Source organism: Bactrocera dorsalis, chromosome 4, assembly GCF_023373825.1.
Source record: "Bactrocera dorsalis isolate Fly_Bdor chromosome 4, ASM2337382v1, whole genome shotgun sequence".
In the NCBI taxonomy this organism is placed as follows: domain Eukaryota; kingdom Metazoa; phylum Arthropoda; class Insecta; order Diptera; family Tephritidae; genus Bactrocera; species Bactrocera dorsalis.
The window spans coordinates 52,270,912-53,411,490 of NC_064306.1; the positions used below are offsets into that span (position 1 = coordinate 52,270,912).

Here is a 1,140,579-nt window from a genome sequence, read left to right on the forward strand (position 1 = left end):
TTTGCAAGCGTTGCTCGTTAGTAAGTCTATTCATGATGAAATGTCAAAGCATACTGAGCATCTTTCTCTTTGACACCATGTCTGAAATCCCACGTGATCTGTCAAATACTAATGCATGAAAATCCTAACCTCAAAAAAATCACCCGTTACATATGTTTATACAAATGACAGCTTTTGAATAATTTTTTTCTTGTTGATTATTTTAACTGAATATAGAATAGAATAATTCTTCATTAGTTCCAAACTTGTTCGCTTACGTCATACTTTCACATGCACAAGCTTTTGCTTTGCTTAGTATCGCTATTGCATTCAAATGTTGAGTTAATTAGAGTTGTTTTGTTTCGTTTATTTTGAATAAAATTAAATAATTTTTAATAAAATTCCATTCTTTAAATAGAATACGGTGAAAGTAAGAGTGGGCATTTCAAATATTTAATTGTTCTCATATACGAGTATGCATGTACTCATACACAGATACCGATAGACTTTAATTTGAATTGAAAATAATCTCACAGTCACCACATGTATATGTTTTAAAAACTTAAACTGCCCAAACGGGCTCTAAATGACTTACTCGACTTTGAACCAATGCTTGCAACTTCAATTCCCACAAAATCGTGTGTCGACTCCTAGCGGTTTCTTGAAAAGCGTATATGGTTCTAAATAGAAAATGAAGGCAAGCACAAAAGTCGTTCGCTTTCAATGGCAATTATATCTGAGAACAGAGATAGATATACCCAAAAAATAAGGTGACATTGTATTTATTTTGAAAATTCTTTATTTATTCTTCCAAATCAATTTCATCCCCTTCAAAGTAATCCCCTCCCGATGCAATGCACTTATATCAATGGATTTTCCAATCTTCGAAACACTGGTTGTAGTCACTTTACGGGATGGTCTTCAGTTCCGTCTTCGCTGCGGCTTGAATCTCCCCTATCGTATAAAAACGGTGTCCCCGGAACGGTCTTTTGAGCTTGGTGAACAGTCAGAAGTCGCACGGCGCCAGATCAGGTGAATATGGTTGCGGAACGATATGGGTTGAGTTTTTGGCGAAATGATCACGAATTACGAGGGCAGTATGGGGTGGTGCATTATCGTGGTGTAAAAACCAAAAATTGTCTTTCCACAATTCCGGCCTTTTTAGGCGGATAGCTTTATGCAAACGACGCATAACGTTCAAATAATATTCCTTGTTGACTGGTTGACCGGTTGGAAGGAATGCAAAACACCACGATAATCGAAAAAAAACAGTCAACATGACCTTGATTTTTGAGCGACTTTGGCGCAATTTTTTTGGTCTCGGCTCTCTTTTGGCACGATATTCGCTCGATTGATCGGTTGTTTCGGGGTCGTAAGCATAGATCCAAGTCTCATCGCCAGGTATAATGCATTTCATGACACCCTGGTAGTCGGAAAGCATCGTTTCACACACTTCAACGCGACCCCTTGTTTCCAAAAAATTCAATGTTTTCAGTACCAGTCGAGATTTGACGCGCTTGAGGCCGAAAACATCCTTCAAAATGGTATTGGCTGAGCCTTCCGAAATGCTAACTTCATCAGCAAGGTCTCTAATTGTTAATCGACGGGTTTTCGGCACCAAATCTTTGATTTGTTGAACGTGAGCTTCGTCGGTTGAGGTTGATGGTCGCCCTGGACGCTCTTCGTCTTCGACACGTTCACGGCCGACTTGGAACTCACTATACCACTTGTAAACATTTTTTTTAGACATAGCCTCATCACCAAAGGCTTTCTGCACCATCCTCAACGTATCCGCAGCAGAAAATTGATTCCGTAAACAAAATTTAATGCAAATTCTTTGCTCAACAAATTTCGACATCGCAAAAAACGAAAAACTGACTTTTAGCAGCTCACAAAACGACACGTATCTCAAACACTAATGAATATTTTGACATGAAATTTGACATAAATGTGACTGACAGTACTACTAACCTAAAAAAAAAAATAATTCTCCAAATCCTTCGACGCGCGCGGTTTAAATTCAAATGTCACCTCATTTTTTGGGCACAGTTCACACTTTGCATGCGTAATTCTCGAAGCACTTTTAACACTCTGATTCAAGTATCTCCAAAACATGCGTTCTGAAGGCATGAACCGTCTCTTCAAACAGTCATTCGGTGCCAAGTCAAGACTATACTGTGGATTACTTATCAAATCCATATTTTGAGTACTCAAAAATGCAGTTGTTTGGTGGATGTATGAGAGCTCGCATCGTCGCAGTGATGAGTGGTCTGTCTTCCGTGATTGGTTTTTCCGATTTCTTGAAAAATAATTCGCAAGTCTGTATACCACTCAGATTTTCTGCTCTGCGTTGGATGGTTCATGTCCAGTTTTTCTAAAACACCAAGTAACTGTTGGAAGTGCTTTGGACGCCAACAACTTTTGATAGATTCGGCTCATTTTGAAACACCTGTACCGTCGACTGCTGTTTAATTTCTGCCACCTACGTATAAATCCACCTGTCACTTTGTTATAGATATGTTTCAAAGCGTTTCCCTCAGCCAATCGATATGAGCCCTTTTTTGACCGATCAACAAATTTTTGTTCAGTCAAATGTTAGTACAATATTGAATGTATGTTGGTCCCACTAATACTTATAGTTCTCAATATCATGATAGGTCACATGATCATCTTGAAATATCAGTTTGCGCACTGTATCAATAGTTTTCGGGAATAACAACTGATTTTGGATGAACTTCACGAAAATTGTTTTGAAGTGATTTTCAAAATCGACTGAATCGATAGACACTGGTCCTTGATGGGGCTTCAACGCCAAAAATTGGATTAAGTTCGTCTATGCCTTCTTGATAGGTTAATCCACGTCGAAAGTTGTATAAAATACGCGAAAATGTTCGCGATTTAATTCTATTTTTGGCCCAGATGAATATTTTAAGTTACTGTAAAATTCGATATCTTGATTACTTAATTGGGTTAGATTAAGAAAAACATCGAAAATTTTAGGGACAAATTTGACAGATTCAGATTCAACGAAGAATTAGTAAATAAGATATGGTTTCTATCTTAGTCGTTCTGAGATTTATTATTGCGAATAGCATCTCAACCAAGCAACTAATCAAGTCCGAAATCTCTTCAGATGCAAATTTTACTGTAAAATAAAAATGATAGGATAGGTAAACGTTGTTTCATACTCGTCCGTTCTTATTTTTAATTCATACAAACTGGTTCTAAAATCTGCTCACTAATTCAGCTATAAAATACTCGTATTTTTAGTGCCTGTGCTATGCACTCATACCAGTGCAGCAACAATAAAAATATTTATGACTAGAACGACCATAAAGTTTTAAATATTTGCGAAATTGGTTTTGAATTGAATTTTTATTGAGAAATTCAGTGAGCTCGATTTTATCGGCTATTAGTTTATAGCTTACCATCAGCGGAAATTAATTTGCATTTAAAATAGTTCGAAGACTGTCTATGCACATAAAATTCTCTATTATATAAGTACACAGACATTTTCTCTGCTTTCAAGAACATTGTTCTTACGTTCTTATGCCAAGAAATTTCTAATCAAATACTTTTGCAGAAAGTTTTTTAATTCACCGCAGTGCTTCTTGCACTGCATCAGGAATCAATACTTCTCTCTTTTAAAACACTCGTCGCCTGCATTTTCATGGTTACTAACTGCATTAGATACCAGATAGTATGTTGAGTCAGAATTGAATTAACGTGAAACTAGTTCATTTTGGTGCGATAGTAGTTTATGCGTAGAGAACGCTTTCGCCGACCACTCGCAATTGATCACCGTAGTAGAGGTTAACAGATTAACAATTGATATTTCGTATACTTAAATACCGGAGGAAGCATACATATCTGACAATCTGACATTTCAATTTGTTGAGTAGTTAGCTAACTAGTCCTATCAGCTACTCTCTTTCCTACTACACTTTACTCTTTGATAAGTTGGTTTTATATGGTAGTGTCCGCCCATTGCATAGCACTGCCACTGGCACGACACACCAACACAATGTCAATCGGGTTAAGAGGCGTTAATGTTGCTGACGTTCAAGGCATTCTTTCATGGCTGCTGTTGGTCGCTCTTTTGTGTGTTTTCATGCTTAAACTGCTTAGTTGACGTTGCTACTTTGACAGAGAAAAAAATGAATAAAAGAAAGGAAGGGCTAAGTTCGAATGTGATCGAGCATTATCACGCATTTGGAGCGATTTTACAGAATCATTTAAAGGGTAGGGGCTAGTTTCATGAATTTTTGGCACCAAACTATACTATACTTTAAGGGTTATATCCACGTGTGAAAACCAAAAAATCTATTACATTTATAGAGTGTAGATATGTTTGAGAATGGTCTCTGAAAATTTTAAGTTGCTTCGTAGATATGAGCATATTTGTAAGCATTTTTTAATTCAGTGTAATCGGCTCACAAAATTTTTAACGCGGTTTTCAGATTCGGTGAAATAAATTTCCGCAATGGCAGGAAATCTGTATTCGTTGTATCTCGGTTAGGGGGTCGAACTCGTCCATCGTTGGATTGGTACGCAAATTGCACCAATTCTCAGGCAGTTTTAAAATTGCCTAATATGAATATGTTGAATCAATTTTGACTCAAATTCGTCGACCAGTTTGTGAAATTGCATCTGAAACGAAATTTTCTAGACATGCAAAGGTCCGATTGTATCAATCTCTGTAATAAGAACCTTCTCAAAGTGTCAAAGTTTATCGCAATTTATACTCAAATCGCATGGAAAGACATAGAGATGGGCAGCCATATAATCAAATCAGTTGTCGTTCTGATAATTTTATTATAAAGCGTCTATTATTCCGCAAATTCACTTTCTCCGGTGGTTACTGTTAGAGCTTCTGGCTTAATAGCTTATTAGCTTCGCCAACTAACAAAATTTTCGCTATTGCGGTGAGTTCAATCCTCGTGTGGTTCTGGAAACACCAATGCAGCCGCAAAAATTACTATTTGTTGCGAATTGTGGTATTAATTGTCACACGAAATGCCGTTGTCAGCAATAGAAAGCGTTATGAACGACTTTCTTTCCAGGAATTTGATAAAATTGACACGACGGTGTGCTACCTCAGGTTTCAGTTTCAGTTTAAACATGGACACGTTGCGTGCAAAATTTGGCGACTCGTTAATAATATTAAAATACTTTGCGCAACATGTTGCGTTAGTATCAATGTTCTTTACCCAGACCCCGTTTAATCTTATGGTTTTTGTCCTTTATGCTTTCATCGTTATTATTATTCTTCCATTTAAACTCTCGCAATTGCTGCATTGTCACTTGATTTGTGGCAAATACTACTTTGTTGCAAGGTCATAAAAGTAATGGAGTGTGCTGTACCCGCATATAATTTATCTTCGCATTAAATATTTCTAAAATGGCAGCGCTTTGTGTCTCCTTTGAACCCTATGTGAAAGAGTTTTTCTTTATTTAGAGTAAAATGATTTAGTTATCGTAGATGAGGAATGGAAAGTGGAATGTTAATAAGCTCAACTATATATTTTTTATCGTGCTGTGGCGAATGTTTAAACGAAATGACGCAAAAGGGTTTGGTAGCACTTTTGAATACTCTATTATCACGACAGTCGTGTCTAAGTTTATTCGCCAAGGACTGTCAACTCGGCACTATTTTTTGAAATTATTGTAGAAGTGTTTTCTGCCGTTACGACAACACTTCTGACTATTGGTACGTGATCTTAAAGCTAAGCTTCCTAATCGCATTTTACTCATTCTTGCTACTTTTTAGCTGCTTTGTTCTTATTGAAGTTCAATAATGGTTTAAGCCAAACACCGAACTCGTATATCTTTCATAGGGACCTTAAATTCTCTTTTGTTTAGATAAAAGTTCAAGATCGACTGCCGTAAAATCTATCATAAAATATAAGACATCACAGTATGCCAACTTTTTCCATTCCCATACATTTTACCATTTATCAGCTTCTCTCTTCTGTGATTTAAGAATTTTGATTTTTCTATTTCGCCTCATATTTGGAGCATCATTTGTTACGAATCTAGTATGGACCCGTTTTATACCCAAAACATTAACCAAAACGGTTGAGTCGATACATATTGAGGACCTTCGTTATCTCCCTTATGACAACACACTCAAGCATTTTTTACACTTTTCAATGTTATCTCCATTAACTGAGGTGGATGACTCCCATAAGACAAGTTTTCTACGACGTCATGACCTTCACTGGTTGCTTTGAGACACTCAAGAACTGGAATTTTTTTCTTTGCGTTGTAAAAATCACCAGAAAAGCTTTTAAAACATGCAGTTTTAATGAGTCAATTCAGTCATATTTGATGAGATGATTGTGCATACCACCAACTCTCAATTAGAGGTCCCTTTAGCTGAAATTCCTTGAATTGTTTGCATTTGTTTCGTAATCTCTAAGATAGTTCTGGCACATCTGATTGAATGCATGTATACCATAGCAAGAACTCGAAGAAAATGGCTCAGCACACATCTAGTAACCGTAACCGTAATGGTGGAGTCTTAGAGAGAGCTACAGAGCAGAGGATTTGCTTTTGAGAATATTTTTTATTTTCGAAATAATATTGTATCAACGCTGACGAAAATGAAAGACTAGAAATCTAACTTAGAAACGCTACTGTCTGTTTACGTCTTTGTGTGTGAACGCAGCTTTGTGTCTGATTTCAAACGTGGCCACTTTTGTTGCTCATTATCGGCAACTTATCCATTCCGTTCATAAGTGCAACTCTTATCGGGCAGTTTTCTGCCGATCCCTACGTATCATTTTCTCCAGCAAACTTCAAGCCACTGTATGTATATGCTTTGTCGGGACTCTGTAAACATTAAGATTATAAGAGAACATTAAATTTGACTTGAACAACTTACAAACGATTTGCCGCTTCTAAGAGACTCCATTAGCAAACAAAAAACAATATTCATAATCTTTATTCATTGCGACGCCAGTAAGGCTAGGAGGCTTAACAAAACAAGGTAAAATAGTCTGATCGGAAGAATATGTGCGGAAATTGTGCTTGTTTTTGTAAGGAAGGGCTATGTTCAGGTGTAACCGAACATTTCATACTCTTGCGACATGCCAGGATCACAGTGAAATACTTTCAGGTGATAGTTTTCCGATTTTATCTATTTATTTACTATTTCACAGATAGACCGATATATTAAAAAATTCCAGTTGGCTTAGTCAATGCTTAACATTCACCCGCATTTAATGTTCACCCTTCTATTGTCAACATATTTTATTTTGTAAAACTTTTTTTGTCAACATAATCGATATCTACTTGGACATATTTGCTTTCAATTTGCCAAAGTTCATTTGAGCTACTAAGAGCAGGAAATTAAAGTATCTTATTATCGATTGTTATCCTTGATATGTGCCGGACCTAGGACGTATTGGGCGGAAGAGCAAAGCAACGTCGAAAGTAGCCAAGACAGTATACAGAGAGTTCAACTACATTTTTACCCTCTCATACTCCTTTACGTCGCTGCTTTTCCTTCAGTTCCATTGCCTTTAGATCCTAAGCTACTCTCCGCCCGCCACTCACGTTTTCGAGTTTGACGCGTTTGTCATTGTTGACGTATTTGTCTGCTTCACCTGAAAGTTTGCGAAAAAGCTTTTTTTTTTTATATAATTTTTCCTGTGCGCCAATGTTGTTGTTGTGTGTTTGTGCCACTTTAATTTCGGTGATTGCATGACTGCTTCCGGACAGCGCTTGAGGCGCATACTTGTTGTTTATTTTCTTTCCTACTGTGGTATCCGTTTACTACTTGTTGCCTCTCTGTTTATTTATTTATGTGTTTATATTGTTTCCAATGGTTTTCATAACACACACTTACTTCCACGCTTGAATAGATCTAAAGGAGGAAATAAAAACATTCTCCTCATGTTTGTTGGCTGATTTGCGGCTGTTGTTGTTATGAGCGAAACTCAGTGATGTGGAAATCGCTATGTGTCCACATTTTCAAATAAAGATATAAATTAAAATTTTTGCTTCTTTATTTGGCCTTCATTTACTTTTTTGGTGTTTTTGTTTTAGCATGCTTCTTTAATTTGTTTTTTGTATTCGGATTTTGACATCTGTGAAATGTGCTTCCACTTTGCTTTGACTGAATTTTTGATTTTAATGGAAGTGTGGGAAATTAAATCACAGAATATCATTTAAATATTTTAACAATTTTCAGAGAAACCTTCGTCCCTATTAACAAAAAGGTGGTTCAGTCGATTTTTACAAGTAAAATCATGTAGCTCAGACAAGAACAGATAGTAATCATTTGATGCACATCCATCCACACTGTAAGATAGTTGCATAAGGATCACCCAACCAAGTTCCTGGAGCTGCTGGCGAGTCATTAATGTGGTGTGTGTGGCCTTGTGTTTTCTGATGAAGCACAAGTGTTCTCCTATTGGTCAAGACTGGCTTTTGGGCGATTGCTTTCTTCAGACGAAAATTCGGTCCATGAGTTTTGTTGTTCAATGCTTAGCTCCGGAGCTCTAAACAAGACAGTCGTACTCGTTGGTTTCCATCGATATTTTCGACAATTGCCTCCCGCCTGTAAAATATGTCACATTTTCTCTTTGTCACAATCACAAAACTGTCTGACAAATCTTGTTTTTTTTTGTACTACGAAATTTTATCTTTCTAATGCCATAGAGCATAACCCTATCCCACCTAGATAACCCAAGCTAAAGGTTACTAATGCCATCTATTGAAAAAATATTGGGTTTCATTTTACTAGACATTATATTAGCTATACTTATCATACATTTATAAAGTGGCGTCTTAAATCTGGCTAAAAGTTTCGGAGCACCATTTCCTTCTTCAACATTTCTTGATAAAATCTCGTATTTCCTTCGTTTTGAGTTTCAGATTTTCTCAATTTTACTTCAATTACCTTGACACCAGCTTTCTTTTGTCTATTTCACTTGAACCGTATAGTTGTGATATCCTTCCTAACTCTTACTATTCTAACTGTTATTTCAGTGCTTCGCAGAATCAGTTGTGGTATTTCGTGTGTATTTGCGCTGTCATTATCAAAAAGTTTGCCAAAAAGTTTTTGTTCTTATTTTTGCATCAAGATTGTGAATTTGGAAATATTTCGTGCTTATTTGTCTTGGTCGGTTTCTTGTGACTGCTCACTGATTGCCTTTCAAGGGAAAACTTCTGCTGTTTGTGAGGAGACTTTAATGTATTTATACCCTGAAGAGGATATTTAAAGTTTGCTAAGAACATTTAAAACCAAGAATGAAACGTGGGAGACCTTCAAAAATATAGTATGTACTATGTGTATAAATGATCAGTGTGCCGAGCTGAGTCGAAGGTCTGCTCGTTTGTATATACGGGAACCAGTTCCTCAGTTTTTGTTCTGAAAGTTTGCTTATATTCTTTTTTACACGAGAAGCTACTAATTTATCAGAATAGTCGGTATTGAAATACTATAGCATATTGTTATCATACAAACTGGCCAATCCTCAGGTCCTTATATGAAAAATGTTACTGTTTGAAAAAGGATCTTTACAAAATTCGGCATAGATTGTTATCCAAGACATCGGATCTCCGATTAAATTCTTAAGATCGGACAACTACAGCATACATATATCTACCATATAAATTCATTGATCCAAATGAAGTCCCTGATTGGGAAACATTTTTATTTGCTAAGGTATATTCATTAAATTCGGCATATGTTATTGTCCAAGCCAAAGCTATAATCTTTGAACATATCGTTAGAATCGGAGTAGTATAGGGACTACTATAGCATATATCTGCCATCCAAAGTGACATATAAAAATCAAGATAAAAATCTTGGTCTATCCTTTTATGCCTTGAGAAATGTATTTGTGAAGAATATTATAGTTTCGGTGCCGAACTAAACCCTCTTCCTTGTTTTTAGATATTATAGTTTTAGTATTTGTCATGGTTTATCTACAAAATGTATAAGATAAATAATAAATGACGTTAAATTTCTTCTCTTTATTAATCGATTTTTCAATATCATAAGCAAAATTCACTCAAGCAAAGAGTGGTGTGTCTTCGGACATCGCAATAATTTTATGAGGGTTAAGTAATGAAAACTTGCAATTTCTTTCCCTTACTTACTTTTATTTTGTTTCCTACTTTTCTATTTTCTTTAAACTTATTTTTCCTTTTTTCGTTTTTTTTTAATTATATATTTTTTATACTCTTACAACATGTTGCTACAGAGTATTATAGTTTTGTTCACCTAACGGTTGTACGTATCACGTAAAACTCATCGAGATAGATATAGGGTTGTATATACATAAATGATCAGGATGACGAGACAATTTGAAATCCGGTTGGCTGTCTGTCTGCCCATCCGTCCGTCTGTCTGTCCGTGTAAGCTTTAGCGTGAGTAAAAATTGAGATTTCTTGATGAACCTTGCTATACGAGTTCGTTTGTAAAAAAAAGTACAAGTTCATAGATGTCCGTAATCGGACCACAGCCACGCCCACAAACGCCATTAACCGAAAACCTATAAAGTGTCGTAACTAAAAACTAACTTAAGATACAAAACTCTAATTTGGCAAAGGGCATCACAATAGCAAAGCGCACCTATGGGAAAACATTTTTGAGAAAGTGGGCGTGGCCCTCTAATTAGATTAACATAACTTCTAAATTACTAACGTTACAACAACAAAATTTGCTCAGCGCAAATATTATAAGAACTCCTACCCCAGAGTGTGAAAATTGATGAAATCGGAAGATAATCCCGCTCATTCCCCATACAATGGTACTGTTAAAAACTACTAAAAGCTCAATAAATCAGTAACTAAATACACCAGAGACATTAAATTTTACCTCCGAGATGGTATAAGAGGACTTTATAGGAGGCGGTGTGAAAATTGGACGATGGGCTTGGCACCGCCCACGTTTTGATGTAATCACATATCTCTAGACCTGACCCCCCGATTTCGACCAAATTTAGTACCAGGTATTTTTCTCATATTCTTATGTCACAATGTGAAATTGGGCAAAAAGTGGGCAAAAACTTGACCTAACCGCCATATAACTAATATCAGGATTTTCGAACAGACAGCTGACTCCTCCATATGATTGGTGACTGTATGTGAGGTACCTTAATGGAACCCAGGGAACGTTTTTTAGTATGTGGCATGATATTAGTTATTAGGTAAAGTGATAATTGTTAGTATGTAAAACCGGGGCGATACGGGCAGTATCTCCCATATATGTACTACATATTATGATTTTCGTTTTTCTAACAAACCTTAGAATGCCGAATATGAGAATCAGTATATGAGTTATACTATATATCGTATATGCATATATAAAATTGCTTGGATTTCGATCCTATGGTTGATGTTTTACAACTTAAGATATTTCCTTGGCTTTGATTCCTCAGTTGCAAGAGTATAAAATATTCGGTTGCACTCGAACTCAACCCATTCTTACTTGTTTTTCTTTTTTATGTGTATTTAGCTTCCAACGTACGCCATAAAAATTCATTATGGCAATTACACTAACTGACAGGCTACTTTAGATTTACTGCGCTCCACCAATTATGAATGCCCACCTGTTTGCTAATATATAAGTATGCACTTTGTCCTTAAAGAGCTCCTTAAGCTGCTTCGCTCAAGACTGATTACCTTATTTTCATTATTTTCATAGTGCCGGCATTTCATTTCATCCACACAACAACAATTTATATACAAAGTAGTGCAAACTATTTGCACAAAGCTTCGCCGACTGCCATCTCTTCTAAATTGCAGCTTTCTTCGTGTTTTGTTAGTGTATTTGTAAGTAAATACTCTTGCGTGCTGGCATTTTCATTCTGAGAAATCAGTTGTCCTCAGTTTTCTCACTTAATGCACACTAATGCTCTACTTGGGTTAAGTTTGCCCGCCGAGCGTTGCTTTCTTCTTGTGGCAGTCACTTCTTCGAACAATGTGCCAAGTGGCACAGATTAATTATTCGTAGTTTGAGTTTGTAGGCATGCGGGTGTGTACTACATACCTATATATAACTGCTTATAATCGCATACTTAACCAACTTTGTGCGATTTAATTAAATATGCTAATAGAATCTGCGGTTATTCTTGTTGTCGTTAAGTGGAGCGATTGATTTCGTGGATTGTCGTTAATTTATTGCTCGTGATTTTTTGGTTTTTGCCACGAGAGTTTTTTTGTAGAGGTTAAAGAATAGTTTGATTGCCAGATTTTTGTTTAAAAATACTAATTTCATGCCATTCCCACGAATATCGGGTCTGCGTTATCGAAAAAGGCAAGGATTTATATTCAGACAAGGATAGTCAAATCGACAACTTCTCTGAGGAATGTTTTCTGTGGTTTCCACAGCAACCATATCAAAGTTCATAGGTCTGATAACAAATTCAATTTTTATAAAATATTCGAACAGAGTTATTTTTCCGTCTTTTTTAGGTCTTCCAACTTTGAAGTTTTGCAAAAAGTTTAAGAATGCCAATGAAAATTGTAAAATCCGAAAGAAATAAACAATTTTCCAGAACTGGCCATCTGAAATTCCAATATCCTTAAAAAATATTCGAAAAGTTGAACAAAAGTATATACACTACCATCCTTTCGCACATCATTTACACCGATAGCTAGTTGCTGCCGCCGAAACTCACTTAACAGCGGCAAAGCTAATTGTTTTGCTATTAGCTTTAATTAAAACCAGAGTTGCCATGGCGACGTTTGGCCTTGACTTGACTCAATGAACACCTCCAATGAACAACGCCACTTTCAATCGGTTGATTTTTTGCTTCCACTTTTACCCAGCCACACATACTTCCATATATTCTTCACCGCCCAGATGTATGCAGCAATAGTGGGAGGCGGAAAAGTCTCGCTTATGAACTGTTATATGAGTGTGATATGACTTTGTTTGTGTGCGGTGCGCGCATAATTATGAAAGCGCTGGAATCGCGCGACAGACACCTCGAACCCTCGCATTTCACCTGCTTTGCCCGGCGTTTTTTGCCCTGACTCTTTTCGCTAATGTTGTTGGCTGATGTGTGTAATTAGCCTAATAACAGGCATGTTGCATACATTACGGCGTTCTGAGCATGTAGGAGGCCCTCTTTATTATTCGCCAGAACGCGTTTTTATCGCAAACTTACAGCAATTCGCGGTAGAGTTTTATGTTGACGAAGCAATGTAAAAAATCCATCGCATGCTGACCTTGTTGGGAAATTATGGCATATATTAATTTTTTCTTTCTAATTGCTGAGCTTTATCGTGGTTTTTATGGAGTTTTCGGTAGTAAATGCTCTATTATTTTAGCTGTTTTCTTTTTTTATAATTTTAAAAAGAGTTTTGTTTTAATAAAAACTCTTCATTCTCTTATGATAATGAATTTCTTAAACGGTTTGTGTGTGTACTTTAAATTTTGCTTTCCACTTTTCCCTAGAAATGGGTTTTTATGACTCTTTGTTGTCTTTCTAATTCATTTCTCTTCTTTGTTCCTTTGTAAAAATGCAAAGTTGGACTACAGTTGGATGTGGAATTTACATATATGTATAGCATCATATTTGTTATCAGTCGGTATTTCAAAGAATTTGATGTGAATGAAAGCATACTAATTTTTTCTTAGCCTTGGAGACGATTAGGAAAAACTAGTATCAGAGCTTGTAGGTTCTGCGATTTTTTTTTGTCCAGTTGAGTAGGCTTCATGTTCTAAAAATAATAGAAGGACGAAAATAATTTATATTCTTCTAGATTTTCAAGAGAACACTTTGGATCGTAAGCCGTTATTTGGTTTCCAATTTGAATGAATTTGAATGGTAGTCTCTGTCTCACCATTTTAGTAAGCAATTTGTTTTATCCTCTAGACATCTGACCTAATCAACTAGAGTTTGTGACTTTTCGAAAATATTGGTCATACAATTTCTAATCCACTTACAATTAACTTTTAAATGACTCTGGGATCATTGAAAGTTCCGTTGAGGTACAATGTGTTAAGTCATCAGTTAGTTCGTAACATCTAGCACCGCAGCGTCGAGATGCCTAATTGACGACGAAAAGAAGCTGCCTCTTTTCAATATATGATACTATGGAGTTCTCAGCTCTTTCCAAAAGTCTTCAGAGAACAAAAATCGAGCCTAAGTACCCCGAACAGCAAAGATCAAAAAGTCTACGTCCACGTTTTCAAAAGAGACGCTACAAAAGTAGACCGATAGGGACAGCAAATGACGTCATGTTTTTCCCCCTCTTTTCGCATTATTCTTCAGTAAGGTTTGCCCTTTAATCATGGAAAGATATGCGATCCAACAAAGAGTCGAATTCGGAGTCACAACTTTACGCCCAATTTATGGTCGTCATAATCTTCCTGTCAGATCAACAATTGAGCATCTAGTGGAAAAGTATAAATCCACAGGCACAGTACAAAATAATCCCGAGCCAGTGAGACAAAGAAGTGTCCGTAACCAATCGTTCTCAAGCGTTTGGCTTCTCTGTGACGTCGTTGTGGCGAATTTTGCGAAAAGATCTTGGCCTGCATCCTTACAGAATCAAATTGACGCAAGAACTGAAACCGCTTGACCACCAGAATCGTCGTTTGTTCGTGAATTGGGCTGACCCTGGTTCCAACAGGACGGCGCCACAAGCCAAGAATGTCACAATCGATTTATTGAAAACCAAGTTTGGTGAACGTTTAATCTCATGAAATGGTCGCCTCGGTTTTGCGATTTGACGCCGTCAGACTATTTCCTGTGGTCTACGTCAAGTCTATGGTCTATGCCAACAAGCCAGCGACAATCGATGAACTTCGAACGAATATCGAGTGTAACATTGCAGGAATATCGACCGATTTATACTTGAAAACCGTCGAAAATTGGGTTCGGCGTCTGGACTTCTGCAAGCATGCCCGTGGTGGCCGAGCAAAAGAAATCCTGTTCCATTTTTTTATTTAAAAAAAACTTTTGTAGCGCTCTTATTGAAACCCCCGCTAGTAGTAAGTGGTTTCTTGAGGTTAGTTTGTAATAGGTTATTCTAGAATAAAAATGAACGGCCCACAACTCATAACTCTTGAAGAAAGTTAAATACTGATTTGAATTCCGTTAAATACCTCCTTCCAGTCCAACTTGTATCTATACGAATATTTTAAAATCTTCTGTTCACCCGAATATAATTATGCAAATTTCCAGGTTGACATTTTGCCATTTTCGAACAAAGTAGGAAATTCATTATGAGGGTCAAGTTTAAAATATTCCTGAAATCTAAAGTCTAGACAGAAAAATTATGTTACCAGTTTGGGAAATGAATTTACAACCCATTGATTGAGAAAGTCAGAACCTTCAATATAGGCAATCAATTATTAAAAGAGTTGCCACCTACCGGAAAAGTAAAATTGTTAACATCTATTCGCGGAATTCACGATTTAAATAAAATTCGGAGTACGTAAACCATCTAAACTGCACTGGTACTGTGAGCACAAACCGAATCGATTACAAATAGTATATTGGTACAACTTGTTTTTATGTTCGTGTGAAGTTGGATTTCCAAATGTTTAAGGTGTGTGTTTGGCAGCTCTTTGTTCGCGATGCAAACATGCAAAAAAACAAGCAAGTATGAACCATGACTTTGCTTGAAATTTTGTGTTTTCAATGAAAACGCGGCTATAGAATCGTTGAAAATGTTGCAGAAGTGTTTTGTGAGGTCTATTGTATCACGAACACAAGTACTCGGGTGGCACAAAGCATTCAGCGAAGGTCACATTCAGCGAAAACTCGCCGTAGCCCAGCCTACTCTGTTAATGACGATAGCGTCGATACAGTTAAGTATTGGCTTGCTTGTATTGGCTAAGCAGGCTATTTAGAAGATGTATAAGCGTCTTTTAAAATAAATAGGAACTGTATTAAAAGACGTCCGATTCAATCAGATGGTATATAGAATAGAGCGCATCAATTTTTTGATTTTTTTTTTCTTTTTTACTATATAATCACATATGCCGGAAATGTTCTACGGACGCTTCCGAACAACTTTTCCTAAGAGGTCTAAAACCTGTTACGAGCCACAGATTTTTAAGGCGAAGTTTTAAAAATCCGAATAATCGGTTGTATGGAAGATACGTGATATAGTTGTCCGATCTGACCGATTGACCAGGCCCGTCACATAGCCAGCAATGACATCGCTAAGGAACTTTGAACCATTTAAAAAAGGCTGGCTAGACAATGAAGCTCGATGTGTGGCTACCACATGAATTGTCCGTGAAAAATTTAATGGACCGAATTAACATCTGCGATTCCTTGCTGAAACGAAATGAAATCGAACCATTTCTGATGCGAATGGTAACAGGAGACAAATACCACAATAATGTGCGAAAAATCATGGTCCAAATGTGGTTAAGCTTAACAAACGGTCCCAAAGCCAGGATTAACGCCACGAAAGGTTAAGCTAAGTGTTTAGTGGGATTGGAAATCATCCACTGTGAGTTGCTCCTTCCTGGTCGAACGATCGATTCCACATTTTACTGTCAACAACTGATGAGATTGAAGCAAGCAATCGAAAAGAACGGCCAGAACTGATCAACAGAAAGGGCTTCGTCTTCCATCAGGACAACGCTAGACCACACACATCTTTGATGACTCGGCAAAAACTGAGAGAGCTTGGCTGAGAAGTTTTGATGCATCCACCATATAGCCCTGACTTTGCACCATCGGACCACCATTTCCTTTGATGAATGCAGAACTCTCTTAATGGACTAAAGTTGGTTCCAAGAGAAGCCTGTGAAAATTACTTATCACAGTTTTTCCCCGAGAAAGCAGAAAAGTTTTACACTTATGGAATAATGTCTCTAGCAGAAAAATAGCACAAAGTGATCGATCATTTAAGTTTATTATAAACATCAAAAAAATATGTTAAAGTTTGATTAGCAATACGAAAAGACTTGTTCGACTACCCAATATAAATACATGCCTACAAATCATAATCGAATAAGTACACTCTCCATCTAGCCTCAAGCCGTATATGTACATGATTTCATTGTGGCTGACTAACATTTTTTCTCATTTGCCTGTCGTATATCAAACCCGTCCCCTTCACTTCCCTCAATCCAGCTAACGTGAAATAAAACATAGAGCACATGCCAAAGTAATATTTGCGGAATGTTTTGTATACGCAATCGGCCCGAAACGTGTTTGTAACGGTGTATGCGTGCGCTGCCATGTCGAACGATTAACTGCCATGTGTGGCCACATGCCCTCTTAAAGCGCAATAGAAAGAGGCCAACTGCTGAGTTGCTCACTCCACACACACACGGTGACCATAATTATTAATTAAATCATTTAACATTTCGCACAGAACTCGACTGTGTGTCTATTCACATTTCTATTACACTTTGTTTCATTGTCTTTCTTCACTGTGCGCATTCTGACTTCATGTTTGTATTTCAGCTTTGTGCTTTCTCCTCTATTTGCCATTTCTATGCACATATACATACATATGTACTTTTGGCTATGTTTCTAAGCCGGCGCTAATTTGAGCATTGCGCAACCATCGTACTCTTCCATGTGTATGTGCAAGTGTTTGCCTGCTGTATATCAGCACTTCCATTAGCAAAGCGACTCCCACACGCGCCCAGCTCGTGTACATATGTGTTTGCATTATGCCATGTTAATGTGCTTACTATGCTGTTTGTTTTAATTCTTTGCTAAGCTCTCGCCATTGAATTTGTTTTGTGGCCGCGACTGTGGATGACGGCAGCGCTGATGGTGCTGTTATTGTTAGTTGTGCTGCCTGCTGATTATGGCCATGCGTCCGTTATGGTTTGCCCCTGCTCTCTAACTGGGCTTATTAGTTGGTTCACAGCCATAGTTGGCTAATAACCGAATTTATGCAGCATGTGTAATCATAAAGTTCGCTCATTGATGCTGCCATCGATGGTTCGTTGGAGGACTCGCCAGCAGTGCATGGTAGCCATGCCAACTGTGGAGGTTAAAATAAAATTTAGAGGACAAATAACCTTAGCAAATGCAGCCAATTAATTTTTGCAGCGCTTCGAATAATATTACAGTGCAGTGGAATGCATTTTAGTATGCATATATTAATAGTTTGGTATATTTTAAATCACTTTTGGGATTTATTTGCAATTGGACGACCTTTAAGTGCTTTAGTGCAGTTTATGAATCAAGGATTTCTCCTTCAGCGATCTGCTCTAGCTTTCGAAGATTTCATGGACTTTATCCTAGTATATTTATCAATCAAGGACGTTTCCTTACTTCCTTCCTTCTGACTTTCGATGACTTAATGGCCTTTGTATCAGCGACTAACTCATTGTTAATTCAATTTTTTAAAATGAGTGTTCTCTTAAGGTTTAAAGACGGGAAAAGGTCATTGAGGACGAAATCTGGCAGACTTGGTGCACGGTGAAACCATTCGAAGTCCAACAGGTCCCTTTGATATTTTTAGAAGAAACACAAAAAAAAGATATAACGTTAACTTCGGCTGCACATTTCTTATAGCCTAAAATAGTTCAAAAAGATCTTTATTTTTGGTGTAAATAAAATGACGGAAGATTGTAGCGTTGTCTTGGCTAGTAATCCATGCTAAATTTCGTGAAGATAATTTGTTAAACAATCAGGTTTCCTTATAAGGACTTAATATTGACCAGTCAGATTGTTTGGTAGCTATATGCTACAGTGGTCCAATCGGAACCATATATTCGGAGATTGTAGCGTTTGCTTGTATAAAAATCTGTTGCAAGCTCTTTGGAAGATGGCCTGACAAATAAAAAAGATTCCCATACAAGAACTTGGTTTGGATCGGTCAGTTTATATGACAGATATACTGGGTTTGTCGGGAAAGTAATAGGACTGAGTCGATTAAAAAAAAATTATTGAACGAATCGTTACAATTCTTTAAAAACTTTCAAAGTAGGCACCTTCTGCGTCGATGCAGGGTTGACAGCGCGAGTTGAAAGCGTCCGGAAGACATTCTACGAATAGCCTTAAGAGCCGAGGTGCATGCTGCTTGGATCCCCTCTGTTGCCTAAAACTGCTTGCTTTTCATCGGCCTTTTTAGGCAAGGAAACAAAAAAAGTGCTGGTCGGACCACATCTGAGCTGTAGATTCTTGACTCGTCACCTGTGATTACGTTATTCAAAAATTGGGAGTCACTTTCACACATTTTAAAATTTTCTTGGCACACTTCCACCCGCCGCAATTTCTGGTCGTCAGTAAGCACTTTTGGGACCATCTTCACAATGTCATGAACCACAGATTTTGATAAATTTAACATCTGGACAATTAAACGAATACTTAGGCACGGTCTTCATCAGCGACCTCTTCCCGGCCTTTCAAAAAGGCCTGGTGCCATCGAACCACAGCACTTCTTGCTAAAGCAACATCTGGGTAAGCCTGTTTGATCATATCAAAAGTCTCTGTCGCAGATTTACCGAGTTTCGCACAGAATTTAATCGAATACCTCTGTTCTAACTGCATTTTTGGCTTGCACCACTCACAGAAACACGTCGCGCGAATATGTTTGTCCTGACTCTCCAGCTGGTTCATTAACTAGGACCGCCCTCTATCGAATTCAGTCGATGCGCGTACGCTCCGATGTACAGTAGCGGCGGAATAAATCAATCCTATTACTTTTCGGACAAACCCTGTATTCTATATCCTGCTATAGCCATGCCAAATTTGGCGAAGGCAAAACACTTTGGTTAGGGACAAGCAGTTTGTATGTCAGCTATATTCAATAATGTTTCGATATCGGCAGTGCCGACAAAGGAGCAGCTTCTGGAGGAGAAAAGGACGTGGGAAAAAATTTATGTCGTTATTTAAAATAGTCTGTTCAGGGTCAGACAGACTGTCTGCCAGTTAAGCAACAAGGTTCATATACTTTCTATATACAACACTAACTCGTTTGTGTGACGTTTTCACAGATTCCATTTTCAATTTTTGTTGGTTTCCTCTTTTATGACGTCACTAGTTATTTGACTGTCTTCATGTTGACATTATAACATTGACAAAATAACATTCAGCATTTTTCTTTCACTCGCATGCCCTTATCATCATCAATCTTTCATATCCCTTGACATTACTGTACAATGGCGGTTACATGCAAAAAGCCACTGTGCAACTCTGTGCTTTGAAGTGACGCAGATAACCAGAATTCCCAATGATACGAACATTTCTTTTTAAAAAAGTTGAGTTTTATTTTACATGAATGCGAGAGTGTTGTAAAATGTGAGGTATTTAGTTTTTCAATTTCCATTATGAGTAAAAAAAATCGGTGCTTTTTTGGAAAATATCATCGGATTTTATATAATTTTTATATTTAAATATTAACGAACAGAATGTATTTGGTTTGGTTTCGTGTAAAAAATCTAAGGAGTAATGTGCGCCAGTCGCTCTTCCTTTTCGCCGCTTGGCGCCCATTGGAGATTCGAAGCGAAACCAGATCCTTCTTCACCTCGTCCACCTTTTCATCTTCCTCCTCTTCCGCCGGCGGATACTGCGTCCAATACTTTCAGATTTGAAGTGTTTTAGCGTATCCGCTGTCTTTTAATTCCCTGAACTATGTCAATGTCGTCGTATATCTCACACAGCTCATCGCTCCATCGAATGCGATATTCGCAGTGGCCAATGCGCAAAGAACCACACATCTTTTGCTGAACCTATATCTCGAAAACTCGTAAAGACTCATCAAATGATTTCATCGTCCATGCCTCTGCACCACGTAGCAGCTGTACACTCTTATAAAAGATGAAGATAAAGATTGAAGAAGTCGTACGATAGGGAGTCGTCTTGACTGAAGCCTCGTTTGGTATCGAAGGGCTTGGAGATGACCTTCCCGATCCTAACGGAGCTTTAGTATTACCCCACGTCAGTTTACACAGCCATACGTTCTTAGGGGATACCAAATTCTTTGATGGTGTTGCGTCTCGGTCCTCTTTTCACGGGTCTTTTCCAAAATTTGGCGCATGGTTTGTGGATTGGGCAGATCACACTTAAATCACAAATATCGACCATGTTCTAAAAAGAAGCTAATGCATGCTCCTTATCAGTAAGCTCGGCTGCAATCCATCGGCTGCCGTCGCTTTCTAATTCTTCAGACGGGTAATTGCTATTCGAACTCCTTCATGGTCGGGTTCGTCATCTCTTGGTGTTATGCTTTCACTGCCATTCAGCAGGCTGGAGAAATGTTCCCTCCATAATTTTATTGTACTAGGCATCAGTCACACAACCACCTCTGCGGGTTCTACAAAAGTCTTGAAACCTACTGTTAGTCGCCGCATTTTTTCGTAGAATTTTCGAGCATTACCCCTGTCGGCCACTTCGCCAAGCTCTTCATACTCACGCATTTTGACCTCTCTCTTTTTTGTTTGCAAATGCGTCTCATTTCTCTCTTCAACTTGCAATATCCTACCGATAAAAATGTCAAGTTTTTGCAACTTAGGGGTCTAGGTATCCGAAGGGTTCGAAATCTCGTTAACTAAGCTGTGCATCTCCTGTTTTTCACAAATTTTTCGAAAATTATGCTCAGTCGTAATGAGAAGACAAATGAGATACAAATCGAAAAGTAAATCGAAGAAAAGAAGAAATATTTTTTATCGCAAAAATGCCTGTCACTATCACTCGCTCTTATGATATTTGTCAAACAATCCTTATACGAGTAAAGCTAGCTTACAAAGCATATCGCTATATCTCTTAGATATAAACTTTGGTACAAAAAGTGGGGGCGTGTCGCCAACTGCGCGTTGCTGGTATAATTTGCATGTTCGCCTTCATTTATCACGACACACCCGCACAAAGCCACAAACAAGTGACTTGCCATTAAAAAGTTAAAACTGTAATTTGCTAAATAAGCGCCGATATGTATGCTACAAAATGCAGCACACATGAATTTTGTACATTTTTTCTTTGCTCATAACCACGCGCGCACAAATACTCAATCGAGCGTGTCGAGCACGCCCACATGTTGCGAGTCCGCACAATCGCTTATGTGGCATTAAAAAAGTGTATTCGCGTAAAATACAACGCTACAATAACACACATATTTGGCCATACGCCTGCAAGTATGCTACATATGTGCTTGTGTATCGCATCATATACATACATATACATATTAGTAACACTTGTCATAGAAAAGTTTGAAGTGGCTTTTAAGTCGCTTGCCTTGTGTATAGTACTCACTCAGGCTCATATATCGTATGATCGTATCACGTGGTGTTTATGTGTGTGTTTATTTGACAAAGGAAATTATTAAATTGCTATGTTTGCTAAATTGTTATGTGTGAAGTTTGCTCTGTGCGCTCTTGTATGGTGTGTGGCCGCAGTGTTGGCTTAATATGGTTGAAATAATCTCTCAAGCGCTTATAACAAATGCTTGACTTCACGCTCGATACGCAGCTTATTCGGCATCAAATTGCCGTGGCTTAGTGATGTGTGACAATTTTTGACTTTGCCATTCATCTTCTTTATTAATTTGGCTAATATACTTTGGTGCGTTGGCTCGTTGAACATTTTGATGAATTTGACACCTTAAAAGTTTGCCAAGTGCAAATAAATCTAACTCTACTTGCAAATGTCATTTGGGATTTCTATGCAAATTTACTTTGACACGTTGTGCTTTTTGTTTCGTTTTTTTTTTTTGCAGTCCATGAAAGTTCAGAAGCGTACAGTGAATTTCTATGAAAGTTTCATAAAACTTGTAAAATGCAAATGCATGAAAGTTTACAGCAAAAAATGAAATGCGTAGTAGAGTAAATGGGAAACTAGAAAGAAAAACTAATGTTATACTTTATGACTGGTCTGGCGATACCTTACGAGTATACAATATTCAATGCTTGCACATTCTATGTCAGGGAAAGAAATTTATATTTTTGATCGGAATATTAGTTAGTTTATAATATTTTGGACACTAAAATGAGTACATATTCAATTAATTTATATTCATTTGTGAAATTTACGGAGACGATGCTGTATTAGTGCGCTCGATTCCGTTCTGAAAATATCGATGCGAAAGATGCACTTCGCTCTGATCGACCTATCGTTGAAATAGTCGATGAAATTATGAAAAAGATTGACCAGGACCGTCACATAAGCAGTCATGACATTACTAAGGAACTTAACATTCATCATTAAATGGTTGTGCATCACTTAAAAAAGGCTGGCTACAAAAAGAGATCGGTGTTTGGGTACCACTTGAATTGTCTGTTAAAAATTTAATGAATTGAATTAATATCTGCGATTCTTTGCTGAAACGAAATGAAATCGAACAATTTCTGAAGCGACAATACGACAATAGTGTGCGAAAAAGATCATGGTACAAACGTGGGGAAGCTGTCGCAAAGCCAGGATTGATGCCTCGAAAGGTTGTGCTAAGTGTTTGGTGGGATTGGAAAGGAATTATCCACTATGAGCTGCTCCAGCCTGGTTGAACGATTGATTCTACATTTTACTGTCAACAACAGATGAGATTGAAGCAAGCAATCGAAAAAAATGGCCAGAACTGATCAACAGAAAGGGCTTCGTCTTCCATCAGGACAACGCTAGACCACACACATCTTTGATGACTCGGCAAAAACTGGGAGAGCTTGGCAGGGAAGTTTTGATGCATCCACCATATAGCCCTGACCTAGCACCATTGAACTACATTTGTTTCGAACAATGCAGAACTTCCTTAATGGAGTAAAGTTGGCTTCAAGAGAAGCCTGTGAAACTTGTCGAAGTTTTTCACCGAAAAACCAGAAAACTGTTCCAACCATGTCTTTTTTATACACTTGCAACAGAGTATAATAGTTTTATGCACCTAAAGATTGTCTGTATCACCTGAAAGTAATGGAGTTAGGTTTTTTTTTTATATATAAATGATTAGGATGATGAGACGGGTTTGAAATCCAAATGACAGTTCGGTTCGTCCGACCGCCTGGGCAAGCGATAACTTGATTAAACGATGACCTTTAACGGTTTCAATGGATTCACGTCCACGTAGACGCTTCAAAACAGCCAAATAGTAGTCTTTATAGCCTGTTTGACCCTGTGGAACTAATTCATGGAGAACTATTTCAGGGTTATCAAAGAAATGATGAGCAGCGTTTTGAGTTTTGGCTCGTGTTGATGTGGTTTGTTCGGTTACGGCTCATTTTTGGAGCACCATTCGCTAGATTTTTGAACAGGTTCGATTTCATCTTCATAAACTCACGTCTCGTTACCAGTAATGCTGCGTTTAATGAATGTAGGGTTCTCAGCTACGTTGTCAATCTTCTCTTTTGCGACATCTACTCGACGTCATTTTTGCAAAATATTCAGGTCGTTTGATACGAGTCTAACATTGACACCCATAAAACCTAAAACATTAACAACAAGTAAGGAAGGGCTAAGTTCGGGTGTCACCGAACATTTTATACTCTCGCACGATAAAGTGATAATCGAGATTTCATTATCCGTCATTTACATATTTTTTTTATTTTGCTGTAAAATTAATTAGAATTAAATTCTGAGAGATTTACCGATATTTTCGGTGAAAAATTAGGTTAGGTTAGGTTGGGCACTGAGTTCTTCGTGTTCGATATCAGGGACCTTGAAAAGTTATTGTCCGATCACAACAATTTTTCCACAAGGGATACCTCAGCTCAAATACCGTATTTGAGTAAAGTTTTATTCCGCTATGATCATTGGTTTCTAATGTATATATTATACAGAGAAGGCATCAGATGGAATTCAAAATAGCGTTATATTGGAAGAAGGCGTGGTTGAGAACCGATTTCGCCCATATTTAGTATATGTCATCAGGGTGTTAAAAAAAATATTATATACCGAATTTCATTGAAATCGGTCGAGTAGTTCCTGAGTTATGGTTTTTGGTCCATAAATGGGCGACGCCACGCCCATTTTTAATTTTTAAAAAAAGCCTGGGTGCAGCTTCCTTCTGCCATTTTTTCCGTAAAATTTTGTGTTTCTGACGTTTTTTGTTGGTCGGTTAACGCACTTTTAGTGATTTTCAACATAACCTTTGTATGGGAGGTGGACGTGGTTATTATCCGATTTCTTCCATTTTTGAACTGTATATGGAAATGCCTGAAGGAAACGGCTCTATAGAGTTTGGTTGACATAGCTATAGTAGTTTCCGAGATATGTACAAAAAACTTAGTAGGGAGCGGGGCCACGCCCACTTTTCCAAAAAAATTACTTCCAAATATGCTCCTCCCTAATGTGATCCTTTGTGCCAAATTTCACTTTAATATCTTCATTTATGGCTTAGTTATGACACTTTATAGGTTTTCGATTTCCGCCATTTTGTGGGCGTGGCAGTGGACCGATTTTGCCCATCTTCGAACTTGACCTTCTTATGGAGCCAAGAAATACGTGTACCAAGTTTCATCATGATATCTCAATTTTTACTCAAGTTACAGCTTGCACAGACGGACGGACAGACGGACAGACATCCGGATTTCACCTTTACTCGTCACCCTGATCACTTTGGTATATATAACCCTATATCTGACTCTTTAAGTTTTAGGACTTACAAACCACCGTTATGTGAACAAAACTAAAGGGTGATTTTTTAAGAGCTTGATAACTTTTTAAAAAAAAAAAACGCATAAAATTTGCAAAATCTCATCGGTTCTTTATTTGAAACGTTAGATTGGTTCATGACATTTACTTTTTGAAGATAATTTCATTTAAATGTTGACCGCGGCTGCGTCTTAGGTGGTCCATTCGGAAAGTCCAATTTTGGGCAACTTTTTCGAGCATTTCGGCCGGAATAGCCCGAATTTCTTCGGAAATGTTGTCTTCCAAAGCTGGAATAGTTGCTGGCTTATTTCTGTAGACTTTAGACTTGACGTAGCCCACACAAAATAGTCTAAAGGCGTTAAATCGCATGATCTTGGTGGCCAACTTACGGGTCCATTTCTTGAGATGAATTGTTGTCCGAAGTTTTCCCTCAAAATGGCCATAGAATCGCGAGCTGTGTGGCATGAAGCGCCATCTTGTTGAAACCACATGTCAACCAAGTTCAGTTCTTCCATTTTTGGCAACAAAAAGTTTGTTAGCATCGAACGATAGCGATCGCCATTCACCGTAAACGTTGCGTCCAACAGCATCTTTTGAAAAAATACGGTCCAATGATTCCACCAGCGTACAAACCACACCAAACAGTGCATTTTTCGGGATGCATGGGCAGTTCCTGAACGGCTTCTGGTTGCTCTTCACCCCAAATGCGGCAATTTTGCTTATTTACGTAGCCATTCAACCAGAAATGAGAAATGATATGTAGACCATAAATCGGACGTAAAGCGCGAAACACATTTCGAACCGAACACTGATTTTGGTAATAAAATTCAATGATTTGCAAGCGTTGCTCGTTAGTAAGTCTATTCATGATGAAATGTCAAAGCATACTGAGCATCTTTCTCTTTGACACCATGTCTGAAATCCCACGTGATCTGTCAAATACTAATGCATGAAAATCCTAACCTCAAAAAAATCACCCGTTATAATACTCTCTTTAGCAACTTTGTTGCGAGAGTATAACAAAAGTGTGGTTAGTTTATCCATTAGGTATGTTGAGATCCTCTTCTATCTCTCTAATGTTGGCTCAATGAATTTCAAGCGCTGTTTCTTTAACTTTTCGTTGATATCGTCATTAACAGAGATGGTTGGACGACTCGCATGAAGCAAGTTTTCGTTGATTAACCGACCTTCACTGAATAGTTTGTGTCACTCAAATACTTGTGTTCGCAATAAAGTACCGTATACTTACCGTACTTCCAAAAACACTTCTGTAATATTTTGAACGATTCCGTAACGGCGGTCTGTTTGTTTAAATTATTCCATGGCGATTTTGATCAGATAGCCTCTGTTCCCGGCTTGCTTAATGGTCGTAGTACCAAGAGGACTTAGGACTCTTAGGACTTTAATTTATTTGATTTCTATCTGTTAATTATTGAGAAATGTCTCGTGGAGAAGGCCTTCAAATTTAAGTTAGCTCTCTATTACTTACTCTCTTTCTCATGCCTTTCTTTATTTTCTATGCTCTCGTATTCCCTGATAAGCTTCCAAAGCAAAATTCAAAGTTAAGATTTTCATTTGAAAAAGTAATTTTCCCCTCAATTTATTACCACAGAAAGTGCTGAATTTTGAATGCAGTTACATATGTACATATATATATTTATTAAGATATTATTTAGACTTCGAAAACACTATATGAACGAGAGCTATGCTTTTATGCAGAACAAGAGCAATCGGCGTCTGAGTTTGCGCAAATCCAATCTCTTGTATAAACAACGTCAGTGAAACCATTCGGAAGACTACTGTCGCAACCATTGACGCCAAACGATGAAATACCGATTAAAACGCCATTGGCCACAGCAGGACCACCAGAATCGCCCCCACATATACCATTTCCAGCGCTTTTATCGAGGCAACGCATTGAATCGTCGAGTGTATTCAGACGCTCTACGCAAGAATCATGATTTAAGGTGTACACCGTGTTATATTGTAATTGGTCGGCCAATCCACCACTTGATACACCACCCCAACCGGTTATTATGACCGGTGTGCCGTCGGGAAAATCGGTGCATGCAAGTGATACCGGTTTAATTTTATCATTGAAGCTTAAGGGGCTACTTAGTCTCAGCAAGGCGATATCATAGTTACTATCACTATATTGCGGATGTATTTTCACATCAGCCACTTGTATTTCAACGCCACCTGAATTAAATTCCACAGTGCCGGCACGAATAGAATAGTCCCAAGGGGAGTATCTGTAGGGTAGATCGCCTAGATTTTAAATTCAAGAAAATTTAATACTTAGCAGAAGTTTACCCATTCACACAGTGAGCGGCTGTCAAAACATAGTTCCTCGAGATAATCGCTCCGCCACAGACTGTGATATAACCATCGTCAGCTCGTGTCACTAAAACCTGATACGGAAACTGTCCCTCAGCGGCATTTTGTCCACCATAAATGCGAATCTGTGGCCGATCCAGTATTGTACTTTCATTGGCGTCTATGGCACTGAATATTGTAACCACTGCGAAGATGATGAGCAGTATCGGTAGACGATTGTTTTCTAGAGCCATATTTTCTGTCGATAATGCGAGGTTTGTGGAGCTACCGACCAGTTTTTATACTACCTAAGTTGGCAGTAATCAGCTATTTGCAGGAAATATATTTTGTTGAACGCATTTAAATATAATTACAGTAAGGAATTTTTGGTTAGTAAATCTTTTCTTTTTGCTTATGATAACGATTTTCACGTTAAGTAAAGCTATAGAACGACGAAAGTTCGTTAAATTTCACTGTTGTTTACTGAATACTTCGTTCAATCGATTAACCAGTGAAAATATCATTTGCAAACGGTGCACGAAGACGGTTCAATAAGTCGCGCGGTGTAAAATTTGGGAGCTACGATGGAGGAGACAGCCTAATTCCTCTAATTTGATAGTCTAGATTTCCACAATTCTGTGTCGAATCGATCCAATAATGCGGCATAATGGAACATAAAAGGGTTTGGTCCGACTCAAAATATGAATATATTTATTAAATCGAACTCCTTTGGCGACATGGTGATCATAAACCCGCTTGCTATAACTATTGAGTATGTACTCCGAGGTTCCCTAACAGACTCTTATAAACCACAAAAAATAGGTTGACAAAGAAATTACAAACCTATTTAAGTCCGTCGACAGAAAAATCTTACTTTTTTTCTTGGAAAAATTAACCTTTACGTGCCAATATAATAACGTAAACTATTCTTGTAGTTCCAAATGTAAATAATTGTTACACCGACTTCTGCTTTTTCGAATTTCAAGGAGAGACCTGACACTCATTTTAACATGTAGGCAAATTTTCCTCGAGAATAATAACTTGTCATATATTTAATAGTAAAGTGTTGTATTTCGTCAACACTTACTTGATTTAGACCGGAGACTTTGAGGTTATCCATCCGTCAGAAAGTAGTAGTTTGTTCTACACTCACGAAAACATTCTTCTAAATTGTTATTGTGCCTTTGTCTAGCATGTGATCAAATTTGACCTGGACCCCTTTAGTATGCAGGCACATCTCATCTTTTTTGGCGTGTTTGATCGCAGGAATGTACCAAAACTTTAGGAAATGGGTTTTGATGATCTCGGAGTTTAGATATATATTTCTTTCTGCTGTCCTCTACTCCTTTCTTTACTATAGGAATACCTAGATCTTTTTGGATATTTTCATTACTCATGTACCATGGCGAACAAGTGATTGTTCTAAGCATTTTTAGTTGCACAGGTCGTACCCCACAGTTGAATGCCATACAACCAAGTCTTTATGGCCGCATTATTTAAAGCGCTTTGTTGCCTAGGCTAAGTTTAGAATTTTTCTTTAAAAGCCAATTTAAATTTACAGCTCTTATCTTCATGCAAGTTATTTTAATAGATATATGTCTTCTCCACTTAAGTCATCTGCCTAGGTGAATACCAAGATATTTAAATTCATTTGCTTGGGGTACTAAAATATTGTTCATTCGCACATCGCCGTGCACATTTTTGGTCTTTTGTTCATTCCCTGGCATATGGAGATTAAAATTCAAACGGATAAAGAACAAATCAGGTGGAAAATATTATCGAATCTGTTTGTTTAATTGATCCAGTCCAGATGGTCTTGGCTTGCCTGATGGTCGTAGTACTAACAGCAGTTTCTTAGAACTTTAATTTTCCTAACTTCTATCTGTGTTGCAATTTATTGCATTGAAAATTAAGATTTTCATTTGAGAAAGTCATTTCCCCCTCAATTTATTACCACACAAAGTGTTGAATTTGGAATGCAGTTACATATGTAAATATATTTATTAAGGTATTATTTCAACTTTTCGAAAACACTATATGAACGAGAGCTATACTTTTATGCGGAACAAGAGCAATCGGCGTCTGAGTTTGCGCGAATCCAATCTCTTGAATAAACAACGTCGGTGAAACCATTTGGAAGACTACTATCGCAACCATTGACGTAAAACGACGTAATACCGATTAAAACGCCATTTGCAACAGCAGGACCACCAGAATCGCCACCACATATACCATTTCCAGCACTCTTACCGAGGCAACGCATAGAGTATTGAATTGTATTCAGACGCTTTATGCAAGAATCTCGATTTAATGTGTACACCGTGTTATATTGCAATTGGTTGGCCAATCCACCACCTGATACAAGACCCCAACCGGTTATTATGGTCGGTATGCCTTCGGGTAAATCGGTGCTTCCAAGTAATACCGGCTTAATGTTATCATTGAAGCTTAATGGGCTACTCAGTCTCAGCAAGGCAATATCATAGTTATACGCACTATATTGCGGATGTATTTTCACCTCAGCCACTTTTATTACAACGCCACCTGAATTGAATTTCACAGTGCCGGCACGAACGGAATAGTCCGAAGGGGAGTATCTGTAGGGTAGATCACCTAGATTTTAAATTCAAGAAAATTTAATACTTAGCAGAAGTTTACCCATTCGCACAGTGCGCTGCTGTCAAAACATAGTTCCTCGAGATAATCGCTCCGCCGCAGACTACGATGTAACCGTCGCCTGCTCGTGTCACTAAAACCTGATACGGGAACTGTCCCTCAGCGGCATTTTGCCCACCGAAAATGCGACTCTGTGGCCGACCCAGTATTGTACTTTCATTGGCGTCTATGGCACTGCATGCCGTAACCACTGCGATTGTGATGAGTAGTATCGGTAGCCGATTGTTTGCTAGAGCCATGCTGCCTGTGGATAAAGCTCGGAAATAATGCGAGGTTTGTGGAGCTACCGATTCGTTTTTATACTATCTGAATTGGCAGTAATTAGCCATTTCCAGGAATTGTATTTTGTTGAATCCATTAAAATATAATTATTGTTACGGATTTTTGGTTATGCAAATCTGTTGTTTTTGTTCGTTTCCTTGTGTAACGACCTATGATAACGATTCTCACATTAAGTAAAGCTATAGAACGACGAAAGTTCGTTAAATTTCACTGTTGTGTTATTGAATTTTTCGTTCAATCGATTAACCAGTGAAAATGTCATTTGCAACAGTTTACGAAGACTGTTCCATAAGTCGCACGGTGTAAAATCTGGAAGTTACGGTGGAGGAAACAGCACTTCTTAGCCTGGTATAATAGATAATTCGGCATGATAGAGCCTATTGTGTTTTGATCCAACTCTGGCTTAGTCTTCCAGTCGATGTGTATATATTCCACATTTTGAATCCCGGAAAATGATATCCATCTCGTTTCTCTACAATAGATCAAAGATGCTCCTTGGAGCAGATTCACCAGGCGAAGGTCATTGTTTCCGTGTGTGCCAGTGAATCCCTGTTTTGTCGACAAAACATCGAGACAGCTCTTTTACGACAGTGTTGCCATGAACTGGGTACGGAACTGCGGTTTTCTGATTATTGCCTTAAAGAAAAAACAGATATAGATTTTATAGCTATTAAGACACAAAATATCTATCTTAGTGGTATTTTGACCAACTCGCTTTCTGTGAGTACCGAAAATGTAGTCGGTAGAGAAGCTCCCTACCACACTCTCATAAAAAAAATGACAAGATATTGATAAAAGAATAAAAACTTGTTTAGGTCCATGAACAGAAAAGTTTTACTGATTTTCTTCACGAAACCATTTACCTTTGAATGTGATTATAATAAAGGTAAATATTTTTGTAGTTGCAGTTGTAAAATATTGACCAATTTCTGCGGTGTTTTATGGAATTTCGAAGAGATGTAAAAACAAATTTTCACGAGAATAACCTACTAGATTACACGAGATTTTTCTGTGATAGTTTTCATGGCAGATCAGGAGACTTTTAGGTATCCATATGTCAGAAAGTACTTACATATGAAACCCTTCTTAGAAAATATACTTCAGATTTCATATTGGTTCTATAATCACCACAACTTTTGCGCAAGACGATGGTCTTGGCCTGCATTCAGAATTGGTACAACGCTTTTGTCCATCATCTGATCGAATTTGACCCAGAATTAAATTGCGCGCACAAACTGAATTGACTTTTTTTTCGTAGCGTGGTCCAAACTTTTATTTATGTTTTAGATAAGTTTGATCTCCACATGTAAGTTAGTGTGGGTTTGGAAACTGTTTAGTTACTACCGTAAGAATTCGTTTGGCGATTTTTACCGTGCAGTAAATTGAACTACTTTGCTTGAAACTTTGTTTTAATGATGGCATTAGGGCTAAGCGATCGGTAAAAATGTTACAGAAGTGGTTTAGGGAGTCTGCTTTATATCGAACACAAGTATTTGAGTGGCATAAAACATTCAGGAAAGGTCGTGAAGTTATCAAAAACTTGCCTTATCCACCTTTCTGAATCATGTTGGTATCAGAGAGATAGCAGAGGATCTCAACATCTCTTATGGATCGACTTAACATATTTTGGTTAATGTTTTAGGTATTAAGCGTGTCAATGGTAGACTCGGTAGAATCTTTTGTAAAAACTACGTCTAGTAGACGTCTCAAAAGAGGTGCTTGAAAAAGTTGCTAAGGACTCTTCATTCATTAAACGTGACAAGACGTGGCCTTATGAATATGACATCGAATTTGTCAAACAATGTAGGGAATGACGCTCTAAAAATGAGCCGAAACCGAAATAACTAAAATTCTGCGGGATCTATTCTGTATAGTGTCCATTCAGAAGCCTCTTGACTTCTAGAAAGATAAGAGCAGAATAGAGCGACGCTAAAATGACGAAGGAAGTATGTAGAGATGCTCCGCCAGAGTGTGTGCTATTTCCGCTTCTATGGACATTCGTGGTAAATAAACTGCTAAGAAACTTATACGGCAAAGACCCTAAGATGGTGGCAAATGCGGGCGGCATTGTCTTCTTAATAACGAAAAGATGTCTGCCGAGCATTAGCATTAAAATGGCCACCACTTTCAATACAGTCCAAAATTAGGCAACGCAAGCGGGTTTGGTCAAAATTCCTCCATGGAGGTTCCCTGGGGACACAACTCTCTGTTAAGGACAGCACCAAGTACCTTGGGGTAGTCTTGGATATACAAGTATAACTGCTGTGAAAGCACAATATGGAAGAAAGAGTGAGAAAGGCCAGCAATGCCTTATATGCGTGTAGGCAGATGCACGGCGCAATCGGTTTAACAACCACGGACTATATGATCCCACTTTTCAACTGGTAAAGAAGGTTCAAAGTAAACATAGAAAAAAGATGACTGACGTAAAGGTATGTTAGCTGCGCGCAACACTCTAAACATTTAAACGGATGACTCTACATATAATGGAGGATGGAGTTAGTGCGGAGATATACCGTCCATAGTGAGGCATAAGGCAGCCTTTTAATTTGCCGGACCAGTGCAGTATTTTTCAAGCTGAGCTCTTTGCTATTGCTAAAGCCGCGGAGCTGGCCTCTAATGCACCTGCTGGCAATTTCTGAGTCAACATCTACGTAGGCATCAAAGCAGCAATCAGGGCAGTAATCTCGTATCGCATATCGGCCTGAAGTGTCTTGGGAAGCAGGGCAGCAGTGGAAAGTGCAGTCAAAAGCAAGCTCATTCACTTCTAGTGGGAGCCAGGTCTCAAAGGCATCGAGGGTAATGAGATAGTTGACGAAATTGCCGAAATTGCTAAGAATAGTATACGGCGATCACCGAAAACGTGATCAACTTTGGGAAATCCATGCATTGTCTATACGACAATCTCAACAGAATCATGGTAAAGAAAATAAAATCACAAAAAAAAAAAACGGTTGATCGGAAGTACGCAAAATTCCTGTCCCTCGATAGAAGGGACTGTAGGAACATGATCGGAATACTAACTGGTCACTTTCTGATGGCGGCATACGCATGTAAAAGGAGCTATTGTAACATTTTCTTCCGTAGTAAAAATTGCGAGACAAACCTTTAATTTCGCAAACAAACAACTGCCAAACACACATTAATTGGCATATGGAGATTCAACTTCAAACAGATTAAAAATAAAGGTTGTACAATTCAGAGGAATATATTATCAGTTCTGTTTCTTCAAATGATCCAGTCCAGATGGTCTCGGCTGGCCTGATGGCCGTAGTACCAACAGTAGTTTCAAAGAACTTTAATTTATATAACTTCTATCTGAAATGCAATTTTTTGCAATGAAAATTATGATTTTCAATTGAGAAAGTAACTTTTCCCTCAATTGATTAGTGTTGTATTGAGAATGCAGTTACTTACATATATATATTTATTAAGATAGTATTTCGATTCTTTGAAAACACTATATGAACGTGATCTATACTTTTATGCAGAACAGGAGCAATCGGTGTCTGAGTTTGCGCGAATCCAATCTCTTGAATAAACAACGTCAGTGAAACCATTTGGAAGACTACTGTCGCAACCATTTACGATAAACGCCGTAATACCGATTAAAACGCCATTCGCAACAGCAGGACCACCAGAATCGCCACCACATACACCATTTCCAGCACTCTTACCGAGGCAACGCATTGAATCGGCAATTGTATTCAGACGCTTTATGCAAGAATCTCGATTTAATGTGTACTCCGTGTTATATTGCAATTGGTTGGCCAATCCACCACTTGATACACCACCCCAACCGGTTATTATGGTCGGTATGCCTTCGGGTAAATCAGTGCTTCCAAGTAATACCGGTTTAATTTTATCATTGAAGCTTAATGGGCTACTAAGTCTCAGCAAGGCAATATCATAGTTATACGCACTATATTGCGGATGTATTTTCACCTCAGCCACTTTTATTACAACGCCACCTGAATTATATTTTACAGTGCCGGCACGAATAGAATAATCTGAAGGGGAGTATCTGTAGGGTGGATCGTCTAGATTTGAAACTGAAGAGAACTTAATACTTAGCAGAAGTTTACCCATTCACACAGTGCGCTGCTGTCAAAACATAGTTCCTCGAGATAATCGCTCCGCCGCAGACTACGATGTAACCATCGCCCGCTCGTGTCACTAAAACCTGGTACGGAAACTGCCCCTCAGCAGCATTTTGTCCGCCGTAAATGCGACTCTGTAGCCGACCCAGTATTGTACTTTCATTGGCGTATATGGCACTGCTTGCCGTAACCACTACGCTGATGATGAGCAGTATTGGTAGCCTATTGTTTGCTAGATCCATGCTTCCTGTGGATAACGCTCGGAAATAATGCGAGGTTTGTGGAGCTACCGATTCGTTTTTATACTAGACGAATTGGCTGTAATTAGCCATTTCCGAAATTGTATTTTGTTGAATCCATTAAAATATAATTATTGTTACGGATTTTTGGTTATGCAAATCTGTTGGTTTTGCTCGTTTCCTTCTCACGATTCTCACATTAAGTAAAGCTATAGAACGACGAAAGTTCGTTAAATTTCACTGTTGTGTTATTGAATTTTTCGTTTAATCGATCGTGAAAATGTTATTTGCAAGCGGTGTACGAAGACGGTCCGATAAATTGCGCAGTGTAAGATTTGGGAGTTACGGTGGAGGAGACAGCACCTCGTAAGCTAATACCTCAAATTTGATAATCTAGATTTCCACAAATATGTATGTGTCGAATCGATTCAATAATTCGGCATATTGGAACCTATTAGGGTTTGGTCTGACTCTATTTTAATCTTCTAATTGATACATATAGACCAAATCTTGTGAATCTCAGATGCTCATCACTTTTCATATCGATAGGTCGACAGTTATTAACGTCGTTGAAGCCAGGTGAAATTCATAGTTTCGGTGTGAATCCATGTTACGTCGACAAAACATCGAGACGATAGTGGGGTCATGAAATGGTGAGACTAGGTATGGATCTGAGTATCCTATTATTGCCTTAAAGAAGAGATACTACTGATTTAATTGCTTTAGACCTTCAAAATGCATGATGATGTATATATACATCAGTGTTTTCTTCCTTACATAATTTCTAAACGGTAACTCAAACACAGTACTTTTTACTTTTATTAGGTGCTAAAAATATCTGTGTTGGTTTTTGAACACAAACTTTCATGATATGACATTTCACTTTTTAATTTTAATAATTTGACAGCTTGGCGCGCCACTTACAAATACACACTTGGTATTTAAAAAGAAAAAACCATGCATTTAAGGGTTAAAACACTCAAAATATCTATGTGGCACTCTCTTGGCGACATGGTGGTCTTTAAGTCGCTTTCTGTAACTATCGAATATGTATTCTGGAGAGCGGTTCCCTAGCAGACCCTTATAAACCAAAAAAAAAAGTTGATAAAGAAATTTTTTTCCTGGATCGGTGAAAACTTTTACCTATGTTTTCAGGAAGTATACAAACTGAACTACTTTGCTTGACATTTAGTCTTGATGATAGCACTGCGGCTACGGATCTATGAAACTGTTGTAGAAGTGTTTTAGGTTCAATGTTTAGCATTCAGTGATTGTCCTGAAGTAATCGATAACTTGTTTCTTGGGGGTCATCCATCCGCCTTTCTGAATGATGATAAGTTTCAGAAGCAATACTTGAAAATGGTCTTGTTGGTATCAGAGAGATAGCAGAGGGTCTCAACATCTCTTATGAATCGATTCAACACATTCCTACCGGAAGCCAATGGAAAGTGTTCAGGAATCGCTGCGCTATGTATAACCTGAACTTTAAGAACAACTCCAACAGTGCTAAACCTGCCACCTATAGACCTCTACTCTACTGGCTGTAGGAGAATTTACATAAAGTTAAGCATAAGACAGCCTTCAATTATATCATATTTCAAGCTAAGGTCTTTGCAACATCTACGTAGACAGCCAAGCAGCAATCAAGGCAGTCACCTTTTATCCCATATCATCCAGAAGTGTCTTGGGAAGCAAGGCAGCAATAGAAAGTATTGCCAGCAGCAAGCTACTTCACTTCTACTGTGTGTGTCACAAAGGCATCGAAGGCAATGAGATAGTGGATGAGATTGCCAAGAATGGTGGCTAACATCCGAAAACGTGATCAACATTGGGAAACCCATCTATTGTTTATACAACGATCTGGGCAGAAGCATGATAAAGAAAATCAAAACACGATGGAACGAGCTACGTGGGAGTAAAACTGCAAAAGTCGTGTGCAAATAGGTAGATCGGAAGTACTAGAACTAGATAGAACGAACTGTAAGAGCATGATCGGCACACGCCTGTAGAATGAAGCTAACAGACCTGTTGTAAGATTCTGTCAAACACACAGTAATTAAAATATGCAGCTTAAACTTGAAACGGATAAAAAAAAAGTTTGTACCAATCAGGGGAAAAATAACAACGATTCTGTTTAAATTATCTAGTCCAGATGGTCTCGGCTTGGCTGATGGCCGTAATACACTTAGTAGTCTCTAAGGGCTTTAATTTATCTAACTTCTAACTGTTATTTTTATTTATTGAACAAGTAAGGAAGGGCTAAGTTCGGGTATCACCGAACATTTTATACTCGCGGATGATAAAGTGATAATCGAGATTTCATTATCCGTCATTTACATATTTTTTTATTTTGGTTCCTAATGTACATATATATTATACAGAGAAGGCATATCAGATGGAATTCAAAATAGCGTTATATTGGAAGAAGGCGTGGTTGTGAACCGATTTCGCCCATATTTCGTACATGTCATCAGGGTGTTAAGAAAATATTATATACCGAATTTCATTGAAATCGGTCGAGTAGCTTCTGAGATATGGTTTTTGGTCCATAAGTGGGCGACGCCACGCCCATTTTCAATTTTTAAAAAAAGTCTGGGTGCAGCTTCCTTCTGCCATTTCTTCCGTAAAATTTAGTGTTTCTGACGTTTTTTGTTAGTCGGTTAACGCACTTTTAGTGATTTTCAACATAACTTTTGTATGGAAGGTGGGCGTGGTTATTATTCGATTTCTTTCATTTTTAAACTGTATATGGAAATGCCTGAAAGAAACGACGAATCTTCGAACTTAACCTTCTTATGGAGCCAAGAAATACGTGTACCAAGTTTCATCATGATAGCTCAATTTTTACTCAAGTTACAGCTTGCACGGACGGACGGACTTCCTGATGACTTTGTGCTGAATATCTCGGCCAATTTAGAAATATTTGTAGGTCAGTGTATAAGTTATATATGGTGCATGTACATATGTATACATATATAAAATTGCCAGAATTGCGAATTTCTTCATTATTTTAACTCGGTTTTGAATAGCTGTAAATTTTTTCAACTCCTGAATTTTATTTTTTTGAATGAAGCTTGAAATTTTACCTTTCCAACACTATATAGTATGATACGCAGTGATTGATAGCACTAGAGATATATGTACGATATAGATATTCCGGTATACGACTGCAATGACATCTATTGACAAAATACGAAAAGACTTTTTCGACTACCCATAAATGGTTGAGAATTTTGAGTTTAGATTTGAGATGGTAATTTTCCACTAAATTTATTAAGAATGCAGTTACATATGTATATTTATTGAGATATTATTTCGACTTTTCGAAAACACTATATGAATGAGAACTATATTTTTATGCGGAACAAGAGCAATCGGCATCTGAGTTTGCGCGAATCCAATCTCTTGAATAAACAACATCAGTGAAACCATTCGGAAGACTACTGTCGCAACCATTGACGATAAACGACGTAATACCGATTAAAACGCCATTCGCAACAGCAGGACCACCAAAATCGCCATTACATATACCATTTCCAGCGCTTTTAGCGAGGCAACGCATTGAATCGGCGAGTGTATTCAGACGCTCTACGCAAGAATTATGACTTAATGTGTACTCCGTGTTATATTGTAATTGGTCGGCCACTCTATCACTTGATGCACCACCCCAACCGGTTATTATAGCCGGCGTGCCTTCGGGTAAATCAGTGCTTCCAAGTAATACCGGTTTAATTTTATCATTGAAGCTAAAGGGGCTACTAAGTCTCAGCAAGGCAATATCATAGTTACTATCACCATATTGCGGATGTATTTTCACCTCAGCCACTTGTATTTCAACGCCACCTGAATTAAGTTTCACAGTGCCGGCACGAATGGAATACTCCGAAGGAGAGTATCTGTAGGGTAGATCGTCTAGACTTGAAAATGAAGAGAACTTAATACTTAGCAGAAGTTTACCCATTCGCACATTTCGCTGCTGTCAAAACATAGTTCCTCGAGATAATCGCTCCTCCACAGACTGTCATGGTACCATCGCCTTTTCGTGTCACTAAAACCTGGTACGGAAACTGCCCCTCAGTAGCATTTTGTCCGCCGTAAATGCGACTCTGTGGTCGACCCAGTATTATACTTTCATTGGCGTATATGGCACTGCATGCCGTAATCACTGCGATTGTGATGAGCAGTATCGGTAGCCGATTGTTTGCTAGAGCCATGCTGCCTGTGGATAATGCTCGGAAATAATGCGAGTTTTGTGGAGCTACCGATTCGTTTTTATACTATCTGAATTGGCAGTAATTAGCTATTTCCATATACGTATATAACGAATTTTTGGTTTAGTAAATCTATTGTTTTTGCTCGTTTCCTTACGTAATGACCTATGATAACGATTTTCCCATTAAGTAAAGCTATGGAACGACAAAAGTTCGTTAAATTTCACTGTTTTGTTCTTGAATTCTTCGCCCAATCGATTAACCAGTGAAAATATCATTTGCAAGCGGTGTACGAAGACGGTTCGATAAGTTGCACGTTGTAAAATTCGGGAGTTACGGTGGAGTAGACAGCACTTAGGTCAGGTTAATTCCTCAAATTTTGGTAGTCGCAATTTCCATAATTCTGTGTCAAATCGACCCAATAACTTGACTTAATAGAGCCTATTAGGGTTTGTTCCGACTCGTTTTTAATCTTCCAATCGCTGCATATAGATCAAACCTTATTAATCTCAGAAAATGTTACTTATCACCTTTCTTATCGACAGTTCTTAACGTCTTTGGGGCAGATTCGCCTGGTGAAGTTTATAGTTTCGATGTGTACTAGTGAATCCATGTTTGGCCGACAAAACATCGAGACGATAGTGGTGCCATAAATTGGTGAGACTAGGTATGGATCTGAGTTTTTCTTCTATTGCCTTAAAGAAGAGATACTACAGATTTAATTGCTAGAAAGATACACTCAAAATATCTATGTGGGTTAAATCGCACTCTCTTGGCGACATTTTGGTCATTAACTCGCTTTTTGTTTTCTTCTTCTTACATTTTATATTATTCGCCAGACTTTGGAGAGTGGTGAATCGAACAAACTACTACAAAAAATAATAGCAAGCAATTATGCCACTTTACGGTAACTATTGGGTAGTACAATGCTTCTTTATGGTACTTTACTGTATTGATAAATTTTCTTGTAATTTGTAATGAAATATTCTCACTCGAATAACAAGGATAATCGAGAAATTGAAATTTCTTAATTTTTAATATATATTTTTTTCAATTTGTCGGTATTAAAAAGTAAAATGTAAAAAATATTGAGTTATTACAATTAATCAGCATTGCATTCACGAATAAGTTATGAATACTAAACAAATATGAACCCTAAAATGTACGTGATAAGGATGTGAAAGATAGAATTAAAGCACACACGCTAGTGAATATGATATATTTACCATTTATCCACATATACAAACATCTTACATATGCATGCGCCTCTTCTCCATCTCCATCTACTGCTTAGTAGTATGTATGTACCCACAAAGTAGTCTTCTTGGTGTTATTCTTAAGTGCAAACATGACTCAAGCAGAGACGAACTTGTTAGTTCTATCATCTATAGTATATAATGTTTGTTGTTTTTGTGAAATTCAATGCCGCTGCTGGCACATTCTATATACATACTTGGCAGAAGTCAAAGTCACCACAAACCATTATGGCATAAGGGCATGCTCAGCAAATCATCGAAGCATTGAAGTGTTGTGGCGCTTTTGGGTTTATTATATTTGAGTGGGCTCCTGTTTGTTTATATTTGTGTGTGTTCGTACGAGTAGTATATACGTACTTACATACATATGTATAGGTTAGAAGAAAGTAAAAGTGCTGCTTGCTTAAAATTTTCAAGGTTATGATGCAGCAGCTAACAAGTGCCTTAGGGTGGGACTGAATCTAGAACATTCATAGAACCTGCTGGTAAAGTAATTTTTCCAAATTTAATCTAGTAATAATGTTACCTAGCAACTGCGAAAATAAGGCCTTCAGAGCGCGTGGTCAACACACCAGAAACCTTTAAGCGTGTTTTCCTCGAAACAACATTTTTCAAACTAGCGTCTACGATTTCTCAAAAACGTTTCATCGATGGCTTTAAAAGTTTATTGGTAGATTCATCACACATGTGGCAATCGCCCGAACTAGGATTTTTGAAAATATTAAACCTTTGTTTTGCAAAAAATCCTAAAATTTTGTGTTTCAATGTTTAAAATCATTCAAAATATGTATTAACTTCTGTTTGGAAAAAAATTTTACTCAAAATGTTATGCAATTCGAATTCGAATCATTAAAAAAAAGTGTATATAAAATATTTTATATTATATCTTCACATTAAAAATAAAAATAAAGTTCGAAAAATGTGCTCCGCCCTAATGTGCTACAATATTGCACTACCACTTTTGTATAACCTCATTAAATATGTATTTTCAAGAGTTTGGAAAAGAAATTATAAAACTAATATATGTTTTTGTATGTGTGGCTCTAAGTCTTATAGTTTTGCTTCACAAAGTTTTCCATTCTGTTTTGATGGAATATGCATTTATCTTAGTGATTGGTGAAAAGTTGTTGCGCCAATTGAGATGCCTTAATATTTTATGCGCGTTTAAATATTTTATTTAGCATTTGCTGTATTTGATAAAATTGTAAGAATATCCTTTCAGAACCATTTAGAGGTATATAGCTATGTCGCCCTTAGTGTTTTAACTGCCTCTCAGGTGCGTAATATTTTTATTATTGCTTTGGAGAGGCATAAAGATACAGTCGTAAAAGTTATTGCTCTCTGAAGTTTAACTAAATGTTGCCCTTTGAGTATAAATAGTATTAAAAAACGAAAATATTTAGAATAACTTACAGACTCAAAAGTGTAACGAGTTTACTACTGTAGTTGAATATCCTTAGGCTGACATCTGATTAGTTATGAATAATACAAATACAAGATTTTAAAGTACTTGAAAATTTTGGTTTTTCTGTCAGTCCGGGTCAAATTTGATCACATATTCGTAGCTTGACACTTCTTTTGAAATACTTTTCTTTTTGTTCTCGATCAAAACTGCAATATTTTTTCTATTGGAGAAATGTGTCTTTTTGCTTATAGAAAATTAAGAACGAAAATATATGAAGTCTGTGAGTCCGGGTCAAATTTGATCAAGTCTCTGAAATATAGTTAAATTTATAGAAAACTAATTTGCAGTATACTCATTTTCGAAACCTTTCTGACATCATTTTTACAAGCCACAAACAACTTGGTCTCTAATATCCTGTAGCAAAAATGCGAACAGGAAAATACATTTTATTTTTAACTTTACTTTTGTTTAGGATTTGGCTTCTATATTGTTTTTGTTATGTAAATTTCTGGGAGGATTTTTTCGGCTTAGCTTAAAAAAAAATATTTGTATTTTAAACTCGTATGTATGTACATAAATGTAACGCATATGCAATGCACATAGCCACAAGGCCACTTTAAACAACCTGCCAATACTCGTATTCCACAGAAATACTTTGATTTGTATGCAAGTGTGCGTGTGTGCCCTAAATTCTAATTCGCTTCATACACAGCTGGTATAAAGATTTCCAAGAAATTGTGGCTTCTCTGGTACACTCGTACTTTCACTCGAAGCAATTTCATGGCATTTGGAACGGGCACTTTGCGATTTGCTCACATCACACTCATACACATACACATGCGATCAAGTACAGATGAACCGTTGTGCGGTGCACTTAACATTTAACAAGTTTGCGCCAAATCGACTTTGAACAGCTACTTGTGCTATCAGCTGCACATCTCCGGTTTGGTCCATGTGCTGCTGGCCAAAATGAATTTTGTGGCTTCTGCGTTTGCGTCTATTGTTGTTGGAACTGGTGTAGTAGTTGTTGTAATTGTTCTTGTAATAGTTGTTGCTAAGAAGGAAACACTTTTGGTCAACTTCCACTTGCACTTTGTGCACACACACACATGCATATATCGAGGTGTCAATGTGTCGGTGGCGCTTTGCTGGCGTCATTGCTCAGCAATTTATTTTATTTTACTTGACTTTATTTTTTTATTGTTATTGTATTCAGCTTGCATGACACTGCAAGGCGAGATGTGTTGACGATATTGTCAGCTGCTAGTATGCAGCACGTGTTGTGCGTGTGTATGAGTAGATGTTTGCTGAGATCCTTATTGCTCCGGAAATCCAATTTAAACTCTACGAGTTAATATGGATTCGCTATAAAGCGATATAGAAGCCAATGCAGTTGCATTTCTGCTCGTAATACCAACACATCTTAACATGTATGTATATACATATATACACACATATACATATACACACACACACATGTATATACATCAGTATATTTGGTGGGTTTATAACACTTTCATGTTTTTATTCTGCAGTCGGTCATAAACTTAAACGCCAGCTCAGCAGCTTGCGCAGCCGTTGCGCTCATTTAAAACCGCAATTTACTATCACCCTCACACACATACCAGTTATGAACCACCACCCCAGTGCACCCATCATCTGTGCGCTTCTACTCCTATTTATATGCTTCTCACTGCTATCAGCTAGGCACTGGCATAAAAACTTCCTTCCGTTTTCAATAAAAATACTGCAGACTTTTCGTTCGAACACACCTGCTCGGTCAGGTTGTGCAGTTCCTGTGATTGTTTTACGGTATCACAGATTTCCGAGTACAATCAGCAGCTATTATCTGGTATTCAATGTGCGCATTTTATTTGCTTTCAAACATTTTTCGAAGAATTTGCAACGATTTGATTTTATTATGTCAATTAAGTATTGCACTAAAGTGAGATGAAGTAAATGGAAATGCCATTTTACATCTGTCGCCCACGGTTACATCTAACGTTGGTACTGGGACTCTTCATTTATTGGTATTAATGTCAGTTTGTTCAAAAAAGTGTTACTCAAATTGTGTTTGAAAATTGAACATCTGTTCAAAAAGTCTAAAAAAAATCAATTTGCTTACATTAAATTAAATGTTTTATGTAGCTAGTCGAAATGTTCCGATAACCTGCTGCCATTTTTAAGATAATTTCATAATACCACACTCAAAGAAATCCATTTCACTAAAATAATAGGTCAGTCGAAATTCGCAAGCTTCTCTTAAGACAAATTTTATACCAGCAAAATTTTTCGTCATAGATCGGAATTGTTAGTAATCACATCACGTCCGGACCGCACTATAAGATAAATGCATAAAAACCTCCCAACCAAGCTTCCAGAGCTTCTGGTGGAACACAATTCCTCTCCTATTGATCAAAGTTGACCGTTTTTTTCTTTACAAAGTTCAATTGTTGACAGTACAGATCCGTATTAAGAATTGGATCATCTCTCATTCCCTTCCAATCTCCCCCAAACACTTGGTAAAACTTTCCTGACTGTCAATATTGACTTTACCACTGTTCGTGTCGACTCGCCGCGAGTCTACCACGACCGTTTTCGCTTGACGTTGTTGTAAATGATCTAATTTTCATTATTAAACACCAGCCGCTTCGGATATGAATCGAACCGCAGTTAGAAATTCGGTTCAGCTGTTTATTTTTTCTTTAACTCGTGCTGCACCTTCCCATTGAGCTTCTTTTTGTATCCATTTTATATCATTTAAGTGACTCAACTTGACTTTTGTACAATCATTAGCTCCTGCGCAATCGGAACTCGACAATTTTCTTTATTTTTATCGATATTTTCAAGAATTGGTCTTTGACATCAAAATAACCGGTATGCAGTAAACTTCCGATTAATAGACTAGATATGCTTTATCTGAGTTTAAACAGTGAGAAACTCTGAAAAATAGTCATGTATACTCAAGACACTTCATTCATAATTTTTTCGAAAAGTTCGCTGACATTTTTTCTGTTGCAAGTTCTTAAGCTGCTTCAAAAAATATTTTGTCAGTTCCTTTATAGAATGAGCTCTGTAATCGCACTCAGACTGCATTCATTCTATACCCTTATACTTGTAGTATTTCTTTCTTTTCTTAAGATCCGCCTCTTTCTTTCCTCATAAACTCATATCTTTATAGTCGAAAAAAGGGTGTGTGAAGTTTGCCACAATTCTTGAAATATCAATCTGAAATTTTGCTCACACACTTTTCTCCCCAAGAAGCTGCTCATTTGTCGAAACTACCAATATCGGACCGCTGTAAGATTAACTGTCATATAAACTGATCGTTCAAAATAAAGTTTTTGCATAGAAATCTTATTTATTTTACAAGATATATTGATTAAATTTCTTGTTGTTGTTGTTGTTGTTGTTGTAACGGTTGTATAGTCCCGTTAGGATGGGAAGGTTCAGATAAGTTGTCATCGAGATCATTCAACGATAGATCCAGGAAACGTGCGTGCTGTTTCGACGTGGTCGAATCATAGGGAGACATGTGTCAGATGTGTAGGGTTAGCTGGGCATGCAAAGTGACGGTTAGACTCATGCGGGGACTCATTGCATGCTTTTCATGAAATGTCTCATAGATTCCTATGACAGCCGGTTCTACGTTAACGTAATTGACACGGATATTATCCAGCCAAGGACCGCTTTTCCGGAGATCTAACCCCATTTGGATCGCTAAGTTTTTTATTATGAAATTCCTCTTAGAATATTGTCCAAGGTAACGGCTACTATCTCCGCAAACAGTATTCAAATCGCACCAGTAAAGCATACAGCTGCCATCAAATCAAATTCTTGTTTGGAAATTGGTTTTGGTGCAAACGAAATTAACATTGTTTCTTGTTTCAAATTGAATCTTATTCATCTAGAGTCTCGGTATATGATATAAGAAAGTGAAATTGATGGATACTGCCCAAAAATCACCATTTGAGCGGTACAGAAAGCTTCGTCAGTGCCACACATTTTCAGTTTCTTTCTTGTTGACCTTATGCCTAGACTGAAAGAGAAACTTCCATATTATTGTTACTATCTCAGCAAATGGTAACATTTCGCTTTATCTAGGCGCTGTCAAGATACACATTGATCAACATAAACTTATAGTCCACTTTGTCAGGCAGTGATTTCTTTTTTTTTTTTTTGCGGAAAATCACGTATTTCTTAATGCCGACAATTAAAAAAAAAACTATTTGCAACCAAAAGTCAATTATTGAATGTATAACAAATTGTAACCGGAAAGGTAATCAATAAAATGTGACATATACGATTTAAAAAAGAATTTACCATTACAAAGTTATCAAAGAATATTTATTCTTCTTTTTTTTCATTGGGTGCGTTTTTTACATGGCGGGTCGCAAACCCAGCGCATAACCCTGCGGAGGGGCTGTTTCGCCTTCTCACTTTAGCTCGCCTTCATACGGATGTTCTTAGGCTAACCAGAGGATAATTGGTCAAAGACCGGAAGTCATGAGCTGCTTGAGCATTATGTAAAAGAATCGTTGCGTGAACTTCTGCACATGACCCCATTCTCCAAAGAATATATGCTTTTTTTTTTAATTTAAGAGAGTAGTAGCAGTCAAGTTTAATGCCTACAAATTGACATATCCAATTTTAATCAAACTTACCTGAACTCGCACAAATTTGCTTGTCACATGCCATCGATAATGTCTCATTAATCAGTAATACCCACTTATATAATTAATTAATAACCCTTTCAATTAATTAAAATTTTTACTCAGTCTGTATCAAACTTAAAATATACTAAATTACCTATCTTCAAAAAACTCGTCCGTTTTTCCAGCCATTAACTTTTCAATTACATATTTATCACAATTCCGTTAATTTATCCCACAGCGTAGTAATTTTTGTGGTTTTCCATTTATTTCACTCGTTTACTTTCCACCTCACTTTAGTGTCCATGTAATTTTGTTGATGACCGTTCTGTGAAATTGAGAGCCATTGAAAAGTTTTTATTTGCAAATAAATTGTGGAGTTTTTGCGAGTCTATGCTCGGTTTCCATTTTTGCCGCATATTGACATACAAATATGGTATATGCATAAGTCGATATACATAAAAATACCCATTTATCATCAACGTGTTTTTGTTTGTTTCATTTCAGTTCTTGTGCTGTAAAAATATCAAACTTTTTCTCGATGTTTGCCGCAACCATTTCGGACTGCGCGATTCGGATCTCTTCGAGCCCACAATGCTGTACGATTTAACGAATTTCCATCGTGTGCTGATAACGCTTTCCAAATTATCGCAATGCCGTAAAGTACAACAACTGCATCCGGATTTAATGTGAGTATCATAAATTTAGTAAGAACTCATGTATGAAATTAAATTGCTTTTGGTATACATTGAGACAAAAAAGCACACGGACATTGTACTTAAATTTGCCCGGTCAATGATATTTCAAAAAATGTATTTTTCTAAGTTGATAGGACTGTGCTTAAATGCTAAGTCGAATATGAGCGTGATCTGTCGACCAGTTTGTTTGCAGTAGCAGATTAAGTCGGTACACCTCAGTCGTGCGGTGCGATTTTTCCATTGAAGAAAAATGTCGAACAAAGAACTTGTCTCAAATTTTGTATTTCTAAACAAATTTCGTGTGCGGAATCGAAGAAAATGTTGGAAAAGGCTTACCGTGTTTCAGTTTTATCAAAAACGCAACCCTAAGAGTGATACAAAGCTTTCAAAGACTGTTCAGATAACGTTGAAGATATGCCTCTGAATGACCTTCGCTCTCTTCAACGGATGAAAATATTAAAAAAGTGAAGGATATGGTGTTTGAAAATCGACCGACAAGTGTTAGAGGGATGGCAGGGAGAGCTCGACCCATCTCGCAAGTCCGTTCGAAAGATTTTGATGGATATTTTGCTTGACTCGTCTCGATAAAGCTGGTTACTTGTAGGCGACAATATAAATGCTGATGAAAAATTTTTCGCGTTCTATTTACAATTTCCTACTACTTTTTTGTCACAATGTACACTCTCCTTGTTAAGAAGCTCCAGTGGTCAGCTAGAGCCCGAGACTATGACAGATTTTTCCCATCTTTGACATTTGAATACACATATATTAGTAAGCTTAGTTTTTGAAGACCATAACCCGGAAATATCGTTATACGGGAACAAAGCGCAGAGATTGTAACGAGAGATCCACCAAACGTGCTGTTTCGATGAGATCGGACCACAGCAAACTAGGATAAGTTGACTACTTACCGATCTAAACAAAGTTAGATGGCTGAAATAACAGCCTTTGGCCAGATAGAGTCCCGACCAATTCCAAATAAATCCCGGGTCAATTCCGGTAACGCAGAACCGGCTGAGCAAGAGAATTCTGAGTTGTTTTCTGGGGTTAGAGTCTTGCTGGGACTTATTGTATGCAGAACATGGTATAGTATTTCGCGATGGTTTCGGTATTCAGAGCGAAGTTGGGCTATTTTAACGGTGGTTGAACTCCAAGGAAGCCATTCACTGGGAAGGAGTCATTGAAGGCATTAGTGGCTCCACTTTGAATGACGTGAGTGTTTTTCTGAGGTCAGTTGCGCCCGTACTCTGGTCGATAATGTCATCGCTATAAGTAGTATAAAAAAATCATCTTGATGCTTCTAAAAGGCGGCTTTACTTCAAGCAGATGACACATATTTCTGGGGAAACATCTTAGAAGAAACTGTCCGGAATTCATTGTGTTTTTTAACCGGAAGCAAATAAACTTCACTGTGTAAATGAGGGACACCAAGAAGCATCCTTCTATAGTACGGAACGCAGTCTGTAGCTTCTCCGCCTGCATTATATGTATCCAGGCGACCAGACCGCTGTTGGTTAGATTATTATAATTAACAATAGTTAAAGAACGGTTACAGGGCTTAATTATGGCGAATTATTAAGTCGATTCCATTCTGAGTTGCAGAAAAACGGTTCCATTTGTCGAAAAATAAGTGCTCTCCACTATGGTATCGCACCAGCTGACATCTCGGCAGTCGACACTGCCAACTTAGTCGAAGGGGACTACGACTGTTGCACCATCCATAGAATTCTTAAGGTTTAACGCCGTGTGACTTTGTTTAGTATCTAAATGAAGAAGTTGCTTTCACAAAACCAATTTTTTATAAGGGTTAAAAAAGTTGTTACTACATCAAATCTATCGAGCTAAGAAGAGACTAAGTTCGGATGGTCCCTCGAAGACGACCATCGTTCCGTTGACGAGACGCAGGTCCCTGTTTGGCCTCAAGATCCTTACCTTTGGGAGCGGAGAGATAGAGATGATAAAATGGTTGTTGTTGTTGTTGTTGTTATCGTAGCGGCAGAATTCTGCCGAGTTGACAGTTCTTGGCCGGATAAAAATCCGGGTTCGTTCCGGTTACGTAAACCCGACTGTCGTTGGAACGGGTGATAAAATAGTGGAATACCTTGGTTTCACGCTGGATTCCTCTCTGCGTTGGAAACAGCAAGTTGAGCTGACCATGCTACTAAAGCACTTATGGTGTGCAATTGGCTAGGTGGTAAATCTTGGGGCTGAAAAGCGAGGATTGTCAGGTGGTTGTACACCATGATCTCTAATATCTGATAAATCTCTAAAGCAACTATCACAATGAACATATAGTTATACTCTCTGCGTACGAGATCAAATCCCTATTGGTGCAGGAGTGTATAGAACGGCTGAAAAGTCTATGAGAACGTAACCATGTGCATCTTATCTGCTTCATGCCCCATGCCAAGTTTCTTAAAAGATTTAAATATTTAATTAACCTCCCAAGGGACAAACTCAGGCTACTTGTCGCTTTCTACATTGGCCATTGTAAGCTCAAGATGGACTTATATAACAAGGTTCTGCGACATGGTGCCAGGATCTCCAGAACACCTGTCAATTAACTGCACAACAATCTGTAAGCGCAGGATAAATGCTCTTGAATCCATGTTTCCAAATAAGGATCACATCATCTCAATAGCACCTAGAAGTAAGTGAGTTGTTGTGACTTAGGAGAGGGCACAATGGTCTATTAGGTCGTGGTACAATCCTCATTTTTTATCTAATGTAATATTCGGAAATAAAAATATTTTCCAAAATGTTCGTGTTTTTTATCGAACCGGTCTCGTACTTTAATGTTTGTGCGATTCCTTAATAAATAAATATAAGTTACAACAAAAATATAGTTTAATTAAATCCATTTATTTTATTTTTCCAGTGGTTTCAACATCCAGCTTTCACCCAGCGAACGCTCACACTCCGATGAGGCCATTTACAAGGATCTACATTCAACGTAAGTAAATGAAGTCCAAAACAAATATTATTTTCCCACTCCTTAGTACATTGCATTAACATAAATATACCATAATGACACTGAAATCCTCTAACAACAGTGGGCAGAACGTAATGCTGCGCACTGACGCATTCAACACAGTTTTTTTTAATTATCCATTGTTTGTTGGTGCATTAATGCCGAGTGCAGCAGAGCAATGCGTCGGATGCCTATAATTAATTTTAGCACCAAAAACAAAACATAACAGTTATACGTATATAATATATTTTCTCTTTCACTGAAAATAACACTGGGCGTGTTTGGCAAACGGCTCACCACTAACACCTACCTGAAATATCATTATGTTTGCTCAACTTACTTAGTACAGCATAACTTTGTATAACATTTCTATCTACTATCTACTCTATTTTCTGCCTTTTCTATCGCACCCACACTTTACCCCATCAAACCACTGCCATCGTTATTTGGTGCTGTGTGAAACGCATCAATCAATCAACAAATTAAATAATCGATCAACTAAATAATCAAACGTCAAACAAATGCACAACTGACATACGCACGTGCGTCCAAAAATATATATTGGATAAAAATTGCATACCCACGTACCTACAAGTAGCGATGAATCGCGAAAGAATGGAACAATTGACGGCCAAGCTGAGAATTGTGATGTCGTCTCGATTAGTGGCTCGCTCTCCGTTGAGGATGAGAATAGCGACATCACAATTGAGAATGGCAACGAAGACACCGAGGAATATGAAGACGAATTCACTACTAATCTACTGGAATCCATTGATGATGAACAAAAATCCACATACAGTGGCAGTTCATGTAGTACGGCTGTGACAGCACGTATTTATTCGTCGTCGGCGCATACGCGCAGCGCTACCGTGGGCAATTTGAGTGGCATTAATAGCGTTCGCACTTCCGTTGGCGGACGCAGTAGCATCGGCAGCACCACCTCTGTCACCGACAGTTTGGGTGCCACGAGTGCGTCATCGAATTCGAGTGACAACCAAAGCTTACAGCGTTTAGCTGCAACAGCATGGAATTATCAGGCGGCTGCCCGGGAAGTGGGTGGCCACGAGTATCTCAATGATATTTACTTTGAAGAGGATGAAAAAGTTTACGAGGACTTATGCTACGTCACGTTCTCGTCGAAGGCAACTGAGGTGCGCACAGCAACCCATATACTACATACTACCTACCTATTGTTTTTGTTTCCTCTCCAACAAAATATTATTATCATCGTACATGTAGACATTGTGTACACTGCATGCAAGACTGCATGCGTATATCTATTTGCATACAAAACTTATATGTACATATGTATTTCTTTATATAGGGTTGTCTGTGTGGTGTGATAAATAAAAAAAAGTCTAAGGAATTCTATAAATTCACGTTTGTGGAAATTCGGAATTATCAACACGTGGGGATCTCGAGCTTATATTTGGCTCAAAATTACTTCTGGAGTGCTTTATGCTTCTTCTACAATCCAAAAAAGTCTTGAAAGATGCATGTACCTTGAGCACTTTCTCCAATTTCAAAATATATTTGAGAATTGTTCGATTTCGCAAACCAAAACTTGAGAAATTGGGTTCCTAACCTAAAAATTTCGGTCTCTGTATGTTTATTGGCTCTCAGGAGAGCTTCACTAGCTTTTTAGAATCCTTTGCAACTCTCTTAATGTCGGGATCTACTAATTTTCACTATATAGTTGTGTTCCTAACCTAAAAATTCGGGTCTCAATATTTTCATTAGCTCACAGTAAAGCTTTACTAGCTTTTTAGAATCCTTTGCAACCCTCTTAATCTGAGGTCCTACCAATTTTCATTACACAATTATGTTCCTAACCTAAAATTTCGGTCCAAATATTATATTTTCATTGGCTCCCAGGAAAGCTTTACTAGCTTTTTTGAATCCTCTGCAACTCTATTAATCTCAGCTGCTACCAATTTTCTTTCGTTTATCGAACTTTTCAGACAACCCTATATGAACTCTCACAGATTCGTATGTATTTTATATGCAAAATATTCACACCAGATTTTGCATAAATATGTAAAGTTGTACCCATGCACGTGCGAACATACAGTGTCTCGTTTAATTCAATGGCTTTTGTAGTTAGATTGTTTTTATCACATACATACACACATACATACATACAGACATGTCTATTCCCTCTGTTGTTATGGCGGTGCAACAATTTCATTGTTGCATGAATGCTTTTTACCTGCTTGAGAACCACGTACAAGCCACGTCCCTTATCGTACGAATTTCGTTTTACATGCATACATAAGTTTGCTGTTGTGTTGTTGGTTGTTCGCGTACTTCTAAATGCTCCGCCATTGAGAATGCAAATGAAGCGCATTTCACTACTTTTTTGTTTTTACAAAATATTTATGAATTAAGTGCCCACTCTCTGGCTGGTAGAGATTTTTGAAGTATTCTAACTGCGTTTTTTACGCTTTGTTCATTGTTCAACTTGTGTGGTATACATGCATATGTGTATGTGTATGTGTCTTATAATTGCATGATACCTAATTTGAATTTCAGTGCATTAAATTTGGTTTTGTTTTTGCAATTCTCACATTATCTACCTAAGGCGCCTATTAGACAATTTTGAAGAGCTTCACTCCTCTCTTTAATAAAGCCTCCACACATTACCAATAGACGAGTATTAAAGCAGTATTTTGGGTGATTCAAAACGCGCTCTTGCTCTTCTAATAGTTACAATTCATACTTGCTTTTCACTTGATAGACAAAAAAAATGTTCAACAAATCTTCATAAATTTCCACAAAATTTAATATAATTTTTATTTGGTAAATTTCGGCTTTGTATATATGTAATATGTACGTGTACACTCAAACATTACAAAATATTTTTTTCTTTTATTAATATTCACCCAGTCATAATTCTCAAAGCGTCATAAATTTAGCTAAACACTCTTTTTCACCTAAATTTCACTTTTTTTATTATTATATTATTAGCGTTCTGCCCGCCCATCATTACCAAATGCTTCACTGGCTCCACCTCCCACTGCCGTGTTAAATGGCATTCGTTCTGTATCGCTTGATGACTCATTTTCCTCATCAGCACTTTCATTTTCGCTCTTGAAAATATTATTTGCCAGTGTTATGCCTTGTGTGGCGGCGCCAATTAAAGGACTCACATTGATATTTGGATACTCAGCTTTGACTATTTGCCCGAATACGTTGAGGAGGGCATCGAAACGTCGCTCAAGTCGCCGATTGTAGCGACGTTTGTGTCGGTAGTAACGTTCCCTTTCGCTAAGCGGTCGTTCTTTTGGACGCTTTGGGCAATTGTTCACTCGACCAGCAGCAGATGTGCTCGGCATTTGCGCATTCTCTTCTATGTAAACTGGTGGTCGCCCTGGCTCGACAGTCTTGTCTGTATCGCTAAATTGTTCCATTTTCATTTCGATAATTTGTTCACCTGCTACATGTAGTCTTACTTGTTCCATACCTTCAGTTACACCATTACATGTTATTGGTTGTTCAATTAACATGGATTCCTGTGTATCATTGCTCTCATCAGCAAAGTAGTTCAAAGGTAGTCCATTTTTCTTGGTATAAAAATCATGATCTGTATTTGGTTGTGCTTCTCTTAGTTCATTTGGTTCGTCTGCCGTGTTGAAGTCATAATTCGTATCGCTACTGAACGCGTCATGATGGTCAGGTGAAGAAATAGAGCTACCATCATCATCATCATCATCTGCCGTAGGTGGTACTGGTAGACGTATAGTTATTGGGAGCGCATACGAATGCAAATTGGTGGTTTTGTACGACATAAAACGGTGTATTGGCTCAAAGAATTCCCACTCCTGCGTAATTTTTTGGATCTCTTCGTTATCATGTGCGCCATTTGGTATCACATCCAGACGGTTCAACTGTATATAAATTAATGGAATGTTAAAAAAATGCACCATAAAATTGTTGCGGTGTAACATACCTTATATTGTTTGTATTTGTTGACCATATTCGACCACTGTTTGCGCACGAAGTACACATTGTAGTCGTCTAACTTGGCCAAACTCAAGATTTTTCTACAAAATTTAATTTTATAGTAAATCACATGTATTAATTTCGCTAAAAATGTAACTTACTTCCAAGGTGCTACACTGGTCGTAGCTTTGTTCGTGAACAGTCCATCGTGGTTGATGCGTGCCTCAACAAGTTGTCGTTTTTGATCAATTGACCCTGCAAATATATTTTTACGAATGTAAAAATTTCACAATTTTCTTTGTACATACAACTAAAATGCAGACATGGTTGCACATTTTTGCAGCTTACATTTTTTCGCGACCTTTCGTTTCGCATAGGAGTGTAATTCCATTGTCAATTAACGCGGCATGATTTGCTCTTTTGCCTGTAATATTTTAACACTTTGCTTAGACTGTTTTTGTTTATTTTATTGCATTAATTTTATTTTTATATGACTTTCCTAAAATCCTAATGCACTCGACCACCAATTGTAGAATTGTCTGTCAGAACCTCATGTGAAGATAATCCGCATGCATTTTTTGACATTCCGCTTTACATGCTATTCGTGCTCTGATGTCACATAGAGAACGTATAAAATTTAACAAGAACGTACGTTATTAATAGTAGGTACAGCAGAGAACGTATAATATAATATAATATAATCTTATACGTTCTCTGGGTACAGTTCGGCGCTCGGTTTCTGCAGAGAACGTATAATATAGAGAAGGTCCACCGCGTTGCCAAACTTACGATATTTCATTTTTTGGAGGGGAACTCTTTTCTATTAGTGGATTTCACCTCAAAATCAGGGGAACAATTTTCTATAAGCGGATTCACCAATATTTAACAGGAGCGTCGAAAATAGCAGAATTGAGCATTTTCAGTGATAAATGAGAAAAGTGATGCTTATATACAAATGAGAGACAGCCAATGAAGTAAAAGCTATGAAAATGTATTGAAATAGACATATGCATGCTCTTTTTGGCTGAGTATTTGCTGTATGTATGTTTTCATGGAGGAATTGCGCCAAATTTAACGATGAAATATGCGGTATATATACATATAAAATATGCTAGTAGTTAGATTTTTTCTAATTGTAGGTAATATATGTATGTATGTTACAACGGGGAAATGGCGCCAATTGTATTTAGAATATACATAGGTGTGCGCTTTTTGGTTGAGTTGGCATATTATAAAAAATAAAATCGGGAAAAATTAGGAAAAATTATTTTAATTTTATTTCTCTTTATTTTTATTTTTTAATTTTTAAATAAATTAATATTTATTTCGACTATTACAAAGTGAAGATGTGCAAAATGATCTTCATTTCTTCAAAGAAAATTGATGACCATGAAATATGCATATTCGCATTATTTCGTTATCATTTCCATATTTGTACCAATAGAATTTCTATGACACATACATATGTATGTATATTATTTCATTGGCACATTTGTATGTTTACGAAAGCAAATGCGAGCCACATACATATGTATGTACATATGTACATTCATAATAACAAGTGTCACACGCATCTTTCGCATCTCCGTTGTCACGGTCTACCAATAGCCGAAACTGACGCTTTGTCAAAGAGTCAAGTGCTGAACACATTGAGCGCGACAGACTGTTATGTCAAATATTAAAATACACACGTTATTATGGACACAGTTATTTTGTTGTGAAGCTGCCTCAATAACTGTGTCCCTAAGAACGTGTGTATTCTAATATTTGACAGATGTCGTTTGCAGTCTGTCGCACTCATTGTGTTCAGCACTTGTGTGATGATAGAAACTCCAAGCTGTGCCGAAAAAAATAAACGAATGGCCGCCGATTGTCACGGCTTCCCTTGCCGCTGTAACAGCTTTGCCTTCAAATGTGAGTAAATATGTATGCATATGTATGAGCTTGCATACATATCGACGCAGATTTTTGCGAGTCACGGAAAAATATTTTAGACAAATATTATAAATCGACAACTCCTATGTTGCCACTTTTGTCGCTTCTTTCTGTGAAGAAGCATCAGAAAGATGTTCAATTTATGATTTTTAGCTTTTGCCATCGTCGTGAAAAGACGCTTGTTGGCAAAGGCCTGCTCGGGGAGATGTAATGGTGTCTACTTTTATCAATGAAGCGAGTTTGCTTGTTGAAAGTGCGCTTGCGTTCATGAATGAAAATATTGTTGTTGTGTGTTTTTCTACAAATTTGAGCATCGACTATTTGGCTGCCATATTGACTTGTGACGTTGCTGATGCTATATTAGACGATTGTTGTTTTTGTAGAACAATGTTTGTACTTTTTGTGGGTGACATATCTACATACATGTGAACGCATATAAGTACGTATGTTGTGTATGCATTATTTGTGAGGGAATGTCATACACACATATTTACATGTGTACGCATATATGTAAGTATGTATGATGCTATTTGAACGATTGTTGTTTTTGTAGAACAATATTTGTACTTTTTGCGGGTGACATATTTACATGTGTACACCTATTTGTATGTTGGTTGTGTATACATACATGTGTGTACGTAAATATAGAGAAGCGCGCGCTTTTTTATATTACTGATAAATGATAATATCTTGATTTGAAATTGATTTGTACTTGCATACATATCTGCAGAATAGATGCGTATGAAAGTTTTAAATGATAAGAGGTGTGATTTACATATATTATTATTGTAATATATTATGTTTTTAGGATATTACGATAATATATCACATATATAGCATATATGTACGTATACATGAATATGAAATTATATTATATTATCAAAGATAAGAAATATTTAAAAATTAACCGTTATTCACACATTAACTACAAATATGACCTTGAAATAGCATAATTTCATTACAATATTATCAATTTTGCATGAATTCACAAAAATTCGCAAAATGATCTTCATATCAATTGATATGATTGCATGTAAACGTATAAAAATATAAGCAAAAGAGCAACACACATACGTCTGTAATAGCAATGTATATTTCTGAGCATAATTTTCATTGAATGCTCAGCTCTGTTCGCTCAGCACTGTTAACCTTTCCCCTTCTCAGCCAGAAGTGGTGAAATCCACTAATAGGATTTTGTTAGCTCTTGACAGTTCACACGCTTGTCCGCAATTGGACCTTCTCTATATTATACGTTCTCTGGTTTCTGTCTGTGCTGTATTGGAAAGTTGTTCAGAATAAAGTGTTCCTAATTTTGAAAAAAATCAAAGAACGTAAATTTTTTGCAGAGAACGTATATCATAAACAGAGAACGTTTATCGTTTTCTGCTATTTAATTCACGTTATCTGCTAAAAATGTAATGTTCAAAATATACAGTGGTATGACAACTGTTACACATTTTTAATAGCAATCAAACGGCAAATTTACCGCTTTAAAGCGCGTCCATAAGAATTTTGTCCTCGTTAAGCATTAATATTTCTTGCTATTTAATTAAACTAAAATTATTAATAAAAAATTGTGCAAAGTTACGAAAAAGTGTTGAGTGCAGTATTATTACGGCGTAAAGCTATAGTAACGAATCGGATACTGGTTGGCTTCGGATTATTTGCGCACGTCCTCTGGAAAGTTCTGTCTTCGCCGCAGTGATTGTTAAAGTTAAGGAGTATTGAGGTTAGGTTTCGTACCTTTCCTTTTACAAATTATTTACTTGTTATTTTATTTTTATTTTATAATCTGCTGTGTCTAAGCCAGTTTTTTATGTGAAGCGAGTAACTTGATTAACTCTTCATGCGGTTCCCTATATAACCGGAACTGACACGTCTAATTCCGGCAAAAGACTGTTACTTCCTATTTCCCGATCTAGACTGGGTAAAATCGCTCAAATTACAGCCCATAGTGGAATAAAATTCGGCAAAGGACTGTCAACTTGGTTATACATATACCCCAAAATATTTTCTGCCGTTTCCTAATTTTCTTTTACTAATATTATATTTGCATGCTTGTTTAACAATTTATGTAGTGAAATGTTTATTGCCACTTTTGCTTTTATTAAAATAACTTAATTAGATCAAATACGCTCGTAAATATTAAGTTTTATTATGTTAATAATAGTAAATACACAAGTAGAGTTAAAACTATTAAGCTCATAATCTTTTCTAACCTCATATTGTTTAAAAAATTGTATACCAAGGAATTTATTAGTTACATATATTTTCTGTAAAAAAAGTATTTATATTATTTTATTACAATTCGACAAAGATAATTTCTAATTTCTAATTTATTTTTTATTTTTATTTCATTTTATCGCTTGGTTTTCAAAAATCTAAATTGGATTACCTTACGTTTTAATTGGTTTGGCGCTGAATTGTAATGATTACATGAAACAACAGTACCACCGACAACAATGCATGTCACAACGATCATATAAACACCAAAGAAGAGGAAGTCTATCAAGATTTGTGTGCTTTACAAAGAACCAGTAGAAGTCAGGTATTGATTTGATGTTTTTTATTATTTATTTTTATAAAACAAAATTAAATTTATATTTTAGTTTTACATTTATTTTTGGAGTTGGTTTTGTGAAATTTTGAACATTAAACATTAAAAATATATTATAGGTTTAATATAAATATAAAAAAAATCGCAAAAAAACGATATCCAATAATCAAAAATATGTAATTATGTTATGACTTTGGTGTAAGTTATTATATAAAAGACACACATATATTGTTAATACGCATGTTTTATGTCTATTGCCTGCGATTTTAAATATTATAATGCTTATATATGCTAATTTTTGCTTTTATGTATAACTTTTTTAATAAAAAACTAATTTCCTTAACCTCAATCCAACTCAGATCACCTCAGCGACCAGTTTCGAACAACGTGATTATGTCATACGCGAACTGATCGACACAGAGTCGAATTATCTTGATGTCTTGAATGCCTTGAAGACAAAATTCATGACGCCACTCGAACGTTACCTGAATCCGGAGGAAATTAAGCAAATATTTCCGCGCATACGCGTAAGTTTATATCACATACTTTGTAAAAATATTTCAATATAACAATTTTTTAAATATGTTGCTGCAGGAACTCGCTGATATACACACAAGGTTTCTGGAAAAACTGCGTGAATCTCTCTCGCCCAATGCCAAAGTGAAAATGAGTCAAGTATTTTTGGAGTTCCGCGAGCCATTCCTGCTCTATGGCGAATACTGTTCCTGTCTGTTGGGTGCCATCGATGTGCTGGCCGATGTCTGCAAGAAGAATCAGATTATTGAGCAACTTGTGCAGGTAAGTTTAAAAATTTCTTTAAGACTCGTATCGGAGGTAATAAATATTATTTATATAATTTCATTTTAGCAATGCGAGCGTGATTACAATGTGGGCAAATTGCAATTGCGTGATATTTTATCGGTACCCATGCAGCGAATTCTCAAATACCATTTACTATTAGATAAACTAGTCAAAGAAACCTCACCGGTAAGTTGTTTGCTATTGCAAAAGTCGAAAAATTAAAAAAAATATTGATTTGTCAAAATTACTTAAAAAATATAAATTGCAACTATAAAGTGCTTTAATATTATTATCTTATATCGTGAATACCCTTAATTATAGGTGCACGAGGATTACCGCGCATTGGAGCGTGCCAAAGAGGCAATGATCGACGTATCTCAGTACATCAACGAAGTAAAACGTGATTCCGATCACTTAGTGATCATACAGAAAGTCAAAGTAAGAATACTCACTTTTGACTACCCACTTTTTCATTTATTTTTTTTTATATACATACATATTTTTTTTCCTTTTCTAATTTTTAATTTTTTTCTTATATATTTTGAGAGTTTTTTTTACAATTTAATTTTTTTTTTTTATTTTTTATTATTTTTTTATTTTTCTTTTATTTTTTATTTTTTTTTATTTTTTATTTTTTTTTTATTTTTTATTTTTTTTTTATTTTTCATTTTTTATTTTTTTTATTTTTTTATTTTATTTTTATTTTTATTTTTTTTTTTATTTTTTATTTTTGTTCATTTTTTATTTTTTTTTTATTTTTTTTTATATTTTTTATATTTTTTTTTATATTTTTTTTATATATTTTTTATTTTTTTATTTTATTTTTTTTTTTATTTATTTTTTTTTTTTTATTTATTTATTTATTTTTTTATAATTTTTTTTTTAATATTTTTTTTATGCAAATGATATTTGTGCCTATTTTATTTTATTTTTTCATTTTTTAATATTTTTTTTTTGTATATTTTTTTTTTTATCATTTTTTGATTTTATTTTTTGTATTTCTTAACATTTTTTACAATTTTTTTCTAATAATTTTTGTTTGTATTCTCTTACCCTACAATAGGACAGCATAATCGATTTGCATTTGCTGCCAAACGGTACCAACGATCTCCTGCAATACGGTCGTCTCCTCTTGGACGGCGAATTGCACATAAAAGCGCATGAAGATCAAAAAACAAAATTACGTTACGCATTCGTTTTTGATAAAATACTTATATTGGTGAAGCCATTGCATACAAAAATGGGCGATATGCAGTATACATACCGTGATTCGCATTATCTTTCCGAATATCGGGTGGAGCAGAGTCATACGCGGCGTACCTTGGGCCGCGACACACGTTTCAAATGTCAACTGCTGTTGGCGCGCAAGTCGGGCAAGACTGCTTTCACGCTCTACTTGAAATCGGAGCCAGAACGTGATAAATGGCGCAAGGCGCTCACAGAGGCAATGTAAGTGAAGTGAGATTTTGGCATGACAACTACATATCTAAATTATTTGTTTTTGTTTTTTATGCAGGGAAAACTTAGATCCACCTGGCTGCCGCAATACAGATCACAAAATGGAAATTTATACCTTTGATGCGGCCACGACATGCAGGCACTGTTCGAAATTCCTTAAAGGACGTATACATCAGGTGAGGAATTGAGTGTAAATTCTGTATGTGGAGAAGCCTTCATAGTAAAAAGCTTGTATATATATATTTCAATTTATATATTAATTTTCCTTTCTTCTGGAATTCTTATAGGGCTACCGCTGTAAGGTCTGTGAAATTGCCGTACATAAAGGCTGCATATCGTCAACGGGCCGCTGCAAACAGAATCCTCTAAGCATACCGCCGCCTGTTTGTGATCGTCAGTTGTCGGAGTTCAATTGGTAAGAAAATTACAACTATAAATATTAAAATAAAATAACAAATTTTATAAAGTAAGAATATAATTATTTTTCCAGTAATTGTTTTATGCAAAAAATTTCATTATTTTTCATATTTTCAGGTTTGTCGGCACAATGGATCGCGATACAGCCGCTATACGCTTAGAAAATCGTCGTGTTGGCACATATTTACTGCGTGTGCGGCCTCAAGGTGCATCCAATCCACATGAGACCATGTATGCGCTGAGTTTGAAGTGAGTGTTGCCAGATTGCCCAACAATCTCTTAAACTTTTATTTAATTTATCTTCATTTTTGTTTTCAGAACCGATGATCATGTCATTAAACACATGAAAATCAACCAAGAACCCGATGGCGAAACAGTGCTCTATTGTCTGTCGTCGCGCCGCCATTTCAAAACTATTGTCGAACTGGTTTCGTACTATGAACGCAATGATTTGGGTGAAAATTTTGCGGGGTGAGTAGAGTATAGCTATAATTAGAAAAAATTGGAATATACTCGAGGAAATTGTGACATTGCAACACTATTGGAATTATTGTTACTGTTAATTGTTCGAAACAGGAAATGAGGTGTTAAAAATTAGCTAAACTGTCTCATTTGTGTAATGCTCCGACGGTATATATATTTATTTTTGTTGTATGTAGTACAATAATATAATTTTATAACAAAAAGTAAGGTTAGGATAGCTCAACTGTCATTCTTAGCCTTTTTTTTCTTTTATTTTGATGTTATATCTTTTAAATTAATTTAACAAGAATTTTTTATTCGTAAATCTCATTTAGCTTGAATCAATCGCTGCAGTGGCCCTTCCGCGAAGTAATAGCCACCGCTATTTACGATTTTGAACCGAAAGGCAGCAACCAATTACATCTTAAGACAGGCGGCCAAGTGCTGGTTATTGGCAAAGATGGCGACAGCAAAGGTTGGTGGCGTGGAAAAATTGGCGATACGGTAAGTTTCAGAGTTTATTTCGGTTTTTAATTGACTAGTAGAATTTTGGTTAGAATTTGTAGAATTTTGCTTAGAATTTGTAGAATTTTGCGTCCTATATGTAGCATTGAATTATTGAAGGAAATTCTTGTTTTCGCTGGATATTTGTTCATTTTTTATTACCCCGTTTTTTGAAGTAAATTATCCGCATATACATTTTATTTGTTAAGAAGGGATTAGTTCTGAGCTTTTGTGCTACTCGAAAATGTTCTATTACCAAGAAAAAAACTAGCCACTTTCCACCGAAAAACAGAAGACTGGTGAGCTACACATTAAGTTATGTTGACATAGCTCTCACACTCAAAACTCTCAAAAGCTCTTTGTATGAAAATTATAAATCAATGGACTTACATCATCTTGTCTACAAATTTTTGTAGAGATTTGCAGAAGAGCGTAAGAAACAATTCTTTAGTTCGAAAATATATAGCAAACAGCGGCCGAAAGCAATTTCATAGCTTTGGCAATTCCTAAAAAGGCTTAGATTAAAAACTTTGTTGTTTTATTTGCCCAAAGCGGGAACGATAAAGTGACTAAAAGCAATTGTAGTTACCGATTTCAAGCTTTTAGGGCGGCATTTGACTAAAAGTGAGCTGTTAGTATTATTTAAAAGCTTGCGTTCAATCAAAAGTCGAATGAGAAAATTTATAACCTATAAGTTTTACAATAACTTGTCGGTTCGGCACTATCTAATATTCGTGTGGTGATAATTAGTGCTGTAAAGTGAAAAAACAATAAATCCCAAAATCAAGAAAAAAATCACTCACAAGTCATCCAAGAAAAACCAAATTAACTTGGACTTTTGGTTGAAGCCGGCTTGATTTTGGTTGAGGTCGAGATCTAATTAACCAAAAAGTAATTACCAGTCTCAAAAAGGTAATTATTTTGAATAGGATTTTTGGTAATTATAACAAAATAGCTCTTTCTCTAGCCGATTGAAGTCAAGTTCGTCATGTCTTCCATTTTCGGAGCAACTACAAGCCACACACAAGAAATTCAAGCAAAATTCAAGTCGAGAAAGCTGGGAAGAACTTATTCTACATAATGTTAATATGATATGAAGATTTTGCAAGCAAGTTGTTGTTGTTGTAGCGGGAGAAAGATACAATAAGTTAAGATTAATAGCAGCAGAAAACATTCCCAAGATAATTTTGGCAGTCCTTGATGGAACAAAATTTTGAATTCGTTACTTTTATGTTGATCTAACGGTTATGGAAACGAGTTTCTCAAGCATCAAGTCAGGCTTTTATGTTTTTAATTTCAATAGTAGCTGAATGAAAGAGGATTTTAATTTTGATGTAAGCAACATTCAATGGAAAAGGTATAAGCAGGATTTATTATATACTATTTTAACTGAGTGATGACAATCGAAGAAATCAACTTTTCAGTTTTTTGGAAAGTTTAATTTAAATTTTTTAATTTAATTAATATTCTTTAATTTAATATTTTTAATTTCAATCATACTGATTTTTAATTTTAAATGATTTAATTATTTTTTATTTTAATTTTTTTGTTTTAGTTTTGTAATATTTTGTTTAATTTTTTTATTTTTTTTACTTTTAATATTTTTTAGTTTTAATTTTTTTTTATTTTTTAAATATATATTATATTATATAAATTTCTTTGTAAAATTTTAATACAAATTTTCTAATTTAATTCATATTTTTAATTTTAATCATTTTGATTTTTAATTTTGAATGATTTAATTATTTATTTTATTTGATTTTTTTTAGTTTTATAATATTTTGTTTTATTTTTTAAATTTTTTTTTCACTTTTATTTTTTTTTTAATTTTTTTAAATATATATTATATTACATTATTTATTTTTTGTAAAGTTTTAATAAATATTTTCTAATTTAATTAATATTTTTAATTTCATTAATTTCGATTTTTAATTTTGAATGATTTAATTATTATATTTATTTTATTTTATTTTTTATTTCATTTAATTTTTTTTTTTTGTTTTTAGTTTTGTAATAATTTGTTTAATATTTGTTTTACTTAAATTTTTTTTAAATATATAAAATTTTTTTTTTGTGAAGTTTTAATTAAAGTTTTCGAATTTAATTAATGTTTTTAATTTCAATCATATTGATTTTTAATTTTAAATGATTTAATTATTTATATTTTATTTTGTTGTGTAATATTTTGTTTAGTTTTTTTATTTAAAGTTTTTTTATTTTAATTTTTTTAATATATATTTTATTATAAACATTTTTTGTTTGCAAAGATTTGATTAAAATCTTTAAATTTAATTAAAATTTTTAATTTCATTAATTAATAGTGATTTTTCATTTTTTTTGATTTAATTATTATCTTTATTTTATTTTTTACCTTTTTTTACGTTTTCTAATAATTTTTTTATATAATTTTTTTTTAATTTTTGTTGTTTTGATTTTGTTTTTTTTTTAACATACATACATACATATGTATGTATATTTTTTTATTTATTTATTTTTTTATTTCTGATAATTTTTTTTTATTTATTTTTTTTTTTTAATTTCTGATAATTCTTCGAAAGTCATCACTCAATATTTGAATAAACATTTTTTTAATTATCAAAACTTTTATGTCGGTATTTTAGGTCGGCTACTTCCCCAAGGAGTACGTGAAGGAGCAGCCACCGATGAGCGATGAACTTTGATATTACAATTATGTAATTTATGTTGCGCAACCAACGGACCAACATGCAATTGCATCGGATAATACAAGTTTAGCGGCTGACAGCTGCGTACCCACCACTAGCAGAGTGATAATGCCCAGAGGTGAGCAGTAGTCGCTCAAACCTCGTGCTGATTAAAAGGAAAAAATGTAGAAAAAACGGGAAGAGAACAATAATTGTTGGTTGTTAACGGTTTGCTGCGGCAACTAGCTGCACACAGCGTACACATAAATGCTTGTAGAAGTGCCAGTGTGCATACGACAACACTTGAAAACTAAAACAAAAACAAATAATAATAATAATGTTATTGATTGTGCCAATAGCTTTTTATATACAATTTTAATTACGTATTTTATATTTACGTAATAGTGTATTTATGTAGTTACTTATACACACACATATATAAGTGTATTTTTAAACAACTTTGTTATATCGTTTTTTATACTAAATTGCATAATTGTGTAGTTTTTAGGTAGTAAGTATACTTTTAATGAATATTTTAAAGTTTAATGTGCGTGACTATATGTTTGACTAAATAGCTTATCTGACTTAGGTTTTTATCAAATTTTTTGATATAGTTTTATACAAAATAAATATATAATATAAAATCAATGATAATAAAAGAAAATAAAAATTATTGACTAATTAAAGAGGAGCTAGTAATTCTTACAAATATATTATATATGTATATACATATGTATATGTAAGGCGTGCGCATGAGGAAAATAAGCTTTAAAATGTTATATTACTTAGCGTTTACAAGTATATAAGCAACGATATACTAAATAGTGATAAATAAAAACAAAAATAAAAGAAAAAATGCTGTGCGCGCGCGCAGCTGCAAATAGTCGTAGTGAAAACTCAAATATGAATATTTATGTATAACTGTATAATGCATTTCCAGCGTAATTTTCAATTCAGTATCTCAATACAAAAACACTGTGCACAATATACACGTATAAACACGAATATTACAAATTTGTAATTAATTGTGCACAAAAACAACTTTGAAGATCTACATATTTACAACCATAAATATATATAACCATATACAATGATGTGAAATAACCGCATACAATAATAAATATTGTTTGGTATCGCACATAATGACATACATACTGAAGCGCCAAGTAATTTTATATATACATACATACATATACAAGGCAAAAAGCATATACATGCCAACATACATAAAAACAAATTTGATAAAACATTACTTTTATTGAAAAATGACGCGGAAATTTTATTTGAAAACGGGCGTAGAGTAAATGGTGAAGTGTGTGTGGCATTTGTGTGACGTAGCTTAACGATTTTTGAACGCGATCGCATTTAAGAAGTATGCATGTACAACGTTGTGTATTATTAGTAAACCGAGCCGGACCTAAGAGTGCAACTCTCGAAATTTAGTATGCAGGGAAATGATTAAGCGCACCTGAAACGAATATCTACATATATACATACATATATAAATACAAAGTATCAAGCATAAATTAGTCATTTTAAAATTATGAAAATAAATTAAAAAAAAGTACTGGAAATATCATATAATATGAACTGCTAAATACACATACATACATACATGTATTTAGTATGACCAGTTACTGTTTTTTTGTGTGAAAGTTAGTAGCATATACCGGTTTTTAAATAATTTAAAATTTTTTAATCATTCCTTATAATAATGCTGGTTTTCAAAAATAACATTTTTTTCTTATAAATTCTCTTTAATTTCTTTACTCTAAAAAGAAACGTAAATTTTAAATGAAATCACATTTTTTTTTTGAAATTTTGCTAGCCATATTATTATGTCATGAAATTGCTTTTTGTTAAACATATCAGATTTTTTGACCTTGAAAATCTTTGGAAGCCTACATTTATCAGCTATGACCTAAAAACTCCAGCAGTAGAAGTAGTAATCAAAGCCCCGTCAATCATCTAAAAGCCATAAGGGTCTATAAAAGTATACAACCAAATTTAATTCTAAAAATTTACCGATCCAAACGAGGTTAAAAAAGAATAATGAACTCTCCAAGCAGTTTCTGCTGTCGTGCTTTTGCAGAAATCATCCCTGCAATCACCTGCTTGGAGTGGAACCTCCCCCTAGGAGCATCAAGAAGTCATTTCTCAACTACGTCGACAACATAAAACAATATGCCAACTAGACTTCGGACGCAACAAACTTCAGACATGCATTGACCGCCATTCACAACAGACTCCCTCTCAGTGAATGGCGTACTTGGAGTCAAACCATCAGCCATTGCAGACAAAGAGCTCGTGTTGCCGCAAGGATCGAGAGTGACCCTTGCCCAACTTCGTTCTATATACTTATCCAGAATTGACCATGACATATCAAACATATGACCAGCATGCAATGAGTCTCCACATGACACTAACTATCTCTTACTATTCATCTGACATCCGACTCTCTATGGTCCGTTACAACAACAACAACCAAATTTAATTTTTCTGGGTATTGGATGTCAGATCTTAGTCGAATGCCATGAAAAATTTAACTTTTAATGTATTTAATAAAATTTTCTTCAAACACAAAGTTTTCCACAACTGAAAAAAAACAAGAAAATTAGGCCTTTAAAAACCAACTTCTCCACTACTACAGTGATTTGGTCCTCCTCCGTGAATGAAATCCACGGTCGAAAATGTTTGATGGCTGATCCAGAGATCCCACTTGGACTACTTATATGCAGTCCTTTGTGATGCCTTAAAAATATAGCTGAGCTAATTCGAACTTATAAGTCAGCAAAGCGCCTCGTGACTAATATAAATGTGTTGATTTATGTATCTAATTTCTATTAGTTCGGTGGGACAACTGAACGTGTGAGCTCCCAAGCGTTTAAGCCTTGAGCTCGCAAACGCTGCATAATCAAAAGTAAAGTGGTGAAATGATTTCAGCTCGTCTTCTGCCGTACAGCTTCTGCAGCTGGCGTTGGGTAAGGTTCTCAACCTTACTTCATGAAAGCAGATAGCCTGTTAGAACCCTCATAACTTAAGAGAAGATCACCAATCCGTTACCACTCACTGATAGCGGGGCTGTAGTTTATTAGTCTTATCACAAAGTAACTCGCTGCCATTAATAACGAGGTTATGTATTCCTTACCGGGCCTTGAACGGACGGTTATTGGGCTCAAAGCTAGTATCGCTGCCCTGCTATCAGTGCGGATAGTTATTTCTCTGAAGGAGACTGCACTCCGGAGCAGTAAACCCACCTCTACTTTAATGGCAGCAACCTCGGCAACACTACCATAGTCAGGAAGTCTGAACTGACAAGTGTTCAGACCTAGATTCTCTGTGTCTGATAGCAACTTTCGCGGTCATGTGTCATGGTTGGAGTGGACCTTAGTCAAACGAAGTGCTGATAGGCGCCGCTCATTAAATGCGCTCGAGCATCCTTGCAAGTGGGCCCTCCATCACCCAAAGACCCCATAGAACATAATGGGCTTGACTATGGTATCGTAGAACCAGAGGACTATTTTCGGTGAGACACTCATCTTTAGCCAAAAGCTCCTCTGCAGCAAGATAAGGTAATAAATGCCTCTTCGATATTAGGCTTCCATAGAACCCTAAATTTATATTACTGTATCGGCAGGTTGCAACCCGATGCTTCACATTTTTGGTAGTTTGTCGTCTGTAGCTCCAAAACTATTTGAGAAATCGATTTAAAATTTTAGCATGATATTTTTAAAGGTATGACCTATCGAAATATAAAGCAATTTCGCAAAAAAAACATATTTATAATTATTTTTTATTCGAAAAACATTTCTAATGTTAATTGCCATAACCCTAATGCTAAAATAATTTGTAAAATTGTCAAATCTCTCATAAATATGTACATTCGATTAAAAAAATTTTTTTTTCATAATCATTATTTGTCTAAAATTGTTAAAATCACATTTCTTTTTCTCTCACGTTTGTCTTATAACATTTCCACAAGGCTACAAATTCATTACTAATCATCTGTTATATAAGTACTTGCATAATCAAGAATTCTTAAGAACACTTCCACTTCTTCCACACTTAAGAAAGTTGCAAACATTCCTCAATGCACTCTACTTTGTGTGTTGCTTATACAGAAAAAAATCATACAAATAAACGAACTAAATTGAAATAATGCAAAAATGTTAGAAAACTCCGCAAAAGAAGAAATTATTGCTCACGTTTTTCACAGCCAGAGGAGCAAATCGTATTAACGCACATTACCACAAGCAAACAAATATGTATATTATAAAGTATATACTCTCGTTCCAAAGCAAAGTAACAAAAATGCAAGAAAGCTACAAATTTCTAAATGTTATGCAGAACGCAATATACCGTCATGAATATCAACTAATTAATGTGCATACTAGGGGTGTTCTTATTTTATTTATATATATATTTTTTTTAAATTTAAAGTGATTGTTTAATTAAATATTTTTTTTTTTTTCATTTATATTTACTAATTTTTTTAATTACGATTTTTTATTATATTATATTTTCTAGTTATACAGTTTTTATAATTTTTTTTATACTTATTTTTTTTAATTCATTTTAAACTTTTTGTTTAATTAAATATTTTTAATTTTATTTTTTTTATTAAATTGTTTTTTTATTACCTTTTTTCTTTAATTACAATTTTTTAAATCTGTTTACTTGTCTAATTAATTAATGAATTTTAAATATTTTTTACTTAAAATTATTGTTTATTTAAAGATATTTTAATTCATTTATATTTGCAATTTTATTAGTTAACATATTTATTTTTAATTGAGTTTTTTAAATACAACTTTTTTATTTGTCTATTTAATTTTTTTTTAATGATTTTTAAACTTTTTGTTTAATTAAATATGTTAAATTTTATATTTTTTTTAATAATTTTTTTAATTGTAACCTTTTTTAATTTGTTTCATTATTTTTTTATGAATTTAAATTTTTTGTTTATTAAAATTTTTTAAATGTATATATTTTTACTAATTTGTTTTAAATCCAAGAAAGCTGCCTATATTTTATTAATTGTTATACAAAACGTAATTACTAACAAATAAGTAAAGTGCACACTAGGGGTGTCCTAATCTTACTTTTTTTCAATTTTAAATTTTTTTTTTAAGTGGATTTTATATTTATTTATATTAGATATTTTTTTATTCAATTTTAATTTTTTTAATTACAATTATTTTAATTTTTAATTTTTTGTAATAAAAATTTTATGCTCCTTTTAAAAATATTTTTTATATTAGCTTAATTAAATATTTTATTTATTTACTTTTGCTATTAAAAAACTTACTATTATTTTTAAGTAATTTAATTTTACAAATTATTTCGATTTATTTATAATCGCTCAAGTTTTAAAATACCATCTTTTTAATAAACTTTTCTTTAATATTTTTTTATTATTATTTTTCTTTTAATAACAGTTTTGTAAATAAGTTAATTCAGTTGTTTATTAAATTTTGTTTTAATTTTACATTTTGAGTTGTTTACTGGATCTCTTTTTAATTTTAATTTTTTTTCAAAACAATTATTTTATTTGTTTTTAACTAAAAAAAAAACTTATAAATATTTCTTATGTTAATTCAATTAAATATTTATTTTATTTACTTACTTTTACTATTTGAACATTTTTTTTTTTTTTTTTTTTATTTTTAATAATGTTTTAAATTGTTTTTTTTTTAATTATTATTTTTGGCTAATTAAATTTTTTTAAATTAATTAATAAAATTTTAATTTTACCTGCTGATTTTTTTTTTTAGTAAATATATTTTTTTGTAGTTTGCACTTAAATGTTTATCAAATTAAATATTAAAAACAATAAAAAAATAATATTAATTATTTACCATTCATTTAAGTACACTCCTAACCGTATGCAAATCCACAAAAATATATGCCAACTAGTTATCTTAAGCAATAAGGAACTATTTATGCTTTGACACAATTTAATTGTTAATGGTCTAACAGTACACGCTTTGCATAATTAACTTCGTTTTGCACTCGTTTAAATCTGCAATTCCTCGGCTTAGTTATAAAAACCTAATAAATTATTTATTTACTTTTTTCTCTTGATTCGTAAATCAAAATAATCTTTTGCGTGTTTTCAACAACAAGCTTAACGATTTAATTATTTAAAAATTAACAGTAAATAAACTAATTATATACCGTTATGTTGTTGAACGTTGTCTGGTGTGATTTCTATAACTAATTTCTGCAATTGCAACGCCAAAGCAACCATTAGTTGTTGTTGTACATATTCCTCAAATATGCATATTAGTTGCTGAAACACTGACACACAATAACCGTTAGTCTTAAGCTGTTAAGCTCACACCTCCGTTTTGGTATCAGTGTGCCACCAGCATAAATGCGATATTTTTCCTCCATTTGTGGCGAATTTGCAATTAACTGTACAACACTACCTGTATAATCCCGTTATTACGTGTATGTGTGTATTTTACATTTAATTTAAACATTTAAGTAAGTTAATTTCTATGCAATAAGCAAAACAAAGTAAACAAATTAATGACTTAACGCAAACCAAAAGTTGTATTGTAATGTAGAAATGGCGAAAGTTTTCGTCAAAATGCGCGTAAAATAAAAAATATACTACTCGAAGGAGATTCAAAGCTGTGTTTGTATTTATTTTAACAAACAATTTTTAGATTTTACTTTTTATTTATCAAAAAGATATCTTTTTGCTCTATATATATTATATATGTATAATAAACATTGTTGTGCGACTGTTTAAAAAAAATAGAATTTTTGCGAATTAAGGGGGTTACATGGGTTTTCAAGTTGATCCTAGTAATAGTTTCGGATATACAGCCTTGAGAACTTTTGCGTTCGAGGCTAGCTAGGCCAAGTGCGCCGTCTATAACGCTTTTTTCCCGAAACTGTGTTTATGAAGTCGTTTGGCACGACTTTTCGAGAACTACAAAACCGATCTTCATGAAATTTTACAGAGGTCTTTGAGATATAATTCTTAAAGACTTGAACGAAGGATTTTTTTTCAATTACAACTATTTGAAAAAAAAAAAAATGTTTTCACTGAAATTTTCATTTTTTTGTAAAAAATTTTTGCCAAAAATCCAATTTTCAGTTTTTTTTCCTTTGTCCAAGTTCTAAATTACATTTTTTGCAGAGTTTAAAATATATTTTTTCCGAAAATTTCAGAATTTCTTTGTCAATAGTGTAAAATATGTAAAAAAAAATTAAATAATCTAATAACATATTAAATTTTTTATATGAAAAAATTTTTTGAAAAAATGCATCTTTTTACCCTAGGAAACCTATGTAACCCCTTAAAAAAATCAATTGTTTTAAAATTTTAAGTTGGGTGAAATAACTAGTGTAAGTTTTCAATAAATCATTGCTTTTTGAGAGAAAAAATACCGTTGAAGCTAAAGTTTGGATAGATAAACATTGTTTGGACACTGCACCAGCTAAAACAGGCGTTGAAAAGTGGTTTGCTATGTTTGAACGAGGCGAAATGAGCACCAAGGACGTTGAAGGAAATGGACGCCTGAACTGTTACTGACGAAAACGCCAAAAACGTCCACAAAATATTTTCGGATGTCCGTAAGGTGAAGTTGTTCGAGAGGGTCGAGACTCTAAAAATATCAACGGAAGGTATTGGATATGTTGTGAATGAATATTAAGGTATGCGAAAGCTCTGTTCAAAATGGGTGTCGTTAGAGCTCACAGTCCAACAAAAACACCAACGAATTGATGATTCTGAGTAGTTTTTGAAGCTCTTTAATCGTATTAAAACCGTGTTTTTGCGTCCATATGTGACAATGGCTAAAACAAGGCTCTATCTTTTCACGTTGGAGTCAAAGCCGAGTTGATTGCATATGATGAAACGACCCCAAAAAGACGAAATGTTATGGCATCAGTATTTTAGGATACACGTAGTATAATATCCATCGACTATCATCAAAAGGGAAAACCATTAATAGCGAATATTACATTGCGTTTCAAAGGATATAAGGCGTTTGAAGAACAAATAGGCGAAAAATGGTTCAATTTGAAGAAGAAGAAAGGAAAGTGCTGTTTCATAAATACAACGCAACAAAATGAGAAACGCACAAATCAATGAATACGATGAATGAATGAATTTCATAAATTGGGCTTCGAATTGCTTCGCATCCACGGTATTGTCCGATCTGCCTACCAGTGACTCTTTTAGTCTGTACTCAGACCTCAAGAGCATGTTCGCTGGAAAGCAATATAACATTTTTTGACCGCTATAATCCTTCCATCGCCCTCGAATTTTATGAAAAAAAAACTATTTTCTTTGTTAGTCTACGAACTTTTCAGCCCACTTGTTAGTCTTGAGAACACGCGTTTAAAGATTAACTGATTGAACTGATCGACTACACTTTAGTAGGGTGAAACTCAAAAACATTTGGGATATCGATATAAATTCGATTTAATTTCGTGTGTCCCTTAAAGCCTAAAATAAAAATAAAACTGTGTGCGTGACACCGCCATCTTTGTGGACGAAACATTTTTCAATATCAATTTTACGATTTACCAAGTGTGGGTAGAATTGGTCATTATATTCTCCTAGCCAATTTATAATATAAAAAGTAAATATATTCTTAATAAAAATAAAAAAAATACGTTCCCTTAGCCCTCGAATTTCGAATGTGATAATTTCGCTTCCTCCGTATAGTTTTACTTTTCATATAAGTATCTAGCAGAACTTAAAATTTAATTAATAAAATTTGATAGAAAAAACTTTTACCCACACCTGCCTGGAGTTTAGTTCCATTCAAACTTAACTTTCCCTTACTTGTTTCAATATTTATTTTAAACATTTAATTTCAACTATTTAATTAATTTAATATTATAATTTGCATTATTATCCATTTTTATTTTTTGCATCTAAATTCTCTCGTATATTGTGTTTATGGGTAAATACTTGTATAACTGTGCCTCTCGTCGGCAACTTAAGAAATACTACATAATACATACATACATATACATATTTACTACCTTGCACGTGGTTGGAGATTGCCATTTGTCAGTTAATGCCTTTGATCCCAGCTAGCTCACAGCAGGTGCTATTTCTGCCACTTAGCAAATATTAGCTTTCTAGTATTTGCCTTACCATATATTTATTTGCGGTCTAAGTGGTTTTCAGTTTGAATAAAAACTTGGAACGATTGCAGAGACACCTGCAAATTAATATAAAGAAAGTAAAAATTTCAACAGCGTAATAACCTTGATTCGTTATCTCCTATATGTTGTCATTTTGAATTTGAATTGTAGAACGCCCTATTACAGAACACATGAAGACTCAGAAAGGGCAGGCATTCGTCAATAAAATCCGTCCAAAATGTGTTTGACTGCCGAGTTACGCTGATTCTCCATTCAGTCGACGAAACTTTTTAACTTAGAAAAATTTTTTTTTTTTTTCTTAAATCTTACGTTTAATAAGTTTTGATTATTTTTAATAGCTTATAGTAAAAATATACAAATATACCCAGTCCAATCTATCTACTCAGCGATCTTAAGTTACCTTTTATTATTATTTATTATCTTCTAGTTATAAATAATATTTTTAGTCCACATACATACATACAAATATCCCCATCAAACAAGTTGTACGACAAACCCTGCTGTTTGTTTGAGAAACCCATCCAACATGTGCGCCGCTACTCCCAATCGGCGTCATCAAGTTCGAGTTCATTGGGGAGTCGCTTCGTGTTGTTAATACGCCGCGTATACTCAATGCGAACGGTTCGTTTGTTTAGCTGCAGCGTCCGTAGACGACGACAACGGTAATAAATGTTAAATATAACTAACAAAAATTCAATAGAAATAATAAAAATATAAAATAAATAAAAATAGTAAAAAATATTGGCAAAAGCCAAACATTGAATTAGATTTTGGTTGCTATAAAAAATCGTTTTCGTGTTGAAAAGTGCAAAATTTGCTGTGAAACTGTGCCTTTTGTGCAAGAAAAAGCAGAGAGGAAACAAAAAAAATTATAATTAAACAACAAGTTGGTGTTGAAGTGTTAGAAAATGAGAAATTTTTTATTAATAAGGAAATAAAAGTGAAGCGAAGTTTTTTGAAACGGCAATAATTGGTGTAAGAAAAATGCCGCCGTGCGAGTGAATGTGTGTGTGTGAAATGTTGAAAAAACAAAATTGCAAAAAAAAAGTGCAATAAGTAAAATTGCGTTAAACAATAAAAGCAACAACAAGGAAAGTCGCAATAATAATAACAATAACAAACAAGTGCGACGCGGCTAACTAATAAAGAAGGGCGTGTTATTTGTTGCGCTAAATGTGTGTGTGTGTGTGTTATTCGTTTAAAATAAATAAAATTTATACAGCAATGATAAAGTGTCAAAAAAAATTTAAGCGAACAAAAAGTTAAAAATATATTTTTTATTTATATAAAAGCACTGTAAAGCAACGAGAGCCGCGCTGACTTTGGAATTAATTCTTAATTTGCGCTTAATTAAGAATACAGTCTAAAGAAGTGTTAATTTAAAAGCAGTATTAGGAAAAGTCACGTATTAAAAAAATTAGGTTAAATATATTTTTTTTAATTTTTCGTTGTTTTTTTGTTTACTCTACCACACTTGTTTTGCTGTTTGGGCTTCGGGCCATTTCAGTCAAAGTCAATTTTGCCTAAATTGCTTGTAATTACACGCTAACAAAAACTAAAACACTGAAGCAATGCGCACAGCAACATAGTAAACAACAACAACTACAAAACATGTTCAAACATACATACATACATACATACATATGCGCATATAAACAGAAGTACAAACGAGACCATAAGCACATATCGATAGTTTCAATGCTTATTTCACACACTTGTTCACAGTGCGCAGATAAAGTACATCGTACAACAACACATTTCTATATTTGTGCGCACACAAATCGAAAAAACCCATAATAATCACTAAACATTACATTTGTAGCAAGCAACACCCGCCCAAGCGCCGCGCACCTGCGTCGCAGCCAATGAAAATTCTATGTGAAATAATGATGATATTGGCTTAATTGCGATTATTGTTGTTGCTATAGTTGTTGTTATTGTTCATAAACATACTACATACATATGTTTGTTGCATGTAGTCATGTGTGGTATTAAGCCGGCAGCTACTAAACGTCAGAGCCACGCCACAAACGCGCAACACATCAAGTCACGTCACACCAAACCCATCAGCTATAGGTGGAAATCACATAACAACAACAACGCCAATAGTGATGCATAAAATTGTGTAGATAGCAACAGTTGGTAGCTAACTTTTGTGAGCAGCTCAGCTTTAGAAAGAATTATTTAAAAAAAGAGTAGAAGTAGCGAGAAACGCGGCGTAAATCACATGCATATGTGTGGGTATGTTCACACACAAACACACAATTTACAGAGACGTACAGATGAATCTACAGGTGGCTGCATTACCTATTGTGCAGATAAACAGCTGGCGGCAGCGACGTAGAGTGCACAGTGCACGAGTACAAACGTGCGAAATGTGTTGAAGTGCATGCTCAGACATGCACACACCTGTTTATGAATGCATATTAAACTTTTCATATGGGAAGAAAGTAAATTGAACGCGGATGAAAATAGTAAAATACAGATTGGATAAATAAATAATAATTGAAAATTTATGAAAAGTGAAATAAATAAAATAGAATAAAACAAAACAAAATGAAATAAAATAAAATAAAATAAAATAAAATGAAATGAAATAAAATAAAATAAAATAAAATAAAATAAAATAAAATAAAATAAAATAAAATAAAATAAAATAAAATAAAATAAAATAAAATAAAATAAAATAAAATAAAATAAAATAAAATAAAATAAAATAAAATAAAATAAAATAAAATAAAATAAAATAAAATAAAATAAAATAAAATAAAATGAAATGAAATGAAATGAAATGAAATGAAATGAAATGAAATGAAATGAAATGAAATGAAATGAAATTAAAATAAATTAAATTAATTTAAATAAATAAAGTGAATTAAATTATAAAAAAAAAAAATTAAAATGAATTAAAATCAAATTAAATAAAGTAAAGTAGTAAAAGTAAGAGCTAATACAACAAAATAAATAAAAAAATCAAAAAAAAAAAAAATTAAACAAAAAAAAAAAAATTATATTAACTAAAATATAATAAAAAAATTAAATAAATAAAAATATTGTAAAGTAAAATGAAAAAAAAATTAACTAAAATAATTTATAATAAAACAAACATTTGTATAAATAAATCTGAGAAGATAAAAACTTCATTTTACATTAGCAAAATATAAAATCCGGTTTATAATTATTAACATTAAAACATCAATAACTCATTTTGAACATAAAACGTTAATATTGAGAACTATAAATTATACACAGATGTAATTTATGATTTGTTGCAATACAAATATAAGTTGTAAGGTCCGATTAGAAAAATAAGATAAATTAAATACGAATAAAGAATTTAAAAATTCTATAAACTTAAAAAAAAATATTAATAAATAAATTGTAAACAATAAATTAAAAAATAATATTTTTAGTAACTAATAACTATTTGTTATAAATTATCGATTATAAACGATGTAATAATTTTTTTAAACTTAATTAAAAATATTAAAATAAAGAAAACAAAATATATAAAATACATACATGAAATATAAAAAAGTTGTAATAAATAAATTATAAATAATAAATTGAAAAAAATGACTATAGTAACTAATATCTATTTGCTATAAGTTTTCAATTATAAACCGTAAATATAAATATTTTTAAAAACTTATAAATACTTGTTAAAAATGTTTCAAATTAAAAAAATTAATATTATTTTTTTTAATTTATTTAAAATTCAAAAAAAAAAATGTAAACACAAATTTTTATTTGTTAAAATTTAATTACTTCTACAAAAACGTGTATATTTTATTGATTCCATTTCTTTCTAAAAATCTCATTGAATTCCGTGTGACCTTATAACAATATACACATCGCAAGCAATTAAAATAAAATCCGTTTTAAATATATATTTTACCCAAACCCACCCGCTCCGCAAACTAAACACACCCACAAGTTCACTGTTTTTTAAGTTGTTAGAAATAATTACCGCTTAGTTAATACAGTTATTTGTATGTATATAAGTACTTACTATAAATGTGTTGTTTCTAATTATCTCATGCAGCAAATTTTACGACAAGTTAACATAACCGGTTGGCAAGTGCAATTACAAATGTAAAAAAAAACTACAACAAAAATCAGTAAAAAATACAAATACAAAGTGACAAAAAATAAATCAAATACCTACGAGCATTACATGCGGATTTAACACATTTTCAAACAGCGCAGAGTTGCATGCGAACACATATATTTACGCAAACGGAAAGCAAACGCAGAAGAGAAGGATTTTTAGTGGGACTCGCCGCAAAAATGTCGCATTTCAGAGATAATTCTTGGGTGAGTACTCAAATTACGCGGTTTACGGTCATATTGCTTAACAATTACTATCTTTGTGTTACAAGCATACATACATGCATATATATTTTTTGTTGTAGTATTTACTTTTTTGTTTTATGCACATTCGTGATTTTGTGTTAGTCATTTGTGTGTTGATTTCTTTATTATTTTTCTACATCGAAGACATTACTTTTTCACATACATATGTGTTTCATATATATGTTATACAAACATTTGATAAATATAGGGGATATATACATATTTATATATAATATTAGCATTGCAATTAGTTATGTACTGAGAACATGTATGCTATATTTACCATAACTATATAGCTTTTATATAAAAATTATCTTTCAAAATTGAAATCAATCGCACCGATCTTTTTTCATACTGCAAACGCGAGTTAGTTTTTTTTTTGTTTTCGTCTATTTCGACGTGTGATAAGCATTTGCTATTTTAGTGCATTTTGTTTTTACAGTTGCCAATCAGATTTTTTTATTTAATTTTATTTATTATTATTCTATTTTCATAGGAAATAATAGATTTGCATTTTTTTATTATTTAATTTTTTTTTTGTTAATTTTTTCTTTTTTGTTTCGTTTTTTTTTGGTTTTTTGTTTTGCTTTTTTGCATTTTCGTTTTTTGTTTTAATCTTTTTGTTTTTGTTTTTTGATTTTTTGTTCGTTAGTGAGTTAATTATGTCGTTGCTTTGATTATTTTATTTATTATATTTTCCTCTATTGATACGAGGCCATCTTCGCACAGCTTAATTTCTATGCCTTTTATATTATCATTTTTATTTAAATTTAAACTTTTGTCAACCGTTAATCGTTTTTGTTAAAGTTTCGATCGTCATTTGGGTCATATATTTTGTCATTATGTTTTGCATCTAAGCAAAAATCAAGACTATTTCGTTTAGAACTTTGATAGTCGTTGATTCTCTCATTGCCAACTGACAAAAAATACTGCTTAATTAGTTTTTTTTTTTGAAGATATATTTAAAATATGATTTATACATACATAATATAGTCATAAGAATCTTCGGATTTAAGATGTCATTCATGCAGTTAAGCACATATTATTAAATCCGCAGTGGTGGTCCGGGAGATACTGTTCTCTCAGATAAAAAGCGCGTTGAAAAATCGTTAAACATCTCCAACATTTCGATTCCTGAAATTCCATGCTAGAGTAATTTGATACGAAATTTTTTTTTGTGGAGCTTGCTCAGCAGATAGCTCCAATTTCAAATGAAAGGAGCTACCTGACATACTTTTTTATAATTTTTCTTTAAAAATGTCAACATATTTAATTTTTTCAATGAGAAGGTCAAGGACATCAAAGTACCTATTACTCCTAGTGGTAACTTCTTGGCTTCTCCTTTACTTTTTATAACGTGTAAACGAACACGGTGCTTCTACTTCTCGGTATCGCATATACGACGATGCCAGACGGTACACGATGTCTTATACTGATCAATATCCACCGAACGAGTAACGATATCATTCGGTACACGATACCTTATACTGCTCGATATCGCATATACGAGTAACGATACTCGATATAACTTCGAGTTAATGGTAAAAAAACTTGCATACAGTTTTCAGACTATTTTTATATCCTGCATAGGTTATATTAAATTTCACGAAGTTTGTAACACACAGAAGAAAACATCGGAAACGTCGGATAGGAATGACGATCTGAGTCGCTCTATCCATGTCCTTCTGCTCATCCTTCTGTCTGTATATAAGCCAACTAGTCCCTCAATTTTTGAAATATCGTTCAGAAAGTTTACACACGTTTCTTTCTCCCTAAGAAGATGCTCATTTGTCGGGTATCGGACGACTATATCATATAGCTGCCATACAAACTGACCGATCAAACTCATGTCCTTGTACGGAAAACTTTTTTATTTGACGGATATCTTCAGTGAATTTGGCATGGCTTTTGACAAAGCTATAATCTCCTAACATATTTTCCAGAGCGGATCACTGAATCATATAGCTGCCATACAAACTGGCTGGTCAAAATCAAGTTACCCTTTCTTCTAGTCTAGAGTTAAAAAAAATTGTGAAACCCTTTCTTTTAAGTAAAAAATTTTGGAAAATTTTCTCGTATGCCAACATCTCAGGATGCCCTTTCACTCATATTTTTATTTAATTTATAGAGTTTATACATTTCTCTCTGATTCATCAAGAAACTCTATGGGTGATTCTGAAGTTCCTTCCCGCTGCCTAAACATGTTCATATACACTTATACATATATTTTCGTACATATGTATATATTTGTAATATGTGCTTGTAATCTTCAACTTATCCCTACAAATTAATTAACTTGCACTTCAGCGCCACTTTAAGAGCTTATAAGCTTTTTCCATAGCAAATTCGCTTGGAGTCGCCTACTTACACTGAGCTGTTGTGATTTAACAAAAAGAGAAAAAGCAATAACCAAGTACAGCCTCTAGGCAGCAATTAAAGTCTTATAGACAACAAACAGCCAAGAGCGCTTGAAAAAACGCTGCACTGGGGCAACATTTTTCCTATTTTTTTTACAAAAATTTAATAAACACTGGATCAACATTATGTTAAAACTATTTTGTAATTGGATTTGCCGGTCATGTGTGGCTGCACAGTAATTATTAAACAAAAAACTTATAACACGCTCACCAATGCATGCATATGTCACGCCGGCGCGACCGCTTGTTGCACGCTATGATGACCGATAGCCACTGGCGAGTAGCGATCAACGATCATAACGATCATAACGATCATAGCGATCGCTGCGTGACAATCAACGTGTGTAATATGTTGTCATTATGGATGACAGGGCTAATGAACTTGGCTGGAAGCAACTTTCCGTCTAACTGTTAAATGCCATTACTTACATACATATTTATATGTGTAACTTCATGAATATTTGTGTTAAAATAGCGATCAATTAATAATAGCTTCTCAGCTGCCAATTCAACTCACTTTTACTCAATATCGATTGGTTTTTGTTTCAAGTTTTTTTTTCAATATTTCTTCAGCGCCTTTGTTTTTGGTCTAGATGCGATCTTTGAACAATAACAATAACAAAAATGCGAAAAATGCTAACAAAAAAGACCATAATGTAGAACATGAACTATATTTATGAGTTTCTGCAGACAATCACTTCACTTTTCAATGCAAAGCTGTTTAGAATGACCAGCGGAATATATGGAGACTTAAGTCTTTACAAATCGTATTAGCGGTTATATAGAAAAAATAGTGCCAAAAATATACCAAACAAAGCAATTATGAAAGTAAAAAAAAAACAGATTGTTGGCTTTTAGCCTTAGCCGGCTGTATATCTACACACATCCATCCCTATTGTTGAATATATTTTTAATTACTTACAAGCGCTCTCTCTTCATTGTTTATTTCCAAATTTATTTTATTTTGAATTTTTTGCCTTTTTGGCGCTTTGTAAGCAATCAGCCATACCCGCAGAAATGTTTTCGAATTTTGTTTACAATTTACTTCCAAATTTTTATTTTGCTTTCAAATGCATTAAGCGTGTAACGGTTAAAAGTATTAGCATGGCCACTTGAGAGTAAAAAAAGGCATTACTATATGCTGGTCATCGTTTTTTCTCCCTCCGCTCTGCATGGGAAGCGGTTAGCTGCCTTGGCTGGCTGACCGGAAAACGTGTTACCAGTAAATGGACTTAGAAGCCAAATACTGGAAAGCTATTAACACAGCACGTTCGCTAGTCATTACTATTTAGATATTAACGTTTAAGCAGGCAATAGAAAACTAAAAATAGTAGTAAAAATAAATAAAAAGCGAAGAAAGAGTAAAGAAAAGCAATATTTTTACATGATATTCTCAGAAATGAGTTCATGGAGTTGGAAATTATTTTACTATTTTCGAATGTTGCTAAGGTCTGACTTTAGTCATTAAGTGAATGGCTCATCGATAGTGAAAAATATATATTTTAATATTTGATTAATCATGTCAACCGGTAATTTTTCAGTGTAAGAGGTGTGTGACTTGGATGCAATATGCAGTGACCCTAAGTGTAGGCAACGATTTCTTAAGGTCAGAATACACAAATAAGTTCCTGATATACAAAAAATACCGGTTGCTAGGTTTACCTGGTGCCTTGTTGCCACTTTTATTTCTATTTGATTAATTTTGTTCGATATTGAAAAAAAAAACAATAATTCGAATACTAGTCTATCTCAGCTATAAAGCAACTTATTTTTGCATTATTTAGTATCTGATATTTTCTCTTATCTGCTTTACTAATTTCCCTTGTTCTGATGCAGATATGAACCGCAAATCTAATAATATTTTATTGTTGTACTTTTCGTAGAGTCACCAATTGTGAGTCACCAATTTTTGTTCCACCATTTAATTAATCGGTATTAGATAGCCTCTATTATTGACAAGCATGATTAGTTGATAAATTTGTTAAGGTCGCCGCGATAACTATGTATTTGAAGGCATGAGCATATAGTAATCGCTTATTGATTTATTTCTGGGAAAATACTCTTTGGGGAGTGTTTTAGTTTGAGATTTCACAACAAATTGTTATTGTTATTGAATTGCATATTCACGACTCCATTCAATTCAAGAGTTCATACGGATACAGGTATTCAGACCAATATGTGAGTTATCTCAACAAAAATGAAAGAGCTTATTTCACTCTTAACTGCATATCTCTATGCTTAGAATAGACAAAATTGGGCGAAAACTGGACATAGTCCTATATAACTAATATACTTTACTCCATGTGATTGGTGATTGTATGTGAGAAACTTTGATGAAACCCAGGGAACATTTTTTAGTATGGAAAAATAGATCAAATCGGGTTGTTGCTACCAAAACTGCCGCATCTCCTTCGCATTCCATACCTTAAAACCCACCGTCGTATGCTTTCAGAACCACTGGACTTCCTTTCTTGCAATTTTCAAAGTCCACGCGGGCATTTATAATCAATTTAAGCGTCAACGTAATCTAGATTAGAAAGTGTATGAATGCTTTTTATTTCAGGTACATTGCATTTCCCATTTTAATTGAAGCTTTCCACAACAAAAATTCAATTCATGATCGTGAATAATCGATCAATTCGGCGAACGTCAAAGCAACAATTGAAGCGCGGCAATCGCAATAGATTGGGCAGTAGACCTTTGTCTCAGTGGGTTTTTATTTTTGGTATCTTTTGTTTGTATTCTTTGCTTTTTTCGCTTTGTTTTTTTGCTTCGAAAGAATACTTGGCCGGATCGCCATTAGCGACAATGGAAATTGTAAAGAAATTTAAATTTGAACAAAACTGCACAACAAAGTGCGGCGGCAGCCCAATAACTGTGGTGAAAAGGCCGACAGCCAAACAGTGAAATGAGTAAACAGTGAGGCGAAAAGAAAAGAAAGTCGCATAAACCACCGAGTCACGTACGGGCGCGCAAGTACTGCCAAAGTAAAAATTAACAAAAAAAAGAAAAATATTTTGAACCAACTACTGTGTTGTAGTTGCATGTTTGCTGAGTGCTCAGGCTGACTTAAGACGGTGGGAACTACTAGGAGTCGGCGCGTTAGAGGCTCAACTCACTCACTTCCAAGCGATGTAGAAATTTTTATTGTTTAACGGAGTGTTTTCTAACTTTTTGAATGTGTTTTTATTGTTTCTTCAAGCCAACTAAAAATTTCCTAAAGTTTTATTATTTTATATATGAAAAAAAAAAAAATGAAAATCATATCTGACAGCTTTCTTCCATCACAACTCACTCTGAGCACTGTTTCATGTCATCTTTACTGTTATAATTGTATGCGCGTATATTTGTTTGCTCTCTTGTTCAGTCACATCGTGACATAAAATTCGTGACCGGCATATGAAACAAATTAGACCAGGTACAATCACTTTCCAGAAGATCGCCACACAGGTGCGCTTACAATTGTAGACCGTCCATACCATAAATGTACGAATACTTGCAGCATTTCGGGCGGAAAGAACATTCACTGATTTTACAAAAGCACTTACATATATGCATATTAAAGTACTCATGAATATTCCACATTGAAAGAAGTATGTTGTAGAAAGAGTAGTATGTACTTTGGCTGAAAAGCCTCCTCAAGCTGTTTTTTTGGTTCAGAAAAAAAAATGAAAACAAAAAATCAGAATAAAAGTGCATGAGTTGCATCTCAAGTGATTTTCATGCTTCTAAAAAATGGAAAGCGTTGCTAGAAGTTACACGAAGTGCAAATTTCGAATTTCTGAGAGTTTTTGCTTTCCGTGCATGTTCCAGAAATAATTTCAATTGTATTTTATTCGATGGTGATGTCATTAGGAGAAATTTATGGTAGAAGTGTGACCATTTCTGATGAAAAATGTTCTTTTTAAAAAACAGGTTCTTTTTGAATTTTTCAGAAATTTCTAAAAAGGGAGCTTCGATACGTAGAGCTTTTTTTTTTGTCAAAAATGCACTCTGTGAATGATGGTTGTTTAAAAACTGTTTCAGAATTAGATTCATCTTTTAACTTTATTTCTGGGCTTTACTATTTAATTAAAATCATGTACATAACCGAATTAAGCAGGGACCGTAACTCTTATGACGTGTGTCTTCCGAATTAAGTCGTCTCGATTTTTTCATTTTTTGTTTTAGACCAAGCTTTTTAGAGTCTTTCTACATTTCGTCTATTCATCGCGATCTTGGACTTTTTCTTGCCTTATTGTTGAACGATTTAACTTCAACAATTTGTTTGTGCTTTGATAGAACGTATAATGTTTTTGCCTCTCATCTGTTGGTCGAGATCATTTTTGCACCATATACGTATATGTCGCTCTACATTATTTTTGACTGCTCCGAATATTTAAGTAAAATGTTTCTTTCGAAAATTTGTAGTTTGGCTTTGCCTATTTTTCTGTATCGGAGGCTTAATGGGTTATATACATTTAGAAAGACGGCAAAAAATTAATTTTTCAGAATTTTTTTCTGAGAAAACATTCATTTATTGTTTCAAAAATTTGTTCAAAATGCAAGCACTCTGAAACGCCTTTTCAAATGTGCTTGTAACTTCGAAAATATTCACCGAAATGATATGCAACTTTCAGTGTGTATTCTTAAATATATGTTTATTAAGAAAATAAAATAAAACATATCGATTTTTTGGAAATTCTAACTGTATATAACAGTTGCTGAACTGTTACGAGCACAGAACTGAAATCATTGTAGAAATAGTTTAATATGGAGCTAACTTCATCCTTCTTCCATCTGTTTTGAAATGTTTCCTCATCTTTGGCTTCAGTTCTATCTGTAAGTTATAAAGGGTGATTTTTTAAGAGCTTGATAACTTTTTTTAAAAAAAAAACGCATAAAGTTTGCAAAATCTCATCGGTTCTTTATTTGAAACGTTAGATTGGTTCATGACATTTACTTTTTGAAGATAATTTCATTTAAATGTTGACCGCGGCTGCGTCTTAGGTGGTCCATTCGGAAAGTCCAATTTTGGGCAACTTTTTCGAGCATTTCGGCCGGAATAGCCCGAATTTCTTCGGAAATGTTGTCTTCCAAAGCTGGAATAGTTGCTGGCTTATTTCTGTAGACTTTAGACTTGACGTAGCCCCACAAAAAATAGTCTAAAGGCGTTAAATCGCATGATCTTGGTGGCCAACTTACGGGTCCATTTCTTGAGATGAATTGTTGTCCGAAGTTTTCCCTCAAAATGGCCATAGAATCGCGAGCTGTGTGGCATGTAGCGCCATCTTGTTGAAACCACATGTCAACCAAGTTCAGTTCTTCCATTTTTGGCAACAAAAAGTTTGTTAGCATCGAACGATAGCGATCGCCATTCACCGTAACGTTGCGTCCAACAGCATCTTTGAAAAAATACGGTCCAATGATTCCACCAGCGTACAAACCACACCAAACAGTGCATTTTTCGGGATGCATGGGCAGTTCTTGAACGGCTTCTGGTTGCTCTTCACCCCAAATGCGGCAATTTTGCTTATTTACGTAGCCATTCAACCAGAAATGAGCCTCATCGCTGAACAAAATTTGTCGATAAACACATTTCGAACCGAACACTGATTTTGGTAATAAAATTCAATGATTTGCAAGCGTTGCTCGTTAGTAAGTCTATTCATGATGAAATGTCAAAGCATACTGAGCATCTTTCTCTTTGACACCATGTCTGAAATCCCACGTGATCTGTCAAATACTAATGCATGAAAATCCTAACCTCAAAAAAATCACCCGTTACAAGAGACTCATTTTCATTAGGTATTATAGTTTGTTCTGAAATTATCATCAATGATGTATTTAATGTTTGAGATCCCAAGAAAAAACATTCGTCTCTCGAGGAACAAAAGTGCGGTCCCGAAGAGTAATGAAATCGCTAACTAAAACACGTTAGTTATGGACATTGTCATACTCTAAAAACATTCAATACGGAAATAACTCGTTATAGCAGAGCGTGTTCTTAGTACCATAAATAAGAATTTTACATGGACTTCGGACAAAATCCCTTTAGATGGCTATCACGTTCATCAAAATGAATAATCCTTGTCGAAGTTCTAAAACATATTCACATTGACTTTTTAATCTAACCTCGCTCCTAACTTAACTTATACAAATTTCTTATTATTATGTTGCATTCTTAAGCGAAATTGTATACTGTGATACAGTATCACAATCATATAAAATATTTTCGAATAAATTATTCATTTATTTTAATATTCTTTATCGAACAAAAAAATCTAATCACTTTTCTGGAATTCCGAGAATGATTAATGCAATTTGTGCCAATCTTCCACGGTTAATATTCTGAGAAATCTATTGGTTAACAAGTGCAAATATTATAAAGCCTCTACCAAGAAAAAAAAACAACAAAAGCAAAGAAAAAGCCAAAAATAAACTACAGTTTCTTATCACTTTCATTTGCGATAACTCTATGGACGCACTTTTATGGTTGGGGGTGTTGAAGAACTGTGAGTATCTGGTTCCGTTGCAGTGTTTATTTGCTTTCTATCTTGTTGATAACCACTTGTTATCGAGTGTAAACAAAAGTGAAGCAATAAATATTCCAATAAACCGAAGGTGTTGCTTGATACGAATAGGTGACTAAGTAGTGGGTCTCAAGTAGCGTAGTTGTAGAATGCTTGAAGAAAGTGACGTCACAATTTGCGAAATTGATAAAATAGTTTAATTGTTTTGGTTTTTGACAAGCATTTAGTTTGTTGTTTGTTTTGAAAGTGCTTGGGAAGTTATACGAGTATATAACATAAGGGTTATTTATAGACTTACAATTTTTAAGTGGTAAGGCGATATATTATTGTAGTGTCAATTTCTTTTGAGAAATAATTTTATTTGAGTGCAATCTAAATACTTCCTGTTTGGCTTTCTGCTCCTAGTTCAAGGTCATTTGCAGCTTTTATCTTATCCCTTATATTACAGCAAACAATTAACCTGTAAAGAAACTAAATTACTTCCTGTTTTAATTTTTTTGTACTTTGTTATATAAATCTGATCAACTTTTTTCCAGTACTGACAAAAAAAATAAAATTTAACGTAATTTGATACAAATCCTTATTAAAATACCTTCAAAAATAGGCCACTAAGCCAATACAAGTATGCCAACGTTTAATCCAATTTTCCCTTATTTTTTGTAAGCTTCGGCTGAGATGAACCTCACTGCCTTCAGCAAATTTTGTTTTTTTCATTTAATGCTAATTTTTGAAGCACCGATCGATACTTTGTTCGGCAGTTTCGACGACATTTTCATAAATCCACGTCACGACAACCAGTAATAATGCGTTTGATGAATATAGAGGTCATCAGCTGTCAACCTTTCGTCATCTATTCGACACATTTTCTGCACAAAAATTCAGGGCTTTTGGTACGATTCAAGCACTGACACGCTTCATACCCAAAACACTAACCAAAATATATTGAGTCGATCCATCAGAGATGTTGAGATCCTGCGATATCTCTGATGCCAACACGACAATTTTCAAAAACATTTTCTCTAGACCACTCGCATAAGGGGTTAGATGGGTTTCCTCTGGTAAAATCTTTTTTTCAACCATTTTTTTTCTCATAAAAATGAAATATTTTTTTTAGAATTTTTTATTGTTACAAACATGCACTATTAGCAAAGAAATTCTGAAATTTTTTGAAAAAAATATTCCTGTCCTGTGACTCTCCGGAAAAAAGGCAAGAAAAAAGGCCCACGTTGGCAAGATAACTTCTTACAGGATCATCTAAAGTGAAAAAAATACGTATTTTAGTTAAAATCTTAACTTAGAACTAGAACTCGAAGAAAAAAAAACTGAAAATTGTGTTTTTGGCAGAAATTTTTACAAAAAAAATAAAAATTTCAGTGAAAATTTCGCGACATGTTTTTTTCAAATATTTGTATTCGAAAAAAAAATCGTTCGTCTAAATCTTTAAGAATTGTAGTTGAGTAGTTCTCGAGAAGTCTTGCCAACCGACTTCCAAAAAAAACACAGCTTCATGAAAAACGCGTTTAAAGACGGCGCACTTAGCCAAGCTATCCTCGAGCACACAAGTTCTCAATGCTGTATCTCTGAAATTTTTACTTGGATCAACTTGCAAATTTAGGACAATATTCTAGAGAATCTAATAACACAACATAAAATCGATTTTTTGAAACCCGTAAACCCATGTAACCCCAGTAGGCAAGTTTTTGATGACTTCACGACCTTCACTGGGCCACTTAAATATTTGTGTTCATGATTAAGTAGACTTACCAAAATACTTCTGCAACATTTTTGTCGTGATTCCATTGGAAACACAACATTTCAAGCAAAACCGTGTAATTTTCTTTTAGCTCGTTGTCTAAGCATTCGCGTTGTAACTAAACAGCTGCCTAACACACACTAATTGGCATATGGTGATCAAACTTCACATGAACAAAAAAAGATTGTTCCAATCTGGAAATATTTTTTTTTTATCGATTCGTTTGCGCTCGTAGGTTAAATTCACCAGTCCGGGTCATTTTTGATCAGATGGTGCATCCCTGGTAATTTATTAATATTTTAGTATAGTCGAGTTTAACATTCTAGAGCCCGGTTATATTTTTTAATACCTAATTTTATTTTTATTAGTTTTTTTGTTTTTCGAACTCCCTGCTCCTGAGTAGTCTTTGGTAGCAAGCTCAAAATTGACCAGTAAATATGCAGTTACAACCAGACAGCAAATAATTATGAATCTCATAAAAAACAACAACAATCACATAATGCAAAAATTTCATTTATATTTAAGCTTTTAAGTAATGAACACCCTAGTGCTTATGATTATGAAAGAATATGCTTCACTTCTTCTGCGATCGCATTTTCTAAGTAATTACAAGAGATCAGACAATCACATTTTACGTACATACATTATTGCTCATATTGTATATGCAATAGAAGCAATACTCGTATACATATATAATATTAAATAAGAAATTACCACAGACATTGTAGTATGTATGAATGTATACTTGTATGTATAGTGGTAAGTGCGCAAATGTTCATTGAATATTTAGTTAAAGGTCAAGTGGAAACCTTTGGTTTAATATCGAGTTGTGTGCAATTGTACGCAACGCAAACCAAATTTATGCGTGTGCACCCATATACAAACATATATCTTCATATATGTATATATGTCTGTATGTATGTGTGTAAACAGTAGCGCAACCAGCACACTCCACTTGCACAAGATGCCAGTATTTTTGCGCGTTTTACCACCCAGCGCCAGCGAAGTGTGCTCAAATGCTGCTCATAATTACACAGTACTAACTGTCTAAGTGAAGCTTGGCTAATTGAAGTTTCTGCTGCGCAAATTCGACTTTGTACTTGTTTTCGATTTGGCAATTAACCTTTGCTTGTTATGTGCAGTTATGAAATTGATTCAGTCCAAAGAAAATGTTGTAGAGGTCAGCTTGGCAGTGCGTCGGCCCTTTACATATAGATTTGATGATTTTACTAGCAAAAGCTTCAAAAAGTAGAGTCGAAAGAGTTGAGAGAACAGATATAGTGATATGAAAAAGTTGGTGAGAAAGAGTCATACGTCCAGGGTCGTCTTGGAAAAATATCTTTTATTGTCATTGTTATTGGTGTGGTTACTATCGTTGAATACCTTTTTATATACATAACTACACATTCATATGTATGTAAGGGCAAATACTCTTTAAGGTTCGAAACAGCTAAAATTGTTTTTTGCTGCAGGGAAAAAACGCATTTCAACCACATTTCTCCGACAGATGTCATCAAAAAATTCCGAAAAAAATTTGTTTGTACACTCCATGAACAGGCCAGATTAACCTACCTGACGCCTTAAAGAAATAGCTGAGAAACTTGAGAACGTGGCTGTCTCTAAAGTTAAATCCTATAGAAACGAAGTTTAGTGGAAACCCTAACAACGAATTCATCAGAGGCTCTGTCTAAGTGTTTTATCTAGAGACCCGTTTTTGCATCTATCCCATATTTTTTCTTCCAAAAAAAATAAAAAAAAAAAATAAAATAATAAAATAATAATATTTAATATTTGTCATGAAAAAATAAGCCTAAATCAAAGTAGTTTAGATTGTAAAGTCTGTAATATTTCACGATTACCAGAATTTACTCTCTTTAAATTATATGAAGATGGCTGAGTTCATGTTCGGAGTTGTCAGGATGATCTGCTGAGTGATGGATCGCCACGAAATCTAGAATACTTCACTAATGAATAGTAGAAAATGTTATTTGAAGTTCTGTGGACCGAATTTTTAGTTTATAGTTAGTTTTTCAATTGAGAGATTTACGTACTTCTGCGCACCTCCGTCCCGGTTTTTGCTGCGTAGCAAGATTGCTGCGAATTTTTAGATAATCCCCCAGTTTGCTTCATTCTCTAGCAAGACGCTGATTAAATTGTCCGCGTCTTCAAAGGCGGTGCGTTCTCGTAGAACATGCACACATTCAAAAAATGTGTTCAGCGTCGTATTCTGTTGCGTTGTTGTATAGGCATAACGACTCTTCGACTTTTCCCATTCTATAGAGGTACTTTTTGAAGTATCCGGGGCCGGATAATGTATGAGTGTAGATCTTTTATTAGCATGGCCGTCTATCTACCGCGCCTTTCACTCTCCCATCTTTGTTGCCATGTTGTTATTGTAACTTCCTTTATTTGTTCTATTACGTTATTGTTATTTTCGGATGTTTTCTTTAGCTCCCACAACTTTTTCCTTTCGTATGCTAGAAGGTTAATTTGGGCTTATAACTAATATTGCATCGCCTGACACTGTTCGGTTGGCAGATGCAACTTTGAGGGCTGCGATGCGGTGCACTTTGGACACAACCTTTCGCCGGTTTTCCTTTTGATGTCGCCGACATTAGGAGTTTTCACTTTCCTTGGCTAGGGTCTCCTATGTTGGTAATAGTCGGCTCAGTTGGAAGATGATCTTCGCTGCCTTTTCTGCGGCGTGCTGGATGGACCCCAGCCTAACCTTCTAGGAACAAGTCTTACGCCAGGATATTTTACTGCTTTTTGCGTCCTAATAATATCCGTAGTCCGTTTTTTCCGTGGTGAGCTGGAGGCTGTGTGAGTCGAGCCATGCATGCGTCCATATCATGACCTGATTAAGCTTTCTTCGCGCTTCCTCTGTATCTCTTGCTGTAATTACTGCTGCAATGTTTATGTTATTCTATATTTAGCTATTTGGGAACTTATTCCATATTTGTTTCATATTTTCGAGAATTGATTAATATACCATATTAAATTTCACTTGAACTAGTCCATCGGTCAAACCGAATCGATAAAAATATGATTTCATTAATTGGTATATTCTTTTTTATGTTTTTGTGAGACATTAGCATATTTGCATGGGCTCAGGAGCCTTTTTTGAAGCTGGTAATAAATATTTGTATTTAAATACATGAAATAGTCAGTCCGGGTCAAATTTGATCATACGATATAGAGCTTGTGTTCGAAAAATTTAAACGATATACTCCTTCATAGCTACAATTATACCTTTCTAAAACTGGAGCTTCCTATAATTTACTCTTATTATTGTATATACTAAATTTTTGCCATCGAAAGGTTATTGCTACTGCAAAGAGATGTCTATTTCAATTAAAAAGCAAATTCAAGTTTATCCGCTTCAACATAAAATCAGAGGGGGAAACGTAAATAAAAAATGAATTAAGCAGCAGTTTCTTGATTTAATACAAATTTTTATACACCCATATATATTATGCACGTTTTTGTCTGCGCTATTATCGCATAAAACTAGTTGCGCGGCGACGCGGCGTGAACTCTTCCTTTTTTCACTTGACTTGCGCGCCGCTGCGAAACATGTTTACGCGGCATCGGTTTTTTCGTAGAACCCAATTATTTTTCATTATTTAACAGCTGTTGCATGCCACTTTTCGGCGGCGTTTTTTTCAATTTTGCACCAAGCAACGCGGATGAACATCACCAACGACCAACGCGCCGCACAAAGTTGGTGAAATGATTGGGTGGCTATCAGCATGGTCGGGCCACTGCTGACGGCTGCTGCGGTGGTAAATCCACGACTATAATAATATTTTACAATCAGGCGGTGTGACTACACTCGACAATACCGCCATCGATGAATGTAGAGGCGCGCATGCGCCTGTGAATCAGCTGTGCCGCGCCGTCTACCGCGCAGCGCGCGCGCCTGTACAGCAAATAAAATTTCAAAAGCAACTTGTTACTAAATCGTGTACACGAAATGACCATAAAACTGAAAAATATTCATCAACAACGTTAATTTTGATTTAGCAGCGTCGTGCAAGCGCCTGAGACGAGCGCGCGGCGCTGCCAGACGGCGAGGCAGGAAGGAAATTCGCGCGCACGTACCCGCAGTTAATGCCGCAAAAGTGTCAATTATGCTGTCAATCTGTGCGCGGCCGAAGCAACGGGAAGCGCGCGACCGCCAAATTTTCTTCAACTACAATTATCCATATATTTATTGGAAATGCTGCGCGCAGCAAAAATGCACAAAACATGAAACTGTTAAGCAAAATTGCCGCGACGCGGTTTGAACGACAGCGCGCAGATGATTATCGCGGCCACGTCGTCGCTGCACTTGGCAATCCGGCATGGCCAATGCACTATGCGCACATATATTAAAAAAAAAAAACATGTATTTGCCGCATTCATGCCGCCAACACCGTCTACGAATTCAATGTCATGATCGCAAGCGCAAGCGCCGCACACAAATCACACGCCACGCAGGCGCGCGCTCACATAAACCAGCCTTGCGCGCTCATTTGTTGTTTGCTGTTGGCAGACGCACGAAATTGCGCAGCCGAAGCGCAAACAAACAACGGCAACAGCAGCCACTTTGCCAAATTGTTGCATGCCACATTAAGTACTCTGTGTGTATGTGTTCGCGCGCGCTTAACTTTAGCCTTTCCCGTGGTATTGTTTTCTGCATAAATTTTTTCCGGCAACGTTTTTTCTGCTTCTTCGTCTTCCTTGCATTTGTGTAGCCTTGCCATTGCCTGCAAATGAGCTGAATGCAAAAACTGTGCAAGGAAAAGCCATTCAAGTTCATATGCAAATTGTTAATGGCAGCAGCAGTCACCAAACAACAACAACAAGCACAGCGTCAATGGCAGAAGTTATACCTTGCGCGCACAGCTGGCAGCTGCTGCTTGGCTGGCTGGTCTACAAGCTGCCAAGCATTTGCATGGCGCTTTGTGGCAATTTTCGTGCTTTTCAATAAACAAGAAAAATGACCTTTCGAATATTTGCCGGCAAATGCAGCTAACTGTATAACTGCATACATATATATGTATATGTATGAATTGTAAAGAGTAATCGCATAATATTGGCGCAATAGTCATGTTAAAATGTCAACAAGCTTAGCTGCACGTGTCCGCGTTGGCGGTTCGGCGCACCTCCTCACGATTGTGTGGTCGTGTGTCGGTTATTGACTCTCGCTTGACTTAGGTGGACATTTCGTTTGGGGATTTGATTAACGGAAGTGATTTCGTGTTTCGTTGATGTTTTCGTTTACCAAGTGAAAGTGAAAAGTTCGTCGAAAGGGTTTGTAAGGTTTTTTTTTCGTTAGTTTCGCTACAACTGAATGTCCTTGAGTACGGTTAATGTGGATTTTGCTGCAGTTCGATCAGTTTACAGTTTTCGCTAAACATTTATGTGCAGTCAGATCCATTGTATGAGTGTTCGTCGCTTTGGTATTTTTAAATTTGAAATATGATAAACCTTCTTCATTCATTTTAAAAATAATTTATATGGATAAAATTTGTTTTATGGTATCTTCACTAACTACCTAATATAACGGTAGATCTAAGAAAATATTCCTCCGTCTAACCATAGCTTTTTAAAATAAATGCTACGGCTTTTGTGTTACCGTAGGATTTAAAATGCACCAGAGATCAAGAAACAGTTCAACCAGTTGACTTTTCGGGCAAAAAAAGGACCATTAGAAGTAATATATCACTTAGATCACAATATTATCTACATTTCAAAATGTAGGAACCACCTCCGGGTGCTCTTCGTTTGACTTCTCTCTGTTGGCTGGTGTTTCTTGGTTTAAAGTAGATGTCTCTTTTGTAAAGAGTGTGTTTTGCCTTGGTTGCTTCATGATAAGATCTAACATTAGCATTCTTTTCTTACTCATATTTTTGTAATTTTTTGGTTTGGCATCTTGGAGTGTTGTAAAATTCGTGTTAGACGTAAACAGTTGTCTGTTCTATTGTAAGTACTTCTGTCGCTATGAAAACATAGTTGTTGTGTGGAGTATATTATCAGAGGGACTTCTTAAAAGATGATTATATACGGTTTTCGGAGGTTTAAAATTAAAAATTTAACTGAAACGGTTGGAGCGATTGACTTGAAGTTTTCTTTCATGGATATATTGGCAGATACATATATCAGTTGAGACATTTTTTAAGCGACCCTAAAATGTAAATTTTTTCACAACAACCAACACCACTTTGGCAAAAATTTAAATTTTGACGTGTCATTCGATCGTTACCTGTTTTCATCCGTAATAATACATTTTTTTTGGTTTTTGTAGTTAAGGGGGTATTCTGGTCTAGACGCATGAATTTTAGGAATTTTTTAAACTAAGATAAAAAAAATGAAAAACATTTTTACTATCCATTTTTTTTATATGTTTTTTATTGACATTTTTATAATATAAAAAAAATTTCAAGAAAAAAACCAAAATTCGTCGAAATACGGGCCGGTGGAGTGGGGGCTTCAAAAAAAAAAAACGGTGCGTCTCGGTTAACGTGATTTCAACCCTTGTAGAGATCTAAAACACAAAAACAAGAAGATTCTTCATTAGTAAGGATGTCGTTATCGGGTTGACCATTAATAATGAAATAAAATAACAAAATGACGTCGACTTGAAAAAAATATTTTTTTACCCGATTTTTTCGACTTTCACGTCGCAAAATCGGCTGTATCTCCGAAAATAAGTCGAATTTTGAAAAATCCTTCCAAGGTCATATTTTTGAAAGTCTAAACTTTCAAAATATGCGAAAAATCGATTTTTCAAAATCTTAGACCAGAATACCCCCCTTAAGATAACTTTGAGCAGACAATTCTTCCTCACCACCAAACACATTCTTTTCGAGGTCCTTCAGGAGACCGGTTACGGTATCATTGTTAAAATGAATGGTCGAAGCGTCTAAAATCGGTTTTTACGCTTAATCGCATATCTAGCTTAGAACATTTTTTACACATATAATATTTTCGGTCATTCAATTTGAAACTCGTGTTGTCTTTGTCGAGTTTCCATGCCCTAACTTAGTTAAACTTTTGACAACAGCAGTTCCCAATATGGCAGCCATACTATATATTGGGTTTCAGTTGAAAATATATCATTTTACGTTAAAGTCTGAAATGAATAATGTTTGGCATTCGTGACTCTTTTTTGCTTTCCGACCAGGGTCCGAGGGTTTAGTTTCAGTTTTATCGTGAAATGAAATACTTAACTTCGGGTCGTGCTGACTGTCCATCAATCCTCAAACATCGAAATGGAAATTTGTTAATATTTAAGTTTTTATTTTTTTTTTATCACAATTTCCTATGCTTTATAATGATTTTAAAAAAACTTGACCTTTCTTAGAACTTAAACTGAAATTTCAGTGTATTTTTTTGATAAAAATTTGTGTGGCGATTTTGATTTTGACATTAAATCAGTTCAAATTGTAGTAATGACGCCATTTTTTATCACGTTCTTGAACCAGTTCCAAAGTAGAACGAATTTCTCAACAGTAAAAATTTATCAAACTCGTGTAGAGTCTCAAAGAGTCATTGGGGTATGTACATACATATATATACATATATATATCGTGTATGTACAATACATGTCTGCACGTACATATGGACGTAACAAAGCGTCAGCGCCACTAAACAAAGCCACATAAAATTATAATTTTTACAACCTCCAAATGAACGCAATATTGCGGTAAATACGACATAAAACATGTGTGCGGGCATTTAGAAGTTCAAAGTTCTTTGAAGCCGCGCTTAATCGCTTAAGCCGGGCAATCACTACAAGTTGTTCGCGAATTCTAAGTAAATTTGTTGCGTCTAAAAGCGCAATAAATGAAATGAATTATGAAAATAAAATTAGAATAAGAAGACGCTTATCTAAAACTATTAATCTCGGCATGCTCATTGCCATAATACCGCTATGCTGTAGTATATGGCTAACGACCGACCGGCCGACCGCCGGTCAGCTGCAATGTCATGTTGGCATAAAAATAATTGCTGATAATGACAGCAGACAGAAGCGTTAGCTTCTTAGATTTTTGCATAAATGTTTGCGTGTGTGCGTCACCGGTTTTTGCAACAATTACACTCTTTCATTCGTTTTTATTATTTTTTCCTTGCTAATCTTTCATATTTTGCATTATGCTTCATTTCATGCACACACCGCTGATTTCTGAGTAATTTCTTTCATTAAAAATATTGTATTTACTTCTTCAATTAGAATGTATATTAAAGTGAAGTAAATTAGCGTTGAAATTAGAGGAATTTTTTTAGAAATGTTTTCATTTTGCCTACAAAGTGATTTCATTGTGCTCACTTTTTCATTTGTTATGCTAATTTGCTAAAAGTGGAGTGAATAGAATAGAATGCTGAATAATGTGTGAAAAAATACCTACACTTGTATTTCGGACATTTTCGGAGTATATAATTTTTATAGTCGAGCACTTTCGGAATTGAATTGGGCTGCCCTAAGCTTATCTAGCTTTACTGAGTTACACTCACTCACAAGACGCTGTTGAATCATTTGTTAAGTTTCCTTAATATCTCGCTGAAATTTTGCTGAGGGAACCAGTTCGGCTGATAGATAGATAGTTAATTATGACTCCATAACACATATGGTTACCAAGGTCCAGCATCCTGAATAATTCCAGGAGCCTACTGGGCGCTACTGAGGTCATCCCTGTCCACGTACATAGAAGGTAGGACCTTAAGTCTACTTCTGTAAATTGCTGGGCAATCCAGAATCAGGTGTACTGGTGTTTCCTCTTGCATGTCGCAGAACCGGCAGTTTGCGTAAAAGACTAAGTCCATGCTGGACAAGTGCTTTCTGAGTCTGCAGTGCCCTGTGTAGAGAAGGCGGAATTTGTCACGAGAGCGGTTGATTATTTCCTTAAACCTTGAGGGGTTGTACCCTCCTAAAAGCAGCTTGGCATGGAGCATTCCTGCTGCCCTCTGCCACTCTCCCCAGTCTCTCCTATGTGCGGAGCAGCTCATTAAGAGTGTGGGACCCCACTACAATGCATGGTTCTGGTCCCGTCATCTTGAACGCCGACGCAGAGCGGGCTAGTTCGTTGGCTAGCTTATTGCCCATTTATGCCCCGGCACCCAGTTTAGGTGCTCAGCCTTCCTATGCACCCCTCTACTAAAAGCGATTTAACCTCCTGAGATCGCTTTCAGTGCCGCTTGACTGTGGCTAAGTTAGCGGTCCCGCAATGCCTGCTCCAATGCCTTCCGGTGTTTTCGAGCCGTCTGTGTACCATTAGATAGAACTGCCTTGCTGCCGAGAGTAACTCTAAAGTTCTTTGAAAGGTTAATCCCCTCATCCAAAACAGAATCCTCAAAAAAAAAAACGTTGACATCTTCAAACCCTTTTCTTCCAAAGACGATGCCGAAAAGCATCCATGCATGCAGACAAGTTCTCTTAACTTGACTTCTTGACCTTTTATTTTTTCATAAAATTCTTTGAGAATTCTAGTTTCTCGGTATTCTTTTCCGCGCATGATCTTCAGAGCATAATACAAGTGCGCTTCTCTTTTTGAGTTCAAAATTTTTCTACCCATATATGTAGATAAGCAGTTATAAGTACGTAAGCATTGTTTGAAACCATGTCATTGTTCTTCAACAATAATATTCAAGCATCTTAGAACCACTTAGCGAGTCAAAATTCTAATTGTCGTCTTAACTACATTTTCGGAATAAGCGTTTCATTAGTGAGCAGGCGGTTTTATGAGCATTCATATACAATGTACTCGTACACACATACGTATGTACGTAGCTTCTTGAGCCTGCTTTGTCATGTATGGTACGTGGGCTCAGAATGTGCCAAAATACAATTGCATGCCTTTGAAGACGAACAAATGTGGGTTTGCAATAAATCAGTTCTATGACAAGCAGTAATTTGCGTGGCAAAATATGACAAGCTTTAGTGTTTGATGGATTTTCGAAGTTTAGTTTGGTAAAAATCGTTTTGTTCTTAACTATTTATAGTTTTCTGTGAATGGATAAATATATTTTCAATTATGTGGAATGAATAAAGAACTTTCAGATAATGGCATTGTCTTTTGGTGTAGAAATATTTGTTGTTATGTTTGTGGTTAAAGATATCTTGAGAGCAGTGGCATAATAGCCAATCATAGCCATTAGTGTTCAAAAGTAGAAATTGCGACCTAAGTATTACTAATATGTTTGTTAAACAATATTTGGCTTAAATCACAAATGATTGCCTTATTTAAATCTGGTCGAATCTTATATAATCTGTATAAAGGACAAAGTTGTTTTAGAGAGATTTAAGATTTCATATTTTCCTTGAAACACCTTATATTTGCAGTTTCTACATATTCATTGAATTTTACATTCCTTACTTCATAACAATATAAGATATAGTCCTAACAATAAAAATATGTGAAATCGATATCACTGATGTACTCTATACGAATATTTGATGAACATGCGAAGCATAATATCTTTGTTATGAACTTTGATCGAAGATTCGCGAATCTCTAAAATTGTTGCCCGTATTTTTTTCAGGCAATTTGCACGAGTTGGAGCTTCATGAGCTCTTCTGTACTGAATCTAGGATACCCCGCTTCTAAATTTTTTTATTATTATATTATATTTAAATCAATTTTTACGGAAGTATTTATTAGGGCTTAAATACTTGTACGTTATAAAAAAGTTAAAAAATGGTTTGGGAACCTCTGCCTTTTTACAATTATTTTTTGAATCAATACTTTTGCAAGTACTCATTTGATTTCAAACATTGTTACGTAAAATAAAAAATAAAAATTTGGGAACCCCTGATGTTTGACAAATTTTATTATTATCAATACTTATGGAAGTTTTCTAATACTTATGCAAGTATTCATTTGATCTTAAACACTGTTACGTAAAAAACTGAAAAAAAAGTTTGGGAACCCCAGTTCTTTGACAAATTTTACTATTATTTTATATCAATACTTATGAAAGTATTCATCTGATCTGAAACACTTTTACGTACATTTTTTTTTTTTTAGTTTGGAACCACTGTTTTTTTTTTTAATTTTATTATTATTTTTAAACCAATATTTACGGATAATATCATTGCGCTCGGGCACTTTTACATAATAAGAATTTAAAAAAGTTAGCAAACCCCTGCTTTTTGACAAATTTTATTATTATATTTAAACCAATACTTATAGTAGTATTCATTCGATCTCGAACACTGTTACATAATAAAAACTTTAAAAAAAAGTTTGGGAACCCCTGCCTTTTGACTTTTGTCGCTCAAACAAATTATATAAAAATGTCTGTTTTTAACTACAATAATCAAACAAACCGACAATAATAACTATAACAATTTTACTTTTGTTGCCATTACACCAACAATTTTCACATATTCAAGTGCCATCATTTTGATGATTTCTACGAAATTGCATTTTAAACCAGTATCTTTCACTTTCATCGCACATTTCAAATGAAAATTGAAAGAAAACAAAATTTGCCGGAAAACAATCGCCCGCTAACGAACAGTTGTCCAAGTATTTACCGACTTTTCCGTCATTATAGTCACATGATGACCAAAACAGCAATAACTTGTAGCGGAAAAAGAGATGGCCGCGAATCATAAAGTTGCCAAGAAATGCGGTTTAATTGCAGCGTCTTCAGTGCGCTTGCAACGACAGGTGAATAAATACGCGTATGTGCATATATGCACTTTATGTGTGTGCATATACTTATAATATATATGTATTTATATAAATGTATATATTTATGTGGCATATATGTTTTTCCTTGCTTTGCCAAAGCTGCTCAGCATTGAAATGCAGTCAAATTATCTTCGTGTACGCTTCGAAATGCCAACAGCAATTGCTGCTACTGTAACAACGACAACAATTGCTGCCTAACAAAGCCATTTCCATTTTATTTTGTGGAAAAAATAGTAAACGACTTTCACTGCTCAAAATGAGATAATTGTAAAAATATATTTTTTTATGACTTTATTTCATTTCTTTTTTTATTTTTATTTTTTGCTTTTTTTTGTTATGTGTTACCGCAGATAAAATCATTTTAAGTCTTTGTTGTTGACTGCTCTTAAATTTAGTTGTATTTTTGCCTATTTAAACGCTTGAGTTGTCATCTGTCTGGCTTTGACGTGCCTCAAAGCACAGCCGCAAGCAAATAATAAAATAATAATTTCGAGTTTCAACAACAAAATCTAATCGCATAATGTCACATCAACTCATAAGCGCACTGTAGAGGTCGCTTCTACACTTTTGCTCTCCGCCATTCAGCACAGCATCGCCTCTGGCTTTTTCGACCTACCATAAGGCCAGTCAGTGATTACGGTAGCGGCGCTTATGCTAATTATGCAGCGTTATTTTGTAATCGCCATTTGAAATTCAAAAAAGCCGAATCTCATGGCAAAAAGTAAAGAAAAAATATTACCCAATCTCACGTCACAGCTCTTTGGAGCATCGACCGAATTTTCTCAACCCGATTTTTTGTGGTCAAATTCACTTTTAATGAACCGGCGCTTGTTTTGGTCTTCAGTTTGGTGTTTGGTTTCAGTTTTTAGTTTTATTTATCGCATTCACAATATTTAAATTTTTTATCTTCATTCATATTGTTGCTACTCCTTAACCGGTTGCATTTGTTGTTGTTGTTTTGCCGTGCCGGGTTTCGATAAGCGGCGCATAAATTGTTTTTCGAGTTGCACGCGGCTGCTGGTTTGGCGCTAAAAAAGTTAATTTTATGACTCGTCTACTAAATGAATGTTGAAGCGGCAGCTTCGATGAGTGTGTTGTTAATGCAAATGTGTGATAATCACACTCACACTAGTGTCGAAAATTTAAATTTTAATATTTGTTAGGCAAATGAAGTTTTTTCAAGTTGTTATTAAGCTAACGTGTCAGCAAATTAATATTTGAGGTCATGGAAGTAGCCATACAATTCATAATTGATGATCGAAAACTGTATATACTTATATTCATATATGTACATATAAGACTGATTTTGTTTCTGCCGACATGAATTTGCTTTTTGTTATTTTTCATTGTTTTGTTTGCAAGAAAAATAACCAAATTTATCGACTTTGACATTTTTGGACAAATTGCTTGACTTAATTTTATCTGTGCAGTGTTATTATTTGTGAAGAAGAGAGATGTTCCTAAATCCACGATTTTTGGTTTATTTTTCACTCGTTTGCTTTTTTCATTGTTCTCGTTTGTGTTATTGTTGTTTGCCTTTGAAACGCTTGATTAATATTTTTTTTATAAATTTTGGTCACACAATTTTTTTTTGAGAACGACCATATTGACAAAGAAACCAGCCCATCGCTGTACTTCGCGCTCATGTCAGTTTTTATTCCTTTTTTTATCCCAGGGTAGTTTTTAGGTTATATCAGTAAAAGTTAAAATTCTCCAATTATTTTTGTTATTCCAAGTTTAATAGTGTAGCGAATCGAACAATAAATAGATTGGTATAAATTGCAAAAATTAACATAATCAAAAAGTGTTACAGCTTTTTTAACGGAGATAAGTAAAAAGCCTTCCGCTTCATAATTGCTTCGTTACAGCAATGGCACATTTTCATTCCTTCACGGTAGCAATCCATATTTCTCGTCTTAGGACTTATATTCTGCATCCAGATCCCACTTCTTTCAAATCTTGACGTTCTTCCAGTTTTCCTCGTTTCGAGGATATTTCGTTTGTCAGAGTATGCATTTCAAAAACCTGTACTCAGTGTCATCCTTAATAGCGTCGTTGTATATACAAGACGGTCCTTCGGATTTTCCCAATTTATGTAGATATTTCCTAAAGTATACGTGTCCGGATAAGATAGTAACAAAAAGTTGGCCTTTCATCCGAGGCTGCTGTTTCCTTTTCATTGGTGACGTTTTTTATGTGGCGGATCCCAAGCCCAACACATAATCCTAGGAAGGAATAGTTCGTCTTCTTACTTTAGCTCGTCTTCAAACGGATGCTCTTCGGCTACCCAGAGGATACTTAATCTAAAACCGGAAGTCATGAGCCGCTTGCCCCATATGTAAAAGAATCTTTCTGGCCATTCCCAAGTAACCAAGTAATTGGCACTCAGAAAACTTTCCTCACATGCAGGGCCTTCTACACGTGACTCCATCCTCAGATACTTCCAAGTTATCATTCTTTCTATTCTCTTTTGTGATGGTGACATTTGTTCCTCTTCTTTAACGTACACGGATACAACAACCGACTCTACCTCTAAAGGTTGCTGTGTGATATACTTTTTTTTTTTATGTACTTTTTTTTAGAGCTTTACGTGGGTTATTTTTCCTCAATAAGTCTGCCCATAATTCTGTTCCGTCAAACAAGACATTCAATTTGGTCGACATTGAAAGCTTTCATTTCACCTGTGTCGGTCCTCCGATGTTGGATACCAGCTTGCTAAGTTCCAAAGTTAGTTTAGATCGTGTTTCATTTGTACCAAATAAGTAAACCTGGAACCCTAGTCTTACACCCAGGTAATGCACAACCTTTTGTGTTCTTAGAGTCTCTGTTCGCTTCCTCATTTCTATTATAATCCGAGTGTGCTTCTTTGTTTTAAACACCAACCAGAATGGTACGCAGATTTAGTGGTAGTCAATATATAAACTCTCATTATATAATAGCTATACTAACCAGGTATTATTACTCAAAGATATACTTTCCATCGTTTAAAAATAAAATAAATAAAATTATATGGAATTAGTATCCTGCCCGCTGCACACTACCATCTGGTTAATATCCAACAAAAATTCTCCTCAACCATGAAATGCTTGCAACCTTTTGCTTGCGCTTTGCCATGCGACCTTGAAGACAAAGACAGCAGTAATTGTAGTGCGACAGGTTTCAGTGCGACTTAATCGACGAGAACAGCCTGTTTTAAAATTTTAGTGCAGCATTAAAATAAGAATGCAATAAAAATTAAACCATTAAAACTAAATTTTCAACAGAAAAGCAGGGTTAATATAATACAAACTGCTAAATAGAGTAAGAGCAGAGTAGTAAGAAATCTGAAAAGAGAACTGGAGAAGCTTAAGGTGGTGAGTTCTTATCTTGTTACTTTGTTTTTGTAGAAATAATTAAGTAAATTGGCTTTAAAAAAATACGAAATCTTTATATAATTAAATGCTTGCATATTAGGGTGTTGCTTGACATATCTAATCTACGACTTATTTGCTCAATCAGTAATATTGTATTAAAGGAAAACTTGCATTCTTACAAAATTTGATTTTGTTCATAATATAATTGCCATTGCGGGTTATCCACATGATATAGCTTTGAAATGCTATTTTTGTAACACAAACATTGCCGAAGAGGTCTTCATTGCCGAAAAAAACTCTAGTTTTTTTGATATCAGAAAAAGGGCACAAGTTCGCAAGGCTGTATCTCCGAAACTGTTACTCAGATAAACTTGAAAATTTATTACAATATTCAAGAGGTGTTGAAGAATTTAATAAGACAATAAAAAAAATTGATATTTTGAAACCCGGAAATCCATGTAGTAACCCTTTAATCCAACTGACCAATTAAAATCAAAATTTTTCATAACTTTTTATTAAAAAAAATGTAACTGTGTAGGATATTATATCGTCGATGCAACCTCAGTTAACATTTTGTCTTACTTATCCCAAACTTAAGTACCACCCTAGTAATTATATCGAGGAAAAATAGACGTTACACCTTTGCTGGCTAATCTGGCCGATCTCCTATTAATTATTATTAGTTATTTAATAGAAAATTTTCTCTAATTATTTGGTCTACTAAAGTTATATGACAATAAAACATGCAATACTGACTTTAGGTAACACATACACACACACACTTTCATGCCAATATAATTGCGTTTGTTTTTAATACACTGTGCCACGCATTTATGCTTCGTGCCACGCATGACTGCACGGTTATTTGCTACTGCCTCTTCTTCTTTCTTTATGAAACACCGATCCATCGATATGTGGCAGCAACTATGTGTGTATAACAGCAGATCGGACAGTAACGGCAATGAAACGAGTTGTGTTATGTGAAAAATGCATATTCATATCCACCGATGGACTGACTGACTGGCGGACGGACGCACGGACGTACGGACGATCGGTGCATCGAAGCGAATTCGCTGTGTTTTATGGACATTTGTATGCGGAAATTGCATTGTTTGCAAAGATGCCTCATGCTACGATAATAATTCACCTGTGCCTGCAATAGCGGTAAAGCGCTTGCCACTGCAGCTGCTGCACTACTGCGGCTGCCGGCTAAATATCGCAAAAACAGTCTAAATTATGCGAAACAACAACAATTGCAGCAGCATTGCAAGTAATTAATATACGTAAGTATGTGTATAAACTAATACATATGTACATATACACATACGTATGCGTGTATGCATATATAAAAAGTAAAACTCCTTTGATGCGCTCGACCATGGCAAATTACTTTGCTGCACGCGTCCATATGTCAATATCATTTTTACTGTTGTTACTTTGAAAAAAAAAAAATATTTTTTTTTCGCTCGTAAGCTTCGACATAGTGTTAGTTGCATGTTATGTTGTCGTGGAAATTAAAATAAAATCAGGGATTTTCACTGCTAGTCGCAAATGCTAACGGTTTATGTAAATTATTTCACTTATTTTGAGTTATTTGCTGATGTAATCGCCGCAGGTGTTACCAGATTGTTGTTAAATTACTTTTATATTTTATTTGGAAACTTTAAAGTTATTTTATTTTTATTTTTGGTTGACATTTTTATAAGACCCCTCGATTTCGATATCTAAAAAATTTCATTTTGTATAGAAAATCTAATTTTTGGTTAATTATTTTGACTTTTGAAACACTTTAGTTCATATCATCGTAGTTTTTTGAAATTTATTGCAACATAAATTCTGCAAAATTAAATCTTTGACCAAATGGCGACTTTATTACACTTCTCTCTGAAAATAATCGAAATTACTATCAAAAATATTATTAATTCGAACATTCCCTAACAAATACTACTATGGGCAAAAAATAGTAGGACTTTATTCATAGTTTCAAAATTTTTAATTTAATCTTCAAAATCTTTGTCGTCTCCCTTAGAGTAATCCCCCTCGGCCTCAATACACTTGTGCCAATGTTTTTTCCAATCCTCGAAACAGTTGTTAAAGTCAATTTCCGTAATAGCCTCCAATGCGCGTAGTTATTCACGTTTAATGTCTTCAATTTACTCAAAAGGAAATCCCCGGAGCGGTTGTTTGATTTTGCTGAACTCAATCGGTTGAATACGGTGGTTTTGGCACGATATTGGTTTAAAATTAGGCAAAAAACTTACGAAGAATCAGTGCAGTACGCGACGGTGGATTATCATGGCGCAAAAATCAGGAGTTGTCGGAACAAAATTCCGTCCAAATTTTACGAATAGTCTCGCGGAAACGACGCTTAACACTCAAATAGTATTCCTTATTGACAATTTGGCTGGGACTGAATTCGGAGTGCACCACACCTCAGCATAATCTTGATTTTTGACCTGTTTTGATCTGTTTTTTTCCGGCTTCAGCTCAGCTTTGCCATGATATTTGACCGAGTGATCGTCTGTTTTCGGGTCATAAGCATAGATCCAAGACTCATCGCCAGTAATAATACGTTTCATGACATCCTGGTAGTCACGTTAACACGTCGATGTTTTTCGAAAAAATTTAGTGATTTTGGAACCAATCGTGCTTTCACTTTTCTTAGGCCCAAATGATCTTTCAAAATCGTTTTCACTGATCTTTACTGTATTTCAACGATGCCAGTAAGATCTCTGAATGGTAATTGTCGATTCTCAAGCACCAGGCCTTATTCCTGGATATAGTACCTCTGATAGTTTTTCCATTGCTAGAATTATTCGCAATTCTTACATTCTCTTATATTATTTTTTAGTTCTCCAAATTTTTCGATTTTTTTTAAACGGAATTTAAAATTATTTTTCTTTTTTATAGAATATTTTTAGAGTCTTAAGTTTTTCATAGAGTCAATGAAAAAAATGTTGCTGGTATATTTTAATGGCTTTACTTAGCCTTTTAGGAAATAACTTTACTTAGATGAAAAGTTTTAGAGAAAAGTTATCGATTAGTTCCAGAATTCATATCAAATACGAAATACTCGACAATTAGTGTTCCATATAAAATAAGGGCATCCGAATACCAGTTAAACCCCCGAAGAATTTCGGTAGTGTTCGAAAAGGGTAATGTTCTCCCACACAGAATATGGTTCTTGCTGATTCATATGGTGACTGATGTGGAATGCTATCTGCTCTGAATATAAACGGTTGTACAGTTCGCGACTTCCATTCGATGTGTCGGTGTTGGTTTAAATCACGATAAAAATATTTTTTTCTTTAAATTTATTTTTTTGTAGAAACATTTTTTTTATGTCATTGCAATGGATCTCATAAAATATTATAATTCTTTAGAGATGTTATTATAAAACATATAGTTTATTTATGCGAAAGTATCTACAAAGCTAACACATACATACATATTAGATTACTCAAAAACATACATACATATATGTATTTCAGTGAGATGACAAGCATCTCAATTTATAATAGATCCTATTTGAATCGAAGCACAACTCAAATTTAATTAAATCGTCTTTTGACGTCTCGATGTCATAATCATATCTTCTTTCTCGTATTTCAATTAACTTTCTGGGTCACTTTCGTAATGCGTGTAACGCCTCTTTAACATATTCACCTTTACCTCATTTCTTGATGTCACCACTTCTTCGCAGCTTGTTTTCCCGTCATATTTATTCATGTTTCTGGCTTGCGCATATTTCTCCACCGCCTACTTTGCAGCAACTTGTGCCTTTGTAGGTCTTTAGGTGTCGCTCCTCTTTCGTATTGCACCGTATCATATCATTTGTCAAGCTACTCGTAGTATTTAGTAATTTGATACACATTTCGAGTGTTTGAGGGTCCGCTTCGTTGCTCAATATAACGGGTGATTTTTTTGAGGTTAGGATTTTCATGCATTAGTATTTGACAGATCACGTGGGATTTCAGACATGGTGTCAAAGAGAAAGATGCTCAGTATGCTTTGACATTTCATCATGAATAGACTTACTAACGAGCAACGCTTGCAAATCATTGAATTTTATTACCATAATCAGTGTTCGGTTCGAAATGTGTTTATCGACAAATTTTGTTCAGCGATGAGGCTCATTTCTGGTTGAATGGCTACGTAAATAAGCAAAATTGCCGCATTTGGGGTGAAGAGCAACCAGAAGCCGTTCAAGAACTGCCCATGCATCCCGAAAAATGCACTGTTTGGTGTGGTTTGTACGCTGGTGGAATCATTGGACCGTATTTTTTCAAAGATGCTGTTGGACGCAACGTTACGGTGAATGGCGATCGCTATCGTTCGATGCTAACAAACTTTTTGTTGCCAAAAATGGAAGAACTGAACTTGGTTGACATGTGGTTTCAACAAGATGGCGCTACATGCCACACAGCTCGCGATTCTATGGCCATTTTGAGGGAAAACTTCGGACAACAATTCATCTCAAGAAATGGACCCGTAAGTTGGCCACCAAGATCATGCGATTTAACGCCTTTAGACTATTTTTTGTGGGGCTACGTCAAGTCTAAAGTCTACAGAAATAAGCCAGCAACTATTCCAGCTTTGGAAGACAACATTTCCGAAGAAATTCGGGCTATTCCGGCCGAAATGCTCGAAAAAGTTGCCCAAAATTGGACTTTCCGAATGGACCACCTAAGACGCAGCCGCGGTCAACATTTAAATGAAATTATCTTCAAAAAGTAAATGTCATGAACCAATCTAACGTTTCAAATAAAGAACCGATGAGATTTTGCAAATTTTATGCGTTTTTTTTTTTAAAAAAGTTATCAAGCTCTTAAAAAATCACCCTTTATTAGCTGCAGCTCACTTAGGTGGCGCTTGTGCAGTTGGCTGATACATATACATATATGTATATGTGTACATCTCGGTATATTTTTTGTTTATTACATAGCGTTTTGACTTAGTGGGTTGACATTTCTGGTTTGACGCTACGTGCTTCACAATACCGTAAAATGAACTACAGCAGCAACAAGAGCCGTCAACTATATCACAACTTACTCCACTTTGCGCTTCATGAAGTATTAAGACATACATACAAACAAAAGTACAAAGAAGGCGTACAATTTCCCAAGTGCGCGCTACTTTCCCCCTTTCATCCATTGTCGATATGTGTGCCACACAGAGAATTGTGATACTTTTGCAATAGCGGCAAACAATGCAAGTTGAAGTCATAATTCTAGAGAAGCTTTTACAGGTTTGAGTTGTGTGCTATTATGTTTTCTTGTTCTCGTTTTTTGTATTTTGACGTACATGCGATAGTATGTATGTACTATATATACTTATGTTTGTATACATGTCATACATACATTCATATACATATACCTGTTTCAAAGAATTTATTAATTTCTTAAGACGAAACTAAAAACCTGAGTATAGTATTGTGTTACTTAAATTTCTACATTTTTTAATTGTGTGTTGCGATAATCGATTTTATGGTAAATCGATACTGTCCGATAACCCGTATCATTTTCGATAATTGTGTTATCGATAAATTCTCTATTACATATCACATATGTTTCTCCTTTGATTTTCATTACTTCTGGCTTGTAATCGTATATTCGATATTATTTAATATCGATACAAATGTATTTCAAACTTTTGTAGCATATCAAGAAAGGTTACAGAGGTGCTGTGCCTCCCCTGTTTCAGAAAGTCCTATGTGCTCATTACTAATAAATTCAAGAATGTGTTCCCTGTAAGCATACTAATATATCTTGAATGAGATTTTATTTGGAAAAATACAAAAATCATATTCTGGAGCTTTTCTAGTGAGGGACAAGGAAACTTTTTTTTTAAACTGTTTAGATTCTATAGAGCCTATGGAATGATTTCATCTTTCTAGTCAGTAAAATAACCTTTTATTAGCATTATAGATTTAGATTTTTCATCTATGAAAACAAATTATACAAGAGCCGTCGTTGTCGACTACTTATTCAATGCGTTCGTCATGGTATTCCAAGTTCCTATCCGTCGATTTTCTTGACATCTTGCATGATTATTCCTTCAGGCGTTACAATGGTTTACGGGTTTCAAAAAATTGATTTCTTTATTGTCTTATCGAATTATACAATACCTCTAAATTGTTGTCCAAAATTTTTAAGTAGATCCGAGTAATAGTTTCGGACATACAGCCTTGAGAACTTTTACGACGAGGCTAGCTAGGCTAAGTGCGACGCCTTTAAACGCGTTTTTCCGAAACTGTGTTTTGAAGCTGGTTGACAAGATTTCTCGAGAACTACTTAACCGAACTGCATGAAATTTTACACAGGTCTTTGAGATACAATTCTTACAATTCTTCTTGGAACAAGCATTTGTTTTTTTGATTACAACTGTTTAAAAATAAAACGTCGCGAAATTTTCACTGAATTTTTAATTATTTGTAAAAATGTCTGCCAAAAATTCAATTTTCAGTTTTTTTTCGAAAGTATCCATCTATCGGGTGAACAAAAAACATTTCGAGAAGTTAATAAAACTAATGAAAAAATGTACCTTTAATTTTTAGTAGCCGCCGTTTTATGGCAAAAATTAGGAAATTTATTTTGTATATTCTTCAATAATAAATAAACAGTTTACAAAAAATGATTGGTTAAAATATCAATTGCTTTCTGATTGAATCAATTGATAAAGAAAAACGCTCGATATTCGGGTCTTTAACCACGGGAGTGTATCAAAGGCTTTTGCTGGGTTCTCAGATCTAATATCGGTCGCTATACAAACTAAAATATGTATATATATTTTTATTAAAGCAGATTGTTCTTCGGGAGACAATATAACCATTTCCAAGTTATTTCTGCAATGAAAGCGAATTTTTTAAAAGCCAATATGAGCTCGGGAAAAATCTTGAGGATGTTTATATTTTATCTAAGAATTTAATTCCCACCAAATATCAAGCAATGGAAATAGGTGTCAATTGTATCATACATACCTACCTATACATCCAATATACATATGTATCCATATGAACCGACTTTGGTCCTATAAATAAGTTATTTCTCCACTCATTTTCGCATTTATTTACCTTCTTATGTACATATGTATATATGTATGTGTTATCGTTTAAGCTGTTAATAGAAACGTGATACATCTATCAACGTCCACAAGCAATAACAAACAATATTTCACAAACAAAACCCAAAAATAACAACAAAAAAATACAAGTAAGAATAGAAGTGAGTTGACAAAGTGATCAGTGAACTAAAAATGGTTAATAAAAATGGGTGGAGATATGGTGAGCAAAAAAACACTTGTGTGTACACATATAATTGTATTGACTACAACACCAAAAACCAACAACCATGTGCACAAGCAGCAACAAGCCAAAACAGCAGCGCCACCAATGTGTGTCAAATGAACGCGGAAATGGAGTCAAATGTAAAAATATCGACGGTAGCCGACAAATACCGCCAGCAGTAGCAACAAAAACAACTACAACAACAGACAAGTTCTTTTCTAACATTATTTTCTACAGTTACACAGCCAAGCTGCGCATCACTTGACCATTTACTGCTATTGTTGTTGTTGTAGTGCCTATATGTTTGTGCTTTGAGCCATGTGTTTGTTTTTGCGGTGCTTGAAGCACCTATACTTGTAACGTAAATGTTGGTGGTTGTTTGGCGGCTTCCGTATGTGCGTCAAGTGGAAGTTCAACGTTGCTAGCGGCAATTTGAAACACTCAAACGGCTGACAAAGAACGTGACCATACACTTCACTTTGCTTCGTACATATGTACATATATATGTATATAAGTAACAAATTTATATATTATAAGCCGATACTGCAATAGTGCACTAGCGACACTCATACATACATATTTGTATGCATGTTTATCGCTGATCGCTTGTCTTTGGCAATGACTGTGCAGAGCTTGGAGAATTACATTCGCGTCGCTTAGACGAAGACGCTTCTTGGCTTGACATCTACTGGTGGGTTTTCCGTCTTGTTCATTTTCATTCTCATTACATGCAATGTAAAACAAAAAACCAAAAAAAAAAGAGTTTTCCATGCAAGAGCTTGATTCCGATCTTTCAGTTTGTATGGCAGCTAGGTGCTATAGTGGTCCGATATCTGTAGTTCCGACAAAACAGCAGCTTGTTGGGGAGAAAAGGGAATATACTTAATTTCAGACCGATATCTCAAAAACTGAGGATTGGTTCGGGTATATAAAGAAAGGTAGACCGACGGGAATGACCTAATGTTGTTGTTGCTTTCGTAAAGGTTATCTAGCCACCGTTAGGGTGGTAAGGTTCAGATAAGTTGTCATCGAGGTCATCCAGCGGTAGGCCCAGGAAACGTGCTGATTTGACGGGGTCGGACCATAGGGGAGGGGTGTTTACGGTTAGCTAGTCTTGCAAAGAGATGGTTAGAGTCATCATATTTGATATGTCGGTGTTGACTCCGGATAAGTAGGCGTTTAACCTGCAAAAGTCACTCTCGATTCCCGCAGCAACTCGAGCTTGTCGTCTGCAATGGGTGGCGGTTTGATTCCAAGTTCGTCATTCACTCACTGAGAGGGAGTCGGCAAAGGTGTGTATGGCTTCTCTGTGCATGGCGGTCAGTGCATATTTGAAGTCAGTTGCGTCCGAAGTCTGATCGGCGTGTTGTCTTATGACGTCGTCGTAGTTGAGGAAGTGCTTTTTAATGCTCCTAGAAGGTGGTTCTGCTTCAAGCAGGTGACTGCATTGATGATTTCTACTGATTTGGTGAAGGAGCACAGGCTGTCGATTGTCACATGCATTGACTGAAATATTATGGAAGTCTGTATTCCTTCGTCCAGTTTGTGAATTCGATTCGATTCCCACGATAGCCGGCTCTACGTTACCGGAATTGATCCAAATTCTATCCGGCCAAGGGCTATTCTTTCGGAGATCTAAACTTGTTTGGATCGGTAAGTTTTAGAAATGGTTGGACTCAGCCACGCTGATTATGTATATATATTATAGGGTCTCCGATGTTCTTTATGAGCGTTAAAAACTTCGTGGTAAACTTAGTATACCATGTTCAGGGTATAAATATACATTTGCATATTTATTAATTTCTTCATATTATATCTTCCATAACATTTGTTTTTGTCCCATCCTGCGTCTTAAGTGCAGTATTGTGATTTCGTCTCCATTGGAAAATAGTATAATTTCTTTAAAATAACCACATACGTCTAACGCATTCTTTTGCAAATTCTCTTTTCCTTCTACTTTCTTTCACCGCTTTCATCGCGCAGCCCTTTCGTAATGCGTGGAAAATCCGCAAAGACATTTTCTTGCTCAACAAATATTACTTAGATGTGATTTTGGTAAGTCCATTTAATAACTGTTCTTCTAAATAATTAAGCTTGTAAGCCGCACACTTTAATTACCAAAGTCTAACCGCTTTAATGCGCTTGTGAAACTCGTTCATCAACTGGAAAAGTTGAGCGCTTAAAAGCTGCGTAGCAACTTGTTTTTGTTATTGTGGTGCTTTGTCTTTGTTTTTTTTTTTATTGCGGCAAACAATGCGAGTTCAGAGTAGTAGATTCTACGTAGATAAAAGCGTCTCGCCTTTTGTGTCGGATTTTATGGTTTACGCTCGTATTATCTGCCGCTGTTAGCACCTTGAGTGGCAACTTAATTTGCTAATTTCATAGTCTGCTGGCTTAAAGTCTTTTCGCTGCCCTCGCCGCTTCGCTACTAAATCACTTCTGGTTTGACGTTCGAAATTTAGGTTTACTTGGGAAATTCGATACTGTTGTGGCGCGTAAATCTTTATGTGCAGTTTTTGTTGCACTAACGGTTGTTTGTAGCCGAGTTATTTTTAGCGTATTCTTTAAAAAGAAATAAAGTTGTAGTACATATGTATAGTGGATCAAAGTACAAAGTACTATGTTGCCAGTGGTTAATAATCGAAAAATACTATTATCCATACTATGGCAGAGTTGCAATTTTAAGGAGCATATAACCTCCTAAAACGGACTGTATCAATATAGTAGAGTGCATAATTTTTGACGATATTAATTTTTAAATATTTTTTGAGTTACACGCTGCAGTGATTCGTGCCTTTCCGCGAATCAAACCTACAACAAATCTCTACTAGAAGATATTGTCCGCGAATAAATGAAATCTCATAAAATGACGGTATTTAAAACAAGAAGTTGAATTCTATCCATCATTTTGGTTTTTTGATCTGCCGAAATTTGAATTTTCTTCAAAGAGATTTTTATTCGCGGACAATATTATCTAGTAGATATTTTTAGTACATTTCATCCACGTTTTTGGCCTGCAAAAACTTGATTTTTCTTAAAAAAAAAATGAACTGCTGAAGCTAATTGAAATGAGAGGGCGGACTTTAAAAAGCTGTAACTCAAAAGCTGTTTGAGATATCAATTTAAAGTTTTAGTATCTAATTCTTAAAGATATAATCTATCGAATCTCATACTAAATAGTAACCTATATGCCTTTACCATGAACTAAGTTTTCTTCTGAATGACAAAGCCAAAGGGGCATTCAAGCTACACCATATTTTCCCAAATCTAATAAGCGACGTCAATCAAGTATTATCCTTAAATACACTCTAATACAATGTATTTATATTTATATATTTTGAATTATTACCACCTTCAATAAAATCTCGGTCTGGAATGTTTCTACGGTTTAACCAGTCATTAATTATGATTTAGTCATATTGAAAAATTTATTTATTTCATAAAATTTTAGTTAGAAAATATTTTTTGGAAATGTTGCCGCCTTTTTCAAAACTCTTTATAAAAAATAAAATAAAAACTTTTTAAAAAATAAAAAAAGAAATTTGAAAAATGTGGCAGCATTTCCTAAAAATATTTTCAAACTAAAATTTTCTTATGCTTTGCTGGTTTGTTGTATCTTTATAATTTATTTAAGAAATAAATTCGCAAAAATGTATTTTTATACCTTTAAACTGTGATGGCCAATCTCAAGTAACAATACGGTTTTCTTGTTTCCATTGAGTCTATACTCTGCTTCTAAGTTTCGGATAATTTTCTGCTTTCAGCATCTAGTTATGCTTATTTTTACCGTAAAGCATTTCAACTGACATCATGGACCCTTTTTATAGAATTTTATCAATGTTAAAGACGTTTAGATTTTTTGTGAAACACTTCAAACCACCAAATCCATGATCAAAGAACCAGTCAAAACCATATACCTTTCGTGAGTGATTAACACTTATTTGAATAAATATAGAAAAAGAACATAGAAAAGTTGACTCATCTTTAAATATAACATTGCTTCAAACACAACTAATATTTCCCGCTCTCAATGCAACCATTTTTAATGCATTTTGTTGGAAGTAGGGCTTTGATTAGAGTAGTACTGATACTTGATTCCTGAATACCAGAAAAATATAATTTTTTTCAATCCTCGAAACATTTTTCATAACCCCTTTTTGGGATGGCCTTCAGTTCCTTCACGGAATATTGTTTAATCTTTTCGATCGACCGTAAACGGGTACCACGGAACGGCAATTTCAATTTGAAGAACAAGAAAAAGTCACATGGAGCCAATTCTGGTATATACGGTGGTTTATCGATGGTATTGCTTCCGTTTTTGGGCTCGGAGCGTTTATTTTACTCCATTCCGATGATTATTGACTTGTTTGCATGCCAAACTCATAAACACATTTCTCATCGGCAATTAGATTGCTCTCCATGAATGTGCGATCGGAATTCGAACGATCAAGCATGTCCAAAGAAATCTTATCACGGTACTCTTTTTGAAAAAAGTCAGCTTTATCGGGATGAGTCTAAGCAAGAAAGCGTTTCATACCCAAAATATACACCAAAATCATCCGAATGGACTCGCGAGAGATATCGAGCTCTCTTGCCATTTCCCTAAAATTTGTCTGGTGATTTACAAACACCATATTCTTTACTTTGTTAATATCTTCATCAGTTGAAAATGCCGAAGGACATCCAGAACAAGGCATGTCTTCACTACAAAAAATTTCGAAAACCGTAAAAATAATCTAACTTAATTAAAACCTAGAAGATAACTTTTAAAGTCCACTGATATCAATTTACACCGATCACATCGAATATGGTACTCAATAGAGTTATGTAATCTGTTTTATTTACAAACATATATCACCAATACATTTCACGCCGGTCATTCACCCATTACGCTGACCACGCTAACGATTTAATGCTCAACATGTAAATTTATTAGACAGTTTGGTTAACGTTGAGACGTAAAATAACAGTGATTTAGTTTTTGTGTTCGGCTAGCGCGCCAAATGTCATGTTCACATGCACATAAATTTCGTACAAATTAACACGACACAAGAGACCGAAAAGCCAATGCACGAAATACAAGAGAGAACAGCAACAAAAGCCACTAATATTAATGCGATTAAGCGTTGTGGCTGTGGAGAAACATCAAATTTTCATATTCGAACAAATTACCCGACAAATTGGAGTGGCAGCGAATTTGAATGCAACGCAGCAGCGCCCACCTATCGCCACAAAAATAGGCAAATATTAATAATTCAATGAAATAATAGGCAGCTTAGATGTCTGATTCAATACTATTTTACGTCTGTATCCATTGATGCACGCAATGCGCATGCGCAGCTGCTTTGTGTGAGAGCTGGCGGCCGGAGGGCTGGTGCTGCAGCGAAATTACTTAAGCAAATGTTTTGTAATGGACGCATGCATCTTACTGCTGTGGAGGCACACTACAGAGGCTTCGGCAAATCATGCGTGGAATTATGATCGCAGAGTGATAGAGCGTCGTGGAGGACAGAGGAGCGCCTTAACCATTTCTAGTGATGGGTGGGTGGCTTGCCGCTACGCCCACATAAGACACCTTTACCTCTATGGTAATGTGCGGCAACGCAGCTGCAATCTCATTCAAGCGCGACAATTATGCAATCACAGCTTGCGATTTTTATTTCTCCTCCTCACCGCTCCCACTTCTCTGTCTGGTAGACATGTAGTGTGGCACATTTCAGTTGGAATGGCCACAGCGTGCGGTGTTGCACATCTTGGGGGCTCTTGCGGCTCTAATTACAAGAAAATTTATCAGTCGCCAATAACATACAGTTACAGCGTTGCTTTGGCAACATTTTCATGCTTCAAGCGGTCAGCTCGTATTCGTAAATTTATACGAAAATATGCAGCAAATTGTTTCTTTTTCATCTCAATTTCGAAAGCGCCAATTTATTGGCAGTTTGACTGTTTTTTTTTTGTTTTTGTTTTTTGCAAATCGACAAGATTTGTTGCCCATCGGCGTGTGGCAACTTTTTGCAGCAGCACTTAGTTCGCATTGGCTACCGATTTCTTTCGAAGATTTTTCCCTATCTTTTGCGTGGCAGAGCTGTCTTCTTCCAATAAGTGAAACATTGCCAAATGAGAAATAATTTTCGTTCGTTTGCAATTCACTTTAAAACTCTCAATTTCATTTTGCTCGTAAAATTGTCGGAAAAGTGCAGAGTTAAACCAGTTGCTGCTGTGCTCGGCGTTGTATTTCAACGTGTTTATGTTATGTTTGTTACGTTCAAGGCAAATTAATGCACAATTAAGGTGATTAAGGCATTATTTATCGTAATCGGTTTTACATTGAGCTACGCTTTCGGTTGCGAAAATGCTAATTTCACGATTTTTGCTAGGTTAACGAAGATCTTCTCTGTGATGAATATAATTTTGTATGTAATGTACACCTAAATGTACAATGTGTATCTATTTATATTTTCCAATATGAGTACATTGAAATCGAAAGCCTTTAACAGTATTATGCAGTTAATTGATAGCTAAAAATTATTTAGTTTTTAATTTTTTGGGTAATCAGTTACACTCTAAGCCTTTTCACTTGAAATATATCATCTTATTCTAGCAGGAAAATAAGTAAATATTAAATAATTTGTTTATTAAATTGAAGGTTTATGATAGTTATAATGATCCGATGTAGGTCAAATATGTACTATTTTGTTCGATATCTGTTTGCCATTTTGAAGGTAATTTCGGATTACCACTCTCAAAGAAGCCCTAGTCCGTATCCGAATAGGTAAACTGGAAGTGGGGATTTTCGTAAGCATTTCTTTAGGCGGACTTTTCACCAGAAAAATCATTCGCTATCGTCAGGAAGACGGAGTAATCACTTTGTGTCAGGTCCGGACTATAACGTGGATGCATAAGAATCACTCACTCAAGCTCTTGGAGCTTCTGGCGAGTCACTATCGATGTGTGTGGCCTGGCTCTGTTCTGATGGAGCACAATTATTCTTCTATTGGCCGATGCTGGCTACTTCTGAGCAATTGCTGCCTTCAGCCGACCCAATTGTTATTAGTCGGAACTAAGAGTTTGGCCTTTGGGCAGCAACTCATAGTAGATGATTCTCTGCCAATCCCACCAAATATATAGCAAAATCTTTCTGAGCGGCTTGGCCACCGTTTGCAACGACGCACCGCGATTAGAACTTAATCGTTTGTGAGTGAATAAACATTTACTTGAAACATGAAGATTATTATATTAAATATAGTTAGTCTTTATACATTTTAAAATCATGGTGTAAAACTTTCGAATCTACCTTCTAATATCAAATTCTACTAAATGGAAAAAACACATTATACATATATCGTAGACTTGCGGATGACATATTATACTTTAATGCAATGTATAAAACCGAAGTCAGTTCGTGTAGTGCATAGAAAAATTTCACAAACGAATGTAGACCAAGTTTTGAGTATCTCTCGAGAACTTCTTGTGCAGCGACTTCAATGTCATGACGCGTGTGCAGCAATGCCAAGCCGATCAATCTATCTTGAAACGTGTTCTCTTCTTACCCACGTTTTCATGCAGCGAAGTGTCGCAAAAGAGCGTTCAGGGCATTCGTCACAGCAAGTGTGCAGATTTTGCGAAGAAAACTTTGTAATATAGGGTATAGGACTACATCACAGTTCTTTTCTTCTGCCGCCAATGGCACTGCAGTGATCAAGTTTACCTTTGAGATTGAAACGTCGCATGACGTTGTCATTATCCAAAAGGCCTTCGAATCTATCTGTCAAGCAGTCAATAAGTTTTTCCATTTTTTTGTTTTCATAGCACATAATTTTTCTGGAAGTAGCAAACTTAGTTGAAATCCATCCAATACTTCTCTAGAAGTCTTCAAATCTTCGCCGATTGTATCCAACAGAGGAATGATTCTTGGTTTTTCTTTGTCAACTATTAGTTCTACTGCCATTTTTTCATGTCGGAATAATTGGATCGAAAAATCAACACTAAGCAACTCTACTAGTAAATACTTGATGTATACAAAAGAAACTTAATCGTCGGTTAATTGTTGCCTGTTTTTCCAAACTTCGACAAATACCTATTTGCTACCGTTGTCCTTCTAAAGAAATAGTTCCTGTTACCTGCAATTAAAAATAAAAATATTAATGGCACGCCCTTGAAACTGGCGCACTTTGGTAATTTTAAACATATACCATACAGCAACCATATGATAATTATCATTCTTAGTACCATAATATCAATATTTACTACAATCAAGCCACCTGAGTAATGAAGTAAATAAGATAGATGTCTACAACTACCCAAGTTGTTTGCAATTTACACCTGAAGAGACATTCAATACCTTTCTGTATATTTATTTCCTTATACTCTCAATAATTATCTGCTTGCAACGTAAATATTACGCTTTATAATAATCATTATCTTTTTAGCAATGCGCTTATAAACTTGTAATATAATTCCTTTTACTTACATATGATTGATAACACCTGGAAAACCGGTATTGAAAATGACTTAAGCCCATTGCAAGTTTGTATATTAAGAATGCTTAACTGTCACGTGTTTAAGTACAGTTTTCAATTATTTATATGTATTATGTATGCAGATTTGAATTTGAAATATTCTGTAATGCTTTCTTGCTAGCAAATTGCAGTGCATTCAAGTAAGGCCACAAACTCGAGTTTATTGGGGCAACTTAGTTTCATATTTTGAAAGTAAAATTATCTGCTGTTTGAAAGCCAAAACACAGAAACTTCACATTTAATGGGGAATAATGGAGTAATTTACATATCCCCACAGGAAAAAGTTTAGCGGTGTGATCGCACGATCTTAGTGGCCAATCGACTGGCCCAAAACGTTAAATTATCACGCTCACCGAAGTATTCTCTCAATAAATCCTTGAAACCAAATGTCACCAAGATCACGAGTTTAAATTTCAGGCATCAAATAGTTATCATGGCGCGATAACGGTCGCCGGCATCATTTGTGAAGAAATATTAACCGAATATTCCACCAATCCACAAACCACAACAAACCGTTTTTTTTTCTGGATGAAATTGCAGCTCTAGAATCTCTTCAGTTGAGTGAAATGCGTGAAACACATTCTTTTCAGAACATGAGTTTTCGTAATAAAGTTGAACGATTTGTAAACGTTGTTCAAGCGTAAATCCTTCCAGGATGAAATGCCAAACAATACTGAACAAAAATAACTTGACACGACTCACACGTGATCTGTCAAAATAGGCTATTGGAAAAAGTACATCCCCTTTTATCACCCGGTTTAAACGTTCATCCTTATTCTTATCTTAATTTTTGGTTTTTGTGGTAATTTATTTCAGCTTTGTAACAAAATTGAGTCATTCCATTGAACATTTTGCCCCTTAAAGTTCAAAAATTTCACCATTTTAGAGGATCTATCTTCGATATTGTTAAAAGGCTTTTAACTCAGATTGTCTTCTTCTTACATAAAAAGATTTCTTAGCAACATTGGCTTTATTGGCTTTTGTGATGCCCCGAATACTTCTATCAACCGGATTCAAAGTGCTTTTTAATTAGCGCATGGTCCACTCCAAATTAGCTGGGTTCAAAACCTAAGATTTTGTAACCCGATGGTTCCTATCTTCGATATTTTTTCAAAATAGGCTTAAAAAATTTACGATACAAAAGGTTTCTTCTAGAGGTTCTCAATGCCAGTTCGTAATTCGTCCAATAAAAAATCGTATGCACCAACTTTTTCCCTTCTCTATATTAAGAGATTTAATAATTTCACACTATGAAAGATATTCGATATTCACCGTCTCGGAAGGTATAGGTTTGCCATAAAGTGCAACATTCTTCGCCATCACTGTTAAGTACAGTTATTTTGCTATTTACAGGTAATACCAACAACATGTATTTTTTAAATACAGCCTTGTCTTCGGTAGTTTCAATATCAGATATTTTCCTTGGAATACAAGTTTTACAATTTATACCTACGGTATATGCCTACAAAAACCTCTAAAATATAAAAAAACATACCAACATGAATATCAAATGCATAATAGCAATGTGACAACGCGCAGATTAAAGCAAATGAAATAAATACCGTATAAGTACTAATGTGATGTATGCAGTCACTTTTTCAAAAAGCCAATTCGAATTCAATAAAAGTAGCAAATTTACAAAGCAAACAGCAAACTCAGACAGTAGCGGCTGTAAAACCAGCCGAGCCTTTGGTGTAGTTGACCACAGTAAATACCAGTAATATGCAACTAAGCAAATAAAAACCGTTATAGCAGACTATAAATAGCCGTAAAAACTATTTGCACAAAGTAATTAGCAGCAATAACAAAAACTACGCGAACACAGATACATACACACATAGAAAAACTGTTACTATATGTTGCAGAGAAAGTTGCTAACGACCAAAGCCCAACTTTATTTTATGACAACAGTAAAAAAACAAAAAAAAATAAAATAATAATAATAAAATAAAAAATAATAAAAAATACATTCGTTGCAAAAATCATAACAAAATATGGTTGGAAAAAAGTGTTCAAGTACCACCACGTCGACCACTAACCAAACACCTTTTAGTCATTATAAGGCTCCTTAGCTTCGAACTTGTTACGCCGCGTTGGCAACTTGTCACCGTCACCGTCATTGCAAATCACTCACGCACAAAAAGAGCCTCGTTTATGATATCTTCCCATTTACATATGTGCTTATCTGCCGCAGCTTCCGTCGCTGACACTGCTGTTTGCCGAAAGTACTCGACTGAGTTCCGGTCAATAAGCTTTAAACTGTTAAGCAATAACTTTTTTGTTATTATTTTGCTTTCTTCTGCTTTTGAATTTTTATTGCACCTTTCATATCAGCGCTGGTGAGGCAGGTCGTGCATTGTTGATGGCTGTTAGATGGCTGGTGTTGCGTCAACATTTACGCATCACTGCAGCGTCGCTTTTAATTAACCAAAACGCTTGCGCTCATTGTTCAGTATGTGCTTTTTATTTCTCAGTTTTTATTTTTACTTTATTTTATTTATTTTTTACTCGGTATGTTAGACCTTTCCGCCAAATGCCGCTACTTTTTGCAATTATTCATTGTACTTTGTAAGTACTCGCATTCGTACTGCCCTACTCAACCGTGTCAAATTCATAATTGCACATGTAAGCCGCTTAACGGTAAAAAAAAAAATTGCAAAAAAAAATATTTTTTCATAAATTATGGCATTTGTGTAATTTTTTGGAATAATTTTTTTTTTTTAGTTTAATTTAGAGCTTTTTTTGAAGGGTTACTTTTACATACTTTTTTCAAACATTAATTCTCATATAAAAATGAAATATTTCATTAAAATTTTTTATTGTTACAAACATACACTATTTGCAAAAAAATTCTGAAATTTTTGGAAAAAAATATTTTAACTCGACTATTGCGACGCCATTTCCGATGACTCCTCTGAAAAAAGGTGCGGCCACGTTGATAGGATAACTCCTTACAAAATTATACGTGGTTTAGTTAAAACCTTAACTTAGAAAAACTTAGGAAAAAAACTAAAAGTTGGATTTTTGGCAGCTATTTTTACAAAAAAAAAAAAGAAAATTTCGCGACATTTTTTTTCAAATAGAAATAAAAAAAACCTTCTTCCAAGTCTTTAAGAAGGTATCTCAAAGACCCTTGTAAAATTTCATGAGTAGTTCTCGAGAAATTTTGCCAACCGACTTTTAAAAAACAGTTTCGAGAAAAACGCGTTTAAAGACTGCGCACTTAGCCTAGCTAGCGCACAAGTTCTCAAGACTGTATCTCCGAAACTACTTGAAAGGGCAATATTCTGAAGATGCTGTGGAATTTAATAAGATTAAAATAAAATCGATTTTTTTAAACCCGTAAACCCACGTAACCCCTTGAAGGGTACCTTTTAATGCTTCAAAAAAATAAGCGGTTAAAAAAGGTCATTTACTGCTGCTTTTATTTCGGCTTTCACCGTGGATGAAGCTTAAAAAAAATCTCCTTAAATTAGAAGTTATTCTCCTAAATTTTCAAAAATTAAAATTTTTTTAAAATAAGTTGAACTATACTCTATACTATTTTGGCCGACTTTGGCATGCCAAAATTTATTCTATATTTTTTCCTGAAGATCGGATCATTTGTCCACGAGTTATCACTGCAGCAGTTCGAAAAGTTATCTTTTGATTGAACTGTGCGGCTAACTTTTTATTGGATGCAACTCAGAAACTACATATGTATTTTAGATATCGATTTGAAATTTTAGTATGGTATTTTTAATGTTCTAAACTATGAAAATATAAGAATTTCAAAAAAAAAAAAATCAAAATTTCACACTAGGTGTGCCCCTTAACATTTTCATATGAAGCTCTCTTCAAGAAATTATTCAAATCAACATCTTTTTCAAAGAAGGAATTATCTATGGTTACAATATTAAAATAAATTAAATTAAAATAAAATAATAAATTAGAATTAGTTGTCAAATTGATTTGTCATTCTTTTTTGGTGAGCTTAAAACTGTACAAACACCAAAAACTGATCCTATGATTTTAGGGAAATAGGAAAAACGCAAACGCTTAGACAACAATAATATTTTGTTTAAATAACTAATCAAATAATTTACTACTTTTATATGATCCTATTTCTACAGATCCATCTAAACTAAAATTGTACTTCGAAAATTATGCACCAGCCTAATGTTAGTAGTATTTAGAATATAATAACTACACAGTGACTAGTCGAGTCATATTTGAACCAGTCCAATTATAATTATAAAAATGTGATTCAATAGTTACTCCGAAGTACTTAAATGTATGTGTGTTTGTGTGAAAATACACCTGTGCTTGGTTAAAATTTTTTCAATATAAAATTAAAGGGCATGCGCGCAGCCCTCAATCAAAGCAGACGGATTGCCTTTTGATTGACAAATCATGTTATAATTGTAAATCTTTTATTGCGCATTTCTGGTCCGGAATAATGTTATTTTCGATTTTTTTAATATACTTACGATACATACCATACATATATGCATGTACATTTGTATGTGTAACGATAAATTTCAATTAATGTGTTTATGCTTCAATCAAAGTACCCAAATTACTAGCTATTTGTGCTATTTCCCGATCAACTTTATGCTTCAGTTGCTCTCTATTTGCTTTTTTAGGAGAGATCAATTGAGTTGATACTTTATGAAGCTCATTTCGGCAGTTGAGACATATGAATAATGCGAGTAATCTGCTTTCAACTTAAAAAAAAATATCGAAACATTTAATTTAGGTACATATATTAGTACGGCGTTTTCAACAGATTGCAAAAAAAATACCAATTTGATTTAAAACCAAATATGATTATTAATAACAATTTATTAAATAAATCTTATAAATTTTTACTTTACTTGAAATGTGCACGAATAAAAACCACGGAGACTTTTGTTAGTCACACACACTACTTAAGAGTGTGCTTAATTATTATCAATTCCCAAACTTCAGTCATATGTATTGCTCATGGTACTATACATATTAGGGTGGATCAAGAAAATGTTGGTACCGGATTTGAATTCATTGTACTACCGTTTGTCTTCAGATTTAGATAACATGGCACGTGGCAGTTTAGAGAGTCTTAAAAATCTTCGGTACGAAAAAAGGCTTTTTTTCTCACCGTTAGATACCGTGAAAATTACGTTAGAAAAAAACTATGTTATTTTTTATGACTTATTATTTTTACTCGACAAATTCAGAGACTTTTTTCATATGATACAATCTAAGCCAAAAAAAGTTAAAAAGCCATTTTATAATAACAAAATTCGAATTATTTAGAAATATTAGAATTTTATTTTTAATTTTTTCTAAAAAAAAAATATTTTTTATTTTTGTCCCACTTCAAAACATATGTATGTGTAAGCGAGTATACATTTTCCCCTTAACCAAACAGAAACGTAATTTATCTAAATACTACCTGATTTCTAGGGTTAGTTAGTGCTTTTGTTGGTACTTTTTTGTTGGCATTATTGTTATCGCTTAAGCTGCCACTGCTCTAATTTGTCATTTCAGTGATTTGTTGTTATTTGATTTGCACTTGATATGTGATTTTTATACTTTTTTGTTGCATTTTTTGACATCAAGCCGATAGTCATTGAAGTGATTTCATTTAATATATTATTTCACTGAGTTGACTTGACTGCTGTGGCACTGCTGTTTATTTGTTGCAAAAAAAAAAAAAAACTAAAAAGGAATAAAACAGTTAATCAAATAATTTTTATTTAATAGTTGATAACAAGTAGAGTTGACACATACGCAACGTTTAACTTTACAAAAACCTTAACACACAGCTGATTTGACGGGTTTTCAAAGGAATGAAACAGAATAGACAAAAACAGAAATGCTGGGAGAGCAAACAAACAAATCTTCAGTTTAGACATTACAACAAAAATGTGTAAGAAGCTGGTACTACTTTACACTGTTGAATAGAAATGTGTCTACATAGGAGAAAATATTATAATTCTGTTATATTTTTTTTTTTTGGAACAGAAACATATGTAACAGTGTTGCCGGAAAAACTGTTTGAAATGCTAAAATAAATATTCTCATTTTTGCTTTAGTGCCTCTCAATTATAATTTTCACTTCACTTATATACCCAGAAAAAAACAATATATGTATTTTTAATCTTTTTTCTAATATTTTTGCTAAAAAAATTAAACAACAACTCATGTTAATTGCGAAATTTTCCATTTTTTAATTGCAAAATTTTTAACACCCAACTTTCAGCTGAGGCAATTAAATTTTACATCATAAGCGTTGAGGTCACGTGTATTTGCCGACGAGTACCTAAACATATTTAATCACCATAAGCGAATTTAAATTTCTTTCCTAAACCAAAAAAAAACAAAAAATATTTCAAAGGCTTGCTCCCATAAATTGCTTAGTTTCCGGTTCATTTGTTGCTTGTATGCACAGTATATGTTACTAAGCATGTTAAATACGCAAGAGTTTAATGAACTTCACGCTTGACTCACTGCTGTGCGAATTAAGCCGCTATAAGAGCTCTTTGCATGCTTTCTTCAAAGAAAACTAAAAATAAAAAATGTTGAAAATGTGACTAAATTTGGAATTAAAAAAAATAAAAGTTTTAGTCACGTAGCTGTCGAAAAATACAGAGCTTGTGCATATTTGGTTGAAAATAGTTTAGTTTCTTTGCAAATTTTTCTCGTTTTTATGCGTTTAATTTTGCGCATAAGTGAAGTATATTAAGAAAAAACACCATAAACAATGCTATTTAGAGCATAACGGTGAATTTATAATGCGAAATTATTATTAAAAATATTTTTTTTAAATATTGCTGTTGTAATTTATAAAAGTTGGCGACATTGCAACTGAGCAGATTGGTTTTTTGTTGAGACTTGAAGCTAAAATCATAGAAACCGTCGGGGCGTATGAGTTACCTTAGTATGGAGACGTGAAAGTTTGACAGGAAAAAGGTTGCTTTACACATACCATTGTATAGTAACTCAAACAAAAGACTTGCTTAAAATGAATAGTTGGAAAGTTTGAATTATTTTTATTAAACCTGCGCGAACATTAAACGCACTAAAGCATTTTTTAATGATTACTAAATGTTTGTCGCCATACGCAGTCAGTGGTGCGTACAACGCCAAAGAAAAATAAAAAAAAGCATAAAAAATAAACAATTATAAAAACTTGCCATAAAGTTGGAAGGGAAGGAAGTGCGTTTCTTACAAAGAAAATCGCAAAGAAAAATAATTAAAGAAAAAAATGAAAAAAAGAAAAGTAGTCAACACAATACCTTACATTGCTCTCATGCCAGCCGTCTACACAAGTAAGCACATACATTTGGTAGTTGTATTATGTAAAAAAGCAAACACTTGCTCTTGTGTGAATACTTTTTCAAACATGCCTTAAGTTGGCATTGCACTTGCGCATAATCGCACGCCCAACCAAAGTAGGCGGAAATTTATTCATTAAGCTTGTCAGGAAAGTCGTAGCCTGCTACCTAAGCAAGTAACACTTGTTGTTGTTAATACAGAGGGAAATATGAAAACAATAATGCAATCGCGTTGTTGCTGTCATCAATAAATTAAAAAAAAAATAATAATAATGTATTAAAGCAATGCCTGTCGCATCTCAAACACATTGCGGCTTGACATTAGCACTTGTAATCGTCAGTTGATGTTGTTGGAAAGTTGTAAGGAAAAATAAATGCATATATATGCATATGTATGTACGTATTTGTGCGAAAACGGAAATGCAGTGACCTCAAACATAGCTTACCTATATGTTTATACGATGTAGATGAGTTTTTTAGGTAGGCATTAGGGCGTACCAAGTTGTTTGGTTGAGAAAAGTAATAAATTATGAGAAAATATTTTTATTAAATAAATAGGCTTTAATAAGGCTTTCAGTCCAAATATTGCGTAGTCGAAAAAGTCTTTTCGTATTTCTAATCAACAAAATTAACAAAATTTTGGTCGACCACTTTTTGCCACTTTTCAGCTAGAGGCATTATTCCATCAGTGTAAAACTTTCATCAGTGTAAATCGAAACTTCGGAATTTCCAGAACGGAAGCGAGCGAACCATTGTTGTACTACACGAACTGATACAGCATCGTTTCCATAAACTTCCACAAATTTCATTGGTGGTTTGCCGGACAATCTTCCCTTTTTTATACAAAAATTTCAAAATGTAGCGAATTTCTTCATTATTTTCACTCATTTTTGAACAGATGTAACTTTTTTTTAACTTCCCCGAATTAAATATTTTTTTGGTAAAATGAAGCTTAAAAACTCACCTATCCAGCACTATATGGTGTGATACAATGTGATTGGTAGTACTGGAGATATACGACTCCAATGTCATCTATTAACAAAATACGAAAATACTTTTTCGACTACCCAATATTATTACGATTGAACAACATAAAAGTATTTTTGATTTCCTATTTTGAAGCAGAAGTGAACAATTTTTGAGCTAAACCTACTTACCTTATGAAAATACCCAAAAATTTTATACTATTTGGACACTTTTACTAGTCTGACAACTAGATCTAAAACAGGGCAAAAAATAAGCAATATTATTCAACGATAAATCAAATTATTTAGTATTACATCTGTTTAATAAATATGCATAATTTTTTTAAATAACAAAGAGTGTCATATTTTCTAAACATTTATATAAAATATTAAAGCCTAAATGTCACTAAAAATAGCTCATAATATAATCAAATAATATATATGATAACACCGCAAAAATAAACATTAAAATTATCTTTCGTATGTTGCCACAAATCGTTTTCACTTTTCAGCATCTTTACCACCTGTTTTTCTTCACATCTGTTTCTTTTTGTGTTTAAACTCATTTTTTCCATAAGTTTTTTGTTTTTCTAATCCAGCTTTTCATGTTTTGTTTACTTAAATCGTAATTTTCTTGCTATTTTCCAATACTTATTTTGTAAATATTTCTCTATATATCTTTCAAAAGCTCACAAATTCTCGTTCGAGATCTGTATTGAAGAGTTTGCGTTGTCGTTCATCGCGACGCTCCAAATCGAAATCGAAATCTTCGGTTGAATTGTCAGCGTCGAATCAAAATGGCGGTGAGGCAATTAACGTCAGTAATGGCGATGAAAAGGTAAGCGAGCGATGCGTTACAAATATGTGTATGTGTGTGTGTGAGTACACTTACATACATATGAATGTTGAATTCACCAGAACCCCTCACCAGCCACCTGCATCAAGCATTACCACCAGCCACCCTCGCTTTCACTAAAAGAAATTAATTCATTAAAAGAGTAAATTAAAAAATAAAAAAAAATAATACTCATAAAAACCTCTATATGTGCCATATATGTTTCCTCGACCCAATAATCATTAAATAAATTACATAACAATCCACCTAAAATTGACTGCACAATTTCATGAAAAAAATATTGAAATAATGTAACAATTACAATCACTAATTGTTTACCGTTACCTCCAAACTCGCTAAAACCAGCAAATATCTAACTACTTATAATAAATATCAATCGGTTCAAATAAAATGTCATATATCTACTTACTTCTCAAATTACTACTGAATAATTAATTCCAGATTGACCTTGAAATCGCATTTAACACTGAATGTGTGTGTAAATTTTATAATAATAAAACTATTCAGTAATATTTGATATACATATAAATAACTAACAGATAATAATATTAAAATATATAACATTATATTTATACATGTCTATAATTCATCTTCTATTCAGTTGCTAAAGAGGCTAATAACATCCTTAAGAGTTTTAGGCCTTAAATATGCAAATATAATACTTATTACCAATGTTCAAATATCGACACGATTTTGTTTACTTTTTACGACATGTTGAGAAAAAATTAGTTTCATCGAAGGCTTTCGATACTACGATCTCGGAGCCCAACTGTCACGCACCACTGTCAGTTATAATGTCGAAACACCCAATGATATAATCATCTTCTTTTTGCACCAATTTGAGTCTTTACCGTTTTATCTTTCAATTTATTATATAATAAAATTATTACACTGCCTATCTTTGTTTATGTTTGGGTTATCGCTATTTTAGAAATTGTCTTGTTTAGGTCATAAGAACGGTTTAAAAGCCTTCTCATCATATAGAAATCGCCACCCTACGTAAGTGGTGTAACCCCTACAATACTGTCTCTTTCTATATGTATTTTTTTTCTTTGCTCCAGGACCATTTTTGCATTATTTTTCAAGGCAAGGCAAGGTTTCCTAGATGAACTTATTGCATGCCAGTTTCTACTCTCCCTGCGTTCAGGGTTGCCTACAGCTGCTCACCTATTGATTGGCATACCCTTGTCCACTGATTTTGCCAGAGTTCAAATGTTTCTTTCCTTATATGTTGTCTTGTGGATAGTGTATTTCTTTCCGTCCTTTTTATATTATCATTGTCTTCTCGCCTTGCGAGTATGTTGAAATGACGCCGCCTTTACCAGCACTGCGGATTCTGATATTATGCGGTACGCCGAGGCAACTCTCAACTTAAATACTCGTATGCCAAAAAATATTTATTTCCTTTCTGGTTAAAGTTTATTCTACTGTATGTAATAGTATATTTTAAAATAATAATTTATAGGTATATAAGAACTTTTTTAAGTAATTACTAAGTAGCCTCTAATTTTTTCAGTAAGACTTTGTTCATAACTTTAAAATTCTTAATTTAATCTACAAAACCTTTGTAGTAGTCCCTCTATACCAAGCCAGAAACCAGAAAGACACGGAGCTAAATCAGATGAATACGGTGATTGCGAAACGACATTGGTTGAAAATTTGGCGAAAAATCAATGCAATATGCGACGGTGCATTATGGTGGTGCAAAAACGAGTAAATGCCGGCCCATATTTCCAGCCTCTTTTCATGAATAGCTTCGTGCAAATGACGTATAACGCTCAAATAGTATTCCATGTTGACAGGTTGGCCGATCGAAAATAATTCGGAGTGCACTATGGCTCAATACTCGAAGAAAATTGTCAACTTAATTTTGATTTTGACCTGCTTTGACGTGCCTTCGGCTCACCTTTGCCACGATATTGGTCTGTTTTCGGGTCATAGATCCAAGTCTCATCGCCTGCCAGTAATAATAAGTTTCATGACATCCTGGTAGTCGGAAAGCATTGCTCCACTGACGTTAACGCGACGCTGTTTTTTGAAAAAATTGAGCGATTTCGGAACCAATCATGCTTTCGCTTTTGTTAGGTCCAAATCTTTCAAAATGCTTTTCACTAATTCTTACGATATTTCGACGATGCTAGTAAGATCTCTGACTTTTAATCGTCGATTCTCAAGTACCATTTCCTTTATTTTATTGACAGGTTGATCATTAGATGATGTTGATCTAGTTCCTGGACGTGGTTCGTTCTCGACCCTCTTTGAATAATTTGTACCAATCAAAAACCCTTGCAATTGTCACCGAAGGTCTTTTTCAACATTCTGAACGTTTCGGCGCCTGAGATTTGATTTCTCACACAAAATGTAATGGAACCTCTTTGTTGAATAATTTCACTCATAGTAAAATTCGCCGAATGCACTTTATGTACCTCAGAAGAACAGACGTCTACTAAACACTGATGATTATTTTGATGTGACATTTGGCCCAGATGTCACTGACAGTCATACCAACCCAGAAAAAAAAAAATATTTCGACGAATGGGTTTTCGCGAGAAATCAAAATTAAAAAGTCCTAATAGTTTTTGCTCACAGTATATTTTTTTTTTTTTTGAAATATTTGCTCTTGATCATTTAACCCCCCAACAAAGACGCTGGTTCATATTGACCCAAATGATATATTTTAATATTTTATTTTTTCACCCTAACAGCGAAACGTTCATAAAGTTTAATACTACATACATATGTATGTATATCTTAGGTCATACACACAGCTGTCACCATCTACTAAATTATTTTAATGTTAAAAGCTTAACCCTTGTCGAACTAGTTCGCAACTTTTAAAAACCTTTAATAACAAATCTTTTGTGATGCAATATGTCTTCTGTTTATGGCATTTATATGAATGTAGTTTTTTTAGTTAGAAATCGATCACAAATATGAAAAAATTTCGCAAGCTCTACTATACAATTTTCAATTCACACTTCAGGTAGAAATTGCTTAAAATGAATCGGTTGTTAGCATAAGCAAATTTTTATACTCTGCTTAGCTTTCATGTGATATCAAATTGGCATATTGAATAATCCGATTATATATGTACATTCAAAGCTACGTACAAATATACGTACTTGTGCGCCTTCGATAATGTTGACTTGAGTCTTCTCTTCTTCTCAGTTATGAAAAAATTAACGTTTTTTTCACTATAAAATCTACTAAAAAAGCGCAATAAGATTCGCAAATCCACGTGACTTACAGCGCGTAGTGTATCGCTATATTTATATGTATGTATGTTTGCTTTGTATACTATAATATGATACTACATATGTACATATGTATGTATCAATGTATGTATATTGTGTATACAAAAATGCAAATCTAATTGACCCTTACTTAGTTTAAGCTTTATTATAGCCTTTTTACTACAACAAATAAAGGCGTCGGAGCAAACCACGTGCCAAAGCAGCTGCTATTGCAACTCGCAACAGTTGACGGCCATATTAATAATAGCTGTTGACTTAATATATATATGTGAATGTTAGAACAGAAGTTTAATAAATTTTTAATCGTTTCTGTTTTTGGTTTTTAAGGTCTAATATCAAGAATATTGTATTTCTGTTTTGCATAAAAACTGAAAAAGTGCTATATATGTATGTACATATCATACAAAATCTTTTCTATCTATCTATAATCTATATATGTAAATATCATACAGATATCTTTTTCAAAATCAGTTGTGATAAATGGCCTCGATTTTAAGCGTTATACACTTGTTTTATTTTATTTATTTTTTTTTTAATTTTCAACAATATTTTGACTTAATATCCTAATTTTATATAATTGCTTATCGCTTTCAGTCCAATATTTTTTTTATAAATTAAGCTAACTTTTTTGAAAACTATAAAATTTTGTCAAAATATTAAATTGCAGTTGCCTTAACATTTAGTTAAAGATTTGCAGTCTCTATTTTCGTGCCCAGTTACTGTAGATTCTACTAAATACTCAAACTGAAATGCGCGCCAAGAAATTGTATTTGCATTTGTCATGCATATTTCTCGGAGCATTTTAATGTGTAATCACGATTTATTGCTAAAACAATTTGTTGTGTCACTGGTTTGCAAATCTTTCTAATGGCAGCACATACATACACACATACACATTTAGAAATTCGGTTGCTTTGAGATCGTTTTTGTGATCTAAAGTAGTTTTTTTTCGATTCGAGATGATCTCAGTAAAATATAGAGCTTAAAAAAATTATATAGCACCACTTCGAGGTTCTCTACTTTTTTAAAGAAAAAAACACAGAAACTTTAAATTTATTGGGAAATGTTTGTTATCATTCGAAAGAACATTCTTTGGCATTTATTTTTTGAAGATAATCTCTTTCAAATTTTGGCCGTAACTACGTTTCAGATGATCCATCCGTTGAGTCCAATTTTCAATTATTTCGACTGGTAAGTGGCGAATGACACGCGTAATGTTTTGCTCCAAGGCCTGAATCGAAGCAGGATTGTCCGCATAAACTTTAGACTTCACATATACCCACATGAAAAAATCTAACGGTGTGGTATCACACGTTTTTGGTGGTCAATCGATTGGCTCAAAACTGAAATTATCTGTTCACCACAGTGTTCTCTTAATAAATCCATTGTTTGATGCACGTTGTGGCAAGTGGTGCCGTCTTGTTAAAACCAAATGTCGCCAAGAACACGAGCTTCAATCTCAGGTACCAAATAGTCAGTTGTCATGATTCCACCAGCCCAGAAACCACTCTAAACCGTTATTTTTTTCTGGATAAAATGAAAGCTCTTGAGTCTCTTCAGGTTGCTCTTCGTTCCAAATACGGCAATCTTTCTTGATTTCATACGCATTGAGCCAGAACATCACTGTGCAAAATGTGGCTCGAAAACGATGCGCCAGGACGTTCCACACATACGTCAGTCCGAGCTCCAGCGAACGGGCCGAATCGACCCTCCACAGTCTTCATGTAAAAACCTCGTTTGTATGGAAAAATTTTTTATTTGTGAAGAGTATTTTAGTTTAGGCACAGTCGAAGTTAACATTTTCCTTGTTTTTGAAATATTTTTAGCTGCCTAAATTTCAATTAAATGAAAAATAGTTTTGAAGTTTTTATTCAACCATTTTTGTTGCAAATTATTTAGTTTTCAATATTGCGTAAATTGAATTAGAAGCGCTAATTCTTAGTTGAAAGGTCAAATTTAATTAAGATCAGCTATCATTGCAACGTCAAGCAACGAAGCATAACCGATCACTTGTACGTCTATACATATGTATATGTATATGAGTATATTCGTATGTACATATATAGATGTGCTTAATATATATTAGTAGATAAATATTTATTAACAAGTATCGGACAAAACTTTAGCTTAAATGTGCACTGACTACGACTTTTGCTAGTTATTTACATATATATTACTCCAACAATGAAAGCTATTCTCTACATATTATATGTATATATAAGTACTATAGTTTCCGTAAATTAGTAACTAACGACTACTCAAAACTAATATGGAACGTCACCCACAACTAAGCATGAATGAAATATATCACTGACCTTGTTGAAAGCTTTGTATAAAAAGCTTTTACTTTATAGCACAATAGCCAGCTTTCGACTCGTGCAAGCAATTTAGCCAAGTTTTCAACCACTTGTTACCAGCAAAGGCTTTTAAAGTTTTTCAAGCTGTGACTTAAACCATTTGTTTATAACTTTATAGCAAAAGCCTGTAACTGCCACCATAATTTGTGACTAATATCAAGTAATAATTATTTTTATAATTATATGATATTAACTTTACTCTGTCTGATTCTTTAACATTTAATAACGAATAAAGAAAGCAGAACGAACTATTTTGAATTTATATTATTATATTTATTTAGTTTTATTTAATGCCAATATATTTTAAAACATTTTATTTAAAATTTTTTTAATTATGCGATTGCTAATGAATTTTTTAATATATTTTACAGGTAAGTTGAACATCACTTTGGACTTTTTACATAATACATATAATTCATACTTAAAAGCTATCTTGGAAACCACAATCAGATTTCTGTAAGTTTATTTTTAAATAATATACCTTACGCTGATTATTACTATTTAACTGTTTGAAGTAGTTAATATTCAATATTATTATTAGATATATGAATCAGTGAGCAATTATGTTTATTCGTCGAACTATGAGAGCAATATTAACCCTGGACGGTCATCGTTATTTTGCTGCTGTTTGCAAAACACGATGATTATTAGTCGGGGCACCTAACAAAGCACGTCCAGGGTTAATTATATTTATTTCGCGATGATTTATTTATGATCATTCTACTATATCTATCACGAAGACGTCTCCTAAGAAGCAATGTAGTGCACGCTATAATTTACATATATTAGTTACCCAAAGGGCGAGAGCTCTGGACGTCTTTGCTTTCGTTCATTTACATTCCTTAGAAAGATCCGGAATCTTCAATTATATTCAGTTACATACAAATGTTTGCTTGTCGCAAAAGTACGCCCTAACAGGTTAATTGAAAAGTCCCCGGTCTACCATAGCAAAACACATTTTGTTGTTCCTTTCAAGGGGTATACTCTGATTATAACGACACTACAACTTTTCGATACCACTTTTGTATCATGATTAGTCCCTTTCTTCATAATAGGCCTCAGTTTCGGCGATCACCTCCTCATTCGACGGAAATTTCTTGCCAGCGAGTATTGTTTTGAGATCTGAGAAGAGGAAATTGTCGCTAGAGTCCAGATCTGGAAGCAATTCGTAGCCCAATGCATACATCTTCGTCATCGTTGTCAAAATATAAACGCTATAACCTTGCCACACGATTGTCGCGTTTTTCACGCTTTGGAGCGGGCGCATCGTGTGCAGTACACTCAGATGACTGTCGATTGGACTTCGGATGGAAATTATAGAGCCATGTTTCATATATTGTCACATATCGATGGAAAAACTCGGCGTTTATTACGGGGCTCGGTCTATGTTAAAATCTTTCTGTTAAACTCTCTCCTGGTATATTACATAATTCAAGGAAGGATTTTAAAGACTTTACTAAAAAGAACTATTACCATAGTATCCACACATCTCTTCGAACCTCCATCTCAAATAAATACATATGAATATTGTTCAGATGTAGTGACCTTTGATAGCTCGAAATATAAATCTATGTGGTTTTTTATAGGAGTCGTTAATTATCCGCCCGTTCTTTTGGGATGGGTGCTTTAGATTGAAATATACTTATAGTATATAGTTATAAGATCTTATCTCATCTGAATTTTTGACTTCTCAATATTTTTCTTATTGAAGTAGACTTACTTTTTTGGTAAAAAGCTCATGTGAAACTAATAAGAGCTATACAAGTATTTTGCACTGCGGCGACCTGTTGAACTAGGTTATTTTTATCCAATGATTTTTGCTTCATATACCCAGAAGATGTCATCCGACTGGCTAGTTCACTTATGTGTAAAAAATAAACCACAACTAAGGCTCTCATCAATAAGTTCTGGGTCTTATTAATCAGAATACTTAACCTTTCCTATTTTAATTTTGAAAATTAGATCATAGCGGAAATTTTCTCAGAGCGTGGGGGAGAACTTATTGCACTTCTTGTGATACCACAAAGTAGCAGCTGACTACTTAATTATTTGAAATCCAAACATTCGTATGTTGATGTATAGTTGCATATTGTCCCTATATATACAAATCTATGTTTGTAAATACTCAGAACTCCAACAATGCACTGCGAATGAGCGCAGACTTTTGTCTAATTGCCGCTGGGGCAGACCAAACTTGTCGACTAGACAATCAATTGCAGTCAAAGAGGCATGAATGAAAAACTTTGTAAAGAAATGTGCAACGCACGTGTATCTGAGTCAAAGTTAGTGCCTTTGCGAACACATGTGTATGTATGCATTTGCATAAATGCAAGCTCAGTTCCATTGTGCAGCCAATTTTATGAGCTAAAAGACATTAAGACGACTTGCAAAAAGGCATAAAATAAAGCGTTAAACTGGTTTGAGCGTGCAATATTGAGACAACTTTTACGGTTAGCATGAATGGAGGGCTGCAATGGCATAGCTTGGGCAACACATCGGTTTACATATGTACATCTATAGGTGTCTGTGCTACCAAACAACCCAGCCCAAACTGTTAGCTAAAGCCATTATGACACTGGCAATTATGAACGTGCCACAGTGCCCTGCAACGCCAAGTGGTAACAAAAACAACAACAGTAGTAGCCATAATATATACTTGCCGCTTATAAACGAGTGCGAAAATGAGGCATGAATGTGTGAGGTGGCGTTAGTAAGATCGTTTGCGTCGAACGTATAGCGTATCGGTGTAGCGGGATAATTAAGCCATTAACAACACATTACCGGTTAGTATCATATACATATGTACAGTATGATTGGGTATGCCTGCCACAAAAAGTGAGAAAACATCACTTTTTCTTTTTTTGTTCGCTTAGCGTCCGCTGTAAAGTGTTCATCAGCTGTTTGCTGTTAATTACGGACCCATTTCGTTGCTAATGTCAAAATGTTCATTTTTATTAAAAGTTTTCATACGTGCAAACATACATACATATTTACTACATTAGTGATCTCTGAAGAAATTATTTTTATTAGAGAATTTAGATAAAATTTATGTTATTGCGGCAGCAGCTTAAAGCATTTCCGAAATCAGTTAACGGATGGGTTACCTATATCTCTAATTAAATTCACCTCATTTTCATTGAGTTGATTTATATTACTTGAACATTGACCTATTGTGATGGCCTTCAGCTCCTTCGGCGAATTTTATTTTATCGCTTCGATCAACTGAAAACGGGTTCCACGGAGCGGCAATTTTGATTTAGGGAATAAGAAAAAATCACACGGAGCCAAATCGATGGTATTCATTGGGTTTTTGGCTTTAAATTCGGTCACAATCATACTCCTTAAAAAAAAAATCAGCTTTATCGGGACGAGTCGATCAAAAACGCGTTCTTATCCAAAATATCCATCAAAATCAGTCGAATTTTCAAGCACCATATCCTTCACTTTTTTAATATTTTCATCAGTAGATAAGGTCGAAGGTCGTCCAAACCAGGAATGTCTTCAAATATCTCTCGATTGTCTTTGAAGGCTTTGTACCACTCCCATTCTTGTGTTTTTGAATCACCGTAAGCCGTTTGAAAATTTCAAGTCAATCGGTCCAACCATTTCGGAAAAATTTTCCTCATCGGCGATGGACACAGCGTGTCGTGATGAACAGGTTTAGAGTTTTGAGAGCCGATTACAATAAGTTAAGAAATTCTGACGCTCATATCTCCGGATCTTTTGCCGGATCATGTCATAGGTCTCTAATAGAAATAGCTTTTCGCTTGAGCATCATCTTCTATGCGAACGTCATAGACCAATCAACGCATTCGTTGGTATTTTATGCGCTTAACTAACGCAGACGGTTCCACAGAACTTACGGAGAACACTTTTCTCGAATGTTCCAAGTTTTTTTTTTTTGTCACAGTTGGTCGTAATTTTTGTTTGTCGGCAGAAGTATCTGATCCTCAATTGCCTGCTGATCCCAAAGGCAAGGGTTCCTGTTGGCAAGAGTTATTCTGCGCTTGATCTCCAATCTTAGAGCGTGGGTAGAATTTATGCCAGTTTCGGGACATAAAAAGTCTCTCACTTTTTCAAATGTAAGACTGCCTGCAGTTGCGTTGTTCCCAAGACATGAGAAATTTTTGTGTGTGTCCTCCAGGTACTTTGTCTTTCCCTCGTTCACCTCAAGACCAACTTCTTGCTTCATTTTCTAGGCTGAGGTACGAGACGGAATCACCGTGCATAAAACCTCGTCTGGTATCAAATGATTCGGTGAGGACCTTCCCGATTTTGACGGAGCTGATGTGTATGCTCGACGTCATTCTGCATAACCGTATGAGCTTTGCAGGGATAAAAATTTAGACATTTTGTCGAATACAGAGCTCTTGTCAATGCCGTCGTAAGCGGCTTTGAAATCAACAAAAAGATGATAGGTGTCGATCTGTTTGTCAGGTAATGGCTCATATCACTTTGGAAAAACCACTCCTTCTATGGATTTTTAATCTATGGTGGGCACATTAATAATATCCGACAACTATTGGGTATTATTAACTATTCAAGCAAATATTGTTAACCAATTAGTTTAGACCTGATATTGTATTACCATTCACGTTTAAGTACTTTTCTCTAGCTGTTTTCATATGTCTTTTCATGTCCAAAAACATTATTTTAAAGACCAGCACCAACGACGTCATATTAAATTGACTTGTTACCTAAAGATGCCGTTGAATTGTTGTTCAGCGGCGGAGAATAGAGTGATCCAACTTTCAATGCTCTTAGAAATCATTGAATGAGGCTCGTTTGTACATAAGTATATTGAATGTTGCAAGAATGGGCCCAGTTTGTATTCGTAATAAACTTTTGTGATTTATTTTTGTCTACAAAGCGGTTAATGTCTGCAAAAACAACAACATGCCACATGAAAATAATTCTAATTGCTCAGCCATTCACATAAAGCAGAACGAGCAAATAATTGCGCAGTATGCGTCAAGTAGCTGTAAATGGTGTGTGGCAAATACTCGCACCTACATAACATACACATACACATATGCGCCAAGCATTTTAGCCAACTCGAATACAAATAGTTGTTACTTGCAAGACACATAAAATATTCGCCAGCCAACTATTTTCGAATACCGTTGCACGCATCGCCAACAAATCTCACAGCAAGTGCAACAAACCCATTGCCACAACTGCAGCTGGTGCATGCAATCGCAGCTACATACGCTCGTTAAAGAAGTTGCAGCAAAAAGAACGAAAATATAAACAAAAACAAAAAAGAAGACACATCAGAATCGCACATGTGTGTGAGCAACACCAAAAAAACCTGGTGAACTCTACAAAAGCCACATCCGAAATGTGCGGCAACTGTTGGAAACGGAACAATTGTTGTTGACAGCATGCTTACTGCTTGTTTTTGTTGCTGCTGTTGCTGTTGCTTTAGCATCCGCACTGTGCAATATGGGCGCAAGCGTGTTGCAATGCCAAAACAAATGGCATCAACGGCATCGCATGCGCGCAACAGGTGTAATTGGCGGTCTTGGGCATATGCGATTGCAATTCCACTTTTGTTGTTGTTGGTATTATTATATTTTGCTGTTGCCTTTGAGATGCTGCGTCGTAGATAGCAGACATTTCATTGCGCATGTGCGACCGTCTGTTTGAAGTGGAGTGATGAGCTTGCAGACACCGAGAGAATTTTCGGGGATTTTGCAATTTTGTTGGTAAAAATTTTTTGGATTATTTTTCATTCATCGTGTGAAAAGATCACAACCGAACGGTCAAAATACCCTAAGCCATAGAGATCGATTTAAATAAAAAAAGCAAGAAACCCCTTCATGGGTGCATTTGTTATAGCTTAAAAGGGTATGCAAAGACCTTTATCTTGGTTTTGATCGAACATCTTATAATGGTCCCGCATCGGCAATTCCGATGAAAAAACTGCTTCAGGAATACGCACGCAAAATTTCAGATCGATATCTCAAAAACGAATGGACCAGTTTGCGTATATATAGACGTAGAGACGAAAATGCCTAAATCGACTGAGGGCGTCACGGTGATCATTTATTTGTTAGAGGGTTTCCGACATTTTTTCGACATTTTACCAACTTCACTTGTTAATTCAAGCGATTATCCACTCAAATAGTAGAGCGGCAATACAGGGTTTGTCCGGAAAGTAATAGGACTGACTCGATTCATAAAAATATATTGAACCAATCGTTACAATTCCTTGAAAACTTTTAAAATAGGCTCTTTCCTTGAGAGCCAAGGTGCATGCTGCTTGGACCGCCTCTGTCGACTCAAAATGCTTGCCTTTCATCGGCCTGTAGGGCGGCTGCAGAAGCGTTGGAACCTTGGTTAGATAGCTGTTCACCAGAAAGGCCGTGTGAGCCGGGGCGTTGTCGTGGTGCAACTTTCAATCGGCTGCGATGTCTTGACAGACCCGATTGATCCTTCATTTGAATCTCTTGAGGACTTCCACGTAAAACTTGGCTTAGTGCCGTCTCTTATATGAGGCTGTTTTTTCCTTTTAATTGAGGGCGTTTGTTTACGTGGTGGGTCCACAACATAGCGCACAGACCTGTGGAAGGATTTCGCCTTCTCACGTTGTCTACGCCAATAAAGAATAAAAAGGCTTTAGCGAAACTATAAAGATGAGCTCTTCCTTGCTAGTTAAGCCCCGCTGTCATTAGAGAGATGAGAACATGGATACAATATTGGAGTTATTTTTCTTAGTTTAGAAAATACTGATCATAATCAGCCCAAGTGCAATCCTTTCTTGCTATCAACCTTATTACCTAACCCAACTTAGAAGCCTTCTCGGCACTTTAATTATTTTCAGTGCATTATAGTGTTTCCACTTGTTGCAAATTGTCGACTAAGAACCGTTGTTCTCGTTGACTGTTATTGCTATTGTTGTTTTCCTTCTGCCTGCTGTCATTCACATTGAGATTGAGGAGTTTTCGTACAACGTGGCGGCATGTGATGCAAGCATGTCAACGGATTTCCATTAATTGCTAACACAGCGTATGCCACAAGTTGCTTGCAACTGTTAAGTGTGGCTGCAGCAGCTGTTACGGTTGATGTTTTATTCTTGTTATACAAAATCACGCTCGCATTTCGTTTCTGGGTGGCTTGCTGAAGCTGTCACTTTAACTGCATTAATTTGAATAAAATTTGCAATCGTAATTAAATTGAAATATTTTTTGAGGACTTTATATTGTATAAAAAAGAGGCGCGGCTCTATTTAATGTGGCTAATCTGTTCAAATTTGGTGTACTGATACGATCAGTTGATGAGAAAAATTTAATTAAATGTTCGACCTTGCAAGGTTGACCTTTGACATTTCATTTACATACATTGTGTGCTTATTTTATGCGCGCAGCTGTATGTATTTAAGGTATCTTCTTTTAACTTCAAATGCCAAGAATCGTATAACCAAAGTGACTTTCATTCTTAGAATATTGAGATTCTATTAATATAAACAATACTGTATAATCACAAATTTTTACCATATACAACTTCACATGAACACGAAAAAATTTGTACCAATCTAGGAAATAATATTTATTGATTTGGTTTATTGCCGAGTTAAAATGGACCAGTCCGGGTCAAATTTGATCATGAGTCAATACCTCACTTTTCCAATTATTTGCATTCTGTGCTAATTAATTTGAGGAAACTGTTGAAAATTTGGAAAAATTCCACTCAACTATTATTTAGACCTACATCAATCGCCTTACTAGTATTCCTGCAATTACATATTCATCACTCTTATAATCGTCCATGTTACACCTGAGTAATTTGTCTGCTGTGCTACTTTTATCTTGAAATATCTATTGCTAATTGTATACACCACAACTTCTAATGTGCAATTAAATTCAAATTTCGCCAATTATCATGTATGTATGTACTTCTGTCTGCAGAATGTTAACCAACACCTTTAGTTACACTTTTCCCAGCCAAAGCTTCTTCTATTTCTTTTCACCAAGCGCTGGCATCAAAATGTTTTGCATTTTTTGCCGAAAGCTGAGAAAATTTATTGGAAAGTCCAATTCGCTTATTGACGAATTGCAATTTACAGTTCCTGGAAAATTCGATACACTTTGGCCTAGTAAGCTCCTTCAATTCTAAATACATACATACATATATGCATTTTACTGTCCAACGCTTAGCTTCCTAAAAAAGCAATAAAGGAGTCGATCATTTCATTGCCGTTACTTATTTTTATACCCTGAACAAACAAAGAGGCTAAAATGAAATGGCAAACCGCTAGCCGATTACTATTTCTGATTTAATTATACAAAGTTATAGATAAATGCCTTAATAAATCTGTGATTAGTACAAAACGCTTCGTCGATCAATGAAGATCTGGGAATACACCTTTTAGGAGTTTATGGGTAATATGAAGGTTGAATATCTGTTCAAGTGAGATTTTTTTAATCAACTCCATGACCTAATATAAGCTATACATATAATTGCTATAAGCAATTTACCTGTGAAGGGAATTTTAGCATCGGTGCAGTGGAAGTTCCTGGTTTTTTAGTATCATTTTCACTCATTTGATTATTATTGCAAATTGAAACATCGTTTCTTCTAATGGCCATTTCAAATGTTACTAATGGTGGCCATCATTGCGAAGGCGCTTAATTGGTTATTGAGTTTTGGGATAGAAGAGTTAGATAAAGTGAGATAAAATTCAAGAAATAAATAATTCGAAATAGAATAATTTATGGACTGATTTCAAAAATTTTCGGCACCAAACAGTATATGCACGAAAATACTTATTTTAACGGATTTTTTAATAAGAGCGGGACAAAATTTTTGACGGTTTTCAATAAATCGATTGTGACATGCGCTGTGTGGCTTGTGGCGCCGTCCTGTTGGAACCACATATTGTCAAAGTCCATACATATCATCCGTTTCGGTCCAAAAATATTCGGTTATCATTGAGCGGTAGCAATTCCCATTCATAGTAACGTACCGGTCTTGATCATCACGGAAGAAGTACCGCCGGCCCATAAACCGCACTCAACCGTAATTTTTTCGGTATGCAATGGTGACACGTGAAGTACGTGTGGATTACTGCCTAACCAATAATGCATATTTTGTTTAGTGACGAAGCCATTCAGCCAGAAATAAGCCAGATCACTGAAGATGGTTTTTCAATGAAAGTTCGGATCATTTTCAATTTGTTGTTCAGCCCAATTCACCAACATACGACGATTCTCGTGGTCAAGCGACATCAGTTCTTGTGTCAATTTGATCTTGTAAGGATGTAGGCCAAGATCTTTTCGCAAAATTCACCACAACGACGTCGCAGAGATAAACAACTCTTGAAAACGACGTGTGGGAGAATAATTTGGGTCTTCCTCAATTGATGCGCAGCAATACTAATTATCAACACTACGGGCACTTCTTTGGCTCACTGACATGGGCACATTTTGCACTCTGCCTGTGAATTCAAATTTTTCCACTAGCCGCTCAATTGTTTATCTGACATAACGATTATGACGACCATAAATTGGACCTAGCGCCCATAAAGTTGAGGCTACTAACTTCGAGCTTCGGAACCTTACTGAAGAGAAATGTCAAAAGAGAAGGAAAAAATATGGCGTCGTTTGCTGTCCCCATCGGTTTACTTTTGTAGCGTCCCTGTTGAAAAACCTGTCACAATATAAAGTCAACTGGGAGTTCTAAGATCATTATATTAGGTATAGTTATGAGGGCTAGGAAAATACTCATCGATTTTATTCATCTTATCGTCTTATTATTATGAGGAAATTATATCTACTTATTCTGATTAAGATATGTTACATATTTATCGACATTTTCGTTATACAGTCAGGTTTTAAGTTTTAATATTCGGTATATGGGAGCTAGACCTGGTATAATCAATCAGTTGGACAACTTTTATACAGATTTATATCCAGAGCATGTATCCTTACAGTTACACTTAATACTTGATGTTTGGTCGCTCCCTCAATAGTCTGCATTAGATATGGGCATGGTTATTATCTGATTTTACCCACCATTACTTTCTTTTCAGAAATGTTTCAAAATCTGTTTTTACAATAAACATACCTATATTCAACCAACCTTTTAAGTTTTTCAAACTCTTATCTTTTAAAGACTTTATCTCTGAGAAATCTTACGGCTGTTTCAAGAATTTTATGTACTAAATTGTTTTTGTTTTGACACTTGCTTACTTAAAAATCAGTTTCACAGGAATATTAATAAATTATTCGATGTTTTCTTCATTAATTGTCATTTTTACGGCTTTCTTGAAATAAGTACGCATTAAATTAAACGATTTAAACGACGGCTTGTAAGCACAAAAACAAAGAATTCTCAAAACAGCTGTGTACACGAGCAAGTAAATTCGTATGTATGTGTATACAGATGTATGTAAATATATCTGAAAAATGTTACAAATCGAAATTTTACAACTGCGATGCGCTATCTCCGTATTTTGCGAGTTGTATGAGTTTGTCAAACAGATGCAAGCAAAGCCGCGGTGTCTTAAAAAGAAAAATGAGTAAAGCATGTGACAAACTCAAATATCAGACAATTTTATCGCGCAATGGAATCTCAAAAGCTATATGCGAAATTCCTGCTTGAAAGTCTCTGTATTCCTTTAATATTAAATGTAGGCTTAATGTCTCTAAAGCTTAATTGTTATGATTTATTTCCGATAAATTGTTAGTTAGTTCATTACACTGTGCAACACACGGTATAGTAATCTATATTATTTGTTATTTATTTATTATTATAAGTATGTAAACAAATGCACTCCTCCAACTTCACTGCTTTATTTGGTTGCATTGCTTGTTTGTCGCTCTCATAACTTAACAACCGCTATCTCAGATCGCGGTATGAAAGTTAAGCACCCAAGAAAATGTTGCAAGAAAAATTGTCCAGAAAAGGCGATGGTGGCAAGCCAACACAAGAGCTCGATTGTATTCAATGCATTTAGGGCGAGGGGTGGGCGCATTGGTGCACCTATAGGTGGATTGTTACCTGCAAGAAACATTGCAATGATATACAGAAATATAAATACATATTTTCACTTTATTTAATGCACTAACATACATATGTCTGTATATGTATGGTTGTTAACAGATGTGATCTTATATGGGCATGTCCATTAAAAACCAGTTGCTATCAATAAAAGGGTTAGATAATTTTATGTGTGCGCTTATGCGATGGGAAAAAAGTGCAGATAAATGTTTGTTGTTATGTTTACTTACTTATAACAAAATATTATTTTGTATCTAATGGAAAGAGAATTTGTTTGAGTATATTCATATATACTGTTATAAGGTTGTTTGTTCAGTTTATAAAAGTGATTGGTTTTATTCTTTTTTCTAAACATCGATCCAGAAACCTCTTATTCAGGCATATTGAGGCTGCTTTGCTTGACATTTTGCTGCTTATTTGGAAATCATGAAATTACATCTGAAGAAAAAGTCGTCAATCATATTTGAACAATTCATCAGTGTACCCCATATATGATCCAGACAAGGATCCCCTTTAATAGACGGAAACAAGCTTCATTTTATGAAGAAAAAAATATTGGATTAGACTAGGGTTAGGTCAAATGATCGATCAAAAAACAGATCCCACAACCCAAAACTTTGATGCAATATGATACTTTAATACTACTAGTATTGATCGAAAAGACTCTCAAAAAGCGGTTTGATGCCGCCAAAAATTGTTTACTCGGCTGATATTAATTCCGGCTATTTATTATTTCAAGTTCGCCAAAGATATGACTGTCGAAATGTTTCAACCTGATTTTTCCAAGAGCTGGACATAGAGGAATAAGTGCCTGGCTATTTCTCCTCAACTTATTCCATACACCTTTGACTGTTAGAGTCCGGTAAAATTTGCCCCCTTGGCAATAACCAATAAAAAACACCTATGATTGCGGCAAGGTAAACCATACAGATAGTAGGTAGTTCAGTGGGTCTTCTGTGTTTCGTGCTAGGACTGTAAGATCTCGTAGTTTCACAGAGCTAGTTGTTCACTAGCGCATACTAAGCTCACGTGAATTTTAGAGGTCCAGGGCTAGAAGGTAATAGGCCAACGAAGACCCAACTCATTCCCAATCCGATTTAATAGGGACAAATGTGCACTCAGACAACAACTCAACAATTTATGTTCACATGAGGATATTCTCACTTTTAACATCAAGTGAAAACCACCTTTTCATATTAAAGGTTCAGTCAGTCTTGCTGTAGCCAGCTCAGTCCTCAATAAATACTAATAACAAGTGCAGAAAAGTAGAAAAAGGTAGAAGAGTTGCTGGGTCAAGGTCAGTTGGTCAATCGCATTCTCTGGTAAACATCTTCTCGGCTATGCATAAAATGTTCCCTTTGTCTGCTAACTATAGATTATGTGACTTCCATTAAAAGAAGTCAAATCATTGAGTTAAGGTTCAAAATAGGCTAAGCGGTAAAAGGTTTACCAAGAAAGAAGAAGATAATTAATTTTTTCTCCGATACGCCCGAGCGAACCCAAGAAAAATAAATTTTTTATTCCAGTGTACATCACGCTAATTTATTTTATCTCTCACTTATTCGACGCTTTGATAATGCTTGCTGCCAGTCACCAGGCCGCTGTCGGTGTTTTAATCAGCAGTTTACACCTCAAAGCATTTCTTATCATTCGCTTCGCTTAGAAGTGTTGTTGTTGTTATTATGAATATGAAATTTGTTTGGTGCGCTCGCAATTTATGGCAAGAGTTAATTTTAGTAAAATTCAATGAGAGCGAGAGAGCGCGAAAAACAAAAATAAACACCGCACATGTCAACAGAGACAGGCAGGCAGCCAAACAGACAGACCGTTCACATGGGGAGTACCTGCGGCAATCAGCAAGCGCATGCACCACATGGGACCAAAATACACACAAACCCAGTTAGCACACAGTGCATTGCATTTGTTTCGGCTCTCTCACTCGGCCAGTGAGTTGCGCTGTTGTTGTTCGACACTACATTTGTTTTCCACATGTGCCTCTGCAAGTCCGTGACTTTTTTGCTGTCAGCTGCATTTTCTGCTCGCTCTGTTTTGTTTTGTTGTATATTTTCATTGCGTTTTCTGCTTTGTTTCGGCTTTTCTGCGATGTTTTTCCTCAGCGCCGCAACGTGGGGATGCGAAAGAACACAGGTAGACGCTGGCCGCTGAGAGTCAAGCAGAGTCAGCATGCGATGTCAACTGAGCCGTAAGCAACCGGCGATTTTGTTGGTGCGCGTGGACAGATTCGATTCGACTTTTCAGCTGTTCAGATCGTTGAAGCGGAGGAAAATTCAGTAAAACAGTTTGTGGTTGGGGGAGAGAAGAATTCTGTATGATACTTTTTCGATCTGCGTGTGGGATGTTTTCCGAAAAATTTTAGAACATCAATAAAAAAGTGTGTTTAAATATAGAAAATAGAAATGTCACAACGATTAATACAGTGAAACGAAAGGGAATTTAGTGAAAAGTAAATAAAAGTGGGCGACGAAGGATTAAAATGATCGAAGAGTTGCGCGACTGGGGGGAATTCGACCAGAGTGGATGCTAAATATTTAGATAAATTAAGAAAGTGAAGAAAATATGAAAAAGTGATGTGGGTGCTGAAAAAATAGCTAAGTGAATTTGTGAGCTGAAAATAGTAGAAAATTATTAAATTGAAAAAAAAAAAAATTAATTACGAAATTAAAAATAAAATTTAATTTGTATTAAGTATTATAATTACATGAATTAAAAATTCAACTTTTAAAATCTCTTATCATTTGGAAATTAAAAGCAATTGCGCAAAAATTATTGGCAGAACCCAAAATTGTGCCAGTGGAAATTGCGCGCCCTTTACCGCTTTGTCCAAGTGATAAAATAAATTATCAGCTCATTAACAGTTGCGCAGTTAAAGTATAAAGTGAATTTCGTGAAAAAATATTTATTTTGTGTTTTGTTCATGTTATTAATATTTATATTGTGGAAAAATGCATTGGAACGCCAGCAGACAACCGGTTCGTGCGCTTGACAATTGCAATTAGCCTGTGTGTTCATAAACTACTTACAACAACAGCAACAAAAGACCACATAAAACCAAATAAACAACAATAAAAGTTAAAAGCAAACGTTTTCAAATAGCCTGAGATATACTCAAAAGAAAAAAATATAACCAAAAGAAAACAAATAAAAATTTACGCGAACTAAAACGAGGAAAATGTAAGCACAGCGACAGCAAAACTCGAAAATTAATTATTCAAAAAAAATATCAATAAATAGTTTCGACCTTGTAAGAGTTATTCGCAACACTTTTTTCACTAAACTTTATATTAATTAAACAAATTAAGCGAATTATCACATAAAATCATTACAAAGTGTCTACGAAATTTGTGTTCGTCGGCGTTTGGTTGACAGCAAGCAGCAGTTGGGGAAGCGCTTTAAAATTCAGAAAACACAAACACCACAAGTAAATACAACACATGTATTTTATTTACGACAAATACTAAAAATTTTGCTATTTTTATGAAATGATGTGCAGAAAGTGTAGTATTTTCGAATATAACAATATTATATAAGTTTTGGTTGCAAAGAAAAAATTGTGTAAGAAGTTGTGGGAAATATCTATAATATATTTTTTAGTGTTGTTCTAGCAAAACTTCTTATTTAATCTTTTGTAGTTAATTTTTCTTTCTTGACGTTGAGCCCTCTTTTCTGCCATAATTATTTTAGACCCTTGTTTTTAAAATCATGTGATGCAATTCTGGACTAAATAAGCTCTTTAGCTGCATATTTTATAATTTTCATTCTCACTCCAACACATTTGATTTATGAAACTTAGATTTTGAACTTAAAAAACTATACGTGCATATATTTCCTATCATATATAATATTAGTTAAGAGAAGTGCGCTGCTCGTATCGGTTTGATGAAATAAGATGATCGTTGTGTGCTGTTTGCCGTTTGCTTGTAAGCCATAATAATTTCCTTTGTCTGAAGCTGAAGATAAAACCTTTAAAATGTAGAATTTAATATATGTATCTCCAAAATTTTGTTTTTTGACTGAGTTTGGTTGTTTTTCCTGAAGTAATTTCGAGGCGTGGTGCTGAGTTGGCAGTCCTTGGCCGGATAAAAATCTCAAGCTCAGTTCCCCCGTCAGTCCGGTCGGTTGATCTGGTATACTATATATGGTACTTATCAATAACTTACTTTTGATCATACAATTCGTCTAGAAGTTTATTTTCCAAACGTTGCGGCACTTAGCCATCATTAGGCTCATTGCACTCACAAGTTGTAACCCATCAAACGCCTTCCAGCAACTTGGTGGGTTTTCCAAAATGTCTTATTTTTTCACCCTAATTGCCCAATACGACGATGGAGCAGACGTTCCATTACCCGGCCATGAAGAAGTTCGAATAGCAATTGCCCGCCTGAAAAACAACAAAGCGGCAGGGGCCGACGGATTGCCGGCCGAGCTATTCAAACACGGCGGCGAAGAACTGATAAGGAGCATGCATCAGCTTCTTTGTAAAATATGGTCGGACGAAAGCATGCCCAACGATTGGAATCTAAGTGTGCTCTGCCCAATCCATAAAAAAGGAGACCCCACAATCTGCGCCAACTACCGTGGGATTAGCCTCCTCAACATTGCATATAAGGTTCTATCGAGCGTGTTGTGTGAAAGATTAAAGCCCACCGTCAACAAACTGATTGGACCTTATCAGTGTGGCTTCAGACCTGGTAAATCAACAACCGACCAGATATTCACCATGCGCCAAATCTTGGAAAAGACCCGTGAAAGGAGAATCGACACTCACCACCTATTCGTCGATTTCAAAGCTGCTTTCGACAGCACGAAAAGGAGCTGCCTTTATGCCGCGATGTCTGAATTTTGTATCCCCGCAAAACTAATACGGCTTTGTAAACTGACGTTGACCAACACGAAAAGCTCCGTCAGGATCGGGAAGGACCTCTCCGAGCCGTTCGATACCAAACGAGGTTTCAGACAAGGCGACTCCCTATCGTGCGACTTTTTCAATCTGCTGCTGGAGAAAATTATTCGAGCTGCAGAACTGAATCGAGCAGGTACAATCTTTTATAAGAGTGTACAGCTGCTGGCGTATGCCGATGATATTGATATCATCGGTCTCAACACCCGCGCCGTTAGTTCTGCTTTCTCCAGACTGAACAAGGAAGCAACGCAAATGGGTCTGGCAGTGAACGAGGGCAAGACGAAATATCTCCTGTCATCAAACAAACAGTCGTCGCACTCGCGACTTGGCTCCCACGTCACTGTTGACACTCATAACTTTGAAGTTGTAGATAATTTCGTCTATTTAGGAACCAGCGTTAACACCACCAATAATGTCAGCCTAGAAATCCAACGCAGGATTGCTCTTGCCAACAGGTGCTACTTCGGACTTAGTAGGCAATTGAAAAGTAAAGTCCTCTCTCGACGAACAAAAGCCAAACTCTATAAGTCGCTCATAATTCCCGTCCTGCTATATGGTGCAGAGGCTTGGACGATGACAACAACCGATGAGTCGACGTTGCGAGTTTTCGAGAGAAAAGTTCTGCGAAAGATTTATGGTCCTTTGCGCGTTGGCCACGGCGAATATCGCATTCGATGGAACGATGAGCTGTACGAGATATACGACGACATTGACATAGTTCAGCGAATTAAAAGACAGCGGCTACGCTGGCTAGGTCATGTTGTGCGGATGGATGAAAACACTCCAGCTCTGAAAGTATTCGACGCAGTACCCGCCGCGGGAAGCAGAGGAAGAGGAAGACCTCCACTCCGGTGGAAGGACCAAGTGGAGAAGGACCTGGTCTCGCTTGGAATATCCAATTGGCGCCACGTAGCGAAGAGAAGAAACGACTGGCGCGCTGTTGTGGACTCGGCTATAATCGCGTAAGCGGTGTCTACGCCAGTAAAGAAGAAGAAGAGAATTGCCCAATATTTTTGTTGAAACTTTGGAAGCCGTGGAATATAAACTGACTTTCTTCCTTCAAGCTGAACATTCGCAGAGGTAATGATCTACGATAGAGTCTTAATATCCTCCTCTGTATTCTGTTGATTCAGCTTTACCAGGTTTTTGAGGGTGGAATCTTAGAGAGATGCTCTGGATTGACTCCTGTAATGTTGCTTGGTTTCCTTTTACCTAAAAGTAGAAGTTTTTGATCTGTTCGCCATCAATAGTACTCCCGAGTATTTGTGTGATATGTCCCATGGTGTTAGTGTTCAACCTGAGAAGTTCCTCTAAAGTCCATTACTTCAAACAACACTGGAAGGAGCTGATTTGTGTAGGTCAACTTGAGGGAACTGCATCTTCGTGCGGGCCATATCGGCTGCATGTTCCAACGTTGTTTTTAATTAATTACCTTTCACTTGGAAATCTTAGCTTGAGAAGGGATTGTAAGTTTTTTCCATAAGCAGCTGTCTTAATAGTATTATTTTGTTCTGCTTAACTTTGTTCTTTCCAATCCGGCCAGCTCAAAGCACATAAATTTGTACATATATTTGAAGGTTTAAATGAAAGTAATGTCCGCTTCAGCACACTTTTATGTGAACTCAGTTTTAGAACTTTTTACCCACATTTGAATTTGGTTTGGATACATTTTGCTAAATATTTACTTGCCTTTGTAGTTATTAGTGCCAGAAGTTGCCATCCCTCGTTCATATTTCAAGTGGAATTTCTTTTTCATATTCACTATTTCCTTCTAAATTTTCTGTGTGTAGTATTACTAATCTTCACAAATACAAATAAATTAAGGTAAATACAGAGTTCTAAAGAAGATTATTTATCCTTCAGCTTCTCTCAAATTAAATGCTTTGTAGGCGTTTCTGATCTATGCAAAGGCATGGCAGGTGCGTGGCAGGTACCTGGCAAATGTGGAGGATAGCGCAATCAAATTCGGTCACTGTGTTTCTCGCTAGACTATTTGTTGAGCGAATGTAAATAAGTAGTCTTAATTTTTGGTAATTCCACTTTTATGTTAATCTTCTCTTTACTTTAAGGCATGAAGATTTTGAAATCTGAAACTGTTCTGAATGCGAGTAGTGTGGAACTAGTAAAATAATACTCCACTGTACTCCAATTCATAATGTTCATTTACCTTATATGTATTTAGTACACATTTTCACTGAAAAAATTTCCATTATAAAATGCTGTTTAATTACAAATTATACATATGTAATATACATATGCTTATATGTATATAACTCTATAAATATATATTTTGTATATGGCACATGTGGACTGGAAAATTAATTTGTTATTGCGTGCTATTTCTGAATTGCAGTAGTTGTATAGCAAATTTACGTTTATATACTAATTGTTTGGCTATTAAAAACATTGATTCTAACATCTAGTGAATGTGATAGATCTGGATATGTATACATATTTCTTTACACATTTATTTAATATATACATATGTATGTATGTAGTTAAATGTGAGTGTACGGGTATTAATGAATTAAATTACTTTGAATGCTCGTACGTGTTGTTATTATTATCGCCGTATCTGTTTTAAAACAATTTATGACCATTAAGAATGTTAGATGTTCTTGTAACCTCTTTTCATATTTTTTTTTTAATTCTAAAAAATCTTCTAAACAGAAGCAATTCAATTAATCTTGTGATTAAATTTAAAACCATTTCTCTTTTATTTCTGCCGTTGAGTTTTTGAGACAAAAAGTTATAGGTATTTATAGAAAGTCTCTTTGATTTCGGTTGGTTAGCTCATCTGGAGCTACTATAGATTATGATTTTGTGATTAAAGCTAAGCTAAAAATCGAATTCTTAAGCCACGATTTTCAGAGAATCATTAATATCGGCAATAAAAGCAGTGGATATCATTAAAAATAATCTAAATGGTTCAAAGAATGGTCACGTTCCTCCTTAACTTTCTAAAAAATAATATCTCAACCAACACGTGCTAATAAAACAAAATCTAAGTGTTTCCGACAAGAAAACTTTTATCGGAAAATCATCAGTTATATGAAGAAAGAAAAGAAAAAAAAAAAATAAAACCATTTTCGTTGATGAATATTCCTATTTTCATTATTAGGCCAGAAATATATATAGCAGCCCTCGTATAAATTAAAAAAAACTATGTACAAAAATATTTCTAAAACTTTTCGACAAGAAAAATATTATAGGGATAATCATCGTTAAAAGAAACAAATCTGAATTTTCTGAAACCTTCCTTTAATTTTAAAAATACCCAAAATATCTGGTTATATTCTAAATTTTTAAGACATAAAGCATATTTTGCAATACATATTATATCATTGGTCCTCTTTGGACTTTAGCGCTTTCGCATTCTGAACGCAGAGTCATCGCATTAACACTGCCTCACTTAATAATCTCTGGACTTTAAATAAGTGAGTAATGCATTTTTATAAATAATTGAACACTACTCTCGTGATAAGCCGCTCCTCTGCATTTTTTTTAGAACTGCTCTGACGTCACAACCAAAACCAAATACAACTGATTAAACAAAAATTTACATAAAGAATTTGATAAAAAACACAGACGCAGACGTTAATGAATAATTAAATCATCGGATATTTGTAGTCGTTCGATTTTGAATCACATGTCATAAATGCAAATTTTCGCCGCTGCTTTACTTTAAATAAAGTTCCCGAGATAAGACTTATGTCATTTAAATGTGCTGAGAATTTCAAACGAATTGGTATTTGTGCTCTATAGCGAGCACTTCCGCCTGCAAGAATATTAGGATGTATTTTTCATTTGGGTGGAAATGAAGAAAAGGACTGGAAGACTGCCACAAGAATTGAGTTTTTTTAGGCAAATGTTTGCGTATTTCATAAAATCAGCATTGAGTGAGATGTCATAGTCGTAACACAATTGAAATAGCTTAAAGCAACTAATAGAACAACAATCAGCATCCGCTTTGATAATATTTCCATTAAGATAGTCTGGTAGTCTTTGAACTTTGGGATTCTATGTAATAAAGAATTTAAATCAGAATAGCAGTTTATGATTAATGGATGATTAAAAAAGAAGTATATAAATAAATTGTCATATATGTATATATGTACATATGTGGATATACTATTTATATTTACACTGCGTTTGTTTTTAATCTTTTTTAAACTATGTAAACCTCTCTCCAGTCGTTGTAGGGATTTATGTAATAAAAGTGAATAATATTCTTAGTCAAAAACAGATTTTTGATTTATATTGAGTGTATAATTGAATCCATAAATTTTTAATATATTTTTTTTTATTTATTTTTAATTGTATTATATTTATTTGCATACCTTATTTGCGAGATATACAATATAATATATCTATGTAAAGTATATACGCCAACTAATTCCTCAGTTTTTGAGATATCGATATGAAATTTTGCATATGTCTTTTTCTCCTGAAAAAACTGCACATTTGTCGGAATCGTTGATATCGGACCACTATGTATGATAGATCCCTTACAAACTATTCGAACAAAATCAAGTCTTTTTAGAGAAAAGTTTTTTATTTGATGAGCTATCTTCACGAGATTTTGTACAGTTTGTTCTTTAAGGTAGCGCTACAATATCTGAACAAATTTTTTATATCGGATCACTATAACATAAAGCTGTCATACAAACTGGTCGATCAAAGTCAAGACTTTGTATGGAAAATTTGTTAATTGACAACGTATCTTCACAAAATTCGGCATAGATTGTTTTCGAAAGTATTAATAAAATATACGAGTAAATTGTAAAGCTCAGACAAAACTATATCATATATCTTCCATACAAACTGATTGATCCAAATCAAGTTCTTGTATGGAAAACTTTTACATTTGACAAGATATATTCACGAAATTTGGTATAGATTATTTTCTAAGGCAACAATGTAATTTCCGAAGAAATTGTTCAGATCGAATTACTATATCATATATGTTCCATACAAACTGATTGATCCAAATTAAATCCTTGCATGGAAAAGATTTTTATTTTTCTTCGTTTCTTTTCGAAATTTGGCACAGAGTATTCTCCGAGACAGCACTACAATCTCTGAACATATTGTTCAAATCGGACTTATATCGAACATTTCTTGTATGGTAAATATATTTTTATCAGTATAGGGTTCTAAAGCTTCAGTGCAATCAAATTTAACTTGTTTTGTTTTTTTTTCATAAACAAATTTAATTCAATTTAATTATTTAAAAACCAATAATAATTTTTAATAAAATAATAAAATAAAAATTAATAAATAATATTTTGTTGTAAATATTTTATCTACTTGGGGTTTCGTTAATAATTAGGCTTCAAAGAAGAATTGTCAATTTTATATATTTTAAGGGGTATTTAAACCTTTTTAGTAATTATGCTTATACGATATATTCAATATAAAAGTAATTTTCATCAAAACTTTTTTTAATATGTCAAAATATTTTTTTGAAAATTTGTAAGCGAAAAAATTTTTCGATTTTAATTTTTTAAAAGAAAAATAAATAAAAATGTTCTGTAAAAGTACTTCAAAATATTAAAAAAAAAAACTAAAATTAATTACTTTGTTCTTTTCATACAACGTATTCCAATCCCATTAAAAATAAATTTCATAAAGTTCAAAATTACACAAAGCTTAAGCAATTTCCTAAACAGTACTATGAAATTTATAATACTAAAGAATGTCTAGCCGATATTAAAAATATTTACATTATGAAATGTATTATATTGCTGAAATATGCATTTATTTGAAAAATAAAAATTTTGCAAATTTCAGTCACCATGCAAATATAATCACGTTGCCTCCATTAACGAAATTCGAAAAAAAAAATTCTCAACAATTTTCAGTCACAAAATAAATTTTCTAAAAAATTTCAATTGCTTTTCTGGCTGCCACTAAATGTTCAGAAACTTAACGAGGCATACATACATATATTGTATATAACTATATACATATTTACACACTTACTACATATGCACTGCATTTTCAATACTAAGTAAAATTGTTTATTTTCTTTTTTGTTTTTCACCTCCCAACTTTTATTTTTAAAATTTGAGCATTTGCCAAAAAAGCCAGAAACGTCGCAAGCAGCGTTCTGTAGCTTGTTGGCAGCGATTAACATTTAAATGTACAAAGTTTTAGGAGATATTTCGGCTATGCGCTGCTGAAAAGTCCAACCGCCAAATTCCGTCCGAGAGGCAGGCCAAAGGCTTTTCTGTTCAGTTTTTACTTTCAAGGAAGCCAAAACTGAACTTTATTGCGCTCGAATTAACGAACTAGAAAATAAAATAAATAAATACTTGCTGAACTTTTTGGGTTTGTTATTGTTGTTGCACGCTTTGCTGTACTTTCATTGAAGGTTGTAAATATAAACTATGCAATTGTTTATAAATAAAAGTAATTACGTATATACATATGTGTGCATGGATGTGTGAAAGTTCGTATAAAAGTGTAAAGATCTTTTTGCATTAGAAAACAGCATTAAAATTTGTTGCTGTAAAGGTGGCAATACTAAATTTTTAGTTAGGCGAATGATGAGAACATATAGTGAGAAGATTAAAGGAGAAAACTTGGAATATGATTTTTTTATTACCTAAATTTTTACTGATGTTTTATAGTCTTTCTTACCCAGCACTTCTCGAAAAAGTAATTATTGTGCGGTTCTTACTCAACATTGGAGACATTTGTGGTTTTGAACTTGATATTCTTTCTCGATCACTGCTGAACTTTTGCGACATTCAGTCACCATTTTGATAATTACATTTTTAAATTTTAGAAAATCATGTCCGGGTTCAAGCTGTGAGCTATGTTGTTTTCATAAGTTTTGAACTCAAGAACTTGAGAATTATATAATTTTCTAATTGACGAACCAAGTTGGAAACTTGAAATGTACTAGGCTTGTACTAGTTGACTCTAATCTCAACGTTTAATGTTTATTTTCCTGCTTAGGAACATTATTTGTGTCCCAAAACTGCAAATTTCCATATCCTTATAATAGATAACGGCATTGTTCTAAAGTGTCCTAAAGAAGTTATTAATTTTCTAAACCAAAGTTAGGAGGGCAGTCATAGTCAGCGGTTGTAAGGTACCTTAGAAAGTTTGAACCGAAACCGACCTTGGATTCTTGATTGTTGGACAGTTTCGGTGTCATATTCATAAATCCTTTTTTCATCGCCATGATGTGTTTGATGAATGAAGAGACCTCACATTGTGAAGCATCTGTTTTGCGACCTCTTACTCGACGTCGGACTCAGGAATTTTGGTATGAGTATAGCATTGACTCGCTTCATACCCAAAACACTAACCAAAATGTGTTGATCTCAGCATTCATAAGAGATGTTGTGAACCTATCCGATCTTTTTGATGCTAACACGATGATTTTCCAGTAATATTTCTTTCATTTTTCAATGTGAAACGGGTGACTTGCATGAGGCAAATTTTCGATGACTTACAGACCTTCACTTAATACATCGTACCACTCAAATACTTGTGTTCGTGATAAAGATTTCCGAAAGTAGTTCTGCAACATTTTTAAAGACTCCAAAGCCATGATTCCATTGGAAACTTGAAGCAAACTCATTGTTCAACGGTAAAGGTTAGTCCGGTGGGCTTATGAGTTACGCACAGATCAGTTTTGGTCTTTTGTGATACCAGATGAAGTGCCATAAAGTATTCCATGAGGAGTTTTAATCTTTTTGGATTAACTCTAAAAATCGCCAGAGAATCTAAGCAACAAGATGCCAAACTCACATTAATTGAATTATAGAGATCACACTCCACATGAATATAGAACAAGGTTCTGGTTAAAGCAGTCCGGCTTTTTATTTTATTTTCGAATCAAAACTCTCCAAAGATTTTGTTTCCAATTCACTCAAATAAAAAAATTAAAAAAACATAAAAAAGGTTCCAGGAATTGTTTTTATCGAACAGTTTAAACCAGTCCAGGTATTTTTTATTTTTGAATCAAAAATGTCTGGGGAATGTGTTTCTAATTAATACTTAGATCCCCCAAAATATATTTCCACCTTAGCTATCTATACCATATATAATTTTTACTAATAGATTTTCTACGTCGCTGTACTTGTTTTGATGTCGGTCATAGTTGTAGGTGTTTTACATAGATAGATAACGATAAATAATTTTATCAATTGGGGGCATGTTGTGGCTTTAGAAACTTAAGCTATTTTATACTGTTAATCAAACATGAAGAGTTGTGTACAATAATTTATGTCGTATGTGGTCGATAAAACTATTTTTTTCCAAGAGTGAATACATACATACAAGTATATTCTAAATAATATCCACGATTATCATAATATTGTTGTATGCCACACACTCTTATACTTGGCTACATATTAATATAAATTAATTTGTTGGTTCACATGTCACATTTTTGTAAATACATGCATACGTCAATAAATTTGAAAACATATGCAACACAAAACGATTTGAAAGAGAATTTTTAAAATTAAAAATGCGTAGGAACAAATCCATACATACAACCATAGTACGTGATGCATAGAAAGTCAGAGAGAAGAGAACTCCTACGGGCAAAGGGAGGAAACGCATAAACGCGTGGTAATCGTCTCCATCGATTTGTTGTTGTTCTGCAACAGGAAATACATGTTTAGAAGACAGTTCTACTTCGTTTTTTGTTTGTCAATTCTAAATGTTCTTACCACGTAACCATTTTGCCGGACAATAACCACAAAGGTGCAGCAGGTAGAAACGGAGATTTTTTTTTGTTTATTTGCTTGTAGTTTGCTCAGCCACCTTACCAACCTTCATAGGCGACTGCATTTCCTGTCCACTGCGCGCACAATTTATCGCTGAGCATCACTCCATTTAACTGCTGGTCACCCGGGCTAGCTGGTGCATGCACACACCCAGCGGCGAGTGGTGAATGCCAAGTCATCGATTTGATACAATCAAGCTTTAGATGACAGTGTAGGCATCGGTGATGATTGGTACAACAAAACAAAAAACGAAGAAGCGATGACAAACCAAAAAAAGTGGGCCTTTTGTCCAACTGCGCAACATAATGAAGATGTGAGGATGTAAATTAAATTTAGCTGGAAAAAACTGAGTGAGCGGCGGAAAACTGACAATGATGAAGTGCAATCATAAGTAAAATGTAGGCTTGCGCGGAAATTGATTGAAGAAATCATCGGTTATGAGAATTGCTAGATGCGACAATGTAAGTTTTAGGTCATGTTGTTGTGTTGGATCTTGTATTGGAGAGGCAATGTTTCATTGGTAAATCAGATGGTGACATTCGAAGTGTACTAGGTATAGAAAATGTAACCTATTTTTCATATTTGATATAGTATACCTCGAACTGTAAGATTTAAGAATTTTATTAATTTATTCATAAACCTATAATCTACTTAATCTTTAATACCATGAAAATCCAAAATAATATGTTGAACTCCATCAAACCCAGCTTTTAATATATAGAAGATATTTTATAGCTTTGTAATTCCTTGCCTTCATTTTTCCTCTGAAACTACATATACGGTCTAGCTATAAAAATACAATTTCACTGAATTCACGTTTTCACTAATTTTTAATATGTTGAAAGCCATAAAATTGACTCCTGAGCCTATAAAATAATACCAAGACTTTAACCAATTCTCCATACACTTGTTTCAAGGCTCAGCTGAAATAGTCTTCGCGTCATTTTTGGTCGCCATAGGCTAGATTTTTGCACTGTTTCGACGTCATATTCATAAAGGCACGTCTCGTCATCCCAGATACGTTTTAAATATCGCTTTTGCAACCTGTACTCGGTAGAAATAAAACGTCTCGGGAACATTAGAAATATTGCTTGACGTTAGGAAAAATATTTTTCGATTAGCTTTGCAGGCGCAACTTAAATGGATCAGTCCGGATCAAATTTGATCAGGTTGTATAAATATAAAATTGTTTTTCCATCGATTCTAGCACTTTTACAGAGATTCTGGTCGTTCAATGCAATACTTTTTGATACATTTTTTTGAATCATTACACTATTACACATGCGTCAAAAGAAGTGTTAGCGCAGGGTTGCACCGTAGGTGCTACTCGTTCGTTTGATCATCTGGCATAGTTTGTTCGATTCGCTGGATAGTAACGCTTGGAAAATAGAATACAGTTATTTCAACTATTCTTCAATAACAAAGTACTCAAACTCAATATAAATTCTTAAATTTTCGTTGCTTCTAAATGACACCATCGCTAACAAAGACTTACTACTACAGCAATATTTTTTTGTTGTTCTTTTTAATCACATATCACAGCTCATTCATCATTTGCTTTATGAATTGTCTTCACTTGTATTACATAAAGTTGCCGATAAGAGACATTGCCGTTATATGCAAAGCTGATAAAATTATTTTTACAAATTTTCTTCCCCACGTACATATGTACATATATACAGTCTTGTAGATATTTATACACAATTATGTGGGTTGGTCAATATTTATAAATTTTTGTGTCATTGTCGTCCTCGGTACTCATTTGCAATTTCCATTTTTAGCCCTCTAATTGTTTTTTAATTCAACTCAACTTCAAGCCTCATTGGCTACCTGTCTTCTCAAGTACATGACCCATTTAGTCATAAAAATTACGCGTTCGCTCGAGTTTATCCGCTAATAATTTCTTGACATGGATTTTTCCGTATTTGTTTGGACTTTGCTGCAATTTCGTACGCACATGCGGATTTGTATATAGTTTGTTTGCTATATGTTTGTATGTGTGTATGTATCTTGATATTGACGTTAGCAAGCTTGCGAGCATGGCGCTTTTTAATTTAAGCTATGCTAATATTTGCTGCTTGATACAGACATGATAAATAATTAAGTTTTTATTTCTGTTCCTTATCGAATGCCAGAACGCTGCACAGTGTGTGGTTTTGAACAATTATTTACATTAAGCATTTATCATAACGTTTCATGGAATATTCCGAAAATAATAGCAAAATTTAATAACTAAAAAAGCTTACCTAGCATGACAGACATAAATAAAAATTATAAAAAAATTTAAATTGAAATTTCTATTTATGCATATAGGTCTCTATTTTTTGAAATATGAGTAATTTTTTATTATTTTTTTAAAGGGTTACATGGTTTCCTCGGGTAAAATCAGCATTTTTCAAAAATTTTTTCTCATATAAAAAAAATTAAATATTTTATTAAAATTTTTTACTGTTACAAACATACTCGTACTATATTAACAAAGAAATTTCAAAATTTTTCGAAAAAATATTTTAAACTCGGCCATTGGGATCCTTACAGGATCATCTAAAGTGAATAAAATTCGTGTTCTGGTTAAAACCTTAACTTGTACGAAGGAAAAAGAACACTGAAAATTGGATTTTTGGTAGACAGTTTTAGAAAAAAATTAAAAATTCAGTGAAAATTTCGCAACATTTGTGGATGTGGAGAAGTAAAGAAAAACAGGAAGATTAAGTCCCTCAATTTGGAGGTATTTTGTGAAAAGTTCAAAAATCTCTCTAAAGTAAAAATATACATAAAAAATATTTTTATTTTTTAATTTTAATTTTAAATGAAAATATTTAAAATTACGGAAAATATTTTAAATATTTTTTTATAATTCTTAAATTTTAATTTTGTCATAACTTTTCAAATTTTGTTAAAAAAAAATATTTAAAATAAAAAAAAAAGTTATTTAAAAAAAAATATTTAAAATAAAAAAAAATATATTTTTTTATGAAAAATAAAGTTTGACTATACTCGTATTAATAATATTTGTTTATTTTTATAATAATCATCATTTAATAAATATTTGACCACATTGCTCCCTCTGTGCGTTCTGTGCTCTCGCCTTCTTACAAATACAATTATTATACAGTGATAATAATATAATAGAAATAAGAAATAGTCATCATAATTGAGTTCATAATTGTCGCATTGCTCGTTGTTTGCCCTAGAGCTAATAAAACATGTGTATGTACATATGTACGTTGTTTGCTTTTTGATTCAGCTTAATTATTAAGGTGAAAGAAAATAAAAAAATTTGCACATGATCTCACGCGGTTTTCTTATCGGCGAAGTAATTTTTTTGTCGCGGATCGTCGGAGATCTGAGATGCTTATTTGCATTTTTTTTGCTTTCTTATCAGTACAAAGTTCCGAATCACTTTTGGGATTACGCTTCTAGAACAGCCATTCGAGGTTGGTTTAGGAGTCATGCAAAAAGCTTTTCAGTGCTATAAAATGAGTTGAAGCATTGCTTTTAAATGCGAGTAGAGATAAAAGATGATATAATTTTAGAAATAAAGAAATTACTTCATAAATAAGTTTTGATTTATTTGCAGGTATTTTTTGAAATTGTTGACTGATAATAAAAGTGCGTTAATGAGATCATTTCAGATCATCAGATCAGTTGCAAAGAATTATTAAAATTATTAGCGTAATAACAGTAATATAGTATCAGCTTTATAAAAAATATGTATTGCACATCATTGAAAATAAAGGAAAAGTTACATATATTATGCTCATATTTTTACTTTTTTCGTAACTTTCATACTATAATTAATAATAATGTTCGAACTAAGCTCAATTTCGAATTTCGAAAGCAAATATTTCGATTTTAGTTTTTTAACTTCTGATTAAATTTTACAAAAAAACTGTTTGGTCCAACACACCGAAAAAGTTGTTTTTGCCTAATAATGTAAAGTGTCGTTTGCAGCTTGAAAAGTAGATTTTTGAGCTGTTTTTTTTTAATCATGAAGCTATAAAAATATATTGTTATACCTTACAGTTATTGAAAATATTTTTCCATGTACTATACATACATATCGTCACCTAAAATGCAAAGCCGCATATTATCAAAAACAAATCGAAAATCACTGTCAAATATAATAACCAATATATAACAATTTTATAACCACAACTCAAATTTCGTTTCTGATAGAAGTGATTTCTTTTATATTTTTCCTTCGCCTGTAAATTTATGAAAAGTGATGTTTCCTTATTTTTCATTTTAGGTGACGAGATATATATGTGTTTGTATACATATGTTTTTTTCTTAAACTCATGAATTAGTCATGCTTTCAAATTTATTTTCCCCTAATCAGTTTTACTTTCCAAAATTTGAAATTTCGAAAGTTATAAAGAGATGTCACAAAGCAAAAAGAAAGTTAGTCATTGCATATTTGTTAGCAATTTCGAAAATCAGATAACTCAAAATTTGTATGCTTATAATTGCAAGTACTTTTAATATGTATGCAAAAATATGATTCTGAAGGAATAATAATAGTTATTTGATATATCGAAATTATAATAATATTTTTTCTTTCCAATATAAAAAATTCGGATTTGCAATACATTCCTTATAAACTGCCCAAGGATGATAGTATATTCCCCTTATAGCACTCTCATCTTTCAAATTTCAAAATTTTTCAGTCTTAAATAATATAAAATTTTCAATGTAAAAATTTGCACAGTGCTGCTATTGATATGTTGTTCTCATGCACTCATACTACGAGTATATTCGCAAATCACTTATAATTTTACATGAACTTGGCACAGTTCGCTAAATAATTTTTGGCGACGAATGTCAATAACGGTTTCAACACACAAATTTTATTTTTGATTTTTCAACTCAAGCGTCAAGGAAATGCTAAATTTAAGCACTTTATTGCATTGCAGTGCATGGGTGCATACGAGTATGCAGCATTTAAAAATGAACTCTGAGTTTATGATCGTGCTGAGAAAAAAACTGAGAAATTGCAATTTGTCGTGAAAAAATAAATATTTCCCTCAAATCTTAATATTTGCTTCAAACTAGCTCACACTCACACTAGACTTACTTAATGACTATATTTATATATATTTATAAATATGTGTATCTCATTCGTCCATGTTATCTCATTTCTACAGGGTATCGACCCATACAGACAGATTTAGCGCATAAAATTTAGCAATTAGTTTCAGCGATGTCAGGGATTTTTCAAATAAGTTCAAGTGAGATTATTCGGCACTAAAAATACATAAGTACTATAAAGCATACATACATAAAAAACATACGTGGGTATATATGTACAAGTGTATGCCAAGTAAATATAGATTTATTGACATGTTGTGCAAAAGTTGACATAGATAGGGATTTTTCCATCTTTTCCACATTTCAGAAGAAAAATAAATTTTCAGTGAAGTGTTGACAACCCGAAAAACAAATGTACAGCTGACAGTTTAGGCTTAGTAAATCAGCTTAAAAATTCCATAAAAAATATGAACGGAATAGTCAGAAATTTAACTTCGAATCAATCTTCGAATTCGAAAATTACTTGAAATGGCGGCATATTTAAATCATCTTTTAATTTAGTACAAAAGCGATTTTTACACCTAAAATATTCGAATCGACTATTTTTCAATATTCTGTGAGGAAATCTAGATTATCAGGCTTTGATGAAAACACCAGTGAATATAATATATAAATACATACATATATGTAGAGTATACATATGTTCATAATCGTTAAAAATTGAGCAAATAGTGTTGTATGCCAACATACAACAAATAACAAATAACAACAAATTTTCTGTTCAAAACTCAGTTTTCGTACACGCATAAGAGTACATAAACGCACTAGAAGACAAGCACACAAATAGAACCATTCGATCGCCGGTGAATTGGTGAATAGGTGAATTGTTCACTGCAGGCAAAGGAGGTCAACAAAGACACATAAAAACAAAAAAAAACAAAAAAAATATTAAAAAAAGAACACACAACCCCTCGTGAAACATTTGAACTGTCGATTGCTGCTTATCTGTGCGATAGTCATATATACATATGTATGGACATATGTTTAGGCTACCTTAATTGTCAGAGTCGTCGAAGTATTAATAATGGCAGGCAACTTTTGCACTTTGAAAAATAATTTTTATGAATAGGACTGCAAGAAATTATGGGCTCTTTCGGAAAGTTGGCTGAAATAGTCTTAAGGAGTTACATGGGTTTTCTCGGGCAAAATTGAATTGAATTTGTATTGCTACAAACAGCCTTGGAAAAAAGATGCACCCGCGTTAGCAGGATAACTCCTTACAGGATCATCTAAAGTGAAAAAATACATGTTTTAATTAAAACCTTAACTTAGAACTTGGACGAAAGTAAAAAATCAGAAAATTGGATTTTTGGTAGAAAAATTCTTCGTCCTGTGTAAAATTTCACGAAGATAGGTTAGGTAGTTCTAGAGAAATCTTTCCACCAACTTCAAAAACACAGTTTCGAGAAAAACGCGTTTAAGGACAGCGCACTTTGCCTAGCTAGCCGTGAGCGCACTAGTTCTCCAGGCTGTTTCTCCGAAACTATTAATCGAATCAACTTGTAAATTTTGGACAATATTCTAGAGGTGTTGTAAAATTTAATAAAATAATAAAAAAAAAATTGATTTTTTCATATATTTCCCATAAACCCATGCAATCCCTTAACAGTTTCTTTACGCACGTCTTATGTAGAAATAGTCCTACTTCATGCCAGCGATTTAAATATTCGGAAAATAGATTAGGTTAGGTTTGATCCCCGCGCAAAATGTAGTGTTGGATCTCACTTCGAAGACTGCTGTTGATCTTTATGATATCAGTTCTACGAGACATGGAAATAGAGAAATTCATAACCTTGGTTGGGGTATTGAGAGTGAAGAATCCTTATATAGAAATTCGGAAAAGGCTTTCACATTTAGTCTGATTTCGCATTTTCTTTTACTAATTGCCTCCTCTGACCGCTTGTGTTATAATGTCAGGATCCCAAACCACCGAACCTATATAAGTAAGGACAAGAACTTCATGAAAAATCCATTAACCATACGTAGTCGGTCTAGAGAAAGATAATTGGCAAATGAAAACTTTTTAAAAACATATTTAATTCTTTCTAGCATAAGGTTCGCATTAAGGTTACTGAATAAAGAAAAAGGATCTTTATGAAGCCATCTGCTTTCGATCGAGATCCTATCGAAGCTATTTGTTCTGAGATTGCAGCATTGTTTTAAGTCATAATATATGTCAATCTTAAAGATAACTTGTCAATAAAAATGTTTTCCTTGCAAAAAGCTAAAAAAGTGATTAGGTCTGTTTTTTGTAGGCTTTGTTATATAGTATGTACACCATTCTAGTGTTACTAATCAATACTTTTCAAAGGGCTATAATGATTGATATAGGGAAATCACGATTTTCAATTTTATTTGGAACTCTATGATTCCTTTAGAAGATATGGAACCGAATTTTTTTTTAATTTTTTTCCGCTAGTTTTAATTAAAATTTATTTATTTTTGAAACCTTCAGTGTCTTGTTTATAATTGTAATAACCAGAATGTGACAGAAGCTTCAGCATAATTTTATGGAGTGAAACCCCCACTCGCGCTGTATTGAATATCATAAATATTTCAAAATCTCATGCATGTCTCATGCATGTATGTATGTACTTAGCGATATGTTTGTATGTGTAAAATTGCTCACTCACACCGCAGCACGTGTTGCATGTAGGAGTGTTTGTTTTGTTGCTTGGGCCCATTTGAAAGAATTTATGCGCTCGTTGGACATATTTACGAGCACGAGTTTGTTGGCTGTTAACAACACAGGTGCCGTTGTTGTTGTTATGTTTACTTTGTTTTTTACATTAAATGCGCTTTACATTGCTTATGTAGGCTGTTGCACCTGAAAATTGACATGCTATGACACTAAACAACACAAAAGCACTTACAAAAACAACAATAAAAGTAAAATAAAATGACAACAACACAAAAAGTAGAAAATCACAGCGGCAGATGTAATTTAATTTTAGCAAATGAATGCAATTGTAGAAAAGGAAATTTTTCTATAGATCTATATGTATATAGAAAAGTATGTAATTGTATGTGTATGTATGTATGTACCTGTTTATGTTTTTATGTATTGTGTTTATATGTCTATCATACACATATGTCAAGCTATATCGCTCTGCTGCCGGCTGATTTACGATGCGAGCATAAAATTCAATTAACAAAAGCAACAACTACAACAACAACACCGCAAACGTATTGTATAGATACAAATTTGTTGATGAGCCACATAAATAAGCGTTGCGCCGCTGCAACTTTGCCGGCAGTCAAGTGCAGTTTGCACTGTGTGGGTCTCATCCATTGTACGCCCCCTGGTTCAGTAAATATTTTTTTTTCTGCTTCTATTTTGTGCACGTTTAATTGTTTGCTTTAATTTTTCGCTCACTTTATTTTACCTCTCTATCTGTCTCGTCCCATCTCTTTAGTGTGTTTTCATTTTTATTCGCTTTTATTAATAGCTGAGTTTTAAGCAGATTCTCTGCTAATGCCGCTGCAAAAGATTTAATTGAATCTACGCGGCATCTAAGCCAAACGTGTGCTCGTGCATATGTTGTTGTTTTCGCTTGCAGTTTAATGAGTTGCTCTCGCATATCTATGCTCTTATCTAATGGCTGCAACGCTTAATTGTTTTGCGGCATGTTGCATGTGTATTTTCCATATGTAGATACAATAACTTGCACTTGTATGTATGTATATACCAAATGTACCTTAAGAGTACATAAAAATGAGTAGTTTTTAATTGTATTTGTAACACCTGTGGCACACTTTCGTTTTCGATTTGCCGCAAGCACGCTACCATATTTTTAAGCAAACAACACATTTCACCGAAAATTACCAGCAGCATTTTTCTATGCATACTTGCAGCCATTTGTTCGGCATAATTATTACACTAAATGATTGTGCTTAGCGATTTTAATGCCTTTTAGAGTGAAATTATAGTGGGTGTATGTACTACTGTGGAAAGTCACGTGCAATGAAAAGTCACATTAAAAATAAATCAAAACAAAACGTCAACTTCAACTGCACTGAATAATCGTTCAGTTTGGATAGCAGCTATATGCTATAGTAGCTCGATTCAGAGATTATAACTTTGCCTTTGATAATAATAGCAGGTTTTTCAATTCAGACGCTACAAAAGTAGACCGATAGGGACAGCAAGCGACGCTGTCTTTCTTTCCGCTCGTTTGACATTTCTCTGCAGTAAGGTTCGCCATTTCAACATGGAAATATACGATCCAACAATAAGTCGAAATTATTAAAATTTAAATTCACTACCGAAATTCGAAGTCAGAGATCTCAACTTTAAAAGCGCTACGTCCAATATATGGTCGTCATAATCGTCCTGTCAGATCCAAAATTGAGCGTCTAGTGGAAAAATTTTAATTCACAAGCACAGTACAAAATGTTTCCGTGTCATTGAGAGAAAGAAGTGCCCGTAGTGTCGAGAATATTGCTGCCGCTAGCGCATCAATTGAGGAAGACCCAAATCTCTCACACATCGTTCTCAAGAGTTGGGCATATCTGTGTCACCGTTGTGACAAATTTTGCGAAGAGATCTTGACCTACATTCTTACAAGATCACATTGACGCAAAAACTGAAGCCGCTTGACCACCAGAGCCGTCGTATTGGGCTGAGCAACAACTGGGAAATGATCCGGATTTTCATCTAAAAATCATCTTCAGCGATGAGGCTCATTTCTGGTTGAATGGCTACGTCAGGCAGAAATCCATAAAATTACGGTTTAATGTGATCCAGCCCGAGCAATGCCCATCAGGCTCAGTCGCTGGAGAATGAGGTTCTTGCATATTTAGCTCTCCTGATTGCCTATAAAATTCTTAAATTCATTCGTTACAATTAGAATACATTCTGAACTTTATTATTGTAGACATTACATCCTATTTGAAAGGGATATCCATAGATTTGATAGTAAAAAGATTTTAATGAAATATTCAATCTACTCTCTGAGAAGAGTCAAAGCAACTCGGTGATAGTTTTGTAGTAGGAGTGGACTTATAAACAAAGATTGAGCATCGTAGGGTTGGTGAAAAGTTACAATATCTTGGTGGTTGTCTTGTGTTCATTCAATTGAGTTGAGAATTCTGCTACTATCCTGAGAATACTACTACCTTTCTTTACGTTCAGCCATTGGAACACTATTGAGATTTTCTGATGTCTAATTAGACCAACAGTTGCTTTAATACAACTGCTTAAGGTTACAAGCCGTATCAAGCATTTTTCATCAACTAGCTAGACATTTAGTTAGAGGACAGTTTCTGGGATTTTATAGACAGAAATTAAATAATATTTAAAGTGCACATGCCAATATACTCTTAACAAATATGAAGTTATTCAATACCTCCAACTCAAACCTGTGAGTCCTTGATACATTTTCCTCGAAAATATAGATACAAACAATTTACACTTTATTTTCCTTACTTTAATTTAAATTTCGATTCTGCCTAAAATTCCATGCGAAACCATGTATCTTCCACATTGTACATATATTTTGTACAAACATTTTCCCAGAAGTGTTACAGTTTTGAAATTCGTCTAGCCTGTGTTGCATCATTTCTCGCCACCCATTAGCGGTGTTGTCACAATTTGTGGCAACACATGTCGCAGTGATTCGCACAGATGGAAGCTGTTGACCCAACAAGTGGCTGCTGTGTTTTCCTCCTAGAATAGAAAATGTGTGCATTCAAGCGAGTACAGTCTTGCATTTCTATGCCTAAGTGTAAGGTTCCAACAAAAAAACGCCTTAATTACATTGACTTCCTGGGTCTGCGGCGTGCTGTGCCGTGTTGTTTTTGCACATTCTAGAAATCTGTATGACACTTTTGCTTTTGCCTATTCGTAATGTTTTTATGTATGCGGGTTTATGTTTTTCTTTATTTGTTGGTATTTGTAATGTTGTAGATATATGTACATTTGTGCGTGCTTTTCAACAGATTTCGTTCAGTTTTTCATACATGTGCAGGCGATATGTATAAAGGACTGCATTGTAGACACGTGTTATATAAAAAGTGGCAAAGCAATATGACGTGCAATAGGAGAGTTTTTGCTGGGATATCAGTTTGTGAAGTTATATATATTCAGGAAGATCAGATAAGAAGTGCTGCTTTACAAAATCGATCGAAATACATTTCTGTTTACTTGTTAGTTCATAGAAATTCATTAGAACTGGCCTTCAAAGAGCTCAGCTGGGAGTTCAAGAGAAAGAGATTATTTATTAAAATTTTCTATGCGATCATGAACTCCATGCGCTAGAACACCGTAACATAATATAAACAACCATCGTTTCATTAATTTTTATCTTTTAATATCCTTTCCTAATCTTGGTCGCCTTAACACCTCCTAAATAATAACTCCGACGTTGCATTCTTTATTCAAAGTTCAAGAATTCTCATTAATCCACATTCACACTGTTCCATTTATTGCCTATTCATCCTTTACAGCACCCACTCGGTGGCTCACCTATTGCTTAACGTATGCGTGTCCTTAGCGCAGCAAATCCAGCCATCTAACCTCTTGGTGTCTTGCAACATAAGCCACTTGACTTCTTAAGAACGCTTTTCCACACATCAGCTCCATTGCAATAGCTGGCTTATGAAGCGCATAAGATTGCCACATACTTGTTTAAACATATGTGTATATCTATATTAGGGTGTGCACCAATTTTTTCAAAGAAATTTGTAGCCAACTTCTTGTCAACTAAAAAGAAATTCGAGGTCTTAGCATTAACAGCTGCTGCTTCCTAATATTTCATTTTCATGCTAAAAAAAAATTCACTCACCTTAATGCTTATTTTCTTGCCGTCATGCTCTTATACTCGTTTAAATAAATGCTGAGTTCCTTTACTTTAGTTTTTCTCCTTTTACTTCATGTTCATGCAGCACCTTATGCAGACTAGCTGTCCACTTGTGTGTCCAATTGCCTTTACACCCATTCTACAGCCGGTTGTTGTTATTTTTGTTGTTGTGCATATAGCGCACAAAGGACAACCGCCATGAAGTATGCAATTAGCATGCAAACACGCCGCACAACTCGCACCACAGCAATACTGCAACACTGCAGCCTGGCAACATTGTTGCACAAGTGCAAGTGTACTTGCTGGTAATTGAAGTGGGAGTTGCTTTTGTCTGCAATGTATACAATTATTTTGCGTTTGCTTTTTTCTTGCGAGAAATTGTTAATTTTATTGCAACGCATAGTCATAATTTTGCGACGTTATCACAAGTTTATCTTGAATTGAGGAAGTATGTCGATGAGTATGTTTGTTCATAAATATGTGTTTGCCAGCACTTGAAGGCTTGCAACTTTCAAGTGTCTGCAGATGTTGCATATTCTACGATTAAACCGCCCTGAAGTCCTCGATGTATCTCTTGTGCGGCATAGACAACTGAAATATGTATTTATATATGTATGTACATGTGTTAGTATACTATTAAATATAGTCATGTTTGCATATATATAAATATTTGATGTTTCTTCTGTATCCTTCGCTTAAAAAATCATTAAAATATATGCTTGAAGAAAAGATTCTGCCACTTTATCATATTTCTATAGTTTTCTGCATATGTATATACTAAATGTATGTGTTCATCTCTTAGTAATTGTAGTAATATATGTATGTATGTGTTCATCTCTTAGTAATTGCCGTTCGATCGGCCTTCGATTGCATTTCTGCTCTATGCTTGAACTTTTGTCCTCTTTAGTATAGTTTAGCAGTTAAGTACTTAACTTACGTAGTTTGCTTGGTCGCCGGCGGGTAATTTTATTGCGATTGCTTCATTTTGATCGGATGCTCTGCTTGCTGTTCGCTTTGGCATTTCATAGCTTTTATGCATTTTATTTTATTTGCTACTAAAAATATGCACAACATAATTTAGGTTTATTTGCCACAATACCAGCGCTTATTATGCCGATAGTACATTTATTTTTACGAGTATGTGGCATATACAGACGCTCATACAATTGTGAATAGACATATTTGGTAGCTGCACGCCCTGTAGGAAAAAATTAGTTCCGTTGTCTTTTAATTCGCTTAACTATGTCAATGCCGTCGTATATCTCATACAGCGCAACGCGAAAAGGATCATAAAGGATCAGATGTTGTCATCGTCCACTACTCTGCACCATGTAGCAGGACGGGAATGATGAGTGACTTGTAGAGTTTAGTCCTTGTTCATGTAGAGAAAACTTTACTTCTCATTTGCCTACTCAGTCTGAAGTAGCACCTGTTGGCAAGAGGTATTCCACGTTGCTTTGTTTCCAGTCGGTCAATGATATCAATATCATCGGCGTATGCCAGCTGCTCTTATAGAAGATTGTACCTTCTCTATACAGATCTGCAGCTCGAATTATTTTCTCCAGCAGTAGATTGAAGAAGTCGCGCAATACTGAGTCGCCTTGTCTGAAACATCGTTTGGTATCGAACACTTCGGAAATGTCCTAGCGAGCCTAACAAAGCTTTTGGTATTGATCAACGAGAGTTCGATAATTATCTGACAAATATATTTAAGAAGGTAGTTTTTTCCATCAAGCTGATCAGTCGTTTCGGAGAAGTTTTCATCAATCACTCTAAAAACAGACTTACGAGAAAAAGATTTTTATCATTTTGTAATATGATTACATTCACGTATCTCAAGCTATTTGCCGAATCAGTGTAAAGATTTCGGAGAATACACTTATAAACACAGTTCAATTTTCCTAACTCAAATCACAATAATTCCCAGAAAAAAAACTTCAAGTTATTTGAGACTTCGAGTTGTGGAAGGAAATTTGTATGAAATTTCAATTTTCCATTTCTATTTTTTTTTCTAAAAAATAAGAGATTATTTTTAAAGCGTTTTCATGTCATTTTTATGTAAGCTTAAGTAGCTTTTAAAGTTGAGGCCATTGACTCCGAATTCCGGTAGTAAATTTTAATAATTTCGACTGGTTGTTGGATTTTATATTTTTCCACGATGAAATGACAAACTATGCTGAAGAGAAATGTCAAAAGAGCGCGAAAAAATATGGCGTCGTTTGCTGTCCCTATCGGTCTACTTTTGTAGTGCCCTATTGAAAAATCCTTTGCTATTTCCTACTGGGTATTCTCATAAGTTGCTCTAAAAACAGCACCATTAAATGGCTCCATGGTCGAGATGCAATTTCATTGATTGGAAAAAGTGAAATTATGGGGTTAGTGTGTTATCAGTGTGTTGCACTGATTGTATGTTCTTATGTAGTTAGAGGACAACGAGAACAAGTCGAAGCGTTAAAGCACTTTAGTATATTTACGCTCAACTCAAAGACTGATTCAGAGAGGAATCTTAAAATATAATTTTTTTATTATCTTTTATATAGTTTTTCTTTTTAATTTGTGACATTTAGTTATTGCTATCTTCTATACTTTGCGGTAGATTGTTCGGATAGCTTGGATCATACGTTAGTTTAGTTTCAAAACATTTTTTTTGTTTCCTGGAGATGTTTTTAAGATAAAAGGGGAGACAACATTTCGGTTTAAGTCCAGGTTTGATAGGATTTAAAGTATTTTTTTCATCTTCTCGGTCCTTTTTGTGAACCTTTCTAATAAACACCTTAATCGAGCTTTAGAACCATTCAACCGGCCTTTGATTGACTTTAAAAACTGTTGAAAATCATTCTTTTTTTTTATAAATTAAATTTGAAATGCTTCATTGAACAGCCTATAGGTCACCACGCACACACACATTTATTTATAAAATCCATTTATAAGGTTTCCACATATTAAATTAATGGATTAATGGTAGTGATTTAGTGTATGTCACTTAAATGCACAAGATAAGCCTGGCCAATGGGTGCGTTACCTTGTGCTGTGGGCAATAAAGTGAAAGAAGATTTAACTACACGCACACATAATCACACAAACGTGTATATTTATGGTCGAGCCTTAACCGCTTTTTCCAAGCAACTTAGGCTTAGACCAACCAGTAAGTGAAAATGGTTGAAAAAGGGTGAAAATTTTCCAGGTTAAATACCGGTAAGCAAATGGTGCAGAAAACGGTACAAAAACAAAAATCAAATAAACCACAAAACAAAACAAAAGCAATAAAACGAAGAATCTTCAATCATGCAAGCAACTGGCTATATATTCAGCGCCTTTTGGCATTTCAGCGCCTATACCTACAACAAATTGATGCACAAATGACATTATTATAACAAAGCAAAGATAAAAATTATGAGAAAAAAGCAAGAAAAAACGTTAACTTCGGTAGAAGAACTTGCTTTTGATTGATCATTTTGTATGGCAGCTATATGCTATAGTGGTCCAATCTGAACAATTTTTTCGGAAATTATAGCGTTGCCTTGGAAGAAATTATATGCCAAATTTCGCCAAGATATCTTGTTAAATGAAATACTTTTCCTTACGAGGCCTTGGTTTTGACGGGTTAGTTTGTATCGCAGCTATATGTTATAGCCGTCCGATACCGGTCGTTCCACAAATGAATAGCTTCTTTAGAAAAAAAGGTCGTTTGCAAAATTTCAGATCGATAGCTCCAAAACTTAGGGACAGACCTGGCTAAATTGACTCAGCTCATCACACTGAGCATTTATAGACGTATTTTGTAGGTTCCCGAATATTTCCAAACAAACTTCGTCGCAAACGTAATCTGCCCTGTGTAGGGTATAAAAAGACAACAAAAACAATAAAAAATGTTAATTCGTTGTTTTTTTTTATTTGACCGCAAAACTAATAGAAAAAGCAGGCAATAAAACGTGTTGACCAACTGCAACCAGTGAAGTGGACTTACTGCTTACCATATAACGGTAACTTTGGACAAAGCAAGTGGCCTTAAATAAAGCATATAAAACAGAAAACAAACATAAAAAGATTTAAAAAACCAAAACAAAACTGTGTGTTGTTGTTGTCATGCTCGCTGTGTCCACAAAGAACTGACCTAATGTATTACCGCAGTCAACAGAAAAGATTGAAATGCCACACAAACGGTGCAAACGCGACAACAGCAAGAATCACAACAACAGCAACAACAATCGCTACTTACAACAATGCAACAAATTTGAATTTCTCACTGCTGACAGTTGGCTTCTTGTTGACAATTGAAGTGTTCACCTGTTGTCTGTTCTTCTTCAATCAACTGCACAAGCTAGAAACAACAACAGCAGCAGCAGCAACATAAACCATTTTAGTTAAAGTTTTTAGAGCGATTTGCTCACCAAGTGTTTGGGGTCAGCGGCAGCGGCGGGCAGTTGGGTGTTGAGTGTGGAATGCGCTGGGTCGAAGGTGATTGAGAGCAGTCGCCATTGTGCTTGTGACACATACACACACAAACATTTTCGTATGTGCTACAGAAGTGTGTCACGGCAGCTGAAGGGAAGGTGAAATAATTGGAAATATTTGCATATTTCCGATAAGGTTTCCAACAAAGTGAATTTGGCTTAGTTTTTTGAAGCGCGAAATGCTAAGAATTTCTTTTCGTTCAAAGTGAAACGCGTCAGCATTTGTGGACTCCAACGAAGAATTCGAGGTATGTCTTTGCTGAAAATAAATAGAATCCAAAGATTGCATGAGGCATGGCCGTTGGTTCTAATAAGCATGCAGATTTTTTGAAAATTCCATTTACACTTCTGCTTTTGTACAAATTTTTCTGATATGATTGATGTCCTGAGGAATTGTATAATTTGATTATTATTGCGCTCAATATTTCGTAGCATTGTAAAGAAAATTAAATTTTGGTAATAAAAAGTCGGTTTAATATTCGATAAAACTCTTGATTGTTAGCCGTATTCGCTTCGTACCGAGCTTTCGAACACCTTAATTCTAAATCCTTAAATATTTTCAATATGTTACCTTTGCATTACTCATTTTGTAGTTATCCAAAACGATATCGCAGATTTGAATAACTTTGTTATTAAGATTCTTGTCGGTCAAAACTCTGACATTTAGTGCTTATTGTAGTAGGAAAAGTTTGACCAAGCATCTAACCTAGGTGGAAGGTGTTACAGGGTTTCTTGACTGAGGGATGATAACTCCATATGCTTCGATAATACCTTCATGCTTGATGAAACAATATTTTGGGATTATTGAAAAACTAAGCTTTTGTATAGTCACTGAAAGTTAATAAATATATATCTAAGTACTAGAAGGTCCGGCCACGCGTTGCTTTGTTTTATATTAAGTACTATTACAATGAAGTATTCGATGCCGTGACAATATTATTTACGAATGTAAGCGAAAATATGATTGGTGGTATAAGACTCCAAGATGTTACTAGACTAGTGCAAATGTACTAAAAAATTTTAAAAAGTGAAAGTAATATACGAGGTATGACAATTAAGTAATGAGACTGATTCCATAAAAACCGTATATTTGAAAATTATTCTACAACTCTGCCATCCCCTTCAAAGTAGTCCCCTTGGGCAGCTATACAGCGATTTCAGCGCGTTTTCCATGCTTCGTAACATTTCTGGAACACTTCGACTGGGATGTCCGCGAGTACCCTCGTCACGGCCGCCTGGATGTCCGTAATCGACTCAAAATGGGTTCCTTTGACCACCGATTTTGTTTTAGGAAACAAAAAAAGTCACAGGGTGACAGTCGGGCGAATAAGGCGGCTGTTGCAAAACAGCGATCCCTTTAGAGGCCAAATACTGGGACACGCTGAGGGCGGTGTGGCACGGCGCGTTGTCGTGATGAAGGATCCAGTTACGAGCGATGTCTGGGCGCACCCTGTTGACTCGTTTTCGCAATCTTTCGAGTACTTGGCAATAGTAGACTTGATTCACAGTTTTCCCCGGTGGAATTTCAAGGTTACAGGTTTACCACAATCGCGGCAATAAAGTCAGTCTCATTACTTAATTGTCAAACTACGTATGTATAGTAGGATGAAACCCATTGCAAACGAAAAACAAGTAATGAACAAAGTTGTAGATAATGAGAAGTTATACAAATTTTGTATCAAAAACTTTTTGAACGTAACCTCAAAATTTATTTGAAAATATCAAAGCGTATTTTTATTTTTAACTTATACATATTTTTTTCTTTCACGAAATTTGTTTTAAACTTACCTTCCTACGTCCCAAACACACTGAGACTATCCTATCCTTTTCGCTTTTGTAGTTTAGAAGCTTACCCTGGACAAAACGTGATACGTAATTTTTATTTTATTTAATTTTTAAAGTCTAACCAATGTCTCCTAATAAAAACCTTCATAGTATATACGATGTTCGTACATATTTCACGTATATATCTGCGATTTTTATTCGTGAGAGTGTTTCTAGATGTCTAACGAATAACCAATCATGAGCAACAAGCACTTTCATTAGCTACAGAAGTGTCTCGCACTAATAAAAAAAATTATTACCGGAATGTTTACAGGAATATGCAGACATTTTCGATTTTATATCATCCATAAACGGTTTTACGGTTTATTTGTGGCATTGAAGTACCGTTGGGTATATAAGAAGCTTTTGGAAAACTATAAGCAATTTTGTATTGTTGGTTCGTAATATGTATCAATGCAGATGACGGAAATTTTAATTTTTTCTATATTTTGGTGAAACAAAATTTCGTGGGGATGAAATATTATTTTTTCGTCAAAAAAGCTGAAGTTGATATCAAAAAGTAACTAAATTCTGTTCCATCCTTATGCTCACCGAAAACGATGAACTAACTGACCCCAAAAGTGGCTATTACGGAGAATTTATTCATAGAAGTTGCGTTACAACAAATTGGAATGGAAACTGTTGAAAATCATCTCGTGACTACTCTAGGACTTTACACAACCGATTCTCTATTGAATTGACCAATTAATTAATTTTTAGCGAATTTCGGTTTACTTTTAAAAACTTCCTTGCAATAATTATATTTTATTTGTGGAAAAAAAGGAACTGAAGGGAATTTTTTTAATGCCTTTATGGGATCTTTATAAATTCATTAGAAACTATTTCGCAATTTTTTCTTATTATATTATTACGGCAATAAGTTCTAAACTAATGAGTCAGTATTTGTAAGAAACAAGAAAAAAGTTTACTTCCGTTCGAAGCTATAATATCCTTTAAAAATACACAAGATTCCTTACAAGGGCTTGGTTTTGATCGATCAGTTTGTATGGCTGCTATATGCTATAGTGATTCGATCTAAAAATAATTCTTCGTAGAGTGCAGCATTGCCTTAGACTGTTCAGTGCGTAAAAAGCCATCAGCATCTAGGAGATTTTATAGGCGAGAATAAAACCTGTACAATCACATATCTGCAATCGATTTGGCTTCGGTTTTTAAGTTATTTACAGTGATTATACCCATTATTATATTTATGGCTTAACCTTTCAAGGAGCAAAACACTCGAGGATCTGCAATAAAAAGTTTAAGGAAGTTAATATTTTGCAAAATTAGCTATTATTCAAAAAACTGTACATTTAAATTTTTGGTAGTGTTCCCTACAAATAACGAAAATGCCTCATATCTTAAAAAACAAGAACTAATTGCTGGGATTTCGTTAGTTACATCAATAACGGCATGGCTTAAAAGTTGAAATTTGAGTTATCTACATTTTATTGTTTTCAATTACTAACTTACATTTTTTATTTAACTGACTTAAGTAATTAATTTTGACTAAGTACTTTCGTAAACACCAAAGTCAGAGTTTCAATGGCAGCACAGTCTACAAATAGTACTTTGCCTTCCGCTCCAAACTTTCTGCACATCGTTCACACTAAAAATAACAAAAACAAATTTTGAAAAACGAAAATATACAATTTTTTATAACAAACGTCAATTCCTAAGGTTAATGAGCGCACCCCTCCCGGCGACAACAACACGGCCAAAGTGGACATTTTAATCCGCGCACGAGTATTAATGTGTATTAGGAGCAGCGGCAGCGGCAGCAGCGTACTTAGTTAAGAGTCGAGCAAAATGAATCGTTTACGCACGCAAAAATTCAAAGTAAATGCGGAAAATAGCAATAACAATAACAACATCAACAATGAGAATAACAATGGCGGCAGTAACAACAATGTGAGCGCTTTACTACCAACGAGCAGTCTGCTCAACAAACTAACGAAGCGTTACTCGACGCTCAGCCATCGCATTACACGGCGACATCATGCGGGCCGCAAAGGCAGTTCGCCACAGAAAGTCGCCTCAGGCAGTTACGATATGACCGGCGCGCATTCGGATGATCATCGCTTGGAAATCGGTGCACCAGTGCTGATATCGACAACCACACTGGATGCGGATCGCTTTGATGTGAGTGAGGAGCGTCTGCGGCAGATTGGTGGTGGCATAGCGGCGACCAGCACCATGGTGCGTACGATCAACATACATTCTTCGCCGCAAATGCCGTCGTCGGGCAGCGAGACGGAGGTGTATGCCGATGCTTTGAGTACACCGCCAGTCGTAGATGAACCAGCTGAACCGGCTGGTGTTGAGGAGGAGGAGCGCTACGAATTGGCATCGGCTGGCACACCAAAGCACACAACCGAGCCGGCAGATCCACTTGATGATCTCAATGCGCGTCTTCTATTGAAATTACCTATATTTCCTGTGCCAGAGATGAACACGCAAAATGTGTCATCCACATCGGTCGAATCGCCTGCAAGTAGTGTGGAACAGCGTACTTTGACTGCGACTGCCGTCGAGCAGGTGTTATCGCCACCTAAACCGCGCATACCGACGCCACCACCCAAGCTGCGTCGCCGCCAACACTCGAAATCGGCGCAGAATCTACACCGCGCGGAGATGAAGATCTTTCTCGAAAAGACGCCATCCATGACCTTGGATATGAGCTTAACCACAGCAGATCTCGAAAACTGTCGTGACTTACCGCGTTTACCGGAACTCTTCGGTGTTAGCAAGTGCAGCCTTGCGCCCAGCGATTATGAAGGAAACGACGCCGATAAGGAAAACTCAACGCCGTCGGTGGAGTTGTCACCGCCACAATGCAAAAGTGATCCGAATACACCAATGTGCGCGGAGCAGAAGGTTTGTGGCTATCTCTCGCAGCAGCTGCACTTCAAGAGCGTCGATTCGTTGGACATGCGCCACACGAATGGCGGCAAGCGTCGCAGCGTTGTCTTCTCCAGCAACGCATCGATCAATCAGCACGGCTCGAAGAACAGTCTGACGAGTCACGCCAGCACCATTGAAGAGTTCGATTTGAAGTCGGTGAGTTGTCAAAGTTTAAATGCGCAAAATCTGTTTGTCTCCATCGATGAACTCAACGAGATCACGCGCCAAATTAACGAGTCGGAGGAGTTCAATGATGACATCGATTTGGAATATTGTCTACACCGTGACAATTTAAAGCCCAGCGAACGTCGTATTACGCTTTTGAAGAATAAAAACTCGCGTCTTATCAGTTTCAATAATAATAAAGAGAAGCTTAGGAAGGGTTGGCATGGCGTTAAGCACTGGATTGGCGAGGAGAGCACCAAGCTGAAGGAAGTGGTGCAAAAGCAGGCAAATTTGCAACGCGTCGCCACCTCTAAGCTCAGTCTCAACAACTCCGAGTGTCGTCAATCGCCGTCCGTGCATGGTAGCGTGCTGCTGCGTGGTGCTGATAGTCGGGTGGGCATGCCGGTGCTGCGCGATAGCGACACGAGTGTTGTTAGTATCAATCTGCAACCGACACAAGGCGCCCCAGTAACCAGTCCAACGTCCGCTTTTGGCGTTAGTACTGATGATTTAGTGGATGGTAGTGGTGCTGGAGATGTAAGCGGCGGCGGTAATGCTGAAAATGAGGAGGATTTAGAGTCATCGTTTACGCAACGACCAGCTGATGAGACACCAGCGGTCGCGAAATTATTGGAGGTAAGTAGAGTGCTGAGGTCTAGAACTTGTCTAGGGGGTGTTCAAATGGGAAAACCTATGAGTAAGACTCAAAGACTTGATTTACAGAGACTGCTAGTTAATATTTGTGTGGTTTTGAGGATTTTTACTAAGGACCTATAGCGCGTATGACTTAAATCTTATTCCATAAGTTTTGAATTGTGGTTTCCAAGTAGCTTTTTGAATACAATTTCAATTTTCATTCACAATATTTACATATTTTTAAATTTGTTGTTGCTTCCAACATATTTTCAGGGCCAAAATGGCTTCGAAGAATTGCGACGCTACGTCAAACAAGGTGGTGACTTCGGTAAGGAGCTGGTAATGATACTACAAGAAAGGTAAACAACTCATATTTTATTTTCGTACAAAAAAATAATCCAAACTTTGCTCTCACAGAGTTGAGTCTGAGACGTTATACTCGAAATCTCTCTCGAAAATGGCCAACAAATTGAACAAAGCCTGTCGCGAACTGCCCGGCAGCATAGCCGATGCTTGGCGTGGTGTTGCTACCGAAATGGAGAATCGCAGCGACATCCATCGCCAGCTGTCGGCTTCACTCACAGATGAAATTGTCAAACCACTCAAGAATATAATCGATGCACATCACAAAACCAGAAAGTCGGTGAGTAACAGCAATGAAATACTTTTCGCCTTCCCAACATTACCTAACTAACCTCTATCTCACCATTTTTCATCCAAAAAAGGTTGAGAGCAATGTGGACAAGGCCGCGCGCACGCTAGCCGAGTGGCGTGTCAGCGAGTCCAAAGCCAAGAAATCGTCACACACAGCTGCACGCGAGAATGAGAAACTGCAGGATGCCTTACTCGATGTACGAATACAGAAATCACCATCCATTGCGCTGCTACATCAAGGTCCCAATAAGCTAGCTGCCGAAAAGGAAATCAGATCCGCTGAGAAAGATTGCGCCAAATTGGATAGCAAACGTAAGAAGGCCGAGGAGGCTGTCAAGCGTGCCGATGTCGAGTACTATACGCTCTGCATACGCGCCGAACGCGCACGCGTCGATTGGGAGATGGCTGTGTTGCGCGGCTCTTCACTGCTGCAGAATATCGAAAACCAACGTTTGGTTAGCATGAAAAACTTCATTGCGAATTACTCGCGTCTCACATCAAATATGAATCCGATTTTGGATGGTTTAATGCAACGACTGCAGCCACAAGTCGACGCCTGCAACGTGTTGAAAGATATGCAGGTGGTTAAGAATATACGTCGTAATTCGGAGGGTCCCAGCGAGCAGCTGCTGCCGGACTTCTATTGTGAACACACCACATTGGCTATGAATCGGGAGCGACGCAAGCATGCGCTTATCAAGCTGCTGCAGTTGGTCAAGGCGGATTTGGAGCGTGAGCGACGCTCGCGTAATGGACTAAAGGGACTTTCCCAGTCATTGAACAACCAAGAGAATCAAAATATCACCGACAAGTTGTATCACGTAAGTTGGCATAGATTAACGCTCGTTTTTTGTTTATATTACTTATTTTAAAAATTCGCAAAAGCCTTCTCTTAGAACTTTTATTATAAAGATTTACCTTGCTTGAGGGCTCAAATTCTTTGGTGAATTTAGAAAAGCAAACCTTAAAACAATCTCAGATATCAACTAGAAAGTAATTTCCACGAAATTCTCAAGTTCGTTTACTATTTTGCAATATCCATTAACATAGGGCTCATCGTTAGGTGCAAAACTTTGCTTTTTCGAGTTATCAGTCTTTGGTTGGATTTAAATTCGGATCCGTTTGCGAAGCTGTAACTAATTTTCTGACTTCATCTAGTTCCTCGAATTGCGAAGCTCTTAGGTATCTAAGGCGAGTTCTAGATAAGGCCACACAGAAGCAAAGGTGGAGTTCCAGCGTCTATCTCATGCCTACTTTCCTGCACTTTCTGCATGTATCGTCGTTATTAATGACCATCCGGCTCGCCAGTAGGTTGAGACCATAACCGTTCTGCAATCCTTTCGAGACCATGTGAGTAGAAAGTATTTTTCTTCCGCTCCCTTGCACATGTTCTTGATGTGCCTGCATTGTCCTAAAAGCATTCCATCTAGCCTTGATCCGTCTGACAGCCCTTTTAAAAATTTCATTGTATGTCGTTCTTAGTAACTTTCCTTTTTCCTTTACTGATTCAGTAGTCAGACGGACGACAGCTTTGGTAATCTCATCAGCTTATTCGTGTTCCGGAGCGTCCTTGTGGCTTGGAACAAACTATATATGCAGCAAATTTCTGGGAGGCATCTACTGCCTCTCTGCTTCTTAGGACATGCTCTGACATAATACAATGTGAAATTATTGCCATTATTGCTTTTATTGTCTCCTAATTAATACTTACCGATCCAAACGGGGACAGATCGCCGAAAACACAGCCCTTTGCCGGATAAAATTCGGATCAATTCCCCGGCTATCGTGGGAATTGTGATGTTTACGTTCTTTTCCTCCGTTTTTAGCTACCTCATCCGCTTTTCTGACTTCCGTCTGGAAGATATTTCAGTGTTTCGGTCGCCTGAGATGGAGCTCCCGACGACCTTTCAATCAGCCATTTTTGAGCCGTCTGTATAGATGTTGTAAATTCCGCTAGGGATTCGTTTGTTACTGCGTAATCCATCCTCTTTTAGTGTGACTTAAAACCTTCTCATCTAAACTTGGTTCAGACTCCTTCTTAGGCTCATATATTCAATATAATGACTTCTGTCCATGGGGTTGACTTTATACCTTATATTAATGAACCATGACGAAGAGCACGTGGCTTGTGCTAAGTTAACATTATGCCAAAAATTAGCTCAAATGGTTGACGATCTCATCCTGTAAGGAATATTTCTCATGGCAATATATGTATTTTTCTTCCAAAAGGTTATGCATTTATCTCGAAATATTTCACAGGCCTATAATTAAAGAAAATCGCAAAAGTGACCAAAATATTGACTATCTTCAATTCTATTGCTATCTTTACAGATACGATCGATGCTGACCTATTTGGAGGGTGCACGCTTCAAATTGCACTCAGCACTACTGGAGTTGGATCACAAGCCGAGATCGTCACATCCACTGGCACAACACATACAGGTACTTAGACACTCTAATATCTAAATAACCGCCTTAATTACAATCATTTAACTGCCATCCCAACAGGTTACACGTGATCGCACCGGCCTACAACAGAGCGTACTCAAAGTGCCGCTCTGGCTGAAGAACAACGATCGCATGAGTCAAGACGACAGCGCATCGGTGCAGGAGAACGAATACGAATGCGTCAACCAAACATCAAATATATCCAACGCCAGCTGTACCGATCTCAGCAAGGACATACTCGTGCGCAAGTTCAGTCGCAGCAAGAGCAACATTGAAACGCTCAGCAACAAGACACAGCTTTGCATTGCCAGCATTGATAAGACAAAGACAATACCGGCGCATATCGACAACGATCCGTATAGTGATCGTGGTCAAGCCGATGGCGGTTCAAATCAACAGGACTCCGATTTCGATGAATTCAGTTCGCAGGATGAAGACGACGAGCAGACGACCAACACAAACAGTTCAGCACGCAAAGAACACAAAGCGATTATAGAGAAGAGCACAATGTTGGCGAACGGCACGGCCACGGCCATGTCTAACGGTGCGGCGACGACGACGACGCCTACAATCTACCAAAATGCGGCAGAGCTACATAACGGACAGAGCAATATGAACGGTAATGCGAACACGAATGGCAACGCACCCGTTATATTGAGTCGTTGCAAGGCATTATACAGTTATACACCGAAATTGTACGACGAGCTGGAGCTGACGCCGGGCGACATCATCGAGGTGCACGCCAAGCAGGAGGACGGCTGGTGGCTGGGCGCGCTGGGCAATCACGTGGGCATCTTTCCGGCGACTTATGTGGAGGAGTTCGCTTGAAGCTTGAAGCGTGTAGTTTAAGCGTTGTTATTAAGTTTAAAGCAAAATGTGCGTTGGCAAGTGCGTCGTTCTAAGCGTAAAAAGCAGACAAGTATATATATATGTATATGTAGCCAGGATACACGAAGACGTTTCGGCAATGAAATCGTTTTTGCGATATATGGTCACCCGTATTTAGACGCCTTAACATTAGCAATAACTTGTCTTCCCTACGACTGCCAAACAGGGTTCAAACGCAGAGCGCTCAAGTTATACAAAAATCATCATTAAAAGTTAGCTTGACACGCTCAAATTAGCACTAAGAAAGCAGCAGACATAAAAAGTGCGATTTTTCGCGAAAAAATGGTTTTTGAGCAAAGCAAAAATAAGTAAAACAAAAGTTATAACATATGAGCCTTTTGTCTGGCGCTCGAGCTAACGAAACTGTTTCGTCATTAATTTATAAAATGCATAATCATTGATTAATTTTCTTTTTTTTGTTTAAAAAAAGTAATTTTAACATATAATTGTATAATTTTAATGCAGCTTAAGTTGTTAAATTGATTTGCTTATGTATTGTCTATTATGTATGTATTTATATGCGATGAAGTGTTTAACTCAACAGAAAAAATTGTATAACCAACCAACTCACAGCCAATTCAGCGCGTATTCATGCATCACAGCTGCTGACTGAGCGTTAGCATTGACTAAAAACAACAAAAAACAACAAAATATTGAGCCACATAATGAAAAAGCGCTTGAAGTCATTTATATATTGCAACAAACATATTATGTTCTATTATTAGTGCAAGCTTACGTATTTTAATATTTACATATGTATTTACTTACTTTTAGATTTTAGCAATAAAAATGTATTGTTTGAAATATTCGAAATCTCAAAAAAAAAAAAATTATTGAAATTATTGCAAATGCTGCCAAACTGCCATTAGCGGCATGCAAAGGCAACATTTCTATGGAATTTGCGCTTCGTGACACTCTGTAGCACAGAAACGCCTAAAAGCATGCACTTCCGCTGCTATAGCGGAAGACAAAAGTGCAATTTGGTCGGGCGACCTGCTGCACGGTTATGGTGGCCTGGTGCAGCAGCTAAATTTCAGTACAAATTTACCACAAATTGGCTGCAGCCGGATGCGCGTGCGTGTTGCATTAGTATTAGTGCGCCTGAAAGCGGCGCGGAAGCCAAGAAAATGATGCACAGCGACATCTGTGGCGTTTACAGCGAGTTTACATTAGCGCCATCTAGCGGCTGTTAGTGAAACTCATATAAATATTGTGTCGCCCTGTGCCAGCGAAACGCCTGAAAGCATGCACTTCCGCTGCGCGAGCGGAAGTTAAAAGTGCAATTTGCCAGGGCGACCTGCTGCACGGTTATGGTGGCCTGGTGCACCAGGAGAATTTCAGTAGGAATTTTAGCGCTGCGCCCGATGCGACTGCCGCAACAACAACAACAACCATATGAAAACGTGCACAGCGTGCGATTCCGGTGATTTTGAATGAAAAAAATTGTTTTTTATGAAAATTAACGTTTATTGGTATGTGTGCGCTTAAAATATATGCACATATATGGAGTACTGCTATAAATTATTATTTTACAGTACTTTTCGCAATTTTGTTATTTTCCTTGCTTTGAGTGCATATAACATTTTCAATAAATATTTTGCATTAAATATGCTCAAATACATACATATACATATACAAATGTGTGTGTGCTATGTTAGTGGACATTTTTAAAATTACAATAACAATATAATAATTAAACTATGTATGCATACACTGTGAGCAAAATTAACAAATTAACTACGGCTTCTACTATATAAATAAGCAAATGAATGTGTGTGTTTCTCGCTGTAGCGACTGCAGCGTTGTTGCCTTCGCGGCGCTGTGTGGTGTGGTGCCGTTAAACCTCATTGGTACCCTCCAAGCTGCGCAGCTTCTGATACATATTGATGTAGTGCGCTTGCAGTTGTTTTTGGTAGTTCAGCACCTTCTCGCGCTCCTCGCACCACTGACGCTTCTCCAGCTCGAAATTGACGCGCACATCGTCCAGCTGTTTGCGCAGCTTGGCGATCTCCTCGGCATAGCTTGCCGACTCTTCGATGAGCGTGTCTAGCGTCGTTTCCTCCAGCTTGCTCGGATTGGACTGTGTGTATTTGAGCGGTTTATGCGTCTGATGGTGATTCATCGCGATGTCGGGCAGGTTTTGTGCGCCGTAGACGAAATTCTGTATGTCGGCGGACATTTTGGCTAAACGCTTCTCGGCGCGTTGCTTGCTTTGCGCACGTTCGCGTTCATTTTCGCTTTCGTCGGTATCGTCGAGTGGCGGCGCGATTTTCAGGCAATTCATTATCAACTCCAGGTTGGTGTCGTCGATGACCTTTTCCTTGGCGCCATTGACCGTCGTGATTTCCGGCTTGTGCGTTTGGCGGCGCGTGCGATTGCAAATGTCTGTGAGGTTGTCCAATTGCTGTTTCAAGCGTATGAAGCGTCCGGACGGCTCCTCGCCGTACTCTTGAAAGATCGCCAGGTCGGAGAGCTCTTTGCGCAGCTTGGCCAATTCATTGGTGAGCGCCAGTATCACCTGATCCTTGAGTATGATGATTTTGTTCAACTGCTTCAGTTCGCTTTCGGCTTGTTTGTCGGTGCGCGCCTGCTGCTGTTCGACTTGCTTCTGCTGTTTCGTCATTTTCTGGTTCTCCTGCAGACTTTCGTAGATTTGCGTTTCGGCGTTGGTGTTCTCGTGTCGCAGATGCACGATGGCGTGTTCCTTCAGCGTGATTTCGACCTGTGCGTTGGAAAAGTGGGAATTTTTAATAAGAAATATAATAATTGTAATAATAATAATAAAATAATATTAGTTTCATCATCATAAGAGAAAGTTTTCTTTAAAAATCTTATTTTAGCGCAAAATTTACTCACATTTGCTTCCTTGAGCTGCGATTTGAGCAGCGCCAGCTCGCCATTGCGCTCGCAAACTTTCCACTCACTCTCCTCTAACTGCGCTTTTATGCCAGCGATGGTGTTCTCCGATTCTCGCAACTGCTCTTCAATATAAGCGACGCTGTCCTTGAGATTACGCTCGGAATTCTTCAAGCTGCCATTGGTGCTTCTGCAAAAAGAGACAATATTGATATACTCCTATGAAAGTGTGAATTTCTTAGAAGTTTTCAGCTACAGAGTATAATATAAACTAAACGTGGTAGATATAGAGTTATATACAAGTATATATAAATGATCAGGATGTCGAGAAAAGTAGAAATCCGGTTGACTGTCTGTCTGTCCGACCATCCGTCCATATAAGCTGAAACTTGAGTAAAAATTGAGATATCTTAATGAAATTTGGTATACAGGTCCCTTAGTAAAAAAAAAATTTCAGTTCGTAGATGGGCGTAATTAGATCATTGCCACGCCCACAAATTGCCATTAACAGAAAAATTATAAAGAGCCATAACTAAGCACTAAATTAAGATATAAAACTCATATTTTGCACAAGGGATCCCTGTAGCCAGAAACACCTGTGTGTAAAATATTTTGCAAAAGTGGGCATGGCTAACTCTCTAATAGGTTTAATGCACATATCTCTTAAACCACTAAAGGTATAACAATCATATTTGTTAAGCTCGAATATTATTAGAACTCCTACCGACAGTGTGAAAATGAACGAAATCATAGCATAACCCCGCTCACTCCCCATATAACGGTACTGTTAAAAGCTACTAATAGCGTAATAAATCAATAACTAAATACCCCAGAGTCATTAAATTTTACCACCGAGATAGTAAGAGAACTTTAAAGGAGCCGTTGTGAAAATTGGACGATAGGCGTGGCACCGTCCACTTTTGGGGGAAATCCCATATCTCGGGACCCGACCAACCGATTTCGACAAAATTTGTATTTTGTCAATAGATGTCGTTGCAGTCGCACATATGTATATCTCCAGTACTACCAATCACATTGTGTCATACCGTATAGTGTTGGAAAGCTGAGATTTAAGCTTCATTTAACCAAAAATTAAATTGGAGGAAGTTTAAAAATAGTTACAGCTGTTCAAAAATGAGTGAAAATAATGAAGAAATTCGTTATATTTTCAAATTTTTATATAAAAAAGGGAAGAATGCCACGCAAGCCACCAATGAAATTTGTGAAGTTTACGGACACGATGCTGTATCAGTTCGTGTAGCACAACAATGTTTCGCTCACTCTCGTTCTGGAAATTTCGATGTGAAAGATGTACCTCGCATTAGTCGACCTATCGTTGAAAAAGTCGATGAAATTATGGAAAAGATTGACCAGGCCCGTCTCATAAGCAACCATGTGATCGCTAAGGAACCTAACATTCATCATCAAATGGTTTTAAGTCATTTAAAAAAGGCTAGCTACAAGGCTACAAAAAGAACCTCGATGTTTGGGTACCACATGAATTGTCTGTGAAAAATTTAATGGACCGAATTAACATTTGCGATACTTTGCTGAAACGAAATGAAATCGAATCATTTCTGAAGCGAATGATAACAGGAGACGAAAATTGGATCAAATACGACAATGGTATGTAGCTAGTATATACATACATACATATATGATCGAGGCAAACTTAATACTTGTATACCCTGTTCAGGGTATAAAAAAACTTAACAAACCACCAGGTTTCTAACTACTACCCTTCCAAGTATTCCGCATATCTAACATATTTTCAATAAAAAGTATCCCGTTACTCACCTGAGAATTTCATTTTCATTCTTCAAATCGGCCACCTGCTCCCGCAGCTTATTCGATTGGTCCGTATGCCGCAGCTTGTGCTGTTTGAACTGGAATTGTTGCATGGCCAGCATTTGCTCCATTTTCTTCATTTTCAATAAATATTCACGTTGCTGAGCCTCATAGAATGTCTTCAGACGCTTTGTCTCCTGCTCCCAGAAGTTCTCTTTGTCCTAAAAGCAAACAAAAATACAAGGAAAAAACACGTTTGAGTTAGCATCAATTACACAGTAAATTTGGTGTGTATATATGTATGTGTGTGTAAATTGAAACCTTTTGTACTCGGAATATTACTTTCTCATTGTGCTCCATTGTTTGGCGTAGATAGGAGAGTTCCGAATCGCGATCCTTAAGCGCCGCTTCCAAGTCCGATATGCCCGAGTCGGACGGTGAAGGCGTCATATCGCACTGTTCGCTCAACAGATACTTGCCACTGCCATTGCCGGCGCTGCCACTCGAGTTGCCACTGCCACTGCCGGCTGTGCTGCCCACGCCAATGAAACCGAAGTTGTTTGTGCCGCCGAGCATAGCGCTTTGCTGCAGACCATTGCTGTTGTTGCTGGCGTTGTTGTGTGCGCTGCTGCCCGTCGATTTGCTGTGAATGCCATTAAAATGAGTTAAGTGCATATAAAAGTTTCTATTAGCGCTTTGGCGCTTTGGCGCTTTAGCGATTTCTATTTCAATTTAATTTCCTTGGCTTACATTGTGCTTTGACTATTCGCGTCCGAATCCGGTGTATGCCGAATCGATTCCATGCTATCGTTGATTTTCAACGATCTGGAACCACGACGGCGCGCCATGAGACTGTTGCAATAATTATTGCTTGAATAAGCGCCAACGGCCATGCCTCCTCCGAGCACACCACCGCCAGCACCAACACCACTAATGCCACCACCACCAACACCAGCACCGCTGCTACCGCCGGCGCTGCCATGCCGCAAATCCGATGTGCCTATAAAGTGGCGAAGAAAAAGAAGAAGACAAAACTTTTAAAATCGCTGCCACATAAACAACTAGCTATAAGTCTAAGCTTAAGTTTAATTGTAAGTTTACATGTAAGCATGTAATCATTAATAAAGTACTGCAATAATTGTTTCGAAATGCTTGGCGCTTTAGCCGAATTTTCGTGTCTGTTATGGAGTTTCGCAACGTTACTGGTTGTAATTAAAAATGCTTCCTTATACACCCCGCACATTTTCCAAAGCACTGGGCTAGGTGCAATGTTGTTAATATAAACGAAGATATCCGAGTATACACATATGAGGAAGACTTACTAAATCATCCCCGAAGTTTAATTCACCTCACTGTCCGATCGCAAGTGATTTTAATTAAATAGAGACACAAATTTGATTTACTCGTACATCAGTAAATAACTCGAAATTTTAGAGGTTAGAATATTTTTGAAATATTGCTGTGACATACCAATGTGGGCAAAAAATAGTAAGACTTTTTAGTATAAAATTTGCGAAAACCCATTCGTAGAAATTTTTTTTCCGAGGTTGGTATGACTGCCAGTGACATCTATAGCAAATGTCATATCAAAATAATCATTAGTGTTTGGTATACGCCTGTCGTTCTCAAGTACATAAAGTATAGTCAGCGATTTTTACGAAAGGTGAAATTATTCAAGAAAGAAGTTCCATTAAATTTTTTGTGCGGAATCAAATTTCTGTTATCGAAACGTCCAGCATGTAAGAAAAGGCATTTGGTGATAATTGTTTGTTGCGAGCAAGTGTTTCAGTGTGTTGGTACAAAGTATTCAAAGAGGGTCGAGAACGCGTTCACGACAAACCACGTTCAGGACGGCCAACAATCGATGATCAACACGTCAATAAAATAAAATAAAAATAAATTTCATGGTTGAGAATAGACGAGTCAGAGATCTTACTGACATCGTTGACATATCGGGAGGATAAGTGAAACCATTTTGAAAGGTCATTTTGGCCTGAGAAAAGTGAAAACACGATTAGTTCCAAAATCTGTAAAATAATGCTTTCCGTTTACCAGGATATCATCTAATATATTATTACTGGCGCTGAGTCTTGGACCTAAACTCACGACTCGGGAACAGACGATCAATCGACCGAATTTCGTAGCAAAAGTGAGCTGAAGCCAAAAAACCACATCATTGCCGGTCAAAAAATCAAGTTTATGTTGACAGTTTTCTTCGATTATCGAGGTGTGGTGCACTCCGAATTCCCTCCGATCGGCCAAACTGTTAACAAATAATATTATTACAGTGCTATGAGCGGGTGCGCAAATTTATTCGCAAAAAGAGGCCGAAATTATGGGTCGGTTGCACCGAAGGTGGAAAACCCTACACAAAAAAAGTTTCCACATAAAAATTTTATTTTTATTAAGCAGTTTGTATAGCAGCTATATGCTACAGTGGTTCGATCTGAAACATTCTTTCGGAGATTATGGCGTTACTTTGGAAGAAAATCTATGCGAAATTTTATGAAAATATCTCGTTAAATGAAATACTTTTCCATACAAACATTTGACTACGATCGTGCAGTTTATATGGCAGTTACAATATATATGTATGTATATTAGGGTGATTCAAATTTTTTTTTTCGATTGGTACTCGGAAACATAGGTTCCTAGACACCTCTAAGAAAGCCTCTCCAAATATGAGTTTTTAATTGTAACGGGAAAGTCCTCCTTCTTACAGTTTTTTATTTTTTCTTATTATGAGATAAAAAATTTATATCTTGCTTCCAACTACTTGAAAAAATATCTTGTTCCTTAGATTTTCTAGGAGGTTGAATGCTCTACAAAAAAGGTCTCCTATGATTTTTTCGTAAACCCAACCGTTTAAAAGATATTAACAGTTAAAGTTTGATTATTTTTGGGAAAATTTTTTATTTCTTATTAATTGTATAACTCAATGAAAAAAAAAATTATTATGAATGATGAAACTCATAGTTTTGTAGGAAATTTACTGCTCTATAAAAATGGTATCCTATTCGATTATTCGATTAAGTTAAGCGTTTACGAGATATTCATCGTCAAACATCAATGTATATTAGGGTGGATTAAATTTTTTTTTTTGAATCACCCTAATGTATATGCTATTGTGTTGGCCATTCCGACATAGCAGCATCTTGCTGGAAAAATACAAAATTTCAGATGGATATCTCATAAACTGAGAGACTGGTTCGTTATATACAGGCAGACGAACAAGGCACAGCTCGTCACGTTGATCAATTATATATATGTATATATAGTATATACTTCATAGTGTTTCTGACGTTTCCTTTTGGATGTTACAAACTTCGTGGAAAACCTAATAGACCCATTTCGAGATAAACAAAATTAATCGATTGCCGTGATAGCTTTTAGAAACAAGCATGTGTCCAACATATAAGTACAAGCAATAACTATGATATACATATGGCCGGAATATTTAATTCATATTTGAACTATAACAATATCTAAATTCATCTATCGCAAATTTGGCGTAAACAGTTTATAGTATATTTTGATGTAACTCGGTTATACCCATGTATGCGGTGCCTACGCCAATGAAGAAAAAGAATATATTGGGACAAAGGTTAGGTTAATCTGCCACGCATACTCGTAGGCCAGTTCAATTTCTAGGTCCAAGAGGAGTAGATATCTTTTAAGATATATTGAGACAAACATAAGTATACGCCTAACCCAAAACCCTAACATCAAAATGTGTCATATGCAAACCTTATGATCGCAGAAAATTCCTTAATTTTTAAAAGTAGCCTTACAGTTCTTGACGTCCATAGCCTTTGCTCCGTCTTCAGTGAACTACGATTGATACATTTTTTATATGCCAGGCAGGCTTCGTGTTGTTAGACCTAACTTTTAAAAAGAGCTTCATACATTTCGGAATATTCGGGTAATTAATGAGTTTTTTAGAGGCTCAAGGAAAAATTCTTAAGGGAATTGCTTAAGCCCAAACAGATGATCAACAAATTCTATAAATTGATATTTGATAAGCGCTAAATGATGAAAATACCTTATACGCCAATGATATGAAAGGAAATAGTTGGACATCTTGTTCCCAGTTATATGTATATATATAATTTTTTTATCGATGTGAAACTAGTGGAACTATAAATTTAGGTCGTAGTCCATTTCACAGTTATCCGAGCGGACTGCGTGAAAAAAAAATGATTGGTCATCTGGTGCATATAAAGTTTGATTAGAAATACGAAAGGACTTTTTCGACTAACCAATAGATTGAGACGCACATGTGTGAGTCATAAATCAGTGAATACGGTGACAAAATTATACGAATTAGGATTAGAATAGCTTTTGCATCCACCATATTTGTAGCAATGTAAGCGTGATTATCAAGCAGAAATTGAGAAAATGCTGTCACCATTATAATGACAACGAAATATCTACAGATTAACTACAGCATCTAATTGTTTTATGCCGAGCAATGGTCAAATAAATACACAAAAACTTGGGATTGCACTCAAAATATTTGGGACAAATCCAAATGCAATTCCAGACAATCACACACCGTTGCAAATCAAACACCACGAAGTAGGCGCAAACATAAGCGCACCTAACGAACCGAACCCATCACCAATCAATAGTTTGCCCGATCATTAATTACTTACTGCCAAAACGCATATTGTTCGAACCCTGAGCCGCTGCCAGCGATGGCGTAGAGCCATAACGATCGCCCACAACCGCCGTCGTCACATTTGTCGTCGCCGCCGCCGCTGCTGTTGTCGCTGCAGTCACATCGCCAGCAATATAACGACCGTGCTGTAAGCTGTAGTCCGGCTCGAAGGGGATTGGCTTGAAGGCGATGGGACGCAAAAGATTCTCATACGACGTCATCACAGACATCGCTGGTGTCGCTGTTGTGGTTGCTGCTATTGTAGCTGGTGCAGCTGTTGTTGTTGTTGCAAGCGCTGCTGATGGTTGCTTTGACTGCTGCGATAGAAAAAGAGAAGAGAAGGAAGAAAAGTAAATGCAAAAGGTATTAGCAATTCGCGGAAAACTGAATGACTAAGCAAAAGCTATAAATGTAGACAAATGAAGTGGAATAAAGTAGTTGAAAGCAAACTCGACCCAGCGCCCCAGCGACCGACTGACAGACACAACAATCTACGCTCGGCTGAACGGTGCCACTGGGAACGGCCATGAATGAGCGAAGCCGGCTGCTTGAGTCGTTGCGGAGGCTAATGCTGCTGTTGCTGTACCAAATGCAAGCGATTGTTTAGTTGTTTGCAGTTGTTGTTGCAGTTGTTGTTGAAGTTGTTTAGTGACACTGACACACCCAAGATTTATTTGCAAACAGCGCACACAACGACTCCATAGAGCGCGACTGAGGCGAAATTTGAGTGCGCCGATGTTTGGTTAGATATATGAAATACATGTGTATGTATGTATGTGCGTGAGTGTGCATTAATAGGTGTGAAATCTAGTTACAAACCTGCTCGCCGGTTTCTCCAACGCTGATACTGCCATTCATTGTTGTTGTTGTTGCAGTTTGACCTGTTGCTGCTGTTGAAATGTGTTGCAAGTGTGATATGTCGCCGGAACTGCGTTGTTGTTGTTGCATTTGTTGTAATTGCAGTGGTTGTTGCTGTTCTTGTGACTGTGGCTGCTGTAGCATTTGCCGCAATGTCAGTTGTTGCTGCTGCTGCATGTGTTGCTGTTGTTGCTGCATTTGTTGTTCCATTTGTTGCTGTTGTTGTTGCTGCTGATGTAGGTGCGCCAACTGACCCATTGCGGGCTGTGAGTGTTGCCGCTGCGCCTGCAGGTGCTGTTGCTGCAGCTGCTGCTGTTGTTGTTGCACCAGCTGTTGCTGCTGCTGTAGCTGTTGTTGCAAGCGCAGTTTCTGTTTCGCATCCAGCGCATTGCCAGCCATATTACTGTAACTGCCAGACATGCAACTGCCGCTGCTGCCGCCAACACTCTCCGCTATGCTCAGCCGATCGCTCATTTCCGAGTAACTGCTGCGATTTCCGCTTCCGTTGGCGCCCATCAGCGTCAGCGTTGGCGTGGGTTTACGCACCAATTGCTGGTGTTGCTGATAGGAGGCTTGGGTGTGTTGGCGCAGCTGTAGACTCGGCATGGAGGTCGACATTAGTGCAGGTGCGGCGCTGGGGTTGGCGCCGTGTGTTGTTGTTATGCTTGTTGCGACCGGCGGTTGTGTGTTCAAACGTTGATTATCAACGCCGTTGGGCTGCGCTAGACTGTTGCTGATACTGTTGGTGCTGCCAAAGATTTTCTCTGTATTGCCGACAGTCGCAGTACCGCCACCACTCCCGCCGCCACCGCTACTGCCACCGAATGTTCGCTTTTTGGTTATTTCAAATATTTGGCGTATATTCTGAAATTTGGTTCGCCCTGCACTGCTGGGCAACGAATCCTGATCCAAACTGCTGTGACTGCCGAATTTCTGTCCGCGCATGCGCTTTTGCTCATTGCGCGACTTCAGCGTGCCGGTGTGACTCATTATGTTTATCTGTTGCTGTTGCTGCTGCTGTTGTTGCTGTTCGCGTGCTGTTGCCAGAGGCAAACCGAGCGTGTTCTTGGCTGTGAAGGAATTGCCGTTCTCCAGCGACGCGGACCGGATGTGTCCACGTTTCGCCACGGTGGGCGATGCTTGTGTGATATGTGCGGGGCGTGCGGTAAATGAGGCAGTGTTGTTATGGTTGTTGTTCGTATTGGTTTTACCACCAAGGCGGCCACTAATGCCCAGCGTTACTGTTGCTGGTTTTGTCGTCATTGTGACGGCTTTGAGTTTGTCTGGTGTTTAGATCTTTATTGTTCCGCGAGGCGTGTACGATGCTGTCGCAAAGGCGGATACTTTTTTGTCTTGAATCCAGAAAACTAATGATTCATTAGCCTTAAAGTTGCTGAGTTTGCGTTTATCTGTAAGAAAGTAAAGGAAATTTTGAAATTAAATTAAGTGAAGAGAAGAGAATGAAGTAGATAGATAATATAGTATGCAAGAGAAAAAATGGGAGGACCTCATGTTTTCTACATCGCTATTCTCTTTTGAAGCGATTTGTATTATATTAAATTAGTTTAGATAAGTAAGTGAGGATTGCACCCCAACATCTCAACTAGCCCCAGAAAATTGATAAATTCCAATATACTGCTAGGTGCTATTGAGACGATGTGATCCCTATTTGGAAACATGGATCCAAGGACCTTTATCCAGCGCCTACAGACTGCTGTGCTGTCGATTAGCAGGTGTTCTGGGGTTCCAGACTCCAAGTCGCAGAACCGGTAATTCGCACAACAAGCTAGGCCTATGTTAAATAAGTGTTTCTTGAGTTTCTTGGAATGAGTAGAAGGCGGCTACTTGTCTTATGTTTATGATTTGGGAGGTTGATTACATTTTTAACCCTTTTAAGGTTGTAACTACCCTTTAGCACCCAAAATGGCACCCAAATAAGGTGCATTTGGTTACGTTCTGATAGACTATCTATACTCTCCTGCCCCTATAGCGATTTGATCTCGTATGCATAAATCGCTATGAGTGCCGCTGGGCTAGTATATTACTAAAATAATTATTCTACAAGAAAAAAAAATAATAAAAAGCTTTAAACGAGCTGTCGTCAAAGCTGTCATCCAAAGCTATATTTCATTGTGGCCCGATATCGAAATTTTCGAGAAGTAAGCAACTTTAGGGAGAAAATAATCTGTGCAAACCCATGATCGATAGAAAAAATCTAAGCTCCCTGGTTTATACAGATTGAACCATCTTGCTGGTCATTTATATATAGAGTTTATTTTTTTCCTTCTGACTTTGCAAAATTAATATACAAGAATATTTCAATGGTGTAAATCTACTTATTGATAAGGGTTGCATATATATATGTAGTGAAGTTGTTAATGAGAGGTAAAGGTTTTATCCTAAATATTGTCACCCTTGAAATTGATCGGTGCTTCGCTATTTATTGTGGGACGACTGAATTGCTGCCAGAAAAAAAGGGAGAGTCCTCTTCCCACTCTCTACTTGATCGTCCAGGTTTTGTGCACCATCCCAACCTTTGCAGGCTTGTAATGAGCCGAAGGCAGTTCGTCGATATTTTATACGCCAATTGTATATTTTCTGTTAAAATTCACCCATAATATAGACATATCGTCAACCATTTAAATAAGAGCTCATAGATATCCCACATAATTGTATAATATTTTCTGATTGAGTAAAAGTATACATATCCAGGTTACAATTACGCGTAATACTATATTCGATTTTGATCGAATTTTACAATTGTTGAAATAAATCTGACATGATCACGCCACATTTGCCTGATATGACGTAACAAGCACCACGATTTGATCGCAATCTCTCTTATAATGACCACGAAACAAGGAAAAGAAAACGATTTGCGAAAAATTGTAGCGCAAAAAATAAAAAAAAAGAAAGAAAAGAGACATGAGCCAATGTGCCAATCTGCCCAAGTAAAAAACACAAATACTCGTACAATAGGTCACTAAGGCACTGAATATGTTATGCATTGGAGTACAGGTTTACTTGTATTTCAGGAAGCGAGCTGTTGTAAGGGGATTGATCTTCAGAGCTTAATGTTTAAGCGATCGATATCATGCAAGATTGTGGTACCAAAGTGACCTACAGACATAGAAAAAGCATGCAAAAAGGAAAATTCGGATTATAAGGAAAATCAGCAGTTTTATATAAAATACGAAAGATCTACCAAAAATATAATTTTCTTCAAAAATATCCTAATATTGGTTATGGTATCACCGCGATTCGACAAAACAGTGAAACTATATAATAAATTATAAAATTGTAATATTTCTAATTTGTTCTTGTAACCAAATTTTTGGTTGAATCTGAATTATTTTAATGAATTGCGTTCCTTGGAGGATGGAGTCATGTGTAGAAGTTCACGCAAGTGAGGAAAGTTCTCTAAGCGCCATTCATTTGGGATTGGTAAGAAACAATTACCCAAAGGAGCCAAAAAAAAAATCCGTTTGAAGGTAAGCTAAGGTGAGAAGGCGAAACACCCATCCCTAGTGTTTTGCGCAAGGTCTGGGACCCGCCGGATCGACTTCTAGCCACAAATAGAGTTATCTGTAGTACTAGTTTCCAGCATAGGAAAATTCATTAAGTTAGCTGGCTGTTTCCGGATTGAAAAGCCATCAACCAGATCGATCATGTTGACAGTTCGAAAGAAACTAGTTTCATAGCAGTACTAAGCTAGTGGCTAGTTCGGCTTATATTATATGAAAAATTTGAATTCTGTTCAGGTTTAAAATAAATTGTATTGAAAAAAAAATACTGAAACGCTGGCTCAGCTGTCCAAACAATTGCTGTAGCACTGATGCTTTTTCGACTAGTTCGCATTTAGTGAAAAAGATACTTGTTTTGTGACTAGTTAGATATTTCATTTCATGGTACTTTTGTATATATGTATGGATGGTACCTCAAGTAACCTCAAGTAAAATTTTGAATAAATGCTCATACATTGTGTATGTGCCCTATTTATTCACATTCATATATATTTCTTAAATGTACCATATAGATATATGTATACTTACTATATTCATATAAATATTCATTTGTTATATATCTTATATGTAAGTACGTATGTATAAGACATATGCCACTAATGCTCGTTAAATTATCTGCAGGTGCTATAAAATTAATTTTTTTTTGCTGTTTTTCCTTTAACTTATTTCGGTGAAAGGAGGGCGAACTGCAAATCTTGAAAGTTGCCATCATTACATACATGAAGTGTATTACAAAAGTAAAAAGTAGAGAAAAATACATCCAAGTACATTAGCAAAAACAAAGCGTATAAAAATCAGCAAAAATGTTAATAAAAGCAGTGAATTAGATACCTTTACGGTACAAAGTGAATAAGCAAAATTTTTTACGTGCGCAATATGGACACTGGTCAACAAAATGGGAGTTTAATGTTTCATATTTTGTATTAACAACAACAAAATCGACGCTTAATGTTTCATATTTTCGTATTACTGGTTTGTATTCCCTACTTATTTTGACTATATATGATATATTTATGAAAAAGAGATATCTAATCGAAGAATTTTGATTTAAAAAAATCGGCAAGTCTCAAAAAACCTGGAGCGTCGTCATTATTTTTGTTTTTTAGAGGTGTGAAAAACTTTTAAAAAATATTTTGTAAGATACCGGACATGTTTGATTGAAACAGGAGGTCAAAATAAGTTTGTTCGCGAAGGATACTTTATTATAATCATTTTGCTCCCAAAAGTGATTTAAATAAGAATAGTTTAACAAGTACATGGATTTACAAAATTTCTAGGATTTCCGAATTTCGTTTTGATGGAAACTTTGGTAGCAATAGATCTTCCAGCCGCTAAACCTTATAGGAATAACATTCTCAAAGGTAATTCTCTAAAGTCTTCTACGCATGCATTGGATTTCCCCGTTTTTGCTTTACCAAGATTCTAAAGTTAAGGGTTAAGTATAATATAATAATAATCAATTTCTCAGTCCCAAAATACGTCTTTTTCTGTCCAATATCCACTCTACCCGAAACGAACCGGAATTTTTCTGAGAAGAAAAAAATATTACTGAGTCAAAAACTAAGTTTACTACCCCATATTAGAACTAAAAATTAAATTTATGTTGTTCAGTGTAATGCCAATTCAATTTCGAGCGAAAGTGCCATAAGAATGAATACCCCAAATGAGCTCACAATGAATTTACTTACTGCTAAGCAAACGCTTAATGACAAAGCAGCAGATGAGCTGCCTCGCTATAATCGTAAGTCATTCGCTGGCGTTAAGAGTAAAGCATAAAATTAATTTCACATTTTCGCCGCAGACAGACAAGACAGTTGAAGTGCTGCGCAATTGCAGCTTTCCTGCCCAGTGAATGTAATGGCATTCTAATTGGAACCGAGTGAAAATGAGTGAGGAAATTTCCGAGGCACAGTTTGTATACTTAAGCCAGATTTCAAGTGACAGTGACGCACACAAGTAGCACTCAAACCAAGCGCACAAATTGAACAAAAAACAACAAAAATTAAAAGAAAATAAATAAAAAGAAGTAAAATCTAAAACAATGAACGCGCTTTGTTTGTGTAGTTTGGTTTCTTGAGGCTTCTAACAAGAATTGGGTTAATATGTCGTTGACACGCGCTCAGCGCTGGGCTTAGCAAGTGCGGTCTAGAATTGGCTTAAAAGCGACAAGCCGCAAGCTGACAGACTGACTGCTCGCAATGCGTAGCAGAAGAAACCCGCATTTAATTCTCATATTCTCATAAACACACGCATTCCAGCCAGCAAATGTTATATTTTATTTCATAATGTGAACTGTGAACTGCCTGCGTTGTGAACATACATGGGTCTTGTGGCATTTGCTTGTGCAACTGCCAAGTCGGTGTTGATGCAATACTGTTGAGGAAAAACAATTAGCATTTCAGTAGCTTGAAATTTTTTAGTCGATTTGGAAACCAACTGGGGCAGAATGTGTATGGAGACTAATTATGAATCTATTAAAAACCGTAAAAGCTTGAGTTTGAAGGGTTAAAATCGGGTTAGGATTGAATAAATCTAGAATCGGAAAGTTTATCCCGCATGCAGATTTGAAGTCGACTAAAAGTTAACCACCATAAAGTCAAACAGACGCTGAAATGACCAAGGAAGTTTTATAGGTACTCCGCAAGGTGGAGTGCTATCTCCGTTTCTATAGACTCTAGTGGTGAATAAACTGCTAAGGAACTTAGATAGAAAAGCCCCTAAGATAGTGGCATATGCGTCTTAACAACGGGCAGGTTTCTATTAGCAGTATTATGACGACCACTCTCAATACAGTCTGATGTCTGATGTTGAACCCTGAGGAAATGCTTGCTTTCACAAGAAAGCACAAACTTCATCGGAGGAAGTTCTCTTCGATAAATGGGGCAAAACTCTCTCCTAAGTACCGCACCAAGTACCTGGGGGTAGTCCTGGACAGCAAACTGCTGTGGAAGTACAACATGGAAGAAAGAGTGAAAAACCCCATCAATGCTTTATATGCAGGTAGGCAGATGCTCGGCACAACCTGGGCGCCAATTCCAGAGTCAACATCTACGTAGACAGCCAAGCTGCAAGAACACAAAATTCCTATTGGCACTCCATAGAATCGACTGTTAAAACATGATAGGAATACTAACTGGACAGTATCTGGCGGCGAAACATGCCCGCTGGATGGGGCTGACAGTCCAGAAGACTGCAGGAAATGTCCAGAGCAGGACACCAGGAAAACAACGGAGCATCTCTTGTGCACTTGTCCCGCAGCAAGACTGGGTTGTAAGCATCTGGGGTCCTCAAGGTATGATACAATGGAGGAAGTATCAATAATGAGGCTGCAGAGCTCATCCTAAATGATGACAACTTTTCCTGGACGTAGCAACTGAACTTCATCTGGTATCGCAAAAGACCAAAACTGATTTATGCGTGGCTTATTGGCTTACCAGATTAACCTAACCTAAAAAGTAATTTCGTTTACACAGAAGCTATAAAATTCTTCATAATTACTAAAGATTCCTTATAAGAACTTCGGCAACTTCGGAATCGGCCAGTTTGTATGTCAGCTATATGTTTTAGAAACTAGGATCTGAACCATTTCTTCGGAAATTGGTCGGCGTTGCTTTGAACAATAACTCAAGATAAAATTCTTGAAGATATCCCGTCAAATGAAAATGTTTTCGAATAAAAACATTTTGGCTTACATCGTTCAGTTTGTATCGAAGCTAAACGATATAGTGACCCGATATCTGTTTAATTTTGACAAATTACCTCTTGATGAGAAAAGGAGTGGTGCCAAATTTCAAGACGATATCTCAAGAACTAAGGGATTAGTTTACATACATATGTATATATAGAATTTGTTTATAAAACTGGTCTAAAAATTTGCGAAATTTATGATGATTATATTATAAGATGAAGGGAATATCTTTTATGGTCAGTATAGCTACCTCTTGACAACAGTGTATCTAACTATTTACATTATGAGTGGATATCGACCATTCATCGCAAGCAATTGAGTCGGCTATCGCCATTTTGTGCATACAATCGAATATTATCAACTCTTGGTTGGGAAGTAGAAATGCCAAAGTTCGGAAACTGGTCAAGATCTGTTGAGTATCTTTAAGAAAAATGTGTATACTTGTTTTTAGTTCATTTAGAAAAAACGTTTATCAAAATCGATATTCAAAAAAATCGTCCGTCTTAACACTTTATGAATTTTTCGGGTAATATATTATATACAATAGCTACATAAAAGTAAAACAATTATTTTGCCTCTATATACCAACCACAGAAAAAGAAACTGGTTCGACCTATGGTTATTGCAAGCATCTTTGTTACGTGGATCAGTTTCGTTCCCTAACATAACCTAACTTATACTACACCTTTAAAAATATCTCTGCACCTCTTTGCACATAATTGATTCGAGATATTAGTTTATTACGTAGAGATATTATATTATGTAGTCAAATAAACGAACAAATTTTGCGGTTGGAAAGTCGTGGGAGTCGAACGATACTTGTTCTGACTGCATGGATATGAAATAAGTCCATAGAATATGTTTATGGATTATTGCAAGACATTGACATAGAGATTACCTTGTCGCTGGGATTAACAAGTCATGTGAAAATGTCTTAAACGCCCACAGTTTGTCGTGTTATAAGTGATCAGTCGTGTAACAATGTGTGTTGAAAAGAAAATCATAAATACAACAACAGTAAATGATTTCCGTTGTTTGCTTGGCTTCGTGGTTGCAAACAAATCGATATCATAAATTGTGTTTGGTACAAAGAAATGTCTGTTAATTTATGCAGCAACTACCGGGCGGTCGACATTTTCCCAATGCATAAATTATCAAATACACACATGTAAAGATAGAGAAGGCCGTAGAATAAAGCGAACGAGCCACAGCAGCCAACAGGCGAGATGAACAGGTTAGACGCGCATCGACAGTGAAGACAGTGAATACCATATGAAGTACCGTAGTACTTACATACACAGCATAGACGTGACATTGAGCATGCGGATTCGACGGGATGCAACGTTGAAGCCTCGCGTGTTCCATGCTGCACGAAGCTTCTAGGCATTGCTGGCGTAGAAAACGAACAAAGCCACTGGTAGAAATATGAAGTGGAATAAAACCGCAGGCGGAAAAATGTGGACAAGCATATACAATAACGGATAGTGCGTGTCGTTGAGGTGTTGTTGTGTGGCTAAAGTGTGCCAATAGAATACAGATGAGTTAGTGCGACTATTTAGATGACAAACTTGCCACAGATTTGTAGTGGATTGAATGGGATTGGCAAGGCAACCTGTCGCGCTGTCGGCGGGGACTAGGTCACACTAGTGCCACAATTTCCAGCGCACGAATGCCAGTTGTCGTATTAACGACATTGCATACTGCGCGTATGTGGCTTAAGCGCATGCGCGAAAACCTGTCGCAGGTGCTTGCTTAGGTATGTATGCGAAGCATAAGAGTTAGGTTAGAAAAACGAGTAGTCAATATGGCGGTGCAAATTTCATATGTAATATATCTCTTTTATGCGCAGCAAGTAGTTTGCAGGAAGCGATGCCTGCTCGTTTATTGATTGCTCAGTTTGCATTGCTTCAGTCGCGCTTCCAATGTGAGCGAAACGATAGAGACTCGCTGTTTCTAGATATGCAATGGACAAATGTGTCAATAACTTCAATTGATTTTCCAGTTGGCTTAAGAGTGAAGAGTATGTTTATGTAGAAATATTGACTGCAGCAACGGCGACTGGCATTTACAAGATCAGTAATCTCAGTGGCTGATCTGCAGTTGATCAACAGTTCTGTCGCTAATCCGTTGCTTTTCGTGTTTACTATGCTTGCTTTTATGATGTTTTGCTAACTTCCCTCTTTTTCCAGCAATCTTCAAGCTTGCTTTGGAAACATTTGTTTTGCGTGACAATGTTGTTCTAAATATAGTTTTATTTATTTTTTAGCGTATATAGATTTGAAACAACTTGGTAGATAGACAACTATTATCATATAGAAGAGCCAAGATGTAAATGAAAAATAACTATATTTGATTTTTGAATTAATTATATGATAAAGTAATATCTTCTAAAAGAATTTTAGTCAACGAAAGAGGATTTATTGGTTTTCAAAATATTCTCCTGTAAGATCTATACATTTTCGTAAGCGTTTGGTTGATTGAAGTATCTCTAAAACATGCGTTTTGAACGCCTTAACCCACATTTCAGGTGTCGAAAAACGGTGACCTCATAGTTTATTTTTTACCAGCGGGAATAAAAAGAAGTAATTTGGTGTCAAGTAGGAGTATGTGGTGGAAGACTTATCATAACGATGTTTTGAGCACTGAAAAATGCAGTTGTGTTAGACTATGTGTGAAGAGCGAATGTGTACGTTGTTGTCTGTGCCGCATTCCGATTTTTCTAAACGTATTTAAATAGTCAACTTCTTTTTTTTTATGTTCTTCTGGTATGTTCCTTGATTCTATAACAGTTACCTATAAGTTCTAAGGGGACTCCCAAAGGCTAGAAGAGGTTTTAAAAGAGGGTATGTTACAACAATACAATCTATGGCTTATCATTGGCTGTTCCGAGAGAGGAGAGAGGACCGCTGAAGGACATTTTTTCTTTGTCTGTCGGAACATGTTTCGACGCCTGTCCAGCTCCTGTTTATGGTAGAGTAAGCGTGGTGTTACTGTGCTGAATAGAGAAATAAAAGCTTTACATATTATTTTAGGGTTTAAAAGTAACGTGACCAACCTCAATTATCGAGTATTGCTATCCATTTTAGCTGAATAACACGCTTTCATTTCTGAAATCTTGATAAATGATTTTAGCAAAACTTCTATGCAACTATACATCTAGGATTTAAAGAAATTTATGCCATAATAGCTCGAAAAATGAAGAATTATACCATTAGAAAAAGATGGATTCATACAATATCCTGCAGAGGATGGGTGCTCCGATAGACAAGTAAATTTGGAGTATGAATAATTTTATGGGTATATCTTTACAACCGCGATTAAAAAGGAGTTCATGCTGTTTGTTAGAGTAAAGTGTTTGAAACACGAAACATTAACGTCTACTGACATCTTAATCGATTCATTTGACTAAGAAAATTGACAACAGTGCTTCGGTGAAGACGAAAAATGCATGAATCAACGCTTGTCAAATATCGTTCGATCGTAGTAAAATGTTTCCATTGTGGTTTTTGCTTGTCAAAACTTTTAGAGTGGTATTCGAACATGTCATAGTGGTATTTGTAAATAATATATATATATACATATATATTGTTTAATAAACAAAACACTATACTCGGTCATCCATAGAAACATCCGAATTTATCCCAAGGCTCAAAGAGATCCAAATCCCGCGTGTGTTTTGGTTGGGAGTGTGCCATGTTTGCGTTACCAATCTCCACTTTGTGGGAAAATAGTGCAAATATTAAGCAAATTTTATTAGTCGATCGTCTTGAAACCTCTTAACCAATCAATAAACCTAGGGAGGTCCAACAGCAAGGCGCTGGGAAGGCAACTGTGGCTCTAAAACAACGTTTCAATCTTCATATCAAAGGATGATTGGCCAGCTCGTAGCGCAGACCGCAACCTATTAAATTGTAAGCTTTGGTTCATATTAAAAAGCATGGCTTGATTTACTCGGCATCAAAATATTGAGTCGATAAGTTGGACAATTTCCACCTACACAAGTCGTGTTGGAAGGTAAATGAAAGTAATTTTGGATAGGTTTTTCTAAACAAGCCTTAGAAAAGCCTTTAGCCATTGCATAAACCAAACAAAAATCAATATTCATACGTCTTCATGTGGCGTAAATTTTTCTTTGTATCAGTATTTACGACTTCGCCAAATTAGAAATATCAACAATATAGTAAGGTAGAACTAAGTTTGAGATGAAATTAAATTCGTTTGCTACAATTTATTTTAAAAATAAGGCAGTGGTAATAAGAATGTACTTTGCCCAAGCAATCATTTGAAAATTTCAGATAGTTTCATTATATTTAATTTTTAAGTAACGGGTGATTTTTTTGAGGTTAGGATTTTCATGCATTAGTATTTGACAGATCACGTGGGATTTCAGACATGGTGTCAAAGAGAAAGATGCTCAGTATGCTTTGACATTTCATCATGAATAGACTTACTAACGAGCAACGCTTGCAAATCATTGAATTTTATTACCAAAATCAGTGTTCGGTTCGAAATGTGTTTTATCGACAAATTTTGTTCAGCGATGAGGCTCATTTCTGGTTGAATGGCTACGTAAATAAGCAAAATTGCCGCATTTGGGGTGAAGAGCAACCAGAAGCCGTTCAAGAACTGCCCATGCATCCCGAAAAATGCACTGTTTGGTGTGGTTTGTACGCTGGTGGAATCATTGGACCGTATTTTTTCAAAGATGCTGTTGGACGCAACGTTACGGTGAATGGCGATCGCTATCGTTCGATGCTAACAAACTTTTTGTTGCCAAAAATGGAAGAACTGAACTTGGTTGACATGTGGTTTCAACAAGATGGCGCTACATGCCACACAGCTCGCGATTCTATGGCCATTTTGAGGGAAAACTTCGGACAACAATTCATCTCAAGAAATGGACCCGTAAGTTGGCCACCAAGATCATGCGATTTAACGCCTTTAGACTATTTTTTGTGGGGCTACGTCAAGTCTAAAGTCTACAGAAATAAGCCAGCAACTATTCCAGCTTTGGAAGACAACATTTCCGAAGAAATTCGGGCTATTCCGGCCGAAATGCTCGAAAAAGTTGCCCAAAATTGGACTTTCCGAATGGACCACCTAAGACGCAGCCGCGGTCAACATTTAAATGAAATTATCTTCAAAAAGTAAATGTCATGAACCAATCTAACGTTTCAAATAAAGAACCGATGAGATTTTGCAAATTTTATGCGTTTTTTTTTTAAAAAAAGTTATCAAGCTCTTAAAAAATCACCCTTTATATCTCGCTTATTTTAAGCTGCTCCAAACAGCCGCTGGGTGGGTGTATGTAGTATTCTCTTTAACTTTGCGCGAGCATAAAAGCCTATGTGCATATATACAAACATAAAAGGAAGCCAAAACTATATCGAAAAAAATAACATTTTTTCAAATGTTTTTGCGCATATATGGTACATAACGGCTTAGCCCAAAATCGTGCTTGTTGAAAACCGCAACACACCGTTGTGCTTGAAAAAGACAAATGGCGCATTTGTGTGGCAATCAATTGGCGTGTGTAAACGACCGAGAAGCGCAAAAGTAAGAAAGTCAAATTAAAAGAGCCATTTACGCCCACCTGCCCACTTCAGTTGCAATCAATTGCAGTGCCACTCACGCATACCCACACACGCACTAGAGACAAAAATACACTTTAAACTATTGAGAGTTGTTCAAGTGGGGAGACCAAAGTGGCGGCGCCGGCGCGTTCCTCATTGCTTGTGTTGCCTTGAAAGTTGACACAGTCAAATAAATGCAAATAAATCACAGCGAAAAGGAGGTTGGCCAACAGATGAACACTGCGCAATCGCCAAATCAGCGCAAGCGCCTGAGCAAACACACATACACACATGCATACACACATATGTATGTTTATATACATATGTAGACGTGCCTAGTATGTTTGAGTGTGTGGAAATGCAGGTGCTAAACTGTACATTAAAATTAGCTTGATTTTTCGCTGAAGCAGTAATTCTGCGTTGGAGTTGTTGACAAAGTCGTAAAATGTTGCAAGCACTCAAATCAACTAGCTCGCGTACAAAGTAGGTATGTCTGTCTGGTGTGGCAATTAGGCAACAGCGCGGAAGCCTATAAAAATCAGCCAGCAGCTTGTCGTAAAACATAAGTTCGTCCTCGAAAAAACTCACAAAAACACTTGGCTGTGTGGCGATGACTTTTGCGCATGCGCAAAGTTTTTACATTTGTGTGCACATTTATGTGTATGAGTGTATGTATGTATATAAGTATATTTATGTGATGACATAGTTTTTGGCGTAAAAATGTTTGCTCTGAAATATTGTGTTATGGACTTACTCGCATTCTGAATTATTTATCTTGCGGAAATATTGCTACATTTGTGTTGCATTAATTGGCTTCTTGCGAAGTAATTCTTGGTTACGAAAAACTTTTTGAAATCGTTAATAAAAGGTACTGGATAGTACAAAATAATTATTTGAACCCTTTTTTGATTTCGTTTTCAAAAGTGGTTAAATATTTCTTCACAAACTCAATACACAAATCAAAAAATTCAATATAGTGTTTTCGAAACTATTGGATTGTTCTATAAAAAATTGTGAAATTTGCCACTTAAAATACCAAATTTTTACTTTATTAGTGATCGTTTAATTCTTGAAAGCAAATAAAAACTAAACCTTAAATGAAATTGGAGTGCCAGAAAGCCTTTTTCGACGAACCTATTCCAGTTTACTTGGTTCCATTATTAGATCAAGACAATAAAACGATAATAAATCAAAACCATTATACTCTGTAGCAATATGTTGCAAGAGTATAAAAAGAAAAAGCTATAATACCCTTCACAAATACCAAAATTCTAATAGCACTAAGGGATTAAGGAGCTTTCAAATGGTGTTAATTATGAGCACACTAAAGCAATATACTAAAACTCAAATTAAGTATGACTGAACTGAGGAAGTTTTCTATGAACATAAACAGGAGAAAACAAATTTACGGTTTGTAATTTATTCGCTCGAAAGAAGGCCGATTTTCTCACATGTTCATACTAACTTTACAGAACTTTTATTCAGATGTTGTTTTAAAAGGTTATAGCAACTTAAGGCGTGAAGGGGGAAATACTCAGCAAATCTGAAGGAAAAATTTACGACTGATTTATTAAGAGGTTTGTGGAGTATTTGAGGTACACTGATTACGAATTTAGTTAAAAATATCCATACCTATTTTTGGCATTCTAGAAAATGATGGTGGTTTGCCCCTACACTCCTCGGCTATAATATATAAAATCCTACGAGTTAAAAAACGTTCACTATTATTTTCAGTTTTAGCAACCCAAAATTAGCCAGGAGCATCAGACTCGCAACCAGTGTTATTTCTAAAAAAATATGCGATTTATTTATTTATTCTGAATCTCTTATTAAAAGCTTGGACGAATTTTTTATATTAGAAAAGGTTTTCTTGGTGAAAAACCAATACACCATTCCTATATATTTGAAGATGTATATATACTCGTAAGTATGTACATCATACATATGTATATGGCAACATGAAAGTTTGTCTATATATATTTGTGCAGTTTTTTGGCAGTTAAGTTGCGTAATGTTGTTACGGGCATTTACTTAGTTAGGCACTAACCGCTAGTAATGAAATGCGAGTACAAGTGAATGTGTTTAAATTGTTAACAAGTGCGACGGAGACATCGGCCGACAATTAAATTTGTTTTAATCGCTAATTAGACATAATAAAAATCAGGAAGTACTTTTTATATAATAAAAATAACAACAAACTATAAATAATGTAATATATTGCAGTAAGTTGTACTAGCAATTGAAATTTAGCTAATTACTAACTTCCTATGGTTTAATGTTTTATTTTTCTACTTTTTTACAGATTAGATTTCTGATGTTACAAAATGTTTTGATTAACAATTTTTATGAATAAAAAATTATAAAAACAAGAAAAAACGTTAACCTTGAAATTTATAGAGTCTCAGAAAATATTTGCTTCGAGCAGCATCATTAATACCAATATGAAATAAATTATTTTTATAGTATTACACATTATATAGTATGGATTATATATAATGGATTTTATATATTAGTATTGTACTATAGTTTAATAACGATTAACGATTTTATAACGATCTGAACTTGTAACAGAACTTATGGCAGGATTGTATCTCATCGTGGTAATTTTAATATATCCTGTTTAGGGTATAAACATATATATATATACTTGTATATATTTAACACTCTGTTTCATGTGGCAAGAAGTAGGAAATATATTGCCATATATACTTGTATATACGTTATTTAGATATCACGCTATTACGAGGGCTACCACAATGGCTTGCCACCTCATACCGTTTATTGTTTCATAACAATTTATTATTTATTGCTCCACATCTGACTTGACTCATTTTCAATAGTGATTTCAATAGCTGACACCGCAGGCTGCAACTTGTCGCATATGGCAAACATAAATGTGGTAAGCAGACATAAATTATTGTCGCACATTGTCTGACACGCAACATTGCAATCGATCAGTTTGCTCACTGTGCGGGTGTTTTCCACCATTCATTTCCCGTCTTCAGCGTCTCAAGCATTCTGCACACTTTCCCCACGGCGACACTTCGCAAGCGACATGCAATTATAACAATAACAATAAAGTTATGAACAAGCATTGTTTACATGAGCATTTGTCGCGCAAACATATATACAGACAAATTGATTGGCAGCAGAACGCGCCGACTGACTTGGCCATGCGAGATCAGCTAGGCTTAGATAAGCGCTGCGGCACACCCAATTTGCCCATGCGCAGGCGGAAATAGCTCGGACATTATGGGTGTGTGTGCGAGTGTATTAAGCAACAAGTCACTTGCTGAGCGCCGTCTGATTCCCTATGTATTTTATGTGCAGCTAAAGCTTTTGTCTATTTGTTTCGTAACACCGTTAAATTAACTCAATTTACTTGTCCATCAAATGAAATTTGTCTTGTGACAATGACGAGTTGTGTTTCTCAAGATTTTCTCATACTATTTTTGTTTTTTTGCTTTACCCGACTTCATGTTGTAAAAGGTGTAAACATGTTTCGCAACAATCAGAAACGTGAAACATTCGAAAAGACTTGAAAAGACATTTGATGCGTCTAATTATGTGCTCGTATGTGGCCGTGTGTGACGCTGTGACGAAAACGAGTGCTATTGTACTTAATTGCGCTAGCTAATTAAGCGTAATGAGTGAAATTTAACTTCAATTACGTGACATTATGTTTGGTGAGATAATAGCAATAAAATTGAAATAAAATTTATAATACCTTTAGTGGACAAATAAACTTATGAAGCTATGAATACACCTATAGAAGTGTATTTGACCATTACTAAACTTTTTATATGTACATCTTAAATTTATATTCGCACTCCAAACTACAAGTGCAATAACAACAAAAGGTGTCAGAAAACAAATAACGAATCTTCAGCTTTATCGAAGCCTCAAGAAAGATATGTGCAATGCACAAAGAAACTTGGTTAAGACTGTGCAGTTATATATAGTAAGGTGTTATCCACATCCCTGCTTGGATATTTGGACGAACTTTCATGCTTTTCGATTTTATAGAAAGATCCATACAAGTATAACGCCTCTATTGTATGATTATTTTATTCTCAGAGCACCGATTTCACGGCAGGAAAGCACCGAACGATTACAACTATTTTTTTCCAGTCCTTTATGAAAATGAGGTCATTGGACAACTATTAAAGAACGTTACGTATATTTCATGTTCTCAAAACAGGTAAGGTCCTGCTCTTCGTTTTGAAACGGCATGGCAATGCAAATTTTTTAAATGCATCCCTCAGCACACTTTACTGCCCCCTTTTCCGAAGTAATTTATTACATATGGTATAATGTCAACCAGAAGTTAGAAAATATTTACAAAAACTAATGTAAAGATGTAAATATTTTCTAACTGAGATTTCTAATTAGGGCTAGGAGAAGAATTATATTATTAGATACAAATTAACTCCGAGTTTCATTAAGATAGCTCGCATATTGACCGATGGATATGGTATAAAGTTTTCTGAGAGTTTGAAGATCCTTATATTGTATTAGATATATATGAGTTAGGAGAGGTATTGACCTGATTTTATCCATTTTAGAGAAATAAAGAGAGAGAAAATGTTCTCTCTAATTTGCAATAATAGGAGGTCCCATAAATCGATGTTTTCAGTAAAAACAACTGGGCTTAGGTTCACAGGTATCTGGGAACTTCAAAATATATAATCCGATTTCGGCAATTTTTAGGTAAGAGATGACATAACTTGAAGAAACCACCTCGACAAAGTTATGTTTTTGAATGGTATTGGTCTAACTATGCTGAATTAATCGTCAACTTGGTAACAGCAAGACGACATCGGAAATAATGTGATCTCACTGATAGAGACTTGCTTTTCTGGTAGCAAAAAATATTCTACTAATCGTTTGTGGGAATGACAACGCTTGTTTAGATATAAGTTGGTTGGACGGCAGACATTTAAATTATATTATTAAATTATGAACGGCGACTAAGTTCATCCTTTTAAGCTTATTTCATTTCCCAGACCATTTTTGGTATTACAACATTTGCTTAAGTGACCAGAGAACATCCCTTGTAAGCCCATGAATGTAAAGAAACTCAGTTAAACTTTTCTTAGAATTATGGCTGAAGCGCCGTCTTTCAAAAGATAGACACGGAAGCAATAAATGTACATCATGTACTCATTTGCTAAAAGACTTTAACATTTTTCTTCGAAATATGAAGTTTAGGAAGCCTATAACACAACAGATGTAGTCGATATTATCGGTCTTGATTCGGGAATATATGTATAATCGCAAATATCCTCAAAACTTCATAAAACAACTTGCACCATGCGAAGTGGACTTTGCTTTGATTTTGTTTGAAATTTCTTAAGAAGACTATTTTTATCTTAAGTCGAAACAAGTCGAAAGCAATGGAAAAGATTCAAAAATGTGGAAAATGAGTGTCACATGAATTGAATGAAGGAAAAATAGAACACCAAAAATATAGTTGTGAAATTTTGCGTCAAAGATATAAAAGATAATCAGTTTTGCATTGAATTATCACTGGCGATTTATATTTTTATTTTTATTTTAAGAATCTTAAATGGATAAAATTATAGATTAATTCTCTATGTTTGGTGAGGTCATGTATGGTATGGTAAACATGAGCTTCAAAAACCAGGTGAAACTGTTAATTTGTACGATGCAAACAATAAGAATGAGCCAGAAGACACGACAAAGTAATTTTGTTCCATGACAATGCACCTGCACCCAAAGTAAAATCGGTTTAGGATACAATCAAAGTATTTGGCTGGGAGCTGCTACCCCACCCGACGAATTCATGAGACTTGGTTCTTTCTGATTACCATTTCATTTCATCGATAGAATACTCATTGGCTGAGTAGCACTTCGATTCCTACGCAAGAGTCGAAAATTGAATGTCTGATGGCTTTCTTCTAAAGACGAACATTTCTATTGGCACAGTAACCAGAAATTGCCAGAAAGGTGCTCAAAGTTTGTAAAATGTAACGGTCAATACTCAAAGAATTTTTTTTTACGTTTTCATTCAAAATTGGAATTTCATTTTCACAAAAAAAATGCTCATTTCATACCAGTACCAGGTATATACCCTTTTTAGCTATAAGAAATGCACATACAAGTGTATTACAGCTCCAGTGCAGCCGCTGTTATCTTTTTTTTCAATTTCTTTATTAAATTAGTTAAAATCTTCGTATATATGAGAAAAATATTTCGAACCAATTAAAAAGCTTAGAGTGTGGGATAAAGCGTTATGAAATAGCGCAATAAAAACACTTTAATTCAAAGAATTCTTTATCTGCCGCAAACAACTGTAATTGCCCATTTACAGTTGTTGAAATCGAAAGATGGAGAAGAGAGCCCAGCACGCAAGTGAATATCTGAAAAATTATAGCAGATAAAGCATGAAATGCTACGCTTGCAACACAAACGGACATTCAACTTGAACTCTAAAACAACTCGTGTCAACCGAGGCGGCGAAGATGAAGCAAAAGAAACGGCAAGATCACAACGAGCAGCCAAAGCAAGTGGCAAGCGATAAAAAAGGTAAAAGTAGACTACATAACCTGCTTAAGAAATGATGAAAGCAGAAAAGGGTAGCAATAAATAAACAGAAAACAGCTGCAGCATGCAAAAAATACCAGTTCATTTGTATAACCATATATACTGGATATGGATACATGCATATATATATATATACATACATAACGAATATACATAATTGTATAACATAGGAGAACAGCAAATAATTTTGTATAATTATAAAGTCACACGTTGCTTTCAAATGCTGTGGAAAATGAGCTGACACAACAGAAGCCACACACAGCACGAGACACACGAAGCGTATGTTTGTATGTTTGTAGATAGGCAAGCGGACTCAACAGCAGCAACAGCTGACACCGCAGCATAATTAACATAAAAGGCAAGAAGTGCCATTATGTAATAATTATATGAGATAGGGACAAAGACAGCAGCTGACTGCAGATACTGCTGAAAAAAGTCACACTTGAACTCCAAATTGGTTACAAATGCAACTGACAGCGTTTAATTAAGATAACAATCGCATGTTGCAGCAAAACAATCACACAGCACACGCTCGAACACATGCGCTCTGGCGTATGAGCAACCTCTTGCGGTTACATAAATGCATTTTAATAAATACGCTCCGCCTGCTGTTAGTCTGTGTAGGTGTGCATGGTCGCGGTTGTATGTGTGTTTGTGTGTATTTGCATGTCTTAAACGCTTCCGCCTCCATTGACATTTGCTCATGTCATGCCACTAAATGTGGCAATCGGTTTTAATTACAAGTAACGGTAGCTGAGCTGCAAATCCCGCAATTTACCATAGGTATGCACACACAAGCTGCATTTATGTAATAATATTCATGGTTTCATAATTACCGAGAATATTGCAGATAACCTCAAAATTTAATGACTTCTAAACATGATTAATATTGACGTGATGTGAGTTAGGTTATGTTAAGCGAACTAATCGTGATTAGGGACACGTTTTTGTCCCAAAAAATATATTTAAAATATTTTTTTTAAACAAACGGCCCAAGTCAATAGATTGCCTTCCATTTACATACATAAGCAATGCTAGTAGTAAGAAAAAAAGATAAAGACCTACAGGCAGTCTAGTCTGTAGTTAGTGGACTAGCAAGATTGTTAAAAAGCTTATATTATTGATCTTAATATAATTGGCAGATTTAGTAAAATTAGTAGAAAAGCGTGATATAAAAATATTTCTAACGGAAAAGGATAAATAAAGATCTACGAACAACTCTCAACAACTATATAAGCTTTATACTGACTTTAAAAAAATCTGAAAAAATAATATGAGAACTTTTGAATGAAAATTATGGTTTTTCTCGATATTGGGACAAATTTCATGAAAGAAAAGAATTTTTTTTACAATATTAATATGAAAGACCAAAAAATTTCAAATTTCCACATACATTTTTAGGTTATATGAAAAAAAATATTTTCATTACCTACAACATTGCCATATACAACTTTTTTTTGAACTTCTGGTTTTGACCGTTCTTAACTTTCAAAATTTCAACCATACTCCTCCCCAAATTAGTGAATTGATTCCCAAAACTTTAAACCCCACGAAACGCTGTTTTCAGATTCGATGAGGAAAATCGACTTAAAAATTTCACACAATAACGATATCTGGTGATGATCAAGGAAATGAGATTTTGACAATATTTTCGATTTTTAAGAAACCATTTGACTAGCTCTTCCATCATTACCTTAAGCAGAAATATTCTCAGTCATTGCTAGACAGCCTTTTTCGGAGATTCTGCTGCAGATCAGCTGCGGTATCAAGAAAATCAAAATAAATTACAGATTAATAAAGTATATTCAATTCCATATACGTACATATGTACGTAAATTCCCTTCAAATACATTATAATTATTATGAAAGCTATGACCGATGCTAATAACGTCCATCAATGCACAGCAGAAGAACGGTTCTAATTGAAGGTAGGGCGCTATTCTAGGGCTTAGCTGATTTAAGTTGTTCAGGGAGCTTAATCGTGCAATAATTTCACAAAAAAGTTCGCAGTAACTCGGACTGACGTATGGAACGACTTTATGCATTTTACCTCGATATCTTAAATTGAAAGCGTACAAATCACAACTTGTGCGAGAATTGAAAGACCTTCCCAAGCGACATCGCTTCACTCTATGGCCTCTTGAAAAGTTCCAATAAAATCCGATGTTTTCGATCTTAATTTTGTTCAGCTTGGCCCAATGGGTTTGTAAGCAAGAAAAATTGCTACATTTAGGACGAAGCAGCCTGAAGAGATTCAAGTGCTGGTTTCAACAATACGCCGCCACTTTCCACACATCGCATCAATCAATGGATTTATGGAGAGAAAACTTCGGTGAGCAGATAGTTTCACGTTTTGGGCCGGTCGATTGGCTACCCAGATTATATGATATCACACCGTTAGACTTTTTTCTGTGGCCATATGTAAAGTTTAGAGTCTAAGTGAACAATACCGCTTCAATTTAGGTCTAGAAGCAAAATATTTCGCGCGTCTTACGCCGGTTACCAGGACCATCTAAGACGCAGACGCGGCAAACATTTGAAAGAGATAATAACCAGAAAATAATTGATAAAGAATATTACTTCGAATGCTAATAAATATTCCGTATTCAATTTTTAAGCTTTGTCTGGAAATGGATCATCCTATATAAAATAATTTTATGGCAAAATAATTACCTAAGAAGATTATTTCGTAAGTATCTTTTATGCTTCAAGAAATGTTGTCCATACATTTCGTGATCCTAATTGCATAACATTATTCATCCTTGTATCCTTTAGTGCTAATCAAGAGCATACTAAAATTCTAAACAATTAATCAACATTTAATTATAATGAATGGATCGGTGATGATTTGAATTATTCAATTAATAAATAGTCCTGATTTTTTTTTTACTATTTGGCCACAGAGAAACAGGTTTGAAAACATGGAAAAAATTTCAATGCTTTGTAATTATTATATCTACAATAAATTTATCTAGGTTAAGGTTTTAAACTATTTTTTAGCGAATTACATTTGATTATTAACCAAAATTTTCGGAACTTATTTTATTCATCGCTGTCTATAAAAAAAATATTTTTAACTAGACTTTCAGTGTAAAGATATTAACCAAAGTCTCCCAGATGGCCCATATTTCAGTTTTTTGAATTAGGTTTGTAAAAATTATAGTAAATATTTTAATATATTAGAAGTAAAGAAAGGATCAATTTATTAATATGATATTCATTAATATGATAAATTATGTAACTGTAAAATTTTGTATATTTCTCTTGATAAAAAACTAGTATACAAGAGAATAAAAAAATCATTTTAAGTAACCAAATTTATGATTTTTTGTACATTCAAAAATATTGTTAAGTGCTGAAAAAATACAATTTTGTAAATAAAACATGTAAACAGCTTACATTTTTCACAAATGCCTACAAAATTTCTTTCTCCGCATATTCGGCAAAGTTTTTAAAATAAATAAATTCAGTTCCGTGTAAGTTTACGTGGCACGTTGCCGCCTTTGAAGAAGGAAGCAATGCTTTTAAATGAAGTCAAACATGCGATTCCGAAAAGCCAAAAAAACATATAATAAATAAATAACAAACACAAAATACATGTGTATGCATAAACAAAAGCAAAGCGAAATGTAAAACATGGTAAACCATATTATTTGTGGCAGAACAAGTGTAAAACGAAAAAGTCAGCAAAAAATGAAAACCAAAAAAATAAATAAAAAATAAAAAAATTTTAAGAAATCGCGGCAAGGTCAATACACGAAAACAATCAATTATGCTTAGTATGTATTTTATTTTGTTGGATTAAAAAATATGCAACATCAAGTTAAATAAAAAGCAAATGCAAAAAATAAATAAACCCAAAAGCGAACTTGTAATACTAAAAATAACTTCAAACCCACTTTAAGTGAAACCAATAATGTGCGCTATTAAATGCTGTTAAATATTTAATAAAAATTAATAGTCAGCAATCAAAAAGTTGCCAAAATGCCTTGCAATAAATTTAGCAAACTACAATTTAAGCTGTTAGCGGCTGCTACCTCAGCGTTTTCGCCGCAGAGCTTGCAAAAATTGTGTTAACTCAATTTGGTTTATTCCATTATTTCGTTTCAGGCAGATAACAAGTTTTTTTGTTTTAATTATTTCACAATAATACTATGTTTATTTGTTTATTCAATTAATTTTGGTTAAAATTAAACAACAATTCATTGAACGTCAGCATGAATGAATGACAGTGTAGGCAAAGTGGTGATAGGTTTTGGTGCAGTGAGCTTATGTTTTGGAGGTGGGGAACTTGGATAATTGCAAACTGGTTTAACGATCAGTAAATAAGGTGCCCACTATGTTTTGTATGTGTGTGTACATATTCGTTTAAGGACATATATTTGTGTTAAGAGAATCGCTTAAGGGTTTATATGGGTTTCCTCGGGTAAAAGACAGCATTTTCTCAAAATTTTGTTTGTCATTCAAAAATTGAAATATTTTACTAGAATTTTGTATTGTTACAAACATACACTATTAACTCTGAAATTTTTGGAAAAAATATTTTAAGCTCGGCCATTGCAACGCCATTTCCGGTGACTCGAAAAAAGATGCGTGTTGGCAGGATAACTGTTTCAGAATCATCTAAAGTGAAAAAATACGTCTGTTGGTTAAAACCCTTTCAACGAAGGAAGAAATAAATGAAAATTGGATATTTGGCAGACATTTAAAGAAAATTAAAATTTCGGCCAAAATTTCGCGACATTATTTTTTCAAATAGTTGTAATCGAAAAAAATCTTTGTATTGTATCTGAAAGACCTGTGTAAAGTTTCATGAAGATCGGTTGAGAAATCAAACCACAGTTTCAAGAAAAACGCGGTTAAAGAAGACGCACCTATAAATGTTATTAGCCTTATATAAAATAGAAATTATGAATACCTAAGAAAGGTATTTTATAAAATTCAATTAACGTATTATTTAATGAAATGTATCTCCTCCAAATCTAAGTCCATATTTAAGGCAAACGTATTTGCAATCTATACTTTCATTGAAATCCATTTTAAGCCTTGGCAAAGTGGATTGCGCCAACGGGTTAATAAGTAACGCCAACATTCGCAAGCATTCAGTTAGACGTGTGTGTAGAAGAAACTCGTTGCTGATTATGCAGTTTTTGATCAAACTATAGCCATCAATATATTTCAAGTTGTCAACAAACATTCAATTAATTTAATTCACTGATTACCAAATATCGATTCAATAACTTAACAGAAAAGATAAAACCATGCATTTAAAGCAAAAGCTGGCAGCTACAAAAGGAAGTATTGCATGCTGATTAACATAAAACACAAAACAGTATAATAACTATATACATATAAATAACAATAACTGAAGCTAATGAAATTAGCTGGAATTAAAACGGAGCTTAAGTTTACATATAATTCGGTTAAATGAAATTAGAAGCACAATTATTTTGGGAAGAGTATATTTTGGCATAACCGATATAGACAGTAGTGAAAAATTCCAAATAATCAAACAATGCAAAGTAAAGCAAAGACTATATGGAGATATCAATGACTTTTTTTAATAATTTTGAACGCAATCATTGTGAAATGGCTAAAAACAAAGATTTTTCGATATAAAAGTTTAAGTATTTTTTTTTATAAATAGAAATCCTCAGCTATGAACCCTTGAATAAAATCCAAAAAATTCAATTTTGTTTTCAATAAATACTCCTTAAACGGTTAAGTCAGAAGAAGCTTATATTATATATCTCAATGCAATATTAAGGCAAGCTTTTGGCAACCGCAAAGCGTATGCTAACAAAACCAGAACTACTTTCGGTCAGTCTTTCATCTGCACTTTTGCAGCTTCTTGTTTAATTCGCAACATTTCGCTTTATTGTTTATGTTTCAAATCAGTTTTTTTGTATTTTTTATTATTGTATTTTATAGCGCTTCCTCAACACAAATCTTTCACAATTCCACACTTGCTTGCGACACACACACGCACACACCTGTCAGCGGCGAACGCGCCTCACTCAGACTAACCGCAAATTGAGCTTGAATGACTTGCTTGCAGTGCATACAAAAGCGTGGGAAAATTGATTTGTCGAAATACATATATTTAAGTTTATAGAAATGAATATTCGTTCACTTGAATAAATATGCAAACTAATCTTGAATAACAAAACGTAATAGACCATATCGGTTGAATATTTCAATAAACAATTAAGTTTGTATTGAATGCGATGAATATTAATGGTGTGGATTAGGTGTGGTTGGTGGAGTATATTTTCATTATAGAGGTGCCATATATAGATGCCATAAATGCATATATACACTTTTTTATATTATAAACTGATTTCAGTCAAAAATTAAAAAAAAATTTCAGTAAATAAATTTGTAAAAGGGATATTTGTTAAATAAATGGAAATAAAAAATTATAATAATAAAGTTTACCCATCACTTTAACCCAAAAACCAATTTCAAGTAACGATCTTAAATCAGATTGAAGCTGCAGACAATTGGGTAGTTCTTAAGGTATATCATTATCTATAGAAATAGCTGACAAGCTAGCTGTCAAAGCTTCTGTCTTTGGCACTTTCATTCAGTATAATTTATAAACCTATTACTCAAAACTAAAAAATACAGAAAGTAGATTTAAACTCATGGAAAATTATTCCTTATACTTTTGTTCTCTAGGGCAAACATCTCCCATCAAATTATCGTACATGCTGAGGCAGATTTCTGGTTGAGTGGACACAAAAAAGATAAAATTTTAATATGGAAATTTTAACGAAAAATTTAACGCCAAAGCTTATTTCATATTTTATTGCAAATAAAAGTTTCTAAAAAAAATCACCAAAATCAAACAAAAATTATATGAATTTAAAACATAACCAACATTATAAACTAAAAATCGAAAAAAAATATTCTCAAGGTTGACGGACTGAAATTATACCTATCCTTTTGAAGTACATTTTTCAAAAATTTTAACAAAAAAATCTTAAGAAATCCACTCGATTCTAAAAGATACTTATACTTATATATAATTATCTAATACAGATCTAAAAGATAGTTAGCTAGAAGAAGAAAGCTCATGAAAATTTGTACATCTTTCATTAAAACGGTTTTTTAACTAGTTAATTTTATTAAAAGAGAAATACAAGGCTTGCTTAAGAATCAATAATGTTTTTGAAGTTGGTTCACTTAGTCTAATAACTAGTTATACTACTGTGGGCAAAAAATAGTAAGATGAAAAAGGTCTTCGGTGGTAATTGTTTGTAGGAAGCAAGTGTTTTTAATTGGTATAAATTATTCAAAGAGGGTCAAGAAAATTGACGACGAACCACGTCATGAATGGCCATCAACATTAACTGACAAACAACACGTCAATAAAGTAAGGGAATCGGTGCTTGAGTATCGATAATTAATAGTCAACTGGCATCGTCGGAATATCGGAAGGATCAGTTAAAACCATTTTGAAAGATCACTTCGGCCGAAGAAAAGTGAAAGCACGATTGGTTCTAAGATCACTCATAGCGTCACTTTAGCAACACTGAAACAATGCTTTCCGACTACCAGGATATCACGAGTTTTATTATTACTGGCGATGAGTTTTGGATCCGCGCTTACGAACCAGAAAAAGACGATCAGTCGATCGAATATTATGGCAAAGGTGAGCCGAAACCGAAAAAACCACGTTAAAGCAGATCAAAAATCAAGGTTATGTTGACAGTTTTCTTCGATTATCGAGGTGTGATGCATTCCGAATTTCTTCCAACCGGCCAAACTGTCAACAAGGAATACTATTTGAGTGTTAAGCGTCGTTTGCGCGAAGCTGTTCGTAAAAAGATGCCGGAATTATGCGTCGTCAACTCTTGGTGGGTGCACCACAATAATGCACCGTCGCATACTGCATTGATTCTTCGTGAGTTCTTCGCAAATTTTTCAACTAAGATCGTTTCTCAGTCGGGTCTATAATCGTCCGATTTAGCACCGTGTGACTTCTGGCTATTCAGCAAACTCAAACGACCGCTCCGGTGAAATCAATTTGAGTCAGTTAAGATATTAAACGTGATCGCTACGCGCTTCGAAGGCTTTTCCGGAAATTGACTTTAATAACTTTTTTTGAGGATTGGAAAAAACGTTAGCACAAGTGTATTGAGTAAAGGGGGTTACTTTGAGGGAGACGACATAGAGAGAATAAATAATTTAAAATTAAATTATGAACAAAGTCTTACAAAAGTCTTCACATAAGGAGCAAGGAATTTGAAGAATAGTAAGAGAATTGTGTGTCCATTTCGCTGCAATATTGGGGCGATCGGGTCAGTCAGCTCAGCACGTAAAATTTGTGCATTTTTAATAACGGTACTTAAAGACTATCCCAACTACTACTTCTTTTTTGTGATAACACGAGCCACTAGAATCATTGCGAATTGTTAAAGTTAGATTATTTCTTTAGACCTCTATACTGGGGTCACACTTTAACAATTTTGATATAGGCTCTCCATGAAGAAATTTTTCCCTAATTGTAAACAATTTAAGTACTATCATTATTTCTCTAAAAAAAATAGCCTCCTCATTGTGAACTAACCTCACATAACATCAATTAATATTGGAGGCAGCAACCGTGCAACATTTCTGCTATAATTCGCTTACTAATAAAGAACATTTATCATAATTAGCACAAATGAGTTATAATGCCATGAGTTATGTAAGACGTTATTTAATTTAAAATATACTGAGAACACAATGGAGCAACGCTAATTAATTAAAAGTCATAAAGCATTCTTTTGAAATCCGCTTTAAAGATGTCAAAGAGGAAACGAGATTCTTGCAAAGTCAACGGACAAAAATAATGGAAAGGAAAAAAGCAAATATTTTTAAGCTAAAACGAAAAAATTAGCTGACAAATACACATTTGCAGAAATGGAGACAAAAACAAAAAAACATACTTTGGCACACATACATACAAAAGCAAATAACGAAATAGTGCGCATTAGATGAGTTGTGCGAAAAATGCTTAAAATTTTAAGTTTCCTTTTAGCTATTTTTGTTTTTTTTGTTTTGTTTTTGGTTTTTTTATTGTTTTTGTTTTTCTTTTGAACAAATTTAGTATTTATAGCGACACACAATGAAATCGCTTTGTCAATAATGAATTGATGTACGCAAGCAATGACAAAGTTACACACACACACATGCACATGTAAACAAAAGTACACCTCTGTGTAATAAACATAAGTCCAAACACCGGCTATTACTTGGCAAATTCGCTGTAAATGTCGTAAATTTATTTAGTTGCTTGTAAGGAAATACTTGCACTGACAGAATTATTTTCTTACCCACATACATAGACACACATATTTATATCACAAGCATATATTTCAGCATTTGTGAGCATGTATTGCACAAAGCTTATTCTCTTGGCAATTCATACTCGCGCTTTTGCAACACACTGTGCGTCATTCGTCTTCAATTTAAAAGGTGCGTTTCTGCAATTGCAACATCTGTGATTGCACATACCCACATGCTATAAGCTAGAGTATGTATTGCTTAGCACACAAGCTCGCTTACGAGCATTTGCAATCGCAATAATATTATATGAGCACATGAAAATAAAAATGCGCACACAAATGGCAATTACCGCCGAACAAACTAACAAATAACGCTGCGAACGACCAGTTGTAGAATGAGAAATGTCCACTCACCACATACTATAAATATATACAGACACACATACATAGCATCTAGTTGTTGAGAACTCGGTTAAATGTTGTACGAACGCGTTACTACAATTTGGCACCAGAAAAAAACGCTTTTTGCAATGAAATATAGCTTTTCGTTATGGAAAAACCTCACCGACGCACCTCGCATTTTCACATAATGCATGTACATATATGTATGTGTGTGCATATTGCGGAAGAATTTTAACTAAATCCCATACAAGGGTTAATTTATTGTATTCAATATATTTCTGTCGAATTCGGTTGAAATTTTCTGTCAATAAATCTAACTTTATTGTATACTTCTGGGAAATAAGTAAAATAAGTGGATTTAGGGCGAAAACATGGTGGAAAATAAGCCGCTTAGAAGCACTCGTGGTTACCTTTGTATATTGGAAATTTGGAAATATTATAAAACTGATAAACTACTCAGCTTTTTTTATTCTTTATATTCAAAACCTAAAATATAGTCTCATCTCTCTCTCTTTATTTTCTAAAACACAAAAAAGTTCTGAACAATTGAAAATTGCACCATTGCCTTGGACAATAATCACTGCCAATTTTGTCGAAGATGTATATATTATGTTTATAGAAGAACGGACATGTTGTAAATCGACTTAGCAGATATGGAATTCTTAATGCACTCTGCTCTATGAATATATTCATTTGTCTACATTACGTTGTCGCTCTCAAACTCGATTTTTGGTGTAGCCTTTATAGATCTTTCTGCGATTTTCATATATCTTGTAAAACAACGGCCCTTTAAGGGGTTACATGGGTGTACGGGTTTCAAAAAATAGAATTTTTTATTGCCTTATTAAATTCTACAAAACCTTTGGAATATTGTCTTAAATTCGATCAAGCCGATCCGAGTAATAGTTTCCGAAATATAGCCTTGACGTTTACACAGGTCTTTCGATACAGTTCCTATGTACTTGGACGAAGGTTTTTTTTAAATTACAACTATTTAAAAAAAAAGTGGCGAAATTTTCATTTTTTTTTGTAAAAATATCCGGAAAAAAATAATTCATATTTTATATGAGTAAAAGATTGTTGAAAAAGGTTGTTTTTAACCCAAGGAAATTTATGTAACTTCTTAACGTTCTCTTTATTTTTGTAAATAGGAAAAAGTCACACGGAGTCATTTCTGGTGAGTATGGGGGCCTTAATAAATTAGGAGAAATATTGTTTTCAAAATTTACTAAATATTTTACCTGGCCGATATATGCCAGATAAAGTTAACCAGAGCGACGAATATTGTTACTAAAGAATAGATTAGGTTAGGCTAGTTTAGGGTATGTGTGGTTCACTGGCTGATCCTCAATGCGGGTATCGCTCTTAGACTACTATACTTGTATACAGCAGTTTATGAAGCCGGAAAGAAAAACTTAGCTTAGCTGGATGTCTAAATGCATGAGCAAACCTGGATTTTGGAAGTGTGGGATAATCAGGAAGGAAGTGTTGACATGTTTTTAACATCGTCTTCTTCCAAACAGTTTTTGAAACCGACATCTGGGAAGATTTTGCACCAAACCATGGATACCGAAAGATATCAGTTAGAACTTCTACAATAAGGGAGATATTAGTTTTTATTAAAGGCGAAGAGTTCATTAGACCTCATGCAATACTCTTCGTCCCAAATGGATTTTGCGCCAAAGGAAGAAGTAATGATAGCCCAATGATGGCTAAGTTCCCATGAAGTCAAGCTATCTAGTAACAGAATGAATAAGTTTCTGAACCCCAACTTTAAAGTATTATAAATAACCGATAATATATCCAATACAATATAATGACAGGTAAACAAAACTTGTATACATTTTCTGTGCAACGAGAGAGAGAGAGCCAGCCCTGTACTAGGCAAAGATAACAAAAAGGTTGGGTGAGCGATACAAATTACTTTTGACGTAATGTTTAATTAACCCTTTTGTGGTCAATTGAATAAACTTAATCCAGTGCTTCAGATATTAGTACTTCTCAAAATGTTTTTATATATTCATAATTTTAGTTATGTATATGTTATATTAATTTTTTCGCAAATTTTCAATTTTCTTTAAAAAATTTGACTTACTCATTTTTAGAAAAAACAACAAATTATTTTGTATTTTTTGAATTAAATTATCTGAGCATAACTTTCACCCAAATTTTTACATTTTTACATGCACTTTGGTGAAATTTGCAACCTTACACGTTGCATTTAATGTTCGCGTACATTTTTGAAATGTAACAACTTTTTTTTATTATTATTTTTTCTTATTTTAGTATAAAAATATTTAACAAGCTCATCAAAAAGTGCACTTTTCAGCCTCACGTATGCAGTTTTGCCATATCAACGCGTGCAAGCATTTAAGCACTTAGACTATAAATGTACATATGTATGTACCTATGTGCGTACTCATGCGCATTTAGTTTTATTATTTAAATGTTGCTTTTGGCGAATTTCCCACGGCGTACAAGCTGTTAAACTAAAACTTTACAACCAACGTGTACACCAAAAATTAGCAACAATCAAAAGCAAATAAATGGTGTTTATGAGCGCACACAGCAACAGCTGGTTGTAGGCAACGCTGCCAAAATACTCAAGCACTTCTTGAAGTTTTGCACGGCTTAGTTGTTTTGACGATTTATAAACTCGCGAACATGACTGCAAATTGCAGATGATGATGTCTTACATGGAAAAGTATAAAATGACATGAATGCATGGGTGAACTATAAAATCATATGCATATATGTGCATATATATATAAAATATATTATATTTACGCGCGTATGCACATTAAGGTGGTTCTATTTTTGGAAATTTTATAAATGACACAGAACTCAATATAATTTTCCGAGCATATTAACAATTTGAAAAACTAATAACTATTTTTAATAACCTTCAAGTAATCCATAAAATTCATTAAAAATTTTAATAGAATTATTTGCTGTCTTCAGCTATGACTTTGACATAAGTTAATTATATTGAAAGAAAAAGCTTAGCGTTGTAAACTGCAGTCAGAAGGGGGTTTCGATATCAAACAAAATTATTTTAAACAAAATTACCTTCGGCGAAATTAGTTTTTTATCGAAATAATTATATGGAAGATAAAAGCATCCGTCCCGCCCAACGAGAAGGTTAACCAATATTTTTTAAAAAAATTTAATATTTTTTAAGAAACTGTTTTACTAATTGTATGAAACATTATTTTATTTTCTTCAATTAAAATTTTAGTCACAGTCGTAGGTATTAAAATTAGATTCGACATTCAAAAATTCAAATCTTACGTATTCCTAAGTCTCCTGATAGTTTTTAAATGAAAATTTAGTTGGTGAATAAACTGCAAGAAGAAATAAACTTAAATAACTAAGTTTCGTGACATCCGACGAAGTAGGGAACCCAACGTGAAGCCTATAGAAGATTATGGAATTAATAAAAAATTTATTTTTAGTTCAAAAAACACGTTAAGGTTTTGTAGTACCTATCTATGGTTCAGTGCTTTTGAAAAAAAAAAAATAATAAAAATCAATAATTTTGATCAAATTTGAAACGTCACAAGGATGAGGTGCTCTTTTAATATACATATGTTGCAATGTCTTAGAGAGGTTGTTAAATTATAGAATATTTTATAATGCATAAAATAAAAGTACTCGAAAATTTTTATCAAAACGCAAAATATTATATAATATATAATTATTTAATATTTATTTTTTTGCCGTCAAAGTAATCCCCATCAGATGTAATACACTTATGAAAACCATTTTTCCAGTCTTCGAAACACTTTTCATAAACACTGTTTGGGATGGGCTTCAGCTCCTTTAACCAATTTTGTTTTATCTTTTCGATCGACCGAAAACGTGTTCCATGGAGCGGCAATTTAAGTGTGGTGAACAAGATAAAATCACACGGACCCAAATCTGGTGAATACGGTGGTTGATCGATGGTAATATTCGCGTTTTGACTTTAAGTTCTGCCACAATCGTGACTCGATGCGATAGTGCATTATCATCATGTAAAATCCATGAATTTTTCTTCCACAATTCCATTTTCGACGGATGTTCCCATACAAACTCCTCAATACGCCCAAATAGAACCGATTATTGACGTATTGTTCCGGAGACAAATTCATAATACATCAAACCACGAATATCGAAAAACAATGAGCATCACCTTGATTGAACAGGTTTGGCGTGTTTATTTGGTTTATTAGCGTTTTTTCTACTCATTTCGATGATTGTTAACTTGAATAAGCGCTTCATACCCAAAATATCCACAAAAATCATTCGAACGGACTTGTGAGAAATGTTGAGTTCTCTTCCCATCTTTCCAAAACTTTTTGTTTTTAACTTTTCATTATTTTTATCACTTGAAGAGATCGAAGCTCGTCTAGAACGAGGCATATCTTTAACAACCTCTAGACCGTCTTTGAAAACTTTGTACCATTTGTTGGCTTTTATTTTTGACAGAAGTGAATCACGATCCAACATTCGTAACTATTTCGCACACGAAATTTAGTTAGAAATACAAAATTTGAGACAATGTTCGATATTTTTATCCATTGAAAAATCGCAACGGACTACTGAGGTGTACCGACTTAAGCAGCCGCTGTAAACAAACTGGTGGACAGATCGCACTCATATTTGGCATAATAATTAAAGACAGTCCGACCAACTTAGAAAATTACATTTTTTTTAAATAAAAATTACCGAGGGAATGTAATTACGATTTCTGAAGTAGGTTCAAAATGATAAGAAAACTTTTTTTTGGCTAACCGACTTCAGTCAAACCGTCTTTCTTATAAGTGTATACATACATATAATGACTTAAGCGTATGTAAACGTTTAAGCTTATGAATATGCAAAAATTTTCCAGTTGTTGTAGCCGGTTGACCTTTAAAGTTTCGCAGATCAAAAAGCAAGCGCGATTGACTCAATCAGGGATTTTGCCTTTAAAATAAATGACGGAGTTAAAACTAAGAAGGTAATGCCTCGCTCATATGTATAAGCACATATGTAAATACCTATGTATGAACACACATTCGTATGTGCGCTGAGAAGTAACAAAAGCACGCTATTGTAATGCATCCACGAACGCCAGTACTATGGAGATAAGTATATTGGCGGCAATGGTGGCAGCAATAATTCGTGTTGTTGTTACTGGTGACTGACACTTCATTGCCACTGTTGCTAATATAGTTTTATTTTTATTTTTTCTACTTTTTTATTTTTAATTTTATTTTTTTACAGTTAATTTTTCTTTATAATTTGTTGGAGCGCTTGACGCTTGTTATTCTCAACTTACCACCGTTTATTCACCATAAATCCATTATATAAACTTAACACACGCTACACTCCTACATATTTATTAGATTACGTATGCAGAATTACAAGAATTGCACTTTTTATTTATTTTTTATTTATTGCAATTTGTTAATAGTTCACTTGCTTTGCAGTCGCATTCAAAGAATTTCTATTATTTCAAATATTTGCCACACAACAGCGACCAATTATAATTATTTTCCACTGAACTTGACTTGGCTCCGGTCAGCTGTTCGCTGTTGCCACAATTTTACACGAACTCGCGCCACAACGCTCAACTCTTCAGCTGCTTCGCTTCACAACTTCAGTCGAAATGGTTTGCCGGCAGACTGATTGGCTGTCTGACAAAATATTGGCCGGTAGCTGGTGCTTTTGTTGTCGCGCAAAGTGGTTAAACTTGTTTGTATTTCTTTGCCTCTTTTTTCTTTGTTTTTTTTTTTCTTGTAAATATTTAAGTGAGTCCATAAAGTTCTTGAGCTTATTTTCTTTTTTGCCGTTTTTTATTTAATTTATAGTTTCGTTTTTTAATCGTTTTTATTTTCTTTTTTATTTATAGAATATTTTTCATCTTGACTGGTTTTCTTGCTATTGTAGACCATGTTCATAGCTGCTTAATTGGAATTTGGTTTTACCAATATTTGTGGTAACTGGGAAATTTGCCGTAAGACTATTGATTTGATCAAATTTTTGCAGACAAAATATGCGAAGTCTTGTTTCATATGTTAAATATAGAAAAGTGAATTTGAAAGAGTTTTATGGCAATAATTGGACGAGAAAGGGATGAAACATGATTTTTTAAGCATGTCGATAGATCGCAATCAACATAAGATCTTAAAACCGAAACATGAGAAAACATTTTTCTGAAGTATAATAATTTTTTTAACCAAAAATTATTCTAAAAATAATCAGTTTATGCTTCTAGAACTTCTAAAAATTAACTAAAAAGTTCTAAGTATTTAACTTTTTTTGGTTTTTTGTTATTCGAAAATCAGCTTTCTTTTAAAGACTTTTTCTTATAAACGGTGATTTTTTAAGAGCTTGATAACTTTTTTTTAAAAAAAAACGCATAAAATTTGCAAAATCTCATCGGTTCTTTATTTGAAACGTTAGATTGGTTCATGACATTTACTTTTTGAAGATAATTTCATTTAAATGTTGACCGCGGCTGCGTCTTAGGTGGTCCATTCGGAAAGTCCAATTTTGGGCAACTTTTTCGAGCATTTCGGCCGGAATAGCCCGAATTTCTTCGGAAATGTTGTCTTCCAAAGCTGGAATAGTTGCTGGCTTATTTCTGTAGACTTTAGACTTGACGTAGCCCCACAAAAAATAGTCTAAAGGCGTTAAATCGCATGATCTTGGTGGCCAACTTACGGGTCCATTTCTTGAGATGAATTGTTGTCCGAAGTTTTCCCTCAAAATGGCCATAGAATCGCGAGCTGTGTGGCATGTAGTGCCATCTTGTTGAAACCACATGTCAACCAAGTTCAGTTCTTCCATTTTTGGCAACAAAAAGTTTGTTAGCATCGAACGATAGCGATCGCCATTCACCGTAACGTTGCGTCCAACAGCATCTTTGAAAAAATACGGTCCAATGATTCCACCAGCGTACAAACCACACCAAACAGTGCATTTTTCGGGATGCATGGGCAGTTCTTGAACGGCTTCTGGTTGCTCTTCACCCCAAATGCGGCAATTTTGCTTATTTACGTAGCCATTCAACCAGAATTATGTAGACCATAAATCGGACGTAAAGCGCGAAACACATTTCGAACCGAACACTGATTTTGGTAATAAAATTCAATGATTTGCAAGCGTTGCTCGTTAGTAAGTCTATTCATGATGAAATGGCAAAGCATACTGAGCATCTTTCTCTTTGACACCATGTCTGAAATCCCACGTGATCTGTCAAATACTAATGCATGAAAATCCTAACCTCAAAAAAATCACCCGTTATATACGAAATGTCTAGAGCATTGGCAAGACTACGCATTAAGCATCTGGGGTGCCCGCGGTATGATACACTGAAGGAGGTATCGATAGTGAGGCCGCAGAGTCTGTCAAAATTCGCGTCAAGCGTAGGCATCCTAAAGGAAAACTACTTCTCATGGACATAGCAACTGAACTCGATCTCGTATCGTAAAATACCAAACTGGTCTTTGCGTGGCTTATTGGCCTACCTGCTTAACCTAACATAACCTTACGTTCCTATTACGGTTATCAGAGGGTATTGAATATATGGTCAGAAGCTCGTAGCTTAAGTTGCAAAAAGTGTTTAAATTACATGAGATTGAAATATTGAAACGAATCGTGTATAACAGAAACATTTCCGAAGACACCGGTTGCCTTTAGACCATGTGTATCTGGGATTCACAAAAAGTTATGCTTTTGCTTTACGAAATCTTGGGTAAGTCAATACTGTTCTATGGTGGATTTGTCTGGTGGAGGACGCATAGAAAAGCCATACTCGCTAAACAGCTGGAAGTATTTAACGAGCGGCTCTTATTGGTATCATTGGGATGCACTACGTACAACACCAACGATGACACTTAATGTGCCATTCTACATATATACAGACATATTATGGATCCCAGAGAGCGACAATCCAAATCGACTCTCACTGCGAGTGAACCGCTACGAAACGGATTCGAAGCGGCTGACTCTTTCTGCCTCACTGTCCAGCTATCACCAGACTAAGACTGAAGCATTTGGGATGACATACAGTCTTCTGGAAACCGGACACATTAACGATCCCAGACAGTTACAATCCGAAATCCTCTCCTACATCATCTAAACTACTGCGTCGTGGAATGTATTCCTAGTGACATTTTCTGCACGTTTATACTTCCAAGGGATAGTGGAGAGACAGAGAAGGAGAGGCATAGAGGAAAAATGAGCCTTTTCATGGATGTATCGCAGTTCAAGTGTTAATCCACTCTTATTTCAGATTGCCAGTCTACTATAGTGTCTTTCACGCTGAAGTGGCAAACACGTTCTCCTCTACCGTCCAGCTATCATCAGACTAAGGTTGAAGCATTTGGGATGGCATACAGACTTATGGAAACCGGTCAGTTTAAGGATCCCAGAGAGTGACAATCCAAAATCCTTTCTCATATCGACTGAACCAATTCTTAGTGACATCTTCTGCGCATTCACACCTCCGAGGGATAGTGGAGAGGTAGATGAGGAGAGCGATAGAGGGACAATGTGCTTTTTCATGGATAAATCAAAGTTAAAAAAAAAGGTTGCAATCTTCTGTCAAGAGCTTTCAATTCACTCTTATTTCAGACTGTCAGTCTACTGTAGTGTCTTTCAAGCTGAAGTGGAAAACACTTTCTGCTCCACTGTCCAGCTAACGCCAGACTTTGGAATGAAAAACTTTCCACGAATCCGGCGAATTGGCAGAAGTTATTGTTAGTTTTCTCAATAAATTTTTGGCTGGCTCTAGTCGTTGGGTCGATATGCTGCATTTTGATCGATACTTAGCAGTTTTCTAAGTTTGATCAGTCACTTTGTATGACATTTACATGCTGTATGGTACGGCCCGAATAATATGTTCGGAGATTGCAACCTTGCCTTGGGACCTTGGAACAATTTAGGCCGAATTTCGTGAAGATATTCTGCCAAATAAAAAGCTGTTGATTCAATTTCGGCGATTCCGGCAAATGAGAAGCTTCTAGGATAGCAAAGAATGTATGCAATCTCGATTAATATCTCAAAAACTGAGGAAACTTATAAACCACCAAACCATTTCGAATAAATTTGACTTCTGCAGTCTTTGTCTTTCTTTCTCGAATCACGTTCTATAGACCATAAAAATTTGTAATAAACTTGAAACGAACTCATATCAAGAATAAAAATCTCTTGCAAAAATTTGTATTTGTACACAAACCAGCTGGAAAATGCATAAATTTGCACAAACTTTTGCAAGCCAACAAAATGCGCGCATTATTGGCGTTAAATTGTGGTGTAATGAGACAGCTGCGAGGCTACCACATTGAAATATCTTAATGACCCAAAAATTGCTACACTTTACACAAACTTTATTCGCTTTCTTGACTTAAACTCTTTCATTTTATATATTTTTTATTTTCATTAAGATTTTGTTTTTGCAATCACGAGCCAACACATAAGAGCGAATGCCTGCCGTCAGCTTGAGTGAAACGTAAAACTTTTGCATTTTTCTTAGCGCGCTGTGGCAAATCAATGCGATAATCACCGGCAAAATTGACTGACATGTCGATAAACACATTAAGCGAAAATGCCAGCTGCCAGGCGAGCAAATGACCAGCAGCGGCAATGAGACAAATCAGACGCGCAGCGCGGCGCGGTGTAAAGTTCGCAACGATTTACGGCCAACAAATGCGCTCACATCCTGAAACTGAAAGCGCTTGCAAATCTAATTGCACACACACACATATTTACATGTGTGTTTATATGTACATATGTTTGCACATGTGCGCACATAAATTGCGCTTGGTGTATGTATGTATTTGCAGCGTTTTGGTGCGCGCTCGTTAGCGTATTGCGTTACCCCGGTCGACTCTGAAACGCTGCCACACCAATTAACCTGCCACAATGCAAGCGGAGCTTAGCCGCGCAGTTCGACGGCAATTAAAACGAATTGCTGCTTTACACTTATGGCAACAAAAAAGAAAAGCAAAGCGAAAGATTTATAAAAATAGTGTTGAAACAAAACAAAAATAACAACAACTACATTTAAACTCGCGAAAACTCCGACCGGAATGAAAGAAAGAAATCAATTAAGCGCGCTGGTGTTTAACTGCCACAGTTGCAAGCATGTTATTGCGCTTACAACGAGCTATATTTTTTTGTTGGTTCCCAAACATGTGCTTGCATTCACATACATATGTATGGGGGTAGGCTGGTGTGTGCACGTTTTTATTATCTCCGCGCAGCGGAAAAATCCATATGCAAAATTGGAGTGCAATCAGCGAGCGCATAAGCGTCGAACAAGCGCAACGCTTTCACTTTCCATGCCGTGTGCAACAGCGCGAATCTGCGCAGGCGCAGTGGCTTGCTGGGGCCAAAGCGCATTCACACAATCAGTGCAACACCAATGCACATATACATAAATGTAAATAAATTCGGAAATATTTTGGCATGGCACGGCGCCAATACCTTTCATCCGGCGAACTCTCATTTTTGTGCGGCGCCAATGTGTAAACGCATGTTGCATGTTGGTTATTTTTAAGCACGCTGTTGCATATGCGTTTGGCAAGTTGCGACTACACAGGAAGAGGCATATTAATTTTAGAAAATTTGCATAAAATATATAGGAAAACTTTTTTAAAGGTTTGGTAAGCAAATATTTTTTTTTGTATTTTTAAACTTATTTTCCAATTTTAATATAAAAAATGTTTTTTTTTTATAGATGTAGTTTTTAAGAGGAAATGAAACCAATATAATTTAATGTTGTGGTCAAGATTTTAGCTATTTTATAAATATAAGGGTCCGCCATTTTGTTTTCAAAAATGATTTGGTCAAGAGATTGCTGCGGCTGGGTTGAATAAATTCCATCTGAGGAACCCGATTTATGATTACTTTTTGCCGCAATTTGGGGCATAAGTCAGCAATAGCGTACCGAATTTCAAGGCGTAGATTGTCTCGTGCCTATCTGCGTAGACAAGTGACCTCACATAACTTCACCAAAAATATTGCAAAGTTGTTGAGTCGCACAATATTAGCGGCTCAGATGCGAGACAATGCGTTCACCAAAAGTTTCCTTCAGTAAATTAATAAATCGTGAATGATTTTGGTAATAAATTTGAACAATTTGCAAAAGGTGTTTCGTAGTCGGTCAGTTCGTTATGATATGGCAAACCAAACTGAGTATAAATCAAGTAACAGCTGTCAAAAGATCAATTCTTGTAATGATCGCTCGAAGATTGAAAGTTTTACTGAATCTCCAAAGGTTTTTTGAAGAAAAATGCAAAGTTGCAAAACATTTCTAACCTAAAACCCTATTATAGCTTTGTTTTTTTAGTAGGGCTCTTGTTACAAGACACACTTCTGGTATTTATGGAACTTGGCTGCAGACTTTTTATAGTTCTTTGTGATTTAAACTATACCAAAGTGAAAAAGAAGACGACCTTATTCATTTCTTACTCTCTCTCTCTCTCTCTTCTAACCTCAACTTCCTTCCAAATGTTGGTCTATTCTGCATCCATATTAGAATAATTCTATATGCTCACAATAGGTCAACTAGATTAAAGTAAAATACAGTGTCACTCGGTATGCTATTTTACTTCGAATTTAAATGAGAATCGTGTTCGGTGGTCAAAAACTGTATTCAGCACTTAAAATAAGCAAGGATTACTTTTTTTTATTCATCAATAATTTGTACAGAAAGGATATTCAATTGCCTATTTGGTGTTTTTTAACCCCGAAAAGTGTATATTATGTTTGCCACAAAGTTTGTAAAACCCTAAAAGAAACATCGGAGATCCAATGAAATTTATATATAAGTGATCCGTATGATAAGCTGAGTCGTTTTAGTCCTGTCTAACTGTCTGTATATATATGTAGTATGCATTACTCAGTATTTGAGATGTCTACCTGAAATTTTGGACATAACTTTCCTATCTACGAAGCTTCTCTTCAGTTAGTATCGACAACTATAACTATAGCATATAGCTGCCATACATACTGACCGATGCCAGCTAAGTGCTTGAAAAGGAATCATTTTTATCTGACAAGTTTTGATATTGATTATTATTCAAAGCGTCGCTATATTCTCACAATAAATTTTCTAGCTTGGAACGTAACAGCATACAAGCTAACATTCAAAATGAACTTTAATGTCAACAAATGGACTGTTTTAAAAAAGCAATCTGCTGAAAAGGTCAGCAGCTTACACGTGTTATCGACCAAATTGGGGTATACGAGTATTTCAAGATCGGAACATTCTAACCTTCAACTTAATGTAGCATACTGGAATTCATTTTAATATATATTTTTTGTTTTTATATTTTGGCAACCTGTTGCTATAGAGTATAATAGTTTGTTCACCTAATGGTTGTTTGTATCACCTACGACTAATCGAGATAAATATAGGCTTATATATATTAGGCCGATTTTCTTTTTTGAACTATAAATATTTTCCAATCCCGTCACGAAATTTCCTCGGAAATACCCTAAAAAAAATTCTCTGAAAAATACAACATTAAGAACTGGAGCAAGGCATGTAAAAATTTTCCATAGAAAATACACTACAATCTTGAGTTTTTATCTTTAAATTCCTACAGATCAGAGGTATTTTATGGCATCGCTTTGACTTTAGACGCATATTTCTCAGAATTGTTCACTCTACAAAAGTGCCCAATGCAACAAAGTCGTAACTCACACCGGCGAGGTAGTACGTGGCTCTAAACCTGATTTTTCCAAGAAATTCGCATTTTTTTTTGTATCTATCTCGTAAATGACAAGGGCTATAGAAAAAATTTACATGGCAAATTTGTAGGAAATTTTATTTGCTATAAAAAAGGTTCGAGGTCAAAATCGCTTTCATTAATACTTCTCGAGATATTCAGCTTTTTAAGTAAGACTGTATTCAATTTTCATAAATTTTTTAACACATACCATCTATGAAAATTCTATTTAGATCTAATCTCTGATTACTAAATTTAAAATAGACTTTGAATATTGCAGAGTATTATTATAAGAAACACTTCTGGTAAAAAAAAAATTTTGCTGCATTGCTTCTCACTACAAATCATAGTAAAAATATTATTTATATTTATTTGTGTTTACTATCTTTGCTAAGCACACTATGCCGATATAAATTACAATTCGCAAACTTGCTAGTAACTATAAGCACGTAGTGGCAGCTCCATCGTACGAGCAACAAAGCCACATTGGTAACCCATCTATAAGAAAACATATTTATTATTTCGAATATCAAAAACAAAGATAGCTAAACTCAAACAGAAATATTCGTTACATGAATGCAAAACAAAAACTCAACAAAAATCAAAAATAAAAATCAAACAAAAAGTAAACCAATGAACCGATGAGCGGAAAGCCAATGCCAAAGCCAGTGCGAATGCTTGTTGTAATAAATATGATGAAGAAGTCTTGATTAATGAACACCGCCAGCGGCACCGGCAGGCAGCGGCGACAGCCAAACTCGACGCTGATGCCACCCGGCGCAGGCACAACGCCACACCGTGCGGCAAGGCACAGAGCTTGCGCGGGCGCGCGAAGGGAAGACAACAGCAACAGCACGGTTGACCCACTTTTCGCAGCGACTTTATAGGTTATGAGCATTTATCATAAGTAAAAAATCGAAGATCGAAGCCAATGTACAACGGCAGCTGCATGCCGCGCGCCGTGCGCTGTGTGGCGATCAACGCGAACCGCGTAGAAATGCCGCTTTTGGCAGGCGCGCGCGCTCGCTGTGCATGCGTTTTGGGAAAATTCCGTAGAGAGTTTAGCTACAGATGTAGCTGCGGCGCAAACTGAAGGCGGATGTACACGAAAGCGGCAAATGTTGGCAACAAATGTGCTCAGCAACTATGTTTTGTAGCTAAATGTTTTTGCTTTTACTGCTTTTTTCGGCCGTTACTTTTTGTTGTTGTTGCTATTTTTTAACTTTTTCTAATTGTTGCTTTTGTTTTTGCTTAGCAATCAATGATTTTCTAACGCTTACGCGAATGCTCAGCGCAACAAGCATTTGAACTGTTGGAACGAACCCGTTTCGCTAGCAGCGAACAAAAGACTTAAGCAACGAACCCGCTGGCGGAAAGGAACAAATAGGCGTTGCAGGTCTATCAGGGGATTCATGCAAATGGCATGCCATTTCTACTACACTACCGCCAACTTAGCGATCATGATCGATACAAAAGCAATAAAAAATGCATAAATATAGTTTACAACAACAACAGTAACGATTTTATTGTTGTTATGACTAAATTGAATAATAAGTATGCGGAAAGCAACCACAAAAATGCAGTTCAAAGTCATCAGCGGCACTCAGCGTCGCATTGCGACTACAACAACAACAACACAAAGCAATCAAAAACAACAACAACAAAAGACATAGCGCGCCCCTAACAAAAGCATAACAATAAAAACTTTTAATGCAAATCAATATCATCACTATTTCACTTGCCACCAACATTGCCGCGGTTACGAATCAAACTGTAACTGTAAACCGGCGTTGCAACCAATGCAGCGCTATGCTAATTTTGTCGCCTCATCGATTGCCGTTACATCCAATACACACCGGTACGGTTTGTATTGTTGCAATCGCGCATAGTTAATGATATTAAATTGTTGTTGTTGTGAGTGTCTTTGTGTTTTCACCGGGCAAGCGCATCCATTGTAGCCACTTAAACTGATTTCTTCATTAGAGCGTTTCGCTGAAGCGTTGCCTTGCTGGCCGCCAATGCATATCCGCATCGCTGCGTCATAAAACAACAACTAAAATATTATCTTTATGGCGTATGGCATATGGTTTGGTTGCGCCGGCGCAATAGTGACTTTTAAGGTTGGTTGCGCATCAAATTCGGTGCTGAAGTTGCATTTTTTCCACTTTATTTGTTCACTTTCTTGTTGTTGTTTTGTTCGTAAAAGTGCATTTCAGCGATTTTGTAATATTTTTTTGTGTGATTCGTTATGTTAACGGTAAATATTAGGTGTAGTCTCGATAATGTCGTAAGACGATTATATGATTATTTCAATCGAATATACTGATTATGTAATTGATTTACATTTCTAATTAAATTGAATAATAATTCGGTGAGTTTGAGATATGAAGTTGTTGTGAAGAAACTATAATTTAATATAATTAAAATTTATATATATATTTATCTGTTATCTATCTGTTTTCGCTATAAGCACCTCATTCTGCTTGTTCAGTTTGTATGGCAACTGTACGCTATAGTGGTCCGATATCGGTTTCAACAAATTAGCAGATTCTTTGGGAGGAAAAGACCTATGCGAAATTTCATGTCGATATCTCAAAATCTGCGCATCTTGATTATCACGAAAGAAGTACGGTCCAATGATGCTACCTGGCCAAAACCGCAACAAACCGAAATTTTTTCGGGATGTAATGGTGACTCATTGGGTACTTGTGGATTGCTGCCTGACCAATAATGCATATTTTGAGTCTTATCGCTGAAGATGATTTTTCGATGAAAATCCGGATCATTTTCAATTCGTGAATATACGACGATTCTGGTGGACAATCAACTTCAGTTTCTGTGTTAATTTGATCTTGTAAGGATGTAGACCAAGATATTTTCGCAAAATTTGTCACAATGACATCAGAGAAATGCCCAACGCTCGAGAATGACATGTGAGAGACTGGGTCTTCCTCAATTGATGTGCTAACGACAGCAATATTCTCGATACTAGGGGCACTTCTTTGTCTCACTTTGCCTCGGGATCATTTTGTAATTTATCTATGGATTCAAATGTGTCCACTAGACGCTCAATTGTTGATCTGACGGGCCAATTATGACGACCATAAATTGGACGTAGCGCTCTGATGAAAAGAAATTTTAAAAGAGCGGGGAAATATATGAAGTCGTTTTCTGTCCCTATCGGTGTACTTTTGTAGCGCACCTATTGAAAAACCCGTTATATATATTTTATAAGACCGACGTTTTCTTCTGGTGTTACAAGTTACATGGCAAGCTTAAAATTTTCTGTTAGGATGCAAAAATCTCTTCAGCCAGTAATAGACTTTTGCCTGCATTAACAATCATAGCACGTTAAATGGCTTGCAATACGAGGTGTGTTCAAAAAGTATCGTGAATTTTGTGTTTTTTCAAAAATTATTTATTTATTCATGAATATCTATTTTGTCCCCTTCAAAGTAAGAGATTTTATACACTTGTGCCAACGGTTTTTCCAATCTTCGAAACACTTCAAAAAATCATTTTTTTTATCTTCTTCAGCTCCTCCTTCGATGCCGTCTTTATCTCGTCAAGAGAAGCGTAACGTCATATTTTTATGGGCCTCTTCAGTTTAGGGAACAAGAAAAAGTCACAGGGGGCCAGATCTGGGGAATACGGTGGCTGCGGCATCATTAGTGTGTTGTTTTTGGCCAAAAAGTCGCGCACAAGCAACGATGTGTGAGCAGAGGCGTTATCGCGGTACAAAAGCCAATTTTTGTTCTTTCACAAATCTGGGCGTTTCTGGCGGATTGCTTCGCGCAAATTGCGCATAACTTGCAGGTAATATTCCTTATTGACCGTTCTTCCCTGTGGCAAAAACTCTTGATGCACCACGCCCCTGCAATCGAAGAAAACTGTCAGTTACGATTCACGATACTTTTTGAACACATCTTTTTTTGCTTCATTTGAAAGTACAATGTCTTTAAAATATACTGTGAAAATTTCAGACAGAAATTCGAAATATTTCGGGAGTTATAACGAGTTTCCTAGAGCGCCTCGGAGTCCTCTCTCTCGGAGTTGTTGAATTTAAAACGCGTTTTTCTCAAAACATTGTTTTTCTGGTCAGCCCGGGTTCTAACCGTTTGTTTTCAAATTTTAACAAGCTGTTATAAACACCTATAGTTCTCAGAACTAACGAGAATTTTTAGTTTACAACCCTTTCTTTGCTAAAATAAAAGGACTATTTTTTCAAAGTCGCCATTTTGTTATTTATCCTTGAAATTTAACTTCAGTAGTTCCGATCAGAATGACATGTCTATAGATTAAGAATAATCGAGAATATTTGATTTCAGATAACACCAAGACCCAAAATCATTCGGGCCACCCACGTGCATTTTTTTTGAGGCTCCAAATTCGAGTGACAATAATAATAGTAATAAAGTATTACATTTTTTCAAATACATTTTTTTTATATTATCAATATATAAACAAAAACACTCTAAATATTTAAGATAATTAATTTTTATTTTCCTTTAAAAAACCACCCTCCAAAGAAGTCATGAAAATAGGCTACCTTAAGAACTTCCCTGTCTGTATCAAACAACAGCTACAGAGTAACTGATTGATATTTTCATCGAATAAAATTCAAACAAAACAAACATCAGTGTGGTAGCAATATGAAATGTCGAGGTTTTTATTAAACTTGTGAACAAGAGTCTAAAGACGTTTCTGAGAGAAAACAAATTTAGCCAACGGTTTACTACAAGATTTTATCTTGGATTGACGTGCCAAAATTGCGTTCTACGATAACACCATCTAAAATCGAGTTCACTAACCCCGATATAACGACCATACGAAAATATTTAAAAACATTGATGCAGCGGTAAAGGGTACGAAAATAAAATTCTCCATAAGAAGGTTTAAGGACATTTTTCTAGCAAAGTTCTAGCCATTATAAAATATCTAAAGATCAAGTATTGTGAAGAACGTTTCGCTATTTTTAATGGTGGCAGAGTAGAATTCAAAATATCAACTAGAAATCATTTTCCCAGTTATTAGACAGAAAAGGAAAGGATGTCTGCGTAGCCAGATATGAGCTGGCATTAGGCTATTTGTATCGGAAACAATCAAAAAAACTAAAAGGAGGAAAGAAAACATTTCCAATCTTTGTGTTCACAATTTGAAAATAATTTGAAAAGAAACTAAACCGTCTTAAGAAATACTTTCGATTGTAGCTAGAAAATGATGTTCCTGCTCAACGAGTGTAAAAAGAGTAACAAGAGGAAACAAACGCAGCCTCAAATCACTATTTCAGCATTGTGTACACTCTATCAATTTTGCTCAAAGAACTTTTTAAAAAGCTAGTAAAAAGTGTCTCTCGAGGCAATAGACGCGTTCTGATTGAAAAACTCATAGCCTTATAAAAAGTGGTCTCTTCATATTCCTTTAATTTTCGTCATATACATATATATATTTTTTTATATTAAAAGGCAATATAAATATTTGTAATAAAACTATAAGTAATAATAGTTTAAGAACAGAAAATACATGAAGTTTAGCGCAATTATTTTGTCATTATAATCAATTAACAATTTTATTTAAGATCAAGAGCACGCGTAAGACCCTCAGCACGCTAATCTGAAAATAATGTCTATATAAGCATATACACCACTAAAAATAATTGTTTCTAGCTTCTAATTGACCTAGTTCTTTTTCATCTTATATTCATACTTGGAATAAGCAAAATTAATAAAAACAGCATAATAATCACCGGATGACTATTTTGCGGTCAGAAATTTAATTACAAAGTGAACTGAGCTGCGCAACCGTAAAGTTAATTAAATAAGAACAGCAAGAGGCATAAGGAAAAATAATGTGATTTTTTACGTTATTGTTATTGCTATTGCAATCCTAATGAATATTATACAAAAATCGCGCGGCGAAAAAATTAATTTAAAATTTCATATGATAGAAGTTACTAAGGAAATGATTTATTTTAACTTTATTAATGCTTAGCGTTTTGAAATTAAAAATCTGACTTGCTTGTAGGACAAAATCTTTCCATTTGTACTTCTAAATATGAAAACAAGAAAAAGTGAAAACTTCGGATGCACCGAAGCTATAAAACACTTCACAAATACAAACAGTTGCTTACAAGAACTTGATTCCGATCGTTCAGTTTGTATGCCAGCTATATGTTATAGTGGTCCAATATCAGCCGTTCCGACAAATGAACCGCTTTTTGAAGAAAAAAGGGCATGTGCTTAATTCCAATAAATATCTCGAAAACTGAGGGGCTAGTTCATGTACATATATGTAAACAGTTGGAAATGGCAAAATCGACTTAGGTCATCATGCTGATCATTTATATAAATATATCCTGAATTTACATTTCAGTTCATTCTCAGTGAAGTTCTATAGTTATATAAGCTCCAATGTTGCTATGGCTGTGCACTCAGCTATCAAAAGTGCAGATTTTATTTAGTCTGAACCCAAGTTCATTAGAGCATAAACAATAAAAATAAGAAAAAGGAAACTTATAACCATATATACAACTAATCTTATGATACAATACTAATACTAGTATATAATATATCCAAAGAGTAGCCTTCTTTGGCAGACAAGCAGATATGAAAAGAAAATAGAGACATAGAATGATAATTAAATGCTTTGACTGCGCTGCGGTCATTTGGCACACACAATTTGTAAATCTTATTAGCTTTCATTGTATGTTTATAAACGAGTATAATGCTATGTCCGATTGTTACGTTATTCTAGAACTTTTGCTTTAGGTCAATGAGCACACACCCGTCTCTATTGTAGCGGTCGAATTAGCGGCTGACTGACATCAGACACTTCTAGATTATCTACGGAAATTTAGTGCGCGCCACAAAATAATTATAGCTAAATAAATACTTAATAAATTGCATGGGTGTGTGGATATTAGTTTCATTTCGCAGCTGTTTTGTACACATTATTGCTAAATTTTATATTTATGTTTATGAACGCACGTGGTTTGAAGGACTTTGTGTATCAAGTATACGCCATGGATTACTTTTTGATCGTACAAAAATAGTAAAGGTTTAGAACAGCTAAGTCGATGTTGAAATGGATTTATGATTGCTCAATCGTGATTTTTTAAGTTATCGTTTTCGACAAAGAATTAGCTGTCTAAGTTAGGTAGGAGATAAGTGGTTTCGTTGAGGGCATCAAATGGTTGGAAAATAACAAAGGAAAGTAATATCAAGGTACGTATAAGACCTTGCCAAAGGGGCAGCACTATCTCCCTGTTTTGATATCTTAATAAAGTGGCTTTAAATTGTTTGGCCAATTAGAGTTAAAATTAAAAAAAATTATAATAAAATAATTAATAAAAAAATATTTCTATCTATTTTGAAAACTTAAAACGTGAAATAAAATATAGCCGTTTTATATGAAACGTAAATTTTGAACGCTACACGAAATTGAATGATAATGTTATTTAACGCAGAGAAAAATATTCAAATTTAAAGCACTCTGGCCGTTTATATATTGTACTATACATGCAAAGGAACCAAGCTTTCAGAGCTTTCGGCGAGTCATTGTCGATATGTGTGTCCTATTACAATCCGATCTAATAGTTGGCTGTAAGATAGCTGCTCTGCTTACTCTACTAAAATCTCTAGCAAAACCTTTCTCACCGTCAATCCTGGCTTGGACTTGATTTGCGCTGACTGACTACGAATCGATCACAACTACAGTTGAAATGATCCACATTATCAGTAACCATCCGCTTCAGAAATTGACCGAGTTGGTTACGATTCGTAGATGGAAACTCGTTTATACAGTTTTTTTTGCATAACTTGTGTGGCACCCATACATCGAGCTCCTTTTTGTATTCTATAGTAGAACGTACATATATCTGCTGGGCAATCAAAAAATTGCACACATCATGATCGAACTCGAAAATTGCCATTATAGTGTACATAATATATACAGGATTTTATTTTTAAACATAAAAAATTAACAATTTCTTACTCAACGCTTACGAAATCGCTACTGTCTCAAAAACCAAACTAATTATGTGTTGAAAGAATGCATAACACAAGTCTTGTTGGCTATTTATCAATGTCAGTGCAAGTACTTTTAGCTGCCGTTAACTTCAAGCAGACATTATTGCCACTCCCACCTGTTATTAACTCCACATAATTAACCATATTCATTCGTAATTACTATTTTGCATATGTGCAACCAAAATCTAATTAAAGTAGCGTGTTCTAATTTATTTATAAAAAATTTTGCAAAAAAAAAATTGATATTTAAAAAAAATTGCTTATGTAAAAAAAATGTATGCGATGCAATTACTATCAACACAAGAATTCAAAAGTCAATGCTTTCTGCACATAAGCAAAAGAAATGTATGTATATATGTATGTATTAATGGGTAAATAGGTATGTTCAGCTACATATTTAATGTGTTTATTATGTAGTGCTTTTCGTTCATAATTTGGCTTCAACACAGCTGCATTTAACAAATTCATTCAAAGGTACGTATGTATGTACATATATTTGTATATAAGTAAGTACACCAATGGTTCTGCTTAACTGCCCAACCAACAAGAATAACAAAAAAAAAAACTATGATAATAACAAAAACAACAAGAAGCGCAGCAAAAACCACAAGCTGACCGAATCACCAGTTACGGGATTGGGCAAACAGTACAAAATGGAATTGAACAAAAGAGCGTTAAATTAAGCAAAAATATTTCTATTCATAAACATCTTGCCATACCATGACTACTAGCAGCAACTACAACAACAACAAAAAAGCATACATATTACATATTTGCGATTATTTTGCGAAATAATTTGCTGCTTCGCTGACTCCATCTTGCATAGTTGCCTGGGCTTTGGCATATTGTTGTTGTAATTGCTATGCTGTTCGTTCGTTTTTCGCCGCAAGCGAAATGGCAAAACGCAATGAGAATTATCATAATGAAAAATCATTGAACAACAGTTATTTTTTAATTTGAAAAACCCATATGAAATAATCTCGTCTTAAATTAGTGCGCTTCGGTTTCGCACTTCTGCAGCGATTTGTGTATTATTTGTATTTCTTTCTCGTGTTGGATTAACTATTTTTCAATTGGTTGCGGATAAATTATAATCTAAGTTTTTGAAGTTTACTTATATATACAATATATAAATAAATATTTGGAAAGTCTATTATGCAACACATATAGTGAATAGCTGTCAATTTATTAACCAAGGATACTCTAACAAATATATTGTATTGCGTATGGCAACTGATCTCAGTATTCAAGTATACTACCCCATATAACATTTCTGAGTTTAAATTTTTGAAAAACTATGGCGTCCGGCAGTGCAAAATACCGTGGGCAATTAAGATGTTTACATTTCTATAAGTAAGTAGGAATATGTAATATTCAACATGTTACGACTATTTAATCAGTTGTCAGTGACCAGTAACTAATAACTATGCGTAATAGATTTTAGTATACGGTTGTCTAGAGAAGTTGGGAGAATGCTTCAACTGGGCCAAGCTAGCATAAAGCGATAACTGGTGGAACGAATATAAAGATGTTCTAAGGGACTACAAGAAGTTGGTGTGCAGGATAAAGCGAGATCCTAGAAAGCCTTATATAGTGGATTTGAAAAAGACCCACCAGGTGGCGAGACTTAGGAAACTATTATCCAAAAGCTCCGCCTCGCCCGGTCTAATACGGAAAAGTAGTAGAGAGTGGACGGACAACTTCAAGGTCTCATGGAAAGACCTACTCAGTGTGCTTTTCCAGGCTGTAAGGAGGTGGTAAGTATCAGCTATAAAGGAAGTAGTAATGGTCAATCCGCCCAGTCGACCTATAGAAATCTTCCGATGGCAGGTAGCAGTATACAAAATTCTTATTGGCACTTGAGAGAAGAGACTGTAGGATCATGATGAGATTACTAACAGGTCATTGTCTGGTGGCGACAGACGCCCGCAGAACGAGGCTGGCAAATCGAGAAGACTGCAGAAAATGTATAGTGTAAGGCACCAGGGAAACAATAGAGCCTATCTTGGCACTTGTCCTGCATTGACAAGACTACACTGTAAGCATCTGGGCTCTTCACGGTATGAGGAGGAGGTATCGATAGTGAGGCTGCTGTTAAAATTGGCGCCAAGACGTAGTAACTGAACTCCATCTGTTATCGCAAAGAACCAAAATTGGTCTATGCGTAGCTATTGGCCTACCAGAATAAACTAACTTAAATATTGAAATAAATCGTCTGGTTTAAATTTTCGCTTACAATAATTTTGTATAGCAGCTATAGTAGAATTATATTGACGATTCCGACAAATTAGTAACTACAAGGGGATAAAAGAACATATGCAAAACTTCAGAATGATATACCAAACTGAGGTTCGTCATATATACAGACAGGCGGAAAGTTAGACAGACGTGGAGAATCCACTTAGCTCATCACGCTGATCATTTATGTACATACAAGTATTTAATTGTATTTAAATCTATTTTTATTTGAAAACTATACCCATTATTTCTCAGCTTCTCCTAGACTGATTTAACTGAGCTTTTTTAATAATTTTCTTTACAGACTTTTATATGCCTGGAACTATCCATATGCCCAAATTTAAATTTTTTACAATTTTATTTTCAGGCGGTCGCCAAAAATAGTAAAAAAAATCGGTACAAAATTTTTTTCTTTTTCAGCCAGCCGCCTTTTCGGAAAATCTTTTCCTAATTTTCCGCAGAACACTGAGACATTTTTTTAGTTCCAGATTAAGGAAGTGGAGGAATCGTGGGTATAGTCGCAAGCTAATTTTTTGAGACCCCCACTTCATCTGTCGCTAATGTTTGAATTTTCCATTTTTCATTCATTTAATTTTTTCGGTATTCTTGCAAACTTAACAAATTTTCGTAAAAATTCCTCAAATGTGAATATGTATATGAAAGCATGAATAATTGTTTAAGGATGAAACATTTCACAAATATGGTTAAAATATCCACGGAAATTTGTAGATCGTTTTATGTTCTTTAGGTTTTGTTAATTTCTGTCAACAATGATATTTGTTTAACATTTTGAAATCGAATTCAACATTTTTCGGTGATGAAACCAAACTAAAACATTAAAGTTAATTTAATTCTCGTTCATTCATTAATTTAAATTCTGGCTTAACTCTCACTCCCGATATTGAACTAAAGACTAACTTGTAAATTTCCACGCAGAAGCAAAGTGACCAACAACCACACGTACACCTAATTAAAACTGTTGCAATCAGCGGCCAAATTGGGAACAACACAGGAAAGAATCTGAGCTCAAGTGAGCGCTGAAAAAACTCAACGCAGACGAAATTTCCATTTTAGTCAATTTGCCACTGACCTTCCACAACATGCCTCAAGGTTATTGCAACAGCTACTTTACGACCGCGACGACGACGGCGACGATGTACAACTTTTTCAGGCTGTCAAGCAGCGTCACCGCACAGCGAATTGGAATTCTGTGTCGCACCACACGCACACATATAAACAAACTAATATATGTGCATATGTTGAAATGTAAATAAAAATGGAGGCAAGTGTGAGTGATGTGTGCGTGTGCTTTCATGAGAGCGCTGCTGCTCGTAAAAATGTCGCATCCGTTAGCATAATTTCCAATAATGGACTCTTGCATGGCAGCTTGTTGGCATATTATAAGCGTTGTTGGCCGCCAAGGTGCGCTGGCTGTCTACTGCGCCTGCGCCACGGCGATTTGTTGCCAACAATGTGTTGACGATGTGTTGCCCGATGCGCAGGCATTGCTGCTACTGCTATCATTGTTGTTGTTGTTAGTATTTTTTGTTGTAGCTGCTGTTGTTGCTTTTGGTGATGTTTACGGTTTTGTTGTTGGTGTTTGTATTATTCAACGTCATGGAAATTTTCTCTCGCAGTGATTGCAACAACAACAACAACAAGTTGCTGCCATGACAAGTGTGTCAGTGCGGTCGGGAGCCACTTCCACTTTTGCGCCGGCGACCACACGAGCAACCACACACATATGTATGTATATGTGTCTGCGTGTCAATGCGTTGCATGGAAATTGCAACAGCAAATACCAGCAATAGCAACAACAACGGCAATAGTTTTTTAGCGACAACTTGTTGTCCTCTCATCGCTAATATTTTTATGATCTAAATGCCTTTTATGAGTCTAATTTTTCCTGCGCCTGCAGTTAGGAAAAAAATATTTTTCGCGTCTCTGCAAGAATTTAATTTCCATTTTCCTTTTCGCGAGTGTCAAGTTGTGTTGGCTTCTGGGTTTCGTCTTAACTATTTATTCGCTGAAAAATCATGTTAATTTCCTGTCGCCTGCATTTTAGTGTCAACTTTTGTTGGCACAACAACAACAATAATTAATAGCGCCAACAAGTTTATTGGGAAATCCGGAAAAGCTGAAATTTCCACTGCAGTGGAAGGAGGTCAGTGGAGTAGGCGCTTCGTAAAATAAATATTAAATGTTAGTGGGAAATTTCCAGTTTGAAAAATATTACCAGAATGAGAATTAGAATAATGGTTACTTAGAGTCAGTAAAACAATTAGTATTCTGTAGATAAATATAGAGTAAACGTACTTTTTGAAGAATTCATCTAAAATTTTGTATTTCCAATCAAATTTCGTGTTCGGAATAGTTGCGAACGTTGGAAAAGACTTACTTACGGTGATTCCGTTTTATCAAAAACACAAGCTAAAAGTGGTATGAAGCCTTCAAAGACGGTAGAAAGATCGTTGAAGACATGCCTCATTCTGGTCCAAATTCGACCTCTTCAACTGATAAGAATATTAAAAAAGAGATGACAGGAGAGCTAAACATGTCTCGCGAGTTCATTCAAAAGATTCTGGTGGATATTTTGGGTATGAAACGCGGTTTTGCTCGACTCGTCCCGATAAAGCTGAATTTCTTTCAAAAAGAGTAACGTTAAAAGTTCTCTTTGGATATGCTTGATTGTGCGAATTCCGATTCCGGATTCATAGAGAGCATTATATCTGCCAATGAGACATAGGTTTATGAATTTGATATGCAAACATGTCAAAAATCATTGGAATGGAGAGAAAAAACGAGCCAAAACCAAAACAACCACGACAAAGCTGTTCAAACATCAAGATCTATGCTTTTTTCGATATTCGTGGTTTGATGCATAATGAATTTATTCCGGAGGGACAGACGGTTAATAAGGAATTCTATCAGGTCGTATTGAGGCGTTTGCGTGAGAACATCTGTCGAAAACGGTCTGAATTGTGGAAGGAAAATTCATGGAATTTCCACGAGGACAATACACCATCGCATCGAGTTACAATTGTGACAGAATTTAAAGCCAAAAACGCACTGAATACCATCAATCAACCATATTTATCCGATTTGGCTCCGTGTAATTTTTTCTTGTTTCCTAAACCGAAATTGCTGCTCCGTGGAACTCCGTGTTCAGTCGATCGAAGAGATAGAACAAAATTTGCTGAAGGAGTTGAAGGCCATCCCAAAAAGTGCTTAAGAAAATTATGTCGAGGACTGAAAAATCCTTAACCTTAGTGTATTACATCTGCAGGGGATTACTTTGAAGGCGATCAAATAAATATTGATGAATAATTAAATATTTTACGTTTCATTTACAATTTTCGGATATTTGTTTCGTCCCAATGTATTTATATGGGAACCCTTAGCTCCTAGATTTAACAGAGTCTACAATAATTTTGACATGAAGTGTTCAAATAAGACTGTATTAGAAATTTGACCTTTTTCTTTCCTAATTCCGCCTTCGAACATATTAACTATTGAGAGCATAAATGAATTGAAAGCAACATTACGAACACTTTTCAGAAGACAGCGAACAGATAATGAAAGATATAAGTACTTTGCCTCGAAAAAAATCTAGTTTCAGAACCAAAAATTCGGGTAAATTTTGAGCAAAAAATTCATGTGGAGAAGTTTGTTTTTTAAATCAAACGGATTAGCATTTGAAGTGTAAATAATTGAATAGCTTTAAGGTGAGACCATAACTAACCTAAAAGAGTTTGAGTCTCCAATATATGTTATATATTTTTTAATTAAAAATAGAATGAAGTTAAATGTAACTTTTAGGAAATAACTCACCTTTGTTATTTATAATTCCTTCTTAATAAATCTTATAGTTTTTATAAACCTCCCGCTCCAAAAATAATAACGTATTTTAAACAAATACGTAATTTTTTACACTGAAATTATAAAAAGAAAATGAAAAATTGTAATTAGAGTTAAGCAAATATAAAAAATTTATAAAACTTTTATAAATATTTGAAGTGGAGTGATAAATTTATATTGCAATATATCAGTATTAAATTACGTTAAAAAAGTAAAGAAATCTATTTACCTACGATCTTAAGTCGAATTAAGTCAAGGAATGAATTTGAGTGTATTATAGAAATGAGATCATACCATCTCATTAAATATATGTAACTCCAGCTGATAAAAAAATTACAAATATATATTATTGACTTAAAAATTATCTGTCATCAGTCAGTACAAGCAAGCTAACGCTTAATCCCATTTTCCGCACATTTGACATAAGCTTTGGCAGGTATAGCCTTCGACTAATTTTTAGAGTGCCAATCATTAAATCGTTGGACAGCATCGACGACAAACCCACGGTTTGTCGCCAGTCATGATGCATTTGATAAATTCAGCGTCCTCACTCAAGTATCTCTTTTTGTCCGCTATTCGACTATTTTCTTTTTTAGTTAATGTTTCGGTTATGAAGAGTGTCCATTCAAAAACTTAAAGAGCTGTATCTTTGGTATTCCGGTTTGGTAAGAGAATTAAGTATTTAAGTACGAATCTAGCATTGAAACAGTTCATAACTGAAACATTAACCACAATGTTTTGATTCGATATATGAGCTGTTGAGATCCTCTGATATCTCTCTGTTGCCAACACGATGATTTTCAAGCAATGTTTCTTTAACTTTTCTGATGTTATCGCCATTAACAGACATTTTCAAATACTTATGTGAGTGATAAAGTGGACTCCTCAAAATACTTCTGTAATACCGTAGCGGTTCCTCTCTTGGAAACACAAAATTTCAAAAAAATAACTTTATTCAAATATTTTCCCTGGTAAAAAAATCGTCAGCAACATTAAGAAAGATCTGCCAACCACGAAAAAAATCGATTTGATTTGGACTTTCAATTTAAATGCTTCAGTCCGGGTGAAATTTGATTTGATGGTATTATTAAAGTTTGTCATTTAAGATAAAAGCTTAACCTGAAGTCAGATATGATTGGCGAAGAATTATAATGCCAAGTTTCGAATCTTGGTAAGAATAACTGAAAAATCTTAGATACATATCTTAATAAGCTAATTTTTTTTTTTTTTAATTTTTTTTTTTTTTTATTTTGTGTGACTAATTATCAAAGCAAACAATACATACAAATATGTGGTCATCTGTTATTGGTTCCTAGTGGATGCGAAAGTTAAAACTAACTAAACTAAACTAATTAAAATATTCTATCGGCCCAAGCATTTCTTATCATAAATATCACATTTTCCCAAAAATATATAATATTAATTAGTAAAAATTATTATCAAGCAGAATATGTATATACATAAGGGATATGAAAAAATACCGTTAATTTAAAAAAGTGCCGATGCCGACAGCGTTCGTTAAAAAATTAAAAGTGAAGTGAAAATGAAAACAACACGCTCATTAGCATAGCGTTTTAGCACGGCAGCTTTAAATAATTGCACAATAAATTAAAAACCAATAAAGTTGCAATAAATTACAAATTTCATAAATAAAGGTGAGTTCTGGCCGACATAACGCATATAAAACTGAGAATTATTCTTTTAATTGCCCAACAATTAACGATTGTTGTAACAATTTACAGCTACAACTTTACAACAATATAGTCAAACAACATGCTAAATAATCTGGGCAGCAAGGCGATAATGTCACTAGCAATATAACTGTAAATCAATGCGAGTAATGGGTATAATATGTGCATTAGAGGGTGCAAATAAAAATAAATTTCGAAATAATATTTTTAAATAAAGGTATATGCGGAGAAAAAAATATTGCTGCAATGGCACGATTTTTAGCTAAATATTAAAAGGCATCGTGATTTAATTTAAAAAAGAAAAAAACCAAAAAAAAATAAAAAAAAATTAAGAAAAAAAAAATAAAAAATTAAAAAAAATTTTACAACGCGATTCGTTATAGTGCATTAAATTTTCTAAAAAAAATTTTCTCAGTGTGATTTCTTTCTATTGTAAAATTCTTCTTTTGAAAGCTTTGAAGAGCTGTAGATTCATTTGAAGCCATAAACTCGATATTATTTTGTTTTGGACTCACCCTAGTAAACGTATAGCATATTTGTATATATGTATATATGTATATCCAAGAGTATGTAGCACTTATTACTGTAAAATATGTGGTACGCATTTAATTCACTGTACAACAATTACCGCCCTCCTGCCCACCACCCAAACTAAACACTGCATCAAAACGCAACAATTTTGTTATAATTTTGCTCGCTTGTTGCTACTGTAAATTATTATACAGCAGCGCACTTACAAGTCAGCAACTACAGCCACTACTAACAACTACAACAATGGCAGCGATAATTTTTGCACAGTTTGCACACATTGAGTTGCTCGCCTTCCCTTTGTGTGTCATTATAAATCTATTAGCCGGCATTTTGCCCGAGGAATGCTGAAATGCCGCAAAGCGAATAGCTCTGAATGCTTAATCGGCGTGTGTGTGTGTGTACGCGAAATGGCAGTTGAATAAAATTATTGCACTAAAAAGTGGTTTTGATTAAAATTGACGCAAAAAAAATGTAATTTACTTGAGTTCCATAGAGCCTCCGGCCTGTCAAAGTTCTGAGTGTTTATCGCAAAAAGATAGTGAGATAGCATCTGGCAGAGACAACTGGTCAGCATATTGATAAATATTCAGCTAGAGACATATTTATCTATGTGGAATATTATATATATGATATATATATAGATGTTGAATTCATATAGACATATGTATGTATGACTGTATGTAAGTATATTTTCCAATAAACGAATTTATTAATGCGCGATTTTGCGCTTCGAGCGACATTAATTGCATTGCAAATGAGCTAGCAATTGTTTTTTTATATTCATTGAGCAACCAGAAAACATAAAAAACATTTATGCATATTTATGTGCGACGTAAATCATTCATAATTTGACAAGTATTCATAAATTATACGCAATAAAGGACAATCTAATTATTAAGCGCTTAGTTAGAAAGAGAAACAGGTATGCATTTAGGCGCAATGAATTATTGTGGCATATAAAATAAATATATATATATTTTTCAGTTATATTTTTTGGGATACTTTTGGTTTTTTAAACCCGAATATTAATCGTATGATCTAAGATATTTTTATATGAAAACTATTTAAGATACGCTGTTGAGTTTTCTACACAAACTCATTATCACCCTAAATGTATACAATACGAAACAAGTTGTGTTTTTTTAAGAGATTGCGAAAACAGCTGAGCTGGCCTCTAATACACCTGTAAGTAATTCTAGAGTCAACATCTGCCGAGAAAGCCAAGCAACAGTTAAGGCAGTAACTTCATATGGCATATCGGTCAGAAGTGCCTTGGGAAGCTGGCCTTCAGTGGAAAGTGTGGCCAGAAGCAGGCGACTTCACTTCTACTGGGATCCAGACCACTAAAACATCGGGGGCAATGAAGTAGTGGAAGAGACTGCCAATAATGGGTACTGCTTACACTCGAAAACGTGATCAACATTGGGAAATCCATGTATCATCTATACGACGAGCTGGACAGAACCATGATAAAGAAAATCAAAACCCGATAGAATGAGCTACCTAGGTGCAAAACTGCAAAAGCTATGTGCAATAGGGTGGATCGGTAGTACACAAAACTCCTACTGGTATTCAATAGAAGGGACTGTCGGCACGTGATCGAAATACTAACTGGTCACTGTCTCATGGCGACCTCAGAATAGGTAAGACTGCAGGAAATGTCTAGAGCAAGGCAGCAGGGACGCAATGGAGTACCTTTTGAGCACTTGTCCCGCATTGGCAAGACTACATAGTAAGCATCTGGGCTCTTCACGGTACGAGGAGGATGTATCTATAGTGAGACCGCAGAGTTTGTTATAATTCGCGTCAAGCGCAGGCGCCTTAAAGGATGACTACTCCTCATGGACCTAGTAACTGAACTCCATCTGGACCAGAACTGGTCTAAGCGTAGCTTATTGGCCTACCGGATTATCTTAGCCTTACCTACATATATTCATATTTGTATTTTTTCCTTATTGGTTTTGAAATGTAAGCTTTTGTAAATTATATAAATTTTTTATGAATTATACAAATATTTTCCAAATTTTTGACGAGTTTATGCATTTTGCCAATACATTATACCATTTTAAGCACATTTGCAACAAAATGTTCACCATTCACAAAATTGTTTAGTTATGACAAAATATTATTCAAGCTAGTTCGCTTAATTTTATGACAATATTAAAAAAAATCTGAATGAATTTTTAAACAAAAACATAATAAATTATTTTCTTACTAAGCGCTTTTATTTAATATGCTTACATTAAGTTCAAACAAGTAGGTAGGCTCAATTCAAAGCATACCGGTTTCTCCCCGTGGCCTTAATTTGATAATACCACGGATATATGTGCAACAATACACTGTTATGAGTTGAGTTCAAATATGACAAATAGTAGATGCATGAATGGCCATTATGTAAAAAAGTTTAAAAAATAATTTAATTGACTGTCGACTCCAAGCTTGAGCATTCTAAGCTTGAACGTTATATTATTAAAAGAAGCATAAAAAAGCAGCATTTCTATGCTAATTAAATTCTTAAGACGCCACATAAAGAGTGGATACACTTGTGTGCCAATTTCGATTAAGGTTGTGGATATGGTTAACTGGTTAACCGCCGAATTATGCAAAATGATTATGCCATATTTATTAGTATTTAATTTGCATGCCTCTCTAAAATTTTTTTGATCATTCTTATGTCTTATGCCAATGCATATTAAATTAGAAAAATCGCTTTTTATTGTAATAATGCAAATTTGTTCAATCTCAACTGTGACATCTAACATAAATCCATATATTTATTTGAGCAGCAGAAGACACTGATGAGCCTCACAGCGATGATTTTATAGGTTAACAACCGAAATACAACGCTGTAGTGATCACGCATCTTCTTATACACTGAGAAAAAAAATACCGGTGGCGTAGAAAGTTACACAATCGATATATGTTTTTGTATAAATTTGGAAATTTATCTAAATTTAACCAAAATCATTTTTTCTCTCCATTTAAGTTCGTGGTCCATTGATTTTATGCAATTTCCTCTGTGGGCTACTGAAGTGGTTAATTAATTTGTATTTTTGGTTTGTGATAACTTTTTTGGTATTAAAAAAACATCATAACAAATAAACTACAGACTAACAAATATTTAAAATTTCAACGAAAAAAAATTTACTTTTTTACAAATTTTTTTTTTTAATTATTAAAATTTTTTCTCTTACTTTTGCTGTTACCAACCACTTAAACATTGTATTTCCTTCACTCAATTCATTTAAATAATTGTGAATGGATAATGACTTTGTGGCGCATATTAAACTGACAGCAGCCGCCCACATCGCACGCCAACTCTGCCATATTTGGTTCAAATGCAAATATTCAAATTCAAATACAAATTAACAACAACACTTATATAAAAATTTGCGTGGTGAAACGTTCAAAAGGCAATCAATGCTCTTGAAGATACTCGTATTCAACACGCAAGAGGAATTATCGTAGGCAACGAAAACAATCACATGCTGCGAACCCTCAATTGCTTTGCCTATCGAAGCGGCTTGATCGAAAATAGACTAGCTTAGATTTCCGGCAACAAATACAAAAACAATGCTTATGCGAAGGTTTGAAAGTTTCTATTTAGTGCTCTCGTTATGAAAATTTATTGACATATTGCATGACAATTGACAGTTGGATGTCACTTTGTGTACGTCAATAATATTTTTCACTTTTTGTGATGAGTTTATACTGCTATTTTGACAGCAAAGTTGGACAATTTCTCCACTTAGCATACTTCAAATATATTTATGTTGCCAATTTTGGTAGTCAAAGTACGTTTCGAAAATCTTCTTGTAAAAAAACATCTCTTTTATGGCACCCTAAGTGGCTTGAACTTTCGAAATTCGATCAGTGTGAGGAGGCCTCTTTATTTAAGATCGTCATTATATTGAGTTCAATTCGAGGTACTCTTATGTTTACTAGTAGTATTGCAGATCAGCATTTGTAAGGTGAGTTCTAAATTCGGGAGCAACCGAAAATTGTATACTCATGCAACTTGCAGGAATCAAAGCTAGGGAAGCGAGGCTTAGGAAGTTATTATCCAGGTTACTATGCAAAAATGTGGAGAGTGGACTGGATGCAGTAAAGTGTCACTGTTAGAGCTGGTCAACACGCATTTGCCGGGGTGTACAGACGCTTTAGATCTCTAATTTGTAAGAGATAGCGTAGAGTACGTCCCAACAGATATCATAACAGAAAAAGTACTTTGGGCAATCAACAGCTTCCGGGCATGATGCAGAACGTATCAAAAGCGCTGGTTCCTTACTTGATCATGATATACGAAGGATGTTTAAGGCTTAACAAAGTAATTATTTTTAGAAAGAGGCGCCCGAAGGCGGTTGGGACTGATTTGCTTAGAAAGAGCACAGACCAATAAGTCTAAGCTCATTCCTTCTGAAGACTTTTGGAAAAATTCTAGACGCCTATACAAAAGGAAAGATTTTATTGGCTAACATGTCAAAAGAGCAATACGCCTATTGTAGAATAGATCCAGGGAGACTGCACTTCACTCGATAAACCGAAATATAGTAAAAGCACTAAGGCATAAGGAATATGATCTAGGTGTCACTGAAAACCATTCCAACGGTTCCAACAGAAAGGATACTTAACCTACCACCAATCAATATTGCAATAGAAAGCTTTGCGGCAAAATCTGCTGCAAGATTGACGCCATTGGGTGAGTACTCTAAAAGGACCTTCGGGCATAGCTCAAGCGGCGGGCTGGTGAACAAATTAAATTCCATACCCATACACTTTATTTGGTAGAGAAGGTTCCAAGAGCACTAAAGGAAGATGGATGGTGTCGAAGCCTGTGACACACCAACGGAATTTACAACATTTACACAGATGAATCCATAATGGCCAATGAAGCGAGAGCTGGAATCTATTGCTCGGATCTGAGGCGACCCTTCAAGCTGCCGGCTTACTGCAGTATCTTCCAAGCGGAAGTATTTGCAGTTAGGAAAGCGGTCTGTAGCTAACAACGCAGGAAATAACATGAAAATAATAATAATCTATAACAAGGCAGAAATTAAGGAAATCTCACAAGAAGCAGGCTGCATATATACTGAGTTCCAGTCCACAAAGAAGTTCCGGGAAACGAAGCAGCTGAGGAGATTGCCAAAAGTGACATCCGTCTGGCTACCGAACAAGTACAGGATATATGGAAGTCATGTAAGAAGGATAACCAACGAAATTTACGAAAGGGATAGAAGGCGGATCAGGGCAAGATAAAATGCCTTAAGTACATGCAGGATCATGTACAAAAGACCATTAAGAAAACTCGCTTGCTTCTTACTCTCACGGTCTCGAAAGTACTGCCGCTTTGGCTACTTGACAGGTCACAACCTACTGGCGTCAGATGCGAGCCATGTGGGTATAATTGATAATGATGCATGCAGAAAATGTTATAGGAGACATGCCTTTACCCAGAACCCGACTCAAGTATCTAGGAGCTTCGGAATTCAAAGGACTGGAAAAAGTTTGAAAACCTCAAGTCGTTGATGTCCTGTGTGACATATGGGATATAAACTTCAAACTAATGGGGAAATATTTAGAATTATGAATTCATATGAGGACTAAATGCGAACAGCAATGACTGGGCAATGAAGTAAGAGCACTCTTTTAATGTAAGTTGTATCCGAAAGCTACAAACTTGAGTTTCGTGTTTTTACAAAATTCTCAAATTAGGGTATTTCAGGTCTTAGGCGCTTTTATACATAATATAATATTACTTAAGTATATGCTACTATGCAGCAATGTATATTTTTTCAGAGCTACACAATCAACTTGTTCGCCCACACACAGCCAGCACAAAGGTTGCTGACGTTAAGCATAAACTCCAGATTTGTATAAAATTATTATTTGCACGCCATTCTTATAACACTATATATTTTTTCTTTTGTATTATTATTTCAATATTTTAGTGTGTTCAAATTAACACCAATTTGGCACGGATTTGGCAATTTAATTTTGAAGCAGCTGCCAGTGAAGCCTGAATTGGCTGAGGGGTTTTCCCCAAGAAAGTTGAAATAAAAACTATGAATGCCTGCCTACTACCGGCCTCCAACAGCACGTCAGCACGTTCTTAGCCACGTTGTTGTCAACTTTCTGTGCCAGCAAGTGGGCGTCATTTGCCGGCTGCCACACTCGTACGCGCACTTACAGCTTGTAATTGGCGCGCATGCGCAGTGTTGCTTGCGCTGGAAGTGTTGAAAGCTGTGTTAAGTTGATGGATGATGCGTGATTGCCGAGACTACAATTTGAAGTATTGAAGGCGTTAAGATTAAAATAGAGGCTTGAATATATGGAAATACTTCACAAAAACAAAATATATGTCTGTGTGTGGCTTGCCACCGATTTAAATTTCGCTGGCGTCAATTAGGTCATAAATATTTCTAACCGCAACCGCTGTGACAGCGTGACTACCTGAATAAAATCAGTCGAGAAATAAGTAAAAAATTAAGGAATATACAACGCGAAAACCTCTGAGATGTTAAGTCATTTAAATCGGCGCTAATGATGTTGCTTCGGTTTATGTAAATTATCGTTGATTTTACACAAGTTTTGTGTTTATATGTTTTGCTTAGGCAATTTAGGATTTTTGTGGTTTTTATGTTTTTATTTCGCTATAGGGTGATCGAGCAGTTTATGTCTGTTATATTTACTAAATATTTTGATTTATTCTATTCTTATTAATTCCAAGTTACAACAAGCTAAAAATTGACGATTCCTCCAAAACAGCTCTATTTTAAGGCTGCTTAGATATAACCCTGTTTAGGTACTTATATCTGTAGTTTCCACCTAGGAACCTTATACTACTCTCTTCTGGTTAAGCGTGGAAAATATATAGGTCCAATGGCTATTTGCCTTACTTGAATTTGAAAACTACGAAAATATCTTCTAATTTGTTGGACTTTGCTATATTCTTCCAAATTACGACCTAAAGAATAAAAGGTGCTATTGTTTTTAAGACAGATGTTTCGAAGATAAGACATCACAACAACTAAGGCGATCAATAATTAAAATATTGATAATTTGCGTCGCATAAAAATTTTATCTCTTCTAAGTACCAAAAAGTAATGTTATCTGAGGATTTCGGTTTTATCTGGCAGTACTTGCATGCTAAAGGTCCGTGAGAAAGAGTTAGTTAAAGTTAACGAAGGTGCCAACAAAGGTGAGTCCTATCGCCTGATAACTCTCCCCTCTCCAGTAGTGAAGACACTTGAGGCCTTGCTATTCCCGACCTTTACACTCCACCTGAGCCTAGCAAACCATCAGCATGGGTTTCGAAAAGTACACAGTACCACCACAGCACTTAGCGTCATAAACGCCCAGATAGTTCGTTTAACCAGAAACCACCCTGCGAGAGAACGATCCTCGCAACGTGGGACTTTTTTTGTTTAACTTCTACATCTCGAAACTCCCGCAACCACCATGGGGAAAACACAAAGAAACGTTGTTGCCAACTTACAAGGTAATCGACCGGTCGGTCCTTAACTCTGTCGGACCAATATAGTGGTCTGGATGCACCCCCTACAAACTACGACAGGTTACCTTTTGATGTCGCCCATCGAACACCTGCACAGTGAGGTTCGTATGTTCCCAATTAAGGAGCATGATGACCTCTTCTCCAAGCAGTACTTGTACGACATCATACGCCGACAAGCACTGACCTCAGTTCGCAGTGGAGCCATCAACACCTTCACCGACTCCCTCTCGGTGAATGGCGTACTAGGGGTTCAAGTTACCACGAGAAACGAGATTGATCCTTGCGTAGCTACTAATTATTCAGAATAGACTCTGATATATATAATATATATCCAGTATCCAATGAGACCCCGCATTTCACTGACCACCTCTTAGCATGTCCAGCTAACCCCAGTTACCTGACACCCTTCTTCCTTTGGTCCGACCCCGTCGAAACAGCACGTTTCTGTCGAAGAAAACTTATATAATCCTTACCATCCTAACAGCCCATCTGGCTGTTGCCAACAAAGATGCTGCGTAGACATCTTTTAGAACTGGGATTTATAGGCTATACCAATCAGTCTTTGTACGATAATGGTGGTTTTATTATTTTTTAGACCTTATATATCTTTTACTTAACCCATTGAAACACGAACAGAGCGTGTTTAGGAAAATGTAAAGAAAATTAAACAGAAAGCGTAAAGAACAACGGCGATAATAAAGACATATTTAAATTTAAAGACTTTAATTTAATCAATCCTGATCAAATTTCATCAGATTTTCAGCTCATCTGTTAATAAGTCTTTTTATGAAATAACGCGAAGGGAACTCTCAAGAATAAATTTAGAAATGTGTTAGTTGAGGTAATCTAAAACGTAAAGTGAATGTAAAAAGTCTTCTCGAATAGTTTTATAGATGTTTCGATGAGTTTAGTCAAAGCTAAGTATGTATAACTCCAGGATATTTGTAATCTTCTAACTAAATATATTCGTAGGTTAAGAATTCAAAATAAAAATATTTTAACTTAATTTTCAAAAAATTTTGAGAAACATATCTAAAAGTTACTTTGAACCACCCTTTACACTGTAAATTCCACCTTAGCTTTTTTTGAATTATTTACCAAAATAATTTTTTTTTTCTTAGTTTTGTTTGCTTTTGTCAAACGCAATCAACTGAAACGAAACTTCGAAGTCGAATTCTTTGTTCTTGTCAAACATGGATCTGTAGTTAAATACCAGATTTTTTGTTAAATAATTTATTTGTAAAAAGCCTTTTTCGTCGTTTTGTTTGTTATGCTTTTACGTCGTTCACTTTGTGTGTCTTTTTCAGGTATTTTTTCACATCCAAAAAAAGTTGGGGAATTCTCATTGTGTGGCTTGTAAAACAAGTTGCCGGTAAAAAATTTTGCAAAAAAATTGGTAAAATAAAGTTAAAAGGCGGCATTGTGGATTACACAAGAAAAATAGTTAGCTATTATAAAACAACAGAAAACTCAGAATAATATTTGCATACCCAGAAATTTGATAAAAATGTGCATATGTAAATATTTGTTTGTATTTTATGTCGTTTTATTAATGATATTAAATAAATCTCTTTTTCTAGAAGAGTTCTATCTAAAGGTTTTTAAAAAAATGCTTAGAAGTAAGTGTATAAGTCAAGATTTTTGCTTTTAAAGTGCCCTACGTTTAAGTATAGGTTAGACAATGAAAGACTTACATTTTCTTAAGATGCCCCTCAATATCCACTGCTCTCAACCTTAGCAATGAGAATTCATTTGACATTTGTTATATTTGATACATTAAATTTTCACCTCAATCAAATGTGACACACATAATTTTCGTACATATTTTTGTGCCCGCCTTCAATTTGGAAACGAAACAAGAAAATTGAAAATACTAACGAGTCTTTAGCCGAAAGTTATAATCTGTCTTAATAAATTAAGATTAATAGAGATTTTTCAAAGCAACTTCTTTATATGGACATATGTATTTCTGTATCTCTTAGGCATTGCGTCTGCCTACTAGATGACTTCTATGCCTCTTCATAATTTCATAATTTTTAAAACTTGTTTGTTAACGAAGCTCATCGATCAATTAAGAGTTAACACGTAAATAACACATTTCAACTGTTTAGTGATACGTTTTGATAGAAACGTGCTAAGATATTCCATAATCTAATAAATTAAATTTTAATTTGAGCAGAATTAGCTGCGCTAGTTTTTCTATGCTTTAGAAATAAAAATATTTATGCTTATAGCGGGTGATCCAAGTAGAGGTAGTTGTATGAACGGTCTTTGTTTGACAAACAATGCGTGAGTCATGTCTAACTGTCATGTTATTTTTGTTCAGTATTATTTGGCATTTCACCATGGAAAGCCTAACGGCCGAACAACGTTTACAAATCGTTCAGCTTTATTACGAAAATTCAAATTCTGTAAAGAATGTTTTTCGCGTGAATTTTTTTATGGTCAACATAATCGGCATATCGGCGTACTATTCGCAATATCATCACCCATCTTATACCCAGCATTCATTATTGGATAATAATCGATCGAATAGACCACGTTCAGCGTAAAAAATACAGCTGGTGCATGAACTGAGGCCGCGCGAACTTCCCAAGCGACATCGCTTCGATCAATGGGTTCTTGAAATGTTTCTTTGAACTGACCGACGTTTTCAAGCCAAATTTTCTTCAGCGATAGGGCCCAATGGCTGCTCAAGATCTACCATTTCTTCCAGAAAAAATGATTTGTGGGACGGTGGAATCATCAGTCCATATTTCTTCCAAAATGATGCCTGTGAAAACGTAACCGTGAATGGCGACTGTTATCGCGCCATGATAACCGACCATTTGATGCCTGAAATTAAGATCAAGAATCTCGGCGACTCGGATTTATTGAGAAAACACTTCTGTGAGCAGATAATTTCACGTTTGGGACGGTTGATTGGATCGTATGATCGTATGATCGTACGTTAGGCCTTCTCCTGTCGGGATATGTAAAGTTTAAAGTCTAAGCGGACAATTTCGATTCGATTCAGGCCTTGGAGCAAAACATCACGAGTATCATTCGCCAGATACCAGTCGAATAGCTCGAACGAGTCATCGAATATTGAACTCAACGGAGAGACTATCCGCGCGATCTCTGGAATGTATGATTTTGACTGTTCACTCACTAGCACGGATTTTTCTCCCCAAACTAAATTTATTCGATTATTGGAAAAGCAAAATAAGCAACTTAATAATTCGCGCCGTCATCATCACTTCACTCATCGAGATATTCAGGAATTGCATACCACGTTTTCATACAACAGTAGTGAAGAATGGATTAATGGATCTTGATCGACATTCCAAAGGTGAAATATACATATTCACCGCAGATGAAGCGGTGAAATACCTATATTCTTCTAGAGTCATCATTACACAAAGAGTAGCTTTAAACTTAAGGACTATAATTTAGTATTTTTAGCCAAAATTTTGAGCATAATCGAACGTGTAGTGCCAAGAGGGCTTTTGCTCTAAACAGCAATTCTAAGAACCTTGTGGATAGCCAAGCGTCAACTAAGACTAGCGCCAACCTAAGTATCACTGAATTAGGTTAGGTAAGTAGGCAATTACTAGACTGTGATTAGATAACTCGGTTAATACTACCTGGGAACCCAGTCATGTGGAATAGAAGGCAATGAAAAAGCAGACACAATTCCCCTAACCTGTCACAGACCATCCAGCTCCTTCATGGATTGTTTAAAGCACTGCGATAAGTATCACCTCAGATCTTGGAACAATAGCGAAACAGTACATATCATAAAGTTACTTTACGATGTGTTGATCTGGATGAGATTGAATATATTCCACAGCTCCCAATGCTTCAACTTAAAGACATTGGGCGGTTGGGTTGGAAAAGTTAGGTCTCTTACCAAAATCACGGAATGCTGATATGCTCACGTTTTTACCCAAAGCCAGCTTATATATTTTTAAGCTCTTTTTATAAGGCTAAGTTATTATATGTACAATTGAGATGAGGAACGAAGGTTCGTATCTTAATGATGTTAGAAAGCATTTTCTTATATTTTTCTCGGTCTCTAGTCAGTTCCTTCAATTACATTGTGACAGCTTCGTAGAGCTATTTTTGTCAAAATTCTTCTTAATAGATTTCAATGAGACTAATTTTTATTTAGAATGTGCCTGCTATGGTATATTTTCGATTGGTACCTAAGTAATTTAATAAAGGTCCCCCTCAGCAGGCAGCTTCCAGCTTTAATTAGAAATCTCCATTGCCCATAGAACTATTCCTTTTAGCTACCATTTAAGTCTACGCGAAGTTAATTTGTGAGCGCGCAAAAGACATTGAGCTCCGAATAAAGCTATCAACAACGTGAGATCTTCACGCACCATAACGAAGCCTACACTTCGAAGCAATTTGGGCAGGCACAAGAAAAATATTGTATTTTGAGGAAAAATAAAAAGGAAAATTCACAAAAAAAAAAAACAAAATATGTAGGAAGTGGTTGAAGAAAAAATAAATAAAATAGAATAAAAGCCATTATATTTCACGCTCTTATCGAATGTCTAATAAGCAAGCGTGGCCACCAGCCTACTATAGCAAGTAAGCCTCTAACTGGCAGCTTAGGTGGGCAGCTCGGGCACGTAAACGTTTACAACGGGTATGCCACTTGGTCGGCGCATGCGCGCGCTTACACACTGAACATTTAGGCATTTGCCAAGCGCTTTGTTATAATTATTGCCATTATTTGCTATTATGATTGTTGCCATTTGTGCTTAACCGCTTAGCGATTATCATGGAGCTGCGCGGCAACGGATGTTGTTCTGGTTGCGATGGTGGAAGCGCGCTTCGAAAGCAGCCGAACGCAGCAAGTATTGTAAGTGGCTTGTGGACTCTTACTTCCTGGCTGGCTATTATGAATTCTTGATTGTGCAGCAGCAACTGGACTTGGCAACTCAAGCTAATAGGCATGCGGCAGTCAAAAATGTAATCTTAAATTTCCTTTCTTACGCAGGAAGAAATGGAAAGCAGCGGCAAAAGATTACCGAAAGCGGCACGAAAGAAAATTTGGCCTGCAATCTATAGTACAAGAGTCTTTCCTGCTCGTGTCTCGATTGGACTGCCTTGACTATTGTTGCTGCGCTTGCCACTTCGACTGCGGCAGCGGCTATTGAAATGTAGCATATTATTAGAGTCGTGCACGATTTCTCGCACAATGGGCACTTTTGGCGTATAATGAAAATAAACTTACATTGCCAGCAATAACAGCAAACACATTGAGCAGCATGTAAAATAACAAAAGCGCTCATGAAATTGCTGACCGCGCATGCGCAACCAATTCCATTGCTTTGCTTTGTGTTTGTGTAGCATTTACGCTTTAGTTTCGGTTCATCCGTTTTATGCGATGTTTATCTGTAGCTCTCCGGCTTGCTTGCAATTCTAACTTTCGGTCATTTTCATTGTTGCTGTTATATTTATGATTGCTATTGTTGTTGTGTTTGTTGCTACCGCTCTAAGTGTTGCCATTTTACTCGGTAGGCGGCCGCCGTTTTATTATTTCCACTATCATTTTCCATAGAAAATATGATTGTTGTTTAGAAGTTTCGTTTTGGCTGCTGTGTTGCTGCAACATTTGCACTTTTCATCGCTGGCAGTAAAGCAATACGCCGAACAAAAGCAAAAGTTGCAGCTGTAAACAATGCAGTCAACGCCACTATTGAAAAGGAAGTTTATGTTTATTCTCTGCTCTGAGTTATATTTTATTATGGTTATTCGAGATATGTCTTTATAGATTAAGAAACATAATATCATTTTGCAAATGTGCTGTGCATTCGGAGAATTAAATGGGGCGAGTGAGTATTGGAGCTTTAGGAAGAATATGGTTGGTAACTAAAGGGGTTGCTTTCCATAATTGATGGCTCAGCTGTGTGTTAATAGGAAGCAAGAGCACAAACAAAATCCTAGTAATTATCTAACCGATAGATAACTGATACTTATCTGAACTGATAGAAAAAGTGATAAGAAGATTCAACTGTTTTAAATATAATATCGCGTTGTTTAGGAAGAAAATCCTGTTGAGAGCTGGTTCTCTGACTAGTTAAGGCTAGATTAGGTTAGATGGCTTATCCTTTAACATGGCGGGAGATCATACTTATACTGTTATGCACCTTTCTTTATGAAGCCAAATGAAAAAATGCTGTAGTTGAATATTAGATATCGGCAAAGTGACCTGAATCTATTACAATTCTGCTTAGGTTCTTTGCTTCTATATCCGCTATATCATATAGATGTCTAAAAGTAAGATATCCGATTTCTTTCTACCTTGATCCCGCCAAAGACGGGGAATTCTGCGAGGAAACGTGTAGATGATTCTATCTCATTTCCTTCTAAGCAGCTGAGGCAACTATCTTTCGGTAAAATGTGCAATCTTACAGTATGATTCCGGTTTGAAAAGTGCCCATGAAGAAGTGCATTTGTGTAATCGAAGCGTACCAAAAGAGTGTTCAGTATTGCAGTCATCGAAGTACCTAACTTCTCTCAAAAAACATAAACTTTGCCATATACATCCATTAATAGACCTAAGCATACTTTTTGGAGCCAAAAACACACGACACTTATGCTCATACATAAATAATTTTTTTTCCATTCATTGCAACAATTTTTAATTTATGCACTTAATGCCACAAAAGTCATTTGGAAAAACAGCAAAAAAAAAATTGAGAAATATTGTCACATTCTTGTGAGGAGTAAAAATGAAAAGTGGCACAAATGAGACAGTGCACACACACATACACACACAATATTTGCAATAAGAAATAAAATCAAGCGAATAATACAATAACAACAAAATGAGAATATAGTAATGACAAAAGCCAGTTTTAGCTGCGCATTGCGCGTGGCATGCACTTGTGGCATGCAACAAATGTGTTACTTTGTAGCAAGCTAAATATTGGCGAATAAATAGGTAAAGGCAAACGAGATTTCTCGAATGAATAAATGCGTGTGAGCACACACACACACACTCGTGCATATATATGTATGTCGGCAAGAGCGAGTGGCGAGCGAATAAATATTTGGTTTGCCGCATGACTAGGCCAAATAAAAAATTTTTAAAAATTCGCCACTTAAGAGTTTTAATGATGGGGAAACCGCTAATTGATGGCGCTGTGTTTCTTACAAATTAGCTAATATTTATTGACTTCTTGCTACAACTAAGTTTGACGAAGGAACAGTTTGCAATAATGCTCGATTTGAAGTTATAGAGCTTGAGGGTTTTTGATTGGTGACTAGATCGGAGAAATAGCTGTGCTGGAATTTGCTTTCTGAGAACTGATGAAAGATTGTCATGCTCCTGATGACCCCAAATAGATAATGCATGAATACACATAGCATCTATGTTATACGACAGCGCCATTAAAGGAACTCTCTTCTGCTTCTGCTTCTGCACCTGGAAGTTTCTTTCTTTTCTTAAGGCTTAAGACTAAGATTCGATTCAGAAAAAATAGTACCACAATATTCAAAAATCTCTTCCTAATTTGTATGATCAGTGAAATGCTTGACGATCATATAACCGTTACATCAATTTCCAATTCGGCAATTACAGAGTACAGAAACATGTTAAGGATTGTGATTAAGGCATGCACCTGGAATTTCCGGTCCTGTAAATGGGAAGTTACCGCTGCTCAGCTGGTTGATGTCCTCGTAAGAGTAAAGGCTGGCATCACCGCCGACCAAGAAATGCAATGGACAGGACAAGGACTGAGGTGAGTAGGTCCGTGTGGCATTTACTACAGTGGCCACATAAAGGAGCGCAAACTCGCCAGCGTGAGATTCGTGGTAAGAGAGAGACTCTGTAGCCGGGTACTGGCATCCACCCCGATGGATAAACATCTAGCCACAATCCGCATTAAAGTCAGGGTGGGCAAAGAAGGTATCTATGGCACAACGGTCGGTAAATTTGGCCTTCATGATGAAACATCCCCAAATGGGTTGAGGTTGATCGCCTTGTCGAGGCCCAAAATGTGGTTATCTGTGGTACTAGATTCCAGCATGGGAAAATTCATCAAGCTAACTGGTTGTCTCCGGATCGAAAAGCCACCATCCAGATCGATTATGTTGTGGTAGATAGGAGCGCCGTGTCAAAAACAGATTGCCTACCTCGCAACGTTACAATCGATCACAACACGTGCGGGATGGGATAGATACCGAGAGCGGAAGAGGGAGACGACACGCATTTGCAGACAGAAAAAGAAAGAGGCCGAAATGCGTGAGTATGAGGAGCTTGACAAGCTGGCCGACAGGGGTAATGCTCGAAAATTCTACGAAAAGATGCGGTGACTAACAGAAGGTTTCAAGACCGTACTCTTGTAGAACTTCCAGAGGTGATCTAGTGACTGATGCACAGAGCATACTGGAATCATAGAGAGACAACTTCTCCAACCTGTTGAATGGCAGTGAAAGCATATCACCGGAAGGTGGTGACCCCCATTCCCCCATCGATGATGATGGAGCAGACGTTCCATTGTCCGACCATGAAGAAGTTCGAATAGCAATTATCCGTCTAAGGAACAACAAAACGGCGGGGCCGATAGATTGCCGACCGAGCCATTCAAATACGGCGGTGAAGAACTGATAGGGGGGGCGGGGTCTCCCTTTACCCGCTATCTGAGCCAACAAGGCTGGGATAAGCTTCCTCAACATCGCGTATAAGGTTCTATCGAGCGTACTTTGTGATAGATTAAAGCCCACCGTCAGCAAACTGATTGCAGCTTATCAGTTATGCTTTAGACCTGGAAAATCTACAATCGACCAGATTTTCACCACGCGCCAAATCTTGGAAAAGACCCGTGAAAGGAACATCGACTCGCTGGATATTTCAAAATTTTCATAGGTGACACTTAAGATGACTCCAATCCATTTAGTTATCTTAGAACAGATTGGAAAACTGGTACTGTATAATAGTTACTGTTATGATTTCTTAGCTAGTCGGTACACCACCGCTATTCCAATAAACCACCATTGTCTATCTTTGACACTTCTATAAAATTTGCCAAAAAGAAAAATTACGTCAGATATTGGTCAAATGTGGGTCACGTAGGCCATATTTTGATTTAATTCATGCACGCTTATGAACATCAATAGACGTATAAATCAAATTACTGTAAATCTCAAATTTCTACAGAATTTAATTTCATGCTAATAATATGCGCATCTGCCTATTCAATTTATTTCGGACAAAGAAATGGTTTAGAAATTGCAAAATCACAGAAACTTCGGCTCTTATTGCACGGGAATGGCCTAAGGCGGTGAAATGTAGCCAAACCGTGAAGAGTTAAAACACAACAAAAAATATGTGTGTACTTGTGGGTGTGTGTATAAATTCAACCAGATGAGTCACTTCGATTTAAAGAACTTGTACCTTCTTGTCGATCACCTCCGATCAGCCAAATGGCAAAGCGCGCTAGCACTTTAACTGAAAGTACCGACCTAACACACAGACAGTCGCACGATTTGACGGTTTCGAACCACCAAGCAAAGGCTTAGACACACGACACACCACCATCAAACAACTTGAAGTTGCCTGCAATTTCGTCGTTTTTTTCTAAGCCACTTGATATTAGCTTTGGCGAAATTCAAAATAACATTTTGTCAAAATCTTTCGTTCACTTTTGCTTTGATGTGTCTATTTTTACCTCTTTCATTCAGCATTTTTCTTACAAAAGTTTTTATTTTGATTTATTTATTACAGTATCTTTTGTTTTACTCTCATATTATTTTGATTTTTTGTTGTTTTTGTTTCTTTAATAACCACCATAAACAAGCATCGGTGTAGTTGCTTTCGAATTGCTTAAGCACTTGTTGCTTTTTTCTTCGGGTTACTGGTGTGTGACTCCCGCAGGCGATGGATCGCCTTGCCAACCGCACACCTCTCTCAAAAAAAATATAAAAAATAAAAAAAATTAATTTTATATGTATATATAGCTGTATAACAACAGCAGCACACAAGTAAGCAGAGGTAACCACTTTGCTGTTGTTATTGCTGTTGTTGTTGGCTATGCGAAAGCGACGTGCCGGCGACAGCAACACTGTCAAATGAACCGCATCAATGTGGTCGCTTTAGAAAAATCTACAAATAATAAAAAATCAATGAAAAAACCTATATCGACAGAGCATCGACAAAATTACAAACAAACAACAATAACAATGCCAACAACAAAGCAGTACAACACGACAAGCACTCCGATAAAACAAGAACCCAGAAAATATGCTGTGTGCAAAGAGCAGCAAAAGCAAAAGCAAGGAAAGCAGGCGCATTCGGTGAACATGGAAACGTGTGTATATTTTGAAAAGTACCCAACAGGAAAATTTTAGAAAAGTCATTTCATATAAGAAAGCGTTCAAGAGTTTATGTTCAAGAAAAACAGAAGAGTTTCAGAGAGTTTCGAATCTTTACATTTTTGAAGATTGTGTTTTAAGAAAATGCGTTACTTCTTGACGTCATAGACGAAAGATGGTGAAATCTTTTTTAACTGTTACTTGGACAATTTTATTTCTCGTTTTTCTGTTGGTCTACTGCTTCTTAATCTTGTTCTCTGTCCTTCCTTGCTGATTTTTTAGACTTTGGTTCAAAGAAAAAAAATTTTTGGAAGCTGTTTAACGGGAACGTCTTGGCAGTTCATGATAATAGGTGTTTAGTAAAGTCACCGGCATGAGTTGATTTTAATTTTTTCTCTTACACACGTATAAAAAGTTATCTGAAATACCTTAAAATCTACAGCTCTAAACCAAGCTGTACTTTTTCCATAGAAGAAAGCTGGAAAATGTAATTTTTGTTTTCGAATGTCCTTTGTTTTGTATAATGTTCTCCATAAAAGAGCTAAGTGTATGTTGTTCTTATACAAAATCTAATTTTGTAGGGCCAAAAACCAGACAAACCAAAAGTTTGGATAACATTCATCCCGTTTTCTAAAGTCTCAATTTTTCAATATGTGATTTTTTCGACCGTAGAAAACGGACACAGAAAATATTTTCCAGGAGAGAACTTTTATAGGGATCATCCATGCAGATAACCGGAATCACTGAGGCTGTTGGTTGTAGATCGAAAAATATTTAATATTTTTCTTGAAAAATTTTACTGCCTATCTTTAAAATAATCATAAATATAATTTTAAAAATTGTGCATTTTATTTTTTTCCCCCCAAAATTTGTCTTTTTTTATGCTATCATACTAGGAGAGTCTTTTGAACATAATTGAACTAAATGATATACTATTTCATCGCAAAAAGTGACTCCCGCACAGTTATACAAGGAATCTCAAAATTAAATTTCAAAATTTCTTCACTATTATCGAAGCTAAAACACTATACCAACCATATTTTGTATAAAAGTCGACAAGCTTTCATTATTTTTGAAATATTATTCACAAATGAAGACACGCTGTTCTTTTTTACTAAGCCTAATCTGTCAGCTGCCGACTTGTTTTTCTTAGGGTTGCCCACACTTTACAACATAAATGGCGGCAAATTTAAATATTGCGTAATTTGTAAGGCACCCTGTATTTAATTCAAATATTGAGTAACTTTTGCGACACCCTTTACATAAAATACCGAAAGTAATATCATTAGAACTTCTTAATTCCCAAAATTAAATTCAACACATGCTCTGTAAACTCCAAAATTTCCTACAGAGTTCCACCATAGGTGTGTACAAAGCTACAAACACACACTTATGCACGCCAGCCTTTCGATCATAGCTTGAGGTACAGGTACCAACACTTGATTGTAAATATTGTGGTGTGTGTTTGTATGTATGGCTTCGTCACAGCTGACTTACAGCAAAGGATTGCTTGTGTTGGCTGAGTATCAAATCAGTTTTAATGTTTGACTGCAGGTAGACCTTTCATTGACTCCGTTTGCTTATTAGCAATTGTTTTTACAAATATTTATACATGTGTGCATGTACTTTGAATTTGATTTTTTTTTTTTGTAACAGACTAAAGTCAAAAATATTTCTAAGCGAGTTTGATGATTTGGGACACATTTTTATATAAAGTGGTCTAGGAGAAACTAACTCACACGCACAATTCCAAATAGTTTTTTGTTCTAATATACGATCCTACAATGATGAAGGTCTGAATGAACCTAACATAACTTAATTCTAAAGAATTGGAAGAGTTTGTTGAAGAAGAAGCTATTTCTTTGGTCTAACGAACTGGAAGACCCTAACCTAAATAAATTCTGAGAAATTGGAAAAATTCGTTAAGTAATAAGCTATTTCTTTGAGAAGGGAGACAAATATTGTTAAAGACAGGCTGAAATAATTTTATAAATACAATCTTTTATCGTTTTTCAAATAAAAATATATATATCTCAACTAAAAAATCAAAAAACTGGTTGAAAATATATAAGAGGAAGTATTATCTTGATGAAAATTGCACTACAAGCTCTTGCGTAGCTTAACCTTAAGAATGAGAGAAATATAACAAATATTGTTCGAGTTTTAGTAAGTTCAGAATATAAGTTGTGTCTGCTCAAATTGGTTTCCCGACAACACACTTCGTAGTCTCTGTCAAAACAACCCTAAGTTGACGTCACAAAACACTAACTGTAAAAGTTTTGCAACATAGTTAAACGTCAAATAGTTGAGTTTTAAAAAAATACGTGTTTTACTTAAAACCTTAACTTAGAACTTGAACAAAGGAAGAAAGAACTGAAAATTGTTATTTTGGCAGATATTTTTACAAAAAAAAATTAAAATTTCACAGCATTATTTTTCAAATAGCCATAATCGAAAAAAAATCCTTCGCCAAAGTCTTTAAGAATTTTATCCCAAAGACCTGTGTAAGATTTTATGAAGATCGGTTGAGAAGTTCTCGAGAAATCTTGCCAACCGATTTCAAAAACACAGTTTTGAGAAAAACGAGGTTTAAAACGCGGCACTTAGCCTAGCTAGCCTCGAGCGCACAAGTTCTCAAGGCTGTATCTCCGAAACTATTACTCAGACCAACTGGAAAATTTAGGAAAATATTCGAGAGGTTTTGTAGAATTTTAATAGATAATAAAAACATTGATTTTTTGAATCCCGTAAGCCATGTAAATAGGTTCTTGAAGACTATTTCAAGAGTTTTTCAACTTGGCGGAACTTGAAGGGAAGTTGTAAACATTTTTAATATTTCTTTTAAGTGAGTAAATACAAATATCCATAAAAATATACGCCTTTCTAGCACAAAATAAAAAATAATATAAATTTGTTCCGAATATGGCTTATAATATTGAAATTATTTTCGTGCGTTTAATCGAAAAACATTTATTTCAAAGACTCACCTTTTCAATATAACGATTTATTCACAGTTTTTTAACGAATAATTATAATATATTTTTGTTTTTAATTTATTAGTAAAATTAGTTTATTTGCGTTTTTTAAATAATTTTTTTCAGTTCCAAATTTCAACACTTTTTTATTTATTTTTATATTCGAATAGTAATTGCAGTTTGTGTTAGTTTTTCTTGTTCAAACTTTTAACACTTTTTTTATAATATTTGTGTTCCAATATTGATTGTTTCGACAATTCTTAATTTTTTTTTAAATATTTTTTTTTATATTTTTAGAAGTTTTTTTACTTAAGTAAGTTAGTTTAAGTATTAACTAACAATTGAGTATTTGTTTTTGTTGTTTTAAATTTATTATATAGTCCTATATGTAGACTTAATTCATCGGCTTCCAAATTATTTTGCATAACTTCAATAAATATTTTTACTTAAAAAAATATAGAAGTGTTTTTTCTTTCATATTAATATCATATTATTCAGAAATATCGTATTCGGAGAAGTTTAGCAAGCAATAAAAAAATATTTTCGTATTTTTTACTATTTAGCACCAGCTTAAGTTTTCTAGAATTATAAATTTTGATTACATTGATTTTAAAAATTTTTCCTTCTAGTTAGTCTTTTACTCGGTTCGAATTCTTTTCTTAAAATTAATAACAATTACAAAAACTTACACTTTTTGCACCAAAATATTTAAATTTCAATTCACAAAATCACTACTGACACAATTCTTTCACAATTTTAAGCAATAAATTCTTTCCACGCTCACTTGTCAAGTCAAGTTGTTCTTGTCCAAAAAAATCCTTCAATTACCGTTCATTTCGATATTAATTTCATCACTTTCAAATCCACCTCACTCGTTTTTGTTTTGTTCGCATAGTCACGCGTGCGGGTGTGTATTCATTTTCATCCTTTTTGCCGCAATCTCTCGACGTACAACAATTTTCGTTTTTTGTAACTGAAATTCAAACATAACGTTCACTTTGTCGTTTACTATTTTTAACACATCGCTCTTCACAACACTTGCACATATTTGTCTATGATTCGTTTCGTACGCCCGACGCGTTCCCAACAACTTCTGTACTCGGTGATCGCCAACAACTGACTGGCGCTGTAACAAAGCCGCGAAACGAATTCAACCACGCCAACTCAAACAACAGCACGACTCTGATCTGCTGTGCAATAGCAATGAACGGCCACGAATTGGAGTCGAATTGGAGTGTAGTGAAAGAAGTGTGTTGTTGTTGGTAACAATGGCAAAAGCTCCACTTTCAAGTTGTGCTTACATGGAGCTCGGCTCACCATGCGCAGTTCGCATTGCCGCTGAAGCTGACTCAAATGAATTGAGAGTGTGCAGGTGGCATTGAGCAGCTCTTTAACTCAATCTTATTGGCGAAGAATGTGTAAAATTTATGAATGAAATCAGCTGAGAGGGAGTTGTACAGCAAGAGCTACTAATGTCAATATAAATTTATATATTTTACATTTTTATTTATTTATAATTTTTTTTGTATTAAAATGAGAAAACTACTATATATTTCTTGGTATAAAAAATTATCGACCTTTGTCTAGACAGGATGCAATGTTTTCACAATGTAAAAATTTCATTAAAAAAAAAACATCCATGTCATCGTTAGCTACCACGCCAGAGTTCGGTTTGGCGCCTCCACGATCCAAGTGATCCGGTATGAAGTCAAAATGTGTAAGGATTCCCGAGTTTCGCAGCCCTACACCAACTAACGATGTCAACAGGCTCTATATGCAAACTGACATTAAGTACCATGGTTGGAGCGGACCTTAGTGCACTACACTTGCTAAGGAGCGCCGCCCGTTGAACGCTCTCGAGTTTCTTTGTAAAGTATGGTCTTTTCTAGAGCCCACACAAAGACTCCATTGAACATAATGGGCTTGACTATGGTGTCTTAGATTCAGAGGATCACTTTTGGTGATAGACCCCACCCTTTTTCAATGGTTGCTATACAGCAGATAAGGGCAATGGATGCCTTTTTTTGTTCTCTCTTCGATGTTCGGCTTCCATGAAAGCTTCCTATTCATGATGAGCCCCAGGTATTTCACTGTATCCGCCGGTTGTAGACGGATACTCCCACTTTCGGCAGCGCTACCACCGGTATCTTGGATATTCTAGTAAATAAAACCATCTCGGTTTCTCGGTAATGGCCACTTTCGACTGTCTAATTTGTTACGACGCTGAGATACGCATGTGTCAACTCGTACACGGTAGTCAGGAACTTTCCTTTGACCATAAGTACTACATCGTCTGCATAGCCAACCACCCGGCAGCCACAATCCTCAAGTTTTTTAAGCAGGACGTTAACGACTAGAAACCATAAAAGAGGAGAAAGAACCCCACATTGTGGGGTTCCCCTACTCACATTTCGCTCTGTGCGTCTGTACGTTGTATAAACTTGTACGCCAGTTTTAAAGATATCTATAAAGTGATTGCATGGAAACTTTTTCTTTTGAACTTGGCATGGGTTTTTTGCCTGGGATAATGATGCAAACTCAGAAGAAATGACTCAGATCGGATTTTATAGCAATAACTGCTACAAAAACTGACCGACCACAGAATGTAAGGAACGTTTGGAATAGTTTTTTTGCTTCAGTGAAACGGAGTTTTTTTTTTTAATTTTATAAATAATTTTAATTTGATATTATCTAACCTTTACGAGTATTTATTTTTCCTCCCATGAAAAACTTTGTCGCGCAAGGCTACCTTCTATGAAAACCAAACACAATTATTGGTTTAAGCGATAAGAAAATTGTTTGGATAACAAAATAATATTGGCTAGCAGCGAGAAGTCATGAATTTATGGGAAATTGATATTTTTTGTATTTTTTTCCTTAAGAAATGAGATAAGGCTCTCTCGATTCAGCGTCTTAAAGGTATGTAAGTGAGCCTTCAGATATAAAAACAAACTTACAACAAATATTCTTTGGTAAATATTTACTTCTGCTTCGTTAGTATGGCTTTGTTGTTGTGCGTATTGTTTATGGTTTTCTAAAATGGGTAATAAATGTGGCGCGCCGTGAAATTTAATTGACATGACAGTGAGTGGAGATAAGAAACGTATTGCTTCCTGATTTTTCATTGACTCGAATGTAATTGAGGGTTGGTATCGACATGGGGTAAATACTAACTGCGTAGATCTAAGTGCATAAGGAGAATATATGTATATATACATATACGATACGAATATGTAGTTGTACACTAAAGTAATGGATGGGAATAGCTATAAATTTTTGGAAAATATGTTCACATGAGAATATTTTTTAAAATTTCCAGTTATTATCCTTAAGGAGTTACATGGGGTTCATCTGGTAAAAAAACAGTCGTTTTCAAAAAGATGCGCTCGCTCCATGTCAACTTTAATCCAGTTTTCCATTCAATTGTTATAAGCTTCAGCTGGGATGGTCTACAGTTTATTTGGTTTTATCGATTTCAGCGCATTTTTGGAGCGCAATTCATATAGGCTCGGAAAAAATCAAGCTAACATAGGCATATGTACAGTTATTTTCATTATAAATTGTAACGATGAATGAAATGACGATGAACCTTTTAGTAAACTAAAATCTCTTTGCGTCTTTTGAATCGAATTTTCCGTTAAACAGCCAAAACTGGAAGCTTTAAGCCATTTGGGAAACTTGAGTGAAAGCTTTTATTTATTCATATCAACTGCTATTGATTTTTTGAACTGTTTAACAAACAACTTAAGTAAACAAATGTATAAAAGTTGGCAAAATAAGCAATTGTAAAAACGTTGCATACTTTTAGGCATATGGTAAATCTATTCAGTCTCGCACACAATGATATGAATTCATAATAAGCCTGTAGGAAAATTGACACTTGGTAAACATAACTGTCGTTCCACCACTTTCACTATTTCGCTAGATTCGTACAACTTCATGGTAGCGGAAAAATAGCAGAAAGAATATCGCACACGTAGACAAAGCCTCGTCAAAAAGAATTTTTAAAAGAATTAATGATGTGGATGGGAGCTATTGACATTTTAGTTCTTGACACCATAGTTCCAATCGAAAAATATATTACAAAAGTCTATAGAAATACACCAATTGGTGAGTCTTGGTTTCAAAACACGAAAAGAAAACAATATTATTAGAAAAAATAATAACAAATATATAAAAATTAATAATAAAGAAAAATATATAAAAAATAATAAAAAAAAAATATATGTATATAAAAAATAATAATAATAACTACACTATCGACAAAAACGATTTTTTTTTTGAGTAAAAAATCAAACCAGTTTTTTCGAGAAATTAAATCGTAAGTAAACTCTTTTTAAAGTTTGCCTTCAAAGTGGAAATATTTCAATTCGAAGTTCGAAATTGAGCTTAGATCAAAACACATTATTAGTAACAGTATATATATTACCAAAAAAAAAGTAGCCGTAATCCATCCCTTTCTCTAATTTCAATGGTGTAAATATTTTTCTGTCATTCTTACATGACAGATACCACAAGCAACAGGTCAGGTCTACAAAAAAAAAAAAATAAAATATTATTTTCACATATAAAAATACTTATGGTTTACAAAAAATGGCTATAAAAAGTTGCATAAAAACAATATTTGTCTAGGTCACAATTTATGCTAATTAATCTTCTTTCATATCCCGTACCGAATTAGTTTGAAATAAATATATTCCAAAGCAATAACAACCAAGCTTCAGGTAAAACATAACTAGCTCACAGTCAACCAAGTGGAAGGAGAATATGAAAAACTCCCATGCGATATAAAACCGAAACAAAAGATATAATAAGTTTATAACATATTGAATTTAATCATTTCATAAAGTAAATAAGTGAAATCTTTTCCAAGAAGAACGTTCACCCATCGACACATACAAACATGTGTATGATTAAACGGCAAATATAAATATTCGCATTTACACTTCACATGTCGCCGATAACACAAAACACATTTATGGAAGTTCATTCATATCGCTTTGGCGCGGAAAAGTATTGTAATATTTGATGAAATTAAGAGAAAAGGTGTTTATCTGTTTTTGCTTTTATTAAATTATATGGGTGTGACGAATGGTGGCTCCCTATCGACGATAATTGCGCGAGCCGTCGTTGAAGTGGCAGCAACAGAAGCGCTAACAGCGTGAGTAGTTGATATTGATTGAAATACGAGGGCAAGCTGATAAGTTAGTGATTTTTGAAAAAAAAAGAAATCTTTTGTAAAAAAATGTTATAATAATAATTGCGTTTTTCAGATATATTCGACTACCTTAAAAGTTTACATGAGTTTCCTCGGGTAAAAACCAGCAGTTTTTAACAATATATTTCTTATATAAAAATAAAATATTTTGTTAGAATTTTTTTCTTACAAATATACACTATTACAAAGAAATTCCGAAATTTTTGGGAAAAAAATATTTTAAACTCGGCCATTTCAACGCCTAGCTAACTTAGAAGTTGGAGGAAGGAAAAAATTAAAATTGGATTTTTGGCAGACATTTTTAACGAAAAAGTTTAAATTTTGCGAAACTTTTTTTTTCAAATAGTTGGAATCGAAAAAAATCCTTCGTCGAACCTTTGTAAAATTTGATGAAGATCGGTTGAATAGTTCTCCAAAAATCTTGCGGACCGACTTCAAAAACACAGTTTCAAGAAAAACGTGTACAAAGACGGCGCACTCTGCCTAGTTAGCCTCGAGGGCACAAGTTCTTAAGACTGTATCTCCGAAACTATTACTCGGATCAACTTGAAAATTTAGGACAATATTCTACAGGTAAGTAATAAAAGTACTTATATTGACTTATCGAACTTCTTTGGTACATATTACATGGTCATATGATTTCTTATCATATAATGCTCCACAAAGGGGTTATTTTATATTACTTCCACATTTTAATGCACTGCAAACTTCAATATTTCCCCATGACATTTAAATTCCAATATATACAACTTTATTTGCCGCCGCTTGGTTACAAAATTGTATAACTATTGGCTCAATTTTAATTTACCATTCATATTAACTTGGAAAAGAAAAATTAAAAAATTAATACCTTCCACATGAATGGGTTATTGGTTAGTTTATAGTGCTTGTCGGTTGACTTATAGTGACTTATTGACTGACAGTTTTGATTAATCGATGGCAATTTGGATAATTATTGAAACGAGACCTTAATGTCGGTACTCACTTCGAGTTCACTAATACTTGTATATGAGGTTTCATTTTCAAGTTCATAGATTGAGTTAATGCATTACACACAAGACGGTGTGACGAAAGAGTTTTTTCGAATGATGTAAAGTGACATTTCAATAAATTAAAATTAAATTAAAAAATAATATTTTTATTTATTTTGGATATTCTTTTTTTACTTTTATTCTGTGGCCATAGAAGTATTATGCCTAAACAAAACGAGGTGTCAACCTCTTTAGAGAGAACTAGTTTTGAGGACTTCCATTATTTAATAACTCTCTCTAAACACACTTGAAAGCAAATTTACATTTGATTATGTATTCATAGTTACAAATATTACTGAAGAGGAAAAACTGGGTACTTCTCTTTTGATTTGTGAATAAAAAAACAATTGAACTACATATTTAATTAAAGATAAAGTATCCACTTTCAGTTATTCACAATGCATTTGAATCAAATTAGCGGAATAAGTGGTTATTATTAGTATATTATCATTTATTATAAACAAATTTCATAATATTTATCTAGAAGTACTTTCAGCGTACGTTCGGACATAAAGTTGGTTAATCATCGACAAAAATATATATCAAAATTACTTTTGCTAGCTAAAAATAATTATGAATTAACATTGTATTTGATTTAATTTTCAATTTCAGGTAACGAAAGAAACTATTAATGGCAATTAACTAATTACTCATTACTTTTTAATTTAGTATAAATTTGGGTCAAAGTTCTGTAATTTGATATACTTGTAAATATGGCTGAACTTGGCTTATACACATCTTCCACGCAAACTAAATATATGTACATGTTTAAATTCGACTGTGGATCCTTCTCCACCTTTTTTTAGCTAACTCTTGGACTTCGTACTCAACAAATAAGTTTGCCAACGAAATTTCCGCAGTAAATTAGATAGGGTGATCTCATAATGATCCGAAATTATATCAGAGCATACCATTCTCCAGCTTCCATATGATATGTCACATTAAGTTACTAGTATCAAACTGCTTCGCGGAAGCTTGGTCAGTGCTGGGACACAATCGGTACATGTGCAGTCGCAAAAGCCTATTGGCCCAAGATCGATGGCAAACGATCAGGGAATCTCTTTGCCCTTAGTAAGATTACCCTTAGTAAGATTACCCTTAGTAGTGGGGCTTTCAACGTCCATTGCACTATTGGCGCTCACGCAGTAAGACTGAGAGTCCTACCGCACGCTGTCTGCCGAGCTGTATGGAAAAAGATGAGGTGGAAACAACTCAACGCTTCCGTCTTGACCATTCTCGCGTTTGAGCGGTCAAGACTTAAGCACTTGGGTATGCATGCCTTCGCATAGTACCATGCAGGATTGCCAAGATAATGTGCAAGAAATCGGAAGGAAAATGCGTAAACTTTCTATTCACACGGTCTCGAGAAGACTGCAGAACAGTGGCCTAGTCACAGGTCATTCACTTACTGGTATCACGTGAGAGGCAAATGGACGTTGCTGCTAACGATGAAACACATAGACAATGCTGCTAAGTAGCCATAAGAGAGACGATAGCACAGCTTTTCTGCTTATGCCCACCTTATCTAGAATTCGGCTTAGAGAACTCACAGCTTCGCAGTACAAGGAAGGGGATGAAGTTTCAGGATTATACATCAAGTCTGTACTAAATTTCGCAAAAATCGTTTAAATTCAGAACGACCTAAACTCTTTTTCTTTTTTACTGGCGCAGACAGCCGAGTTATAACTGAATTAACAGCAAACGTAGTAAACTCAGCTCGTATTAATGATTTTCCATCTGGTAAGGACATAGGACCGGTAAGTTATCCAGCTAGCAACTGTAACCTAACCTAACCTAGGGTACTAATTTCTCGGATATTTTGGTTTTTAAGTGAAACCCTTTATTGAAACTAAATAACATAAACTTTAGCTAATTTATCAGTATTGAAACTATTTTCAATACAAAATTTAATACGATGACAAAATAGCGATCAAATTAATGACATGTCCACTCAAATGCTCCGACTGACACTAAATAAGTATATGGTAGGCCATATATTATATTTGCGCTAGCAGAACGAATATCTCTATATATGCCATACCTATTCATTATTTTATTCTAAATCTAGTACATATGGATGATCTAGTCCATGAACGAAGCTAGTATAATCTATAACAGTATTTTCGGTTGGAGGAGTACAAACACCAGTATTTATTTCTTATTCCAGCATAGCGATTTAAAAGCCTGAATATATCGACAACGGATTTTTATATTTATTTAAATATGTCTTGCAAACAATTAGGCGCAATCGGGTTAAAAAAAGTTTATCTTCTAATACATAATTTAATTAACCATAGTTGTTGGACTAATTATTGGGAATATTTTATGGTTTTAAAGACTTAGACAACCAATATAAACTAAGTATTAAAGTGGCAAGAGCCTTCCAGCGCCTAGAACCATGCTTCAAACTATTATTTTCTCATTATTGTGCCTGTGGCGGACAATTCCTAAATTTTTAAATTGAAAGCATTTAAAAATCCATATTATAGTTTTTAATAATAAAAGCACAGATTTTGTTGTTTCTTCAATTCGTGACTACATATCGCTCATTTGCTGCAAGACCGGCATAATTCAAAAAACGTGATTTTGGCGTTGATGCTGCAGAATTGTTCGTTATATCATACTTCATGTTGAGTGAAAAATTCATATGAATGTAAGGTTGGAGTCACCGTGTAAGGTTGTAGTAAGTTGAAAACTTTAAACGCGTTTTCTGGTGAATCGATTTTTTTGACTTATGCCGGTCTTGCAGCAAATGAGCGATATATTCTTTTATATGCTTGCATAGAAAGTTCTACGTTAAAATCGCAATAGTAGAGTTCACGGGTATCTAGATGGAAACATTCTATATAAATGTAATATATACATATGTATATACATATTTATAAATGTTAGTATGTATTTGTGCACATATGTATGGATATGCATAGGATGTATTTACTTGCGCACTTCAAGTGTAAAAAATTAACGCAAATATTTACTTAGGTGTTTCTTCTGAAAAAAAGTAATGAGAATTGATGTGCAAAAAAGAATGCTCGTAGATAAAGCCAAACATGGAGCGACAGCCAAGAGCCAACACCTGATAAGCGCATGAAAAAGCTAGACATATCTACGTGCGCGCATGTTGGCGCTAAGACTATCAAACATATTTCAAAAAAAATAATATAATTTTATTTAAAGTGAAAATGGTGTTGCCATATATGAAAAAAATTGTCATAATTTGTAGATATTTTTTGTATACCAAATTCTAAAAAGATTTTAATAACTTTAATCATATGTGATACAAATTTTTTTATATTTTCGCAAGGAACCCCCAGTCTATAAATAGGCATAGAATAATCCCATGAAGCTTTATGCCGCTTGGTGATAGTTAAAGAAAGTATATAGAACTATTCATGAGCACACTTTGCTCTGCATACATTCACTTTCTCCAAAAATAGCATTCCTTCAAGCAATTGTCTATATTTTTAGCTTAGTAGCAAAAGCACTTGTTTGATTGAGTTCGTTTTATCTCATAAATATCATTTAATTATCTTTATTCTTACCATTTGTTATTTGTGTTTACGAACTTTGACTATGACGTCAACAATTGCTTACTGAGTCAGCTTGTCAGCGCTGCGAAATATTACACAAACTCATATATTGACGCGATATTTACTTTTGTGCCTTTAGTTTTGATGATATTGTGTAATTTACAGTTAGTTGGGGCATATGCTTCCTTCTTTCTTAGTTCGATAATATTTTCTGTAGCAAATTATTTTTAAATAGAGCTCTGCACTTAATGCAGTTATATATAGATATATATATATATACATGATATGTATGTATGTATATCTGGGCATATGAACAATAGCTTTTTCCACTGCGGACTTTCCTTACTTTGTGAAATTGTAATAATATTTAAGTACTGAGAGAAGTGTCAACTTCCGTATGCACTTAAGTATGTGAGATTCGCGATAAAAATTTCATTATTTTTATTAACAAAAAATTGTTAACGGATGAATAGAGGCATATCTTTTTTAAAACAAGCCCTTATTCTCCACAGTTTACCTCGATACTGTCTGGAACAAAAAAACAGTATACTGAAGTTATTAGTAAAACCATTTAAAAATCTACTTATAAGGAGATGAGGTCTGGGCAAAGATCTAGCCTCAGTTCAGACCTATAAAACTTACTGGTTGTTGTGATACATTAGTACAATATGTTAGATGATACACTACATCTAGTAAGCTGCATCCTCCACAGAGCTCGTTATCACGTAAACAGGCGCTCTAAGAGGCTTTCCAAAACAGAAGAGATCAGATATTAACCGCATACCCAGTTCTTACCCATTCTGAATGTTATATAAGATTTTCGACGAACACTGATGTCTCACGTCCTGAGAAAAATAGTCTCAAAAAGCTTGAATCTCCAAAAACAATTTCGATTGTGTCTGAAATTCTGAAACGACATCGAGTACAGATCGGAAAAGAGAACATTAACAACGTAGCTGAGAACTCTACTTTACTGATGACGAGACGTCGGTTTATGAATTTGACGTCGAAACTATCCAACAGTCTAGCGAATGACGCTCTAAATAAGAGCCGAAACTGAATAACACAAATTCGTTTATGACACTGAAGGCCATTCCAGCAGAGACTTATAACAAGTGTAATAAAAACTTGTTTAAACGTTGGCAAGTCTCAAAAACTGCCTCTTTCGGAAGCGATAATAAAGATTTGTAATAAAATACGTAAAAATGTAGTCTTTTGGCCGTCCGGGTCAAATTTTGATATAATTTGATATTGTACCAGAGTGTTTATGAAATGCTTGGATATTTAATTTAGTATAACTTCCTTGTTTTTCGTTTCGAGAACAAAATCGATTAGAAATAAAACACCATTAGCGAGAAAAAAGCCTGTTGCAATAAAATAGGCCAATTTTCCATCAGAATCCTTTGGCAATGTGGCCAATGACAAACCGGCACAGATGAGAAATAAAATAGCGCCAAGAACGAGATAGACTGCCACATCATTGAACGATAGGAACGAAACTGGAAAGGTAAGCAAATGTAATAATATGATTATATGTATAAAGGAGTTATTCCAGGCAGGCTGAAAAGTTTGTATAACCACTAGAAATTAGCCCATATGTTTTATGGTTAGATCTAATGTAAGACTGTCAGACAACTGGTAAGTGAAATGCGTCATTCGGAGATATAAGTATTTTGGTATTTTGGGAATAAATATATAAAAAAATACACTATTCATTTATGGCTTACTAAGCGTATAGGACTTATGAGGACCGAACACGATGGCCATCCAGTGTAGATCGAGCGAAAAGTTTTGTAAAGTGCTTTTGGTTGGCCTTAAAATGAAGTTGCTCTAAATAGTTGATAGTAAATAGTTGACCGTTTAAAGGTTTCTAATGAATGTGTTTGGCATAACTTGTATGCAAAGTGGGTGCCACGTGATTTCAAAATCGACCAATTTACTGTCACAGAGATCTATGAAAAATTTCATGAATTTCATTAGAAAGTTTAGTTAAGGTTAGGTTATGTTAAGAGGTCGATCCTATCAAGGATCTAAATGGGAATATCGTTCCGTTGCGATATCTAAAACTTCTACATATATAATTGCATATAAGACCTTCATAATCGACAGAGCGCTTTGAGCCTATCACAAGTTCGTTGAAACGGCCAATGTCAGTTGCGGGCAAGTCTACTGCTTCACCGAAGGTAAGACTGCTGATATCTCAACCTCAGTCTTGCAAAGGTTCGACTGGACTGGAGTGCCCGGATATTTACACCTCACCTTCCGCCCTCGTTGAAGAGGGTGAGAATATAGAGGTATCCCTCGACGCTGAAGATTATTTTGAAACAAAAGATAACTCTTACTACGGAAAGGGTATCGCAAGTTTGAAAACTAATGAAGAACCTTCGAAAATGTGTTTTTCTTTCAGGTCGATACAAACTTTCCGACCTGCCTGTTATTTTTCTCACTTACGCGCCACCAGCACAGCCGTTATTATGGTGAAACCGAAAATTGTACCACACACGATCATAACACGCGTCGCGTACGTGCTCAACACATACCAAAGGATTAAAAGCACGATACAGATCACCTGAAAAAGCGTTAAATGTTTGCTTTTCTATTTAAAAAATGCATATTTTGTAGGAAGGGAATAGAAATACTTGCTCACCAGCTCCACAATTCTAAACATTTTCTGCAACTCCATGGCGCCACTACTTTCTTGTACAAGAATTTGGAAGAATTTTTCTACAAATTTGCGGTGTTTTACCAAAACAAAAAACAAAAATATTTGTAAATGTAAATCTTAAAAACAAAAATAAATGTAAGTTCATTGACATACAAAGGCAGTGCTGCCTATTTACTTTAAAAATAATGCATTTGTAAGTTTTTAGTTCGAATTTATTTTTTACATGCTCAACACTTTTTTTTGACATTTTTCACCAACTTTCAAGCAACGCATTTTGAAATCAGATTTTCAGTTTTACATTTATATTATATTAATATTTTTAACGCAAGACTTCGACGTATATTTGAGTAAATAATATCATGGAACTTAAGACAATTTTCAGAATTGTAGAGCTGGTAAGCGACTATTCAAGATTAGCATATCTAAAAATACAATTCTAACTTTTACATTTCTTGTTTTAAAGGTAATATGTGTCGTGCTCTTGGTCCTTTGGTATGCGTTGAGCTCATACGCGACACGAGTTATGATCGTATGTGGCACCATTTTCGGTTTCACCATAATAACGGCGGTGCTGGTGGCACGTAAGTAAAGATTTCTTCCTTTGAAAACTACAAATTTTTAATTTTTTACTTAAAAACATATGTATATACGTTTACAGTTGAGTTCATGGAATTCAATCAGGTGGCGGTGTTCTTAATCATTGGCGCCATTTTGTCTCTCATCTGCGGTGGTTTGACTATTGCATATCTGCCGGATTATGGCGATGGTCGGTTGACTTATTTTATTGCAACTGGCCTCTTCATTGCTAACGGCGTCATCTTTTTAATCGATTTCATTATGGAATTAAAAAGTTAATTTAAATATTGTATTTATTTGTTGCAAGACGCTTAGTAATATTTGTTTTCTTATGCAGAATGAAGTTCAGAAGCAGAGATTCTGTTCGACTATTGAATCTGTCGGACGATGCCAAATTGTAAAGAATGTGAATTATATACAAACATACATGCATGTATTGATGTATTTGTAAATAAATAATATTTCGTAGTTTTACTGAAAAAAGTAAAGAGTTTTACTTTGGATATTTTTTAGGTTTTTATTTAGATTAAAAAAAAAAAAACAAGTAAGGAAGGGCTAAGTTCGGGTGTCACCGAACATTTTATACTCTCGCATGATAAGGTGATAATCGAGATTTCATTATCCGTCATTTACATATTTTTTTATTTTGGTTCCTAATGTATCTACATACCCGTATTATACAGAGAAGGCATCAGATGGATTTCAAATTAGCGTTATATTGGAAGAAGGCGTTGTTGTGAACCGATTTCGCCCATATTTCGTACATGTCATCAGGGTGTTAAAAAAATATTATAAACCGAATTTCACTGAAATCGGTTGAGTAGTTCCTGAGATATGGTTTTTAGTCCATAAGTGGGCGACGCCACGCCCATTTTCAATTTTTAAAAAAAGCCTGGGTACAGCTTCCTTCTGCCATTCCTTCCGTAAAATTTAGTGTTTCTGACGTTTTTTGTTAGTCGGTTAACGCACTTTTAGTGATTTTCAACATAACCTTTGTATGGGAGGTGGGCGTGGTTATTATCCGATTTCTTCCATTTTTGAACTGTAAATGGAAATGGCGGAAGGAAACTTCTTTATAGAGTTTGGTTGACATAGCTATAGTAGTTTCCGAGATATGTACAAAAAACTTAATAGGGGGCGGGGCCACGCCCACTTTTCCAAAAAAATTACTTCCAAATATGCTCCTCCCTAATGTGATCCTTTACGCCAAATTTCACTTTAATATCTTTATTTATGGCTTAGTTATGACACTTTATAGGTTTTCGGTTTCCGCCATTTTGTGGGCGTGGCAGTGGACCGATTTTGCCCATCTTCGAACTTAACCTTCTTATGGAGCCAAGAAATACGTGTACCATTATGATATCTCAATTTTTACTCAAGTTACAGCTTGCACGGACGGACGGGCAGACGGACGGACGGACGGACGGACGGACGGACAGACAGACATCCGGATTTCAACTCTACTCGTCACCCTGATCACTTTGGTATATATAACCCTATATCTGACTCTTTTAGTTTTAGGACTTACAAACAACCGTTATGTGAACAAAACTATAATACTCTCTTTAGCAACTTTGTTGCGAGAGTATAACAATAGAGTCGAAAAAGTTGACTACTGGACATCGATTGTCAACCAAAACTGAGGCTATCATCTACGGAAAATTTCCAAAAGCATTCAATTTATTAGTAAAGTATGGACAACGGACAATATATCTCTGCAAGTCCTGGTTCTTTTTGAACTCTTTTCGGGGCATAATATTCTCTTTACATTCTTTCGTTAAGGTTTGAAAGTGGGTCAGATCCCCGCTTAAATAGAGGCTGGCAAGGCGCTATGAGAGTTTTTCACAAGAACAGTCGGACATAGCTCGATAGTAGGTGATCGGTGGATAAAGTGAACTATATACCCGCACGCTTTAACTATGAGAGAAGATTTCAAGTCATGCTGAAATAGAGTGGATTGTGCAGGGACGGCGATCCACCAGCGGTACTTTTAACATTTACACGACGGGATCTATCGCGCGGAGTTTGATCTCAAGTGACCGTTCAAGCTGTCGGTCAGGAAAGCGCATGAAATAGCTAACAACACAGAAAATGACATAAAGGAATGTTGTTATAAGCAGGGAGACGGCCGATATAGTGGCTGCCGGAAATTGGCTGCATATATACTGGATTTCAGACCAAAAGGGCGTTCCAATAAACGAAAAAGCTGATAAAAGGCGCTTGACCACCCGACCAGTTCAGGAAATACGTAAGTAGTTAAAAACAATACAACAATGAAAATTCGTAAATGGCTGTAAGATGGACCAGAGTAGGATGGAATGCTTTGGGGGCATAAAGGTTCATCAAGATCATGTGCAAGAGAGCGCAAGCTTTCTATTCACACTTGAAGGCTGTGTGAACGGTTGTTCATCTGCTACTAATCGGTCGTTTTTAGCATTCGGCTTAAATATCTCGGAGCTTCGCGGTTCAAAGAACTGAATATATCTATATAGCGTGACAGTCGGCCAGTGTGCTCTTAGGTAAGCTAGACCAATTGTATATAAAAAGCTTCTGTATTGGCGTAGACAGCGATTACGTGATATAGCCGAAAAACAAGGAGGTTTGAAGGATGGATCCATGTGTTGAAGTTCACGCAAGTGAGAAAAGCTTTCTAAGCGCCATTTACTTGGGCGTGACCAGAAATGAGTATTTTACATATGGCTCAAGTAGCTCACAACTTCCGGTCTTAGACCAAGTATCCTCTGGGTAGCCAAAAAACATCAGATTGAAAGCAAGCAAAGTAGGAAGGCGAAACATCCGTTCCTAGGGTTGTGCGCTGGTTTTTGAATTCCCAACGTAAAAAACATCCACAATGAAAAGAAAAAAAAACAACATCGGGAAAAAATCTACAACTCACCAATTAATCAAATTCCATTGATTTGTCACATAATAAATATTTATTAACTACTTAAAGTAAAAACTAAACTAATATCACAAAAATATATAACATTTCCAGTCCAACAGAGACACATATGGTCCTTACAGATATAGGTTTACTAGTAACGATTCAAGTCGTAAGCATTTTTCGATACTTCCTTAATGATTGGCACTTCACGACGACTATAATAGACGTAGAGAAGAAGAAATAAAGGAAAATACAATAAATTAAATTAAAAAAAAATCAAATAATGGAACAGAAGAAAACAAAAATAGCGGAGCGATGGAGAAAGCACACAGAAGGAACTATGAGAGACACACAGATGTGATATTCGTATCACTAAGTTTGAAATGAGTAACAGTGGCTACTTAAAATCGATAATACCACAAAAATACGGACATATGAGCTATTGAAATCATTTTTTAATTAAATTATATTTTTATCGATAATTATATGTACCATAGACACGACAATCTTACCCGCCAAATTACTTACTTCACTCACCTGTATAACATTTACCTCATATCCTTCCCCACTTTACTAATTCAAAAAGCAACTGTAAATATGTTTATGTATATAAAAACATTTAATTCTAATAAGACAGGGACAAAAGCAGTACAAATACAGTTATAATTCGTTTTAACAATGAGAATTTTTGCAAAATACAAATTTCTAAAAATATGAATATATTATATGTTTGTATGTATGTATGTATATTTGAGTGCACCTTTGTTTATAGCAGAGTTTATGCGTTTGTATGTGATCTTTAAATACGTTTGAGTGTGCGCGTGTGTGTGTGTTTCGCTTCTTTACATGTAGTACATACATAAATGCAACATTTATTTTTAATTCAATTTATTATTATTTGTTTTTTTCTCATTTACGTTCTGCAAATGGAGAGTGTGTCCAATAGAAAGACGGCACCGTTGATGATCATCAACGAACCGGCAGCAAGAGCATTGCGTTTGCGATCCTTGAAGAGGAAATTCGAGTTATCATGCCACTCATCGATGATCAGGGCGCCAGAGATGACGAAGAGCACGCAGCCCAAAATCGAGATGAGCGCATTCAGACGCTTCTCTACAATCGAGTTGAGTATGTGTCCTGGAATAAATATGGAAATAGTTAAAAAAAAGTTTTTTTTTATATATAAAATAAATCATTATTGGTATTGGGCACATATTGTATTTGAAAATAGAAGGTACTATCTTTTGGTCTACTCATGTCTTCTCAAGATTTTCTATAATTTTGTTAAACAAACTAAAGTTTTCCCGAAAATTTTTGAACCTTTAGTCTTTGGCCAAAAAATGGAAAGCTGAACACTACGAACTTTATAGCGAAAGAAAAATATAGCAGATAAAAACCCAGCGAGTAGAAGGAGAAATATCAAGATCCCCTAACTTTTATATAGATAAGTTTTGTACTAGTATTCTGTGATGGGCGAGCTTGGAAAATCTTTAGAAGGTTTTGCTTGCCTTTTAAGATAGTTTCCGAAAATGTCTTTTGGCCTATAAGTAATAACTAAAAACTAACTAACTTTAATGTTCTTTCAAATATCCTAGAATTTATAGAAAATAAGTGAAGTGTTGGAACAAAAGTTGTTTACTCCAGAAAAAAAGATGTGACTAGAGCATTTTTTCCTTAATATATAATAATTAACATTAAGATATTAAAATTCGCTCTGTAAAACTTTTCCATTCTACTTTTTAACTTCTAAAGCGGAGTAAATATATTTATTTTTCGAGATAATGCAAGTATAAAAAATACACTTACCAATCAACAACACGCCGCAGATGATAGTGAAACCGCCCAGTGTGCCGCAGACGATCAACGGTCTTGAGGACAACGCGCCAGAGGTCTCCCAAAGCACAATACAGGCGATCGCGATGCCCTAGAAACACAATTCGGCAACAACAATGATTAATATTTATTTACAAAGCTTAATAACTGATGACTTGATGATTTTTTTTTATGGAAATTTTATTTTCTTCCAATTTAATTTTTATTTTGTATATTATAATTTATTATTATTTTATTATACTTTACAAACACTTAGACAACTTTGGCACATTTTCCACTCAAAAATTTGTAGACTTTATCTAAATTTATTATAAGAACTTAATGCAGATCTAACTTCCCATTAATTATTATTTAACTACGTACAATAACAAAAGTATCGGCAAAAAATATTAATGCAGTTATTAACATAAATGCGCCAGCACCCTTTAACGCATTAAGATCCTGTGACTGTAGTAACTCATTGGTCCAACGGTCTAGCACAATGACGCCCGAAGCGATAAACATTATGATGGCGCCGATACTGAAGAGACAGTCGATGCGCTTATCAATAACAGCGCCGAGTAGATGACCTGAGCGGTGAGAACGAGGGAAGACCGGGTTCATGGGTTAGTAATAATCAATGCAAATAAAGCAAAACACAAGAGCGAAAATAATAGAAAAGAGATAAAAAAAAATAAATCTGACATGTTTTGCCTTTCTAATCAGCATATGATTAATTAGTACACTCATGTAGGTGTAATTCGATTTTAGGTAGTTATATATTTATGCTAATTACCGAGTAGCAAAGTGCAGCAGATAATCAAATAACCCGTTAGAGTGCCGCACACCAACATCGCTTGACTAGTATACGAATGCTCGCTGATAATTTCGATCATGACAATGGCGCTCGTGATGAAAGCCTGCAACGGTGAAGGTGGGTAGAGAGAGCAAACCCCAATTTTAATAACGATTTTTTTAAAAGCACACAAGTGGACAAGACACTGAAGATGCAAGGACTTTGCGCAGAGAGGTTTGGAGACAAGAGCGAGAAGAGAAAAGGACACGAACTGGGCAAACGAATTGAGAAAGTTAGAAAAACGACTGACTTAGAGTGACACAAGAACAATTTAACAGTTTGTGATGGAATGCATACATGTTGATACTATTCCAAATTTTAAAAATATAGAAAATTAGCTAAAATATAGTTTTTCTTGAAGCCCATTAGAAGAATAGTAGCAAGCAAGAAAAAAACGCTCGACAGGTTCACTTTACCAAAAATTCATAAAGCACAGTTTGGCAGCTAAAATGCCAAATAACGTAACATCACTTTTCATGAGTTTTCATGCGAAGGAAAAACGATGTAATAGCAACCACTCAAATTGAAACAAAAGTGGAGTTTTGGTTATAAAATGGTTATATATTGGTTACGTATTGGTTGTATATTGGTTTATATATTGGTTACTTATAGGTTACTATATCTGATAGCGATTTCCGATTTTTTTTTGTAATACGTTATTTTGCATTGTAGTTGTCGATATAGTGGTCACGACGAGCACATATTTTATTCGCATAAATAATCGTTATGTGACGCCGTGGTCATGTTATTTAAAAAAATCGTATTTGTTATTCGAATTTGACTCATATTCGAAAATCAAAGCAATCTCGCTAAAAACAAATGTCTGTTCCAAAATTACTTCGAGACTTTGAAATATGGATACTTAATGCCCATTTTGACTATAATAAACAGTCAGTGACAGGCCGGAAAATATCATATACTTATTCTGCAAAGTTTAACTCAATGATAGGGCCAAGTCCAAATCTGTGAGTTTAACTCTACAGTTGTCGTTGAAAAAAATCTCTTGGAACTATTAAGGTCAATGGTCCTCTGTCAGGAAAATGTTCTTTCGCTGTTTGCAGAAGACTATATTGACTCTTAAGTTAACAATCGCATACGACTAAACAAGCTAGAGCGATGGTATATATATCAATGGAGAGGGGAGGGATACTAGAAAAAGAAAAAGGTAATTTCAACGTCACAGGTTTACCACAAGCGCGGCAATAAAATCAGTCTCATTACTTAATTGTCAAACCTCGTATATGCATGTACTTTCATAGGAAATCAAGCTTCAACCAAAATTCTCCAAAACTTATTGGAAGTTGCTTATATATGACATAGTTGACTCATAATATTATAAAACCAGTGTCTCATAATAACCGCTTTATTTGTACATAACAACAATAGAAACCCAAACAATAACAAAACATTTGGAAAACGTGATTTGCGTTTGAAATTCAATACAGCTACAGTATAAATTATTGTAAACAAATAAAAACAAATTGAAATTCCGCACACATATTTTTTAAGTAAGTATGAAAACAGTCTTTCGCAGACCTATAAATTAAAAGTGTTTTTTTTTAATATTCCCATGATATTACTCCGAGGCGACTTATAAATTGCACACATTTATTTTGAACTTGAAAAATATTTATTATTATTACTTAAATTATTAAAATTCAAGTGTGCGAACGTATTTATTCAAGTTCATATGCTAATATAAATTATACATACATACATGTACATATGTATAGACAAATAAAGATACGCAATTTAGATAGAACACATTGCCAAAGGTCTCATTCTTCAAAGTTACAAAATGTAGTACAGAAAAAATTAATAAAGTGCTGGCCGTATTGGTATCAGACAGATAGCATGGGATTTCAATATGTCTAATGGATTGACTGAACACATTTTAGTTAATGTTTTGGATATGAAACGCGTCGAAATGCTCGAACGAGTCATCAAAAGTTGGACTCAACGGATAGACCATCTAAAACGATGAATGGGATAATCTTCAAAAAATACATGTCAAAGAATGTTCTTTCGAATGATGATAAACATTCCCCAATAAATTTAAATTTTCTGTGCTTTTTCTTTAAAAAAGTTGGTAACCTCTAAATGGGTTACCCTTTATTAGTATGCATCTACTATATATAAATATAATCGATATGGACCCACGATTATCTAAAGTGTTCAAATTACATTTAATGTCACATTGTTTTTGTTGTTATCTAATTAAAGTTACAACGCTTTTACGATAGCATTACATCATGCGATTACAGTCGACGCTTGATTTCATGCCAGCACATACTACACAAACATATGTATAGTTCATATTGTATATAAGCACGTAGCTTCCCTGCGGCATTGCCAGCGATCAATCAAAATGCAAATTAGTGAATCATTGAAGCGTAAAATTTCAGCAATGATAAGATTTGCTCTTTTTTCAGTTTATGCTTGGCTTCATGCAATTTGAACCAATTTTTGCAATGTAAATTATTTGCTGCTCACAATAAAACGAAAAAATTCTGTTGTATTTAGCACTCATTTAACAAAAGAATGACACAATTCGAAAAGGAAAAAATTTCATCAAAGTACACAGAAATTATTCAACAATAATGTTATATTTCATATCAAAGTATTATTACGGGGTCTTTTAAAAACGTTAAAGGGGGAGCCTGCTACAAAGGCTTCAAATAATTGATTAGAGCGCAAGTACCAGGGCTTATAGTTATATATTTAAACATCGTTAGTTATTCTTAGATAATTTTCAAAGAGATTTAAGTAAAAAAAAAAAACTGATTTTTTGAAGCTTCTAAACCAGACTCCTCCTTTAAGCAGGAATATATCATATACTTTGCATTTTGAAAGAATTTTGTTAAATCGAGATTTTAGAATTTTTTTTACCAATTTGTGTAATATTTTAGTTATGTCACTCTTCTAGTAATCGAGAAACGTATTTAAAGCCATTATGCAAATATTCCGCTGACTAAAATTCTTGATTTTTCTTTCGTCAAAGGCAATTTTTTTTGCATCACAAAGTTTTGGAAAGACAGTGAGAAAATTTATGAATATTTATTGTTTCAAATTTAAAAAATGTAAGCGCAGCATTTACATAATAAAATTGTGTCATTAAAATTCGAATCACAAGCTGTTACAATGGTTAGTATTGCAGCAAAAGGTTATGGCAATAAAATCTATGAAATAAGTACTTTAAATAAAATTTACTAAATATGAAAAAAGAGAGTAGAAGAGATCTTTCATATAAGTATTTCCAAGACCTGAATTTGCCCTAGTACATACGCAATATTTTCAAAAATCTTTTACCCCTCGAGAGGCAACCAAACCTCCATAAAATCTACACAACTTTCGGAGACGGAAAACTAAAATTCTAAATTATAGTTCCTTGCTTACTGTCTTGTTTTACCTCTGAATCTCGAACCGAGCTCATCAGTATTTTCTAAAATACCGTACATCACCCAACGTTAAATAAAGTAAACCACATAATGTACTTTACCCAGAGAAAGAAATTTTTATATAATCCAAAAAATTTTATAAAGGTGGTTTCTAGAACACCCCTCCTTAAAGGATCATTTGGTCATAGTTGTTTTACCCTACTCGCCGCCTTATTACTTCTGAATACTGCTAACCATATTTTCGTTTGCTTATAGCCCCCAATACGTCATTTCCCCTCTTCAAGTGGTAGGTCAACACCCTTCTGCATTTTTTTAGCATATTCTGCAGATTACTGTAGGTACGCTTATGGTCTATATGTATTACAGACATATGTATATTACAATGACGTTTGCAACCACTAATGAATAAAGTAAATTTCGTTGTAATTTGCAGCAACTGTTGTACACAATTTCAATATTATTGAAGTGCTGCTGCAATTTATCTGGTGCTCAGCAAATATTGACGGATAAGTATATAAACCTGTAATATTTACATAGCAATTCATGATAAAAATGGCGCAAAAATAGATAAAGAGGATGTTGCAAATATTAACGGCACACAAATGTTAATAAAATGATGGTTTTATTTTATCACCTTTCATTTTGCATCAATATTGATATAAACTGACTTAATATGTGGCGTCTTCACTAAGCTAACAGTGTCGTTTGAACGTCATATTCCCTTGAAATGGGTGCGTAATTGTCAACTTGCTGTAATTTTTATTGACTGACAGTTGCTGTCATAAATCAATTAATTTAAGTAGCATTTAAGTGGACACTAATGGGCTATTAGTGGTAATTTAGGAATTTTGCGACAGCGCATAGTTTTTGTTTACTCCAGTCAAGTTCAGTTATGAGAATTTTAAGCGAGTTTTATCTAGTAGATACCAAGAGTTATAACACTTATAGAATCTGGAGCCATCTAGCGGCAGATTTCTCTTTCTTTTTCTGCTATTTCGAAGAAACTGTAGAACCAAAAATAAGCTCAGTGACTCATAATATTCCAAAATATTATATTTCCATAACTCCTTCTAATTCTCAACAAGCTATCGTAGACAATTCAAACACTTGCTATTGTAAATACAAATATTTAAATTGCTCTTAGCGGTTTCGCTGATTGTGAGCAACCTCAAGAGACTTTGCTAACACATATTGGCAGCGCAAGTGTTCTCCACTTATTTCCACAAGACTTAATTAATATTAATAACGACTTCAATACATTTAAAGTTATGGAAGAAGAATACAAAAATAAATAGATTGGTATAAATAAATAATGTAAACAGCTTAAGATGATTAATTGTCGGTGTTTACGACTTAACCGTTATCGCGGCAGACCGTTGGCGAGCGTTATCGCCGTATATTTAACGCTTAAACACTTAATTCAAGTATATGAATATAAAAAAAATTACAGATTTCCATAATAAATTATGCTAATATTTAATAAAAAATACTTATAATCAATCTGTATTAAATTTTTTCGATTGCACTTGAAATTTGAAGTATCTACGGTAAGCAGCAAGTGGTCTAGGCGCCCTTAATTTCCTATGGCACACGAGTATATTTTATTATATAGATATCTATAAGTAGAGGTATACATGCGCACAATTAATTAACAGCTACGTTGTAATTAACTGAGGGTTTAGAGCTGTCATATATTAAGTAGTGCTGTTGACAGTTTAAGACGCCAATTGTTATTATTGGGAAAGTCCATTTAATGCATGGGTTTGTATGGTGTCCGCTATAACCGCGTAAGCAGTGTGTGCGCCATTGAAGAATAAGAAAACATATGGTATCTCTATATGTGCTTCGATGCCAATATTCGATAAAAAGTTATCTCAAGATAAAACTAAATATGGTGAGACACCAAGCAGTGGCTACAAAGCGATATGCTTTACACAATTGGAAGTTTTGTTGGGTATTTCCATCGGTCAACAATATCAATAAAATTTAGAACCAAAAATGTGTCAATGACTAAGCAAATAAAATTTTAGCTGAAATATGAATATTATTCAACAAAATAGTTCCATTAAATTTTTTGTGCGGAATCAAATTTCTGTTGCCGAAACGTTCAGAATATTGAGAAAGGCTCTCAGTGATAATTGTTTGTCACGAGCAAGTGTTTTTGCTTGGTAAAAATTATTCACAGAGGGACGAGAACGTGTTGACTACGAACCACGTCCAGGACGGTCATTAACATCAGCTGATGATCAACACTTCAATAAAATAAATAAATTAGTGCTTGAGAATCGATGCTTAGCAGCCAGAGATGTTACTGGCATCATTGAAATATTGAAGGATTAGTGATAATCTTTTTAAAAGACCATTTACGCCCAAGAAAAGTGAAAGCACGATTTATTCACTAAATTTACTAAACAATGCTTTTCGACTACCAGGATGTCATAAAACATATGCATTATTGCTGGCGATGAGTCCTGGATCTATGCATATGACCCAGAAACAGACGATCAGTCGGCCGAATACGGTGGTAAAGGAATCATTTTTGGTAAAAAGAGGCCTTGACTTTAACCACTGCTTCTAGAATTGAGAAAAAGTTAGACAAGTGTAATGAGGCCACGGAGCATTATTTTGAGGGGAACGACATAGATTTTGAAGAATAAATTAGGAGTTTTAAAGTTATGAACAAAAAACTAGTCAACTCAACCCAAATGCTACCTAAAAAAGGCGCTAACTATTTTTGATAAATTAATATCAGGTTTTTAATAAATAATTAAGATCACGTTGATTAATTTCAAGTTTCCTAAGCAAAAGAAAATATTATATATATATGCGATTAGCAGGCATATATACATATCCTATGTATGGTATATACATAAAAACTACTTTGTGTTCATATATTGTCTCTCAAAAAAAAATTACTAATTACTCAAATAAAAAAATTTACTTATACATATATGCTTGTTGCAACCCATTTCATTCAAGTATGACATCATAGAACACACAGTAAAAGCGAATGTGAAATTAAAAAAGAATTTGTAATAAAAATTTAGCTGCATTTGTAATTGTACAAAGTTTTTAAGTATACAAATCTACAAATATACACATACACATGTTCTCCAGAAATCGGTCAGCTAATTGTGATCTTGAATGTCTCTACAGCGATCACTTGCATTTACGCATGCTATCCACGCACACACACACACATTTCCATGCATAAGAAAGCTCTCTAAGTGAGTAATCACATTCTTATTGTATTTCTTGTGCATTTTTATTATCAATAATTTGCATTTTGAAAGCTAAAAAGGCGCTTTATATTCTTATTGATATAGCTTGTTTATGACCTAGTGAGCGAATAGCGTTTTTTTTATTATACTCTCGCAACAAAGTTGCTAAAGAGAGTATTATAGTTTTGTTCACATAACGGTTGTTTGTAAGTCCTAAAACTAAAAGAGTCAGATATAGGGTTATATATACCAAAGTGATCAGGGTGACGAATAGAGTTGAAATCCGGATGTCTGTCTGTCCGTCTGTCCGTCCGTCTGTGCAAGCTGTAACTTGAGTAAAAATTGAGATATCATGATGAAACTTGGTACACGTATTTCTTGGCTCCATAAGAAGGTTAAGTTCGAAGATGGGCAAAATCGGTCCACTGCCACGCCCACAAAATGGCGGAAACCGAAAACCTATAAAGTGTCATAACTAAGCCATAAATAAAGATATTAAAGTGAAATTTGGCACAAAGGATCACATTAGGGAGGAGCATATTTGGAAGTAATTTTTTTGGAAAAGTGGGCGTGGCCCCGCCCCCTATTAAGTTTTTTGTACATATCTCGGAAACTACTATAGCTATGTCAACCAAACTCTATGGAGAAGTTTCCTTCTGGCATTTCCATATACAGTTCAAAAATGGAAGAAATCGGATAATAACCACGCCCACCTCCCATACAAAGGTTATGTTGAAAATCACTAAAAGTGCGTCAACCGACTAACAAAAAACGTCAGAAACACAAAATTTTACGGAAGAAATGACAGAAGGAAGCTGCACCCAGACTTTTTTTAAAAATTGAAAATGGGCGTGGCGTCGCCCACTTATGGACTAAAAACCATATCACAGGAACTACTCGACCGATTTCAGTGATATTCGGTTTATAATATTTTTTTAACACCCTGATGACATGTACGAAATATGGGCGAAATCGGTTCACAACCACGCCTTCTTCCAATATAACGCTATTTTGAAATCCATCTGATGCCTTCTCTGTATATTACGAGTATGTATATACATTAGGAACCAAAATAAAAAAAATATGTAAATGACGGATAATGAAATCTCGATTATCACCTTATCATGCGAGAGTATAAAATGTTCGGTGACACCCGAACTTAGCCCTTCCTTACTTGTTACTTATTTCTTTAATCGGGTGATAAACGAATGATGTCATTATAAGCGCTGAGCCTATAAATTTTATGTATGTATGTATATTAGGGTGGGTCAAAACAAATGAATACTTTTTCGCTTTGTACTCTGAAAAAAAATTCTTAGACAACTCTACGAAAACTGCTCCAAAAATGATCTCTTTATTGTAGCGAAGGAGCTTCCGCCTTCTAGAATAGTAAATTTCTTACAAAAGTTATGAAAAGACATATTGACTTTTTCAAGTAGTTGGAAGCGAGATTTGAATTTTTGTTGCTGATCTTGCCTCATACTTGGAGAGACGTTCTTAGAGTTAACTAAGAACCTATTTAAACGAAAAACAATATTCGTTATTTTTGGTCCACCCTACTGTTTATACCACTGTACATATGTGCGTATATAAATACTTATAAACGAATAAGTAAATAAAATGCGGTTAGAAATTTATTTAAATATATAAATATTTGCTACACTTGATTTAAATTAAATATTTATGTAAGAATTTATTATATACACATATGAAAATATGTAGCTACACATATAAACTATAAATAAATATATAAAATTTATATGCTTGTAAAGTAATAAAGGGAATTCTGAGCAAGTGTTTTTTATGGATGCTGATATAAGTACGGAAATTCTTCGCGAATGAAGTAAGTTATCAGCAAATGTATTACAAGCTTACGACTGGCTTTCAAAGCGAACGCGTAGGTTACTCATACGCCGACGTGACCGGCAAATATTATATCGATAAATAGTCAGCATGACCGCTTTAAATGCGCCATTATTTGAATTTCTACTGCATGTAAGATTTTAGTTTTTGAATAAACAAACTCGAGTTATACAAACATGCAGTTAAAATAGAAAAAGCTACCCTTTAACTTGCCGTGAACACCACTTATTGTTGATTTGGGAGACGAAATAGAACTAAAGACAAAATTTTAGCACACTTTTCTCGGTATTTAACACTAAGTATGAACACAGAGTTTGAGAAAAAACATTATTTAATTTATCACAACGGAGTTTTCAAAGAAAAGTATAATTCATCTTAACTCACATTTCTTTTTGGTGTTTATAGCGTCACAACACCGGTTTCCGCAAAATTTTGGTTAAACACTATGCGCAAAAAAGGAGTTTAGCACAGCAAAAATGCTTTAAATCGTCTTAAACACCACTTTTTAGCCTCGCATTTTTGCTTTCAATGCTTTCTCTGCCACAAAAAATCTAAAGTTATACTCAAAGTTTCTTAAACACCACCTTATCCATAATCCTTTTAACTCGAGTTTGTGTTGTATTTTTTTTAATGTAAATCTTGTTTACATTTGAGAAAATATATATGATTAAAATCAGAGTTTCTTAAATACCACTCTAAGTAAGCCAAATCTTAAACTCGAGTTAATTACTTTACATTTTATGACTTTAAACTCGAGTTTATGAATCTAAGACTCAAAGTAACTTTTAGACATAAAAATTTTTTTCAAATATTTTTCAAGAAAAGTTTACAATAAAATTCAGGGTTTCTTAAACACCACTTTAAGTACACCAAAGCTTAAACTCGAGTTTATGACTCAAAGTAAAGTTTAGACATGCAATTTTTTTTTTGCAAATAAAAAAAAACTTTAATCAAACTCAGAGTTTCTTAAAAACCACTCTAAGTACCACAAACCTTAAACTCGAGTTTATGACTCAAAATTTCTCTTTCAGATGTAAATTTTTTACTTAAAAAATGCTCATAAAATACATATTAACAGTGCATTCATTCATTTTCCGGTAATTATCTAAAAGTGTAGTAGTTTTCTCACACTTTTTGCTTAAAAAAAAGCTTTATTGCTTGTCGCTTCGCCTTTGAATTATGAGTTTACGCTAAACATCATTTTTATTGCCACATAAAATTGGCTGTACATTTATTTATGGCGTTCACCAGATGCACTGATTCATACACAAATTTATTCACTAGTGAGTCTGTGCCTGTAAATAACGCCACCCACTGAGTAACGGTAAATAAATATTGTAGTAAGTAAATAATCTATGGATAAATCATTCATTCATTCATTAATCGGCCTAAATTACATCAATTTAAGTTGTTTTAATTAAGATTACATTATTACAGTAATAATTTGTACAAAATTAACTGTTATACATACGTTATGTTTAAACTAAAACAAACTTATTTAAGTGCCCCAGAATATATCTACTTTTTAAATTTTATTTTAATATATTTTTAATAAATATTTAAGTGTTATAAAAACTCTATTTTGTCTATTTGATTGATATAATTTAAAATTATATTTTTTTTTAATTCCAAAGACTTTTATTCCCTAAGTCATGCAACCTAACTAATCTATCTCAATTAAATTTGATTAAAATTCGTATTAAAAGCGCAAGTTAAAATTAAGCTGTACTCAAATAAATGAGAATAAATGACAAAATGCTGTCTTCTCGCCGAAAATAACGCTTGATTCGGGCTCAGAACTTGAGAGTGTTTAACTTGGGAACACAAAGGAATGAGACTAAAATGGGCACAAAAAACGCTTTATCAATTCTTTATTTGTCCACACAACAGGTACATACACACCTACACCTATATATTATACATAAATATATTGTGGTTGTTTGCGAAAAAATATATTATATTCAAATTAGCATTTCTTCTTTGTTTGTTTGTTTATATGTATGCGTATGTGCGATATTTGGCAGCATGACATCATAGGACAGACGGCAAAACAAAGTAAACAAATTAAATTTTTTTTGTGTAAAAAGCAAATTACTTTGATTTAGAATAATAAAAATAAAGCTTTGCGTTATTTAATTAAACACCAGAGTGTTGCACAAATGACCCATAAACTAAACCAAATTTATTTTTTATGGAGCAGAGATTATTTGTAATCACTTGGGTTTTAAAATAGTAGTTTGAGTGCGATTTTTATTATTATTGCCATCATTTTAATTACATATTAGATATTTGTAGTACCTTGGTTTGAATGTTCTTGTAATGTTAAGCTCTTACAAAGTTTGATTTTAAGTACTTTGAAGCATATTTCAACGCCATATTTGGATCTTTTAACAATTTTCCTAAGAAAAATACCAACAGCCTAGTCGACATCATAAGATGTTTTAAGAATTTGCTATGGAAAAAACTCTAAGAAAGAGTTTTAACTGAAATACTACTGTGGGCAAAAAATAGTAAGACTTTTTAATTTAAATTTCTCATTCGTCGAAATATTTTTTTTATATTTTGGCATGGCTGTCAGTGACATCTGTGCCAAATATCACATCAAAATAATCATTCGTGTTTAGTATACGCTTGTCTTTCTGAAGTACATAAAGTGCTTTCGGCAATTTTTGCGATGAGTGAAATTATTTAACACAGAAATTCCAATAAATTTTGTGTCCGGAATCAAAATTCTGGTGCAGAAATATTTAGAATATTGAAAAAGGCCTTCGGTGATAATTTTTTGTCACGAGCAAGTGTTTTTTATTGATACAAATCATTCGAGAATGCGTTGACGACGAATCACGTATAGGTCGGCCATCAACATCAACTGATGATCAACATGTTAATAAAATAAAGGAATTGGTGCTTGAGAATGAACGATTAACAATCAGAGATCTTACCGGGCATCGTTAGAATATCGAAAGGATCATTGAAAACCATTGGAAAATATCATTTGGGTCTAAGAAAAGCGAAAGCACGATTGTTTCCAAAATCACTAAATTTTTCCGAAAAAACAGCGACGCATTAAGTTCTGTGAAATAATGTTTTCCGAACACCAGAATGTAATGAAACGTGTTATTACTGACGATGAGTTATGGATCTTAGCATACGACCCGAATATCGAGGCAAAAGTGAGGCGAAACCGAAAAAATCACTTCAAAGCAGGGCAAAATTGAAGGTTATGTTGTGCGTTTTCTTCGGTTATTGAGGTGTGGTGCACTCCGAATTCCTTCCGACCGGCCAAACTGTCAATAAAGAATACTATTTGACTATTTTGCGTCGTTTGCTTGACTAAATTCCAGCCAAGAGACACAATTTTCGATCACTTTTTGGCGCAATGGTTGTATCTCAGCAACAGCGTGTTGCTTAGACAAGCGACTTCACATAGCCCCGCAAAAAACAGTCCAGGAGTGTTAAATCTTATGAACTTGAAGGCCACACACTGGCCCACGACACGAGATAATGCGATTTCGAAAAGTTTCTATCATTAAATTGATTGTTTCGTTGGTTGTATGGCATGTGGCGCCGTCTTGTTGGAATCAAGGTCATCCACATCAACATCTGCCAATTCAAATACGAAAAAGTTACCCTCTAGCGTTAAATTTTGAAGAAATATGGATCAACGATTCCCACTCTCCAACAATGGCTTGTGAATTATCGTCACGTCAAATGTGACAATTGCACCCATTCAACCACAAGTGAGCTTCATTGTTCAAGTTTTCTAGCGATCGAAAATGATTTCGGTACTAAATTTGCAAAAGTTGTTCCAGCATAAGTCGGTTCCTTTTGAAATTGCAAACCGAATTATAAATCAATTAACAGTTGTCTAAAGACCAACTGAGAAAAAAAGAATTGTCTCTTTGAAAATCACATGTCTAAAAAAACACACAAAACTAAATTAAATTTGTGTTCTTGACGAAGCAGAAATTCATCGAATTAAGAATAATCCACAAAAAACTTCAAACAGAATTTTTATAAAAAAAAAAATATTTTTATTCCTCTTATTGCTTAACAATGATCCAAGGTTAATTGTAAACCATAATTATGGCAATATTAACCAAATTTAGCATTCAATTATATTATTGTTGTATATTATGCTTAACATAATTAAACACAAGAGTCTTGTTTGTAACGATTTCCGTGAATATGTATCTCTTTAAGCCTACATTTACATTTCCTATGCCCAGGCTTAATCTTCAGAAATCATTTCTAACCTGAGATTCAATCTTCGACAGCATCTATCTCTGAAAAAGTGCCAAAAAATAACAAAATGACATCACTTCGGAAACAAAACAGAGTTTGAGAAAACAACAATTACCTATGCATGCATATATAAATCCAATTGCTTTTGAAACCGGCTCAACAAAAGCAGACAACAATAGATGTATGTTTGTATGTAAATTTAATGATGTGCCTTTGATTGTTAGAGACATTAAAGCAAACTGCCGAAATTGAATGCGAAACTCAATATGCGTAGCTAAGCCTTCCCGAAAGCAAAAGTTACCACCGAAAGTATACGCTATGACTATTTTGAATTTTTGTGTTGCGGCATGAATAACAAAACAACCGTAATTGTTGTTAGGAACGCCAAACCAACCGATTTGGTATGTGTCCATAAATTGAGGAAGCCTTATATGTTCACACGCTATATACAAAAATGTCTACCTGCAAAGACGAAGTTAATGAAATACGCATGTGAAGACAAAGTGCGAGAACGAAGTTTCAATTAAAGCAAAGAGGTTAGAAAAGGAAACGAAGAATAAGAGAGGTAGCTCACGCATAATTTTGTAAAACTAAAAAAAGCAGTTAACTTCATTTAACAACATAATAAATGAAGGAATGAGAGGATTAAAAAATTGAAAAAAAATTATAAAAAAATAATTATAAAAATAAAAATACTAAAAATGAAAAATTAGAAAAAAATGTACAAAAAAAAATTAAAAAAAAAAATAATTAATTAAATAATTAAAAAAATAATAAAAAATATTTATATATATGTAAAATGTAATGTATAATGTAAAAGAAATAAAAAAAAAAAAATTATAAACGAAAATAAAGAAATAAAAAAATTAAGCATTTTTTCAACAAAGCTAGATCACACGCATTATTTTGAAGCTTAGATTAGCGCACCGCCTAAAAATAGTTAAAAATAGTAGTGTGACCAGACAGGCGTAATTAAATTGTTCCAAATGACTTCATTCTTATTTTGCTTTTATTCTACTCTTTGTGCGCGTTAAACATTTATGGGCTTGTCTTGAGTTTACGCGCGATAATAAAGTGAGACATTCGGACATTGTATTCTATACACACACTTACACAAAAGAACTAGCAGTGATGTCACAACACACAAATAAAAACACACCAGGTACTCCAAATGTTTATAAACATGTTGCGCAACCTTTTTATGCTACTTTCACAGCTGAAAGGTGTATGTGTGTTTGTGTGATATGAAAAATCGTGCAATTTTGCTTCAAGGATAACCAGAAAACATTTACGACAATAGCATTAAAGTCGGTTGTAAAAACAACAATAACCACAGTAATGATGAATTTTAATGGCGCAGCGTATAAATTCAGGAGAACAAAATCATGTGATATTTTCGTGGTATTGATTGGAGGGTAGACATCAAGGAAATGTGCATATGTATGTATGTATGCGATATATACATAAGTGTATAATCTAAACTTGTGTGGCGGGTAAAAGTAGAATTAGAGAGCAACCGGTAGTGCGTATTGCTGTGCATTGTCCTCAGACAATGTACTGGAGTATATATAAAGCAATATAACAAGATACTCATAAGTAAATGTCGAGATATACATACATATATGTATGCAGTATGTATGCATATACATATGTATCTAAAGTCAAACAATTTCATATGACAACTTTGTGGTTAAAAAAAAATATTTTTTTCCCACAAATGTTGAATTGAAAAGCAATTTTGAATGCGATAACATGTGGAATGATAATAAATTAAACTGCAAGCAGCAAATTTCGAAAACAAAAAAAATATTTTTTTATTAATCAGACAAAATTATAAATGATACTTTTATATGACCAATACCATTACACTCTGTTGTTTTTGGTAATGTTAAAAAGAATAATATAAAAAATATGTATATAAATACAGCTCAATATTATTAAAAAATGGATTTTTAATAACTTTAAGTGAAAAAAATATATTTTTAATATTTTATTTTTTTATTATTTACTTTTATTGTATTTAGTTTTGTTTATTGTTAACCAAAAATATTTTTTTTGTATTTTATTATTATTAATTTAAAAAAATAAATTATATTTTGAATTATTTGCATTTTATTTAATATTTCATTTTAATAATATGAAAACACTTTTAGAAAAATTAAAAAGTTTTATATTTTATTTATTTTTATTTTTATTCTTATTTTTATTTTATTTTACAGGGTAGGCCATTTAAAGTTGACCCATCTGGCAACGCTGTAACTTTTAACAGCGCTGACAAATCGGCTAATGTCGTACCGCGTTAGAAGCGTCATTCGAAGACAATTTATACCATGGAACAGTACACTCCAAAAGAACGCGCTGAAATTGTTCAGCTTTATATTCAAAATAACTTTTCAATTGTGTTAACTCAACGTGCGTTTCGCAAAAAAAATAAAGTGAAAAGTGCTCCAGTTAAGAACACAATTAAGTCTTTATACGCAAAATTTGTGAACACCGGTAATCTCAGTAATGCCAGTCATGCATCCAGACAACGCACAAGACGTTCTGATGAAAATATCGAAGCTGTACGAGCCAGTATTGAGGAGACTCCATCGACATCGAGTTATCGCCGCTCTCAGGAATTAGACATCTCTCGCACCACTCTCCGACGCATAATTCATAAAGATTTGAAGATGTTTCCATATAAAATTCAAATGGCACAAAAACTAAACCCAGCTGATTATCCGCGACGCCTTAATTTTGGCAAATGGGCCATCGGGCGATTGATATCGAAAAATGGTGATGTTGACTGGCCACCGAGATCACCAGATTTGACGCCACCAGACTTTTATTTGTGGGGTTATTTGAAATCCAAGGTATACGCTAATAAGCCAAAGACCTTAGCTCAACTGAAAGCCAACATTCGACGTGAAACAGCCGCCATATCATCCGAAACATTGGCCAAAGACATGGAAAATGTCGAAAAAAGAGTGCATTTAGCTGTCAAAGCTAAAGGTGCCCATTTACGCGATCTAATTTTTAAATATTAGCTGAAACAAATCCCCTTGGACCAAAATAAATTATTTTTGAAATGAACAAAAAACATTGTTTTCTTTTGTTCTTTTTTTTTAGAAACAAATGGGTCAACTTTAAATGGCCTACCCTGTATTTTATTTTATTTTATTTTATTTTATTTTATTTTATTTTATTTTATTTTATTTTATTTTATTTTATTTTATTATTTTATTTTATTTAATTTAATTTAATTTTATTTTATTTTATTTTATTTAATTTAATTTAATTTAATTTAATTTAATTTAAATTAATTTAATTTAATTTAATTTAATTTAATTTGATTTAATTTAATTTAATTTAATTTAATTTCACTTAATTTTAAATTAATTTTATATATTTAAATTTTTAAATTCAATATTTTTTAATATTTTGTTTGGTAAGACTAAGTTCAGTCTACTACTGGAGTTATTATTATTATTATTATTATTATTATTATTTATTAGACACATTATAAAATATTATATCTAACATAGTATGGCGTACTAGCTGCAGCGGCCTTTGACGCCTATCTTATACATAAATAAGTTTAATATTATTACAATTGGTTGATTAATCTAAGTTGTTCTATGAATAAGTAAATTTGATTGATATTTTTTAAGTTAATATGATTTAAACAGTCTGTAGGGTTGATTTGATTAAAGAAAATTGCTCTGATTCTCGCGAAGTTGGGACAGTGATCTAAGATATGTTCGGTTGTTAGAGTATTGCCGCAGTCGCATCTTTTCGGTGTTTTGTTGGTGATCAAATGTTCGTGTGTAAGTTTCGTGTGTAAGTTTCGTGTGTCCAATTCGTAGGCGTATATAAATTGACCATTTTGATTTTGACGTGTTTGTAGGATATATGGCGCCGAGGCCATTAACATTGAATTTGGTATATCGGTGGTGGAAATTTTTCCAATCAGCTGTTTTTTTTTTTGTTGTATATGTTGATATGTATAGTGTTGGAGGTCCTTTTCAGACGATGATATGAAGTAGATGAAAGAAGACTGGGCTATTAAATTGGCAATTTTATCTGCAAGTTCGTATCCCGTAATTCCTTAATGACTTGGCACCCAGAAGAGAACAATTTTTTTGCAATAATTATACTCCGAATTTGAACAATTAAATTGTTATGACAGTTTAGATTTTATACGGCAGAAATTGTTCATAGACTGTCAGAACATATTACGTATTTTCCTGTGTTGTTCCGTGCAAACGAGCATGCCTTTAGTATGGCTAAAGCCTCTGCGGTAAATATGGAATAATAATCAGGAAGGAGGCCTCCTGAAATTATAGTGTTGTTAATGTCGACGATGGCGAAGGCTGTTGCGATATTCGATTTTGTTGCATCGGTAAATAACCAGTTGTATGAGTTTAGTTTATAGCTTTCTTCCAAAAATAGTTTGCGGAAAACATTATTTTGAGTGTGGCTTTTCTTATGCAGATGAAGATTCAAGTTTATCGACGTGTCTTGCAATGTCCATGGTGGAAAACTGGGTTTTCTTTTTGTTAATGTAGGTAGGTGTAGGTTGAGTTGTTTATGTAGTGATGCACAGCGACGAATGGTGGATAGCACTTTATAAGAGCGCTTCGATTTGATTGCATTTGCGAAACATTTATTTAATTGGTGGTTTGGTGTGGTCCTGAGTTTTGGAATTAATTTTGCAGTTGTTTCAAACAAGCTATCCTCTATTGAAGGTAATCCCGCTTCTGCGAGAATACATCTTGTCGGTGAAGTGGGGAAAGCGTTTAAGCTACGGCGGATAGCAGCGTGATATGGAGCTTGAATTTTTTTTATGTTAGCATTGGCACTCCATCCGTAAATTGGGAGACCGTACTCCAACTTGGAGAGAATCAAAGCTCTGGTTGTATTAATAAGAGTATTTACATGTATTTCTGAGAATTTTGAACTAAGAAATTTAATGATATTTAACCGAGATTCTAAGCTAGTCCCTAAGGTAATACAATGTTGATTAAAGTTAAACTTATTATCAAATATTACTCCAAGAATTCTTAAATTATCTACGAGTTCTATGTTAATATCATTAGACAGTGTATTATTAACCGTACAATGATGCTTACGGCAGATATGTAATACTTTGCATTTATTAATAGATAACAAGGCACCCGACGAGCTTCCCCAGGTTTGTATGTCCTGAAGGACGTTAGAAAAGGTATTTTTTATTTTGTTAGTATCTTTTATTTTGGTATAAATTATTGCATCGTCTGCATAGACAGATATATGCAAATTTTTATGATGCAGTACAATTGGGTTAAGTTTGTCGAATGCTATAATGAATAGGATCACTGATAGAGGGGAACCTTGTGGGATGCCGTTAAAAAGTGGGAATGGTTTTGACAGAGTGTTGTTAACTCGTACTCTGAACGAACGGTGGGCCATAAAAGCCTTTATCGAGTTAAAGACCCTAGGTCCAACCTTCCAGAGTTTTAGTTGGTGAAGAATTGCATGTACTCCAACGCGATCGAAAGCTTTTTCGAAATCAGTCCCCAGAATAGTGACATGGTTTTGTGACGAAAGAGCATCCGACACGAAATGATGTATTTGTAAAAGAGCGTCCATCGTTCCGTTTTTCCGCTTAAATGCAGATTGATTGTGGGAGATAAGCTCGTTTTTGGTTACAAACCACATAATCCGTCGCGCTAGAATCTTTTCAAAAAGTTTGCTCATGCATGGTAAAAGAGATATAGGTCTGAAGCTGTTTATGTCGTGGGTGGGTTTTTGTGGTTTAGGAATGGGTATGATCACTGCTGTGGTCCACGTATGGGGGTATTTACCGTGTTGCAGTATATCATTAAAAAGTTCAATGAGCTTGTGTTTTGTATCAGTTGTCATATTTTTTATCATTGGGTAGGAGATACGGTCGAAACCTGGTGTTTTACCTTTTGTCTGACTTAGTGCGGCTTCAAATTCTGAGTAAGTAATATCGACTTCGAGATGTTTGGCCGAAGGTGCAATATTCTCTGGAAGGTAGTTTAGTGATAATATGTTAGTTTTGTTTGAAATGTATTCCGAGGAGAAATTTTGGTCGTTTGAGTAATTAGACCATTTCTCGCCAAATGCTTCAGATATATCTTTAGATGATGTGAGGAGTGTTTGGTGGACTTTTAAAAATTTAAGTGGAGATTTGGATGTGCCGGTTAGGCTTTTTATGTCAGCCCAGATTTTTTTTGGAGAAGATATTGGAGATATCTGGGACGTGAATTTTGTACTACTGGAGTTAAATATGTCGGATAGTGGAGGACCCATGCTAATGGGCTTAGTTGCGAATAGTAATATACTTATAGTAGATTTGGCTCAGAAACCTAATGATTCCAACAAACCTCCAGCAAAAAGGTGTAAAGATGCTTCCTCTAAATCAACCACAACGCTCATTGAGGTTGCATCAAGAGTAACCTACCCACGAAAAACAGGCAACAAATTAACCAAGGGCAACCCAGAGATCATAAGCTCTTTTAAGCACTTTTGTTAACCCTCGTGGGGCCGCCTTACCTCAATAGATATGACGATGTAACAATCGTGCGGAAATAGCGAAACTCAGAACATGCTCATAAAGCATATTTTCAGAACACCAAAATCCAAACATAGAGGTATATAATTATAAATGGGACTTAGGTCCCGAGACCTTATTAGAACAACTGCATTTTTCTACTCACAACTTTTTTTTTTAATTTTGACTTACACAATATTTATTTTACACTTATTGTAACGTGCTAAATTTTTCAGAAAATGTGCCAAAGTAGACGATTTTCACCATAAAAGCACAATAATATATAAACAGTTTCGAAAACACTATGACAACACAAATTTAGAAAAATTACTTAAATTTTAAGAAATATTTAAATTGTAGAACAAAAAAAAAAATAAAAAAAATTATATTTTTATTCATATTTAACAAAAAAAAAAAAAAATGCTTATTTTCAAAAAGATACAAGAGTTGTCTTTGAAACTACTTTTAAAAATGATATTTAATTAATTAATTTTTTACTAAAAATATACTAAAATGAAAACTCGAATTTAAAAATATTTTTTTAATTGCGCAATAAAATTTTAAACACAAAAATTAAATAATTAAATTACTTGTCCAATTAATCAACTACATTTTTTTCTTTTCTCAAACATTAAAACTATTTTTCTTTTCTTTAAACAAATTTAATTTAAATGCAATCACGCAATCGAGTTTTAGCGCTTTATTTCAATTATTCAATTGTCATCATCAAGTCCATAAATTGCGCCGGAATATTTCGGCAATATTTAATTATAAAAACAGATGCGTTGTGAATTTACCAGCTCAATGATTTTCAGCAAAAGACGATTGTTGAACTCCATTTTTATTTTCTGTTTTGAAATGACTTTCTTATTCCTTTATATGTATATTTCGTACAAGCAGAAACACTTGTTTACACAGCAGCTTATTTTATGTATATTCTTTTATTTTTAAACAAATTCAATTTGTTCACAACAAGCGCGTTGCTTTCGCGAGCGTTCAATTCGTACTGATTGTTAGTTTCGTCTGTGCCACCAATTTAGCATCGCTTCGTTTGGGGTTCGGCTGACTGGTTGGTGGAGCAACGCGCTTCGCCGGTTCCGTCATTTCGCCTGTCTACTTGCATTGTTGACATTGAATCGTGTTGTTGCTATCACAGTTACATGTTGCTTTGTAGCTCTCTCAAACAATTGTTATAAACTCTTTTTGAGTGTCAGACACAACAACATGTTGCTTTAGCGGGTTGACCTATAAAATTTATACGCGCGAAACTTTACTGACATACAGTGGTTCAAAATGAGCGTTTACAAAAACAAGAAAGTAGGAACGGGATCCACTTTTATTTAGAATTTTAATTTCTGAGATAAAACCATCGAAACAGTAGCAAGATCAGACGGCGTTCTACGCTTCCATCAGTGTTCACTTAAATTTTTAAAGGTCTTTAATAATCCTAACATTACCAAGATACAAATAAATATCAAGGTTTCATCATTTTGGCTACGAGACGTGCTACATAGGAGCCATTGGCAAAAGGCAGACTCAGAGATTCTGACTTCCAAAATGTATTCATGTATGAACATTCGAAAATCCTCACACGCTCTGACTTTTTTAAAGATCTTTTGTATCATGGAGTAGCCAAACCAAACTTTGGCGGCTTTTTCTTTACCCACAAACCTGAGAGGAAGCCGTGGGTGGCTAGAATCCGTGGAGAAACAGGAAGTTTCTTTACAGATGGTTTAAAGTTTGCGGAAAAGGTTGGGGAAGTAACTGTTATGTTGATGAGCAGAGATGAGCATAGCGAGAACTTGACCAGCGTTGAGTTACAATCGGTTCAAGATTTTTTAGTCCAAGTTTGACCGCAAGAGATCCCGTGAGCTCGGCGTCTGCAGCTGCGGGGACTGTATGAATTAAAGCACTGGTTGTCCCACGTTTTTCGAGATTAAGGCTCAAATATTTGGGAGATCGTACTTTCAAATATCCTTCCGGGTATAGAAATTTAATGCCTGATCAATTTTTATAGGCCACAAGACCCTATGTTGACTTGTAAGTTTGAATCAAAGAACTTATATTTTATGGTTTCGCAAATGCCTGCATATTGTAGTCCAAGTACGGTTTCTGAATCTGCCATCAAACCTAACCTAATAGGATAACTCTTTCGGAATTGGAGAAGACTCCTCTTTCTCCAATGCATTTATCATTGATCTATCGGAGAATTTGATAAACGAGCCTTAAAACTCTCAAAATACATAATAAATTAGAGCAAGTGTTGCGAAAACAAGGTCATGGTGGACGCGGTTAGGTGTGAATTACTTCTTCTCTTAAATTTGCTAGTACCTGGCACAACAATCCACAAAATGATTGGTCCCAAATTCGCCGGCTACTAAATTTGAGTTAGCATTCTTTATGACTAAAGAAAGGAGTATCGTTTAAAAGCTATTGAAGCTTACTCCACTTCAAGATATAAAAAATCATCCATCAGCGGATTCACATCGACCATTCGTTCTCAGATTTGAAAGAGTTCGAAATTATATTAGGGTTTAATAAATGATTTGAACTGTTATAGAGTATAGGAATTCAGATAGGATGACTCGTTATGGGGACCATAACTTCAAGGTTTTGCTGTTTTCTATATGGAAACCGTGGTGTTTATTATCAGCAATTCCAGCTTTGAAATCAGAATCCATATAGCGAATTCAAAGAAGAATTTTAAGTGATTCCAACTATTCAGCTTTAAAATATTTTCAATATGGTATCAAGAATAAGATGAGATCTCTTTCCAATTAGATAGATCAAGTGAAAACTGGGCTTTACTTCGGGTTGCGAATTGGAGACAATTTGCGAGTAAAGAAGTGATATTTTAAACATTATGAGATTTGTTTTGAGTTGTAGAACCAATGAACAAACAAGAATTAGTTGCACAGAACATATTAGCAACATTTTATATGTATATACATATGTTGCGCAACATTTTATTGCGTATTCTAAGTCAGCTATGAAGTCACAGCTTTCGCCATTAAACGAAGATATACGAAGAAAAAACAGAAATGACGACATCTTGCTATAGAAAACGATTTGAATATATACTTATAGTATATACATTCATACATGTGTATATCCATAAAAGATTGGTGTGTATTATATTTATTATGTATGCTTCGAAATATATAAAACACTACCAAAAACCTCCCTACAAAACTAGCAGCAGAATATACTTGAATTTTGGTTGACTGAAGCTGCAAAACTTCTGTTCCTGCCGTTTGCATATTTTGCCGAAAGTTTCCACCAAATTTATGTACATACTGAAGCAGAAAACATCTGTTGTCTGCGAAGTGAAAAGTTAAAAACCAGCAATAGCACGAAAACATTAGGAATTTCTTGACTCACAGTTTAAATAAAAAGAAGATACAATGAAATACATATGTACTAGTATATAAGTAGGTATGTATGTAATTTAAGGGCACAAAAATTTTAATTTTATTTGACTTGAAAAATGTTACGCCAAAAAGCATCTAAATAAACAACAACAAAGTAGTTAAAAAATGGCAGAAAAACTAGTATGAGTACAAACTAGAGCTAAAAATAAAACTGTTGTAATGAGAAATGTATTTTATGTGTGTATAAGTTTGTATGCATGCGCTTTATGACTTAAAAAACTCTATAAAATTCTGGCAATTCCGGAAACGCATCATCGCAATCCCCCTCCACCCGCTCCCGTCCAACGACGTCCGCTTGTGTTACGCTCTCATTTGTCACGAAAGGTAAAAATCGCATCGAAGCCAAACAACACCCCATTCACAATGGCCAGCGATGCCTTAATGAGCGCCAAATCGCGTGTACGTGTGCGAAATGAAAATTCCCATGCCTCGATTATGAACACACCCGAGGCGATGAACAGCCCACAGCCGAGCACGCTGTAGAATATGTCGATGCGTCTGTGTATGGGCGCACGCATTAGGACACCTGTTGACAAATTTATAAAGTCATTCAATTATGTAGTTGCTATTTTTTTTATTATAATTTCGAGTTGGCGACACTTTATATAGTATGTCCTTGTACGCACCTGCGAAAATACCCACAACCACTATTATGTAGCCGGAAAAGGTGCCCGTCGCTACGAATGAGGTCAGTATGTCGCGGTCGTCGAAACTGTAGAAATGCAATGCCAGGCAGGCGGCGGAAAATCCCTACAAGAAATAGGTCATGCGGTTGGTGTGTGAGTAAAATTGTTGATAAACACTGCTTGTAACTATAAATAACGGTAGATATGTATATATGCTTTTACTTTACATATTAAGTTTCAACGTTAATTAACGAGAGGAGTGTCTGGTGGGATTAGTCGCGGGTTGGGTTTGGGTTAAAAAATACTTTAGACTTGATTTATTAATTGAGGATGACAGAAAAACTGGTGGGATTTGTTGACATTTTGTGTATGTGAAACGTTTTACTTTTGCAAATTAGTTTTAAAGAATATTTAACAAATTTTCCAGTCTTTTGTATAGACTTGTGGTGGGTGTTCGTATGAAGTTGTAACACTTCACATTATGTACAAGATCGCCTGGTTCTACAGATATGATTGTAGAATACTTTCTTTATACTATCTTCAGCGAAGACTTTTTGCAGCGCAGTTTTAGATCCGGATTCATCAAAGTATCTTAAGAGTAGTATTTAAATTTTTATTGAAATTTTGAAGACTACAACATCACTAACTCTAATAGGAGGTATGTTCTTAAGAGATCTCTAATTTCAGAACTGATCCTTGTCTTTCGTTATAATTCAACGTCGAGAAGGTGTTGAATTCATCAGTCGCATAAGCCCACGTTGTATTTTTTACATTATGTCAACAGTTTTTTGAAGTTTTTAAAGATGATGATATCTTAAATTTTAGAAAATATTATAATCCTTGCTTTATAAAGTTGAATATAGTTTAATCGAAGCGGAGTTGTCCACATAGACTTTGGACTTTATACATCCCCATAGGAAAACGTCTAACAATGTGATATCACACGATCTTGGTGGCCATTGACGGTTACGTTCATACCGTTCTCTTGAATTTCTTCAAGCTGGTCTCCGTCCCAAATGCGACAATTTTGCTTGTTTACATACTCAATGAACCAGAAATGGACATAATCGTTGAACAAAATTTGTTTCAAAAACGTTGGATCTTCTTGGAACTTTTCAATAGCCCATAGAGCGATGCACTAAGTCGTTCCGTACGTCAGTCCGAGTTGCTGCGAACGGCGCCGAATCGACTATCCACGGTCTTCGTGAACACACTCAGCTACGGCTGCAATATTCTTCAATGCGTCTTCAACGTAGCCAATTCGGTCGAATATTATTCAGTAATGAATCCTGGGCCCCAAGATGAACGTGAGAACGTGAATTTTCGTACTAAAGTTGAACGATTTCTAAACATTGTTCCACAATGAAATGGCAAACAATACTGAGCACAAACCTGAGTTTTGAACATTGACATGAGCTTTAATAGCCAAAAAGAGTTTCTTCTTTGCGACCAATTTTTAAATTTAGACAAATTATTATTCACTGTATGAAAAAATTAACTCGTTCTGTTTATATAGAGGGAAAACCTCACCACCAGACTTTCTGCAAGATCCTTTACCAGAATTCGGTTAGAAAATTGTCTTGCGATCTTAAAATTTGAATCGGGAACCAATCCACAGGTCCACTCATATAGTATGATCCATATGATGGAGTTATTCTTATTAGTATTGAAAGTCTCCACAAATCAGAAAACGGAAGGTTAGAATAGGTTAGATGGCTGCTATGAAATCCGAGATGTTCTTGACTTGATCTGGCAAAAGTGGATTGTTCAAAACAGCTGATGTTGCTGGCTTACTGTAATATGTGCTATTTAACGGCATGAAACTCGATCAGGCAGTGTTCACTTAGAACTCCTTTGAAAAGTAAACCATGCTGAAAACCAAGAGTACCATGGACTCTTCCGAATTATCCCGGGTCTAAAGGACCTTGCGATTGCACAGCTGCTGGTAGTTCACCAACGCTTGCTGAGCTGGTCTCAATCCAGTAATAGACCACAAGAAGCCAAAGGAGCTCCAACCTTTTTCCATTCCGCAGCTGGGGACAATGAGCTACCTTCTGGAATACACATTATTTATCCCTCATTCTAGCACTTTTAGTTTTCGTTTTCATTCTGTCCACAAATTTTCTGTTTCTAAAACACTAAGGGAACCTCAAAAAAAATTATCTTATGAACATCACAGGGAATCCCGAAAGCACATCCAGCCTTTTAACGGTAGTATACTTATTATACGTAAATATAGTAATAAATGTATTACCAATTCCATAAATTTAATCGCACTCAAATGAGCTTTCCGTTCATTGTGTGACATTTTTCTCACTTCGAGCCACTACGCCCGGTTTCTAATACCAGAAATGCAAGCTACTACAATCTATTTTATCAAAACAAATCTAATAACTCAGCCGTTCACATATCCTTTTACACCATTCGCCAATAAACCGAACTCGGCGAGAGAACCGAAACGAGCGTATCCAAGGTAAAAAGTGAACTGTTGAGAGTCGTAGCTGTAAATCGAGGCACCCGAATACTATTTGACGTTACACATAATCGACAGATTGGCAAATTACAATTGGAAATGTATGGAATTATGCTCGAAACATTCCATTCGCTTATTTATCTGCGACTGCAAGACAAAAACAATCATTTTCAGTATTTACAACGGCCGTAATGAGGCAATGGAATGAACGAAGCAGGCAGATGATGGACCAATGATGATAGTGGCCAGCATTAATTAATTACACTTTAGGAAGGAAATACGCTTTTCATATGAGTGCTTGGTGGAACGAGGCAGCCGCATGTGGTTTTCGATGGAATAGCTTGATGGGTTGAGTGGAAGCGCTGCTAGAGTGAAAACAAAGAGATAAGAAGAATAAAAAGCGCATTTTAGGGGGTCAGTGCAAGCAGAAAAGAGCACACGAAGGCACTTGAAAACAGCAAAAAAGCACAAAACAAATTGGGTTTGGAATATGAGTGCCAGACAGAGCGTCTCAAGCATATGATAGCAGAAGAGTCGAACATCAAAACAAAATAAGACAAAAAAAAATATTTTTGTGTTCCCAACGCGATTGCCACACTTTAATGTAGAAAATAATTTCATGATTAATTAGCTAAGAACAATTATTCCCAAACGCAACAGATTTCGAAATTAGGCGAAAAAAGTAGTCTAAAGCTTATTGAGGAGACTAAATCGTTCTAAAATGCCATTTTTTGACACAGTTTTTAAATACATACATACAAACATACACACACGCATCTGTGGCACAATTATTTAGCCGCTTTTGTTTAGAATTTGTGCCAGCTTTTGTTGTGCCGCTAATGACTGTGCGTAACTTAGGAATCCACAGTAGACACATGGTTCACCAGGCAACTCGTATGTGACTTCCATGTGAATGCGCTAATTTATGGTTCCATAATTTGTTTACGCAGCGCAAATGATGTGATTCAAAACTCCAAACAGAACACGGTCATAAATAGCACTTTATTGCATTTATAATTACTACATACATACATACATATATATATGTGAGCGCATGAGTGCATGTACTTATGCTTAAATGGGTAATGAGTCAGTTATTCGTCATATGAACACGAATTAGAACTTTGCTCGAAATATAGCCCTAAGGACCGTGATGTAAGCGCATTATGACCTAAGCAAATGAAATTAGCTTAAATAATTGAGGTTAGGGCTAAGTTTGAGTGGAAGAGCGTATTCAGTAACTGACTTTTATTAGAGAAATATTGAGGTTATACCATCTTAAGAGTTACCTTGTTCGGTAAGAGTGTTTGGATTTTTACCATCGTTTATAAGGAACGTATATCATAACTTCAGTTATAACTTTCTTTTTATTCCTTTCTTAAATGAGAAAATATGGCATAGCTTTCTTCTTCTTCATCTTTACTGGCGTAGACACCGCTTACGCGATTATAGCCGAGTCAACAACAGCGCGCTAGTCGTTTCTTCTCTTCGCTACGTGGCGCCAATTGGATATTCCAAGCGAAGCCAGCTCCTTCTCCACTTGGTCCTTCCAACAGAGTGGAAGTCTTCCTCTTCCTCTGCTTCCCGCGGCGGGTACTGCGTCGAATACTTTCAGAGCTGGAGTGTTTTCATCCATCCGGACATCCATCCATTCATCCATCGTCGTATATCTCGTACAGCTCATCGTTCCATCGAATGCGATATTCGCCGTGGCCAATGCGCAAAGGACCATAAATCTTTCGCAGAACCTTTCTCTCGAAAACTCGTAACGTCGACTCATCGGTTGTTGTCATCGTCCAAGCCTCTGCACCATATAGTGAGTCATGTGTAAAAGTTCACGCAAGTGAGGAAAGTTCTCTGATCGCCATTCACTTGGGAGTGGCCAGAGTCGATTCTTTTACATATGACTCAAGCAGCTCACGACTTCCTCTGCGTAGCCTAAGAACATCCGTTTGAAAGCGAACTAAAGTGAGAAGGCGGGTTGTGCGCTGGGTTTGGGACCCGCCATGTAAAAAATCACCCCCAATGAAAGAAAACAGCAAGCCTCGGATGACTGACCCCCCTTTTGATGACGACCATGGCATAGCTTTGGCCTTAACAATTGTTTATGAATATTATAAAAATAGAAGAATTATTCTGGAAGTAAAGGATGGAACGAAAACATGAAATTCTGCTTTCCAAAAGATCATCAAAAACCAAATAATTAACGAAACAAATTCATTATTTTCCACTTAAGGCTTCAACTTTTCCCAAACCACTTCTCTTAACCCGAAGAAGCTTAGTCAAACGGTATAAAACAATTTCCCTAAAATCATTAGGCAAGTCTTCGGCAAACTCTGAAAGGTCTTTAGTTCAGTCATTACAGTAAATTCACCTCGGAATTCGATATGCCCATTTATATGTCTGTAAATATTACATATAAATGGGTATATCGAATTTCGAGATTCTTACCTAATTTAAGCTTAAATGACTGGACTACTTAGCAAAAAGAGTTCAAGCGATAAATCACTACACAACCTGATTTCGCGCTTTGTTTCTTGAGGTCGCCGGAAGTCACTTTGGTGTTCGCTCTCACTGTGACAATTTTGAGCGTTTTACTTAAGAAGCCACATGTAGCGATTTACAGTTAAAAGTAGCGTCATCTTATAGCATCGGTTCTCGCTTTCACTCTAACATTAGCCTTAGATGCCAAACTGAGCCGAAATTATACAATTTTTGCTACCAAAATTATGAAAGTTTTCATTAACGGTTTTCGGTTCGAGAATAGGCGAAACCATCCCACAAATAGGAAAACTACTTGATTAATATACCATCAGCTTCTATGGCTTTATAATAGATAGCTTAAAAATCGAAACACATATCGAGAATCGGATCCCGAAGCAGTCAAAATCAAACCATACCTTCCTCTAAAACCCATCTTTCTAATATTTAGAAGAACTTCATTCTACCTTTGGATTTTATACTGTAAATATCAATATGTTTTGAGATATTTTATTGAAAATAAAAGTTCATATTTTTTGACACAATACGGTTTCAGACGAAACGGGTCACATAGTTTATTTTCAGCTAGAGCTTTTCAATTGCCTCTCTTTTCTGAGCATATCTATGACAGCTGTGGGTGATAACATAAACACAACTGAATTAAAACAATTGTCAATATGTTTGTATTCAACATTATTATTTTCAGTGTAAGAAGCTTAAAGCTCTATACAACTCGAAAAGCTGCATACTTAGAGAAAAAAGCTTTATTGAAGCTTTATTTGGGTAGCTAACATGTATAAGAGCGATATCACTTTAGGTTATATGAGGACAGGTCATGAATTATAAAAAGCGATAGGTGGGTGCGTGTGCTCTTTCTGGACATTTGGTAGAATAGATTTTGGATGACATTTTTTGGGGCCGGTTTACAATCCATCATATTTATTGCTCCTGATAAGATACTCAATTTGCATAGCTTTTAGAAAAGGTTCGCTTGCCTTATCCATTCAGCTTAAAATATTCGATTGGATATGAAAATTGATCATAATATTGAAGGACTAAAAACGACCCTTGCTGTTGGTGTGTTTCATAAAAATAATCAATATACCGGAGGTCTGTGGATAAACAACTTAGCTTCATGAAAAAAGAGATATATTACGAGTACAATCCTTACTTCAAACCTGGTTATGTCGACTGGTTCTCGGGTACGAAAAATTACCGAAAGAAAATAGTACCAGATTTCATTGGAGTATGTTACACCCTTTTAGTTTTAACTTTTTGACGACAACTTTTGGAAATATGTATATAGCTCTTAATCAGTTCTTAGAGTTACAAATAACAGTTGAACAAGTGCTTTTGCAACTTTAATTTTTGTAAAGTATGGTAAATTGGTATTTGAGGATCAAAGCTCTAGATTATTAAATACGTAAAATGTTCTCCATAACATGCATTGATTGTAGCCACAGTTTAGCTGTGATAACCTAACAAGTTTTTTTTACTACTAAGCAATATTTACAAAGCTTCCATCAATGCTGCGGGAATCTGAAATGCATGAAAACAAGTTTTCCTCTCAACTTTGTGTTTAACTATTAGAAAACTATTTGATCATTAGTATTCCATCAGTGCAATTGCGGATGTCAAATGAAACTGTTGATTTTGCGAAGCAAAAGTGAATTCGTGATCTTTTTAAAAAGTGATTAAACATTATTTTGAACGAACAGTATACATATATAAAAAATTTACAGACAATTTTTTCTGTTCTGTTCTGAAATATTTTTCTGTTTCTGTTTTAAAACACATTTTTTTTCAGTAGATATACATATGTATATATGATGTACATAAAATTGTGAAATCGAAAATGGCAAAATTAGCACTCGAGCTTCTCACACTAGAAAACAATGTTTTCAAAGCGTATCTCTTTTGGTCCGCAATTTTAGTGTTGAAAATGTTATTCATGTCGCTGTTGACGGGATTCATGCGTTTCAGAACAATGGTGCGTATAATATAGTAAGTTATATTCAAATTTACGTATATAAAGGATATTTTTTAGAGGTAAAGAACAGAAAAGTTAATGAAATAACCGAAATTCTAATGATTTGATTTTATGAAATTTGGTGTTTGAATGTGACAAGTTTTTGTCAACCGATCAGGTCAGACTTCTTTCCATTCAGTCTTTCACTTACGCCTGAATAGATTATTGTCTTGATGTACACCCATAAAAAATAGTCCAACGAGTCCACGACCCGTATAGACAAATTATAGTTTGATTTCTTCATATGATTACAATATTAAATTTCTTAGGAGATAAGGAATTTATAATGGCAAAAATAGTAAGAGTTTTTCTATGTCAAATGCCCCATGCAAATATGTAGTTATTAGTGTTTAGTGTACGCTTGTCTTTCTGAAGTAAATAAAGTGCATTCGTCGCTTAAATCTATTAGAACCACATTCTTCATAAGCATAATTCCGTATATTTACATATACATATATGACCCCTTAACAAATTTATCTCTCCTACTGTATTTAAAACAAGCTTTCTCAAATTAAACCGATTTTACTCTCGTTTGTTCTAGAATTATTTAATATTTTTAAATACATATTTTATAATTTTCTTATTCAACTATCATAACTGCAGTTCGTAGGCAAGCTAATCACAGTGATTATTGTAATGATTATTCAATTATATTGTTATATACTATAAACACTCAACAATTTTTACTTAGCATTAATGGCTAGTTACTCGGCATTTACATTTGGATTTGCGAGAAGTTTCCAATTTGCCTACCTTACCTACTTTCTCTCTCTTATTTCGTGATTCTCGCGTTTCGTTACTCTCACGTGTGGACGTGATTACACTTGTCGAAGAAAAATATATATCAGTGAGCTTTAAGTGATGTATGGGTGTATTTATATAATATTTATGTTATCAAAGCAGGTGTTCGTTTCTACCATAAATGCCGGCCGGCGTATTCAGAATTGAAAAAAGACCAGCAAAGTTTTCTACAAATATGTACACATGATATATAAACATACATATGTCTTTTGGTTTTTTATATATCAAAAGAAAAGCATTTGAAGTTTCACTAGCAAATTTTACTAATTATAAAGGACAAACAAAAAAAAATGCGGCAGAGAACGATTGGATGAAATCTCATGTAACGCGATTTTATCAAAGAACAAAAATTATTCAACCCATGTTGTATAAGTACTTTCAGTCTCTGAAAATCTAATAGCAGACCTCTTGATATCTTTACAGACCTTCATCAATGAGGAGGATATACTCGACAAACGACTCAAGGTGAAATATAACGATCCAGATGTGGAGCGAGCACGCCGGTAAGCCTTTAAAATATAATTTTGTTTGTGAAATTTTCACTTTTTCTTAACACTTCTTTAGAGCGCATCGCAACGATCTAGAGAATATTCTGCCATTTTTCACCATTGGCCTCTTGTATGTGCTGCTAGATCCCAATGCTACTTTGGCCATCAATTTGTTCCGAGCCGTGGGCATCTCACGCATTTTACACACCTGTGTTTACGCCATTGTTCCAGTGCGACAACCGAGTCGCCTCTTAGCTTTTCTTGTCACCGTCTTCGCCACCATCTACATGGCTTGTGAAGTAGCTCGAGCCGTGTATTAGGAGCGTCAATGTGAGACAAAGACAGCAAAGCTTTCTTCTTAAAGTAAGAGTTAGACAAATAACGGGAATATTTTTTTATTTAATATGAGTATTAGTGTAGTCGACTGTAATATGTAAGAAACTCAATCATTTTTATGCAAAACTTTTTGGAAAGAGGTGTATTTTTATTAAATAAAAATATAAAAAAAAAAAAAATAGGCGTGTCATGAAGACACGCGATAGAAGTGAAACTGAATGATTGGATCGGCAAGGATTATTTAATTTTCTATGTTTAGAGGGAGAGGAATCCTTTTAATCACGTGTCAAACACTTCTTGATAGTAAATATTAATTTATTCATCATAATAATTATACTTTTTTCAAGATACAATAATATTACTATGAATATGATGAATTAAGTCTCAATCATTTCGACAATGTTGGAATTTTGTCTCTCCTCAAAGCCTGGCGACAGCTGGTGCATGCCAGCTCATTACTACTTCTGAATTCTGGAAATTTTTGTTGAATACGAATTTCATTTTCAACGGATAGAGTCTTCAAGTCATTTTTAAACCATAATCTATCACATACACAACACGTAAAACCGAATGGATTATTTATAAAATCACGGTGAAAGTTCTTATGTGCAGTTTTAAACTTATTAAAGTTTGAATATTGTAATCGATCACCACTATGTACATCACAATCAGGAGGAGGATGAGTCGAAGTCGTTGCTAATAGTTCATTCTCTGGATTATTTACACTATCGTCCACACTGTCACGTAAGAGGTTAGCACGTGTTTGCCTCCGTTCCCTGCTATCTCGTTCAATTTCAGTTCTATTTTTTTTCGTTTTCTATTCTGATCAATTCCTTCACTCGCCCGTTTTTTCTCCCGCCACGTTTTTGTCCTTTCTGCACCCGACTTCGGCATATTTGCACAAAACTCTCGATTTAAGTAATGAAGACACGCACAAAAACAAAATACGTTGCTTATGATATGTGTTAGAAACCAACAGCTGTTTTCCGCGATCGCGACGCCGCCTGAACGCAGAGAATGACCTGAAAGACAGAAAGTCTTCCGTCTCATTCTCGCACGATACACGAAGGCCTCTCACTCTCGCCCGATAGACGAGACGTAAGGTAGTCCGTCTCACTCTCGCTCGATTACCGGAGGCCTCTCACTCTTACTTACTACGTTAGAGCGAGCGTCACCAAAAAGGTTGCCGATCGAGATTTCAAAACCCTCCCATAAGAAGGTTTCACTTCAAAAATTTGGAATTGAATACTTTTGAGGTTTGAGTTTTATAGGAACAGCAGGATCAGCTGTAATGTGGGAAAGGTGAGATTTAAAAAAAATAAATTTGGGGAAGTTGATAAAAAAAGTTACAGCAAATAGTCGCAAAGCCAGGATTGACGCCTCGAAAGGACTGAGTGTTTGCTGAGATTGGAAAGGAATCATCCTCTATGAGCTGGTTGAACGATTGATTCTACATTTTACTATCAACAACAGATGAGACTTAAGCAAGCAATCGAAAAAAACGGCCAGAACTGATCAACAGAAAGGGCTTCGTCTTCCAACAGGACAACGCTATACTACAGATATCTTTGTTGACTCGGCAAAAACTAGGAGAGCTTGGTTGGGAAGTTTTGATGCATCCACAATATAGTCCTGATCTTGAACTATCGGACTACCATTTATTTCGGTCAATGCAGAACTCCTTTAATGAAGTAAACTTTGCTTCAAGAAAAGCCTATGAAAATTACTTGTCGCAGTTTTTCGCCGAGAAACCAGAAAAGTTTAACACTAGTGGAATGATGTCTCTAGCGGAAAAATGCTATAATACCAAATGCCAAATGGTCGACCAAATAAATAAAAAAATATATATAAATTGAAATTTGATTAGAAATACGAAAAGACTTTTTCGACAATTTTACGCGCGAGATCATCTAATAACCTACGATAATGAAGTATTCTGTGTATATGTCTTCTCTATGCAACGCTACAAGACAAAGGTTGAGTCAGTAAAAATATTATAATAATTAACATATATACATATGTATGTATATAAGTAGTACATACATATAAAAGAAACATGAATACGCTACCTGGGAGCAATATTGCACCGTCATCTCGGCTATAGAGCGCCGAGATTATAATCGAATGACAATTTGTCGCTGATATTTGCTATCGAAGAGATTATACCTAAAAGCTTATGTTGGCACATTCAAATATTTATAGATTTTTTTATCAGAAACTGTGCAAAATACATAAATATGTATAGTATAGAACTCATAAATGTTCATATACAATGTACTATGTACAATAACTAGGCGAATATTACTCTGAGAATCTGCTTATCTTATGCGCTGCGTGAGTAGAGCAAAGCAGATAGTAAATATGTCGCTAGTAAAAAAATCTACAACTGTATATACGTATGTATGTATAAACGGCTATCAAAAGCTCACTGGCGATTCAGCGAGTCAACGACAAATTTTTCAGAGGCAACTTAAAATTAGTTGGACAGTTGATTTCTAAGGCGACAGATCAGTAAATTTTACCGGTCGTAGACATTTTTATATATTTTCTAGAAAATTAAAGAAGTTTAGTCAAAGTAAAATGGCGGCAAAAGATTTGATATCGTTTGATAATGAAGTATTCAGTGCCTATGTCTTCTGGTCGGCAGTTTTGGTTCTAAAACTTTTGTTCATGTCATTGCTGACGGCAATTCAACGCTTCCGGACAAAGGTAAATCACTGAAATTATCACAAACAATATGCATGTTTTTTGGCAAATCAAAGTAAATTGATTTCTGATATATGTATGTAGGCATGTACATACTTATATATGATATAAATTAAAGTTAATTTCTGTTATATGTAGGTATGTGTGATATAACAGAAATCGAATTTTTAGCATGAATATTCATTAATTTGAGAGAGATATTGCACCGTCATCTCGGTTAGAAAGCGATGAGGTTAAAGTCGAATTGAAAATATTTTCTATCATATTTGCGTAGAGACTTCACCTATAAGCAAATGTTGGTAAGCAGTTTGCCATAAATCGTTTAGACTTTTTAATGAGCCATTAAGACTTTTCATGTGTACAATAAACAAAAGCAAGTGTAAATGTAAGTGCAGGACAAATATTAATGATAGGCAGGAATTTGTACGCGTTCAATTGAAAAATGCATTTACTGTTTTACACGCTCTCTCATTTTCTACTCTTAGGCTTTGAAAGCTTCGTTGACAAATACGCAATGCAATGACATACATATATGTATGTATGTACATAAATACTTATGTATACACTCGTATACAATTTTACAGCATAAGGCACGCCAAATACATATAAATAACAGCAAAGGGTATTCACTTAGAATTAAATATTATTATAATTTAAAAATAGATTAAATTATGCAGGGTTGCGATGAGCAAATTATTTTTTAACAAAATATTTCATTATAAAAAATAAAAGTTTCAATTAATACTACTTTTATCCTAGGTTTTACACTGAAAATTTTAAAAATTAAATTGTTTTAACTCTACCCTAAGGTTTTAGAAGACCTTTAATAATTATGAAAAAAGAAATAATGGCCAAATCTCAATATTTATTCAAAATAATTAACAAAAATTCTTATTTACTTGGTACAATTTAGGTTTTCAACAAAAAAATGTAAATTTAATAAAAGTTTGATCATTTCACAACGCTCCTAAATGTAGGCAACAGTTCACTCTCGATCGATTAAAATCACCCATACAAATTTTATTCAATTGATTAGAAAGAGAAATAACAAAGAAATTGCGAACAAAATTAAGTCTCTGGGTGAAGAGGATGGAGAAGTTTCAACAATTACGTGTACACTCGTTCTCCAGAGAAAAATAGAGTGTGTTTTAACAGAAGCCGGCATGTTGGCCGTCCATGTCTTTTAACATAAAATATGTTAATACTTAGCAATTTAAGGGGTCAGTAGGGTAATCTGGCCTGTTTTTTGACTTTTTTTCATAGAAATTTTTATTCCACAATACAACTTTTTTCACATATCATGAGGTATATGGTGGAACAAAACTTTTGATGACATCTGTCGGAGAAATGACTGTGTGAATGAGATGCGTTTTTTCACTGGGGGACCGATTTCTCATGTTTGGATCATCTGAAACACAAAAACCGAATTTATTCTTAAAAAGTACGTGAATGGTTGTCGTCCCTCCTAGAATCATGAAAAAATGTGATAAAAAAAAGTAATTAACATTTTTTTTTAATTATTCCCCATGTTTTTTTACATAAATTTTGTCATAACATTGTCAATAAATTATAAAAAAATATCAATCTAGTAGGGACGATAGCCAGGCGTTTTTTTTAACATTAAAAAAAAATTAAGGAAATCGGTTGAGTAGTTCGACCGGAATCATGTCCGCCAGTTTAAAAAATGGTGTTTTGTAAAAACGCGTTTAAAGTCTGAGGTGTGCACTCCGAGCGTTCCCAACATCGAGCGGTATTATTATCATTGGGCCTTTTTCAAAACCTTCCAATGGTAAAGTGGGTTTCTACATTAATTCAAGGGAACAGAAAATGCAAAAAAAAAATTAAAAAAAGATTGCCCTACTGACCCCTTAAATTGCTTACTACTGAAATATATTTGACTGTAGTTTAATGTTAATATAAGTATGTTAGTGTTAATATATAAAACTAGATATCCACAAAACCGACATCTAAATAAGTATTTCGCACCATTTACTCAATCCTACACACATTTTTATCTTTGCAGACCTTCGCCAACCCCGAGGATTTGATGGACAAACGCCTTAAAGTGAAATTCGATAATCCCGATGTTGAACGCGTGCGCAGGTATGTAAACAAGTGCCTTTCTAAATCTTATGCTATAAACGCCTTTTGTATACTTTGACCTTCAGAGCTCATCGCAATGATCTGGAAAACATTTTGCCATTCTTCATCATTGGCTTCCTCTACGTACTGATCGACCCAACCCCTGGTCTGGCCATCAATCTCTTCCGCGCTGTGGGTATTGCGCGCATTGTGCACACAATTGTCTATGCTGTTGTTGTTGTACCACAACCCAGTCGCGCATTGGCATTCTTCGTTGCTTTGGGTGCAACAGTCTACATGGGCTTCCAGGTAGTGATTGCCGACTTGTAAAAATGCCTTGTGTACTCTAAGCTATGATTTTCACTCTCAGGAGTGTGTATTGTAATAATATTACTAATTTAGTTAAGAAATTTGTACAATAATTTTTTGTAGTTAAAAAATTGTAAAAAAAATTTCTTTCAAAATAATACAAAATTATTATATACATTTTTTGTATGAAAAGTGTATTTAAATAAATATACTTGAAACTTAAAAGAATTATTATAGATGGTTATCACAACCTTTGACGCCAAAAATAACCACATTATCATAGTAACTTACAGTGGGACGAACTTAGGCTGCCTTTAATTTCGGGATCACTGAATAAAAAGAAATATTAATATTCGAAAATCGCTTTATTGGCTTTCAGCAAATTCTCCAATAAGATCTATACACTTTTTTTATGTCTTTGAACCAATTAACGAAGCACTTTTGTCACCGATTGAAGCATCAACACCTCTTCAGGTGTCGACTAACGTTGGCCTCAACACGAGCACTTTTTGGGATCAAACATGAAAAAAGTTCTTTGTTCATGCAATATTGAATGTATGCTGGTCCCACTAAAGCTATAGGCTTTCTCGCGATAGGTCATATGACGATTCTGAAGAGAAAAGGACGACTGCAAAGTTTCATATCGATATCACAAAAAGCTAATGCTAGTTCACCTATTTACAGACAGATATTCAGATGAACGGATTACTAAATCGACACATCTTGTCATGCTGATCATTTTTATTTATGTATATATAAATATAACGGGTGATTCAAGTAGAGGTACAGTCGTGTCAAGCTGTCACCTTCGCTTCACTCAACTTATGGTCAACATAATCGGCCTACTAACCGTACAATTCGCAACACCATCACCCACCCTGAGACCCAGCATTCATTATTGAATACACAGTGAAGAAAATAAAGCAGCCGTATCTGAGGATACACGAAGACCGTGGAGAGTCGATTCGGTGCCGTACGCAGCAACATATGAAACAACTTGGCGCATTTTACGTCGAGATCTTAAATTGAAAGCGTACAAAATACAGCTTATGCAAGTGCGGAGGCCGTTCGATCTTGCCAAGCGACATCCTTTCGCTCTATGGGCTTTTGCAAATTTTAGAGCCAAATTTTGACAATGGGTATGTAAGGAAGTTGAGTATATTTTGGGAGTCTTGTACCCGAAACTACAAATAAGTCAGCGACCAAACAAAATCTAATCTTCTGAAAACATTTCTCCATAGTAACGGTCCTTCAACATAACAATTCCTCAATATTGGAATTTAATATTTGAACTTTCCAAACATATTTTTGGTACCGAATTTCTTACTGGGTCGTTCACTAACGAATTGCATACTCTCTTATACCGGTGCTCACACAAAACAAATTTACAGGTACTCACATCTACATATTTGCATTTCTTTTTTGCTTTCAAAAACGAAAACACCGCATAGTCTCCAAACTAACACTTCTCTCTGCAACATACATGAACATTCTCCACTGTACCGACTGCTGTTTGACTCCTGTTGCCTTTGAAGAAACCAGCTCACTATTGTCACGCATCGTATTAACTCGCTCAGCAAGCCAACACGACAGACTTACGAGCACATTAGAGAAACAATAGCAAGCGACTTGTACCTGCCTATAAATTTCTGTGCAGGCCAAAACAGATTTTGTACACTTCGTTCGTAAGAACATTTGTCAGTCGCTATTGAAGACATCGCTGATTTGGACGTCAGCTTCCAGAGTGAATTCGTTTTTTTCTCGGCATTTTTTTTAGTAAAAGGTTAGTGTGAGAAAAAATATATCAATAGCTGCTACAAAGTGTGAATATCAAATAAATAATCACTGTTTTTTATATTTAAAATAGAATTTAGTAAAATTTTCTTGTTTGTGAATTTAGTGAATTTTTTTATTTTGTGAACTTCAAGCCTTTGTAAGTGATATTTGACCGCAAAGTGCGCCTCCAACTGGGCGGCGATTATTTAGAAACATTTTTATGTTAATAATTTGCATTTCAAATGATAATTCAATCGACTATTGTTGAGAAAACTGTAACAAAAATTGTTTTGAAATGTGAGAATGTGAAGTAAAACATACAAAAGAGTCTAAAATCCCTAATTTGTAATTTAAATGCAAATTTCTTTTGTTTTCATGCAAATTGAAAATTAATGCAGCTTTTGTTAAAAATTATCAGTTTTGCTGCAAAATAGTTATTTTTCAGAACAATGTTAAGTTATTTAAATATTTTTTTCATAGGAAAGTTCTTTAGTCGACCTCGCAACTAATCCGGCCCCCCCAAAAGCTGTCTATACTATGTACATATATACAACAAAACAACGTGGCCGGTTTATTGAACTATGTTTGAGTATACCTATTTCCATGTTGAGTGCTTATGCACCTAACATATGTACATACATATATATGTATATATAGTGGCTACATACATATATATAATATAGATACTTTCTGTGCAGATATATTTAAAAATATGTATGTAGAGTGAAAGCTCTATTAAACGGACGCTCTATTAAGCGAACGCCTTCATTAAACGGACAAAGAGACTGTTCAGCTGACTCTGCTTATGTCCCCTTTTGAGAGATTTCACTGTATATTTTTTTGCAAAATGTTCTATGTAATCAAACACGTGCGTTAAAGTTGATAGTGAAATTCGCACATGTGTTAAAGACCGAGTCATGAGGTGAACATAAAAAATAAATTTTGTACATAAAATGTGTACATAAAATACATATCAATGTATACATCGAATACATTTTTCATTAAATATATGCGAGTAAGCCCTGCCGGAAAATCTAGTAATCGAAAGCACCAGCGCTTTGGTTGTATATCATTTCATATTTCCACTACTAAATTTTCCAGAGAAACTGGCCTCGAAAGTGTTAGCTATTCTCAATATATTCATTTTTGAACTTCACTTATTGATACAAAAATAGTATTATGTTTGCTCACAACTTTTCTAACCAAAATTATGCATGAACAAGAAAAAAGTTAGTTTTGGTTGTACAGAAACTTTGGCAATACCCTTCATGAGCGCATTGCTTCTGTCTTAAAAGTGTATAAAAAGATTCTTAACTTAATTTTGACTAATTCTTAAAACCAGATTAACGAGATTTTTAGTAGTGTCAAAGTGAGTATTTTAGCTTTAGAGCTTTTATTTGTTCAGCTTTTAGTTTGTTCCCTTAGAACCTAATTGTATATTGTGATTCCCAAAAGCTAAGTTACGAAGTTAGGAAAAAGTTGAGAAAAACATGTGATTATGTAGCCACAGCTTGATTACGTTTCAAGTAGACTTTGCCTGTTATTGCTCTGCAGTAAAATATAATATCAGACTAGTTAGGAACAAAACAAGACCAGAACTACATAGTTCAGAACAAAATCTAACTAGTCACAAAAACATACATTGAACCTAATAATCTAATACCAATTATTTGAAACTTGGTAAATTTACATACTTAACAACCACGAAAAACATTATCAACATCGGCAGTAAAAAGGCTCTGCAGAGGTTTAGCTGAACTATATACTTCAAATTTATATTGAATTAACATCATAAGAACATATTTCTGACCCAAAGTCATCGTAATATTATCAAAAACCAGCTGTTTGTAGAGAAAAAGGCAGATATTTATTAAGTATTTCTTTGAGATGATGTCACTACCATCAAATTTAAATACATATTTTCCAGTCAGACCCAGACTTCAACAGACACGTGTACAAATTTTGCAACCCTTAATATATTTGGTTGCACTGCAGAGTTCTTCGGGACTCGTTTTTATACAAATAATTTTGGTGTGCTATCTGTTACTATCTATATCTAAAGTTTTATTTTTTAATCTTCAATTTCGAATATTTTTGCACAATCATGATGTGTCAATTACTTCGTTTGGCCATAGCTCTACTTTAAGTACCTTTTGATGTTGTCTAAAAAAGTTATCAACTTTATCGAACCTACACTTGAATTCGATTTTAAAACTATTTATGTATGAAATTTCGCAAAAAAAAATTTAAGCAAGTGTAAATGAAAGAAAAAACTATGTTTATTGCGTAAATATTCATATGTACATATTAACACATTGGCAGCCAAGCGGATTTGACGAAATCCTTTACTGCCGTGAATATTTAACCAAATTTTTGTGCAGACATCAGCGTACCCAGAAAACATTTGATAAATTCGATTTTACCTTATTTTGCATTTAAAGGATGAAATAATACTATTGTCTCCTCTGAGATCATCGAATTCTAGCCTAACAAGGAAGTATTAATTGAGCAATTTATTCAATCATAGTTAATAAAATAAACTGTTAAAACTTAATTTTCATAATACAACTGGAGAAGTTGTGTTCTGAAAACTATCATCCGGAATTTATGCTATGCGCTCCGACTTCAAAATGTTTGTCTTAGATGAAATAATTCACTTCTCAAAATGGGTTGCAAATTTTAGTGAAGCTTAATTTTAATTTATGTCGAAATGGTTATGTGAAGATGACAAAGGTAAGCCCTCTTTTCCAGCTATCCACACCATATAATAAGCAGGAATCTTCTATATAAAATTTTGTCCCATCCCATCTATTCGATAGTGTATTAATACACATTAAATATTGAATAAAAATTCTATAAACTTTACATTGTATGAATATTTGGCCGGAAGTCGAACTTGGTCATGACAATTATCATTACTCATATAATTTAATTAGCGTCTAGTAAGACATAATCGTAACCTTATACAAATATTTCTTTTTCATAGTTTGTTGCTAATAAATAGAGGCTTGAAAAAATGATCGTTACAAAGTTATCAACAAATACAATGTATTCAGAAAAAAGAAAGAAATTCAACAATGTAAGGAGCAAAAATTTTTAGTTTTTCATTTTACTAAAAAAAATCAAAATATCATTTCAAGTTTTCACTTAAAAATAATTAAAAAGTCTCGCAATTTTCACATTGAAATTAAGGGCTTCAATTTTCCGAAGGGGTATTTAAAAACTATTAGCACATTATATTCGGAAAGTGTATGGTTTCAGTAATTACGTGACAATTTGTATTATTTATTTTGAGACATAACCCACTACAAATAAGCATTAGAAGTAAACTAATTACTCACGTAAAGTTATCGCACTTAATATTTGTATGTGTAAGGTTTCTATAGAAACTCTTGATAAGAATTATTAAAGCTCTGCTTCGAGTATCAAAGCTGCTTAAAATATTGAATGAATTTTATAAAAGAATGAGTAAAAGAGTTGTTCGATTGGTTAGAAGACATTGTAGGCGGTGTCTTAATTGAGTAAATTAATGAATAACTGACTCAATTAGGATATTTAAGATAAGATTATTAAAGCTCCGCTCCAAAAGTTTCTAAAATTTTGAATGAATTCTGTAAATGAATGTGTAGAAGATCTGTTCGATTGGACGATTGAGTCAATTAGCGAATAACTGATTCAATTAAGACAATATTCGAAAAATAATCAAATATTTCGAAAATTATTAGTAGTTAATTAAACTTAATTATTTAAAGGACAATTTCAAATAAACTTTAAAATATTTCAAGTATCATTTGTAACGATTTTGTTATCCACACAAACTCAATTAATTTTACAGTATTATTATATTTTGGTTAGTGAGAATTTATAGCAGAAGTTAACATCAAAACTAGTTTTAACTGAAACTAATTTTTCTTTACAATTTATATATTATACTATAGTATATTCATCTGTGAATTATGAAAATCGCACTAACCTTGCACAAGTGATCTTTGCAATTTCAAGGCGATAAATGCGGCTGTACTTTCTAAGAATAGATTGCTAGGAAGTCTTCGTGAAAGTTGCCTTCTTGGTTGTATTGTACTTAATTTGCCTAACATTTCCTTCCTTATCTCTAAACCTCAAAGTTGTGTAGCGAATTCAACTCAAAATTACTGGCGATCAAATACTAAGAGTCCATTAATTAACGACAAGCTTTTATGTAATCAATTTAGTCCCAATTAACGTCAAAATTTGGCAACGACTAACATTGTTAATTGAACACTTCAATAACTTTTGGTACAGAGGTGTGAAATTAATTGGTTAGGAAATAAATTTGTTAATTGACATTTAAATACCTTTTCGAACTTAGGTGTGAAACCCACTTTCTAACCGGCGTACGAACTGTAGCTACGTTTAAAATAGATAATATATCTAAATATATCTCACGTGATTCTTTAGCACATTTTGAAGCTTTTAATATTGTTTAAACATGGTTTAGCTTATTTGTTTAAATTTATAAAAGCATAAATTATATAATATTAGCATTGTCTATAGGTATTAATGCTTATAATCTTCACAGATAATAAAAATGTATTTTATAACCAATCGGGAGAAACCTTGGGGGCCAAACTAACACTGGATGAGCTGTTTATGAGATAAGTAAGGTCATAATCACCTATACAACAATATCGTATAGGACTAATTATTATTTTCAAAACTTTTTTTGTAGTTAGTTGCTGAGATGCATATGATAAGAAATTAAAAATATATTTTTCTGATTCTTGATTTCTTTCGAACAATTAAAATTTTTTCGTTATCAATTCCGCTTGCTCGAAATTCTCGACAAAATCAAAAATATTAAAAATAAATGTCTCATAACGGATGCGCTAAGTTTTGGTATCACTTAACGAAAATATTTTTGTCATAAATTTATCAGTAGTTCGAGTACGATCGTATCTTCATTTGTCTTATCTTCATTATGAAATATTCGGCTAGTTAAAATTTCAGTAGATATTGAGTAAAAATTTTTGACTTTATTATTATTCATTCTTCCATATGTGATAACCAATTTCACCTTTTCAATTCACGCGACATTACGACTTAACGAATGTTAAGTGAATATTAGAAAAAAGCGAATTTGAAATTCAAAATTAGTTTCTAAGCAATAAGGTCGAAGTATCGGTTCTTATCAACAGAAACTTTCATAACTAGGAATATGTCAACTCTTTTGAAAATAAGTACCTACATTGTATGAATATTAGAGCGCGCTCGATTTTTTTCTATAAATCGTGTATGAGTAAAATGTTCTACGGACTATACTGAACATCTTTGCCTAAGAAATTCTGAGTCTGTAACCGGTTTCGAGCTGACGATTTTTAAGGTGAAGTTTACAAAATCTAAATAACCGGTTGTGTGGGATATATGTGATATGGTGGTTCGATCCTAGCGATTCCAACAAATGATCAATAGAATATCAAAATGCCCGTACGTATAAAATTACACTGGAATATCTTAAAAACTGACGTACAAATTTTTATAATCCCTAAAGAACTTCGTCTTAAAATCGCTCACACGAAAGCGGGCTTGGACCCATAGTCTCTTGGCAAAGTTGTCCAGAGTTAGTCGTACAACATTTCCCGCGACTCGCGACTTTCCTATTTTTTTTAGCTCACTGTAAAACAATTCGCTCTAATGTATATACATACTTATGTACGAGTTCATGCACATCGAAGCTCTAATTAACTTTCTGTGATTGATTGCATTAAAATCGAAAGTAAACAACAATGTTTTTTTATTTGTTTTCGGTGAGACAAACATAGATATAAAATAAAAGTGGCATTATTGTCTTTTCCATATCACCTGAAGCCCGGTTATTATGTTCTAAATTACATATCTATGCCTTTCCTACTTGTTTCTTTCAGTTATTACATTTTTTAACCCTTGTGCGGTTACGTAAAAACCAACAAAACAAGCCACATCAATAATTTTATAAACAACAGCGAATGACTAGATGTTTGGAAGACGTTTTGTGGAGAAGGTTGGAAAGAATTTCGATGGAGATTAATATTTTAATTTTACTTATCGTATTCCTATATACTAAACCCGACATGATTATCATATTAAGCACGTCTAATGATGACAAAAGTTATCAGCAACAAATATACGACCAGTTGGGCATTTTTAAAAACACGTTTTGTCTATGGTTTAGTTCCCTAGCTGCATTAGATCCTTTATCCATATAAAGTCATGTCGGTTATTTAACATTGGCTGCATCGAGTTGTAACACTCTCTCATATTCTTTATCAGAAGTATTATCCTGATCATTTGGTGAGTAATCAGTACTGTCGCTACTGTCGTCTATCCATTCTCCTGACATTTTATTTCTAGAACAGATTGTTCTTTCTGCAAAAAAATGAGGGTCAGAAGATAGGTTAGGCTAGGTTTGATGGCTAATCTCGCGACAAAGAAAGTGTTCACGTAGAACTGTTACAAGCATTGTCAAGAGAACATTGCTGAGAGTGAAGAGCTGCCTAGACCTTCTTCGACTTATCCCGGGTCAGAAGAATCTTATGACTACACAACTGCTGGTAGTAAACCACAATCAACGAAACTCCTACCAGTTTCCATTCCGCAGTTGTTGAGGCTAAAGTACCTATATTGGCAAGCTCATCAGCCTTAGACTTTCCTTCATTATTACTGTAGCCAGGCACTCAAACCAGTCTAATCATAGAATAATTCGATGCTTGAGATAGGAAGTCTAGACATCCGAACTAGAAGTTAATATTGCGGCCCTACTATGGGAGTGGTTAGTCCCTATTCTGAAAGAGGATAGGCTCCGAAGCAGTATTCCTACTACTAAGCCTAAAGCTGGCGCTGGAAAGTTACCAACATCCGTAAAAAAGCTCATCACCCCTCTCCGGCAGCGAAGCTTCTCTCGAAGGTATATGAGCAGAGAACTGACAGTCGGGGCTAGACTCGGCGACCTGGTAATCCTAGTGATTCCAGACCTTAAGATAATAAATTAAAAGCATTTTATATGATTTTGTAAGTTCTTTTGTACGATAGAGTTTGGTTATGAGTAGATCTGTACCTGGGTTTCTGCACAAGGTTTAAATGGGTGACATAAGTAATACGTTATCAGTTATAAGTATTGATACACGTTTGTTGATAAAGAGTTCAAACGAATGTCTTGATGACATTTTTTGTACACATCGATTTAAAAAAGAAATATATATAGTATATAGTAGTATATATGTAAATATTATTTAATTTGGAGTTCGAAGCGTGTGAACCCCGGAAGATCATTTCAAGCTACAGTATAAGATAATTAGCCAAAAATTAAATAAATGACGCATTTCTAATTAAACATTTATTATAAGGAATAAATAAAATAAAGAATAAAATAAAATCTGAAGGGGATCTTAGGGAGATTAAATCTTATCAATTTCAAGTTCAGGTATAGTTTAGGATTCAAGGTTGAAGATTACGTTTAGCCCGGTAAAAGTTTTGTAATCTTTACTCCCTTCGCAATCTAAATTTCACTTCTAACAACTAATATCCGCAACTACTCTTGCCTTCTTTCAGTTAACATATAATGCCTGCCAACAAACCCTATGAGCGCCCGAAGGACTTCATCGATCCTGGTCTGCCTTCAAAATGCACATGGCATTTGGGCACGAAAGAGAAGACACCACACACTAAACGTCCCATGTAAGTTAACTTTCAGCCAACACAATTTGCAATGCTTTACATATTTATAACATTTTACAGAGCTCACCGTCAAAAGCTTACACCCGATATATTGGAGGTTATTGGCTGCACACCCTTAGTCAAGTTGAATCATATACCCCAAGCTGAGGGTATCAAGTGTGAGATGTGTAAGTTATGCAGTCTATTTATGCACCTAACTCCATAGATTAATATAAAAACTCCTCTTCAGATGCAAAATGTGAGTTTCTCAATCCCGGTGGTTCCGTAAAAGATCGCATTGGTTATCGCATGGTGCAAGATGCCGAGGAAAAGGGTCTACTCAAGCCGGGCTGCACGATAATCGAGCCCACCTCAGGTAACACCGGCATCGGTATTGCCATGGCGTCTGCTGTTAAAGGCTACAAGTGTATAATCGTAATGCCTGAGAAAATGTCCAATGAAAAGGTATCGGCTCTACGCGCCTTGGGGGCCAAAATTATACGCACACCCACCGAAGCGCCCTACGACAGCCCTGAAGGTTTGATTTGTGTAGCACAGCGTTTGCAAAAGGAACTACCAAACGCCATAGTCTTGGATCAGTATCGCAATTCGGGAAATCCACTGGCGCATTACGATGGCACTGCGGCCGAAATCTTATGGCAGACAGATAACAAAGTCGATATGGTGGTCGTTTGTGCTGGCACTTGCGGCACTGTAACCGGCATTGGTCGCAAAATCAAAGAAGAACTACCGAGCTGTAAAGTAATTGCTGTTGATCCATACGGTTCGGCATTGGCACGCCCTGAAGCGCTGAATAAGTCAGACGTACAATTTTATGAGGTGGAGGGCATTGGTTATGATTTTACGCCTACGGTAAATGATTACAACGTGATAGATTCGTGGGTTAAAGTCGACGACAAACAAAGTTTCCCGATAGCGAAGCGTTTGAATGCCGAAGAAGCATTGCTAAGCGGTGGCTCAAGTGGTGCTGCTATGTGTGCTGCACTGAAAGTGGCCAAAGACCTGAAGGAGGGTCAACGCTGCGTGGTCATTTTGCCCGATGGCATAAGAAATTATATGACGAAATTCGTTTCGGATAACTGGATGGAAGCACGTGACTTTAAGCCAGTGGTAAACGAACACAACCACTGGTGGTGGGATACACCGGTGAGTGCGTTGAACTTAAAAGCGCCGTTGGTGCTCAAATCAGATGTTAGCTTTGCCAAGGCGATCGAGACACTCAGAGAACACAATGTGACACAAGTGGCGCTCGTCGACGCCGATGATGGGTGAGTGTGTGCCAAAATCTAAAACCTGTATAAACTTATTATATTTTTTGTTTTCTTTTGTCTCGCTTAGCACACTTTTGGGCGCTGTATTGCAAGAAACACTTATCAATCAAATCGTGAGCATGAATCGTAAAACGGATGAACCTGTGATCAAGGCAGTCAACAAACGTATTATACGTTTGCCTTCCAATGCTATTCTGGGTAAATTGGCGCGCATTTTGGAACTAGATCCTTGTGTGTTAATCGTGGATATTGAAAGTGAGTTTGACATTTAGACAAATTTAAGTTTCAATAACTAATTTAAACATTTTCTTGTGCAGACGAAAAAGAAGTCGTTAAGGGAATTGCCACGAAACTGGATGTGCTCGCCTTTGTCGCAAATGGTGCCCCACAAACTAATGGCACCAATGGTCAATAGTATCCTATGACATGCAGCAATTCTTTTAATGAAACTTTGATCAATTCCGTTAGCTGATTATAGTACTTCATTGAAGCTGACTTTATAAAATCCTGAGTCATGTTTCTACGATGTTACTTACATACTTCTTGTTGTAAAGTCGTGCGTACAATACAATTGATTATAAAAGTTTACATTTACAAATCCATGACTACTTAAGAGACTACGCAAGCATCACTTGTAATGAATTAGAAATCTCTAAAAAATTAACGGTTTAATTTTTAAGATATTTAGATTTAAGATAGCACATTGATAAAGTAACGCATTAATATTCAGTACTTTGTATTCAATTTGAAAAGTTTTTAATAAAATAAAAATTAAATAGAAAAAAATATTTTCTTAACCTCCCATCTTGTTAGAAGAATTATTAAAAATTAAAAAAATTAATTAAATTAAAAAAATTACTAACTTGGATTCCTTGGATCTCCATATTGTTGGTGAGTGGTCGCAGTAATATATGTACATTTCTTTATGTTTGATTTTGTTAAAAATTTTAATTTTTAGATATTAACTGCCTTTAATTATTCTCACTTGCGAATTTAGCACATCGCACAGCATATATTACACATTGCTTTTTTCTAAATAATGCAATTTCAGCATTGAATTTACTAGCAATACACATCACTTTTGAAAATATATAATAACTTATTTGAATACTTTTTTCACAGAATTTTAATAGATTTGAATTTATATTTTGCATTTACAAAATACATTTTCACTTTTCTTCTTATATTTTTTTTTCTTTCTTCTTAATTTCAACATCGGATTTATCAATAAAACACTTCCTTTGGAAATATATAATAACTTTGAATACTTCTTTACTATATTTTAATAGATTGCAGCATTTACTATGCATTTATAAACCACAATTTCACTTTTTTTGATATTTACTTATTTATCACTTTTTTCATTTGCATATTAAGCTCTTGACCAATAGAATAAGCTGAATTTACACACTTCACTTCATTAAAACAAATTTAATTAATAAACACAAAACACTTCACCTTTGGTATATTTTAAAATTTTCACTCACATACTTTTTACTTACTTAACACTTATATTCTAAGTCGCTTTTGATTTTACATTAACAATACAATGATCTTGTACTATGCATTTACAAATAAAAAGCGTCACCTTTGCTAAAATATTAATAATTTATTCGCTTCACTGCGCTTCCCAAGGGCCCTCACTTGTAAGCAAATATTTATTTCTTCATTTACATATTTAGCACATAAATAATGAAGCCAGCTCTTATTTTTCACTTTATTTCCATAAAATACTCACTTTATACTTTGAAACACTTATATTTTGCAGTATTTAATAACAAAATGATTCGATTTCCTTTACTAATATTATTTCATTCACTGCACCTTCCAACATAGCTGACTTGCATATTTTCAATTTCGAATTTAACATTTAATTAGCAAAGAAAGTTTTAATTTTTCATTTTATTTCTATAAAATGCAACTTCTTATATGCATTTACAAACACACAATTTCACTTATTCAAAATAATTGCAAATATATAATAATTTCTCATTTGATTCACCGAACTTTCCAATGGCGTCAGCACGTCCTTTGAATATTTTTCCCCTATCATAGTTTGCGCTTAAATAAAATAGCCCGCGTTACTTTTTCACTTAATGTCAACCGATTGCAACGTATACTCTTCACTTTTGTAGAAAAAACTTCAATATCAGTCTTATTTTATAAGAATTTTAGAATTTTAAAATTCACAGCGGTCCAATAGTTGATATTTTATACTTTCCACGAAAAGAAGGAAGTTGACGTTTGACATTTGCATAACGGCGGATGCATGGAAATTTACAGATGTGTACGGGAAAGTAGCAACAATAAAAGCGTTGCATTTTGAAAGTGAAAAAAGTAGCAAGTATTTGAACACAAATGTCAAATTTGAATATTTTGCAGTGAAATGTGTATATTTATATATGAAAATACATGCATATGCATATTTATGAAAACTCCGCCATTTGCCTGGAAAGTTCTCAATTATTTACATATGAAACAACTGCCAGCAACAAAAAACAAACACAAGTGATTTTTTCATTTGTATTAAAAAATTTAATTTTTATTTCATTTCATCATCTCAAACATATTGCCGTTTCTGAGCCCTTATTAGCGTAATTTGTTTTTACGAGTCTTTTTTTGTTTTATAGCGTGTCTTTAAATGCATGAGGTTATAAAAGAAATAAACCTAAATATACATAGAGAGCCGGTTGACATTCTACTTATTATAAGTTATTAAATCGTTTATGAAATCCAATTTATATTTCAACTGAAGGCAATAATATTTATTACATAGTAATGTTTAGTTCACATGATATTTTAATTATTCGAATATGCAAATGTTTGCTACGCTGCGTTTTGAGCGTTTCAACTTTTTACTTAACAATTTCAATTGTCTAACGAAAGCAATACATTATAGGCAACCAAAATGAACAATAATATACTATTTTTACAAATTATAAAAAGCACCGCTTTTAGTAACTTCAATTTCAAAACAGTTACACATTCGCAAAACTCAAGATTCTTTATTTTTAGTCTCTCAACACTTTCAAATGTACTGCACTGGTAGTTTACTGCTGTTTGTTAGCGTCTAGCATAAGCAAATGTTGCTTTTATACGCCGCGATTTCGTAAATCCTTCACTTTGTATATGCGCACCAACCAATGCTCGGTTGTGTAGGCCTCCTCCAAAACATCCAACTCAAAGTCTTTATTACCAATTTCGGCAGAACGTACGCGATCGTAACCCGGTGGTTTACCACCCTCGGTGTACACTTGACCAAAGCGATAGTAGCACATTTTGTACATGAGACAATTTAGTAGCGTCGGCGAACCTTCTTTGTCCACGCGGAATTCGCCATTGGGTGCGTAATAGTCGCGCTCCTTAATGTGTGCGCCACGATCTGTGCTACCACCAATGCGTACCATCCACAAGAATTTATTAATATCATCAGAAGAATAGCCGGTTAAACCGCCAAAGATTACAAGCACGTAATCAACGTCCAGTTCACGCATGATTTCATAAGCCTTCTCCTCAGATGAAGCCATCGCTTGGCCTACACGTGATATATGCGTGTTATTCCAGGTGTTATTGTCCACTAATATAGTACGATTAGCCATAGCAGTTATCTGGTAGCCATAATCCCACCAAGACATGATGCGCGCATCCTGAAAGGGATTAAAAAATAAAGTTTAGTTTCATAAAATAAGAAAATATTTGTTAAAATAAAATAAATTTTGCTGTCAGCTAGTTTTATAGTACTCATGTGTGTTTCATACTCTTCCTATCAAGAATTTGAAGTATTCATCATGCGAAATTAACTGTACCACTAAAAAATATTGCATAATATGCGCTCACCTCTGGTGTATTCATTTGCAGCCAATAGTAAGCCTCTCGAAAATCATCGAATATGATGCGTCCTCCGTCATGTGAGCGCGCACTTAGTACAATGCTTGGTGACGAATATGCCTCCGATGTCACCCAAGTACAATGGAATGTATACACAATGAGCATGAACGTAATTATGCCCACAAAACCAATAGCCACCTCACTCTTCACACCGCTGCTCTGTTGTTCAAGTTTCTTGTACTGACGTTTACTTTCAACGGGTTTCGATGGGCCGGCATCTATACATTTTATATACTTGGAGAGCAGATGCGAAGTGGCAATGCCAGATAAGACACACATAACCGGCGCTAGCACGAGCATTAAACGCACCATTACACCCTGTGGAAATCGATACATATATAACGCAAATTTTGTTTAAAAACTAAAGAATATTTACCGCAAAATAAATACTAGTTACACCATAAAGAATGATGAAGATATTCGAGTCGGTTAGTTTTGAGAAGCAGAAGTACAAGCCAGCTGGGAATAGGAATACCAAGATCTGCAATAAGAAAATATAGATTTAAATTTATAACAGTACTTTCATCTTCCAGTTGTCACTGGAAGTCAGCGATCAAAGTGTGAAGTAATCAATTTGTGATAAATAGCAGCAAATGAATGAAAATTCATCGCCGCATATTTACGGACATTAAAGCGCACTCATACAACAAATTGTCATCAGTTAAAAGAAATAGTATTCAACACTAAATCAACACACATACCTGCAAGTCAAAGTAGAACGACGACCATGATGTAGGCTGATGCTCCGACACAGATGCGATGATGGGAATGTGATTCTTCGCGTATGAAGGATCAAGCAGCGAATAAAAACGGCCAGTCCAGGGCGAAACTTTGCCAGTAATCGTCAGCACAGTACCTATCACGAGCACTGTAGTCAGTATACCAGACACTAAGGCTTTGAAAAGAATTTCGAAATTTTCTTTGGACAGACGGGCGCGTAGATAATCAACAAACGCGTGTATTTGACATAGACCGAAGGTGCCAAGAGCCTGCAAGCGGAAAAAAGTTACAAATTACTATAAATCATTGAAAATGTAACATATATTTATTTATTTTTTTTTTTAACATTATAATTTTTCAGCTTAGTGTTTAGTACTCATGTGTGTTTCATACTCTTCCTATCAAGAAATCACAGTAGTCATCATTGATATTAAAAATAATAATAAAATAAAAATATTTGTAATATTACTTCGAACTTACCAGCATGTGTTCCGAGCTTTGTATTGGTTGGAAACCGACAAATGAAATCTGCATCGAGAGTATTGTGCCAATGCAATACAATGTGCTATACGCCACATAAATGCGATGGGAAAAGCGTCCTGTGATCATTAATGCCAAAACATGCAGTGGTATTAAATTGATGAGGAACACATAACCGCCCCACGAAGAAACCATGTAAAAATAGGCCAATGCCGACATGGTCGACCAGAAAATGGCGCCACTTTTCACTGCCTTAATCCACAAATAGTATGTGAGCAACATACAGAAGATAGCAATGCCCTCATTGTCATAGGAGCCTGCAACCGAACGCGAGATGTAGCCGGGCACAATTGAAATAAGAGCAGCTGCAACCAAACCGGCGCCGGTACTCTGTAAAAAGTAAAGAAAAATATTTCTATAGAATATTGTTCAATACTTACAACCACGTGTTCACATAACCTATAACTACATATTGAACACCAGGTACTTACGTGAATCTCCTTTGTCAGCGCATATGTAACCAATGTGGTTAGTGAGGAGAAGAATGGTGCCAAAAAGACACACACATTCCTAATCTCAATGGTAATATTCAGCAACCACATAAGTCTGTAAAGTGCTGCGGCAGTCACCATCAACCCAGGATAGATGGTGCCGCCAATAATACGTCCCAGCGGGTACCATGCTCGATCATCAAACCAATTATGGAACTGGTAGAAACCTTGCTCAGCAAGGAACCGCGTGGTACGGTAATTGAAGTATGGATCAAATTCATGGATAACACTTTCAAAACGCAGCACCGAAAATAAACGCGTGGCAAATGCTGGAAAGAACAATTTCAAATGAACGACAAGCTGGGCAAAACATCAACGAGTGGGCAAATGAGTGAAAAAATATTTTGAGTGAGAATTACATTTGACAGCTAACATAAGTTGAGTGCGATTTTTAGCTTCTGAATTCATATTTTGTTAAGAACTCAAACGAAACAAATATGTATTGTTTTGTTAAAATTGTAAGCTATATATGGACATAACAAGTAAAAAAAGTTCATATTAATTTTAGGATTTTAATAAGTACTTACAAAGCACAGCCGCTATAATTAAAATAGCTAATTTTATAAGATGTTCTTGCTTTTCCCAGGTCAACGTTATCCTCGACCGGCTAGCAGTCGCGGTAGCTGCGTCCAAGGTCATGGTGGCACGATTCAATAGCACGAAAATCGGCTATTTTCTTCGATCCCAAGCTAGAAAGCAACTCTCACACAAAATCCGAAAAATAAAAACTGGCCACAAAAAAGCCGGTTGTAGGCAGCGTCTATAGCGCAAAGCAATTTTTTTGGACAATAGTTTTGCTATAAAAACACAAAATGGTTTTACACTCTATTCACTATTGTATGAAATAGCATTAGAGGTATGCACTTACAATTATTTTATTTCAATATTATTGTTTAAAACAGCTAAACTTTTCATTTAAACAACTTTATATACGTGGTCGTGGCAAAACGCCCAAGAAATTTCCAATATGACAAGCCGACAAAATGTCAAATACAGTTGAGGCACTGCCAGCTAAAAATTTTAAATAAATACAACAATTGTGCAAAATATAATTATTTAAAAAATTATTTTAAATAAATTTTATTTTTAAAATTTTAATAATATAATATTTAAAGAAAAGTGTACATTTATGTTTTCAGGCTGATATAAGTTAGTACAGGGTGGTCAAACGGCAATTTTGATATAACGTTTTTATATTTTTTGCTTACAAAGTAAAACTAACAAGCAGAAAGACTATATTATTATGAAGTTAAACTTAACTTTAAAAAACATTAATGTACAGTCGACAGTTGAAAAAGTAAACTTGTATAAAACAAATGAATAAATTGTAACAAGCCATAGAGATTTTGAGTGACATCTAACGTGAAAGCCACGAAGCTGAAGATTTCTGCATTTTTTACATTTAAATAAAATATATTAATCAAAATAATATAATTCACATCTTAAAATTAATGAATTTCGACCAGTACAATAGTAACTAATATCATCAGTACTCATTTTTAAAAAAATTTTCAAATTATTTTGTTTTTAGATTTTTAAGATTTATAAAATTCTCTTTCAAAAATGCAACCTTGTGCACGCGCATATTCCGCCGCTAATTGTCAGTTTTGCACCGGTTTCCTTCCCGTCGCGATTGAACGTTTTGCGCTTAGTGCTTCTGTGAATTAAAAATGTTAATTTCTTAATATATATAAGTGAAAGTGAACTGTTTTATAGAAAAATCAAAAGTTGTGCTTGTGTTCTATTGAAATTAAATGAAAAATCAGTGCGGGCTATGTTTTTCGTGTGTTTATTAAGCAAAAGAAAAAGTGTGTAGTGTATGTGTGAGTGTGTATGTGCAATGTCGTGCGCAGCTTAATTTCCAATGGCGAGGACAGCCGAATGAGTGGAAGTGGTTTGTGGTAAGTTTATTTTGCATTGTTGCAGAATTTTTATCGCTTCCTAAGAACTTAATAATTGAGATAAGAACTATTTAAGTATTTCTGATGCACTTACATATATGTAGATATCTACACGCATATGTATGCATGTGTATAAGCAAATTTGGTTTTGTTTTTTATGCTAAATGGCCGCTCGTTGCCGAAGTTTAAGTGAGTTGCGAAAATTTTATACATAATTCGTTATATTTGAGATTTGACTGGAAATTAACAGGGAGTTTCAGATTTTTTTAATATTTGCTTGAGTATATCTACATTTGTATAATACATACATATGTGTATGCAATTCCAAAACTATAATTTGAAAAAAGTTGAATGCAAAAATAAATAACTTTTCACAAGCCTATTTTAGTTCATATTATTTAATAAAAAGTATAATTTTGAAAAAATTAAACACATTTTTTGTAATATTTTGAGAATTGTTTGCGAATTTTTAATATTTTCAAAATAATAGGAAAGCTTAGTTATGATGTTACCGCCCGTTTGAAATTATGTAGTATATAATAAATTATATTAAATAAACGAATTATTGTAATACGAATATTTAACAAAGTTTTCAAATGAAAATATTGCGGAGAATGATTGCCGATTGTTTTTTTTTTAAATTAAATTATTTAAATAAAAGTAATATAGATGTAGTGCGCTATTGCCATTAAAATTAACTTGTCGATTTATTCTATACGTAATATTTGTGAGAGGGTTACCATTTGATAAAAGCTTTTATTCGAAAAAAAAATTATTTTAACAACAAATTTATACAATATGTGTATTAATGTAAAGGTAAGCATTCAAAAAAAAAATATTTCAGGAAAGAGTTACCGACTATTTATTTTTTCATAATTTTAAAGTGTTCATATAAAAGAAAAACTACACTAGGGGGTTTTTTTGAGAAGGGTTACCACCTGCTTAAAAGTTTTCATTAAATAAAATTAATAAAGTTATCAGCTGCTTTTTTAAATATGGATATTAAACTAAATATGCTTTAAAAGCTAGTAATTGAAAATAGTTCTGAGCAGGGTTACCACCTTTCTATTATTTTTTTTACTAAACTAAAGCCTTAAACTTATAAAAGATTACGGTTTAAATATCAAATTGATCTAGTTTTATTGAAATGTTTTATAGGTGATGTTTTTCAAAATGGTTACCATCTGTTTAAAAATTTTATTCCATAAAATTGAACCATACATATATATTATTAAAATATGGTTATAAAAACTCTTTAAAACGCTTTTAAATATTTGACAGTATTTGATAAAAGGGTTGCCGGCTGTTCAATTTTTCCTTAACTGTTAATATAAATGAAATAAATTTGGCATTCTAAGGGCATCAAAATGAACCGATTTGATAAAAATGATCTATAGGAAACATTTTTGTGAAGGGTAACAACTTCATTAATAATTTAATTTTAATTCGATTAAATTTATCGGAGTTAAAACAAAGCTTACTATTTAATTTTATAAAATTATTTGAGAAAGGAGTTGCCAGATGTATGACATTTAAAAATCAAAATAATTGATGGGGTAAAAGACGCAACAAAGTAAAAAGTTTAAGAAATCTTTATTTACAAAGGATTTTTTAGAAGAGTTGCCACTTGTTAATTTTTTAATTAAATTAAATAGATGAACAAAAAAAAATCATAACAGTCGAACTATAACGATTTGAAATAGATTTTTGCCATATTTATTTTTGGGCAGAGTTGCCACCTGTTTATAAAATTTATTGTAAAATTTACATTTTTATTACGAAAATTAATATATGCCTGTTACTTTGTTTTCACAAAAAAAACATATAATTAAAATGATTGCACAAATATATAAAGCTTATTTCATTTCCCTCCGTAATACAGGAATCCAGCAATTCATTCGATAGAAATATTATTATACTCATTAGTAGTACCTTTTTAAAATACTTTAACTTACTGTGGATCGCAAAAATTAAAACATGGGGCTGCTTACATAAAAATTTTCATTTTAAAAGTTATTAATGCCCCAACCATTTCAATCAAACCGAGGTTCAAACTAAATATTACTCTGCCAACTCTTTATAAATACATACTCTATGTATGTACTTATATCAGTTGGGATACCTTTATCACGTGGGTACATATATTCCACTTTCGAGTTTACTTATGTATATTGTGGTGATTCAATGAAATAATGTCATTAGACTATGAAAGTGCAATTAAATATAAAAAATTGTAAATCACCCATCAAATAATAACGAACAGCGAAAATAACAAATATAAAGTTATAACGCTCGGATCACATGACAATTAATGAAACTGATTTATCATTAAGAGAACGATAAAAGAGACAACGAAAAATAAAAATAATATCTTAATCTTAATGAAAGGCGAAGTTATTAAATAGTAAAAAATCAAACAAACTTTGCTATAATAATATTTACAAAAAAAAAATTTAATAATTAATGTGAACGAAGCAAAAATTGAAAAGAAAGAGTAAAGTCTAAAAAAATAATAATTAATTGTCAATGATGTGTGGGTATTTTGTGCTTATATTTTTTGTCTGTGTATTTGAATATCAGCAAATTTCTATACAATTATATAATGACAAAAATATTAAGCTTCGCTTCATTGTTCATTTTGATTGATATGGACTTTTGTTATTTAATATATTTTTTGAAGAAGAAGCTTTGTTGTTTTTTTTTTTGTGCGTTCTGAAATTCTGTATCGTACGACTTTTGCTTCAGCAATATGAGATTTAAAGTCTTTGCTTACAAAAGAGAGAATAAAGGTCCGTCGGGCCAGAGCCACATGACGTGATCAGGCCATGTTGACTGCCCAAGACGGCCCGGTGTGGGGAAGCCTCTGTTTGAATACAGCCGAATTTACCTACTGGCTGCAATACCTTTACGGGGAGGTCGCAAACAACTTGTACTCGTATTAACCTTGGTCATCGTAGACATACTCTGGCAACCCGTCGAAGAAGTGCTGTAAATGAGCACTCGCACTGATTGGGAGAGACCGAATGACGTAATTAAGGTTAAGGTGCCTGTAATTCGCAGACCCAGATCATCTGCGACCTTATTGTTAAACGTTTATTTTCTAGAATACTAAACATTGGTAGCTTCTTATAAACCAAATATTGCGTGATTTCAACATTTATTTCAATATGCAGTAGTATTAGTCTCGTTAATTATTGTAATGAAATTGAAATTATAAGAAATATACGATATTACAACAAAGTATGGACGTCAGCATGTTTTTACTTTTTTTCTGTTTTTTAACCTTTTTCCGCTTTTGAAAATAAAACAAAATCATCAAGTCACGTAAACTGTTAATTCTGCGGAAACTTAACCAAGCACGACAAGGTGCTTACCAGAATGTGGCAATAAATCAACTTTGAAGTGAGAATTGAGTGAACGTGAATTTTTCTAAAAAATCGCGAATCTCCGATCGATATTGTGTGAAGCGAAAAAATATAAAGAACAATAAAATGCAAATATATATGTATGTATACAGTATTTACATACATTGGAGAAATTTACATACATATCAGATATTTACTTAATAACACTGCTATACGAGAACATGTGATGGGTTTTTACCCGTTTAACACATTTTGTTAAGTACAAATATTCGAGTATATATGTACATAGTATGTATGTCTATGAACAAATCGCTTAAATACAATACACTTACTGTTTACCTAGAAATTTCGTTTAATTAATGTTTTTTTTTTAATATGCATTATCACTGCTCTTACCAATGCAAAGACTACAATTTTTATCTCTGCTAATTACCAGCTCGGTCCCAACGCTATCAAAATATAGCTTACATCCACAGGACACCCCCAACCACTTGTTCTTAGCTTTTCTAAGGCCTGAAATCATTATTCACCAAGCAATCAGCAAGGTTGTTTGTTATCCTGACATAGCCCATCCGGCGGCACTGTATCCTATTATCAAGTGAATTTGTTGCCTTTAAGCGAGCATTACCGTCGGCCTCTGCCGCACATGCTCGCACCTCCATAAATTGAGTGCATTCTTTTAATATGGTCGGCGTTAAAAATTGCACTTCCGCATAACCCTCTTGTGTATTTACTTATCCTCTAAACACCACTCACCGCTCGGTTATATTCTTTGCATTCCATCAATTCGCCGCTTCGCACAACAACCATCAATGCAACGCCCTTACCATCTTCTCCCCAGAAAGAAATAAAAAAAAAAAACAAAACAACAACATTAACAACCAGCTCTTATGCGCACCGGCAAGTAGTCTGCCATTTTATATGGCCTCAATAAAGCATAAGACGACGCTGGCACTGGCGCAGGCGAAGGCGTAGAAGGGTAAATAAGCAACAAGTGTTTGCGTGCCGCCAAAAATGAACCACAACAACCGATATGCCAACAAAAATAATGACAACAATACGAGCGGTAATGCGGCAACGAGGCAAAATAACGACAGGCAAAAGCAGCAGCAGCAACAATTGTTGTGTTGCGCCAAAACTCGGGTTGAGAAGTGCTCGCTGCAAGCATGTTCGATGGTGATGTGATTCTTTTTCAAAGTTGTAAATGGACGGAGAGACGCCTCATGAAACATTTTTTTTATGTTCTCTGTCTCAATACTAAAGCTCAAAGCTAACGTTCGTTATTTTTTATTAATTCAAATGAATGTGCTCAGAATTTTTGGGGGGTTCCAATAAAACTCCATTTTTATATTATTTCTCAATTAATGCGATTAAAGGAGAGACAAACTGCTTTTAAAGAATTTCATAATAAATATTATTTTACTTCATCCATATCTGTCAGGTTGGCAATTTCTACGCTCTTGCAACATGTTGCTACAGAATATAATAGTTTTGTTCACCTAACGGTTGAATGATCAGGATGAAGAGACGAGTTGAAATCGGGGTGACTGTCCGTCCGTGCAAGCTGTAACTTGAGTAAAACTTAAAATATCTGGCAAAGAAAAATTATGAGATCGCAGATAGGCGTAATGGGACCACTGCCATGACCATAAAACTCCGTTAACCGAAAACTTATAAAGTGGCACAACTAAGTTAAGATATAGAACTGTAATTTGACACAGGGATCTCAGTAACAAGGGACACCCGTGGGAAAAAAGTTTTGAAAAAGTGGGTGTGGCTCCACAATTTTATATTCCATCTGATTCTTTCCTTTCCAGATCAAGCAAATAGGAAGCAATTAAAATAACGAAATACAATTTTGCACGAATAATGCTTTTAAAGTATGCCATTCTATAGCCAAAAATTGTCCAACTCCAAAAACTATTGAAGCCACTAAATACCGGATATTTTGAACCCCAGCAGATTTAAAATTGAAATCCAGAGGCAATCGTTTCCCGATAGTAGTGTGTCTATTTTCTACAAATGGGTTGGATGGGGTCAATACTTCCTGTAGCCCCCACATACCTAATAAATAACTAAGAGGACTATTACATATCTGAAGGTACTTCCCTGGCTATAAGCCTAGATGTAGTTGCAAGAGTATAAAATGTTCGATTATACCCGAACTTAGCTTTTCCTTACTTGTTTTTTTTTTTTTACTTTTACTTTTTTATGAATGGTCATGGCGTAAGCTTTCTTCAACTATTATGAAAATTCCTAAAAAAATTAAGGAAATGGCGATTCTTGGTGTATACCCTGATGTGCGATGATATCTGCTAATTATGTTCTGGATGAAATGTTCGAATATTCCGTCAATTTGTTTCATGTTTTTCTCTTATATTGCAAGTTTGATATCGTATCGGATGTCGTATTCCAACATAGAACTGTGATCTTTTCCGATTGGATCAAGCGTAATTTGTACAATGAATTTGACTCCAAATACACTTAGTGGTTTTTTCTTTACTTGCCGATTCCATTATATATTATCTACAAAAAAAATTAAATAAATTAATGCAATTAAAAAATATAAAGAAGAAAAATATTTACATAGAAATCGCATTATGCAGTAAAGCTGCTAAAACCACTACGAAACACACAACACTGTCAGCACGAACAGCGCAACAAGTTCGGCCGGCCGACACGCAACACGTTCGTGCGGCGAATTCGAAAGGTGGAAATGTGGGAAAATTGTTGGAGCTCAACGACACCGGTGGCACATTAGTAACTGCCAACGAAAGTCAGTAATGCAATCACAGTCGCCGGAAAACCGCCGAAGGTGATGGAGTGCGAAGCGGACAAAAGTTAGAAGTGACGTTGAAGCGCAAGCAAAACAAAACTTGAGTGACGGTGTGCAGAAAAAGCGGTTTTACACTGGAATTTAGTGCGTACCCAAAAGCAAGCAGGGGATTCATGCTTGCAATAACCACACATATACATACATACATACGCGTGTAGTGTGATAGTGCGAAATACAGAAAAGTTAAAATAAAAAAAAAATAAAAAGTGGGAAAATAGTAACAAAAATACACAAAGTGCTTGCACGCGTGTGTTTGTGTGTAAGTAAATGCCGCTGACGAAAAAGGAAGCGGAAAAGAAAGCGGACGCCACAAAGCAGCGCTTTCGCCAACTGTAAGAAAGAAAGGAAAAAAAGAAATATATTTAAAAATACATGCAAACGAGTGTGCGATTTTTTTTGTGTGCAAAAAACCAGGGGAACAGGATGATTTCGAGGTAAAAATTGTGCGAAATAAAGTAAGTGTGCAGCTTAGGTGTGTAAGTGTGTGTGTGCGAAAGTGATAAAAGTGGAAAATATTCAAAATATAAATATTACATGTGAGTTTGTGTGCAATGAAAAAATTGTTTGTTTGTTTTGTTGTTGTGCAAACAGTACGGCGAAAGGATGCAGCGCTGATTTTGTTTACGATTTTGTTGTCGGCAAGTGTTTGGCGGTTCAGAAATGTGCGATGATTTTGAGTTTTTCATGAGTTTATTGAGGAGCTAAAATCTTATTTTTATGATGGCGAAATATTGAAAAAATTATTAAAAAAATGTAAAAAAAATTAAAAGCAAAAATAAAATTTGAATGAATTAAAAAAAAAAAAAATAAATAAAAATAATATAAAAAAATGAAATTAAAATTATAACGGTAAACAAAAAAATGCAAAAAAAATCATAATTTTATTTTTACAAAAAAACCGTTATCTATAACGCTCGTACAACTAGTTAAAATAAATATATATACAAAGCGGAAAAGGCAATTATCGTCATTGGCGTTTAAAAATTCAAATTAAAAATTGTGAGAGCACAACACTTATATTTAATTGTTGTATGCTTTTGCTATATACCATATGATGTATATTATCTATATGTATGTATGCGTATGTATGTTTGTCCCGCAGCATTTAGCCCATATACTAGCCCATTGTCTTTCGCCATTGTCAGCATCAATTTATTTTTTGCTATTGTTGTTGTTTGTGCTTTTTTGTTTGCTTACTGCTAACGCTGTTGCTGGCACGCAAGGTGAAAGTTAAAATGCAATAAAATTAACGACGCCGCAAAAGCACAACAAATTCTCAACTGTGCTGTGCTGTACCAACAATGCCAGTGATTCTTAATGATTTTTTACGTGGCTGTTGTGAAAAAAAGTTACACACGCTGGCCTCCAGCTGCCACAAGCAGCAGCATGCCTCCAGCGTTAGAGTGCTTAAGGCAACGTATCACGGCTTACATATAAATTTTTTAACCAAGCTTGGCGTAAAGCTAAAATTAGAAACAAATTCTACGCTTCATCGCTGTCATGGGCTGTCGCGCAGCTTCAGAACTGCTTCAAAATCGCGCGTTAGACGCAATACCCTTCAGTTCGATATTTTAGAAACTTCTTTCTGTGTGCTCAAGCAAAAGCGTTAGAATTATGAGCATCTACATACCAGTTTACATACACACACACACACACATACTCATATAGCGCTGTATGTAAATTGTCGCCGCACAATGAGGCCAAGCTGTGCAATCCACCAGCAAACTTCAAATACTCGAATCAAGCAGCTAACTCGTTTAAGCCAACTCAGTCGCAGTCGCAGCCTCAGCCCCAGCCCCAGCTCCGGTCCTGTCTTTGAAAACCAGTTTCGCGTTGTTTGTGTGTCTCGGCCCAAACCTATTGACTGCTTCCATTTGTCTCATGTACACATACATACCCATACGTACATACAAGTACATATCTGCTTGATCTTTTTCTATCTTATTCCCGATTTTTCTTCCAACTTCATTTCATGTCTTCTTAACTTTCTTACTTTCGTATTTGTCCGCTGTCACTGACGTGTGCGATGGCGCTGATAACCAGCGAATCGGCGATTTGCTTTTTTGTTTCAACTCATTTGTGGTAGCGCCAAGATTTGGTGCGGCGTAGGTGCCTAGCGCTTTTGCGTGAGTTAGTCAAGTGATTAGCAACTGGTTTTTGTGCTAAAAACACACATGAAAACAACAAAACGCATAAAAATTGTGATAAATTTGCAGAAGTGTAAATTTTATCTGTGTCATCGCTTTATTCGAAGTTCTTTCGTTGTTTTGCATGTGATTAGAATATGAGTAAGAGCTGTTTTCAGTATTGAAATATTTTTGTTTTTGTTTTTTATTTTTCAAATGTGCTAATCTTATATCTTCAGCGAGATGAGATATTGTGCAGAACTGGTTACTAAAAGCCGGTTGTGCTGTTTTCTCGACGAATTTATATTTTCTAACGTAAAAGCTTTATTCATTTGTGGTTTTTGTGAGAAATTTTGTTTTAAGTATACAAAATAATTGTTCTTTATAAAACATTACTAATTTTTAGGAATTCATGCTTTTTAGAATGAGTTCTAGTTAGAAGCTTTAGAGAAATTAAAACATTTCAACATAACCTCTAAGTAGAGTCATAGAGCAAGATTATATTAATCGCTGGTCATATGTATGTAATGACATAGGCAAAAGCTTTCTCCACAACTTGCTCTAGAATATAGAAGCAAAATTGTTGCATTTCTTTCATAAATCGAAAAATAACAGGTTACAAAACCAAAGCGTTTCAATAACTGTTATGTTATAGGTTAGAATACCGTTAAATATTAGTAAAAATGTGTGGCTTTAACATTTTTCGTGAAGTCAGCAAAAAATCTGTAAAAATGTTGGGTTTCTGAAGGCAATCAAGGTTAATAAATATCTTTAAAACTGCTGAGAGCAGACACTAGAAGAATGAGTGATTCATAACATACAATCGTGATAACCTTATATGCTGAAAGTTGAAATTCCATTCCATAACTATTTTATTTCGAAAACTGTGCAATAAGTATTCGCAATGTGCTTGTACTGTATCTTGATAAGTGAATTTGAGAGACAAGAACTCTCGATTCTTAACCTCAAGTCTTCTATTTGATAAGAGTTTGCGATATTGAGTGATTTTTGTTTCGAAGACAGCAAGACAGTAATTATTTCGTGTGTTTTCTTTAAACTTTGAACGTTTATTTGAGTAAAACTTGTACACCAGTATTATTCAAAGTATTACACATCTGAAGCTATAATATTTCCCAACTTTTGGGTAATTTATGGATTCTATCCCATATAAACTGCGACGGCTAGATGGCCAAGAATGAATCAAACCAATTTTTTGTAACCTTTTCTGTTGTGACCCGTATTCCAGTGAGAACGTTATGCTTCGTCCGGAACAAATGTTAATCATAAGGGACTAGGTCTGATCTACAAGCGGGTGAGGCAAAACTTCTCAGTCGCTGAGACTGTGAGTTGTCATAATTGGAAAATTACTGCCTCTTGTGCATTCACAAATTCAGTGGGTTTTTGAGGAATTGCTTACCTCAGTTTGATAAGTTGTTGTCAGTAGAGTTCCAATGAATGGCTTCACTCGGTTTTAGATACTCATAATACAGTGTGCGCTTCTGATTCAACCAAGTAAACAGCTTTTTCTTGGTATCATAGATACTCGGATCTGATTTGACTGATTGACCAGGTTTCACATGTGACTTTTTGCGATTAGGATAGTCGTGATAGATCATCGCCCGTCACAATCTGATGCAGAACAATACAGCAGTAAAATGATCTCTCGGCGTCTCTTGGCTTCAATTCATATTGCAAGCAATTTCCTTGTATTTGAACGTATCCCGCTGCCTTGAAACCATTTGAAATTACTGCTTGGGTGAGTCCTAAAGATTCATCGAGCTTGGGATGCGATTTTTGCTTGTTTATTAAGTTAAATATAAAAGAGTAACGCAAAATATATTTTCAACTGAATTTTTCAAATCAATATTGTGGTATGAAAATTCAGACAGATATACATTTTCCTCCATTCCACTTACTTTCAGTGTAATTCTCAACTAGCTTATGAAAATACCAAAACTATTCTTGGTGCCGGGGAAGCTTCAGTTTTTTGTGTTTTTGCAAGGTTTTTGGAATATAAGCTTCCTAGTTTCATGTTTGCTTAAATATATACATATATATATATAAGTATATGTTCAAAAGCGTACAATTGAAGAAAATTTTCAGAATACATAATCTAGAATTAGAAGCTTACGGCAAATGCCTGACGCATATAATGCTAGACTCGTTTGAAGAAAAACCGAATCTCCGTGCAAAAGTCGCAAAAAATATGCTTGACAATGTGACTGAGGGCCATGCATTCATTAAACACATCATAATTGTTGATATAAGGTCGAAACTATCCCACAACTAATGACATGCTAAAAATGAACCGAAACCGAGAAAACTAAAATTAACTAGCCTCTGGGAAATTGCATTAAGACTTGGCTTGCTGCCATTGGCTCTGCAGGTGTTTATTTTGTAGGCGATAATATGTTCTAGTATACATGAAACTGTAGTTTAGTTTTCAGTCCGGGTCAAATTTGATCATATGATATTTTGATATATAATTTTTTTTTTTAATTTTTGGTAATATAAAGTAATCGATTTTTAAATGTCATTTTAAATTCATATTCATTTCATACATTATTCAAGTTCTGTGCACTTTAAAATTGCAATTACTTAGCAGACTCGCTCCTTAGCCCAAAAGTTGAACTTAACAATGGCAATAAAGTGAGAAAATCACTACAACTCAACACTACGCTTTCGAGCTAGTTCGAAGCGGACAACCGACCGACTACGGAGCGCATTAAAAACTTCTACGATTTCGCCAACAACAACTCCATTATTAGTGAATAGTTTCATCCTCATAAACTTCGCCAAGCATTTCACGATTGCTTGCGATATTTTTTATGCATTATTGTGCAAATGATGTCGCCAACATAACTACTACCATAGCTACAAGCACAGAGATACAAGCAGACATACGGGTGTAGGTACATAAATTATGTCAGCACTGGTTGGCATTCAAATGAGCGATTCTAACTGCTGCTGCTGTTGCCACTTTTTCCACTGCAACATTTCACTATTTACGCCGCTGCCATCTTGTTTACTTATAAATAACTATTTGCAGCGTTGTTGCTGTTGTTATTATGATTGTTGTTGCTGTTGCCGTTCACAGCCTTGTTGCATGGCAGCGCCGCATCATTCAGAACTTGAAGTGCGCACGTCTCAGACATTTTGCTAAACATGTTTTATAGCGCTTTTAAGTATTCTCGCAATTTACACCCTACCCCCCCCTCTCCACCGGCTGTTTTTGCTTAGCGCATCTTCACAGCATCTCAAGTTGCGTGCGAAAATCTGGTCGAAATCCGCTCGCTACGCGCGTTTTACATATTGCCTGACGCTTCCACGAGCGAAATTATGGCACGTTCGTTGCAAGCAAAAACCATAGCTTCAGCGTGTCAACAACTACAAAAGCAACAACAGCTAGTGCATATTTTAAGTACGCAACAAATAATTAAAGCTGTGGAAATCGGAAAACTGTTTTTAGTTGGATGTGTTGAATGTGCGAGCCCCGTTCGCACCAACGTCTGCCACTCAGTCGCTTCCGTTTCGCTTTTTTAGTTTGTGTTTTTGTGATTTTCTTTCTTCGAAAGTCATTTTCTTCCGCTTATCAAAAGTTTTAAATCTGTTGTTAGCCAACGCGCTCGCTTCGTAAGTCCGTCAATCACTCAGTTCTTTAGTCAGTCAACTGATTTTATGACTTCCTCTTTACTTAATTTTTTTTGTTGCTATCGCTTTGCGCTGAAAATGTGATAAGCAGTTTTTGAGGGAAGTGAGTGCAGTTAATGAATGTTTAGAGTTTCGGGCGAAGAAGACAAGAATTATAGGTACGTGCAGTTTATGCTAGAGAAATATCTACGTTTTTAGATGGTGCAAAATTGTCTATTTCATTATGCATTTAACATACCTTCTCCTTCTTTACTGGAGTCGATAACGTTACTCGCTTAGCAGAGTTAACAACAGAACGTCATTTGTTTCTTGTTTTCCCAATTTAGCGCCAATTCGAGATACCAAGTGCAGCCAGATCCCTCTCCACCTGATCTCTCTAACCGAGTGGAAGTCGCTCTCTTCCTCTGTTTTCACAGGCGGGTAATAAATTGAAAACCTTCAAAGCTGGAATGTTCTGTTCCATTCGGACAACATGATTTGTCTCTGTTCCCTGATTCAATGAATTATGTCAATGCCGTCGACATCTCATACAGCTCATCATATGCCTTTGCACCATATAACGGGTGATTTTTTTGAGGTTAGGATTTTCATGCATTAGTATTTGACAGATCACGTGGGATTTCAGACATGGTGTCAAAGAGAAAGATGCTCAGTATGCTTTGACATTTCATCATGAATAGACTTACTAACGAGCAACGCTTGCAAATCATTGAATTTTATTACCAAAATCAGTGTTCGGTTCGAAAATTTTTTATCGACAAATTTTGTTCAGCGATGAGGCTCATTTCTGGTTGAATGGCTACGTAAATAAGCAAAATTGCCGCATTTGGGGTGAAGAGCAACCAGAAGCCGTTCAAGAACTGCCCATGCATCCCGAAAAATGCACTGTTTGGTGTGGTTTGTACGCTGGTGGAATCATTGGACCGTATTTTTTCAAAGATGCTGTTGGACGCAACGTTACGGTGAATGGCGATCGCTATCGTTCGATGCTAACAAACTTTTTGTTGCCAAAAATGGAAGAACTGAACTTGGTTGACATGTGGTTTCAACAAGATGGCGCTACATGCCACACAGCTCGCGATTCTATGGCCATTTTGAGGGAAAACTTCGGACAACAATTCATCTCAAGAAATGGACCCGTAAGTTGGCCACCAAGATCATGCGATTTAACGCCTTTAGACTATTTTTTGTGGGGCTACGTCAAGTCTAAAGTCTACAGAAATAAGCCAGCAACTATTCCAGCTTTGGAAGACAACATTTCCGAAGAAACTCGGGCTATTCCGGCCGAAATGCTCGAAAAAGTTGCCCAAAATTGGACTTTCCGAATGGACCACCTAAGACGCAGCCGCGGTCAACATTTAAATGAAATTATCTTCAAAAAGTAAATGTCATGAACCAATCTAACGTTTCAAATAAAGAACCGATGAGATTTTGCAAATTTTATGCGTTTTTTTTTTTTAAAAAGTTATCAAGCTCTTAAAAAATCACCCTTTAGTAGAACGGGAATAATGGGTGTCTTACAGAATTTTAGCCGGGCCTAAAGCCGCACTGATAAGGCCCAATGAGTTTGTTGACGGTGGGCTTTAATTAAATTAAATTCCAATCGTCGGACATGCTTTCGTGATAGCTGATACACACCCCTTATCACTTTTTCGCCGCCGTATTTGAAAACCTCGGCCGGCAATCCATCTGCCCCCCGCTTTTTTGTTCTCAAGTCTGGTAATTGCTATTCGAACTTCTTCATGGTTGGGTAATGGAACATCTGCTCCATCGTCATCAATGGTAATCGGGTTCGTCATCTTCTGATGTTATACTTTCACTGCCATTCAGCAGGCTGAAGAAGTGTACCCTCCATTAGTTCTATATGCTCTGGGCATCTGTTACTAGATGGCCTCTGGGGGTTTGTGTTTAGTCCAAAAAAAATTATGCATAATGTTTTATTCACTACAATGTATTTCCGAAACTCTCTGTTCGGATTTGGTTTCAGAGACTGAAAATGTTTGAAGGCCTCAAGATTCTCTCAAAATTTCTTGTTTCAAAGTACGTTTGGAAACTACCAGAGTAACATGTAATGCTACGTCTGTTAGCCGGTTCTAAGAACTGTATATTAATATATCTCCGTAAATCATTACTGCTTTGGAAGCTAAAGTAACAAAGTCTGCTTACTCGAGACGATCTTTGACTGATACTAAATTAATGAATTTGGATCATTCCACTAAATACACAATGGTGAAACCATATCAGCGTAAAGAACGAATGCATTGACGGTCAGCAGCAGTTGATACTTGACTGTAAAATCAATTTGTGAAAAAAACCGTAAAAGACAAGCTAAAAGAATACAAGCGCCGGCTAAGAAGAATGAGGGCCATGGCAAACAAAAAAGTCGCCAACGCTGCAAAAACGACAATACCAAGGCAAAAATATTTATTTATATATTAACTAAATATGAATAGAAATGTCATACAAACATATGTACGATTGTATGTAAAAATAGAATATTCAAACAAGAGACAGAAACAACTGTCGATGTAGTTGTGGAATGGCGTAGAATGCGCTTGAACAGAAAAATGTTGCTGACTAGAATTTAAATGCCAAGTCAGGCACAACGAATTTGGTCGGCGGCGGTGGCGTTCGCGCGAGACTCACGTTGCCTATATGTAGCTGGGGAACGCGGTGGGGTAGGGCGCACAGCCAATTGACGTTGCCAACCTTAAGTAAACAGGTAAATCATTTATGGTATACGCTGAGCGCAGGCGCAAACGCTGATTCAAGAGTGCGTCGGCTACTTGTTGCTGGCAGCGCAACAGCTGAAATCAGCGTCAGTTACCGACTATTGCCGGTTTGCCGGCCGCGCACAGCACAATCAGGAGAAAAATTAATGTTAATTGAGTGCAAAGTGAGAGTGGTTGTTTTAGGAGAGCGAAAAGAGCATGAGAGCATTAAATATATTTCAATTGATTAAGGAGAGGGGAGGAAATGTTGAAGAGCAGAAACGTATTTGAGTTTCAATTGAGATCTAAAAACACGAATGTTTTGGGTCTTTCGCCTTCAAGAAGAATCAAGAAGTTTTAAGGGCTTTTATACATGCTTATACTCGTATCATTGGCGTGATAAATATTGCTCGATTTTCATTTGTTTCTCCTACTAAGTTTTTTTTTGTAGTATTTGCGAGTTATAATAAAAATTAGAGTCACAAAAAAGCATAGTAAAGAGGTCCGTTGGTACATGGAAACTTTCCAAACAGAAGAAGAACGGAATTTTCCTAAATTTTAAGGATTTGAAGTATTAATTTTTTATGTTTTGAGTTAAAAACATAACCTCAAATATTGTGTGCTATTGGACTAATTTCTTAACCAGGTGATCATTGCTTTAACTATTCAAAATATCAGCCGAAATTTTTTGATTGTGTCAACTAAAAAATAATTTATATATAATTGTGTTGTTTTCATTGAGTAGAAGTGAGATTTTTTTTTCGGTCAAAGCTTTGGTTCTAGAGAGTTTTGTTCTTGACTTTGCTGACCTTTCTTGATATCTTATCATAATAATCGGTCCATGATCACAACGACTTCCTGGTATTGAAGATTTTGTCAATGAATTAGATGCTGTATCGGCATTATTAATGATCACATTCGTTCCCAGGATAGTCGTGTCTACGTAACCGGAACGGATCCGGATTTTTATCTGGGTAAGGACTGTTATCTAGGCAGAATTCTGACAACAACAACCATAGCCCGACATTAAACTAATTTTTGATATGGTTTATTTGCCTCTCTTTCGAAGACTGCTTGATATTTATAAAGCTATGTTGGATTTTTCATAATTTGTATCTTTTGAGTGAAGTTTTTTCCGAAAGTACATAGATAGTTCCTTAGATCGTTCTCAACTGTAAAAACCGAGTTCTTAAAAGAAACTGACTTTCAAACTACAAACATTTCGATGCTTCAGGCCACTTCTAGGATTTTTGGCAATTACAAAGAAGCCACACACACGGTTGTCCTGAAGCGATTCTCCGTTACTTTTGGTGCGAGAATCTGCCCTGCGACCTAACCTAATCTAGCTTTCAGGCAAATTCTCAGTGGCTCTCGAACCAAAAATGGTGTTTGAAGTCTTACAAAATATCAATCGAATACTAATTAAAATATAATTTCTTTTCCTCTTTGAGATTATTTAAAATGCTTTCAGACGCTCAAAGATGTTTTTAGAATTCTTCAATTAATTACCAGAAATCTCACATTGTGAATTTTTTCAAACGTCATCTTTCACCTTAGTAGCTACTTTTTGTCGAACCGCTGAGATGGGAGCACTATAGCATATAGCTGTCATACAAAGTGATCGTAGAAAATCAAGTTCCTATAGGAAGTGAAGGATATATTACCTTTAGTGCAACCGACATTAATGTATTTTCTTATTTTAACAACAGTTCTTTCTATAACTTTTGCTCAATAATTTTCACTCAATATTTCTGGCTCAATTTAGACTCAGTAATTCACCATATTAATTCATCAGCTGGAGGCTGTTATATTTCTAAATAATTTTCGCGCTCTTTTGCCATTTTTTAAGCAGCAAATATTCACTTACTTACAACAACAAGAAAATTGCAACATTTTGCAACGCCAACCAACCTTTCTTTCTACTTAAAAATAACAAAAAACCTTTCAAAACAACAAACCGCCTTAAAACCGACAAAAATATCCATGCTGCGGCCGCCACTTTGAGTGAAAAGTTGTTGCATGAGCATAAATTAGCGCAAGCCGCTAAGTATGTATATTTATACACCAGCTCAGCGCTGCCATAAACGAAAGACTTCAATGTAACGGCGACGTTAACGTCCACTGTAACGCTGGCAGCGCTGTTAGCGTCATGAATCTCAGCGGCTGTGCGCATTTGAGTGAGTGTGTGTGCTGTGTAAAAGGCATTGCGGGCAGTTTTAGCCAACTAAGCAACCAAGAAAGCAACGCACACATGCGCTGTACACACATAAACACATGCATGCATAGTATATTTAAACGCACACACACATACACGCACATGAAAGCGCGCTTACTTTTGTAGCCGCTGAAATCAAGCAAATGGTGGGTTGCCAGCTCAACACTGAGCCGAGGCGACTTTAGTTGGTGAGCAGACTTGTCGGTGTAGACAGTGTTCGGTCCACGGCAACAACAAAAAAAATTGAAAAAACAACAACAAAGCGAGACAGTGTTTAAAAGACGTGTGTGTGCCTTTGTGCGCTGCATTTCTCTTATTAAATTCTTTTTGTGCGTACGTTTTGTCGTTTATTCTTTGAAATTTTTAATTTTTTGAATAATTTAATAATAATTTCTTATAAAACCAGTGCAGAAATACCGTTTTTGTTTGCTACAAAAAGCAGCGGAGAAAAAATTGCCACCAAGTGTTGCAAGTGCATCAGTGCTTTACTAAAGAGGTGAAAATTTTTATTTTTTTAATTATTTATTACTCGCAGTGTAACAATTTGGTGCTAAATACATACATACATGCGCGCAAAGTGTTTTGCTTTAAATTCGATTATTTTTTCGAATATTTTTCATCCTTTGCGCCGCAGCAGCAACAAGTGTTGTGTGTGTTTGCCAGGCCTTGCCGCCTGTTAAGTGCAGGCTACACAGGTGTTTAGGCGCAGCGCTGCATTTAGCTACCTGCCAAAACATATTACACACACACATACATGCATACATGCGCAGGACAGACAAATTTACTTGTCTGCGTTGAAATAAATATTCACTTGTGTTTGCCTTTTCCTGAAACCTGTTGACCTGCTTTGGTGTTTTTTGTTTGTTTTTGGCTGTGCATTGATTTAATCGGTTTATATGCATGTGTTTGTGCGATTAAGTGTTACTGCTTTTACCCTTTTCGCCCGTTCACCATTGCACATTTCTAATCCGCAATAACTCGCCGACAAATCCGTCACTTCGCATCATCTAAGCTTTTGTGCAAGCGCTGAGCGTCCGCATCTGAAGCGTTTCGAGTTCGAGTGCTGGCAATCAGGCGGAAAGCGCTAGTGTGTTCGGCGAGACGACTTGACTAACAGAAGACTGGCTGATTAGTCGGTAAGTCAGCTAGTTAAGCGGCTTAGCTGCGTTAACTGAAATTGTGGCAGATTTATGGATATAAGGATTTTGGACAACAACAAATGCATGGTTTCTTACTTACATATGTATATATGTATATCTAAAAAGGTGAGTAAAATTACTAAATTGGAATATAAATTGGAAAATAAAATAAAAAAATAACATTTTTTTTGTAATAGTGCTTAATTATTGTGGTGTTAAAATATATGTTACTTTCTATTTTGTATATTGTATTTCTATATAAAATTTTTCGGTTATTGTGATTGCCAGATTTTTTGTGGTGTTTGCAGGTAAATAATTATTCTATAGAGTTGAATGTGGACAAAATATATAACTTGTGAAAATTTTAACGAAATTTAATGAATCATTTAAGTGACGAATAATATTACTAGAAGATACATAATACAAAATTTAAATTATAAACTCAAAAAAAAAAAAAAATGAAATAATACAAGAAAAGCGCATAAAAATATAAAAGTGTGCCAAATGACGGAAATATCTGCCTTCAATTAAAAATATTAAAAAACAAGTAAGGAAGGGCTAAGTTCGGGTGTCACCGAACATTTTATACTCTCGCATGACAAAGTGATAATCGAGATTTCATTATCCGTCATTTACATATTTTTTTATTTTGCTGTAAAATTAATTAGAATTAAATTCTAAGAGATTTATCGATATTTTCGGTGAAAAATTAGGTTAGGTTAGGTTAGGCACAAAGTTCTTCGTGTTCGATATCAGGGACCTTGAAAAGTTATAGTCCGATCACGACAATTTTTCCACAAGGGATACCTCAGCTCAAATACCGTATTCGTGTAAAGTTTTATTCCACTATCATCATTGGTTCCTAATGTATATACTCGTATTATACAGAGAAGGCAGCAGATGGAATGCAAAATAGTGTTATATTGGAAAAAGGCGTGGTTGTGAACCGATTTCACACATATTTCGTACATGTCGTCAGGGTGTTAAGAAAATATGATATACCGAATTTCATTGAAATCGGTCGAGTAGTTCCTGAGATATGGTTTTTGGTCCATAAGTGGGCGACGCCACGCCCCTTTTCAGTTTTTAAAAAAAGCCTGGATGCAGCTTCCTTCTGTTATTTCTTCCGTAAAATCTTGTGTTTCTGACGTTTTTTGTTAGTCGGTTGACGCACTTTAAGTGATTTTCAACATAACCTTTGTATGGGAGGTGGGCGTGGTTATTATCCGATTTCTTCCATTTTTGAACTGTATATGGAAATGCCTGAAGAAAACGATTCAGTAGAGTTTGGTTGACATAGCTATAGTAGTTTCCGAGATATGTACAAAAAACTTAGTAGGGGGCGGGGCCACGCCCACTTTTCCAAAAAAATTACGTCCAAATATGCCCCTCCCTAATGCGATCCTTTGTGCCAAATTTCATTTTAATATCTTTATTTATGGCTAAGTTATGACACTTTATAGGTTTTCGGTTTCCGCCATTTTGTGGGCGTGGCAGTGGGCCGATTTTGCCCATCTTCGAACTTAACCTTCTTATGGAGCCAAGAAATACGTGTACCAAGTTTCATCACGATATCTCAATTTTTACTCAAGTTACAGCTTGCACGGACGGACGGACGGACGGACAGACGGACGGACGGACAGACAGACATCCGGATTTCAACTCTACTCATCACCCTGATCACTTTGGTATATATAACCCTATATCTGACTCTTTTAGTTTAAGGACTTACAAACAACCGTTATGTGAACAAAACTATAATACTCTCTTTAGCAACTTTGTTGCGAGAGTATAAAAATTGATTTTTTGCTTTTAGCAGTCAAAAGCTTTAAAGAAAATTTGAATTTCTTAAAACTTTGATATTCGCTTACTTTGGTTTATATCAAAGTAATCACTGTGTTAAGTGATACTCGTAAGTGATATGTGTATAATAGTTTACACAATTTTTTTGTGAATTTAAATAAATTTATACATTACTTGAATATAAAGGCTGATCTAATGAGTGGTATCTTTTCAATCTTTTAGTATTGTCCAGTAGTTGAATCACAAATATATAAATTTCCTTTATAGTAAACAAATTTAGATCCCTGTGCAGAACATCGCTTCTTACATAGAAAGGAGCTCCCACTATAGTGCGCAGAACTTTATTTTGAAAAGCTGGAAATACTTTTAAATTTGAATTCCGGTTTAAATGCCGTACGTCCAGAGTAGCTAGTATAGCTGCGCCAACTTTAATCACAAGTAAAAAAAATTCTTACAAGAAATTAATTTGGTCGGTCAGTTTGCAAGGCCGCTATATACTATAGTGATCCGATCTGAATAATTTGTTCGCATCATTTATCGTTTCCTTGGATAAGAATTCATGGTAAATTTCATGAAGATATCTCGACAAATAAAAAAACTTACCATATAAGGATGGGGTTTTGATTCCTCATTTAAGTAATAAAGAAAATTCTATGTATCCTCAAATAATGGTATTTTAAATAGTAATTAACTTTTCCTCCGGACTTGTGGAACATTTTTACACGAAATGTTTTAACTGTAGACTTCCAATTTCACAGATAGTTCTCTTCTTGACCTTTCTTAATAATACAAAGTTTTCTAATATTGGGTAGTCGAAAAAGTCTTTTCGTATTTTTAATCAAACTTATTTTTTTTATATTTATAATAAACTTTAATTAACAAAATATGTACCATTTTGGTCGTCTACTTTTTACCCCTTTTCCACTGGAGACATTATTCCATCTGTGTAAAACTTTTCTGGTTTCTCGGCGAAAAACTGCGACAAGTAATTTCCACAGGCTTCTCTTGTAGCCAACTTTACTCCATTAAGGGAGTTCTGCATTGACCGAAACAAATGGTAGTCCGATGGTGAAAGGTCAGAGCTATATGGTGGATGCATCAAACCTTCTCAGCCAATCTCTTCCAGTTTTTACCGAGTCATCAAAGATGTGTGTGGCTTAGCGTTGTCCTGATGGAAGATGAAGCCCTTTCTGTTGATTAGTACTGGGGGTTTTTCTCGATTGCTTGCTTCAATCTCATCAGTTGTTGACAGTTAAATGTAAAATCAATCGTTTGACCAAGCTGGAACAGCTCATGGTGGATGATTCCACTTTCCAATCCTACCAAACACTCAGAACAACCCTTCGAGGCGTCAATGCTGGCTTTGCGACCGCTTATTGAGCTTCAGCACGCTTGGACCATGATCTTTTTCACACATTGTTGACGTATTTGATCCAATTTTTGTCTCCTGTTACCATTCGCTTCAGAAATTGTTCGATTTCATTTCGTTTCAGCAAAGAACCGCAGATGTTAATTCGGTCTATTAAATTTTTCACAGACAATTCATGTAGTACCCAAACATCGAGCTTCTTTTTGTAGCCACCCTTTTTTAAATGGTTCAAAACCGTTTGATGATGAATGCTCAGTCCCTTAGCGACGTCATACATGTTTATGTGAAGGTTCTGGTCAAATCTCACCTTTCCAATACTATATGGTATGACACAATGTGATTGGTAGAACTGGAGATATAAGACTGCAATGGCATCTATTGACAATATACGAAAAGTCTTTTTCGGCTTTATATATGTACATATGTGGAACAGTCTATAAGAAAGCCAACTCTTATTTTTTTCATGCAAAAATAACGGTAATATTCGACAGAAATGCTTATAAATGTAGTATAAGTATCTCAAAGATCATAATCGACTGTTAAGGTCTTCATAATTATCTAAAGTTTAGATGAAAGGCATACATAAAAATTTCTGGTTTTTTAGAAAATAGCTGCTTGCATAACAAAAACAGAAATACTAAAGTGTCCTGCTTAATTGAAAAACAAAATTCCAGATCGACAAAAAAAAAATGACAATTTCACGAATTTTAATACAAATCTTTATTATTGTCTTCAAAATAGTCTCCTGAGGTAATTAAGGCGTGTGAACTCTAATCTTCAGCTGGGATGGTCTTCTGCGCCTTCAGCACATTTTTTTTATTTTTTCGGTTTCGGCTTATTTAGGCTAGATCGTGCTGTGTTTCTATGCCATATTTATAAACCTATGTCTTTTCATTAGTAATGATACGTTGAATGAATGTAGGTTCGTCTACTTGTTTCGAAAGATTCAGGTTCTTTAGTACCAGTCTAGCATTAACACGTTTTATACTTAAAAAAAATTATCCAAAATCTGGGGAGTCGATCCATAAGAGATGTTGAGATCCTCTGCTATCTCTTGATGTCTGATGTTATCGTTAAGACAGGTGTGGATGGAGACATGAAGCAAGTTTTCGATGACTTCACGACCTTCAACGCGTGCTTTGTGCCACTCAAATGCTTGCGTTCGTGATAGAGTAGACTTTCCAAAACACTTCTATAACACTTTCAACGAGTCCGTAGCAACAATTTTTAAGCAAATTCATTGTCATTAAAAAATCATTTGTCAAACAACACTTCACACGAACATAAAAAGGTTGTACAAATATTGCAAATTTTTTCATCAATTCGTTTTGGCTACGCAGTTTATATAGATCGGTTCGAGTCATACTTGATTAGATGTAATTCACATAACTCTTTGAACGAGATTTTTACATTTTAGGTTCAAAAATTTTTGGAAAATTTTGCAAAAACCATGAATGTGTTCTTAGCTAGATCTCTTGGCCGGCTTAAATTATGCTTTACAACAAAAAAACTTCCCGCCTGTTCCAAGCACACATATGCACCTCCCCATAAATATATTTATGCTTACAATGTATGAAAAAAATAACGAAATAAGGACATGCATTGTTTTCGAATAGAAATGTCCAACGCAGAGCGCTCATTCACTGTGCTTTCATAAAAAACGGCATTTCGCTACCGCACGTTGTTGTTGTTGCCTATGCTGCTGCTGTGGGCCCATAAAATTGTTGCTGCAACTGATAGCGCTGTTATGGGGCATATAGATCCATATCCATATCTTGGGTGAGGCAGGTAACTTGCCGCTACTATAAACAAAAACACAACAACAGCAGCGAAAACAACAACTAAATATTGCACAGACTCACTATAAATAGCTGAATGCTAGCTGCCAAGGTATTGATGGCATTCTTCACTCGGGCATGACAGTTCCACTGCCAAGCAGATGGACTTGTTGGGTTTTGGTATGTGTGTATATATGTGATTGTGAGTGTATGTGTGTGTGTGGTGGTTTTCTGATATTGATAGCCAGTCAGTCGACTAACATAACAACCAGTCAGTTAGTCAGTCCGTCCGTCAGCCAGCGAACCTGTTTCTCTTCCATAGTGACAGCAGAGTATCCGCGCATCAGGTTGGATTTTGCTGCGCTGCTGCTGCTGTTGCTCTTCCGTCCTTTTGTTCGGCATTTTGTCTTGGCTGTTGCACCGCACACGTATTTATCGCTCCACATGCCACACAACATTCTGACACTTTGACAATACACAGAAATGTAATGGAGTTGTTTGTTGTTGAGCATTGTTGTTTAGCGGCAATCACACACATACAACTACATTATATATTGCTCTATATATCTATGTATGTATGTGTTTGTGTCCCTGTGTTTGCAACTCCCACTTATTTTATCTGCCAGTTAGCACAATCCAGCGCTTGCTTGGCGCTGTTGTTGTTTGTGTTTACATCCTGTGCCATTACCGTGTCTTTTGTTGATGTCTAATAGAAGTTTAGTTTTTGCTGCGCTCTCGCTTCACGCTTCATTCTCATTTTACGGCGTTGTCATTCCTTGTAAGATTTCCAAAGGTTGGCGTTGCAGCAATATTCTTTGTTGTAATTTTTTGTTGTAATTTTGTTGTAATTTTTTTATTTTTCATTTCCATTTTATCGTCAACTCTGAAGACATTTCATTTCATTCCCCTTGCTCTCCACTGAAGCACCTAATCCACCTTCCATTTTCCATTTTTCCGATTGAGAGCCTTTTCTTCTTCTTTTATTCTCCTAATAGCCACCTTTTTCCATTTCCAAAGCGCTAAGCATAACTTTTTTTCGTTTGTTATTGTTGTACCTTTACTTAAGATCGCTAGATTTGTTCGAAGCGCATAACTGAAATGCTGGATAAAGCAAATAGAGAGAAAAAAACACAATAACAAGAAGAAAAAAAATTACAAAAACCATAAAAAAAGAAAATTTTAAAATAAGAAGGAAAGAAAATGTAAAAACAAGAAGGAAAGAAAAAGTAAAAACAAAAAAAAAATTACAAAAACACGAAGAAAAGCAAATTATAGGAGCAAAAAAAACTAGAAAAGCACCAAGAAAAGCAAATGTTGAATCAAAAAAAAAATCTGGCTTACATAAAATCGTGTTGCATGGAAAAGCAGTTTTCACTTGGTTAACTATACGTTTTCATTGTTATTGTTGTAGTTGTCATTAATGTTATTGCTGCACTCGCCGTCGTCGTCGTGCCTCTATTGAAGGCAGACGAATCCAATTAAAATTGTTGAAGCTTAGGAAGTCAAATAAAGTTTTGGTAGCGCAGTAGCTGATGTGGGTAATAACCGAGTTGAGTTGAGTGTAGTTGGAAATTAAATATGGATAATGGAATTAAAAGAGTGCAGAGAGAATTATTTAAATATTCATTGCCGAAAGTTATTCTAAGTTATTATGTGCGAAATTCGTTACTTTTTTGAAGACAACGAGCTCCAAAATTAATTGAATATTTAATCTTGTTCTTGTTTCAAATAGAATATGTAAAGTTGATGAATTTCTTTTCATAAATAATAATTATAAGATATAAAAGCAAGATAAAAAGTTAACATCGGTTGCATCGAAGCTATAATGCCCTTCACAAAAAATTCATCACAAGAATGTTGATCGGTCAGTTTGTATGGTAGCTATATGCTTTAGCGATCCGATCTGAACAATTTCTTGAAAATATCTCCTGAAATAAAACAGTTTCTCATACAAGCACCTCATTTGTTGAGTTTATATGGCAGCTTCTTGGTGAGGAAAGAACAGGTGCAAAATGTCAGTTCCTTATCTCAAAAATCGATGCGATAGTTCGAATATATACAAAAAGTCAGAGGAACAGAGTTACTGATAAACAGACAGGACATGGATAAATCGACTTAGCTCGTTGATCATTTTTACATAGTGACACAAAAGTACCAGAAAATAGTTAATAAAACTCAAATAGATGTAATACACTTATGTCAACGATTTTTCCAGTCCTCGAAACACTTTTCATAATCATTTTCCTTCAGCGAATTTTGTATATATCTTCGATCGACTGAAAACGGGTTCCACGCAGCGGAAATTTCAGTTTGAGGAGCAACGGAGCCAAATCTGATGAATACGGTGGTTAATCGATGGTATTCATTGCGTTTTTGGCTTTAAATTCGATCACAATCGTTGCTCGATGCGATGGTGCATTATCATCGTGTAAAATCCATGAATTATTCTTCCGTAATTCCGACCATTAGAACTCCTTTTCGATCGACTGTCGCTCTGGAACAAATTCATTATGCACCAAACCAGGAATATCGGAAAAAACAATCAGCATCACCTTGTTTTTTGCTCGGCTCGTTTTTTTCCCTGCTTCCGAAGATTTTTGATTTGTTTGCATGTCAGACTCATAAACCCATGTCTCATCGGCTATTATAATGCTCTCCATGAAAATGGGATCGGAGTTCGCATGATCAAGCCTGTCCAAAGAGACATGTTTACAATATTTTTTTTTGAAAAAAAATCAGCTTTATCAAGTCGAGCAAGAAGACGTTTCATACCCAAAATATCCACCAAAATTATTTGAACGGACTCGCCAGAGATGTTGAGCGCTTTTGTCATCTTTCTAACACTTGGCTGACGATTTTCAAGCACCATATCCTTCACATTTTTAATATTTTGATCAGTTGAAGGTCGTCCAGAACGATCTCTGGACCATCTTTGAAGGCTTTGTACCGCTCGTATTCTTGTGCTTTTGATAAAACTGAATCACCATAAGCCTTTTCCAACATTCTCCTCTTTCTTAAAATAAGTCATAGTAACATTCAATATTTTCAAAGATGTCTATATTACACCTTCAAAAATATAAATAATTCGAAAATAATAGATACGGTTCAAAGTCAATTTACTATGGGCTGCTGACAGAAAGCGTAATTTTAAGTTCCCTTGTAGCTACATATTATATTTTAGTCAGGTGACATTAAAGTTAAAGTTACCATCTAAAGTAGTTCTGGAACAGTTTTTGCTGCTTTCGAAAACTGTCTTTATATAATAACTTCGAAACTAGAATATTTTTGGAAATGGAAATTTAGTTTCTTAGAGAAATTATCTGTTATCAGCAGGGTTTAACACTTGAACAGATGGGAATTCGATTTCTCAAGCAATAACTCCCTAAACAAGAGACCTAACAATAGCTGTTTTTATTGGCTTGAATTCAAATCAGATACAGTTTCTTTAATTTGCATTTAGTATTTTAAAAGTCTTGAAATTTACCAGAATTATGTCTGAAGTTTGTTAGAATTATTTCAGCTTTAGTCGAGCAGATGTGATTCGAAGTAATTTTCAATACTGCTGACTAAAGCTTTCGGCACTATGTACTCAGACTAAGGTAAGATTTTTATATAAATTTCTTCTAAGTTGAAAATTAGGATATATTTATTTGACACCTCAAAAAATAAAAGCTATTTTTTCTCTCGGTAATATCTGCATTTATACATGTCTTAATATACATATGTATGTATATGTAACATTTGAGAATTTCACACAGTATTGTATACTTTTTGTTTGTATTCGCTTAACCACAGCTTACGGTTTGCCTAAAACTTTGCCTAGGCAATGAAAAGCAAAGCTTTCCACATCCTTTGTGTGGGCATGTGTGTGAGTTCCCCGCATCCAAGTGCTAGCTTTTATCAATTATTACAAGCTCGCTTTGTGGCATTTTGTACCGCTTGTTAGTTCCAACTTTATTCTTACCTTTATCATGTTATGAATTAATTATGAAAATTTCACATTTAATTAGAATTATATACATATATACCGTTACAAAGAAACACATGAGCCGCAATATTTTGCCCAATTTAACGATATTTCTTAGCTTTGTTCAAAGGACGACGTTTGTTGGTATTGTGCTCAGGCGCCATTTATATAAGAATTTATAGAGTATTCCAGGACGAAAAGGCATGCATTAGAGGTGATCGATTTTTTTTTAAATAGTAGAAATTTTTGCAAAAATAATATAAAACTAAATTTATATAAAACATGCAAATATATTTTTATTCAACATGATAAAAATTTAAATCCATTAAATAAATATCTACGAAATTGTAGATACGGTTCCATCCTAATAATCCGCGTATAAGGCAATATTATGATTTGCGCCCTCAAACGCTGATATTTCGTTCATCACTTAATAAAACACACAACAGCTGTGCCTCCGTACCCCTCCTCCATTTTTTATACCTCAAATACCGTTGTGCCGAACAGTCATCTTCCTGTGTCTTCCTTTGACAGCAACTTGTTTGGTATCCTGTCTGCGTGGCTGCTTGTGTGCCGCTGATTGTTGTGGTGTTTCATTGTCGTCGTGCCTCTAATCAATTTTCAACCTGTCCTTCACTCATTTGTTGGTTTTTGCCAGTCTTCAGTACTTGTTGTTGTTGCTTCTTTTTTTGTTATGCTAACAGTTGATGTCTGTCTGGCAGCTTGTGTAGCCGAAAATAACGCGAAATTCACCAACTCCATTCAAGCACATGTAATTTTACTCATGATAGCTATTTGTCGTCCTTACAGCTTTGGCGGCGCGTGGCGTTTTTTTTTTCAACGCGACGATAATATGAATTTTAACGTCTTGTAAGCTAAAAAAACAAGCAATAACACATGTATTTAATGTGGAGTAGTATGAGATATTTAATGACACTCCTGCTGCGACAAATGAAGCGAAGCAAATGAGTATGCCTAAATTGAGCGCACTGAGAGAAAAAGTTGGGAGCATAAAAAATTTTTACACGTAGAAAGTTTGTTTTTGAATTATGAAATAATTTTTAAGCCATTTCTGAAAGCTTTCACTTTAATTTTGATGCTATGAGGCAAAGCTTTCACATTAAGCTTTAATTCAGCATTACAAAACTCCAATTTTTTCTTTTAATTTTACTTTAGAGTACAAGATTTTCTGAGTTATGAAAATAATTTTGATGTTTTGAGTGAAAGCTTTTATTTTTAGAGTTGATTCATCTCCCAATTTGTCTGATTTTTTTTATATATTATTCAGTTTGGTGTTTCTATGAGTGAAAGCTTTTAAGCTTTGTTAATTTTGATCATATGGGTAAAAGCTTTCACTTTAAGAATTGATTGCGTGAAAGCTTTCACTTTAAGAGTTGATTCATTAGCCAAAATCTTTGACATTTTTGATATAATTTAATTTTCTGTTTCTATGAGTGAAAGCTTTTACATTGATTTGAATAATATGAGTAAAAGCTTTCACTTTAAGAATTGATTCATTACTTAAAATCTCGGATTTTTCATAAAATTTTAGTTTGGTGTTCCTATGAATGAAAGCTTCTACATTTAGCTTTCATTTTACATTCACTTAAGACTTTAACTATGCTTACTTAAAAGCTCCGAATAGATTAAATGTTCGAAAGCTCGCCAGCTTTCACAGAACGAAAGTTTTTTTATTATGCAAATTTCTAAAATGTTTTTTGAGTCAAATCTCATTAAAGAATTATTAAAATTTGGCGATCTAAGGAAATATAAGCTTTGGCATCCAAATCAAAAGCTCCACTCAAATTTGAAAATATTGTTTTCAAGAAAATGTATATATTTCATATATTTTTTTAAAAACACCACCCTTTTCTTTGCCACTGTATGCCAAGTGTTTCTGTGTCAATTTAATTTAACGGTAATGGGCTCAAGCGCGCAAATTTTCTTTTACCCTACGCACATATGCGCTCACAAATTTGCTTACCTGTTGCAGGCGGAGTGCCGCCAACTCTTAAGCAAACAAATGGTGATTATATACTATCATATATTTACATATTTACATATGAAATATACATACATATATACATTTTCAGACAATGTGTACTGTTGTTAATACGAATGACATGGCAATTGCATGCGAGAGCTTTAAATTGTATGGCATTATTTTGGTTTCACGCGAAAGAACAAACACAATCGCATATGCCACGCTCATATGCAAATTATTAATTGTGTGAAGGTGCGCTGGCTTATACCAGTACACACCGCTACAAAAGTATGCATACATATATCCATTATTCAAGCCAAGAGGCGTCAGTATACAGTGGCAAAGGGGGGTATTAAGGTTTTGCAGACCCTTTTCCAAAAGTAAAATTTTTAAGCTGCCAGGATGTTCAGGATATACTAGGATGTGAATCTTTTTGATTAAACGACATACTCTTTTTTATTTTACCTTACTTTTGATTTCTTATTAGTTGAAGAATACGTATATCGATAACATATTTTAAAAAATAATATATAATTTGCCAAAATTAACTCTATGTATAATGCTTAATATGAAAAATCTGATGAAGGCCGATAAATATTATTCATGTTCATAAAAATGTCGATAAAAATTCGTTGAATAATCGATTTAGAAAACTTAATAATTTTACATTATAATAAAATTCTGTTTAAATAAACGATTAAAAGCTGTAACAATCGAAATATTTTTTTATAAATAATCGATATAAATCGATTAATCAAATTTATCGATATGAAAGTTTTCGCATATATTTAAAATGTTCACAATATAATAATGCTTAATATGAAAAATTTACTGAAAGCCGATAAATATAATTGATTATTATAAAAATATCGATTAAAAATTTGATGAATGGTTTGATATATCGATGAATCGTTTAAAACTTAGTACTACAAATACGAATAAGGGGAAGAAAGATTTATTTTCGTTTATAGCCTTTCATCCACAAATGTTCTGTATTTGTATGTATAATATTGCTTAATGCAGCAATCGATGAAAAGTCGATACAAATATTGAAAAAAGCTTGAAGCTCTTATGATCTAATTAATTTTCATAAAAGTGTCGATAAAAAGTCGACTAAGCGATTTTTAAAGCTTTGACGATATGTGCATTTATTCAAATATAATCGATAGTTTGACAATAAATCTTCTTGATCGCATTAATATGAATACATGTAAGAAAAAGATGCATTTTATATCCACATTGCAATCATTTATTCCCTTTCATTCGACCATTATTCTAATAATTATACTGCAATCTCTGTAAACCCCCTTTTTCACTTAAAAAATCATTTGCTTCACCTCCATCACAATTTTCATGCATCATTCACTGCTTATACACACACACACACACATAAAGGCATTGTAAATATTTATGCACGCCAATGCATTGAAGCAGTCGTCACACTCAGAGCCGTAACATGCGGTACCATTCACCATTCAAATTTCCTCACCGCCGGTCGTGCCGCCCACCTGCCGACGACGCGCTCAATCGCTCACTTGCATATGCACCTCGGCTGTCAATCGACAGCATCATTAGTGGTTGTAACAAATGTTTCCGTATATGAATGAGCGAGAGACTAACTGAGTTGGTGCAAAACCAACCAACTTATACACGCACACACACAGGCACACATACGAGCGTTTGCATTTCTTGCAAATTGCTTGTCGCAAGCATATTTACATGCATATTTCATTAGCGCGCGGGCGCGACGGTGCGCGGCAGTGACGTTGGCGATGGCGATGGCAAAGGAATCGTTTTTGCACTGCAGCGATTATCTGGCTTGTCTTCTTCACTGATCATATGTATGTGTATAGTTTATGTGTGTGTGTGTTTGTAGCAGCTGTCTGTGTTTTTCGCTTTGGCAGTCACTCACTCGGTGGCGCGCGGCGTGTAAGCTCCCTAAGCGCGCGCGAAGACAATGCGCACAGCGGCTAACCAATTTCAATCACATCCAAAATTCACAAACACAACCAAACAATCACACACACATTCATGCACATGCGACTATTTGTGTGTGTAAGTTTGCCAAGGCAATCACTGTTTTCTACGGCTGTATGGTATGTATGTGTGTGTGTGTGTGTGGGTGAGTGCGCCTGCACTTGTGAGTGAAATTCAAATTCAAATTCACATGCCAGTTGCAATAATGGCTTTTTACCACATTGACATGTCTCAATTTGTGGTCGTCGGTTCTTTTCTTGCTTGTGTTTATTGTTGTTGTTGCCGCTATTGCCCCCATCGTTTTTACTGCCGTTTGCCTCGTTTGACACCTCAATCACATGACTTGCCTTCGCCTTGCTTGCGGTTACATTTGTCGGGTTCTCCGGCAATTACCTGGTCGATTTGGCGTTTCTTGTTTTCCTCGCAGTTCGCGCCACAATTAAAATGTGTATTCTAATCCGCTGCGCTTCTCGTCTTCACTCACACTCGCACGCTGTTGTACTAACTAGCATGCCACGAAGCTTGTAAGCTGCTAATAGCTCTGGTCTTTTGCCGTAGTTGTCGTTGCTGCTAATTGCAAGTGGCTAATTGCTTACTAAAAATTTAATTGGATTTCGCAGTTATCACTGATTTTTGTGTTGACGAAAGGCGTTTACCTAGCATATGAGCAGCTGGTAATGAAATGGTTAATGTTTGAAAATGATTTCACTCTTTAGTAATAATATACATATCGTCACCTGAAATGCAAAATAACGTATCATCAAAAAATTCGAAATTGAGTATCTTATTGATTACGCTTCACCACTTCAAATTAAAAAGATAATATTACATATGTTCAACATTTTCAGGTTCTGCATTCAGATATAAACCAGTTTTAACCAATATTAAATTTTGTTTTCACTCCTATTCTGTTTTATTGCGTGTTTCATTCATGCCACTTTAAATTTCTGAAAATGTTGTTACGTTATTTTGCATTTCAGGTGACGATATATACATCATTTTTTTTTTTCTAAAATATTTTTATGCAATTTTTATAATTTTTTATATTTTTTTCAAACCATGCTATCACTCACTTTCCGTCTTTTTGATATTTTTATGTGGAAAAAATTTTTTTCGCTTGTTGTAATCCATTTTTCTTCATTTTCGTTCCCTTCAATTATTCCATTGCATAACAAAGCAAATTAAAATTAATTAATCGTCGCAATTCCTGCACTGTATTTACATTAATTCTTTTAGCTTGAGTCAACAGTAATTGGCGCTTTTAGCATTCTTTTTTGTGCCAAAGTAACAGTAACTGCCCCTTTTAGTTAATATCTTTTTGTTGCAAAGTAAAAAATTGAATACCGCTTGGCACAAAATTGTGTTTACTTAAACAAATTTATACCAAGGAAGGAAAATTATGAAAGCTTATTAAAAGCTTTCAAAGTTAATTCAAGTAAATTGTGATAAAAGGGATAAATCCAGGATTAAAAATTCTTTGAAAGAACCCAAAGGAAAGGATTATTATTCATTTATCATTAATTTGAAACTTTCATATTCGAATTCCTTTTATGAACAAAGCTTTCTAAATTCAAATAAAAGTTAAAGAGAAAATAATTTCTAAAATGGTGGCAGTCTTCTTAAATTAATGCTTTTAAGTACTATAAGCTTCATATTCATAATTTTATATTTAGATTCATAAATCGTTAAATAGTTAATTAAATTTGAAGCTTAAAGCTTTTATGAAATATGAAAGCTTCTTCCACAACCAATTTTATCTTAGCATAAATTATAAGCAATTAATTATAAAATATTAAATTGCAATCGCAAAAGGCTTTTGGTGCTTAAAGCTTTTTGGAAATATGAAAGCTTCTTCCATAACTATTTTTATTTTACATAAAAGTACCAGTGATGAATTTTGAAATATCAAACTTCTTTCTCATAGATTTATTAGAAGCTTTAAGCTTTTCTTGAAAATAGGAAAGCTTCTTCCAAAACTACTTTTATTTTGCACAATAGTGCAAGTAATGAATTAAAAAATATGAAACTTCATTCACCAAAAGCATTTGAAGCTTAGAGCTTTTATGAAATGTGAAAGCTTCTTCAAATCAAATTATTTTTTTCAACAAAAACAAAACTCTGATCGCAAAGAAAACTGAAGCTTTCAGCTTATCTGAAAAATCAAAGCTTTTTTCAAAACTCAATTTATTTTACACAAAAGTGATAGTAATGAATTATAAAACATAAACTTCTAATTCAAATTTGCTCAAATTTCAAATATTATAATAAAGCTTCAAAGCTTTCGAAAAATGCTTAAAGTTCTGCTCAAGCTTAGACAAAATTGATTAATAGAAAATGCTTACGAAGTAGCTAAATACTTTTGACGCTGATATATAACAAAAAGCTCAAATTACAGGTGAAAGTTTTTTTATAAGCTATTTAAAGTTAGAAAAAGTTGCTTTTCATACGAATTTTTTTACGAAAACTTAAAGCTTTTGGTAACAAAGAAAGAGCATTAAAGTTATAATAAATTACAAGTATTTTTAAGATAAGCCGTCCCTTTTGTTGTTGAAGCTGGAAAAGTAGAAATTCAACCCAGTTTTATGATATATTGGCGAAAGCTTTAAGAATTGCTTAGTTTAAAAATTTTCAGTGCATAGATGCGTACAAAAAAAACTGTTTTCATAGTTTGAAAAAATTGCTTTTCGCGAAAAGTTATTTACGAAAGCTTTAAAGCTTTTGTTAAAAAATTAAAAGTTGCACTGAAGCTTTTATAATAACATTTGAAAAGATGTTCTTAAGATATGTCGTTTCCTTTATTGTTACACATTCAATCCAGTTTGATTATATATTATCGAAAGCTCTAAGCTCTGCTTAATTCAAAAAATTTTAGAGCCTAGATACGTCTTTACTTTTACTAATTAAAGAGGGTCTTTCGTAAAGTTAAAGAATTCAACAACAATCAAGTAATAGAATTTTAAATATACAAAGCTTTGTTGTGGTGAAAGCTTCTGAAAAAAAGTCTTGCATATTAGATTCTCTTAAGCTTGTTTCAAAATTGTGTTACCTTAGTTTTCATAGTATTTTAGAAGACCTTAGTTCTTATCAGTAAAATTTTGCATTCAAAATTGCACCAAAAAATACTTTTTTTACAGGAATTGGCCGCTTACAACCCATTTCGCCAGCATTCCATCACTCTCTATTGTTTTCGAAAACTTTCACAAGTAAATATTTATGCGTGCAACATTCACACAGTTATCAGTATTTCATCAAAAATCCCCAAACTATTATTTTAATTATTCGTAAATTGTTCTACAACACTATACATGTGTATGTATGTACATACATATGTCTCTGTGTACTGACAACCTTGAAATATTCAGTTAGTTGTTCAGATAATTGCCGATGTTGCATAAACAGTTTTTATTGTCCAAATGGAAATATTTATTTCATATTTGAATTTCATTGCCGCGTTATTAACTGCATGTTATAGCCAATTTACTGCTTGTTTAAATTTTACTGTTATCTTTTTTCATATACATATATGTATATATAATCTTATTATGTCATATAACAATTGGCTGCGTGTTGACATTCACCGGATGTGCAACATTTCACAAAAATGATTTCACCAAATTGATAACAACCGCATATGCAGGTGAATTAAATGCATACAACGGCAACAAAAACAATAATAATAAATAAATGTGTATAATGAAATATATCAAGAAAAAATTAAACAATTGCAATTTGCTGTGCTAGCAATTTCGCTTCGGTCGTTTTTGTTGTTAAAGCAATTTACTGTTACTTAAAACGCTGCGGTGTTTTGGTATAAAAATGTTTATACCCTGAATAGGGTGTATTAAGTTTGCTATGAAGTTTGTAGAAGCCAGAATGAAATATGAAATATATATGTATATGTATACATATGTACTATATACAATATATACTGAACAAGCTGAGTCGATATACCCGACAGTTTTTGAGATATCGATCTGGAAATTTTCTCACCATTTTTTCTCCCTCAGAAGCTGTTTATATGTTGGAATTGCTGATATCGGTTGACTATAGCATATAGTTGCCATACAAACCGATTAGTCAAAAACAAGTCTTTGTATGAAAAACTTTTTTGTTTAAAGAGATATCTTTTTAAGGATTATTTTTCAAAGCCATATTATTATTTCAGAAAAAAAAAATAAAATCGGACTACTATAACATATAGCTGCCATATAAACTGACCGTTCAAAATCAAGTTTTTGTAAGGAAAAAGCTTTTATTTGACAAAATATCTTTACGAAATTCAGCACAGATTATGCAATGTTATAATTTCACCAGAAATTTTTAAGATCGGACAACTATAGCATATAGCTGCCATATAAACTAGGCGATCAAAATCGAGATTTTTATGGAAAACTTTTTTGTTTGACGAGATATCTTTAAGAAATTCAACATGGATTATTGCTTAAGGCAGTGCTACAATCTCCCAAAATTTTTTTCAGATCGGACAACTATAGCATATAGTTGCCATACAAACTGTGCGATGAAAATCAAGTCTTTGTTTAAAAAACTTTTTTAAATGTTAAGATATCTTTATGAAATTCAGTCTGAATTATTGTCTCAAGCAACTATATAATCTCCGTACAAATCGTTCAGATCGGACAAATATACCATATACCTGCCATACAAACTGACCGCTCAAAATCAAATTATTTTTGCTTGTGACGGATATTAAAGCTTCAGAGCAAATGAAGTTAACGTTTTTACCTATTTTTTATTTTTTTAACAACAATTTACCGTAAAGAAACATGCAAATTACCACTTTATGTATGGTATGTGTTTTTGTATGCAATCAACTTAATTTCAATATTTATAAATGTTCAAAAAAATGTCTACAAGCATCTCTGTTCGTGCTTTAAATTGTTTATATTTGTAGATAAATTGAAAATATTTATTATTTCAACTCAAAATATGCAAAATAGTCAGGTGCCAAACGGCAACTCAATAGTTTTGCTTCATTTCATTTGTTTTTATATATTTTGTATATTTTTTATCGCATGCGATAAAATGATTATAAGCCACTGTGTTTTGTGAAACATGCACGGCAAACAAAGCACAGCTCTGTGAACGTGACCAAACTGAGAAATATGCATATCACCTGCACGCCGCCTTAATACTGCTGCGCACGTACATGTATTTGTGTGTATATGCACGGCAGCTTAGCATTTTTATTTAGTTAAGAATTCAATGTCGAAAAAAGTATTTATTTGTTTTAAGCGCTGTGCACATTTAATGCGCTGCAAAAAGCTTAAGTACAAAGTCAAGTTTAAATGAAAACACACACACATACACATATGTACATACTATACAAAATAAGAGTCAAGTTAAATAGAGAATATATTTTTAATAGTTTTATCAACGCACAGGTGAGCTGCTTGCCAGCTAGCGTCAGCAATAAAGTCTGTGAGTTTCTGCTGATATCAGCAGCATTTGCTTGGCATATTTTTATTATGACTTATGTTTGTGTGCTTAAAGTGTAAATATTTGGACTACTTTATACATGAATATTTATAGCATGAGTATAAAGCTTGTCGTTTATATAATATAATACTAAATATGGATATAAACACAGTGTACGGTGTAGCTCTTTAAGGTTATCAGTTTATCTTAAAAACAAATGCCAATCTGTGCTTTAGATTGGAGATGAACTCACGATTTTGACATAGCCTATAAATAAATATATTACTCAGTAATTATTCAAGGTATTTGGATCATAAAGTACTCACTCAACTACTGTGAATGTTTTTCTGGAAATCTTTGGATACCAACGCAAAAGAAATGTGCGGGTTCGACGGCCAAGAATGTTTTGAACCAATTTTATTATATTTAGACACCCTGTTCTGATGTGAATCGACGCCCTAGGTGTGTTAGACACCTTGTTTTGATCGACCGGATGAAACGGTAGTCAAAAAGGGTAAGGTCTGGACTATAAGAAGATTGAGGCATAATTTACCAGTCGCTGTTTTTAGTAAAAACTAGTCTTCTGACAACGGCCCGAGTGTTGTTATGATGAAAAATTAATAGCTTGTGTCTAGTCGGAATTTCCAAGCATTTTTCGGCAACCGCTTGCTTCAATTTGATGGAGGTATTATCGGTGGTGTTTCCCATTGATGGTTTTACACGGTTTTAGAAGCTTATAATGTGACACGTTGTGCTGATAAAACCACAGAGCATTATTGGGACGTCATGGCTATTCGGCTTTGCCGTTGCTTTGACTTGTTGCTCTGGTTTCTCATATAATTTTTAGCCTTAAAAGTTGACGTAATGGATCAATTTTTCATCATCAGTCATAGTCCGTAGCAAAATTACTTTTGTTTGTGATCTTCAAGCAGCATTTCTGACTTTTCGAAGTTTCTTGGCTTCAATTCATATGACAGCCAATTTTTTTTGCCTTTGACTGTATTCGGCTGCTTTGAAACGTTTTCAAACAGCTGCTTGAGGGACTCAAAGGTTCTGAGAGCAATCAGTATAGATTTCATGATTGGAGCTGTCACTGGTCATAGTCCGGTGTTCGCACACGGACGCAAAATGAGACCGAAAGATAGAGAGGACTACAGGAAATATCATCTAGCATCTTTTCTGCACTTGTCTCGGCAAAGCTTTAATCATTTGGTGGCCCTACCGTATGAGACACTGGAAGATGTTTCATTACTGAGGCAATAGAGTCTATTCAAATTTGCTTCAAGTGCAAGCATCCTAAAGGATGGCTTTGCAATAGAACTCAATCTGATATCTGATATCGAAAAGGACCAAAATTGAGCTGTGCGTGACTCATTAGCCTATCAGACTAACATAAACTGACATATCAGGTCAATTCAAAAGCTTTGGGCCTACCATTGGAAAACACAGTTTTGATGGCAAAACTCGTTTTTTAGTTTAACGTATGTTGTTGCCCATAGGAACACAGTGTCAGATGTGTAGGGTTAGCTGGCCTTCTCAAGGGACACTCTTGATTCTAGAGGCAGCTCGAGCTTGTTATCTGCAAATTGTCTTATGTCGTCGACGTAGTTGATGAATGACCTCTTGATGCTCCTAAGAGGATGTTCCGCTTCAAGTAGGTGACTGCGGGGATGGTTTCCATGAAAACACCCCAGAAGAAATTGCTTGGAGAGGAGTTCGTTATAGTCTTTTACTGCTCACTGTGTAAATGTTCGATACGAGACATCAAGAGACATCCCGTTATAGTGCGGAGTGCAGTGTTCTGGCATGTCTGAAGCTTCCTCGTCTGCGTTTCAATGCGCGCTCTTAATAGTCGCTTTTGATGGTACGTACTTCGCAAATCCATAAACTTGCCAGCCGAGCAAAAACGCCAGGCCAGAATCATCACTTTTAAATCGTTGAAATCATACGATGACTTTTGTCGGTGTTTTTATTCAGAATACAGTTATAGACCCGTTAGAAACAAATTATATTATAGCTATGAATAACTATCGGTCCGGAGGCATTTCTATAACCAAAATTTAAAAATAAATGTTGATTTATTTACGACATGACAGCTTTTAATTTTATTTATTTTTTACTTCTGTTAGTCGTCTATTCATAATCCTCTTTCTATTTACATAAATGTCAGCGCAATTTATAATTTATAAACATCAAAACTATAATCTTCCACAACAAAAATATTACATAAAACATATGCGATGCAAAAAAGTGTTATACAAATGCAAATCGCATAAATTTTACTTTCTCACACTGCCAACCATCAAGCTCATAACTCATTATGTGAGCGTCAGAAATATTATTTTTGCTTTCTGTCAGTAAAAATAAATACAGAAATAATTGTGAAACTTTTGTATCCGATTAACCGATTAATTTAAACTTTGCCAAGCAGAAATTCAGAAATTCAGAAATTTGAAATGTGAAAACACAAATAGCAAAATAAAAAACTAACGGTAATTTAGTTGACATTCGCTTAGTTTATTTAAAACGAGTATGTGTCGCTGCACAAACGAACAGCCAAAAGTTTTCGCTTTTTCCCCCTTCGACCGAAAACCACGACAAACTCACGCCAATTACAGCACGCTTTGTTTTAATGCCTGGCGACAATCGACAGATCGGCAACATAATATTGTATTTGTAAGCTTTTTGTAAGCGGCAAAACGCTACAATTGTTGCAAGAAGCAACGGAGCAACGTAGCGGCAACAACTGCAATAACATACATAAATAGCAAACGAAATGCGAAAACATAGAAAGTGTTGTGTAATAAATTTTGCTCTGCAACTTTTGCACAACTTTTTTACCAAACAACAAAAAGCGAACAACCACACAAGCATATATGTATGTATATATGCATATATATCTATATATGTATGTAGTTACGATATACTTTCCAGCAATTCGTACAAATGCAATGAAATGTTCATAATACAATTCTCCGCTGCCAATCTATGTTGCTATTGCTTGTTGCTGTTATGCTTTTGCAGTTGTTGTTGCTTGTGTTACATCTGCAATGCTGCTTGTAGCGGCGTGTGTGAGACCAGGAGCGCATTTGACAAGTGCTAAAGTGGGCCCGGTTTTTGGAGTGAAATGTATGGAGAAATTGTAATGAAGTTTGAGATTAAAAAATATTTAAACTGGAATCTCCTTGTGTTAGCTCAATTTAAAAGAGATCCCCTGAGCACTTCTGCTGCCAAGTAAAATATATTTTTAATGCTTTTAATTAACTAAAAGATCTAGAGCTCTGAGTATAGCTGTGATTATTTAAGAGAATATCCATAAAAAGATGGGGAAGTTAGCTCTCAAATGGGCATCTCCCACCGGTAGAAGAAATCACATAACTCATCACCTACTCGACCAATTTCTTCCAAATTCAGTACACAACAGTATGTAGATATTGTTATGTTACTCGGTGCAACTGGGTAAAATCTGGATATAAGCACACCTACTGTCCATACAACACCATTTTTTCCTAATTTCCTAGTGCACAAATCAAGCTATAATGAATATATTCGGATAGAATTTTACACCAATAGTGCCTTTAAGGTATACCATCTCAGGTGTATAAATTGTTAAAATCGGGCCAGAACAAGTCCTTTTAACAAGTCCAAGTCCGAACATCGAACAACCTGTGAGACATATTAGTTTAATTCGGAGAGTATATTTTTTGAAAATAATTTATTCTTCAAAAATCTCGTCAATACTTCCCATAGCCTCCAATAACTAATATAAGATCTAAGATTTTCGAACTTCGGGTTGAAATTCAATAGGATTAGCTGTTGCCATCATACGAAATTATGTACTTTTTTGCGAAGACTTTAAAGGTTTCCGCAAGGTTAATAGTTTCATCAAAGAAGACCTTGAAGCACAAAAATATTGGCATTAAGTGGAAAAGATACTTTTGAACGAATACCGCTGGAAAGTACAGCAGAATTGAACCGCGAAAGATATTAATACAAAAAATTAACATGATCAAATTTGACCCGGACTGACGAAAATAACTGCATTTTCACGAATTTTATTAGAAATCTTTATTATCGCCTTCAAAATAGGCCCCTTACCTAGCACAAGCATGCCAACGCGTAGACCAATTTTCCACAATTTGTTAAAAGCTTCGGCTGGGATTGCTTTCAGAGCCCTTTCTGGATTTTGGAAGTATTGGTTTCGGCTAATTTGTAGTTTGTTGTCATTTGGTAGATTGTTGGAGAGTTTCGACATCATGTTCATAAAACCATGTCTCGTGACCAGAAATGATAGTTGTGGCGATTGTAGGGTTCTCTGCTACGTTGTCAAGCATCTCTACTCGACGTCGATTTTATAAAAGATTAAAGTCGCTTGGTACGAGTCTAGCATTGAGACGCTGTATACCTAAAACATTAACCAAAATGTGCTTAATCGATCCATAAGAAATGTTGAGGCCCTCCACTTACTCTCTTATATCAACCTCACGATTTTGAAACCCTGTTTTTATCCAGGTCAAATTTGATCATAGGAAGTTTTTTCATATTTTTTCCTTTTTTTTTGTTAAGAAATTCAGAGATTTTTGGAGCAAACCCTAAATTAATAATGGTCAACCAGTCCGGGTCAAATTTGATCATATGCGTTTTTTTTCATATTAAATATTTTTTTAAGAACTTCAGAGCTTTTTGGGTCAAAGTTGAGTTAGCCGATATTAAATAATAGTTAACCAGTCTGGATCATTTTTGTTCATACGCGTTTTTTCATATTTGTTTATTTTTTTTTTTAAGAAATTCAGAGTTTTCGAAACAAAGTGGAGTCTAACCTTTATGAAATAATGGTCAACCAGTCCGGGTCAAATTTGATTATATGTTTTTTCGTATTTAATTTTTTTTAAAGAAATTTAGAGCTTTTTACGTCAAAGTTGAGTCCAGCCTTCATTAGAGAATGGTTACTTCACCAGTTACTGGAGTAATTGAGATCTCCACCATTTGTGGATCAATTCAAGCACAAAATTCGGGCCACTCGCAGCCATATTTCGCAACGGCACTAGTGGCAACAAAATGTACTGCCAGCCAAAAGAGGCGTCTGCAAAGCAGCAATTGCAAAAATTTGTGCAAAATATTCAAATAACTTCACACACACACACAAGCGCAACACTTGCAAATACACCGACATGAAAGCATGAACACACTTTTGGCTGCACACACGCACGCAGCTTTTGTGTGTTTGCCAACAAATTTGTAGTTAGATTTTTTTGAGGGAGTGAAAGTAGCTGCAATACTGCTTATTATTGCGAGTGGCAATATTGAAATAAAAAATAGAAATACAACAAAAAAGTTCACAAATATGTGAAATAAAATTGCAACGCCAGCAGTCGTTGGCTGAGTACACTTTTTATATGCATTTTTATTATTTTTTACGTTTATGAATCTTTTTTACCGTATTTATTTCATATCTTGTTTGGTTGTTGTTGTTCCTTGTTGTTTTTTTTTTGTGTTGTTGTTCATTATTGCGATAGCCATATTTTGCGTTATTTTGAGGTCAACACACGCCCCCTGCTTCATGCGCTTGCCCATGCACCGGCCGCGCGCCGCAAACGTTTAGGCTTTGCTGACTGGCTTTGCCGCTTGCAGCGTGCTCCATGTGGCCGTCGACGAATTTACTGACCATCGCTCGCTGTCACTGCCAATTTTGCAGCTGCCATTGTGGCAGAAAGCGCTTATGTGGCGTTTTGGCGATGTTTGGATGTTTCTTCCACTGTTGTTGTGGTTGTTGCTGTGGCTGCCTCCGTTGCTGCGCTATTACGTGATTATCTCGACAATGAATAGGTTTGGTAGCCAAACTGCTGCTGCTGTGCATAACAAATTATTATACTTAGGTATTACGGCTGCTTTTGTTTGTTTTTTTGCTTTTTGTGTTTTGCTGTTTTTGGCTCTTAAATGTATTTATTGCGAAAAAGCTCAATTTACCAAATTATAGCTTTCGCCGTAAATAACTGAAATGTGTGGCTAAATGATTGGCCTGTCATGGAAATGAAATAAATATAACTTAACTTAAATTACTAAAGCAAACTTTTAATTCAAACTCAGGCCGTGGCGCATTGTATTAGTCAATTTGGCAGCAGCGTGAGCATCGAAGCGGCTGCACTGAAATTTCAATTTATGTATTTAAATGTTGAAAAGCCATTGCTCAGACTTTGTGTTTTTAGCTAAACTATTTTATTTATTTTATTGCTGCGTTGAAATGCCTATTGATTTTTGGTATTAAGCTTTTATTTTGCACGACTTGTGCAGCTGTGTTCACTTGGCAATAAATTTGAGTTTAGGCTGACACGAATATTAAATTCTGTCATTTTATAATGAAATCTGAAAGCATTAAAATAATAAAAATTTTGTAGTATTAGTGCAAGACCTACATTAGTTACTGAATTTTTGATACTATATTTGAAGTGTTTCGTTTTTTTTGTGGTATTAGCATACATTCAGGCGCTTAAACAGAATTTTTATTTCTATTAAGAGTGATACTGTACTCTAAATTAATCATAATACCTTTAGAATAAAATAAAATGTATTCTATTCTAATCCAGGTATTTAAAATTTATTATTTTTTTCTGCTTTAGTATACATTTAGGCGATTAAACGGAATTCATATTTTTTGAGTGGTCAAATACTTCGAAAATAAGCATAATGTTTACAAATTAAAAAAATTTATATAGATGTTTGAATTTTCGTTTTTTTCTGGTATTAACATACATTTAGGTGCTAAAACAGAATTTTTGTTTCTAACAAGACTGGCGCTCTGTACCAAATTAATCATTTAATAAAATAAAATAAAATAAAATGTATGCTATCATAATTTAGCGGTTTAAATTTTGTTGTTTTTTTACTTTAGTATACATTTAGGCGGTATTTTTCATATTTTCATATTCATATTTTTTGAGTCGTCAGGTACTTCAAAAAAACAAAAATCATAATACTTAAAATTAAAAAAGTGCATATAGATATATGAATTTTTATTTTTTGATAGTTTTAATATACATTTAAGCGCCAAAACAAATTTTTATTTTTCTGTGATATCATATAATCATAACACTTACAAAAATAAAAAAAAAATGTTTTGCTATCATAACCTAAGCATTTGAATTTTGTTTTGTGTTTCTGCTTTAGTATACATTTAGGCGTTTAAAAAGAAGCCATATTTTTTTAACAGTCAGATACTTCAAAAACCATCACAATATTTAAAAATTAAAGAAAGCCGTGCTTGGATATTTGAATGTGCGTGTTTTTGTAATTTTAATATACATTTAGGGGCTAAAGCGGAATTCTTGTTTATGTAGCAACAATTTGCCTTAGAGATTTCTCTATTACTCAATATTTTTGGTAAAATTGGTTTCTAAAAATCAGGTTTTTCATCACTTTGTAATGATGTTTGCTTTTAAAGAGTGTTTTTTTAAACGTCATAAAGACCGCCACTGTTGGCCGTTCAAGGTTGAAGAACTTGCTGGTAAAATATTTTTTTACTCCGGAAAATATTTTTTAAATAAATACATACATATGTACATATGTACATTTTCGGAGTAAAAAATTCGGAGTACATTTTTTATTATATTTATATATAGTACATTTTTTATTATATTTGTTTACATATTATATTTGTTTACATATGTACATATGTATGTATATCATAAAAAAAATTTGTACTCCGAATTTATTTTACTCCGAAAATATTTTTTTAATTTTCGGTATATAAACAAATATAATAAAAAAATGTACTCCGAATTTTTTACTCCGAAAATATTTTTTTTAAAATTTCGGTATATACATAAATATATGCATACACAATAAACACAATTTTTTACTCCGAAAAATTTCTTTTCTCCGAAAATATTTTTTTTCCTATTTTCGGTTGTGGTTTGAGAATTATTTTTATCACTGCATCCTAATTAAGTTCTAGAGAACTCAAGACAATACTAATGTAGACTTTTCAAATTTAGGTCTTGCTATTCGTTTGAAGCTGATTTCTTTTGAAAAATCTTTGTAAATATTAAAAATACGTATATAATTTTCCAAAATATTGTTTCATCTTAACCCTTAAATTAATAGTTTTCATTTCTTTCTTTTTAGGTAAATATTTTCTCAATTTCAAAAAAATATATACCTCGCACTGAGTATTTACCGGTAAGTTGTAACACTAGTAAATAAGTCGATAAAGTTTCCTATATTTACTAACTACTATTATCATTAAAATATATAAGAAATTTAGGCTACTTAAGCTCATTGCAACTGATTTCCTTACACAGTATCATACTTAACGAATTTTAGTAATGCCTTCCTTGAACACACAATTTATCAAACGAAAGAGAAGATTCTAAAGTACCTAGAAGAACACCTATTCTCTCCCATAGCTTTAAAACAAGTGAGCTATTCGTTATATTCCAAGTAGTTTTCCAAGATTTGATTATATGCCGGCAAACTTTTAGGTATTGAATCAAAATGAAACAAATAAGAAAAATGTTAAAAAATCACCTCAAGAGCAAATGAAACTATACATTTTATTTATTTCAATATTTTTACAACAAGAGAAGGTGATTTAACTTGCATAGTAAGAACAGCAATTTATTTTTGATCCATAAATTAATTTCAAATATTTTTCTATAAGCAACTTTTCCAGCTGGGTATTCCTATATTTTCCCTCCAAATTTATGCCACTTTTAAAAGCATACATACATAGAGGGCACAACATCATTACTGGCACTATCTCACTCATATTAAAAATGAGCAGTTTAAAACTAACTCTTGGAATGTGGTATCATATAAAGTTATGTGTTATAATGTCTGCATATTAATTAGTCAATAAAGTTTGCTTGTGTTTTAATCTTAATTTAAAGAACAATTTCAAGTCACGTATTTTACGTTTAGTAGTTTTATGCTGTATAGATATGTACGATGAATGTATCGTATGATGTGTTCTGTTTTGTGTTATGGTAACCTGTTTCTTATGAGTATAAAATACAAAGTATGATTTAACTTATTTACAGCACTGTAAAGAATCTGCTCAAAACGTAAATTTAGCGAGATTAGTAGAAAAAACATATATGCTAGAGAGGTTTCTTTGGAAGAGGGATAGAATAGTAACTTGAGGTGCTTATCATAGTGATTTCTCAACAACTCGCTAAGCTATATTCATTATTTGGTAGTGATGCTTCAACTCGGGGTTATGACATATAAATACTATAAGAAATAATTATGATATACGAAGCCTTCTCTTCTACTGTAGATTCCTACTACAATAGTTAATAATCATAATCAGTCTCCGAACAAATCATTCAGATCGGCTCACTATAATATATAGCTGCTATACAAACTGAACGATCGAGGTAACCTTTACATCAAACGATGTGAATGGAAATAACTGGCAAATCGTTGCCGTTAACGTTTTCAGATTTGGTTATAATCATATCATAAATTAGAAAATCATAGAAAATCATACAAATTAATTACAACAATTCCAAAAACAAACTTTATCACTTAAAAACTCACTAATGTCACTTTATGCAAACTTACTAATCTCAAAATTAATGACTTCCGCTGTCAAACGGTTAATTCCCTTTTAGAAACTTAATGCTTACACAAATAAATTTGTTCATTGTTCCAGAGTTGAAGACCTTCTTCAACCGAATTCGAAATTTATCAATTAAATAACTGCATAATTTATCATGCTGACTGACACTTAATCGGAAAGAAGTCGAGAATAATACCAACAACACAAAATCATTAATAATACTCAAAATATGAAATGAAATGCACAGGTATAAATATTTAACAGTCATTATTTTATTTCGCTGGCAACTACTTAACTGCTGACCTGTCGCTGCGGCACTCAGCGCCACTGCTGTTATGCGAGTTGTTGTTGCTGTTGCTGCTGCTGTTATTCGCACAAAAGCATCGTGACTGCAATTAAATTTGTTTGCAATTTATACTGTCTGCATAATTATTTCAAAGCATACTAATGATGCACAATACAGTTGGCTAAGCAGAAGATTAGAATGCGGAAAACTTAGGTACGGCATAATGGTGGTGCAAGCACATATAAAGCATACATATCGTATATACAAGTAAGTATTGTAGAAACTCGTATATATGAATATGTATGTGTGTGAATGCATCTCAGTCAAATAGCTTTAAATATATGTAGTAATACATTGTATGTATATATGTAGATTCCTCCATTCTAATTCCGCGCTGATGCCTCAACGTTGGACAGTAAATACTCTCCGTTGCTGCGAATGCAACCAACATTTGTACAGGCATATAGTTTGGCTATTAAATTCCTAACATATGCAGTTATCTGGTAACATATTCCTATAAACACACATTCACACATGTATACACATATACATACATGCTTGTTTATTTGCCATTTTGGCGCTTTCAAAGCTTCTAGCATCTTGGCCAAGTGACTGAAACCAGTAGGGAAATGTCAAAATTTGATTTATGACAGTGTGCGGTTGGCGTAATGCCATTGCAGTTGTTGATATTCATGCTTACATTACCGTTATGCATTGCCCATGACAATTGAGCGTAATTGCTGCCAGACTTTTATTTGTGTTTTAATGAGAATACTTCAACGGCTATTATGCCAAGGAAGAATTTTACTCTTATATATAAAGATATGTATATATATATATATAAATTCTGATTTTATGCCAGACAATAATAGTAAAAGTTCAAGTGCATTCTCTGATATATTCACTTTTGGCTGCAATAATTATAGAAATATAAAATTTTTATTATTTTTGAGGATTCGAGTTTGAAACCATATAGCATCCGTCACATATGCCTGATCGAAAAATGTTAGACACTCTGTGTTGAGAAAAAAATGTGTATGAGGCTCACATTTTATCTTTCTTAGGAACAAATTATTATAAGTAATAATATTTTCTATTAATTCCTTTCCAAATTGAAAGGAAAATGTATCAATTTTGTAGGCTAACTTTGAAAATAGGTTTTTTATGATTCAGTCTCTCGAAAAAATTGCTTTGGCTCAACAACCAGTCGTGAACTGTACAGTGTAATTGTTGCCTAGAGATTTATAATGATACATTTTTATAAGCTTTCAATTTCTGTCTCAAAGTGACGTATTATTTACTTAAATTTGTATTTTTAAACTAAATGCATCCAATAAGTAAAGACAATAAATAGGTGATTTCTCTGGCAACTCTACAAAAATAAATATAACACTAAATAATTTTTTAATACCGCAATTATAATGTCCTTATAGACGAATTGAAATTTACTAAATGTAAAATTAAAAAAAAAAAAAAAATCATAAAAATATGGCAACTCTTTTCCACATACTACATGATACATTTGTATTTTCTGTTGCTATTTTTTTTGCATAATTTATTTGTTAGCTTTAAACAAATTATAGCCAGATTAAATATTAAAATTTAAACTAAGAAAATTGTTGGCAACTCTGTGATTTTTTTTACTTTAAATTATTATTTTTCTGCTTAGATTATAATGCTCTCCTAGACAAATTGAAATCTTATTTAGTATTAACATAACATTTAAGAAAATTCATTAGAAACGTATGGCAACTCTATTCCACATAAGCTTGATAATTTTATATTTAAAGTTTTTATTTTGTAATTTAGTTTCTTTTACTTATTTAATCTCTTTGTTTTTTTAATTTCTGAAACTTTTCTTTTTACTTCTTTTTTACTTTTCATAAAAATTTTTTTGAATTAGGCAATAATATATTATTTTTCAAATTAAAATAAAGTTTTTGGTACTAAAAATTATGTTAATAGAAAATCAAAATAACGTTGGCAACTCTGCTTAAAAATTAAAAATTAAAAGTAATAATTAAGAATGATGTAATCTAATTTCATAAAAAAATTTAAAAAAAAATTTAAAAAAGTTGGTAACTCTAGTAAAAAAAAATTAGACTTAAAAAGGTCATTTAGGAAAAATTAAAACGAAGATGCCAAACAAAAGTTTTTGTTACTCTTTTTTTATAGAAAAAAAAATAATACTTGTAATATTGTTTTTCGCGTTAAAGAATTGTTTTTAGTACTAAAAATTATGTTAAAGATAATTTTTTTTTGACAATTCTGCATAAAAATCGAGAATTTGGAATGAAATTCTCTAATTTCAATTAAAAATAATTATTAGAAAATTGTTGGCAACTCTGTGTACATAATTGAGATTTCAGGAAATTATCGATTATTTGTACATTTATTTATCGAGAATTATGTTGTACTCTAATTTCAATTAAAAAAACTATAAAAAATTGTAAATTGTTGGCAACTCTACAAAAAAAATTTTCACTTAAAAATTAAATTTACGGAAAAAATTGTTGGTAACTTTATACAAAAACATTGAATTTTGAACAATTTTTTAATATAATTTTAAATAATTTTTTGCACTTGGCAACCCATTTAATTGGCATTGTACTGGCCATCGTAAATGACTGCATTGAAGCGTTTAGTGTTGTTGTTGGTCTGCAATTGCAATTGTTTTGCGTGCCGATTCGCATCAGAGCGGCAATTTCGGCAGCAGTTGCATGCGAGATAGCAACAGAACTCAGCAAATATAAACGAGAGCAATTGTAGGCGAATTTCGTGTAGAAATTATAGATATTCAAACATATTCGTACAAACACAACAAATTTTGCATCTGCTGACATGGCTTAAAAGCTTTTGATGATGAGGCTGCCATTCACCAATGAGCGAAAGAGATTGCTTGCAATGAGGAAGAAGAAGAAACAGCACTAAGGTTGGTATGCGGATCTTATATGTATGGTTGCTATAAGATATAGTGATCCAATCTGAACAATTTCCTACGAGCTTGAGGCGATGCCTTGAAAAGTATTTTAGGTCAAATTTTGTGAAGATATCTTTTCAGAGAAAAATGTTTTTAATATAAGAACTTCAGTTTGATCTCTCAGTTTGTATGGTAGCTATATGTTACAGTGACTCCATCTGAGCGATTTCTTTGGAGATTGCACAGTTGCCTTGGATATTAACCCATACCGAATTTGATGGAGATATCTCATCAAATAGAAAAGTTTTCCATACAAGAACCTGATTTCGATCGTTCAGTTTGTATGACAGCTACATGCTATAGGGGTCCGATATCAGCGATTCCGGCAAATAAGCAGCTTCTTAAACAGAAAAGAGTGCGTCCAAAATTTCAGATCGATATTTCAAAAACTGAGAGATGTTCGCAACATTTTAGAAAAGCTTGGCCCCAACCCGCTAGGCCGGTATTGGCTGCATTATTCTATATAAATACCAGTACATATGCCGCTCATGCAATTACACATGCTTGAATATGTCGGTGAGTGATGCATAATTGCTTGCCTACAATCACTTTAGACGCCGCTGCTAATATGTCCAGCCGCCGCCTCTTGGCCGCTTGTTGAACCAGCTTGTTGTGGTCTTCGCATGTTTTTCATTGCTCATTTGCATTTGCTGTAAAGCGCTGCGTGAGTTGTTGCTTTTGTAATTGCCTAACACTAAGACACATTTAATTATTGCTATTGTTGTCGCCATGCAGTACCATGCACCAGCAGCAACAGCAACAACGGAGGCAGCCATAAATGCTGCTCTTAGTGGCATATTCATGTATGTGACTGCGTTGGTATGTGTGCCCACAAACGGACGCGTACGAAATTGTTAATTATACTCGGTATGCATTTAATTGAAATGCTCTGGCATTTTACGGCACAGAAAATGTGGTTTTCCCTCAACAAAGCAATAAGTGCAACAACAAAAGCAAATAACAACAAGCATGCTAATAACATCATCAGACGCCGCAGCAGCAGCAGCACCATCAGCTCTTCGCTACCGTATTGCTTTGAAAGTTAAGTATTGTTATTGCCGCTGTTATTGCTATTACAATCACTGTAGTTCTTGTTGTAATTTGGCATTGAAATGCCAGCTTTGTTTGCACAACACAAATGGAATGTACCTTTTTCGTGGAAATTTGTTAATTATCTTCTACCGGTTTTTATTGGAGCTGGGCAGTGGCAGTGCCAAAAGTGGTCAGAACTCTGTACTCCAAAGTATAGATTGTACTTGATTTTTTCAAATAATTATATGGAGCACCGTAATGTGTTCATTCATTTCATAAAAATCAAAAGTGGTTAAAAATATTTGTAAGCACTCGGTACCTAAAAGTAGTCGGTACTAAGAGGTATATGTTCGGTAGTCAAAAGTATTTGGTACTAAAAAGTACTCAGTACTAAAGCAAATATATTTATATTTATAATTGTTTTACAAATACTTTCTCAAGTCAATCTTTACAAAAATGCGAAAGATTTTAGTTCCATAAAGAGAAAAGTTGAACGAAACAGGGATGCGATCCTTTGTTATATGAGTTGTGGAGAGTGTAGGTTGCCCTGAGAGAGGACTGGTTCACGGTTAAACCGATTTCCAGAATATCGAGTGCCGAATACTGATACTTCATTCTCTCCAAAGAGTCTGTCAAAGTCTACTACTGACTTTAGCGTGCGAATTAAATAATAAATTACGAGTTTATAACACCACATTATCATCAATACTACTGTTTGATATTAGTCTCAACGCCAATATCTCGTAAGAACTCAACTATTGTTGAAAGACTTAAATTAGCAGGCTTTTATTTCAGAGGAAACCACATGTGACCTGGGGCAAGCGAAAGTTCTTCTATAAAAGCTATTATGTAGTTAGAGGTTAAAGTATTCTGGCTTCGATGCCAAATTTATTTAATTTCGTTAAATTAGTTAAACAATTTCACGATATGTCTCTGACTGATGTCTAGTGACTGCTAGTATCTTTGTCTTGATTGTTGACGGCTGAACGCACCCTTTCGTGAAATGAAAATTAAGGGAAATTTTTGAGAGATTCATTAAAATACTTCACATACAATCACTAATCATATGGAGTAAAGTCAGCTGGATGTTCGAAATTCCTGGTTATGGTTATATGGGAGCTATAATACATAGGTCAAGTTTTCACCCAATTTTGTCCATTTCAAGCTCAAAGATACACTGTTGTCAGTAAAACACACTCTCTTACTTTCATTGAGATAACTTACATTGCCGATATATGTATGTGTGATAAAGAAATTACGGGCTTGAATAGTTTTGACCCAATTGGGCATTTTATGGTCAGAAGGTGGCACACTCTAAAGGCACTATCCGTGCAAAGTTGTAACTCGTTATACAAGTATTAATTGCTTCTTGAGAGAAGAATGTTACGTATCGAATTTCGTTTAAATCGGTCGAGTGGGTCCCTAAATGTGTGATTTTACCTAAAAGTGGGCGGTGCCACGCTCATCGTTCAATTTTTACACCGGCTCGCTTCCTCATTCCATCTTTTGTGTAAAATTAAATGTCTTTGGCGTATTTAGTTCTTGATTTATCGCGTTTTTTGTAGTTTTTAACAGTATCGTTTTGGAGAGTGGAGAGTGAGCGGCGTTTGCCTCCGATTTCATTCATTTTCACACTGTCGGTAGAAGTTCTTATAAGAATTGTTCTAAGTGAATTTGGCTTTTACGAGTATAACAATAGTGGTGTAGGAGATAAGTACATTAAATTAATAAAAGGGTGAGGCCACGTCTACTTTTGCCACTGTGATCCCCATTTGATTTATTTATTTGATTTTTTTGATTGTGGGATATATATGCGGACAATCCCGCTTCAATTCAGGCCTTAGAACGAATAATCATGCATGTCATTCGCCATTTACCAGTCGAAATGTTCGAACAAGTCATTGAAAATTGAACCCATCGGATTGACCATCTGAGACGTAGCGGCTCCTAAAATTTGAAAAAGATAATTCTCAAAAAATAAATGCCAAAGAATGTTCTTTCGAAAGATATTAAACATTCCCCATTAAATTTGAAGTTGTTCTGTTTTTTTTTTTTAAATAGAGTACCTTGAAATGGATCACCCGTTATTTGTATAAATACATATTTACAATTTTGTACTACAAAGCTTTGCATGTCGCAATACATATTATTTTTATACACAATCTTTCACCAGTTTCTCAAATGCTCACTGCTGTTGACTAAGTCAAAGCTGAAGTTAAGCTCTTGGGCTGAACTGTTTGCTGGCTCACTGAGGCTCATACCTATTTGTCGAGTTTCAGATAAAGTAAGTGAGAAGTGCTTGAAGTTTTCTGTGTGAGGTGACGCAAAGGCAGAGAAAAAGTTGTAGTGCTTGATATTTTGAAGTGCTTTTGTTGTACAGTTAGAGGTGTGCAAAATGTAACAAATAAAAGTAAAATCTTTGTGGATTGTGGTGGGTACAAGTGTGGCCCTAACTTTTAAGGAGGTACTTGGTGAGTTTATATATTTTTTTCGGGTTTACATGGGTTTTTATAAAGCATAGTTGTATAAATAATTTTCGTGGAGAAATTTTTTTGTCTGCCAGTCTGATATTAACCTGATTTTCGCCAATGAATAAAAAAATTCAGTGCAATATTTTGCACCTCAATAAAGGGAGTGCAATAAGCTTATTCCGAAAATTTTTGGAAAAGATTCTATAATCAACGGCTTATAATTGCCAATAATATAAAAAAAAATTAAACGAAGTATTAAGAATCCATTGAAGGTATATCCACTTATATAAGAAAATGACTTATAACTCTAAAAGTTATTATTTTACTAGTTCATAACCTCATATTTTGTTCCGGACATCATTTCTTGCCGTGTATAGTTTTCTAACCAAACATTTATTTATATTTATTTACAAGCTTGCTTTTCTAATTACCAGTTGTTGTTATGTTTTTCAAATCTCTATTATTTTTTCTTTATTTATATAATTTTTTCTTTATTTATATAGAAACGCGCATTAATTTATTGCAGCTTTTTCAACATAAATTATTTTGTTTTTATATATTTTTTCTAATTTATTTTAACATCAATTTGCAATGTTTACCTGGATATGTTTATATGCATATAAACTTGTTTAATTTTTTATTTGTTTGCACAGTTATTTTTTGCGGCTCATTCCTCTTAATTCTGCGAATTTCAATTTTTTTCGCGTTTCGCGTTTTGTTTATTAGTTTTGTGGTGATTCTTTAATGTTAGTAATATTGAAAATGACATCATCCCGTATTTTAAAAGCAAATTCATACATACAACTGTGATGTATGTACATAGGTGAGGAATAACTAATATTTCAGTTCAGTGAAATATTGAAAATACAGTAAATAATACAAGGTCTTCCCTAAGTGGGTTAGAATTTTTATTGCATAAATGTAGTTTTGAAGTCGTCAGTATATTGGATTTTTTTAGGCATTTAGAGGTTGCACACAATTTTGAGCTTATAGCCACCATAACTGCTTCCTACGAACACGATAGTGTTGAAGGCTCTGGTCTTATTCAATGTCAATATCATGCAAACCTCCCTACAGACTACTTCTCCTGGATGCAGGACATTGGATGGGGTTTTCAGCGTTGTTTGCACGTCAAGTCTGACAATCCGACTTACTTAAAATCTACTTGACAGCTATCCCTTCAGAAAGTACGATGCTTTTAACAAAAAATCTTATGAAATAAAATTTATTTCATAATAAAATAGTAAATGGTCATATACCCTCAGATCAAAATTGACCCGGACTAACATTTTTACGTATTTTTATACAAATAATTATTATCACCTTCACAGTGGACTTCTGAGCATGCTCACATTTTAATGTCATGGTCATATATCACCTGATCAAATTTGACCCGGACTGGTATTTTACGTATTTTTTTACAAATCTTGATTATCGCCTCCATAGTATTCTTCTGAGCATGTTCACATTTAAATGTTATGCTCATACACAATGATCAAATTTGACCCGGACTGAAAGTTTTACTGTACTTATTTTTATACAAGTCTTTATCATTGCCTTCACAGTAGGCTCCTGAGCATGCTCACATCTAAATCAATTTTATATACACTTGTCAAAAGCCTCGGTTGAGATTTCCTACCGTGACTTCAGTAATTTTGATCATTTGATCCTGGAGGATGGAGTCATGTGTAGAAGTTCACGCAAGTGAGGAAAGTTCTCTGATCGCCATTCACTTGGGAGTGGCCAGAAACGATTCTTTTACATATGACTCAAGCAGCTCACGACTTCCGGTCTTTGACCAAGTATCCTCTGGGTAGCCTAAGAACATCCGTTTGAAGGCGAGCTAACGTGAGAAGGCGAAACATCCCCTGCATAGGGTTGTGCGCTGGGTTTGGGACCCGCCACGTAAAAAAACACCCCCAATGAAAAAGCAAACACAGCCTCGGATGAGAGACCCCCCTTTTGATGACGTCCATGGCAAACGAAATAAGGACTATGATTTGAGGGCATGCACCTGGAATGTCCGGTCCCTTAATTGGGAAGGTGCCGCTGCCCAGCTGGTAGATGTCCTCGTAAAGATAAAGGCTGACATCACCGCCGTCCAAGAAATGCGATGGACGGGACAAGGACAGAGACGAGTAGGTCCTTGTGACATTTACTACAGTGGCCATATAAAGGAGCGCAAGTTTGGTGTTGGATTCGTGGTGGGAGAAAGACTCCGTCGCCGAGTACTATCATTCACTCCGGAGAATGAACGTCTAGCCACAATCCGCATCAAAGCGAGGTTCTTCAACATATCGCTGATTTGCGCCCACGCCCCGACGGAAGAGAAGGACGATGTGACCAAAGATGCTTTTTATGAGTGCTTGGAGCGCACTTATGAGAGATGCCCCCGCCACGATGTCAAAATCGTGCTTGGCGACTTCAACGCCAGGATGGGCAAAGAAGGTATCTTTGGCACTACGGTCGGTAAATTCAGCCTCCACGAGGAAACATCCCCAAATGGGTTGAGGCTGATCGACTTCGCCGGGGCCCGAAATATGGTTATCTTTAGTACTAGATTCCAGCATAAGAAGATACATCAAGCTACCTGGCTGTCTCCGGATCGAAAAACCACCAACCAGATCGATCATGTTGTGATAGACGGAAGACACGTCTCCAGTGTTTTAGATGTGCGTGCGCTCCGAGGTCCTAACATCGACTCGGACCACTATCTTGTTGCAGCCAAGATTCGCACCCGCCTCTGTGCAGCAAAAAACGCACGCCAACAAACACAAGGAAGGTTCGACGTCGAGAAGCTGCAATCACAACAGACAGCCGAACGATTTTCTACTCGGCTTGCACTCCTGCTCTCTGAGAGCACTCGTCAACAACTCGGTATAAGGGAACTGTGGGACGGCATTTCAAACTCCTTACGTACAGCTGCAACCGAAACCATTGGTTTTCGGAAAGTGCAAAAGAACAGCTGGTACGATGAGGAGTGCCGTGTCGCAGCGGAGAGAAAACAGGCTGCCTACCTCGCAACGTTACGATCGACCACAACACGTGCGGGATGGGATAGATACCGAGAGTTGAAGAGGGAAGCGAGACGCATTTGCAGACAGAAGAAGAAAGAGGCCGAAATGCGTGAGTACGAACAGCTTGATAAGCTGGCCGACAGGGGTAATGCTCGAAAATTCTACGAAAAAATGCGGCGACTTACAGAAGGTTTCAAGACCGGAGCATACTCCTGTAGAACCCCCAAAGGTGATCTAGCCACCGATGCCCAGAGCATACTTAGATTATGGAGGGAACACTTCTCCAGCCTGCTGAATGGCAGTGAACACATAGCACCAGGAGAAGGCGAACCCGATACCCCAATCGATGACGATGGAGCAGACGTTCCATTGCCCGACCATGACGAAGTTCGAATAGCAGTTGCCCGCCTGAAGAACAACAAAGCGGCAGGGGCAGACGGATTGCCGGCCGAGCTATTCAAACACGGCGGCGAAGAACTGATAAGGAGCATGCATCAGCTTCTTTGCAAAATATGGTCGGATGAGAGCATGCCCAACGATTGGAATTTAAGTGTGCTATGCCCAATCCATAAAAAAGGAGACCCCACAATCTGCGCCAACTACCGTGGGATTAGCCTCCTCAACATCGCGTACAAGGTTCTATCGAGCGTATTGTGTGAAAGATTAAAGCCCACCGTCAACAAACTGATTGGACCTTATCAGTGTGGCTTCAGACCTGGAAAATCAACAACCGACCAGATATTCACCATGCGCCAAATCTTGGAAAAGACCCGTGAAAGGAGAATCGACACTCACCACCTATTCGTCGATTTCAAAGCTGCTTTCGATAGCACGAAAAGGAGCTGCCTTTATGCCGCAATGTCTGAATTTGGTATCCCCGCAAAACTAATACGGCTGTGTAAACTGACGTTGAGCGGGACCAAAAGCTCCGTCAAGATCGGGAAGGACCTCTCCGAGCCGTTCGATACCAAACGGGGTTTCAGACAAGGCGACTCCCTATCGTGCGACTTTTTCAATCTGCTGCTGGAGAAAATTATTAGAGCTGCAGAACTGAACCGAGCAGGTACAATCTTTTATAAGAGTGTACAGCTGCTGGCGTACGCCGATGATATTGATATCATCGGTCTCAACACCCGCGCCGTTAGTTCTGCTTTCTCCAGACTGAACAAGGAAGCAACGCAAATGGGTCTGGCAGTGAACGAGGGCAAGACGAAATATCTCCTGTCATCAAACAAACAGTCGTCGCACTCGCGACTTGGCACTCACGTCACTGTTGACAGTCATAACTTTGAAGTTGTAGATAATTTCGTCTATTTAGGAACCAGCATTAACACCACCAACAATGTCAGCCTAGAAATCCAACGCAGGATTACTCTTGCCAACAGGTGCTACTTCGGACTGAGTAGGCAATTGAAAAGTAAAGTCCTCTCTCGACGAACAAAAACCAAACTCTATAAGTCGCTCATAATTCCCGTCCTGCTATATGGTGCAGAGGCTTGGACGATGACAACAACCGATGAGTCGACGTTGCGAGTTTTCGAGAGAAAAGTTCTGCGGAAGATTTATGGTCCTTTGCGCGTTGGCCACGGCGAATACCGCATCCGATGGAACGATGAGCTGTACGAGATATACGACGACATCGACATAGTTCAGCGAATTAAAAGACAGCGGCTACGCTGGCTAGGTCATGTTGTCCGGATGGATGAAAACACTCCAGCTCTGAAAGTATTCGACGCAGTACCCGCCGCGGGAAGCAGAGGAAGAGGAAGACCTCCACTCCGGTGGAAGGACCAAGTGGAGAAGGACCTGGCCTCGCTTGGAATATCCAATTGGCGCCACGTAGCGAAGAGAAGAAACGATTGGCGCGCTGTTGTTGACTCGGCTATAATCGCGTAAGCGGTGTCTACGCCTGTAAAGAAGAAGATTCCTAAATCCATGTCTCATCACCAGTATTTCTGCGTTTGATGAATATAGGGTCCCAGCTCATTTTACGAATGTCGTTACCCAAAATGTTGAGTCGTTCCAAAAGAGAATTTGAGATACTCTGCTATCGCTCTGATGCCAACACGACGATTTTGAAACACTGTTTCTTTAACTTTGATATTATTGGCTTAAGAGGGGTGGATGGACGATTCGCATAAATTTTCGATTACTTCACGACCTTCACTGAATGCCTTCCGCCACTCAAATACATGTGTTCGTGATAAAGTAGACTTTCCAAAACATTCTGAAACATTTCTAACGTTTTCGCAGCCCTCTGCTCCCCGAAGCTGTACTATTTTTTGAAAGAACTGATTATGAATTTTTTTTTTGTTATCTGATAAACAGCTGTTTCGAAATTAATTTCGAATTTTATCGATAATTTCAGTCTTGCAGCACAACTTAAACTACAAATATTTCCGACGTTTTTCCAACTAAATGGCGTACTTTCCAGAACACATTTGATTGCCACAAAAGCAATCATTAAATTGATTTGCATTTGGCTTGACAGTCGGCTCATTAAATGGTAACTTGGTTTTCCCAGTTGCTTGCAAAATAATCACAAATTAATTAAGTGATTTGACGATAAAGCAAAATACCATAATTTATTGATAATGAGCAAATATAATTACAATTAATTAACATTAAAATTACTTAATACACATATTTATGAATAAACCCGATAATCTCTCCAACAATCAATTTGAAGCTTTGCGGCTTAACTAATAAACAACTTAATTAATAACTTTAATCGAAATTCCTCACTCAGCAAAACAAGTTTTTTGGTAAAACAGTTTGATTGTTTAGTTAAATTTATGTAAATGGCAGTACTTTAATGTATTATATAAGTATCTTTGTAGTTTTAGTAGTAACGGATTTGTTTACATCTTATATTATTTAAATACATATATAATTATGTTCATTCCAACTTGTCTTTTCATACTCTCAATTTAGCACTTCTCATTTTTTACTCTTCTTGTCGCACTCTTTTCTTCAGCAACACTCTCTTACCTCCTTTTTTTTTTGCTCGACATAATTTCATTACGCGCACTTGAGTTATGACTAATTCAATTACTTAATCGAGGTCATTTCATTTGCTAAGCTGTGTTTTCCACCCATATTTTTGCTTTCAATTCTCATTCTTTAAACGTTTTTTATGCTGATTCCACGACAACTAAATAACTTTGCATAAACAAAATCTGTTGTTTATCGCTTTTACACCTGACCGGTTCATAAGCGATTTTTATTGAGTTATTACGTCATTTGAAATCTGAAAAGTGGAAATAATAGAGTATTCGATTATACGTTTGGGAAAGAAAATATAGAAATGAATATTCTGGAATTTTATAGAAAAATATAGGGTGCTTAATTTCAAAGTTCCTTACTTTTTTAAGAAAAAACACAGGAATTTCAAATTTAATATCAAATGTTTATTATCCTTCAAAAGAACATTTTTTGGCATTTATTTTTTGAAGGTTATCTCTTTAAATGTTGGCCATGGCTACCTCTTAGATGGCCTATCTGTTGAGTCCAATTTTGAAAGGCTCGTTCAAGCATTTCAACTGGTAATTGGCGAATGATACGCGTGATGTTTTGCTCAAAGGCCGGACTCGAAGCGGGATTGTCCGCATAGACTTTAGACTTTAGATGAAGAAATCTAACGGTGTGAAATCGTACGTCTTTGTGGCTAATTGACCGGCCTAAAACATGAAATTATTTGTTCTCCGAAGTGTTCTCTCAATAAATATGTATATTGATTGATGCGATGTGTGGGAAATGGCGCCGCATTTTTGAAACCAACTGTCTCTGAGATCACGAGCTTCACTTTCAGACATCAAATAGTCGGTTATCATGACGCAATAACGGCCGCCTTGGACGGTTACGTTCTCACCGCCATCATTTTTGAAGAAATTAGGACCGATGATTCCACCACATACCACATACCTATTGAGCCAGATATCGTCCTCAGCGCTTAACAAAAATTTGGCTCGAAAATGTCGGATCTTCTTGGAACTTTATAAGAGCGCACAGAGTGAAGCGATGTCGCTTGGGAAGGTCGAGCGGCTTCAGTTCTTGCACAAGCTGCGTTTTGTAAGTTTTCAATTTAAGATCTCGACGTAAATTCACCAAGTCGTTCTACACGTCAGCACGAGTTGCTGCGGATTTCGCCGATTCGACTCTCCATGGTCTTCGTCTACATTCTCAGCTACGGCGGCTATATTTGCTTTACAGCATGCTGGACGTGGTCTATTCGATCGTATATGATCCAAAATTTCAATATGTTTTTGAAGAAAGTACCTCTACTGAGATCACCCATTATATGTTATATCTTTATTAAGCAAATTTCTGGTTAACAACATCTTTTTTAAGGACCAGCTGTAATATGCCTTCATGTGACGATCAGGTTAACCTTGATATCTTTTTTCCATTACCTACAGATCCTGGTGGAACAGGTCTCTCTGCTTCACATCATAATTAATTTTATTATCCCAAAATGTATTCAAATGATTGCGAATGCTATATAATCTAATTTGATATTCTTATGAGTCTCTCTGAAAGCTTATATCAGAATCTTAAAGTTTGTCAACAAATTTTGAACAATTATTCATGAATTGGCGCTTTGTGGTTACCTAGGAAAATTTCGACTACAAGGTACATTTCCTGGAACAGTCAAAGCTTTGTTAAAATCGGTATCTTTTATGATTTGCCGTATGCCGTATTAATTTTCTACAAATGTGTTCTACAAAGAACTTGATGATATATGAAATCACTGAGTTGGTTTTAGGAAAATAACGTTGGTATAGATGTTCCACTCTCTTATTCACATCCATTGGTAGACTACCATATACCAATATCTGGGTATTTGGCTACATCATTCTGAGGAGTCTATGGAAATTACTTTGGAAAGGAAAGCGAAATTTCCTTTGAGTAAAAAGGGTCATTATATGGACTGTAATTGTTGATATCGCCATGTTTAATTTTTAATAAAACCTTAAAACGTTCCACCTAATTTTTCACACATTTCATGAACAAGGTCGTAATCTGGACACTTGAAAGCATCCAAAATATGCTGAGATATTCAAGGGAACAAAAAAATTTGGTTTTGGTAGAGCTGTGTTATTATTTTTGTATGTAATGGCGAGCACTTTTTCATTTCTTCTTATTCTGAAAAGCCTACATTGTATTTGACTAATGACCACATGCGGCTTCAAAGAATAAACCGCTCAGTGAATCCATTTTTTAGAGTAGCTTAAATAAATAAATGTAATAAATTAAGCATTTTATGAACAAAACAGGATATCATTAGTATAAATAATAAGAGAATAACAATAGTTTAATAGTAGACGCTAATACAAAAGTGAACTGAATAAAGTGGCAGGGTGCAAACTTCAGGGGAAATCTATAAAATAAGCTAACTTATGACACTTCGACACGAACAAGATAAAATTAATGCATTTTTATACATATAATATGTGGTCATATAGTTAGTAATCAGTAAATGTATTCATACACAAAAATTCTATAAAAAATATGCGTAAATTTTTATTCACATACAAGCTTTGTAAAAAACTGGGCACATTACGCACATGAGCGCCCATTAATACATTGAAATATTCAATAGCTCGTTAGTGAGTACAATGAATGAACAAAAGAGCATTACTACAGAGAGTACACGGGGTATTTTTGTACTGTAAAACACAAAGAAAATACGTTGTAAGAAAAAAAAAACTAATAATACAACAAAATGCAAAATGAAAGAAAAACGAAAAAATGAAAAGTAAAATGAACATCAGAAAATACAATAAGAAAAGGAAAACTAGTTAGTTGCTTAAGTACTTCCGCTTGTTTAGGAAACTTTTGTCTGTTCATTGCGCAAAATAAGAGAATTGTTGCAATAACAACAAATTATGTTATGTTGTTGTTAAATTTTGTTGCGAGCACTGTAGTTTACTGCATGGGGTCGCATGTACTGTGGCACAAAGGCAATGACAGGCGAGTAATAGCAAAATTACGAACATTAATAGAAAAGTAAAAACAAAAAACTAAATAAAATAACAACAAAATTATGTTAGCCATGCGAGTGATGACGAAGTGAAGTGCAGAGCAGAGAACTAAAAGACCAAGTTAAACTAAACTTAACTGTGCAAGCCGGCAGCAGCGCTGAACCAGCGCCAAGATGAACTAAAGTTCAGCTCGACTACATCAAAGTAACTCAACTGGAGCGCAGTTGAAGTAAATTTGAAAAAAAAATAAAAGAAAAATGAAAATGACAAATAAGTACTTGAGGCTAAAGGAGGTACGTTAAAATAAAAGAGATTACGGCATAGGCGGCGGAGAAGAAAAACACAACGAAAACTAACAACGAATGTAAAGAAAAACTACCGTTACAGCCGAAGGGTTGACAAAAATATTGCAAAAAGAAGCAGCAAGCAACGAATTATTAGTAACAATGGCAAAAAAAATCTGAACTAAAGAGAAAAATAAACAATAAATGACAGGGAAAAGTATGCGCTCAACAAATGCCTGTTAAGTAAAAATGATAACACAAACTAAAAACAGATTTACAACGAACTTTAATGATTTACAATGCGAAAGTTAAAAGTATTAGCAAATGGCAACAAATATTTACATAAATATATTTATTTTTGAAATAGTTTGCATAGTATGGAGCACCCTCTAGGAAATCATTACGACATTACCTATGTGGTATGCTACAGTCTTTGGAAGCATATACAAATGTAAAAGTATATACCAGCGATATATCAAGATTAGGGGCTTTTCACTTGAAAAACTTTATAAATAACATGATCAAATTTGACACGGACTGATGATACAACTTTTTTTCTAATTTGGCCTAACCCTATCGAAACATGTTTTTCACTTGAAACACGTTATAAATCATTTGGTCAAATTTGACCCGGACTGATGATACAAGTTTTTTCTAATTTGGTACAACTTTTTTATATTCGTGTAAATTTTGACCTCCATATATGTATTAATTAGCATGCATCTGTTTTTTACGACGCGAAAATGTATTTTGCCAATTTTTACCAAGAAAAACATAATCCACAAAGTACCATAACCTGCGTAGCCGATAACCCTTCAATCATCAAACTTATTCTTTCTTACTTATGAATATGATGTATATAGACACTGTTTAAAAATCTAGCAATTGACACTCCAAAAATTAACCGGAGCCGGAGAACCCTATTTTCACTGAAGACACTGGAGGGCATGCCAGGGCAAAGTATTTGGAACCGGAACCAAAAAACCAATGTTCACTGAGAAGAATGTTGGATTATGCGTTGACATATTTATATTGGCACAAAATAACCCTTTTTTAAGGTGATAATAAAGATTTGTAAGAATATGGTCAGTCCGAGTCAATTTTTGATCAGATGTATCATGCTTATAATTTTCTCAACAGTCATCAAAAACAATAAGAATTGACAGAAAATTATCAGAAAATGGTAGTTTTGTGAAAATATATTTTTTGGTCAGTCCGAGTCAATTTTGATCATACGTATAACATTTATAATTTTTTGAAGCGTCATCAAAAATAATAAGAATTGATAGAAAATAGGTCAATTTTGATGTATAACTTTTATAAAATTCTTAACAGTCATAGAAAATTATTATAAAATGGTCATAAAATGTTCATAAACGTAATCTAAGACCCAAAAATTCTTTTCAAAATGATCAGTTATGGAACCTTGAATCTTTGAGGGTGGAAATATAAAATTTTGCGTTGGAATACTGCTTTTATATTTTCATAGGGTGTAGTTTTTTGATAATAAAGCTTTACAATGCTAAGATAAAAATTGTACAGATAAAAAATCAAGACGCCTCTGTTGTGTATACCAGCACTGTACGTTATAGCCGAAAGTTGTACTAATTGTGTTCTTCACTCAAAAATTTTCCATAAAAGTTTGCCAAAAAGTGAGAGCGTTCATTTTCATCCTACTGGGCCGGCTTTGCTACAAATTATTACGGCCTAAGCGCACCCATACGAGCACCCTACCATAAACACTATTTTACTACGTAGTTAACGATCTAAGCACTGCCATGCCGATAAGCCGCTGACTCGAAAGCGTATTAAAGTTATGCCACACAAAGGAAAAAAGGGGTAAAGAGTTGAGCCTTCAAATTGACTAAGCAGCCACCGAATGGTTATGTCAATGTTGTTGGTTGTAGTTTGGCGAACACTAACCAATAGCGCACGATGGCTGCTTATTTGCCAGCTACAAAAATTCATACCTTTACGGCCGCACAGCGCTTATGAGCCGCTGACTAACTCCAGCGCCAGCGTCTCACGTTGTTGCTCCATTTCGGTATGGCCACTAAGGCCCGAGGTATCATTGGCACAGAATAAGCGAACAATACCTTCAACTAACAGACATAGGTATATGTGCGGAGGGCAAAAAAAAAAATGGCTCACATAACTGTTTTGAACCCAACAAATCTGGAGCGACAATAAATGCGCACAAAAAGTGCTCGCTGTAACTAAAAAGAGGCGAAATGAAATTTCACAGCACATTCCGATAGAAAATCACGCTGCTGCTGCGACATAATAGCGAAATAGTGCAACAGGATGGAAAAAATAGCAGTAAAAAGCATGCACAAACTAATATTAAGAGAGTTTAGAGCAAATAGTAGGGAAGGGTGGTCTTAAAATTTAGAGAATCTGGGTTGCTAAATGAACATGTGTTTGAAAATTCGGAAATCTTTGCACTCTTTGACTTCATAACGGATCTTTTGGATCATGTGATTGGCTAACCAAACTCTGGCGCATTTTTTCTTTTGTGGACATATCTGGAAGGGAATTGTGAATGGGTAGAAGCCGGTGTTTCGTCCGGGTTTGCTGTTGTTTCCTTTTCATTGGGGGCGTTTTTAACGTGGCAGGTCCCGAACCCAGCACAGAATCCTGGGTAGATTCATATATTGGAATCGAAGCTTTTCTTTACATTTTAGTACCACCCTAATGTACACAATTTGTCATACTTCGTTCCCTTACAATAGCGAATCAAATAAAATTAGCGCAACAAATGAGCACAACGACTCTCATAATAGTGCAGAAATGAGCTTGTGTGCGTATATACCTATGTGTGCGTCGTTACAACTTCCATTGTGCAACAACAAAGTGAACTGCTGTATTTACTAATAATACCAGCAAACAAGCTGAAAAATAAACACATTTGAAATGCTTTGCCCATATGCTCTTTGCAGGCGGTGGTACTCGTAGTGGTATCCTTTGTCAGCGTGACCTACATGCTCCCTCCCTCTCCCTCTGCTACTTTGTAGTCTTCTCAAGCGCATTTTTCGTAATACGTTGCAAATGATTGTCAAATTGTCTAAGGTATCCATATTTATAGCAACTGGTTGGCTTCTGTAGTGGCATGTGATTGGAAGGAAGTAAATAATATGCTCGTTATGCGCACTATAAAATATTTTGAAGTGTTTCATGCACCTTATATTTGTTGTAAGCTTAAAGGCATGTAATGTTGATATGGTAAAAGGCAGTTTTGAAATATATAGTATGAACATCTTATTACTACTCTTAAATCATTCAATATGCGAAATTGTTGTTTTATTTCCAACAGTCTTTTTGGAGTGAGAGTACCAATTGATATTGAAAAGGAGACACCTCCACATTGATTCAACTACAGTTTTTTACTCGAAGATTCCGTCGTATTGTTAAAAAATTTTCTGGAAAACGACAAACGAATTATGTATTGCTAAATGGCTGTTAATGGAAGTAAACTGGAGACTTAAGTAACAAATGAAGGCTCTTCAGGAATTTGAAAGTTTGAATGCCCCTCGAATACGACGATGATGATGACAGTGAGAGGACTCTATAAATCTGTTATTTCTATTAATCTACATTCTATAAATATCATATTTTTCTTAGAATCAGTGATGGTAGTTGGAAGTTGATGGTCCAATGTAGAAAAAATAATTGATTCCAGGCTGAATTTTTTATACTACGATAGATATTTTTTTAAACATTTTTTGTTCACATTTTCCTACCGGTTAGTGTTCATGGTCACAATAACAGTTAGAAGAAACTCAGGGTTGAGTGGGCGAGTTATTTTCTCAGTGTATGTGAAGGCAGTATTAAATATTTACTGGATAGTTCTTGTTCGGTATTTGCAATAATGAAGCCAACGTGCAGTTTACAGTAAAATTAAAATAACAATAACACAACCAAGGTAAATTGCTAGTAATAGTAGGGTGACTAAAGCAATTATGAATTTGTAAAAGGCTGTAACGCATGTGTAAAATTAAAAAAAAAAACAAAAGAAAATATATAATAAAATCAAATAAACAAAATTAAATAAAATTAAAATGGAATGACATAAAAAAGGTCATTAAAATAAAATAATGTAAATATTCTTTTATTTATATTTATTTTATTTTTCAATATATACATATTTATATATAAATATATAGTATGTTAACACATGCAACAATTCCAAAACAATTAACATGCGCCCCATATTTGCTTCAGCTTCAAAGTTCCGTCACGTAGAGTACTTTGCACCCACTTTGCCTACAATTTTGCAAATAAAACTTCTTGAATTATGAAGAAGGAAGCAAAACGACACACACGCAAAAGCATAATAAATCAGCACAAATAGGTACACAGGTAGCATATGGGTGTAAATAAATATATATATATATTTACAACCATACCAATTTATATATAGTATATATGTATGTATGTATATGTATGTATGCAATTTGAGAGCTTTTGTTCCCTCCTAGTGGCAGCATTTTTATAAAGAAGTATACACTCATGTGCATACATGCAGAATTATAGATATTTTTATATGGTTGTGTCCATATATGGAGTTTAGTATGTACTTACAATTCGTTGGGGAACTGATTTTTTCACAATTTCTTTACAATGAAATTCTTGCAGTACTCAAAATTTAATATTCTGATTGCTTTATTGATTTATAGTATATGCAGGTAGTAGGTACATAAGTATGAGAAAATGTGAGAGAATTCTTATTGGTATATGTAGGCATGTATGTGTGGCTGAGTAATTGAAATAGTCCTACAGGGTTAGGTGTGGGTATTTCTGTTTTCGGATTTTTCATATTTTTTTAATTTAATTTTTAATTTTGCATATGTTGAGACTTAAAAGTCATGCAGTTATTAGAGAATATTAAATTTAAGATCTGCCCTTACTAACTATTAATTAATAATGAATGAGAATGTGTATACATTGATACTAATATTTACTATTTTTTTCTCTTTCAGCTTATTTCCGCAAAAAGTGAGCATTTTTTTGGAGTCTTGGCTTTAAAATGGAATGAGGTGAGTAATTATTTTTTAAAAGAAATGTAATAATAAATGATTTAATAAATATTATAATAGTAGTGATATTATTATTATTTTCTTTGCTACCAATAATATTAATAGGATATATGTACGTATATATGGTATATAAGCACTAGTAATAGGAAATTCATTATATCTGCCAGAAGTTGGTTTGTTTGTTTATCAAAATTGGTTTTATACGGTTACATTTTAAAACTTTGAAGGCAATTTCACAATGCCAATCTCATAGAAACCCTGGTTCCGATTGGGAAAAAACTGACACAGTCGATTTTTATAAGCTTCTCTTGTGGCGAATATTTCACGAGCAAATTCATTCGTGATGTACAGGAACAGCTAGTAATCACTTACCGCCAGATCCAAACTATAGCTATACAAAGCAAGCTTCGGGCGAATCATTATCGATGTATGTTGCTCTGATGAATCTCCTATTATCCAAAGCTGGCCGATTGCTTCTTTCAGACAATGCAATTGTTGAGCTCTAGTAGCTTATGGCGAATCATTTTCGATGTGTGTGGTCTGGTTTTGCTCTGATAGTTCTTCTTTTATCCACAGCTAATCGCTTCTAGTCGTTTGATTCTTTCAGACGGTACAATTGTTGAGGGTACAGGACCGCATTAAAACCACGGACATAGGGGAGCAGCTCAAAGTAAATTTTGGTTTGTCATTCCCACCAAAACCAAAGCTGAACCTTCCTAGCCGTCAATCCTGGCTTGGCTATCACTTGAATGCCTTTCAGGTTAGCTTACCTGATATATCGAATTTCCATCTACAAATCACTCCATTTCAGAAGCAGCTGGTTACCGGTAATGAAAAGTAACACCTAAAAAGTGATGGTCGAATCGGAATGAGACGGTTCAAATTATAGCTTAATATTAGCTCAACTCGAGTAGACCCATACATCGAGCTTCCTGTTATATTCAGCTTTATTTGATTTATGGATAGAAGATGATTGAGGTTTTGCACTGTGACCTATGGTCTATTGTGCCCTCTCCTGGTCACAAAGGTCCAGCAATCTGAATAATCCCAAGAGCTTACTGGGCGCGACTGAGGTGGTGTAGATGAATCCTAGAGCCTTGAACCCGCTTCTACACATTTCTGTGCAATTTAAAATCAAGTGTTCTGGAGTTTACTGTTCCATGTCGCAAAACCGACAACCGGTTTGGCCAAGAGACTATACGAAATGATGTTTTGTGCCATACTTACGACTTGGTCAATCGAAGCAATGCATGCCGAACGGTCAGACTCGGCAATTTCCTGACTTGATCGATGTTTTCGGCATTTGATCTTCCAGAGCGTTATTTGACATCGAAATTGCCGCAATGGAACCGGCGAAAACAAAATTCCGTATGATAAACCTCTACAAAGGACCACAAACAGTTTTCACTTTTTCAGCCACTTGACTTGTGTTTTCATATTTATAGAAGATAACCGAAAAATTTGGCGTGTTTTCCCTTTGTTGTCCATTTATGAGTCGTTTTCGAATAATACTGAGTCAAGCAATCACAAACAGTCTAAGAAGATTTTTTAGCACGAAATCTTATTTTTCTTACGCCATATTGGGTAACCCCATTGCACTTATACCACGTGACTTACAGATTACTAAGGTCAGTTTTTGAAAAAAAAAAACGGTTACTTGATCCAATATTTTTATTATAGAAAATAATTCGTACAGAAAATTGACTATCTAAAAAAAAATGATTTAAAAAAATAAAAACTGTTCTTCAAAATTTTTTCATTTATTTTATAAATTAACGCTTAACAAACTTCATCGTTAAAGTTTTACGTTAGGACTGCATTTAATAACATTTACGTCGTTTTTAGTTTTTTTTTAGGTGGCAACTCTGTTCCAAATATATCTAAATGGTATAATCTCTAAATTCCTTCCGGCGGGTCTCGCAAATCATCACTGCCTTATGAACATCCGATAGCTTTGGTTTTCTTGACAGGTGGCAACTCTATACTTTATTTATTATAACTCTTTTTTTAAGCGATTCATACTACAAGCCTCTTGCTGTGTTTGAAAATATTAAAAATACTATTTATTTGAGATATATTGTTTTTTTTTTTATTTTTTTACCAATATGGCAACTCTACTTTAAAAAAATAGCAAAAAATTAATTATGCTCGTATTAAATTTTTATGTGAAAGCATTGCCAAATTTATAATGAGCAATCCCGTTCGCAAATATAAAGCCATACTTTCGCTGTGATTAAAAGAAGCCGTTAAGGATCCAAAAGAAGAAAATTAATATCGAAATGCTAATGAAAATAAATTTATTGCTGTCAAGAAAATCAAAATCAAAAACTAAAACTAACTAAAACACCGCTGGCGAAGGTACCAACTGGAGAGCAATACATATGTACCATACACACACACAAATAGATTTGTGTGTATGTGCTTGTGCCACATGACTTTCTTCAACGTCGTCGTCTTTCGCGCCGTCTACGCCAATGGCAGCAACAATTTACACGCCTCAGTCCACAAAGCCGCAAACACAAACATGGCAGTAGCCAGCCATAGAAGTAACAACAACACAATAACACAAAAACAACTACAAACCAACGCCAGCTAGTTATTAGCGACTTGTGGTGAGTTAGCAGCCAAAAGCCAGCGAAAGGAAAAGAAAGAAATGAAAAAGGAAGCACAAAAAAAAACTTAAAACTGAAAAATAAATATCAAAAACGAAGAAAATGCAAAGCAGTTATAGTGCTGTTGTTGGTGTTGCTGGCGCGCAGCGGCGAAAAAGATGTAAAATGTATGTGGAAATTACGGTGTCGTCGTCGCTGTCGTCGTCATCGGGTTGGTTTGAGGTCATTCACACTGTCCGCGCGCTGCTTGGTTCGGACCGGTGAGCTGTACACATGCGCTGCATACATGTATATGTGTGTGTGTTGTTGTGTTTGGTTAAGTGTGTCGGCGTACGTGTTTGGCTGGCGAGTTTGCCGGCTATTGTTGCTTGCTTTTGTTATTGTTTAAGCGCTAATGCCAAGCTAGCGCGCTGGCTAGCTTACTAATCTCTGCTGTTACTACATTGTTGCTCTATTGTTTTTGTACTTGCTGTTGTTGCTGCAGCGGTTACCATCACCGGTTGCTGCCGCCGCCGCCACCACCAATTACAGTTTGTTGCTATTGCCGCTAGTTTATATGCATATTTGATTGTGGCTTAATGTTGGCTTGCCTTGTATCGCTTCTCCGCCCTCTCCTATTCACAGCTCTCTTCTTTTCATTTCTTTTTCAATCACGCATACTCCGGTTTCTGCTTCCGTTTCATACGAGCGACGTTAGCTGCTGTGGCAATAATGTAGTAGCTGAATATGTAAGCATTGTTGTTGTTTTGTTGTTGTAACTTTGCATATACATACATACATATACTATTACAGCCAGAAGCATAGAAGGCGGTGGCTGTTGAGAAGACGTTGGCTCGCCAGCAGCAGCCACAGGTAATGACCAACTTCAGACTCTGCACGAAGCGTCGATTGTGAAAAAATAGTCAATAGTTAGTTAGTTGTTGGTGGCAACAACAACAATAGCAACAACAATTTTCTTGCTGACCGGTTTATGCTGTTTTGGTGGCTGTATGGTTGCCAGTGTGGCATACATAAGTTCAACACAGTTCAGTTGCCGATATAAAAATGCAAATATCTACCTCTAAATACATATATGTATATATATAAGTATGTATATACATGAGTAAATATATGCTATATGTATATACTATATATGTATATACAGTACATACGTTGTTGTGCAAAAATTTGTTTGAGCAGCTAAATTTAGTCGCCGCTTTAGCAACTAAATTATTTATAGTGTATCGAATGGCGGGCGAAAAGTGGCTACAAAAATTATTTATACTTAAAAAAATATACCTCGACAACTTCGGGACTTAACAAGAAAAAAAGTTAACTTCAGTTACCATTATACCCTTCACAAATACAAACGTTTATTAGAAGAACTTGATTTTCATCGAACAGTTTGTATGACAGCTATATGTTATATATGGCCGATCTGAAAATTTTTTTCAGATATTGTAGCATTATCTGATAAAATAATTCATACAAAATTTTGTGAAGATATCTCAACAAATAAAAAAGTTTTCCATACAACGACTTTATTCCAGCCGTTCAGTTTATATGGCAGATATATGCTATAGCTATCCGATCTAAACGATTTCTTCGAATAATGCTTTGTTGTTTCAACCAATAACCCACACTGAATTTCATTGAGATATCTCGTCAAATAGAAAAGTTTTCCATACAAGCACTTGATTCCATTCGTACAGTTTGTATGACAGCTATATGTTATAGTCATCCGATATCAGCCTTTCCGTCAAATGAGCAGCTTGTTTGAGAGAAAAAGACGTGTGCAAGATTTCAGCGCGATAGCTCAAAAACTGTAGGACTAGTTCGCCTATATACTGACATGAAACTTCCTAGCAAACCTAATACACCCCGTTTAGGGTATAAAAAAGCCGATTCAGAATAGCGGAACACTTACACACATACCTACAAAATGTAGCACAAGTTTAAATATAAAAAGTTTATTCTGTAAAATGGCTGCCTCAAACTCGCTGAAAAAAGCTAGCGTCTCCTTGGTCAATGTCTGCTACTGGTGTAACCCTCACGCTGCAAAAAGGCTAGTTTGAGAACTGAGCTTATCTTTATGTTCATAAAAACATCGTGTGCGCTATTTTTTGCTTATTTTTTTTTTACTTTCTTTGTATTATTTCCGCCATTTGTACTTAGCCTTCGTCTAACTTTCTCACTTCACAAGTCAAAAGTTTGCTGGCCCCGAAATTTACTTTTTCCGCTTTTGCCTTGCATTGGCGCAACTTAGAAACCGGAACCGGAAATTGTTCGTGGGCGCAATGGAATTAACTTTGAACTCTTGTTCTAGTTTGTAGCACAAAAAAGTATAAAATAAAATATGGAAGCGGTGTTTAGAATATGGAGCAACTGCAGCGCCGAAAACAAAAGCAGTGGCAAGCGGCATTTTCGTCGATGCAAGATAAAAGCAATCGATAAGTTGTTGCTGGAATAAACAAAACATGAAGAGCTGAAGTGAGCGCTGGCAAGAACAAAATTAAATTTTTTTTTGCAAATGAAAAAAAACTCAATTAGACTAATTTGTGCTCCTTTTCAAGAATTAAATTTTCGTCCATTTCAAAAAGAAGAATATAAAGAAGAAGAAGACATAAGATGATTAGATTTGGATTTCGATGTTTACAATTTCATACCTAGGAACCTTTACTCTCTGAGGACTTTTGGTGCTGAAGGTAGAAAACGTAAGTTATCAATATCTAAAATTTCGTCCTGAAAAACTAGAAGGCGAGTGTGGTAGAGAGGTGGGGTCTTTACATTAGAACTTTTTATTGTTTCCCTTCCGTTTAAAGGTATTCCATGCACTACTGAATATATCTATGACTAAAGGAAGAAAATCCTTTACTATTATATAAGACATGAGATTATCTATATTTCTTGTGGAATACTGTATGGTAAAACAAACTTGGAAACAAGAACGAAATTTTTCATAACTTTAACTTCTTTGAAAGGAATTATCTGTAAAAGGAGCGGACGGTACTATAACCAATGGTTATTTGGGTTGTGAGTAAAGTCTGGTACCCGGACGGACCCATACATGACTGACAGTTTAAGATGAATCGTTTGAGGTACCAAAATATTCTAAAAATGGACTTCAGTCCTCAGGAGCTTTTACAAATCTATGAATTTTAGACATCCATGCAATTTTTGTTTAGCGAACTAAATCGATCAACACTCCAGATTTTGAAATTTTTAAAGTACGAAGTTTGAGAAATTCGAATTTCGAAAAGATCGAAGTTTTGAAAATATGCATAGAGGTTCAGAAAATGACGAGATTTGATAAAAATAAGATGTTCGAAAATTTTCGAAGTTTGGAAAAATTTTGTGATCAAAATTTTCGAAGTTTAAAAAATTCAAATTTCGTTAGAAGAATGAAAAATACTCAATGTTCGGAAGCCGTTCAAAACCGTTCGAAGTTCAAAAAATTTTAAAGTTCGAAAAATTCAAAGTTTGGCCAAATATCGCTTTTCGAATAATAAGACAAGATTCGTAATTCAAATATAAACTTAACTTCAAAATCAATGTAAATTGGCAGTAAGCAACTCATACTTTCTGCAAAAAAGTCGTTTAGTATCACTACGAATTTTATGTACATAAAACTCTTTAATTTTCTTTGAAACAATGTTTACATTGAATACACATATGTATGTATGTATATTTATTTCTTTCCTTTTACTTTTACAAACACACTTTCATCATTTTCAAACCACAACTTTGTTAGTAAGCAATTTGCGCTTCATTCTTTCCTTTCATAAATGTTCGAATTGCGTTTGTTTAATATTATTATGGTCATTATGCTTTGACCGCTTTTCGGTGTAATGGAATTACACGGTTAAATCTATGTTTGTTGGAATGTATATACTGTGGTGAACCTGAGCAACGCGCCGTGACATTGACAGCCGGTGCGCGCGGTATTAGTGGGAGGCAAATCCATAGTCAAATTGCAACAACAATCTCTCACAAAATCTTCTCATACCATCCACACTAGAGCTGGTGAACTGCGACATGACCTACGCCCCGCCGCGCCATGTCTATCAGTGATTCATATATTGTCGCTTCGTGAGCGCTTCTTTCAATTCGCCATTCGCTTGCCATTCGAAAGACTTGCTTAAACGCTTTTGTATTTGCTGTCGGCTTGTCAGAATCCGGTCGCCTTTCTTTCACCTTCTTCTTTTCCATTTGGCATTGTTTTGTTTAAACTCAACTTAGTGGGGTTTGCGGTTGATTGTCGGCCGACCGTCGTGTCAGGGGGGGCGTGTGTGTGTGTGTGTGGCGAACGAAGACAAATTGCTGGAACAATAAGTACGCGAACGTGACTGGAAATTGTTGAGTAGTTGCACGTACAAATGCCACAAACGAAAAAGAACGCGCCGACACAAACACACACAAACACATGCAAATGACAAGTCGTGAAAATATATTTAGTGTTGCACAAACACTCTCACACACACACACTGATATATTCGAGCGGCTTACATGCGGCTGCTGAGCTGTCACCTGCACGACACTCTTGAGTTGGCGCGCATGGCGGCGACAAACAATTTAAACGCACACCCACACACATACCAACCTAAGACATGTCGCATGTCGCTGCAATATGGCGGCTGTTAGCCGTTGTTATATATTATTTTAAGCACATGCATTTATAAATAAGTCTGTGTTAGCGACAAATGTGCTATTCAATAAATTAAATTATTTCAATTGCCTTCGCTTCATTTGTTTTGCCGACGCGAACGCGAACGCGACTGCGCTTTGACGTTTTTGCAAGGCGAGCGGCGCAAGTGCGCGCGTCCGCGAGGCCAATAACTTCTTGTGTGCGCAATTTGGCGCACAAAACAACAACAACAATAAATACAAAAACAAAATAAAGGTAAAATGCTTGTAATGATGATTACCTTTGTGTTTCGGTAAACTTTTGCTGCCAATGAGGATATTGTTGCTTGCCTGCACACACTCACACACACGGCGCTTTGGAAGTTTATTTGTATTTGCGTGTGAGTGTAGTTTTGCGCGCCTTTCTTGCCATTTCCATGCATATGTTTGTACGTGTTCTGCATAAATTTTCAGTAAAAATCCATTTGAAGTCGTTGCAATGCTTTTAGGCCTTATTTTATACAATATTTTTCCGTTGCTGTTTGTTATGCAAATCTGGAAATTTCGTTCATTTCAATTTCAATTTTATAAGCTGATATATGGCGAGCGATAAAATTAAAAATAATTAAGTTTGTATTATTTCCACCGCGGTTTCGACAAGAGTTATGTGGTCACAGTACTTTCCAATATTTATAGGCTACTAATTTTTATTCACAATTTCATTATTAGGTACATACATATGTATATATAAATGTATATGTATTTTCGCGAATAATCAAAATATTGATTGCTAAGCGTTAATTTACTATTATTTGTTCGACTTTGCTTTGTATTAATGGGTATGACTCATCGTACGAAATTCATTTTCAACTTTGTTTGTTGAAATAAACTTTATTAATAAATAAATTCTTGAATTTATTCTGACCGCAGCTGACTTCTTTGATATTTCACGTCAGCAGGGAGTCTTAAGTATGTTAAAAACTATATTTTTAGAATTAAATTTATGTTAATTAAACCGGGCTTGGCCGCACACTGCTATCCAGTTTAATGATAAACAAGAAAAAAATGTTAACTTCGGTGGCATCAAAGGTCATTGGTGTTTGCCAAAATAGGTGTGCGAAATTTCAGGTAAATATCTCAAAAAGTTCTCAATTATATAGACAGAAAGTCAAACAGGCGAACATGGCTAAGATGTTTGAAAAATATACATATGTATATATTTTATAAGGGCTCCGTCGTTTCTTTCGGAGTATTACAAACCAATACTCTGCTCAGAGTATAACAATGATAGATGTAATAAGCCCAAGTTATTATAGTGACATATAACGAAGGGTATTCGAAAAGAAGGCGGCCAAAGATTCGATTTTCAAAAACTTCATTCAGCAATAATGCCGCTTAAAGCGTATTAAAAAATTTTCTTACTCGTCAGTAGTACTACTTACATATGTACATATATCACCCACAGTGATACTTTGTTTGTTATGCTTCATAAACAAGAGGTTTTAAAATAATTTGATAATATTTTGATAATAATTTAAACAAATATTAGTTCCAAAACACTCTAGATTTTTAAATTTCCTATGTGGGAAATTTCGAAAATTTCAAAAAATTCGAAGATCGAAAAAGTTCAATGCTTTGAAAATTTCCATAGATGTTTGAAAAATATCGAATTTTGCTTAATCAATATGTTCGAAAAATTTCGAAGTCTGGAAAAAATCGATGTTCGAAATTTTTTTAAGTTTGTGCTTTGTGGCGATGAAATAAGTCCAAAGTTTTTATATTGACTATAACGAAAGCAACTCGAAAAAGATCAGATTTTCAACAACTTCATTCAGCAATAATGCCGCTCATAGCGTTAACGCTGGCAACTGCAAAGCCGATGAGCAAGTACGATCAGGCAGCCTTGCCTCGCTCACATCGGAATGGGGCCGGATTGGATCTCCATTGGTGTCTTGCGTTCTAGCACTGAAGCAATGTACTGTATGTACTTCACGTACGCTTTGCAGGCACTGGTCGATGACTCACTATTGTGCAAGTGCAAGATCATCAAATGCAGCACTTTTGACATTCAAAGTCACTTACCAACATCACTTGATTTCAATGATATGGTACATAATTTCCTTATTTTGGGATGTATCCGTATCTTATTATGTTGAAATGGCTGCTTGAGCAACTTTCAAAGATTCTGCAAGTTCTTCTTTTGTTTGCCAACAATTTTCTTCGATTAATGCTTCCAGTTCCTCATCTTCAAACTATTTTGACCGCTTAGAATGTTATTTTTATAATCACCTTTTAAATCATCTAAACCGCGAAGAAGAAGGAATTCTTTGGTAAGACTACGATGTAAGCAGCTGGTGTCCCCAGAGTATGCTACACTGCAGGAGGTATCGACAGTGAGGCCGCCGCGTCTGTTAAATTCGCGTCAAGCGCAGACATCCTAAAAGATGACTTCTATTCTAGAAGTCAAATATGTCACTTTTAACTCCTTTCTCTGTTTTACACTAAATATTTTTTTTCTTACGTTTTTTTTTTTCTTATCTGTTCGGTTGCATAGTTGCCAACACTATGCTCCGCAATCTAAATACTCACCTAAATGGCAAAAAAAATAATACAAATTTAAAGCTTGAAGCTGCTGCCACGCCTGTAAATTTTACCAGTTTCTTGAGCTTCTCTTCAGTCCCCTTACTATTTCAGTACCAGACGGTATATACTTTAAACACTGTCCATTTTGAAACTAATACAGTTCAATAATTGAATTTTTTCACGCATTTTCGGCGTCCATCACGCGTGAACTAGCCCCTAATTTACCCTAATAAATTTTCCAAAATATTTACGAACATATTGTCAGGCATGACTAATTTATTTTCCCTAAAAGAATTTTCCCAACAAACTGATTAAGTGGAAAATAAATTAACTCCAAAATCGAGTTAGCGCAAAACACTCACCACCACGACTCACGGCCGCCCGTGAGTGCCGTCTGTCGCGGCGGGCGTGTGCGTGCGAGAAATGCGTAATGGACAGCTAACAAGTTCAATGTTGCCATAAATCGCACAAATCCTCGTAATCGCCATCTTCATCGCCGTCATCGATCTCGCAATTGCTCACGTCGTTGCTTTTGTTGGCGCTGCTGCCATTGTTATTGCCGCTGTTGTCGTTGTTGTTCTTGTTGACGTTGTAGTTGCCACATTTCGATGAACAATATTGCACACCCAATTTGAATGCACACTCGCACTGGGAATTTCGCATCAAATGTTGAAATGTATTTGCGGATATGTGTGTGTGTATGTATGTATGTTTATGGGTGTGCACGTGTGTGATTGTTTTGTGATGTAGGTGCGCCAGGTCGGTCGTGTCAGGCATTTCTGCTGCTCATCGCAGTAATTGATGTAAGAAGAAGAAAAATCCGCAGATACCACACTTTTGAGTGTGTGTGTGTGCTTAAGTAAATTCAGGTATTCAAGTTTATATGTCTGTATGTTGTGATTACTTTTTTCACCGCTGTCTTCACTTCTTTTCATTTAATTTGGACGCAATTTGTTTTAAATGAAAAAGTGAAAAAAACTCAAAAGACATTATATATGCATATACAAACGCGTATATTTACATATGTACGTAAATGTTTACTCTATATTTGGCTTGAGTATTCAACGTCACAAATTTGTAAAATTTTAATTCCAAGAAATCGTGCAAAAATACTTTATATTTCAATTGAATTAATTCAAAGGAGCTGCAGGGCATCAGGTGATAGGCTTGATGGGGGAACCATGGAGATTCTTTAAGGAATATCAGTTGGAATTACTTATTACTACAGGCCAAAAAATAAAGTACGTGATTAAAAATATGAAGATTATTTAGGAGATATAAGGAACACGAGCTTATTAATATATATGAATAGAGATCATACATTTCTTTGGTATATCTATATAGTCACTTTACTACTGGCTAGCTCCAATATTGGGTAGTCGAAAAAGTCTTTTCGTATTTTTAATCAAACTTCAACTTATTTCACATTTATAATGAACTTTAATGAACCAAATATGTACCGTTTTGGACCACCTCTTTTCGTAATTTTTCCGCTAGAGACATAATTCCATCAGCGTAAAACTTTTCTGGTTTCTCGTCGAAAAACTCCGACAAATAATTTTCACAGACTTCTCTTGAAGCCAACTTTACTCCATTAAGGGAGTTCTGCATTGACCGAAACAAATGGTAGTCCAATGGTGCAAGGTCAGGGCTATATGGTGGATGCATCAAAACTTCCCAGCCAAGCTCTCCCAGTTTTTGCCGAGTCATCAAAGATGTGTGTGGTCTAGTGTTGTCCTGACGCCCTTTTTGTTGATCAGTTCTGGCTGTTTTTTTTTCAATTGCTTGCTTCAACCTCATCTGTTGTTGACAGCCAAATGTAGAATAAATCACGCATAGACCATGATCATTTTCGCACATTATTGTCGTACTTGATCCACTTTTAGTCTCCTGCTACCATTCGCTTCAGAAATGGTTCGATTTCATTTCGTTTCAGCAAATAATCCCTGATGTTAATTCGGTCCATTAAATTTTTCACAGACAATTTATGTTGTACCCAAACATCAAGCTTCCTTTTAAAGCTTGCCTTTTTAAATGATGCAAAACCGTTTGATTATAAATGCTCAGTCCCTTAGCGTTGGCATGGCTGCTTATGTGACGGTCCTGGTTAATATTTTCCATAATTTCATCGACTTTTTCAGCGACAGGTCGCCCAGAGCGAGGTGCATCTTTCATATCGAAATTTCCAGAACGCAAGCAAACGAACCATTGTTGTACTACACGAACTGATACAGCATCGTCTCGAGAAACTTCACAAGTTTCATTGGTGGCTTGATAGGAATTTTTCCCTTTTTTATACAAAAATTTCAAAAAATATCAAATTTCTTCATATTCTTGACTTATTTTTGAACAGCTGTAAGTTTTTCTCAACTTACGCCATTTTTTTTTTTGGTAAATGAAGCTTAAAATCTCAGCTTCCCAACACTGTATGGTAAGACACAATGTGATTGCTAGCACTGGAGATATACGACTGTAAAGACATCTATTGACAAAATACGAAAATACTTTTTCGACTAGCCAATATATGCGTATATGTATGCGTTTCCATTAGTATTTTCTTAGTATCCAACAATTTTACTTACACATTTCGCTAATTTGTCACACTGTGCGCTCCTGTTGAGCTTTCATGGAATGACATACTCACGCACGCACACGCACACACACACATGAAGTATGCGAACCTAGGTGCGGCTGTTGTAGCTACGCTTCATCGCTGATTAATTTTTGTAGTTGCTACTCAATATTGCTGTTGTTGTTGGTTTTGATGGCGTTTCAGATAATTGCAACATATTACTGCTCGTGTCTTTTTCATTTTCGTTTTGCAAAGAGTTGTACAGCTCTTCATGCAAAATGCTGCAAATCAACTCCGCACCGCTCGCCTAGCCACTTTGCACGCACACAGACACACGCAACAGCGAGCAAATTCGTTTTTGCTTTCGCCAAATACTTTTAGGGCGTGTTGCGCATGCACAAATGCCACACACTGTGAAGTCAATTACTGTCGTCAGTAAATACATCAACACACACATGTATACATATATACTTTCTGTGTCTGTATGTGTTTATGTGTTGTCGTCAAATATTTATTTGTGCCGCCAGACGCGCTCTCATCTCCGCTGCTTTTCACTTTTGTGATTTAATTTAACTTTATTTCGCTGTTGGGTCACATGAGCTTCAGCCACTCAGCTCGGCTGTCTGCTGCTGATGCTTTAATTGCGATTTGGCATTTCTTTGCAGTTGTTTTTGTGTACTTTGCTCGTATTTTATTCTCCGCTGCCTTCGCCAGCACCTTTCAGGGTGTGTTTTCAGGGCGCGTGTGTTTGTAGTGATTCTGTTCAACTTCTTTCTTTGCATGTTAATGCATTCTGCCGCTGTTACTCTAACACAGATTACTATCATTACTGACATTTCCTTTGCGACTTTCTCTCGCCGACAGCGCTCTGCTGATCATGCAACACACTCCCCGAAATTGCTTAGAAATTATACTCACATAAATATACTAATCAGTGGCCTAAAACAGGAAGCTATCAATTTCAATTTCTCACACCAAAATATTCAAACTATAATTTTTTCTATTCTTTAAAGTTTGTTCTATTATAATTGCAGTGTGTCCGTCCACTTGTGGCATGCTTCCGGGCGGAAAACATTTAATTATTTTTTGTTCGCTCGGCTCTAAATGCGCCTCAAGTGCTTCGTTATTCTAACATTTAAAGTTTACATATTTATATTTATTTGTGATCATTGCCGCTGGCAACATTTGAGTGTGTGTAGCTGCTGTCAATTGCCACTCATAAACCGTTATAATGGATATTGAAAGCATTGCTTGAAAATAATTTATTAAAATTATTGCTTAGAAAAATCACATTGAATTATGAATTATGGTGTTGTTGGCCTTGTAGAGTTGACGCGAGTAATTACTTAAAGTGCAGCAACAATAAATAATGTAAAAAAATATATATTTTTAGTAAGGGATTGCTTGTAGTCGGAAATAAGAGTCTTTAGAATTTATGTTTTTTATTTTTAATTGTTAAAAATAAATTTGTAGATTTTTTTTACTACTTTATTGCAATTTATCTCAATTAAAGCAGACTTGCAAAAAATGTTTTCACAGAAATTTGTATGTAGAGTTGCCATATTTTTGTTTTAAAGTTTTTATAAATTATTTTAGTTGCCAAAATACTTTAATTTTGCTAATATTTTGATATATATGCTTTAGAGAAGCTGTTAAAAATTTTTCAAAACAGGGTTGCCATATATGTATTGTGAACAAAAAATTAAAAAATGTACGAATTTGATTTGTCTACTATTTTATTGCAATTTACATCTATTGAAGAGGACTTGCAAAAAAATGTTTTCACAGAAATGGGTTGCCACTTTTCTTTTTTAAAATTTTTATAAATTAAATTAATAGTACAAAATGCTAAATATTTTCAGATTTATGTCTTAGAGCAGTTGTATATTTTTTTTCAAAACAAAGTTGCCACATGTTTTAAATATAAAAATTAAAAAATATATGCGCTTGCTAAAGTTTCATATAAATTACTTGTTTTTGGGGAACAAACAGAAATTTTTACAAGTATATATTTATATAGAGTTGCCATTTAATCTAAATTTCGTTTAAATTTAATACAATATTACCTCAGAGAACACATTAATTTTTTTTTTTTTGATGAACACAAAAGCAACTTTTTTCCAATAGCATTAAATATATATTATTTTTTTCAAAAGGTTGCCACTTATTTAAAAAATAATATTTAAATTTACGCCTTATAAATTGAAAAGAGCACTCAGAGTTGAACGAAAAATGTGTGCTCTAACAATCTACAAGCATTTCGGAACATTTCTTATCACTCAGTTGCACACCTTCGCACTCCTTGAGTCATCACCGAGCGTAGTAAAATTATTCATGTGTTTCTTAACTGTGCATTTATGCAAAATTACCGATGCATTCTCCGCACAATTTATGCTGCAATAAAGTATAAATTTTCACCGACACACGCACACACATACCGATACAATTGTGCGCATGAACAAACAAACTGGCGATTGGCGATAATGGTGGAAAGTGAAGTGTAAATTATCGCCAAATAAGGAATAAAATTGTCATAAAGACAAAAGCATTGACCACAGCACGGCACACACACAAAACTGGAGCATAAGACGCTCAAATGACTTCTGTGCGTGAGTGCCTTTGTGTGTATGTGTGTGCGTGCTCAAAATAGACACTGTATCTTCATTGCTATAAATATTTATTGCGTCTCTTGTGTACTTATTTCCTGCATTAAATTTTTAATAGTCATTTCCTTAAATCAATAAATCTGCTATTATACTCATAGGTGCTTACAAACCGTATTTGCGGTGTCAATAAAATGCAGCCAAGCAATATCATTGCACGGCATTCGCCTGCGTCTTGGATTCGTTGTGCTTTCGGACATCGTGCGATTTATGCTGTCGCACGGCATAAACATTGCTATCGGGTGGTGGTGAATTTAATGAAAGCGTAATTCAATAGAATACATTCCAACTTGGCTTACTCGGAGAAATATATATATTGTTTGTTGTTTTAAATATGCGAGCGAGATAAGAAAGACTTTATTGTATTTATGTTTTCATTAAGTTTTACAATTTCTTTACTTTTGTTGTGCAAAGTTATAATCCAATTTTGCTGTATTTGCTTTAATTTGCATTTAAAGTGAAGCTTTGGAAAATTCTGCCCACCATTTATTCCTCTTATTGATACTGCTTATGAGGGATATAAATTTGTATATCAGAATTTAAAATCACTTTATGGCTATTTTTAGTTGTATTATTTTTTATTCTCTCAAAGTGTTCCATGTTGATTTGTTGAAATTGATTCTATGAAAATGTCCATAAAGTTTTTACAAAGTCTTCCTTAACAGGGAACTCATGGAACGTGAAGGCGGTATTTTGGTCTAGAAATATATAAAAATCGATGTTTTTTTTATATTTTAAGTTTAAGTATGTGTCTACAAGAGATTATTTCAAAATTCAAATTAGTTTCAGAGATAAGATATTTTGTTGATCCGGCATCCAAACCGATTTAGCCGGTTCGTGAAACCTTAACGCGTTTTTCTTGATTTTTTTCTTTGTTTCAAAACGATACCCATAACTTCTCAGATGAAATATTTAGGGAGACTTGTCTATGGCCGGAATTATTTACATATATCCCTAAATTTCAATTTCATTGAAAAAGAAAGTTCCAGCTTCAGTCTTGCAAAAGCTCGATAATGGAAAAGAAAGTGCCTCGATGTTTACACCTCACTTTCTTCCATACAACTTTGGCTATTTGCATCCGGCTTGATTTTTAGCCTAACAGCATGCATGTCTTTTAGATGTCGCGCAGGTCATCGATCAACACCAGCTTAACGCACGCGAGGTCCAACATTCCCCCTTAGATTCAAACTATCAATGAAAAAGCTTAATGTGCCTCTTCTCCAGTGACTTCTCCCAGTCCACAAATCCCTCGTCGGCATGTGGGTGGAGAAACAGCCGCCAGGAGTAGCCTCTATAAGGCAGTCATTCAAGTTCTCAGGGATGCAATTGAAAGCGAAGAGAATTTCAGGGTTTGGACTTCGGCTTTCCCAAGTTTAAGAGGGGTCTTCACAGCAATGCACCTGCCTGCAATATTCACGGCTGCTATTTGACATTAAGTGCCATTGTTGGTGCAGCAAATAGTGCATCGGAGAGGTCCATGAGAGCCGCTGAGGTGAAGTGATCCTTATTTGGAAACATGTATCCAAGATGATTTATCCAGCTCCTACAGACAGCTCTGCAGTCAATTGTAGGAGTATTAGTATTTCAGACTCCAAGACGCAAAACCGGCAATTTGCACAAGAAGTTATTCAAATTTATATAATATAGGTGCTCCTTTAGCTTACAATGACCAGTGTAGAAGGCGACAAGTAGCCTGAGTTTATCCCTTGGGAGATTCATTACGTATTTAAACCTTTTAAGGTTGTAACCACTCATTAGCAACTTTGCTAGGGGCATGTCTAGAAGTTGATGCCAGTGCCTCTTCCTACACATTGCTTCATCCTTGCGGAGTAGCTCCTTTGTGGTGTGGGGACTAACTGCAATGAAAGGTTCCGGTTCTACCATGTTGCGGATCGGGCAAGTTCATCAGCCAGTTCATTCCCACTTATACCTTTGTGACCTGTCATCCAATGAGGTGCACTTGGTTGCGATCTGATAAATTATTCAGACGTATTCTACACACTCCTGCACCAGTAGGGATTCGATCTCGTACGCAGAGATTGTTTTGAGTGCCGCTTGACTATCGTTAGTATAGGTATACGTTCATTGCGGTTGCCAGGCTTAAATCTACACACCGACTTATAGAAAAGATCTCTGCTTGGAATATACTCAGAAAACTACCCATAAGTATGAAAAGTTTTGTGTGTGGTCTTGCGACCTCTGAGCCAATTCCTCTAACGTTTTCAAACCTTCGATGTTTTACTTGATTTTGCTGTCTCTGAGAAGTAGCTCAAAAGCGGAATCGTTCCATTCGGTCGTACAGCTGAGGGTATCTTTAAACTTCCGTGTGAACTTAACCTTTTGATAATTCCAAGGGATAGGGAAGAAGAGCCACTGGTATTTCACCTTTTAGGTCTTTCATGCGTTGGGAAGAAATTACCTTACTTTTGCTGTCATTTTCTGATTTTAGCCTATAGAATTTACGAAGAAAATCCTTTAATGAGCTTTTTTTCAAAAATTGCAAAATTAACACAGGCGGATGGTACAAAATAGTTCAAATATTAGGAGGAAAAAATTCTTTAGAAATTCCTATTGCAGATTCATGAAGATGATATCCACTCAGAAATTGGTTTCGAAAAGTTATTTCATTCAATCCAGCTCAATTTCGAGCAAAAATCTGCAATTTGACACACACTCAAAAATTATGTCCTGATTGTAGAAACAAAACTCACTTTGCCATCATCGAATACTCTGTGAATGGTTTGAAGTACTTTTGGTGTAATAGGAATAAAACAAAACTTTTGGAGTTTCAAGAGCAGTCTATACAATTACTATTTGAACTTCAACCAGCTTTTCATCCGAATTTCAATCTCCTCTAAATAAATAGCTTTCACATCACTTCAATATATTTTGCACATATAGTTTATAAATAATCAATTTAGCACACACGTATGCTGAAAAAATTGAAAATTTTCGCAAATACCTTCGACATTTCATTGACCACTTTGTTTGTTTTCAGCTGAAAATTTTTACTTTCCTTTTTTGCTTGAGTGATTGCTAAGCATTTAACCCAGCTACATGCGATGAGGGTTAGGGTAAGCGTAATCAGAGTCAACTAGTGACCCCTGACAGCAAATAAACTCGTGTCAGCTATGTGAATATATATGTTAGATATATCTTTTTAAGCAAAAAGTGCGAGCTTGTAATTTATTTACATATTTTTTTCTTCTTTTGAACAATGATTTATGCAAACAAGCCCTTTTTGTATACAAATATACCAAACTGGAAATTTGTGTGACCCTAAATTACCAAAAAAAATACATATATTTTCTTTTGACTATCAAAACGTTATTTACACATTAGAGAGGATATCCCAGGACAGGCTTATATATATTAGAGACATGTGCGCAAAAAAATTGTAATCCCTGCGCTTTAAAGGCTTATCAATATGTCAGATAGTCAAAGCAATTTGTTTGTGAATTTTCAACAAATTACATTGAAATCTGAAAATCACCTCAAATAGAAAGCGGCAGCCAGGCAGCTGTGCGTGCATGTGAAGGCAGGCAACCGATAAGTAAGCAAACACAACTGTTTTGCGTACAAGTGCCTGTGCGCCTGTGTGTGTGCCTCGTTGGGTCGTACGTGTGCAGGAATTTATATTTGCCATATTAGTCGTTAGCAAATGAAAATGAATCGGATCGTGTGTGTGTGCGCAAGGAGTATGTGACCACAATAAGAATGCCGCACAATGAGCCTGTGAATATGAGCCCCTAAAAGTAGGCTAGAAAGCATTCAAAACCCAAACTAAAGCTATGTAAACAGATACGTAAACGATAGTAAAAGTAAATAAGCAAAAACTTGTCGAAAATTCCGGACGAATGCAGCAAAACAACAACAAAGAGACGACTATAACGTAGCGCGTTGGAGGAAGTAGGGAGCGGGCAGCAGCCTTCGTGTGGGTGTTGCTGCTGTAGGTTGAAGTTTAATGCGTTGAACTTTATGGAAATTGATGTGGAACAAATGTGAGCGAAGGTCTCAAAGGAAAATCTGAGGAGAGGGCAGGCAATGGGTAGCGGCAAAGCGACCGAAAAGAGAAAAAAATGAAAGTTGCCGAAAAATAAGCAAACGAGTGCGAGTATAGCTGCAAATCCGATAAGCGAGCCAGCAGCGGTGGTAAGTTGAGGAAATATATACATATATGGTATATATATGTCTGCTCATATACAAATATTTATACAAAGCAATTCAATTCATGCTGACACAGGTCAAGTTCTGGGCTTGAAGAAAGTGAATGCAACCACAAAACGGCTAAAGGCAGAAATAATACAAAAAAAACAACAAAAAAAAAAAATAAAAAAAGAAAATGAAACGAAGCCAAAGCAAGAAGGATCAGCAAGGCAACAAGCTCAAAAAATACAAAATAAAAACACGAAACACACACACAGCGCAACGCAAATTTTACAAGCAAATAAACAAAGGCAAAGGCGAGATAAATGGTGAAGGCTGACATCGGTCGTGTACGCCAGAGATCACATTACAATTGCAACAGAAAAACAGAACACTGGGGTCAACAAGAGAACAAGTTGCTCACACACACACATGTACATACTCACACATCCCGGCATATATCAGGTAACTATCAAGGCGGGGCCACTAACAAATTATGCCCCGACATATCACTGAAACTCTGAAACCCTGCATCAACAACAACTACATGTGAGCATAAATAAATGAATGAAGGCTACACAGGCATGTGGTAGACTGACAGCCAGACTTGACTGACACGCGGCCGCTGAATGGACACCCAGAATGGTAGGCGCACAAAGAAGATGGCAAAATTCGCACACCCAGCCATACATATACACACATACACAATAATCCGTTAAAAAGTAAACAAACAATTGCACAGGTGAACTGATAGTTGGACAGTTGCTTGATGAACGAGTGCTCGAGAGCATGAGTGATGGACAGTGGTGCAAGCTTGATTGAATTTGCAGGTTCGAAATTTGGCAAGCGCGGGCAAATATCGAAGAGGAATATTTGCAATTTTTCGGAAATGAGAAATGTTTTTTTTTGGAATTTTTTTAACATAATATTGTATGCTAACGGTTTAGTTAGTGCTTTCAACATGTTTAGGTTGTTCTCGTTTTAGTGGGCGGAAATGCCTCCATTGAATGCATTCGTAGATTCCATGACTAGAATATTTGTCAGTCAGAATTTTATTGAAGGAAAGAGGAAAAGGCTTTAGATGTATATGACCATATGTTATATATACATACTAAAGGGCTGCATGAATACGCAAAAAACAAACTTTGAGTCACTGTCCAAAAATTTCAACTTGCACTCACTCACACAACGTAAAAATGAATTCTCATGTTTGGGTAAAATAAGGACCGAGTCTCATTAGTGAGAACAACAACGAGTTCGCTCAACTCATAGCACTCGCACAAGTAACGACCCACTCTTTGTAGAATGGGTCTACCAAAGCATTTCATTCTGTTGGTGTGAATTAATTCTGTGCAAGAAGGATGTTGGATGAGTGAATGATGTTCGTGTGAATTAACAACTGTTAATTCGAGTTATTCTAGTTGCACGACTAGAAAGAAGTATGTATGTAAATACGCTTAGATAATTGCATATGAATGTGGATAAAAAAATGTTTCCAATATTCAATTTTATTGCAATTTTTCATGAAGTTTATTTAGGGATTAATAGATTCAACAAAATATTATAAAAAATAAAAATATTTTAGAACTAAAACCTGTCCTTTGGAACAATTGAAAAAAAACTCTTTTTAAGTCACAAAATACATACAACATTTAGTTCCAAAGTATCACATTTATTATTTTTCGCGTTCATTTCCAGTCACAGTATACACAAAACAAATGACGAATTTAAATATTTAATAAACTGTCTCGGTTAAGCGTCTACGGCCAGTACAATGCAGGCAAACATGTTCTGGGGAAAACCCTTCCGTTTATCTTCTGTATTTGCTTGCTTAGCTGAACACTATGGGTGCACAGTGTTCTGTTAAAAGAATGAGAGAAACAATGAATTCACATAACAATAAGTGACGATCACACACTATTCCACTACTAAGCGAACGCTAACGCTTTGCATTCACTGCTGGTTGATGATATGAGTGTGAGTTGGGTTTGTTTATGGGATGAATGAGCTGAGTCTACCTGCTAGCGATAAACAACAACTCACAATGTCTTCTCTGTATCTGCATTCACATAATTCCAACTCAGCGTCGGCGCTTAACTCGAGTTATGAGATGAATTTATAAATTCTCTGTTGCATTCATAGCGTGAATTAATTCTTGCAACCCTTTAATACATACGTTGTGTCCAAATTATTTGGTAAAACATTGTTAATATGATAGTTCTTGATAGAATAAATAACCGGATCTTGTTCCCTTATCTAGAACAGACTGCCATTTACTTTTAGTGTCTGGGATTGATATTATCTTCTTTGTCGCCTTAATAGGTTTGTGATAAGCTCAAAACGCTTCCAAGATCCTTGAGGATCTGGGTCCACTGGGTAACAAAGAGGACCAATCACACTTGAAAAGTGATCCATCGATTTTGGTCTAGCCTACAACCTAACCTAACCTGACTCTTACTCAATAACTCTGAATATTGAGAAGCAGACGCTTTTCACTGTCGAAGAAATTTGCTCATAAAAGAACGTTTCGTTGAAGGTTTTCAAAAATGTGATTCTCAACCAAAAAATTGTTTATATTTCATAGTTTTGTAGAGACCTTTATGTGCATTATATTATTAACAAGTAAGGAAGGGCTAAGTTCGGGTGTCACCGAACATTTTATACTCTCGCATGATAAAGTGATAATCGAGATTTCATTATCCGTCATTTACATATTTTTTTTATTTTGGTTCCTAATGTATATATTATACAGAGAAGGCATCAGATGGAATTCCAAATAATGTTATATTGGAAGAAGGCGTGGTTGTGAACCGATTTCCCCCATATTTCGTATATGTCATTAGGGTGTTAAGAAAATATTATATACCGAATTTCATTGAAATCGGTAGAGTAGTTCCTGAGATATGGTTTTTGGTCCATAAGTGGGCGACGCCACGCCCATTTTCAATTTTTAAAAAAAGCCTGGGTACAGCTTCCTTCTGCCATTTCTTCCGTAAAATTTAATGTTTCTGACGTTTTTTGTTAGTCGGTTAACGCGCTTTTAGTGATTTTCAACATAACCTTTGTATGGGAGGTGGGCGTGGTTATTATCCGATTTCTTCCATTTTTGAACGGTATATGGATATGCCTGAAGGAAACGACTCTATGGAGTTTGATTGACATAGCTATAGTAGTTTCCGAGATATGTACAAAAACCTTAGTAGGGGCGGGGCCACGCCCACTTTTCCAAAAAAATTACGTCCAAATATGCTCCTCTTTAATGCGATCCTTTGTGCCAAATTTCACTTTAATATCTTTATTTATGGCTTAGTTATGACACTTTATAGGTTTTCGGTTTCCGCCATTTTGTGGGCGTGGCAGTGGGCCGATTTTGCCCATCTTCGAACTTAACCTTCTTATGGAGCCAAGAAATACGTGTACCAAGTTTCATCATGATATCTCAATTTTTACTCAAGTTACAGCTTGCACGGACGGACGGACAGACGGACGGACGGACAGACAGACATCCGGATTTCAACTCTACTCGTCACCCTGATCACTTTGGTATATATAACCCCATATCTGACTCTTTTAGTTTTAGGACTTACAAACAACCGTTATGTGAACAAAACTATAATACTCTCTTTAGCAACTTTGTTGCGAGAGTATAAAAATTATTGATATGTCAGCCTTTTGAACCGTCAACTTCTCAGAGATCATAACAATAACTCAGAGTTTGCATCGTTCCAGACAAAATAATGCCTTTGGACTACCGCATATCCTTGCTATAGAATATGATAACCGATCTATGGGTTATATCAGAATGTCCTAAAAAAATAAAAATTTTAATGTCATCCTTTCCAAGCAGAAAAATATTTAATATGTAATAGAGATCTAATAAGTAAGGTATTTCGAAACATGCAATCTACCGAAGTAATACGTTTTACCAACTCAGCTTCATAATGAGCTTTTCGAATACTAACGATACCAGTCCCGGAACTGAAACCTTCTTAGCGTCCAAAATAAATGATGACATAAAAATGTATTATTTAACTTACCGAACCAAAAAGGAATATAACTGGCCAGCGTATTACTTGATTTTGTCGAGATAGTTGAGGAATGACCTCTTGATGCTCCTAGGAGGAAGTTCCGCTTCAAGTAGGTGACTGAAGGGATGATTTCTGCGAAGCTTCCCCGCAGGAACTGCTTAGATAGGAGTTCATTATGCTCCCTAACTGACAGTATAGAGGCCACACAACGCAGGTGTTTATGGAAGGCAACAAAAGACATCCTGTCGTGGTCCGGAGTGTAGTATTCTAAGAAGTTTGTAGCTTCCTCGCCTGCGTTTCACTGCATACAGACAACAGAAATTGTCCTTTTCATTGGTCGAAGTATAGAATTTAGGCATATTCTTTCCATGCTCTAAGTTGCTACCAATTCGAAAGATAAAAAGAAAAATGGAACTGGATTTTGATCAATCAGTTCATAGCTATATCTTATATTGATCCGATGTGAACCATTTCTTCGGAGAGTATATTGTCGCTTTGATCAATAATTTATGACAAATTTCGTGAAGATAAATGTATGTTATTGAACTAAAGAAGTCCTTACAAGTCCCTAAAAGGTTTAAGTTTCACCTTGAGTGCTTCATGGGCTGCCTTATCGCTGTTAACCCAAGAAAAAATATCATAAGATCAAATTTAAAAATTTTGGATCGATTTTGTAAAAAAATTCTTAGAATGTAGACGTCATTCCCATATCTGCATATTCATTATTTGCAAGCTCTACATTCGATTGGCAGCACTGTGCCGTCGAATTATTTCCTGCTAAGTTTCACAAAGCTTGCCTTTTTCTTGTTCGAAATGAAAGCATGATTTATGAGAGCACAGATAACAAATAATAGGCTTAAAGTCAATGTTTAAATAACAACTAAAGAACAATAACAAAACAACAAAAGCGAACGATAGCATATTAAAAGAAAAGCACAAAGGAAGGAAGGAAGAGGAAGCGCCATTAAGTAGCCGGTGAACTGAGACTGAAAAATGACGTGCAAAAGAGCAAGGACAAACAACAAACGGCGATAAGCAAACAATTAAAACGAAAGTGAAACATGAGATAATAATCGGGGCAAAAGACAAAAGGTGTAACGTGCAGTTATGCGGCAGCACCGAGCATAGCTGTAAAAGTGTAGTAGAGAATGCCGCAGTGGTGTGAGAATTCAAGGTTGACTTTTTGCTGCACAGACCCAGCGAGGGTCAGCTGGGAAAGTGACCTTTTCGGCTTTGACTGCGAAATGCAGGCATTGTATTTACAGTTATTTGAGTGTATGTGCTTGTAGCTTTTGTACCTTTTATGCTCGTCTTAACACCGTTATTTATTTTGTGTACAAATAAGCTGGAATTTCATTAATTTTTGCCTATTTATACGCTTGTTAAGCGAAATGAAATTGAATACCGGCGCCTGCAGGTGAAGAGCAGGCGCATATCACGGTATATGTGTCGGTGAAGTGAGGAAATTGGAAAGCAGAGACGAAGGCATAGTAGAGAAAAGCACAATATCACCGTTATTTAAGTGAAACTGATTATTTGTTTGAGTGTGTGTGTGGACTCTTATTTTCTTTGACATCCTGTAAGGTAATCAAATATACTACACATACACACCAACAACGATAAATCTGTAATTTAATAAACCATTGTAAATTATTGAATTTGCCAAAAATAGAATCTCATACACACACACATACTCAGTCATTGAGTCGATGTGACAAATGTGACGTGGTGTGAACTTGCCACGATACCTGCCAGCAACTTGCCACCGCAAAGTCAGCGGAAATGAGTTTCTATATATAATTTATTTATGTACACACACAAACCCATACACATACACACGCATACAGCCACGAATAATAAATATATAATAATAAAAGGAAGTAGTTGCGTGGAAAAGCTGTGGAAGACGTTTGTGGCGGGCTGCCTGGTAGGAAGGTAGGAAATCAGGAAGGCAGGAAGTGCGTGAGGAAATGACAGCGTTAAGCGGTTGTGTTATAATTAGATTTTCAAGAATTTAGTTACGCGCTCAAGTGTTGAGTTGTGCTTTCTCAGAAGTGCGCTGCGCTCATTGGGTCCTTTATATTTGCTTTGCTATATACATACATATATATATAAAGTTGTTTGTTTGTATATATGGGCTGCAGCTATGTATGTTTGCTTGTGTGCTTTGTTTGCTTTTCGCTTTATGGCATTGGGTTGCCTTGCTTATTTTGCTGATATTTAAACGTAAATTTGTGGTATGCCTTTGTTCAATAAGGCGTTAAGTTCACAAAGCGAATAATGCGCGAAGAGAAAATAAAGCGAGAAATTTGCGATTGAAAAGAAGTAAAAATACGAAAAAAAAATTAAAAAAATTAAAAAAAAAATGAAAACTTTGTAGGCGTATCACATTTGTGCTTGTATGGATCCTTATACTGAACTTAAAGAGTCTCGAGTTTTGAGATATTTAATTAATATAACAATAAAAGGTATAGAATTAGGCATTTTAACTTGCAATATTCATTAAATGTAACCAAAACTAAAATTCTATAATCTAATCCTACGAATTCTTTAAAAATGTTCAAAAGTCCCTCAGAAATCAACAAAGCATTTTGAGCTTACCAAAATTTTTCTGAGACACGTAATGTCAGTTTCAACTATGTCTCCGCGTTTGTCGAAAGTAATACTGTAGAGATTTCAACCTCAGTCTTGCAAATCCTGTACAACGGTGTAGAAAGTGATTGGATATTTTCACCTGATCTCCTTTTTTCTTCCAAACAACAAGATTTTTAGCCTTACTGAACGAATGTCTATCGATAATGTCCAGTAAGAACTATTATGATTGCGGCAAGATGGGCTTTGCTCAAGGCAAGTCAGTCAGTAGATTTCCTGCATTCTACTCTAGGCCAAAATGATTTCGCTGTTGTACAGGAGCGAGTCTTTGTCTGCCATTTTATCCACTGCTTGAACGCAAAATACCAATGCAAATTCAACGAGGTTCCATCCTGATGTCCAAATGTTCCGATGGAACTCTGACTCCTCTTGCTAGCTCATCGCCTTTGCCGTGATTCCGCTATGAGCAGACACTTAAATAAGTCTGGCTTTGAAGTAACTTGTTGAAACAGAAACTCCTTGACTAGCTTTGAGCGCACAATTAGTAAGCTCTGCGCTAGTATTGCCGCTCTGCTTGTCGGAGTTCACCTCCCTGAAAGAAGTTTCAGTTCATTGCTATATGGCTACTGCGACCTTAATAGCAGCCTTTTGCCTGAAACCACGGTGGTGCGGTAACCTAAAGCTAAGATTGACGACGGAGAGCTCCTTACTGAAAACTCACCCTTCTGGCTAACTGTGCTTTTGTTTCAGGTACTTCTCCCCAACCACGTATACCTCGTCCGTATTTGAGCAGAGTCAATTGTCACTTCAAGTAGCCTTTGCGACGCACTGATCCAGGGGTGCAGTTAAAGTTGGAGAGAATTTCAGCGTATCCTTGTTCGGACCATACATATAGCCTTCATATACTTAGCTTCCCAGAGCTTTAGAGTTCACGTCACAGCAGTGCAACCGTCGGCAATGTGCACGAGTGTTCAATGACACTAACTGCTATTATTGGTGTAGTCTGCAGAGCACCAGAGAAGACGCTGAAAGCCGTTTTTTGAACGCGTGATAACTGTGTTGGTTTCAGCACATTTCCAGAAACATCGGCTTTAGTGATGACGTCACTTTAGCGAGTTAGTCAAACCTCAAACCACTTACAACAAATTACCGTGAATATTTTCGTCGCACAGGTCTGGTTTTTTATGCCTATTTATTTTTGGTAAAACCACTCTTTCAGAAGAATTAAGCAAAATTCTTTGAAAGAATATACATATGTAATTATTCTGTAAAGCTTTAGCTTTCTTAAATATCAAAAAAGGCTAATAAATATTGAAGTAAAGTAATTCTGTGATAAAATAGTCCCTTAACCCTTAAAGTACTACTTCTTCACATAAAATGCGGTTCAGCGCTTTTCACATTTGTTAGTTCTTATGACCACATTCCCAATGACCAAACCACCACTTATTCAATAACTGGAAAGTCAAGAATGTCACACATGCAAACAACTAAACAAATATATATATTTTCGAAGAAGTGTTCGCCTCTATTGGCAAAATTTAAACTGCTGCCACACATTGGCTTTACAGAATTTCATTTTATTTTCGAAAACCCCGAAACCGCCAGTTGACGCAATTCTGGCATTCTCCAACACACACACACGCTCCCACAGGCAACCGGCGCCGCCAACCACATGCCAAGCGGCGAATTTAGTTTAAAAAACTCGCGCAACGCGGTTTGTAATTTCAGTTATTGTCGCAGCGATTGCAACCCTTTTAATTGCCCTTACTTTTAGCAATTGCTGGCTGTTTTGTTTTTGTGATTTTGATTTCCATTATTTTTTCTAAATTTTTTATGCAATTGCCGTTTTTGTCGGTGTTTTGCTATTTGGCCAGTTTTGCTTCCGCAGTTTTTTATGCGTTGTAAAAATTTTTTTTTTTTTTTTTTTAATTTTTTTTTCTGTTTTTGCGGCTTTCGACCGCTTTTTACTTTGCTTGCTGGCAGTTTTGCAGCCAAAGTCACCAACACCAACGTCTGTGTTTGACCACTTTTTCCGTCGTTGTTTTGCTTTTTGTTTTTGCATTCTCATGCTGTTCCGCTTACAGCTTGCATTTGAGCGGCGCTCCCCCCGGTCCACTTGGCGCCCCGTGCAGTCTGTCTGTTCCCATTGGCGCTGCGCGAAATTTGGGTTAAATGTGCACGGTTGCTTTTTTCGTTTTGTGTCATGCTGCTTGTTTGCCTCTTCTACACAGATACATACATGCATGTAAATATATGCATTTGTGTGTGTGGGTTTGTCCAGCACATAAACAGCTGCGAAAGTGTGTTAATAGGTGAAGTTTATTTTGGTTACAGTTTAATACTTCTTTCACCCATTTTTGGCGTCTCTTTTAGTTTGTTGCTTTTGTTGTTCTCCGTTCGCCCTTGTTCTTTTGGTGCCTCGATATTTTTATGTGACTCTATTTTGTGTTATTCTGTGCTTTTATTTTTTGTGTTTGTGATATTCTTGACCGTTTTGTTATTGGTTTTAGTTGCCACTTTATTTTTTCTGCAATTTGTAGCTCACTTTTATAAGCCGGCTTAGGTGTTTTTATTACTTTTTTTTTAATGAAATTTTAGTATTCCAGTTATAATCGGTAATTAAGTTGCTTCAGTTAACCTCAAAAGTGTGTGTTTTGATATGAAGAGGAAGGTGAAGCCACAAAAGCAAGTTTACCCGACGTTTGCAATTCTTTTCGGCTGTTGTTTTTTGTGGTTATGTTCGAAAACTTAAAACCACAACCAAAAAACGATTTTTACTCGTGATCTTTGAAAGTTGTTCTTGAACTTGAAACAAGCTGCGCTTTTTTTGACTGATCTCTGGTTGAATATGCACAAATTTCTATTGGAATTTGCCAAAAATATCTGAAAATATTTTTGCTTGTTAACCGAAAAAATCACCAAAAAATCAAGTTCTGAAATCACTGTTATTTCAAAGAAGCTTCGTTCGTATAGTCAAAAAGCTTCGTTTGGCACAATTGGACTATTCCAAGAGCAAAAGTTTTTCTTTGCTACCATTTGCCGCTCTTTATAACCAGCTTTTTGAATTAAGCTTTAAATGCTGATATCTCTTAAATTTTGTATTCTTCTGACAGCTAACAAATTAATCGTGCCAAAGCGCTTAAAAACCCGTTTACTTCATTTTATGGTTCAACTTTTTATAACCGTAATTAAAAGCATGGTGGGAAGGTTGGAAAGGCCTATTGTTAATGTTAATCTTGTAACAATTTGTTAGACGCAACGGGTGGTCAACAGTACTCAGCCGTGCTTCTTTTATAAAATCACAACATATTTTGTGCATAATATGTTAGTGGGAACTTTTTATAAATATTTTTCTATTAAGTATATGCTCATGTTCACACACAATATTATACAAAACAAATATTTATATTCAAAATATTTGAGTTCTTCAAATTCTTATTTTTTATTTTCTTATAGCTTTTCTTTGCTACTTTTATTTATTCCTCATCTTTTATTGCTGTTCTTCGCACTTTCTCACAACCATAATATGCCAGCTCATTATTGACATGCGATCAGATTTTGTCTCCTTTTCCATCAACGACCTCGTCACCTTTGCTTTGACATCTACTTTATTCAATCACCACACTTTGGGCCATTTTCTGTTATTGTTAAGTGGCTCGTTTTCTCGTTAAAGAAGGCGTTATGCTATATGTTATTGCCTTAAGTCTTGTCTATTTTCATAAATAAATAAAAGTACTTGTACACGTGTCACAAACAATTATGAAAATAAACTGAAAAAAATTATGATTTAGAAATAAGAAATATATACAAATGTATATCTAGAAACTCTAAAGACATAATTATCAAAAAAGATTAATTATTCTATTATAGACCTCCAAAAAAATTCTTGTAAAATTTTCGGTTCATAATATCAATATTCTTATTGAAAATATACCTTACAAAGTCATAAATTAGCAGATATAAAATATTCCCGTACTTATGATTGGTGACATGCGCTGAAACGTTGGCAACACTTTTCGGTTTTTCCCACAAACTTTAAACGCAATAGAAGAAAGAGATTAGAAGGCAAAAGAATTCTATTGCTATTTTAATATATGTTAAATGGGTTAAGGGTTATGGTTGGAGTTTAGGCAGAAGTTTATGATTTTTTGACATTAAGTCTTAAGTATGTCGATAGATATCAAAAATTTCAACCCAAAAAAATTTGGGATAGTTTTTTATTCCGTCACAACACTGAATTTACCATATGGTGATCTTAAATTTCTATCTGAAAAATAATTATTTTTATTTTGTGACGTGTGCATAAAATTGACCACAGACGTGTGGAATATAAATTTTTTATTCACCTCAAATATTATTCTCTAAAGTTTCGATCATTCCTGCTGGCAAGTTACTAAGTAGTTTCTTGTCGATTTAATAAAATTCAGCACTGAGGTGGGCAATGCACAAATTTTTTATTCACCACAGTGTAGAAGGTTTTAAGTTTTGATATTTCATGTTAAGAACTTAATAGTTTGTTTGTTGTAAGCCTAAAACTAACCATGGAGTGGTGAGTTTCTGTTGCTTGACGGTATTTGCATACGTTATTTTTGTTTTGGATTTATAATGTATTATTAGCAAATTATTATTTTCTAATGTCTTGATAATTCATGCTAGTAAGTTACTAATTTTTTGCTAAATGCATAAAATTCACCACTAAAGAGGAGAATATACGTTTTTTTAAAGATCTCAAAGAATATTCTCTAAATTTTGACTTTTCATGATACCAACTTACAAGTTTATTTGTCGCTGGTTTAAAACTAACAAGAGAGTGGTGAGTTTTTGTTCTTTTGCAGTATTTAAGTAAGTAATTTTTATTTGAATATTTTAATCTATTATTAGCAGATTATTTTTCTCAAAAATTTCGATCATTCAGGCTACCAAGCTACGAATTTTTTACTGAATTTATGAAGTTCACCACTGATGTGGTGAATAAAAATTTTTTGTATTCACCTCAAAGATGAATTTCTAAGTTTTGACTTTCGATGCTACCAACTTACTATCTTATTTGTCACAAGTCTGAAACTGATCTAGAGTGGTGAGTTTCTGTTTTTTTGGAAGGTTTTTGCCTAAGTTGGTTTTATTATAAAAATTATTTTAAACAACATTTTTGGGCACTAATATTTTTGCATTGATCATACACTGTGGTGAAATTTTCTCGCATTTTATATACAGTGTAATCCGTACACCACTTTGCTTGATATTATTTTGGTTCATTTTATTCGAGTGTGTTTAATTAAGCCAGATGCTTATTGTAGCGCTTGCGGTAATTTGTGTCTACTCGCTTATAGCTGCAAGTAAATACACTTTAGATTGTTATCAGACGGTGTTAGGTTCACGAAAAATTATAGCCCGCAGGTATCTCTTATTGTTTTGCACGAAATTACACACGCGCGAAAATTGTCGGTAATTTTGTTAAAAAAAAAAAATAAAAAACAGCAGAAAACAAAATTTTTGTCAAATTATGCGTCAAGCATCAGTGAAAGCACAAGACAAATAAAAAGAAATACTGCTTTGATGTTTCTTGGTTATTGAAGTTCTTTAAAATTTTTGTATTTTTTTCTAATTTTTTTTTATCTTCTAGCAAATTTTTCCAAAACCCGTGTTCATGTAGATTTACCACACCATTTCACCATTTATAACAACAGCTGCGAGCTTGGTACTTTACTGTACTTAAGGAAGTGTCTGATTCTCAAACAAAGCTGAGCCCAACTAATAAATTTTCCTTGCTCTCTGATGACACGATACGCTCCACTTGTTGCTGCTTCTCCTATTTCCACATACATACATATTTCTGCTATATGTGTACTTACCATAGGTAAATGTGTGTTTATGTAAACATTTTTTGGCGCCCCAAAGCCATTTCAAATGACAACAGCTTGCTTGTGGATTCTTCCGCCTACGACATTATTCATCGCCGCTGCTAGGTTTCTTCTTCTTCTAAGATCCTGCCTCTTTGCATAAGTACCCTGTCAAGCCCCCGCTCATTTCTGCGTTATGTCTGCAGAAAATATGCTTCTCATATATTGGCGTGCCTCCATCTTTGTGGCGTGTAATTTTTCAGCAAATATTTTTTTGTTGTAATTTTTTTCCTGTTTCTGCCTTGCTGCTTCCGCCATTGTCAATTTGTTATGTTCTTTTACACGCTTGAAATTTTTTGATTTATCTATAACACATCCACAGGCGCTACACACAGGCTAAAAACCTTCTTACCAAGTGTGGAAATTTATACAAGCTTTCTTTGAGCTTGCTTTGGATTTGCAGCTGCAAGCGAAAAATCGCTTTTGAATTGAATTTGCAGTTTCGTGGATTTTTTTTTTTATTCTTTCTGACAAGAAATATGTAAAAGCATTCCTTATTGTAAGCATCTAGTATATATTCATACTTCAGCTTAGCGTTGCTGCCACATGCACAAACCGTCAAAAAGTTTTGTACTCACCCACGCTGCCAGCACTCGAATATTTCTGCTTTCCTCTCTCTGTCACACATTTATTTTCGAATATTCGCTTCCTTTTATTCTCCGCTGCAGCTTTATCATTTTGTTTCGATATTTCTTGCTGATGCCGTTATAATATATTATTATTATTATGTTGCATATTTTCCGCCAAAACTTTTACCCAACTCCAAAGACGCATATGCCATCTTGGGAGTGTATGTTGCTCATACGCCAAGGCAAACAAAAGTTGTGTGTAGGGGAAAAGACTGGCAGATTGCTCGAGTGTGCTTGGCTTAGCGTTTGAGTTGTGCATTATGTTGCTCATAAGTCAATGTAAGCGAGGCGGATTGTTGGCGGTTAATCTCGTTGGAGAAGGCACTCAATACGGACAGTTATGATTTATTAGATTTTATTGTATGAAATTTAAATTTCTCATAAGTAATTGAGCGCCTTGCCCGGGTGAAGCAGCACAAGTTTGAGTGATGTGTGGATAATGCGATTTCAATGTAAAATTCATTAGATAAAATGTATGCGCAGATGTACGCAAATTTATAAATTATTGACAGTAATTCTTTTGCATATACATATGTACATACATATTTGTAGCAATTTATTCTGCAAAAATAAATCTCGTTTTTGGAGTACTCCTGCCACTTTGATAATTAAAACTGGCTGCATTCTTTAGTATTGACTTCTTTTTGGTGGGAAGGCGATATATTTTTAAAATGTTGGCTATTTTAAAAAATCGCGATCCCGAAATTTTCGGGATTTGTGTTTTAGAAAACTATAAGCTTATCAACTAACAACAAAAACATGGATTGTCTGTATTTACATGTACAATTGTCTGCAATAAAATGATTGTGCATTGTAGTCATGCAATTAATCCCGAAATATGTGTCCTGATCAAAACATATGTATGTATGTATATACATATGTAGCTTTGGGTATTAACACAAAATCGTCGAAGTTAGCATTTAAATATATAATCTTTTAACTCGTGCTTAAAAATGCTTTTTTTTTGAAATGTTAACTTCTAAGCTTTAAGTAGAAAAAGTTTCAAAGAAGTTACTGAGGAAAGGCAGTTTTTGCTTTTTGAATTTGTCTTCAGTTCCGTACACTTAAAATAGCTTTAAGTCTCGAAATTATTTTAAATATCTTGTATTTGATGTAGATTGAGAATTTTTTTTTCAAAATCGGGGTTTCGAAAATTTCGTGATTAGAGTTTTTTGCCATAGTATAAAAACATTTTGTTTAAAATTTAATATTTTGTACAAAATGCAAAACTACAATTTGTTTCTGATGTTTTTTGTTAATTAATCAAAAATTTTCAAAATCGGGATCCCGAAAATTTCAGGACTCGAATTTTTTGAAATTGTTTCTACAATTTTTTTTGTATAAGTTGCAAAACAAAATATCTTGTGGCTTTTTTTTACAAATAAAAAAAATCGGGACACCGAAATTTTCGGGATTACGGAGTTTTTTGCAATATTATGTTAGCATCCTTCATTTATTGAGAAAAATGAAAAATTAAAACTTTCTTCGCACTGAAAACATGTTTATTTACTTGTTTTTTTTTTTTTGGTTTTTTTGAACAAGACTTTAAGTTGAAGAAGAACGCAAAATTCAAAATTTTTGAGTTTTTCGAGCTTTAAACACTTGAAACAATGCTAATTCCTTAATTCCTCTAAAATATCCTACATTTTGTTGTAAATAAAAAAATGTTTCAAAATCGGGATCCCGAAAATTACCCCAAAATTTAGACAGAATCGACGATATGCGAATTTAAAATTTTTTGGTAGATTTTTTTTTGCAGTGTAATTTTGGAATCTCTAATGTTTTGTGGATTTTTTTTTTGGGATTTTTTTGGGAATTCACTTATATTTCATTATATTTAATATAGTGAGTTTATTAAGTAGTGGAATTAGTTTAAAGATTTTTGGAATTAAAAAATATATTTTTTTTTTTTAATTTCAATTATTTTTTTTAATTTTAGTTACTTTTTTTTAATTGAATTAAATTTTTTTCATTAAATTTCAAAATTATTTTTAGGTATAAGTAATACTTTAAGTACTAGTGAACACGTTTAATAATTAAATATCAACATATTTTACGGATTTTTAATCAAGTTCAAACTTTTTCTTCTCTTTTTAGATTTCTGCTCAACAGACCATTCGCCAATGCCACAAAAAAATCCCGAATATTGACAACCCAACACAAAATCCATATAAAATGCCACCAAAAACAAACAAACCAGCAATTTTTTCGCACAAACTCTATTCGAAATATTTGGCAGAGAAAATCAATCATGCAAAATAATTCCACTTTTAAAGCTTAATTTCATTAATTCAATAATATTTTTGTCAAAAAAAAAAAATATTTTTAAATTTCCATAATTATTAATGCTAATAAATATTCCTTTTATTTCTTTCAGTGCAGTGCAATTTTAGCAAATAAGTTTTAATCAGTGCAAACACGAAAAAATATCTAATATTTTATAAAAAAAAAATATTCTAAACCTAAAAAGTGCACAAATGCATTTGTAAAATCAAAATCCACCGCCCACCAACAAGAAAAAGGCATTTATATCAAAAATCTCCGAGCGCAAACGGTCGGCTACGCGTCGGTTTTGTGAGTGCGTGTTCGTGTTCTATCGTTTTTGTCGCGTGTGAAATATTTATAATAAAAAAATAAAAAAAATTCAGTGTCGCTTTTGTCCAAATAAAATCGCCATATCAATATATTTTTTGTTCATTAAATTTTTGTAGCGCGAGTGCTTTCTAATCCCCGATTGAAGTTGAAGCGTGAGTGCGTCTGAAATTCGCAAAAATTGCGTAGCGTTCTCGGGCGCGTGCGCAAATCACTTCGCGGACGTTTCGTACGCCGCCACAATGCATCCGCCCGCGGGCAAGCGATGCCGGCAAATTAGCGACGCCAACGAAACCAATAGCAACAACAACAACGGAGCTACAATGATGGCGGAACGTCGAAGGAGCAGCAAGAACAACACAGCGGCGGCAAATGCGGCGACAGCCCCCACAACAACGGCAACAGTTGCAACGAAAACATTCGGCAATCATTGCCGTCAACTGAGTGTTTTGGTGTGCTTCGTCGCCATTGTCGCCTTGAATAATTTCGGCTGTCTGCTGACAACAACAACGGCTGCCCAGCAACGGGAAAATATGCGAGTGCTGCCATTGCCAGAAGGTAAGCGAGAGAGAAACTGTACAATTGAAAGCTCATTATGAAAGCGCGTAGACTAGAATTTTTTATATGTAACGGTTAAAGTGTTGAATTATGTAAACTAGTGCCGGACTGGTCCGAAAAGGTTAACAGTTTTAATTAAAATTAAGACCTTTGTTTGGGTAAGGGTTAAAGTTTGGAAATTTTCGGACTAGTTTCAGACTGGTCCGAAAAGATACATAATTTTTTTAAACGTTTTTTTACATTTTAAGAAGACAAAATCATTTTATTTTCTTTCAATTTAATTTTTTTATGTAATTTCATGGCGCTTCTGTTTAATAAAAAATTATTAAATTTTTTTTTGTAAAAATATTACATTTTCCAAAAATTTTTTTGACTAATTTAAGAATTCTTTAATCCCTCTCTACTCACATGCTCATAATCTTGCTTATAAACGTTTATATTGATCTCACTCATGCGTCTTCACATTGAGCTTACATCTGTGCCACATGCCACATACATTTTTAATTGTCAACAATGAAATATTGTCAACCCTGACAACTGAGACAATTTGTACTGTCAAGCATCTAAATGCTTTCAGCTTATAATTTAAACGTGTGTTTAACCGGCTTACTAAAACGAGCTTGTATGCCAAACTGAATATACAGAATATACTGAATGTATATTATGCAGATGTATATGACGCATACAGTTACTGTTGCATAAATACAAACAAATTAAGGTTCCAAAACTGGTCCAGTAGAAATATTTAGTGTTTTCGACAACGGTATAATGAAATAATACAAGTGTGGTTGAAAGAAAAAATATTATAATTATTATATTTATATATTTGCTTAGAAATTTTCTATATGTGGCAACGCTGTTTAAGAAAAAGTTAACAAAAAATCTTTTTTTAGCCTTAAATTATAGTTTTTATGCCGTATGTGGTTTGAATATACCTGCTTTGTTGCTTATGTGTACTTGCAGGGGTTCCCAAATTTTTAATTTCAACGATTTTTTTAAAATAGTTTTCGAGACGAATATAATATTGCAAGACAAATACTGTATTATGAAATTTATTTGTAAAAAAATCGAATTAAGACAGTTTTTTTCAAGTTTTATATCGTATAATAAGTGAGAAGTTGAAAAAAAAAATTTTTTAGACTATTTTTCTTTGTAAGCTATTTGATTTTTACTCAGAAAATGTTTTATTAGAATATAATACTAATTTTCTTTGATGGAAATGAGTTTTGTGGGTTTTTCAGCATTCAAATATTTAAAAAATTTTGTATACAACAACACTTTTCCATACGATATTATAGGACTTATTACTGAAAATTTTACCCATGCCTCGAAAAAAGAAAAAAAGTCCAAATTTTTTAAGCAAAATTATTTATTTTTGGTAAAATCATGATTTTTGCTTTTTAATTCACTTAATTACTCAAAAATATCGATTTTTGTGTTTAAAAAAATACCGTCAAAAGTTTGCGATTTCTAAGTTTTGCTAATCTCTAATGAAACACACATCCACTTCAATATTTTTGCGTGGAAATTTATTAAATATGCATCGCTCTTCAAAACTTTATAAATCTCAATTACTTCCACGCGAATACTTCCACTGCAAAGTTCACGCATAACCCCTATTTCTAAGGTCACCCAACATCATATTTTTATTTTTTATTCTTCTTTTATTTACATACTTAAAAAAACTCGTTTTCTAACACTGCCACACAGTTAAACGCATAAAAATAATATCAGTACTTTTCCTTTATTATTATTTCTCTGCAAATAATCATGACTTCTGCTCCAATTGCTTTTAATGCGAAATCTCTGCCCAGTTATTGGAACTTTTTCTAGTTCAAGTTACAAATCTGTGCTTTTTTATACCATATGTTTGCGATGAATTTCGCAATGCTGCCGCTCTGTGAGGGGCTTGCGTCTATATGCACATACATATGTGCAGCAGCAGCAACACGTGATTCGCAATGCAATGCCGTTAGTCACCTACCAACAATCACGTGCGAATACATTTGTGAACTGCAGCAGGTACTTACACGTACCAAGCATGCTTGCAGGGGCATGCATTATGTATAACGGCTTATATATGTATGTTGATATGAGCATTTCTGTGTTAAAAACGTGTGTGCGTGTGTCTGTGAATGAAATTGTCATATTGTTTTTCGCACAGCACGCGTCATGACACTTGAAGCCACGCTAGACTTAAATATAGCACAAAAGTATCTATGTATATACTTGTATGTAAATAAGTACGTATATACAAATGTATGTATATACTTATGTCTACTTATCTCAACGCATGAATGTATCCAGTTGAACTTAACTGAAAAGTGATGTTTATGAAACATAATATAAAATTTGTTGGTAGGTTTTTGTTCTGATATGGAAGGTTCGTTCCGATATATAGTATAGTATATTTGAAACTTAAAGTTTAAATTTATGTTAGGGTTCAAATTTATCGATATTACTCGATTGCTATTTTCAAATAACAAATAATTTTTACAGTCCATATATTCTAATTTTAATGTGAAAATTAAAAAAAAGTCGATACAGTATTTATCGATATGTTGTTATCGATATTAACCGATTCCTATTTTCTAATAACAAATAGTTTTTTATAGTCCATATATGTGTTATTATTTGAATGTGAAATTTTATATTAATCGCTATAATATTTATCGATAAGTTGTTATCGATATAACTCGTTTTCCACTTTCAAATCAACTATAACTTACTCGTATATAGTCAATGCATGCTTTTTAATGAAATAATATAAAATAATCGATATATTATTTTATCGATATACGTATTAATTGTTTAATATTTTCCGATATTAAATGGTTTTTACTTCAAAATATTTAAAAAAAAAAACCTTTTTATTTTCCTTACTTTTAATAATTTTTGAAGGTCGTTTATCGATTTTATATACATACAATTAGCACTTATTTCACTTATTTTTTCGTTAGAAACTGTCATAAATGTTTCCGATAACGTAGGGTTGTCATATTTCTTTTTCGCCGATTTTAAAATTACGACTTAGTTTCATCGATATTTTTCGATAAAAGTTACAAATATTATCGAAATTTTTTTAAATGAATATTATCGATAAAAAAAATTTGCGATTGCAAAACGTACAATTTTATCATTTGATCGAAATTATGTTAACAGCTTGCTTCTTTTGTAGCTTGTTAAAATATTGTATGTTTTATCGATAACCGGGAATTTAGTTAACAATATTAAAATAATGAAAAGCATTAAAACATATAAAAATCATTTAAAATTTTTACTTTTTATGAAAATATCGATTAATTTATATCGATATATCATACATATCAATAAAATGTATCGTTTTCTATCGATAAATTTGGTAAATGACTCGATTAATATAATTCAATAATTATTTTTACAATGCAATTATAAAAAAACTGTTAATTTGGTATAAATATCGATAAAATTTATTGTTTATTATCGATAAATTAGACAAATAACGCGAGAAAATTAACTAAATAATTATGTGTCTAGTGCAATTGCAATAAATTATTATATAATATCGATAATTATCGTAAATATCGATACATTTTTATAGTGTATAATCGATATATTAAATAAATTACTTTGTAAAATTAATCACATAATTTTTTTCCCAGTGCAATGAAAATAATAAATAAATTAACTCACAATTAGCAAAATTCTGCTTCCTGAACACAGTCGTATTTTAAAGAACTTTCAGTATTGGTTACATATAATATCACAAATCCTAACGTATTCTAGTAGTAGTTCTCACTGGGTTACTCCCAACATCACTACAGACCTAATATAACACACACACACACACACACTGGCATTATACGCTGATGCTTGAGTCTCTGTCATTGTTTATAAATTTATGCTCGTCCTCACACTCAACAGATATGCACCGAGGTGTTTTCACGTCACTCTCATTGCGTTAGTTTTAATGCTCCTCCAATTGCATGCTGTCGCTCCCGAAGCATCAGTCACTAAAACTTTCCTTCCACTTGTTTGCTATTGTTGTTGCTGATATTATTACGAAAATTGTCACATAGCAGCGCATCGTTGCAGTGTCACCCACTCAAGCGGGCGTGTTTGGGTGCACGCAAGTGCTGCAATCGTTAGACAGTCTCACGTAAATACACACACACACACACAACTGCATGCGTGACTTTCACTTGTGTGTTCATTAAATTTGAATATTTGAACATTTCGTGCGAAATGGAGCGTGTGCGCTTCGCCTGCACATTGCACAGCTTTCGATTTCCTCATCAATGTGCGCCTCCCACGCAGTGCAGGCATTCAAGTCAACCTTGTGTCCGCCTGAAAGTTGTTGTAGAAAAGGTTGTGTAGTTAACTCTCGCTTTGTGTTGTTGCTATTTTATGAGGTGTAAATTTGATGTGTAAATATATTGCTGCAAATATATATGCTTGCATGTGTGTGTGTTTGTGTCGCTTGAAGTGTTCGCCTTGTGAGTATCTGAATTTGCTTCTGGGTACAGCCTAAAGCTTGTTGCATACTTATGCACTTCGCTACGCTTCCTGCTTTGACGTCTCATACTCAGTCAGAGTGTGTTGCAATTTTGATGCCAACGATGCGGTGTTGTTTATAGAAAGGTATTTATTATATATGCATATACTAATTTGCGCAGTCCAATAAGACTGCAGGTAAATACGTTGTGTATTTAGAATATATTAATTTGTATATATATATACACTCACTTTTGTAAGGTATATTTATAGCAAATAGCTGCAACCAAAGTTCATTAGTTGTGATTGGCATTACTTTGCTCATTTATTTGTGAATGCTTCGCTACACTGACTGTTTTCCAACTCAGTTGTAATCGATACTCGATACAGAAAACACAAAGTTAGTATGTAGATACATATTTAGATATACATATGTACATGGGTCAGTGTATCACTTCTTGATCTACTTCAATGACGAAGACTTATATTTGTAGATAGTTATAGAAGAGTATGTATCATTTTCGGATTAATCAATAACTGTGAGATATTTCTGAGAGGCTCATGATGCTTAGTAAATATAATAATGAAAGCTTCCTTGTATGTGAAAAATATTCAGTGGTTGCATCTGATCAACCAAGTGGCATCCTCTTTTCGAAAAGTCAAATTCTAATTTTTTTCTTTAAGCTTGCTTTTGACTTGGTAACCTCATAAAGGGATATAAAACTATCTTTTTCTTGATTTCGATCGCTCAGTTTATATGGCAGCTATATGATATAGTGGTCCGAACTAAACAATTTCTTTACAAATTGTTACGATGACCCAGATAATAATTTGTGTAAAATTTTGTGACGATACCTTATTAAATAAAAAAGTTTTCCATACAAGGATCTGAGTCGGATCGGTCAGTTTGTATGGCAGCTATATGATATAGTGGTCCGAACTAAACAATTTCTTCAAATATTGTAGCAATGCTTTAGATATTAATTTGTGCCAGAATTCGTGAAGCCACCTTTAAAAATGAAAAAGTTTTCCATACAAGGTTTCCATAGTTGGATCGGTCAGTTTATATGACAGCTATATGCTATAGTAGTCCAATATAGATGATTCCACCAAATGTGCAGCTTCTTGAGACGAAAATAACACTTGCAAATTTTCAGTTCGTATAGAGACGGCCAAACATATCTAAATCAACTCAGTTTGCCTCGCCGCTCGTTCGTATACCATACATACTTTTTAGAGCCTCCTACATTTTCGTCTAGAAGCAATACTTAATATAATATGTTAAGCGCATAAAAAAGATATAAAATACATTTGTACAATCTGTATCTGGAATAATATGTGTCACTTAAGCTCTGACAGCGTCAAATAAAAATATGTGACAGCAATCGTGTGCTGGAGATTGATTGTCATTCCGTTTGACGTTAAGCATTTCTTCACTGACATATTGATTTTATGGGAGTACTAAAGCTTTTTTGCGGAAATTGTATACGTTGCTATTTTTTGTAGGTTTTTTTGGGGTGCAAATGTGTGGGTATAGTATACATATGTACGATTTTTATATTCTTTTTTATACTGTTATATGTTAATATATGCGCAGAGTTGTAAAGTGTGACTGTTATTTCTTACAACTTGATTTTGGTCTTCGAATTTAAATTTTATTTAGCTGAGCATATGTAAAAAACTATTTAGGGAAATGTGAGTGATTATCTTCGTCAGATCTAGTAGTATAAGTAGGTCTATGAACACCTCAAAAAAAAATGAAATTTTTATATTCGTATGTGATCATAGTAGCGTTGTATTTCCTTTCCATTATTTTTCAGTACTTTCGAAGTCAGGAAGTTAACTTGAAATCTCAGAAAGCACACAGCTTGGCCATATAAATATGTTATCTGAAAGTGAGCAATTTCTAAAACTTCAAAGTATTCCGCAATTTCGTAGAACAGCACTAAAATAGTCTAAAGATCTTTGATGTTTCGATATTGAATAAATATTAATCATTTACATTGACCAACGGTTCTGTGGCGATCTCAAGTTTAAGGCTTCTTATGTGAACGCGTAACATCCAGATATCCACCGGGAATGTTTTAAAAAGTTGGATAGAACGAGAAGATTCCAGAACCATACGATTCACTTACGTGTTTGCTTACATTTAAGATAGAGACCTACGACTATCAGCAATAACCACAGTTCAAAAAGCTGACATGAGTTTCGTGAAACGATTTCGAATACCTAGAAATTTCTAACTGTATTCCACACTATTTGCCATCTAATCTACAATTTTTATACCAAATCTTAATAATACCAAAAATAGTAAATCAAAATAATCAACAAAGCAAAAGCTTGCTCATCTCTAATAAACACAATAAATAATGAAATAATCTGCTGATGACAACAAGATGATAGATAAAATGAATAATACGAATAATCACCATTTAATGTTTTTTCTTTTTTGTAACAAACAAAGCTGTAAAAGGGAATGTTTAGCTAAAAACACTAAAAAGTGAAAATCATTGTTAGTAAAAATTGTGTTAATAAAACTAAATCTCATGAAGATGATGCAAACAAAGTGTGGAAGAAACCAGTAAAATAATCGGTCACCGTAGCTAGACAGCAAGAATCTAGTGGAAGCCATAATGACTTCAAAACAGTCGAAGTATATACATATAGTACATAAAAAGGTTGTGCATAGGTGCCCAGTAGGAATTGTATTTTTTTTTTTTAATTTTGGAAGACCTCTAAATTGTTTTTTTCTGCTGTTTGCTCAGGTCTAATCGAACCTCCTCTCGATGAGCCTCACCAAGCGCTTCATATTCATGTAAAATGAAGCCTTCAAATCACATTAGTTTTTTTAATAGATAATATAGTGTTTTGATCGATGATTTTCAGGGAACTTTCTTCCATATTTTCGGTTAAAAAGCAGTTAGTTGTTCATAAAACTCGAAATAGAAAAAAACTTAAATCAATGTTCTATATAGTTCTTCTTGGTCTCAAGGAGCTAATAATTTTTATTGCAATCTGTCGAGCGGATTTCGATTTACGGTTTCGAGAAAAGCGCATTTGGAGTTGTATACGTATGTTCCAAAGCCTTTGAGAACCGTCTGCTAATTATCGAATGTCTCGAAAGGTTTTTATCAGACTTGATGAAGCTTTGCATGGATAATCGCTTGGAAATCATGGAAATGCAATTAATCAATAGATTGTTTTAAATTCTTACTGCGCCTAACCTCTTAAAACAGGTTTTCCAAGTCATGAAGTGGACGCAATAGAACTTGTAAAGGACTACTTGATATAGTTAAAGACAACAAAGCTTATTTTTAGAAAAAAATATCGATTTGGATTATAGTAGAATATTATTTTAAGATAATTATGACATATTTTTTTCATATTTTTGAAAAAAAGATTTTTTTTTTATTTTTTGTAAATTTTTTTTTATATTTCCTTCGAATGAACTTTTTAATATCGAAATTTTTTTTTAATATTTTGATAAGAAAAAAGTTTTTTTTTTTTTTACATATTTGACACACTTTACAATCAGTTTCTGCTATAAGCCATTAAAATTTGTCAAAAGCGCACTTCAAATAAATAAAAAAAAAATACGCAATAATTTTCCTACACACCCTCACATTTATATAATGCGCATACTCGTACATACAACTACGGCAAAACGTTACAATCATTAGTGCTGATGTTACTTTTCACTTAATGACAGCAGCAGCAGTAATATAGCAGTATTCGGGCTGTTGTTGTTGTTGCTGTACGATGTGTTTATTGCTTATAATGATGACGGCTATAGTTAGGCATCAGGAAGTCTTAATAAGCGCAATTTCGGATCGTTAGTCGTCGAGAGCTGCTGCGTCTACATTGTTGCCTAAGCTGAGCAGCTGCAGCAACGGCAGCATTCATTCAAGGGGATGCCAGCAGAAAAATCAACATCCACACACATCCATACACACTTTCATATATGTAGCGTTGTGAAAAAATGACAGTCAGTCAGTGAGATTTAGTCATTAAGTGGTGCCATCGTCAATTTCCTTGCGAGATGGTCTCTTTCACTGGCTGTTTGTCTGCATGTCTTTCCGCCTGTCAGTCTGTGAGGCGGGTGAAAGAAAATGCGGGCACTTAGCAGCAGTTGACTTAGTACTCTAAAACCACAGCGCCCCCGAAAGCTGCTGGCTGTGCTGATAGTTCGTACGATGACATTGAAGCTCACCGAGACTGTCGCCTGCTCATTTAAAATGTAATATATTTTAGTGATTATTTTATGGTGTGGTAGTGTGCTCTTGATAGTGAAAGTAGTGTCGTTAGGAAATGCGTTAAGGGTTGAGAGGAAATTAAACACAGATTTTTATAATGGATAAAACATGTAATATTGGGGTTTTTGGGTTATATTGATGTATAATACCCGTTATATGCCCGTTATATACCGTAATCATATTGAGTACGAACTATTTGAGAGGTAGAAAGAGCCGAAAGGAGGTGTATCGGCATATCGTTTTTATCAGCATTGCAGCAATTTCTTGTTGGGTAATTCAACTATTTATTAGAAAGACAGGAGTCCATAAATCTTACTATTTTAATTTTTGTATTCGTAAGCTTTCGTTTTTTTTGCGACAATTTTTGGATCAGACTACTACTTACATATACAATATGTCTGCTATTATAAAATATATTTTCATTCAATATACAAAAAACCGTTCATCTTTGTGTTGTAGCAGCCATTACAACCGTCATGTAGCAGAATTCTACGCTCTAAGGTTTAAGCTCTGATAATTTAAATCAATTTAACTGTAGAATGAGACTATAAATAGCTACTTGTGAGTACTAGAGTTACATTGTGTGAATTGTGTATCAAGAATTGTCATAGAACAGCGCGGAAGCTAAGCAAGCTCACTACTTCCGTCACGAAAATTAAAAATACGATTTGAATTTCCGATATTTAGCAAGCCGACTGATTTGGTACTTATGTATATATTAACGAGAAAAAGCCAATGTTCAGTTGCAAAGACATGCCGAGGAAGAGTATATCATATAATACAGGAATATTTATGCCTTTTTACTAAATATATTAAATACTATCCATGAATATGTTAGATTTATTTTCTTCTGCGGCATTTACTGCGATACTCAGTTGCTTCTTAGTAAACCTTCCTTATAAGAAGCCTCTGAAGAAACGATAATGTTGTGATTCCAAGCAAAAGGTTGCCAAAACTATGTTGTGTTTAGGTAAAAACTTCAAACATTGTCTTCGTTTTTCTTCTTCGGCACGCTTAAGACTAAAAGCTCATACTCAGAGCTTCTATTAATTGACTGGAGAACTAAAAAAATGAAAATGAAAGAACTTTTAAATGAATATCGAAACTAATTTTGGTTCCAGTCGAGACGGCTAAAAACTGAGCGAGAAAAAACATCAGCAACCGCTGTAAAAATGTGCTTAATCATATAAAATGGGAAAAGCCAAAAATACACTTGAAGTTTCTTTAATGTTTTATCGAAATTAATTTTGGCTAAAGAAGAAAAGGCATCGGCATCCTCTATAAATGGGAGTATGACTTGTTCTACTTACAATTGATCTAGCGTCCTTGAAACCTCCATTAATTCTATCATCTGTTTAGGTTTTTTCCCAGCAAGATTTTATACCTAGATCTCTTTTTCATTTCACAACTTTTTTTTTGTACCAGAAAGTAACTCGCTATGACAAATAAGGCTTGACTATCACTTCTTTAAAAATTTAAACTAAATGATGTATTGAATATCTAACAAACTCGACTTGGTTCCTTGCTTTGCTGAGGAAATCTCACTTTTAATAGTTTTTTCACCTCAGTTTTGTCTTTATGGTTCCTCGACTTCATTAAGGAATTTACGTAAAGTGAATCGATTTCGCTTTACCATCTTCAAATCCTCACCTAAAATAATTCAATCGCCACTGTGGGTAGTTGTGAGAATTTCAGATAGCAGCTTAGGTCTCTTTCTTCAAATATTCCACTTAGACAATGTTAACTGTTGAGTTTTCGACTGTCAGGTGGCTGGTGATATTATGTACTCAATCAACTGCTAGCTAGTCCTTAAGAAAATATATGAGCTTATTTGACCAAAATTAGGTAACCTTAATGTTGCATCTTTTTTTTTAAGTTATTTTCTGGGCTCGATATTGGGATGGTGACCCAAAAAACATGGAGCCCATGAAATTGTTTTTCTATGTATTTCCACGAACATTTTCACAAACAAATGAAGTTGGTTGAGTTCAGAGTTCTAGAACACGAATTACGGCCACAAAAGGTGTTGTAGTTTGCCAAAAACTTGACAGTTGCTGGTTGACAGCTGACAGTTGACAGCCGAAAATTTGGCAGTAACGTAGCGTGTTTCCTTTACTGACTAACTGGTATTAAAACAAGCAGCTTTTTGAACAAGTATAAAAATTGTTTGGACCTATAGTGAGAGCTACATTGGTTTTAAGCTGTGTTATGTACTGAGAGATGGCTCTCTGACTATGAAAAGTAAAGTTAGGAGAATGTGTGTCAAACTATTTGTCTTAAATTACTAATAAAAATTTGAAGATGTTCAGGAATGTTGGGCCCAGGTTTGAAGAGAACTAATTTTAGCAGTAAAATATTGCGATTTGCTGATAACTTGACAGTTTTCTTTGACAGCTGATAGTTGGCAGCTGAAATTGCAGTAATAAGACAACTTGTTCAGTACTCTGACTAACTGGTGTCAAAAGAAGTAGCTTTTTGTAAAATATAAATTTTTTAAAACTATTGTGAGTTTATATTGCTTCTAAACCGAGACTTGGATGCTGACTTGATGATCATAAGGAATAATGTTTATAGAGCATATGAAATTGATTTTAATTAAAATAAAAAATGTTTCCAAAAAAAAATACATATTTTGCCTAGAACTCCAACCGTGGGTAGTAATATGTTGTGCTTTGCCAAAAACTTGACAGTTGTTTATTGACAGCTTTGAGTTGTCTATTGACAGTTGACAGCTGACAGATGAAATTGTGGTAATAAGACAACTTGTTATGTACGCCGATTATCTGTTATCAATGGCAGGGAACACCATTTATGTGATAAAATATCGCGATTTGCTTAAAATGTGACAGTTGTATAGTGACAGCTGACAGTTGACTGCCACCTTGTGGCCTTTAATAATCTTTTGTGCAACAATGTGAGTTTCCTAGCGGCTTCTGGAAAAGTTTTTTGGATGGCGGCTCAAATGTTTATGTGATGTATTTAATGACAATGTATTCCGGCTAAACAACCATTGTGCAATAGCAACAACATTTGTCATAGAAAACTTAATTAAAATTGCAATCAATCCGCTGATAACTCTAATGCAGCTGTTTGTCGTACAGTACATTGTGAGAAACGAAACGTTTGCCAGCAAACAATAAAATGAGCACAATTTACAACACCAAAACAACAACAACAACAACAATAAGAAAAAATCACTTTAAGAGCGTTCTGGTGAATTGCACAATTCATGTGTAAAACGCTGACATTCGATCGCATTTACAATCATCATAAAGTCATAAGCATAAATTTTCTCATTACATTTTCGCCAATAAACAGCAAACAGCGTAACGGCACAACGTGGCAAGTGGCAATGAGCAGACGAAACTACACAAAAAAAAAAAACCAAGAAAAAATACAAAAATAGAAAAATGAATGGAAAAATACAAAAAAAAATCAAATTGAATAAAATGCGAAAAATACTAGCTGTGTGTTTGTATGCGTGCCTTTGCATGTATTAGCAAATGTCACTGCTTGTTGGAATGAAATTTGATTTCGCAGTGCGTAAGTGAGACGCCTTTGCCTGTGTGTGTGTGCGTAACTCTGTGTCGCGCCAAGTCAAGGCGAATGTGTGTGTGTGTTGGGTGGCGGAGCAAGGGTGTTGTGTGGCAAGCATAAATGAGTGCCATGCCGTAACTAGCACACAATTGAGCTGCGTGGCATAGACGCACAGACGCACCGACACACACTCAACAACTCAATATGCGTACTGCCAACTGCTGTTGTTATTGCTATTATTGCCTGCTGCTGCTGCGGTGAGTGCAATTGCACTTGCGGCTGTTACTCGCTTGCCGGTAGTGTTGCCAGCAAACAACAAAAACAAGCAGAAATCAAGTTTTTCTCGCCTCATAACGCCACTTGCTGCTCATATTACTGTTGTTTTTGTTGTTTTTATTTGTTTTTGTTGTTTTATTTTTACTTTTATTGCTATTTTATTTATGCTGCTTTTTTAGTTGTTGCAATTTCCATACCAGATCTGCCAGTTTTTCACTGTTTCTGCTTCTGTGCCGCAGTCTTAATGACTTTATGGTTTCTTTTTGTCGCGCTATCAATTCTTCAACTTGGTTTTTCCTCTCTTTATTGCATTTACTATTGTGCTGGTGTTTCTTAGCTCGTTTCTTGTATTCACATTATCGCCGATTTATTCTTTAACAACAGTTTTAAGTTGTTTACTGCTTTTGCGGCGACAACTTGTTGACCGCCATTTTGTATGTTCCGTATGCAACTTTGTCACGCATTGTTGTTTTTATTGCAATTTAATGTCTCTTATTTGTGTCGCGGTGTAAATTGCATTTGGCGAACTTGAGTGCATACTTCATGCCATTTACTAGAAGCACAAGCGAAATGGGGTTAGAGAATTTTGAGAAAGAAATTTTAGAATGTAAATAATGGCAGTCTGAGGTCTACATATACAGGCTTATTTATATAATAAATAAATATTTACTTAAAGTACATATTTACAAATATTTATTTAGTTTTAACGAAAGTAAAAGTTAGGTGGCAAGAACTTCGCTGGGACTTGAATTTTAGACTAAAATAATTGTACGGCAATTTATGATTAAAATGTTCATACTTTTATTTATTTTAATATAAATTTACAGACATTCTAGAAAAAAAGGAACAGTTAAGTATGCTTTGTAGTAATCTTTCCCCTTTACAATATTTTTTCTGTCAGAAATTCAATTGAAAGTTGTCTGACTTCTCAGTTTTTAAACCCATCATCCTAAATGTATACTTATATTTTATAGTTATGGTTTGGCTAATGGTTTATAATATAGTAAAGCGTTGCCTACATTCAGGCGCATTGCATATAAATTAATAATATTTAGTGAAGCTCCAAACCTATTGTAGGGTTTAAAGATCAACTGCTGTCGTTGTTGTGTAATAAAATATCAAAATTATTATGAGACAATTTTGCTGGTAAATAAATTATTATCATAGATGTATGGTTTCCGATGTCTTCTGGCTTTTTATCGTTGTTATGTAGGTATAGTTGCTGTCTAACGATGCGCTTAGGCCTTTAGAAGACACATTGTGATACCACTGGGACTAAATTCACCCCACTTAGCTTTTCTCTGAACCACTCCATGCTTTTGATAAGGTTAATCAGTACGAAAAGTTTTATCTGCGCAACTTCCAAGACATCTTCAAGAGACCTTCATTTATCATAATTTTTTGATCGCAATCGATAATTGGTAACCTCGTTTCCTTCAATTCCTTTTTTATATACTAAGAGATCTAATTTGATCTGAAAAAAACCTTCATCAGTGTTAGGGCGAACGAAAAATTTTGTGGAGATTTACATATGTCAAAAGCAATATTAAGAGTTCTAAGAAATTTTAAACCGAAAAAGTCGGAGAGAATATCTGAAATTAGCTAATTATATACCATCTGATCACATTTTACCAGGACTGATGAAAAAAATCATTTTTACGAATTTAATGTAAAATTTTATTGAAAACCTTCTCCTCCTCTGACTCCTTTTAACCCGAAACAAGTATGCCAATACTTACTCCAATTTCTCATACATTTGTTATAAGCCTCGGTCGAGATAGCCTTCAGCCAGTGACTTTGAATGCCTTCAATTGACTCTTGGCGTATTTCTCGAAGCGAATTTTTCGGTTTAGAAAACAGAAAAAACGTACCTGGAGCCAAATCTATCGAATAAGGTAACTTAGCGCTGACTCTCTTTCCATATTTGGCTAAAAAGTGGATCACAATCAGGCTAAAATTTGAGGTCGCGTTCAGTTCTTTTGCTACGATTAAATCGAGTGTATTATTGATACACTTTATACCCAAAATATTAACCAAAATGTATTGAGATCTTCTGCTATTTCTCTGATGTCAACGCATTAGTTTATAAGGAAGATTACATGAATTTTCACCATGATATAGCCAGTAACATAGGAAAATAGACAATTCGCATTAAGGGGTTATATACAGTTAGGAGGTCGAGAAAAGGCATTTTTCAAGAATTTTTTCTAAGCAAACTATTTGGTTTATTGTTTTGAAACTTAGCAAGTATATTACGACATTTTATTGCCAAAAATAATTATCGGGAACGTTGATATTGCCAATTTTGCAGAGGTCCGCCTCTTGCGGTGAGCACGATATCTCTGGACTGAATCATCTAAAATGCAAAAACCAAATAAATTTCATTAATATAATAAATAATCTAGTGATTGATCGAAGGAATTAGCAAAAAAAAATTGTTTGACAAAATGGCGGCTACTCAAAGCAAAAGGTTCGATTTTCGACCAAAATTCGGGGTTTTAATTGTTTATAAAAATAAGAAATTTTCATCAGATGGGGAAATTCTTCGATTAATTACTAAAACCTATAGTTGAGAAGCTTGTGTAAAAATTTCAGACCGATCGGTTCAGCCGTTTCTGAGAAATCTTGCTCACCGACTTTGAAAACACCGTTTCGAGAAAAACGAGTTTAAAGTTTTGAAAGCACTTTACGTGTAGTCGGCGCGCCTTCACCAATGTGTCTATAACTTCGAAAATATTTGTCGGATCGACTTGAAATTTTGTATGTGTATACTCAGATATATATATATTAAGAAAACGCAAAAAAAAATTTTTAAAAATCCTAACTGTATATAACCCCTTAAGCCATTGAAAATAGCAAATTTTAAACAAACTCGTTGTTCAATGTTTTTGTATGGTAAAAATCGTCAGACAAACCTTTTGACCAAATACTTCCTAACACACAATAATTGAGGTAAAAGATAAAATTTTACTCGAATTTAAAATAAGAAACCTTTTACAAAACTAGGAAAACATTTTTATCAATTCGCGATACCAGTCAGTTCAGTATCAGTTTAAAAGTACTATGTAGTCCGAGTTATATTGGATTGCACACTGACAATTGTATATTTAGTGAAGTTCCACACCTATTTTCGTCGTCGATATAATAAAACGTTGCCTACATTTAAGCGCACTGTAAAATAGCAATGTTTTCTTTATATTTAGCAAAGTTCCACACCTGATATCATAGTTGTTTTCATAACGAATAATCTTATTTACTTTTTATTAAAATTTTAACTATTTTTGTATATTGTATTTTGTCTGGAATATATATTTTTTATTCAACTAAATTTACTTCACTTTAATGAAGATTTGTATTTTATTCTGTAATTTCACTAAATGCAAATGTCAAATTTTATGGCTTTTTCTACTTTGGATTTTTCAATTTGCCTTTGGCATATAAATTAATACCAAAAAGCCATATAAATTGTACTTACGACCATAAACACACTAACACACATGTATATTCATTTTTTAATGTGTGCTAAAGTAATTTGATGTATGTGTACTTGTTTGTGAGCGAGTACATCGGTTTATCTTGTTGCGATATTCAACAACTGAATTGTAAATTTATGCTTGTTTCTGCGTTCTAGTTAATTTATTCAGCATAAAAATGCAAAGTACATGTAAAAACACGCACACATACACACATATAAACAGTGTACAAGCATTATTACAGGTAGATCGAATTTTATTTACACATGCACACATGTATTCGTGTGTGTGTTTGCTCTAGCCACCCAAGTGTCAATTAAACTTCAATGTAAACTTGGCGTTCTCATTAATCCGGCAACTGAGTTGTAAAAATGTTTATGTTATTGATGGAATTCTACCTGAATTTAAACACATGTAGGTATATATTTGTATGTGTGTGCGTGCGTCTGCTTATTTGTGGCAGTTGAGCACAATGTCAGACGCGCTTTTGATGCCAGCCGCGGTATTTGCGCGTAGTGAATGTTTTATTAAGCTGCTTTAAATTTTATGCTCTTACATGCTCACACACACATATAAATATGTACTTGTATATATACTAAATTTTCTGCTGACTACTATTTTCGTGTTATTTTAGGGTGAAATCAGCATCGCTGTGTTTTAATTTTAGCTAGAGTTTTCATTCTATTAACTAATAAAAACACAAATATGCTAATTCGGCATGTTGAATTTCGGCATAAGTAGAGATTAACGGATTTACCGTTATTATTATTTTTTAATATTTTCATCGAAATTTAGTTTAATGTTTACTTACTAACATTTTTTTATGCTAATTTTTTTGAATTCATATTTTTAGATCAATGTTTTTGTTGAAAGTGCTGCCACCATATCACAAAATTACAAAAAAAAAAAAATAAAAATTTTCCATCGTTTTAATGCATATTTATGAACATATTTAAATGCTAAATTTTTTAGAATAATATTTGTGATCAATATATTTATGAAAGTGTTGCCACCATGTACCAAGCCTACAATTTTTTTTCAAAATTTTCCAATAAAACATTTTTCAGTTTCTTTTACTTATTAACAACGTTGATGAAAATTTATTTAGAATATTTTTTTAATTAATATTTTTATGAGAGTGTTGCCACCATAACACAAATTTACAAAAAAAAAAAAATTGTTTCATGCTATAATTTAATTTTTTTTTCATAATAGATATACATTATAATAAAACAATTACTTTGATTGCTTTTTGTTAGTAGAGTTGCCAACCACGCTTCAAACTATAATATTTGTGTTGCAATTATTTAATAAAAATTAATTAAATATTGGAATCAAAACGAACTGTTGACAAACATTAAACAGCGTACAACAATTTTTTTAAAATTAAATTAGAGTTGCCAACTGTATTATTTTTTTATTAAATAAATTGAATTTTGGAATGGAAATCGATATTTAAACGAAAAGTTATAAATATAAATTAATTTTTCCTAAAGTTCAAAAAGGGTTGCCAACTCTTTTTTTTATAAAATATAAAAATTTAAGTTAATTTTTTTCTAATAGTAATTTTGGTAAAAAAAGTCTTAAAGGTCATAACTTTGGTTTCATACTTTAATTTATACCCTAACGGAAAGCTCTAAAGCTTCTTTAAGCTCTAAAATGCAACATTCTCTCTCAGAAATTGGGCTTACTAGCCTTTTTCTTGTTCTTCCAAATGATAATACATATTTTCCTCAAATTTGCAGTTTCTGTATTTTTTCTTTAAAAAAGTAGTAAACCTCGAAATGGATCACCCTTTATATATTTGCTTAAAAAACTTTCCTCCGATGACTTCCCCGTCAAATCAACCGGCAGTTCCCAACTATGTTGCTCCCCGTACCCAACAATAAAAAAAAGTGTTTCAGCTTCATTTATGTTGACCAAGTTAATTGTTTTTAAATAATTAATTTGTGAACACCAAGGGGTACACACATATGTATGTATAATGCCACCGCTCTCCTACAACTTGCTTACTTTCTACTATCAACTTGTGGCTGCTGTAGGCATGTTGTTGCATGCAAGTGAACATTAAAATCCTCTGCACGCCGCTGATGGCTGATGGCATGTCAAGCGCATTTACTGGCCATCGGTCAACCACTTCCCATACTGGAGGCCCAGCGGCTGCATTGCCACTTGTCAATGAGTTCAGCTCAGTTACACACATGTGTGTGTGTATGCTTGTGACTGCCTCGGTGTTGGTGCTGGTGTTGACGCGCACTGGACTCATTTATTAAATACGCTTTATATAAAATTTGCAATTAAAAAGTTAATGCCAAAGAGGGTTAACTGTGCTTCACTTATGTACGCTGTTGTTGCTGGTGGCGCTTTTGCTGGTTTATTAACTATACGGCATAGGTTATTTGCACAACAGCGTCCCTTTTTGATTAATCAAAGTGCCATGGCAAATAGTTATGCTAATTACGGTACATTTATTTATTTATATGTAGCATATGAGTATATATACATATATATTTAATGAGTACTATGCTCAATATTAGTTGGGAAGAGTGGAAATGTAATTGAATTCACCGTTGCGGGGCGGTGAGTTATGATAAGTTGAAACTATTGTGACGGGGGGTGCATATTTCATATATGTGGGCTTCATTTGGAATGAATTTATGAGTTTTAATTGAAAAATATTGGTTCTAATACTTGTTACTGTAGCATACGTATAGATGTCATACAAACTGAACAATAAAAATCAAGTCGTTGTGTGGAAAACTTTTTTGCTTCACAATTTATCATTACGAAATTTGGCACAGATTGTTATCTAATATAACGCCGCAATTTGCGAAGAAATCGAGTAGATCGGCTCTATATAGCATATAGCTGTCATACAAACTGACCTATTAAAATCAAGTTCTTGTAAGGAAAACTTCTTTACTAGACAAGATATCGACTCGAAATTTGGTATGCATTATTTTCCAAGGCACCGAAATATTCTCCGAAGAAATTGTTTAAATAGGGTCACTATTGTTTATAGTTGTCATACAAACTGACCGCTCAAAATCAATTTCTTGTATGGAAAACTTTTTTATTTTACCAGATTTCTTCACAAATTTTGGTATAAATTATTACCTTAAACAACGTTACAATCTCCAAAGAAATTGTTGAGATCCACCTACTATATCATATAGCTGCCATACAAACTGACAATCAAGTCCTTGTATGAAACACTTCTTTATTTGACAAAATATCTTGACAAAATTTGGCAAAGAATATAGCCAAGAACAATACTATTATTTCCGAAAAAAATTTTCAGATCGGTCCACTACTGCATATAGCTGTCATACAAACCAACCGATCAATATAATGTTCTTATATGGAAAACTTTATTATTCAGCGAAATATCTGCACGAAAATTGGCATGGATGTCCAAGGCGACAAATTCCAAAGATTGGACCCCTTTAGCATATAGCTGCCATACAAACTGATAAAAAAGAGTTTTATAACATTTTTTAAAATTATATATTGTTATACTAAGCTGGCCTTTTCCTCTATTTCCTTAATGTAATTTTTCATTTATTGACAGCAAAATATTATATTTGCTTTGAACTTATAATTATAACCAAGTTGTTTAATTGTTTCATTTTGTTTTCAAATTATTTATTAAAATGTTTATTATTTTTTACGCACGAAACAAACAATCATTCAATCATCATTACATTTCCGAATAATTCCAAGAAATATGGAAAAACACAAAAATCTAATCATTTAATTACCAACAAAAGCAAAACTTTGCAATCGCCTATACTTACGTCATGTTTTGTTTCGCAGAAGAATAACAATAGAGTAAAATATCAGTGAATAAACAACCACAAAATAAAGGTGAAACATTGTTGAATTAGCAAAAAATCATAAAAGATGAAATTGGAATATAAAAAGACGAAATTAAAATATAAAAAAATGCGCTGAAGTTCAAATGTTCGTTTAATTAGAGTGTGTTAGAAAACAAGCCAGTGATATCCAAATATTGTCTACATATGTATGTATTTACTCCGTACTCTTCGCTTAATTAAAGTGCAATTAACTCAAGCACTGTTAACCAAGCGACTCGTTAATTGTTGGAATCCCCCTTAATTGGACAAGTTATACAATTAAAAACATTAAGATTTTTTTTCATCTATGGATTTATCTTCCTCCTTAATAATGCCAATCACTTTTATGACTTGTTGTAAATTTCGGTGTATTTTCTAGCGATAATTGTTCCTGCAATTGAACGAGAAAATCAAAGTTGTTTATATGATTTTTCATGATTGTTATATGAAACATATATTTTTAATCAGTTAGCAGTAAAAACCGAATCCAATTTATTGGAAAAAACAGACAATTTACGTAAAAATTTAAAAAAATATATAAAGGCTACATTATATTGGCATAAATGCTTTATATTCTATAGCTAGCCGCTTTCGATTGACCACTTACTACTCGCTAAGTTTTTGACATATTTTTTTGAGTTACAAAATATGCGTGAAAGTAAAAAGGAAGTTATCCAGTTCAATTTCATACAGAAAAGTGAGCAGATTATGCAATATACTTGATTATACCAGTTTATACCAGTTCTTCGTTCGTTTCGCTACTCTTCTAGTTTTCGTGAATCGAATATAGTAACCATTTAACTATACTAGCAAAGCAAAATACCTGATTATACCAGTTTATACCAGTTGTGTGTTCGTTACCCCGCTCTCCTTGAACACAATAATCATTTAGCGGTAGTAGTTCTGTCACTTTCTAAGTTTTAGCAAAGCTTAATGAACTTTAGCATAGTTTCTTGCCTAAGGTAAATATGTAAACTTCGAAGAAATTTTTCCGATCGAGTCACTATACCATATAGCTGTCAAACAAACGGAGCGTTCAAAATCAAGTCTTTGTATGAAAAACTTTTTTATTTGACAAGATATCTTCAGGAAATTTAGCACAGACTATTGTCCAAAGTAACACTACAATCTCCGGTACAATGGCTTAGATCGGATCACTATGGCTTATAGCTGCTATACAAACTGACCTATTAGAATGAAGCTAAATGTATTTTTATATCTACTCATGCTATAAAAAAGCCTGTGAAGGGTAAAATTAAATAAAAATTAACACATAATTAAGGTAACCATTAAAGAACAGCAGTAAAAATGAGAATTTCAAATAAAAAATAGTGAAAGACCGCTTAGCAACATGTTGACAAAGTTTGTTTGCATACCACATGCCGCATGACGCCAGCTAAGACTGTTGCTTTACGTTTGCCAGAGTCATTCATGCCACTCGTACACATACACGCACACGAAGGCAAAGCAAAAATTCAAAGGCAGGCTAGTAGAACAACAAACAAAACAAACAGCCGGTGCATACAGAGCAGAATAACGCAAACAGCGTTCAAAGCAACAGAAAAAGAAGATGAAAATGTATAAAAAACTATAAAACAACAGCAACAATAGCGCACCTTAATCACGCTACAATGCCAAACAACATAAACTTCGCTGCCGCCACCACCACCGACAGCGCATCAAGTTGTTAAGTAAACCCGATCGCAGGGGACGCTAAGGGAGGGGAGCGCTGAGCTGACGCGCGCAACAACGTAAACACTTGGAGTGCCGCGATGAGCTATGCGCATTACAGCGTTAAACTGCCAGCGCAACTTGAAACGGTGCTATCCGTGCCAGGCACGGCGACGTTACGCGCTCCACCAAACAAAAGCCCAAAACAAAAAACAAAAACATTTACGTATATACAAATGTATACATATATATATATATATATGCATATATGTATTCTATATAAGTGAGGTACTAGTATTTGTACAATGAAAATAATAGATAAACAACACAACCAATTAAACAACAACAACAACATCATCATGATCACCTCCAAGCTGCACGGCGCGCCATTCCTCTTTGTATGCGCATTGTGAATTGAATAGAGAAAAAGCAACAGCAACATAATAATAAAATACCGGCAAGCACAGCAACAACATACACACTCACATGTGCGACATGCAGCTTTGTCATACAGCCAGATCAGCAAGCGCATTCCTCCCAACATGCCGCGCGCCAGATCGCTGCTAGTGGTGCTTCGCATACATACATACATGTAGGTATGTATATGATTTTGAGATTCATATACCATACAACCTGCCTAGCCGGTGTTGCGCTGCTAACCAGCGTCTGAATTAAGCTGTGCTGATCCAAGCGAGACGAGCTGCCGCAGCGTCAATAATATACAGTATTGCTCATTATAATGGCAGTGTGGGAGAGCTGGGAAGTTAATCGGGTGTTCTGAAGTGATTTTGGTGCAGATATTCGGATGATACATTTGTGATTTTTTTTTCGAATATTTTCTACTTATTTACTAGAGAAGAGTTTAGCTTTAGGTTAGCCTGCTAGGTCAATGGACCATGCATAGACCAGTTTTGGTTCTTTGCGATACCAGATGGACTTAAGTTACTATGAATTCCAACAGACTCTGTGAGCTCATTATCGATGCCCCTTCCAGTGGGGTCTGCCAATGCGGGAGAAGTACACAAGAGATGCTTTATTCCTTGGTGCCTTGCTCTTGACATTTTCTACAGTCTTCTCGATCTGTTAGCCCCATTCTATAGGCGTGTGCCGCCACCATACAGGGGCCAGTTAGTATTCGATCATATCCCTACAGTCCCTTCAATCATGGGTTCCCAATGTTGAAAAGGCTTTCGGGTGTCGGGTGTACACTATTCCTGGCTATCTCGTATACTATCTCATTGCCCTCGATTCCTTTGGCAATACTTTCCACTGCTGCCCTGCTTCACACAAGACACTTCTGGCCGATATGCAATGCCTTGATTGCTGCTTGGCTGTATACGTAGATTTTGACTGAAGAGGTATTGACAGTGAAGCCGTAGCACCTATCGAAATTAGAGCCTGCCAGACTAATCTAATCCAAGTATATATTGCTTTATATTTAAATCTTATATATTATTTAAGCTTAATTCGAGATAGAGTAACTATTACTAATACCATATTTCCTCTCGAAACAGTCCGATGCTTTCAGAAGTAGTAATAGGTTACCTGAAAGGTCTGATTGAAACGTGTCTTGATACTCTAATAATACTATGTCAAAGTGATATAAACTTCTATGCACTATTTTATCGACTCTTTATCTGAAAAAGTATAGGAATTAAGTAACTTAACTTGTTATCGTAATCTTCCTGGAGTTCCATGAGCATTTTTGCATACGTTTTGATATCTTTTTCATGTGGAGAACACGTTACTGTATAGCCTATAGGGAAACAGAAAAAAAACCTTTAAAATCTCAGCTTTAGATAACAGCTTTGGAAGTTGATTTTGCTCAAGTTTTGAACGTTATAAAATTATTATTTTTTTTTTATAAAAAAATGTTCTAACCTGAAAAAATATTAAAAATTTGACCTGGTTTCTTTGTACCACGATTCATAACGATCTATAAAAAATTTTACAAATTTGTACGTTTTTTCTTTCTAGCACAATTCACTGTGTCTTAGCCTGAACTAACCTAAAATATACTGCAAGTTTGTAATTATTTTGAGTACTACTATTTGTTATGATTCTAGCTTAAGAAGAAGAAAAAAATGTACAAACCTTGAACTAAATATGCTTCTAACCTAAACTATCCTAAAGTAACCTATAAATTAACTTATACGCTAACCTATAAACTAACCCATAAAAAATATTAAAAATGTTAAATTTTCTCTTTATGAAGCAATTCAGCATACACCCAGCTTAATCTAACCTATAAAAAAATATTACAAAATTATAAGTTATTTATAATTTATTGCATAATATTTACCGCTTCTATAAATTCTATTTTATTTCACACCAACTTCTCTGCATATGAGCAGCAAATACTCAAAGTAATCAAGTTTCTGCAGAAAAATAAAATAAATAGCGCACTGTGAAATCAAAACCTTTTAGGCCCCCATCGAGTCATTAGAATATTTTATGCCAGCGCTGTCGACTTTGCTTATGTGCTTTGACAGGCCGCTGAACTGGTTTTCTTCAATTGCTACGCGATCATTTAAATAGTTATTAATCTTATATGCATGCCAAAGCACACCAATAATATAAAACACACACACTCATATACATATAAAGTAATATATTTGGAGATCAATTGCTGGATTGCGACACTTTGCAGCACCGCCGGGCATACACGAGTGTTTATGCACGAGAACAATCACTACGGTGCAACGCGGCGAATTCCAAAGAATGCTGGAAGCCGGTCAAGCATGCATGCAACTAAACTTGCGTCATATAAGCTGTGATTGTAAGCCTGTGTGTGTTGTTTTTATTATGCTGCGGCATATATATTATACATATGTATACATGCATATATATTTGTTGTGTTTTATTTATTTTGTATATATGATGTCTCCTACAAGAATTCACAGCTGCGTTGCCGTGTTGTGTTGGCTGAGGCGACACAAACTTGCAGCTTTAATCGCATGGCTAATTGCATGGAATATAAATTAATGTGTTGCATGCTATGGCGGCCGTTGTTGACAGCTCTTCTGCAACATGGTTGGCACTTTTAAGCTTGTTGTGACTTTGGATGACACGGTTTCCTAGTGAAATAGCCAATTAAATTGTCGCTCTGTTGTGAATGGCGGTGTAAAAATTTACTAAAATATTTTTTGCTTGTTGCAAGCAAAAATTCAAGTTCCTTGTAGGGAGCATTTCTTCGACGGATAAGGCAAACCTATGTAAATTTCAGAGTAATTTATACCAGTTTTTATTACACAAAATATTTTGTTTAATTTTTTTTTATTCTAATAGAAATTTTGCAGAAATGTGGCAACCACAAAATCGGTATGGCAACTCCATGTAAATTTTGAAGTAAAATCTTCCAGCTTATATTAAAACGAAATATTTTGTTAAAATTTAGTGTTTTTTTTAATAAAAATTTTGCAAAAATATGGCAACCCTGTAAATAGATATGCATGATCTAATTTTTTTATTTTCATTTGATGTTAGTGCTGCTGTGCTTAATAGCAGAAAATTCTTATTTTCAATTATATATTTTTAAAATAAATTTGTATAAGGTGGTAACTCTATTTCAAACCATAAGAACAATATAAAATTATTAAATAAATTTGTTCTTCATTAATTTTAAAACGGTAATTACATACATTTTTGAGCTATTTAATACTTCAATGGTATGTGGCAACTCTGTTTTCTGTGTGACAGTATTTTTCTCTGTCCAGAGCGAAACGAAAGTATAATGTATTTTAATTGTATTGATATCACATCAAGTGGAAGTATTTAACTTATTTAATATTTTTGATTTCATATCAAGCGACAGTATTTTAGGTAACTCATTTTTTTCAAAGGTGGCAACTCTATTTGCCTGTCCAAATCATAGCGAAAATAGCACATATTTTAATTATTTTGTTTCAAATCAAATGTATAGAGAAACCAGCAATATTAACTTATATAATATTTTTAAATATGTGGCAACTCCGTTTCCGTGCAAAAGGCTGGTGACTTTGTTCACAATCATTGCAGAACTAGTACAATTTTCAATAAATTTGTTTCATATGATGGTTTTAGAAACAATCAAACAATGTTTAAATTATTGCATACGTTTTAAACATGTGGCAACACTGTTTTTTTTTCTTTTGACTAAAAAGTTCCCCAATGGCTTACACTACTATGTACATATATTATAGCAATATTTAATATTTATTTTTATTTTTAAAACAAGTGGCAACGCTGTTTAAAAAAATTCTGAAAAGTTCTCAAATCGTTTAAAATACTATATATGTATGTTATAGCAATTTCAACTTATTTCTTAATTTAAAAACAAGTGGCAACTCTGTTTTCAAAAATGTATTCAATAAAAAATTCTCAAACCATTTTCATATACGTCAAAACTGTACATTTTTTATGCATTTGTTTACATCTCCTGAGCAGTTCAGCCTTTAAAGTTCGTTGAAATCACATCTAAGGTAATCCAGCAACAATTTAGAGAAAAAAGTGGTCAAAAATAGCACTCCAAAATTTTTCCGAAAAATAAATGAACTTCTGTAAACAGCAAAACGAGTGACTTCAAAGCATTTTGCTGTGCGAGAAAATGTGTAAACTCATTTAAAATAAGGCAAATGCTTAAAGGAAATTCTCAACACCAAATATTTCACTACATATTGTTGCCATATTTGCGAAAAAAATGCGTATGAAAATAAAATAAAATTGGGCATTCGCGCGCAAAAGGTATTAGTGCATTTTTTGCATAAATTTCATGCGCTTGAGTTTATATTGTGCATATTTGTATCGCCCGCCAGCCCAAACAAATCCATATATGCGCCGATATACACTCGCACATATATACGTATGTATAGTATATAGAGTAACACTATGGGAATGCACTTACTTACATAGGTACATGGCTCTATAAGCGCATTGTGCACGCTGCTGTGCATTGTGGATCGACGAAAAAGTGTGGGAAAATAACCAGTTTGAGTGCGAGCAATCGCTATAAGCCAATTTCATTGAAACACTAACGTGGGAGCGCATTGTACGCGGCGGCAGTGTTGTGTAGCGCCGCATCGCTGCCAATGCGCCGGCGGGGCCAGTGTTGATAGAGGGCGTGGTGCAAAAAATTTCCACCAAAAGCATAGAAAAAAGGATATACGAAAAAAAACACACAGCCATTTTATATAAAAGTGGCAAGCTCTTTAGTCCGAAATGTTCAAAAAAATGTATAGCTGCCCAATCGCCTTACATTATGCTATGGGCAGTGTTTCGGATGAGTAAAAGTTATTACTCAATGGCATATGGATATGTTGTATTTTGTGTGTATTGGTAAAATTGACAAAAAGGATTACAAGTAGCGTTAACATTGCTCTCATTTGTGGAGGAAAAAAAAACATGCGATTAAAGTGAGCACTATTGATAAATTATTGGAATGTTTCGGATACCAAACCTTTCTATAGAACAGGGAAATATTTTGAGTCGTAAATTTATTGATAAAACTTATAAGGATAAAGCTAGAGACATATCGATGGGAAAGAGTAACAGAACCCGAGACTTGCTGTCACATTATTACTCTCACTGATTCAACATTAAGGGGGCTCCTTGAATATTTGTTCGGAATTCTTCTGATAATATTTTCCTTTAATTTTATTAAGTTGTATTCCACACCCATCAATATAACGGGAAAAGTCTATCGGATGTGTTTTCTTCGTTATGATTATTTCTCCGTTTTCGCTATTGCGAAAATATCCCCCTATCTTTTAAGTCTATCATTTTTCATACCTTCATTCCTCGAAAATGAAACTTTGAAACCCATTGCAAAGATTTGAAGGGGCTTTGCTGTTAACTTTCTATTACATAGTATATTGCTGAAATGTTTTTAAGTGTGGGAGAACTTATTGAACTCTGTACTCTTTCTAACTCTTGTGACCCAAAACTGTATTGGGGTTTATCACTCACTCTTTCTCTCTCTTCCTCCGTTTTTTATTTATATCTGTTTCTCTCACACTCTCACGCTCTCAGCCTATCTATATTACTCTCTTTACCTCTGTATAGATTTTTTCTCTTACTATTTATCTATCTCTGTTTCTCTCTCTATTATCTTTTTCCCGTTTTTTATGTAGTGCTCCCTTTATTTTTTTCTTATAATTTGATTTATTTGTTTCCTCTTTCTATATAAATGTGCCAATATTTCAGTCACACTCTCTCTCTATCTGTGTCTATTTATCTCACCTCATTTCCCTCTGTGTATATATATATACATATCTTTCTCGCTTTATACCCATGTGTCTCTGTTTTCTCTCTCTCTATCGGTCAATCTCCCTCTTTTCTACCTATCTCTCCCTTTCTTCTTTTATAACAATGTAATTTCTTTCTTTCTCTCTGTCATTCTCTCTTTATATATTTTTTTATATTTCTCTCACGCTCTCTTTCCTTTACATGCATATATTTCTTATTTCTTGTTTCTCTATTTCTATGTCTCTGTCGTTGTGTCTTTCCTTTTTTCATATCTTCCCCCTTTTTTCCCTTATCCATTATATATTTTATCTCTTTCACTCTATGTATGTTCTTATGTGCCTATATATATTTCTGTGTATCGTTCTCTCTTTCTATTTCTATTCATCTCTCTCTTTTCCCTTTAATACTTAATAATGTCATATGAATAATTTTGGCGCATCAAGTTTCCTACAGGGTAATTATAAAAACCCGCATACCAACAACTGCAACTACTTCTATGTACTGAAATTTCGTTTTTTGCTGAAAACGGATATCGAGTTGGCTGCTTCGAAAAAAATATCCATGAATACATGTAAGCGTATGTAACGTTAATGCCGAGCTGGTTCAGTGTTTCCGCTGGCCGGTTGAAGTGACCAATCTGAAAAAAAAACTCCTAAAATTGCATAAAAGGCACTCAATGAAATATTGCCAGCGGATAGAGTTACAAACTCTCATACGTATGTATGTATGTATGTATCAATGAATGCAAGTATGTTGCAAACAAAAGAAAGTATGGCACTTAACAAAGGCCAAAACTATACAAAAAAGCTAGAAAAATAAAAATAAAATTCGTGGTAGCAAAAAAGCAAAGCAAAAATATTTACAAATATTGAACAAAAAAATATTTAAATACAAAAAACATAAAGCTCTCAAATGCCAATGGAGTTGCATGCGCTTTCGCACACTGAACGCACGCAACTGCTTGCCAGCCAGGCGGCAAAAAATAGAAAAATGAGCAGCACGCGACTACCAAAAAGTGACCGTTATTTAAGTAAAATAAAGCACCTCTGCTAAAGGCCAAAATCAAACAACACCGTCAGGCTACAAGCTTCGCACATAACTGGGTAAAAATGCTGCCGGCGCGCTGGTGCCATAAAAAATATTTGCTCGCTCAACAACAGCTTTGGCTCTTAGCGCGCCAAGCATTGAGTTTTAACGTGCCGCATATGTCAAGATTTTGTTGTTATATATTGCGGATTTTTTTTGGATTTGTTTGGCGCACGTTAGTTAGTTGATAGCTTTAGTTTGGACGTATTAGAAGCGCGGCTTTACAAAGTCAACGGTCAAGTCAATGTAGGATGAAAATTTGTGTTATACTTTTGTAGTTTTAATAAATGAAGTTCGTTTGGAATTTGTGGAAAAAATTTTAAAGGTGTTGAACAATTTTTCCTTTATTACTTATGAATGATTAATAGACGTTATTGCATATGTTTTAATATTATATTTCCTTATTAATAGATAACAAATTTTTTCAAGAAATTCTGAAACTATCTTGCTAGTTAAATCTTGATTGGGTAAATTTTTCGAAATCTCGTACAATTTTTCTGCAAAACCATTTTAAAATCATACATTTTAAATAGACGATAAACGAATTATGACCACTCTGAAATTGGCAATCAGTCTGTATTGTTTGGGCTTGAGCAAGAGATATATCGTGTATGACAAGCCATATGGGAAGCAATAACATAATTTTCTTTTCACAATCAAGATATAAGATTATCACCATCCGTGGCTTAAAGGTCAATAAAAGTTGCAAAGATATTGCCCTTCCAAAATTATGTTATCAGCATTAAATACTGATACTCACAAAATAATAGTAAGGAGTTCAAGGAAGAACAAGATTCATACAAAATCTTGAAAATCATTCCGAGAACGAAAGTATGCCCATCAAGAACCTCAGAGAAATCGAACTACCTATAACGTGTAGTTGTAATTTGACTGAAATTGATGTTAACTGCCTCAATAAATCTGTAACAGACTCAAAACGCTTTCTCATTTGAAGAAGATATCTTTAATTAATACGTTTTAGCTTCAGAAAGGGCCACATTTTTTAGCTATTCTATTGGGGTCCTTCATGGTTCTTGTCGCAAAGAATTAATCTTTTAACTTAACGTATTACAGCTGCAATGGAACCAATATGCCTCATTCGTATGGTCCTTTGACGAAACAACAGCGACTGTATACCAAGACTTGCTGTGGAAACTTGTTAAACTGAAACTAGATATGAGCTGGGCTTTAATGTCGTATATACAGCTCCAATTTGAAAAACATTTTTCGTATAAGACAGAAGATCGTTGATTTATTTTAACTATTTATGAGATACCTTACCACAGTTGTCCTGTTATAAATACATACATTTTGTGAAAATCTGTGGTCATTAAAATCCGATAAAAGGGCTTTTAGCGTATTTTAGAGACGAGAAGAAATGATGGCGAATCGATCGAATTGGCATTAGACACTATTTTCTTCAATTTGCTAAGTTTTCCTTTCGCAGTGTCAATTCAACCCTCCCTCTCTTAAGTTAGTTTAAATGGTGACGGGTACATCTTTCGGATGGACTAAGCGATGGTGTTATATTCTTCAGATTTCATAATGAGTTTGATCAGACTCTCATACATTCATATATATATATATAATTCTCTGTCTAGTGGAGCTCCTTGTATATCTACATCTTTTCCTGCTTCGCGGTTTTGTGTGGCCATACAAATGTTTTATGCCCTTGAGCAGTGTATTATATTGTGGCACTTATTTTAAGGAATTAAGTGGGTTGCACGGCTTTAAAAAAAACTATTATTCTGTTATTGAATTCTATAATATCACCGGAATGTGGTTTTTATGGTCTTTAACTTTAAACACGTTTTTTCGAAACTATGTTTCCAAAGTCGATTGTTAAGATTTCTCGCGAAATGAAATTTTATACAAGCCTTAGAAATATAGTTAACAAAGCCTTGAACGAAAGTTTTTTTTGTTGAACTTTAAATGAAAAAATGCATATTTTAACTTTTTTTTAATAATAGCTGGTTTTTGGAGGCCACCCCAAAAACATCTCCTTGCGGTGGTCAGCATGACAAACAAAAAAAAAAATGCATCTAAATTCAAAATATCAAACTTCATCGGTTAGTAGATGACTTCAGGTCGGGATTAATCGAAGCATTTAGAAAAATTTTTATTGAATTGAACTTTTGACAAAGTTGCATACAAAGAACCGATTTTGGGTTTAATTTTCACCACAAATTTTCTTGAAAAAGTTAGCTGTAATCGAAAAAAAAGCCTTCAACCAATCTCAAAGTCATCTTATTTAGTTTAACTGTGAAAAATTTCAATAAGATCGCTTTACAAGTTTCAAAAAATCTTCAGCAGCGACTTTGAAAACGATGTTTCGAGAAAAATAAAATAAAACTTTGAAGTAGCAACGGATCTAAGCTGACGGGTCGCTCTCTCAAAGATTATATTTCCTACACTTTTATTGCGTTTGCCTTGAAATTTTAGAGAAATATTTTAGACACATATATTACAACAAAAAGAAAAACAAAAAATAAAATAAAAACTTCAAAACAATTATTTGAAATTTCGAAACACACAGAACCTCTTCAAAGCTTCAGTGGTGTGCCAATTTCTTCTCAGAAAATTCAAAATTATAGCAAGTCTTTAATATCAGTACTGGAGGTGGATTTAGGTATCAGATAGTACCAATTTTAAGATTTTCTTTGTTTATATTTTAATTGGAATAGCATGAAAACTGAAACCAAATACAAATGTATAATATTTGATGAAATTACTTAGATATCATAAACTCTATCATCGTTAATAAAGAGCTCTGCCAAAAATACCTACATATATCTTATTGAAATCATGCCAAATAACTGATGTCACTACTACTATATGATACTAGTATATGTACATATGTATAACTTATCTCAACAGTCCTTAACCTCAAGCATTTTTCTCAATATTCACGTTTTGCTGCATTTTTGTGGCCAACTCCGCACACCTCAATTTGAATATTTTGCATTTTTTAACAGAAACCATTCCTAACTAGCATAGAGCGAAAATATTTATCAATATTTTTAAAACTCCAACCAAAAACAAAAAACAAAAAACAGATATACCCTTGAGCATATACCATATACCATACTCTATGGTACGCTTTGTACTCATGTGTGCGTATGTTTGTGTGCCACAACTACCCGAAAAGCACAGCACCGGTGGGAGCGTTGTAAATAGAAGCTTGCAAAACGAAAACCCCAAAAAATAACAGTAAACAGCCAACTGCATTTATATAAACAGTTAGAAAAGCTGCCGTGACGCGTGTGGATTTGCAGTGAAAAATGCTCAGAACGCCTACGGCAGCTGCAGCAGCCACGCGGGGCGATTTCAGCTATGTGCACAGGTGCTGGCACGCAGAATGCGCGGCGGGGAAATCTAATAGAAATGTAGAATACGTGGCAAGAGCGCGAATATGCAAGGGTAAAGAAAAAGGGAAAATGTTGAAATGGAAAAAATAAAAAAGCAGCCAGTGGTATGAATGTGGCTATGTGAGGTGGACAAAATAAGAAAAATAAATAAAAAAAGCTTAAAATTAAAAAAAAAATAACTCAAATTAATAAAAAAATATAAAAAAATATAAAAAAAATAAAAAATATTAAAAAATAATTTAAAAAAATATGTAGAATTTATAATCAAAAAATCTGGTAATGCACTGGCTTGCATACTCAAATATATTCACATATATGCCGTTGTATTAAATTGCGTTGGCATTTTCACTGGATTATTTCGCTCACTTCATTTCGGTGTGGCACTGGCTTGTTTTTACAGCTGCGCTCACCATTGTCACTGCGACCTGCAAACTATTTTTTTGAACTATATATTTAGTATAAAAAAAATATATTGTTGGTCTAGAGTTGGCGTCTAGTATGCGCAAAAAACTTGCACTAAAAAGCGCCAGCTATTTAACGCCACCCGCTTTCATGCCAGCGCTCTCAAACATATTTTCATTAAAGTTTTTGCATATTTCGAGGGGTTTAAGTCCGTCACTCGATTTGGTCTACTTGTTGCCAGTGTGTAGTGAGGTCAAATGGCGCGCAGCCAAATCTGCGCTGCGGTTGCACAGTTTCCGCGCACTGTTGCAATTAAGTGCATGTTTTTTATGAATGAAAAATAAATATTAAAAAAATTAATGGAAAAGAAATTGTTAACATTTTTTCATAAATTTCCAATTTATACATATATATTGATGTTTATAAATACATATATACAAAATGTTGTGCATATAAATATAAATTTGTATATATTTGAAAATATTTACTTTGCCTCTTAATTGCTGCTACTATTGGATTAGCCGCGCACGCTGGGCGAGTTGTTAGTTTTTAAAGCCTTTTAGCTGATTGATTTTGTAGTGTTGATTTTATAGTTTTGTGAAATACATTGCTCTTACATAGTATTTATAAAGTTTTCATGGCTAAAGTAACACTTTTTTCTTTCATTTCAGGTATGTTTCGCTGATTTTACTTATTGACATATTCATTTAAAATGGAAAATCAAAAGAATGCCTAACAGGTATTAGTTAGTAAGTGTATTTGTATTTGAAGAAAAATATCGTTACCAAACATGGTCCTATTACCCAAATCTAAGGGGTCTTTATTTTTACTTTAGTTTCTCATATAATTAACACAATAACTTAATGTTTTACAAATAATTTTAAATGCTCTAAGTGCAGTCTTTGAGATTTACTAAACGCTAAGAAAAAGTATGATTTTCTGTGCAAAACCAAAAGTTACAGCAATTTTATTTGAGACATATACAAAGACTACTAAAACTACTACATTTCGAAAATTTCAAAATGTCTCCGATTTTTTAAATGTCTCCAAATTAAAACATTATTTAATTGTAAATTAGAAATTACAGCAATTCAACTTAAGACCATTTAAAAACTGCTAAATTTATATTTCAAAATGTCTCCAATTTTAAAAATGTCACCAAACTGAAAATCTTTTAAATTGTAAATTAAAAATTACTGTAATTCAACTTAAGAACTACTAAATTTTTAAAATGTTTCCAATTTTAAAAATGTCTCCAATTTTAAAATTTTCTATAACTGTGATAGGTCTTTAATTGTAAATTAAAAACAACAGCAATTCTACTTAAGACCCATTTAAAAAACACAAAATTTCAAAATGTCATCATTTTTATAAAAGTTTCCAATTTTAAAATTTTTTTCATTGTAAGTTAAAAATTACAGCAATTCAACTTAAGATCCATTTTAAAACTATGAAATTTCCAAAATTTCATAATGTCTCTAATTTTTAAATTTATTCAGTTGTTAATTAAAAATTACAGCAATTTAACTTAAGACCCATTAAAAAACTACTAAATTTCAAAATGTCTCCAATTTGAAAATTTCTTTAATTGTAAGTTAAAAATAACAGCAATTCAACTTAAGATCAATTTAAAAACCATGAAATTTCCAAAATTTCAAAATGTCTCCAATTTTATAAATATCTCCAATTTGAATTTCTTTAATGGGAAGTTAAAAATTACAGCAATTCAACTTAAGACCCATTTCAAATCTATTAAATTTTCAAAATGTCTCCAATTTTAAAAATATCTCCAATTTGAAATTTTCTTAATTGTAAATTAAAAATTCTCATCATTTCAAGATCTAATAATTTTTAATCGGCTCTTTGAGTTATAGACCAGGGTTTATAATTCTTGAAAGGAAAAATGTGCCTTTTCGTGCTAGCTCATAGCTTTACAGTTTCCTGTGATTCTGCTGTGGTCTGGTACCTACACCGGTCTATCACAAAGACAATCGATGGTATTAAGAGCGAGGTTAGGCACTCTTTGACCAGCCCTGAACGTATTGTTAATGAGTTCAAGGCTAAAATCGCCGCTCTGCTGTCTGAGTGGATAGTGACTTCTCCAAAGCAGGCTGCATTCCGAAGCAGTAAATATACTGCTACCTTAATGTCTGCCACATCAGCCTGGAAGACACTGTAATAGTCAGATCGTTTGAAGCTGGAGTTGATATAAGAGTTTCTGACAGTAAATCTCTCCACCAACTTTTGCCCCCAAGCTTTGACTCATCCGTAAAGAAGCTCACTGCTCCTCTCCTCTCTGGCTTCTTCCCACCCACAACTCCCTCGCCGGCATATGGGTAGAGAAGGAGTCGCCAGATATGAAGTCAAAGTGAGTGTTTATTTACGAGTCTTCAGTCATGTGTTCTAGTGGTTTTTTAACAGCAAATAGCCTTGTTCTCGTCAGTGAGTATAGATGCTGATTATAAGGGATTTAAATTAGAAGTCCAGGTCCCTGTTAGTTTGTTAGAATATCTCGAAGGATATACAAAATATATTTCTCTGCGGACACATAGTACCGTAGTACTTCCGATAGCAGGCCACTCCAATCAATCAAATCATACTGAAGTTTGGATTAAAATTATGCCAACTTGTTTAATATGGAAGGAGAGACTAAGTCTCAAAAACACTTCACTTGCTTTTCAAAAAACTATCTCTGCACTCTGCAGCTCAGTATAACTAATTTTAGTGTAAGCTAGGATTGTCTGCCTATAAGCCTTTGGGCCACTTAAACATTCTCTCAACAGACTTAAACACTCCTTCCCTTTTCTTCTCAACCACATGTATTTTCACCTGGATAATTTGAAATTAGCATATAACAACAATTTATTTTCATTTATGCACTTTTGCGCCAGAGCTTAGAGCCACTCACATGGATGCAGAGGAAACATTTTGCCAACATGCATTTAATTTCCATAAACGATGCGCAAGAATCATTTATCTCCACATTGCCAACACGGTTAACTAAGGCAAAATGCAAAAATCCAAAGCAAAAGGTAAAGGAAAAAGACGAACGAAATAGCGAATAGAGCGAAGATAAAGAGAGAGAGTGTGAGTGTGTGGTGTAAAATACGCATATGCAATTAATTGCAACTTGTCCACAGGAAAAACTAAGAAAATTTATGATAGCAACATGATAAACTTGTCTAAACTGTACAAACATGCAACACATACATTCATACATATATGCAAACATACAAACACACACTCGCATAAATGTGGCAAAGGCAAATGCTCAAAGCAGATAAAAGCAACAGAAAATATCTGAGTTTGCTGAATGGCAGTTGTGTTGGCGGCGTATGAGTGGCGTTGGCGGGGAGAAACGACTTGGGCGATATGAGAGAAAAACTGCTAAGCATAAATGGTTACATTTCCAGCGTTTTACTGGCGCCGCATTTGCGTAAATATGCAGTTACTTTACAACAACGAAAAATAAAGTGAGTGCATATATAAAGAGATGATAAAGCGAGTTGCAGGAAAATGCGGTCGAGCGGCTGATTGAGGTGTGTTAAAGTTAGGGTGATCCGACTTTGGGTTGGATTATGATTTTAAAATTCGGTTTTGGAAAGATGAGCTAGACTAAGTCGAAATTTAAAGCATCTAAAGTGACTTCAAGAAAGTAGAAAATGCTTCCATCGTTGTGAGACTTTATTTAAAAGCTCGTATAGGTCTTGTTGATTCCCGATATGGATTTAAAGAGCTAGCCTTACGGCGAGGACCCAAAAATTTCACTCTGGTTCTTATATTATTTATTGACCCTCATAAAAACTAAATATGCTCGATTTAGTGACACTTATAGTTGAGTTTATAATCTCCATATAATGGAGAGAGATTTATAAAGTGCTGGTTATAATATAGTTAATTTCTTATAACATTTTTTTGTAAATGCTTTGTTTTTTCATTGGGTTGGTTGGCCGGAATCTTTACTTTCTTAGTCAAATACATAAAAAGTTTCGATTCCTTAGTCAAATACATAAAGCCAGATATTTTGAGTACATAACATGAATAATCTTCCGTTTCACAAGTTCAAGTAATATTAATTATTACTAACTTGTTTTCAATAAGGATGCTACAAAAGTAGACGAGTAGCCGTCACATTTTTCCCGCGCTTTTGACATTTCCCTTCAGTAAGGTTTATCATTTCAACATGGAAATATAATATATACGATCCAATAAGGAGTCAAAATCATTTAAATTTATAATCGAAGTTCGGAGTTAGTGGCCTCAACTTTTAGGGCGCCATGTTCAATTTTTGGTCATCATAATCAGATCAGAAATTTAGCGTCTAGTGGAAAAATTTGAATTCATAGGTACAGTATAAAATGTTCCCGTGCCAGTGAGACAAAGAAGTCCCCGTAGTGTCGAGAATATTGCTGCCGCTAGCGCATCAATTAAGTAAGACCCAAATCAGTATCTCACACGTAGTTCTCAAGCGAAGTTCTCTGAAACGTCCTTGTTGCGAATTTTGCGAAAAGATCTTGACCTACCATATATCTTTCCAAGATCAAACTGACGCAAGAACTGAAGCTGCTTGACCAGAAGAATAATCGCATGATCGTGAATTAGGCTGAGCAACAACTTAAAATTAAAAATCATCAAAGCGATGAGGCTCTCATTTCTGGCTGAATGACTTCCTCAATAAGCTGAATATGCAATATTGGCCAGGCAGCAATCCACACGTACTCCATGAGTCATCATTGTATCCCGAAAAAATTACTGTTTGGTGCGATCTATGGGCCGGTGGCGTCATTGGGCCGTCCTTCTTCCATAATGATCAAGACCGGTACGTTACTGTGAATGAGAATCGCCAGCCACCGCTTCAATGATAACCGAATATCTTTACTTTCTTAGTCAAATACATATGTATTGGCTGGTTCTTTCACTTTTTAATTGATAAATCAAACATAAAGGAATATATAAAACTGAAACTTATCAGAAGTGTGAGACAATTCTCAACTTTAAAGTGATGTAATCGTACTAAAGATTTTCCAGACCGAACTACTGATTATTTCCATGACAGACTCTAAAGTGTTTTCACTTTGTCTTCACTCTCGGTCAATTTATTTGTAGTCTTGTCTCAAAATACTAATCATTACCTCAGAGCTGTTTGTACTCCACATATCTGATACCTAGATTATGGTTTTCATAAATTTGGTTGACTTTATCCGTTACATACCGGTTAGATTTTATAAAATATAAATAACAAGCGTTAACTTCGTTTACACTAAAGCTATAGTACCACAAACTAGAAAAGTTTCCATACAAAAACTTGGTTTTGAACGCAATGAGTATAAGGCAGCTATATGCTATAGTAGTCCGATCTGAACACTTTTTTTCAGAGATTGTACCGTTGCTTTGGGCAATAACCTATGCATAATTTTGTGAGGATATCTCGTCAAATAAAAAAGTTTTCCTTACAAAGACTTGTTTGCGATCTCTCAGTTTGTATGACAGCTATATGCTATAGTCGTCTGATCTAAACAATTTGTTCGAGGATTGCAGCTTTGTCTTGGACCATACTCTCTGTAAAATTTCTTGAAGATATCTCGTGAAATAAGAAAGTTTTCAATACAAGGGCTTTATTTTATTATTGTTATTATTTTATAGGTCAGTTTCTATGATGGCTATACCCTATAGTGGTTCGATAACGCCGGTTCCGACAAATGAGCAGCTTTTTGAGGGAGAAAGGACGTGTTTTTTAGTTCGATATCTCAAAAACTAATGGACTAGTTGTATATCTATTGACAAGTGAATTGAAAATGGTCCTTAAGTAACAATAGAGCAGTAAATGTGCAATTTTGTCATGCCATTTTACTTTATGGCCAACATATTTGCAAGTTTGTGAGTTATATGAATAAAAAATTAATTGAAATATATTCCAGAGTATATTTTAATTTCAAAATTGTTTGAAAACAGTGAATAGCTTTGTTCAACCACTCTATACTTAATATTATGACTTCTGGTCTTCTGGTTGCTTGGAATCGGGTTAGGAGCTTTTACAACAACGAATTCGTACGAAATAATTGTTGTTGTAAATTTTCTTTCACAAACATTTATTTATTTTTTTCAGTCAAAATTATAAGATCCCGCTCGTGCCTCACCTTAATGCGCGTATATTTACTTTACCTTGTGTGTGTAAGCGCCCCTTTGATACCTAGCTAATTTTCATTTATACACACAACAACAACAAATTGCTTGTGGAACCTGTTTTGCATTATAAACGCATGAGATAAGTGTACAGAAGCTAAAGGCGGGTAAGCGCCTGAAGATAGGCTAAGCCAACAAATGCAGCAATGCAAACACGCACACACACTTCAACATGAAGCTATGAAGCTTAGATATTTTTATATGTTTGTCTTTCGCACTAACACCTACACGCATACAATTGTGTGAGGTTGCAGTCAGAGTCACACACACACACACCATACACATGCATATATGCTTAAAAAATACACTCAGTACGGCATCAGTAATTCACAAAGCTGCAGCGCTCTAACAGCTCAGACGACAAACGATTTACTAGGAAAACTATTTCAACCGCATGAAAGGTAGCATTCTGACAGCGAAAGTTAAGTAAAAGTCGCAAAATAGCAAAATTGCTGGGAAAAAAGAATAATTGTGTAAATGCGAGCGCATTTCACATGCACAAATCCAACCCACCTCGCCTTGCTGCCGCTGCAGTTGCACTTCCGGTTTTTTGCTTTCGCTCTTTTTCGCAATGCGTTACAACTGAGCAAATATTAATTTTAATTTCGAAACACTTTTCCACGCTTCAAGTGTGTGCAAAGAGTTGTCAGCAGAAGAAAAGCAAGCCTGAGACTCGGCTGCAAGCAAAAAAAGCGGCGTGGCAAAGGGAGCGCCGATGAGGAGCGAAGCGTGTGAAAAGTGAAAAAGGAAAATGGCTTAAGCCAAATGGCAAAGCCGTGCAGTCAGTCAGGCTGTCAGCCGTTCGTGCAGCCGGCGTGCGGCAGTCACAAGAAGTTGCATAAACCGCACTAAATGGCAACATTTAAAATGCCACGCAGCGGCAGAGTTTAAAACGAAAGCGTCGGCTCTGAATTGCATCAACGGCTGAGCGCAACACTTGCGGCAAAGCTGAGCGCAACATACAACCCGGTGTGTATGTGCTTGTTCGTATGCGGCAAGTGCTGCCGGTGCTAAGGAAAACGAATGAGTGTGTCAGCTTAATTTGCTGCTCGAGCAGCTTTCTCGACACATTTGCTGCTACATTTCTTCAACAGCTTTTCTGCTTTCTTTCTTTCAGTTTTTCCACTTCTTTCCACTTCTTTCCTTTTCACTTTTCTTCTTTTTTTCATCATACTTGCCGCCCGTCGCTTGTTGTCGTTTTTAGCTCAGGTTAAAACGGTAAATGTGAAATGTTAAAAGGCAGCGTTATGTGTCCATTATGCTTCCCGTTGCCGCGTATGCGCTCAAAAATAGGTGGCAAGGTTGTGGCAAATGATGACATAGCTTTTGGTTAAAAATTGGTGTAACAAATTGTTGCGCTGCGCTGAATTTTATACGCAAATGAAATGTGGCATGCTCAAATAAAGTGGAAACAATGTTAATACCAAACATAAAATTCATTTTTCACATTTAACGAAGAGGTCGTAGTAGAGCGCATAACTGCATTTAATACGCTTAGAATTGATGATAATAAAAGTTGAAGAATTAGGACGAGACAAAGTACAGTGAAGTTGAATGAAAGGTGATAAAGATCCTAATCCTTTCTTGTAGGGAAAATGAGACTAGAAGAGCATTTGAACTATAGGGAATTCTGCAAAAGTTGCATAGAAGCTTAAATAGGTTAACAAAATTTAAGTAAAAATACTCTATTGGCTCATCTCATTAAAGGTAGGAAGAGTAGTTCTCCTGTAGCCAGTTATCTTTGCTCAATCTTTGACGCAAACTTTGCAGATATTATAATAACTTCAGACTATAAAAGAAGACTTTATAGATTATACGGAGGCCAGAGGGTCCATCCGTTCGAGTACAATTTTCGATGACTCGTTCGAATGATAACTGGCGAATAACACTCGTAAAGTTTTGCTCCAAATCCTGAACCGAAGAAGGATTGTCCGCATAGTCTTTAGATTTTACATATTCTTACAGTCCAACGGTTTGATATCAAACGATCAGGTGGACAATCGACCGGCTCAAAATATGCTCATCATTATCTGCTCACCAAAGTGTTATCTCAATAAATCCATTAGTTGATGCGATATATGAGAAGTGGCGCCGTCTTGTTGAAACCAAATGACGCCGAGATTGGGAAGTTAAATTTCTGGCATCACATTTGGCTGTATTTTACTCTGTAGGTTGTTGTCCGGGCTGCAAATTCGGTTGCGTGCATTGCTAAACTAGCAATAAGCTGATGAATTTTTACCATTAGACAAAATACCAAATTAAGAACATAAACGAGTTTGGCTACTAGTCGTTAATCCAGTCTGTCGTTAACTGTGCGAAAGGCAAAAACTAGTTTCTCAATTAAATCTTAATGAACTAAATTAAATCAAAGCATTATCCCACATAGTGAAGCTGAGCTTTTATCAAAGGTCAGTGAGCAGCATATAAGGGGATTTGAGGCTTAACGAAGTTCAAATATCTACAATGATTGGAGTTATATCGGTCAGTGCTTAAAAATAGTTCATTAGGGTGGCCCAAAAAAACTAACTTCAAAAATTCACCCTGGGCACCCCTCCATTTTTTTTGAATGGGATTCAATATACCTCTGTAATTTTTTCAGATTTTTTGATTGATGGGAAAAGGGTGCTCAAAGAACCCAAACTTTCACGATTGATAACAAAAAGTCGAAAAATAAAAAATCCATATTTTAATAATTAGTTTTGTTTCTTTGTTGCAGGTGTTTCAAATATCTAAAACATATGCTGAAAAATATCATCAATAAGATCTAGATTGACAAAACTTAATATTGTTACGAAATAATTCTCATAATAGTACCCAAAGTGATACCTATTTTAAACATTTCATCAATAACTTATGAAAAACCATGGCTTCCAATTCTTCTGCAACAAGGCAGTGTGACCGTGTTTTCCTTTGGGTATTACAGACTCTCTAGTGACACTTCCTGTTCCTCTGAAGATGAAGAAGATCCAGTTTCAACTTTTGTAAAGAAGAGCTCCCGGTACAGGTCACTGACCAGCATGCTAATGAGCCGAGCAGTGACAAACCTGTGAAGGCTGCTAAGCAAAACTTGTTTTCTAAGCATGTGATAAGTTCTTTAGACCGCAATAAAGTTCCTGATAGAGAAGGCTTGAGGTTGATGGTCCCAATCGCAGCAGCACTGGGACAAGACCCTAGCTCGTTGCCATTATCACGCAGCACTATTCAACGCCAAAGAAAACAAGGCGAAAATCTATATTTGAGGAAATAAAGCAATCTGTTTCTTTTGATGATCCAGTTATAGTTCATTGGGATGGTAAGATTCTTTCCGATATTTTGAGCAATGAAAAAGTAGATCGTTTGCCAGTATTAGTTTCTGCAGACGGTAAGGAAAATTTGCTTGGAGTACCAAAACTTGTAAGTGGCACTGGCCATAACTCGGCTAATGCAGTATATGAGGTACTAACAGAATGGCATTTGGAGAAAAAATATAGTCGGCATCTGTTTGACACTACAGCCGTCAATACAGGGTTGAAAAATGGAGCTTGTGTTTTGCTGGAACATAAAACTGGCAAAGATCTATTATGGCTAACATGCAGGCATCATATTTTAGAGATTGTTCTCAGTAAGGTATTTACTCTTTGTTTTGGACCATCCAGCTCTCCTGACATTCCCTTGTTTTCAACACTTAAATAACTTTAAAAGCTACTGGCAATGACAATTTAAATGTTAATGCAGTAAATTCTTTAGTAGATATCTTAATGACGGAAACCCAATCCAGAGACGATTACATGAAGTTAATAGAGCTATCACTACTAGGCCTGGGTCATTCTCTAGATAACGTTCATTGGAGAGCTCCGGGTGCCTTACACCGTGCTCGCTGGATGGCAAAACTCTTATACGCCATCAAAATCTTCTTGTTTCGTGAGGAAGATGTTTTTGAAACCACACAAAGGGGAAAATCACAGCTAGAACGCTTTGTGAAATTTGGAATGCTTGTATATGTGAAATATTGGTTTGAGGCTCCTATGGCTGCAAATGCTCCTTGGTCAGACCTTTCTCTATGGAAAGACATGACCACTTATGAAGCTATTGATCCACAAATAAGTGAAGTGGTTAAAATGCTATAAAATCCCATCTTTGGTACCTCTCGGGTGAATTAGTTGGGTTGAGTTTGTTCTCAGATAAAGTAACAAATAATGCAAAAGGCTGAAATTGTCAAAAAGATAAGGTGTGGAACCTACTGACCGAAAAGTAAGAGGTGATTCGTCACTTTTAAGTAACCAAGCCAAATTGGCCGATTTTGCCAATCAAAGATCTTTGCAGGTGTTTGAAATGTTAAAGATAAATTCAACGTTTTAAACATAGATCCAAATGAATGGAACATCAATCAGCATTACATTGGAGAGAAACAAATCGTAAGAATCCTGAAAGTTGTTAATGATATTGCTGAGCGTGGAGTCAAACTGTTTGAAGACTTCAATAAGCTTCTAACAAATGATGAAGAAGAGAAGCAGTTGCTCCTACAAGTGCTAGAAGCTAATAGAAAGTGGGTTCCGACAAAAACGAAAAAGAGAGCAGTTGTTAAAAGCTTGGGGTCGGCAACTTCAAAGAAATAAGCCATGTTTTTTTATCCCTCTTTATTATATATAAGATTGCGTTATTTATTAACATTATTCTATAAAAAGTTACCAAAATTGCGGATTTTTTCATTTTTTCCTTAATGCACCTAATAGTTCATAATATAGATATTTACGATCCTACAAATAAATAGTAAGCAAATTTTTCAACCATGTGGAGTCATCATTACACATTTTTCTTAAAAAATTTTGCAAAATACATATTGAAATAATTATTAATATTTAAAATATTTCTTAACCTTACTAATCTAGCCAGACGTTAAACTTTTACCGTTACTTTTTATAGAAAATGCTCAACTCTTGTTGTTGTCTCCGTGTTATTTAAATCGTTTTATTTATTTTATATTTATGAATTTCCTAAAATTTGGGAATAGCAGGTGTCCGGATTAGTAGATAACTCTTCAAACACGGAACTAGTTTTTTTCACTTAGAAACATCAAGCCAACTTTTAAGATGTTTTTGGGACGAAGGCCTAACTAGCCGATACCCTTAGTTTTCTAGATGTCTGTAAATTTATTTGCAGGTTATCCATAAATAAAATATGAAAAAAATAATAATTTAGAGTTAGTTAGGTTAGGTCGTAGGATACATCCCTGTACCGTATAACGTAAGATAACACCTGTACACTATGAACGCTGATGGTTTGTGATTTCCTCTTGTATATAGATCACCAGACTCTTATAGTTCCACGAAGCATTTTTAACTTACAAGAAATTTGGAAATATGGCTAATATCCATCTTTTCTATTTCGCTAGTCCACTGAAGGTGTGTCTGCCGAGATGCTTCAACCTCAGTCTGGCAAACGTAGGATTGTTGACATGGAAGTATTCCTCACTTTACTTCATAAATCTTTGTTATTCTACAACACAAAAGATATTATTATCTTACATGTGAACCAATTGTACAGTATGCAGTCAGAGCACCTACCATTGAAACGAGATGAACCTTGTTAAGAGCATGTATTATAGTTCAAAAGACTTTTTCAGTTCAACTCAGCATCGGAAGTATTTCGCAGCAGTACAACGTCTAGTTGTTGACCAAAACTTGTTGGGCTGACAAGAGGTCTGTAGAACCAACGGAAGAGGTTGCATCGTTAATCCCTTTTAATTCGAGTATTGCTTGTAAGGTTACTAGTATAGTTTCCTGTTGAAGATACCATTCGTAAGCTGTAGATTACGGATAAGAAGTAATTAGTAATTCAGTAATTAGTACTGATCTGATATTACACTTAGCATTGCATGAAAGACTTTCCTATAGATCAGGATAGAGCATTTTTTATGTTACTCACTTCAGAGATTTCTTCAAACTGTAATCGTTCAAAGATGATTCCTAGCCGAAAACGAAAGCCGAAAGTTGGTTCACGGTATAGGCGCAGTTGAGTTGAAGAGTCACCCTTCTGCTTCTTTACATTTTTATGTGATGCAAAATGTGTTTAAAAACATTTTGTTCTTTTTATTTTAGGAAAAATTTACAATTATAAGTTCCAAAATATTCTTTATGTATGACTTATGTTTCGTTACCTCTGCCCATTTTGTTTTACTACAACAGTGTATTTCACGAAAAATAACTTGCTTTTGGAGCTACGTAGAGCCCTCCCAGCATGTACCTGTAAATTACATCCAACTCAAAAACAACCACAAAGTGCCCGAAAAATTGTTGACCACAACACCTTTTTGCTGTTTCTTTATCGACGAAGTTGCTCACATATTTTAAATGTTAGCACAGAACCGAATGCGCTCGTGTGTGTGTGAGCGAAACTTTCATTATAAAACTTTTTGCATAAAGCTTTACAACGTCTTAATGACGGTGCCATAAAGTTGTCACATAAATCCCGAAAATTAAAAATTGCAATACGCCAAGGCGAACAAAGCGAACAAAGAGCAAAGGATGGTAGAAAAATCTAGGCAGGAGTAAGTGCACGAAATGGTGCAAATTAAAAGCGCTACCTGTGAGAGCGGGCGAAGCGCGAGAGAAATTATGACAAGTGGACGGCGAGCAGTCGAGTAGTGGAACATTAAAAATGGGGGGCACTATTTATACATACGTAAATATGTTTGTTACAATGAGGACTGGTCTCAGCTGCCGCTATTGAATACTTTTATGCTATTTCGCCGGCTTTTTTAAATCGCCACTTGAGGTCCCGTTAAGTATCTTTCATTTCTTTCATTTAAACGCAGTTGTGAGCTAACGGTGCTTTAAATCATAGCAAGGGTTAAACAAAAAACACAAACAGAGTATAAAAGGGCTGTAATAGCAAAATCGCGGATTTTTAATGAAGGCAAAATAAGTAAAGTTGCCCTTTCACCGCCGCATGCTATCTCTAACTAAACCTTTTCACCAACCGACCATTTCATTAAATGGTGAAAGGAAAAGGAAAAACACAAAACAACAACTACTATATAAAAAAGAAAAAAAAGAAGCTGTCTAAGCGTAGGGACATGCGTCCATCAGTTGGGCACCAGCAGCTTTGTTAATGGAAAAAAGGTAATAAAACGCCAAAGGCAACGCTTGAGCAATTGTTTAAATGAGCAGCGGCTAGCTGGAAAAACTGTAAACGCAAATAAATACAAATATATACATATGTATGTAAACAAGTACACACTGTAGAAACAAACTCAAATCATTTGGGAGCGTGTAAAAATGTATGAAATATCTGTTGAATGGCGAGTCTTGGCAGCGCGAAAGTTTTTTCATGGCTGTTTAATTTTAATTATCGCTCAAGGGCATATTTTTGCGCTGTGTGTACTTACAAACAGACATATATATGTATGTATATATAGGTTTATTCACAGTAATTGCATTAAGCTGTTGGTTGAGTAAAGGGAACAATATGGATTGAAAAGTAAAAAGGGTTGCTGGATTGTTGCAAAATATTATGTACTTACAACGTAAACTAAGGTCTCAGTTTTTGAGATGTATTTCGGAAATTTGCAGATGTCCCTTAACTTTAAGATATAGTTGCTATACAAATTAATCAATCAAAATGAGGTCCTTGTAGAGCAAAACTTTTACTTGACAAAATATCTTTCAAACTGACTGTTGTCAGTCTGATAAGAACTAGGGATCATTTCGATTTCGTAGACCTTATTATTGTAACCGTTGTACTGACAGTTCTTTCCTTTGAATTAATGTAATCCCATCTAGACGCTCTATCAGTATTCTCTGAAAAAAAAAAAATTTTTTGTCGCTACTTTTTTTAAGCTGGATTATCTCCCGTGGTCCTGCATGCAACATCTCGATTCCTAGAAAAGTCATGCTTTGGTGTTTGCCCGACAGACTGACTCGTGGAATATGAAGAGTGTGGAAGGAACAGACAGTTGAATTTTGAACATTTATATCGAAATTCCTTTCCTCATCTGTATGGCTTGGAAGTCTGCCTCTGCTACCTGCACTTTTTAGAACTTCTGTATTCCTGAGACCAAAATTTTTGTTTTTATTTTATATCTTCTAATAACAACATAAAACTGACTATTTTTTCTTAATTGAACCAGCCTACTCATTTCAAAACCGTTAATGCATTCGTTAAAAAAGTTTTATTAAAAAAACAAAATAAAACAGGTGGCAACTCTGTTCAAATTAATTCTTCTTTTTAGATTTAAATTTTGAAACAGTGTCCAGCTAACACGAAAATATTTTCGAAAATATATTATTAAAAAAATTTAAAAAGGTGGCAACTCTATCGAAAATATTTTCTTACGTAAACCAATGTGTTAGTATACTGACATTAAATATTGAACTTTAAAAAATTCTCAGAAAAATTTTTCTTAAACAACTTGAAGGAAAAATTCAGAACAAGTGGCAACACTGCTAAAAAATATTTCCAATTTTTAATATGTATGCAGCTTCCCAAACTTTCTCACTATTTATCAATTTAGTTTAATAAAGGTGGCAACTCTGCCGCAATTAACTGTTTCTTTTTGCTTTACGTATTGAAATAGTGCTAACCGAACCCAAAAATATTTCCGATAAAAACTTCTTTAAAAAAATCAAAAATGTGGCAACTCTACCGAAAATATCTTCTTCTTTAAACCGATGTCTTAGAACTCTGACGTTAAATATTGTATTTTAAAAAATTGTCAGACAAATTTTTCTTAAAAAAGTTGAAAAAAATTTAGAACAACCCTGTAAAAAAATATTCTTAACTTTTCTTACATGACTTGTTTAATTTTCTCAGTATTTATCAATTTGGTTTATTTTTTTTACTTCAGTTATGTGGCAACACTGTAAATTTTTTGCTGTGCATTACAGGGAAAGGTCAAAAAGGAAATGAAAGTTGTCTAAACCAGCCCACAACAATATTTCAAATTTACCGAAATTCTTGCCAAAGAACACGAGTTCGAGACAGTCTTTAGAATTTACTACTGGGTTTAGTAACAATATAAAAATAAAGAAATAAATTAAGCCAAAAACATGAAACTCACTTGTTGACTTTGCTAGTCATCACACACTTTATTGTTCAATAACAATTTATTGCTGTCCAATTTGCCTCTGAAACTTTTTAGTGCTTCCGCTCAAGCTTAATTAAAATCCTAAACACATTTCGGCTTGTTGTTACGGTCGGGTATCGTGTAAACAAGTGAAAAAATTAAAATAAAAAGTCTCCAAAATTTTAATTTCCGCTTTCACCCTTTGTAGTAACGCAAGTTAAGCGCATAATTATCATTTAAAATCTCATTTTCTACTTGCCACATCGCCGTGCTCACCAAAAGGTCCTTATTGGAAAGCTCAATCAGCGTCACTCAAAAGCAGACGATTAATATTGTACGGATTCAATATGAAGCATCTTGCAGCTTTCAATTATTAAACTCTTCCCTCGGCCCGCTAAGAAACCGGAGCGCCGTTATTGTTACACCATGATTCCGTTATGCCTGCTTCTGCTTCTTTTTGCCACATTTCAGTTACAAATTGCCTGTCGCCAGTGACTTTCGCTGACTCGTAGTGTGTGCCCTCATTAATTTCTGTGCCATTTGCGTCAATTTTCGCGCTTGTGTCGAAAAAATTTATTACTCCTTGACTTCCACTCGGGCCACCTGCAGCTGCCCCCTATGCTCTGCGCACGCAGTGAACGCCATCGCCAATAACTTCATCTTCTGGTTGAGTGACTGACTAATATTTGACCCTCATCTTAACAGGCTCGCGCTCGAAGAAAACGAAAGATGGCGAAGAAGTGGAGAGGAATAAAATCAATTTTAAATTCTTAGTGTCTGCGCCTGAGTGAGATGTCAGTCGATGTTTGTATTGTTATGCCATTCGTCGGTTGCATTAAATTGCTTCGTCCGTCCGTTAACCAGCCGCCAGCTCAATGTGCTGTTAGTTTTAAAGTTTAATGTCGACAATCGACCTTTGGCTTGCGCCAGTCAGTCATCGACCGTATGGATTGTGGCGTTGTCTTCCTTTTTCGTCTGGTGGGCTTGTCCGTTCTTTCAATGATTGTTATTGTTGTTCACTTCTTTTGTAATAAATACACATAAAACTGATAATTAAATTGAGGCTTTGGTATTTTTTTGCTGGAGTTAAAGAAACCCGGTGCCAGCTGTAACTTTAATAAGTAGACGAAATGTGGTTTTTGGTCTCATGGCTCAAAATGTTATTGAGTTTAGTTCCTGAATTATTAAATCAAACCCTAATCCATGATTTCTTCGTTTTCTAAGGTTTTCCATTCTTCGTAGACACCGCTTACGCGATTATAGCCGAGTTAACAACAGCGCGCCAGTCGTTTCTTCTCTTCGCTACGTGGCGCCAATTGGATATTCCAAGCGAAGCCAGGTCCTTCTCCACTTGGACCTTCCAACGGAGTGGAGGTCTTCCTCTTCCTCTGTTTCCCCGGCGGATACAGCGTCGAATACTTTCAGAGCTGGAGTGTTTTCGTCCATCCGGACAACATGACCTAGCCAGCGTAGCTGCTGTCTTTTAATTCGCTGAACTATGTCTCGTACAGCTCATCGTTCCATCGAATGCGATATTCGCCGTGGCCAACGCGCAAAGGACCATAAATCTTTCGCAGAACTTTTCTCTCGAAAACTCGCAACGTCGACTCATCAGATGTTGTCATCGTCCAAGCCTCTGCAGGACGGGTTTTCCATTATAGAGCATAATTCCCTCCACCTTTGCGATCAGCAGTTGAGCCCTTTCAATTGACTGGTTCGAGAATAAGGAATTCCCAATCAAGGCTTTTCTCAGTAGGTTTTATTATTAGTCGCTATGTAGAAATTTATGGTGATCTAATTTTTCTTGGATGAAAACGCTCCAGCTCTGAAAGTATTCGATGCAGTAACCGGCAGAGAAGTAGATAAGGAACAAGAAACTCTCAATAGGCTTAAAGCTTATTGAGAGATCTTTCCCTTGTCTCTTGTGGTTAAAGAGATATAAAAAAAATTGTGAGAGGGGATTCAGGCAACGGAAGTTACGGTTGCTTAACCAATAGAATCGTTTCCATTTTCAGTAGTGGGTTCACTGGCGAAAAAATTTTTTTGGATTAGCTACAAATGAGTTTCCTAATATTTTTCAATAAAGACAGGAACCAAAGATTTGTGGATTCAACGCGATCGCAAAGAAAATGAGCAAAAAATTTTAGTTTTTGATTTAGCAAAATTAGTTCTTTAATCTCTAGGGTCAATTAATTCTTGGCTATATTAGAGTTAATATTATTCTTTAGAGTTGCCACCTGCTCATTAATAAAAACTGTGAGAAAATATTTACATATAAGTTAAAATTTTGTTAGTTTTTAAATGCTTTCGCTTAAGAAAAAATTTATAAGTAGTTGCCACTCTTATGTAATTATTTAAAATATTAAATGAAAGTATTGAGATGAGCATAAAATTAGTCTGATTGAAAAAAATGGTATTGCAAATATGGATTTTTAAGACGTTAAATTATTATTTTTTTGGAGTTGCCACCTGGTTACTAAAAAAAATTGTGAGAAAATCTTTAAATAAATTTAAACTTTAATATAAATTTACCACGTTTGCCAATGTTTTCACTCAAAATACATTTGTAAGAGGTTGCCACCCTTACCTTGTTCCTTAAAATATTTTAAATTAAAAATTTTAATATTGAAATATGTGTGTGCAATCAGTTTGGTTTAAAACTGGCATTGCAATTATCGTATTTTAAGATGTTAAATTATTTTTGCTTTTAGAGTTGCCACCTGGTTAATAATACAGATTGCGTGAAAATATAGATGAAATTATAAGATACATTTTGTATAATTTTACCAGTTTGCAAATGCTTTTGCTTAATATAAATTTGTTAAGAGTTGCCACCCTTGCCCAATACTTTAAAAAGTCCTAACCTGAAAAGCAAGGTATTGAAAAATACCAGAGATTAAGGGATCGAATTATATTTTTTAGAGTCGCCACCTGTTGACTAAACAAAATTTTTGTAGAAATGTTGCCTTAAAAAAAACTATTTTTTTAGTAAAACTTTAATAAAAATTGTTTTAGAGAGATCTGAATGTTAATATTTAATAAGAAGAGGCTTCCAGACGCCTGAATCTCATCGGAATTTTAGCGTTTTTGCAATATTATTAGATTTAAATATTACAGTTATGTATTTTTATGACGTTGCCACCTGTTATAGAATATAAAAATAGCAAATTAAAAAAAAAATATGATAAGTCCTGCATGTCAGCAGAATTTTATGCGTTTTCCAGTATATCATTTGTTTTTTATCATATTAATGCGCATAATTGTAGGCAACATTTTTTCAACATATAAAGAATATGGCCTACTTTTAGGAGTTTATTGTATGTAAGTGAATACTGAAAACTAGTATAGCCTACCTTTAGGGTTTTGTTATGTGTTTGTGCTTGCCTAAGTTTCAATTATTGACAATTAAGTGGAAAATTGAAAAATATAATATTTGCGTCAGATTACTTTTCTATTGTATATAACATATATTATTTGTTTGTTTATAACAGCTATATCCATTTTCCGGGTCGATTTCATTATTGCTAATAACTTGTCTATACAACTCTGAAAATAAACTCCTAGTCTTCCATATATACATTTTTATACAAATATCTATTTCTATATCTCAAATTCCATATTGTAAACAGCAATGACTTTTCAATCCAGTTTTCATACGAGAAAATTACACTTGCAATCCATTCTCCGAATTTCTGCTATTTTTTTTATTATACAAATGCATACTACAGTTACACACGCTTTCGGTTGCTGTGTATGCCGAGCAAAACATCGGATGACATCAACACGCAAATGGCCTGTCACAGCGTGTCAATGTCATTAATGCGAAGAGCTCGTGTAGGCTCATCATTATGTTTGTATATGTGTGTGTTTGCATGTGTGATATTCATTTTCGCCGCAGTACAAGTGTATATTTTACAAGTTCAATTTCAATTCAATTAAAAGTGAATGCATTACTTAAATGTTAATAACACACACACATGAATGCCTACACTCATATATATGGAGTCATGTGCCAGCAGCTTCCGTTCATGCTTCTAAAGTACGAAATGAAAGCATGTTTGCATACACACACAAGTCTGTGTGTGTGTGTGTGTGTAGTATAATTGAGCGCTTCGGTGAAATGGGCACAACTGACACAAATAATACGTGCTCATAACTACATTGGGCATACACATTTTGTAAATTTGTTTTAATACATACACAGTTGTGTGTGTGTGTGTATTTGCGGTTACTCTCGCATTTATTTCTATTTGCTGTACAATTTTGCGTTGCTTTTATGTGATTTATGCCAGAATAACTTTCGTTCTCGTTCCATGCGAATGAACCAAGGCACAACAGCCTCACTGCGTGACTACCGTGATGTGAAAATGTTTAGCAACTGCACTAAGCATATGAAGTGATAAGTGTAATGAAGTTGATTGTGGTTGAGGTGGGGGACCCATATCGACAATTTTATTTAATTTTTTTTATAGATTTTTTCCGTTGATAGTCATTATTTGAAACAATTTTTGTTAGTGACTTTTGTGCCTTGATAATTTTTTATGAAAGATAGCTCGAACTACCTTTTGATTATCAGATATGAATAATCTGAAGTCGAACTCAAAGCGCCTCTCTTTGAAACTTCGCATAATACCAGATATGATAAATTAATCTTGTGCGATCGCATCTAGAGAAAGCTTCATTAAAGCTCTTATTGGAGCTTAATACTATTCTTAAAAACTTCAAATCGGGTGAAAGAACTTTATGAGTCTTTCTGGTTTCAATAAAAAAACCCCAACCAAAAATTACAATAACCTTGTTAATAGTGTTATCTAGTGTTTGGATAGGCTAATCTCTAACCTGTAAAAGCTGTAGGAAAAACACAAAACATTGTATGGAAAAAATCTTAAATACTTTAAAAGTACATAGAATTTTTTTGAATTTTTCCGAAGCAACATGTTTTTAATTTTGCTTTGAGAAATGCTTCGTATACTTTTCAAATCTGTTTTCAGCCTCAATACGCTGCTAAAAAGCTCTTTCGGAGCTTTTATGAAATGTGATTTCAGTGCCACATTATTTTTGTAACAAAACATTCTTTATAATACACCGAAATTACGTTAAAATGACTTGATTAACAGAACTCACATTCTCTCTTTCATTCACCTCTCCTTTCTCTCGCTCTATCTTTCGCCTTGACTAGAATCACTAAGAATCGTGCATAAAGCGCTGTTTTAATTGAGTTTCAATTCGTTTCAGCAACGAGTTATCAGCAGTTTTGTGGTCTCATATGCAAAAAGCTTTTTGTGGAAGCTCTCGGTTGAGCTTTGTATTAGAAGTTTTAAATCTACCATAAGAGCTTTACAAATCTTTCCGGTCACAAATAATGTAAAATAGTTCCACATTTTCCGCATAACACAAATATTTCAAGGAACTGAGATTAAAAGCTTATGTTGGTAAATTACACGACCTATGTATTTACAAGACTGCAAGGAGCCTTCTGGTACTAAATGTAATTACATTTATTTATCAAATATTAATTGCTTTTACCATTGTTTGGCTAATATATCCTTTAAAATATTTATTGAAGCTTTACAAAAAAACCCAAAACATCTAACAGAACAAGAACTGCAACTTGTCTTTCAGAAAAAGGGAACTTTTTTGAACTATTCTATATATTTTGTTTCGTTTGTAGGAATTCGTCGGCTATTATAACAGATTTTTCCAATTTGTTTAGACCCTCAATGGCTTGCCATAAATTAAGCTTTTTCGAAGGTTTCTTATGATCTGATTTCAGCGCCACCTTACGTGAACTTTTTCACTATAATATTTTTACTACTCTTCTTCTATTTTTTGTATAGAAAAAAGAATCTTGCTCCTTATCTAAATTATGTAATAATTTATAAACTATACTGCGCCATCTAGCGACAGCTTTTTCTTTTACAAGGTTTCAACTTTTTACCAAAAATAAATTAGTAAATATTTTAAGTGAAAGTGAAATAACTGCCACTATTTCGTACACCACTGCAGTCCGCAGTAGCTCTGCCTCTATTTGTTGACACAGGCATTTCATTCTTATTTATTTTCTAGCTGCTACATTGTAGCAAATTTTAATTTACGACCAGCCACTCGGCACTACAAATACACACACATAACGTTACTTTGCCGATCGATTGCTCATTTCAATTCCATATTTTGCAATATATTGCTGTTTTTTTACATTGGATCCAACAAATGAATTGAGTTTGCCTTCACTTTGAATCATCGCTCGTCAATTTTACTCTCATTTGACATAACCTCAACTTTTTCCGAGTAATAATTTACATATGCGCATTTGTTGTTGCACTATTTTTAGTTTCATTTAATTTTTTACTTTTAAAACTAAAATGTATAGCTTTTTATTTCTGATCAATTCGACCTATTTAGCTGCCGAAATTTATCAAAATTTGAAGCTTTCTGAGCACTCGTTCTCCATATTTGCTGCCCAAGCGTGTATTGCTTTTTTCGATTGATACTTTATTGCGAATTTAAATTGTTATTTAATATGCCTGCAATTTGCGCAGATAAAATTTGATTATGGAACCTTTATACAGTTGGCCTAGTTTTGTCAATTCGCCATTTCATTGGAAATTATCGGTCAATAAGAGAAATTCTCTGCCCTCCTTTGGGCACCAAGCACATTGTAGTTCAAGCGTTGCTATGTGTGTAGGTATGCGTTAACAGTTATTGTTCATTTGTGTAAATAACTATTGGCGCTTTACAACACTGCAAATTTGTTGGCACTTTGTAATGCTGTTGTGCGGTTAGAACAACAATTTACAGCATTTTTCTCTCTGCCTATTGGAAATTGTTTACAAATTGCAATTTAATTCGGCTGCTAGTAGCATAATTGTATTTTGATAACACTGCAAAAAAATTTAATATAAATTTTATAGTTACGAGGTAGCTTTTTCTCTTTCTTTTTACCATTTCCTACTTATATAGGGTTAATATTTTATGTTTTTTTATAGTTACTGACTCAAAAAACATATATTTTTCTCTCCCTTTTCTCGTCTCTCTCTTTTCCTCTATCTCCATCTCCCTGTTTTAACAATCTTCCACATAGGATTTCATAGCATTTCTTACAAAAGTTCGATTTCAATGTTTCTTCTTGTAATTGCTTCTCATAAAACATACACAAATATACTTCCCACTTTCTCTTTATCTTCTCGTACCACATCCAATGTAACGTAAAGTTTCGAACACTCCTACCCTGACTCTGACGTCTCTCTCATTGTCTTACTCACTCTCTTTATACTTGTAACAAGGTCTGAAATTTTCCACTCATCCCTCTCTATTCAAGAAACTGCGTTTTTGTGATTTTGTGAAACCGCATATACCTAGTTGCAGTAAGAACCTTAAGGAGAAAACCGAGGTCCATGGATTATTGTACTGACCCATCTGAGAACTCAAGACCCGAAATAATGTGTCCACGATTTGCCCCCTTTTTCACTCACTTCTTGTGGTAATTAAACCCGACGAGCCATCTTTGTTCACATCTTTTCTTGGTATAGATTTTTTGGATGCATAATTTTATTTGTTTGCCTTAGTGATACCGCTTACATGGCTTTATTAGGACCGCTTACGTGGTTACAGTCGAGTTTGCAACAGCGCGCCAGTCGACCCTCCTTTTCCCTTTTTCTCCACCTGGCCTTTCCAACAGAGTAAAGGTCTTCTTCTTTCTCAGCTTCCTACGACCGGTACTGCGTCGGATACTCTCTGAGCTGGAGTATTTTTATTCATACGGACGATATGACATAACCAGCGTAGCCGCTGTCTCTTAATTGGCTAAACTATGTCGATATAGTCGAATTTTTCGAAGTACACTTTTCTGAAATATTTTAGTTCCCTAACGACCCAAATTTTTTCTATGAAATAAGTAGTTGAAATAAGTAGTAGACATTTTTGATTGCATAGTTTTCTGAAACTTTTTAGTTTTCCAGCAATATCGTAATTGTTTTTTGAGAATTTTTAAAGTAAAGGTCGACGGAATGTTAATGGGCGGATATTTCGCGCCAAATCTTTTTACTTTCAAAAAATGTTAAAATAAACATATTTGTCAATTTAATTTTTTTCGGTATATAAATACATTATATCACCTGAAATACGTATACATGGAAGAGTGTCCACTAACAATAAAAGTGTGTGAGACATGCCTCAGTCAGCACCACCGCTTAGCAACTAACTGCATAAGCTCTAATTTATAGTAAACACATAATTACAATTTCGCTCAATTTGTTACTTAAATTAAACAAAATATAATTTGTTGAGTAATGCAAACGCATTGCAAACCATTACAGCACATAGCATTAATTTCAATAGAAATATGTGTGTGTATGGGCGTGTGTGTGCGGCACTAAGCACTGATTGTGGTTATTGCTAATATTGATAATTTAATATTTATGAACAATTCATCGACAATTAAATTGGCAACAACTCAGACAAATGTGCGTGTGTAGCTGTGTTGGTAGCAGCATTCACATACACATTTGTATATGTATGTGTGCGTGCAGTAAAAGTCCTTGCCACTAGCATAAAATCAACAAAGCTTTCACACGCTCTCATTAAATAGTTAGATACATATATGTGTGTGTATGTGTATGTTGCTTTGTCTAAACTTAGCCACAGGTGAGCGCCTGAAATGTCATTGAAGCAAAGTGTGTGTCCCTTTCAAAAGCGTTAAACTTGCTCGTTTATTTATTGTTACGAAATATTTCTAATTTAATCGAAATTTATTATTTCATTAAAAATTTGCATTTTCCCAAAAATGTCTAAATTTTTATCAACTACGGTGATGGCAAGAAAAATAATAAAATGGTTTCAGTTTTGTTAATTAATGTGCGAATAAATGACAGAAGCAAGCACTTTCTGTGCTATAAATTAGAAATTTCTATACCAAAATGTATTTCATAAATTATTCAGTTATATTGCAAATTTGTAATAATTTTTGTTGTTGTAAGTTATTACGTTTGGAATAGAAAATTTGAAAATTAAATAATCTGAATTGTGTGAAAGCTTATAAGATTTACAAACCTATTTTTTTTTAACTATCTAGTCAAGAAAAAACATAAAAAAGAACTTGTTTTTGGAATTTTGGCAGATTCCTGCAGTAGAATTAAATTGAATTACCCTTAGCTCCCTTTCGAGGTTCCTTACTTTTGTAAAGAAAAAACGCAGAAACTTTAAATTTAATGGAGATTGTTTATTATCATTCCAAAGATCATTTTTTGGCATTTATTTTTTGAAGATTATCTCTTTAAAATTTTGGCCGTACCCACGTCTCGGATGCTCCATGCCTTGAGTCCAATTTTCGATGACTCGTTCAATCATTTCGACTGGTAACTGGCGAATGACACGCGTGAGGTTTTGCTCCAAGGCCTGAATCGAAGCGGGATTTTCCGCATAAACTTTACATATCCCCACATGAAAATGTTTAGTGGTGTGATATCACATGATTTTGGTGGCCAATCGACCGGCCCAAAACGAGTAATTATCGTCTCATCGCAGTATTCTCACAATAAATCCATTGATTGATGTGATATGTGGGAAGTAGCGCGCCTTGTTGACGATAAGTTAATCGAAGCATGAGCATATTCTTTACAGAACGTGAACTTTCATAATAAAGTTAAATGAGTATTGAGTTGAGTATTACTTCTACTCGTTGACCACATATCTATAAGACCAGACTTTTAGGTGATAGAAGGCATGTATGATAGTTGCGCTCTGACAGTGATTGAACAGGAGCAATACACATTTTTAACAGCTGTAACGGGTAGGCAGAAACAATACTTCGGAAATCCCAATTTGTTCCCAACCTATTCAATTTAGGGAGGGTGCATTTTTTTCCAAACTTATCTGTTTGTTGCTTATGTAAGTGAGGTAATGCACTGCAAAACTAGCTTTGAGCTTACTGTCTGTGAGAATCTGCAGAACAGTTCCCAATCTGTGTTTCTAAAGTTGCTATTGGACTTACCAACTGTACGTACCCCGTCCAAACTGAAGCCAATAAACACATGGTCAGAGAAAGAGAGGTAATCTAGAGATGTCACTGCTACTCAACTACGGCTCCAGAATAAAGACAGCGTGGACGCCGAGAAGAGTCGAAGACTAAGCAAGAGATAGAGGGAAGCCACCTTTTTTGCGATGGAGACTAATCTGTTGAAACTTTATCCTTCAGAGTCTTCTCCAGAACTGTGAGTTCCTCACTAACATTAATACCTCGGTACACGATCTGCCTTCAGCACCTACTACCTCCGTAGAAGTGAGGTCGATTTCAATGTCCGTTTGAAAATTACATCTCATTGTCAATATTGATCAATTTTATTTTCTTTTATTATTTGATATTTAAATAATCATTTCTGAAGAAAACATAACTTATTTGTCTCATCTTCTTTCATTGCAGGTATGTTCCAACATTTTCTGCCATTCATTTGATATAATTTTTATGGAAGCAAAGGGTAAGAGTTCGAAATAATTTTACGAGAATTTCATCGTGTTTGATATAGTTTAAATATTTGAATTATTTACATAATAAATAATTTAAGCAGATTAATCAACACATTAGGCCCACATTAAGCACTAGCAAATAATTATTAAAGTTATTAAAAATTCTCATTACTTATTATTAAAAAAAAACCAAAAAAAAACAAAAATGTCAAAAGAATCTGCAGCCCCAAAAAAAACATGAACATAATCCTACAATTTAAGCTTTAAAACAAATATCAGTTCCATTAAACGATTAACTAAATTCCTTTGTTTGGGTTTTTGTTTGTAACGCAAATAATTCTGGCAATTCTCTAATGGAGGGATTAGCGCGAAAGCGATTTTTTTTTTCAACATAAACAAAGAGAAATATTGAAGCCAGTTTTTGCACCGCGACACACAACAAAGAATTTAATTAAAAAGATAATTAAAAGCCGGAAAAGTAGCTTAATTTTGCAATTTTTTCACCGCTAACAGACAAAAAGTAAACTCGCATGCCATTTGTGGCAAGAAAAAAATGAAAAACGAGCCGAAAATCATGCACTTCATAATAAGCATTTATAAGCGTTAACGTTAATAAATTAACTCAGCACTCAACAATGATACAAGTAAAATAATAATATAACGAAAAACAAATAGCAGGCCAAACACACCTAAAAACATACAAACAAATGAATACATACTCGTACAAGTATTTATGTACAATATTAAGCGTTTGTAGTGGGCGTGTACGCGCCGCCGAGTTGCTAATTAAAGTCAAACGCATGGCAAGCATGCCTTGTGCGCGCAAATTACTGTTAAATTAAAAAATCAAACAAAGATATTTGTAAAAACAAATAATGGCGAGTAAAAAATTGAAATTTTTTCTTCACACGCAAGTCTATGCGCGGCGCTAATTGGCAAATCGTATGGAATTCGAAGAAATACCTGTAAAAATGAAACATGATAATTAAAAGTTGCCAAAGCACTTAACTTAATTTGTGAGCGCTTAAAAATAGCCTTTTGTGGAACTGAAGGTATACAGTCATGTTTGTAGAGGTACTGCGGTTCATAGGTAGGTTGCTCATACGCACTGTCAGACGGCAGTTCATTGCTTTGGTATGAAGTTGTGATTGACCTTTTGAAGTATTATGTGGAAACAGTTGTTTTTAAGAGTATTTAGTCAAAATATCTAAATAAATTTTCAAACTTTTTCCAAACAATTTGCTCCTTAAAATGTATAAGTAAATATTTAAGCATTACATAAGCGTCAAGTTCAAATACGAGTTCTGAGAAAATAAAAAAATTATTGGTAAAAGTTAAAAAGAATGAGATTTCGACTGCATCAAAGCTATAATAAGATTCACAGTTGCCTTTTTGTTGCATACAAGGGCATAAAAAGATCTTTATCTTGATTTTGATAGATCAGTTTGTATGGCAGCTATATGCTATAGTAGTCTGATCTCAACAATTTCTTCGGAGCTCTTAGCGTTAGCATAGATAATAACATATGGCAAATTTTGTAAAGATATCTTTTCAAATGCGAAAGTTTTCCATACAAGGACTGGATTTTGTACGTGCAGTTTGTATGACAGCTATATGCTATAGTAGTCCGATCTCAACAATTTCTTCGCAGTTTTTACTGTTAGCATATATAATAATCTCTACCAAATTCTGTAAAGATATCTTCTTAAATGAGAAAGTTGTCCATACAAGAATTATATTTTGAACGATCAGTTTGTATGGCAGCTATATGCTATAGTAGTCCGATTTGAACAATTCTTCCGGAGATTTTAGCGTTGCCTGAGGTAATAATCTGTGCTAAATTTTGTGGCGATATCTTTTCAAATACGAAAGTTTTCCTTACAAACACTTTATTCCGATCGTTCAGTTTGTATGGCAGCTATATGCTATAGCTGTTTAAAATCCGCCGTTTCAACACACGAACAGCTATTAATAGAGAATAGTGCTTATGCAAAATTTCAGATCTATGTCTCGAAAAATTAGGAAAAAATTATACGATTTAAGTCCGGTGATATAGTGGTGAGATTCTAAAAATCACTTTCGAGAGAATTACATATGAAGAAGTCTCCTTAAATTTGAAGCACGCCACTTAAAACTCACTCAGTAGTCAAAGGCCGGCTGACATACTCAGATTAGTGAAAACTAAAAATAAATAAATAAAATAGAAACATTCAAGTAGAACACTTCGCTGACAAAGCAACATCACTTTTTGTTGTTGTATTTTAGTAACAATAAAATCACGCAAAAATGGGGCTTATCGACTGAAGTGCGGAAAGTAACACAAACTTAAAACTCTATTATGCGAAAGTGCTTTTCCGACCTAAACCGCTCACTGCTCAACCCCACCAGCTTCCCACTCACGCTTTGCAAAACAGTTAAATTGTTATAGAGCGCTTGTGGCTCCATTTGTTTGTCTGTCTGCGCCAGCAGTGATGAGGCGTCGAAATCAATTAACACAGACAAGAGCAACTATGCGACACTACGCATACACACACACAGAGATGACAACACACAAAGGCATGTTATTAACACAGCGCTGCCAGACGGCAAAACGAACATAAAATATGAAAAAATAAAGCAAAAATAAAAATAAAAGTTTTGAACTGAAAATTCGCTGCGTGCTTGGCAAAGTGCTCTTATGTGCCATACTCATGCATGCCTTGCGCACACACATCGCTCTTTGCTTGCGCCGCATTGTCCGCCTCTATTTGCAAAGCAGCAAAATTCCAACCGAACAAATCTTTATTGTTCGCATTTATTTGCATAGCCGTGAATTTTAATTAAGCAATTAAAAGTGCAATCAAATTGCTGGCATCTACATGTGCTCCCACACACACATATATGTATATACATATGTATGTATTTTTCTCCACATGCCTCTTTTTCACCCGCTGCTGAACCTCTAACGCCAACTCAATTGCTTGTTGTCTATTGTCGCGCATATATTTGCCTACATACATACACACACACACACATGCATGCACTTAGGTGCACAATCGTTTGAATTTGTAAATATTTTTTCGCATTGCCATTGCGCTCAGCAAAGCAATTTCCGGCAATTGAATTGCGGTTCAGCGTCAGCACTTGAAATTATCAGCTTTGTAATTATTTTCTACAATTCAATTAATAATTAACTATTAAGTATCTAACGGCGCACGCACGGACTGACTATATGCCGTTTAATTGTTTTAAATTTCCATCATAAAACTTTGCAGCTAATTAATACATGCAACATTGTTATTGTTGTGCCTTGATTTTGTTGTTGTGAGACTATTTTTAAATGCCAATTTAAATTATTTAATTATAGCTTTACTACACAAACACACAAACACAAACACCTTTACATATACACATATTTGTGTCGCTTAGAATTCTCCCCTCTCAAACATATACATTCATACACACAGGCGCAGGCACAGTTGTCAATCGAATTTCGTCAAATCGCGTGTCTTTGGCCGGCCTCATGTGACATTTGCTTACCGTTTCGGCATTCAGCATTGCTTTTATTTCGTAATTTCACTTGATTTAGCTAACTGACAGCTTGAGTGACATATCGATTGACCGCATGACTTTCGGGTGCCAATTTGTACAATGAAATTTGTGTGTTTACCGTTAGTGTTCGTGTGTTGTAAAAAGTCATTAAGGCAGCGTAAATTCAATTATGAATGCAAGTAAACAAGAAGAATTGAAAAACGAAAATTGAAAAAGAATGAAACGGTTGCTCAAAAAACTACAGCAGCAGGAAAAATGTTAACTTATACTGCACTAAAGATATAATACCCTTCACATGTGCATATCTTATGGCATAAAACGGTATAGAAAGATTGTAATGTTGATTTTGCACCGTCATTTTGTATGGCGGCTGTGTATTAAAGGTGCCCGATCTAAACAATTTCTTTAAATATATATATCATCGTTGCCTTGGAATTTAATCTGCCAAAATTTTCGTGGACATATCTTGTGAAATAAAAAATGTTTCACCACAATGTGTATGACAGTTCGTCTGATAACTGATGAGTAATATGTGTGATGTTTTGCTCCAACGTCTGAATGGAAGCGGGATTGTACGCATAGACCTCTGACTTCACATATCCCCACAGGAGAAAGTTTCACAGTGTGATATCACACGATATTGGTGACCAATAAACCGGCCCAAAAAACAATAAATCCACTGATTAATGCAATCCGTGAGAAGTAGCGCCGTCTTGTTGAAACTAAATGTCGTTGAGATCACTTTGCTTCAATTGCAGGCACCAAATAGACGGTTATCATCACGCGATAACGGTCGCCATTGACGGTTACTTTCTCACCGGCAACATTTTTTAAGAAATTAGAACCTACGATTTCACTGGCCCACAAATTACACCAAACCGTTGTTTTTTCTGGTTGAAATGGCAGCTCTTGAATCTTTTAATCCAGGGATGAAGAGAGTCAAGTAGCTTCAGTTATTGCACAAGCTGTATCTTGTACGTTTTAATTTTAACATCTCGACATAAAATGCGCCAAGTCGTTCCAGATGTCAGTCCGAGTGCTACAAACTGCTCTGAATCGACTCTCCATGGTCTTCATATACACTCTCAACTATGGCCGCTACATTTTCTTCACTGCATGCTGAACGTGATCTATTCGGTCGAATATTGTCCAATAAGGAATGCTGGGTCTCAATATGGTCGATGTTATTGCGAATAGTATGCTCAGCAGGCCGATTATGTTGACCGTAACGAGAACGTGAATTTTCGTAAAAAAATTGATTGATTTGTTAACGTTGTTCAATCGTAAGTTTTTCCACGATTAAATGCCAAAATATACTAAACGAAAAAGAAAAACTTCACAACTTCAGACGATTGACGCGTGATATGTTAAAAAGGCCATTGAAAAATGTATCTCTACTTATATCACCCGTTAATCTTGCAGAAGCTGATTACTGGTGAAGACATGCATAGATGTTTTCACTTCGTTTTTCTCTATTCAATTTTTCGATTTCGATTTTCATTCGAAGATATTATGGCAACCCTTCAAACTAATTTATATTGATGTATGAATACTAATAATATGCGCGAGCGTGGCAAATTCTCCATAGTCTTCAGAAAAAGGATTCGGTCAAGGACTGTTAACTCGGCAGAATTCAAACTCATTCAAAACTACAAACTCATGCTGCCACTACAACAAAAACAGCATCTATCATAAGAAAAAATTATAATTGTTGAATATCGCTGTAAAGACGCGATGTTGCTGTAACTTGAATACAGATATAACATACGAGTACATATTATATTCTCTCAGATGGTTGCCACCTCTCGCATAGAAGGTCTCAAATGTTATATTTTATTATCTGATAACCGTTGTAAGAATTTTAGTATAAAAATATTATTCATCATGAACTTGAGTCGGATTCCGGTTTAGGTCAAATATCGAAAAAATAATTTCTAAAACAGCCGCTTTTCAGCATGAAATTTAGGATGCATTCATAACATATCCATTATTCACTCCGTGCCGACTTAAACTCTGTAGATCGCTACATTTCAAAAACAATATTACGATGGAGATCTCAAATTGCTGAAGGGGCTCGACAAGACATCTAATATATGAGTAAAGAATATACACGATGTGTTTCTGGGTTTTAAACATAGCTCACTTGAGTAAGATAACAGTAGATTAATAACGGTAATTGTTTTAACTGAAAAGTAACTGACAATTTATTTTTCAAATTAACCATGTAATTTCAAATAAAGCCTATCACTTAACAATAATGAGAGAGTGTCAGTAAAACGGCCTACTTTGACAAGTAGTGTGTTGTAGTCCTTTAAAAAAAATATAGAATTTTTTACAACTTTGTTGACCCAGTTCTGCGTATTGGCAATTTAACTGAAGCGCATTTTTGCACGGACCAGACTGAACATAAAATTTTACGCTTATTTCCGTCACTTTAAATTACCATTCGAAAAACTTTAACGAACAAAAGTACCCAGTAGGAAAATCAAAATTTTATATGCTGATATTGTTTAAGTTTTAAACAATCAGAATGTCTTGTATAGAGGGTACTTTATAGTACTATATTAGCTGTTATACACCAATTGAAGCTATAGACAAGTTAGCTGAAGATCAAGGCAGTTTCTTGTGGGTAGAAATATTTCTTTGTTGTATTTTTGTTCCTTAAAAAAATTTTTGTATTCCGAAAATGATGTGAACCTGCAAACCTATAGGGTCTTACTAAGTATATAAAAAAAAAATTCCGAAAATAACGTAGTTTGTCTAAAAATAGAATCCTAACAACTATGACGGTCGCAGCGCCTTCTGGCGGTGAAAAATCGGGAAGTTAGTTTTCACTTCCTGAACGTTTTCGACTCGCTTTCAGAAAGCTTCTCCGCGAGTAATAATATGAATATTATTTAAAGCTTGCAAACTTTTACTATATATTGGCTATTCAAAATTTACTTAGTGCCACACATTTCCTATATGCTTTCTCCTACAACTCTATCTACGAAATAACGTGTAATACATACTGGCAGCTGCGATAAGCCCATACAACTCACAAAACTGGCATACGACAACCTCTAGTACACGTCGTGGAGGCGCCCCTCAGCTGTCTAGCTAATACCTGACAGCGACATTTGCTCGTGATACTCCACTATTTGCTAATGCTCGTACTATGCCATAGCGCTATGAGTCCGTAAACAACTACATACCTATACACATATGCACATGAATATGTACGCATTTGGGTATTTACATTTGACTTTTCACTGCTTTGGCAAATATTTGATTATCCAGCGAACATCGGGAATGCCTTTAAATAATCATATACAAACATTGTATATGCAACATGTTTGTGCTGTCTGCTTCGCGGGGGAGATATGTAACGCATGCGAACGCTTATGAATATATGTACATGTAACTATGCCGCTGTGTGTGTGATCTCGATGTGCGCGCATAGTTGGAATATCATTGCTGGACACTAAACAGGGATATAACACTGGCGATAATACGAACGCGCTGGAGGTGTATGTGTGTGTAATGGTGGGCATGTTTACTTGTGTGCTCCACGCCTGAATGCCAATGACATGTACTTGGATCCATTTGTGCTTAGCTTCATATGGTATGAGCTTATCAGCGTTATGTACGTAACATTTAACGTAATTTCACGTAAATATGTGTTTACGAGCGCGGTTCGAGATGTTAGTAGCGATCTAAATGGTGTCAATAATTTTTATTTTCACTTTCCAGGGTTGCTAAGATGTTTTTGAGTTCGAAAACTGTTACCGAGATGATTTTGAATAAACTTTTCCCCAATATTTTGGAGATATTATCTTCGCTATTATCGATGTACGTACGTTTCACGTAAATATGGCTTTACGAGGGCGATTCGAGCCGTTAGTAGCGATGTAAAGTTCCCCATTAATTTTTATTTTTACATTCCAGTGTTACTAAGATGTTTTTGAGTTCAAAAATTGTTAACGAAATGCTTTTGAATTAACTTTTTCCAAAAATTTCGAGTGTTTTCTTCTCCCTATTCCCGAAAACTCTTTAATCAGTGAAGAAGTCTGTTCAAATTTCAAACTCGGTTTGATAAAAAACGCCTATTACCACAGTGGGATTGTTTTTGTGCTATCTTCCCTTTAAATTAATCCACTGCCTTATCAAACGACCCATATTTCAACATAAACTCACCCACCTTTAATTCAACGCATTACAGTTATCTTTGAGCGCGAGTTGAAACTCAAATGTATAGCAACTATGCGCTCCAGCCTTCATACACACATTTGGTTTCACGAAATTGGTTTATCTATAATATAGCTCTATATTTGTGGCATGTTTTAGACGTCCACTCGCATGTTGGCTGACAATTGCCGCCTCTAATGTGTACCGAACTATTTGCTCAGCAGCGCACAAGCGTTGCCACATGCGCGGCTTGAATAATTGAAATGAATTACAACAGACATTTGCTTATGCCCACCGCGTGCCTGGCGAAATACACGTGTCCCGAACAAATATTGGTTATAGTTTTATCTGTTGGACATTCAAATAAATAATTACATATTAGATATGAGTCCAATCAAATTAGAGTTCAGGATAAATATTTAAGTGCAGGTTTGTTAATGTATATGTAAACTGTGTCATTTTGGAGTTACTTAATGGTGAGTAATTTAGTAAATTCTCTTTAATTGTGTTTACTGAGTAAAATTTTGTTTGTTTAGTATATATTTAACCTTGCTGAATTGAACTCATCAAAGACACCAGACCATATTCAGTGAAAACTATATGTTTGGAATTTATTTAGTGTTAAATGTAGGATGATAAGAATAGTTTTCGTGAAATATTTGATTTTTACTTTTTACTTTTTGATTAGAAAGTCAGGAGTCATGAAAAGGGACTACCTCTGCAATGAGCTAAATGATTAAACTTTTCGTTTTTTCCATTGCATTCCTTATATCTTCTCAGTTTCGTATTACCTACCTTCTCGAGATCAGATTCCAAAAGTGTTCTGATGACTCCTAGTAAAGAGGAACTGCCTTGCAATGAGTTAAATGATTTAATGTTTCGTCAGTTTTATTGCATACCTTATATACTCTCAGCTTTGTATTAACTACCTTCTTAAAATCGGATCCCAGAAGTATGCTGTTGACCCCTAATAGAATACTGAGTTCTTTCTTGTCTAAAATTATAAACTTTTTATTCTGGTGACCATCCAAATTACTCTAAAATAATTTTGTGGAACGCCCTCTTTTGGTGCTATAAGGTCACAAATGTATTCCCAGCGTTCATGATTTTAAGCTTGAGTTCAATGTTGTGTTATATAGTGGCTATAGAAGAAGAACTACTTTTCTGTGACCATTATGAATATCGATAGTATTGATCACTCTTCCGACCAATTTTACTCTATTATGGAAATAATATATAATATTGTTATTATTTCTTCAGAAGTCCAGTTTTTTCTGAAGAGAAAATCCTTGTAGCCGAGTGAGACTGCGACTAGAAGTGCTTTCTAACCAATATCATATTAGTAGCTAACGAAGATACAGAATTGACAAGACGCTCGCAGAAAATTCGGCCAAACCAGTTATGGAAAAGAATAAGATTCACAAAAACTGCATTGGTTGTTTTAGTTTGAGCCCTAAAGTGTTAGGTGTATGACTTTGATAAGGTGTGCGTCTTTGATGAAATTTGTCTAAATGTAGGCAATGTCTCTTCACGATCTGTTGCTATTTTTTAAATGAAACCAAATCTAGATTTAGCGTAATATTGCAAAATATCGCTTTTTTGCTACAATTCCTTTAAAGCTCAAAACAATTTGATTTTATCACTACAGCTAATCACATACAGACTTTATCATTATAATAATATCTATTTACGAATATTTTGCATGCATTTCAGCGGCTATAAATAAACAGAATGGGATGAAAATAAAAATATTACTTCGCCAAACTAAAAGCAAAAAGTTATGCAGACTTACTGACGCCGCAATTCTAGTGAACTCTTTATCATTTTTACAAAAACAAACTAAATTTTGCTTAACTCATTTTCGCGCTCAACAACCAGATAACGGCAAATATTTAAGTAAGCGGTTGGAGTAAATATTTACACATTTGGTTTGTGCTTAAAAACTCAAAAATATTTATAAGATACTCCATCGCTTGGAGTAAGGGCAGCAATAGAGTCATTTCAAGAAGGTTATATTTTAATCATGAAAAGTTGCCTTAAATTGCGCTTAGTTGCAGTCAGGTAAACAGTTAATCATATATGAAATAAAACAACAATAAAAATAAAAGCAACAATAAAAAGAAATCAACAATTACAATATTTACACACGTTGAACTCAAAGGTTTTCCCCTAGCAAATTGCACCAAAGCCTACAAATGATAAAAAAGTGCAATGAAAGTTTTGCGAAAGAATATTCGCGAAGTTTCTGTAGCGAGAGGTCATTAGCTGATATGCAAATGCGGTTAGCTCACAAATACAATATGTATTTGAAATGCAAGTCTGTTTGTCGCATTCAAGTGCTTTGTTTACTTGCCTTTCTTTAAATTTTAAACCAAAGAAGTACTAAAATAAGAGTTTGTTGGTTAAGCTGGAATTCTGTGACGATATTTGGTAGCTTGCAATGCTTTAAAGCCTGCAATAAATAGGCTTAAAAGATCTGACAAAAAAATGCTATTTACACAAGTGTTTAATAACAAAAAAGCTAATAAAATATAGACTATTTTATGAAAAGTATTGTATACACATGTTTTGTGTATTCTCATGTATATTTGAGTTGCTGTACTACACTCGCCTCTTTGTAGACAGCAGCAGTCTCTTTATTGAAGCACTTGGCTTATACGAGCATTAATCTAACCTTGACTTCTTTGCGAATTTTTCAAGTTCACTGTGCTTTCAAATATGCAAATAACCATGAAATATGTGTTTACATATTTGAACAAGAAAGTAAATATAATTTTATTGTGTTGCTCTAAGCCCAATGGTAAGCAAGATAAGCATACTAGAATAGGTGTTAATGCCATCTGTGAAGCTTGGTAGTATTTTTTATGTGATTAAAGTGTTTAATATGTCTGAAGAGTTTTATATTTACAGAGCTCGTGATAAATAATTTCAAATAAAATATTTTTATAATTTTTTTAAATATTTAATTAAAAGTAATACAACAATTCTTAATTCAATTTATTCGAAAAAAAAAATAAGTTTGAAAAATATAAAAAAAAATAGTTTGCAGACTTTTTAAAATAAATTCAGTAGTACTAAAGCGATTTATTAAGAGATTTATAATTAGAGTTCATATGCTATGGAATAAAGCAGTCCAGTCAGCTTTAAATATATACTATTTCTTCAGCTGTTGTTCTGAATTAAATATATACGTCTTTGCAAATCATAAACTTGAAGACATTTGAGCCAAAGAAAAGTCAAAGCACGATCGGTTCCAAAATTGCTCAATTTTTTTCAAAAACAGCGTTGAGTAACGTCTGTGAAACAATGCTTTCCGACTACCATTATTATGAAGAAACGCATTATTATTGGCGACGAGTCTTATATCTTTGCATACGACCCAGAAACAGACAATCTGCAAAATATCATGACAAAGTTGAGCCGAATTCCAAAAAAAAAAACGTCAGAGCAGATCAAAAATCAAAATTATGTTGACATGATCTGTGTAATCCGTCAAAAATTTGAAATGCTTATTTCATAAAATAAGATGACGAAAATTTGAACTAGTCCATGAACCGTAGGTTACTTCAAATGCATCGTATTGTGCCGCTGATACATGATGAACTCTACTTTCGCTCCAAATAAACTTTTTTTTATTCCTTAGAAGGTAGATGATCATAGAGATCGAAATATTTTTATAGAGTCTCGTCTTGGTTCAGAAGCATCTCATTTTTAACTTATCTCTAATATACCTACGTACCATCTTCCTCTTGAGCTTAACAATATGTTAATATTGAGAGAAATCCATGTGCATGTGTATGTGTATCCGGACTTGCAAGTATTAGACTGAACCACAAATTAGCAGTCTCATTAGTGGCGCCCTTCGTACAGTCATAGGCAACTAAATGACAACCTTACCGCTAATATCTCAACAGCAATCACGCCCACAGACATCTAAATTGCAAATTTGTTGTAAGTCTATGTGTAACATATGTGAATATATACTTATTCCACTTGATTAAACTGAAATGCAGAAGTACTTAATAAATTGTTTTGGAATCAAGTCGACATTACCAAAATAGAAATACGACGAGTTTATTAAAAATATATACATATATAACTAGTCCGTGTATACTACTCTCCTAAATATATTGTTAATAGCCACACTCTCTTATATGCCAGCGAAAAGATACTCGTTAAAATTACAATAATCGTGTTCGATTCGTCACTCCTCTACAACAAGTGAGGTTGGTATAAATCAGTGGTCGGCATGAGAGGATCTGTCACTGTGTTGGTGAGAACGAAAAAAAAGTAGCCCAGTGAGAAATTGGAATTAAAATTAAGCAATTTTAATTATTAATTAATAGTATAATGAAAATTAACAAATTGTCTTTTGAGGATATATTCCCTATTATCTTTAAAAGACTTGGAACATAAAAGGCATTGCATGGCATCAAAGGCATTTAGAACCATAAAATATTTCTCGCAGGGCATATTTCGTTTTGCGCTATGGTCTTGCGTGATGTTAATTCGTTGATGGCTCGACAACGACTGAACGATAGAGCGTAAGCGTACGTGTGAAGTTAGTTTGCAAAATTTTGCTATGAAATGCCGACCACTGGTATAAATACTGCCTTCAATACTGCTCAGAGTTTGTGGAAAGAAGTTATATCGAAGGTTTCTCCACAAGTGCTGCTGTGCTTAAACAGTTAGTATATTTTTTTCGAATCATTGTTGTCTAATATATAACGAATTCTAGTAGAACTGAAAATACTATAGCAATAGACGACCACAAAAGTACTTTGGGATACTTTGTATGGTGGAGATATCAAAAAGCTTCATTTTTCCGGAAAGAGTGAACTGAGTAAGACATTCGTAATATTTCTGGCCTTAAGAAAAGTGACAAAATGGACTTGACCAAATACAAGGCAAGCTCGGAAGATGACGATACTTTAGAATATGATCTTTGCGAAGGCCTTACCTTCAACCGGTAAGGCTTCGTGTTATTTTCCTTGCCTCCTTATTTTTGAATACCAATGAAATTGCGTATAAAGGATGGAAGAAGTACCGATGGCTTTATCAAACTCAGTGAATTATTAAATGGACCTTACTGGATGCTCAGATGAGAGAACTGTGAGCCTTATGATGCCGTAGGCGGCAGTCACATGCGATCCTTCGTTTTGGAACTGCTCTTTCAACCCACCCTCTAAACCAATTCTGCTGACAGATACGCTACTGTTTTATACTTCTAGAATTTATAGCTACATAGACATAAGTATTTATATACAAGTAGGTATACTCATACTATATACTACATAATTACACCAATGGCACAATCGCCATTGACGCATTGTAAACCGCCAATTCGGACAACTATTAATTAGACTGTATGCGCCATTTGCTAAAGGGTGTTGCTGTGTATAATTTCATACACAACTAAACACATACATATACATATGTATAGACATATATATTTGTGTAGTACATATCTAATTATATATACCAGTTTACAGCGGTTTTGGGGCTAACAAACGATAATTACTAGCGCTGAGCACGGGAAGGCAAACATATTCGCCAGCAAATGTGTAAATATGTTTACACTGTATATACATACATACATACATAAATACTGCTAAAATTGTTTACTAGGTAAATATAACTACAGCGTACAACAACAGCAACACCAACAAATTTCTAGCTAAAGGAAGAGGCGAAGTAAATGCCGGAAAATTTATACCGCAAATAGTGGGCGGAGGCGGGTGGAGGCGGGCGGCAAAACCTAAATTGCAACTTGGTGGATTAAGTGGCGCTTTGCTGTCTAATTATCGCTGGCAATTGAGCGATACAAATGCGCCGATAACAGCGTGTTGTGACTGCATACTAGTGGGCACTATTACATATGTACAATTATTGCTAAATAAAAGCGTAAACTTGTGCGTGTGTATTTGTGTCTGCCACGCGCCCAAGTTGCATAATTATAAAACCTAATTTGTTGTCGTCGCGAGTGACGCACAAATGCGGTCAGGGGCTGTTTTAAACCGCAGCAGACATGGCTATCCGCAAACAAACACCATAAAAATTCTATAATTAAAAAGGTATACGCAAAGCAATAAACGCTGAATGAATGGAAAAGCAAAAGTGTTTAGCATTTTGAGGTTAGCTTCGCATTTTTTAAGAACTGCTAGCATATTTAATAAAATATATTAATTAAATAGTCCTTGTGACTTTTGTGACAATTCCCGGAGGACATGACACACAAAAATCAATTGGTTAAGGCAAAAACTAGGAAAAGCGTCTACTTCGGCTGCAATGAAGCCAAAGTGCCCTTCACAGCTGTATAACTTATAGCTTCGTGATATAATACCCTTTACAGCAGCATTTTTATAGCATGAGAAGGCATAAAGTATACTTTTCTCAATTTTAATCGGCCAGCATTAAGCTATAGTGGTCCGATCGGAACGATATATTTGGAAATTGTAGTCTAGTCTTGGAAAAAAATTCTATGCCGGTTTCGTGAAGATATCTTGTCAAATAAAAAAATTTTCCATACAAGAACTTGATTTTGACCGATCAGTTTATACGACAGCTATATGCTATAGTTGTTCAATAGCGCCAATTCCGAGAAATTAACAGGTTCTTGAGGAGAAAAAGACGTGCACCGATAGATAACTCAAAAACTGACTTCACTTATTCCAGAAATAAAAAGTACTATGTTCGAAATAAAGTATGAATTTTTCAATGGATCTTCTTGTAAAAATTTGGAATCAATAGGGAATTCAAAACTCTAACACATTCAAAGACCTGTTCTGAGGAAGGAGCTGGAGGCCATGTCTATTTATTTTTATAGCCTGAACAGTATATAATAGTTTTGCATCGAAATTTGTAAAATCTAGAAGGGACGCCGGAGGTGTCGAAGATGAACAAAGTGGTAATCGGAAGGCGCCAAGTTCAGTGAATACAGCGGATGTGGTAGCAGCTCTCAGAAAAGTACTTTGATTTTGTCCTGAACCTATTTTGCTTTGTCGCGTAACAAAATTACTTTGCTATGTGTTCTGGCCCACTCTGGTCGTTTTTCGATCAATGCATGATTCAAATTGATCATTTGTTGTCTGTAACAATTAATATTTACAGTTTAAGCAGGTTTTAGAATTGATCTGCTTTTACATTCGATTTTGATGGTTGTCATAGACTAACCCATATTTTTTTCCGCCTAAGAATCTTAAAATAAAACCATTTTTCATCGCCACTGACAAATTCGTTGAAAACTGATATTCTTTCGTGTCTTTGAAGCAAAATTTCACACCTGTTTAAAATGGCTGCTATTTGTTTTTGACTCAAAGTATAACCTTCATCCAAGATTTCTTGCAGTTCGGCATCTTTAAACTTTTTTGGTGGGCTTCCACGTTCTTTATTTCTCACATCGAAATCATTATCTCTGTACCGTTGAAACCATCTTTTGCATATTGCTTCTCGTAAAGCATGATAACCATACGCTTCGACAAGCATTTGATGTTACTCCACAGCACTTTTCTTCAAATGGAAACAAAAAAGTAATGCTTTCCGTGAATCATCACTTTTCGGTACAAAATATGACATTTTCCACACAATGAAAAAATATGATGTTGTTTGTTCAATAACTGTAGGGTTATTGAATATGTTTGACAGATGTTATGCCAATAAAAAAAAAAAAAAAATTAAGCCTCGTTCACAAGAAATGTCCCCTTCCAACACATTAGCATCTTAACCCTCACTTCATATCGGTATACCTAGTATACTACTTTGGGCAAAAAATAGTAAGACTTTGTTCATAATTTCAAAATTCTTAATTTATTTTTCAAAATCTATGTCGTTCCCCTCAAAGTAAATCCCATTTGCCCCAATACACTTCTGGCAACCTTTTTTCCAATTCTCGAAATAGTTGTTAAAATCAAGTTCCGGAATAGCCTTAAATGCCTATAGCGATTCAAATTTAATGCCTTCAATTGATTCAAATCCGTTTACATGAAGCCGTCGGTTTACGAATATCTTCGCGCAAACAGCACATAACACTCAAATAATATTCCTGGTTGACAGTTTGGTTGGTCGGTAGCAATTCGGAGTGCACCATCACTCGATAATCGAAGAAAACCGTCAACGTAAGCTTGATTTTTGACTTGCTTTTACGTTATTTTTTCGACTTCGGTTCACCTTTGCCACGATATTCGGAGATTGATCATTTGTTTCCGGGGCATAAGCATAGGTCTAAGGTTAACTGACATTAATGATACGTTTCATGTCATTCTGCTAGTCGGAAATTATTGTGTCACAGACGTTAACGCGTCGTTGTTTTTCGAAAAAATTAATCATTTTGAAACCAATTGTGCTTTAACTTTGCTTAGACCCAAAGAAGCTTTCAAAATGGCTTTCAGTGATTCTTCCGCTACTCGAACGATGCCAGTAAGATATCTGCCTGTTAATCGTTGATTTTAAAGCCAACCAATCTCTTCATGTTATTGACGTCTTGATCATCAGTTGATGTTGATGGCCGTACTGGATGTGGTTCGTCATCTTTGGGTTCTCGACCTTCTTTGAGTAATTTGTAGCAATCAAAAACACTTGCTTGCGACAAAGAATTATCTCCGAAGGATGGATTTTCACGCTAAATTTAAATTAAAAAATCTTACTATTTTTTGCCCATATAAATGATCCGCGTGGCTCATCGTGATGCTCGGCTGCAACATAATAAAGGGTGATTTTTTAAGAGCTTGATAACTTTTTTTTAAAAAAAAACGCATAAAATTTGCAAAATCTCATCGGTTCTTTATTTGAAACGTTAGATTGGTTCATGACATTTACTTTTTGAAGATAATTTCATTTAAATGTTGACCGCGGCTGCGTCTTAGGTGGTCCATTCGGAAAGTCCAATTTTGGGCAACTTTTTCGAGCATTTCGGCCGGAATAGCCCGAATTTCTTCGGAAATGTTGTCTTCCAAAGCTGGAATAGTTGCTGGCTTATTTCTGTAGACTTTAGACTTGACGTAGCCCCACAAAAAATAGTCTAAAGGCGTTAAATCGCATGATCTTGGTGGCCAACTTACGGGTCCATTTCTTGAGATGAATTGTTGTCCGAAGTTTTCCCTCAAAATGGCCATAGAATCGCGAGCTGTGTGGCATGTAGCGCCATCTTGTTGAAACCACATGTCAACCAAGTTCAGTTCTTCCATTTTTGGCAACAAAAAGTTTGTTAGCATCAAACGATAGCGATCGCCATTCACCGTAACGTTGCGTCCAACAGCATCTTTGAAAAAATACGGTCCAATGATTCCACCAGCGTACAAACCACACCAAACAGTGCATTTTTCGGGATGCATGGGCTCTTCTGGTTGCTCTTCACCCCAAATGCGGCAATTTTGCTTATTTACGTAGCCATTCAACCAGAAATGAGCCTCATCGCTGAACAAAATTTGTCGATAAAAAAGCGGATTTTCTGCCAACTTTTCTAGGGCCCATTCACTGAAAATTCGACGTTGTGGCAGATCGTTCGGCTTCAGTTCTTGCACGAGCTGTATTTTATACGGTTTTACACCAAGATCTTTGCGTAAAATCTTCCATGTGGTCGAATAACACAAACCCAATTGCTGCGAACGGCGACGAATCGACATTTCACGGTCTTCAGCCACACTCTCAGAAACAGACGCAATATTCTCTTCTGTACGCACTGTACGCATTCGTGTGGTTGGTTTAATGTCCAATAAAGTAAACTGAGTGCGAAACTTGGTCACAATCGCATTAATTGTTTGCTCACTTGGTCGATTATGTAGACCATAAATCGGACGTAAAGCGCGAAACACATTTCGAACCGAACACTGATTTTGGTAATAAAATTCAATGATTTGCAAGCGTTGCTCGTTAGTAAGTCTATTCATGATGAAATGTCAAAGCATACTGAGCATCTTTCTCTTTGACACCATGTCTGAAATCCCACGTGATCTGTCAAATACTAATGCATGAAAATCCTAACCTCAAAAAAATCACCCGTTACAATATACGGTTTAGCCATCATTGGCTGGCTCCCTTGGAAGCGGTTGCAGCTAGTTAGACAAAAATGTTGGGAGGCAAAATTTAAAAATTTAGTAGAAGTTAGGACTTCTGCTATACTTTTGACTGATTTATCAGCTCGCCAACGTAATAAAAATTCCCACAGGGTTCCTTAAACACTACTGTGGGTACTCATGGCAGTTATTTATAAGCAAGTGCAGATCTCTTCAATTTCTGCTGTGATTGTACTACGAAAATTAATGAATTAACAAACGCTTCGACATTGTCAACTGAATTATTAAATAAATAAAAATAAATTGTTAAAAAGAGTGAGGAAAAATATAATTAAATATTATTTAAACGGATTTCAATTGATTTTCTCAACAAAATGTCATTCTTTCTTTGTAGTTTTAATTTAATTTTGAGTTGATTTTAATTAATAATGTTACTTGCCACATCACTTGTAAATTACACGCTCATCAGCGCTGATATTATAAAGTAATGGCGACGAGCTGCGACTTATATGCACCTGCAACAACAAACACACACTTACAAGCAAACATAATTCAATGTACAAATGTCCGTCTGCGCACTTGTAAATGTATTGATTGTACAATTTTTAAACCGCGAACATGGTTTTCGCACATCCACTTGAATTTATGAATACCTGTGTGTGCGTGTGCGTGGCTGTAGGCACTACATGTAATGAAAATGCTGTTATGATAATGTCAATTATAATTTACATCAAACAGCACAGCACAGTTGTTGGCAAATATAAATGTTGCACATGCAAATACATTTGTAAACACATACATATACATATATCCATGCGTAAAGAGCGCCGGCGCTTGCTTGCAGCAAACACTTTTCGGCTGTGTAACTGCCAGGCAACGCGAAATTGTAACAAAAGCTTTTCCAGCTTACACTGTACTGAATATTAAAAAACAACAACAGCAGAAACACGGTTTTATTGGTTTACAACAACAGCAAGGGAAAATCGTTCTGCAATCGCTGTGATTATAACCATTTGGCTGGTGCGGACTGTTGTTCTGATTGAAATTGCAACGATTTTGGTAACATGCAACAACAGACAACGTAACAGTTATGTAATGCAAACAGCAGTACAACGACTTATAGTAACAAGCGAAAAACATTAGTAACTTTGACTGCACCGAAGCTGTAATAATTTTCACATTTCTGATATACATACGTAGCTTAAAGGGTATGAAAAGATCGTTATCTTGATTTTTTCGATCAGTTTGTATTTGTCTGATCTGAACAATTTTTCGGTGGTTGCAGCTTTACCTTGGACAATAGTCTATGCCTAATTTCGTGAAGATATTTGCACAAATAAAAAAAAATTGTTTTAGTATTAAAACAGTCGTTATCTGGTTTATTCTACCTTTTTAAAGATTTTTTATTTTTCTTTGCTAGTAAACTGCGCTATGGTATCAAAAATTGTCTTATCCTTGCTTTGCTTACCTTATCCAATTTTATCCGGTCATGATCTATCTGCTGTCAGACTGTTATGTGTTATTATTGTATGGTCTGATATCAAAATCATTGTATGCAGTTAATACTACCTTATCCAATTTTATCCGATCATTATCCAACACATTTATTGGTGGTTTTTTCTATTCTGATATGCTGCAGCATCGAAATTGATCGTTTCTGCTGCTGCTTTATTCTATCATATCCAAGTTTATCCGGTCAAATTAAATCTGTCTGTTTTTAATTATATGTTATTTTGAAGTGCTGTGCTATAAAAATCTATAATTTACTCGTTTATCCTAATTCAATTTATCCGACCGTACCCTAACATTTTAATTTTTTGGTATGGAGTTGCTTATTTAAATCAAATCCAATCTCGTTCTGCATTATTCTATACTATATATGTTACTATATCAAAACAGATCGTTTCCTGCTTTCTCCTACCTTATCCAATTTTATCCGAACATGTTCTTAACCTTTTCGTATAGATCAAAGTTATTGTAATATACCGTAGTACTAAAACTGTCGTTATATGCTATATTTCACCTTATCCATTTTTATCCGATCTTGCCTTATGCTCTTTTATACTATTTCATGCTATTATTGCTAGTTAATCTTATCTTATCCATTTTTTTCGATCATTACTGAAAGCATTTTGAGTTGTTTTAAGCTAGCGTAGAATATCGTAGAAACGAAATCGATCCTTTTCTAGTTTATCCAGCTTTATTCATTTTATTATATTATTTGATCTTATCCAATTTTATCCGATCAATACTTAAAGCGCTTAGTGCTGTTTTAGACTACCATGGAATACTGTAGAAACGAAATAGATTATTTTCTAGTGTATCCAAATTTATTAAATTTTATCCGCTCTATACTAATCTCTTTGATATTTCTCTATGCTATATACAACATAAGAAACAAACGTTTTCTGTATTATTTGAACTTATGCAATTTTATCCGATTCATGCTTAAAGCGTATTTTGATGTTATAGGCTACCATAGAAAACTGTAGACACGAAAGCGTTCCTTTCCTAGTTTATCCAGCGTTATCCGTTCATATCTTATCCGCTGTGGTATTTCTCTTGATAAAACAGAGCAATGCAATATTAGAAACATTCGTTTTCTGTATTATCCGAGCTTATCCAATTTTATCCAGTCTTATCCGTTTGTGAATTTTCATAATATTAATAATGTACCAGTTGAGTGGTGATTAGTTATCTGAATTCCACACATTTCTGACCTGTTAAAGGTCCTAAATAAATTCTTGTAGTTGAGGAAATTAGATCACTAGCTCTGCCTCAACTATTGAATGAAGTAAAGTTTTATATTTTTCCTCCATTTTTACTAACTTCTTCTACTCGCATAAAACTTATTCTTCGGCATACTTTTTTTCACATTCCACTAGAGTGAATTCGAACTAATCTTTTGTATTATGTCTGTTCTGAAATCTTCAGTTCCAAATAAGCTCGAGAAATGTGATTTCGTTAGTATTTTACGACATATTTATCGATATTTCAGTACTGCATCGATGGCACAACTTCCAATATTATCTTTCAATTGAAACCACTCAAAGGATAATCATATACATAAATATCATTGTGTATACTATAAATCGCTTGGAAACATAAACAAAATCAAAATATGCAATAATGTCACAATTTATGCAGTTATTTATGTGAATATGTGCAGCTATCGATTAATTGGCTTTTAAAATTTACGGCGATAAAATAATGAATTACTGGTGACAAGCTCAAACAATTCTTTTTTTTGCACAATTTTTTTCTTCGAACTAATTTAATCAGCGCACTGCCAATCGTCGAATTTGTTGTAAAAAATTAATGGTAACGGTAATTAGAAGATAATATAAAGCCAAATTGATTAAAAAGACCGCAGCGCGCAAAAAAAAAAGAAACAGTTTTGCTTCCAGTTAATAGAAATGAAAAGCGAGTTCAAGCAAAAAACGTGAAAAGCAAGTTTCCAATTAAAGGATTTCGTTAAAACACTCATTTTCAGTGGAAAAAATGCAATTAAGTGGCTTTATAATGAAACTTACTTTTTTTGTAATTTTTAAATACTTTAATGTTTATTAAAATGTTGTTCCTTGCATAAATTATGCAAATTTATTTAGTAAAAGTATTTTTTTTTTCTTTTTATATAAATATTTGCATTTTAATGAGTGTCGTAATAAGATATACCGCAATTGCCGCAATTTGTGGTTTTGTTGCATGCTTGACGCCACACACCGCAAATTATTGCAGGCGTTAAGTAGACAAGTACACTGCCTGCAATAACTTAACATATATCTGACGGCTTGTGGAAAAGTTACAAAATGTATTCATCTTCGTAATTCATAAAAGTCACAATACTTTTCAGCACTGCCACTAATCTCTAACTAAAATTGTGGCAAATAACAGTAAAAGCATTGAGAGTAGTTTTTGTAGCAAAACCCAAAATAATAAATTCAAATAAACAGAAATAGCTCAGCAACAGCACTGTCCGTCTTATCAGCCCTGAGAACATTTAATCCATCAACATCAAATTGAGAATGCAAGTGTGTGAATGAGTGACTTGAGGGAAAGATTAAACATAGTAGTAACAGTTATACTGCAATAAACTTCATTTTAGGGATTACATGCATATAATAGTAGATATGTTCGTGTATGCTAATATATAGATAAGTACTTGTGTGAATGTATATACATATGTATATGTGTGTGGACTTCGGTATCAAATAACGTTGAATCATTAGTGTGCAGACTTCAAGCTGGTCTGTGAGTTGAAATTTTTGTATTTTTATAGATAGTTTTGGAGTTTTGAACATATCTTTTTGGTTTCATATTCTCTATGCGGTTTTATATTCAATGAAAATTTATTTTCTAGATAAGACACTAGGTTTTTTGGGTGAGAATTTTGCAAAGTAATAGAAAACTGATTGTGATTTTACTTCTTCCAACAATTACTTAAACATATAGTAGCTGCAGCTAAGGCTTGAATGGTTGTCAAATCCTATTTTTATGTTATCCAAACAAACAATAAGCAGTCAATTGATTGATTGATATTATTATCTACATTTATTTAGTTAATTTTTTTAAACATATATGTATGTAAATATATGCATTAACAAATGATTATGATAAAATAAACTAAATTTAATTTTACTCTTTTCAGGTAAATATTGCTGTTATGACCTTTTATAAATATACTAAAAATCCGGTTAGAGGATCAACTCATACCTCAGTCCCTTGGTAAGCTCCATTTACTATTCCAGATTTATTTATTTATTACCAGATATAAAAAATAAAAATATATTGCCGTAGGTGCCGTAGACGCCTACTCTGCTCTATAGGTCTCAGGTTTATCATGATTGAGGCTGCCGCTTCGCTGATAGCCTTCCAGTTGTCAGTGAACTGAATTTTAAACACATAGTTTAAGTTTTCCCTTGTAAAAAGCGAGGACAATAAAAGAATACATACTCAGAGTCTTCAAAGCACTCTGAACACGTTGGACAGTTCGGACTTATGTAGTGCTGGCATCTGTACAGGTAGCTTCTAAAGCACCCAAGTCCACTTACTATTTAGGTTAGGTGGAATTCCAAGTCTCCATGTCGCCTGTCGATCCACGAATGGATTTCTGGGATCAGTCTGCAGGTCCACCTTCCTTTGAGTGTGGTTTGCCACCGCTGCTGCCATATTTATAAGGTTTTGACACTCTCTTCTCGTTTGACTCTATTAGACTGCTCTGATAACTTTTATACTCGCTCGTATTCGTCACCCTGGATGTCAGTGGGCATCATCTCGCTATTATTTCAGCAGCATCACTTGTCATGGTTCGGAAAGCATTGATAACTCTTAGTGCCGACAGCTTGTGCACTTTTTTGGCACATGCTTTGATGCCTAGCGCCTGAATCCATATTGGGGCCGCATATAACACAACTGATCTTATTATCTTTGCGAGTAAAAAAAAACGACGGCTGGAACGCACACAGCCTTTATTTGCATCATTCTTGATAAGCCGTTCAGGATTTTATTCGCTTTACCTGTAGTGTATTCTAGGTGATCTTTAAATTTTAGCCTTGAGGCTATTATTACTAACAGATTTTTTAGTTGAGGCTGTGTGCGGATCTCGCACTCTCCTGGTGGTGAGAGATATACTTTTCTTCACTTTTTTAGTACTTATGAGAATTACTTATGTCTTTTGCTCAGCCAGTTCTAAACTCATTGAGGAGAACTATTGGCGCAGACCGTTTATGCACTAATTACATTTGCTCCGGAGGTCATCTAGGTGTTTAGCCACTTATACCACTATAAAGTCGTCTGCGTATGCAATTAATTAAACTGCTTTCAGTTGGTGTCTCTTTAGCACCGCATCATATATTAGGCTCCATGGAAGGGTCATAGGGGGCTCGATACTTGCAATACTTCACTCGAAATAGAGTAGCTCTTGTTGCCTTCATCAGTATCGAATAATAGTCGCCTGTTTTAAAAATAACTCATATTAATTTTTATATGATATTGAGAAGCGCGTATGTCATACAGAGCCTAGATTATATTTGACAACTTTGCTGAGTTGAAAATAAGTACTTTTGTCATTCCATTGAAGTCTAGTTATACACTGAGGATAATGCCGGAGACTCTCTGACATATATGTATAAGTACAGAAATGATCAGCAAGATAAGATGAGTCCATTTAGCCATGTCTGTCTATATATACGCGAACAGTTTATGAGATATCGCTCTCAAATCTTGCGTACAATATCATATAGCTGCCATACAAACTGAGCAATAAAAATCAGGCTCTTGTATGGAAAAGTTTTAATTTGGGAAGTTCTTGTACCCTTAAAGAGATCTATTGATTATATGCTTGCGATATTTTTGTTTTTGTTTTAGAATTTTTTTTTTTGTTTTAAATGAGCATAAATTTATTCACCGGAATTTGCATTCGGATATAAACCAGTTAATCATTAAAACCCGCATTATTTGAGCAGTTCCAACTATATACTTACATTCATAAATTAGTGTTCATTAGAAAAAACCGCAGCATAGAGGCTTTGCAATTTGTGCTCATTAGTTTCGAATAAAACGAACAGCGCTATGCCAAAAATTAACATCATCCATCTTTTGTAATTGTGGTGCGATTTTCGATAGCAAGCGGCAATTTGTGCTGCGGCCTGTGTGTGTGAACGAAAAATGTGCGAAAATTTACCAAAAAACACGATTTTGTGCTAAAACGTGCATGACGCTGAGCAAATAACTACACACATAGTGAAAATATATAAATACATGTGTGTTTATAAAAATGCATTTGTATTGGTGCCATGTGCACATGCGCGCATTTGTACGCCGATAACCACAATAACTCTTCTTCACATAACCAAAATCAGTTACGCAAACACACACATACAAACATACATACAGGCGCTCGTGGTAGCAACAACAGCAGAGCAACCGCTGCCTCACACATATGCACTCACACAACTGCACTTTTAACTATGTCATTCGCGGCGGCGTCGTCACACCTCTGAACCGCTAACTGCTGCTCGCCGCCAGTTCAGCAGCTGCCCCACGGCCAACCAACTAAGCAACCACATGATTGCGCCACGTTTTTACGCCACTTCCCCCTGACCGCTGCCACCACATGGCGCGCTTCGCCTAAAAGCTGCCTCCGCCATGCGGTTGTTATTGATAATTTATGCTTAGTTTGTTTAGCTATTTGCATTTGTGAGTATGTGTGTCACACATGTGACTTTACATACACAAATTTGTTTGATTTTTTTGGTGTTTCGCTGCTTTTTCCGCTGCCCAGAGTTCATTTAACTTTAACTCAATTCAGTTAAGTTGATTATTTTTATTACACTTTTGCTCGAAATGTTGTTTATTACACTGTTTTTATTACACTTTTCGCTTAAAATGTTGCTCTTTGCGCTGTTGCTACTGTGGTTGATTTTTACAATTATTTATCGCGAAAAAAATATGCATATTGGAAGCAATACGCATTTTGTTGTTGTTGTTTTAGTTTGTTAAATTTAAGAGAAAAATATTCGGACATGTATGTTTTATGTAAATATGTGCATGTATACAATATATAATATACAAACATATGTATATACATTTCTATATTAGTCGCGCATCGATTTCATAGGCCTCACTGTCGCTCGATTGCCTTTCAGCGCTTTGCTTTCTATTTTCACATTTCCATATAGAATGTGGCATAGTTAATTTGTTTTATTGTTGTTCTTATTGTCATAGTTTTTTGAGGTTTCAACTGTTAATTGACTTTTGTATTTGGCTTTCATTTCAATTTTTTGCATGAAAAACTTCTTTTCACCTGAAATTTATGTTGTGTGAGTTTATTCACATGCTTACTCAAACAGGTATCTGTATTGTCACCTAAAATGCAAAATAACGTAACATCACTTTTTATAAGTTTACAGGCGAAGGTTAACCGATATAACTAAGTTCTTCAAATTTGCCTGAGTGATTACTCAGAGACAAATGATCCTACCACTATCCAATTTTATTCATACAATGATTATCTATAAGTGGAGGTTGAATTTCTTTCCGTACAAAGCTTACGTTATTTATATCTATAGCGGAGACCAGTCTCCGAACTTAGCGTGAAATTTCCAAAGAATCAAAATTTGTATTCTTGCACAGATAGTACATATGTATATATCTTCAAAAATATCATACTAAAATTTTGCACGAATATCTTAAACACTTTTTGTGTCACAGTCTTCTTAAATATAGCCACTCAGTTCAATGAGCTTCGTCAGTTTATCTTTGAAGGCATTTTTCTCAAATAGCATTTTTTGTCTATGTTGGAGTTGCAGACCAATATCCAATAGCTACCAGATTTTCTAAATCTTCTATTTGTCGTTTCCCATACAATGCTCTATCACTCTTTTAATACAATCCAGATTCTAATTTCAGACCAAAAACATTCAAAATTTTATTTGGAATTAAATTTTTGTTTTAAGACGCCATAGTTGTGTCAATTTTAGATATTTTTCAAGCGTAGATCATTGCACGGACAATATTTTCTAGTAGAGAGACATTGTAGAAGTGTTTGATATTGAGTTTTTCGTGGCAACTTTGTAAGATTGTTGGGGCTAGGGCCTCTTATAGTATAGTAGAGTTAGTTAAAGCTCGTGAAGATAGAATTTCTCCTTTTGTTCCATTACGATCGTGATTACTGTACTAACCATATTGGCAATTGAAGAATATCAATATAATATATAATTATTATACTCTCGCAACAAAGTTGCTAAAGAGAGTATTATAGTTTTGTTCACATAACGGTTGTTTGTAAGTCCTAAAACTAAAAGAGTCAGATATATGGTTATATATACCAAAGTGATCAGGGTGACGAGTAGAGTTGAAATCCGGATGTCTGTCTGTCCGTCCGTCCGTCCGTCCGTCCGTCCGTCTGTCCGTCCGTCTGTCCGTCCGTCCGTGCAAGCTGTAACTTGAGTAAAAATTGAGATATCATGATGAAACTTGGTACACGTATTTCTTGGCTCCATAAGAAGGTCAAGTTCGAAGATGGGCAAAATCGGTCCACTGCCATGCCCACAAAATGGCGGAAACCGAAAACCTATAAAGTGTCATAACTAAGCCATAAATGAAGATATTAAAGTGAAATTTGGCACAAAGGATCGCATTAGGGAGGAGCATATTTGGAAGTAATTTTTTTGGAAAAGTGGGCGTGGCCCCGCCCCCTACTAAGTTTTTTGTACATATCTCGGAAACTACTATAGCTATGTCAACCAAATTCTATAGAGCCGTTTCCTTCAGGCATTTCCATATACAGTTCAAAAATGGAAGAAATCGGATAATAACCACGCCCACCTCCCATACAAAGGTTATGTTGAAAATCACTAAAAGTGCGTTAACCGACTAACAAAAAACGTCAGAAACACAAAATTTTACGGAAGAAATGGCAGAAGGAAGCTGCACCCAGGCTTTTTTTTTTAATTTAAAAATGGGCGTGGCGTCGCCCACTTATGGACCAAAAACCATAACTCAGGAACTACGCAACCGATTTCAATGAAATTCGGTATATAATATTTTTTTAACACCCTGATGACATATACTAAATATAGGCGAAATCGGTTCTCAACCACGCCTTCTTCCAATATAACGATATTTTGAATTCCATCTGATGCCTTCTCTGTATAATATATACATTAGAAACCAATGATCATAGCGGAATAAAACTTTACTCAAATACGGTATGTGAGCTAAGGTATCCCTTGTGGAAAAATTGTTGTGATCGGACTATAACTTTTCAAGGTCCCTGATATCGAACACGAAGAACTCAGTGCCCAACCTAACCTAACCTAATTTTTCACCGAAAATATCGGTAAATCTCTCAGAATTTAATTCTAATTAATTTTACAGCAAAATAAAAAAATATGTAAATGACGGATAATGAAATCTCGATTATCACTTTATCGTGCGAGAGTATAAAATGTTCGGTGACACCCAAACTTAGCCCTTCCTTACTTGTTTTTCGATGAATTTGACATCACTGAAATAATAAGTTTAAATAGTTGACAAGTTTTATTTAACTCATTGGAGCTACTCTGGATTTTTCTTCAGGTCGAGAAAACCTAACTCAAAATGCATTAAATAACTGATGCAAAATAGATGTTTCCGAATTTTTTATGAAAAGTAACCATTATGAAATTATCAGTCCAAATTTTCAAATGTTTAAAACTCTTTTCTCATATCGCATGAGATGTAGTAGTCTTATCCTAAGGTATTTTCGAAACACCGCTTTAGCTTAAAGAGACATTATTTTCCTAAGATGAAATAGTTTTCAAACTAGAGTTTTAGTTTCGTATTTATGGTTATGGGGTTTCAAAACAGCTGTGTAGTGATCTCATTGGATATACAAAAAACACCTTTTGTTTGCTAATGTTGAGTTTATTAAGCATACACTCGTGAGCAATGAGCAACTCATAGGTCATAGGAATACTCTTTTTTGATAAACTCTCCGTTTGTGAATATGTCCTAAGTATACGCACCAAAATGCCTAGTAAACTCGAATTTATTGCCCAACAAACTTATAGTTTGTGTTTTTGAGAAACTTCTAGACCACCCAAAATATATGTACATATGTTTTGTTAACTCCCTTTTTTACTTATTATGTAAACACAAAAATGACCAATAAACTCAAGCCAAGTGTGTTGCGCAGATAGAATAACATTTACTTCTATTTTGGCTCTTGGTTCTATATGTGGACTACTCCCAGCCAAAATTAATCTTGAGTACATGTCCTACCAGTATATGTGGCAGAAAACTTTAACTCTACTATATAATATCTTAACCTCCGCTAATGTTCTCGTCGTTTAATTTAACTTAAAAGTTTCTTGCCGTCCCAGCTTGTTTTTGCTATAACTAAGGTCCCTCCTTTGGTACTTTTAAGGTAGTTTGATGTTCTCAGCAGTCAGCTCCAAATTTCGTTTAAAATTTAATGAGGTTGGATACCTGGTTTTGCATGAGTATGTGTTCGATCGTCATGTATCGGTTGTTGGGTCAGTCAATCACAAAAAAATAGGCTTGGCCCACCCTATTCATAAAGAAAATTCGGCTTCATTCATAGTAGGGGCCTTATCTTGATTGTGAAAAAAACTGACTGTATTCTGAGTAACGCTTCATTAATTTAAAGGAGCTGAACTCGTTTTAGTTAAAGTAATGAGTATTGAAGTTGAGAGACTGATGAATTATGGACAAATGAAAGTTCATTACATGCTTAGCTCCCTCTCAGAGTTTCACAATAATTGATTTTCTTAAAACTCAAACCCCTTTGTTATAGGACGAATCTGTTTCTAATTTTTTTAAATTATTTTCTGCTATACTTTATTGATAAGATACACAGAGCTGGAAGGCCTATACATTCAATATCTCCCAACTCTCACTTTTTTCCCCATTTACTCTCACACTTTCCCAAATTGCTCTCATTTCCAGTTAATTTCATTGCGAACACTTTGAACTTTAATTAAGCCACTTTTTAGGCGCCAACTGCTGGTGTGTTTTGCTGTTGTTGTTTATGTTTTATTGGCATTTATTTGTGCGCTGTTGTTTAAAATTAACAATTTCCGTTTGAACAAGTTCGCAGCAGTGCAAGCTGCTGGCGCCCGCAATTGTTTCTTGCAACACTTATGGCGGCTGCTCCGAGGTGGCAACATTTAATTGTTGTTGTTGCGATTATTGTTCGCACTATAACTTTGCCATTCGCGCTCGGTTGTTGCATTGGCGGCGCACAGGAACAAGTTGGCCAAGTTTGCGAAACTGTAATTTGTTACAGTTGCCCAACAAATACACGCACACACACATTCATAAAATCAATCAATCAATCGGTGGTAATCAATTTCAACTTATCGGCACAACTTCGTTGTAAATACATGTACTCGTGTATATGTATATAAATATACTTGTATATATGTATGTTGCAACTTGTGCTGTTGTTTGCGGTAAAGTTTGTTGACACTGTCGGGAAAATTAGTCAAATTGCTTAATGAAATTTAAAATACATTCATTTATGATAAATGATTTAGTGACTTTATCGCTTGTTTCACCTTAGCTGAGGTTGTTGCACTTTTCGTTCAATTCAGCTAAATATTGTATAAATAATTAATAGTTACTCACGAGATGTTGTGCTGTGGTCGGAAATGATAAAAACAATTAAATGAAACCGCGAATTAGAAAATTTTCTCAGTATATGTATATGCTTTGACGTGGTTTCTTCAGCTTCGGCTCAGCTTTGTCACGATATTCGGCCGATCGATCGTCTGTTTCGTCGTAAGCTCAGATCCAAGACTCGTTCTCAGTAATAATAGGGTTCATGACATCCTGGTAGTCGGAAATCATTGTTTCACAGACTTTAACTCGACGCTGTTTTTCGAAAAAATTGAGTGACCAATCTGCTTGCGTTTTTCCTAGGCCCAAATGTGCTTTCAAAATAGTTTTCATTTCAAAAGTGCCAGTAAGATCTCTGAATTTATTCCCAATGAAAGCAAATTAATTTGGCTCTGATATGCGTAATTTGGTTTTGAGTAAGGATCTGCTAGCAGGGAATCGACTAAGCAACCAATCTCAAGCACTATGGATGTTTTGTTTGAAGTCCTTCGACAACCGGTTACTCCACGAAAAATTATCGTTGGTAGTTATTGGTCTTGGCAGCGAAGCCGCAGACTCTGTTAAAACTCGCGTCAAGCACAGGCATCCTAAAAGATGACTACCCCTCTTGGACATAGCAAGTGAACTCCAAAGGTCCAAACTAGTCTATGCGTAACTTATTGCCCAGCAGCTTAACCTAACCTAAACTAACCTATTGGACTTCGCAGGTTTCTTTCTTTCTGCATGACACAAGTTAGAACGTCTGTGACTCAGAGATATTCACAGTTGAGTTATTGTTCAGGAACAATGTCCACGTTAACTCAGAAATGCAAATGGTGATTTCGGTATGACATAGAGATTATTTCCACCTAACCCTGAATGCAATTATGTCGCCAATTACTACACAATTACTACCCAATAAAATAACCGCATGTGAAGTGAAAACCTATTTAACTAAGGTAAAGCCATAACGAAGCGACTAAGGTTACATTTATTCACAGTTATGACAAGTTATCACTGTCACACAGCCAACTTCAGCTGATAAAATGTGTGCCTTGACTTTTATTGTCAATGTAGCAATTTGCTTTTCCTGTTTTTTTTCAAACTTTTTCTAGTTTTTTCAATTTAATTTTTTATTTCCTCGTGTAAACTGTCACTTTTTGTCCATTGACCGGATTGCCATTATGTTGTGCTGTCTGCCAGCAATAGGCAATGCTCGTAGTAACAGCTAACAGCAGAAGCATTTCCACATTTTCAAAAGATTCATTTCAAGTGTTTGACAGCGTTGAGGGCAGTGCAAAGGCAAAAGCCAGCTGTGCGCTTGTTTGCCTCCATGTCTGCTGCTGTGATTTTTTCACATTACAGCCATTCATAGGACAGACTCAACTTTTTCGTAATGTGTGGCAGATATTTCTACACATGTACATAGTATATGTATAAGTTTGGGTATTAGCACATTTGTATGTGCTGGCATTCAGTTATGGAAAATTGCATGAGTCGACAATTTTTTAGGATTCAAGCTGACTTGTAGGCCTTCGTGGATTTGCTACAGTGGTATTTGTAAGTGCGGAGTACTCAGGAATGAAATGAGAGATTTGATAGGAGTTTTAGGACTTATGTATTTAGCACTAAACTTGTTTCTAACTAGTATGTTTTTGCTTTAGAAGTCTTTTCATTTACCAGAGTAAAGTTGGACTAATCTGTATTGCATGTGGAATGTATTATTTGTATCTTCTTGTCTTTAGTTAATATTCGGTAAACCTGAATGGCTTTCATTAGGGTGTTACATCCACTTGAAAGTGAGGAAAAATGCGCTATTTTGTGTTTTTATTTAATGAAGCATTTTATTAAAAAAAAAAATTACATTTACAGAATATAATAAACTAGAGTGATCCATGGTTCATTTTTAAATGTTCCGAAGTCCCTTGTTCCCGTTGCTGATATCCAAGAGAAACTCAGAAAAAAGATTTCTGGTGCTGTGATAGATTTTTCTGCTTAAAATTATCTAAAAACTCCAAAAAAAATTATCATAAAAAATAATTGCCATTTTTGTGTAGCGGTAAATTTTTTACAAAATTACTAGACTTTTTGCCAGAGAATTCAATTTTCAGCAACATTTAAAAAGCCAGATACTTTTTCAAGTAGTTCGAAGCGGGGTATGAATTTTTCTATATGATAATAAAAAAAATAGTATACTGTGAGGCGCAGGAGCTTCCCGTTATCATTAAGAGCTCTTAATTAGAGAAGCTTATTAAAGGTTCTTAGAACCAATTTTTTAGACTACAAACGAAAGAAAAATTTCGACCCACCCTAATGTAAAATTTTAACCGTTAATATCGTTAAAACTGTTAAGATTAGGAAAAAGCCGTACGAGGCTTTTTTGTAGAGATTTAAATTTTCTACAAAATTTATAAAACCAGATATTTTTTAAATAGTAAGAAGTAAGGTTTATATTTTTATATATCGTAATAAAACTTCCCGTTACTTTTAAGAAATCACACTTGGAGAAGCTTTCTTAGAGGATCTATGAACCAAGTTTTTAAACAAAAAAAAAAAAAAATTTTTTTGACCCACCCTAATGTATTAACATCCGATGTATATGCCAAAAAAATGTAATTCTAGTGAATAAAACCTTTTAAATATTGCGTTCAGGGTCCGTCCTCTTTTATATCAGTGTACAAACTTTAAAAAACATTGTGAAAAAAAGTATTATTTTTAAGTGGCAACCCTAACACAAAAATATTAATTTTTATGCTTATAATTTGTAATTTATTTTTATATAATTTTTCAAAATAAAATAGTAATATAATTTTTAGTAAGTTGGTCACCCTAACACCCGAATATACTTAAATTCGATATACATACGTACCATATATGTCAAAAATAAAAGTTTTTCTAATTCTGTAGTAGATAAATTCTCATAAATATTGCTGTGTCTGTTATGTCGGTATAACAATATTTTTAAGTGGCAACTTTAACACAAAAACATGTTATTTTTAATAATTTATAATTTATTTATATATGCTTTTTCAAAATTTAAAATATTATAATTTTAAGTTAGTTGGCAACCCTAAACCAGTCTAATTTAGCTGAAATAATAAAATATTATGGATTTAGTGACCCCTTTTCTTTGGTAGTCTCTCACCTCACCATCAAATAACCATATTTTTAATTTATTCCTAATTTAATAACGGTACTTTCTCCTAGTCACCTCAGATTTTCCTGCTGGGTAACTTCACCCATATTGAATTAACTGTCAGTCATTTTTGTTAGCTGTTTGCACGATTTTATTTTCATTGCAGTTTACTCAAGGCATTCAAAACAAGAAAAAAGCAAATGCACAGCTGCACCAGAGCCTAGGCGCTGGAACTCTGCACCGCCGCAAAAATGTGTCAATAGCAAAAATTATACGGATCGTGCAATGAAATTGAAAAATTTGCCTTGCCACTCATGTTTTTGCAAAATTTCTTTTGAATTTTTATTTGCAGGCTTATTTGCCTATTTGTTGTTTTCGTGCACAATATTTTCTTGTTGTTTGTTTTTTAATTTTTTTCCATCTGACATTGTCGCCTTCTGTGTTGACATTCAGTTGCCTTGAACTGTCTTTGAACGCATGCGGCTGCAGTGGCACACATTCACTTGTGCATATACATACATATGTTTACGCTTGTTTTCATTCTCATTGCTGCCAGTTTCAACGTAAGTTTTCTTCTCATTTCTTGCGACAAGATCTTTTAATGCGTGCAAATGTGGCGAATCTGTTTCACTTCAATCACTCATTTGCTCGCATTTCATGCACTTCTCATTCACTCAATCATTTCGCCTGCACTCTTTCGCCCTTTTATGCCCTGCCTTTTATTTTCCATTTGAATAGTTGTTGCGTTTTTGCGCAGTTTTGCACATTTTCCATGAGTAATTCAGCAGACAAGAGTTTACAGTTGACTAAACTTTCGTCATTCATAAATTATGATTTGCTGTGTTTCAGTTCTTTTCTTGCTTCGTGTCTTCCTAGATTGGCTTATGTAGATATGTATTTGAAGATTTACTTTTATACTTCGCTTGTGTTAGTGTCATTATGAGCTTGTTTTTGTTGCGCTTTACATTAAAAATGCATTAGTTTCACACGCTTATGCTTCAGGAATCCATATGTTTTGTCATTTTTTCCATGTCACATTGTCATTCTCCAGTAGTCGGTAGCCATTAGCGAAGCAGAAACTGACATATCACTTACAAACTGCAATTTTTTATTTTTGTTTTTGAATATATACTCCTCGTACGTGAATTTATGTTTATAAGTTAGTGATTAATATATAATGTAGGTGTCACATACTTAACACTAACATATATTCAAGATAAGGCTATAAGGGTGGGTAAAAATCAATACAAATCTTATACGGGTCATAGTTTCAGATATATATATAGTTTATATAGATATAAACTTCAGCTTAACTTGCTGGACGTTCTACGAATTCGCCAATAACTTGAAACTAGCGAGCTAAGGAAAGAAATTGCCACACCATCTGACGAATTTGATACGGACTGGCAAAGAAATTTGTACATTTTCACTTATTTTAATACAAATTGCCTTTATTGTCGCCTTCAAAATAGGTTCCTGAGCAAACTCAAGCGTGCCAACGCTTAATCCAATTTTCCATATATTTTTATAAATGTCGTTTAGGATGGTCTTCAGAGCCTTCAGCAAATTTTGTTCTTTTTAGTTTCGTCTAACTTTTAGAGCCCAAGTTGCTAAATTCGTCTGCGGCAAGGAGCCCAAAACTACAGAACACATGCTAATTGACTGTATAGTAGCATTGGATCCATGCTTCCAAATAGGGATCACATCGCTTCACTGTCACTCAGCAGTATATTGGACTTTACCTATATGCCGGGGCTAGTCTTTGTGATTTAGGAGAGGGTACAATAGACCTATGGCCGTCTGTTTATTTAATCCGCTATATATATATATATAATTTTATTGTGCCATTTCGACATTGTATTCATAAACCTACGCTTTGTTACCAGTAATTTTGAGTTTGATTAATGTAGGGACCTCAGCTATATTGTCAAGCATCAAGCATCTCTTTTGCGACTTCGACTCAACATCATTTTTGCAAAATATTCAGGTGTTTTGTTATAAGTCTAGCATTATCATTCTTCATGCCCAAAATATTAACCAAAATATGTTGAGTCGCTCCTTGTTAGATATTGATATCCTCTGCCGTTCTGATACCTCTCAGATTTCAAGACGAAAATTTTTCATTGTTTCTAATTGTTTTTTTGATATGTTTGATGTTATCGTCATTAAAAGTTGTGGACGGGACCTGAGCTCAGATTCCAACCAGTGGCTATATCCAAAGAATCATTTCGTAGCAATTGCGTCAGGACTTGGTGACGGAGGCTCTCTCCCACCACGAATCCCACACCGAATTTGCGCTTCTTTATATGGGAATTGCAGTAAATGCCACAAAGACCTACTCGTCTCAGTCCTTGTCCCATCTATCGCACTTTTTGGACGGTGGTGATGTCAGCCTTTATTTTTATGAGGATATCAACCAGCTGGGCAGTGACACTTTCCCAATTAAGGAAACGGACGTTCCAATTGCGTGCCCTTAATTCGTTATACTTAATGCGTTTACCCAGAGGATACTTGGTATAAGACCGGAAGTCATGAGCTGCTTCAGCCATATGTAAAATAATCGTTTCTGGCCACTCCCAAGTGCGTGAACTGCTACACATGACTCCGTCTGTATTCTAAAACATAGACCTGGAACTCTACATACCACATTTTCTCACCAAGATACTAAATATTTGCCGGAATCTCCGATATCGAATAACAAAAACTTCCAAGTAAAAGCAAACTAAAAACCTCCGGCTTCATTGTGGTCATGCGAACCGCAGACGGCTGAAATGCTAGTCCGTGTTCGCAACATTTTCACAACTGTCTGCGCGTAGGTAAACAAATCCACAATTGCTGTTGCTTTTTCTTGTCTCTGCCTTCGCCGCTGGTGGACCGCCCAGCTGTCTGTGTTGGTTTTTCATGCGCAAAGTTGCGTCTCAACTGGCGCCGATTGGCATCTTCGGCATTTCTTCGCAGCAACGCCGGGAAATAAAAAACCAAATATATGCAGCAACAGTAATTGTTTCAGCAACTTTAAGCGCAACATGAACATATTTTTTGTATGTATGTATATTTTTTTATATGTATGTATATTTCTTTAAATGTGTGTATATTTCTTTGTGTGTGTGTATGCCTGTTAAGCATATGCTTTGCGTTTTTCGCCGGCGAGCGTGCAGACTACGGCAAGCGTGACGATAATAGCCAGCCAAATGTCAGTGAATCGCAAGAAAGTAACAGCTGGGAACCAATAACAAAACCACCAGCAACAACAACACCGGTTAGCGGCGTTCGCAATGTGAATGACCACGCTGCAGCGCCACCAACTGCTGTCCGCTTTGCCTCATTGCGCTTTCTGCCTTTTAGTATATAGTTGCCGCTTATTTGCTGTCTGCCACACTTTTTCTGAATTTTGTATTTCTCAAATTTCTCATTTGTTGCAACGTTGCTGCGCGACTGCCTGGTTTGTTCGTCTTACGCCACGCCCATTCAGTGCTTTGGCGTTTTCATTGTTATTGTCTTTTCTATTATTTGATTATTTCCTCTGCTATTTTTATGTCTTCCCGGACATTGTTGTTTCATGCCACCGCCGCCACCGCTGCTGTCAATTGGTGATAACTTTCCACACAAGTTAATTAAATAATTTCGTTGCGCTTCGTACGAATTTGCGCTCAAAATAAACACCAGTATATATATACAAGCTTATACATATATATTTATATACATATATAACTATATAATCTGTACATCGCATATAGTTACATATACATGTATCTGTATATAGCTTTATATTTATAAGCTATTCCTCTACTTTCGGCTTTGTTGTTGCATATTTAAGTTGGCATTTTCCTAAATTCGGCACTGTGCGTCTTTGTGGCATGCCTCTGCGGTTTACGACGCGAAAATTTTCACAGTTTCACTAAAACAATATTTTCTTTAAGTTATAATTAAAAGCAAAGACTCGCTGAAGCCTGAAGTTATTTTCGTTTATTAGCGAAGTATTTCGGCTAATTTATGACAAGGAATGTTAGAAACTATTTCACTTTTTTATATTGCAAGTTAAACATAAACAAAGTTTGTGCAGCTTAAGCAGGCAAGAGAAAACAATAGCGAGTTAGGTTGCAGAAGATCGCTGGTAACAGCAAATTTTTGTACCCCTGCTGCTTGAGATGAGAGAGATGGCTCATTGGCAGAAGAATAGAAGCGAAAAGTTTAACGTACCGCTTTTATAAAAATAGTGGCATTGGTTTAGTAGTCACGAGAGTTAAGTTACGTGGCTAGTATGTATATCTGACAATGCACCTAAGCCTTTAGGAGGCTCCTTTCTTACTAATCTTAATTTTCTTACTCTATTATGTTCTCTTTGAACCACCCTGTGCTTCTCTGAAGTTCATCATTACAAAAAGTTTTATTTGTGCCAACTCAAAGACACTACCATGAAACCCTCGACCGATAGTTGCGATCATTTTCTTATACAAATACATTAATCTTTGTTGGTATTCCCAATAAGACAGTGGAACTCCTTCGATAGTTCTTATATCATTCATTTTGAACTTTAATAGTCGTCATGTACCAAGTTTGCCTACTTTTTGAGCAAGTTAGGAATTGACTCCATCGAGACCCGCCGAATCTATAAATGTTTGTCGTTCTGCAAGTCGCCAAAAGCAAAGTCCTCTTTTTGGAGAGTTTATCTGCTTCATAGTTACCAGTAATATCATTATGTCCTTGAACCTATTGCAGAATTCTTATAATAAATAGTGGGTTCACTAAAAGCTGAAGCCATGCTTTCGCTAAATTTAATGATACCCTAAAATACTTTTCTTATTTTAAGACGTCTTGGCTCCGTTTATTGGTAAACATTTCTTGTTGGGAGCAAACTGTTTTTCACTGGAGATAAACATCTTGATTTTTTTTTAATTCGAAAAGCGAAATACTTTTACCTTATGGATACTCTAAGAATAGAACGATTATAGAGAACTGTGGTTAATATATATTCTTTTTCTTCTTCTTATTAGCATAGACACCGCTGACGCTTATAACCGAGTTAACAACCCACGTCAGTCGGTCAAGAGCGAAGCCGATAACTCAATAAAATTTCCTACCTAATCTTTGAACTTGACTTTTTCGATTACATTTTAGAGAAGCTCTTCGAACAGTTGTTAGGAGATCTTCCGCTAAACTAAAAGGCACTAAAATGGAATTCGCTTGCCTGTGAGCAATTGCGAGGAAGCTACAGGTAAACTTAAATACGAGGTATGACAATTAAGTAATGAGACTGATTCCATAAAGACCGTATCTTACAAAATTATTCTACAACTCTGCCATCCCCTTCAAAGTAGTCCCCTTGGGCAGCTATACAGCGATTCCAGGGCGTTTTCCATGCTTCGTAACATTTCTGGAACGCTTGGACTGGGATGTCCGCGAGTACCCTCGTCACGGCTACCGTCCGTAATCGACTCAAAATGGGTTCCTTCGACCATCAATTTTGTTTTAGGAAACAAAAAAAGTCACAAGGCTGTTGCAACACGGCGATCCCTTTAGAGGCCAAATACTGGGACACGCTGAAGACGGTGTGGTACGGCCCGTTGTCGTAATGAAGGATCCAGTTACGAGCGATGTCTGGGCGCACTCTGTTGACTCGTTTTCGCAATCTTTCGAGTATTTGGCAATAGTAGACTTGACAGACTAACTTCTGGAGAATATTCTCATGATGCTTTGAATTCAATTTAATTGAAGAAAAAGCCAGTTTAAGGTCTCACAGAATAGGGAATAAGATCAGAAATGTAATGAGTTCAGCAGAGAGAAAAACTTTAATAGGGAATCTATGAAATTTTAAGGGTAGAAACATGTTCCCCTTTTGCCTAATAACTCTGTGTACAATCATTGTGAAGTTAGTATCTTGAACTGCGAAACTCTAAAATAGCTACGACGAGTGCCAGATGAAACTGGAAAGAAGCATAGGAACTGTTGTAGCGTCTCTATTAGTCCTAGTTTCCTATACTTTATGCATGTATCGGCCTTACTAGTGTCTGTCAGGATCGCATTAGCTTCACATGCCTGAGTTTTGAAAATGGCTTAGCAATCACGACTTTGGGTGGCTATGAAAAAAATTTGGTCTGTAAACTTTTAAAAAGATAATAAAGTTATATTTAACATTGTTATAAGATATCATATTTCAAAGTAGTCATATCAACGCAGCTTAAAAACACCCTTTATGAATGAAACGCCGCCACTAAGCCACGCAATGAACGCGCTAATGCAATTGAGAGATGAAAAATCTCTACTGCAAGCGTTGTTGTTGTTGTTAAAGCTAATTGCGGTTGCGCATAACTTTGTTGTTGTTGTTTTTGCTTTGCATAGCTGCAGTGGCCGAATAAAAGTGAATTACTTGAAGTTTGCGTTGTCAGTCGATGGTTTTTGCCGCTTGGCACTTGCCATTTGTCGCTGCTTTTGACCGGCGCTTTTGAAAAAAGCTTTCGGTTTTTATGAGCAGGCGTTGAAATATGTTTTTTAGTATATTTTTTTAGCAATTTTGTATCTCTGTGGCAACTTCTTTCTGACTTTATAGTTGCGCATAGCGGGAAATTTACATATCTACATATAAATACTTTTTAAGCTTGCTACTGTGAGAAAGCATTCCAAGTTGTGGCAAGTACATAAATCAAAAGCAAAAAGCATGTGAGTGTAGCAAAAATGAATGCAAACGTAATTTGCACCCATTGTTTTTAATACGAGTAGAAGTGCAAGCGTCTACTGTTGCAATGCCGCCACACATTTTTACACACCTGTTTGTATGTGCATTAGTGTGTGTGTGTGTTTTTCTTTTCTTCATTATAATATTATTTTTGTTTTCATAGTCATTACTATTTAAACAGCTGCGGGTATAACTGTCTGCTGCAATGAAATTTCCATTTCCATGCACACACACGCACACATACACGCGTGCGCGCGGAGACAAGTGCACCGCAGATTAAAGCGTAATTCCAGCGCGCGCTTTTTCATACAATTTTCTTAGTAGCTTTTTGTTATACCCTGAATGAGTGGATTAGGTTTACCATGAAATTTGTAAGACCGAGATGAAAACCTCGAAAACCCGTTAAAGGAAGTATATACGAGTAGTGTAGTACATATACAAATGGTGAACGTGACGGGCTGTATATGCGGATTTAGTCCCCTAATTTTTGAGATATCGATCTGAAGTTGCGCACATATAATAATCGACATATCGAACCACTATAATATATAGCTGTCATATAAAGTGATCGAACAAAATCAAGATCTCCTACGGAAAAAATTTTTATTTGAAAAGATATCTCCATGAAACTTCGCATATATTATTTTCTAAGACATTTCTACAATCTCCAAAGAAATTGTTCATATCGGACCACTATAGCATATAGCTGCCATACAAACTGAACGATTGGAACCAAGAGCTTGTATGGAAAACTCTTTCATTTCACGCGATATTTTTATGAAGTTCGGTATAAGTTATTGTTCAAGACAACGGAGTAATCTGACAAAAAAAATTTTAGATCAGACCACTGTAGCATATAGCTGTCATACAAACTGAACGATCTTAAACGAGTGCTTGTATGAAAAACTTTTTCACTTCATGAGATTTCTTTACGAAATTCAGCACAAATGATTGTCTAAGATATCACCACAAGCACGAAAGAAATTATTAAGGTCGGACCACTATAACATATAGCTGTCATACAAACTGAACGATCTTAACCGTGTGCTTGTATGGAAAACTTTTTTATTTCTTGAAATTTCTTTGCGAAATTTTCTATAGATCATCACCTAGCATAACACTACAATCAACAAATAAATTATTAAGATCGGACCACTATAACATATAGCTGCCATACCAACTTAGCAAAAAGAATCTATTTCTTGTATAAAAAACTTATTTACTTGTGAAGGGTATCAATAGCTTCAGTGCATCCAGAGTTAACTTGTTTGCTGTTTTTTTTATCCAGTTTTATTTCTTTATTTTTTTTTGCAACTTTTTGCTTTGTGCATAATTTGTTCGCACTCAGTTTCGCACCCACACATTGTCAGCGAAAGGCGAGATAGCTGAAACAGAGTTGCCTCATTATGTTGCACATTGTCACGGTGCGTTTTCTGTTTTTTTTTTTGCTGCCAGTCTCCCTGCTTACCACTGCAGCTCTCCACTGAGAAACGTAGCATCATGCAGTTGACAATGTTTTTTGCGCAGTTCTTTTCTCTACACACACCCACAGAAGCTCACATGCAAGCGCGCAGTTCATTTTACTGCATTTGGCTCACCTCTGCTCTACATTATATTCCATTTATTACTTGTCTTTTTCGCATTAATTTTTTCCATATACAAACAAATATACACACATATGTACATATATAAAAGTATTTGTTGCCATTTCCCCATTGTAGTAAATCGTCTCCCCTTTGGCTGTCGTGGGAAATTGCAAGTTTAAGGTTACCTCTTTGTTATCACTCTCTTTTTGTTTTTGTATATACATACATGTGTATGTAGCTGTGTTTGTATTTCGCTGCACCCTGCCATTGTAAATCTTCCGCCAGCAACTTTCCTTAATTTCACCGGAATTCGCTCACTTTTTTCAACTTTCCTCCACTTTTGTTTGCGAAATAATGAAGATAATGAGCGAGCGCAGTTACCTGCGATTTCATTTAATTACACGAAATTATCTGCAGTAAACGACTTGCGTATTTACCAGCTCGCCGCTGTGCGCTCGCGCTATTGTGCTGCGATGCTTTTGACATTTCGGCGAATCGTTTTTCGGTGTCATGATATCAAGTTCAGTTGGCAGCTGCTGTGAGATAGTCAGCTACACGTGTGCCCAATAGGTGTATGTATATGTTACTTGTTTTCTATATTTTATAAGTGAGTGGTGTTACTTTCGTTACTGGTTGATGTCTGATAAAACTCTGTTTGATCTATAACAAAGTTTTTGCGTTCTAATGCATTTTCTTAAGTCGTAGTTTGTAGTAGAAAAGGCAGCTGGGGCACAGTTAAATTCAGGAGAACTTAGTAATCTTTCATTCTTACAGCAGAAAAGTTGCTACTATCAGTATGAAAACGTCTACGTGCAGTTGATGCAGAAGCATATTAAGCTTTTCATTTGCACTTAATAGCCTCGGTAACTCCTCCACCGGTTACCCTCGGTATTCCATTTACTTTTCTGAGGTTATGTTATATTCTCTAATTAATACTGACCACCAAACCCGTGCTCCATATGTACGAATTGATCTTACGACTACCATATACATCCACATGGCTACATTCGGTTCTAGGCCCCAGTCCTTACTGAGTATTCTCTTCCACATGTGCTGCGCCGTATAAGATTTCATAATTCTTTTCTTTATGTTAATTTTCTAGTTCAGTTTGGTATCCACCTCAACCCTTAAGTATTTTCAAGGAGACAAATCCGGAATGAGACCAGTCAATTTGTCAAGTAAGTCCCTTAGCAGTAGACCCGACAATCTGACATTAGTCTCCAGCCATCTCTAGCATAGATATTTTGAGACTCCTCTGACCACAGCACTAAAATGTTTTCCAGTTGTTGTGCAGTTCATCTTGGCTCCCTCTTGAGTTTTTTGCTTAGTTAGTTAGCTTGTGGAGCGATTCCTTTTTTGGTCGCTGCTTAATTTGCTGGTTTCCGCAGAATGTTCCGATGGCTTCTTTTTCAGGAAACTTTTTTATTTCTGCAATATCTGAGTTTGGCGCTTTATTTCCTCTACATGAACTGTAGTGTCAGCGACCTGAACTTTGTCTATCTATTCTTGTATAAAAATTGTCTTTCTGGAATCCATTTTTCCTCAGCTTATTTTGAGATTTTTTCCTCTTTTTTGCACTTTGCCTTTACTTTGGTTCCACTGTATTTTGGTTGCTTTTTGGTGGAGGACGGTTTTATATTTAAATTTCAGGTATTTTGGAAGATTCTTTTAATGTTTGCTACTGTGATTATTGGCATCAGCCATAGTACTTCCTTTGGTTCCACTAACAGAATATTTTGAGTTCTTAACGGAAACTTCGTCAAGGTACTGGATTAATTTTTATCTACTATGAGCAAAGCATGAATGATTTTAAGATTTCATTACAAATTTTGGTTACTCTACCCACACATAAAAAGTAGGCTCCCTGTGAGTTTCAAGATCAAGAGTCGGAAAGGGAGATTAAGGGTGTTCTCTGTTTTGTTAGAAGACACATTTCGATAGTCGAATATAAATTTAAAATTATCCAATTTCATATACGACTATCGGAATGTGTCTTCGAAAAAACAGGGAACACCCTCAAACTCCCTTTACAACTCTTAATTGCGGCCTTCTATCAAAAGATTCTCTACTCGAAGTTCGCGGTTCTCCCTGAGAGTATTGCCGCAGGAAAGGTTGTTTGAAAGGAAGTATAGAAAGTCTTAAATCTTATGGATTCAAAGGAAAACAAGTATGTTTAAAGTTATGAAACGTAAACTCCTCCAAACTGCCAAGGAGGAGAACCATAAAGCAGCCATCATGACGGCATCCATCGATTATGTTGGATTAAGTATGTTGAAGAGTAAAGACAAACTAATAAAAGTACTATCAAAAGAACTAATTTTCTTTTAATATCGATAAAGATATGTTGTCACACCGATACCTGCACGTACAATGACAGTTGCATCTATACCGCTTTGAAAAAAAGACTCCAGAAAGGTATTAGGGTTAATACTAATAACTATTTAGAAAGTGAGTCCTTATTGTTGTTGTTGTCTTAACTGCAGAAAACATTTCTGTATTCATTTCGAGGAATGGCGCTGAGTCGACAGTCCTTGGTCAGATGGAAATCCGGATCCGTTCCGATTACTTTGATCCGACTGTCGTGGGAACGGTTGGGAAAGAGTCATCTGATTCGTCTGGAATTTGCTTAAGATGTGCTAGAGATACACATTTTTCAAACTCAAGGCTTCACATTAAAGTTTCAGAAATTTTTTGGGACTGTTTTTGCCTACATTTATACTACATGGTCATCGTGGATGACGTATATTATACCTAGCCATACATCCTTCAATGGCTATGCTCAATGTCAGACTTAGATTGATGAAAGCTGAAATGGGATATCAAATAGCAATAAAGATTATTTATGATGCTTATTTTGAGTTAATAGTAGTCTTGCTACAGAAAAACCAATTTTATTCAATGAACTGGACTTAATGCTGGAATAACAACCATAATACATCCTCTACCCTTGCATTGCTTCTCTCACTAAAAATTATTTTCATATTATTTTTAGCATTCACGATCTTAACTATTCCATTTACTCACCAAAGTTGGCGTTAAGCATTAACATATTTAAATAGCTCTACACTCAGCAACCGCACCAACACACTCCTCCCATCCGCCCTTTATTCAAATGCAACACACCCCACCGTCCAGCAGGACAAAGGACGAAGCAGCAGAAAAACTCTATGCCAAACTAAAAGTGTGAAACGAAATGTTGTTCTAATTACACGAAATAATGTGCAGTAACGAGTGGCATAAATAGCGGCGGCCACAATGGGTGTCCATAAAAAGTACCATAAAACAAGTGTAAGCACAAAAAGGGTGGCATGCAACAAAAGAGTGCGACGTAATTAACATTACCGCCATTGTTCGCTTTTTAGTAAACATTTACATGCGATTTTTCCTGTTCTCCGCTTTTAATATTACACCATAATACACACACTTCATCGCGCTCGCACAGAGTCCCCCCGCTCTCAGCTCACGTGCCAAACCGCAATCGTAGCTTACAACGGCGGTGAGTGGCATGGTTTGGGTTTGTTTGGTCGCCCTGCCAACTTCAAGAATTTTTTCATGTCCACAACACAGAATGCCAGCACAGTATTCGCAGCTCCCTCCTCCCTCTCCCACTCTCTCGCCTAAACTTTCGCCTGCGATTACAGTTCGTTGCAACTTTTGAGTGGAGCATTCAACTGGGCTGCCAACGAATGGCGGCTCCTTGCAACAACAAAAAGGAAATGAGCAAAAAAAAAATTTGGCATGAAAGTATTTTAATTGCAAAAACAACAATAAATGAGAATACCATTCAAGTGTGATTATATGCGTGACACACAAATACCTATGCATGTATGTGGGCACGTGTGAAGGGAAATATGCGCTAAATGCGCCTTAATGTATGCTGTATTATGAACGTTGAGTGTTTAAAAGCAACTACAAGCAAAGCGCCATCACAAATAACAAATCTTATATATATTTATGCATGTTTTGTATGGAATAACTTCACTTGGGGAGCGTGTTTGTCTTCTTACTGGCTTTGTTGTTGCTTTTATTGCAGTTAGTGCATAGTTTTTACGTACTTCATTTGAATGGCTTAAAAGCGTGCGGAAAATACCAAATTTCCTTTTGTAAACTGCGTCGCTGAATGGCGGTGGTGCTGCAACATGGCATGGCATGAAATAAAATATTTACCGCTGCTTCTTTGGGTGACATGATTTTCGTGCTTGGCAACAACAAATCGCAGTGCATAGGTGTGCGCGGCTACTGCAAGGCATCAGATATGAGATTAGAATTATTATGTAGGGGAATATTGTAAGATTTTTTTCAATTTTGGTGCATAATTATTTACAAATTACTCCAGATAAATATCTTCAGAAGAATTGAAGTGATTTTAACTTTTAATTTTAAAACGGCTTCCATTTATCAACAAACAGCTTAAAATTTATTTAAAAATAAAACCCTTCGAGATAAAAAATACAAAAATACATATGTATTTCAAAATTAAGTACATTCTAAGGAGGTTCGAATTTTTCTCGAAATATAAAAAAAGTCGGGCGCCAACAAAGTTGCATAGCAAGGATTTTCGAATTTAGTTTTCAAAAAGTTCGAAAATGTTAATCAGAAAGTCCTGTTCCATAAAACTTAATATATTTTCGAAATTAAATCTTTCAATATTTTGAATTTTAAATTAAGCTCGAAAATAACTATATTTTGAAATACTCAAAAATATAAAAATAACAAGTTCGAAAATTTTTCGAAATTTTTTCGGAAATAATTTCGAAAGCAATTCTCCAAAAAAAAAAAATATATTTTTATAACTTTTTCTACACAAAATAAAAGCAAAAAATTCTACACATTTTCTTCATAAAAGTGAAATGAATAAAAAAGTTTTCGAAATAATATTTCAGAGTAATCGGAAAATGCTTTTGAGGAAGTTTCTAACTAATTTCGATCTTTCAATATTTTGAATTTTAAATTAAGTTCGAAAATAACTATATTTTGAAATACTCAAAAATATAAAAATAACAAGTTCGAAAATTTTTCGAAATTTTTTCGGAAATAATTTCGAAAGAAATTTTTCAAAAATTTATATATATTTTTATAACTTTTTCTACACAAAAATAAAAGAAAAAAAATTCTACACATTTTCTTCATAAAAGTGAAATGAATAAAAAAGTTTTCGAAATACTATTTCAGAGTAATCGGAAAATGCTTTTGAGGAAGATTCTAACTAATTTCGAATAGTCTTTAATTTGTAATAAAAAATCAACAAATAACAGCCTCTAAACATTTTCGAAAAAAATTTCGAAAAAATTCTAATATTATTTCGAAAATAATTTCGAATGCAGTTATTACTGTTTCATTTACATATGTATGTATAATAAAACTACATATAAATGAAATTAATCAATAAAGTACATATTTATAAAATAATTTATAGAATATTTTTTCGAATTTGCTTTAAAAAATATGTATATCCTTTATATTATAATTAGTGCTAGTGATACTTTTTTATTTTCTGTACGAAAAAAATATTTTTTAGAATTTTTCTAACCAAAAAAAATATATATGTATTTCTAAAAAAAGTGTTCAAACCGGAAAAAAGTTGAGTCTTAAAAAACTCCTTCGATTTCAGTACAAAAAAAAAAAATTAAATCTAGTCTATACAAAAATTTACAAAATTATATTCGAAAAAAATATTTCGAAACAATGCGTAAATTGCAGCTATAGAAAAAAGATTATTTTTTCGAACTTCTTTCCATTTCATTACGGAAAAAATATTTTATGAGAATTTCTTTACCCAAAATAAAAGAGAATGTTCAAAAACAAGTTTTCAAAATCAGAGATGATTGTCGAAAGAAAAAATTATTGAGTTTTAGAAAATTATTTCGAATACAATACGAAAAAGATGATTTAAAGAATTTATTGTTTACAAAATTTTAATAATTCGAAAAAAAATTTCGAAACAATTCAAAAATTGAAGTCTCAGAAAAAAAATTTAAAAGTTGGATATCTTTCGAAATTAGAATAACAAAAAAATTCCAAATTCGAAAAAAATAAAATTTCTAAATAATTCAAAAATTGACGTTATGGAAAAAAATTTAAAAATTAGCAATCTTCAATCAAGCAGAAAAAAATTCTAATAATATTTTATTAATATTTTCGAAAATTTTGTACTCTTTGGTATAATACCACAAAATTCTAACACTTATTTCAATTCTTCTTAATGAAAAAAAATTTTATAAAAATTTTAGAATTTTTCGATTTTTAAATTTATTAATTTTCTTTTCAAACACTAACAAAAATCGTTAGCGAAAACGACCGTTAGTTTATCGTTGTGCAAAGACATTTCACTCTGCTACACTTAACACACGTAGCGTCATTCATTTTCTCCTCTATTGCACGCTTTATTGTTGTGGCGCGTCAAAGGTGCATGCAACAAACAACAATTTGTTTTCATAGTTTCCACTAACTCCAAGTACTTTGTATTTTGGGTTGCGGCGCACACACAAGAAGCTTTCTGATTTCGGCTCATATTGTTTTTGTTGTTGCTGGTACTACTGAGTGCTGACCACTCTGCAGCGCACTCCACACGCTCGAGCGAGCTTGGAGGGAAGCAGGCACCTACCCGAAACGCAGCACTTAAAAGCTAAAAGCAATGGAGCAAGAGACCAATTTCGGAGCTCGTTCGTATGCATGTGTGTGTGTGTGTGTGTGGGTAAATTTAATGTGTGACTGCAGGTGGATTGTTTGGTAGGCAGGAGTAACTCAGGATTTGTGTCACCTCATGTTGCCACTTGTAGTCCATGGCTATGAAAAATAAATGCAAGTAGTCACTCATACAGCCACGCACACACAGGCGAGCATATGGGAGTGTTCTTGTGTTTTATGGTGTTTTTTGAGCTCAAAATGGTGTGCGAGAGGTGTTTATGTCTGCTTAAACGCCAGCAAATCTCCAAGTGGTAAGTGTTTCTTTTCGCCAGCGCCCCCTCATGCGAAGTATCTTTAGTACGGTTGAACTACTGGATGTTGTTGTTATTGTTATTACTGTAGTAAGTATGCATGCAGCAAGTAAACAACATGCCACAGCCGGTGGCATTTAGGCGAGAAACTCCGAAGTGCTGAAGAAAACTGCACTCATGCCCAGCAGCAGGAAGGTGATTGCATTCGAAGAGCCAAAGCTTACTTCGTGTGTATGTGTTTGTGTGCTTTCTCGCCTCTTTGCATTTATTGTGTTTGCTGCGCTTGTATTGCGCTGTGTGCACAGGTTAATGGTCTTTTCTTCGCCCACACGCACACAAACATGCACTTCACCACCACCACGTGCGCATTTAGTGCCTGCGAGTGCGAGCTTACATTACGTGCGGCATGCGTAAGTACACACGTAAGCACACACACACTCGCACTGGGGCTGTTTGTCCGCCCGTCTGTTTATGGTTTACACAGAAAATGAAACGGAAATGATGTGAATGGAATTTCAAGCATTTAAATGCTGCCTGCCGTTGCTGCGCATAATGAGCGTAGTGCGGTCTCCCAGCGCGGTGAGGGGTACACGTTGCTACTTTAGTCTACGTGTGTGCGCAAGTTATTTGGTAAACAGCCGGCTGTGTATGCATTGTAGTACGGTTTGTTTACATCTGTTCGACAGCTTTTGCTTCAAGTGTGCTGTGGCGTATACGTAACCTTTGCACTCGGTTTCTCTAACTCATGTGTGAGTGTGTGGGTAATTTTGCACGCATTTTGCCACGCTCATTGTTCACTATTGTGAAGAACTACAAAATATCTTTCATCTTCTTCGCTTACTGCCAGTTTGGTGCGTTGCTTAGACAGCTGTGTTGCTTTTGTTGCTACAAAATATTGAATATTTGTCTGGAAAGGTGCCATACATAGTTGTATGTTGAATGCCTAAGCGCCTTTTCATTTTCATTTGTATTATATTTTCAGTAATTTGCCGCAGGTTTTTTTATTTTGTAGTAACTAGCTCTGAGATAAATTACTTCAAGACAAAATATATTTTATTTGACATACATATGTTCATATTACATAAAGAATATTTAAAAATAAATTTTAAATAAATATGACAAGGAAAAATGTTAATTTCGGCTGCACTAAATAAACAATCCCTTTTTAGTATTTTTATATAAAAATGTACTGCATAAAAGTGTATAAAATGATATTTTTCTTGGATTTGATCACTCAGCTTGTATGGGAGCTATATGGTATAGTCCGATATGGTCCGATTTGAACAATTTCTTTGGAGATTATAGCGCTATGTTGGCCAAAAATGTATGGTAAATTTCTCACAGATATCTTATCATATAAAAAATTGTTTCATATAAGGATCTGAATTTGACCATTCAGTTTGTATGGCAGCTTTACGCTATAGTCGTCCAATTTTGACGATTTCGACAAATGAACAGTTCCTTGAAGATATAAGAGTGTCTATAAAATTTCAGATTGGTATCTCAAAAACTGAGGGACTGGTTCGCGTTTTAACAGGCAGGTAGACACATCGACTCAGTGCGTCACGCTGATTATTTGTGTATACATAAATTCCATAAGGTGTTTCAGACTTCGAAGAAACTTAGTGCAGCCAACTTGGGATAAAAATTATATTTTAAATTATTAAATTACTATTTTTCTTAAATATAATTCTAAACTATGCATTATGAAGCAAAAAAAATTAACAAAATTTCATTTTAATTTTCTTTTCTCTTTACAGGTATGTTGTTTATTTACGTTACCTAAGATTGTATCTGAGCTTTTATTTATGGAAGGTAATGTACTTGATTTCAAATATCATAGAACCCTCAATTATTGTCATATATGTACATTAAATGAAAAATAAAATCTTAGTAAGTTTAGTTAAAAAAATAAGGATATTATTTTTAAGTTAGTAAATGGAGCTCCTGCAAAGGGAGATCCATTTCAAAGTCCCCTACTTACAAACAAAACAGACAAAGAAACTTCACATTTAATGAGGAATGTTTATAATCATTCGAAAGAAGAATTTTTGGCATTTATTTTTTGAAAATTATGACTATCAAATGTTGGCCGCGGCTACGTCAGGTAGTCCATCCGTTGAGTCCAATTTTCGATGACTCATTTGACCATTTCGTAACTGGCGAATGACACGCGTAATATATTGCTCTAAGGACTTCATCGAAGTAGGATTGTACGCATAAACTTTAGACTTTACATATCCCCATCCGTAAATGTCTAACGGTAATTTCTTGGTGGCTAATCGATCGGCCCAAAACGTGAAATTATCTTCTCATTGAAGAGTTCTCTCAATAAATGCTTAGATTTATGCGATGGGAAATAACGCTGCTTTGTTGAAATTAAATGGCAGCAAGCGTCAATTCGGGTCGTTTGTGATGGCGATATAACGGTCAAAGCGATGGTTACGTCCACACCGGCATAATTTTTGAAGTAATATGGACCCATGATTCCACCGACCCACAAACCAATCCAAACCGTTGTTGTTTCTGGTTCGAAAACATCGAATCCTCTCGAAACTTTTAAAGAGGTCATATAGAGAAGCGATATCGCTTTCAATAGAAGATCTCGACGTAAAATTAGCCAAAAGTCAGTCCAAGTGGCTGCGAACAGTGCCGAATCGACTATCCACAGTCTTCGTGTATACATCGATTATACTTACCATAATTTAAGTGAAGAGCTCGAACGTGAATAGAGAGAAAAATTTAACGATTTGTAAACGTTGTTCAGGAGTAAGTCCTTCGATGATTAAATGCCAAAAAATATTGAGCAAAAATAACATGACAGCATGGCAGGACTCACAGGTTGTCTATCAAAAAATTGCTGTTGAAAAAAGTACCTGTACATGGATCGCCCGTTAGTATCTAAAGGATTTTAGTTCATAATAAATAAGTATTTAAGATTCAAGATTTGCATTATTGTTTCAGAACTTTGTTAAGACAGCAATATATGTCTATAATGATAATATCTCTACTGCTTCAATGAGCTCCTCCTTCTTTTTCTGTTATAATTCTGTACTTTCCGACAAATTAGGAAATACACAGTTTTGCTCATGAAAAGCTTGTTCTTTTTGTGTTGACTGGGACAAGGATCATATCCAGATATCACTAAGTGATAATAAAAACCTTTAATTCTTAAACGAGTTTTATTTGATGTCACCTGAATGTATGACAGTTCCGCTCTACAATTACTATATTACTAATAGCTCAATAGGAAATTTTAAAATATAAAAAGTTCTTTACGAACAAAATAAATGAGGTAGCCACCTTTCATATTTGGCAGAAAAAAAATTTGTATTTGTAAATGAGATTAGAATAACATTGGAAGAACAGTATAATAAACATTTCTTTACACATATTGAACTGAAAATCTATTTTGCGAGTTGTTTTACTCCATAAAGTTTTTCGTTTTCCCTGGTGCTTATATATGTATATGTATAAGGAGATGCCTTCAGCAGCATTTTTGCTGAACCATAAGCTATTTTGACAGATAAAACTCGTTCTTCATTTCAACATTTAATAAAATTCACAAACATATATCCACACTTAAAATAAATTGTCTTTGTGTCTATTGGAATACTGGCTACTGATCTACAGGTCAATGCCTTCACACTGTGGATTCCACAGACAATAATATGTGAGAAGGTTTTTTAGGTAGTAGTAAGCTTTTCCTATGAAAATACAATTGAAATTGGATGTTTAAAAATTAGGACGTAGAAGGTATGATTTTTCTACTGTCTAAAAACTATAAGATACTTCGTGAAAAAGCCATGATCTAAATACTTATTTCGTAAGGGTGATTATAAAGCAGCTATTATTAAGATGCAGCAAAAAGCGTATTGGGTATATGGTACCAAGCTTCGCAAAACCTCTGTATGAAGTCACAACTATTTTTTGTATTAACTCATAAAATTGTTTTACTTTTTTTATATTATCTGATATAAATATAGACCTCTGAGAAATAAATAGAAAAATGTATTAGCAAAATAGTACTGAAAAAGAAACCGAAAGTTTATACTTATTTGCCCCATATTTGAACCTTGTTTGAATCAGTTTCAATGAAGCTATTCCCCCACCAATAACAATTCAACCCTTTCCCCACACAAACTGTCCTTTTCATCATTGAGATTGCACGCCCCTTTTCTCTTGCTATCTTTTTGAGCACAAATCAAAAAACAAAGCAAATATCAATCTCTCACAACTCAAAGCTTTGCGCTACAACAACAATCATCAAGCTTACGAGCACAATCAGCCAGCAATGTCAACCGGAATGGGCGGATATGATTAGGGTTGCAGTCATCTCCGCCCCTCACAAATATTCGTTTACTTTGATGCTTTGTGAAATGTGAGCTTATCAGCAGATATTATTTCTGCCAAAGGCATTCAATAACAACAACTCTTTCATCCCCCGCACTCGGCTTGTCTAAGCTTTCACATTCCTGTGACTTTAATAGCAGAAAAATTCCTGCAAACTTTTCATCGTCAAAGCCCAATCAAAGCGAGGTGGGCTGGCCGCTTGCCAATGTGTCGAGTAATCAGTTTCCATCGCATCGGCAAATTTCCGTTATGTGTGGTTGTTTATGACGCACGTAATCGTTCTCGTATTAGTGAGCTAATAGAAAAGTTTGCAGTGCAGCGCCTATCTGCTTTCTTTGTATACCTTTGAAGTTGTCTCCGCTCTGGTTGACGGAAATCAATCGTTGTTGGTAGCAATCTAACGGTAAAACTTGCTTATACACAAGTGTTGCAAGCTGAATGCAATAAGAGTACGGGCTTTTTTCAAAGCTGATACGCCAAAGCGCCTAGAAGTATGCTAATATTTTTGATCTATATTTACTAGGAGCCTCTCAAATGATTTGTTTCTACTTTTTTGTACCTTTCTTAGTTACAGCTTTACTAGTCTCACGTCGGCGTTCAAAAATTAACAATTTTTGCTGGTAGCCTTAAGAAAACATATCCGAGATATTTGTTAAACAATAATTCCCTTTACTACAAGTGTTTAACTTCTTATCATTGATTTTACTTATCTCCATATTTGATATTGTTTTGTTTTTCCTTCCGACTTCATTTTCCATGCCATCCCTTAATTAGCTAGCTTGATAAATGAAAGCTTTCTGCTGCCTCAATTACTTACCCCTTCTATAGGATTTATATTCTATCACTGGGTTTTCGATGCTTGCTTTGATTGAAATCGCAAAAGTAACCAAACAATTTCGATTTACAGTTATTTCACTGTTATTGTTTCCGATTTGGTTGTTTGTGTTGCCGTTATTGTGGTTACATGATTTTCATTCAGCAAATTTACACTTAAACTTTTCGATTGCCTCAGAGCTTTTTAATCCATTATGGCTTTATTACAGAAGTGTGTGTTTGGAAAACCAAATGCCATTATTTACCATATTTAATTTTCGCTGAAGTTACTGAAATTTAAAAATATTCAATTTGTGCTTTTAGAAGTTCTCGTCATCGTAATCGGGCCACTGTCACGCTAACAAATCCCCATTAAACAGAGGAATCAATAAATAAATGCATCATAAACATAAAATATTAACCCGAGATCATAAGAAAAGGTTCTATTGGAGCCGCTGTCATTATTTGCCGATGGGCGTAATACCGCGACATTTAGGTAGAAAACCATATCTCGGAACCCGATTGACCAAATTCGGTAATATCATTATTTGTTACGTAGTGAAAATGAGCGGAATCGGACTTCTACCACGCTATTCTCACATGACATAATTTTAGATTCCATAATTAATTCACTTTACAGTACAAATTAAGCATCAATCAATTTATCGCTATAAAACTTTATACGAAAATGATTCAAATCGACACAAAACTATTCAAGCTCCTAGGTACAAAAAGTGTGGTTCCCAGTGCTTTTGTTGACTACCGAAAATAAAAGACCATTAATGATTAACTGAAATTCGGAAAGAGGTATGTTGAAAATGGGCTGAATGCGGTCAATACTTCCCTTAGTACCCATATAACTAATATCAGGATTTTCGAATTACAGGCTGACCTTATTATGCACATTTTATAATTTTTTTAATAATACTCGTAGTGTGTGTTTGTGTCTAAAATGGATAAAACTGATCGAAAACGAGACCTAGCCCTATAACTATTAGCAGGATTTTCAACCATCCATAATCCATTTCATTGGTGATGGTATGTGAGGTGCCTTAGTGAAATCCAGGGAACATGCTTGTATTATTGAGATGAGGCATGTTAAAAGTATTGTATTGTGGTTTTGGCAAAAGTAAGTAAAATCGGATCGATTCTACCCCTAACTCTCATATTTTAATTTAAAATTTTGCCATTACCTGTACGAATTTCTCGGAATTTAATTCCGGCAAGTTATATGAGTATAATATTTCTTTATTCCGTTACACCAGAACATAGCTCTTCCTTAATTCGATTTACGATGCCATTTTTGTATCAAATTTATAACTAACAATTAAAAACATTTCGCACTCATTGAAAGTTATTTCTTGTTACTATACTTAAAATTTCAGCTGTTGATTGGTTTTCTTGGGCCATATGCTTTGTTTTTCAGTTTTTCTTTAGTCCTAGATCCGTTTCTTTTAAACGGTTGGCAACCCATCTTTACCCGATTCCGACAGCGATCTTATAAAAGTAACTGTTTTATCTCAGATTATATTTCAATGTTTTTTTAACGTCATCATTTTCCACTTCCATTTATTGACAGGGTGGCAATACAACTAGGCACAAAGGCTCTCAACTGAGTTCAGTTTTAGCCGAAAGAGGGTTTTTATTACTAATTCTGAAATATTATTTTGTATGTGACAACCTGCTTCTTATGATTATAAGAACATTTATTTTTAATAATTTAAAAATGTGGCAACTCTTTTAAGAATTTAAACAAAATAATTATTTTTAGTTTTATTTCCGAAATAAAAACTTAATATTATGAGCCAAATTTGTTTTACGCATTTTATTTTTTATATGAGTCCAAAATTTGGCTGGCATCCTAGGTCGGCATAGAAGCTGTCAAACGGATTTTTAAACTAAATTTTTTTATATCAGATTGAATTTCAGTAATTTTTAATTTTTTTTTTTTCATTTTTGAGTATTTGAATCGCTCAAAAAAAAAAATATGGCAATGAAATATGAAATATTACCGTTGTTTTACTTTTATTTCCCAATTTAAAACTTAACCTTAAGCCAAATATATTCCGGAGGATCTCTAGTTTACATGACTTCATTATTGAGGTGGCAACTCTACTTGAAACAAACGCTGTCAAAAGGTTTTTCGGACTGAATTGTTTTATGTCAAACTTTATTTCAATAATTTAAGTTTTTTTTTTTTTAATTTTTGTCTACTTGAAATTTAATTAATCAAACAAAAAAATATAGCAACTCTTTTAAGAATTAAAGCACTATTGTTTTCTGCTTAGTTTCTGCTTTTTTACTACCGAAATAAAAAGATAACCTCTAGAGCTAAGTATATTCTTAAGGATCTCTTGTTTCTTTGAAAACATTATTAGGGTGGCAACCCAGCACGAAACATTTTCGGTATTATGAAGCTTTAATAAAGTTTTAAAAAACATTTTCTCGTACTCTCAACTTTAATTTTATTAATTTCCCAATGATAATTTAATATATTTTCCATACTAAAAGTTATTATTTCTCTAATTAAAAAATATTCCTCTTCAATACCAAGAAAAGCCCAAAAACCAGCAGCCCAATTGCATTTGACAATTTATTTAATTCGAAAATTTCATGCTAAAGCTCAAAAGCATAACTACGAAATTCTACTTGCATATACAATTCCATTTCAAAGTGGCGAAATGAAAGAGAAAACGCCGCAGTAAAACTATAATTTCCTTAAACCGCAAACACAAAGCCACAAAAGATGTTGAATGCAAAACTTTTCCAAAGAATTTAAAGAACACAACCGTAAAGTCAAAGCAAGTGACAGCCAAAGTGCGCTTGGCCCACACAAATAAACAGCAACGAAAGCGAAACCGTTATGCAAATGAAGTGTGGAAATTAGAAAGTAGCCAACAAATAAAAGTAATAAAAATGAGGTTAGACCAGAAACGAATGCCAGCATGAGTACGCAGAGACACAAACGAGGCGCAGAGGGGCGGCTGGTTGTGCAAAATCTGTGACTTTAGCAAAGCAATAAGAGACAAATGTCAGGGTGTGTGTTTGAGGGAATGCAGTGAAAATGGAAAGTAAGAACATGAAAGGTGTCAACAGCATAACAAAAACTTAAAGAAAATTGCGAAATAGGAAAATTGAAAATAACGGAGATTAATAGGCGAAATGCAGAGGTAGCTGAAGGCAGGTGTATGTGTATGTGCTTATGTGTTTATATATGTGTGTGTATATATATGTATGTGCTCTTCGTGGCTGAGTGTGTGTATATGTGTGTTTCTGAGAATTTATGTATAAAGCAGCACTGTCCAGAAACAGCTGTTTCATGCAACAACTATTTATGTGCTGCTATAAAGTGATATGCGTATTTTTTGTATTTGTTTTTGTAAGCATAAATTTATATACAAACAAGAAAAAATATTGAATGAAGCTGTAATACCCTTCACAGTTGCGTTTTTTATAGCATGAAGGGCTATAAAAAATTTTCTATTGATTTTTACTGTTCAGTTTGTATGGCAGCTATAGGATATAGTGGTCCGATCTCCAATTTTTTTTCAGATTTTATAGCGCTGTTATAAGCACCAATTTGTGCCCGATTTTGGTAGATATATCTCATCAAATAAAGAAGTTTTCCATACAAGAACTCAATTTTGATAGCTCAGTTTGTATGGCAGCTATATTCTATAGTTAACTGATCTAAAAAATTTGTTTAAAAATTATAGTGTTTCTTCATATAATAATTTATACCAAATTTCGTGAAGATATCTTAACAAATACAAAAGTTTTCCCTGCAAGCACTTGTTTCCGACCGTTCAGTTTGTATGGCAGCTATGGGTTATAGTGGTCCGATATCAGCAATACCTACAAATAAGCAACCGCTGGAGAAGAAAAGAACATGGGTTAAATTTCAGATCGATATCTCAAAACCTGAGGTACTACTAGGAACCGTTTACACTGACCAACTGACAGAGCTAAATCGGTTCAGGTTGTCACACTGATTCTTTGTAAGTATATACATATGATTTCCGACTTTTCTTCTGGGTATTATAGATCCAAAGAGACATAACTTACTCTGGCAAACTTAATTTACCCTGTTCAGGGTATAAAATCATATTTATGCACCGGACAAGCTTCTAAATCTGCAGCAAATTTATTTTCCAGAGATATGAGCGAAATATTGCAGCAGTTTTAGATATCAACACCAATACAAGCCTGCATGAGGTAAAGAAAACGCTTGGCAGTAGAAAGCAAACAAGAACCACACATACCCAAACTCACTCACAATCACATATGTACACAGATACAGATGTAGAAGATAGATTTGTCGAGCAGCAGCAGTTGTGCGGACACGCTAACGTGCGATCTGTCACTGCTCGTTGTTCCTGTCATTTGTAGAAACCTACTTAGAACAAAAAAAAAACAATAACAAACACAACACTGCCTTGTACATACGTGTAAGGAAAACTTTGGATGAAGAAAAATGAAGAAATAAACTTTTATTTTCACTTGATATTATGAAATGCCAAGTAGTCACACACACACACACCAAACGCCTCTGTGCCGGACACAACAGAATAATGTTGAAATAACATTTTTGCATGTGTCATTCAAGCACCAAAAGCACACACACGCTCGAATACAAACACAGAGACGCGCATACAAGGAGAAACTGATGCGCTTACATGCCCACCACAGCACGCTGCTGGCTGGCATATGTCATGTATGTTGGCGCATTGTCATGTGTATTTGAGTATTTATGTGTGTGTGTGTGGCTGACATGCTGCCAAGCACTGCAGCGCTAAGAAGACGGGAACATCCTGTGCTTTAAGGCGTTGAATATACATATATGCAAATGCTGCTTTGTTTGTGTGTGTGTGTATCAGTGTTAGACTGAATATGTATGTGTGTATGTGCATGTGATCATGCTTCTATTAGGAACTTGGCATTGCAGCTCTGTGTGTTTGGGAGCCTTTTGTGTCCTAACTTAATGCTGTCATTCAGCGTGGCCACAGCAAGTCTCGCCGCAAACTGCAATGAGAAGGGTGCTGTAGGAATTTGAAGATGTTTTAGAAAATTTCGAAAAACAATTAGCATCCAAATATAAATTAAATATAATCGACTCCACTAAAAGGCAAAAATCAATCTTAGATTGAAACTCCAAACATTAAAATAAAAAAATAATAATTTAAGCTTTTTTGATTTTCAGATTTTTTTAATTTCTCTTTAAACATTTTTTAATATTTTTCAAAAATTCTCAACTCAAAAAAATGGGTTTTTCAAAAAGTTTAAATTTTTAAATTTTTGACAACTTTCAATTTTTTCTTTCAAAATTTTTGAATATTTTTCAAATCAAAAATTTTAAAAAATTTTTTTTTTTAATTTTTAAGGCCTTTTAAACATTTTTTAAATTTTCAACTAAAAGGCAAAAATCAATTTGAGATTGAGACTCAAAACATAAAAATTAAAAAAAAAAAATGTTAAGCTTTTTTGGTTTTCAGAATTTTTTAATTTCACTTTAAAATTTTTTTAATATTTTTCAAAATCCTTCAACTCAAAAAAAATTTGTTTTTCAAAAAGTTTAAATTTTTAAGTTTTCGACAACTTTAAATTTTTTTTTCAAAATTTTTCGATAATTTTTAAATTCAAAAGTTTTTTTTAATTATTATTAATTTTTTTTTTATTTATTTAGCTTTTTGCAATTTTTAAAAGCCTTTTTAAACATTTTTTTAATATTTTTTTTAAATTTTTTAGTTAAAATAAATTGCTAAATTTTAAAATTTTTTAATATTCTTCAAAATGGTCTATTTCAACATAAATGTTTTTTCAAAAATTTTATTCTTTTTAGTTTTTCACAATGTTTTGATTTTTTTTCTTTAAAAGTTTTAAATATTTTTTGAAATTTTTTTTTAATTCTCTTATTTTTTTGTAATTTATTAAGCTTTTCACAATTTTTTAATTTCTTTTTCAAATAATGTTAAATGCTAATTTTTTTTAATATGTCAGTTAAAAAAAAAGCTTTAAATATAAAAATATTTATTTTTTCAAAATTTTAAAATTTTTTAACTCCAATATTGCAAATACCTAAAAAAATATAATATATAGTACATACATAATATTTTTTTTATTTTTTTAGGCAATAATTCTTTAATATTTTGGAATTTAATTAAACAGAAACTTTCAAAAACTTTTAAGCCAGTTGCCAAGCCTACTCTACTATTTTTTAACTGCAAGCTACATTATGTTAATTTTTCAGTCAGGTGGCAACTTTTTGTTTTTCATAAGAGTTTTTTAATGTTTCAACAAATAATATGTAAACCTCTCTGTCTTCATTGTGCTAAAAATGTGACGCAGTTTTGTTACGTAACGCGATTTCGTTGCAGTCCATGACATCCAAATTTTTTAACCAAAAAAACAGCAATTTTAAGTGTCTAGCAAAAATTAATAAAAACTGAAAAATAAAACCTAACCTTTGGTCATTCAAGCCTTAGTGTGTCATATAAAGTGATGACCTACGAGGGTAGCTCAAGCTCTACGATTTATACATATGTCTATGTTAAATGTAGCTTTATAGAACTTTCGGCATGACCCTAACGAATAAATCTTCCATGCGCTGTGCGCTCGCATGTGTCGGTTATTTGCAATTCGACTTGGCACGTTAAGTGCATGTATTATGTTCTAAAAGATCCCCAACAGCGCCTGCCACAGCTATTGCGGACATCAAATGCAGGCATGCGGCAAAACACATACATATATAGTATATATATATGTATATAAGTAAACTTAAAATGCGTCTCGGTACAGAAAAGCTTACATACACAGAGATTTGAGAAACTATATAAATCTAGTCATCAGTTCGGGTAAACCAAACTTGCATTCATATAAGCATTAATCTATATACTATACTATATACAAATATATACATATGTGTATGATAAAGTATGTATGTACGCGCGCCATCTACATTTTTAATAAATCCCTAGCATAACTAAATGCATGTATCTTACAGCTCTGGTTTGCTCATCAAGCTATTCAGCCATCCCAAACTCTTTTAGTGATAGCATTAGAGCAAGAGCTTATGCTATCAGGTATAAAAATGCTCATGAAGCATGAAAAGGGTACTTCATTGTAGAAATTCTTAAATATTAAAAACATTTAAACTCAAATATTAAAATAAGTTGCCACATATATGCTGCAACCACCTCAGCCAGCTGTTGAAGGCATGGCGTATATAATAGATACGGATTAGAAAAATGTTCACCAAAATAACAAAGAAAATGGTCCTCATCTAACCACGGTGAGTTTCCGCAAACGGTGTCCAATCCAAGTTTGGTGAGATTCACATGGATTATGATTGCCTATGAACCGCCCTCCAACGTGCATAATCTTAATTCGAAATTTTACTGCCAACAATTGGGCCGTCTGCTTATGCCAATACGAGAGGAGTTCTGTTCCATCAGGACATCCTTATGAAATTACGTATTTTTATGTTTTTTCCATTATAATATAATTTGCCAACTACTCAGCGTGAAAAGCAAAATATTACTCATACGCTATGTTGAACTTTATTAAAAGTGAAAAAGCTAAATGAAAGAAATAAATATATTTCTTTTAACTTTTTTTCAATAACAAATAATTATGAAATTGTAAAGAACTGACCTAAACTTTACGTACATTGACAACGCCCTTATAGAATCCTAAATAGATAATATTTTAAATTTAATGCAAACTTATATGTTTAAAAGAAAATCCAATATTTTCGAAAGCTTATCTTTCCTTGTCCGTTTTAAAGTTTGCTTTCATGAGCATTTTATGCACAAGCAATCAGCTACAAATCGCTTTCAATCTCTGCCACAGCCATAAAATAATCCATCATGAATACACACACACACAATCACAAGCAAGCGCATGCAGAAATCCTACTTCACAGATACTAAGAAATAAAGTCACATTTAAGTGCCACAAAATAACCCGCTTATTTATGCACAGTGCGCTTATGTTTAATAGCAGCTGCAATCACGCACACACACACACCCACTCACAGCAAGACATAAAAACGCTCGTCAACAAATGTGCAATTGAAAGAGTGACAAATGTGAAGTTTAGAAGCACTCGCACAACGCCAACAACACTCGAAACGAAACGCAAGCGTTTGTAAAGCCAATTTCTTTGATTTTGCGGAGGAGAAGCATAAATGCAGCAGCGACGAATACAGCGGAGCAATTTTACCAATTTTTTTCTTTGCAATGTTTTTGACGATTACTTTATCGCACTGCTTGTACACCTTTTCGATTGACTTCATTTCTCATTTGAGTATTCCACTGAAGTATGCAAGTGTGTAAGTGCGTGTCGAGTACAAGCTGAGCTGCAGCAAATATTTGCTTGAATGTAAGCGAGACTTCAATATTTGCAGCAAATCAAATAAGAATCTGAGTAATAACTGAGAGAATAATCAAAATTGCAAATAGTGGAAAAGAAATGTAAAGATAGAAATTTAAATTCTGAGAAAAATAGAGAGCAAATTTCTTGCTGGCTCATAATACTTTGTAGATATGTATTTTTAAACATAAATATTCTTGCATAAATATACATACCAGTGTGTATATGAGAGTGCGCGCCCTCATAGAGTACATACATACAAATGTTATCTTTCAAGTTAAATTTTCAATGAGCTCGGAGCAGATTACAGCAAAAAATTTGATTTGAATATCTAATAGCTGGCGAAGACGTCTCTCCGAGGGCGCACAAATACTTCAAAGTTAGCAAAACCTCAATTCTTTCATATTGCATGCATGCTAATAACTATTTGCATAGCTAAACGCTTTCACTTGAAAGAACTTGACCGGCTTAATCTGAAAATGTAGAACGAAGATCGTGAATTTGGTGAAAGAAAAAATAAAGGAAAACCTTAAAAAATTATGGATTTAAGAGAGAAATTTTAAATGCTACTTCATAGCCAGGACACAAGTACAGATAAGGAGGAATAAAGGCGTAGCAGGTTGGTCTGACTGATGAAATATTGGTGAATTATATCATATATATGTACGTGTATGAAGACGAATTCCTGTATGCTGTTAACTATTTAGATAGATCACAAAAATATATTTGAAAGAGGAAAACTTTCGGAGATATATTTTTGTGAAACTTCAACCGGTTTTCGATATACTTGTATAACGCGTTTCTCAATAAGAGCGCTACAAAATATATATTTTTTATAAATAAAGCAAAAACGGTTTGGGATATCAATCTTTTTTCTTATTCCTATGAAAGTATATTCGATGCTATTATGTAAGGAACTTCCTTTTCCTTTGCATGGCCACCACGGGCACGCTGGCAGAACTTCAGACCCAATTTTAGACGGTTTTCAAGCATAAGTCGGCCGATACTGCTGCAATTTCACGTTTAATATTTATACGAAGTTCATCAATCGTCGCTGGCTTGTTGGCATAGCCCATAGATATAATGTACTCCCACAGAAAATAGTCTAACGACGTCAAATCGCTTGACCGAGACGGCTAATTGACTGGGCCATTTCGTGAGATAACTCGTTCACCAAATTTGGTTTTCAATAAATCGAGTGTGATATTCGTTGTGTAGCTTTTTTCGCCCTCATGTTGGAACCACATATTGTCCAAGTCCATATCATCCAATTCAGGCCAACAATATTCGGTTATCATTGAGCAGTAGCGATTCCTAATCACAGTAACGTGCTGCCGGTTTTGTTTTTCACAGAAGAAGTACGGCTCAATGACGCCGCCGCACCAATCCGTAATTTTTTCGGGACGCAATGGAGACTCATGGAGCACGTCTGGATTGCTGCCTGAATAATAACGCATATTTTGCTTACTGACGAAGCCATTCAGTCAGAAATGATCCTCATCGCAGAAGATGATTTTTCGACGAAAATCCGGATCATTTTCAAGTTGTTGCTCAGACCAATACACGAATATAGGACGATCTTGGTGGTCAAATGGCTTCAGTTCTTGCGACAATTTTGATTTTGCAAAATTCGCCACAATGACGGCTCAGAGATGCCCAAAACTTGAGAAGAACGTGTAAGAGACTGATTTTGATCTTTATCAATTGATGCGCTAGCGGCAGCAATATTCTCGACACTATGGGTACTTCTTTATCACACTGGCACGGTAACATTTTGTACTGTGCCTGTGGTCTCATACTTTTCCACTAGACTGAAATGTTGATCTGACAGGACGATTATGACGATCATAAATTGGACGCAGTGTTTTTTCAGTTGAGGCCACTGACGCCGAATTTCGTCTTAAATTTTAATAATATCTACTCGTTGTTCGATTCATTGATGAAATGGCAAACAAGAGAAATGTCCAAAAAGCAGGAAAAAATATTGCGCGGTTTGCTATCCCTATCTGTATACTTTTATAGCGTCCTTATTGAAAAATCAGTTATAAAATTGCTTGGACTTCGACCCTATGGTTGACGATTTACACCTTATGGTATTTCCCTTGCTTTGATTCTTACAAGTTGCAAGTGTATAAAATATTCAGTTGCACCCGAACTTAGTCCCACCTTTATTGTTTTTTGTTAATTTCAAGAATGATGACATTTATTTTAATGTAGCCATGTTTAACTTGTTTAAAATAAAATATTTACTTGCAAAAAAATATATTAAATTTCATGTCCCCACTACACCTAATCTCTTAATATTTTCTAATTTAAATACCGCTTTTAAATAGAAAATTATTATTTATGATTTTTTATATTATTTTTTAACAAAACGTTTTCTTTCTTTCATTTCAGGTAAGAAACCTTTTCTCTGTTCATACAGAATCTATGAAAAACGCTACAATGAAGAGTGGGTAAGCCTTGAAATAGGAAATCAGAGGAAGCTTAGAAAAGATCAGTCAAAATTCATACTGAAAATCAAAATAGTAGTCTCTAGTGAGCTCAAACTGTTGACTAAATTCAAGGTAGCGGCTTAAGAAGTTACATTTAGTTTATAATATTATACTTAAACACAAAAAGTTCATATCGAAAAACCTTATATATTAAATCAAAGATAATAATTGAAAATTAATTTTAAATTCAATAAATTAGTGCTAATACCAGCTGTCTCAGCTAATGATATGGAAACTCAAAGCAAATATTTAATAAGTACAATCATATACTACATGTGGGTATTTATATACCCAGATATTTACGTATATCAATAAATCTAAAATGTTCAAACTTAATAGCCAGCGCCATATTTGCATAATAAATGTCTACATTAAAGTCCAAATGAGTGTAGAAAGCGTCGAACACTTAATTTAAAAGCAAAATTGAAATTAATTGAAAGCAACGTAGAATTGAATTTTAATGCCGTCACACAGTGCGCCAGGCTTTTCATCTCTAATGCCACTTTATCAACCCCAGCAAATGGTAGCAAATGCGAAAGTAAATTTGCCACTGTATTAAAACGCACACACACACATTCTCACACACAGAAATAATAACATTAAATGATAGATTAACATAATAATTTAGCCATAATTCACAAGTAAATAATTCATTAGCAAAAGCGTAGAAGAAAAGCTTCGAATTCAATTTGTGCAACTTTAATGTGGCGCCTTGATTGTTAAAGCACTCGAAATGCTGCTTATCTCTTACTTAATTGATTGCTTTGGCACAGTGAGTTACTTCAGCATGTCTCTACGTATGTATGTGTGCGTTTGCTAATATTGTGGCAGCGCTTGTAAGTGAATTAAATACGAATTTCAAGTTGCAAATTAATTTTGAGCATTTATCAGCAGTTTGGCACGCCCACCCACGCAGCAGGCGTAAACACATTTGCGATTAATCACGAAATCGTGTTTGCATTAAAAGCCAGACACAGGCAAATATTACCACACACACACATGCAAACACAAGCATATATATTTGTGGCAAGTTTAGCCGAAATGCTGCTTATCCTTCACACCTTGCCACAACCAGCCATAAGTGAATCAGTCGGCTTATAGCCGGCATTTCACATGTTGCCACTTACACAGTTGGCTTTTATTGTCATTATTTGTGTATCCCCCGGTTTGCGTGTGTGTATAAGTGTGCCTGGTGTGTGTTAATTGTGTTTGTGGCATAAAATGCAGACCTTCGTCAGTTAATGCGAAAAGCGGAAATATAAATACTATTTTTGGGTTGTCTTTTCCTTAATCCATACTCCTTCTTATATATTTTATCTACCGTTATTTGTTTATTTGTAAGCGCTTAGACCGTTAACTAGCCACATTTGCACCACAAATATGCGACCGCCAATAATTCCGTGCTGTTGCGATAACTAACTGTAAAGGCAAAAATAGCCGTACACCAAATAAATATAAAATGCGCACGACTGGTCAACCCTACGTAATGCCGTTATCCTTAAGCACACATACAAGACCGCCGCTCTGCTCTACTCTCAAGCTCGTTGCACTAACTGAAAGGTGGCATAGGCTGACAGGCTCACTTTGAGCGCAGTCAAGCCTGTTGCTGCTACCTTCTTGCCTTGCTTCAACCTTTTTAAGGCCGCTTTGTGTTTTTGGCTCTTTTTAATGCTGTATTTTTATTACTGACTACTTTTTATTTATTTTTGCTCCTACGTTTTTTTTACTTTCTTTTTATAATTCATCCTTTTTTACGTCATTCTGTTTGCTTCGTCTGTCTCGTTTGGGTGCTTGATTAAACTTGACGGCCTGAACTCGACCTAGAATTCGGTAAATAGTGTTCGTCGAGCGGTCTGCTGTCTTGTCGAGCAGTTAATGGATTGTCGGGTATTAAGTAATAAGCAGGCGGCGTCTCTATAAGTGAACGAATGAAGTGCACGGACAAAATTAGTGCAAAAAGTAAAAGTGAGGTAGGCCAACTGTAAATAATATGCGAGTACAGCTGTTTTATTTCCATATTTAGGCTTTGTTTAGACCAGGATAATTTTAAAAAATTTTCAAAGCAAAAAAATGTATAGTGGGATGAAATCTATTAAAAACGAAATTCAAAGTAATGAAAATGGAATCAAAAACAAATTTACGTGAGATCTAATGTCGGGGAGAAGAAAAGGAAGAGCGTTGTTGAATATTTCAGAACGAAAAACGGTTTAACTTGAATTTCAGCAAAATTACGAGTCCTATAGGAAACGTGTTTATGCCAATATTGTAGATAATGAGAAGATTTATAACTTTTGTATGGAGACTTCTTTCACATAACCTCAATATTTTTGTGAAAAATTCAAATATTCAAGATGTTGGGCTGCTATTTTTATCTTGTACAAAAAAAATAGTTTTATTGGCTCTTTTAATGGTACTAAATCTATAGCTAAATCTGCTTCATCGGCTATAGTTTGAATCTCCTGTTTCTGTTGAGTTATTGCTTTTGAAAAAGAGCTTGTTTTGTGTCACTCAACTAAACCTAAGCTCGAACAATCAAGAAGGAACATCATCTTCTTCCATACAGCTTCTGCAGATGGGGTCTGGTATGACTCCAAGCCTTACTGTGTGGATGCCAATAAGGTAGTGGCCGTTAATAGCGCCAAAAGTTGAGAGAGGCTAGCCTTACTGAGGACAAAGAGATAACAAAATATCTTACGATCGATCTTGGGCTAAAAGTCTTTTGCGACAACGCATCTACCGATGGTAGCCCAGCGCTAGCCAAGCTTCCGCGAAGTCCAGCTACCTAGTAGTATTACACAAGGGTCGACACATTTTTCTGATAGTGGTTTTAGGGTACCTTTTCTTGTTAGCTCATCAGCTTTACAGTTTCTAGCGATTCCGCTGAGACCTGACATCCATGCTAACCTTATCTCACAGACACTCGATGCTATTGATAGTGAGGTTAGGCACTCTTTCACCAGCCCTGAATGCATTGTTAATGAGTTCAAGGCTATTATCACCGCTCTGCTATCTGAATGGATGGTCACTTCTCTGAAGAAGGCTACAACCTCAGCCTGAAAGACACTGCAAAAGTCAGGAAGTCTAAATCGGGAGATGATAGAGAGCTTCAGACAATAAAGCCCTCCTCATTCACTGTCCCTCTTCTTCAACGGTTTTTTCCCAATCACAACTCCCTGTCCGGTATATAGGGAGAGAAGGAGCCAAGAGAGTTCGGTTTGGCGACTCAGTGATCCAAGTGGTGCGGTATGAAGTCAAAGAGAGTGAGGATTTCCGAGTGTTCAGACACTTCTTCGTTTAGGAGATATTCATATGATACATTGGACTAGCGAAAGCAAGGCAGGCAGTGAAAGAAAATAATTTTTAGAAAATTATAGAGCAAAAAATTGGAAATAGTGCTCAGTATAGCAAATATGATCTGGTTTACCATTGTTGATTGTACAGTATTATTGCCATTAGTTTATTACATTACCTAAAAATCATAGCATACATTTAGGCTAACATTGAATAAATGAAACAAATAATAAAATTCAATGAAGTGCAATGAAAAACAGCTACTAAAGACCTACTTTAGACGAAGTCATTGCAAATTCCAGCCAATGAACTTAAACAAAAAATAATTTTATATCCATGAAATCAGTAATTTTAATCGAAAGTCGGTCAAGCTTACACAACATTCTCTGCATCAACCCACACCCAAGCTATTTAATTTCATGGATACAAATAAAATGATTATATCGCTGCTATTATATAAATGTATGTGTGGCGATTTCTTCTCGTGATTGTGGCGAGAAACTTTTCTTCATTGCAGCGATAAAATTTCATGTGCAAAACGTCTCATGAAGCCATGTATTGAATGGCTAAGCGCAAAACTTCGAGCATATCCATAAGTAATCAGTTTCCTTGAAGACGCACACACACATCTTACACATATTATACTTGTGTAACTGTAGTTGTGCGCGTATGGGAAATTTGTGCGGCTATCTAAACCAATGTGCGTATTATCTGACGGAAATTTTGTGGGCTTGCTGAAAAGTTTAAATTTCACTGTTCGAGTTTAATTGCGGACAATAACATTTTATTACTTTACTTGGCCACGCTTGCCAGCTTATCACTTATTGACACTTGAATGAGCGCAAAGGAACCCTTTATATAATATCTGGTGGTTGAGGGAAGCGCGTGTCTGTGTGTAAAGAAAGGCATTTATGTAATATAACAGTTAAAGTTTTTAGATATATGAGGAGAAGTAATAACGGGTGATTTTTTTGAGGTTAGGATTTTCATGCATTAGTATTTGACAGATCACGTGGGATTTCAGACATGGTGTCAAAGAGAAAGATGCTCAGTATGCTTTGACATTTCATCATGAATAGACTTACTAACGAGCAACGCTTGCAAATCATTGAATTTTATTACCAAAATCAGTGTTCGGTTCGAAATGTGTTTTATCGACAAATTTTGTTCAGCGATGAGGCTCATTTCTGGTTGAATGGCTACGTAAATAAGCAAAATTGCCGCATTTGGGGTGAAGAGCAACCAGAAGCCGTTCAAGAACTGCCCATGCATCCCGAAAAATGCACTGTTTGGTGTGGTTTGTACGCTGGTGGAATCATTGGACCGTATTTTTTCAAAGATGCTGTTGGACGCAACGTTACGGCGAATGGCGATCGCTATCGTTCGATGCTAACAAACTTTTTGTTGCCAAAAATGGAAGAACTGAACTTGGTTGACATGTGGTTTCAACAAGATGGCGCTACATGCCACACAGCTCGCGATTCTATGGCCATTTTGAGGGAAAACTTCGGACAACAATTCATCTCAAGAAATGGACCCGTAAGTTGGCCACCAAGATCATGCGATTTAACGCCTTTAGACTATTTTTTGTGGGGCTACGTCAAGTCTAAAGTCTACAGAAATAAGCCAGCAACTATTCCAGCTTTGGAAGACAACATTTCCGAAGAAATTCGGGCTATTCCGGCCGAAATGCTCGAAAAAGTTGCCCAAAATTGGACTTTCCGAATGGACCACCTAAGACGCAGCCGCGGTCAACATTTAAATGAAATTATCTTCAAAAAGTAAATGTCATGAACCAATCTAACGTTTCAAATAAAGAACCGATGAGATTTTGCAAATTTTATGCGTTTTTTTTTTAAAAAAAGTTATCAAGCTCTTAAAAAATCACCCTTTATTTTCCTACACTCATCGGTATGCCAATAAATTTGCTTCTCTCTTCGCTATGGAAGTTGTTATACCTTGAGTGGATTTAAGTATGTCCGTAACTTCCTCAGTTTTCGGAATATCGATTTTAAATTATGCAGATGTCCGCTTCGTCTTTAGAACTTTTTGATATGTGGGAACCGTCTATGCCGAGCCACCATAGCATATAGCTGCCATATAAACTAAACTACCAAAATCAAATTCTTGTATGGAAAACTTTTTTATTTGATGAAATATCTTCACGAAATTCGACATACATTTCTTTCAATTAGAATGCTACAAAATTTGAAAAAATTTTTCAAGTCGATATACTATTGCATATAGCTGCCATATAAATTGAACGCTGAAACTCAAGTGCTTGTATGGAAAACTTTTTTATTTGTCGTGATATCTTCATGAAATTTGGCACGCACTGCTTTTGTATAGAATGCTACGAAATCTAAAGAAATTTTTCAGATCGGTCTACTATAGCATATAGCTGGCATACAAACTGTACGCTCAAAAACAAGTACTTGTATGACTTGTATGTGAAAGGTATAATATCTTCGGTCCAGCTAAAGTTAAAGAAGTTACTAGAATAATAAAAGAGCTTAACCCCAAAAAATCACCTGGACATGATAATATTACCCCAAAAATGCTAATTGAGTTACCAAATATTGCCGTAAAGGTGCTCTCTTTGCTCTTCAATGCAATTCTTAATCTCGGACACTATCCAAATTCGTGGAAATAGTCGCAGATCATCTTGATAGACAAACCTGGGAAAGACTTAACACAGCCGTCTTCATACAGACCAATCAGTCTTCTACCCTGTCTTTCTAAGATATTTGAAAAATTGTTACTATCAAAGATGACTCCTTTCCTCCACGAAAATAATATAGTACCAATGCACCAATTTGGGTTTCGTGAAAAACATAGCACGATTGAGCAAGTAAATAGAATTACTAACGAAATAAGAAAAGCATTTGAGCACAGAGAGTACTGTTCAGCTATATTTCTAGACGTGGCTCAGGCGTTTGATAAGGTATGGCATGAGGGCCTTTTATACAAGATTAAAAATATTCTACCTTCAAAGTTATATAAAACATTGGAATCGTATTTAAAAAATAGAAAATTTACGGTAAAAGTGGGAGATTTCATATCTGATGAAAGACAGATAAGGGCTGGTGTACCCTAGGGCAGTGTTCCAGGCCCAACACTATACATCATATATACAGCAGATCTTCCAACAGCTAACAATGTATTAACTTCTACTTTTGCGGACGACACAGCTATAGTGAGCCGTAACAAATGCCACATAATAGCATCAAGAATATTAGCCGAGCACTTAAAGTTTGTCGAAGAATGGCTAGCTAACTGGCGTATAAAGGTAAATGAACAAAAGTGTAAGCATGTTACATTTTCGCTTAGACCAAAAATGTGTCCGGCAATAAAAAATTAACAATATTTTAGTACCCCAAGCGAATGAAGTAACCTATCTTGGTATTTACCTAGATAGAAGACTTACGTGGAAAAAACATATATCTAGTAAAATAACTTGCATGAAGATAAGAGCTGCAAATTTAAATTGGCTATTAAATAAAAACTCCAAACTTAGCCTAGACAACAAAGTGCTTTTATATAATGCGGTCATAAAGCCGATTTGGATGTATGGCATTCAACTGTGGGGTACGACCTGTGCAACTAATATAGACATAATACAAAGGTTCCAATCAAAAATGCTTAGATCAATCACGTGTTCACCATGGTACATGCGTAATGAGAATATCCATAAAGACCTTGGTATTTCTATGGTAAGGAAAGAAGTAGAAGACAGCAGAATTAAATATATATGTAAACTCCGTGATCACCCAAACCCTTTGGCTAATGCTTTGGTACATTCCTGCAATCAAACACGCCTTAAAAGAAGAGATATGCCCGCGTACTGAGGAGCAATGTATCACCAAAACACCTCAATCATTTGCTTGAGCGTGTCTAGTTTTTAAATAGGTTTAAGATTTTATTACTTATTGTTAGGCTTTCAAAACAAAAAGCAGATTCAATAAATAAAAAAGATATTGAAACAAAAAAAAAAAAAAAAAAAAAAAAGTTAAAGATTTTTCTTGCTTTTTTACACTTTTATGCGCCAACAATTGCACCTGTGAAGAGTATACGAGCTTCGGTGCAGCTGAAGTCAACATTTTTTCTCTATTTTTTTTAATCCTTTTAGCAATTTCCGTTTTAATATATTTCCTACAGAAACTTTGAACAAGAATTACGCCGGTTTAAGCACAAAATTAAAGTCTGCTTAACTTCTAGCCCCACTGCCACCGTGCGCCTGCCCACCCTGACCTTCGTGACCTTAACCGTTGCAACGTACAATTCATCAAATAATACTCTACTCCGCTTGGCTAGCAGGTCCTGCGTGTGCGCAACACGATGAGCTGAGTTCAAAGTATAGTTTTTCCGCTTTTACGACCTCACAAAAGCAACACACACATGCGCACTTTTTAAACAGGAATTTTCCACAGTTACTGAGGACGCTTGTTTAAGTGTGTGTGCAAGTGTATGAGCGTGTGTGTGCCTGCTCATACAAAGTCAAAGTTAAATATTTTTCGAAAAGTTCAACAAACAGCCATTCAAGTAGAAAAAATGAAGCAAACTTGTTCAATTATATATGTACATAGTATACACCGTTATGCGGGTACACATATATATATGTATGTGTATGTGTGTGCCTGTGCTTGAGCATGTCGAGTGCTCACATGCGGGCTTTATTGCTTCATTGAAGTTGAAATTTCTATTTTTCTGCTACTTTCGCTCTGCCAGCGTGGCGAACAGAAGAAAACGGCACACAGCCATTAAAGTTTAATAACAAAAGCAACATTAAAAAGTAAGTCCTTCAACGTTTTACCGAAGAACCAATACATATGTAGGTGCATACTTTTGCTTGCAACTTGCCACTAGAGGCGCGTGTACTTGCTGCAAACACATGCTTAACAGCTTGAACTACATATATATATAAATATATAATACACACATACATACGTATATTATGTGCCACCCAAAACTTTTCCCCAAATTTCTTTACGCTTTAAAGTGCATAAGTTCCGTAACAAAAGCACAAACAAAAAAACACTCAAAAATTACACCTGAGCGCCTGAAACTATGTAACACATTGTGCTTGAGCCATTACGTTGATATTAAAAATATGAGAAATAAAATTAATTTTCAAGTGGATACTGACGGTAACGCTTACAGCAATTTTCAGGAGCATACCCAGCCACATGTGATACTCCGCTCTCCCCTATTCACCAATGTTTGAGCGTGCAGCCGCGAACAGCTAAGTGAACGCTTGTTACACAGCTGTTGCACAAACACACTTACACTCTTATGCCATGCACGAATATTTACCTTGAGAAACTTAGCATCTTGGCAGCAAGTAAACGAGCAACTGCTTATGGCCCCTAAAAGCATGCTTTGGTAAAAAATGTGATATTGAATTAATAACTCATATGACTTGGCTTGGCTTAGTCGGTCGGTGTGACGTTCGACCGGCATGAAAGAAAGTCTGCCAGACGCAGGTGTTACAAATTTGCGACGAGTAAAAAAGAAACCGTAAACTTAATCCGGCTTTAGCTTCGTAATTGTGAAATCCGTTTACGCGCACTTGTAATGCTAAGCTGGTAATATCCGGCATAAAGTGATGCCAACAAAAAGTAACTGTAACTAAAAATGTGCCAAGGACGAAGTATATATTTTTTAGCACTTAGATATTTATTTTGCAAGATATTATTATATATTCATATGCATATTCATATGTATATACTTATGTATAAAATTATTAGTTTTTTACTGTTGTCGCCTTGGAGGATCGTTGAGGTAAAAAATTCATTTTCTAAATGTCACTGTGTTTTTTTGCGTACTTTCCATGTAGTTCGGTTCAATAACATTTTTCTTAAATATTTTACATTTTCGTTTTTTCAAATCAGGTGGCAACATCGTTATTTAAATTTTTTAATTTCACGACTACCTTGAAAAACATACTTTCTGAAGCTTTATTTTACGGTTCAATATTTGTGTATAATCTAAAGAGAAATTCAACACGGGTGGCACCCTTTATCTATCTTCGAGTCATATAAATTCATGATTTTGAATGCCAATAGCAATTAGCACTCTTCTTACTAATATATATTATTGGTCATAATATTCATATACATACATACATATGTATGCAGTTTAATCAGATTTTCAAAAAGGGTGGCAACCCTAAGTTGGATGTAAATTTATAATTTTGACAGCAAAGACTAAATACCGCATTCTCAACAATTTTATTTTAATGTCAAATATTTATATGTACATATATACAGTGTAATTTCATACGATTGGCAACCCTTCTCCGTTTTATACATATAATATTTTCAATATCAGTACTACATAGCACTCATTCTAAAACAATATGCTGTTCTTCACTATTTTTAAGCAGCCAAAACAGAAAATCAACATCAGTGGCAGTATTTAAAAATAGTCTAGTTAGAAATTCTACAGGAGTGGCAACTCTTATTCATCTTAAATGTAAATTTATGAATTTTATTGTTAATACTAAATAGCACTCTTTATACAGCTCTATTTTATTGCCCAATACTTATAAGCTACCTAATCAGAAATTCCGCAGGGTGGCAACCCTAAGACGTATTACGTTAAAATTTATGATTTCTCTGTCATTTAAAATTCTTTTATTAGCATTCAATTGAAAAGTTTCAACTTTTTTATTTTCCTTAATTGAAAATAGTTGGCAACTCTGTAAAAAAAAATTAACATCAATCATAAATTATTTTAAAAATGTTTTATTAACTAATACAATAAAGTTACATACAGTTATATATAAAGCTTATTTAATTGTTCAATATTAAACAGAACTTTAAAAAAGGATGGCAACTCTTTTTCAGCTTTTATTATAATTCGTGATTTCAAAGTCATATAAATTTATATCCAGCATTCGTTGACAAATATTCAACTTTTTTGTTATTTTCATTAATTAAAGATAGTTGGCAACTCTGTACAAAAAATCAGCAACACTCATACGATATTTAAATAATTTTTCATATTATTCCTCATTTCAAGTACGTTTCTGCACTCAATTTATTATTAAAAATCTTTAATTATTCAATGTTTACATATTTGCAATCTAATCAGTAATTCAACCTGGGTGGCAACCCTTTTTCAGTTTACATATAAATTTATTACTTTAAAACCAAGTAGAAATTTTTTCAGCAAATTTTCAACTTGAATGTTAATTAACTTTACATACATTTTATTTATATATTATTTTTATTCAAGCCAGTTGGCAACTCTATAAAATACATTCAACATCAGCCATCAAATATATAAATAGTTTCCCATTAATTAGTAAATTCTAGCTTAGATTCCTTTGCTTATGTGGCATTTCGTATCATTGTATCCCACTCTGTGCAGCAAATCAACTTCCACAAATAACACTTGTACATCTGATGGCATTTGTGACATAGACAAATATGACATAACATAGAAATTCCATTAAGTTGCTAAATCAAGCTATGCTCATTGATGCAAATACTTCATCAATACGCATATGCACAATACTGAGGACATGAGGAAAATTCCACGCACAGTTATGCACGTACCACTGCATACACTTATGTGAACCACATCTGGGTGTTTGTCATGGCGTATGATGAACATTAAATTCCAATTAGATTGCAAGTATGTTGTGTGCTCTTTTTCACTTTTTTCACTTCTTAATCAGCACAAACACAATGATTCACATAAGTTTTATGTGGGTTAGTGTATTCTTAAGTACATATGTTTGTATATAGATAGATTTGTATATTGTTTAGGGGGACATATGATACATATGTCAAGCTTTTATACTGAGGAATAGTTGTCATATTTGAAGAGGACGGCTCATTAGTTATAAATAACGAGGGGAGCCGTGGGTTTAGAAATTAAATAATGAAGGATAATAGAATATACAGCTTTGTAACAAGTTCTTGTTATAAATTTCAGAATATTTTTGAATCAATTGTTTTGGATAAAGACTTTTTTACATTACTTACTTACCATAAGTTTACATAACATATCATAAATAAACGTAACTTAACAGGCCACTAACATTACATAACATAACAAAAAAAACATATCTATAACCTAAAATTAACTAGAGAAAAGATTAAGTGATTTAACATAACTTAACACAACTTAACATAACTTAGCTTATCTCAATATAACAAAACATAATAAAACATATGTGTGGCATCAAATTAGCAAGAAATAAAGAAAGATTAAATAATTTAACATAACATAACTTAACATAGCATAATCAAAATTAACTTAACTTAACATACCACAAAAAAAAACATGCATGTAGCATCAAAAAAACAACAAATAAGATTAAATGACTTTCCATAACTTAACTTAACTTAGCTTAACTTAACTTAACATAACTTAACTTAACTTATCTTAACATAACATAATTTAACTTAACTTATCTTAACTTAACTTAACTCAACTTAACTTAACTTAACATAACATAACATAACTTAACTTAACATAACTTAACATACCACAAAAAAAAACATGCATGTAGCATCAAAAAAACAACAAATAAGATTAAATGACTTTCCATAACTTAACTTAACTTAACTTGACTTGACTTGACTTAGCTTAACATAATAAAACATATCAACACAGTTACAACAAGAAAGATAAATGACTTACCATAACTTAACTTTAATTATCCAAAAAAAATCAATTCCTGTTTTATTTTATTGCTATTTTTCATATATACATATGTATATAAAAATATTTGAGTGAACAAATGAATTTCTGGACATTTTTTACTTACCGCCAGTAACAAAAATTGCAATATTTATTATATGCTAAACCAATAATTTCTTTAAAAACCAAAAAAAAATAAAAATAAAATATAAAAATTCAACCAAATAAATACGTGGCATTTTACATGAAAAAACAGAAAACAAAAACAACAAAAAGTAACTTATAACAAGCTTTGGCGCAATAATAAGGCTTGCAACACTAAATAAAATGCTGAGCGCGAGTGAAAAACGCGAAGCAAGTGCGCGTGTAACCGACGCGCTTACACAAAACTTTCGGTCGACACACGTTATGGCAACAAAAGCGGCTTAAAAAGTGCAACACGCTCGCACTTGGCGGAAAGTTTAACGTGCTCGCTGCTTATATACATATACATATGTACCACTGTATATACCACGCATGTGTGCATGTATGAGTTCGTGCCTGACACTTGTGCGCGCAACATCACCGCCCGACAACGGCTCAACGTTACACGAACAATAATTGCAACATTGTAACATTGTAAAAGTATGCAATCCATGTTGAAACAAAGGAGCTATATCCTGTTCATAAAACTTCTGACGGCGTGGTAAATCCTTTAATGCATTTTAAAGTGTGCCACCGCGGTGCGGGCAACACGATCGCTCTAACTTATGCACACACTAGCATATATAAATTACAGTAAAACATGTAAGAGTGCGCCCGTGAGAACTTATGCAGATATACATGTATGTACGTACATACCCATATTTACCGCTATCAGTTGCTGGCGGCAGCCGACAACTTTGCAAAGCTGGCTGTAAAAAATGCTCTTGCAAAGTATATTCTTCTTATTTATTACACGTTTATTAGATTAGCCGTTACAATAAGCGGACTTACTTGCGTGGAGATGAATATAAATGATGGGAGGTATTTTTGTGAAATTTTATACTTTTCTTGTAAATATAATTTGCATATTTAGATGATGCTGTAGCTATGCATGTTGAGGTGTATTAGAAAATATTGGTTCCATTAGTACTATAAATAAAAATATAAAATTTTTCTTCAAGTAGTTGCTTTAATCCTTGGAATGCCTTTGATAAAAGCTAATTGCTCCAAATTGTCTATATATACCTCGAACATCTTTAAAAAGCATGGAAGAAGCTCACTCGGGCTTAATGCTTTAACGATTTTTTTTATATACATTTCTTTATAACAGATCAGTATATTTTACCTTAATTTTTTTAAACTTCTATTATATACACTTATATATGTCCTTTTGGATTACAAAAATAGATATTTTCCATAGACACTCTATGAAAATTATTTCAAATATTTTGTATCATTAACCTAAGTATAAGCTTAGCGAAGTTTCCTCTAAGTTTTTAAATTTCTTCTTTCTTTTACGCTTTTTTTTTTACTTCGAAGTTGCTTCAAGATTTTTGAGTAATAATATTTTTAGCAAATAGCATGAAAACTTATTGAATACTTGCATCAAAGTTGACAATCAAGTCAAATTAGAAACATATGAAAAACCCTTTCCAAAATTTAGGTATCCATTTTAGTGAAGACACACACCGATCTTTCATATTTATTTATTTTGCTCATAATAAAAATCGTTGCCTACATTTAGGCATCATTTAGTGCAGACACACACCCATCTTTCACAGTTGATTGTTTGTTCGTTATTAATAATATAAATGGTGTTTATTTTTTCAAGAAGAAATAAATCGCATTTCATTTAATGTTATGGTCTAAAATTTAGCTTAATTATAAAGACAATAGTTTGTCATTATGTTTAACAAATTATTTTGTGCAAGTGACCGCTGGCTCAAATGACTTCCAGATTAAAGTCAGAATTTTCGACCACTTTCAGAGAAATTAGAGCTGTATATTAGCTTTAACGCACCGAATATTATGTTCCAAAGTGACAACCGTCTAAGGCTTAACTGCGTATAAGTACAAGCAATTTTAATTAATTTCACAAAAAATACTCCAGCCATGTTTAGTCGTACGATTTGGAGGCTACACCGCAAGTTCACGGTGTGAGATAATGCTTTCACCAAACCAAAAATGAGCTTCCAAGCCGAACAAAATTTTCTTGTGAAAATCACAATCGGTAGTCATCCCGTTTTGATGATCGTTCGGCTTCAATGCTTGCACGAGTTTGATTCTGTAAGCTCACAAACCAAAATCTTTTGTAAACATCTTCCGTAAAGAGGATGAACACAGCTGAAATTGTTGCTTACGATGGCGAATGAACTCATTCGGATCTGTTTCGATACTTTGCTCCATAGATAGCGTTTTCGTTGCGCACTGTACGACGTCTATGAGGATGCTCAATATCCACTATTGTAAACACGATGCGAGAACGATCCGTCGTGGTTCGATTACAGACGACTGAATACCGAAACCCGAAGCTATAACCAAACAATAATTTTGATAATAAATTTGCACAATTTTCAATTATAAAACGATATACCAAACTTTGCAAAAATCAACTAAGAGCTGGCAAAGCAATCAACTCTAAAAAAGTACTGTCTCATTGAAAACTACACATCGAAAAAAGTACCCATTATACAAATTTTTTTCTAGGTTTTTTGAAACGAATTGTTTAAATCGACTCCCTTGGAGAATCAGTTTGTAAATTGTGGAAGAAATTCGTAATATACACCTAGCTATAAATAAAGTATATTATTCCCCTTAAGTATTTGAAAATTTTCCTTTTTTGATTTTTGAAGTTCTTTTTTTTATAAAAATTTTTAAAGAACCTATTTCAGCCACCGTCGCTGGTCTTGTCAAAATAGATATAAGAAACAAGTTGCCCACATTTAGGATTTACTTAGTGAAGACACGCACCTATCTTTCACAATTCATTGTTTTACTGGCCTTAAATAACACATTTTATAAATTTATTGATGCTCAAGATTTGCGAAGCCTTTGCCAACACTCCAAAGTACAAATTGAGCGAAATATTATATTTGTTTTAAATTTTTTTTGCGCTAGCCTGCTTTGCTACGAAAGATGTTTGCATTGTAATTAAATAGCAGAAATTATATATTAATAACTGAAATGGACAGCAGCAACCGATGTGCTTTTTAAAATTGTGTTTCAAAGTTGTCAAATGAACAATTTTCTTTTAATTTTCATAATAAGGATTTCTATTCAACTCTTATGAATATTTTATTACTTCTCATCGATTTTAACTGCAGAAAAGCAAAACTATTTGAACATTTTCTTTTTCATTTTTGACCATCTGCTACCTTTTGCCTCATTTACTATATTTTATTCATTCGGAAATTTTAAATTTTCTCTTCATTTTGTGATAATTTTACTGATTTTACCTTTCTATGTTATAACGGGTGATTTTTTTGAGGTTAGGATTTTGATGCATTAGTATTTGACAGATCACGTGGGATTTCAGACATGGTGTCAAAGAGAAAGATGCTCAGTATGCTTTGACATTTCATCATGAATAGACTTACTAACGAGCAACGCTTGCAAATCATTGAATTTTATTACCAAAATCAGTGTTCGGTTCGAAATGTGTTTATCGACAAATTTTGTTCAGCGATGAGGCTCATTTCTGGTTGAATGGCTACGTAAATAAGCAAAATTGCCGCATTTGGGGTGAAGAGCAACCAGAAGCCGTTCAAGAACTGCCCATGCATCCCGAAAAATGCACTGTTTGGTGTGGTTTGTACGCTGGTGGAATCATTGGACCGTATTTTTTCAAAGATGCTGTTGGACGCAACGTTACGGTGAATGGCGATCGCTATCGTTCGATGCTAACAAACTTTTTGTTGCCAAAAATGGAAGAACTGAACTTGGTTGACATGTGGTTTCAACAAGATGGCGCTACATGCCACACAGCTCGCGATTCTATGGCCATTTTGAGGGAAAACTTCGGACAACAATTCATCTCAAGAAATGGACCCGTAAGTTGGCCACCAAGATCATGCGATTTAACGCCTTTAGACTATTTTTTGTGGGGCTACGTCAAGTCTAAAGTCTACAGAAATAAGCCAGCAACTATTCCAGCTTTGGAAGACAACATTTCCGAAGAAATTCGGGCTATTCCGGCCGAAATGCTCGAAAAAGTTGCCCAAAATTGGACTTTCCGAATGGACCACCTAAGACGCAGCCGCGGTCAACATTTAAATGAAATTATCTTCAAAAAGTAAATGTCATGAACCAATCTAACGTTTCAAATAAAGAACCGATGAGATTTTGCAAACTTTATGCGTTTTTTTTTTAAAAAAAGTTATCAAGCTCTTAAAAAATCACCCTATATTTCCATTTCTTGCAATAATTTCATCAAGCTTTGAGCTAATATGATTTCATATTCTATAGCTACTTACATATGTATGCATGCATATCAGATACAGATTCCCATTGTTCGGTTAGCAAATAATTAATTGTCTGCACTTCTATTCGTCGAAATACAAAATATATAGCAGCACACATACATACATTCATACAATATTAACCCAGATATACATATACACAGAACCATAAGCACACACTAATCAACATGTGTTTGAACGTTGTTAAAAGTGATAATCAGCAAAATTTTGCTTTTCCAAATATTTCAATTAAATTAATACGAGCATATTCATAATAAACTTGCTGCGTATATGTAGTATGTTTTCATTAGATTAGATCGCTTTCATTTTGTGCAGCGAAACCATAAATATACATTTAAAGGTGCAAAGATAAGCATGTGCAGTGCAATGGATTTTAGATAAAATGAAATTTTCACAAACAATTAGGAAAATGAAATTAAATGGAAGACTTAAAATGTTGCTCTAGCACAATTAATTGTATAAGTTAATGATAATTGAAATAATATCGCTTGGTGGTGCTTGGTTTTCCTGTATTTGGGGAAGTAAAATTGTTTATAGACCAGCGTAAATAATATTTGAAAAAACAGAAATTCATAGTAGTTTGAAAACCATCGCAAACGAAAGAAAAATAACAAATATTAAGCACAAACTAGTTTACAAAGATCTGAGGTCGAAAAAAAGGGGGGTGAAGAAGCGTGGCTGAATTTTTAAGATTTAGTAATGGTTTATTACAATTTCTGGTGAAAGTACGAGTCCTACAGAAAATAGTTATATGGCATTATTCTAGGTAATAGAAAGGGTTACAGCTTTTTCGTATCGACTTTTATCGTATAACCTCAAAATTTGTCTGAAAAGTTAACAAAAAAAAAATGTTGTGTTTTATTATTTTTATCTTGTACAAAAAATTGGTTTCTTTCATGAAATTTGCCGGAAACTTATCTTGTTTTTTTATTATTGATTATTTAATTTTATTATTTCAAATTTAAAATATTTATTTATTTTCCTTACATTGACATATTATCGAAAGAATATATGTTTGTATATATGTAGATACAAACTTATACAAAGCTTTCAATCAAAAAATCTCATATTATAATATCAAATTTTTTACTAAGTCAGTAGGTTTTGTATTCGTGGAAGTAAATTCTTTCAGATGGTATAAAATAAAAAATAATACAACAACAAAAAACCATCTATATAAATGCAATTAACTCCACTCAAATGCGTTTTTAACTCCTACACATGAACTTCTTACATTTTTTATGACAACCCTAAATCAGTATTCTAATTTACTGATTTAAAAGAAAGTTCAAAGATCGTTTAAAGATCGTTCAAATACCGGATCAGCAGCCTTTAGTTCACTATATTTTCAACCATTTCGAAAATTTAGCAGTCTAATAACCAAAAAGTTTTCCACAGCCGCTCATATCCACCTAAATATCTATGACCTGCTGTTGAAAAGAGTTTTTGGTCTCTCTTATCAATATACATCTAGTTCAATATTACAGAATTTTTTTTATAAAATTAAAGGTTTGTTAACCAATACCCAACGTACCTCGAAATTGTTGCGAAGATCACCCTATATTTGGGCTGTTTGTAATTTGATATGTTCTTTGTTCTGTTCAGTCTCAGAAGCATTATCTGAATTTATTAATAAATTGAGTACTGTCTCAGTTTTTTGTAGTGAAATCAGTACCAACGGTGCTAATATTTCATTTTTTAATAACTTCTAAACCAGTAGGAGCGAATGTTCATAAAGTATTCTTTTTATGATCCACTCTCAGAAGAAAAGAAGCACGAGAGACCGAGCGAATGTCCAGCGTATGAAGATAATGTCACAAAGGTTTGAAACTGCTGTGGCTTGGAATTTTGACTAGAACATACTAACTAGATTATTAGCGGTTGTGCTAGTGGTAACAGTACTTTGCTCCACGTACAGGTTTAGAGGGGAAAATATATATTATGGACTTTTTCTTAACCTTAACAGGGTATATTAAATTTGTAATGCTCAGAAGGAAAGGGTGGAGACCCAAAAAAATACAATAACATACTCGTATGTAAATTAATCTAAATTAAATTAACAGCGTGACAAGCTGAGTTGATTTGGCCATGTCCTTCCAATGTATATACTATATACGAGTTCTAGTCTCAACTTTTGAGATATGGATCTGAAAATTTCCATACATATTTTTTTACCCAAAACTCAGTTAATTTATCGGAATCGCTTATAACAGACCAATATAATCAAAATCAAGTCTGTGTATGAAAAACTTTTTTAATTGCCGAGATATCTTTATGAAATTTGGCACAGATTGTTACTTAAAGTAAAGGTACAATATTCAAAGAAATTGTCCAGATCGAGCCACTATAGCGTATAGCTGCCATACAAACCGAGCGATGAATATTCAGTTCTTGTATGGAAAACTATTTTAATTGACAAGATATTTCTACGTAATTTAGCCGGAATTATTACCTAATGCAACGGTATAATCTCCAAAAAAATTGTTCAGATCGAGCCACTATAGCATATAGCTCCCATACAAATTGATCGATGGAAAGTAAGTCCTTGTATGAAAAACTTTTGTAATTGCCAAGGTATCTTTACGAAATTTGGCGGTTTATTCTCTAAAGTAACGGCAAAATCTACGAGAGAATTGTTAAAATCGAACTACTATGGCATATAGCTTTTATATTTTATATTTTGAACCAGTAACCTTAACTTTCATATAGTTAAACCATTATTATATATTCTATATAAGCCGATCGTGCAGGCAATGCATATTGAAATTCCTGATTACTTATTTTAATTACTTCGAGAAGTAATTAAGTGCCACCGACAATTAATTTAATTAATGTAATGGACTCATTGTGGTAACAGAAGATAAAATGCCCACTTTCTCACATATATGTATGTATTTCGTGAGTAAATAAAAAGTAATAAATTGAACAAAAACAAAAATAAAAAATACAGTTACACAACAAAAGGCTGGCGCTGCAAATATTTTGCACATTGTACGAGCGTGTTGCATTATATGCTGCGAACATTTCCCTTAACTAGCTGTCACTTCCGCTTTTATTTAAGCGAGCGTTAGCGTATTTTTTATTGTTGTTGTTGCAGCTGGCGTTGTTTCGGCTGTTACTTCGATAGCCACACCGCGTACATGTTGTTGTTGTTGTTGTTGGTCGTGTTTTTGTTGTCACAATTGTTGTTATTGTCACTATCGCTGTTTTTGTTGTTGTTGTTGCAGTCTTTAATGCCGTTGTCGCAGTGCGGTTGCAATGCATTTCGTTCCGTAATCACGCTAATAACTTGGCTTTCGAAAGTAATTAGCCACATTGCGCCTGCAAAGGCATGCGAGCGTCTGACTATTACAAACACATGCGCGCGTGTGTGTGTGTATGCGTGTGTTAGTTAGCAGTTTCGATTACACTTTGTAACAACGAAATCGCAGCGTATGCTGCCAGGCTGCCGCGTTGGGGTAGTTACAAGCGCCAGAGTGTAAGATTGTGGCACACAGATTGCATGTGGCAACATAGAAATCCTCAACAACACACACACACAGACAGCTAGACACACACATTTGTGTGGAAATGCCAGCATTAGTGTTTACCAAGGCAAACAGCGGCTGCAGCAACCGCAACAACGCAACAGTGGTGAGCGATGAACGGCAAGCGGCATGTGGCAGGCGACACGGGCGACGGCAGCGACGTCGACGAAGGCAGCCGAAAAATTTCGCTGTACTTTTATGCTAGTTGGCTGTTATGATTGCTGCGTTAGCTGTTATTACTGTTGTTGCCGGTGTGTTGCTGGTGTTGTTGCATGCCACTTTTTGCCCCCAAAACCGCAACATTTTTGTGCAACAACATCTCAACTCCATTCAACTAAAGTTGTTATGTGTTGCACACTTTTCAGCTTTTATTTGCTTCAGCTGCTGTGCGTCAGCGCTGCACTCTGCCCCCACCGCCGTGCTCTTTGTCTGGGCCGCTGTTGCACGTCTGCGCTTTCGCTTGTTTTCATTTCATTAAGATTGCCACTTTTGCTTGCTGCTTGCTGCTGGCTGGCTGGCAACTTTGTTTGCTTGTAGTTATGCTGGCAATTTCTGTTTATGTTTTCGCTGCTGCCGTTGTTGTTTTTGTTGTTTTTCAATTTTTCTTTTTGCTTGCTTTTGCGTTTGCTTCTTCGGTTTTTGGCGCGGAAGTGCCGTCAGAGCGCATTCCTGGCATTCGGCACCGCTGGTGTTGGCGGCTCACAACAATAATTTCATTGCAAGTGCAACAATTGGGTTAATTGCATGAAGTACTTAAGGCAAACACTCACACACACACACACACGCTTGTATACAGCCGTACGTGTGTACTCGCGTAAGTGAGGTTAGATGAGCGCACGTAGCAAGGAAGCATGAAAAAGCTGGCAAAGCTAATAATACCAACACAGCAACAACAACACTGTCAATATGCGGCAGCGTAAGTGTTGTTGTTGTTCTAGCAGCTTGGTGAGTGCGCGGTTGTTGCTGGTTTGGCGCTGTTGGATGCTGGCGCTGCCGCTGCCTTTAGTTGATGCTCTGATTATTAATTTTGTTAGCGCTGCCAATGTTGCTATGGTTGCTGTTGTTGTTGTTTTTGTTGCTGCAGCAACTGCTGATTGCAGCGATAATGACGGCGAGTCGATGTAGCGCAAAATTAATGGTGGCAATGTCGGTTGCGGCAGCCGGCGCGTCAGCCAACTACTTGTGAGCCACTTTTCGAAATTGGGTCTCCATGGCGTATGCGCAACGCTAATTTCACGAATTGCATTATGCTCAGCAAGCGATTTGCATGTGAAGCCATTTTTGCTACATTAAAGATATGCAAAATAGAATTTATAACTTATTTAAGTATTATGAGTGCAGCAGTAGGCAAAGCAACAAAAAAAAATTACAGAAAAATGAGGCTGACGCATTTTCGGATCATAGATTCGCTGCAACCAAATGATACAATGTGGCACGAAACAAAGTGAAATTGATATGTTTATACATAAATTAAAATAAAATAGAAATTTAAAATTAAAATTAATATTTATTTTGAATTAAAACTAAAAGTATGTTCAATAAAATAACCTAAAATTAACTAAAATTAAAATTAATAAAATAGAATAAAATAAAAAAGTTAAATCAAATAAAAAGGAAAAGTAATTTGAAAATAAAATTATTATTGAAAGTAATATTAATCAAATAGATTACAATTTAATTAAATTAAACTAAATTAAAATCGCTAAATAAAATTTAAAAATTTGAAACAAAAAATAACATTAATATCAAAATTAAAATTAATAAAAGTAAATTAAATCAAATTAAACTTAATTAATATTAATTATATAAATTTAATTAAAATTAAAATTAAGTTAAAAATTATATCAAAATTCCAATAACTTAAAAAAATTAATAAAAACAAAAATAATAAAAAAAATTTTAATTAAAAAAAAATTTAAATTAAAGCTAAATTAAAAATGAAGTAAATTAAATTAAAACTAAAAAATTAATAAAACTAAAATTGAAATTAAAGTCAAATTAAAAAAAATTTAAATAAAAAATATATAAAAAAAAAATTAATGAAATTAAAATTAATTTAGGTGAAGATAATTATTTGCAAAGAAATACAATTAAATAAAAAATAAATTCAATCAAATAAATGAAATATAAATTTCAAATATAATATAATTAATGTAATTAAATTAATTTAAATCCACATAAAAAACTTTAATGGATAAAGTTAAAGAAATGATGTTTTTTTTTATTAAATTAATAAAATGGAGTAATACAAAAAAATACGAAAATATGTGGATAACTTTTCTTCAATATTTTGAGAAAGAGAGAATGTATATCACATACTGTATTGTCGATCTAGCTAAGTAAAAAATCAATTACATATGGTTCATATATACATTAGAGCTGCTCGATTTATTTTTTAATTTTTTTTTTTAATATTTAAATATCAGAAAATATTCTAAGGATTATCTGAATAAGTCCTAAGCAAACTTATGGGCCTGAATCTGTTTCCTTCCAGCGATTTTTATTGGTTGCCATGCATATAATTATTAATAAATAATTAATTAGGTCTCATATTTCCAATTAGTTCCTACTTTTTAACAGAAATAATTGTTATAACCTAAACGTGCTCTGAGTTTTCATATTGCTTGCCGAGAGGTGGGTTCTAAACGTCTTTCAAGTACCATCTTTTAAATTACCATACCCTACCTTCTAATATTTAAATCTTATTCTCCTAATAAGTATATTTTATATTCGATTTCTCTATACAAAATAGCAAAGAAAACACGATGAACCGTTAGAAGTTCAATTTCCCCAAACTAATTGGAATTGCATGCCTCCTTTCCCAAGCCAAACCAAAAAAACAAAAGTAAAAAAAACTAAAGCTGTTAAAAACTTGATATCCAAATTGACCAAAAATAGTCAGAGTAAAAAATTGCAAAAGAAATTTCAAAAAATTGCTCAAAAAATACAAACTAAGGCAGAGTTGGCAAGCAGCTAATAGTTAAGCAGAAAATAAGTAGCATAAACAGGCCAGGCGGAAGTGCAGCGCGCCAATGAGACTCCAAAGCAACGCTACAGCCTGTGTGTGAGTGCCCGACTCTCTTTAATAACGGCCAACGGAAATTAGACGAAATGAAAGGAAAAATATATAATTGCTGCCAGCGGCCAACAAACAAGCCGGTGGACCGAATTGGCGGCGCAGCCAAGCGGCATATTTAACGAGAGACCGTTAAGCAAAATATAAAAAGAGCAACAAAGCAACAACAACAGCATTGCACCCAAATTGAGTTCGGTTTATATATATGTATATTTTTTTTTTTTTGTTTTCTGTTTTCATTTTGTACATTTCGTGGCCGACTACTTGAGGCTTTGCGCCTGATTTGATTGGACTTAATTTGACTTGCGTCAAGTTGCTGTGTTGACTTTCGCTGCAGTTTCCCTGAAGTGCCGGAGTTTTTCTAAGAGCTAATTTTTATTTTTATTACCTTGCTTTTTTCCATTTTTCGCCATTTTGCCATGCTGGCTGCGAAGCACTTTTTACGGGCGCTCAATGGTTGTAAAAACTTGTTGGTCGCTTGTAAACAGAAACTTTGCTTGCAACGCTGCCGTATTGGGTACCTACCAGACTCTTGCCCTTGTTGTTGTGCGCATTAAGAAAGTCAGTTCTTAAGGATGGAATGTCTGCAAAGTTGTTTTCAGAGTCAATGTTGTGGTAAGTTTACGTTTATTTAGAAAAGCGAAATTCAAATTGCGAACAACCAGTGAAGGAGAAGAATGCTCAAGAAACTTTGAGCGGTAAAATGGGTTCATTGTAAGCGAAATTTTCGCACAAGTAATTTGCCTAAGTAATTGATTAGTAATTGGCGTGCTTTTTTTAGTATTTTTTTAAGGTAAATATTAAGCTAATTTGTACTTAAACTTTTTTTTTAATATGAAAGGTATGAAATTGTTAAAGGGAAATTCTAATTATTTGCTAATTTTGTTACACATGTTTAAGATCGAGCTTGCTGCTAGCGTTCATATTGACTTTTGAGCTTCGGGTTATTTGGTGGATTATAGTCAAAATTTTAATTGATGTAGGTTATTGCTCTTTTCTTAGAGTGAGTGCAAAACAAACATGTCTATTGACTGATTTGAGAATTAAACTACCCTCTCATATATTCGTTTAAAAGGGTTACATGGGTTTCCTCGGGTAAAAACACAGCCTTTTTCTCAACAATTTTTTTTCTCATAGAAAAAGTGAAGTATTTTATTGTTAGAAACATGCACTATTAACAAAAAAATTTTTGGAAAAAATATCTAAATTGAAAAAGTATGTTTTAAGTAAAACCTTAACTTAGAACTTGGACGAAGGAAAAAAATGAAAATTGGATTTTTGAAAAATTTTAGTGAAAATTTCGGAAAATTTTTTTTTAAATAGTTGTAATCGAAAAAAAAATTCTTAACCGAAGCCTTTTAGAATTGTATCTCAAAGATCTGTGTAAAATTCATTAAAATCGATTAGGTAGTTCTCGAGAAATCTTGCCAACCGACTTCAAAAACACAGTTTCGAGAAAAAAGCGTTTAAAGGCGGCGAACTTAGCTTCGAACGGACAAGTTCTCAAGACTGTATCTGTGAAACTATTACTTGGATTAACTTAAAAATTGAAGACAATATTCTAGAAGTGTTTTAGAATTTAATAACATAATAAAGAGATTCAACTTTGAAACCCGTAACTCATGTAACCCCTTAAGGAATCATATCACTCTTATTGGAAAACCCAGTAAAAGAAATGATACCGTTTTTTCCCAAAACCGCGATATTTACTTTTTTTTCGAATAATAGGGAAAAATAATGAAGTGAAAAACGCAGAACCTTCCTGTTAATTCTGGCCTAGGCAACACTAAGTGTTGTCAGGTGCAATCTGACATTTCCATTGGAAAGTTTGACATTTTTAAGCGTAACATCACTCAGAACGTTTTGTCATTTAATTGTAAATTGTTTTATTTAGAGGGAATTAAAAAATTCATCTCGGCCAAAAAATGGAATTAACTCGTGAACATTTTCGTGCGATTATTTTTCACAACTTTCGACGTAGATTATCACGACAAGAGTGCATCGATGAAATCTTTTTATGGCTATGATGCACCATCCTATAGCACTGTGAAAAACTGGTACAACGAATTCAATCGTGGCCGACGCTCGCTCAAAGACGAATTCCGTGAAGGTTGTCCAAAAACAGCCGTTGTGCCAGAAAACATCGATGCCGTACGTGAAATGATAATGCAAGACTGTCATGTAACATACCTTCAGATAGAGGCATGCCTATGCATCGATATTGCATGAACACCTGGCCGTAAAAAACGTTTGTTCTCGTTGGATCCCGCACAATTTGACCATGACTCAAAAAAAGGCTCGTGTGGATTGGTGTAAAGAAATGCTGAAAAAATACGATCGCGGTGCTTCAAAAGATCGTCACAGGTGACGAATCATGAATCTATGCGTATGAGCCCGAAACAAAACAGCAATCGACCGTGTGGGTCTTCCAAGACGAACCAAATCCAACAAAAAAAAAAACCATTTTCGTTGATAAATATTCCTATTTAGCCTGTTAGGCCAGAAATATATATAGCAGCCCTCGTAAGATAGTTATTTTCACGTGCCTTCAACCGATTTTTTAGAGTATAAAATGAAAAAAAATTGATTTTTGTGGACCAAACATAATAAATAACTTTTTATCTTCTTACTTCTTATCTAGCTTTGACTTGTGCACTGCTGAAGATGGCTGAATAGCTTAATTATTCGAAAGACAAAAAAAGCTTTTCATAGTTTTTTACTTACAACTTCGGCTAAGAATTACGGCTGCATGAAATTTAAATTTTCTACTTAATTTTCATATCTTCAGTTATCATTTCGAGGGTGTTTGTTTCCACGGGACACGCTTATCATACAATTTTCCGAGTCAAACTAATTTGCATGCCAACATAATTAACTGTAATAAACTCAAATATGACACAATTCCAGAATGTCAACCCATTTTCGCTGAGAGCAAATATTTTTTTGCAAACGCCATCGCAGAGAGGCAAAAGCGCGACTGTAAGAGTGCGTGTGTGTGTGTGAGTACGGAAGCGTGTCTGTGGAACTTTGCAAAGTAATTTAACTAAAATCATTGCCAACTGATTCCGAGGCAGCAAAGAGCAGAACTAGATTGACATGAGCAACAACAGCAACAAATATAATTGACATAAATACCGCACAAAAAAGCTTTGCAACAACAAAACAAGGAAAACTAGAAAATCAGACACAAATAATATATGCAGAGGGCGAGTGAGCGGGTGCAGGCGGCACGGTGAGAAAAAGCGGAAAAAATCACATGAAATAAACGAAAAAAGCAAATTAGAACAAAAAAAGCTGGCAAGCAGAGGAAAATTGGAATGAAATTGCAGCGCCACAATTACGTTGTTGCCTCTGTTTGTCTCTGTGTATGTGTGTGTGTATATCAAGCTATGTGGCAAATGAAAAAAGCGTGTATGTGTGTGTGTGTGAAAAAATTTTGCTGAAATTGGCATTGAAGTTGGCTGCGCATACAAGCTTGTTTGCAATGCAAAAACTTTGCCAATTTCGAATGAGCGAGGAATTTCAGCGCACAGCAAACACACCAACACCATAACTACGCTGTGCGCGAGTGTGTGTGTGCGGATTTTTTTGCAACGCTAATATGCTCACAAGTGCGTGCGTGTGTTTGCGTGCATGCTCCTGCCAACTGCCGCGTATTTGCATGCGTGCTCTCCACAGTCTGTTTGACTTGCATAATCAACATATGTTGGCAGGCGGGAGGACGTGTGATGTGCGTGTGTGTTGTTGGCAGCCGCTCAGTTCGACGCTAATTAACAGTGGAGCAAACACAACAGACAACATGTTAATAAAATGCGCTTGAAATGTGTGCGACAAGCGGCTAATAAGCAAATGTGTAAGGTGGCAGGAAGTTGGGCAGCCGCCAGGGAAGCGGATGCAGAAAGCAAGGCAGGCTGTAAACGGAAGAATGTGCTAAATAAGGAAATAAGAAAATGAAATTGGTAAATTGGCAGTAAAGTGATTACGAGAAATTAGTAGACTTGACGTGTGGATATGATGAAAATTGTCTGTCAGTACTTTGGATTTTGATGAGTGAAGAGATTTGTTGTTTCCGAGCTATGGAGGGACTGGAGTGGTTGCCTGTTAGAGTAGACGATTTTATGTTTTTGTTATAATAAAATTATATTGTAATTAAAACTTCTTGACATTTAGCTCATAACATGACATAAGTTTCGACAGGATTAGTTGAGACTTATATCGGTTTTCTGACGTATACTACTATACTGTATCTGCCAGAATACCAAAATGAGACTCCTGACTCACAGAGTCACTAAATTAAGATTGTGACAATTAGAGACATGAGACAATCGTCTCAAGCAGAATGCCGATATTAGTGTCCACTTTTCATGGCTAACGAAATCTCATGCGATTTTTTCAAATACACAAGTAAGAATCTATGATTTTATGAGAAATTCTGAAGTTTTGTTTTTTTTTTTTTTAATTTCAATTTGATAAGAAGCGATTTTAAGAGGTTACATCCAAAAATTAATTTTTTTTATTACCTTATTAAATTCATTACAACACCTCAAGAATTTTTGTTTCGGAGTCTTGAGAACTTGTGTGCTCGAATCTAGCTAGGCTATAACTATTATATTAAAAAAAAAAAAATTCGCGGAATTTTCATATTATTGTAAAGGTGTCTGCCAAAAATCCAATTTTCAGTTTTTTTCTTTGTCCAAGTTAAGGTTTTAACTAAAACATGTATTTTTCATTTTATTTTTAATTTCAGAATTTTTTGTTAATAGTGTTTGTTTGTAACAATAAAAAATTAGAAAAAAAATGTTATAAAAGGCTTTTTTTAATTGAGGAAAAAAAACGACTCATGGCGATCTTTCTGCACATCGTTAGAAAGTTGCAGAGAAGCCGCTAGGCTGAGTAAAATGCTATCCAAAGATCATAGTAATACTGCCTACATTAGGGCAGAGGGAAGTGATTGGACCTCCTCGGCAAAAGAGTCTCTGGAGGTACTAATTACAACGCACTTCCCCGTGAGTCAGCAAACACCTTCAAAGAGGGTTCAACCACAACCACCGCTGAACCCAGCTGACTATCGAAGCCAAATAGTAGACAAAAGAAAAATCAAATATGCCATATATAGCTTTGCACCATTTAAAGCGGCAGGTCCTGACGGGATTATGCCCATAATGCTGCAAAAACTGGTAGAACCAATAGTTCTATGGCTTGAAAATATATACTAAGCTAACATTCAACTATCTTAGATCCCAATAAGTTGGAAAAGGAGTAAAGTTGTGTTCCTTCCAAAACCAGGCAGAAGAACACACGAGAATGCCAAGGATTTTAGACCTATAAGCCCTACCTCCTTTATGCTGAAGGTACTAGAAAGGCTAATAGATCCACACGTAAGAACAATAATGGCGGAGAAGTTATCGAAGTCCCAACATGCGTACATAAAGGGCCGATTAACCGAAACCGCCCTTCACGAGGTGATAAGTGTGATTGAAAAATCGCTACACCACATACAATTCACCATAGCTGCATTTCTAGGCATAGAGGGCGCCTTCAACAACAGAGAAGTAAATGCGATAATTAATTCTCTGGCACATGGTGGCATAAATGACACTGACATCCACGCCTTCCTTTGAGTATTCATTCTATTATTAGGAGCTAACAGAAAAGTTTCTATAATTTTAAAGTTATCTCCACTCTCGCTGACGGTAATCAAACCCTGTTTTTAGCAATCTAACGGTAATAATTGCGTATACACAAGTGTTACAAGCTGAATGCAATGACAGTAAGAGCATAAAAGTGTTTAAAAAAATATTTTTCATAATTTTGATTAGTCTGCTTGTATGGAAGCTACATGCTTCGATCTGAGCACTTTCTTCGGAGATTATAGCGCAATCTCAGCCGAAACTGTGGGAAAAATTTCGTGAAAATATCTTATGATATAAAAAAGTTTTTCAAACGTGAACTTGAGTTTGTCTATTCGGTTTGCATGACAGCTATATACCATAGTCGTCCACTGTTGGCGATTGTGGCAAATGAACAGTTTCTTGAAGATAAAAGAATGTCTACAAAATTTCAGTTTGTAATCTCATAAACTTCACGTATATACAGGCAGGTGGACATATCGACTCAGTTCGTCGCGCTGTCAATATATTTATGAGTATATGCATATATACGCCATTGGGTGCTTCAAACTGAAGAGATATCTGATGTGTATCACAACTTAAAAATTTACTTTTTTAAACTAATTTGTTTGAAATAATTTTAGAACTATTGAAATATGTAAATTTAATATAATTTGGGACCTGAGTGAACTTTGCCTTTTATAGTGTTGAATTAATATACAAATAAGATACAGTACTTATATTATACATTTACTTTAATAAGTATTTCTAGATTATACATTAGAAACTTCAATTATGATATGCATAATATTTCATTGTGTTTTCCCTTCTCTTTCCAGGTATGTTTTTCATTTACACCACTTAAAGTTTTATCTGAACTCTGATTTTTTGAAGGTAAGTCACCAAATTTTGAATAATATGAAACAATCCATTGAATGCCAAGAAATTTTTGTAGCAAATTTTGTTTCAAAAAAAAAAAAGAAAATTATCTAACCTTTGCTTGTTTGCCCCACTTTTTGGTAAAATTCCATGTCTCGGGATCCGACCAACCACTTTCGACAGAATTTAGTACGAGGCATTCTTCTTTTATTATTATATCACAGTACAGAATGGACAAAATCGGACTACAACCACGTCCATATATGTAGCATAATTTTAATTTCACCTTGATTCTTTCACTTTACAGTACACAAATCAACAAGCAATCAATGAAACTGGTTAAAACTTTATGTCCAAAAGTTGTTCAAACCCTCAGATATCGAATATTTGTACCCCGGTACCTATAGTTGACTTTTGATCGAAAATTTCGGTCAATGTGTGAGAATTGAAATTCAGATAAAATCCTTGTATAGCCACAATGGGTTAAATCGCGCCAAATCTTCCCTAGCCCCATAGACCTAATATAAAGATTTTCGAACTTTCTGGAGACTTTGTACCGCACATATCGGCCAATATTTAAGTTATCGCAATAAAACTAGATAAATGTGACCGAAAACTTGACCTTGACGGCACCGAAAACTAACAAAACAATTTCCAAGTTCTCTTCCAGAGTTATAAAGCCTAGCAAGGGAAAAAAAGGTTTTTTGTATGATGTAACTATGTTTAGGAAGCCAAATTCATGTTTTCTGATAAACTTTTCACCACAGAAAGTTTAAAAAATCCAAATCATTATCAAAAATCAGATTTTTGCGTAATATCTTTCAGGTGGCAAATATATCGTGGAAAATCTTGCGAAAATTTCAAGATTATCAGTCCAGCCGTTTCGGAGAAATGTACCTCACCAACGCTGAAAACAGCTTTTCAAGAAAAGTGCATTTAAAAACAAGTAAGGAAGGGCTAACTCGGGTGTCACCGAACATTTTATACTCTCGCATGATAAAGTGATAATCGAGATTTCATTATCCGTCATTTACATATTTTTTTATTTTGCTGTAAAAATAATTAGAATTAAATTCTGAGAGATTTACCGATATTTTCGGTGAAAAATTAGGTTAGGTTAGGTTAGGCACTGAATTCTTCGTGTTCGATATCAGAGACCTTGAAAAGTTATAGTCCGATCGCGACAATTTTTCCACAAGGGATACCTCAGCTCAAATACCGTATTTGTGTAAAATTTTATTCCTCTATCATCATTGGTTCCTAATGAATATATTATACAGAGAAGGCATCAGATGGAATTCGAAATAGCGTTATATTGAAAGAAGGCGTGGTTGTGAACCGATTTCACCCATATTTCGTACATGTCATCAGGGTGTTAAGGAAATATTATATACCGAATTTCAATGAAATCGGTAGAGTAGTTCCTGAGATATGGTTTTTGGTCCATAAGTGGGCGACGCCACGCCCATTTTCAATTTTTAAAAAAAGTCTGGGTGCAGCTTCCTTCTGCCATTTTTTCCGTAGAATTTAGTGTTTCTGACGTTTTCTGTTAGTCGGTTACCGCACTTTTAGTGATTTTCAGCATAACCTTTGTATGGGAGGTGGGCGTGGTTATTATCCGATTTCTTCCATTTTTGAACTGTATATGGAAATGCCTGAAGGAAACGACTCTATAGAGTTTGGTTGACATAGCTATAGTAGTTTCCGAGATATGTACAAAAAACTTAGTAGGGAGCGGGGCCACGCCCACTTTTCCAAAAAAATTACGTCCAAATATGCCCCTCCCTATTGTGATCCTTTGTGCCAATTTTAATATCTTTATTTATGGTTTAGTTATGACACTTTATAGGTTTTCGGTTTCCGCCATTTTGTTGGCGTGGCAGTGGGCTGATTTTGCCCATCTTCGAACTTAACCTTCTTATGGAGCCAAGAAATACGTGTACCAAGTTTCATCATGATATCTCAATTTTTACTCAAGTTACAGCTTGCACGGACGGACGGACGGACGGACAGACGGACGGACGGACAGACAGACATCCGGATTTCACCTCTACTCGTCACCCTGATCACTTTGGTATATATAACCCTATATCTGACTCTTTTAGTTTTAGGACTTACAAACAACCGTTATGTGAACAAAACTATAATACTCTCTTTAGCAACTTTGTTGCGAGAGTATAATTACTAAAATACTTACAAAAACGCTGATATCACTTACTTATGTAACTGTTTTTCGGAGAACATTCCCAGATATCCTAAATGTACATATACAGTTGAACTCTTAACTCGAATCGCCACAATCCACAAAAAAACTCAAAAAAGAGACTTCGAGTTATGGAAGGAAATTTGTATAAAATTTGACTTCCATTGCCCCTCTTGAATGGAGATCGAGTTATGAATAATATAGTTATAGAAGCTTTAATAATGGAAGTTTAAACTTGATTTTTTTAAATTCAAAATTGGATATAACTATCACCTTAATAATGTATAACGGTTTCCAAAGCAATATTTTCCAAAAAAATGAATGTAAAAATCATAATATTCAGCAACAACTACTTGTACTGCTTATCAACTTCAAACAGCTCTCATCTGTTTCTCAACTAGCCACTGCACATTCAAACAACTGCAGTTAGAAGAAAAGGAAACAAATTCAAATTGATAAAGAAAATGCGAAAAAGTAGCAAAATTGTAAACGCTCAAACTGGCTATCAATTCTATTCATGCCTTTATTTATAAATATTTCAGTTCATTCAACGCAGGCGAGCTTGCAAAGTAATGCTCCCAACGCAACATGCCGACATGCCACCCTTATAGCTAGTTACTCGTTGCGTCGCCCGCGCAGGCCGCAGCTTCGCCGTTAGATGAATGGGAATCACATGCAGCAAAGTTTTGTGGGCTTACAACTTGGCTGTTGTCTACAGCATTGCTCCTACGATGCTTCAGAGAAAATTCGCTACAAACTACTGCATGCAGTTTCCCATCACACACTCATACTTACATATGTCTATGTATAGCCGTGTAGCCTTATGCGAAACAAGACCATTTCCGCCTACAACAATTTGCTTTTAAATACTTGTTCTACTAGAGACTAGTCAAATGCTTACATAACACACCCGCACACATATACACAATTACAACTGCTCACCCACATAGTTTTATTTTATTGTCATGAGTGTGCGTGTGCGGGTGTGTGTGGCTTCCTTTACAAAGCCACTTTTGCTGACTTACATGACAAAAGTTTTGTGCTCTTTGTTCGCCAGAGAAAAGGGGAATTAAATAAAATCGAAATGAAAAAATAAAATAAAATAAAAGTAGAATAGCAATAGAAATATAAAATTTAAATATTTCAAAGCTTTTTGCGCGCTGCCAAAGCATAGTTTGCATAGTAAATAGTTAAATTGCTTGCGGCCAACGCTTTGTTGTTGTTGTGCTGCTAAAATATATTTCATGTCGCATTTTAATTTCTTTTCTATACTCTCTCATATTGGCAGCATTTTTATTTGCATATCACTGCTTCTCTTTGTTTACACACGCACACACACGTACATACATATATATTCATAGTCGAGTGCATTTATTGTTTGCCTTTTTGACTTTCAACATCTTCAAATCGTTTGTTCGCAAACTTTTCGGATTTATTGACTTGTTAAATTGCTTTTGTTACATGCAGATTATTAGCAATATTGGCTTATGTGCAAACTAAACCTTATATCCGCTCTTCTTCTTCTTGTTTTGGTTCGTCTTCTTGTTCTTGGTATGCATTTCATCATGTCAATTAGTATAGGATTACGAGTAGTAGAATTTAATTTAAAATCATTGTTCAACTTTATTTGCTTATCTGCAAGTGAGCAAATATTTGGCTTTTGTTTAACAACGGTATTTGGGTTGTGGTGAAATATCTGAAGTATGTTGGAAGGATTAAGTGACATGTCTTTTTTTTGGAAGAACTAAGGATAGTAGCATAATGGAGAGTAAAATAGGGAAGTAATGAATGAAAAAAATCGCTATTGGGAACCGTTATATAATGAGCGTGACTATCTTATTCTATGGATCTCTCTTAAACAGCTACTTGTCGTTTGTATTAAATATTTAGACAGAAAATATTTGAGGTTTTGCACTGCGACCTATGGTCTGTGATGCTCTCACCTATATCACATATGTTCAAAAAGATCCGGCAATCTGAACGATTCCAGGAGTTTGCTGGGCGCGATGGAGGTAATGTGATCCCTGTTAATGTAGATGGATCCAAGGCTCATAAGTCTTATTTAAAAATTTCTGGGTTATCTATAACCGGGAGTTCTGGAGTTTCCGATTCCATACCGCAAAACCGGCAATTTGCGCTAAAGAGCCTGTAGTGCCCAGTATAAAGCGTTACAAGAAGAATCAATTTGTCTCAGTGAAGGTTGATCATATCTCTAAACATTGCTAAGTTTTAACCACCCAATAATAACTTAACGTGTTGCATTCTTGTTGCCTGCTGCAAGAGCCGTTCGCTTCCCATTTTATTTTCTGTGGCGTGAGACCCTACTGCTATACATGGTTCTGGCCGAATTATCCTGGAAGTCGCCGCAGAGCGGTTAAATTTGTTAGTCAGCTCATTGCCAGCTACATCTTTATGCCCCGGCAACCAGATCAGGTGCAAACTGATAAGCGGTTGAAACACTGAGTAGTGCTGCCCCTCAGTAGGAGGTCAAGAGTCGATTCTGCTCCACCTTACTGCTGAGAGTAACTTTAAACTTCTTTGTGAAGTGTATCGCAACCCCATCTCTTGGAAGAAGGGTCAGTAGTGTTTCTTCCCTTTAGGCCTTCATTTGTTGAGACGATAATATCGTCCCTTTGCCAAACTCCTTTTCTGCCTGTTTAAATCACTAGATGCAGCGGTGTGAGCTCAAGCACGATTCAAGTGCTGCGGTTGGGCAAGTGCGTATTGCCCCCGAAGCGCAGACGTAAGTGAGCTTTACAGCTTTGATAGTTGATCTGATGATAGCTGGCTTGGAACCCCAGGATCTACCGTCTAGGCGTCTGCATATCATCAGGACATTGATGGCTCTGACCAGTGTTAATTCCTCATGCTTATTTCACCGTATGGTTGAATATAATGTGAGTCCTAAGAATTTGAACTCTTTAGACATCTCGTACTACTTTCCAACAAGTAGTAAGGGCCTCAAGGTCGGAAGAGATATTTGCTTTGTGAAAGAAACGAAGGTTGTTTTTGACGGAATAATATTTTCACCAACCATATTACACCATCCTTTTGCTACCCTTAGACCCCTTTGGACTATGTCGAAGAAAGTATTCTCAAATTTACCTAGTGCCACTATGACAATGCTGTCGGCGTACTCCTTGCACCGAATTCCATTGTTTGTGAGCAACTCAAGAGGCTCATTCAGTACTTTTTTTCTTCTTTATTAACGTAGACATCGTTTCTTCTTTTCGCAAGGTGGCACCAATTGGATATTTCAATCGAAGACAAATCCTTCTCCACTTGATCCTTCCAACGGAGTGGAGGTCTTCCTCTGAGCTGGAGTATTTTCGTTCATTCGGACAGCATGACCTAGCTAGCGTAGCCGCTGTTTTTTAATTCGCTGAACTATGTCAATGTCGTCGTATATCTCATACAGCTCATCGTTCCATCGAATGCGATATTCGTCGTGGCCAACGTTCAAAGGACCATAAATCATTCGCGGAACCTTTCTCTAGAAAACTCACATCCAGTATTTCATAATAAGGGGAACAGAACTCTACCCCGAGGGCAGCCCCTCGTAGTACCAAGACGAATCTTTCCCTTCCCCACCATGGTTTCAACTATATTATTATGTTCAAACGTCCAACGACTGAATGCAAAAAGACATCGGAAAGCCAAAAAGCTATGTATAGTAGAATATAAATATTTAAAGTTTGTGACCTCAGAAAGAAACCTGCGCTTAGCTTCGAGAGCTCTTTTAAACAGTAGTTTTTATATCTCGATTTAAAATAGCTTCCTTGTGGTTGACATGATATGGCCCCTTTCGAGCACATTGACTATTGCGCCGAGATGTAGGCAACGATTTGTTTTTCCTTAACTGAATGTTTCTATTAAATTTAAGCGATATTATTCCTTACAAATGTTAACAATTTACATATTTCTGAATTATTATTACAATTCAAACAGTTTCAGTCATTTGATCAGTAGTTTTTGAAAAATTATTTTAGCAACAGAAATATCATTTTTATAAACAAAAAACTCAATTTAAGTATAAAGAGTCACGAATGGTTGAATTTATAAATTTCATTTCTGTTTAAATAATCGTTTCAATAGCTAAGCGCTAGATAGACCTGCTATAAACACCATGCTGTATAAAGAGTCACCACACTCTTGCCACCCTTCCAAGCCATTAAACCCTTAGCAAGAAATGAAATTGTGTCATGTGTACCACAGACGACCGTCATTAACAGGCGTCATTGTGTCACTTGAGCGGGTGCTTTCCTCTACATTAAATATATACATATCCATCGACTTCTTGGGCAAAACGACGGTCAACCCAACACAGACCTCTAATGCCAAGCAATCTGCGAGCATGAGTATGCCATTTATTATTTGCCTATGTGCTCATGAGCATATGCATAACAAATACTATACAATTCAATTGCCGCTTTCAATGCCGTTTTGCCGCCAACACACTAACAAATTTGAATGTCTTCATTGCCTTTTACGCTTAAATGTCGCTCATACGCCATGCCGACCGCAAAAAAGACAAGCGACAGCGTATGTTTTGTATGGCTATATATTGCCATCTTGCCTTTCGTTCCTTTATTTTCTTATGCCTTATCACTTGTGCACATTTATTGATGTCTTTAGTGCCTATCAAGAAAAGTTTCTCACAAAGAAGGCAACCCTAAAAACAGATGTTGCAAATAATTAATATGACCACAAGCAAGAGAGCTGTCAGCGTTGTCTTGGCAAGTGACTGAAATAATTTCCCAACACTGTCGACATTTAGCCGCAAATTTAAGAACAACACTAACAACAAAAGCATAAAATAAGAAGAAAAATATGAAACAACAACAAAAACATAAAACAACAACAGCAATAAATTAAAACATTATGGCATAAGGCATGAAAGCGGCGAAAGAGCAGGGGTTGCAATGAAAGTATTCCACTTTGCCGCTAAGAAAGGCAAATATTTTGGGCTAGGCGGGCGCAAAGGCCACCGCACTGTGCAGCACAGCAATCATAATTTACAGCAGAGCAACATTTGGTTGCGCCGCCTGATGATTTGTGTGGTGTGTTGCGGCTATGTGGTCTTTTGCTTGTGGCAAACAGTTGCGCTTATTGCTGGGCTTACATGCACATACACACACACAAATGTATATGGACAAGCAGAAATGGCATACTTGTTGTTGGCCATTGTTTGTGATTGCTTGCGATTGTTGCTCGTTTGTTTATTTGTTTGCCTGCATAATGATGTGAGCAATAACAACAACATTATTAGCAACATAAACAACAACCGAGGCTGTGCATATTTTATTGCTGGCGCAGCATAACCCACACACACCACCCGCCTTTATATAGTGGCACAGTGATGTCGCTTGGTATAAATAAAGCGCTACAACAACACCAACAACAACTTGGTCGCTCTGCCTCCGCCTGCACTGCACTAATGCATCTATTTAACTCCTCTGCACACACACTGACCTTTGCCGTTGTCGTTGCCAGTGCTGCTGTTGGCTGTTGCAACATTGGTGCATGCAACAAAGGGTGCGCTGGCAAATTGTAACAGCACGATCAACATTAACAACACCAGCCGACACAGCAACAACAAAAACAGCACAACAAAGTGTGAGCAACAACTATAACGACAACAACAACAATGCAATGCGAGCATAACAATGGCAGCAGTAACAGCATAAATGCCATGCAATGCTCTCTGCTCCTGCTTCTTATTCTTTCTCCATTTTTTTTTGTTTTCGCAGCAATGTGTAAACACGCCACAACAGTAACGGCAAGCGGCAGCCAACAAGTCAGTCAGTCTCTTCTGTGTATGTGTGTAGGCTCACTTATGGCCCGTCGGCTCGAGCAGCATTTAATGCCAGCAACTATCTGCATATTTGCTTGGCAACTGCACCGCAACCGAAAAAGATAATTGCCAGGGAAGATTGTGTAATTTTTTAAGTGAAATGCACACATACACACACATATATACATACAAACACTGTCTATAGCATGTGGCACATAGTTTTCGGCTAGCCGCAGTTATGCTGCATATATGGTTGCTGCCAGCAAAAGCAAAAGACACCAACGAGACATGCTAAAAAAGCCGGCAGACTACGCAGACAGCCTCTTCATGGTGGCTCTCATGACTTTTGCTGCCATTTTTGGTCTTTAGACGCTGCTGCAGACACCACAGAGTGCCTTGGTTTTTGGTTGAAGTGAACATTTTTCACAGAGGTCAGTTGTAAGGTACTCGGACTTCAGATATTTTTTATTTTTCTTGATATTTGCAAGGCTCATTAAATGTCAGTTCAATTCAATCAAGATTTTTAAATAAACAAATATAATTTTTAATAAAAATTTTCACTTTTGAGCATAAATAATTTCACAAGCTCATATAATTTTTTAATTCCTGTACATGGCATGTAAATTTTCCACGAAATGTGTAATACCCAGCAGGAAACATTGGATACCCTATATAACTAGCAGTAAATGATCAGCGTGACTCGATATAGTCATGCATGTCTGTCTTTCTGTCTATATTCTCACTTGACTTTCCTACTTAAGGAACTGCTCATTTGTCGAAATCACCAATATCTGATCACTATGTGTTATAGCTCCCATACAAACTGATCACTCAAAATCAAGTCCTTGTATGGAAAACTTTTTTATTTGACAAGATATCTTTATGATATTTGAGTCAGATTATTTACTAAAGTAATGGTATAATCTTTGAAGAAATTTTTCAAATCGAACCACTATATAATATAGCTACCATACAAGCTGATCGACCAAATTTAAGTTCTTGTATGAAAAAGTTTTTCATTTGACAAGATATCTTCACGATATTTTACTCAGATTATTGGCTAAACTAATTATATAAACTTTGAAGAAATGTTTTGGATCGGACCACTATATCATATAGCTATCATACAAACCGACCGATGAAGATCTAGTCATTGTATGGAAAATTTTTTTATTTGACAAAATATCTTCATGAAATGTGGCAAACATTATTTTTTTAGGCAGTACTAAAATCTACGAATATATTGTTCAAATCGGATTACTATAGCATATAGCTTCCATACAAACCCATCGATCAAAATCAAGTCCTTGTATAGAAAACTTTTTCATTTGACAAGAAATCTTCTCAAAATTTGGCACACATTATTTTTTAAGACAACACTAAAATCTACGAACATAGTGCTCAAATCGGATTACTATAGCATATAGCTGTCATACAAACTTAACGATCAAAATCATGTTCTTGTATCGAAAAAAAATTTTTTGGCAAGATATTTCTATGAAATTTGACACCGATTATGGTTCAAAGCGTTTAAAAACATCTGCAAATATATTTTTGAGTTCTGACTGCAATAGTATATAGCTATCATACAAATTGTCCTGGTTAATACTTCTATACAAAAAAATTTTTTTGAGTCTCAATTTTCATTTACCTTCTCGCAAATCGACCATGTCCTGCTTAGTATGTTACATACATTGCTTGTTTTTGCCTATCAGTCAACACTATGACACCAACAAATTTTATTCTCCACACTACTACGCCGAAGAATTCATTTCATGCATCTCTGAAATCTTAAAAAAGAAATATCTTAATTTGATTTTTGTTTACAAAGCGAAAGCCTACCGCAATGACGTCTTCATCCGAGCCAGCAATCACAAACTAGCATCCACCTGTCCACTACTAAGTACGACTATATGTATGTATATCTTTGTCTGCTTTCATGTATGTACATATATATGTATGTCTGTGTGTATGTTTGTACGTATCTATGTATCTCCGTATCTAAAGATGTCGCATTCATTTACTCTATCCTGGTCACACAAAAATGATTAGTTCTGCTTTTGAAATTTGCATTTTGCCTGCAACCGCACACACCACACACCCTCTACGTTGCTTCATATTCGAATCACTTGAGCAAAACGAATTTGTCCGTCTGCAGTTGCTTGATTTACTTCCAGCTCCGCTTCAACTCTTTTGATAGATTTAGCTCAACTGGACTGTTACTGCTTGGCACTGCGAGCTCATTTTTTCTCTTTATTGCTCGCTGCCACAAACTGCTAACTACCAACTACCGTTAGGTACTTCTATGTCTCTTCTGCTTTGCTGTTTGTCATCGCTGGATTATGTGCCCCGCCCCCTAAATCTTATTGTACACATTTCCGCTTTCCGTCCTATTTCTTGCCAGCGCGCTTCCTCTCGTTTTCATTTGCGTTGTTTCGTCGCTGCATCGTTGTTGTTGTTTTTTCTGTTTTTGTTTTAGCTGGTTTGTGTTTTTTGCCTTTTGGTTTCGTTTGGCTGACGACGTGGAAAAATGTCGGTAATTATTTTGGCGTAGATAATTGCGAGTTGCATGCAAATTATATGCTGCTACTGCTGCCTCTCCACTTTTGTTGTTGCTTTTGCTTTGTGTTTCTGTGTTTCCCTTTGCTGGCTGTTGGCAGCTCTCATTCGTCAGTCTCATCTGCTTAATCTGCAGACATATTCATTATTTTCGTAATATCATTATTATATATATGTTTGCCATGGCTGCCATGGAAACAACAACAGCAACCATTTCATGGCAGACAATGAAGTAATCGCAAGTATTGCGAGATAATTGCCGACTTAGTAATCATTTGAATCAAAAAGCGATTTGCGTAAAGCTGCACTTATGTCTCGTTAAATATTGGTGTGTATATGTATGTGTGTGTTTGTGTGAAATTAATTGTCATAATATGTCCAGCTCGGTTCATGGAACTCCTCTCTTGAGACCAAGAGCTTTGTTGAAGAAGTAACAGTAAATCAAAGTTAATTGACATTTGATTAATTTGTCACTTATTTCGTATATTTATTTATACTTTCATGTGTTTGTATTTAATTTTGCTATCTTGCAAATGCGACTTTGTTTTGCAGAGGGATATATATTGCTTTTGTTTAGCTCTCAGAGCTTTCTGAGCAACTTTTGTGCCATATTATAAAAATAAATTTGCCAGCTTACTGTCTTAAAATCCTTATCCTCATCATCAAGAAATTAATTTCGCTTAAAAGTTCAGCAATCACGCGATATATAGTTTGAGAGCGCATAATTTTAAAAGTTTATAAAAAAAAAATCGTATGTCTCATGTCTCATTGGCAATTATAGTGCTATAAATGAATGCGGGATTAGAATTCCCACGATCAAGCAAGACCTTAAAGTACCCTTTTCTGAAATAATTCAGTTTTCATGAAATTTGGATGGAAATACAAAATTTTGGACAAATTCTTGTCAACGCACTAATGAGGTCTACCGAGTGAAGCAACTGCTGTAATTGCGCTCATATTTGGCCCAGTTCTCACTAAATACAGAATATTACCTTGTTATCATACATTTTCGCCTTTATCGTTGATTTGGTTGGTTAAGCAGCGTGAGGTTCTCTTATTAGATCCATTTTTCATTATCAGTCACAATCTTATGCAAAAGTTACTTTTGTTTGTGGCCTTCATGCAGCGTTTCTGCATGCACAATCGTCTTTCAACGGCTCTTGGCCTTAATTCATATGGCATTTTCTTGATTTTAATGTATTCGAAAGCTTTTGAACATTTTGATTCCGAGGATTATGTGAGCTCTTCTTGTGCTTGACAACAATCTTGATCGAGTAATACTTAAAAGTTCTCGTCTTCAAATGTTTTTGGGCGTGTTGTACGTTCTTTGGCCTCCAAATTCAAACCAACACTTTTAAATTGTACAATCGCTCAGCTCCTTCACTTAGGTAGAGCATGATCACTATGAACTTCCACAGCATGATAACCATAAATCATCGTAGAATGACTTTCGACGGAGGTTTTCTACATACATATTAAAATAATAAAAAAGAACTCCACTCAAAAAACACTTTTGCAGATACAAAGCTTGACATATTTGAGAGAAGATAACATGCTTGTTTACACTTTAAATGAATTAGTAATTATACTAAAAAGACACACAGGGCCAGTAACTTTCTAAGTCATGTTCACAAATTAAAACAACAAAATAAATAACTATAAACTATGAGCAAAAAATGGTAAGATTTGGTCCATAACTTTAAAATTCTTAACTTATTCTTCAAAATCTATGTCGTCTCCCTCAAAGTAATTCCTCTTGGCCCGAATAAACAGTTGTTGAGGTCAATTACTAGAGAAGCCTTTAAAATACAAGAGTTGTCGGTGCATAATTTAGGCCTCTTTTTACGAATAGCTTCACGAAAATTACGCATAAGGCTCAAAAAGTATTCCTTATAGACAGATTGGTCGGTCAGAAGGAATTCGGAGTACACAACGTCTCGACAATCGAAGAAGACTGAAAACATAACTTTAGTTTTTGAGTTGCTTTCACGTGGTTTTTTGGCTTCGCCTCACCTTTTCCTGTGCCCTTGATATTAGGCCGTTAGGGCCGACAAATAATTATCTTCGAAGGCCTTTTCCAAAAAAAATATATATTTCGTTGAATGAATTTTCGAGCGAAATTTAAATTAAAAAGTCTTACTATTTTTTGCCCACTGTAGTACACCGTCTCACGAAAAGCAACTATGAGGCAGACAACTGAAAGCCGATAAAAATATAGTCATGATTTCAAAGTAGACATTCCATTGAAACTTCATTTTCCATATTCCAATGTAATTACTTAAAAAAATTCCAACTACACCTATTAATTATCTAAAAGCTAAATAACTGAACATATTATCGCATATCTCTTGGCGTGGCTATAATATCCACGCAAACAGATGTATTTATTTACAAAAGAAAAATCCATCACTTCTCTGCCGACAAGCTGCTGCCCGCAACAAATATGCTGACTATGAGCGGCAGCTGCACAACAAACATGAAAAAAAAATTGCAAAAATTGTGGCGTGAAATTTTGCGGTGAAATTGTGTGGCCACAAGCTAGCAAAATGTTTAGCTGCCACAAAAATGAGCTGCAGCGGTTGCACAGTTAAATTAACTAATGCCGCTTTTTTGCGCTCACAACGCTGCACTTAATTGTGCGAATATGCGAAAATTTGATATTTCCGAAAAATTTCAAAGCGAATAATAACAACAACAACAACAGAAATAAATAAAATAAAACAATTTCCGAAGTATTTCAGAAAAGCACAATATTTATATTGCGTGCATAAACAAAAATTCACTAATATGTTGCAAATATTATATTGAAACAAGTAAGGAAGGGCTAAGTTCGGGTGTCACCGAACATTTTATACTCTCGCATGATAAAGTGATAATCGAGATTTCATTATCCGTCACTTACATATGTTTTAATTTTGCTGTAAAATTAATTAAAATTAAATTCTGAGAGATTTACCGATATTTTCGGTGGAAAATTAGGTTAGGTTAGGTTAGGCACTGAGTTCTTCGTGTTCGATATCAGGGACCTTGAAAAGTTATATACCGATCACGACAATTTTTCCACAAGGGATACCTCAGCTCAAATACCGTATTTGTGTAAAGTTTTATTCCGCTATCATCATTGGTTCCTAATGTATATATTACACAGAGAAGACATCAGATGGAATTCAAAATAGCGTTATATGGGAAGAAGGCGTGGTTGTGAACCGATTTCACCCATATTTCGTACATGTCATCAGGGTGTTAAGAAAATATTATATACCGAATTTCATTGAAATCGGTCGAGCGGTTCCTGAGATATGCTTTTTGGTCCATAAGTGGGCGACGCCACGCCCATTTTCAATTTTTAAAAAAAGTCTGGGTGCAGCTTCCTTCTGCCATTTTTTCCGTAAAATTTTGTGTTTCTGACGTTTTTTGTTAGTCGGTTAACGCACTTTTAGTGATTTTCAACATAACCTTTGTATGGGAGGTGGGCGTGGTTATTATCCGATTTCTTCTATTTTCAAACTGTATATGGAAATGCCTGAAGAAAACGACCCTATAGAGTTTGGTTGACATAGCTGTAGTAGTTTCCGAGATATGTACAAAAAACTTTTTAGGGGGCGGGGCCACGCCCACTTTTCCAAAAAAACTACGTCCAAATATGCCCCTCCCTAATGCGATCCTATGTGCCAAATTTCACTTTAATATCGTTATCTATGGCTTAGTTATGACACTTTATAGGTTTTCGGTTTCCGCCATTTTGTGGGCGTGGCAGTGGGCCGATTTTGTCCATCTTCGAACTTAACCTTCTTATGGAGCCAAGGAATACGTGTACCAATCATGATATCTCAATTTTTACTCAAGTTACAGCTTGCACGGACGGACGGACGGACGGACAGACAGACATCCGGATTTCAACTCTACTCGTCACCCTGATCACTTTGGTATATATAACCCTATATCTGACTCTTTTAGTTTTAGGACTTACAAACAACCGTTATGTGAACAAAACTATAATACTCTCTTTAGCAACTTTGTTGCGAGAGTATAAAAATGACAACAATAATAGCAATGGCAAATGCAAATTCGAACTAGCAATTACAATTGCCAATCAATTATGGAGTAAATGAAGAGTTGAAAGCTCACTGCTGTGAAAATGTGCAAATATGCACAAATTAAAATGAGTTTCGACACGTGAGATATATAATAACTGTATTTTTAAGGTTTTGATTTGTGGCGCTGTGTGCGCTTGAGCTCCCCTCTCACTATGTTTTGGCGTAAACGCTTGTCTAAACTGTCAATTGCTCTTGTGATAGCAATTTTGTATGTTTGTGTTGTTGTATGTTTTTATACCCTGAATAGGGTATATTAAATCTGTCACTAGGTTTGTAAACGACCGAAGAAACGACAGAGACCGTATAATATGTTTATATTATATAAACGATCAGTGCGACAAGCTGAGTCAATTGAAGGATGCCCACCTGTCCGGGTATCCTATAGGTATATAGATCCATAATAGAATTCCTCAGTTTTCGAAATATGGATCTGAAATTTTGCGCACGTTCATATTTTATCAAGAAGCTTCATATTTGTCGAAAACGCCGATATCGCAACATTATAGCATATAGTTGTCATACAAGCTGATCCATAATAATCAAGTCCTTGTATGGGAAACTTTTTTGTTTGACAAGATATCAGCACTAAATTTTGCAGAGACTGTTTTTGAAGACAACGCTATAGTCTCTGTAGAAATTGTGCAGATCGAACAACTATAGCACATAGCTGCAATACAAACTGATCGATCAAAATCAATTCTTTATATGGAAAACTTTTTTCTGTGACAAGATATAGTCCCCAAATTTGACACAGATAATTTCCTAAAGCAACACAACAGTCTCTGTAGAAATTGTGCAGATCGAACAACTATAGCATATATCTCTCATACAAACCGATCGATCAAAATCAAGTTCTTTTATGGAAAACTTTTTTGTTCGACAAGATATCATCACAAAATTTCGCATAGACTGTCTTTGAAGGCAACGCTAGAGTTTATCTAGAAATAGTGCAGATCGGATAACTATAGCATATAGCTGCCATACAAACCGATCGATCAAAATCATGTTCTTGTTAAGGTACAGCCGAAGTTGCCATTTTTTACTGTTATATATGTATGTATTTCCGTATATTTGTATATATGTATGTATGTATTTTTTAAGATATATGTATGCGTGTGCTGCTCGCTGCTACGCCCACAACAAATGCTGTACAAAACATTTTACAACTATTTCAATTTAAATGCCTTTTACATGCCAAAAACATTTATTAACAATTGCCGCAACGCAATCCACAGAGAACACATACACACCCACATAAGCGCATGGCTAAATATTCACACGCATATACATATACATAAGTGTATTCATTGTAGGTGAGCGCATTTCTAACTAAAACAATCGCTTCTCTCTATTGTATATTTTTGGCATTGTAGTTGTTATTTTTGTTCCCGCTCTTCATTTTCTTTCCTTTCACCATCCGCACAGCATTTGGCAGCAATCTTCACTTGCATTTGTGTTGTTGGTCGAGGCGTCAACATTGCTGCTTTTATTATTTTACTTACCCTTTAATGCTTGTTGTACAACTTTATTGCCTAAGTGGTGGTTTTTGTTGCTGTTGTTTTGGCTCGCTTCGTGCGATACAGTTGGTTTAAGACCGCAGAGTGCTTAGCAAAACATGTGAAGCACATGCGGTAAGCCCCTGGAGGCAACATGCCTATACGCCTGCAAAAAGGCAATCAAGGCAACGGAGTGTTTACACGCCTGCCTTGAAACGCGTACAAACATGCACAGTTACTTATCTACATGTGTATATGTGGGTGTGTGTGTGTTGTGATATTTATAGTAGTTTTCGACTTTTCGTTGCAAATATTAAATTTAATTAGATTTTCGCCAACTTTGTTGCGAAAGTAATGCGATAACAAGAAATGCTTATGTGTGTGTATACTGAAATGTATATATGTAAGTGCATATACAGAACATATACAAATAAAAAAAACTCAGTTATAGCAATGACAAGTAAAAAATCTGCAATTTCTGCAACCATTTGAAATATTTAAAATAATTTCATCACTGATTTTTCAACCTCCCAAACATTTTCTTTTTCATCTCGGCCTTTTTCAACGCCGCTCAATAGAAATTGCTGACAAAGACTGCTCATAAAAGCGCCGAAATTCTTTACATTTGCATATTATTCTTATCGCCACAGCAGCCACATAAATATTCCTTTTCACCAGCTGCGCTTATAACATGAGCGCAACGCATTGAGGGCCAAAGCGCAGCAGCTTTTCAATAAGCATAATTTGAAAAATGAAGCCAAAATCATTTTGGCAGCTGCTCGACAGCCCTGCCTTGAGGTGTAATCGAAGATTGAGCAGACAAAAGGCAGTGTTGGCATAAAGAAAACCCGTTATGGTGTAGGACAAAGACGATTTCAGGGCAGAAAATAGCTTTCAAAATAATAAATTAAATATTTTATTTTAAAATTTCGATTAACTGAGGTATAAAACAGCTACTCGAAGGTCTGAAGGTCTTGAAAATCCTACTAAAATGAGCTTTAATGTCTAAGGATACATTGCCTTGAGAGTTCGGGCTATTAGCGGCTCACTCCCAAATACAACACAACGTGAAGAAATTAAAATTAACAAATCAAATATGGTATTCTGTGAGTAATTAATAAACTACGACTACATGTCTTCAATCTAGAGACCTACAGACCATCGTCCGATAGAAGTCCAAAACGTCATTCCAAAAGATGAAATACAAAATCAGAAGTTTGTCTTTTTACTATAAGACGATTGGATTCTCACTACTAAATTTTTCTCAACTCAAAAGAGATCTTAGATCATATCTGAATATGAAGGTAAACAAAAAGATAAACTGACTCTCAAAACAGTTCAGATTGGAAACACTAGCTGAACTGAGATTACTGTCACCAAATGTAGCAATAGTTTTTGATATGACTAATGAGGAATATCAGGTAGCTACAGTGAGACTAAAGTCCCCAATTTCACTATTCAAGTAGCAAAATTCAATTTTCGTGCCAACGATGTCAAAAGTACGATTTTATTTTTCACCATGAAAGTATTAGACCGTCTCTTCAGAATACTTACAATTGTGGCAAGGTGGAATTAGCTAAGAGGAAATAGTTCAAATGAGTTCTTAGGGTTGACATTGGGCCAGAATAATCCCAGGTCTCTCCAGTTCTGGCTTGAGATCAGGTCCTGCCGAGCTTCGAGAACCGCTTATGACCTCGGTAAAGCGCATGAGAACTAAGGATACCCTAACCAACAATTTCATTGGTTTTGCAGATCCTAGCGATCCTTACGATCCGCCAGCCATACAAGCCTAATACGACAGAAGCTTGAGAGTACTATTAATGATGTCATGCATTTTCTGACTATCTTTGAGAGCCCAGTCAGCGAGCTCAAAGCCATTATAGCCGCTCAACTATCGAAGTGAGTGTACACCTTTCTGAAGGAAGCTGCAGTATATCTACTAATATGAATGACTGTACCTGTCGATAGAGTCTCTCTCTCACCACAAAGCCCACACCAAATTTGCGCTCTTTCTCAAGCACTTACTCGCCTCAGTCTTTTTCCCGTCCATCGCATTTCTTGGACGACGGTATTGTCAGCCTTCACACTAAAGAGAACATCAACCAGCTGGGCAGCGGCACCTTCCCAGTTAAGGGACCGGACATTTCAGGTGCATGCCCTCAAATCTTAGTCGTTATTTCGTTTGCCATGGTCGTCATCAAAGGGGGGGTCTTTCAACTCAGCGCGCAACTCTGAGGGAGAAGGTTTCGCCTTCTCACTTTGGCTCACCTTCAAATGGCTATTTCCTGGCTACCCAGAGGATATTTGATTTATAAGGCATAGCATCCATTCAAATGATCAAGTTGATCGTTTTATGTGTGGCCTTACAGCCCAATGCTAGAGTTAATGGATACTTTCCATCAGAAGATTCCTCGGCCTGCTTTCCCTTTCAGTTTCGATCTATCCGTGAAAAATAAAGGCAGTCATTGGAGGAATTTTCGGTGACATTAGAATGAGATTCCTAAAACTTTTGACATCTTTTGAACAGCATAACCTTTAGGCTCTTGAATGGGGTTTGGCTCCAAAATACCGCCTTACAATCAGCTGTTGTAACAATGCTTACGTTATTGACATGTAACTTTCTTTCTCCTACTTATTGAGTTGCCTACCTGAAGTCATCTTACGCAAACTCTTTTCTTTTAGGCTAAAGCAATCTTTATTTTCTAGGCTTCAACTTCTTATTATTTTTCCATTCTCACAGCTATCGATACCTTTAATACCACCCACAATTGCCGCCGATTTCCAAACATCCTCTTCACGTGAATTCTTACATTTTCTTTAAAATTTCTTGTGTGATGTAATTCCCATACGCTTATAACGGCAACTTGACGCCAACGGAACAAATCCGCCACATGGCTTTACTGGCTTTTCAACGCTTTGTAAATTCAGCTCACTGACGCGCACCTTACGAGCGCGCTGGCAACAATGGCGGCGAACGGTATTTCACACTCGAGCGCTTTTTGACAAGTCCCCGTAGAGTTGCCGCAATTTCAGCACGTTTATGATACCGTTGTCTGACTACTGCGCTGGCATGAGCACATGTGTGTGTTGGAGTGTGCGCTTGTGTTGCATTTGCGTTTTTGAGCAACAACAATGCTGGCGTGCGCGCATCAGCCACAAGCAAACATATTTACAACATAAATCCGAAACGTAAACTCGTAAATAGCAACAACTACAACTACAACGCAAGCGCCACTTTTGCTTCAAACGTGAATGAAATTGAAAATAAATTTGGCGCAGCTGATCCAGCAACATTACAATGGCACACTCACATGCCAGCCTGCGTACTCTTGACAGGAAAATGTTACTCATACGCCACCGCCGACTCTGCAACGCCGCCAATAAGCGCGCGCTTGAGTTGTGGCAGTTGGTTTGGTCTCGACTAGCGAAATGTGTTCCGCGCGAGCGTTTGTCAAGACAACAACAACAAAGATGTGCTGCAGTTTTCGCTTGTTGTTGTTTTGCTGTTGCTTGCTGAGTGGGGAGATGAGTAGCCCGGCAACGACAGTTTCGACAACAATCGCAAACGCTGATGGCGTCAGCTGCTTTGTTGACTGACACCATGAGCCCCTTGTGCGCGCCACTTCCCTTGGCAATTATCATAAGGGACAACAGCGAGGCGCGCACGCACACACACACATGCGCCCGCTTGTATTCTGAGCTCATTTGATTAGTCAGCCAGCTATCGTCGCGCGCATGCGAAAATATGCTTTGGCGCACACAAATCGGCGGCGCCACGCATGACGCTGCTGCTACTGCTGATTTGCGTTCGTCATTATTGGTGATTTCGGTTATCTCACGCATATGTGTGCGTGTACATGTGTGTATATGTAGGTATGCGTATATCAACAGCAATCGTAGCTCTCTCCTTGCCTCTACTACACGCTTCCGCGTTTATTACATTACTCGCTTGCCACTACAGTGTAATGACCAACAATTACAACAACAAATCCGCCATTGTAACACAAAAACTCAGCAAAGCGCTAATACGCAAAATGTTTGCAGCAATTTTCGCGTTGTCTGCCCATTTTGCCCATGCGTCTACTTGTCTACCTTGTGCTGGCGATCTACTCGTATGTTACATGCAACATGAATGCACACATGCAAAGTCTTCTCAAATTTGCTTTGTTGTTATTTCGAATTTTGAGTGCAAATTTCATTGCTTTTGTGTATGTATGCAAGTATGTTAATGCACACACATATACTTCCAGCTGCTTTATGTGCCATATGAGCTGCTTCTTGTGATGAGCAAAACTTGATTTTGCCTCCCGATAATAAAAATTCCAACACTCGCTTGTGAATTTAGTCGAAATTAATGACGTTTCGATTGCTTGCATTGATTTGGTGTGCAAGTCAAAATGAAAAATGAAATCCAATATTCGTTTGTAGTATTGTAGAGAGAAACTCGGAGATATTACTTGGCAGTTGAGAAAAATATTAAAGTTTATCAAATCAACATATCGACATTTTTTTAAATAGCAGTTAAACACTCGCTTTGTCACGTCTTAAGAAATTAAGTGGGTTAAAGAAGTTCAAAAAAATGTTTTTTTTATTTTTTTGTTTTTGTAATATATAAAGTCATATCTTTTAGTTAAACAATTCAGCATATTAAAGTTAAGTATTTTATTAATATACAATATTGTGAAATTTTTATTTAGAAATTCCGAAAACTCAGCCATTGATACTGAATCTCTCCTGACGTCTCAACAATCAGCTCATGGCTCGGATAACATAACTCATTACTGGTTCATCTAAAATAAAAAAAAAAAAAAATAAAAAAAATATTCGTTAAGACATGCATAAATATCGTAATTGAATGAAAAAAATTTTAATTTTTTACCAAAAAAATTTAAAATAAAAAATTTACCAAAAAAATTTATTTTTTACCAATATTTTACATAAAGAATTTTTTAAAAGAATTATTTCAAACAAAAAAATTAACTTTTTCCAAAAAAAGAATAAATTTTTTTTCCAAAATTAATTTTCTTAAAAAACTCTAAAAAAATTAATTTTAATTTTTGTATTAATTAATTAATTTTAATTTTTTTTTCCAAAATTTTCAGAATTTCTTGAATAATAGTGTATGTTTATAACGATAAAAAATTGTAATAAAATATTTAATTTTTAAATGAGAAAAAAATTTTAGAAAAAGGGCTGTTTTTTACCAGAGGAAACCCTTTAAGACTTAAAATTGGAATTCATCGTCAAAAATCTTATTCCTTCAATCATTACCTGACAAATATACTTAAGAAGGTCCTATTGATCGGTCTAACCGTTTCGCAGAAATTTTTTTTATAATATGCTCATATCACCAATAATATTATTTAGTTATATAGTAATATAAGTTTGTCGCAAAAAAAAAAAATTCAGAGAAGGTTATCGAATATGTGTAAAAATAATAGATTTTTCAAATTTAAAAGTAAATGTAATCCCTTAAAACAATTTGAAGCTTAACAAACAACTTTTAGTAACATATAAACTAAAGGGTCACTTATCGTCGAACCAGTAAAACACCTTAGAGAAGTATACCCATTACTATTCGCAACATTTTATATGAAAATTACTAATATACTAAGATAAGATAAATAGAAGAGGATTGCACCGCGACGTATTATTGAAAAATCTAAACCGTGCCTAAACTTTTTGATAATTTTAAATCTTTAAACGCAAATCTAAGCTACATTTTCAACAAAACTTGTAATTAACAGCACAATTCAGGCATTTTCCGCAATTTAATTTTCCCAAGTAAATAGCCTACTCAATCGCTTTGTTAATAGCCATCCATACCTCTTTAAACTACAAGCAATTTCAAATTTATTACGCACACTTACACCATTTTTCTGCAGACTCGAGAGAGCTTAACAGCTTTCACACTTACCTAATTCTTACAACTGTCTCACAACAACAACTAAATGCATTAAGGTATTACTGTAAGTGAGTACGTGCTCGACATGACCGTTTCGTCGAGCCAATAGAGCCTTTTAATTGAATTTCTGCTGGCAACGAGAAATGCTTGGGAGGAATATGGGTAGATAGTGGTACTCTCGAGTGGGGAAATAGGTGCTCACACTCCGCTTGCTCACTGCTGATTGGCTGCACACACACACATACTGTTCACTGGCGTAGTATTGAAACAAAATAATCGGAATGGAATATGCAGTGCACGAGCAACAATGTCCTCTTCGCAATTGAATACGGAAATATGCTTTTAATTTAAACGGAAGTTCCGCTTACTATTTACTACCTGCCAGTGGAGAGTGTAGAGTGCCGCAAGTTCAGTGCTTTCGAGCATTAAGTTGGTACCAGCGGACATTTCCCTATAATAAATTGGAAATATACATATAGATGGGCATAAATATATGAATGTGTGTAGGTTTGTGTATATGACTGATTGTTTCTCTGTATGTGTTTACTAGTTGTTCTATGTATGTGCATTTATGTATGGAGAGTATTGCCAATATTCGTGAGTCGTAACTCGCAAATGAAATTGAACTTCGATTTCAATGCTTGTTGTAATATAAAAAAAAGGTAACAACAACAACCGCACTGGTATCAGTGACTACGGTTGCCCAGCAGCCACAGAAACTACAACTACAACTTTCGCTTTGCCCAGCCAAGTTTCTCGGTGATGCACTCTTTCTCTCATTGCTCCAGCAGACGCTGAGGAAACTAAAACTTGCCGTCGAGTTTATTTGCAAGGCCATTTGTATGAGTTGCATTTCGATTTCGTAATCAAGTTGCCAGCAGCACCACTAAACGTTTGTTGCAAGATATGAAAAAATGCCAGCGGGAGAGAGCAGTCGAGTTTAAAGCGTTATATTGGTAGGGTGCATAAAGTAATTGAGTGCCTGTGAACTACTTCTGCACTTCTACTTTCTTATTTTTTTCGCTTGAGATTTTTTTTTTAAATTTTCATATTTTTTGCAAGTCTTTTTGAAAAGTTCCATTATATTTTAATTATCAAATTTTTTTATCATTCTTTGCGCAATTGATAACTTTTTCCATTTGCTGCGCTTCTTTAAATTAATTTTTATTTTTACTTATATATGTAGATATATAAAAACAGTTACTTTTACTTATCAACTGCCACAAAAGCAATTAATTTCTGCTGCGCAATAAAATTGATGAATTTCTTTCTCTATTTCTCTCTCTTTGCAGGTAAATATTCTTTGCACTGTTATTTGAAAAGTCTTCCGAATTGGTGTTTACTGACATTTTTGTTATTTTTTTCGGTAAGTTCGGTGAAATTTGATTTGATTGCTCGAGAAAGAAATGTAGCTAACTTGAAAATTTAAAAATGTTCCATCATAAAGTCTTCTTAAGTGTCAATATTGCTAATTGGCTATGCTGCAGTTATTAAATTACATTTTTTATCTGGGAATTTTTAACTCGTTTAAATTTGTGGGGAAGGAAATCAAGTGATGTCGATTTCAACACTTTTTTTGATTTTTAATACAGATTTTTCATACTAAGATTGCTTCTAATATATGTTTATACTTGCATATACAAACTCTGCTAGAGTACAGAAGACGTTTGAAGTGTAAATAAGTTGAGTATTCAAAAACTTTGATCTATTCGAGAGAAAATTGGGTTTTTATTCAAGTAGAGCAGCTGCCTTTCTGCTCAACATTCCTTTGAGTGTAATTATTAAATTAATTATGTTAAGAAAATTATACAATAGCTCCTTTCTGGTATATTCACTTAGGAAAAGTATTAATATCTTAAACTTTTCACGTTTCCCCAAAAATTTGCCCACGCGATTAACTGCTTGAAATGTAGTCGAAAAAGCGTATTTCTAACCAAATTTCGACTTATTTTTTATATTTATAATGACACTGAATGAACCAAATATGTGTCATTTTGGTTGACCACTTTTTTACCATTTTTCATCCATCACTGTGAAACGTTTCTGGTGTCTCGGCGAAAAACTGCGACAAGTAATTTTCACAGGCTTCTCTTGAAGCCAACTTTACTCCATTAAGGAAGTTCTGCATTGACCGAAACAAATGATAGTCCGATAGTGCAAGGTCAGAGCTATATGATGGATTCTTCGCAAATTCCCAGCCAAGCTCTCCCAGTTTTTGCCACGTCATCAAAGATGTGAGTGGTCTAGCGTTGTCCTGTTGGAAGACGAAGCCTTTTCTATTGATACGTTTTTTGGCCGTTTTTTCGATTGCTTGCTTTAATCTCATTATTTACTGACAGTAAAATGAAAAATCAGTCGACCAATCTGGAAAAGCTCATAGTGGCTGATTCCTTTCTAATCCCACCAAACACTCAGCATAACCTTTCGAGGGGTCAATCCTGGGGTTTGCGACCATTTGTTGAGCTTCACCACGCTTGGGCCATGATTTTACTTTATTGTCGTATTTGATCAACTTTTTGTCTTTTGTTACCATTCACTTCAGAAATGGTATGATTTCATTAATGATTTCAACAGTAAAGTCAAATTATCATACAATATACTACCTGTAACTTCACGGTAGGTTAGGTTGAGTGCTCAATTACTTCTCTGAGTTCGGGTGAGGCAAAATTTCCTAACCACTGTTTCCTAAATAGTTTGTATGAGGCCAAGTTTTCTATAATACAAAGTGGTCCTTAAAACATCTCTTATCTTCCCATTTTCTTGCTTTCGAATGACTGCTTTTAATAGTATCGAAATGTTTCAGTTACTCTCACAGATTTTGCGAGCTCTTTTAATGTACGGCAATACTTCCTCGAGTAATGCTTATTGTTTTTCGTTTTCACATTTCCTATGGCACAATCGCTCAGCTAACATATGTGCATCATAATCTTCCACCAATCTTCGAAAACTTTTGACAGAGGCTTTCTTCATATTAAAGTAATGAAGAAGAACTCCTCTCCAAAACACTTTTTAGTAACACAGTTCGACATGTTTGAAACAAAAAAAATTATTGCTATTTGAGCTTCAAATGAATCGTGTATTTAAGAAATACGACCGAGGAAAGTTGTTTTCCAAAAGGTGTTTTAAATATGGTAACTTTGTGATAATAAGAAAGTTACGTCAACTCTACTCAGATCCCAAGAATTAGGTATAGTTTATATTCTACTTTTCTGAATCTGCGGTAGGCACATGTTCATCAGATACTTTTTTCAATAGGTGTGTGTCTTTGCTATAAACTTAAATAGAGCACCTAATTGTAGGCAACGTTTTTCCACCATTTACAATACTTAGTGTTTACTTGCCTGCATTTACACCACTAAAATAATAGATGTCATGTCTTTCAATATCTTTTGAGGGATAAATTCTAAATAAGATTAAGCCTTAATTAGTATTATACAACACATATTTAAGCATAGTAGTAAAATGTACTCAAAAAACGTTAGACTATAATTTCAAACGCTAGCACGACCACAGAGCCGAACTTCTTATATATTCGCTCTCAATACAGTCACATTCATCACTTCTTTGTGAAAATACCTAGTCAGCCAATTTTGGTGTTCTTTCGCATTTATTATACGCAAGTATGCCGCTAAGCACAGTCAATTAGTGCTAAGTAACTAAGCGGCTCAAAAGTTAATTTAAAAGTTTATACTTTTTTTGAGCAGCAAATCACTTGAATAAAGGCTAAATGACGACTGTTGCCGCGAGCCAAGCTGGGCGGCGGTCATCAAGCGCTTAAGTGGCAAAAAATAGAAATTAAAAGGCAAAAAAGCTTTGGAAAAGCAAATCCGTCCACAAAATGAAGCTGATTAAAAGTTTGCCATTTATATTTAGACTAACGCCGCGCCACAAAAGGCAACACAGAAATGGCGAAAAAGCAGAAATACAAAAATTGAAAAATTGCGGAAAAAACCAAGAAAATCGTAAAGCGAAAGAATCCAGAAATGGGAGAATAAGCAAAAGGTAAAATCGTTGAAGAGAAAATAGCCACTCAAGCATAAGGGCCAATTCGACTTTGGTGGGACTTTGAGTAGCTTTAGCACGCACCAAAATGCGGTTAGCCAAAACGTTTAGTCAGCCATGCCGCAGGCGGATTTCATGAGCTCACAGCGTGTGTGTGTGATTGTGTGTGCCTAAGTGCTGTCTCAGGCAGCAAAAGCAGTCGTCAAAGAAGATGAGAAGCGACGGCATACCGCACACAGCGACTTTACGCAAACACTTAATAACTTGATGGATGTCAATAAATCTGCCGACGTAGAAACTAAGAAGTGGCCAGAAGAAAGTAGCGGCAAGGCTGTTAAAAGTGTTTTATAACTGGCTAGCTTGACCCACTTTGGCCGCGCAAGTCAAAAGGCAGCTGCAGTAAAGGCTAGTGCTAAAAATACTTTGTAGAGCGAATATAAAGTCATATTTTTTCTGAAAATTTTTGGTAATTCTAGCAACTAAGTTTAAATTTATTTTCTTTTTTTAGGGTTTTTTTCTATTTTCGGCATAAAAAGTACGTGTTGTGCAACCTTTAAGGTGCCAAAGAGCATAAAAACATTTTACAATATTTACTCCCACACTCCCGCAAGTAAAAAGTGTGCCAAACTTAGATAGCAAAACTTTTACTTAGCTACAAGGGCGAACAAAGAAGCATATGTTAACGTAAGAAATATATAAGAAGACTGGATTGTATACTAGTTATATTTTAATCGCCAATTTTTTACGAAAAACTATAACACTGTTTCCACTGCGACTTTTTAAGAAAAAAAAAGAGAAAAGTCACTTTCTAAAAATCACAAATTTAGTTAAATAATTTGTTTTCGGTAGAACAATTGATGGCTAAGCGATTATTTCGATATTACCTCACTTGGTGTGTGTCTTTGCTAATATAAAACTTATGTTAGATTTGCCTCAGATGGTGTGTGTCCTTGCTAACATAAAAATCATATTAGATTTGCTAACAAAGCACCTAAATGTAGGCAAGAGTTTTCTTTCTAATTAAGAAAAATGTTCATTTCCTTTGAAATATTCGCAGAGAGAAATGTTGCATATTTTTGTGATCCTCAGAATCTTCTTGAAAAATATTCTGTATCTTTGTATAGAGTTTTGAACAAAAAAATTGAAAAATTAATGCAATTTCAATCGATTGCCAGACTTTGAAGTACTTAAAAGAAAACTGAGAATTTTAACATTTATTCAATAATATTTTTTTTTTTGCAAGTTAAAGGTATCCAAAATTAACTCAAAACATGTTTTTAAACTTCAATCAGTTTTTAAAAAAATTTCGCACGCTCAATAACTCTACTGCTCTTAGTACAAATATTTCCCAACGATACCCACGAATCTTTCCAAGAAATAAATTCTATCTAAATTGTTTTCTTTTATTATTTTTTATTCACCAACAGTTTAGATTAACTTTCTTGTGCAATTTTCTATTTGCTACTTCATTCACTCAGCAAAATTTGTTGTCAAGTTTTCCAACAAACGAGCGCTATTTGCCATTGAAACAGCGCAAGGATTACAAACTTAAACGCTTTTCACATTGCCGTAGCATACTTTACGGCACAGCAAAGTTTCTACGCAAGCACTTGCCGAATTTCAACTTACTGGAAGCGAATAAATACAGCATCATTTGCCCGAAAGGTTAGTCGCCAGCAAATTTGCTACGTTGTGCTGTGATTTGGATGGGCAGATCACTCAGCTGGCAGACAACCAGTCGAGCATTGGTTTAGTTGACTTGAAGCAGCTCCTCCTGCCTGCCACCTGCTTCAACACGCACACACTCTACTGTGTTACTAGGTATTTCTTGAGTTGCTTAAATGTTGCTCTGACACTGTCACTGGCGTCGAGGCGAACGCAAACTTTTTTGTCACCGCCATTAAATGTTAAAAGTGTCTTAAGGCGTTGCTTTGTCAGCAGTTGTCAACAATAATTGCTCGTTGGCATTTTGGGTAAATGAAATGCTTCTAAGCTTTAGAAATTGGTGTAAGTGAAGGTGAGAACTAAATTGATTTATAAGTTTTTTTAAGAATAAAGTTTTAAATGTTTACGAGGGCTGCTATATATATTTCTGGCCTAATAATGAAAATAGGAATATTTATCAACGAAAATGTTTTTTTTTTTCGTTGGATTTGGCTCGTCTTGCAAGACCCACACGGTCGATTGCTGTTTTGTTTCGGGCTCATATGCATAGATCCATGATTCGTCACCTGTGCCGATCTTATAAACGTCTTTTGAAGCACCGTGATCGTATTTTTTTTTTCAGCGTTTCTTTACACCAATCCACACGAGTCTTTTTTTGAGCGATTGTCAAAATGGCCGGGATCCAACGAAAACAAACCTTTTTTACGGCCAGATTTTCATGCAATATCGAATGTATGCTGGTGGGAGAAATACATAGGCATGCCTCTATCTGAAGGTATGTTACATGACGGTCTTGCATTATCAGTTCACGTACGGCATCGTCTTTGAGCGAGCGTCGGCCACGAATGAATTCGTTGTAACAGTTTTTCACAGTGCTATACAGCCATACAAAGATTTTAGTTCATCGATGCACTCTTGTCGTGATAATAGACGTCGAAAGTTGTGAAAAATGATCGCAAGAAAATGTTCACGAGTTAATTCCATTTTTTGGCCGAGATGCATTTTTTAATTCCCTGTTCACAATTCACGATTAAATGACAAAACGTTCTGAGTGATGTTGTGCTAAAAAATGTCAAACTTTCCAATGGAAATGTCAGATTGCACCTGGCAATACTTAGTGTTGCCTAGTCCAGAAATATATATAGCAGCCTATGTAGTACGGCTGCTATTATATATATAGTATATTCTTTAAGATATACTGATATTGAGAGAGTCATCTCGCGTTTGCATGTCTTCGCAGAAAGTTGTTTAGGATTTTTCTTAAAATATGAATATTTTCTTCAATTCTTTTATACTTTAGAGAGTTCTATAAAAAACATAACAAACAGTTTAAGTATCCAAACGTCTACAAAAAAAGGGGTCAAGTTTCGCATTGACATGCTACATCCCATAAGAGGTATTGAGATTCTATACTTTGTTGCCAACTTGAAGATTTTCAAGTTGTGTTTTGTAACCCTTTTCTCTGTTACCGTCATTAACAAAAGTGGATGCGCAAATCATATGAAGCAAATTTTCGAAGATTGCACGATCATCACTGAATGCTGTGTGCCGCTCAAATATTTATATTCCTTAGCCGAGATTCCATTGAAAACAGAAGATTTTTTACAAAACTCGTTGGTGTTTGTTTGCCATGACAAAAATCGCCAGCAAAGAACAGTCCGGGTCAAATTTGATCAAATGATAAAAATAGATAAATATATACAAACTTCGCTAGTCTGATTGTCGTTTTGACTCTCAACAGAAAACAAAAAAGAAAATAGGACTCTAAAAATCTTCATTAAAAATTGTTTTTTTTTTCTTTAAACTGTAGAATCACCAGTTGAGTTGTTGTGACCCAATAGGTCTCTGAAGTGTTAGGTTTACTGATTTACTCAAGATTTTTTTAACTAATGAACATATCAATAATATTTGAAAAAAGAGTCACCCAAAATTTTTTCGAAATTCGAAAGAAATATTCGAAAGAAATATTTCAAATTTGGAGACTAACTTCGAAAAACGGATAAATTTATTTTTTCCAGATGGATCCTATAAATATGTGAAAACTATTTTTCAAATCAGTTTTTGAAATTCGAAAGAAATATTTCGAATTCGGAGACTAAATTCGAAAAGCGGAGAAATTCATTTATTTTATAGAGCTACCTAGTAATTTATGAAAATGATTTCACCAAAATTTATTCGAAATTCGAAGACAAACAGTTCGAATTTGGAGACTAACTTCGAAAAACGGAGAAATTAATTTTTTTCAGGGAATTCATATAAATATGTGAAAGTTTTTTCACCAAAATTTATTCGAAGGCAAATATTTCAAGATGTAGACTAAATTCGAAAAACGGAGAAATAATTTTTTTTGTTTTAGAGAGTTAATTGGAAATAAAAAAAATGTTTTTTCTCCACATTTTTTTCAAAATTCGAAAGTAAATATTTCGGTTTTGGAGACCAACTTCGAAAAACGGCGATATTATTTCTTTTACTTACTAGGACTCAAATTCTCAAAAAAGTTTGATTTAATGTTTGAACAAGTCGATTTTCATATAGTATTATCTATACAATTCTAAATTAAATTCTCGCTCAATGATAATATTCCATTAAATTAACTGTAAAAGTAAGTTCCGTTGTGTATTTTCGCAAACGAGAACTTGCAATTTCCGCTCTGTTGCCAATGCCGGCGAATATTTAAATTAAATATCAATTAAAATGCAGCTAACGAGCATGACCAACAAATAGAACTGCGAATGGGAAATGTATGCGAGAGCACACACACTCACTCACTCTCTCTCTCACTCGCACATATTGAATGCATATATATGTACATATGTAGATGCGCAAATAAAGCGAAATTCATATATAAATATGACTGCCGGCTGTTGCACTTCGAACTGTCAAATGGCCAACGGCACTGAATGATGCATGTGCGCGCGTGTAAGTGTGTGTGTGCCTCCACAGCTAGATCATTGTGCATGCCACAACTCGTAGTTGATTGCTGATTTTGCCATTGCAACCGTGTGGCAGCAGGCAGTCAAACAGCAGAGGCCAGCGAGTCAGTTGATATTTGCATGAACTGAAAATATTTGCACACAAAATAAAGGCAAATTGATAGCGCAACAAGCACACTGCCACACACACACACCAACTTATATGTGTATACATAATGCACGCGGTTGTGTTGCAAGTGTTGCAAGCGGCGTTGATGCGCCGATGCGCTCGTATACCGTTAGTTGATGCAATCCAGTCTCGCCAAAGCACAGAAGTGCGGGCAAAATCAGTTGCAGGGTAAGAAGGTTGCGCGGCGCTGGCGAGTTTTGGTCCCAAATGTACGCTTTTTCGCCTTCTCAACTGTTGCAAATACCCATCGTCTGTGTCGGGTCGTCCAAAAAGCTCAACAAATACGTAAATATATCCGCGTGCAATTTATTCATGCCTCACTGTCGATATTCGTTACATTTGAATCAGGTAGAGGATCAAAGTGCATGCAATGATGCTTCAAATTGTTTGTTGGCAGCGCTCTGTTGCGCATAACTGTATTCAAACCTACATATATTCATATGTATATGTGTATGGAAAAGCCTGGCAGCTTTTTCGGCGCTGACACGCGGCTTCTAGCTGCTACCTCGCCATTTCCATTTATCCATTTGCTTTGCGCAATATATGTTACAATTTCATTAAATAGTGTTGCAGCGCTCCAATAGTTGTTGTTGTAACTATGTGTTATATTTCCAACGGCGTTAGTACTCAATAGCGTCGGCACTCTTTTCACTAGCGCTCAATGCTCACTTTACTCGTATTTAGTGCATTAAAAATTCATTATGTAAACGTTGGTCCGCATAAATTGAATTTTATTGCACAATAAATTAGAAATTCATTAATATTTTTAAATTTTGGAATTTTATTAAATATTTTGCTAATGTTAAAGATTTTCGAAAAATTTTTAGCACAAAGTTTGAAACCTTTAGTGGTGTTTTTGCTTTCAATTTTTCAACAAAATTACCATAGTAATATTAAAAATAAAGTAATTATACCGTCAGTAAATTAAGACAAAACCAAATTAGTAAACCGAAAATCTCGGAGGTTTGAATTTTTCACACAAATTTTGAAGTTATATGAAGAAGATATCAACACAAAAGTTGTAGATATTTTCATTAGTAACAACGTTTCTACACAAATTTTCCTATAAAAGTCGTATTTTTTCCGAACATCGAAATAAACAATTTTTAACCCGGAAAAATTCAATCACGCCCCTCTTCTTGCTTTTCTCAACCTCAGATCGTCATTGAATTTTTTGCCTTTCATATTTGTTGTTTTGTCTATCGTTTCCAAAGCGTTTCATTGTAATACATTTTTTTGTTTTTTTTTTTTAAATTATCTTATTCTTCTTCTTCTTTACTGGTCTTATTAGACCGTATTAAACTAAAAAAAGATATGAACATGAATACTAAAATAACAGAATCGAGTTAAAAAATATCGACAAAGAGTATGTAAAGTATTAAATATTAGAATCATAGTAACTACTTGTATAATTATAGAAACTTACTTATAATTTGATCAAATATGACCCGAACTGACAAAAAAAAAATGCATTTTCATATATTTTTATATAAAGTTTCTAATAAAGAGAGTTTTTTTTTGAGAACATGACAACGGTTGATGTAATTTTCTATATATATTTAATGGACTCAAGACACGTTTCCCGAAACGGAATTTTCTATTATGAAAACAAAAAAATATAGAGACAAATTTGCCACAAGCGTTTCATGTTCGAACAAAAAAATTGACACAATAATATCAGAATATGACGGGGGATTAACGTTGAAGAAAATCCATAAATTTTCTGCCCACAAATCCGATCGCTAACGAAGAATTGCTATACGTAGACGCCTCAATGCGACCAAATATTAGTCCTTATTGACCGTTTAATGCTATGAATTGAATTCATGGTGAAACAACAAGAAAGTGATGAGCATCACTTAGACTTTTGACCGACTTTGACGTGGTTTCTTCGATTTCGGATCATCTTTGCAGCGCCATTGGCTTGATAATTGTACAGTTTGGATGTCATATTCATAAAATAACATTTTGTCACCAGTAGTAGTACATATGGCGGATGGAAGGCCATCAGCGACGTTGCTAAGCATGTGTTCTGCTAACTCTAAACAATGTTCTTTTTGTAAAATATTCAGCATTTTAGTACTAGTCACGCGCTCCATACCCAAAACATTAACCGAAATATGTTGGAGTGGACCCATAAGAAATGTGGAGGCTATCTCTATTGCCAACATGCTGATTTCCAAGCACAAGTCTTTAAAATTTTCGATTCCCGTAGCGATTCCCATTCACAGTAAAATACCGGTCTTGATCATTACGGAAGAATTGCGAAACAATGACCCCGCCGGCTCATACTCGTAAACCGCACCAAATCGTAATTTTTTTCGGCATGCAATTATGGTGATCGGGATGGGACTCATGGTGTGGATTACTAACTCACCAATAACGCATATTTTGCTTATTGATGAAGGCATTCAGACTGAAATGAGCCTCATCGCTGAAGATGATTTTTCGATGAAAATCCGGATCATTTTCAAGTTTTTGCTCAGCTCAATTCACTTACAACGATTCTGATGGTCAAGCCAAGGTCTTTTCGCAAAATTCGAGCTTGAAAAATTACGTGTGAAATACTGATTTGGGTCTTTCTCGACTCTTCGGACACTTTGGGCACTTCTTTAACTCATTGGCATAGGAACATTTCGCGGATTCAAATTTTTCCACTAGACGCTCAGTTGCTAATCTGACAGGATGATTATGACGACGATAAATTGGACGTAGCGCTTTTAAAGTTGATGCCACGGACTCCGAATTTTGGTAGTAAAATTTAATAATTTCGACTTGCTTTATCTGTGTACTTTTTAAGCGTCCCTATTTACAAAAACCGTATAATAACAGTTATCATATTTTATTCACATTCTCAGTGCTTTGAATAATTTTCTAGCTTGTCATGTAGTCGAAATTATTTTAACTAAACTTAGCTTCAAAACCGAGTACTAAATTGTATATTATAATATACAGATATTATACTGATTACTGATCAAAGTAAACTGCTTACTTTTCTTCAAGTTTTTATACTTTCAAGATAAGAGGATAGTTTATTGCTCTCTCTATTATCACACCGTTTTACTTTCTTTCAAACAAGTTTCCTACAAAGTTTCTTGCAAACAACCAAAACTGCACTTAAAAATAAAGCTAAATCTGAATACATCTAATGTGTTCCTCCTTAACTATTAATAGCTCATCGCTTTATAAATCAAGCTTAAGCTAAACTTTCTTGACACCAATAACTTCATACATATATTATGCCTCCGGATGTCAGCTTTCCACAAAACAACCAACAAAATGAAATAAAAAAGTTGAAATCTGCAATATTTCGCCAAAATTAATTACTGCTCATCTGCCACATCTATTTTTGGGTAACTTATAGATATTAGCACATCTTCTTTTCCCACATCTTCTTTTCGCACATTTCTCCTACCCACAACCTATTTTATTGCTCACGAGTGGAGCATATTTCCGCCACTCATTTAACTGCCACTCATTACAAGCAAACTTCCGTTGGCACACATATATATATGTATTTGTTTGTGCGTGCGTGTGTACGTATATGCATGCATTTCTATTGATTAGTCTAATTCCCAGCTGTCCGAATATCTTGCTGGCTTTTTGCGTGTTCAGTCGATATTAATTGCATTAGAGCTTCGTCGGCATTAACTTATTCGTGGGACTCAAGAGAATCGTGAAAGAAAGTTACGACTTGCACGTTTAATAGCGTTGCGAAATGAACTTTCTTATTAAACAACCCACTTGTAATTATAATATTATTATGTCGACTATTTCTGTGCTGTCTGCATATGAGTATATAAAACTAAAAGTCGATAAGTGCTTGAGTGCAGCTTCATAGTCACATATAGGCGTGAATGACAGCCAAAGTTTTTCGATTATTTGCGTGATTTCAAGTTACACTGGGCTGTAAGGGTTTTATTTTTGAGGTTTACAATGAAGTTATGTAATTTTGGAATGAGAAGTTATTGTCTATCTACTCAACTTTTATTTTTTGAAAAGTTGTTAATGTTCCACATAGCTTATCGAGTATTAAGAAGCAATATACATATTTGAGCCGGACAGGGGAATGAAAAACTAAATTGTTCCTTATTTTAATACAAATATATATTATTGCACCTAAAATAGGCTTATTTTAAGCTCAATCCAATCTTCTAATTTTCCACTTGTTATAAGTCTCAGTTGGAATGGCCTACAGTGCCTACAGTGAACTTCGATTTTATGCAACTTCTACTCATTTTTGGAGCCCTATTCATTAGATTCTACTGTATTTCGACGTCATCGTCTCCAGTAATCATACGTTTGATGAATATTTGTTCAAGCATCTGTTTTACGACCTCTACCCGATGGCACTGTGGGAAAAAATTGCGGTCTTTTGGTACGAGTCTAGCATTGACACGCTTTATACCCAAAACATTAACCAATTATTGAATTTTAATTTTCTATAAATTTAATTTTTTTGCTGATGACCGGATCAAGACTCAAAAAAAAAGAAATTAATAATACAACATCTGATCAAAATTGAACCGGACTGTCATAAACTACATTTTCAAGTATTATCGCCTTCCTTGCAAGCTTCTTTTGAATCAATACAAGCAATAAACCTGGCCTTCAGTATTATTATTATTATTATATTCAGTATTATAGTTTTTTTTTTTGGTTTTTGGTTTCGGCTAATTTTTGAAGCCCATTCGATAGATAGTAATTCATAAACCTACGCTTCGTCACCAGTTATGACAGGTTTGATGTAGGGTCGTTCCTGCTAAAGATTCAGATCTTCTGGTATGAGTCTACTATGGAAATTCTTTATACCCAAAACATTAACCAAAATGTTAACCAAAATATTAACCAAAATGTTAACCAAAATATTAACCAAAATATTATCCAAAATATTAACCATAATATTAACCATAATATTAACCAAAATTTTATAATCCTCTGCTATCTCTCTAATACCAAAACCAGGAGAGTTCGTTTAAATACATCTGAGCATCTTTAAGATAAGATAATCTTCATACTGGAGACCAAAATATATTTTTAAAACTCTCTATAAAGAACGTAAAAGTCAAAGATGAACTATGCCAGTCAGGTCGGTAGCTTGAGTAGATTTTTCAGTAATTTTCTTCCTTGTTACTAATCTTTGTAGCATAGTTGTTCTATAAAGTTCTGTCATTTCACCATGTTGAAAGCTGGGATCTTTACGCCATGCCAAATGATTTTTAAATCAGCAAATGCTTGTAAAATAAACCTTCTCCTCCTTGCGGAACCCAACCAAGTGACATGCTCTGCTGTCTATTCCTCCATTTCCTGCGCGTTTTATTTGCTTCAGTAGCAAAGAAGAATATGTTCTTGCATTAAATTCCATAGGATCTTTTCGGCCAGCATATCCCACAGTTGATTCGTAGGTATTTGTTGAAGAAAGCTTGGAGTCTCTGAGAGTTTTCAGGAAGTAATCAACATTATTTCCATTAGCTGTCGTGCCACCGGTGATATTTGCGCTATTTTGAGAGTATTTCTGTAAGAATAAGAGCTTATTATAAACTTAATCTGACATTCGCAGACAAATTTAAACTTCTTAGAGCAACTTATATAACTTTGAACTTCTAATCTCCATAGATATATTGAACTATTTCTTATTTGAAATAAAATTAAAAAAAAAAAAATTGTTGACCAGTGTTCCGGCCATTCACTGAAAAACTACTATATATAATTTTCGTGAGTCGCATACCAAATATTTAAGTATGCACGTGTGTGTGTGCTTGTGTCTCTCTAATGCGCCGCACATTTCCACTAATGCCGCCACAAATTGCAAATGGCCAACGGCGCTCAAATGAATGCAGACGCTGCCGTGCGATGACTATAATAATTATAATTATTATTAGCATGGCAACCATAATCATAGCATTTGTTTTGATAACTACCGTTAATTATCTTTATTAATTATACAACGACAGCATTATCGGCTTATGCCAGGCTATGTGGCACGCAATATACTACTAAGTTACGGAAATAAACGTGTATACATATAGATATTGTTAAAGATTACTCTGGTTGCTACATATATGTGTCTATATATATGTATATGTTTCAGTATGTGTAAAATGCTGTGAAAAGCTTGCATTTAATATTATAATCACCTGCCTTCGAGCTGAAGTGTGTCTAAAGCATATATAAATACATATATTTGTATGCTGTATGTATGTATATATTTATATACTTGCACATAAAAGGACTCCCCAACACCTTGAAAAATCAGCCAGTCACGCAAATCTGCTCGACTTTCCACTTTCTACTCGACAACCACTTCAGCCCACTTAATTTCTGCCGCCAGCAGACGTTGGACCACACACCATGCACCTGTATATTTATTTACTCGCCCGTATTTGCTCACCTATTTAATTTAGTCTACATCATAAAGTGGTGAAAAAACAAAAACAAACAACAAAGAGTTCTTTTACTCTACACACAGCGCTCCACTTTCTTGTTAGGCCTTCAACGAAAAGGAAAATTTAATCCAAACTGATTAAACAATTTCATTAACTGCCAGCGTTTTCGCAAGCAGACACAACAAACCACTAGAAAAAGATAACAACAACACACTTATTAACAACAAAGCTACAAAAATATAGCAACAACTGTACACAAGAGCACCGCCCAGACTTTAGATGAAAGTAAAGTGAAATATAAAACCAAAAAAAAATTAAAATAATAAAAAAATTAAATTAAAAAAAATTGAAAAAATTTAAGAAATTAAAAAAAAAATTAAAAAAAAATTGTAATTTAAAAAGTTAAAAAAAAATATTTAGAAAAATTTTAAAAAATTAAAAAATTAAAAAAATTAAAATTTAAAAAATTAAAAAAAAAATTAAAATTTAAAAAATTAAAAAATTAAAAAAAAAAAACAATACAAAAAAAGATCTTAATCTTGATTTCGATTGGTCAATTTCTATGACAGCTATATGCTATATTGCTCCGATCTGAACAATATTTTCTAAGATTATTGAGCTGCCTTTTATAATAGTCTCTGCCAAATTTGATGAAGATATTTTGTCAAATAAAAAAATTTTCCAAACAAGAGCTTCATTTGGATCGTTCAGTTTGTATGGCAGCTATATGCTTTAGTGCTCCCATAGTGGATATTCCAACAAGTGAGCATCCACCTGAGGAGAAAAGAATGTGTGCAAATTTCCAGAACGATAGCTCAAAAAATAAAGGACTAGTTAGAGGGGATAGAGACGGGCATGGCTAAATCGACTCAGCCTTTCATGCTTTCATTTCGTAAAAAAACTTAATATACCCTGTTCTGGGTATACTAAGTAAAAGTAAAATCAAATGCAACCATGAAAGCAATAATAACAACAAACACATAATAACGTACTACAAGCCTTCATAGCAGAAAATGAAGTCTTTAATATGCTAGTAACAAGGCAGCGTCGAACAATTCGGCGGCAAAGTGTTGTTGGTTTAGATAAGCGTCGTCGAGTGAGTTTGAAAAGAAAATTATAACCTATTCGCCACCATCAGGTCGTTAAAAGTTGGTGAATGCAAGTGCAACGCCATACAATCACCGATTTGGGAGTTTGTGTGCCCGCTTGTGTAGGTGTATGTGTGTGTGTATGTTCTCCGTTACGAGTTCGGCGAAAACAATAGACACAAATCTCTAAAGGCCACTTACTTGGCATTCACTACATTTTCAATACATATTGGTTTAGAAATTGTAAAGAAAGCGCGATTTTCTATTTTTGGTTGTTCGATTTTCACGCTATGCTTTTCTTGCTTTAATAACTACAATGTATGTGTTGAGATATTTCTAAGTTGTTCTAGAACTCATTTTACTCGGCTGCTGCCTTACCGACGATATTTTTAGATGAGATGAGAAGAGAATATGTGCTTCCTTAACTTTTCCCGCTCGTAAGAGACACTAGTATCTCTCCATATCCCGATTACATCGCTAAAAAATTAGTTTCACTGTTCTGATCGGACAATTATTACTAAACGCTTCGAGCTTCTCTCTCTATTTCGAACTGTTATAGAAGACTTTTACTATACATTAAAATATACTAAACTTGTCAAAAAACCTATAAGTTCGAATTGTTTATTGAATCTGACCGCCATCACGGGTATAACACCGATTAAACCAACTTTTCAATATCAGCTTTGAATAAAGTCTAAAAAAATAGATCTTAACGTCCTCGACACTACTGTTCTCTTACTGTCTGAAGACAGGTAGTAGCGACCATATTTGTATGTCTAATTTTCGGCCATAACCTCTTTTCGACATCCATCGCATTCGCTGCCTTCGGTGTATACATTGTACAGTCTATACCGATAACAATCCCGCATAACTTTAATCCATTATTTTCCCAAAAATATGTTCTATAATCAAGCAAAATTTCTTTTAATCTTCTCTTCGGTCTTCTGCTTTGAAATCGACGAAGATTTGGTGTGTGTCGATCCTCTTTTCCCGGTTCTTTTCCAAGATTTAGTGCAGTTTTTGATTTCCAGGTCTAAAGCCACACTGACAAGGTCCAATCAGTTTTTGACGGTAAGCTTCAGTCTTTCACACAGTCCGTTCGATAGAACCTTATACGCGAAGTTTAGGAGACTTATCCTTCAGCAGTTGGCGCAGATTGTGGGATCTCCCTTTTTGTGGATTGGGCAGAGCACACTTAAATTCCTATCGTCGGGCATGCTTTCGGCCGACCTTATTCTACAAAGAAGCTGCTGCATGCTCCTTATCAGTTTTTCGCCGCCGTGTTTTAATAGCTTAGGTGGCAATCCATCGGCCACCGCCGCTTTGTTGTTCTTCAGGCGCGTAATTGCTACTTGAATTTCTTCATGGTCGGTACTTTCACTGCCATTTAGCAGGCTGAAGAAGTGTTGCCTCCATAATTTTAATATGATCTGGGCATCGGTGACTAGATCACCTTTTGGGGGTTCTACAAGATTATGCTCCGGTTTTGGAATCTTCTGTTAGTCGCCACATCTTTTCATAAAATCGAAATCGAGTAGATATATTATTTCCGATAATCTCGCCAATATCGAAAAATTTAATTTTTCTGCCAAACCAAGTGTCCCGAGCAAAAACTTAGCATATAAATAAAGACCTTTTTTAATCAACGATAAGTTGCGGTCAGCGTTGCCGCAATGTAAGAAAAAGTCTAATTCTTTGAAAAAAAAAAATGGCGAAAAGTATTTAGGAACTTAAACAAAGGGAGAATAAACGAAAAAAGTTCAAAAAAAAAATAGTCCGGAAAATTAAAACTTCACGCTGCTATTCACTAACTCTCTTGCCAAAAGAGGTGTCAGGTGTGCTTAAGAAAAATAATGTGCGCCTAAAATGTCTTCAATTTCGCAAACTTCCGCGCTGACCGCACACTAATTTCTTGCATTCTTCTTCGTGAAGACTAATAGTACGGTGGCTCGTTGCCATTGTCTTTGACTATAAACGCTGATAGAAAAGGAACATTTATCACGCCAAGTAGTTGGTCATTATTCTTGCGCTGACTAGTTCCGGTAGCATATATTTAGGCGCTAAACGGCAGACTTATGCAGCAAAATGCTTTAATTACATATACATATATACATATATATACATATATATTGTTAGGTTATATATGGGTATGCGTCCGACTGCTTTTATATATAGATATGTATGTGTGTTTGTCATCATTACAGTGGCGAGCATTCTGCTCTTAATTTAACCGTTTCACACACAAACCAACAAAGCACTTTCAATTGTGCAGCATGGCTGATTCCCACACCTAAAGGCGCACACACACACACACACACGCGGAAATAAAACAATAGCAAGTGAAGCCAGCCATTGCAAGTCAAACCAAAGCGGATGCAGTGTGTGCCCCTGCCTTTATTTTCAACCGAGGCGTCAAGTTAATAACGAGCGGGGTCCCTGGAGTCCTGGTTGCCAGCGAAAACGCTTGGTTTGCATTGTGCACTAACTAAGTGCAGGGTCTTGGGAAATCTTCGCACAGCAGACAGGCATACATATTTATGCGCCGCAAGCACCACGCACAAACACACGCCAGTATATATATGTGCAACCGCTGCGCCGTGGCAGATGGAAAGTGTTTAAAATAATGCAAAGCTCGTAAATTTTCATCAACAAGCCAAGCCAAGACGAAAACCCCAGGCTACCAAAAAATTTACACTCAATAACCCAGCAAAGGCGCCGACATGTGTGTGAATTACACATTTACATGTATGCCTGTGTGTGTGTGTGTGAGTGTGTTGGTGGCCTTATTGAACGTGCAGACAGCAGCGAACACTTGGCTGTCTACGACTTTCGCAGCGCAGGGGAGCGTTTGGGGGGAATGGGCCAGACAGGAGTGCCGCTGTTGAGTGGCCTCGTTTTGACATCAAGTAGCTGCTTCGTCTTTTGTGCGAATATCTGCTCACAGCTGGCGTTTGCGCCAGTCAAATATCTTATTCATGGAGTTGTTTATTCAAGCATTAAAGATTTAATGCCGAAGAGTGATCAAAAACCGTTGTCAAGTGCTTAATTGAGTTTGCTTTGCTTTGCTTGTGGTGGGAAAATGGAATATTACTTAGTATCGTTTTTCAAATATAACTGCATACTTATATATTAGCAATTAAATTTTCAACAGAATTTTTAATAGCCAGAAATGAATGAAAAAAGAAAATAAAAATAATTAAGCTCAATGGATTTACTTACTATAAATATTAAAAAATATCAGCCTTTAAATTAAATTTTCAGAAAATTTTGTAGTCCTCACACTACCTCCTCCCTTTGCATATACTCCTCAACGAAATCAAATTTTCCCTCTACCATATTTGCGTCTAAAAAATATCCATTTATAATACTATATTCATATATTTTGATATATAGCTATATCTAGCAACGATCGGCCCTCAATTTCTTTTATTTTAGTCTACAAAGTGTTAATAGAACTTTACAATTGAACAGTTGTCTATCTTTAGGCTGTTGATGAAATCACTCTCAAGCGAAGACACACACCAATCTCTTTCAGCACCAATTCTCTTCTAAAAATCTAAACATACTCGAAGCCAGTAGCTATAAAAGTAAATTATAACGTGCCTATATCCAAACTTTTCTCGCAAAAATTCGGTTGTTGCACGTGCTGTGTGGCACATAGAACCGTTTTGTTTAAACCAGATGTTGCCAAGATCAACTTTTTCCAATTGCGGCCATAAAAAATTGGTTATCATCCATCTATATCGTTTTTTTTTTTTTTGAGAGTAATGGTGTCAGCAGCTTTATTTCCAAAAAACTCACCGAACTGTCAATAAAGGTGGATGTACTGGCTGTTCATGAATAATTCGTGGTTTTTCTTCGCACTAGAAGGGACAATTTTGTTTATTTACCGCACCACTTATATAAAAATGACCCTCATCGGTGAAGATGATTTTCTTAAAAAAATCATTATCGCTTTCAAGTTATTTCAAGGCAAAATCAACATATTCACGACGCTTACCGTGGTCCAAACGTTTCACTTCTTGAGTGAGTACAAATTTATGTAGATGCAAGCCCATATTCTTATTACAACTCTGCGAGGTTGTGGTTGGACGCAGTCCAAATTATTGAAAGCATCGTGGAATAAACAAATTGCGATCTTGCCTGAACGGCAGCGATATTTTCATCACTTTGAAAATGATTTTTGTCTTATTGGCACTCAAATGTCATGAATATTTTTTTAGTAAATATCATCTATTTAGTATATATATTTTACGAGGTGTGACAACTAAGTAATGAGACTGATTCCAGAAAAGCCGTATATTTGAAAATTATTCTACAACTCAGCCATCCCCTTCAAAGTAGTCCCCTTGGGCAACTATACAGCGATTCCAGCTCGCTTTTCATGCTTCGTAACATTTCTGGAACGCTTCGACCGGGATGTCCGCGAGTATCCTCGTCACGGCCGCCTGGATGTCCGTAATCGACTCAAAATGGGTTCCTTTGACCACCGATTTTGTTTTAGGAAACAAAAAAAATCACAGGGTGACATGTCGGGCGAATAAGGCGGCTGTTGCAACACGGCGATCCCTTTAGAGGCCAAATACTGGGACACGCTGAGGGCGGTGTGACACGGCACGTTGTCGTGATGAAGGATCCAGTTACGAGCGATGTCTGGACGCACCCTGTTGACTCATTTTCGCAATCTTTCGAGTACTTGGCAATAGTAGACTTGATTCACAGTTTTCCCCGGTAGAACCAATTCTTTATGGACGATTCCACGGCTATCAAAAAAGGCAATAATCATCGTTTTCACCTTCGACTTGCTCATGCGAGCTTTTTTCGAACGGGGGGTGCGCGAAGACAACCATTGTGAGCTTTGGCACGACTAAGAGCACTATCACCATACACTCTTACAATTTTAGCGTATGTTTCCGAAGCTGTTTCGCCCAATCAGGCGCAAAATTTTATCGCGACGCGTTGCTCTTGATTTCGTTTTTCCATTTTCGTGACGAGCACTACAAACACACGTCTACTCAACTTGACGCAGCAGGCGAACTAAACAAGCTAGAGCGATGGTACATATATCAATGGAGAGGGGAGGGATGCCGGAAAAAGAAAAAGGGAAGGCAAGAAGGCAAAGGCAAAGAAGGCAAGGTCACAGATTTACCACAAGCGCGGCAATAAAATCAGTCTCACTACTTAATTGTCAAACCTCGTACATATAGAAGCCATTACTGGCTATTCTGTCAAGTTCTACAGGTTTTAAGCCATCTTGATAAGGCCTATGTGTTCTTGAATCTACTTTTTATGATATAAATATGTTCAAAGGTTTGTTATTTCCTGAAAACGAGCGAACTGCTTCAGAAATCTTGTAATCTCTATTTTACCCGTACTGTTTTCCGACCTTGCTTCTACCACAACAACTAGAGGACAACGTTATTGATCTTCTTTTCAGTAAACGTATTTGATATGCTAAATGAAATCGAAGTCTCTTTCGAGAGAAAAATATCATAAATGAATAAAAGTAAAAAATATATAAATAATATTTTATACTAAATTCTCTGAAAGGTAACAAGAAAACTATAATTACAAAAAAAAATAAAAAATAAATAAAAAAAAATATATAAAAAAAATAAAAAAAATTAAATTATTTTTATGTTGTAAAGCTTCTCAGCATGAAATGACTTCCTGCATCATACCATAATAATGTTATCACATAAGAAGAAAATACTTGCACAACAATAAAAATAAAAGCAAACACTTTTAATTATCTCGCCCGTCACTCACTCACCAACCGACCTCCAACACAAAGCGAAGGATAAGAAACCACTTTTAATCATTTACACAAACACTGCTTTATAAAGCTCTACAGTATATATTTCTATACCAAACATATATATGTATGTATATATGAGCATACTCCAATAAGCCAGTGCTCCTATAATATGCACACAATGCTCGTATGTTTGCAGGTACATTAGTGCACACACACACACACACACACCTGGGTGGTTAGCTCAAACTCACCTGCATTTGCTTGGCACTCTTCTCGAGCATTGAAGTGTAAAATTAAATTCGCTCACTTATACTAGTTAGTATACAGCAGCGCTGCTCTATTGACTGCGCTTTGATATACTTGCTACGCAGCGCTTCAACCGCTTCAACATTGTGAAGTGCGCTTCGAGAAGCGGAGCACTCAATTTTCTTTTTCCACACTTCATTCACGCTTTTTAGCCAATCTAGTTAGTTGGACGTGTGATCGCATTGGCTTTGCTGGCTTTGTGCACAAAGAAAAAATACAACAAATAAAATACAAAAACAAGAAAAAAACGTAATCATTTGATTTGTTTGTTCGCCTTTCTTTATTTCTCTATTTTCCTATTTTCGATTTTCTATTTTCCTCCTTTAATTTGATTTTTTCTTTTCATGCCACGTGTGGTTGCTTTTAATTTGCTAAAGCGTTAGCGTTTAATTTTCCCACAGCATTCGTTATGCCACACATAGCGGTACATTTAAGTGCTATATATATATATGTATACTTTTCCATTTGGCTTTCTGTCGTTTGCAGACATTTTACGCGCGTTCGCTTTTTCTTTGAACTCCAATCTTTTCTTCAGTGCCCGCCGCTGCCACTCGCTTTGGACCAATTTCTTTGAAAGCGTCGCATAAAAGCTACTACACTTGACCACCGCGCTCGGTTGCAACAATTTGTGGCAGGTGGCAAGCAGTTTAAGTAAGTGGGTGCGGTTACTTTTTCTCTCTCTCTCCCTCTCTTAGATCACTTGAAAACAATTCACTAGCAGTTCTTTGTTGTTTGCCTTCCTCCAATTCTTCATCTACTTCTTATTACTTTCGTGCGCTTGCTGGAATTGAAACTTTAAAAAGTTCATTTCGTTTTCATTTTCACGCTCATTCTCGTTACTTTCGCCGTGTCGTATTACAGTCGACAGTCATTGCTTGCTTTATAGTCTCAATTTTCCAAGGTGCTTGCCTCAAGCGCCAGGACACAACCCTTTCTGCGCCGTCCTTTACTTGCCTCCCACCGCTTTGGCAACAGTTTGGCGAAATTGAATTGCAATGTGCACTAGAGCGTTGTCCTTTCTTCCCGCATACCTAGCTATATATACAACTGTAAGCCTGAGCGTCTTAAAGTAGGTTATACAGCGTTTTCATGCCCACGCAATCGTCTGGAAAGGCCAGCAGCTATCGTTGGTGATTAGATTTCAAATTTCACGATTTGCTGTTTGTTTGCCAATTTAATTGAAAACCAATGCCCAAGCAGGCAGTAGCAACAACAACTCAAAGAAAGTTGTTTACTCATCGCCTAGCCCACAGCCCGTGAAAATTTGGTTGCAAGATGAGCGCTGATCCTTTTCCTCACTGAAACAAAAAAAAATTATTTTGTTTGTGATTAAGCGAGTGATTAATTGTTTACAAAAGCCGTTAGGCAGCCCATACAGCCACGCTAAGTGTGGTGTATGCGTGTATAACTTAAATGGTATTTTTAGCATGCTTTTAGGCGCTTAGCCAAATTGAATGCTGATTAAATACTGTTCGGGTGTATAATTAAATGCATAAGAAATCTTTTTTTTTAATTTTGTTTTAAAGTTTTCCACTTAACAGCTCGTCCTTTGTGACAGAAGTTAATGTAGGTGTTTAATTTTTGCCTAGAAGAGCTCAAGTCAATTGATTGATGACTTTTTTAATTGAAGTACCTTTTTTTTATTGGAACCTTTTTGATATTTTTACATTGAATGTATATGTACGTATATATCGAAAAGTAGAAATATATGCAGATTGCCAGATTGTGATTGATTTCAGCTATAAATTACTTCAGTTACTTTGGATGACAGGCGTTTTGGTCATTCGTGGAACTAATTTAATCTCATTTAAACTATGGCTAAGCACATATTGAATACTGTGAAAAAATGTTTTGATGAAAGTAATAAAATTAAAATATTACGATATCGTTTCTCTCTGAATTTTGTACTGATCTTAAAAGTACTGGTACTTTCTAAAACAGTTTTTGAAACATACCTTTATATAGTAGCATTTGTTCCTGTTTTTTTTCTTCATGCTAACGTTTTCTCTAAGGCTCTAAGTAAAGATGTTACCTTCTTCTATCATGTGCATTTCAATTTTAGAGCTGTAAATGACACTTTCAAACTAAAATAAAATGATAATAAATCGAGCAGAGTGCGCACACCATGCTAGCGTGCTGGAATAACATCCGATCAAATTTGACCCAGACTAACAAAAAAAACTACTAATTTAGAGCTGTAAATGTCAAAACGAATGAAAATAGTTAGAGTAGAGTTCATAAACCATCCTGGCTTGCTGGAACACTGAATTACCGTGTGATCAAATTTGACCCGGACTGACAAAATTTTTATTTTTTATTTCAATGCAAATCGTTGTTATGGCCTTCAAAATACTCTCCTAAACCAATATAAGCCTGACAACGCTTAATACGTTTTTCCATACGCTTATTATAAGTATTGCCTGGGATAGTCTTCAGAACAAATATGGTGTTTGTTCACGTCTCATTATCATCATTAATGATGCGTTTGATGAATGTTGTATATTTAGCTAAGCCATCAAGCAACTCTTTTGTGACCGCTATTCGCTGTCGTTTATGCAAAAGATTGGAGTATTTCGATATATGAACGTCTAGCATATACATACATGTTTCATACCCGAACATTAACCAAAATGTGTAAAGTCAATATGTAAAGACGTCAAAATCCTTTGCTATTTCTCTGATGCCAATAGTATGACTTCTAAAACTTTAACTTTTTTAGATGAAGTTCATACTTTATGTGAACATAAAAAGGTTGTGAAAATATATATTTAGTTTGCGCGCGCAGATTATATGGACCAGTCCTGATCATTAGATGATATTGATCTTAAATATATGTGACCTGGTCAACTAAAAAGTGAAAATTGATTTTTTGACACCTAAGCCCCCTTTCCGTAGACCAGGTCACATATGTATTTCGATCATGCTTTAGTTAATATTGACTGCTTAGGCTATAGTAGACAATTAAGTAAGAAACATAGTTTGCAATCCTTTAAGAAAATATAGAATGTAATATAAAGGCTTGATTATGTTTAATCGCATATCCAGAGATCACACTTGAACCTCTAGAAATCCTTTATAGGATCATAAAAATAGAGCTTCTACATTCGAACTTATAAGTCCGCAAAGCTGATCGTGGCCAATAATTTAATTTATGTTTCCCTCAGTTCGTTGGAGTACATAAAAGTGTAAGATTTCAAGTGTCTAAGCCTTGATCTCGCAAGCGCTTGACAATCAAGATGGAAGTGCTGAAATGTTTCCAATCTCTTCCTTGTCAATACAGTTTCTGCAGCTCGCGTCTGATAAGATCCTATAGCTTACCAAGAGAGCAATGGCATGTTAGAATCCACACAATTAGGGAAAAGCCAGCATTTCTTTCAAGATCATAAGAGATCCAGTGAACTCTTTAGCCTTAGTAAGGCCAAAATATATACAAGTGTGTGATTTTTTTATAGTTAAAAAAATATTTATCTCAGGTTAATATAACCACTCCGCACGCTATCTTTTCACGAAATATTTGCCAGAAAAAATAAAAATAAGTAAAGATCAAATAAAATATTTTCTTGAACAGCTCTTTATCTTACTTATTTATGTCCAAATTCAACAAATACATCCATTTGGATACCTTACTACATATAATTTGCTTTCTAATATTTTGGCATAATATCATCCTGCTAAAATGCTCATTATTACTTTATAACTATTTGGTTCATTTAGTTAACTATTTAATAGAAATGTAATTGAATAGCTACAAAAATGATTTCTTCTCCATTTAAATAAAAGGTGTTCCTGAAAAATTATCGGTTTAATATATTTTTTTTTAACATTTTTGGTTTCATATATTTTTTAAATTTTTTTCCTGTTGCTTATTCCTAAAACAAAAAAAGGAAAATCGTTATTGATAGAAACTAAAGATATTGGGTGTCTTCTATAATCGCATACAAAATATATAAATCCACTAATATCACATATTTCAAGCTTCCTTTATTACAACAGCGCTTGCTTTAGCGCCTGCGGGTATGCAACACAATTTAATATCGACTCAAGTGATGGCATTACATACTCACTTAAATTTACACAAATATATTAACACTCAGAGACATCGCTCACTAAAAATAAATGTGAGCACATAAGTCAACTGCCAATCTAACAACTGATAAAACAAACACCAAAAAAAAGGAAAAGAGATAACACGATTAAAACGGAAATGAACTTCAAACGAATCGAATAATTGAAACTTTATCGGCTGATGTGATTAAAAGCGACTCAACTGTTGCCCGACAACGACAATTGCTCAACAGTCACACACACACACACACACCAACACATTATCGTTCTCAGTCCACAAACACACTTACACCAAAACATTTTAAGCACTTCATGAGAAAAAAATTCTAATTTAGTTGAAAAATTTCATTTTAATCGTATTCTGAGTTGAGCAAATGCAAACTGCAATAAATGAACGAAAAAAAGGGGAAAAGTGTTTGCAGAGCGTAGAACTTTAGCAATGCCAAAGCAAAGGACGAAAAACTCAGCGCAACTAATGAAAAATGAAACTTTTCGATTGCCAGTGAACTGTAGTTGAACCACTACCACTACACGGGCACAATTCGACGGCAGATAATGCATGTAAGTCCACATGTTCGCTCGCTCACAAGTGCATAAGCGATCACGCTCATTCGCATTTGCAACTTTTGCAGCACTTTATCTCTCACTTTAATTTGTTTTAATTTTTTTGGCAGGTTTTTCTTCTACTTTTTATTTCTCTTTTTTTATTGCTGCTGATGCGCTCTTCCTCTTCTAATTGCGAGAAATTAAAAGTTAAATTCTCTATCTCGCATTAATTGACTAACTTCACTACACTAATACAATTACAATTACATGCAACAATGCGTGGCGCGGTGTATGTGGCGCTTGTGTGGAGCATTACCGCTTCCATTGTAATTTTGGCAAGCGCCGAAAAGTATGCTTGCTGTTTGAAAGCCAGCATCAAGGCAAAGTAAAGTGTGGTGGCAAGTTTTCGCTTTGTGTTTGTGTTGCACGGCAAGCAGCGGCAGCGGCAAGTTCAGTTGTGATGAGTTGAGTTTTGCAATATTTGCAATTAATTAAAGTCGAATTTTGCTGCTTTGAAACAAAGTTTAGAGTCTAGTTTGTGTTATTTCAGCTAATTTTGTTTAGCGTATGCTTCAGAAATAGGCAAATTAGGTAGGCTTTTATAATGTGGAGTATTAAATTGAGAGAAAGATGTGTGATTAGAGTGTTTGAAGGATTAATTTAATATTTATTAACTAAATTGCCAAAAATAGCGATGCAAATTTAAAAAATTTCTTCTACACGAACATTATAATCTCCTGATAAATATTAAGCTGTATTAGTGAAACACAAATTTATAAAATTTTTGAAATTTTTTAGGCATGAAATTGGGTTATTTATATTCAAGATTTAAACTTTTTTCTAACCTACATTCAAACTTCTGTTCGCTTTCTGTTTTCTTCTCCAGATTCTAAGCTGTGTTTTGATCATTACGCCAAAATGTAGGCAATGTTTTTCGAATAATATTGTGAATTGCTGAAAAAAATTACTAAAAGTTGCTTCAATTGTTCAGAATTTGTTAGTTCAGCAGTTCTTTCCAATTTTCAATAAAGATGAATGTTCAAACAGGCTTTGCAGACATTTTGGTATTTAGAGATATAATTTAGAACACATTTAAAAAACATTTTTTTAAAGAAAATTCCATACTTTCGTTGAGAAAAGAAAACAAAAATATTAAAAAACAATTTTTCCGTATATCCAACCATCTCCAAGTATACCACTCATCTTGAACTCACAAGCCGAACGCATATTCGTAAATGGTTTAAGGCGCTAATTCGCTGTAAAAGTGAATTGATTTAGTTCTCGGTGCAACAACGTTCCGGCTTGTAACTGTCAGAATTATTTTCGGACATAAAAGACAGCTTTTGAAGCTAACCTTACCTAAACCGAGTTTCCTTTGTGTTTCTAATCATGGAAATTTGGAGACGTAAACTCGTTCCAGCATTTATTCTGAAATTTAAATTTAATTGTTAATTTAATCCTTCTTCACTTTTCATTTTCCAATTTTTTTTTAATTATAATTTAATGTACATTTTTAATTAATTAAATTTTAAAAATTAGTTCTAAATTTGGTTTGAACATTTAAATTCAACTTAATTTTATTTTTAATTTTAATTTAATTTTATTTTTAATTCTAATTTTAATTTTACTTATAATTTTAGTCTTAATTTTACTTATAATTTTAAATTTAATTTGAACCTTAAATCAATTTAATTTTCGTTTTACTTTTGATTTTAATTTTTATATCAGTTTTAATTTTAATTATAATTTTATTTTTAATTTTAATTTAATTTTAGTTTTAATTTTCATTTTAAGTTTTATTTCAATTTTAAGCAAAATATTGCTTTTAATTTCAGTTTTTATTTTAATTTCAAATTTAATTATAATTTAAATTTTACTTATAATTTCAGTTTTAATTTTACTTATAATTTTAAATTTAATGTGAACCTTATCAATTTAATTTTCGTTTCACTTTTAATTTTAATGGACATTCTACTTTAAATTTTAATATCAGTTTTAATTTTAATTTAATTTTTAATTTTAATTTAATTTTAGTTTTAATTTTCTTTTTAATTTAAGTTTTTATTTTAATTTCAAATTTAAATATAATTAAAATTTTACTTATAATTTTAATTTTAGATTTAATTTTATAATTTTAATTTAATTTTTAATTCTAATTTTAATTTTACTTATAATTTTAGTCTTAATTTTACTTATAATTTTAAATTTAATTTGAACCTTCATTCAATTTAATTTTCTTTTTACTTTTGATTTTAATGGACATTTAATTTTAATTTTAATATCAGTTTTAATTTTAATTTAATTTTTAATTTTAATTTAATTTTAGTTTACTTATAATTTTAATTTTAGATTTAATTTTATAATTTTAATTTAATTTTTAATTTTACTTATAACTTTTAATTTGGCTTATAATTTTAATTTGATCTTTAATTTAATGTAAATGTCGTTTTACTTTTAATTATAATTGAAATGTTATTTTTCACTTCAAGATCAGATTTTATTAATTTCAGATTTTCAGATTTAATTTTAACTTTTACTTATTTGCAATTTTATATAATATTCGTTTCACTTTTAGCAATTTCCCTTTTATTTAAATTTTAATTAAAATTTTAGTTTAAATTTTAATTTCATTTTAATGTTATTTTTTTTTAAGAATTTTTAATTTTTATTTGAAGTCTAATTTTAATTTTAATTAACCTTAATTTAAATTTTAATTATAACTTAATTTAATTTAAATTATCTCACTTTTAATTTTAACTACTACTTCATGCCAATCCATTTCCCTTTTCATATAATCCTTTAATCGAAACCCGCTTGCCGCACCTGTCACATGCACTCAATATAATATTCCGCTTCCAAACACAAATATACGATATAATACATCTGTATGTATGTAAAAATGCAATTTCCTCTTTGAAGTAAATATAACTTTAATATCTTTTTAATATTGCCACGGCGTTGATCGTAAAATTCGTTGTTGATTCGCCTGCCTTTTGTATTCGCTGATTCTTAAAAATTAATACACAAAGCCATACTCGGCAGCAGCGGCGGCTCGTAAATATGGCCAGCTGTCGCACGACAATGCCACAAACATTTACCACCTGAATGCACACACGCACACCCACCGACCCATAAATACATATTCAAGTCTCAGCAAATGGATTTATAAGTATGAAGAAAATGCATAGTGCGCTTTCGGGCGCAGCAGTCGGTTCAACACTGTATGTAAACGTGTATATATATACACACAAGCGTTCGCAACGTTTTGTATGCTACCTTCTTGATACGAAATTGAGCCATTAAATAAAATATACCTGACATTAATGTCGACATATTAAGCCAGCCAAGCTGCCAGCCAGCCGAGCAGTCAGGTAGTCGAAGCGACAGACTGAGCGAACACGCCAGCTTGTGTCTGCCACATTCGTGGGCGCCCACATTTTGCAATGTCTTGGCAAGAGACTTGTGATTTTCTCTTTGAACGGTTGTTTTTTATTATTTTTTTTCTAATTTTAATATATTTTCTTTGCATTTTTTTATAAACGCTGACATTTCCACAAATTCATAACACATTTACGATAAATATACCTTTGGTGAAGGCGTGTTTATGTGCGTGGGTGTAACATTGGCAGTGGCGCAAAAGGCTCGACACGCTCGTAAAAAGGCGCTAAATTCATAAAAAGAATATTTTTTGTGTGTTGAGTGTAGATATGTTTACGTATGTATATATGTACATAGATGTATGTGCTTATGTAGATATCTCGTCAAAATAAGAAAGTGTGTCCTCCACCGCCAGCAGACAAAAAACATTGAAATCCCTGTGAACAGCCTTCATTTCTGCGCTATCACACAATCAAGCATACATTTAGGCGCGTTGTGAGAAAATTGCGAAAATTTCATTTTAAACGCGGTGCTCAGTGCTGCGCTTTGTCTGTTGAGTTCTCACAGCTAAAGCTGCCACTTAACTCATGCCTCAAGCTACCACTCCGGGTAGACGATTTTTAATATTTTTTCTTCATATTTTTTCCACTTCTTCTTTCTCATACTACATGCCTGCTCGCTTTGTTTCCATTGTAATTCTCACTCGCTTTGCTTTGCGTAGAGTTCGCGCTTCGCCGACGCACACTTATCTTGCTTGCGTGTACTTACTTACCGCCGCTGCTTGTTCGCGCGCAATTTACTTCGTTTTTTCGCTACTTCACCGAAAAATTTTCACTCGATTTACTTTGTAAAATGTGACATTTTAGGCGCATTACTTTCCACGTTTTACATTTTATGGCACTTTATTGCCCTTTTATTGTTGCCAACGTTGTTGTTGCTGTGTTTGTTGTTGTTGTACGACATTTATACATTTGTACGCTGCTTGTTCTGCCATTTACGCAAATGATCCTGCGCTCGTTCGCAAATGTAGCAATGTGTTTAGTGCGCTTTTAGGCGCCCCGCCGTCGTAGCAGCGTTTTAGCTGCGTCGCAACCAAATGGAAAGCAGGTAATTCAATTGAATTGCGAAATTTTATGAGCTGCTCACTGTTGTTGTTGTTGGTGGTGATGGTGCTCTTGTAGTTGTTCATGGTGTTTTTGTTGCCCTTGACGTTGTGATTGCCGCTGACTGTCATCATTACCTGTCGCAATCGGTATTCAAGCGGCGGCTCATTGATGCACTGAAATTTATGATGGCTGCCTAACGGCACTCCCACGGGTAATTGGCACTTGCGTATGCCCGAATTCGGCACGCCACGACGGCAGCAGTGCGGAGAGCGTACGAAAAGTGGTTGTGATTGAAATCGAAATTGAAATGAGCTCAAGTTTGCCATTAATGATGTTAGAAAAATAGTCTAGCCCGAAAAGTGCGGTGATAAAAAATCGCGCTGACACTTAAGCTAGAGCACTTTTCTTGAGTGCGAAGCTATTTCTGCATTTTTGTTGCTTTCGATATTTTATTGCGAGAAAGTGCCATTATTACCTCAACATTCTCGCCATCAACGGCAGCAAGTCCCAAGAGGCATTCAAACAGGCGAGAAAAAAATCGATTACTTGCACACACACACACTTCTATGCGGCAATTGGTTCACTTAGCCTGTAGACCTATAGGCTGTGGCAATTTAAATGCTGTTAAGAAAATAAATCACAACAGCCTTATGACGAAGTGTCATTAATCAGAGCGACGCGTTTGCGCCAGATATATGCAGGCCGGCATTCTTACAAATATATGTGTAGATATTAGGGTGGCTAAAAAAGGAATATTTTTTTCACTTGCTACCCTGAAAAATAGATTCTTAGACACTTCAACGAGAGTCTCTCCAAGTGTGAGCCCTTAATTATAACGCCAAGTTCCTTCGCCCAATTCCAGTTTCATATTTTTTTCTTATCTTCAGCGTACTAAGCGAAACGAAAATTCAGTTTTTGACCCGCCCTAATGTGCTATATATACACCCATCCACTCATACATATTTACTTCTGTATTTTATGTTGTTTTGCATGCCAGCTTGTCGGTCTTTTGTCATTGTGTGAAATATTAAAGCTATTTGTCGTAAGTTATTGCATACTTCTAGGCGGCATTTTGTATGCTTCACCGTTTAAATCGCTCTACACTTGCTGACTTGCTGCTGTTGGGCGCAGATGCAGCAATTGAATTGAAAAAGCATGTTTTTGCGTAAAAATTTTTGAATTATGGCTATTTGAAATGTGTAAGTGAATTTATGCAAATTATATTTTTCATTTTCGCTTTCGGCTATAAAGTCTTGTTTAAGCAGTTTTTGCATGACGGTAAATTTTTTCGTTATTTGTGGTTATTAGTCAGCGTTTTTCAATAAAATATGTACTTTTCAAATTTTAGCAACATATTTTAGAAGCATACATTTTGGCTAATAAAATCGCTTACGCAAATATTTAATGAAATTTCGTGCACAATTTCAAATTAAATCATTATTAAGCCCAAACAACAGCTAAAGTGTATTGTTTTCTTGATAAATTTGCTTCTTGCAAAGTGAACAATTGCGTGTTCTTTGAGGGTTTTAGCATACTTAAGGGCGTTAAGTATTAGAAGAGCTTTACACTCAGTTTGACACGTCTAATACCCCATATAATACCGTAATTTTCTTATTGCATGTGAAAAATTGTACAGCGAAGATTGTTTCAAAATTATAGCATACTTTTAGGCGCTAAAAGTTTAATTTGGTACTTTCTGGCATATCAAAGTGGTAGAATATTCAATAACAAGTTTAATATACATGCTTGAGATTTCTGAGCCAGAAAATAATATTTTTTTGCATACTTCTAGGCGAATAAATACTTAAATTAATTTACGAATGCGGTTATTGAGTTAAAACTATTGCTTTAATTTTATAATACTGTTTTTCCAGACAAATATATCAGAACAGTATATTCAGGATTAAGAAATAACTAGTAAATTTTTAGTTTTGACAAAATGGCGGATTCCAAAAAAAAATTATGAAAAATTGTATAGCATTTTTTATGTTTTTATGTTAAAATTTATTTCAGAGCTTCTTAAAATTCTAAATTATTGTCAATAAAAAACTTATTCCTTCGATTAATACCCGTCAATATATCTAAGCAGAAAATTTCAAATCGATCGGATCAGCAGTTTCAAGGGAATTTTCTCACCGATTCTGAAAACCGCGTGTCGAAAAAATCGTGTTTAAATTTTTTAAAAATAAAAATCTAAAAAATATGCTCACATCTTGTCGACTATGTGCCGGATCAACTTCAAATTGTTGGAGAATATTTTCAATAATTGATTTTTTGAAATATACTAGTGGATATAATCACTTAAATCTTTTAAAAAGTATAAGGCTATTCAAAGCTTTACCGCAAAAATTTAAATATTTCAAAAAATAAGAAAAATTGGGTAATTACTGTATATTTTTCATTACACAATTTCTAATCTAAAAACATAACCTCCAATTCAACTAGTAACCTTCAAAGTCAACGCGCCCTGCTGTATGCTACAATGCACAAAATGACACTACCTCCATATGCATAGCAAATGCTCAGTAGTACCCAACACGTACCCACGTATATGATTAGCGCTTTTATTCTGCAGTTTCGTTGCAATTTTTGTGATTTTTCGTAGGAAAATGAGCTTGCATAACTGTTATGGCACATTATTGATTTTCAGCTGCTTTTTACAGCTCCCGTGTGTTCATTCAGCATTTTTAATTTGGCTTATGCTGTGAGAAGTTGCATATATGCACTCTTGTATGTTTATATAAGAACTTGTTTGTATGCAAAATATTTTTCGCAAGTAAATGCACAATAGTGCAGCCGAATTTATGGAGCAAAAGCGTGCTCGCCTAAACAGCGGGTGAGATGAATGCAATGGCTTATGTAACAAAGAGGGTAGTTGTATATGCCGTCGGAGCAGATTATGAAACCTGCTTTGCATGTTTACGTGTTATTTTTCAATATTCTGCTTATTTAATATGTCCTGCGATTTTTAGGGCGTTAAAGAGATTTGCGTAATTTAACTAGCTCACTTTTAGGGGGTGAGGTATTTTGTACATATATTATCTATATAAATAAAAATGAATCGCCAAAATGTATGTACGCGCATCACTTTCATACGACTGAACCAAATTTGATAATTCTTTTTTTAAAATGTTCGTTGAGGTTCAGGGATGGTTTATGCGGAGAAAAAAACTCGAAAAATTGCCGGAAAACCCCTAAAAGCGGCCCTTTTCTTTTTCCCATAGAAACGAATGGATGTTTGTTTATTAGCAACGCTAAGGGAACGACTGAACCAATCTTGATGAAATTTGCAGAGAATGTTCTGCGTGGATTGGGGAAGGTTTAGAAATAAAAAAACCTGTATGTCATTCATGAGGAAAAGTCGGAAAATTGAACAATTCCAAAAAGTTAATTTTTTCCATACAAATTTTATTATTCAATTTTTTTATTTTATTTTTCAATTATTTAAATCTTTCAAATTTGGCGTTTGCTTCAAAAATTTTTGAAAATTATTCAGTGAAAATGTTATGTGTTTTTCACACAAAGTGATCAATTACAGATTGATTCGGTCGGCGTTCTTTTTGGCATCAACACATTAGCAGCCCAAGGCACATGAACGAGTGCTCCCAGGATGCGATGACATTCGTACGGTATTATGGGTCGCGATCAATCAGAAAGCGATCGTCACGATGTCACAGCAAGACTTTTCAAGCAACAGCTTCGATGGACATTATCTTGAAGCAACGCATATATGGTGCTGTTAGATGCTAGATGTACCCTGTTGAGTGGCAAAAGAGAGGTTTGCCGCACGCACACATTCTTCTTTGGATGGTGGAAGGTGATTACACCAGATCAAATTGATGAAATCATTCAATCATGCGGCAATTCCTGATGCAAAGAAAGATCCAGTATTATACGAAGTGATGAAAACCAATAAGATTCATGTCAATAAATGCACGAAACAGTATCCACGTACTTTCCTTTCGGAACCACAAACTAGAAATGATGGATATCCACTCTATCGGCGTCGCTCACCAGACGACAACGGCAGAACATTTAGCATTCAATTAAGAGGCGGGAGTATCGAAGTTGACAACACATGGATCGTACTATATTCTCCACTGTTGTCTAATTCACATTCAAAACTCATATCAATTTTTAGTATTGCAGTTTGGTGTAATCGATAAAATACGTTTGTAAGTACGTCGCCAAAGGACGCAACATGACGATTATTGGTCTTGAACGATACGGTCGATACGAGAACTGCAATAAAGCGCTTTGTAGGATATTTACTTTTGCAATTCATGAACGTTTTCCGACTGTTGTGCGTCTCGCAGTTAATTTGGAGAATGGCCAAAGAGTGTATTTCAACCCAGATAATACAGTATAGCCAGTGGAAAACATCGAGAGCAACAAAATTAACATTGACGAGTTTTTTCTCAACTTTCGTCAGTGATCCGTTTGTGAGAACATTGCTCTATTCGAAAATACCTTGGTATTATACATGGAATCTTATCAACTAATGCATTAGGACGAATTTACACAATCCACCCGAAAAACGACGATTGTTTCTATCTTCGGTAGCTATTGATTAATGTACGCGGTTCAACTTTATTTGAGCCATTGTTTACTGTGAATGGTATATGGGAATATGTGAAAGTTTTGGAGAAGTAAGCCAGCAATTACAAATGCTGGAACACGTTAATCACTGGAATGAAAATGAAGTTCGCATACTTTTCGATATAAACATCGACATTGTCAAAGACATTTTACATCGTCTTCGCTAAAAATTGGAAATGGTACAATAACGGTTGATACTTTCGGTGGTTCGATATCAATTCCGTCTTCCCTTTATCAATTCACGAAAGATGAACTCATCACAAATGTTCGGACATTGGCCAAATTATCGTAACTACGATTCCTTAAGTGCACGTGCAATGTTAGCTGCCAAACATACCGATGTTTTTGACTTCAACTGGAAGATTTAAAGTAAATTCCGGGAGTCTTGCGCTCATACAAATCGATCGATCGTATGAAGACGACGCCGTGAATTATCCAGTGGTAGTACTAAATTCTTTGGACAGGCTTGATATGCCACCGTATCATTTGCGTCTCAAAGTAAGATCCGTCGTTATTATATTTCGCAATCTTCAAGCGCCGAAAGTGTGTAATGGAACCTGACTGATTGTGACGCACCTATCGAATACAAGGAGGAGACTGCTTGATTCTACGAATTCTTTTGAGGTCTAAGGATTTCTCTTTTAAGTTCAAACGTATTCCGTTTCCAGTGAAAATTAAATTTGAGATTTCAATCAACAGGACCTAAATATAGTCGCATAGTGTGAGACATAAATTTGGAAATGCTATGTTTTTCACACGGCCGTGGCGTGCTCACGAGTTGGAAAACCATCTTTTCTGTACACCGGAACAGAAACCGAAAAATGTTATTTATAAAGCTGCGTTACATTGAAAAAAAAAAATGAAATGAGAAATTTAACTTTCTTTTCATTACAAACCATATAATTTCACGCAGGACAACGGCTGCGGGGTCAGCTAGTTATTTTATAAATATGTGACGAGATATGAGGCAAGTGAAGTGAAAAATAATGTAAAATCAACATTTGGTTAAAAAAAAACTAAAAATACTTCTAATTATTAGGAAAAAATATATTCAGATATATATCTTTCAATACTTAAAGTTTCTTTTTTCGATATACTATGTAAAATAAATGGACTCAAATTCTGTAGTTAATTTAATATTATAACAGGCTATTGACTAAATGAATTGTATCGCCCCACTTTTCTGTCAATAACATGTTCAACTTTCGACAATAATACCGAGGCTCAAAGGCATTACTGAAGCTGATATATTTTTCCCAGAATCTATGAAGAATATTCTCGAAATTTTTTCTTAATTTTTAATATTTCCACAAATTATAAGGACGACTGAATGAGTTCTCCTTCTTTATCTGTGCTACCTCAAGTTGATGTGCCACCGATAAGAATTCCTGATAACACTCTGAAAGACCCGCGTAAAGTAATATTTATCCAACTATTAATTTTTTGGTTAGCTACATATGTACATATAAGCAATATTAACAAAAGGAATTTATTATGCATGTCCGAAATTCTAATACGTATAATAAGATCAACCCAATTAACCGAAATGAATCACATGTGATATGAACTCAATCAAAGCAAAATTTAAAATTATATATGCGATATATACGTATACCCCATATATGAAAAAAATATCAATCAAGGGCACTGAGATCCAAATTTCAATCTGAACTAAAGAAAACCATTATTTGGTACGTACTATTTAAAGTTTAAGGGAGCTGGAGTAATTCGTGGACCGATATGGCAATTTTCAGCATTAAAAATTAGTATACCCAAAACTATTTTTAACTTAATATTGCTAAGATATCTTACATATTGACCGATATACGGTATAAAGCCAACCGGAAGTTTGAAGTTTTCATAAAATTCATATCCCATTTCTTATATAAGAAATTCCTTTATCAGGGTTTTGCGGGCTCAGAGAAAAGTGCATGCTATCAGCATAATAATATTATCACCGAATTTCAATACCAGAACTCATACAATTCGATACAAATTCAGCCATATGAACTGGGGTGCACGTATGTGGTATCTGAAAGTTATATCCTGATTTCGACAGTTTGTTGGCCTACGATTGAATACCTTTCAGGAATTATTTGTGTAACGTTTTAATACTTATAATAACTTTTTTGATGTTTTCTTACTATAAACTGGTAAAAATCAAAAGGAATTCACAAGTTTGCTATATGGGAAGTAGGCGTGTTTTCCATACGATTTCGCTCATTTTCACTGTGTTTGATGGAATGAAATGGTCAATACACCGAATTTGCTTAAAACTGATCAAGTGAGTTCCTGACATATAGAATTTCACCTAAATATTGGCAGTGACAGACCTGTTGTCTAATTATTACACCTGCTCGTATAAAGATCTTCTTTATCATCTTCGTTGTGAAATTTAATGCTAGTCGCGCATTTATTTAGTGAGTTAACGTACTTTTAGTAGTAGAGTCAATATGGAGAGCAGATGTGGTTATTATCTAATTTTCAAAGGGTATGTAAAAGTGCAAAACGGAGGACTGGTCTCGTCATGCTGCTTATTACTATACACATTTCCGTATCTATCCCGATTCGCTTGAGGCGAAAAAAACACATTCTTTAAAATTTATTCGCCCGAACGCTGTTAACGATAGTGGAATCTTGACACCGATCAAAGAAATTCCTTAAATAAATCTATAAGCCTATATATCATCACCTAATATGCAAAAAAACGTAACATCACTTTTCATAAGTTTGCAGGCGAAGGAAAAAGGGTATAATAGAAACCACTCATATTGAAAACAAATTTAGGTTTTGGTTATAAAATGGTTACGTATTGGTTATATCAGCTAGGAGAGCTGAAATTTTTATGCTACATACGAGTATAGGTGACGATATATATCTTAGCCATTGTGTTATTATTATGATGGTTTTTCGTATGCTCTTACGATGATACTGGTATGCGACTTAACCGAAAAAATGTTCAACTAGGATCGCTGAAATCTTCATTTTTTTAATGTAAAATCGTAAGATGTACCGCTTATCTGAGTATATTTTTTTATATATATTTATTGACCAAGCTTGATTGTTTTGTCTTAGGCTTTTTGTGATATAGACAGGGCATATGACTAAAGCTTCTGCAAAATATCGCTAAAACAATAAAAGAAAATAATATTTAATACAAAAATACGAACACTTCAAACATTAAACTATAACTCAAATACACATACACAGCAGCAAGCAAGCAAAGGTGCTCAAATACAATTGTATTTGCTCAGCTGACTAGTGTGTATGCCACAAAGACTAATGAACTTAAGGGTCGAGTAAATGTCAGCTTAGCTGACGGCGCGGTCTACCAACTCACCGCTTTGTTGAACAAACGCCAAGTTGACTGGCTGTCCAAATGTTTGACTAGTTGCCTTTGCCTACAGTCTGTCTGGCCTAGCGAGTCAAGCGCGCGGCTATGCCTAAGCAATAGCAATAAGTGGCGGCGATTTTTTCAAGAGAAAGACACACATACACACACATAGATATATACATATGTGTTTTCACTACACATGGGCGCAGTGGGCCGTGGACATGTCTCTGTGTGTGCCAACAACGTCAAATACAGTGAGTGAACACATTGAAACAAAGCAACAACACAAAGCCGAGTAAATCAAAGCTTAGCACAGAGAGTTACATAAAAGAGCGCGCCACGGACCGCGGCAGACACATACATATCAACTAAGCACACACATACATTCATATACCATTTGAAAAATTTGGTCACCCATGAGCGCTGTCAAAAAAGTCAAAACATTTTAAGCGAAATATGCGAAGCATGAAACATCCCAGCAAAAACAAAAACAAAAGCAACAAAGGAAGTGTAAGAAAAAATGTAAATTCACGTATAAAATAAGACACAAAAAAAGAAGGAAACTGCGAAAAAGAAAACAAAGGACGCCGCTTCTCCACTCTTCAAAAAGTTGCAACGTTGGGAGAGTCTACAAATCGTTGCTGAAAAAATGGCTGGCAAAATGGAAAAAGTAGTAAATTTAGAGTAACGAAATAGAGAACGATACAAGCGGCTGAACTATGGTTCAACGAACCACAACAAAAATAGTATTAGCAGTTACAACAACAGCAAACACGCAGCGCGCTCAAATGGATGACAGCAGATACAGTATTGCTGCTGTCGCAACAACAACAACAACTCACATTCTACATATGTAAATGCGCGGGTGGTACGCTGTAGTTGTTGTTGTTGTTGATTGCTAGTCGTACCGGCACAACGTCCGCGGAATACAAATCGAAACTAAAAGCCAAAGCCATAAATTCATTTCAATGCACAAACAGCATGCAAAGGGCAGGACGCGTGCGCAGTGAATGATAAGTAAAACAGAATGCTGAAAAACATACACACGTAGAGAGAGGAGAGAAGTGATGGGCGGACGTTCGGTCGGTTGTTTAGTGGCCGCCCAGCAAGTGAGGTGCGGTCGAATTGTTGAAATGTGGAAGCGTTGAAGCAACGCGACATTGATGCACATGCAAAGGGACCTCAAGCACTTTCGCCGCTCTTCTTCATCGTTGCTGTTGTTATTGTTGTTGTTTTTTGCGTGCACTCTTGCTGTCGCTGCCACTGAAGTTTGAATACGGATGCCCTGATGAGCATTGGCACTGACAGCACTCAATGGCATGGACCGTGAGTGGTCAATCGAGAGTTCACCGCGTGCGCTGGCGAAGGCGTTGGTGGTGGTGAGGGTGATGGCGCAAGCATTTGGTCAAATGCGCTTAAAGCGCTTGCATACATATTTAAAATATTTCAGCTTCAATATATTTGGTTAAATATGGACTTGTATGCTATTTCTGTGATTTTGTTTGAGTTTGTATGATGAATGCCAAGCTTATTTATTGCTATCCTTTGATCACAAGCAAGTTGGAGGAAATCACAACTTTAGTGAAACTTATTTATGTATTTTGTATAGAGTTGAAAGGAGCTTATATTTTCAGCCTCTGCTGTTTCTAATATGCATAATTGTAGCTATTTAAGTGTTTTTTTATCAAAGTAAGACCACTACGCCTCGCATTCGGACCAAAAAAAAATGAAAATTTGTAGACGTAACATTTTTTAGGTTTCTAGAGTTTTTTGTTGTGCTTTGTGTATACTCCGAACTTGCTATTTGAAGAATTTAAGTCAATAAATATCACGCTGAGTATTAGTAAGAGTTTAATGTTAGAAATCATCCTTACTCTATTTAAGTTTACTGTTCCCTTTGCTGTGAAATTTGAGACCAATCGACCTGAAACACGATCGCCCGGCCTTCTTAGACATATTTGTCAGATAATCATACAACAATTAAAATGTTTATACTAATATCGTTTTTTTAAGCCTCATTGTAAATTGTTTCACAAAAAATGACTTTTTATCGGAAGCCGATATTTTTTCAAAAAAGAAAATGTTTACCAATCTTTCGATCATTACCTGTATACAGGGTTTGTCCGGAATGTAATAGGACTGAGTCGATTAAAAAAACTTGTTGAACCAATCGTTACAATTCTTTAAAACTTTCAAAATAGGCACGATTTTCAAGCAGTGAAGACATCAAGGAAGCAATCTCCGGAATAACCTTTGAGGTGCATGCTGCTTAGATCCCCTATGTCGTCTCAAAATGCTTGCCTGTCATCGGCCTTTTCAGGCAAGAAACAAAAAATGTCCAGTGGCCACATCCAGGCTGCAGGTCGGCTGCGGAAGCATTGGGATGCCGGCCTTGGTCAACTTACAATCGGCTGCGACGTCTTGTCGGACCCGATTGACCCTTCGTTTGAGTCTCTTGAGCACTTCCACGTAAAACTTGGCGTTGACGGTTTCTCCAAAAGGAACAAATTCATGGTGGACGATGCCTTTGATCGTTTTCACTTTGGATTTGCCCATTTTTCCCTTTTTTGAGCGAGGAGACACCGGTGTGTGCCACTTGGAAGGTTGCCTCTTTGTCTCGGGATCATACTCAAGGATCCATGACTCATCACCGGCGATTACGTTATTCAAACGTCTCTGTCGTAGATTTACCGGGTTTCACACAGAACTTAATCGCGTACCTCTGCTCTAACGAACGCTACATTTTCGAGTTTCATGGGTTCCACGGATTCAAATAAAAATGAAAAGTAAGATTTTTTATTGTTTTTTTTTTTTTTTGTTTTGATTCCATAATATCTCTGGATTATTGTTCGAAAATCTCAAATATGATCTGAGTAATAATTTTGAAGTTACACCCTAGAAAATTTACGCGATTGAAGTCAGCTTTATAGTCACTTAAAACTTTAAACGCGTTTTCTTCGAAACTTTGTTTTCAAAGTCAGTTATCGCTTTTTAACCATCTTAATGAAATTTCGCACAGTTTGTCGAGATTTAATTATTTTTTGGTCAATTAAAATTTCATAATATCAAGATTTTTTCACCAAATTTTTGTTTGTAAAAATTTCTGCTAAAAATTTATATTTTACTAGCACCTCTTTTCCGAGGCATTGTCGGAAATGACGTCCTAATGGTGAAGCTTTCAATATTTTTCTTTGAAAGCTTCAAAAAATCTTTGTTATAAAAGGTTTTAATAAAATTTTTAATTCTTATATTTGGAAAAAAAAATTAAATGATGGGGTTGTTTTCTAGAGGAAACCAATATCGTTGATTCTATTTTACTCCATGTACCATGCATTGTTATTTCTTGCAGGAGAGTCCTTTCACACTTTTTTGTCAGCACATATTATCAACTGCACTTTAACTTTTTATCTTTACTTTATATACTACGACTTCGGTCTCGCTAATTGGCGCTGAGCCATATGAAATCCAACGCCCATCAATAATTGACCTTTGACTACTAATTTTTGGATGCCTTCGATATAAAGTCACTGAAAGCACTCATAAATGGAGTCATTCTTGCGCTTTTCGCCAACATAAATTTACTCCTAGTTTCCTTTCACCATACTCACGAATACTTGCGCCAAAGCATGCTGCCAAAAACATTTAATATTTCACCCGCCAACGATGAATGAAATGACTTTGAATCCCCTAAACAGCATTTATCAGTTTTAACAACGCGCTGTACTCGCAATTTGAAAATCAGTATCAAACATTGTATTATAAATGTATGCAAAGCTTTAACAAAAAGTTGCCTTTGACACCCCCACTACCCGTCACCACTTTTGCGCTCGCGTAGACAACTTGGCGCGCCCAAACTTTGCGCTTGCCATCACTCCACGCCGCAAGTGTTCCAAAAAACCGATATTTAGACCATAAATTTCGTTGGCATTGCGGTTTTAGCGCACGCATACATACACACATGCACATGTGAAACTCTGTGCCGCATAACGGTGTGTGTGAGTGCACAACCTCGCGCTCCAACAATTTCCATTTTATTGTCCTGCAATAATAGTCGAGCAAATTGCACTGCCAGCCAACCAAGCCAACAACTTCACCACCCGCTGCCAACCCGAAACAAATGCAATACACAGCTGCGATGAACACACACACACACTCACACACATTCGTCAATAGGGTTCCTAACAAGCTTTGTGCGCTTGTAGTTGTCCGCATTCACGTTTTGTGTCATTTCATTTGAACAGATGTTTTGCCAAACTCAATCGAAAATATGATAGATGACAATTGAGTTCGTCCCGGTGATCTCCTGCACACTCTGACCCTCCATCACTCTATCACTCCACTCCACCTCTCGCCCACCGTGCAGTCCGCTTGTTTTCGCTCTGTTTTTTGCAGTCCACTTGACCTAAGCGCTTACTGGTCAACTGTGCTGTAAGTACCAAAGGCCAAATTGATCGATGTTACCACCGTTAATGTTTTGTTATTTGTTGTTGCTCTGCCCTGCTCCATTGTTTTTGTCGCTGCGCTGCTTGTTCATCCGCCTGTGTTGTACATGTGAGCTATTTGCTGCTGCTGCTGCTGCTCTTGTTGGGGGGCGCCACGAATCGCTGCATGCGCCTGTGTTCTGTGTTGCATTCAACATTTCCGCTGTGCATTCGTTTGTGAATCGAAATTTGATTGAGTTTTCTAGTTTTGTGACAGTTAATTGGTATTGCGAATATCACAATTTCATTCCGTTGTTCAAAATTGTGAAGTGCAATCTGTTGTTGCGCCACAGTTTCGCTTGTGTGCGAGTCATCGTTCTGTGTTCGTTAGTTTCTATGCTATCTTGCTGCGAATTACGAAAATGTGGCATTTTCCATAAAGTTGCAATTTGAATTTTATCTTAAACCGCCAATTAACTGTGACTAGCTTCTCAATTTCAATTGTTCTATGAAAAAAATTGTTTTTTCTAAAAAAGTTGTTACGCCTTTGTAAAAAGACATATTTTTATCCATATTCATCAATCGAACATTGGAAACTGTTTACATATTTCATTTGGTGATGAGTAGGAGTCGGCTGTAGTTACTGTTGTCCCCCTAATTACCACTCCTTTGATTCAAGAAATTCCAAATTTTCTCTAATAAAAAGAAAATTTATTTTATTTATTTCTTCCTTTCTCAAAAACAAAGCTCTCTGAGATCGCATTGTTAGTTACCTTTGTAAGAGATAATATCATTCGTTTGACATTTAATATAAGAATAAAAATACATCATACATATATCCATATTAGGCTACTTTAGGTTATATTGGTTGGCTGTTATGCTATACATAGACCTTGTAGCCCTTAGTAATATTATATTGAGTTGGAATTTAATTTCCGCTGTAGTATTCATCATCAGCACATCAACGCTTTTTGAGAGACTTTAAAATCGACTTGATATTAATTCTGATAATTTACATAGTCGCTTGAATCACGAAACTCCTAAATATTTCTGACATATTCGATATAAAGCTATAAAGATTCATAGGAACATGTTCCATGGTAAAATGTAATCTTTCACTACAGCAACAACCATGCGGCAGTCTTTTGAGTCCGGAAATCTCATCGATACTGCATATCCTCAAAGCATTTCTTCTTAACCGTCTGTCAGCCCTTTCGCAAATTCATTATCCATCACTTTTAGCGATTTGCGAATTTAATGTACTGGTTATTGAGCTAGTCTTATGGACATTTATCAATCTCATGAGCTATTTTGCTTCCCGAAATTCCTTTGTGGCTTTGAACCCAGCATATAGTATATGCAGTCACTATATCTACTGTCTGCCTGCATCTAAGGGCATTGCAGAGTATTGTCTTAATTTTCGTTTGGCTATCGACGTATATTCTTCATGTTATTTACTGCATTTTTAGTTTTCTCTGCAGCTTTTCTAACCTCAAATACCTTTGCTTGGAAGATACAGACGTATTCTGAGAGACTTAAGGGTTACCTGAGGACCAGTTCCGAGCGTTGGATTCTGTAGTACACTCCATTAATCATTTTTGATCCGTCTGTGTATATTTTGAAAGTTCCGCTGGCGATTCACATGCTTCTGCACCATCCACCGTGAATTAGTGTGACTTGAAACCTTCCCTTCCAAATAAAGCGTGAGGGTATGTTTTCTATTTTATCCACCAACGCCCTGCTTATCGAGCTATGCGCGATATCGGTCTTTGAGAAGAGTTCGAAATTTTGTTTAATTGTCATAGTAACTCCTTCTAATACTTAAATATGATTAACATTAGAAAAATATTTGGATTATTTCAAACTTTCTATATTTATTCAACCGATTTCGAAGTTATCCTAATCAAACTATTTCTGTACTTCACCTAACGCCACCAGTCTTTCAGCTAATTTCCCTGCAAAGCTTCCCACAGGTGGTAGATTGAGTTAACTTTTATACACTTATAATGTATCACATATATAAAACTAAAAACCAAACTAATTAAAAAAATTATTTTCTTTCTCTTTACAGGTAATAATCTTTCTAATATTATTATGATAATTTGTGGTATGGTCAATTTCTGAAGACACAATAAATCAGTAAGTGAAATGAATAAATTATCATTATTATAAATCTACAAAAAAAAATACTCACCATTTTTGCATTAAATTGAGGGTTTAATTTCGTTAGAATATTTGATTTAGTTCAAGTATGTATCATTTCGTTCGATCACTTGTTATCATATTGAAGATAACTTCATATCACCACCCTCATAGAAACCTTCATGCCTACAGTAAAAACTGGGATAGTTGATTTTCAGAATATTCTCTTGAGGTGAGCTATTCAACAGAAAATTCATTTGCATAGTAATGTATCCAAAGATTTTAGTGTTCACTCCTGTGCGACAGCTATGTTCATAGGGTCAAGTTAGTGTCAATACAACGCCGAAATAAAATGTTTGCCATACTTGTATTAAGTTTCAATAAGGTAATTTCTACTACCATTGGGTGGAAGAGCAACCTGAAGAGATTAAAAAGCTGTTATTTCATTCAGAAAAACCAACGGGTTTTTGTATTATGTGGACGGTTTATATGGCAACTCTTTTCTGAAACTGGTATCTTAAATAAAAGACTACCTAGTACTTTCCGGTTATTATTTTTTATTTTTCAATCATTATTCTGATGACAATTCTATTCCGAAAATTTTATTACATCAAATATTTTCCGAAAAACTTTCATTTGAAGACCGAACCCTATTATTCTAAGCTTTACTTGAAAATTGCTTATAAGTCCTTAAGGAATTTCTTCCCTCAACTTCTTAAAAAATTCCATCAATTGACTCAATACGAATTCGCCACACTTAAGCTTGTTAGTAAACAAATATGCTTACGTTTTAAGTGCCTTGTTTATTTCATTTCTTGGAGCATTATTTAAACTAGAGCATAAAATGCGCAGAGCAAGCACATTAGAGTCAAGCAAGCGAGCAATAACGACACAAGTTTTATTGTTTTCAATAAAGCGAAACTCCGAAATGCAAAGCTGCAACTGAAGAGAATGGCAACTGTGGAATATAGAGTTGCAGGAAAGTTTGCCATTTCAACCGGCAAAGAGCGCCGAGACGACATTAAAGTCACCTAGGCGAAAGGGAAATAAAATTGGGGCATTAAAGTAGTTGCCCTGCTGAGAGTATGAAGAGAAATATATGTGTGTATGTGAATATTTTTATATCTATGTGTATATGTATGTGTTTATATAAGGATATGTGTGTAGTTGTATTTGGCGTTGACACGAAGTAACAACTGTTTTTATGAAGCTGCAAATTGCTGCTATGTTATTGTTGTTTGTTGCTAACTTGTTTTGCGAAAAAAAAATTGGAAACAAAACACACGCTAAAAATGGTCGAAATAACAATTTGGGGTGTTGATGACAATGAGGATGACAGTAAAATTGTTTTCTTTCGCATTTTTTTCTCATTTTTTTTCTGCGATAGAAATTGTTTTCCTGTTTTTTTTGCAACTTTTGCTGTGGATGCCATTGTCGTTGTTGGCAGCTGCGCTGACACGCCAATCACTATCATCGCTCGCTGCAATAACATTTCAAACATTTGACATCTGAGTGACATTATCATCAACAATTGCATGCGCCACTGCAGCAGCGGCGCACTTGTATAAAAAGCAACAACAAGCAGGACAACAATAGCAACACAAGTCAGTAGAGACTAAAAAAAATATACGCAAATCAGCAGAAATGAAGGAATGGAAGGCGCAAACTACAAAACAACAGCAATAAAACTTGCTGCTGCTGTTGCTGATTTTATGCTGTTCGTCCGAGTGCGCCTAAATGTAGGCTGTGCAAACAAAAGCGATTTAACGAAGTGCAAGAGTACATTGTTCAGAAATGTCACTGCTGTTGTTGATGCTGGTGACAGTGACAGCGGCAGCGGCGGCAACAAAAGCAACAACAACAATAAAAATTTACAAAAATAGTAACAAAAACAACAACTAAAATGGTAATGGCAACAACAAGAATAACAATATACAAAAACAACAACTCGAATAGAAATGACAACAATAACAAGAAAAATAAAAAACAGTTAAAAGATACGACAACAACAAAAATAACAAAAACAGCAACTGAAATAGAGACGACAACAACACCAACAAAAATCATAACTAGAATAGAAATGACAATAACAAAAATAACATAAAACAACAACTTAAATAGAAACGACAACAACAACCACAGCGTCATGTATATAATGAGCGTAGCAGCGACAGCAGCACAGTTAAAGTGAATGCGTTTGCAATTGTGACTGCCAAAAATCATCAGCACAAATTCATCACTTTTGTCAGCAGCCAGCACACGAGTCGGGCCACTTCATTTTGTTCGTATTTTGTTATTGCTGTTTTTTATTTATTTTTCTTTGCATTTTCTCTTATCTTGCCAAATATTGTTGGCAATTTGCGCGCATTGTTTCTGTGACACGTCGGCAACACGCACACTTGCGTCTTTTTGTCTGCCTACAACTGTGTGCTGAAGGCAAAATAATATCACTCATACGCAGTGGCGCTCCCTTGTATGTTTCAAAACAGGCAAACAATATGCATAGCACATGCCGCAGGCATAAATATTTGTGACGCAATTTTTTATCGTCAACATTTTCCGTGACTGACTTAAAGAATTTTTTAAATATTTTTCTACAAACTTTTTTAAATAAAAAAAAATCTTAAAAAATTTTCATAAATTTTTTTCATGTCTACATTTTTTAAAGTTTTTCATTTAATTTTTCTTTATTTCCCACTTGCATGAAAAACTGCGTCGCTTACGCCGCAACGCACAATGTCTGCTTAAATCATGCCACTCGCCTGCTTGCCACACACTGCGTTCATTCAAACTCAAAAACAATTGCTTTAGTCTTTCAAAAGGTTTTTTTCTTTGTTGTTTTTGCTTTGGCGCTTGCGTTGCCTTTTGTTTTTGTGCTTTTTATTGTTGTTTAAGTGCTATTTTATGCAATTTTTTGCTTTTTATTTGCACTGCAGCGTCTCTGTTGCCCTTTGTTTATGCTTTTAAACACTTTTTTGAAATGTTTATGAGTTAAAAACGCCATGGAAGCGTGAAGTGTGATAGTAGAGCGCGATCTAGCATCTTTATTGTGTTAACTTGTCTGTTTTAAAGACTTTAATTTCATTTGCGTATGTAAAGATATTAAATTTGTTTCGAAAAACCTCAGCGGCAATACTCTTAGAGGCATTTAAAGTCCAATGTATGCCAATAAATCTCAATAATAAAAAAATACTTATTTAATTCAAATTTTGTATTTTATGCCAGAAGCCCTCATTTTATATAGATTTTACGAAAACTGAAGCTATGAAACCTATATGAAACTTTACCCAATATAGTAACTAATCTTTCAGAATAACTTTTTGCGAAAAAATCAGCAAATTAATTTGATATCTCCCTCCCTTAATAATACAAAAACAAATTTATTTCACGCAATCATCTCACTACGATTATTGCATATCCGTCACTATGCAGCCCTTCGCCACAAACTATCACCTAGATGCTCAGCCACAAGCCACACTTAACTGCTTAAAATACTATACTATATCACCTACAGCGCTCATGCCGCGTTTTATTGCCCTCAATGCGTTTACGGTATTTTTGTTTGGCACCGCGTGAACGCCACTTCTATGCCATAACAGTACTTTGGAGTAGCGTTGGAAGCGGTGTAATCGTCATAAGTGTCATTCGGTCGCTGTTTGATGGCACGCTTGATGTGCGCCGTTGATGCCACAAATACTAAATGCGTGTGCATGTGTGCCAGCACAACTCGTAGTCAAGCGATTGTTATTGCTATTGTTGAGTCCATTTTGGTATGTGTTAGCCTACATTTGTTATTGCTTTAATTTAAATTCTGCTGGCAACAGCAGCGCTTTGCTTATTTTTCGTTGCCGGGCGCAGGCTTCTTGCCACTAGCTGGTTGTTGTTGGCTACTAACTGCTAGCTGTTGGCGGCTGACTGCATTATTGGGGTCATTAGAAGTAAATTTCCTGTAGAATTTGTAAAATCTCTGGCGAACAATAACGTAAAAGCAACGCAAATGCAGCAAACACAACAAAGTTAAACTACTAAAGTGAGTGAGGGAGATGTAGAGAGAGAGAGAGACAGAGTGAATGTGCTATAACTGGCTGTAACAGCACTCGAATAGTTATTGTTATGTTTACAAATGATGTGCAAATAAATTGAGAATTTTTAAGTGACACTAAGGATTTTGGTTGCTCATACGCCATGGCGCACTTTGCGATTTGCATTGTAAATAGGTTTGTGCGCTGAGCAGCAATTAATGCAGGTACTTTTACCAACCACATACATGTATTTATAGCTTTATTTGTGCTAATAAATTGTTATGGCTTTAATTGCACGTTTGTTGCTTGTTTGTGTAATTTGCAAAAGCCTTTACGTTGATTACGCCAACCATTTTAAAATAGGTCATATACTAACAAATACTACAGCTTTTGAAATGGATGTTCTAAATATGTAATTTTGTTATTTTTCACTATCATACAAATTTACTTTCCTGCATTAAATGCTACTTTATTTGCCAAAGCTCAATTTCATAAAATTTTTCAACAAATATTGCAGGCTCTTGTAAAGCAGAGGCTTTTAGGCTTCAAGACAAGACAAAATGTAATGAAAAATGCTTGCATATAATTTATATGTATATGTTATATATATATCACAAATCAGCTTTTATGCTTTCAAGTTAGCTCTGTATTTATATTTTGATTTGAAAGTGCTCTTACCAGCCCACAATATTTTGTCAACAAATTGATGTCATAACAAGACTTTGTTGTCGTTTTTCGAAAAGAAAATAAATCTACTTCATTTTATATCATTTAGCAGTATCTATTTAGTATAGTTGTATTTTTAGTTTCACAAATTTTCTTGTGCAATAGCTTCATCAGGCTCATGAAGGTACATGTATGCTCATAAAGCTTTTAGTTTGCATATTTATTTTGAGTTTTTGAGAGCATTTAGTTTCGGATTAATTATGAAATATCTGATGACTGTTTGCACATCCTTGGCTTTTAATAATGCTAACCATTTGTGAAAGTAAATTAGTAATTTATGAATTTTTTTTTCAAAAAGCAGTATTTATTGAAAATGCAAAATTTGCTGCAGAAATTTTATGAAATATATTCATTCTTATCTAAAAATCTCTTTTATACTCTCGTAGGAGCCAAAGTAGTGACCTAGTGATATTTCAATAAATTTTCTACTGAAATGTCAAGGAATATGTCCCTTCTTCTTAGCTATGAGCCTTCTTTTTTAGCTATTAAACTGAATTGAGCAACAAAATCTTTTATTTTGCGTTGAAACTTTTTTTCGAATAAAAATATTCAAATATTGTAATTATTAATTCTCTTTGCTCTTTATTGCTCTCTAATACATCGCAAATTGTGGCACAAACTTGAGTTTATGAAATTATTTGTTTTTTATGACACTGGACTGTGGACTTTCCAAAATAAAAATTGCACCTAACCTCGCTCAAACCCCTGTTGAGACTCTTTAGCATCAATTTCTTAAAACAAAAACATTTTCTTAAGCACCTCATTGCGACCACTTGGTAATTGTTCATAAACACAGAAAAACTGAACTCAAGTTCTTGGTAAACAGTTAGTTTTTTTTTCGCTGAAATCTCCATGTTTCTATGTATCTCTTAAAGCAGTTTGGTAAGAAATATTTTGAAAGTTCCAATGATATTTTACTTTCTTTTAAACTCAGATGACATCATTGGAAAGATATTTTTTAATTAGCTGATTGGCACTACACAAACCAAATTCTTTGTAATTTTTAAAATTGTATTTTTTTCTGAATTATTAACTCTCATTCCTAATAACTTGCAATTTTAAATCAGATGGCAACATCTCAAAAGTATTTTTAGATACAAAAATTTATATTACAGTGGCAGTAATATTATAGAAAATATATTTCATTTAGTTTTTATTATTTATGCTTTAAATAAGGGTGGCATCTCCGTCCCAAATATCTCATATCATTTTATCAAAATTTTCGCCCTGCAAAAATATTGTACGTTTTGAAGCAAACCTTATTTCGAATTTTGTAACCATAATTAGGAAAAATGTGGCAACGCAGAAAAATATTTTTGTTAAAAAGCTTATTCGCCCTGCGGAAACATTATCAGATTTTACGCAAACTCTTTATTTCGTGTTTGGAACCATTTAGTTATATTCAAGCCGGTTCTAATTAGGAATAATATGGCAACACCGTAATAACTATTTTTGTCGAAAAAACTTAATATCGTATAGTTCATAATTTTTTCTGACTTATGAGTTTCCAATATCAGTACTATATTTTATATATTTCAAATAAGGTGGCAACATCACTTAGATAATTGTATATAAAAATAAATTTATATACATATGAATCAATTTATAATTGGCATTAATATTTTTCAAAATACATTTCTTTTAGTTTTTTATTAACACTTTATTAAATAAGGGTGGCATCTCTGCCCCCACTTAAGTTCCAATCTGTAAAAATATTTAATACTTTTACCCAAACTATATTTCGAGGTTTTTATCCTTTATTTATACGCAATTTTTTTTTTTTTAATTAAGAGATATGTGGCAACTCCGAAAATACCATTTAATAAAGCTTAATTTAGTACCGCTCATTACACACCCAGGTTTTGTTTATTTATTTATTTTTTTTTTATTATTTTTATTTTTATTATTTACTAAATGTGGCAACATTCAATATATTTAAACTCCATTAAAATCTTTGTTCATTGATAGTGCAAGTAGCCTTATGTAAAGTCATATATTAAGAGCATAAAAAATTTAAATTAACATGTTATTCCCATAAATATTTTAATAGAAACTTTATTCTTGTACAGTCGGTTATAATTGGGAACCGATCCAAAAAAAAATACTTTCACGAGCATAGTAAGCATATGCCTTTGAACCAAACAAAATGTTATTACTAAAAGTTTCGGCCACATCACATAACCTCCAGCCTTCAACGTAACTCGAAGGCAACTCAAACCAACCGTTATCCATCTCAGTTCCATCGCAGTTCTACTCACATTTCATACAATATATAATTTTTACACGCCCTGCATGCCGCCGTAACACTATTCATTAATCTGAATTATGGAAGTCATTAGCACTAGTGGTATTATTTGCATGCGTGCCTAAATAACGGGACTGACTTGATGCAGACACAGATTATGGGCATTACATAATGCCAAATTATTGCAGATCATTTTCCAGGCCATTTGAAAATCTTATTAAATGCGCATAACTGGCAACACTGTAATGCACATTAAGCCAGAAATATCAGCAGCCAAGAGCGTGTGTGTGTGTGCGTGTGCGAAATGTCTACGTTTCTCATCACATTAATAAACACCCGTTGGTCAAGCAATGTAACAACCAAGGGACATTAATACCATTCAAGAGCGCTACATCAACACACTCGTAAAGCCCACTGACGTTGGTAAGAGGATGCGCCGGCGAAGTGCAGACGACAGTGCGTATACGTAACTTGTAAGTGGCAGTTGCGGACAATGGTCAGATGAATGGCAATAAGGTGCTAACGGGTGATTTTTTTGAGGTTAGGATTTTCATGCATTAGTATTTGACAGATCACGTGGGATTTCAGACATGGTGTCAAAGAGAAAGATGCTCAGTATGCTTTGACATTTCATCATGAATAGACTTACTAACGAGCAACGCTTGCAAATCATTGAATTTTATTACCAAAATCAGTGTTCGGTTCGAAATGTGTTTATCGACAAATTTTGTTCAGCGATGAGGCTCATTTCTGGTTGAATGGCTACGTAAATAAGCAAAATTGCCGCATTTGGGGTGAAGAGCAACCAGAAGCCGTTCAAGAACTGCCCATGCATCCCGAAAAATGCACTGTTTGGTGTGGTTTGTACGCTGGTGGAATCATTGGACCGTATTTTTTCAAAGATGCTGTTGGACGCAACGTTACGGTGAATGGCGATCGCTATCGTTCGATGCTAACAAACTTTTTGTTGCCAAAAATGGAAGAACTGAACTTGGTTGACATGTGGTTTCAACAAGATGGCGCTACATGCCACACAGCTCGCGATTCTATGGCCATTTTGAGGGAAAACTTCGGACAACAATTCATCTCAAGAAATGGACCCGTAAGTTGGCCACCAAGATCATGCGATTTAACGCCTTTAGACTATTTTTTGTGGGGCTACGTCAAGTCTAAAGTCTACAGAAATAAGCCAGCAACTATTCCAGCTTTGGAAGACAACATTTCCGAAGAAATTCGGGCTATTCCGGCCGAAATGCTCGAAAAAGTTGCCCAAAATTGGACTTTCCGAATGGACCACCTAAGACGCAGCCGCGGTCAACATTTAAATGAAATTATCTTCAAAAAGTAAATGTCATGAACCAATCTAACGTTTCAAATAAAGAACCGATGAGATTTTGCAAATTTTATCCGTTTTTTTTTTTTAAAAAGTTATCAAGCTCTTAAAAAATCACCCTATATAAGGCGATATACATATGTGTATCTGCAAGTGCGTAACTGTGTGTATATGTGTCTGTCTGTTGTCATGTATATGTATATGTAGGGTTATGTATATGAATACATAAGCATTTGTGTCTGTAGTCGAAGACTCACTCGCCTGCGATTATGTATGTAGCGTCCTCAAACAATGGTCACAGCGGTATTAAGCACAAAAGACGTCATGACAGCTGTGTTGTTGTTAATGATAATGATATTTATGCCGACCGGCATAAGGCCGCAACGGCTGTTGATGAGCAGCGAATGACGGACGACTTCAGAATGTATTATGCGCAGTGCGTGCGAAACTTGCTGGCGCGCAGGACGTAGCCTTTCCTAGCGGGTGTACAAAGTGCAATATACACAGAGATTTTCGCTTCGCTTTGACTGTTGCCTGCGCAGTGCTCTTCACTTACCGCATTTGAATGCAACAGCATTATGAGTGGGGGTGTGTTTGGCTAATGGAGTGAAGAAGGGCGAAATATCATTACAATGCAGACAATGAGCCAGCTGAATGCCTTTGCGGTAAGCAAGTAATGTGTGTTGGTTAATTCTTGTTGCTGTGTTTTTCTTTTTGCTTGCGATAAAGCTCATTTTATTGTAAATACGAGTATTTTTGTATTTATGTACTCTCATTGCGTTGCCAGCTGATTAAGCTCATTCTGCCTTATGGCAAACCGGCAGGCAATTGTGAAATCGGGCGATGCGTCTCATGCACAAGTACATATGCGTGTATAAAATGTGTATTGGTATGTGAATTTGTTTGTATGAGCTGTTTAATTACTTGCGACATGCCTTGATAATGTTATTTACTCATTACAGCAGAAGGAAGTAGTATAATTTGTGTGATGGAAGAACATAAATGTCAAATGTAGGTAAAGTAGTGATCTGAATTTAATTTTTCGGATCCTTGACTAACTATTCATTAATTTTTATGGCTTTACAAATATTTGCAAATCATAATTTACAGATTTCATTCATTTAGATCGAAGCTCCTCAAATATTTTTCGAAAAAAAACATTTTAAATCAGAGTCCATATTTTCTTCTGATGAAAAATACAAATTTTTATACCAGAAAATCTATGAAAAGATATTCAGAGGATACGATTACTTCCAAACGTTGACCCCACCATTCTACAGTGTAACTAAATTGACTTTTTTTATTCAAAAGAGTTTTGCAGAAAAACCATTTTTTTGTATTTATAGAGGCCCAGTTAGTATCCTCTCTTGCAAATAGTGATTTTTAGGCAGTTATTTCACTTAAATCGCAAAACAGCATATCAGAAACAAATCGAATATCGCTGTCAGACATAATAACCAATATATTGGTTAGTCGAATTATCTATTCGTATTTCTATTCAAACTTCAACTTATTTTTTTTATATTCATACTAATAAATAAATAAACAAAAATGTATATACCATTTTGGTCGAACATTTTTTGCCATTAGAGACATTCTTCCATCAGCGTAAAACTTCCATCAATGCAAATCGAAATTTCGAAATTTCCAGAACGAAAGCGAGCGAATCATTGCTGTGCTACACGAACTGATACAGCATCGTCTCCGTAAACTTCACAAATTTCATTGGTGGCTTGGGCGGGATTCTTCCTTTTTTTATATAAAACTTTCAAAATATAACAAATTTTCTTCTTATTTCACTCATTTTTAAACAGCTGAAACTTTTTCTCGACTTGCTCGAATTTAATTTTTTGTTAGATAAAGGAAGCTTAAAATCTCATTTATCCAACACTATGTTGTATGACACATTGTGATTGGTAGCACTGGAGATATACGACTGCAACGATATCTATTTACAAAATACGAAAAGACTTTTTCGACTTGTATGGTAACTAATATATAACCATTTTATAACCACAACTAAATATTTGTTTCAACATGAGTGGTTTGTTTTATATAGTTTTTCCATCGCCTGCAAACTTATGAAAAGCAATGTCACGTAATGTAAGGTGGCAATATATATTTATTATTAAAAAAAAACGTTTTCTGGGAACATTTCTTCCAATAAAATGCAATTATACATTCATTTATATATTTCTGTAAGTCTTGTGCTTCTTCTCTTGCATTTACAAGTCATTTCCAATGATAGCACATATCCCCAGGAGTTTCGTCTGTAACGTGTATAAATCAGAAATTTATGGCTTTTCGTAATGCACTCGCCTTCGCCGTCAAATAAGTGCACATAAATTTCATATTTCTGAGTTTTTCAGTTTTTATATTTTTGCACGCCGCCTGTGGCCTGCAACTGCCACATGCAAAAGCTCTCTCGCTTTCACACAAGCACATATACAGTTAATTTAACTGTCACCATTAATTAAAGGTAAAATGCGAATGAATGTCGAAAATGATGATGGCAGAGTGAGCAGCGCAGTGACACAAATATAATAAATTTTTGGACTATAGCTCAACAAACAGCAAAGGCATATTATCAAAAAACAAAAACTGAGAATGATTGGCTTTTTATATAAAAAAAAAATATTTTCTGTTCATGAATGAAAATTTTTCAATCAATTAAATATTTTGGAGTTGTACTTTATAAAATAAACTTTTAATTAAAATGTGAATTAAAAAAGTGTTCCTGATCTTTTAAATCATCTATTTATAACATAACTGTATTCTTGTATATTTTTACAGTAATCAGGCCGATTTCTCCCTCAGTAGCCTTTATTTGCATATCCGTCATTGCTAATACATGTGCTTTTGTGGCAAGTGTTAATTGTGCCATTTAGTTGCCTCTCTCTTGTCCCCTGCCTCATTTGCACCTTTGTCACTGTAATTGCCACACTCACTTTGGTGTTGTAATGTTCTTTTGTGCGCGAATATGAATTGCGGCAATAACTAAATGCTGCCATTTGCGATTTTATTGCATTGTTTGATTCAACTTTGTTGTTGTTATTATTGTTGTGCCTGACATTATTATTATTATTGCCACAGTATTCGCGTGTTTTACAGCCCAAGCATTTGCAAGTGTTAATGAAACGCGCATGAAGCGAGCGTTATTGCCCAATAAATCAAGTTGACTTAGTTATCAAGCACCCAAGTACATTGTGATATAATCTCCAAAATTGCTGGTGAAGCAGTTTGTGGCGAGCATTTAAGCGTTTGGTGCTTGAAAAGGACACGCAAATAAATTGAGATTTGTGTGATTTTTTGCTTTTTTGAGAGGTGGGCGTAAGTGAGGGGATTATTTGAAGGGTTGTTTTTAGGAAACAAAAGGGGAAACTATACCAGATTTTGACAAAAGGACCATAGAATTGTGGAAAAAAATAAAAAAAATTGGAATTAGTGAAAAAGTAGAAAAGGAAAATGGCAGAAAAAAATTATAGAACATGGAACATAATTTTTCTATGGCAACATTTTTCAATTTTGTGATAATTAAAAGCTTAATTCATCTCTTTTCAGTTTACAAGAAGTAAAATTTCAAACAAAATATTGAAAAACTAATTTTATGGAAAATGGAAATAAAAAAAATACAAAAAAATATTTTTCCATTTTTCCAAATAAATTTTTATACTCTCGCAACAAAGTTGCTAAAGAGAGTATTATAGTTTTGTTCACATAACGGTTGTTTGTAAGTCCTAAAACTAAAAGAGTCAGATATGGGGTTATATATACCAAAGTGATCAGGGTGACGAGTAGAGTTGAAATCCGGATGTCTGTCTGTCCGTCCGTCCGTCTGTCCGTCCGTCCGTCTGTCCGTCCGTCCGTGCAAGCTGTAACTTGAGTAAAAATTGAGATATCATGATGAAACTTGGTACTCGTATTTCTTGGCTCCATAAGAAGGTTAAGTTCGAAGATGGGCAAAATCGGCCCACTGCCACGCCCACAAAATGGCGGAAACCGAAAACCTATAAAGTGTCATAACTAAGCCATAAATAAAGATATTAAAGTGAAATTTGGCACAAAGGATCGCATTAGGGAGGAGCATATTTGGAAATAATTTTTTTGGAAAAGTGGGCGTGGCCCCGCCCCCTACTAAGGTTTTTGTACATATCTCGGAAACTACTATAGCTATGTCAATCAAACTCTATAGAGTCGTTTCCTTCAGGCATAACCATATACAGTTCAAAAATGGAAGAAATCGGATAATAACCACGCCCACCTCCCATACAAAGGTTATGTTGAAAATCACTAAAAGCGCGTTAACCGACTAACAAAAAACGTCAGAAACATTAAATTTTACGGAAGAATTGGCAGAAGGAAGCTGTACCCAGGCTTTTTTTAAAAATTGAAAATGGGCGTGGCGTCGCCCACTTATGGACCAAAAACCATATCTCAGGAACTACTCTACCGATTTCAATGAAATTCGGTATATAATATTTTCTTAACACCCTGATGACATATACGAAATATGGGGGAAATCGGTTCACAACCACGCCTTCTTCCAATATAACATTATTTGGAATTCCATCTGATGCCTTCTCTGTATAATATATACATTAGGAACCAAAATAAAAAAAATATGTAAATGACGGATAATGAAATCTCGATTATCACTTTATCATGCGAGAGTATAAAATGTTCGGTGACACCCGAACTTAGCCCTTCCTTACTTGTTATTTTTCATTTTCCATAGAATTTATTTTCAATATTTTGTTGAAAAAAAACTTAATTTCATTTAATTTTTCCTTTTATTTTACCAAAATCAAAGACACAGCTTAACATTTGTCAATTTCATTAACTCCCACTTGTTATCTGTTTTAGTGAACTCAGCATGCCATCCTCACAAATATCTGTTCGAATTCTACTTATTTTTCGCAATCCTTCGTATTTTATTTTTACTTCTGTTGTTGCTGTTGTTGTTTTTATCTTGTCTAAAAGTCACTCCATTCGAATTCAATTTACCTATGTGACCATTACTGAATCTTTCTCCATGGCTTTCGGCGCATTACCTGGCATTTTTCTTTCCTTTCATTGCCAATTCGTCGACATAGCGGTACATACATATCGTATCTTGTTTTTGCAATGAAGCAACTAAACAGGGTAGAAAGCTTGTCATTTAAATTGACAACGAAAGGGAAAATAAATAAATAAATTTAAGCTTACAGGTGCACACATGTCTTTATGTAGATATGTACGTATTAGAGAAGCATAGTTGGTTTCAAATTTAGCTTTTTATAACACGCTTCAAATACAGGTGGTAAATTGCATTTTTCTTTGATATAATATTTGGATTTCTAGTGTCTATGGGCCATCAAGAAATTAGTAAAAATAAAAATGAAATTTTTGTAAAAATATAATTGACAGTCAAAGAAAATTTCGTATGATATAGATTTAATGAAAAAAAAAATTAAAACTAGATTTCTTTGAAACTAAATATTGATATGGGTCTGTGAAAAAGTTTTCGGCGAGTCTCTATTTTAGTGTAAAAACGAAATATTTGAAATTAATACTCGTATGTACATAAGAAAGTTTCCTCATGAAACCAGCAAAACTTTAAAAAATTTTTGAATCGAACATACAATTGGTATAAGTCGAATAGATTGGCATAATAAATTTTTTTTAATGTAGAACTGAATTAATTATCGATCGAATAACTACTAGCTAACTAGGATCTTGTCGTTTTAAAAGAATGGTGAATCGAACATTCAACTGGTATAAGTCGCATAGACTGGCATAATAGTACTGAATAAAAAACAAAGCGGTTTTTTAGCTAAATGTAGTATATAACATCTCGTATTATTAATAGAAGTACATAAAATTTGGTTTCCTAAAAACCAAATATTAATTCGTATTAAGCCAAAACTCTAGGCGAGTCCTTCTTTAACAAAATAAAATTTCTCAAATTAATGAATTTCCTGAGCAACTAGCCTAACTATTTTAATAGTTATATGTGATTCCACAAACCTAGAGATTAGAGTACTAGCAAAATTTTCTCCAAAAACCAGCATATACATATACTGGCTAACTACGATTTTCTCATTAAAAAAAATGGTGAATCGAAAATACAACTGGTATAAATCGAAAAGACTGTTATATGTAAACTTAGTAGAAGAGAAAGCGGTTTTCCGAGTTTAAGAGGCACCCACCTACTTTGATATTCTAAAATAGCCTGTTTAACTTTTTGTTGAAAATCTCACAAAAAGAAAGCATCCCTTAAACACAACTAGTAAAGAGTTGATGAATCGAGATTTTAAGCAATATTTTTAAACAAATCACAATATCGAAAATGCGCAACAAAGCGGAGTAAAAACTAAAATTCAAACAAAAAGGCGGCTTTATTTGTACGAATTTCCATTTAATTTTCCAATAATAAATTTTAATTTTTTCACATTTTAAAGCAATTTTTTTCCAAAATTCACAATAATATTTTTTCCATTTATAACATATTTTAAAGCACAAAAAAAATACTCAAAAATTCACCGACTTATCGAGCAACCGCCACCTGAACATGTAATACATGCAAATCAATTCAAATGAAGGTTAAGCGCTCTCTACTGCGGTACATTCATTCGATTTCAGTTCTTCGCTGTTTAGTTCAAAGGAATAACAATCAGATAACACAACCTCACAAGCCAATGCCGAGGTGTGTGCAGAAAACACTGATTCCTTTAGCATATTCGCAGAATTTTCTATTTTCGCAATTTACCACACATTTGGGCGCCACTGGCTGACATGGCAAAAACCAGCAGAGCAATGTTTGAGTAGAAAACCAATAAATTTATGCACACGTGGCTCCGCTATCCGTCTATTTAAATCGCGTTTCACTTCACTTTTCACTTTTACACAACGTTCTATTTGAAGTCGAAATTGCTGTCAGGAGTTGCATTAAAATTTGCTATTTGCATTTGCATATAATGGCAGAAAGGTAGCTCCCACCAAATGTTCGCTGAAATTAAGTTTTTTTGCAGTTGAAAATATAGAAAATATGTAAGAACGTTATTTTAGCGCTCTACCAGTTAGTTCGTGTGTTCTTAAAAGTCTTTTTTTATCGATCAATTTATATCGAGACTCGATATTTTCCGATTGAAAAGTATTTCTTGATTCTTTTAATTACCGCTTGTACTCAAAAATGTTTCGTCCTCTTTAGAATATAGAAATATCACAATCATTACCGTTATAATTACCGATGTTGGTATTATTCATATAATGATAATTACTCTGATCAGTACTGCGTGCTTAAATATTTAACATTTGTCAACTTCTGAGTTAACACTATCAGTTTTATCAATTTTCTTGCACAATGTTTATAAAACATATGCAATTACATAGTAATTACCAGTACATACATATGTAGTGGCTTTTTGCTAATGATTACTAGTGATTCTCTGTGATTTTTGAAGTGTCTGAAAATTATTGTTTTAGTATTTTCAGTTTGAAAAAAATAATAGCATTACACTATTACCATTACAATAAGATTACCATTATAATTAACATTACCATTACCATTACATTAACATATGTTGCTATAAAATGGTTTTTTGCGCTTTTTATTTACTTTAATAGAGTTATTAATGTGTAGGCATAGAATTTGATGTAGAAATACTCATTACTGTTTACTTAATCCGTAATCATGAAACGCCAACAGCTAGTTATATAAAAAAATGTATTTTACATTACCATTATCATTACCATTACCATTACAATTACCATTACCATTACCATTACATTAACATATATTGCTATAAAATGGTTTTCTACGCTTTTTATTTTCTTTAGAGTAGTTATTAATTTGTAGGCATTCAATTTGAAATAGAAATACTAATTACTTATTAAGTAATCGTGAAATACTTATAACTAGTTGTATAAAAAAATTTATTTTACATTACCTAAGCTCTTAATTATTTCGAGGCACTAATTACATACAATATTAAATATTGCTTAATCTACCGTTATAATTAAGTTAGTATTTAGGAAAAACTACCTATTTTTTCAATTACTTAGTAATTACGACCAGCCAATTTTCTCTTTTCATTGCAATTTGGTCAACTAATTACTTATTAGATACAATTGGCATTATCATTACATTATCTTATTTATGATTACTTTTACTAAGTACTATCCAGTTAGTTATTACTTGGTTATGAAATAATATTAATTATTTGTTAGGAATCATATCCAAGTTACTCATTGTCTCTTATATATGAAATATTACTTATAACAACTAATCATTACTAATTACTGATTACCAATTACTTACATTGCGATTTTTTAGTTCAATAATTATTAATTGTCTATAAATTATCAACTATAGAAGTAATGTACCATCAATTACCAATCAATCGGTTAGTAATTACTAGCTATTAACATCCAATTACTAAGATATAAATATTCTTGAAAATTATATAGTAGTTGGTACCAATAAGTAATTAATTACTAATTATTTGAGCATTACCATATATCATGAAGACCTTTCGGTCAGCCTAATTACATATAATTACTAATACACAAATATTCTTAGGTATTATGTTGTAATTAGCAAGTAATGGATATCGACAAGTAATGATCTACTAATTATTTAAGCATAACCATACATTGTGAAGTTCTTTATACCAATCGGTTAATAATTCCACTTAATTACATCCAATTACTAATATGTAAATATTCTTAAAAATTATATTGTAATTGGTAAGTAATGAATTACTAATTATTTTATCGTTATCACATATCCTGAAGACCTTTGTATCAATAGTAATTACTTCCTAATTACATCCAATTACTAATATATGAATATTCTTATGAATTATATTGTAATTGATAAGTAATTAATATTGATAAGTAATAACTAATTACTTAGTCATTACCATAAAAACCAAAAAGCATAGCGAAACATATAAACGCTTGCCTGAGTTTTAAAAAAGCCACCCAAAAATATTGTTACAACCAGTACATCAAGTGTTTGTTGTAATATTTAAGAATCCCCTACGTTGTTTTTTTTATTTAGCAAAACAATAACAACGTTTTAGAATGCAGCAATCAGAGAAAATCTGTACATAACTACATACATACATACCAACCATATGAGTATATGTTGCTTACACCCATATATGGTAGAAATCTGTACCTACTTGCAACACTCATTAGATGCGATTGTATTTACTGTTTTCTGCTCGAACCAAAAAACATATGTGCGCACTTTGCCGCCATCTCTGTGCCGCACAACGCCTTCGGCGAGAGCATGTCGTCGCTGCTAAAATATTACTTGCACTTTCCGCGCAGATTGCGAACAATCGTTTTGATTTGAAGCGGATTGACGAAACGAAGTGCAGCTGCAGCGGCGGCAGTGGCGGCCCGAACGCGAGCGTGTAACGTTTGCGTGCGCAAAATAATGATGCACTTGTGAGTTGTCTGTCAGGCGGGATTTGGACCAACATTTTTCAAATTTATGAAGCACGAAGTGGAAGAAAAGCGAGTTGCGAGGGAGAAAAGACAACAGAAACTAGTTGAAATTGGAAACAAAAAAATTTAAAGTAGAGAAAATATTGAAAGGCAACTAAAAAGATAATGCAAATAATGCGAAACACAACAACACATAACGGTGAAACAATGCACAACAACTGGAGTACATATGTACATGTATATACTCGTATATACTTGTATGTATACATATTTACAACCGACACTTGTGCAGCGCATAAAAATAAATGAATTGCTTGTACGAGTGCCGGCAATAAGACAACAACAATAACAATGCTGAACACATATAGCATATATAAACGCACATTAGATACGTGCATCTCCACGTGCACCCCACCGCCGTCACTCTGTCACAGTGATGCATCTCGCTGCACATCCTGCTTGGCATTGCCATTCTTCGCTCGTTTACTTCGCTTGCACTTATTTCATATTTTCTTATTTCCTGTCTGCCATCATTTTTGTTAATGTTCATGCTGCAGTTATTGTTCACGTCATAGATGCCGTTATGGTTAATATGCTTGATGTTGTTCAACGCCGCTCCAGCATGAGAAGTTGCCAGCTTACATACAACCACACTGGTGCATATGTTTGTTTGGCTTCATGGCAGCATTTCATATGCCAGTCATGATGTTGGCGCTGAAGTGGCAACAACTACAAAGATAGACACCGTCACTGCGAGCAATGTTAGGAATTTTGAAGAAAATCTATATGTGGCTTTAAAGAGTCTTTATGAGATTCATACTACAACGATACTTATATTTATATAGTAAAACTTTGTATGTACACATATATAGATATGTAGGAGAAAGTTCTGTTGCTTTTGAACTAAAAATAACTCCAAATTGGGAATTCAATATTTCTTTGAAGAAAACTTTATCCGAAACCTTTCATTTTAGCTACTACTCAACTTTATCAATGTGAATTATTATTGTTAGTTTTCCAATCACTAAATTAAGTACTAATTGTGCCACATATAACTGCAAGAAATTTCCACACTGATCGATACGCATTGGCGACCTTAAGACTCTAGTCCCATTTACTACCAAAGAACACCATAAGACTATGGTTTTATGAAGAGAAAGGTACCAAAGTCTATTATCGCGTGCTACCAGACCTCCAGGACTTTCAAGAGCGAAATGTTTTGTGAAATTTTTGTCGGACACTTTTCTTACTTCGTATATTTATGTACCTCGATATGATTGAAAGGTCGAAGAAAACGAAATGCTGGTTTAAGTCATTGTTATTAGGTATCACACTTCAAATAAGTTTCCATATAACCCCTCTTCTTGTATATGACTTGTCTAGTAAAATTACTTTCCCAAATGGTACAATTAGTTACAATGCGCTTCGAGGAGCGAGACATCGGCCTAATAAATAAATTAGGTCCGTTGAACTAACTAATAAAAATCGCTTTTCACTGCTGCTCCCATTTTTGAACTTGTCCGGGTCAAATTTGATCATGAGGGTTTTTATTTATATTTGGGTGGGCGAAGAACCCGAATACATTTTTCGTTGGCAGTCTGCAAACTAGTTTCTTGGACACCTCTACGAAAACCGGTCCAAGTATGAGCTCTAATTTGATACAAAGCCTGAGCCAATACTTGGAGAGATTTTCATACAGGTGCTAAGAGTCTACTTTTCAGAATACCAAGCGAAAAAAAAAATATTTTTATTTTAACCACCCTAATATGTAACTAGTAGTATTTCTAAGCTACAAAGCATTCTCGAAATCTAGACCTAACCCCAATTTTCCTCAAGATTGATCATCAATAGTTTGTGAAAATATTACTAAAGTATCCAGTCAGGGTATCTGGAAGGCCCTTATGTCGAGTCTTCCACTATCTTGCGGTAAAATTTCTGGAGATTTCTTCCCTTAAAGCAATAACTTCGAAACTTAAAGTATTTATGGCCTAAGTCTAAGAAAATAAATTCACTGCCACCACTGTTAAGAACCCGCCGCTTAAAAAACCTTATACTCATATAAATACCTAGTGTCTCAATTATATCCAAGATGACGTGCAGGCTTTGGAAAAGTATACATACATATGTATTCATCAATGTTGTTACATTTTTGACCAAGTTGTAGAAAAAGCAAATTAATTATTTTTAACCATGTCAAACTGGTTTAACCTAAAAGATTTATCCAAAACACTTAAAATACATCACCGCTTCTCCACATAATTCAGATTTCCTGGTTTTCCTGAAATCAGTGCCCTTAAATTATGTATGCCTCTCAAGTGCCACAAATATTTAGTGCAACTACCGATTGCCTTCACTCTAAACACTCATAACAGTATTAATCAAGAATATAAATCTCCTATAGATTTGATATATGCATATATTTTCTTTGATTTATACCCGAAATATACCTAACGCTACAGTTACTTTACAGCAAGTCCTTTAAACATACCTTTAGGCGCACCCACTATACACTACCATTTCCAGCTACGCTCAGTTAGCTTCAAAAATTGCCAGAGTAAAGTAAGCACTTGCATTTGCAAAATTTACATGCAACCACAGAGCATTCGTCTTTCCACACCACTCCACATTCACCTTGCCACCTTGCTACCTTGCCACACTTTGGCGATAGCCCAACGTCACTCCTTTCAAGCATATCAGTTCAAGCTTCAGGGTCCTCAATGAAGTGCTACTGTCGCCTACAATTGCAGTCATACTGTGCCAGCGTGTGTTCGTTCGTTGGTGTACTTGGCATTCGGTGTTTTTTCTCACATTTTCCTGAGCTTCGGAGCTGCCCTCTCGCTTTTGTAACCTTATTCCCCTGAGCTGCTACTAATACGACACAACTTACCGCAACCGGCATTGCTTGGTCGAGCAGTTAGACAAACTGTATGGTTTCTAATTCACATATGTATGTTTCCCCCGCTCCCTCCGTCTAGCTTGCTGCTACTTCCAGTCTTACGCAAGCAAATCTCCATCTTAGTTCGTATAGTTGTTGCCTTTGTTGCAGTTGTGTCTCACTGTGCTTTGCATGTGGCGTTAAGCAGCAAGCAAGTTAAACAAGTCGTTGCATGCAACACATGCAGAGATGCGAATATATATTTATGTATGTGTGTATATATGGTATGTTTGGCTCGCCCTACCGCAACTCGGAGCGCATCTCATTCTTTAGATTGCATGCAAATTTTTCCTCAAAGTACTTAATTTAAATTTGGTTTTTACGTTTACCATTCTTGTGGCTTTCTCTGTTTCTAATGTTTTCATTTCGTTTTTTCTCTTTATCAGTTTTTGGTTTATTTGCTGCGAAAGCTTGAAATCTAATCCCTAATGCCTTAATGCCGATCTGCTATGCAACAAAAATAAATGCATTACTTTTACCTTAGTCGGTTAAGATTTAGAAATTAACATGGCTTATTTCTAAAGTGATTACCTGTTGGAAGGTTGTGGTGGATAGTTTTAGTTGGGTTTGTTGCTGGTTCTATTATTTCTTCGAGCTTTGAAAATAATTGTGAAATATCTTCTCGCGAAATTAGAATCCTAAAGCATGCTGCTCTAAAAGAGAAGAAGTTCTGCTCTAATTGGTTTCATTACAATATAGGTATAACATTTCTATCATCCTCTCTGATCTCTGATCTGAGATGGTCAATCGGAGAATTTGAAATCAGTATATTTTTGGTTTCTAATCCCTATTTTATAGTATTATCTTTCCCATTTAATGGAATAAATTCATTCATTCTTTCACTCAGGATCGTGGCTTCTGAGCGATTGTTTCCTTCAGACCGTCAAACTGTTCACAGTACAACTCATAGTACATAACTCTGCCAAACTCACCAAAAACGTAGCAAAACCTTCGGGACCTTTAATACTGGCTTGACCACCGTTTGTGCTGGCTCCCTTCAGAATTGACCGAGTTGCCGCATCAATCCGCAACTATTCAAAGTCTCAGAGACTTGTCTTTTTTTATTCTGAATATATTATATATACATATTAAAGTGTTCGTTAGTTTCTAAGTTTATTTTTTTTTTACAAACTCCCTCTGAAGTTTCAGAATTTGCTATAAAAATGGGACCAATTTAAAGAAAATAAGTAAACCTACAACAAAAAAGTTTATAACGTTAAAATTTTGCTCTACAAAGACGGTCGTCATGACTTTTTCCGTAAAATCAATCGTTTGAAAGTTACCTGCAATAAAAGTAGATCAGAGTACTGAGCTTTCATACAGTACGCCATGACGTATGAGTAACACAAAATTTATAAGGGAATTGTATGAAGGGGTCAGAAGGGTAATCCTTTTTCAATTTTTTTTTGCATTTTCTGTTCCCTTATACCCTTAGAATTAATGTAGAAACCCACTTTACCATTGGAAGGTTTCGAAAAAGGCCCAAAAATAATAATACCGCTCGACGTTCGGAGCGCTCGGAGTGCACACCAACTTTAAACGCGTTTTTCTCAAAACACACTTTTGGTTCCGGTCGATTTGCTTAATTTTTTTTACATTTTCACAAAACGCCTGGCTATCGTTTCTATAATAATTTATAACTTATTGACAATGTCATGACAAAATTTATGAAAAACATAGAGCAAAATTAAAAAAAAAAAACGCGAATTACTTTTTTATAAATCAACATTTTTTCATGATTATAGTAGGCGCGATAACCATTCTCGTACTTTTTATGAATAAATTGGGTTTTTGTGTTTCAGATGATCCAAACATGAGAAATCGTGTCCGCCAGTGAAAAAACGCATCGCATTCACCCAGCCATTTCTCCGACAGATGTCATCAAAAATTCTGAAAAAATTAGTTTATACACCTCGCGATATACCTCATGATATGTGAGAAAAGTTTTATTGTAGAATAAAAATTTCTATGAAACAAAAGTGCCCAAAACAGGCCAGATTACCCTACAGACCGCTGAATGCTCAGTACATTTGATACATAACTTTAACAACTTTATAAGTTTTAAAGTAATGTTTTTATTAATAAAAAAATAATATTTTTTGTAGAGTGAAATTTTTTTACTAGAATATTTTTTTTTGACAAACTTATGGGTTTATTTACTTTGGAGATAAAAAAAAGGCAAAAGTTAAGAAAATCAAATGTTAGATATGCAAAAAAACTAAAATGATTTAGACGCGATTTAAATTGCAAATAATGAGACTTACATTGGGTACTTTTTCTCTAATACACATACAATATTTGTTACATTACTCTGAAGAAAATTGACATAATATTAGCCTTGCATTTATTTCCACAATCAATTAATTAATTTCCTTTCTCGCTCTTCCCATTTCAGGTAAGCAAACAGAAAACATTTACAACCAAAGTATTTACCAAAAATTTTTGCTGTAAGTACACAAGTATAATAACAAAGTTTGTAGCAAACAAAGTTTTAATTTTCGCAAAAATATACAGCGCATGCATTTACCGTTGCAAAAAATCAACTACAACAAAATAAATAGAGAAAATTGCAGCGGAAATGAAAATTTTCTGGAGCAAATAGCAACAATTTTAAACGCCTATTGCGTATGTGTGACTGCGTATTGGCCAACTTCATTGACTGAATGACCACTTGAGGCAATGATGCAATTAATGAATGGCCGCCGCAAATTTTATCGCATTATGGTTGCGGCTTTGTGTATATTTTGTGAATTTAAAGCCGAAATGCAACAACAACAAAGTGTGCAACAAAATACGCATTATGTGGCGCTTAACAATACGCGAAGAGCTTATAGACGCCTTTCGAAGCGCCGCTTTACTAGTTTCGTTGAATAAGTGTATGAGTGTATGAGTATGTGTGTCTGTGAGGCTCTCCTTGCGTCAACACATTCATAAACAGTTGCTGCGAAACTCATTTATTTGAATAACTGCGCTTTATTGTAATGCCATTGTTTTTTTTGTGCATTGTTTATAATGCGTTCGCAGCACACGCACACACACAAGCACGCGCGCGCACACTAACCGCACAGCAATAACGGTAATAGCAGTTTTTGGCAGAAGCGCACGATAACGAAATCGAATTGCAGCTAAAATATCTGTCTACGCCTCGAAATTTGTTGCTGTCCTTCAGCAAAATGCGCGGTCAAACGTTGCAACAACAATAACAACAGCAACAATGCCAGCAAAAAAATCGCTGTAAAATATGTGCCACATTGCAACGCTCACGCACACACACTCAAGCGCACTTGCCACACGTGGCGCCCCCTTACCATGCAACACACTTGCCACACACCGCGTGGCACGCTAAATTGCTAAAATTGAATGAGCAGCCGGCGAACCTAAATAACGGCGCGCCCTCGGTGCAGGCCAGCACAGCCGAAATATTGCCGCACGAGACGGGTGAGATGGGCGTTCAACGTGCAACGCGGCGCAAGATTTATTTGCTGCAGCAAAGCGTAATAAAGTGCACCGAAACGCACGCAGTGGCAAGTAAGCGAAAGTAAAGCGTGCAAAATGTTTGTGTGTTGAATGGCGTGAAATGTTTGTGCACGCACGCACACAGGCGCATCGATGGCTCGGCTATTGTGTAACTGCTGTTTCAGCGTCGTCAGCTCGCATAGGTGCTTTTGTTTTTGTTGCGCGTGCAATGGTGCACGGTTGTTGGAAATTTAATTTCAACGGGTTTTCAGTGTACCGTTAACTGCATTTTCATATCCATGTATGCATACACACATAGATATATGTATGTACATGTAGGCAGTTTTGTAGCAAAATTGTCCAATGAACTGTTGGCAGCTATCTAAACGCTTTTTTAGGTTCATGGGACAGCGGATATTTATTGCAAGTGCATTCTCTATTGAAGTAAGGTCATTGAAATTATAAGATAGGGAAATTAGAATTCGGTATAAGATCGAATGAGGTTAGTAACTCTTCTACTATATTTTTATAAACGAGCTCTTCTTCCAATTTATGGTACTTAAGATGGGAATATACCACATATAGTGGATCACAGAAGCTTTAAGACATCTTAGACCCATAAGGAAGCCTTAAAGAAAATTTTGTATATACTGGAACTGACAAATATTTTCCACATTGTTACCGATTCTCTTAGATAACTAAAATTTCAGTTTTTCTCTTATTTGATATTTTACTGATATCAGAATCAAGCTTTAAACCACTTATGACCAAATTTATAATATATCATCTGATCAAATTTGACCCGGATTGGCATTTTCACGTATTTTATTACATAACATTATTATCGACTTCAAAATCAGCTACTGAGCCAATAAGTACAAGCTAACGCTTAATCGAAATTTCTATATACTTGTTCTTTACCTTGGTTGATAAGGCCTTCAGTGTCTTCAGCAAATTTTGGTTTTTCGGTTTCAGCTCTTTTTTTGAAGCGACCTTCGCTAGATTGTTGGTCAATTGCGAAGGCATTATCTTAAACCTACGTCTCATCAGCAGTTATAATACGTTTTATAAAAAGCTTAAGGGCCTCAGCTAAGTAGGCATTTATCTCTCTTCCGTTCTCTAAAGGCGTTTTTGTAAAAGATTCAGTTTTTTTGACACGAGTCTGATAATGTCACGCTTCATACCCAAAACATTAACCCCAATGTGTGGAGTTGATCAATATCACTGAATGCTTTGTGCCACTCAAGTACTTTTACTCGTGACAATGTAGTACTATAGCAACATTTTCAATAATTCCTCAGCCGGATTCGGCAACTAGCATCCGGCGAGATTTTTAACTTTACCGTGTTGAAACTAAATGGATAATGTATAGTTGTACCCGCTTAACCTTGCTGAGGGTAAAGAGCTCACTCGCACAATCTGTTAACAATTAAGTTAGGCATTCTTTAACCAGAGTTCGGGGCTAGTAATGTCGCTTTACCACTAAAGTGTACACTTACTTTCCTAAAGGCGACTGCGATCTATAGCAGTAGATCAACTGCAACTTTGATGACAGCAAACTCGCCTTGAAAAACGCTACACTAGACTAGAACCTTAAATTGGTATTAATGTATAGCTGTAGGGAAAGGACACAGCTCCAAAGGCTTAGGAATTTTATGTATGGATACGCTTTAGGAACTAATTTCGCTAAAAAGCTCATTAATTTATTATTTAGATTATATTCATATAATGATCTTGTGATCCCGATTACTAGATATCTAGCATTTATAGTTTGAAATTTATAAATCTTCAGAACAAATGTTTGTTTTGAAAGAAAGTAACTCCCTGATATGAGCTCTTTGTAAATCTTGTATTCCTGATCGGATAAAGTGACGCTACCAGAACAGAGAATATTTTAGCACGAAAATACTTAAATTTTCACCAACCAAAAAAAAAATAAAAACATAGACATTTTGCATGCGGTGTCTTGGTTCCTCTCATAATTTATTTTCCAGGGAAAGTGCGGAATTCTCTGCTGGAATTGCCTTTTTTCTGGCGCTTGGGTACAAAGGAAGCCACAAATTTATGACCAGACACAATGCATATACAAACATAGTTCTAATGTGGCATCTTGTATCAAATGTGTGAACGTCTGATTGCAGCTGAAAGTAAAGCCAAATGCCTGAGTGCGCACGCACTCCACATAGACATAAGTCAAATTTGTTAATACAAAATATAAGTTTGCATAAATGTAGATAGGATTACTTACATATTACTGTAACGTGCACAACGGAAGCGGAAATCGATGTACATCCAACGTTGGTCTGCCACAGCCCAAAACCATGTTCATGCAGCACACATACTTCTGCTTTTGCGGTGGTATACAAGCCAACACACACACATACAACCACGAGGCACTTCGCTTCGCCAGCGAGCACTTTCCCAATTTACTTCCGTTTCAACTGCCAATTTCTGCATTTGTATACACTTTTTTCCTGCACTTCCACATCCGTTGCGTGCTTTTAGGCTGTATAGCCTTGAAACTACCATTTCCCCCTACAATACACCCTTGCCACTCCACTCTCTTCTTTGCTTACTACATCTACATACATATAATGGCCAAGTTAACATCGACCGCAGCCACCGGAAGCGAAAACACTTTCACATAAAATCCGTATCCATAGCCACATACCACTACACACTTGCCGTTGCCTGCGTATGTATTATCAATAAATATATACACTCATATCTGTGGTTACTTCGGGATGGATATTCCAATTCACTTATGCTCTTATCAAGCTCAGCGTCTCTCAGCACCACACGCACTGCCCCTGAAGATATCATGCTTCAATGGCATTAAACCGATTTTGCACGTACGTGTATGTTCATATGTGTGTGCATATGTGAGAGCGTTTGTGTGACTATTTGTAATTTGACAGCAGTTTCGAACTAAAATTTTCAATAGCATTGCTTACACAAGGGCGTTAAGTGTAATAGAGGTTCGAGTTTGTGAAAGTCTACTGCTCATGAATATCGCAAGCATAAATGAGCTTGGGCTCCCAAAAGGACCAAACTCATTTCCAATGCGCATTTCATAGCTATACATGTCAATACACATTTTCGCCAGCAGCTAGTGCGAGGTGTGAATATGAAGAGGATAAGACATTAATGTGATTGCCTTTGTGCTTCTTAAGGTGGAGATGGAGTGATGAAATTCACCAATATTCCTAGTTGGCTTAAAGTCATTATTTTCTGTTTAATGGTAGACCAATCGTTTTGCTGCATAAAAACAGATGACACTGCGCTCCATATACTTTGAATGGCTTCATTTTTGCGCAAATCTTGCCCGGTATATACAAATTAACCTAGGAAAACAGTTCTCAACTTTATCAGATATATGGAAACGTTCTACACCTTTCTAGCTGTCTACGAACGATTAGTAGAGTCAAGCATAATTATGAAGGAATACTGCATTCGCGTTGAAATTTCGGACCTATTTTTGCTTACGGATTGCAAAAATCAGGAAAAATCTTAATCACGGTAAAACTTGACTTTGATCGGCCTGTTTTTATGACAGTTATAAGCCAAAGGGATTCGGTCTGAAAAATTTCGTCGAAGATTGCATCAATGCTTTTGGCAATAACCTCTGCTAAATTGGATACAGATATCTCGCCAAATTCAAAAGTTTCCATACAACGATTGGCTTCCGATCGTTCAATTTATATGGCAGCTATATGTTTTAGTAATCAGATAACAACGACTCTGACAAATGAGCAGCGTCTTGGGTAGAAAAGTATGTTAACAAAATTTCAGATCAATATTTCAAAAACTGAGAGACTGTCTTTAGAACAAACATTTATAGATAAATGATGCGATTTTTCAGCGCTTAGCCGGTTTTGGGACTCGATATCTCGTGAACCAAGACAATTGAGATCAAATCCTTACAGAAGATGCTTTTATACAAAAATAAAATTGATTTTTAGAATACGTGAAGGTAGAGGAACTCCTTAAAAAAAGATTTTCCGGAAATTTCGAAGACTTTTTAGGAGGTGACTGCCTTCAGAATACAATTTCTTTCGTAGTTTCGTAATCTCTTAACCGGCAGGATGCGAACCTAAGTTCATAAGTCCGATTATCATTGCAAGTACTGTTGATTCTTAACCAAGCAGGTTGAAAAGGCTTCTATCATACTTGCTTTATGGCCTCCTGTGGCTCACTACTGAACTGTTAGGCCTCAGACCAGATCAGCAAGCGCTGGCCCTACTTGCCTTGGTTAAATGGCAGGAGGTACAGAGAACTCTTAACTCCCAGCAAGATCCAATTTTCAGTAGTTATAGGAGTTTCGACTGTACTTTGTCCGATTGGGTTTAATGCAATAACTTTAATTAGCTTGCTAGATGCCAGCTTCATTAGCTGTTTGGTAGAAGTTGAAAGAGAATAATCTCAATACTTCCTCCTCAAATGCCCCACTTTTGCCAGAACAAGGCAAAATCACCTCGAATATTATACTTAAGCATCCAGGTGAAATGGCGGAGAGAGAAATAAAACACTTGAACAGATTTGTGATAGTTTCAGTGCGCTTTTGCCGATAGCTGATATTTAATTACACTAGCTTTTTCGTTTGGCATTACATAAGACTGTATTTAACAGTCTAAGTGTGATGTCCTCTGCAATGATGAGGGATAAGCCAATGAACTAACCTAACCAACCGCCAATTTATTTTATAGTTAGTACCTTGAGACTAAAGTCTTATGTTCAAAATTTTTATTTTTATAATTAAAATAAAATTCGGGTGATCAGAATAGAGTTTTAGCTCTGAAAAATTTAAAGGTGGTTTCCTGACAATTAATGAAGTCTAAACCCAAGTCAACCTTCGCTATTTCTTCGACGCTCCTCGGCAATTAAAAACTCGCTTGGTGGTGAAAAACAATATTTGAAAATGATTGAAATCTATTGCCAAGATAGTCGGGGCAATGAAACCTGGTCATTGATTGATAAACGAGGATTGCACCGCGACCTTAGGTCTATTGAGTCCTGCTCACAGACAGTCTTCTCAAAAACTATGAATGAATTTAAGAGCCTTACAATAACAATTTCCGTTTTGTTAAAATTTTGTCGGACCTTAAACCTTTCAGATAAAATATGCCACACAAATCATATTAAGTAGCGAGAGCGCAATTGATCTAACAAATTTTCGAGCTATATTTATGAACCTTGATTTTTGAGTTCAATTTCTGCATGTACTACAATGTACTACTTGCATATGTCAAAAATTTAAGTCATCCGTCTGATGAGCTTTTCAGCTTTTTGTTTCACTTCATGGTTAAAAGCTCGATCATTTTCTAAATTTGGTCTTGAGATCTCTTTTTCCTTGAGTTCGAGGTTATAAGTTTATCTACTGATTTTTGGCATTAATCCACCGCCAAAACTGTCTTCCAACACTTCGATTCACACTTTCGTAAAAAGTGGATGCGAAATTTAGACTAGACGAAAACTGCAACAAACCAAGATAAGTAAACCGCTTAAGAATACCAAGCACAAACAACAAACGCTCCATTAATACTCCGTCAATCTGTTACGACGCGCCTTTCTTCCGTTGAGACGATGAAACCAGTTCGGCCTTCGTGAAAAAAAAGAAATGTGGCAAGCCTATTACGAACAACTGCAACAACAGCAGTGATAAATGACGCCGCCAGCAAGCTTGGTAACACTTGCAACAACAAATCGCAAACAAATGCATAAATAAACGAGGCTGCAAACAAATCAATGAAATGGGCCAAAAAACAATCACAACCACTCACACATACATACATACAAACTAGAACATGAGTGAAACGTTGCATTGCAACAACCATGAGGCTCATAAACTCTCACTTACATCGGAGAAGGGCTCCCCAAAACTGCAACGGCAGTCAGATTTCTCGAGCGAGCAGTTGAAAAATGGGCTAAATTGGCTAGTATTGTTGCTGTCATTGTTGTTGCTGTAGAACCGTTACATCTACTCTAGCCATTGATTATAACGGCACAACAACAGAGCGAGCCTTAGCACAAGTAATAAGGCCGCTTCATGCCACTACCACTCATCCACGCGCCAACGAGGCAGAGTCATATGCGTACTTGCCGCAACCTCAGTGTTGCAACCAATAATTGTGCAAATATATGGAATGAGCGTATTGAGGCAACCAACTAGTGCGCATGCAACCACACACACACACACACAAACATAAGTATGTGCATACACGCAAATACCACAAATGGCAATTCAATGCCACTAACGGTACTTGCTTGCTGTGGCAGTAATAGTTTTTGTTTTTGGTATTAGTTAGCAGAAGCCCTACTGATGGGGCTTTGAGTGGCAACGCTGAAAATGCTAATTTCGCAATAATTTTCACATTTTCCGAATTCCGAAATTACAACAGCAACAGCAACAACAATAATGACGAAAACAAATCAGCTGAAATTGGCAAAATAGGGAAATAGGCAAATGCGAAAATGTGCAAATAGGAAATGAAATGTTTGCAACGCCACAACGGAAGTTGACAAAATTAATGCTCACGCGAGCGCACCGACTTCCATTGGCTGCCACACGCACGCACGTCATCACATGCCAGCACGAGCGTACATATGTAGCGCACCACTTCGCTGACGTCCACTTCCGCCAGCACTAAATCCTTCCACTCTATTGAAAATGTCCAGCGAAGCGCATGCTGTAATGAAGAGGAGCGGCGCGCGACGCACACGTCAGATTGGAATGGCGTGCAGAGCGTGCGAGCAGAAAAAAATTGTTGCAATTAACTGTGCGTCATTAATTTGCATGCAACAAAGCGGTGCGGCCCACGAGGTGCCTCGCATGTGGCATGGTATGGAATATGGCCGAAATAGGGGGGCTGCCAAAGGGGTGTAACAGATTTCAGTTTAGGAAATACGACGATTTAATGCAGCGCATTGCGGTGAAGGATGGCGAGAATTTAGGAAATAGGAATATTACAGTGTGTGCTAAAAATATATCAACGTTAGTGAAAATAAATTAGACAATAAAGGTTGAAGTTGAAGTTTAAAGTTAAATTATATACAGATTTCTGACTAACTTCGCTCAATTAAGGACTGAAGATTATAGATTATAGATTATAGATTATAGATTATAGATTATAGATTATAGATTATAGATTATAGATTATAGATTATAGATTATAGATTATAGATTATAGATTATAGATTATAGATAATAGATTATAGATTATAGATTATAGATTATAGATTATAGATTATAAATTATAGATTATAGATTATAGATTATAGATTATAGATTATAGATTATAGATTATAGATTATAGATTATAGATTATAGATTATAGAATATAGATTATAGATTATAAATTATAGATTATAGATTATAGATTATAAATTATAGATTATAGATTATAGATTATAGATTAAAGATTATAGATTATAGATTATAGATTATAGATTATAGATTATAGATTATAGATTACAGATTATAGATTATAGAATATAGATTATAGATTATAGATTATAGATTATAGATTATAGATTATAGATTATAGATTATAAATTATCGATTATTGATTATAAATTATAGATTATAGATTATCGATTATTGATTATAGATTACAGATTATAGATTAAAGATTATAGATTACAGATTATAGATTTTAAATTTTAGATTAAATATTAAACATTGAAGATTAAAAGTTAAATATTAAAGCTTGAATCTTAAAAATTAAAATTCAAAGATAACAGATTAAAGGTTAAAAATTAAAAATTAAAAATATTAAAGATGAAAAATTATAAAAAGATTAAATATAAAACGTTAACGATTAACGATTAAAGACTTTAGAATGAAGATTAAATTTTAATGATTTTTAATCAAAATTTAAATATTAAAACTTGAGAGTATAATAAAAATTTTAATTAAATACATGAGACTAAATATTAAAAATCAATGATTAAAGATTAATAAGTCTTCAAAGGCATGAAAGAAAAACTTTAACTTAAATGAAAATAAAATTTTAAAGGTGAAAATTTTGAGATTAGAGATTAAAGACTAAAAATAAAATAATTTAAGATTGAAGATTGAAGATTAAAGATTAAAAACTAAAAATTAGTGATTAAAAACCAAAAATGAATTCTGCTCATTTTATTCTCCCTATAAAGGTTAAATACAAATAAAAATTAGGTATCAGAAGCTAAAGATTAAATAAAAAAAAAAGTTTAAAGATCAGGAACTAAAGATTGAAGATCAAAGACTAAAATATAATATTTAAAGACTAAATGACAAAAAATTGAAAAAATAATTTTTATTTTTAGAAATGACTAAATGATTGAAGATTAGAAGATTAATTTATAATCAATTTTAACTTAAATTAAAATAATAGTTTACAGATCCTAATTTTAAAATTAGAGATCAAAGGCAAGAATCCAAATTTGAGATTGAATACTAAAAAACTAAAAATTAGTAATTAAAGATTAAAAATTTTAAACTAAACTTTAGAAATTACTATTTAAAAATGAATTGATGAAAAATTAAAAAAATATTTTTTTTTGGTAATACAGACAAATGATTAATGATTAAAGGCAACGGATTAAGGATTAAAAATTGTAGATTAATAACAAAAAGTGAAAATTTATAGATTAAAAATTGCACATTAGAAGTTAATTAATTCACCATCAGTTATTACATTTTAAAAGTAAAATATTAAAGATAAAACACTAAATATTAAAGATTCAAATTGAAACCCCCACACATTTCCTCCATCCACTATACGATAACACCAGGCCATATAGCGGTTTGTTACCCTCTCCACAAATGGTGGCACATTTATTATTATTTCCGCTGCCGTTTACAGCCACATACATTATTACAGATATCGAAAGCTTGGTAAGCGGCATCATCGAACCCCTACTAGGCGCACTGCCGCACCATGTGTCATGCTGTTGACGTTGATGATGCCTTCACTGTTATTAATGTTGATGGCGTTTGATGAGCGCTGTGGTGTGAGCAACGTGGGAGCGCCAGCAGCACGACATTTCTGTGTGATTTTGTCGAAATCTGTTTGTGTATGCACACTCAAGTGGGGGCGCACGCCGGCACGCCTTAAATTATGCAGTAAAATAGGCGCACAAATAAATTTCGCATTGATTAATGTTAGGCTTTGGCGTTGCCCATTAAAATGGATAATACGCGCTACTCATCAGTTTATGTTGTTACCCTTCACCTCAGCACGCCTCCGCGCAGCGGTGGAGACACTCACTCCCCGCCTCACACTTGTCGTTGGCTCTCGTGTTGACAGCGTAATAAAATTATATGGTTGCTGCATGCAAATTGCCGCTTTATATATCAAATTGAATGTGCACGATAAATATGTTAATATGTATTTATATACATAACACGCACACAATGTTGCAGCAGATGCATATAGCGTGTGCGCTTGTGTGTTTTTGCATTAAATATTGATCAATATATTCATTTATACAACATACTCAATGCATATTTCGAATTACTTGCCGCTGTTAATGTTCAGAGCGTCGGCGCTGATGGCTGCCAATGACAAGTAATTAATCCATCGCAAAATATTGGCAGCAATTATTATGTGTTTGCATATGAACACCCAAATAGACAGTGGCTCACTCCACAAACTGTATTATTTTGTATGGAAATATATGTGCAAATGTGCAACATATTAAGCCGGTGGGGTTTGTTGAAATTTTGGTGGTTGTAAATTTTGCTGTTAATGTTGTGGGTGTGTTTAAAGCGTGCTCATTAAAGTGTTTAGCTCGACCTAGTTACTCCTTTTTTGTATTCGTAAATTAGATTTTTTTGTAAAGGAATTCCGTTTGGTTGTCACCGCGAAGTTCAACGCGAAATTGGTTATAAATATTATTTCCAATACTTGCCGATAGATGAAACAATTTAGACTCAAACTCATATTAAACAATTGTAGGGGATATTGTCATGAGCTCTCTATCAACTTCAGGTTCAAACTTTCTGACTAGTGTAGTGTTTTACAAGCCGAGGTTGAGACCATTAAGGTAGCAGTAGGTTCACTGCTTCGGAATGCAGCCTCTTTTAAAGAAGTGAATATCTACTCTGATAGCGGTGCGGCGATTCTAGCCTTGAGCTCACAATAACATCGAGTCCCTTAGTGATAAGACTAGGATGGGCCAGGCCACAGCGGAATCGCAGGCAACTGTAAAGCTAATGAGCTATAAATAAAAGGTTCCTTAGCTCAGCTATCAGTAGAGGGGGAACGGATCAGTGCTTCTCTCTTCTCGTGTACTCACCTGTTGGCCTACTAGGCTTCGCGGAAACTTGCCCAGGACTGAGCTACTGAGATTGAGGATTATAACAGCAAAATAAAAATAAAAAAAGATTAACTTAATTTTACCCACAATTGCCTAACAAAATCTAATCAAATCAAAAAACCAATTCCAGTCTAGAGATCAGATCCAGATGAAGTCTTAGTATTATTTTTATGAGTTTTAAGTCTGTTCGTGGTTTCTATAATCATCTAGTTTAAGATGGATGAATGGTGGAGTCATCGCACCTGGTTCTAGTGCCAGCTAGCCTCGCGGCCGACACGATTTTCTTCTCTGGGAGTAAAGACGTTGGACGCCATGGTCTAGTTAGCGATAACAGACATCAACAAGCCTTTGCGGGAGTTTGAAGTACTTCAAGTTGTCCTCCCTGAGTTAACTTAGTATGGTGAAATTCAGACATTTGGTATCAGTACTGATCCCAAATATTAAGTTTTACCGCCTTCCGGAGCTTCGATGGGATAGAGTTTCGATCCTTGCTCTGAGATTATCAGCTTGATAAAGGGAGCTATTCTAAACAGATATGCACCTAATTCATTTTTTTTCAGTCGATGAAGTTGTCTTTTGGAAAAGAGGAGTTTAACACATCCCCCCCCCCCCCCCATTAGATGTCATATGTGATCCTATGCTCCATAATCAAAGCTATAGCACTTTGACTCTCTTTAAGACTTATTAGTTGTAGCTATGTATATTAATAAGTACCAATAGCCTTCAGAATATTTAAATACTTAAATGTATTAGACAATATAAAGAAACCAGATTCAGTGACTGATCATGAATCGAATCGCCATACATACATACGAATGGACCTACATATTGATTTTCCAAATATGTAGCACAATATTGCGAGATGTAATTTTGAGTTTCAAATGAGATGGTTTCACTCGTACCTGTCGAAGAGGATTGAACTAACAAGATTTTCTGCTGGTCGAGCCTTTCAATCATATATGGAACTATGAAATGGAATGGAATATAATAAATATAAGAACTTAAGTAAAATATTCTCAATAATGGATCAAGGAAGATAAAAACCACTGCACTAACCCTAAGCTTCAACTGGTCCTCTGTATTTGAAAAAAAATGTCCACAAAAATTGTAAATCCACGTAAAAATTTAAAGCTTCCGCTAAAATATAATCCACATTAACATTTTAACATTTTCGCAGCATTTTTTGTATTATTTGCTAACATTATTCCCGACTTGAACGCAGTAACCGCAAATTGCTCGACTGTTCACTATACAGCGTAGGTACGACGCTGCAACGGTGGACTCGTATGCGATGAAATAAAATGAAAATATAAACATTTAAATATGCGCGCATTTGCATTTGTGTATGTCAGCGTGCCACACATGGAGGTGAATGTGTTGCAGCTATGGCATTATTGCGCTCGTGCCACATATTTGCTTAATATGTCGTCGTCGCTCGGTGTCAGTAGTAGTAGTAGTCATTCACTGAATTGGGAGCGGTGACGTGGCAGCGACGCGACGATGCAAAAACCTACAAATGCATACAAATCAGCGGGCATTTTTTTTCTCTCACACAACACACGCGCGGGTGTGACTATAAAAATGGCTGAGTGTGTGTGTGTACACGAAACACGCGAGGGTGCCCTTTTATGCAGCCATAAAAAATTTGTTGTGTAGATGAGTATGCGTGTGTGTGCGATGGTGGCGTTGCCATTTTACATGCAGGCGGCGTATTTTGTTGTAGCGCACTTGCATTCAAGTTGCATGAATGACTCACACAGTAATGCTGCAACGTGCCACATTGTAAAGATGTTTGATGGCGAATGACGGCGGCGGCGGCGCTTGATGGTGACCCAACCGGGCTGTTGGCTCTGTTTGAGTTGCTTCAATGCCAGACATGGCGCTCAAAATTAAACGTAATTGGTTGGCATTACTTTTCACTTAAACATGGCCCAGCGGCGTAGCCAAGGCGACCGTCTGCGCTTGCAACTGCGCTTAAAGTGGACTTTATGCTCGTGCCCATTTGTGTATGTATTTGGGTGTGTGTGTGTGCGTCCATTGGATATCACTATAGTGCAGTTGCATGCTACGCGCTGCCACAGCAGCCGCCAGCGCTGTCTTCCGCATTCGGCACTGATGATACTTTATCACTGCTGCTGTCGCTATCATTTCGCTGCATTTTCTCCTTTTGTTAATTCATTTTTTCCTTTCTTTGTTTTTGTTCGCTTTTCATTTCAATATTATTTTCAATGTGATATCCGCATGCGGAAAATTATTTTTTTCAGCGATTTTTACACGCTCACACATGCCCGACTCGCTGCCTCCGCTCCCTCTCATTCACTATCTGTCCTATCTCTCTCTGTGCCTCGAGCCTTTGCCTTGGCTATAAACCGTAATGTGCGCCTTAAAGCTGCACTTTTATGGTCATGCCACAACCGCAAAAACAACTACTGTCGTCGCTGCCGCTGTTCATTTTTATGTTCGCGCAGCGTCAGCGACAAGGAAATGACTGGAAACATGCATTACATGCAGACGAGAGCGGTTCGACAGGTTAGACAACTTTTTCGGGTATTCTTTTTTAGGAGAGAAGTTCTTTTGGGTTTTTCGCAAAGTTCTTACAGTATTGTTCAATATACCCCGTCAACCGGCAAAGTCTCCACTACAAGAAGAAGAAATCACCAATTTGTCATCATTTTCCTTTCAGAGGCGACCCAAAACCTCATACGTAATAGCATTTTTCGTTAATGAAGACTTTTTTGAAGCGGTTATTCGCAAACTTCTGAAGAACTTTCGCTTAAGTTTTTATGCTTACTTTTAGTTCTTGTTTGTTCCATATTAATCTCTCGGAGTCTCTTCAAATCGTTGGTGAAATTATAGAAGGTGTTACCGGTAGACCAAGTCAGTTTTTACATAAATAGTTCTCGGCTCGCCATATATCAGATATACAGCCGAGATTTGGCATATTCTGCTATCGCTTAACTCACAATGTCATGCTCAGCCCAAGCACTCTTAAGATATACAGTAACTCCACCGCAAAGTCGCTGAACCAGATGCTCTTCGACCAAATCCCTACTTTTCGGATAGGATAACTCAATTTGCTGGATTTTTCTATAGGCAAATGGAGATAGTTTGAACCCCTTCAGGTTGTTCTCCTTGAAGTAACTTATTTTCACGAATCTTAAACATTTGACAACAGTATTGATTCCTATCGTCTTCCGGAGCTATGGTGGGTTGGAGCTTGCTCTGAGCTTTTCAGTTTGATTAAAGGAGCTTTTATAGACAGATATTGATCTAACTCATTCCTGTTTATACTCTTCGACAAACAGATGTTATTCTCCCGAGCGCATAAGCTACGAGGAATATTTCAACCTGATTTTAAATCATCTTAACGCACTCAGACACTGATCGGTTAGACTCCACCCTTATCTCTAGATCATGTTTGATATAGCCTTCCGATCACTAAACTGCCTGCGAACAGCTTCAACAAATGCAGGGAAAGGCTTCGAATAAGCTCTCCTGGCACCAAAAGTCTTTTAATTCATAACCTTATATTTTTAACTGGGTATATTAAGTCTGTCAGCAAGTCTGTAACTTATTTTTGGTTATTTTGTTATTGGCGTTAAACAGCGTAGATCCTTGTCTACCTGGTCTCTCCAATGAAGTGAAGGTCTTCCTCTTCCTCTGCTTCCCCGGCGGGTACTGCTTCGAATACTCTCAGCTCGCTGGAGTGTTTTCATCCATTCAGGCGACATATGTAGTCGATGAAGTCTATTGAGCCATGTCCGTTTGTCCGTCTTAATATACATGACTCAGTCCCTCAGTTTTTGAGATGCGGATCTGAAATTTTGCTCACATTCTTCTCCGCAAGAAGCTGTTTATTTGTCGTAACCGCCGATATCCGATCCCTATAGCAAAAAGCTGCTATAAAAACTGATCGATCACAATAAAGCCTTCTTCATGAAATTCGGCATAGATTGTGCTTCAAGGCAACGCTAAAATCTCCGAACAAATTATTTAAATCGAACCTCTATAGCATATAGCTGTCATACAAACTGACCAATCAAGCTCTAGGTAATCATCTTTTTATACTCTTTTATACTCTAAAGAAGCCACCTTCGTTTCAGCTGTAGTTAATATTTTCTCTTTGTTTATCACAAAAACCCTTAAAAGCTTTGAAAATCCACCTCACTTATCCACTCTCCCTCGTGCCTGCATTGCGTACGCACAGCACTTACTTATACGCGGCTTTACAACTGTATATGTATGTGTAGCGTACATGGCATACTCTTGTGCATATGTGGTTGAAGTTTCAGTTACAGTAGCTTTGTTGGCATCTCACTGTCAGCAGCCTCAAACTGGAATCATTAGTGTTCATATTTAAAGGTTTATGAAAGTTTTATTTCGTCGCCGGCAAGCTGTCGTGGTGTGCGGCATGTGTTGCGCGCATTTATTTAATATTCAAAAGGGTTGTAGTAAATGATATTATTGGTGTTGACTTTTTAAAGTCACGCAACACACACACACACACACTTCCACTCATAAGATATGCATATACGCTGCTGAACAAATGTATGTAAAACTCCGTGCATGTGTGAGTATGTGTTTGCGAGCGCAGTGGAATTGCGGAAAACTATTTGCATAAATTTAATTGTATCCATTCTTGTCTGCAGATTTTCTCGAGTTAAGAAAATTATTAAATTTTACTACGCACTAAAATCAGGAATTATGTTATTGCGAGCGACGAAGAATATGCTTCGTGGAGCTGCTATGAGTTGGGAGAGCTTGTGAGTTGTGTGGGGATGTTTGAGTTGGAGTTTTTAGTTGGTATGTGGTTGCACACAGGGCTAAGCGTAATTTTTACATTTTTTGGATATTGTTCAACATTTTCGTCTTAGTCGTTTCACATTATTTTTCAATACAAATCCTTATATAGTGTTTACTATATAAATCTTTCAAGTGTTCTCAGAGGAATTCTTAAAGCACATAGAACAAATTTGATTGAAACAGTGGACAGTTTGACTAACATTTTGAAGATTGCGTTCAAATTCAGTTTTAAGACAAGTCTACATCGTTATAAGTACCAAAGGTTAGTGAGCCAAGCCCAAGAAAACTTTTTTTATGATAAACTCTTGTTCACTTGCTTAACACAAAAAATTACAATAAACTGGAGTTTGTTGTACACCTTGAACTCACTTGGAAATAAACCATATTTAGAGAAACTTTTAGAACCAATTACAGTCAACTTTTTTGTGATGTTAAACTCTGTGTTTAATGCTTAAAACTAAATATGACTATAAATTCAAGTTTGTGGAACAGTGTGAGCTCAATTTAAAATAAATCTCATTTATGGTATGGTTTTATGGTTAACTCTTTATTTATGCTAAACCCTTAAAAAACCAATAAACTCGAATTTATGGAAAAGTATGAGCTCACTTCGAAATAAAACTAATTTATGTAGTCTTTGAGCATCAAATCGTAGAAAATGTTTTCTTCTTTAAACTACGTGTTTAATTCTTAACACTTAATACAACAATAAACTCGAGTTTATGAAACAGCGTGAGCTATCTTTGAAATAAATCTCATTTTAAAAGACTTTCAGAGATAAGTCAGAAAAAATTTGTATGTATGAATAACTCCATCTTTAATGCCTTAACCCTTAAAACCAAATAAACACTAAAATTTTAAGGAAAGAAAGAAATCTTTGAGAGCAACAGAAATGCAATTTTTTTGTATGTCAAACTCAGTTTTCAATATTTAACATCAAAACTAAACAATTAATGTTTAACCCTTAAAGAGACCAATAAACTCGAGTTTATGCTACAGAACGAGCCTGCTTTGAATTAAATCGCGTCACAAGCAATTTTTTTTAAGTTAAACTTCTTTTGATCCTTAACACTAAATACGGCAATAAACTCGAGTTTATGATACAAAATGAGATCACTTTGAAAAAATCTCATTATCGAGTCTCTTAGAATCAAATCATAGACATAGTTAAACTCTGTGTTTAACCAAATAAACACGAAAATTATGTGTGTGTTAAACTCAGTGCTCGAAACTTAACATCGAAAGGACCAAACTAGAATTTGTTTCACTTTGGAAGAAGCCAAAATATGTGAGTTTTTGAAATGCAGTTATATAAGTTTTTTATTAAACTCCATTTAATCCAACCATTATGGAGGTTTGCTGTGTTCTTAAAGTATAAACAAAAGTAAAATAATTATGTTTTCTTTGGTCTATAACAAGCATTGGTATCCATAATTCTTCACTGAGAAAAATTCTTCATCAATAATATAACTGAAGAACTCACTAAGTAAGGACTTCAATAAAAAAGGGTGTAAAGACAGTATATGTTATGTTAAAATGAAGTGATTACGTGTAGAGAGAGAGGACTTATTAGAAATAATAAAAAATAGAGATAACGTTTAATTTCAATAAAGGATTTATAGAGTTGGCATTGAATGAATGGATTTCTGAGTGTTCCTAGTGTTAAGTGCTCTACTGGATTTTATACGCCTCACCAGTACTTCCGGAACTTCAAGTCTAATAAAATGCATTTTCGTTTGTGATTTCAAAATTAGGTTCATATGCTCCTTCCACCCTTCCAAATCCCAAGTAACTTCAAATTGGAACATTTTGCAAGACCCACCTTAATCCATCGTGTCCGCAGCACATTGTGCGCCAACAACATTGTCATCGAATCACAAAATTTACGCTTAAAATTCTGCAGAAAGCTTACTTAGGTGTAAAATCCATTTACATTTACCTATCACACGCTACTTAACTGTTACAGCAGCTGCTGCTACTAACGCCGGCAGCACAACGCCACTTACACGAAAGCTTCTGCTACAGATTACGGACTCTAGCGCCGCAAATGGGCGGTTAACGACAGAGCCTGATGGTCGCAGAAAGAAATGACGAGCGCTGGGCATGAAAAGTAATATAAATGCCCGTCAGTGTATGTGTGTATGCGTGTCGCTGCCACAATTTTAACAGTTAAAATACAATAAATCCTTTAAGATGGCAATCTTGAGTCGAAGCAGTTGCATACTAAACACTTAGGCTGACAAGCGATATGAGGCGAGTTGAGTAGCCAGGCAAGTGAGTTGGCATAATAGTAGAGCGACGGTATCCCTGAGTGTGACTGACATGGTCGGATTAAGGCCACTACGAGCGAGTAATACAAGCAGACAGGCAAGCAAGCATGCAACTGGGAGAGCACAGTGAGAGTTTAGTAACGGTATAAGGATATCAGCGCGCACGCACACATACACACACGGATGTTGCTGTGCGTTCGTGCAGGACATTTCCGAGTTATTTTCATTCTTCATGCCACTTCGTCTGCTGCTTCCTCTTCCGCTGCTCCACGTAGCGTATGTTGCGCTTTAGTGCACCGACGACAGTAAAAACGTCTTGCCGGCGCTGTGTAGCGCGTGTCTTATGCCATTTGTGGCAACAAAATAGTACTTTTCTTACCATTTTGATGCTACTTTATTACATGAACGCTGCCGCGCAGGCAGCAGTTTGTGGGGCGCGCACACCGCTCTCAGCTGCTTGTCATTTCCTGGTGTTGAGCACAGCATTAAACTGCGTTTTGTTGCCGAACATTGAGTTTGATTGTCGCCGCTGCACGCTTGGGTAGCTTGCCGCTCGACCGGCACAACTCATCCGCACCTTCTACGGCAGCTTCCGCTCACCGCCAAGCATAACAATGTATCTGCCAAATGGAATTGTTCCACGCTTTAGACAAGTTTAGAAAAAGTTATGCGCTTTTGTTTCTTCTAACCATTACTTTTACGATTTTTTCCAGAATTTTGTAACTTTTATTACCATTTTAATACAATGTTGCAAGTTCTGTGGCAGCTAAAGCAGTAAATCCAATAATTTTTATTACTTCTCTGCGGCGCTGAATCGTGCGCGCAATGAGACATTAATGACAATAATGACATGCTCGGCGCTCCAAAGCCCATGCGGCCGTGACGCATGCGAAAGTGCGCTCGTTTTACTGTTGTTTTTGCAGCTTTAGCGCGGCAATTGGCCGATAAGCGCAGCTTTGCACTTTTATGACCACTTTTTAAGCACTTTGCCGCAATTTGAAATAAAAATAAATACATTTTTTATGGTTGTAAATTTTATCTTGCATTACTGTCGCTTTTTATTTGCATTTGAGTATTTTATAATTATATAATGCAGCAGTGAGAGATTTGTGGGCAATAAAAATGTGAAAGCTTAGCTTTTGTTAATATGATTCGAGGAGTTCATGATTTTGTGGCTAGCAATCACTTTGCATCTCGCGAGTCATTGAATTATAAAATGTCAAGATAAATAAGTATGTTCATTAATTTTTGTGCGTGGAACTGTATTTCTTTGTCATGATATTTTTTGAAGTCTACCTAAACACAGAAAAGTAACACACCTGAAATTAAAGAGAACTTAGATTAACCATTTCAAAAATATCTAAATATTTGGACGGAAGAAACATTTTTGTACTTAATCTAAAATCTGTCGACAATTTATTTCTAAACTTTATATTCGTGAAAGCTCTCCGAGTCATAAAAAGCTCAGAAGCAGTTTCAAAACTTGAGGATTTTGGTAAGGTTACCAAAATTGCCAGTAGGTTATTATGAAAAAAACTAATTAAATTTTCGTTCAGAGCTTATCCGATACTTGACAATCGTGAAAGCTCCCAGAATCAACAAAAATGTGAATGCGTGCCTTCAAAAACAAAAATTGATATTCAAAATTATGTAGTAAATAATTTAAATTAAAAATTTTTTTTTTTAATTCGAAAGCTAATTAGTTGCTAATATGTTACAAACTTAGGAAGCTTCTTTCAAGCTGTCTAAAACTTATTGCTCAAAAAATGAAATGGCAGACAAAATTTATTAATCGATTATAGCAACATATCTTTGTACACAGCTTTTCCGAAACTTTATAATCCCAAAAGCTCAGAGAGTCACCAAAATTGCCCAAAAAATATGTACTTCTTTCAAAATCAAAGAACGCTTAAAAAAATTTGCTTATCGATTATTGCAACACATATAAATTGGAGTCTAATAACTGACTATCGATAATTTTGATAATTTTTCGATCTTTGTCTTTATTTTCTTATTCATCTTTTAAGTATGCAGAATTTTGCTTGAAACTTATTAGAAAAATTAGCAATTTAAGCTTTTTGGTCGCCGTTCTTCTGTGGACTTACGAAGCTCTTTTAAGCGTTCTAGAAAATATGCCTCTATAAATACTTCAATATACTTCCTTTTACACACGTTTTATTACCTGTTCGATTAATCAGTGTTAAAACTGTTCGTTCAAAGCTTTTTTGAAGCTTTAAAGTCGTAAAAGGTCTCAGAATTATCACATAGTAAATACGCGATATAGTAACTGTGCATTCAAACACTTACTTTGATAGAAGAGAACTCCAAATAAGATTCACTACTTGTTTATTGCATGTTATATAAATTTTGATATTATAATCGGTTATCAATATTTTCGATAATTTTTGCATTTACTGTTTTACTTTTCTTATCGATTTTTCAAGAATTCGCTTGAAATTAATTAGTAAAACATTTTAAATTTGGAAGCTTTTTGTCCCCTTTAGAAGCTTTTTGGCAGCGGACTTAAAAAGCTCTTTTTAAGCTTTCTAAAAATAATTCTAGTATTAATAATATTATTCCTCCAATAACTTTACGACTGATTTTGCATGTTATATAAATTTAAGTATAATAATCGATTATCGATATTTCGATAATTTTTACATGTACTTTGTTACTTTTCTTATCGAATTTATAGAAATTTGCTTGAAATGATTTAGTAAAGTAATTAGAATTTAAAGCTTTTTGGCCACTTTGGAAGCTTTCTGGACTCGAGCTTAAAAAGCTCTTCTTAAGCTTTTTAAAAATTATTCTAGCATTACTATTATTATACTTCTAATAAATTTTCGATTAATCTAAATGCTTTTAATACGACTAAATAGCTTTTTTGAAAGATAATATTCAGTAAAAATATTGTAATTAAGTGTTGTCGTGATTACAGCTCTCCCTTACATTTTCTCTATATTTCTTTCTAGCTTTTTAGCTTCGCATTTGATCTCCAATGAACTGAAATCCCGACAATTTAATTCGATGTTCGAATATTAATCGCTTTTTTGAATTAGTTTTTTGTTTTTTTTTTTGTTGAAAGCATAGAAACTAGTTTTTCATTCTAAATCATAAATGCAGACTTTACTTGTAATACTTTTAAATATCTAGTATCTATACATAATTTATTCACATTTTTAATGTATTCCTCAATTATTTTACACATTTTAAAGCCTTTGGTTGACCTGCTGCGACTTTGCACAACGAAAGCTCAATTAAGCTCCAAAGCGCTTTGAAAAATCTGATGAATAATGCACGATTCTAAATCCAGATACACCTTTACATAAGCCTGTTTATGTATGTGTGTGTGTGGAGCATATTTGCACATGCAAAATCTATTGAAACTATCTATTGAATAATAATTAATAAATGGGCTCAACTTTTTCGATTTTATTGCCATTTAGTAATCCGGCAACAGTGGTTTAAAGTACACAAAGTGAGGTAGCGATTTGAATATGCATATATATAATATGCATATATATATATATGTATATATATATATATATATATATATATATGTATGTATATATATTTTTTTTTTATTTCACTTGAGTTTATTTAACTTAAGCCGCTTACTTCCAATAACACACACTTTCCATACATTTAATGCGGACCAAAAAATATTTATTTTATTTTCAACTTGATTTATTACAAAATTTATTTTTATTTTAAAGAATTTTTACAAACACAAAAATAGTAAAATGCATTTTAAATATTCTGGCGGGCATTGTTTGTTTACAATTGAAAGCACGCGAGCGGCGCAATCAAAATAAAAAATGCATACCTGCATGCTAACGGCACAAAAGTTACACCGGGCGTGTTGAGTGAGCGTGTTTTCGTTTCATAAATATTTTTGCGCTCCATTGTTGCACACTCGCGTCACAACAAAAACAACATTTTTTAATGTTTTTCAGTATTCTAACTGTCATTCTCCCGGCGCTGATTGTTGGCTGGCGGCAAACGCCTGTTCGATTCGCGTGGGTTCGCTAGTTGGCGACAATGTACGTGTATGAGAGTGTGTAGGAGTCAGAGCGTAGGGATGGGAGAGTTTGTGACAGTGAGCGTGTGTTTATATATGTTACCAATAGGATTTGCTGCGGATTTCATGTATTTACAGTTTTGTCACGTCTCATTGTTTGCGACATCATTTAAAATCATATTTTCAAAAAACAAACAACAACAATAATAATACGCAAACAAGAAGTCGGGATAACAAAATTTTGATTGCCGCCGAGTGACACACAATCAAACCCTTGTATTGAAGCCTGCAGTTTGGCAGCATGTGGCGGGATGCGGTGGTGCAGCCTGGCCTCAAATTACGCTTATTTTTTCATAGCATATTCTTTAGAGACTTTTATGTTCCACAATTTGGCCTATTTAATATGCCGCATTGATAGGCAAATTTACACAAAAATATATACGACTTAGTCAAACACAAGCGCTGAAATGCATGCAAATGAAGTTAGCATGGAAGCTATATGAATGTTTAATGTTGATGAATTAGAATATGATTACACATGCAGCACTCCCAGGCGGGCCAGAAACTGTGTGGAGAGTTTCTGTGTGGGAACTTTTCATATACAGTGAGCGTTTCTGAGAGAGTTTTTAATATGTCAAATGCGTTGAGTTGAAAAGTGGTACGTAAAAGCACATTTGAAAACTAGTTCATTATGAACTAGTTATAAACTAGTCCGAAAAAGTATGTATTGTATGGAATATAACTATTTGTTGGCTAAAATTTGTTATTATTGTACTAAAACGAACCGCTTATGAACTAGTTAGTAATGTACTAGTTAGTAACTAATTCGCAAAAAATAATTACAAACCGGCTAACAAGTGACTAGACCTGGGAAACTGCATATAAACGGGTTATCAAGTAAATTAACTCTAAACCAACTAATTTTAGTAAGATTAAACGATAACAACTGTATGACGTTTTATTTTTAAAGCAAGTTTTTTATATAAAAATTTCGCTGAACATTAATATAAAATATTAGGCAATATAAATAAGTAAATTTTAGCAAATACTGCTTCATAAATATTTTTGTTTTTTTTTTTGCAATGCAAAAGCGCCAAGAACTAGTTAAAAACAAATAAGTTTGGATCTAGTTCAAAACAAACTAGTTGATAACCAGTTCCGAAAAAAAATATTTATAGCGCTATGAAAAAATTGCTTTCTTGTACACGCTATTTTTTCTAATATAATCACAACTAGTTCCAAACCAACTAGTTGGTAACCAGTTTCGAAAAAATTTATTTTCGCTGTGAAAAATGTCTTTGCGTTTAAACTTAATTTTTCTCTAATATAATCACAATTAGTTCTAAACAAACTAGTTGATAACCAGTTCCGCAAAAATTATTTATGACACTTTGAAAAATTGTTTGCGTGAGTATTGCGTAAGAAAATAATTTTTCTCTAATGTGATCGCTATTTTATTGGTCACTGACCAATTTAATCTAAGGTAACGGTACAACCTCTGCAGAAATTATTCAGATCCGATCACCATAGTCCAACTCAAGTCTTTGTAAAGAAAACTTTTAATTTCACTAAATATTTAAACAACATTTGTGAAAGCTCATAAAAAGCTTCGAACACGAACAAAAAAATTTCATAAAAAAACATGTCCAAATTAATCGTAATGAACTAATTCATTTAAAACTAAGTACATAGTTACAAACTAGTGTTAATGAAAGTAGTCAAGAAAACGTTCAAAACAAGCTTTCATAATCACAGCACTATCATAATAAACTAGTTCATAAAACAACCAATTCCAAACTAGTGTTACAGAAAGTAGTAATGGGTAAAACCCAGCAATTTAGTTTAGTGTTTATAAGAAATTTTAACATAATATAGGATTTTCATAATGAAATAGTTCATAAAAAACTAGTTCGAAACTGGTGTTGCAGAAAGTAGTTCTGAGTACAGCTCATCAATTCATAAGAAATTTTAATATAATAAGATATACTATATTTGACCAGGTTAATATACATGCCCAAATTCATAAATCATACAAAGGCTTGGCTATAGGCCTTGGACTTTATACTTCTTTATTTTTTATTTTAAATAGTGTCGCTTAACTCTCCAACCTTTATCACTTCTAACGAACTTAACTTATTTTTTTTTTTTAATTTCTTCGCTTACAAGATCTGACTTATGTATGTAAAACTTTCATTACAAAAACAATACGCACTGTTAACTGCTTCCGGAAGCGGATATGAATATATGTACATATGGCACAGACATACATACATATCTAGCCAAATCAGGCAGCTCCAACTTAACATTGCTTGGTAAAAGTATCCTTGAGACAACCTTCATACTATATACGAGTAATGTATTTTATTCAATAAATTTTAAGTACGTGGACGAGTGCAAATACCAAAAAGAAGCTCGACTTTTTGATGTAAGCATAATAAAAGAAACATTCCGTTAAAAAAATAAAGAAATTTAAGAGCATAATAAAGATAACAAAAGAAAGGAGATAAAAAGATTTGAAAAGAGCTCAGCGCTAACAAAAAGCACAAAGCAATAAAGTATAACATATATACTATATACAACTGTACATACATATATGTATGTATATACATATGTTAGTACCATTTCAGCATGTCCTTGCACTCACACATACGCGCTGCCGCTCGTTGCTGCACTGCTGTTGCTCTTACGGCGGCACATACCATCACGGCCAATTGACTGCCAAATTTGCATTTCATTTATGCCATCCGCCTTCACTTTTCCAATTATTTATATATCTCAACGTATGCATGTCTGAGTGCTCATATGTTTGTATGCGTTTTTTGCTCTCTCGTACCCTTAGCCAATATATGATAACAGCACTTTAACAATTTTTTCCACCACCGCCGGCTACCGTTATGTGTAGAACAAAAAGCATTTCATGCACCGCTGCCGCCGCAATAAAAGCCTTATTTGTTAAGTTTTTTATGTCTTTCGGAAATTCGCTTTTGACTCGCCACACAGCTCGTTTGCCGCACAATTAGCACACAAACGAACTTCTCTGCCTAATTGAATCAAAAAAATATCATTCAATATGGATGCTCTTAATAAATATAGTATTTTATTGAATATAATTTCAACATGCCGATGTCTGCAAATATTATTATACACTTTTATTTACTATATACATAGGTGTTTGAATGCCCTGTAGGAAATGTGGTATATGCTCCTCATTTTATGCCAAAATCTAACCCAACAGATGAGGCTAGACACACACAAATATTGTGGTCTTATAATGAGTACGGTTATTTATTACTTTGGGAGCATTTTGTTCTCTTTCCGTGTTGTCTAATCCGATTATGAGGCAAGCTCCTATGAAATCCTAGAGAGTCTACAGCTCACTATTTTTGTCTAACTATGGTATTAGCAGAATAAAAATTTAATGCGATACTGGAAGATTTCTGGGACATTGTCTAATACTTTTATTTAGGGTAGTCGAAAAAGTCTTTTCGCATTTCTAAACAAACTTCGACTTATTTTTTTTATTTATTTATAACGAACTTCAATGAACTAAATATGTACCATTTTGGTAGACCACTTTTTGCCGTTTTTCTGCTGGAGAGACATTATTCCATCATTGTAAAACTTTTCTGGTTTCTCGGCGAAAAACTGTAACAAGTAATTTTCACAGGTTCTCTTGAAGCCAACTTTACTCCATTAAGGAAGTTCTGCATTGACCGAAACAAATCATTGTTCGATAGTGCAAGGTCAGGACTATGTGGTGGATGCATCAAAACTTCTCAGCCAAGCTCTCCCCGTTTTTGCCGAGTCATCAAAGATATGTGAGGTCTGGCATTGTCGTGATGAAAGACGAAGCCCTTTCTGTGCATCAATTCTGACCGTTTTTTTCGATTGCTTGCTTCAATCTCATCAGTTGTTGACAGTAAAATGTAGAATCAATTGTTCGACCAGGCTGGACCAGCTCATAGTGGATGATTGTTCTCCAATCCCACCAAGCACTCAGCATAAATTTTCGAGGCGTCAATCCAGGCTTTGCGACAATTTGTTGAGCTTCACCATGTTTGAACCACGATCTTTTCCGCACACTATTGTGTTATTTGATCCACTTTTCATCTACTGTTAGCATTCAGTTCAGAAATGGCTCGATTTCATTTCGCTACAGTAAAGAATAGCAGATGTTAATTCGGTTCTAAAAATTTTTCGCAGACAATTCATGTGGTACACAAACGTCGAGCTTCTTTTTGTTGGTAGTCTTTTCTAAATGGTTCGAAACCGTTTGCTGATGAATGCTAAGCTTCTTAGCGATATCATGGCTGCTTATGTGACGGTCCTGGTTAATCGTTCCCATAATTCCATCGACTTTTTCAACGATGGGTCGACCAGAGCGTGGTGCATCTTTCACATCGAAATTTTTAAAACAGAAGCGAGCGAACCATTGTTGTGCTACATCGTATCCGTAAACTTCACAAATTTCCTTGATGGCTTGCGTGACATGTTTCCCTTTTTTATCCAAAAATTTCAAGATATAGCGAATTTCTTCATTATTTTCACTCATTTTTCAACAGCTGTAACTTTTTTTCAACTTCCCCGAATTTTAGTTTTTTTTGGTTGAACGAAGCTTAAAATCTGACATTTTTAATGCCACATGGTATTGTACGATGTGATTGGTAGCACTGGAGATATACGACTTTAACGACATCTATTGACAAAATACGAAAAAGCTTTTTCGACTAGCCAATCTAATAGATTTAGATAATGCGTAATCTCGGCCCGATGCTTGACCGGTTTTCCTTTTCATTGTTGGTATAATGATTCGCAAAGATATCTTGTCCCATCCCAGGACTTGGTTTTGATCGATCTTCAGTTTTTATGGCGAACAACATGAAGTATTGGAACAGTAAAGTTCACTGGTGAAAACTTAGCGAGTGACGAATCGAACAAACAGCTATCCAAAATCTAATGAAGTGGTAGTAAGGAGAAGATAAATATATGACAGTTATGATTACCGCATAAGGTAACCGCTTATTACTGATTATTACGCTCAACTGCATAAATCATAAATCCCAAGTAACATAACAGTCAGTTTTGACACTTAATGCTGCCACTCCCAACCAATTTATTTCCTACAGGGTATATTACGACCGCATATATTATATATACATATATAATGTATAAGCCACATGTATAAAACACAAAATTCATACGGAACGATCACGCATAGTAAATACAATCGAATAAACGTATAAACGAATAAAGTCGGCTAAAACGCGACTTGCATTAAAATTTTATTGCGGAAATTTGTTTTGCTCCCATTAGATATACATACATATATATAAATAGTAGAGACGCTGGGAAATAAGGAAATTTGTATGCAAAATTGAACGGAAATATGTTTTTATTAAAAGGGCGTTGCAGCAGAGGTCGGGACACAAAAAAGCGAGCGCGTGTTGGGAGCAACTAACTGTAGGAGTGGGAGCAACAGCTGTTGCAACAACAGCAAAAACGCCAAATGGCAGAGCGACAATAAAAATGAGGATATGCTAAAAAATACAGTTATAAATATGTGTGTGTGATAAATGTGTGTGTGTTTGTGTTTCCTTGTTGGTGTATGTATTTTTGTATGCGTGCAGTTCTGTTGATCTGTGACTTTTTGCCTTGCATGTGGGGCTTACATAATATTACATAATATGTAAATTTCTTATGAGCTTTTAAAATGCTGCTTTATACGCACACGTTTTGTTGTTTATAGACGCTACCGACTGCTCAGCTCGTGTAATTTTTTTTTATTGGACCTAAATACTCACACCACAAATACAATTATTTGATTTGATATTCTATAGTCGCCTGTGACTGATAAGTTGGCATGTGTCTCAAGTAAGGAGCGAAAAGCTCAATCCCAAAAATAAGACGAACAAATTGGCATGATGAGGTAGAAGGAATATAAATGAGTTGTGATAATTTGAGAACGTTTTACAACAAAAAAATCTTAACTGGTGGTTGTACTCCTTGAAGAGTTGTCAGCTTTTAGTATAAGCGTTAGACTCTCTACTCTCTAGATTAGAGAACTTTAAAAAAAGCTTTGAAAGCTCTCTTAGATCACAGAAGGGATTCAAAAATAGTTTTCTAAGCTTTACTGGGTGAATAAAAAGTAGTAAAAAGTACAAATACATACTTTTGAAAAATATTCTTGAAGCTTTCAAAAACTAACCTCACTTTCCATGTGAATTTTCCTTCAATTGCAATCACTTAAAAACACAATTTTAATGCCTGGTATGTGACACGAGCTTCAAACTAACTATAAATCCTTAAATATCAAACCACCTGTCTCTTTTTTCCACACCGACAGCTGGTCAGCCTGGCCACATTGTCTATATATTCTCTTCTGGCACTATCCACTCAACATTTTTGTATTTTTTTTAATATTTTTTGTGGCGCTCTCAGATTGAGCAAAAGCCCCAGTCACAATTTATTTGATATCTTTGTGCCCATTATTCAAAACATGCCTCAATAAATTATGCATTGCCAATAAAAAGTAACGAAACGGCAACAAAACGCAGTACAAATTTACACAAAAGTCAGCAATAAGAACCCAATACAAACACACACACATACGAATCCATAACTGCATAAAAAAATCGACATTTGTATTTATTTCTTTTTTTTTCTTTTGATATATCTTTTTGGTATTTTGTAATATTTTCATGCTCAAATTTGTTCTGTCTGCTGTCTGGCCTGGCAGAGGATGAGTGGGAATTGATAAATTCTTTTATTAATCAATCATAGTGGCAGTAAAGCCGTTGGAAATATGTTAGAAAATGTACAAAAAACGTAATAAACGTATTATTCTCTCGCTTTTTACCGCCTTTAAGCTCGTAAAACTCAGCCAAATGAAAAATTGTAGTAAATTTTTTACATTTTCCGGCAAAACGTGCAGATAAAAAATTATGAGCTTTTCATATTGATAGTATTTGCCATGGGATTTGTGCATTCACTTATTTATTTGCTGCAGACCCTCGTCATAAACGAGCTTACATATGTTCATATTATAGAGTATACAAAATTTAAGCGAACTTTCATAATTTACGATTTTATTCGAAATAGATTTAAAGGTTATGTTGGTTGTGAGGTATTTTGAGGATTAAATAAAAAGATATCCAAATTGTGAAAAAATTGATTTTACTTATATGATATAATATTAAAGAGTTTTTTTATTTATGTAGTGGCAATGATTTAGAGAATTTTAGCTTTGTTGAAAAAATAAAACTCGAAAATATCTTAAATATAAATCTTTAATATTTTTGGATTTTGCATAAAATGATATTTACCCAATAGCTATAGCTTGAATATATTGCTAGCAAAAAATATATTTTTCTTTTCGATTCTACAGTTCACGCTCGTTAGGTCTGAGCTCGATTTACTTCCAATAAAATTCTTGTCAATAAAAATGTTAACCAAAATTGAGCAAGTGAATACCTTACTCATCATGGTTTTCCATATATCTAACTGGAGCATAAGGTCTCATTCCAATCTTTATTTTCAAAGTTCTACTAAAGAACTCTTGTTAACGTTACATGAATTTTGTGCATCCAAATTCATTGCGAAAATGTGGTCTTGACTTTTTGATTCAAACTAGCAGTTATGGTAGACGTTTCGCAGTAGTTATAAGCACGAAGGGTGAACTTAGTTGAAACTACTATCTTTTGATGACTAAAGACACTGAAATCTACAGTCTATGGACAATTCAATTGGCTCACTAGAAACTCCGCACTGCCTACGACATGAGCCTACCAACTCATGTTGATCACCCCACTAAAGCTTAGATTGCCAACATGAGTGGTTATTGAATGGCTTCAAATCATCTGCCAAGTCGCTGAAGAGATCATAGGCGCTTAATATTTATGAATTATGATTCAACCCAAAACCTTTCTGAGACTGTTCCCACTATTCGCTGAACGCTTTCCCAGACTGCTTACTGCTTATTCGCAGCTAACCCTTATATCTATGGGCCATTACTATCCGCAATGTATGACCCTTCCAGTTGCCTTTCAATATATCTACAAGTATTTTATTCTATCTCAATTTGATTATGACAGTCTGTTAGGTTTATACCAATTGTTTGTTCGATTCGCCAAATAAAAAAGTAGGGTTCAAAGATAGTCTTCTAAAAGCTTTAAATTCGTTTAAAATTTACGCGGAGAGAGTTTTTCTGAATACTTACTGTGCCATGTACACGCTGTAAATAGAAATTCGACAGAGAAAAAAAGGTTTAGCTGCCAATATCTTAAAGGCGAGGAAAATTGTTAACTTAAGAGTCTTGGTCAAATTAATGAAGGAATGCAAAGCCTTAAAAAATTAGTAGTTTCTGGTTATGAAATATTATACTCGAAGTAAAATAATACTATCAATTTCACTATAGTGTCAAAATTACCTCTATAACCGGTCAATTGATAAGTGCTCGGCCCACAAAGTATAACACATTTTTCTTCCGAAATTCGTATTTTTTTATTCAACTTACATAGTTCCCTTCAAGAGTAGTACACAGTGCCTGCTATCTCGAACAACTTCAATTCACAGTCATCCAATATGACATTGTTGTCTCGGATGCTGATTTCACCACGTCTCAACTAGGCATGCCGATCCTTGATGGTTGATTTTCCTGAGACAGTGTCCGGAAATTCATTATCAAGCCAAGTTTTTTTTACTGTATTTTTTTCTTTCAAAAGGCAATATTTTATCAACACAAAAAATATCTTTTTATCTATCATTTTTTACAATAACAAAAGTTGCTTCACTCGAAGTGATATAACTCACAAACTAATGAGCCAACCGCTGTTAAACTTATACACGCACCTTTTGAAGGGTGTGGCTAAAAATTATAAGAACTTAATTCTAGCAGCGCCATTTATGTGACAGGCCGTGGACTTTTGACCATTTATGTAATGAAAACAACCTAAGTAGAAAATTCGCATTCTCAATTAATACAAAAACCAGAATTAATTCACCGCCATTTATTCGAGCGTTTACTTAAATTTTTAATGATCAATGAAAAGGCCATATTTCAAGCATAAAATAAACGAACTTCGCCAGCTGCATAGATTGTTGCACGAAAATTAATAAAGGAAAAGTCCAACAGTCCAACACAGCGCCAGTGAAATGCATTTATGCCGAGCGACAAGCCATTTGCCGTAAACAAAGAGCATTTCTGCGTACGAAAATCGGCATTTATGCCTTAAAACATTTAAACAACGCCAACCGAGCATTACCGAAACGCTTATGCCTATGAGCTGGATGTCAGCAAAAATGCAAAATTGTCAGCGGCAAAAAACACAGAGAAACAACAAAAACAACACGTTGCTGGCGAAATGCATAAATTTAATAAAAGTAAATTTGTGAAAATATGGCAAAGTTCCCACAAACATAAACACGCCAGCACTGAAAGGCCAAGAGCTTACATTTGTATGTATGTGTGTGTGCAGTTATGTAAAAAAATGAAGTGCAGCGAACCAAACATTTTATTACCTTTGCTGCATGCAAATGCCACACACTACGCATGTGTGCTGTGTGTGTTTGTGCGTGATGTATGTATGTATGTAATTTTTTTGAAGCTCTCATTTTTGCCGCAACAAAATATTTATGTTTCTTCGGTGTATTTTTTATAATTAATTTTAGTAGTGTCATTATTTTTGTTTTTGTGTTTGCGTATGTGTGTATTTTTATGTATTTTTCATTTTTATGATAAAAATTAATATTCATAAATAAATGCGAAATGCCATTATATGAACTGCGAATGGCACATTGAGCGCAAAGGCCACACACGCACACACACACACACAAATATATATATATGTACATATACAAATCATACAACATACATATATGCGAAAAGCGTCCTCCATTTAATGCGAACAAAAATGCAATTTAAACAAAAACTTGTATAATTACTGCTGCAAATGTCTACGTGCATTATCGAATTTATTGACCATTCATAGGTGGGTGTGTGTGGCCAGGAAGCGGAGTGTGAGAGCCTGTGACAGCAATGGCAGTATCAACTCCCACAAGCAGTGTCAGTGTCTCAGCGGTCATTTCAATGGCCTGCCGCCTACCGTCTCCTGTCTGTCAGTTCGTTAGCGAGGCATAGCTCATTCGTATGCGCAGTGAAGCAAGTGAACGCCTGCCTGTCTGGTCACCTCTGCCGAGTATATCGCTAAAACCTGCACGTACCACAATAACACTTTCGTGCATATATATACTGGCAACTTTGTGGTTTTTCGCACAGTGGCGGAGTTGCGAAGGGGAGGAGGTTTTTAAAGCAATTAAGCTTTAATATATTTGAGCATAATTTTAGAAAACTTTACTAGAGAACATTTTATGGCAGCTGGGGTTATATTTTCAAAATATCTTATAATTGTTTCTAATTACATTTCCTCAGTATCTTTGTATGGTTTAAAGATGGTATTAAATATTTGAATATCCTTAAGATGTACGACCGTATAGAAAACACCCTTTATTATTGCAAATATTTCGTCGACTGAGGCTCTAACATTTGGCTAAACATTTGATAAAAAATTTGGTTAAACATTTGAATAAACAAGCGGCTAAAGATTAAACATTCAGTTAAATTTTTGGTTAAACATTCAATCTTAGGATTAGTATAACAAAGTTTTTTTACAGCATATAAAAAAGTTTATAGAAAACCGAAAAAAACAAAGACTTTATATCTTACATCAGCGCTGAAGCCTTAAAAATGGTGAAAAGTCAAAAAATTCATAGTAAGTTGAAGCCTATAGTTCGAAAGATTAAATAACAAAAATTATTGGAAATATAATTTACGGGCGATCTGAGTTCCAAAAGAGAAATGTAAGGGGACGTGTTCGAAATTTCTCGATTTCTAGCCAAACTACGGATCCTATAGTAAAAAGTTAAAGAGCAAAGTTGTAGGTAATAAAAATATCTATAACTCTTTCATATGCAACTTTTTCACATAACCTCAAAATTTATGTGAAAAATTAAAAAATAGCAACTTTTTGCGTTATTTTTTTTATTTTTATCTTCTACAAAAAATATTTTTGATAGGTCAGTAGGCTTTATTCATTGAAATCTCTACTATTTTATGGTATAGGAATATATACATTACTATAATAAGTTCTCTCAGAAAATGCAAAAAAAAGACTGCGTACATAATAATAAGACCCTCTATGACATCCAAGGCAAATTTAGCGTTCAGTATCATATCATCATATCATATCCTTTCATTTCCTTCACTAAATTTAAATTTTTATTTTCTAATGAAGAACGATACTATTTTGTCTGATACTTTTGAACTAATTCCCAAACCCGTGTACCACAGACTATTGAAAACGTGGCTCTGAAAATCTTAATATCATACTGATGTTGTTGCCTTGGGTAGTTATTAGTTATTAAAAGAATTCAGGCATGATCTAAACAACATCAAATTCAACAATTAATGGATTAGCATTTACTTGTCCTCGCCAGGCTTTGATATCAAATTTTAACCATCATAGTAACCAGCTGTTACTTTAGAAACTAATTCTAGGCCTAACCGGTGCTTAGGTGACTTGTGGCACATGCGCTGTATTACATGAAAAACTCTCGAAATCTTTTAAGTAAAATTACTATGATCTTAACATCCAAAAACATATTTTCTATGCCTACATTTAGATTAAAGTTTACTTTAGCGTTTCGAAAACTGCTCTATTGACAATTGTGGTTATGTCATTCTATTTCAGTTACAAAATCTTATATACCATATACTTATATTAAAGTTTTATGAAATATTACTAAATTTTTTCTCTCTCTCTTTCAGGTACATAGTTTTGAAAAAAATAAAAATCGGTGCCACAGTAAAACGACCCAATGCCTTCACTCTTTTGAATTAACTTTTATGGAATTTTGGGTTTGTAGTTAGAAAGCTATAAATATGACGTTGCCACATATATAAAAAATAACAATTTACAAAATATTTTGAACATGCAAATCGTCAACTAAAATGAAAAATAATGCAAAATCACTTTTCATAAGTTTACAGGCGAAGGAAAAAAGTTATAGTTAGAACCATTCAATGAAACAATATTTGAGTTTTGGGAACGAAATGGTTATGTATTGGTTATTAGATCTGACAGTGATTTTCGATTTTTTTATGACACTTTGTTTTGCATTTTGGTGACAAAATACTATAATGTTATAGCCAACGAAAAATGCTTCAGTTAAAGTTGCCAATTAGCAACATATTAAAAAATATAGGAATTTCGTCGATAAAAATAACATAAAATTATATGAATCAGAAAAAATAGAATTCAGTTTGTATAAAGTTAATCAAAACTGCAGATATTCGAAGTTAAATGAAAATATTATTAGACAGGGTTGCCAACTGTTTAAACAGTTGTAACTAAAAGTAATATAATAAACAAGTAAATATGAACAAGAATTGAAAATTGAGCGGCAGTTAGGGTACAACAACGTTGTATTTCATTTACCTGAAGTAAGACAGAGTTGCCACCTATTTTATGCAATAAAAATTTAATATAAATTAATTAGTTAAGTAATTAAATACAGTTATGGTACAACGTTGTACTTATAATCATTTACCTGCAGTATGTCCAGAGTTGCCACCTATTTTAATAATAAATAAAAAATAAAAATTAATAGAAATGAAATAGTTCAGTAATTAAATACACTTGAGGTTTAAAATATTACGATATTGATATCATTACATCTTTTTCTTTAATAGGGTTGCCAACTATCTATTGAATTTTAATTAAAGGAAAGTTTTTTTACATATGTGTATATGAGGGTGGTTTTTTATTGAACTATTAATTTTTTTCAGTCCTGTCACGAAATTTCCTTAGAAATACCCTAAAAAAAATTCCCTGAAAATTTTCGCCATTAATATTAACATTAAGAACTGGACCAAGGCCTATAAAAATTTTCCACAGAAAATACACTACAACTCTGAGTTTTTATCTTTAAATTCCTACAAATCAGAGGTATTTTATGGCATCGCTTTCACTTTAGACGCATATTTCTCAGAATTGTTCACTCGACAAAAGTGCCCAGTGCAACAAAGTCGTAACTCACACCGGTGAGGTAGTACGGGGCTCTAAACCCGATTTTTCCAAGAATTCTTTTGTATATATCTCGTAAATGACAGGAGCTATAGAAAAACCTTGAATGACAAATTTGTAGGAAATTTTATTTGCTATAAAAAAGGTTCAAGGTCGAGATCGCTATCATTAATACTTTTCGAGATATTCGGCTTTTTAAGTAAGGCTTTATAAAATTAACTAGAGGGGGCCATATGTACTTTCCATATTAAAGTGCACAAATTCATCGAAATCCTGAAAATTTTGTTTTGAAAGTCTAACACAAGCCAACAATAGAACAAACAGCCAGATCCCCTCTGAAAATTTTTTTATAACGTTCAGCGTATAATTAAACATATTTAGTTAGTTGTATATGTATATGCTTAAATAAATAAAAAAATAGCAACGCACACGTACAGGAAATGCCATTAAGGGGCTGTTGATGTGGCAGATGACAAACTATCTTTATGCTTAACGCAGCTGATACGCCATGGCACGCCCTCCAATACACACGCGCACACATACACATATACACACACACCAACATGAGTCCGAGGCAAATATGAGTGTATGCTTCAATATGGTAAGCCATTTTGACGCGGTTAATTGAGTTGTGGCATGAGTCGCACACACAAATGAGTCACATAAAAACCGTGTGTACATATGTAAAGTAAATGTGTGCACGGACGCTGTGTGCGCTGGTGATCAAGCAGCATGCTAACACTAGCACTTTAAAGCTTTATAAATTTCTTTTTAATTGCAATTGCAACATTTAAGTGCAACACACATGCATAGCTGTGGCATTAACGGTAAATTTTGTTGGACACATACACGTGTATGTGTTTGCTATAGATTATTAGATGTAGCTTTGGGGAATTTCAAGTGCACCCTACAACCAGCTGACTGCTATCCCCCACCTTATATAACAGTATTTCACAAATAGTAGAAAATAAAAATTGCACCAAAAAGAACGTCTTTTAATATATTTTTGATGACGCAAATGCAATGCGCTACCCTCGTACACTCTCGCACTCTCACACATTAATGTCACTCACACGCCACGGTGTACCAGTTAAGCAGCGCGCTGTGTAGCCGGGCATACAGCTAGCAGCAAAGCATTACGGCCGCATGCAATTGCCAGTGCATGGAAAAAGCAAAAAATAAAAATAAGAGAAGAGCAGCAACGCCGAAAAAGAAAATTCCAAAAGCTGTGGAAAGCTTTTAAGCATTATGTAAAATATTCACTTTGTGCATGCCAGCGACCAAGCAAGCAGCCAAGCAGCCAGTCATGCAATCATGCAGCGTGCGCTTAACAGCTAACTCACACACACACACACATTTTTATATACCTATTCATGCATTTACATATGTATACATAAGTATGTATGTGTGATTTTATAGCGAATTTCATATGTGTGTGTTTGGTACATGAAAAAACGCAAATATAACATTAAATCCGTATATAAAATGCGCAAGCTGGTTAAGTTGTCCGTATTCTGCGCTGGGTAATGATGGCAATCGTCGTACTGCGACAAATAAAATAATGAATTTTAAAGTTTTTCCCGAGCAGCGAGCTGCCGCTGCTTTCGATTTTATTTTTCATCTCAACTTTTGATCCATTATATATTCGCTTTTCCACTGAGCGCGCTTTTTAGTGGATTTAAATTGAGTACATTAAGATTAATTAAATTTAAAAAATGTATTATTTTAAAGTGCTATTTGCAAGGTTGAAAGGGCCTTAGTATACGGATATGTATATCTTATAATAAAGTAAAATTCCATATTTAACAGGTGAATAAATCGCATTATGCCAAAAGTAAATTAATTCTACGGGCTATAAATTGAATTTTTTTAACTTTGTTGTAATTGTTTTTGTTGTTTTTGTGTAAAAATATAATATTTTGTTGTGTGCTTTCAATAATTTGGTTCCATCGTATAGCCGATACTGTATGCTCCGATTTTCTAAGGATACTCTACCACTGAGGTTTTTCAAGTTTGGCTGAGAGCGAAAGAGAGCAATACATTATCTTTACATTATGAGCAGGAAATATTTTGTTATAAAAATCCAGCCGCTAAGCTCAATAGAATTAATAAATATTGAAAAATCCAAGGTAAGTGATACTAATATTGTACTTCAAAGCAGAAAATTGGTTTTTCAATACCTCCCTATAATGCAATTTTCTAAAGGACTAATTTCCGTATTTTTTAGAATCGATCCGTTCAGTCCCTTTAGGTCCTCCTCCTTGACAGTAACGATATGAGTAAATTTCTCTTCAACCGATATCTGGTCAACTGTTTCGCTTTTTTCTGCCGTAGTCTTGGGCTTCGAGGACCTCATAACTACGACATTGAAACTATAGTTCCAACAGAGCTCCACTTTTTGGATGTGTTTTAAGTCACATCATCGATAGAAATGTTAAGCCTCATGATGCTACTGTTGACAACCCACCAGGCTGAGGTATTAATGCCCAAGTTGTGATTCCTGATCAATCCCAGAACCAAATCATTTGAACCTTTCAGTCATCTAGCTTAGGAGCCATCTCTTTTAGCCTCATTAAAATGCGCAATCTGGTTTCTGTACTCAGAGGAGAACAAAAAGAGCCGGTACTGCAACCCGATGTTGGGAAGGCTTCATTCGAATACAACCCAAGAAGCCTCCTGGATGTAACACAGTGAACTGATATCCAATCAGCACAGGAGTCGCAGAACACCTTAGAATAAATAGGGGTGGCGGCTCTTGGTCATCCGTACTGTACAATTCACGGCGATTTGGGAAAACCGAAAATCCTTGCTACCTAAGCCTCTGTGCCATGTTCATATATTATTTAAAAACAATTTACAAATTCATTAAATACTTATTTATTTTTGTTTTTTTTTTTTTTCAAATCAGATGGCAACGTCAAAAAAATAATTTTTAATAATTTTATAAACAATATTCAGAACATAAAACTACCATATTGTTTTAATTTTTAGGTTAGCATATGTACAGCAATTCAATTTCAATAAATTTTTTTTATTCTATGGCAACACCAAAAATAATATTTTATGTTTAATTATTTTGTAAACAGAGCAAATCTAATTTTTATTTTTTAAGTTAAGATAAATGTATTTCAATAAAGTACAAAAAATCAGGTGGCAACCCTCTGCATATTTAATTTTTTAATTCTACCCAGTTCCCAAACGTTTACGGTTTGCTGCCAGACCTGATGTAGTTTGTGAGCATAATTTTAAAATAATTATATCAAATCAAGCGGCAACCCTGTTCATATTTAAAACTTTATTCAACACTTTCAAACCTTTGCGGCTTGCAGCCATACTCGATTCCAATTTTTAAGCTTAATCATAAGATATAATATAAAATCAGGTGGCAACTCTGTCCATATTTAATTCTTAATTTAACGCTTTCAAAATTTAAGCGGTTTGCAGCCACGTTTAAATCTGATTTTTAAACATTATCTTAAAATAATTATATACATATATAAAATCAGGTGGCAACTCTCAAAAAAAAACTATTTGTACGAAAGATAACACTAAATGGAAATTCGCTTACACGCATGTCCATTATAATGTTTTAAACTTAAAAATAAAACAATTATATAAAAGCAGATGGCAACTCTCCTACAAAAAATATTTCTAATAGGGATGACACCAAATTGGATTTCCTTCACACGCTTGTGTGTGGGCTTGATTACAATTTGAAAAATAATTATAAAAAATTTATATAAAATAAGATGGCAACTCTGAAAAAAAAAATGGCAACTCTGAAAAAAATATTTGTACTAATGATAACCCTAAATTGGTTCTCGTTCACACGCATGTCCTCTTAAAACTTTTATTGCAATGAATTTGGAGTGTCCCCAAATAATGCTTGCGGTTGGCGCTCAAAACGGTGCCACAAAATGTCGCTAACTACACACTTCAACATAACGGAATTACGCGTATTAACGCGCACATAAGTGTACGCAGCGCGAAGAAAAAATACCGCAAGAGCATTTAGCGCTTTATCTCCCATCTGTCGCTATTCCCCAACAGCACTCAACACCAACAAAGGCGAGCAGAGCCGGGCGCAGCGCCGCTTTAAATAAGCGCCCATAAAAACCCGTTGCGTAAAGTGGCGCTTCAGTTCATTATAACAACGGTGTAATAGACAAAATACACAACATTAGCGCTGCTGCCGACCAGCGGCGCTAACGGTAAACGAAATTAATGTGCACTCGTGTGTGTATGTGACGATAAATATATTGCTTGCAATAACAATAACAACAGTGACAAAAGTTGCGGTCGCCGAAAACCAGCCGCACATTACACAGCAACAACAACAATAACAGCAACAAAGTCATAGCTGTGCTAGCTCGCTTATTTCATTTTTTACTTTTCGCTGTGTTGCAAGCCGCAAAAATGAGGCATGAAAATGAAGTGAACTAGCAAATTGTGTTTAATGCCACGCAAACATAAATATAGGCGCACGAACGCACACACACACATCTGTACACATGCACACATAGTTAGCACTTGGCCAGAGCGAAAGCGCTTAGGCGCCAAAACAACGGCAATTCAGCAAGAATTATGGCTACCGAGCCGGCGAAAATTCGCAGCGGCAATTCACGGCCCAACATGTTTGCAACACTTACACACACAGACGTAGCGCGGCACACGGTTAACTAGGCGCTCTCCTTAATGTGCGGCAAAGAAAGTGGCAACCAAAGCAAAATCGTGAAAAACAAAACGCTAACACACTTTCCACGTACACAAGTATACATGTGTGTGTGTGTGTTTATGTTGCGGTTGGCAGTGTTATCCGTGCTTGCAGCAGCCGCAGCCAGCCGTCAGCCAGCAACTTAGTAGGCACTTCATTCATTGCGAGGCATAAATCTATCCCTTGGGTCACATAATAACCTCTTTAAAACGGCCAGTGTTGCCACCACGCTAATGCTGTGCATAATTCTACTATTTTGCTTTTGTATGCTTTTCTCTCACTCTCACTCTCACTTGCTGTCTCTGCTGGTTTCATCGCAGTGGCACGGACGGATGTAATTATTTTTATCAGCGCAAATGTGTCTGAGTGTGTGTGTGTGAGTTAATCTCAACTCGTTTTTGTCGTTATAAAATGTGTCAACTGGTGTTGGATGTGTAAAAAGCATAATTTCTACACATATAATTGTATATAGATAATACTATATGTAGTACATAAATACAATTGTGTGCGATTCCAACTTTTAATAAGCGCTTATTAGCTGTCTGCCTCTTTGAGGCGATTGTTCGAAAAAGTAACCCACATATTACATAAATAAGTATGATGTGTCTATGGATATGAGCTAGTTATTATTTTAAGCAAAAACGTTTCATTTATTTGTTAATAATCAGATTTACACCTCAAAGCAAATCACATAAGATCTAATAAGTATACAATTCTGACAACCTTTCTTCAGTTCCTGAAAGTATTGGATTCCTGCATCGAGCTCTGAGCCCTCTCATTATAACGACGAGGTAATATATCAACAAATTAACTATGTTAAGCACCAGACAACAACTTTCTATTTCTCTTCACTAGTTATGATCCTTGCCATATATAGTTCGCCTTCCACGACAAATATCTTTTCGTAAAGAAAAAAAATGCTTACAAGAACTTCATTGGCGGTTCCGAAAAATTATCCGCTTTTTAGGGAGAAAAGAGCATGTGTCAACTTGATCACATGTATGTAGACCAACGGACAGTTCAATAAATTCAGCTCGTCAGATCTCAAATTCAGCTCAGCTGATCATTTGTATATGCTTTATAGGGTCTCTGACGCTTCCTTTTGTGTATTAAAAACGTAATGGTGAACATAATTCACCTGCTTAAAACATAAGACATAGAAAATAATTGAGGTTTTGCACTGCGACCTATGGTCTATAGGGTCCTCTCTTATATCACATAGTACACAAAGATCCAGCACTCTGAACAATTCCAGGAGCTTGCTGGGCGCGATAGAGGTCATATGATCTTTGTCCACGTAGATGGATTCAAGGGCCTTGAGCGCAGTTTGCTCAAGAGACTATGCCCATGTTGAACAAATGATTCTTGAGCCTGGACGCGACAAGGAGACGGAATTTGTCTCGGGGGAGGTTGATCATCTATCTAAACCTTGCTAAATAGTAATTTGGCTGTAATTTCCTGTTACCTGCTGCCACAGTCGAACTCTCCCTACCCTCTACTCCGTGTGGAGCAACTGGTGTCGTCAACCTAAAGGCCACCGCAGTGCGGGCTAGTTCGTCGACCAGCTCATTGTCGGTTATCCCTTTTTGCTCCGGTGTACATGTTTGCAAGCGTTTTTATACACTCCTCCATTAATAGCGATTTGACCTCATAAGCTGAGATCGCGTTTAGTCCTGCTTAACTATCGCTGAATATAGCGATAGCTGCGTTGGAGATTGATTTTTTTCACACTGACTTATAGCAAAGAAATAAGCATCTCACTGGTATAGATAGTTTGGAATGCGATCCCGCAATGCCTGCTCCAATGCCTTCCAGTGTTTTCGAGTCGTCAGTATGCCACTGGATAGCGCTGCCCCTCAATACTAGGTTGAGATTGGCATTACTCCATTCCGCTTTACTGCCGAGAGTAACTTTAAACTTCTTTTGGCAGTTAATCCTGTTCGTAACGCCGTCTTTTGTAATAAGGGTCAGTGGTGTGTCTTCCCCTGAGGTCTTCATTTGTTGAGACGACATTATCTTCCTTTTGCCAAACCTCTCTGTTGGCATGAGCAGCGTGGTATGCTTCACTGATCACTAGATGCAACGGTGGGAGCTTCAGGATGACTTCAAAATTCTTTGCAGCCTCGATAGTTCAAGGCCAACCGAAGATTCCGTTGCCTTCGATGCCCAAACAATCGCTCTACAAGTAACAAATGGCCTTACGATCATGGTATACAACCACCTTGCCACCCTAAGGTGTAGTCCTATATGAGGCCTATAAATTTGCCCTCTTTAGACACCTGTTGTCTAGTCCTCCCTGCCACCAAATGTTAGTGGCCTCAAGCCCAGAAGAGATCTTCGCGTGAAAGACACGACGGTTGTTTTTGACGGGTTGATATTTAAACCTACGGTATTATACCAACCCTTAGCTAGACTTGAGTCTCTTTGGACTACGTCGCAGAGTGTATTCTCTGACTAATCTCGTGCCATTATGACAATAACATCGGCGTACCTCTGGCACCGAATTCCACTATTTGTGAGCAACTCAAGCAGGTCATCTACTACTAGGTCCCTAAAGAGGATTGAACTCCACCCTTGTAGTACAAGACGTTCAAGAAGAAAGAAGAAATTGGCTTGAGAGTATGTCAATGTTATTGCAGAATTTAGTGGACTTTAAAATATTTTCAGCATCAAAAAATACAATAGATTGAGAAAAATATATTGTTACCATCAGCTTTTACTGAAAATATTTGATCATTTTGTACCCTGTTGCACATACACATACATTCATATTTTTTCAAATAATTCATTTTTCACTTCAGTAACTACATTTGCTTTACATTTACACTTTAGACAGCATACGCTGTATATGTTTCCGTGTATATATGTGTATGCAATCAACATTTATCTTCATTGTCTTTAGTGTCAATAGTTATATGTGCATATGCACACATAAATAGGCCAGTGACTGTAAAAACACTATCGGGAAATATGACAAATAAATCCCTTTTCCAACTGCAGAACGAACTACAAATCAACTGTGTACCCCAGAGGCAGATATAAATGTCCATAGTCATGGTAACTATGAACCAGAGCAGACACATACATCCACACATGCATAAAGAGACACCCACACTTTCCTGCGCGCACACAGACATAGCTACAACTGCACAAATACAAAGCCGAGTTTATCGCCGTTAATTGTCTTTTTGCAAACGTTTTCTTTCGCAACTCTTACACATTGCATAATTTAGTTGGCGCTGCTGCTGCTGCTGCTGCGCTCTGTTGCCGTTGCGACCGCTGCTCTGCGGTTTGGCGCATAATTAGCCTGGCAACGAGCGTCGCGCATGCAAATGGCGCTAAATGGTTGGCCGTGCGCCCAGATTGGCTTTGACAAGCCGAACATGTCTGATTGGAGATGAGAAGTGTGCCAGCGGCACAAATACGAATGTACGCGTTATTAAATGCGTTCGTGCGTACGTTTGTTGCATACTTACAGGCGCCAATTGCATTGTGAATGTGCACACATTGTCATTTAATTATTGCTCTGCAACACACAATGGAGTAATTTCACAAATTATTAATTAATTAATAAAGTATGTAATTAATTGGTTGGCACAGAAGAGTATTGGCGCACAATGACACAAATGTAAATTCATACATATGTACTTATATGAATATGTGGGTCGACATGCAAACGCATACATTTATATGTGTACATTAGGGTGGCACATACATTAGGGTGGCTGCGCATAACTTTTAAGGATTTTCCTGATTTTTACACGCGTCCAATCAAGTTTCTGTTTTTGCTCAATAGAAATGAAATTTTTTCATAAAACCACTCCTTAAAAAGTTTTACGTACTTAATATTATACACCATTCAACACCTGAGCATTCATAGAGTACACCATGCCGTATGAGCAACTTAGAATTTACAGTGCACCATGTCGTATGAGTAACATAGAATTTATAATGCCGGCCATAGACCACACAAGTAAACTGCACAAGTCTAGCACTGTGCAAAAAAAAACTGCGACTCGCACTATACAAGCCAACTGTGCAAGTTTTTATTTTAATGTTGAAAGCGAAACAGACAACATGTGTAAATATTGCGCGATACCACCATATCTCTGTTTGCGTCGGGATATTTTTGTTTTAATTTTAAAACTAATTTTTCGTATGCTTCAGCTTTCATTATTCTGTTGCTATATTCTTTGCTTTTTATTCGCCATAATGAAGGTGATTCTTTATAAAATTCAAGGAACTCGGCCCAAAACTGTTTGTCATCACTCATAATTAAAATAAATGCGTTGTTTCCTTTTTTGTTTTGATGTTAACTTCACAAAAACTGAAACAAAACTGAGCTAATTTCGCCATATACTACGCAAATTCACTGCGCAGTATTCAGACTTGTGTAAAAATATCAAAATCGTTTTGATATTGCTCAGTTCACTGCACAAGTAGCACAAACACCCCCATACACTACACAAACGCACTGTGCAGTGCTAGACTTGTGCAGTTTACTTGTGTGGTCTATGGCCGGCATAAGGCATTTGTATGAACGTTCAGCACATTTGATGAATAATATTAACTGCGCATAACTTTTAAGGAGCTGGTTTTAGGAAATAATCTTTAAATTTCTTTTGGAGACTGGAAAGAATTGTGTTAGAATAGAAAGTTTTTCATACAAGAACTTGATTTTAATGATTAAGTTTGTATGACAGCTATATGCTATAGTATTCTGATTTGAAAATTTCTTCAGATTTTGCAGAATTGCTTTAGAGAACAACGTATGCCGAATTTTATGAAAATATCTCAACAAATAAAAAGGTTTTCCTTACAAGAACTTGATTTTATCGTACAGTTTGTTTGACAGCAATATGCTATAATTTTGCGATCTGAAAAAACTTCATCATATATTTTAGCGCTGCTTTAGAATATAATCCCCGCTAAATCTTGTGAAGATATCTTGTCAATTGAAAAAGTTTTATATACAAGAACTTAATTTTTATCACCAATTTGTATGGCAGCTATATGTTTTAATGGTTAAATCTGGAAAATTTTCTTCTTATATTTTAGCAGTGCCTTAAAAAATAAACCATGACGAATCTCATGAAGATAGCTCATCAATTAAAAAAATTTGCATACAATAACTTAATTTTCATCGTTCAGTTTGTATGGCAGCTATATGTTATAGTAGTCTGATAAAAGCGGATAAAAAGCTTCTTGGAGAGAAAAGAATTTGTGCAAAATTTCAGAGCAATATATCAAAAACTGAGCGAGTAATTCACGTATATATGTCTACAGCCTTAGAGATGTTCAGCTGGATATGGCTAAATCAACTCAGTTCATCATGCTGCTCATTACTATACTCGTATTATATTTTATGGGTCTTCCACGTTTCCGCCTGGGTATTATAAACTTCGTCGCCAAGTTAATATACCTTCATCAGTGCATAGTAAAGAGTTTCTTTATGCTGAATAAATATATTTTCAGCAAAAAACTGACACTTCAAGAGTCGTCAGCAAAAAAAACATCAATTTGGGAAATAACGCACACCCTAATATACATATACGCACATTTTCTGTTATCAAAGTGCAGAAATATACGAGTACTCAGCCCTTGGGTATATTTTATATGCACTTCTTTACCACAAATATTGGTTGCCCCTCCAACTCTCCCCCGCCCGCTGTTTTTTCGCTTAATTGGCAGTGTCAAACTAATAAATTTTCGTTTAATCAAATTGGCCATCAACCCAGAAAGGCTTGTCGTAAGCGTTTAATATTAATATGGCCACATTAAAATCAATGCTGGCATACACATGCACACACGCGCATATAAGTGTAAGTATCAGTGTAGGTGTAAACATTATCGTAACAATTAAAGTATTTTTGGCGTGTATTTGCACTTCGACCGTTATATTTACATAAATAGCCACATACTTGTGCGGCTTTAAAGCCTATAACAGCGCCACCTGCGCCGCTGTGCCGCACAACCCCTCGTCCACGCGAATTGTCATAATTTATTTACTTTGATGGCATTAATAATTCGCGCTTCGCTGTGATTTAATAATTTATGGCGCTCATAAATATTTACAATGTTTATTTTTGCACATGTGTGTGTGTGTGATTATTTGCTTACACATAATTTCACACACACACACACACGCACTCATAAAGTGTGACATAAATTTTACTGCTAAAGCATTTTTATGCTCGTTAAATATATATATACGCTCATCTCATATAATGGCACTCACACAGACTCACGCATATACGCATGTATTTGCACATTGACATTCCTCAAAGCAAATATTTATGCGCGTGCAGTCTATTAATTTCCAGTAATCCCATTTATTTAGACACTGTGTTTATTTTGCCGCAAGCCTTCTCATTTGTGCAGCTTAATTTTTAATAATGTTGTCGCTTTAATGTTCGATTAATTGGAAATAAATTGCAAACACAAACGCATTGAAGATTTGCCATAAGCTTTAAGACCGCAATATTGCCAATCAATTACAGTTATTTACCTGGCACGCTTTGTACGCTGACATTTATTATTATTTATCTACTATTTAAGCAATTGATTTAGTAATAGGTATGCTGAGCACTGGTGTTTGTCATCAACCATTTTGGCAATTAAATAATTCTATGAATCTCTAATCGCTTTCTATTGCTCTAAATTACCAGCAGAGCTGCATAATAAATATTAATATCATGTTCAGGCCAACATTTAATCATCTAATTAATCGCTAATAATTGGTTTAATCTAAATTAATGGGTTATTTCAACTAGGAAGTCTGAAAACAATTTTTTTTTGTATTTTTTTGTATAAGTACTTTGTTTTTGGAGTTTCAATATATTTAATTAATAAGTAAAAAATAATGTAAATGTGCCGAATTTAATGTGCTTTAATAATCGACGATTCAAATCTCGAATCTCCTTGATACTGTTGTCAATTGATGATCGACAAGAGCAGTTCAAATTTATATTTTTGACGAAATGACAATTTCAAAACAAAGTCGATGTTTTTGAAAAAAATACTCTTCCTTTAACTCAACTTAACTTAACTTAACTTGAATTAACTTAACTTAACTGAAATTAACTTAACTTAACTTAACTTAACTTAACTTAACTTAACTGAACTGAACTTAACTTATTATTTATCTTAACTTAACTTAACTTAACTTGACTTGACTTGACTTAACTTAACTTAACTTAACTTAACTTAACTTAACTTAAATTAACTTAACTTAATTTAACTTAACTTAACTTAGCTTAACTCAACTTAACTTAACTTAACTTAACTTAACTTAACTTAACTTAACTTAACTTAACTTAACTTAACTTAACTTAACTTAACTTAACTTAACTTAACTTAACTAAACTTAACTTGACTTAACATAGGTTAACTTAACTTATCATAACATAACTCAACATATTTCTTATCTTAATATAACTTAACTTAACACTGCTTAACTTAACTCAGCTTCATCCTTAACTTAATACTGACATTAAATTTAAAGAATAATTCAAGCGAACTGCTTCCTTATCACAGCAAACGCAATCCCGCTGCATACCAAAAAAGCAAGAAAACCATATTTTTCTTATCCAATGACGCCCTTTATCGCATATGGCTCCTTTATATTCATATTGGCTCGTTGCCGGAAAAATTTACATAAATGCAATAAAATTGAAAGTATAACGGCAGAGCATTATTTGGATTCCTTGGCTCGCTAAGCGGCAGGCGAGTGTTTTTTCTGCGATATGCCAGCGGCCAGAAGCGTTTATCAGTTGAAGAAATTCTCACAATTCCCTGCAAATGGAAAGTAGAAAGCGGAGACTTTAAAGCGCACGCCGCACAGGAAAGCAATGAAATAAAAGTTATAATGGAATTTACTCATCAGAGAAGAAAGAAAGATTAAGACGAAAGCGAAAAAGTTAATAAGCAACATGAAGGATGAAATCAAAAGGCAGGCGATACCTTATATTTGTGAATCCGTGAAGGTGAAAGAGAATTCCACAAATGGGAGCATTACTCAAAAAGCAGCAAACAATATCAGCTGCCGTGGGGTCTTTTGGACGAAAGATATATTTGCCGTAGTTTTTTTTCTATTTGCGGTGGCTCCAGGAGATGGTTTTGCGTTGCATGCAACCTGAACGCCTTTCGATTTACTGCACGCCAGAGCTTCGCATTGAACCGCATCATGCCAGAAACTGGTCAGTTGGCGTCGCCACAGAGTCTTTGGCATCAGCAGACAATATGCACAAAAATGCAATAAACGATTTTGGTCAATGCATTGTCCGTGAATGTGCAGTGGCATGAAAGCCCAGCATTTCAAACGGAAAATAGCACCCGACCGGCGTGCCATACAAAATGCCACTGCAATGCAATTGATAAGCGGCTGGTGGAGCGGTTATGACAAGCTCGATGAAAATCGGCTTTTGTGGAAGGGGGCATATGTATGGTGCCCGATGCAGGGCGTTGATATTATTGTTATTGGGGGGAGTAAGGGCTTTAAAAATTTTGAATGATGCATGAAATGAATTTTCGCCTTTCATTATTGTATCCTCCTTATGCTTGCCAACAAAGGAGGGGAGCTTTTGACAAAAGCGTCACAGATGCGAGAATTCACTGTGCGAATCCACAAATAATTGCTTTTCAAAAAGATAGTTATGGTATAAGCGCTGGCACACAAATCCCTCATTGGTTTAAAATATGAAGATGGAAGAATATACAAAAAAAGAAGCTTCGAAGGAATGGATACCTAAAAAATTTACTCATATAAGGATTTGTGAAAAGAAATCCCTTATTTTTCAAATAGATGCATTTATTCATTTGCGAGTATATCGCGCGTTGTATGTGTGTGATCAGTTACACTACATAACGTTAGCATAAAAAGTTTTTGCACTAAAAAGCGGTAAATTTGAGATTACAAGATTCATGAAACAAATTTCCATCTACAGATAGCCGCTGAAAAGCAGAAAAATCGATCTACTTCTATTTCATTTCCAAAATTGGCGCTATCGCTTATGTCTTAATGATTTCATAAACCAGATGAGAATTGGTAATGAAGTCGAATGAAATTTATACTGTGAGCGTAGAAGCTGTCAATTATTATAAACAGTGAACACAATTCGATGTAATTACATAAAAATACATATCAATGACCAAACTGCGAACAATATTTTCATAAAAAAGAATTCTCGAAAAATATTTTCAATATATTTCCTATCCTTTAAAGCTCGCAGCAAACACTTTCTTTAACCAAACGACCCAGTTAAGAGAATTGCCTTCATTGTTGTCCTCAAGCTATGATTCTCTATGATATTTTATCTCGCAATGTACACACACAATCATACATATAAATAAGCACACACACACTTTTATTTAAGATCACCGTTATCCTTTTCCAAGTAAACAGTTTAAAGTTGTGTACTTCCGCCATTGATGGGGTGTGGCACAAGCACATAAATACCCACGCACAGGGCAAACAAGTGGCGGCAACAACAAGAACAGTCTATTGGCTAGTATATAGAGTCAATGCACACATGCTCACACTTACAAATCCGTATGAGCTCTAACACTTACCGTCTATTTTATTTTTTACTTCATTCTCTACTTCGTTTCCGTTGTTCGTGCGTTGAAATGCATTTTTGCGCACTCATTCACATGAGTTTATTTCTGCTCGCATTCGAGCGCACTTTAGTTTTTATGCTCTCAAGTATTTAGTGTGTTTTTGTTGTTATTGTTTAATGCTATAAGCTTTTTTAACTCTTCTTTGTTGTTACTAGCATTTATTGTTTGTTCGCTCTCATGCGACATGTGGCTATGATACTGAAGCTGCCACGCTGACACCCACTTATCGAATTGCGCGAGCTGCTTCAGGTATTTGATAAATGGTAGTTGCCATATCGTTAGAAAAATTTTTAAAATATATAGTTGTTAATATGTTGCAGTTCATAGCGATTCTAACCCTTCTTAAAGATTAAAAAGACTTTAAAGCATCATTAGTTGTTCAGTTATTATCTTATCTCATTTCGAATATACATACATATATCGAAAAATACTAGAGAATATACCGGATATGGTGCCCACATATCTGGTATTATTTATACTTCATTCTGTAAAGTATGATAGCCAAGTTGCAGAATTTGAGCTAAATTTTCGGTTATAGTGCGCTGAATGTCGTCTTCGAGCTCCCTGAGCGTTGCTGGTTTATTGGCTTGAACCTTTGATTTAATATACCCTCAGAGGAAATAGTCAAGAGGCGTTAAAACCCATGATCTTATTGGTCATTTGACTGGTACTGATGTTTTTAGAAGCAAATAAATTATTCCCTTACATTTCCCCAGCGACATAAGTGCGATATTTAATAAAAACTTGACACCAGCGTCATCTGTCGGAAATAAATTTATTAGAAAGTCTCTCACAAAATTGAAGATTTATCCTGCCCAAAATTCATAGACTGCCTATATTAAACAGACTGTTCCCGTCTTTTTCGAATGTGGAAAAGGCCATTCTTTGCTTTATATATTGCGAAACTACTTTGCTCCAGATGATTGACCTTTTGAGTTATACTTAATTACAAAAGATAGATTTTTTGAGCATGATCTATTATGCAATCAGCTAAAATAATAAAATTTGACAGACTTTTGAAATCATTTGCGAAAACTAAAAACAGTCAAATGTAATCAAATTTGACCCGGATTGAAGAAAACAAAAAAAGAAGAGTCAAATACCGTCTGATCAAATTTGACCCAGACTGACAAAAGCGTAAATATTCCCGTATTTCAATACAAAACAAAAAAAGAGTCAAATATCGTCTGATCAAATTTGACCCGGACTAACGAAAACCTAAAATTTCGCGTTTTCAATACAAAACAAAAAAAGTCAAATAACATCTGATGAAGTTTGACCCGGACTGACAAAAATACAATAAATTTTCACGTATTAGTTAGTTGCAAAGACATAACAAAAAAGACTCAAATACCGTCTGATCAAATTTGATTCGGACTGACAAAAAACCTAAATTTGATTTGATATTAGCCTCAAATTAATCTCCTTTCGTGTCAATATAAGCAAGCCAATGCCTAATCCAATTTTGTATTCCCTAGGATTTTATAGAGGAACAATTTCAAATCTCAAAATCAGTGAGTAGCATTTGTTTGAGAGAGGAAATATATATAAATTAGTCCTATAAGTGAATTCAAGAGAGATCAATTTCGGCGAAAAGAGGTTAATTTAAAAGGCGTATATATTTATGGGAACTCTAATTTGGATTACTCAGGAACAATTATAACGGAACTCAAAAACTTCGAGTGTAATTGCAATAATTTTAGTCTCAAAATACTTAAATAAACTCCTCAGTATAATAAAAACTTAATAAAGCTAAAATTTTATGCAAAACTTCAAGATTTATTAAAACGCTAATAACGTATTATAAATCTCCCCAAAAAACCATATATATATATTTAATATGTAAAACCACACATATTTTTATGGCTCGTGCGTCCAACTAATTAACACCCAAAGTCAATATGGGAATACTAGTAATTAAATCGTCTGCTTACTTTGGTTAACCCTGTTGGGCTAACTGCGTGAAAGCGCTGCTACTTTGTTGCCACCAGTTGACATTCCTTCTCGCGCAACAGCAGAATAGTGCGACCACATTTCATTCTAACTCTGGCAAATATTTGCACGCCAAGCGTTGTGTTTCCCCCACTGAGTAGCTATGCTGACAAGTATGACCGGCGGAATAAGAACCAACCACTTTTCGCAGAAGTATGTGGGTACACGTACTCCTAGAAATATGGTATTCGTGCTCGTCTGCTGTCAAGAGTAACACGCTGAGCAACAGTGCAAATTAATTATTATATCCTTGAGGGCCTTTCTGCAACTCACAGTGCAAATGGCGCGTACCAACACACACACGCACGCGCAACTTCATTTAGCAAACAAACACAACAAATGTGGGGTTATACAAGTGTTAGATATATAGTGTGTACTCATAAGTGCCACCTATGTTTGCTATAATGGATTGATTGAATAAGTTGTGTGCGGCAAACAGCATTAGTCACATTTATTTGCTGCAAGCAAATGCGATTGTATGCGTGCTAAGGGCCAATTTGCCACAATTTATTGTTATTATGATTGACTGTTCGCCTTTATATTATCCCTTTGTTGACTCAATATATAGTACATCCTGTTGTCCTTTATTAGTCATATTAATACAAATATATGTATTATTTTTTTGTTTTGTAGTACAATATAATTAAATATAATTATAGTGTGACTTTTAATTGAATTTGAATGATAAATTTGGTGAAAACCACGGGGTATGGAATTTTGAAAGGCCACTACTTCCATTACTAATGACAAGTTTCGTGAACAGCTTGGGTTAATCCTTTCATGTTTAAGGAAACGAAATTAAAAATATCCAGAAATACTCTCGTTCAACTAAATTATTTGCATTTAGACTGCTTTTCAGTCAAGCGACCATTTCTCCTTGAGTTTTAGAATAAAAACGGCAGGAAACTTACTTATTAATAGATTTTTCCACTTTATTGCTTAGTCTAATGAGAATAAAAATATAATGAAATTAAACAAATATGAGGCATTTTCAGTGGATTAATATAACTTCAGGTAGTCGTATGTCAGTGAAGAAAGATTAAAGAAAGATAGGAGGAGTAAAGCAGATGTTTCAATATTATGAGGAACTCCTCTAATATTCTGAGTATAAAGTTGAAATTCGACACTGAATTTTTCTACTTCCATCGGTCGTTATATTAGTTTTATTCGTGTTAACTCACCAAGTTTCGGATGAGGAAAGGACGTCTGGAAAGTTTTAGATCCATATCTAAAAACCTGGACTAGTTCGCGTATATATGGACATATAGAGATAGAGATAGACGGATATGTCTAAATCGACTCAGCTCGTCATGTTGATCATTACCGAAGTTTCCTTGTATGTATTAAAAATTTCGTGACAAATATAATGTGTATACCTTTTTCGGGTACCGATAAAAAATATCCGTAAATAATCTACATTCAATCAACAATTTCTATCCCACTACAGATTTTCTTCTTTCTGGCAATCTATTCTTATGGTTCTTTCTAAGACAGAACGTCTATCATTTTTCTATCACCAGTTTGTAGCGCCTTAAATTTCGTCATCTTTGCAGTAATAGCGATGTTCGCTGTATATAAATCTTCCGTTGAACCTTTCTCTCGAAAACTCGTAACGTCTCGTAAAGTCGACTAATCAGACGCTGTCATAGTCCATGACTCTACACCGTATAGCAGGACGGGAATAATGAGTGACTTGTAGAGTTTGGTTTTTTTTTGTCGAAAGATGACTTTACCAATTGCATACTCAATCCGAAGTAACACCATTTGACAAGAGTTATTCTGCGTTGGATTTCGAAGCAGACATTGTTGTTGGTATTTATGGTGGTTCTAAGATTGACGAAATTATCTATGACTTCGAAATAATGACAGTCAACGTTGACGAGAGAGCTAAGTCGAGAGTGCTACGACCATTTGTTTGATGGCAGGAGATATTTCGTCTTGCCCTCGTTCACCACCAGACCCATTTGCTTCGCTTCCTTATCCTGGAAAAACAGAATTAACGGTGTGCTTATTGAGGCCAATGATATCGACATCATAGGCGTACGTTAGCAGCTGTACACTCTTAAAAAAGATTGTGGCTTCTCGATTCAGCTCTCTAGCTCGTATTATTTCCTACAGTAATAGTTTGAAGGAGTCACACTATAGGGAGTCGCCTTGTCTGAAACCTAGTTTAGTATCGAACGGCTCTGAGAGGTCCTTCCAATCTTGACGAAGCTTTTGATATTGCTCAACGTCAGTTTACGACGAAGAGGTGTGTGTAGATCCTCTTTTTTTACTTTTCTTATTAGAATATTTTCAAGTTAAGCCAAATGGATTAACTCAAAACTTTTTGAACCTTTGAATATTGTTTTGGTAGAATTTGGACAAGTTTTGGTTCAAAACCACATATTATTTTCAACATAGCGTAGCGTCTGCCATTTTCATAAATTTTCCATAGCCTTTTAAGGTTAAACTTTACTCATATGAGGTTATTATTTCCCAAAGTTTATAAAGAAATCAAAAGACGACTTGCAAATCTTTTTTCTGACTTATATCTTAATAATTTAATTTTTGAAATAAGTTTGTTAAATCAAAGCCATTGACAATGGTAAAACTGCTCCAAAATCAGAAAAGAAGTGAGTTGGGAACAAACATTCGAAAAAGTGCTCAAAAGTTATAGAATTCGGTTGAATAGGGTACATAAATTGTCTATGTTTTATTATGGCATCTACAGAAACACAACTTTTTTCGAAAGAAGCAAAATGCAGAAAAAAATCTAAAACTTTTCTCTCAGATAAATTGAGTGTTGCCAAAGAGCCATGAATATGCTTCTTCAAAATTTTCAAGCCTTTCTCAAAGGACCGTAATATAATAAAACTTATCGTCGTTTTGTATTTTCATCACTTGCAACTGAAAACTCCGATGTTATGTAGAACATTTTCGCACCAGCTCATTACTTCTAACGCCATCAGCCATTTCATTTCCCGTTATTCATCAAAATTGCTTAAAGTCAAGTAGCGGAGCACCAGGTTGCAGCGTTAAAAAGCATTGCCAGCATGAAATTGCCAGCTTTGCTGCAGCAGCAGATTAGCACAAGAAAGTCAACAATTTTTATGCGCTCAGTCGAAAGTGGGAAAGTGTAAAGAAAACGAACAAACAACAACAATGGAATGCAGGCAACATAAGCAATAACAATTTAAGCTAAACTGATTGTAATGGCGAGTGAAAATGGGATCAAAAATGAAACCGGCAGATACGCAGAGGACTTGGCCTTTCGCATGGTCTACGAGCGCCCTTTAAAGTGTGTGAGAAGACTTAGTTAGATACACAGGGAAGGGTTTAGATATGGACGCAGCTTAAATTTTAAGACTAAAGCGCCAGAGCGCAAGCTTTTACAGTACTTGTTGTTGTGTTTCTTTGTTGCGTACTTGTTGTTGTTTTGGTATTTCTTTATTACAGCCCTTTGCTCCCATTTCAACTTCCTTTGCAGCATGCTGCCATGTAATCATAAAATATACGAGCGCACATTTACACACACACGCACACATATTTATGTGCTTGAATACCGTTACTAAGTGCGTATATGCGTAGATATATATATTTATTTATACATAACTGTATATTTTGTTACCATTCCGCCTTTAAATTTGCGCTCTGCTGCAGCAGAAAAACTGAAAATGCTTTTAACAGCAACACAAGACAACAACAACAACAACAACAATGCTGCCAAAAGCTTTTGAGCAGCATCAAACAACAACAACAATGCGTAACGCAATGCGATACCAAGTCCGCACAGTGAAAGAATTTTTTAAATATTTTTCTTTTGAAGCGAGTAAAGTCATAGTTATTGTCCTGTTGTTTATGCTGACTCGTCCTTGGAAGGTCGCCGACACAGCAGCCAAGCAGGGCATTACTGTGGTGCCCAATACATACATACACACATACATGCAGGCAGTTATAGGGAAATGCATTGTGACAAATAGTTGTGCTAAATGGGTGCTAGCTGGAGAGAGAGTGAGAGTGAGAGAGAGCGGTAGAAAGGGGTTTGTGAAAGAGTGGCTTGGCAGCGAGCGCCATAAATGGGGTCATACTCGTCATATCTGGAAGCGCATAAATGTTGCAGTGAATTTATAGCTGCGTAAATAAGCGTTGAATGGACACAAAGGAGCGACTATAAAGTGAATGTCTTAACAAATATTTGCAACAACAAAGCCGGAGTACTTGACACAACCCAAAAGCAGAAAGCGCAAAAATGGTCAAGGGTGTGCGCGTTGCAATTGAAATGCGAGAAATATCGGGATTATATTTCTTATTTGATATGCTTTGTTGTTGGCTGGACATGTGAAGAATTTCCGAAAGCTTTCATGATTGTAATGCCGATAACGGAACTTGGAAATTCACATAGAAAAAATCAAATAATTGCAAATTGATCGAAATTAATTTTTTCAGCACTATTTATAACAATTTAAATATAAACATTTATAATTTTTATTAAATTAATATTCTTTTAATATTTCTGCAAATACTGACAGATTTTTTTTAATTAATTTTTTTTCATATTTTCGCACATCTGGAAATTTTTTGTTTTTGCTTTTTTAATGTTCAATGATACTGAATCTGTCAAACCGTCTAAAATTATTTACTGTAATACAATTTTTCCTTTTCTTCTCCACTTGCAGTGAGTTTCGGTGCCCGCGACGGCAGCAGCGGGTCCGTCTCAGCATTCAATGTGCCATGCCCCCGAGGATTTTTTCGCTGCAACGATGGCAAGTGCATAACATCGTTGTGGGTGTGCAATTATCAAAAGGATTGCGAAGGCGGCGAAGATGAGCAGCAATCGTGTCGTAAGTAGTACAACAATAAAAACAAATTGCTACTTTGTGTTTTGGGAATTTTACAAATAATTTTTATTTACTTAAATTAACTATTAAATTTTTAATGCGGATCTTGTTTTTAAAAATTAGATTTTTCAAAAATTATGAATTCTTAATTTTTCAATTCAGTAATAATTTTTTATTGCAATAAAACTTGTATTTTCCAAAAAATTTAAATGTAATTTGCTAGCCAAAATTGGATAAAATATTGATTAAATATTTTTCTATTAAAAGATTGTAGTAAAAAAAATATTTTTTCCAATTAAAAAATGTTATGAAAAAAAAAAATATTTTCAAAACATTTTATATTTAATCCTAAATCCGAAATCAGCTATAATATTGAATAAATATTTTTTTATTAAAAAATTATAGTAAAAAAAAATATTTTTCCAATTAAAAAATGAAATGAAAAGAAAAAAATATTTTTCAAAAATTTTAAATTTAATCCGTAATAAAAAATCAAATATGGTATTAATAAAATATATTATATAAATATTTTTTAAAATTTATTCGTACTCCAAAATCAGATATATATATTTAATTTTTTTTTAATTAAAAAACTGAAGTAAAAAAAATATTTTTTAAATCAAAAAATGAAATGAAAATTAATAAAAAATATTTTACAAAAATTTTAAATTTAATTCGTAATACAAAACAGCTAAAATATTGATTAAATTTTTTTTAATTAAAAAATTGGAGTTAAAAAAATATTTTTTCAATTAAAAGATGGGATGAAAAAGAATAAAAATATTTAAAAAAATGTTAAATTTAATCCGTAAACAAAAATCGGATATGATATTGATAAAATATTTGTTTATTAAATAAAATAGAAGCAAAAAAATTATTTTTATTAAAGGATGAGATGAAAAGAAATAAAAGCATTTCCAAAAATGTTGGTAAAATTTTTTTTTTTTCAAAATAAAAAGAACTGAAACGTTATAAATAAAATTAATTAAATGCAGGAAAAGCGTCGAAATTTTGATAAAATTAAGCTTTTTGTAAGTTTGGGACTATTTTTTTTTTTAAACCGGCACTTAACTAAAATATGTACTAAAACTTTCATTTTTAATTTTTAAACCGATTTTTGGGACACGAAATTTATTTTTAATTTTTAGATAAGGTCAGCAAAATTTGTTTTCTGCTTCAAAATGGCGCTCAGCATTGTCTGATATCATCATATCATATTTTTCTAGCGCTAGAGCACAGGTTTCTAAACAAAATATTGTTTAAAGCCATACAGGACAGATGCAGAAATAGTTCTAAAAATAATTCAAGCGATTTTGACATAATTTTCAATGACTTATGCTTTGAAACCGCAATTGCTTTTTCATCGAATCTGGTCACTTTATTCACGATATCATCCTTTAAAAGTCCCAAATTCCTATAGAATAATCTCTGTTGATAGTTTCCCTTTCTCAAGGTAGTCTCGATGAAAATTTATATATAAAATGTAGCGTTTCGATCGTACTTCTGAGGCTCTCCATGTTCTGCATTCAGTTCGTCACTTACAGTTCGTGCGAATGTCTGTCAATTGGAGTACGAAGAGAAATTATGTGGCCAAGTATCTATTTTCATATGCTGAGACAAAAATACGGGTCTATTACGAATGAAGTGTTTAAAAGACTGCCTAAAAACGTCCATTTCTCTGCTTGCATTTACGCAAACTATTTTCATAGTTTTTGAGATTTTGTTCTAAAATTTCGGACAAGCCCTTTTCTGTCAAAGAGACCTCAGAGATAAAGAGAGACATCTGAAATTTGACATATTTTCTTTTCTGCCCAAGGAGCTACTCCTTTGTCGGAACTTCCGCTATCAGACCTCTTAAGGGTATAGCTGCGATACAAACTGACCGAAAATTGGCGTAGATTACTGTCTAGGACAATGCTATAATCTTGAAACGAATTTTTCTGAAAGACTCACTGTTGCATGTAGCTTCCATTTACACTGACTGATCAAAAGCAAGGATAATCATATGTAAAACATGTTTTTTGGTTGAAAACATAATTCCTTCTATCCTCTCTATAAACATTACTAACCCTTCGTAAACAGCGTAGATCATTTCACTTCCGTATCTTACAATATAAAACTTTAATATTTATGTAAATCATTTTTTTACTATTTTATAATTATTTTAATTTAGTTCAGTATTAATAATTCAGCTCATTTTACATATTCAATTTTCTCTCTCATAATAAATGAATTTAAATTTTCAATTTGCAGCGCCACCTGAGTGTGAGGCGGGCCAAATCAACTGCGGTCAATATGTCTTCAATAAGACCTACTGCATACCGCCGCATTTTCGTTGTGATATGACCGACGATTGCGAGGACAAATCGGACGAGTCGCAGTGCAGTGAGTAGAAGATTTATTAAAAGAAATTTACATACGAAATATTAAGAACTTATGCGTTCACATACATACAAACAAAAAAATAAAGAATTATGAAATATTTCTCTTTCAGTTCGGTTTGGCAAAAGTCTGCCAAAGCAAATATGTATTTCGAAATTTCAAAAGTCAGCTTGCTTTCTTTCAACAACTTATTGCTGTTTTCAAATTATGCAAATAACTGTGCAGGCAAAGCACCACTTCAGCTTAATATTTGATGTATTTTCGTTTTTCTGTTTTTGTTTCTTTTCAAAATTTTCTTCTATTACTTTACTTTACGAATTCTTTCGCTGCATATTGTTTGCGTGCTTATTTTGTGTTGTTATTGTACTTTTCATTATTTACTCGCTGCATGCTGAATGCGCAAAACAAATGGTTTGCGCCAAACGCTTGTTGTGCGCAGTGTCTGTGTTTGTGTTATTGTTGTGGCATTGCTGCCGCTGCTGCTGCTGATTATTATGCCAAATTTCAACTTTTCTCAATTGCTCAAAACGCACCACGAGCACACAAAAGACGCTGCGACTGTGCAGCTTTCCAGCGCTAGGGTGACGTTCCAAGGCAAAACGGCGAAGTTTGGAAATGAAAATTTCTCGCAAAGTTGTGAGACGGGACTTAGGGCGCGAGTTTTTTCGTTTTTTTTTTTTTGTTTTCTGACTGCATTCCAAATGAGCACTTCTTGTGAATAAAAACCTCTCACTTTTGGTGTAAAAATCAAGCGCATTTGTGTAGATGTGTTTGCGTGTGGCACAGTTGTATAGAACAATAGCAAGTTGTTTGATGTTAGAAAGAAGTTGAGATTTTCTGTTTTGCCTGTTTTGTTTTGTAAATTCCATACTTTTCATTTCTAGACTCTTCTGAGGAAATCGTTTTTCTAGGTAAAACAAAAAGCATTCAATTTTTAATTTATTACTTTGTTTGTTGACGCAAAATAATAAGTCCAGAACTGAACTCAAAATAATAATTAAGTCTTTGTATGACGAACTTTTTTATTTCAATAGATATTTTATACATAGTTTGGCATAATTAATTCTGCATGATAGCGGTAAAATTGCCGAACAAATTGTTCAGATCGGACTACTATAGCATATAGCTGTCATACAAACCGATTGATCAAAATTAAGTCTTTGTATGAAAAACTTTTTTATTTGATAAGATATCTTAACGAAATTCTGCACGAATTTATATCCAATGCATCGGTATAATCTCCGAAGAAATTGTTCAGATCGGGGTACTATAGCATATAGCTGCCATATAAACTTAACGATCAAAATCAAGTCTTTCTATGGAAAACTTTTTTATTCATCAAGATATTTTCGGGAAATTTGGCAAAGTATATTATCCAAAGCAGTGCTGTAACTTCCTAAGAAATTGTTCAAATCGTACCACTACAGCATATAGCTTCCATACAAACTTAACGATCAAAATGGAAAACTTTTTTATTTGCCAAATTATCTTCGAGAAATTTGGCACAGTGTATTATCCAAAGCAGTGCTGCAATCTCCTTAGAAATTGTTCAGATCGGACCACTACAGCATATAGCTGTCATGCAAAGTGACGTATGAAGATCAAGTTTTTATATGAAAATGTTTATATTTGTGAAGGACTTCTAGCAGCGCTTAAGATTTTTTCCTGTTTAATAAAGCTTGCCTACAACCAAATTCACTTCCAGGAAGTACATATTAATTCATAGTAATTTTATTCAAAAAGTTACGTATACGCCCTGTCATGCATGAATTTGATTCAAATCAGCACAAGGTTACGTATACGCCACCGCTTCACAAATAAACTTATTCCTCAGTAAAAATGTTTAAAAAATAAAAAAAACTTCTTTAGCACTAATACTGGCACATTTAAAAAAAAAGTAAAATGTATCACAATATTTTTTAGCAGTCAAAATAAAATGTGTAAGGTCTCAACCACGCAGGCAACTATCACATCTCTATCACCATTTTTACACGTTTTTACGACTAATCAAATTATTTTAATAGCAACACTTTGCATAGATTGAATGGCAAGTCTAAAAACTACTACTCACACTATTTTGCTTGTAACCTAAAAGCGTATAAAATCATTTAAATACAAAAAACAAAAATAAAAAATAAAAAAGCATTCCCTTTGAACTCCCCATTTATATTTTCGCATGCTACAATTTAGCAACGTAAAAGTGCATAATGGTAAAAGCACTTTACTCATTCAAAATTAAATTATTTTCACACCACATTGCCCCCCGCCACATACAAAGCAAAAGTTACGTATACGCCACCGACCAGCCCTGTAATGGCAGCGCCTAATTAGATTACGTATACGCCCTTTGAACTTAATCAATTTAAATGCAGATTTTCCCATTTTGCTTTTTATTTTTGTTTGAACAAACAGATTTCAAAGCTTATAAACTTTATTAGCAGTAAAAAAGGGTTATCGTAACTACTTTGATTTATCAATTTCCGAATTCAAAGAGGTTAAAAGCTGCGTAATCCTATCATATTTTTCGCTGTTACGCCAATTTAAAAGCGCATGTAATTCATTTTCATGTTTGAGTGACGCGAAACTTAAATATAAAATCGCTTTTCTTCACATTACTTGCCTCGCATAGTTTGATTATCGCTGAGTAACCAATATTACAATATTTCATTATCATTTATTTCGATTTCGTTCTTTGAGCACTGATATTATTATTTTATTTTAATTTGTTATTAATTTTCAAATGAATTCTTTGGTAATTTAATACAACAACTTAAGTGCATATACATACATCGGCTTCCCACTTGCAACACACATTCACTTGGTCTGGAATTGAATTAGTCTTAGACGTGGGTTGAAACGTTGTTGAGACTCATAAATTTGCTGAACCAAAAACAAATACTTCCAGCTAAACACTTACACATACAGTCACCACAATTTTGAAAGCCTAAACAAACTGCATGAGCTTTGATGAAAAGACACGTGTTTCAATATTACCGCGGAAATTGAAAAAAAATCTGCGGCGGCTGTAAAAGTAAATAAAGCAAGTACGCTCTCACATATTTACATACCTACATAGAAGTAATTTAATAGAAACACATATGTATTTATGTACGTATGAGTATGCCCTTGTATGCACCTATTGCTTCATAGCAAAATACTTACTCACTGATACACACATATGTACATACATTTTTAGGAATGTATGTAAATATGTGTCGCCTCTCATTTCGCTTCAGCGATCGAAGCAGCATTCTCTTAGCTGCCATAGCCAAGGACATATTGTTGAACGGTGTTATAAGACAAGTGAAGTGAATGAATGTAAATTTAGTAGACATTTGTAAAATGATTGAATATTTACAAAATGTGTGTATATATGTGCACTTGAAGAAGGTAACCAATAAGCAACCAGAGCCTGGCAACAGAACGAAGAAATTAGAGACGCGGTGTGTGCTGATTTTGTATGATTGTGTCGGTGATTTTAGGCATATGCGTTTCCAAAAGCATGTTTATAAAAATGAAATTTTAATCGCGATCCCGAAATTTCAGGACCCCAATATTTGATATTAGACAATTTAATAAAAATGTTGTTTATGGTAAAATAAATAAAAATAAATTCTCATTTAAAATTGGAATCCCGAAACCTAAATCCCGAAGTTTCGGGATTCCGTTTTTCAATACTTTACTCAAAGATTTGGAAATTTTAAAAGTGTTTTCGTTTTAGTTTTAAACTAAATCCCGAAATGTCGGGATTCCGATTTTCGATATTTTACTCCAAGATTCAGAAATTACATAAGTATAAACGCGTTTCGAAACAACTTTTTGTTTCAAACTAAATCTCGAATTTTCGGGATCCCTAATTGTATAATATAATCCAAAATTTAGATTTGAACTATTTTCAAAGCAAATTTCAACTTAACAGTTTGTTCAAATATCCCGAAACCTAAATCCCAAAATTTCGGGACTACAATTTCTGACATTTTACTCAAAAATTTGGAAATGTTAAAAGCGTGTCGAAACAAATTTTTATTTTAAACTAAATTCCGAAATTTCGGGATCCCGACTTTAATACTATTTAACAAAATTTAGAACAGCTTAACAGTTTCTTAAAATAATACCACTAAACCAACACACAGCACATTATTTACGTTTTAAATATGTATAAACAATCCTCTCAACCCAATTCAATTTCAGTACGATCATTTGCTTTAAATCCCACGGAATTTAATACAATAAAATGAAAAAGAACGCTCCTTCAAATAGGTATATGCCATTCCAAAGCATGCACAATTATCCGCATCGCACATCGTTGCTTACCTTTGTCAGTTGCCCGACTGTCAGCCTGCCATGCCAGACTGCCGGGTTGTTTGCATGCCCATCTCATTGTTTGCGTTAGCCGGCAAGCAAGCAAACGGAGCGAATGGGCAAATACACGCAGATAGGCAAACAGTGATAAACGCCGATGGCAAGCAATCACAAGTAGACAGTGACAACCAAATGGCCTTTAAATGCTTCTTGCCAACACACAAACATGTACTTACATATACTTATCTACATATATATGCATGTATGTTGTTTGTGTTTGTGCGTTGTTTATTTGCTTCTAACGGGTGATTTTTTTGAGGTTAGGATTTTCATGCATTAGTATTTGACAGATCACGTGGGATTTCAGACATGGTGTCAAAGAGAAAGATGCTCAGTATGCTTTGACATTTCATCATGAATAGACTTACTAACGAGCAACGCTTGCAAATCATTGAATTTTATTACCAAAATCAGTGTTCGGTTCGAAATGTGTTTCGCGCGCGTGTTTTGTTCAGCGATGAGGCTCATTTCTGGTTGAATGGCTACGTAAATAAGCAAAATTGCCGCATTTGGGGTGAAGAGCAACCAGAAGCCGTTCAAGAACTGCCCATGCATCCCGAAAAATGCACTGTTTGGTGTGGTTTGTACGCTGGTGGAATCATTGGACCGTATTTTTTCAAAGATGCTGTTGGACGCAACTTTACGGTGAATGGCGATCGCTATCGTTCGATGCTAACAAACTTTTTGTTGCCAAAAATGGAAGAACTGAACTTGGTTGACATGTGGTTTCAACAAGATGGCGCTACATGCCACACAGCTCGCGATTCTATGGCCATTTTGAGGGAAAACTTCGGACAACAATTCATCTCAAGAAATGGACCCGTAAGTTGGCCACCAAGATCATGCGATTTAACGCCTTTAGACTATTTTTTGTGGGGCTACGTCAAGTCTAAAGTCTACAGAAATAAGCCAGCAACTATTCCAGCTTTGGAAGACAACATTTCCGAAGAAATTCGGGCTATTCCGGCCGAAATGCTCGAAAAAGTTGCCCAAAATTGGACTTTCCGAATGGACCACCTAAGACGCAGCCGCGGTCAACATTTAAATGAAATTATCTTCAAAAAGTAAATGTCATGAACCAATCTAACGTTTCAAATAAAGAACCGATGAGATTTTGCAAATTTTATGCGTTTTTTTTTTTAAAAAAGTTATCAAGCTCTTAAAAAATCACCCTTTATATATAAGTATTTAGCTCTATACTTGAATCTTATTACTAGTTGCCACTCGCTAAACACCGGCAAGCACCTACAATATAGATATACACACATGTATGTATGTGTTGGTAACCCGCTTTGTTGGGATTAGACAAGAAATTATTAAACCAACAAAGGTTTAGCAGGTGTGAATTGTTTACTCGGTCTGACACATTCGTGCGGCTTTAACTACACTTAACCACATGCCGTTACCCCCAATCACCATCTACCAACACAAACAAATAAAACGGTGTTTAGCTTGTCGTTGCTATAAATTTAAATTTCACTTAATTGTTACAGTCAAAGAAAATTTGTTTAAATGATAATGAATGGTTGTGTTTTTAATGAAAGCTGTCATTTGTTAGATTACAATCTATTGGCGCGGGTAAAGGTGATAAATTTCCTCAGGCATTATGGGCTGCAAAGTTTAATTTGAATTGTAAAATTGTCTTTCGGATTTTTATTGCTTTCATTAGGAGTAATTTGCGCATGCTGTTGCTTTTTAATAAAGTTGGAGGGCATAAGGAAAATAAGAGCCTAAGGAAATTAAACAATAAAGTTTAAACTAAATTTTACCACTTTTACAGAAATATTTGCAAAATTATTTAATGAAAGGGGTTATTTTGAACTAATTCTGACGGACGATTTTATGAATATACGTTTTATACTGACTGAGGTAAACGATGTCTATGCCAGTAAAGAAGAAGAACTTCAAGTTTATTAGTACACTTGTAGTAGTTACTTCTCAGCACCTGCAGCCTTTTATAAATTCTCTTCCATCATTCATTTAAACTAAACTTATTGGAATACATTAGTGTGCTCAAAACTAATTCAAAATTAATCCGGACTGACGACATTTCACGTATTTTAGTATATATCTTTACAAGAGCTCTAATACTTAATCCAAACTTACATACTTTTATTATAAGCCTGAATGGTCTTCAATGCCTTCAGTGAATTTTGGTTCCTTCAGTTTGGGCACATTTTTGAGGCACCATTCGCTGTATTATAGAGTTTCAACGTCATGTTCATAAGCACAACAATCTCGTCACCATTAATCATGAATTTGGTGAATGCATGGCCCTCAACTTATTGTCAAGTATATCTTTTCCTTTCTGGAAAATTGTGGATTCCATTCCAAAGAACTGCGAAGAAATGAAGACTCCGTTCTCATGTGAACGATATTCCAGTGAAGGTGTTCCGCATCGACCGGAACAAATGGTAAGCAGAAGGGTCAAGATCTGTGCTATAATACGAGGGCTGTCCGATAAATAACCGACCTCAACGTGAAGCTAGCGGCACATCTGAAAAAAAAGTTTCTACTTCAAATTGTGCATATTATAATAGCTACTCGCCAAAATTTCAGAAATTTATCTTGCGCAATTATCTGTTGACAGTCGTTTTTGTGAGTCTATTTCGGTGATTTTCCCAAAATGGAAAAAATTGAATATCGAGCTGTAATTAAATTTTTATTTTTGAAAGGCAATACGCCTTCACAAATCAAAGATGAGTTGGACTCTGTGTATGGTGACTCTGTACCATCGTTTACCACCGTAAAATTTTGGGCAGCTGAATTTAAACGTGGTCGCAGGAGCTTGGAAGATGATGAACGTCCTGGGCGTCCAAAAACTGTAATCACTAACGATAACATCGCTAAAGTTCATCAATTGGTACTAGACGACCGCCGGATTAAAGTTAGGGAAATAGCTGAGATTATGAAGATGTCAAAAGAAACTGTTTGTCACATATTAAACCAAGATTTGGGCATGAGAAAGCTGTCCGCGCGTTGGGTGCCGCGTTTGCTTACGCTAGACCACAAACGTGCGCGCAATAAGACCGAGTTTTGGCGCCGATTGATAACTGTAGACGAAACTTGGATTCATCATTGTACGCCCGAAACAAAAAACCAATCTAAACAGTGGATTGTAAAGGGGGAACCAGCCCCAAAAACACCTAAAGCTGTGTATTCGGCTGGGAAAGTGATGGCGAGTGTTTTTTGGGACAGCCATGGAATTATTTTTATCGACTATCTTGAAAAAGGAAAAACTATAACAGGAGCATACTACGCATCATCATTGGCCACGCTAAAGGAAGAAATTTCGAAAAATCGGCCACATTTGCAAAAAAAGAAAGTCTTGTTCCACCAAGACAACGCACCATCTCACACCTCAACAGTCGCCATGGCGAAAATCCACGAATTGCGGTTCGAACTGCTTGACCATCCACCTAATTCACCGGATCTAGCACCAAGCGACTTTTTTTTGTTTCCTCAACTTAAAACTGCGCTCGGCGGCCAGAGATTTTCGTCAAATGAGGAGGCAATCTCTTTCGTGAACTCGTATTTTGAAAAAAGACGCCAAGTACTATTTGGAAGGGAGGGTTGCAGAGATGGGAGCATCGCTGGGAGAAGTGTGTGGAGTTACAAGGAGACTATGTAGAAAAAAAAAAAAATTTTGAAAAAATCGCGTGCATCATGGTTAGGTCGGTTATTTATCGGACAGCCCTCGTATAATAACTTCGCAACCCTTATTTTCCAAAGAGATTTAAACCAATCTTGCAATATGACGTTGAGCGTTGTCACAATGGCAAATTATTGCCTCGCCTCTGGTCGTAAATTTCGTGCGCTTCTCGAATCGGTAGAGTTCCCCATTAAAGGTTTCACCCGGTTTTAGAAACTCATAATATAACACGCCCTTCCTATCCCACCAAATACAGAGCATAGGTATCATGGTTATTCAGGTTCGCGGTAGATTTTGCTGGTTGAGCATATTCCACAATTGATTTTTTGCGTTTTGTATATATAGATTCCTTTCACATCAGCAGACACAATAAGCTAGAAAAAACAATTTCTTTTCATAGCATTCAAGCAGCATTTCTGTTATGCAAAGTCCTTCTTAAGCATTTCTTGGCATCAATTCATGTGACACACAATTGTTATTGAATGTACGAGTATTCATCTGCCTTTAAACGTTTTGCAGTGGCTGTCTGAGTGACTCTCAAAGATGTTGCCCTCTTTTATCATCGAGTAGAGCTTCAGTACTTCATCTCGAGCTCTTTTTCTTAGCCTCTTCGAAGAGAAAAAGGCCGGCAAGCCACTTTTGGCACATTTGTTTTTAACCGAGCCAATTCCAGTCGCTTTAGAATGACAAAAATTCACCAGAAAGCCTTCCAATCCTGTTTCGAACAGTTGTTAAAGTAAATTTCCAGAATACCTTCAATGCGCGCAGCGATTCCCTTTTATATCTTCAATTGAATGCAAACGATTTCCCGGAGCGGTCGTTTCACTTTGCAATAGCCAGAAGTCATACTAAGTCAGGTGAACTCGGTGGTTGTGGCACGATATTTGTTGACAATTTAACGAAAACCTCACGAAAAATCAATACAGTATGCAATCGAGTTAGTCGGCTCATAATTCCGGCCTATTTTTATGGTTACGACGGAAGGAATTCGGAGAGCACCACACCTCGAAGAAAACTGTCAACTTAAGCTGCTTTGAAGTGTTTTTTCGACTTCGGCTCACATTTACCACGATATTCGGCCGTTTGATCGTCTGTTTCCGGGTCGTAAGCATAGATTCAAGACTCATCGGTAATAATACTACAGCATGATATCCTGGTAGTCAGAAAGCATTGTTTCACAGACGTTAATGGGACGCTGTTTTTCGAAAGAATTGAGTGATTTAGGAACAATCGTTCTTTCACTTTTCTTAAGCCCAAATGATCTTTCAAAATGGCTTTTACTGATCATTCCGATACTCCAACGATGCCTGTAAGATTTCTGGCTGTTAATCGTCGATTCTCAAGCACCAATTCTACTACTTAATAGACGTATCGATCTTCAGTTAATGTTGATGGGCTGGACGCGGTTCGTCATCAACGCGTCCTCGATCTCTTTCAATAATCTTTTACCACTTTCCCGGGGCAAACAATTATCACCAAGAGCCTTTTCCAATACTCTGTATGTTTCGTCACCAGAAATTTGATTCCGCACCCCAAATTTAATTGAATTTCTTTGCGGAATATTTTCACTCATCAAAAAATCACCGAATGCACTTTATGTACTTCAGAAAGACAAGCGTATTCTAAACACTAATCATTATTTTGCGTGATATTTGTCACAGGTGTCACTAAAAGTCATATCAACCCAGAAAAATAATATTTCGACGAATGGGTTTTCACATGAAATTTATATTAAAAGGTCTTACTATTTTTGTCCACAATACATATTATGTAATAGAAGTACTGTACGGCTCTTAATATTTTACTAAGCATCCAACTGCTGCACAGTAACATATTTGTATACATAAGTAAGCACTTAAAACAGTTAACCCGCATGCGCTTTACTTCATTGAAAACTTTTAGTACTTGGGTCACTAGCTGTGTCCACAAGTCCCCAAGAACTAAACTACTTTTCCTACATGCAATAAATATTTGTATGTGCAAACATTAGTTTAAATGTCTCAACCGGACTTTGCTCTAAAATTTACCAAGGGAAAAACTTGAAGTAGAATTCTTAGTCTTCTTAGTCTTAATTTTTCTTTTTCTTCGCCCAGACATAAATGCTCACAAAGCAATCAAACAAATTTATTCCCAAAGCACAGACAGACTGTGGAAGACGCTCTTTAGATTGGCTGTTGTAAGTGCTATACTTAGCCATACATAACGGCAAATGGTAATAAAGAAAGTGCAAGAGCCAAAAATAACTTGCACGTAGAAGCAAACTTGCACTTGCAGTCAGACACACACACATACAAAAATACACCCACACTACCAGGCGCGTGGCCCGCCCAGACGTCCAGACGACGAATTGCTTTTTGATGAGTTGAATAAATAAACTTTTGCTCGTTGATGAACTATTCGGGCTCAGCCAAATAGACAAGACAAGACAAGCCAAATATCCGGCAACTCGGTGCGGCAACTTAACGGTGCTTTACAACGGATTGCTTGTGTTTACCTTTAGTGTTGCTGATAACTTCGGTTGCACAGATAGTTGCCAATAACAGCAATAACAACAACAAATGTACACAGCGACAAGTGAGACAGTTATGTTGATATATGTGTGCATGTGGCAGACAGCTGTGGCAGCAACGGGAAGCCGGCCAACAGTAAATCAACAACAAACATCAACAACAACTGTGTAAACAGCTATGCACACAAATACACTATTACTACCTACATGCATTAACATATCCTGATACACATACAGACACACACACCTACATAAATGCATGCCTCCACTTGCCACAGCAGTCACACTTCGTTGTGTTGCATGCAATTATCTGGCGCACAGAAATGTCGCCTGCTGCAACTAACTACAGCAAACATGTTGCACTTGCAACGGCAATAAACAACCAGAAGATAAATGTGTGTGCCCTCACCATATATAATATGTGTACTATATATATATATATGTGTGTGTGTCTGCATATTTACACGTCGGCTTGAAAACGTGTGTGCCACAGTGAGTTGGCGACATGGCAATAACCTTTTAAAAATTTCATGCAATAAAGTATTTTCGTCAACTACCGACAAGCATGCAACACGAAATCACACGCACGAGCTTTACCTATAATTTTTAAGCTTTATTTGCATACTGGCAGCTACACCTTAGCCGAGATATATATGTATGTGTGCGTGTAAACTTTACCCAATGAACCAAAAAAAGTTCCTTAGCTTTCTCGAACGGCAGTTTGCTGTTATGTTGAGAAAGAATGAGCTGCTTTGACAGCGAATCCGAGATAAAGAATTCTTTCTTTCTCCGATCTATCAAAGAAGAGCAAATTTTTTTTAGAGTTGCCAATCCTTTTCATATAGATTTTTTAATCCACTCCGGCCAACTTAGCTTGTAGCTTCGAGAGCAAACCTTTAAACTCCTCAGATCAACAGCATCATGGAAATGTTTCAGAGTTAACGTAGAGTTTAAGCTCCTCAGATAGTTTCGGTTAGGTTGTAGAGTTGATCCAAAATCGATAGATCTCACTTGGACAAATATTTGTGCTTTGCGTTACCCAAAAACACCTTACAGAGATCATCTCTATGTCAATGAACCTACATGGTTCAAACTCAGAGTAACAAAAGCCGGGCTTTAGAGTAGAAAGCGACAAGGTGTCTTTCTTACAGCTTTGGCAAATCGAGTAACCGATATTGAGACACAACGTATGTGTACCTCTTGAGCAGTGTTCTCTCAGAATACCTACAATAACTGCGCGATTGACTTTGCTAAGTGCAAGTAGTTCAGAGAATCTTTAACTATTGGGTCAGAAAAATCTCGCAGTCGCACAAGTTCTGGTTGTCCACCAAGCTCTCAGTTGTAGGTTAGTGTTCAAAGTGAAAATTTAGCTGGATTGACTGAAGATTGATATCTTGTTCCAAAAATTTCGTCTGTGGACAGTAGAAGATCCATCCCGATTTATAACACAAAAGGAAGAATATTTTGCGCAAATGACTACCAAGATATACACCAAACCTGATTACGATATATTTTGACAAGCCAGACTTGGTTTAGCTTCATATCGATCTTAAAAATTTAGACTAATAATGACCCACCAAAAAAAGAAGGTCATATTCATATTCATTTCTGACCTCGGTCAGCTTAGTATGTTTTATAAGGATAAGGAAAAGAATATGACTTCAATTCTGTGAATAATCATTATCAGGTTAGCAAAGCATTATCCAAGTCATCGATTTGAGGAATGTCGTTCACCATCTCCTAGTGTTGTGCTTTCACTGCCATTCAGCAGGCTGGAGAAGTGTTCCTTCCATAATTTTAGTATGCTCTGGGCATCGGTTACTAGATCACCTCTGGGGGTTCTACAAGGGCATGATCCGGTGTCTTTAAACCTTCTGGTTAAGACTTTTAGCTCACGTCCCCATCAAATTATAATAAAAGAGCAGTCATACCTGTTTTAAAAGTCATATTGGTTAAAGTATCTCGTAATACTATCTTGTATATACATATATTATATTTTTCGCTTTTTTTTAACATCTGTCTACTCAAGTTGGGCGAAATTTTTATAGTCGACAACTGCAACACACTTGAGCAAACATGAGAGCAACGTAGTAACACTGCTAAATGAGTGTAAAGCAAGCAACAAGGTTACCGTTAAGAGTGTCAAAGTAAATGCTTATGAAGTGCAAACGTAAAGAGGCCCAGAAAGGGAGGCAAAGCGTTTATTAATGCACCGCATGTGAGCAGATTCAACGCGAAACATAAATTTAATGACAGCTTACAAGCGCGACAAGAATTCAGGCCGGCAAAAAGCCACTTGTCGTGCAAAATTATGAAAAATTCGTTAACGGCATAACTGTGAAGAGTAAGCGAGCAGCGGGAGAAATATAAAAGAAGTGAGGGAGAAATATGAAAAAAAAGAAGAAGAAATATAAAAAAGTGAGGGAAAACTGTAAAGAAGTGACAGGAAAAAGTATAATAGACTTTGCAAAGAAAATTGCTTGGAAAATATTTTGCAAATAACTTTTTGTTGCCACACCTCAATTTATTGCTGTGGAAATTAATTTGAAATTGTGGCTGATAGTTGCCAAGGGAACCATGGCTGTCAGGTTTTGCAAGATTTTTTTTGTTTTATATTTTTTGCCAGTGCTTTTTTGTTATTCAACTTTGCTTCTTGCCTTATTTGATTGATGAAAATTTTTTGTTTGACTTTGTAGTGGCTGCAAGAAAATATAAAAAATGATAATAAGAAAAAGATTTTCAGAGTTAATGCGATGCATTATGCACTTAAATGAGTTTTTGTGTTGAAGAAGTTGTTGTTCCAATAAAAAACAAGAGAACACATTAACTTTGGAGCAATTTTACCCTTCACTGTTGTTTATTTTTATATAATAAAAGGGTATAAAAACATTTTTATCTTGATTTTGATCGGTCTGTTTGTATGGCAGCTATATGCTATAGCAGACCGATCTGAACTAATTTTTTGGGACATATAGCATTGCTTTAGATAATAGTCTGTGTTAAGTCTCATGAAGATATCTTGCTAATTAAAAAAGTTTTTCATACAAGAACTTGAGCCCGAACGTTCAATTTGTATGGCAGCTATGTGATATAGTGGTTCGATCTGAACAATTTCTTCGAAGTTTATTAAATAAAAAAGTTTTTCATACAAGACTTTGATTTTGAACGTTCAGTTTGTATGGCAGCTATATGATATAGTATTCCGATCTGATCAATTTCTTTAAAAATTATTCATTTGCCTTAATCAACAATCCAGGTCAAATTTCATGCAGATAACGGGTGATTTTTTTGAGGTTAGGATTTTCATGCATTAGTATTTGACAGATCACGTGGGATTTCAGACATGGTGTCAAAGAGAAAGATGCTCAGTATGCTTTGACATTTCATCATGAATAGACTTACTAACGAGCAACGCTTGCAAATCATTGAATTTTATTACCAAAATCAGTGTTCGGTTCGAAATGTGTTTTTATCGACAAATTTTGTTCAGCGATGAGGCTCATTTCTGGTTGAATGGCTACGTAAATAAGCAAAATTGCCGCATTTGGGGTGAAGAGCAACCAGAAGCCGTTCAAGAACTGCCCATGCATCCCGAAAAATGCACTGTTTGGTGTGGTTTGTACGCTGGTGGAATCATTGGACCGTATTTTTTCAAAGATGCTGTTGGACGCAACGTTACGGTGAATGGCGATCGCTATCGTTCGATGCTAACAAACTTTTTGTTGCCAAAATGGAAGAACTGAACTTGGTTGACATGTGGTTTCAACAAGATGGCGCTACATGCCACACAGCTCGCGATTCTATGGCCATTTTGAGGGAAAACTTCGGACAACAATTCATCTCAAGAAATGGACCCGTAAGTTGGCCACCAAGATCATGCGATTTAACGCCTTTAGACTATTTTTTGTGGGGCTACGTCAAGTCTAAAGTCTACAGAAATAAGCCAGCAACTATTCCAGCTTTGGAAGACAACATTTCCGAAGAAATTCGGGCTATTCCGGCCGAAATGCTCGAAAAAGTTGCCCAAAATTGGACTTTCCGAATGGACCACCTAAGACGCAGCCGCGGTCAACATTTAAATGAAATTATCTTCAAAAAGTAAATGTCATGAACCAATCTAACGTTTCAAATAAAGAACCGATGAGATTTTGCAAATTTTATGCGTTTTTTTTTTTTAAAAAGTTATCAAGCTCTTAAAAAATCACCCTTTATTTTGTAAAATAAAACAGTTTTCCATACAAGGACTTGATTTTGAGCGCTTACTTTGTATGGCAGCTACATGTAATAATGATCCTATATCAAATATTCCGACAAGTGAGCATGCTCCTGGAGAGAAAAGAGCTGTAGTAAAATTTCTTATCGATATCTCAAAAACTTATGGACTAATTCGCTTATATACAAACAGTCTGTAGCGTCTCCGTCGTTTCCTTCTGGCTCTTACAGCCTTCATGACAAATTTCATATAAACTGTGCAGGGTATAAAAACGACATAATCTCCTGCTTGAGAGTAAGTGCAGCAGTGCAACAACAGCCTGCTAATAGCTAGCACACCAGAGTAAACTTTCTCGCCTTAACCACAAGCCTGCGCTCGCCAACTATTTTGTTTACCACCACAAAAGCCAATGTTATTGCTGCCGTACTTAATACTTTTTCATTACTTTAGCGCCACCCGCCATCCTGCCCATCAAAACAGTCCTAAATTGCATACTGCTAAGCGTTCCACTTTAACTGCCAGGTGACCACTCGGAAAATTTAATTATGCCCGCCGGCACTTGTGATAGTTCTTAGTTCTTTATGCGACCAACCATTAAATCGTTAGTCTCTTAGTCCTTAGCCCATCAAGTTTGTCCTTCACTCATATCTGAATTAGTAAATACATATATGTGTGTGTGTGTGTTGTAAGCGCGGCGGCACATTTAATGCGCGGCACTTCACTCTCGCTATTTCTCTCTTCCTCTCTCTCTTTATATGTGATTATGTGCATATCCAGGGTATCAGCGGGTAGTAAATCGCGTTAAGGAAGTCGTAAAAAACCGGAAGACACTTGAAATGCTAACTTCCGTTACACTAATGAACTTCTTCTTTCGTTCTCGCTTAATGCAAGCGCAGGCGCGCTCTAAGTTTGTGCAGCAAATGTTGCGGCTTTAATCACAGCGGGTAGTCCTAGTCCTTTATTTAATTATGTTTACAATTTAATTTTCTTGCTTAGTTGTTGTTGTTGTTTCCTTTTTCATGCCGGCGGCAGTAAACTTGCTTAACTTTTTGTTAATTGTTATAACTTTTAGGAGAAAAGTTTCCTTTGTTAGTTAGCGGTGGGCAAGTGCTGGAAAGCTTTTGTTGCTCTCACCTTTTTTTGTTGTGGCAGGTAACTGAAATTATGATATAGACTGCCAAAGACATGTCCTGAATCTGCGTTCTTTACTCCTCATCGGATGCATTTTGTCACTCACTTGTTGTTACAAAAAAGTACCCGGAAATTGTAAATAAAGCGCATAATATGTAATTTTTCTTCAATGTTTATTTTGTCATCTTCAAAGTTGTCCCCACCAGATTTAATACACTAATACCAACGATTTTTCCAGTCCTCGAAGCACTTTTGATAAGCACTTTTTGGGATGGCCTTTAGCTCCTTCAGCGAATTTTGTTTTATATCTTCATCGGTTGAAAACGTGTTCCATCCTGATGATAGTTAACTTGTTTGTAGGTCAAACGCATGTCTCATCGTCTGTTATATTGCTCTCTATGAATGTGGGATCAGAATTCGCACGATAAAGCATGTCCAAAGCTTTATCGGGACTAGTCGAGCAAGAACATGTTTTATACCCAAAATATCCACCAAAATCACTCGCAAGAGATCTCTTGCCGTCTCTCTAACACTTGCCTGACGATTCTCAAGCACCATATCTTTCACTTTTTTTAATATTTTCATCGGTTAAAAAGATCAGAGATTGCCCAGAACGAGGCAAATCTTCAAAGATCTCTCGATCGTCTTTGAAGGCTTTGTACCACTCGTAGGCTTGCGTTTTTGATGAAACTAAAACACGAAATTTGGTTAGAAATACAAAATTTTAGACAAATTCTTTGTTCGATAGTTTTGTATATTTTATTCTACGCAATTTTGGTAATCTAAAGAAGAGTTTTTGTTTTCTTTATTTATTACATTTTATTTAGATATAAGCAACTTTACGAATTAATGCTTAAGAAATACCACCGCTTTAGAGTCTCTCCTACTCAATACACAATAATGCTCGAGTATTGTTCATAAAAGTGGCCTATAAATTCTTAAAAAGAGGATTATATTTTCATAAAATGTATTCCTTCAATTCATCTTCCTCTATTACTATTAACGTATAAGTGATGGTCACTTTGTTGAGCTTATTGTGCTTTTGAAACATTCTCAAGTAACTCAAAAGAGAGTACACCAAAAATATACTTATTGCTCTCTATTTTTCTGTATGTGTCTCTCTCTCTCTCTCCGTAATTCTCTCTCTTGTCTCTATCTCTGTGTGTCTCCTTTTCACTATTTTCTAACCCTCTTACTCTTTTTCACCTTTTCAAGCAAAAAGAGGCAGAGAGAACCAGTTTGACAGCTGTGTGTTAGAAAAAACTAGAAAAAAAATGTTGATTATTTTCAGAAAGACGCCTTTCCAAAAACCACGAGTCGTTTTTGTGAAAAGTTTTACACTTCAGAGTAACTCAAAAAGTCGAAATTATTATAAAAAATTGTATTCCTTCAATCAGTACCCTTCAAATATGTCTATGAAGACGTCTTAGATGGTCGATCCGTTGAGTCCAATTTTCGAAGATTCGTTCGAGCATTTCGACTGGTAACTGGCCAATAACACGCTGATGTTTTGCTTCAAGACCTGAATCGAAGCGGGATTGTCCGCATAGATTTTAGACTTTACATATCCCCACAGTTAAGAGTCTAATGGTGTGATATCAGACGATCTTGATGGCCAGCACTCTCTACAGTTTTCGTGCACACTCTCAGCTACGGCTGAAATATTTTTTTCACCGCCTGTTGGAAGACGTCTATTGGGTCGAATATATATCCAATAACAAATGTTGGGTCTCAAGATGGGATATGGTGTTGTGAATAGTACGGTCAGTAGACCGATTATGTTGACCATAGGTTTATCGAATCACACGAAACACACTCCATAAGAACATGAATTTTTGTTTGTATTTTTCCGATTGCAACCAGCAACACTTTTATTTGCTCATTGCTTTTTCCCTAATTTCCTAAACTTCTTTCTTGTCTTGCATATATGTACTTATATTAATTCACGTCTCATTTCGACTAAAAACGTTATGCATTTATATTATGTCTGGTATGAAAATAATTGGCATTATTACATTATATATACCAGCACATAACCTCACTTTAGAGCGACCTGCAACTACTTACATACTCACAATCCTTTGTGTTATTTTTTCTTTTTCCTTTAACTTAATTATTACCGCTATTGTTAGCACATTTTCCCTCGTTGCTCGAGTTTACAAAGAATTGTTATAGAATTTTGCTTTACTCTCCCATTATTCCTTGCACACTTTTAATTTTACTATGTGCGTGCTAATGCCAACTAAGCTACAAGCAGCTACTATGTCTGCTAATTTGTATGAACAACATAGTGTTTGCAAAACTATTATGCTTTCAACTTGTTCGTCCATCCGTTGTGTTTCATATTCATAGACTGTAATTATACTACTGTTGGAGCTAAGAATATTTAGTTTTACTAACAGGCATCGACATTAGGGTGGGTTGTAAAAGTCAAATGAATCCAAATTCAAGTTATTACCAGGAAAGTTTTTGATTGTTAGTTAACGCTTATCACAGAAATTTAGTTTTTGAAAATAAAATTAGGAATCTTCGTCTAATTTCCTCTACTTTTCTATGCACCAGTTAGGACCCGAAATTTATCTTCATCTCTCAAAGTCTATAGTATCTGCGTAATTTTCAAACTTTATGAAAAACTAATTTAAAATTTTCCTTCCTCCATTTATTTACCACCCTAATGTGCATATACTGCCACTGCACACAATGCTGTCTGCTTTGCTTAAAATTAATAGGAAAAGTCAGCTTTAGTATCTTATAGCTTTTGTTTCCTATTGTTGCTGGAAATTATTAGTGTCATACAACTCGTTCTTTCTTTTTTTTGCTAATCATTCTTTCTGCTTTAGTTTTCAAAGGGGCAAAGTTGATTGCTGCAATTACAGGGATTTTTCAATTAGAATATTTGTCTGTGTGTCCGTATAGGTGTATAAGTCGAAAGAGTTTTTGCATTAGTATTTGCTTTAAACTCTGTAAAGGCAGACTTCCCTAGCATCTTCAGCACACTCACACACGTGCAAATATATAAAAGTGCAGCTTGTACATAGAACTTCTGACTCACTTCTCGTTTAAACTTTTACGACGCCATCCGACGCTTTGCAACATTTTCCTTCATAAATATTTTATTTAATATGCGGTCTTTAGGCGAATTTGTAGTTGTGTGTGCGTATTTTCTTTTACTCAATATTAGCAGTTTTTTCTTATTTCATTAGTTGGAAATTCAATTATAAAATTTAGCTTTAGCGCAAGTTAAAAGATAAAGACTATTAAGCTAAAGGGTTAAAGTTTTACTGCATAAAAAGCATAAGGTTAGATGGTTTCTTTGCTTAATACAGAAATTTTGAACACGTCCTTCTTACTTCAAAAAGCTTATCATTTGTGGAAACCAACTATATGGGATCACTATAGATTATAGCTGTCATACAAACTGAACAATCACGTTCTAATGCCTCTTAACCATCAAAATCTAGAAAAAGAACTTTTTACACCCTTTGCTATGAGAGATGCACCTGTGAAGGGTATTGTACCTTCTGTGCAGACGTTTTTTCTGCTTGAAATGAGAAACTTAAGAGAGAGAAGGGTGATCCATTTCGAGGTTTCCTAGTTTTTTAGAGATTATCATTCGAAAGAACATTCTTCGGCATATTTTTTTGCTCCAAGAAAACCTTCCTGTCTTTTCGTTCTTGACATCACATATTCTCTAATTTTGCTGTCAAATGAAGAAAAGTAAGGGCATTAAACGGTCATAATACTATATTTTTAATCAGCTCTCCGCAATTTTCGTATTAAAGAAACCTAATGTTTGGAAAGAAGCGCATTACTGCAACCATCTACCAAATAATAATCGTGTCACAGTTCCGACTGGATGCTTATTGGAAAATATTTGAATTGGCTTACATTTTACAAGGTCCTTACTTTTCCACTTGCTTATACCATCTTAAGTATCTGACAAGCACTCAATTCGAGCAGTAATTTCCTTACAGCAACTTTTCCAATGAATTTCATAAAGTCGTGCAAAAGCCTTAATGCAAAGTATTCCACAATGCACATATTAATTACACTCAAATGCGTTGGCAATCAATCGCGTTAAAGACCAATATGCACAACTGCCGCTAGAGTACTCAAGATGATTGGCAGCGAATGGAAAGTCATCAAGAAGTAAAAGCAAATTTAAACCTCGAGAGTAATGCCGACTTGTATGCCTTTGTGCTTTCATGCAAAGCTCCTGAAGGTGGATGTTAAATATATTACAATGTACATACATACGCATATATGTCATATGTAAATATTTTTTTGTTTGCAAATACATCACGTGACAAATGCATGCAAAGCGAAAGCAGCACTCACATAAATATATATATGGTGGTATATACATATGTATGTACTATATAAGCTTTTAGCTGTTAAATATATAAGTTCGTGCTTTTTGGCCCAACGCATGTATTGTACAACAGCTCCGTTGCAATATCCGGTATTATCCTTTTTCAACTTTTTTTCCAATACGACAACGTGGCGAAAAGCGAAAATGATAAGTGGCAAACGTTCGATGACATTCGTATGCAAGTGCAAATATAGATGTATGTATATTGTATATACCATAAATAATGCATCATATACATTTATATATCACATGTGTGAAATAAAATAAAATAACATACATAATTTATAGCTTGACCAGCGGCTGCATACAATGCCATGTTCCGCATGAGACTGGTTAACAATACATTGCGAATGAGTTGTCATACCTATTTTTAATCGATGTATGTATAAATATTGGTATTCATGTTTACATATAAAACATATATGTATGTATGTATATAAATAATATTTGCATACAAAAACATACCCTGAATCAATCATTTATTATTTTGTCGACTTCAAAGTAATCCCAACCAGATGTAATACACTTATGACAACGATTTTTCCAGTCCTCGAAACACTTTTCCCAAGTACTTTTTGGGATGGTCTTCAGCTCCTGCAGCGAATCGACTGAAAACGGGTTCCACGGAGCGGCAATTTCAATTTTGGGAATAAGAAAAAGTCACACGGAACCAAATCTGGTGAATACGGTGGTTGATCGATGGAATTCAATGCGTTTCTGGTTTTAAATTCAATCGAAATCGTGGCTCGATGCGATATTGAATTATCATCGTGTAAAATCCATGAATTGTTCCTCCACAATTTCGGCCGTTTTCGACGATTGTTCTCACGCAAACCTCTCAATACGGCCAACAATGAACGTCACCTTGAGCGTCGGCTCATTTTTCCCTCTATTGCGAGGATTGTTGACTTGTTTGCATGTCAAACTCATAAACCCATGGCTTATCAGCAGTAATAATGCTCTCCATGAATATGGGATCGGAATTCGCACAATCAAGCATGTCCAATGAGACTTATTTACGGTACTCTTTTTGAAAAACATTCACCTTTATCGAGCGAGTTAAGCAAGAACGCGTTTCATACCCAAAATATCGACCAAAATCATTCGAACGGACTCGCGGGACTTGTCATGCTCTCTTGCCATCTTTCTAACACTTGCCTGACTATTTCCAAAATCCATATCCGTCATTTATTTAATATTTTCATCAGCTGAAGGTTGTCCAGAACGAGACTTGTTTTCAACGATCGGACTAAAATATTCGAAATAATATATTTTCTAAACTGTTTAACCCTGCAATGACCTGTTTGTTCCTTTTGTTTCATTATATTCTCAATTAGACAAAATCACACAAAACATGTAATGAAAATAAATTTTACTAAAGCGTTTAATTTAATTTAAATGAAATAATTGGTAATCCAAATTAACAAAACCCTCACAATTCTAAGAAAACATAATTGATATCATTCGTTCTCCCTTTTACCATATAGCTCACTTTTACAGCTTCTTACGCTCCTTATTCATCCTTAAATACCCCACTGAGCCATCCATAAATATGAAATTTTCCATCTGAGTTATAGCGAAAATGATGAGTTGATGTGTCACCTCTTTCTTTGTTCCATTACTCGCAAACTGTTACTGACTGTTTTCCTCCAGCAGTGCCTTTTATGCACTCAATCAGCCACTGGCCATTCATTTATTTCAGCACTTTATGATGGCCATGTCGGTGATAAAACTAAAGAGGTGCGACCGTACAGCAGGTGATTTTTCTCAAGCCTACCCCACTGAGTTTCGACATGATTCATTTGCTTTTGTTGCTTTACCTTTACTTGTCTTAACGATGCCTTGATTTAAGGTTTCGATCTGATTTTGACGTTATGTGCCTACACGCTTGATTAATTTTCAAACAAAGACTGCGTTTATTCATCATAAGGCAAAATTTTTGCGACAGTACTACTTGGCAATTTAATGTTGCAATGATAGAGCGGTAGATTATATAATTGTATAACTGTAAACGATTCTTTGATACTAGAGCTAATTTGAAATCATTGAATATTTCAGAAAACTTCTTTTCAAAATGTCGTCATAAAGTTAACATTACTGATCGAAACGTGTTCCTTTCGCAACAAATTTTTTTCCTTAAATTTGTTTAGTATTCTTAATGAATCATATACATTTTAGTAGCTAGAATTCAGAAATGATAGAAACAAACCATACTTCTAAAGTCAGCTTCTCGTAAAAAATTTTAAGAAGATTTAAACTGAGGGCACTGGTTATGATAATGGATAATTTACATATACATTTCAGGGAGTTGTGCATTCACACTGATAAAAGAAGCACAACACAGGTCTAGAACTCGCTAACAATGTTCTCAAAGCTGGTAAACGAATGTATGGCCACGGTGAGGTGAAATCATATAGCCATTTTCATGATACTTTTAAACATTTGGGGAACCAGAAGGTATATCAGAAATTGGGATTAGAGTTCTGAATGTTACAACTGATACGCTTTCTGCTGTTCAAGCGGGATTATTCCAGGCTTCACGAAAATCAGCCTGACTATCTAACCAGTAGTAATTATCGATAGAATGTCTCCGAAAAAAACTTTAGCGTTTCTTGCTCAAATAAACGGTTTAATCTTATTCTTAAGTACATTTCGGGTAAGATTCTTAGGAGTGGCTTTTTAAATCTACTAACTTGGGTCTCTAAAATATAGTACAGCTTATGCTTACGCCTTATAATTCACTACTAGTCTGATTAGTCCTTGGTGTGATATAAATCCGCAAAGTTTTCAAATATGTTCTGAGAACCTTCTTCAACAGGTCATTGAGCTCAGATAGATAATTTTGATTTTGTTCCAAATTTCTTCTTGTATCTCTAAGTCCTTCGAACTGAAATACTCGTATATGCAACCATTCAATTTCACTCCTGCGAACAGCAAACGGAATATGAAGCGAATAATTGCTTCCTGCGTATTTGCTGCTTGCCAAAAGCCAACACAAACAATCATGCAACAAGTACGAAGTGAACAGTTCTAGTATAAAAAAGTGGGCCTGTTCTAAGAAATATGCAGAAAAATGAAGAAAGAACAAACAGTCTTCCAATAAAAGCTAGTAAATGACAACAAAGAGCTGCGTCTTCTTCTTCTTTTGCATTTGAATGGGACAATTAGGTTGATTTCTTCATTTTCACTTATTCTTTTAATTTTCCAATTTTCTCTTTCATAACCGACCATTGCCAAAACAACGGCAACTAGTGCGTAAAGCAATCGAAACATAAGGAATGAAAAAACAAAGTACAAGTACAGTTATGAGTACGAAAATTCCATATAAGAACATGTTTTCGACAGGTCAGTTTGTATGACAGCTATATGCTATAATGTTTCGATCTGAATGACTTCTTTGGAGATTGTATTATTTTTTCCCATACAAGCGCTTGATTCCAATCGCTCAGTTTATATTATAGCTATATGCTATAGTGCCCCGATAAGGGCGGTTCCGACAAGTAAGCAGCTTCTCGGGAAGAAAAGGACGTATTCGAAATTTCAGATCGATATCTCAAAACTGAAGAACTAGGTCATGTAACTACAGATAAATATACCAACTGACATCGATTCTTCCCTTCACGCTGATCATTTACATAGGTACCATACATGAGTACCTACTTTAAAGGGTCTCCAACGTTTTCATAGTCTCATGATTTTTTGTATGTTCGATTTCGATTCAACCAACAAATCACTTTATTTTCACGCACTTTTCAAAATTGATGCATATTTCTTTAGGCAGTAAATCCCGAAATTTCGGGACTATTTTTCGGGATCCCGAAAATCTTCTCAAACAACAAATCACATTATTTTCAAGCACTATTCAAATGTAGCGTATTTTTAAGGGCAGTCCCGAAATTTCGATATTGTTTTTCCGGATCCCAAAAATATTTTTATTGGTTTTTATCGCAAATCCCTATAATTTTTTTTTAAATATTTATTTTCGGTTCCATATCACAAAGGCCTTGAGCATTCCATCTCGAAAATTCGGGTTGTTGAAAAACGTGCTTTTCTTTTGGGTGCAGCAGAAGGATATATGTATAAAAAGTGTTTGTAGATTAATTCACAAACAGTTAGCAAAGCAAAAACAACAAAAACATGTTTTAAGCACTTAAGCACGAAAACGGATGTGGGAACGGGAATGTGTTCCGATTACATAGTCATTGCAATTTTTAAAGCTTCCCTACTGTTTTTCATGCTGCACATACATTGCTTGAGGTCTTATGTCTGTAGATATGTGTATGTATTTGTTTGTTTGTATGTCAACGCATAGAACTTTCATGCTTGAAAAAATTCAATTCGATTTACTAATTCTTTGTATTTTTTCTCTTTTTTTCCTCAATTTTTTTCTTTTCATGCTTTTCAATCATCGTTTGTATGGACCGACGCTTCGCCTTTGCCGCACCAAACACGTGTGTTGCTGCTCTGTTGCGTGCCATTGTGGTTGCGCCTGTTGCGATGACTGTCAACAACGCTGCCGCCAACTTGCCGCTCTGACGCCGTTGACGATGCTGCAATTTTCCGTTTTGTTGCCTACGAAATTCGCCTGTCTACGTTATTTCGCCACCAACAATACGCACGTCTGTGTGTGGGTGTGCGCGTATGGGCAACCGCCGATACTGACAACTACATTACGCTATTGATGCCGGTCGAATTCACGCATACTCACAACCACTTCTCTAACGGCACGAAACGAACGCACAATGGTCGCTGGTCAATACATCTCCGCTTCCAATTTCTCTGTGTAATGCTTTGCACTTCCGCTTTGCTTGGCTGCGTGGCTGTGTCTCTGCTGGCTGTCAATACAAATTTTCCGATGTCGCTAACACTCAACACTCACCACGCAACAACAACAACAATAACAATAACGACCATTACGAATGTCGTCCGCAACTATTGTGCGCACCCATATCCCGCTGCTCGTGCACGTCCACTCAACAACAGCTTACAGAAAATGTCAATCGAGCGATGTATTCTGCAATGCACCCGGCGGTTTGGCACCCTCCGATGGCAGTCGGCTCGCCGGCCCATGTGTGCCGAAGGAGAAACGCTGCGATGGCTATCTGGATTGTCGTAATGGTCGTGACGAGGAGGGCTGCACCGGCATCTCGTGTCGTTTGGATCAGTTTCGCTGTGCCAATGGGCAGAAGTGTATTGATGCTTCGCTCAAGTGTAATCACAAAGACGATTGCGGTGACAAATCTGATGAACAGGGCTGCAGTAAGTATTCAATCGTAAAATCATAGTCATCATCTTCATCATCAGCATCACAAACACTGCCGACAGATACTCCAGACACTAGTGCACTTCAAGCCATGCATGCTGGTGCATTTGAAGCGTGTTGTCAAAAAGTTGTTAGCATTCAAGTGTTTGCCGTTACAAGAACCAGAATTTTTGTGAATTGGAACAAAGTGCTGAAATTTCTCTGTAAGCTTTTTTATGCAAACCAATCCAATTGGTCTGCAAATGATAACAAGCTGTTAGTCAAACTCTTCAACGGCATCCAATGAACATCATTCAAAGTGACCAACGGCCCCTGGCGCTCCAGAGTTTTACGTTGCTTTAAGTTACCTTAAAGGTAGCGTTACGTTTGAAGCGCTTTGATTTTTGATTGCAGTTTATTTAAAGCATCTTCGTGTGTGCAACTTCCGGCGCAACATCCCTTTCCGTAGTCTCGTCAAACTTCTTTCTATTACTATTCGACTTCGCTTCAACCAACAAATCACTTTCTTTTCACGCACTTTTCCACATTTGTGCACATTTTTGTAGAAACTAAATCCCGAAATTTCGGGACTATTTTTCGGGGTCCCGAAAATTATTTCTCTCCTCTTTTCGCATCATCTTAAACGATAAATCACATTTTTTCACGCACTATTTACAGCACTCAGTCCCGAAATTTCAATATTATTTTTCGGGATGCCAAATATGTTTTCATTTGCTCGCAAATCCCCATAATTTTGTGCAGATATTTCTTTTCGGTTCATTCTAACCAAGGCACTTCATCTTGAAAATTCGAGACTAAATTTTCGGGATCTCCAAAAAAATCTCTTTTATCGCCTAACATCAACTGTCTTTAGGAACTCTATACCGAAAAATTAAAAAAAAAAAACTAAATTTTGTTTGGTGATCCCGAACATTTTTTTCCTTTTTGGATTGTAGTTCCGAATTTAAATAATAACTGAGTTTCACAAATAAATCCCCAATAGGTAGTTAACGTGTTCCTTACCACAGCATAAAAATCGCATCTTCTTGATCTGAGATAGACCACGGGAACCAAAATACCTCCTACCCATTGATAGCATCTTCTAAATTCGAATAACTGGACTTTACCTTGTCATTCCGAATTCCATTTTTGAAAGTGCAACTCTACAACTCAACCTACTGCAACACACAACTTCCCATCTCTCCATCAGAACAATAAACCAATTACGTCCTTTTTAGTTTTCGTTCTCCTTTCGTCCACTTCATTCGTCGCTGCTTAAGTGTGTGCCAGAAATTTTCCATCAATTCAACTCGTTTTCATCCAGGCACCAACATCATTCAGCCATCATACGCAATCGCATTCATTCATTCTCGATTTACTATTCTCTTTTCCAGACTTTCCACCCTGCCATCATGGACAATTTCGTTGCACGAATGCCCTGTGCATACCATCGAACTTCTATTGTGACGGATATCACGATTGTGCGGACGAAAGTGATGAGGCCAATTGCACGGCAATCGCATGTCCTGATAACAAGTTCCTTTGTCCGCGCGGTGGCCCAAAAGGCACGCCCAAGTGCATATTGAAATCACAACTGTGCGATGGCCATCGTGATTGTGAAGATGGCAGTGATGAGGAGACCGCTTGCTGTAAGTTTGGCAAAAACTCTATATTTTCTTTTACATTTAGACAGCTCTTCCTTCAATTACTTATTCACTCTCACTTTGCTAATTTGAACCCACACAGCTACCGGCTCGTGTCCGGCGCTCAGTTGCGAGTACCGTTGTGGACCTTCGCTGACGGGTGGCGCCTGCTACTGTCCGGATGGTCAGTCCATTGCCGCCGATAACCGTACTTGCATGGATCGTGATGAATGCGCTGAATGGGGTTATTGCGATCAGTTGTGTACGAACACCGATGGCTCGTTTACTTGCCAGTGCACGCAAGGCTATAGTTTATACAATAGCACGAAGTGTATTGTGCCAGACCCGAGAACTATGCAGCTGATCATCGCACATGATCGTGCTGTTGTGCGCATGTCGGCGCATGGTGGCGATCCACGCGTACTGGCCAATGCTACAGCGGCCTCCGGTGTGGCTTTCCACTATCAGCGCAACACTTTGTATTGGTCCGACATTAAGACACGTAAGGTGCAATCCATACCACTGGATGTGTTCAACGGTGCTATCTCGCCGCTAGATCTCACACTGCCCGGCACATGGGCGCCCGTCGCGCTGGCCGTCGATTGGGTGGGCGACAAGATCTACGTGGCCGATTTGATTGGTCAGAAAATTGATGTTTTCGAATTGAGCGGTCATTGGCACGCCGTTGTGTTGGGCTCAAATCTTACCAGCCCTGCCGATTTGGCTTTGGATCCCACATCCGGTCTCATGTTTGTCGCTGATGGTGGTCAAGTTTTACGCGCACATATGGATGGTACACATGCACGTTCCATTGTCTCCGAAGCTGCGTACAAAGCCTCTGGTGTAACTGTAGATATTATTGCCAAGCGCGTTTACTGGTGCGACTCATTGTTGGACTATATTGAAACTGTGAACTATGAGGGTGAAAACCGCATTATGGTGCTGCGCGGACAACAAGTGCCGAGTCCATCACGATTGGCACTCTTTGAAAATCGCATTTACTGGACGGATGCCACCAAGCAGGGTATTATGTCCGTAGACAAATATGCCGGGCCCACATCGATACAGGTTACCTACAAGGCAAAGGATATACGCGAACCAAAGGGTATTGTGGCTGTGCATGCCTTAAGTCAGCCACGTGTGTCGAACCCTTGTGGCAACAACAATGGCGGTTGTAATCACATGTGTATTGTAACGGCTGTTAAAGGTGCACCCACCGGTTTGGGTTATCGTTGCGCCTGTCATACAGGTTATCAGCTGCAGACGGACTTGAAGAATTGTAAAATAGTGCGTGAGTTCCTGATGTACTCACAACAGCGCTTCATCAAAGGTAAAGTGCTGGAACCAGTTATTGAGGGTTTCAGCGATGCCATACTGCCGGTGGTGTCGAGACGTGCACGCTTCGTGGGTTTGGATTACGATTCACGCGATGAGTTCATCTACTACTCAGATGTGTTGCAGGATGTCATCTACCGTGTGCACCGTAATGGCACAGGTCGCGAAATTGTGCTGGCCTCGCAGAACGAAGGTGTTGAGGGCTTGGCAGTGGATTGGGCTTCGAAGAATCTCTACTACATCGACTCACGCAAAGGCACGCTGAATGTGCTCTCTACGCGTAACGTAACCTATCGACGCACGCTGTTGAAGAACCTCAAACGACCACGCGCCATCGTTGTGCACCCCAATAGGGGTTTTATCTTTTTCTCCGAATGGGATCGTCCAGCAAATATCACGCGTGCAAACACTGACGGCACCAATTTGCTTGTCTTTAAGAATGTCACACTAGGCTGGCCCAATGGTCTATCGATCGACTTCAAAGAGGATCGTGTTTACTGGTGCGACGCTTTGCTGGATCATGTGCAACATTCCAATCTCGATGGTACCGACATTAAAACGGTTAACTCACGCTTGGTGCGTCATCCATTCTCGATTGTCATACACAACGATTGGATGTACATCACTGACTGGCGTCTCGATGCCATCATACGTCTGCACAAACTTACTGGCGAACAAGAGGAAATGATGGTCCGCGAACCGCAAACTAATCGATTATACGGCGTGAAAGTTTACAGTCATGAGGTGCAAACTATAACCGATATACATCCCTGTCATGTAAACAATGGCGGTTGCGAGAAGATTTGCTTTGCCATACCAAGGAACGACTCCGTGTTGCCGTCCTTGCAGACGCGCTGCTCATGTCCGTATGGCGAACGTTTGGCCGAAGATCAACGCTCCTGTATGGCCGACCCTAATGCAGAGCCACCAGTACAACCCTGCCCTAATACTTGGGACTTCACTTGTAACAACCAACGTTGTATACCCAAATCGTGGGTTTGCGACGGCGATGACGATTGCTTGGATAACAGTGATGAGGAGCAAAATTGCACCAGTGAGTAAAATTCTTCTATAGAAAATAACTCTTTTTAAAATTAATAACTGTATTTTCTTTTATCTTTCTTACCAATAGAACCGACCTGCGGCTCCAATGAGTTCCAATGCAAATCTGGCCGTTGTATACCACTCAACTTCCGTTGCGATCAGGAGAACGACTGTGGCGACAACTCGGATGAGTTCGAATGTGGCAATGTCACTTGTGGCACTGCTCAATTTGCCTGCGACAATGGCCGCTGCATACCGAACATGTGGAAATGTGATAGCGAGAACGATTGCGGCGATGGCTCTGACGAGGGTGACTTCTGCGCTGAAAAGACTTGCGCTTACTTCCAGTTTACGTGTCCACGTACGGGTCACTGCATACCGCAGAGTTGGGTTTGCGACGGCGATGATGATTGCTTCGACAAACAGGATGAGAAGGACTGTCCGCCGATTACTTGTTTGGCGAATCAATTTAAATGCGCCGATCTACGGCAGTGTGTGGAGGAATCGTACAAATGTGATGGCATACCGGATTGTAATGATGGCAGTGATGAGCTGGATTGCCCGTCGATGGGTCCAAATCAGTGTAATTTGGAGAAACACTTCCGCTGCAAGTCCTCTGGCTTCTGTATACCGATCGCTTGGCATTGCGATGGCTCCAACGATTGCTCCGATCAGTCTGATGAAGAGGATTGCGGACAGATTACTTGCGCACAAAACTTCTTCAAATGTAATAACTCCAATTGTGTTTTCAAGGCGTATATATGTGATGGCAAAGACGATTGCGGCGATGGTTCTGATGAGAGCTCACTGCATGCCTGCGTACCGCCACCATTCAAGTGTCCCTACGGCCAATGGAAGTGTCCGGATGTTAGCGAACGTTGTGTCAATATGACATCGGTGTGTGATGGCACACCCGATTGTCCCAATGGCGCGGATGAAGGTGAAGGTTGCGATTTGGCCGAATGTACACATCAAGGTGGGCTTTGTTCAAATGGTTGTCAGAAGACACCCTTGGGTGCTACATGCGTTTGCCCACCAGGCTCGGAGATCGGTGAAGATGGTTACACATGCGTCGATATGAATGAATGCGATCCACCAGGACTTTGCTCACAACAATGTACAAATACAAAAGGCTCTTACTTCTGCTCGTGTACCGATGGTTATTTACTGGAGCCCAACAAGCACACTTGCAAGGCCGTCAATCACTCTGCTGCATTCCTAATTATATCGAATCGTCATTCTATACTCGTTGCCGATTTGAAGGAACAAGGCTTGGAACGTGTCCCAATAATTGTGGAGAATGTGGTGGCAACTGCCTCAAATATGCACACTGGCACAATATTCTGGAGCGATATGAAACTGAAGAAGATCTCACGTTTAGATCGTGGTCAAGAACCGCAAGAGATCATCAATACCGGCTTGGACTTGGTTGAAGGTTTGGCTTACGATTGGGTTGCACGAAATCTCTACTGGCTGGACAGTAAATTGAATACGATTGAAGTATCTGCAGAAAATGGCTCGAATCGTTTGGTTTTGGTACGCGAAAATATCACACAACCACGTGGTATGTGTCTCGATCCAAGCCCCGAAGCACGTTTCATCTTCTGGACCGATTGGGGTGAGAATCCACGCATCGAACGCGTCGGTATGGATGGTACTATGCGTGAAACAATTATTAACACTAAAATCTATTGGCCTAACGGTCTCACTTTGGACATTGCAACCAAACGTGTGTACTTCGCAGACTCTAAATTGGATTTCATTGACTTCTGCTACTATAACGGCACTGGTCGGCAACAAGTTTTAGCCAACAGCCATTACTTACTACATCCACACTCGCTCTCACTATTTGAAGACACACTTTACTGGACAGATCGTCAACTGAATCGTGTGCTATCGGCCAACAAATTCCGTGGCAAGAATCAAACAGTTGTCTCACATCTAATCAGTCAACCACTCTCCATACACGTACACCATCCCTCACTACAGCCCATCCATCCGAATCCATGTGAGAAATCTAATTGCCAACATCTCTGTTTGTTGAGTCCAAGTGCAGAGGAGGGCTTCTCCTGCAAGTGTAAACCAGGTTTCCGTCTAATGAGCGAGGGTCGTTGCGTCGAAGAAGAGAATCCATTCTTGGTTGTTGTAAAGGGCACACAAATTGTCGATATACCATTGAACGGCGGTGATGCACGCGCTGGCTCGCTGGCACCGGTTATTGGCATTGAAAGTAGCACTGGCTTGGACTTCGACCGCAAGGGTGAAACGCTATATTGGGTGCAAGGACGCGAAGGTGACGATGAAAATTGCACGATATTCTCCACACCTTACGGTGGTGGCAACAAGACACAATTCCTCGGCGCCGATACGGGCATTGTCGGTTCCCCCTACACCATCGCCTTTGACTGGCTGGGCCGCAATCTGTACATGGGCAACCGTATTGCCAGCAATATTGAGGCGGTGCGCGTGGATGGTAAAATCAAGTATCGCACAATCATCCTTGCCAACGACGGCAATCAAACATCCGTTTCGAAACCCAAACAAATGGTGCTAGATCCCAACGATGGCAAACTCTTCTGGATCGATGAGGGTGGTTATGGTGTGCCCGTGAAGATTGGGCGTGTCAATATGAACGGTAATAATCCCATGGTGCTGAAATCGGAAATCGACCAACCCGAGAGTATTGCTTTGGATATCGAAAAGAAATTGGTTTACTATAGTACACAATATCCGCCGACAATCTGTGTCATGGACTATCACGGTGAGGATCATCGTGTTTTGCTTTCGGAGGAGAATGCGATTTCGCGCCCAAGAAGCTTAGGAATTTTAGATTCAAGATTGTACTATCTCGACCCAATTTATGAGAAGATCGTACGCATTGACTTGCCACGTGGCGATAATCCTAAAGTAATTGTGGACAACGAACCCGATCTAAGGAGCATGATCATCTTCAAAAAACGTCCCATGATGCAACATCCTTGTCAAATAAATAACGGTGGCTGTGAGCATCTTTGCATACCAGATGATGTTTCGTCGCGCACTTGTGCTTGCGGTGTTGGCTATCGCAAGGATAACGATATTAACTGTGTGGCATACAAGACCTTTGCCGTCGTATCACAACTTGACGTGACTCGTGGCTACAGTTTGAGCGATAGCTCCGAGGCGATGGTGCCAATTAGTGGACCTGGCCATCACATCTTACACGTTGATGTGCTCTTCCGCGAACAATGGATCTACTGGGCCGAATACAATCGTGGCACATGGAATGGCATTTTCCGACGTCGTCCGAATGGCACCGAACTTCAACATATCGTTAAGGATGGCATTGGTAGTAACGGCATACGTGGTCTGACCATTGATTGGGTCGCTGGCAATATGTATTTCACAAATATTTATCCACATGAGAATTATGTCGAAGTCTGTTGGTTGGATGGCAGCAATCGTAAAGTGCTGGTGAAGACGACAACTGATGCACCGCGTGAACTCGCTGTAAATCCAATCAAACGCCTACTCTACTGGATTGATTATGGTCAACACCCACGCATTGGTAAGGCTTTCTTAGATGGCTCACACTGGACGCCTTTGGTAACATCCGGTATATCGAATCCACGTGATTTGACAATCGATATGTTGACACACGACGTCTATTGGGTGGACTCAAAATTGGATACCATTCAAAAGATTTCCTTCTCCGGTGGCAATCGTAAGGTCATCCGTCGCAATTTAGCCAATCCAATGGGTATAGCTATACATCTTGGCGATGTTTACTGGGTGGATCGTAATTTGAACTCGGTATACAAGGCCTCCAAATTATCTGGCAACGAATCGGCACCGGTACGTGTGCGCACCAATTTACAAAAGTTACGTGACATTGCCATTTATAACATCAACAATCAGCCACAAGATGAGGGCAATCCGTGTGCACGTCTCGGTAATGGCGGTTGCGATCAACTTTGCTTCAGTTTTCCGCCTGATCAAGCGACAACTTCCCGCGCGCATTACCGCTGCGATTGTGCCACTGGTAAACTCGCAGATGACGAACGCAAATGTGAGGTGGTCAATGAGTATCTCGTCTTCGCTACACGCACTGAAATACGCGCCGTCAACTTGGATCCACACTCCACCCAAGTGCCATTTACACCAATGAGCAATCTCACCAATGTGGTCGGTCTCGACTTTGACTTTGCAGACAATCACATGTTATTCACACAAATCCGTCCATGGGCTAAGATTGCCTACACCAAGGCTGACAATCCGAACAGCAACGATGTTAATGTGGTGCTGAGCAGAGGCATTAATCCGGAGGGTATCGCGTACGATTGGACACAGAAGAAGATCTACTGGACTGACAGCTCGAATAACTCAATTTATGCCATGAACTTGGATGGCACTGATTTGGTAATGATAGCGCGTGTGGAACGGCCACGTGCCATCGTGCTAGATCCATGCAATGGCACACTATACTTCACCGATTGGGGTCGTTTCGGTACATCGGGCAAAATCTTCCGCACCACGATGGCTGGCTCCTTGAAACGCGCCATTGTTGACAAAGAACTCTCACAACCCAGTGGTCTCGCAATTGATTATGAAGAACGTAAACTCTATTGGACCGACGCCGTGCGTGAGAAGATCGAACGCTCTGATTTGGATGGCAAGAACCGGGAACTGCTCGTGGATGCCACAATTTATCCTTTCGCCATAACCGTGTTCCGCAATTATATTTATTGGACAGATCTGCAGTTACGTGGCGTGTATCGCGCTGAGAAGCATACTGGCGCCAATGTCGTAGAGATGGTCAAACGTTTGGAGGACTCACCACGTGATATACGTGTCTATAGCGCTGAACGACAGAAATGTGCGGTTAATCCATGTCTTATCAAGAATGGTGGCTGCGCGCAAAGTTGTCATCCGGCACCGAATGGCAAGGCAGAATGCAAGTGTGGCGACAACTCAAAGGTGGTCAACGAGGGACGCATGTGTGCGCCACGCAACAACACTTGCGAGGCAAGCAAATTCTATTGCCAGAACGGCAAGTGTATCTCGCGTATGTGGTCTTGCGATGGTGATGACGATTGTGGCGACAACTCAGATGAGGATCCAAATTACTGCGCCTACCATTCGTGCTCACCCACCGAATTCCGTTGCAACAATGGACGTTGTATCTTCAAGTCGTGGAAGTGCGATCATGAGAACGACTGCAAGGATGGCTCAGATGAGATCGACTGTACTTATCCGCCTTGCGTTGATGGCGAATTCACTTGCGGTAATGGTCGTTGCATACCAATGACACAAGTTTGTAATGGCGTCAACGATTGCAAAGACAATACAACTTCGGATGAAACACACGAACGTTGTCCGCAAAATACGACTTGCCCACCGAATCACCTCAAATGCGAAAAGACCAATATCTGTGTGGAACCGTACTGGCTATGTGATGGCGACAATGATTGCGGTGATAACTCAGATGAGGATCCACTACACTGCGGTCAACGCACTTGCCCGACTAACAGCTTCCGTTGCCCCAACCACCGCTGCATACCGGCCACTTGGTATTGTGATGGCGATGATGATTGCGGTGATGGTGCCGACGAACCGCCAGAGTATTGCAAATCCGAGGGACGTACTTGCTTTGGTGATCTCTTCACCTGTGACAATGGTAACTGCATACCGAGAATATACATATGCGATGGTGATAACGATTGCCTGGATAACAGTGATGAGGACAGCAGACATCAATGCAGTAAGTTTCGCAGAATTTTTAGGTTATAATTAGGTTTTTCTAATTTACTTTTTTCTTTCCTCTAGATGATCGCAAATGTGATGAAGAAACAGAATTCACTTGTCTGGAGAATAAAGCCTGGGGACGTGCTCAATGTATACCCAAGAAATGGATATGTGATGGCGATCCGGATTGTGTGGATGGCGCGGATGAGAATACAACACTGCATTCCTGCGCGACACAACAGCCTTGCGGCGAGGACATGTTCACTTGCGATAACGGCCGTTGCATCAATAAGGTAAGTCATACGGCTCACAAACTTTGTACTTTTCGACTAAAAATTTGTATGTTTTCCAAACCAAACTTAGGGCTGGACTTGTGATCATGACAATGACTGCGGCGATGGCTCTGATGAGGGTAAATTCTGCAGTTCCAAATACAAGAGTTGCTCCGAACAAGAATTCACATGTCAGAACTTCAAATGCATACGCAATCAGTATCGTTGCGATGGCGAAGACGATTGTGGCGATCACTCTGATGAAGTGGGTTGCAAGAAAGAGAACACAACATGTCCGAATGGTCAATTCACCTGCACGAATGGACAATGTATTGACTATCATTTGGTGTGTAACAAAGTGCCCGACTGCAGCGATGAATCGGATGAGCCGGCGCATTGTAATGTGGACGAGTGCGCGAAGGTGGAGATACACCAGTGCGGCCATAAGTGTGTGGACACGCTGACTGGCTACTACTGTGACTGCAACCAAGGCTACAAGTAAGTATTATTAGGAGACACTGGAAAGGTATTATTTTTTACTCAATAAATAAATTTTCTCCTCCACTTTACAGACTCATGCCCGACGGCAAGGCCTGCGCTGATATCGATGAATGTCTGGAGTTGCCTGGTGCTTGCTCACAACACTGTTCGAACACACCTGGCGGCTATTACTGCAAATGCGACGAACGCTACTACGAACGTCAAACGGACGAGCATACGTGCAAACGAAAGGACACCGAAACACCGTGGCTAGTCTTCACCAACAAATATTATGTACGCAATATGTCGCTCGATGGCAAGCAGTATAATCTTATGCATCAAGATTTGATGAACGTCGTCGCTTTGGACTTTGATATACAAGAGCAGTACATGTATTTCTGCGATGTGACCGCCAAAACTATCTTCCGCTCCAAGTATGGGCTCGATGATGACGAAAAACCCGAACGTGAAGCTATAATACGTCACGACTCGCACGGCTTGGAGGGCATAGCTGTCGATTGGGTGGGACGCAAGCTCTATTGGCTGGACAGACATTCGAAGAATTTGGACGTCTCGGAATTGGATGGCACAAAACGTAAGACGCTACGCAGTGGCGTGATCGATCCACGCGCGCTTGTCGTGCATCCCGGTATTGGTTATCTCTACTTCACATCGTGGCACTTGCAAGCTTACATTGCTAAAATGGGCATGGATGGCTCGAACTTTACGCGCATACTCACCTGGGACGATGATATTGCTTGGCCCAACGCTTTGACGCTCGACTACTTCACGGATCGTATTTATTGGGCTGACGCACATTTGGACTATGTTGCCTACACGGATTTGGAAGGTCGCCACCGTCATGTAGTGTTATCGGGCGTAAAAGTGCCACACATTTTCGCGCTATCACTCTTCGATGACTATCTCTACTGGACCGATTGGAATTTGAAGGGCATTATGCGCGCCAATAAATTTACTGGTCAAAATTACACCGTGCTACGCAATACGACCCACCGTCCATACGACATACATATCAACCATCCGCTGCGTCAATTACCTTACACGAATCCTTGCGGCAAGGATAATGGCGGCTGCTCACATCTCTGTCTAATTGCACCACCACCAGAGTCCACTTACTTTAATATCGAGGGCTACATCGAGGAGGGCGCGCCAAGCTACAAGTGCGCCTGTCCCAATCAATTCTATTTGGCACGCGACAGCAAAACTTGCATAGCCAACTGTACCGCCGGTCAACACCGCTGTGGTGGCAACGACGAGAAATGTATACCCTGGTTCTGGAAGTGCGACGGTGAAAAAGACTGTAAGGATGGCTCCGATGAGCCCACAACTTGTCCGACACGTCACTGCCGCGCTGGCACATTCCAATGTAAGAATACGAATTGCACACCTTCGGCGACGATCTGTGATGGCACCGACGATTGCGGCGATGGTAGCGATGAACAAAACTGCGATCTGCCCTGCCCCGAATCGGACTTCAAATGTAAGTCGAGCGGACGTTGCATATTGGACAGCTGGCGTTGTGATGGCGACGCTGACTGTAAGGATGGCAGCGACGAGGATCCGGCTGTGTGTCGTAAGTCTAGCCTACATTATATTTTTCCCTGAATTAAAATAACTCATAAAATTTTTTTTTCCCCCTCAGACAAACGCGCTTGCGATCCGGAGACGGAGTTCAGCTGCAAGAACGGCCGCTGCATACCGAAACTGTGGATGTGTGACTTCGACAATGACTGTGGTGATGACTCCGATGAGCCAGCGTACATGTGTCGTCAACGTAACTGCACTACCGGCTGGCAACGCTGTCCTGGTCAGTCCAACTACCGTTGCATACCAAAATGGCTCTTCTGCGATGGCAAAGACGATTGCCGTGACAATAGCGATGAGCTGCCAGAGAACTGTCCAAAATGCTCCAGCGAGACCGACTTCAAGTGCGCCAACAATCGCTGCATACCAAAGTAAGGCGAAAACACCGTTACTAGAACGTACTGTTATTGCTAATATTATCTTATTTATTTCTTCTACTTCGCTCTAGACAATGGATGTGCGACTTCTCGGACGATTGCGGTGATGGTAGTGATGAGAATGACGCCATTTGCAAGGGTAAATATCGCGAATGCTCCGAGTCGGAATTCCACTGCGCCAACGGCAAGTGTATATCGTCGCGTTGGCAGTGCGATCATGAGGACGATTGTGGTGACAACTCGGATGAGATGAATTGTGAGGGTTATAAGTGCAAGAACGGTACATTCCAGTGCATGTCTGGTCACTGTATTGCCTCGTACTTCCGTTGCGATGGCGATCGTGATTGTCGCGATATGTCTGACGAAATTGACTGTCCACCACGCTTCCCCGGTGGCCGTTACTGTCCCGAATCGCGCTTCCAGTGTAATAACAATCTTTGTGTTTCACCCTCGGATCTCTGCGATGGCACTGACGATTGCGGTGATGGCTCAGATGAGGATGTCAAGGTTTGCACCGATTTCAACTGCGACACGCTGCGTCGCTTCCAGTGCGCCAATCATCGCTGTGTGGCACGTTATCAGATTTGTGATGGCATCGACAATTGTGGTGATGGCTCGGACGAAAATAATATGACGCTCTGCGCCAACAAGCAGAAACCATGTGACCTGTATACACAATACCAATGCGCCAATAAGAATTGTGTGGAGCGTGCGCAAGTTTGTGATTACTCGGATGATTGTGGTGATGCTTCCGATGAGTTGGGTTGCCACCACACGAACACATGCTCCGAACTGACACGAGGCGGTTGCGAACATCACTGTCACAATCTGACCGATGGCGGCTACATCTGCGCCTGTTATCCGGGCTATATAATATCCGCGGAGAATAAGAAACGCTGCTTGGACGTGGATGAGTGTGTCACACGACAGCATACCTGCTCTCACAAATGTCAGAATCTCAATGGCACTTACTCGTGCTCGTGTCGCGAAGGTTTCCGCTTGGTTGACAGTCAATCCGGTGTTTGTCGTGCTGAGAAAGAAGATATTGTGTTGGTATTTGCTAACGGACCCGAAATACGTGCATTGGATCTACAAAAACGTGAAGAATTTGATGTGATTGCGGCGGAGAAACGTATTGAAGCTTTGGATTATGACGCACAACAGCAGATCGTCTTCTGGGCTGACAGCTACGACAAGACAATCAAACGTTCGTACATGGTGAATGCCTTGGATGGACAGGCAAAGATCGGTTTCGCACAAGATCTCAATATGAAGGGTGGCTCCAAACCAACAGCTGTTGCCGTCGACTGGCTGGCATCCAATCTTTACTGGACTGAGGTAGACCGCACCGGCTCGAAACCACGTGGACGCGTTATGGTCGCGAAAACAGATGGCCGCTACAGACGTTCGATAGTTAATGCCGGCCTTGAGGTGCCAACTTCCATTGTGGTGAATCCACAATTGGGTCGCATCTATTGGGCTGATGCTGGTTCTGCGCCAAAGATTGAGGTATCTTGGATGGATGGCTCGAAACGTCGTCCGCTCATGACCGACCGCATACGTCACCCAACTGGCCTGACTATCGACTACTCCCAAGACCACACAATTTACTGGGTAGACACCAAGTTAAACACCATCGAATCAATGCGCCCCGATGGCTCGTACCGCAAGTTGATAGTGAAGGGCGATCAGCTACGTCATCCCATCTCTTTGGATGTGTTCGAATCCACCATATATTGGGTGACACGTGACTCCGGCGAAGTGATACGTCAGGACAAATTCGGTCGTGGCGTACAAGTCACCGTTCATCGCAATCTCGTCAATCCGTCCGGCATTAAGGTCTACCACGAACAACGTTACAACACCTCATTACGCAATCCATGTTACGATTCAAGTTGCTCACATTTATGCCTGCTCGTACCTGGCGGTCATCGTTGCGCTTGCCCCGACACTTCCGGATTGCCCTCGCATCGCAGCACTGCCGAAGTGATCTGCGATGCTGCAGCTGAGCGACCGCGTCCATCGCCGCGCATTTGCCCGTGCCAGAATGGCGGCCTTTGTCGCGAAGATGAGCGCGGTGATTTGTACTGCGAATGCCAGCCCGACTTCAAGGGTGAGCATTGCGATCGCAGCATGGCAGGCGCATTCGGCCACGGCGGCGCAAATGTAACGGCTGTTGTGGTACCAATAATGGTGATATTGTTGGTACTGCTGACGGCGGGCGGTGCGTGGTATGTCATACGGAAGAAGCCATTGTAAGTATAGAATTTATTTGTTGTTCTTCTGCTATATGCTTTATACAAATTAAAGGGTCTTTTCCACTTTCAGTGGCAAATTGGCGCGTTTGCCCACATTAACGTCGTCGCAAAGTGTCACCTTCCGCCATGGCACGAATGTTGAGTTTAACGCTCCAGATTTTCCAGGTGGCGCCTCGGCGGGTCCGTCCAACGATGTAGCTCCCATTGAGGGCTATAATCTACAGACCGTGAATACGGCCAAAACGCGCGACTTCTCGAATCCGATGTACGATGCCGTGCAGTCCGGCACCAACACAGATCCGAGCCTGAGTAATGGAACAGGTAAATGGCAAATATTTTATAGTACGGGGGGAAAGGGTGTATGGGAAAGAAATTTAGTTCAGATCGTGCTTAAATTAAAAAGAAAATATTGAGACGTTCTTAGGGTCTAGGGTTGATATCCGTTAGTGATTTATATGATAATGTATGACGAGACTCCGACAAAAAAGGTTTTCGCTGCGAGAGTTGGAGGTAAACGACATAGAAGTAGAGCGGGTCTCTAGTGGAGTCCAAGTAGAAGAAGCATGAACGAAACTTGGCATATGGGACTGGAGAAGGCTAGCGTGCAGCAGGAGCGCCTCTAAGGCATTCTTACGATAGACAGAATTGATTATACGTATACACCTAAAATTATTTAGTTAAATATTAGGTTAGGGGAACTCTGCCGAAGAAAATTTTTGTTGAGAAATTTTTGAGATTTGTAAGAGTTTTATTGACTCTCATGATAAATTGAGATCTTTGTTGTCTATGCTTCTTTGAAGGGTTTTCAGATAGTCTTGCTTGTTAGCTGTAAAAGCTTCTGGAGCTCTTGTACTTTTAATCTGAGAGAAAGAGGGAGAGATAGAGAGAGAGAGACACATCCCCTATTCGACTATGCTACCACAGACCTAGAATACGCTTCAGACTGTGCGCGCAGACCTTTTCGGATTCCCATCAGATTCTTAATATCCAATTTTCTTAGCACTTTTATAGAATAGTGTAACTTCTAAAGATTGTACCTTAAAACTCAATATCTGAAGACTCTCTTGAGAAGATCCCAGTTAAAATTATGGACTCACAATCTCATATAACTATGTTTAAAATGATTTTTTTTTAGGTATTTACGAAGTGCCACATGATCCCTCCAAAACCAAAACGGTTGGTCCATTCACCGAACCCGTCTCGGCCATATTAGCGCCCAGCAGCATAACACACAAATCATCACCGCAATTACAGTTGCGTACCAGAGAGCTGGATCCGTCGGCGGACACCGGCAAGGATACGCAATATCTTGTTGAAGAGGATAAGTCTGAATGCTGATATAAAATTATATAGAACGAAATGAAACAACAACAACAAGAACTAAAACAACAGCAACAGCTAGAAAAACAACAACAACTAAAACACCACCACCACCAACAACAACAACAAAAACACCAACACTACATATGTAAAAACAACAACAACAACAATCACAAAACAAATATAACAAGTACATATTCAAATTACTGTATACAAACAACAACAAAAACAAAAACACGAGCGAAATGCAAAAAAAAACAACAATACGCCGAAATCTACACAACGCTTTAGAAGCAAACTCCAGACGCACGCCAACTGCGCTTGTAAATTGTAAAGAAATCATAGCAATTATATGTATGTAACTGTAAAATTAGCTATTAGCCGAAAACACGAAAGTCAAACACAAGGAAGAAGAAGCATACATATTATATATTTGTAATTAGTGGAAGACGAAGCGAATTTTTGCGAAATTTTTAAATGCCGCTTGCTTACAAAACACAACAATACAACATAAACAACAACAAAAACTGCTTTTTAAGAATTTACAACGTGACACGCGTTCGTGTGGTGGACAAATTGAAGAAAATAATTGGAAAAAATGAAAAATGTGAAACACCGTTAGCTAAACATATCCTTTTTCGTGCGAATTGCGCCATATAATACAAATTTATCTGTATGTATGTATGTGTGTATGCACTATAAACAGCTGAAGCTGCTGGCGAAAGCTTTATGAAAGCGATGTATGTACGCAGTGGAGAAAGTAGAACAAGTGACGAGCGATTACTACTGATGCAATTATTAAATATTAAGTTAAATTATAAAAAACAACAAAAACAAAAAAAACAACAAGAAAAGTAAAGCAAAGGATGTAAGTAGATGTCAAAGCGCAGAGCATATACCATATATGTATGTATGTATTTGCGTGAGAAAAACTTAAAACTTGTTTAGTACACTTGTTAAGCCACATATGTTTTTCGATTTTGAACACATAGCCACACACACACACAGACACAATGCGAAACTCTGCATTCCAAAGCAAACATTTCCGAATACATATGTACATAAATTTGTGTGTATATATGTATCTTAAACACAAACAATTCTTTTACTACACTGAAAAGTGATTTCAAACAACAACAACAACACATCACATTTTGCTTAGTGTTGAGGATATCGTATACAAATATACTTATATATAAAAAAATATATATATACAACTACATATAAACAAGTATATATTTTTCTGATTGCTAAATGACAATATCACTACAAAAACAAAAACAAAAACAAATATATGTATGCTACGAAAGATACATTTAAAAAGTAAATGAAAAATGAAAAATGAAAAAAGCTAATTTGTATTTAAAATAAAATTAAAAAACACGAAACAACAACATTATACTAGCTAAAGTGTAATGCAAATGAAAAAAAAACACTAAAAACAAAAACAAAAAATAATTAATTTAATTTTTAAAAATTTGCATAAATGTATATGCGCGTAGTAGTATATATATAAATGTGCAATGAGAGTGTTTAAAGTATATTTCCATATATATTTTTCTATATTAGGCAGGTGAAGCAAAAACAAAAACAAAAACTAAAACTAAAATAAATAAATATTAAAAATTAAGTAAAATAAAGCGAAAAATAGCAACAAAAATAGTGAAAATGTAAAAGTAACAAAAGAATCGCGAAAATAAGCAAAGCAATCGATAAAAAAAAAATTGAAGAAAAGAGAAAAAACTTTTTATATACATATTTTAAAATGTTTTAGATTAGGGCAAATGAGTAAATAATTAAAAATGTAAAAGAATTTAACTAAAAACTCAACTGCAAGCAGCGAAAAACCGGCAACACCACACACTTTTTACTATGTTGTTACTAAAAAATGTTTTATATAAAAAAGAGCAACAGCGCAGTAGAGCGGAAAAAACATGCAACCTTATTAATTAACTATTATTAATATTGATAAATATATTTTTATGTATATGTATGTACGTTATATACTTTTTTATTATTATTACTATTATTATTATTTACATATTATTCGCACGATGAAAAACAAGTTGGCATAGATAAGAGAAGAGCGAGAAAAAAAAGTTTAACAAAAAGCTTAAAGTAAATGTAAGCAGGAAGTGCGCATGTGACGGGAATATAACGCTGTGTAAAATTTAACTGTAATGCAAATGTTAAAACACCTATTTTTAAAACAGATTTTCGAAATAGCTGCTAAATTAGTTTTCAAAATTCTGCTAAATTATTTTTAAAAAAATTTTAAAAACCAAAAAACTTATGAAAAAATTTAAATTACTGTATAACATTAACTTTCCAGCTTTAAAACTGCTAAATTATATTTCAAAATTTTTTAAAGGCAGAAAAATAGAAAGAAATTAACATAAAACAATAATAATTTTCCGTTCATCAGTATTTAAAAAATAATAATTTTTCAACTCAACACAACATTCAAAGAATTTAAATTTAAAAAATGCTAAATTATTTTTCAAAATTTATTTACAAACAAAAAATATTATAAAAATATTTAAAATTACTTTTTCATTTGTTAATATTTTAAAAATATTAATTTTTCAACTCTACGTATCATTCCAAAAATTTAAATTCAAAAACTGCAAAAATATTTTTCAAAATCATTTACAAGCAAAACAGTTTTGAAAACAAATTATCTTACCTTCCTATTCAATTGAATTCTATTTTTCAAAATTTTTTACAAGCAAACCAAACTTAAAAAAAAAAAAATTAACTTATTTTTTTTCCAATCCTATTTTTCAAAATTTTTTACAAACAAAACAAATTTGAAAAAAAATGAACTTACTTTTTCATTGTTTATAAAATTATAATAAAATTTTGAATTTTCCAACTCAATACAACATTCCAAAAATTTGAATTTAAAAACTGCTAAATAATTTTACAAAATTAATAATAAAAATACAAAAACATAGAATAAATAAAATCTGATTTTAAAAATTATAATTTTTAAACTCAACACAACATTCCAACAAAAAAAATTTAAAAGCGTCCTTTTAAAATTAAAAAAAATCAAACCAATTACAAAAATACTATTTTTTTTAATAAAATTCAATTTCAAAATTTTTTTTTTTAATTATGTAAAATATTTTTTTTTGTTTATAAATTAAAATTTATTTATTTTTTTCATGCCTACCCAGCAGTGAACTTTACACTTTTATAAAAAAAAATTCCTAAACAATACACACATAGCGAAATAACAGTTACTAAAGCATACAACTTTTCCTCATTTGCAATAAAAAACAAGTTTTCTGTTCTATAAAAAAAAAGCTTAGCTTTTCTATAGTTTAATACGAAACAAAAAACGAGAAAATACATAAAATGCGTTAAAAAGTGAAAATGAAATCAATGGCGATTGTATTACAAATCTGTGCTTCCTTTCATTTAAGAATGTTAGCATAATTTAATACTAGTAAAGAGAAAATAAATATTAAATAAAAAAGGATAATTTGTTGAAATAATAAAAAAAAAATATTTGAAAAAAAAAGTTTATTTATTTTCAAACAAAAGTGTGAACTGTAAGTAACTCTCTAGCTTAATTGGAAAATTTTCAGCAATAAAATTGAAAAATAATAATTATTGATATTAATTATATTTTTATTATTTTTTGATATTTAGTTGTTAAAAAGTTTTAAAATATTTTTTAAATAATTATTTTCACTTATTATTTAGTTAAAATCATTTTTCAAACCTAACTTTCCAATATGCATAATAAAATTATGTATAAAAAATAATTATGTAACATTTTTTACACATTTCTTGATTAAAAATATTATTAAATTTTCTTTTAATATTTATTTTAATTTTTTTTTCAATAAAATCCAATTTTAGGTAAAATTTTAACTCTCAAACTCATCTTTCCAATTTTCCAAATTAAACCACTTTAATTTAATAATTTAACAATTTTTCGCTCATTTATTTACTTCAAAATAATTTTATATTATTTTGCAATTCATCTCCATTTTTTATTTCATTAAATTCCAACAATTTTCCCAAAAATTTTAACTTAAAAACACAACTCTCCAATTTTTGCAATAAAACTGCTATAAATAAATTATTCAACATTTTTTCCACATCAATTTATTAAAAAAATAATTAAATATTATTTTTCTATTTATTTCCATTTTTTATTTCATTAAAATCCATCAATTTTAGCCGAAATTAGCTTAATTTAGTCAAACGCAGTGCATTTGCACTGTAGCAGCAGCGACGCCGGCAGCGGTGCTGCGAAAGCGCGACGAGCCAAACTCACTTTTTCCCCAATTCCACCAGGTACCCATAAACTGCATATATGCAGCAAGCAACCGTGTGTGCGCACAGTTTGGTTGCCACAGAAGTAGCGTGGAAGCTCCACAACTGTTGGCCGCGAAATGTCACCAAACTGTTTTGACTTCCGTTGCGCCTAAAAATATGCAAAATGGTAAGATGTTTTCTGCATTTAGGCGTCATTCTCCGGCTACAGGGTGAAGTTAATTAAATAAATGCAATGCATGTACACATATTGCTTCATTTGTAATAAAAAAAAATAAATTTTTGATGAGTTATAAATAAAAATATATGTTTATTAATAAAAATTAAGGTATAATATAATATTATATATATAATATTAGTATTACAATTTTAAGAGAGATTTTTTTATTATCGTTACTACAATTTATTTTCGTTTTTTAATGTTATAAATATTTCAAGCGACTTTTCCCTTAACATCAAACCTTCAACCTCTTTAGACAGTGTTCGTACAGGAAAAGTGGTGTTTCTTATTATTACATGTTTCTCTGTTAGCGTTGGCAAATCCAGCAGCCCGCTTCCGCCAATTTTATCCTCTTACACCATTCGTGAAACATTTACTAAAATAAATGTAGATAATAAATTTGTTAAATAATGTAGTAATATGCTAAATTATTATTATATTATATTAAAGTTAGTCGAAAGAGAAGCTCATAATACTTCGTATAAGTTTTGCAAAAAAATTTAAATTTCAGTGAAAATTTCGCGATATTTTTCTTTTTTTTTCAAATAGTTGTAGTCGAAAAAAAAACCATTTGTCCAAGTCCTTCAGGATTGTATCTATACGAAAATGTATAAAATTTCCGTTGAATAGTTTCGAGAAAAACGCATTTAAAGACGGCGCACTTAGCCTAGCTGGCCTCCAGCGCACAAGTTCTCAAGGCTGTATCTCCGAAACTATTAGTCGGATCAACTTGAAAACTTAGGACAATATTCTAGAGGTGTTATAGAATTTAAAAATACAATAAAAAATCAATTTTTTTGCAACCCGTAAACCCATGTAACCCTTTAATTGTAATGCGAAGTTCCTTCTATTCTATTTTTACTTATTATCAGTTAGAAAACATCAAATCTCGCTTCCAACTACTTAAAAAATAATCACATTTTATAGATTTTGTAAAAAATTTAATTAATCTTTCATTGTTTTTAATCCTTCTTCAAAGTTCGAGCTGCCGAAACAAAAGTTTACGCGTCTAAGCCCAGCCTTTTCTCGCTGTGAAATAGTTTGAAATGCATTGTACTAATCGCTAGTAAACGCAAAAATGTCTCAGTAAGTGCTGCCCATTTTCATGTAGCGTTTATAAGCTAATGTCATTACTTTTTGACATTTCCGGAAGCAGTCTTGGACAAGCCAGCAATTTATGACTACCGAAACTCCAATACATTGAAAGAATTAGCAAGGAAACTAACAGATAAATGGCTTACAAGGTTATAAATACGTCTTATAAATTAACTTATTGTTGCCCACAAGCAATATTTGTTATCATGATAATTAACCGTAGGCAATATTTTGGCTAATTGAGAAAATATATTGCTTATTTCAAAACAACTATCAAAATTTTATTTTCAAAACCCTCTGTTTTAGGTGTTAAAGACATGGTAATATACAAATAAAATATTAAATGAGGGGCTAAAAATCTGTCAAACTCGCAGACAAATAGCAAATTGCAAAATACACTCAATGCGCAGTCTCAATTTGCAATAATAATTACCGACAATAAAAAATTGCTTTTCGACATATCAAGTTAGAACTTCAACATACATATATGTATATATAAAGTTACTCACGACATGTGTTCATATTTTGGTTATACTCTTGGAAGATTTTACCTCAAAGGTTTGGCATTTCATCGAAATTGAATTACAAATTTTCAGGACCCTAGATACCGAATTTGTGAACTTTGATGTGCCTGACTTTATACCGAAAATATCGATTACTTTGTGGAATATTTTGATAAATAATAGATAAAAATGGACAAAATCGTTTCAGTATTCCCACAACTACGAAATACCTAATATAGCGATTTCCAAGCTTCCGCCTGATTTGATTCAATGTGTGATAATTCTTAAGACATTTAAGAGAGCATATAATTTTCGGCATATGATGACCACTATAGCAAATGGTTAGATTAGGTTGTGAGATCGCTTCTAATAGGAATATCACTTGGACAGCTTAGAATGCCGGTGCATTATGCTACTTAAAATTGATATATAACAGCTCACAAGACGCTTGCAAATCGACAAACCAGTAACAAACCAACAAATCTGTTGAGACGGCTAATGTCAGTTTCGGCTGCGTCGCCTGGTTCACCGCAGGCAAGACTGCTCTTCTATACCCTGACTTTTATACCATTTTATGCTTTAACAAAGGCACCTGTGAAGGGTATTAAAGCTGCGCTGCAGCAACAGTTAACCTTTTTCCTTGTTTTCTTACACATCAATATCTCAATTCAATAAGTTTTTCTCAAGAAAAATGTATTCACAAAAAATTATGTTCACAGACAATTTTTGCGAATAATTGGCCATAATTATTTAATTATAATTTTTATCCAAATTTTGTGTATTTTAAGAATTATTTTTATATTTTTGAGTAAAATTCACACAAACACCTCATAGTCCATGCATTTTCAGCTATTTTTATTTAATACTTTATTGTTTGTAAACAATATTTTAGAGATGCGTTTGACAGTTCAGTTCATTGTACACTGCACACACACGTGCTCACACACATTTATGTTGCTCATATATTAAAGAAATATTTTTGGTAGCATTCCAACAGAACTCTCCGCTAAGCTCACGCGGCCATATGCTGTTTTTTAGCGAACTCACATGCGCTCGTTTGCACAAAGCTTTTTGGATGCCACCCAACACCATACAAAGCTAAGAGAGCGCGAAGTCACTAAATTTGAGGCGACTGCAAACCTCAATGACCACGTACTCAACAGTCTAGCTGGAGCGTTTGTAGTGCGTGGTGGGTACTGAATCGATTTTATTACGCTTTCTATATACAATTTATATAAAAAGAGAGTTGTTTGTGTAAATCACAGCAAAATCAAAGATAAATAACTTCAATTAATTCAGTGAACACCGATAGAATGCTATCGCGATTGCTCGCATAAAAATAGCAAATGCAATGATAAATAAGTGAAAAGCAAACATGAAAAACGAGTGAGCAGTAATGTGAACTAATTAGCATGTAGAAGGAAAATAAAAAAGCATTAAAAAGAACGAAATGAATATTTTGCACGCAGAAAATCAGAAATATATATACAATATTTTTTGTCTGAGAAAGTGTTGTATTTCACATTGTTCTTATATTATATTTGGCTATGCTTGTGTTTGGTTAATAGAAGAAAGCAAAAATTAAAAGAAAAAACTGTCGATGCAAGCTGCATTTGACCCACTTCTGTGCAGCACCCATTTGCCACTTTGCCAGCATATCACGGCTGCAACGCGCAGGTTGAGTGTCCGTCTGTGTCGGCAAACAGCGCTACAAACATAACGTCAAACGCGCATTGCCATTGAATTGGCTTGACTGACTGCGGGGTTTTCGTTTTCGCAGCGTTGGAATGTCACGATTGCCGGCTTTTGGCATTTCTAAGTGTTCTCGTTAAGAATTCTTGTTGATTCTTCGCTAATTATTGTTGTCTTAATTGCTTGTAGGCACTCGACAATGTATAAATAACAAAATAATAATTTCTATTGAAAATGGCTAAAGAAGTAAACAATTTAGAGAGTGAAAACTAATACTCGTACATATAGTATGTACATATATATTATACATAAATAAGTATGTATATATGTGTATACGTCCACGTTTGTAGTTTCTTCTCTTCTACCTGTTTCTTTAATTTTTAAAATTTTCCACCTTTTTCGTGAAACATTCGCGGTTTTTCGGCACATGTTGCGCAACTTATTACCTTTCTGCTATGTTCGTTATGAGATTGGCATACAACGAGTGTTTAAAAGTGCTGATAAACGTGTGGCCTCAAAACAGTTGACAATTTGTGAATTTAAAGACGTGAAAGCTTGGCCATAAAAGTATTTAGTTAATGGAAAATGTATAAAGGCGTGTTAGAATGATTTTCAATTGATTACATTTGTGCATATCTAGTGATATACGTTATTTACAGGTTATGTACAGGGTGCTCTATTTTATCGGAATTGAAAATTTTGCAAAAAAATTTATTTATTTTTACTTGAATTACATTTTTAATAAGTAAAATATCAACCAAGTGGTCCCTTTATTAACCAAAAAGAAATTGGCTATCTTGGCTGCGTTTTCTGCCTGTTTTATGCATCTCAGGTGATATAAAGACGATTTCTGGGTTTTCTCAATGAACGGAGAATTACTGGCATACATTTTTTAGTCACCTTAGTCAATTTCTGTTCTCCAAATTTGATTGAAATATTGTACTTATTAACCCTGCTGTTAGGTTAAAAAAAACTTACGAATCTTAGGTTAGAGGACCATTTGGTCCATACTGCAGTTTTCTTACAAAATAACAATTTAATCTTAGTCTTTACATTTAGTTTGGTTCAATACTTGCTAAATATTATTATTTTATTATTTACTCAACTCTGGTAAAATAAAAACTAGGCGAGGGGTTCCCCCGTTTCGCATGTTACAAAGAAAAAAAAAAAAATTGGACCAAATGGTCCTTAACCTAACAGCAGGGTTAATACAACTTCCCATACACTTGTTATAAGTTTCGGCTGGGTTGACCTTCTGCGCCATCAGCGATTGATTTTTAGTGTCTTCAATGAACTCGTAACTTGTTACCCGTAGATAAAAAAAAAAACATTGGTTTTCTGCACTTTGACGGTCCTAAATGACCAATTTGTATTCCTTATTCATTATATGACCCTCTGACGACTTTTTTGAGAATCATACTACAATAATCAAAGAAAACGATGAGCATCACCTGATTTTTGACCGAAATTGATGTTTTTCCAATTTCGACTCATTTTTTAGAACGCCATTTGTTAGATTGTTCGACAATTTTGACGTCATATTCATAAACTCATATCTCGTCACCAGTAATGATACGTTTCAGAAATGTAGGTTCCTCACCGACGTCTTCAAGTATTCTTTCTTTCTTCAAAAGATTCAGGTATCTTGGTATGACTCTAGCCTTGACACGCTTCATACCCAAAACATTTATTAAATATGCTGATAGATATGTTGAGCTACTCTGCTATCCCTCCAATGCCAACACCATGATTTTCAGGTATTGTTTGTTTAACTTTTACGATTATATCATCAGTAAAAGAGATGAATGGACGATTCGCAGTAAGCCATAGGAAAGACAAAATTTCAAGCAAAGTAATTTGTATAGTATATACCGACGGAAATGGAATCGCACCCTATATGAAATACCATACCATAATATGTATATTATACATACATACATAAATCAATAAATCTTCAAAAATATGTATGTGTCTATTTTACGTTTTTTTCCCCCAATATTTGATAATGCCTAATAAATACTCAGTATCTTACGGCTTAATTTTTTTAGCTTAGATGAGTACATTGTAAGCCACACTGATAGCGGCAACTGCGACTTTTAATTTATTGTTCAGTGAATATTTTATAATTACTCCAGTGAATTTCTTCCACATTTTATATTTATATATGTATGTGTATGTCTATATGCAACCAAAGTTATAATTAATTTAATTTAAATATGAAGCGTTTGGTTCGCTTTGGACACACACACTTCTAAAAATGTTTACCAAAAAATTAGCACCAAATAAAATTGATTAGATATGAGTTTTATAAATAATTTGTGTGCTTTTATCTCGTTATTTTATGTGATTTAATCACTAAAATTTAATCACATACATACATATGGTCAAACTTAGAAATACATTGTGTAGTCAAGCGTAATGTTTTGTCTTGCAATGTGAACCGCGTGGGGTGGTATCTCTATTTGGTTGGGGATTTTTTTATTTCTAATGCAAATAAACATTTTTATTACACTTATGCAATAACATGGCCAGAAACGAGAGCAAATACAATTTAAGCACGTGTAAATATAAATATTGATAGCGAATCTAGCTTGCTTTAAAGTACGGGGGCTAATAAAGTAGCGAGAAAGTAAAGAACAAAAAAAGAAAAAAAAACAAAAGAGTAATTCAGAGCAAAATACAATTTTACTGCTTATTTTAGTATTTCTATTGCATAATTTTATTTTATTTTAAATATAATTTCAACATAAAGTTGAATTTTTTAGTTATGTGCCGTAAAGATCACTGTGTCATAACTTAATAAACATAAAATAAACTTATTAGGTGGCAAAACCTTATATTAAACAAGTAAGGAGGGCTAATTTCAGGTGCAACCGAACATTTTATACTCTTGCAACTTGCAAGAATCAAAACCAGGGAAATGCTTTAAAGTGTAAAACCAATCATATGGAGTAAAGTCAGCCGGATGTTCGAAAATCTTGTTATTAATTATATAAGGGCTAGGCCAAGTTTTCGTTCAAATTTGTCCATTTTTGGCACAAATATACACTGTTACTCATATGATTAAAACGAGCTCTCTTATTTTCAGTGGGTTAACTCTCATATTGGCCGATATTTGCGGTACAAAGTCACCTGGGAGTTCGAAAATCTTTATATTAGGTATATGGAGACTAAGGGAAGTATTCAACCCATTTTTGATATACAGACGTACCATTATAAGGAAAGAATGATACCTCATTTTCATTTATATATATCACACATTGACCGAAATTTTCGAACAAAGGTCAACTATTGGTACCGGGGTCTGAATATTCGATACCTAGGAGCTGAAACAGTTTTGGTTCTATTTAAACAATTTTTGGTCATATTTGGTTGCATAGTTTAAAGCCACTATTCCTGCAAAGTTTTATCACGATATATTCATTGGTGCTTGATTTGTATACTGGAAAGTAAAATAATAAAAATGGAAAGTAAAATAATCAAGTGGAATTTAAAATTATGTTATATGGAAAGTCCGCGAGGCTTTGGCATTGGAACACAGGAATGTCAGTAGAATGGTATGTGTCGAATTTGCAAATTCACCAGGTCCCGAGATCGGAAGTAGAGCATGATTATAGACCGAATTTGAAAAAAAAGGTCACAAGTACAATACTATGTACCATATTTGATGGAAATTATTAAATTTTTCCGGAGGTCTAGGACTTTAACTAAAGATAAGCAGTGCCACCACCATTATTCAATTTCGATACCGATTCCTATGAAACTTTTTCGAACCATGACGGATGTTAAATTTAATGTCTCTGACGCAGAGACTTTTAGATTTTTTTAAACCATCGCAAGCACTTTCGAGAAGCTTACATTTTTATAATGTAGACATTACTGCTTTACTTCCTAAATAATTTATTTATATATCACTTTTAAATTCACTTTGACTTTGTTCATAGGTTTGAAAAGTTCAAAGTACAATTTACTTGCAAGTTTTACGTCAGACTGCGCAATAAGTAAATATAATATTTGATTTAATTACACAAATCATATATATAGGATTCGAACTCGTTTGAGCGTATTTAAAAATCTAATAATGATAACGCTGTATGAACACTCTTAATCATGCATCATTAAATTTGCAGAAGCTTAACCTAAACCTCTACCTACATTGCGTGAGAGAGTCTTATCAAGTTGCCTTCAAATAATCATTACAACTTTGTACTTATTTTGTGAGGCATTTGTTAGTAGACAAACTAATATAAGCTGCAATGCGTGGGTCGCCTTTTATATTTCGGAATTCGAGTAAAAAAACAAAATTTAATCTTCGAAAATTGCTTTATTGTTTTTCAAAATGTGCTATATTAAGATCTATATACTTTTGAATGCGTTTGAGCCAATTGTTGAAGCACTTTTACCACTCTGATTGAGGTATCTCCAAAACATGCCTTTTGAACGCATCAACCGCCGCTTCAGGTGCCGAAAAACGTTGAGCTCTTAGCTTATTTTTAACGAACGGGAATAAATAGAAGTCATTCGGTGCCAAGTCAGGGCTATACGGAGAACTTATCTAATCGAAACCGTAGATGTTTTGTCGTTTTTGTTATTATTGTAACGGTTATCTAAGCCCCGTTTGTCGACATAGTTAAGGAAGGACCTCTTGATACTCCGCTTTAAATAGGTTACTGCAGGAATGGTGTCTAGGAAAATACCTCAGCAGACGCTGCTTTCGGATTTGCTTCCAGGCCAAGAAGAGTTGTGAAGAGTAAACCGTCTTCGCCGGTTGGTTTTCCTGATTTCTTGAAAGACAATTGGCAAACAAATAGTTGTGTACCACACAGAATTTACTGTTCTGCGTTGTTCTAGTGACATTACTGATCTACGACCTTATATTCACCACACCTTCGTTAAGCTCTGATCCTTGATGGAGCTTCATCAGCAAAAAGCGGCTTTAAGTTCATCTGTGCACTCTTGATCAGTTAATCCACGTCGAAAGTTTTAAAAAATAAACGCGCGAAAATATTCCTGATTTAATTCTATTTTTTGCTCGAGAAGAATATTTTGAGTTACTGTACACAATACGCTCGTATGTCAAAAAGGTAGTAGGTAAGTGAGTATGCCTACTCTCAAAAAGTCAAACTTTACGATAAAATTGTGAGTTTCCAGATTGCAATACTAGTGTCGACATCCCCCGAAATAAATAAGGCAACCTAGGTATAAACTTTTCCTCTACGCAAAGTTACTGGGAAGGCATACTTTCATCATTATATTACGGAAAAGTGTTAAAAGAATGTAGATTTTCCCGAATTTATATATAGTTTAATACCCATTAGAGCAAACAATTTGTGCAGAGTATTCATCATGATTTATTCCCTCAATTACTTAATACGGTTCCGCGATATATCAACTGTTTTTTAATATGTAGTCTAAATATTCATACATTATATGAGTATAGATGTCCGTCTGTATAATTGTGGGTTATCAACCAATACTACTACATACATACATACATATGTACATGTACATACATCGCCACTAATTTTTAAGCCAAACAAAAAATTGAAGAGCACTCAAAAGTCAAGTGTAAAATCTGTTAGCAGTAGACAAGTATTGATTGATATTGAGTGGTGCGCTTTTGTGGGTGTGTATTGCTATAAGTATTCAAAGGCAGACCCTATAAGAAAAGTATTTGACAAAACACTCCAAAAAATATAAAAATATAGAAAAGTATCCCGTTTTTAGTAATTGCATAAAATGAAGAGATTCAAATATAATCGATGATTTTAAATTACCTGCCGAGGGCTGAATTATGCTAAAGACATTTTTTATAATTTTAAATTTTATTTTCACGATTTTGGGTCGCACCCACAACGGCTGTATTCAATCTCTCTGTTCTTTATGTGGAAGTATAAGGAGCCTAATGTCCAAATTTTATTTAAAAAAACTGTGAGAAAGTACATTTTATATACTAGATAGGTTTCTTCATTGTGCAAATATGAAACAGCTGTTGTTTCATCAGCTGTTTTCTTTCTGACAAATTTTCGATGGCAAGAACTATTTAAAATAGCTAAAATCAGCCTCAGTCAGTAGGCACATTTAAGGTTATACTCAGACCTATTTGAATATATACAATGCGTGCTACTTCTATAAGGTCGAGGGATCACAAATTTTGTGAAAAAAAAATAATATAAATTTTCATTTCTTAAGTAAATATAAACAAAAATTTTCTTTGTTTTAAATGCATACAGAATACAAAAGTTATATAGTGATTAATAGAATTTTTTTGTATAGATATGTATGTATATATATAAGTACCTTTGTTTTCAAACATTTTTTATTGCCATGCACCGTTTGCCAAAATTTTCGAAATTTATAAAAAATTTATGAATGTTTCTTAAGACCAAAATATATGCAAATTTCTTTTTGTTTACATTGCAGTTGTTGATCAGCAATGAAAGAAATGTAAATATGTATATTTATATACATATGCCAAAGATACATATATGACTTTTTTGACTTTAATTTGTAGAGGTACATATGTATGTATGTACATACTTGACTGTCTGCCAAATGAGCCGGCAATGAGAGCACAACCAAAATGTACTCTCTGAACAGTAGCCCGTTCAAAAAACTGCAGAGCAAACATTAGCAGCTTCCGTCAGCTGTTGCGGGTGCGTGACTCAGCTAAAAGCTCAACGAAAACCAATTGTCACTACTGTGCTGTATACGATGTCGATTTTTTGACATTTCCGCCAAACGCCATATTCGCATTGCGCTTCCATTGTTGTTTGGGCGTTTGCAGAAAACACACAAAAGTTAAATGTCAAGTCACAAGCAAAATTATGTATACAAAAACAAAGCAGAAAACAGCTTTGTTTTGCTCAAACTTATATTTACACGCTCACTACCACTTATGTATCACCATGTTTCTCTCTCTATATCTCTCTTACTAATTCTTCTTCTTACTTTCTCGTATATTCTCTGTTTATTTTTTAGCAACTCATACTAACAACAACTTCCAGCGTCACATAAAAGTTAACAGCACCAATACCAGCCATCAACCACCAACCAATACACACACATACACTGACAACGGGCGAAGCGAACTTTCGATACCAAAACAAAAACAAACAGGAAGAGGAACAACAAAAGCAAAAGCCAAAAACATGAATCGCATCAGTACTGCCGTCTATCGCCATTGGAAGTAAGCCACCCTAGTTGAAATTGTAGTTCGCAGTTCACTTTGACGTTTCTGTTTGTCAACGCGTTTCGTATCAGTCGTTTTACTCATATATACATACATAAAACTTACTTTGTAAAATCGCATTAATATTACTTACGCTTTATCTCACTACTTTAATTCGCTGTTATTTGTCGTTTACTGTACACACTTTCTTTATCGCTCACCGCTCGAAAACGCTCGTACATAACAGCTAACGCGCCGCATGATTTGCCTACTTTTGACTATTTGTGCACACTTAATACACAGTCGCTCGAGACGCGTTGGAAGAGTTGTGTCGTCGTCGCCGTTGCCCTCGTAGTTCTCGTTGTAATCCTTCATTTTGCGCTAAACATTTGACAAACGTAGTGGAAGTGTACGAATCGCATCGCGCATGCAACAGACGCTTGCTTATTTGCTTCTAGAAAATTAAAAATTAGTGAATTGCTAGTTTTGTAAGGACTTACAAACTTTACTTCATTTCTTTCAACTAATTTAGTGCTTCGCTAGCGAACATCGCGCAGGCGAATACCAGCCGTAGTTGTAGACTCTCGGCAGCAGCTTTCATAAACGCCAAACGCGAAATGTCCTCGTCATCGTCGCATAATGCCGCCGCGTCGGACAAATGTCTGTCGCTAGACAACATAAATCCGCAATTCATCGAATTGGAGTACGCTGTGCGTGGTCCACTAGTCATACGTGCTGGACAAATCGAGAAGGAGTTGCAGCAGGTGAGTTGCAGCTTTTAGTTGTATAAGAAAACCAATTAAGCGTATAAAAAACGTTAAAAATTACTGAAACACCACTTTTAGTATTAAAAACACTTATTTAACCTTACAATTTTATTTATTTTATTCCTGGCTGATTTTCTCTTTGACATTTGATCAGCTGTCAATTAATCCTTTTATTTATACACGAAAGTGAATATTCGAATTGGTATAACTGTCTTGCCAAAACATTAGGAAGGTGTGCTTAAAGCCCATTTTTTGTTTAACGGCTATAAAAATGTTTTTATTTTTATTTAATGATTTTTTTTATTTTAACGGAATATTGAAATATATAACTATGTAGGTAACAGAAAAATAGCATAATTTTTCGATTTTTCCAAAAAAAAAATCCAATTAGCCAAAACATTAGACCGGAATGTTCAAAAATTTTTGTTTTTATTTTAATTATTTTTTTTTTAATTTGATAGAATCTTTATATATAAAAATATTAGAGAAATTCAAGTAATGATAATACGTTTGAATACAAACAGGGAGCAAAATGAAAACATGTGACTTAATTTAATAAAAAAATAAAACAATTCTAAGCTATACACTAATTAGTTATTCAATGAGCGTTTCATTTGCACAAAACGCAATTCATTAAGTCAGCCGGCAAAAAAAGCTTAGCAAATTGAAATTATTGATGTATGAAATGGGAAGCTTAGCTTTTGGGTTAGGCCCATAAAAAATAATAAAGTGATTAGTATAAAATTATAGAGACGTGTGATAATATGTACATATACATATGAAAGAATGAAAGGTGTGTGATAGAAGGTGCTACAATAACCTAAAAATCCGCTAAAATACTTTTTTGCGCTAAAATTGTGTGAAAAACGTTAGAGAGATTTTAGAAAACGATTAATGATACTAAAAATCTGCTTTCGCGCGCTTTAAAAATTAAAAGCCTGTCACAAGTGAAAATTAGAATATTTCTTGAAATAAAATATCCGAAAGTATTGGTTAGTTTATTTTAATACTATTATATTATTTAATATTATTTTCTAATAAATTTTATTTTTCAGTTACTTAAAATCCACCCTAATATCGGTTTGTTTTGTGCATAATTATTTTTTTTTTCCTTTCTTATGCGTAAATACCCTAATATAAAAAGCAAACTGGTTTTTAAAACACGCGCTCCCCTTTTTCGCTCAATACTTTTGACAATTGTGTTCTATTATTCATTAATTCACATTCGTATGTGCATATTATATCAAGCCGGTGTTAATGTAGAGGCATAAGTATATGCAGTTACACTAGTGCGCAAAAGAAATGCAATTCAAGAAGCGTTTGTGTACCAAAAAGTTTGCGTCTAGTTTACAAAAGTTCACTAAACGATGGTTCTAATTCTGTCCTCTTGTTTCTATGCTAATTTTGTGTATAAATTTATGGAAATTGTTGACAAACTGGAACATGTTTCGAACATATTTAAATAAAAATATGTGTTTAAGTGCAATGCAAACAAAAATAAGTGACTGATATAGAATTAAAAAAAAAAAATTATCATATAGTACACTTTTAATACAAATTTCTATTTCTTTGTGTGCTCATATCGCTGTGATATACCATACATACATATACACATACATATAGATTATTATATACATATATACAAAGTCACCTATCATTCGAGAAAACAAAATATCCATTCCAACCTGAAAGCAAACAAACATGTCTAAATATTTGCTTAGAATATTCACACATCTACATACTTACATACATACATATATACTTATGTTTGCATTGCGAGAGCAAAGATACATGTATTCGCAAACAAATGTGAAAATAGCACAGCAGAACAAAAATTAAATGAACAATTTATCACATAAAACGAAAAGCGGATGCATTTGCCGCACGCCGTAAGGGGATCACCGTCATTTATCTGCCCACCAACAAGTTTACCGGTATGCTTACATACCTACCCAACTGCGGCATTGCATTTTATTAGAGCCCACTTGGTTCTAATCAAAGGCCAGTTAGCGTTGCTAGACTTACATACATATGTATGTACATACATACATACGTTATATAGCACGTCAGGTGCTGGGTCCATGTGTGTTTACATTTGAGCGCTGCGGTTATAAAATTATGGTGTATAAATACGTATGTACATATGTATACGCTGCTCTGAAAAATTATAAGCGAACTCGCGAAATATCTTTATATCGCTATATTTATAGCAATATTTGCGGATTGTATTGTTATCGTATTATTGCCTTGATGTTAACTGTTTATTAGCTTATTCAGAAGCTTTTCACAGACAATTACTAATTTTTTGGATACTGATAGATGAAAGTAAATATTTGGTTAACGATCGACAATTGATCCACATTAATGCTGAAATTCCGGCTGGCTGGATTTTCATTCGCCGTTGCATTCGAACTTCGAGTGTCGAATTCATTGGCGAATCGGCAGCCGAACGCGATTATTTATCGATGATGTTACTTCCTATCAATTTTTTGCATATTTCTAGTTGCTTCGAAGTATGCCACCTCGGGTCTAAAAATTTGTCAAATCAAACCATAACTATTAAGAGGTTACATGGGTTTTCTCGGGTAAAATACAGCCTTTTTTCAACAATTTTTTTTCATATAAAAAATTAAATGTTTTATTCGAATTTTTTATTGTTACAAATATACACTATTAACAGAGAAATTCTGAAATTTTTGGAAAAAAAATATTTTAAACTCGCCCACTGCGACGCCAGATCCGGCGACACCTCAGAAAGAAGATGACCCCTTACAGGAACTAATTCCGAATATGTGGACCCCACTGCGTATGGCTGACTTTTTGGCAAAAATAGCGGTCTGGCTATCTGATATGTTATTGAAATTCGGAGAAAATGTTTCTTTGATAATAATTTACACAAATTAAAAATGGGTTGAATCGGGTCAATCGGGTAATATAAAGATTTTCGAACTTCCAGTTGAATGGATGAAATCGCGTGAAAACTTGCCCTAGACCTCATGTAACTAACAAGACTTATGTAGCTGAAGGTATTTATAGAGTTTGGTTCTTGTTCGTCAAGAGAGGACTTTACTTCTCAATTGCCTACTGAGTCCGTAGTAACATTTGTTGGTTATTCTGCGTTGGATTTCGGGACTGGCATTGTTATTGCTGTTAATACTGATACTCCACCAAGAAGCAATATTTTCCGAATTAATTTTATAAAATAAAAAAAAATTAAAGTTTGATATAAAGAAGCAAAACATCACAAAATTATACTCAGAGTGAAGAATTTAGCAAAACAATAAACAATTTTACAGTTACGCTATTCATTTTACTTATGAGAATTTGTTTTCACTCAGTTAATTTATTTTAGGTTAGGAAAAGAAAAATATAATAAGTGTCTCTCTTGATATTTGTTTTTATAATTGAAATTTAAGTGCCACTTACATACATATACATAGTTATTTGTACATGCATATATACATATGTACATTTTTGCATGAAAAATTAATTATTTTTATTATTAATACACCCACAAGCTCGTGACTGTTATAGGAAAACAAAAAATTACAACGCAAATGCCGTCTTCAGCGGAAGCATGACCGTCTACTTATGGAGACTATTACAAATATTTATTGTTGTACATGTGTACATACATATATGTAGTGTATAGGCAATACATACTTACTGTCTTAATGGTCATATGCGCAGGCAAGGACAAGTGGCACGCTCGCATTGAGTCCTTTCCTTGCCTTAGACTGAATGGAAAATTGATTTTCACTTAAAGACACGGTAGCTAAGGTCCTTTGTGGAAATTGTTCGTAGAAAAAGTATGGTAAGAAGGTCTTAAAATCGGCACGAACAGTGTGTAGTCTGCATAGAGGATAAGGAAAGTAATAGAACTGAGTAGATTTAGAAAAAAATATTGAACCAATATCTAAAATCCTTTTTGGTCGCTTATACTGATCATAATAATGTCCTCATGTATGTAGGGCCACAAAAGTTCACAATACCTTAACACATTGCACTCGGGTTGAAAAATGGTATCCACAAGTAATTACAGAAATGTGCAGGCATCTACTATACTTTAATGCATTCATTCACCGACACACCTACACACACGCAAACATAAGTAGTTTTATGCATATACTCGTATATTAAATAGCAGACATTTACTGCCAGCTGAGATGGCTGTAAAATGCTTTCAAATGGCATTACCGCATGTAATCACATTGACGAATACGTAATTTTTTCATTATTTCGCCTTATTACTTTGCTTTTCTTTGCCAAAACTCATTTGCATTTGACTATTTGCTCATTTTGCGCTTATTGCCGGTCATTAATCTTGAATTTGCATAAAATGTGAGGCAGCGAGTGAGTCAAATTAAGCTGAGATTGTTTACGGTTACTCAGTAAATTTAGCATATTACTTTCGCTTTGGCTGTTTGTTTTGTAAAGTGAGAGTAAATGGTAAATAAAATCGATTCAATGTTTTAACTAAGGGGTTGATACATTTTGCTTGAAGCTAGGGCAAGAATTACCATACTTTTTATAGCAAAAAAAAAAATTTTATATAAACAAATATCATATGTATGTGTAACATCTTTGTATACATGTCAGGGAATCCGAGAAATGTACTACAAAGCTAATCCCCATCATGCGATGCCAAATTGAGCTTTTTAAATTGTCGTGACATTGAAATAAAGACCAATAAATACAAATTACCCATATAAGTAAGCGTTTACACATATGTATTTACATATGTACGTATAAAAGAATAAGAGAAAGGAAAATTGCTTCGAATTGATGTAAAATATGTCTAACGTCATGCTTGAATTAGTGCACTCACGGGATTTTTGCTAGGTCAATAAGATAATTATATTATATGTACATATGTATATATAAATGATCAGTGTGGCGAGCCGATTTATCTACTATGTCCATCTGTACCTCTTTTTGACTGTTTTTGAAATATCGAGTATAAATTTTGCAGACGTCCTTTTCTGCCCAAATAGCTGCCTATATGTCGAAACCGCCGATATCGGACCACTAAAGCATATATGTAGCTACAGTGCAAACTGGCCTATCAAACTCAAATTATTAAAAGAAAAATATTTTTCTTTGACATCTTCACGAAATTTACCTACGGTTTCGAGGTTCCCTACTTTTTTTCTAGAAAAAACACAGAAATTTCAAATTTAATAGGGAATGTTTATTATCATTCGAAAGAACATTCTTTGTCATTTATTTTTCGAAGATTATCTCTCTCAAATGTTGGTCGTGGCGACGTCTCAGATCGTCCATCCAATGAGTGAAATTTTCGATGACTTGAACGAGCATTTCGACTGGTAACTGGCGAATGACATTCGTGATGTTTTGCTCCAAGGCCTGAATCGAAGTGGAATTGTCCGCATAGACTTTAGACTTCACATATCCCTGAGGAAAAGTCTTACGGTATAACATCACAAGACCTTTGTGGCTAATCGGCCTTTCCAAAACGTGAAATTATCTGCTCACCGAAGTGATCTCTCAATAAGTCCATTGGTTGATGCGATGTGTGGGAAGAGGCAACGTATTGTTGAAGCCAAATGTCGCCAAGATCACGAGCTTTAATTTCAGACATCAAATAGTCGGTTATCATGGCGCGATAAAAGTCACCATCGACAGTTACGGCCTCACCGGTATCATTTTCGAAGAATTATGGACTGATAATTCCACCGGCTCACACACCACACCAAATCGTTATTTTTCTTGGATTAAATGGCAGCTCTTGAGCTTCTCCAAGTTGCTCTTTGTCCCAAATATGACCTTTTCGATTGTTTACATACTCGTTGAGCCAGAAATGGGACTCATAGCTGAACAAAATTTGTCTCGAAAACGTCGGATCTTCTTGGAACTTTTGAAGAGGCCATTGACTGAAGCGATGACGCTTGGAACGGTCGAACTATTGAAAATTTTAAGTCCCAAAACACTACTCCGTATACAAACTAAGCACAGAAGCATTTTAATTGAACTCACACCTGCTAGAAAGAACATTTTTTAGCACAAAACCAAAAAAACAAAAATCGAAAACAAAAGCATATGTATCTCCAAAACAACAAAATTGTTCAAAATCCACCACTGAATGACTTCAATAGCGAACTATAAAATAATCAATGATTTCTTGACCCCCAACATTGTGGGCGCTCATTAATGTCCGCACTTAATCCACCAGTGTACATATGTATGTAAGTAAGCATGTTTATGTTGCTTATGTTCGAGTTTTCATCGAATGCCTCACCATCATGCAACAATTTGGCCAATCATTAATTTATTGTGCCACAACACTTAAACACCACGTCTTCAACGTAAATATGTATGCACATACACTCACATATTTATATGTATAGCTACAAATACATACATACATATGTTTGTTGGCAACATGCGCAGAAGCAAGCAGCAAAACAACAAACAGGCGAAAAAACAAACAAAAGCAACAACTTTATGCGTCATGTCGTCTTAAGCAGACGTTGCATGTGGGGTTATTTACCTCGTCCCTTTATCGCACTTCAACCGATGACGCCAATTTTATACACTCTCTTCAAGAGAGCACATTTACATATATAAATATGGTCTTTTCTTTGCTAATGCAAGCTATGGGTGTGCTTCAACAGCATTGGCACATATACATACATGAGTGTGTGGTATATGTTGCTCGCAATGGTGATATTTTGACACCACACTTGCCGGCAAACGCGACTTTTCATTGATGACAAATCATTCGGTGCGAAATACTTGCACTTGGGTGCAAGTGCCGTTGCTCGTTTCAAGGTGGCCAAGTGGAAAATTTTCTATGGCGCTTTAATTGACGTATTTGGTTAAGTACGTGAAGTGGGTTTGTTTGCATCAGAAAGCATTTCATATGCAATTAGCTTAAGCTATTCCAGTGCCTTTGCAACTGCGCTGCACTTTTCTTGCCACATTATGTTTTTAGTTGCTCTCTATTTATTATCCTTGTTGCCTTAGCTCTCTTATTGTACTGTACAAATATGTGTGTATATATGTTAGTATATATTTACTTGTATATACATATGTACATAGGTATTTAATGATTTAGTCTATTACGACTTTCGATACACATGATTTTATCTTAACCATATAATACATAAGTACATAAGAGACTGAAGGACTAATTCCTTTTTATACTTCCACATAGTTCTTCTAAATCCATTTTCTCCACCCTATGTTTGTTTTGCCATTGCATAGTGTAATATTAAACCGTAAAAAATATGTTGTTCTATTTTTTGTTATCAATTATTAAATTCGGTGCCCACCCAGTGAGATCGCCTTAAAAAGGTAAAGTTTGGAATTTTTTTTAAAGAAATCTATATACATATCATATATATAATTAATGAATTCACACAAAAAAACTCTAAAAGTTAATTTTTAGTGGCTTATTCAATATTTCCCAATATTACTAAAAAATCGTCCACCGGGATTCCGACCATCACTGTGGTTGAAAATAAAAAAATAAGAAATATTATTAGTCTGTTGTGTATTGCCTCTACAATGACCCATCAAATTAAAAAAAAAAAGTTTTTAACAAAGTGGCAAACCTTAAAAAATGTCGAATTTTACTTAAAAAATGGATGATTCTCATTCCATCTATATTACTTTTGAAATTCATAGAACTGAAAAGTCATTAACAAAATAAACATTTTTAAAAGCAGTAAAAATGCTATCGAACGATTTTCCTCCGAATAATCACTCCACCCAATTTAAACGATACTCTGTTTGAACTTATTTAACTGGAACACTTGACAAAGCAAAAAATATATTTTTTCACATTTTTTTTTTGTGAAAACCCTATTTCTTCTTCCTTACGCTTACGCAGTTGGGCGCCAATTGGGTATTCCAAGTGTAACCAGGTACTTCTTCACCTGATCTTTCCAACGGAGTGAAGGTCTTCCTCTTCCTCTGCATCCCCGGCTGGGTACTGCGTGAAATACTCTCAGAGATGGAGTGTTTTCATCCATTCGCATGACATGACCTAGCCAGTGTAGCCCCTGTCTCTTAATTCGCTGAATTAAGTCAATGTCGAATATGTGATGGTTATTTTTGCGAAACGATAATTAATTGGTGAAATTTTAGTTTGAATGAAAAAACGAAAATTACTATGTTAAATGAATAGGAAACTAAAAAACAAAAGCGACCCCTTGGAGTTAAGCTACAGCGCCTGGCTTGAGCGAGGATTTTTTTTATTCAATCCCTAACATTTGAGGGGGTAAGAGTTGAAAAAAAATTTAAAAAAATTTGTTTAAGCACCCTAATGTTCCTAGTTTGAGTTACTATACGTAATAACACCTTTCAGTGGCTTTCAGAGAATCACCAATGCTTGTATATACAAACATATATATATATATACATATATATAAATATTGAATTTCTAAAAGGATAATAATCACTTAGTGCATCAAGAGCTAATTCAATTGAATTGTTGGAAAAATTCCATTGCAAAATTACACCATTTTACTTCAGGGGAGTGTATCTTTAATAAATATATAACAATTCCATCAATTTTATTGCTTTGAAAGATAGAAAATGTAATTTCCTTAAAAGGCTTCTAAAAGCTTTTTGATATGTTGATGGTGCTATGTAAGTTGTATTGTATTTATGAATCTTTAATTTCTAGAATGGCAGCTGTCAAAAGACGGGCAGTTAAGTTCGTATATACATATGTATGTACATATGTATAGTTATATTCAAATGTCAACTCATCGGAAAGTAGTTTAAAATAACCATTATAGCTAATTATTAATATATTTTATATAAGTGACAGCGAATCTACTTTCTTTATATGCTCCATACTTATGTATGTATATATGGCATGTCCCTTTGTACCACTGTATAAGCTTATTGAACTGGCACGCCCATCACTTAAATTCCAATAAAGCTTCCAAAAGTGTGGTTGTTATATGAAAGTATAAAAAGACTTTATTGCCGGCAGTCCATAAACTACACACATAACTGCAATATAGAATACATACATATATGTGTACATGTTTATATCATTCGTAAACAAGTTGATGTTGTTGTTGGCGGTGTCTTAGATATTGGCGTGATCGTTTGCTGTCATATAATTACGTAATTAAAATGTCACAAAGTCAATGCATGATGGGATCGATTTAGGATATGGGTGTATACACTAAACATTGTATGCGCATATATATTATAAGTATGTACTTACATAAACGAATATGTATACAAGTAATTACGCTGATAAAAAAATATCAAAACATCATAAAGTCATAAGCATATTAAATACTAATTAAGCGTATAAAAGCATATAAGCCAGGGTACAGAGGTAACTATGGACAAATGTGCATATGTATTAAATGAAATGAAATCAAAATGAATAAAGTACTTAGTTGTTTTTGTCATAACAAAATTTTACAAAAATTGTCCTGATTATTTGTTAATGATATTGGAGAAATTTCTTGTGGTATGAAAAGGCTATTAAGGTTTTATTAGCACACATATGTATGTATATACGTACATAGATACTATTATATTATATAAAGAATACTCCCGACATTAACTTAGAAATTGGAGATTTTTTCCAAAACAACAAAACTAATTATCCCCATATAACTAGTAAGTTAAAGAGTATTTATACATACATACACACCTATATGTAAGCACTCTCTTACTATTCTATAACACATTGTTTGACTGTCATAAAACAGCACGCCACGGCAACAGGCTTATTTTATCAAAAATAGTGTCAAATGCTGATAAAGAAATTCGATTGGCAAACACTTATTGAGTATTTATAGAACTACTTGGACACAACCGGCCAGGCATTTCATTAAAAATGGCAGCATAATTAGTAAAAATGTGATGAAAATAATTTTCTTATCAACCGATGTTAAAGCAATATAGCAATTAAATTATATATGTATACGTATACTATCTGAAGTATATATATGAAGCTCTTTACGTTTCAATGCAAAAACTCGGCTGGAGATGAAAGGAAGCTGGATTTCATCAGTCTGAATCACTGTTACCAAGAGATCGAAATTTTAATTATTTTACTATCATCTAGTACACAAAGTAGCTTATTAATAAACCAAAAAATCCGAATATTATCAAGTAATTAACAACAAAATTTTCTGCTCAAAGTACGATTGTTTAATTTTGGAATCATTATTATATTTTCATGAATTTGTTTTTATATGAAACACTTCTGCTGATTATTTATCATATATAATATATAGACTAGTTAAAAGAAATAAATAATATTTTCATTAAATTTAAGGTTTTATTTAGGATAGTTACAATGATCCCATTAAAGTCTATGGAAGTAATAATATCTCTCTAATAGAAACCATCGTCCCTCTCGGTAACTGCGACAATAGATTTTAATTTTTCACCAGCAAGCACTTTCGCTATAGATAGGAACAGGTGGTGCTTGGTCCAGACTCTAACGAGAATGCTTAAGAGCCCATAAACTATGCCTCCAGGCGCTTATAACGCATGGCTATCGATGTGTATGGCATGTCGTTATCCAAATGGCTTAAAACTCCTTTTCTATTAGTCAAAGTTAGACACTTGTGGGCGATTGATTTTTTCCAAAGGTCGAAATTATGAGTTCAAATGAAACAAGAAAAAACGTTAACTTCGGTTGCACCGAAGCTAAATACCCTTCACAGGTGTATTTCTGTTAGTAATTATGTGTTCAGTTTGTATGGCAGCTATATGCTATAGCAATCCGATATGAACAATTTCTTCGGATATTACATTGTTGGCTTAAAAAATAATCTGTACCAAATTTCGTGAATATATCTTGTCAAATGTGAAAGTTTTCCATACAAGAACTTGATTCCGATCGTTCAGTTTGTATGGCAGCTATATGTTATAGTGGTCCGATATCGGCAGTTCCGACAAATGAGTAGCTTCTTGAAGAGAAAATGACGTTTGCAAAATTTCAAAACGATATCTTAAAAACTGAGGGACTAGTTTGTATATATACAGACAGACAGACGGACAGACGGACAGACAGACGGACATGGCTAAATCGACTCAGGTCGACATACTGATCATTTATATATATGCTTTATAGGGTCTCCGACCCTTCCTTCTGGGTGTTACAAACATCGTGACAAACTTAATATACCCTGTTCAGGGTATAAAAAGCTCAAAGCAGAAAATTTCCTGCCAATCAAACATATAGTAAAACTTTACTAACCGTCAATCCTTTGCACCGGCTCATGCGGCTATGCCTATTTTTCCTTGACCTTGTCTTAATTGATCCACAACAACAGTAAACATAATCTTCAGAATGGATCGCCAATGGAAATTCGGTCCATTAGGTTAATCGGTTATATCAGGCTTTTTGCTGTTTCCAAAATTATTTAATTTGTTCCAAACAGTTGGCAAAACCAAATTTGTGTAATTTGATGTTACAGTATCAGGAACATATACTCTATTATCTATTTCAGCGGGCTGGCCGGGTATTCGACTTTGTTGAAGAAAAACTCTCTGAGAAATTCGTTTAGTACAAAATCTTATCTTTCCAAAGTCAAATGGCGCAACTCGAATTCAAATTTATCGCAAAATACACATTACTGAAGTCATTTGTTGTAAAAATGATATACTATATGCTCTAAAACTTGTGTATGGTATAATGAACAGGTCATTTGAATGTGAGTTTTGTAATATTCTGAAACTTAACACTTTTCACACACTGGACTCATAATAAATTGAATAAATATAAAGATGTAACAAAAAATAATATATTCATTTATGTATATAGTATATTTACCATTTTACAATTCATTGATTTGTGGTTTTAATTGATATGTCTGATATTAATTTCATTCGCATAGTGCTGTGAAATTTTTAGTCTTTCTGTCAGTCACACTTTAAATCACTTAGAGAGATTGTAATGTGAACATCATATCAAATACTGAAAATATAACGAAAATCGAACTAGTTCATAACTAGATAAAAATATATTGAATGAGGTCAGGTGTTAATTATTACTGGCTATGAGTCTTGGATCTATGATTACGACCCGCAAACTGACGATCAATCGGCCGAATGTCGAGATATAGGTGAGCTGAAGCCGAAGATTTCTTTCAAGTTGGTGATGTGACAAAGGCATTGCATACACTTTAATAAGTCTAATAAGAAAACAAACAAAAATTAAATGTCGAAACAAAGTACCTATTCACCATTTGAGATATTCGCATGATACTATGTTTGCTGATTGCACTTTGGCATTAAATATTTATTTTCCACTTTCTTTTATGTTGTTTAATCAGCCACCTCTTATCGCGTTCTGATAGTGAGTAAAAATATCAGCTCTGTTGGTTTTTTGGACACACTTATACACAAATCTTCACGCCATGTTATAATTTAACGGTATTTTGAAGAAAAATATGAGTGCACTTGAGAGAAGCATTCTTATCAATTTAATACTGAACTTGAATATAACTCCTTGTGGAAAGGGGAATATGTATGTACCGTATATGAGATATAGGGTGGGCCATATTTTATGTCGATTTCTAAATATATAGTTTGACATATTTTGGAAACCATAATTCAGTTTAATCATAATCATAAGTCATAGTCATACTTGGAAAACATGAAATCTATTCTATATCTATGAAATCGCATTTTACGAGTATGACCAACAAGTGACAGCGACGGCTCAATACGTTTACTCGCGATTGTGTGAAAATGATTCTGACGGTTAATGTTTAGATAACACCGCACGCAATACAACAAAAATTCTTTTAAACCCCAATGTCCGAAGGAACTGACAGGTCTCCAGATTTTCCTACCACTGACGTCTGTTTGTGGGTATCAGGTTCACCATCACCTGGTGTTACTTTCACTGCCATTCAACAGGCTGGAGAAATGTTCCCTCCATAATTACGGTATGCTCTGGGCATCGGTCACTAGATCACCCTTGGGGGTTCTACTTGAGTATGCTCCGGTCTTGAAACCTTCTATTAGCCGCCGCATTTTTTTGTAGAATTTTTGAATAGGAGTCCAGCCTGCCAAACTCTTCTTACTCACGCATTTCGGCCTCTTTTTTTCTGTCTGCAAATGCGTCTCGCTTCCCCCTTCAACTCTCGATATCTATTCCATCCCGTACTTGTTGTGGTCGATTGTAACGTTGCGATATAACAGTCTGTTTTCTCTTCACTACGACACGGCACTCCTCATCGCACCAGCTGTTCATTTGCCTTTTCTGAAAACCAATGGCTTTGTTTGCAGCTGTACGTATGGAGCTTGAACTGCCGTTCGACAGTTTCTTTATACTGAGTTGCTGCCGAGTGCTCTCAGAGAGCAGGAGAGCAAGTCGAGTAAAAACTCGTTCTACTGTCTGTTGTGATTCTCGACGTCGAACCTTCCTTGTGTTTGTTGACGTGCGTTTTTTGCTGCACAGAGGCGGGTGCGAATCTTGACTTGAATAAGATAGTGGTCCGAGTCAATGATAGGACCTCGAAGCGTATGCTCGTCTAAAACAGTGGATACATGTCTTTCGTCTATCACAACATCTTGATCTGGTTGGTGGCCTTTCGATCCGAAGACAGGTTGATGACTTTTTTTATGCTGGAATCTTGTACTACTGATAGCCATATTTCAGCCTTTGGTGAAGTCGATCAGCCTCAACTCATTTGAGGATGTTTGGGGATTGTAGCTAGACGTTCATACTCGGCGACGGAGTCTCTCTCACCACGAATCCCACACCGAATTTGGCCATTATAGTAAATGCCACAAGAACCTACTTGCCTCAGTCATTGTCCCGTCCATCGTACTTTTTAGACAGCGGTGATGTCAGCTTTTTACGTGGCGGGTCCCAAAGCCAGTCCACAACCCTGGGGAGGGATGGTTCGCCTTTTCATTTTAGCTCGCCTTCAAACGGATGGTTTTTGGCTATCCAGAGCATACTTGGTCTAAGACCGGAAGTTGTGAGCTGCTGGAGCCATATGTAAAATCGTTTCTGACCATTGTGAAGTGAATGGCACTCAGAGAACTTTCCTCACTTGCATGAGCTTCTACACATAGCTTCATCCTCCAGTAATCACTTATCCAAATTTAAAAAAAATTGTTTTGAAAAAAAAAAACGTCGATTGCTTTCAATTTCCCCACTAGGTACGACCCTTAAAAATTAACTTGAAACAAAAGACTTTTGCAACAAACTCAACCTGACTTACTTCCTTAGATCAAGTTCAACGAAATAGCAAAATTTTTGGAAGTTACGATGATGTTTAAAAGAACTTCATTACAATCACAACAAATATATATACATAAGTATTATTCCGAAAAGGTTTTATGAACTATTTTCCATTTCGATCCATTTTTCTGTTAAGTGTCTTTTTTTGTGATGAAAAAATATAAATTTTTAATTTCTTTAAGATAATATTTTGATTAATATTAAATATTTTTTTTTGTATTGCCTTTTTTTGCAGGGTGTGAAGAAACCTTTCGACCAAGTGATACGCGCCAACATTGGAGATTGTCATGCTATGGGACAAAAGCCTATTACGTTCCTGAGACAGGTAACATTTCAAAGCAGAAACTAATAGCACCCATTCTACAACATTTTGTTCTACTCTCCTCGCACAGCTGCTCGCGCTTACATTCGATACAAGTCTCTTCGACTCGCCCGCCTACCCTGAGGATGTGAAGAAACGCGCACGCATCATCTTAGATGGCTGCCAAGGTCAATCCGTCGGCTCATACACCGACTCCGCTGGCATCGAAGTGATACGCCGCCAAGTGGCTGACTTCATCGAGAAGCGTGATGGCATTCCAACCAACTGGGAGAATATATATCTGACTGGTGGTGCCTCACCCGGCATCAAAAGCATACTCTCACTTGTGCGGTGAGCATCTCCACTTTCCTCTGCAACATAAAAAACTTATTGTATAAATTTTTTTTTATTTTTGCAGCGCTAAGGTTGACGGCAAACGTCCCGGCGTGATGGTGCCAATACCACAATATCCACTCTATTCGGCCACGATCTCCGAATACGCCATGACCCGCATCGGTTACTACCTGAATGAAGAGCAAAACTGGAGTTTGGAGGTGCCCGAACTGGAACGCGCCTACAATGAAGCACGCAAGACAAGCGAACCACGTGCGCTGGTCGTCATCAACCCAGGCAATCCCACCGGTCAGGTGTTAACACGTGAAAATATCGTTGACGTCATCAAATTCGCGCATAAACACAAGCTGCTGTTGCTAGCCGATGAAGTGTATCAGGCGAATATCTACGACCCGAACTCGAAATTCTACTCCTTCAAGAGTGTCGCCTACGAGATGGGTTCGCCCTATAGAGAAATGGAATTGTGCAGCTTCTTGTCCACATCGAAGGGTTATCTGGGTGAATGTGGCATACGTGGTGGTTACATGGAGGTGCTAAATATGTGTCCACAAGTACAAGCTATGCTAACGAAATCGATAACGGCGTCGCTGTGCAGTACCACCGCCGGTCAGGTGGCGGTGAGCGCTTTGGTGAGTGAAAGGCTAAAATTTTGTGACATTACTGTTATTTATTATATACCTTAATTTTTGTAGGTTTATCCACCAGAGAAGGGCGAACCCTCATATGAGCAATATGTTGCCGAAAGGGATGCTGTTTTGGATGCGCTCAAAGAGCGCGCCGAGTTGGTGTACAAAACATTCAACAGCTTCGAAGGCTTCAAGGTGAATGTGGTGCAGGGCGCTATGTACGCTTTCCCGCAAATCGTCATACCACCAAAGGCCATTGCGGCAGCTAAGGCGAAGAACATGCCACCCGATACCTTCTATGCATTTGAATTGCTGGAATCAACTGGTTAGTGTACTCATTGTGTATAAGTTTGATACACTTTTTATAAAATCCTTTTTTTTTATGAAATCTTGCAGGCATTTGCATTGTTTCCGGTAGCGGTTTCGGCCAAAAGGAGGGCACATATCACTTCCGCACCACAATTCTGCCACAAACCGACAAGCTGAAAATCATGTTGGACAAATTCCAGACCTTCCACGCCGACTTCATGAAGAAATACAAGTAAACTGTATTTTTGCGCACGAAATAGGGCAGCCAAGTGATATACAAGAAATGCGGCATGCGGCATGGCAATGTTGTGGCGTTGCAACATAATTACTATTTGATGGCGTTGTGTGTTTTGGACGATTTGCGATTGTTTTATTGTGTTATTTTCAACATTTTTATAAAATAAAGTAATTAGTAAGCGCTTAGACTAAATTAAAGGCAGGAGAGTTATTGCTTAAAATATATAATTGAAGAAATTAAAAGATGTGTACTTGTAAAAAATATACATACATACATACATAGGTTCGTAAAAATGTATTAGTTAAAAGATTGTTAGTTTTTACATTGTTGTAGCTAAAGTTATAAAAGTAAAATATTGGAAAACTGAAAATATATACACATATTTGTATTGTGAATTTGCCAAATTTTGATTGAGAAGAAATATTAAATTGCATGAAAAGTGTTTGTGGTTTTATTTTACATTGGCTTTGCTTATTGGTGTAATTGTCTGATATTAAGAAGAATAATGTAGCCGTTTACACAACGTTTTGTATACAAGTTTTGAAAGTATTGAATAAAAAAAATTATAAATGGGAAAAATTGTGTTTTTTAATGTTAGTGAGAAACAGGGTTGCAAACAATTTATTGAAAATAATTTTATCAATTTTAATTTTTTTTTGTAGTGCCGAAAATCCTTAATAATTTTCCTATTTTTAATTTGAAATACAAATAAAATGCACACATTTTTTTTTTATCAAATTTAATTTATTTATTTTGTAATCCCGAAAATCTTAATTAGAAATCATTTTTTCAAATTTTGAATTCAAAAAAGAGTATTAATAGTATAGTATGAATAATTATAAAAGAATTAAAACCAAATTTGATATTGAAAAAGAGTTTTAATCCCAAAAACTGTATTTAATTTTTAATACCAGAAGGAAAAATTAAAAAAATTACCACCAAATACATCCATATATGTATGTATGTTTGTACAAAAAAAATTTTTTTTTAGTTTTTATACAAAATACCGAATTAAAAAATAAAAAAATATTATACCGAAGCATAAATTAATTAAGAATTGAAAAAAAATGTTTAGGATTAAAGTTTTTTTCGCGTTTGGGTATTTATTTCTACCCTTTTGAAGTAGGCCTCACTCAGAGTCATCTTATTAAATACTATAGAGCAGTAGTCGAAAAACTTACACTTTTACTATAATTTATCAATAATATAATTGATTTTGCATTAAAAACAAGAATTTAATTTCTTACTTAAAAAAAAAAATTTTCAATTTACAACTCCAAGCATATTCGATAAAAAACTAAATATTTCATTTTTAATTCCAATTTTGCAAATGAAAATCAAATTTTCTGAATTTTAATCCAAAATTAAAAAAAAAAAAAGATTCGCAACCCTGGCTATAAATCGGAAAATATTAACAATTACAGTAATTACCCAAGTTTTCCCAAGTTAGCATACAATTAAAAAGTCGTTTTTTTTTTCTTAGAGCAAAAATGTAATCTTTAATACAAACTTTAATAAATTAATATTGATTTATTCAACTGACAGAGACTCGAAATATGCAGATTTTAAGTTACGTACGTGCCTTCAGACAGCCTCATTACGTTAACCGTACAATGTGCACGATCACCGCCATTGCGTGGTATATTATTTTTGTAGGTATGTATGTTTTAATTGTATTTGTATTTAATGCGGACTTTTAATGCAATTGTCTGCTCGCACACTACCATTAACTAAGAAAAAGAATAAAAAAAAAAATTGTACAATATAATGAAAATGTCTTCATCATAATCAACACTATTAATACGATTGTAAAAATTCTCCGTGTGCACACACTCCTTCTCCATAACACTTGCACGGAGAAAGTGTATTTTTTTTATATTTATAAATTACAAAATTTGGAGAAGGATTTCACTTAATACTAGAGTAATGATGACTAAGCTAGGCGCACATTTCATATATGTAAGTAAATTAAATTATTTAATATAATAAATTGCTTAAAATTAATTAGTTAGCAGCAGTAGCTCAGCGTAGTAGAAAATATTTGTATGCGATATTTAATTTCCACAAATACAATACTACTCTGCAGCGTACAAAATATCCATGGGAATTAATTTTCTCTATTTTTTTGTTTTTGTTTTTCCTTCAATAACATAAATTAATTTTTCAATTCTTGAAAATTGCTTGATTTTCGAGTGTGACTGATTGCGTTTTGCAGTGGATGCGATACGAACATGTTTATTTAAGAATATATTATAATTAATCACTAGTTTTTAGTCGTTTCACTGGACCTTCACTGCCTTGCGAGTTGGAATCCTCAGAAAATGGCATGCTAGAAACAAATTCTGTGGCACCTTGGGAATCGCTCACCATAGAAAAACCTGTGAAATAGTGGTAGAGATTTTGTTTTAATACCTAATGCTAATAAATATAACTCTAAATATTATTTATTGATGTTAAGGAAATAAATTCGAATGCAAACATTTGAACTCATCAGTTTGTGTGCTTCGACTCACAGGTGTTCGAATCTTCCGCAGTCAGACCGGCGTAGGGCGTTATTTGAGGTGGTGTTGGCGTGCCTTTCTGCGAATTTTCCTTATCACTCTTATTAACACTGCTCACTTTTTTCTTCTCTGAATTCGATATGGGCACCCATTTGTAAATTTTCATGGTTGTATCACCAATTGTAACCCATTTCTTTTCCCTAAAATTTCAAATTAAGTTTCAAAATTAATTGGCACATTTTACTATTAGCTAGTGGAGGCCATCTTACCAATGTCTCACTTTTTCCACTGCATTCATAACACGTTTGATGTCATCTTTAGCTCGGCTACGAGTTTCCGCACGAACACTACGCGACATTTTCCACTATTTTATACAGTATTTAGGATATTTTGCTAATTTTTTGGTAATTAAATTGCAAGTTTTTCGAAATTTGCTGCTTTAACTTCAACGATGTAAACAGAAAACGAAGATTCGTCGAAAATGGCCGCTAAATGCCGAGTACTACCATATGACAGCTGACCATGCCTTTAAGACGCCTGTACACAAATATTTGTTGTAGTAAACAGATGTGAGCAAATGAATGAAATAAACTGTTTTAATAAAAGTAATGTAAATTTAATTTCTTATTGGAAGAGTGGCTATGAAATATAGTTAAGTAAATGCAAATGACCTTTATAATATAACGTTTTTTCAGAATATTATATTTGGTTCCACGAATTGTTTAAATTTTATACACAGGGACCTTAAGCAAAACAAGAAATCAATAAGTTGTGTTGCTGTCAAAATTTAACGAAACAGAGTGGTTGAATTTGACCAGAACGTCAAAAGTTTTGTAATTTTTTATTTTTTTTATAAACTTTTTATTCAGAAAGGCGCTATGTAATAACATTTTATAATTATACTAGAAACATGTTAGAGAAAAATATTGTTTTATTAATTCCAGAAGTTTGACAAAACAAATTTAAAAGTACTTGCTTATGTTATTGAGTCTTTCTATGAAAAAATATTGTTTAAGTATGTAATATCTGCCAATCAATTTAACATTTAGGTATATTTATTAGATATGTTAACAAAATATTTTAAAAAACCCCAATAAGATAGTGAATACCACTATTATGAGTTTCTTTTCGTTCGTTCCATTTGACGATTCGTTGATTATTTTGAGCATATAACAAAATGCAGCCCTGCAATCGGAGTGGCAAACAAATTTGAGACTTGAGGAAATTGTACGAAAACGAGCGATCGAGCGAATGCGTGTGAATATGGAGCGTTGTGAAAATTCTTCAAATTAATAAATAAATTGTACGAAAAACGCGAACAATTTTATATATATTAATAATAACGCGCGTAGTGTGTGTAATATTTAAAATTTTGTAAGAAGAAAGCTTTTATCTATGCGGTGGTGTCATATTAGAATTTCTTATAGTGCTGTCAGCTGCAAGGTGTAGCGACACGGTTGAAGAAAAACTCGCTGTTGGTTGCCTAGCGCATATACGTGAAGGAAACTCGTCGTCCGTGGTCATTTTCAAGGAGAAACTGCAAATCCAGCAATGTGAAATTCCAACATATATTCACAAATATGTTTTTATAGTTTTATATCTTAAGAATCGTTGCCAATTGATTTGGTTTAAGGGCATAGTTAGACAATGGCAGGCGTAGACGTGAGTTAAACAGTTGGAAAATTCAATAAGCAAGCGAAAAAAAATGAAAATTGGAAGTGCATCATTTGCCATGTTTCGCAAGGGCAATGTGCGGCAATGGCATATTGCTTGAAGTGTAATGTGTAGTTGAAACGAAAGTAGTGGAAAGTGTAGAATTTAAAAAGCTGAATTGAAATACAAAATAAAAGCTTTAAATATATAATACACAAAAAGTCAAGCAGAAAATAAAAAAATACAAAAAAGGCGACAACCAGCGATTGACGTACGAGAATTGTTAAATAGCCGTGCGGTGCGCGTCGGACAACAAAGTGGTGTGCATAATAATGCAAACGGCGGGGTGAAGTGCAATCCGGTTAGTCGAAAAAAGTTTGTGTAAATAAAAAATATACAAAATTTCCCAATAGTAAATGTGTACAAACGTAAACATTTTTATAAAAAAAAGTAAACAAATTACAAATTTTAATTGATCTACCAATAAAGAAATCTAAAAGTGTATATGCAGCTCTTCCTAAATGAAATTTTTTCTCCTTTATATTAACTCATCTAGAAATTTTTCTGACATAATTAAAGCACCATCTAAAACAAATCACATTGGAAAGCGCCCGCTTTAGCTTTGTTATTGTGACTAAAGTGTTTTTACTAGCGTGTATTTATATGCACACCTTGCGCTTCCAATTTTTCTACTGCAACAATTGCCGCTTTACTTAAAATCAACAGCTGTTACCTCATAACTCCTCTATAATTTCAACGTTTGTTTGTGTAAAAAATATCCGTTGTAATCAAAGTAAAACGGGTGGGGAAAAATAATAATTCTATTAGTTTAGTAACAGAATGCCCAAATGCGACATGAAGACTCGCTACATTCCTGCTACATTTGCCTGGATTCTATTGCTGTCCACGACGTTTCTCTTCTTTTTCTATCCGTAAGTATCATATTACAATTAATTATTTAATTATTATGTATATCTTAAATATTCATTACATTAAATACCTATGTGTTCTTTTTTAAGTTATAAATATTCATTTCTTCAATAAAACACAACAATTAAATTGATAATTTTTTTACGACAATGCAAAAATTAGCAAACTTTTCAAAACAGTTTTGTTCAGGTAAACAACTAGGTTTGGATTTCGTAATGTAATTACTTTTATACCAATAAAATGTATATACGAATGATCAGCGAGACTAGTTGAGTCGAGTTAACTATGTTCGGGTGTCTGTCCGTCTGTCTATATTGAAATATTGATCCGAAATTTTGCACACATACTTTTCTCCCAAAGAAATTGGTCGTTTGTCGGAACCGCTGATATCGGACCTTCTTAGCGTATAGCTGCCATACAAACTGAACGAACGAAGTTCTTGTATGAAAAATTTTTTTATTTGATAAAATATCTTGACGATATCTCTCATGGATTATTCTGAAATGCAGCTCTTAAATATCCGAAGAAATTTTCGAGAACCGACCTCTTCATCATATAGCTGTCATGAAAAACGAACAGTCAAAATTACATATGTTATTGTATGAGAACCCTTTTAAATTAATACAATTTCGAAAAAATTTCACATAGATAATTCTTCTAGACACTGCTATAATATCTGAAAACTCAATGGAATTTTTTTTCTATTCTTCTTTTATATTATTTTATTTACATATATAAAATAATTAATTGTACTAAAACATTTGTGCAGATTAGTAGAGCATATTTACATAATAAAAATTTCGATAATTAACTAATTAAGTTCGGCAAACACAAAAATTGCTAATGAGCGACTAGATAGTAGTATACATACACACATATCTATATTATTGAATAAATGCTCACATTACGTATTTTCACTATAGCCAAAATATGTACATACATATGTACATATATAAATATATAAAAGTTTATACACATGGTAAATAGACCAATTCTAGCAAATATTTGCACCGTCTTGAGAACAAAAAACGCAAAAATTTTATTTGTAAAAGTTTGTCTGCCTTTTCATTATCATTTCTATTCAACACTCCGCATAGTAAATAAAACTGTATGGCGGCATAAACTCGTAAAATAAATATATGTCTATGCATGTACTTGATTTTGCTTAATGTGTCGTTATTTTGGCGCAGCCAAAACGTCGTCTTTGCAATCATCAATAGAAATGAAAATAAAACAAGAAAAAAATAAAAAGAAAAGACTGCCTTTGTCTGGTGCAACTAAAGTGGTATGATTTTGGTGTAACGACTGTAGTAAATGCCAAAATGTGAATCGGCATAAGAGATAATATATCATCAAGTGCAGTACGCACTTTCTGCTTTCACATTGCTATATTTGTTCAACTGCTGCATCAAGCCACGTCTGCGCGTTCTAGCGTGCGAAGAGACAGACAGTCTGCGTGTCTGTCTGCTTATGTTTGCCCGTAAAAGGCACAAAAGGAGTGGTGTATCTTGCTTTGGCATCCGGCTAATGGCCATATGTGGCGGAAGAAAAGCCATAAGTTATGGAGTATGTGCATTGAGAAACCGTTATATGCGCTAATTTAATTTTGCAGCATTTACTAAGTAATATTTGTAAAGCGCTTAATTCCTAAAAGTTACAAATGTCATTAAAACTTACAAAAAAAATGAAATTCTTTCTTTATTCATACTTTGTGGTTTTAGTTTACTATTGGTAAGAAATTCACTAATTCGGCACAATCTTAAATGTTAAGTCGCCATTTTCTCAAAAAATATTCTCCATCATACCTAATTCTTTATACCACAACATAATTATCAAAATCATGTCTTGGTATTGAAAACTTATATATTTAATGAGATATTTTTATGAAATGTCCGAGGCAACGGTACGATCTCCAAAGAAATTGTTCCCATAGAACCACATAGGCACATATCATTATCCAAAGGAAAAGTAGAATCGAACTATCATAGAAAACCTTTTATACAAAGTGATCGATCCAAACGGGGTTATATATCTGAAAAAACAGCCCTTGCCCTGATAAAATTCGTGTTAACGTAGAATCGGCTATCGTGAGAATGGAAACGGCTATGCCTCCGGCCTTTCGCCCTTCCTTGCTGCACGAACCTAACATTCTCTCACACTAATTCCACAGCAACCATATTCACAAACTTAAGGAGTACAGACACAGCCGGTGTTGTTCACTCCTCACACAGCATATGAGGACAAGACAAAGAAACGTTAGGGGCAATATAAAAGGCACTACTTCGCATCAATATGGTTGCCTGGATACACTGAAACGCAGACGCTGAAGCTTCAGTTATACCAGAACACTGCACTGCGGACTATAACGGAATGCCTCTTGATGTCTCCTGTCGAACCTCTACACAGTTAGGCACGTATGCTCCACGCAGTTTTTGCTGGAGTATTTTCGTAGAAATTATCCCTGCAGTCACCTGCTTGAAGCAGAACCGCCTCCTAAAAGTATGAAGAGGTTCCCACGACAGTCGTCCGTTTCCACGATAGTCGGGTCTAGGTAACCGGAACGGACCCGGATTTTTTAACCGTCCAAGAACTGTCAATTCGCCGCTACAACAACCACAGCATTCTTCCTCAACTACGTCTACGACATAAGACAATAGGCCAACAAACCTTCGGACGCAATTAACTGCAGAACCATAAACGCCTTCACCGACTCCCTCTCAGTGAACTGTGTAATTGGAGTCAAAACACCAACCGTCGTAGACGACGAGCACGAGCCGTCGAAACAACACGTTTCCGTTGAATGACCTTGATGACAACTTATATGAACATTTGCCACCCTAACGAGGTCTAAATAAAAGTAACAAGTACAACAACAAAATGATCAATCAAAATGCAGTCTTTTTATCTTTTGTATTCGTGAAGGGTATTATAGCTTCAGTGCAACCAAAGTTAGTGTTTTTTACTCATATCTCTACATATCCGTAATGCTTGCCATATCAGCAGTTGCATTAGAAAAATTCCGTCTGAAATCTCAAACTATTTTAGTTGTGATTAATAGCCACCCAACCAAAGTCAGTTATTTATATGTACAATCATACACACATATGTACATATGTATATACGTAGGAATGATAGCAGAGTTTCACTACAATAGTAACTAAAAATACTCGACTTGGTACTATATTTTATCTCGCTTCGCTAGACATTGCATGGAGTCATTATCACGGGTTTATTGTAACATTGCTTTTGCGAGGGTATTTATCAGGCATGTTTTGTTTTATTATTTTAAATACTATGTACATATGTATATGTAAGTTCTCGGAAACCGCATTTTTGAGTTAGCACAAATACAAAATACATATACATACATATATGTAAAATTCCATATTTATCTAAAACTTTGCCTTATCGGTTTTTCAGCGCATATGTTTACTTTCCTTTATTTTTCTTGCTTCTTACCAGTTATTACATAATTTTCTCAACTATTTCGCGCACTGCAAACTTTTTTAATTTTATTATTATTTATATACCCTGTTTGGATTCATTAATCATCAGTTTATCACTCATAATTCCATTATTTATCCACGGAGAAAGTTGTTAAGATATATGATAAAAATGTTAGGTTGATAATATAATCGCAAACTATTGAGACGTTGTCAAAGAATCCAATATTTAGATAAGACGTTTTCTGTATAAAATGATATTTTGATAATATACATATGTACATACATACCATATACATATAGGTTAGGTTAATCTGGGAGGCCAATAAGCCAAGCAGAGATCAGTTTTGGTCCTTTGAGGTACCAGATAAAGTTCATTTTCTATATCCATGAGCAGTAGTCATCCTTTAAGTTGACTCTGTGGCCTCACTATCGATACTTCCCCCAATGTATCATACCCCAGATGATAAAGCGTAGACTTACCAATGTGGGACAAGTGCACAAGAAAAGTTCCATTATTTCCCTGGTGCCTTGTTCTAGACAATTTCTGTAGTCTTCTCGATCTGTCAGCGACCATGATCTTACAATCTCTTCTATCGAGTGCCAATAGGAATTTTGAGCACTTCCGATCTACCGTTTTGCACATGACTTTTCTCTACCAGATCGTTGTATCGACAAAGCATGGGTTTTCAAATGTTGATCGCGTTTCGGGTGTTATCCGTACACCATTCTTCGCAATTTCACCCACTATTTCATTGCCTTTGTGGCCTGGCACCCAGTAGAAGTAAAGTTGCCAGTTTTGTCAACACTTTCCACTGCTGTCCTGCTTCCCAAGATATTTCTAGCCGATATACGATACTAGGTTACTTTTTTAATTGCTGCTTGGTAGTTTACGTAGAGACATTGACTCTGGAATTGTCTGTAGGTGCATTACAGACTAGCTCCACCGTTTTCGCAATAGCAAAGACCTCAGTTTGAAATATATTGGAGTATGGTCTGGCAACTTTAAAGTTTGCCTTAGCCTAACTGTGGGCAGTATATTCCCGCACCAACTCAATCGGCCATTTTCGAGCCATCCATATATAGGGTGATTTTTTAAGAGCTTGATAACTTTTTTAAAAAAAAAAAAACGCATAAAATTTGCAAAATCTCATCGGTTCTTTATTTGAAACGTTAGATTGGTTCATGACATTACTTTTTGAAGATAATTTCATTTAAATGTTGACCGCGGCTGCGTCTTAGGTGGTCCATTCGGAAAGTCCAATTTTGGGCAACTTTTTCGAGCATTTCGGCCGGAATAGCCCGAATTTCTTCGGAAATGTTGTCTTCCAAAGCTGGAATAGTTGCTGGCTTATTTCTGTAGACTTTAGACTTGACGTAGCCCCACAAAAAATAGTCTAAAGGCGTTAAATCGCATGATCTTGGTGGCCAACTTACGGGTCCATTTCTTGAGATGAATTGTTGTCCGAAGTTTTCCCTCAAAAATGGCCATAGAATCGCGAGCTGTGTGGCATGTAGCGCCATCTTGTTTGAAACCACATGTCAACCAAGTTCAGTTCTTCCATTTTTGGCAACAAAAAGTTTGTTAGCATCGAACGATAGCGATCGCCATTCACCGTAACGTTGCGTCCAACAGCATCTTTGAAAAAATACGGTCCAATGATTCCACCAGCGTACAAACCACACCAAACAGTGCATTTTTCGGGATGCATGGGCAGTTCTTGAACGGCTTCTGGTTGCTCTTCACCCCAAATGCGGCAATTTTGCTTATTTACGTAGCCATTCAACCAGAAATGAGCCTCATCGCTGAACAAAATTTGTCGATAAAAAATTTTCGAACCGAACACTGATTTTGGTAATAAAATTCAATGATTTGCAAGCGTTGCTCGTTAGTAAGTCTATTCATGATGAAATGTCAAAGCATACTGAGCATCTTTCTCTTTGACACCATGTCTGAAATCCCACGTGATCTGTCAAATACTAATGCATGAAAATCCTAACCTCAAAAAAATCACCCTTTAAAAGTTTAGAGTGTTGCGCGTAGCTGGCATACCTTTACGCCATCCATCTGTTTTATGTTAACTTTGAACCTTCTTTCCCAGTGGAAAAGTGGGATCATGTAGTCGGTGTTCGTTCAACCCTCATAACCCACCGTTCTATGCCCGAAGGTTCTATATGTGAATTCTCCTGCAGCCAGTAGGCGTTCCGCCGATTTTGCTGCACGGGTTTCAACAGGTTTAGTACCAGTTCAAGAGCTACCGTTGAAGTTGTTCTTAAAGCTCCGAACAAGCTCAATTCATCTGATCAAAGCCTTATAGCATCTAGCTGCTATACAAACTCACTTTTTTATACCCTGTAATGTTTTAAGACATGCACCTGTGAAGGGTATTTATTACAGTTTCAATTCAGCAGAAGTAAGCATTTTTTCTGTGCTTTGCTTTTTTTCTTTCATAGTGCTAATACAATAAATCACAATCTAACAATCCGTCAAAAGTTCTTTCCCATTTACGAACAAGCCATTTTATACCAAACAGCCCGTCTATTCTAAACATTTAGGCAACAAAAAATCATAATATTAATTTTTATTACCGTCAGTTATTTCATTACTACTAAGTTAAGTACGTGCTTCAGGTGTAAGAGCAGCACCTGTCCATTTAGACGTACACACACATGCATACAAATGCATACACCGAAAACATTATTTTCATTTACTCAACATGTCTGTATGTAAGTACGTGGAACTGATTCACTCTGATCCACTTTGTGTAAATAGTAAAACATTTAATTATACTCGTGCTGATTACTATCCGGATAAGTGCATATTTATATACATATTTATAATTATGAAGCGTACAGTGGGTTAAAGTGGCAAACATAAAAATACAATAAATTTAAGTGTCAACGGCGCTAAAAAACACACAACAACAATAAAAATAAATATGCACGACAATATTAAAAATACATGTATATATACATATTTACGAGGCATGTTTGTGTGTGTGCGGTATATTTTTTTACCGATTAACCATTGTTAAGCAAGACAACGATAACATGACAACAACTATGTTAATTGTTGACTGCTTTGTTATAGCAACAGTGGCAAAATATGAGAGCAACAGTCGTGTTTACAAAGCAAAAAAATTACAATAAAATAAATTCACAAAACAAAATGAAAAATAGAAAATAAAAATTTAACAATTTTGCTTGAAATGTCAACAGCAATAATAACCGCAAACAAAAAGAGATTTTGTTTTTTTTTGAAATTTTTCTCCTTTTGTGTTTTGCCCAACAGCAGCTCGAGTTCGCCTGTGCTCGTGTACATATGGATGTATGCCGAGTCGGTTGAAATGTTAGATAGTGAATCAGCTAACAAACTGCCCGACGACTCATTGCCACAATCTGAGCACAATCCATGCTAGCGCACACACACACACAAATATATTTATTTATTTATTGAGGAAATAATGGAAATCGAAACCAAGGCAAAAGCATTTGCACTACCTGCAAACAAACAGACATACTTACACCAGTATGCCCGTCGAACAGAAACAGAAAACAGTAACTGTTACAATAACAGAAGTGACTAAAGCAGTTACAATAATAACACTGTGAAACAATAACAAATGTAATAACATCTGAAAAATCAATTACAGAGAAAATGGCAAATTGCAAACAAGGCGCAGATGCATAAAGTATGGATGTGTGCATGTGTGTGTGTACGTATGCAAATCGAATTGGCAAACAAAAGTGGCAAGTGCAATAATTATTATTATTAATTATACTAAGTAAATATTAAACTTAAAATTATTGACGTAATTGAAAGGGCGACGAAAAAGCAATTCAAAAATTATACAAAACATAAAAAGTATTTAAATATTTGTACTATTTGCAAATACATCCTTTGTTTATATGCATGTTTCTGTACTTCGATAATTTTTTTTCGATATTAAAATTTATTTTTCGCTGATTTTTTTGGAAAAGGTTTGTGTTTCAAACAAACAATAACAAAAAAAACAACGCAAACGGTGTTAACCGACGCTATAATACACTCCTCAAAAACACAAAGTTTCTTAGAAGAGCTTTGTTCGGTCAGTTTGTATGACAGCTATATGTTATGGTGACTCGAACTGATCAATTTCTTGGGGTATTACATCATTATCTTAGGAAATTACTCAGACCAAATTTCGTGAAGATATCTCGTCAAATGAAAAAGTTTTCCATACAAGCACTTCATTCCGATCACTCAGTTTGTATGAGAGCCATATGTTATAGTGACTCGATCTGAGCAATTTCTTCGGAGATTGCACTGTTGCCTTGAATAATAACCCATACCGAATTTGATGAAGATATCTCGTCACATAAAACAGTTTTCTATACAAAAATCCTTCGTCCAAGAAAGAATTGTATCTCCAAGAGCTGTGTAAAATTTCAAGAAGATTGATTCGGTAGTTCTCAAAAAATCGTGACAATCGACTTCAAAAACACAGTATCGAGAAAAACGCGTTCAAAGACGGCGAACTTAACCTCGTTAGCCCCGAGCGCACAAATTCTCAAGGCTCTATCTCCGAAACTATTACTCGGATCAACTTGAAAATTTAGAACAATATTCTAGAGGTGTTGTAGAATATAATAAGACAATAAAAGTTTTTTGAAACCCTTAAACCAATGTAACTCCTTAACCCTGCATTACTAACCTCAAATCATGTCGCATGGTTACTAACCATGGGTCTTATCGACCCTCATTTGTATTATCTATTAAAATCGTTTAAACTTATAAATTGCTAAAACGTATACGTCTTTTAGTATATTGTAGTATTTTATTGTTAAATTTATAAAATGATGTGTTAAAAAATTAATTTATATACTTAAATTGAAATTAAGTTTGTATTCATTACAACATAGCTAATAAAGTGAAAAAAAGTTATCCAGCCAAATTCCGCATAAAATGATAAGTTTTAAAGATATTGACTTCAAATAAAGTGCATTTGAAACCTGAAATATAAAAGTAAAATGTTAAAAAGAAAAATTGGAATGACTAATGCACAAATTTTTCAATTATGTAATCTAATCGACCCAGGCTGTTTTTTAAAACAATTTTTTATGCATAATATTTTACATGTTTCTTATTCTTATTGTTTATAAACGTTTAAATATGTACAAATTTAGATTACATATATATCTTGCGTTAAAAAATATTCTTTATTTTTTGTTAATTTAAAAAGTTTGCGTTTCTGGGTCGATTCCACCCTAAGGTTAGTAATGGAGGGTTAATAGGGTCTCTAACATTTCCCATTGGGTGTTACAAACATAGTGGCAAACATAATATACCCTGTCGAAGGTATAAATATGCAGTGATTACATCACTAACAAGGTTTATTTGCAAATCTGATCAATCTATGAAAAATATTTGATAGATTCGGTTTCCACGCGCAGCTAAAATGGACTAGTCCGAGTCAAATTTGATCGGTTTTTGTAATAATTTCAGCAGTACCCTCTTCAGTGTTAAAAATCCGCTTTCAGGAAAGCAAAAGAAAGTTTATAACATTCATGATCTTAACTTAACTATTTCAAAGAAAAATAAAGCAGTTAATTTTACATAATTTTATTAAGACGGTTTTGAGTGCTCCTTTACATATGTATGTATATACATATGTCTATTTCATCAGAAATCTAAAAAATAACTAACGAAAGGCTAAACCCAGTTATATCTTATCGAAATTACACACAGAACTGTCAAATGACTAATATTTCTACAGTTCCACAATAAAAGCGCACATTCATATAATCCAAGGTAAAGGCGAATTTCCCAATACTGATAAGAGTTTAGTTAAATTTTTTGTCGTATTATTTCATTTTGTTATAATGACCGCAACTAAACTGTTTCTACATTTCCTTTGTTTCATGCGGGTAGTCAGCGCCCGAACCGATGACTAAACCACAGAGCCGGCATACATTCCTACATACATACATACATTTGTATATAAAATACGACAGTAAAAAATTAGTACTGAACGCCAAGAGTGTGTCCATAAAACAATTAAAACAACAGCGTTGGTATTGTAACCCAAAACAAAAAAAAATAACAAAAAACAAAGAAATTGAAAAGCAAATAAAACATATCATGCTTACTCGGCTGTCAAGTGAGCACAACGCGAAAATTGCCAAACCAAATAAATGTGTGTATGTATGTAAGTATGCTTGCATGTGGACACATTTGCGCCCAGCAACAAAGCCTAAAAGCCAATTGTGTGGCATTAAATGAAAATCGTATGCCTTTTCGTTTGCTCTGCGGAACGCCGAACTCATGCGTGCCTGCATATGTCAACGAGTTTGTCGCAAAAAGTGTCTCTCAACGGACTGCCGCACAGTGCTTGCCAACCGAACTTCGTCGCGGACGAAGGCACAGAAGGGCAGCGAGTCATATGACAACAGGAATTAACACTGGACGTGTGTGCAGCACTACCAACCAACCAACTGGTTGTTGCTTCAAAAAAACTGAATAAAAAGCCAACAAACACATACGAATGCGTGTGCACGCTGGTAGTTCCGCTCGTCAGTTGACGTGTCACAAAATGCCATTACTTTTGACTCACTGTGACACCAAACTGCAGTCCGGTTGCGGAGCTTAAGACGTACTTGCAACAACACACCAACGCACGCTGCAGCCGTACTTCCGCTCCACTTGCCTGCCTGCCTGCGTCGGCCTTTCCACTGTTTTCTGCTGCCGTGTTTGCTGTGCTGTTATTTGCTGACGACATGACCATCAACTGGTCATCTTTCCATTCAATTCTCTGCACTTTCGTTTCATTCTAGCATTCATGCCGCTTTTACTACTCGCCGTTTTTGCGTTTGCACTAGTTGGTTTTGTTGTTGTTGCTTTGCGCATTTCAATGTCACCTTAGCCAAACGGCAGCTGACTTTCTGATGGACGTAACACTATACTCGTTTCCATTCAAGCATACACACGTTCGTACATGCATGTGTTTGTGTGCTTGTGCGCTAGTGATTTTTGACCCTGGCCTCGGCGTCGTCGTCGTCGTCGTTCAATACCGATTCAAATGTAAAGGCGACAATTAAAGCTCTGCATGAATGCAAACTCATGCCCCCCTTGGGTATAAGAAGTTCGCTCGGCTGAGCTCAGCTGAATTTTTAAGAAGTGCTAGTAGACAGGGTGGTCTGTTTGAATTGGAGATAGCGGTAAATAACTGTTAGTTTTTTGCAAACTGTTGATAACACGGCTTCTTTTAACATCCACCGGCTATGTAGTCGCTCCCACGATAGTCTAGTTCACTTAAAAGAAATGATCTTTATCCGACCAAGGACTCGAACTCGGCAACATTCCTCAAAATTATATGTACGTGGTTTTTGACGTTCTGATTTAAGGTGAAGGTTCCCCCATCCAAAAAAAAATTACAGAAACCGTAATATGTAATAATCCGAAGGTGTCATGTCTTAAGAATATGAGGCTGTGGGAGCACATCTTCAAACTGCAAAAGCTTTTAGCGAATCATCAAACTTGTATGAGTTCTCGCATTATCCGGGTGGAGCACTTTAACTATTAATGCGATGTAGAAAATTTTGTTCTGAGAAAACATGAGAAATCCGAATGTCGCGTCGCGTTAGATAAATTTAATGTTTCAGCAATCTCTTAAGCTGTTATTCACGGATTTATATAGACCAACGACGTGGTGCAACCTGAAGAGCGCGATTGCTGGAACGAAATTTTGCAAACCAATTCGGGCATTGGCATTCGGTCAACACATCTACGCCTTACTCATCACATAATTTTCGCCTTGCTTGAACTCCATTACGCTTTTAATAGTAAAACAGCAAAATATGGCGAAAATGCTATTTTCAAATATTAAAAAAAAAATTACAAACGAGCCCTACTATATCAGCTGTTCAAATATATAATGGAAAAGCGGTTAACTGTGAAGTTGGCTGTGAAAAACTTCAATAACAGCAGCTGTTATCATGAAACGAAATGACTTAGTGAACGACCCAAAATTTTTGTAAACAATGAGTTTCTTCTTTTGACAATCAATGACTTATTTTTAGCAAATCTGTTCCAATATTCTCAATAGTCAAGTACTCATTAGGTGAATTTCGGGGTAACCCATACCATCAAAAACAATGCACCCTGTTTAGCAAAACCACAAGAATCAGTAACGTCAGAAATTTCGCGGAAAATCATGAAATTTCGTTGGATGACCTTAAAATGAAATTGATAGTCATTGGAAATCATTGGAAATTCAAAGGAAGGCCATATTAGGAGCAAATTTTTACAAACTAAAGCTTTGCGAAAGGTATACTGACCGATTAATTAGCGGAATTCCATTATAATAAACTAGCTCTCCAACTTCCGTATTCCCAGATTTGGCTAACTGGATTATTTCTTCTTTCCCAGACTTTTAAAGAGTCTCACTGAAAAACGAAGAAAATCGATCTCGAAATTTCGGAAAACCTTTACAACATACTTATGGTTTACTTTAGATGAGAATTTTGTCGTACATTCGTTGGCAGGCCAAATAGTTCTTAGCAGATTTAGTAGCAGGGTTCAAAAGTAGGCCGAATTTTTGCTTTGGTCTTAATGCTGCTGCTCCTTGTCCAAATAACTGAAACTGTGACCAACCTAATGGCGAATTGGAATTCTTGTCAAATGCTTATCAACGACAGCATTGCAAATTTTTGCTTGTTTATTGAGTTATGGGACCACCTTATGTAGCTTTGGGGACGTTATTCTCGAAATTTATAAACTGTACTTCCAAAATCTTCGGATTCAGTGCACATGTTCGACTAGATTTATGGTACCCATAATCTTAGAGCTCTTGTTCTATGGAATTCAGCTCTCATATCCGAGCGAGAAATTTGTGAGACTCGGAACTTTTGATATCTTGCTCAGCAAATTCAGATTTCATATTCATGCGACAAGATTTGTGAGACTCGGAACCTCCGATCTCTTATTCTACCGAATTCAGATCTCATATTCAAGCGACAAGATCTGCGAGACCCAAAACTAAGCTTTTAACGTGCGTGAAGGTTTTTGAAGGATTAGAGATAACTTTCTACCGACCATGTAGTAAAAATTAGTTTCATAACATCAAAGCAATATTCTCGTGTGTAATATTATCATGACAAATTAGACTATGTAAACTGTTAGGTTCTAAATGACGGATGTTGATTATTGGCATATGGCTTGCCCACTTAGTTTTTACTTAAATAATTAGACTTTCCGCTTAAACAAAAAATTAGGGAATTAAAATCTCGTTAGAATCTTGAAAATGGAAATATATATATGTTATCTACATATTTATATAGTTAATGCTAATGAGATATCTGCGAAGCATACGGTGAAGAGAAGTTGATTTCTATAAACAAAAACTTATTTTAGTCTCACAAACACACATGCAAACATACTATATACATGCATATATACTATTCAACTTCTATATGTAGATTTTAACTTTTTATTAACTTTGATGCCATCAGCGTTGTAATCACTATTAACAAGATGCCATTAGTCGTTCAATGCCTCCGCGCTGCGATTTAAATGAAGCTCAGCAAAATGATTGAATTCATCACTTTTGAATTGCTAGAGCAACGGAAATGCTATTACAGTGTTTTTTTATCCCACTTTTCTGCTATTTTTATAAATCGCGAATAAAAAGTAATTGTCAAAACTGAATGTCAGCCAGTCATTTGATGCCGTCCATCAGTTGGGTAATTCAATCGTCTGTATTTGAACACTCAATTACTAATTCAAAAGAACAATTGATGATTACACAAAAGTAAAAATAATTTTTGTACAACAACAACAACACCAAGAGCAAAGTAGTGATTAATGCGATTGCTTTACGGTTATGGTGGCATGCGATTTTTTTATCCGAGTCTCGATGACAAAGTGCCCGACAACGACGCTTATTGGCAACTCACGAACCACCCATCGAAATGGCAATAATGACAGCATTTGCTGGCAGTCCGTCCGTAGTGAAGCGCGCGGGGTTTCTGATAAATAACACTTGTTGTTGGTAGCAGCAATTTTCATGGTCAAGCGATAAATTTTCGTACGGCTTATTATAAGTGACCATGAGTGTACTAAATAAATATTGAGTGTATGTAAGCAAGATTATTGAGGAAGACTGCTATTTACTTTCTTTTGTATGTACGGGGGTAACATGATAAAACCAAAGACTTTTCCATCATAAAAATTAATGCCGACTAAGTGTGGTGTATTTTTGAAGAGGTGAAATTTTGTATTCAGATCTCATATTCAAGCGAAAATAGTTGGGACCATGTAACAATTTTAACGTTTGCGCATAGCCTTTGGTCAAGGTCATATCGGAAATAGTCACGAGAGCTACTCGGTTTGATAAAATCAAAGCTAATGTTTGGTTTAGTACCAAACGGGCATGATTCCTTTGTCCTTCAACAACAAGACAAAATATTCTCAAAGTTGTTGTAACTAATTTAGATTGTCTTGTGAAGTTTCAAAGTTCCATTCTCTTTGATTTTTCCTATCGAAAATAGTCGTTTTCTAGAAATTTTCGTTGACATTGGTAGAAATTGATGTCTGAGAATCACAGAGACGTGATATCGGACACGTATTTGGTAATATCAGAATTTGTCGAATATCAGTTTGCGAGCAGGTTGGGAAAAAATCTTAAAAAGGGCGTTTCCCATATAATTTAATGTTGTGGCCAATAATATGCTATTTTTTAAAATGGCATTTTTTAAAATGGCATTTTTTAAAATGGCATTTTTTAAAATGGCATTTTTTAAAATGGCATTTTTTAAAATGGCATTTTTTAAAATGATCACCGCGGCTGGCTCGAACAAATTTCAGTCAAGAGGGCTAAGAGAGACTTTTTGCAGCAATTGGGTCCGCATTTCAGCAATAACGCGCCTAATATTATCTTTCAATCGTCTCGGGCTTATCTGCCTTCACATATTTTAACACCACAAAATATAGTCCAGCAATGTTATAGTCTGTCAAGTAAGAGCGTGGTCGGAATAATTTATTAAAAAAATATTTTATGAAGCTTTCATATTTATGTATACATTGTACACATTACAAATAATGATGCGATTTGGTCAGTAATGTGTTCAGTCACCTTCGGCGTCGATAATTGGCTGGCATCTCCGAGGCATGCTTTCTACTAATTTGACGCGTATTCTAGTGGCAAGGATCTCCAGAGCCGACGAATTTCGTAAGACAACTGCTTCAAAGTGTATGTCCGTCGTCTACGAAGCTTCTGTTTAATATATGCCCACACATTTTCCGTAGGGTTTGCATCGGGCGACTGCGATGGCCAATCCAATGTAACGATGACAGATTGAGTTTTCCACTGAGTACAGAGCTTGCTGCGGTGTTTAGGATCGTTGTCCTCCTGCAGAATCCAATCTTCATTTTTTCTGATGGACCATCGTTTGGCAGATAGCAGTAAAGCGTTTTTGTAGATTTTTATCATTTCATCGGCATTTAGGTTGTCAGTAAAGAGGTACAAAGTGCCGAATCTCTGCTTTGAGAAGCAGCCCCAAAGATGCGCCTTTATTCCGTGTTTTACGGTCCGCTGAACAAGCCTATTGGTGGAAGTTTGCCAGGCTCGCGTGAGGACAGAACGTGCCCATATAGAACATTCATCAGAAAAATGACATTTTCAAAATCTCTATCAATATTCTCATGCCCCCAAGCGAGTCGCTTTGTCACAAGTTTTTCAGTCAACAGAGGCTTCATCATTGTGTTGCGCCATTTGATCATGAGTATGAAGAAGGGTTCGGATAGTTTGGTAGGATATATCTAAACCTTTTGCCATTAATTTTGCTTGTCCTTGCCGCAGTGTTAAAGCAGGATTCCACGAAAACAGATTCACTATTCTTTTTTCATCTTTTTTGTTCACTTTTCCTATCGAACCACGTTCTGGTAAATCATCGACATTTTTAGCCACTATATATCGCTGTATCCACTTCTATACAAATGCCTTCGACTTTCTCATATATTTAGCAGCTGCTGATTGCGACATTTTGGGACCTTTCGGGTAGATGCAAACACAGCTTCGTAGCGCGACGCGTACATAGCACTCATGGCGTTTAACGTGATTCTCTTTCAAAAGATCAACGGCAACTGAACCTTTGTTTACAATGCATCAAGGACAAAGCTTTCCTCTATCGGCTGGCGAAGGAATTAGAGCGAAATCTTACATTAGCTGTCGGTAAAGTCGACCACGCTCTTACTTGACAGACTGTAAATCGCATGAATTTGGAGGCCACACCACAGACCCACGACACGAAATAATGCGCTCACCAAAGTTTCATTAAATACATTGATTTTTTCTTTGGCTATATGGCATGTAGTGCCGTCTTGTTGACAAAAAAGGTCGTCCACGTTAATATCCTCCAATCCAGCCACGAAAAAGATCATTTATGATTTATGGTCCTTTGAGCATTGGCCACGGCGAATACCGCATTCAATGTATGAGATATGAGATATCTGACGACATTGACGTAGTGGAGCGAATTAGAAGACAGCGACTTCGCTGACTAGATCATGTCGTCCGAATGTACCCGCCAGGGGAAGCAAAGAAAGAGGAAGACATCCATTCCGTTGGAAAGGCCAGATGGAGAAGAACCTGGCTTCGCTTGGAATCTCCAATTAGCGCCACATAGCAAAAAGGAGAAACAACTGGCCTGCTGTTGTTAACTTGGCTATAACCGCGTAAACGGTATCTACGCCAACGATGGCTTGTGGATTATCATCGCTTCAAGCGCTAGACTATTTACTAATGGCTCTGATTGAAGTGATGGGCACTTTAGAAAGCTCTAACTCAGAAACAGTTCAAGATATCGGTTTAAAAATTTAGTGTGTTAAGTTATCAAAATATAAAGAATAAGATTTCCTAAAATTTTCACACTAGGTATGCGACCTAAATTTATTAATCCGACATAATCACATCCTCTTCCATCTCTATTAGTTTATACCAGTCTGTTGTATTTATACCAGTTGCTTGTTCGATTCGTTACTTTAAAAAGTCTGGCGAATGCAATAGAGCTTTATATATTTATTATTTGAATGATTTATCGAACTACCTCCATAGGAAAAACATATATACATACATACAAATGTAAACAGAGCTACCATTTTGTGTAAATAATTAACTTATCAAAGTGGTGAAAGCAGGAAGAAAAAGAACTTTTTGGGTGTTCCATTATGTAATTATTCTGCGCCTCTTTAGACCAACCGTTGCTTTCCACCGCAGTTGCGCCAAATGTGTGGCATAAACTTTATCCAGCCGAAGACAGCATGTTTGTATGTATGAAATGTGATGGTGGTGTGTGTGCTGAACAATGCAAGAGAGGCACAAAGTTAAGAAAAGTGAAAATTAACTAATCGAAAACGCTAATATATACGTACGTATGTATGTATGTTTGAGGGTTAAGAGTGTTGAGGGTGATTCGAGATGTAATCACAATGCAATGGGATTAAATTAAATTAAACGAAATCAAATTAAACTAAACTTGAACAAAGCGTTAACTACTACAAAAATTGAATGCGCAAAAAAGTAGTAGCCAATGCTAGGCGCAGAGGGGAGAAATGAGTAAGCATTTGCGCTTGCTACGCCAGCCAAGTCAAGCCGAGCTGCAGCACCAGCCGCAGCCGCATTGGTGAAGGTCATACCTTAGTGGATTGACTGCTTGCTGAGTATACCCCGGAAAACGAGCTGCTAACAATGTTACGAGTGTGTGCGTGTGTGCGTGTTTGCTGTTGCTTTTGGTTTCAGTTCAACTGAATTATGACGAGCAAAGCGCGGCAAATTTCAAATAAACTGCACTTGAGTGTTTTATGCGCTACTGGCAATCAGCTCATGGAGCACTTAGTGCTCATGCATACACACACATGCATATATGACATACAGATGTGTTGGTGTGTGTGTGGGTCGCTGGCGTACACGGCAACTCGAACTACTTTGCCGCAAAAAGTTTCTAAAATGTGGCATTGTGCTAAATTTTCGCGGTGGCAACAACTAACGGTCATGTGTGCACCGCAAACTTTCAGCACAACGCAATCAACTGCGAAAAGATACACATGGCACACACACGTATTTACATTTTGCCTCAAAATTTATGTTGCACGTACTCGCATATGCGAAAAACTCATCAACTTGCCAACATGAGTACATACGCAAATTTTTGAGTGGAAAGTAACCTTGAAAACAGTATTAAGTTTCACACGCGTTTACCCATACACACACACGTACTGCCATATGTGCTCTCTTGTTCAACTTAATTTGTGCACTTCCACTGGGATATTGCGCTTTCAGAACAGTTAATATGCAATTAGACATTGTGTTCCTCCTCAGTTTATACTTTTTCATATTTAAGAATCCATGTCTTAAATGAAAGTTTCTCTGAGTAGTGTGAATAAAATGCGCACAGCTTCATTTGCAACAAATTTAGCTGACGACATGACCTAGCCAGCGGCTACTGTCTTTTAATTCGCTGAACTATATATATGACGTTATATATCTCGTGCAACTCACAGTTCCATAGATTTCAATACTCGACGTTACCAATGCGCAAATGACCATAAATCTTTCGCTGAACCTTTCTCTCGAAAACTCGTAATGTCACTGCATGGTGCAGTAGGGATGATGTGCGACTTGTAGAATTCGGTATTAGTTCGTCGAGAGGACTTTACTTCTGAATTGCCTACTCAGTCCGAAGTAACACCTGTTGGCAAAAGTTATTCTGCGTTGGATTTCGAGGCTGTCGTTGTTGTTGACGTTAACACTGGTGCCAAGATAGACGAAGTTATCTACGACTTCGAAGTTATGACGTGAAAGCTAAATCGCGAATGTGACGACTGTTTGTTTGACAGGAGATATCTCGTCTTGTCCTCGTTCATAACTAGACCCATATGCTTCGATTCCTTATCCAGTCTGTATTTGCCCTATTTAGCTCTGAAGCTCCTATTATTTTCTCCAGCAACAGATTTTCAACGATGTCAGACGATAAGGTCTCTCTGTCTGAAACCTCGCAGCTCGAAGAGGTCATCGTGCTGTCGAAGACGGCAAAGATTTTCCATGTTTTGGTGAATATCTGGTCAGTTGTTGATTTTCCAAGTCTAAAGCCACACTGATAAGGTCTAATCAGTTTATTGATAGTGGGCTTTATATTTCACACATTACTCTCGCTAGAACCATATCCATGATGTTGAGGTGGCTTATCCCACACTAGTTGGCGCACGTTGTGAGGTTTTCCTTTTTGTGGATTGTCCAATTTTTACACGTGCTCCTATAAAACTGCTAGAGTAAAATTAGTCTAATATTGATATTTTATTGTAATAAAAACTTATTATAACAGTTTTGCGAGTTTATATTTCTATACAAATGGATCGACAGATCTTTCATAGAATCTCAAATATCCCTGGCATCTTCTCGCAGTTGTTCTAAAGAAGGACAAACAATAATTGTATGAGGGACGACGCTGATTCTATGACTACATTTTCACCTATTTTAATACAAATCGCTTTTATTATCGACTTCCAAATATGTTTCACCATTTGCTAGATTTTTGAACAGTTTCGACCTTCATAAAATGATTCATAAACTCACGTCTCGTTAGAGTTCTCAGCTTTACTTCCGTGATCTCTACTCGACGTCGTTTTTGTAGAAGATTCAGGTCTTTTGGTACGAATCTAGCTATATATCCAAAAGATTAACCAAAATGTGTTGAGTTGATCCATAAGTGAAATTAAGATCCTCTGCTATACCCTCATGACAACACAACGATTTTCAAGCACTGTTTCTTTATCTTTTCCAATATTAACATTATTAACCGAGCTCAATGATCGACTCCCAAAAGTCAAGATTGCTACTTACATAATTTGGATCGTGATAAAGTAAGTCTACTACTCCAAAACACCTTTTTAATATTTTCAACGATTCCGCAGCCGTGGTTCCTTTGCCTTTGAAACACAAAGTTCCAAACAAACTCCTAGTTCTCTCACACGAACATAAAAAAAAGTTGTACCAACCTAGGAAAACAATTTTTATCGATTCGGTTTTAAACAAAAACTTGGAATATTTTAAATTTCCTATTAAGATTTCAGTGGTTCCCAAATTTTCTTAAATAAATATCATTGTACAGAAATACTTTATCTTTAGGGTCTACAAAAAGTGCACTAAGCACTGCAATGGCTGCAACATCGAACTTATAAAACGTAATTTACAGAAATATCTCGATGTTTTTGCTATCTTGCTACACAATTTCACGGGCTCTTGAGAGTTTATACGCGCGGCTGTGTCACGGCACATTGCGTCGTCGTCGCCGTTGCACATTCGGTATAATTATTAATTTGCTGCCGCTGCTATAGTGACTTTAGTGGCGGTAGTAGTTGCAGTAATGGCAGATTGCACTAGTTGGAACAACTGTTGACGTAGCAATTGTCGTCACGCTGCATTGTGGCCGGCGTATTGTATCGTTGCCGCTAAACAACGCCACAACCTATAACAGACGACACGCATGCAAATGAATTCATTAAGTTTTAGAGCTTTGCAATACCGAAAAAGTAAAAAGTACAAAAACAACAAGAAAGCGTATTTATTCCTAATTAATTTTTTAGCTCATATGCGGTGCTGAACGTCACGTGTACACATGCAAACCAACTTACCTACACACATACACATCGACAGTTCCACTGAATCTCCACAACTGCAAGCGAATGCCGTAGATTTTTATGCCCAAGCAGCCACATCCTCACTTTTGCTGTTTTTTTCGCTTGGCGCGAGCGTGACTCCCAATTATAGGGTTCATACGACATACAGACAAAAAAAATGCGATTTTAATAACTCACAGTCGAGTTCGTCGGTTTTTGCACATTTAGCTGCGTAACTTCATCAGTGGAAATATACTAAATAAATTAAAATTTAAAGAATATAATTTCAGCGGAACCAAAGTTATAACACCATTCACAGTTTTATCTGGAATTTGACCAATCAGTTTATATGATCCATTTCGAGGTTCCCCACTTTTTTATCGTTCGAAAGAACATTCTTTGCATTCTTGCTTTTGAAGATTATCTTTTTGAAATCTTGTCCGCGGCTACGTCTCTGATGATCCATTCGTTAAGTCCAATTTCGGATGACTAGTTTGAGCATTTCGACTGGTAACTGGCGACTGACGTGCGTGATATTTTGCTCCAAGGCCTGAATCGAAGCGGAATTGTCCGCACCGATTTTAGACTTTACATATCCTCTCAGGAAATAGTCTAAAGGTGTGATATCACACCATCTTGGCGACCAATCAATCGGCCCATAACGTGATGTTATCTGCTCACCGAAGTGTTCTCTCAATAAATCCATTGATTGATGCGATGTGTGGGAAGTGGCGCCGTCTTGTTGAAACCAAATATCGCCGAGATCACGAGCTTCAATTTCAGACATCAAATAGTTGGTTATCATGGCGCGATAACGGTCGCCATTGACGGTTACATTCTCACCGACATCATTTTTAAAGAAATGTGGACCGATGTTTCCACCGCCCCACAAATCACATCGAACCGTTATTTTTTCTGCATGAAATGGCAGCTTTTGAATCTCTTCAGATTGCTCTTCGTCCCAAGGGCGGGAATTTTGCTTATTTACGTACCCATTGAGTCAGAAATGGGTCTCATCTCTAAACAAAATTTGGCTTGAAAACGTTGGTTCTTCCTGGAACTTTTCAAGATCAATGTTGCCAAAGAAGGTCGAGTGGCTTCAGTTCTTGGACAAGCTGTATTTTGTACGCTTTAATTTGAAGATCTCGACGTAAAATGCGCCAAGTCGTTCCATACATCAGTCCGCGATCTTCGTGTATACTGTCAGCTACAGCTGTTATATTTCCTTCATATTTCGTGGAAATATCTTTGCAAATAAAAAAGTATTTCAAACAAGGACTTGATTTTGATCATTAAGTTTGTATAACAGCTATATGTTATTGTGTGCCGATCTAAGCAATTTGTTCGGAGATTATACCATTGTCTGGGACAATAATCCGTACAAAATTTATTGAAGATATCTCGTGAAATACAAAAGTTTTCCCATTCAAGTGCTTAATTTTTATAGGTTTATGATAGCTATACCCTATAGGAGTTCGATATCGGCGGTTTCGACACCTGAGCAGCTTCTTAAGGAGAAAAGAACGTGTACAAAATTTCGGTTTTTCAATAACTGCGAGACTAGTTCGCTTACGTACAGACAGGCAGCCATGGTTCCCGACTCAGCTCATCACTCCAATCGTTTATTTATGCATTACTTTATAGGGTCTCCAACACTTCCTTCTGGGTGACTAACTTAATGTACCCCGTTCAGGGTATAAAAACCGGCATACACTCACTTCTACATACATCGTCAATTGTATACCTCTTTGTCACTGCAAATGAGTAGTTTCGCGCATTTCTTATATGCCTCAGCGTATTTATTATACACCTGCAGCAATTTCGCCCAACTTTTCGGTAGCCAATGAGAATTTTTTCAACTGAAAGCCTGTTGGAACCAGGCAAGCGACGCTTTATTTGTCCATGGCACACGTGCAAAGCCAGTTGCTGCCACAATGCAGGCACATATACACACATAGTTGTTTTTGTGTGGGTATGCGCAGATACTTTAAAGCACCATTGGCGTCCATTAAGTTGGTCAAATTGCCTGCGCGCTAGCCAAAAAACCTACAGTCACACACATACGTGCCGCAAGTGGCATAAAATATGAACTTGCCACCGGTCAACTAGTGCTCTTCGCCACCGTTTGTCTGCTTCCCGCTAGCACCACTGTCTTTATTTCCCTCCCTTACACTTCGTTCGGTGTTCATTAACACTTCGCTGGCCAGCGAGTGCAGTCCAAGCAACGAGCTCGAGTCCAGCAGTTGAAAACACACAATTTTAATTTCTGGACATATTCCAAAATCAAGAGAACCATTAAATTGCGCGAAGGCAAAATGAAATTACAAAAAGCAAAAAAAAAGAAAAACTTCCAAAAAAGCGCAAGCAAAAACAAAAAGCACAATGAAATGGAAATAGAACAAGCGCGCTGAAATGTAACTGCGTGAGGTGGCTATTTTTATTTATAGTCCACCCGAGTACGCAGCGACAAAGACAAACGAGGTCCCAACATCAGCGCAGCAGCGCAATCTAAAGCGCGTTCCAATAAGCGAATTCTAACTGACCGCCACCAGTGGCAATAGGCGAAAATCCGTGCGTCCACTCCATCAGCGCCTCGCTTTAAATCGCCGCTTTTCACTACTCTTCCGACCACCAGCACTGACACCGGCAGCATCGGCATCAGCGTGCTCGCTCATTCGTCGCTTTGTTTGTGCTTTTGCTTACATTTCCATTTGTGAAAATTTATCCACATACATACACACATGTGTGTGTGTGTTTTCTTTAGCACACATTTATTTTATTTTTTTCATTTTTACCTTTTTTCTTCACTTTAAAATGAAAACGTTTTGCAGAATTGCGTGCGTTTGCTCGCTTGCTCACTTGTTTGCTTCTCCATATTCTGTGTGTTGCCGGAATTTATGTTGTTTATTTTGTTAATGTATGTACATGTGTACGTGTGTATTTTATGTGCTGTAAATGCCCATGTGGGCGTATTACTTGATCTCATATAAATTTTTTTTTGCTTCTTGTGCACACCCTGTAAGGTATTTGTAATTAAAATTGTACGCGCAACTAATGACCGGTTTACACCAAGCACTTTTCAGTGTCAACATCGAAAATAGTGAAGCAAATGGGCTCAGTAAATTAGTAGTAATCAAAGGTTATTGGTAAAGACGAGGGTGAAAAAGAAAGTTTTTAAGGGAGATTTTTTTAAGAAGTGATATATGTATGTTAGTTCACTTCTTAAAAAATATATAATTTTATAACATCTCTAAAATATTGTCCTAAATTCTCCCAGTTGATTCGTGTAATAGTTTTGAAGATGCATAAGGACTGTGCCGACTAAAATTGTCCGTTACAAAAATGATGAAATCTCTTAAACCAGTGCTCCGATTTGTATGAACTAAAATATTTTATTTGAAAAGTATATATTATATTTGAAAAATGGAAGAAGAAAACACGAATTATGTTTTATTAATGAAAATATTTAATTTCTGCGCAGCCCCGTCCATTAGAGCTTTTTAGAGGATCACTTCCTTTTAAGGGTTTTTTGGGTTTTTTTCTCATATAAAAAATGAAATATTTTATTAGAATTTTTTATTGTTGCAAACATATGTACACTATTAAAAAAGAAACTGAAATTTTTGGAAAAAGATATTTTAAACTCGGCCATTGTGACACCATTTCCGGAGAACCCTCAGAAAAATAAAGCGCCCGCCTTGGCAAGATAACTCCTTCCAGGATCATCTGAAGTGAAAAATACGTGTTTTAGTTAAAACCTTAACTTAGAACTTGGACGAAGGAATAATATTTTTGGCAGACATTTTTATAAAAAAAAAATTAAAATTTCAGTGAATATTTTGCGACATTTTTTTTTGTAATTGTAATCGAAAAAAAAATCCTTCATCCCAGTCTTTAAGAATTGTAGCCTAGCTAACCTCGAGCGCATTAGGACAATATTCTAAATGTTGTATAATTTAATAAGACAATAAAAAAATCGAATTTTTAAACCCGTAAAGCCATGTAACCCCTTAATAAATGGGAGCAATACCTTTTGTAAACGTTCCTTTACAAATATTTCGCTGTTGATTGTAGCCGATGTAACGAGTGTGCTGATCCCTTTGCCACAACTGCAAATTGCCTGCCAGATAATAAATTCCTTGCATTTTTTCTCTATTTTTGCTTTGAATTTCTTTGCAATATTTCCTGGAAAATCGGCTGTATAAAATTCCTGTCCAGCTAGCTGAGAAAAGTCTGCTAAAACGTAGTATCGTTATCCATTATGCAACATTTGAATTTCTGAACAAAATCTTCTGAGTTCGGTGCTTTGCGGTATCGTTCTTGACGGCGGTTCTATTCGAAACTTCCTTCTTTATACTGCTTATAAAAGATTCTTAGCAGTCAGCTTTGCCCGCCATTTCCTTCCTGGAAAGCTTGGCCCTTACTTGAGAATGGCTTTCGCGTCCTTACGATCATGTGGCCACTTCTTTTTACCAGAACATTTCTTCCTATCGATAAGCACATCTTCCTTGAAATGTTTAATAACGCGAAAAATGGTTTTATGGTTAGCCCCTTTTCTTTTGGCAACTTTCTCAAAAGAGATAATTTGAAGATATTAAACGCAAATCGCAACGCGCATTAAAGGAAATTGGCTTTAACAACAGTTTTGAGGCTTGGAAAAAACGTTGGCACAAGTGTATTGTGGCTAAGAGGGACTACTTTGAGAAAACGACATAGAATAATAATATTGAAGAATAAATTAAGTATTTAAAAATTATGAACATAATAAAATAGTGGCATTTTGCTCATAATAGTAGTTAGATATTATTTAAGTTATACGAAATCTCCGACGGCGCTCAAAAAAAGAACATCCACTGCTGCTGGAATCACAGGCCTTCTTCGTGGATGAAACTTAAATATAAAAATTTCTCGTTAAACTAAAAGATATTCTCCTACAATAACCCACGATAAAAATAAAATAAGAAATATAAAAGTTATCAGATCGCGGCGTTTAAAAAAAATTAAATTTAACCCGAATTTTGGTTATTTTGGCTTGCCAAATTCGATTTTTGATCAAATCAAAAAAAATTGCTCATTGTATGAAGATCTATCCATATACAGGACAGACAGAAAATTAATTACATTTCTGATCGGATCATATGTCTTCAAATCATCCCTGCAGCAAATACGAAAAACGCTGTTTCGTTTAACTGTATTGCCTACATTGACTATTGTCGCCTACTCTTTATATGGCGTAATTCAAAAATTATTTGAGATATTGACTTAAATGTATTATTATTTAAATGATATTTATTTATTTAAAGATATAAACTATCGGATATGAAAATAATAATTTTTTTCACAATTTCACACCAAGTGTGCCCCTTAGCGGTTTTTATATTCAGTGTGTTTGTTGTGTGTGTCAAAAATTTTTTTTTATTATATTACAAAACAGTTTGCAGCTAATATATTAATATCCATATAGTTTTTCTAAATATGATGATCTCAAATAATTTTCATAAACTAATTGTTTGCTGATCATATTTTCCTAGCAAGCCCACAAATCCATTAATGTAAAGTTTTTCAATTTGATATAACCTCGCTTTGTTTACCTTACAAGACGTACATACATTGTATTTGCAGCATTTTCCAGCCTACTTTTTCTCAGTATTTAGTCTTTTCTAATTGCAACAAGCTACATACATTTATATTTGTTTGCGAAATATTTTCTGCAGTGATATAGTGAAGACAATTTATGTTATTACGAAAGTTACATAAATACGTAAATGCCTTAAATCATGTGGTATAAACTTCATCGCTGCAGATAAAATTTTGTGACCCCGGCATTTTTCGGTCATCGTGTCACACTATATTTTCAGATTACAAAATCTACTTGTAAACCACAAAAGTCATAAATCAGTGCTGCAGGCACAAAAATTCAGCATTGCAAATGTGAATATATTTACTTTAAATGGGTGCCTTTAAAATAAAACTTTTAATGTTTTTAAATTTAAATTAAAAAAATATTTTTCAGTCAAAATAATTAAATCTATATAAAGAACAAAATCTGAAAAATCTACCTATATGCAATACAGTTTATGACAAGAAACACTAATCTAAAAAAAAAAATTCGCCAAAGGCAGGAAGAAATTCGATGAACTCGAATTTCGAGTATTTTTTTCACTAAATCAAGACGTGTGTCATTAATAGCACGTTCGATATTGACTTCTAAAGCTTAAAGAGAGTCTGGTTTATTGCTAAAGACCACTGATTACAAATAACCCCAGAAGTAGTCTAATGATGTTAAATCACAACTTCTTGAAGGCCATTCAATGTCAGAATTTCTGAAAATAATCAAATCTGCAAACTTTTCTCTCAATAATTCGGTTGTTGCACTTGCTGTGTGGCATGTAACTCCGTCTTGTTGGAACCATATGTTGTCAAGATCAACTTATTCCAATCGCGGTCATAAAAGTTGGTTATCATCGACTTATACCGCTTTATATTGAGAGACATGGTGACACCAGCTTCATTTTGAAACAAAGTCGATGATGCCACCAGACTAAAAACCACACCAAACTGTCAATTTCTTCTTGAAGTATTCTTGAGTGAAAACAAATATATGGGGATGCAAGCCCAAATCATTTCTCAAAATCCGTCAGGTTGTGGTTTGAGGCAGTACCAATTTTTGAAAACGTCTTGGAATCGCCAAATTGTGGTCTTCAGCAAAATTTGCTTGAACGGCAGCACTATTTTTATTACTTCGAACGGTCTGCCTTATTGGTTTGAAAGTTATGCAAAGAAAATGTGCGCTCGAAAATTTAATTTTGGCGAGTCCAGAATTCTTAACTTTTTTCTGAGTCAGAAACAAATGAAGGCGTATTCTGGGATTTTATACGGGTCGCTGCGGATTACGCTGTCATTTGCATAGATTGGGGTGCTGCTCCAATGTTCAGTGTCGTTTCTGTTACCAAAGGGTAGAGACACCACTGTAAATACCCATGGATAACCCCGCAATTGCAATAATAAAGAATCAGACTATTGTTAATAAATCTGGTGAGAGAACACATGACATCCATAAACCCAGGGGCTTTACGAAACGTCTTTGATTTGTACATGATATACGAAGTGTTGTGAGAGGATATAATAGACCACAGGTCGCAGTGAATTTCTCAAATTTCCATTCATCTATCTACCTAGGGTCTGGACGAGGCTTCAATAAACTAATTCTGTATGTATTTCACAATATTTTATTTTTTCATTGTGTGTATATTTTGTAAAAGGTTTTGCTTCTGCATATTTATTTATAATCCATTTTCTTCGCTCTATTTTCACTATGCTATCTTTTTCCACATTCCCCTTTATTGCAACATTATTCTTAGAAGATCTTATAATTAAAAATAAATGTTAATACTGAGAACTTTTAACAAGCAGCTTAACTTTACCACAAAGTATATGGCAAAAAGATAATACTTTTTTCGCTCTCTCTATTTTCTCATTATTTCTTTGTGTTATTATTGGTAAGTACTGTTAGTGCGTCTTACTCACACGTGATTATCACATTTTGAGTGCTTTTCAGCAGTAAATCTTCGCTGTGGCGCGCCAGCACTACTTACAACGAAGCGAATTTAGCTAAGCTGCTGCCAGGCAACCAGCCAGCCATTGAGTCAGGCAAGCAACCCGCGAGCCAAAAGGCAGGTGTCAAAGGGCTGCAACATTTGTTTTAGATTATTTACTTTTTACCTCTCAAATGCTTTTTATATTCTCTACTCACATTCTCAGTATTTATTCTTCCACATTTTCCTAAACACACTTGCGCGCATACATACATACATTATAAGTGTGGTTGTGGGTGTGTGTGTGTGTATTGTGCCAGCCGACACCTGATGAAAGCATTGGCACGGCGGCTGCCGCCAGCAGCGCAGACAGCTTGTTTCGCAAACGCAGTGGCAAATCGAATACTCTTGGCAAAGATTACATAAATTCCATTTAGCGGAAAGCAAATGCCGCAACGCGCCAAACCAACAACAAGCCAACAACCAACCGAAAACCCAACCGCCAATGCCAGCCAACAGGGCAGGCCTTGTATAGTTGTGTGGGTGGGCGTCTGCTTAGGTCTATGAATGTGCATATGGTTGGGTGTGTAGGTGTGTGGGTGTTTGCGCAAGCAGTCATCATCACACCTTACACCTGCCTTTACACGACCCACTTTCACGCCTATCAAACACACATTGTATTCTTTCTACATCACCATTTCCATTTCGATTTCATTTCCAATGTTTGCGGCCTATTTTCTGCCCGTGTTTGTTGTTATTACCTGCTGTTATGGCATCTCACTACAAAGCCTATATGTATATATTGACAATTTGTTTGTTCTTTTTTTCGTTTAATCTTTATGAGCGGAGGCGCGAAATGCTTTGCTTCCTTCAGTCCTTTTGCCTTCAATGATTTTTACGCTGCTGTGAGGCTATGTTCTTACATAAATACATACCTACTATCTGTATGTGCATTCGTGTATGCCGAGGTGAAAATATGAATACTCACGAGTACTTAATGCAATTGCCAAATTCTAATCGCACATTTGTTTTCGTAAATTGGTGCCATTCTGACGCAATCGCATTCGTGAGTTGTTCGCCTTTTACCTGAGAACAAAAAAAACAAAACGCATGTCTTCTGTGCTTAGTCATGTTTACCTGTTATGTATGAGTACGCGTGAGTTTCCGAGTGGGTCCCACTGCTACTAAAACTAATTGAGACACGTTCTTGTCGGAAAAAGTTCAATTTGAAGTTGTTTGTAACATTTTCGACAGATTTTATGTTGAATATTGTGCTGAAAAGCTACAGATACATATCGATATAGAATCTTGATAAAATATCCACTATGTGAAAAGTTTTGTAAAGAATAATATTATTTTATATCTATGTACATATTTGCAAATGTGGAAACGTAAAATTTCTAGGAACAAATGTATTTTTAAGGACTATTTTTTTGTTACTATATATCTTTCTATGTACATTATTATTTTTTATTCCTTCTCATACTTTTGTAGTTATTATGCTATGCGGGTAGAGACTGATTCGTTGAATTAGGTTTCATCGAAATCGGTTCAGTCGTCTTTGAGTTATAACACTGAATGACACTCGGCTGGGTATTGGACCAAACTATCTTGAAACAAGAAAAAACGTTAACTTCGGTTGCACCGTGCTAATATATCCTTCACAGGTGCATTTCTTTTAGTAACTCAGTTTGTATAGAAGCTTTATGCTATAGGAATCCGATCTGAACAATTTTTTCGGAGATTATATTATTACCTTAAAGTAATCCATGTCAAATTTCGTGAAGATACCACGTCAATTTCGAAAGTTTTCCATACAAGCCCTTGATTCCGATCGTTCGGTTTGTATAGCAGCTATATGCTATAGTGAGCCGATCTGAACAATTTCTTCGGAAATTACATTATTATCTTAGAAAATAATTTGTGCCAACTTTTGTGAAGATACATTGTCAAATGTGAAAGTTCTCCATACAAGAACTTAATTCCGATCGTTCAGTTTGTATGGCAGCTATATGTTATAGTGGTCTGATATCGGCAGTTCCGACAAATGAGCAGCTTCTTGAAGAGAAAATGATGTTTGCAAAATTTCAAAACGATATCTTGAAAACTGAGGGACTAGACAGATGGACAGACAGACTGACGGACATGGCTAAATCGACTCAGCTCAACATACTGATCATTTTATACATATATACTTTATAGGGCCTTCAGCGCTTTCTTCTGGGTGTTAAAAACTTCGTGGTAAACCTAATATACCCTGTTCAGGGTATAAAAAGGGATTTTATCGTTTCTCTTAGTTATCCCCCATTGAAATTGATCATATTGGAATCATGACTATCAAATTTCTTGATAGTTATAAAGAAAAAAATGAGGTTTTGCACTGCGACCTATGGTCTATTATGCCCTCTCCTATATCACATATGGTCACAAGAGTCCAGCACTTTGAATAAGTCCAGAAGCTTGCACAGCCCGATGGAAGTGATGTAATCCCTGTCCACGTAGATGAATCCTAGGACCTTGAACCTGCTTCTACAAATTGCTGTGCAATCTAGAACATATGTGCTGGAGTTTCCTTTTCCGTGTCGCAAAACCGGCAGCTTAAGAGACTATGTCCATGTTGGACAAGTGTTTCTTGAGCCTGCAGTGCCCAGCATAGAGCAGGACAGGGATACAGATCTTTACCGGCTACCCCTTTATGCTCCGGCAGCCAGATCAGGTGTACACGGTTGCAAACTGATAGGCGGTTCAGTCTTTCTATACACTGCTCCCCTAATAACGATTTGACTTCATAAGCTGAGTTCATTTTTAACGCCGCTTGACTATCACTGAGTATAGCGATGCGGTGGTTGCGATAGTTGCGATGCATGCTTGAAAGATGCTCGGAAAACATCGTATTGGTATGGATAGTTTGGTATGCGGTCCCGCAATGCCTTTCAGTGTTTTCGAGTCGTCAGTATAGGCCAAACGGGGACTCACTCCATTCCGCCTTACTGCCGGGAATAACTCTAAACTTTTTTGTTAAGTTAGCCCTCTTCGTAACGCCGTTTCTTAGAAGAAGGGCCAGTGGTGACAACAAACTATTTTCGTTTCGTTCGTTTTAGCAAGGTTCGAAAGTATGTATCTAGTGATATCTTGTCCAAAAATAGCTGATATTAATTTATGTTATCAAATTACAATAAATTGTACGTAACACCTTTGCCTAGGTTTCTTCGTATGTCCCGTTCAGGAAATAACAGGAATTTTAATCAATTTAAAATTTAATTTGGTGAGTCCAATTGTCAAAAGTTTTGCCCTTTTCATTTCATTGCTTACTTTTTCTAAAGCAGCCACTAAGGCTGAAGGTGTTTGTATGAGCCTGACGATTTTCGATTATGCCCTTTCTCACACTTCGTTGCTTGTTCGTGTATTCTTAGCCCAAAACAATATTTTAACGAAGCCCCATTAGCCTGTTTCGCCAGACATGACTTCGTGTGACTTTTTTCTGTTTCTAAAAACAAAAAGAACCTTAAAGGTCGTCGTATTAAAAGCATAGATGATATTAAATGTTACTCATACGCCACATCGCACTAACTTTTCCCTATACATGTTAAAAATGCATTATTCCATATAAATGAGTTGTCCTCGAAATTAATTGTCCACTTATTAATTTTAAATGAACTTTTTCATACATTTTTCTGATAACCTTACCCCAACTTTCCCGCTGTTTTTTGAAAATTTTCATAGATTTTGTTGTGTATATAAATATTTGGCTGATTTGTTATGGAGAGTAGGTGATATATTAATCATTTTCCCGAGCTTGTCTTATAAACTATTTATACTTATTGAACATCTTGAAATAAATAAGCCATCAATTATTTTCCGTTTATTTATACATATTTTTGACAGCACTGTTGCGTTTTCTAGTAACTGTAGCATTGTAGAGCACACGCACGTGCATAAAAGCAATTCAAAGTGGCGGCAAATGCCTACAAGTGGCGTACATTTTGTTCAACCACACGCCTACTCGACACTGCGTTGTGCTATTTCTACAATGTACATAAATATAGACATAAATCATTATAATATATATTAATGTGCATACATATTAACATATCTATACGCCATGGAACACTTACAGATACATATACATACATATATGTATGTATTAATTTATTTTTGTTGCGGTCCATAATAAGTATTTACTAGGCGTGTACGTATATTATATGTACATATGTGGTATACATACTTATATAAGTGTGAGTCTGCAATTCGATAGGTGGGTGTATGTATGTATGTACATACAGATATGAATGGTTGTGTGTCGTAAATACAAATTTCGTGGCTTTTTCCAAATGATTTTCAGTGGTTTTACATATTTATATATATGTACATACCAGAAATATAGTGCGCTTGTGTATGTGTGTGTTGATTTTTCATTAGCAACGCATTGTAATCTACTTAAGTACTTACCGAATTATTTACGTTATGTCGGAGGTGTTGTTGTTCTTGTTGTAGTTATTGTTATGGTTGACTTTTGTTGTTGTTGTTGTTGTTATGCTTGACTTTTTTGTTGTAGTTGTTATTATTTTTGGCCTTTTATTGTTAACATTGTTGTTGTTTCAGACTTTTTGTTGTTGTAATTGTTGTTGTCATTATCATTGTTGACTTTTGTTTTTGTTTATGTTGCTTTGCACTTGTTTTTGGCACATTTTGTCATATTACACACATATTTTACATAAACACATACATATGTATATATATACCTATATACGTATATACATAAATAATACACACTCAAATATTTATATGTATTTTGCATGTGCGAAAATTTGCCTCTCCACTTGCCCATTTATTTAAACGCTTGATGTCAACATTATTTCATTATGACCTTGTTAGCCGTCGTACTTAGGCGACCTCTGGCAACCTTCTGCCACCCAAAACGTCACTAACGTCATCAGCCAAAACTACAACAATAACAGCAGCAGCAGCTTGTGCGAAATTCTTTGATTTTATTCATTAAGATAATTTGGTTTACGATTTTTTCAGCTTTCGCTGTATATGCTCTCTATAAACCTTACATACATACATATGTATATGTATATCGTATATATGAGTACATATGTATTCCTTAAATTTGACGAAAATTGGTTTGCACTTACGTACTTATGTAGATTTTCACGCAACCGCGTAGGTTTGCACGTTAAGTGAAATTAATTTAATTTTTCTACTCACCCAAACTTATTATGGTTCCAACCCCCCCCCACAGCTTTTAATGTCATTTCAAGTGGTCGTGCACGTTTTGCGTAAATTATACTTGCCATTTCCACTTTACCGAGTATGCTGTAATCCACTAAATATGAGAAGGTGGCAAGTCGGCGCTTATGCTTTTTATATTTTTAGTCTCGTAAATTGCGCAAAAAACTGCAAAGAAAGTAAAAATTGGTTTTGAGATGAAAAGATTATTCAAATACAGTGCACTCGTAATAACTCGTACTACTGAAAACCATACTTGTTCGCGTTAACGAATTGCACACAAGTCTTTGAATGTTTTGTATTTTAATTTATTTCTTCGTTTTATCAATTTTTAAATTACAAATGTTAATTTTTCTTGCATAACTCAAAATTCTTTGTTTCATGGTATAGTGATTCATGACCAGTTTATTGAAACATTTGTCATTTTTATTTTCGTAAATGCTTCCAAGCTCTAACCAAAAATATAACATCTGCTTTCAAGTTAATTTTTTTCATTTCCACTCTAAAAACTCATGAATTTCCCGGAACAAGCTTTCAATATAACACGTATTCATCAGCGTTTTAAATTTGCACTGGACATAGTTTCCTGCGTTCCTAGTTCCGGTTGCGAAGGTATTTTTTCCGCTGAGACTGAAATAAAGCGTATTCCATGAATATTTTTAAATTTTGAAGCTATCCATCCCTTAACTTGGCATGTAACTCCTAAGCTTTCTCTTCTGTAATTCTGGCTGTGTTGTAATTAAAACCATTTGCAAAGCGCCTTTTCCATTTTCGGAAAATCTTAAGCACGGAGGGTTTACCGTTTTCTAACATCCGATAGCTGACTCATTCTAAAATTTGTTTTTTTTTTTCAATACCACAAAATGTGGACTTAGCAATACCGGAATTTTTGGATAGAGTTGTGACACCTTCACTATTTTACTGCATTTAATATTTGAGCCTTTTTTCCTAAGTTTAAAACATTTAATTTTCGTCTCATTATGCAATAATACGAGTTTGACAATTAAGTAATGAGACTGATTTTATTGCCCCGCGCTTATAGTAAACCTGTGATCTTGAAATTCCCTTTCTCTTTTTCCGGCATCCCTCCCCTCTCCATTGATATATGTACCATCGCTCTAGCTTGTTTAGTTCGCCTGCTGCGTCAAGTTGAGTAGACGTGTGTTTGTAGTGCTCGTCATGAAAATGGAAAAACGAAATCAAGAGCAACGCGTTGCGATAAAATTTTGCGCCTGATTGAGCGAAACAGCTTCGGAAACGTACGCTAAAATTGTATGGTGATAGTGCTCTTAGTCGTGCCCAGGTGTTTCACAGCTCACAATGGTTATCTCCGCGCGCCCCCCGCCCGAAAAAAGCTCGAATGAGCAAGTCGAAGGTGAAAACGATGATTTTTGCCTTTTTTGATAGCCGTGGAATCGTCCACAAGGAATTCGTTCCACCGGGGAAAACTGTGAATCAAGTCTACTATTGCCAAGTACTCGAAAGATTCCGAAAACGAGTCAACAGGGTGCGCCCAGACATCGCTCGTAACTGGATCCTTCATTACGACAACGCGCTGTGCCACACCGCCCTCAACGTATCCCAATATTTGGCCTCTAAAAGGGAGCAACAGCCGCCTTATTCGCCCGACATGTCACCCTGTGACTTTTTTGTTTCCTAAAACAAAATCGGTGGTCAAAGAAACCCATTTTGAGTCGATTACGGATATCCAGGCGGCCGTGACGAGGGTACTCGCGGACATCCCAGTCGAAGCGTTCCAGAAATGTTACGAAGTATGGAAAACGCGCTGGAAGCGCTTTAGCTGCCCAAGGGGACTACTTTGAAGGGGATGGCAGAGTTGTAGAATAATTTTCAAATATACGGTTTTTATGGAATCAGTCTCATTACTTAATTGTCATATCTCGTAGTAATGAAAACAACATTTTTGTTGCGCTCTCTCATCGAAGATACTATATTGTATGATATCCAAAACTGAATTTTTTTCATTCTTGATTTCAGACAAAAATATTGTTTGATTTTTGACTATGTAAATTAAATTTATTTTCTGCATGAAATATTTTGCTTCTTGATTGAGTTTGGAGACTAATCGTATTTTCTCCATGAGTACTCAGAAAAAAAAGAAGCAATGACCATTTCTCTGCAAGAACTCACTTTTATTTTATGATTTGCAAATAAATCGAAATGGAACACCAAACGCCTAGCTACCAAAAATTTGAAATCTATAGATTAAATAATGCATAGGCGAAGAAAAACACCTGAAAATATCTACATACATATGTACATACATACGTAGCTCATGCATATTTTATGGCTTGACTCTCTTTTATTTATAACAAATTGGATGCGCATCAATATAAATGATGTTTCCAAGATAAAAAGCATTATTTATTGACCTAAAATATGTATCTGTGCGTTCTTACACTCTTGCAACATGTTGCTACAGTGTAAATCAGTTTTGTCCACTTAGCGGTTGTACGTATCACCTAAAACTAATCGAGATAGATAGAGGGTTAAATAAGAGTTAATTAATATAACGATATATAACTTTGCACTAATAATTCCTTTAAAGTATGTCACCTTATGAGAAAAAATGTCCCATTCCAGCCAGTTCAAACTCCTAGGTACCGATAGTGTATGCCCCAGTATCTATAGTTCACTTTTACCGAGAAGATCGGTCAATGTATGGGATGTACACTTGAAATTCAAAGAGAATCCTTTCCTGACAATAGTAACTCTGTGTCACATAAATGTATTGAATAGAATCAATACTTCCCCCCTTTACCTAATATAATAAAAAGATTTTCGAACTTTCGGGTGACTTTATACTGCATACATCGGCCAATATTTGAGTTATCTCAATAAAAATGATAGAGCGTGTTTTATTCATAATAGTGTATTTTTGTACCTAAAATAGATAGAATAGAGCGAAAACTTGACCAAGCCCTCATATACCTAATACATATGCATCAGAATTTTCGAACTTTTGGCTGACTTTGCTCCATATAACAAAAACCTTATGCCGAATATGTCGGTCAGTGTATGAATTATTTCCAAAAAATGACAATTTTACCGATTATATTATATAATTGATCGTGTTAAATTTTTTTTTGTGTATTTTTTCGGAAAGTTCAAAATTGTAAAAAAGAAAAGGTCACCAAAAGTCAATTTCTACAAAAGTTATGGCTATTTGAAAATAAAAAAGCCATTTTTTCGAAAAATTCATAACTTTTTTGAAGTTGGACAAAAAATTTTGAAAAAATTCTCAAAAATGTTTTTCAAAGGGTAGAAAGGGATGGATAAGTTTCAGCAAAATCTAAAGGGGTCGGGTTCAAAAGTGGTCGATTTGGTATGGAATACCCCATATATGTGTACATAAAATTGCTCCGATCTTCAGGTTGACGCTTTATACCTTAAGGTATTTCCCTAGATTTGAATCCTTCAAGTTGCAAGAGTATAAAATGTTCGGTCCCGAACTTAGGCCTTCCTTACTTGTTTTACATACGAGCACATATGTTGCGTTGCACTCACATGTTTTTCGACAACACATACAAAAACAAATACATTTGAAGTAGCAGTTTTATAAAAAAAACGTAATTTTTACGTGATTTCCAACGAATTTTTTTCTGAGTTATCGAATTAAAAACAGGTCAAATGTCATTTAATTCCTTATACATACTTGATTTATACAATTTTAATATATTTACATATAAAAAAAATTAAACAAATATTTTTCTTCTCTTTTTCAGGTAAGTTACATGGCTCGCAGATAAAATAAAAATCAAATAGACACAATTTCTTCTTAATAAGTAAGAATTCATTCAAATTATTGTAAATAATATTCGTCAAATTTCTTTACCTTTATTGCTAGACTTACTTTCCTTTATCTTTTAAAAGTACAGATTACTTATATTTCCTGTAAGATAAGCCAATTTCAGGTTCATAAAAAGTATGACAACCTTTATTTCTCTTTAATATTTCCTTATATCGTTTGAAAATGGTTGAAATGGGATAATACTCACGCCCACCTAAATGTAATACCCGCCCGCCTAAACGTTCAAATGAGCTTTATCAGCATTTCACCATTTTAATTAAAGTATCATTGGAAATATCAAAATGTATTGAACATCTAAAAGCTAATACTTCTAATATGGCTCTGAATAGTACTATACGTAGGTTGCTTTTTATATTTCGAGATTGGAGAGCAAAAACAAATATTAATCAACGATCTTGGGAAATTAGCATCAATAATTTCCGAAACAACAACTGATTTTGGACAACTTTCCCGAAATTCGTCTTGGAGTGATTTACGATCTCACCATTCCAACGATATTCACTGGTCCATGATGGAGCTTAATCGTCAAAAATTTAATTAAGTTTTAGTTAAGCGATTTAATACCATTTTTTGGTTGAGAAGAATATTTAAAGTTACTGTAAACAACTCAAATAGCGCTCGTAGATCAAAGCGTCCTAAGTACGTATAACATCAAGGTAATAGATATACAATATTCAAACAAAAAAGGAACATACTATACTCTATTTGTCGTCTGGATCTTTCGTGACATCCAAATTCAAACCCTAAATAAATTGCGTTAAATCCCCGTCGCTACCATTTGTGGGGGGTAGGAGGGAAAGCACTGTCATCCACATGCATAAATCAAAAATGAACGGGTATTGAAATGCTCATTGAAATTCATCTTATCTTCAAATCGAATCAACATGTCAGCCCAACAAAATATGCTGATTGCTGAAAAGTTTGCGGAGTTTTGTGCGCATTTTTCACTTTCTGCGCGCTTAACGCCAGTCAACGCAACCAACATTTATTTTATACATTATATTTAAATTGAATGGATAAATAATTGCATGAATTTGCATGCTTAGATAAATGGATAGAAATGTTCGTAAATTTGCGTATACTCATACCTAAAATGATAGCAGTGTCAGAGGCGTTTCAATTCGTTATATTGTAATGGATTTGGAATAAAGAGAAGAGATAAAGATAATATAAGAGTTTTTAATATATTTATCGAAGACTATTCGATTTTCTGGTGACTTTTCGTTTTTGTATTGATTAATAGCATTGTTCTTAGGAAATTAGGCACCCCATTTCGTTCAGTGAGAAATGTCCTTGGAATGTTATATACGAGTATATCTTATACATCCAGATTTTATCAGATGATAGTTTTAGACTCTTCCGAAAAACTGATAGATAGTTCTTATTTGATAGAAGAAAAATTTAATATCACTTCCGAATAGCTAGCCAGTTTATTAGAAAGATTTTTCAAGGCACAAGAGTAGAGGTTGCCAAAGACATGCTCAGGGTACACCATAAATTCGTTCCACAGGGTCAATCGGTTAATGTTTGGATGTTTTGAGGGGTTTATTTTTTTATTGGCTCGACACCGCGTACGCGTTTATAGGTGACTCTACAACAGCGTTCTTCCTTTTCGCAGTTTGGCGCCAATTGGAGATTTCAAGTATAGCCAGGTCCTTCTCTATCTGGTCTTTCCAACGGAGTGGAGGTCTTCCTCTTTCTCTGCTCCGGCGGGTACTACGTACAGCTCATCCATTCATCCATCGGCTACGTTATTCGCCGTTGGCAATGCTCAGAGGACCATCAATATATATTCCCCAGAACCTTTATCTCGAAAACTTGTAACGCCGTTTCCTGTTGGCAAGATTTCTTCTACGTTAGATTTCGAGGCTGACGTTGTTATTTGTGTTAATGCTGGTACCAAGTTAAATGAAATTATCTATGACTTCGAAGTTATGAATGCCAACAGTGCCGCGGGAGCCAAGTCGCTAGTCCGACGACTGTTTATTTGATGACAGGAGATATTTCGTCTTGCGAATCAACAAAGAGGTGGTGTGTGCCGATCCTCTTTTCACGGGTCTTTTCCAAGATTTGGCGCTTGGTGAATATCTTGTCAGTTGTTTAATTTCCAGGCCTAAAGCCACACTGATAAGGTCCAATTGGTTTGTGGACGGTGGGCTTTAATCTTTTACACAGTACGCTAGATACTCGTAAAACCTTATATGCGAAGTTGAGGAGGTTTATCCCATGGTAGTTGGGCCAGATTGTGGATTTTGCAGAGCACACTTAAATTCCAATCGTCGGGCATGCTTCCTTCCGACCATTTTCTGCAAAGAAGCTGGTGCATGCTTCTTAACTAGATTAACTCCGGTAGTTCTACAAAGGTATGCTCCGGTCTTAAAACCTTCCGTTAGTCTCCGCACCTTTTTCGTAGAATTGTCGAGCATCACCCTTGTCGGTCAGCTTATCAAGCTCTTCGTACTCACGCAATTCGGTATCTCTCTTGTTTGCCTGCGAAAGCGTCTCGCTTCTCTCTTCAACTTTCGAAATCTATCCCATGCCGCACGTGTTGTGATCGATTGTAACGTTGCGAGGTATTTTCTTTGTTTCTTGGATAGTTCTCTAAATATTAAACCTAATCGTTAAATTTATCGGTTAAGAATCTGACTTTTTGAGGTCTTCCGTAGAAATGTAGAAATATTATTATTTTACGAAATAATATCATGAACTTAAATCCCTAACTGAGTTAGGTTAGGTTAATTCTTCACTGCTATGAAATCAGCTGTTCCAAATACAACTGTTAACTCTCCATTAACTACTCTGCAGCCCAATTCCCAATTGTTGGTGGACTATTCCCAAATTATTTTAATGCCAAAGCGCTTGTGTTAGTCACCTCCACCCCTGTGTGCCTGAGTTCAATACCACAAATATTCATGGTACTCGTCCTTGTTTAAAAATCATGCAATCGACAAGAAAAGTTGAAACACATTGTGATAAAAATTTGTATGCGTTAGTTTTTGTAGAAATATTTATGACATTGCATATAAATTTATGTATTTCAAAGCTATGTTGCTCTACACATGACATAAATGTTTTTCCGACGTCACTGCAAATGTCACTTTAATGGGCTGATAGAGAATACTAACGACAAACCAATGAAAAATGTTGCCCGCGCTGGCAGCGACAGTTCAACAAGTTTATTTTTTACGACATGAATTGCTTTTGTTGTTTTCTTTTGTTTCGGTTTGTTAACAGTTCGGATTTTCATGATTCGCTTTTATTTTCTTATTTTATATATTTCTTTTTGCTAAAAATAATGACGATATTACTCATAGAGCGCCACCGACGCCAGCAGTCGATTAGCAACAGACTGGGCGCGTTTAAAAGAATTTTTGTGGCTGTACATATATGTATGCATGTGTATATATATATTTACACATATGTGTGCATATAAATTCTTATGTACTTAAAGTGTATTAATTCATTTAGACTAAATAAATACAAGTAGTTCAAATATAAATTAACTTAGTCTGATTACAGACATATGTTCATAAAGTATACGAGTATGTAGGTATGTATACTCATGTTGATAATTAAGTCGCGAGCGCATAGAATTACTTTCGTATACGGTGCTTACCATGTAAATTTAGTCCATTGGCAACAACAATAAAATAAGTGGACCATGACGTATCGGTGTAATGAGCGTGGATTTTTTATTGTTATGTAATGTCTTTTAAAAGAGCGCTTTTCATGTGAGTCAGAAATTGATTAGTGCAAAATTCAGATATACCGGTCTACATACATACATCGGAACTCATATTCATAATATTCATTAAATATAATTTCATTGAAAAATACTGCAATAAGTTATCTTCCAAATTTTACGATGACCTCTTCGTTCGACGATAATTTCTTCCCAGCGAGCATTTGTCTGAGATTCGAAGCTCAATTCATTGACTTTTGTCTTCGTTTGCTCTCACTTGTGACACGATGCATTTTCTTGGTGAAACAGCACTTTCACTTTCTTCAAATGCGGCCTTTTTTCGGCGATTTAATCCTTCATACGGTCCAATAACGCTATGTAATAGTCGCTGTTCATGGTCTTTCTTTTTTCAGGGTAGAAAATAAAGGGTGATTTTTTAAGAGCTTGATAACTTTTTTAAAAAAAAAAACGCATAAAATTTGCAAAATCTCATCGGTTCTTTATTTGAAACGTTAGATTGGTTCATGACATTTACTTTTTGAAGATAATTTCATTTAAATGTTGACCGCGGCTGCGTCTTAGGTGGTCCATTCGGAAAGTCCAATTTTGGGCAACTTTTTCGAGCATTTCGGCCGGAATAGCCCGAATTTCTTCGGAAATGTTGTCTTCCAAAGCTGGAATAGTTGCTGGCTTATTTCTGTAGACTTTAGACTTGACGTAGCCCCACAAAAAATAGTCTAAAGGCGTTAAATCGCATGATCTTGGTGGCCAACTTACGGGTCCATTTCTTGAGATGAATTGTTGTCCGAAGTTTTCCCTCAAAATGGCCATAGAATCGCGAGCTGTGTGGCATGTAGTGCCATCTTGTTGAAACCACATGTCAACCAAGTTCAGTTCTTCCATTTTTGGCAACAAAAAGTTTGTTAGCATCGAACGATAGCGATCGCCATTCACCGTAACGTTGCGTCCAACAGCATCTTTGAAAAAATACGGTCCAATGATTCCACCAGCGTACAAACCACACCAAACAGTGCATTTTTCGGGATGCATGGGCAGTTCTTGAACGGCTTCTGGTTGCTCTTCACCCCAAATGCGGCAATTTTGCTTATTTACGTAGCCATTCAACCAGAAATGAGCCTCATCGCTGAACAAAACACGCACGCGAAACACATTTCGAACCGAACACTGATTTTGGTAATAAAATTCAATGATTTGCAAGCGTTGCTCGTTAGTAAGTCTATTCATGATAAAATGTCAAAGCATACTGAGCATCTTTCTCTTTGACACCATGTCTGAAATCCCACGTGATCTGTCAAATACTAATGCATGAAAATCCTAACCTCAAAAAAATCACCCGTTATAAACAACGCAAAAAATCTGATTTATTTTGCTTGAACATCTCCAAGCACTGCACCGAATCATCAACTCGTCGTTGGTTTTGGTCAAAAGTGAGCTCGTGCGACACCCACTTTGCACAGAGCTTTCTCATACCCAAATATTTGCGAAGGATATGATGTCCACTTCAGTGGATATCTTTAATGTGCCTGCTTTCTAGAACAACTTCACTTTACGGTTATACAAAATTATTTTGTGGACTTTTTATGTTTTCGTCGATAATAACCTCTTTTGGGCGTCCACCTCTCACATAACGTCATTTTAAATCGGATCAATTTAATACATTGCGATAAATCAAGGACTAAGCCAGAGACATAAAATTTTACACCTGAGATGGTATGAGAGGGCTTTATGGAAGCCTCTGTAAAAATTGGAAAATGGCACTGACAACTTTTAGTTGAAATCACATATGTATCTCAGGACCCGCCCTACTGATTTCGGTTAAATTTAGTCCGTGGCATTCTTTTCACATTTTTATGTCGCATTGCGAAAATTAGTGAAATCGGACTACAACCACACATACTTCCTTTATAGCTCATTTTTAAATTCCATTTGATTCTTTCACTTTCCGAAACACAAATCCAGAAGCACCACCTTATACCCAAAAATTGCCCAACCAAAACTTTTCAGGCTCGTAAGTACCGAATATGTGAACCCCAGTATCTATAGTTGACTTTAAATCGAATATATTTGTCAATATATGGGATATACAATTTAAATTAAGAGAGAATCTTTTCCTAATAATAGTGTCGGTGTATATCAAAAATGGGTTGAATCGGGTCAGTACTTTCTCCTATATACCTAATGTAAAGATTTTCGAACTTCCGGATTACCTTATACCGCATATATCGGTCAATATATGAGTTGCCTCAATGAAAATAAGAGAACGTGTTTTAGTCGTAACCGTGTAGCTTTGTGCCTAAAATGGATACAATTGGGCGAAAACTTGACCTAGCCCCTATATAACTATTATGAGGATTTTCGAACATTCGACTGACTTTACTCCATATATTGGAAATGGTATGTGAGGTACTTAATGAAACGCATGTTTAGTATGTGGCATGTTAATAGTAAGTTAAGTACATATTGGTTTCAAATGGATAAAATCGGATCGAAACTACACTCAACTCCCATATTTTCTTGAAGGAATCTCTCGGACTTCGATTCTCGCAAGTTGCAAGTGTATAAAATGTTCGGTTAGCCCTTCCTTAATTTTTCTCGTTGTTTTTATAAAGGTTTAATTTATTTACTTTTTACCCTGCGACATCACACTGTGCCGTGAAACTATGCGTCATTGGGATTAAACAAAAATAATAAATCGTTCCAAGTCTTCTATAGTGAATATATTGATGCAGTCGGAACTTATGTTCAGTGAACCAAACATATGCTATTAAAAATATATAAATTTGTTAACAATAAACAATAAAACCGGGTATAAATAAATATATACTTATAAACACTAAAAATAAAAAAAAGTGAAAATTTTCAATAGAGCAAAAGCAATATACGAAAAAAAGCATATTTAAAAACATTTATATACATACATACTTACATGCATAGCGCGCACCGAAATATTTATTTAATTGAATGAAAGTTAATACCAAACACACACACACGCATACTTAAACGCGCACACGCAACGCGCATAAATGGGCGAGCAGCAGCGATAAGCCAGCAGCGGACGGCTTGCAGGCAACGCAGCTAACAGTCATCGAGCGAGCGATCATTTAACCGCTTGATTGAATGAACCATCAAACAAACGCTCCACAATCATCTGCTTGTACTTATATACATATGTACATATATATATATATATGTATATACATATAGGCGTTATAATCGCTTGTGGAATGGCTTTAACTGCAGCCCCTGCTCGGCCGCTGCTTATCGAGTGCCGATAGGTATTAAAATTTGCATTTTCCACTTATCGCAGTTTTAATTTATTCAATTTGATGAAAGCCAACGTGTGAATCCGTCAGTCAGCCAGCAGATTTTACGCAAATGCCCCCATGCATATAGACTTTCATGCTTTCATACCCATTCACTTTGGCAGATAGTGCGGTGTTTGCGGGGATGTGTCGTGAAAGCCTGCATTTCTGTACGCCATTTGGCAATGCGGGCATTTGTTTGCCTTAAATACAGTCACACATTGCTCCTTAACAGAATTTGCAGGTAGTTTCCCTTCTTGAATATATGTATTTATATACCTCCATATGTTATCTAAATACTGCAATACGTATGTATTTGCATAGTATTTGCGCATTCATCACTTCTTTCCCTGAAATTCCATGCAATATTATTTGGGTATCCAGCAAATTTGCTTACATCACATTCTTAATGGTTGGTTAAACACTTCAAGGGCAAACAAATTTTCAACAGCGTTTCAGGAATTGGTAGTTGTAGCCCCTTAAAATTCTCACTTATTCCCATAAGAGTAGTAAAAGAATTAAATAAAATAATATCTACGCAACTTATACGTTAAAATAAGCGTCTCACAAGACAATTCCAAACCGATCGCCAGCAATGTCATTCTCATCTTAACTTTCCGCTCACTCCTCATAGTTTTAACTCAATTCAAGGTGCATCACTATTGATATACAAGTATGTATTAGACATACAGTGACTCACACGTCTAACCGGACGCGCGCATTGCCAATGATGGAACCCTCCAATCATATAGTGAACATCTTAAAAATGATACATATGATACATCAAATTAAAGAAAAAATCTTCTATTTTATTTTAAGAAACTTAAAAATAGTAATAAATTTATTCACTGCGTAAAATTTAGAGAAATAGCTCGCAACATATAAAATTTGTTCCACACAACTAACCGGATTTTTTAAAAAGCTAATGATTACTTATATTTCGTAGCATATCCTTTTGCAGATAAAACTGCTTCTAGTCGCCTTGGTATAGAGGCGACAAGTTTTTGACAAAATTCTGTTGGTATTGTGTTCCAAGCCTCCAAAATAGACCTTTTGAGCCCAGCAACATTGGAATACTGTCTTTAGTACACTTTTCGACTGACTTCTTGTCATACGTGCTCAATAACGTTCAGATCTGGGGATTGGGCAGGTGTCCCCAGTACATGAGGGCAATTGTATATTTACCAAATACGAGCAATCTCCGATTTGTGCTTCGGATCGTTGTCTTGGTAAATTGTAAAATTGTCTTTAATTCCCAATGTGACACATGACTGCTTTAAAATTTCCTTTAAAATGTCGACATATTGGAAACCATACATAATACCTTGCACAAAATGCAGGTTGCCCCTTCCTTTAGCCGATATGCATCCTAAAACCATTACTGGCCCACCACAGTGTTTAAGTGTTGCTCTAGTATGTTTTGGCAAGTAAGCTTCGTTGGGACGCAGCCATACAAAACTTCAGCCATCAGATCCCTGCAAGTTAAACTTGCTTTCGTGTGTGAAAAGAACCTTGAAAAAGAAGTAATAATACGGTTTTATGATTACTAAATCAAAATTATGCCATTTGCCCTTTGTCAAAACTCATCAAGCCTTTTTAAATACAATTTCGCAAATTCTAGCCTATTCATTCTATTTTTTCGTGTATGTACGGCTTTTTTACAACTGCTGTACCATGTAAATCGAAGCTTCTAAGTGTGCGGCGAATTGTTTCAGCTGAAACCTTCTTCCCTTTTTCATTTTCCAATATGTTTCTTACATTTTCCGCCGAGGAAAATGGATTTTTTTCAACAATTTTCAGTGTAAACTTTTCTTCGGCTTGTGTTAGCTTCTTTCCTTGACCAGCTCTACTAATATTATTGATCCTATTTTCCTTCTCCAACTTTTTCATAATATCGAAGACAGTTGAATTAATTCTTTTCACAATCTCCGAAATATCTTTAATGGTTTTTCTTTCTTCTTATAACTGAATAATTAGCTTCAGAATTTCGATACAAGAATGAGCACGTGGGGGTGTCATATTGTTGTGTGGCTTACTCACAGACTTACCGGTAACTACTAATATGCTGAAAATAATATTCAGTGTTTATTCCAGTGGAATTCCACAACGATCAGAAGTATCGTTACTTGTAGAAGGTTACTTCTTGTAATTTTCCGGTTAGTTGTGTGGAACAAATTTTATATGTTGCGAGCTATTTCTCTAAATTTTACGCAGTGAATAAATTTATTACTATTTTTAAGTTTCTAAAAATAAAATAGAAGATTTTTCCTTTAATTTGATGTATCATATGTATCATTTTTAAAATGTTCACTATATAATTGGAGGGTGCCATCATTGGAAATGCCGGCGTCCGGTTAGACGTGTGAGTCACTGTAGTTTGTAAGTACAATAATCATGGGAATCAGACAATATTCCCCAGGCGATCCAAAAATACCAAGTATAGCATCTTTTATTCACCATTTCGCTACTTACTAATATAATATTAAGCATTGTTCTCATACAATTTATGTGGCAGAGAAACAACAACGCTCTCAAGTTGAATTCAGTGCAAGAAATAATTTGTTGATACGTCATAACTGATTGAACCTCTTGCTTTTCAATATCTATAAAGTTAGACCCGGACTTTCAATAGAAACAACATTTCCACATGTTATACTATAAATGTTTATTATCACCTTCAAAACAGTTGGACCTATACAATCCAACGCTTAGCTTACTCGAAATTTTCAAACACTTGTTATAAGTCTTGGATCGTTCGATGGTCTTCAGTGCTTTCCGTGTTTTTTTTTTGGTTTAGTTTCCAACACATTTTTAGAGTGTCGTTCAATAGATTATTGGACAGTTTCGACGTCTCATTTATAAACATAGCGCCCAGCAGACATATCTTTTGGGACCCTTCTCGACCTCCTTTTAAAAAACAAGGTCTCAGATCTTTTCGTGCGAGTCTAGCATTGACACGCTTCTTCGACCCATAACAGATGTTGAGATCCTCAGGTTAGGTTAGATGGCTAATCTAGAGAGGTCACATGTGGACTGCTATATGTAGTTCTTTGTGAAGCCATAGAAATGAAGAAATCTTGTGTTGGAACTTATAAATTAGCAAAACGCTTGGTAGCCAATACAAATTTGCACAGGCATTTTATTTCCATTTTCGTCAGTTCGGTGGGTCGTCTGAAAGTACGCGCTTCCAAGTGTTTAAATCTAGACCTCTCTAACGCGAAATAGTCAAGGAGTAAGTGCGGAGTCGTCTCCACCTCATCTTCTTCCATACAGCATCTTCAGATGGCGTCTGCTAAGATTCCCAGCCTTACAGCATGTCCCCAATAGGGCAATGGCTTGTTAAAAGCCCCAAAACTAGCTAGAGGCTAGCCTCACGGAGGGCAAAGAGATCACTAGATCTCACCCAATCGATCTTGGGCCAAAAGACTTTTGCGACAGCGCATGTACCGATGGTGGCTCAGGTCTGGCCAAGCTCCCGCGAGGCCCAGCTATCTAGTAGTAGACCAGTATACGAGAGCACATACCAATCTTATCACAAAGACACTCAATGCTATTAAGAGCGAGGTTAGGCCCACCAACGCTGAACGCACTGTTAATAAGTTCAAGGCTAGTATCGCCGCTCTGCCATCTGAGTGGATGGTCAGTACTTTGAAGGAAATTGCACTCCGGAGAGTAAATCTACTGCTGCAACCTCGGCTTGGAAAACATTGCAATAGTCAGGAAGTCTGAAACAGCAGTTGATAGAAAGCTCCTGACAGTAAACTCCTCCACCAACCCTTGCCCCGGCATGTATCATTAAAGTAAAAAAAAACTTTGGGGCACTGATTTAAAGTATTTAAAGGTATGTAAATGGTCTCTGATGATCGCCTGCTATTGCCTACGGATTATTTGAACTCAATTATCCTATATTTAAAAGTTAAAAAAGAAACATACAATTAGAAGGAAAGTAATGGTTAGAAATACAGAAATGCCGGATAAATTTATGACTTTGTAACCCTGACGTAAGAATTTTATCCAATTATAATTACTGATTCTATTTGTGGTTCGGAGAGTACAGAATATTCCTATTATTTTACACATTTAAATACATGTTACTACTTTTCGATAATCAATTTTTTTTATTAAAATTAAACGGGATCAACTGCTTACTCAATATCTTCACTATTTCTTGTTGAAACTTTTTTCTGTTTCTAATTTCTATGAAACGCAAACTTCGATTACTAGCTACTCCTTATTGATGTGAAATAGCAGATAAGGGCATGGTTTCTTTTACTGCTGCTACGCTATAAAGATTACGCGATGATTTATCCATTTCTCGTATTTCTTAATCTTTTCCTGCCACTCAGCAGTAAGTACGCGTTTCTTTACGCGAATTTAACTCTATAAACTTAAAAATGAAAAGAGTCAATAAAAAGCACACGCACAATAAACTGCATTCAACTCAAATTCATTTCGTTTTCAAACAAAAACTTTTATAAAGCAATTCCACGAGCTTGCACTTGCCGTCTTCATATTACCGCTATTAACTTTCCAAGCAACTCGCGTTGTTACCTGAAAAATGTTTGCTACAGTAGCGAGCAGAGCAATGGCAATTTTTCTATATTTAAATATACTTACTTATAGGTTTTCATTAAAAAAGCAACTTTTGAATATATTTTAAGATTTGGAAAAAAAATTTTTAGACTTCAAAAATTATATTTTGTATTCAAAAGTGTAGATTTTGGTTTTCGGACAGAAAAGAATTTGGAGAAAAAGTTAAATATTATAGTCTTCTTCCAAAGATAAACTTATATTTTTATGAAATTATATTACCTTATAGAGTAGCGAATCGAACACAAATATTCTGACTTCTCTCTTTGACAGAAAAATATTTTTTTCGTGCAAAAAAAAAAATTATTAACTTAGTTTCGAGCAGAGTCCATGCCTTATTCACACAATCAGTAAAAAAAATATTGTGTTATTACTTTTGACAGCAATTTGTCTTTTGAACTATTCATAATAATTAAAAACTTTGTTGAATCAAACTTCACTAAACTCGCCTGTGGAACTTACAACGTCTGAACAGATGGATTAAAACAGGATAGTGGGGTGGGAGCCGGAATCTATTGCGCTAGATCTCAGGCGATCCTTCAAGCTTCCCAAACGCTACAGTATCTTCCAAGCGCCAGTCTTTGCAGTCAGGAAAACGGCTGAGATATAGTAGGCAACAACGCAGGGAATAACGTAAAAAAGATCTACGTCGATAGCCAGGCGGCAATTAAATTAGTAATCTCACAGAAGAGAATGTCTTTTGAAAAAGAGAGGCAGTGGATGTAGCGGTGAAGCCGGGAAGCGGCTGCATATACAAATACTGAATTCTAGGTCACAGAGGAATTCCAGAAAACTGATGAGATTGCCAAATGTGGTAACTGAACCAGTATAGAGAAAATTCGGAAGTCACTAAAAACGATATCCAAAGAAATTTCCGAAAGGACTGACACACGGATCAGAAGAGAGGGAACGCCTTACGGACATGCAGTATTATGTAATTGGCAAATGTAGCATCCCTCTGGCAACGAACCAGTAGAGAAATTACGGAATTTACTATAAACGATATCCAATGGAATTTCCGAAAGAACTGACAAACGGATGAGAAGAGAGGGAACGCCTTAAGAACATCAGGACTGCCAAGATCACGTGCAGAGCCTTGAAGAAAAACACACAATCGTTTTACACACATGGTCCCGAAAGGACTGCAGGACGAGTGTTGGTCTAAGGAGTGGTCACAGTCTACTGACATCACATGCGAGCCGGATGGGCATAAATAATGCAAAAAATGCAAAAAAGAAGGCAAAAGAGCGACGCTAGAACACCTTTTATGCTTCTGTTCAACATTATCTAGAACTTGTCGTAGAAATCTGGTAGCTTCGCACTTCAAGGGACTAGTCGAAGTATCAAATCGTTCATGAAGTTCACATAAAGCATTAACGCCCTGTATGATAGTTAATTCACCTCCAATTAATGTCATCTGTCATTACTTATAACCTAACTTAACCTAACCTTTGAGTAGGCAATTGAGAAATAAAGTCCTCTCTGGACGAACAAAGTCCAAACTCTAGAAATCACGCATTATTCCCGTCCTGCTGTGTGAGATATACGACGTCATTCACATAAGAAAAGGAAGACCTCCACTCCGTTCGAAAGATCACGTGGAGACGGACCTGGCTACACTTAAAGTCTCCAATTGGCAAAAACGCCAATAAAGGAAAAAATCGAATTGAATTCAATGAATTTGTTGTTGGTTTCCCGTTGAAATTTGTTGAGAAGAGAGCAAAGATAGCGAGAAAATCGAAGATAACAATTGTGAGGCAATCAGAATCCAGTAGATAGATAATAGATTTCATTATTAACGAGATTCAAACACTCGATCCACCAAGTTGTCGCACACTGCTAACATTGTGCTCACCACTGTATCCACACATATAAGCTACAGTTCTGAATCGCTATAAAGAAAGTGCGGGTAGTATATGCCAGTATCATAAAATCTAAAGCAGGAGCTTTTCACTCGCTTCATGATTAAATTCCGGAGCATATGAACGCAAGCATATGTACATACATACATATACATACATATGCAGGTACACAGGTACACATAGAAGTTTAACATTCGCAAACACATTTTTATTTAAAAGCACACTTGCTTGCTTTTTCCTATTTCCGCAATTCGAGTGTTTGCTGTTGTTGTGCCGGTTTTTGTTGGGGTGGTGGCGGTATGCTCGCGGTGCATGTAACGATTAACCACGTAAATATTGCGAAAAAACCTCACACACAGCCACTAACTTATAGACTGGAACATCCTTCTCCTTTATGGTTTTGTTGTTGTTTTTATTTTTTATTGGGAAAATTGAATTGTTCTCTTGCGCTTTCGCTGCTACTGCTGGATCAATTTGCTTCCGCTTATTGCTGCCGCTCCTCTATGTGACTATTACAGTTGTTGCTGTTATTATTTTAAGCACACACACACACACATACATATGCCGGTTTATTGTTGTGGTAGTATGCGGGCATACATGATTTATGATGTGCGATTGAGTGTTAACGTGTTAATTAGTAAGCGTTCTCTGACGCATGGCAGCTACATGTGAATCAAACAAGCGCACATACACACACATACATATGTGTATTTGTGGGTTTGTTTGTTGTTCTAGATTGGCGGAGTGGCGCTTTTTATGGGGCATTGCTCTTGATAGCTTTACGCTCCATATCGCCTGTCCCAAGTGAAGACTGTCGAAGAGGTAGTCACACTTTGCGTATATTCATACGTATATGTATGTATGTCTATGTGTCGCTTACAGTGAACCGCGTGATTGCACTCAAGTGTGAATAGGTGTGTATGCAGACTTGTAAGGTATATTTATAAACTTTAATCAATTTCATCTTTTAATATTCTATTGCATTATAAATGTAAATTAATGGTGATAATAACGCTAATCAGCACGCCGACAGTTATAATTTAATTAGTATTTTGTAATAATCTGGAACTGGAGCGCTTATTTTTATAAACAAAAACTTCTAATTTATTGTGGAATGCGTGATATTTTGCTCCAAGGCCTGAATCGAACCAAGACTGTCCGTATAGACTTTAGACTTTACATATTCCCACAGAAAAAATCGAATCGACCGGCCCAAAATGTGAAATCATCTGCCCACCGAAGTGTTCTCTGAATAAATCCATTGATTGATACGGAATGTGAATAGTGGGGTCGTTTTGTTGAAACCAAATGTTGCCGGGATCACGAGCTTCAATTTCAGGCATCAAATAGTCGCCAGCATCATTTTTGAAGAGATATGGTCCGATGATTCCACCGGACCACATACCACACCAACCGTTGTTTTTTCCGGACGAAATGGAAGCTATTGAATTTCTTCAAGTTGATCCTCGCTCCAAATGTAACAATTATGTGTGTTTCCTTACCCATTGAGCCAGAAATTAGCCTCCTCGCTGAACAAAATTTGACTCGAAAACGTCGAATCTTCTTGGAACTTTTCACAAACCCATTGCGCACAGCGATGTCGCTTGGGTAGGCTGGGCAGCTTCACTTCTTGCTTAAGTTGTATTTTGTACGCTTTCAATTTAAGATCTCGACGTAAAATGCGTCAAGTCGTTCCATACGTCAGCCCGAGTTGCTGTGGACTTCGCCGAATCGACTCTCCACAGTCTTCGTGTACACTCTCAGCCACAGCTACTATACATATTTACTTCACTGTGTGCTGGATGTGGTCTATTTGGTCGAATACCATCCAATAATGAATCCTGATATATTTGACCATAATTTGAGCGAAGCGCGCGAAACACACTCTTTACAGAACTTGAATTCTCGTAATAATGTTGAACGATTTGTAAACGTTGTTCAGGCGTAAGTCTTTCAATGATGAAATGCTAAACAATACTGAATAAAAATAACATGACAGTTTAACACGACTCACGCGTAGTCTGTCAAAAAAGGCTATTGAAAAAAGTACCTCTACTTAGATCACCCCTTACTTTTGCAACATGTTGCTTCAGAGTATGATAGTTTTGTTTAGCTAGCGGTTGTTTGCATCACCTGAAACTAATCCAGTTAGATATAGGGTTATGTACAGTAAATATGAATGATCAAGATGTGAGGCCAGTTGAAATCCGGGTGACTGTCTGTCCGTCCGTCCATCTGTGCAAGTTGGGACTTACTCAAACATTGAGGCATCTTAATGAAACTTGGCACACATAATCCTCGATATCATAAGACATAACATTGCACATAGAAGTAATCGGACCACTGCCACGCCCGCAAAACGCCATTAAATGTAAACATATAAAGTGCCATGAATTAGTACTAAATAAAGGTAAAGAAGTGTGTGTGTTTTAGCACAGGAGATCGCAGTAACAAGGGGTTCAAATTTTTGGAAAAGTGTGCGTGGCCTCGTTTTCTAACTGGTTTAATGTAAATATTTCCTAAACCGCTTAAGCTACAAAAACCAAATTCGCTCAGAACAAATCCCCACTGATACTGTAAAAATTGGACAATGAGCGTGACTCCCCCACAGACCTCGACTGATATCGACGAACGTTGCTATATAATAATAATAATAATAATATGTTAATAATAATGTACCTTTTTTCAGTAATAGGTTGATTCGCTCCCATATACCCAATAGAAAGATTTTCGAACTTCCAATTAACTTTATTCCGCATATATCTGTGCTGTACTGTGCATCTTTGTGCCTAAAATCGACTGAAAACTTGCCTTAGACCTGTTTAGATCCTGGCAAGTTGCAAAAGTATGAAATGTTAATTGCTATTAGTAAAAAATTTATAAGTGTCATGTCTTCAAAAAATGATATAGGATGCTCTGAGCTTATACTAAATCGAAGGTTAAAGAGCAGATTACCAGAGACCAAGAAGCAGTCAGAGCAGCTCACTTTACTTGACTAAACTGCTACGAAAAAGCAAAGAATGTCTTATTCGCACTAAAAGTCCCATTGTCCTGTATTTCGAGATTCCGAATACTTGTTCTACATGGAAAGGCCGAACCATTGTGCCGATTTCACGCCAGTTAGCAGAAAAATGTTCACTACTCCGTCGAACGGGCCAAATTGGTCGAATTGGACTACAAGCAGCTCCCTATGGAAAGTATTTTTTCGACGCAGTAAATAATTTGGAGCATCAGTAAGTGAAGTGAATAGAGCAAAAAGGATATTATGTAGAAAATAATTATTTTTTTTCTTATTCCCTTATTCTATTGTAAGCTAGGTACTTATCAGATCTTCGTTGTTCTTCTTGTTCCGTCAACCAGAATATTCTGTTATCGTCACAATTGATTGCCTATATACTGAATTTACTTTTATATGAAACTATAAAACTTTAAGGTATTCCAAAGAGTCCCTGAATTTAAGCTTTGAGGGTTTTTCATAAGGGATCGCCTTTAAAGTAATATCAAAACAAAATATTACGAAAATACTTACATAAATCACACAGATCATATGTATAGAATTTTATTCCAGTAGGACAGCAATTTTATTCCTTGTTCACTGCCAGACTCATTTGCTTTGCTTTCTTATCCAGTCTGCAGAAAGCAGAACTTACTCCGCGGATGCTGAAGTCAATGGTATTAATGCCATCGGCGTACGCCGCTTTGTTGTTCTTCAGACGGGTAATTGCTATTCGAACTTCTTCATGGTCGAGCAATGGAATGCCCGCTCAATCGTCTTCAGGTTCACTATCTTCTGATGTTATGCTTTTACTGCCATTCAGCAGGTTGAAGAAGTGTTCCCTCAATAATTTCAGTTTCAGTATGCTCTGAGCATCAATCACTAGGTCACCTCTATGTGTTCTACAAAAGTATGGTTGTCTATTCAGCATATTTAAATTTATACTCCCAACTTTGAGAATCGTGTCTCTCACTGTAAAATTAAATATTATTGAAATTTTTATAATACTTACAAAAAAGCTAAAAAATAAATAGCCTATATAAGTTTCTGTACATACTTACTACAATATTTCTTCTACGGATGCTAGCTACTTAATTCCATCATTGTATTAAAATCATGTTGAAGTCAAGTCTCTCCATTGTCGTTATTACCGTTCTGCCGCCACAATATGCCAAGTCAGCAAACTTAATCTTTTCTCTATTATCGAATTTATATTTTTAGTCATATTTTCCATTTTTTTTTCGAAACAGTGTGAAGTAAAAATAGATGAGCTGTGTGACGCAGAGACCGTAATGAATTTAAATATTTTATGCTCTCTATGTACACACATACATATACATTATATTTGCATATTTTTGAGCACATCGTTAACGCATTGAAATGTTTAGAGCACGCGACAACGGAACGCCCAAATTGTTGCGTTGCCACTAAGATTGGTGTGCGTGCGTCCCCTTTGTAGTATCTCGTAAAAGTTGCTGGATTGCCAACCTCATTTCCATACACCAACACACCCAAAAATCCGAAAGGCGCTGCTTCAAACCCTTCTATCAATCATTCCTGCGCATATATACTATTACATATACATATGTATGTGTATAACAGCCATTCAGGATATTTTCTGGCACATAATACAGATATGTAGATACTTCGTGCATATTCAAACAGTTCGACACCCGCACTCGCCTATCTATGTTGACTCTTTTGTACACTCATACTGCTATTTTTCTGTCCCAATTCGGCTTTTCATCCAATAGACTACATAACTGCCATTCCTTTGGAGTATACTTTACCAAAAAAAAAAAAAATTAATTTCATCCACTATACTATATTTCGTTGCGTGGCACCAGCTTGGCAGTGTGTATGGCAAGTTTTTCGTTTTTCGTTAAGGCAGATTAGGTTTCGCAATCCCTTGACGCTTTCACTTCAAACTTTCGCCATAATCCTAGTTGCTTTCGGTATGCTCTTGTGTTTGCTTCGGGGCTTTCGTTATTGCGTATGCTCCCAATTTCCCTTTGGCTATATTTTCATTGAAGTGTACTTCAAAAATATGCCGATAAATTTTCATTTTTCACTTGGCACTTAAATTTTCGAATTTCCTTCAAAATTTGCGCATTTCTCCCTCATTTTACTGTGAACACTATCATTTCGTTTCTTTGTTCTTTGGGCGTCTATTTGTTCGTTTGTTCTCAGATTTCATTGTTTTACTTGTTTAGCTTTTTGACTGTGTTCATGAAATGCTTCAATAGTTTTTGTTTGCATTTCAATGCTTTCAATTTAATTATCTTCACTTGAAATGGTGGTGGAACGTATCCTTAAGTTATTCTAAAAATGAAAGGTTCTACAAGTCAATAGACACCCATGAAATCATTTTTTTACCAGTTGTGATTATGATACACCGTGTAGTCTTCGTGCCGTTCTCCCTCACATGCAGCTCTTGTTAAATGCCATTTCCGATGTGTCATTAGAGTTTTGTCTATTTTAAAATAAATCATTTTTGAAACTTGAATTTTGGATTTATGTCTAAGAGACCACATATATTATTTATTTTACTAAAAATATATTTTTATACTCTCACGTTGAATTAATCAAATGCTAATATTTGATGCGATTAAGTTTAAAAAATAGTTCATTTCCGTATTGCCAACTCTTTGAGCATCCTGATTTTTAATATATGATAATAGCCTCTGCTGTAGATATCTCAACTGACTACTCTTGTTTCCTTCTTTTATGCAATTACCAGGAAATTTAAATAAAATCACTTTTTGGGGTAGTCTTCAGCTCCCTTAACGAATTTTGTTTTATCTCTTCGATCGACTAAAAACGGAATATAAATTTCAGTTTGGGGAACAAGAAAAAATCACACGAAGCCAAATCTGGTGAATATGGTGGTTGATCGATGGTATTCATTGTGTTGATGCGATGGTGCATTATAATTTTATAAAATCCATGAATTATTCTTCTAAAATTCCGTCCGTTTTCAATGGATGTTCTCATGCAAGCGTCTCAATGCGGCCAAATAAAACTCCTTATTGCCCGTCAGTTCCTCCGGAACAAATTCATAATGCAGCAAACCACGAATATCAAAAAAAATTAAAAATAAAATAAAAACAATGAGTGTCACCTTGATTTTTGAGTGGCGTTGGAGTGTTTTTGGTGCCGGCACGTTTTTTTCCCTTCCATTCCGATGATTGTTGACTTGTTTGTTTGCCAAAATCATAAACCAATGTCTCATTGTCAGTTATAATACTCTCTATGAATGTGGGATTGGAATTCGCACGATCAAGTCTGTCCAAAGATACCTGTTTAGGGTACTCTTTAAAAAAAAAATTTAGCTTTATCAGAACGAGTCGAGCAAAAACACGTTTCATACCCAAAATATTCACCAAAACCATTCGAATAGACTCGCGAGAAATGTGCAGGTCTTTTGCCATCTTTTATTTCACTTTTATAATATTTTCATCACTTTTTTAATATTTTCATCAGCTGAAGAGATCGTCCAGAGCGAGACATGTCTTCAGCGATCTTTAACTCCTCGGCATTCAAAACCGTGTATACAATACACTCTTCGATTTCTGTTATGTTAATTCTCTCCTCGAAAAATTCATAAGTAAATGGGTTTGAAACTTTAATTTGTTCATCCGGGAAGGCAAAAGAGGCGCTGAAGAAACTGATGTCAAAATTGGACGAAGTCCTGCCCATTTTAGGTAAATCACATAACTCCAAACCTACCTGACAATCAGGTCGGTACATCACATTCGGTACATCACATTATCCTGACATTTCTGTGTTACATTGCAAAAACTTGCATAATACTTTATACGAATAGAGCTTTTAGTATGTATGTACTTATTGGCCAACAATTTTCAAAACCGGACTAACTAAGTTTCTCAATTAGAACTATGTTTAGACATGGATCAGTTGTACTCGTATCTTACTGAAAAACTTACTTAGATTTTTCAATAAAAACGCTACAAAAGTTTTGTGACATTCGCTATGTGGCTTGGGGCGCCGTCTTGTTGGAACCACATATTATCCAAGTCCATATCATTCAATTCAATTGAGCGGTAGCGATTCCCATTCACAGTAACGTGCCGGTCTTGATCATCACGGAAGAAGTACGGCCCAGTGACGCCGCCGGCCCATAAACCGCACAAAACCGTAATTCTTTGGTAAATTTTAATAATTTCTACTCGTTGTTGGATCGTATATTTTTCCATGATGAAATGGCAAACCTTACTCATGAGAAATGTCAAAAGAGCGGCGTATGGCTCGTTTGCGGTCCCTATCGGTCTGCTTTTGTAGCGTCCCTGTTGAAAAACCCGTTAATAAGTGGTAAAAACCTTCCCAAATAATAGATCAGCACTAAACTAAAATACCACTTTAAGGATAATTATCCTCACATTAATTCCTATGAGACTGGAAGGGCATACTTTTTTTCTCAGAGTGTTTTTTTAGGCGCTTCATGCTGGAAATTGATAGATGTAAGTAATTTGTGCGGTTTTTAAGCTAACTTCTTATCATTCCAGAAATATTTCAAATTATTTGCATCTAAGCTATTTTGAAATATATTCTGAATGTGAAGCAATTACCTGTTAGTACCACTTTACCTGGAAAAGTGCTACATTACACTTATGTACAATCAAATAAAATGATAGTCAAATTCCAAAAGAATGCAAATTCTAATTCTATTAAGGGAGCTACTCCAACAAATTAAGCACTCCTTACAGATTAGTATTACCAGAAGAAGACTTGTGGTTTTCACAATTACAAATGGTGAATATTTTACAAGAACTTAAATAAATATATACATACATAGTTGTGTTAATATATAGAGTCATGTACACATACAACACCCGAAATCATGCTATCACTTCAACAAATTCACAGCTACGATGATTTGCAAATTCACCGAATTTTGGCAAATACCTTCACTAACTAATACACTGAAAGCCGACCAAAATACTTGATGTCTTACCGGCTTGCTGCCTACGAACTCCAAATCACTTCCCATACACTTATGTCATGGTTACCGTACCTGCCCACCTGCTGATGTTTTAAATTACAAATTGTGCCTTCTTCACACAGCCAGCCGTGCTGTGTGCGCATCTGCTGCTGGCATTGTCACTAATTCAATGAAGCTCAGGTGCGAATTTTCCGCTGGTATCGCTCGATATCATGCCGAGCGCACAATTTTGACAAGATGCTAGTTGCTGTGTGTGTGTGTGTGTGTGTGCGTATATACACATATAAATTCTCGCCTCTTAAGTTAAGATTATGCCCGCCATAATCAGCTGTTCGAGCATGGTATACTCAAGGAGCTACTTGTGGTGCACATACACCGCTCCTCGCTTCATACTATATATTCAGTACTTAAGCACACACTTGCTATAGTCACAGTAACACACACACACACACATCTACACATTCGGTTGTGCATCGCGCAGTGACACATGACAATGCCTTAAGTGCAACGAATAACCGTAAGCGATTCAAAATCTCAACTACAATGCACACAGCGGGCGGAAAGCCGCAGCTGACGACAATGACGGCGCTAAAAACGATTAGAATGAGCTGCAAGCTAGCGACTACCGTCTGCCGGCGCTAAGTTGCCGCTCAACCTAACCTAAATGCAGGTCGCTGACAAATAGGATAACAATGTTTGGCAACTGAATAGCAAAGGAGCCACAGTGACACCAATGGAACACACACACACACACAAACACACAGCGCGCCTTTTTGTGACTCGCAACACTATAATCAACTCTATTTGGTGGCTCAAAGATTTCTCAGGCACCCGGAGTTTGTTAGTTGCTAGTATTATGTCTTATCATATATTCGCCATATGACATACATACCGATATGGCATAAGGATACATGTGCGTGTGAGTGTTAAAATTTATTTGATCGCATGCACTTATTTGCAGACATCTCGTAAGTGCTGTTTGAGCTCCGGCTCCTCCGTTGGCCGCGACTGCTGCGCGCAGTGTTCAAGCCAGCACTTCTATAAGTATTCAACACCATTATTTTTATACAAGTTGTGCGAGATGACAACCAATAAGGCTTGTGACCCACTTAGTTGCTCATTGCTGGCGTGTATTTAAGAGTCGCTGCATTCGCTTTTTCTGAGTGGAATCATGCTCGAGCTGCAGCCTGTAATGAAATATATATGTAGATTGGTGCTTCGGTTGAAATTGATGATTTGCTTTTAGAGTTAATTCCCTGAAAAGCAGCAAGTATATGCGATAATTACTTTCTTAACGACGTGTTTGATTGCATAATGCCACTGATATTTTTTCTTGGTTCTGATAGTGTGGACATTTTAGTAATTATGTTCATTCTAAAGAATCTGTCCTTCTGCCTGTGTTTCATTGTCTCTATTCCCTTTGTTCGATGCGTTTGATGGGCTTAGAGCGAACTTTTCTCTGTTTGATCTAATCTAAGTAGATGTGTTCTAAAAGTTTTTTTCTCTCTTTGTGATTTATTATGCGATTTTTTTATTAAAAAAATGCAAACCAAAGATTTGATTGAAGTAATTTACAGAAACATATGAGAACCATAACTCCATTTAGTAGTAATATCCCATGTGGTAGTAGTCAATTTCTCTCTTCTTAGACTCCTTTTAGCTTGAAACACTTGACTCCAACTTCTTAAACCCATTACAAGAAGTATGTTTTCTGAAGGTCTGCAAAGATAGTCGGATGAAATTCACTGTTTCGATTACTTCTTGGTCTCTGGTGTGTAACAGTGGATCCATGTTCTGTCGACGGTTACGAGATAATACCCAAACTCTTTCGGATTGCGCTAAAACAACGTCAAGCTTTGCTGTGAAGTGGTCTCACGGTTGCGCTTGTTATCGGGACAAAGCAAACGCGGCATCCAGAAAGCTCTTCTGTGCCCAAAATTTCATATAGTATACTATGTATAACTTTTCTAACTGCCTCACCTATCTCGCACACTCTCAATCGATTGTTTACGTTGTGTTCGCCTTTTGTCATGTTGTCCTCTGTGATACATTTCTTCGGAGCACATAGGCGCGAGGAGAGATGCGACCACGTGTAAACTCGTTAAATCAATTTTTTAGAGGCGACATCGTTCGAGAAGAGTCACTCTATACAACACCCAAGCGTTCTTTCATTTCGCTCTCAGAATCGAATCTTTTTTTTTTTCATTTTTGTAAAATCGGCAGACGCATTCATTTCCGTACGAGGTCGAAAAGTTCGATTTGGCTGAAATTTCGACAGTAGCCGAGATTAATCGACACTTCTTCTTCTTTATTGGCACCGTTGGTAAACACCGTTCTTCTTTTTCGTTGTTTGGCGCCAATTGGAGATTCCAAGTGTAGCCAGGTCCTTGTCCACCTGGTCTTTCCAAAGGAATGGAGGTCTTACTCTTCCTCTGCTTCCCCCCGCGAGTATTTCGTCGAATACTTTCAGAGCTGGATTGTTTTCATCCATTTGGACGACATGACCTCGCCAGCGGAGCTACTGTCTCTTAATTCGCTCAGCTCATCGTTATATTGACTGCGGTGTTCGCCGTTTCCAATACGCAAATGACCATAAACCCTCCGCAGAACCTTTCTCTCGAAAACTCGTAACGCCGACTCATCAGATGTTGTCAGGACGGGGATGATGAGGGACCTGTAGAGTTTGGTTTTTGTTCGCACGTCACTACCGACTGTAAATTTACTTTGGGATAGTAGCGTGATCAGACGATCACTAATCTACTAATTGGAAGCTCTAATCGGACCGCCCTTATAGTTGATAATACCTCGCCTTTCTAGAGAAGCCTGAAAAATTTATCTTTATTCTTAGATTAACGTATTACAGAATATTTATTCGTAAGACCGTTTGGTCTTCATAACTGAAACGGAACCTGGTTCATACCTGCATAAGGGTCTAATCATTTATTCCACATCGAATTCAAACAGAAACAATTTTTGATTAAAATTTTTCATAAGCATTATGTACGATGTATCATCAGTATCTGCATTCGACTCCATTGGCAGGCGTTAAATAGGAATAAATTGCATCAATTGGACTCTTATTCCTCTTACTCTTAGCTGTGATCTCATCTGTATTTTATTGAGTCGGCAAGTGAGTTCAACTTCATCGATCGAATCGGCAAATTTTTTTTATCAAACGGCTTCAATGATTAAACCCAAGAACTATCTCCACAACATTCCTTCTCAAATTTAGGGAAAATTTCAAGATTCTACAATATTTTTTTGGTCTTTTAAAAAAGACGGATCTTGGACAATGTTGGGTCATTCTTGGTAGTCATAAAGATTCTCCTGAAGTTCGCAGAAGTTTTTGATTATGCAAAACATTAATCAATTATGGCAAAGAAATTTGTCCTCGTAAACCGAGTTGCACTAAATATTTAGGAAGAATTTAAAATATTAAATTCAAGCGCAGCAACTGTAACCTAAATCCAATAATTGGAATGTAATTCTTTCTAAATCGAAATACAAACAGAATTCGCCATTTATTTTCATAAACCATTTTGTAAATACGAATTATAATTATTTACACGAATTAATTTTAGCGTTCATTATATTTACCTTTACTTATATTTGCCATTTGCTGCATTTGTAAATCTGAAAGCGGCCAACAACACAACAACAGCGTATTTACTCGCATAAACAGGCAAAGTGGCGCATTTCACGACGAGCGCGCAGGAAGAGATCGCGTGCCAAGCACATCTAGTTAAACTGCTAGCATAACCGACCAGCCAAGCGAGTAACAAACTGCCGTTGATGATGTTGATGGCCCACTTACAATTTTATGGCCATGAAGGGACGGGTTTTCACTACCTAACCTGGTCGGTGCTGACAGCGAGCGAGACAGTTCGTCAATTGACTTTTTTCGCCACGAGCAACGGCAGGGAGAGCACGCCACTGCAGCAGCTGGAGCAACATATGCCATTGTGCCATTTATAACACTTTTTTTTATATACATGTGTGTGTGCATATGTGTTTGTGTGAGCATAACTGTGGCATGTTGCCGCCTGATGTCAGTCACTTTTTATTACAACTTGCCATTGTTTTATGCCAGCGGATTTGTAGCAACTATCGGTGGCTGTTGTTGTGGCTGCTGCGCTTGCTGTGCCTTTGCCTTTGCCTTCGCCTTTTGTCTTTAATTGACGTTGTTATTGTCAGCAAAATGAAATTGTTTGCCCGAACAAACTGCTAGACATGGTGTCAACAATCTTTAAAGCGCGCATGCAACACAAGCTCCGCAATTACGCTCGTCGCAAAGAAGCAGCCGAGCCGGCGAGAAGGCGAGCAAGCATGCAGCAAAATAGAGAAAGAAAGTGATGCTGCTTCAGCTTGTTTGTGTTTGTGCCACTTCCCAGCCTCTGTTGGGGCGGCAGCATAGAATGCTTTGTGCTGGCAAACTTTCTCAAGAGTCAGCAGCAGCAGCAGCAGCAGCTGCTGGGTCGCAACTCACTGATTGGGTGTCGATGGTTGTTTCTGGTGCGGCATGGTGTTACAACGTTGCCAGTTGACTTTTCTGCCTTTGTGGCATCATCTTACTGCACGCTGTGAAAAGTCGGTGAAGCTTATATGCAAAGCATGCGTTTGAAATGTACAATCTGCATGTATGTATGTATGTATGTGCAGACAACATAAGAATATTAAATTTTGAGTTACATGCAAAGATACATAGACGTGAGTGGGTCAACAAATATCTGTAAAATTACAAATCTTAACACTCAGACCTTCAATATAGTAGCATTTGTCACTGTTCGATGAAATTTCTTGTTTAGAAAACTTTTTCATTTGACAACCTACCTGCACGAAATTCGGCACTGATTATTATTTTTCATAATGATACAATCTCTGAATATATTGTTTCGAGCGGATCACTACATCACATAGCAGTCATACAAACTGAACAATCGGAATCGAGCACTTGTACGGAAATATTTTTATTTTAACGCGATATCTTCACTAGAATTTGTCTGGGTTGTTGTCCAACGCATCACTACATTCTCCAAAGAAATCGTTCAAATGAGACCACTTTACCTTTTAAAAGTTTCATAAAGAGATCTGCCTCAGCTGGATTCTACCACTCTGGCTGTTTTTATGCCGTACTTTCATTGCGACAAAAAATACCTGGAAATTTAATTATTCATAAATTTTTATTTTGTCGCCCTTAAAGTAGTCCCACCAGATGTAATACGGTTATCCCAACAATTTAACCAGTCCTCGAAACACTTCATAAGCACTCTTCGATTGACAGTAAGCGGATTCCAGGTAGCGGCAATTTTAGTGTGGGGAACAAGAAACATTCACACGGAGCCATATTTGGTGAATACGGTAGTGGATCAATGGTAGTCATTGCGTTTAGTTCAGTCACAATCGTGGCTCGATGCGATGGTGTATTATTACCGTGTAAAGTCCATGAATTTTTCTTCCACAATTCCGTCCGTTTTCGACGGATGTTCTTACACCAACGCCTCAATACGGCTAAGTAGAACTCCTCGTAGACTGCCTGTCCCTTTGGGACAAATTCATGATGCACTAAAACACGAATATCGAAGAAGACAATCAGCATTACCGTGATTTTTGAGCAGCTTTGGTGTGGTTATTTTGTTCCGTTCCGATGATTGTTAACTTGTTTGCATGTCAAACTGATAAACCTATGTCTCATCGGCACATATAATGATCTTCATAAATGTGGGATCGAAATTCGCACGATCAAGCATGTCCAAAGAGACCTTTTAGCGGTACTCTTTTTGGAAAAAATTCAGCTGTATCAGGACTAGTCGAGCAAGAATGTGTTTTATATACAAAATATCCACCAAAATCATTCGAACTGACTCGCTAGAGATGTCGATGCTCTCTTGACATCTTCATGCACAATATTCTTCACTTTTTTTATTTCCTTCTCTATTAAAATTAATAATTTCGATTACGCAGACGCATTATATGTATAATAGATGTGATAAAAACCTATCAAATTATATTAAAATAAGTGGATATGTACTCTACAATATAACTTAATTGATTTTTGAGCGATATTAATACCAACCAATTTTGTAAGTAACGAATTAAATGCGCCTCCCAAAAACTTAGACATCCTTACTTCTTAAAAAAATGTACTTTTCGCAAGTCAACTGCCATAAATTATGAATTCGAATCTAATCAAATATTTGCAATCAGTTATCAAAAGTTATTCGAAATCTAATCAATTTTCATGATCTATGATAAAGTACTGATTAAAAATAAGTACAATCATTAAAATGGTCTTATCTGGGTCACCTGGCTCGCGCCTTTTTCATTACTTTTAGGCATTTGTGCTTAAATACGCCCGGTTGGCATATAAATAATATCGCTCATTTGCTGCAAGACCGGCATAAGTAAAAAAAAATCGATTTTCCAGAAAACGCGTTTAAAGTTTTCAACTTACTCCAACCTTACACGGAAAACAGGAAATATATTCTCTTCTCAAGCGGAGCATATAAGAGGTATTCATATGAATTTTTCACTCAACATGAAGTATGATATAACGAACAATTCTGCAGCATTAACTCAAAAATCACGTTTTTTTGATTTATGCCGGTCTTGCAGCAAATGAGCGATATGTAATAAATTTCCCAAAGAGAAAACTCAGGCTGCTTGTCGCTTTCTACACTGACCATTGTAAGCTCAAGAAGCATTTATACAATATAACACGGGCCTTGCTTCTTGTGCGAATTACCGGTTCTGTCGGAGTATGAAAATCCAGAACACCTGCTAATTGACTGCATACTAGTCTGTAGGCGCAGGATAAAGACCCTTGGATCCATGTTTCGAAATAGAGATCACATCGCCTCAATAGCATCTAGCAGTATATTGGAATTTATCAATTTGCTGGGGCTAGGTGAGTCCTTGGGACTTAGATGAGGGCACAAAAAATTTTCGACAACTTTTCCAACTAAATCAAGTCATGATATACGACTACACGATATGATGTACGGATAGCACGTTCAATATTGGCTTTTAAATTTTAAGAGAGTCTGGTTTATTGCTAAAGCCTAATGACTAACTGAATGATATTACAAGAAGTAGTCTAATGGTGTTAAATCACAACCTCTTGGAACTCATTCAATGTCAGAATTTCTTGAAATAATCAAATCTCTAAGCTTTTATCGCAATAATTCGGTTGTTGCACGTGCTGTGTGGTACGTAGGCCCGTCTCATTGACACCAGATGTTGTCCAGATCAACTTCTGTCAATCGCAGCCATAAAAAGTTGGTCATCATCGATCTATACCGCTCTCCATTGCCGGTAACGGTGTCATTTTGAAAGAAGTACGGATCATTGATTCCATCAGACTAAAAACCACACTAAATTGTCAATTTATGTGAATGTTATGATTGTTCATTACTAATTTGTGTATTTTCCTTTCTCATCCTTTCTCAAAATCCACTACGTTGGGGTTTGAGGCAGTCCCAAGAACGTCTTGGAATTTACAAATTGTGGTCTTGAGCAACACTCGCCTGAACGGCAGCAATATTTTCATTACTTTGACCATAAAATGGCAAAGCGATAAAAAATTTAATTTGTAAATGTTGTTCTTCTGTGTTTTATCTGTCCAAGTGGAGATTGTAAACATTACTGAATACAATAAAAAATGAGAGATCACGACATATTAAAAATGGCCGAAACGTCACTTAGAAATCATATCATATCGCTATTGGAAAACCCGGTAAATAAATCGGCTATAAACAAATGCTTAAATAATTTACAAAACTAGTCATTTTATAGTATATTTAAATATTTATATTTATATATATTATTTTTGAAGTGTTGAGCTTTACACACCACCAATTTATTGCATTTGCTTAATTCGACGCAAATTGCGTTAATTTATATGCTTTGTGGTCGTAATTATGCTTACGAAATATGTTCGTGTCACCTATGTCGTCTCACGCAGCGCATGATTACAAATGTAATGTAATATCAAGCGACCCAGAAAAAAACCTTTCCCTGTCAGCTTGTCGACCGCACAACTCCTCTCCGTTCATGTTGTTGCATATGCGGTTAAAATAACTGTTGCAAAATTTCACAACAATATTTTTTGCCTTTTTATTTTTCATTGTACTTAATTATGTGTATGATATGTTTAAGCATAATTTATTTTTTTATTTCTGTTTTTGTTTAAAAGTTTTCTCTGTGAATTAATGTACTCATACTATTTACTATGCGTTCCTATGTTTCGTCTGGTTCGCTGAAAATGTCATTTGCAAAGTTAATTTTCCAGTTGAAGCTTTTCAAGCAACCCACGTTCACAAAGCCCTAAGAAGTAGTTAACGAAATGAAAATAAAAAAAATAGAAGAAAAAAAACAGAAAATGTTGCGTCGTAATTTCGAGCTGTGAGCTGTTGCTGAAACCAGTTGACATTTAAAACACTTACTGACGCCCTTTACCACCCGTAGTTTGATGTTTGACGCCAAAACATAATTTCAACTTTTAATTTTATGTATGAAACAGTGTTTACAAATAAAATTCGAACTAGTAACATATACGAAAAGGCAATGTGTGCAACAATTTCGCTTAATTGCTATTTTCAACTCTTTTTTCTTTTTTTGATAGGGAAAGCTTAGTGAATTACATCGAGTTCGAGGTTTTTCAGCCCTTGCATACCGTAAACACTCAACGACGTAAAAACGCTTCAGTTTACATCATGAAACTTCTGATAGTGTCATTCTTCCATAGAAATGCGATAGCTAATCGCTGCCTGATAACATACGAGTACACATACCATTCTCTACAAATAAATTTTAGCACTTTTTATGCTGGTTATGATCATTATCTGATTCCACATCGGTTACTAACAAAACTTTAAGTTCTCGCAATTTCTTTAGTTCCTTTATGCTCATTCCTTAAGCTTTCTATTGGTCAACCTATAGTAATTTATTTGTAATAAATCCTAACCCAAATTTTGCACCTAAAATTTAGTATTTCTTTATGTGATACATCATTATAAAAAATTATTTAAATAATAACAAATAAACAGTTACAAATTTAGTAAATGATAAGCGTCTAACTCAATAAAATCGGCAAAGTTTTCCATGATTTTCTCCGATTTGAGTCTTTCTGAACAGATATTTATTTCTATCGAGCAGTTTTTTCATGCCGAAACGCCCAATAGGTTTTGATATTTCTTGTCAAGATTGACTTCTGTGTTCTATGATTCTAGACTTTAATAGAGATCCAACGATGATCAGCAGCTGATATTATAATAGAGGGTAGATCAAAAGCTGCTCGAAATGTTAATTTTTTAAAAGTGAATATTGGGTATTATTTTAAAATTTTATTTTTTATTTCGAACAGGATTTCAAATACAGGACCACGACACCTGTATCTTTTATGTGAAGTTTTTTAGAGTCAAAGTTGGGCCGGATCGGACAACTATTCACTTATCTCCCATACAACCGAATGTTCAGTTCGTCCAAAAAATCACTGGCTTCAAAGCGGTTGTAGACTATTTAGTCTCTTAGGTCACAATGAAACCTACTTAGAACATTTCCCGTATATTTTTGAGAAAAAAATCGACCCGCTCTACTGTAAGGTCTTTTCCGTTCACCAATTGCACCTAAAATTAATAAAAGTATATTTGGAGGTATTTATTTATATCCAAATGATCAGTATAACGAGACGAGTTGAATTCCGAATGTCGGTATGTCCGCCCATTTGTATATGCCAGTGATTACTTGATTAAAAATTTAAATATTTTGACTTGGTATTCGTGTTTCTTGACAGAAGGCCAAAATCGGTCTATTCCCACAACCACAAAATGCCGTTAATCGAAAATCTATGAGCCGAAAATTAAGATACAACATATTTATGATAGAGGATATAGAGAGGATATCTGTGGCTTTGAAAAATTTAAAAGGTGCTCGGCCAATATGAACCCTAATCGAGCTATAAAATTATTGTGATAATCCTATATATTGCATAATCAGGTCAATAGCCCTTAATACCCAAAATAGTGACTTCCGACTCACCAGCAACTGTTCATGTTAGTCAACATGTGTAGTATTTCAATGAAATTAAGTGGACATATTGGTCTAAATCCAGCATCCCTAATATAATGAGTTCCGATTTTATGATTGGAGTTTTCCTGATTTACTCAATGCATTAAATTTAACCAGTTTGGGTTAAGTTTGTATGATATATAGTACATAAATCTCATTTTAATTAATCAGGTGGACTTTAATATAAATATGTATCTGGAATAAGAAACCAAATATGTTATCAAAACTAATTAGGTTAGATTTGAAAATTAAATGAGGATTGCACCGCGACCTAGGGTCTATTGTGCCCTCTCCTAAATCACAACGTCTCAACTAGGCCCAGGAAATTAATGAATTCCAATATATTGCTAGATTTGATCCCTATTTGGAAACATGGATCCAAAGGCCTATATCCTGCGCCTACAGACTGCTCTGCAGTCGGTCAGTAGGTGTTCTGGCGTTTCAGACTCCAACAGAAACGGCAATTCGCTCAAGAAGCTAGGCCCATGTTAAATAAGTGATTTTTCAGCTTACAAAGGCCAGTGTAAAAAGCGAGAAGTAGCCTGAGTTATTTCCTTGGGAGGTTAATTACATATTTAAATAACAGCTTAACCTCTACTTCGGGAAATTTTGAACACACTGCAAGCTGTTCAAGCTGTTATAAATCATATTTTTCGCGAAAATAATTAAAAGTCAACATACTCACCAAAGCCGCCATGCAGCCGTCACGTAAAATATTCTATAGCACTAACTTAAAATTCCAAAAATTCTAAAGCCCCATGTTAATTAAAAATATATCCAAAGCATTTTAGCAATTACACGAATGCCGTATTAAAAAATTCAAACGATAATTGCTCATGCTGCTAATTGGAAAACTTCACGATCCATAACATTATTTGACAATTTCGTGACAATTCGACTGAATAAATGCTGGTGAAATGCCAAAAAAACGAAAACAAAAAATAAATGAAAAATTAAAACGAATTTGAACTTTAGTAAGAGTGTTGATGACCCAACAGTAAATTTTTGGTCCCGCATGTCGCTTTACCGCACCGCCGGCGGTTGACCAGGTTAATTTTTGGTTGTCATCGTTTGCAGCTTAAACATCACCGAACATATTTGCCGCCACAATATGAACCTTTCCATCACGCAGACACTATGCCGCCTACCTCCTTTCTTATATAGCGTTGCACGTCCCTTCGTTGCATTTGTTCTCCCCTTTATAAGTAATTTTCTGCTAGGAAGCTTTTACCACGGAAGAGACCGTTGTCGCCTAAAGTTTCAAAGTTTTAATTAATTGAAGGAAGTTGTTCATTCGGTTATCCTATCAGGGTTGTTATCACACATATACATATTTACATTTCATAAATGTGTGTGTCTCTAGGTATGACTATGAATAATAGTCATAGCTGACTATAATTACAACCTCCTCTCTTAGCAAGCAATTATTGAGTATTATCGTTACACAGAATATACCTTTGTGCTTATATTTATATGAGATAAAAATAGCTGGGTAATAATTTAGTGGGTATTACATTAGTTGTCGTTGTAGGTCAACAAGTTTTCATCAGCCCACTGCTATTGGGTTATTAACCAAGTTCACAATAGCGTACCTACGTAATGAATAGTATAAATATTTATTGAGCTTCAAGCAGCAATCGTTCGTTTACCTTCGTGTTGTAACCAAGTAAACAGCTAGATAACCACATAAATAACTACTCGAGTGCTGTAGGAAGGGTCTGCGCCGGATCTCCCACTTCCAATGCGGCACCAATAGTTAAGTAAATACACCTGTACTTGAGACATTAAACGTTTGAGTTGCAAATAATAACACGTGCACTTGAGACGACTTACATACCTAGTATATGTTACATATATATTCTGTATATTACATGTAAATATTGCTCGCGATGCCCTAATGCATTTTATCGCGAGACATTTTTGCGCTATTATGTCATAGTTGTAGTATATCAGCACCGACTGGAGAGTTTAAAATTCCATTTAATTTCCAAGGCGTAATTGTGAACTCAGTTCTGCAGTTTTTTTTTACTTCTGTTGAATTCTCCCACTGACTGTTCCAGAAATTCATTGTAAAAAATTCATTGTGTCAAAAGACCAATTAGTTTATGGACATTTGTGTAACAAAATGTGAACAAAGAAATTCTGAAATTCTTGAAAAAAAAAAATCAAGTTCTGCCTTCGCGACGTCATTTCCGCTGACCTCTCGGATAAAAGATGCGCCGGCGTTGGCAGGATAACTCCTTACAGGATCACATAAAGGGAAAAAATACATTTAAAAAACCTTAAGTTTGAACTTAGGCGAAGAAAAAAAACACTGAAATTGGATTTCCGTCAGACATTTTTACAAGAAAATGAAAATTTCAACCAAAATTTCCCGATTCACGACGAAAACAAAATCTTTCATCCAAGTCTTTTAGAATTGTATCTCAAAGACCTGTATAAAATTTCTTGAAGATCGGTTGAGTAGTTTTCGATAAATCTTGCCAACCGACTTAAAAAACAGTTTTGAGAAAAACGCGTTTAAAGACGTCGAACTTAGCCTAGCTAGCTTCGAGCGCTCAAATTCTTAAGGCTGTATCTTCGAAACTATTACTCGGATCAACTTGAAAATTTGGGACAATATTCTAGAGGTGTTGTAGAATTTAATAAGACAATAAATAAATTGATTTTTTAAACCCATGTAACCCCTTAACCGAAGCAAATTTATAAGAAAGGTTTCACATATGCATAACCGACACCACACGCATAAATTAGGATAAAAACCAGCTTTTAGAACTGGGCCAATATATTCGTTACTTGGTCGCTTGAAAGGATATATTGTATGTAGTCTGATTTCGACAACTTTTAGACGTGAGATACCATAATTCAAAGACATTTTTTTTCGTTTTATTTCAATAACGTCATTTGCTCTCGTCGAAGTGAATGAATCATGAAATTAAAAAATGTAATATATGGAAAATAGACGTGTTTGTGGTCCGATTTTAGCCATTTTCCAGTGTGCCATAAAAAAGTGAGTGCTATGCCCCAAATTTTCGTTTCTTAAGTAGTTCCAGAGATAAAGGATGTCATAGTAATGTGTGCGATGTCACGCCTATTGTCTAATTTTGACACCGGCTCCTTTCGAATAATCTCGGCTATGAAACTTAGTGCTCCTTATTTATTCAGTGACTTATGGTACGTCTAGTAGCTCTCCTCCGATTTCACCCATTTTTGGACTTATTTAATACATCGCTGGATTAATTTTTTAAGCTACTGTATGTTTGTGAAGTTAATTAGCACAAAATTAAGTTAATTTCGACTTGAGATATGAATATTTAATAGACACGCTACTTGATTTTGGGTTAACAACAAATCAATTGCCACACAATCACGTACATACATACATATACATATACACAAATACATATTTATAGAGCTATACCGCCTTATCGCATGAGTTCCTACCCAAGCCGCTGACACATACGTCAGAATTCATTTGTAATTGCCTCCCTCCTCAGGCCCCTTGTTGTGTGGTCCGTTGTGTGACTTTTTAAAATTCCACAGGCGTTACAAATACGAGTAAAAAATGTTTTTTTTTCTCCTTTGGTAGCTTTTATTCAATTTTTTGTTTACTAATGCACAAAAAATAGAAACAAAATAGAAAAGAGCCGACAAATTGTTTGCGGAGCACTTCAAATTCAATTCGCATACGAAATTCGCCTCGAAATGTTTACTTTTCAATTCGACAACTGCATTATGCGCGTCTCCAGCTCGTGAATTATGTATGTAGGATGTGTGTATGTACTCTGATGCGGTGTTGGTGTAAAATATTTACAAATAACGAGGTTATCATAAATCAACTTAGCATTTGATTAACATAAAATAACAAAAGCGTTGAGCGAACAGGCGAACAAAATGCTCTATCGTTGAAAATTTACATTTTTTTATTAAAACCACTGAAAAGCTTAATGGAATTGGTCTGAAAAAGCAACGGAAAGCTTGGAATTTTCACTCGTTTTGTTTATTCTAAATGACAAATGGCTATCTAGTCATATCGTGTGATACTTCCTGTGCGACAATACAAACTTGATTTTCCGCATCTTTATTCCTTCCATTAGCGTTAAGGAAACGTGTTGATACTCGTTAATTCACTGATATTGAGTCTTTATTTGAAGATACTAAAGTCTTTGAATTGTATCTAATTGCGGAGACAGCTTTCTCATGCCTAATATTTCATACAGGATAAGACTCAAGCGATATTTAAAGATGTCTACTGTCTTAGGTATCTCAATTGACTTTCTGTCAAAATGAATTCGCAGATTATCCTAAATGGCAGCCATTTTCGATCCAAGTGCAAACAAATTGCAACTCAATGGACAAAGCTCACCATCAAAGGAGAAGAGTCGCCGTATACCTCATCCAAAGGCTATTTGATTTCCTTCAAAAAGCAATGATCGAATCACCGGTTGATATTGCTCTTTTTCCAGTAAAAACTTGAGAGTGACTCCCTACGAGAATGAACTTCACGATAGCACATATCTCTTGAGATTTTATCGCCATCGCGCCATGAGACTAAGTACGTATGGAAACGAACACTCCATATAAAAAGCGTACCATCACAATTTTTTGAATACCTCATCTATCAAGAGACCTTTATTCATCATAACAAATTTTACTCTTTTAGCTGCACTTCTCAGGGCTCCAATTGTAGGTAGGTGGGTCGATAGATAGGTGGGCAGCCGCCCCGGACTCAATTTGCGCTAGATGCGCCATTTTGTAGACAGCCAAGATGAATTCCAAGTTTTCTACTTCAGATTTCCTATAGAGTTTGGCATTCGCAGGGAAAGTAGAAAACTGTTTCCTTATTCCCTTCGCATTTGCAGCTGCGGAAAAAATTTTTATAGGACAGACCAATTGGGAGTGCCCCATTATAGTAGCTGCAAGTTTTTATGTACCTTTCCTGGACCAGCTCCTTACCTTTTATCTTGTCATACTTAAGCCTTCTTCGATATCTTCCTCCTGTTCTGAGCTATTTGTTGATCGTTTTTAGTGCGTATACTATTAACTCGTATTCCTCTATTGGTAATACTAACTTGGCCAACTTGTCGTGACCGAAAAAGTTCCCGACCAGGAACGCAAAATCTGGGCAAGTAAAGTTGACCTGCTAGTGAGGCATATCTTATTCATGCAGTTGCTAACTACGCTGGAATATTTGCCACCGACAAGGCCATTAATGCCAGCTGGGTTTCCGTGTATAAGCTTGTTTTCTGTATCCACACGAAGCTATTCAATAGAGCTCCACAGTCCTCTTTTTTGTCTAGTAGTTCCGCTTGGAAGTAACTAGCTGAATTGGGTAGACGGATAGGGAGAGAGATGTCCAGAACCTTCAATTCCAAATGTACTGTATTGAATTTGCCGAAAAATGTCAGTTAGTTAAAATGGACATACGTGATATAGTATATGGAACCTTTAGGATATCTGTTCATTCGTCCATCCATATGACCATGCAAAGGATGGCTTTATAATAGTTGAATTATCTTGATAAAACTTGGCCCCGTGTTGCAAGTTGGGCACAAGCAAAAAAGGTATGGTCCTTGCGATTATATTATAAACTACTACACGTTTAAAACTCTATAAAGAACGATACCAGAATCGTGAAATTACATTATAAAGGGTCATCCAAGTAGAGGACTTTTATCAATAACACGCGTGAGTCGGGCTCTTGAAAAGTTCCAAGAAGATACGACGTTTTCGAGCCAAATTTTGTTTAGCGATGACGGTTTGATGTGGTTTTTGTGTAATCATCGGACCATATTTCTTCAAAAATGATGCCGATGAGAACGTAACCGTCAATAGTAACCGTTATCGCGCCATGATAACCGACTATTTGATGCCTGAGATTGAAGATCGTGATCACGGCGACATTTGGTTCAACAAGACGGCGCCACTTCCCACATATCGCATCAGTCAAGAGATTTATTGAGAGAGCACTTCGATGAGAAGATAATTTGGGTTGGCCACCAAGATCGTGTGAAATCACACCCTTAGACCTTTCCTGTGGAGATATGTAAAGTCTATGTGGACAATCCCGCTTCGAATCAGCCCTTGGAGCTAGAGAGCTAGACATCACGAGTGTCGCTTACCAGTCGAAAAGCTCGCATGAGTCATCGAAAAATCGACTCAAAGAGTGGATCATCAGAGAAGTAGCCACGGCAAACATTTGAATAAGATAATCTTCAAAAAATAAATACCAAAGAATGTTCTTTCAAATGATAATAAGCGTTCTCCATTAAATTTGAAGTGTCTGTGTTTTTTATTTAAAATTGTAGGAAACTTCGAAATGGATCACCCTTTACATGAATAATACCACATGCTTACAAAGCGTTTCGTACAAAATTTGGGCAAGCGATATTTTAAAAACTGGTCAGTATGACAAATATCTTAATTATAAAATGTTTTCTCAAACATAATATTGAATCGGTTCCAAAAGTCAGTAAGATTCATACAATTAAAAATATATAAATATCGCTCTTATTGCCTTTATAGCTTAGTGAAAGTGATATCTCCTATATCATTTAATATTTTTAAACTTTTTGTCTAAGTGTCTAATATTGAACTTGTAAGAATTTAGCCCTTCACTACTTATTAGGAAGTTTGTTCGGCTCGTGATTAAAATTAAATTTGTCATAGCTCCAAACTCAACCGAAGAGAAAATTTAAATAATTAAAAATATGCAAGAAATCGTCCACAGTTCAGTCATCTTTCACAACACGAGACCGTTGAATGAATGAAAAGTGCAGTTCTTTATTTCTGGTATACAAAACAAACAACGAAGTTATTCATTGTAGATTTCAATGAAATTTTTGCCAAATGCAATGCATTCATATAGCCAGCCAGACGTATGCACATACATACATATGTACATGTATTGAATTGCTTAACACGATCTATAATTTTTAGCTTGTACCACCTAACATGTGGCAGCCATACGTAGATATGGTTGTGCCTAAAAGCCGCCTGCGAATATCTGCTTGTTCGTACAAATTACGAGTCGGCAAGTGAATGAGAGTCTTTGCTTTTATGAGCACACTAACAGCAACAGCAATATGTCTGTATGTATGGGATATTATATGGCACAAAGGTTATTTAAAGCAAGCATATCCGTTAGTAAACGAATTTATAAGCCAGCCATAGATACGGCTTACATAAAGTCCGATAGCTAGCTAACCTACTCACCTAACTACCTATATATTGGCTGTGTTGAATCAGCATCCTTGCCACTACTAAACATATATATATGCATGTATGTATGTATGTATTCTATGCGACAATTTCTTTTTTATGTTTATTTGTTGTGAAAATGAAATGAAAACTGTGAAGATACAGAACTGAGGCACAAGCCTCGTTGTAATGCCGCATAACTCTACCGCATGCCTGCCTACCCCACTTTTATGTCTACGCCTGAGCTCACATTAATTTAAAATGTACAAAAGTGCCGGTTGGTTTGCGCATTTGACTGTCCACAGAGTGAACCGTCTTGCCCTTTGTCCCACATCCTTCATTACAAGTTGACTCGGAGCGTATGCTTAGCCTAAGTTTGCGGCTGCAAATCATCGCCAGCACCAATGACTGCCTCGCAGCCTACAACTAGAGGCCCCCCAGTACATATACACACACACTCATATATTTGCAATATACTGTACACCGATATAGAGGAGATATAAATTTAAAAGCGGATATCGCATTTAAACTTTTTCTTCGGCAAAATTTATATCTCACATAAAGTGTAGCAACGAATGTATTTCCTTCCTTTACGTTCAGTCAGCTACTTACCCCTACTTACGACTTCCCATCTCATTTCCGTTTACATAATTTTATATGCCATCTACACTAGGTCCATTTATTTGCTTATATTGTATATATTTATTGCTGGTACTTATGTTCTTGTCATTTCCATTTCATTGCAGCTGCCAATACTATTTGAAAAGCCATCTATGGGTACCGGCATATCAGGGTGTCATCACATTTTTCGTTTTGGCCAATTTCTCATTAGCGACATTCATGGACCCCGGTGTCATACCAAAAGGTACAACAATTCTCTGCAATGACATTTACTTTACAATTTTATTTTTATTTTTCCTTTACTTTGTAACCAATTTCGCCACTCCACTCCACACACACACACATACACACACACCAACCAACACAGCATCGCCAGATGAGGACCGGGAGGAGGAATTCCGTGCACCGCTTTATAAAAATGCCGAAATCAATGGCATCACCGTCAAGATGAAATGGTGTGTGACTTGTAAATTCTATCGTCCGCCACGCTGTTCACATTGTTCCGTATGCAATCATTGCATAGAGGTAAAGTAGCAAAATGTTTATTTTATTATATGCTCATATTAAATGTTTACAATCATTTTTATTCGGATTTTTATTATAGACATTCGATCATCATTGCCCTTGGGTGAACAATTGCATTGGACGTCGCAATTATCGTTTCTTCTTCTTCTTTTTGGTTTCACTGTCTATACACATGCTGAGCATATTTTCATTATGCTTATTTTATATATTGAAGATAACGCCAAACATCAGGGAAACATCGCCCATAGTAGCGTATCCTTTTGAAAACGCAAAAAGTTAATTTATGCAAAAACTTTTCCAACGCCATGACTTGCCAAAAATGTTGATATACTGTTTTTGTTTGTGGGTAAGCTTAGACGAATACTTCAGCACTCACGTTTTGTAACTGAAACTCGTTAGTAGTAGGCAGCCGAAGCTTTAAGCTCAAATCTTTTCCCAAACTCCAACTGCTTTAGTATTTCATTGGATTCAAAAACGTAAAATAACGGTTTTTTTTATTGATTTTATTTCTTTAATAGTTGAAAAGTACAAAAGTATTAAAAAAATAACCATTTCATTTATATACTTCCTTTCCTATTTTCGGCTCACTTGAACAGCTTAGAGGGTTGCTTTTTTGTGCTCCCGAAATTCCTAAAACTGGCCCGCGGAGCGCTTCCAATCGGATGAAATTGGATTAAGGGTACCCTCTCCACGTAGCTGATCGTCTTTGCAGTTTCCGGCGATTCCGCTGAGAACGGGCAATAAACAAATCTAATACGGAAAATGATTGATGCTATTAATAATTTGGTCACACACTTTTTGACTAGCTTTGTGCTAACAGTACGCGAGTTCAAAGTCAGTATAGTCGCCATAGTGAATAGTACATCTAATACTACTGCTACTTTTACTCTCTTAATTTTTGAAACGTTTTCTCAAAGACTCCAAGTTAACTACGTTTTTTATTTTTCCAATTCAAAAGCAATATTTAAACCTTTCCGTATATTTTAACAGCCAAATTTAAAATCCAATCCAATAATCGGCCGGTACTTTGGAAACCCTAAAAATGCCCCAAGAAGCTATCGGCCGATATCGGATATCAAGTTCTTGTTTAGTTTCTATTTGAAAATATATCTTCATGAAATTTTGTAAAGTTACTTTCTCTGAACATATTGTACAGGATTTGTCCGGAAAGTAATAGGACTGATTTTCTTCCACCGCGACTGCGCATATCGACTGGATTTGGTAGACATACATTTTCGGGCGTCGTGTTTCTGTAAGTGGTGCAAGCCGAAAATGCAGCGTTCGTTAGAGCAGAGGTTCTGCGGTTAAATTCTGTGTGAAACTCGGTAAATCTGTGACAGAGACGTTTGATATAATCAATCAGGCTTACCCAAATGTTGCTTTAGCAAGAAGTGGTGTTTTTGGAGGGCCGGACATCTCCTCGCCCAAAAAGGGGAAGAATGAGCAAATCCAAAGTGAAAATGCTCATTGTCTTTTTTGACATCAAAGCATAGTCCACCATGAATTTGTTCCCCCTGGACAAACCGCCAACGCCAAGTTTTACGTGGAAGTCCTCAGGAGACTCAAACGAAGGGTCAATCGGGTCCAACAAGACATCGCAGCCGATTGGAAGTTACACCACAGCAACGCCCCGGCTCACACCGTCTATCTTGTGAACAGATAACCAAGGCCGGCATCTCAATGCTTCCACAGGCGCCCTACAACCCTGATGTGTCCTCCGGGGATTTTTTTTTGTTTTTTGCCTGAAAAGGCCGATGAAAGGCGAGCATTTTGAGACGACAAAGGGAATCCAAGCAGCACGCACCTCGGCTCCCAAGGCTATTCCGGAGAATGCCAACCTTGACGCTTTCAATGCTAGGGAAATCGCGCTGGCAGCGTTGCATCGACGCAGAAGGAGCCTATTTTGAAAGTTTTTAAAGAATTGTAACGATTGGTTCAATAAGTTTTTTTAAATCGACTCAGTTCTATTACTTTGCAGACAATCCCTGTACATATCGGCCACCATAGCGTATAGCCATCATTGAAAGATACCCTTGGCTGGTTACGTTATCAGATTTAGTTATACATATAGTTACTATAGGAAATGCACCTGTGAAAAATATTATAGCTTTAGTGCTGGCGAAAGTGACGTTTTTTTTTCTTTCTTATTTTAATTAGTCTAAACGTTTATAAATACATTTCCGAGAAGCATTTTTTAACAGTACAGAGTATAAATATTAAAGTGTTACTTGACGTATGTACAAACATTCAGAGTTTAGCGCATTTTATCGATATAAACCTTGAGGTGATGTAAATCAAAACCATAAAATTAACTGCGAAACGATCTGTTTCTAGTATATACTTAACTCCAACTTAAAGCGCGATTACAAATACGTCTGTTTATTATTTTATTTCATTCCGTTTTTTTGTTTATTATATTTCATGTCTTTTTACTGTCTATATATTGTGGCATTATTACATTAACCTACATATGTAAACTGCGGTCTTAAAATTTCAACAAAAAAAAAACATTTTCCTTAACTACTAATCATTGCCACACAACCACAGTATGGTGTTGATGGCTATAGTTATAATCCTAGCGATTCCGATTTTCGGGCTTACCGGTTTTCATATGGTGCTCGTATCACGTGGGCGCACAACAAACGAACAGGTCACTGGCAAATTCAAAGGTGGATATAATCCATTCTCACGTGGCTGTTGGCATAATTGCTGTTACACGCAGTGTGGACCACAATATCCAAGGTAAAAAAAAGATTAATTGTACACATATATGTATATGTTTATGTATGTATATACCTACATACATAGTACGTCACACGTACATCATGAATCGGCACTAATATTTAATATTCCTTTCTTTTTATTAACTTCCGTTGCGTAATTGAAATAAATTATATACCGCGTAAACGAATGCCGGAATGTTGCTGCCGCTGTGTTAATGCCATTGGATGTGATGCTGACACCCAACAAATCGTTTTAAACAGTCTTCTTAAGCCAGAAAAGTATGCCGCTCGTCGCTCACACAAGGACGGTCAGGGTATTAGTGTTATCACCACCGAACGGCGGACGAATCAACAGGGCAGCAGTATGCGGGGCAACAACACACCCGGCAATGTGCCACGTTCACCACGCGAAACGCTGAAAAACTATTACGATAGGGACAATCGACACACTCAGGTAAAGACTTATACGGACCAGGGCAATGGTTATAATCAACGGTCGGGCAGCACAACGCTTTATAGTAAGGTGGGTAAATTGATTATTGCTGGTTATTGTTGCGAATCGTTGCGAAACTATCTTTTGTAAAAACAAAAAAAAAACTAAGCAAACTATTTAACTTACTTTTTTTCCTTCTTATATGTATCTATGTACTCGTTGTGTTGTTGTTTGTATTCATGTACGATAAAGTGCTCGTACTTGTATGTATGTACACGTTTGCCTTTTTGTCAATTATTTTATTTAGTTTCATAATTTTTTCAACAATACTTGGGTGTTTAGTTACCATAACACACATGTACATATATATGCACTTCCCCACATACACCTACACACATAGAAACGGTGGTTGGCTCTTGTATATACATACATACACACACCTACATATTTAATAGCGTGTAGCTGCATTGAATTTTTCTTAATTGCCTGTTTTATTATGAAATGACGTGATTCCCACATACGAGTAGCATATTTTGATTCCATTAATTCTAATGCCTTCCAATTTGTTATTGCTATTTTTTTCTTTGTACATACATATGTACTGCGAGTGCATTAATTGAATATTTGACCTATAGTTTCGTATTTTATTTTCTATTCTCTTCACTGTGCACTAATTGGTGATTGCATTTATATCAGTTTAATAGTGTTGTCACTGCCTGCCCGCCTGACTACGAGACAATGTTTTTTTTTTCGTATATATAAATATTATATAATTTATATTGTTTAAGGTTTAAATTTAATTGAAACATTTTTTTTAACTTTTAATTCGGCACTAACAGCTTATTACATAAATTAATGCTTGCACAATACTTGAATATTTGCTTTTGTATGCTGAGCATTGAAAAATAGGAAATTGCGGTAAAGAAATTGTGTGGTTATATAATTTATGTATGAAGGTATTTTGTATATATTTTTTTATATTTTAAGTATGCATAACGACTTCCGTTGAAAGTTATCAGTATATGTATTATTCTTTGAGGATTTTTTTTAACGGAAATATTTATGACATTATAATTCCCTTTTTTATAAATTTGCAAACTAGAAACCCGCTTTAAGTTTTTAAATAAGAATGACGAAAAGTTGCATTGTGTGATGGGATCCATTCTCCAATTTCTAGTGAAAACCATATATTTTTGCCATTAAAAATAAGGTTATGTATAATTCAATCTAAATTGGCAAGCTGCTCATATTTAAATATCAGATCCCCAAAGTAGTGCAATTTGCCCAGTCCATTACCAATTTTTACCCCCTACACATATTACATTAATTATTGACACGAAGTTTTTAATGCCCAGAAGGAAATGTCGAAGACCTTATAAAATATATGTAACAGGCTTTTCAGTAAGTTTTTTAATAAAACAGAAACAGCTTGGGAAATCAATAAAATTCTTTATTCCTGGGATAATACAGTCGCCGGCTTGTTGATATAGACCATAGACTTAACGTAGTCCTATAAGAAATAGTCTAACAGCGTCTAATCGAAGCGGCCAATTGACTGAGCCATTTCGTGAGATAACACATTCACTAAACTTGGTTTTCGATAAATCGGTTGTGATATTCACTGTGTGGCTTGTGGCGCCGTCCACATATTGTCCATGTCCATATCATCCAATTCGGATATCATTGAGCGGTAGCGATTCCCATTCACAGTAACGTATCGGTCTTGATAATCACGGAAGAAGTACGGCCCAATGACGGCGCCGGCCCATAAATCGCACAAAACCGTAATTTTCTCGGGATGTCGGCGTGACTCATGGAGTACGTGTTGATTGCTGCTTAACCAATAACGCATATTTTGTTTATTGACGAAGCTATCCAACAAGAAATGAGCCTCATGAACCTGAAGATGATTTTCGATGAAAATCCGGATCATTTCCAAGTTGTTGGTCAGCCTAATTCATGATCCTACGACGATTCTGGTGATCAAGCGGCTTTAGTTCTTGCGTCAATTTGATCTTGTAAGGATGTAGGCCAAGATCTTTACGCGAAATTCGCCACAACAATATCACAGAGATGCCCAACGCTTGAGAACGACGTGTGAGAGACTTATTCGGGTCTTCCTCAATTGATGAGCTAGCGGCTGCAATATTCTCTACATTACCTGCACTTCTTTGTCTCACTGGCACGGGAACATTTTATACTATACCTCTGGATTTTACATTAGACGCTAAATTGTTTATCTGAAAGGACGATTATGACGAACATAAATTGAACGTAACGCTCTTAAATTTGAGGCCATTGACTCCGAATTTTGGTATTAATTTTAATAATTTCGAAACGTTGTTGGATTATATATCTTTTCATGATGAAATGGCAAACTTTACTGAAGAGAAATGTTAAAAGTTAAGAAAAAATGTGTCGTCGTTCGCTGTCCCTATCGGTCTACTTTTGTAGTGTCCCTATTGAAAACCCCGTTAGTATATTTACTAAAATTCTTTTTTTTATACAATTCTTGCTAACTATCTTACCCATTTTCAGATTAAATTATAAGCGTACAAACCAAGTAGCTTCCTGTAGGCCAATATAATAAAAAATAGTATGAAAACAGTTAGAAACCTATTTGCATTCCTAGCAAAATAAAATCCTCAATGCCAATGCTCGTTAAATTTAAAAGCTTCTGCAAATGTGTTTGAAAAAGTTTAAAACTTCTGAAATTACTAATTTTTTTTAAATTTCTTTTCAAATAGTTTTACATTTTTCTACTTTTGAAGATGTTTTATTCTTTTGCATGTGCAGTTTAGTTAATTTTTCTGCTCTACAATAAATGTACTTATGTATTTAGTATACTACTATTTACCGCAACTAATTATTCGACAAACTGTTCTATATAGTTCTGTAGTAAATTGTCTGCAGGTAATCTGAAAAAAAATATCAGGAGACTTCCTTTAATTCGCCAAATATCTGCTTTTTGTGCTCTGAACTCTTGTTTAAGAGCTTAAGAGCTGAGAACAAATGCCATGTTAACATAAAAAAATAAAATATTCTCATTAAAGTAACACAAACATTATCCAATTTATGTGTCTATTTCTTCATACCACTTTATTTGATTTATGCCAATAGTTTTTTCGATTGGCCACTTTCACTTTTAGGGACATGTGATGTTAAAACGGGAAAATGTTATTAAATAAGTTTAAAGTATAATAACCTTTAAAATAATATAGAAAAATAAACTTAAATTCCGAAACTATTATCTATTTTTTGAGCTTAAAGTTTAATTTATCATCTAGATGTCCAAATTTTAAGTAGCAAAAAATTTAAAATATTTAATTAGCAAATTAGCATTGAAAAATAAAATGCAGCCTTCTCGAAGCAGTTATTTACAGAAATTTGCAAGCTAATCGCCTCACATTTCTTTTCGATTAAAGTTAAAGCAATTTTTAATTTCATCGCTTTTTCATACCGAAGCTTTGGCCATGTATAAAATGAAAGTTTTCGTACCCAAAATCTGCAGTTTAGCTCCAATAATTAATTTAAGCGTTTAAATTTAATTTGCATTTTTGAAACAGTACTTTTTTCGTACCCTTTACTATAGAACTACAGCAGTTTGTCCAATATTATTTTGTTCGAATGCACTATCTCGTAATGGTATGCTATTTTGTTAGTTAGAAAAGCTCTATATTCAAATTGGTCCGTATCAAAAAAATAATAAAGCAAAACAAAACTCTACACTAAATGCAAGCACCGAAAAAGGTAAAAAAAAATTCTATCTATTAATTCATTTTTTTCAATATTCTTTTGCGAAAAACCATATTATTATTGTTCATATACATATATACTTGTATTTGTTCGTGCGATAACTTTTTTGAAAAGTTTTCTCTTTAATAAAAAAAAAATACGTACTCTTCATGTCATTCGTTCCTTTATTAAGATTTCAAATGCGTTTTGCAAACTCTACAATATATTCTACTTAATTCGTTTGTTGGTAATTTGAGCGATTTTTTACTCGTATACGATTCGTACTACAGTTTTCATTAATATAAATAGTTGAAGCATTGTAACTTATTTCTTTGTACAATGTTTTGAAAATTATAGTTATTTAGGATTTTTAACAAATACCGTTTTCATTATCATATTTTTGTACAACCATTGTGTTTCGTTTTAACTAAAATTATTGTTGTACTACTACTTACATACATAAATACATCCATTGTTAATGTTAATATTAGGAGATACTTTTTTTTGGATTTTATGAAATCTCATCTGTCTAGAATCAACTTGTTTATAAATATTGGCAGGTCTGCCATGAATGTGCAAAATACGTCAATTTGGTAAATTTCCCTGATGCTAACCTAATATTAGCTGAATGTAGGTCTTTTATACCCTGAACAGAGTATATTAAATTTACCACAAAATGTGTAACACCCAGCAAGAATCGTCGGAGATCCTATAAAATAAATATATAAACTATCGGCATTATGAGCTGAGTTGATTTAGCCATGCCCGTCTGTACTTCTATTTGTTCGTCTGTGTACACCCGAAGTAGTTTAAGATATCGGTCTGAAATTTTACATACGTTTATTTTTCTTCAAGAAGTTGCTCATTTGTCGGAACCGCCGATATCGGATCTTTATAGCATATAGCTGTCATACCAATAGAAAATCAATAGAAAACCAAAATCATGTCTTTGTATGAAAAACTTTTTTATTTGAAGAGATAGCTTCATGAAATTTGACACGGATTATTTTTTAAGGCAGCGATGCAATTCCCGAAGAAAAATTTCGGATCGGGTTACTATAGCATATAGTTCCTATACAAACTGAGCGATGAAAATCAAGTTTTTTAATGAAAATATTTTCATTTGTGAAGGGTATTGCAGTTTTGGTAGTTCTTGTCGTGACTATCTTTCGGTACCTGGACTACCCATGGCTCAAGAGTTCAAATAACGAAAAAAATTTTGAATTATAGATTGTTCAAAAATAGTGGTCACCCTATAGTCCCAATTTCAAAACTACACATTTTGACGTGAAAAGTTTCTAACAAAATCCTTCAACCGTTTAAATATGGCTTGAAACTAAAAGCACCTTCAAGACTCAACGCCACAATAGAAGAAAAAGTGGAACCAAACTTTTTTAAAAAAGCTGGATTCCAACAGCATTTGCGTTAAAATGTTCAAATAAACTAATAATAGTTATTTTTCTCTCACGGTATGCTTTAAATCTCAAAAATCCGAAACGAACTCAATTTCAATTAGACCTTCTAAGAAAGAGTGCTGAGCGTAGTTCACTTAGGAATGCTTTGTTGTTGTAAAAAACAAAAGTTTTTGTAAATTATTCAAAAATTTGTCAAAAGAGTCCTAGTTCTTAGTCTCGTAAGTGAATACCTTTCACCTTGAAGAAATGGTTGTGGTTTATTCCGAAAATGCCAATCCGTCTTTATTTGGGAAGCTCAAATAATTTCTGTAAAAATCACAAAAACAAATAAATGCCAATTACAATATATTAAACAGATTATGTTTACCCTTGTGTTAATCAAATTAATCCGCGCAAGTGTTAATCAAACCCCCAAATTCGCTCATCCGTTTGCCGCACCTTGGCATACCAACAACAACAACTTCATACCATTTCACAAACCATACATGAAAACGTTAATTGAATTCATCAAACTCGTTACCATAATTTACATGCCTACATACATACATATTTTATGTTAATTATTTCATCTCGAACAGCCGCTTTCATAATGATTTTTTTTGTGTTTCCTTGGTTTTCATGCAATTTCAATTAAAATTAGTGTTTAGCTTTTGTACATTCTATTTTACTTGCGATTCCAATTTTTACCTAACACCGCGCCTTTCTGCGCTCCTTCCCCCTCGCCGTTTAGCTGTCGCCTGGACGTGAATGTTCAGACACCGATATGGAGCCGCAGGCATCGCAGAGTCAAGATTGTGAGCCCACACCGCCACTGCAACGACACAATTCGACAAATTTCTACTTGCCCCAAGTGGAGGCAGGCGTGAGCAATATGAATAACGGTGGCATAGCGACCGGTGCGGGCATGATGCCCAACGCTGGTGGAGGTGGAGGCGGCGTCGTTGGCGGCGGTGGTGGTGGTGGCGATTCACCACGTCACATGCGCATGTATCATCCGCGACACAGTCCACTAGCGCGTCAGCGGTGAGTTGCCACATATTTACGAATATTTTTATACTTTAAATTATTTCGTATTAATTAATATAATTATTAATTTATTTGATTTAGCGGTTTGGAGCCACAACGCGGCTATAATCCCGCCGATCCATTGTCGCCCGATCATCCCGCTCATCCGAGCAATCAGGGCGCACAGCAACAACAACGCAGTGGGACAACTGCAACGCCCACAATGCAGCAACGAATAAAACCGTTGGGTGTGGCAACACCACTGGTGATGGCAAGTCCCGTCAGAAGGTGAGTGTTTCCATTGTTTTTGTCAATAGTTACGCTGTAAGCGCATGTGTGCGAGTACGAGTGCGTTAGTGCGTTTGCAAAAGCAAAAATCGGCCAAAAACCACTCGGAGATAATAGAATTGCAATGCAAGCATTTTCAAGCTGCTTCGACGCGCTCTACTTTTATGCGCTATAATTACGTTTATTATAATCTGTTATAGTTATTATTACCTCTCAATCTATACATATGTATGTATGTATATGTATACGCAAAGTGTTTAAAATGTACCTAAATATCTACTTTCTGTGACTTCCTACCCGAAACTGCTTACTATATATTTAACCGCAAAAGTTTTCTTTTTTTTTTTTGAACGCCTTGACAATGTGTGAGCCAATGAATTGAAAATTAATTAAATAACCACAAATTTACAATACCCAACCTTTAGAAAATGTTTAACTTCTCTGCTTTTACTTCCATGCCTCAAAATTTTGTATTTGAAATGTTTCTCTAATCTACGCTTCTATTTTGTGCATATAATTTTATTTATTTTTGTATACTTTTTTTGCATTGAAGATGGACATAGCTGGAATTAGCAACTCTTAATTTATGCCAATGTGAAATGCAAAATCGGTAAATAACAAAGAAACAAAAACAAAAAACAAAAATTGTTAAGAAGAATGAGTGTTTCTGTTGCCAGCGCACTTTTTTCGTCACACACATTTTCAGAATTTGCATTTATTTCAAATGGAAAACGAAACTATAAGTTGAAAAGTGAAATATTTTTCTGTCTAATGATCAACGGAGAAAATTGTTTGAATTGTTTTGAAACTAAAATACCGCGAACGCCTGCTTACAAGAAATTATAACCAAAACGAGTTTGGTTATTTTTTGTAGTTTCATTGTAGTTGTAATCCCATAGAGAACATATGAATTTTGTTTATTGGAGTTAGTCACACTTTACTAATCTAGTGAAGATAACACGTTTTTTCCTCACTTTAGTTTGACATGGCAGGAAAATCCAGATATTGGAATATCAGAAGAGAATATTTCGATGTTCAAAAATCAATAATAATTAACCAATGGTTATGCAGACGAAGAATAAAGGTCCTGATACTGCTGCAAATTCATGTTGTATATTTCAACGAAGTTCATCAATTGTCGCTAGCTTGTTGGCATAGACCATAGACTTAACGTAGCCTTACAGACAATATTCTAATTGCATCAAATCGTACGACTGAGGCAGCCAATTGACTGCGCCATTTCACTTGGTTTTCAATAAATATATTGTGACATTCACTGTGAGACTTGTGGCACCGTTCTGTATGAACCACATGTTGTCCAAGGCCATATTATCCAATTCGGGCCAAAAATATTTGGTTATCATTGAGCGGTAGCGATTTCCTTTCACAATAACGTGCCGGTCTTGATCATCACGGAAGAAGTACGGCCCAATGATGCCGCCGGCCCATTAACCGCACAAATCCGTAATTTTTTCGGAATGTGATGGGGACTAAAGGAGTACGTATGGATTGCTATATTGCTGATATTTTGCTTATTGACGAAGCCATTCAGCCAGAAATGAGCCTCATCGCAGAAAGATGATCTTTCGATGAAAATCCGGATCATTTTCAAGTTGTTGCTCAGGCCAATTCACTAACATACGACGATTCTGGTGGTCAAGCGGCTTCAGTTCTTACGTCAATTTGATCTTTTAAGGATGTAGGCCAAGACCTTTTCGCAAAATTCGCCACAACAACGTCACAGATATGGCCAACGCTTGTGAACGACATGTGAGAAACTGATTTGGGTCTTCCTCAATTCATGCGCTAGAGGCAGCAATATTCTCGTTAATTTTTGATCTGATAGGACGATTATGACGACCATAAGTTGGACATAGTGCTCTTAAAGTTGAGGTCACTGACTCCGAATTTCGGTAGTAATTTTAATAATTTCGACTCGTTGAATCGTATATCTTTCCATGACGAAATGGCAAACCTTACTGGAAAGAAATGTCAAAAGAACAGGGAAAACATGCCATAGTTTGCAGCGTCTCTATTGAAAAACCCATTAGCAAGCCGAACTGAATAAATCAAGTAACTGCTGTCAAAAAGACCAACTCCGAAAAAAAGTATTGCCTCATTTAAAATTACATTTATAAAAGAAACACTTGTTAGGAATATATTCATACATTTTGATGCAAAGCTTTCTCTCTAGGCGTGTTTTTTGTCAACACTTTTACTAGTTTTAGTTTGTTAAGGTCCGTACTTACATAAGGTGAGGGATACACGTATGGGAAATGAAAGCAAAGTTAAAGGAAAAATTCAACTTCATTCCTTAACCGAATTTCTATTTTTAGTACATCTCCATACAATTTAGCAATCAATGTCCAAAATAATGGAGATGACTAAAGAAGACTGACGCTGAAATGTGTAAAATAATGCCGAATCCTGCAGTAAATAGCCTATAATCTCCCTATATAACCTATAAAGGTTTAAAGTTATACGGCTAAATTTACTAAGAAAACATTAACTTTAACGAATCAGCTTAAAAACGCCGTTATCAGTGCTCAACTGATAAAGAATAACTTAAATTTCTCCAGTATTTTGATATTTATGTATAAAAAAAAATAATTTTTCGTTTGAAATAAATGCAACTTCCCGTTTTATACAATCATTTAGTAGATTTCAGTCTAAGGTCATTTTACTAAGGCACGATTTTTGATGAGTTCACATTAAAAAAATATATATAAATGCGTTATGCTGCTCATGAGTGTAGTAGGCGCCAGCTTCAAAGCGAAACAAAGTTCTGAAAAAATTAAAAAAGAAGAAAAAGAAAAAAGTAAAGACTGTGACTTGTACATAAAGTAGAAAGGAATGCTTTATGCAGCTTAACGCAAGCATTTAGTTGCTTTGTAAATAATATTTATGCATTAACACATTGTATTAGTGAGCAAAAAGGCCTAAAAATATTCAAGAAAAAATGTCAAACTTTCGGTTTGGAGCAACAATTTGACATCAAATTTAAACAAAGTGTAATACACTAGTGATGAAGACAAATTAAGAAATGTTTCCGTTCCTTTAGCCGAATATGTGCCTGAGCTTTTCAAGAAATTATTTTTATATACATATCTGTTGTTTTTTTTTTATTTCTTACTACATCTATTTTCTCTTCTTTTTATTCTTTTTTTCGCTAGTCAATACTCAAAAATAGATCAGAATTTGAACTGCTAAGCTTAATGTAAACTGCTACAGACAAAAAATGTGTTTAGAGTTAGAAGTGAATTAAATTTTAGTTCAATATTTTTATTGAAAATAAACGACAACCAAATGTTTTAAATCGACTTCTGACATCTGTGTGTATATGTATGAACTTTTTCCAAAACCAACTAATCCTACTATATACAACAACTGCAACTACTACTACTACTACTATCAATACAACAACAACCGCCACGACCATCACGATCACCAACCAATCAACCAACCACCACCACCACTTCCATCCTAACGAGCTGCGACTTGAACTTCAACTTGCAACTTGAATTGCAACAACCCGACTCTGACCGCGCTTGTGCACTCACACACACGTACACGCATTCACCACCACAAGCTCCAACCGTAACTCAAGTCCAAGCTCAGCTTCAGCCTCAACTTCAATTTCTGCTCAGCGAAGCTTAGTTTAAGCTTTACGTTGTTTAGCAAAGAAAATGTCAAAGTCGTTCGCTCGTTCGTTCGTTTGTTTCCGTCGTACAGTTTCCGTCCAAATCTTCTACCACCACTACCACTACTACTACTCTGTTGCTATATTCATTGGAGGTGAGTTTTTCGTTTGTTAAGTTCCGTTTTCTTTATGCAACGAATTGTTATATACTTTTTCTTTCATCTAATATATGGTTGAGTTCTATAGTATGCCATCAAAAACCAAAAACTATAATAATTTCGTTAAGTCATTTTATGTTTGCGCTTTATACATTACCATTGTTTTGCTAAAAAAAAAAAACAGTTTGGACTCATACAACAGAAAAGTGCTCACGCACTTCAGTTTTTTTAACACTATTTCCACTGTCTAACGTCTATATCTCTCGTATTCGTCATGATCTGAAAGCATTCACGGGTATGGCAACGCTAATAATTATTTCACATATTTAATCCTTCCACTCCTACTCTGCATTACCTTTCATTTCACTATTGTGGTGTAGAATTGATTCGAATAATACCATTTCTTCACTTATGTAAAAACACAGAAACTAATTCAGCATAGTTCTTCTCCCACATATTTGAAGTGTCCTTGTTTTTAATAAGTGTTATATGAAATTATATTCTGATTTATAATCGTTTTAGTGTATTTTCTAACGGGTTTTGTATTTTGGCAGATGATCCATTGTAAAAGGTGATCCATTTCGAGGTTCCCTATTTTTTTAAAGAAAAAATACAGAAACTTCAAATTTAATAGGGAATGTTTGGGATCATTCGAAAGAACATTCTTTGGCATTTTTTTTTTTTTTGAAGATTATTTTTTTCAAATGTTGGCCGCAACTACTTCTCAGATGGTCCATCCGTTGAGGCCACTTTTCGATGACTCGTGCGAGCATTTCGACTGGTAACTGACGAATGACTCGCGTGATGTTTTGCTCCAGGAATCAAAGCGGGATCGTCCGCATAGATTTTTGACTTTACATATCCCACAGGAAAAAGTCTATCGGTCTGATATCACACGATCATGGTGGCCAATCGGCCTGCTCAAAACGTGAAATTATCTGCTCATCAAAGTGTTCTTTCAATAACTCCATTGATTAATACGGTGATAGGAAGTGGCGTCGCCTTGTTGCAACCAGTTGTCGCCGAGATCACGAGCTTCAATTTCAGTCATCAAATAGTCGGTCGCCATTGACGGTTACTTTCTCACCGGCATCAGTTTTAAGAAATATTGACCACCACCATCCCACAACACGCGACAAACCGTTGTTTTTTCTGGGTAAAATGGCAGTTCTTGAATCTCTTCAGGTTCAGAAATAGGCTTCATCGCTGAAATGTGGCTCGAAAACGTCGGATCTTCTTAGAACTTTTCAAGAGCCTATAGAGCGAAGCGTTGTCATGCTTTCAATTTAACATCTCGAAATAAAATGCGCCAAGTCGTTCCATACGTTAGTCCGAGTTGCTGCGAAAGGCTCAGAATCAAGTCTCTACGATCTTCGTGTACACTTTCAGTGTGATCTGTCAAAGCAAGGCTATTGAAAAAAGTAACTCTACTTGGATCACCCATTATTTATCAAAATTTAATAAAAGGTGAGCGTGGCAGTTTTGGTTTTCTTCAAGAGTATTCTTTTAAATTCAGTCGCTATGATTATTGGGCGTTGAGTAAGTGGATCGAAGGTTCAAAGCCCTCGGTGAAGCTTTCGACCGGTTATCTGCGATACCGCTCCAGATAACTTTTAGACGGTTAATAGCTTCATATAAAGTGCATCAGTTGTTCGGAGTCGGTTTAAAACTTGGTTGGGGTCCTATTATTTTACCAATAGATGGGTTTAGTAATATTTAGCTCTATTTGTATAAATGTGGTCGGGTTACACTATGTGGCATTAAAAATATAACATTTGCTAATAAGAAACTTCTCAGATAATTTGACTGCGAATTATCAACTATGAGGTGCTTCTCTACAGCAAAATTCTTTATTCGGACCTGTACTGTCAACAATTGGAGTGTCTGAAGGAATCAATCGCCAAGCAGCGAACAGTTTTACCAACTCCTTTCCTAGTTGTGTTTTCCATCAGGACCGGGCAATGCACATCGGTTATGACTCGTCACAAACTCCAGAAGCCTGGCACCTCCCATAATAAGAAACTTTATAGTCTGGTCCTGCTACTTACTGCTTACTGCTTCTTCCTGTCTATGGCAAATGATTTTGCTGATGGAAATTTTGAATAGAAAAGCTTGTGGATATCGACTGTTGTTTTGGCAATAGGAACGATGTTAAATACAGATTCCAAAAGTCCGACAGTATATAGTACTTCTGCGTCTTTCCACATTTTTTAACATGCTCCACTTTATGCTTTAATCATGCTTGAAACTTAGATCTAACCACAAAACATAAACGTTCAATTTTGGTGGCGTCCTCTTAAAGAAACAATACGAACTTTTCACCCCGATACCAAAATTTTTAAGTAGTTATTGTTGAATTAGCTTACCACGGCTTACTTTGACTCACTGGGAACACTAACGGATCCGTTGAAATTTGTATGATCTCTCTGAGAGGGATGATCTGTTGGATTCGATTGCTTCAGCTTAACGAATAACAACTATTCGCTTCTGAAATAATTTCCGAAACAAAAAAAGAATATTTTCGTATATGAAAGACTTTGAAATCTTCCTCTCGCATCGAGAATAACATTTGGAAAATGTTACACTTTCTCCCCTATAACTTTTAGAAGGTTAAGGAACTCTCATTTCGCGAATCTATTACAAAGAATGGCGAGAAGTTTGAAGACTTATTACAATTCCGTGAATACTACTACGACATTTATGGCTATTAATGAATTCATTTCTGAAGAAAGCAAGTGCCTAAATATTTTCAACTTTAGTATGTCGCTTTTTGTCTGTAAACTTCCACTTTGCTTTGCTTCTGATTATATATTTTTTTTACTTCAACGCACTTCCCTTTTGTATATATTTCATAAATTTTGATATAAATGAAAAAATTAACGAAAAGTTTCTAACACAAGTTGATAGATTCAAGTAAATTTCTAGCTTGCATATCTGCGTATTATGCAGCGTCTAAGTGAGCCCTACCGACATAACACCAACGCTGACGTCTACGACGAACGAACGCTCAAAACTTGTGAAGAAATTGGCATGCAAACGCAACATAAACCTTCTTACACTTCGGAAAGTCTAAATTTGCAAATGAAATTTGGCGGCACCAAACTGCATCCCAACGAAAGAAATCAGCAAACCAGCGAAGCGCATAACGGTTATGCGCCAGGCTACAGCGATCGCCTAAAAACGCGTAATCTGGCCGATAATCGTGATAATCGCAAAGCACAAGCGGATCTCAACGATCTTATGAGTAGTTTAATAAGTAAAAATGGCATTGGCTTTTACAAAAATGGCAACGCCGAAACAATTACTCGAAATGGCAGTGTCATGAACAATTCGAAGAGCTCGGACACCTTAACCCCCATGCCGCCTGCTTTACCAAATGGCTCCACTAAACATTGGAAGAATATATCGAAACGCATAACGTTGCATTCGAATCACACGCCAAAGATTTCACCAGACGAAAGCGATAGCAATGACACAGATATACTAAATTCAGAACGCAATGCGGGCGTACATTACAAGACATCGTCACGCACTGATTCTATCTCGAAAAACTCCTCGCGCTCCTTCAACGACGATTGTTACTACGAGGGTATGTCAACGGAATCGGCGCTGTTGTCGAAGAAAAGCTCTACCATGCTTCTGGATACGATCGCCAGCACGCCGTTGAAGGGTACAACAAGCGAAACACGTTTTAGGCGTGTAACATCGAAGAGCAACTGGCCACAAGAGTCTGAAATCAATTTCATCATGCTTGTGGGGTTGCTATTCACCATAGCGCTCTCGAAGATACTGCAGTACTCGCAAGCGTACTGTGCCTGGTTTATGGGCCGGGTGTTGCATTTGCGCTATATGTTTCTCGCGCCGAACGTTAGCATATGGGAGTTGTGCAATTTCGATGATACGTCCCGTTACGGCTTACGTACCAAATTGTTATTGCTGCCCTTGGTGGCCACCTGTTCGCTGCTTTACGGTCTGAGTTCAGTGTTGCACAGCACCTTACGTTGCTTACTCACGCAGGCGCCCAACAGCATAATCGTTTTCATACAAAAGCTATTGAATCCCTAAATGAAATTGCAGAGAAAGCTAAAGAGCAAGAACATCTAGCCACCATATTATAATAATTAATAGGATTTATACATTACGCCTTACTTTTACAACTTTTTGCACATGATCCGATTTTCTACAAATACGCTTTAAATAAAAAATCATTTAATTTCTTCAAAAAGTGGAACCTTCTTTTAAATTACTTTTTAAAGTATAAAAATTAACTCTTCGGTCGATGGGACCGAGTTTCATTATCGCTTTAAATAAAGTTGCCAGCCGATGTAGCTAAGTGTTTTCTAAGAAATGCCGATCTGAGAATAATAAAGCCTTGTATGTCATGTAGAGAGGTTCATAGCCATATATGTATGCACATAACTGATCTTATATATAGCAGTTACCGGAACAAGTGAAGAGTTCTACGTGTTGTAAGGCACCTTCAAGCAGCTGATGAATTTTGTGAGATCATGAACGATCATAATTTTTTTTCTATTACATACCTGAGGGTCAGGTTATTATTTTGTAAAGAAGTTAATCATATTACTGGCCATTTAGAAAAACTGTCGTTCCTGTCATCATCATCGATAATGCATACCGAAGATAATGAATGATTGGTAATGGAAAATATGGACATGGACGATAAATGGTTTCAATTATTTCACAGTTGGCACAAAAGAGCGTTGTTGTCAATCTTTGATGCATTTCAAAATCGATTGTAGTTTAGTTTTAGGGGACCATATCAATCAATTTTATTCATTTTGGGTCCTTAACGTAAATTTATTATACGTATAAGGAGCTAGAGAATGGTACCGATTTCAACTATTTTCGGAAGATAATTGCCAAATATACATATGTATGTATAATATGCTCTAAGCTTTGTAAAGGGAAATGTGACGCTATTCGAAATGGGAAGTAGGCGTCTTTTTCGTTGATTTTGTCAATTTTCCCTTGAGAGTACCGTAACTCAAATTTATAACTTTTAATTTCCGGACTGGCACAAAATTCTCTACAATTTTCTTGGAAAAAATGTTATTGTATAATTTTGAAAAATACCGTTATATCTTGTATTTTTGAGGTTATGTCTTCATTTGGTCCAGTTTGTAAGGCTGTCATACTTCGCCCCATCATTTCAAATATGTTTTTTTTATCACTTGGTGGCCGTGGATTCTTCCGATTTTACTTTTATACAATACTGAATTCGGCTTAACCTCACAGTGCTCACATAGATCAATACAATGATCAGCGCCCCAAATACGAACGAATACCTTTACCATCTTGGTCGGGTTCGAGGCCGTTCTAAAAGCTCTGTTGTGCTGTGGGTCCGCCACCTGGCCGCAGTACGACTCCACACTGAATTGAATTTTTCAATACTACCTGCGTTAGGTTAAAGCCACAGCCACCACGAATCTCTCCAAAGGACCAAACTCAATGAGCAGATTGGAGCGAACTCCAAGGGCTGACTGCTTTCCGTGATACCAGATTACAATCTCTAGTCAGACCTTGTAGCTTTTGAAACTACCAGTTGAGCATTCAACAACTCAGTGACTGGTGATATTTGTCGCTTGAACTGCAAATGTCTTTTCATTAGAAGAAAACTTATTCAAAGTCTATAATATTATTTAAAACTGAGTATTATAACACTATTTCTGACAAAGACTATGCTGAAATCTCGACGTAAGCCATAAAATACAGGCATAGTGCTTATGGATTTTAGTCGCCTCTTACGACAGGCATACCTTACCGCGGGCAAATTCTATCCCCTGCCCGCTGGGGTAACCGAAAAAATAGGAATCGACAAAATCAATTTGATTCGTCATTTTGTACATTATTCGTAGTATATTATTCAGTTTGCCACAAAGTTAACAACACGTAGAAGGAAACGTCAGAAACCCTATAAAATACATATACATATACAGGTATGACTAGCGTGACGAGCTGAGTCGATTTAGCAATACCGGCTGTCTGTATATTCGTAAACTTAGACCCTGCGGTTCCGACAAATGAGCAGTTTCTTGGGAAGAAAAGGGGAACTATTCTGAAATATTGATCTGAAATTTGGAACACGGCCTTTTCTTTCCAAGAAACTGCTCATTTGTCAGAACCGTCGATATCGGACCACTATACCATTTAGCTGCTATGCAAACTGAGCGATCCAAGACAAGTTCTTGTATGGAAACCTTTTAACTTTGTGAAGGATATAATAACTTCGTAACTTTTTTTCTTGTTTAATTAGAACCCAATGTTTAGTCTTAGTTGTTTCAAACAACCGTTAGTTATACAGAATATCTGTGTGTTCTTATAGTGAGTGTTGAATACATTTCTCGCAACAAAATAACTACAAATTCTTTGAAAATGCTTCTGCAGCAGATCGTACATGTTCGTATTTCAAGGAAATATTGCCGTCGTAACCGAAGTGCTCATTTTCATAAATTTAGTTTGCTAACAAGTGTAGTGTTATCCTTGTAATGTAAAAATATTTTTGTCGACACTCGAGCATTACTTTGGATTGTGGCTGTAATTAGACTTAGGAATGACTAATACAATCAGTAATTTATAAAATACCGTTATATTTACTGCGATTTCATGGTGCTAACTTAGTACATACAATAATAATTTCAGCACATTTACAGTTACTGTATTGATTGTAGCAACTTCTCTATTCTCTATATGTGTGTTTAACCGTTATGTGCGTGTCTTAAAAACTGCATATGTCATGTATTTATCTTTAAACCATCGCAATTATCTGAGCTTGTTGTGCATTTTGCGTAACGAAAACTTAATTCTTACATTTATTTTCCTCAAATTCCACTCGAGCTTCATCTTATACATACAAACATACTCGTGCCAATACATACATATGTACATGCATTAATATTTATGATTTTCTCAACTAATTAACTGTTGTTAATCTACATAACCTGAATTGCCGTGAATTTTAATGCTTGTTGTTGTAAATCATCGCTATATGAACGATGTATGTTCGTCGCAAATTTACACGAACCAAAAAAAAATAATAAACGAATTTTCTTTTTACTTCACTTCGACTGCCTTCTTTGCTGCAAAGATCCAATCCTGGCACGCCCACCCAACCAAGACGACCCGACTTCATTGGTCTGAATACACAGCAGCAACAGCAACAGCAGCCGTCGCAGACCTATTACGAGTATACGACCGGCTTACCGCCGCAGCATCCACAACCGCCAACGATTCAACAGCAACAGCAAATGCTTTTGCAACAACAACAACGTGCCATGATGCAACAGCATCAACAACAGCAGCAACAACAACAACAAGGTGAGAAACAAAGTGGTCGCAAGCGATCATTGCGCGCTGGTAAGAAGAAGCGTAAGAAATTGCTAGCCTTGGCCAGCGCCTTTAAGACAAAAACATCCAAATCGAAATCGAAATCAACCAAAAATCCGAAAAGACGAAATGAAGATACAAGACATTATAAATAGATAGTTAACAAGTCCTTAAGACAATGTTGAACCGTATGTATGGCGTGTTTACATTTGTAGAATTCGTTGGTTTTTCGTTCGACGCGGAAAAAGGAGTGAGAGATTTTAGTTGTAGGAAAATTTTTATATAAATAAAAAAAAAAACATTGATATCTATTTTCAAGCTCAAAAGCTTTGTTTGGCTCAGCATCTCTTGTAATGCTGACCTCTTCAAGGCTTTCGGTAGATCTTAGAAATTGTAAACTATCATTCATGAAGCTTTTCAACTTGAAGAGCAGGAACTGTGGTTTGCAGCCTCGAGATCCTCGAAGAATCCATAACATATCAATAATAGTCTTTTTTTTCGATATGATAAATTCCTTATAAAACCCTGACACCTTCCCTGCAGTCGTCTGATTGAAGTGAAGCCACCTCTTCAGAACATCAACAGCTCATTACGTCCATGATTACGTCGATGACATAGAACAGTAAGCCGACCAGGCTGACGGGTTCTGGATACTGTAGTAGGTTAAACTCTTAGTTATCTAGAATCGACATACCAAATACTCGTATATATCCAGCGTGCAATGAGTCTCACATGGCTCTAACTACCTCTTTGTATGACCTGCAAAACACATTTGTCCATCACCCCTCGACCTATGATTCGACCCGTAGAAACGGCACGTTTTCTGGGCCTTCAATTAGATGACTTCGATACCAACCAAACCCAGCCTTACCACCCAAGCGGGAACTAGTTAACTATTATAACAACAACAAGCATATTTGAACGTCGATTTCGGGGCCTTGCAATATTTGAAGAAGAATATTCCTGGGATCGAAAAAAACGATTACCATTACTCGGTCGACCCTTCTTTAGAGCCGGATGAGTCCGCTGTTTCCATTGTTAGGGGCTTTGGATTCGTTAAACCAATTTTGGTCATTCACCCTCGAAGAAGAAAAGTTATCCAACATTCCATAACTTTCCTAACCTCATCATTTTGTTAAGACAGAAATTTCTCACTCCTTTTTCCCGAAAATTCACAAGTAGCATTTTAGTCGTATTTTTTTTCATATATTCAACTTATAACTGACATTTTCTGTTTTCTCTTCTTCTTCGTTATATCGTATTGGCAGTTCCACTAACACATCACCAGCAACAGGTGTTGGCATCGCAGACCTACGGCGGCAGCCCACAACGCCGTTTCCTCTCCGAAGGTGAACTGGTACGCCAGGGCGCGAACGAGCTTTCGTATGCGCGCTCCAACAACACCGTGGACAATATACGCGAATTGGCCGGAAGTCCACAGCGCGGCGTCTACATGTGGAAGGACACATCGCCCGGTTTCAGTAGCAGTAGCGGCAGCGCTAGCGGCGCCGGCGGTGGCATGCCACCCTCTTCCATGGGCATCGGCAGCAGTGCTGGCGGCACAATGGGCAATAGCATACATCACGCACAGTACATCACAGTCGGCGGCAGCGGGCAGTCGCATCCATTGATCATGACGCATTCGCGCATGCATCAGCCAGGCGAATATATGCCAGCTACGCAACAACAACAGCAACAGCAATATCGCTCTAATCCAACCAGCCCCACAACCATGCCAGCCACATCGTCCTCGACCAACGCGCCAACCTATATGATGCGTTACGGTGTCGGCAATGCCGTCGCCTCACAGCCAAATAACTACGTGCACACATCACAGGCGCTCACGAATTCGACCGTCGGCGGTTATCAGCCACAATTGCGCGGCGGCGTGGCCGTCTTTCCACCCAATCCCAGTGGGCCGGGTGTGGGCGTCGGTGTAGGCGGCGGCGCCGGCATCGTCACACAACTGCAAACACAGCCATCGCCGCAAGTGAAGCGAAAACAAACACCCACGCGCCCCATGTCATTTGTGCGCGCACTCGAAATGACCGATTCGATGGAAATGCAAACGCTCGAGCAGCAGCAGCAGCAGCAACAAGGTCGTGGCGTCGGCAATATGCCGGCATCAGCCGTTGGCGGACCGGGAGCACAGCATTTGGTGGGCGGCGCACGCACCACCACACCGACACCGGAGCGCGCGAGCGTCTACGATATGAATTACGAGATTTCCGTATAACCCGTGGTTGTGCCGGTTGTCGTGCCACCCGCCTCGGTGACCATCTCGGCAACGGCTGCAGCGTATGCGCGCAAAAAGGGCGCAAGCGTTGTGGCCAGCGCCGCCGAGCCATCGGCGTACGCATCAGTGCCAGTTATGGCGGCGAATACGCCCAACAGGCGCAAGTTCTCCACATTCTTTTAGAATGAACGTTGGTTGGACGCGACCCTGTCTAGGCTATATTGCCAGCCAGCAAGCTAATATTTAGTAATAATATAGCACATTATAGTTATTTTCTTTACGTTTTTCGTTTTACCAAAACCCGAACCGATTTTAATACCGAGTCATTTATACATATGTATTATATATTTCTCTACACATAAACACACACACATACACACTTATATATACACTGCTACCAAACGCAACTATACGCAAACACAGTTCCGTATCGCCAAATGTAAATATGTATACAACCTAAGATACACCTCCTATGATTACTACCTATGATGTATAGATTAGGGTGTACATTATTTTCCAAGTGTTTTTTGTTTTTTTTTTGGCGAACGCTTGCTGAAGTTTCAGTTTTGCCTCTAAAAAGGGTTGGCATGTAAACAAGCTCTTTATTTTACATTTTTACATTTAAAACGTGGCTATTTCTTTTCTTATGTATACAGCATGCGATTTTTTGATATTTTGCATTAATCAACTACATCTTCAACTTTGAAAAAGTGATATTCTAATACAAAATTGTCCGCTGTACAAAAAAGTTCCTTATGATTTTTTCCATAAAATCACTCGTTTAAAAGTTACAGGCAATTAAAGTTATGCATCAAATGTACTGAGATATGAATGCTCTATTTAGGTATACTTTCTGCGTTGCTCATACGACATGGTGTACTACATGCATGTTGTATATTTGATACTAAACTTTAATTGTGTATAACTTTTAAAGGAATATTTTAGGAAAATATTATTAAAACATTTATTATAGCGTATATCAGCGTAATAGAGGGAGAGTGGAAAGAAAAGAGAGAGAGAGTTTTGTTTTGGAGTTTTGCAAAAGCACTAATAGTCTGATGCAAAATGTATAGAATAAGAGAAAAGATTTGTGGACGATTTAAATTGATAATAAAGAGCTTCTTTATATTGAATTCTTCTTTTGAGCACCAAAACTGTAACTTTAGCGGGCGTTGGCAAAAAATGTAAGTCAACTTGTGGAAATAAAGGGCACCCTAATATACATACATACATATACTTTATGATAATAGTTGTAAAAACCTAAAAATATGCGTGTGTGCACACGTGAATGTTTATTTACACACGTCACATTTATAAGTTCAGCCATTGCAAAGGAATTTGTGAAATAAATTTTCTCTCAATGTTTAATTGTCAAAGTTTTAAATATGTATGAATTGTTAAACCGCTTTTAAAAATATTTATTGAAAACCACACATAACCATAACATTAAATATGATTTAATTAATTGTTGTAATTACAAAGTGCTGAGACCTAATGTAATGTTGTTGCTGCGACAATAACAAAAGCAATGCCAAACAGTTGTGCGCATGAGATTATACGGCTTTGCTGTGGTGGCCGCTGAAAAGTGCTGTGTGGTTTAAAAATTTTAAATTTAACTGGTTTTTAAAGTTCATAAAAAAGTCAATGTTCAAAATTTTTATTTTTTGAAAATTTTTAACTTTTGCATTTTTTATAAAATTAAACCTATTTTCTGAAAGTTTTAAAAAATAAAAATTTATAAAATCGATGTTCTTAGATTTTTTCAAATATTTAAAATTTTCCATTTTTTTACATTCAAAATTAACGTTTTTTTTTTTTGAAAATTTAGAATCATAATTAAATTTAAAATTACAATTTACCTTTTTTTTAATTTGAACATAATTTGAAAAATAAAACTTGAAAAACTTAAAATTCACAAGTTTTCCAAAATTTTTTTATAATTTTGGAATCATAATTTTTAATTTTAACAGCACACACTCATGCAAACACCACATCAAATATGTATAATCTCACATTGAACACTGTTTGGTAAAAACCTGTGTTTTGTTGCAAAGTGTAATTTATCAATTTTTTTCATTATAAAATGTAAATTACCGCATGTTGTTTGCTTAGCATACATATATTGACAACAACAACACATTAGCTGTAACGAAAACAAAAGTACCCTTAGTCCATCCCAGTGAGGGTAAACGCCATTTTGCGATGGTCTGATTGCCTTCCACATAGTTATTTGCCGGCCATTTAGTATACAGTCCACCATAGCGACAGTAGTACGGTTGAGAAGCCCTAATAAGTATATATTTGAGTACGAGCAAGTGCGCATAAAAAAAAAAACAAAAAAAATATAAATTAAAACTGGAAAACATAAAAAACCAGCGCGGCGCCACGAGAGTTTTGAGTAAATTTTAGAAAAGTTTGCATTCACCTTAGTTACATCATATTGATGTTTAAATTAATGAAGCAGATGGGGATTGCACACTTTCTTTGTACATAAATATGTATAATTAAAAGAAAATAATTTCCCGTTTTTTTTCAACTAAAACTTGCTTGATTTGCCCCGCTGTCCATAAGCGTTATAGTTGCGGCTGGATTGTGTGGCTAGAAAAGAAATTTGTAAACATTTTAGCATGTCTTGTGAGCAGTCATTTTTTAATTAGAAACTTTTATATTTATATTTTTAATTAATATGAAAGTTTTGGCCAACAAACAGCTGTTGAATTATACGATGTAAAATACTGTTAGATTGATTGTGAGTTTACAGCAAAACAAATTGATTGCGCGTTGCCAGCAAGAAAAAGTTAAATGCGAGCTTCTAAATTCTAAAAAGCATTATTGTTAAAACTAAAACAATGTAAGTTACAGAAAGCATTGTAGCTTAAAATTCTAAAATTTTTTCTCAAAATTTAAACTTCTGTGTTTTAAATAATTAAAAAAAAATCATTAAAATCTAAATTTTTCCCCCTGTTTTAGGCTTTAGCTGTTCAGCTTGTTTTGTTAAATCTCGCGTTCTGCTCACTTAATTACAAGTCCAATATATATGCAAAATCCTTTTATTCATACATTTGTGTGTCAGCTGCTTCACCAACAACCCAAAAATTTACTCAATTTATTATGCAATATTAAAAATTAATTTTAAAATTACTCTAATTTTGAGTAAATCGAAAGGAACTCGTGCGAATGTGCTAAGAACTGATATATGTATGTATCTAAATTGTGTATATGTGTTATGCTGTTCGAAAAAAAATTTAATTAAATTAAAAAAAAAAAACGAAAAACTATTAAAAAATAATCACAATCCAAACTCAACTAAACACACACGCCATCTTTAACTATTATATTATAAATTTCGGTACGTAACATAAGTGTGTAAGCAAAGATGAGAAAAACAAAAATAAGCAAAGCGCAATAAAAGCGACAAATCTGTAAAAAACATATTCTTACTATTAGCAATTCTTCTCAACTAACTAGTGGCATTTAAATAATAAGCTAAAGCTAAAGCTAACAATTAAACATTAGAAAATGGAGAGAAGAACTGTAAGAACCTTAAAGGTAAAGTTGTCGAAAACAAATATTATATATTAACAAATTTAGTTTATACATTATTAGTGTAATTAAAAAATTAACTAAAACATAACTAAGCGTACTATATTAAGAATATAAAAAAAAGAAACATGTATATGGATTATAGATTTTAAGGAATTATATTCTTGTATGTATAAATAGTGTACGCCCATATGCATAAATGCGAGCGAAAAAAATTAATGGAGAATAAATGCAGCAACAATTTTGAAGTGGAAATTCAAAAGAAATGTCAAACATCTTTGCATTTTGCATTTGGCCATTTGGCCAGCGCCAATGAGTGTGAGTGCTGAGTGCGACGACAGGATGCGCTATGGCATGTTGAACAGGCAGTAGCAATAACTTGTCCAGGCATTTTAGAGGTTGGCAAAAAAAATTGATATTAACATGACTTGTATGATGAACTTGAAAAAAACATATTGACATGATTTGCTTTTTTATTTAAAAAAGTGTAATGAATTTTAAAAAATTTGTACATGTAATTGAAAATTTATTTTGCTTCTATTTTTTACAGCCGAAGTTGTTTGAAATAAATAACAAAAATAATATAAAAAAATAAACTATGAAACAAAGTAAAAAATAACGTAAAAAATACAATACTTGAAAAATTTAAATAGCAAAAATTTTTTTTTTTTCAAAATTTCAAACGCTATATCAAAATATTCAAATTTCCAAAAAATATTTTTTTTTTAATTTTTTCCTAAAATATTTTTTTTTTAAATTATTTTTTTTTTTAATTATTTTCTTTCAAAACAATATATCAAAATATTTATTCAAATTTCAAAAAAAAACATTTTTTTTTTAATTTTTTTTCCTAAAATATTTTTTTTTTCAAAAAATTTTTTTTTTCAATTTTTTTCTTTCAAAATATGTATAATATTTTTTTTGAATAATAATTAAATAATAAACTCTAAAACAGAGTAAAAAATAACGTAAAACACAATAACTAAAAAATTAAAAGTAAAAAAAAAATATTTATTTTCAAAATTTCAAAATATTTAAATTTCAAAAAGTTTTTTTTTTTAATTTATTTTTCAAAAATAATTTTTTAAATTTTTTTTCAAAAAATTCTAATTTTTTTAAATATAACATTTTTTTGTTTTCTTAAATAATTATGAAATACTATTACATTATTTTTCCTTTAATTATTGTAGTTTTTGCATTATTATATAAAATAAATATAAAAAATGAGCAAAATATTGCAATAAAAAATAACGTAAAAAACACAATAATTAAAAAATATAAAAACTGAAAAAATATTTAGCAAAATAATGAAAAAAAAATTATATAAAAATAATTATATAAAAATAATTAAAAAAAAAATTAAAAATTATTAAAACATAAATAACACAAAAATCGCAATAATTAAAAAACATAGAACATAATTTTTAAAAAATTAAAAAAATATATAAAAATGAAAAGTAACAAATCATTTTTATATTTTCTTTTTCGTTTTTATAAATTATGTTCTATTTTAAATTAAAATAAATAATAACAAATAAAATAAAAATAAATTTAAAAAAATTGATAAAGTAATAAAAAATAACACAAAAATTCACAATTTAAAATACATATGTACATACAAATACATGTATCAAATTGAATGTATAGTAAATAATAATTTATTATAAATACTAACAAATAATTTAAAAATTTAACGAAAAAAATCATAATAAATTAGAAAATAAAAAAATGTATGAAAATAATTGATAATGCCAAAATAACTGTAAAATAAATAAAACAAATAAAATTTTCTTTATTTTTTTATTTATTGGTAATAAAATGCAAAATTAACAAATAAAAACATTAGAAAATAAAAAATTAATTTATTTATAAATAATGACAAATAATATAAAAATGTTAAAAAAATGATGAAATCCTAATATAATGAAATAATACTCTAAAAAATAACCCAAATCATAATAAATTAGAAAATAAAAAAAAATTTTAATAAAATAATTTTATTTGATACATCAGCAATAATAAAATGTAAATAAAATAATTGAAAGGCCAAAATAACTGTAAAATAATTAAAACAAAAAAATGTGTCTTTTTTTATTTTTTGATTATAAAATGCAAAATTAACAAAATACATAAAAACAATGAAAAAAAAATAAATTTAAAAATTTTACAGGAAAAGTAACTGACAAAGCAAATAAAGAGTGAAAGTGCATAGTAAAAAATATTTTCAATTAACAATGTACTAATTAAATTTTGCATCGAAAAGAATTGACAAAACGGCTGTATGAATTTTGAAAAATTTTTGATAATGGACAAGAACTGTGTTGTATATATACATATAAATTTATATATATATTACAGTATATATTGAAACATTTTTCACTTTGCTTGATCACAGCTAAATTGTAAAACAATATCATCGCATGGCATTGATTTCATAATAATTATTCATTGAAAAACTAATTATCATGGGTGGAGACTAAAACATAAACTATGCGTACACGTATGTATGTATATAGAACATATATGCAGTTAGAAACTGGAATTTAAATTATGTATGTACTCTTAATATGTAATTAATATGACTGCATTATAAATACATACATATGTACATTTAAGTATGTATATACAATATAGGTGTAGATAATTTATGTATTTGTACGTGTGGCTGATAATTTGTATGCAAGCATGTAATAAATAATTATAATTGAAAATTAGTATGTATAAATAAAATGAAAATAATAAAACAAAACAAATTGATTCAAAACAGATTGTAAAACAAGCGTGTATTTATTCAATTTATTACGATGCTGTAAGTATTATGAGCAAAACAATCAGAATATATTTCTATTATATTGTATAAACACGTAAAACACCTTAATATGCGCAAAACATATTGCTTTTGGCATATTGTAGAGTTATTGTAAAATTCAATGTCCAACATTTTTTATTTTCAATAATAAATATTAAATTAATTAACTATTATCGATTTTTTATTTAATTGCATACAAAAATATTAAATTTTTCATTAATTTCGTTAAAAACGGCCTTCCTTCACTTTACATGCAAGACATATGCGCTAACAGCGAAAACAAGCAGTGGCAGCGACAGCGAGCAGCGGCAGCGAAATTGTGCGGCAGAGCAAATTTCATTTTTTCCCCAATTACACCAGGCGCCCATAAAGGGCAGCAGGCAGCCACAAAATGACAATTTTTTAGTCGTACTGTACTACATATTGGTACACTACGAAACAATACGCCCGAAAGTATGCCACATACAACCAAAAGCATTAGCCAGCGTTGGTGTCATATATACGGCATACAAAATAAACATGAATTATAAAATGCACAACAATTATCCTCATGAGAAAATGAAAACACTGCTTGTAGATACAGAAAATTTTTGAATATTGCTTTGAATTTTGCTTATAACAATAATACCAGACAACTTATATTACTCCAGCAGCGAAAGGATTTAAACACACAAATCCAGAGTGCTTAGCCGCGGTTCTCCTACTATGTCGACATTATTTTCATTCTGATCAGCACCATAATGTAGCTCTTCACCGCGTTGATAGGCCCAAGTCATGCGTGCCGTTGTAAAGTTGATGCCCACATTACCGCTCTTGTCGATACTTATTATGCCGGCTCCCTGCTCAAAACGTTGTGTCATGTCCTTCAGAACCTTAGCTGACGCTTCTTCTGCCGTCATATTTTCATATTTAATGTGAGCCAAAATGCGTGAGGCGACATTGTAACGCATAATTGTCTCACCATGACCTGTAGCCGATATGGCGGCCACTTCGTTATCGGCATAAGTGCCAGCACCCAGTAATGGTGAATCACCAACACGTCCAGGCATTTTGCCTGTTATGCCACCCGTGGAAGTAGCGGCAGCTAAATTACCCAATTCATCGATGGCAACAGCACCGACCGTTCCTTGTGAACCGTATTCTTTGAGAAAATTCTTGAGAACAGAATATGACAGAACCCCTTGTATATCACAAGGGCATCCAATATTCGAATCGGTATTGCACAATTTCTTTGTCGTAGCATTCAAACTGTTCTTATAGTCTTCAAGTGCTTTCTGTGATTTATTCGTGACCAAAGCGCCTTCGGGCAGAATTTCGAAATTCTCTTCCTCTGCGAAAAGCATTGCACCTTCGCCCGAAAGGAACATGTGTCGAGTCTTCTCCATAACACGACGCGCCAAATCGACGGGATGATAAATGTCGCGTACTACGGAAACACAACCCGCATTCAAATCCTCACCGTTCATGATGGCTGCGTCCATTTCTACTTTGCCCTCCCAAGTGAGCACTGAACCATAACCGGCATTGAATTGTGGATTGATTTCCATTGAGCGTACCGCCTGCTGCACGGCATCCAACACACTGCCGCCACATTTGAGTGTCTCGAAACCGACGCGTGCTGCCGTTTTGACTCCATGTAATGCAACAGGCAATTGGGCATCCGAAATGGAACCGGCACCGCCGTGCACAAGCACGATGGGCTCCGCGCTTAGCTGGCAATGACAAAGATGTGAAGTCATTGTTAGTCTGGTTATTGTATTAAATTTTCCAAAATCAGTTAATTTGAATGAAAGATTTTACAAAACAAAATATTTTTTTACAATTTAGATGACACTTAAAATTTATTTAAACACAACGTTCGCACACTTCCAAACATGAAGTACTCTTGCGCCTAATAAAACTAAATTATAAAATGTTAGTATTAATAAATTATTTAAAAAATAGTAAACATTTCATACACCTATTAATGTAAAGAATGCATATACATTTTTATTTTATTTTATATATAATACTTACAGCCATTGGAAAGCACCATATTAGAATATGAAAGAACACTTTGGCCTGCAGTTAAAATAGAAATTAGATGTAAAAAATATTTTAAAATTGAAATAATATCAGTAAATTTAAAATATAGTAGACTCGACTTCTTTTTGTACAAAATTAGAATTTTAATCTGGCATTCACAATAGTTGTGATCATCGTAATTATTTTCGTTTCGTACAGTCATTTTACTTCATTTTTTGGTAACAAAAACTGTCAAATGTAAATGCCATCCCTTTTAATTATCAAATAATTATTTGCCGCCAAGTTTATGTTTTTAAATAAAGTCGTAGATTTTGCGTTCTTTCGAAAACAAAAAGTATGTTAAAATAGAAAATGTTTTTAAACATGGTAAAGGTTCAGGAGAGCGGCTTTTCCGAAAACGTGTACCAATTTGCACGGGAAATGTCTTAAACTTCGTGTTTTTAATTTTAATTTAATAATTTTAACCTTGCCATTTTCGTTGAAATGAAGTGATTGCAAATTGGTTTTTATTATAAAAAAACAGAAAAACGTTTTCGGAAAAGCCGCTCTCCTGAATTTTTACCTTAAACATTCCTTACTTGATTGGACGAAGATTCTGTTAATTGAGTTGTTTTTCAATTTTTTATGCAGTTCTATAACTCAAAAAGTTTTAAAACTACATTGTCTGCGACTGGAACATTAACGCATATATGTACATACGTACATATTCTTTATCGTCTTATCCAATCAAATACTTTAAAGAACTTTGCACAAGATAACCGATTTTACGACTTTGATTAGCCATTACACAACTTCCATTATTTTAATTAACCTATATTTATTGAACGGAATAGTTGTTGTAGCGGAATTAAATATTCTCCAACAGTTGCGGAAATGTAAATCTGGATACGGAAATAAAATATTGTTTCGTTACACTCAATGGAAACGGAAGCCGTTTAGTAACAAGTATTATGAAAAACCAGAAGTTATTGTTTAAAAATATAAAATATCCAAACCTTGGTGCCGACACGCATTTTAATGCTTTTTAAATAGTAATTCCACACTATTTGGCTATCAAAGTTTAACTGAAACTTATTCTACGCGCACTACAGACTGAAAATTGCATTGTTATCATTATTGAACTAATAACTGCAATAAAACTTACTTGCTTCCAATTTATTGTGATTATAGTTTTTTGATACCAGAGCACAACTGCAGAGAGAACAATTAAACTCTTATAAAAAGTTAATAGTCCAATCGTGGCATATTGACACCATTTATCCATATTGCGTTATCTTAAGCAACAATTATAACAAACAAATTAGACATCCCAGTAAGAACGACTTGCCATATATGTGCTTAAATACCGACACTGTTAAAATAGTTGCAAGAATATGTATTCCCAAATCACTTTAAACTCCTTCATTAGCTATATCTCGAGAAGTAACCATTCTCTACATAGTGGTCAAACCAAATACCTTTATGGCTGAGAATGGTTTAATATACGTCGTGGCTGTCAAAAACTTCTCATATTTCTCTTGAAATGTACCCGTCTACGCTATATTAATACATAACAATACGACCACTTCATGAGCATAGTTGGAACTATTAAAAAACCCAGTCACCTGGGACTTTTTATGTAGCGTTAAATTGTGAAAATTTTGCGAACAGGACGAAAATCACAATTCCATACTGGAAATCCTTTTATTACACACACATTCACATACATTTTTTTTGGATAACTTTACGTATTCCACAGCCACACTCAACAGAAAGTGAAACCAATTACCACTTCGCACAATGTGCACAGCTTATTTAAAAGTAATAAGACTTCACTGCATTACAATAAACTATTCTTCAACTGCACGCTTCTAATTACAAAAACTGTTAGTTGCATCCTACACAAAAGCGTACCGATTACGTTTTCTAACGACACACAGATTAGTTGAATCATGAATGGTGAATAAGTACACAATTGTTTCACGTTTTGTATACGTAGTATACAAAATTTCCTTTATACTTCGTCAATAGGACACATTAAAAGTTTTAATAAAAACTATAAAACGTTTAGACTTAATCGAAGAGACCGAAGCCCATGTCATCGTCGGATTCCTCTGGTTCTTCCTCCTTCTTCTTCTCTTCTTTCTTAGCCTCAGCTGGAGCAGCATCTCCACCAGCGGCGGCAGCACCACCAGCTGGGGCAGCAGCACCGACACCGGATCCAATGTTGGTGATCAAGTCCTTAACGTTGATACCTTCCAAAGCCTTGGCGAACAAACCGGGCCAGTAAGGTTCAACTTCAACATTGGCGGCCTTCAAGATGGTCGAGATTTTCTCGCCCTAGAAAATAAATCAAATATAAGTACATTCTCAAATTAATAGGAATAACTGCACAAGTTCAAAACAGTAAACATGAAAAATCTACAAGGATTCTTGTAATATTTTCAGATTCCAATTATAGTTTTTGCGCACTTATGCCCAATCAGCAAAATGATACTTACAGTGACAGCGATATCATCATCAACCAAGACGAGAGCAGCGTAAACGCAAGCAAGTTCAGCTTTTGTGGACATGGTTATAAAGTATTTAAATTATTAATATTGGTGCAAGTTGCCAAAAATTCGATTTTTATTTAAAAATTTGGCCTTAGCTCGGAGTCGAGAACAAGCACACCTCACAGAATCCTATACCGGAAAGAAAGAACAAAAATTGAAGTTTGTTGTGCTTAATTATCTGTCAACGTGAAATTCAACTCACGTCTACAGGGTTACAGTCTGTGTGCGCACTTTCAAGCTTTCAAGTACAGGATGCTATGTGAGGGCAATATTAAACTTTAAGTTGCCGTGTACGTCAAATAACTTTGTGGCAATAAGCATAACACAACGAAAATTTAAATTTTTTCCAATATCGCAATAATTAAAAGTGGTGAAATATATATTAATTTTATATATTTAAAACATAAGCTAAACAATTAATGTCCCAATTACGAAATACTCTCTTCCGGCAACACTTTACTCAATTGCAGCTAACTTCAAAAATATTTACCGTTCATTTATTGTCTAAACAAGAGAATGGAAAGAGTCAAAATAAATTGCAATTGCACTTGAAAATTACGACACAGAAAGAGGAAAAAATATCGAGAAAGTCGAGTATATAATTGAAACGTAGTAGAAATTAATCAAAGTCACGCGATAAAAGGTACAAAAAACCATGAGTGAATATATGCTAAAATAGAGTAAAAGCATTAAAAGCAAGTGTGCATATAAAAAAGAGAAGTTTCCAAATTTGCTAACAAAGAATAAAATTTTGTCATTACATTCTTTTCTTCCTAATATGGCATAAATTTTCTGTTTCTCAACAGCATTAAGCAGTACGACTTGTGAAACGAAAACACTCATTTGTGGAATCTACCGTACTTGTGAATTTGTGTAAAGAAAATATTTGAGAATATTTTTGTGGTTAAACAAATAAATAGATACATAGAAACAACTATAAAAGAAGAAAATAAAAATTCTCTAACATAAACTAAATATGGGCCGCGTTTTCCTCGAGCATATTGGCGGCTCGAAACTGTTCAATTGCGCACAGTGCCAGACAAATCTTACCAATCGCAGTCAATTGATAAGTACCAGATTTACAGGTGCAACGGGTGAGTTAAACTTTGAAATCTCTTTTTTATGATAGCGAAATACCACACACACGAATCGTGGCAATTGCGTATTGCGTCAGACTGTGATTACTTGCACTGATTTCTTATCACCACTGTCTACATTATTGTTTGTTATATTTTCGCAGGCCGTGCGTATCTTTTTAAGCGAGTGGTTAACCTGACATTTAGCAATGTCCAAGAGCGGGTCATGCTTACGGGTCGACATATGGTACGCGATGTAATGTGTAAAAGCTGCGATGCCAAATTAGGCTGGATGTATGAATACGCCACCGAAGATGCACAAAAGTAAGTTGAAATATTTGAAAACCTCAATTTAACTATTTAATTGCATTTCCTGTTTTGTTAGATACAAGGAAGGACGCGTGATTTTAGAGTACGCATTGATAAGCGAGACTGAGGGTTTTCAGGGTGAAAGCGGCTCAATTCATTGAAAAACATTAATATTAGTGAATTCTCATTCATTTATCATCTCGTACGAAGTCTACATCGAGTCAGGTGCTCAGTCAGTTCTGCCAAGAGAAAGCATTCTTAGTTAATATTACTTTTCTTTAGTATTCAGCAGTTACCAAAAGTTACATGTGAATTAAGTTAGTGTTTACATTGTCAATTGATCACAATACGGTAAAATCTCGATATTTATTTTTATTATTTTAAGTGCGTAAAGAACGTACACACATATTTTTAAATTTTCTAAAATAAATCCCGTTTTTTTCCTTATGTTAAGTTCCTCGCGTTGGCAATTTGTCTGTATCCTAATATTATCATAATTCTTAAGATATTATTAAACAATTAAATATATATGTAATCACTGCGCATTCTCTTAAGATTTCGAATAGTAATTTAAATCTTTTATATTATATGAAATATTAAGAAAATAAAAATGCCAAATAAGCAGTTTAAAATCCATCCGCCCGCTTATCAGGGCAGTGAACTCCGGCGTACATCGTCGCAAGCAAAGCTATTTTTTATTCAATATTTTGTTACCGAGGTAAATGGATTGCAATCGCCGCTTAAAAGTGTGTAAAAAGATGCGTTTTAAATGGCTTGGTTGCGAGATAAGTTGGGAAAAATTTACTGATTGTTGAAGTTCATAAAATAAGTACGTTCAGACACACGACTCTTTACATTGTCCTAGGGCCAGATGCTTTCATCTTCAGGAGATTGTATTATTATTCATAGTCATAGTTTAATACCATTAAAATAGGTTTCATAAATACAAAATACTCCATAAAAAAATTTCATTTTCATCGGTCAGTAAAAGTGGTAGTGATATGCTAAAGTGATGAGATATCGGTGGCCTACAAATGAACAGCTTTTTGGTAAAAAAGGACGAGTGCAAAATTTCCGATATATTTTTTAAAAACTGAGGTACTAGTTCGCATATATACAGACAAACTGACATGGCTAAAGCGCCTCGACTCGTCAAGCTTTATCTCCGGCGCTTCCTTCCGTATGTTACAAACTTCGTGGTAAATTCAGTTTACTTGCAGAATAAAAAAACATTTTATTTAAAGTCACACTCAACATTTGTTTTGATTTTCACTTCAAAAAACCAAATTTATCAATTCGTATATTCGCGTACTTGCACTTTGTAAATTGCCAAATCGGATTAGGGTATGTATTTTATCGGAGATAATTGACTTAACATATTTTGCTTTCTTACAAAAATGTAAAAATTCGTCTTTTCTACCTTTTGGATTTATTTTCACTATTAGTACATTAAATTCACTATTTTTGCTTGCACTTTGATTTTAAAAGTCGAAAAATTGTAGAGAATTACCTTTTATTAAACAATGGTAGTGAAGTTAACAAATGCACATATGTACGCTTCAGAGGAAATGCTTATATCTCTGGCTAATTATTCTACACAATTTCATTGTGCTCAACATTCATGAATCGTTCCACGTTGCACACACACGTTAAAGTTTACCAGACTTTTGTGCCATCGCTATGGCGTTTTCATTGGCAATCATTTGGAACTCTTGGAAACGCTGTGAAATTCGTTGGTTCATCTTCAGGTACTTCTCCATACAATTGAGTGCACAACGTTCCTATCAATTATGAATAAAATTTAAGATTAATGTAAATGTAATGTAAACAAACATATCATTCGAGCCGGTGCATTGCTTTGTTACCTCATTGTCTTTGACCACACGCGAAGTAAAATCGCGCACGCAATCTGTGAAACACATTTCCGACAATTTATTATAGGACATCAGAAAATCGGAGAACTGTAATTTGAATTTTTTGGTGTTATTAAGAAATTCACGTATATAGACTGTCCATACATTATGAAACTCACTGTTTTCATTTGATCCTTATCCAAGTTATCGATTGAAGCATTTTGACCCGCATCTACCATTTTTAATATATATGTGTTTTATGCTAAGGATTCTATGTATATTTAATTTGAACTTGTATTTTTCATATAACTTTTATACAAAATTATAAAGTTGTAAGTTTTGTAATTCGCGTGCACTTATCTTTCTTTTTTGGTTATGAAATGCCAAGGCGCACAGCTGATTTTCAATATGACGTGTGGTTGCCACATGTGAAGCACGAAATTGGTATAAAAGTTATATTATTAAATGTTTTAGGTATAAAGTTAAAATTAGATATATGTATGTACAAAATTGCAGTTGTTGTAGGAACAGAAATCAAACCCCAAAAAAATTTGCTGTCGAGTTGACAGGCCTTAGCCATATGAAAAGTTGAACGCGAACTAGTTGCCCAGTTTTTGAGATACCAACCAGAGCACTTGCACCAGTCTTTTTCTCTGTAATAGGTTACTCATTCGTCGAACCCGCCGATATCGGACCGCTATAACATCTAGCTGACATACAATTGAACGATCCAAATCAAGTCCCTGTGTGGAAAACTTTTATATTACTCGTTGTTGTAACGGCACAATCCTGCCGAATTGACAATCCTTGGCAGGATAAAAACCGGGTTCGCTCCGATTACGTAGACCCGTGTCAGGCTTTCGTGAGAACGTGACTTGGGTTATTATCCATGACAACGATACAATCTCCGAACAAATTATTCAGATCGGATTAATATAATTGTCCAACAAACCGATCCATCAAAATCAAGGTTTTTTCAAATTCTGACGCTTAAAACATCACGCTTTTATTTAAATAAACAATCTTATTTATTTCACTTTCAGTTGCAAATTTTAATGCCAAATTTCAAACACAAAATAAATATATTTATATATGTATATATATATTGTATGTATGTTTTGTTCCAAAAATGTATGCATTTGTGTTTTATGAGTTATGAAATTAATTTTTTCGAATTTTTTCCTTCTCTAAATACTAATTTTGTGTGAATCTCCTCTTTTTTAGTACATTCAGCTCATTTGTGTTTTGTTTCATTATATATATTTATATATAGGTGTGTTTATATTAAAGTTTTTTGTAATCTAAATATCCAATTCGTTCGTTTTCATTTTGTAGCCTAAATTGTTGCGCCCAACGCACTTTTTCACACTCTTGTAATCTACGCATATTATCAATTTAATGTTTTGCTTTCTTTTTTTGCGATTTAATTTAGTGTTTTTGTTTTTTTGCATTTGTTTTTTTTTCTTTTTGCCAACATTACAACATTAAAAATTTTCACACGATTTTCGCACAAACATACAACATACATATATATACGTATTAGTTGCGCAACATAATTTAAACTACAAGTACGAATGTTTTAACAAAACAAACGCTAACCGTCTATTTGTATGTACTATAACTCACACACTCACACGCACATATGTACATACATGCGGTGCGTACTAGCATAAAAGTAAAATCAGAAATATCCAATTTCTAAGTTATTTACAATTGAAATAGATAATAATAATAATAATATTGCTTAAAAATACAATTACAATTAGAATTACAAATAGTTACTTTTTATATTTTTTTCTTGTTTTTAGAAAGGTAGACACTTATTTATATTTGTATATATGTATATCCAATCAGTGTTATCTATAACATTTTGTTCGTGTCTTTCTTATACGTAACATATGTATGTATGTATGTATATAAAGCAAAAGCTTATCTTTGCACATAAATGAGTATAAATGTAATACTTACTATAAGCAAATTATAATAGTCGTTAGAAATGTGAAAAAAGTAGTTTGAAGATACAAGCTTGACTTTTAGTTTAACTTATAGACTACTTAAAATACATATACATACAATCATATAACCGTTGTAATTAACAAGTATAGTATATACGAAAATATGTATTATTAAAAAAAAATTAAGTTTAATTAAAAAGATTGTGCAGTAAAACTTTTAAAATTATACATTTAGTTTAGACACATTCTAGAGCACAGTAAAACTATTTATATCAAAAAAGAACAATTTTATCGCTATATAGTGAAATTAAACAAATTGCTATTAATAATTTGAAATATTGTGTTAAAATGTTAGTTTTAGCAAATTTTGCGCAAAGTGCAAATTTCAGAAGAAAAACGAATTTGCAACAAACTGATACTACAACAACTATTGTGGTGTATAAAACAAATTTGTCTAGTGATTATCTTTGACTGTAGCTTTTGTAAACGCGTTGCGAGCCGCCGCTACGTGTTGCTGTCATTGTCGGACTATCGCCATTGCCGATAATGTCCATACCAGCGTTTGTGCTGGTGGCCGACGTTGAAGCGTGATGTGTTTCTAAGTTTAGGGGAAGCGCGCAGTCATCGGATTCGTTCATCTCGTACACTAAATCACGTTTCTTGAAGTAGTCAATTAATGTCTTTGTCGACTTAATATGCGCCACAGCGGAAGCATCCGACTATTAGAAAAAATGTTGGAAATTTAAACAAAGTTAAATGCCGTTAAAGAAATAAATCAAATAAATAGAAAGAAGTAAATAAGGTGTTATGTACTTACACAAGTCAGATCCATAAATGTATAGTATTTCTCCAGTACACTGATAATTTCTTTGAAGCTATTTCCGCGTAAATGTCTACGCACCAGCGTTTCGTACTCCTCATTATCGGTGATTATGTGGCCAATAAGCAGAGCAGCATAGCTACCCTTAATAGTGTGCTCCATGTGATGGCCGGAGTTTTTCAGCACTGTAAATTGCAAATTGTCGATTAAAATTTAATATTGAATAATTCTTCAATATCAGGGTTGCCAGTTTTTTTATTTAAAAATTTTGGAACAAAGTATTTATATTTATTTTTTAGTCAGAAATAGTTTTTTTCCCAAGATGCTTGGATTAAAAATTAGATTTTCTTTTAAAAATAAATTTTAAATTTTTAATAATCTTTTTTTTTAATAATTTAAAACTAAATTAATAATTAGATTTTTACTAAAACATAAATATTTACATAAGAATAAAAATATTTTCAATTAAGTTTTTCGGGATTATAAAATAAATCAATTATTTTTTAAGGCATTATTTGCAACCCTGTTCAATAAAATATTCTTATGCTTATATAAATAAATAAATAAATAAGATATAAATATTCAGAAGACTTACAGTTATTTACAGTTTCATCAACCTCCTCCTGTTTCTTCTTATTTTTATCGGTACTATCCAAAATGGCATCGGTATTCTTTTCGACCAATCTGTTTGAAAATGAATAGGTCAAGAAAATTATTATAATTGAAGATAAGCATAAAAAGCATGCATTAATTACCTGGCGAATTCCTCACATACGTAGAAATACTCCATCACAGCTTGCACAGCAGTCACCTTGTTATGTTGATGACTGCTGTATTCGGGTGGCGCATAAATTCGCATTATCGCCACGCGATTAGGTATCGTATACATGGTAAGGTTGATAAGCAACAGCAGCACCTGTGGATATAAAAATAAGAGATTAGTTAAACGTTTACGGTGCAACTCAAAGATATTATACTCACCAGAATACTCAGCTCAAAGACACAACGTTCAGGAATGTAGTTAGGTGCCTGCAGCAACAGACGGAAGCTTGTCTCGATTACAGCAATGCGTTGACCCAACAATTCGGCACCCAACGCTTTTGTTGGATTGAATGTGTGCGTTAAATTGATGAGCACTTTGAGGAGTGGGAACAGGAGCTCGCGCATTACTACTCCTGGACTATCTTTGGCAGAATGCTCGATTGACTCGGCAACATGATGCATTATCTCACGATCGCATAGCGTAAATAGTGAACATAATGTGTGGACCGCCTCGCCTTGACCGTAAGTCAATACATACCGTTGATTCTCCTCGTTCAATTGCGTTACATTCTCCAGCACACGCATACAACGCTCGACAGTTTGCATATTGTCGAGTAGCGATTGCGTCCATTGAATATTTGTGGCGCCATTATTGCAATCGATTACAGGACGACAATTGTCGGAAATAGTTTTGATGATATGTTCGAGGCCGCCAAGTGAGCGTAGCTCTTCCTTAAACCAATCGCCTGCACGCTTTGAGGTCAACGATAGTAGTGTTTCCATGGCCAATGTGCCAACAGTAAGCGTGTCCACATTGAGGTGAGCCGCTTTGCCTTGAGATTTTATTTCCTCGCAGAGTTCACGTACCTTTTGACGATTGCGTTCGTAGTTGGCGCGATCCGATGGTGCTGCTACAATTTCCGACTCTAGCAGATTCATCATTAATTCAAGCGAGTCGCGATCGAGATCCATATTTAGACCCTCTTGTGAGAGTATAAACATAATTGCAGATGTACAGAGACCTAGACTCTGGTCCATATTTGCATCAGAAAGCGCCTGGTGAAGAGGGGATTAATTATTGAGTATGGATAAGCAATTTAAATACTTTTATAAACAGTTATTTAAAGATTAATTAAAACAAGATATGCATATTTATAGACGGACAACCATAAATCGACTCAGCTCATCACCCTAATCATTTATATATATGTATATATGTATGTATGTTATTACTGGATGTTAAAAACTTAATATACCTTGTTCAGGGTATATACACAATATTTATTCATTCCATTTGTAGCTTACCTTGAAAAACTTAGTAACCACGCCATGTGCGCGTACATGCATACGGAACGTTGGTATCATACACTTCGATGCCAGTTGAAGAGCTGACAAACAGCGTGTTGGTGTTGGATTATGCGGTTGCAGCGCATCCAATATGTACTCGACATCATCATCCATTTCTTGATATTCACCAATTTCCTGTATTTGATGCGCTGTTTTCACATTACGCACAACGGTGTAGAAGCCTTTAGCTTTGCGATCGATTTTCACACTCGTTACGGTGTCGCTCGGCGCATCTATGTCCATATCGTACGGGCTGTTGGAGCGGATTTGCGCATTGCTAGCTTTTGTTACGCGTGTGAGTTTGCCTATAGCTGGGCTGTTATCACGCGATATGGCGCTCGGACTTAGATCCTCGCTGAAGTCATCGAAAATCGCATCGGCCGCTGTACGTGTGGCTGCAGGCGGTGCAAGCGTATCATTCTTTTGCAATGGGGACGCGTTCACATCGTTCGCGGTGCTGCCGTTCGCCTCAGCATCCCAACTATGTTTGTACAGATGACGTTTAGAAGCCGCCGTTTGATCCGTCTGATCGGGTGGCACCAGTGCACGACTCTTAAATATGCTACCTTTCTTCTTAGAGATCACAAGTTTCACGGAACCACGTTGTTGTTCTTCCTCGCCATTCGCACCGGTAGAGGCGTCATTGCAGACGCCGTACACCACATGTTCGGCCAAGAGTCCAGCTGTTGGCGATTCGACGACTGCATTACAATTTACTTGATTGTCTAGTGTTAGTGTACGTTTGAATTTGTCTTTGACTTTGTAGTCACGCCGTGGTGGCGATGACGGTGTTGCACTTGCTGGACGGGTGAGTGAATTGGAATTGGAGTTGTTGTCATGCAGCTCCAGTGTTGGTGTCAATGAGGCGGTTTGTAGTTGCGCGGATAACTGTGATGTGTTCAAATCATTTGATGTGGCCGAATCGTGGTAATCTATATTGGCCAATTTCGCAGGCGTGCCATGCTGTTGTTCCTCGAGTTCTTCGGCCGATGGCTGCAACACTTGAGTAACTTGTTGGTTCTTACGCTTTCTGCCATAACTACGCGGCGCTGGTGGTGTGCTACCTGTTCGGGGTGATGTACTCGCGGCGCCACTTTTTGTTGCTGCTGCTGCAGCCTCTTCGGCGGCACCAGCTTTAGCTGATAAACTGGCGGCGATTTTATTAATATTATTATTGTTATTATTTACGTTGTTGTTGTTGCTAACGTTACGAGGTTGGCGTCCGCGACGTGTGACGGGTGCCGTAGCGATTGCAGGTGTTTCAATACTATCGTTGGTTTGCTGTATAGCAACCCCTGTTGTAGGTAAGCTTTCCAATTCCACGACACCTTTTTCAGGAGATGTGTCGTTATCTGTTGGTGATGGTATATGCTCCTCAGTTACAAGAGCTACCTTTTTTGGTCGCCCTCTTGTTGGGCGTTTAGTAGTTTCCTCGCTGATGACGGTAGAGGCCACGGTAGCTGCTGGTTTGCGCCCTCGTGTTCTCGTTGTTGTGGCCGGTTGAGTTTTCTGTGGAGATTGACTGTTTTCATCCTCATCTTCCGCATAGTTTGCTCTTGCACCTCGACCACGCCCTCGTGTGACACGTCGTTTTGTTGTACTTTGTTCTTCGACTTCTTCTCTTTGCAGCTCTGTAGGTGTTTCCATTTCTGGAACATCCATCGGATCCGCTATGCCGTTCACTTTGGGTTCATCAGACTCAATATTAGCTGCAGCTACGGAATGAAGACTTTCGTCGCCGCGCAGTACTGCTAATATATCTTCTTGTAGTGGCTCTTCTACCAAATTCGTTGCTCGCTGACTCACTTCACCGTCCATCATCATAGATTCTAACCGTGACTCTATATCGGAAGGTGGGGCTACCAATGAGGAATGTTGACTCGTTTCTAAATCGCTGGTTATAACACTAGAACCACGACTGTGTATCACACAACTTTCTTCGTGCACCGCCTGCGCCAAAAGCTGTGGCGTACTGTTACCTTTAGACGAAATGCTGCCCAGCACAGATGATTGCGAATCAAAGTCACGTTCCGACAGCGCAGGTGGAGAAATCACTGTGCGTCCTATGGGCGTCGGCTGTGGATGTTGTTGTTCAATGTGTGCACTAAATGCCAGATGCGGAGAAGGCGTTTTAAATTCACTTCCAGTTGCGGCAATATTTGCTTGTTCTAAAGCCACGTGTTTCAAATGTTTATGCTTTTTACTTTTCTGTTTCTTTTCACGTTCACCTCCAGAGGCACTGCCTGATTCTGCGGCGGCGGCTGCTTTTTGGGCTGCTGCAGCAGCTTTAGCTGCCTCGGCGGCTTTTATGGCGTTCCGTATCACGTCTGTTTTAATTATAAGTTTTAATCGTTCTTTAGGCGGTTTATCCGGTGAAATTTTCACAGTCGAATAATTGATTTCGGATGGATCTTCAGAGTTTTGATTGGATACGTGTGCAGTTTGAGGAGCGGGTTGGGTAGGCGGCGGCAACACTGGATCCGGAGAAGGCGGTCGCAGTGGTTTTACAATGATCTTTGGCGTATTATATACCGGCGGAGGATGTGTGGAAGGAACTTCTTCTGTAGACGCTTGGCGAGATTTTGATGGCTCGGTATCGTAGTGTTGGTGTGGAGATGAGATGTTATTGGTAATAGGTTGCTCTTCACTATCAGTACTCACCAAACGAGAGGTACCCTAAAATGTGAAATAATTTAATTTTTACTTCTTATATTATGTATAAAAATATTTACATATTATTCAGAAATTATTTATACTTAATAATACGTAAAATACATTGAAATTGTCATTCAGAAACTTTTGGGTTTATTAGAGTACTAACGCCGCGATAAAAAATGCGCGCGTTTTTTACATCTTTTGTTGTTACACTTCTTTCGTGTTTTCTTTTGTGGTTGTTTTTCTTAAGTTTACTCTGAGGGATTTTTTTGTTTTTATTTTAGTGTTTGGCAAGAGAATTAGAACAGAATCTATTGTGAATCGTGGTGAGTTAAGAACTCGCTCTGCTGCTAAAAAATACAGAGGGAAAGGGGTTTGAGGACAAACTAATTTTCACAAGTACGTCAGAAAATGTATAGAATGCAAAAAAAAAAATAGCAAAAACATAAAAAAATAACTTTATACTTAAAGCACTTAGTAATAAGTTTGTTTCATAAATGTTTAATGCTAAATATGTATGTTTATTGTAGGTAGGTTTATATTACTTTTGTAGCAAATAAATTATATACTTTATAAATAAATTACCTTAGAAATTCTCAGCACTATTGGTGGGTGTTCAGGTGTTTTCGGCGTGTAAGTTGTTCCGACTGTCGTCGAAGTTGATGCTACGCTTCCGATTAATGTCGCACTAACTGTAACAGCTGTTGGTGCGGGTGTTGCTGGAGGCGGTAGATCTGGTTCAATAGTCGCACTACTTTTTATACTATCGTCTGCGTTAGGTACCCCAGTTTCATCTGATTTAGCAGGTTTATTTTTAGGAAATATGATATCTTTCAGTGGAGTCGGTATGCGCTCGTCTTCATCATCTTCACAATAGTTAACCACTTTACGCGCCCGGGCAATAACACGTGACGGAGGTGCTTCGGGCTTTAATTTTTTCTCCTCTTTCTTCTTTTTTTGCTTAGATTCGCTTACCGGCTTATTCGCACCTAGCGTAGAAATATCCCCAGTGGCGTTGTCATCCTCTTCCGCTGCCATTTGCTTAGCAATAGCTTTCTTCGGTGATTTCTTCTTACGCTCCCCAGAATTTGCTTTTGGTAATTTCATTTTGATTGGTTCACGTACTGGAGTGCCAATCGAACCAGCATTTGATGTTCCAGCCGAATAACTTTCGCGTATAGGCGAAGCCGGTGTTCTGGGCATATTCTGTATGATTTGTGCAATCACCTCCGGTGGCGCAGTATTACGTGATTTAAAAAATTTCTTGGGTTTTGGGGGTTCCGGTACCGATGGTGACATGTCATCGTCAAGTAATGATGCTGGACTTTGAGCAGGACTCGCTGCTGCAGCAGCAGCAGCAGCAGCCGCAGCTACGGCCGGTGATAGTGCAGCTAAAGCATAAGTACGGGTAGACGTAAACCCGATTTTGCCCCATTTACCAACCGTACCGACAGAACGTGCTACAGTTGGACGATTGGTACATTCCTCACCCTTGCAAAGTACGTCCATGGGGACAACAATATTTTTGCCCCAACGAGACATTATGTTCGTGTTAAATTAATCAATTACGGTGCTCCAGATTGTGACGTTGTTTGTTGGATATTGTAAAAATTTAACTATTTTTTGTAATTATGCTTTTTATATACATTTATTTGAACTTGAAATTTCGGAACGATTTGAATTTTTTATTTATTTATTTATTTAATAGATATTTGCTAAGTTTTGTTTGCCCTCTTGATGAAAGTGTGTACATAATTCACAAAGATTGCTTTTTTTCTAAATTTCAAGGGTTGAAACAAGTCACAGTACAATCCACTTTTTTGATGAAAAAATTCACTGAACTCATTATTCATGTACATGGTTCTTTATATAATTATGCATGTTTTTAAAGTTCAATAAAGTTTAAACAGGTTTTTTGTTTTTGTTTTCTTTTATATTTATGCAGGCGGCGCATGATAGCCGCGTTTTAGTTCACCACATATCAATTGTTTTTATTTTCACCACGACGTCTAGTAAACACAACACAAAATGTCAAATGTGTTTTTGTTGTAATTTTATGTAGTTTCCTTTCGGCGCGATTTCAATAGCTCCCCCCAATAAGATTTTCTCTTCATCCAAAAGCACTACCCCTTTTTTCTCTCCAGCCCCCAATCTATTCTTCGACCAAAAGCAATAAAACCATATAGAGCCGCTTAAAAATTGAACTTCACACTCATTTATATATTCACATTGCTTTCGCAATAAAATTTTCTTCAACGAGATTCTGTTTGTGCAATAAATAATCAACAGTTGCACAAAAATTTACTAATATTTTCGATTTGCTTTCACATTCGTGTTCACTGTGCCACCGTACCTTTACGTGCTTTTCTTTGTGGGACAGACGGTGAGAGCACACGAAATTTATATCACTTTAAAACAAACAAAACCTGAACTTTCCACCCGAAAAATACTTGCTAATATTTTTATGCAATCTCTTTTAACTTTTCGACACAGATTTATTCACGTAAACTGGTTTGAAATTGATTTAAAATGAAAATTATTTTTGGCGAGATTTACTGCTTTTATGTATCGGAGCCATTTTTATTTTTCTCGTTCCTTATTCACCACATTGACGGTATTGCCATTTTCGTGTGAATATCTAGTGGATTACTGTGGTATTTGAGGAATTATGGAAGGGTGAAAAATTTGTTAAAAATTCAAGAAAATATTAAATAAAAATATATTTGTTGGAAGGGTTCAGTGTTTGTTCATATTTTTAATTTATTTTAAAAAAACTTTATTTCCATTTATTTATATATACAGTTAACTAATACGTGTATATTATATATTTAATTACATTTTTTAATTTTTTTCCATATTCATTTTAAAATAATACGGACTAAAACATTGTTTCGACATTCCTGACACGCAGTAGAGTACACATCGTGCACTGATGACGAACGTAGGAACCTGAATTGGGTTAATGTAGCTTCATTGAAGGAGTTTTTCTTGGAGCCCTTAAATATCGCCCGTTGATTCGATTGTCTTTGGAGTGATACATCAAACACATACCATATCAGCAGTATCTTCATATTTATGAAACATATTATATATACATACATATTATATATCTAAATACATATATTTTGGTTCTATTGATATATTTATAAAAAAATTGAAAACCAAATTAATTATAAAATTTATTGAATACTTTTATGTCTACATACAATTTTAGTATTATAAACATTTTTTTGTTTTGAGATTGGCTTATGTTTTTAAAATAAGTTTGACTTTATTCGTCGACTCCTCTTCTTCCTTCTCTTCGTTTAGTATATAAGCAAGAGGATCGTCATTAACAGATTCCATTAAATTGTGGCACGTCTGATTAATCGGAAACATAAACGACAAGTCTATATCGTAGCGAGGTAGCTTTTCCCTAGAAAATGAAGTAGGTTATGGATTTAAGTATTGTTACTAGGTCATGCGGACGCATATTATAACATAAATAAACTGATTATTTATGTACATTTTGGTAAAGTATTTTTATTTTTATAAAATATTATATACACCCGTCAAGTATAAATAAAAATACCTCAAGAAGTTTATGACATTATCGCCGAGTTGCGGTTCTCGCGACAACAACAACGCTGATAAGTAACGCGGTGATTTTTTCTTTTCCGCACAATGCATTACTAGGCTCCACGATTTGTAGTCTGTATCGATGACGTAAGTATTGTAGATGCCCTCATCTGTAAAAAATAGTGATTCTATAATTATTTTGAGGAAAAAGCTACTAATAGTTATATATTTATTGCACGTTGTTCGTTGAAAAGAGTTGATAACCTTACATAGAAGAAATATATTTTTTATTGGCACCTTTTAGGGAAGCCGCCGCAACTTGTTGGATGAAAACTTATATTTATTTGATTATTCGCTGCTCTTACAGAAGTAAGTAATAAATAAAAAAATATTTTCCTTCTTCTTTACTGGCGTAAAAAAAACATATTACTGAAATCTATTTTAAGAATACCATACCATCAAATTTGACCCGGACAACAATAATAAAAAAATAAGTTTTCGCATTTTTTAAAAATAAGCTTTTGCCCCAATAAAGACGTTTATTTAAATATTCCATATACTTATTAGATGCCTCGGCTGGGATGGTCTTTAGTTACTTCAAAGAATATTATTTTTTTCGGTTTCTTCTCATTTTTAGTTTCTACGTCTTTTTCATAAACTCATGTCTGAGGTGAATGTAGGGTTCTCTAATACTAACACTAACATAATTTATATACATAAATGTGTTTGTACGAGTACCAATCTTGGAAAAAACTTTTTGCGATTCGGTTTGCCCGCCCTGTTTATATGGCTCAGCCCAGTTCAAATTTGATCAGATGGCATTTATACTTTTCACTGTAATGATTTAAATTATTATTAACACAAGAATATATTATTTACTATTATTTTGTATTTTAAAGTTTTTTTCAATGTTTTTGCTTACAAATATCCTCGGTGTGCATCCAGTGCGCCGGTGTTTCGAAATCGGGTATATACCAGGTAATGTTGCCTTGTAATTTCTCACGCAATGGATCTTCGGCGAAAATATAACTAAAATTCATGGTTATCTAGAAGAAAAATTTAAAATTATGATATAAATTACATAAAAATATATTTGTAAATTAGAAAACTAATATTATATAAAAATTGGTATTTGAATAAGCGAAAATACTTTCGAATTCGAAATAAATTCATATATAATTATTAATTATTTTATATTTAATGCCTTGATTTATTTAAATTTCTGCTGAAAAGTCAGATGATCAAATTTGACCCGGACGCTTACTCATCCATTTACATACATATGTGTACATATATGTACATCAAGATATTTATGTATGTATGTATGTATGTCTAAATTAATCTATAAGCACTTTTACTTAACAATAAATACTATATACATACATACATACATAGATAGTTTCTTTCGTACTTGAACTAATTTCGCTCACATGAAGGCCGATCACAATCTATTTTGACGCTATGGATTATTTCATTCTCTTTGTATACATACGTATGTATATATGTATATGAATATACCCTAAGAAAGTGTAATCTCTAAATTTAATACGTTTATAATCTCTTCGAACTGTCTTCAATCTACTCTTGGAGAAAATAATTCGTGTTGCAGAACTAAAGTAGCAGAGTGTATAGCTGCTGGTGTACGGCGACAACCGCGCCTATCTTGGAACAAGTATTAACAGCAACAACAATTTCAGCCTCGAAATCCAACACGGAATAACTCTTGCCAACAGGTGCTACTTCGGAGAATTGAGTAGGCTATTGAGAAGTAAAGTCCTCTCTCTCGAACATAAACCAAACTCTATAAGTCACTCATTATTCCCGTCCTGCTATATGGTGCAGAGCCATGGACGATGACAACATCTGATGAGTCGAGCTGGACTTAACCTACCAACCTTCTTCCAATGACAATCCCTTTGTCATACATATAATATCAAAACAAAAGTTGAAAAATTTGTAGAAATCCATATGCAAAGGTAATAAGTATTGGCTACTTACATGTTGATCCTCGGCGGAGAATGTAAAATCGCTTTGCATGCAGGCATATTCTGGCAACTCTTCAGTCGATGCATAATACTGGACAACATACCAGAATCCCATCATCGATTCCAGATCAAAATTCCGTATGGCACGAACCTGCAACAAAATTTACACATTTCATCATATAAATGAGTATAATATAATAGTTGAAAATTATTTAAAAATTTAAATATTTTAAAATTTAAATAATAGGAGTATCCAGCTAAGGTCAGCGAAGTCAATGGCTTATCATTTACATATCTGTTATGAACATTATGATAGGTTTATAAGTATGTGAACATTTATCTTATCTCGAGAGTTGACTCTATAAAAACAAATCGAAATCCTGCTCGAATAAGATTCTCTTAGTTGATGGCGATCACTTTATGCCTTAAACATAATTGTAGAATCAGAGACGTTTTTTACAAATAGAGACCGCTATACGTCTTTGTACGAGTATATTGAATAGGTATAAAAACAAATATGGTAGCTTAAGATAACGATCCACTCATCCGTTCGCAGGATCAGTCTTAGCATAGTGTCATTAGGTAGATCAAAAGCTTTTGTAGGGAGTTTTTATGATTTACACATTAAACACGACTTAGATAAGATGAAATTATATTAAATAAATAAATGAGGATTGCACGGCGACCTAAGGTCTATAGTACCCTCTCCTAAGACGCAACCACTCACTTAGCCCCAGCATATTGATAAATTCCAATATACTGCTAGGTGCTATGGAAGCGCTGTGATCCCTATTTGGAATCATGAATCAAAGGGCTTTTATTCTGCGTCTACAAACTGCTATGCAGACAATTTGCAGGTGTTCTGGAGTTTCAGACTTTAAGTCGCAGAACCGGCAGTTCGCACAAGAAGCTAGGGCCATATTATATAAGTACTTCTTGACTTACAATGGCCAGAGTAAAAGGCGACAAGTAGCCTGAGTTTGTCACTTTGGAGGTTGATTACATATTTAAGCCTTTTAAGGCTGTAACTACCTATTAGCCACTTGGCATGGTGAATGCCAATTCCCCTCCGTGCCCACTCATTTATTTTTGCGGAGCAGCTCTTTAATGGTAGGGGACCAACCGCAATGAAAGGTTCTGGCCCTACCATGTTGGTGGATGCTGCAAAGCGGGCGAGCTCATTAACTAGCTCATTCCTGGCTATACCTTTTTGACCCGGCACCGAGAGAAGGTGCACTTGGTTATGATCTGATATACTGCTCAGGCGCTCTATAAACTCCTACACCAATAGTGATTTGATCTCGTATGCTGAGATCACTTTTAGAGTCGCTTGACTGTCGCTGGTTATAACCATACGTTCATTGTGATCGTTGTACTGGAGGCTTATAGCAAAGACCTCTGCTTGGGATATGCTAGGAAAACTTCCCATAGGTATGGAGAGTTTGGTGCGTGGTCTTGCATCTCCTGCGCCAATTTTCTCCCCCGTTTTCGAGCCGTCAGTGTACCATTTGTCCAGTGAATATTCATTCCTTCCTACTTTGGGTATAGAGATCCATCTCTCTGTCTCTCTCTCTGTTACAGAAAGACCACGTCCCGGAGACTTGAACTTCGCGAACGAAGCCGTAAGCCACCTGATTGAGTTCGTCTTGCGACAAGCCAATCGCAGCGAGAAGGCTTGTGTTCGCTTAGAGGTAGACACTAGTTTTCTTAATTGTGGGAAATGCCCATCTAGAAGAACCGTAGCACTTAAGACAAGATACTCATGACAAATCTGAAGTTGAAGACGCACTTCGTAAAAAAAATAGCTTATCTTCCTAAAATGATGAAGACATTTAATGTTTGTTCGCCTCCCTACTGGATAAATTTGATTTACTTCTTTTCTGCCGAAAAATGTTTAAGAAGAATGGTGTCACGTGGTGTAGCGCAATATTTTCTGGATGAAAAAAAAACGGTATGAAAAAAGAACGGCGGTACAGTGGGTGGAAACAGAAAGAGAGGTATATTTTTTCTACGAAAGAGTGAGAAAGGTAATTGAATATATTGACCGAAAAAAAATCAAAAGATTTTGAAAGGTTGCAACTTTTTTTTAAGATGAAAAACCAAACTGTGGCCTAATGTTGCGATTACCCTGAAGAGACCGACTGAATGGTTCTAAAACTCGCTGAATGGATATAACAGTGAACTGTCTGAAGAATACGTTGGAAGCACACCGCCAAGCAAGGACGATGGAATTCTGGAAGCGAAAATATATCGCGATGGACTAGCCAGCGTTTCAAGTATTATGACAGAGAGTAATAAAGACCACATTTTATGTTTTGTTTTTGAAAAATTAAAATCCAAGCCGTTGGAATTTAGGTGACTGCTTCAAAATCAACAAAAAATGTCTCTAAAAGCAAAAGTAAGAAGGGAATCAACTGTCTCTCGTTTTATCTATATTAAAATACTTTTTCTTTCGCAGCATTTCACTCATGCACATTAAAAATAGCAATTATCCAACGCCCACTAGAATCTTAAACTAGAAAAGTTGATGAGTGCACAACAACAAAAACAACAACAGAAAAAGGAATTCAACTAAATGGATCACATTTCGAATGCGCAAACGCGATGGCATTCTGTCAACAGAAGCAAAAACAAAAAAAAAATCCGCTTTTAGTTGGCCATGAATTTGGCTCTATCTTGAGAGCGTCGCGCGCTCAGACTTGGCCACTTAGAAAGTGTGATTGATTTTTGGCGCGGCCAAAACGGTACGTCGCCCAACGCATGCGCACACGCTCATTGCCTGCCGCGCGCTTACTCCAGCCACACACACACAAACACAAATGCACACACACATGCTTAGATGCTGGCGCTTGACTTGGCCTGACCAAGGCTAGGTGGTAGGCAGCAGCGATTTACTCGTCTGCGCGCGGTCGTTTCTTTTCCGTCATTCTGATAAATGTGCAGTGTCGCGTGTGCCGCATATTGATGAGATTCCATTTGATGAAAAACGTATTTACATTAAAATTTTCTATTTTTTCGCATTACACGGCTGCTTTGCTGATTCAGTTGTTGTGGTTGCTGTTGCTGTTGTTTTGGTGGCTGTCGCTCAAGCAAAAGGTATTTAGAATGCGAGCGCATGCGGTCACAACAGCAGCCGCATCAGCAATTCAGTCGCTTACATGTGTGGCTGTATGTGTGATTGGGATAGTGGATGTGGTGGTGGCGCGTCCAACCATCCAGATTAGTACGCGGCGCGCAGCTTTGGCGCAAGGGGAGGAGATTATGTGTGTGTGGCATGTTTGGGCGTACTGCCAAGTGCAGAAAAGAAAGTGTATATTTGGAATTATTTGGAATTGCTATTTTCTGTTTCAGTGGCCGCTTGACATCGCGCGCACATGCACACACGCTTACATACATATACATATATGTATATAAACCATATACATATGTATATGTTCAGTATCAATATATTGCTAGCGGCATCTCTCGCCCGGCAAGTGATGCGCGATCGACAGTCGCCGGCGCTGCACGTCGCTGTGATCTAGTTTGTTTGCAAAAAGAAAAGCGCGTGCAATAACTCACAGGTGAACACACACCGCAAATATCCACCAAAACACACACAAATCGATACTTTGGCAAATTTGTATGGAAGGTGTGTTTCGCATGGAATGTAAATTATTTAGAACAAAATCGAAAATGCAGCGCAAATTTGCATACTTTAATTGAATGTTCCATTTGGCACCAATCTTATGATTTATGTGATGAATTGCGGATTCATTGCAGGCTATTCATTTAGTAAAAGCTTTTGGTATGCGATTAAAGTTTTTGGCGAAATCAGTAAGCGTACGATTTCATAGTTAGGACTAGTAGGACCTAGTTCTGGGAATGACACCCTTTTATTTATTATTAATTAATTATTATTAATTATGAATTAATTTATTATCGAAAATCAATCCACTTCATTTCTAAGCTATTTAAATTCCTGTTATCAGAATTCACTCGGATTTGCATACATGCACTGAAGATCAAATTTGACCCGGACTGTTCCATTCAAACTATGCGCGCATAAATAATCGATACAAATACAAATTCGATCGGATTTATATAACCTTTTTTTATATTATTGTGAAGTTTGATCGCGGTTGTTAACTCGGCTATAATCGCGTAAGCTGTGTCTACGCCAATTAAGAAGAAGAAGAAGTTTGATCTCCATATGTCAATAATTTGACTGATTGACTTAACATGTTTGATAACTAAAGCATTAACCAATTTGGTTGATCCGATCCATTCGAGATGTTGAGATCATCTATTGTATTATCTCCTAACATGTATTGAACCAAATGTCGTCACCTTCTCTGACTTCTCCAAAAGTTTCACATTGTTTCCAATTCAGCTATATTACGGAACAATTCGGATAATGGCAAGTTGAGATATCCTAAATTCGGAGATTATTCCTAATATTACTGAGATTCGATTTTCTTTCACGTTGTTAAGTCGGTCAATGACCTTTAGGAGGTCCATTGTTAAATCACTAGCACTAAAGTCCTTCCACCCTATTATATCCTTTCTCTACCACCGCCATTCCTGTAAGAAAAAATCGACCGATAGTTGCGATTATTTTTCTTTACAAAGCCTGAATAGAGTATAGTCCCATATAAGATGTTCTGTAGTCTCTTCTTCATATACCTTTTTACAGCTTCTACAATATTCATTGTATGGTGTTCCCAAGCATGTCAGGAATTCGATAGTGATCTATTAGCACTACTACTAGAATTCTTTATGTCATTCCTTTCGAATTTTAATAATCAGCAGGTGGCGCTCTTATTCCATTCATGCCACGTTTGCTTGCTGCTTGGGCAAGTTAGAGATTGACTCCACGGAGAGTCAGCTATATCGATAGCATGTTTGTCGATTAAATACAAAATATTCGTAATGTTAAACAATCATTATTTCTTTCTGAAAAAGAGCTATGAAGAAAACATAGATTCATCATTTAACTCCTGTGTTCAAGAAAGAGTGATCCAAGAGGATCATGTACACCAGTAACGGAGTCCAGAGCAAACAAAGTTGTAACGGTCAGTTGTCAAGGTTATGGCGCCTATATTTTTGATGCATATGGACAACTTTTCATCGACTGTTTGAAAAACCATCAACTGCCGTATTTGAAAAACATTAATGGAGCGTTTGAAGGAAGGAATTGTGAAAGACCGAACAAACAAGAACAAAGTACTGTTTATTCCAGAGATCTATTTGAAGCTAAAAACAAATCGTATGCGAAAGAAGGTACCGAAAAGTTGGAACACCACATTCATATATTTTCCAAAAACGCAAAGCTGCTTAATTTCGTTTAGATCATCTGTTAGATGAACTCTTGTCTTTGTTACTTTTTCCCGTTTCTAAAACTGAGAAAATGCATGGGGATTCGCTACCATTGACAATACTATTCAAATTCTGGGAGCTTGTTTCAAAGGGCACACCAGTGATATTGATCTGAAATTTCGCACAAGTCCTTCTCTCTCTGAGAAGCTGCTCATATGTAGGAACCGCCGATATAGGACTTGGGTAGGAACCTAACATGGCTTCGTTTGCATATCTAAACCCATTTCCTTTATGTTTCGATGACCCGGTGCAGTGTTTGGCTGGAATTTCTGCTAAATTAATATAAAATACTCCGAAAGAAAATTATCTAGAGACGTTAAATCGCATGACCCTTGCGGTCATTTGCTTGTGTCTTTTCTCGAAATAAATGAGTCGACAAATTTTCTCGCAATTTGTCTATATATAGATGTGAAACATGAGGCCATTGCCGATTTCATCAAATTACGGGAAAAGAGCTCGGTCAGTATCGTGTTATAACACTTACTGACTTTCGAAAGAAATAAGGCCCAATGATGCCGTCATACCACAATCGGAACGAAACCGTCAATTTTTGTGGTTCAATTGCGTTTGCTGAACCACACGTAAGTTTGACTCACGCAAATAGCGACAATTTTGTATGTTGACGAAGTCATTAAGCTAGAAATGGGCCTCATTTGAGAGATGATTTTTCGATATCCACCGAATTCAGTAGCAACCGGAGAACATGAATTTGTGAAATAATCTTGAACAATTTTCAAGTGTTGTACCAAAGTGAAACGTGACGTGGTGTAATGGCAAACTTTATTGAACACACTGACAAAATTTGACACAAGTCAATATGGCCGCCACGAGTTGTCAAAATCACGGCATCCCTGTTGGTAGACGGCATATATCACTCCACTCTGGTGTTAGCTAAATCCAAATTAGCGCGTAATAAACAAAATAAATATTACATCATTGGTTGGCACTAATTTCAACTGAATTACAGTTAGTAAGAAATAAAATTATTTGACGTTGTTTCCTCAAATTTAGTACTAAAAAATAATTACTGCAAATTTTTTTGTGAATTATTTCGACACATGAAAAATATTGAGTTGAATATGTATGTAAGTATATATGCATATCATATATTTGAATCCATATGCTTATATAAATATAATTTCATCGATAAAACTCATTAATTTCCATTGAAATATAATATAACACTGTTACTTTTGTCAACAACCGATAAATAAATAGAGTAATTAATATAATTTTTATGTATTTTTGTATGCACATTCCTACACACATGTAAGTAAGCATGAATTTAATATTAAATCATTCATGCATGCTTCGCATAACCCAGGAAATACTGATAATATAATATTTTTTGCTCACAGTTTCCGTTAAAAACAAAACCACACACAAACACACACACCCACACCCACGATATCGCTGCTATCACTATAGTAACTGTATAACAAACTCACATTCGGACAACGTTTTTTCAAATCGGTGCGCTTCTTCGACACATAACTGTTGAAATTCATCCAAGGTGAGACGAATTCAAAACTCAACAGTGCGATCAAGAAGAAGAACAATATCGCAGCTCGCCAAGATGACATTTTTACTTTCCGCGTCTTTTTAATAAAATTTCTTTTAATTTAACTTTTCTGCATAAAATGTCGCGGCTATTTCACTTTCTTTCTCCAGCCGTTTGTTTACTTCGTCTCATACCAAATAGATGCGCGTTGCCTCGGCGAACGTGTATAGAACACCAACTGTTGGTGAAATTGCCAATTTTGTACAACTCAATTCAAAAACAAAAAAACAGCAGAGAACTATTTTGACATTTTGTGCTTTTTACAACAAAAATATTTTACGCCATTCCCGACCGGCAGCGACGCGCTAACTGGCTGCGATTGTGTTGTATGCTAAGCGATGGCGCGCTGCGGAGCTCCAGCGATTTGTAAATGGTAGCGACGATTGTGGAGCGTAAAATACTACATACATATGTACATATAAAGAAAAAAAAAATAGCAATTAAAAAAAGTAATAACAAAAAAGTCAAATGAAATGAAATAAAATTGCGGATAAGAACACCCGCCACTCGAAGTGGCTGTATAAGTTGTTGTAATTTGTGTTGATGGCCTGCTAAAGTGATTGTCGCTATTGTTGGCGTTGTTGTTGTTATTAGAGTGGCCCTGTAGGAACACTTATTCATTGACTTTAGAGGAAATTTATTTTGCCATCGAAAGTGTTTTCTGAAGGTATCTACTTGGTTTTTAATTTATTGGTCCAATCGATATAAGGATATGCTTAGCTTCTTCTTCAATTCCGTTTCATCCCCTTCAAGTAATACCCTCCCGATGCGCACTTATGCCAACGGATTTTCTAATCTCCGAAACACAGGTTGTAGTCACTTTCTGGGATGGCCTTCAGTTCCGTCTTCGCTGCGGCTTGAATCTCCTCTATCGTATAAAAACGGTGCCCCCGGAGCGGTCTTTCGAGCTTGGTGAAGTGCCAGAAGTCGCACGGCGCCAGATCAGGTGTATACGGTGGTTGCGGAACGATATGGGTTGAGTTTTTGGCGAAATGATCACGAATTACGAGGGCAGTTTGGGATAGTGCATTATCGTGGTGTAAAAACCAAGAATTGTCTTTCAACAATTCCGGCCTTTTTAGGCGGATAGCGTTACGCAAACGACGCATAACGTTCAAATAATATTCCTTGTTGACTGTTTGACCGGTTGGAAGGAATTCATAATGCACAACACCACGATAATCGAAGAAAACAGTCAACATGACCTTGATTTTTGAGCGACTTTGGCGCGATTTTTTTGGTCTCGGCTCTCTTTTGGCACGATATTCGCACGACTGATCGGTTGTTTCGCGGTCGTAAGCATAGATCCAAATCTCATCGCTAGTTAAAATGCATTTCACCCTGATAGTCGGAAAGCATCATTTCACACACTTCAACGCGACGCCTTTTTTCCAAAAAATTCAATGTTTTCGGTACCAGTCGAGATTTGACGCACTCGAGGCCCAAAACATCCTTCAAAATGGTATTGGCTGAGCCTTTCGATATGCCAACTTCATCAGCAGGGTCTCTAATTGTTAATCGACGGTTTTTCAACATCAAATCTTTGATTTGTTGAACGTGAGGTTGATGGTCGCCCTGGACGCTCTTCGTTCACGGCCGGCTTGGAACTCACTATACCATTTGTAAACATTTTTTTTTTAGATATAGCCTCATCGCCAAAGGCTTTCTGCACCATCCTCAACGTATCCGCAACAGAAAATTGATTCCATAAACAAAATTTAATGCAAATTCTTTGCTCAACAAATTTCGACATCGCAAAAAACGAAAAACTCACTTTTAGCAGCTTACAAACGACACGTATCTCAAACACTAATGAATATTTTGACATAAATGTGACTGACAGTACTACCAGCCTAAAAAAAAATAAATAATTCTCCAAATCCTTCGCAGTTAAATTATTTTTTGGGCACAGTATATGTTCGAGAGCATAAAAAAAAGTTTAATAATTTGAGTAGAGAGTTGATACAATAACAGAAACGACAATAATTTGATCTCATAATCCGTAAAGGGTGGAAAAAAGGCTCCATTGAGTGATTTTTTTGGAAGTGATTAGTGAAATATTCCTTATATTTCATATAATGAAAGTTTTTTTTTAATATAAAACAGTTTCAATTGGTTATACATTTAGCCAAAAAAATATATATTAAAAAAAAAAAATAATTAATACTGTTCCATATAAAAAAAAAATCGTCAGCAAAAAAATTAATTTAAATTATCTCAATCATAAATGTTTTGAGTTTCCTGATTAACCGATTGAATATCACTCATATTGAGTTGGCATTTTTTTTAATACAATTTTTTCTTACAGGGCAGGTATTTACAAATAAGTACAGAATAACTAATTCATGTTTTACATATGTATTTATGTGCGTATTTTTTATTCTCATTTTTAAATTACACATATATTTGTTTTGTCTTGACAGCAGCAATGAAACACCAAACGCGCAATAATAATAAAATTTATTAGTATTTTTCATTCCCAATGTACTTAGCACACTCACATACACATATATTTTTTTAATTTGACTCATACTCATTCTTGTTCTGTTTCTTATATGACGACTATCACTTGAAACATAATCATTGAGCAATTTTTGAAATATTTTCGCTCGTGCATAGAATATAAATCACATACTCATGAGATAGTTCTCAAACATATGTACATGCATATATGTATGTATATGTATATAAGTACATACATATGTATAATATATACGAATGTGTATGAAATTCTGATTTTGTGAAATTGAGCAAAGTCAGAGCACACCGAGTGGCGCTTCCACTACTTTATATACTTACATACATATCCATGTATGTGTGTATATCCATTAATTTTCGCTTGGATTTGTGGGGCGTCAAGGAAGTGCGTAAAGTGTGCGATCACCCTGCTAGGCGGCGCGGCAGCGGTTGCGCTCTGGCATTGCGATCGCACTGGTCTGGTCTGGCATTGCACGACTTGACTGCCGGTGCTTGCATTTTCTTATCTCGCGTCATAAAAACGAAGCGGCTTTTCATTCGCATGTCATTCGACTGCAGCGGAATGCTGAGCAGGCACAGTAATGCAAGAATAGATGAAAACGCCTGATTATTAGCGTGATGAGTTTATTGCCATACATTTTTATGTACTTATCTAGATGATGTTTTGAATGCTCAGTGGTTGCCGGCGGATAGCAGATCATAGAAGATATTAGTTAATTGCGTACATCTTTTCGATTTTCGGATTAGGAGTCTAACGTAGTTTAGAATTGAATTAAGTAGTCTTTGGACTGTATCATATACGGATCGAGGATCGGTGCCCTCAAAAACCAAGTAACTGATTTCGAAATTACAGGTTTGGCAGTTTCAAGAAGATTTCAAAAAATTTCCGTCCGAAGTTCTTGACAAAATGATAAAGGTTTCAGCCGAAACTATTGTTTTGACAAAGTATACAGATCATATGATTAAGTCAAGGTAGCCAATTGGCAATTTCAACCCCAACCAATGTTGATTATGTTACCGATCTCTCCTTTGTTCGATAACTTATAGCCATAATGAATATAATTCCATAATGCCACTGTCATAGAAACCCGAGTACTTGTTGGCAAAAAGTTCGGACAGTCGATCTTCAAAAGCTACTCTTGAGGCGAATTTTTCACCCACAAAAGTAGTCAGCACAGACAGGAATAGGTAGTAATTACTTGAAGCCAGGTCCAGACTAGTGGATGCATAGGAACTCGGCTTCCGGAGCTTTTGAAGAGTCTCTATTGATATTTGTGGCCTGTTGTTATCCTGATGGAACACTATTTCTAACTCAATAGCCAAGACTAGCCGTTTCTCGACAATTCCTTCCTTCAGATGGTCAGATTGTTGATAGTACAGTTCCGAATTAAGAGCTCGGCGAAAAGGGAACAGCTCATAGCAGATAATTAACTGCCAATCGCATCAAAAGCATAACAAAATTTTATTGGCCGTCAATCCTGCGTTGGATCCGCGGCCCCGGCTCACCTCTATACGACCACAAGCGTTTTCAATTGGCGCTGTCGTAAGTGACGCATTATCTTTACCAGTAACCGGCCGCTTCCGAAAGGGATCAATTTTGCAGCGCTTTGCAGATGGAAATAAGGACTATGAAGTTTTTGATCGCGTTTACTCGTGTGACAGCCATGCATCGAGCTTCTTTTTTTATACTGTTGACGGAGAGATACGGCTGGAGTTCAATTGTACGTTGGTTATTTGACTGAGGTGTCCAAAAGAAAACAATAAATTTCGCCCAGAGTTTCATTTAAAAAACTCCACTGTGCACCGCGGCATTTTTCACAGTTTTCCATAATTCAAAAGGGGTTCCACGCATTAGACTGTCAATGTGCTGGGTGTAACGCTTCCGCTGTTGCGATTTTCTAATTAAGAATTTTGCTGTTGCCTTCAACTTCAATATTTTTAGATATCGTCACGCACTTAGTCTCCACTTCGCTGCTCCACCGCACCCGCCCAAGCATTGCAAGTAGTAAATCGCTGATTGCAGGTCATTCGTAGCATTCCGAATTGGTCGCTGTGAAACATCTCTAACACTTCGCAATGGAACACGCAGCCGTCAGCTATTCGTAAGACACTTGATTGCACAGATTTAGCTAGGCGAATTTTCATTTTCCATTTTAATAAGTATGTGCGTGAAAATCTAGCGGCATGCTATAGATGTATGGTATAAGTATATATGTATGTACGTGCCTAGATGTGAGTGAGATGTGGAATGACAGAAAAATCTCTTACTGATTTGAATTGTAATATTACTGATACATAAATATTTGTTTATATGCAGTTAGGTACTCAAAACATTAAAGCAGTGAAGTTACTTTAATCTTGTTTAAAATTCGTTAGAACACCTTGAACTTATTTCATATACAAATTCACATAAATACCTACAAATTAATTATACCGATTATTTGAATTGTAAAAGAAAAACTTTTCTAAATTTTTACCACTTTTTCTCTTTTTTTTGGTTAAGAGCTTTCCATCAATGCTTGTTCAAGTAGATATATCTTTATTACGATTAAACCGCATGAATACCAGAGTTGCAATGAAAAAGAGGTTGGAGATTCTAAACCGCAACAATTTTGTAATTAAATTATTTTGAATAATTTTCTTCACATTGCCACCTGCGGGCTCTAAATCTGCCAAAATATTAAATGAATGTTGGAAAGGAATTATTGGTTGATTGTTGTTGATATAAAGAAGGTATATAGCCAAAAATTAATAGAGAGAAAGTTAAGATTACCAATGCCCACATTTAAAGGACTTAAAGTTTGTGGAGGGTTTGAAGTATTGCACTTTACTTAAGTGCGTTTGAATCCGAAAACGATAGATTTCGTTAGTGTCGCTGAAGTGGAAAAATGACATAACAAATCGCCGATCATTTTTGATAATATTAACATATTTCGATTGCATTTGCGGGTGGGATGAAGCCGTTGACGAAGAGGTGTGAGCTTATTCAGAGCTGTATCGAACTTAAGCGGGAGGGTAGGAAGCGAAATCACCTATCTGAAGCTCTCAATCAAGTCTTGTTTCAACGTACCAGATCATTGTAACGTCTTTCAGGCGAAGTTGGCTGCCATCAAAGTTCGAAGTGCAGCTTCTTTAAGATCACTCTGATAACCGTACGGCTATAATGGCTTTAAACTAGCTGACTATACGCTCAAAACTAGTCAATGAGTACATGACCTCGTAACGAATAGCATCAAGCTTCTTCCATATTAGTCTTGTATGGGTATCAAGTTCATGAGTTTACAAGGGAAGGCACCGTGATAGTAGAGGATAGTCGGTTTACTGATGCTCTCTTGCGTTCTAGCGCTGGATCTGTAGACCCCCAGAGAGCTCTAGAACTTGTGTGACAGCCATATTCTTTTGGATCAGATCGAACCATAAGAGGTTCTTCGATGCACTTACTCCTAGCAAAGTAAACTATTCTGACTCAACACTGTCCTCCAGATTTACATGCGGCCTGACTAAATATGTATTTCGTCGGACGCTATTCGCTAAAGCTGTATGGAGGAAGGCGACGTGGAATCATTTTGCCACTTTCACCTCTATTGCGCGGCTTTTGTTAGACTACAATTCAAATATCTCCGTAGGCACACCTTCGGCGAATCTCGTGAAGTGGCTGAGATTGATATTAACCATCTTAACAAATTTGTGTAAACTCAAAATGCTAAGTCAATCCATGAGGATCTGGCGATCCACTTTTAGGAGTTTATGGGGAACATAAAAGTCGATCATTTGTCTAGATGAAATCCATCGGATCAACCCTACGACATTATTTTACCTAATATATCATCATTAACCCGAAAATTTTCATCTCCAAAACTAATCGATACCTACTGAACTCCTGTACCAAATAACTATGGTTCAGAGTTACATGGATTTATGGAGAAATTCACACAGTTATAATTGATTTATGACTAGATCACCTTTAGTAAAATGTAGCAAGTAATTGTGGTGCAAACATATTCTCCTTCTTCTTTATTGGTGTAGACAACGTTTAAGAAGTTATAGCCGAGTTTACAATTGCATCAAAGGGGGGTCTCTTAACCGAGGCTGCTGTATCCTTTTCAAGAGAGGTGTTTTTTTACGTGGCGGGTGTCAAACTCAGCTCGCAATCATGGGGAGGGGACGTTTCTAACTTTAGTTCGCTTTCAGATGGATGTTTTTTGGCTATACAGAGTATACTTGGTTTACTCCGGAAGTCGTGAGCTGCTTGAGCTATATGTAAAAGGATCGTTTCTGGCAACTCCAAAGTGTAGCATGATGTATACACATGGCTTCATTCTCCTATTATTATAACTGTAATTGAATACTATAACAGATTTTAAGCATTATGTTAACTTATATGTATATATTTTTGTGTTTTTATTTCTCATTTGAACCATTCACAATAGAGAAACTGTTCGAAATTATGCAAAACAAAGCTTGGTAATAGTGAAAATAGCGGAAATAACGCATACTTTCTTCTATCAATTCAGCTCGATAACTTTTTTTGTTGCTTTTACATGAAAATTTTTTGACAAAGGAGCAGAAGCGAGCGGAGAAAGGCCGAATCGGGAACAGCTATAAGCGATTATGGCATTTTCTTATTCTTCTCGATGATAACATCAAAACTTTTCGAGTAAATAGTAAAGTATACAGTATACGATAATTGAAAAATGAAAACGAAAATGAAGAGTGCAACACCTGTGTCCGTAATTTCAAATAAGTCCATATTGTTAGTAGAAGCATTCCTGTCAGCTGAAAAACTTCGCATTTTTGTATAATGAAAGATCCTGCGGCAGCAACGAACAACAATTGAATTGGTGTGATTATTTCGGGAGGAGTTTCTTATGTTTTGTGTACTGTCACTTTTGCCGATTACACTCACTCTCGCCTTCGGTCAATTGTACGTTTTCTTCGTTAGTGTTGACATGTGTGCTCATGCATTGTGTTGGAACATTTTCAAATTGCACTTTTCATTTAAGTTGAATTGTTGAGAAAACGGATTCGAAAGTTCAATTGCACACACATATATTCACACACTTATATGTATATGTATTTTTAATCCGTTTTGGCTTTTGAAGTGCGTGCTACTGTCACTCGCCGTTGTCAACGCCATATCCATGCGTGTATGTATGTGTGTGTGTGTGGCTAAGTGATTCGCATTGATTGTCATTCGCATTGTCAGCGCTTTGTTATTATTGCTATATATGTAAGTGTGTGCGTGTGCTTGTGCTTCTTTCATTTATTTATTATTTGTGAAATTGTTATTGTTTTTATGTTATTATTGCGCTTCTTCGTTTTGCTGGAAAATTGCATTTAACTTAATTCCCATCACGGCAGCAATGTGACAAGCCAAAGCCGCGTCGCTGCGACACAACCACATCTAACCAACTAAAGCTCCGGGGGCTGTCAACCGATGCGGCTCACTTCTGCACTCATCTCAGGCGTTTATCCAGCTGGCCGGCGAATGCTCTTCGCTCATCCGTCTACTTAAGCGGCAGCGTCGTCAAATTGTCACCTTGTTGTTGTTGTTGTTGGTTTATTATAGTTGTTGTTGGTTTATGGTTGCCGCTGTTATCTTCTTATTGCTGCTGTTGCCTTATTGCTGCTGTTGTTGCCTTATTATTGCTGTTGTTGCCTTATCATTAGTGTTGTTGCCTTGCTGCTGTTGCAACGCCATCAGGTATTGTGTTGATGCGCTTGTTGCCAACAGTGTGGCCGCTGTTGATAAAATCTTAATTAGTCTGCCCCTTTCATCCTTTCTTCCTTTGTGATCATTGTGTGGCAATGGCGCTTCATGCTTGCTGCTGCGCTTGCTGCCGTTGTTGCTGGTGTTGCAGCTGTTTTGTCTGCCACGCTGCTGCTTGGCATAGTCTGAAATTCTTTCACTTTCTAATTGCAGAAAATTACGCATTTCAATTGTCAGGATTAAATTTTACTTTTCTGCATAACTTTCAGCTTAAAGCAACAGCAACATTTCCAAATGACTCAAACACAAAGTCAGGCGATTTAATGTGAAGCGATCAGTGCGTCTGTCCGAATGACAATTTTAATGTAATTAACTTAGCCGCATGAATGGTGTGCATAATTTATGTAAAAACAAAAACTTTCTCAAATATTTTAATGAAATGTATTTATAGGAATTAAATTCTATACAATTGGGTCATGAGCGAAAATGAAAGCTCGAGGACTTGAACAGTTGTACGTTTGTAATAATTGCTGACGCTATAATCGCTATCTTTGCGTTTTCTTTTTAGGTCCTTTGTCCGGTCTGTTGAAGTCAGAGGTTTGAAACATACGATCAATTTCGAATGGAGAGATAAAAGATATATAAAAAAAAGAAAAAATGTTAATCTCCGTTTCACCAAAGCTATAATAACAGTCACAGATAAATTTTTTAAAGCATAATTTCTTGGGGGCGCGCCGGTCATTCCTCTTCGCTGTTTAGAGCCAATTGCAGATTCCAAGTGTATCCAGGTCCTTCTCCACCTGGTCTTTCCAACGGAGTGGGAGTTTTCCTCTTCCTCTGCTTCCCTTAGTGAGTACTGCGTCGAATACTCTCAGAGTTAGAGTATTTTCATCCATTGGGACGACTTGACATAGCCAGCGTAGCTACTGTCTCTTAATTCGCTGAACTATATCAATGTCGTCATATAACCCGTCATCATATAACCGGTATAAGAGAACTGTGAGATGGCATTTAATGCCCAGAACATACTGAAATTATGGAGAGAACGCTTCTCTAGCCTGCCTGACGTTGGGGCAAACGTTCCATGGTCCCACCATGAAGCAGTTCGAAAAGCAATTACTCTTCGGAAGAACAACATAGCGGCGGGACCGAGGCATTGCTGTCAGAGATATTCAATTACGGCGGCGAAGAACTGCTAAGGACCATTTCGCCGAATCCGTAGTGATTATTTTGATGTTAAAGATGCCTCACGCTCTGGAAACCAATTGCCGAAAATATCGATAATATAGAGGAAAATATTCATTCCGTTGACCATAAGCTAAAGATTGCACAAAAAACTGTTTGGAATCATTTCAATAAGGCTGGTTGCAAAAAGAATGTCACACGAGTTAACGCAAAAAATAACCTTATGGGACGAATTTCCAACTGCGAATCGCTTTTGAATTGCAATAAAATCGATTAATTTCTGAAGTGGACGGATACCGGTGATGAAACGTGGGTCACTTAGGATAACGTTAAGCTAAAACGATTGTGGTTCATTGACGATCCGGGAAGTTTTTCTTTAAGTTTGATGGAATTGGCAGGCCCTAAGATCAAACTTTTAATTCGGACCTGTACTGTCCACAGGTGGACCATATGAAGAAGTCCAGAATTTAATTCTATATAAACAAGACGAGGCCACACATCAATAGTGGCTCATAAGAAGCTTCGAGCCAGGTCAAATGATTTAGCTGGAAAAAATTTTGGCACAAGAGAAGTTTGGCAAAATCGATGGTCTCAGTTTTTTGAAAACAGAGACGAGGGTGGCATGAGTGTGGCATTAGGAAATATGAAAAAACCTTTAGGTTAGGTTAGGTTAGTCTGGTAGGCCAATAAACCACGCATAGACCAGTTTTGATCCTTTACGATACCAGATTCAGTTGCTAGATCCAAGGGGAGTAGTCATCCATTAGGATGCCTGAGCCTGACTCGAATTTTATGGACTCTGCGGTTTCACTATCGATATCTCCTCCAGTGTATCATACCGTAGGGGCCCCAAACGCTTATAGCGTAGTCTTGCCACCAATCACCAGTTAGTGATCAGTTAGTATTCTCATCATGTTCTCTACATTCTCTTTTATCGAGCGCCAATGGGAATTTTATGTACTTTCGATCTATCGTTTTGCCATGACTTTTGCAGTTTTGCTCTCAGGCAGATCGTTCCATATGTTGATTCTCTTCCAAGGCAGGATCATGTCATTTATTATTTCAACATATGAGGAACGAGTTCTGATTTAAACGAATAAATGGAACTAGTGCAGGACCGAATCGAAAGTGCAGTTACCTCAAGATTTCGCTCGAACAGAGTATTTCGTAGTGCAACGTGGTTCAATAACAGTGGTAATAAGATGTTAATCCCGTGTAATCTAAGGCCCCTCGAGAGCAATAATTAGCAAATCCATGCCAATATTTACGCGCTTCTCAGTATTTATATATTTCCAAGATAACCTGGTGTTTAGGAAACCCCAAGACACTTTAATTTTAATAAAAAGATGTCCTTAATTTCGAATTATTAAAATTCAGAAACAGTTAAGGTTCGCTAAGATTGTTTTTCATTATCGAGCTTAACATTATATGAGACTTCATGTACATACTAAACTTTTTAGCTTCATTAGCATTGAAACATCAGTGGACCGTTAACTGAAGTCATGTCATAAATGGAAGAAACTGATCTCAGCTATGTGCATAGGATAACTCAAGAAAAAGTTCAGCTATCTTCATAAATATAATATCATAAAAATTCTTCGTTCGATTCAAAGAAGGGAAATCTGACATAAACCACGCCTACCACCCAAATAACGCAATTCTTCAAATCACTTTCTTCATCAAAAAATGCATATATGTGTATATACTTGAAGCAAGCATGAATGGACAGCGATTGCCAAAAATAATAACTTCCACAATCTTGAAGCTATCACTTAAAAAATGCGCCTTAAGGTCGAAATATTTTGCATAATTGTGTTGTTATTTTTTTGCGATTTTTCTTTTGGAAAGCGATATCGGAAATGATTGCAGATTGCAGAATCGAGAGCCACACACACACAAATGCACAACTAAAAGTTGGAGAGAATTCCAAAAATTCATCAACGCAACGCACATAACCTGATTGTTGACTTTCGAAACCTCCCAGAATTGTGGCGTTCATCCAAAAGCCCACCTGTCCACCGCACGCCCGTCAGGATGTCTGGGCTGCAATGAAATTGAGCTTCAAACTCATTACTTTCACATGTGCCGTGGCGGCGGCAGCTGCGGCGGCGACGGCAGCAGTAGAAACATAAACTCGCCAAGTTATCTGATAAAAGTGAGAAAAATAAATAAATATAAGCATCTACTTCTTCTCGCTGCGGCGCTTTTCTTTTTTGCAGGAAGAGTTGTCCGCATACGCGTCCATGTAACAATCTTTCGCAGACTGCATATTTTTATTCTTTACGATGCGCCTTTGCAGGCTTTGCAGAACGGGCTAGTGATTTGCCTCGCGCGTTTCGCGGCGCGTCGCGTCGCTTAACTAACGTCGGCGAGACAGAGACACTTTCTCTCCGCCACAACCAGCGAAACATGTTGTGCAGTACCTTCCGGGCAGCCAATATGCCAGCGTCTTCCGTCTATCTTGGCGGTGGAGTTGGTAGCTGCAGCGGCAACAGGCAATGACATTCATCTGCCGTTGGCGGCTGAGACAGGGGTGCGGGAAATTTAGCTGTGCGCTGTAATTTATGTTGCCAAAACTTGCACTTACATTCTAGCACCAGCTACGCGGACACATAAAGAGCATACGCAAATTGGTAGCGGTTAAGCAGGGTCGGGAATTGTATTGTATATTTCCGTGATTACCAGATATAGAAATTTAAGTTTTAGCTCAAATTATCACTGATCTGCTATATAAAGAAAGGCTTCTTATGGAAGTTGTTAAAGTACAGCGCATAAATTCCGTGATTTGAAATGTTCAATAGTTTTCCGAACTTCCAGTCAGACCTCCACTTTGACAAACTCCTAATATTTTTCCTTAGTGGCATGCGGTCAACGGCCATGAATGTTTCCAAAAATATGTTAAAACTGGGATTAAAGTGTTCCAGAATGAGTTTAAGGATTCTTGGTATAGCAGTTAAGCAATAATCTCTTCAATGAAGTGCTTGGAACTTTCCGGAATATTCTGCCAACACACAAGACTAAAACTACCCAGCAGTGGATTGAAAACAATATTCCTGGTTACGTAGCTGCAGATGGTTTGGCCGCCGGGAAGTCCCTTTGAATCCATTGAATTCAAATTTGTGGTCAGAGTTGGAAAATATGATCCGACGAATACCATCCAGAAATCTGGATCAAAAAAAGCATTTGTTCGCACTGCGTCGTCAATACGAATAGAAACTGTGAGTGCTGAGGAGGTAGGAGCTGGGCTTTGTGAACTAAGTTCGACTGCAAAGAAACTGCAGATATCGCCATTCATCAAGAAGTTCAAGACATCCGTCAGGTTAAATAGTTTAAACTGCTCAAAAAACACTTCGACACTTCTTGAACTTGGATTGTTGTCGGTTTTTTTTTTTAGTTTCCACCAAATCCATTATTTAAAGAGATCTCCTCATATTATTAAATTAATCTGTCAAATAATTTTTCTCAACATTATAAAAACTATCGACAGTAAATGATCTCTGACGAATTAAATTATACATTTAAGATGGAACGAGAGGTATTTATAGGAGCCGCTGTCAAAATTCACAATGGGCGTGGCACTGCCCCCTTTTATGTGAAAGCCCATATCTCGGGACCGAGATTATGACCAGCTTATTACCAAAAACTATTAAAATCGGACTAATTCTGTTCAGGACCCCAGCTACCGATACGGACGATATTTGGTTGACTTTTGTCAATATGTATTGGTGATTGTATGTGGGGTACCTTTTGGTCTTTGTTCGTCAAAAGAGGATTTTACTTCTTAATTGCCTACTCAGTCCGAATTAGCATCTATTGGCAAGAGTTATTCTGCGTCGGATTTCGAGGCGAGTGCCGCAGTCGATGGAATGATAAGCTGAACGAGATATGCGACGACATTGACATGGTTTAGCGAATTAAGAGACTGCGGCCACGCTGGCCGGGTCATGTCGTCCGAATGAATAAAATACTCTAGCTCTGAGAGTATTCGACACAGAACCCACCGAGGGAAACAGAGGAAGGGTAAGACCTCCACTCCGTTTTAAAAACCAGGCGGAGAAGGACCTGGCTACACTTGGAATCTCCAATTGGCGTTAAACCGCGAAAAAGAAGAACGGCTGGCGCACTGTTGTAAACTCGGCTATAACTTGGTAAGCGATCGGTCAATTTGTAAGATATCTTAGAAAAAATATCTGAAATTACTATATATGTACATATATATTATTTACTTTTTTTTATGGAATTGAGGTCTCTAGCGTTAGTGGTTTTTAAGCCGAGGCATCTGTGAAAGACTCTCAAAGCAACTGTAGAGCAGTATGCCTTACGTTAAAATAATTAGAATCTTACGGGTTTATCTGATTAAAAGCGAAATCTTAGCTAGAAGGAAATCCGATTGACGGGAGCTTTGCAGACCGGCACATTGCAAATGCCTGGGCGTACCTTGAATAGCCTAAATACCAAACTGCGCGAAAGGGAAAATCAACGCGCTCCATCATACAGAATATTTAAAACAAGTTCGTATATCAGACCGGATCAATCCGTATATTTCTCTTATTACTCTAATCGAAAGCTCCAATCAGCGGTCAGCGTTTCAAAGTCGCGTGAGACACCAACTAACTATGTTTGCAGGTAAGTAGGAACAGCAAAGAAAAACAATACAAAATGCTTGAGACCTCCTAACCCATATTACGAGCAGCCAGCACCTGTAAAAGGTAAAAATCAAAAGCAAACCAAACCAAATCAAACCGATCCAACCTGTGCGCACGACCAGCCATGCGCGATAAAGGCAATACACGGCAGTGGAGAGACGCGACGTTGTTGTGGCGCATGCGTAAATGCACATACGCAATGAAGGAAAGAAAGAAAACGCTTTGGCACTGCCACATTTGTGGCAATTGCTGTCGTTGTCGTTGCGACTGCTGTTGGTGCAGCAGTGACATGATGACAGGTTTTGGCGTGCAACCGAGACAACTTTTACGTCGCCTGCAATGTGGGTAAGTCTGCCGTTGCATATATGTATGTATATTTGTATACCGACTAGTCCACATTCATCCTCGTTGCTGTTGTTGCTATTCTTCTTATTGTAGTTCCGTGCTCATGTGTGGACGAGGTGCAGACGAATTAGGGAAACACATTACACACATTGTTGGTATTTGTTGACGGTAGTTGCGGTACTGTGAAATGCCAATTGGCGAACGCATTGCCGCTGCGATTTCGCCATGAACTTGAAGCTAATGGGCGCACACGCACTTTAAACCAAACCATCTCAATGCAAACACTCTCTCATATATATATACATGTATGTGTGTGTGTATATATAATATATGCGCATGAATGGTGATATGTGTACTGGCAGTCAGAAGCAGTCAATGAAACCGATATCAGTATACGCTGATACGATTTTATGGCCCAGTGGTCAGACCATTGTAAAGTGCTGTAAAAGTTTCGGAAGCATAATGGCAAATAAGAAATTGTATTATGAAGGTTCGATGTGGTTTACTAAGTTCTTTTTATAGTAACTATATAGTTATAAAAATACTTTCTGTCGAAAAAGATGCTGAGATGAAAATAAAGATAATAATATTATATTTTACAACTTGGCTAATATTTGCTGCAAATTGTTCAGGTTTAATTTTTTAAAGGAGGATAAAAAATATAATATATATATTTGTGTCCAAATTAAGTGGATTTTTATTGCAGCTTCCCGTCTTTTCTTTATAGTCGAGGGCAGTATTCCATTTATTCTTATCTATATTTTATGATATATATACGAGAGAAAAAAGTTCGCATGAGCAAGTCGAAGGTGAAAACGATGATTATTGCCTTTTTTTATAGCCGTGGAATCGTCCACAAAGAATTCCTTCCACCGGGGAAAACTGTGGATCAAGTCTACTACTGCCAAGTACTCGAAAGATTCCGAAAACGAGACAACAGGGTGCGCCCAGACATCCCATCACAACAACGCGCCGTGCCACACCGCCCTTATTCGCCCGACATGTCACCCTGTGACTTTTGTTTGTTTCCTAAAACAAAATCGGTGGTCAAAACACCCCTTTTTGAGTCGATTACGGACATCCAGGCGGCCGTGACGACCGCACTCGCGGACATCCCAGTCGAAGCGATCCAGAGATGTTACGAAGCATGGAAAACACGCTCGAATCGCTGTATAGCTGCCCAAGAAACTATTTTGAAGGGGATGGCAGAGTCGTGGAAAAATTTTCTAATACACGGTTTTTATTGAATCTGTCTCATTACTTAATTGTCATACCTCGTTTTCTATATTTTTTTAACAAAACGCGATTGAACGATATACCAGTGTAACTTGCAACCGATTTGAACATGAAAAATCAGAAATACACAAAGTTCCTACTGGTACTTGATAGAAGAGACTGTAGGAACATGATTGGAATACCCACTAGTCACAGTATGGTGTTCGCGCACGCCTGGAGATTAGCACAGTCAGATCGAGAAGACTGCAGGAAATGTTAAGAGCAAGGCACCAAGAAAATAATGGAGAATTTCTTGCACATTTCAAGCATTTGGAGGCCTGGAAGAGTCTAGCAATATCGGTAAATATAACAAAAATTCCCAGCCGAGACTTTTATGAAGTCAAAAATAAAAATTAAATTTTAGGCATATTTATATGACTAAGGGGTAAATTGTTGATCGGCACTATACGTTCCAAACCAATCAAAGTGTTCCTAAATTATGTTTTCTGTTGAGCTAAAGTCTTTTTCTTCTTTGCTGGTATAGACACTGTTCACTGAGTTATAGCCAAGTTAACAACAGCGCGCCAGTCTTCTTATTTTCGCTGTTTGGCGCCAATTCTAGATATCAAGTGCAGACAGGTCCTTCTCCATCAGATGTCGTCAAAGTGAGAGCCTTCCTCTTCCTCTGCTTCCACGGACGCGTACTGAATCAGAAACCTTCAAAGCTGGAGTTTTCTCTTCCATTCGGACAACATGACCTAGCCAACGGTTCTTGTTCGTCGAAAGAGGATCTACTTTTCAATTGCCTACGCAGTCCAAAGTTGCACTTGTTAGCAAAAGTGATTTTGCCTTGGATTTCATATATTATTTAGTTCTGCAGATTGAAAAAGTGACACGATAGGGAGACTTCTTGTCTGAAACCTCGATTGGTATTGAATGGCTCAGAGGGGTGTAATGGGATGCAGTGCAATTGTGAGCAACCCTTGATGCAGTAGCCTTGGAGGAGCCTGGGATCACGGCTAAAAGAGAGGGAGCTTCAATGAAACCACTCCCACATATTCGTTTTAAGGAATCGATGAAGTCTAATTGTAACGTCTGTTCATCAGAGGTGCGATTGCGAGCGGGTTTGCTATATAAAAATGTATAAAACTTTTTACTGCTCGCCTCCCGAGTTTGGTAGCTGGATTCGGAACCGAAGTTAAGAAAAGATAAGCTGACGTCACATTAGCAAGTTTTGACCATAACAGCAATTTTTTAAATGTAAAGAACTGCAAATTATTTCCAATAAGCGTTGTGAAGATGCGATTAGATAATATGCAACCGTCAGGCCTATTTCGAGTAGTAAATGTAGTTGAAGAAAAGTCGGTCGTTACTAAAAATATTTTCTATAATTAAGTTAATTGATTAACTGAAAAATTCTAGCCTGTGACTTTATTAACTCAAGTAGAGTTTTCGCCGATATGAAGCAGTAAATTCGCACTTCGTTAGCAATGCGTAACGACAAAATAATCGAAAGTGTTAAATTTGAACGAAAGTAATGAAAGTGTTATTAATTTAAAATATTTTAGCAGAATTTCACTTTTCTGAACAACATACCATAGCAAAGTATTAAAATATAAAATCAATAAAAAATTCTTAACGGAATATAAAAAAAAAAAAAAGAAACTACTCTTAATTCTAAGAAATGTATTTATTCTAGTAATTTCGTTAAGGTCGTTTGAACAAAGCTATTTCATTAGCTATTTCATTAGCAAACAAATGAAAGTAGAAAATTCTACCGCGTACTTCATGCCCTAGTAATAACGGAAAAGTGTATATAAATGCCTATACAATGTATATACATATGTGTTGGTATGAGCCACATTTTAAATAAAAACTGCAAACAATCAATTTACCGATATTTTTTCCATTCCACTGCAACACACAATTGTAATTTCATAAAAGTCTCGCCGGTGTTGCTGTAATTACTTTGTGCCTCTTTCTAATGGCCTGTTGCTGACACTGTTATTGTTGTTGTTTTACTTTAGGTGGTTGTTAGGCTATTGTAACTCAAAAGCGAACTCATCGCTTGACAGCCAATAAGTACTTATCCCCACTTAAGAAGTTACATGTGTAAATGCTTCAAATATATAATATATGTATATTAGGGTGGGTCAAAAAAATAAAATTTTTTTTTATTTCACACACTGAAATTATTATACTAAATACCTAAATCATTTTACTTTTTCCTTATATTTATATTTAAGGAGGGAACACTTCTCCAGCCAGCTCAATGGTATGGAATGTACGACAGCTGGAGATGTTGAACCTGAAATGAATGAATGTTCCAATACTCGACTATGAAGCAGTACGAATAGGTATTGTCAGCTTGAAAAATAACAAAGTGTCGGGAGTTGTTGGTCTATAGGCCGAGAACTGACGAATACGGCAAAGAATTGACAAGATACATGCATCAGCGTCTTTGCAGTATATGGTCGGACGAATGCAAATCCGACGATTGGAACCTATATGTGATCTGCCCAATTTATTAAAGGAAAATCCCCCCTGTGTGCACCAATTGCTGTGGGATAAGCCTGCTGAATTTCGCTTTTACTGTCTGAGAGCTTACTGACAACGACCCGATTGGATAAGTCTGGCTTTAGACCAGATGAATCCGCTATCGACCAGATATTGACCATGATCAAAATCTCGAAAATGACCAGGGAAAAAAGAATGATACACATCACCTTTTCATCGACTTTAAAGCTACCTTCTGTCTGTACGAAAAAGAGCTGCTAAGCCTGAATTGGGTAATCCCGCAACACTTATACGGATTTGTAAACTGACGTTAAACAGAGCCAGAAGCGGAGCCAGAATTGGGAAGGACTTCTACAAGCCGGTTGATACCAAACGTGGCTTCAGACAAGGTGACTTCTTATCGTGTGATTTCTTCAACCCGTTGCTGGATAATAATAACCGTCCCAGATCTTAAGACAACGTATATTTTTTTACTTGCACGTAACAATTGTTAATTAGGCTTTCTCCAGCGAAAGGATCAGATTGTGAATGAGGGCAAGACAATATACGAGTATCTCCTGGCATCAAATGAACCATCAGCACGTTTTGATCTTGGACTCTACGTCGTCTATCTTGGAATCAACATCAACAACAGCAAGCCTGAAAATCCAAAATTACTTTGGACGGAGTAGGTAATTGAAAAGAAAAGACCCGTCTCGACGAATCAAATTCTAACTGTTAAAATCACTCATATTTCTGGTTCTGTTATATGGTGCAGAAGAATGGACGATTTCAACATCCAAGGTAGAGGATTTGCGGAAGATGTATGGTATTTTCCACATCGGTGATGGCGAATACCGCAGACGATGGAACGATGAGCTGGGCGAGTTATATAGTACGACGACACTGACTAGCTCACCGACTAAAAAGACACCGGCTATGATGGCTAGGTTATGTTGTCCCAATGGACAAAAGTACACGAGTATTGAAAGTGTTAGATGCGGTACTCACAGGTGAAAGCAGAGGAGGCGAAAGACCGCTTAGACGATTATAGCCGAAACACCTAAGCGCCTAATACGAAGCGCAACTACGTCGCCCTACACTTGAGCTTTCCAGCAGAGAGGAGGTCTTCCTTTTCTTCTGCATTTTTACGTTGGATTCTTTTTTTTTTGGGAAAAACTGAAGCTTCAGGTGGCGCTTGCAAAAAAAAAAAAATAATAACTTGGGGAATAACGGATACCCTAATACATATTTAGATATGTATATATGTGGAGGATGGAGTCATATGTAGAAGTTCACGCAAGTGAGGAAAGTTCTCTGATCGCCATTCACTTGGGAGTGGCCAGAAACGATTCTTTTACATATGACTCAAGCAGCTCACGACTTCCGGTCTTTGACCAAGTATCCTCTGGGTAGCCTAAGAACATCCGTTTGAAGGCGAGCTAACGTGAGAAGGCGAAATATCCCCTACATAGGGTTGTGCGCTGGGTTTGGGACCCGCCACGTAAAAAAACAACCCCAGCGAATAGCAACAACCAGCCTCGGATGAGAGACCCCCCTTTTGATGACGACCATGGAAAACGAAATAAGGACTACGAATTGAGGGCATGCACCTGGAATGTCCGGTCCCTTAATTGGGAAGGTGCCGCTGCCCAGCTGGTTGATGTCCTCGTGAAAATAAAGGCTGACATCACCGCCGTCCAAGAAATGCGATGGACGGGACAAGGACAAAGACGAGTAGGTCCTTGTGGCATTTACTACAGTGGCCATATAAAGGAGCGCAAGTTTGGTGTTGGATTCGTGGTGGGAGAGAGACTCCGTCGCCGAGTACTATCATTCACTCCGGTGAATGAACGTCTAGCCACAATCCGCATCAAAGCGAGGTTCTTCAACATATCGCTGATTTGCGCCCACGCCCCGACGGAAGAGAAGGACGATGTGACCAAAGATGACTTTTATGAGCGCTTGGAGCTCGCTTATGAGAGCTGCCCCCGCCACGATGTCAAAATCGTGCTTGGCGACTTCAACGCCAGGGTGGGCAAAGAAGGTATCTTTGGCACTACGGTCGATAAATTCAGCCTCCACGAGGAAACATCCCCAAATGGGTTGAGGCTGATCGACTTCGCCGGGGCCCGAAATATGGTTATCTGTAGTACTAGATTCCAGCATAAGAAGATTCATCAAGCTACCTGGCTGTCTCCGGATCGAAAAACTACCAACCAGATCGATCATGTTGTGATAGACGGAAGACACGTCTCCAGTGTTTTAGATGTGCGTGCACTCCGAGGTCCTAACATCGACTCGGACCACTATCTTGTTGCAGCTAAGATTCGCACCCGCCTCTGTGCAGCAAAAAACGCACGCCAACAAACACAAGGAAGGTTCGACGTCGAGAAGCTGCAATCACAACAGACAGCCGAGCGATTTTCTACTCGGCTTGCACTCCTGCTCTCTGAGAGCACTCGTCAACAACTCGGTATAAGGGAACTGTGGGACGGCATTTCAAACTCCTTACGTACAGCTGCAACCGAAACCATTGGTTTTCGGAAGGTGCAAAAGAACAGCTGGTACGACGAGGAGTGCCGTGTCGCAGCGGAGAGAAAACAGGCTGCCTACCTCGCAACGTTACGATCGACCACAACACGTGCGGGATGGGATAGATACCGAGAGTTGAAGAGGGAAGCGAGACGCATTTGTAGACAGAAAAAGAAAGAGGCCGAAATGCGTGAGTACGAAGAGCTTGATAAGCTGGCCGACAGGGGTAATGCTCGAAAATTCTACCAAAAGATGCGGCGGCTTACAAAAGGTTTTAAGACCGGAGCATACTCATGTAGAACCCCCCAAGGTGATCTAGTCACCGATGCCCAGAGCATACGTAAATTATGGAGGGAACACTTCTCCAGCCTGCTGAATGGCAGTGAACACACAACGCCAGGAGAAGACGAACCCGATTCCCCAATCGATGACGATGGAAAAGACGTTCCATTGCCCGACCAAGAAGAAGTTCGAATAGCAATTACCCGCCTGAAGAACAACAAAGCGGCGGGGGCGGATGGATTGCCAGCCGAGCTATTCAAACACGGCGGCGAAGAACTGATAAGGAGCATGCATCAGCTTCTTTGTAAAATATGGTCGGACGAAAGCATGCCCAACGATTGGAATTTAAGTGTGCTATGCCCAATCCATAAAAAAGGAGACCCCACAATCTGCGCCAACTACCGTGGGATTAGCCTCCTTAATATCGCGTATAAGGTTCTATCGAGCGTATTGTGTGAAAGATTAAAGCCCACCGTCAACAAACTGATTGGACCTTATCAGTGTGGCTTCAGACCTGGTAAATCAACAACCGACCAGATATTCACCATGCGCCAAATCTTGGAAAAGACCCGTGAAAGGAGAATCGACACACATCACCTCTTCGTCGATTTTAAAGCTGCTTTCGACAGTACGAAAAGGAGCTGCCTTTATGCCGCAATGTCTGAATTTGGTATCCCCGCAAAACTAATACGGCTGTGTAAACTGACATTGAGCGGGACCAAAAGCTCCGTCAGGATCGGGAAGGACCTCTCCGAGCCGTTCGATACCAAACGAGGTTTCAGACAAGGCGACTCCCTATCGTGCGATTTCTTCAATCTGCTGCTGGAGAAAATAGTTCGAGCTGCAGAACTTAATCGAGCAGGTACAATCTTTTATAAGAGTGTACAGCTGCTGGCGTATGCCGATGATATTGATATCATCGGTCTCAACACCCGCGCCGTTAGTTCTGCTTTCTCCAGACTGAACAAGGAAGCAACGCAAATGGGTCTGGCAGTGAACGAGGGCAAGACGAAATATCTCCTGTCATCAAACAAACAGTCGTCGCACTCGCGACTTGGCACTCACGTCACTGTTGACAGTCATAACTTTGAAGTTGTAGATAATTTCGTCTATCTTGGAACCAGCGTAAACACCACCAACAATGTCAGCTTTGAAATCCAACGCAGGATAACTCTTGCCAACAGGTGCTACTTCGGACTGAGTAGGCAATTGAGAAGCAAAGTCCTCTCTCGACAGACAAAAACCAAACTCTATAAGTCACTCATAATTCCCGTCCTGCTATATGGTGCAGAGGCCTGGACGATGTCAACAACAGATGAGTCGACGTTGCGAGTTTTCGAGAGAAAAGTTCTGCGAAAGATTTATGGTCCTTTGCGCGTTGGCCACGGCGAATATCGCATTCGATGGAACGATGAGCTGTACGAGATATATGGCGACATTGACATAGTTCAGCGAATTAAAAGACAGCGGCTACGCTGGCTAGGTCATGTTGTCCGAATGGACGAAAACACTCCAGCTCTGAAAGTATTCGACGCTGTACCCGCCGGGGGAAGCAGAGGAAGAGGAAGACCTCCACTCCGTTGGAAGGACCAAGTGGAGAAGGACCTGGCTTCGCTTGGAATATCCAATTGGCGCCACGTAGCGAAGAGAAGAAACGACTGGCGCGCTGTTGTTGACTCGGCTATAATCGCGTAAGCGGTGTCTACGCCAGTAAAGAAGATATATGTAGGTATCTGCAGAGATAATAACAAATGTTGGAATTTGAAAAAATATATTTAAATTTGCAATTTACAACTCGAGACGCAGCGTCTCGCACACTACTTTCTTATTTCAAACGGCAATATATATACATATATGTACGTATCTTGGATCTTGTCTATATGTAAGTATGCATATATTCGAGTATACTTTATATGAACATAAGCACATATGTAGAAACCAATAACAAATAGTCGAGGCAATGTACTTCCCTTGGTAAACAATGCTAGCAGCAGCCGGCGAACGACAAACAGCAGCAACAGAAAGTTAACATTTGCTAACAACCACAAGAACAACAACAATTGCAGCCACAACACCGACGTCATTCTAAATGTAGCTAAACACCTTGCGCCTGCAATATGTGACTGTGTGTGTGTGTCTTTATGTGGACACTCATTGTAGTGTTGTTGTACACTATCTGTTATTTCTGTTATTTGCGCAAGCGCGCGATTCGCATGTGGCACATCTTTTGAATTTTAGAAGTACAATGTATGTCTATATGTATGTATTTAGGTACACGACTGTCAGAGTTGAAGTTGCCAGCGCGCGAGCGAGTGAAGTATTTGTCTATTGGCACGCAAGTGATTGTTGGCTTGGCGTGTTTATATGCGTAACTACACCCACTTTCTCATGGGGGAAAAGTGTTTGTTGTCAGCAGTTGCAATAACAACAAATAATAACAATGAGACATGTAAATAATGGCAAAAGTTTTTTTTTTTTTGAATACACATACATGCACACATCACATAGGTGTACTTGCCAGAACACAACAAAAAGTAGTGAATCAAGGTAGAAAGAAAGAAATGAGATAGGCAAATACTATATACATACAAAAGATATACAAATAAAATCTGTGCACGTCCACTTAGCTTCATTTGAAAATTTGGTGAAATTATAGCGCAGCCGTGAGGGCTCATCTTAAATACATATACATGTGTACATGGGTGCTTTTACGCGCTTATCTCCAAATCTAAAATGCCAATGGGCCCATTGACACTTGGGCGCAGAAGTTATTTTTTTCTACTGAACAGCTAATTTGGACAGCCAATCAATTATGTAAATATGTATTTAAGGTGCATGAAATTCACTTTCTTCGATTAATGTCAGCATCATGTGATCTTCATGTTTTATTTACTATAAAATTGAAATAAAATGTTTATAACAAATATGGTTAGTACATACCAAATTATAAGAAGGAATCGATAACCACAATACGAATGATGTACTTTAGATTTCTATAAAAGTTAGTTAGAGGTATTATAATAAGTAATAGTAAAAAAATGCATTATTTTTGTTAAAAATTGAAGGCTGAAGCTATACTAAGCTAAAACTTTCCGATTTGGGTCAAATATTTACCGATTTGCCCGATTATACATGATGTTTATCAAGATAATTCTATAACTCCTTTCTTGGTTTCGTCCCTAGTATCAGAAAAAAAAAATTGCCACAGTCGATTTGAACTTCTGTAATTTTTCACCATCAAAATCATTCGTTTTAGAAATAAGGAATTAGTAACCACTTGTTACCAGCTCTGTACTAGAAGGTGAATGTATAAAAATCCCCTACTAAACCGTTGTCTTGCCGTTGACCTCATAGAACACAATTCCTCTCCTGTTGGTCAATGCTGGTGATTTCAGGGCGATTACATCTTTCAAACGGTTCGATTGTTGATAGTATAGCTTAAAAATAAAAAGAAAAATTCCTTGCCAATCTCAGCAAAACTTTCCTGACCGTCAATCTTCGCTTTCACACTGTTTGCACAGGCTTATCATGATTCCATCATGACTGTTTCGCTCAAACAATACTAATAAGTGCCTAAATCATTTTACTTTCCCCGTATATTTATGGGGGGTACGCCGGAGATGATGGAGCCGAAACCCCTATAGGTGAAGATAGAATTGATAAATGCAAAACGATCAAAGAAGTGGTTTTAGCACGAAATATAACCCCGAAAACTGTGACAAGTAATTTTCACAGACTTCTCTTGAAGCCAACTTTACTTCCCACAAAGGGAGTTCTGCATTGACCCAAACAAATGGTAGTCCGATGGTGCAAGGTCAGGGCTATATGGTGGATGCATCAAAACTTCCCAGCCGAGCTCTCCCAATTTTTGCCGACACATCAAATATGTGTGTGGTCTAGCGTTGTCCTGGTGGAAGACGAAGCCCTTGCTTTAATCTTATCAGTAGTGACATTCGCTTCAGAAATGGTTCGATTTCATTTCGTTTCAGCAAATAATCGCAGATGTTAATTCGGTCCATTAAATTTTTCACAAAGCTTCCTTTTTTAGCCAGCCAGTTCCTTAGCGATGTCATGGTTGTTTATCTGATGGTCCTGGTCAGTCTTCTCCATAATTTTAGCGACTTTTATTAACAATAGGTCGACCAGAGCGAGGTGCATCTTTCACATCAAAATTTCTAGAACGGAAGCGAGCGAAAGATTGTTGTGCTACAGGAACTGATAAAGTATCGTCTCCGTAAACTGCATTAAATTTCATTGGTGGATTGCGTGGCATTCTTCCCTTTTTTCTACAAAAATTTCAAAATATAGCGAATTTCTTCAATATTTTAACTCATTTTTGAACAGCTGTAACTTTTTTCAATTTTTTTTGGTTAAATGAAGCTTAAAACTTCATCTGCATATATGATACGTTTGACATAATGTGATTGGTAGCACTGGATACATACGACTGCGACGACATCTATTGACAAAATGATGCGAATTTCGACTACCCAATATACATACATATAAAGGACCAGCTGACAAAATAATAGGAGGAATATCATTTGCTTTATTGGGTCGAACTTTCGGTGAACAAATTAGATTTATTCAATTAGCAATAAAACTTAATCAGAAGTATAGTACCCAGTAGGGTTTCAACTCCTCTAAAGTCGAATAATTTTATTGAAATGATCTTTCTTATTATTAATATATTATGTCTTTTACATTGATATCCAGCAGTTTTATCTTTTAATGAACCTTTAGATCTACACATTAAGGTGAAAAATTGAGATTGAATTGAATTCAGCTGCTTTAGTTCAAATTAGGATCTTCTCCTCAATTCGTTTCAGTTCCTTATTCTTGACCGTCAGCAGAAATATAGTTTCGGACAATAATATTTTGTGCAAGTTTTAGATTTAATTCATATTGAGGTCGAATGGTATTATTGTATAAACAACTCAGTCATCTAGACTGTATTCTACTATCATCACCCTTATCAATCCTTTAATATTTTAGCTTAGGTTTATCATCAAGCTATCACTCCCATTTCTGTTAGAAAAGCTGCTTATCTGATAAGGAGATAGCCTACTTTTTGCTCCTTCAATGCCCACGATCTCTGTCAGAAATTTTCAGAATGGTAACGATTCCTCTTTTTGTGTCCTTGAACTTTTAGGGAATGAACTTCAATAATAAAGATATAGATGACTATATATTTTCTTGACGAAGATTACATGTGTGAGTGGTACTCTCTCCTAATGAAGTCACATAGCTTGGTGAAGTATGAATCATATGCTTCATCCATTCACCAAGCCCACACAATTGATTTGCAAATGTTTAAGCATAAATGTCAATTTGGCTGACTGTGACAATTAGTTATGACAATAGCTGATCGGTTGCCATACAATGTTGCAAATGTGTTGTTTGCATGAGTGTCACGCAAATTAAATAATTTATGTGCCCACACGTTGAGGATCGGCATTAACAGCAGCAACAAAAACAGCAACAAATAACAATAAAACATAGGCACCAACTACAACAACAGCTATTATGGCAAATAGAAACTCTAAGAGGTTGAAAAATTAATGTTTCGACGCGTATTTGACATCACTGCGGTCCAGCCACACCCGCCGGAGCACGTTTTCAGCATCTTTGACGCTGCACTCACCGACACGCACCTACACCCGCATCATACCAGCCAACGCGCAATCTAATCTTTCAGGAGTTTGTATGTCGGTTGGAATTTACAAATATTTCCAATTTCACTTGCAATTTGAAGGCGTGTGCTTAAGCACTTTCTTCCATGTGCGTGTCAAATGCCTTTTAGCGAATGTGTCAATTGGCGCGACGAAACGCCTTCAAAAGCGACACTTCATTCGCTGAAGATGAAGATGCTAAAACGCCACCCGAAACAGCATGTGACTGGTGAGCGTGCGCGCGCGCCCCCCAAAGGTGGCTGCACCTGTCAAACAAAGTCACAAGTATTGCCGGAATTGAATGTGGTGTCGGCGCTGTATGCGCATGGATCAAGCGCGCGCGGATAGAACGCGTTATGCGCATACACAACTTGGCGCGCCGCGACGCGACGCGGTGCATAAAATATGACGATAATAACAATAACTATGCAATACAAATCAATACTCAGCAGCGCAACAACTTTGTAGCGAGATGACAAATAGACTTTGGCGCAAGCGCCGGTGACAGCTAATAAGCGGTCGCGTAGTAGCGCGTAGTGTGGCGGATAGCGTTAGTGCGTGCGACGCGCGGCAACGCGGCACAATGGTCATAATATTTATGTACAAGAGAAAAAGTAATTGCTACAGCTAAGCAACAGCAGTAAAAAAGCGACAACAACAACAATAATGTAAAAAAATCAATTCAGTGTTTAGTGATGCCATGACAGCGCTTGCTAATGCGAATGCACAGCAGCGCCTCTCCACCAAATACCCTCCTCTTTCTAGCGCACACACACACACAGACACTTGTGAAAATACACGAGCAAGTAACCTCAATTCGGCGCACACCCGCGCGGAACAGCGCAAATAAAGTTTTTCGATTTTCGATTTCATTTTCGTTTTCTATTTGAGCTTTGATTGATGCTTCTGGCCTGTGTGTTGTTGTTGTTGCTGTGTATCGTAAAAAAATTAGAAATTGAAAAGTGACAGCTACAGCAATCACGCGGAGCAGAAGTCATAAAATCGTAAAAAGCATCACTCATTCACAGCGGTGTTTTCGGCGTATTTTGTAAACATGGAATGTAAATGCGTCAAAGGCATCAGCACACAGCGTCATATTCAGATACAAACGAACAGCGCTTGTATTGTACGTCGGCATTGCAGAGGCGCGTTGCGTTGCGCTTGCGAGTGAGACACCAAAGCTTGTAGCTTTATATATTGGAAATAACGGCGAGTCAACGTAGCGTGGCGGCATTACATGCTTAGAAGCCGGAATAAAAATTAATTAGGCGGAAAAATATTTACGTTAGGGAAACTTGTGCGCTGAAAATCACTGCTGACACAAACTTTTTGTTTTCTAAATTCTCTTTATTATCCGCTAACTGCACTCTTCGATACTCATTAATGGAAATCGAATATGTGTTAAACGCTATCATCTATGCTGGCGGAGCTAAGTCAAGCTGCGTTGTCGACTGGTGAACTCAATACCAGCTTAAGCAGTTAAATGCCATTTAAGGTCTATAAACTTCGAAAGTATGAGTTGGCAGCTGTCAGCGCGTTAAATAGAATTGATTACGCTCTATTTTTGAGCAGATCCAAAACGGGCTTGGAGGCCAAAACTAACGTCTTAACTCAACCTACCTTGGTTTCTAGAATGTCAGATTTTAGATCGCTTGCTTTATATGGATGTATGTATGTCAATTTTAATTTTCCCTAAAGTTACTCATCTAAGGTATTTAGGCACACAGTACAACTAAAGAGAGCGGCTGGGCTGGCTAGGTCATGTCTTCCGAATAGACGAAAACACTCCAGCTCTAAAAGTATTCGACGCAGTACCCGCCGAAGCAAGCAGAGGAAGAGGAAGACCTCCACTCTGTTGGAGAGACCAAATGGAGAAAGACCTGGTTTCGCTTGGAATCTCCAATTGGCGCAACATTGCGGAATAACTGTGTAAGCGGTATCTAAGTCAGTAAAGAAGAAGAAGTATAACTAAAATCTAGCACGTCTCGATCAACATATTATTAAGTCTGTTAGCTCTGAGACCAGTATCAATGTTTTCGGTTGATTACTTGATACTTCAATGCGATTAAGAAATAATAATATCATATATCTGTAATCACCTAATAACTTAGTCCGAAGTAGTTTCTTCAATTTCTTTCAGTCCCGTTTAATATCTAACGAAGTCTAAAGCTTTCCTCTTTTCGCTATCATATTTGAAAACTTGAAAGGTCTATCGAGTTTACTCTCTCTTTAACTTCTTTTTGAACCAGAAGCACCTCAGTTCATTTGATTTTGCATTAGACAAGAATCAAAAATGTTATCAAACTAAAACTGGGTCAGAAGCCTTTTGACCTCTAGATGGATAAGAGCAGAATGGAACGACGCTAAAATAACCAATAATGTCTGTAGAGTTTATCTGCAAGGTGGAGTGCTATCTCCGCTTCTATGGACATTAGTGGGGAATAAACTGCTAAGGATCTAAGACGAGGCCCCTGAGATAGTGGTATATGCGGACGACATTGTTATCTTAATAACGGGTATGTGTCTACAGACCATTAGCTGTATTATGACCACTACTCTTAACACATTCCAGAATTGGGTATCGCAAGTGGGTTCGGGGTTGGGCCCAGAGAAAACAGATCTGCTTGTGTTCACAAGAAAGCGCAAAATTCCTCTATAGAGGTTCCCTTTGATAAATGGGATAAATGGGCTCTCTCCCTTTTTTATTGTAAGACAAAATATGCTCTACGGTGCAGTAGTATGGTGGACAGGCGTACGGAAATCCACCTACCGGAAGTCAATGGAAAGGGCTCAGAGGCTCGCTGCGCTACCAGGAGCTTTAAGAATAACTGCAATGGCGGCTCTTGAACTGGTACTAAATCTATAGACTTCTTCGCTGAAAACTCCGCTCCAAAATCCCCGAACGATTACTGCTTGCGGGAGAATTTACTTATAGAACCTCCGGGCATAGCTCGGTGGGTAACGGCGGCTGAGCGGCAAAAACCGACTAAATGTTCCCACTTTTCAACTGAGAAAGAAGGTTTAAAGTAAACATTCCGCAATGCCCTAAACATCTATACGGATGGCTCGAAAATGGACGATGGAGTTGGTGCGGGTATATACCATCTAAATATAGGCATAAGGCTCAGGTTTTTGCTATTGCGAAAGCCGCGGAGGTGCCCTCTAATGCTCCTGCAGGCAATTCCAGAATAAACATCTACGGAGACAGTCAAGCAGCAATCACAAAAGTATCACATAGCGGCCAGCAGTGTCTTGGGAACTAGGGCGGCAGTGGAAAGTGTTGCCAGGAGCAAGCAACTTACCTCTACTGGGCCAGGCCACAAAGGCATCGATGGCAATGAAACAGTGGACGAAAACGTGATCAACATTGAGAAACCCATGCATTGCCTATACGATGATCTCGACAGAAGCATGGTAAATCAAAACGCGATGGAATGAGCTGATTGGGTGTTAAACTGCAAAAGTTACGTGCAAAACGGTAGAACGCCAGTACACAAGATTCGCATTAGCACTCGATATAAAAGAAAACACACGCCCTCAGGATGGGGCTGACAGAACGAGGAAATAACTAGAACAGGACACCAGGGAAACAACGGAGCATCTTTTGTGCACTTGTCCCGCATTAGCAAAACTATGCTGTAAGCATCTGATGTCCCCACGGTATGATGCCCTGGAGGAGGTATCGATAGTGAGGCAGCAGAGTCTGTTAAAGTTCGCGTTAAGCGCAGGCATCCTAAATCATCTTCGACTTAGTAAAAGAACTCCATCTGGTATCGAAAGGACCACACTTAACCTAAGTTAACCTAATAATCTTGGAAAATTTCCAGACGTTATACCAAAATGAAATGTGAAATGATGAAATTGCAAACAATACTGAACACACTGACAAAATTTGGCACTAATCCGTAAACAAAGATGTCGGCCAAGAGCAGTCAAATTCCTCATTCCTACCGGTAAACACTGTAGGTTGAAATCGTATGGAATACCATGGGCCTCAGATGCCACTAACTATTCCTTAGGACATATGGATAACTTAAGCAATTAGAAAAGCTAAGTAGTGATAAATAGAATATTATGTCCTGCTAATCCCTTTTAGGCGCATTCAAATTTCTTTTTCTAATCTTGAAGATCATAGCTGACAGATAATCTCTCTTTTTCCCAAGAGAAACTGCACAAATTCATTAGTAGCTCTCATATGCAACTAATATTATTAAACATATGCATATGCATAACTGTCAACGAAAAGTAATCGCAAGAAATGCCAAAAATCAAAAGTCCCGCAGCGCCCTTTATTAATTGTGAAGAAAGTGAAATAATTACTGGAACAGCCAGAAATACCAGCTCCAGCTGACTACAAGAATCTCAACCTAAAAAAAATAATAATGTGCGAATTGGGTTGCCTTTCACCCTTTCACCAGTTGCAGGCGCAAATGTCAACGACATATTTCTCGAATTCTTTCACAAAAACAAGAAGAAGAAACAAACATTAAAAATAAGACAAAAACAAAAAGTGACTTGTTTCACATTTAACGATACTTGCCGCATACTTATGTTGCATTGATTGCCGCGGCAAGTTGCAACTGCACTTGGTCAGCGTTGAAATCATAATTATTGCATATGAATAATGCGAAAGGGCTGTGCGAAAAAGACAACAAAAAAAACACCAACACAACAACAATAAAAAGTAAGAAAAAAACTAGAATGAGCGCAAAAACAAGATATGAAGTGGTGGGAAGAACTGAAAAACTGCTGATGAATGCGAATGAATTTGTGTTAAATTGATTAAATAACAGCACGCGATGCAACAGAAATATACTTGTGGGTATCTCTGTACAACACACATATAATATAGTATAAGACTGCGCCAACAAATGAAAGAAACTCAGATGAATGAACAGCACGAAGAAAGCAACAGACGAAGGCGCGGAAGTGTGTGTAGGAGAAGAAAAGTGGCTGCAATTTTTTTGACAGCAACTCACGAGGAAGACGCAAGGGGTAAGTAAATACGAGTATGTTGCAATTGAGTAGTTTCATACATACAGGCAATAATGCTCTCATATATTGATATGTATGCACTCGTACAAGGTGTATTTCAAGATAATGAGTACTTTCTCGATATAAACTGTAGCACGAATCGCATTCCTTTCTTTGAAGTAAGGTTTGTGCTAATTAGATTTGATCAGGTTGGAAGCGAGGTACTTTACCTTTCTCTTCCGATGGACCTGTGAACCTCCCATGAGTTCTGCAAATGCTAGAATTTGTGCGGCTGCCAGATACCTCTGACCAGGAGTGAAGTATATGAGGTCTGAATTGCTTGCTCTTAGAGAAGTCAATCACCCCGCATCTGTGGATCTTCTGTGGATACTGTCCAAAAGGTTCGTACATTCCTCCACATCTGTATGTAGGAGGCGAAGTGAAATCGTCTGGGCACGTTCTCCTCGACAGGATCAACCCTACATTCTAACCTAATCTAACGTACTTAAGTAAATCGAAACTGTAAAGAGATGCCCCCTCATTGCTATCAATAAGTAATTATGCTCCTTTTGTTCAGAACTCATCGGTTTATGGGTCGATCTTCAGCTCATAAATGGCAGAACTGTTGAGAATAAGTAGGAGAAACTTTTAGGGATCACAGCTAACTTCATTGTATTTCTGTAAATGGGTTAGGTGGCAAGAAAGCAATTTGTCGTAACGGGTTTTAAGAGAAGTTCCTTAGGCAAGTCAACGAGCAAATGAAACCGTAGTTCTCACACTTCACTCGTTTAATATGAGTTTTTTGCAACACCCAGAAGGAAACGTAACGCAAATTAGTTTTTTATAATTTCGTTTTTTCACAAGACACTGCTTATTTGTTGGAATCACTAAATCAGATTATTATTGGACATAATAGCCATACAAACTGTTCGCTCCAGTTCTTGTAACGAAAGCTTTTTTTATTAACAATTGTACTTAGTACACAATAATATAACACAACGAACAATTGCTCCTTGTTCCCTTGCTGGATCGGAAAGATTCTTGCGTTTCAAACGGATTTTCGCTCAGCAGTTTCAATGAACCTGGAGGCCTCCTCATTAACATGCTGTCTAAGCCTCAATTCATGAGACTTTGCAACTTTGTATATTTCATTTACCAATGAATTCACGCCTAGATCACGGTATAAGTCAGCCGATCTGACGTGCAAAGGATGATTAACTAAAGTCTTTAATACCTTACATTGAGAGCGCTGAATTCTGGCAATACAGCTTTGACTTGTCCATAGTTGGGCTCCATAGGCCCAAACTGGCTTTAGAACTTGATTACATATATAGTAACGGCTTGTTTTGGATTTATAGAATGGATCTCCTGCCAACTAAGTGGTAAGGTTTAGCAAATTTCAGATAGAGCTCACTCCTTTTTTTACATGTTCTTTCCAGCGAAGCTTCGCGGAGTAGTGAATAAGGTGATATTTAAGTACTTAGCTCTGTTATGATATGGTATAGGGCTATGATTTATAAAAATCGGACGATATGTTGATTTTTTAAGGTAAAGCCGAAGTGAATTGATTTCAAGTCGTTCAATTTGATGCGATGCTTAGATTTTTGACAACATTATTTTTCGACTTTTGGAATTGATTATCGTATAAGACAAATGTTAAAATCTCTTATTGTCTTGTTTAGATTAGATTTCTATGGTATATACACTGGAGGATGAAGCCATGTGTAGAAATTCACGCAGTTGAGGGAACTTCTCTGAGCGTCATTCACTTGGGAGTGGCCAGAAACGATTCTTTTACAAATGGTTAAAGTAGCTAACGACTTCTAGTCTTAGACTAAGTATCCTCTGGGTAGTCAAAAACATCTGTTTTAGGGTCGAACTAAGGTGAGAAGGCGAAACATCTCTTCCCGGAGTTGTGCGTTGAGTTTACGACCCGGCACGTAAAAAACACCCCCAATGAAAAGAAGAAAGCAGCCTGGATGAGAACATCTGGTGATTCAGCGTTGCGAGTTTTCAAGAGAAAGGTTTTGCGGAGGACTCATTGGCCCTTTGTCCAGTTGTAAACTCGGCTATAACCGCGTAAGCGATGTCTATGCCAATAAAGGAGAAGATATTCTCATACAAACTGAGTGATCAAAATCCAGTTCTTGTATGGAAGCTCTGTAAGGAACCGGAACTATATGTAATAGTTTCTAGAGAAATACTGTAAACCAAAACTATGGAGAGCCAGTGAAATTAAAAACTCCGGAAAACTACGGGACAATACACTTTAAATAAATTATTTTTTAAATTTTTTCTTTAACATTTTTTTTGCATAGAACCATTACTACCCTCACTTTGGAACACACCCTGTAGGAATATTCGAACTGATGTGTGTGTACTTTAAAGCAGAGAGTGTTTGCTATTGTTGCCTTTGTTGTTGCTGTAAATATTTGATTTTGTGTAAGCAAGTACAAATGCAAACACACACACTCATATTATATACATATGTATATATTTATATTTGAAGTATGTACATATGTATTTATTACACATGCAGCATTGTTGAATGCCTCGCTGCATTTCTGACATATTTGTAGTATTTTGTTTTTGTTATTGTTGTACTTTGTTGCATGAGTCCTACAAATCATTTCTTTGGCCTTTCATTCGTCTCTTCTGCCAAATATGGGAAGTTGGCTACTTGCTCGCCAGTTGTTGTTAAGCTTGTGTACATTTCTTTTTCCGCCTGTCTATGTGAGTGTGTGCATGTGTGTGTTGGCAACATTTTCTCATTGCACTACATTAATGCCAGCAATACACACTTAAGATATTTATCTACATTAACTACATATATACAAGTATATGATGTTTGTTTGTATTTGTACTACCATATTGAGTTTGGCCAAAGAAAAGCGAAGCTGCCGGCCGGTTTCTTCATCGCCTTAACCCATTTTCTCTGCATTTAATTCCGCTTTTAATTTGTTTTGTAGGAAAAAAAATTATGTTCGCTTTTCTCCTTGCATCAAATTCTTAGTGAATAAATTCTTTTAATGTACTAATATTTTAAATCCGTACTCACTCAGACTCTTTCTCTCACTTTTTCTTTGCTTCTTTGTTTCTCACTCGCAGACACTTTGTTGTTGCTTGTTGGATTATGGAAAAAATGTCTTTAATTAGTGTAATGGCAGTGGGAGTTGGTTGGCATAACAAAAGGATTACAACAACGTTGTTTAATCCATTCCCTGAAATTACAGAAAGGAGATGTATCAAGAAAGTTATATTAATTTGTGGAACTTAATTAAAAAATCTGCTGAGTAAAGCAAAAAGAAATACAATAATTTTCTTTTGTAATTAATCAGCCAGCCATAAGGGCTAATTGTACAAATGTTTTTGATGTGAAAATGGAGTGGAACGCTATGCGTCAACTTTTCAAGGGGATAAACTCATCGTTGGGTGTTGAAGCATTTATCTTTTTATTTTTTTTATTTTAAACATTATGGAACAAATAACAAATGCACCAGTTTGGACGATAGCTAGGTACATCGAACAAAGGTCCGATCTGAACAATTTTGACGGAGATTGTAGCGTTGCATTGGATAGTAGTCTAAATGGTTTGTCCGGAAAGTAATAGCACTGACACGATTTAAAAGAACTTATTGAATCAATCGTTAGAGTTCTTTAAAAGCTTTCCCAAAAGCTTTCTTCTGCGTCGATGCAGCGCTGCCAGCGCGTTTTCCAAGCATTGAAGGCGTTACGGAAGGCATTCTCCGGACTAGCCTTGAGCGTCTTGAGAAAAAACAGCGATTAATCGACAAATATTTTCATCAAGAAATTGTATTGATGCACGTAAAATTTGCTTTCATTAACATTTGTATTTTAGTTTTTTTATTATATTATTTTATATTATATATTTTCTTTAGATATCAACTTACAAACTAGTTATTTTTCAAATAGTTACTTTCGGGCCAGTTACTTTGGAACTAATTACTTTCGGACCAGTCACTTTTCAACTAGTTCTCCTTGAAACTAGTTTTTTTTGAACTAATTACTTTGCTACCAGATACTTTTAAAACTAGTGCGATTAAAAATTTTTTGCATACTGTCATCTTTGGATGGAGTAAAGGATACGCTTAGACTACTTACATACTTTAGGACTAGTTACTTTCGGCCCAGTTATTTTTGGAACTAGTTACTTTAAACCTAGTTACTTTCGAAACTAGTTACTTTGCAACCAGTTACTTTTGTAATTGTTTCGATCAAAAATTAATTAACCGTTTTTGTATACATGGTTTGTACCGGAAATATATGTGAACGGAGCGATTTGTTACCGCGGTGCCAATTGGAGATTACAAGTGTAGCCAGGTTCATCTCTATCTGGTCTTTCCAACAAAGTGGAGATATTTCTCTTGCTCTGCTTCCCCCTGTATTTTTATAACTTGCGGATGGATTCGATTAAGTCCAAAGCTATATTTGAGGATTGATGAACACTTTCAGCTGAAATAGTTTTTTCGTGCGGAGTATTTCCTTATTTTTCCTGATTTTTTTCCAACGAAGAAGAGAGATCTCTTGATTTTCTATTATCCTTGGCATTACTTTGAAAACCTATTGAACAAGGGATCTGCATTCATATACGCACTGAAGTAATTATGCATTTATTTATGTGAGTTTTCTTCTAGACTAACTGAGTAAAGTCTAATATCTTTCGAGATAACCACTTTACTGTTGTTAATAACCACTTCACAGTTATAACTGCATTGTGCGCAAGAGTTAACGTTTTCTTTCTATCAACTTCAGGTCATCATTTTCGACTGGTTCTACCGGGTATTCATCGGCATTCGATTGGTTTGAGAACTTTTGCTGTACTTTCTACGGGTACATTTTCGAAGTCTTATAAGGCAAAATTAAATCCATCAACTTGGGTTGGTGCCTCGTATTTTTCATTCTCTGGGTAAAAAAATGTAATCTTCGAACCCTTGGAGCTTCAGCTCAGAACATTGCGTCATCTATGCCACAGGTTTATCCAAGTAAAATAAATATTTTTGGTGGCATTTCTGATCAAAGATCCATCCTCTTCATGCTCACTGCACTTGAAGTAAAGTTTCACTTCACAAATTCCATATCAAATCAATAAACCATTCCTTTTCTCATCAAAAATTCAGAACGCGAGTGAATTTGTAGGTGGTAAGCGCCAGTGGTATTTACTCTTTGCTATGACAACGGTAAGTTCTTGCGACATTTCCTTATTGCTTTTTAGGTTTCATGCTGAGTCGGCAGCCAAGGTGGCCCAGTATATATGGAACAGACAACGCGCCACAAGAGTGGAAGTAGAAAATCTAAATACCTATTTACCTGCACTTCCACATTAGCTGCACCTGTGCCGACATTGATGCCACCGCCGCCGCCGGTGCCGTTGGTGATGATGATGATGTTGCCGGCAGCGATGATGCCACACTATTTGCTGAAGGTTGTACACACTTAAACACAACCGAATGTAATGATACCACGATACCGCGCTTGTGCCACTAATGTCTCGTGTTGCCACACTCACACATTTATACAAGTGTAAGCTTTTTTGTTTGCCTTATGAAGCTGCTGCGCTTCTGTACTTGTCACCGCGCGGCGGCAGGTATGACAAACGACGGCAAGCCAAGTTGCAACCGATGTCGCTGATGGAGTGTCAATGTAATGAAAAATAAACTTATAAATTATGAGAGTGACCCAAATATTTCATTAGAAAATAGAAATGTGGGGAGCAAAGACGCATATGCGCACAACTATATAAACACACATATACAGCGAATATAAGTGTATATGAATAATTTTATGTATCTGTATGTGTGAGTGCTTGCAATGCATTTACAATGAATTATTTTAATTTCAATGTCAAATATTTGAAAAAAGCCAAAGCCAAAACTTAGTGTATTTGTTTGTCGGAAGAATCGTGGAATGCAAATAATGCCGTTGGCATGGCTGCAGTGTGTAAAATTTTTTTATAACCCGGAACTTACACAAACAACCTAACTGACTGACGCATGCGGGTGAGGCTCTCTATATATTATAATCACTATTTGCACTTTTCGTTTTTTATGGCAAAATTACGAAGAAATATCACAGCTTCAATTTCACTCCACGAGAAAGTGATATATGTAAGTATGTATAATATGTATGTATAAATCAATGTATGTGTGGAACTAAGTATGTATTTATGCATTTCGAAAATTAGGCTTATAATCACTCTATATAGGTATAATCAATTATGAAGTCTTTGAAATGCTAAATCGGTTTTGAATAAAGCACACTTTGACACCTTTCTCTTTCATGTATCTCTCGGAGTGACGTATGGAACGACTTTACAGCTTGTGCAAGAACTGAAACCACTCGACCTTCGTTTCGCTCTATAGGCTCTTGAAAAGTTCCAATAAAATTCGATTTTTTCGAGCTAAATTTTGTTCAGCGTTGTGGCTCAGTTCTGCCTCAATAGACATGTAACAAACAAAATTGCCACATCTGAAACGAAGAGCAATCTGAAGAAATTCAAGAGCTGCATTTCATCAAGAAAAAACAAGGGTTTAGTGTGACTTGTAGGTCTGTAAAATCATCGTTCCATATTTCTTCGAAAATGATGCCGGTGAGAACGTAACCGTCAATAGCGATTGTTGTCGCGCCATCAAAACTGACTGAAATTTAAGTTCATGATGTCGCCGACATTTGGTTTCAACAAGACGGCGCCACTTCCCACACATCGCATTATTCAATGGATTTATTGAGAGAACACTTCGACGAGCAGATAATTTGACTTTTTGAGCCGGTCAATTAGCCACCAATGCTGGATGGTATCACACCGTTAGACTTTTTTCTTTTTGGGATATGTAAAGTCTAAAGTTTATGCGGACAATCAAGTTTCGATTCAGACCTTGGAGCAAAAAATCACGCGTGTCATTCGTCAGTTCTTAGTCGAAATGCTCGAACGAATCATCGAAAATTGGACTCAACGGATAGACCATCTGAGATGTAGCCGCGGCCAAGAGTTGAAAGAGATAATCTTCAAAAAATAAATGCCAAAGAATGTTATCTCGAATTAAAATAAGCATTCTCCATTAAGTTTGAAATTTTTGCGCGTAACTGTCATACGAACTGAACGATCGCAATTGAGTTCTTTCTTTATGATTCCTCAACTTAGAACCATAGCCTCTAAGGAAAATGTGTACCCAGGAGTTAAATCGGAGATTTTATTATATACCAAGGACGGATTGGAGCTTAAGTGTGCGTATTGTGTGAAAGATTAAAGCCCACCGTCAACAACCTGATTGGACTTTATCAGGGTGGCTTTAAGCCTGGAAAATCAACAACTGACCAGATATTCAACATGCGCCGAATCTTGGAAAAGGCACAGGAAAAGACGATCGATACACACCAACTCTTTGTCGATTTTAAAGCTGCTTTTAATAGCACGAAAAGAAGCTGCCTTTATGCCGCAAAACTAATATGGTTCTGTAAACTGACGTCGAGTAATACCAAAAGCTCCGTCAGGATCGGGAAGGATTACTCCGAGCCTTTCGATACCAAACGTGGGTTCAGACAAGGCGACGCCCTATCGTGTGATCTCTTCAATCAACTGCTGGAGAGAATAATTCGAGCTGCAGAGCTGAATCGAGAAGGTACCATCCTCTATAAGAATGTACAGCTGCTGGCGAATGCCGATGATATTGATATCATTGGCTTCCATATCCGCGTAGTTACACCGGATAAGGATGGGAGTAGAAGTGTGGTAGTGAAGGAGGGCAAAATGGAATATCTCCTGCCATCAAACAAACAGTCGTCGCACAAAGTGACTTGGCTTCTACGTCACTGTTGATAGTCATAACTTCGAGGTCGTAGATAATTTCGTCTATCTTGGAACAGCCACAATGTCAGCCTCGAAATCCAACGCGAATAAGCCAATAATTCTTGCCAAGAGGGCTACTTTGGACTGAGTAGGCAATTGAGAAGTAAAGTCCTCTCTCGACGAACAAAAACCAAACTCTATAAGTCACTCATTATTCCCGTCCTGCTATATCGTGCCGAGGCATGGACGACGACAACATCTGATGAGTCGACCTTAGGAGTTTTCGAGAGAAAGGTTCTGCGGAAGATTTATGGTGCTTTATGCATTGGCAACAGCGAGTATCGCATTCGATGAAACGATAATCTGTTCGAGTTATTGAAAACACCAGGTAGAGAAGGACCTGGCTACACTTGGAATCTCCAAAGACTGGCGCGCTATTCTAAAATCGGCTATAACCGCGAAAACGATGTCTACTTCAATAAAGAAGAAGAAGAAGGACAGATCGGATTAAATTTCAATATTTCAAGCAGTGACTTTTCATTTTCATTTGATTTCCTGAAGTCCGCGGCAGTCCAGTGAATACAAAAACCAACACTCTACAGTTATCATTCCGAAGGCGATTCTATACCAAACTTTCTTTCTAATAAAAAAAGAACTTCTGCTCACAACCCAACAGGCACTGTGGGAACTCGCTGTCTAAAAGTTGCAAGACTATAACATACTACATCGCGAAGAAATCTAGAAAGACGCTTTAGTGTTTTGTTTATCATTCGCTCAGTTGCTTGCCGGACTTGCAAGCGACATTTAACACCCAATTCAAACATTTTGATGTTCAGAATCAGCAAATGTACATAAGCAACAAAATATGGATATGGAGTGCGTATATCATAATGCCAATTGGTCTGTTTATTTGGCTTGAGCAAACGAGTTTCGCGCGTCTATTTGGCGAATATGTCGTGTTAGCGTCGCTTAAATGAGCTCGTAAATTATGGCATACGCGTAGAGGCCAAGGAAAACGAATGCGACATTGTGATGCTACCACCTCCCGAAATCCCACAAATTCTACGAACCAGTGGCGCAGCGGTGCGTCGTCCAGGCGACGCACTGAGATTCACGTCATGGCGCGGTGAAAGTAACGAGATACACATACCCGTATCAGCTTGCTGGCTGGCGAGCTGCCGCATTGCTGAGTCCGAAACCGCGCGCGCGTTTGCCTTTCCAAGCAAATACTTTATCGCTGTACCAACAACCACCGGTGGTGGTGGTGGTGGTGATGATGATGACGAGCGTGTCTGCGCTTAAGCACATGCGCTTGCAGACGTCTTAGACTATTCAGCAGCTATGCTGGTGAAGCTAACCAGTAATGCGTCTGTGCGCATGCGCGGTTACACATGTATGTATATGGTAGCATTTGCGGTGTTTGGGAATGTAAAGTGCTCTGCGTCGCATCTTACAGCTGTTTTATGATGCGTGTTGCGTTCGTATGGAAATTGTGTGCGCGCATGCGCACGCTACTAGCGATTTGCTCTATTCATAAATATTGGAAAATGACATATTTTTAGAAATTGAAAGGACACGTTGAGAATTTTTAATTTGAATATCTAATGACCGCGTCGTGATGATGGTCTTTGGCAAACAGCGTTGACCGTTTGTCGTTCGCATGGTAAAAAACCACCGTTAGGTATAGGTATGTATGCGTTTAGTTATAACGAAAAGAAGTGAAATTTTTTGCGCTGATTATTTCAGCTATAAGTGAGTATTGGCCGATGGCCGCTGGCTGCTGGCCCACTCTTTAGCTATTTTTATCATTCGCCTATATTATACTCATATGCAAATGGCAGTACATAAATCTTGAACTTTTATTATGTGCGCATGTGTAAGGAATTTACGATTGACGTGACAACAGCTGGCAGCCTAGCGTGTGTTTTTCACACACAATGCTTTCGTATTGTAAGCGTTCACGCTGTAGCCGTGTGTCGATCATAAATTTGCGAACAAAATTATTATTTTTTTACTTTTTATTAAAAAACACTATTATTATAAATAAAGCAATAATGTACTTTTTCTCTAACATTTAGCGTATAATTTATTATCTTTAGCGCTTCCACTGCACTTTGGTCCTTTCCCTTTCTTTAGACATAAGTCAGCAAGTATGTGAGCGTATTAATATATGCAGCATAAGCGGAAATATCACAAATGATATAAATATATACATATATATATATACTATCTATATAATATTATTTTTTTCTAGCTGTTGTCTGGTCAGCCATGCAGTTTTCTTTTGTCCCCATTGCTGGCCTCAAAGTAATCGCGTATTTACAACCGTCCAGCCGCCGGACCGGTTAATGCTAATTTTCACAAATTAATTTCACAATTCCTTGTCGGTGGCGTCGGCACAGTGCTTTGTTTACGTTTAATCTAAGTGCAAAAAGTTAGCTGGACAGCAGTCTGCCAACGGCAGCTGTAAAGCTATAATCTTAAATAACTAAAGTGACTCCAGAGAAACGGTTTAAACAAAGTACTCGTATTGCCGAGACGTTAAAACTACGCGAGGAACTAAATTTGGGATTCATTGATTCAGAGTTGTATTTAGTAGCCTCTTTCAGGCAACTTAGTGAAAATATAAGAAAAAACGTTAGCTTCTTCTGAAGCTTTAATACTTTTCCCAGTTACTTTTATTATAGTATTAAAGATATTTATCTTGATTTCGAGTAGCTATACCGGCTAGGACCTCTCCGAGCTGTTCGATGCCAAACGAGATTTCAGACAAGACGACTCCCTATCATGCGACTTTTTCAATCTAGTGCTGGCGAAAATAATTCGAGTTGCAGAGCTGAATCGAGAAGGTACAATCTTCTATAAGAGTGTACAGCTACTGGCTTGAGCCGATAATAGTGATATCATTGGCCTCAACAACCGCGTCGTTAGTTCAGCTTTCCCTAGACTGGTTAAGGAAGTGAAGCAAAAATATACTGTCAGCGACAACCTTGCCTAGGTTATGCCATCCGAATGGATGAAAACATTCCAGATCTGAGAGTATGCTACGCAGTACCTGCCGGGGGTAGCGGTAGATGAAGAAGACCTCCACTCTGTTAGAAAGACCAGGTGGAGAAGAACCTGGATGCACTTGGATTCAGAAATTGGGGCCAAACAGCGAAAAGGAAGAACGATTACGCCAATGAAGAAGAAGAAAATATGCTATACCTATCCAATCGTAAAATATGTTTGCAGATTGGAGTCCTGCTTTGGACAATAATTCATGCCAAATTTCGTGAAGATAAGTACAAGAACTTCATTTAGATCGGCCAGTTTCTTTGACACCTTTAGTGGTCCGATAAATGAGCAGATTCGTGTGGAGAAAAGAATGTGTGCGAAATTTCAGATAGATATCTCAAAAACTAGATCGTGTACATATATTTGCACGTATTCCCACTGTTAATGTCTGATATCGGTACTATATAATTTTTTGAAAACTAGCAAGGCGAATGCTAGGTTTGACAATTAAGTAAAGAGACTGATTTTATTGCCTCGCTTGTGATAAACCTGTGACCTTGAAATTTCATTTCTCTTTTTCCGGCATCCCTCCCCTCTCCATTGATAAATGTACCATCGCTCTAGCTTGTTGAGTTCGCCGCGTCAAATTGAATAGACGTGTGTTTGTAGTGCTCGTCATGAAAATGGAAAAACGAAATCAAGAGCAACGCGTCGCGATAAAATTTCGCCAGATTGGGCGAAACAGCTTCGGAAACGTACGCTAAAATTGTAAGAGTGTATGGTGATAGTGCTCTTAGTCGTGCCCAGGTGTTTCACAGCTCACAATGGTTATCTCCGCGCGCCCCCCGCCCGAAAAAAGCTCGCATGAGCAAGTCGAAGGTGAAAACGATGATTTTTGCCTTTTTTGATAGCCGTGGAATCGTCCACAAAGAATTTGTTCCACCGGAGAAAACTGTGCATCAAGTCTACTATTGCCAAGTACTCGAAAGATTCCGAAAACGAGTCAACAGGGTGCGCCCAGACATCGCTCGTAACTGGATCCTTCATCACGACAACGCGCGGTGCCACACCGCCCTCAGTGGGTCCCAGTATTTGGCCTCTAAAGGGATCGCCGTGTTGCAACAGCCGCCTTATTCACCCGACATGTCACCCTGTGACTTTTTTTGTTTCCTAAAACAAAATCGGTGGTCAAGGGATACTCGCGGACATCCCAGTCGAAGCGTTCCAGAAATGTTACGAAGCATGTAAAACGCGCTGGAAACGCTGTATAGCTGCCCAAGAGGACTATCTTGAAGGGGATGGTAGAGTTGTAGAATAATTTTCAAAGATACGGTTTTTATGGAATCAGTCTCATTACTTAATTGTCATACCTCGTACAATGTCATAATATTGTCCACATAATGCTAACCATGAAAAAATTATTGTTTTTGGATGATAATACTGCTCTGACATGTTCTAGCCGAGTAAAATTCAGGTGACCCGACCGTCGTGGGTTAGCTTGCAACGAAAGTGTTAAGGTAACAGGTTTTTGAAAATCGTGTGGGCATCAGAAAGATAGTAGTAGCTCTCAACACACTTTGGTTAATGGTTTGGGTATGAGTAGTGTTAATGCAAGATTCGTACCAAAATACCTCAACCTTATTTACTCCTAACTACAAAAGCCTCCCATTGAACAAATGGTTAAGTATTACTTCGTGGCAGGGACAGTACATTTAAGTCTCTTCTGTCGTGTGGACTGACAAACACTTAATCTGTAGAAAAAGTCTCAGTTTTGTTATCATCAATGCTGACGCTTCGCTAACAGCTTTCCCTTTCTCAGTCGACTGACACATGAGGGTCGTTAAATTGTCGACCGTAAAACTACCACAGAGTCAGAGTATGGTGTTTAGTTTTCTCTTTGTGTTCGAAAAGCGAGAGCAATAAAGTAATATATGTTCAGAGTCTTCTATATACTCTGTATACGTCGGACAGTTCGGACAAATCGCTCATTTGATGCAAGACCGGCATAAGTCAAAAAAATCGATTCACCAGAAAACGCGTTTAAAGTTTTCAACTGACTACAACCTTACACGGTGACTCCAACCTTACACCTCTTCTCAAGCGGAGCATATGAGAGGTATTCATACGAATTTTTCACTCAACATGAAGTATGATATAACGAACAATTCAGCAGCATTAACTCAAAAATTAGTAGCATTTATGCTGGTCTTGCAGCAAATGAGCCAAATGTTATTGTGGAATCTAGAAAAGTAGCTTCTAAAGCACACATGCCCACTATGTACTGCATTTGAGTCTAATGGAAATACAGGTCCCTATGTCGTTTGTCAATCCTAGAGTGGATGTCCGGCATAAGTCTGTAGGTACAGCGCCCTTTGGATGAGGATTGCCCTTCCTGGTGCCACATTTAATGTTCTTGTTCCTTACCTCTGTCTTCGCCGATACTGTTTTAAGGGCTTATAGTTGACATAAACGCTCGAGTTCATCACCTATAAGCGCATCAGTTCTGTAAATTGTGTTTGCTTTACCGGAAGTACACGCCAGGAGTTTCTTAAATTTATTTTGGGATCCCATATTATTCCCAGATACTTGAGCTGCAGCTGTGAGGTAATTCCGCAGTCCTCTATGGTGAGCCATATTCGTTCTTCTATATATATTATATATAACTTCTGTTTTTGTGGTCCGCCCGTTTCAAACTCATAGAAGAGAGCCTTTGGCGTAGACTATGTAATATGCATTCCATTTATTTCGTATTGTGTCTTTGATAATCCGTCACTTTCTTAAATCACTAGCTCCAAGAGGTTTCGTAATATTATATATTTTCCGTCAATTTAGCCATTGTGTCGAGCATACACAGATGCCGGTACAATGAAGGTTCTTCGGGTGGTTTTTTTGATTTTGGGAAAAAGTGATTTTGCTACTTTGTTTCGTCGCTTGGCACACGAAACCCGAACCTGTTTCGGGAATAATGTTTCGACGACTTTTCCCCCTAAAAGATGAATTTTTAGGTTACTGCTGCTTTACCATATCTAATATGGAAATCAGAATTCATGCTTCACAGAATTATCAAGAAAGGCTACCGCACTTTACCAAAAAATTAATCAACAATTCTGCAATACGCTAAGACATTTATAATTTCCACAACGAACTGAACTTTAATCACTGTTCGACGCACAAGCCGGTAATGGTGGCTGCTTTGTATTAGCGCAAATTCCAATTAAGGAAACAAATGAGCATGTCTGGTACGGTAGAGAGGCTGCGACGACGACTCCTGTGAAGCACGCTGCATCCTATACGCAAACCACACACACACAAGTGCATACGGATGCAGGTACACACACTCACACACACACTAATATAGACATACGGATACATACACGCCCAAATTTCGAGAGCAGTGCATCTTAATCACAGCATATATCAGTCTAGCGACTCCAGCGAGACTTACGACCGACCAACGGCAAAGTGATCATCAATGTTTGTGTTACTTAACTGGTGAATAAAAACAACAGCAATAACAACAACTGCGCTGCAGCACAACACAGGAAGGCATTTGTAAGCAGCAGCTAGCGCAGCATTGGTGATAGCATTTACAAAAACAAAAACAACAACAGCAGATGAACGCAAGCAATCTCGGTAAAACATTGTTGCCGACGACGCGAAATTACTCCAATTTCGAACAGGCTCAGCCATTTTTAGCAAACAGGAACAAACTTTAAAAGCGCAGAGCACAAAGTGACTTGAATGGCGATGAAATCGATGCAACCTAGACCGAGACCCGGCCGTCTGCTGAGCAAGAGTGTGCGCGCTTGTAAGCCAATAAGGCTCGCCAGCCAGTGCACTAGAGTGGTCCAGTCGCGGCTTTGGTCCGGTATAGCGGCGCATCAACACATACATATGCATACACACACACATAGAGCTGAATCGATTCAGTTTTGTCTACCTCTATTTTTGTCCTCGGATTGGCCATCAGGCAAGCTGGACCGACCGACCGACCGACCGTCTGTTTGGCTGGTCAATAGACAGTTGTTGTTGCTTTTCCTGTTGTTGTGCTAGCGTTGCATTGTAAAAAAGTCGTCAATTGTTGTTGCGTCGCTGCCTTGGTGCATAAATAAAAAATCGCAACAACAACAAATGCACAACTAAATGGTTATTAGCATCACCGGCAGCAAGAACAACAACACTATCACCGCCATCGTTGCTACCACCGTCCGTTAGCCGCTGCTCGCCTACGAGGATGGCGGTGCGGGCGCGAGGTCGGCGGCGCGTGTCGGATGAAAAGTCTTCTACTAAATGTGGAAAAACGTTTTGCAAATATTTTATGGAAAAGTGGGACACGCAATAAAAATCACAGCAAATTGCATGAATGAAATCTGATCGATATTAATTTGTGTATGCGTACTATGTTTTTATTGTTATTTTACAATACTCGCACCAATCAATAAATAAATACATATGTCCGTATGTGTCTGTGTGTGTGTGAGCAATCATTGATTATTGTTTTATTGTTGTTTTTATGTATTTATTTGCCTTTATTGCTTAATATTGGCGTGCACTTCGTGTTATCGTGTTTGCTTTACATCGCATTTATTGCAAATGAATTGAGTACCGTTACAAAAAAAATATTGGTGGTTGAATAAATAATGGACTGTTTAAACATCAATTGTGCAGTATTTTGCATTAATCAATTGTGAAGTTGTTTTTGCGAATCTCTTAACACAATGGTTTAAGGGTAAGGGAAAAGGACCTTAACCTCCTTGAACGGAGTTGTAGAATGGATTAAGGATATACATACATAAGTGTCCTTCAATGATACAGACAAAAATTTTGACCTTTTGGAGTCTTGATATCTCGACATTTGGTCAACGTCCGGTGATTTTAACGTGGGTACTGACGACAGCCTTTCCCCACGGCATTCAAGAGTACAGTGGATCAAATTAATGCGTTGATTAGCGCCCAATTTTGCAGTGTGGAATGGACACACTAACCACCTTGATAGGGTTTGAGACCCATTTAAAACCTCTGGGGTGCTTTGGGTGCTTTGCTCCGGTTGTAATAGAGCTCCATATTGAACTGACAAAGTATCAGTAATTCCCGCATTCGGGGCTTAAGCACAATCACCACGATACTCCCCGAGGGGCTAGTCCGCATGAGCAGGTTGGAGCGAACTCTAAGGGCTCCTGCTGCCCGTGGTAGCAAAAATAAGTTTACGGTCGGACTTCGTAACCGAAATTACTACCAATTGAGTGAGTAGAGGCTCTGGACTGGTGACCAGGGGTTGGACCCCATACGCATATTACACGCACACACCTTTCACGCTTAAACAATCCACGAGCAAACGACTCTAACTGTTCGGCATTCCGACTAGTGGAGACCACCCTCTATCCCCATCAGTCCAGCTAATCTCCAAACTGGGTTTTAGATGTGGTAATTGATGGACGTTTCCTTAGTACATCCGCTATTCTATAATATATTGCATCCAATCCTCGACTCGCGCCCTCTATAAACACCCTCGACATTTGGTCAGTCAATATTCAATTACGTTACACAATAGACCAATGTGTTTTCATTATTTAACTATATTTCAAAAATAATGAAAGCTTGGCTGCCGCAAGTAGAAAATCCTCATACTAACTGTGTTCAAATTATTGTTTTAACTTAGTAAACTGTGAAGAGATTTATTGATATGAAAATATGAATCAAAGGTTCAGTTAATGACAGTAACGACTGTTGTGGGTTTAACAGACAGTATGCCAACACGAAGTTTAAAAAAAAAAATGTAACTTTCTAACTCCTAATGAAAAATGCGATGAGCCCGCTCTCATTTCCTGTTAAACTTGTCTCCATAGGTTATCTAAGACCGTTCAGGTGTTTGAAAAATTGCTTGATGCAATGAATATTAGAGACTTCGAACAACATCAATAGAGGGCGTATCAGAAAATTGGGAGTAGTATCAATGTTGGAGAAGCTAAGACCCTTCTACTATTAGGAGGTGGTAATTCGGTAATCAGGGCCATTACATGTGAAGGGGTCGCATCTTCGGAAATCCGTTATTCTGTTCGGAGAAGATCCTGTGAAGTCAGACATCTTGTGGTGGTACAAAGAATAAAATTGCAAGGCAATCCGGTTTCTTCCGATCGAAGTGGAGGTGCTGCAAGGAAACTTTCAGACCAATTGATGTGGAGGGGCAGTAAGCAAATTCGCAGACCGATTATGAAGGACCAAGTTTGTAGCGTTATACGACTCTCGTAACCATTTGATGTTTTGCACACTTCCTCTTGTGCATAAATGTTTTCGAACGGAACTCTTTTAATAAGGAGCCGCTTTGAGAGGTAACGACGACCGCTTCGGTGTACCAAACTTAACCCTTCATCATCATGTGCTGATGGTCGAAAAAATAAGATGAATACTGACTCACAACATCCGGAGGAAAGCAAGAAGTTCAGTTTCCTGGCCGCTTTGTCACTGAGATCTGTCAAGGAGCATACCAAGAATGGTAACAAGCTCTCGATGGTAACCCTGTTAAACCTATTACATGCGCCAGGTTATTGAACTGAAGTTTTGCTGATATGTATCAACTCAACAACAACACCATATTCAGTCGGTAGCTAATCGAGTGTGAACAAATCAAATATTGAATTCCAACAAAAGTAGCCTAAAACCCGTTTATAGACGCATAAATTTATATAAATACCAAAGTTTATTTTCCAAATTTAAATAATAACTGCAAACTCGTAAATACCGTAAAAAATATATTGAACAATTTTAGTTTAAAATACCGCAGCGTATTTTGACTCCTAAAACTAATTATTGTTCAACAGTCGAACTATGTAAATTTGGCGGAAAATATTTGTTTAATATGCAGACATACACATATGCAATACTTTTGTAAACATAACGGCTCGACGCTACGACAGCCTTGTAACTCTCTTAACGGTAATTATTATAATCAATTTACATCAAACTGTTTATGTTAGGTCTCCACCACAATTATCCGTGCAAAATAAAATTATTTGAAATATAAATAGTATACAGGGTGATTCGTATATCGCAAGCAAACTTAATATTGAGTAAACTGCTGTGCCCAAAAACTAAGGTGACATTGTATTTATTTATTTATTCTTCCAAATCAATTTCAACCCCTTCAAAGTAATCCTCTCCCGATGCAATGCACTTATGCCAACGGATTTTCCAATCTTCGTAACACTGGTTGTAGTCACTTTACGGGATGGCCTTCAGTTCCGTCTTCGCTGCGGCTTGAATCTCCTCTATCGTATAAAAACAGTGTCCCCGGAGCGGTCTTTTGAGCTTGGTGTACAGCCAAAAGTCGCACGGCGCCAGATCAGGTGAATACGGTGATTGCGGAACGATACGTATATGGGTTGAGTTTTTGGCGAAATGATCACGATTTTTTTCCAACAAATTCAATGTTTTCGGTACCAGTCGAGATTTGACGCGCTTGAGGCCCAAAACATCCTTCACAATGGTATTGGCTGAGCCTTTCGATATGCCAACTTCATCAGCAAGTTGTTAATCGACGGTTTTTCAACACCAAATCTTTGATTTGTTGAACGTGAGCTTCGTCGAGTGAGGTTGATGGTGGCCCTGGACGCTCTTCGTCTTCGACGCGTTCACGGCCGGCTTGGAACTCACTATACCACTTGTAAACTTTTTTTAGACATAGCCTCATCACCAAAGGCTTTCTGCACCATCCTCAACGGATCCGCAGCAGAAAACTGATAAACTCGTAAACAAAATTTAATGCAAATTCTTTGCTCAACAAATTTCGACATCGCAAAAAACGAAAAACTCACTTTTAGCAGCTCACAAAACGACACGTATCTCAAACACTAATGAATATTTCGACATGGAATTTCACATAAATGTGACTGACAGTACTACCAACCTAAAAAAAAAATAATTCTCCAAATCCTTCGACGCACGCAGTTTAAATTCAAATGTCACCTTATTTTTTGGACACAGTAGTAAATATATCTTATTTCTGCGATGAAGAACAGTTAAATGAAAGTGAAGTTGCCGATATATCAGTAGTAGGGATCCGAAGACAAGAAACTTTAATACTTAGTCGTTTCAATAAGCACACCTTAGCTTATACTGAGCTCAGAGGCTGGTAATTTAGCAGGGTAGGCAGTCTACGTAGTACCGGTAGGGCACTACAATTTGTTATATATTAACCAAATTTTTTAGTTAATTTATTTTTCATAACTATAACAATAAAAAACGTGTATTTTTGTTGTTTGTTGGTAATTGTAGAATTTTAATTATTATTGCAATTATACGCTAATAAAAGTGAAAAAATTATGTAACAACAAATGTATTGCATAATATGAAGTCACAAAAATATATGAAAGCGAAAAGTTGATTCGTTAAAGTGAAAACATCTCGCAGTTTCTGTAAAGATAGATGACCATTAGGTCATTTCATTTCATCAAATATGGTATGGACTGTTTTATTCAAACTGTGCGCGCAAACCAAATCGATAAACCTCTTTTGATATCAGAAGGTAGAGAATCTCAACATCCTTTATGGATCGAAGGTTATAGGTTTAGGTTTAATGAAGTCGAATAGATTTTAGAAAAACTGCGGACCCATTGAGGTTATTATAATAAAAACTTGTAATAAATTATTTTTTCCGGCGTCAATTTGATCAAATGGTAGATTGGTTGAGGAATTAAAAAATATATTGTTCGGTGGAGGATGTTCCTAACTAACGAAGGAGCGGCTGGAGAGTCAAGACAAGCATTTCACGTGTTTCTGTGAGTGGTGCAAGTCGAAAATACAGCGTTCGTTAGATCAGAGGTACGCGATTAAGATCTGTGAAACTCGATATGATATGATCAAGCAGGCTTACCCAGATAAACCCTTTTCCGGGGAGAGGTCTCTGATTAATGAACAAATCCAAAGTGAAAACGATGCTCATTGTCTTTTTTGACGTCAAAAGCCTATTTTGAAAGTTTTTAAAGAATTGTAAAGATTGGTTAAATAAATTTTTTTAAATCGACTCAGTCCTATTACTTCTCGGACAAACCGTGTATATCAGTTATTTCCTTTACAGTAAAAATTTTTTTTTGAGAAAAGTTTGATTTAATTTTAACTTGTTTGAATTGGCTGCTTTAACCCAGATTTGAATGCCATACTACCAGATCAGTCTAAGGAATATGATTAACGATTCAAGAGAACTTAAGAAAGCGGCTTATTAAAATAGGAAGCAATCGGAGTTTATCCGATTATTAAACTAGAGTAGGATAGACTGGAAAATTTTAAACAGCGATAGTTATGGACAACTCTAAACTTCTAAAGAGCTTTATCTTTCTACAATGGGAATCAAGGGTACATCAAGTACATGCTTACTTCGTGGTTTTTTCGAGATTACAATAGAAATGAAATTTTGTAGATAGATCTTTGTTAAAAAGCATACAGATTGAGAGTTCAGTAGGGGTAAAGAAAAAGTGGTTAAATTGCTCATCGACTCCGAAATTCTTTCATTTTTATACCCTGAACAGGGTATATTAACTTTGTCACGATGTTTGTAACACCCAGAAGGAAGCGTCGGAGACCCTATAAAGTATATATATAAATGATTAGTATGTTGAGCTGAGTCGATTTAGCCATGTCCGTCTGTCTGTCCGTCTGTCTGTATATATACGAACTAGTCCCTCAGTTTTTAAGATATCGTTTTGAAATTTTGCAAACGTCATTTTCTCTTCAAGAAGCTGCTCATTTGTCGGAACGACCGATATCGGACCACTATAACATATAGCTGCCATACAAACTGAACGATCGGAATCAAATGCTTGTATGGAAAACTTTCACATTTGACAAGATATATTCACGAAATTTGGTATACATTATTTTCTAAAGCAACAATATAATCTCCGAAAAAATTGTTCAGATCGGTTAACTATAGCATATAGCTGCCATACAAACTGAACGATCGGAATCAAATGCTTGTATGGAAAACTTTCACATTTGACAAGATATATTCACGAAATTTGGTATACATTATTTTCTAAAGCACCAATGTCATCTCCAAAAAAATTGTTCAGAACGGATTACTATAGCATATAGCTTCCATACAAACTGAACACATAGTTACTAACAGAAATGCTGTGAAGGGTATTTAGCTTCGGTGCAACCGAAGTTAACGTTTTTTCTTGTTTTCAACTAAATTCTGGACTTTCACTTTCATTCCTTGAATAGTAGAGAAAGAAGGAAATAAATAAAATTTTTTTTAGCCTAAGTTACTACTGTAATTCCAGAATTATATCAACGTGCTGCAAACACGAAGCTTCATTCCTACTATTTCGACCAAAAGGGGAAGGTTAAATTGAACCTAAGCCGTATACTGTGGAATTGTAAGAGAATTCAGACATATTAGACACTTTAGAATAACGGTATTTGTTTACGTACAATCAGAGCTGCTTAAGGAAATCACCCGCTGGTGAGCCCAGAAACTGACTAACTAATCCCACAAAAACAATAAACACACCTCTGAAAGATAAACGGTCGAGTAAACGATGAAAAAGTGAAAAACTTGATGAGATAGGAAAATGGTAGCATAAAGCACTAAACACCTAAAACATTGTAAATAAACATTGGGAGTGTTTATTAAGTGCCAAGTTCACAAAACCAATAATTTGAGTGCTGACTATGAGCAGCAGCAACACCAGCTAAGGAGCCGTGCCGACCAAACGCCAACAACAAGAGTGCAATATATTTGATATTGTAATGCGGCAAAAGTAAAGTAAGCTACAACTGCAAATTAGGCAACAAAAACACGCCAAGTCAAGCCTACAAAAACAACAAGCTGCGCAAGCCAGACGGATGGATAGTCAAACTGCCGGTTGCCGCCTCAGCGCTGAGTGCAGCGGCAGCGCTAGCCAAAAAAATAACAAATACAATAATAATTGTTGATGATTTGCCGGTGTTGGTAGAAGGCAGGGTGCCAACAACAAAAACAAGCCGCACAGAAGTGGCAACACCACACATATTGGCAGCAAGCAGCTTGAACGGCAGCATCAACGGCCAAGCGATCGTCAATGAACGAAGAAATTTCGCCGTCACCGTTGTTACTGCTGCTGCTGTTCGGCCGCACGTCTGCATGGTGGTGGCTAGTGTGTATGTGTGTCTGTGTGGCTGCTGCTGCGGTGCGCAAGCGCACATGCGAAGTGTTTCGCTATGTGAAAGCAGGTGCATTTACCATTCTGCGGTTACCCACGACCACGATCAGACGCGCTCAAAAACGACGTCGCGAAAAAGCATTTCGAATTCTTAAACAACACTTGACAAAGTAACGAGTATTTTCGAAAACGTTCAAATAATTTTGAAACACTTATAAATAATTTCGAAAAAGCTGAAGTTGCGGTTAATGTGTATAAATGAAAAAGCTATCACTTTTTAGCGTAATAATATAATGACATATATTGCTTAGTTTAGTGAAACACGATTCGTTGAAAGTGCAAGGATAATGCAATATTGATTGTTGGCGCAAGTAAAAAGTGATTTGAAAAAGGTGTTTAATGCTTGTGACTTGCAATTTATGCTACTTACATATTTGTTTAAGGACATACAGTGCATGCTCAAAGTTGGCAATTTGAGATTTTAAGGCGTTCGTGAAAGTTGGGCAATTAAAAAAAATATTCATGTATGAGAAAGTAAATAATATTAAGTAAAATAAAAAAAAAATACGTATAAAATTAAAAAAAATAAGACAATATAATTAATAAACATCTAAAAATTAGAAGAAAAAAAAAATAATGAAAAATAATAATAAATAATATAAATATGTAATTAAATTAAATATGTAGAAAAAAAATCAATATTAATAAGAAAAAAATTTAACAAATTTTTTCTTATAATTAGATAATCCATAAAATTTTGTTCTGTCTATAAATATTGAAAGAAAAAGTTATAAGGTATAAATATGAAATTGATAAAGATAAAATCTAATATAATTATTTCGAATTAAGTTTTGAATTATAAACATCAAAATAAATTCGCAAAGACCCAAAACTGTTTAAAAAATAAAAGTTCAAATTAATAATTGTAAAAACTAAAACTGAAAGCTTAAACAAAACTTTAACTTAAACTTTAAATAAAATTAATATTTATACATATTTAATTTTTCTCTGATCTTGAAATGTGAAAATTATTCTTTTTTATTTCTTTAAAATAAATAAATATAATTTAAAATATACTTTTTGTGTTTAAAATATATATTTTTTAAATAAAATTTAAAATCAGATATAATAATGATATACATAAATATTTTTTTTAAAAGCAATTTCATTGAATTTTTATTTTTTATGATAAAAATTTTTAATAATTAACAAAAAACAGTTTTTAAATTAATAATGAAAAAAAAGTTGTAAAAAAATTCATTTAATTGGAGCACAAATAAAACTGAACAATTTTTCTTCACTTTTGGCTGCTATTGGTAAAAAATAATATTAAAAAAATATTAAGGATAATAAATTACGTTGTTAAACAAACATATAAAAACAAGTACTTTCACAAAATTTGGATTTGAAGTCCATTAATAACAGAAAATATTAAAATATGATTGAAAGTAACTCAATTAAAAAAAAAATTTTAAACATTTATCTAAATTTGTATACCCTGAACAGTTTGCCACCCTGAAGGAAACATCGGGGACCCTACAAAGTATATTTTTAAATAAATGTTCAGCTTGATGTGCGGAGTCGGTTTAGGCATATACATACATACGTCTGTCCGTCTGTGCATCTATACATACGCGAACTAGTCCCTAAGTTTTTGAGATATACATCTGAAATTTCTCACACGTTCTTTTCTTCTTTATAAGACGCTCATTTGTCGAAACCGTCCATATCGAATCACCCCAGCATATAGCTGCCATACAAACTGAACGATGGGAATCGAGTGCTTGCGTAGGAAAGTTTTTTTTATTTTTAGAGATATCTTCACGAAATTTGATATGGTTTACTGTTTAAAGTTACGATATAACCCCCGAAGAAACTGTTCAGATTGGACAACTATAGGATGTAGTAGCCATACAAACTGAACGATCGGTCTCGTAATTGTGTGGGAAACTTTTTTATTTGACACAGTATTGTTTGGAACTTTACAACAGATTTTTATTCAAGGCAATGCAATAATATCTGAAAAAATTGCCCAGATCGGACCACAACAACTTATAGCTGCCATACAAACTGACCAAATAAAATTTATTGCTTGATAATGCTAAAACCTTTTTTAGTTTTGAAGGGTATTCTAGCTTCAGTGCAACCAACTTTAATGTTTTTTCTTGTTTTATTTTCCAAACATTTATTCAATAAAAATATCAATATTGTTTTATTGATAAAAATATAATTTAATTAAAGAAAATTTTTAGACTTTTGAAAGCTTTGATAAACAAAAACCAAAAATTAATTTTATTTTATATTAAACAATTAATTAATAAAAAATAAATAAATCAAATATGGAAAAGTTTAAAAATAAAATAAATGATAATTTATAAATATTTTAATTAACAATAAAATGAAAATTTGTTCAATGAATTTTTATTTTAATAAAATATTTCAATTTATTTTCTAAAATGTATATATTTTTTAAAATAATGAACAATATTAAAAACAAGAAAAAAAAACGTAAATTTCGGCTGGACCGAAGCGAATACCCTTCACAAATAAAAAAACTATTCAATATAGTGAAAATTTTACATACGTATTTACGAATAGAGGCGAAAACTTTTTTGTCAGTATAAGAGTCCAAGGGATTGTACTTGAAGCTTAATTTTGAATATGTTCATACAAATAAATTCCATTGGAAAAAAATAACGAATTTAAGGCTCCTTTCTCAATGTTTGGTTACCAAAATTTCTGTTCAGTTAATAGAGTTGCCCGCTTAATAGGTTGTAGTTTATAAATATCAACAATGTGCATGGTTAGTGGAGATGTCAGCTTAATAGAGCGTCAAATTAAGAGAGCTTTCAATGTATTCTTTATTTATGAATTGTTTTAACTATCCTATCTTCTAAGTTGGTTCGAACTGGACACAGTGTGCTAAATTTTACTAAAATCGGTTCAGTAGTTTAAGAGTCCATCGCGGACAAACAACGTGACACGTACTTTTTATATATAAAGATGTCAGCAGGTCCATTATATGAGCAGTTTCTGGCATAAAAAGGATGTTTAGAGAATTTTCGATCAATGTCTCAAAAACAGAGAAACGGACAAGACTAAATCTACTCAGCTTGTCATATTGATCATTCCTTTATATACTTGATAAGGCCTTCGAAAGAAGTGTATATACTTTGTTTTGAGTATCAAAAATTATAAATTTCCAAGTTATAAAATTTAAATCAATTATAATATTAAATAAAATAAAATGTTTTCGTCATAAAAAATTAAATTCAAGAGCCATATTTAAAGTTGAATGACTATATGCTATGAATTATTAAATAACAAATTTCCGTTATTTTAGATAACTAAATGTTATCATCAAATAAATAAATAATGAATTATAAGTTAAAAAATAACCTCTTTTCAAAGATAATAATTTTCTGCCAACGAAATATTCTCACTCATTGCATCAACATCACTTTATTTTAATCATTAGACAATTGGACTCATTTCGTTCTTTCATCTTCTGTAGCAAACGCTGCTGCCACAGCTATTACAACTACAACTACGCATCTCAACAACTTTAACTTCACAACAACTATCGCTTCCTGTGCTCATCTTCTATCGCTTAACAACTATTTCCAATACAAAAACAATTGCAAACAATATTTTATCAGTTGCAAAGTCAAAAACAAACGAAAACGCAGAAGAACTGCATTTTTTGCCATTTCCATTCTGTCAATTTCTGTCTTTTTCGCCATTTCTTCACACTCTTTTACACACACCTGTTGCGCCTCCACGACGCGGAGACAACGACGACGTCTGGTCTGCATGCCGTTTGTTGTTGCCTGTGGCAAGTATTTAGACTCAAGGTAACTAGTTAGTGAGTGTGCTTGCGCTTGTGTGTGTTTGTGTATTTGTGAGCTGTATATGTGTGACCCACTTGCAGCCGCCAAGTAGCAAATTGAGAAATAAATAAATAAAAACGAACTGAGCGGAAAAAATCGCAAACGAAAAACTTGTACAAAAACAAAAAACGTGAGGAAAAAAGAACAATTTAACTAAAACAAAGATAAACTATGCGCCATCACAAAAACAACTAATAATAATAACAAGCAAGCAACTCGTGCGCCGACAAGCAACGAAACGAATGCAAAATTAACAAAAAAACCAACAACAACAAAAATAAAGTGCCAACCACGCGGCCTATGCGCTTCTTTGTGATTTTCACTTAAGGAATTCCCAGCAGTAGCAGCGCCAGCAACAACAACAGAAACTAAAGGCCAGCGAGCAGCAGGAAATAGCATAGCTCATAGCACACGGCCAGCATTCGCGCAGCGCGAGCAAACTTGCGGTCAACACTTTACAACACCAATAATTCAAAATTTTTTATTGTTATTGTTGTTGTAGCGGCTTTTTACAACCTCAAATTTGCGCTTCTCCGGTTGCCAACGTCCGTGGAGACCTTACACCAGCTTCGCGCTGCCCAAATATATATTTATGTGTCACGCGCACCCAGGCAACAACAACAACAACGTGCACAACAACAGTAAAAAAGCGTAAAAGCGTTGTGGTACCAATCAAATTGAAGCGTGTGAATAAATTGGCCAACAGTCCAGTCCCCCAACGCCGGTAATCGGAAATTTTCACAGTCGCTGGGCGAGCGCTAAACGAACGAGCGTACAAGACATTTTAATTGCTGGTCCGACGACGTTCGCCTGCGGCCAGTTGTTGCCATCAACGCCTGCGACGTCTGCGAAATTCACTGTTCTTCGTTTTTTTTTTGTTTGCTGCTTCGCTTTGTGTAGCTGCGCTAGAGCTGAGCTTTGGCGCATGCGCGTGTAGGCGTTTTTCTATTAACCACTGAACAAATTGCCAAGCCAAGCTAATCGAATTCGCTTCGGTTTTTGATTGCAGGTGAGTGAGTTATCTCATGGCTTTCGTACTATATACATACACACAAACACACACATAGTTTACGCATCCATAAAAAGCATACAAAGTTTAAGCCTTTGTGTAGGAACAATAGCAAAGTTGTATGCTTTGCCTTTCATCTTTGACTTGTCGCCGGGCCCACAGAAAGTGAAATTCTACGCAAGCTTCCACCGTTTGCTGCAAACATCTTTGCATGTTTATGCAAATAAATTTCGATAATTTGGTAGCCCTATGTAAATATTTTTGTTTTACAAAATTTGTTGTATTTTTTAGCGAAAGCGACATCGCGTCCCTTGCAAATACCTATTAATCATCATGTCAATTATCAATTCAGCGGTCATTTGAGGTTATGGGTTATTTGTGGCAGATTTATGGGCAAATAATGCTAGGGATGAGTAATAGTTGTATTAAATTAATTTTTCTATCGATTGTCGCCGTGATGTAGAGTTAGAGATGCGATTACTCATTTTAAGGTACTAGGTTTAAACCCTGGTCCCATCAACGTCAAAAATTTGTCGAGGTCGCCTGTCAATACGAGTAGAAGCAATGACAAATCGCTAAGCCACTTCTGTTTCTGTAAAAAGATCAGCATAAAATCCATCCATAATTTTGCGGCGACTTTATCAATTCCAGATTTCTCGACTTTACCGATACATCACATTTTCATCCATTCATCGTGAGTGCGAGGAATTTTTGTTTGATGACAGGATTTATTTTGTCTTGCCTTCGTTCACTACTGGACCCATTTGGTTCGCTTGATTATCCAGTCAGGAGAAAGCAGAACTAACAGATAAGGATGTTATTCATAACCCAGAGGAAAAACTTCATGACTAAGCGGTGTCGGAAATTAACAATTGTTTTCAAGTTTGGACAATTCTTTGTGGTTCTCACTTTTCTGAACTAAAAATACTTCTCGCAAAAAAAAACCGATCCACATTTCCGAATTTACTTATTCAGTTCTATCGTAACTGTGAATATTTTCTTCTGCTTTAGTTATTACTAGCAGAATCAGAGTTATGAAAACTTTTGAGACCTTCAGAAGCTATAAGATGTATGCTTAAGGTAAGGTTTTGCAGTACTTGGTTTTATAACTCTTTCGAACATTTCAAGAAATTTCTCACAGATTTTGAATTTTTCACTCACAGTTAGGAATTTGGCCTTATCCACATATATTCTTTTTGTCTTTCCTTCGTAAGATGCAATTATTATTTTAACAAATGGAGTTCGAGCAAATATATACCAATTTACTTTCATTCGAAATTACAATCGTTTCTTTCGGTTAGTGGACAAAGCAATAGAAAGATAATTGAAATTTATGTGAACACCCTTTTTTCCATATTCGAAGCTGTTATAACGAATTCAGCAGATATATAGTAAGTAAGTAAGTATTATTGGAGGATTCTTCAGATCTGGTTAGTTTTAACCTCCTAGCTGTTGGCTACTTGAAAATGTTCGCTTGAAAATCTTATATGAGGATCTATTAACGAATTTGTTGGATTTCTTTGCTTTCTGTTGTAATTCTCGGAAATTATAATCGATTTTTTTACCCTTAACAGAACATACCAAGTTTGTCACCCCAAAAGGTGTATATATAAATGATCAGCGAGACGACCTGAGTCCATTTAGCCATGTTCGACTGTTGGTCTCTATCTATACGCAAACAAGTCTCTCGTTTTTTGAGTTAACGTTCAAAAATTTTGCGTATGTTATTCTCTCCCCAAGAAGCTCCTTTTTTCAGAATTTTCGATATCGGACTATTAAAATATATGCCATACAATCTTTAGGGTTCTGGTATCGAAAAGATTTTTATTCAAAATCAAGGTAGATATCGTTTTGTATCCTTTTATGCAATAAAAAATTACTCAGCGAAGGGTATTATAGCTGACCTGCAACAAAAGTTAAGATTTTTTATATTTTTTAGTCTAATATTGTATATTCTGTATTCAATGATTTGGTCTTATTCTCTCAGGCTTTTACTTTTCAACCCTTCTATATACAATTTTAAGTTCAACAAGCTTTTTTTTAGTTAATCGGTTAGTTAGTGTTGATATTGTAAGCTAATACGATATCATTGCAATTGTTATTATAGTAAGCCAATCGAGTATCACCGCAATGTCAGCTTGTTTTTACAAATCCAAATGTATACTCATATAACTTCTTCTTCTTTATTAGTATAGACACCACTTGTGCGTTTATACTATAAGTATAGCCAAGTCCTTTTCTACCTGGTCTTTTCAACGGAGTGGATGTCTTTCTCTTCCTCTGCTTTCCCCGGCGGGTACTGCGTCGAAAACTTGAGTTTTTTCTGTTTTCTTCCTTTCATTAGAAGTGTTTTTTACGTGGCGGTTCCCAAACACAGCGAACAACCACGGGGAGGAATGTTTCGCCTTCTCACTTTATCTCGCATTTAAACGAATGTTTTTTGGATACCCAGAGAATACTTGGTCTAAGATCGAAAGTCGTGAGCTGCTTGAGCCATGTTTAAAATAATCATTTCTGGCCACTCTCATGTAAATGGCGCACAGAGAGCTTTCCTCTTTTATTCCTTTTTTTATTCCTTTTTCTATATAAATCCCTACAGTTCCAAATGAACTGGCAATCATACAACACTGCGCTGTATAATGTAATATTGAATAGTTTTAAAAATGTTTCTTAATTTCACTGAAGTATTCGAGCGATTTTTCAAAACTTTCTAAATATGCTTCTACGTGCACTTATAGTCCTAATTTCAACTGCCGTCTACCGTTCAATGTCACTCTTCGAAGCAAAGACAATGTATTTGCCAAGCATTTGACAGATATACATACATGCATGCATATATATATACATTCGTATGTACTTATATATTATTTACTTATTGCAGTGGTGAAATGCACTTTCAGCTCTAATCATTTAACCATAGCAAATACCTATCAAATTATTAAGTTCAACGCCGCTGCCGCACTTACATACGTATATATGTATGTATAAATATAGATATGTGTACATAGACGTACACGCATTCCCACTGGTGTTTAGTCAGACGCACTGACTGCAGCTTTAATTTCTCTTTTTCCAACGGTATTTTTATGATTTGTTTTTATTTACTTTTCATACACACATATATATGTACATACATACACAGGTACAAACATGCGTACTTAGAGATTCACTTAAGTGCTTATAAGTTTAGAATACCATCACCTTGCCACTTTGTTGAGGTTAAGTGTCGGCCGCTTTAATAGTCCCAGAAGAGCTGTCTCGAAGAATTGTGTGTAAAATTTCGTTTTTTTATATTTATTTTTCTTAATTGCTTGCCATTACTCTCGCCCTCTTTTCCCATCTCAGCGCCTTTATGTCAATTTAACCATTCTGCCTGCTTCTTTTCTTCACTGGTTCTCCATCGAAGATGCTTTGAAAGTGAGCTTGCATTATTTGAATGGTGCTTTGGTGCTTTGCTAATTGTAAAGGTGATAACACTTAATTGAAACGCCACAAATTTCACAATTAACCGATTGCAGGTGAATTTAATTGGTGCTATTTAGAATTCTCTGATTGGCTCGGGTTATTTGTGCGCGTGCGCAGGTGGCAAAGTGCTGGAGGCAAAAGGTCTAATGAAACGAAAGTTGCAGGTGATAATTAAAGAGATGTTATGAGGTATAATAAAGGCAAAAAAGTTTTTGAAATGAAATGAAATGGAAAGCCACAATTTGTTCAGAGAAATTTTTTAGTTAGAAATTCTACTTTTACAACCTGGACTTGAGGTTTAATGAGAGGGTAGACTTTTTAATTCGTTTGTGGTGAAAAACACTTTTTTGCGAATTTCGTCGTAACAACAATTCTGGTTTTCTACATACTTAAATTTTTGATTAATAATATTGTTTTTCACTAAGCTTTATTTCTAAATTTGAAGGCAAATATTTCGATTTTTGAGGATAACTTCGAAAAACGAAGAACTTACTTAGCCAATTTTTTTTTTACAAATTTTTAACTCAATATGAGTGAAGAAACCTATCAATGGGTTTAAAATTTTTTTTTAAGATATAGACGAGACGTGAAAAAGATTGCCATGCCCACAAAACACCATTAAACCAAAAAAATCTGTGAATTAAATGCCATAAATAAGTACTAAATTAAGATATAAAACAGTATTTTGTCAGACGGGGTCGCAGTAACAAGGGACACCTGCGAGTGAAAAAATAAAAAATGGGCGCAGTCCCGCAATCTAAAATGTTTACTCATCTCCTAACCACTTAAGACATAACATCAAAACTGGAAAAGTTACCTAAGCAATCCAATCGAAACTGTAAAAATGTATGAAATCGGGTAATAACTCCGTCCACTCCCCATATAATGGTAGTGTTAAAAACTACTAAACCCGAGATAAATCAATAAATAAATATCTTAGAGACATTAAACTTTATACCTGGGATAATATAAGAGGTTTTTATAGGAACCGGGGTCAAAAAATGACGACTCTCCCCCATTTCGGCAAAAAGCCAAATCTCAGGACCTACTCCACCGATATCGACCAAATTTGGTATATAATGTTACACTTAAATTTCCATGATCCAGTGTAAAAACAAAGAAAATCGGACGATAGCCACGCCTACTTCCTTCTTCTTCCTTAATAGCGTAAACACCGCTTAGGCGGTTATAGCTGAAAAAGATCTCTCATTCGAGGCTGTCTTCTCCTTTTCATTGGGGGTGTTTTTTAAGTGGTAAAGCCTAAACCCAGCGAACAACCATGGCGAGGATGTTTCGCCTTCTTACTTTAGCTCGCCTTCATACGGTTATTTTTTAGATACACAGAGGATACTTGATCTAAAACCAGAAGTCATGAGCTACTTGAGCCATATGTGAAAGAATCGTTTCTGGCCACTCCCAAGTGAATGGCGCTCACAGAAACTTCCTCACTTGAGTGAGCTTCTACACATGACTCCATCTTCGCCTACTCCAACATAACACACATAACAACCTAAACTATTCAAGTCCTATGTGGAACAAAGTTCCGATTGCGCAGTTTTTATCGATAATTTTCGAAGTTCCAGTTGACTTTATGCCACATATATCAAATATGCGAGTTACTTCAATATAATTGACAGAGCGTATTTTCTAAAAACGGTGCATTTTTGTGCCTAAAATGGATAAAATCGGGTGAAAACTTGCCCTAGATCTCCTATAACTTACAAACCTTATGCAACTGAAGATTTTTTCTTGGATTTGATTATGGCAAGTTCCAAGAGTATGAAATGTTACACCCGAACTTAGACCTTCCTTACTTACTGATTAAGATTATTTTGGCTACTACTTTAGATAAAATGGATGACAAAATTATAAACTTCTATATCTACTTTGTGTTTTGATCAACATTCATGGTTTTTAGTTCAGTATTATTTGCAGTCTACGCTAAAATCTTTCAGTTATGTAAGATAGCGTATCAGTGTGTGTCCTAGACCCACTTTCCTAAAAATATTGATACATCATGTCGTTGCGAGTTAACGTACCTTACGGACCGATTTCCAGCACCTCAGCCCAACAAATTCGATCAACTGCTGAAGAGTTGGTCGTCAACGTCAAGCAAAAACGGTCGTGGTCGGATCACGGTGGGTGACATATGTAACGGTTTTCCGATCTAAGTCTTCTCAGAAAATATAACCAAGTTACCAATCTACCACTTGTCTATTAGCAAATTTCCTGTTATAGCAACCTCTAGTCCGCATGATAGATGAGACTTAAAGTCCTTCTCTCTCTCATGAAGTAATACTTAATTCGGCGGTTCCGTGGGAGGGATATGAGTTGGGAGTAGGATAGGTTTAGCGGATTAAAGTTCCGCAATCCGGCTTTCGACGCTTCCTCCTTATATAAAAAAAGGAACCTCTAGCATTTTCTATCCCCAAATCTATGCCTACATCTTGCTAGTGCTGGACTTTTGAAGCTCTAAAGTGAGTATATCATTCAAAAATTTGAAAAAAATTCAATAGTAAGCTGTTTGTGGTTGAACAGATTTTAATTAAAAACGTTACATACTTCAATCTGCTAATGCACCTGCACTATATATGAATATATATGTATGTGTGTATATGGCTTTATATAATTCAAACGCTTTTCAATCAAATATGCTCACAATTAAAATAACACTCCAGCATGCGGTGCGAGAAATGTTGAAAATTTCTTCGGCTTACCAAAGCGTAACAACTGTGACAAACAGCCCAGCAGCAACAACAACAAATAATTTGTCTATAAGCACACACACACACAGTTCGTCACTAACTGCACGTATCAGCATTTAATTATTGTAATCGAAATGCGCTTAAGTGCAATGCTCTGAGCTTAAGTTTCTTTCCATTTCATTCATTGATTTTGCCTGTCTTTGCGCGTTTTCACGCTGTCACTAATTTTTCTGCTTTTTTATTACGTTTTTTCTTCATTTTTTTCATCATTTTATGCGCCGACGTGCCTCTGTTTGTTTGTACATAATCTTATATAAATATTGAAGTGTAAATGAGTTGCGTCTGCATCTCGAACGTGAAGCGTTTAGTGATATCTTCGATTGGTTTATGTTTCAATTCCATTAGCACCTCGTAAAAGAAGTGAAAATGTCACATTTAACTGAAAGCGACTGTTCAAGCATTTATTGATATTTAATTGATTGAGTTTCGAAGTTTGTTGTTGTTGTGATGTTAGAAATTTTCACTCAATTAGTAAAAATTTTACTTCTTAGGAAAATGATAAATATTTGTTTTTCAAATTGCATTTTTCATCAAGAAATTGATTTTGATCGCTCAGTTTGTATGACAAAAAAGCATCTAGAAATTGTAATAAAAATCCCGGGTAAATGATATTTCAAAAAAAAGTACCTTCTTCACCTTGAAAATATTAAAAATGTGAAGGATATGGTACTTGAAAATCGTCAGGCAAGTGTTAGAGAGTTAGCCAAAGAGCTCGACATCTTTCGCGAGTCCGTTCTAATGATTTTGGTTCCTGCTCGATTCCTCTCGATAAAGCTGAATTTTTTTAAAAATTAGTATTTTCAACAGGTCTCTTTGGTTATGCTTAATCTTGCGAATTCCGATTCCACATTCATAGATACCATTATACCTGCCCTCGCGACTTGGGTTTATGAGTTTCATATGCAAACAAGTCTACAATCGTCGGAATAGAGGAAAAAAAAACAAGATAAAACCAAAAAAACCACACCAAAACCGCTCAAAAAAGAATGTGATGCTCTTTGTGTTTTTCGATATTCGTGGTTTGGTGCATCATGAATTGGTTCCGGAGGTATAGACGGTCAATAAGGAGTTCCATTGACCGTCTTTAGGCGTTTGTATGAGAACATCCCTCAAAAACGGTCGGAATTGAGTTGCAAAAAATCATGGATTTTACACGATGACAATACACCATCTCATCGAGCCACGATTATGGCTGAATTTAAAGCCAAAAACGCAATGAATACCATCAATCTACCACCGTATTCACCAGATTTGGCTCCGTGTGACTTTTTCTTGTTCCCCAAACTAAATTGACGCTCTGTAGAAAACGTTTTCAGTCGACTGAAGGAGTTGAAGGTCATCCCAAAAAGTACTAGTTAGAATTGTTTCGAGGACTGGTAACGATTACTTTGAAGGCAGCAACATAAATATTGATGAGTAATTAAATTTACAATTTCCGTGTATTTTTTTGTCACAATCTACATTATAGTCTTTTCTGAAACTGCCCTGCGTGCTATCGTGTAATGGCTTGAGGATTAAAGATTTCTCTGTTGGAACCTTCCTTGATATTGAGGGATCTTTCAATAACGTTCTGACAGAATTTGTCGTTACTGCTCTGGCCGGTCTTGGGGTTGAATCAATCTTCAAACACCTCTTTTTTCTTATTCTGGACGATAGATTAATGAACGTGCTTGACGAAATGTGAGTAGGACACAAGGTGGAGTTCACTCTCCTCTTCTATGTCCTGGTTGTTAAATACCTGCTTAAAATACTTGAAGATCGTGGATGCCAAGTGATTGCCTATGCAGACGATGTAGCACTTTTAGTCAAAGGAAAGTTCCTGAGTACCGGGCATAAGTTGACGCAGGGGTATCTCAGCGTCGTAACAAATTGGGCAGTCGGCAATGGTCTTGCCGTCAACTCAAGTAAAACCCAGTTGTGTTTTTTTACTAGTAAATATAAGATCTCGGCGGCTCTACTGCCGTAATTGAGCGACATGCGCCTGCAAACGACGGATACAGTGAAATATCTAGGGTTCACCCTGGATAGGCAGCTTTTATGGAATCCGAATATCGAAGAGAGAGCCAAATTCGGCCTTATACTGCTGTAGAGGAGCCATTGACAAAAGGTGGGGTTTCTCACCGAAAGTGGTCCTCTGGCTTTTGATTATAGAATTTACTGCACTGTGGTTTCCAAAACTTTATATACTGTAGATTTCATGGAAATTTTAGCACTTAGGAAAATTTTTTTTTTAACTTATCAGTAAAGTTTAAATTTCGATAGCAATCACGAAAAATAAGTGAGCTCATAAACTCATATGTAAAAAATATATATATTACGCACATTGAATTATTTTTCCATAATTTAAAATATCCTGTTACTCCTCAAATAATATTTTGTTTTGTAATTGTATATTAAGTGAATATTTTCCATTGGGTTCGTTGCTTGAGTCTTCTGTTTTTTAGTTCAATTCGCTTGCTTGTGGATGACAAATCCATTAACTTTTATTACAAAACTTTTTATCGACTCTTTTATTACAATTTTAAAATACCCGCTTGTTTTTGCTCTTAAGCAATTTCCTTAATAACACTTAATACTTGATTAGTTGCTTGTTAACACTTTTCCTTTCTCTGCGCGCAATTGAGCTTTAATAGTTTTATGACTGCGCTGCGTTCTTGGTTATTTTCCAATACTTACACAAACCGATGTAAAGCGTTTTGACCCACTTTTCATTGTGCACACATTTAGCTGTGTACACACACGCTTCGTAAGTACATATTTATTTATTAGCGTCTGCATATATTAAAGGCCAATTAACACTTTTCTCTTGAGAGCCATTGCGGCGCAACGGAATTTCTAAACTAAGCATTCAAATAATGCAGCAATTGTTGTTGTTGGCATTGTTGTTGGCGGCTGCACACGCGCACACAACGCATTGTTAATTATGATCAAACACTGAGTTATGAAGAAGATTTTCTATTTCACCACTTCACACACACACCTGTGAGCGAACAGTCGCTGACGCGCACCCACCACAACACAGAGATATTCATATTTTTTACGACCGCCATCATCAGCACAAAAATTTTTGTTGTTGTTGGTTTTGCATTGGTCTTCAATACACTTGCGCAGCGCTTCCCACAAAGCACGCTTGCGCACCCGAACAAGAATTTTCGCGCGCCAACAAAGGCGGTCAGTTAGCCAGCGGTGAGTGATGAGTGTTGCGCCGCCAAGCAGCAGAAGCGCGGTTTGCACATTTCTTTGCGCCCCTCGCATTGTGTGGCTGTATTACACTCGGTTAACGGTTGTTGTAGTGTGCTGAAAACGATCTCACTTTTTCGCCATCATTCGCACATTCACACGCGTTTTCACTTTCAATAGAATTGTGTGTGCGCGCGCGAAATTGTTGCCTCTTATGCGCTACTTATATCACTTCTTTCCGTCATTTATCTCACCAGCTTCGGTTGCTGGCCAATTTTTCGAATTATAGACCGCCGTTCATCAGCGCTGTGTTATTGTAAGCAGACAATAGCCGATTTTTATTCAATCATCGGGGTATTAGTGCGCGTTAGTGGCGTGTTGTGCGCGGCAAGTGTGTGGCAAGTGTGCGTTAAGTGGGCGCGAATGTGTGTAATTTCTAACTGTTGTCTCGCTTGTTATTATTATTTTATGCTTTTTTGTTTGCTGCTGTACTGAGGAAAGCGACTTTTGCACTTACACTTTTATTGCTGGAGCTTAAAATAGCTTTGAACGAAATTTTGCGGTCAACAGTGTCTTTCTTGCCGGCTGTTTTGCATGAGATTTTTTATTTGTGGTTTGCAGTTTTGAAGTTTTGCCTAATTTTGTTTGATTTGCTAAGGCCTTAAGGCGTTTTTAATATTTTTGGAATGAACAGATTTCTTCAACGCGTTTACAAGTGTCTGGGAAAATGACTTTTTGATCGAATTTTGTAGAGTTTTGCCTCAAGTCATATAGAAAGCTGGTGTGAAACATATAAATATATGCACATATATGCTATATAATACATTTAATAATTTTTTTAGGGTGAAATTTTGAAAAATATTTTTTCTTAAGTTTCACCTTTGAAAATAGCGCATTAAAATTGTAAATTAAAATTTCAAATATTTTTTCAAAAACAGTTTATAGTGTATCAGCTAAGTTCAATAAGCTCCATCAGCTTATCTTAAACAAGTTTTCCTCAAAACTACCGGGTTTCTCGATAAAGATGACACGGTTTCTAAGTGTCGCTTCGGCCATTTTTAATTTGTCATGATCTGTCATGAATAGTTACAATTTTATCATGAAAAGTTATATGCAAGAACAAAGTTTAAATGTAATTAAAATAATCGTTCTCCAATGGCAACTTTTCGTGCGCTTTTGCCATTTTATGGTCGTAATAATCATCCACCTGGGCCCGCTATTCGTCGAATTGTTGAACAATTCGAACATACATTTTCTTTACATAATGTCCAAGTGCCAAAAAGACAAAGAACTGCTCACAGTAATTAAAATATTGCTGTCGTACAGGCAAATGTTACTGAAGACCGCAGTTTGTTGTTTCCAAGACGTTCTCAAGATTTGGGACTGTCTCAAACCACAACCTAGCGGATTTGAGTAAGGATTTGGACTTGAAGCCGCATAAAATTGTTCTCACTCAAAACTGAAGCCATTGGACCACCGTAAACGCCGGGAATCTGCTGATTTTGCCTTGGAATAACTGAAAAACGATAACAATTTTTTTGTGAATATAATTTTCTGCAATGAGCCTCACTTTCATCTGATTGGTGCGATAAATAAACAAAACTGTCGATTCTGGTGTAAAGAAAATCCACAAATTATTTATGAACAAGTATTACATTCAACTAAAATGTGTCAATTTGCTGTGATTTTTGGTCTGGTGGAATCATCGGTCCGTACTTCTTTCGAAATGAAGCTGGTTACACCGTTACTGTCTGTGGAGAACGGTATAGATCGATGATAACTAGCTTTTTATGACCGCAATTGTAAGAAGTTGTTCTTGACAACATTTGGTTTTAACAAGACGGGCCTACGTGCCACAGCACTTGCAACAATCGAATTATTACGAGAAAAGTTTGGAGTTTCGATTATTTCAAGAAATTGTGACATTGAATGGCCCCCAAGAAGTTGTGATTTAACACCACTGGTCGACTACTTGTGAGGTTATTTCAAGTCATTGGCCTTAAAAATGAACAAAACTCTCTTCCAGCTTTAGAAGTATATTGAACGTGATATTCATGATATAAGACTTGATTTAGTGGAGAAAGTAATTGAAAAGTTGGTTTATCGAATTCCTTGCTGCAAAAGATGTCGTGGAGGCCTTTCGAATGATGTTATAATCAGACCATAATCGTATCGATTGTAATTCATATTAACTAAAAAACATTCGAATTTCCTTAACATTTAGTAGGTTTTTTTTTGTAAACAAATCACATCACCCTATTTAGAAAACCCAGTACATTCTTCATTCTAGTGTTTACTCGGAGACAAATGTTTCGATGACTATTGGCTTTATTTGGGTGTTCTGCATTAGTTTTCCATACAATGACTTATTATTTTCTGATCTGTTCAAATATCGGGCCTTGACAGGTTGAAAACGATAAAATATTGAATAAAATTGAAAATGTTTTCAACGGCGCCATTTTGTCAATTTTTGACTTTTTTCGACTGTATCTAGAGAGGATTTTTTTTTGTACAGCAGTGCCTATCAAATGAAAATTGTATGCATGTCTTAAACGATTTGTTTACCGACCTTGAAAGCTTTGTACTATTTGTAGGCTTGTGGTTTTGATAAACCTGAATCACCGTAAGCCTTTTCCAAAACTCGCAATAATTTCGCACGAAATTTGGCTAAAAATACAAAATTTAAAGCAAATTTTTTAGGGATATTTTTATCAATTGCGAAATCGCAACCCACTACTGAGATGTACCGACTTAAGCAGCTGCTGTAAGCAAACTGGTTGTCGCTATTGCCAAGCATTTAATATTGGCTTTGGCGGATGTTCAAGTCATAGAACAATTTCTCCGCATTTGTGTTTACCTTGATCGCCAAAAACAATTAAGGTTTAAGCTCTTTAGAAAAATACATCGTTTTCTATACTCTTTTTGCAATTCATATCGAGTTTTCCTACATAAATTTTTATGACTATCCAGTACATAAGGAGATATCAAGGATAAGTATTCTGAACTCTTTACTTACTGAGCTAAACTAAACGAATCCTGAATGCAATGATTTAACAATACATAATTAGCTTATTCTTTTTTATTGGCGTACACATCACTTACGTGGTTGTAGCTAAGTTTATAAAAGCGCGGCAGTCATTCTTTTTTTTTGCGATTTGGGACTCCAATTGGGACTCCAAGTAAAACCAGGAGTGGAGATATTCCTCTTCCTCTGCATGTTCTGCGCCGAATACTTTCAGAGCTGGACCTTTTTTGTCCATTTGGACGACATGACCTAGCCAACAAAGCAGCTGCCTCTTTATTCGCTAAATTATGCCAATGTCGTCTCATACAGCTCATCGTTCCATCGATTGCGATATTCCCCGTTTGCCAAAAAGTCCATGCTTCTACACTTTATAGCAAGGCGGGGATGATGAGTGACTTTTAGAACTTGGTCTTTTGTTATCTAGCTAACAATAATAAAAACATTTTCAGACCTTTATAAATAAACAAAGCAGCTTTTCATACAATTTATTTGGAAGTCATTAGCGTCAAAGATTCCTGTTGGTTTAGCAAACTTTCTATACAATTTCTATAGGACTGGGATCATTACTTCCATTTTTTGTAGAAATATTTGTTTCAGGAAATGAAAAAAATATACAAGTGCCGAAATTTAATTGGACAATGAATCTGTGATGAAGTTTTTGAATGATTCTTTGGCTATCATCTGTTCTCCAATGAGAACAATGTTTTGAGAAAAATGCGTTTAAAGTTCAACAACTCCGAAGCTATAGAGAACTCGTTATAACTCCCGAAATATTTCGAATTTCTGTATGAAATTTTCGCAGTATATTCTTAAGACATTGTTAAGCAAAAAATATTTTCGATTTTTTGAACCCAAGTTACCACACTACTATCTTAAAAGAAATGTTTTCCGGTAATAAGGTAGTACAGCTACATCTTGTCGATTTTTATCAGAATTTCATAACTAACGTTTGAAATCAACGCCTACACGAAAACATTGAAATTTATTGCACGTTTCTACACCAAACAAAGAGGATTATACAATCAATTCACGGCAGCAGAAAAGTTTATGAGACACTCATAAAATGTGTGGCCATAAACCTGTTGACCCAATCCTGCTGCTTTTCATTTGTAATCACTTTCATGTCGCTAATTTTTTTTTCAAATTACAATAATATAATTATAATTGCGGCGTTATTGTCATTCATTTGCAACAACAACACTCCATTGAACGCCAATTAAAACGCTGGCTAATAATTTCTTCCCATAATTATGGGAAATAAAGATATCCATCGATGATTGCAAGTATTTTATTTATATTCTTTTACTTTCATTTTTCCTTCACAGTTTTTACGCTACAAACAGTATAACACCATAACAACAGCAACAATAAAGAGCAACATAAACGTCGACAGACAATAAAAGCTATCATATATCGACGATAACCAACACCAATAACAAAAAAAAAAAACAACTACGACACAACACAGTCACGTACGAAGCTAAAGGAAATCCCAAACAGTAGCAACACAACAAAAAAGCCAACAAAATGAGAAAGATGCGGATCAAAAAGATTTTATTGACTGTTATGGTTTTCCTTTCACTGCAGGTAAGTGCGAAGCAAAAACAAAAACAAAATAAAAAAAAAAATCGAAGCGCAAAAAGTGTGCATGCAGTAATCATATCCACCTTTGCTGGTCAGTCAGGCATGCGCAGTCAGTCAAGCGGATTGACATTCAATCAATCTAACTGTCAGCGCAGCTTTGAATCTAAGCGCTGGGTTGACCAGCGCATATGTGTGTGTGTGTGCGCATATACATATGTATGTGTGTAGGTAGTTGATGCCGTTTGTGGTGTGAATAATATTGGTGAGCATGAAGAAATATTGTATTGCCAAGTGATTGCTTTTATTGTCAAATTGTTAATTTTTTCGTGCATTTGTCATTTTACTACGCCTAGCGGTTAATCGGCAAATGCATGTCAAAGCTTCGGCCAGTGGGCTTGCCAACGTTTATTGTGAAAAGGTGAGTGTGTGAGAAAGTGTTTTCAATGGGAAAATTTTTTGCTGAAAACTATTGCGCAGAGAGTTGCACTTACATTGGTGTTTAATTTTCATATCACAGCAATGTGACAGTTTTTAATTCGCTTATATAAACGTGGGAATAATAAGAGCTTTATTTTATACAACCATTTCAATACTTTCATATGTAGATATGTATAGTTGTAGGGTGTTATATAATGTGAAAGAGATGTCTATGAAAGTTTTTCTTACCTAATATGTAGAGAAATTTTTCGAAAAGGTTTGGTAACTGATTTAGTCAGCAATTTGTTATAATAAAAAAAAAAACAAAAAAATGTACTAGGAAATTGTAAATAAAACGCAAAATATTTAATTATACGTCAAAATTTATTCTGTCTTCGCCTTCGAAGTAGTCCCCCACTTATGCCAACGATTTTTGCGGTCCTCAAAACACTTTTCATTAGCACTTTTAGTGATGGCCTTCAGCTCTTTCGGCGAATTTGGTTTTATCTTTTCGATCGACTGAAAATTGGACCACGGAGCTGCAATTTCTGTTTGGGGCACAAGAAAAAAAATCACATCGAACCGAATCTGATGAATATGGTCCTGTTTACGGTACTCTTTTTGGAAAAAGTCAGCTTTATCGGTACTAGTCGAGCAATAACACATTTCCCAGCCAAAATATCCACCAAAATCATTCGAAGAGACTTGCGAGAAATGTCGAGGTTTATTGTCATCTATTTAACACTTGCCTGACGATTTTCAGGCATCATATTCTCCATCTTAATAATATTTTCATCAGTTGAAGAGGTCGACCAGAACGAGCTATGTCTTCAACGATCACTCGGCCGTTCTTGAAGGCTTTGTACCACTCATGGTAGGCTTGTGTGACAAAATTGAATCACCGTAAGCCTTTTGCAAACAATGATTTTGTTCAGGAAATGTGGTTAGAAATACAAAATTTTAGACAAATTCTTTGTCCGATATTGTAAAAATCGCAATACACTACTAGGTGTACCGTCTTAAGCAGCTGCTGTAAGCTAACTGGTTGACAGATCGCGCTCATGTTTGGCACAGTAACTGAGGACAGTCCCACAAACAGGGAATTTAATTTTAAATTTCGAGTGCTTTTTTGTTCAAATTTACATATATTAACAGGGTTGTTCCGACGCTATAATACCTTTTACAAATAAAAAATTTTCCATACTTCATTTTGATCGTTCAGTTTATATGGTAGCTATATTCTTTAGTGATCCGATATCTATGGTTCCGATAAAAGAGTAGCTTGTTTAGAACAAAATTATGTGTGCGAAATTTCTGAACGAGATCTCATGGAACAAAAATCGACTAAATCGACTCAGCTCGTCACGCTGATCATTTGTATAGATATTCATTAGAGGCTCTTCGACGTTTACTTCCTTGTGTTAGAAACTTCATAGCACACTTAAAATAATCAAAAGATTGAAAATTTTAGGTAATGTTTGTGGGCTAGTTCAGTTTCATATAATTTGGCTACCAGTTGCTCGTAAAATCATCAAATTTTAGTAAATAACGACTGAGAAATGTGTTTCATGAATAAAACAAACGGCGTATCTGCTAGTATTTCAAGGCATGGTCTCAAAATGTAATTGGTAAAGTGTATTAATCCTCTACTGATGTTCTATAAGATTTTGTGTCAGTAGTATTTTCATACCCACAACATTAACCAAAATGTATTGAGTCGATCTATAATAGACGTTTCGATATAGAGTTTCAGTTGCCAAGCAAGACTATTTTCAGGCCCCATTTATTTAACTTTTTCAACGTTATCGTCATTACCCGAGTTGGATGGACGACTGACGACAAGCTTCACGACCTTCACTGCATACTTTGTGCATTCAAAAACTTATGTTCGTGATAAAATAGGCTTGCTAAAAGGAGGAAACTACCGACCAACCCAAATACAATATTTATTATACAAGGTGTGTTCCAAAGTTCGGCAAAATCAATTTATTTCATTCGAAATTGTCTCCTTTTACTTCAATACAGCATAAATGCATTTTTCCGAAAAGAAAGAAGTCGCACGGTGCCATATCAGGTGAATAAGGGGAGTGGTTAATGGTTAAAATGTGATTTTTGGTCAAATAATCGGTCACAAGCGTCGATCGATGAGACGGCGCATTATCGTGCAACAAACGCCAACTTTCATCTTCGCGATATTCAGGCCTAATACGTCGTATACGGCGCACCAAACGCTTCAAAACTCCAAATTATAATACCGCATTAATGATTTGGCTGGGTGGAACAAATTCTTTATGGACAATACCCTTGAAATCCTAAAAACAAATCGGCATTGTCTTCACTTTTGACTTCTCCATGCGCGATTTTTTGGGTTTCGGCTCGTCCGATGCCTTCCATTCAGCACTCCGGTGTTTCGTTTCGGGATCATATTGGAAACACCACGTTTCGTCACCACTCACAATATTGTAAAGGAAGTTTTTGTCCTTTTTGACCTCTTTAATGATTTCCTTCGAATGTTGGATTCTTAGCAATTTTTGGTCGTCAGTCAATTTGTGCGAAACAAACCGTGCACATACCTTTCGTAAGCTCAAATGTTCGGTCAAAATGCGATAAATCGATGTTTTACAGATGTTTAATTCCATTTCATAAACTTTGGCTAATTTTTGATGAACTCACACAGTTTCGATGGAATTTTCGGTGATCACGGATTTTGATTGGCCCACATGTTGATCGTCATTTATGTCCTCACGACCACTTTGAAAACGTTGAAACCACTCGTACATTCTGTTACGGGATTTGCAATCAATTTGTTTCATCAATTGTAATGTTTTGGCAAAAGTTTAACCAATTTTGAAACAAAATTTAATGTTGACTCTTTGTTCGAAGCTCATTTTCGCCCCGATAACACAAACATACTGACACGTAAAACGCAATAACTTCACTTCCAATCGATGAAATTTCATGACCATCGTTATCACTGGACAATCAATAAAGATAACAGATTCTAACGCACCAGTCGACACATAGATGGCGCCACCAGGGGGCGTTAGCTTTAAAAAGTCATATTTACATACTTTGGAACGCACCTTGCATAAAGATTTTGGAACTTCCAGATGACTTTATACCGCATATATATGTAATATAGGTGATATATATGTGAGATATCTGAATAAAATTGAGAGGGTATGTTTTTCATATAACGGTGCACATTTGTGCTTAGAATGAAAGGGTGAAAATTCGCCTTAGACCCCATTTAACGAACTTAGCTCTTCCTTACTTGTTTTTAATATATTTTTCCACTTTTTTACAATCTGCGGATATACAGCTAACACACCAACTAACTTTTCAATGGTAAAACTCTGCAGCCTCTACAATTTTTCACAAAATCGGTTGAATTTAGGCATTTTTTTAATTATGGTGAGAAGGGATAAAATAATTATTCATGATCTTCCTACTATTCCACATGTGTACCCTATCCTTGTTTACATCCTGAAACTGCTTCACTACCATATAATATTGAAACTCCAACTTCGTCCGCTTTAAGTAATTTACTGAATATTTAAAGTTCCAATTTTCGCAAAGAAATCAAATCCAAACAGCGTTCGTCGCTGCCGTGTCAAGAATTTTCTCCGTCTGTAATTTTTGAAGTTCATTATTATTACCAGATTTGCAAGTCGGGTTAATGCAGCCAATATACAGGTTATTTGTGTAAAATTGGCGCAATGAAAGCAGCCAAAACAACAAACAACCGAAAAAACAACAAAAACCAACAAATTACAACCGAAAATTCGTGTCGAAGAGCAAGAGTGAAAAAATGCTGGAAAAGTGATGTCAATAAAAATTGATGAGAAATGCTCGTGCTTGCAGACAACAAAGCAACAACAAATACGTAACAAAACGATAAAAATAACCAACCAACAAACGATTTGCATATTCAAATGCAGGAAAAAGTGAAGCAGCGCAATGCAACCCGTTCGCGGCCAGCGGCACTAACAGCAGCAGCGGCGCAACCAAACCACAGACAAGACGACGGCGCGCTGGCGTCATTTGATGTCGTTAGCTCGGGCTGCTTTGGTTTGGTTTGGTGCGGTGTCTTCCTGCTGGCTGGTGGCAGTGGCAGTGGCAACTTGTATGCGAAAAACAACAAGATTTGCGATTTGTGTTTTTGTTGTTTTCGTCATTATGCTTTTAGCTGACAGACGGTTATGTGTGAGGAGATGATGATGACGGCCATCACAATGATGATGCCATTACTGTTGATGTTGTGCGGTGGTATTCGTGATGATGATGATGACTGTGATGACGATAACACCGGAATCAAGCTAGTCGCAGCCACAAAAATGTGGTGCGCTGCTGACCTCCAATGCGCAGCGCGGCAGAAGATAAAAATTGTGAATAAATGGCATGAATGTATATGTATGTATGTAGAAAAAAAGAAATGAAAATGCAAAAAACAGGAATGCAAAACGAGCTAAAAACTGTCTGTGCATATTTAGCCTGAGCGCTGAGTGAGTAAGTACATTCCAGGCAGGTTAGCAAACCAGCGCAGCAGACGGCCAAGTGCCGAAAGTCAGTCATATCGAAGATGACACGCGGCAACGGCAACGGCCGCGGTTGCAGTGGTCTCTGTGGCACCACAAAGCCAATGTGTGTGTGTGCGCGCCCAACGCGGATGTGTGTTTGTGTGTGTGTGTGTGTGTGTGGTATCCAGAATCGGGAGAAAGTGCATGAAAATGCGCCAAGAACGTGATACAATGATGCAGTGCGGCGTGGCTAAGTGTGGCGCTTTCGTTGTCTGACAACTTGGCAGCCGCATAGCCGCGCAGCTTGCGAATATATACGCTTCTTCACTTCACGTATTAGCGCTTGAGACCTGCATCAACAGCAACTTCCAGCTACAACAATATGGCTGGCTAAGGAAAAGCGAAAATAATAATGACACTGCCCAGAGATTTCCGCAGCGCATCGAGGTAAGCACCAGGCGCATATGTACGTATGTACGTGTGTATGTATGTGGGTACTTGAGTCGAGTGGCGAGGTCAAAAGCCAGTCAACGCCGCAAAATATACACCGGCAGCTGGCAGGGCTGGAACGAACGCAAAGGAGCGCATCGAAATCGCCGACTAGAGTCAGCGTTGCAATGGAAAGGAAGAGTGCTTATTGATTGTTTGCTAGGCACGAGTGTTGTCTATGTGCATGTGTGTATGTGTGTTGCCTGTACCTTCAGCGCATCATTCGTGAGATTTTCGCTTTCAGCGCGTTGCCGTTTTGCCTTCTCTGCTTGGTGCTTGAATATGAAAAGTGAAATCTGCCTTAATTGCGTTGAATCGACAGCAACAACAACAAAAACGACAACAGCAAAAACAACAAAAGCAATAAGAGCAACAATATCAAAAGAAACAACAGCAAGCGCGACAATGTCAGCAGCGGCAGCAGGCGTTCGGTTCCTTTGGTCGTGTAAGGGCTTTTCGCCAGCAGCCAGTAATGTAAGCTACAGGTAAATGTCAAAATGTCTGATTTAACGGTTAAATACATCACGAATTCTGCACGCCTCAACTCGTTGCTGCTGTTGCTATTGTTGCTCGTGCTGTCGCTTTGCGTTTAAATGTTGCCGCTCAAGCGGAATGAGTGCATTTCACATTTCAATGCGATGCTACGCTTGATAAGCGCATCAAGGCGCTGGCGTATGAGTGACATTGGTGGAAAGGAGCAACATTTCGCTGCAGTACTATATGTTCCCTGCGTTGGTGTGTGGGAAATTATGTGCTATTTTTTTGTATATTTTTTTTTTTAGTTTAGCCGAAAAGTTTAACACAAGGTGACTTCTTTTAAAGAGTAGAATTGTTTATGCAGACATTTGTAGGAGCTACTGTCTTGAAAGCATAATTGTATTTCAAGATTATGTCTTTTTTGGACATGTAATATTGAAATAAGAGAAGAAAATTCTTTTTTGGGTTTCTAAAAATAAGTTTTTGAGGCCTGGGCATAGTTCTTAAGGGGTACGCCTAGTGAACTTTTGTATCAATTGTTTTAAAATCTTAAGGATATACTTTAGAGTGGGTAAAAAACGAATAAATTTTTTAGCTTGGTACTGCGAAAAATAGATTCTTAGACACTTCTACCAAATTTTCTCCAAGTATGAGGTATTATAGTGACGGGAAGGTACTCCGCCTTATAATTTAATATTTTTTTCTTATAATGAGATCTTATCGACGCGCCAGATAACAAGAAATACTAGTTGCCACCCTTTAAATAGCTAGGTGCTAGGTGGTGAGCTTAACATCTCATTTAAGTCATCACCAAAAAGAAAAAATAGCTTAAATATCAGCTACGCATGGATATATGGAATTCTTTAATGATGGGTGATCCATTTTTAGGTTCTCTACTTTTTTAAAGAAAGAACCTGGTAACTGGCGAATGACAATGATGAATGAATGTTTCGCTCCAAGGCTTGAATCGAAGCGGGATTGCCCGCATAGCTTTTACGTAAACCCAAATGAACGGTGTGACATCACATCGTCTTGTTGAAACTAAATGTTACCGAAATAACGAGCTTTAATGTCAGTCATCAAGTAATTGGTACTTATGGCCATGTTGCCGGCATCATTTTTGAAGAAATATGGAGCGATGATTCCATCGACCCACAAACCATACCAAACCGTTGCTTTTTCTGGTTGAAATGACAGCTCTTGAATCACTTCAGGCTGTTCTTCGTCCCAAATGCGAAAATTTTGCTTGTTCCCAAAGTCATTGAGTTGGGAGAAGCTACCCTTACTGTGAGCAAAGAGATCACTAGATCTCTTGCGATCGATCTTGGGCCAAAGACTTTTGTGACAGCGCAAGTGGCGATGGTGGCCAAGAGGATACGGGAGCCTTTCCTTGCTAGCTCATCAGCTTTACAATTTCCTGGGATTACGCTGTGGCCTGGCACCCATACCAGTCTTATCTCAATGCTATTGATAGCGAGGTTAAGCACTCCTTGACCAATTCTGAAGGCTAGTATCCCCGCTCTGCTATCTGAGTAGATAGTCATTTCTGGAAGAAGGCTGCACCCTGGAATTTACTGCTACCTTAATGAATGCAACCTCAGTTGGAAGACACTACAATAGTCAGAAAGTCTGAAGCTGGAATTGATAGAGAGGACCCTGACAATAAACCCCTCCGCCAACTTTCCGCCAAGCTTTGACCTATCCGTAAAGACGCTCACTGCCCGTCTTCTCCAACCGCTTCTTCTTACCACAACTCTCTCTCCAGTATATGGGCACGGAACCCCACGCAACCACCTGATTAAATATTACTTCGTCGGAGTAATAACACTTTTAAGTCTCTTATATAGTAGAGACTAATGGACACTTAATCTGTTCTATACATCTTAGCTTTGTCATGATTGAGACTGACCCAACGCTGACAACTTTCCAATTCTCAGTGAAATGAACAATAACTGTCATCAAATTTTCTCACGTAATATTAGCAGTTTTAAGTTCTTTCCTTATACTTAAAAAGCAATAAAATAATACATCTTTAGAGTCTGCTACATATTCTGCAGACGTCAGACAGTTTGGACTAATGTCATGATGGAATCTGTACAAGTATGTAGCTTCTAAGGCATCCGTGTCTACTTTTAGTCAGGTGGAGATCCAGGTCTCCATGTCGTTAGTCCTATCTACGAATGTAAATCTAGGTTCCCATTTCGTCAGTTTATCTATGAATTGAAATCCAAGTTTCCATGTCGTCAATCTATCTATGAATGAAAATCCAGGTTCCCTTTTCGTCAGTCTATCTATGAATTGATGTACGGTATCAATCTGTTGATCCACCGTTCTTTGGTTGACGTACGCCACCATTGCAGTCACATTCTGAAGCTTTTGATTACCTCTGCTCTTTTGGCTTCTATAGACGGATAGTATGACGGTCGCAAACCTCAACCAAAGGACGGTGTATACTCGTGCGAATTCGTAACCCTGGATGTCAAGGTCTGTCATACTGACTATAACTTCAACGTAGCAAATACTTCCAGATACCACCCAAAATTTGCGTCGAAGCAAAATGTACTGAAGGGTTTCTGGTAATGGCCACTGATAAGGCTTAACGATGGAATCATCAATTTATATATATCTCAACAGGGTTACAGGTCATGAGAATATACATAAGTACATGTATTGCTTGAGAAAGTGTACAAATCCATTAGTGCTAAAAGTCGAACATATAGTATTTCATTTTATCCAAACCCAATGATATATGGGACATTTTATCCTCCATAACTGGATCGAGATTTCCTTTTCCGCACAAGCGCAATCACACGCATACACACTAACAAACGCACACGCATACATGGACACAAAGTGCGATAGCAATCATTTCCCTGAAATCAGGCAACTAACTGAGAAAAGTAAACAACTTTCACCGCCACAAATAAAATCAATGATGGATACAGCCGAAAATGTGTACGAAGCCACAAGGCGGATAGAAAACGAAACCGCAAACATGCCAATATACTACATTGTACGAGCATAAGCGACATTTTGGGCAACGTACCACACCAGCATCAGCACCACTAGTACTAGCTGCGCCGGCAGACATCTTCGACGCAGCGAATTCCTCATTTCTCATTGAGATTGCAATCCTGCCGCAAAGGCGCTTGAGTTTTCTGCGAAAAAAGTAGAAAAAAATTAAAGAGAAATAGCGCGAAAAAGCGGCGCTGTCTGCAAGCGTTTGCGAAGGTGAAAAGCGGCCATGGCGAACAGGTTCGCCCAAAGCGATTCTAAAATGCCAAATTTATATGTTAAATGCCGTTGCGGTGCGTCGATCATTCATTGGCGATTTTTACTACTGTTTTGCTTTCTACGCGCGTTTTTCAACTTGTTTTTTCGCAGCCTTTCTACGTTGATTTGTGCGTTTTTAACACACTGGCAGCTTGTACTGAGCGGCTTAGGCTTTTACGCATGCGCTTAGCTGTCTCACTAGCTCACATATATGTGTGCAACGCATCCGCGTACGAGGCGACACTCTTTGCCGCGCCGACAGCCAGCGGCACCAATGCATAATATTACGCGCTCGTCGCCGCCGAGTAAGCTGTTAAGGCAATAGCCAGTTTTTTTTTCTTTTTTGTCCAACCAGCTGAAATGGCCTGCTGGTCGTCGCTGGCAACAATAACAGAAAAAGGCAATTGCCCCATTTCAGCATGCCGGCAGCAACATGCAGCATTTTGTTGTTGTACGCGCACGCAATAAACGCAGACGCACATGCTTCCCAACGCGCCGCCGAGCCATTCAGAAATCCAATCAGCAAATGGCCAGTCTGCGTGGCGCAGCCGCTCTGCGCCCATACAACACCAGCTACACGCCACGCGCCGTCAAGCGCCTTGACTTTCGGTGCAAAAATCACTAAGTTTGCATTTTGCCATTTCGGCTGTTCATCTCTTTTAACGTGTTTTTGTTGTTTTTGTATGGGCGAATTTGTGTGTGGCGGTGAACAGGTTGCAAATAGGCCGTTTCCTTGTCGACTGCGGCGCGCCGCCTGTGCCGCGGGTGCGCGCGTGTGGTGTGGCATTTCGTTTTCATTACAATTCGATTGATTTTTGTTGTTTCTGTTGTTGCAGGCGATTTTATTCTCATGGTTCACTTGGTAGCGCTGTTTGTTATTGCCGCATTGCCGTTCGACTACTTTGAACTGGACGTGTACTTAGTTGTGTTATTGCTGTTGTTGTTGTTGTTGTTTTTGCTTTCATTCAATTTGATTTGCCGCGCGTTTTCGCCGAAATCATCATTGAATTGTAGTTAATTAACATTTTTGTAGAGTCGTTAAAAGTGATAAAAGCGTAATACTTGTGCGCTTGCGCAGACACTCACATACATACATATGTATATAAATACGAGGTTGTTGTTAGTGTGTTAATGGCAACAAGGTGCTCAACTGAACTGGAAACGAAATTTTTGCTCATTCAATTAAAAATGCGAAACTATTTTTCTTCTTCTTCGCCGCGCTTCTCGCCCCGCCACGTTCAGCCCAACTTGGCCGCGCTTCTTGACTTTCGTTTGCCGAAACTAGGTCGATTTCTTGCTTGACGATAATTTTTCTCCGCGACTTGTTTGTAATTACAGTTCGTTTTCGCATTACCGAAAAATAATAAGAAACAAACGAAACACTAAAATATACAGTTAACTATTCGGTTAGGCTGTAATGAGTTTCTACCGAATTGGAAAATTATCATTTTTTTGTTGTTGTGGTTGAACTTTAATTTGCATTCGCTGTTTGATTTTGCGCGAATGTTAATCACTTGTTGTTGTTGTTATCGCTATTGTATATTAACTTGATTTATGACTTTGGCGAGTCAAAGGTAATCATCGAGTGAACTGAACTGAGGACACGGTAGTTGGTGAATAGAAAAAACAACAGCAAAACATTTGAGGAAATTTTGGTTGAACTTACATTGTGGAGTCAAACATAATATATCTCTAATTTAAAGCATGAGTTCGTGAATGATTACGTAATGCTTAGCTAATGAGAGAGATAAATAGTCAAAGAGATATATCTACTTGCTAAAAATAGGTCAGGTTAGGTTAGGTTAAGTGGTCGAACACAAAAGAGATCTCACTTGAATAGTTTAGACGGCCGATTCGTTGTGTTACCTAAAGCTCTTACAAAGTAGAACAAACCGCTATGTCTCCTGGTTCGCTGTTTCAACCTCATTAATGCAAAGGTCGGACAATTTAGGAAAAAGTTCCTGTATATTTCCACTTTGCCTGTGACAAGGTTCAAATGATTGTGTTCAAATGAAACCAACACCATATGTAGAAAACCTGGTTAAAGGTTCGCCATGCGGCACTCAAGAGCCTGGTGGTATGAAATACCCGCCTTTGGAAAGCGCAATAGATGTATCATCTCGTTCGATCCCAGGTCAGGGCAGTTAGGGTACCAATAGTAGTTCACAGCCGTCGTCACAGCAAAGGCAATTATAATCGCCCTATCCATCACCACATTAGCCTTCACCGGGAGGTAAACCACCAACCACCACCCCCTAGAATGCATCTAAAAAATTTGGTATCACCCCACGGACCGCCAACTATGAATATTGGTCTGCCACCTAGTGCATCTGGTACGCCACAACCCAGTTCAATGCATCATGCACATGAATGCCTTTTGGATAGTGTCCAGTAAGAACACCTAAGATTGCGGCAAGATGGATTTTGCAGTTGAACAGGATTGGGTTGTCCACAAATGCCTGCTAAGGGTACGTGCAATCCATTGGTACAGAGCTAAAAGGCAAGTTGTCAATGGAGATCAAAGTTTCTTACATTTTGTTGCAAGCGCGGTAAGGATGGTTCCTCGGAATAATAATCGATTTTTCATTTACCGGCGATTTCGCTTTTATCTATTATTTCTGAATATCGTAAAAATAATAGTTCCCATAATAATGTCATATAGTTTGCAAAACTGAAATTGATATTTTTTTCCAGTCGGTAATAATCTGAGGCCTGAGGGTGTTTTTGAAAACATACAAAATCGGTACATAGTGGATGTGGCAAAAAATTATAAATATAATATCCGTATTGGAAAAACCTCTGTTGTGAATCGAAGACACCCTTTGCCCGATTAAGCAGGGCTTCAAAAGTTGAAAGAATCTTGGGCGGCCAAAACTGTTTGATGATGAGGACTGAAAGCATTGCGCGATGAAAATTGTTGCCAAACACAAGAAGAGCCCGCAGAATCATTAGTCGGTTATTTCAAAATGCTTAAAAGCCTCCGGTTACATTAAAAAAAGGATTTTGTTTGCTATAAGTATGAAAAGTATTTCAAAAACGAAGGATGACTACTCCTCATGGATCTAGTACCTGAACTCCATCTGGTATCGCAAAGGATCAAAACTCTATGCGTGGTTCATTGGCCTACCAGAGTAACCTAACCTAACCTAACCTAACCTATGCACAGACTGAGGTTGAAAAATGGGTTCATTAGGAAAACCTCGAGTATATGTGCACAAATTCTGTGTGAAACGTGCCAAACCAGAAAAACGCCAAAGTTATACTCTATTTTTGGTGGGATCAGAACCACATATTGTATTATGATTCTCAAAAATTGGCTGGAGCTATTTATTTGGAAGTCTACCGAAATTAACTAATCAAATTGATGTGAGCGATTGCCGAAGAACGCCTGAAAGTTGCGACACGAGGCAATAATATTAAAAACGCTCGCTCATATTGCACAAACGATTAAAAATATTTGGAAAACAGCGTTTGGGAAACCCAAAACTTTCCCTTTATAGAATATACATAGTTCACATCAGAACAGAACCCTCGCAGTTTTTTAGGATAGAATCCAAACAATGCCGGAAATTTGGAAAAATTTTATAGCTTCAGTTGAGCAATACTATTCCGCGTAAACGGTGTCAACGCCGATAAGGACGGTGAAGAAGACTTGTTAATCACGGAATCGTTTGGATCTACATATAAAACGTTAGAGCGTCAGACATGTCGGTATTTATGCCGTCGCGAGCTCGTTATTGATAAATATTATTAACAAAAAGGTCTTGTGAGTTCCTTACACTCAGTTAAGCACGTCTCTCATCAGTTATAGAGCTTCTAAACATTGATTGCATTGACTTCGGTGACCACTGTCGTACATAAAATGGCGAAGTGGAAACACAGCTTCTGCTCTCACTTCTGTGGCCATCCATAGCAGCTCATCACTTAGAAGATTTTTAATGGTTTGAGATATTTCATCGAAATATGAAGGTTTATTCCATATGCCGAGCTGCCAGCATAACAAAGAACATGACTGTAATTGTTTCGATTGGGAATCAATCACAAAACCTAACCATCAAACCAACAACAAACGCCATTATCGATTTTAAAAATGGAATAATCACCTCTCCTTTTTATGTCCCCCATCAAGTCAAGTTGTGACCTACATGTTGCTAAAATTTCAAGTACTTTGCGCATTTCAGGTACCTTAAGCTAACCTCTAACAGTTCCGTTTTCATTTGTCATCGAGGAAAGTGCATATGCGTCTGTTTTTGCAATATTTGCAGTGCGTATTGGCACAAGTGTTAGTAGCACAAGTATGCATGTAGCTCGTAGCTGTCATTGTCTGCTGAATTTTTTATTGTCAATAGAAAGCACTCAACAACACAGCAACAACACTTCGACAAACTATCTAATTTTCCATCGAACACTCACTGCCAAAACCAAATAAGCCCAGTACCGACTATCCGGCAACAAATGAATGTGTGCAGCGTCGCGAGTGATGCGTTGATGTCGTGTTTAACGCGCATGCGTAAAGAAATTCATGTCGTCTCTAGGAACACATATATGTATATATATGTGTATATGTAAATATATATATATATACATGATAAGTGAAGTGTAAGTGTGGGTCTGTTTGATTTTCGCAGTAAACAAGCTGCAAACGGTATAAGTGTTCGATTGCTGGCACAGCAGTCATTCATGTAAAACGGCGCTTTTCCCTGTTGACAATGTATGTCAGTGTGTTTGTGAGCGAATGCACTTGTGCACGCATGCGCCGGCAAAGAAGTCCATAACATGATAGCTCCGGTAGTTTATACCGCTAGTCTGCGCATCTTACTTACACGCCTGCCACAGTACCGGCATATTCCGTGATGCTCTTTTGTATGGACTTATATGAGTATATATATATTAAGAATTCATTTTTATACCCTGTACGAGAGAATGATGAGGAATGAATCGTTGAAGACCTTATAAAATATAACGATCAGCGTGACGCGTAGGGTCTGTTAGCTACATATGTCCGTCTGCCTCTCTAATTACGCTAAATGGTCCCTCAGTTTTTGAGTTATCAATCCGAAAAGTTTCACATGTCCTTTTCTTTCCCGTTTCTTGGTTTATTTGTCGAAACTGTCGTTATCGGACCACTATAACCTATAGCTGTCATATAAACCGATCGATCAAATTTAAGGGCTTGTATGGGGAACCTTTTTATTTGACGAGATATTTTCGTGAAAGTTGACGCAGATTAATTTCCAATACAGTGCTATATTTACCGAGAAATTTGTTCAGATCCAATGACTATAGCATATAATTGCCATACAAACGGAACGATCGGAATCAAGCTCTTCTATGGAAAACTTTTTCATTTGGTGAGATATCTTCATCAAATTTGCCACAGATTATTGGCCAAGACAACGGAATAATCTTGGAAGAAATTGTTCAGATCGGACGACTATAAGGTATAGTTACCATACAAACTGAACGATCAAAATCGAGTCATTGTATTGAAAACTTTTTCATTTGATGAGATATCTGCATCAAATTTGACACGGACTATTAGCCAACACAATAGTATAATTTCCGAAAAAATTCTTCAGATCGGACGACTATAACGTATAGTTGCCATACAAACTGACTGATCAAAATCAAGTACTTTTGTGTTTTTGAGGGGTATTGTAGCATCGTTGCGGCGAAGTTATTTTTTTTTCTTTTTTCCTGTAAAAATGCCGCAGCTTCCTACCTTATATGGTTCGGTGATATTTCAGTTGCTATATAAATACATACAAATATACTTCCATATTGTTATAAATGCATTTCTCTACCTGTATGCATACATATGTATATACCACATAAGTATATGTTGCATGCAATCGTTGATGGTTGTTGATGATGATGGATTGCTGCTCATCAGCAATAACCAACAATAACCGACGATATCGTATCATCAACTGGTTTGTCTTGCTGATGAATTGTCACCATTAAAGCAGAAGAAATTCTACCAACAACTTTGCGTCTAGGAAAATCGTCAAGTCCATGGCCAATAAAAGAAAATGCACAGCCAAAGCTAGACAAAAAGAAAGCAAAACCTTAAAAAGTATACAGCCAAGCCAGAAATAGATTTGCACAGAAAGCCATAGCTGTAAATGCACAGATGAATAATATATGCGCAAATGGCTTCGTGGCACGTTTTTTTATCTAAAAATATCACCAACCACTGACACGTTTTCTAGCCTTGAACTCATTCTACCACTTGTCCCGTTATGGCACTGTTTCAGTGGCATTGGTGCGTCTACTAAGAACAGGTGCCATCAGCGTTTGCTGGAAGTGATTGTGATGATTGTGTTGGAAAAAGCGAAATTGGTGCACTTTTTCCTTGCGTGTCACACATATGAAGTACTCCCGTTAATTGACACTACATTTATGCTTCGTGGTGTGTGATTGGAGCAACCCATTATGGTCTTATGCAATTAGGTGCATCTTCAGTGAATACGCGCACTTGGTAATTGGAACATTTGAAATCCGTTGGAGCTTTGCGGATCTCTTGATTGTGAATGCTTACGCATATTTATGGTTGATTGGTCTGATTTGATTTTGATTGGCAAGTGCTCTATGTAGGAATTGATGTTAATGGGGAGACAAAACAGATATGACAAGCGGATAATGGACCTATTGGTATTTTTTGTTAAATCGTATGTGGTTTACATGTATGGCTAGCTGCGAGTAGTAAGTTCCAAAGGTCTAAAACTGTATTGAGATTTCAACGCGCTTTTGAGATCTTTTTCAAAATAGTACTTAACAAGGGGCTGGTATCGAGATCGTTTGAAATTGGAGACCGTTTGTTCAAATGCCAGTAAGAATGGCTCCGAGGGACGTAAGATTTTCAGGAAGCATTAATTTTAACAGATAACATTCTATTGTCCACCAAATGTTGGCGTGTACAAGAATAGGACTCCAAAGACCTAAAAGTTTTCATTCTCAAATGCTATTGAAATCCTTTGAAAAATGGTATTATCCAAGCGGTAGCGAGATCGCTCTAAATCGGAGCAGTGGGTTCAAAAGCGTTCTATTAAATGTTTTACTCTCAGATGTTTGCCCTTGTTTAGCGTAGATGGCCCTGGTCTTATGATGAATGAACACCTCTATATACTATTCTTTAAGTATATGTATGTATATATAAATCTGTTTAAAAATTGTTGAATGCTTGAAGGTTCATATGTCCCAGATTTTCAAGAGATACTACCTTTTCCTATACAACATTATTATAAAAATATTCAGTGGCCTCTCTTCTGTCTAAAGTTGTTGAATTAACTCAACGCAAGTGTAAGGCAAACACTTTTTCCACTGTTTCTTTGATTCTATCTCACTATAAGCCCCGAATGTTTTTATTATCGGATTTATAAGCTAGCTCGCTCCTCGTGGTACCAAAGGGTTAAGAACCGCCCAAACTAACGTCTAGTAGTGGAGTATGAGGATGGAGTCGTGTGTAGAAGTTCACGCTAGTGAGGAAAGTTCTCAGAGCGCCATTTACTTGGGAATAGCCAGAAACGACTATTTTACATATGGCTCAAGCAGTTCATGACTTCCGGTCTTAGACCACGGCAGCCAAAAAACCACATGTCTGACGACGACCTAAAATGAGATGGTTAAACATCACTCCCCAGGGTTGTGCTCTGGGTTTGGGACCCGTCCTGGAAAAAAAAGAAGAAAACAGACTCTGTTGTGAACTCGGCAATAACCGCGTAAGTGGTGTCTACGACGACAAAGAAGAAGAACTTAACCAGAAAGAAATCAATACTACAAGCACAGAAATAAAAGTCAGAGCTCATCTACTTTAATGACCGAATTATTTACCCTGTGATTTTTTCCCTTCTAAATAGTATATTTCTCTTACTTCAAGACACGGTTGAGACTTTCGAAAGATCCTTAAACCAAAAGCCTTTATAAGCACTGATGCTACAAACAAATATTTGAATATATTTTTTCTAAATTTATGTCTTAAAAAGTCTTCAAATAGTCATATAACTGTTTCTTTATTACTTGAAACATTACAGATCACGCTTGCAGATGATGTGGACGTAGTCAAAGCTATCACTGGCACAGAGGAAATTTCCGAGCATGACAATGAGGTCGATCAGGTAGCGCTGGAATCGGAATCGGAACCACAGCAACCACCAAAGGTGCTATATCAGCACAACATTCAACAACAACAACCAGGTCCAGGACCAGCACGTAGTAAGTTCGGTTATGATGTTCTTAGTAAAAAACAAAGTATTTAAATCTTTATCTAATTGCGACTTTAGGCAATCATCAGAGCATTCCACTAAGTCTGGGACAACCTTTCGGTCCACCACCACCACCCGCACAGTTGGCCTATCAAGGCCCACCGCCGCCATTACCACCACAACGGCCGCCACCACAGCAAGTGCACGCGCAACAAGTGCTGCCCGATTTGAGCGTCGGCGCCTCAAGCAATAACGAGATCTGGTCGTCACCGGTGCAGGACATGCCGAAAATAATTTCACTGGATGTAAAGTGCGAGAAGAATGGCATGAAAGTGTTTGTGAAATTCGATAAACCATTCTATGGTATTGTCTTCTCGAAAGGACACTATAGTAATATGAATTGCGTGCATTTGCCATCGGGACTGGGACGCACTTCGGCCACTTTCGATATCGGGCTGCATGAGTGCGGTACATCGGGCAATACTGAGAATGGTTTGTATGGTTATGGACATGAATCTGGTTCGGGCACCTACTTTGAGAATATTATTGTCATACAATACGATCCGCAAGTGCAAGAGGTGTGGGATCAAGCGCGTAAGCTGCGTTGCACATGGCACGATCAGTATGAGAAAAGCGTGACATTCCGGCCATTCCCCGTAGATATGTTAGATGTGGTACGTGCAGATTTCGCTGGCGACAATGTAGGTTGTTGGATGCAGATACAAGTGGGTAAAGGACCGTGGGCCTCAGAGGTCTCGGGATTGGTGAAGATCGGACAAACTATGACTATGGTGTTGGCTATCAAGGATGATGATTCCAAATTCGATATGCTTGTGCGCAATTGTGTGGCGCACGATGGTAAACGTGCACCCATACAATTGGTCGATCAACGTGGTTGTGTCACCAGGCCGAAATTAATGTCACGCTTTACGAAAATTAAGAATTTCGGCGCATCAGCGTCTGTGCTCTCCTATGCACACTTCCAAGCATTCAAATTCCCGGACTCCATGGAGGTACACTTCCAGTGCACAATACAAATCTGTCGCTACCAATGTCCCGACCAGTGTTCTGACCCCAATCTACAAGAGGTACATCATCTACAAGTCGGACCAGAGTCACAATATGGTCCACCGCCACCACAATTGCACGTCGACACTTATCATGTGAGCAGCGGCATCGGAAAGCGGCGTGACGAGCGACGTGTACAACGCCGTACACGTGCCGTCGATTCCGAACCGGAAGTAGGTCTCAATCGTATCATTAAAGTCGTCTCTTCGGGTGATCTCACCTTTGCCATTGACGACCAGACGAATGGCACAAACGTGGCTGCACCACAAACCATGGTCTTCCCAGCACGCGAAGATGGTCTTATTTGTATGACAACGCCTGGTTTCGCGATCACTTTGATTATACTGCTTGGTATACTCGTAACCTCCTGTCTCATATCAGCCGTACTCTATATACGTTTGCGGCCGTTCTCATCCTTTGCTCATTCAGAGAAAGAACGTGCAGTGGCTTATACGAATCCGCAATTAACTGGCGCTATGCCCGTCATACAAATACCAGGACCTCCAAGTATCAGTCAAGGTACTCTGACTAAGTCACGAACGCATACATGAACTACGAAAAGTGAAAAAATAAAGCGAACACAACGAAATACGAATTGGACTCGGCATAACGAGGCGTCTTTATCACACACATACAAATACTAGTGCACGCGAACAGCATAGCTATATTTAGATCCGATCCGATGCGAACTGATTGTGCGCTGCATCGATTGGACTACAAACAACACATTCACGACAGTCTTCTTTCGTTTGCAAATGCCTCTGGGGCGGATTGTTAGTTGAGATATGCAATTGTGGTCTTCGGATCACAACATGTAAGACATACTAGGGTAAAGTAATTTTAGTTTTTATCAAAATAATATTTATTTTCTATCGTTTTTACAAAGTTTAATGGAATTATTCGACGGTTCAAAAGTAACGAATCAGAATATTTGTTGTTAAAATTGATAATTTTCGACGAGCCTTTCGAGTCTGTTTGGGCCCTCTGTATTGGTGGCAGTCTAGTGCGTACATTTTTAGTTTTTTTATAAGAAATATAGAAGTGAAGCTTAGTTTTTAGGTACTCTTAAGTAATTTATTGAGTTGAAGAACATAAAGATGTGTACAATAAAACAAAAATCGGTGCTAAGCCATATTCAAAGTTCAAATGCATCCAAGCGACCTTTGTACAAAGGCTATATTGATTCGTAGTACGCCAAGCTTATGCTCTATAGTAATTCTATCTATAGATTGGTAGCAAAATAAATGGTAAATATGTTCTAAATTACGGCCTATTGTCAGAATAGTAATTCAGCGCAACTAACGTTAATTCTAATGAAATTAGCAGGACACTATCACATGTATAGACAAATTCAGCGTCTTAAAAATTATTCAGCGCATTTAAAAAATGCTGAGATGTGAATTCAGCTACACGATTTTTCGATTTAATTCTACTCAATCTGATTCAGCTCCCTTTTAATTAATGTGTGGCTAACGTTAACTATAACGAATTCAGCAAGTCATGACGACATGTGTAGACAAATTCAGCGCCTTAAAATTTATTCAGCGCATTTAAAATATGCCAAAATGTGAATTCAGCGACATGATTTTTCTATTAAGCTCTTTTAAATCTGATTCAGCATACTTTTACATTATACACAAGTTGAATGTTTTTTATCATTATGTTCTATTTATTCAAAAATGTGGTGAATTGTCAGAATAGTAACTAAACGTTACTACAGTTAACTTTAATGAATTCAGCAAGACATTATCACATGTATAGACAAATTCAGCGCCTTAAGACGTATTCAGCGCATGTTACATATTCAAAAGTGTGAATTTAGCAACATCATTTTTCAATTTAGCACTGCTAAACCGAATTCAGCGCTTTCTTAATCACTTGAATATCATACAAATATTGTGAAAGTTAGTTTACTCGGAGTTTTCTGTCATTTAGCGCATATACAGTTCAATAAAATCATTTTCTTATTAATTTGCATTACTAAAACCACATTCAGCCAAAAAGTTTTACATAAGGTTTTGCTGTAGCAAATTCAGCACATATTTCAACTACTCAGACTACAACTGTTAATTGAAATACTTTTCATTTGGGTCACTTTTCAAGGTATGTTTTAGAAATGGATTAGTTTTTCTTAATTCAGCTATTCAGCGCAGCAATAAATTATGAAAATATTATATATATTTATATTTTTTAATGTTATTCAGCTTAATGCTTTTAGTTCACTTTGCTTTATTCAGCACTTTTTTAACAGTGAAAACAAATAATATAATATAATTTCTGCTTTGTACTTGGTACTCGTACAACATCATTTACCTCTTTTATATACCATAATGCTTTACTTTGTCTACTATATTGTTTTTTTTTATAGATTTTTAAAGAATAAAAAATCAAATAAAATACCGTTAAATAAAAGGAAAAAAATAAGAAATAGTAACCACACAACAAAAAACACAAGAAAACAAAACATTTACAAAGTTATTAAATAGTGTAATTAAACTTAAATGCAAGCTTGAATTAGTCACTAAATATTTTAAGTGCGTTCATTAGTTGTAAGTACTAAAAAATATTATAAATTACAAATAATGAATTAATAAGGAATATGAAACATAGACTAAATATTAAAACAAAAAAATATGTTAATTTATATTTATTTTAATGCTTATTTTAAAACTAAATACTTTCTAATAATTTTCTTGTTATTTCTTCGACTGAAAACCTTTTGCAACCGTTAATTATCAGCAATTAGTTAAATTTATATTAAAATATTTATTAACTTATTTAATTGATAATTTATTATTTATTTATTAATACGCGATAATGCTTCTGAAATATTGAATGTACAATGTTTATCATAAATATTTTTTATTTATTTACATACATACATATTTATTTGTATTCTTGAAAGAAAATTCAATAAATATTTTCCTCAAAAAAATATGCCAAAATTTGTTTCATTTGCTGCAATCAATTTTCAAAAAAAGTGCGCCGTATTTTTTATAAAAAAAAAATTCTAATTCTAATTTTCAATAAAAAATTTTCATTATATCAGATTTTTAAGGGGTTACATGGGGTTCCTTCGGTAAAAACAGCTTTTTTCAAACATTTTTTCCATATAAATTATGAAATAATTTATTAAAATTTTTTATTGTTACAAATATTCACTATTAACAAAGAAGCAGTATGACTCCTTACAAGATCATCTAAAGTGAAAAAATACCTGTTTTAGTTAAAACCTTAACTTAGAACTAGGACGAAGGAAAACAACTGAAAACTGGATTTTTGGCAGTCATTTTTTACAAAAAAAAATGCAAATTGCAATAAAAATTTTTTTTCAAATAGTTGTAATCGAAAAAAATCCTTTGTCCAAGTCTTTAAGAAATGTATCTGAAAGACCTGTGTAACCTTTCATGAAGATCAGTTAAGTAGTTCTCGAGAAATCTTGCTAACCGACTTCAAAAGCACAGTTTCGAGAAAAACGAGCTTCTCAAGGCTTTATCACCGGAGCTATTACTCGGATCAACTAGGACAATATTATAAAGGTGTTGTAACACAATAAAAAAATCGATTTTTAGAGACCTGTAAACGCATGTAACTCCTTATTCTTAGATGTGTATATGCATACATATACATATGTGGATAATACAGCTTTAAGCTTACAAAAATTTAATAATGTTTGGTTCTCACCTGAATATGGCCTAAGAGTATACATCAGTTTTCCTGTTCAAATCCAATCAATACTGCATTAACAACATCACCATATGTGGGTAAAACAGTTCCTCTTCTCATTCGCTTCAACTAACTTTTCTTCCATTTGCTTCTGCGTTGTTTAATTTTGAAAATAATACTAAATACACACTTTCCGCACACACTTTTTACACGATTTCTATAGAACATTACTTAAACTATTAATTGCACTTTATAAAACTTTTTTACAAAAACAAATTTTATTGAAATCCACGATTTAATGACCCGGCATTTCAACGCAACTTACGCTCGCGCACGAATAAACGGAACTGACGGAAGACGATTAATATGGCGGCGGACATCTGTTTACCCACAGAGTTGCAGTTAATGGACTAAATTTTGGGTGAAAAAGTAAGACATGAAAAGAAAGAAAATATTTAAAAAGTGGTTTTTATAAAATAATTATTGCCGTGTTTATAAAAAAAAAAAAATAAAATTATAATTATTAAAAAATTATATCTAGTAGATTAGTTTTAAAATAATTAATTATATTTAATATAAATAATTGCAATTTTTTTTGAAATAGAGAAATAAATTTATTTAATAGTATGGACTAAATTTTCGGTAAAAAACTAAAACATGAAAAGAAAAAAATATTAAAAATAGTTTTTAATAAAATAAGTATTGCGATTTTTAATAAAAAAAAAATAGTAAATACGTTTTCAAATATTTAATTTTATTTAACTTAAATAATTGCAAATGATAAATGTATTAATTTAATAGTATGCACTAAATTTTGTATAAAAAAGGTAAGACATAAAAAGACAAAAAAAAAATTAATACAAATTTTTATTTAAAAAAGTTAGTAAATTAGTTTTTAAATATTCTTTTTATTTAATGTAAATAATTTCACATTTGCCATTAAACTTATTTGATAATTGAGAATATTTCAAAAGTAATTAAAAAATCATTTAAAAAATAAAATTATTTTGCTAGGGTGAGCTAACTCCCTTATTTTGTTGTACACCTAAACCCTTAATTTATAATACACACACACACACACACACATAGTACATACATACATACATATATTATGTGCATACGTTTATCATTTTACCATTATTAAATATATAAAACCATTATAAATACATAAAAAAATGAAAACTGAATTTTTGATTTAATATTGTTAAGATAAATTTATAAAAAATATCAATATAAATATACATATTTATGTACGTATGAATGTACATACTTACATACATATGCATATACATACATTTTTAATAATGAAAATTTATTCATTTTTAAAATAAATACTTATTACTATTTTTAAATGTCCTTTCTCATATTTCCCTATTTACACACTACTGCAACCCTAAAATCGCTTGTCAAACTTCCGTTGACATTTAAGTTTTTTGTCACTTCCCTCTTCGTTATATGCATATTCTAGTTGCCAACCAGCGGTGTAAATTAAAAATATATTTTATAAAAGAAATATCCTTGAAATAGTAACTTTAAGTAATAAATGACAAGCTCATTCGATTTTACATTGAAATAATGCGTAAAACATTCTCGCTCATTGTCATTGAAGTGTTCTAATGAGAAGTGAGCAAATGCGAAGCCAGCAGCGCTTCAAGGCTACACGCGGCGCAGTCTGCGCAGTTGGCTTGCAGTGGAAGGTAGCGATCATTGAATAATTTTGAGCTGTCGGCAAGAATGTGTATGAAAATAGTTGCTCGAGAATAGTACAGATTATTTTGTTAACGAAAGTTAAGCAGTCCTTATTCATTTCGAAGCTGCTTATATATATTTTAATTACGTATTACGTATGTGCATACATAAAATGGTAAAATTTGCAAAAAGTTCACCTGTTCTCAGCCCAAAAGTATACCACAGTTTTCTTCGTTTCTTGTACTTCAATAAAACCTGCATTAACGGCGAAAGTATTTTATGTGAGTAACGCAGGTTTTTTAGCTATTCACTTCAATTAGCCTTTCTTTCACTTGCACATTTTTATTTTCACAAAATAACACTAAACGAACACTTCCCGTACAAACTTTTTGCATGATTTCGATAAAACACTATTTCCACTTTTGATTTCACTGTAAAACACTTTACTTACACTAATTACCATAGAGAAATTCACGATTTAAATACCCGGCACTTCAACGCAACTTACGTTCGCGCACGAATAAACGGAACTGGCGGAAGACGATTAATATGGCGGCGGACATATGACTACACACAGAGTTGCATGCATGATGCAAGTATTTAATTAATAGTATTCCGAAATAATAGTATTATAGTATTAAAGTATTTAATAATCAATAATTTTAATTAATAATATTAAATGTATGTATGTATGCATATTTTATATGACACAATTTTGTTGAGTGCAATATTATTATCTGATTTCATTTGTAAAGAATATATTAAAACAATTAGAAATAATATTTTTTTAATTAAAATCTTAATATCCTTAAATGTGTTCCTTTACAAATTGATTAAATATTAATAACAAGCATTTTATAAGTAAGAATTTGTATATAAACAAATAAATTTGTTTTTTTTTTAATAATATTATATTTTTTTACAAAACCCAAATGAGTGGAGATATGCTTTAAGGCAGTAATCTGGCTTATCGGTCTTAGGAAGCAGAACAGCAGTGGAAAGTGTTACCAGAAGCAAGCAACTTCACTTCTACTGGGTGCCAGGCCACAAAGGTAACGAGGGCAATGAAATGGCGGACGAGTTTGCCAAGAGTGGAGTTTGCCTAACACCCGAAAATGTTATCAAAATTGGGAAATCCTTGCATTATCTATACGATGATTTGTAATAAAGTAGTACTTTTACATACATATATACAAAAATGTATGTAGATAAATTTACTAGCTCATTGTTTATTGAAAACAAAATATTTAAATTAAAAAAATTAAATTTTTTTTTTAAGTTTCAAAAGTTGATATATTATATTTGTACATACATATGTATTTATAAAATTACATACATTTTATATAATGTCAAATTTCAATTATTTATTATTTTTCAATATAAAATTAAAAAAAATATTTTATACTCCTTTTTTGTGCAACCCCTAATGTAATACTTGCATCATAACTGTAACTCCTTTGCCTATCATATGTGCACCACTTAATCGGCGTGCATCAGTTCTTCTCTACAAGTGCGCGTAAGTAAGTTGCGTTCAAGTGCCGCGTAATTAAATCGTGAATTTTTCTAAGGTAATTAGTGCAAGTAAAGTGTTTAACAGTGAAATCAAAAGTGGAAATAGTGTTTTATCGAAATCATGCAAAAAGTTTGTGAGGGAAGTGTTTGTTTAGTGTTATTTTGTGAAAATAAAAATGTGCAAGTGAAAGAAAGGCTATTTGAAGCAAATAGCTAAAAAACCTGCGTTACTCACATAAAATAAATTCGCCGTTAATGCAGGCTTAATTGAAGTACAAGAAACGAAGAAAACTGTGCTATACTTTTGGGCTGAGAACAGGTGAGTTTTATTGCAAATTTTACCATTTTATGTATGCACATACGTACATATCTACTAATTTAAGTGTAAAACTTCTAAATGAATAAGGACTGCTTAAAATTTTGTTAACAAAATAATCTTCAGTATTCTTGAGCTAGTTTATTCACATTCTTGCCGACAACGCAAATTTATTCACTGATCGCTACATTCCATTGCACAGCCAACTGCGCAGACTGCGCCGCGTGAAGCCTTGCAGCGATGGTTGCTGCATATTTTCTCAATTATCAATAGAACACTACAATAACAATGAGCGAGCATCATTTACGCCTTATTTCAATATAAAATCAAATGAGCTTATCATTTATTACTTAAACTAACTATTTCAACAATATTTCTTTTATAAATCATATTTTTAATTCACACTGGCGGTTGGCAACTAGAATATGCACTTAACGAAGAGGGAAGTGAAAACAAATGTAAATGTCAGCGGAAGTTTGACAAGCGCATTTAGGGTTGCAGTGGGATGTAAATATGAAAAAAGACATTGAAAAGTAGTATAAGTAAAAATTAAAAACTAATAAATTTTTATTACTAAAAATATATGTAAGTATGTACATCTGTAGATATGTACATTTATATTGATATATTTTATAGATTTAGCTTAACAATATTAAATGAAAAATTCAGTTTTCAATTTTTTATTTATTTATGATTGTTTTATATTTTTAATAATGGTAAAAAATTGTACGTAAGCCCATACATACATACATATGTATGTATATGTATGTTTGTATGTGATGTTTTATAAATAATGGGTTAAGGCGTAACTACTGTAAATAAAATTAAATATTTAAAAAATAATTAAATTTTTTTATATAAAAATCGCAATAATTATTTTATTAAAAACTATTTTTAATATTTTTTTCTTTTCAAGTTCTAGTTTTTTACCAAAAATTTAGTCTATTCTATTCAATAAATTTATTTCTATTAAAAAAATTATTCTTTAATTAAATACATATGTGAAAACTAATTTACTAGATATAATCTTTTAATAATTTATAATTTTAATATTTTTTTTTATAAAAATGGCAATAATTCTTTGATTAAATACATTTTAAACCATTTTCTTTCTTTTCATGCCTTACTTTTTTACCCAAAATTTAGTCCATACTATTGACAGCAACTCTGTGGGTAAACAGATGTCCGCCGCCATATTAATCGTCTTCCGTCAGTTCCGTTTATTCGTGCGCGAGCGTTAGTTGCGTTGAAGTGCCGGGTCATTAAATCGTGAATTTCAGTAAAATTTGTTCTTGTAAAAAAGCTTTATAAAGTGTAATTAATAGTTTAAGTAATATTTTATAGAAATCGTGTAAAAAGTGTGTGCCGGAAGTGTGTATTTAGTCTTATTTTTCAAAATGAAAAATTTGGCAAGGAAAGTAGCATAAAAGCTGGTTAAAGCGAATGAGAAGAGACACTGTTTTACCCACTTACAATAATTCCATCGTTAAAGCAGGCCTCACTGGATTTCATGAAGCAATGTGGCATAATTTTAGGCGAAAATCAGGTGAGCTTTTTTCCTTTTTTTTAATATGCATTAAATAAATTTCTAAAAGCTTATGAAAATTTACAATATTAAACAATTAAATAATATTTAGTAATGAATTTGTTAAGGAAACAATTTTTAAAATAATGACATACTTATATTTGGAAAATGTGTTATTCAAAAAATAATTTGAAGCTTATAGCAAACAAATTTTGAGGAGAGCGCAAACTAATTTCATAATAAGACGTAACAATTTTGATTTCATCAATTTTTATGTTAAATAATAATTTTTTTAAGTAATCCTCATATCTGAAAAATACTATAAAATATTTGTTTAGTATATTAGTAGTAGAAGTAGTAGATTTTTTATATTACAATTAGTAGTCAGTAGTAGGCGGAAGCAAAGTTGAAATATTATCATTTGTTATATAAGTATGTGTTTGCCTTCCAGCAAACTTGATATACCCAGGGTATGTTCCGGGTATAAAAATTGACAGTGTAATATTATTTCTCTGGACAGTTTAAGAAAACTTGGAGAAAGGTGATTTTTGGGAATTAAAAAAAAAACGACTGTAAGAATGGTTTAAAATTTTTAATGGGATTTTTTTGTTGGCCGTAATTTTCAAAAGGCTGTGGGATCTTTATTTTATGAATAATATCATTTTGATAAAAAAAACCTTTTGTAAAAAAAAATGATAAAAAATTGGTTAAAGTATATATTTTTAAAGGAGAAAAATACTATTGAAGAAAAAAATTTGTGGAGGGTCGCTATAATCAGTGATATTATTGAATCAGTAAAAGTGAAAACTATGGTAGACCAAGGACTTCTTAATGTACCTGTTATATACTTTGTCACAAAAAAGTACCCGGAAATTGTAAATAAAATGCAAAACATTTAATTATTCATTTATATTTATTTTGTCGCCTTCAAAGTAATCCCCACCAGATGTATAACACTCATGACAACGATCTTTCCAGTCCTCGAAACACTTTTCATAAGCACTTTTTGAGGTGAGCTTCAGTTCCTCTAGCGAATTTAGTTTTATCTCTTCGATCGACTGAAAACGATTTCCAAGGAGCGGCAATTTCAGTTTGAGAAACAAGAAAGTATCATACAGAGCCAAATCTAGTAATACTTTGGTTGATTGATGGTATCCATTGCATTTTTGGCTTTAAATTCGGTCATGTCCCTCTGGTACAAATTCATGATGCACTAAACCACGAATATCGTAAGGAACAATGGCGTTGATTTTTGAGTGGCTTTCTTGTGTTTTTTTGGTTTCGACTCGTTTTTTTCTCCATACTGATGATTGTTCAGTTGTTTACGTGTCAAACTCATAAACCTATGTCTCATGGTCAGTTATAATGCATGTCCAAATAGACATCTTTTTGAAAAAAATTCAGCAAGAACGCTTTTCATACCTAAACTATCCACCAGAATCATTCCAACGTACTCGCAAGAGATCTCGATCTCCCCTGCCATCTCTCTAGCACTTACCCGACAATTTTTAAGTACCATATCATTCACTCTTTTAATATTACTACTACTCTGCTCGAGGTCAGTGGAAAGAAAAAATCATGTAAAATAAAAATGCATTATAATTTTGTATTTATTTTATTATTATTTTTTATTTATTACTTAATTTAATTAATTTGTCCGTTCTCGTCATAATCATAGTATTCAATTACAACTACAATAATTTTAAATAAATAATATAAACTGACTTAAGTATAAATGTAAATTTTCGTTTGTGTTGAACATTCATTAGTGTCGATTTATAAAAACCAAAAACAAAACAAAATGCAAAACAAACGTAATTTTGACTTTTCAATTCACACTCTTCATTTTCGATGCTAAGCTAAATTAAGATTTCGAATTTGAATTAAATAATAAAAATATTGCATAAAATTCGCTTAAGTTGCCGACTGGCAAAATAAGTAATAAGCTTAAATTAAAGGCGAAGATATGGAAATGAAATAATTTCAATTGAAAAACTAAAAAAAAAATGAACTTTTTAAAAAAAAAAAACATACATAAATATTATGGACTGGGTAGTTTTGGCTAAAAGATAAATAAATAAATAAATAATATGACATTAAGTTAAGTAATATTTTAAATTCATAAAAATATAAAATAAAATAAAATACTTCAGCTAAATTCACTAGTAAGTAAATGCACCTAAAAGCACCGATTTTTATTTTATTTTTACTTGAAAATTTCGTTAAAAATAGACACAGTGCGTGTTAGGCAATATGTAAAGATGTATGTAGTCACTAATGGGGCTGTATAAATATTGTTGGTGTGTGTATGTGAATGTTTTCTTGTGGTAGTTTAGTGATTTGCTATTGCAGTGTTGCCCGAAAATGTGCCGTTAACACATTAACTTCTACGCCAACTACACGTGTAAAAAGAAAATAGGAAAAGTACCAATAAATAGAGTTAAAAAATTGCTAATTTTTTTTAATTTTTGAAAAGCTCTCATTGTGTGCGTGCTTTCAGTCGTTGACACACCGCTACCTTCTATTGTCATCAGCGCACACAGCGCATAAAGGAAGCTTTATTTATATATTTTAAAGATTTTTGCTTGATTTTTCAAAATATAGATTTTGAAGTACATTTCATTTAACTACTTCCGATCCCACCACCTCAACCCATCGTCTTCCCCGTCTACTGCACCGTTTCGTGCGCAACCGCACTCGCAGCTGCCACAGCACCGCCGATTTGCTGTCGTTGTTGTTGCTCTTGCATGTGACGCATGCGGAAGAGACGCAAAGTCATCCATGAAGCGAATGTGCCAGGCGCCGGCATTGGCGTTTGCTTCTCGAGCGCCTCTTTTTGCAATTGATAGCGATAGAGCAGCGAGCCGGCAATCAAAGCGGATACAATAGTGGCCGAAATGACGACAATGAAAAGTATGCTGAAGCCCGGCACCGGCATGCAGATGCCATAGACTACCTCTTCGCTGATTTTACCCTGGAATACGGTGACCGCTTCCTGTTTGGAGTCTGGCGAGAAGGCTAGATCAGCTTCGGAGATGACGTCGTAAAGACCGCTAACGCCAACATCGGCGCTACGCACTTTACGATCGGCAATCACGATCGAACGGCGGCGACGGCGTGTGGATTTTTCGTGTTCGTCGCTGTCAGCGGTTTTATTTGCTTTTTCTTTCAACAATTCCTCGCTAGCATCGAGATCAATGTGATCTTCGCGTGTGCGTTTCAATGCTTCCGCTTGTGGGCGGTAAATTGGATGTGGTGCATCGTCATTCGTTTTGGGCTCTAGTGAACGTGGTCCCGCCATAGGCACACCCATACGTTTTTGTGCCTCAAATTGGCGTGGTCCATGCGGGAATTTACCACTCTTCTTCAGTTCCATATATTGCGCCTCATCCAAATCGGCCAACTCATCTTCACCGAATAACGAGTCGAGATCTGAGTCTTCGGGTTCTTCGTGTACCGGCCGTGGCGAGAGGTTAGCATTCTTTTCGTGTATATTAAATTGATCCAATATATTGGCAATGCCACTATTAATCGACGACAACTGTTTGCGATTGTGTATTATGTCATCGTAGAAGATATCATGATCGCTCGTACCATCGCCACCCATACCAACACCCGCGCCACCACCAACGCCACCTAAACCACCGCCGCCAACACCACCTAAAGGCATCCCACCGCCCAGCGCTGGTTGATGTCCTATACTTTCTTGACTGAGCTCATTCTGATTGCCTGGCGGTTCGTTCATGAGCACATCTTTACGCTCGTTAACGCTACCCGTGAGCTGACAATGATCCAGACAACCGTGTCGGCAGATCTCCACTTTGCATTTTATGTGCACACTCAGCGCGTCGGGGAACTTGAAGGCGTGGAAGAAGGCATATGTTATGACGGTGGCACGCTCATCGGGCGCACGTGCCTTCAAGAAGCGTGAGATCATCTTCGGACGCAAAACGCAACCAAATTCATCGGAAAGATTGATAACATGACCGGAACCATCGGAAGCGACACACGACTTGACACGCATATCGAATTCACCTAAAGAAATTGTTGGAAGAGAAGAATGAGTCATTAGTAAGAAAATACAGCATTCCATGTTTGACATTAGTATAATAAGGTATTTTGTGATAAGCGAAAACTGAAGTTATCAATAGTTTTGTTATCTCCAAGTGCGAATAGCATAACTTTGTTTATATAATTGTTGAGTGAAGTAAAATGGATGCTATCTCAATGGGTATAAAGTAGAAGTGGCTTTAGGTTAGCTATTTCTGCAAGAACTTAAGAAATTGTTTTTATTTTGTGATGAACACTTTCTTTCCACCTTTCGTCGGAACTACTTTTAATACTGTAGGTCGTAATAGTGAGTCCTAATCTCTTACTTTAGATAAAAATAGATAAAAATAAAAAATCAAAGAGTCGGTTCATTGAGTTTTCCATATAAATTTTGAGGTTATGTGAAAAATTAGTTAAAACAAAAGATATAAATCTTTTTGCTAGACGCAACTTTGCTACGCACATATTTTCTATAGAAAATTTTTTATGGAAATCTTGATAAACCGTTTTTAACCCTTAAATACTTAATCCTAGCTTTTCTTTTCTTCTTCCTCTTCTCGATCTAAGCACGCCCTTAAACTACTTTTCCTTCCATTTATGTCCTTTTATCTGACATGTCATTTGAAAAGTAGTCTGGCACATAGATGGAGCTACTAAAATGATATCCATATGATCTTTAGTTAGCCCTAACCTTCAAAAGCTCCTGTCGCATCGTTACTTTGTGAATTTTGGCGTTTTGAGTAAAGAAATTTTTGTTATCTTGAAAAAAATGAATAAAAGGGAATTTCTCATGTTAACAAAATATTTCATTTTCAAGGGGAAAATACAGTTGAAGCGAAAACTTGGCTTGATGACGAGTTTACTGACACAGGCCTAGGAAAATCAACCATCAATGATTGGTATGCTAAGTTTCGAGGTGGTGAAATAAGCACTGAAGACGGTCAAGCAGGCGGACGACCACAGTTTTCACCGAAAACCTTAATAAAAGTCCACAAAATAATTTTGGATGACCATAAGGTGAAGTTGTTCGAGATAACAGGCACTCTGAAGCTATCAAGTGAACGAGTGCATCATATAATTCACGGATATTTGGGAATATTCAAATTCAATCGAAGAATTTGTGTTTTTCTGGGGGCATGTACTGCCTCATTACTAGCTTTCTTCAACAGTTTAAACACCGTGTAGTATCTTGAACATTTTACAACCTGACTGCAAGATAAAATCCACATCTCCAAAGCATGATTCACTTCAATATATTCGTTTAGTTTTCAAACTATGCCTAAAGCTCAGTTAAAGTTTATTACTCATCATATAAGATATACGAAATGTGCCATAAAAGAAACAAAACACATCTTCGATATAACTTTAATTTCTAAGTAAGTGGAAAACACTAGGAAGCTAGTAAGGAAGGTGTAAGAACGAGTGGATTCGAAAAAGATACCAATTTGCCGAAAAATTCATTGTAAAATTAGCCAAAATTAGCCGGAATATAGTCATCTTCGTACCGAAGTAGCACAAGTGTTAAGTGTTGAGTACAAAGCCCACTCAAATTCTGAATATTGGAATACATATATGACATATGAATTTAAGAGAGCTTGTCACGGTTACACCCGGTTTAAAAACTGTTGATATTTGTTGAAAATCCATTTAATTTTTGGTGTTTTTGAAGAAAGCCATCATCCAAGTACAAAAGAAAGATTTTGGTAATTATTTTTTGTATCGACAAATACATATTTTCTTTAGAAATGTTTCGTTGCACTGCAGTCTGTTTTTTTTAACTACTTTCCGTGTCTTTCACCTTATATGCTCATTCAACGTTTATCTTTTTTGCACGAAAAGTCGAACGAACTCTAAAAACAAATCGAATTTCAGCATACCGCGTATCTTATCACCGGAAATTGGTGTTGCCTTAGCTTCAGCAAACAAAACACTAAGTATGCAAATTTGAACTTGCCTTGTACCGCTACTGTTACTGATTACAGAAACAATTATCTGTCAACATAAACAACATTAACTTGAGCAGCTGCCAATCGCTATTTATAAGACCAATCATTGTCGGTTAGGTTAGTAACTCTTAGCTTAACCGCCAGCAGGTGTAAGGTGTCATGAAGTTTGTCGGGTTGTTTGTAATAAGCGTCTGCTTGGCAGAATGTGCGATATTGAATGTACAGGAATTAAGTGGTGAAAACTTGAATTATGGAGCTTTACCAGCATACTCGGCTTTGAAGGAATATGCTTCTAAATTGAACGGAAACTCATTGCTACAAGTACAAGCACAGTATGGAAATAACTTCCTTCCATTTCTAACTGCAGACCAAAATGCAATTTCATCACCATATTTGGATTTTATACGCCCGCAGTTTTCTGTTCCTTCCAACAATGAAGTGTTGAAACCTGCTTTATCTACTGAGAATATTATAAGCAATTCCAACCTAGACGCTGAAAATACACAAAATTCGTTTTCGGAATCTTTGAATCTACAACCACAACCTGCAAATCCGATTTCGGTTATTAATAAACCTCAATCACCGCTGGAAAACCCAACTGCAACTTTGAATAATCCTCAACCACAACCACAAAATCCGTCTAATGTAAATGTTCTTGCACCACCACAAACTCCAACAGTGAACATCCAATATCCACCGTCATCACAATTATCTTCCAACATACAAGCTTCTCCGACGCCACCACAGAACCTTACTGCAAACGGCCAGTATCCACCGTCATCACAATTATCTTCCAACATACAAGCTCCTCCGGCGCCACCACAAACTCCCACAACGAACGTTCAGTATCCACCCGCCACGGAATTATCTTCCACTAATAAATTTCCTCAGCTGCCACCACAAACTACAACAACGAACGGTCAGTATCCACCGGCCACGGAATTATCTTCCACCATAAAACTCCCGCAACCGCCACCACAAGCTCCAATAACGAACATTCAGGATCCACCGGCCACGGAATTATCTTCCACTAATAAATTTCCTCAGCCGCCACCACAAACTCCAGTAACGAACGGTCAGTATCCACCGTCCTCAGAATTATCTTCCACCAATAAATTTCCTCGGCCGCCATCACAAACTCCAACAACGAATGTTCAGTATCCATCGGCCGCGGAGCCATCTTCCACGAATAAATTTCCTCGGCCGCCACCACAAACTCCAACAACGAACGTTCAATATCCACCGGCCTCGGAACTATCTTCCACCATAAAACTCCCGCAACCGCCACCACAAACTCCAACAACGAACGTTCAGTATCCACCGGCCTCGGAGTTATCTTCCACCAATAAATTTCCTCGGCCGCCACCACAAACTCCAACAACGAACGAGCAACTTCAACCCTCAGCTCAATTATCTTCGACCGTAAAACTTCCTCAACCACCACCACAAACAACGAACGTCCAACTTTCACCCTCTCCTCAATTATCTTCTACCATACAATTTCCTCAGCCGCCAAAAACTCAGAGTAACGCTATCAATCGTCCGGTGCCTCTAACTAGCGTTGGCCAAAACCGTCCAAGGCCACCAGTTTCCGGTATTCAAGGGTAGGGATTTCAAGTTTTTTATACTGAAGTTGGTCGTAATCCACATTAATCATTTAAAAATTTAATTATTGTTTGTTTATCTTCTCACTCAAAGAAATCAATCTGTTTGCATAATCATCTTGTTTATTGACAAAATTATCTGTTAATCCTTAATTAATTTAATTTGAAATACCAATATTAAATTGTAGAAGTAAAATATTAATTTTCCGCTTGTTTGAAACTTAATCCAGTTTTAACTGTCTTTCAATTCTATTAAACCGGCTTAACACCTGGGTTATTTGCAGAAAACCACATAAAAGTACCGTGAAATATTGTACACTGATTAATTATAGGCAGCTCGGGCCGCCACTAACTTTGATGTGGTAAATCCAAGTTTTTAGAGCAAAAACTAAAGAATAACGTTGTAATAAGAAGATGACAGTGTTAACGAAATACGATCTTCTTATTGTGGTTGCCGATGACGACTTTGTCACAAGGTGGTTCACATGAATGGAAAAGAAAATGAAATAGATACGGCAAAAAACTCCTAGCTTGAGGAAACCTGTTCATGCGTGAACCAAAAGAAGAAATATTTGAAAATGTGTTGTTAAAGGGCTTGCAGACAGAAAGTAATGTCCCTCAATTCTTACAATTTCTTTTCACTTTTCTGTAAAGCTGTTAACGTTAGCTGAGCTAATACCAGATCTCTCAGTATTCTTGATAAAAAATTTATGAGCTTACGAACTACCCTTTAAAGAAATTTTCAATCATGGGTTCAGCTCACATATCTCGCAACTTCAATATGCTTGTAATGTCACTTACCGCGATAATCATTGATGGCAACCACAAGTGTTAGTGTAGAACCTAACGGCACGATGCCGCTCACCGGCGGCGCCCATGGTCCTTTACCATGTTGTATCTCCATCCAACAGTCAACATTATCACCTAAAGGAAAACGGTAGAAGATGAATGCATGAAAGTTTGTGTAATAGGTTCTCATAACAGTAAAGATACTTTGGCTGTTTGAAATAATATAAAAAAACAAGTAAGGAAGGGCTAAGTTCGGGTGTCACCGAACATTTTATACTCTCGCATGATAAAGTGATAATCGAGATTTCATTATCCGTCATTTACATATTTTTTTTATTTTGGTTCCTAATGTATATATTGTATTATACAGAGAAGGCATCAGATGGAATTCAAAATAGCGTTATATTGGAAGAAGGCGTGGTTGTGAACCGATTTCACCCATATTTCGTACATGTCATCAGGGTGCTAAGAAAATATGATATACCGAATTTCATTGAAATCGGTCGAGTAGTTCCTGAGATATGGTTTTTGGTCCATAAGTGGGCGACGCCACGCCCATTTTCAATTTTTATTAAAAGCCTGGGTGCAGCTTCCTTTTGTCATTCCTTCCGTAAAATTTAGTGTTTCTGACGTTTTTTGTTAGTCGGTTAACGCACTTTTAGTGATTTTCAACATAACCTTTGTATGGGAGGTGGGCGTGGTTATTATCCGATTTCTTCTATTTTTGAACTGTATATGGAAATGCCGGAAGGAAACGACTCTATAGAGTTTGGTTGACATAGCTATAGTAGTTTCCGAGATATGTACAAAAAACTTAATAGGGGGCGGGGCCACGCCCACTTTTCCAAAAAAATTACTTCCAAATATGCTCCTCCCTAATGTGATCCTTTGTGCCAAATTTCACTTTAATATCTTTATTTATGGCTTAGTTATGACACTTTATAGGTTTTCGGTTTCCGCCATTTTGTGGGCGTGGCAGTGGGCCGATTTTGCCCATCTTCGAACTTAACCTTCTTATGGAGCCAAGAAATATGTGTACCAAGTTTCATCATGATATCTCAATTTTTACTCAAGTTACAGCTTGCACGGACGGACGGACAGACGGACGGACGGACGGACGGACGGACAGACGGACGGACGGACGGACGGACAGACAGACATCCGGATTTCAACTCTACTCGTCACCCTGATCACTTTGGTATATATAACCCTATATCTGACTCTTTTAGTTTTAGGACTTACAAACAACCGTTATGTGAACAAAACTATAATACTCTCTTTAGCAACTTTGTTGCGAGAGTATAAAAATTGATTTATAGTACTTACCGCGGAAGTCTAATTGTATTACATCCAAATCGGCGATGACCATTGGTGGTTTCGATGCCGTCTTCTCGTAGTCATTGAACCATTCACAGCGTAAACGCTTCGCCTCATCCCAAACTTCCAATAAATCCTTGTCATATTGCACAACCACCTGTTATTTAATAATATAATTATTTAATAGATGAATATGTATTTGTTGTTAAGAAATTGAGCAAATTCGAATGAAATTTTATTGCGGCTTTGAATAGGAAAATACTTTATATTTAGGTTTCGGTAGCTAATTGGAATTAAGTGTGATTAACAAATATTTTTATCGATAGCTAAGTGTTACTGGCTAGATAGCTGGGGTGTTTTCAGATATTTTTCGCTTTTGTACATTTCTCTATAATCCGAAGCAGTCACATTTATCACTTCGCTTATGGAAATATTGGTAATGGGAGCTTTCTAATCTGATGGGATAATGGGATAATCTGAGGAAAGTGGTGTTCGAACTTGTCTTTTCCAGTGTTAAGTTGAGTTTAAATAGGAACAGCTTTCTAGCAAATAATCTATAGCTGTACTGGATGAAGAATTTAATCGTTTCGCGGTTCGAATCATAATTAAATGTGTTGAATGCATCCATAAGACATATCGAGATCCTATGCTATTTCTCGGATGATAACGCAACAATTTTCCACCATTGTTTCGTTAATCTTAAACTTTTTCATGTTATTGCCTTTAAAAAGGGGTTGGATGGTCGACGCGAATCAGTCAAGTTATTGAGGTTTTACGACCTTCACTGAAATTTGAAGGAATTGAAAAAAAATGTTGTAACTTAGACTTGACTATATAGAGTAAAGAGTATAATTAACGGGAAGAGACATAACGGCGTGAGGGATACAATTCCGTCGATATGAGGACAGTTAGAGATAGTCTATGTGAAAGATTTATGCATTTATTTTATACATTAATTACCTCTCAAATTATTTAAGATCTATATGAACTATTATATAAAGGGATCTAATTTTTTTCCGCACAACACAAGAGTGAAATATAGGCTGAGACCTCCGAACCTCAGAAAGTCATTGTGGTATCAACTGCTGCTAGTAGAGCAAGAGAGAATATCCTCTTCTGAGTTCAAAAGTTTAATTAAAAAGAGACTTAGCGTTCATGGAATAGTTTCTTTGGCTGGGTTTTACACACGGACTCTTTGGTCACACTTACTAACGGCATATTTTCTTTAGGTGCCTTCCGAAAACTTGAGTCGACCAATTTTCTGAATCCATTTCATATTACATTTCCACCCTTTTCTAAATGCCTAAAACTTCTAGCATGAGCGGCACAGTCTTCTCGTTTTTCCTTGCCTACAAAAATAGAGTTTTCGTGTGGACACAGTCTTACGAATAAAAATAGAAGACATGCCAACCGAGCACGTCCACTCGTCTTTTCTCGTCGTTCCATCGCTAACAAAACAAAGCCGGTTTGGGAAACAAAAGTCGACAAAATAGTCGGTGTGTGAACCCAAAGTTTCGGAGCAATCCTATGAAATTATTAAAAAAGTAGATCTATTTCACATTGGGTTGTCAAAAAAGTCTTGCGGTATTTTTATTGAATTTTTTTTTATTGAAATTGAAATGAATTTTTGATGACTCATGCCCAGCTCTTGACCGATGCTACGGCTGCTACTATGCCGGTCTCTTTCGACCAATTCAGCGATTTTATCGCAATTTTTGACGACAGGCCTTCCGGAGCGTGGCGCATCTTCGACCACCTCTACACCAGAACGATAACGTTTAAACCATCGTTGTGCTGTGGAAACGGAAACTGTATCGGACCCATAAACTGCATAAATGTATTGGCGGCTTAAGATGCATTTTTGCCTTTATCATCCTAGTAGTACTGTAAAATATGCCGTATTTTCTCTTTATTTTGCTCCATGTTTGCGACGCTATAACTCACGAACGACTTAAAAGAAACGACAATCAATCAAATGAGCCTTCCAAAAAGGTATAGCTTGACCCAATGCGACGAATAAAACTAGAACTACGCGCTTTCAGAGCCAAGTACTCGACCCTGTCGAGTCGAGAAAAAGTAAAAATCATTACCAAGTGATAGGAAGAACCTGGTTGCCAACTGTGGGTGGTCTATGCTAATAAATTCTATAATCGTTTAATGGAAAGACCTTTGTCTGAATTCGTAACTTGTATAAAATTTACGCGGGTCCTGTACAGTGTGACAAAAAAGTACCCGGAGTCGCTAATAGTCATCAATGCTTTTTCCAGTCCCCGAAACATTTTTCTTAAGTACTTTGTGGGGAGGCCTTCAGCTTCTTCAGCGAATTTTGTTTATATGTCTTCGATCGACTTTAAAAGAAGATTGTTGATTTTTTTGCATGTCAAACTCATTAACCAATGTCTCATCGGTAGTCATAATGCTCTCCATGAGTGTGGGATCGGACTCCAGCAAAATTTTTTGAAATATCTTTTACCAGCGGAATTTAATTACAATTTCCGGCTACTTTTTTGTCACATTGCATAATAAAAAAAGTGCTAAATGCGATTGCATTATGTCTTCACTTTCCATTATGTAGTCTTTATGTGGTCATTTCATCAAACCGTTTTTTTCGTAACCAAAACTCACCGTATTCTCATAAAATTGTCCGTGCAAGTCCGGCTTCGTGCCGCAGCGTGAGTACGATATCCGAAATGAGAAGAACGTTTTACCCGTAGACGGCGGCACATAAACGCAACGCGGATCGCTGTGTTGTCCTGTGGCGAATATAATTAATGGATGTCAGTTAATAATTACAAAATAAATAAATAAAAAGGTATTACAAGACAAAATGCAAAAAAAGCAAAGGAGATGTGAGTACCTTTTGAGCTGACGATGCCCTCGAATGGATGGGAAAATGTCAAATGTACATCCATATGATCCTTACCGCACATCACTTCTAAAGAGACTATGTTTGGCATTCCCTCCGGCCGTTCCATGGGCCACAATTCATTACCAGCTAAGACTAAACTAAACTGAAAGGAGATGGCGAACAAAAAAACAGAAAACAAGAATATTAAACATGAGACTTCAATGCAGGTGTATGTAAATGAATAAGCGGTTGTTGATAAGAGGGTAACATCATTTAAAAATATGTTAATGCTGCGAAAAAAAAATCACAAATACAGCAACAACAAAAATATGTTTGTATAATTTTAATTAATATTATTCGCACGACTGCTGGCGCGGTAAGCCAAGACACACACATACTTACTCATACTTGCAACGCCATATGTGTGTCTGCCACGCGCAGAGTTGCCTCGGGAATACTCAACCCACTGGCATACCGGCATACCGACATTCAGGCATTTAGACGCGCCCGCATTGTCTTTGTGTCAGCTTAAGTTCGTTCGCGCTGTAGTCGCCGCGGTTGGCGGCCACGCGGCCTGCCGCGCCTGGGCCGTCAGAGTGCCGCGCCGCGCCGCGCGTGAATGAGTGTTAAGTGACTGGCGTGCGTGTGAATGAATGAATTAGTGAGTAAGTCAGTGAGTGAGTGAGTTAGTGAGCGAGTGTGTGTGCGCGCGTGCGATTCTTGGTGAATGTGGCAACTGTGTCTTGACCCAATTTCGCGTGCTACCTACCGCTTGCAACGCGCTCAATGCAACATTTTTGCTGCCTGATTATAAATTAAAAGAATATTATGCGCGTGTAAAAGTACACGGTTGCAAAGCAGCACGAAAGCAAAAAAAAAAATCTGCAAGCAAATAAATGAGAAAAATCTTGCACAGGAAAATGGGGGAAAATGGTTTGGAAAAAAGTTACTCAGTTTTTTGCTTACTGCTTGCTTGTATGCAGTTCGCTTTTAGCTTTAGCAGCTTCTTGACTTACTTCTGAGTTTCTACTTGCACTTCGTTTTACTTTTTTTTTTTTTGCGCGCGCACTAACAACTCGCTACTTACTACTCGTCTACTACTCGCCGCTCTTCAATACACTTTGGCATGAGGCTTGCTGCTTGCTGCATGCCGCATAGAGTATGTGCTTGTTTAATTCATTTATAATTGCAAATGCAATTTTCATGTCAGATAGTCCAAAAGATCGCAGATAACCTCTGCAATGTCGGCTAGGCGCACTCGTACTTTGTGTTGCCGCTCGCTGATTATAAATATTTTACAGTCTCCTGTTTTTTTTTTGCAAGTTTAAGTGGCAGAAACAGTGTGAAGAGTGATTTCAATTAGTCGACGAGTGGCTAGAAATCATAGTCTAATTTTTAGCACAGATTTATTTCTTTCAAACAAACTGTTGAGGTAGCTCATGCAATAATTAAGAAAATGAAGGTTTAGCTTTCCCAATTAAAATTTTTAATCTCGATTAAAGTAGTACAAAAGTTGGGTTATCTTTCTTAGCTTTGGGAAGGAAAGAATCAAAATTCAAATGTAAATTTAAAACAGGCAGATTTCAAAAGAATTGCTGAAACGCTGAGAAAATCAATTTTGGGTTCCCAAATTACATCTCGCAAACTCGAGAGATGCCTAGCTTAGACTCGAAAAAGTATTAAATTTTTATATATTGATGGCAAGGTCATCATTGGAATCCTTTCACTGAGATATCGCAATATGCAAATAGCAGTCACTGATGAACTAGGACGTAATAAGTTTTCAATCATCTTTGGAAACCAAGAACTTTTCAGGGAACTGAGTTGTTCCATTTGTGTTGATTTATTGTTGAATGTTCTGTTTCTATATTAAGTAAGTAGAAATTGAATAATAATGCGGGAAATAGGTAAAGTCAGGAAAATAAACTTATTACGCGTGAGCCTACGAACGATCCCACTTGTTGTGCTGTATGTTGGGCTGCCCGAAACTTCTAGGTATGGCTCTAAAAACTTGCCGCATTTTGATAAAACTAATTTATTGAGGTGACTTATATCCATTCCAACCAATTCGCTGCTTCACCGCGTGAGTGCCAATGGAATAGTGTCTAGTTAGGACGCCTATCATTGGGGCGATGTGAGCCTTGCTAAAAGCTAGCAGTGCAATAGAGATTTTTCTTCAAAGTTATCAGGGTGCAATAAGAGATATATCCGGTTATATGGCTAACCATACATAAATATCTTCTGTCTTTTCAGAATTTTATTTCAACTTTAACTGGCAACTTTTTCTTTCTTCAAATCTATTAAGCCCATATCATTGTTCTAAAGTTTCATTATAGATTTCAAAAAATCTTAATCGTGATGAGAGGCGTTGGGATGGGAGGACAGAACCCAATTTTCAACATCGAAAATCGCTTTTTTATTTTTCGAAGTATTCTCCATTAAGACCTTTACTTTTGCATACTCTTCAACCAATTTTCTAAGCACTTTTGCTACTCTGATTGAAGTAACTCCAAGACATGCATTCTGAACGCACCAACCACCTCCTCAGGTGACGGAAAGTGTTGATTTCTTGGTTTATTTTTTACGAGCTTGAAAAAAAAGTCCTTCGGTTCCAAGTTAGGACTACATATACGGTTGATCAAATTGATCTTTTGAGTTTCCATTGTCTGTGGCGGCCTCCTGACCAATCGACATCAACCTTTTTTCTTAGCGAGCGACGAATAGTGTGGCCTCCACTGAGAACAAATATTTTTTACACTCTAATGCCCGTGCAATATAGAATGTATGCCAGTCCCTTAATGCCTATAGTTGTCTCTATCTCTTTGGACGATCCTCACAAAATTTCTCTTAGAGCGATCTGCGACCTCGATTGAATTCACCTTACCATCAATAAACACTGTGCCTGAGATAATCCTCGGCGACAGTTGTGAAAAATAGTCGCGCGAAAGCGTTTGAATATTTCAAGTTACTGTAAGAAATACAAATAGCAGTCGTATGTCAAAACGTCCTGAGGAGTATATAACATCAAAAATATCAAACCCTTCGATAAAGTTGTGAGTTGTCAGATTGCAATACTAGGGTTGGCAAAATTCCCAAATATAAAACGCAACAAAAATAAGGATTATGCAATTATTTCAATACTGCAGCGTAAATATTTCGTTATTTATTATAACGGGTGATTTTTTTGAGGTTAGGATTTTCATGCATTAGTATTTGACAGATCACGTGGGATTTCAGACATGGTGTCAAAGAGAAAGATGCTCAGTATGCTTTGACATTTCATCATGAATAGACTTACTAACGAGCAACGCTTGCAAATCATTGAATTTTATTACCAAAATCAGTGTTCGGTTCGAAATGTGTTTCGCGTTCAAGAACTGCCCATGCATCCCGAAAAATGCACTGTTTGGTGTGGTTTGTACGCTGGTGGAATCATTGGACCGTATTTTTTCAAAGATGCTGTTGGACGCAACGTTACGGTGAATGGCGATCGCTATCGTTCGATGCTAACAAACTTTTTGTTGCCAAAAATGGAAGAACTGAACTTGGTTGACATGTGGTTTCAACAAGATGGCGCTACATGCCACACAGCTCGCGATTCTATGGCCATTTTGAGGGAAAACTTCGGACAACAATTCATCTCAAGAAATGGACCCGTAAGTTGGCCACCAAGATCATGCGATTTAACGCCTTTAGACTATTTTTTGTGGGGCTACGTCAAGTCTAAAGTCTACAGAAATAAGCCAGCAACTATTCCAGCTTTGGAAGACAACATTTCCGAAGAAATTCGGGCTATTCCGGCCGAAATGCTCGAAAAAGTTGCCCAAAATTGGACTTTCCGAATGGACCACCTAAGACGCAGCCGCGGTCAACATTTAAATGAAATTATCTTCAAAAAGTAAATGTCATGAACCAATCTAACGTTTCAAATAAAGAACCGATGAGATTTTGCAAATTTTATGCGTTTTTTTTTTTAAAAAAGTTATCAAGCTCTTAAAAAATCACCCTTTACATATGTACATACAAATGTATATATACCTTAGAACAAATATTCATAGCTTGAAGTGTTTATTGAAGAAAAGAGCTGCTATTTGTAGACGTAAATATTTAATAACATCAATTAATAGTGTGTGTAAGTTGCACTTACGTGCTTGTTGAAGATTGCAGTTCTGAAATATATATTTATTGTTTACATAGTCATTATGATATCAATATGTACATAATTGACTATTAAGCGGTTTGCACTTGTCCTACCTGAAATTTGCACTTTTAATTATACATATATCACGATAACAACAAATATTATTGCAGATTATCATATAAGATATGTATCAAAAATATGAGTCGCTTATAGCAAAAGACGATGAGACTGGGCTACCTTGAACATAACTGAAACTGTGTGTTAACTACATGATAGTTTTTTATTATTATTGCGAATTGTAGAAGCTTTATTTTTAGAGATCGTTGAGCAGTAAAGGAAAAAGTTCCCAATACAAGTATGACAGTCGTCAATCAGTTAGAGATATAGTATATGTATTTCGGTTTCCGATTTGACTACTACTTTCGATTCGATTTCATTATGGTTTGGATAAGTGCCAAATGCAATTACATGCACAACAATGAACTTGTCGAATGTTTCATAAGGAAAAGGTTATTCTCTAAGTCAGAGATGTCTCCACGACTTTGAAAACGCTGAGCATGATGTGATTATTGTAGCGAGTGCATGGCTCGTACATACTACCCAAGCGCTTATGTAGAAAAATATGTTTTTGCTTTATTCTTCTCTTTAATACCAAATTAATGAAATATAAGAATATTGAATTCAACAATGGCGTGGGTATCTTTCATAGTACACCCCGAAAAGATCTTTTCTGTTACATAAAACCAAGCCAATATATATTTTTCTCGACAGGTAAATTTACAAGGGATTGTCTATGTAATCTTGGAAGCAAAAGTTAATAAGCAATCAAGCTTTCATACTTGTACAGTACAGTTTCGTACTCTTCGCCAAATCAAGTATTGTTTATTGTGCTCTGTGGCTGTGGCCATTAACTTTATGGAATACTTTACGAAAGGATCTTGGTTTGCGGTCTTACAAAATCCAATTAGTTTAAGAATTGAAGCCGAACAATCATCAAATACGTTGCTCGTTCCGTGAATTGGCCCAGAACAAGAAAGACGCCGAACCCGATTTTCACAGTAGAATTTTGTTAAGTGCTGAAGTTGACCTTTGGTTGAATGCCGTCATTAATAAACAAAATTTTCACATTTGAAGTGAGGACAACCCAATAACCATTGTTGAGACGTCGTTAATATCGTCAAAAATTCACTGTTTGTTTTGTCCATATTTCGATATTTCTTCAAAAATAAAGTCGGCCATAATGTTACAGTCAATGTAGAACTCTACAGAGCTATTATATATGATATATTGTTCCTAAACTTCAAGATGTTGAAGTGGACGACCTTTGGTTCAAGCAATACGGCATTACATAACTTACAGACAACCAACTAACCAATTAATTGATGGAAGCTTTTGGTCATGGGCTTGTGGCTTGGTCTCCAATTTACATCAACGTACGATTTAACACCGATAGAGTATTTTTCACATCGAGATTATGTAAAAGCGAGCGGTTGTGCTATTGGTGGATTGCGTGGAATTCTATGACTGGAACGACATCTAATTACAAAATACGAAAAGACTTTTTCGACTACCCAATATATCTTTCTCCGCTGGTAGACAGTATTCCACGCACTAAATTTTGTCGAAATCGAGCTATGGGATTTCACCAAAAAGTGTGCGGTGCCACGCCGATCGTCCAATTGACAGAAAACACTTTTAAAACATAATGGCAAACGTTTAGGTTACGGTTATATTAGGTTGATCTAGTAGCCCAATAAGCGACGCATAGACCAGTTTTGCTCCTTTGCGATACCAGATGGAGTTCACTTACTAGGTCCATGAAAAGTAGTCATCATTAAAGATGCTTGACGCGAATTTGAACTTAGTCTGGGCTCACTTTCGATACAGATACTGTGTATCATATCGTGGGAACCCTAGAGCGTAGTCTTGCCAATGAGGGATAAGTGAACAAAATACTCCATTGTTTTTCTCGTTCTGCAGCCTTCTCGATCTGTCAGACCCAATTTGAGGGCGTGTAACGCCACCAGACAGTGACCAGTTAGTATTCCGATCATATTCCTACAGTCTCTTCTACTGAGTGTCTATAGGAATTTTGTGTACTTCCGATCTACACACTTGACTTTTGCATTTTTGCAGCCACGTCCAGATCGTCGTATAGACAATACTTGGATTTCCCAATTTTGATCACGTTTTTGGATATTAGCCGTACACCATTTTTGACAATCTCGACTACTACTTCATTTACCTCGATGGTTTTGTGACCTGGAACCCAGTAGAAGTGAAGTTGCTTGCTTCTGGCAACACTTCCCACTTCTGGGCGATATGTGATACGAGGTTACAATAAACAGGATCTTGTAAGAATATGACAATTTTTTGGAGGCTGTCTTGGAGGTTGGGCCGACAAACGGTATTGTTAAAATTAGCAAGAATTGATTTAATTGCTTCGGGGAAATTTTTTCCATTTCAAAATTAAAACAATCTCCATATTTGCTAGCTTAACTGCAAATTTCATGAGTAACTTTCATTATAGAGTTTGTAGAGTTGCCATATGCCACCATTTATTTCTTTGTATTATCCCGTGCCTCTCATTAAGCTAGCCGATTTTGATTTAATTATACGAATTTGCTGTCAAATTACGCTCCTTTTGAAGAGCCCAACAACTTTTGAAAGGAATAACCACAAACAAATACGCAAACCATGCAATGTGTGCACAGAAGCAGAGGATATTTTGCCAACTGTGGTGCTCCACGTTTTGCCTTTCGCCTTACGTCGCTGCACCGCGTGCTTCCGTCGTCGCACACGAGCGCACACGCAGCCGCAATAAATCCACATATGGCAAATGGTATGCGGACAACACAACAGGCAACAGCTGCTGCAACATGCATATGCGCAACAACAACAACAACAATCGTCACAACAAAAAAAAGTTGCAGGCAACTTAGCACAAAAAGGCAGCAAAGCGTCGCGGAGCGAGAGAGCGCGAATGAGCAACTAAATAATGAAATTGCCAAATTAACATACCCGACACACTTGCCTTGGCCACTTTGCATGTTGGCCAATTTCATGTCAACTTAAATGTTGGCAGCCGGAAATACTGGATGTGTAGTAGCACGCATACCAGCACCTACGTGCATTTATTTCCATATGCAAGCAGGCGGGAGTGCAGTGCGGAGTGCAGCTCATAGGCAGTCGAGGCAGCCAAGCAGCCAATGTGGCAAGCATTTTGGCGGCCTGTATGCGTAAGGCTGTGGCTGCCACATGCGCCGCCAGTCTCAATTTCTGTCGCACTGTGCTCACAATTCACCAGCAACCGCATAGGCAACAACAGCAATCAGCCACACACACACGCGTGCACTCATGTGGCAGCTGGCAGTGGCGGCAATCAGTGGCAGTGGCAGCGTCGGCGAGCGGTGGCTGAATTAAGCCAATCATTTGCTGGATTTTCAACAGCCTTAGCTTAATTGAACTTGAAGAGTGGCCGGAGTTGCATGCAACTGGCTGGCGACTTTCGCAACGGCAACTTTTTCGTTGGTCTATGCTTGTGTGTTTGTGTGTGTTTATAGTAAAAGTAGCAATAGCTCGTGATTTTGCTGTGTTGTTGCCATATTTTTGCAGACTTTATTTATACCACTACTAGAATTCTGCATATATACATAGTATTTATATTATATAGTCGAGGCATAGGTATAGGCAGTTGACTCGCTTGTGTGCTTGCGTTGTTGTCACGCTGCGCCTGTTGGTTTGCGGAATTCCACCAGAACTTATTACCATAAAATTGTTGCGCGAAGACTAAGTGGAGCCAGCATGTCTGCCAATTAGTTGTGCTGCACTTTTTTCCTGTGCCTTTCCGGCTGTTTCTCAAGTTTGCGTTCCTACAAGATTCGTGTACACTTGTATGCATGTAAAGAGGTAAAAGAAGTAAGGAGGCGCTAAGTTCGGGTATAATCGAACATTTTATACTTTTACAACTTGCTTGGATTAAAGCCAGGGGATTAACTTCAAGTGCATACGATTTCTTAGTTATATGGGGTTTAGGATAAGTTTTCATCTGCTTAAAAGAAAAACACACTGTCTCAGTTTTATTAAGATAACTTTTATATTGGCCGATATATGGAGTATAAAGTCACCTGGAAGTTCGAAAGTCTTTATATTAAGATACGAGTATTAAGTATATGAGGGTTAAAGGAAGTATTGACCCGATTTAACTCATTTTTAAAACACAGAGTAACTACTATCAGGAAAGAACTCTGTCTGAATTTCAATTATGTATCTCACACATTGCCCGATATTTTCGGTAAAAAGTCAACTATAGGCTCTGCGGTCCATATATTCGCCACCTAGGAGCTTGAACAGTTTTGGTTTCATTAACGGAATTTTAAGTCATAAGACGGCACACCTAAAATTCATGCAAAGTTTTACCTTGATTATATTATTATTCTTGATTTGTAGACTGGAAAGTGAAAGTTTCAAAAGGAATTTAAATTTCTGTTATATGAGAAGTAGGCGCGGCTATAGTCCGATTTCGCTCATTTTCAGTATATGACTTAAGAACATTATAGGAATGCCACCAACCAAATTTTGGTGAAATCGGTAAGACGGATCTCGAGATATGTGAACCTAAAAATTGGCGGTACCACGGCTATCGTCCAATTTTTACCCCGGCTCCATTAGAGGCCTCTCATTCCCCCCTTGGGAATAAAATCTAACGTCTCTGGGCGTCTTTAGTTATTCATTTACCGCCTTTTTAGTAATTAAACAGTACCGTTATGTGGAAACTGAGCAGGGTTTATCTTCCGATTTTACCCATATTCACACTCTTCATAGGAGTTCTTATATTATTTGAGACAGATTTTGTTGTTGTAGCTTTAGTGGTTTAGGATATTTGTATATTAAACTCAATAGAGAGCGGGGCCACGCCCACTTTCTCAAAATTTTCTGTCCGCAGGTGCCCCTTGCTTCAGTGATCTCCTGCGTCAAATTCATATCTTAATTTAGTGCATAGTTATAGTACTTTATATGTTTTCGGTTAATTGGCGTTTTGTGGGCGTGGCAGTAGTCCGATTATGCCCATCTAAGAACTCGTAATTTTGTTTGTGTCAAGGAACGCTCATATTAAGTTTTATCAAGATATCTCAGTTTTTACTCAAGTTACAGCTTGCAGGGACGGACGGACAGACGGACAGACAGACAGTCCCCCGAATTTCTACTTTTTTCATCATTCTGATCATTAATATATATATATATATATATATATATATATATAACCCTATATCTATCGCGATTAGTTTTAGGTGATACGTAGGTAGGTGGAAAAACTATTCTACTCTATTTTAACATGTTGCAAGAGTATAAAAACAACAAAAAAATCTTTATATTACAAAATTACTTCTCGAATTGCTTATTAACAGTTCGCTTAAAATAATTTTTTTTTTGCTAATTTAATAAAAGTATAAAGCAAAGGTACGGACCAGATTTAGCCAGGAAGTGCTTGTTAGAAGTTAAAGGAAATGCTACAAGTACCACTTAAGCGGATATGTTAGATGCACCCATAAATAAGATTATAATTAGGCGTCATATAGTTTTGTTCAGCACATGAGAAAAGGAGAGAAAGAGGTTCAACTTAATGGTGAGGGAAACTCTTAAGTTACCCTGTCTGTTAAAGCAAAAATAATAAAAATATGGAGCAGTATTACCACTTAGTGCATTACTCTATTAATATAACAACTAATTTATTATTATATTCAGATCGAGAAGACTGCACCAAATCTCTTAAGCAGAGAAACAATGCAGCATATCTTGTGCACTTGTCCCGCATTGGCAAGACTACGCTGTAAGAATCTGGGGTTCTCACGGTATGATACACTGGAGCAGGTATCGATAGTGAGGCCACAGAGTCTATTAAAATTCGCGTTAAGCGCAGGCATCGTATCCAATGACTATTCCTCTTAGACTTAGCAAGTGTACTTATTGACCCACCAGATTAACCTAACTCCTCGTGGACCTAGTAACTGAACTCAATCTGGTATCGCAAAGGATCTGTGTGGCTCATTGACCTAACAGATTAACCTAACCTATTAATATATTCCATTACCGCCAGAGCCAAAGTAATGTGAATCTAAGGACTACTTTGTTGTAGCTTAGCCATAAATGCTATTGGGATCAACTTTAAAGGTTAGGTATTGGTTAAGAAATTCTGCTTGCTATTCTTAATGCAAAATTTGTCATCTGTTCAAACTTAAAGGTGTGCACGGAATCTCAGTGACCTCTTTTTCACCTCAAACAGTTGAAATAAAAGGAAAGTTACGCACGAGATTTTATTGGTTTAAAATTCATAATGAAAAGCAGGATGAACTCATTCGGAACAACATTTGAAATTTTTTAACCAAACTATGGTTGGTTCATCCGACACATCCCAAAGAACTTTTGTTCAAAAATGAAGCTCACTTTTGGTTTAATGGGTATGTTAATACACAAAGTTGTTGCTTCTGTAGTTCTCTAAGGGCAGAGGAAATCATTGGTCTATATTTCTTCGAAAATGGAACATTGTTACAGTCAATGAGGAAGGCATAGAGGTATGATTATTGACTTCTAATATCTGAATAAAAGGACATTGATCTGGGCGGCCTTTGGTTCCAAGAACACGGCGCTATATACTATACAGCCAAAACAAGAATTGATTTTAGAAGGAAACCTTTGGTGAGCGCATTATCTCGGGTCGTGGGCTTCCGACGTAGTCTCTAAAATCCTGCAATTTAACACCTTTAGACTATTTTTGTGGTTTTTTAAAGTCGCTTTTCTACGCAGATAAGACCGACACGATTGACGACTTGGAAAAGAATATTCTGCGGTTTATTGCTGACAAATAGCCCCTAATTGCAGCAAAAAAACGTCCATAATTCTGCTAAAATTTATTTGAGCCAGCCGCGACGGTCACACTTGCCCGAAATAATCTTTAAAACTTAATGGCAAACCCTTAACTTTATAACAAAGCTAAATTATTGGCTATAACATTAAATTGTATGATTTTTATTGCATTCTGAAAACCACATATCTTAACAAACACCCTTTATAATTGTATACATTATCTAAGGCTGCCAGTTTTATTCGATCCTACAAAAAATTTTCCTAACAGCGATTATTTTTCGATCGGTATAGAGAGGCCAAAGTGCGTTGCTACTTAAAAACTAACTGATCTCTGTGAAAAACTTAGAAACAGTTAATAAATATACACTTATTATATAATATTTCGGTATATTAACTGAAGTCATATATATTTTTTCACAGATTTTTTGTAATATATTTTTTTACTCACCATTAAATGTAATATAAATATATGACTAAATCTAAGGTCCCACAATCGTGTAGGACCTTTTTGAGGGCTCCACATTTTGGAGCTGTGCGCAATGTCAATGAATCTGAAAATGAGAAGAAAATGAATTTAGTAGAAAATGTAAAAAATACATATCAGTTTCTTTTTGTGAAATTAGTATTAGTTTAAAATTTTGTTTCTTAATTATGACTTTATAAAATGAATAGAAATCTTAATTTTGTTCACTTTCACTTTATATTTTCACACTTTATACTTACAAAAATATCCTGTGAAATAGTCAAGGCCATATCTTGAATAGTTTTTGGATGACAGCGTTCTAAAAAGCGACCGCTCGCAAGTATAATCCTATATGAGTGAAACTTTAAACGCGTTTTCCCGAAACAAGATTTTTCAAAATTGCTGATATCATAACTCATCGGAAAATTAACCGATCGACTTCAAATTAAAACTGAGTATTGTTGTCAAATTAAAACTGAGTATTGTTGAATACATTTACTATACAGTGACCTACGATCTTTTGGATTTGTTGAAGATTGTCAATTTGGCATTAAAAAAAAAAACGAAAATTTTTTACCTAAAAGAACGAGATTTTTTAATTACGTTATTTTGTTAATTTTCGATATTTTTCAAAGATCGCACGACATTGTATAGGAAATATCGCTAAGTTTAATAAACTTTTTGAATATTTTTGTTTAAGCTACTCGTTCAGCCGGAATTACGACAGCAGTTGGGACATTGTTTTTTTTGGCACCTCCGAAGACAGCTCATAACTCCGTTATTTTTCAACATTTTTGTAAAAAAAAAATTTTAAATATAGCCGAAAATATACCTTATTACGTTCAAAAAAGTTGAAAGTATTCAATACCGTACTTTCTCTTAAAAAAATTACGAAAATCGCCTAATTTTTCATGCGTTACACTGCTGTAGCCCCTTAATATTATTTATGAAGCACTAAGTTAAAATATCAATAAAACATTGTAATCTATGAACATAATTGGTTAGGGTGATATCTAAGGTCGTGCTGTGCTCCGGCTTTGGGTAGAGCTAAAACAACCATTTTCATACATTCTCGCGTAATTTTAAAATTTCCTACTAACACTACTACTCTCTGTGCTAAGTCGCTAGTCTCAATAAATCTACAGCGTTAGACTGATAGCCATTCGGTATCTATAGGATACTACTGTCTATTATTTCTTCTTCTTTATTGGCCTAGACACCGTTTACGCGGTTATAGCCGAGTCTACAACAGCGCGCCAGTTGTTTTTCCATTTCGCTGTTTGGCACCAATTGAAGACTCCAAGTGTTCCAAGGTCTTCCTATTCCTCCGCTTTTCCATGGTAAGCATAAATTATTTTTGAGATCTACCGATTTTGAGATAATTGCTTAAAATGCAAGTTGAATTCTCCTCCAACTGATTGCTTCTTAGAACGGTTCGGTTAGTACTGTCTTGCATTGATTAACGTTGCATATTTTATTTGCCCAGTGTGTAGTGGCCTTACTATCTGAAATTAAATCCAAGGTGTTGGGTTAAATCAGGTTCGTTGGCTGAACCAGAGATCACCCTGGACTATTATGTGCAGAACTCCTGTATACGTTATCATAACACAGCAAAGTGCCAATACAAATTTGCTCAGCCGTTTAATTTCTATTCCCACCAACTCGGTGCGATGTAAGCTCCAAGTGTTTAAGCCTTAACTTCGCACGTTTCCAAATGTTTTCACCTTGACTTCTTCCCTACAGCTTCTGCAGCTGGAATCTGTTAGAACTCTTAGAACTAGGGCAAAGAGCTTTGTGAATACTTTACTATCAATCTTGAGCTAAGATAATCTTGATACAACGCATGAACTGTAGATGGTCCAGCGCAGATCAAGCTGCCGCTAAGTCCAGCTATCAAGTAGTAGAACGCACAAGAAGAGGGGAGCACCAACCAGTTCCCATTCTACTGATAGTGGGAAATCTAAAGGGTTGTATCACATAAAGATCACTGAATTTAATGACTTGTGTGGATGTAATGTGATTTATTGAGGAAGAGTTGGCGCAGTATGGCTTGTTCCAAGCTCCTAAAGCTAACACCTTATTTCTAATATATTTCTCGTATGCTAAAAGACTTAAAATCACCGTTACTTTCGTAATAAATAGGTCTTAAGCACTCTGAACATTTCTTTCTAAATATTTCATGATTTTTAGGTAATTCCAAGTGAGAGATGTCGAAAAGAATACAGTTCGGTTATTATGTTGTTTATTCGTCAAGACTATTAGGCAGTCACTTAACTCTGCAAACATCTGAATTTCCAGCTTCCTTATGCATTTTGTTATCACACTTCCAGCCCTCGCTTGAGTCATGCTTACTTCACGGCAATTATGAAATATTTGAGCTTGACTATGTCTCCACTTGCGCCGAAAAATTTCAAAAATGCACTTCACGTTGCAAGCAAACACACACACACACACATACACGTATACACTTGCTTGCAATTATTTACTCGCATTCATGCAAGTGGCTTAAAGATGCGACTATTATGCAGCTAATTTGCCAAACTGACAGCGGAGATGCAGCCGGCAGCAGGCGGCAGGCAGAGAATTCTCATTGAGTTTAATGAGTGCATACTTGAGAGCGCTCACTCCCGGCGAAGACCCTGCTCGCCCCCCTTACTCGTTGACTTTTCATTGTTGCAGTATTCACCTACTAACCAGCACAGCTAACTACAGAAAGCAACAACAAAACAGTGTTTTGTGTACAACAACACAGCATACTTGAAATTGCAACGAATTTTAATGATCTTAACCCACTTTGGCGTAAAGTGAGGCAAAGTGAATGAGAAGTTAAGTTAAGTAGGAGTTGCTGTTGTTGCACTCGTTGTTGTTGTTGTAGCAACAGTGGCAGCCAAGCAGTTGGGGTTAGCAATTGCTGATTATGCGAATGCGAGCAGACGTGTGCAGCGTGACGAAACGACAGTGAGCGCCAGGGGGGCGAAGCTCCTTATTTATGTGTTTGTGTGTGTGTATGTGTGCCTGTGAGTTGGGCGCGCATGTTGCATGCCACATTCACTAGGCAAATGAATACGTTAAATTTGTTATAGAATTTAAAGCGATGCATTTCAATTTTCCACAGTTACACACACATATAAGCACATGCAACACACACACACAAACATACATATGCACATTACAGTTAAATACGCTGCACTGCAGTTGAACGTTGCAGTGTAATACAGCTAAATAGCTTGTTGTTGCATGCCACTATTGCCAGCAGCCAAAGCAACAAATTCAAAGCCAAACTACAACAACTAAAACAACCATAATAATAATAATATGTGGCAGACCTAAGCACGCATTTATACATATACACATCTATGTGTTTGTGTGTAAAAGTATATTCATGCGGCCAAAAAAGCGGCACACGCTCCAGGCGAGGGTCTCGGTCACTGCCTTTATGTCTGTCTTCATCTTTGTATTTTTATACCCTGAACAGAGTACGAAGTTTCTTATAGCCAAAAAGAATAGTCGGAGAATACCTGTATACGAAATACACATATGTGTGAGTCGAATTAGCCAAGATCGTCTCTCCCACTGTCCGCGAACTAGTCGCTCAGATTTTGTGATATCGATCTGAGGTTTTGCATCCATCTTTGTTTCTTCAAGGAGCTGCACATTTGTCGAAACCGGCGATATCGGACCGTTATAGCCTATAGCTGTCATACAAACTGACCGATCAAAATCAAGTTCTTGTAAGGAAAACTTTTTTATTTGATGAGATATCTCCACGAAATTTTGCATGGATTATTTCTCAGGATAACGGTATAATCTCTGAAGAAATTGTTTGGATCGGAAGAATATAGCATATAGCTGCCATACAAAGTGACCGATCAAAATCAAGTTTTTGTACGGAAATATTTTTTTTAGACAAGGTATTGTCCCGAAATTTGGCATAAGTTATTCTTCAAAGTAACGGTATAATCTCCCAAGAAATTATTCAGATCGGACAGCTATAATTCTTAGCTGCCATACAAACTGATCGGTCAAAATCAAGTTTTTGTTCGGAGAATTTCTTCATTCATCAAGATATCTCCATAAAATTTGGTACAGATCATTATCCAAGATAACGGTATAATCTCCGAAGAAATTATTCAGATCGGACGGCTTTAGTCTTTAGCTGTCGTACAAACTTATCGGTCAAAATCAAATTTTTGTATGGAGAATCTCTTCATTCAACAAGATATCTCCATAAAATTTGGCACAGATCCTTATCCAAGGTAACGGTATTATCTCCAAAGAAATTTTTCAAATCAGACAACTACAGCTTATAGCTGTTATACAAACTAATCAATCAAAGTTAAATTTTTGTATGGAAAACTTTCTTAGTTGACAAGATATCTACATGAAAATTGGCACAACTCAATATCGAAGATAACGGTATAATCTGCCAAGAAATTTTTTTAAATCGGATATAGCTGTCATACAAACCGATTTAAAAAAAATAGTTCTTGTAAGGAAATTTTTTATTTGTGAAGGGTATTATAGCTGCGGCGCAACCGAAGTTACCATTTTTTTGTTTTTGTAAAAGCGTGTAAGTTTGTCTGTGTCTGGCAACCGCATTCTAAGTGCCAATGTTGACGTTCGCGTTCACGTTACATTTTGACTGCTTTGAACTTTTTATGGCCGCTGCACGGCGCGTTGCTCACATTTCACAGTCGCTTGCCACTTGCCGCACATACCACACATGCCACACGGCAACTAGTTGCAATTGGCGGCATTATGGTTGCATGCTTGCCACACATATATTCACAGCCACAATTGTCGTTGTTGTTGTTGCATGCTTGCCACACATATATTCACTGCCACAATTGTTGTTACTATTATTATTGTTGTTGCTGTAGCCAGGCTGTAAGTACTGTGAAATCGCTGCAATTGCTGGCTTGTTGTAGCATAATTTATTGTTGGCAACAATGGTGATCGTTGCGGGTGCCAGGCGATATCCAGTTACCCACGCAATGTGCAACACACACACACATATACATAAACTTACTTAAACGCAGACGAACGTTAGTGCTCCCCAGTGCACATAGATTTTCCTACTCCGTTCTGCTCTGTTATCCACCGCCGCCTGTCTGTGTGCGTGTGTATGTATATGAGGGCATGAGTTGCAACAACGCCTCGTGGCAGCAATTGTTACTTGACGCTCTATACCTATGCGTGTTTATGTTGTTGCTGTTGTTGTTGTTGTTGGCAGCATGTGGCTCACCGTATTTTGTTGCTGATTGATTAAAGTTGATACGCTTTGTTGTGCATGTGGTGGTTGCGCCAACAAAACAACAACTACAATAGACTTAGTTAATATAGTATTATTGTTGTTGTTATTGTTGCTAGCGTTAGTTGGCAAGCACCCATGCCGCCAATGTGCAGTTGTGGGCGTTAGTTGTTGTTATTGTTTTTGTCTATTTAATTTTTCCCCGCACCGCTTTTGTTGCTGTTATTATTGCATTCATGCTGGTAATTGTGGCTTACTCCACTGCCACTCAGCAACTTAATGCACCGTGATTGTTGGCATTTAATTAAGTAATCAAGGCCGCACGCAGCGTTGCCAGCATGGGCAGAAATCGGCAAGCCAGCGTTGCATGTGAACTTGTGGTGGTGGTGTGTGTGTGTGTGTGTGGCTGTAAGTCGCTTTTGCAGTCGGCAGCATGACTTGGAATTGATGAGCACAATTAAAATGCTGTCAGCTGCTGAAATTTCTAAATAAATCCAATATATGTGCAGGTATGTGTGAGTGTAGGTGTATGTAGTGGTTGTGGTAAGCTCATACGCCCTCGCGGTCAAGCGCTCGTTATTAGCCGATTAGCAGCCTAATTTTTTCGCTAGATTTGTTTTTAATTAGTGGGTGGTTTGTTGCCGATTTAAGCTGCCCCAAGGGAACGCTTTTCATTAGCGCAGCTTTAGTTGCAAAACTTTGCAGCGCGGCCTTGTTTGTATGAAATTTTGGTAATTAGAGTTTGCTGTTGGTATAGTTGAGCATTTGAATTTCTATGGCTGAGTTTAACCTAGTTAATTGAAATTGTTTCATTTGGGGTTTATTGAAAGGTATATTTACCTTATTTTAAGTGTATTTAAAGCGAAGGGTGGACTTTTCCTACTTTAGAAGTTATGAGCGATGGTTATCCTTTATTTTAATTCAGAAACGCCGATATTCAGAAAATATTAAGAATTCTTTTATTTGAAAACTTCAGGGGCTACATGAGTTTCCTCGGGTAAAAAACACAAAAAAATTAAAATTTCATCCATAATATTTGATCTTCAAAAAATAAAATAATTTGGCTGCCGGGCTGAAAACTATGTAGTGTAATTGCCATCGAGCACTGATACACTGATTGAAATGATATTCTAACTTGCCGATACCATTTTTGTCGAGTGATTTGGCTTTGGCTTCAAAACCACCCTCTTTTCGGCAATTATATCTCCTTTTCTAGAAAATTTCTTTTCTCTTGCGATCTGAGATAAAAATATGTCACTCGGTGTACAGATTGGGAGAATAAAGTTGATGTGAAAGTAATTTCAAGACCATCATTTACATTGATTTGTGACATGGTGCATGACCTTTATAAAATCTCTTTTTTTGCGGAAATTGCTAAATTTTTTCGGCGATCTTATCTTCAAAACGTCCAATAACACTATATGATAATTATTTAAGTGATTGAGATAGAATAATCAATTCATAATTTTTTTCGTTGTTTTCGTTTGTAGCCTCCCTTGCACTTCCACTTCATTCATTGTTTTTAGTATCTGGTTTGCAGCTTTCTTTTTTCTCCAAAAAGTAGTGAAATCCATTTTTCATCAACTTTTATACTATAATAATGACTGGGGTATATTAAGTTTGGTAAGATCTTTCTAACACTCACAAGAAATCGTCGGAGATCATATATATACCTAGATATTAGGTATATCAATTAACAGTATGGCGAGAAGAGTCGGTTTAGACATGCCCGTCGGTCTGTCTGTATATACGTGAATTAGTCTTTTTATTCTTTAGATATCGATTTAAAATTTTATAGGACCTCCTCCTCAAGAACTTGTTCATTTGTCGGAATTGACGATATAGAATATAAGTGCCATCAAACTGGTCGATCACAATCAAGTAAGAAACTTTCTATATGTGAAGCGTATTTTTCAAAACACCAAAATCTACGTAATATAAAATGCTATACTATATATTACGGAGAAATCGTTTGACACCTATCTAATTTTTTAAGAGGTTGTTTCAAGGTCAACTTTTGAAGCAATTGAGTTGAATTCTAATGGCAATAAGATCTTTTCGGCCTGGTACTGATGGAATTTGAGATATCAGAACTATTCTCGAAAATGCTTTGGTCTTTTAAGCGCCTGCAAACAAAGAATAGTAATTTAATGTGAGTCATAGCTACTGAGCTATACAAATGCCATATATATTTACCATAGTTATTGAGATATAAATTCTACTGAAACCGAATTTTTCATTTTCCCATTTTCTGTCCCAAACCGATCCACAGCCAAGATCAATATACAAGTATGTAAAGACTCTTAACATTGACTAACCTCGCCGTTCTCAGTACGACGATCACCTCAAGGGCAACTCATTAAATTTGTGGCAGCAATCAGTAATCGAACAAATAACAGATCAGCACATACACACACACACACTAACATAAACAAAAGCAGAAAGAAAACTCTTGTTCAATGAAAGGCGGCAGCACGTAAACCAAAACGATAAAAACGGACTGTGGCAACAAGAAATTTGTAAACATAAAAAGTGGAAAAGAAAAACAGAACATTGAAACTCAAGTCAAGGCATGAAGAAATGAAAAAAAAACATGTACAACAACAAATCGCGTAAAATGTGTATGACTGCAAGGTAGCCAAAGATCAGTGAAGATCAACGTTGAATAGCGCCAATAACCCAAAAACAAATTTCTGTACAAATAAAGCGTGCACGCGAATGCGATCGTATGCATTATGGTACATGTCCGCAAAGCCAATAAGAATTTTAAAAGCTCACTCATAGCTCATAATACCTGGCCGTGCGCCTGGCCCTGGTAACGGGCTGGGAAAAAATATGGAATATGGCTAAAGTGCGCCAACGCCATTCACAGCGTTCACAAGAGATGTAACCAAGAATGAACAGAGAGCGGGTGAAAAACGGAAATTTAAACGAAAAATAATTCGTGACCCATAACCGAAACAATTTGTAAAGTCATAAATGCGCCGCACAAAGCCAGCCGGGAGATCGCTTAATGGCGCGTTGCGCGATCAGCCCGTAAAAGGCCATAGAATGTTGTGCGAGGAGCGTGTGTCTTGTGTGTGCTTGCATTCACTCTACAAAAGAAGCTTTGTCGGCGCAGCTGAATATGTGCAGAGCAACGTTTCCATTATTAGTATGCGATCAGCGATCACCGCCACGATCGTCATAACAATTCTTAAATGATGACGAGGTTGTCAAGAAAAAAATACGAAAAAAGTCATGTTCAAGTGAAAAGTGGAAAGGATACGGCCACAAAATATTATGTGTGTAAAATTTTGTACACACTTTAAAGTTATTGCCGTGTTTTTGTTCTTGTTTGGAGGCGCTGTGCGCCGTGAGGCGGTGACTCAAAAACGTAGCGTCGGCAACAAGTGCGCTTCGGGCGCTTTGTTTTTGTGCAAGTTTTTGTGTGCTTGGGCGAACTTTTTGCTACAAATTTCGGGTTTAAATTTCAATCTGCACGTACCGTAATTACAGGGTGTCTCAGTGAGAAGGTGTATTTTAAATAATTTTTGGAATTTTTTGCTTTTGTTTTAATTAAACTGGGCGGAACCTGTTTACGGTACTATTTTTGAAAAAAAAAATCAGCTTTATCGGGACGACTCGAGCAAGAACCTGTTTTATACCCAAAATCATTCGAACAAACTAACGAGATATGTTGAGCTCTCTTGCGATTTTCAATTACAATATACTTACTTTCTAATATTTTCATCAGGTGAAGAGGTATTTAAAAAATATTGTATTTATTCATTTCGAAGTCGAATTATAAGAGTATTCTTTAAATAATCGTTTCAGTTTTTTTTTTTAACTGAATTATTATATATTATAAAATTTCTTTTTTATAACGAGGAAAAGGCAAGAGTCCTTCTAAAACACCGTATAATCGTCAAGTGAGCATTGCTAAGATCTCCAAAGCCAAAGTCTTGATATAAGCTGCGGGTTTTGTATTATAATAAAGTTGTCTCAGTGATTTTAGCCTTGGCGTAACAACAGTATTGGTTTTTTGGACATACTTAATTGTTTGACACAACTATCTGAAGAGAGTTGAGGTAAAAAAAAATATATTTTTCATATATATCCAATATTTAAGCAATTGTCGAATAATACGCGATATTGTCACAATTTGTAGGCTTTTGTATCCGAACCACTCCCACTCTCTTCTAATATGCTGGGATTCTTTTTTTTTTTCCTTAGTTTGATAGTGAACGAAGGCAAGATGAAATTACTCCTGTTACATTAAGCAAATAGTCGTCGCAGTCGCGACTTGGCTCCCACGTCACTGTTAGCAGTCACTACTTCGAAGTCGTAGAGAATTTCATCTATCTTGGAACCAGCATTAACACCAACAACAACGTCAGACTCGATATCCAACGCTGCGAATTAAGAGGAAGCGGCTCCGAGAAGAACGAGGGGCGCGCTGTTGTAAACTCGGCTATAACCACGTAAGCGGTGTCTACCCCAGTAAAGAAGAAGAAGAAGTTTTGTAAACCTTTTTTTATAATCGCCTGAAATTGCATTGCCAAAAATCCAGTATTGTATATTTCGCACCTTTTTTTAAGAAGCGAAAGTTCGTGTAATGATTTTTACTATGAAGAAAACTCGAACAACGAGTATGCTTGAAATTTTGTGTTTCGAATGGAATCACGGCGAGGGAATCGCTGAATTCTTATCGGTCGACTCATACCAATTTGTTTAATGTTTTGCGTATAAAGCATATCATTGCCTAAACGTTTGCAAAAAGGACGTCTATTAGAGGTCACAACAGAGATACGTATACTTGACAACGTATGGACGGACCCGACATTCTGTAAACACAATATTACTGACAACACTGAACCCCATCCCACCCGAAGCTTGTATGACAAAGAACTATATGGAAAATTGGATTAAATGCCGACATGCTTATATTGGCTCAGAATGTTTCTAATTGAATGCGATAACAAATATTAGTATTTAAATGCAATATGTTATATTTTCTTCACTTATATGTTTTTTTTTGGCATAAGTCCGGCTCAAATTTCACCAGATTGTATAGACTTTAGTTGCCCGGAATTTTTTTTCGCTGAAATCCTAACCCCTGTGCGTAGATTGTTGGAATTTATAATAATTTATATAAGCTTAATTTCACTCTATAATACTTTATAGTTTAAGTATGTCATGTTATTTGTCAGACGCGACTTCAAGGCTGTCAGCTGTCGTTCGACACCGATGTGACACAAAATGCGTGGTATTTGACAATCGTAAAAACTCAATCAGCAGTCAGATTTCTGTTGAAAAACTGAATATAACAAGAAAATATATGTGCACATATATATCTATTATAATTTCACAAGTTGTGTTTCTTACTTTTGGCTCACTTTTTTATGCCAATAAACATTAAATCATTAACCTATTTTGTACATAAATTAAAGCTTAAGTAACAAAATTCAACTCCCACATGGTAAATATTTGCGGGTATATACTTGTATGTATACGAATATATTTATAGTTTTTATTCAGTAAAGAGTGATAATTAAGATTGTCTTTATGAATAGAAAAAAAAACGAATTATATCCGAAATTTAGTTTAAAATTTTCAACGCAAAAGAAGAAAACACAATGACTTCGGCTGCTCCGAAGCTATAATACTTTTCTCAGGTGTTGTGGCAGCTTATGCTTATGTTTTAATGGTTCGATCTGAACAGTATATTCGGAGATTATTGCCTTGCCTTGGACAATAAAACTTGACAAATTTCATGAAGATATCTCAACAAATAAAAAAAATTTCCTACAACGACTTAATTTTGATCGTTCAGTTGGTATGGCAGCTAAATGATATGGTGATCCAATATCGGTGGATTCGGTAGTGGCTTCTTGTGGAGTAAAAAGCTATGCAAAGCTTTAGATCGATATCTGAAAAATTGAGGGACAAGTTTACGTATATATAGAGGGTCGGTATATACAGCGGGTTATCCAAGTATAGGTAGTTTTTTAAAGAGTTTTTTTTGTCAGATCACTCATGAGTCGTGTCAAACTGTCATGCTATTTTTGTTCAATATTACTGAAAGACTTACGCCTGAACAACGTTTACAAATAGCTCAACTTTAATAGGAAAATTCAGCTACTGTAAGAATGTATTTCGTGGGCATCGCTAAACTTATGGTCAACATAATAGGCTTACTGGGCTTACTATTCGCAACGCCATCACCCATCTTGAGACCCAACATTCATTGTTGCATAATATTCGACCGAACAGACCACATCCAACACGCAGTGAGGAAAATATAGCAGACGTAGCTGAGAGTGTACAGAAAGACCGTGGAGAGTCGATTGGACGCCATTCGCAGCTACTCGGACTGACGCATGGAATGACTTGGTGCATTTTACTTTGTGATCTTAAATTAAAAGCGTACAAAATACAGCTTGTGCAAGAACTGAAGTGCTCGACATTTTCAAGGGACTATGCTTAACTCTGTAAGGTCTTGAAAAGTTCCAAGAAGATGAGATCGAGCCAAATTTCATTCAGCGATGAGGCCCGTTTCTGAGATAATGGGTATGTAAACAAACAAAATTGCAGCATTTGGGACGAAAGGAAACCTGAAGAGGTTCAAGAGCTGCCATTTCATCCAGAGAAAACTAAAGTTTGGTGTAGTTTGTGGGCCGGTGAAATCATTGGTATATATTTTTTTCGAAAATGATTCCGGTGAGAACGTAATCGTCAATGGCGACCGTTATCACGCCATGATAATTGACTATTTAATACCTAAAATTGAAGCTCATGACCTTGGCGACATTTGGTTTCAACAAGACGACGCTAATGCCTAAACATCGCATCTATGAATGGATTTATTGAGAGAACACTTCCTTCAGCAGATAATTTCACGTTTTGGCTACGTCGATTGGCCACTAAGATCTTTTTCCTGTGATATGTAAAATCTAAGATTTATGCCAAGAGTCCCAGTTTGATTTAGGCTTTGGAGTAAAGCATCACGCATGTCATTCGCCAGTTACCAGTCGAAATACCCGAATGAATCATTGAAAATTAAACTCAACGGATGGACCATCTGAAACATAGCCGCGGCCAATATTTGAAAGAGATAATTTTCAAAAAATAAATGCTAAAGAATGTACTTTCGAATGATAAAAAACATTTTTCATTAAATTTGAAGTTTATGGGTTTTTTCTTAAAAAAAAGGGGCCTCGAATAGGATTAACCTTTATATACTTAGTATGATCTCCGCGGTGTGCTTCTAGCCTATTCGGTGATAAAAAATAATATTCTCGAAATCTTTTTCTAAATAAGAGCGGCCAACCTTACACATGATAAAATTATATGACTTCAGCCATGAGCTAAGACGTTCTGCCACTTTATGAGTTCTAATAACCAACGCCCTCCGTAAACCTACCCCCCTAAAAGTCGTTGGTAAACCGGACTAAAATAATTTCGAAAATTGATATGCAAGTCGATTTTGTTGAAATATTCTCTTCTTAATTAGTTGTATGCAACTTTATTGAAAGAGTTTAAAAACACCCCAACGAAATCAAAACCCTCGCCAAAACTAAAAAAACTAACGGTAAAACTAGTTCGAGTTTGATTTATGCAAAATGCAAGTAGAAACGCACTATTTAACCGACGTTGCAAGCAGCTGCGCTTGTGCCAATTTTATGGCTGCTTCTTTCACGGCGCCGCATTGTGCCGGCCGAGTGGAGCCGGTCAACCAGCGTCAAATCCATTATAAACAAAGTGGTAAATATGCGTTTTCACTTTTCACTTTTTCTTTTAAAAATAAAATGGAAAATCAAGTAGATTTGCTTGAAATAAAAATAACCGCAAATTAGCGGTACTCGCAACTGTATTAGAGATAAATATAAGATAATAACAACAAAATGCTTTAAAACGCACAACAACAATAAAAGCTTGCAACATACAACCATTTTGATAGATGAGCTGACTGGTGCAAGAAAATGCAATAAAACAAAACAACAACAAAATTACAAAAATGCTTATAGACGGCACTGAAATCGCCAGACGTGTGAGCAGCGGCATTCGAACCGAAATAACTGCCCGCGCTTTCAAACGTATACCGCAATCGCAAATTAACTGTGTTTTATAAAACAACAACAACAACTTGTGCTGCTACAATTGATCGGGCGAAAGAAGAAAAGAAAGATGTTTACACATAAAATACATAAAATCGAAACCACTTTCGAATCGAACGGCGCTGAACCGTCACTGCACGCTGCACGACAGCACGCAGCCGCCGAACGCCGAACGCTGGCACAGAAACACAGAAATTAAAATCATACTTTTGGTCCAACATGCAATTTTCAAATGCATTTAAAACGCAACGGAACTGCATGTAAATATGTATGTGCTATATATATCTACATGTTATGCTATGAGAAGCTATGCTATGTGGTGCTATGCTATGCTACATACTTGTATGTTATGAGATGCGATGCTATGCCATACTATGCTATGTCCATGTACCAAACATATGTACGCGTCAGGCCTGTCGCGTTGCCGCTTCGTATCGATTGGCACTGCATCGTGTTATTAGTAACGGTTAATTTAGACGGACATTACATTTCACCAACTCTGCGCATGCGTCATCGCTGTAGAAATCAAAATCACTCATTGCGCCCAAGAGTCTGATAATTATCAACCAACAAGAGGTATGAGTATGTGTGTGTGTTTATAGGCGATCGTCTCCATCAATGGCAAGTGGACAGCGCTGGCTGATGGCCGGCAGTTGGTGGGTGGAAAAGTTGTGTTATTAAATACACACATACAAAGCATTAGTTGTTACACACATACAAAACAAAGTTGTTGCCGCTAAATACCAGTACATCCACAAATAACTACCTACATACATTGTTGGTTTGTTGAGCGTGTGTGTGCGCACTTGCCTAAGTGCTTGTAAATGATATGGAAATTTATAAAGTTGTTGGCATTGCCATTGCCGTTAGCATTGAAGCGTACCGTTTACTTTCTTCTTTCTGCTATTTTAAGCCCAACTAGTTTTCCAACTTTTTCATTATTTTCATTTTTGTTTTGGAAAACTAAGCGCCGCTGCGTGGCAAGTGAGCATAGCGTTTATTGCCGGTTTTTGAGTTAATTATAAGTAATTTTACTTAATTTAATGTAGCTTTTAAGCACTTGTAGTATAAGTATACACATACTTGTGGAAGTTCTAAATATGTCTTTGATCAAGAAAACACTTTTAAAGTGAATAAGAATGTTTGTAAGTATTTATTTGAGTGGCCTGACAATATAGAGCCCTTAAATAGGCACACCTTTGATCATTTATTCTAGAAGTAAGGCAAAGAAATCGAGGTTCTCTTCTTCAAGAGTATATGATTTTATGATAGCAAAAAGACGGTCTTCAAAAAAAGGATATTTATTTGAATTTTTTTTCGAAAAAAATATATTAACCTACAAAAAAATTCTACAATGTTCACTTAAAACGAATCTATCGAATAAAAAAGTATATGAAACATCCATCCATCAGTAGCACTCCTTTTTATTGATGTACATAGGAGTACTTGACGCCAAAAAACAAAAAATTGTTTAGATATTTCTCATATAAACCGATGTATAATCCTTGTCTTATAAGGTTTAAAATGAAGCAGAGAGACGGACGCCTTTGCCAATGTGGAAAGAATCATAAATCTTCCGCAGAACCTTTCTCTCGAAAACTCGTATTGCCGACTCATCAGATGTTATCATCGTCCATGTCTCTGTACCATATAGCAGAACGGAAATAATGAGTGACTTATAGAGTTTGGTCTTTGTTCGTCGAGAGAGGACTTTACTTCTCAATTGCCTACTCAGTCCGAAGAAGCACCTGTTGGCTTGCGATGGATTTCTGGGCTGATGTTATTATTTGTAAACACCGGTTCCAGGATAGACGAAATTATCTACGACTTCGAAGTTATGAGTGTCAACAGTGACGTGGGAGCCAAGTCGCGAATGCGACGACTATTTGTTTGATGACAGGAGATTTTCGTCTTGCTCTCGTTCACTGCTAATCCCATTTGCTTCGCTTCTTTGTCCAACCTCGAGAATGATTTGCGACTGCGGCTAAAAACTCTCAAGGACCGAATTTCCATCAGCAAATCGCTGCTGAATCTCAAAAAAATCTGTCCATATCTGTAGCGGGCAATGTCAACCGTAATTTGTCTGACAGGATTGACAGGGAATTGTCTACTATAAGGCGATCTCATACGACCAAACTCTTACGTCGCACCTTCACTGTATACAACTAGACCGCCTGTAGGAAGAAATCGCCCAGAAACGTGAGAGGAATTGTATTTAATCAAGACAACGCCAGGCCACACACATCGTTGGTGACTCGCCAGAAGCTATTGCAGCTTGGCTTTCGAGGCCCTTATGAATTCAACTTATAGCTGAGACCTGGTACCAAATGATTTTTACTTACTCTTTCCTATGGTGAATAGGTAACTAGTGAAAAATTCACCTCAAGTGGAGATAGTAAAAATTGAAGGTTTCTGTGAGACATTATGAATTTACTTTCAAAGTAGCAATATTTGGCCTAAATACGATTATTATAAGTATGCTTATTTTTAATAAACTTTTCAGTTTGTATGGCAGCTATAAGCTTTAGTGGTTTGCAAAATTTAGTATTTAGTGTACTCAATTAAATATTTCCATACGTGTCTTTTTCAAAATATATTTGTTAAAGTTTCCATGAATTCTACTACCTAAACTAGTCCACACCGAATTCCATCATTTCTAAAATGTGTCATAAAATATTGAGTGAAGAAACTATTTTCTCATAAAAACTCGTGAAAGTTATTAAATATTTGTCTTTCATTTTCCACGCCACCGAACGTCTGCCAAATACCTGTTTAAAATGAAATAAAGCACAAATTCTTTGTTTGACATACCACAAATTCTCTAACCGTTTGCCATAAGCAAGTGCCGTTAGTGAGCTGCGAATATGCTGCTTACAGCGATGACACTTTGCCATACTTATGTGAATACATATACACATACTATCTCTTCTGCTTTTATGCGCATATACTCGTACTTGTTGTAAATACGCAGTTACTTTGCCACTTCCGCGTTCACTTTCATGTCCACGCGCTTCTTTTTGGAAGTATTTACAAGATTTTTATTATTTTTTTGCTTGCTTTTGGGCTTACATTTCATTTTTACGTTCTCCGCATAATCATACATGCATGTAAGTACGTATGTGGGTATAATATGTTCATAAGTCTGTCATTACAACTGTTCAACAGTCTTTAAATATTTATATGTACATGAAAAAAGCTCTGTCTTTGTCCGTCTTTCTTTGCTTTTTCGGTTTCTTTTTTTTCTGCATCTCTTCGCGTTCTATTCATTCATTTCTTTTGGCAGTGGCGCTCGCTCTCGGCGTCATTATTATTTGTTTAACATCATTTTCATTGGTTTCCGTTTGTTGGCTTTGTTGAGTTTGGTGCCTTTTTAATTTAATGATGCTCATATCGGCATATTATCATAATAGTAATTTACTGATTCTGTTCTGTGGGTTTCATATTTACACATAAGTATATTTACCGACATACGATGTAATTGTGATGAATTGTTATTTTATCAAATCGGAAATAATTTGTTGAAAAGGTATTTGTGGAATTTGGTTAAATTATTGTTTCAGGGGGTATTTGAGTTCAGAAATATAAAAAAAAATATTTTTACAAAATTAACATTAAACAATATGTCTACAAGGGGATTTTTCAAAATTCAAACCATTTCAGGATAGATACTTTGCTGAACCGACATCCAAACTGGTTCGTTTTTCGCGGCATTGTGTTTTCAAAACGATACCCTCCATTCCTCAGATTCTACTAAACTATTTTAACCGACAGTTTTAGAGAGTCTTCTTTATAAACTTTTTTATGTCTGCAACTGGCCATATGCCAAATAAATTTAATTTTTACTATTTTTGAAAATTTTTAATTATCAAAAAAAAGCGGTACAGAAACAATTTTTTGTTGCAGGAAATCGCATTTCGTGAATTCTTTTTTTTTTCCCAGCTCCCATGTACCTAATACCACGGCTTTCGAAATTCTAGGTAACTTTACACCGCATATATTGGCCAATATATGAATTATCTCCATGAAAATAAAAGAGCCTGTGTTACTTGTGCCTAAAATGGATAAAATTGGGAGAAAACTTATAAGGGGGTATATAACAAACATATAACATCGGGGTGAATTTACTCGACATGACTGCTAATGGTATGTGAGGTACCTTAATGAACCTCAGGCAACATTTTACTAGTACATCGTTGGCATATCAATAGTATGTAGTATTGACAAAAATTAATAAAATCGGGTCGTTACTACCGCCAACTCCCATATACCACATACTATGTTTACTCGTATTATACGGTAGCAATTTTTCTGTAGCGTTTAATTGTGATACAGTCAAAATATTATGTTTCTGAATTAAATTTTTCAGCATTGAAATAATTTAAAACTGCCAAAACCCGTACGGAAACCATTCGGTTGAAAAAATATTGCCATTCAATATTAAAAAAGCATATCTGTCACGTATCATAATACAAATCACATGGAGATTATTATTTAAATAACCAGTGAGAGCATACATCTCTATAAAATTGTTAGTTTATCTGCTTTTGACTACAAAAAACGCGCTCAAATAAAAAAATGTAGTAACTTTTATTTAAATTGCGTCCAAAGAAAGTAAATTGCTGATACTAACTTGTCAATCACTTTCCTGTTGGAGTGGTGATATTGAACCGCACAATCAAATGCATGTGAAATTAAAAAAAAGTATATAACCAACGACAACAACACACAGCAACAAACACGTATGCCATAAAATTTAAATAATTAAAAAACGCTATCAATGAAATGCTGACAGCTGCAAGCAGTCGCGCGACAGTCATGGCCAAGTAAATGAGGCGCGATGCAAATCAGTTGTGATGAATGCGTGCAACTTTTGGTATGAGTGAGAGATATTCAGATTGTATGTATTAAAAGCAGAGTTTGTTGTTGCTTGTTTTATTGTTGTTGCTGATAAAGTGAATGCAATGGTGGTTTTGAGATAAAAAAGAATTAATGAAGATTTTTTAGTAAAGAAAATCAATGGTTTACAATTTGGCTTTTGTATGATTTCAATGATATATTGATTGATTGACCAGTAGTTCGCATTATTTTTTACAAAAAAATAAATTAGAGAGGGAAAAATTTCAGAAAATCAATTTTTTTGTGTTAGCGAGTTTTTTTAATTTACAGATCTACATATATTTATACAAATATATCTGTATATAATATATTATTTTCGTTGATTTTTTTTGTGCATGACATGCCAAGCCTTGCACTCATCTATTTAATTTGCATTTTTGGCTTAAAACAGCAACTACAATTCAACATTTTTGCACATCGCCGCGAAACGACTTTGTAATTGCACAACAGATGATAGAACGATAAGCGTTGATGTGTCTGTGATATGCTTGTAAGATAGGCAAGCTAACTAATCATACTCATGCGTACATACACCTGTTAGTATATATATCACTCAAGTCAGTTATGTGAGAAAGTGCGTTGTGAAAGTAAAAGTGTTAATTTAAAAATGCAAATTTAAACAATTTGTCACGTGTACAATCTATTCGTTTGAAATTTCCCAAATTCTCATTAACGACAATGTCGTTGACTCTTTTATTGAATGTATAATTGTGTTCGATTCGCAATTCATCTGCTCATTAGGTTTAAGCTCTGCTGTCGTGCGAAAAATTCCAAGCTAAACCAACAAAAAAAAAGTTGTGCAGTTGATTTCATTACTCAAATCGATTATACCATTATATAATCTTTATTTAATTATATTGATATGTTAAAATTCTACCAGTTGTTTGTTCGATTCACTAAGGCACTGTTTAGGGGTGGTTTGCATATTAAAAACATGATTTTCCTAGGAACATGAATCGATAAACGAGATATAGTTTTAAATTAGGTGCAAGAAGAACTAAATACATGTATTTCAAACAAAACAAGATGAAAAGTCCAACCGAGTATTGGATGTGCTCCCAATTCGCATGAATTAGAGGCGTGTGACATATTTTCGGAAGACTAGACAATATTCAATTTAAATATATTAGCTTGGTTTAGTCTGGTAGGCTCATGAGCCATGCTTAGACTAGACTATACCAGATGGAGTGAAGTTACGTAACATATTAGGAGTAGTAATCCTTTTGCCAAACTTCAAGATACTCTGTGGTCTCACTTATGATACCTCTGCCAGGGAGGGATGCTCTACTTTTTACATTGACATTTTCTGCAGTCATGTCGGTATGTCAGCCCCATTCTGTAGACGCGTGCAACTATCGGACTGTGAGCATTAAGTATTGCAGTTATTTTTTCACAGTGTTTTCTATCGAGTGCCAGTAGAAACTTTGTATATTTCTGAACTATCGCTATACACGTGAATTTTCTTTATTGCATCCAGCGCCACTCTCTGCTGCTGGCCAAACAGGGTAAATCTGACCTTTATGCTAAATGAAGTTATTGTCTTGATTGCTGCTTGTTTATCCAAGGACTTGCTTGATGTTGAATTAGTAGCTAGCCCTGCGGTTTCCAAATAGGAAAGACCTCTGCTTAAGATATATTCCAAGGGTCCCAAATCACCATTATTCACCGGGTTAAGCGCCGATTTTGCCGTTTTCAGCGTAGAGGTCTATAGATGGCCGATTTAGCACTAGTTTAATAGTCGCTCTCATTATGCACTATTGGCTTCCAGTAGATGGCTTTCCGTAAGCTTGTTCACCACATTACCGCACCGTAAAGCCACTGGTTGTGTCGATCATCTGTCTGCATGCATACGAGACATTGCTTTTTTTTCTAACTTTCTTTCATATTATACTGTCCAAGACTAGTCCAATGTATTTAGTGCGATTCTTGTGAGATAGTTGTATCTCATTTATTGAAGGGAGCCTCCATAGAGGGATGATGTGTTTCCTAATGTAAACAAACAGACCCGTTTTCTCCAGATTCAACCACAGACTAGTATGTGATGACCAATTCTGAATTGCTAATGGTGTATTATTAAGCTGGCTATGTCATTTGCGTATGCCACTATCTTGAGGAGTTTGTCGTATAAGTTCCTTAACACCAATTATTCACCATTATTTTTCATATGAGCGAAGACATCACTCTACTCTGCGGAGTGTATAAGTTTTCTAGGTCATTCTAACGTTGTTCCATTCTGCTATTACCTTGTTAGAGGTCAAGAGGTTTTTGACCCAATGTTGTAAAGTAGGATCCATATCTATTGGCTCGATACTCTTCAGAATAGATTCACATATGCCGAGATAAGGTATAAAGGTAACTGGAAAGGCAAAAATATGAATATTTGTATGTTGTTGTCGTTGTTCCGGCAGAATTTTGCCGAGTTGACAGTCCTTGGTCGGATAAAAATCTGGGTCCGTTCCAGTTACGCAGACCTGACTGTCGTGGGAACGGCTGAATAATTTATATAGTGTACTAGGGTAGTGGCTGAGCCTATTCGATTGAAAAGTAATCGGCCTGACTCATAGATGGCGCTACTAAAATTAAATCCATATGATTTTGAGTGAAACAACATTTGTTATTGTGAAAAAAGTGGATGTCGCACGAGCTCACTTTTGACCAAAAAACAACGAGGTGTTGATAATTCAGAGCAGTGTTTGGAGTTGTTTAAGGGAAATAAGCCCGAGTTTCTGTATCAGTATGTGGCAATGAATAAAAAATGGCTCTATTACTTCACTCCGAAGTTCAATCGTCAATCATCCGAGTGGACTGCACACCATGACCCTGCTCCAAAACATGAAAAACGCAACAGTCGCCTAGCAAGTTTTTGGCGTCTGTATTTTGGGATGCGTATGGAATAGTATTCATTGACTACCTTGAAAAAGGTGGGACCGTCTATAGTGACTATTATATAACGTGATTTGATAAAATAGCCAAAAAACGACATCTCGCGACTATTCCCTGTTCTCAGAATGAAAAGAATGCTTGCTGAAGAGATGGGAAGAAACTTGAAACGTTGAATGAAGAGATAAAAATGGTGTTAAGTAGGAACTGGGCAGGGTTATATATCGATTTCGTCTACTGTTAAACAATAAACTTCTGAATGTCATGCAAATATGCGAATTATTTATTAACCGCTATTAATAAAAAATAATGGATACCAGCAATTACTTAAACTAAGGCCATGACCACAAAATCGCCTTCCAACTATGCAATGATTTATGGTTTTCTCTAGCATTTACACATTCTTGTCTCGCAGAAATGCACATATAATTATAATGGTTAAAAATGTGCGGCTTGAAATATGTGGACGTCTGCAATCCATCTTAATCAGCAAATTCAATAAACAGGCAAACTGACAAAGCCGACCGCACACAAACACAAAATAAATTTGCGCAAATTGAAAGACAGCCGGGTTTGAGGCCACATGCGATGGGCAGCAGCCGCAAAACGAAAAAAAAAAAACAAAAAAAAAAAAGAAATAACAAAAAAAAGAAAAAGCACCCAAAAAAATAAAAAAAGAATGCAGAAGCAACAGAACAACACATAAGAAATGCCAAACAATAAGCTACTTCAGCAAGAAGAAGAAAAATCACAAGAAAAAGTGGCAGATGCGGTCGAACGCATGCGCAGCAAGCACAAATCATTCATGCGGGCGCGCAGTTAGCGCAATGCGGAAGCAGGGGGGTGAAGTGCAAGGCAGAAATGCATGTCAGTGAATGAGCAATTGCAACAAAGACGCATACGGGCATCTATTTGCGAATTTTCGTATAAATACAAGTGTGGAGACATTTAAGACGCCAACAAACGGTAGGCACACGCTTCTTTGCGCTTTCGTAATGCTTAAGGCCGCTTTTGCAGTGATATTGGTTGCATTTTTATTTATGTTTTCTTTATTTTTTGTGGTTGACCACATGCAAGCATCTCAGCCGTCAAGCTGGAAGCGCCGCAGCTAGCAGACAGCACAGAAAATGCCTCGCATTCTTTGCTGTCTTAACGCGTAGAGAGAGACGGACGTGGGGTCATAGAAAGGAATGTGGCAAGTTAGCAGCCAATTTGATGAACGAAAAAAATGTAAAAAAAACGTGAAGAGGAATGGCGCATGCTGAAAAATTAGCATTTTGCTGAGCCACGCCGTGCATGGGCCACCATGCGTATGAGTAACCTCAAGTATTTTAAAAATTAGAAATTGCTGTGGCAGTGGTGAGGGTTTTGGAATTATATGTATATTTTTTATTTGCTTCCGTTTTTTAATAAATATTTAAGAAAGAGTCGGGTTCAAAATTTCTTTTCGAGAAATTTTTGAAAATGGAAATATTTTGAGATGAAATTTTTCGCTAGAAAATTGTGGTCTTTTCTGATATCACGTCAAAACAAGATAACAGGTAAACTTCTGACGCTTCAATGCTTTAATACCCTTTACAGGTGTATTTTTTGTGCCATAAAGAGTAAAAATATATTTTTTTCTTGATTTTTATCCATCAGTTTGTATGGCAGCTATAAGCTAAACTAATCCGATCTGAACAATTTCTTCATAGTTTGGGGCGTTGTTTAGGGCATGCATTCGTGCTGAATTTGGTGAAGATATCTTTTCATATGACGAATTTTTCTTGTAAGTACTTGATTTTTATCGATCAGTTTGTATGGCAGCTATATGCTATAGTGACTCGATCTGAAGAATTTCTTCGGAGATTGCATAATAGTTATAGTTGAGAATTCATACCGAATTTGGTGAAGATATCTCATCAAATGAAAAAGTTTTCCATACAAACACTTGATTTCGATCGTTTAGTTTGTATGGCAGCTATATGCTATAGTAATCTGATTTAAGTAATTTCTTTGAAGATTGAACCATTGCTTTAAATAATGATTCACGCAAAAAATCATGAAATTATCTCTTCAAATGAGGAAGCTATCCATACAAGCATTTGATTTTGATCGATCAGTTTATAAGGCAGCGTTAAGTTATAGTGATCCGATGTGAAAAATTTCTTCTGATACAATATTATATTATTATTTTAATTTTCACTCCATTAATCAAATCATAAATTTCAATATTATGCCTGAACTTCATATTTACTTGTCTTAACCTGTTGTTAAACCTAACTCCACATTACCATCAAAAAAATGTAGCTGGTCACTCTAATCACCGAGGAAGCGCTCAAACTGCTAAGTCGACCTCTACAGCAATTTCTGCAGCTGCCTGCCGCCGCAGCTAAGTTAAGCAATTTTCGTTGCTCACCACATCGCTGTCTGTCTCGCTGCCTCGCTGCCGGGCTGTCGCCGCTGAGTTTTGCTAAATTTCACCGCCACGAATTGACATGTTGGAATTTATTTGGTATGTTCTACGTAGCCGGCTGCTGGTGTGCAAATAGCCAGGCATGTAATATATCGAACGCCGTTTACAGCTATTTTTTACTCTTCTGCGTCTGGCTGCGAGGTGCGCGAAGAATAATGACTGGCTAGCGAGCTGACCGGCTGCCTTGCTGCTCGACTGACCACTCCAACAACGTCTAGAATTTTTTGTGTTTTTGTTTTTTTCTTGTGCTTTCTGCTTATTTCGTTTCTGCTTGTTGGTGCTGATTTATTTTATTCTTGCTGACATATTAACATTTCTTTCCGTCAAGCATTTGCGGCATCTGATTGCCGCTATTTCCTTCCTGTTCTACGATTTTGCCTTGCAAGTATGCGTCGTCTGAAATTATGTTGTTAAGCCATTAAATCGTCTATAATTTATTGAGCCGTTTGACCACATTCACAGTGCATTTGGTAAATAATGAGGCAGTTGTGTTCAACGCAGAAAATGTCGTTGAGCAGTTGAATCTTTATTTTTTTTTTGTTATGTGATTATCGATTGCAGTAACTGCCTCAATTTGTTTTGTTTGAAAAATTGTTGGTAAAATTATGAGATTAATATAAAATTATGATTTAAATTGAATAAATGGAAAATGAAATTTATTAATATAAACTTTAAGCTAACTTTGAGCTAAGTTTATACTAATAAATTTTCCACTGAGCAACTTTGGCGTTGATGATATAAAATAAATAAAAATATTTATTTTCCTCCCATGCTATTTATAGAAAGTTTATTAAGACTGTGTTTCATATTTCGACAACAATGAAACAAAATTGCATTTTGTTGCAATGATCATGAAGACGTTAAAAATTAGTATTGAGTCTTTAACTATCCTATATTCGAATGGCTCCGAGATGTCGTAACCTGATTTTTATCTCTTGATATTTTATACATTATTCCGAACTTGCATTGGAAAGCTATGTACCTATTTCTCAGTATTTGTATGTAATTCGTCTGAAATGTGAGTAACAATAATTTTTGCACTCAAATATGTCGAGCTTTATGTCTAAAAAAGTATTTGTGTGGGGGTTCTTTTTCCATTATTTTAATATGAAGAAAACCTCAACCAAAATCCAACCTGTTTCAGGAAGTTTAATGTGAAAAGTCGGATATATTCGAAAGCAAGGAAATCGGGCGTATTATGAATTGAAGCCAAGATACGTTTAAAAGCCGATTTTTCATATCAGAAATGATGATGAACATACTAAAAGAAGTCAGTTGTGCCTTGGCATGTAATTGGTGATGAAAATATGACCAAATCAACGGCAAGGCCAAATATCCATCATACCAAAGTGCTCTGCATTGGGTGGGATCAGAAGGACATTTCATATGAGTTTCTAAAACCCAATGAAACCATTAATGGGAAACTCATTAATGTGAAGGCAGTGATTGCCAAAAAATTAATGAATTTAGCTACTAGAGACGAGGCAATAATTTTCCAACATAACCACGCGGGTGATTGCCTATGCAGATGATGTAGCTCCTATGGTCAAAGGAAAGTGCTTGAGTACCGTGTATGAATTGACACAGGGGTAAAAAATTGGGCAGTTGGAAGTGGTCTTGCCATCAACCCAAGTAAAACTGAGATGGTTTTATTTACTAGAAGTATAAGATCCAGGTGGTACCGGTGCCGCAAATGGCATCCTAGATCGGAAGCTTTCATGGAAGCCGAATATCGAAGAGAGAGCAAAACTGGCATCGATTGCCTTATACTGATGTAGAGAAGGCATTGGCAAAAAGTGGTCTATGGAGTATTTATGTGCTGAAGGGCTAGAAAAGACCACACTTGCAAAGAAACTCAAGAGCGTGCAACGGGTGACGCTCAACAGCATGTGTGGTGCACTAAGGTCTACTCCAACTATGACACTTAACGCCATCTTGAACATAGTGCCTGTAGACATCGTTGGAAGGTGTATTGAGGTGAAAAGTGCCATCAGACTCAGAAAATCTGAATTCTAAAAAAAACACGTATCCGAACAGTCGGATATACTCACACACTTTGACTTTATACCGGATCACGTAAATCATGGAATCGCCAAACCGAACTCTGACGGCTCTTTCTCTGTCCGACGAGCGACCGACGAGGGAGATGGTGGGTAGGAAAAAGCCATTGGGAGAGAGGGGCAGTAAACTTCTTTGCATAAATGCTATTCAACTTACGAGAAAGGTGATCATGCGACTATTCTTCTAATTTGAAAATACCTTCTCTTGCACCTACAGGTATATCTTTATATATATAAATCTTCTGACCGTGTGTTTGCATTTGAACTGCCCCTAAACGGATAGACCGATTTTGATGAAATTTTGTGTGCATGTTCAAGGAGATTCGAGAATGGTTTAGATTTACAATTTGGTCCACTGGAAAATGTTTTTTAAATTAATTTTTCATTTTTAATCAATTGTTAATTTTGAAATGTTTGACCGATAGATGGCGCTACCATCGCTACCACCTTAAATTGGCGTAAACGTGCATTAAACAAAACGATGCCAAAGTAAAAGGCGACATCTGTGGATCACGTTTTTATATTGAGGACAGAGTTCGTTCTTAAGTAATGAATTGGGTGATTCAATACATCTATGGGTAGCTATAATATTTTTTTCATACCTGCTAACTATTGGAGGGGGTATCTTGACAGGCAATTAAAAATTGCAAAAGGTCTGGCATAAAAAAATAGCGGCATAACTGAAGTGTTGATAAAAAATTTGAGATATACAGAAATCTTTTCGAAGCATTGCACAGAGCAATACAATATTTAAACGGGAACGATGAATACATATATGCGTACAATTTCAAACTGATCCTTCCTGAAAAATAATAAAACTGCTAAATATTGGGAATGGTAGAATAGAACTACAATCAAATACACGATGCAATGAATTAAAACTGGCTCATTTATCATTCGATGAATAATATAACACGAGCATCCCACCACGTTTCCACGTTTGAGAACCGTTTCTTAATATGCAGTCCACCAGGCTGACAATCGATTGGACTCGATTGATTTCACTGATGCACAGCCCAAATTCAATAGTATTTTTACCCCAAAAACCAATTCTTTCTTAATGCACGAAATGCTTTTTGATTCATTTTTGTTGCTTCATCAAAAATGCGATTATCCCTTAACTAATAATTATAATCTAACTAATAGAAATCATATAGATGGCATTAGTAGTACTACCTATGTATCAGCCACAGTAAAATGTAGGCGGGTCCTCTAGTAATGTTATAAAAAATTAGAAAAAAATTGCTTATACATAGAGATTATTATATCTCATATCAAAATTTTTCTAGTGGTGATTCGACTTATCTACTCACAAACTGCAGCAAACCAAAATGTGAAGATGTAGTCTTGAGAATTCATGTCAGACTTATAACGTTTTTTTTTTTTAATTTTTTATAAAAAATAACCTTAAGAACTATTTTTTCAATGAAGTGACTTAAAATATTAAAAGTCTACAAATCAATTCAGTATTAAGACCCGTGTGAAAACCGTGTGGCAGCTGCAGTCCAAATGGTATCAATAATACCCAAATAAAAAGGCTTAAAATGAAATAATTAATAACAAACAGTAGAAAGAAATAAATAAAAAAATAGAACTTAGTAGTAATAGGAAGTACAGCAGCTGCCTTAAATGTAATTAGGTTGAAAATCCCAGAGTGCAGACTAGTTCTGTTGGCGACGACATGCAACAAACAACATTCTTTGGAGCCACCACCACGTACATACATAATACGGCGGAACGGTGGCACGAAGAAGGCAGCATTTTCCACAACTCATCAACATCAATGAGATACGCGCAATGCGCTTATAATTACCAGCATAAATCGGTGTTGCAACTACTTAAACACACACATACACATATACTTATGTGCATATGGATATACACACACATACATGCATGCGACTAGAAGCTGTGAGTTTTGGACGACACGAACGCCGCTGAATTAGAAATACAAAAATAAAGAAAGCGTTGAAGATGCACAAATATATACACTTACATATACATATATATACACATATGTATAGTGTGTGAGTGTGCGGCGAGTTGCGCACTAAATACGCTCAAAACGATTGAATGGCACCTGAACCATATTTAAGCCACAATAATGGCCAAACTAAGCACAGAATGCAATTGCAGCTGTCCGTCTGCCCGTCTCTGCCTCTCCGTCTGACTGCCTGTCTGTCTCTATATTTGCCTAGCCAGTTGCTTGCTTGGCACCGTCCACCGACTGGCTGGCCACTTATAAGTCGGCACATAAATTAGTTATGGTATTAGTGAACAGTTAATTTGCTGAATTTCTAGAATTGTAAAATGATTAACGCAAATACGTGTCCAAACCAGGTGAATTCAGACTAAACTGCGGCAAATGAGCGCGAGAACGGCACCAAACCAAAGCCAGCACAGCCCCATTTGGCTTGAACTGTTTTGGTTTGGCTGCGCCTGCGCCTTGATTTGGCTTGAGCTAAATGAGCCATTAAATGTGTTAAATATTAACGACGCGATGGCAGGATTTTCATGTTACAACAAAAACAAAACCAATAACAACAAATAAGCAAAATAGCAAAAGTAGCATTAATATTCTTCTGCGTCTGCGCGTCCTGTTTGCTTGCAGCTGCTGTGTGGCGAACAAAATAAGGCCTTAAAACACGCGCACAACAAAAAATAAGTGTTAAAACAGATAGAACAAGAAAAATACGCTACACAGCTGCAGTTCTTATAGCTTAAAAGGGTATAAAAATATTTTTTTTTCTGATTTTGAACGTTCAGTTTGTATGGCAGCTGTATGCTATAGTTAGCTGATCTGAATAATTTGTACGGAAATAATACCGTTATTCTTAAACAATAATCCATGCCAAATTTCATGAGCAAAACTCATCAAATAAAATATTTTTTCATAGAAGAACTTGAATTTAATTGTTAAGTTTGTATGGGAGCTAAGTGTTATACTTATCCGATCTGAACAGTTTTCTCGGAGATTGTACTGTTACTTAAGACAAGCATCTGTGCCACATTTTGTAAGGATATCTCGTGAAATAGAAAGCCTTTCCATACAAGAACTTGATTTTGATCGTTCAGTTTGTATGACAGCTATATGCTATAGTCGTCTGATCTAAACAATTTCTTCAGAGATTTTACCGTTATTTGAGGCAATAATCCATGCCAAATTGCATGAGCATACTTCATCAAATAAAAAAGTTTTCCATACAAGAGCTTGATTTTAATTGTTCAGTTTGTATGGCAGCTATATGCTATAGTGGTTCCAAATCCGTGAGTCCAACAAATAAACATTACCTATGAGTGAAAAAAACATGTGTAAAAATGTATATCGATATCTCAGAAACTGAGGGACTAATTCACTTATATCCACACACTCTGTTCAGGGTATAAAAGCATACCACAAGCGAGCCAGCCTGCGTGCCAACGCACAAGCATGAGGCAAAGTGTAATAAAATATGCAGTCAAAAGTCAAGAAAAATAAATTGCAAACAAAAACGAACAACAACAGCGATAACAAAGTTGCAGACAAATAACGCAGGAAGCGTGGAATGTCGCGTAGAACTAGCGCTCAAAATGCGTGCGTGTTGCAAGCTGCATAGAACAGGCTGTGCCACAGCGACCACTACGAGCTAGCAGGCGTCTGAGTGGCCAAGACAGCGTCTAGTTTACACACGCACACACACACCCGTTCACATATATTTAAAAATGCATTTCCACCTTTTTCGCGGCTTCCTCCGCATTACTCTTTTTTATTGTTTGGCAGTTTTACAATTTTCGGCTGCCTCTCAATATTTTGCCGTTATTTTATGCATTTCTATATATTTTGCATGTTTTTGTTGTTTTTATTTTGCGGTTTCCAACGCCTCTATTGCAACATTGCAACGCGTTCAATTGTTGTTGTTTAGCTGTATACGTATATGTAGCCACAGACACACATATATATATATATATATGATATATACATACATATAAGTATGTGTATGTAATTCTTGCCGCAAGTTTGTTGCTTAAGTCTTTTGTTTTTCTTTAAGGATGTTTGTATGCGCTTTAGTCGAATATTCGTTCTGCTGCCGCTGCCGCTGCCACAGCATGAACCGGTCAATTTTCTGCAAAAGCTTGCTTGTGTTTGGTTGCTCGTTTGTTTTCGTTGTCTGTCTTTCTTATATTTTAGTTTATTTGCTTGCAAATAGTTGGAATTCTTTAGCGTTACTTTTTCACGACATTTTCTTCTTCGTACGCAGAGGTCACTTTCGGGTGGCCATATGAAATATTTATATTTTTCCTATATAAATATAAGTGCGAAAATAAACATAAATTAATTTTATAAGCTAAAATTATTATTTTTTGTATTTGGCAGGAAAACTGAAATGTTTTGCTTTCCTTTATATGTATATTTCAAGATTTTATATAACCTATGAAAACATTTCAGTTAACTTTCTCAGTTTATTTAAAATTTTGAAACATCAAATTATGGAAATCGAAAAATTTCAGTTTTACTTCCATATTAGCTGTTCGACTTTTAGTTTAAATGGTTTTTACTAAAACAAAATAAATAAAATTAATAAACATTTGATTACAAAGTTGCATTATTTCATCTTAAATAAAAAAAAATTATGAGTTATTTACGAATAGAAATAAACACTCCTTTGCTGGATTAGGTGTCCAAAAGATCGCGCTTGAGGTTCACTTTTGAAAATAATTGGTACAATATTTGTCAATGGATAAAGAAATCAATTTAAAAATCTAAACCTAAAATTGATATTTTTGCTTTGAGACTTCTTTATAAACATCGCGAAAGTTAAGCCAATGGGAAGCTGCAGCCTTCTGAAGAGCGCCTACCGCAACTTAACCATTTTTTCATTCAACTTCCCAATCAAAAACATTCATTAATATTACCGGTGATATTTTCGATAATCAAACGTTTCATCTCAAAGCTTCACGTTTAAATTTTGCATTCAAAATTTGAAAAATACTAGTGGAGCAGGCCACGCGTTTTTTTGGTATACATATTATACTATTATTCATATAATAAACTATTCAATACAGTGAACATTTTTCTTTACGAATAAAGACGAAAACGACGAATAAAGAAAAATCCAAGGGATTGTGCTTGAGGATACAAATAAATTTCATTAGAAAAAATAACGAATTTTAGGCTGCTTTCTCAATGTCTGGTTACCAGCATTTCTGTTCAGTTAATAGAGTTGTCCGCTTACAAGATTGTACTGAATAAACATCAAAGAATTGTGGGTCCGGCTAATGTGCATGGTTAATGAATCTGTCCACTTAATAGAGCGGCCATTTAATAGAGCTTTCGTGTATTTTTTATTTATGGATTATTTTTACTATTCTGTCTTCTAAGTTGGTTCGAACTGGACAGAGTGTGCTAAATTTTGCTAAAATCGGCTCAGTAGTTTAGGAGTTCAGCGCGGACAAACAACGTGACACGTAGTTTTTATATATAAAGATATATATATATTTCTTTGATTTTTGAACACATGTGCTTCGAAATACATTTTTTCATATATGAATTGTTATAACATCTTACATAATTGGAATTTAAACTAACCTTTCTTAAAATTGAATTAAACTAAACACAATGTACTAAGTGTTTCTAAAATCGGGTTTGCAAATTCTTATATTTAATACCTTTGCCAACAACAATAATTAATTACAAATGTGTAATTCGTGTACTAATTCAACTCTGGCGACGCTTAGCGATGGAATGCTATCTTTCGAGTTTGAATTAAACCTTGTGATAGATAAAATTTCAATATTTATACACTGAACAGCTTAAATTAAGTTTACTACGAAATTCGTAACACCCACATGAAAACCTCCTTCTGTATATACGCGAACTAGTCCCTCACTTTTTGTTATGTCGGTCTGAAATTCCGCACATGACCTTTACTTCCTAACAAGCTGGTCATACAGCTGTCATACAAACTGACGAATCAAAATCGAATGCTTGTATGAAAAACTTTTTATTCGCCAATATATCTGAACGATATTTGGCACGGATTCTTGTCTTAAACAGAGGTACAATCTCTGTAGAAATTATTCAGATACAAATTGGCAGATCAAAATTATATTTTCGAATTATTTAGCTAAAATATTCTTCCCATATGAAACACACGTAAATACTACTGTTTCCAGTCAATAAAGCGAAGAAATCTCAAGTTGCACAAGCAATGAGTTGAGTGAGGCAATCAAAAACCGGAAAACCAAAAAATCCCCCTATTACGACCTAATTACTGCCGATGTTCTAAAACACCTTCCTCCAATAACTATTGTAGAAATTACCAACATTACTAAAAACGTGCCAACTTATTGGAAAAGTGCTGAGGTTATCATGATTCAAAGCCAGGAAAACCAGGATATGATATACCTTCTACTGGCCTATTTCATTTATATTGATAATAGCAAAGCGTTTTGAGAAAATTCTCATAAAACGTTTCAATAAAACCATAGAACGAAATACCATAATTTTAGCGCATCAGTTTGGGTTTCGAGCTTACCATTCTACGATTGATTAAAGCCACAGAATTACACACATTATTGAAAAAACCTTTAAGGAAACAAAATCTGTTCTTCCGTGTTTTTGGATGTTGCAAAAGTGTTCGGTAAAGTTTGTCACAAAGAACAGTATTGTGATATCATAAAACTATATCTATAAGGTCGCTATTTCTATGCTTAGGGAAATAAAAGCAGAAGTTCCACGAGGTAGTGTTTTGAGCCCTCTTTTCTATATTTTATTCACGGATGACCTGACAGTAGACTGCAATTATACAACAGCCACATTTGCAGATAATACCACGTTGATTGCTGTTGCTAGAAGTAAACACGGGTCAACTACTATTTTTCTGTAAATAAAGTCTTACAATGGACAAAGACAGATAAAACTCAATGAAGTTAAGTCAGTATATATTGTTTTCATATAAAGGGTGATTTTTTAAGAGCTTGATAACTTTTTAAAAAAAAAAACGCATAAAATTTGCAAAATCTCATCGGTTCTTTATTTGAAACGTTAGATTGGTTCATGACATTTACTTTTTGAAGATAATTTCATTTAAATGTTGACCGCGGCTGCGTCTTAGGTGGTCCATTCGGAAAGTCCAATTTTGGGCAACTTTTTCGAGCATTTCGGCCGGAATAGCCCGAATTTCTTCGGAAATGTTGTCTTCCAAAGCTGGAATAGTTGCTGGCTTATTTCTGTAGACTTTAGACTTGACGTAGCCCCACAAAAAATAGTCTAAAGGCGTTAAATCGCATGATCTTGGTGGCCAACTTACGGGTCCATTTCTTGAGATGAATTGTTGTCCGAAGTTTTCCCTCAAAATGGCCATAGAATCGCGAGCTGTGTGGCATGTAGCGCCATCTTGTTGAAACCACATGTCAACCAAGTTCAGTTCTTCCATTTTTGGCAACAAAAAGTTTGTTAGCATCGAACGATAGCGATCGCCATTCACCGTAACGTTGCGTCCAACAGCATCTTTGAAAAAATACGGTCCAATGATTCCACCAGCGTACAAACCACACCAAACAGTGCATTTTTCGGGATGCATGGGCAGTTCTTGAACGGCTTCTGGTTGCTCTTCACCCCAAATGCGGCAATTTTGCTTATTTACGTAGCCATTCAACCAGAAATGAGCCTCATCGCTGAACAAAACACGCGCGCGAGAAACACATTTCGAACCGAACACTGATTTTGGTAATAAAATTCAATGATTTGCAAGCGTTGCTCGTTAGTAAGTCTATTCATGATGAAATGTCAAAGCATACTGAGCATCTTTCTCTTTGACACCATGTCTGAAATCCCACGTGATCTGTCAAATACTAATGCATGAAAATCCTAACCTCAAAAAAATCACCCGTTACAACAAGATACAATTAGTAAGTAATTTTCATAGACGGTGCACGAATATCGTACTTTAACTCTGCTAAATACTTAGAAATGACACTTGACTAGGTGGAAAGTTCATTTAAAAACCAAACGGAAAGAGTTAGACATGCTACTTAAGAATATTAATTAGTTACCGTTATGGAGTCATCCAACGATTCCAAAACAAAGTACTAAGACTAATTATCAAAGCGCCTTGGTATTATAAAAAAATGAAAACAAGAAAAAACGTTAACTTCGGATGCACAGAAGCTAATATACCCTTCACAGGTGCATTTCTTTTAGTAACTATGTGTTCAGTTTATATGGAAGCAATATGCTATAGTAATCCGATCTGAACAATTTTTTCGGAAATTACATAGTTGCCTTAGAAAATAATCTATACCAAATTTCGTTTTCCATACAAGAACTTGATTCCGACCGTTCAGTTTGTATGCCAGCTATATCTTATAGTGGTCAGATATCAGAAGTTTCGACAAATGAGCAGCTTTTTGAAGAGAAAATGAGGTTAGCAGAATTTCAAAATGATATCTTAAAAACTGAGGGACGGGTTCGTATATATACATATAGACAGACGGACAGATGGACAGATGGACATGGCTAACATACTGATACTTTATGATATATACATATGTATATACTTTATAGGGTCTCCGACACTTGCTTCTGGGTGTTACAATCTTCGTGACAAACTTAATATACCCTGTGCAGGGTATAAAAAATCATGGTAAAGAACTTATCTTTCCCTTTTATGCTTTAAGAAATGCATTTATGAAGGGTATTTTGGTACTGCCGAAGTATTCAACATTTTAAAAGGTCCTAAAATAAAGGTTTCACATATATATTATATTCTAAGAAATTTTTCTAAAACCTAATGATTTCGACAATTCTCCGTACATAAATATATATTTGTATATATTAGGTTTTAGAAAAATTTCAAAGAATTTCTTGAAGGTCTCTTTGAATGTAGACATATATGTATATCTGCATATAATAAAACATATAAATTGGGCGATATATGAAATACATTGTTTCGTAAAATTCGCAAATCGATAAGATCTTTCAACAGCTACTTAATATATTACAGTACAAAAATAAACACATTTTAACTTCTAATCGACAAGTGAAAATTTTTGAAAATACTATTAACTCTTAAGACCCCATAAAAAAGTTTTACTGCCAATGTGCTCTTAAAAACTACTTAGCTACTCATACAAAATAAATTCCCACCATAAATTACAAACAACATTAATAAATTAGTACCGTTTAAAATAAGATTAAATAGGCATTAACTAAACGATTTCCTCACACTCGAGTAATCCATATTTACAATAATAAGTGCTATATAAACTCATGCTATGAAATTCAGATTTATTACGGCAGCCAGCTTATGGGAATTAATGACCTCATTAATATAAATTTTTAATATACGGATATATAATATTTTCTGACCATATCGAACCACTTTAGCCAGCGACACCAATATAACGCTGAAGAAAGCGTTACAGTTACCTACATATAAATGTATCAACAAAGCATTCATTCATTGGATTTGCAGACTCTTTCACATCCACACACAAACACACACATTTACCTGTAGGCAACTATGATCACTTGTTTCCAGCTCTCGAACGCTTTAAAGTCTGCATAAATTATTCATTTCCATTGTGTGGCAGCACAGCTTAAGCTGCTATTTACATACCGATGCTCTGAGAGCGCTACTTTTACTTGTCAACACCGTTACCGGAATTTGCATATTCAATCAAAACAAAGAAATCAAATTGTCATACACAAATGCTTAATCCGACAACGGTATTTTATCGATATGGAATTCAATTGGCTAACCGCTTTTTGGTTTTTTTTAGCAATTTTTTGAGACTCTATTGAGTGCTGGACCATTGATGAAAAGTAAAATGAAGCTAAAAACTAAGTCAATAAAAGTAAAAATGGAAAATCTTGGTGCATTGTGGAAATACATTTTTGTTTGTTAAGTAATAATATTATTCAGATTGTAATTTGTTTATTTTGGGATAGGATACAAGTATAATGTGATTTTCGTAAATCCAAATTTTGAAAATTAAAATTTTTGAAAGTATACCAGTTTAAACAGTTAAACTATTTAAAATTATAAATATCTCACTCTCCAAATCCAAACACAAATATGATAGTTTTCTGGTAGTGATTTATAATAAGTGTTTTTCTGTGACAATTTTAAATATAAACATGAATCCCCAGTTAGAAACGAGAAATAATTTCAAAGCTAAGTATACTTCACCTGAAAGACTTTAAAAAGGTTGAAGTTGAGGAAAAATAGTTTGAAAGTCATCGAAACTAAAAAAACGGCACGGTGAATGCTCAGATACGACACGGTCAATAGAGAACTACTACCATTAAAATTCTTACCATAGTTCGAATATACAATCCTTCCGGATAGCCAAACAATAAGTTTTCTTTATTTATTTATTTATTTTTTTAATGATGTATAGCGAAGTCTAACTTCTATGTAAGGAATTGAACTAAAATTCAGTCCCCAAGCTTGCCTGATCTTCCATAAAAACGTGAGAAAGAGGGGTCGCAGGGATAAGCACCTATATGAATGGGTCCGCTGGGTTTGGGACCCACCATGTAAAGAAAAAAACACCCCCCATTAAAAATAAGCATCCTACTTGTAAATATTTAAACAGCAAACAACAACAAAGAGGAGCCTATGAAGCATATTCTATGCGAACGCAAATTTTTGTATAGAAAAGAACAGAAAAGAAAGTTACACGGATAAATTTTTTCGTACTGACGAACTTTATGAGAATCGCGTGGCTGTTAAGAGAGTTCACATACAGTGAGAGACCTTTAGTGCCGGTGGTTTAACAATGAGTCCTCCCAATGGTCTAGATTGTGTGTCGTCGGACATCCGCTGCACTTAAATACTCCAAAAAAATTATTACAATATTCTTGTTTCTGAAAATGTACTAAAATCTCGAAATACAAGTATATTGTGGGTAAAAATAGCGAACAAAGAGTTTGTCTCAAGTTTTGTATTTCTAACCGAATTTCGTATGCGGAATCGCGGTCATTCAGTCTTACCAAAAAAGAAAACAAGCCTACGAGTGGTACAAAGCCTTCAAAGACGGTCGAGAGATCGTTGAAAACATGCCACTCTCTAGAGGTCCTTGAAAATCGTCAGGCAAGTGTTAGAGAGATGGCATGATAGTTCGACATCTCTCGCGAGTCCGTTCGAACGATTTCGGGGGGTATTTCGGATATGACACGAGTTCTGACTTGACTCGTCCCGATAAAACTGAATTTCTTTTAAAAAGAGTACCGTAAACAGATCTCTTTGGACATGCTCGATCGTGCGCAATCCGTTCTCCCATTCATAGAGATGTGAAGGCATGGGTTTGTGAGTTTGACATGTAAATAAGTAAACAACGATCGGAATGGAGCCAAAGCCCCTCAAAAATCAAGGTGATACTCATTTCTTTTGCGATATTCGTGGTTTTTTGCATCCTGAATTTATTCTGGATGGACAAACGGTCTATAAGGAGTTCTATTTGGATGTATTGAGGCATTTTCGTGAGAATATCCGTCGAAAACAATCGGTATTTTGGTAGAACAATTCATGGATTTTACATGATGATTATGCACCGTCGCATCGAGTAATGATTGTAACCGAATTTAAAGCTAAAAAAGCAATGAATATCATCAATCAACCACCGTATTCATCAGATTTAGCTTCGTGTGATTTTTTCTTGTTCCCCAAACCTAAGTTGCCGTTCCGCGAAACCCGTTTTCAGTCGATCGAAGAGATAAAACAAAATTCGCTGAAGGAGCTGAAGGCCGTCCCAAAAAGTGCTTATGAAAAATGTTTCGAGGACTGGAAAAATCGTTGGCATAAGTGTATAACATATTTTAAGGGGACAAAATAAATATTGATAAATAAAAAAAAATTTGCCTTTTATGTACCATTTCAGGTAGTTTTTGGTTACAATTATTATTTACTGAGTGACTACTTGAGGACTTATTTCCATAAGAACCCATATAAATCTATCGGTTAAAATAGTTCCGGTAAATCAACGATACACTGGAATTTTTCTCTAAGAATCCATCTTCAAGTTTAAGTCGATTTAGTCATATTCGTATGTATGTTCGTCTGTATAATACTGAGTAATACTTCAAGACGCTGAATGTTCATGTTCACCTTTCACTGTGTTGCCGATCTTCGCTTTTTTTTGTTTTTTAATTTCCATTTTTTTATAACAATAATTTTTCAAAGAGAATAATATTCTTATAAGAAAAATTGTGTGTTAAAATTCTACACTTTTTTCGGGGTTCCCCCAAATATTTGTTCTTAGAAAACAATTTTGATAACATTCTAACCAGCTTCGTTTATTAGATAAATTTCGTTTTAACATATTTATAAATTCCTTACCTAAAATAGCTAAACATAATTAAAATACACATACACCTGTAGTTCGTGCTTACATATCTACAGAAACCTTCCCTGTAGTCATTTAACTGTTTCCAAAAAATCAATGCTTCCCGCAGCATTGACTGATTGCCAAGTCTACAAAAAGGCAAAAAAATTGCGCTAAAAACAAAACCGTACAATAACAAAAATATGATTTTTTTTGCTGACCCAATAAACTCTTTAAGCAGCCACAACGAATCAATCCTACCCAATAATATACCCGACAACACCATATATTATCGTTTACGCGCGCAAAAAACACACAAAGCCGCACAATTGTCAAGTGCTGCGTTGCGCATGCGTGACTTGTCGAGTAGCGCAGCAAAAAATAAATAATCAACAGCAACAACAACCTACACATTAAGCCGCAAAAATCTACCTGTACGCATTAAGGTGTGTGAAATTTTTGCGGACCACAAATCAATCAAAACCCCCAACGACCTTTTCATTTTCTCTTTCCGCAGCCGGCGTGCTTTGCATTGTTATTGTTGTTGTGCTTTGCTTTTATTGCCTTGTGTCTTTCTTTCTCATCTCGTCTTAACGCTTTCTTCGAGAACTATTGTGTGCCAATCAGTGGCGATATTCAATTCAATTTACGACTTCTACAAGCGACTTTTATTTCTATTTAATCTGCACCGATACACGAGTTCGCCTTTTGAAGCCAACAATAACAACAATGGCAGCGTTTTTATGCGATTTTCTGCTGATTTTTTTTTTCATTGATTTTCACCTGCCCACATTTGTGCGGTTCACCTGTTAATTAATAAAATTTTAATAAAAAAAGGTGCCAAAGGAGAGCGAAAATATTTCGGCATTACTTAAAACATAAAAATGGTCAGATGTTTAGCGATTTTATGGCATCGAGTTTAGTTATTTTACCGCACTGCGTGAATCCAGTTATTATGCTTGTCTTCATATACCTTCATGCTGCAAAATTATGGGCTTGTAGCGGCCAATGTAAGAAATTTCGGTTTAGAAATTCAACACAGTACAAGTGTTTCCTATTTTCACTCAACTTCAGTTGCACTTCCCTAATTGGAATCACCATAATCCTCAAAAAAACGTCGAGTTAGAGAGACTTCGAGTTATAGAAGCTTTCATGACATGCTGACCAAAGTTTTTTTGATATTTGTTTCATCGATCGTCAGTTGTATAAATATTTATATTTAAATAGGAAATGAATACTTTATAACATTTTTGGATGGCGCTTGAGTAATTTTTTCTTCAGTAGAAGTCGTTGGCTCTGAAATAAGCGGTTCTACAATATCCTCTGTTATAAATTCGTCTAAGCAAATCTCATTATTCACCTCAATATTATCTGTAGTAGTAACCTTTGAAGGGATATACATACATAAACGCGCTATGACTTTCCTCAAAAAATGCGAATCACGCGCCAATTGAAAAATTCGATTTATGGAAATAAATTTGTGTGAAATATGACTTCTATTGCCAAGTAAAGAGTTCGGGTTATGGAGAACTTTATGTTATAAAAGATCGAGTTGAAGAAACTGTATTTTAAATTGTTAAAGACAAAATATTAAACTTTTAACCAATAGTTGAAGGCTTCTTTAGAAGACAGTTTCATAATCATTAGTTTGATGAAAGTAAAATTCTCGTCATTTTTAACTTGTACCTACATTTTGTCTACTAGAATTAACAAGATAGAGATGTATTGATCATCGTGTACCTCCCAAACTTCCTCGATCCCGGTTCGCTCGACGGTATACTACGAGTATATATAAAAAATTTATTTGAAATCAATGCTTTATAGCTCTTTCATAAAACCGCGAACTTGCCACTTCATTTTAAAAGTTGTGTTTTTTGTCGTGTCATAAAATTAAATACAATTATTTGTAAGTTGGTATGCAAAACTCAATTCTCTGTCTACACTTATGCTTTTCTTGCTCTTCTTCGAGCAAGTTAGAACATTTTTGAAACCAATTTTTATATCAATATGCAATTTTTAGTTGACTTGTAGAATGTGTATCGAAGTTCTTTCAAATGTATTTCCAATTTAATGAGAATAATAAATTTTATTGCCTTACATTATTATCTTGGGACCATATGGTACACTGTCGAGATTTGGCTCATCTACCTAGTGTTTAACTGACGTCACTTTAGCATGCGCTTGCAAATGGTTAAGAGAGCATATCTGTGAGATAAATATTTGGTTTTATTAATATATTGTGACAAAAAAGCACCCGGAAAGTGTGATTGAATTTTAAGGGTAACTGATATTTCATAAAAAATATTTTGGTAGGACTGTCCTTAATTACTATGCCAAATATCTGTCAACCAGTTTGTTTACAGCATTTGCTTAAGTCAGTACACCTCAGTATCGCGTTGCGATTTTTACTTTGAAAAAAAATATCGAACGAAGAATTTGTCTCAAATTTTGTATTCGGCAATTCAGTTTTATCAAAAATTTAAGCATGCGAGTGGTACAAAGAATTCAATGATGGTGGAAAAATTATTTAAGATATGTCTCGTTTTGGACGACCTTCGACCTCTTCAACTGATGAAAATATTAAAAATGTGAAGGATGTAGTGCTTGAAAATCGCCAGGTAAGTGTTAGGGACTTGGTGAAAGGGTGTCACTCGTGAGTCCGTTCGAATGATTCAATTCAACAATCACCTGAATGGAGGGAAAAAACGAGCCGGGAACCAAATCTCATTGCTTTCTTCGATATTAGTGGTTTAGTGCATCATGAGTTTATATCGGAGCGACAGTCGATAAGAAGTTCTATGAGGCGTTTGCGTGAAAACATCTGTCAAAAATGGCCGGAATTGTGAGAAAAAAATTCATGATATTTGAAAAAATGTTTTCCAATATTTACTTACTGAACGAAAAACATAAAATCTTAAATATTATATTATGGTCAATATGGTGTACGAGCGAAATCGTACATACTTGTAAATCGAAAAGACCACATATTTTTTTTTAAGAATGAAACTTTGAGAATGAAGTTTTGATTTATTATTTACTAAGAATGACAATAACTTCTTATTAATATTTCTAACACAAAAGTCATCGATTGATGCTTAATTTTACTTTCTACTAATATTAATTTCTTTACACAAAAAATAAATGTTTAATAACATGTAAAAAATATATTGCACTCACCTCAAAAACACTGTAAATCAATTAATCCAAATCGCTTAAGAGCAACAAGCCCTATAATCCTTGCAAGTAATATGTTTGTGTATTGAATGTTGATTTCTATAAAAGATGTGTGAAATGCAAAGAAAAATTTAATGTATCGAATATATATTTTTTTATATGTTTAATGAAAAGAATTATTTTGAATTAAAAAAAAAGTAAATCAGTACTAAAAAAAGTTTTAAAAATAAGAAAAATAATATTTAATTGAAATTAACAAAAAATTTATTAAATACAATATTTTTTTAATTATAGTTAAAAAAAATTTTTGAAAAAAAAATTATGTATTAAAAATTAAAAAAAAAATACTCTTAAATACAATATTTTGTAAACTATTATTAAATCATTTTTTTCATATTTGTTAAATTCTTTTTTGTTTGTTTTTTATTAAATACAATTTTTTTTGATTCTTATTAAATAAACTTGTTTTTCATATTTTTTATGCTTTTTTTGGTACCGATTTAATTTTTTTTTATTTAATGAACATTTTTTTTATTAAAAATACTTTTAATAATTCTTTTAGTATTGATTGATTTGTTTTTATGATATTTTAATTTTAATATTAAAAAAAATTCAATTTATTTATATTTTTACTATTAAAAAAATATTAAAAATATTTTTTTTAAAAAATAAAATTTAATAAATAATAAATATTTTTAATAAAAAATAATTTCATATACTTTTAATGAATTTTTTAGCATTGATATATTTTTTAAACAATATTTTAATATTAGAAAATGTCTATAAGTTAATAAGTTTCTTAAAATTGTATTGTAATTAAATTTTAAATGATATTTTAATATTACAAAATTTAAAAAAAGATATTAATATGATGTTGTAGTAAAAGATAATTAAACTGATGTTATATAAAAACAATAGAAAACATATTTTATTAAAACAAAATTAATTAAAATTTTATTCCATTAAATATACAACACTTAAAAAATTTCTACTTATATATTTTAATTGTTTTCTTCCAGGTAACTATAAATTTAATACGAAATGTGATTTAATTTGCGCCAACGAATGAGCGCTCAGCGCATAGCAAAAAACCCACTCGTAAATTGAAAAAATAATAACCGTAGCATGAAGCGAAAATAAAATAGTAGTAGTAGCTGGCCACATTTAAGTCACTGAAGGGGAAATTCGGCGCAGCTTGTCTATCCGCACGCCAAACAGGCTACTTGGCTACTCGCTTTTTCTCTTAACGCTATTAGCGCGCTTCGCACAGCTTGGCTACAACTCGGTTGGCGGCGGCATGCAACCACCAGACCGATAAAAAAAGTGCAGCGCACACAGCCATAATATGTATTATTAATTAGCGCCTGCGAGCTCGCGTCTGCCACCGAGAAATATGGATCAGTGGATCAATGGCATGAATAGAGGCAGAGGCGGCTGCGTGGAAAAAACACAACGTCAACGGCAGACGACGCCGTGACTGGGGTAGAATGTTAAAATAACCACGCATACATGCATAAATATTTATGTGTATATAGATTTATATGCAGACATACATACATACATACATACCTACATATTTATACATACATACATATATACAATATATACTTAGAAGCCAAAATAGCCGCATAGCAGCAGAAATATGGCGTTAGTTATGAATGTTATGCTACACTCGCCAAACTGATGGATGGGAGAAAATAGCTGCACACTGCAACAGCAAATAGCTAACACAGAAACACCAAAAACACAATAAGAACAAATAAATGGTGGGTAAGAGTGGAGAAAAAATGAAGCGCGAATGGCTTTTGAGCTTTGGAAAATAGAATTATAGCAACAAGCAGGGTGCAGCAAGTACAAACACACACACACACATTCCTATTGGCTATATGAATAAATAACAAGTGAACGTGCGCTCATGCGCAGCAAGTCAAGCGAGTAAAATTCGAAATTTGCGCGCTAGAAAAAAGTGAGAAACTTTTAATGCGCAGAAATGAGGCAGCAATGACAGCGTTGTGGCAAAGAAAATGAGGTAAATTTTTATAGAATGATTTATACATTTGTATATAACAACAAACACATGATAAACTGCTATCAGTTGCCTGCGCATATACAGTTACTTATAAATATTTTTACTTATCTCAAGATTATATTTATGCACTTGCACAGATACTTTCAATATTAGAGCTAATATTTGCTAACAATAACACACAGGCACAAAAATACATATGTGTGTATGTGTATTGCTCTAAGACACCGTTGAGTAAAATAAATAAGCCGTAAAAATAACGGTAATGCTAATAAAAGTATTAATAGTTAAGTTAGAAAGGTTGGGAAAATGTCATACTTGCATTGACATATATACATATATGTACATACATATATGCTACATTTGTTCTATATACATATGTATGTATATACTTATGTACTGAAGACAAAAAGACATACTAGTATGTACATATATTGGCAATTTAGCAGCTTTGCGCCGTGAAACCGGCACAACTCAAGACACAATCAGACACGATTGGCAGTCAGACAGTTGGACAGACATTGTGAAAGACACATAGAACGGTAAAAGTAAAAAAATATAGAAAATTACTGAATTGTAAAGCATGGGAGATATTCATTGGCGCTGTAGCAGGTGGTTCGCTGTGGGAAAAAATAAAAAAAAATATTCATATTTTTCAATATTTTTTAAATTTAATTTCACGGGACTCTATGCCTCACACGTGCTTGAAAATATTTGGAACATTTCTTTTTTATAATTTAATTAACTTTTAAAGAGCTAGTCTACTCTAGAGCTGTATTAGCGTATCTTTCAGAGCGAAAAATTTTGACCCGACCGACCAATTTCAACTTAATTTGGTACATAAGATTTTTATTATATTCCTATGTCACAGTGTCAAAATAGACGAACTTGGACTACAACCAACCCTACTTTCCATATAACATAATTTTACAAGGTGCATTCCAAAGTAAACAGGACTAAAAAAACAGAACAAATGTTTTTTTCGGCAAAATCAATTAATTTATTCCAAATAGTCTCCTTTTGCTTCAATACAGCTTTTTGCAAGGTCGAAAAGCATGTCGAACAGTGTTTTAGCTCGTTGGCCGGTATGGCCGCCAGTATGCCGGTGCAAGCCTTTTGAATGGCCTCTATGTCTGCATAACGCTTTCCTTTCATGGGCAAATGCATTTTTCCGAAAAGGAAGCAAAGTGCCATAACAGGTGAATACGGGGAGTGGTTAATGGTTAAAATGTGATTTTTGGTCAAATTATTGTCCTTCGAATGTGTAATTCTGAGCAATTTTTGGTCGTCAGTCAATTTGTGCGGAACAAACCGTCGATGTTATGAAGACGTTCAATTCCATTTCCATGAATTTCAATTATGATTTTGGCGGATTTTCGATGAATTCACGCACAGTTTCGATGGAATTTCCGGTGATTACGGATTTTGATTGGCCCGCATGTTGATCGTCATTTATGTCCTCACGACCACTTTGAAAACGTTGAAACCACTGGTGCACTCTGCTACGGGATAGGCAATCATCGCCATAAGCCTATTTTCATCAATTGAAATGTTTCAATAAAAATTTTACCAATTTTAAAACAAAATTTAATATTGGCTCTTTGTTCGAAGCTCATTTTTGCACTGATAACACAATCAAACTGACACTTAAAACACAGTAACTTCACTTCCAATCTATGAAATGTCATAAATGTCACTGGACAATCGCTAAAGATAGCAAATTCTAACGCATCAGTCGACATATAGATGGCACCACTAGAGGGCGCTAGATTCAAAAAGTCCTGTTTACGTTGGAATGCACCTTGTAAATTCTATTTGCACTAATAATTCCTTTAAAGTAGGCCATCTTATCACCTGTTTAAGCCCCTAGGTACCGGAAAAGTGGACTCCAGTATCTATAATTGACTTTTGACCGACATACAGAGAGAATCCTTTCCTGGCAATAGTATATTTGTGTATCAAAAACGAGTTGAATCAAGTCAATACTTGCCTGAGCCCCCGTATACCTATTATAATATAAAGATTTTTAAAATTGCAGTTGACTTTATGCCGCATATATCGGCCAATATGTGAGTTATCTCAATGAATATTACAGAGCCAGTTTTACTCATAACAGTGTATCTTTGTACCTAAAAAAGATAAAACAGGACGAAAACTTGACCTAGCCCCCATATAACTATTACTAGGATTATCTGGCTGATCTTGAATAATGAATGTGTATAATGATTTTCGCTTTTCTAATCAACCTTATGTTAAACCTGTCAGTCAGTGTATGAGTTATATAGATTATATGTATGTCTTTATAAAATTGCTTAGACTCCGATCCCATGGTTGACGTTTTACAGCTTCAGCTATATCCCTTCCTATTCCTGCAAGTTGCAAGAGTATAAAATGTTCGGTTGCAATCGAACTTAGCCCTTTCTGACTTGTTAAGATCAATATTTTATTTATCTTTCTTGAATAGACTTTTTCACATTTTGAGTATCTCCTTAGTTTACTCTATTGAAGTGCGGATATATAATTTTCTAATTAAATTCTTAAAATATTGTAAAATATTGCGAAGTAAGCTTTTTCTAGTTGGTTAATACTATATTTGGGGTGTCCAAATTTGTAAAATTTTTATGCAAACATGTACTTAGCTTACCTCGATTTAAATACATACATACATATATATTAAACAAGTGTATGCAATTTTTGCATATATCTTTACGTCTGTTACTATAAATATATATTAATATACTTTAATATATATATTATATATAGCACATACTATATGTACTAGTAGCTAAAATACCACCAATCATTTCATTTTCTTTCTTTCACTAAGAATACCAACTGAAGGCAACTGTCACCAATTGGTTTGATGACAATTTTATGCTTTCTAATTTTTAACACAATTACTTGTTACCTGTAAGACACAACAACAGATAATAAAAGTTGTGAAAAAAAGTCACAAGCATAAAAGGCGAGAAAAATGAAAGAAATTCCGCTGATTTTTGTTTGTTTACTTGCAGCTTTGTTGCTGTGCTTTGCCATTTTCCAATTTACACTTGACAAATTTTTGGCAATGTCACTGATACAAGCAATAACAAAAAATAAAAAAAAGTATTAAAAATGCCTTCCATAAATGTAGTATTTTTTACTTTTGAAAGTGTTTGAAGCCTCATGAAGTTATTTTTATTATTTTGAAAATATGAGCAAATAATTCGGCTGACTTTATGGCAAATTTTAAAAGTTTCAAACTATTTTAAAATATTATTAAAAATAACATTAGTTTACAGTGATTTTGCTACTGTGTTGTTAGAGGCTATTTTTTGCTCATTTTGGGTTGCTAGAACCATGTGGCATATGTTATATAATAACGTTCATAATAATAGCCCCTTTTACAGATTACTTTCATTTAGCACTATTTCTCATAAAAACAAGCTATATATACTAAATATTCAAATTTGTATAACATTTCCCTTTAACATCCTTCAGTTAAAGAAGTTTATATGTCGGAATAAGAAAATCATCGGTCATTAAATTGAATTAAACAAATAGCTCGAGATTTCGAAATACCCAGAAGTTAGCAAATATTTGCATATATTGAATAGAATTAAATAGAGCTCCTATTAACACATTCCAAATTTCTTCAAGCTGTAATACCCCAGATTGAGTGTTGAAAAAATGGAGTCCTCGATACATGTTGAATATGGACTTAACTTTTAATTCTGAACTTAAATGTCGGGCCTCCACATTATCGAGAATTTTAGTATTACAATGACCCATAGTTTTGATATTAGTGAGGGTAACGTTGTCGTAGACGACTGCTGACGACAATCAGTACTAAAAATATATGGTAAACCGTGTACTAGCTTTAGAGAGATGACCCACAATATTCCTTATAAACCAATAATTTTCTTTGGTTTAGTATTTAGACAAGTAAATAAAACTCTGGATTCCTTTTCTTGTTGTTTGTGAAAAAAATGGAGTGGTGGTTGAAAAATAGTTATTTCTAATATTTTAAGTTATTCCTGACTTGTTTACTTGGATTTTAGCCACTTGAAGTTTCGTGCTTGTAAGAAAATACAAATATGCCCTTCGACAAATCATAAATGGATTCAACGTGTAACTAGCAAATACCAACTTACTTGAAGCATTCATTTATTGGCGAGGCGAGCTGTAACTTGACTAAAATTTAAGATATCTTGATGAAAATTGGTACACATATTCATTTGGCAAAAAAAAAGTTAATAATCTCATCGGACCACTGCCACGCCCACAAAACGCCATTAGCTGAAAACGTATTAAGCGCCGTAACTAAGCACTAAGTTAAGATATGGAGCATTAATTTGGCACAGAGGATCGAATTAACACGAAGCCACTGAGGAATATAAAATGTCCAAAAACTAAGCGTGGCCCCTTCTTAAATGGTTGATACCGGAAGATGACCCGGTCGACTCTCCACATAGCAGTACTGTACAAATTTACAGCCACTTTGGTATTAGAGAGTTTTATGAGAATCGTTGCAAAAGTCGAACGAAAAATCATATACACTCGTGGCCACGCAAACCTTACCATTATACCTTCTTAAAGTTTTTTTTCGGACTTTTTCGTTCGTTTAGAATTTTCTTAATTTTTGTTTTTTTTCATGCTTTTAGTAAGCATAAGTAAACTAAATTATATTATCTAATTATAATTATAGTTTTTAGTTTATTACGTTTAGTGAGCGGCCGATTTTATTGTTTTAAAAGTGATGCACCGACTAAACATCGTGTTTCAATTAAAATAAAATAAAATAAAATATAAATTTCAATTAAATTAAAAAAAATAAAAAATATAATTTTTTCATGGCATGGCAGACTCTTACATTTCGAGCTCATTTTGTAAAGCTCACTATCTTTCAATTGATTTATACAAGTATATAGCTGAATGTGTTTTGTTTTTATTTTTTAATATTTTCATTAACTTATTTCTAAATAAAAAATTCCTATACCACAAAAAGTACCGCTATAAAGTGTAGTCAAATATGCACAATACTTAAAAATTTTGAGTGGTAAGGTTTGCGTGGCCACGAGTGTATCTCTGGACTCAACTGATCGATTTCAAATAAAAATAGTATGCGGCCTACTTCCCATATTCCTAAGTCACAGTGAGAAAATGAGCGATATCGGACTACAACCACGCCTACTTCTCATATAGCGCAATTTTAAATTCCACCTGATTCTTTCACTTGCCAGTACACAAGCCAAGCAGCAATTGATATAACGGCATAAATCTTTGCACAAATAAGCATATCAGCTTATCACTAAAAATTGTCTAAATCCAACTAAAACTTTGCAAGCCACCAAATATCGGAAATGTGGACTCCAGTATCTATAGTTGAGCCTTGGACTGATAATAGCGGTCAATGCTTTGGATATACAATTGATTTCAGAGAAAATCCGCTCGTAATAATAATAAAATATATTTGTTTATTAAAAATAAGTTTAATCGGTTTATTACTTCCCTGATCCACCATATACCTAGTATAAAGGTTTTCGAACATCCGGGTGACTTTATGCGCATACATATATCGGCAACTATGTAAGCCATCTCAATGAAAATCAGAGAGCATTTTTTACTCATAACAGTGTATCTTTCTACCTAAAATATATAAAATTGTGCGAAAACTTGACTTAACTCGCATATGACTAATATCAGTATGTTCCAGCATCTGACTGACTTTGCTCTATGTGATTGGTGATTGTATGTGTGGTACCTTATCAAAACCCAGGGACCATTTTTTTAGTATGTGGCATGTTACTATTATGCTTCACTGTCAAAATAAAAACAAAATTGGGTCAACACTGCCCCCAACTCGTATAATTTCCTGAAGGACTTTGCCTCTTGCAAATTGCAAAAGTATAAAATGTTCGGTCTCACCTGAACTTAGCCGCTCCTCACTTATTTAAATAGTCTGTGTATAGTTTAATACTTTCATTTGAAAACCAAAAATCAAGTATCTATAATCAACTAACTATTACTGGAACTATTACCAGCATCTAGTGATATGCGTGGAAAATATAAGATAATTTTTTCTCGTGTTTTTAAGAACTCGCAACGAAAGTGATTAGCGGTTTTATGGCAATTATCGAAAAAAACGATACTTAGCATTTATTAAATAAAGCCGTTGGGCCCCCATTGCGCTAAATAGAAATAAATATAACCAAAGGTGTGCATATGTATATACTACTTGTATGTAAGTATGTATGCAGCCAAATCTACTAGCGCTGAATCGCAATTATCGATCATTAAACTCTCCATTGATGTGCACAAAGTAGAAGCACAAAATATCGGTCAGCGCGTAGAACGCTACACAACAACAACAACAACAAAACACACACACACACAAATACATGTACATGAGCGCAATGTGCTGCTTTCTTTTCTACTTCTGTATGCTTTGGGCCACAAGATGAGTTTCATGTTCTTTGTGCAGTTATTGCTATAAATGTTATTGTTATTGTTATTTTGACTATTTGCTTTTAGCATTTTACACTTTTACATTCAGCAAGCAACGCGCGTTCTGCGCGCAACGAAGCTAGACGCTGAATCTTATGCAAAATCTGTGCTATTTGTTGTTTTTGTTGTTGCTTTAAAATACAATAATAAAAATTTAATGATAAAAACTCAGTTGTAATTCGCACCTTATTAAAACACACTTGGCGGCGCAGCGCACAGCAAAACGGTATAGGCTCGAACGCAGAGTTGCTTCGTTGGTTCTGCGCGATGGTGTTGGCGATTTCGCGGCTGTTAGCTTGTGATTGTTGGTGTCGATCGCCGAGATAGCAAAAGTTTTAATGTTTTGTGGCGTTAAACTCACTTGCTGTGTCGAATCTATTAAATTGTTGTTATTGTTTTTTGGTTTAAGGAGGTTCTTTTAAGTTCAATTTTTTTCAATTATTTTTTTCAAATTTTTTTTTAATTTTTTTAATTAATTTTTTTATATTTTTTTTCAAAATTTTTAATTTTTTTTTTAATTTCGCTATTTTTTGCGCTTTGTCTGCACAACAACACCAGACACACACACAACACAACGAAAAAAAATAACAGTTATGCGCCAACGAGTCAGCAGCAAGCAGTCTTTCGCCAGACGAAGCAGAAGTGGAGCGCCGTTGATTATTCTTTCTGTGCTTTCTGAATGGTTGGCCGCTCAGCCGGTCGGTCGGTCGGTCGCTTGGTCGGTGGCACCAGCACCACTTGCTCTTCAACACTTACTTTTTCTACTATTTAAGTTTTATTTCTTTTATTTTTTTTTTGTATTTTATTGTTGTTTCTTTTTATGTCTGCAAACACTAACTGCACACTAGGACGTTCAGTGTCTACCAAAATACTGCCCGACTCAGCAACTGTATAGCAGTTAGTATATGTTAACACACTTGTTGTGGCAATAACGGTTATTAGCGAGACGCAGCCGAGAACACGTGTGCACGCAACGAATGACGAACGCGAAATACGCGATCCAAAGCGTTACTTTCTTTCGTTAGACTGACGCAGCTTGTCGTCTAGCAGTTCCAGCTGCCTCTTCTTCTTCTGCTTCTTCTGCCGCTGGCAAGCTCTTTCTCGCATTTGCTTTGTAGCAACGAAGATCTTGCTGAGCGTTTGGCGCCGCAGCTGCCACTTGAACTGGAGAATGTGCTATGCATACAACGGTTTCGTGGTGGTGTGCTGCCTCTGCTTTCACTCAACATCAGTCGGTCAGCAACAACGAGTAACAGCCAGCAGCTTCCAGTGGAATGACAGGTGTAAGAGCGCCACAGCAGCAGCGACCATTGCTTAGCATACTGCTACTGTGCGCTGTTAAATTACAGCGCTGTTGTTGTTGCTGCTGCTGTTGCTTCGACTGACCTTGTTGTTACTTTTCTTTGCTGTTACGTTGCCTGGCATTGATACAGGTTGCTTAATTTATTGATTGCCAGCGACACGATAGAGACAAAATGCAATTTAATGGCGATTTGTTGATATGCCGTTTATTAACCTTATTGCGTTATGTTGGTGTGAGTGTTCATATATATGTATATAATTTTAGCATTTACATACATACTGTATATTTGTTGTAGGTAATTAGATATTCACTAAAATATTGAATTTGGACTCAGAATGGATTTGAATACAGGATAAGCATATACCATTTATTTGAAATGATAATTTAAAAAATGGAGATTTTTATTTTGGTCACCTAGACTTTTGTAATAATGTAATATTGAAATGTAAAGTGGGTTCAATAAAATTTGCCTATAAAGGGTATTCTTTTTCGAGGGGATCCCGAAGGTAAACAAGTTCAAGAAGCATTTTGGGTTGAATAACTCAAGCCGTAACAACTTGCCTCTATCCAATCTTCTTCAATATAATTCACACGGTCGCATAGGAGTATACGAAAAAGATTCAATTATGGGCGTGAAATCATCGCAAATCAGACTCACGCGAGTCGTCTATCAGCCTCACTATGAACCCCTGGAACTATAATCCTGGGACGCAACTTCCGATTCACGTACACATCCAACCCCAATTCCTCATTTATTTCATATTACTCCCACTTTTTTCCCTCTCAAACGTGCAGAGAGAGAGTATACGAGGTTTGACAATTAAGTAATGAGACTGATTTTATTGCCGCGCTTGTGGTAAACCTGTGACCTTAAAATTCCCTTTTTCTTTTTCCGGCATCCCTCCCCTCTCCATTGATATATGTACTATCGCTCATTTAGTTCGCCTGATGCGTCAAGTTGAGTAGACGTGTGTTTGTAGTGCTCGTCACGAAAATGGAAAAACGAAATCTAGAGCAACGCGTCGCGATAAAAATTTTCGCCAGATTGGGCGAAACAGCTTCGGAAGCGTACGCTAAAATTGTAAGAACAGCCGCCCTACAAGTCACTCTCTGACTTTTTTTGTTTCCTAAAACAAAATCGGTGGTCAAAGGAACCCATTTTGAGTCGATTACGGACATCCAGGCGGCCGTGACGAGGGTGCTCGCGGACATCCCAGTCGATGCGTTCCAGAAATGTTACAAAGCATGGAAAAC

At 35.6% G+C, this 1,140,579-nt stretch overlaps 26 protein-coding genes, 1 long non-coding RNA gene and 2 other non-coding genes across 54 annotated transcripts in view; 10 read left to right on the top strand and 19 right to left on the bottom strand.

The window, feature by feature from the left end:
- LOC105227512 (protein vav) overlaps positions 1–65,170 on the top strand; it is an 81,088-nt gene extending 15,918 nt beyond the window's left edge. The window contains exons 2-15 of one of the 2 annotated variants that reach the window (XM_049455800.1): positions 47,096–47,277; positions 50,165–50,239; positions 50,856–51,408; positions 59,051–59,218; positions 59,286–59,489; positions 59,559–59,678; positions 59,814–59,930; positions 60,556–60,941; positions 61,009–61,126; positions 61,238–61,365; positions 61,485–61,616; positions 61,686–61,838; positions 62,165–62,333; positions 64,955–65,170. In XM_049455800.1, the coding sequence (XP_049311757.1) occupies positions 47,096–47,277; positions 50,165–50,239; positions 50,856–51,408; positions 59,051–59,218; positions 59,286–59,489; positions 59,559–59,678; positions 59,814–59,930; positions 60,556–60,941; positions 61,009–61,126; positions 61,238–61,365; positions 61,485–61,616; positions 61,686–61,838; positions 62,165–62,333; positions 64,955–65,014 (2,565 nt within the window). In that variant the 3' untranslated portion in view covers positions 65,015–65,170. Of the gene's footprint in view, positions 1–47,095; positions 47,278–50,164; positions 50,240–50,855; positions 51,409–58,582; positions 58,683–59,050; positions 59,219–59,285; positions 59,490–59,558; positions 59,679–59,813; positions 59,931–60,555; positions 60,942–61,008; positions 61,127–61,237; positions 61,366–61,484; positions 61,617–61,685; positions 61,839–62,164; positions 62,334–64,954 lie in introns of both variants that reach the window. The other variant, XM_049455801.1, reaches the window with a different exon arrangement.
- Positions 27,100–35,109, bottom strand: LOC105227446 (trypsin alpha-like). Of its 6 annotated transcripts, XM_049455803.1 has the most exons (3): positions 34,811–35,103; positions 34,508–34,749; positions 29,733–30,122 (listed from the first exon to the last, which is right to left on the bottom strand). In XM_049455803.1, the coding sequence occupies exons 1-3, from the start codon at positions 35,065–35,067 to the stop codon at positions 29,824–29,826; spliced, it is 798 nt and encodes a 265-aa protein (XP_049311760.1). In that variant the 5' UTR covers positions 35,068–35,103; the 3' UTR covers positions 29,733–29,823. The 6 variants fall into 6 exon arrangements, with proteins under 6 accessions (XP_049311762.1, XP_011205096.2, XP_049311760.1 ...); XM_049455805.1 differs by lacking the exons at positions 29,733–30,122; positions 34,508–34,749 and adding an exon at positions 27,100–27,703 and having other exon boundaries at positions 34,811–35,109; XM_011206794.3 differs by lacking the exons at positions 29,733–30,122; positions 34,508–34,749; positions 34,811–35,103 and adding exons at positions 27,100–27,703; positions 27,765–28,059.
- Positions 38,334–39,318, bottom strand: LOC125778421 (chymotrypsin-2-like). The gene is made up of 2 exons (XM_049455806.1): positions 39,022–39,318; positions 38,334–38,960 (listed from the first exon to the last, which is right to left on the bottom strand). The coding sequence occupies exons 1-2, from the start codon at positions 39,276–39,278 to the stop codon at positions 38,420–38,422; spliced, it is 798 nt and encodes a 265-aa protein (XP_049311763.1). The 5' UTR covers positions 39,279–39,318; the 3' UTR covers positions 38,334–38,419.
- On the bottom strand, positions 53,018–54,770 carry LOC105227443 (uncharacterized). Its single transcript, XM_029550749.2, has 4 exons — positions 54,548–54,770; positions 54,361–54,454; positions 54,207–54,300; positions 53,018–54,144 (listed from the first exon to the last, which is right to left on the bottom strand). Exons 1-4 carry the CDS (start codon positions 54,588–54,590, stop codon positions 53,221–53,223), a joined length of 1,155 nt encoding a protein of 384 aa, XP_029406609.2. The 5' UTR covers positions 54,591–54,770; the 3' UTR covers positions 53,018–53,220.
- A 9,512-nt stretch (positions 65,171–74,682) lies between the features above and the next one.
- On the top strand, positions 74,683–186,094 carry LOC105224354 (SH3 and F-BAR domain-containing protein DDB_G0274695). 7 transcript variants are annotated; one of them, XM_049455795.1, is made up of 9 exons: positions 74,683–74,796; positions 78,180–78,451; positions 113,478–113,549; positions 128,968–129,117; positions 181,572–181,657; positions 181,716–181,941; positions 182,024–182,773; positions 184,284–184,394; positions 184,461–186,094. In XM_049455795.1, exons 2-9 carry the CDS (start codon positions 78,350–78,352, stop codon positions 185,226–185,228), a joined length of 2,265 nt encoding a protein of 754 aa, XP_049311752.1. In that variant the 5' UTR covers positions 74,683–74,796; positions 78,180–78,349; the 3' UTR covers positions 185,229–186,094. The 7 variants fall into 7 exon arrangements, with proteins under 7 accessions (XP_049311752.1, XP_049311755.1, XP_049311754.1 ...); XM_049455796.1 differs by lacking the exon at positions 74,683–74,796 and adding an exon at positions 74,827–75,109; XM_049455798.1 differs by lacking the exon at positions 128,968–129,117.
- A 637-nt stretch (positions 186,095–186,731) lies between these two features.
- LOC105224355 (AF4/FMR2 family member lilli) lies at positions 186,732–274,665 on the bottom strand. The gene is made up of 9 exons (XM_049455808.1): positions 274,349–274,665; positions 251,286–251,386; positions 195,412–196,859; positions 194,588–194,909; positions 190,683–190,932; positions 190,254–190,575; positions 189,942–190,153; positions 188,145–188,334; positions 186,732–188,010 (listed from the first exon to the last, which is right to left on the bottom strand). The coding sequence occupies exons 3-9, from the start codon at positions 196,711–196,713 to the stop codon at positions 187,126–187,128; spliced, it is 3,483 nt and encodes a 1,160-aa protein (XP_049311765.1). The 5' UTR covers positions 196,714–196,859; positions 251,286–251,386; positions 274,349–274,665; the 3' UTR covers positions 186,732–187,125.
- A 10,600-nt stretch (positions 274,666–285,265) lies between these two features.
- LOC105224356 (hypothetical protein) lies at positions 285,266–286,918 on the bottom strand. 2 transcript variants are annotated; one of them, XM_011202412.4, is made up of 3 exons: positions 286,763–286,918; positions 286,567–286,711; positions 285,266–285,614 (listed from the first exon to the last, which is right to left on the bottom strand). In XM_011202412.4, the coding sequence occupies exons 1-3, from the start codon at positions 286,796–286,798 to the stop codon at positions 285,400–285,402; spliced, it is 396 nt and encodes a 131-aa protein (XP_011200714.2). In that variant the 5' UTR covers positions 286,799–286,918; the 3' UTR covers positions 285,266–285,399. The 2 variants fall into 2 exon arrangements, with proteins under 2 accessions (XP_011200714.2, XP_011200715.2); XM_011202413.4 differs by having other exon boundaries at positions 285,269–285,614; positions 286,567–286,684; positions 286,763–286,917.
- An 83-nt stretch (positions 286,919–287,001) lies between these two features.
- Positions 287,002–287,843, top strand: LOC105224357 (uncharacterized). The gene is made up of 4 exons (XM_011202414.4): positions 287,002–287,175; positions 287,244–287,361; positions 287,439–287,630; positions 287,694–287,843. Exons 1-4 carry the CDS (start codon positions 287,140–287,142, stop codon positions 287,696–287,698), a joined length of 351 nt encoding a protein of 116 aa, XP_011200716.1. The 5' UTR covers positions 287,002–287,139; the 3' UTR covers positions 287,699–287,843.
- Positions 287,844–290,269: 2,426 nt separating this feature from the next.
- LOC105224358 (protein snakeskin) lies at positions 290,270–313,205 on the bottom strand. The gene is made up of 4 exons (XM_011202416.4): positions 312,974–313,205; positions 292,047–292,164; positions 291,158–291,377; positions 290,270–290,455 (listed from the first exon to the last, which is right to left on the bottom strand). Exons 1-4 carry the CDS (start codon positions 313,013–313,015, stop codon positions 290,392–290,394), a joined length of 444 nt encoding a protein of 147 aa, XP_011200718.2. The 5' UTR covers positions 313,016–313,205; the 3' UTR covers positions 290,270–290,391.
- LOC109579421 (uncharacterized) lies at positions 292,174–296,168 on the bottom strand. Its single transcript, XM_019989578.3, has 2 exons — positions 292,849–296,168; positions 292,174–292,642 (listed from the first exon to the last, which is right to left on the bottom strand). The coding sequence occupies exons 1-2, from the start codon at positions 292,946–292,948 to the stop codon at positions 292,425–292,427; spliced, it is 318 nt and encodes a 105-aa protein (XP_019845137.2). The 5' UTR covers positions 292,949–296,168; the 3' UTR covers positions 292,174–292,424.
- A 2,468-nt stretch (positions 313,206–315,673) lies between the features above and the next one.
- Positions 315,674–318,763, bottom strand: LOC105224359 (uncharacterized). Its single transcript, XM_011202417.3, has 3 exons — positions 318,488–318,763; positions 316,234–316,357; positions 315,674–316,133 (listed from the first exon to the last, which is right to left on the bottom strand). The coding sequence occupies exons 1-3, from the start codon at positions 318,539–318,541 to the stop codon at positions 315,916–315,918; spliced, it is 396 nt and encodes a 131-aa protein (XP_011200719.1). The 5' UTR covers positions 318,542–318,763; the 3' UTR covers positions 315,674–315,915.
- Positions 318,764–322,835: 4,072 nt separating this feature from the next.
- LOC105224360 (uncharacterized) lies at positions 322,836–330,092 on the top strand. The gene is made up of 6 exons (XM_049455766.1): positions 322,836–323,177; positions 324,441–324,520; positions 324,582–324,822; positions 327,341–327,550; positions 329,571–329,650; positions 329,716–330,092. The coding sequence occupies exons 1-6, from the start codon at positions 323,043–323,045 to the stop codon at positions 329,957–329,959; spliced, it is 990 nt and encodes a 329-aa protein (XP_049311723.1). The 5' UTR covers positions 322,836–323,042; the 3' UTR covers positions 329,960–330,092.
- A 1,459-nt stretch (positions 330,093–331,551) lies between these two features.
- LOC105224361 (cystathionine beta-synthase) lies at positions 331,552–341,444 on the top strand. The gene is made up of 6 exons (XM_011202419.4): positions 331,552–331,721; positions 339,278–339,403; positions 339,464–339,570; positions 339,633–340,671; positions 340,742–340,929; positions 340,992–341,444. Exons 2-6 carry the CDS (start codon positions 339,288–339,290, stop codon positions 341,087–341,089), a joined length of 1,548 nt encoding a protein of 515 aa, XP_011200721.2. The 5' UTR covers positions 331,552–331,721; positions 339,278–339,287; the 3' UTR covers positions 341,090–341,444.
- A 2,215-nt stretch (positions 341,445–343,659) lies between these two features.
- Positions 343,660–347,337, bottom strand: LOC105224362 (dolichyl-diphosphooligosaccharide--protein glycosyltransferase subunit STT3A). Its single transcript, XM_011202420.4, has 8 exons — positions 347,182–347,337; positions 346,841–347,110; positions 346,254–346,582; positions 345,763–346,152; positions 345,264–345,551; positions 344,939–345,043; positions 344,512–344,880; positions 343,660–344,321 (listed from the first exon to the last, which is right to left on the bottom strand). The coding sequence occupies exons 2-8, from the start codon at positions 346,950–346,952 to the stop codon at positions 343,767–343,769; spliced, it is 2,148 nt and encodes a 715-aa protein (XP_011200722.1). The 5' UTR covers positions 346,953–347,110; positions 347,182–347,337; the 3' UTR covers positions 343,660–343,766.
- On the bottom strand, positions 344,390–344,471 carry LOC115066012 (small nucleolar RNA Me28S-U3344). The gene has a single exon (XR_003845664.2). It is a non-coding gene; the product is annotated as a small nucleolar RNA Me28S-U3344 (small nucleolar RNA).
- Positions 345,634–345,714, bottom strand: LOC115066013 (small nucleolar RNA Me28S-U3344). The gene has a single exon (XR_003845665.1). It is a non-coding gene; the product is annotated as a small nucleolar RNA Me28S-U3344 (small nucleolar RNA).
- Positions 347,338–354,348: 7,011 nt separating the features above from the next.
- LOC105224376 (low-density lipoprotein receptor-related protein 2) lies at positions 354,349–797,332 on the top strand. Of its 6 annotated transcripts, none has more exons than XM_049454765.1 (15): positions 354,349–354,887; positions 449,925–450,697; positions 750,220–750,384; positions 752,635–752,766; positions 777,986–778,261; positions 779,639–779,893; positions 779,991–782,276; positions 782,355–788,006; positions 788,072–788,283; positions 788,354–788,760; positions 788,835–790,336; positions 790,406–790,718; positions 790,796–792,979; positions 793,035–793,303; positions 794,118–797,332. In XM_049454765.1, the coding sequence occupies exons 2-15, from the start codon at positions 450,382–450,384 to the stop codon at positions 794,318–794,320; spliced, it is 14,172 nt and encodes a 4,723-aa protein (XP_049310722.1). In that variant the 5' UTR covers positions 354,349–354,887; positions 449,925–450,381; the 3' UTR covers positions 794,321–797,332. The 6 variants fall into 6 exon arrangements, with proteins under 6 accessions (XP_049310722.1, XP_049310720.1, XP_049310725.1 ...); XM_049454763.1 differs by having other exon boundaries at positions 354,349–354,870; XM_049454768.1 differs by having other exon boundaries at positions 354,349–354,870; positions 793,053–793,303.
- A 4,113-nt stretch (positions 797,333–801,445) lies between these two features.
- LOC105224377 (alanine aminotransferase 1) lies at positions 801,446–826,525 on the top strand. 3 transcript variants are annotated; one of them, XM_049454769.1, is made up of 8 exons: positions 801,446–801,602; positions 809,087–809,294; positions 809,809–810,040; positions 824,491–824,580; positions 824,648–824,907; positions 824,975–825,539; positions 825,603–825,861; positions 825,933–826,525. In XM_049454769.1, exons 1-8 carry the CDS (start codon positions 801,461–801,463, stop codon positions 826,079–826,081), a joined length of 1,905 nt encoding a protein of 634 aa, XP_049310726.1. In that variant the 5' UTR covers positions 801,446–801,460; the 3' UTR covers positions 826,082–826,525. The 3 variants fall into 3 exon arrangements, with proteins under 3 accessions (XP_049310726.1, XP_049310728.1, XP_049310727.1); XM_049454771.1 differs by lacking the exon at positions 801,446–801,602 and adding an exon at positions 801,664–801,799; XM_049454770.1 differs by lacking the exon at positions 801,446–801,602 and adding an exon at positions 805,150–805,264.
- Positions 826,526–827,551: 1,026 nt separating this feature from the next.
- LOC105224363 (B-cell CLL/lymphoma 7 protein family member B) lies at positions 827,552–829,364 on the bottom strand. 3 transcript variants are annotated; one of them, XM_029549442.2, is made up of 4 exons: positions 829,256–829,364; positions 828,854–829,175; positions 828,597–828,784; positions 827,552–828,461 (listed from the first exon to the last, which is right to left on the bottom strand). In XM_029549442.2, exons 2-4 carry the CDS (start codon positions 828,940–828,942, stop codon positions 828,340–828,342), a joined length of 399 nt encoding a protein of 132 aa, XP_029405302.1. In that variant the 5' UTR covers positions 828,943–829,175; positions 829,256–829,364; the 3' UTR covers positions 827,552–828,339. The 3 variants fall into 3 exon arrangements, with proteins under 3 accessions (XP_029405302.1, XP_029405303.1, XP_011200724.1); XM_029549443.2 differs by having other exon boundaries at positions 828,854–829,121; positions 829,256–829,354; XM_011202422.4 differs by having other exon boundaries at positions 828,854–829,347.
- Positions 829,365–829,797: 433 nt separating this feature from the next.
- Positions 829,798–934,479, top strand: LOC105224378 (palmitoyltransferase ZDHHC8). Of its 3 annotated transcripts, none has more exons than XR_007422564.1 (10): positions 829,798–831,169; positions 907,287–907,405; positions 907,529–907,686; positions 907,766–907,938; positions 910,234–910,428; positions 910,671–910,932; positions 916,723–917,015; positions 917,100–917,285; positions 920,459–921,080; positions 928,189–928,327. XR_007422564.1 is itself a non-coding variant. In XM_049454772.1 (10 exons), exons 1-10 carry the CDS (start codon positions 831,078–831,080, stop codon positions 930,661–930,663), a joined length of 2,676 nt encoding a protein of 891 aa, XP_049310729.1. In that variant the 5' UTR covers positions 829,798–831,077; the 3' UTR covers positions 930,664–934,479. The 3 variants fall into 3 exon arrangements, 2 of the variants coding, with proteins under 2 accessions (XP_049310729.1, XP_049310730.1); XM_049454772.1 differs by lacking the exon at positions 920,459–921,080 and adding an exon at positions 929,696–934,479 and having other exon boundaries at positions 928,189–928,418; XM_049454773.1 differs by lacking the exon at positions 920,459–921,080 and adding an exon at positions 917,839–917,895 and having other exon boundaries at positions 928,189–928,310.
- A 2,695-nt stretch (positions 934,480–937,174) lies between these two features.
- On the bottom strand, positions 937,175–940,150 carry LOC105224364 (probable isoaspartyl peptidase/L-asparaginase GA20639). The gene is made up of 3 exons (XM_049456382.1): positions 940,036–940,150; positions 939,032–939,076; positions 937,175–938,727 (listed from the first exon to the last, which is right to left on the bottom strand). Exons 1-3 carry the CDS (start codon positions 940,051–940,053, stop codon positions 937,678–937,680), a joined length of 1,113 nt encoding a protein of 370 aa, XP_049312339.1. The 5' UTR covers positions 940,054–940,150; the 3' UTR covers positions 937,175–937,677.
- An 844-nt stretch (positions 940,151–940,994) lies between these two features.
- On the bottom strand, positions 940,995–941,742 carry LOC105224365 (60S acidic ribosomal protein P1). Its single transcript, XM_011202425.3, has 2 exons — positions 941,521–941,742; positions 940,995–941,359 (listed from the first exon to the last, which is right to left on the bottom strand). The coding sequence occupies exons 1-2, from the start codon at positions 941,590–941,592 to the stop codon at positions 941,093–941,095; spliced, it is 339 nt and encodes a 112-aa protein (XP_011200727.1). The 5' UTR covers positions 941,593–941,742; the 3' UTR covers positions 940,995–941,092.
- A 315-nt stretch (positions 941,743–942,057) lies between these two features.
- LOC105224366 (protein yippee) lies at positions 942,058–943,640 on the top strand. The gene is made up of 4 exons (XM_011202426.4): positions 942,058–942,217; positions 942,381–942,668; positions 942,815–942,974; positions 943,036–943,640. The coding sequence occupies exons 2-4, from the start codon at positions 942,551–942,553 to the stop codon at positions 943,118–943,120; spliced, it is 363 nt and encodes a 120-aa protein (XP_011200728.1). The 5' UTR covers positions 942,058–942,217; positions 942,381–942,550; the 3' UTR covers positions 943,121–943,640.
- An 815-nt stretch (positions 943,641–944,455) lies between these two features.
- On the bottom strand, positions 944,456–945,195 carry LOC105224367 (mitochondrial import inner membrane translocase subunit Tim9). Its single transcript, XM_011202427.4, has 3 exons — positions 944,992–945,195; positions 944,825–944,920; positions 944,456–944,740 (listed from the first exon to the last, which is right to left on the bottom strand). Exons 1-3 carry the CDS (start codon positions 945,049–945,051, stop codon positions 944,609–944,611), a joined length of 288 nt encoding a protein of 95 aa, XP_011200729.1. The 5' UTR covers positions 945,052–945,195; the 3' UTR covers positions 944,456–944,608.
- A 621-nt stretch (positions 945,196–945,816) lies between these two features.
- Positions 945,817–954,947, bottom strand: LOC105224368 (protein wings apart-like). The gene is made up of 7 exons (XM_011202428.4): positions 952,937–954,947; positions 949,655–952,372; positions 948,569–949,405; positions 948,343–948,503; positions 948,183–948,271; positions 947,585–947,772; positions 945,817–947,486 (listed from the first exon to the last, which is right to left on the bottom strand). Exons 1-7 carry the CDS (start codon positions 953,891–953,893, stop codon positions 947,229–947,231), a joined length of 5,208 nt encoding a protein of 1,735 aa, XP_011200730.2. The 5' UTR covers positions 953,894–954,947; the 3' UTR covers positions 945,817–947,228.
- Positions 954,948–955,517: 570 nt separating this feature from the next.
- On the bottom strand, positions 955,518–965,173 carry LOC109579419 (uncharacterized). Its single transcript, XM_049456383.1, has 5 exons — positions 964,701–965,173; positions 957,908–958,045; positions 956,832–956,955; positions 955,923–956,079; positions 955,518–955,766 (listed from the first exon to the last, which is right to left on the bottom strand). Exons 1-5 carry the CDS (start codon positions 964,833–964,835, stop codon positions 955,598–955,600), a joined length of 723 nt encoding a protein of 240 aa, XP_049312340.1. The 5' UTR covers positions 964,836–965,173; the 3' UTR covers positions 955,518–955,597.
- A 34,248-nt stretch (positions 965,174–999,421) lies between these two features.
- On the bottom strand, positions 999,422–1,061,531 carry LOC125778317 (uncharacterized). The gene is made up of 3 exons (XR_007422628.1): positions 1,061,209–1,061,531; positions 1,059,341–1,059,732; positions 999,422–999,572 (listed from the first exon to the last, which is right to left on the bottom strand). It is a non-coding gene; the product is annotated as an uncharacterized LOC125778317 (long non-coding RNA).
- LOC105224369 (uncharacterized) lies at positions 1,018,366–1,058,477 on the top strand. The gene is made up of 5 exons (XM_019989580.3): positions 1,018,366–1,018,682; positions 1,021,805–1,023,189; positions 1,036,950–1,037,211; positions 1,054,418–1,054,598; positions 1,054,667–1,058,477. Exons 3-5 carry the CDS (start codon positions 1,037,152–1,037,154, stop codon positions 1,056,205–1,056,207), a joined length of 1,782 nt encoding a protein of 593 aa, XP_019845139.2. The 5' UTR covers positions 1,018,366–1,018,682; positions 1,021,805–1,023,189; positions 1,036,950–1,037,151; the 3' UTR covers positions 1,056,208–1,058,477.
- A 5,310-nt stretch (positions 1,061,532–1,066,841) lies between the features above and the next one.
- Positions 1,066,842–1,139,310, bottom strand: LOC105224371 (uncharacterized). 2 transcript variants are annotated; one of them, XM_049455201.1, is made up of 8 exons: positions 1,138,208–1,139,309; positions 1,129,514–1,129,609; positions 1,088,372–1,088,474; positions 1,076,928–1,077,081; positions 1,076,696–1,076,823; positions 1,074,080–1,074,227; positions 1,072,766–1,072,888; positions 1,066,842–1,068,399 (listed from the first exon to the last, which is right to left on the bottom strand). In XM_049455201.1, the coding sequence occupies exons 3-8, from the start codon at positions 1,088,444–1,088,446 to the stop codon at positions 1,067,033–1,067,035; spliced, it is 1,995 nt and encodes a 664-aa protein (XP_049311158.1). In that variant the 5' UTR covers positions 1,088,447–1,088,474; positions 1,129,514–1,129,609; positions 1,138,208–1,139,309; the 3' UTR covers positions 1,066,842–1,067,032. The 2 variants fall into 2 exon arrangements, with proteins under 2 accessions (XP_049311158.1, XP_049311159.1); XM_049455202.1 differs by lacking the exon at positions 1,129,514–1,129,609 and having other exon boundaries at positions 1,138,208–1,139,310.
- Positions 1,139,311–1,140,579: the final 1,269 nt, after the last annotated feature.

Coding starts and splice junctions, on each gene's coding strand:
- LOC105224376 (XM_049454765.1), top strand. CDS start 450,382: ATGCATCCGCCCGCGGGCAAGCGATGCCGGCAAATTAGCGACGCCAAC. Junction 450,698..750,219: donor AGTGCTGCCATTGCCAGAAG/GTAAGCGAGAGA, acceptor CTCCACTTGCAG/TGAGTTTCGGTGCCCGCGAC. Junction 788,007..788,071: donor GGACAGCAGACATCAATGCA/GTAAGTTTCGCA, acceptor TCTTTCCTCTAG/ATGATCGCAAATGTGATGAA.
- LOC109579421 (XM_019989578.3), bottom strand. CDS start 292,948: ATGATCGAAATTATCAGCGAGCATTCGTATACTAGTCAAGCGATGTTG. Junction 292,643..292,848: donor CTGCTGCACTTTGCTACTCG/GTAATTAGCATA, acceptor CTCACCGCTCAG/GTCATCTACTCGGCGCTGTT.
- LOC109579419 (XM_049456383.1), bottom strand. CDS start 964,835: ATGTCATCTTGGCGAGCTGCGATATTGTTCTTCTTCTTGATCGCACTG. Junction 956,956..957,907: donor TCTCCGCCGAGGATCAACAT/GTAAGTAGCCAA, acceptor TTTTTCTTCTAG/ATAACCATGAATTTTAGTTA. Junction 956,080..956,831: donor GATGCACACCGAGGATATTT/GTAAGCAAAAAC, acceptor TATTTTTTACAG/ATGAGGGCATCTACAATACT.
- LOC105224371 (XM_049455202.1), bottom strand. CDS start 1,088,446: ATGTGGAGCCCTCAAAAAGGTCCTACACGATTGTGGGACCTTAGATTT. Junction 1,077,082..1,088,371: donor TATTTATATTACATTTAATG/GTGAGTAAAAAA, acceptor ATCTCCTTTCAG/TTTAGTTTAGTCTTAGCTGG. Junction 1,068,400..1,072,765: donor TGCCATCAATGATTATCGCG/GTAAGTGACATT, acceptor CAATTTCTTTAG/GTGAATTCGATATGCGTGTC.
- LOC105227446 (XM_049455805.1), bottom strand. CDS start 35,067: ATGGATCTAGCAAACAATAGGCTACCAATACTGCTCATCATCAGCGTA. Junction 27,704..34,810: donor GCAGCGCACTGTGTGAATGG/GTAAACTTCTGC, acceptor TCTACCCTACAG/ATACTCCCCTTGGGACTATT.
- LOC105224378 (XM_049454772.1), top strand. CDS start 831,078: ATGCCCAAATGCGACATGAAGACTCGCTACATTCCTGCTACATTTGCC. Junction 907,687..907,765: donor TATGCAATCATTGCATAGAG/GTAAAGTAGCAA, acceptor TTTTTATTATAG/ACATTCGATCATCATTGCCC. Junction 910,429..910,670: donor TGTGGACCACAATATCCAAG/GTAAAAAAAAGA, acceptor CGTTTTAAACAG/TCTTCTTAAGCCAGAAAAGT.
- LOC105224361 (XM_011202419.4), top strand. CDS start 339,288: ATGCCTGCCAACAAACCCTATGAGCGCCCGAAGGACTTCATCGATCCT. Junction 339,404..339,463: donor CCACACACTAAACGTCCCAT/GTAAGTTAACTT, acceptor AACATTTTACAG/AGCTCACCGTCAAAAGCTTA. Junction 340,672..340,741: donor CTCGTCGACGCCGATGATGG/GTGAGTGTGTGC, acceptor TGTCTCGCTTAG/CACACTTTTGGGCGCTGTAT.
- LOC105224362 (XM_011202420.4), bottom strand. CDS start 346,952: ATGACCTTGGACGCAGCTACCGCGACTGCTAGCCGGTCGAGGATAACG. Junction 346,153..346,253: donor CGCTGACAAAGGAGATTCAC/GTAAGTACCTGG, acceptor TACTTTTTACAG/AGTACCGGCGCCGGTTTGGT. Junction 345,044..345,263: donor CGTTCTACTTTGACTTGCAG/GTATGTGTGTTG, acceptor TTCTTATTGCAG/ATCTTGGTATTCCTATTCCC.
- LOC105224377 (XM_049454769.1), top strand. CDS start 801,461: ATGCGCTCGTTTGCACAAAGCTTTTTGGATGCCACCCAACACCATACA. Junction 824,908..824,974: donor AGCATACTCTCACTTGTGCG/GTGAGCATCTCC, acceptor TTATTTTTGCAG/CGCTAAGGTTGACGGCAAAC. Junction 825,862..825,932: donor TGAATTGCTGGAATCAACTG/GTTAGTGTACTC, acceptor GAAATCTTGCAG/GCATTTGCATTGTTTCCGGT.
- LOC105224365 (XM_011202425.3), bottom strand. CDS start 941,592: ATGTCCACAAAAGCTGAACTTGCTTGCGTTTACGCTGCTCTCGTCTTG. Junction 941,360..941,520: donor ATGATGATATCGCTGTCACT/GTAAGTATCATT, acceptor TTTATTTTCTAG/GGCGAGAAAATCTCGACCAT.
- LOC105224360 (XM_049455766.1), top strand. CDS start 323,043: ATGGCAAAATTAGCACTCGAGCTTCTCACACTAGAAAACAATGTTTTC. Junction 324,521..324,581: donor GATGTGGAGCGAGCACGCCG/GTAAGCCTTTAA, acceptor ACACTTCTTTAG/AGCGCATCGCAACGATCTAG. Junction 324,823..327,340: donor AAGTAGCTCGAGCCGTGTAT/TAGGAGCGTCAA, acceptor GTTGATTTCTAA/GGCGACAGATCAGTAAATTT.
- LOC105224369 (XM_019989580.3), top strand. CDS start 1,037,152: ATGAGAAAGATGCGGATCAAAAAGATTTTATTGACTGTTATGGTTTTC. Junction 1,037,212..1,054,417: donor TGGTTTTCCTTTCACTGCAG/GTAAGTGCGAAG, acceptor GAAACATTACAG/ATCACGCTTGCAGATGATGT. Junction 1,054,599..1,054,666: donor AGGTCCAGGACCAGCACGTA/GTAAGTTCGGTT, acceptor TTGCGACTTTAG/GCAATCATCAGAGCATTCCA.
- LOC105224356 (XM_011202412.4), bottom strand. CDS start 286,798: ATGGAGTTGCAGAAAATGTTTAGAATTGTGGAGCTG. Junction 286,712..286,762: donor TGTTTAGAATTGTGGAGCTG/GTGAGCAAGTAT, acceptor TTTTTTAAATAG/AAAAGCAAACATTTAACGCT. Junction 285,615..286,566: donor AACGGCTGTGCTGGTGGCGC/GTAAGTGAGAAA, acceptor TTACCTTTCCAG/TTTCGTTCCTATCGTTCAAT.
- LOC105224359 (XM_011202417.3), bottom strand. CDS start 318,541: ATGTCACACAATGAACGGAAAGCTCATTTGAGTGCGATTAAATTTATG. Junction 316,358..318,487: donor CGATTAAATTTATGGAATTG/GTAATACATTTA, acceptor TATTTCTTGTAG/GGATTTTCCGCCGCCTGCCT. Junction 316,134..316,233: donor GGTTGTGGGTATTTTCGCAG/GTGCGTACAAGG, acceptor ATTTGTCAACAG/GTGTCCTAATGCGTGCGCCC.
- LOC105224368 (XM_011202428.4), bottom strand. CDS start 953,893: ATGTCTCGTTGGGGCAAAAATATTGTTGTCCCCATGGACGTACTTTGC. Junction 952,373..952,936: donor TAGTGCTGAGAATTTCTAAG/GTAATTTATTTA, acceptor TTCACATTTTAG/GGTACCTCTCGTTTGGTGAG. Junction 949,406..949,654: donor TGGTTACTAAGTTTTTCAAG/GTAAGCTACAAA, acceptor CCTCTTCACCAG/GCGCTTTCTGATGCAAATAT.
- LOC105224358 (XM_011202416.4), bottom strand. CDS start 313,015: ATGGAGTTCAACAATCGTCTTTTGCTGAAAATCATTGAGCTG. Junction 291,378..292,046: donor CTGCGGCGTGTTGTTGATTG/GTAAGTGTATTT, acceptor TATTTATTCCAG/GACACATACTCAACTCGATT. Junction 290,456..291,157: donor ACACTCTCCATTTGCAGAAC/GTAAATGAGAAA, acceptor CGTCTATTATAG/TCGTCGTGAAGTGCCAATCA.
- LOC105224366 (XM_011202426.4), top strand. CDS start 942,551: ATGGGCCGCGTTTTCCTCGAGCATATTGGCGGCTCGAAACTGTTCAAT. Junction 942,669..942,814: donor CAGATTTACAGGTGCAACGG/GTGAGTTAAACT, acceptor ATATTTTCGCAG/GCCGTGCGTATCTTTTTAAG. Junction 942,975..943,035: donor GCCACCGAAGATGCACAAAA/GTAAGTTGAAAT, acceptor CTGTTTTGTTAG/ATACAAGGAAGGACGCGTGA.
- LOC105224363 (XM_029549442.2), bottom strand. CDS start 828,942: ATGTCGCGTAGTGTTCGTGCGGAAACTCGTAGCCGAGCTAAAGATGAC. Junction 828,785..828,853: donor GTGGAAAAAGTGAGACATTG/GTAAGATGGCCT, acceptor TTGAAATTTTAG/GGAAAAGAAATGGGTTACAA. Junction 828,462..828,596: donor TGCGGAAGATTCGAACACCT/GTGAGTCGAAGC, acceptor ACTATTTCACAG/GTTTTTCTATGGTGAGCGAT.
- LOC105224367 (XM_011202427.4), bottom strand. CDS start 945,051: ATGGTAGATGCGGGTCAAAATGCTTCAATCGATAACTTGGATAAGGAT. Junction 944,921..944,991: donor ATAAGGATCAAATGAAAACA/GTGAGTTTCATA, acceptor TTCAAATTACAG/TTCTCCGATTTTCTGATGTC. Junction 944,741..944,824: donor GTGTGGTCAAAGACAATGAG/GTAACAAAGCAA, acceptor CATAATTGATAG/GAACGTTGTGCACTCAATTG.
- LOC105224354 (XM_011202408.4), top strand. CDS start 179,403: ATGAATCGTTTACGCACGCAAAAATTCAAAGTAAATGCGGAAAATAGC. Junction 181,942..182,023: donor ATCACAAAACCAGAAAGTCG/GTGAGTAACAGC, acceptor CATCCAAAAAAG/GTTGAGAGCAATGTGGACAA. Junction 184,395..184,460: donor CACTGGCACAACACATACAG/GTACTTAGACAC, acceptor CCATCCCAACAG/GTTACACGTGATCGCACCGG.
- LOC105224357 (XM_011202414.4), top strand. CDS start 287,140: ATGGAACTTAAGACAATTTTCAGAATTGTAGAGCTG. Junction 287,176..287,243: donor TTTTCAGAATTGTAGAGCTG/GTAAGCGACTAT, acceptor CTTGTTTTAAAG/GTAATATGTGTCGTGCTCTT. Junction 287,362..287,438: donor AACGGCGGTGCTGGTGGCAC/GTAAGTAAAGAT, acceptor ATACGTTTACAG/TTGAGTTCATGGAATTCAAT.
- LOC125778421 (XM_049455806.1), bottom strand. CDS start 39,278: ATGGCTCTAGCAAACAATCGGCTACCGATACTGCTCATCACAATCGCA. Junction 38,961..39,021: donor GCAGCGAAATGTGCGAATGG/GTAAACTTCTGC, acceptor TCTACCCTACAG/ATACTCTCCTTCGGAGTATT.
- LOC105224355 (XM_049455808.1), bottom strand. CDS start 196,713: ATGACGACAAAACCAGCAACAGTAACGCTGGGCATTAGTGGCCGCCTT. Junction 194,910..195,411: donor TTGGAGAAACCGGCGAGCAG/GTTTGTAACTAG, acceptor TTTCTATCGCAG/CAGTCAAAGCAACCATCAGC. Junction 190,933..194,587: donor GAACAATATGCGTTTTGGCA/GTAAGTAATTAA, acceptor GCCACTTTATAG/GCACATCGGATTTGCGGCAT.
- LOC105224364 (XM_049456382.1), bottom strand. Junction 938,728..939,031: donor TATGGTGCTTTCCAATGGCT/GTAAGTATTATA, acceptor TGTCATTGCCAG/CTAAGCGCGGAGCCCATCGT.
- LOC105227443 (XM_029550749.2), bottom strand. CDS start 54,590: ATGGAATTACACTCCTATGCGAAACGAAAGGTCGCGAAAAAAT. Junction 54,455..54,547: donor ACGAAAGGTCGCGAAAAAAT/GTAAGCTGCAAA, acceptor ATATATTTGCAG/GGTCAATTGATCAAAAACGA. Junction 54,301..54,360: donor ACCAGTGTAGCACCTTGGAA/GTAAGTTACATT, acceptor TAAATTTTGTAG/AAAAATCTTGAGTTTGGCCA.